The 1,153,433-nt window shown below is 37.8% G+C and overlaps 5 protein-coding genes, 1 long non-coding RNA gene, 4 other non-coding genes and 2 pseudogenes across 11 annotated transcripts; 6 read left to right on the top strand and 6 right to left on the bottom strand.

Annotated features, from left to right (window-relative positions):
* The first annotated feature begins 19,007 nt into the window (after window positions 1–19,007).
* On the top strand, window positions 19,008–130,387 carry LOC122735495. The gene is made up of 3 exons (XR_006354134.1): window positions 19,008–19,533; window positions 106,033–106,148; window positions 130,291–130,387. It is a non-coding gene; the product is annotated as an uncharacterized LOC122735495 (long non-coding RNA).
* On the bottom strand, window positions 38,442–38,914 carry LOC122735494 (annotated as a pseudogene).
* On the top strand, window positions 117,826–119,361 carry LOC122735493 (annotated as a pseudogene).
* Window positions 130,388–168,596: 38,209 nt separating the features above from the next.
* Window positions 168,597–168,705, top strand: LOC122737521. The gene has a single exon (XR_006354353.1). It is a non-coding gene; the product is annotated as a U6 spliceosomal RNA (small nuclear RNA).
* A 52,245-nt stretch (window positions 168,706–220,950) lies between these two features.
* ADGRV1 (adhesion G protein-coupled receptor V1) lies at window positions 220,951–1,007,487 on the bottom strand. The gene is given in 119 exon segments (XM_043996987.1): window positions 220,951–221,381; window positions 247,888–248,065; window positions 252,371–252,562; window positions 380,972–380,994; window positions 380,997–381,038; window positions 381,041–381,067; window positions 381,070–381,090; window positions 409,275–409,432; window positions 523,134–523,312; window positions 548,252–548,368; window positions 690,893–690,993; window positions 700,893–700,916; window positions 700,919–701,033; window positions 701,035–701,053; window positions 704,795–704,843; window positions 704,846–704,932; window positions 705,538–705,640; window positions 705,642–705,748; window positions 705,751–705,788; window positions 710,445–710,629; window positions 720,389–720,796; window positions 726,373–726,615; window positions 729,581–729,752; window positions 731,998–732,115; window positions 736,733–737,787; window positions 740,555–740,690; window positions 747,043–747,217; window positions 753,851–753,994; window positions 756,810–756,908; window positions 756,910–756,974; window positions 756,977–757,082; window positions 757,084–757,201; window positions 757,203–757,275; window positions 760,475–760,540; window positions 760,543–760,630; window positions 762,995–763,234; window positions 767,580–767,596; window positions 767,599–767,646; window positions 767,649–767,774; window positions 767,777–767,796; window positions 769,017–769,215; window positions 782,187–782,255; window positions 782,258–782,331; window positions 786,477–786,709; window positions 787,001–787,191; window positions 787,326–787,456; window positions 789,161–789,206; window positions 789,209–789,279; window positions 791,300–791,340; window positions 791,342–791,422; window positions 792,627–792,679; window positions 793,383–793,499; window positions 793,502–793,568; window positions 795,854–795,882; window positions 795,885–796,032; window positions 798,221–798,403; window positions 799,347–799,499; window positions 799,501–799,524; window positions 801,923–802,128; window positions 806,076–806,117; window positions 806,120–806,330; window positions 809,432–809,530; window positions 809,532–809,578; window positions 810,029–810,053; window positions 813,236–813,440; window positions 814,019–814,241; window positions 816,730–816,852; window positions 817,910–818,174; window positions 818,967–819,074; window positions 821,066–821,212; window positions 821,299–821,459; window positions 823,421–823,544; window positions 824,612–824,621; window positions 825,203–825,205; window positions 825,333–825,496; window positions 827,627–827,683; window positions 827,685–827,860; window positions 831,366–831,507; window positions 834,097–834,235; window positions 834,378–834,456; window positions 837,920–838,013; window positions 839,953–840,116; window positions 842,168–842,347; window positions 843,173–843,272; window positions 846,281–846,411; window positions 856,495–856,704; window positions 858,027–858,838; window positions 860,283–860,464; window positions 862,059–862,303; window positions 862,572–862,787; window positions 864,302–864,517; window positions 869,025–869,634; window positions 873,590–873,729; window positions 875,206–875,286; window positions 880,196–880,325; window positions 887,011–887,213; window positions 890,705–890,885; window positions 895,355–895,531; window positions 904,201–904,574; window positions 911,445–912,188; window positions 915,967–916,184; window positions 916,569–916,695; window positions 922,297–922,563; window positions 923,555–923,678; window positions 925,850–926,013; window positions 928,578–928,758; window positions 930,479–930,664; window positions 930,766–930,892; window positions 936,470–936,693; window positions 937,186–937,362; window positions 955,679–956,008; window positions 957,011–957,281; window positions 958,569–959,134; window positions 967,108–967,221; window positions 968,253–968,357; window positions 971,110–971,205; window positions 973,333–973,482; window positions 979,411–979,595; window positions 1,007,393–1,007,487. Coding segments are annotated over 119 exon segments (18,891 nt in total). The 5' UTR covers window positions 1,007,415–1,007,487; the 3' UTR covers window positions 220,951–221,262.
* LOC122737024 (60S ribosomal protein L37a-like) lies at window positions 223,448–223,726 on the bottom strand. Its single transcript, XM_043979434.1, has one exon. It carries the CDS (start codon window positions 223,724–223,726, stop codon window positions 223,448–223,450), a length of 279 nt encoding a protein of 92 aa, XP_043835369.1.
* Window positions 225,572–225,678, top strand: LOC122737451. The gene has a single exon (XR_006354285.1). It is a non-coding gene; the product is annotated as a U6 spliceosomal RNA (small nuclear RNA).
* Window positions 449,612–449,713, bottom strand: LOC122737712. Its single transcript, XR_006354510.1, has one exon. It is a non-coding gene; the product is annotated as a U6 spliceosomal RNA (small nuclear RNA).
* Window positions 991,946–992,047, bottom strand: LOC122737657. The gene has a single exon (XR_006354466.1). It is a non-coding gene; the product is annotated as a U6 spliceosomal RNA (small nuclear RNA).
* Window positions 1,007,488–1,037,496: 30,009 nt separating the features above from the next.
* LYSMD3 (LysM domain containing 3) lies at window positions 1,037,497–1,049,613 on the top strand. Of its 2 annotated transcripts, none has more exons than XM_043977384.1 (4): window positions 1,037,497–1,037,555; window positions 1,037,992–1,038,155; window positions 1,040,532–1,040,803; window positions 1,045,676–1,049,613. In XM_043977384.1, the coding sequence occupies exons 3-4, from the start codon at window positions 1,040,543–1,040,545 to the stop codon at window positions 1,046,339–1,046,341; spliced, it is 927 nt and encodes a 308-aa protein (XP_043833319.1). In that variant the 5' UTR covers window positions 1,037,497–1,037,555; window positions 1,037,992–1,038,155; window positions 1,040,532–1,040,542; the 3' UTR covers window positions 1,046,342–1,049,613. The 2 variants fall into 2 exon arrangements, with proteins under 2 accessions (XP_043833319.1, XP_043833317.1); XM_043977382.1 differs by lacking the exon at window positions 1,037,497–1,037,555 and adding an exon at window positions 1,037,564–1,037,702.
* A 7,097-nt stretch (window positions 1,049,614–1,056,710) lies between these two features.
* Window positions 1,056,711–1,120,446, bottom strand: POLR3G (RNA polymerase III subunit G). The gene is given in 10 exon segments (XM_043969008.1): window positions 1,056,711–1,059,489; window positions 1,064,336–1,064,482; window positions 1,069,264–1,069,346; window positions 1,079,770–1,079,820; window positions 1,081,687–1,081,749; window positions 1,096,890–1,097,019; window positions 1,101,142–1,101,271; window positions 1,120,195–1,120,243; window positions 1,120,246–1,120,321; window positions 1,120,324–1,120,446. Coding segments are annotated over 10 exon segments (879 nt in total). The 5' UTR covers window positions 1,120,387–1,120,446; the 3' UTR covers window positions 1,056,711–1,059,402.
* MBLAC2 (metallo-beta-lactamase domain containing 2) lies at window positions 1,120,446–1,138,342 on the top strand. Its single transcript, XM_043969021.1, has 2 exons — window positions 1,120,446–1,121,166; window positions 1,134,605–1,138,342. The coding sequence occupies exons 1-2, from the start codon at window positions 1,120,713–1,120,715 to the stop codon at window positions 1,134,988–1,134,990; spliced, it is 840 nt and encodes a 279-aa protein (XP_043824956.1). The 5' UTR covers window positions 1,120,446–1,120,712; the 3' UTR covers window positions 1,134,991–1,138,342.
* The last annotated feature ends 15,091 nt before the right edge of the window (window positions 1,138,343–1,153,433 follow it).

The raw sequence follows: 1,153,433 nt of genomic DNA, 5'->3' as shown, positions 1-1,153,433 counted from the left end.
TTGTTAGAAATTAAAGTCTCCCCTGGAGAAGATTAGGAGAAGAAGAGGCTATAGATGTCTATTCTCCCTCCCTTAGAGCCATACAACAACAACCCCTGCTACACATGTGGGGCCCATTCTTTTATCCTCACAAGCGTAACTTCTTTCAGTATGTCCCCTTCTCTACTTTGATACTGCCACCACTCAGGTACAGGAACTGATCAGCTCATGCATGGATTACCACAATAGCCTGCTGGTTGGTATCCCTACCACAGGTCTCTTCTCACTTCAGTCCATCTTCCACTCAGCTGTCAAGGTGATCTTCTTAAACCTTAGGTCTGATCATAATACTTTTCCCTTCCCAACATACCCACAAATATAAAACCCACTGCTTAGCATTTATAGTCCTTCATAACTCCCCCTTGCCATCTTATACCTCTTCATATACTCTTCTAGTCAGTGACATTGGCCTTGTTTTTGTTTCTTTTTTCTAATTAAAAAAAATGTTTTATTTTTAATTTATGGAATAAAAAAGCATTTCCATAACATAGTATAATTTTAAAATTGCATATGAAACTGCAAATTTACTATGTACAACCCGCTATTCCTTTTAAATATACAAGTTACTATGTAAATTTCTTTTTTCCCTTTTTTTCTCCCTCCCTCCCAGAAACAGCCACCATTAGACATAAATAGGTATATTTGTGTATGTATATCTATGTATCTATGCATGTATGTGTATATATGTATATGCAGACACGCACATACATACACATGTGTATATATGTATGTAAAGTTATTCTATACAAACTTCTATTTATTAGTTCTCTCTTTGGATATAGCATCTTTCTTCATATGTCCTTTATAGTTAATTTGGATATTTATAATAGTCAAAATTATTGATTTACTCAAAGTCATTTTTTTTTAAGTGAGGCAATTGGGGTTAAGTGACTTGCCCAGGGTCACATAGCTAGTAAGTGTTAAGTGTCTGAGGCCAGATTTGAACTCAGGCACTCCTGACTTCAGGGCTGGTGCTTCATCCACTGCGCCACCTAGCTGCCCCGCTCAAAGTCATTTAAAAAACAATATCACTGTTACTGTATTCAATGTTCACTTGGTTCTGCTCATTTCTTTCTTCACTAATTCATGCAGCTCTTTCCATTTTTTCTAAGATCACTGAGCTCATCATTTCCTATAGCACAGTAGTACTCCATCACAATCATATACCGCAACTTGTTCAGCCATTCCCCAATTAATGGGCATGCCTTCAATTTCCAATTCTTTGCCACCACAAAAAGAGATGTTGTAAACATTTTAGAACAGAGGTTCTTTTCCTTTTTCCCTAATCATCTTTGGAAATAGACCTAATAGTGGTTTTGCTGGGTCAAAGGGCATATTCCCTTTGCTGTTTCTTGTACAAGTCCTCTGACTAGATCTATTCACTGGCTGTCACCCATGTGAGAATGCTGTCCCTCATCATCTCTGCCTCCTGCTTCCCTGACTTCCTTTAAGACCCAGCTAAAACCTCTCAGACTACATGGGGGTGGAGTCCGACCCCCCCCCCAATTTTATTGCTTTCCCTCTATTGATTATTTCCAATTCATTCCATATATAGCTTGTTTTTACCTAGCTGAAAATAGGGACCATCTTTTGCCTTTCTTAGTATGTCCTTCACTTAGCACAGTGCTTGAACATAGCAGGTACTTAATATATGCTTTTTTTTTTTCCTAACTGTTCCAGGAACTTCAAGTAGACCGGTACATCTGGATCATAGACTGCATGAAGGGGAGTCAAAGACATGATTAGAAAGGACAAGGTTATGAAGAGGGTTATGGAGGATTTCAAATGCTAAACAAAGGACTCTATGTCCAATCCTTGAAGGTAATCAGTAGCTTCTGGAGCTCATTGAGCAAGCACATGGGTGACATGGCTAGACCTGCTTTAGAAAAATAGCTTTGGTGTATGTGTGGAGGATGGATTGGAATGAGGAGAGGTTTTGAAACAAGGAAACTAGTTAGAAGGCTATTGTAGTACTCAAGGTAGGAGTAATGACCTGAACTAGGGCTATGACTGTATGAGTGGGAAGAAGGGGAGGTATATGAGAGAGGATTGTGAAACAACAATGGGTTAGCTATGTGGCGCAAGTAAAAGTGACATTGGAGTTGTAAGCCTGGGTGATTGGGAGGAAAGTAGTTTCTTTGATAATATTGAGTAATTTCAGGAGGGGGATTTTGGATACATTGAGTTTGAAATGCTGATGGTATATCCAGTTCAAGGTATTCAAAAGGCAGTTTAGAAGACTAAAGTCCAAGAGAGAAAGCAGGGATGGATATATGCCAGGTAAATGTTTAACAACAGGTTCTCCAAAACTAATTTTCCACATGCTTTCAAGTTTAATCTGACTTATTAAAAAATTTTTTATCACTCTCAACTTTAGATGATCATCAAAACAATAAATCAGGTCCTGACTTGTAGAATTAGAAATTTCTGAGGTGTAAATGCTCACACTGAAAATTGAACAATTTAATAGTTTAAGCTGGCTCCAGCACACAATTGGGTATTTGTAGAGCTCTAAGAATCATCTTTATAGAGATAATTCAAGTTGTGGGAGTTAATGAGATCACTAAGTGAGATAATATATAGAGAACAGAAAAGAAAGGCCTAGGATAGAGACTTGGAAGAACTCCCTTCAATTTGGGAATGTGACTTGGATGAAAAACTTGTAGAAGAGGCTAAGAAAAAAAAAGATAAAAAAAGGAAAAAATAAGAAGAGGCTGAGAAGGAATAGTCCTATAGATAAGATAAAGCCATGTGTCATGAAAACCTAGAGAAAAGAGTATCCAGCAGGAGTGTGTCATAGGTCAGCAGTATCAAAGACTGCAGACTTATCTAGAAGGATGAGGCCTGAGAAAAGGCCATCAAATTGAGCAATTAAGAGATCATTGGTGACTTTAGAGTTCAGATGAATGAGTTGAAAACCAATCAGCAGAGGGGTTAGAAAGTAAGAGGAGAAGAAGTGGAGGCACTTAGTGTAGAAGACTTTCTCAAGGAATTTGGCCACAATGGTAGGAGAGATGGAGGATAATAACTAGTAGGGTATAGTGAGAATCAGTTTCAGGACCTTAATAAGATAATGGGAATAAGTTTACTGATTTAGAATATAACGGATAATGTAGTAGGAATAAGTTCTATCATCTTAATGAGATGGTTTGTTAATTTATTATAACTGATAATGACATGAGAATAAGTTCTGTGACCTTAATAAGAGTGTTTGCTAACTTTGCATAACTGATTCCATTTTGTTTTACCCTCCATTTTGTTTTGAGCAGTCTTGAGCAAGCTCTTTTTCTATAAATTGCTTTTCAACAATATTAGCATTTGTGTGGCATGCTGTAGTTAGCAACATCTGTGTATTCTTAAAAATATCTTATAAGCATATGTAGACCCTCTAATAAAACAGACCACTCGTGAGAAAATATTGTATACAATTTTATCAGTACTTTAAAAGCAAACTAGCAATCAAATTATGTGGTAAACTTTAGGTAAAAGTACAAAAATCTAGCTGAGATCCCAATCATCACCTTGTTCCTAGAGCTGGCTCCTGTTTCCAGATTTGAGACTTGAGCAAGTCTGCATAGGTGAAGGTCAGTGCTGATTGGTTGAAGGAAATGTTAGCAATTTACCAGACTTCTACCCCCAAGGGTGCCACATGGTCTTGCTCTTGGCAGAGAGAAAACCTTGTCAAGTCAGGTAAGAAAGAAGACTATCATAAATTCTATAGCATTAGATAGGTGGTGGTCAATTTTTAAAGGGTATTATTTGTACACTTTGAATGAGGATGTGAAGGTATAAGGAAGGAAGGCATGTATAGAGAAGTGTAAGTCTAATTACTATTTCTTATAGCATTTGTTAGCATAGGTAACAGTGAATCATACTCTTATACACTACACAGGGATGATGAGATGAAGTGAGGGGATTTTAGGGATGGGGAAGACATGAGCAAGTCTCTAGACTGTAGAGAAGGAACCAATAGAGAAGAATAGATTGAAAATTAGAGGGTGTGTGAGAGGACAGTGGCGGTGTTTTGCTGGAGAAGTTAGAAGGAGATGGGCCCAAGGGTGAATGTAGAGGTGTCAACTTTGTTAAAGAGAAAGGCCCCCTTGTTATCAGAAACACAAGTGAAGGAGGAGCTAAGAAACTAAAGACATCTGAAAGATGTAAAACACAGCAATGGATTTCACGAAACCTGAGAAAAACTGCTTTATTGAACCAGGAAAAAAATCTTAATTTGAATGTTTTAAGGTGCAACTATTATTTGGAGGGCTTGAGAGTACCTTACTGTCCCTGTCCTATTCCTAGTTAATCACATGCATATAGGTGAATGGGAAGATATCTAGGTTTGTCTGCATGGAATGAGCAATGCAAAATAGATGGTAGTACACTCAAACTTCTCAAGTTTAGGACAAAAAAAAAACACAGAATAATTCAGTAGAGTTTAACACTTCTAAATTAGAAGTGATACCTAGAGACAATATTACAACATAGCCCTAGGCCCTCATTCTGCCTTGGGAAACTTAATGACGTGTACATCCATCCAAGTTGTTATTTGTAGGGCAATCCTAACTCTTTCATGTACACACACACACACACACACACACACACACACACACACACACACACACACAGAGGGAGCCACCAAGGTAAAGAGCCTGCAGGAACACTTGTCCCCAGGTAATAAAAACAACTCAGCAATGTCCTTTCGTGGTCTGTGCATCATGCTTAGTTTAGGAGCCAGAAAGTCTGTGTTATAATTGCTATGTGGCCTCAATCAGTTACCTAATTCCTTCTTGACTCAGATACCTCATCTATAAAAAGGGAAAAAATAATTCTTTGCTAGATTACCTCACAGGGCTATTGTGTAAAATCTAAAGACTACATTTTGAAAATGTGTAGAGCTAACCATGCAATTGTTATCAATATTGTTTTTCTCATTCATGGAAAAAAGCACTATTTGCTTTAAAATAGTTTTTTTTCTAAGTATTGTACAATATTGATAGGATAGGGATTAATCCCTTTAAAAAAACTTTGTGAATCACTTTTCAAGATGGGTTTCTGATTTAATTTAATTTATTTATCCTTGACCAGTCAATAAACATTTATTGACTACTATATGTCAAGCACTGTGCTAAGCAAAAAGCTTTTTCCTTCCTTCCTTCCTTCCTTCCTTCCTTCCTTCCTTCCTTCCTTCCTTCCTTCCTTCCTTCCTTCCTTCCTTCCTTCCTTCCTTCCTTCATTTCTGCCTTCCTTCCTACCTTTCTTCTTCCCCTTCTCATTTTTTTCCAAAGATCTACCTTGTCAGTATCACCTCTCCTCCCTGATCACCCCCACTGAAAAAATTAGAATATAAGAAAAATAAATCCTCTGTTATAAACATATATAGCCAAGCAAAACAAATTCCTGAACTAGTCATGTCCAGGAAAGATATGTCTCAATCTTTACTCTAAGTTAATCACCTCTCTATCAGGAAGTAGGCAGCCTGTTTCATCAAGAGTCCTCTGGAATCATGGTTGGACATTGTAATGATCAGATTTTCTAAGTCTTTCAAAGTTGATTATCTAAAATATTGTTGTTATTGTATAGATTGTTCTAGTTCTTCTCACTTCACTCTACAACAGTTCATACATATCTGCTCAAGGTTTTTTTTTTTTTTTTCCAGAAACCATTCCCTTCATCTTTTTTTTTCTTAACAGCACAATAGTATCATGTTTCTATAATATGTTTGTTCACTATTCTCCAATTGATGGGAATTTATTAAGTTTCCAATTCTTTGCTACCACAAACAGAGCTATTATAAGTATTTTTGTACATATGGATCATTTCCTCCTTTGTTTGGTCTTTTTGGAGTATAGTCCTAGTAGTGGTATTGTTGAATCAAAGGGTATACATAATTTAATAGCTTTTTAGACATAGTTCCAAAATGCCTTCTAGAATGGCTTCACCAATAGTTCATTAATATACCTGTTTTCCATCACCCCCTCCAGCATTTATAATTTTTTTGTGCCAACTTTTCCAATCTCATGGGTAAGAGGTAGATATGGGTAAGAGGTTGATAGCTTAGATATCTTCCTCTGAAAAATGCCTAATAATTTACCTTTATTTCACTTAATATCATTATTTATCAATTGAAGAATGGTTATTATTCTTATAACTCTGAATCAGTCCATATATGCCCTAGAAATGAAACCTGTATCAGAGAAACTTGCTACACTGTTTTAATACCCTTCTTCCTCCACTGATGAGCTTATCTTCTAATTTTAGCTGCACTGGTTTTGTTTGTGCAAAAAAAATTAATTTTATATAATTAAAATTGTCAATTTTACCCTCTGTCACCCTCTCTCTTCTTGTATCCATGCATCTGACAGGTAGTTTCTTCCTTGAGCCTCTAATTTGTTTATGATGTCAACCTTATGTCTAAGTCATTTACCCATTTGGAGTTTAACTTGATATATTATGAGATGTTAGTCTATACCTAGTTTCTGCCAGATTGTTTTGGGATTTTCCCAAAAGTTTTTGTCATTCTTGCCCTAGTAGTTGAGATCTTTGGATTTTTCAAACATTTGCCTGTGGTTGTTGTTTGTTTGTGCTTATTGTGAATCTAATCTGTTCCACCGAACAGCATCTATATTTCTTAACCAATACCAAATTGTTTTGATTATTACTGCTGTGTGGCATATTTTGAGATCTGGTACTCCTAGACTCCCTTCCTTCCCACTTTTTTTTTTTTCATGACTTTCCTTGAAATTCTTGATGTTTTGTTCCTCCAGGTGAATTTTATTTATTTTAGCTCTATGAAGTAATCTTTTAGTAGTTTCATTCATGTAGCACTGAGTAAGTAAATTAATTTAGGTAGCATTATCATTTTTATTATATCGGATTGGCCTATCCATGCCAATGGATAACCGTTAATATTTCTCTCATTATTTATGTTTGTCTTTATTTGGTTAGAGTGTTCTATAGTTTCTATTCTTATAATTCTTATGTACGTATTGGTGGGTAGATTCCCAAGTATTTGTTTTTCTAAAGTTGTTGTAAGTGGAATTTCCCTTTCTATTTGTTTCTGCTAGTTTTGCTGGTAATATACCAAAATGCTGATGATTTGTGTGTGTGCCTATTTTATATCCTGCAACTTTGTTAAAGTTGTTCATTGTTTCATTTAGTGTTTTAGTTAACTCTTCACTGTTCTTTTAGCAAACTATCATCTCATCTGAAAAAAGTAACAATTTTGTTTCCTTTTTGCCTTACTTATTCCCTCAATTTCCTTTTCTTTTCTTACTGCTAAAGCTTACCTTTCTAGCAGGATGCTGAATAATAGTGGTGATAATAATGGCCTCTGGTTTATCCTTTCTACAGATAATTGCTGGCTTTTGGTTTTGGATAGATACTACTTATGTTAAGGAAATCTTTGTTTAAGTTTATGTTTTCTAGTGTTTTTTTGTTTTTGTTTTTGTTTTGTTTTGTTTTTAGTGAGGCTATTGGGGTTAAGTGACTTGCCCAGGGTCACACAGCTAGTAAGTGTTAAGTGTCTGAGGTCGGATTTGAACTCAGGTACTCCTGACTCCAGGGCTGGTGCTCTATTCACTGTGCTACCTAGCCACCCCGCTAGTGTTTTTTTTTTTTTAAATCAGGAATGGAATTGTAATTTGTTGAAAGCTTTTTCTGCATCTATTGATATTGGCATATGCTTTTTGTTGTTCTTATTATTGTATTAATAAGGTCAGGGGCAGCTAGGTGGCACAGTGGATAGAGCACCGACCCTGGAGTCAGGAGGATCTGAGTTCAAATCCAACCCCAGACACTTAACACTTACTAGCTGTGTGACCCTGGGCAAGTCACTTAACCCCAATTGCTTCACCCCCCCCAATATATATCTATATCTATATCTATATCTATATCTATATCTATATCTATATCTATATCTATATCTATATCTATATCTATATCTATATCTATATCTATATCTATATCTATATCTATATCTATATCTATATCTATATATAGTGATGAAATAATGGGACTTAGCAGATACTCAAAGACCTACCTGGAGATTAATCTAGACTGATTGAATCAAGTGAGAGTGATTGACTGCTGATTAGTTAACTGGATTGTAATCACACCTGACTATCCCTTAAGAAGGTATTGTTCTCAGAAGCTAGACTGTGAACTCAACTTGAGAACACTTTCAAAAACAATGGATTTGGAGGACACCAACCAATCAGCTTGAAGCAGTGTGTAAGGACCGCCTCTGTTCCAGACCTATAAAAAGCTTCCACAATCAGCTTGCTAGGGAGTTCCTGATTAAAGCAGGCTCATGGAGGAGGACTTGAGGAAGAACCCAACCAGGCTGGAACTCTAGGCTATTTAGGACTTCTTTTTCTTAACTTTCTGAACTCCTTGTAAATGTCTGTATGCTTTAATAAATGTTTAATGCCCAAAGACTGGTACTGAAGCTTTTTTATTTAAGGCGATCACACAATATAGATTTTAAACTTCACTATATATATATTTATATATACTTAATAAGGTCAATTATGCTTATAGTTTTCCTAATACTAAAACAGTCCTGCATTCTTGGCATAAATTCAACCTAGTAATAGAGTATAATCTTCATCATATTGTTGTTTTAGTCGCCTTGCTAACATTTTATTTAAAATTTTGAATCAGCATTCATTAAGGATATTGATCTATAACTTTTTCTGTTTTGACTCTCCCTGGTTTAGGTAGCAAGACCACATTTTTATCATAGAAGGAATTTGTAGGACTCCTTTTTAACCTATTTTTTCAAACAGTTTGTATAATATTAGAATCAATTATCCTTTAAATATTTGATAAAATTTGCTTGTAAATACATGTGGTCTGGAGGCTTTTCCTTTAAGAGCTTATTTACGGCTTGGTCAATTTCTTTTTCTAAGATTGGGTTAAGTTCTGTATTTCTCGTCCTGTTAATCTAGACATCCTATATTTTTGCAAATATTCATCCACTTCCTTTAGATTGTCAGTTTGATTGGCATATATCTGGGTCAAATAGTTCCTAATAGTTCCTTTGATTTCTTTTTCATTGGAATTTACTTTTTCCATTTTTAATACTGGTCATTTTGTTTTCTTCTTTTTATTTTAAAATCCTTAGCTAATCATTTATCTACTTTATCTCTCCCCCTTTCTCCCCCGACCAGATCCTAGTTGGATTCATTAATTCAATGTGTTTTTTTGCTTTCAATTTTTTTAATCTCTTTGATTTTCAGGATTTCTATTTTGGTATTTGATTGGAGGTTTTAAATTTGTTGTTTTTCTTGTGTGTTTTTTTTAAAGTTATATACCTGATTAGTCCTTTCTCCTCTTTTTTAATTGAAAGTTTCATATAAAAACATTTTCTCCTATGAACTTCTTTGGTTGCATCTCAGAAATTTTTTGTTTATTGTCATTATTTTCAATGAAAATATTGGTTGTTGGGGCAGCTAGATGGCACAGTGGATAGAGCACCGACCCTGGATTCAGGAGTAACTGAGTTCAAACCCGGCCTCAGACATTTAACACTTACTAGCTATGTGACCCTGGGCAAGTCACTTAACCCCAATTGCCCCACAAAAAAAAAATTTGGTTGTTTCTTGGGTTGACTTTTTTGAGTCACTCATTTTTAAGGATTAAGTTTTCTAGTCTTTAATCAATTTTTAATCATTGCTTTTAAAAAATATATTTTTTTGGACTAGGTAAAAGAGGCCTTTCTTTGCTAACTTTTTAACTCAGTCTTAATCACTAAATGGGTGTTACCTCAAACAAATTGAGACCCAGGAAAGACTTTAGTTTAAAAAGCCAAAGTCTCTCACTGTATATGGGGCCATCTCCAGTTGATCTGATATATATCTTGCCACTGAACAAAGAGACAATTAGACTGGTGACTTTCCACAGTCCTCCCTCACTTAAATCCAATTCATTTGCAATTCATGACATCACCTCCCTGATGCCATGGTCCTCTTTAAGAACAAAGGACATGGGGCAGCTAGGCGGCACAGTGGATAAAGTACTGGCCCTGGATTCAGGAGTACCTGAGTTCAAATCTGGTCTCAGACACATATGACACTTACTAGCTGTGTGACCTTGGGCAAGTCACTTAACCCTCATTGCCCCACCAAAAAAAAGAAAAAAGAAAAAAAAGAACAAAGGACAAATGACAATTTCTTCAGTGGTCCTTATTTTTTCTTTTTAAACTAAAATTTTAATTTTTTTTTTACATTTTCATTTTCTTTATTATTCAAAAAACATATCCTTTTTATTTACTTTTTTGACTGTGCCTGTGCCTTCAACACCCTCACAACAATTTTCTGCTCCTCAATCAGGAAAACACACTTGATCCTGTCATGGACACATTTAGCACACATGGAGTCATCGTAAGCCCTGCTGACATGCTTTTTGGTCTTTGATGGCCTCATAAGAACTTTAGGTTTCACTGCACGACCACCTCGAAGTCTTCCTGGGCACACACCACAGGCTGATTGTGGTGCTTTTCCAACTTTCTTAGTATAAAGGTAAACAATTCTGTTACCTGGGGTTCGTGACAGTCAAGTTTTGTTGGAAGCTGTGTTGTAGGACAACCTACGGCAATATGTCAGACGCTGAACCATTTTTAATTTCTGTCGAGTCCATCACCAGAGTAAAATTTAAAGTTTTTAACTTTGAACCCCAATTGAGAAAACAATACAAAAATCATTGTTACAAATATGTATAATCAAGCAAAACAAATTTCCACATTGATCATGTTTTAAAAAATTCTCATTTTGCTCTCTAAATCTTTCACATTACTATCAGGAAGATAATAGCATGTTTCATTTATTATTACAATAAAATGCATAAAATACTCCTGACACATAGCAACCCAGTATGCCAACAGAGATTCCTGCATAATCTAATGCCATCCATCTTCGACAGGTTTATTCTGAGCGATGACAAGAGAAAAGGTGATAACCTACAGAACAGAGCATACAGACCTGAAAGCAGAAAAGACAAATAGAACAAATGACAAAGTCTTCTCGAGAAGCTCTTGCTGAAGGTAATACAGAAGTCATGTCATATATACCCAGTGTGAAGAAGAGGAAGAAGCCCAGCAAATGACTCCAGATGTTCACGGTCTCATTGGACAAAATAAACAAACTCTTAGTCCTCTGGAATTATGATTACTCATTATGTTGAGTGGAGTTCTAAGTCTTTTAAAGGTGTTTGTCTTGAGAATATTATTGTCAGGGGCAGCTAGGTGGCACAGTGGATATACAAGGATATAGAAGCACCAGCCCTGGATTCAGAAGGACCTGAGTTCAAATCCAGCCTCAGACACTTGACACTTACTAGCTGTGTGACCTTGGGCAAATCACTTAATTCTCATTGCCCCACAAAAAAAAAAAAGAAAAGAAAAAAAGATAATCAAAACATAACTGAGCCATTCTTAGGTATTTTGTCTAATTGTACTCCCTCTGATGGTGAAAGAGTTCTTAGGGAATATATGTATCATGATCCCATATTAGGATAGAAATAATTTTTCCTTGTTTAGTCCCTTGTGATTTTTCCACATGTTTACTCTTTTATATGCCTATTGTCTCATGTTTGTATTTCAAAGTTTCTCCGCAGTTCTAGGCTTTTCATTAGGGGTGCTTGGAAGTCTTCTACTTCATTAAAAATCCATTTTTCCTCCTTGTATACTCAGTTTTGCTGAATAAATCATTCTTGGTTTGTAAGTCTATATCTTTTGTCTTCTAGAATACCATATGTCAAGCTTTCCACTTTTTGATAGTGAGGATGGCTAAATCTTATGTGATCCTAATTTTAGCTCCTCAGAACTCAAATTCTTTCTTTTTGGTTGCTTGCAGTACTTTTTCTTTGACCTGGAAGCTCTCGATTTTAGCTATAAAATTATAGGTAGCTTTCATTTGGAGGTTTTTTTTCCCCCCAGGAGGTGACTAGTAGATTCTTCCCATCCAATTTGAGGTCTGGGCAATTTTCTTCTATGATTTCTTGACACATAATGTCTAGGTTCTTTTTTTTTTGTCTTGGTCTTCATGTCATTATAAAGAACTTTAGATGCTTAACAGAGGAATTTATATTTAATTCTATAGGTAATAGGATCTCACTGAATAAAGTAGTATGGTTAAACCTACTATACTTTAGAAAATCACCTTAGAAGCTTAGTGGAAAATGTATTGGAACTAGAAATATTTATGTAGGGAATTTCTTCCCTGAGAATGCTCTATACTAATGAAATCACAGATACAGATTTTTTAAAAGAAATGTGAGGGGGAAAGAGCCTGGCCAGTAAGATTGGCCGAATTAGCACTGTTTCATAAAGGAAAGATATATGACACAGTCAAATAATTCTAACAACCTTGTCTTTAGCTCTTTCCAAAAGCATTTATCAAACATTCATTAGGTTCTATGGACTGGTCACTGGGTCGTAGCTTAGTAGATGAGAGACCAGTAGTCTTATGTGACGTGGTCAAGCAGCCCCAAATTGCCAAAATTTCCCTCTACCCACCTGAAGTCAACTGGGAATATTTACATATTCACTCTTTGTAGGAAAAAAATTTGTATAATAGTGATTCATTTACTGGGCACATTTATAAGATAGTGGTTGAGTATCTGAAATTAACCATTTATTTATTTATTTGCCAAGCACTGTACTAAGCACTTTACAAATATTAGCTTCTTTGATTTTTACAATAATCATGCAAGGTAGATGCTATTATTATTTCCATTTGACAGTTGAGGAAATGGAGGCAGAGGTTAAATAACTTTCCCAGGATTAGAAAGCTAGTAAGTGTCTAAGGCCAGATTTGAATTCAGGTCTTCCTGACTCCAGGCCTAGCACTTTGTTCATTTTGCTACCTAACTGCCCTAGCTACTCATTGGTGCTTCATTTTGTTTTTTACCATATTAACTAAATTAGGTTATTATCTCCTTCTAACTAGGTCATATCTACTCTTTATTTGTTCCATTGGGATTTAACACAGCGCCACATACCCCACAATTGGGTCCAGCTATTGGCTGCCTGGGCTGGCTGACTCCCCAGTCAGGTCTTGGAGCTGTTTCAACAGATGCCCTCGAAAAAGCTCCTTCCCCTAGGGAATAGTGAAAATTGAGTTTTCCTTCTATTTCAGCAATTTCAGATGAAGCTTTGACTTTATCTGAAGAAAGGAAGCTATGCTTATTATAACTTGGATTTAGATGATAATGTATCCTGTGTTTGTTGAACTTTGTTGACCTGATTAAGAGGGAAGACAATTTTACTAATTTTCTTTTACTTTTAGCAAACAGTCTATAAGGGTGCTCTACTCTAATCATATAGCAAACCAAATTCTTCTCCAAGAGCCCTGTAGCTTTTCCACATTAATGTGGGTGGAATTCCAGCCAATTATTTTCACTGACATCTCCTCTGAATTGGTGAGGCATAGAAGTCCTTTATAAAGGCTGACTTTCTGAGTTAGAAGATTCAGTTTAAATCCATTGATATTTATTGATGCCTCCTGGAAAGGAATCTGTATCAGACAAAAATTCTGCCAGAGGACATAAGTTCAAAATCCATGTCAGCCCCTTCTCACTTGTGTTACTTTTGTGAGGCCCAAACTTTTTTGGGCCTCAGTTTCTCACCTATACAATGAGGGGGTTAGATTAGATCAGGGCTTCTTAAACTTTATCCACTCTCGACCCCTTTTCTCTGGAGAAATTTTTATGTGACCTGGGTATATAGCATGTAAAATAGGTATACATCATTTTGCTGCTGAAAAATTTTTCATGACCCCCCACATTCAGTTATGGTGACCCCATATGGGGTTACAACCCACAGTTTAAGAAGCTTTGGATTAGATGACCTCTAAGGTCTTATCTGACTCAGAATCCATATTGCTCTAATCTATGACCACAATTGATGTGTCTTGATATACCTAACATTTATTTTATATAATTCATGCTTACATTTATGGGTATAGTCTTAGCTAAATGTAATTTTTTATTCAATGACAAATTAAATACTTCTTACTTTGAACAAGTCATTTCAATACTATGTATGAGCCACAGTTTCCTTGGTTTCCTTATCTCTTATCTGTGATATCCTTTACTGCTCCCATATTCTTTGCTTATATTAGTATTTCTTCAAGTGCCTAGTATTCTTCTAGCAATTATGAAGGAAACAAGAAAAATACAAGATAAGGTTTTTGTGCCACTGAATGACAAAATCCTAGATTTCAGAACCTTAGCATTGGAAGCGTATCTAGTAGGACCAATACAAAAACAAGGTTTGATCTACCTGAGCAATATATTGGGTTGTCCCATCTTTGCTGGAAGGTCTTTGTGGGGAGGGGAAAGCACTGCCTCCCAAGGCTATCACTCAATTCTCAGTGGGGAGACTGCCTGCCACAAGTTTTTCCTTTGCCAATCCACCCTCAACTCAGCTGCAAAGGTGATTTTTTTTTTTTAGTGAGGCAATTGGGGTTAAGTGACTTGTCCAGAGTCACACAGCTAGTAAGTGTTAAGTGTTTGAGGCCGGATTTGAACTCAGGTATTCCTGACTCCAGGGCCGGTGCTCTATCCACTGCGCCACCTAGCTACCCCCAAAGGTGATTTTTCTTAAGCAAGGTAGGTTTAACCATTCTATTCTGCCTTTGAATAGCCAGGAGTTTTTCCTGGCAACAAACTGAATCTGGCTCACTGCAACTCTCACCTAGGGTTTCTAGTTCTCTTCTCCCTAGCAGGTCAAACAGGTGTAATCTCTCTTTACTGTGACTGCCCTTCAAATACTTTAAGAAACCTACCATGTCTCCCCTAGGTTTTCTCTCCTTCAGGCTAAAAATTCCCACTTCCTTCAAATGAACTTCATATGGCATGATCTCAAGGCTCTTCACCATTTGGGTTGCCATCCTCTGAAGGTGCTGGGACTTGTTGGTATCCTTCTGAAAATGTGGCACTAAAAATTAAACAGTCATCCAGATGTGGCCTGGCCAGGGCAGAGTACAAAGGGACGATTGCCTCCCTAGTTTTGGACACTGTGTCTCTTTTTCATCAGCCTAAGATTGGATTAGCTGGTTTCTGGCAGTTTACAATCTACTTGGAGAGAAAACACATAAACGCATGAAACATTCAAATAACAGTATGAGCCGGTATGTGATTAAATACCAAGTTGAAGGTTTACAGGAAGTTAAGTGCTGGAAGATTCCTAAGGAGGAAGAGAACAGTGTGGCCTAGAATGGCAAAGAAACATCTTCTGGAGGGAGCAAGACTTGAGCAGGGTTTTAAAGGATGTCTATGAGCTAGGAAGAGAGGAGGGGGTGGGGAAGAACATTTTATGCAAAGGGGACAGGCAGAAGCAGACAAAACCATCCTTTCAGTAGTAAATCTTGATTTCCCAGGGCTTTATGGGATGTGTGTGTGTGTGTGTGTGTGTGTGTGTGTCTGACTAAGAACTATTATGTGAAGACTCAGACAATGCTTTCCTTTCTAAAGAGAGGGTAGTTTTGCCTGGAAGTCTTGAATCACATGTGGGAGATGTTTTTCTGTTCAATGGACTAATGCCATGTATATCTTCACCCTTCCTAGGAGTTTTTCAATCTCTCATCTTACCAATGATCATAAAAGAAGATATTAGGATATTAGGTTCCAGTCTCATAGGGTTTTGGGGGCACAAAAACAAGTTACACAGATCAATTAAGCAAACATGTATTAAGCACTTGCTATATGCCAAACTAGGGGCAGGTAGGTGATATAATGAATAGAGTGCCAGGCCTGGAGTCAGGAAGACTCCTCTTCCTGAGTTCCAATCTGGCCTCAGATATTTACTGGTTGTGTGACCCTGGGCAAGTCATTTAACCCTGTTTGCCTCAGTTTTCTCATCTGTAAAATGAGTTGGAGAAGGAAATGGCACACCACTCCAGTATCATTGCCAAGAAAACCCCAAATGGGGCCACAAAGAGTCAGATACAACTGAAACAATTGAACAACAACATATATGTAATTGCATTTTCTTATCAATAAAAGAAATTGTCTATGCATTCTTAATTGATAGAAATGTGCTTTATGCTAGATTTTAAAAAAATCTAATTTCAAGTTATGTAATTCTTATGTCTTTACGCCTTGAATCTTCCATGACTCCCCATTTTTTCTATTCTAATGGTGAGGTTTTGCTTTTGCTTTTTCTATTTTAATGGTGGCTTTTGTTTCTGTACACTCCTCCATCAAAGTTCTATTCTGATGCATCATTGTATCCTTACCACCTGGAAGTGATGGCTAACCTATGGTAGATTTACCAAGCCTACAAGGTTTTGATTTCAGGCCCAGTCACAGACTGTTTGTTAGCCCAAGTCTGTAAAATGTCACTGACAGAGAGCTGGCCATAACAAGTCAAGAAATCTGCTAACTGAAGTTTTGAAAGTGGTCACAGTATGTGTCTGTGGAGAACATTGCAGTGTGGGCACACATTAGTTTTCCTAAATTCAGCCTTGTTATCTTTGTTTCATAGGTTGTCCCCCACCCTCAACACAGGTGTTGGGGAGAAGCTGTGAAGTGGTTTTGAAGATTCCAAGCTTCTCTCTGAAACAAAAGGCCACCTTTTCTTATCAGCAGTCTCCTGGGGATACTTTGTGCCTATGAACTATGAAACTAAGGTTGTGAGTCACTCAAAAGGCTGAATAATGGGAGTGTGGAGACAGGGTAAAACCTGAACAAAGGATGTAGTGGTAGAGCAGTATGACTAGGAAAGAAGGTGGATTAGTCATATATTGAGGTGGGTGGATAATTGATGGACCTCCCAAGGGCTTCACTGGCATCCATTCAATGGCAGAAGATCTAGGGGAAGTCCCTCTGGTATGTGGGTGGACCCCAGGGGGAGAATCTGGACAAGAGTCACACAGGATGAAAAAATGTAATAGATTGCCATTCATACTGGGGAGTAGGAAGGGGAGAGCAACCACCTCAATGAAATCAGATCCACTGAAGAACTGAAGTAATGCTGTTTTCATGATCCTAGTGAATCACTTCATTCTCTATTTATTTCAGTCTTCTTGCCCGAAAGAGGTCAATATAGTACCTGACCCCTAATAGTGTTTGGGAGTCTAACAGACATAAGAATAAGGGCTATGGTTATTCTCAAAGTTGAATGGGAGGTCACAAGGGACCTAGTGTTCTGAAAGGGGGTCCATAGGTTTCATCTGACTGTCAAAAGGGTCCATGAGGGGGCAGTTAGGTGGCACAGTGGATAAAGCACAGGCCCAGGATTCAGGAGGACCTGAGTTCAAGTCTATCCTCAGACACTTGACACTAGCTGTGTGACCTTGGACAAGTCACTTAACCCTCATTGCCCTACAAAAAAACCAAACCAAACCAAAACCAAAACCAAAAAACAAAAGGGTCCATGACACAAAGAAAGGTGGAGAGTCCCAGCTCTAAGATTCTAAGTGGAAGAGAGTTCGGACATCTACTAATAGAGAGGGTTTCCTGACTCAGGAGTCTCCCCCATGCCTATGAAACCACAGGTCTATCCCTGTGCTCTCCCCTATGGAATGTAACCCCCTCAAGTTTAGGGGCTATGCTGTTTTTGCCTTTTATATCTAATATCTAGTACAGTGCCTTGAACATAGCGGCAGCTGGTGGCACAGTGGATAAAGAGTGTTGGGCCTTGGGGTAGCTACGTGGCACAGTGGATAGAGCACTGGCCCTGGAGTCAGGAGGACCTGAGTTCAAATTTGACCTCAGACACTCGACACTAGTTGTGTGACCCTGGGCAAGTCGCTTAACCCCAATTGCCTCCCCCCTCCCCCCAAAAGAGTCCTGGGCCTGTAGTCAAGAAGACCTAAATTAAAATTTAACCTCATACCTTAGCTGTATGACCCCATTAATTAACCTGTTTGCCTCAATTTCTTCATCTGCAAAATGGAAATAACACCCTACCTCCCAGGGTTATGAGGAACAAGCTCTTGCTTGGCACATAATTAGCCCTATGTAAATGTTTATTCCCTCCTCACCCCTCCCTTGAATCTAGGTGCTTAACAGCATTTTTATTACACTTATTAGTAGTTAAAGCTTTGCAGAGCCCTTTACAAATATTTTATTTTTGTCCTTACAACAGTGGGAGGTAGGCGTTATTATTATATATGTTATATAATAATAATAATAATAATTATTATTATTATAGTATGACTTGTTCAAGGTCACACAGCCAGCACCCGAGTCTGAATTTGAACCCAGGTTTTCCTGACTCCAGGTCCAGCACTCCAGCCCCATGCACTAACTAGCTAATAAATCATTTGTCGAATTGAACTGAGTTGATTTTTGTTGGTTGGTTTCCCCATGCATAGCAATACAGATTACACGGTGCTACATCTTTCCTTGCCCGGGTGCAGCAGGGAATGAATGCATTTTGCAGTTCCTTGGCATCGAGCACCGCCAGTGCCACAGCAAGGGAATCAGTGGAGAGCCTGCAGCGTGTAGACTCTCCCCCACGCATCCCCTTCCCCCACCCCAGGCTTTTATTAATTCATTCTTCCTGGGCTGCCTTTTAAAAGGAGAGGGCGTATTAAAAGTTCAGAGGTAAGAAACACACACACACACACACACACACACACACACACACACACACACAATGTACGTTCGGGTCCCTTTGGAGGACACACACACACACACACACAATTTACGTTCGGGTCCCTTTGGAGGAAGCCCAGGGGACTCAAACATCAGTCTGAGAAAAGCTGGGCTCACTTGCCCAGGCGCGCTCCGCGAGCTCTCCCAGCGCCCGCAGCACGCGCGAGAACGCTCGACTCGCTCCCGGGCTGGGGAGCGCGAGGCTGCCCCAAAGTAGCGCATCTGACCCGGGGAGGGTCTCGCTGGTTGCACGTGTGGGATCGTGGGCGTCTGGATGCTTGTTCCCCGAACCGGCTGCTGCGCCTTGCCGCGGTCACGTAGCGACAGACAGTGACTCAGCGCTGACTCACTGAATTCCCTGCCAATGGATTTCCCCCGGCTGTCAGCTGCTCCATCTCAGCCTATCCTGGAAAATGAGAAAGACGCGTCTCAGCCGCTTTGTAGCTCAGCCCTGCGTTACTAAGCCCTTGGCCATCTCTTAACTACTGAGCGGCGATCGGAGTTCACGGCCATTCTACCCCAAGCAAGCGGTGGATTGACTTGAATTATTTTCTTTGCAAAGTCTTGCTTTCGCAAGAGAGCTCAATGAGTCCACTAATTAAAATTCCTTCGTCACAAACCTGCTTTAATAAATCACGGACTTCTTTTCCAAGGACTTGTCCATAACCCCAGTGCACACTTGGTCTCCTGCCGCACTAAAACCCTTCATCTTGTTTTAGCCCTACATCTTAGGAGGTTATCTGCAGTGGGTTTTGATAACGAGCTCTGGTACATACTGATGATTGTGGTGACGCAAATGAGGTTTGCACTTGGCATCGTGCGCTGGCACGAGTGACTTACAGTAAAAGCAAGGAACGCTTTGGAAGGACGAGCTGCAATGTCACCCTCTGAGTAAGTGTCATTTCCAGGCTGTCACCGCGTAGGCCGCCGAGCGTTGGATCCAAGGACTGAGTTTGAATCTTGGCTCTGCTACTAGCTGTGTGACCTCGAGAAAATCGTTTACTTGTCTTCGGCCTCAGTTTCCTTAAATGGGGGTAGATATGGGCAGAGAGATCTCTGTAGTTGCTTATAGCTCTCGTTTCATTGGTTACTGTCTGGTTAAGACAGGTTATTCTGGACGAACCAAACTGGTTCGATCAATTTTAGGGTTATCAAAAAGCAGTTAAATTCTCATGAGTTATCCAGTTCCAGAAAACAGGTGTCGACAATTGCCTTCTTTTCGCATAAAGGTGGGAGACTGAAGGTGCAGCAGTTGTGCTTGACTTTTTCTTTATTACAAGAGAAAGTTCTATGGGGGAGGCAAGGGATATGGGGAAATAACTGTGGAATAAAAAACCAATAGGCACCAACAAAAATTTTAAAATGTTCTTGTGATATTTTTTCCTTTTATAGATTTTTGGACATGGAGAACAGCTGTGTATCATTGATGGATGAGGACTCTGCAGTATTAGGTTACATGGGTCTTAAGGCAAAATGCTGATTGTCCTAGAGTATTATTTTCTAAAGCCGACTTTGCAATGTATTTGCCTTTATTTCCTGTGCAAGGCAATCACTAGGCTTAATTTGTTTGTGCATAATGTTGTGTTTGCTTTAAGTGGATTCCAGTATAGCCAGAATTGGTATTGTTGAAGAAATGAGAGGTGATGCTCTTCGAATTGTCCTCCTGTAATCTCTATAGTAGTTGACAATAGTAGTTGGCCTGGAGTCAGGAAGACCTGAGTTCAAATTTGTCTTCAGACATTTACTAGCTGTATGACCTTGAGGCAAGTTACTTAACTTCTGTTTGCCTCAGTTTTGTTATCTGTAAAAGGGGGATAATAATAGCACTTAACTGCCAATGATTGTTGATCCACTGTATCAAATGAGATCATATTTGTAAAGCACAGTACCTGGCACATTACTGTTGTTACCTGGTACTGAAAATGTTTCATCTATGTAATGTTTCTTTAAAAATGATTAATTTTAAAGTTAAACTGGTAAGATCTTACTAACAAAGAGCAGAAGAAAATTATTAAATTGCTCTTGTTGAACATTAAAATATAGCTTTTGTATCTGCCTGCCTCCTACACAGATCAGAGAAATAATGTTTAATTTCTCCTACAAATCAGAGACAGGCAGAAAAAACATAATATCAATTTCATATTTCATTGTCCCAAGAAGAAAGATAACATGACACATAATCATGTGGAGACTTCCCTCCTAAGAGAGAAGCTCAGGGGACTCCCCATTTCTGAGGGTATATAAGGTTTTAGTCCACTGATTACAGGGTGTTGTCAGTTTCAATAGTATGATACAGAAATCAATCCAGAAGCAAAAAGTAGTTTAATAATTTCAATTATCACAAGTATGGAGGAAATACAGAAGCATCATGATAAGACTACAGGATTCCAAAAAAGGGTTTGGCAAGGATGAGGATGCCCAGATGTTACCATAAGATAGGGACTTACTATCCTGAGGGAAAAGAAGTCACTAGGTAGGGTCTTTTATCTGCTGGCTATCTGGGCTCAGCCTGGAGTTCAGTTGAAGGACATTTTGCTCTTATTAAACCTATTAATCCAAGGTTTCATAAAACTCCTTTTGGATAATAAGGTACTTCCATCAAATCCAGGTGATCCATATATTCATATTAACAATCTATAAGTATTTATTTCTGGAAGGCAAATGAAATGAAAAATGAAAAAGCTATGCATTTTTAAAATGCCTTTTTAAAATTAAAGAGTGGTACAAAAGGATCTTTTCATAACACATTTATGTTTGAGTTTTGTAAATTATCATTAGTTTTCATGGATTCTTAACACTATGCTTTTCACTGGCAGCTTTTCTAATTCTGAATATTGGAACAGGTTGGAAGCTTGTTGGCCCTGATGTGACAAAATTCCACCGAAATCAAAGTTGGGCACGAAGGGGAAAAGGGAAAATTAGAGATTTTTTTCAGTCCAAATCCAATTTAATAGGATTCATAGAATCTGGCCCCTGAGGGGAAAAGAAGCATAGATGGGCCTCAGGGAACATGAAATAGGGGAGTATCTGGGAGAAAAATCAGTCACTAATAGAACTAAAGAGCATTTTAAACTCGAAATAAGCTCACTCTGATACTTTGAAGGATGATATTTTGTTGGTAGTAAGTACTTGCTTCACCAGTGCTACTGGTAATTCTTCCATTCTTTCTCATCCTATGTGATTCTTGTCCATACTTTCCCAGAAATCCTCCACAGAGGAATCAGCTTAGATGCTAAAGGTCTTCCTCTAAAACTTCTTTGGACCTTTGGGTCCTTACCATTGGAGCTATCCATACATTCTCCACATAGTTGACAAATTAATCATTCTAAAAGGAAGTTTTGACAAAATCCTAAGCCTGGCATTTAGAGTCCAAAATGTGGCTTCCACCCACCTTTGCATTCTTCTTTCATGTTGCACTCTTTCATGCACCCTCCCTTATAATCAAATTGGCCTCATAGCCTTTTCCCCAACATTACGCTCCATCCCCAACCTCCTATCCATTACATTGTACAAGCTATCTCTTGGTCTAGAATGTACTTTCTCTTCATTTCCTCTTGGATTTCCTACCTTTTGTCAAAACCCAGCTCGGGGGGCAGCTAGGTGGCAGGCACAGTGGATAAAGCACCAGCCCTGGATTCAGGAGTACCTGAGTTCAAATCCGGCCTCACAAACTTGACACTTACTAGCTGTGTGACCCTGGGCAAGTCACTTAACCCCCCCATTGCCCCACAAAAAACAAACAAAAAAACCAGCTCAGGTAATGTGTCCTACATTGTCCTTTTCTAATTACAGTCCCCTCCTACAAGTTGTTCTCTTTGTGCTGTCTCTCTAGAAATTACTGAGTACTGCTTTGTATTTGTTTTATATTTATTGATTTTTGTACACTTTGTACAGCTGGGTTGGGCAGCTAGGTGGCGCAGTGGATAGAGTTCTGGACCTGGAATCAGGAAGACCTGAGTTCAAATCCTGCCTCATATACTTACTTAGTTATGTGACTCTGGGGAAGTCACTTAACCCTCTTTGCCTCGGTTCCTCATCTCTAAAATGAGTTGAAGAAAGAAATCGTAAACCACTCCATTATCTTTGTCAAGAAAACCCCAAATAAGGTTATAAAGAGTTGGACGAGGGGTAGCTAGGTGGCGCAATGGATAGAGCACCGGCCCTGGAGTCAGGAGTACCTGAGTTCAAATCCAGCCTCAGACACTTAACACACACTTACTAGCTGTGTGACCCTGGGCAAGTCACTTAACCCCAATTGCCTCACTAAAAAAAATAAAAATAAAAAAAAGAGTTGGACGCAACTGAAAACTACTGAAAAACATGTTGTATGTATATATGACATAAAGATCTTATTTAAATAAGACAGCCCCCCATACATATACATACATACACACATATGTGCACACATCTATCTTCTACCTATCTTCTATATAAACACAGTGTTTAAAATTGTGCTGAGTACATAGTACTCAAGAAATAATTCTTGAGCTAGAGATAGTGGCTAAATATTGAGGAGTTAAAGAGGAGTTGGTTATGGATCCAAACCTATAATTTCACAAAAAGTTCTTGTTGTGAAAACTCCCTCCACTGATGTTGATCAGCTACTTTAAAAAAAAATTAAAATCTTAAGAAAGTTGTTTGAAGCACTATTAGGCTGTCACTTGTGCAAGGATACACAAGGGTAAATGTCATAGTACTTGAAGTCATATCATCCATAATTCACAAACAACTCTTTACAATGCCATAGCTGCCTCTTCAAGTAAGGTTTTAACCAATTTTAGATTTTTAGATGAAAACTAAAACTCTACCATCAAATATTTTTACAACAAAATTTAAACTCTAAAATTATGAAATAAAAAACCGGTAGAATCAATGACAAAAAAAACTCATCATCTACTACTTAGATCAATCGCCATGCTGAAGGAACAAATTGAAATGGTAAAGGATCTTTGCACCTTTGTGATTCATGATGACAAGAGAAGAGTGCGGAGTGGGGGCTTTACAAGTCGATACCACCTGTGATCATCCAATAGCAGCATCAAGATGGAGGAGTAACTGAGTATCATTCTTTAACTACTCAAAATATATTCCCAAGAAATTAATCTTGCCTTCTTCAAGGATTAAAAAAAAAGTTCCTGTTGTTAATTTTTACTCAGTTTTCTAGCTCTTAGCAAAGCTTTGTGCTTTGAGCTGTCACCCCCCCCTTTTTTTCTTAATCCAAACAAACTGCTAAAAGGTAAGAAAGAAGCATTTGTTACGCATCTACAGTGTGCCAGGAATTTTGCTAAATTCTGGGGATATAGAGACAAGAAAAAGAGCTAAAAGGCTATTGGAGAGGGTGTGTTTCAGTAGGGGAGACACTATGTACAAAGACAAGTCGATACAAAGTAATTTGGGAGGTAGGGAGTTTGGAAAGCCCTCCTATATGAGGTAGCAATTGAGGTAATGTTTGAAAGGACCATGGAATTCCCAGAGACAGTGGTGAGAAGAGAGAGCACCCCAGGCCAAGAGGTAGGAGATAGAATGTTTTGCCAGGAATGTTAAGCAAAACGTTTTGGCATGAGGAGGAAGAATGTCAAATTAGTCTAGAAAGATAGGTTGGAGCCAGTTTTGAAAGGTATTAAATGCCAAAATGCACCCCCCCCAAAAAAAGTTTGCAATTTATTCCAGAGGCAAGAGGGAGGGAGCCACTGAAACTTCTTGATCAGATTCTTGTAGACCCAAATTGTCTTCATATTGACTCACTCTCTTACTGTGTTTCTATGATGTTTGATAATTGAGGAGATTTAGGAGAGGTACTTCTGTAAGGTACCAAGGAACTCACCAGACAATGGGAAGTAGGGTAATTTTTTTTTGTAGTGTTGTGTTCAGTTGTGTCCAACCCTTAGAGACCCTATTTGGGGTTCTCTGGACAGAGATACTGGAGTGGTTTGCCATTTCCTCTTCCAGTTCATTTTATAGATGAGGAACTGAGGCAAAGAGGGTTAAGTGAATTGTCCAGTGTCACACAGATAGTAGGCATCTGAAGCCAAATCAAAACTCAGGAACATGAGTCTTCTTGACTGAAGGCCCAGAACTCCATCCACTGTCCCACCTATCTGCCCAAGAGTACTTTTTACAAGAGGTTAAAAATGAGACTTCTCACTTGGCAAAACGTTGATTTTATCTCATAGCTACCATATTGACCTACAGTACTATGTCAGCTAGTCAAGAAGTACTTGTATCAGGCAAGGGTGTTAAACATTGGGGATACAATGAAAGGCAAAAAAAAAGCAATTCCAAATTTAGTCACTGCCCACAAGAAACTTACATCATAATGGTGGAGACATATGTAAACAACTCTGTGCGTACTAGATACAGAGTAGATGGAAGGCACTCAGACAGGAAAACATTAGCAGCTGCAAGGGACTGGCCTCCTTTACTTAGCATTTGAGCTGAGGCTTGAAAGAAGTCAGGAAAACTGAGAGGCAGAAGAGAGAAGGAAGAGCCTTCTAGGTATGGGGGTCAACTTGTGGGGATGCTATTTTTTTCTTTTTGCTATTTTTTTTTCCTTTTGATTCAAAGACCATGATTTATTGAACCTAAGGTCCATAAATAATATTCTCAAAACAGATTCATGCCCCTTCCCCCCTCCTCTGCCTGAAGTCCTCCAGTTTGTTCACACCTTGCATACCTACTTATATTCAGTTCTTTCTTTTTTCACTCAGCATCATTGTTACAGTCTATGTCCAGGTCTGGCCAAAGAAACACCCAGTTGCCTCTGGGAAACTCCCTTGGTTCTTTCCTTATTCACTGATCTGGTCTTGTGACTTTTTTTTCCTTGGACTTTGGTTCTTGGTTTAAGCAACCTCCCTCTGAGCCCTTCTCTTCTCTTCAGCTCTCATAATCTAAACCATTTTTAGGCGCCAGGATAATAGATAGTGCCTTTCCTTTTATATCTGTCCACTTCACTCCCTCTCCCACCCTCCATTGCTACCCTCAGCTGAAAGGTCCTCAGCAGGGGTCCCTGCTTAAAGCTCTCTGCTGCCCCCAACTGGACCCTGGCTGCTACAGCTATTATGGTCCCCTTGAGTTCTGGGTTCCTTTTGGGATACAACAATTTTAGAGTATTATTCCTGTGAAGTTATTTACTAAAGTACTCCCCCTTAGAAACAGAACTGATAATAATGAGATGAGATTGCATTAGACTGGAAAAATATATACACATACATATTTTTGGAATGAGGAGCTGGAATTTGCAGGGGCAGGCTAAATAATTTGTCGATCCTTAATAACCCACACTAGGCAGTAAATAGAATGCCCTGAGCTCTCCAAGACAGGGATTGGATTGATCCACCTGTAACAAAATTCCTATCTATCTTTTTGATAGTTGGCCTCATTACTTAAATACAAAAGAACAAGAAAACCAAAGTAAAACATCCATACTTACCCATCCCTTCTTAAAGACAAGTGTTTTAAAAGCCAGTGGTCTTTACAACTTTTCACAGGACTTGCCTTCTTACTAAAATATTACTGTGTGACCCTCATCTATTCCTATTTATAAAACAGCCCAATGACTCATTTTGTGCATTTAAAGAGTCTAATGAGGATTTCCAGTTCTGAAATAGCTGTGGGTCCCATTAATAGCTCCTTCATGTTGGGGTATACTTTGCCAGTGGCTTTTGACACTACTGATATTCCAATGGTTTTGTTGCAACTGCGTCTTGTGGATGACATTGGTGTCATAAACAGGAGGCCCTATGTTTACCCAGCAAAGAGAAAAATAAAGTCTTGTTCTTTAATCTCTTGAGGTCTTCATTGACTTGAGATTCATATCCTAATAGTCTTTGACTTGCAAAAAAGGCCAGTATTATTATTTGGTGCAAATAATAAATTCATCAACTCTAGCCCACCAAGAGGAAGGAAAGGGCATAATTAGTATTTCTTCTACTCTAAAATTATGCTCATTAAAAGTGTTTCTAGATGATTCTAGGATCTTTACCTAGAATAGAAGTGCTACTAGTGTATTTACTACCACTGATAATAATATTCTATAGAATTTGCTTTAAGTTTTGAGAAGTGTTATATGCTGAACCCAATTTTTAAAGTTCCTGTGGACAGTTTAGTTCTTTGAAGTAGACCCATTTCCCATTCAAACTATATTAATCTTCTTCCCCATGCAAACAACAGGTGCTTTAGAAAATAGCCAATAGAGAGACAATAATTCTTGTCCTTCAGGACCAGTGCCAATGGAAAAAAGTGACCTGAAATACAGATCTCAGGCCTGACATGATGAAAATCTAATGCCACAGCTGTTTTCTCTCAGAACTGTCACTCATCGTGTTTTAATTTCACAGTTTTGAATTAATCTTTTCTAAATACGGCACCAGAGGGAGGTGGACGAGATAGCAGTTCCCAGCAAAGGAATGAGGCCAGTATTTGCAAAGTTCCTGCTCTCTCTTGCTATCTCTCCTCCTAACCCTAGGCCCCCTGCCCTGCCATTCTGGATTTTGTTTTCTGGGATCCTTTCGGTACTGCAATACTTTTACCTTTATTTGTACAGGGCAGAGGTCTAAACCAGCTCATAAGCCTAATTGTTTTGAAGGATTATTGGTTCAACCTCCTTCCCATGCCATCTCAGGATATAGTTCCCAGCCCTTTCTATCTCTGATCACCTAATAAAATATAGATCTGGAAAAAAACACTAAAAAGTTCAAAATTTGTCCATATTGGACTTTCATGTTCTATTTTATCTAGGGTTAGAAATTTCAGTTCTGATGGCAGGCCACAGATATAGATGATAGAATTTTAGAACTACAAAGAACACAAAAATTCGCTTATTCCAGCCCCTTCAGTCATTCAGTCAACAAGTATTAGGCATTTATTTTGTGCCAGGCAACTTGCTAAGTAATCACTGGAGAATCAAGGAAAGGCAAAACCAATCTTTGCTCTTAGAAGAGCTTATATTCTAATGGGGAGAGACAAGATGAAAATACATAGCTGTATTACAGAAACATGAAGCACAGATGAGAAAAGTGGGGGTCAAAGACTTTAAGCAACTACCTAATGTCACAGCCACTAAGTGGTACAGCTGGAACTATCAACAATGTATATTTTCTTATGAAAATACCATTTTTGTACCTGACCTTACTAAGGTATTGTGTTACCTCTCATATTTACTTCTACTGAGTCAGTTGAAATTAGATTGAATTCATTGCAGAGATTGTGCCACATATGGTCCACTTTATAAAGTGCCTCAAATAACCAATTTTTGTTGTTTAAAAATGATACCATGTACTCTTTTCAAAATGTAATTTTAGGGTAAAATCTTAATGCTTAAAAACTATTAGCACCTTTGGATTAAAATTCTCTGAATCCCATAGAAATTTTCAGAGCCTATAGTAAGGAACTGAATCAAAAATAATGAGAGAAAATATAAGATGATCTATGGAAGAGTAGAAACAGAGAGAAATTTCACTGAGTGGCAAAACTGGGGGAAAATTGGGATTTGGGGTTTAAGGATCCTTGGAAATCCAACCAAATTTTACCTAATTGTTTCTCATAGCTCAGCATTCTTATCTCTTCATGACTTGATTACTGTCAAAATTGTATTTGCCGCAAAGATTATGTAAAGTTAGCAGTCTCCACTGGTGCAGGCAGCTTCTGCACTGGGAGCTGACAAAATAATAGATTTGAGGAAAAACAACAACAAAACCAAACTCCCCAAACAGCAACAGAAAAATTGTGTAATCTTTGCTAAATATGTTAGCATTTGTAAAGAGAAGAATATTTGTACTGACTACTTAAGTAATAAAAGTTTAAAAATTAAGAATAATGCAGTAATAATTATAACATCCATATGAGTTGCTGTGGACAATTATTATCTTTATAATTCACAGCTGTCACTGCATTGTTCCACTGTCCTAAAATATTAAATGTTTCTCCATTGCTTGCCAAATTCAATTAAGTTCAGTTCAATGAGTTTTACAACAAAAATTAAGTTCAATTCAACAAATTTTACAACAAAAATTAAGTTCAATTCAACAAATATTCATTAGACACCTACTATGTTTAGTAGAGTTATACTAATTAAAGTCTAAACTACTTAGCTTGGATCATAGGATCTTAAATTGAGCTCTATAAAAAGATCTTAAGAATCCAAGGTCTCCACAATGTGCTTTTTATTTGGGTTTTCAGCTTTAACACAAATTCTTCTTCATCTACTCTAACCTCAAACCAAAGGTAACAAATAGCTCACTATTTGGCATTCCCTGCTCATTTGCCTTCTTGCTCTTGTACCCTTGCCCACACCATTCCTTTTGCCTAGGAAGCTCTTGGTACTAGTTTCACCTGTTTAACCCTACCTCTGTGGTTAAAACACTAAATCACTATCTCTCTCTCTCTCTCTTTTTTTTTTTTTTGGTGGGGCAATGAGGGTTAAGTGACTTGCCCAGGGTCACACAGCTAGTAAGTGTCAAGTGTCTGAGGCCGGATTTGAACTTAGTTCCTTCTGAATCCAGGGCCAGTGCTTCATCCACTGCACCACCTAGCTGCCCCTGCTATCTCTCTCTTTTTTTTTTTTTTAGTGAGGCAATTGGGGTTAAGTGACTTGCCCAGGGTCACACAGCTAGTAAGTGTTAAGTGTCTGAGGTCGGATTTGAACTCAGGTCCTCCTGACTCCAGGGCCGGTGCTCTATCCACTGTGCCACCTAGCTGCCCCCCTGCAGCTTTTAAGGAGTCTTCCCAGATCCCTTCAACTAAAAGAGATCTCTACTTCCTCTCCAATAGCACTTTGTGCTTTTTTAATGTGTTATAGTTACATGGATGTTAGCTCTCTAAGTAGAACATAAATTCTTTTAGGGCAGGGATTATGCATAATTTTTTCCTTCTAAATTAACCATAGCAGGCAGTATATGAATACCTGTATAATATGTTTGCTGAATGAATGGATTAATTACTCTTCTTTTATGTGTAGGAATACTTTAGGCTCCCACTCCCAATGTCTTGGGTCCCCAGAACGTAACGGCTACCTGTCTCCTCAGAGTCCTAAATGGTGACTATGAGGAGTTGGGTTTTTCCCCCTTAATTACTATAGCTCATTTAGTTATAACTACAGGCACACCTCATTTTATTGTGCTTCTCTTCATTGGGCTTTGTAGATATTGCATTTTTTACAAATTGAAGGTTTGTGGCAACCCTGTGTTAAGTAAGTCTATTGGCATCATTTTTTATTTTGATAATTCTCACAATATTTCATACCCTTTTTTTTGTGAGGCAATTGAGGTTAAGTGATTTGCCCAGGGTCACACAGCTAGTAAGTGTTAAGTGTCTCAGGCTGGATTTGAACTCAGGTCCTCCTGAATTCAGGGCCAGTGCTCTATCCACTGTGCCACCTAGCTGTCCCAGATTGTTGTTGTTGCTGGGGTTTTTTGGTTTTTGGTTTTTTGGTTTTTCTTTGTTTTTGGTTTTTTGGTTTTTTAGTGAGGCAATTGGGGTTAAGTGACTTGCCCAGGGTCACACAGCTATTAAGTGTTAAGTGTCTGAGGCTGGATTTGAACTCAGGTAACTCCTGACTCCAGGGCTGGTGCTCTATCCACTGCACCATCTAGCTGCCCCCATACCTTTTCATTATTATTATACCCATCATGGTGATTTGTGAACAGTGATCTTTGATGTTCCTATTGTAATTGTTTTGTAGCATCATGAGTCATGCCTCTATAAGATGGCAAATTTAATTGATAAATGGTGTGTGTATTCTGACTGCTTCACCCCATCTCTCTCCCTCTCCTCACACCTCTCTATTCCTTGAGATATGATAATATTGAAATTAGGCCAATTAGTAACTCTACAGTGGCCTCTAATTATTAAAGTGAAAGTAAGAGTGGATAGATGAAGCAAACTTCATTGTTGTCTTATTTTAAGAAATTGTCACAGCCACCCTAATCTTCCACTCTGATCAGTCAGCAGCTATCAACGTGGAGGCAAGACCCTTCACTAGCACAAAATTGTTGAAAGCTCAGATTTTGGTTACATTTTGTTTTAGTAATAAAGTATTTTTAAAAATTAAGGTATGTACATTTTTAGACATAATACTACTACACACTTAATAGACAATATGGTATGAACATAAATTTTATATGCACTGGAAAACCAAAAAAGTTGTGTGACTCACTTTATTAAAATATATTTGCTTTATTGTGGTGGTCTGGAACGGAACCTGCAATATCTCTGAGATATGCTTGTATATATATTAATATCTATACATACATATCTATACATATATATGGCTGTAGTTATAACTAAACTATAATTCATTAATTCCCCACCATGTGCTTCTCTCTATGACTATCATTTGATATTAGTAAGCCAGACTTAATTAGCTTTTAGAAAGTCAGTCAATAAACTTTTTTTTAAGTACTTACTGTGTGCCAGCTACTATGCTGAGCAAAAGAATACAAAAGGAAAAGACAGTCCTTGCTCTCCATGGGGGAGACAACATGCAAATAACTATGTATATACAAGATCAATTGCAAATAATCAACAGAGAGAAAGCATTAGAATTAGGGAGGATCAGGAATGGCTTAGTGGAGAAGGGAAGGATTTAATTGAGACTTTAAGGAAGTCTGGAGATGGAAATTAGGAGGAAGAGCATTCCTGTTTACTAAGGTATTATAATAAGAATAGTAGGTAGAAAACATTTTGTGCTGCAGAAAAAAGGGGGGCAGGAGGGGGTCTGTGAGTCTCCTCTGAGCACATATAGAATCTAGGGGAAAGTGGGCTCAAACTTAGAAAGCACATATGCAAAGGGCTAACTCATGGTTGCTGGTCACTAGCAGTCTTTCCCTCCCCTTTGCTGGGTACTCATGAAGATGTCCTCAGGTGTGTTGTAGCCTCCTCAGCTCCCTGTAGAAATTTTTTTTTTTTTGGTGAGGCAATTGGGGTTAAGTGACTTGCCAAGGGTCACACAGCTAGTAAGTGTCAAGCATCTGAGGCCAGATTTGAACTCAGGTACTCCTGATTCCAGGACCGGTTCTCTATCCACTGCGCCACCTAGCTGCCCCCTCCCTGTAGAATTTTAAAGCTGCCTTTCCTCAACGTGTCTTAATTTTTTCTTGGCTCCTAAAGCAGATGCTGTTTCAAGATCAACAATGAGAAGTCTAAAATCCTAAAATTCTCTGAAGTTCAGCTGGGTGGTACAGTGGATATAGATCATTAGACCTGGAGTCAGGGAGACCGGAGTTCAAATCTAATCGCAGATTAGTTTTGTGACCCTGGTCAAATCACCTAACTTCTGTGTCAATTTCTTTATTTGTAAAATGAGAGGTAATAATAGCACCTACTTCCCAGGTTATTGTAAAGATAAAATGTGATAATATTTTTTTTTTATTTTTTAGTGAGGCAATTGGGGTTAAATGACTTGCCCAGGGTCACACAGCTAGTAAGTGTTAAGTGTCTGAGGCCGGATTTGAACTCAGGTACTCCTGACTCCAGGGCCGGTGCTCTATCCACTTCGCCACCTAGCCGCCCCGTGATAATATTTTTAAAGTACTTTGTAAAACTTTAAAGTGCTATATAAATGTCACTTATTTTCACAAGATGTCCTTTGGTCAAGAGATGGAGGGAGAAGTAGCTGAGGCATCATTCTCCCTCTCCCTACTCCAAGTGATTCCTTTTTTAATATTAAGCTGCCATACTTTAAATCCCCAATTCCAAATAATCTCGATGGCTTTCTACAAGCCATACAGAGAATGACCACAGTCTAGAAATCTGGATAGACTTCTTGTTGAATATGGTTGAAATGTCTTTGACTGATTGATTCAATACAAATGTTCTTCCTGATAAAGGCATCAGGGCTAAGAAGAAGAGCATGATTGCTTAGTGAACTCAAATGCCGCCCCCCTCCCCTTACCTACAAAAACACATACTTCTCAGCATTTGGAGCAGAAAGCATGAATCAGAGATAAGAATCTTGATTCACTGGTTGTGCTTGATAGGTCAGTATGAAGAGACTGTGGGAAGGATAAGACATTCTAGGTGGAAAGAGCTAAAGCAAGGAAATAGAAAAGCAGGAGGTATCCGCCTTTTGTTCATACAAGTAGTTCACTTTGGTTCTATTATTGGGTAAGAATAGGAGTGTAATATTTGAGATAGATAGAAAAGGCAATTGGGGCCATACTGTGGAAATTCTTGAATGCCAACAAAAACTGAGATTTGAATCTAATAGTTTTTTCATCAAAATTCAGCTGTCCTAAAAATTAAAAAGGAAGTATGAAAAGATCTGTATTGAAATATTTGGATTTTCTGGCAATTTTTTTTCCATTCTGTTCTGTTTCACATATGTATATAACAAGCACCAATAACCAAACCACTATAATGATAATGGGGCACTTAAAAATTTTTTTAAATTAAATTTATTTTTCAATCAATGAAAATCTACCTTCTCTTTCTCTCACCTTCTTCCCCTACCCATTTGAAAAAGAAAGAAAAACAAAAAACAAAATCTGGGTGGATAACTGGTTTCTCTTCAACGCAATAGCTGTGTGTTTTGTAAGACGAATCACTGGATTGTTCATTTCTAGAAGCATTGTTTTCCAAGTTAAGATGGCTAAAAAGGATTACTCTTGTTGTTCAACTTGATTTGGCATACCACAGCATCATGTTTTCCTAAGTATTGAATGTCGACGCATTGTAGTTAAGAACTTTTAGAAGAACGCCTTTCACCACATTTTGAGCCTTTTCTTCCAAACTCTGTTTTCAATTAAAGGAGAATTTTTTTCCTCCCTAGAATATGACTTTCAACCCTCTCTTGGTACAATAAGTTAGCACAGTGTAGTGAAAGAGGTATGGACCTGGTATTAAGAGGCCTGGAGTAGAATTCTGACTCTTATAAACTATGTGATTTTAGATATGTCACTTGGCCTTACTGGATTGCGGCTTCTTCTATAAGGTGTGGTGAGGGGACCACTTGGTGGACTTTAAATTATTTTCTAAATATAATTTTTTATTACACGGACACAGTATATAATTCTTTTTTGTAATCAATTACTAATATGTGTACATATGCATATGTATACAGACATACATGTATAGTGAGTTTTCTGTATTTTGTAGTTATTTTATCAGTTATTTATGCAGTAGTCTAGGAATGACTGTATTCACTTTGCAGAGAAGGAAATTAAGGTACAGAGAACTTTCAGGGAGTCACAAAGGTGACAGATCGAGTATAGGAACTCAAAAGTCTTGCTTCATTGATTTTTGCAGTAACTTTCCCCTGAGCCACAAAGCATCCCTGCCTCTGGGTTGTACTTTTGGCATGACTGATTCAACTACATCTGGGTTTGCTGCTAGGCCTACTGGAGCAAGGCCAGGGAAGGCTCCTTCCAAAAGTGGTCTACGAGAGTGTGGAGTAAATTAGCAGTGGAAAAGATCACCTCTTCCAAATGAATACAATCCAAGACTTTTTAAAAAATAAGGAAATGTGTCTCCCATTCATAGAATTTCAGAGAGCTAAAACAGACCACAAAAGCCAGGCAAATTGATCGATGTGGTTAATAAAATTTCTTTGTCTCCCCCTCCCCCTCCCCCTATTCCTATAGCTATTTGCATATCATGCCCATTTACTTATAACTTTGCAAGATATGCTTGTGATTTTATAAAATGTGAACTTTTTATAAAATATATCTAGAAACAGAATTCTAGACTCTTCATGTTGAAAAGAACCTTAGAGGGGCAGCTAGGTAGCGCAGTGGATAGAGCACCAGCCCTGGATTCCCGAGGACCTGAGTTCATATCTGACCTCAGACACTTGACACTTACTAGCTGTGTGACCGTGGGTAAGTCACTTAACCCCCACTGCCCCGCCAAAAAAAAAAAATCAATGAAAAGAACCTTAGAGATTCTGTCCCATCTCCCCACCCATGTAGTAATCCTCTTTACCAGATCAACACTTCCTTAGACTTTGCTTAAACACTTAGAGTGATGAGATCTCATCATATCACTGAGGTACATACATCCTTTTGGTTTTTGACTGCTCTAGTCAATAAACAATTCTTCCTACTAGAAATGTCCTGATCCTGCCCTTGGTAGACATAACAAATAAGTTTAACCTCTTTTCCACATCTTTACAAATATCTGATTAAAGCTATCATATCCTCTGTGAATGTTTCATTATTTGAAAATTTTTTATCTTGATTATATGACTCTGCTTTTGCTACATATTAAAAAAATCTGAGCTCATCTGAGAGCACTCTATACACTAAAATCTCTGGATTTCCTCCTTTTTTCCTTTTTAAAAATTTTTTTATCTTATTTTTAATGTATGGAATAAAACAAGCATTTCCATAACAGTAAAATTTAAAAAAAAGATGATTGCATATGAAAATGCAAATCTATTATGTACAACTTGTTATTCCTTTTAAATATATAATAAAATTATCTTGTAAATTTCTTTTTTTCTTTTTTTTCCTCCCCTCCCCCAGCTAAGAAATGACTATCAAAGACTCAACTAAAAAGTTAGTTGAAACAACCAATAATGTTTAGCAAAGTGTCAGGAGATAAAGTAAATTCCCTTTTTTCCCCTTATTAATCAACATCATCTGTGATTATGTTGTTGGAATTTTGCTCTTGAAAGAAAATCCCCTCTTTAAATAGCTTTGTTTGGTTTTTTTTTTTTTTAAGCTTTGGGTCATGAATTACAATTTTTTGAAGCCTGCTTTCCTAAAATCTAAAATATACAACTGGCTATGAGGGGTGGAGCCAAGATGGTGGAGGAAAGGCAGTGACTTTTCTGAGCTCTCCCCAAGACCTCTCCAAATACCTTCAAATAATGCCATAAGACAATTTCTGGAGCATCAGAACTTGCAAAAAGACAGGGTGAAATCATTTTCCATCCAAAGACAACTTAAAAGATTGGCAGAAAAGATCTGTTGTACTGGGGTGAGAGTGGAGTGCAGTTCAGTACAGGCCTACCTAGGCCCAGCACAGCCACAGCCACAGCCACAGCAAACCAGGAGCATGCCTTGGGAATCTCCAAATCAGCAACAACAGCAACTGCTTCTGGAACTCAGCTCACAGATGGTAAGGGGAGAGGGGGGGTCAAATAATTGGCCAGAAGATTATAGGGGTCTCTTTGGTGAGGCAGTGAGGTAGGTCCCTGTTGTTTTGCCTATACTCAGATCCAGGTCACAGTCTTAGGTGGCAGTCCCAGGTGGGGAAGGAGCACAAATACACCAGAGCATGCAGCCACAGTTTTTATAGTTCCAAGGCAGAAAAGCAGCCCTGTGGTTGTTTGCAGACCAGAGCACAGGCCAGGAGAGTAGTAAACATACCTCTGTGAGATTAAAATTGGATATTAGATCATAAATCTACCCTACTTAACCTTTCCCTTAATTTATCTCCCAGACTAGTAAATGGAAGAAGCTTCTGGTTTTCTAGATAGACCTTTTATTGTATGGTAGTCACAAGGTGATGTTAATTAGAAGGATAGGAAAGTAGAAATACAATACAAATCGTCTTAAGTCTAGGCTTAGTCTATATTCTGTATAAAACTCACCAAAACCCAAGGCCACCTTTGGGGAGAGAGACCGAATCAAGCACGTGCTGTTAACCGAGAGCCGGGCCGAGTCAATCTCCAGTCCGAGTCTGTCTGTGCAGCGCAGCCAGGAAACCAGCAGAGCAGGAAAAAAGCCCCACTTCCGTTCTCTCCTTGCCTTTTAAGCTTGCACCCCGGAAGTCCAGTGCTCAGCAGGCAATCTGGCGTGCGTCGCAGGCGGACTGGTGTGTGTAGCTCATGCTGTTAGTCTCCTCCCCAAAAGGGTGGTCCTAAAAAAAAAACTGGCGTCTCTCCATTATCTAACCGATTGTTAAAACTTTTTACCACACCTCTCCTTAAGTCATAACACTTTGGAAGAACTAAGGACTTGCAAATTACTAGAAGTATCTCTGAAAACAGCTGCACAAACCCCCTAAACAGTGTGCCCCCCCCACCCTGAAAGCAGTGTTCCACTTTAACAAAGAGTTAAAAGTCAAGAAATAGGCTGGTGAAATGAACAAATAGAAAAAAAAATGCTGACCATAGAAAGTTTCTTTGGTGACAAGGAAGATCAAAATATACCCTTGGAAGAAGACAACAAAGTCAAAACTTCTACATCCAAAGTTTCCAAGAAAAATATGACTTGGTCTCAGGCCATAGAAGGGCTGAAAAGGGACTTTGAAAATAAAGTAAGAGAGGTAGAGGAAAAATGGAAAGAGAAATGAGAGTGATGCAAGAAAATCATGAAAAAAAGTCAACAACTTGGTAAAGGAGACACAAAAAAATACTGAAGAAAATAACACCTTAAAAAAACAGATTGGGCCAAATGGTAAATGAGGTACAAAAAGCCAATGAGGAAAAAAAAGAATGCCTTGAAAAGCCCAATTGGCTAGATGGAAAAGGAAGTACAAAAGCTCTCTGAAGAAAATAACTCCTTAAAAATTGGGATTGAATACATGGAAGTTAATGACATTATGAGAAATCAAGAAACAATAAAGCAAAACCAAAACAATGAAAAAATGGAAGGAAATGTGAAGTATCTCGTTGGAAAAACAACTGACCTGGAAAATAGATGCAGAAGAGGTAATCTGAAAATTATTGGACTACCTGAAAGCCATGATCAAAAAGACATCATCTTGGGGCACCCAGGTGGCACAATGGATAAAGCACCATCCCTGGATTCAGGAATACCTGAGTTCAAATCTGGCCTCAGACACTTGACACTTACTAGCTGCGTGACCTTGGGCAAGTCACTTAATCCTCATTACCCCACAAAAACAAAAGAAAGTACACAAAAAAGACATCATCTTCCAAGAAATTGTCAGTGAAAATTGCCCTGATATTCTAGAACCAGAAGGTAAAATAGAAATTGAAAGAATCCACTGATCACCTCCTGAAAGAGATCCTAAAATGAAAATTCCCAGAAATATTATAGCCAAATTCTAGAGCTCCCAGGCCAAGGAGAAAATGTTGCAAGCAGCCAGAAAGAAACCATTCAAGTACTGCGGAGCCACAGTCAAGATAACACGAGATCTAGAAGCTTCTACATTAGAGGATCGGACGGCTTGGAATATGATATTCTAGAGGGCAAAGGAACTGGGATTCCACCTGGCTATGATGAGCCTTCTCCTCATTGGCCATAATCAACTCTCTTTGTCCCAAGGTTTCCGTTGCTATCTTTTTCTTTACCATCAGTTCCTCCTTGTTGATAAGAATAAGGATCAAAATAGCATTTCTCTCCGTTGCTTCTTCTACTTCTTGAGAGATAAAATTGCTAGTATGTCATAGTATGAATTCACTATATGTTCTGGTTTTAGTGAAATTAAACTTCTAATGAATGTTTAGAAAGTTGAAACTTCCATAAGTTTTATTTTACCTCTATGCCAATTTTGCAATCAGCCTTAGGAAAATATCATCCATGTCCTCCATTTGTTCTGGTGTTCTGTAGTATATTCCCACAATTCCAGATCCATATGATACATTATATAAACCTATACTACATGTATATACATATATGTAGATACACATTTTTATAACTATATTTTAGTGATGAAATGTATCTAGAATTACTAGTTCAATCTATTGTTGGTATACTGCATAAGTTAATCTCAAATTCTAGAGTACATTGTATGGTTTTCAATATTTTAAGAAAATACAGTGAAAATTGATTAAGAAATTATTTTTTCTTGCTAAATGAAACCATTATAATTTTTCCTCCATAGTCTGTCTGTTCAATCTAGAACATTTTATTTTTTTTCCATTCTAGTAATTTAATTACAGTCTGTAATTTTTACTCTTGAATTTTCTCATTTGTTTCTTCCTTATATTTGCCCTTTTCCTTTCCTACTTGGTGAGATTTGGCTTTCCCTTCAAGGATCTTTTTGTGATCTTTGTCTAGTTTTAGCCTTGTGATAACTACCTTGCTGGGATGAATGCCCACATGGACAGTTGTGCCATTAGCCTTCTCCCGCTGCACACACTCAGTGTAGATCACATACTTCATTCTGTAAACCTGGACTACCTTGCCAATCTGCTGTCCTTTGTAGTGTCCTCGAACTACCTGGACTTCATCATCTTTTCAAATGGGCATGGAATGGACATTGTACTTCTGCTTCAGCTCCTTCGAAAGAGGAGAAGACATAATTTTCCTCAGTATGTGAGAAGGGGCATTGAAATGCCTCTTGCGGTTCTTGCTCCGGTCAGATGTCACAAAGGTATTGAACTTCATTTTGACTTCAGAGCCAGGGTGGAAGAGAAGAGACTGAGGAACTACTTCCGCCTCCTGAGGAAGGTGGGGAAAAAAATGAGAACATTTTATATATGAAAGATATTCTCCAAATCTTCCACTACAATTCTCTTTTGTTCTCTTACTATGTGAGCCAGTGAAACACAAGCTCTAGAATATCCTGTCAATCTGCAAAGGCTTCATGTATGGACCTAGCAATGAATTTTGTGTCTGCCATCAAAGGACCAACTTTGCTAACTTTGGAGGAGATCAGCACTAAAAGGATGGCCACCAGCCATTAAATATTTTCAACTGGGGGCAGCTAAGTGGTGAAGTGGATAAAGCACTGGCCCTGGATTCAGAAGGACCTGAGTTCAAATCTGGCCTAAGACACTTGACACTAGCTGTGTGACCCTGGGCAAGTCACTTAACCCTCATTGCCCTGCAAAAACAAAACAAAACAAAATATTTTCAACTGCAGTAACTCATGAAATGCTGTCTACTTATGTCATTGTGGACATATACATACCAATGAGATTATTTAGAATATTGATATAACCTTAGATTATAATGTCAAATATTCTTTCCATTCATATGTTTTTACATCATTATATATAAAATGTGTATTTTTACATTATATAAAATTATTTTATATATTATTTGCATATTTGTATAATTAAATGCTATAAGTATTTAGTTTAATTGATTACTATAATTAGTTAAAATAGTGAGAAAGCTAGATGAGATTTTACTGGCAAGACCTAGTAGGTCTAAGAGTTTCACATTTTAAAGTTTTGTGTATAAAAATCTGAAAACAGCTACTGGTATTGGGAAATCTGTCCTTAAGTTCATTATTTGCTTGTAATAAATGTAAAACAGCACTATGGGATTTTGCATTTTAACATATTATTATAAAGCTATATAAATCTTTCAGGAATTTCAGGAAATTTAGGGTTTTCATAGGATCATTGATAAGAAAACTGAGTTTAAGATAGATTAAATGACTGCTCAGGGTCTCTTGGTTAGCGACTATCTCAGGCAGGATTTGAACTCAGGTCTACCTGACTCCAAGTCTAGCACTTCTTTCATTGTAACACATTAAAAAATTAACCTTGAAAATGCTTAATTTTATAGTCCCTAGAGGCATCTTTAATTCAGACTAAGCTAAATGAACCTTTAACATGAAGGATATCGATGAAAAATTAAAATTCAGCTTATGTGTTGATTCTGCTTCAAACATATCTATTTCCTTGGTATTAAAAGATGGATCTAGGCATGGTTACTGTGTTTGGATATATGGGTAAATTCTAACTTAGAGCTAATCATCTTTGCCAGACTGACTCCATGGTCTGTGCCTGTTATCCCTTTACTTTTGGTGGCCTTAAATGTTTATTTGACCCACCCTCTCCCCTTTGTCAAAGCCTGAGATAGAGCATTTACGTACGTACCTGGTGATAGGTTCAGATGACCTTGCAACCATTTCTTTAATCAAAGGAAAGATTCTGAAATCAGCATGAAAAGGGATAGCCAGCTGAGTGTTTACCTTATTGCAATACAAATGTTGCCCTATTGGAAGTATGACTAAAAGACTTAAGCATGTTTTTTTTTGTGTGTGTGTGTGTGTGTGTGTGTGTGTGTATGTATATATATACACACAGTACATGCATAGCATATAATATATAATAATATAGATGGATTAATTATTAATAAAACATGATAGATACAATGTAAAATTATATTTTATGTTGTCAATAAATTAAGAGAAAAATATATCAATATGATCAATAGTCAATAGAAATTTATTAAGTACCTACTGTGTGCCAGAGGGGCAGCTAGGTGGTACAGTGGATAGAATGCCAGAAGACTGGAGTTCAAATCCAGCCTCAGACACTTACTAGCTGTGAGACCCTGAGCAAGTCTTAGTTTTTTCATCAGAAAAATGAGCTGGAAAAGAAAATGCCAAACCATTTATCTTTGCCAAGAAAACCCCAAGTGAGGTCATGAAGGGTTGAACATGACTGAAAAATGACTGAACATATGCCAGGCACTATGCTAAGACCTGGAGATACACATAAAGGTAAAATGACAGCCCCTGCTCTCAAGTTGCTCACAATTTAATGGGGGAAAGTCACTACATAAAAGGAAGCTTAGGAGGGGGCAAAGGGGAAGAGTATCCAGTGTAGGAGCATGATGAAGGAGGAGCCAGGACCATAACTGGGTGGAACATGATGAGATGGCTAACCCTTAAATGGGGAATCTGGGAGGACTGTCTACCCTCTACCCTTTCCTATCAGAGGGAGGGAGGGAGGCACCCCAGGGTCAGGGGGAACTGAGGAGGGGTAGGTTTCAGAGCTGATGTGAAATTGCAGAATGTAGAGTCTTAGGCCTCTTAGACTTGGTGGGTACCTATGACTACATGAATGTTCATACCTTGATGACCTGCTGACACATTTCCCTAAATGGAAAGAGGCTGCATCTACCAAAGCCTAACCTAAGAGCTACTGTATCCTTGTTCCATACCATACTGTGATAGAGCAAAGTAAACTTCCTTTTTTTGAATGTTCAATGACTTACAAGTGCCTATTTCCCCCCAAATCAAACCTGAACTAAGAGAGTGCTAGTGTTAAAGCCACATCTCTGATACATCATTGATGAGCTGTGGATTATTTTGTAAATTATTGTAGCGAAGCTATGATATTAAGTTTTCATTTATGTAGAACTTTATGATTACAAAGCACCTTACAGTTATCTTATCTGACTTTCACAACAATCGTATGAGGCAGACAGAGCAAGCACTATTATCCCCATTTTGCAGATTAAAAAACTGAGTTCCATATAGGTAAAATAAGTTCCTCACAGTCACAAAGATTATAAATGATGGAGATGGGATTCTAACTCAGGCCTTTTGACTCTGAGTCTTATGCTGCCTTTGATAAATTGTACCGAGCAGCTACTCTGTAGCATAGATCCCTAAATGAAATGTCTGACTTTGAAATGTCTGACTCTGTTTTTTGTTTGTTTGTTTTTGGCTGGGCAGTGAGGGTTAAATGACTTGCCCAGGGTCACACACAACTAGTAAGTGTCAAGTGTCTGAAGTCAGATTTGAACTCAGGTCCTCCTGAATAGAGGGCTGGTGCCTTATCCACTGTGCCACCTAGCTGCCCCCTCAATTTTGATTAAGTAAAGATTCTCCTAACTCTGGCCAGGATTTCTTAGCTCTTACTCCTCATGACCACAACTTAAATGATGAATAAAATACCATGGGAAGATACCATGGAAATATTATGTCTGGATTTCAACAATATATTTGACAAAGTTTCTCAATTCAATTTTGAAAGGATTTTTAAGGCACCTGTAAGGGAGGCACTGTGCTTAGCACTGAGGATAAAAGGACAAAAATTAAGCAATACTTGCCTTCCATGAGCTTATATTCAATTCTCACAATATATTTGTTTGATAGCATGAAGAAATAGATGTAGACTATGAAGAACTAGGTCTTCCTGGAGGAAGGGCCCAATAGTTTCCTGATGCAGACTGAATGGTTGCAACCTTTTTTCTCCAGACTTTGCCATACATTGTTCCCCACTTCCCATCTCCCACCTTCAGTTTCCTTTTATGTATTGTTTTTTTTTTTGGTGAGGCAATTGGGCTTAAGTGACTTGCCCAGGGTCACACAGCTTGTAAATGTTAAGTGTCTGAGACCGAATTTGAACTCAAGTCCTCCTGACTCCAGGGCCGGTGCTCTATCCACTGTGCCACCTAGATGCCCATGTATTGTCTTTCTCATTAGAATGTAAGTTTTTTGATTAGGGGTTGTTTCTATTTGCATATGTTGGTATCCCCAGTTCTTAGCATAGTGCCTGGTACACAATTAGCACTTAATTGTGATGGCTTGTGAACCAGATGACAGTTGTGGGGCAGCTAGGTGGTGCAGTGGATAAAGCACTGGCCCTGGAGGCAGGAGAACCTGAGCTCACCTAACTCCAATTGCCTTAAATATCCAGAGCCATCTCTAGTCGTTCTGATACATATCTTGCCACTGCAACCAGATGGCTCTGGAGGAGAGAGTGAGGTTGGTGACCCTGCACAGCCATCCCTCACTTAAATCCAATTCAGTGCAAGTCATGACATCACTTCTCCCATGTCATGGTCCTCTTTGAGATTGAAGGTCAAAAACAACTAGATGACAGTTTTCTTAAGTAGATTAGGAACAGATTAAGTAGACTATTAGAAAGACTATTGATTAGTGGGTCAATGTCTGTAAGTAAATAAGCATTTATTAAGTGCTTACTATGTGCCACATACTATGCCAAGTGCTAGGGATACAAAAAGGGACAAAAACAACCCCTGCTGTCAAGGAGCAAGACAAAAAGCAAACAAATATGCACAAACAAGTTATGTACAAGTTAAATGGGAATAATTAAAAGAGGGAAGGCACTAAACTAAAAGTGCTTGGGAAAGGCTTCCAATAGCAAGTGAGATTTTAGTTGGGACTTGAAGGAAGTTAAGGGAACCTAGGAGGAGGAAATGGGGGGGAGAGTATTCCAAACTTGGGGAGCAACCAGGGAAATGCCTGGAACTGAGAGATAGAGTGTCTTGTATGTTGAACAGCAAAGAGGCCAATGTCACTGGATCAAAGAGTATTGGAGGGGTTAAGATATAAAAAGACTGGAAAGGTGTGTGTTGGAGGGGTACTAGGTTATGAAATGCTTTGAACATCAGAGGATTTTGTATTTGATTCTAGAGGTGATGGGGAACCAATGAAATTTATGGAGTAGAAAGTTAATGTGGTTGGACCTGAGCTTTAGAAAAATCACTTTGGTGGCTTAATGGTGGTTGGATTGGAATGGGGAGAGACTTGAAGCAGGCTGATCCACCAGCTATTATTGCAATAGTCCAGACCTGAGGTAAGGACCCATGCTAGAGTAGTGGCAGTGTCAGAGGTGAGAAGAAGGTGCATTCAAGAGAAGTTGCAAAGGTGAAATCAACAGGCCTTGGCAACAGGTTGGATATGGGGAGGTGGAGTGGGGAGGGGACAGTGAGAAATAGTCCAGGATGTCAGTGTCAACTTGAAGAGAGTTTGCTAGTGGAATTCCTCATGGATCAATCTGTCCTTGGCTTTTTCTTTCTTTCTTTCTTTCTTTCTTTTTTTGGTGAGGCAATTGGGGTTAAGTGACTTGCCCAGGGTCACACAGCTAGTAAGTGTTAAGTGTCTGAGGCCAGATATGAACTCAGGTCCTCCTGAATCCAGGGCTGGTGCTTTATCCACTGCACCACCTAGCTACGCCTGTCCTTGGCTTTTAAAAAAAATAAATTCAGTTTTATTTTATTTCAGTTCCAAATACCCTTTCCAGTGTGATGTTTAAAATCTAAATTGTGGTCACCTTAAATTAGAAACTTTAGCACCAGTCCTTGGGCATTAAACATTTATTAAAGCATACAGATATCCCCATGGAGTTCAGAAAGTTAAGAAAAAAGCCTATTTAGCCTAGAGTTCTAGCCTGGTCTGGTTCTTCCTCAAGTCCTCTGCCACAAGCCTGCTTCAATCACAAACTCTCTCCAGCAAACTGATTGTGGAAGCTTTTTATAGGTCTGGAACAGAGGCAGTCCTTACACACTGCTTCAAGCTGAGTGGTTGGTGTCCTCCAAATCCATTGGTTCTGAAGGTGTTCTCAAGGTGTGATTATAATCCAGTTAACTTGAAGTAGGCTAATCAGCAGTTAATCACTCTCACTTGATTCAATCAGTCTAGATGAATCTCCAGGTGGGTCTTTGAGTATCTGCTAAATCTCATTATTTTATCACATTCTCCCCTTTGTTTCTTCTAGGAACAGGTGTTCCTTGATGAAACAGTAAAAAATAGCTTTGCCAGTAATCAAATCAAACAATGAAAGTTTTTAAAAACATGAATTGAGAAGACAAGAATTTTTTTAAATCTTCATTTCATCACTTTTTGTATCATCTGCCTAATTATCCTCATGCCATTATGAGAAATTTTAAAATCTAATATAATTGGTAACAGATGTCAAGGCCAAATCCAACACTGTATTTATCATGACATCTGAGATAATTATGGGGATTACCATTGAGCAATATATACAGCACATGCAGTATGCCAGGCTTAAAATAGGTGGATGGGATATATGTCCATGCCACCAAACATATTGGAGGAAACTGAGTCAGGCTTAATCAGATGCATGGGATTGAGATGTCCTTGGCATCAGGCATATTGTAGGGGAATAGAAGCCAGGTGTAGAATGAGATGGGTGGGATGAAAACTTCCAGCCATCTGTGCAGTACCTGGACTTCATAAGTGTCTCCCCTTCTGTGAGAGTTCAATGCCTGCTCTTGTATGTATTCCTCTCATGGGTAAAGGCAATTAATGTCTTAAATGGTAAATTCCCATAATCCAAGTCTCATATGGATTTAAAAATTTGAGGATAATAATGATAGCAAAAAATGTGAAATGATCACAAAAACTGTGAATTTGCTTTGAGTCAGAATATAAGTTACAATGTACAATGATTCCAAATAATATTTTTCTGCAAAAATAGTATTTCTAGAATTAATTTACACTTGTCATAGTAATCAATTTACCAAGGAAATACTTTATATAATTTGATCAAATAATCAGTTGGAAAAACAAAACACAATCTTAAAAGAATGAAAATCTCTATGAAAACAAACTCATACTATTAATTTCAAAATGTGGATACAATGGCATAAAAAGGAAACCTTTATGTAATATTTGAACTGACATTATTTCTCTGAGTGAATTTAGAGCATTTTTGATTTTGATATCTAAAATCTCCACATCTCATATTTATATCTTGCTGTCTACTGCATTTCGGCAAAATATGTGCCAGTTTATGGCAATAGAAGCAAATTCTTGAAATATGATGATGATAAAGTTTCTCTTGTTTTTCTTCAACCCCTTTATTTTCTCTTTCATAAAACCAATGCTTTATAAAGTTATTAGTTAAAGGCAAAAGCAGGTAAAGATAAATCAAAACAGAAATTCCACAAAAATGAAGCATTAACATACTTACAAACATAAAATTTCTTACCCAATGTGAAGATCAGAAGGTTGAGGGGTTCAGCAATCCCTTTGTGGTTGCTAAACTGTGATGTTTAAAATCTAAATTGTGGTCACCTTAAATTAGAAGTTTTAGCACCAGTCCTTGGGCATTAAACATTTATTAAAGCATACAGATATTCCCATGGAGTTCAGAAAGTTAAGAAAAAAGCCTATTTAGCCTAGAGTTCCAGCCTGGTCTGGTTCTTCCTCAAGTCCTCTGCCACAAGCCTGCTTCAATCACAAACTCTCTCCAGCAAACTGATTGTGGAAGTTTTTTATAGGTCTGGAACAGAGGCGGGTCCTTACACACTGCTTCAAGCTGATTGGTTGGTGTCGTCCAAATCCATTGGTTCTGAAGGTGTTCTCAAGGTGTGATTACAATCCAGTTAACTTGAAGTAGGCTAATCAGCAGTTAATCACTCTCACTTGATTCAATCAGTCTAGATTAATCTCCAGGTGGGTCTTTGAGTATCTGCTAAATCTCATTATTTCATCACACCAGCATCCCTTCCCCTTCCCTACCCATTGAAAAAGTAAGAAAAACAAAACTTTTTACAAATACATATGGTCATGCAAAACAAATTCCCACATTGTTGTTGTGTTGTTTCAGACAAGTAGGACTCTTTGTGACCCCGTTTAGGGTTTTCTTGGCAAAGATACTGGAGTGTTTTGCCATTTCCTTCTCCAGCTCATTTTACAGATGAGGAAATGCAAGCAAACAGGGTTTAGTGACTTGCCCAGGGTCACACAGCTAGTAAGGGTTTAAGGCCAGATCTGAACTCAGGTGGATGAGTCTTTCTGACTCTAGGCCCAGCACTCTATGCACCATGGCGCCACCTAGCTGACCTTTTTAAATGAAGCCGACAAGAGTTAAGTGATTTGCCCAGGGTCACATAAATAGGAAATTTTGAGGCTAGATTTGAACTCAGGTTTTCCTGACAACAGGCCTAGCACTCTAGTCATTGCACCACTTAGCTGCCTAGACATGTGTTAAAAAAAGAAAGAAAGAAAGAAAAAGATAGAGGGAGGGAAGGAAGGAAGGAAGGAAGGAAGGAAACAACATGTGTTTCTATCTGCAGTCTGAAGCTTCAGTTTGCACTCTGAGTTCATCACCTATCTGAAGATAGGTTTTATCATGAATCCTTTGGAATCATTGTTGGTCTTTCTGCTGATCAGTTACTAAGTCTTTCAATGTTGATTGCTTGATTGATTGATTTCTGATTCTGCTTACTTCACTCAGCATCAGTTTATACATGTCTGTACAGATTTTTCTGAAACCATCCTTTTCATAATTTCCTACAGCACAATAGTATCCATCATATTCATATATATATAATTCTTCTTTAGCTCTTGCTCAATTGATGAGCATCTCCTCAGTTTCTAATTCTTTGCTACCACAAAAAGAGTTGCTATATTTTTGTACATATGGATTCTTTTCCTCTTCCTTTCATCTTTTTGGGGTATAGACCTAGTAGTGGTATTGCTGGGTCAGAGGGTATGCACAGTTTTGCAGCCCTATGGGCATAGTTCTAAATTGCTTTCCAGAATGGTTAGCCTAGTCCATAGCTCCACCAGTAGTGAGTAGTGTACCTATTTTTTTTTTTTACTGACCCCTGGATCTGTCATTTTCATTTTTAAAACCAAATTAGTCAATCTTATGGGTGTGAGATAATACCCCAGAGTTGTTTTAATGTTCAATTCTCTAACTAGTAGTGCTTTGAGCATTTTAAAAAATAATGATTATTGATAGCTTGGATTTTATTTCCTTGAAAAATTCCTATTTATAGCCTTTGACCATTGGGGAATGACTCTTATTCTTGTAAATTTGACCCAGTTTCCTATATATCTTAGAAATGAGACCTTCATGAGAGAAACTTTCTGTAAAGATGTCCCTCTTCAGTATTTTGGGTTTTTTTTAAGTTTAGCTGCATTGATTTTGTTTGTATAAAACTTTTAAAATTTTGTCACCAAAATTATGTGTTTCACCTTCTGTGAACCTCTATGCCTCTTAAGTTCTTCCTTTACCCATAGATCTGACAGCTAATCTCTTCCATGTTCTACTAATTTGCTTATGATATCACCCTTTTACTTAATGCATGTCCCCATTTTGAACTTATCTTGCTATATCGTGTGAGATGTTGGTTGGTACCTAGTTTCTGCCAGATTACTTTCCAATTTTCCTCTCAGTTTTGGCCAAAAAGTGAGTTTTTTTCCCCAATAGCTGGGATCTTTGTGTTTATCAAACCCTCTCTCATTTTGCTCATTTGCTTCTGTATACCTAATCCATTCTATCAATCAACTTATTTCTAACCCAGTACCAAATTGTTTTGATAATTATAACTTTATAATGTTGTTTAAGATTTGGTAATTCTAGGACACTTGCCTTCCCATTTAAAAAATTTATTATTTTCCCAATTTTTCCTCTATTACTCTTATCTCTTTCTTTAACTCTTCCAGGAATATTTGTTGGGATTGGGTACAATTAGAGTCTTTGGTTATAGCTGTTTTCACATTATTGTCTCCATCTGAGTTTGTGTCTTGGTCTTCTCTGCTACCTTAGAAGCAGGGAGAGGCGAGGTCACTTATTTCCTACTCTGATCTTTACCTAGAAAGGAACCCTGCACTGTTGTTCTCTTGGTCATGGAATTGTCACTGGAGCCCCTGTTCTTTTGTGACCAACTACTTCCTCTCTGCCTGGGAAGTGCAACCTAGAACTGTACTAGCTGCACTCAATGCTAGCAACATCTTCCCTGTAATCTCTTTCTGATAAATTGTCCAACCCCCTTATAGTCTCTGGACTGAGAGCTCACAAAGCCACTGTTGTTTCTGCTGCTGCTGCCACCACTATCCTTGGTACCTCCAGGACCCACCTCTGATGCTGCCGTCACATGTGTCCAGTGTCACAGACTTCTCCTGCTAATTTCCTAAGTTGTATTGGGCTGGAAAAATGTCTCACTCTGACCTTTTGTTGGCTTTACTGCTCCAAAAATTTGATTTTAGGCATTGTTTTGAAGTTGTTTAGAGGGGAATGTTTAGACAGCTCAGCTGGTTGCTGCCTCTAATCTGTCATCTTGGCTCTGCTGAGTTATTTGCTTCAGTAATATTTTCTACCTCTTTTATTAAGTTGTTAATTCTTTATTTCACATCTTTCTTCCATAAGTCTCTCTCTTTTTTTTTTAGGCAATTGGGGCTAAGTGACTTGCCCAGGGTCACACAGCTAGTAAGTGTTAAGTGTCTGAGGCCAGATTTGAACTCAGGTCCTCCTGAATCCAGGGCCAGTGCTCTATCCTCTATGCCACCTAGCTGCCCCTCTCATTTGGTTTTAAAAATCATTTTTAGTTCCTTTTTTAACTTTTTCTTTAACTCTTCTAGGAATTCTTGTTAGGTTTGTGTCTAGTCTGCATTTTTTTTCCTTTAAGGCTGTGTTTGTACATGTTTTCAAGTCATTGTCATCTTCTGTGTTTAAGTCTTGAGCTTCCTTGTCACCATAGTAAGTAACTCTTTATGGTCTTTTTTTATTTGCTCATTCTTCTAGTCTATTTCTTAACTTCATACTTTATATTATTGTTATTATCTGCTCACCTCTGGAGGGGATGAGTGGCCTGAGCTTCAGCCTATTATACCCTTCTGTTTTCACAGCTCCATTTGGGGGCCTGCAAGTTTTCAGTGCTTCCAAAGTGGTGTGATCTGGGGAGAGATCTCTTCACTGATCTCTTGGTCTAGCTCTTCAAGTTGAATCTGTTGGCATATATAGAGTTGAGTTTCAGTAGATCAGTGCTGGACTCAGTCATTGTTAGCTCATTGGAAGGTACTGCAGATCCAAAGTGACTGAGCTGCTGGCTCCACTTGGTCCTGGTTTCTTGCCCTGCTTATTTTACTTACAAGAAGACATGTGTGCTAGGCTAAAGTTTAGGAATGAGTGGCAATTCTACCCTTGGGTTAAGAACTACACAACTAAATTTTTGGAACACACTCCTTGCTCAATACATAACTAGGAGCCCACTCACTCATGACATTCTTTTCTACACAGGATTTATACCTGGAAGAGTGAAATGGGTCACAGAGTTGTCAGATGACACTTGTCCTTGCTCCCTGTCTTAGTTCTGGGATCCCCTGAGATCTTTTTATGTCCCAATGTTGTATGCAATCATGCTCTGTCTCAGCTTACTTTCTGACCCCAGGTGCTAGAATTCTTCCTGTCCTCTACCCACTCCTGGTCATCCTCTACTCCAGTTTCCACAGATTTCTGTTTCTACACAGGACAGTTTCCTAAACTGTCCTGGGCTTGAAAAATGATTCACTGTGCCTTTTTTCTTTGCTTTTCTGATTGGAATTTGACTTGATATGTTTCTTAAGTTGTTGTGTAAGAGTGGTGCTGGGTGAGCTAAACAGAAATGTTTCTGCTTACTCTGCCATCTTCACTTAGCCCCTTGAATCAGATTTTAAAGAGAATCTTTCAGGCTAGCATGTAGAACTTAAACTAATAAGATGAGAATGGATAAAGGCAAAGTCTTATACTTAAGTTCAAAAAATTAGTTTTCTGAGTATAAGATGGGGATGGCTAGTATGGAAAATGCTAATCCAAATAGAGTGCTTTGGACATCTCTATAAATAGGGAAAAAGCCCTACTCACCTCATATTACTATGAAACAGTGTGGTATATAGTAGAAAGAGCACTCTACTGGGAATCAGAAGATGGGTTCAAATTCAACCCTGCTACTTACTTGCCTGTGTCATCTTGGGCTAACTTCTCTAAGACTCATTTTTTTAATTATAAATAAAAAGATTGGGCTAGATGACCATAAAGTTCCCTTCACAGTCTAAAACCTATGGACCTAAGTACCCTAGCATAGAGATGTTAAGTAGTTCCTATGAGCAAGACCTGGGAATTCTTGTCAAATGTAAATTCAGCATTCAACAGAAGTGTGATGTGGCAGACAAAAAGAAATTTAATAGAGGTGTTCTGTTTTTAAATGCATGAAATAAAATAACATAGAATTACAAAAGAAACCAAATTGTATTATAACCACATTCAAAATATAAGAATAAAAAGTAAAACATGAAAAAAAAACCCCACTTCCTGGGTCCCGGGTGAGGTGGGGATGGTCCCCCTTTTCTAGTATAATATCATGCTATTTTAATAGTTTGTACAGTGAAATAGGTCATAGTTCTGCTGTTATTTGTTCCTGTCAAGCAACACTGGGAGCATTGTGCCAGTCTGGGTACTACATTTTAGAAAGATTATGGATAAACTATCACCTGAAGAGGGTGAGTAAGATGCTGAGGAGACTTGAAACTATGTCATACAATGACTGGATGAAATAACAGGAGAAAAGAACAGTTAGAGGTAACATTATAGGAGTTTTCAAAGATCTAAAGAATTGTCAAGTTGAAAATGGATGACACTAAGTTCTTCTGGGCGCCAGAGAGTGGGACTGGAGTCAGTGGGTAGAAGTTAGAGGGCGGCAGTCTTCAGCTGTGTTCGAAAAAAATTCCAGTCAGGGCTAGACAAAAATAGAATAGATTTCCTCAGGGGGTGGTGAAGTCACCAGACCCCTTCAAACAAAACCTGGCTGAGCAGTTTTGAAGAATTGATTTAGAAGGGACCAGTGATTTGGGTAGAAATTACAGGAGTTGACCTAAAAGGGTCCCTTCAACTCTGTGTCAATGATCTTTGGAAAAAAAATTATAACCTTGGTGAGCCCAGTGATCTAATGGTGGAGACAAAACAAATACAGATAAATACATGCAAACATAAACAAGATGTTGCAGTTCTGCCCAGATACATACAAGCACTAATTATGTAGGGTTGTGGGAAGAGTAGGACCGCTGGAGTAATTGGGAAAGAGAATCCTGGGAAGTGTGATAGACACAAGCAGGCTTCTGCAGCAGCCTCCCAAGCTTCACTGTCCTCACTCACCCCCTTCAGCATTATGTTGATGAAACACTGATTCCCTGTTTGGCATCCAGGCATTGTTTAACTCCATCAGAGTCCAGACATGCAAACATTTAGCCCCTCATGGCAGCAATTCCTGACCGACAGGCCCTAAAAAGGAGACCTCAGAAAAATTTATGATCTCTGAGTCTAAAGAGCTTTCCATCAGAAATTCAGAAGCAAAGGGAACGTCTATGAGTGTTGTTGATCTCTTCATGGAATGTCTTTCATCTTCCATACATGAAGTCCTTAAATCCTCAACTAACTTTTTCTTATTACATTAAATTTATTTATTTTTCACCATTTATTTGGAATTTTTCCCCAAATTAAAACCCATTTTTAACATTGATATTTTTTTTTGGTGAGGCAATTGGGGTTAAGTGACTTTCTCAGGGTCACACAGTGAGTAAGTGTCAAGCGTCTGAGGCTGGATTTGAACTCGAGTACTCCCGACTCCAGGGCTGGTGTTCTATCCACTGCACCACCTAGCTGCCCCTAACATTGATTTCTAAAACTTTGTGTTCCAAATTCTCTTCCTCCCTCCCTCTCCATCTCCCCTTAAGAATGCAAGCAATTCAATATAAGTTATACTTGTGTAGTCATGCAAAACATTTCCACATTAGTTAGGTTGTGAAAGAAAAAAGACAAAAAAAAAAACAAGAAAAAGGAACTAAAAAAAATTATGCTTCAATCTGTATTGACACCATTAGTTCTTTCTCTAGAGATGGATTGCATTTTTCATAAGTCCTTCAGAATTGTCTTGGATCATCATATTACTGAAAATAGCAGCCATTCACAGCTGATCATCTTATAATATTGCTATTACTTTGTATACAGTACATTTCACTTTGCATCAGCTCATGTAAGTCTTTCCAGATTTTTCTGGGAGCATCCTGCTCATCATTTCTTATGGCACAATAGTGTTCCATCATGATCTTATCCCACAGTTTGTTCAGCCATTTCCCAATTGATGGGCATCTCATCAATTTTGAATTCAACTTTTTGTTTTTTATCTTTTTTTGGATACTGACCTAGTAGTGGTATTGCTAGGTCAAAGAGTATACATGGTTTTATAGCCCTTTGGCCATCTCAACTAACTTTTTTGCCCCCATTTTTTCCAACACATGAGGGAATGATCCTACCACCCCTGCCTTTGGAGGAGGAAAATGTTGTTCAATCATGTCTGACTCTTCATTACCCCATTTGAGGTTTTCTTGGCAAAGATATTGGAGTGATTGGCCATTTCCTTCTCCAGCTCATTTTACAGGTGAGGAAACTGAGTGAAAATAAAGTTAAGTGACTTGCCCAGGATTATACAACTAGTAAGTGTCTGAGGCTAGATTTGAAAATAAAGTTAAGTGACTTGCCCAGGATTATACAACTAGTAAGTGTCTGAGGCTAGATTTGAACGCAAGGCTTCCTGACTCCAGGCCTGGCACTCTATCCACTATGCTACCTAGATGTTCTTGGAGGAAAGAATAGCAGAGAGATAATTCCTTCCCCATTCTGTATTAGATTAAGGAGAAAAGAAAAGGCTCCATGTCTTTCACCTCTTGTCAAGTGTAGTCAAGTCAATCAATAAGCATTTATTAAGCACCTTTGTGACAACCACTCTGCGAAGCCCCTGCATATCTTGTCTTCAATAACATGCCAAAGTAGCACACATTCTCTCAGTAAGGACACAACTTAGCCAATCTACTAAACTGTTACCTCTTTCCTCCTATTATCCTTCCTTAAAACCTCTATTCCCCCATGTCATCACCTGTTATAACCTAACCCAGTTATTTCATGTATAGGACCCTATTTCTGAATGCCTAGAACAAATAGACAATGTTTTTTAGAATACTTGCATGTATTTTGTTTTGTTTTCTTGGAAGCAAAAATATTAGTTATTCATTGTAGTCATATCAGTTCAGAAGGACAGGGTTGCGTAATCAAATGCATTTTTTAGCCCAAGTCTGTTTTGTTTTGAAGGGCAGAACAAATATTGTTATGAATATTCCTGCAGCTTCCAAGCTGTGTCCTAACAATACCCAGATAGCTTACAATTCATCCACAATCCAAGGGGTGCATCAACAGGGAGAACTAATTCTGCTATATCTAGCATTCTCACTTTATTCTCTAAGGGTGACTAAGCTTATTATTATTGTTATTATTTTTTGCGATATCCTTCACCTGTGTTTCATTTTCCTTTCAAACACTCAAACCAAGCAATAAAGAAAACAATATCTTATAAAATAGTAAGATCTGTATAGATCTGTTAGAATGTAAGTTCTGTAAACAAAATATATGTATATATATATACACATATGTGTGTATGTATACATGCATACATATTAAGCACATGTATGTATATATGTCTTCCTAGGATGTCAAACATCTTCAATTAATTTTCATTGATAATTATAAAATAACTCAGAAAATAAAGGCCATATGAATTTAGCATAGGGCAACAGTCACCTAAAACTGCTAACTTTAGCTATATATTAGACTCTTTAGAATTTCATGACTTAAGGAGAGAATAGTACCTACTATATGCAAGGTCCACCACAAAATTCTACTTCAATGCCTCATCATGGTCAATATGGGGAGTGGGAGTGACTCTGGGTTCTAGAAGCCTATTCCAGCAGAGCCCCCCACCAAAAAAAGTTGATTGAGAAAATATCCATAAATGCTAACTTATATGGCTGTTTTCCTATGTATATAAAATCTTTAAGAGACTCACTTATACATTAATTGAAAGCACCCTTGACTCAGGTATTATTAAGAAAAAAAGAGGTTTTACAATTGAGAATTGATGTGTGACATCTTTACAGTTTCACAATTAAATTAAAGATATAAAATCCCATTGTGCTTATTGTTTATTAGTTACATAGAAAAAAGTGTTTGATTCAGTAGAACAAAATGCCACTTTCTGTCAGCATTGCAGCTAGAACTTGCCTTCATAGGCATCTACTTATGCAAGACATTGTACTAGGTGGTGGTACAAAGGTAAAAACCAATACAGTCGTTTTATCAATGAGTTTTCATTCTACTGAGAGCATATGTTGTGTTCACAAATAAATGTAATATAAGGAATGATATGATGATAGGAACAAAAATGAGAGATGAGAGACAAAGTGGCTTAATAAATTTAGGAAGGGAGAAAGGTCTTCAGCTAGTGAGAGAGGGAGAGGGTTTATAGTGGAGGAGGAGCTCAAGAATTCTGAAGGACAGAAATAAGGGAATGTATTCTGGTCCTAGGAGACATATACCTAAATTTAAAAAGGTTAGAAAGGGGTATGAAATTTGGGAGTAACTAGTGGTTGGATTTGGGCAGAATACAGAATGTGTGAATGAAAGTTGTAGTGTGAAATAAAGTACCTTGGGGCACTTTGCTGAGCCTAGACACTTCAGGAGCATTTATAATCTGAGGGGATGCTAACATAAGTATTTTTAGGGTCTTAAATACCAACATAGTATCCCAAAGGCAAATATCTAACTATGTCACTTCCTCTTCCTTAAAAAAAAATTATTTTGGTAGCTGTGGGAGGGACAGATTGGAAAGTAGAAAAGTCTGAAGGTACAGATATTAGTTAGGGGGCTATTGTACTGGTTCAGGTAAGTGGTGGTAAGGTATTTTATTAGGGTGGTGACAGGTATGTGTGGAGAGAAGTCAACAGAGACAATTTATATGGTGGAGGTGGAATCAACAGAACTTGATAACTGATTGGCCAACAGTGAGTGGAGGATTAGAAAAAAGTCAAGCTTTGAATAACCAGAAGATGGTGGTACCCTCAATAGAATCAAGGAATTCTAGAGGGGGTGCAGGTTGGGGGGAAGGGTAAAGTGATGAGTTCAGTTTTGGATATGCTCAATTGGAGGAGCAAATGGGAGATCCAGGTGGAGATGTCAAGCAGACAGTTGGATATGTGGGACTAAAGTTCAGGAAAATCTTAATGTCTCTATATGTAAATTTGGAAGTCATCTGCATAGAAGAGATAACCAAAGCTCTGGGAGTGAATGAGATCCTCAAGGAAGAAGCCAACAGGAAAAAGAGGAAGACCCAGAATAGAGCTTTGGAGGAACACAACATTTAGAGGATAGGAAGAATTAATTATTTTGGAAATAACTTGATTCCTCTGCATTTGCTACATTGAAAAACAAAGATCCTAGGATACACAAAACCATACAAAAATAACATGAGTATTCCAGTGGAGATGAGATGTAAGTCAACATTTCTGAGTGAGGAGTCATACAAGTAGAATGATTCCTAAACCCTGATTGTGTCTTTATGTGGGCAATGGGCAAAGGTAAAAAGAAGAGGCCATTTGGCAAGAGAGATTGTTTTATGTAGATACTTAGCTGTCATATTTTAGAGCTCTTTTAGGGTTTGTCTAATTGTCAGATGCTGAGTAGTACCCACAGACCTAAAGGAGCAAATATGCTTCCATTAGCACTTATTCCTGCTAAGGGGAGACAATAGAACACCAGGAGGAGTTTGGATTGAGTTCCCCTGACTACCAAAGGAAAATCAAAATATTGGAAGCCTTTCATGACCAGCATCCCTTTCTTTTTGTGAGGGTTGAGGAGGCACATAGGTGGATCAGTATGGGGAATCTCAGTTTGCTGTCTTTGTGTGCTGATTTTTATTGGGCTCAGTGAGGCTAGAAGATCATATAATTAACAAAGGGTATTACTTAAGACATATAGATGTCTTCTAAAGATGGATTCTCCACTATTCTTTTAGACCATTTTGTAATCTTATAAGAAGTGGGAATATATTACCCCTGTCAAGAAAGGGAACTGATTAAAGTGGATTTTTCAATGCTTGAAACCCTTAGAATTTTTTTTTTTGCCCATAGAATTTTAAATATAAATTGATGGAAGGGTGTAGCAATGAATATCTAAATGCATTTAAATGGTCAAGCCAGCACCTTTAGAAACCCTTAATTTCCTCTAAAATAAGAAAACAAATGATGTAGACCATAGGTGTCAAACCCACAGCCCAAGTTATGTTTCCATTAGTGATCCTGTTTCTATTTCAGTTTGACACCACTGGCTTAGATGATGATCATGTCTGGAGTTCTTCTCTCTGCCCCCCCCCACACAGCCCCGCCTTAAAATGATGGGAAAACCATGTCTTTTAATGTCCTCCTTGTGAGGATTTTTAACTTGTACAAGAATGGTTCATTTGTGTGATTTTAGTATACAATTAATTGCAAAAGAGAACTCAGTATTTTGCATAAGATTTTGGAGTACCCAAAATGCTACCCCTTCTAGATTTAGTTTTCCAGGGTTGTAAAAAACAAACAAAACCACATTTTTTTAAAAAGCGGGGCAATGAGGGTTAAGTGACTTGCCCAGGGTCACACAGCTAGTAAGTGTCAAGTGTCTGAGGCTGGATTTTAACTCAGGTACTCCTGAATCCAGGGCTGGTGCTTTATCCACTGCACCACTTAGCTGCCCCCCAAAACCATATTTTTATAGAAAAGTTATTCTAAAGTATCAAATGGCAGAGTTTTGAGTCATCAAGGTAAACACAGTTTCTTCTTCCAACAATTAAAAAATCATCAAAGAATTATCCATAAATATTTGCTAAATTTAGAACATGCGACATCCTGTAGTAGTGAATTGAGGGCTAATCTCACAGTCAGGAAGATCTGGGTTCAGTAGATGTTTCTGATGCTTCTTGGCTGTGTGACTCTGGACAGGTCACCTAACCTACAAAGTACCCTTGATGTTTGTCCTTCCTTTTCGAAGAGGACCAGTGACATCATGGAGCAGTCTTGATTTTTGCGTCCATTGGATTTAAGTGAGGCCAAGAGGCACAAAGTCATGAGCCTCAGTTTCTCTTTCAGAGTCACTGGAGTCCAGTGGCAAGACAAAAGTCAGGATGACTGGCTATGGCCCCAAAGCCGTGGATGACACTTGGCATCTTCAATGTCTGACTAAGCTCTACCTCAGCCACCTTCATGGCTGTCGGAACAAATTGTCCTCCTGCCCATTCTGCTGGGAAAAGTCTTCACATGCTTGAGGTAGACATCCCCCTAACTTACCAACAGGTCTGAGAACTATTGATTACAGTCAACCTAGGTTAGCCCATTTGCCTAGATGGTTCTACCAGGGTGTGGCTGCTGTACATGTTACAGCTTCTTGGAACCACAGGTAAGAGTAGGGTGACAGGCGGATAAGCAACCCTGAAAAGGACTCACCAGAGGTGCTAGTTCTCCCTTAATACCCCATATACCTGAAACAGGTTAAGTCACACAGCTAGTTTCTGAGCCTGTATTTGAACTCAAGTCTTCTGACTCCAGGCCTGGAGCTCTATCCACGGAGCCACCCAGCTGCCTAGTACCCTAAACAGCTCACTAAAGCAATATGTTGTTAAAGGAGTTTTTAATCTTCTCAAGGGCCTGAAGACAACAATAAAATAGTTTAGAATGCTTTTATTCACATTAATTCTGATTCTCCTTAACTGATAGGAAGAGAAAATGGCTATTTGTAATGTAGAGGGATGCCAGAGCTGACTCCTTAACAAGTTCTTTGTCTATTTAAAGTAGCAATTCAGTTTATTATTTACTTAAAATATGTATCTCCATATATATTTTGAATTTAATTATTAGGGAGTTTAAAAAATTTAAGTGTTTGAGAATGTTGTGCACAGTGACAGCAATATTGTTAGATGAAGGACAGTGAATGACATTGTTCTCACCAATACAATGATCCAAGACAGTCCCAAAGGACTATTGATAAAACATACTATCCACCTCCAAAGAAAGAACTGATTTTGATGGAATATAGACTGAAGCACGCTATTTTTAACTTCCTTTCATTTTTTTATTCAAGTTTTCTTATACAAAATGACTAATATGGTAATGTTTTACATAATCATACATGTATAACCCATATCTGATTGCTTACTGCCTCAGGCAGGGGGGAGAGGAGGGAGGGAAGAGGGAGGAATAAAAATTGGAACTCAAAACTATAAATAAAAATGTTTATTACTTAAAAAAATAAAGATCTGAAAAAAATTTTAATGTGGCATTAATTTAAAACTGAGTTATTTGTGACTTCCAATGGCTTTTTATCATCACTATATTGCCTTCTATGATCTATCCAAGTACTTCTGTTCCTCACACACAATATTACATCTTCTGTCTCTCTGTCTTTGCAGAGGCCAAACCCTGAAATGTGCTTCCTTTTTACCTCTGCCTCACAGAATCCCTCTCTCTTAGAAGCAGCTCAGCCAGTCTTCTGAATGCAGCATTTCCTGATCACAACTGTTAGTGCTCACCCTCCCAACTGTTTTGTATTTATTTAATTACTTTGTATGTTTTACATTTATTTATATAATTGTATTTATTCCCTTTATATTTATACTGTTTATATATATTTTAAAACTTCTTGTCTCCTCCATTTGAATGAGAGAAAAGCTTCTTATGAGTAGGGGCTATTTCATTTTTTTCTACATATGTCCCTAGTGCCTAGCACAGTCTGTAGCTCGTAGTAGGTGCTTAATAAATACTTACTGATTGATTAATTACAAATAAAAGTCTGAACTAGAAGGCATATTTTAGCCAAATTCATAGGATCATAGATCCTATAAAGCTAAAAGGGACCACAAGGTCTAATGCTCTCATTTTATAGATGAGGAACCTGTGTTCTAGGGAGATTATGTAAGTAAGCAACAGAAGTGGGATTTTACACCAGCTTCTCTGGCTCAAGAACCAGTGTTTTTCCTACTGTAATATTCTGCCATTCTGAATTCCCTCTTAACCCCAAACTGAAGAGCTTCCCAAACTGGAATATCTCAAGAATTAGACAAATGTTTCTCCCAAGTCAGATTGTTCAAACCTTGCAGTAGAATTTGAATACTAGTGGCAGAGGAACAAGGAGGGCAAAGAAGAGAGATGGGCTATGATTGTGGTTGTGACTGAGGGTTTTGAAAATGAGGGGCATGATGACCTGCCAGCATTCCTTAGGGATGGTGAGAAATTTTGCTGTTCCTATATAACTTAGGATTTTGGGGCTTTGGTTGTTGTTTTGTTGTTGTTGTTGTTTTGTGTGTGTGTGTGTGTGTGTGTGTGTTTTACCAAATATTTATTAAGTACCTAAACAGTACATCATGCACTGGAGATACAAAGATGGAAATTAAACCATCCCTGCATTTTTTTTTAACCTGTGCCACCTTGAAGAATAATTACAACCTCATTTTAGAAGTTCTTGGGCATTCTGTGAGGAAGTTTCAGGTTTCAGGAGCCCTAAGGGGTCCGGAGCATTTGGGGCAGGGAGGTACAGGAATAAGATGAGGTTAACAGGTTTTGAAAAAAAATTATTGGTCCCATTTCTAATTCACCTTTTTTTAAAATTTTGGGTGAGGCAATTGGGGTTAAGTGACTTGCCTAGGGTCACACAGCTAGTAAATGTTAAGTGTCTGAGGATGGATTTGAACTCAGTTCCTCCTGACTCCAGGGCCAGTGCTCTATCCACTGCACCACCTAGCTTCCCCTAATTCACCTTTTTTAAAGTGTTTTTTTTAATGGAAAAGCATTTATTTTTCTCTTCTTTCCCCCTCTCCCCAACTTTGTTGCAAAAACAAACAAAGCTGGGGGGCAGCTAGGTGGCACAGTGGATAAAGCACTGGCCCTGGATTCAGGAGGACCTGAATTCAAATCCGGTCTCAGACACTTGGCACTAGTTGTGTCACCCTGGGCAAGTCACTTAACCCCCTTGCCCTGCCAAAAAAACCCAAAAAACAAAACAAACAAACAAAAAAAACAAAGCCAAACCAAAACCCTTGCAATAGATATGCATAGTCAAGCATAACAAATTTACACATTAGCCATATCCAAAAATATGTCTCATTCAACATCTTCATTCTATTACTTCTGCTGGGAGGTGGGTTACAAGCTTCATCATTGGTCTTCCAGAGCTCTGGTGTCTTAATGTGAAAGTTTTGAGGGACCAAATTGTCAAAACAAATTCAATGAATCCTACTATAAACTGCCTATAGGACCTCCCAGGACTCTTTGTCCAGGCAAGCCCTCTGGAGACTAAGGACGCAAATAAAGGTCAATCTGAGTTTATTCTAATCCCCAGTTTGGAGATGCACCAAAACTCATTTTGAAATAATGTGATATAAACAGGAAATATTCTAGAATAGTATCAATGGGACTCAACAATGCCCACTGTGTTGGGGGCAGCTATTTGGCGCAGTGGATAAAGCACAGGCCCTGGATTCAGGAGTACCTGAGTTCAAATCCGGCCTCAGACACTTGACACTTACTAGCTATGTGACCCTGGGCAAGTCACTTAACCCCCATTGCCCCGCAAAAAAACAAAACAAAAAAATTTTTAAAAAACCAATGCCCACTGTGGAACATTAACTACAAAAGCTCATTACTGTCATCAATCACCATTGCATAGGTAATTAAGCCCACTAATAACTTGTACTGGATATTTAGGGAATAATTTAGAGGTAGTATATTCTTGCCTTGAGACAAGTTTATAATCTAAAAAGATAACCAAGACACATTGTCACATTGGCAAGAGGGGAAGAGTGAGAGCGAGTGAGCAAGAGAGAGAGAAAGAGAGAGATGATAAAAGAATAAATGGACAGTGGGTGGGCCTTATAGCCAAGAAATTCTTCAGTCATGTCCAACTCTGTGTGACCCCATTTGGGGTTTCCTTGGTTACTTTAGTGGTTTGCCATTTCCTTCTCCAGATCATTTTACAGATGAGGAAACTGAGGCAATTAGTGTGAAGCACCTTACCCAGTATCACACAGCTAGTAAGTGTATCCACTGTGCCCCCAGCTGCCCTGAGTCAAGAGGATTTATGTTCGAGTACTTCTGGCACCAATTAGGTTTATGACTATGGGCAGGTTATTTAACCTCGTGGTGACACAAGCAACAGTCTAATACTAATATAATTTATAGATGAGTAGCCTTTTTTTTTCCTTGTGAGGCAGTTGGGGTTAAGTGACTTGCCCAGGGTCATACAGCTAGTAAGTGTCTGAGGTCGGATTTGAACTCAGGTAGGTCCTCCTGAATCCAAGGCTGGTGCTTTATCCACTGCATTACCTAGCTGCTCCAATGAGTAGCCTTTCTACACCAGGAATCTTCCATACCATGAAATCACAAATGTTGTTCTGTATAAATTGTTGTTCTGGTTATGTTCACTTTATTCTACATTACTTCAAACAAGTCTTCTCAGGTTTTTCTAAAACCATCTCTTACATAACTTTTTATGGTATGCCAATATTCCATTTCACTTGTATATCACAATTTTTCAGCCATTTCCCAGTTGATAGGGACCACTTTTCCAGTACTTTGCAACCAAAAAAAAAGCTGCTATAAATATATTTGTACACATGTGTCCATTCCTCTTTCTCTTTGGGATACTGACCTAGCAGTGGTATCACTGAGTCAAATACAAGAACCTATGATTTTGTGGAAGAGAATATATTTCCAGAACCATGACATACACGTTTAGGGTGAGAGAATCATAGTTCTGAGGATCACAATGAGTGTCTGAACTGAGACTGTAAGGCAGAGAGACCATGCCATCTATCTCTAAACTCCTTAGTTTCTCACACGCAAACTTGAGGATTGAGGGAAACAGATTTCAGAAGACCAAGACACCAACACTTAACTAGAGAGAACAGAAATTCAGAAGCAACTGAAGATAACAATAATATATATCTAACATTTAAATGGCACTTTAAGGTTTGCAAAGCACTTGACAAATATTAGCTAATTTAATCCTCCCAACAACCTTGTGAGGTAGATGCTATTTATTATCCCCATTTTGCAGAGCAGGAAATGGAACCTGGGGAAAGTTGTTACTTATTTCTCCAAGGTCACACAGCTAGTAAGGGTTTGAGGCAGAATTTGAACTTGGTGCTTCCTGATTCCAAGTCTAGTACTCTACCCACTAAACCATTTAGCTTCCTAGAATAAGAACTCATAGAAGAAGAGGAAAGAAGCTCAATTGAAAAAAAATTTAATGGCTTTTAGGTAGTATATGGTATCAGAATTCATTCTTAAGATTATTATATGTTTAAAACTATGCATTTGTTGTGTTATTTTGGTTTCCCCATGTAGATTTCCCTGTAGTGAATAATTTTTGAAAACCCCAGAGAAGGAGCATGTGCTATTATTGTGGAATAGGGCAAGAAAGAAAGAGAAATGACTTAAATCTTGTCCATCAGCCTAGGGTAGATAGCGGGAAACCTGGCAAATAGAGATGGGGCATACATACATATCATATGGGCAGCTAAAATCCTCTGATTGTTGCCTCTTTTTAGAAAAATGTTTTTATTTATATCTTTTGTTTTTTATGTCATCACAATTTATTTTCCCCACTATCCTACCTCTGCCTCTCTCAGAGAGCCATTCCATATAACAAATAGTATTTTTTAAAGAAAAAAATTAAAAGAGGGAAAAATAGCATAACTGTTCTTTAAATTGAAAAAGCCCTAAAATAAGTACAGTGTATGACACCTCTATCTCTCACTTCCATGAAAAGGTGGGTTGCGAATGTCCTCTCATCTCTTTTCTTTCAAGCCCTGCTTGATCTTTGTAATTTTGCAACATACACTTTTAATTTTGTTGTATGTGGTGGTTCTTTCCATTTACATAGTTGTAATCTTGTGTATATTGTTTTCTGGGCTCTGCTTACTTTACTCTGCATGAGTTTATGTAGATCTATATTTGTTTTCATTTAGCACACATATAATTTCTTTTTTGTTTAAATATTTTATCTTTTCCCCTAATTACATGCAAAAACAATCCCTCACATTCATTTTTCCAAAATTGTGAGTTCCAAATTCTGTCTCTCCTTTCTCTCCCCCGGACTCCCCTCATTGAGAAGACAATTGATTTGATGCAGGTCATAAACACTCAATCATGCAAAACACATTTCCATACTAGTCACGTTGTGAAAGAAAACACAGACCTCCTCCCCCCTCCCCAAACAAACAAAAAAAAACCTCAAGAAAGATAAAGAAAGCAAAGAAAAAGCATGCCTCAATCTGCATTCAGACACCATCAATTTCCTCTCTGGGGTTGGACAACACTTCTCATCAGAAGTCCTTTGGAATTGTCTTGGATCACTGCATTGCAGAGAATGGTCAAATCATTTACAATTAATCATATAATATTGCTGTTACTATGTACAATATTTTCCTGGTTCTGTTCATTTCACTTTGCATTAGTTAATATAAATCTTTCCAAGTTTTTCTGAGTGTATCCTGCTCATCATTTTTATAGCAAAATAGTATTCCATCACAATCATATACAACAACTATTTAGCCATTCTCCAATTGATGGTTATCTCCTCAATTTCCAATTATTTGCCATTATTAAAAGAGCTGCTATAAATATTTTGTACATCTTTGAAAACCCTTTGGGATAGATGCCTAGTAATGATATTACTTGGTCAAAGAGTGTGCATGGTTTTATAGCCATTTGGGCATAATTCCAAATTGCTCTACAGAATGATTCGATCAGTATACAACTTTGCCAACAGTGCATTAGTGTCCCAATTTCACCACATCCACTCCAACATTTGTCATTTTTGTTTTCTGTTATATTAGCCAATTTGATAGGTGTGGGGTGGTAGCTCAGAATTATTTAATTTGCATTTCTTTAATCATGGGTGATTTAGAGTATTTTTTTTTTGTATGATAGCTTTGATTACTTTGAACATTGCCTGTTTATATCTTTTGACAATTTGGTAATTGAAGAATGGCTCTTATTTTTATCAATCTGACCCAGTTAATGAGGTCTTTATGAGAGAAACCTGCTGTAAATTTTTTTCACAGTTACGATTACTGTGTATTTTCCTCCACCTAGTTCCTCCCCCCGTTTATCCTACTCTCTCTCTCCTTTCTCTCTGCCCATTCTCAAGTGTTTTGCTTCTCTTTTTTACATACCCCACATTCCCTTCTATCACCCTTCCCCTTTCTCCTATCTCCTTTCTTTTCTGTTTTCCTTTAAGGTAATGTAGATTTCTATACCCAGTTGAGTGTGTATGTTATTCCTTCTTTGAGACAATTCCAGGGAAAATAAGGTTCATTTGCTCCCTCCCCAAACCTCTGCCATTTTCCCCTCTGTTGTAAAAGCTCTTTTGCACCTCTTTTATATCAGATAATTTATTCCATTCTACTCTCCCTTCCCCCTACTCCCAGTTCATTCCTCTTTCTAACCCCTTCACTTTATTTTTTTTTAGATAATGATCCCATCATATGAGAAAGGTTTTAGGAATTACAAGGACTATTTTCCCATTATGGGAATGTAAACAGCTGGATGTTTTTGAAATCCTTATGATTTCTTTTATGTTTACCTTTTTATTTTTCTCTTGAGTTTTGTATCTGAAAGCCAAAATCTCTACTTAGCTCTGGTCTTTCCATCAGGAATGCTTGAAAGTTTTCTATTTCATTGAATATCCTTTTCCCCCCTTGAAGGATTATACTGTTTTGTTGGGTAGGTGATTCTTGGTTATAATCTTAGTTCCTTTGCCTTCCAGAATTTCATATTCTGATCCTTTAATATAGAAACTACTAAATCTTGTGTATCCTGACCATGGCTCCATGATATTTGAATGGCTTCTTTGTGGCTCCTTGCAATATTTTCTCCTTGACCTGGGAGTTCTGGAATACAACATTCGTGGGAATTTTCATTTGGGACCTCTTTAGGAAGTAATTGGTGGATTCCTTTGATTTCTATTTGATATTCTAGAATATCAGATCAGTTTTACTTGCTAATTTCTTAAAAGATAATGTCTACACTCATTTGTTTTTATTATGGCTTTCAGGTAATTCAATAACTTTTAAATGATTTCTCCTAGGTCTATTTTCCAGATCAGTTGTTTTTCTAGTGAGATATTTCACATTTTCTTCCAATTTTAAAATTTTGTTTTATTGTTTCTTGATGTTTTATAAAATCATTAATTTTCACTTTCCCAATTCTAATTTTTAAGAAATTATTTTCTTCAGTGAACTTTTGTACTTCCTTGTCCATTTGGCCAATTCTACTTTTCAAGGCATTTTTTTCCTTATTGGATTTTTGTACTTCTTTTACAATTTCGCCTATTCTGTTTTTTAAGGTGTTATTTTCTTGGGTATTTTTTATGCCTCCTTTACCAAGCTGATGAATTTTTTCATGATTTTCTTGCATCAGTCTCATTTATCCTCCCAATTTTTCCTCTACTTACTTGATTTTAAAAATCCTTTTTGATTTCTTCCATGGTCTGAGACACATTCATATTTTTCTTTGAGATTTTAGATGTAGTAGTTTTGACTTTGTCATCTTCTTCTGAGTGTGAGTTTTGATCTTTCTTGTCACAATAGTAACTTTCTATAGTCAGAATTTTCTCTATTGTTCACTTATTTTCCAGCCTATTTCTTGACTTTTAACTCTTTGCTAAAATGGGCCTCTGCTTCCAGGGTAGAGGGTCCATTGTCCCAAGCATCAGGGATTTTGTTCAGCTGTTTTCAGAGATAGTTCTAGGGAACTGTAAGCTTTCAGTTCTTCCAAGGTGGTATGATCTAAGGAAAGGTCTATTTAGTACTCTTCTTGCTCATGCTCTGATCTGTGAGTGACCACAAGTACTCTTTTCTATCATGGAATAACTGTGACTAGGGTCCCTGTTTCCCTGGTTGCAAGCTCTGGTGTGCTAGTGTTCCTCCTTGCCCTGAGATTACCACCTAGGATTACAATCAAGATCTGAGTATGGACAATATAACAGAATCCTGCCCCCAGTGCTAGCAAAGAGACCCCTATAATCTCCTTCTGACTAGTTGACTGACCCTCTTAATGTCTGTGGGCTGGAAACTCCAGAAGTAGCTATCGCCACTGTTGATTTAGTCACTCCCAAGGCCTGCTCCTGTTGTACTAGAGCTAGATCTGCCTGTGACCTGTGCTGGATTGTGTTCCACTCTTATCCGAGTACAACAGATCTTTCCTGCTGAACTTCTAAGTTGTCTTGGCCTGGAAAATTGTTTTACCCCGTCCTGTTGTGATTTCTGCTGCTCCAGAATTTTAGGCAATTTTTACATGTTTTTTGGAGGGGAGTCTCTGCCCTTTCTCTGCCATCTTGACTCTGCCCCCCAGAATGCCCATCACACACATATCTTACAATACACTTACTCCATGACAGTCATGTTCCACAACTTGTTTAGCAATTGATGGGAATCTACTTTGTTTCTAATTACGAAGTATCACAAAAACTGCCACTATAATTATTTTGGTATATATGGGGACTGTCTTATCTGTGACTTCCTTGCTATAGAAGTCCAAGATGGAATCTTTTAGTCAGTTTCTTTTCATAATTCCAAATTGCTTTCCAAAAGGATTGTAACAATTTGCAGCTCCACCACGATACATCAGTGTGCCTATCATTCCACAACCCCTCCAACATTGACTAGTGCCATTTTTAAAATCATCTTTACCAATTTATACAGTATAAAGTGAAACCTCAAGGTTGTTTTGATTTGAATTTGTCTTATTAATGATTGGAACATTCTTTCATGTGGCTGTTAATACTTTGCAATTCTTTTGAGAACTGGTTTCCTCTATCTTTTGATTACTTATCTATTGGGGAATGACTATTATAGATACACACACTTTTTGTGTGTGTGTGTGTGTGTGTGTGTGCGCTCTCATTTTGACCTTTCACCACTTATCTATTGGGGAATGGCTATTATTCAGCATATATATGTATGTGAATTTGTTTATAAATTTTGGATACCAAACCCTTATTCTGATTGCTTCTTGTCAGCCATCAGAACTCTCTTACTTGGCTGTAGTACCAGAATTCCGTTGATATACTAAAGGGGCAATTCAGTCCCCACCACCCAGACCTCTTCTTTTTGCCCACCTTGATGTATAAATAATCTCTCCACTCCAGAGGACTGATGGAGGGATGCTCTTCCCCACACTAGACTGTAAGCCCATGGACCCCCTAGGAAAACCTGTTTTGGTTTAAGGATGCCTTCTGTTTGTGTCTTCTTTTCCTTGTTACAGGGCCTTGTGAGAACTTCAAAGGCAGTGAGCATCTTCCCAGCTCCTAAGCACCTAAGCAAAGGCAGTTGGTGGAGAGAGAAAGAGTTGCCCACTAAGAGAGAGAATGGGGCAAGATGGTGGTTGGAGAAGGGTTAAGGAGAATGAGGAAGAAACCACTTACCATTGATTAGGTCATACTCACTGTAATGAAATGGAAAATAACTAATAAAAAGTTCTCACAAAGAAGCTTTTTGCAGATGACCCAGAGAGACTTTAATATTAGTCTCTCAACTGATTGCAAACCATTCTGATTCTTGATTTCTCAGCATTCCTAGTCTGTGTCTGAATAAAACTACCTGTTCCATACCTGATTCATGTTTGTACTCTGGGCTCCTTTTTTATTTCCTGTTTGGGATGAGAGCCAAAAATAGAATTATTCCTCAGGAATCTGAAGTAAGGAGTGGAACAGAAGCATTGGGAGCCCAGTTCTCCTTTTGAAAAGACAAGTAACCCCAGGGCAAACTGGGAGGGCAGGTAAAGGACAAGGGTGGGAGAAAGTCACTAGCCCTTGTGGCTTCAGCTGAGCAATGCCTGGCTGTGCTAGACTTGTGTAAAGGGATGGCTCCCTACCCAGCCACCCCTTGAATGCTGGTGGCCTTGGCTCCATGGCATCACCACAGTTTGCTCTCCAAATTCTAGATACTATTGAAATTAAATTCAGAGAGGAGGACCCTTCTTCACTGTAAATTTGGAGAGTTCTGTTTTTCCCCTTTCTTATCATGGCAGCTTTAGCATTCAGAATGCCTCTCTCTCTGGTTATGTCTTGCTACCTCACTCCACACTCAGACTCTGACCCTGAACTGGAGCTCCAGCCCCAAGGCCCAGTACTCCAGATTGGTTATTGTTGTTGTTCAGTCATGTCCAACTTTTCATGACCTTATTTTGGGTTTTCTTGGCAGAGATACTGGAGTGGTTTGCCATTTCCTTCTCCAGCCCATTTTATAGGTGAGGAAACTGCAGCAAACAGGGTTCAGTGACTCCCCAAGGGTCACACAACTAGTAAGTGTCTGAAGCTAGATTTGAACTCAGGAAGACAAGTTTTCCTGATTCCAGACCTGATATTATATCTACTGCCCCATCTAGCTGCCCTAGCTGCTCTAACATTATTGGTTAGAGTTCTCCATATCAAATTGACAATGCAGAAATCTGTCTTTGGTTTTACCTGGCCACCACTAATGTATTGTTTTCAACTCTTCCCTGTTTATATCTCTAGCTCTGAGAATAATAATCAAATCAACATTACCATTGCTGGAAAGATCATGGCCGTCAATTGCTTAGATAGAAATACCACCTTCCTAACCACCACTCCCCTCTACATGATGTCTTCCCTTAAAAGTATGAGAGCTCCTTGAGGGTAGGGATCATGTCCCTTCTGTATTTATATCCTAAGAACATAGCACAATACCTAGTACATGGTAAAATGCTTAATAAATGCTTTGTCCAAACACTTCTTATCTTCTGTGAGAGTTTCCATTATTTATTTGTTTGTTTGTTTGTTTATTTATTTACTTATTTATTTATTTAGGGGAGGGTGAGGCAATTGGGGTTAAGTGACTTGCCCAGGGTCACACAGCTAGTAAATGTCAAATGTCTGAGGCCAGATTTGAACTCAGGTCCTCCTGACTCGAGGGCTGGTACTTTATCCACTGCACCACCTACCTGTCCCAAGAGTTTCCTTTAAAAAGATACAAGATGAAGTCAGAAGCAAAATATACAAGGCTTTATATTGCCTTTTCACTCTGAAATTCTTTGTTTCTATTATTTAAGTGTGATTATTTTTTCAAATATTGCCCATATTTTTCTAATTCTATGGTTCTTAAATGAGAAAGGTCACTTAAATGACCTCTAGAGATCCCAATGGTAGAAGCAGATTAAGGTCTACATATAAGTGAATTGGAGAGTTGGCAGTTACCCAGTTGATTTGAGCTGGGTAGATAGCCAACCCAGACAACTCAGGTCAAGTCCTCTGCCTTAGAACTGGAGTTATCTGGATTGGCACAGTATACTGACCAAATTCTCTGTACTTGCTCAACCTTCCATCTTGCTTTGTGTAAAGCTGGCCCTAGACAAAGCTACTAGTGTTCTTTCAATCATTCTGTCTCTGTGCCTATTATCTGATGTAGAAAACTGGATAATCTAATGTTCCAAATTGCTCTATCATTAAAGATTCCCTTTGCAGTTCATTTTAAAACCAGGTACTGCAGTGACTAGTTCTATAATTGGGGATAGAGAGCCAAGTTGGATCATTTAGGATCCAAATCCAGTTTTGTTTTTACCTAAATGATCCTGACCCAGCTCTTGACTAAGTTTATTAAAAGCTAATAAAATGAGGCTATTTTAAATGCTTTCATCTTTTCCAATAATTCTTACAACTTATAAAATAATTATTTTTTGCAAGCCATATGTCCTGCATCTGGCCTACCTACAGTGGCCAGTGGACTGCTCAACCTGTTTCAGGATTCTCTTCCATTTTCTCCTGTTCCTCATGTCCTAGGCAAAGAACACAAATACATTCCTACAGGAAAACCCATAGAAAAGGCTCACACAAGTAAGATAAGGTGGAGAATTGAGAGAGGTTGGACAACAGATAAATGATCATTCTTTTGCTATTAAGGGGAAAGGACTTTAGAGGCCTAAATCATTCAGGTTCTCTGTGCAGATTCACCTCCTGTTTCATCTACAGATAACTTACTCTAGTTCCTGCAAGATCAAAGAAAGGAACAGCTTTTCTTTCATAAATTCTACTTCCATTATTCTCATGCTGTTTTTTTTAAAGTGTGTATGTGTGTGTGGGGTGGGGGGGAGGCGCCTACATGTTTACTCTTCTGCCTGGAATAGGGCTCATTATCTTTTTTGTTTGTTTGTTGGGTTAAGTAACTTATCCAGGGTCACACAGCTAGTAAGTGTGTAAAGTGTCTGAGGCTGGATTTGAACTCAGGTCCTCCTGAATCCAGGGCCAGTGCTCTAGCCACTGAGCCACCTAGCTGCCCCGGGCTCATTATCTTTTACTGGAGTTTGATTTTTTCACCTGTAGCCTTCACTGTTTAGAATGGCTTGCCCTGCTAACTTTATTAAATATGTCCCTTATTTCTCCTCAAAATCCTTCCTTTTTTCTTTGTTTATGTTGTGAGAAGAGCATTGAATCTGAAGCAAATGAAGAACATTTAAACTTTCCAAATCATATTTCCAAGACCAGGAATTTATGTCATCTCAAAGAAGTTTACGACCTCAATTTGCTGAAAAGTTTGTGTGTGTGTGTGTGTGTGTGTGTGTGTGTGTGTGTGTGTGTGTGTGTGTGTGTGTGTGTGTGTGTGAAACAGACTCTGGATATCAGAAGAGTTCACAGAACAGAACAAACTTTGAGGAATATGCCAATGAATTTTATAAAATGTGTGTGTGCACATGCGCATATGTATAAGTGCGTGAGCAAATCCACACAGCTTGGCTGGTCACTCTGGTCTCCAGATGGTCACAAGATGAAGCCAGTAATGACCATGGAACATTCTAAAATAGATGTTTTACTTTAATCAAGCAAAAATATTTTTATTAACTCATGTATGAGAGAGGATTTCTTTAAAATTTTTGACTTGCTTACTAAATACTGAACTTTATCAAGAAGGGGTTGCCCTGATCAAGCAATCAACAGGCATTTATTAAGTGCCTGCAAGGACAAAGACAAAAATGAGATTGTCCTTGCCTTCAAGGAATTTACATTAAATAAGGGGAGACAACACGCACCTATATAAATAAATAAGTCTCTGTCTAGCCACACAAAATAAATGAAAAGTAATTTCAGAAGTAAGGACATTGGAGGTGGGGAATGGGATGGATTAGGAAAGGTTTCAGTAAAAAAGGTGAGGTGAGAGGAAGAGGCATGTGTGGCCAGGTAGGACACACACACACACACATAGACTGAAGGGGAAGTAATAAACATGCCTGGGAAGGAACTGTGGAGCCAGCTACTGTTGGGCTTTAGAAGCCAGACAGATCATATACCCTTTTTAGATTATTGGCTTCTTTATACTGGATTTTTCATCAGACAAATCTCTGGATTAAAATTCTGGCTCCATTTTTTGCTACCTGTGACACCTCAGGCAAGTCACTTTCCCATCTGGGGCTTATCTCCTCATCTGAGAATGGAATTGATCTGGATAAAATCTAAGATCCCTTCTAACTCTAAATCACATAGTTCTGTGTGAACCATGACCAACCAACCACACAATGGAATCTATGTTTATGTAACAGGTATTCAACTAAATAGTAAAGACACCATAGGTATGCTTAACCTTTCATATAGCTCACTTTCTTTCTTATTTTTAAAAATTAAATTATTTTCCCAATTATTTCCCCCCCTCCCAGTCCATTCCCCCAGCCAATGGAAGTGTGTGTGTGTGGTGGGGAGGGGAATCAACAACACAAAACCCTTGCAAACAAACTTTTATTGTCAAGGAAAACAGATTGGTATATTGGCCACATCTAAAAATGTGTGTCTCATTTTGTATATTAGCCCAACACTTCTATGTAAGGAGGTGGGTTTCATTTTACCTTATCAGTCCTATGGAATCATGATTGATCATAGTCTTTCAAAATTGTTCATTTTAACAGTGTTGATATTATTAGTATAAATTGTTCTTCTGACTTTCTTCATTTCACTTGGTCTCAGTCCATATTCATCTTTCCAGGTTTCTCTGAAACTTTCTTTCACCGCCCTGACAGCTCCGTGGGAGGAGTGAAACTAAGAGTTGCTGTGAGTGAACCTGCACTCAGTGAAAAGCCTGTGCAGTCCATGTTCCCTCTGGAACACCCTTAGCCAGCTGGTCTGAACCAGGGACAGAGTCCTACATTGGCTCTAGGCATCGTCATGTCTCTGGCCTACCTCTGCCCTGAGTCAATGCTCTTGGCCCCTCTCCAAACGTGCTGGCCTTGGTTTGGAGCTGATTTAATCAGTCTGGGCATCCCTATGCTGCTGGCTGAACCTGGAGCTCTGAGCCCCAACTCTAATCCCTGTTCCAAAGTTCTTACCCTGGTCATTCACCTGTAGGCCAGATATGTGATCATGGACTGGAAAGATAACTCACTATAGTTTCTCCTGAATTTCTTAATTGCTACTCAGTCTACCTTCTTCTTAGATCATTGTTGGGGCAGTTGTTGGGGAGTTGGGCTATACTACTTCCTCCTGCTCTGTTTTCTTGGGTCAATCCCCCACAACTCACTTTCTTAAATAAGAAGAGGAGAATGTGGCTCAGATTTGTTCATGCTCTGCAGGAGTGTTACAAGGAGAATGCACAAGAGCTATTTCATCTGAAAACTTCAACAGTAATAACTTCATTATCAGATTATTTGAAAATTACCAAAACAGTGTTGGTTTTATATCAGGTTTCATAGTAATCACTATGTGGTAGGGTTGAAATGAAACATTTTGGGTTTTATGACATTTTTCATCCTCTGTGAAAACGACTTTGCTCAAGGAACAAGAAAAAGCTTATGGAGTGACCGTGGGCAAGTGACTTTTTCTTCCATTGCCTAAAACAACAACAACAACAACAAAAGCTTATGGAGTGATTCTCACAGTGCCTGGCACATAGTAGGTACTTAATAAATATTTATTGATTGATTCTATGTGTTGGGGGTAGGGGGTACTATAGTACCCTTTCTTTTCTTTTAAGAATATATATTTTTATTTATGGAATAAAACAAGCATTTCTTTAAGATAATATAATAAAAAAGATGATTGCACACAAAACTGCAAATGTACTATATAAAATTTGCTATTCCTTTAAAATATATAACAAAATTATCATGTAAATTTTTTCCTTCCCTCCCCCTGCTGCCTCTCACACCTGGCCCTAGAGATGGCTACCATTAGATACAAATAGGTATATATGTACAATCATTCTATACATACTTCCATTTATCAGTTCTTTCTCTGGATGCAGATAGCCTCTTCCTTCATATGTCCTTTATAGTTAATTTGGATATTTATAATAGGCAAAATAACTTTATCACTCAAAGTCATTCTTAAAACAATATTATTGTTACTGTATACATTGTTTTCTTAGTTCAGGTCATTTTGTTCTTCATTATTTCATGTAAGTCTTTCCATGTTTTTCTTTCTTTCTTTTTTTTTTTTTTTGTGAGGCAATTGGGGTTAAGTGACTTGCCCAGGGTCACACAGCTAGTAAGTGTTAAGTGTCTGAGGCCGGATTTGAACTCAGGTACTCCTGACTCCAGGGCCAGTGCTCTATCTACTGTGCCACCTAGCTGCCCCCTCCATGTTTTTCTAAAATCATTGAGCTCATCATTTCTTATAGCATAGTAGTATTCCATCACAGTCATATGCCATAACTTGTTCAGTCATTCTCCAATTGATGGACATCCTTGCAATTTCCAGTTCTTTGCCACCACAAAGAGAGCTACAATCAACATTATAGAACATTTTCCCTTTTCCCCTGATCATCTTTGGAAATAGACCAAGTAGTGGTATTGTTGGGTCAAAAGGTATAGGTAGATTAATAACTCTTTGGGCATAATTCTAGATTGCTTTAAAAAATGTTTGGATCGGCAGAGCCAAGATGGCAGAGGAAAGGCTCCCCTGAGCTCCCAACAAACGCATCCACATACTCCAAAAAAGCACCATAAGACAACTCCTAGAGCAGCATAGCCCACAAAAGAACAGAATGAGATTATTTCCAGCCAAAGATGGCTTAATTAGGCAACTGGGATCATCTGCAATTTGGGGTGAGAGAGGAGCTTAGCATGCCGTATATTCAGCCCCAGACAGGCTGCACCTTCAGAGCCTCAGAATCTTCAGCAGCTGCTTCTGAAACTCTGCTCACAGACCAGTGAGGGGATTCAGTGGCTGGCAGGGGGGAAATAGTTGCAGTCTCTGCTGGAGCTGGGGTGGAGTGCCTATCTTCTGAACCAGTAAGCTGACTCGAGCAGCAGGGGCCCAATATGGGAGGGGCCAGAGGCATGCCAAGCTTCTGACCATAGAGAATCAGATTTCAATTGGACTTCGGTTTCTGGGTTAAAAAGAAAGCAGGCTAGGGGCAGCTAGGTGGCACAGTGGGTAAAGCACCAGCCCTGGATTTAGGCAGTCCTGAGTTCAAATCCAGCCTCAGACATTTGACACTTATTAGCTGTGTGACTCTGGGCAAGTCACTTGACCCCAGTTGCCTCCTGTTTACTTACAGGCCAGGTGGACTGAGAACATACCCAATCGCACCCCCTGGGACCCACTATAGCTTGGGTCAGTGCACCCTGGAAGCAGTGCTACACATTAGGAAGGAGTTAAAAGCCAAGAAATAGGTGGTCAAGATGAGAAGGCAGAGAAAACAGCAGACCATCAAAAGCTTCTTTGGTGGCCAGGTAGATCAGAATACACCCTCAAAAGAAGATAACAAAGTCAAAGCCCCTACATGCAAAGCTTCCAAGAAAAATTTGAATTGGTTTCAGGCCATGGAAGTGCTCAAAAAGGACTTTGAAGGGAAAATAAGAGAGGTAGAGGGAAGCTATAGAGAGGTAGAAGAAAAAATGGAAAGAGAAATGAGAGCTATGCAGGGGGGCTATGAAAAAAAATTCAACAGCTTGAAAAGCCAAATTGGCCAAATGGAAAAGGAGGTACATAAACTCTCTGGAGAAAATCATTGCTTAAGAATTAGGATAGAGCCAATAGAAGCTAATGACTTTATGAGATATCAAGACACAATAAAGCAAATCCAAATGAATAAAAAGAGAGGGCCATATGAAATATTTCCTTGGAAAACCAGTTGACCTGGAAAATAGATCCAGGAGAGATCATTTGAAAATCACTGGACTACCTGAAAACACGATCAAAATAAGAGCTTAGACATCATCTTCCAAGAGGTTATCAGGATAAATTGCCCTGATATTCTAGAAGCAGAAGGTAAAATAGAAATCGAAAGACTCCACTGATCACCTCTAGAAAGAGATCCCAAAAGGAAAACTTCTAGGAATATTATAGCCAAACTCCAGAGATCCCAGGTCAAGGAGAAAATATTGCAAGCAACTAGAAAAAAGGAATTCAAATACTATGGAGCTACACTCAGGATAACACAAGATCTAGCAGCTTCTACATTAATGGACCAGAGGGCATGGAAGGCGATATTCTGAAGGGCAAAGGAACTGGGACGACAGCCAAAAATCACCTTCCCAGCAAAACTGAGTATAATATTTCAAGGGGAAAAAATGTGACTTCAATGAAAAAGAGGACTTTCAGGTATTTGTGATGAAAAGACCTGATCTGAATAGAAAATTTGACTTTCAAATATAATACCCTAGGGAAGCATAAAAAGGTAAACAGGAAAAAGAAATCATGAGGGATATTAAACTATTTACATAGGAAGATAATACTTCTAATTCATAAGAACAGGGCAGCTAGGTGGCACAGTGGATAGAGCACTGGCCCTGGAGTCAGGAGGTCTTGAGTTCAAATCCAGCCTCAGACACTTAACACTTACTAGCTGTGTGACCCTAGGCAAGTCACTTAATCCCAATTGCCTCACCAAAAAAAAAAAATTCATAAGAACTTTCTCAGTATTAGGGCAGCTGAAAGGAATTTACTTAGACAGAGGGCACAGGTATGAATTGAATATGAAGGGATGATATCTGTAAAGCATTAATTTTTTGTTTATCCTTGATTTTTATGGGGCAGGCAGGGTGGGGTGGCTTATGTCTGGGGCTGGATTTGGGCTTGGAGCCTCCTGGGTCCAGAGGTGGTACTTTGTCCACTGTGTCACCTAGCTGACCCATGATGGCATTTTTAAAATAAAGTTAATGGATAAGAGGAATACACTGGAAGAAAGGGAAAGGGAGAGGTGGAAGGGGGTAAGGCAACTCACACAAAAAAAAAACAAACAAGAAAAAGCTTATGGAATGGAGGGGAAGATGGGGAAGGAGCAGGGGAGTGAGTTAGCCTTACTCTCATCAGAATTATTTCAAAGAGGGAATAACATACACACTCGAGTGGATATAGTAATATATTTTGCCCTGAGGGAAAGTGGGAGGGGAAGGGGATAAGGTGGGGGAGAAGCAAAGGAAGGGAGGTCAGATTGGGGGAGGGGGCAGTAAAAAGGAAAACACTTTTGAGGAGGTATAGGGTGAAAGAAGACAGAAAATAGAGTAAATATCAAGGGGAGGGAATAGGATGGAGGGTAATACAGTTAGCAATAGTAACTGTGAAAGAAATGATGAGCAGGATGCTATCAGAAGGACCTATGGAAAATGCAAACCATCAACAGAGAAATATCTGATGGTATCTGAATACAGATTGAAGTATAATTTTATTTGTTAGTTCCTCTTTCTAAAGTTATTTTGTCTGTTTTCTTTCACGACTTGACTAATGTGAAGATGTTTTGCATGACTGCACATGTATGACTTATATTGACTTGCTTGATTTCTTAGGGAGGGGTTAGGAGGGAGGGAAGAAGAAAAGTTGGAACACAAAGTTTTAAAAAATCAATGTGAAAAACATTTTTTTACTTGTAACTTGGGGAAAATTCTAAACAAACAAACAAATAAATAAGGCAGGAATTACATTCATATAAAAAAATAGAAAATTACTCAGGGAAAGAAACTCTAGATGATGCACATGATGAAGTAGATGATGGCAGAGGAACAAAGCAGGAAGTAAACACCAGTTAGGTGTGCTCCACCTGGGTGTATCTTGAAGTTGTAAGAATAATTGACATGCTTTCAGTCTGGCTCTGTTTTGTGTTCCTTGTCATTTGCCATTGATCATATCTGCTTAAGGAGGGTGAATGGATGGGAAAGAGAGGCCTGGAGAGCTGATTATACAAGGATCAGCAGAAAGAACTAGGAATGTTTAGTGTGGAGAAGAAACAACTTAATGGAGACACGATTGCTGTCTAGAAGTATTTGGCATGTGGAAGATATTTATTCTACTTGGCCCCAGGGGGCAGGACTAGGGGCACTGGGCATAAATTGCAGGGAGGCAGATTTTAGCCCAATGTAAAGAAAAATGTCCCGATAATTAAGAACTGCCCACTAGTGGAAAAGGTTACTGTGGGAAATGGTGGGCTCCTTATCACTGAAGGTGAAGACCTGAAAATGGAGATTGGCTGACAACTTGTCAGGGTTTTTGCCATGGAGATTCCTATTTAGGTACGTGGTAAATTAATTGACCTCTAAGAGTCCCATTTCCTCTTCATTTCTGTGATTCTGAGTTATTTAAAAGTTCTTGGTACAGATCACCGCGTAGAAAGGATTCCTTTATTATTCAGAAGTAGGTTAACACAAAATTCTTTTTTTGTTGTTGTATATAGTAATATTATACAAAGAATTACTGTGAATGACTGAACTATGCTGAGTAATGTGAGCATTAAAAATAACTACTAAGGACTTAGGAAGGAAGATGCTATCCAGAGAAAGAACTGATCTATGGCAGTATGTATTATATGGTTTCACATACATATATCTGTTGGCCTTCTCTAGTGCAGGGTTGGGCAAGAGGAAGGGAGACAGCTCAGAATTCCAAATGGAACAAAAATAAGTAAATAAAATAAATATAAAAAACCCTAAATTGTTCATAGCAAAACAAAACCCTATACTAGCTGTGTCCAAGTATGTGTAACACAAAATTCTATACAATGATTGTTGGCCCTTGTCTTTCCCTGAAAATTAGAATTTCCTTACTTGGCAAAAAAGAAAAGAAAAAAGATCTAACTTGACCTTTTTGTTTTTTGACATTTTCTAGAAGTATAAGAAATACCTCTGTCATTTTTCTATTTTCAGAGTATGAAAGTGTAGAATATAGTATTGCATGAGATGAAGGAAGAATGTCAGTGAAACAGCTTAAGAGCTTATCAGATAGCTGGCTTTTAGCAGAATTCAATTTGGCTTTTCAACAAACATTTATTAAACACCCACTATGTGTATGCATTGGGGGAGATACAAAGTTTAGATAAGACATGGTTCTCACATGACATATTATGTTATATAGTAATATTCTTGCAATATTATAATATATAGTATATATACTATGTATAGAATATAGATAATATAGCATATAGTAATGTAGATATAGTTATATATGTAATATAGTAATATATTGCAATATAGTAGGGAGCATATTACTCATACACAAATAACTAGAATACAAAATAATATATAAAAAAGCAACAAGAGTGCTAAGTAAAAGGCAGGTCGGGCAGGTCATTACTGACTTGAGAAATCAAGAAAAGCTTTCCAGAGAAAGAGATATTTGAATTGTTTTATAGAATATGTAAGAGTTCATGGAGGGGGAAGGAGGAAGACATTCCAGGCCTAGGGTGAATGAAATCATGGCCAAAGGAAAGTGAGGGGATCTTTGGGGAATCAGCAGTAGTACTGTTTGGCAGAAGCAAAATAGTACATAGAGGGGAGAAACACAATAGAAAGCTGAAAAGACAGTGGTACCAGATTGTGAAGGGCCTTGAATGCCAAGATCAGGCATTTGAGCTTTACTTAGTAAGCAGTAGGGAGCCAGTGAAGTGTTTGAGCAAAGTGACATGCCTAAGGAAGAACAGTCTTTAAGCAGTGTGAGAGACGGCAGCCAAAGGGGAGTTTATAGAGACAGAAAAACCTTCTTCCAAGCCTATCTTCCACCTTCTGCTTTGCACATCCCCTGAATGAAGACAGAAAGGGGCTCAGCAGGAGACTTCCATCTAACCCAAAGCAACGTCCCCCAGTGCCTTTCCTGTTGTCTGCAGTCTTAGATGGGAAAAGGAACTAGATTTTCTTCTGACTGCCTACCTTCCATCCCCTGCTGCATGTGTACCCGAAGGAAGTGCAACAAGGAGCCAGGCTGGGCCAACTTGATTCTGTGCCAGCACAAAATAATTCTCATCTCCTGTTACTAGCCTGATCTCCCAAACTTGACAAAGTTTGCTTCTATGGTGCAAAGAGAAGCAACCTTCCCTTTGACCTCAGGTCTTATATCTTCTACTGCACTGTCTCTTGAGGGAGGAGGAAGTGGAAAGTTGGTGAGGAATGGGACTTCTGTCTTCTTTGGCTAGGCAGGCTTTGACATTCATTTCCTGCTGTGACATTTCCTGCCAAGTCTCCAGCCTTCAGAAGGAAGACTAGTGAAACGGGGCTGATGATCTGACAGTGAGCCTTCCATCTCTTACTGCACTTGTCTCCATCCTCGTTTGAAGAGTATTGAATCTACTCAGTGATGAACATTCTCACTTCCAGTTATACTCTCTATATATCCTAGTGATTCTGAACCCATTTGGGTCATCAACCAAACCTCATTCCCATCCTCTACCACTTGATTCCTTTGTCCCACCCCCTCAAGCTCCCCAACCCCAAAATTCAACCAAACACTGTGCCCTCAGGAATGTGTTTTCCATAGGTAACAAATGTCCCTTCATCCTAAATCTTTTCCTCTCCCACTCCTTCCATCTTCTAGCTCTTACTGAAATGTGGCTTCCCTCTAATGACACAGCCTCCCTGGTTACTCTTTCCAATACTGACTGCACCTTCACTCATTCTCCTTAACTTAACTGGTTGAATCAATGGGAGCTGGAATATTCCTTGCTCCCTATTGCCTCTTCCAGGTTCTCTCCCTACCTGCCTCATTTAGTAACCTTTCCTCCATTGAGAAAGATGAAAATGTTGTCTACAAGTACCCCATCCAGGTTATTGCCCTTCCTTCTTCAGTGAGTTCAATTTTTTTCTCCCCACCCCCATTCCTGCCCTTAAACTAGGAAACTTCAGCATACATATTGATTCTTCCTCAAACACCCTAACCACTCAGTTCCTTCACTTACTCATTTCTCATGAGCTCCCCACCAACCTCAACTACACATAAAGATGGCCATACCCTTGATCTTGCCATTGCCCACAAATGTACCACCTTCGTGTTCAAAAATTATGAAATTTCTTTATCCAACCAAAATCTATTATTTTTCTACCTCTCCCTTTGCCTACTCATGGTCCATATCATGATCTCTAATCCTTTGACCCCTCCATTCTCTCCCAAGCTATCTCCCCTGCACTAGCTACTCTTTCTTCTCCCCTTATAGACCCCTTCGATGAACAAATTCAACTCTACACGGTCCTCTTGTTGAGTCTCTAGACCCCTTATCATTTTGTCAGTTGCCCTGCCAAGTCTCAGCCTTCACTCCTACACATATGCTGTTGAGTGAAGGTAGATGAAATCATGCCATTGGTCTGGTTTATGTTACACAGCTTCAAATGGATCCTCACCACTGCTAGATAATTCTCCTGTACCTTCCTCATCAATTCATTATCCTACTCTCCACAGTGGCTCTTCCAAACCTTTTCATACCTCCTCAAATATCTCATGGTTCTCCCTTCCCCCACCCCCAAACTTCTCAGCTGAGAATCAGCCTCAAATTTTACCAAAAAAAAATTGAGGCTATTTTTCATGAACTCCCTCTTTCACCCTCTTCCTCATCTCCCATCACTCGGATGCATACTACCACTCTTCCCTCCTTCACCTCTGTCTCACATGAGGTATACTAGCTCTTTTTTTTTTTTTTTTTTGGTGAGGCAATTGGGGTTAAGTGACTTGCCCAGGGTCACACAGCTAGTGAGTGTTAGGTGTCTGAGGCCAGATTTGAACTCAGGTCCTCCTGACTGCAGGGCCGGTGCTCTATCCACTGTGCCACCTAGCTGCCCCTATACTAACTCTTTTTTTTTCTTTTTTTTTCCTTTTTTTTTTTTTTACGGGGCAATGGGGTTAAGTGACTTGCCCAGGGTCACACAGCTAGTAAGTGTCAAGTGTCTGAGGCCGGATTTGAACTCAGGAACTCCTGAATCCAGGGCCGGTGCTTTATCCACTGTGCCACCTAGCCGCCCCCCCCTATACTAACTCTTTACCAAGGTTAAGCCCCTACCTGCTCAAGAGATCCTATTCTCTCTTCCAACAGATCACCTCCTCCTCCATTCTCATTCTATCACTTACTTTCTTTTTTTTTTCCTGGGCAATGAGGGTTAAGTGACTTGCCCAGGATCACACAGCTAGTAAGCATCAACTGTCTGAGGTTGTATTTGAACTCAGGTCTTCCTGAATCCAGGGCCGGTGCTTTGTCCACTGTGCCACCTTGTTGCCCCTCTATCATTTCCTTTTAATTTCTCCCTGTTTCCTGGCTCATTCCCTACTGCCTGCAAACATTCATATGTCTCCCCCATTTTGAAAAAACCCTCACTTGATCATTCCATCCCTGCTAACTATCATTGTATATCTCTTCTGCTCTTTCTGGCTAAACTTCTTGAAAAGGCCATCCATAATAGGTGCTTCCACTTTTTCTCCTCTCATTCTTTTCTTAGTCCTTTATAATCTAGCTTCTGACCTTATCATTCCAACAGAAACTGCTCTTTCCAAAGTTACTAGTGATCTCTTAGTTGCCAAATGCAATGACCCTTTCTTAGTCCTCATTTTCTTTGACCTGTCTGCAGAAACTGACATGGTTGATCACTCTCTTCTTCTTCTTCTTCTTTTTTTTAGTGAGGCAATTGGGGTTAAGTGACTTGCTCAGGGTCACACAGCTAGTAAGTATTAAGTGTCTGAGGTCGGATTTGAACTCAGGTACTCCTGAATCCAGGGCCGGTGCTCTATCCACTGCACCATCTAGCTGCTCCTCACTCTCTTCTTCTTGATACTCTCTTCTTTCTAGGTTTTTAGGAAACCACTCTCTCCTAATTTTCCTCCTACCTACGTGACTGAACCTTCTCAGGCTCCTTTGCTGGATCCTCATCTGGATCACACCCTCTAAATGTAGGTGTCCCACTGAGTTCTGACATGGGCCCTCTTCTCTTTTCCTTCTATACTACTTTAGTTGTTGATCTCATCAGCTCCAATGGATTTAATGACCATTTCTATGCTAATGATTCTCAGATCAACCTATCCTGCCCTAACCTCTCTGTAGATCTCTTAATCTCACTTCTTCAACTGCCTATTGGGCATCTTGAACTGGAGGTCCAGTAGACATCTTAAACTCAACATGTCCAAAACCCTAAACCCTCCCCCAATCCTACCTTCCATATTACTGTGAAGGGCAACTTTCTTCCTAGTCACCCAGGCTTGAAACCTGGGTCTTGTCCTCAACTCTTCACTATTTCTCACCCTCTCCCCCCACCATATCCATTCTGTTGCCAAGGCCTGTCAATTCCATCTTCTCAACATCTTGAATATAAGCCCTTCTTTCCTCAGACAGTGCCACCTATCAAGTTGTGCATGCTCTCACTGTACTTGCTCTAGTGCATGCCTTCATTACCTCGCACTTGGACAATTGCAGTAGTGCCTGCTGGTGGGTCTACCCTATTCAAGTCTCTTCTCTATTTTAGCCACCAAAGTGATCTTCCTAAAGCACAGGTCTGACCATGTCAATACTGCCCCCTCCCCACCTACTCAATAAACTTCATTGGCAGAATCAAATACAAAATCATCTGTTTGGCATTCAAAAGCCCTTTATAACTTACCCCCCCCCCATCCCCGGATTTCCAGTCTTCTTACACCTTACCCCTTGCCACATACTCTTCAGCCTGTAACACTGACTTCCTTGGTTTTCCACAAATTAGACACTACGTTTCTTAGCAGGCATTTTTTCTAACTGCCCCTTATGCTTACTGGCTTCTCTGGCTTCCTTTTAGTCCCAACTGAATCCCCAGCTTCTACAGGAAACCTTTACCAACAATCCTTTTAAAAATTCTTTCTTTGGGGCAGCTAGGTGTTGCAGTGGATAGAGCACTGGACCTGGATTTGGGAGATCCTCAGTTCAAATCCAACCTCAGGCACTTGACACTTAGTAGCTGTGTGACCCTGGGCAAGTCACTTAACCCCAATTGCTTCACACACACACACAAAATTCGTTCTTCTTTATCCTGCACACAGCTTATTTGTACATGATGTTTGCTTGTAGTCTTTTAGACTGTGAGCTCCTTCAGGACAGGTACTATCTTTTGCCTCTTTTTGTATCCTCAGCTTTGAGCACAGTTGCTGCCACACAGTAGGCACCTAATGTCTATCGGCTGACTGACTTAATGTCCTCAATTCTGTTTGTCAGAAGCCTTAACTTCCAGGTTCAATTCAAGTACCACCTCTTCCACCATGAAACCTTTCCTGATCCCCCTAGTTTTGAATGTTCTGCCCTTCATTAATTATATTATACTTATCTGTATAGGTGCTCTGTCCCACCATCTAAATGGGCAAGAACTAGTGGAGATTGACGATATATAACAAAGGATGATTGCTTGAGAGGGATCTTAGAAGAGGTGGTCCATAGAGAAACACTTCCACCTTTACTGTTTTACCTGAATTTCCCCCCTGTCCCTTGAAATTCATTAATTTTCAAACTCTTTTGATCAGTTTGTTGTGACCATTGTCAAAGACCACTTCTTCTCCATGCCCCAAGATGTTGCCCATCCTAAATCAAGACATGCTTTATTCTGGTATCTTAAGCCACAGTACAGAACAAACAATTTTCATCTTTGATACCATCTCCATATCCATCCTTTCAGTCCCCATATTCTACTGCCTCTTGTAAAGTTTCAGCCTTCTAGTAGAAGAGATCAGAGTATCATCTGTGCTTCTACAACCTTTGCTTCTCTTACCCAGAACTTAAAAGTCATTAGAGCTATCATCTCAGACCTCCTTCACTGAATATTTACAGAATGATAGAATCTTAGAAATAAAAGGGACCTCAAAAATAATCTAATTCAATATTTCTCTGAAAATACAGGAATATTTTCTACAATATTCTTGATATATGGCCACACAGTTTTTCCTCATAATTCAATTTAGTGAACATTTCATCAAGTTCCCATTTTGTCCGATGCAAGAGGCAGTGTGGTATAGTGGATAGAGACCTGACTGGAGACTCAGGACAACCTGGGTAAAAGCCTTTTCTCGACATGTAATGCCTGTGTGACCCTGGGTATATCCACTTAATTTCTCAGTTCTCCCAGGAAACTCTCTATGTGGTAAATTGCAGAACAAATGCTGATCTGCAATGACAGAGGGAATTTCTTTACCGTTCTCTGAATAGATAAAATCATAGGCCTAGACAGGGAAAAGACAAAGTTTAGGACACTTCTTATTTCATAAGGCGCCCTACTCGATCGCTGAGGCTTTATTGTAGAATGTGTCATGGATTTGGAAGTGGAGGGGATCCTGGAGGTCACCTATTCCCATCCCCTCATTTTACAGACAAGGAAACTGAAACCTGGAGATGTTACATGACTGTCCAAGGTCACACAGCAAGCAGTAGAGTAGGATTTTAACCTGGTTGCTTGGATGCTTTTCTTTATGTGTAGTTAAAATTCACATCCCTGTATTTTCCAACTATTTGTTCAGTTCTGTCCTCAGCAATGACACAGGCTGTCTATCACCTTTTTCATCATTTGAACCTTTCAGTTATTTGAAGATAGCTTTTACATCCCTCCTTCTGCCTTTCTCTCCCCAATATTCTTATCTCCAGGCTATACTTAGTATAACTAGAAGAGAGTTCTGTGAGGCAGGGTCTGACTTATAGATAAGGGAGTGACACTTCGGAATTGGGGGTGGGGAGATTGTCCCACTGCCTGGCCACCCTTCCCAGAATGCTTAGCTTTCCTCTCACCAGGTGGTTGGGGTGGGGGGGCAGGGGAGAGTTAGACCTCATAATCCATGACTGCTCTGCCCCTCACTCTGGTTCATCTACAACTACTATTTAGGAACTTGTAAGAGCCATTCTCTTTCATCTGGGATTCCAAGGAGGAGGGGGAAGAATAATTCCTTTTCCTGTAAACCCTGAAGGGCCTTCCTCTATTCAACACTGGCTTCCTTCCTCCTTAGTAATCTTCCCCAGGGACAGCAATTAATGTAAAGATATGCATCACAGATAAGTGTTACAAAATCTGGATTTTCTGAGAAACCAATCAGAATGAGAAAAAGTTTAAACAAATAGAGAAAATCAAGCAGGAATGCCTCCCTCCTTTGGGAAAGGAAGAGGGGAGTTCAACTTTCATAGTCCCTTTCCCTTATCTCAAAAGGAGTGACAATAACCAGCAGCTTCAGTTCCAGAGGTTTGGGGGCCCCCCACCCTCCCCACACACATGGTTTGGTTGGGCCTCTGGAGCCAATCATGTCTGCAACACCCAGATTCTAGTAACTGAATTCAGATAACAGATTTCTGGAAGGGACTCCTCTGTCTGTGTGTCTCTGACTCGGTCTCTTTCTCTCCCCTCCCAGCCCCCATGCCTGTCATTGCATCATCACCTCCTCTTGCTCCTTTTCTCTCTTTGGCTCTGTCTGAGCCTCCTTTCAAACCTGGGTTTCTGAGCACTGACTCCCAGGAGAATCTCTCCCCTGGGGAAAAGAGATTCCAGTGCTTCTGCCTGGGATTACGTTTCTCCAAAACCACAAAGGTTTCAGAGAAAGTCTGAGTAACCAGTTACAATTTAGGATCATAGACCGAACTCTGAAAAGAACCTCAGAGACCATTAAGTCCAACCCCTTTGTTTTACACAGAAGGAAATTATGCCTCATGGAGGAAATTAAGTGATCTACTCAAGGTTATTCAGGTAGTAAGAGTCAGATATGATTTGAACCCAAGTCCTATTACTCCTGTGGCATTGCGTTTCTACTGTAAACTATTCTTCACGTGACATGGTTTTCTTCATTCTCCTTTATATGGGTATAGTTTTTCAGTATCTCCCTTATAATGAATAGAGTGTGTGACTTTTGTGAGTCCAACCAATGCAGAATACTCCTGGGATCAGTTAGACAGTCATCAAGCATTTATTAAGTGCTTACTGTATGCCAGAAACTATTAAGAGCTGGCGATAAAAAGAAGAGCCCAAGTGGCTTACATTTTACCGGGGAAGCCATTATGAGTAGATGGGAGGTAACCTGAATGGGGAAGGCATTAACAGATGGAATACCTAGGAAAGGCTTTCTTTAGAAGGTAGGGCCATCAATTCAGAACTAGAAGGGGCCTTACAGGACATCTAGTCAAACACTCTCACTCTACAGCTGAATAAATTGAGGCCTTAACTTAAGTGACTTGTCTAAGGTTACATAAGTAGTGGATAGTAGGGCTGTTCATTCTTTCTCAAAGAGGACCAATGATATCACTTGGGTTATATCTTGACTTACTCATGAATTGGATTTAAGTGAAACAGAGCTTGACAAAGCCATCAGCCTCATTCTCTCCTGCAGTCATTGAAGTCCAATAGTAAAACAGGTGCTGTGGATGACCTTGGCATTTCTAAATTAAGGTCTTTCCAAGGCCTCTGTTTGTCTGAGCCATCACCCATTCGGTGACAAAGGGCTAGGTAAGTGTTATTTATGGGCCTGGGTACCTCATTTTAATGGCCCTGGGTACCCCAGAAGTTTTGTGGGGTAAATCAAAAGAAACTTCTCCTTGAGAAACTAAACCAAAGGACACACCTAAAGAGATAAAGGATCTGGACTGAGTTGGCTCCAGGAAGACCATCCTTCATTCTAGTCTCCCCCACCCCTCAGGGAGATAAGAATAGGTGTGGCTTCTGCCTTTGTGGCCAGAGGGGAAGAGAGATGGCTTGAAAGATCTGAAGCCACCCCTCACCCAATTTCCCCCAGCCACACCAGTGGGGGATGGTCCTCCCCCAATAAGGCAGCTTTCTGGAGTCAGATGATCACCCCCATCAGTCCTCTATAAAAGTATCTGCCTGTCTCCTGCTCAAGGACAAAGGTATCTCAGAGCCACACCTCTGTGCCATGCCTTCCCCCCATGAGAAGTGCAAAGATTTCTCTCGGTTTCCTTTCCCTAGCCCCTAAATAAACTATTACTTTATTCTAATTGGATTTGTGTGCAAGAGGGTGTAATTCTTTAAAGAAGAATTCCTAGGAACCCCTATCTCAAACCCCCACTCTAATTTCCCCATAACAGTAAGAATTGAGACAAATGTGGCCTAATTTTCCATCACAAAAACATCAGTCTTGGAGAAGACCTTCAGTTTCTGGCTGGAAGAGAACACAATTACTATACACACACACACACACACACACACACACACACACACACATTCTAAGCCCTCAAAATCTAAACAATGAGCCATAATAGACATTTGATTTGAACCTGGAACTCTGATTCCACCTTTATTTAAAAACCACTTCACACTTGTTTCTGGATATTGTGTTTATTATAACCTTCTGGATACTGCATTAGCTTTAGACGATACTTCTAATCAACTGGGAGTTCTTGGGATTCATAGGATTCTGAACAGTTGAAGGTTGATCATATTAAGGTTGTACTTTATTAACAGCAATAATAATAGCTAGCATTTATATAGCACTTTAAGGTTTGCAAAGCATGCTATTATCCCCATTTTTTAGATTTCTACAGGTTTTTGTTTTTTTTTTAACAAATGACTATACCCTGGGTGGGGGTGAGGCAATTGGGGTTAAGTGACTTGCCTAGAGTCACACAGCTAGTAAGTGTCAAGTGTCTGAGGCTAGACTTGAACTCAGGTCCTCCTGAATCCAGGGCCAGTGCTCTATTGACTGCACCACCTAGCTGCCCCACCATATACTCTTAATAATTGCTTTTTGAGTGATATGCCAATTCAAAAAATCAGCACAAGAAAAAGGGTTGGTGCTTTATTATTGGAACAAGAGAATTAATTCCAACAAAACTGGAATTCCTGATCTCAAAATACTTCTCTGTTTTGGGGTTTTTCCTCCAACTAAACAGACCCTTACCTAAAATCTTTTAGTAAGCAGCTGTCATGAGTGCCTCTGATTCTTGGGCAATAGTGTGTTGCAGGCCTGTACTTGAAATCTTTCCAGCTTGCTGAAAGCAACCAGGACTTGCTCTCCTTTGGCACAGTCTTATAAGAACACGGGGCCACTTCCAACCAGGAAGCATCAGAATAGGACTTTAGCGGAGGATCTCAGAATATGCTGGGAAAAATACAAGTTTTTGAGGCAGAACCTTCATTTCCTTTATCCTCTGATAATGAATCATAAAAGCAGTCCAAATATTTTGCAACTTATTTCCGCCCTTAAGTCACATATCTAAAGTAATGAAGTAGCCTCGGCAAATATGCAGTGGAGATATAATTTCAGAGATGTAGTACTGGGGCCCTACCTATCCCTCTTCAAAGCCAAAGCTTATACTTATAACAGAGTTAAGTGGTTATCCATACGTTATCTCACTTGATTCTCACAACAACCCGGTGATGGAGACTTGGTGGGTATTTTTTGCCCCTTTGAATAGATGAGAAAACTGAGCTTCAGAAGGGTTAAATGATTTGTCCAAGGGTTTATAGCTCATAAATAGCAGAGTGAGGACTGAAACCCAGGAATACTGATATAATGCTTTGCCCCCGTTCCCCATTATTGGTGCTTCTCTTAGTTTAGAATCTAACTACGATGAATGATTTGCTTTGCAAACTTAACTGCATGCGTGTTCTGAGAGGCTGGACCAAGGGGAAAATAGGAATATGTTATGGCTCACTTAGCAAGGAAATGGACTGCTTAAGCAAACAAGGCTTCTAATATTTTTCCTCTTGTATTGATGCATAATATATTATTCTTCTATTAAAATACTTCTTCCTTGAACTTTGGGGAAAAGATTCTATTATTGATTGTTCTTTGTTGCATTAAACGCGTGCTGTTTATTCCATACAGCAGTAGGAGGGGTTTGAAACATGTTCTGTTTTCATAAAAATGTTATGTATTTTTTTTTAAACCGCTCTCCTCTAACTTTCAGATAGCAAGCAAAAATGCCAAAGGATATTGGAATCATCCTAGTGAACCCAGAGTTCCCATAGCATTTCTCAGGGATATTAATGTGATGGGTAGATGAAAAGTGCTGAGATTTTAAGAACCAAACAAATCTATTTCTCTCTACCTGCTTCCAAAGCACTTGTAGGTATGCACACAAATCCTTAGGAAAGAAACATTTGGTCAAAGTCCCAGCATGCCTCCCTGGTAGAGAAAATTAATGAATATTGTATAAAACGCCCTTTCACCTATCTTCCTGGGGCTGTACACTTCCAGGAGAACTGTGTCTTTCCTTCTCCAGCCTCTGTTTCCCTCTTGTTCAATCATATCCAGCTCTTCTTAACCCTGTAGACCATAATATACCAGTGCTGTCCATCGGGTTTTCTTGGCAGACATACTGGAGTGGTTTGCCATTTCTTTCTTCTGTGGATTTAGGCAAACAAGGGTAAGTGACTTGCCCAAGGTCACACAGCCAGTTAGTGTCTGAGACTGAATTTGAATTCAGGTCTTCCTGATTCTAAGGCGCAATGCTGTATCCACTGAGCCATTTAGCTGCCTCTATTTCCCTCTTAACTCCTTTCTATTCTTTACCATTGCACACAGGGGCTAAGTCATCCAGTTAGGTAATGGGATATTTGCCTGTTCTTCATATTTTGGCATAACCTTGACCCTGAAGCACTTTCCTATAGGAGACTCATTCAGAAAAACTACTATACTCCCTACTAATCCTATCCAATGACTTATCATCATGGAGATTTCCCAGTTTTCTTTGATATTTGCTTAAACAAAACTGTAGGGGGCAGCCAGGTGGCACAGTAGATAAAGCACCAGACCTGGATTCAGGAGGACCTGAATTCAAATTCAACCTCAGACTCTTGACACTTACTAGCTGTGTGACCCTGGGCAAGTCACTTAACCTTCATTGCCCTGCAAAAAAGCCAAAGCAAACCAAAACAAAACCCAAACTGTAAAGTAGGCTAAATCTTCCAGTGCCCCATTTATGCTAGACAGCTGATACCCTTAAAATAATACCTTTTCTGTATTGTCACAAACTTTTTTATCTCATTCAATATTTGCAATAATCTTGCATGACAGATATTATATTCTTCACTTTCAGATAAAGAAAATGAGTCTCAAAGAAGTAAAACACATTGACCAAGATTACAGGGTTTATAAGGGACTGAGTCAGGACTTGAACGCAGGCCTGCTGGAATTCTGGGCCAGTATACTTACTGTCTATCATAATATAAGACTCCTACACTGAAAGCACCACCCTGGTTTGTCCTCTTCCACGCCATACCTATTCCACCTCCATCGATACTTAGCCAACAAACCAGTAACAGTTCATTTGACTATTATGCTTTCAGGCCTACAATACACTTTCCTTAAAACAACCCTGAGGTAGGTAGTATAATAATTGTTGGTTTTTAAAAAATTCTAATTATTACTATATTGTGTTATAATAAATTTATATTGCATTCATTTCTGACTATATTCTCAACTTTCTCCTATCAGGGAATTATCTCTTATAACCAAATATTTTTAAAACGAGGTGAAAAAAGCAGTTCAGCAAAGCCTACCAACATCTCAACTATGACTGACAATACATGCAATGTTCTACACCACTATTCCCCCACTTCTGAAGTGATGAGGGTGGTACTTTTTCTCACCTTTTCTAAGAGGCAAACTCAGTCATCATAGTTATAACAATGCAAGTATTCTAATGCTCATTTTGCAAATCTTTCAATAAAGTCCTGCTCCAGGGCCTCATCATGGTGTAGAAGGGAACATGGGGTCTTGAAAACTATGCCACAGTATGACGTAAATCTTAGCAGATACTACTACCAGACTTGAAGGGCTTGGAGTATGGACCTGGAGACAAAAGTAAATGGCTGTTGCCTATGCTAAGATGGGAGAGGCTGGCTGTGTGAAAGGAGTCTTCAAACCAGGGGAACATTGGATAATTTTACAAAAAGGAAACTGAGGCTCAAAATGGCTGAGCTACTTGTTCATGTACGAACATTTAGTGAGTATCTAAAAAGAAGATTCGAACACAGATTAGATCCAGTGCTCATTCCATTGAGCCATCTATTGTTATTTGGATAGAGGTGGAAGTTATTTTATGTCCCATCCTCTTAACAGTGAGATGCTTTTGCATTCCAAGGTGATTCAAATAAGCTAGTCCGCACTAATCAAATCCCACCTCTCCAAGAAGCCTTTCCCAGCCTGAATTACCTCTGAGATTCTCTCTGATTTATCCGGTATCTATCTTGTTTGTACATAGTTATTGGATTGTGGTTTTCCCCATTGGAATGTGAATTCCTTGAGGGCAGGAATTATTTTTCCCTTTCTATTTCCCAGTGCATAGCCCAGTGCCTGGCACAAGTTTTGTTTTCAGATATTTCAGTCATGGATGATTCTTGTGATGCCATGTGGGGTTTTCTTGGCAAAGATACTGGAGTGGTTTGCCATTCCTTCACCAGCTCATTTTACAGATGTGGAAACTGAGGCAAACAGGGTTATGTGACTTGCCCTGAGTCACACAGCTAGGAAATGTCTCAGGCCGGATCTGAAGAAAGGAAGATGAGTCTCTCCGACTCCAGGCCAGGCACTCTATCCACTGTGTCACCTAGATGCCCCACCTGGCACACAGTGAGCACTTATAGGTACTTGTTGACTTAATGAGTACATGGGTTGAAAGGTATTCATCAAAATGGATTGGGCTACAAATCTCCTCCCTTCTCTATTTGTATTTTGATATGGTCTCCAGAAGACAAAACCTCTGCTTTGTTGTCTAAGCTATTAGTGATTTTGATTGCTATGAGTGGTCAAGCCAAAGAGGAAAATATTTTTCAGCAGGCGGGGTTGAATTACCTGTAAAAATATCTAGGCCTATAGCCACTACACAGTGAGATTTGAGGGGGTGCCACAAGGCCCTGCCACCCCCAAAACATCTTCCCCTTTGCCTTAACAATAAATAGGAAGGGAATGTTCTGAAAAACATTGTTTCTTACTAAGTGCCTTGAGCTCTTTGGAGCAAAGGGGTTCTAGAAGCCTAAGCAACTCATGAACATGTTTTATGTTGTTTTGTGGATTAGTACATGCTTGGTACATAAAGATGTGGACAGGCTGTACATTCACTGGCATGACCTTTTCTACCCTATGTACTCTTTTCTCGTCTATCAAGATCAGTTGAGCAATCGCTGTCTGTAAGCAAGTTTCTTAAGAACTGGTTGGAGCCAGTCATCTTCGTAAGAGGAACCAATTATGAAACCACCCCTGGAGGATATTTACTTTACTGTAGATTTTCAAGATGCACTAAAAGGGCTCAGCCACTTGAAAATCAAAATGTTCCTCTCCTTCTGCTCTGATCTAGTTGCTCCAAAGTTGGTCAGATGCAAAGGCAGAAGGGCCGGTAGAGATTGTGTTTTTTTCTTTGAAGCTGGTCTAATTTTTAAATGGGCCCTTTTGTAGCTCTCAAAGCTTGCCTACAGTTTTCAGTGAGATCTACCCAAGGCAACATTGATTATGTGAAAGACTAGGGGGCAGGGAGCAGGAGGGTTAGAGGTGCTTACAGAAGACATAAACCCTTTAGGGCAATCATATTCCAGAGTTGGGTGGAGCCTTAGGCTTAATCTAGTCCAATCCCCTCACAGATTGTGGAGTAATAAACTACACTGAACAGTAATCCAACAAGCATTTAATTGGCTCAGAGGGCCATGTGAGATGTGGACAGTCGAGGTCAGTTGTTCAGAACAAGCCCTTCTGGCCTTGTCTTTCTCCAGGCAGTTGTGTTAGAGTCAAGGGGCCTTTGTCCACATCAGGGGAGCTAGACTGTTATGCAGCTATTGGCATGTATTAGTAGATACATCCACCATGGGCAAGACAGCAATGACAGGTGCTGAGTCGTAGTGGCTCACATTTTTAAAGGGTTTTCATGTTTATAACCACCCTGTGAAATTAGTATCAGTACCCGTAGTATTGTTCCTGTTCATAAATGAGGTACAAAGAATTCCAGTGATTTGCCCTTAGTGTCAGAGGTAGGATTGGAATTTGGGTCTTCTGCCTTCAGGACTTCTTTTTGCTATTATCTACCACACTGGGCCCAGGACCATATACAGATAATAGCAACTCTGAAGGAATTTACAACATTGTAAGTGGGGAGGACAAAGAGAAGGACACGAGCAAATACAGGGAGAAACCTTTTGCTGCTAACAGAAAAGCATGATAAAGACAAGGGTGCAGGATAAAGAACAAGGACTTTGCTCCCTTAGGTTACGGGCTCTTCATTTTCTAAATTACATGGTCATCTATAATAGCAGGTTTTGATCTCTGTCAAGACTCTAAAGGTCCAAAAGTCTTCCATCTTAGCCTAGGGGCACAGTGCCTGGTTTTTGTTAGCTGGGTGTGGTGGCTATGACAAAAGATCTGTCTGCTGGTCCTAATCAGGAAGAGGTTCTAGTCACTAGAATAAAAATAACAATAATACTACTACTAATAAAAATAAATAATTAGTGGTGGTGGTGCTGGTAGTAGTAGTAGTAGTACTGGTAATTTGTTGTTGTTTTGTCATTTTTCAGTCATGACCCCTTTTGGGGTTATCTTGGCAAAGATACCGGAGTGGTTTGCCACTTCCTTCTCCATCTCATATTACAGATAAGGAAACTGAGACAAATAGAGTTAAATGACTTGCCCAGGGTCACACAGCTAGGGTCTGAGGTAGGATTTGCATTTAGGTCTTCCTGACTTCAAGTCTGGCATCCCCACCTAGCTGCCTCTAAATGATAACAAATAGATCTAAGTGGTTGTCCCTGAAGAGATAACTCCAGAAGCCAGTAACAGGGAACCACAGAGGGTGTGGAGCATCTCTCAGCCAAGAATAGGAACAAAAGAAGAAAATGAGACCAGTGAGATGAGTGACATCAGTGGGGCGCCTAAGAGCAGCCACATCCAACAGAAACTTCAAGTCCAGTGAGAGCAGAGGATGTCCTCAATGTAGGGAACTAAGTGTTTTATTTCAGTGTTTCTTATTTCACTCTTGTAAATGTGTCAGTGTAAACTGTGTAAATATATTGTAAACTATGGTTCAGAATGGGTGTGGACCCTCAGACACCTTGAACCCGGGTAGCTTTTCTGTCTAGGGGCTCCAGGAGTGACGTGGGGGGAGGGATCCTGGGTACTATAGAACAAAGTCTACTATGAAGTAACATGCAAAAGTGTTGGGAAGGTAAAAGTTTGAAAGGTTATTGAGGTAAGGGGGGGGGGGGAGGAAGCGAATTAGGAATGGGCTCCTGGCTAGAACTAAGCTTTTTATCCTCTGCTATCTCTAGATAACAAAGTATCTAGATAGTTGACTGCCTTTGTATCTGATAGGATGGTTCACAGTGGAGTGGGGGGTGGGGGTGGAGGAAAAAGTTTTCTCTTTTAGGATCTAGGTGGCAGATGAGCATGTGGGGCATGGAGTGGGGGAAGCCATGGGGGCCAGGGCTCTAGAAAGGTCCTACCTCATCTGCCTCAGTTGGACCTGGTCACACACATAAACACATGCAAAGAAAACAAGGCAAGTATAACAATGTGTCACCCCAGTGAGTGATATAGCCTAGAGGAGTGTGGTATAGTGGTTTGAATAATGGACTTGAAGTCCAGACCTCAGTTCAAATGTTGCCTGCACATACTAATTAACTCTGTGAATTTGGACCAGACACAACCTCTTTGAACAGTGTAAAAGTAAGGTGTTGGATACAATGACTCCTAAAATCTCTTTAAATCATGACCTTAAGCTAGGAGGAAATATTGTGGATAGGACACAGTCAGGAAAGACTTCCTGGGCAGAGTAGAAGGAACAGTGTAAACAGAACCAAAGGAGATGCCTTGGGCATCGTGAGTAGAGCTGGTCTAAGTGGAGAGCTGGTGTAATGAAGTGATCACACATACAGACATGCATCCATTTGTGCATGACACAGATAGAGCATTTATTAAATGTGGCAAGCACACTGGATAAACAAGCATGCCAGTCCCTTCCCTGGTGAAGCTTACATTCTAATGGGGGAAGATAACAAGGCAGGCCTGGAAAGTAGAGATGGAGAGAAAGGAGGTACCTCAAAAGAGAGATGGAGAGGAAGGAGGGTGGTAACCTCAAAGAGAGCATTTTTAGGAAACGCAAAACTGTGACCTGGGAGGCCTAGCCCCCAGCAAGATAAGGCAAACAACTCACCTATCAGACCCTGGGGAGCTGAGATGGATTCCAGGTTGCTGGTGTAATAGAGATGGTCTGAGAAGAGAACCATTTTGAGACTACAGAAAAGTAGGAGCTAAAGTTTTCTAACCTTACCCAGAAGTTTAGGGCCAGACTGTGAATGCCAGGTTAAGGAGTATGAATTTTAGGTTTCGGGAAACAGGGAAACACAGACATTTATTTGAGCAGAGGAGAGAAATGATGGAAGAAGTTTTTTAGGACAATTAATCTGACATTTGTATGCAGGTTGAATCAAAATATGGAGGCCACTTAGGAGGCTACTAGAACATAGGCAGAATAAAAAACAGTTCTCACTTGGTCCTTTAAGATTTTTGAAACACTTTCCCCACAACAGCTTTGTGAGAGTAGCATGCAGAGATTAAACTCCATTTTCCACATGAGTAAACTGAAATGCAGAACAGTGATGTGAGTGAATAGTACACCTGTTCCCATGCTAGTATGAGGGGGAAATTAGCATTTGAAACTACAGCTCCTGGCTCTAAGTTTTGGTGACTTTCCATTACAAAACACCTGAGCTGGTGAGAGAGAAAGAAGTCAAAGGGGATTCTGTGACATCAATCCTGAGCCACTGGCTATCACCAAGAGGGATGAGAGCCAGGAGAGGAGGCTGATTTTGGTGGAAAGATGGCAAATCAAGTTTTGACACATGTTGTTGAGTTTGAGGTGACACCAGTCCCCCAAAAGTCCAGCATTTGGAAATATAGGAAAGGAACAATAGAGAAAATACCAAGAAAAGAGGAACCTCTGATCTGGACAGATTCTCGACAGCAAAGAGGAACTGGTTGCAGTGGCACAAATGTTGGGAACCTTGGAGGGAAGTGGCCACAGGTGAGAGAGACAGTGCTTTAATGAAAGAGGCCTTGGGGGGGTCTCCCCATCCAAGGCTCTCATGTGCCTGGTGAAGATGGGCCATTGTTCTTTGCATCTTTTCCTTTGCTCTTTCTGGGAGAGGAGATGTGAGATGCCTGTGACCTTTTGAGTGTTGAAAGTACAGGAGAGCAAGCCACCAGTCTTGCTGAGGTGATTAATAACAACCCCTGGCAAAGAGAGGCTGACCACAAGAACCCCTAGGATTTGTAGTTCTTCCCAGTTTGTGAAGAGAGGAAACTAACACTGAGATCAGGCCTTGGCAACTGACTGTGGGAGTTTGGGGATTCTCAAGGAGAAGGAGGAAGGGAAAAACTGACGGTAGACAAAAAGTTCCATGGCAGCAACTCAACCGTGGCAGCAGCTGGTGTCTACCCCATCCACAATTCCCTTCTGTAGACCCTGAGAGATTATTTCTACATGGATAAGCTGGGTGTGTGACTGTGTGTTTATCATAAGCACTCATGCTGGTGGCAGGAGTTTGGAGGGAAACAAGTCAACCCAGAAGAACAAACAGGCAGGCCCTACCCCGCCCTGTTCTCACTTTTGCTTGATTGTGTCTTTAAAAGAGTACATTTGTCAGATTGAATGTTACTCATATAAAGGCCTGTGACTGAACCTCTCCTGTTGTGTGTCTGTTGCTTTGCGTGCAGCGTGAGGGCACAATGGAAGCCACACAGAAGGATCTTTCCTTGTGCGAGTCTGGGAGCTCAATCCCCTGCCGGTTGGAAAGAGTTTTTTCTCTCTAACTGGGGGCATAAGCACAAGTGATTTCATAAGTACCCTTGCGTCTCTAGCAGCTGCAGAGACGTGGACACCTACAGCCATCATACCACATTTGGAACGGAATTTATTGGATTCAACATGATGTAGAAATTGCACTTAGGTTTGAGCCTTCCAGGGACCGAGGTGGTGTTGGGGAGAGTGTGTCTTCTCACTTGTGGGGTGGGGTGGTGCTTATACCTCTGTTTTTGCTAGATCTCATTTCTCAGTTGGCCACTCTTTTTTTGAGAGTCTGCTGATTTTCCCACTGTGTCTCAGGAAGCTCAGTGTTGAATTATATGTCTCTCTGATTAGAGGATGGAGCTGTGGACTCCAAAATTGCTATGTAAAGAAGGATCCCATTTCAGAATATTTCATTTCTCACTTCGATGCAGAAATCTGGGACTTCTCTGACTTTTTCATCCTGCCCCTGTCTTGGGTACTTTCCCTGGTTCCCCTTCTGCCTTTGTATGTTGTCTTCAATGTAAGCTTCTTGAGGGTAAGGATGGTCTTTCTTTTTTTTTTTTTTAAATTTGTATCCCTAGTGCTTAGCAGAATGCCTGGCATTTAATGTTTATTGACTATTAGCTATCTTTGGAGTAAATATTCTTTCTTTTTTGCATTTGAAATAAACATTTTTATAGTTTTGGGTTTCCATTTTTATCCCTCTTTCCCTCCTTCCCCTCCCCCCCTCCCCAGACTGCAAACAATCAGATAATATTCCTTTTTAATAGCTAATTGGTGTTAATTAATTAAATGGAACTGGGGCACTAATAACTGGCAGTTAATAATTGACAGAATACACCATAATTGGGAGTTGGGAAGGTTCAGATAATAGGTTTAGAGGCAATAGTTCTTTTTTTTTTTTTTTTGGTGAGGCAATTGGGGTTAAGTGACTTGCCCAGGGTCACATAGCTAGTAAGTGCATAAAGTGTCTGAGGCGGCATTTGAACTCAAGTCCTCCTGAATCCAGGGCTGGTGCTCTATCCACTGTGCCACCTAGCTGCCCCAATAGTTCATTTTCAAAGAGTGATCTGGGGACCCCTAGGGGTTCCTGAGATCCTCTTCAGGGTGTCCATGAGGTCAAAACTATTTTCATAATAATACTAAGACCTTTTCATTTCTAATATGATAAATATTGCTAGATATAACCTACATTTAAAAACAATTCCTTGGCAGGGGGAGGGGGGGCTTGGTTTTCATTAATTAAATTTTTTTTTTCTTGTGGGGCAATGAGGGTTAACTAACTTGCCCAGGGTCACACAGCTAGTAAGTGTCAAGTGTCTGAGGCTGAATTTGAACTCAGGTCCTCCTGAATCCAGGGCTGGTACTTTATCCACTGTGCCAACTAGCTGCCTAGCTGCCCCCTATGATGGCATCTTTAAAATAAAGTTAAGGGGTAAGAAGAATGCACTGGAAGAAAGGGAAAAGGAGAGGTGGAAGGTAGTAAAGCAGCTCACAAAAAAGCTAGACAGGAAAAAGCTAGGGCAAGAGCAAGGCCTGGCTGCCTTTTAAATGATCCCCAGTTCTTGCTCCATGGCCAGTAGAAGGTGTTTGTTGTTTTGTTTTGTTTTTTTATCATGTGGTTAGTGGACTGGGGCCAATTATAGAATATATATTCATGCTTCATAGTCTGTGTGGGGATGGCATCTGCAAAGTACCTGGTGCATGCTCCCGATTAGGGAGCAGGGTGCTTCTGTTATGTCATCCAGCCTCTTTCACGAAAGGATTGTGGGCTATGACTGCCTCCCAACATAACCCGCACCCCCCACCTCTCTCTCTCTCTCTCTCTCTCTCTCTCACACACACACACACACACACACACACACACACATACAGAAACACAGAATAGAGTTGGTAAGCTATAGGCTAGTGAGGCTGACTTCAATTTTGGCAAAAATCTAAAATGTATTACATTATAATAGAAGTAATTATGGAATACCTAGAAAAGTAGATTGGCTCCCAAAGTTAGCATGGCTTCATCTAGAAAAAAGCTATGCCAGCATAACCTCATTTGCTTTTTTTGGACAGGATGAATAAATTGGTAGGTTGGAGAAAGGTCTAAATGTAGCTCACCTTTATTTTCTTTAAAATAAAACTCATTTAAGGTCAATTGGAAAAAGCCTCATTGGATAAGATCTTGTTAGCCTTGGGAATCCACCTCATCACTACCTTCTCTCCCTCTGATTGGAGTATGGAGCCATAAACTCCAAAACCTCTATTTAAGGAGGGACCCCCGGGACAGCTAGGTGGCGCAGTGGATAGAGCATCGGCCCTGGAGTCAGGAGGACCTGAGTTCAAATCCAGCCTCAGACACTTAACACTTACTGGCTGTGTTTACTGGCAAGTCACTTAATCCCAATTGCCTCACTAAAAAAATAAAAAATAAAAAAATAAAAAAAGAAAGAAGGAAGGATCCCCTCCCCCAGAACATCTCATTTCTCACCTGGCTGCATTGATCTGGGAGTTGTCTGATTCTTCCACTTTCCTCTGACTTTCAAAAATTATTGTAAAATGAATTAACTCCATGTGTTGTAACATAATAATAACCAACATTTCTATAGTTTTGTTTCTCAAGTTTACAAAGTGCCTTACATACATGACCTTAACTTGATCCCTTAGACAGACTGTGAGGTAGGCGTGATTGTTGTGTCCATTTTATGTTTGATGAAACTGAGACTTAAAGAGATTAAGTGAAAAATCTGCCCAGTATGAGATTTTGGCAAGCTTTTGCTAAGACTCTTTCCTGCTGTTCAATTCCTGGACAAGACGGGGAGATGTGGCGTGGACCCCAAAGAGTAGTCACTGATGTCAATTTGAAAAAATCCTCATTTCCAGTGGCCTGCCCCAGGATTCTCTGTTTGGCCCCATTTAACATTTTTCAATGATTTGGATTCTCAAATAGCATAAATTTGGGTGGGATATCTAACACACTGGATGACAAGAGATGGGATCCAAAAAGATCTAAAGATCAGCAAATTACAGCCTGCAGGCCAAATACAGTCCACTACCTGGTTTGGTGTTGCAGGTCTTCCAGCTAGGAATGGTTATTATATATAAGCAAGACCAGGGATCAGCAAATTACACAGGAGGCCAATGAGCTAAGGATGGGTTATTCATTTTTAAATATAATAAAATGATAATTTAAAAAGTAAAAGCCTTCTCAGTCCATTGACTTCAGGGTCATAAGCAAAACAAAAACAAAAACAAAAAAACTGGGTGTAGGGGCTCTTAGGCCACTGTTTGCTTGACCCTTGGTCTTGACTACTGAGCCAAATCTAATAAAATGAAATTGAACAGGTATAAATACAAAAATCAACTTGACAAGTTTTCTCATCTGTAGGGGTTGGATGAGTGAGCAATTCATCTGAAAAAGATCTGGAGGCTTTACTGGACTTGAAGCTTAATATGCATAACAATATGATTGAAAGCTATTAAATGACACAGGATTTCTATAGAATATCAGGAAACAATAATAGAAATGGAAATCACATTCCAAACAACTACAAAATGCATAAAGTATCTGGGGATTCACTTATCAAAACACAAGACTTGTAATGGATTCAATTACAAAGAGTTCCTTAATAAAATAAAGAACAACTTAATTAGCTGGAGGAATGTTCAGTACCCATAGATTGGCTGTACCAAGTTAATAAAAATGACAACACTACCAAAGGTAATTTGCATTTCTAATGCTATACCAGTCAAATTCCCAAGGGGATACTTGATAAAATAATAACAAAATTCATTTGGAAAGCTATTATAATCTTAGGCTTTGTGAGGAGAACAGAGTGTATACCTGCATTAGAGAGGTGATTGTCCCATTGTCTTCTGCTCTTGTCAGAATTTATCAGGAGTTTTGTGCTATTTTCTGATTACCATGAATAAAAGTGTCCAGAGAAGGACAACTGGTGAAGGATCTTGAGTCCATGCTACATGGGGGTTGGTTTACAGAATGGGAGTTGTTTTGCTTAGAGAACAGAAGATTTAAGGGCATTATATTCTAGTTTCTAGCTATGTTCTAGTATTTAAAGGGTTGTCCATTGGGAAAGGAATTAGATTTATTCTAGTGGGCCACAAAGGACAGAGCTAGGTGCTTTGGGTAGAAACTGCTGAGGTATGGGAAAACTTGTTAACAATGAGAGTTTTCCCAGATTGGGATGGACAGCCTTGAGGAAGAGAATGCATCCTAATTGGAGGCCTTGGAGGAAAGCCTAGGTGATCACTCATCAGGTATGATGTAGAATAGTGGTTCCCATTTGGTAGTTTTTGAAGATTCCATACTACCGTTCACAGGGTTCACACTAAAAATCCTTCAATGAAGCCTTAAGTAGTAAATAAGAACAAAATATGAATAATATATTAAATTACCCTGGAGGTTCACAAAACATTTTTGTTGCTGGTTTGAGGAACAAAAAAAATATGTTGGGAATTTCTATTGTAGATGATATTACTTTTTCAGTTATGGAAGAAAAATGGTACCTTACACTGGAGGCATATAGTTTTTTGCTTGTTCTCACTCCTATTAGACGATGAGAGCAGGGATGGTTTTTCTCTGAATTCCCATTGCATTTAGCACAGTCCCTGGCACATAGTAACTGCTTAATAGATGCTTAATAACTGATTTTTGAAAATCTAGCAGAATTTCAGAATGATAAAACCTAGTTACACAGCTGAAAGTAAACATTCTGCTTCATCAAATAGAACACAAATAGTCACTTAATCTTTCAGTCACATCCCTCTTAACCCCACCCTTCAAGGACTGAGGGTGGAGAGGGGAACCTTCCTACCTGTTGGTCACTGGTGATGAGAAGTAAATGGAGACCTACTCCCTTTGAGCTAGACCCTAATCCTTTTTGGAACTGGGGTTAGAGGGATCTGCTTTTAGATGTATCTTTAACCACTTCAGAGGGTGAGGAACAGCCAATGACCTTCACTAGTTTAGAGGTATTATTCCTTCTAGGTCTTTATCACAGCTAGGTGGCTCAGTGAATAAGAGTACTGGCCCTAAAGTTGAGAAGACCTGAGTAAAAATGTCGCTTACTAGTTGTGAGGCCTTGATCAAATCACTTAACCCCAAGTGCCTTAAACATCCAGGGCCATCTCCAGTCATCCTGATGTATATCTTGCCACTGGCCCCAGATGGCTCTGGAGGAGACAGTGAGGTTGGTGACCTTGCACAGCCCTCCCTCACTTAAATACCATTGAGTGCAAGTCATGACATCACCCTGATGTCATGGTCCTCTTCAAGAATGAGGGACAAACAATACCCATTTTCCTGAACCTAAACTTTCCTTCTTAACCTTTTATACTTTTTTCTCAAATAAAGGGTTTAGGCCTAAGAGAGAGGAGAAAGGGATTTAATAGAAGGTTTTGTTTCCTAAGAAGTTTGATTAAGTACTACCAAAATTTCCATCCTTAAAGTAGGTCTGAAAAGGTTTCAGACCTGAGAAATGTATTTCTTAATATTTTCATTTGAAATTTAAAAAAAAGTTTTAAATATAGTTCCACAAAGTACAGTTTGGATTATTACAAAGAGTAAGATTCTGTAATTTTATGACATAGGTTTGAAAGATATTTGGAACTCATCCACAAAGCAGTGATAGAAGATGAGGGGAGAGAGAGCGTTCCATGCATGGGGGACCGCCAATGGAAATGTCTGGAGTCTGGAGAGTTTCTTATGCAAAGAACAGCAGAGGCTGGTGTCACTGAATCAAAAAATAAATAAGGATGGTGAGAGGGTGTGAAGTGCAAGAAAACTGTAATTTTATGGGGAGGTGGTAGATGGGATTAGGTTATAAATAGCTTTGAACACCAAACAGGATTTTCTATTCGGAACTGGAGATGATAGGGAGCCACTGAGGCAGAGAGCAGGAACTGTCTTTTATCTTTCTCTGTACCCCATAGCTTAGCACAGTGCCTGGTACATAGTAGATACTAAATAAATGTTTATCGACTGACTTTGGTTGAGAATCAGTGGAGAAATTAGACATTTGAGAGTACTAATAATACCATATTGGTCTAAATAGAAGCTCTACTACATTGGCAGTGGGGGAAAATACCTATAACAAACAGGACCAATTAAATTAAATTCATCATGTGATGTGCCTATTATGATCTCTACCTACTAGGAAAAAAGATTTGTCAAACAAACTATTTTCTACATCAAAGACAATGACACATTTTGTCCCTGACAACAGTCCCTGGATTTGTAAGAAATGGCACAAAAGAACAGGGAGATAGAAGAGCACCAGAACTAGTCTTGGGACTTCCAGGGAGCCTACTTTACCCCGATCCAGCCTGGGTGTTCTTGTAACCTGATTTTTCCTCTGTGACTTACCAGGGGAGTCCTAGATTCAGCCAGCCTGCCTGCGCCCTGTGTCTTTGTCACAGCATCAGTCCTGATCCAGCCCAGTTGCTTGTGGCCATTTCACTTCTGAGTCCTCCTAGGTTACCCTGTGGTCAGACCTGGACCCAGGATTCAGGCTTCTGGTTGGTTCTTCAGAACATGTATCTTGGACAGATGATACGGATGGACAATGAACTAGGTTCAGTGTGGATCTTACCATGTCATCCAACCTCCTGTCCTCCTGCCGATATTCAAAAAATTCCTGTGGCTCCCTCACAACTTCAGCATCAAATATAAAATCCTTTGTCATTCAAAGATTTTCACAAGCTGGTCACTCCTACTTTTACTTACACCTTACTGTCTCTTGCTTGTCTCTCCCTCTACTCTCTAATTCAGTGGCACTGGCCTCTTAAAAAAAAAAATTAAATAGTATTTTTTTTCCAATTACATGTAAAGACAATTTTTAACATTCATTTAAAAACATTTTTGAGTTCTAAATTTTTTCCCTCCCTCCTTTCCCCCTCCCTAAGATGGATGATAAGCAATTTGATATAGGTTATATAAGTACAATTATGTAAACCATATTTCCATATTAGTCATGTTGTAAAAGAAGAAGCAGGAAAAAAACTCAGAAAAAATAAAGTGAAAATAGTATGCTTTGATCTGCATTCAGACTCCATCACTTCTTTGTCGGGATGTGTATAGCATTTTCCATCATGAGTCCTTTGGAATTATCTTAGTCACTGTATTGCTGAGAATAGCAGTCATTCATAGTTGATGATAACACAATGTTGCTGTTACTGTGTATGATGTTCTCCTGGCTCTGCTCATTTAATTTTGTATCAGTTTATGTAAGTCTTTCCAGGTTTTAAAAAAACCTGCTTGTGTATCGTTTCTTACAGCACAATAGTATTCCATTACATTCATATACCACAACTTGTTCAGCCATTCCCCAATTGAGGGGAAGCCAATCAATTTCCAATTTTTTGCCACCACAAAAAGAGCTGCTATAAATATTTTCTTACATGTAGGTCTTTTGTCCTTTTTTGTGATCTCTTTGGGCTACAGGCCTGGTAGTGGTATTGCTGGATCAAAAGATATGCACAGTTTGACTACCCTTTGGGCATAGTTCCAACTTGCTCTCCAGAATGGTCGGATCATTTCACAACTCCATCAACAATGCATTGATTGACATTGGCCTCTTTGATGTTCCTTGCATAAGACACTCCATCTCTTGACTCTGGACATTTTCACTAGCAGTTTCCTGTGACTGGAATAACCTCCTCTCTCATCTTACATTTCCTTTGCCTTTTGTCACACCCCAGCTAAAATCCCATCTTCTAAGAGAACCCTTTCCTGATTCCTGCTTAATGCCTTTCCTTTGTTGATTAGTGACTGACTTCCAATCCATTCAATTAACAAACATTTATTAAGTAGCTCTTAAGGTTCTGAGTATTTGGTCAGCACACCTTAATACTTCAATAGATTGACATTCTCAACAATATGGCCACTCCCTCCATTGATGCAAATTGTAATCCACCCATGACTTCTCAAACAAACAATTTAATTTTTGTCTACAGAATTATAGGATCATATATTTGGAACTGGAAGTTCCATGTTCTTTGATAACTCCTCCACAGAGGAGACACCCAATGTACTACAGAGAACTTTTTCTTCCTCCTATTATATTTCATGAGTACCAATGGAGTGCTTTTCACTCACTCATACCACCTGATCAATCCACTTCCTTTTCTAAATATACATTTCCTCACTGACATCATTTATGCAACATCTTGAGCAAAGATCACTATTGAAAATAGGTCTCAACCTGCTTGCTCTCACCTGTGTCCATTGCCTCCTGAGTTAACCATAACTTGTATTCCCTAAAAATTATGATGTTCTAAGATTGTCAGATCTACAGCATCATTGGGAGAAAATTTGTGTTCAAAATATGCCCTGGAGAACAACTTGACATTTTTTAAAGCACTGCATGACTTCCTAATTGAGATTCAGTCCATTCATTTTCTGGCTTCAATTCTGTGATAAACACATTGTCCATTTGCAATGACTGTCCCAGGGTGACAAAGGTAATTCAAATATTATTTTCTTCCCATTTTACAGATGAAGAACTTGGAGTTTCTCATGGTGAATTGACATGTCTTAAGATCACAATGCTAGTGGGTAGAAGAGCCAGGATTTTAAACCCAGAATTTCTGACTCCTATAAAGTATTATAAAGTAAGTATTATGTATATGTGTATTCCTGTATGCTGGTATGTATGTATATTGTATGTATGTATATACATGTATATGTATATACTGACTTCTAAGCAGTCATATCACCATGGCGCCTCTTCCTTGCAGTATTTAAACCTAGGTCTTCTGTTATTGTTGTTGAGTCATTTCAGTTGTGTCCCCATTTGAAGTTTTCTTAGCAAAGATGCTAGAGTAGTTTGCTGTTTACTTTTCTAGCTCATTTTACAGATGAGGAAACTGGAACAAACAGAGTTAGGTAACTTGACCAGAGTCACACAGCTAAGAAATGTCTGAGGCTGGATTTGAACTTGGGTTTTCCTGACTCCAGGCCCAGCACTCTATTTACTGTGTCACCTAACTGCCACCAGGTCTTCTGACTCTAAGTCAAATACTCCTTTCACTACAGTGAAGTGACTCCAAAAGGTCATGGGAGGAATAATTTGCACAGTCTGTGTGTAAGATGGAAAAGGAATCTACAAGAGGTGAACACCAGCATGAATGAACATGCAAACAGTGTATGAGGTTGGTGAGGTTGAAAGATTTTCTCCATCGGTACCTGGCAGCATAGATAAAGATAATGTAGAAATGAAGCAAAAATGTGGAAAAGCTCAAATACAGTCAAAGGACAGATGAGAAGACAAGCGGATCCAAAATATTGATGAAAGTGGAGTTGAATGTGTTAAGTGGAGAGTCAGGGGGGCAGAGAGCATGGGCAGGAGGTTTTCCCAGGGCCAGTATGCTATTGTTGATTGAGCACTGATCTTGGGATTAGAAGACCTGGGTTAACTTCCATTAATTAGGTTTGTGGGTTTGGACAAGCCAGTGTCTGAGCCTTAGGTTACTAATCTAAAAAATGGGGATAATTTTATATTATCTACCTCACACAGTGAGGAAGAGCAAATGAAGTGAGGTATATTACACGTTTTATAATTATAAGGGATTACATGAATATATCTATTATTATTATTATCACAAAATATTATTATGCCCTAAAGTATAATAATGGGAAGAGGGTTTGGTTGTGTGACAAGAGCAAGACTATATGATGAGATATTGGAAGAGAAGTCTTTGACATAAGTTTTGAATATTCTTAGGATTCATAGGGCAGAAACTTTGGAAATAAAGTAAAAATTAATGGAAGAGGGGGCAGCTAGGTGGCGCAGTGGATAAAGCACCAGCCCTGGATTCACCAGTACCTGAGTTCAAACCCAACCTCAGACACTTGACACTTACTAGCTGTGTGACCCTGAGCAAGTCACTTAACCCCCATTGCCTGCAAAAAAAAAAAATTAATGGAAGAGGAACAGAGATATTTAGACCTCTAGGATCCATCCTAATCCAGGGCTATCTTCAATAGAAAAGACTCTCTTTGTTGAAAGTCAGTGGGAGAGGCAGCTAGGTGGTGCTGTGGATAAAGCACTGGCCCTAGATTCAGGAGTACCTGAGTTCAAATCTGGCCTCAGACACTTGACACTTACTAGCTGTGTGACCCTGAGCAAGTCACTTAACCCCCATTGCCCTGCAAAAAAAAAAAAAAAAAAAAGAAAGAAAGAAAGTCAATGGGAGGTGGGCAGCTAGGTGGCACAGTAGATAAAGCACCAGCCCTGGATTCAGGAGAACCTGAGTTCAAATCCGGCCTCAGACACTTGACACTTACTAGCTGTGTGACCCTGGGCAAGTCACTTGACCCCAATATCCTAAAAAAAAAAAGAAAGAAAGAAAGAAAAAAGAAAAGAAAGTCAATGGGAGGGACAACTAGGTGGTACAGTGGATAGAGCACCGGCCCTGGATTCAGGAAGACCTGAGTTCAAATCTGGCCTCAGACACTTGACACTTAATAGCTGTGTGACCCTAGGCAAGTCACTTAACCCCAATTGCCTCACAAAAAAAAAAGTCAATGGGACACAATATATATCAGCATATTTTTTATGATAGCAAAGAATTGGAAATAAAGTATATCCCCATTGATTGGAGAATGGCTAAACAAAATTATAGTGTGTGAATGTGATGGAATATGACTGTACTATAAGAAATGATGAATATGATGAATCCAGAGAAATATGGGATGATTTACATATATTGACGCAGAGTGAAATAGGGAGAAACAAAAACACAATATACACAGGGGCTACAACAATGAAAATAGAAAAAATGACTATGCATAAAAAATCAAAAGGGAATATTGCAAAATTATAAAGATCAAGCAAAATGTGGCAATTAAAAATTTATGGTTGCCCTATAATTTTCCCAAGCTTTAGGGAACGTAGCTGGGGTTTACCATATATTTGTTACTTAGAAATTAGAGGCTACTGCACCAGTTTGGGCCACTGGGCATTAAGCATTTATTAGAGCATTTTAAATATTAGTAAAGAGATAGAGAGCACATGGCTCAGAAAGGAGAAATAGTGAGGAACCATAGTGGCCTGCAACTGCTCCCTCTAAGTTCCCCAGGCCAAGAGAGAGCAACTCTGTAAGCTTCCTGCGGCTGGATGAGAGCCAGCCCTTAACACACTGCTTAAAGCTAATTGGCTAGCATCATTCAAACCTATTGGTTCATTGGACTTGAGAGTGGTCCATGAGCAGTACATGCTGAGGTCAGAGTACAGAGGGCAGACCCTCTGAGGGGAAAAGCTTTCAGGTAGGTGTGGTTTTTAGTGAGGTAACTTCCTATAGGTAGTCAGCAAGATTATTCTACATTTCCTTTGAAATTCTCCTGACTCTGGAGTGGCCCTGCAAAACCAGCCAGAGTTCCTGTGTGTGTGTGTTGGGGGGGGGGGAGGTCTCTGAGTCCCCAAAACACCCTATTATTAATAGTTTTCTTACAATAATCTAAAGGAAGATATATGAGAGGGTACTCCCAACCCATCCTTATGCAAGGGTGGAAGGTCCATAGGTGTTGTACATTGTACATGTTTTTTGTCTTTTTCAATATATTGATTGGTTGTACTAGGAAAAAAAAAGATTCATAGGGCAGGCCTGGACTGGAATCACAAGATCTAGGGGGGAGTAGGGGACATCAGGTAAATAAAAGTATCATCCAGGTATGCATAAGATGGAATTATCAGTATGGATATAGAAAGAAGATGTAGTGGGAAAGAGGGGAACTTGGGGTGTTCAAGAGGACTAGTACCTCTGCTGTGAGAGCGTGCCAAGTCCTTTTCAGGGCTGATCACCCATCTTTGGTGTCCACCTGACACCTAACTCTCCCCTGTAGCTCCAAGAAGCTGTAGCGTGTGCTGTGGCTGCACCCTGGTAAAACTGTTCCAGCAGATGGGCTAAGCCAGGTTGATGGTAACTGACAGGTCTCAAATCCTTTGGTGAATTAGGGGGATGTCTACCCCAAGGATGTAGAAAATGCATCTGGTAGAATGGACAGATGAGAACTATTTGTGCCAAATATTTGTGCCACGAAGGCAGCTAAAGCAGGCACTGTGGAATGCTTAGAGTTTGGTCAGACATCAGAGAGGCCATGGTCATCCGCCATATCCTGGGCCATCGACGGTCATCCTGACTTTTGTCTTGCAACTCTACTTTGATGACTCTGGAAGAGAGTGAGGATGACGGCCTTGTGTGACTCTGCCTTGCTTAAATGTAATTCATGCACAAGTCAAGACATCACCCATGATGCCATTGGTCCTCTTAAAAAATGAAGGATACACAACAACAAGTGGGAAAGAAAATGGTGAGCTCAGACAATATAAGTAATTACAAAGGGTCAACTAATATAATAACAGGATTTCATTACATCTGTGGTCATCTAGTTCAGCCAAAGTCTCTTCTACAATACTCCTCACAAATGGTCATCGAGACTTTGCCTGGAAACCACCTGAAGCAACAAAGTCTATTTCTGAACAGCTTTAATAGCTAGGAAGCCTTTTCTTGCATTAGGCCTAAATTTTCCTTTTGGAAACCTCTACTTGGTTCTGCTCTCTGGGACCAAAAAACCCAAATCTAATCTTTCTTCTACTTGACAGTTATTATGGCCCTCCTTGAGTCTTCTTCAGGCTAAACAGCTTCTGTTCTTTAAATAGATCCTCAAAACAAACAAACTCTTTTTTTAATGAAAAAAAAATAGATCCTCATGTGACGTGACCTTGAAGTTTTTCATCTGGATGTCCTTCATAGAATGTTGTGCCTAGAGTTAGACATAATTCTCCAGACATGAATTAAATGCAATTAAATATATATATATACATATATGCATATGTATGTCTATATATGCATGTATATGTGTATTTGTATCTCTCCTTCCTCTATGGCAAATAGATAGATAGTGAAAGATAGATATATGCAAACAGAGAGAAAGAGAGAGAGCACCTACTGAATTGGTCATCTCTTATTACAGTGCTCATAATCCATATTTTTGGGGCAGCTAGGTAGTGTAGTAGATAGAGCAATGGACCTAGAGTCAGGAAGACCTGATTTCAAATCTTGTCCCACACACTTACTAGCTGTATGACCCTGGGCAAGCCACTTAACCCTGTTTGCCTCAGTTTCTTCATCTGTAAAATGAACTGGAGAGGGAAATGACAAACTACTCCAGTATCTTTGCCAAGAAAGCCCCAAATGGGGTCACAAAGAGTTGGATATGACTGAAATGACTAAACAACAATAAGTATTTACAAAAATACCCTTCTTTATGAAAATAATTGCAACTTTGTGTGTCAGTATCTATTGCAGAAGATGAAGTAATAAAGAAATTCTATAAAAACCTTGCTAAGAACCTCTAAATTAAATATATAAATTGATATTTAGTGACTTCAGTGGAAAGGTGGAGATAGATGAGGTATCCAAAAATTAGGTTGGAGAAATATGAGATAGTACTAAGGAATGAGAGAGGTCAAAATCTTGTAGACCACACAAAAACATTGTGAATACGTCTTCTTCAAGAAAAGAATGAAGTGATGGACATGGCAAGTGCTAAATAATATCACAAAAAAAGAAAGAATGTTCTTTGACAGATAGAATAAAATTTATTATTGATGTAAGAAGCATTCCTGATTTAGCTCTCTGTGTACAGTCAAACAACTGACATGTTAGAGCAAAGAATAAATTCTTATAAAGCTCAAAAAAAGAATAGAAATGAGAAAAAAAATGGTGTGCAATGAAAATAGCTCCAACCTGGCCTATTTTAAAAGTTACTGATGCTGAAAAATGGGAAATGGATAAAAGAAAGCCCATTAGCACGATGACAACCCTTTCATACAAAAGTTTCATTGATGCAAATTAGTCATCAGAATAAGAACAGACAAACTTCAAAACTGTCTCAGGCAACAAATACTTGATTTACTTGCCATGTGGGAAAAAAATGGAGCCTGGGCAACCCCAGTTTAAAATATAAACTCATTTTTAGGATGGAGGAGAGTGGAAGATTAGGAACAGCATTGTGTATTGTGTCACCCTATAGCAAGGGGGCGGGGAGGGGAAGGGAAGGGAAAGGAAAGTGGAAGAAAAACAAGGTTAAAGAAAACTTGATGAGAGACACAACTAAACAGAGACATCCTGAGACTATTTAAGGATGAAATTTCAAGGACAACCAATAAAAGAAAGATGAAAGAAAAAATGCACACAACTGATATCTCTGTTGCTAAGGAGGCTGAGGTTGGGGAATCAATTGAGTTTGGGAATATTGAGTTGTAGTCAGGCTAAAGCTAATCAGATATCTGCATGAAGTCTGGCACCAATATGGTGAGCCCCTGGAATTGGAGGGCCACAAGGCTACTAAAGATGGGAAAACTGGCCCACATCAGTTGGAGCAGATCCAATCTTTTGTGTAATCAATAATTGGATAGGACCCACGAATCCCAGCCTGAGCAAAGTAGGGGAACTCAGTCTTCAAAAACCCAAACAAATGAAAAGAGAGGAAGGCCAAACTCTGAATCGCTGATGTCTTTTGGATGCTTCCCAGCCATTACTGGCTACACAGCCAACCAAAGAAGTTCATATTCATCAAGTGATTAATAGACTGGAACTGGTTACTGAATAAACACATGCTCCAAATTCCATGGGGGAAATACATAAGCTGAGCTCTTTGCACAAGCTCCAAAGGACAGATCTCATCAGCCTATATCTCATCATACATTATAAGGTGAAGGAAACCATTTGCCTCTTATGCTGCAGTAGCACAAAGAACTCCTGATTGGTGACAGTGACCTGGGAATGGACTCTTTTCAGGAGGGCTCCCCTCTCTGGGCTCTATTGGTGCTTTAGAAATGGCTCCATTGTTCTCTTTTTGGGGTCCTTCTCTTGAACTTCCAGTAAAGATTTCTCTCTCCTACCTCTCACCCAACAATGGTAGTTTGAAGCATAAGCATATGGCTGTAGGAGACTGAGATGGACTTTAAGTCCTTGGCAGCTTTTGTTTGCTTCCCCCCAGCACCCTTTTTGGTTTTCTATTCTAAAATCATTATAATAATTAGCTTTTTTTGGGGGGGAGCAAGGCAATAAGGGTTAAATGACTTGCCCAGGGTCACACAGCTAGTGTCAAGTGTGTGAGTCTGGATTTGAACACGGGTCCTCCTGAATCCAGGGCTGGTGCTTTATCCACTGCCCACCTAGCTGCCCCAATTAGCTCATTTTAAGTGAAGGGGTAATAGTGTCCTTTTCTGTTTTAGGGACTTTTTGTGGTTGAGGCCAAATCCAGTTACCAGAATTGGGTAACCAAGAAGCACCAAATTACTTGATAGTATAGGTTGTTAGACAGTAACTAGGAGGTGAAGTTGGAGAAAGAACAGACCTTTTGCGGGGACTTCATTCCTTAAGGAGGTGGAGTCTTCTCCTATATGTCTACAGGACCATTGGCCCTCCTCAATATCTCCCTTCTCTGTTATAATTCAGTCCTACTGTCATATCTTTTTTTTCCTTTCCCTGGTTGTCTCTAGGCTGCTGGTTCTTTCTGGCTAAAGCTCTGAATGACAAACTCCTTCTTCTTGCCCCTTAGAATCTGAGATAGTTCCTCAGGGTATGACCAAATCTCTCACAATGGCTTCAATTGATTCATTGAGATGTTTAAGGCCTTTTTACACTCGATTCTGATTGATTCATTCAATCAAGAAATGTTCCTACCTAACGAAGATAAATTACTTTTTAAGTGGAATAGGATAATCAATGGAACCCCATCCCTATACTTGTAGTCAGCCGCTAGGGATCCTGAGAAATGAATGCTAAGTTGTCTCATAGGTAACCTAATGCCCGAATCTGGGATTTGAGCATCAGCTGACTAGAAGAAGCAATATTGATTTAATGGCATGATTCTCAGAGGAAAAGATGAGCACTAACAGGACTGTCCTGTTGCTGAAGGAATAAAGAAAGTCATACTGGCTGGCCAGTTATAATCTGAGCCTCGTGAATTGTTTGGATAGTACGGATTTAAGGTGAGTATGAAATAGCCATCCAAGTAGTGCCACAAAATGTATCCAGCAGGAATAGAATTGGCATTTATGGGAGATATGTTTGTGTTTTCTGTATTCTCTCTCTCTCTCTCTCTCTCTCTCTCTCTCTCTCTCTCTCTCTCTCTCTCTCTCTCTTGGTGAGGCAATTGGGGTTAAGTGACTTGCCCAGGGTCACACAGCTAGTGTTCTGTGTCTGAGGTCGAATTTGAACTCAGGTCCTCCTGAATCCAGGGCCAGTGCTCTATCCACTGCGCCACCTAGCTGCCCCTTTCTGTATTTTTTAATGCACAGGTCTGTGAGACTATTTGATCTTGTGTGGTATCTATGGTAGAGGCATTGTTTTACTGATTTCACTAAAGTGATTTCAGGGTGAGGGCAGACCCAGAGAGAGAAGAGCCAAAATCTGAATCCTATTTTTGAGGTTAGGGCATCCCTATAGTGAACCTAGTCCATGGGATCTGAGACCCCTTTGCTGGGGCCCTCTAGGGTGCAGGACACATATATTTGTGTGTGTATGTACATGTTCTATTCCACAGTAAATTGTAAGCTCCTTGAGAGCTTCTGTTGTTATCTTTGCCATCCTACTACCTAAAGTGACCACTAGAATGCAACCCAACTACCTAGAATAATGCTTTGTCCTTATGGTTCATTGATTGATTGGAAACTGTGACAATCTTTTTTTTTTTTTGGTGAGGCAAATGGGGTTAAGTGACTTGCCCAGGGTCATACAGCTAGTAAGTGTCAAGGGTCTGAGGCCGAATTTGAAGTCAAGTCCTCCTGAATCCAGGGCCAGTGCTCTATCTACTGCACTACCTAGCTGCCCCTCCACGACAACCTTTAAATTCTCATTTTATTGAAATACAAGTATTCCAAACTTATGCTTATAAAAAGCTTTGGTGATAAGTTCCAAAGTATCATCATTCATTTGGAAAAGATGCCTGGCCTCATTTCCTTCTTTTATGTTTTAACAATGTGTCATGTTCTGTAACTTATTCCCTGCTGAGAGCTAGGGAACTTGGTTCTAGTCCTAGTATTTGGATCTGCTATCTCTGTGTCTTTAGGCAGGTTCACTTAACACCTCTGGGCCTTATGTATGAAATACATGGGGTTAGACCAACCTCTAAGATCATAGGATGTCAGACCAGAAAAGACCTTAGGGATCAGGGCACACTGGATAGAAATGAGACCTTTATCAGAAGTACTGGCCATAAAAATTGTTTCTCAGCTTTCTGCATCCCTTCTAATTTTGGATGGATGCATTGCTTCTGTTTGTACAAAACCTTTTTAATTTAATGTAATCAAAATCATCCATTTTGCATTTCATAATATTCTCTACCTCTTGTTTGGTCATAAACTGTTCTCCTTTCCAAAGATCTGAAAGGTAGACTATTCCTTCCTCTCCTAATTTACCTATGGTATCACCTCATGTCTAAATCATGTGCCCATTTTGACCTTATTTTAGTATAAGGTGTAAGCTGTTGGTCTATGCCTAATTTCTGCCATACTATCTTCCAGTTTACCTGGCAGTTTTTGTCAAATACTGAGTTCCTATCCCAGAATCTGGGTTTATAATATCATGTAGTTATAAGGACCAAGCTTAGTCCTAGAGAAGAGCTTATAAAATGTACCTCCTTGACTTACTGACAGAGGTGGCGTAGGGTAGTGAACTATAGCATATGCTGTCAGACTCAGTTGATACATTGCTTGGTTTTGATTAGCTTTTTTTTTTCTTTTTTAAAAAATTCTTTCTTACGAGGGATTACTTGATTTTCTAGGAAGGGAAAAGGATATATTAGGAAATGAAGATAATAAAAAACAAAAGCTATCAGTAAAATTTTCCGTCAAAAAATCTGTTTGACTTTGGGTATGTCACCTAGTATCTTTGTGTCTCATTTTCCTCATCTGTAAAATGTGGAATTTTGATTTGATGACAACTAAGGTCCCTTTCAATTCTAAATATGATTCCTTATTATACTAAAACAACTATATTCCAAATTAAAGGACATGTTTTAAGACAAAGAATTCCTGGGACATAATTGAGTTAACAAAAAAGTCTGAAATGTTTGCATTGGCTTTCTATGGGAAGAGAAAGGAAAAAAGTTAATTTTTACTAATTCTTTTCCTCCTAAGAACTCAGTATGAGTTGTTATGACTGATAATTCTTGGTATTTTAACAATTGTTTTAAGCGAGGATCCAAGAATATTAGCCCTGTTCCAGATCTGACTCACATCTCTTGACACCTCCTTTGCCAGCAAATCTCTCTTTGATGTGAATAGGCACACCCTTCATTAATATAGGAGAGATATAGTTCGTGGAATTGGGGAGAGCTTCCAACAGGGAGGGGAGATTCTGTTTAGACTTTACCTCAGCATATGGACTGCCAAGGAAATGTGCCAGAATTTCATAAATAGCACCATAATTACCACAGTCAGGTAGAAGGTTGTGAAACTGAAGTGCCGCATCTCTAAAGGTATCTATCTGGTGGTTCCATGCATCTCCAGGGACTTGTTGGAGTGTTTATGAAAAAATAACACCCTAAAAAAACCCAAAAAACAGAAAACAAAACAAACCAAGACGTATAGTCAAGCCAAACAAATCTCACATTGGCCACATTCAAAGATTAGATTTCTTGTTCGACACACTGAGCCCATCACCTTTCTATGATAAGGATTCATGTTTGGTCCTCTGGAAATTTGCTTGGTTATTGTCTTAATCAGATTTCTTTACTCAGCGTTTTCTCAATGTTGTTGTTGTTTGTAAGTTATTCTCTTGGTTCTGTTCACTCTGCATCCATTAATAATGATGATGATGATGATAAGCATTTAAAAAGTATTTAATATTTGTAAAATACTTAGCACAATGCCTGGCACATATATCTCACTTGATTCTCACAACAACTCTTCAAAGGTAGGTGTGATCATTATCTCCATTTTCCCATTGAAGAAATGGAGGCAAACCAGTTAAATGACTTGCCCAGGGTCACAGAGTGTTTGAGACTGTACTTGAACTCAAGATCTTCCTGACTCCAGGCCCAGTGGTTGCTATACTGTGCCACCTAGCAGCCTCCTATGAAACTGTCCCTTTAATCATTTTTTATAGCTCAATATTATTCTACCAGACTGCTAGGTGGCATAGCAAATAGAGTGCTAGGCCTGGAGGCCTGGAGTCAGGAAGACTCATCTTCTGAGTTCAAATCTAGCCTCAGACACTTATTAGCTGTGCGACCTTGGGCAAGTCACTTAACCCTATCTGCCTCGGTTTCCTCATTTGTCAAATGAGCTGAAGAAGGAAATGGCAACCCACTTCAGTATCTTTGCCAAAAAAAAAAAAAAGCCAGTTTGGTTCACAAAGAGTCAGACATGACTTAAAAACAACTCAATAACAAATTATTCCATTACATTAATATACCATAATTTGTTCATCCATTCTCCAGTTAATGGAGACTAGAAACTTCTTAACTTCCCATTCTCTACCACCACAATAAGAGTCGCCATAAATACTTTTGTTCTAGTTAAAGAGACAACATAAATACTTTTATTCTAGTTACATACAGTCAGAGAGGGTGACCAGAGAAGGGAGTAATGGTCTGGGAATTCACAAAGATGGTGAATGGAACAATAGGGCAGTCAACTGACACAGCTTTTCCAGGGGCAATGGCGGTGTTCATTTGATTACAGTTTTTAAGGCAATAGGAGGTTAGAAAGGGAAGATGGATGAGTGAGAATATAGAGACGATGGTGAAGATGAAACTACCTTGTTTCAGGGAGAACAATGAGATGGAAGAATTTGACCATTCCATAAAAACCAAAAAGAAAGCAAATCATTGTGTCCCATGTTAAGAAAACTGTATGAGTCTTGCCTCTGTATTTCCCCAGTAAGTTCTGCTTGGGCCTTGGTGCTTTTTGCATCACGGCCTCCACTGGCCCTGGCCTTTGGTGCTTAGGAATTGATGGTGACCAGAGTGTTGTTAATCTCAGCATTCTCTCCATGCTACAGCCCCAAGCTGTGGACAATCTCTGTTCCACCTTCTCCCCATGGACCCCCAGGCACCAATAGAGTCTCTGCTTGATATCTGCTTAAGACTCTGTTAGTTCATCGTCATCTGCAGAATGTTCCCTTTTGATATCTTTATTCTTTCTGCAAAACTTCCATAGACTTTCACCATGGAAATCAGAGTTCTACGTCTCAATCTAGAGAAACACCCAGATCATAGTCTTTCCTGTCATCCAGACAGCCAGATATGCCTGCTACTGAGCACAAGGCAGGTAGGCTTTTGGGTAAGATGTTGCTGACAATTGGAAGACATCATCAGGCATTCAGTTTTGATGATTCCTTGCAGGATACTAAAATTTTTTGCAGTAAGGGCCTGTGGGAAAAGCTGGTTATCCCAGAATGGAAGTAAGCCTCTTTCTAAGACTGAAGAAAAAGAAATTAGTTTGTATTCTCCTACCACCACCCCCTCAGCTTCCAGTGACCATATGAACAAGGTTCCAGTGGTGAAGGCCAAGGATACACATGTAGTTTTTTGTTTTGTTTTTTTCGGTAAGGCAATTGGGGTTAAGTGACTTGCAAGTGTCTGAGGCCAGATTTGAACTCAGGTACTCCTGAATCCAGGGCCAGTGCTTTATCCACTGTGCCACCTAGCTGCCCCGATACACATGTAGTTATGAATTCTCTAGTTACAGATGAGACATGACAACATGTAGCAGTTTGAGCAGCAGCCAGAGAGGGGGTAAAAGATGCCTAATACATACCCCATAAAGGCCTCATCACAGAAGAAGCCAAGGGTCCATTGTCTGGCAGAGGAAGTTCTTAAATCAAAGTTGCAAAATGCAGATGACAAAAGAAGATAGACTACTTCAGTCCAGTCTACTCCAAGTAGTATATTTTACTCTTCTAAGCAAAAGCTCAGAGGCTAATTTACTTCTCCTTCCTTACCTGGCAGATGTCTGCAGATGTCTGCTGCATGGATTCTGGAAGTAGAGACAGGAACAGAACCTCATCTGTAAAATGAAGCCTTTTTGGACTCCTCAGAACTCTTCAGAAATCTGATTCAGGTTTCAGTGTCCAGTCCTACAGAAGCCATCGACAATGGAGTTCATGCAGGTCAAGGACACCAGAACTGTAGAGGACCCAGAGGCTTTCAGGCCACCTAAGATGGACCTTCCAGTAAGAAAAGGGAAAAAATAACTTCTATAGGCCCACAACTTCAAACCAAGAGATATGAATGTGTTGACTACCACCAGGTTCTAAAGCCCCCTTTTCACATGGGCAAAGTTGCTCTCCCTGGTGAACTGCTATTGTATAGAGAAGATATTGTAGATAGTCTTCCTTTTTTCCATGCATCTTGTTCTCAACATAGGAAAAATGTCACTTCTTCACAATTTTCTTAAAGATAATATGCTTAGAGAGTAGTGATTGGTCCTTTAAATATTTATAGCAAAGCTTGAATCTTTCTAATGTAGGAAGACCAATCCTGTAATGGCCTAAAGTTGTTCTGGATAACTTTCCCAAGTATAGTCAGCCGTAGCCAACTGCTTATCTATAGAACTAGATTTCAGGGGGCAAGTGGAATAATGAAATCCAATTAGACTTTATTCTGCATATTTATAGGAAAAAGTTTGGTGAGAAAATCAATTTTTGTTAATTACAAATAATAAATAAATAAAATTTAACTTGCAGAAATAAAACCATGTATGTATAATGGGAGTACCGACCAGTGAGGCCCTAGTCCTCAGAATATACTCTATATTCTTGTCTTCTGGAAGGTTGGTGGTGACTAGGCTTCTGGAAATATGTGATGGAAGGCACTTTCTTCATAGCATGCAAACTGTTTCTAACTGTTCTTGTATGCTTACTGTGTATCAGTGAAAAGCCTTTTAATTGGCCACTGAGCCAGAACTGTGTGTACATATGAAAGGTTCAAATATATGAACTTCATCTCCCTCTTTCTCTCCTCCCTCTCTCTGTATTTCTCTTCCTTGAATGTGATTTAATCAGGAACATCTATGGGCCTCTGAGAACCTCAGGCCCTCTCTCTTACTCAGCTGCCTTGTGGCCATGAATGCATGGCACCTCTGTTTTGCCTTTTTTGTATTTTTTCTTTCTTAATCTTCAGTTTCCAGGACAAAAAATTATGACTCCATGAGCTTTGAAAGGTTGGAAGAGCCATGAGAGATCCAGCATCTAGAATTGGTAACAAGACTTTGCTCATAGCCACTGTATCCAAGTCAGCTGAGGAGCCTTCCCTGAGGACAACCTGTTTGACCCATATCATCAGTTAATTAAGCCAGAAGCTGAGATACCATGTGATGAAAGTAAGATAGTGACACATCTTTCAGCTATACCATACCCCAAAGTGAACCCAGGGAGGATATTTTGTAGCAAGCACTTAAAGTTTGAGCTCCCTTTCCACAGAGAATGAGGTGTGGAGAGAGGAGGTGGTGCTTGCTTTACTTTTGGGTGGCTGTTGGACTTTGATATGTTGTCAGTAAATACTCCTTTGCCAAAGATAATGGATGTTAATTGGTCAGATAACATTGAATAAATATTAACTGGTAATTGCTATTACAGGGGAACACCCTAGAGGGAAGCCCATAGGGATTATGATTACATCTAGAACTTTGAGAGGAAAAGGAATAACCATGTTTTAAAGATTCAACTTGCCAGGGTGAATGAGAGTGAGAATAAGTAAGTCCCAGAGTCTATGGGCTACGTATGAAAACTGAATTTTACAAAACAACATTCCCTTTATAAAAGAATTTCCTCTAGGATTTCTTTGAAAAAGCAAATTACTTTTCTACATTTAGGATATACATCTATAAATAAAAATTGATTTACATGAACTTGTCATATATAGAGTGTATATATATATGTATATATATATACATACATATGGACATATGTTTATATTTGTGTGTATAAAAAGCAAGGCACACCTTGTATGCTTATGACTCAATTCGGCTCATTTAAAAACCACTTGTTAAATCCCTAATTAATGATGGGCACTGTGCTAGTTTTTTTTTTCTCATGGAACTGGACGTAGTATCTACTCTTAGGGTACTTAAAATCTATAGTTAAATCCTGATTAATGAGAATAATGAGTCCTGTGAAGTAGTTGCATTATTCAAATTTATACTGAGTATTTCCATTGGCTCAGAACCAATCACCATAGTTTATATATTATTATAACTTCAATTAATGCTAGTTCAAATACTGCCAACATTTATTGGAATTCATTGTTCTTGTTTGTGTTGTTGGGACCTAGCTATAATCTCCAAGGGCAACCTACTCCAAGTTGGTATTTCTAATACTTATTAAGAATTTTATCAGTCAAGAAGTATTTCTTGGTGACTACCTGGTGCTTCAGGCAAGTAGGTGACTCAGTGGATGGAGCTCTGAATCTGTAGTCAGGAAGACCTGAGTTCAAATCCAACCTCAGACACTCACTATTTATGTGACCCTGGACAAGTCATTAAATCCCTGTTTGCCTTAGGAGAAGGAAATGGTAAACCATTCCAGTATTTCTGCCAAGAAAACCCCCATATAGGGTCGTGAAGAGCCAGACATGACTAACAACTGCAATAACCTGGTGGTACTTATGCTTCTGAATGGTGAGAGGGGTGGTATGGCAGAAGAATCTTCTTTTATTCCCCACCCCCCCAAAGCATTAGAGAACAAGTTGCTACTGTCAGCAGCTTTTCCCATTAGCTACTTAGAAGAAATTTTTCTCTAACTGTTCTCAAAGCAAAATGATGGGGTGGCAATTTCCCCCCACTGTGTAATGGAAGAGTAATAGAGACAACAGCTGCTTGGACCTTTGTGTCGGCAGCCAGAAACCATGTGGAGAATGGCAGGCTGTAGACCAGTAAAGAGATTTGATACCCTTGCTCTACAGCAAATGTATTGGAATTGGAAACAGAATGTGAAATGTAGATTCTGCACTTCAATGTCATCTTCTTCTTCAGGGGCAATGAGGTGGCACAGTGGATAGAGTTAAAATCCAACCTCAGACACTTAATAGCTGTGTGACCCTGGGCAAGTCACTTAATTTCTGTGTGCCTCACTTTCCAAATCTGCAAAATGGGAATAATAATAGCACCTACCTTCAGGGTGGGATCAAATAAGATAATATTTGTAAAGCACTTAGCACTGTGACTGACACAGTAGGAGGTATAGAAATGCTAACTATTACCATTATCCAGGAGTACCCTCCAACTACAAAGACTGAATATCCTTTCATTGCTATAGTTATCTTTTTTTGGAAAAGCTGTTTTTCTAGGATAACGTGTTTGGATCAAAGTTGAAGGTTTAATTATTCAGGAATGAGTGCTGAGACATGTTTTTCTATATGCTTAGTTTTTCAATTCTGTCCTAATTAAATCCTTTTTTGGGGAGGGGGGCAGGGCAACGAGAGTTAAGTGACTTGCCCAGGGTCACACAGCTAGTAAGCGTCAAGTGTGTGAGGCCAGATATGAACTCAGGTCCTCTGAATCCAGGGCTGGTGCTTTACCCACTGCGCCACCTAGCTGCCCCCAATTAAGTCTTTTACTATTTCAGCATATATTTCTTTTTTTTTTAATAATATTTTATTTTTTCCAATTACATGTAAAGATAGTTTTCAACATTCATTTTTGTAAGATTTTGAGTTCCAAATTTTTCTCCCTTCCTTTCCTCTCTCTTCCCTCAGACAGCAACCAATCTGATACTGGTTATACATTACAATCATGTTAAACTTATTTCCATATTAGTCATGTTGTGAGAGAAGAATCAGAACAAAAGGAGAAACAGAAAAAACACAAGAAAGAAGAAAGAAAAAACAACAACAATAAAAGTGAAAACAGTATGCTTTGATCTGCATTCAGACTCCATAGGTCTTTTTCTAGATGTGGAGAACATTTTCTATCATGAGTCTTTTGACATTGTCTTGGATCATTGTATTGCTGAGAAGTCTATCATAGCTGATCATCACACAATGTTGCTGTTACTGTGTACGATGTTCTTCTGCTTCTGCTCACTTTGCTTAACATCAGTCCACTTAAGTCTTTCCAGGTTTTTATGAAATACATCTCACAATTTCTTACAGCACAATAGTATTCCATCAGTATGTATTTCCTGCCTGGTCTATTAGCAAACTGGACATACAGATCTGATATTCCATTTGATTTTAAAAGTTGCTAGTCTCTGATTAGCATGGGGGCTTCAAAGAGATGAGATAATCACAACCCTCCAAATTTACCCATACATTGAACAGAAGTCTATGTGGAATCCAGGGTAGAGCAGTATACATGCTACCCTTGAATACTTTAAGGATCCGTGATTTCATCATTGTGGTTACTCTCTCCACTAACACAGACCACAATCACTTTATTAGTTAATAGATGGTCTCTCTAAGTTGCTGGGACTAAAAAAGTCATTACCCTGTAGTCAAGAAGATAAGCCTCTCTGACCTTGGCTATACTGGTCCTCAGATAAGATGTACAATTTATCACTGTCCTCATATTCAAATCCTCTCCAGTCTGGAGGAGCCTGAGAAACTGGCATTGAGATGGCATATTCTTCACAAATAGGTTTTTTTCTCTTTCTCTCTCTCTCTTTTTTTTTTTTTTTTTTGCCGGGCAATGAAGGATCACACAGCTAGTAAGTGTTAAGTGTCTGAGGCCGGATTTGAACTCAGGTACTCCTGAATCCAGGGCCGGTACTCTATCAACTGCGCCACCTAGCTGCCCCAATTAAGGTTTTTTGTTTGTTTGTTTGGTTGGTTTTTTTTTTTGCAGGGCAATGGGGGTTAAGTGACTTGCCCAGGGTCACACAGCAATTAAGTGTCAAGTGTCTGAGGTCGGATTTGAACTCAGGTCCTCCTGAATCCAGAGCCAGTGCTCTATCCACTGCACCACCTAGCTGCCCCCTCAACATTCATTTTTTGAGAGATTTTGAGTTCTACATTTTTCTCTCTCCCTCCTCTCCCCCTCCCCCAAATGGCAAGCAATCTGATATAGGTTATCCATGTATAGTAATGTAAAACATATTTCCACATTAGTCATGTGCCACTGATGTTGTTTGTCCTTCCTTTCCAAAAGGAAAAATGACATCATGGGATGATGTCTTGACTTGATTGTCAACTGGATTTAAGTGAGGCAGAGTTGCACAAAGTCATCAACCTTACTCTCTATTCCAGAGTCATCAAAGTCCAGTAGCAGGACAGTAGTCTTGTGTGACCCTGGGCAAGTCACTTAACCCTAATTGCCTCACTAAAAAAAAAAATGAATGTTGAAAATTCTCTTTATGTGTAATTGGGAAAAAATACTATTAAATTAAAAAAAAATAAGGGGCACTAAGGTGATGCAGTAGATAAAGAACAGGCCCAGGATTCAGGAGGACCTGAGTTCAAATGCAGCCTCAGACACTTGACACTTACTAGCTGTGTGACCATGGGCAAGTAACTTAACCCCCAATGCCCGCCCCCTCCCCCAAAATCAGTGGCATCACACTCCAATCAAAAGGGATGTCTGCTCTAGCAAATTGACTTAAAACACCATAAATTCACATTACCTATGTAATATTGTATTTTTATTCCTTTTCTTAAACATTCCCCAATTACATTTTTTGGGGGGGAATTGGGTGGGGCAGTGAGGGTTAAATGACTTGCCATGGGTTACTCAGCTAGTAAGTGTCAAGTGTCTGAGGCCAGATTTGAACTCAGGTCCTCCTGAATCCAGGGCTCATTCTTTTTCCAATGTGCCACCTAGCTGCTCCCCAATTATATTTTAATCTGGTACTGTGGCCTGGGAGTTTCAGTCAGCTTGAAGCTTACCTGCCTTAAGCATGCTGTTCAGCTCCACAGCAAATGTATTGGGATTGGTTTAATGAATCAAACAGGGGGCAGCTAGGTGGTGCAGTGGATAAAGCACTGGCCTTGGATTCAGGAAGACCTCAGTTCAAATCCAGCCTCAGACACTTGACACTTAACTAACTGTGTGTCCCTGGGCAACTCACTTAACCCTCATTGCCCTGCAAAAAAAAAAAAAAAAAAGAATCAAACAGGGGCAGCTAGATGGTGCAGTGGATAAAACACTGACCCTGGAGTCAGGAGGACCTGAGTTCAAATCTGGTCTCAGACATTTGACACTTACTAGCTGTGTGACCCTGGGCAAGTCACTTAACCTCAATTGCCTCACCAAAATTTTTTTTTAAAAGGACCAAACATATCTCTTGGCCTGTGCATATTATAGAAACTTAGTTTGAAATTCAAGATTCCAGCAATAAGCCAGTCTGGTGGTAGTGGAGGGAACTGATCTGGGTAAGGCTTGGAGGGAGAAGATTGAATTTTCTGTCTGTCCCCTTTCCCCAAGTCTGTTGCCCAGAGGATGATTTTGTGAACTCTGAAAGGTCAAGAAGATTCAGACTTCCCACTGGTGTTAGGAGCAGTGATGGATGGATGGGAGCAGTGTTTTCCCATCAGAGCAGAGAAACACACTGAGAACAAACCAGAATCATTGAGGGAAGGCAGCTGCAGGACTCTTAAGGGCATCAACTCTCAGAGCTGGGCAGAAAGATTTATCTAAAGGAAACTTCCCACAAGAAAGGAGAAAACAATTTTCAGTAACCACAAACTGTGACTTCTCCTTTTGCCACTTGTTCTTCCTACACTTGTTCCCTCCCAAGGGACATTGTGTCGGTAAGAGGAGAGTCCACTGGGGCAGCTAGGTGGCACAGTGGATAAAGCACCAGCCCTGGATTCAGGAGGACTTGAGTTCAAATCTGGCCTCAGACACTTGACACTTACTAGCTGTGTGACCCCGGGCAAGTCACTTAACCCTCATTGCCCCATTTTTTCTTTTTTAAAGGAGAGTCCACCCACAGTTTGGGAGAAGGGCTTTTAGAACTTCTGCAAGGAAGCCCTTCTCCCAAACCATGAATGGGCTCTCTTCGTGCCTACAAAAACGTGGTTGATAACACCTGCTTAATTGGTAGATGAGGAACCAAACAGGTCAGGGCTTGTGAGTGACATTTCTAGAAAAATCCAGCCCCAGTCTGATTTCTGAAAAAAAAAAACAAAACTCTGGAAAAACTTGCATGAATTAATACAAAGTGAAGTGAGCAGAATCAAGGGAACATTGTATGCAGTAACAGCAACATTGTACAATGATCGACTATGTATGGTTGAGCTATTCTCAATAATATCATGATCCAAGACAATTCTAAAGGACTCATGATGAAAAATGCTCTCTGCTCCCAGAGAAAGAACTGATAGAATCTGAATGCAGATTAAAGCATACTATTTTTCACTTTCTTCGGGATTTTTGTATTGCTTTTTTCGTTTAGTCTGTGTCTTCAACAATATGACTAATGATATATTTTGCATGATTGTACATGTATAACCTATATCAAAGTGCTTATCATCTCAGGAAGGGGAATGAGGGAGAGTGGAAGGCAGAAAATTTGAAACACAAATTATTTTTAAAAATGAATGTTAAGGGGCAGCTAGGTGGTGCAGTGGATAGAGCACTGGCCCTGGATTCAGGAGTACCTGAGTTCAAATCCGGCTTCAGACACTTGACACTTACTAGCTGTGTGACCCTGGGCAAGTCACTTAGCCCCAATTGCCTCACCAAAAAAAAAAAAAAAAAAAGAATGTTAAACAGGGCAGCTAGGTGGCACAGTGGATAAAGCACCGGCCCTGGATTCAGGAGGACCTGAGTTCAAACGGCCTCAGACACTTGACACTTACCAGCTGTGTGACCTTAGGAAAGTCACTTAATCTTCATTGCCCTGCCCAAAAAACCCAAATGAATGTTAAATTTTTTTTACACATAATTCAGAAAAAATATTTTTAAAAAGAAAGAAAAATCCAGTCCTTCAGGATTACCCCTAAAATTGTGAGAAGAAAAGTTGCCAGCATCCCTCTGGGGAACGTGACAATACAAGCTGGGAGAGGGGTGCTATATACCATGATCAGACTTTGGGAGAGGTATATAATATTAGAAAGTTACAAATTTTAAAATAGCCTTTGAAAATATTACTTTCAAAGAGCTAATAAATTAATAGAGAAGAGAGTACCAATAAAAATATACTCAGTCGAAATAATGACAGAACTTTGTTGAGTAGAAATAGTAAAGGAGTTATTTATTGGCAGGCTTAAGAAAAGGCTGAGTTCATCAGGGTAAGTTTACTAAGACAGGTTTTGTAGAAGAGAAGGAATACATTGTTAGCAACAGGGTTAAATGTAAAGTCCTTGGCAAATCACTTAAGCTCCTTGGGCCTCAGTTTACTCAACTGTAAAATAAGAGGATTAGAACAGATGATCTCTGAAGTCCCTGCCCCTCTGTGATCCTCTCTCCATATATGATTCAAGAAATGAACTACATAAGTAGAAAATGAAGGAGACACAGCTCAATATCAGTTTACATGGAAATAAAGTTGGAAGATTTTATATAACTATAAGCTCCATTCTTTATTTTTTCAACTAACAAATATTTATTAAATTCCTGGTTTGTGTGGACAATTGTCAGAAGACATTGGACAAGGTGCATACCAAAAAACATCCAAAAAATGAAACTGGTTAAATTCTAGCAAACATGAAGGGATTGGGTACTAATGTGTGATGTATTTCTGAACCAGATGTCTATGTACAGACCATTGACTCATTAGAGCAAACATCAAAATCAGTACTAAATTTGTAGATAAAAATGAGAAGATATAACAGGTAACCAAGTCAGATATAATTGTTGTTGGGGCAGTCAGGTGGTGTGCAGTGGTTAGAATACAGTATCTGGAGTCAGGAAGACCTGAGTTCAAATTAAGCCTCAGACACTTACTAGCTGTGTGATCTTGGGCAAGTCACTTAACTCTGTTTATCTCAGTTTCTCACCTGTAAAATGAGCTGGAGAAGGAAATGGTAAACCATTCCAGTATCTTTGCCAAGAGGGCACCGAATGGGGTCATGAAGAGTTGAACATGACTGAGAACGACTGAACAAAAAGACAGCTAAAGTCTGAGCTACTTAAATAAGCTATTGTTGGGGTAGGGGGAGGGAAGAAAGAAAAGAAAAAGAAAAAAGAAAGAAAAGGAAATAGATTAAAAAAAAACAGACAAGGGCTATCACCATTTCCCAAGTTTTATTCAAAGCTTTCTATAGACTTGCTTTTTCTTCTACTGCATCTTACTATTTTATGAGTCATCCTGCTATAATATTATATAGAAGAATATAAGCAGTATCCAGGAATGTGCTTGTGAATGTTTAACAACTGACTCTTGTTTGGCCTGACACACTTTTAAGTTTAAACTATATTATTAACATTTTTTTCCCCACCACTTTCTTAAGGCTAGCCAATTGACAAAACAATAAATCAAGCCCTGATTTGTACTGTCTGCTGACTTCTGAGGTGTAAATGCTTATGCTAAAAATTCAACAATTGGGTCTCAGGAGCCAGTTTGAGCTGGCTCCAGCACACCACTAAGATGACTCATAAATTATTGAAAAGCAGTAGAGAAAAAAAGCAAATTTATAGAAAACCTGGCATGAGACTCAATACTGACAATATTTAAAGATGAAAACATAGGGTAGACAACAGAGGGGGCAGCTAGGTGGTACAGTGGATAAAGCACTGGGCCTGGAGTCAGGAGAACCTGAGTTCAAATCTTGTCTCAGACACACTTAATAGCTGGGTGACCCTGGGCAAGGCACTTAACTCTGTTTGCCTCAGTTTCCTCATTTGGGGAAGGAAATGGCAAATTACTCCAGTATGTTTACCAAGAAATCCCCAAATGGGGGGTCACAAAGAGTCAGACACTACCACCACCACCAACAGACAACAAAAGGATGAGAAATGCACATAACAGGGGAACTTTGGGCCAATAGGAAGCAGTTCTTCTTTACATACAAAAGAGATGTCGGTGTTTCCATGGCAAACTTTTTCCAGTGACAAAGTATTTGTCCTTTACCATCATATCGAGGAAGTAGATATAAAGCTAAAGGAAGATGGGCTAGACCCAGCATTCACAGACATCTGTGTTGGAAAACACTGCTTTGAGGATGTTAAGGGATCAGTTTTCAAGCTAATTGAAAGAAAAGAGTGATTGGTTTGGGGGTGGGGCACAGAGAGGAGAGCATACCTTATTACTATAAAAAAAGGTGATCGAGAAAATATTAATAATGACAGAATATCAATAACTCATATACTTACTCCCCGGTACTTTACAAAATCTTGAGAATAAGCTATCAACATATTTAGGACATTTCTTCCGAAGGGTTAGGTAGGGAACAAACAAGTTTTCCTAAACAATATTCTATAGCCAACTACATCTTTACATTTACACAAATGTATAACTTTAATAGCCCTCTCCCCATTACACCCCTTCAGATGAGTGCACTGAGACTGAACAGGGCTAAAGAACATGCCTATGGTTATATAGAGGCATTCAGTACTGGCTTCATGAGTTGAACTGAAGTCAAAATAGGTAGCTAGATGGCACAGAGGACAGAACACTGAGCCTGGAACTGGGAAGACCCGAGTTCAAATATGGCCACTTACTTGCTGTGTCACCTTGGACAAATCATTTAACCTCTCTCAGCCTTTGTTTTCACATCAGTAAAACAGGGATGATGATGATACCAACTCACAGGGTTGTTATGAGGATTAGATGAGATAAAATTTGCAAAGCACTCTGCAAACCTTAAAGTTTTATATTTTTGTACAGTCGTTTGTCATATGTGACTCTTCATAACCCCATTTGTTGTGTTTTTTTGGCAAAGATGCTGGACTGGTTTGCCATTTCCTTCTCCAGCTCATTTTACAGATGAGGAAACTAAGGCAAACAAGGTTCAGGGTCACACAACTAATAAGTGTCTGAGGCTGGATTTAAACTCAGGTCTTCCTGACTCTACACCTGGCACTCTATCCTCTGTGCCACCTAACTAAATATATGTTTATTATCTAAATGCTAGCTATTATTATATGTATTCTAAAAGACTGCATTCTAACCACTGCTAGCAAACTTTTGTCCCTCTGTTACTCTTTGGAAAGAACATGCCTGGGGTCAAAACAAGGAATTTTTGGCAGGTGATAGAATATTGCTGATTCTACAGGTAACAATTTGTTCAACAGCTGCTCTTTTAATCATTGCTGTTATTTAATTGTTGCTACCTATTATGTCCTCAATGACCTATTTTTATAGCCTTCACTTATAATGTTGATGGGATTGTTCAACACTTGGCAAAGGTTAATATCAATAGTAGTAATCCAGGAAGTGCCATGCTCCACTTTTCTTAGGCCAATGATGGTTGTTGAAATATTTTATCTTCCATCATTAACAAATCCAGGATATGTTATGGCACAGAAGTTGTATGTGTGTGGTAATTAAAAAAGACACACACACACACACACACACACACAACCCAATTCTCCTTTCATGAGCATAAAACAGATTCTTCTCGGTTTCTTCTACCTACAAACTTTTCTTTAAATCTACCTTACCTCATGAGCTAGCATCAACTTGTTTATCTGAGCCAGTATAAAGAAACTCTGAGGCAGAAGGTCTTTATTAGAGACACTTAATAGATGTTTACTGAATTAAAATGAAGGAAATTATATCCTTAATGTTACAGCCTTCATTTTCTCTCCTTAGCACAAATGGAGAACAGTTACCAATATATTCTATTGTAATAGATTACTTGTATGTAGCAGAAGTGGTCCTTCTCACCTTCACTCCCACTTCCTGTTTCTTTGCACAGGGTCATAAGAAGAAAGCAGTGGTTCATCTGTGGAACGGGTACAGAATCTGATGACTGTGGGAGAAAACTATATGCCATCTGAGGCTCTGGGGCCAAGGTATGAGTACTGCTCAAACAAGATTAAGGGTTCACTTTTCCAGGATGCCTACTGACCCACAGGCACACAGTGAAGAGAAAAGGAAGGACATCAAAGGAGGGGGAGAGAATAAAATAGACTATTATTACTTTCTATTGTTTTATGCTCACTTTTTTGGGGGGAGGCAATGAGGGTTAAGTGACTTTCCCAGGGTCACACAGCTAGTAAGTGCAAAGTGTCTGATACTGGATTTGAACTCAGGTCCTCCTGCATCCAGGGCCAGTGTTTTATCTACTGCACCACCTAGCTGCCTCTTATTGCTTTACTTTTGAAGCAAAAGTTAAATGGTCTACATTTAATGGTGGCTCACTTTTGGTAAATAGGATCCACTCTGATGGTCAATGCAATTACCATTCATGATTCCAGGAGACCAGTGATGAAACACATTCATCCATTGCAGAGTGGTGATAAAATTAGAGTTTGGAATCAGATATATACATGTGTATATATTTGTATACAAACACAGTGAATTTGCTTTGCTTGCCTATGAGTGCTTGTTACAAGAACTTTGACATTTTTTTTTCCCAATGGGGTTGTGAGAGGGATAAAAAATAAATTTCATTTAGAAAGAATGGGGGGGCAGTGGTGGTGATGCAACAGATGTGAAATGTTGTGTGAGCTTTCCCATGAGGTCACTGTATTATTAGTTTTATTTAACTGTTTTGCTTTATTACATGACACCTCTCACAAAATGGAGTAATTTTTAAATGTTTGTAGTGCAAAAACAAAACACCAATAAAAAGGGTAAAAATGGAAAAATCAAGAAGCAGCAGTCTATACAGCACAATCCCTCTCCTTTATTTTTCTTTCTGTTCTCACTACTGGGCTTTGTCATATTGGCCCATGTTCAGTCTAGGGATGAATTCAGGGTTGATTATAACAACTTTCTCTGATTTTATTTACTACTCCTATTTATTTATTACCTGGGGTAAGTGCTGGCACAGTTGTGGGTCATTGTTCTCCAGGTTGCTTTAACCCCAGAGGCTGTCTCCCAAACCAAATCTTGGGTGAATCTATTAGATTTGTTCTTGACCAATTCTCACCCCCTAGAGTTCCCCAAGGGATCGTATAGCTAAATCTGGCACACTAAAGTAGTGTATGTATAAAAAGGGATGAAATAGAACATAAAAATATGTGGGGGAGGAGGCAGGAGGTGGGATGGGAACAACACTTGATGGGCTAGGAACTGAGAAAGACAGACCAGAAGCCAGGGATTTTTCTGACAGAAAGGAGAAGGAAGGACTTCCTCTTTAGGTACTAGAAAGGGGCAGTTCATCAGTACCTTCCCCTTGGTGAGGGAAGAGGGGGGAAAGGAATGACACCTGTGAGGGGTCTCACCCAGCTGGATCTAGTTTACCATACCACATTCACACTGTCACCAGTGTCTCTGTTGTCATCAGCTCTCCCAGTCTCTCTGGACACAGAGACAAGGACTGGGGAGACATGTCAGGGGTATTGAGGTGACTCACATGTCTCTCTTAAAGATGAAATTCCATCTGTCACTTGAGCTTCATGCCTATCTCTATCACTCCTCTTTTTCCTTGTCTTCTCAGAATTCTCCATGAACCAATTTCCCTCACGATACAAACATGCAGACCTCTAACATTTTCCCTAAACATCTGTTGCTATGTATCCTGGACCTCCTATGCCTCAAAAAGAGGGTTACACTCAGTGATAACTGACTCTGGGGGAAAAATACCCATGACACACTTTTAAGTTTAATTCATTATTAATATTTTCTTCATCACTTTCTAAAGTCTAAACAATCAACAAAAAAAGAAATAAATCTAGCCCTTATATGTAGCATTTACTGATTTCTGAGGTATACTCATCTTAAAAATTTAACAACCAGCTTTCCAATACACCCCTCAAGTGAACACTTAAACATTTAAGTTCACTTCTGTCCTAAATAAACATGCTCTGTTTCTAAATTTAATGATGGACTGGGTTTGCTAGCAGACATGGCCATGAATGTTCTGGATATTACCTAGCTTCAGAAGTTCCAAGAGTTGTCTAGTTGGGAGCAAAATAAGACACAGAAGTTAGGAATCATGAAGAAATCTTACACATTCATAAATCCAGGTAATTGAGCAAGAGGAAGGGGCTCTAGAAACAGTCATCAGGTGAGAAATAAAAGAAAGATTAGATGACAATCAGAAGTCCCACAAGCTTCTATCTGACCTTTTAAAATGAGCCAGCAATACTAAAAATTGGGTAATAGAAAAAAGAGGAAAATACATTGGACTTTATTATCATTTCCTGTAAAAGCTTAACCACTGTAAAGTAGTGGGCAGAAGGAGCAGGGCCACAGACGTGCCCTTAGTCAGCAAACACAATATAAAAAGAAATAGATGGATATGAAAGGCAAATTGGATTAGAATATAAACTCAATTGAAAAACTCATGGAGGATGATGGTGAAAGAACACTGACTCATGACAGCCGGATATAGTAGAAATGGAAATGTCTAAGAATTTTTTTAAAAAGGGAAAGAACAGATAAACTAAGTCTGAGATTTGAATGGGGTCCCAAGTGTATTTGGTGATGAAGGGAAAAGGAAGAAGTATTTATTAAGGTTGGCTATGTTCCAGATGCTGTGCTAAGTGCTTTACAAATACTGCATTTGATCCTCATATAACAACCCTGGGAAGTAGGTGCTATTGTTATCCCTGTTTTGCAGTTGAGGAAACTGAGGCACAGAGCAGTTAAATGACTTGCCTAGGGTCACACAGCTAGAAAGTTATGTGAGGGCAGATTTAAATTTGTCTTGCTGGTTTGCTAGCAGACATAGCCATGAATGTTCTGGATATGAGCTAACTTCAGAAGTTTCAAGAGTTTTCTATTTGGGAGCAAAATGAGACTCAGGAGCCACTAACCATAAAGAATTATTCTTCTAGTACTAAGAAGTTAAGTGAATTACCTAGAGGTCACATAGTGGCATGTGTCAGAACAGGACTAAAAACTAGTTCTGTCCGGCTTCAAGGCCAGCTCTCTGTCCACTACACCACACGGTCTCCCTGTTTGAAAAGGAAATTGTCTAAGAAATATATGATCACAAAGGATTAGGTTGGCCATGTAGAGAGGAGATGTAGCTGGTAATAATAATAATTTATATTTATATTTTTGTTATTGTTCATTTTCAGTCATGTCTGACTCTTTGTGACTCTGTTTAGGGTTTTCTTGGCAAAGATATTGGAATGGTTGGCCTTTTCTTTCTCCAGCTCATTTTCCAAATGAAGAAACCGAGACAAACAGGATTCAGTGACTGGCCTAGGGTCACACAGCTAGTAAGTGTCTGAGGCTAAATTTGAACTCAGGTCTTTCTAACTCTAGACCTGTAACTCTATTCACTGTGGCACCCAGCTGTCATATATATATACACGCACATACACACATATGGACATACATATGGACACATGTGTATACATGTACAAATACATACATACATATACAAAACCCATTCTCTAATAAATAAGTGGTTGCTTATAAGAAAGCAGCTTTCAAAGGAATCACAAACTATTAAGAATCTTCCAGATCTGGGGATAAAGCACTGGCCCTGGAGTCAGGAGTACCTGAGTTCAAATCCAGCCTCAGACACTTGACACTTACTAGCTGTGTGACCATGGGCAAGTCACTTAACCCCAATTGCCTCCTAAAAAAAAAAAAAAAGAAAAGAAAAGAAGGAGTATTTCTCTCCTTGTTCCTTATACTGTTTGTAATAACTTCTTATTGTGTTACTTTAACTTTACCTAAAATGATATCTTCCCCACCAGCAATTCTGTAGCAGACTTGCAACTATTGCAAACTACCTTTTGTTAAAAATTCAAGCTTGTACCAAAAGCAGAAACTTTTAAACAAACTTCAGAAAGGCTTTGGAGTGGGGGAAATTTTTTTTTGTACAGAAAGTTGAGATGGCTTCATAATCTTGAAAACTAATTAAGTTACACCTTGGGTCATACAAGCCCAGGCTAAATGATCCTAGATCTTTACCTATTCCACAGGGACATATATTTTCAACCCCTTAAGTCATCTTTCCCCAGACTCTTTTCTGAGGAAAAGCATGCAGGCAGTAAGTAACATAAGGAAGGACCACTGGTTAGTGTGGGAGCAGCAGCATGGCCTCTTTCGATTATAGTGGTGACCAAGGACAGCCATTTGACTAAACCTCCAAACCCAATCCATGGATGGGTAGGGACTGAGGTGAGTTGGTAAAGGAGCTAGGGCAACTTCTTTACTTAGGAGACTAGGAGGAAAACCCACTTAGGTTGGTGTTAATGGACAAATGTAACAAAAGTCCTTGATATCAATATTTAATGAAAATTCTTTAATATCATCTTGCCTTTAGACAAAGAGAAAGGGAGGAGAGTAGAGAGCTAGAAGGCCAGACCAACAGGGCACCCCTCAATTTCAGTTTAGTGTAAAGAAGACCTTTTGGAAAACAATTAGAGCAGTCCCGGAGGGATTTTTTGCTTTGAGAGGTGCCACAACTTCCATGAATAATAACAGCTCACATTTCTCTGGCCCAGGAGGCTTACAAAGCACTTTCTTTGCTTTTTTTTCACCCTTAGTGAGACATTCCCATTATACAATTTAGATTTACATGCATTTAACCTGAGGTGCTGGGAGTCCTAGTGACTTGCCCAAGCTCATACAGTGACGCAAATATATTTTATTTGAAGCCAAATCCGCTGCACCCTGACTGTCTCTCTGGTATTGCATCGAAGCCTTTCCTGAAGAATCTAGGTCATGGTTTCTTAACCTTTTATGTGTATGTGTCACACACTCCTTTGGCAGTCTGCTGACGCCTATGGACCCCCCTTCTAAGAATGTTTTTAAATGCATTAAAAATATACAAGACTAGATGGGAAAACAATCATATTAAAATAGCTATCAGAATATTAAACAGACAATACCTTCCTTCCCCCCCCCTTTCTCTTTCCCTTTCCCCTTCTCTCTCTCTTTCTGGATAAAGAATCATACCCTTACCAGCAGGCACTCTGTCCAAAGGAATACAAAGTTTTCTGCAGAAATCTCACAAGATTTCTTGGGGTTCATCTGCAAGATGTCTTCTAAGGCCTAGCTTCTTAAACTGTGGGTTGTGACTTCCTATAGGGTTGTGGAACTGAATTTGGGGTCAAGAAAAATTTAGCAACAGTAAAAGGTGATATATACTTTTTTTTACCTATGTTATATACCTATATACACCCAGTCATGTAAAAGGAGTAGCCAGTGGAAAAAGTTTAAGAAACCCTGTGATAAGGACCTATCCTTAAATCTAAAAAACTCACCCTCCTTGAATTGGCCAACAATAGGTCTCATTCTGCCATTGATGGCTCAAGGTGGACCTAAATAGCAATTGTATCTCTTTTGGTCTGAAATCCTGAGGGTCTTTCCCCCAGCCCCTTTTAATGTATTTTGTTTTCTTTTGCCTAGGTGAAAGAGGCCTTTCTTTGCCTCCTTTCTGGGGGGGTGGATTGGGGCAGGTGGCTCGAGAGAAGAGAATGGGGCTGGTGACTTTGGGAAGCCCTTCTTCACTTAAATCCAATTCACTGCCCTATATAGCCTGCGTTGTATAGATTTGTTTGCTGGTTGTCTTCCCCATTAGACTATAATCTCCTGGAGGGCAGGGACCAACTTTTGTCTCTTTTTAAGCATCGTGCCTGGCACATAGTAGGAGCTTAGTAAATGTTTATTGATTGATTGAAGGGAGCTTTGGGTTTGAATCTAGCCTTAGACTTTAAAGCTGCGGCTGGAGCAAATCTCTTACCTTCTCTTGGGCTCAGTTTATGCATCTGTAAAATGAAAGACTTGCTTTAGATGATTTCTAGGGTCCCTTTCGGCCTTACATATATGCTTCTATATCAATCTGTGAACAAGCATTTATTAGATACTTACATCGTGGTAAGCTATGGGGAATAGAAAGAAAGGCAAAAACTACCTCAAGGAGAGAACACTCAAATGGGGGAATGGGTAAAACATATAGTGCCTACAATGTGTCAGACATGGGGCTAAGTGTTTTACAAATATATCTTTTGATCCTCACAATACCCTATATGATGTTTAAAAGCTTATGTGTGGGGGGCAGCTAGGTGGCGCAGTGGATAAAGCACTGGCCCTGGATTCAGGAAGACCTGAGTTCAAATCCAATCTCAGACACTTGACACTTACTAACTGTGTGACCCTGGGCAAGTCACTTAATCCTCATTGCCCTGAAAAAAAAAAAAAGCTCATGTGTGATCGACTTATCTTCCCCCCCCCCCCCCAGTGTGTGTGGGGGTTGGAACTATCTAGGTTTAATGATAAATTTGGCAATAATTTAGGCTTTTAAGCATTTATTAAAGTATATTAGGGATTAGCAAAGAGAGAAAGAAAGAGAAAGCTACCTTCACCTAGCTATCCACATTTCCAAAGAGAACACTTGAAGCTCTGCTACCACAAGCTGGGACAAAAAGCCCAGATCCTCCATGCATTCCAGTGGAAGCTTCCTGTGGACCGGAGGAGGGGCAGTCCCCACACACAGTTCCAAGCTAATTGGCTGGTCCATTGATTGATATGACTTACAGGCAGTCTATGAATAGATGCAACTTCCAGATGCCAGGCAGCTTCCGGATGCTAGGCACATGCTTTATTTTCAGGGTGGCATCGCCCTGGTTCTCACAGTGTCTTTCTAAGCAGGGGGTGGCACCCTGATTCTCACACCTATGAGATAGGCACTGCTATTTTCTCCACTTTACAGTTGAGGAAACTGAGGCAAACAAAGGTTATACAGCTAATAAGTATCTGAGGCAGAATTTGAACTCAGTTCTTGATTTCAGGCTCGGTCCTCTAGTCACTGGACCATCTTGCCGCCTCTGAACAGGAGAAACAATATGCAAGCAGCCATGTCATGTAAGATATATAGGCTAAATAGAAGGTAGTCTTAGAGGGAAGGTGAGGGGAGAGGGGAAGGGAGGGCAGACCAGTAAAGGCCTCCAGAGTGGGTAGATAGGGAGTTGAGCTGAGGCTTGAAGAAAGCCAGGAGGCTGAGGTGAGGTGAGGAGGGGAGTGTATTCCAGGCATGAGAAGGACAGATGGCCAGTGCAGAGACAGACTTGGGAGATGGGGTGTCAGCAAGAATCGCTCTCCCTTGGATTTTAGCTACCAAGCAGTCCCTCAGTTTCCCTGACTTCAGTGCGGCTCCCCAGCTCCGCCCAGAGCAGCTGCCCACTGGTAGGATTTAAGAGGAACTAACAAAAAGAGCTCCACTCCCTCTCCCGCTTCTGTGGGCTTGTCACTTGTGACTCAGGAAGCCTCAAGCTGGGACTTGCAGCAGGGAGGGAGGATCCCAGGCCCTCCTCCACGGGCATGGTGGCACGGGGGCAAGGACCCATGTGCTTCCTGAGGCAGTGTGAGCCTGACATTGGACCTGTCCCTGGCTGCTTCTTCAGCTTGTGTTTTCCCTGAGAGATATTTCTAGCCTGACTAGCTACTACTTTGTGGGTTTGAGAGGTTAGGGGTTAGGTGCCAACTGACTGCTCAGTGGAAATGGCTTGGAACACTTTGAGAGAAGAAAACACCACAATCAGGAGAAACTGCTGGGAGATCGCTGTAATTTAAAGGGCCAGGACAGCCCAAGATATGCCCTGACCCTCCATCCTCCCTACTCCCCATCTTCCCCACCCTCCACCCCACATAAGCTCCTTTCTTAGATAATAGATTGAAAGCAGGGCATGTATCAAATCTAATGTTTGTATCCCCCTTCTCCCCTCCTTTTGCCCATCCCTAATTTATTTGGGAGGTTAGATGAAATTACCTCAGAGAATCCTTCAAACTCTATGGATCTATGGATTCTATGGGTCTAGTTTCAGGTGAACTTTTCTGGTTTTCCAAGGTTTATTCACATTCTAACATCTTCCATCACCAGCTCATAGGATAGTAAATGGAGAATTGTAGGGACCTCAGAAGCCACCTAGCACACCCCCTTCTTTTTACAAATAGGAAAAGTGAAATCCAGGGAAGTTAAATGATTTTTCCCAAGGTTACTCAGGTAGTTGGCATCAGAGGTGGGAGATAAACCAAAGTACTCTAACAAAATCCTAATGTCTCTGGCAAACTTAATAAAGATTCTATTATTAGGGCCAGGCCTGACTCAGTAGAGTACTATGTTAAGATTTGATGTTGGAATGAAGTAAGACACTTGTGTATCCCCATCTCCACAGGGAAACTTCTCTGGTCAGCAATGCGGTGTGGTAACTCAAATGGACTTGTGACATACACTGTCTGAAAAGCTCTCCACATGAGTGGAAGAGGAAGTCTTATCAATATGATCAGAAGCTACCAGGAAGCTGTGTTGGGGGGGCATCATTTGAGCCTTAGACCCCTGGACCTATCGAGTCTTAAGGTCAACTTTGTCATCCATTTAGGAAATACTAGCCTAATTTACATGGGGGAAAGGATTAGGGTATTGTTCCCAAATTTTCCACCCCTGGTGGTAAGGGCCTTAAAGTCTTCTAGAGAACCTTCTACCATTTCTGTTAGGGCTATTACTAGGCTAGCCTATCTTGCAGATTCAAGGAGGCTAATGTTAAGAAAAAGAAAAAACAAAATTAAAATGACAGCAAAAAACCAAAATGGCACATGACAAAATTTTTTTTTGATTTTTTTTTTTTTTTTTGGTGAGGCAATTGGGGTTAAGTGACTTCCTCAGGGTCACACATCTAGTAAGTGTCAAGTGTCTGAAGTTGTATTTGAACTCAGGTCCTCCGGAATCCAGGGCTGGTGCTCTATCCACTCCACCACCTAGCTGCCCCGACAAAAATTTTTAATGTCCCTCTAGGGAATGGTCCCCAAATGAAGAAAAGAATATAGATCAGAAACATTAGACCTATTTATTCTGGTAATTTATTCTGGCCACTTCCTGGTAGTTTGCTAAAAACTTGACTCAGCTGTAATTATGGACTGAGAGTTCCAAAAATATGGTCATACCATGCAGGGTCATAAGGGCTCAAGGGGGGGAAACTACTTGACCACCTGCTTTATATATTCCTGGGCTGTAGCTTGTTCTGGAGCCCACTTGAAAGAAGCAGACTTGTGGATGAATGAATAAATGGGGGCCACATGAAGATACCTGGAAAATTCTTTATCTTCTTCCACATGGGCATTCCTGAAACAAAAACACCTATACCCTGGACTGTTCCTTCTCATGCTCCAGTGAGCTGATGTCAACGGGAATTTCAAATATCAGACAGAAGGGAGAAAAGTGGAAAGTCTGGAGAGCTGAAGTCTCTTTTCAATTTGACTTTCCCTATGTGTACATTGCCTTTAAGCAGTTTTGCATTGCTTATTGTATAAACATGAAAAACTACCAAGGACTTGACTATATCTGTCTTCTCATCAGTCACTTAACCTTTGATCTTTACATAATGTAAACACTTAATCTTATTGTGAATTTGTTATCTCCTTATTCCCTGTTTTCTATAAGTTCATTTTTATCAGAGGTCAAGGAGCATGTCTAAGTAATGCTTGATATGTTTATCATTGCTCTAAATGTATATATATAGGATAGTAAAAGTCTTTGAGTATTTTTATTGAAGAAATTAAGGACTGAAATGCTTCATAATTGGGTGGTAATGGTTATTTAATTTTATAACAGTTGCTAAGACTGTATCATTCATAGACTGTTGTTGGGAGTTACCCGTGGCCTAATTTCAGTACTGATCAGTACAGAAACTTTGACCTGCTTTGTTTCTGGCCTGGGCTAGCTTTCTCCACCTTCAGCAGTCTGGAGCTCACCATATTCATGTCAAGTTTAGCTCAGACTCCTGAGTGCCAAAGCCCACTTCAGCTCAGAACTTCTTATCTCAAGAGACCTGTCAGCCTTAGCCTCTTTGGTAGCAGAGATTACAGACATAAGCCACCATGCCTGGCTATATTCAGAGTTCTATGTTTGAGTGATACTTTTCTTCTTAAACCAGCACCATGGTGCAGAGCAAAAAGTATTTCAACGGTTCTGGGTTTGAATCCTAGCTTCTGTAGTACTTACTGTCTGTACTGCTCATTCCCACTCAAACAGGCACTTCATCAAATCCAACCTTGTACTGCTATTTAAGCATCCATAGAGTGTCTTGCCTCCTCTAGAAGGCTATCAACTTGAGGATCAGAAACATGTTTTATATTTACTTTGTATCTTGCATAGTGCTTTGCAAATAGTAGTCTTTTTGGAAAATAATCTTAATAGTATTTTATTTTTTCCAATTATATGTAGAGATAGTTTTCAACATTCATTTTTGTAAGATTTTGAGTTCCGAATTTTTCTCCCTCTCTCCCTTCCATCCCCCTCCCCAAGACAGCAACCAATCTGATATAGGTCATATATGTACAATCGTACATATATACATTAGTCATGCTGTCAAAGAAGAATCAGAAAAAAGGGGGGAACCTCAAGAAAGAAAAACAAAACAAAACAAAACAAAAAGTGAAAATAGTATGCTTCAATCTACATTCAGATTTTACAGTTCTTTTTTTCTGGATGTGGAGAGCATTTTCCATTATGAGTCTTTTGGAATTGTCTTGGACCATTCATTGTATTGCTGAGAAGAGCTAAGTCTATCAAAGTTGATCATCACACAGTGTTGTTGTTACTGTGTACAATGTTCTTCTGGTTCTGCTCACTTCACTCAGCAACAGTTCATGTAAGTCTTTCCACATTTTTCTGAAATCTGTTTGCTTATCATTTTTTACAGCACAATAGTATTCCATTACATTCATATACCACAACTTGTTCAGCTATTCCCCAATTGATATGCATCCCCTCAATTTCCAAATCTTTGCCACCTCAAAAAGATGCTATAAATATTTTTGTACATGTGGGTCTTTTCCTCTTTTTTATGATCTCTTTGGGATACAGACCTAGTAATGGTATTGCTGGTTCAAAGGGTATATATGGTTTTATAGTTCTTTGGGCATAGTTCCAAATTGCTCTCCAGAATTATTAGATCAGTTCAGAACTCAAACAACAATGCACTAGTGTTCTAATTTTCCCACATCTTCTCCAACATTTATCATTTTCCCTTTTTATCATATTGGCCAATATGATAAGTGTGAGGTGGTACCTCGATCAATAGTGACTAAGAACATTTTTTCATATGATTATAAACTGTCCATATCCTTTGACCATTTCTCAGTTGGGGAATGATTTGTATTCTTATAAATCTGATTCAATTCTCTATATGTTTTAGAAATGAGTCCTTTATTAGAAACATTGACTGCCAGAAGTGTTTCCCAGCTCTCCGCTTGCCTTCTTCTTTTTTTTTTTTTAGGCAATTGGGGTTAAGTGACTTGCCCAGGGTCACACAACTAGTAAGTGTCAAGTGTCTGAGGCCAGATTTCAACTTGGGTACTCCTGAATCCAGGGCCGGTGCTCTATCCACTGCGCCACCTAGCTGCCCCTCTCCTCTTGCCTTCTAATCTTGGCTACATTGGTTTTGTTTGTACAAAATGATTTTAATGTAATGTGATCAAAATGATCCATTTTGCTTTTCATAATACTCTATATTTCCTGTTTGGTTATAAGTTTTTCCCCATCTCCATACATCTGAGAGGTAACCTATTCCTTTCCTAATTTTCCTATGGTATCACCCTTTATGTTTAAATCATGTACCCATTTTGATTTTACTTTGGTATACAGTATAAGATGTTGGTCCATGTCTGTCATACTATTTTCTAGTTTTCCCAGCAGTTTTTGTCAAATAGTGAGTTCTTATCCCAGAAGCTGGAATCTTTGGGTTCATCAAACAGTAGATTGCTATGGTCATTTATTATTGTGTCCTGTGTGCCTCACTTATTCCACTGATCCACCACTCTATTTCTTAGCCACTACCAAATAGTTTTGATGGCTGCCACTTTATAATATAGTTTTAGATCTGGTATGGCTAGGGTACCTTCTTGTGCATTTTTTATTAGTTCCTTTAATATTCTTGACCTTTTGTTCTTCCAGATGAATTTTATTATTTTTTTTAACTCTATAAAAATTTTTTTTGGTAATTTGATTGGTATGGTATTGAATAAGTAAATTAATTTAGGTAGAGTTGTTATTTTTATTATATTAGCTCAGCCTATCCACGAGCAATTGTTTTTTTCCAATTGTTTAGATCTGATTTTATTTGTGTGAAAGGTATTGTGTTCATAGTGTTCCTGGGTTTGCCTTGGCAGGTAGACTCCCACGTATTTTATATTGTCTATAGTTACTTTAAATGGAATTTCTCTTTCCATCTCTTAATTCTGGGCTTTGTTGGTCATATGTAGGAATGCTGATGATTTAAGTGGGTTTGCAAATAGCATCTTGAAGAAGAAAGAAGATGCTAGGAATGAAAAGATCTGGATTCTGGGCCTGACTTTGCCATTTACTAGGTGTGTGACCTTGAGAAAAATCACTGATTTTGGAAAGTCAGACCCTCTGAATCTTAGTTTCTTCATCTGTAAAATGGTGCTTAGAGGACTGACTGCTTCCTTTTGAAGGGATCAAATGTATGTGAAATGTATGTGAAAACACTTTGTGAACTGAAAATTCCATTCAAATGTAAGAAGACATTTTGATGCTGCTGATGACGATAATAATGACAATGATTTTAACCAGTCAGTGACAACTGAAAAGTCCCAACTTCCATTCAGATTATAGTGTCATTTTGTTGTTGCAGATGCTGTTGTTCCAGTTTTCAGTCCTGTCTAATTCTTTGTGACCCTGTTTGGGGTTTTTCTGGCAAAGACACTGGAGTGGTTTGCTATTTCCTTCTAAATTTTATTTTACAGATGAAGAAACTGAAGCAGAGTTAAGTGACTTGCCCAGGGTCACACAGCTAGCAAGTGTCTGAGGCCAGATTTGAACTGAGGAAGAGAAGTTGTCCTGCTGACCTTAGGCCCAGTGCTCTATCCTCTCTGCCACCTTGCTATCCAAAGTATCATAGATTGACATCCAAGTTGGAAATCTCCTAAGGCCTGAGCCTTGTTAAACATTACTGCTCTTGACACAAAGGTCAATATTCCTGCTGGGGAACTTTAGGAACAAGTTGGGAATGCAATGTCTGTACCCCATTTTGGTGATATGAGATCATAGGAATATACATATAGCATTACAAGGGACCTTTGAAGCCTTCCAGTTCATCCCTCTCATTTTACAGATATAGAAACTGAAGCCCAGGAAGATGACATGATCTGTCAGGAGTCACACAGGTGGTAAGGATCAACTATGGGATCTGAACCCAGTTCTTCAGCCCATTAACCACCATGTATGAAGGATCACCATGACACAAGGGGAAAGGACCCTGCCTTTTAGCCACACCTCCCTGGTGGCACAGTCTAGAAAAAGGTTAGCAGGAAATGGTTTCCTCTGAGTCCTCAGTTCTTAAGCCAATTAGAGAACTCTCGGGGTTAAATTACACATGGCTGAAAGCTACTTACTCTTCTTCCCTCTTTCCCTCTGTCCCTCAGTTTGCACATGGTCTACTCAGCTAATATCTTGTTATGCTACAGGAAAATGGAAATTAAGTGTGTAGGTGGGAGGATGAGAAGGGCAGGAAGGGACAGTTTCATTACACCTAGTAACTAAGGGGAAGGGCAACCAAAACCTCTTAGAGAAACAAAAATTTACAGAGCACAGGAATCTTACCCTGAAATGTCTCTAACCTGGCCACGATTAATGAAGCTGAATTGGCCAGTTCTTTCCATCTAGGACTTGGTCTCTCTATGTGGCTAGTCATTGTTAACTATTGAGGGGTCAGCACCTGGTTGTCCTTGCCCAGTGCTTCAACCCAGTTCCCTTCCTTACAGCTTCAAAGATCTCACACCTCACACCAATTTCTAGCTTCAGGATGCTTCCCAGTATAAGACCGCTTGTATGACTGGGAAAATCTGACATCAGCTGGGTCCAATTAAACAGTTTTATATCTATCCCAGCCCAGCTGTCCCCTCCACCCATTTCCTTGCTTTCAAGTTGATGAGTCATTTGCCTTTAAGGAAATGTCTCTCCAAAGCCCCTTAAAATGTTATAGTGTCATACATACATTACACATACAGTAATAACAACACATAATTTATACCAACAGTAAGGGAAGGGTCTTTTTGTATCAGGCTTTCCCAACTTCACCCCTATACCATGAAGCCAGGGCAGGGAATTTACAGACCATTCTGTATAGGCCCACCTTCCCAAAAATCCTTTGGGCTTTCTTTTCACATAAGCTAATTCAGGGAAGATTACTTCCCATCCCAATAGGCATCCCCAAATAGTTTATTAACTTGAGATCCATTTTGTTATTGTTGTTCTTCTGTTTCAGTTGTGTCTGACTCTTTGTGACCCCATTTGGGGTTTTCTTGGCAAAGATATTGGAGTGCTTTGCCATTTCCTCCTCCAGCTCATTTTACAGTTGAAGAAACTGAAGCAAACAGGATTAAGTGACTTGCCCAGTGTCACATAGCACAAGTGTCTGAGACTGGATTTGAACTCTGATCTTCTTGACTCTAGACCACTCTATCCACTTTACCACCTAGCTGCCCATTAACTTGGGATCATTAATTTAGTTTTAAAAAGCCTTTTGATAAATATAATTTTTTGTTATTTTATACCCTTAAAAACATTATTCTGAGATGGGGTCCATAGTCTACACAACATTTTGGAATGAGTCCAAGAACCCTTGTACTATTGGAATAGGTATGTGTAAGGTCGCCTGGGCCTCATGCCACTTGACGGTAAGGGTTTCATATTCTATTGGCAGTCTTACATCTTATTGGAGTCCCTGTTTATCTATATGTGGTGATCCACCATGTTCAGTCCTCCATCTTACTGGAGTTGGTGACTTTCCCAACCATCTAAATGTAGTGATCAGTCATGTCTGCCCTCCATTGGAGAGGGGGAAAAAAGAGGGATGTATTGACAAGAAGGTTGGACAGAAGAGGACATCTTAGTGGATTTGGGTAAGAAAACACTTCTCTGATCCTGTTCCTCAGACCTCTGGGGCCTATGAGAGCTCTATCATGTTCATAACCCAGCCAACAGCTATACCAAATAGTCTCTTCTCTCAGCTATACATCCTCAGGATCCCCAACGAATGGTGTTCTCACCATCCAGATTATACTCCTCTAGTCATGCTCCAGTTTGTCAAAGTCTTGGAAAAGTGGCACTTAGAACACATTGTTCCAGCCACGATTAACCAGGCCTTTTCAGGTTACAAAGTAATAAAAAATTTTTAAAAATTAATTTGAGCTCTTTTCAAACCTGCATCTACCTTCTTTCTCTCCCACCTCTCCCACCCTGCACTGAGAAAGCAAGAAAAACAAAATCCTTGTTATAGACACATATAGTCAAGCAAAACACATTCCTCCATTAGCCATTAAAAAAAAAGTCTTGATGTGCCCTCTGATTTCATCACCTCTCTGTTAGGAGGAGGGCAGCTTGATGCATCATGAGTCCTCTGGAATCTTGGTTGGCCATTGTGTTGATCAGAGTTCTTAGTCTTTCCAAGTTGTTTATTTTTACAGTGTTGTTATTATGGTATAAATTGTTCTCCTCACTTTACTCACCTTTATGACAAAACACTGTTTATTCATTGCTTTATTAGAGTCTAACAATAGCCTTATGAGAAAGGTAGAGCAATTATTACTATCCTCATGTTACAGCTGCTTGTTCAGTCTGTCTGACTCTTTATGACCCATTTGGTATTTTCTTAGCAAAAAGAGACTGGAGTTGTTTGATAGTTCCTTCTCCAACTTATTTTTTTTGGGGGGGGGCAGGGCAGGGCAACAAGGGTTAAATGACTTGCCCAGGGTCACACAGCTAGGAAATGTCAAGTGACTGAGTCTGGATTTGAACTCAGGTCCTCCTGAATCCAGGGCCAGAGCTTTATACACTGTGCCACCTAGCTGCCCCCTCCAGCTTATTTTACAGATGAGGAAACTGAGGCAAACAGGGTTCAGGGTTGTTCAGGGTCACATAGTTAGTAAGAGTGTGAGGCCAGATTTTAACTTCGGAAGATGAGCCCAGTGCTCTATTTACTGCTCCATCTAGCTGGCCTCATTTTACAGATGAGAGATCTAGTTCTCCTAACTCCAAGTCAAGTGCTCTTTCCCCTATACCACAGGTGTCAAACAGGCAGGCTACAATACTCCCAAGTGCAATGAGAACCAGATTTTTCCATCTGTAATTAGGAAATATTTATCAAAATAAATTAAAATACAGTAGAATATAGTTAATGTTAATATGTGGTTTTCTAAGTCAACATGCTACCCACAGGAATCCTTATTTATAGGTTAGCAGCCCTGTATCTATTTGAATTTGTCACTACTTCCCTACATTCTGCTTCCAGTATTGAACATTGTCTGAGCCTAAAAGATTTGCACACAGGGATCTTGCACTCAGGGACACAAATGGGGGTCACAGAGAGTCAGACACAACTGAAAAAACATTTAATGAACAAACTAAGCTACTCTCCTGTTTGTGCTTCTGACTTTCTTGGATTTCAGCATCATGTCTCTGTACAGGTACTTTCTCCAATTTCCTTCTCTACTCCATTAACTCCCTCTACCCCCACCCCATTTTCAGTTCTCTTTTAGGTGTTGTCTTCCCCCAATCAGACTATATGCCCCTTGAGGATAGGGGATGCCTTTTCTTTCCCTCCCTCCCTCCCTCCCTTCCTTCCCCCCTTCCCCCCTTCCTTCCTTCCTTCCTTCCTTCCTTCCTTCCTTCCTTCCTTCCTTCCTTCCTTCCTTCCTTCCTTCCTTCCTTCCTTCCTTCCTTCCTTCCTTCCTTCCTTCCTTCCTTCCTTCCCTCCTTCCCATCTTCCTTCCCTCCCTCCTTCCTTCCCTCCTTCCTTCCTTCCCTCCTTCCTTCCCTCCTTCCTTCCCTCTTTCCTTCCTTCCTTCCTTCCTTCCTTCCTTCCTTCCTTCCTTCCTTCCTTCCTTCCTTCCTTCCTTCCTTCCTTCCTTCCTTCCTTCCTTCCTTCCTTCCTTCCTTCCTTCCTTCCTTCCTTCCTTCCTTCCTTCGTGTTTTTATCCCCAGTACTTAGCCCAGTGCCCAGCACAGAGTAGGCAATTAATAAACGCTTGTTGCTTTGATTGATTGGTCAGAAGCCTGCATGTGAGGTGCCTACAACAGGTGCCTTATCTTAATCACTGTGCTGAAGACAGGGTCCAGTGTTATAATGAAAAGGCCTGGGACAGGCAAGGGGAGCCGCCCAATGGTGGTGAAGAGAGTTCTCAGTGCCTTTGTATTTGCCATAAGGGAAAACATCAGCTAAATGCCCAGCTGTGGCAAATGTACATTCAAAGGGTCATGGGAAGGCTGCTATATTCTGTTCTCAGCCCGGAAAATGAGATAGATACCCCATAACATAAACACCATTCATCGTTCAGCCTGCTGTCTTCTGTGTTTGTTGAGAGGATTTGTAGAGTTTGAATTTGACTGATTTATTCTCCCATTTTAGTCTCATTCCTTTTAAGAATAGGGTGCAGGCAAAGAAAGCCTCCCACTATGTGATACCTCTCCAAGCAGCAACCATCATGGTGCTAACATTACGTTTCTGCTCAGAACAGGTGTCTCCCGGGAGACTCTGAAATCCAGCCCCAGAAATCTGTTTGCTTGGTTTGGCAGAGAGAAACGAAGGCTTTCAGTCTGCTCTGGGTGCTAAGGGGCAATTGAAACATCACTCTAACAATTTTATGACATGACTATTTCGATGGCCTGGTTGTTCTAATGGCCCATCGTTAGCTACCGCTCATCATCGAAGGTTTTATGGCTCACGGCCAGCTAATGAGCCTGGCAGATGGAGCTGAGGGACTCATCTGGGGAGGTGACTCATCCCACAACCTGTAGTTTGCCTCTCCTTACATTTCTGCCTTGCCTTTGAGTGTGAATGGATGTACCAGGGAGACATAAGAAGGAAGCACATTGCCAGCCCCATCAGCTCTGTCTGCGAACAGAAATCTGGTACAATGTCATCATGATTCATTTGTGCTGATCAAATCCTATTTTTTACAAGGTGAACGGGAGCCTACTAAATTAATTGTTTTAGGACTGGAAGGGACTAGAAAGTCCAAAACCCTCATTCTACAGATGAGGAACCTGAGACTCTGAAAGGTTAATTGACAGATGGGAAATGGCAGAGACAGGGTTTAATTCATGTCTTCTGACTCCATCCTGAGGATTCTTTCCCGGAGTACTATACTGTTTCCAGGGCATGAAGAGAATGCCCCAAGGCCTAGACCCCCTGCTACATACCCATGGCCCTACTGTCTAACACTGCATGTGAAGCAAGCACAATCAAACAGTACCCTGAGCTTTGTGCTCCCTAATGGAGACTGTCCACCTGGAGGCATGAAACAAGATGGCGGCCCATCACCTGAAAAGTGCCCTAATTGCCCCCAATATATCCTGGGGCATGTGAAGGAAGGGTTTGTTTGTTTTTCATTTGGATTTTTCGCAAGTTAGATTTAGGGGTTATATGTATCATAGGTGTGCTGGTAAATGTTTAATAATGGGCTTTCTGAAAATGTTTAATCTGCAAAATAACACTTCTCCATCACTTTCTTAACCCTAGACTAGGCAATCAACAAAATAATGAATCAAGCCCTGATTTGTAGCATTTCCTGATTTCAGAGGTGTAAATGCTCACACTGAAAATTTAACAATTGGCTCTAGGAAACCTACAGATGAGAACCTACAGGCGCCAGCTCCAGTAAACCCCTGGTATATCCCAAAATTGAAGTTCATGTTAATTGTATGAAGGAAATACCGACCTGTCAAGGGCTTACAGGTTCCTCGATAATTACATGCTAATGAGCTCCTTGACATGTAGGGCTATGGTTTTTTTCTAGAATTAACCTTTCTAATTCATTCCCTGATGACAACTTGTCAAATTATTGATTGAAGTGTTGAAAATTAATTATTAAAGAGCAATATAACTTAATAAGAGGTGTGAAGTATCTTTTATCAGTTTTTGCAATTATCAAATGCTGAAACTGATTCACTCTGCCTTATCACTACATCACCACTGACAAGAAATGCCTTTCATTTTAATAAAAACAGAACAAAACAGTAAAACCCAAACCCCCACTTTGATTGCTTTTCTCAAAGTAATTTTTTTAAAAAGGCAGCAGTATGGTGTGTGGAATGGAAGGCTGGACTTAGAGTCCACTTTTCTTTTTTCTTTCTTTTTTTTTTTTTTTAGTGAGGCAATTGGGATTAAGTGACTTGCCCAGGGTCACACAGCTAGTAAGTGTTAAGTGTCTGAGGCCGGATTTGAACCCAGGTACTCCTGACTTCAGGGCCGGTGATCTATCCACTGCGCCACCTAGCTGCCCCTAGAGTCCACTTTTGATACTGGTTGTAGGAACTGTCATCTAATAGTATTTATATTATAGTAGTAGTATAGTAGTATTTATATTATAGAAGTAGTAGTAGTAGTAGTAGTATAGCAGTAGCATTTATATTATAGTAGTAGTATAGTAGTATTTATATTATAGAAGTAGTAGTAGTAGTAGTATAGCAGTAGCATTTATATTATAGTAGTAGTATAGTAGTATTTATATTATAGAAGTAGTAGTAGTAGTAGTAGTAGTAGTAGTAGTAGTAGTAGTAGTATAGCAGTAGCGTTTATATTATAGTAGTGCATTTATATTATTGTAGTAGTAGCATTTATATTATAAATTTATTTATATTTATATTACAACACTTTAAAGTTTGCAAAGCCTTTTACAAGTAATATCTCATTAGATCCTCACAACAACCGTGGGAGGTAGGTGCTATTATTATCCCTACTTTACAGAGGAGAAAATTGAGGCATATAGGGGTTAAATAACTTGCCCAAGGTCACACAGCTAGTAAATGTCTGAGGCTAGATGTGAACTCAGGTCTTCCTGATACCAGGCCCAGTACTCCCTAACAGCCCTGTAGTCCAACCCATTCATTTTAAAGATGAGGAAGCTGTAGCTTAGACAGGTCAAGTGATTTGCCCTGGGTGACAGAGAGTGAATGGCACAACTTGGATTTGAATTTGGGTCCTATGCTCTAGGTAAGAAGAATGAAACATAGAAAGGTTCATCACTTTGCCTAAAGTCACACAGGTAGGATTTGAACACGGGTCCTCTAATGCCAAAAACCTTGTGTTCTTTCCACTACTCCAGCTGCTTCTTATATTTATATTTTCTTACTGACAGACTCACAGACTTACTGACCTGACTCACAGACTTCTAGTCATAATGTGTATCAAACCCTTGCAAACTTTTAAACTCTGTCACATTATTAAAATACAAATGAGAAAAAAACCAACAACATATATCTTCCTTTATTTTAGATACCCAACTATCTTGCGGGGAGGAGGGGGAAAGCTTCTGTCGGCTGGTATGATTTGATCCTCTCTCTGAGAAGGTCAACATAAGTAGATTGTGTCATATCTCTTCCTGTAGGCCTTGAAATTTAAACACTCAGGAATCATCTCATGTATCTTCCAAATGGCCTTGATATCTAGACACTGCAATGAGTTTGTTAAAGTCAGAGTATCTATAGGCTTCCACAGTTGGGCAAAGAAACTTAACCAATCACAGCCCAGTGTTTTGGAAGCTTAGGATGGCAAGAGCATTAAATTTCCAAGGTTTGAGGTTGTTTCACCAAGCATTCTACCCCTCATTCTTTTATGTCCATCCAGGTCCAAGTGGGCTTGATGAACCAGACTGAATTCTGAATTAATCAATTAACTAATAGGCATTTATTAAACACTTACCACCCACCAGACACTAGGCTAAGTACTCAGGATACAAAGGATTTTTTTAAATTGTCTTTTAAAAAAAATTATTTTTACCCTCATGAAGCTTACAGTTTGATGGTGGAGTTGATATATATGTAAATAAAATAAATACATATATATAAAAATATATTTGATATATATACACGCATGTAGGTAAATATAAGATTTACAAGAGGAATCAAAATATAGGAAGTATGTAGGTTGTATAAATAGTTTAAAATGGCAAACAAAGGAGTTTTTATATGATCCTGGAAGTAAAGGCAACCTCTGAAATTTTTTAAAAATTATTTTTACTTGGGGGCAGCTAGGTGGCGCAGTAGATAGAGCACCAGCCCTGAATTCAGGAGGACCTGAGTTCAAATGTGACTTCAGACACTTGACAATTACTAGCTGTGTGACCCTGGGCAAGTCACTTAACCCTCATTGCCCAGCAAAAAACAAAACCAAACATAAACACACACACACACACACATACACACACACACCAAAAATAATTTTTACTTGTTTGGTTAAATATTTCCCTATTACATGTAAAAAAAATATTGACATTCATTTAAAATATATTTGAGTTCCAAATTCTCTCCCCTCCCCCCATTTGAGAAGGCAAACAATTTGATATCGATCATACATGTGAAGTCATATATATTTCCATATTCCTCTGAAGTTTTTTGAGGTTCTTGGACCTGTGGTTCAGGAAAATCACTAGTGGAAATCTGGGGGAATCTGAATTCTATCAGATACCCAGGCCCAGAGTAAGGAATATTGATTCAGAGCTGCAAATGAGAAGACCTGAGTTCAAATATAGCCTCAAACTCTTCCTAGTTGTGTGACTCTGGGCAAGTCATCTAACTGCTGTCTGCCTCAGTTTCCTCAACTATAAAACAGGGATAGTAACAGCACCTACCTCTCAAGGTCGTTGTGAGGAACAAATGAGATGATATTTGTAAAATGTTTAGCCCAGGCCTTGGCATATATTAGGTGCTTAATAAATGCTTTTTTTCCTTCTCTCCTTTCCTTTAAGGCAGGGTCTCTGTGTGCTTAGTGTTTAGCCCTGTCCCTAGCTAATAGCAGAGGCTTGAAGAATGACAGATTATGGATTGGTTATTGACTTTCCCCGGTTGTTCTTCCACCTTTGAACAATTAGAGGCCGCTAGTGCTTTTGTCCCAGGGAGATCAAGGGGAGACTCTTGGCTTTTGCTGTCTGGTTGCTGAATCTCAGATTCCCCAGCGCCACAGGGATCACACTGAGTCACCAAGGAGCCCACAGAGGGGTGAGGTCTCCAACAACTTACACAAACTCCTAGGCAACTGGAACGGAGGCTGGAAAGTTTTCCCTCTGTAATTGCCTTGCACCTCCTTCTATAGTTTATGCTATCCATGCTTTCATAGTATTTCCGAAAGCTGGGTTTGCTCACCCGTGACCTTAGTGGGAGCATTTTTGCCTTTGTTTTTAACCATTGAACTCCTGATATTCTGAGGTGCAGTGTTAATGACAACTGAATCAAGAAATAAGAGTTTAAACTTGGCCCTCCCCATCTATAAAATGAAGTTTGTTGTTATTGTTCAGTTGTGTCTGACTCTTTGTGACTCCATTTGCGGTTTTCTTGGAAAAGACACTGGAGTGTTTTGCCATTTCCTTCTCCAGCTCATTTTACAGAAGAGGAAACTGAGTCAAACAGCATTAAGTGACTTGCCCAGTGTCATACAGGAAGTGCCTGAGGCCAGAGTTGAACTCATGAAGATAAGTCTTTTGATTCTAAGACCAGTGCTCTAACCTGCACCTATGTAACTTCCCTGCAAACCAGGGTGAGAAAGGGAATGTGGTGTCACTCAGTTAATAAATATTTATTAAATACCTACTATGTGACAGGCACTGTGCTAAATTCTGGAGATTACAAAGAAAGGTAAAAGACAGTCTCCACTCTTGTGGCCCTCACAGTCCAACTTGGGAGATAAACTTGCAAACAACTATGTACAAACAAGCTACATACAGGATAAATAATCATCAGAGAGAAGGCACTTGAATTAAGGGGAATCAAGAAAGGTGGAATTGTGAATGGGACATGAAAGAAATCCTGAGAAGGCAGGAGGAGATGAGGAAGGAGAGCGCTCCAGGCATAGGGGATTTTGTTGTTCAGTCATTTTCAGTCGGGCCTGATTCTCCATGACCCCATTTGTTGGGGTTTTCTTGGCAAAGATAAAGGAGTGGTTTTCTGCTTCCTTCTGTAATTCATTTTACAGAAGAGGAAACTGAAGTAAACAGGGTCAAGTGACTTGTTCAGGGTCACACAGCTAGGAAGTATCTTCCTGACTCCAGGCCCAGCACCATCCACTGAGCCTCTTCAATGTGCTAGTATAGAGGATAGCCACTGAGAAAGTCCTGAGTCTGCAGAAGGAGTAAAGTATCTTCTTTGAGGAACAAGGAGATCATTGTGACTGAATCCAAGACTATGAGGGGGTATAAGGTAGAACTAGAACTGGCTTTGGAGTGAAAGAAGACTAATTCCATTTTTTTTCCAGGCCATGAGGGTTAAGTGACTTGCCCAGGGTCACAAAGCTAGTAAGTGTCAAATGTTTGAGGCCAGATTTGAACTCAGGTCCTCCTGAATCCAGGGCTGGTGCTTTATCCACTGTGCCACCTTGCTGTCCTGACTAATTCCATTCTTGCCTCTACTACTCACTATCTTTGAAGCTTTGGATGATTCACTTAATCATGTTAGCCTCAGTTTCCTTATCTGTCAGATGAAGGTGCCATACAATATAACCTTTGGAGTCTCTTTCACTTCCAGGTAGAATTATCTTGTAATTCCAGGTTCTGATAGATGGTACATATAATCTACTCCACAAGTAGGACTAATTCAGTGATTAACCCCAAGCAAATATGTGTTCTATTTAAAAAATCTATAGAGATGATCAAAGAGGCAGCCAAGTGTGAGTAGGAAAGATTTGGGTTCAAATTTTACTCTTGATGTAAGATTAGGAGCCAGTCATGTTGCCTCTATGAGGCTCAGGCCACTTCCTAAACCTTTCTACTAAAGTAGTCAGGTGAGGAGAGTGTTCTCACTCCAAAGAAATCACAGACCCTAGGTGAATGTAGGCAGTTAAGAAGGAGTAAAAAAGCTAAGAAATAGGTGGTCAAGATGAGAAGGCAGAGAAAACAGCAGACCATCAAAAGCTTCTTTGGTGGCAAGGTAGGTAAGAATACACCCTCAGAAGAAGATAACAAAGTCAAAGCCCATATATCCAAAGCTTCTAAGAAAAATTTGAATTGGTTTCAGGCCATGGAAGTGCTCAAAAAGGACTTTGAAGGGAAAATAAGAGACTTAGAGGGAAGCTATAGAGAGGTAGAGGAAAAAATGAAAAGAAATGAGAGCAATGCAGGAGAGCCATGAAAAAATAAGTCAACAGCTTAAAAAGCCAAATTGGCCAAATCAAAACGGAGGTACATAATCTCTGAAGAAAATCATTGCTTAAGAATTAAGATAGAGCAAATAGAAGCTAGTGACTTTATGAGAAATCAAGACACAATAAAGCAAATCCAAATGAATAAAAAAAGAGAAGGCCATATGAAATGTCCCCTTGGAAAAACAGCTGACCTGGAAAATAGATCCAGGAGAGATAATTTGAAAATCATTGGACTACCTGAAAAACACAATCAAAATAAGAGCTTAGACATCATTTTCCAAGAGATTGTCAGGGGAAATTGCCATGATATTCTAGAAGCAGAAGGTAAAATAGAAATTGAAAGACTCCACTGATCACCTCTAGAAAGAGATCCCAAAAGGAAAACTTCTAGGAATATTATAGCCAAACTCCAGAGATCCCAGGTCAAGGAGAAAATATTGCAAGCAACTCGAAAAAAGGAATTCAAATACTGTGGAGCTACACTCAGGATAACACAAGATCTAGCAGCTTCTACATTAAAGGACCAGAGGGCATGGAATATGATATTCTGGAAGGCAAAGGAACTGGGATTACAACCAAAAATCACCTTCCCATCAAAACTACATATAATAAAATGGGACTTCAATGAAAAAGAGGACTTTCAGGCATTTGTGATGAAAAGACCTGATCTGAATAGAAAATTTGACTTTCAAATACAATGCCCCAGAGAAGCATAAAAAGGTAAACAGGAAAAAAATCATGAGGAATATTAAATGGTTAAACTGTTTACATTCCTACATAGGAAGATAATACTTCTAACTCATAAGAACTTTCTCAGTATTAGGGCAGCTGAAAGGAACATACTTAGACAGAGTGCACAGGTGTGAATTAAGTATGAAAGGAGGATATCTATAAAGCATTAATTTTTTGTTTATCCTTGATTTTTATGGGGCAGGCAGGGTGGGGTGGCTTATGTCTGGGGCTGGATTTGGGCTTGGGGCCTCCTGGGTCCAGAGCTGGTGCTTTGCCTACTGTGTCACCTAACTGACCCATGATGGCATCTTTAAAATAAAGTTAAGGGGTAAGAGGAATGCACTGGAGGAAAGGGAAAGGGAGAGGTGGAAGGGGGTAAGGCAACTCACAAAAAAGAAACAAGAAGAAGCTTATGGAGTGGAGGGGAAGATGGGGAAGGAGCAGGGGAGTGAGTTAGCCTTACTTTCATCAGAATTGGTTCAAAGAGGGACTAGCATACACACTCAAGTGCATATAGTAATTAATATATTTTGCCCTGAGGGAAAGTGGGAGGGGAAGGGGATAAGGTGGGGAAGAGGCAAAGGAAGGGAGGGCAGATTGGGGAAGGGGGCAGTAAAAAGCAAAACACTTTTAAGGAGGGATAGAGTGAAAGAAGACAGAAAATAGAGTAAATATCAAGGGGAGGGAATAGGATGGAGGGTAATAAAGTTAGCAATAGTAACTGTGAAAGAAATGATGAGCAGGATGCTATCAGAAGGACATATGAAAAATGCAAAACAGAAATATCTGCTGGTATCTGAATACAGATTGAAGTATAATTTTATTTGTTAGTTCCTCTTTCTAAAGTTATTTTGTCTGTTTTCTTTCACAACCTGACTAATGTGAAGATGTTTTCATGAATATATGACTTATATTGAATTACTTGATTTCTTAGTGAGGGTTGAGGAGGGAGGGAGGAAGAAAATTTAGAACACAAAGTTTTAAAAAATCAATGTGGAAAAATGTGTTTTTTTTTTCTTTACATGTAACTTGGAGAAAATTCTAAATAAAAAAAAGTTTGGATCAGTTAACAATTTTACCAACAGTGAATTAGTGTCTCAATTTTTCCATATTCCCTCCAACATTTGTCATTCTCCCCTTCTATCATTTTAGCCAACCTGATAGTTGTAAAATGTTATCTCAAGGTTGTTTTAATTTCCTTTTCTCTAATCAATAATGATTTAGAACATTTTTTCACATGACTATAAATTATTTTGACTTTTTTCATTGGAAAACTGCATGTTCATATTTTCTGGCCATTTTTCAATTGGGGAATGACTCATATTCTTATAGTAGTACTTTTTCAAAAAGCGCTAGACAAATCTTACAGGTATGACTAGCTTATTAATTCTCAGTCATCTTATGATTTAGTTCCCTTTGGAAGATGATGTGTTGGGATAGGCAGAATCTGTCATTTGGTAGGTTTGAAAAGCATTGTTCCTTTTCAGCTAAGGAGTGATGCTTACATGGGACATTAATTTTATAAATGACTGGCAAGAATTAGAGTGCCTCCCAAGAAAGACCAATTCATCCTGAACGAGAGTAGGTTGTAAACTCCTTAAAGGTCTGTGACTTACTCATCTTTTGTCTCTTAGCACCTTGAACAGCATATTAAATACAAGTAAGCATTTAGTATACATTTATTAACTCGAGTAAATGTAGCCTCCCATTATGTGCAGAGCACTGTACTAGATTTAGGGAGAGAAAGATGGGTTCCTGAGTGACTTAAAAGTTAAAGAATAAAACCTCAGAAATACACAGAAACACATGCCAATATGTGCACATAAACATTTACTTAACTAATTTTAAGGCAACATCTTGTAAGAGAGTAGAATTTGACAAAGACTGGGTTCCCTGGTGCTTCAGACGTAAGTGCCCTGCAAATTTCCCAGGAGCAAAGTCTCCACAGGTCCAAACCAGCACCATCTGCAAAGAGGTATTTATTAGGTTATTCTAACTGACTTTTTAATTGAGGAACATAATTGTTAAGTGGGGAGAGAGATGTTTATTTTTGAAAGGGGTAAACCTTGAGAGGTGTTTTGGCATGAAGCAGTGGTATCAAACTAAAATAGAAATGGATCCCTGTGGGCCATATGTTGACTTAGAAAAGCACAAAATAACATTTTTCTGTGTTGTATTCTATGTTTATTTATTTTGTTAAATATTTCCCAGTTACATTTTAATCTGATTCCGGCTAAACTCTGGAGTTTTTCTGAAAAGAAAAACAGCTTGAGTTTGTAATTCAAAGACCTGTGTTTTAGTCTCTGTTCTCCTACTTACTGTTGCTTGCCCTTTGTTCTCAAAGAGGACCACGGCATAAGGTGATGTTATGACTTGCACTGAATTGAATTTAAGTGAGGGAGGGCTGTGCAAAGTCACTAGCCACCCTCATTTCTCCAGAACCATCTGGGTCCAGTGGCATGATATAGATCATGGATGTTTAAGGAAATTGGGGTTAAGTGACTTGCCCAGGGTCATAAAGCTAGTAAGTGTTTGAGGTGAGATTTGAACTCAGGTCCTCCCAACTTCAGGGCCAGTGCTCTATCCATTGGACCACCTTGTTGCCCCTCTCCTACTTGCTAGGTATGTGATTTTGAATGAGTCATCATTTTAGTTCTTCAATTTTCTCTTCCATAAACTAGGGGAGATGAACCACATTATCTTTCTACTCTACTAACCCTGGAGTTTTTTGAAAGCTGGAATTTGATGAGAAGATGGGAGAAGGGGTTTCCAGCAGAATTTTCTTTGACCTTAATGCTTACTGTCTTTGACCTCAATCTTCACTATCTCTTTGACCTTAATGTTTATTATCTTTGACCTCAGTCTTCACCATCTCTACCACTCCTCACTTTATGCTCTTAATGACAAAGCACACTTAAGATGATTATCAGTAATGATTATTAATTCTAATGTTATCTCCAGAGATAATCAAAAAGATGATTTATGCAGTGGCTGTGATGGGCAGGAACCACCTTCCATTAAATTTATTTGGGATATTTTGTTTTGTTTACTTAAAGTTTGGTTTAAACTAAATCTAACTAGGAGTGATGTCACTGGTCTAAGAACCAAATCTCTTCTAGTTAGAGATAGTGTCAAAAAATTGTTGAAGAAATGCCCAAATGATAGCTGTATGGCCTGAAAGGAATCAGCAGCAACAATAATAACTGGCCCCCTGGAGAAGAAGGCGTGCCTAGATTCTACCTAGTCATCAGCAAACCTCGACCCTTACATTCCAGTTGTTGTTTAGTTGTTTCAATCATGTCCCACTCTTCCTGACCCCATTTGAGGTTTCCTTGACAAAGATGCTGTGATGGTGTGCCATTTCCTTCTCCAGCTCATTTGATAGATGAGGAACTGAGGCAAACAGGGCAAATGACTTGTCCAGGGTCACACAGCAAGCAAGTATCTGAGGTCAGATTTGAACTCGGATCTTCCTGGTTCCAGGCCTTTTGCTATAGCCACTACAACACTTAGCTGCCTCCCAATCCAAGCCTAAAGGTTTGTGTTAATCACATCTGTTTTCATTTCTTTAATCCTTGTTTCTCAGGATTTTGTTCTAGATTACTAATTTCAAATCCCTGCTTAGTCACCCTAGGCAGTCACTTGATCTCTTTGAGACTCAGTTTCTTTATCCATAAAAGGAGAGGGTTAAATTAGATCCTTTCTGGATCCTAGGACCACAACTCAGAAACTGACAGATGAGAGGGGATCAGGCCTTTTCTTCTAATAAGCTTTGATGCAATTAAATTAATTTAAGGAAACTGTCCAGGGCCAAACCAGTACCATCAAGCCAAAACATCAACCAGGAGTTAAGATAAAATGAGTAGGGGCGGCTAGGTGGTGCAGTGGATAAAGCACAGGCCCTGGAGTCAGGAGTACCTGAGTTCAAATCCGGCCTCAGACACTTAACCACTTACTAGCTGTGTGACCCTGGGCAAGTCACTTAACCCCAATCGCCTCACTAAAAAAATTAAAAAAAAAAAAAAAAGATAAAATGAGTAGACTGGGTTGAACACACAGGTCAGGATCCAAAAAGAAACAGACCTGTCAAACTGAAAATTAATTACTAAATTAATTAAAATAACTAAAATCAATTAATTGATTAAAAAATAATCAGAAGCCAGAATGATAATATTGGATCAGCCCCAAGCAATTCATTGGCCTGGGAACAAAACTAGATAGAGTTCAGTCAGTTCTTAGTTATGTTTGTCAGACCCAACAAACCTGAAACCAGGCCAGAAACCTAAGAGATCAGTCAGGTTTGCCTGAGCCTATCAAGAATAAACAGATGTTCAGGGGCAGCTAGGTGTCACAGTGGATAGAGCACCGGCCCTGAATTCAGGAGGACCTGAGTTCAAATCTGGCCTCAGACACTTAACACTTACTAGCTGTGTGACCCTGGGCAAGTCACTTAACCCCAATTGCCCTGCCCCCCCCCAAAGAATAATAAACAGATGTTCAAATTAGAACAGTACTTAACACGTAGTAGGTATGTTAATAAATGCATATTGATTGATTAATTGGATAAATACTCTACCTTGGTTTAGGCTGAATGAGGAAGGAGAAAGGTTGGGAGGAATGAGAATCACTCCCTTGTATAATGAAAGTTTCAATAGGTAGCGTTTCTATAGCTCTTTAAGGTTTGTAGTCTTTACAGATATTACCTCATTTTATCCTGATAACCACCTAGGGAGGTTGGTGCTATTAGTATACCCATTTTACAGATGATGAAACTGGGGCTGACAAATTAAGTAACTCATCCAGGGTAACACAGCTAGTTAAATGTCTGAAGTCACATTTGAACTCAGGTCTTCCAGACTGTAGGTCTAACCCTTTATTCACTGTACCACCTTTCTGGAAAGGGTTTTCTTTTTTGTTTGTTGGGTTTTTGTTGTTGTTGTTGTTTTTGGTCTTTTTGTGGGGCAATGAGGGTTAAGTGACTTGCCCAGGCTCATACAGCTAGTAAGTGTCAAGTGTCTGAGACTGGATTTGAACTCAGATCCTCCTGAATCCAGGGCTGGTGCTTTATCCACTGTACCACCAAGGTGCTCCCTCCTTTTTTTTTACCACTAGATCTCAGCACAGTGCCTAAGTGCATAAGGGCTTTACTAAGGAGTTGGGATTTGAGTTGATCCTTGAAGGATGAGTTGTCGTTTGTCCTTTGTTTTCAAAGAGGACCAATGACATCATGGGGTGATGCCTAAACTTGTTCCTGAATTGGATTTGAGTCAGAGTTGCACAAAGTCCTCAGCCTCCCTCTCTCTGCCAGAGTCATCAAAGTCCAGTGACAAGACAAAAGTCAAGATGACTGGCAATGGCCTGAGATACAGTGGATGACCTTGGCATCTTTGGTGTCTGAGCAAGCTCTAAGGAAGGGCTCCACAGTACCTGCTTCAGCCGCCTTCATGGCTATTGAAACAAATAGTTCTCATCTGCCTATTCTCCCTGGGAAAGTCTTCACACGTTTAGGGTAGATGTGCCCCTGCATCTCTGATAAGTTTGAGCCTTGTCAGTTTCCTTCAACCTGATTTAGCCCATCTTCTGGAATGGTTTTACTGGGTGTGTTTGCTGTGCATGCCACAGCTTCTTGAAACCACGGGTGAGAGTTGGGGCAAGGTAGACGTCAAAGGTGGATGAGCAGCCCTGAAAAGGGCTCGGCAGCCCTCACACCAGAAATGCTAGTCCATATACACACGTAGTGAAGGAGGAAGCAATAATAAAAGTGACCTAGAACAAGTATTCTTTCAAATAACCTAAAGAAGGGGACAGGAGTCTTGGTCCTAAAGAGTGATTGTCTTCCTATTTATCTTGTATATGGTTCATTTTTGTTGTTGTTCAGTCCTGTCTTTCTATTTAGACTCTGTTTTTATTATGTATATTCTCATATACCTACTTATAAATGTATTCATCCATTAGAATTTAACCTCTTTGCAAATAGGAATTGCTTTATTCTTTTTATTTGTATCCCCTGCTTAGGACCTGGAACATAATTGTTGTTCTATCATTCGATTTGGAGTTTTCTTGGCAGAGATACTGTAGCAGTTTGCCATTTCCTTCTCCATCTCATTTTGCAAATGAGGAAACAGAGGGAAATAGGGTGAAGTGACTTGCCCAGGGTCACCTAGCTAGTAAGTATCTGAGACCAGATTTGAACTCAAACCTGTCCTCCTGACTCCATGCCAAACATACATTGTATCACCTAGCTGCTCCTAGTTTCAACAACTCTTTCATTTTTGCACATGCATTCCAAGATCATATCTCAGTGCCTTGCACATGGTTGTTGCTCAGTCATGTTCAACTCTGGAATCCTGTGGACCATACTGTCCATGGGGTTTTTTTGGCAAAGATACTAAAGTGGTTTGCCATTTCCTTCTCCAATGGATTAAAGCAAACAGAGGGTCACACAGCTGGTGAGTGTCTGAGGATGGATTTGAATTCAAGTTTCTTAATTCCAGGGCCAATGCTCTATCCACTGAGCCACCTAGCTGCCTCCTGCCTCCTTTTGTATATATTTCTTTGCATGTTATCAAACCTATTACACTGTAAGCTTCTTGAGGCAGGGACTATCTTTTGCCTCTTTTTGCGTCCATAGTGCTCACCACAGTTCCTGGAACACAGTGTACAATTAATAAATATTGATTGATTGATTGATTGACAAAGAAAGCAAAATCTGGTTATATTTATTCCAGCTACACGGGTGTCTGGATTAGTCCAGTATGTTTTTGGCCAGCCACGCAAAGAATCCAAACTTTGTTTTAAGGTTAATTCTCCCATCAAACCTTTCACAGTTTTTCTATTCATGAACAGAACTGATTGAATTCAACAAAAACTTATTGACTACTATGAAATGTTGGGATGTGAGACTTTATGTTTATCCCTATTATCCCTAATGTTCAAGACTGTCCAAATCTTGTTGGAGCTAGTCATCCTCTGTGTTAACCATCCTTCCCAGTTTTATGTCATCTGAAACACTGATAACAATACCATCTCTTCCCTTAGGCATGTCATTTCTGAAAATAGTGCCTTGGGCACTGATCTGTAGCATCAGTGTTTGGCTTTAACCATTCAACCCATTTCAAATCTAATTGTATTATCATCTAGTGTAGTGGATGTTTCTCCTTATTTTCCATAAGAATACATAAACAAATATCAAATGCTCTGCCAAAAAACTATACCTATAGCATTTCCCTGATCCATCAGTTTAGTGTCTCTGTCAAAGAAGGAAACAAAGTTAGTTGGGAATGATTTGTTTTTGATATAGCCATGTTAGCCCTTTACGATCAATGCTTCCTTTTTTTCTATGTCCACTAACAATCCCTTTAATTTTTCCAGGAATTGAAGTCAAGTTCACCAAGCCTATAGTTAGCAGACTTCATTCTTTTCCCTTTTCTGAAAATTGGGTGACACTATGTACTTTTCCAATTCTTCATTTTCATTCAAAAATCATTGATTGCTATTTTTTTCCTTGTACCTGAGGCTGTAGTTTCTCTCACTGGGTGACTTAAATTCTCAAGGGGTAGCTAGGTGCTCTACTTTGCATTTCAATTCTTTATTAGCCATTTTTGTTACATACTTTCCAACCCAAAGATCATCATTCTTTAAAGAGAAAACCAAAGCAAGCTAGGAATTGAGTGACTGTCTTTTTTTTTTTTTCTTCTTTCATTAGTTATCATTGTCCTATCCACCCTGTAGATCCAGCTTTGTTGGTGGGTTCCCTGTATTTCCTCTGGATACAGATTCGAATGCTGCCTCTCATATTTCATAGCTTTGTGATCTAGCCCAAGTCAATTCACCTCAATGAGCCTCCTTCAGCTTCTTCATCTGTAAAAGGAGGATAATAATGGCTATGGTGCTTAATTCACAGGATTGTTGTAAGGATGGAGTGAAATACTGTGTGTAAAACAGTCACAAAACCCTAAGAGTCATTTAAATGTCAGTCATTATAATAGGAATTATGGTGCCTAAGAACTAAATTTTGAAAGACGAGTTGGAAAATTATAATAACAACTTGTTGAGGTCAACAAAATCTGGTTCTTTCAGTGCCAATTAGGTGGGACGAGTGTGATGACAAAGCCTTGGAGTTCACTCCTCCCTTTGACTCAGTCTGTTGTAGTGATAGGAGGATGAGTCAAGATGCTTCCTTTGACATCAGGAGAAATAAAGTAAGATGGTAAAAGGGTCAGAGATCACTTGGGCTGGCTACCAGAATTTCATGGATTTAGAGAATCACAGTTTTAGAGATAGAAGTGACCTTTGAAGTCATTTAGTTCAAGCTCTTTGTTTTACAGATTAGAAAATGGGATTTTTAAAAAAATTAATTTTCAGGATTTCATCTTTAATCAGTAAAGTCATCAAATACCATTTTTGGAAAGAAACAAAAGAGGAACTTAAAATGTTTTGTCTTCATATTAATGTCTAATTTGCACCTGGGGTAGCTAAGTGGTGCAGTGGATAAAGTACTGGCGCTGGAGTCAGGAGGACCCGAGTTCAAATCTCACCTCAGATGCTTACTACCTGTATGACCCTGGGCAAGTCACTTAACCCCAAATTGCCTTAAACATCCAGGGCCATCTCCAGTCATCCTGATGTATATCTTCCCACTGGACCCAGATGGCTCTGGAGGAGAGAGTGAGCTTGGTGACCTTAAACAGCCCTCTGTCACTTAAATCCAATTCACTGCAAATCATGACATCACTCCTGATGTCATGGTCCTCTTTGAGAATGAAGGCCAAACAACAACAATTTGCACAAAAGGTTTAACATGAATATTCACCATTAATAGTCCAATGTTACATTTATTAAAAACTGCACATACAACTGGTGATATAAGTAAAAATAGGAAGAAACTCAAAACGAAATGTATTTAAAATTTATTTATAGAAAAACATTTTTAAAAATACTTCCAAATGGGACAAGTGGCCATGTTTTCCTTTGAATATGTAATGATTGGAATGATGCCACCTGCTGGAGACTTAATGTAGAAAAGTTCCACCATGAGGAGAAGGTCTCTGAGGGCAAGGCCATGCGGCTTTTCTTTCTTTGGTGTCAGGAAGTGACGTTTGCTTGTAGGAGGAAGAGGGGGTGAGGCTGGTGCTCTCTCCTTCTTTCATCAAGACTCTGGTTGAGAGTGGAGTGTTAAGGGCTAAAATTCTAGCTAAACTGTCTAAAATCTCTAATGAGTGGTCGCCAATAAATTATAAGCTTTAGCAAGAGTTAGACTTTTAAGCATTTATTAAGGAGAATAAGAATTTGGTAAAGAGAGAAGAAAAGACCTAGATTCCTATCTATTAAAGGGAGAGCACATTTCTAGCTCCGCTCTCCACCAGAGTCCAAAGGAAAGAGAGTGAGAGCGAGCGCCAGTCTTTTCCTTCCTCCTCCCACTAGCCCGCGTCACTTCCTGATGCCAAAGAAAAGACTCCTGGTCTTGCCCTCAAAGACCTTCACTTCATGGGTAGAACTCTTCTACAGTAAGTCTCCAGCAGGTGGCGTTATTCCAATCGTTACAGGAGCTTAAGATGCACTCTCCCTTTGATAGGTAGATGAATCTAGGCCTTTCTCTCTCTCTTCACCAAATTCTTATTCTCCTTAATAAATGCTTAAAAATTTAACTCTTGCTAAAGCTTATAATTTATTGGCGAGCACTCATTAGAAATTTTAGACAGACTAGCTAGAATTTTAGCCCCTTACAAATACGAAGAGTGGCATCTGTTCCTTGTAGTGAGGACACACGTTACTTGTGACCTTTGACCTTTAGTATTTCCTTCTCTAGATTCCAGTTTTTTACCTGTAATTCTTCTGTGTGTATGTGTGTCTTTGTGTTTATGAGTGGGTGTGCCTTGTGGCTTTGTCCAGTCTTGATTGACAAATGAAAAGAAAATGATTCATCATATAACTTTGGGCCTCTTTTGAAATACAAATAATTAGAAAGTAGCCCAAGCAGCCTTCTGGGTGATGACCAATTGCATCTATACCTTAAGCACCTATACCTTTGGCATCTATACTGGTGCCAAACCTAAACAGCTACCAGCTGGGAACTGGACTCATTTGAATTATAATAATATTGACCACAACTCCATGACTGACCTATTTTAGAATAGATGACTGGTCAAGGATGATAAATTTTTAAACACAGGGAGATTCAAACTCTGCTGCCTGACAGGAACCCAAGCCTTTGGGCACCTGTAGTCTGCTCTGCCTGGTGCCAGCCCATGAGGATGCTTCTTCTGGAAAAGCAGAATGAAAGGCTCTGCCTTCTACTTCAGAGGTATTCGGTGACTCATCCTACGGCACAATGATGGGGAAAAAGCCTTTTAAGCTGCTGCTGAGCCAGAATGGAGGGTGTGTACCAAAGACTCCATCAATAGGCCAAATCTCTCTTATTTTCCTTTCTGATCCTTTCCCTGGTGTGTCTCTGCTAATCAGGAATCGTCTCTCTCCCTATAAGGAAGCAATGTCACCAAGCTGTTCTTTCTGGGACTGCCAACCCTTCCTGGGAATGGAAACATATTAGGATTGTAAACTATTTTCCTCACACAACTACCTTGGGAGGTAGGCATTGCAAGAATCACCAGGCACATTTTACAAAGGACAAAACTGATGTTCAGAGGGGTTGAGTAACTTGCCCATGGTCTCACAGCTAGTTAACCTCAAAGCTTGCGATCCACCTCTGAGTTCAGCATTCTTCCTACTAGGTTCTACTGCAGGTGACATGGGTCAAAGAAAGGAAAACTTGAAAAGTCAAGACTCATAATAAGGCACCATGTAGCTCTAGTCATACTTTAACAAAAAGTAGGCTATTAAAAATAAGTCCCGGGGCACCTAGGTGGTGCAGTGGATAAAGTACCAGCCCTGGATTCAGGACTCCCTGAGTTCAAATCCGGCCTCAGACACTTGACACTTACTAGCTGTGTGACCCTGGGCAAGTCACTTAAGCCCCATTGTCCTGCAAAAAAAAAAAGTCCCACTTTCAGAGAATCTTTTCAGTTATAATGTTAGGCCTGGAGTCAGGAAAACCTGAGCTCAAATTTGACTTCCGATAGTTACATGAGCATGAGGGAGTTGTACTAGATGATTTCTGAGTCTCTTCGAGTTCTCAGTTTTTAAAATCTGTGAATGATGCAAGATACAAGCATGATACTTCTGGACCTTTGGAAGGGAGTGTAACCATAGCCTTCCAGAGTGAAATGCATTCTCTGGTCCCCAGTCTCCTCTAAGGCCAGATAAAAATGCTAGATTTTCCCCATCTATTTCTTTGGTCACCATCTAGCAACCAATACCAAGCTTAAACTCATTCACAGACAGTCAAGTTGAGAGAGCTTACACTTGAACCTATAATTCTCAGGACATTGGGGGTGGCTTTCCCTCCTTGGCTTCCCCACTTTTCTCCTTCTAGTAGTTCCAGAGACCTCCCACCAGTGTGGGTGGGACTCACTTCCCTTTCCCTTTCCCCTTGGTGAGGGATACTTGACTTTTCAAACTGGTTAGATGAAGCTGGTGTCGATAACTCTATTCCTTCCAGTGAGAGATGGAAGACTACTGGTTCTTACCATCTGCTTTATCTTTACACTGTGTAGTCTGGTCTGTTGTCTAACCTACTTATGTAATCTAAGGACCGCTGGGCATTGCCATTCAACCCTCTGCAAAACTCTGGAGATGTCTGGAGACTTTCCTTCTGTCTTGCTGCTGAACTTTCTTTTAAGTGTTATCTCCCTCAATTAGAATATGAACTTCTTAAGAACTCCTGTCTCTCCTTTTCTACTTGTATTACCAACACTTAGCAAAGTGACTGGCATGGAATATGTGCTTAATAAATGCTCTTTTGTCAATTAATTAATGGATTGATTAAATATTTCATTAATGGAACAAGGTCAGAGAAATGCCACAAATCAGGCCATTGTAGACTAACAGCCATGATACAGTGGAAAGAGCCCTCAATCTGGAATAAAGGAATATGGATTTTAATCCAGGTTTTGCCACTAGTTTGCTGTGGGATGCTGAACAGATTGTTTTTCCTCTCACAGCCTCAGTTATCCCATCTGCAAAATAAAGGGTTTGGACTATATCATGTCTAATGGCCTTTCTGGCTCAGAATTTTATGATCCTCTGACTTCTGGCTTGTTACGTCCAGTCCTTGGGGTGTTCCTGGGGTCTAAGTCTGGCCAGGTCTAGAAGAAATGCTCTAGATTCTGTAGTCTATATGATGCAGGGTTCCTCTGGGAATTAAAGAGAATTTTGATGCTATTTTAGGTGTAGAGTCAGGAAATAGGTTAAATAACTTCCTAGAAGTCCCATAGCTAATTAGAACGTGCACTGGACCTCAGGTCCCAGACTTGGGACAATGCTAGGCTTTTCCCCTCCTTCCCTCTTAGCCCTTCCAGCAAAAATGCACAACCCTGAAGGGATTTCTCAGCAACCTAGGCTCTGCCTCATGCCTGAATCTTCCCCGGAGGTCTCTGAAAGAGAAATAGTTTGCTTGGGAACACCCCTGTCTATAATAAGGGCCCAGCAGTTTGGAAACTGGCCCAAGCTCAAGGGATACAACAACAAACTTTGTTCTGTACATGCTGTGTGCAGCCACAAATACATTAATCACCCGCTATGCATAACTACAAACATTTGTTAATCACCTGCTATGCACGGATATAAAGTTTAGATAAGACATTGTCCCTTCTCTCTCAGAGGACTGAGACTGTCCAGGAGGGGAAATCTCACTCACACACACACACACACACACACACACACACACACACACACTGCTATACTGTTATATGAAAAGAACATTAGATGGTGACAAAATTGGACCATGTCTATGTGGAGGCTAAGAGGCATCAAAGAAGGTTTCCTAAAGGAGATAAAACTTGAGGTGGCCTTTAAAAGATAGGTAGACCCTTATTAGGCAAAGAGAAAAAGGGAAGATATTCCAGGCATTGTGGAAAACTTGACAAAGCAGAGGCCTGGAGACCTGACAGTAAGCTGAATATTCAGGAACAGAATGATGTTCCTTTTGGAGCAGCATCCTAACTCCTGCCCCCATGCAAGTGAGGCTACTTTTTCCTTAAAAGGTATTGAGATGTAGGGGCAGCTAGGTGACGCAGTGGATAGAGCACCAGTCCTGGAGTCAGGAGGACCTGAGTTCAAATCCAGCCTCAGAAACTTAAAACTTACTAGCTGTGTGACCCTGGGCAAGTCACTTAACCCCAATTGCCTCACTAAAAAAAAAAAAGGTATTGAGATGTGCTCACGTCGGCACCATATATACTAAAATTGGAACTATACAGAGAAGATTAGCATGGCCCCTGGGCAAGGATGACATTCAAATTCGTGAAGCGTTCCATATTTTGTAATAAAATACTTTTATTCTTTAAAAAAAGGTATTGAGATCATCCTCCAGTCCTGGTAGGTTCAGGGCAATAAAGATTTAGGCTCTGGACTTCCCTTCCTGGTCTCCTGGGTACAGAGCAGGAACTCCAGGCCTAGTCTCTGATGCTTGGCTGGTGAAGAATGATGGGCAATTTAGTTAGGCAAGGCAGCTTTATTCAGTTGAATCAACCTGCAGTGCCCTCAATGCCTACAATTATTGAATATACTTCTGCTATTTCTAAGTAAATTTCCTTTTGTTAATTGTTGAATGACCTATGAGCATTTCATTTTGTTCCAGTATCAAGCTTAAACTACCAGGAGCCTGGCCTAAGTGAGTGCCAGCCCAAAACACCGGGAAAAGAGTAAAATGAGATTAGACTGGAAAGGTGAGGAGGTGCAGGATTATGGAAAGTTTTGAATGTTAAATAGGAAAGTTGGCACTTGACGTGGCGGGTGCTAGAGAGCGCCTGAATGAAGACAAGGAAAGGCATTATCGCTCATGTAACTTGGCTCTCTGTGAGTTGTTTCTTATGGTTATCGGCCCACTGATTTCAGATGTAATGTGAAAGCTGAAACTTAGAGACAGCCTTGCTTGATTCTTTCATGTCTGCCCTTGCTGAAGAGTTATTATTCTCATTAGATTCTGTCCCCATTGGGGGCAGGGACTGCCTTTTGCTTTTTTTTATTTAAAATTTAATTTTCTAAAAATTCCTAGTACTTAGCATAGTACCTGATACATAGTAAGCACTACAAAAATATTAGCTATTATTAATAATAGATAGCATTTATATAATACCTCTTATATGCCCGGTACTATGCTAAGCACTTTGTAATTATTATCTCACTTGATCCTCATAATAACCCAGGGACATAGGTGCTATTATTATCCTTATTTTGTAGTTGAGAATACTGAGGCAGACAGTGGTTAAGTGACTTGCCCAGGGTCATACAGCAAGCAAATGTCTGAAGCCAGATTTGAACTCAGATCTTCCTGACTCCAGTCCCAGCACTCTATCTACTGTACCACCTTGATTCTCTCCCAAGAACATTGTAATCTTTAGCTGTATTGAAAGGCAGAATATCCAGGAGAAGAAATGATAACCCCAAGTCCTCTGTCATTATCAAGACACATTTGCACAGGATGCCACATTAAAATGGATATCTATGAGCCAGAGCACATCCAGTGGCAAGTAGTGATGAAGGGCCTTGAGTTTGAGCCAAATGAGGATCCCATGAATGACCTTGGAGTGAATTCAGGAGAAAAGAAGATTTGAGGGTTGGATTATGGTAATTTTCTTTGAGCATTTGGAGGACTGTGGCCTAAAAGCCTGTTTTATTTGGCCCTAGGAGACAAAACTAGGACCAATAGTTGTGGTGGAGTTGGGGAGATAGCCAAGTACAGGCAAATGTAATATAAGGAAAAGATTCCTTGACAGTGGGAGCTCTTCAGTGGAAGAGATGGTGGGCTCTGTCTTCTCCAGAGAGAGGTTTAAGCCATGTCTAGATGAACATTTACCAGGCATGTTTTAGAAAGAGATAGAGACTAAACCTGTGGTTTCATCAGTATAGGGAATTCCTGGAGAAGAAAATTCTCTCCACTCATGCAGGTTGTCACTTTCTCTGTTAAATTTTATTTGTTCTTCATTCTCAAAATAGACCATGACATCAGGGCAAAATCATGACTTGCAGTGAACTGGATTTAAGTGAGGGACGACTGTGCAAAGCCACCAACTTCACTCCTTCCTTCAGAGCTATCTGGATCCAGGGGCAAGATATATCAGGATGAGTACAGATGGCCCCAGATGTTTGAGGTAATTGGGGTTAAGTGACTTGCCCAGGGTCACACTGCTAGTAAGTGTCTGAGGTGAGATTTGAACTCAATTCCTTCCAACTTCAGGGCCAGTATTCTATTCACTACACCAAGCAGTGACAGGATAAGTGACTTGCCCAGGGTCACACTGCTAGTAAGTGTCTGAGGTGAGATTTGAACTCAATTCCTTCCAACTTCAGGGCCAGTATTCTATTCACTACACCAAGCAGTGACAGGATAAGTGACTTGCCCAGGGTCTTACAGATAGTTTTGTTAGAAGTAGTATTTGAACCCAGGTCTTCCTTGCTCCAAGGCCAGCTTACTATCTACTAATACCATATTTGCTTTCTTTGTCATACAAAAGATTCTTCTTCAGGCATTGTTTGAACTAGAAGGTTCTCTGACATCTTTTCCTATTCTGAGCTCCTGTGATTATGTAAAATCATGGGTTAGGTTATAAGCTAAGCATAAGTTATATAATCTAGTTGGAAAAATGCTTCAACATATATCTCTTGAAACTCTCATTGTCTACATCATTCTTTATGGCCATAATGATCAATGCCACAAAAAGGAACAAACAAAAAACCCCCTCAGGCATTAAAAGACCTGTAGGAGGTCAGAGGCAGGAAAGATTCCCTATGAACTGGGGTGACCAGGGAAAGCTTCATGGAGGAAATGAGATTGGAGTTGGGATTTGAAAAAAGGGGCAAGATTTCAATATGTGCAAGGAGGGCATTTTCAATGGAAGCAATGGTGTAAACAAAGGCAAGATTGCATAAGACATGTTTAGGGAATTGTAAACAGTTAGCCAGGAGCTTCTCTGGCAGTAGTAGGAAGTGAGACAGGAAAGGCTGATGTTGAGTTCCTTTGGTGGAGGGGTCGGATGCTAGGCTAAGGAGTTTGTACTGTATCTAAGTAGGCGATGGGGAATCATTCAAGTTTTTGAATGAGAATTTCTTTCAGTGGTGTGTAGGACTGGTTGGAAAGTGTTACAAGGGATAGCTCTCCAAGTAGGGAAGGGAAGAGAGAGATATTTGGAAATCAAGCTAATGTAAAAGAATAATGTCCTATAGTTAAGGTATTATAGTAATTTAGGTATGAGCAGATAAGTGTCTGACCTAAAGTTGTGGCAATGGGAATGGAAAAGAGGGTTGGGATTTAAGGGGAATTTTTTTGTTTTGTTTTGTTTTTCGGGGCAATGAGGGTTAAGTGACTTGCCCAGGGTCACACAGCTAGTAAGTGTGAAGTGTCTGAGATCAGATTTGAACTCAGGTCCTCCTGGGGGGCAGCTAGGTGGTACAGTGGATAAAAGCACCAGCCCTGGATTCAGGAGGACCTGAATTCAATCCATCCTCAGACGCTTGACACTTATTAGTTGTGTGACCCTGGGCAAGTCACTTAACCCTCATTGCCCTGCAAAAAAAACAAAAACAAAGACAATATGGGAGTCTGAAGTCCTCGGTCTTACTTGATTGAACTCAGGTCCTCCTGAATCCAGGGCCAGTGCTTTATCCACTGTGCTACCTAGCTGTCCCTAAGAGGCATTTTGAAAGAATTGAAAAGACTTGGTGACTAAATATAGGTACTGAGTTCAGGTAGGAAAGAATCAAGGGTCTTGAGTCTGGGTAATTGGCAGATTGATTGTGACATTAGCAAAAATAAGGAAGTAGCAGCAAGAGCCAGTTTAGAGGCAAGATGTTTTATTCAATTCAACATGTTGAGTTTTAGGGAGACATCAAATTAGACATCAAATGTTCATCAGGAAATTGGAGATATAAGATTGGGGAAAATGTCTGAGGTCAAGAAAGATAAGGAAGTCCTTTACTTACCATAGGACAATTGAAGGCAAGGGAAAGGGTCCCATCAGGGAGATACACTCTTCATTATATTTGTTGTTTTGTTGTTGTTTTTTTCTGTGTTTTTTTCCTTTTGTTCTGATTCTTCTTTCACAACACAACCAATATGGAAATATGTTCAACATGATTGTAATATATAAGCTATATCAGACTGGTTGCTTTATTGGGTCAGGAGAGGGAAGGAAGAGAGGGAGAAAAATTCAGAACTCAAAATATGACAAAAATGAATGTTGAAAACTATCCTTACATGTAACTGGGGGGGGGGAATAAAATACTATTAAAGAAAAAATAATAGAGATATGCTTTGACCCTTGAATTTGTTGGGGGAAATCCCATCTCTATCCCCCTGCCCCTAACAAGGATTCATTTAAAAGAATTTCCTAAGATTCTTCATTAACCTCAAATAGAGTATAAAATCAAATTTTCAATTGTGAGAGGAAGATAGGGAGCATGTTAACCAGGAAAAGGACCTGGACCTGGTGAAGAGAGTTCCATTGGGTTCAAGTATCCAGGTGATGGAAAGAAGAGAATTTTGTCATATAATAGGATGAGAGGTAGCTTCACTCAAATACCCTGTGGCTTTCCACAGTATGTGAGTTTCCACACATTACTTCTGCACAGGTAGCATCTAGAAGCCTTGTACAATGACCTGAGGGATGAAGCCACCCCTATGAGGAAAAAGGGAAGGAAATCAATGTTGACTGCTCACAAATTGCTGAAGTAAATCACCAGGCCCACTGCTAATGATAAGGCAGCTAGCTGGCCCAGTGGATTGAGTGCTGGGCCTGGGGTCAGGAAGACCCATGTTCACATCCAGCTTTAGACCATGGGGATGTATGTCACTTAGCCTCTATCCACCTCAGTTTCCTCATCTATAAAGTGGGGGTAATAATAGAACACACCTAAATGAGTTATTTATAAAGCATGTTGCAAACCTCAAAGAACTATATAAATTCTTTCTATTTTGTTATCATTGGTAATTTCCTTGGGATCTGGGCCACAAAGAAGTGGTAGATGCTCTATCATCTTGGACAATGGACTCAAATCCCATTGGTCAAACCTTTTGGAGTTACAAACTGGGGTAACAACCTGACACACCAATAGGAGAAGGGCTCTGAGATCTATTAAGAGGGAAATTCAACCCTACCCAATTTTCTGCCATTTTAATGAAATATTTCCTAAATTCTATACAAATGACAGGACTAAGTGATCAGATTTTTTTTTCTTCTTGGGCCAAGATAACAAAACCAGGAACCATGGGTGGAAGTTTCAAAGAGGCAGATTTGTGTGGAATAGGGGAAAAGTCTTCCCACCTTAGGCCTGTCCTAGGACAGAATGAGTGGCCTCATGAAGTAGATAGAGGGTTCATTATTGGTGGCCGTAAAGCTAAGGCTGTATGTGTTGTGGAGGTATCTTATTCACATAATCTTTGGACTAGATGGCTCTATTCTGAGACTTGTTTTCTTCTTCCGTTAGTCTCAGCTAAAGTCTTATTTTTTTTAAGAAGCCTTTCCCAGTCCTCCTTAATCTTAGTGCCTTACCACTGAGATCATCTCAAATTTACCTTGTATATATCTTGTTTGTATATAGCTGTTTGCCTATTGTCTCCCTTTTAGACCATGAGCTCCTTGGGAACAGGGACTATTTAGTTTTTGCATTTCTTTGTCTCTCTGGCACTTAGTGCAGTGCCTGGGAGCTTGATAAATGGTTATTGATCTGACCCTGAGATTCCGTGTGCAAGTTCAGAAAGAAGAGGCTGACTATTGGGAAATGTCCTCATGTAAGGGACCAGAGGAAGAACAAAAGCCATGAAAGGAGGGAGAGAATGACAGTTTCACAGAGATCAAGGGAGGAGATAGTTTTAAGAAATAAGATGAACTTAAAAAGTGTTATTAAGTGGATTCTGTGTGCAAGGAAGAGGGAGTCCATCAGCTGTGTCTAATGTTCCTTTCTTACATGAGCTATTTGGCTGCCAAAAGGGACAGAAAATGGACCTTGGGGAACAGAAAACAATCTTTTGCATTATAAAAAAGAGAATTAAATAATCTTGTGAAGGATGTGAGGTATTTCTTCTCTTGAATATGAACAGTTTAGCTGTGAAAGTAGAGCAGAAAAATAACTTTTGCTTACGAAAAATTGAAAAAATTCAAGTGTGAAGAAATATAGTTTTTGGATAAAATGTGAGAGACACAGATCACTAGGAAGAACAAACAGAGAATTGAAAGGAATTATTTGAGGACAGGGAAGTATCTAAGGCTGGATGACTTTGTGGTCCCTTAACTCATTTGTTGTTGTTGTTCAGTCCTGACTGATGCTTCCTGATCCCATTTTTGGCAAAGATACAGTAATGGTTTGCCATTTCCTCTTCCAGCTCATTTTACAGATGAGGAAATGGAGGCAAATGGAGTTAAGTGATTGTTGAGGGTCACACAGCTAGTAAGGGTCTGGGGCTAGATTTGAACTCAGGAAGATGAGTCTTCCAGACTCCAGGCCCAGCACTCTATCTACTGCACTACCTAACTCATTTGTATGTGGCTGTTTTTTAGAGTTTGAAAGGTTAAAATTTGTAAACTGGAAAATCAAATAATGTTTTTAAAAAACAGGGTTGATTACATAACTGTTGGTTTCATGACTAACAAAAGAAAGGTGTATTTTGTTAGTTTTACATAATAACCTAAAGATGAGTCACTGAGCGCAGAAGGCTCAGATCTAAACCATTGAGAGTATTGAAAAGCACAGCAGGAGAGGAGATAATGGGAGCAGTTGAGAAGGCAGGAGGAGCTGAATGAGAAGTACAGGATGGCTTTGGCTGCCATGGAACGCTGCTGATTGGAGGCAAAGTATTCCCTTTGCAGATTGGCTAAAGAAAAGTCTAGGAGCCTTCTGAATGGAAGAGACCTGAACTCTGCTACAACTTCGGTTATTTCTCTTCAGTGCCATCTATCATTTGAAAGAGGGAAAGTCTCTCATATATGCTGATTATTCTCTTCTGGTCCCTCTGGTTTGTAAAAAAGCAGAAGGAGAAAAATGGGTTTTTCTGTGACTTGTATTTTGCTGTAATGATTTAAGGTGTTGATAGTTGATTGGGTCAGCTAGGTGGCAGAGTTTATAGAGTACCAGGCCTGGAGTCTGGAAGATTCATTTTCCTGAGTTCAAATCTGGCCTCAGATGCCTAGCTGTGTGACCCTGGGAAAGTCACTTAATCCCATTTGCCTCAATTACCTCTTTTGTAAAATGAGCCAGAGAAGGAAATGGCAAACCACTCCAGTATCTTTGCCAAGAAGACACCAAATGGGGTCATGAAGAGTTGGACATAACTGAACAACAACCACAATAACAAGTTTATTGATATCAAATCCAGTTTACTGAGGAATTAGATGAGTTTATTTACAATGCCTAGAGAGTCAAACTGAGAGGTTTTTCAAATCTTTGCTTTAAGGGAATTACTTTTCATTACAATAGCATAACATATACACAGTGCACTTGTGTTCTTTGAAGGGTGATTCTGGGTTAAAGAAACTTATCATTGCTTTTTCCACTTGAGAGCAGAAAAGGACTAGAAAAGGACAATTTAGCAAAGAAATAGCTTAATAGGTTACAGATTTATTCCTGTCTGGGACCAAGATCATCAGAGCCCACAGTCCAGAGTTGTGAGTAGCCCCAAGGACCTGAGTTATCCTGAATCATGTGTCCCCCTTTTGTAAGCATGTGCCCATTCTTTCCTTGGACACTGTATTAGTCCAAGAGTGTAACCAAGGTTTTGGCATATATGCTGCTGTATCCATTATTCCTGCATTTATTTCATGTTGAACTTCTGTGACATTTTAATTATTATTGATCTTACCTTATTATTAACCATTTTATGTTTAAGAGTTAGTGATATCATTATTGTTATTTACTGGTTTCATGGAATTGGGAAACACACTGAAAGGCGCTCACAAGCTACTATGTCCAATAATGGGAGAATATTCTCACACAGGTTGCCGATGGGACCTTGAAAGAGTCTGAGTTGTAGCTCCCTGCTGGTAGTCCTTCTCTGAGAATCCAGACCTGCTAATGTGAGGGCAAGCTGGAGTGAACAAGTCAACTCAGAGCAAGAGTAGGTGGCCATGCCTTGTGTGAGAGCCTATACTGTAGGGGTCACTCAGTTGTTACAGTAATAAGAGGTCATAGAGAATGAGGACTGAGAAAGGAAGTATTTTTTGTTTGTTTGTTTGTTTTTTTGTGGGGCAGTGAGGGTTAAGTGATTTGCCCAGGGTCACACAGCTAGTAAGTGTCAAGTGTCTGAGGTCAGATTTGAACTCAGGTCCTCCGGAATCCAGGGCCATCGCTTTATCCACTGCGCCACCTAGCTGCACCTCCCCACTCCAAGAAAGGTAGTATTAAAGTAGATCTTTGAAAAGCTCATTTATGGGGGCAGTTAGGTGGCATAGAACAGTGGATAGAGTAACAGCCCTGGAGTCAGGAGAAGCTGAGTTCAAATGTGACCGCAGATACTTGGTATCTGTATGACCCTGGGCAAGTCACTTGTTTCAAAAAAAACGCCTCTCCCAAACCTCATTATGGTTTTGTATACTATGAAGCAAAAATAACCAGTTAATTCTGTCAACACCAAAAAACAAACAAAAGAAAACCTGGCTAATTTGACATCATGTAGACTCTATCTTCTTAAACTGTGGGTTGCAACTCCACATGGGTCATGTAAGTGAATGTGGGGGGAGCGGTCCACATAAAATTTGATAAAAGGTTATTTGTGCCTATTTTATATACCTATATTCCCCGGGTTATGTAAAAATTTCTTAGGTCAAAAGAGGTTGCGAGTGGAAAAGATTTTAAGAAGCTCTGATGTAGACAAAGCCTTAGTAGGTTAGACCCTAGGGTCTCTCCTTCCCCCTTTATGGCTTCACAATTGACACTGTGAAGAGTTCGATATATTTCTATTCCCAGCACTTTGGTGCTTAATAAATGCTTGTTGATTGATTGGTTAATTGAAATAAAATCAGCATCACAGAGACGTCAGAGGTGAAGACCTCTCAGTGTAATCTGGTCAAAACTCATCCGAGCAAGACTTCCCTGTACAATGAATCAAGTGCTGAGTGGTGGGTACAAGCACTCATCCAGCCTCTGTTTGAAGACCCCTAGTGAGAGCACCCCTGCTCTCCAGAGGCCCTTTCCACTTTAGAAGAGCATTAATTATTAGGGAGTTTTTCATTATGTGGAGCAGGAATTTGGCACTTCTAGGAACGTGGACCCAGAGCTGGGAGTTTCTTAGCCTTTAGCCTTGGGGTTCTTTCCTTTTACGTATGTCATGAGTCTCTTTGGCAATCTGGCAAAACCTTCTCAGAATAGTGTTCTAAATGCACAACATAAAATATACGGGACTACAGTGAGTCCAATTACAATGAAGTGCAGGTACTGAATTTTAAAAAATCAAGTCCACAGCCCCCAGGTGAAGATCCATCCCTCTCGCTTTATAGTTGAAGTGATGGGGAGTAAGTGACAGAACCACGATTTGACTCCAAGTTATGCACCCTTTCTGTCCCACCAGGCTGCCTCTCAGTTCTGCCCTTGGTGTCCAAGCAGAACCAGTCCAATTTTTGTTTCAGATGTTGTCCAGTATTTGAGTTGTGTCCAAATCTTTGTGACCCCGTTTGGAGTTTTCTTGGCAAAGATTCTGGAGTGATTTGCCATTCCTTCTCCAACTCATTTTATAGATGAAGAAACTAAGGTGAACAGAGTGAAGTGACTTGCCCAGGGTCACAGCTAGTAAGTGTCTGAGGCTGGATTTGAACTCAGGATGAAGAGAGTCTTCCTTACAGCAGGTCTGGCAGTCTATGAGGATGGCTACGTATCCTCCTTTAGTCTTTTCTCTTCCACGCTAAAGATCCTCAGTTTCTTTAATTGACCCTCATGGTACTATCTCAAGGCCTTTTCCCATCCTAGTTGGCCTTACTGGACTTAAAGTCCTTTCTAAAATTTAGTGTCCAGATGTGGTCTGACCCATGACAGTGCTTCAGGATTGTCCTTCTTTTCCTTCTTCTCCTCCCCTTTCAGGACACTTCCCTTCTCTTAAGGTAAAGCACCTTAGGTTCATTTAACCCTCAGTATTCCCAGGCAGACCCCTAGGCAAAAGCCCAATTCCACTTCACTTCTGGGATCATTGGTTATCAGGCATGTGCATTCAGGCTGATGAAGTGTGTGTGTGGCATAATGGGATTTGAACTTCAGATCTTTTATGTGTTAACTTGGAAAAAAAAGAGTAGAATAGCTTAAGAAATTTAGGTCAGGAAAGAACTTAAGGACTGTCTGGTCCAATTCCCTCATTTAACACATGAGAAACCTATCTGGAGTCACTTATCCAAGGTTTCTCAGCAAGTGAAAGGAGACTCTGAGACTAGTGCCCTTTTCTCCTGAAACCCTGTCCAGTAAATTTTCTATCATTTCAGGGTTTTTAAAAATGATTGATAATTTTTGTCATTACTTTTATTTCCAAATATATAATCCTCCTGTAGACCTTGCCCAGAGAACCATTTTTTTTCTTTTTGTGTGTGTGTGAGGCATTTGGGGTTAAGTGACTTGCCCAGGGTCACACAGCTAGTAAGTGTCGAGTGTCTGAGGCTGGATTTGAACTCAGGTCCTCCTGAGTCCAGGGCCAATGCTCTATCTACTGTTCCACCTAGCTGCCTCCATTTTTTAAAAAACAGATTGAACTAATTATAGAGAAGTATTTTATTTTATTTATTTTTTTTTTTTGGTGAGGCAATTGGGGTTAAGTGACTTGCCTGGGGTCACACAGCTAGCAAGTGTCAAGTGTCTGAGGCTGGATTTGAACTCAGGTCCTCCTGACTCCAGGGTCAATGCTCTATCCACTGCGCCGCCTAGCCGCTCCTTCAGAGAACCATTTTTTATAACAAAGAAGAAAAGGTAGTTCAGCAAAACTAACTAATATATGAATTGAGTCTGACAGTATGTGCGCTATTCCGTACCATAGTCCCCCCATCTCTGATATACATTTTCTCCTCACTTTTTCCATTGGTATTGTTATGGACCTGGGGTACCTCAGAAGTTTTCTGGGGGAAATCAAGGAACCTTCTCCTTGAGAAACTAAACCAAAGGACAGACACACCTAAAGAGATAAGTGGCACCAATATGAACAATCTGAACTGAGATAACTCCAGGACCACCACCCTTCATTTCAGTCTCCCCCAGCCCTTGAGGAGATAACCCTATTAGGCATCCATGGCTGCTGCCCAAAGTGGTGAGAACAGAACAACTGCCCTTCACCAGACTGCTTCCAACTCACCACCCAATAAGGGAACTTTCCATGATCACATGATTGCCCCATCAGACCACCATCAGTCCTCTATAAAAGTATCTGCCTGTCTCCTGCTCGAGGAGATAGGTATCTCAGAGAGCCATGCCTCTGTGCCATGCCTTCTCCCCATGAGAAGTCCAAGGACTTTTCTCTTGGTTTCCTTTCCCTAGCGCCTAAATAAAATATTATTTTATTCTAATTGGATTTGTGTGCAAGAGGGTGTAGTTCTTTAAAGAATTCCTAAGAACCCAGCTCCCCCCCCCGACATATTTCCCCATAATAGAATCATTTAATAAATAATCAGTCAAATGGAGACATAAGCAATGTTCTTCTAGGTCATGGTATTATTTTGAGGGAGGGTGGAAATCCTTCTTTTCTGTGGGGAGGATCTGATCATTTACCACATGCAGTGAAAGACCCCAGGAGTTGCATTGATTCTGTTCACATTTCCATTCACTTTTGGGGACACCAGCTACCCTTAGCCTAACTTGCCAGGAAGTTACTGGCCATCTGGAGCCAGTGCAAAGCTCTGGAGCAATTCTGGTAAAAGAAAAAATATCTTTGACCCAGCAGCATCATTACAATCAAAATGCCTTTCCCACTTCAGTAAGTCATAGGAAAGCTATGAAAGCCCCAAACAGTATTTAGTTGTACCATACGCAATTAATTAGATTAGTAAGGGCAAAGACTGAGAAAGTTAGCAAAGTTTCTAAGAATATGCATCTGTAGCTCTTATTCGTCAAAGTTTCCCAATGCTTTCCCCTTTTTTCTCTTCATATTTTCCAAGTGCTTTGGCTGATTCAGACTCCCAGAAGAGCAGGGAAGCCTTTTCATTGAATGTTGTCCTTTGTGTTGATGGAAACAAATATCTGGTTTTAGTGACGTCTGAGGTAAGAGATTGTTTTTCAGGATATTCAAACTCATCTTCTGGGTCATTGGTTTCAAGTCTGAAAATTACAAGTTGTTGTTTCCTCTTTCAGCCTGTCCTTTGGAGCTAGCTTGCTTCATAACTTTTAGTCCTTGTCCTGGGGCGATGAGAGAATAACAATAACTATGCGTTTTGGCTCAGAAGAGTTATTTTGTTTATCTCGGGAGAATATGGAAGGCTTTTTTAGCATATGTAAGGGCATCCCAAATGCTGATTTCCAGGAATTATGATGTTAGATTTTCTGTAAAATTGAATAGATCTCCTTTTAGCATAATCTCCATAATTTTATTTTTCTATTTTTCCTTTACCCTCTTGAGTGCATTTCTTCAAATCTGATGAGTATCTCCATTTTCTCTTATCCCTAGGAAAACATTCCATGGGCTCATTCTTTTTATAGATTTCATTTCTCTCCCTACCCCATTCCCCCAATCTTAAAGTGATAAATCTGTATCACCTCCTTATTATTCATTCCCATGACCATCAACTCGAGTAGACTGTCACCTGTTGTTCAGTGTGTCTGATTCTTCATGACCCTATTTGGATTTTTCTTGGCAGAGATACTGGAGTGGTTTGCTGTTTCCTTCTCCAGCTTATTTTACAGATGAGGACCTGAGGCAAACAGGAATAAGTGACTTGCTCAGAGTCACGGAACTAGTAAATGTCTGAGGCCAAATTTGAACTCAGGAAGATGAGTCTTCCTAACTCCAGGCCCTGCGCTCCATCCACTGGGCCACCCAGCTACCCCAGACTCTCACCTGGAACATTACTATAGCCTTCTAATATCTCTCCTTGCTTTTCTCTTCCCCTTCTAGTTCATCCTGCATATCATGGGCATTACCTCAGACAAACTGAGGTCTGGGAAAGACCTTAGTTTAAAAGGCCAAGGCTTCCCACTGCATCCAGGGCCATTTCCGTTCCTCCTGATCTATGTCTTGCCACTGGACCCAGATGTTTCTGGAGGAGAGAGTGAGGCTGATGACTTTGCACAACCCTCTGTCACTTAAATCCAATTCACTGCAAGTCATGACATCACCTCCCTGATGTCATGGTCCTCTTTGAGAAGGAAGGACAGGAGCAGCTAGGTGGCACAGTGGATAAAGCACTGGCCCTGGATTCAGGAGGACCTGAGTTCAAATCCGACCTCAGACACTTGACACTTACTAGCTGTGTGACCTTAGGAAAGTCACTTAACCCTCATTGCCCCACAAAAAGAAAGAAAGAAAGAAAGAAAGAAAGAAAGAAAGAAAGAAAGAAAGAAAGAAAGAAAGAAAGAAAGTGAAAGAGAAGGAAGGACACACAACCATCCTACCCAGCAGTGCCAAGTCACTCTTCCTAAAGTGCAAAACTGATCTTATAGTTTTATTGCTCAAAATGCTTCATTGGCTTCTCATCGACTATTGAAAAGTTCACACTGCTTAGCCTGGCAATCAAGGCCTCCACAATCTGGCTCCAATCTCCTCCCCTTAGTTCACAAATAAACTAGAGTGCTTTCTGTCTTCCAAATACATTCCTCATTTCCCTCATGTTCTTACTATCTTCCCCAGGATCTCGGCTTGCCCATTTGTCCAGCCTCAGCTCAGGGGCCACATATTCCATGGAGAATTCCCTGATCAGTTCAGATGAGAACAAGTTCTCCTTTTTCTGAACTCTCCCAGCACTTAGTTTTGCTCAATGACCCTTAGTATTCCTGCAGAATGAGCATTGGGAGCGTTGGGGTTAGAGGACCTTTGTTCAAACCTCGGTTCTGTTTCTCATTACCTACTCATTCATTTCACCTGTTTCTGCAAAATTGGAGGATTCGGATTGGATGACCTCTAAAGTCTCCTTTAGCTCTAAATTTAGGTCTGTTTTGTCTTCAGATATTTTTCGCATGTGTTTTCTTTTTCCCACAAGATTTCAAGCTCTTTGAGGACAGCCCTTCAGAGATCTAAAATATATGTGCTTAAAAATGTCTTGAATGACTGAAAACCATGAAATACAACCCAAAGAACTGACTTCAGAAATGCATGATTTGCGTTTCACCTTCTGCTTCACGGCATTCATTCAAGTTCTGCCTAAACCATCCCTCACTCCTGCCATGCACTCCCTAATTTTAAAATATATTTTTTCAATTAGCAAAAATTATTTTTTTCCCTCCTTACCTCCCTGGGGGGTGGGGTGAAGAAAAACAAAGTCTCCGTAACAAATTTGCGTAGTCAAGCAAAACAGTTTCACAAATTGTCCATATCCTCCCTAAAGTACCTCTTCTTATGCACCTAGAGTCCTTCACAGCTCTGTTAGGAAGTGGACATCTTGCTTCATTCCTAGTCGTCTCAAATCATGGTTGATTATTTCATTGATCCGAGTTCTCATTTTTTTCAAAGTTGTTTATCTTTAAGATATCATTTTTTTTTTTTATAAATTACTCGCTGGTTCTGCTTAGTTCCCTCTGAATCAGTTCATTTAAGTCTTCCCAGCATTCTCTGTGCTCCAGGACCATCACCCCACATTCCAGTCCTCCTAAGCATCTGGATGAGGTAATCCAGGAGAAGACCACCTGGAACCGCCCATCAGCAGACTGCTTAGACCCATCAGGACAAAGTTGACACCCACCACCAGATCTCTCACGAGGGATTCTTCCTACCACAGCGCAACGCGGGAAGACCACCAGCCCCTCACCCAATAAGAGACTCTTACCCACCCCCCATCTAAACCCTATAAAATGGCACCCCACAAGTCAGTTAGGGGGAAAGCGTTTTGTTCTGGCAAAACCTTCCTCCCGGCCGGTTTCTCTTGTACCCCAATAAACCTGTTCTCTTATTCCTGATTAGGTCTTGTGCGAGAGTGTAATTCTTCATAGAGTCCGCTAAACGGCTCATGAAGACAGTAGGAATTTCATCAGGCCCTTGTGTCACCTCCTTCACCCTTTCGTAATTAACCTGTAATTCTTTACAGAGGAATCCTAAGGATCCACGTGCTTTCTCCTATCGCTTTCCCCATATCACTTTCATAAACTCAAAAAGAAAAGTTGCAATAAATATTATGTGCTTGGATAGGTTCTTTTTCTCTTTCTTTGATCTCTGTAGGGTATAGGCCTGGTAGTGGTATTGCTGGGTCAAAGCATACACACATCTGGGAGTACAATTCCAAATTGCTTTTCAATATGGCTGTGCCCATTCACGGCTCTATCAACAGTGCATTACTGTGCCTGTTTTCCTAAAGCTCCTCCAGGATTTGTCATTCCCCCTTTTTCGGGCCATTTTACCAATCCTATGGGTGTGAAGTGGAACTTCAGAGTTTTTTTAATTTGCATTTCTCTAATTATTAGTCATTTGGAGATTTTTTTCTTATGACTGTTGATAGCTTAAATCTCTTCCTCTGAAAACTGCCTATTCATACCCTTTGAGCCAGTCAGGCAGTCAATAAGCATTTATTAAGTGCCTACTGCATGCCAGGCACTGTGCTAAGCCCTTGGGATAAAAAGAAGAACAAAAGACAGTCCTTGACCTCATGGAGCTTCCAATCTAATGGGGGGAACAGCATGAAATAACTGTGTACAAACAAGTTACATAAAGGATAAATCAGAAATAATCAAGAGAAAAGGCAGGAGAATTAAGAGGGATTGGAATAGGCTTCCTGTAGAAGATGGGATTTTAGCTGGGACTTGAAGGAAGACAGGGAAGCCAGGAAGAAATGAGGTAGAGAGAGTATGCCATGCATGCACTAAGGTGGGGCTCCATCCCAGTGAAAATCCCTGCAGTAAGGAGATGGAGTGTCTTAGCTGAGGAAAAGCAGAGAGACCAGTTTCACTGGATCACAGAGTACATAGTGGTGTCAAAAATTAAATATAGTTTTATTTTTTGTCTCCTATGAAAAATTAATAAACAGATCAGAGAAATTAATTTTATAATATCTCCTACAATTTGTTTCTGTACCTGTCCTCCTACCAAAAAACCCCAAACAAACAAAAACAAAACCAACGGATCAGAGAACATAATGTAAACAGATCAGAGATGGACAGGAAAAATATTGTACCTGTTTATTTGTCCCAAGAAGAAAGAAACATGATCGTGTGGAGACCCCTTCAAAAAGGAGGAGCTCAGAGACTCCCCCTTTCTGAGGGTATATAAGGGTTTTTTTTTTTGTTCATTGGTTACAGGATGTTGTCAGTTTCATTAGCATGCTACAAATCAAGCCAAAAGCAAATACTATAACAAGAATGGATGTAATGCAAAGCAGTTTTAACAATTTCAGTTATAACAAGTATGGAAGAAATATAGAAGCACCATGGTAAGACTACAGGATTCCACGAAAGGAGTTTGGCAAGGATGAGGAAAGAAGTCACTTTTATCTGCTAACTCTCTGGGTTTAGTTTGAAGTTCAGTTGAAGGACATTTTGCTCCTATTAACCCAGGGTTTCATAAAAAATACTTTTGGATAATAAGGCACCTCCATCAAATCCAGGTGATGCATATATTCATATTAACAGCAGTGAGTAGGGTGTAGATAAGAAAACTGGAAGGGTATGGGAGGTAGGGTTGGGGGAAGGGATTAAGTTATGAAGGGCTTTAAACTCCAAACAAAAGATTTTTTTTTATTTGATCCTGGAGGTATTAAGAGGGGTGTGTGTGTGTGTGTGTGTGTGTGTGTGTGTGTGTCTGTCTGTCTGTCTGTCTGTCTGTCTGTCTGTCTGTGTCTGTCTGTCTCGGGGTCGGGGTGGGGGCAGTCAGATCTACCTTTCAGGAAAATTGCTTGGCTAGCCCAGTGTAGAAAGGCCTGGAGTAGGGAGGGAGACCACAACCAGTGGGCAAACTTAATAGCCTCTGACGATTTATCGGCTGGAGAATGTCTCTAATTTTTTATAAATATGAATTCGTTTTTAATATATCTTGGAAATGAGGCTTTTATTTGAGAAATTTGCTGCAAAGTTTTTGTATTTCTTTTTCTCCAGTTACCCGCTTCCCTTCTAATTCTAGTGGTACTTGGTTGTCTAAAACCTTTTATGTGATCAAAATTGTCCATTTTATCAGCTGTGATCTTCCCTAGTCTTCATTTAGTCAGGAGCTGTTCTCTTATGCATAATCATGAAAGGGAGTTTCTTTTTAAATTCATTCTGTTTTGGAGCAGCTAGGTTGGGGTAGTGGATAGATCTCTGTACCTGGAGTCAGGAAGATCGGAGATCAAATCTGGCTTCAGACACTTGCTAAGCTGTGTGATCTTGGGCAAGTCACTTAACGTCTGGTTGCCTCAGTTTCCTCAACTGTATAATCGGGATAATAATAGCACCTATCTTTCAGGGTTGTTGTTGAAGATTAGAGGAGATAATATTTGTAAAGCTTAGCACTGTACCTGGCACATAGGAGGTGTTAAATGCTCAGTAGGAACACGTCTTGATCTTCAGTGTGAGATGTTACTATCTAGACATAGTTTTTGCTATGCGGCCTTTCCTGTCTTCTCAGCAGTTTTTGTCAAATAGTGAATCTTTACCCTAGTAGCTGGAGTCTTTGGATTTAATATTTCGCCTCTCAGAGTTCTTATCTTCCTTCAGTGCTCAGTTCAGATGACATCCATTCCATAAAACCTCCCTTGCCTCCTTGCCTCAGTCAGTGAATTCTTTCCTAAAATTACCTTGCATTTACTAATCTGCAGTGACAGGTTTTGTTCTCTCTCGGTCCCCAGAATGTAAGTCTTTTTATTTATTTTCTTTTTAAACATTTCTCTACTCTCAGTAAATATTAGTCAGTAAATATTTTATTTTTGCAGGGCAATGAGGGTTAAGTGACTTGCCCAGGGTCACACAAATAGTGTCAAGTGTCTGAGGTCAAATTTGAACTCAGGTCCTCCTGAATCCAGAGCTGGTGCTTTATCCACTTCGCCACCTAGCTGCCCCCTAAATATTTTATTAAATGCTTACTTTATGCCAGGAATTGTGCTAAAAGGTGAAAATACAAAGGAATGCAGTCCCTGCTTTCAGGGAGCATACAATCTGATTGATGGAGGAAGACAACACATAAAAAAAAGCTGAAAAGGTGGTGGTGGTGGTAGTGGTGGTGGTGGTGGTGGTGGTGGTGGGGTGTGTGTGTGTGTGTGTGTGTGTGTGTGTGTGTCAGGGAGTGTTTACTAGGGGGCATCATGAAGTCCTGTAGTAAGGGTGGGAAATCTGAGGAGGTAAGAGTTTTAGAGTTGACTCCAAATCCAGGAGATTTTGCCTATGGATTTGCCCATGGTCATACTATTCTGAGATATTTAAATGTAAGATCTGAGTTCAAATTTGGCCCCAGACACTTACTGGATGTGTGACCTTGGGAAAGTCACTTAACCTGTTTGCCTCAGTTTCTACATCTATAAAATGGAGATAATAATAGTACCTACCTTGCAGAGTTATGAAGATCACATGAGATAATAATTGTAAAGCATTTAGTGCATGCAGTGCCTGGCACATAGTAAATGTGTAAATGTTAGCTATTATTATTGTTGTTGTTGTTGTTGTTATTGTTATTGTTAATTCAGTGTTTACTGAAGCAGAACCAAAACGGTAATATACACAATGACTACAATAAGATAAATGAAAAGAACTCTCAAAAGAAGCTAAACTCTGAGTAATTATAATAATCAATTTGGGTACTAAAAGACAAATGATAGGAGACAGCTAGGTGGTGCAAGGGATAGAGCACTGGCCCTGGATTCAGGAGGACCCAAGTTCAAATGCAGCCTCAGACACTTGATATATACTAGCTGTGTGATCCTGGGCAAGTCCCTTAACCCCAATTGCCTCACCAAAAAAATAAATAAATAAAAGACAAATGACGAATCATGTCCTTCTCCTCTTGACTGAGCAGTAGGGGACTTCAGATGCAGATAACTGCACCCATTCTCAGTTTCGACCTCTGTATCATCTGTTTTTGTAGAACTGTTTTTCTGGTTCAATTCCAGAGGTTGGGGGCTGGCCTGGGTAGTATTTCCAGAGCTATTGAGTCATTTCAATCGTGTCTGACACTTTTTGGTCTCATTTTGGGGTTTTCTTTGCAAGGATACTGGAGTGGTTTGTCAATTCCTTCTCTGGTTCATTTTACAGCTGAGGAAACTGAGGCAAATGGGATTAAATGATTTATCCAAAGTCACACAGTTAGTAAATGTCTGAGGCTGGATTCGAACTCACGATGATGAGTCTTCCTGACTCCGAACCCAGAGTACTATTATATAAAAAGAAAAGGCATCAACAAAGGTGTCGACAAATCTAAGTTGTTGTTTGTTTTTCAAAGAAAATTCATCATTTTGGTACTAAAGCTGAAAGTCAGGAACGATTGTTGTTTGAGAGGATTTGAATTCCTAAGACTTTATCTGTGTAAATATTTTTACCTTAACTCTCAATTTTAGTCCTTGCTTTAATATTTCAATATGTCAATATGAAAAGAGGCATTTTGGAGCAATGGAGGTAGTCTTTAAAAATCAGGAAGACCTGGGTTCAAATCCCATCTCTGATTTATACGGGCTGTCACTTCATACTGGACAAGTCACTAGAACCTCTCACTGCTAAAGGCAATTCTCTCAGACTCTAAGGTACAAAGAAGTTGCTGATCTGCATTGATAGAAAAGTTTTTTTTTTAAATCAATATGAAGAAAATAAACTCCTTTTTTAAATAAAAAAGCAAAAATGGCTATAATATAAAATTGTTTTACATATACAAACTAGAAAAGTTAAAATGAGAAAAATCAGATGACAATGTCACATGTTGAAATTGAGTAATGAGAAGTAGGCTGAAGCATGCTGTGGACATTTCAGAATGCTCTCTGGAGAAATATGAGAGGCCCTCAAAGTATTAGTCTGGAGAGCCGGGAATCCCAAGAGGATGGTCAGTGAATGCAGGGAACGAGTGGATTGCAGTCCGGAAGAGTGTAGGGAGGGATAAACAGAAGAGAATTCTTAGATTTCCATTTTTGTTCTCAAGTGTGAAGTCTTAGAAATGATAATAGTAACAGCTAATATTTATTCAGCACTTAGGGCAGCTAGGTGGCACAGTGGAATAGCACTGGGACTGCAGTCAGTAGGACCTGAGTTCAGATCTGGCCCCAGGCACTTACTAGTCCTGTTTGCCCCAGTTTCCTCATCTGTAAAATGAGCTGGAAGAAGGAAATGACAAATCACTCCAGTATCTCCACGAAGAAATCCCTAGATGGGGTCATGAAGAGTCAGACATGACTGAATGACAACAAATAACACTTAGTATGTATCAGGCTCTGTAAGTGGTTTACTGTGATCTCATTTGATCCTCACAACAATAGTGGGGAGGCAGGTGCTATTATGATTCCCATTTTACAGTTGAGGAAACTGAGGTAAACAAAGGTTAAATGTCTCGACAAGTGTCATGCATCATTAGTAAGTGTCTGAGACTGGATTTGAACTCAGGTCCTCCATGACTTCCAGGCTCAGAGCTCCAGCCACTGTGCCATCTTGCTGCTTCTGGAAAGAAAATATAATGATTAGATTTGGAACAGGTTATTTCAAACAGAGGAGAATGCAAGTCAGAGGCTCAACAGTTTCTTCAGATAGTGGGGTAGTGACAAGAAGGCTGTTTTAGGGGTCAGAACACCTGGGTTCCAACACTGGCTGTGAGACTTTGGGAAAGTCATTGAATTTTTAGTTTCCTCATTTGGAAAAGGATCAAGCTGGACCTCTAGGGTGCAGCTCACAAAGATGGAGTTCCTTAGGAAAGCTCAGATCAATGGGAAAGTCTGGAAATTCCCTGTCTGCAAAGAGACTCTTTTGTCTCTCTCTCTCTCTCTCTCTCTCTCTCTCTCTCTCTCTCTCTCTCTCTCTCTCTCTCTCTCACACACACACACACACACACACACACACACACACACACACACACATACACACACAATGTTTTCATAATTCTTAAGCTGCAGCACCAGAGGACAGTATCCAAGATATGTCCTGTCCCTTAAAAGCCAAAAAGCCATAGGGAGCAAGACTTGTCCTTGTCCAAGGGAGCCACATTCTCTTGCTCCTTCCCAGTGCAGCCTTATAGACTCCAGGGGGTGAGATGAGCAGAACCAGAAGAACATCGTACACAGTATCATCAACATTATGTGTTGATCAACTGTGATAGACTAGATTCTTCTCACCAATACAATGGTACAAGAAAGTTCCAAAGGACTCAAGATGTAAAAGGCTCTCCAAATCCAGAAAAGAAAAAAAAAGAATTGTGGAATATGGATGCTGATTGAACCATACTATTTCTTTTGTTTTTGGTGCTGTTGTTTTTCTTTTTTGAGGTTTTTCCTTTTTGCTCTGATTCTTCTCTTATAACATGACTAATGCAGAAATATGTTTAATGTTATTATATATATGTATATATATATGTATACACAGACACAGACACACACACATACACACACACACACACACACACACATATATATATATATATATATATATAACCTATATCAGATTACCTGCTGTCTAGGGGAGGGAGGGAGAAAAATTGGAAATTGGAAATCTTATAAAAACAAATGTTGAAAACTATCTCTACATGTAACTGAAAAATAATAAAATACTTTTATTTAAAAAAAAAAAGACTCCAGGGGGGTGGGGAGGGGAGAAAGCTGTGTAACAGGTTCCAGTTCCCAGACACAGGGCTGCGGCTGCCAGGCTGAGGCCGGCGGGAGTGCTCCTGACATGCGGTCACCAGGGTCACATAATGACCAACTGGGAAGCTGGAGAAGAACCCCACCACATTGCCACAGGGCAGAGAAAGCCTGAGGCTGCCCCTGCTCCCAGAATAGCTCTAGGTAAGCTCCTTCAGCGAGTCATTTGGCAGAGGGAGCAGCACATGCCTTGACCAGGGTGCCAAGTTTTCCTCCCAGGTTCACTCCAGTGCCTTTTAAGAGCAATAACAACCTTTTAAAAAGCTCTCTGAGCCTTAATTTCTCATCGGTAAATGGATTCTTCCCAAAGGTAATTTTTAAGTCTCTCATTAGTTGATATGATACAGTGGACGGGCTATTGGATTGAAAGGATTTTGATTCAAATTGTGTGAACCTGGGCAAGCCCTTTCATTTCCGGCCTTGGTTTCTTCATCCGTAAAATGAGTTACAGTTGGTAACCTCTAAGGTCCCCTCCTCTGAGTTCTAGATCAATGGTGATCACAAGAACTAGCTTCTTCCCCCCCCCCCCCCCTTTGAAATCACTTCCTCACAGCCAGACCTCTGTAGGTAGGCCGTTATCAGTTTCTTTTTGAGCAAATGCATTTTTCCTTGGTGAAGGTTAGTATTTCTGGTAATAAGGAGAATTTTGAACCAAAATCCTTATTAAAAGGTCTATATAGTAGCTGTTGGGATATTACTCCTTTCCTGCTCCCCTTGGGTGACTTGGAAGGAAGAGGTCTGACTAAGGCCAAGCTTGCTTGTGGCCTGGTCCAGCCCTTACCTCAGGCAATGGCGAACTATGTTTAAAGGGAACTACAGAGTAGAGGACACTAGACCATGAAGAAAGAATGCCTAGAAGCTTAAGTAGAACCTTCCACATTTCCTTGGAGAGATGATAATAATGATAATTATAACAGTAGCAGCAATAATAGCTAGCATATTATATGGTGCTTTCAAGTTTGTAAAGTGCTTTACAACTATTATCCCATCCCATCCTCACAATAACCATGGAAGATGGGTGCCATTACTATTATTATTTCCATTTTACAGATGAGGAAACTGAGATAGATGGAGGTTAAGTGAATTGCCCAGGGTCAACTCAGGTCTCCCTGACACCAGATTCAGGGATGTAAACCACTGTGCCCCGGCTGAGATAGTGGGTACTGAAGGGCACATATACTATCTGGCAATGGTTTTGTTAGAGTTTTTCTTATGTAGCAAGGTGGGGGGCACATGGGGCAAGAATAGACATCTCTAGCATCTCTTCCCCCACTCTCAGAGAAAGGGAGGTAATGAGCTAGAATTATGTCTATTTGCTTCCTTAAATATTATTGGTCTACAGTATCAGACTTATAGCAGCTACTGTGGCCTTCAGAACTGCCCCAATCAGATTAAAATGTAATTGGGAAATATTTAACAAAATAAATAAAAATACAGTACAACATAGATAATGTTAATTTATTGTTTTCTAAGTCAATATGCGTCTACTCCACCTACTATCTAAGTTTGGCACCATTGGTTTAGAGGTTGTAATTTTTAGGATCAAGCAAAACTCCTGTTCATTCTCTCTCTCTCTCTCTCTCTCTTTCTTTTTTGGTATGAAATATCATTATTTATTGATACAGGTATCAATAAGAAAAATATAAACATATTTAAAGCTGTATATATTTAAATGAAACCATCCTTACTGTGCCAAAATATTCTACAATTTATGATTACCCATAAACTTTTGTTTCTGAGAACTGTTGTAACCCTGTGTATCCTAACTTTATTAAAACAATTATTAAAAAAAATCAACTTAGGGGTTTTCCATTCTTTTTGCTGGCAGGTACATTTTTTTTTGCCAAACCAAACTGTAAATAATCTGGACAGTAACTGAAATCTGGCTGAATAGTCAGTCTGAAGAGAGAGGGAGGCCAGAAAACAGAAAGGCAGGAAGGAAGAAGGGACCCACGCAGATTCTATAGCTTCTTGACAGGTCTTTAATAAAGCTGTTTCTTGTTTGATATAGTTATCAGTTTAACTTTCACAGCTATACAGTTAAGCATTTTCTGTTTGGGCAATAGAGTGTTTCTAATATTATTAGACTTGGAGGTAAAAAAAAAAAGCATGAAATTGGATAGAGGAAAATTTTTTTTAAATAAAGGTTGCTGCCATGTTCCTTGTCAAAGTTTTGATTTTTAAATATTCATTTTTAAAAGAAAGAATGAAAAGGAAAGAAAAAGGAAAAGAATAGAAAAAAGAAAGGAAAAGAAAAAGGAAAAAAGAAAAAAAATTTCTGAAGAATTTTTTTGTTGTTTCATTTCAGGAATGACTAAATGTTTTCAAATTGCTTGTAAAAAATTTTAGAATGTATTTTGATTATAAAATGAGTTTGGAGAGTAAATTAAAATCTTTGGGGGGATATGTATTTTGGTTTTGATCATTATTTCTTAATGGGAAAGGGTGGGACACGTGTTCTATCTAAGGTTTTATTTTGTCCAATCCAAATGCTAGTTCCACAATGAATACTTATAGCAAATAGCAAAAAAAAAAAAGGCACTTATCCAAGTTAGTCGACAGCAAAACAGAATCAAGAAATATATATATATATGACAATGCAGAATGAAGGTGCTTTCCTAACTGGAGTGAAATATCTCAGTTTAACAAAGAGAGAAAAATCAAAGATCTCACCCTGGGGGAAATTCTTCGAAGTTTTCAGGACAAGGATTAAGTCTGAGGACATTCTGAGGACAAAGACATAATAGCAACTGCCATCTCCTCTAATATAAACTTCTTCCAAGCATCTTTCTCTCCTTTTAGTGATGTGAAGAGAACTTGGCATTGGGCATCTTCTCTCTCAGAGTTGGAAACGAATCTTCCTTTTCTTCTGCTCACACTAACTCTATCCCACCTCCTCATGCAAGCATAGGACATTGATTTCTTTTTTTTCTTTTTTCTTTTTTTAGTGAGGCAATTGGGGTTAAGTGACTTGCCCAGGGTCACATAGTTAGTAAGTGTCAAGTGTCTGAGGCCGGATTTGAACTCAGGTACTCCTGAATCCAGGGCCAGTGCTCTATCCACTGCACCACCTAGCTGCCCCAGGACATTGATTTCTAACAATGAGGAGAGAATCTCATACTGATGGGCTTTGGAACTCAGTCTACACAGGGAAGACTCACTGAGTGGGGGCTAAAAATAAAAGGCCTCAATAAGTTCTGAATTTAAGTAATAAAATATTGGCTGGTGAACTGAATTGGAATTGGCCTTGTCAGGATTTTAAATGACTTTGAGCTAATAGAGATATTTGAAGTCATCTTCATCCTGGGAGATCACTTCAGGCTGGAATTCATACCCTCTACCTCCTCTGATTACACTTCACTTTCCAAACCTTCCATGTAAAGTGGGCACTCAGAGCAGCCATCTAGTCATTTCTTGCTAAGCTGAACTCAGGGCTTTTACATTTCTCTCCAACTTCCATCTTCTTTCTATGTGTTGTCTTCCCCAGATAGAATGTAAACTCCTTGTCTTTCTTTTTCCTTGTATTTGTATTCTCAGACTTACCATAGTGCCTGGGATACCTTAAGATTTTTTTTTTTTTTTTTGGTGAGGCAATTGGGGTTAAGTGACTTGCCCAGGGTCACACAGCTAGTAAGTATCAAGTGTCTGAGGTCAGATTTGAACTCAGGTCCTCCTGACTCCAGGGCCGGTGCTCTATCCACTGCACCATCTAGCTGCCCACGATACCTTAAGATTTAATACATTTTTGTTCATTGACTTATTGTTGTAGGGTTTGAAAATGCCCATCCAAGAGATTAACAGAGGTAACTGGGAGATGATTAACTCTGTTTGCTTTCCCTTGACCAAGTGAGAAGTGCTTTCTTGGTCAGAAGACTGGGCTCCCAGATGTGAGGCTAGCGAGGACATTAATACATCAATATTTGTACATCTCTTTACTTGGAATTTGTGATGGATGCATTCTCCTCCATCTGGGGATTAGGAGAGGCCCCATTGTTGGTCAAGTTTTTGTGCAGCCAGAGGTATGGAAAACTGCAACCTAAAGGTATAATCTTAGCAAGAGGAAGTCCAGGGTCTAGATCACTAGAGCTGTGTGGATCTGGGCTAAAAAAAAAAACAAAAACAACCAATCAACCTGGCCTAACCCAGATCATGTTACTTAAATCCTTGGGCACTGGTCTCATTTCTTTCTTAAGTCCATCCTTTAAAAAATGAGTGGGATGGACTACATGATCTGTGATGCCCCTCCCACATCTTATGAGTTCTTGAGGTTTTCCAGTGGTGGTTAAAATGGGCTCAATGTCAGAAAAGTCAAACCTTCCAGGAATTTATTGACCTTGCCTTCTTTGGATCATTATTGCCTAACAATAGTAGTGCGTGCTTAATGAAGTGTGATGTTTAAAATCCCCAGTTTTGGGGGGAAACTAGCTAAGATTTACTGATAAATTCAGTAAGAGTTTAGTCTTTTAAATATTTATTAAAGAGTAAAGACAACACACGGAGTACAGTAACGCAAGAAAAGCCTATCTACTTTCCTCTCTCTTTCTTTACCACCAACCCAAAGTCCTGGTACAAAAAGGCTGATCCAGGGAACCACCCTCACCTTCCTACTTCCTCTCTCCCTCCCTGGAAGGGGAGGTCCTTCAAGCTGATAGGTTGATGGTGGTCTCCTGTTAATGTTATAGTCTACAGCCTCTGAGAACAATACCCCACTCAGGGTCAGCCAGGTGTGGTCTCGAATTAATCAACCTTAAGTAGGTCCTCAGTCAGTCTCACCCAATTCAATCAATTCCAAATCAGTCTTCAGGTGGGGCTCCTGGGCTTCTGCCAAATCTCATTATTTTATCACAGAAGACTTGTTGACTAAATATTAACTAAAGATGACTGTGAGGCTAAGTAAGCTCTGGAGAATAAGGAACCACTCACAGAAGGACAGAGAAGCTGGGCCTGCTTCCACCTGAAGGCAGCAGAGAGAGAGGATGAAGATGAGTAGAGGACCAGTAAAACCAATGCCTAAATCCACCTGCAGATGAACCATAGTGGGAGAGGAACGCTGTGACATAAAGAGTTTCAGAGACATAATTTCTGTGTAATTAATCATTTCATGAATCATGTTAGCATATAAGTAATTAAAGGGCTAGTGGCACTTTCAAATGCCAAATACTCTTCATGAAACCCACTCAAGGCTTCTATGCCCTTGGAAGAGTGGATGTTCCTGAGGGTGACAATTGACTCTGATTGATTAACAAGTAATGAGAGAATGAATGTTATAATGAGAGACAAAGAGAAACTATCTCAAGCCAGACCACCCCCAGCCTCAGGCCATCTAGCCTGCCTGAGTGGAGCACAACTGGTCAGAATTCACCTTAGATTACATTCTTTGTAAAGTTCTCCGGTCCAATAGGATACCAATTTCCAAGATTTCATCTCATTATCACCCTGACTTTCAAAGACTAAGCTTTAACTTAATCTCCAAATGAGGAAGGGAAAAAATCCTGGATCTTCCCAATAGTTGGTTACTTAATAATAATTTCTCAGTGCATATTTGGAATTTACTAGATAGATATAAAGATGGAAGGGATTTTAGAGGTCATTGGGTTGTTGTTGTTTGTCCTTCATTCTCTCTCTTTTATTTTTTTGTGGGGCAGTAGGGGTTAAGTGACTTGCCCAGGGTCACACAGCTAGCAAGTGTCAAGTGTCTGAGGTCACATTTTAACTCAGGTCCTCCTGAATCCAGGGCTGGTGCTTTAGCTACTGCACCACCTAGCTGCCCCCTGTCCTTCGTTCTCAAAGAGGACCTTGATGTTGGGAAGGTGAGGGGAGAAGAGCAGAGTTGAATTGCTCAACAGGAGCAGGTAAGAAGTCATTGTGTACAACACCTTTATTTTATAGATGAGGCACTAAGACTTGTCCAAGTTCAGGAGATCATAGATTTAGAGCTTTGAAGAAATCCAAAGAGGCCACCAAATTCAACCCCCTCATTTGGAAAAACAAACTTTTTTTTAAATTAACAATCATTTATTTTCTCCCATTAATTCCCTCCCCTTTGCTTTGCCCTCCCCCACTTAGTTGAAAAAGAATCCACCACCCCCCTGTCAGGAGGGGTTATTATACTTCTTCATCAGTCCTAAATCTAAGAGTTCTTAAGTCTTTCAAAATTCTGACCCTCCATTTTACAGATGATGAAACTGAGGTTTAAGTTGACTTACCCAAGGTCACACAGTGAGTGGCAGAACCTTTGAACAAAGCCACGGAACATCATAACTTCTGCCAACTTTCCACTATACTGTGTTATGTCATAAATGATTGAAACTTTCCATAATAATACTATGTAATGCTTCCAGGTTTACAGAGACTTTCCTCTAAACCAAAGCTTCTTAAACTGTGGGTTGTATGGGGTCACTTGACTGAATGTGGGGGTTGTGAAAAATTTGACAACAGTATAAGGTTATGTATGCCTGTTTTATATACCTGGGGTTGTGTAAAAATTTCTCATGTGAAAAGGAGTCGTGAGTGGAAAAAGTTTAAGAAGCGATGCTCTAAACAGTTCTGTGAAGTAGGTACCACAAGTCTGATTATACCCTTTTAACGCATGAAAAAACTGAGGTTCAGAGAGACTAAGCAATTGCTGTTAGAGCCATGTTGGAGCCAGAATTTGAACCCAGGTACCATCACTCCGAATTTGGTGCTCTTTCTATCTCACTGAGCAGTGGGAAGGATGCTCATTGGATGGGTTCATGGAGAGTCCTTTGAGATCATCTGGTCCAAACAATTCACTTCATAGAAGAAGAAACAGAGATCTTGGGAGGTTGTTCATGGCTACACAGTGATAGCTGAGCCAAGCTTCACATCAGAGTTCCGTGTTCTTTATTCCATCATTCTTTTGATAAATCATACCATACCTTTGTTAATACTATGAACTTCATGCCTTCAGAGAGAGCTGGTCTTAGTACTAGGTGGTGTCAGGCAATGGTTTTCCTAGGTTTTCTGTGTGGTGCCTACAGGCTACATAAGTAAGAAATGCCTCGAAACTGTAACGATTGGAATGACGCCACCTGCTGGAGACTTACTGTAGAAAAGCTCCACCATGAAGTGAAGGTCTTTGAGGGCAAGACCAGGAGTCTTTTCTTTGGTGTCAGGAAGTGACGTTTGCTTGTGGGAGGAAGAAGGGGGAGGCTGGCGCTCTGACTGGGGCGCTATTTTGGGAGGACTCCTGGCGGAGAAGGGAGGTAGAAATGTGCTCTCCCTTTAATAGATAGATGAATGTAGGCCTTTTCTTCTCTCTTTACCAAATTCTCATTCTCCTTAATAAATGCTTAAAAGTCTAACTCTTGCTAAAGCTTATAATTTATTGGCGACCACTCATTAGATATTTTAGACAAACTAGCTAGAATTTTATCCTTTAACATTCCTGAGTTCTTTATGTGTCAGGAGAGACTTTTTTTTTTTGGTGGGGCAATGAGGATTAAGTGACTTGCCCAGGGTCACACAGCTAGTAAGTATCAAGTGTCTGAGGCTGGATTTGAACTCAGGTCCTCCTGAATCCAGGACTGGTGCTTTATCCACTGTGCCCCCTAGCTGCCCCCTGGAGAGACTCTTAACAAAAGGATTCTGTGTTTATTAAGGACCTGACTGTGCTAATTTACTGAACAATGAGAATGTGGCTGGCCAGTAGGATGCTGTAAGATAGATAATGGCAAGAGTGCTGAATTTGGAGACAGAGGACCTGGGTTTGAATCCTGACTCTGACACTACCTGTGTGACTTTACACAAGTTACTTGCCCTCTCTGAGTTTCAGTTTCTCAAGTGGGAAATAAGAAAGTTGGACTAAGTGGCCCCTGTAAAGTCCCTTTCAGATCTAGCTCTAAGATCCTGTGATGCTGTCTCTGGTTACCATGTCAGCAATAGTGAGAAGTAACAGGCCTGTCTTGTTCAGTAGGGAGTGAATTTAAGACAATGGATGTCTGCATAAAATTCATTGGATTTTATATGAATCATATGAATGAATTTTATACAGACATCCGTAGTCTTAAATTCACTCCCTACTGAACAAGACCCATTGGCTCTATGAGGATCTGGGGTAATTTGGTGGTCATTCAGGGGTCTCAGTTCTTCTCATGAAATAAATGATAAATGATAAACTCTTTTAATGGCTTCCTGTTTCATTGGAAACCTTTGTTTAGTTATTGTTGTTCAACTGTTTTTCAGTTGTGTGTGATTCTTTGTGACCCAATTTTGGAGTTTTCTTGGCCTGCCATTTCCTTCTCCAGCTCATTTTGCAGATGGGGAAACTGAGTCAAATAGAGTTAAATGACTTGCCCAGGGTCATACAGCTAGTAAGTGGATGAGGCAGATTTGAATTCAAGAAGATGAGTCTTCCTAACTCTAGGCCCAACACTTTCCCCATTGTGCCATCTAGCTGCCCACTGAAAACCTTGGCATACTGCAAATCTATTTATAAAAGTGCATCATATAATTCACTTGTGATTATGTGCTGACATGTGGGGCTTTAGTTTTTCAGTGGCCTCGAATGAAGTAGCCAGAATGCAAGCAATTGCTTTCCATGCTTCACATGGCATTGCTGTGATAGAAGACAGATTGAAATGGTTGTTGAGTCCAAACCCTATGCAGAGTCCCATGCTCTGAAGATGATACAGTGGGAACCAAGGTCCCAGATCATCAAATGTATGGAAGGTAAGCTTTTTTTTTTTTTTTGTCTGGCTCTTGTCCACTTTGAAGGTCTCTAAGGCTTCACTGATCTCCACTAATGATTAGTTGATGAAAAACCCAAACAACTTCATCATCATTGCCACTACCATCACCACCACCACCATCGTTGTCATCATCATTCTTTTAATCATGGTCACCATGTTAGCTGTTGTGGGAAGGGCTATTGTCCTAGAACAGGAAAACTGGTCACGTGGATATTAAATGCTGGAAAATGAAGAAGGCTTGTACCTAACAAATGAATGGTTTTATAAATGATGAATAAAGATCCAAAAATTACCGAGCCACCTAATGGGTGGCTCAGTGGATAGAGCTCCAGGCCTGGAGTCAGGAAGACCTGAGTTCAAATCTAGCCTCAGACACTTAACACTTAGGAGCTGTGTGACCTGGGGCAAGTCACTTAGCCCCAATTGCCTCATCAAAACAAAACAAAACAAAACCAAAACACCAAATAATGTGGGCATTTCCATATTCCTAATAGAACAGAAAAAGGACTATATATGAAACTATGGATCTCCATTATGTACAACTTTCTTTTCTTTTTTTTTTCCCTTCTCACCATCCCTTCCTCCCTTTGGAAAAAAAGAAAACAAGGCCCTTCTAGCAAATAAGCATTTTTTGTTATTGTTGTTGTTGTTCAGTTGTTTTAGTCACATCTGACTCTTCATGACCCCATTTGGGGTTTTCTTGGTGAAGATACTAAAATGGTTTGTCATTTCCTTCTCCAGCTCATTTAACAAATGAGGAAACTGAGGCAAACAAAGTTAAGTGATTTTCCCAAAGTCACATAGCTAGTAAGTGTCTGAAGCCAGATTTGAACTCTGGAAGATGAGTCTCCCTGGCTTCATGGTTGGTACTCTATCCACTATGCCACCTAGATGCCCCAAACAATCTCACTCCCTAAAAAAGAATATCCCCCAGATGTAGCTAGGTGGCACAGTCAATAAAGCACTGGCCCTGGATTCAGGAGGACCTGAGTTCAAATCTAGCCTCAGACATTTGACACTTACTAGCTGTGTGACCCTGGGCAAATCACTTAACACTCATCGCCCCGCCAAAAAAAAAATAATAATAATACATTTTTAAAAGAAAGAAAAAGAAAAAAAATATTCCCAGAACATATGAAAAATGAATTCAGCTATGTTGCTACTTTGATTTCCAACTATATCATAAAATTCAGCTGAAATATGCCCCTCTACTCTATTGCTTTAAAAAAAAAACTCTGTGAGGCAGAGATCTAATATTTTCTTTTATCCCCTAAATAGGATAAAAAGTAAATCATAACCATTTACCTAAAGGGTTCTTAATCTGGATTCCTTGAAAGTAAAATAAAAATTGATAATCTTATTTAAATATAATTGACTTTCTTTGATATCTTATGTAGTTTATTTTATGCATTTAAAAACATTTTTCTGAAAAGGGATGCATAGGATTCACCAGATGGACAAAGAGATCCATTACACACACACAAAATAAATCTTCCTCCAGACATTACAGATGGGTAAATATTGACACAATTTATCTGAATTGCTAAAAATTCTCTTTTGATATAGACCTAGATCTTGATAGCTTTCAGAGAGTCCAGACTGCTAATGTTAATGGTGGCAGCTTGTAAAGTTTCAGAGAAATCTGGGAAGACTGGTATGAAATGATGTAGAATCAAGCGCACAGAACCAGGAAAACCATTTTTACAATAAGAACATTGTGGTGTTATTTTTTTTAAATAAAATATCATTAAAAAATTATCAAGTATTTTTTTTCTCTCCCACCACTGGAAAGAAAAAGAGAAAGAAACCTTTGGAACAAATAAATATATCCAAGCAAAACAAATTCCCTATTGGCTAAGTCCAAAAATGATAATAAGGGCATTGTAAAAACAAACAACTTTCAAGGAATTAAGAACTCTTATGAAGGAAATGACCCACTAGTGATTCCAGAGAGTCAGTTATGATAACCAGTATGTTAGCTTTATCACACAAAGGTGCAGAATGACATATACACATGCACATGCACATGCACACACACACACACACACACACAAATATGGTTTTGGACATAGTCGATGCTGGAATTTATTTATTTATTTTTGCTTTAATGGTACATATTTGAGGGGGTTTTTTGTTTGTTTTGTTTTGTTTTCACAGGGTTAAGTGACTTGCCCAGGGTCATGAAGCTAGTAAGTGTCAAGTGTCTGAGGCCGAATTTGAATTCAGGTCCTCCTGAATCCAGGGTGGTACTTTATCCACTGCACCACAATGGTGCATATTTGTTACAAGAGTTTTCTTTTTCTTTTTCCCACTGGGAATATGGAAGTGAGAGAAAGAGAGAGAAAAATAAATGCTTGTTAATTGAAAAAAATGAAATTAATTTTTAACACTGTCAGCTTCTGAGGAGAGGGATATGGATGGAATAATTTTGCGGAGGAAAGATATCCTGTATTTCTTCCTTAGAAATGATAGTTGAAGGATGTGGGAAGAATACTTCAGTAATTATAGTTAAATGGTTTTAATGGAACAAGTCCAGTGCTAGGAGGGCAAGAATACAAGACAAGGATGTCAGCTCCAACCCACTCTTTCAATGTTGCCAAGGGAAATCCAGGGTAATATATATGACTCAGAAATCAGTTTTTACCCCAAACTAAATGTCAAATGGCCCTGAGAGAGCTTTTGCTGAGAAGGGAACAAAGTTGTGAAGAAGAAATACTTTGACCTCTGGACATTTTTCTGTAGTAGATGCACCCATGGGTCTGCCTAGTTTCAATCCTCCAGTGACTCTGTGATCTCTTAGATACAAATGTGTTTATTCCCTTCGATAATTCAGATTGCATCTCGTCCGTTAGCCTGAGAGCAAAAGCATATCATTTGAGGATGAAGAAGTCCTTCAACAGATGGCAACAGCTTAGCAGAAAAAGCAAGCCAGTAGCAGATGATGGCGGATGAACAGCAAACGGGAGCTTCCGAGGTGTGAGGCAGCATTGAGACCCAGCTGGAAGCAAGCAGTGAATCAAGGGCGCCTGGGAGAGATGGAACCAGTGGAGCCAGTCTAGGCAATTCCAGTCTGGATGCAACCCAGAAGTAGATGTCCAGAAAGAGTTTTGTCCCTTTCTCACTCACGGCAAGGAAACCTGGGGGAGATTTTTGCACATGGGAATTTTCTCTTATTTCTCTTGCTATTTATTCTCTTTTATCAAATGGCTTTTGGTTTGAATTCATGTGTCATCCAGTTGGGGCTGAAAGAAGGGATAGCTATTCTCTGGAGTTTGGAGGTAGGATGTTCTTCCTTTAAAATATTTTATCGCTATCTTTTACTTTTATATCACCTTCATTTCCCGACATATCCTTATCCTCCCCCCCACCAGAGAGCCAGAGTTCTAATAAAGAGGAAAAAAGATGGGGGGGATGACGAAGTTCCCCAAACTAACCAATATACCAACCAAGTCTGCCAGTGTTACCCCTCCCCCCAAGAGATCCTCACTGCAAATAAGTGAGGGAGATGCCCTCTTTTTTTTGTGGGGCAATGAGGGTTGAGTGACTTGCCCAGGGTCACACAGCTAGTGTCAAGTGTCTGAGGTCGAATTTGAACTCAGGTCCTCCTGAAGCCAGGGCCAGTGCTCTATCCACTATGCCACCTAGCTGCCCCGGGAGATGCCCTCTTATGCATCTTTTGGGTACTAAGCTTGGTTGTTGTAATTACACAACATGCAGTTTTCATTTTTTGTTATTGGTTTTATCATTTACATTGTGTCTGTTACTTTTCTGGTTCAGCTGACTTCATTTTGTCTCAGTTTATAAAAGTGAGTCCTACCATGCTTTGTATTTTTCACATTCACTGTTTCTTGTTGTTCAGTCATTTCAGTTGTGTCCTACTCTTTATGATTCCATTTGGGGTTTTCTTGGCAGAGATACTAGAGTGGTTTGCCATTTCCTTTTCCAGTTAATTTTACAGATGAGGAAACTGAGGTGAACAGGGTTAAGTGACTTGTCCAGGGTCACACAGATAGTCCATGTCTAAGGCTGAATTTGAACTCAGATGAGTCTTCCTGACCCCAAGCCTGGCATTCTCTATCCACTGTACCTTCCAGCTGACCTATCACCATTTCTTATGGTACAGTAATAATATTCCTATACATTCATGTAATACTATTTGTTTAGTCATTCCACAGTTGTTGAACATCTACTTTGTTACCAGTTCTTTGCTATTTCAAAAAAAGTACTACTAGAAATATTTCAGTATATATGGGAAGTTTCTTTTTTGAGATTGGGATTCCCTATTTCACCCAGGCTAGAAATCCAGAGGCCCCCAGGTCAGAAGCCTACTCTCACCGCTGATAAGCAAAGAAGACTTGACCTGAGCCAGGCTGCCACTGTTGAATCCTTGCTCCTGGGAACTCACCATACTGGTGTTGAACTTAGTTTGGACATCCTATTGGTTTAGCCCACTGCAGCTCAGAATCCTTGAGATCAAGCAATCTATCGTCTTCACCCTCCCTAGTAGCAGGGATTAAATGTGTGTGTCACCGTGCCTTGCTATATGGGAAGTTTCCATCTTGATCCCCTTGGGATTAAAACTCTGATTTTTGAATAGACAGTTACCCCCCAATAATAACAGGAGCAGTGGATAGAATGCTGGGCCTCGAATCAGGAAGACCTGAGTTAAAATTCAGCCTCAGACACTTACTAGCTATGTGACCCTGGGCAAGTCACTTAATCCTGTTTGCCTCAGTTTCCTCATCTGTAAAATGATCTGGAAAAGGAGATGGCAGACCATTGCAGTATCTTTGCCAAGAAAAACCCAAATAAGGTCATGAAAAGTTAGGCACAAATGAAAACCAACTGAATGGGAATAATACAAGGAACTTGGATGCAATTTTTAGGGAGCTATGTTTAGAGGCTCCCTGATATATACCATTACTCTAATGTCATAAGTCATTAATAGGAACCCCCAAGTCCCCAACCCCTACAATAACCTTGGGGCTGGTACTTACTCCTGCAGGCCACTTGCTCTGTTAGTCTTGGGAGACAGATAGAAATTTCACAAGTCATGGATACAGTATGTTCTCTGATGAGTGGGTTTTGGCAGCACTTTCTTATTAAATACTTCTGCGTTACCGTATGCTGTGATGTTGCTCTGCTGTAAATAATTTGCATGAATTCCAGATCATAATGTTGCTAGCATATGCACAAGATTTACTATTGCTCAGTGTCATTAATCCCCAAGTGGGAGATGAGATGAAGGTTTTTGGCGCTGGCGTGTTTCACTAGGGGCAGCGTGGTAAAGCGGATTCAGAGTCTGAAGGCCTGGGTTAGAATCTTAGCTGTGTTCCTTTAATCTGTGTGCCATTAGGTAAGTTTCTCCAACTCTCTGGACCTCAGTTTACCCATCTGTAAAACTGAGGAGATTAGATGAGATGATCTCAAAGTCTCTTCTGGCTATAAAGCCAGAATTCAATTTCTCAATGAATACTCAGTCTAGTGGGCATTGTTTTTTTTTGTTTTTTTGTATTTTGTTTTTAGTGAGGCAATTGGGGTTAAGTGACTTGCCCAGGGTCACACAGCTAGTAAGTGTTAAGTGTCTGAGGCCGAATTTGAACTCAGGTCCTCCTGACTCCAGGGCCGATGCTCTATCCACTGAGCCACCTAGCTGCCCCAGGCATTGTTTTTTTCCAGAGGTTTAAGGAGGTAGGAACGTTAGGAGAGTGTAGTGCAGAAAGAGTATTGGGTTCAAATCCAGACTCTACTACTCTCTTAGTATATAATTCTGGACAAATCACCTTATTGCTCCAGCATTCAGTTCCCCCCTTACCTCCACCCCCAAATTGAAGAGCCTGTACATGGAAGTCCTGTGACTTTTATTTCCTATGCTGAATGTAGTTGTTATTTGTCATAGTGACAAATCCCCCCCCTCTTTTTTTTTTGGTGAGGCAATTGGGGTTAAGTTACTTGCCCAGGGTCACACAGCTAATAAGAGTTAAGTGTCTGAGGCTGGATTTGAACTCAGGTCCTCCTGAATCCAGGGCTGGTGCTCTATCCGCTGTACAACCTAGTTGCCCCAAATCCCTCCATCTTGAAGTAGAAATTCTCAACTTTTTCCCTCTCTGAAAAATTTCTGGAATTCTATAGTCTTTGGACACTTGGACCTGAAAGAAATTTAAATGAAATCTCAGTCTCTCTCTGTCTATCTCTCCCTTCCTCTCTCTCTTCCTCCCTTCCTCCATCTCCTTATCTTTCTCTCTCTCTCTTTCTGCCTGTCTCTGTCTCCCCCCTCCTTTCTCTGTCTCTGTCTCTATCTATCTCTCTGTCTCTGTCTCTCCAGGCCACCCTCTCGAGCTGTTGACCCTGTATTCTTAGCCCCATGTGTTCTGGTAATTTCTTTCTTTCTTTTTTTTTGGTGAGGTAATTGGGGTTAAGTTACTTGCCCAGGGTCACACAGCTAATAAGAGTTAAGTGTCTGAGGCTGGATTTGAACTCAGGTACTCCTGAATCCAGGGCCAGTGTTCTATCCACTGTGCCACCTAGCTGCACCCCCCCCCCCCCCGTGTTCTGGTAATTTCTGATTCTGAGCACATTTACCCAATTTGTTAAGCCTTTTGTTACTGAAAGCAAGAGAGACCTTCCAACAGCACAGTCTTCATTTGGGTTGTTGTTTAAAACTGGTGGGCTTTGTTCTGGGGAATGAATTAGAAATTATGAAACTTAGGACTGGGCCAAGGTCTTAAAAATGCTATGTGATCAGAAAAGTATGATGCAGGAGGCAGGCACAAGTGTAGGCACTTGTTCAGCACTCATTCTTCAGCACTCATTTAACTCATTCCTCCACTTACACACAGAGTTTGGCCCTTCTGTACCTCAGCAGAGTGGCCTCTGGGGCTGGAAAAAATGTTAAGGAAATCCTCCAAATATCAATGGGTCCTTGGTCCATAGAAGCACATTTATCATTGGGCTTGTGCTTGAAGCCTTTCTAGGTTGATGAGTCATTCACTCAATTAATACACATTTATGAAGCCCCTTCTCTGTGCTAGAGAGAGGCAGCATGGGATAGTGGAAAATTAGTCTTGAAACCGAGAAGACTTGGGTTCAAATCCTGCCTCTGACACAGGCTGGCTGTGTGACCTTGGGCAAGTCACCTAAGTATTCAGAGCTTTAGGCAACTTCTCTAAGGCTATTAGTTACAGAGAAGGTGCTGACCTGCATTGATAGAGGCACCTTCCTCACCCAGGAATTCCCTAGACCAGTGATATGCCAGGCACTGGGCTAAGCCCTGAAGTTATAAAGACAAAAATCAAACAATTCCTGCCCTCAAGGATCCTATCTTCTAGTGGGAAGGCAACATATACATGTATAAGTATATACAAAATAAACTACTATGAAGGAAGGTGTTAACAACTGGGTGGGTTCAAGGAAAGGCCTTATTAGCTCAACCTTTGACCTGAACTTTGACATTAGGCATTTAAAAAACGGGCGAGGAGAGAGGATGTCAGGCCCATAGAGAGAAGGAAAATGGAACACAGTGAGACCCTGCCAGAGCCTGCTGGATGCTGGCATAGCCTTAAGAACCCAGTTACCTGAATGCCAGGATGTGGCTCTACTGTGGGCTTGTGATACTTAGATACCAATAATCTACCATATGACAGTTGCTTTCTTTTCTTCCTTCATCACAGAGTTGGTCTTATTTCTTTGGTTCACTAACATTTGAAATGACAAATCATTAAAGTCAGAATGTTATAATGCAGGCCATTATTTCTAATATATTTATCTTAGGCAAGATCAATCAAGCATGAAATGACAGATAGATACTTTTTGAGTTTCCTACTGTGGGACCAAATAAATATAGGAGTAAAATTTGTAGATAACAACCCTTTGGTTACCAAATATACGTGGATATACAATTTTCTTCTCACAGCCTCTATGACTTATAGGGCATAGCCTGGTAGTGAGATAGGAAGATTAAGTATCTCTTCTGTTTGCTACTGTAACCCTTAATTTGGCATTGATGCTTTTTCCAGTCATCCTATAAAGAATTACCCTAGGCTGAAACTTGGCATTTAGACTTTTTCCTCAAATTAAATTAACAATATTTTTATACCTCTGTGGGGGCTTTCACAAATCCTACAGTGTCAAGGAAGGTGAATGAATTATGAAACCTAATGAACTAAGACTTTAAAAAATGGAAGCATTTTGTTATCATATCACAGTACATCTCATTTTTAAAAAATGTCACACATTTTAATGACTTAGGAGAATTTTAAGCAAAAAGTCCATATTAAAATCTAGAAAATGTCTAGAAGAATAATGTTCAAATATCAGCCATTAGTTAAGAATACTGGCCTAAAAAAAAAAGAAAGAAAACTGGCCTAAGAGTCAAGAAACCTAGATTAGATGGGGATAATCATGGTACCTCCCTCCCAGGATTGTTGTGAAGATAAAATTAAATAATATTTGTAAAGTGCTTCACAAACTTTAAGGTGCTATATAAATGTTATTGTTATTGCTGCTTTTATTATTGTTATTATTATTATTATTACTTCTACTACTAGCTGGCCTTTGACGTGCTCTCTTTCCCAGGTTCAGATCTAGGAACCTATGTTCTTTTTGGATAATCATATCTGGTGTATCCATATGTGTTGAGGCAAAGGAGAGAAGAGGTAAGGAAAGATGCATCTTCATTCTCCTGTTCAATCCAGCCCCTATAGAAAAATCAAGTATTAAAGATCCTGGATATGTCTATTAGAAGAAGCACACAAGTGAGCATGCTTTTATGTAGGAAGGCATGTTGAAGAAGTTGCATATATATGGAAGTGATCTTTCTTGACAAGAATAGTAACAGACATTTCTCAGATGACTATATGGACGAATGTCTTCCCCTTTATTTATAGCTGTGCCATCTGAGAAGAATGACAAGTCTTGTGAGACAGAGGACAGTTCTTTCTTAGACAGTACTTGCTGAGAGGCGATGCTACCTTTTCCCACTATACGGTAGATGTTATAGGTGGTATGAGTTAGTGTTAATGGAGGCACAGATAGGAAGGCTTCGGAGGAGAATTAGAGAAGGAGATCAGCAGAAACTCATTTGGGAAATTAAGCTGCTACATGATTCAAAAGTTCATCTGTAGAGACTGATGTTTACATTCGAAACTCACAGGGCATATTCATCCTAGAAGACTCAGAATCTCAGATGACTCAAAAGGCAATAAAAATCATGGGTGTAAGTAGGTTACTGCATGTGGCTAAGGATGAATTGCGTATGAAGAGTATAGTAAAAGCCATCTTTGAGGACAAGTATTACTGGAAAAGCAAGTGGTTTGTTTGATCATGTAGCAAGAGCGAAGGAGAAGTCTATGCTAGAGGAGAGAAATTTTTTTGAATGAATGAAAAAGCCATTATTAAGCACCAACTATGTGCCTGGCACTGAGCTAGGATCTCGGTGTACAAAAACAAGACTACCCCTGCCTCAAGGAGCTTACATTCTCTGTGTGTATTGTGTTTATATGTGTATGTGGTGTGTGTGTGTGTGTGTGTGTGTGTGTGTGTGTGTGTGTGTGTGTGTGTGTGTGTGTGTAAAGGATATATTAAAGGAACCAGAAGAAAGTCTTGAGCACACTGAATTGACCTTTATTAGAGGATTTGTAGGAGGCCATGAAAAGAACTAAGTGGGATGAGAAGGCATGGATGGGTGGCACCTGTTCAGTGAAGGGAGTATCCACCTTGATGAGCTAGATCACAGATACAATCGAGTGTAACCCACAGTATTTGAAGTGGTTGACATGTTGGGAAATTTGGGAGGAATAGGGAAACTGGCCGGTTTTCCTACTCTTTTCCAGCCAGTTTTTCACCATGTAGCTTTATTATCTGCTTTAATTCTCTTGAATGTGACACACTTGTATTAAAACAGACATATGCATTTACTACCTGTGTGACTCTGGGCAAGTAACTTAACCCCCACTGCCCTGCAAAAAAAAAAAAAAAAAGAATGAAAACAGACATATTTATAGTCCAATGTAATATATTTTTAACTATTGATAATTCTTGCAGATATACCTTAAAATCATACTAATGGATTTTTCAAACTTCTAATGTCTTATTATGGGGATATAATAATAATTTTTAATACACCTAAAATATATTGAATCATATCTTAGATTATGATTACTATTAAAAATCTTCCATGGTATTCAGATATCCCTTGAGGATCAGAGAATTCTAGCAGTTACCTTGAATTTTGTCTTTTTTCAAGGACCTCTGATGTCACTGGAAGCCCAAGTGGTATTGTCAGAAACATGTAGACAACACAGAAAGTAATTAAATAATGCATGAACTCCTCTCTGAAGGGAAATGAACTTGGGGTTGCTGACAGATACTCTGGTGAGCCTCTCATCAGTGAGCCACAGGTCCTACATCTCCCCCCAAGAGTCACAGTACTGCCCTGTGGAAGGTAATCTTCTGTGTCTACCAAACAAGCACTCCCTTCCCATTAGACCCTAACTGTCCAAATGTCGTTGTAATAGCTGGAGTAGGGAAGCAAAGTTTACCCCTATTGGGATGGCTTTGCTCTCCAAAAAGGAGAAACTTTGTAGGTCTTTCCTTTCTCCAAGATGCATTTTTCCTCAGGAATCACTCTTCCTCTAGAAGTTCTAATGCCTGGATTCTCAGCCTCAGGGGTCTCCATCTTGGGGGGTCATCCATGAAGCAAATCCAAAGACTGGTGCTGCCCAGGAATTTTCCTTTTGGTGGGGAAAAAGACGGAAAGGGGAACAAGTATTTTTGTTTGTTTGTTTTTTGTTTTGTGTGTGTGTGTGTGTGAGGCAATTGGGGTTAAGTGACTTGCCCAGGGTCATACAGCCAGTAAGTGTTAAGTGTCTGAGGCCAGATTTGAACTCAGGTCCTCCTGAATCCAGGGCCAGTGATCTATCCACTGTGTCACCTAGCTGTCCCCAGGAACAAGTATTTTTAAGCATCTACAATGTGTCAAGCATATAAATTGGGCCCCAGACTGTGTGACTCTGGGCAAGTCACTTTACCTCTGTTTGCCTTGTCGTTTGTCCTGGATTCTTGAAGAGGATCAATGACATGGAGAAGGAAATGGCAAATAGCTTCAGTATCTTTGCTAAGAAAACCCCATGGACAGCATTGGTGTGCTGTGGCCCACAGGGTCACAAAGAGTCTGATGTGACTGAATGACTGAACAGCAACAACAAATGTGTTGTTAAGTCCTTTACAAATAGAAACTGAGGCAAAATAAAGATTAAGTGACTTGCCCAGGGTCACACAGCTAGTAAGTATCTAAGGCTGGATTTGAACTCAGGTTTTCCTGACGCTAGTCCCAGTGCTCTATCTCTGGCCACCAAGCTGCCTCAGGCTAGAAGGCTAGATGCTAGGATTATGCTGCCAAGACATTTGAAGTCACTTCCTTCTCCACACAGGAGGTCGGGTCTCATGAGTGCTATTTATGAACTACCATCTTGAACACCATATGGGAGAGAATATATCTGCCTTTACCATGTACTTATACGAATATTCCATCAATGCCCTGCCTGCTGTCACCTCTTGGGCTAGAAAGATCTACTCTCAGGAACTCTGCTCTCTGACCCGTGTTCAGAAAATGGGGGCAACTCCCTTGAACTCCCTTGGGCTCTTGTCCCAAGGCAGTCATGGCCAATATGGGGAGTGGGGTAGGGAATATGTAATCCCTTCTGTCATGCCATGCTGCTTCTGAATTCAGAATGCATAGGCCAGGGAGAAGGGCAGCTCCTCCAAGAATCCCTTCTGGTGAATCTCTGCCAGCCAACTGATCATCTTGGAGGTCACTCCAGTCACTCCTATCAGGACTCCTGTCAGGACTAGGTGCAGGTCAGTAGTCTCCATAGGGAGGTGTCCCTCAAATATCGCCAAAGGGTCATGCTGGTAAGCTCATGAAGTGGATCAGGGGATGCCCCTGATCACTACCCCCCACTCCCTTCCGTGAGGCCAGAAGGGAAGAAGAGCACAATGACATCTCCACAAAGGGAATGGCATGTGGTCACTAAGTGGGGGAAAGAAAGAAAGAAAGGTTTCATCAAGGAGGGAAAGAGACACAAGGCCCATGGGAAAGGGGAAAAAATACAGACCCGAGCGGAATAGCTCTGGCTTTTTTTTGGTCCTGTTGTTCACGAATAGGTTTGATTTGTTTGTTCCCACATTTTGCTCTGCCTCCCTGGCAGATGGCCCATCTCTCTCTGCACTGGGAGGAAACAGGATGGCAGAATATTGTTACCGTGGGAATTAAGCTTATTTGTGTTTGTCCAGTTACTGCTGGAAACCTTATTCATTTTGTTTTCAGAATTTTTCTTTTTCTTTTTCTTTTTTTATTGCATGTCTCATTCAGGCAGGTGTCCCTCTTTGTCTTTCCTTGGGTTTCCCTCAGTGCTTTCATACAGAGAGAGTAATCCAGTAGAAGTGAGAGAGTAATTGGACTACCAGTTTGTCATCTTATTTTGTAGGCTTTGCATTATTTGACAATTTTTAGTAAATTCAAAGGGATGTCTATGAGAAACGGGTAATCCAGTTATCCACTAGACTAGTTACTAGTGACCTATGAGTCCCCTTCAGTATAAGAGATGGGAAGGGATGGGGCAGCTAGGTGGCGCAGTGAATAGAGCACTTGGCCCTGGATTCAGGAGCACCTGAGTTCAAATCCAGCCTCAGACACTTGACACTTACTAGCTGTGTGACCCTGGGCAAGTCACTTAACCCCAACTGCCTCATCAAAAAAAAAAAAAAAAAGAGATGGGAAGGGAAGGCAGCAAGCATTTATATAATGCCTACCCTGTGCTGGGGACTGTGCTAAATGTTTTGCAAGCATTATCTCATTTAATCTTTCCAATGACCTTGAGAATTAGGTGGTGTTATTCCCATTTTACAGCTGAGGACACTAGAAGTTAAATGACTTGCCCAGGGTCACAGGGCTAGTAAGTGTCTGAGGCTGGATTTGAACTCAGGTCTTTCTGACTCCAGGACCAGAATTTTATCTACCTTGGTGTAATTGATTATCTTGGGTAACTGCTTCAGAGTTGGAATGTCTTTTTTAGGTGAATTAACCTAATCTCTTCATTTTCCAAATGAAGAATCTGAGACTAAGGGAAGTGAGGGGTTTTGTCAAGAGAGAAAATGGTATAATATATACAACTCTGGACTTGGAGTCAGGAAAACTTGGGTTTGAATCCAGCTTTAGGCTCTTAATAGCTGTGTGATCCTAGGTGAGTTTCTCAACCTCTCTGTCTTAACTTCCTCATCCATATAAAAGAGATGATAATAATATCTGCAAGATGTACCTAAAGTATTGTTATGAAGATTAAATGAGTTAAATTAAATGAAGATTAAATGGGTTAAATAATAACTCATTTGAGGTGTTTGTGTGTAGAATTTAAATCAGCTTCTAAACCTTGAAATATAATATGAATGTTATTAATGAATATTTTCTAAGAATCAAGATTGGAGAGCAGCATTATTCACTGGAAAGAGTATTTGATTTAACCTGACTTCAGATCCCTGTGTGACCTTGGGCAAGTCATTTCTCTATGGGCCTCACTTTCTTCATCTATAAAATGAGGAGGTTGTATTAATGATCTGTAATGCCTCATTCAGCTCTAAACTTATAACCCTATGAACCCAGATCTTTTGATTCCAAACCCAGGACTCTTTCTATCACACTCCTTTGAGAGCCTCTTTTTACTTGTCATAGAAAAACAAATGAGAGAATGAGCATTCCCTTGAAAACTTTCCTCTTAAAACTCCACTCCTTATTGGATCAATGCAACTTTTAAAAAAATTTTAAGTGAAGCAATTGGGGTTGAGTGACTTGCCCAAGATCACACAGCTGGTAAGTGTTAAGCGTCTGAGGTCAGATTTGAACTCAGGTACTCCTGACTCCAGGGCCAGTGCTCTTATCCACTGCGCCACCTAGCTGCCCCAATGCAACTTTTAAAAAGAAAAATAAATGTGTCATGATGTCTTCATGATGTAGCAAAATTTTATCAAAATCATTTAGCTCCTTAAATTATCATGCATCAGAAAGACAAAAACAAAATTCTAGGTGGTCCAATTGAAAAATCACCTTAGACAATTAGGTTCATTATTATTAGTACAGACATTTCAGAAGTTCCAAACAATCATGGAAAGGGAATAGTGAATGTTATGTTTTATTTTATCAGATATTATCAAGGTTTTTCTTGTCGAGTGAGTAGGAAACTATTCAAATTCATTGTAAACCCATGTTATGTGAGATGTCTGGTTTCAATAGTCTGAACTATGTTGAATTGTGGGGCAGCCAGGTGGCACAGATAGAGTACAGGGCCTAGATTTAGGAAGCCCTGAATACAACGCTGACCTCAGACACCAGCTGTGTGACCCTGACCAAGTCATTTCACCCTGCTTGTCTCATTTTCCTCATCTGTAAGATGAGTTAGAGAAGGAAGTGGCAAACCATTCCAGTATCTTTGCCAAGAAAACCTCAAATGGGGTCATGAAGAGTCGGACATAACTGAAAATGACTGAACAACAACAACAATGTTGAATTCTACACTTTTCCTGAAGGAGTAACAGAACACTTTTCTATTTTCAGGCTAATTTTAGAGTCCATCACCTTTGTTAATAAGGAATTGGATTATGGACTGGACTTGTGATATAGGGAAATTCTTGGTGAAGCAACGCTCTTTACCAATTTCAGCTGAAATTTTAATTGCAATTTATATTCTTAGAATTGTCTATAGTATCGGGAGGTTGGGCAACTTGGCTAGGGTTACATACCCAGCATGTGTCAGAGCTTTCAGTTCATTCTAGTTTCAAGGCTGGTTCCCTGAATACAGCATGCTGCATCTCCATTGCTAAGACTGGTCATATGGTGAGGTAATTATCATTGTGCCACAACATCTCCTGAAGACTTTTGGAGAAAAGATGGGCTTTGAGGTCTTTGGAAAGAGCTAAAAAAGTCATTCATCAAAATAGGTAATGATCATTTGAGACTCTAAAGGAGGGCATAGAGAAACAAAACAGTAGGGGGGATTCTTGGAGGGAGGAGAAAAGGACAGGACCACAGGGAGTAGGCAATGGTCCCCCTAATGCTTTTTCTTCTTAGTTTTTCTCACAAAGCCTAGAACAGTGATTTGTAAATAGTAGGTGCTCAATAAATGTTTATGATTCTTTATGTTGACAGTGATGAAGAAGAAAGGCTTAATGAGAGCAGTTCCTCAGGCCCTAGGAAGCCGTTCTAGCTACTCCTTCCTCAGACATGGTAAGAGATCTGATCAAGTTTTACTATTGCTATTTTTTACCAGCTGGTCATAAATTTTAAGTCTTGTTAAGTAGATGTACCACAAAGACAATAAGAGTAATGTTTACTTGATATGAGATATGATTTGAAGTCAGTTAAGGACAGAAAGAGAATGAGGTCTGAAATATTGAATATTTTAAAATTATTTGGGAAAGATGTCACTAATTGACATCATCCAGATTCCATGCAATTAACTTTATTTTAATATTTTCATTTTTAATATTCAGTTAAAAAATTTTACCCCTTCTCTACCCATTGAGAAGGCAAGCAATATATCAGTTATACATGTGAAGTCACACACAGTTAACTTTAAATATTACTATATTTATTTGGGCAAAACTACCTTTTACGTGACTTAAAATTCCTAAGAATATATCTGTATTTTTTCCTTTTGAAAGGTTATTTATCAGACATTCCCCTGGAAAATTGCTCTTTGACTAACAGTAATGAAGGAATATGTGGAATGTCTCTACTGTAACTCCATAGGAAATTGTTGCAAATAAAATGAAGTTTATTCTGGGAAAGACTGTCTAATCCTCCTTTTTGGAATTTGCAAGCTTCCTTTGGAACTATGCTAGAATGCTCAATGAAATTGTAAGACTCCCAAATGAAATACAAAAAGTTCAGTACACCATGATTTCTTTTGGAAATAATTCACTTGAAATTATCATGCACAATGTTTGTTTTAGGATAGATTTTCTGATCTCTTAGTCAAAGATGAATCCAAAGGGAGTTTGTAAAAGCCAAAGAAATACTTTCCTCAAACTTACACTATTCTGTTTGTGGTCATTTCTTTCCTAAGTTGAAATGTTCAATGGAATTATGTGAACTGAAGGAAAAATCTTATATTGAGGAAAACTTTCTGATTTCTCATTTTGGACTGGACTAAAATCAACATTTTTGAATATCAGCCATAAAACTTCTTAAATGTAGGCACTATAAAGAATAAGCAATTAATTTCATGGTTTCTTGGTATTAGAGTCCTGCATTTTTTCTCTTCTCTAGGTATAGTCCAACCCTTAACCTTTGTTAACATCATTGAACCACAGAATGATTCATTCCATAATAGGTTGTAAATCACCATGATATGTGTAGGGCCCAGATATTTGTATAATTATTTGGATGGTTGGGAATAATACATGGAACATAAGATTTAGATCTAGAAGGAATCTTAGAGATCTCTAAGTTTTAGAATCTCTAAGCTCTAGAAGTTTTTAATATGTGTGTGTATGTGTCTGTGTGTCTGTGTATGTATGTGTGTGCGAGGGACTTTTCTGGCAGTCTAGGGAAGCCAATGGACCTTTTCTTAAAATACTGTTTTTAAATGAATGAGATAAAAAACAGGTAGGATTTAAAAGGAAGCGAGTTATATTGAAATACAGTTATAAGGGGGCCGCTAGGTGGTGCAGTGGATAAAGCACTGGCCTTGGATTCAGGAGGACCTGAGTTCAAATCCAGCATCAGACACTTGATACTTACTAGCTGTGTGACCCAGGGCAAATCACTTAACCCCCGTTGCCCCACAAAAAAAAAGAAAAGAAATACAGTTATGAGAATAAATCTCTCAAAATTTCCAATTTTCTCCAACATTTAATATATTCTCCAAGGTGACTTACAGGTATTGACTCTCCCCACTTCAACTTACTAAACATCTTCCTATCTTTGACATATATGTTTTGGTTTTGTTTTTGTTTTTTTGTTTTGTTTTGTTTTGGTGAGGAAGTTGGGGTTAAGTGACTTGCCCAGGGTCACACTGCTAGTAAGTGTTACATGTCTGAGGCCGGATTTGAACTCAGGTCCTCCTGAATCCAAGGCTGGTGCTCTATCCACTGTACTACCTAGCTGCCCAACATATATGTTTTGTTGTTGTTGTTTGTTTGGTTGTTGTTGTTTTTTGGTGGGGCAATTGGGGTTAAGTGAGTTACCTAGGGTCACACTGCTAGTAATTAATTGTCTGAGGACAGATTTGAACTCAGGTCCTCCTGAATCCAGGGCTGGTGCTCTGTCCACTCACTGTGCCACCTAGCTGCCCCTCTTTGACATATATGTTAAGAAAGATAAGGGCCAAGGATCTACTCCATACATGGGAGATTGTGTAAATGCATTCTCACCTTCCCATTCTCTATGACAACATTCACATGTGCTAAAAGTCCACCTCTCTAGATGTGATGGTAGAGACTCTGAAAATATGACTTTCCCAACTGTAACTGTTCATTCACCATTAAGTCCAGAATATCCATGGGGATTGGTGACCTCGGAACAATTTCATATCTGTACTACATCAGCTTACTCCTCCTTTCCCCCAGATTGGTATGGTACATGTGGAGCCCGTGTGGCTCCACCTCTATCAGTAATTGATCACTCTGTAGGCCTAATAGAAAAGACAACAGCTAGAAATTTGGGTGCCTGGTAGTGTACACAACAAAAGAGATCCAGACCTAATTCTGTAGCCACCTCCAATTCTGCACAAAGGTTCTTTTGGGCCATTGCACCCACATTTGAAATGATGGCAGTAATTGACTCAATTAGAAACATTTCTGCTGTGATGGAAAGGTTGGTTCAGAATACAACTGAAGCCATTGCTCAGACAACCAAAGCTATCTTCTTCCTCCAGGAAGAGATTGATTCTTTAGCAAAAACAGTCCTACAGAATTGATTGGTTTTAGATCTTCTCACTGTCACTTCAGGGGGAGCCTGTGCTCTCATTAATCAGTTATGTTGCTCCTGTGTTAATAGACCTGGGGAGATTGTTACAAATGTCCATCAGCTTCATAGAATTATGAATGACACCCAGCAAATTGTGAAAGAAACACATGGGAAACCTGAAGAAGGGTTCATGGTGGGACCTCTCTTCCTGGTTCACATGGTTACAGGGGTTTGGTTTGTTGGTAGTTTTAGTTAAATGGATCTTTATTATCCTGGGGATTATTATCTTTTTAATATTGTGCTTTAGCTGTTGCTAGGATATGTTCCAGGCTTTTGCTAAAGGAAAAACTTTTGCTGGTAGACACTATAGATAATGAATATGTTAATGATTTTGTAGACAGTTTATAGACAAGGGATTCATGGACAGATTAAATTGATTGCTGAGGTCATGTGAATTTAATCATTAATATATTGATGAAAGCTATGCACTAATGAATATGTTGCTAATCATTCACAATTGGCATTTAATTTATGTATGATTTGTAATGAAGTATTTCTAGAATTATATTTGGAATTATTGTATATTGCAATTGTATCCTGAATCAAGAAGTTAATTCACATTCTTTGTTATGATTGTTATTCTCAATAGTTAAATCCATACGAGGCTTTGATTATTGGAATATGCTATTTAAGACACTATGGGACTGTTAAGTGATATTATTCTGAATCTCGCTCCAGGTACGATCATTGAGGAATGCTATTGAGCCAATGAGCCATGATGCCAGCAACCCTATGGGATTTTACATGTGTGAATTGCAGGTGGAGTTGTCATGGGAAAGGCTGGGAGAATGACTTTTGGCGAGGGCTGAGGTATGATTCTCCTGACTCAATTTCCCCAATATTACACATGTAGTGGAAACATATCTCACCTGCCTGACTTTGGGCCTGGCTCAGTGCACTTGGCTATCAGCATAACTTTTGCCTGGGATTGTTGTGAAGTTACGGAAAGATTTATTTTCCCTTACTGTATAATTATTTCCCTATTCTTTTATGGCAAATTCCTATAATCATGTCAGATATCTTGTGATGGATACGATATTCAATTTAGTCTTGATATTTGTACTAGCTATATAAGGTCCTTTAGTTTCTCATAATGGTATGAGGATAATTTGACAAATGATGCAAAGAGTTGTGAAACCAGGATATGAATATGTTACTTAGCTGTTTCACAATTGTCTCAGTCCTGTGTTAAAAGAAGGGAATATCAGCATATCTTATAGTCTATCTTGCCTTAAAGAAACATCCATTTTTTGTTAGGAATTATTTATTTGAACATGACTAGAAGTTGAAAATGTTTCTATAACCCACTTGATATGCACTGTTGTGAAATTAATTACTTAATGTATTTTGGCATACCATCCCTGAATCTTTTGTTACAAATGAAGTTAATCTGGCAACTTTTATATTAATTTATTTTTGTACCAGGATCCATCTTCTTATACAAAGGATTCTGAGATTCCTTAATGGAATTTCATTTTCCAGATGGAGGATTGAATAATGCCAAGTATAAGAATTGGGTTCTAATTTTCTGTTTGTATCTGTTTCATATGTAACAATTGGATAACCCAAAATTGTAAAAATATCTATTCTAAAAGGTTCCAAATTTCATTAGACATATGGTTTTGAGCTAACTTTCATTATCTGATCTAGTTATTGGCAAAATAATTTAAAGTTGTGTTAAGATCAATTTTGTAGGAGATTTTCAACTAAGGAAGAGGATCTAAAGAAGACAATCAGCAGGGAGGAGTTGCTCAGAGATCACACCTAGAAGAGAGAGCTGCATCAAGATGATGTCCCAAGAATCAGGTATCTGTATGAGATGAGACTTTGGGAGACTTCAGTGGACATTTTTTCATTGTTTACTTTCTTCCTTTGTGTACCTTATTTGTAAAGTCTATTTACTAGAGGGGACTACCCCTTTCAGTTTTGTCAATGCAACGCTCAATTTCTCTCCCTTTCTCCTTCATATTGTTAACCATTATAAACTCCATAGTTAAGATCCTTTGATTAAATGTCATTAAGTAATATCAGTGATTCATTGAGGAAACTTCATTTCTCAATTAGAATCAGATAGGTGATTGTGAGACCATAATTATTAATGATCAAAAATTATGGGGATTATTATGGGAAACTTCAGATTCCCCTTTTTGTTACATGCTGTCAGCCAGATCCCCTGTCCCCCTCAAGGCCACATCCAGATAGAAGGGAGCATGCTGGTTCAGTCTGGGTGGGTCTGAATTATTTGGATTAATTACCATATAGAGAGATATTGTCCTGAATGAAGAGGAGCTCAGTCCTTCTGAGCTGATATAACCCACCTCCAATCATGTTAACCAATTAGATTTGATTGCTGTGTGATAGACCTCCTACAGTGGGAAGGGCATATGAACTGAGACCCAAGCCCAGGAGGGGTCTTTGGTTTGAGAGAGACACTACAGACCTGCCTTTATTAATATCCTGTTGGCCATATTAATAAAATGATTAATTTACCCAGAAACCATGTCTCTCATATTTTTAATTGTCACAGGTTGCTACTTAAAATAGTCAATCTCCACCATCTTATATTAGGGTCCCAGCAGAACAGGGCTTTACTACATTCTGAATATTCTCTAAGGAATGAGGGTTTTGCTTCTTAATCTTGGGGGGAACTCCCCCTACAACTGCTGAATAAACCCTCTTTTGGATGTTGTTGAGTCATTTTCAGTTGTGCCCTACTATTCACGACACTAGGATTTTTTGGGCAAAGATACTGGAGTATTTGCCATTTTTTCCTCTAGCTCATTTTACAGATGAGGAAATTGAGGCAAACAGAGCAAAGTGACTTGCTGGGGTCACACAGCTAGTAGGTGTCTGAGGCCTTATTTGAATTCTCAGACATGTCTTCCTGACTCCAGGCCAGCACTGTGCACTAGCTGCCACCTCGCTGCCCCCTGAACATCACCTCTGTCCTTTAAGGGTTGACTAGTAGCTTTAGAAATTGTATTTCTGCCCCTGACTAAGGTTCACTGGGTAGCTGGAGAAGGACATGAAAGACCACTCCAGTATCTCTGCCAAGAAAACCCCAAATAGGGTCACGGAGAGTCAGATATAACTGAAACAACTGAATGACAACTAAGGTCAATAAGAATTTAGACATAGGAAGATTTTATAAGCTTTTTTTTTTAATAAGACTAAGATAATTATACTTCAGCTGATCCAAGTAGCTGTGATTTTATCAGTTTAGGCACTCCAACCCCCAGACTTCCATGGTTTAATACATGTTTTCATGAGTTGTTACAGTAAAAATAAAAACTGAACACACAGTGGTCAGTTTTCTGGAGACAAGCCATATCAACTTTAAAATGTTTTTTGGGTTTTTTTTTTTAGTGAGGCAATTGGGGTTAAGTGACTTGCCCAGGGTCACACAGCTAGTAAGTGTTAAGTGTCTGAGGCCAGATTTGAACTCAGGTACTCCTGAATCCAGGGCCAGTGCTTTATCCACTGTGCCACCTAGCCGCCCCCCCATACCCACTTTAGATAGACAAGTGCTCAGGTGACACACAGTGCATTTAACAGTTAGTTCACTTGGTCAGTATTCGAAGCCCTTCCAGCTTGGTAGGATCTGCCAAAGCTTGTGGGCTTGTGGTCTTGAAGGCAAAGAACCCAGGGTATTAGTATGTATTGTCTAGGTATTTACCTCAGCCACCAGATAAAGAAACCACATGTTGAATGGAGAGAACTCTGCCTTAGAAATTAGTAGGAGGCTTAGACTCCCACCTGGAAAATGAGTTAATCTCTGTCTCATTTTACCTTTTGTAAAATGAATATAATTCTTGGCATTTACTTCTTTTTTCAGAAAGGTTCATTCAATAGATAGAGTTAATATACTAGAAAGGTACCTTATGAAAATAGCATTTTCAGCAAGCCTAGCATTTGCCCACCAAGAAATGAGCCTGTTTAATAACAAAGGGGTTCTATTACTTTTATTAATTATTATTATTATTATCTTCATTAAACACTGTTAGACATTCAGGTCAATTAAAAAAACTTAATCTATACTTTACGGAATAAGTGCATCCTACTAACTCTTGTAAATCTTTCACCAAAACAGGTGATTTAGGGGGAATTCTGCCAAAATCTACTATTTATCAGGCACAGCCCTTTCTGGGCTCACCGTCTAGGGACAACTTCCAGTTCCCCATTGCCTGGTGGCACATGTGGGGAGAGATTCAGAACAAAAGGTTGTACAACAAATATAAAAATATCAAAATTCCAATCTGACAAAAGGAGCTAGAGGTGAGTGTCAGCAATGGGTATTCTTCTCAGCTCCACAATCTGGGAGTCTGTCATCGTGCCTCCTTCCTGACTGCCTTGGCCAGACTCATTGTCACTGGCACTGAGGCCGGCACCTGTAAAGATAAAGAACAGTGAAGATAAATGTATTTTTGGTTTTGTTTGTTTGTTTGTTTTTTGGTGAGGCGATTGGGGTTAAGTGACTTGCCCAGGGTCACACAGCTAGTAAGTGTCAAGTGTCTGAGGCTGGATTTGAACTCAGGTCCTCCTGAATCCAGGGCCAGTGCTCTATCCACTGTACCACCTAGCCGTCCCGTGAAGATAAATGTAAAGCAAAAGATTCATAACAAAAAATATTCGAATATGACTTTTACTCTCATTGAATTTGTAAAATAGGAGCTGTACTCAAGAAAGATGACACAAACATTTACACTTCTAGAAACGTGTTAAAATGCTGTACCCATTTTGGGGGTTGGTCTTTATTTGAAAAAAAAAGATTTTCTTCTCAGTGGCCTCTGTTACACTTTACCTTGAAGTCTGCTTTGCTAGTTAAGCCCAAAGCCCTTAGGACAATTTCCTTTTTATCTCTGTATCACTTAAGTGTACCATAAAATTACTCTTGAAAGAATATACCATTCTGATTGGTGAGGCCCTAGCTGAGACCACCATTTCACAAAAGGCATTCACCATCCTCACTTTGCTCTGGCTTGACTCTCCCTTTGGGCGTCCCTCTGTCCCTCTGTAGAAGCAGCTGGCCCTGCTTTTGTCTCCTTTCCCCCTACTTTTCTCCCTACCTCTTTCCATCTCCCCTTTATGTGTTCCCTTCTTTCATTAGAATGTAAGCTCCATGATGGTGGAGACTGTCTTGTTTGCTTGTATTTATATCCCTAATACTTAATACAATGCCTGGCACATAGAAATCACCTAATCAATGGTCTATTTCTCCCATAGCCTCACCTCAAATCTACTCTTTTTTTTGTTTTTGTTTTTTTGGGGGGGGGCAATGGGGGTTAAGTAACTTGCCCAAGGTCACACAGCTAGTAAGTGTCAAGTGTCTGAGGCTGGATTTGAACTCAAGTACTCCTGAATCCAGGGCCGGTGCTTTATCCACTGTGCCACCTAGCTGGTCCTCAAACTTACTCTTGATTTATTTCTCTTCTGTCAGTGGAACTATCCATTTCCCAGTTACCCAAGATTGGAACTTGTCTTCTCTAGCTCATCTACAAGCCCCATAATTCTTTTCATCCAGTCAGTCACAAAGTGCTGCCACCCTTTTCTTCCAAATGTTTCTTCCACCTGCCCTTTCCTTTTCATTCTCACAGACTCCACCCTGGCTTCACCTCTCATCCCCTGCCTCCTGGACTATTAGTCAGTCTCTAAACAAGTCTTCTGACTCTTCCAGCCTAGTCTGAATGACTGCCCTTCTAATCTCCCCCAAACAGCACATCTTTCACATCACTCCTCCACTTAAGACACTCCACTAGCTCCTATTACATATTGGATTGCGTACAAAATCCTCTGCCTGGATTTTTTTTTTTTTTAGTGAGGCAATTGGGGTTAAGTGACTTTCCCAAGGTAACACAGTTAGTAACCAGATTTGAACTCAGGTCCTCCTTACTCCAGGGCCGGTTCTCTATCCACTGTGCCACCTAGCTGACCCTGCTTGGTTTTTAAAATCCACCGTCATCTGGCCTTATTCTACCTATCTAAACTTATTCCCCATTCTTCTAGTCAAGGAGAACTTCTAACTGACCACACCCCTTCTTCCCCACACATATATACAACACACACACACACACACACACACACACACACATCCCTATATAAATAAATTCTTGCCTTTGTGTCTCCACTACCTTGAAGATTTTCTATTTCTACTCTCTCCCGATCTGCTTATTCATGATACTCAGAATTTCAGAGTTAGACTGAACTACAGTGGCCATCCCATGCCTTTCATAATGATTATTCCATGCCTTGCTACAACATACTCAACAAGAAGTCATCCTGCCCTGATCTGTAGACCTCCAATGAGGAGGAACCCGCTACTTCCCAAGTCAGACTATTCCATTTTTGGCTGTCTGTAATTGTTGTGAAGTGTTTCTTTCTTTCTTTTTTTTTTTTATTCCATAAATTAACCCATTTCTTGTTGGACTATGGGCTACAGATATTTGATGGGGATATTTTATTGGTCTTTCAATTCCTTCAGTCTTCTGATGGCAGATTTGACTGTAACTGCAGAGGTGGTATTGTAAGTCCATGCACCACCAGCAACTGTTTTCATACAGGATCCAAAATGCCAGATACCCACAGCCCATCTCTTCATTTTGGTCTTGCCACAGAAGGAGCAGGTATACTTGGCATGCTGGCTAATTTCAACTTTCTTCACTATTTTTCTGAGGGATGCACCATAACGTGTTCCATATTTACCAACAATTCTGACCTTCTTGGTGCGTTTAGCCATGTTTCCAATCGCGGCCCGGAACTTGAAGAGGCGAAGTGTTTCTTTCTTTCTAAGCCTAAATTTGTTTCTCTTTGACTTCCACAGATTATTCTTTATTCTGCCCTTTAGGGCCACACAGAAGAGAAGTCTAATCCCTCTTCTATGGGGTCTTTTCTAAATACTTTAAAGTCAGTCAATAAATATTTATTAAGCACCTACTAAGTGCACCTACTCTGTACAAGGCACTGGGCTAAGGGCGGGGGATACAAGGAAAGGTAAAAGACAGGCCCTGCCCTCAAGGAGCTCATACTTTTATGTAAAACAGCCATCCTGACTTCCAGAAGTCTTCTGTTTATTGGCTAAGCATTCTCATTTCCTTCAACTGATTCAATAGAGCAAGATCTCAGTGACCATTGTGATATTCACTGTGCTGGTTGCTCTCCTCTTGAGCTTATTTAATGTCCTTCCTAAAGTGTGGTAACCACTGGGTCAATGTGGCACATACCTGTAATTCTCGTTACTGAGGAAGCAGAGGGTAATGGATTCCTTCAGCTTAGGAATTCTGAGCTGCATTGGGCTAAGCCAAACAAGGGGTTTGCACTGTCTGGTCTCAATATGGCGTGCCCATGTGGGGGAAGAGGGACACTAAGCTGCTTGTGGAGGGACAAACTAGCTCAAGTTGAAAATATAATAGGACAAAGATTCTGCATTAGTCAGCAGTGGGATTTAGCCTGTGAGTGGCTGTTATACTTTCAGCCAAGAAAACACAAGGAGACCCTGAATGAATGTGGTACCCTGAATTCCTGAGTGGGTCTGACCAGGGCAGAATACTGTAGAACTATAACCTCCTAATTACTTCTTATTTTTGTTTTTGTTTGGTGTTTTTCTGTTTTTGCAGAGCAATGAGGGTTAAGTGACTCGCTCAGGGTCACATAGCTAGTAAGTGTCAAGTGTCACAGGTCGGATTTGAACTCAGGTCTTCCTGAATCCAAGGCTTGTACTTTATCCACTGTGCCACCTAGCTGCCCCACTTAAATGTATTCTTAGAGGAAACTAGTTTTCTTTGTTGTAATATTATTCTTCTGACTTAACAAAAAACCTAGATTCTTTTAAAATGAATTGCTGTATGGCCATTGTCCCTCTTCCATCTTATGGTTCTGAAGTTTATTTTTTGAACCCAAGTATTTATCCCCATTAAATGTTATCTTACTTGATTCCGTCCCCAGTTGTATTCTAGGTTGGAAAATTCTTTTTGAATCTTGACTCTAATTCAGTGTGTTGTGAAGGCCCAGCTCCCTTCTCTTTCCATCCAGAAATCCTTACCCTTAGGGTCATGGAGTTACAAAGTAGTTTGGCATTTAATGATTCTCTTGTTATTTTATGTGTATTAGGGGATAGGAAGGAAATATAATTATATTCAAGTCCCCAGAACATTTCATAGTTACATGAGTTTGAGTAAGTGACTTTATTTCTTGGAATTTGTATCCTTACCTATAAAATGAAGTAAATAATGGGGCCTATCTCACAGGATTGTGATGAAAATATTTTGTAAAAGTGCTATAAACATATGAATTACTTTATTAAATTTATGTCAGAGACTGTGTCTCACCCATCCTGTTATCCCTCCATAGCAGCTAGGTGCTAAGTACTTTGTCATTAATGAATATACTTGAGAAGGGTGGGTGGGCAGGGAGCATGGGCAGGATCAGTGGTTGTAGATTTCCGGCTTGTAGTCATCAAGCTTTTTAAAAATAATAGATGTCCTCAGGTTTCATTTTCCATGTTATTTACAAATTGGGGGAAAAGAAAACAAACAAAAAAAGCCCACCAAAAATTGCATATGGCATGCTGCAAGAAAAGCACCCTGTGCTTGCTTCGGCAGCACATATACTAAAATTGGAACGATACAGAGAAGATTAGCATGGCCCCTGCGCAAGGATGACACGCAAATTCGTGAAGCATTCCATATTTAAAAAAAAAAAAAAGAAAAGCACCCAATCTCACATCGGAGGATTTGTGCTTAAATCCCAACTCTGTCCCTCTCTACTCTCTATCCCTGTGTCCTTGGGCAGGGTGGGGGTAGGAAGACTGAACATATAGTAATTTCTTTTCCGCATCTCTAAAATAAAAGAGTTGAACCAGCTGATCTCTAGGGCCCCTTCTGGCTCTAATTCCCTTGATCCTGGTGGTAGGATTTCTGTCTTATTAAGAAATGATGACCTATCCTGGTGATCTACAGAGTTCACATAAGAGCCCACTGCAAATTAAGAGAAGCCAATATATCCTGTTACCACAAAGTAAAGAGCTCTTGAGGCTGCTCAGATTTCAAAAGTACATCTCTAATCTACTCTTAAGAATAAAAGGAAAAAGATGCCCTGTCCATACTTAAAACATCCTGGTTGGTAAGTATCTTATAGATGAAGAAGTGGAACTTCAAAGAAGTTTAGTAAGTACACAGTTAGTCAGTGTGAGGCAGTAGAGAGAGCAATAAGGACTGGAGTCAGGAAGAACAGAGTTCAAATCCAGCCACTGACACTATCTGTGTGACCCTGAGCAAGTCACTTCTCCTGTTTACCTCAGGTTCCTCATCTGTAAAATGGGGATAATAATAACACCTACTTTCCAGGGTTGTTGTGAGCATCAAATGAGATAATTGTAAAATGCTTAGCACTGTCACATAGTAAACACTATATAAATGTTAGCTATTATTATGTTAACTATTATTAAAGTACTTAGTACAGTGCCTGGCACATCATAAGTATTATATGTTGGCTATAATAATTAGTTATTATTATTATTATCATTATTACAAATGTTGGAGGTAAGATTCATATGTAGTTTGTCCTTGCAACCCTGTCTTTTTTGCCAGTAAGTTTTTAATTGATGTCTTTTGTTTCCTTACATCACCATTGCTTCCCCAGCATGCCTCCCCCTCCCTTCCTATAGAGCCATTTCATATAGCAAATAGTATTTTTTAAAGACAAAAAAAAGAAAAAGAAAAAAGAAGGGGAAAATAATTATAACCAATCAGTACTTTGAAAATATACTGCATTTTTCAACACTTAGACCTTCCACCTTGACAAAGGGGTGAGATGGGAGGATCTTATTTCTCATTCTTTTGAACCATTTTTTGTTCTTTGTAATTTTGCAACATTCAGTTTCTATTTTGTGTGTATGTGTGATTGTTCTTTCCCTGTACACTGTTGTAGTCTTTATGCATGTTTTCTTGAAATAGTTTGCTTCATTCTGCATCAGTTCGTGTAAATCTTCCCTTGGTTCTCTGAATTCATCATTTCTTACTGCACAGTAAAACTCCTGCAGCACAGTTTGCTGAGCCATTCCCCAATCCATGGGCACCTGCTTTTGTTTCTAGTGCTTTGCTATTACAGAAAGGGTTAGCTATCTTTCTACGATATCCCTCATGGGTTCTACGTCCTCTTTCCTCTCCCTGATCGTACACTACTTTCTCTCCTTTGAGGTTCTTGTAATTAGGAAGAGCTGGACTTAGGTAAGGAGACTGTGCCTTTTGTCTGTTCTCCAGGGCTAATTAGAAACATGATGGTGCTTTTCTGCAATGAAACCCCCTTGACAGAAAAATAAAGGATTGCTGTAAGTGAGGAATTACAGCTAGAGGGCCTGGGTGCCACATGGGGACCCACGGAATATTAAAAATAAAAAAGAGGAAGGCTTTTGGAATGTTAGATTCTCTATGGTAGATTTGTAGAAATTCATAGAGAAGAATTAGATGAGGTCAGAGTGTAGAGAGAGGTTGCAATTTGCAGTCTTGGAGGGAGTATCCACATAACTGAGATCACAGACCTGTTTTAGTCACTCAATCAACAAATAGCTTTTAAGTACATACTATGTGCCAGGCACTGTGCTAAGCACTGGGGATGCAAAATAAGGTAAAAAAAAACCCAGTCTCTGTTCTCATGGGGCTCACAGTCTGAGACAATGTTTGGGCACAGACGATGCCCAAACAACCACGTAAAAACAAGCTATACAGAGGATGATTAGCCAGGGAAGGCAGCAGAATTAAGATTTGGGAAAATCTTCTCCAAGAAGCTGGGATTTTAGGTGAGACTTGAAAGAAGCCAGAAGGTGGAGCTGAGGATGGAGAGCATTCCAGGCATGGGTGACAGCCCATGAAAATGTGAGGAGTCAGGAGATGGTCTTGTTCAAGGAATAGCAAGGATGCCAATGTTAAGGAACTCCCTCCACAACCTCTTATGCCAACCCTGTAACCCTATGTCACTGATTTAATGTTCATATTATGCATAGACAGAGGAGGGAGAAAGAGAAGGAGAGGGGAGGAGCAGGGGAAGAGAGAGACAGACAGGAGAAGAAAGAAAGAGAGAAAGAGGGAGGGAGGGAGAGAGAGAGGGAGAGGAAAAGGGAGAGGAAAAGGGAGAAGGAGAGAGGGAGAGAGAGAGAGAGAGAGAGAGAGAGAGAGAGAGAGAGAGAGAGAGAGAGAGAGAGAGAGAGAGAGAGAGAAGCAGTCATAGCAGAGTAGATAGAGAGCTAATCTAGGAGTCAGGAAAACCTGGGTTCAAGAATCATATCTGAAGAAGCATAATACTGGACAAATACCTTTCAGTACTTTGTCCAACTTTATAAGCCAATCTGCTGTAGAACAGGGGATAGACTACTTTGATGGAGGGAGTTTTCTCACTGATACCTATAGGGATCAAAACCAGAGGTTTTATTTCTCTTCCCATTATTCATATATGCACAAATGCATGTACACATACATGTACAGCTATATATTCATTCACATGCATATAAATGTATGTATACATGCATATATCTACACATGTAATGCATTATGTTTATATTATATTGTCATAATTCTTTATATTATAAAGGGTGGGCCAAAAGTCACGATGTTTTAATAACTTTTTGAAAATTAATTTTTCTCTATTTTTCACCATTTAGGAGATTTGATTTTTCACATGTAAATTTATTTCCTATATATACTGTATATGATACTATGGTATGGTAAATTAAAAACAAACAAGGAATTATTAAATATTGAAACCCTTTTGTGATTTTTGGCCCACCCTGCATATATTATAATGTCATAATTCTTGTGTATTGATTTAATTCAGCTGTGTAGGGGACAATGGAAAGAATGATAGTTTTAGAATCAGAAAACCTGGGTTTGAAACTTGCCCTGACATTTACTATTTCTGTGACTTGGGCAAGTCATTTAATATTTCTGAGCTTCTGAGTTTCTTTATTTGTTCAATGGATGAGAAAACTTCTAAGATCCCTTTCCAAAAAAAATTTATGAACCAGCCCCATGTGCTTATTCATAAGCCACCAAGTCTGGGACTTGGGCCCAGTCAGGGGCACAGCTCTTACCCCAAACTCCCTCTGGGTACCACACGGGCCTGCTTCTCCCTATCTCCTCCACTTCATGGTGATTGTGCCATTACTGATCTTACCATGAAAAGAGAGTCATTAAAATCCATTCATTTTCTCCCTGGATTGTTTGGGCACTGGATCTCTTACATGCTCTCTCCATTCACCATGCTCCCTCTTGTATTATACTGCTTATGTGTCTTATCTCCCAAATACTACTTTGGGATAACCCACTTACCTTTTCTGGATTTAGTTTCCTTTTCCATAAAATGAGGAGTTTGAACTGGTTTATCTCTGAGCCCCTTTCCACTATTTTTTTTTCAGAATGGAAGGAAGGTAATAAGTAAATAGAATGCTCTTACAAGTAGGGGACCATGTGGAATTTTGGGGATTCTAAAAATTTCTCTCACCAGTCTTGCCACAGTGCCTGAAATTCCACAGTTAAAGATTCATTCCTTTGCATCTTGGAATCTTTCTGACCTTCAAGAATCTCTTAGTAACATATAAACACCATATGGTAGATGTATCACAATGTAAATATTATATTCACTAACCATTTACCACACCGCCCTCCAACCATGCAGTTATTTGGGAGCAAAATAATATGGTAGTGGGTCACACAGATAAGCTTAGGCAGGGGAGCACCAGGAGAAAAGGGAAGAGGGATGAAAGGGAAGATGGAGGGTTGCCTGAGACTACTTTACCATCTCTCCAATTTTTCCTAGAGCTAGACCTGAGAGTAAAGTATTGAATTAGGCTACATGGTATAGAGACCATATGGGCTTGGGGGTGGAGAGCTATGGCAGTCTATCACAAGTGGCTGAAATACTCTCTCTTTCTGCCCAACTCCTTTCCCTCATCTCTGCCTGTTGAAATCCTATTCATCCTTTAAGACCCAGATCAAACACTACCTTTAAAGGGGCTTTATCTGATGTGAAATGATCTATCCTTTCTCAGAGGTCTCATAGCACTTTATTTGTATCCAGCCTATACACCCACCTTATTCTTTTTTGTATTGTAATGACTTGCACATGTGACTGTCCTTAGCTCTGCTTTTTACTGCTTCATAGACCTTGGGTGAGTCACTTAACTGGGTTTCAGTTTTCTTATCTGTGACATGGACGGGCCAGACTAACTCATCTTCCAGCCTTCTTCCACATCTAAATGTTATGAGTCTATGACTTACTAGAGTATGAACTCCTCAAGCAGAGGGAGCTCAACTTTTCCCCCTCTGTATCCACCATAACCTAGCTAAGTGCTCTGAGGAGAGTAGATGCTTAATACATTTTCTGAATGGAATTGACCTTCTCCCTTAAGTAGTATGCCACAGGAAGTATCAAATTCCCCTGGGATAGTTTTTTCTTGGGAGTTAGAATTTGGACACAAGAAAATGTAAAATAACATCACAGAAATGGAAAACCATAGACATCATTTAGCTTTTCTTTTATAGTTGAGAAAAATCATGCAGAGATGCTAAGTGAATTTCACAAAATCAAGTAGCTACTAAGTGGTAACCTAGACTCCCTTCCTTTCTTTCTCTCTGTCTCTTTTCCCTTTCTCCCACCCTTCCTCCTTTCCTTCTTGTTTCTTTCTTTCTTTTTCTTTCTTTCTTCCTTCCTTCCTTCCTTCCTTCCTTCCTTCCTTCCTTCCTTCCTTCCTTCCTTCCTTCCTTCCTTCCTTCCTTCCTTCCTTCCTTCCTTCCTTCCTTCCTTCCTTCCTTCCTTCCTCCCTCTTTCCTTTCAGAGACTGAGAGGTAGTATAGTACAGCTAGTCTCAGAGTCAGGAAGACCTGAATTCAAGTCTAGTTTCTGAAACATACTGGCTGTGTGACTTGGGGCAAATCCCTTAACCTCATAGTGCCCCTAGACAACTCTCTAGGACTAAGAAGAAACCAGAGAAATTGCCAGTCTGCATTTTGATAGAGGGGCTTTTCTCACCAAGAGTGTTTTACACTGATAACATCATAAATCCAATCCCTGAACCACCCTTTTTATTTGTGACTTGTGAAATTAGTCTACTGTTTAATAACCATACTTCATATACACAGCAGGTCTGTAGACTGTGTGATTCACATCTGAATGTGGCTACTTTGTGTCTCTTTCCCCATAATAGTAACATACATTGAAAGCATGCAGAACGTAATGTCTTATGCACATTACCTCATTTGAATGTCACGCCTCTCTGAAGTAGGAACTATAGGAATTATTATCCCTGTTTTACAGATGAGATAACTGAGCCTGAGAAAAGTACCTGTGGTCACACCCCTAGTAAGTATCAGAGGCTGACTTTAACTCAGGCACTGGAGCCTCCAAGTTCAATACTCTATGCACTAGTCAGGCTTCCTCATTAGCTGACATTCTCCAACTGAGTGCATGGCTTATTTTTCTCCTGGGTCCCTCTGCTAAACTAACACCTACAGTGGTATCACATGATTAGAAAACCTCCAGAAAGGCTGGTGGTCCTCTGGGATGTCTTCTACCTTCTGCCTACCTCTACATGAACTTCTACGAGTCTCAGAGGGCCTAGAATCACGCTGGGGACTTCTGACCCAGGTTAGAAAACCTCTGGGAAGGATCAGCACAGGTCCTGGGAACCTCTCTAACTGTGTCTTAAAGCAGCCGGGCTGGTTCAGGGTCACAGCCTCTGACCTGCCCTTCGTAGCTGTCCTTTGTTTGGGGATAGAACCCTCTGGGGGGCTAGATGCTAGATGAGGTCCTATGGGTCTGCTCCAGTCCTTACGCAGTTAGGGGTCTATACCACAGCCTGTCTAGGGGGTGGGCAGTAAGTACACAAACTGTAGGCACAAACTGTGCATTTTTGTGGGAATCCTCGTGTGTAGATGATCCTTCACAGCCCTGGGCTCGTCCAGTGTCATCCCAAGCCACAGGGGAAGTGCCCGTTTTTCATGTTATAGTATTATGTCCTAATTATAGCAACTCAATGATAGAAACATTTCCTATCCCTTGCCCTGAATTTTAAAGCCTTTATGTTAGAGTCTGTGGGGGTGAATTGCTTATTTCTGTAGTAAACAGACCAAGACCCTTTCAGTGACATCTAGTGGTAAGCAAGTCATTGTAAACGGTGCTGCACTTGAAGAGACTTCATCCTGGTTTCATGTTGAGGACCCAGATTTGATTTTGTTATACAGCAATAATGCATGTTTTATTTCTGTTGCCAAGCCACTGAAAGCACTGTAGTGGCAACACATCCTGTACAATAATCAAATCTACAGTTGTAGACTCCCCACTTCTACCTCCCACTCTCTGGGATTTAGGCTTCAGGAAGATGAGGGCCAGGGACAGCGGTTCCCTCCTTTCCAAAGCTCTTAGCTTCCCAAGATGTCAAAAAGTAAACAAGCTGGGATGGTGGCTGCTCTCCTTGTGGGATGTGGTATTTCGGTGGGTTGGGGAGAGAAGCTTTCTGCTCTCTCTCTGCTTGGGAAAAAAATGAAACAAACAAAAATCTTTACGTTTTAAGAACTTGGGGCATTCATCTAAACACTGAAAAAATTTAGACACATTTCTGGGTTGGAATGGTCCTGCTCAATTATTGGGCAGTGGTGAGGAAGGGAAGGGGAGTATATTGCACTTCTTGGACATGGCCAACAAAGTCATTTCCACTAAAGCCATTATCTCCATTTTCTCTCCCCATCGGGAAGCTGGACCACGCCCCTGAAAACATCCTGAGCTTTGACAGGTCAGCTTTGGCCTTATCTCACTCAGTTTGAGGCCTCCAGGGGACTTCCCAGACATTTCCAATCATGCCAAGTGAGCAATCCCCATCTCCTTTACCCCCTTTCAGACTTTTTGTATGTTTTGTCTTACCCCATTAGAACAGAAACTGCTTGGATGCAGGGATTGTCTCAGTTGCTTCTTTCTGTGTCCTCAGTGCTTAATACTAGCAACATAATAAGAGGTAATACATTCTCTCTCTGTCTGTCTCTGTCTCTGTCTCTGTCTCTGTCTCTCTGTCTCTCTGTCTCTCTGTCTCTGTCTCTCTGTCTCTCTGTCTCTCTGTCTCTCTGTCTCTCTGTCTCTCTGTCTCTCTCTCTCTCTCTCTCTCTCTCTGTCTCTCTCTGTTTCTCTCTTTCATAAGCCCGTGAGTTATTTGTCAAAAAATCAAACATATTCTTTGGGGTTCCCTCTCAGTGGGGGAGGGGCAGTGTCTCAAGTGGGACCAATTACTCATAGTCCTTAAATGCAGAACGGATTAGATTTCTAGCTGAGGAGAAGTGAAGAATATCCAGTCTCTTGACACCCAGACATATCTGTAAGTTTACAGTAGACAGTAGTAGGGAGGTACGGGCCAACACACTTGGCAGTTTAGTTTCAGAACTAGAGATTCAATTAGTCTGATTGGAGCAGGCATTGGAGGACATGGAAACCTGGACCCAGAAAAGGACCTGACACCCTGGGCCAAAAGGCCAAGTTCCCTGGGATGTTGGGGGAAGAGGTGATATTTCTCATTGTGATGAAGTAATGGGACTTAGCAGATACTCAAAGACCCACCTGGAGATTAATCTAAACTGATTGAATCAAGTGAGAGTGATTGGCTGCTGATTGGCCTACTTCAAAGTTAACTAGATTGTAATCACACCTGGCTAGCCCTTAAATGGATTTGGAGGACACCAACCAATCAGCTTGAAGCAGTGTGTAAGGACCGCCTCTGTTCCTGACCTATAAAAAGCTTCCACACTCAGTTTGCTAAGGAGTTCCTGATTAAAGCAGGCTCCTGGAGGAGGACTTCAGGAAGAACCCAACCAGGCTGGAACTCTAGGCTAGGTAGGGCTTTTTTTTTCCCCCCTGAACTCCTTGTGAATACCTCTATGCTTTAATAAATGTTTAATGCCCAAAGACTGGTGCTGAAGCTTCTAATTTAAGGTGACCACAATTTAGATTTGAAACATCACATCATCAAGAATGAATTAGCTGGGGCAGCTAGGTGTCACAGTAGATAGAGCACCAGCCGTGGAGTCAGGAGGACCTGAGTTCAAATCTGGTCTCAGACACTTAACACTTACTAGCTGTGTGACCCTGGGCAAGTCACTTAACCCCAGTTGCCTCACCAAAAACAACAATAACAATAACAACAACAACAGAATGAATTAGCTGAAAGACCTGGTTTGTAGAATCTGGTTTAAGGGGAACTAACCAGAGCAAAAAGTAAAATGAGAAGGTGAGTAGCTTCCAGTGGGGCCAGATCATAGGGCCCTTCAATTCAGGGTAGAGGAAATTTCCAAGCCTGACGACCCACGGAAGGATCATTTCTTACTATAAATCAAGGACAACGAAGAATATGTTTTTTCTGACTCACAGATGACTGAACTGTTGGGATGGCTTGGGAATATTCCCATCTGGGCCTGGAATCTTATAGGTCATCATTAGGACTGGAGAAGTTGATTTCAGAGTTGAAAAGGCAGGACTGGCCAAATAATTTCATGGCCATGGAACTGGAATAAAGTTAATATCAAGACCCAAAATAAGAACATTTTTTTTTAGATGGGAAAGAGCTAATAAGACAAATGGCTAACTATCCTATAAGTAATAGAGAAACAAGATTAAAACATGAATTTTGTAAACTGATCTGTTTACCTTTCCTCTGTTATTGTATCTTTTTTTTTTTTGGTGAGGCAATTGGGGTTAAATGACTTGCCCAGGGTCACACAGCTAGTAAGTGTTAAGGGTCTGAGTCTGGATTTGAACTCAGGTCCTCCTGACTCTAGGGCTGGTGTTCTATCCACTGCACCATCTAGCTGCCCCCTCTGTTATTGTATCTTACTCCTATTGTATATTCCCATCTAGTGCTTCATAGTAAATCCCCTTTAAATACCTAAGAGGTTTCTGTGCTGAAAAGCATCCCAGTAGTTTTCTTCTTGGGGGAGATCTTGGGTTTAGGAATCTTGGTAAACAAGAAGTGGTGGGTGGGGGCAGCTAGGTGGCCCAGTGGATAAAGCACTGGCCCTTGATTCAGGAGAACCTGAGTTCAAATCCGGCCTCAGACACTTGACACTTATTAGCTGTGTGACCCTGGGCAAATCACAACCCTCACTGCCCCACAAACAAACAAACAAACAAACAAACAAACAAACAAAACCAGTGGTGGGTAGCCTAAAAGCTGAACATCAGTTATACCAGACCTGTGTTTGCCAGTAAGAACTGCCACCCAACCACCACCACCGCCAATTAGTGCCATTAGGGATGCCAGGGGCATCAGCACATACTATCTCTTTCTTATCTATCATTAAACATTCTGTTGGTAGCAACTGTCATGCTGTAAATGCGTGCTTTCAAAACCAGTGTGACAATCATTGTTATGATTAGAAATTCACCATGTTTACTGCCAAATATGCAAAGACATGAAGGCAAATGAGGACAAATGAGGTCACCTTGTTGGATGGCTTGTGGAATGGTCATGAGAAAAAACCTGGTAACCTGGGCCTCAGAAAGTGTCAGTACAGCTTCCAAAAGGGCTAACCTGGTTCATTTGCTCAATAAATATTTTTAAGCTCCTCCCATTTATGAAGAACAGTGGCCGATGCTATGGGAAATACAAAGATGCCCATAACACAGTCTCCACTTGTATGTTGCAATCTAACAAGTGAGAAACTTAAACTTGGAAAGAAAGATCTGGCTTAAGAGATGTCAGTGGAATCATACTACAGAATATAGTCTCTGCTCAAAGCCAACCCTGTAGCCTCATCATCACTGTTTCCTTCTCTTTTTATATCCCTAGTGCCTAAGACAATGCATGGTCATAAGTAGGAACTTGATAATAATTTTTTATTTATTCTAAACTTAACACACACGCAATTTTTTTTTTTTTTTAGTGAGGCAATTGGGGTTAAGTGACTTGCCCAGGGTCACACAGCTAGTAAGTGTCAAGTGTCTGAGGCTGGATTTGAACTCAGGTACTCCTGAATCCAGGGCCGGTGCTTCATCCACTGCGCCACCTAGCCGCCCCAACACACACACAATTGAACATTTCCATTTACAAAGTAGAACACAAAAAGATTGTATATGAAATCTTGTATATAATATGTAAAGCATGTCATAAATTGAACCTATTATTTTAAAAACTGGTCTGTGCTTCCTTCTGAAGGGACACGAATGTTAGCACTTTATCATCATACAGCTTCTTCCAATTGCTCAAATAAATTTACCTTTCTAGATTTCTCTCAAGTCTCGTGTCTGCATTTCAGAGTTTCTACTCTGGTTTTTAATCAGAAATGCTTGTAAGTTCTGTTTTCCAATAAAGATCCATTTTTCTTTGTCTCGTGTAGGTCTGTACTCAACTTTTCAGGATAAGTTATTCTTGGGTGTAAGCCTGTATCTCTTGTCTTTTGGAATATTGTATTTAAGATCTACCCTTGCTATAGTAGAAGATAATGGCTCTTGTGTGGTCCATGTGGTTCTTTGGTACTTGAATTCTTTCTTTCTGTATATGGTTCTCTGGATTATGCCACCATACCTCAGATCCTTCCTGACTCTGCTCCTAAACCCATGGATGTGTTCGTTCCAGATCCTCAATTTTGGGGAGAAGTCAGAGAATAGCTATCTTACCCCTACTATTCCCTTCCCTTCACCCTATCTCCAGCTTTTAAGTTTTTCTTTTATGTGTTGTCTTCTATTATTTTAAAAATGTAACCTCCTCAAGGGTGGGACTATCTTTTTGCTTGTATGTGTTTCCCTGGTGCTCAGGATACTTCCTAGATATGTTAAGTATTTAATAAATGCTTATTGATTGATTACAGTATTAATTTTTTTTTTTTTTGGTGAGGCATTTGGGATTAAGTGACTTGCCCAGGGTCACACAGCTAGTAAGTGTCAAGTGTCTGAGGTCAGGTTTGAACTCAGATCCTCCTGACTCCAGGGCTGGTGCTCTATCCACTGTGCCCCCTACAGTATTCATTTTTGACATGGAAGCTCTGGACCTTGGCTATGATATCTTTGTCCTTTTCCTTTTAAGGTTTGTTTTCAGGAAGTAATCAATGAGTTGTTTCTATTTGCCCTTTCTCCTCTAGTTCTAATATATCTGGACAGTTTAAAAAAATATATTTCTTGAACATAATTTCCAGGCTTTAAAAAAATTATGGTTTTCTGGAGTCCAATGATTCTGAAATTATTATGTGACCTGTTTTCCAGGTCAATCTTTTTGAGTAATATTTTAGTGAGTAATATTTTGATGTTTTTCTCATTTTTTTTCTGTGCCATGTCATAGAATCATTGATTTATGTTCAATATATTCTAACTTCCTGAGAGTCCATTACTTGGATAAAGTCCTTCTTCAAGACCTTTTATTTCATTATTTCTTGCTTCATTTTTCCTGTAGACTTTGTGAAAAATCCATTTCTCCCCTTGAGTCTTTGCTTGCAATTGTCATGGAATTACTTTCTCCTAGGCTGGATTTCTGATATGTCTGGATATATTATAATTCTTTAGAGTAGTTTATATATTTTTTGTGATTATTCACCTCTCCAGCCTCAGAGCTTTGTGGGTTTTGTGTCAGGGCTACGATCTGCCCCCATGTGATTTTGGGTGGGATGGTCAGCCTTACTTGGTCTTGGGTCATCTATGTTCCCACTCTGACTTCCACTTCCAGGGCCCATGTCCCCCTGGATCTTGGACATTCAGAATGCTATATCTTCAGCACTCACCATGGCATCCTAGCACAGAATGCTTGGAAGCTTGGAGGCCATGGACCCGGGGTGGCCCAGTCTGAGTAATGCTGCACCCAGACTCAGTCCTCTATTGGATTTCTCAAACATTTTTGGTCTGGCATAACTTTTAGTTATTTTGCTGGAGTAGCTGTGTGGGAATTGGGCTACCAGTCTTTGTTCAGTTTGCTATCTTGGCAAGAAGTCTCATAGTCTGTACTTAATATTTTTAATTTAATTATAATTTTAATATTTTTTTGATTGAGTGATTGATATAATCTGGAGACCTGATTTTTTCTTAACTTTTAAGAAAATTCTGAACTGAACAAACATAAAATAAAATGAGCATTTCTATATACATTCTAGGAGAGGAAGATTTTGTACACAAAACTGCAAATCTCTGTATTATAAGGTTTATTTTTGTTTTAAAAATATATTAAATTATTCATGTCCTATTTGTGAAAGCTGTGCTGTTTGTCAAGCCCCTGATAATCCATGATTCATTCTGTTCTTCCCTCTGTTCTTGTCTAATTGTGTGGGAATGCTATGCCTTCCCTCCCTCTCTTACCAAGCCTCACCCCCAATTTAAAAAGAAAAGAAAAGCATTTTGCTTTCTAATACACATGCATAAACAAAGCAAATTCTCAGAGTGGCCATGCATAGAAATGTATGAAATATCCTCCATCTTGAATCCATTACCTCTCTGTCTAGGGGTGGCTAGCACATTTCATTATTAACACTCTGCAATCATGAATGGGGGCAGCTAGGTGGCACAGTAGATAGAGCACAGGCCCTGGAGTCAGGAGGACCTGAGTTCAAATTTGGCCTCAGACACTTGACACTTACTAGCTGTGTGACCCTAGGCAAGTCACTTAACCCCAATTGCCTCACCAAAATAATAATAATAACGATAACAATAATAATAATAATGAATGGATTTGGGTCTTTCAAAGACCAGTAGAGCTCAAGTCCCAACAGGTTCTAGAAAGTTAAGAAAGTTTGAAAGCCTGAACCAGTGATGAACTATGTGTCCATCATCTGAAGGCCAGTTTATCTAGGAGTTCTAATTTTATCACTAGGCAAATGATGAATTATTTTGGCTATAGCAACTAATGAAGCAAGCTACTAGGACACAGAAAGGTTATAAACTGTAATGGCAGAGACACTATCCCTACTGTAGAAATCATGGATAAGATACTGATGACATGTGAAGACATATAAAAGACATGATTGACATGGTCTTTTTGCTTTTTTATGTGTGTGTGGGTACACTGCATGAACCATGTGCAAAAGGGGCATGGCAATTAAATATTCCACTTGCCTTCCCAGAGAGGTAGTGTAGATGGTGGGTAGAGGGCTGGACTTGTAGTCAGGAAGACCTGGGTTTGTGTTCTGCCACCAATACATACTAGGAAAATCAGTTAAAATCTCAGTGTTCCCAAACTATAAATAAATTGCTAACCAATGATGATGATAACAATAATAATTAGCATTTATGTAGTCCTTTGAGGTTTGCAGAGTACTTTGTGAATACAATTTTATTTTATTTCCACAAGAACCCTGGAAGGTAGGTGGTATTATTATTTTCATTTTATAGATGAAGAAACTGAAGCAGACAGAGATTAAGTGACTTTCCCAGTCATACAACTATTAAATGTCTGAGACAAGATTTGATTTCAGGACTTCTTGACTCTATCTACAATGCTCTAACCACTGGACCACCCAAGCTTTAGGAGTGGGAAGATGTTTCCATACTGGGAATTGTTCATACTAATGAAATTACAGTTCCAGACCCATCTTCCTCTCCATGCCCCTTAATTTCCTGGTGTTATTTTTAATGACAAGGATTAGCTTATTCAATTGCTATTCATTAATTTGAATACATCTTGGCATATGCAATTTTTTTGCAACATGAATTTGCGTTTGAAAGGGTATCCTTAGGGACAGATGGTCCCTAGTGAATGGAAATAATTACCCCACTGAGTCATCTAGATGGTGCAGTAGATAGAGCACTAGATGGACACTGGATTCCTGAATAAAGTTAGGAAGATCTGAATTCAAATCCCGCCTTAGACATAATGAGCTAATTGTTAAATGTTTAGGGTGAGCATTTACACTTCAGAAATCAGTAAATACTATAAATCAAAGTTCAACTTATTGTTTTGGTGATTATCCAAGCTTAAGAAGGTGTTAATGCAGACTATTCTTTAAAAATGCCTCATGTGCATTTCTGGGGGGTGCAGTGGGATGAAGATCTAGTTGTTAAACATTTACAAGCAGACACTTGATCAGCTTCCTTATCTGTAAAATGGAGATAATAACAGGACCTACCTCCTGAGGTTATTATGATGATAAAAATAAGGTAATATTTGTAAAGCATTTTGCAATCCTTAAGGTGCTAGAGAAATGATAGCTACAATTATTATTATATAATTATCTAGTATTCAACACACATGCTTAGAAAGCTGAGATTTGAATAATTTGCTTCCTATATGACTTTTCCTTTCTATTCTGAAATCCTCTCCTCAACCCTTGAAGTAAACCCAAGGCAAACATGTTAGAATATTGATTTAAATCAGTCTCTGGATGAAATTAATCAACATAGTGGCTATATTTGGAATATCAGTCTAGAAGATCAGGCCTATGAAATAGTCTACCATGAGGAGAATTTCAAAAACAATTATAAATAAAAACAAATGATCTAAATAAAAAGAGGGTATTATTAGGTAATTAATGACATTAACTGCTGCTAATTAGATACTAACAAGCCTATTCCAACAAAAGGCTAATCCTTTGATGTATTATGAAACTCAGAAAAGAAGATGCAGCCATAATCAACTATGAAAAGTAACATAACTGTGATAGCAAAAACTAAACAGGAGTTTAGTATGAATTCAATGGTCAATTTTTCTTAGTAGTTTCTCTTAGTATAATTCTTTAATTATTTGCACTGAATGAGGCTAAAATATGATAGAGTATCTGGGGCTTTTATAGCAATCTTTAAAGTGTAAACCAGAATTTTTACTTCTAATGACTAAAAGGGTAATGTAAGTTAACCAAAAAAACCAAAAAAAAAAAAAAAAAACCCCTCTGCATTCTATAGCATGCTATAACACAAAACTATAAAGTCTTATTGTGCTCATTATTATACATATAATGGATATATTTTAGAATGAACATTTCAAGTTGAAATGAAAAATTTGGGGTTGTTTAAAGGCTGACATTTGAAAGATGACTGAGACTTTTTTTTTTTAATGGTGCCAAAACAATTCAACATATAGGGTGTGGAGAGAGAGAGAGAGAGAGGGGGAGAGAAAGAGGGAGAGAAAGAGGGAGAGAAAGAGGGAGAGAGAGAGATCAACCTGTGATTGTTGCTAGGGGGGAAATAGTACAAGGTTACTGAACTTTTCTTTCTTTTCCACCTTCTCTAACACTTTTGATTTGTATAAGACAGGAGAAGATGGGAGGAAATTTAAAGACGTTTTCCTACCACAAGCTCACTCCCCATCTTATTCATTTGAGGAAGTAAAATGCTGAGCGTATTTGTCCTGGCCAGGGAATGGAATTAAAAACCAAAAAAGTATTAATGGCTCTCTGACCATGTATCATAAAAGAGTTGAACTGAGGCTGTCAGTGGAAAGAGGACTTTAAAGAGAAGATATCATTGTAGCTTGGGTATCTGCTATCTTCTATGAGAAGCTTTACTGGATAGAAATGAGTTAGAATCACTAACTGAAAAAGTTACATCCCCTACCTGCTGGGGAGAGGCTTGCTAATCATAACACCTTCAAAGGATGGTAGACAGAGTGGTAGGGGGCCCTGCAGATAGGTCTATAGCTGAGGTGATGTAGGGGGTTAAAAGAGATGACTATTGTAATGGGGCTAGTTCTGGAATGGCCATATCACCTAACATGGAGGTTCTTTGTGTCCTCTGTCACATGAATAGGGGTAACCTCCTTTGATTGACTGAATAGTCAAAAAGGCTGAAATTTTATGAATTGGCCAGATTAGGATAGTCCATCTCTTCCCTGTGCACTGTTTCTTGCTGTGGCCAGAGGGTAAAGATCACAATTCACCCACACTATGGGTGTCCTGAACTGAACTAGGAAAGGGGACACTTCCCCCTCTTTTCTTTTATTCTGGCTTCAAGAAATGGACATGGGGGACATTTGTTTCTGTTCTGTGTTTTTCCTTTTCCATTTCAAGTACCAGTGGTGATCTCCACCAGTGGGAGTTTGGGCCACAGTGACTTTGGAGACAGGATTCTAAGAGAGATGTTTGTGGTCAGTCAGGCTGACAGGGAAGCCCCAAGAAGTGAGGGTTCCTGGGATTGAGCATAAGTGGGGGGGGTAAGGGTTGGACTTGGAGCTTGAGACTGGAAACTATAGGAACTGAGCTAAATTATGAACCTAATTGTCTTCTCCTCTCCCCCCCCCCCCCCCCCCCCCCCCCCCCCCCCCCCCCCGCGACCAGGGACTGAGGTGGAAGAGAGTTAACCCCCACATGTTGGTAAGGAATGTATATATTTGTGATTATACTTCTGAAGTAAATTTTTTTTTAAGTGAGGCAATTGGGGTTAAGTGGCTTGCCCAGGGTCACACAGCTAGTAAGTGTTAAGTGTTTGAGGCCGGATTTGAACTCAGGTACTCCTGACTCCAGGGCCAGTGCTCTATCCACTGCGCCACCTAGCTGCCCCTTGAAGTAAATTTTTTAAAAATAAAAGCTCTTCCAACTATTAGTAGTTAAAGGAACTGAGGTGCAGGGGAGCACATCTACAACTAAGGGAATATCATTGGTGGGGGCTGAAGCCATTGGCAGAGAACCTAGATGTCCCCCAAATTTCCCTTAAGGGTACTGGAGAATCCTGAGGGAGGGATGAAATGTAACCTATTTGGACTTCAGGCAGTGGGGGCCAGGGTAGCAAATGTTGCCCTATAAAGATTTTGAATTTCTATGAGCTTGGAACTTCTCTGTCTCTTTACCAGCAGCCTTCCTACCATGGAGATAATTTCACAATGATGACTGCTCACCTGAATGTGGAGTCCCTAGCCCAGGCCATCATTTTATGAAATTATGAGTTTACTTAAAGTCGAAAAGGTTAAGTTCTGACCTGCTGGGGAGAGGTTTACTGAGCACATCATGCTCTAGGGCAGGGGTCAAACGATTATGTCCTGGGGCAGCTAGGTGGCAATGGATAAAGCACTGGCCCTGGATTCAGGAGGACCTGAGTTCAAATCCAGTCTCAGACACTTGACACTTACTAGCTGTGTGACCCTGGGCAAGTCACTTAACCCTCATTGCCCCACCAAAACAAACAAACAAATAAACAAACAACAAAAAAAGATTATGTCCTATGAGTCAAAAACCATTCTTAGCTTGGCCATACAAAAAGAGATGGTAGTCTGGATTTGGCCCCTGGAGCCATAGTTTTTAAACCCTTATTCTAGGGATAGTGGTATTAGCTGAAAAAGCTGGCTGATAGAATTGTGGACCTCCCTTGTGGGTTCACTGAATCCTACAGTGGATAATGTACAGAATATTAGGTTGTTCTGAAGATAGCTGGATAGTTGAAACCCATGTGGAACTGAAACACACAACCAGTAGTGTCTGATGGGGAGCTTTGGAGACACAATTCCCATTGGAAAGAAGTTGTGCAGCATCAGAGGCCTTCAGACCACCCTGGTGTAGGTGCCAGTGACCAACAATTGAGGGAGAATAATGAGGGGGCAGAAAGGCTTATTGGGGAGAGCAGAGATGTGACATCCAGTGGGGAGCAGGCACAGCAGTTCAATAAACTTGGCATGAGATAGTGGCAGCTTTGCAGTGTCAGGGGTTTGAGATGCTGTTCCATGTAGGTTCCCTAACCACATATCTCTTTCATCTAGGATCTCTATACCTTCTGACTCCTCCCACTGAGGATGTATATATTTATGAAAATTGGGGAGGGTTGTTACTATACAATTTCATTTAATGCCCTTCCTTTGAACTGTGTGTCCTTTGGCTGACTAGTTCAAACAAATCCATTGGTGGGTGCTTACAAGCTATGGTTTAGAGAGGGATTTGGGCCTACCCAAACCTGTAAATTAAGTAAAGTTTTAGGGGCTTATAAATGAGGTATGAATCAGGTGCTACAACAGCAAACAATTAAGTCAAACTGGTTATTTGCTATTGTGTAGACTAAAATACAAATATATATAATTGTTCACTTCTCAAAACAGATGTCTTTTCCTAGTGAAAACATAGCTCTCTAGTTGAAGTAAAAAAGATGTGAAAACATAGCCCTCTAGTTGAAGTAAAAAAGATGTCCTGGAAATGTATTAGATCACTCTTTTTTTTTTTTTTTTTTTTTTGGTGAGGCAATTAGGGTTAAGTGACTTGCCCAGGGTCACACAGCTAGTAAGGGTCAAGTGTCTGAGACTGGATTTGAACTCAGGTCCTCCTGAATCCAGGGCCAATGCTTTATCCACTGCACCACCTAGCTGCCCCTTTGATCACGCTTTACTTTATTTTTTATTTATAGAATACAAAAATGAAATTCCATAATTTCAATTCTGTTTTCTAAAAATTACTTCAAAATTTAAAAAATACATCTAAGATATAACTTTCTGATCCCTTCTTTTCCCCTTCATTTTAAAATTTCCTTCTTTTCTCAAACCTTTAGTTAACTCACTTTTTAGAACTTCATCTCCTTCTCATCCTGGAGATAACTCTGCCCCAAGGTCTGTTCTCCTGATTGTTGAGTCCAGACCACCATTTCATGAGTTGTCCCAGTCATATGCAACCCACTCTCTGCTCAACCCACCCTCTGGACTTCTCTACCACCTTGCCAGCTGGCTCCTGCTCCCACGAATACTTGTCTCTGCCTCCGCCCAACTCCTCAGGAAGTTCCTCTTTATATGTTGTCTTCTCTAATCAGAATAGGAGCTCCATGAACATAGGGCTATCTTGCTTGTTTGTTCCCATATCCCTAGGATTTAGCACATGGTAAGTGCTCAATCAATGTTCTGTCTGAAAAAACTATTGTTGTTTTTTTTTGTTTGTTTGTTGTTTTGTTTTGCAGGGCAATGAGGGTTAAGTGATTTGCCCAGGGTCACACAGCTAGTAAGTGTCAAGTGTCTGAGGTAGGATTTGAACTCAGGTCCTCCTGAATCCAGAGCCAGTGTTTTATCCACTGCACAAATAAGGGCAGCTAGGTGGCGCAGTGGATAAAGTACAGGCCCTGGATTCAGGAGGACCTGAGTTCAAATCCTACCTCAGACACTTGACACTTACTAGCTGTGTGACCCTGGGCAAGTCACTTAACTCCCATTGCCCTGCAAAAAAAAAAAAAAAGGCTAAAAATATTGTGCAAAACACAATATTAGACAAAGGGGGAGATTCAAAGTTTGCTTAAGATGCAGTATCTGCCTTTATAATCTGGCATGAGACACAAATACAGATGACACAAATACTATTACAAAGATGCCAGCTAATTCTAAAATGGGAAATTCCTCACTCTCTCAAATAAATTGTTGGGGGTCATTAACTTCTCTGCATTAACTTCAATGTTGGGTCTAGTCATTCTTGGAAATAAAATAATCCAGAAAGTACAATTATTAATCTAGGAGAACAATGGAGTTCTGAGGCAATGTTTGGAGTTAGGAGCATCTATCTATCTATCTATCTATCTATCTATCTATCTATCTATCTATCTATCTATCTATCTATCTATCTAGGCTGTCTATCTAGACTGTCTAGTATATCTATCTATCTATCATCTATCTTCTGTCTTTTGTTTGCTAAAGGGAAGGTGACTCTCTTTATCTCACGAAAAATTTACCACATTTAGTCATACCTTTAAAACTTATTACACTGAAATTTATTTTATTAATTCATACCCCCAGGAAATCACTCAACAGCATCAATTATTACCAACTACAAGGACATTTATTCTATTCAATTAAGGGCATGTAACATGTGTACTCAAATTTTTACCTACCTACCTCTTGCTGTTGAATGCAATCCTAAATGGGGACATCAGTGGAAACCCGATTACTTGAGAAATCACCCCTTCCTCATTTATTCATACAGTAAGTAAGATTAGCCAGGTCATAGTTGAGTTTCATCAGGTTTAAATTTTGAGGAACTGAAGTCATATTATTTCAGGGAAGGTTCACACCTTTGTGTGGCTTGGAATGAAATGCCTGTGGGAGAGGCTAAATCCATGGGAAACTTACTAAAGCCACTCTTATTACAACAGAATTCAGACTTTAGAGCTCATCTAGGAGGATTTAATTACTGAAGAACCATTATGAAGTGATATTACCGTATTAGGTATAGGCCCCAAGAGTAGTGAAAAAAAGGGGGAGGAGCCCATGCAAAAAGCGAGTGGCCAGATAGAAGCAGAGGCACTTCCAAGGGGAGGTGGGATCACCTTTGAAGATGCTGGTGTCAGTCCTTTGCCGGCTCAGAATTCCAAATGGTAATTCAGAATAGTCTTGTGACTAGCAAAATAATAACCTACTACCATGAACATGCACACACTCACAAACACCTACACACAAAGCAGTCTCATCATTAGTATATAAGCTCATTTCATTTAGGGAACAAGACTGCCTCAGATGATATAGGAAGCAGGTAGAGGCTGAATACGGGGCCGCTCGCCGCCCCCTCCCCCTTCTTCCCCCCCCCCCCCCAGCTTAGGGATTTTAAGAGGATGTTTCTTCAAGGTAGCAGTCTTGACTAAATGCCCTAAAAAGGTTATATTAACTAACATACTACTGGGAAGTAATTTAGAAACTGAGAAGAATGCTGTCCATCTACTCTTTTCTCCCAAAGGCGGGCTTAAGGGCAGACGACCTTCAGTTATGGCAGTGTGCACATGACATATGATATGCCAAAGCATAGCCCAGCTGTTTGAAAAACATCACAGGAGGGGGCAGCTAGGTGGAGCAGTAGATAAAACACCGGCCCTGGATTCAGGAGAACCTGAGTTCAAATCCCATGTCAGACACTTGACACTTGCTAGCTATGTGACCTTGGGCAAGCCACTTAACCCTTATTGCCCTATCAAAAACAAAAACAAACAAACAAAAAAGAAAAATATCACATGAAGGAGGGCTGTAATATATGGGGGCCAACATGAAGCTCCTAGCACTATGCTGCCAGGGAAGTCTTAGTATCGTTATCGGCTGGTGGCTTTTATAGCTTCCAAATTATATTCTTTTAATTATTAAAGAGCCAGTGTGAGACCCACTGATTGAGGGGCTCTCTGAACTAAAAGTTTACTTTCTCCAAGTTTTTGCCTGGTACATGGTAGCTACTATATAATGTCGCCCAGCAGTTTTCAAAATGTGGATTGGGGCCTCTTGGGAGTACCCAAGATGCTTTCAGGGGTGTGAGGTTAAAACTATTTTTATAATAATACTAAAAATTAAATTTCAAATATGGTAAATACAAATATATATGTATGTATATATGTGTATATATATGTATATGTGTGTATATGTGTGTGTGTATATGTGTATATATGTGTGTGTGTATATATGTGTGTGTGTATATATATATATGTGTGTGTATATATATATATATATGTGTGTGTGTGTGTGTATATATATATATATATATATATATATATATATATATATATATATATATATATTCCATGTAAACAGAAGTTCTTTCCTGGGGAGGATAATCAATAAAATTTAAAAGCATAAAAGGACCAAAAAGTTTGAGGACCACTGATATAACCACTGGAGGTTCACCTTTTGTGATGAGAGGGATCTATCGGTAGTTCGAGGGTTTGAGGACTTTATGAAACCCCCTTAAATGGAACATTTGGAACCTTTTAGGAAATAAGAGAGAGAGAGAGAGAGATGCGAAGAGACAGATATGCTGCTATGGGCCTTATATCTCAGCTCTATAATACTATAGGCATATTGGGGGATTAGAGTAATTGTTGTATCAAGCTCTTGTAAATAGAGAAGCTCATAAATTGTGTTTTATATTCTTAATCTTTATTTCAAAGATTTAAATTTTCCAGTGGAAACAAAGTAGTGGTAGAGGTGACCAAAACTGACCCTTCATTAACTTCCATGGAAATGGAGAAATGGACATAGATTCTATTCTATTCTAGAACACGGGAGGGAGGGGTGAATGAGAAGCCAAATGACATGAACCTTACCTGTTTTTAGAGCAAAAATTAGATCATCAAACTCCTGTGACTCTTCATCAGCTATCAGAGACCCCTGGCCATAGTCTCCAGAAGTAGGGAACGAAGCACCATCCTGAGCACTAGGCTTAAAGTCCGGGCTCGCTTGACTCACTTGATGGAGGGATGTCCTCTCCCAGTCTGCTGGCACCTTGAAAAAATGAAACTATGTGAATAAAGTAGCAAAGAACTTTATTAACTCTATATGAGTCATTTTTTTTTCCTCTGGATCCCAGACGAGAGCCAATCAAAACGCTTCTTGAGGAATTGCTCGGACTGAAGAAAGTGGGCACTGATCTACATATGACTTTAAAAGCCTCGAGAGAAAACCTCCAAACTCACTCATCCCTTTCTGAAGCCTCCTCTCAGAAACTGCTCATTCCATCCATCCCTCATGTGGAAGAAGTGTTTGAATGTTCAGCTTGGCCGTGGAAGGGCAGAACAAGGATTGATGGGTGGAAAGTATCGGAAGGTGGGCTTTGGGCTCAGTGTGAAAAAGAGGTTGGTAGTAATTATGATGGTCAAGAAGTGGAACAGGCTGTCTGTGGGAATCCTGAGTTCCTTGTCACTAGGGACCTTCCCGTGGAGACTGGATGGACACTTACCAAGGATGTGGTAGGTGGGATTCTTGCTTTGGTTAGTGCTTCGATCAATCATTCATCAAGCTTTTATTAAGCACCTACTATATGCCAGGCAACTATGCTATGTACTGGGGAACAGGAAGTAAACAACAAGGGGCCCAGGTCCTTAGAGGAAGTGTATGCACACAGACGTACAAAAAATAAAATTAATTTTTAATGAATCTGCTGGGGCAGGATACTAGCAAATGAGGGGAATTAGGAAAGACTTCATGTGGCATCTGAACTGAGCCTTGAAAGGGTACTGAGGGACTCTGAAAGGGCACGATGAAGAGTACATACCAGACAAGTGGGACAGCCTTGGCAAGGCACTGAGGGGAGGGGGTGGGACCGGATGACGTCAGAAGTACCTTCCAATTCTGCAATTAACTTGACCTCAGACATTTACCAGCTGTGTGACCCTAAGTAAGTCACTAACCTTTGTTTGCTTCAGTTTCCTTATATGTAAAATGGGGATAATAATAGTTCCTACCTTCGAGGACTGTTGTGAGGATCAAATGAGATAATAATTGTAAAGCACTTAGCCTGGCACATGGTAAGTGCTCTGTAAATGTCAGCTATTATTGTCTAGCTCCTTGACATATGTTCCTCCTTATTTAGACAATCTAATCTGGTACTTCTACACAATCCTCCAATGTGGACTACTCTTTGTATTTCTATGGTGTGAAGTGGCGGGGGGTGGGGGGTGGTAAATATAGATTAAATATCCATATATTCTCCCATCTTTAATTTTACTTTGGAAGAATTTGTGAGGAGTAAATTCTATGAGTAAGTAAACACCTGGCAAGACTCTGCCTGGCAGCCTACACATTTCATAGCCCAGTGCTTGGAGTAAAGTAAACATTCACACTTACTGACTTGACTTAATCAGCTTAAATAGTACCCTCTGTTCCTCCATACTTTGTGATCAAAATGACAATAATTTCCTCACTTTCTTCTAAATGGAAATGCTCCCATCCACTCTACTCTTCACCCTTCTCACCTCTCCATCCCCCAAGGACATTCACAGCTTCCAATAGCCTCTGACAACACCCTTTGCTAAGATGTGCTGGATGAAAGCCAATTCAAATGTGCTGCTCCTCAGATCAGAGAATGTCCTTTAAGGGGATGTTTTCCTACAATGCAACAACATGTAGTGGCTGGTGTCCAGCCAGGGGCTGTTACAGCTGCTGTCTCCCAAGATTCCCTAAGTGGCGGCAGGTCAGGAGCTACTACTGAGAGGGTATGTTTCGAGTAAAGGCAAACTAAAGACTTTGAGGAAAGTGAAAAAAAAGGAAAAGAGAACATAAAGAAATTTAACTGAGATGTCAAAGGTCTCTAGACAAACAGTAGATATTTTTGGAAAATCAGAAAAGTTTTTTTTTTAAAGTTTCCCTTCTGGTGTTTTTAAAAAAATAATAAGACCCCTATTTCTGGTCATGTCACCTGTGATGTCAAAAACCTGGACTAGTTTTCCTCAAGCTGTGACCCATTGCAGTCTACCATATTTGTAGATGGTGTGTGCTTCAAGGGAGAGGCCGCTTGGAGAAGAAGATCTGGAGCTAGCTGGGAAGATCTGGGTTTAAGACATCTGCTGACTTGGTGACCCTGGGTCAGTCACAACCTCTCAAAGCTCCAGGCCAGCAAGTCTCAAACTTTTACACAGTGATAGAAACCATCAGTTTAAACAAAAAATTTGGTAGAACTCTCTAAAATTATTATTTTTAATGGCTATTAACATCCTACATAAGATTCATTTGAAAACAAACAAACAAATAGCTTGGGATGTTCCTTATAGCATAGTTTCAGAAATACTACTCGAGGCAGCTCTGTGATACTGTAAGTTGAAGAAAAGAGGTTGACACATTTGGTGGAGTGACCTTCCTCACCTGGGAGTTCCCTATTCTGATGAAATCCTAGGTCCAGTCCCTGGCACTCTATCCATTGCTTTATCTAGCTGACAATTTCTAATAAAAGATAGGGTTTTTTTTCTTCCCTTGCCTTCCCTTCCTTTCTCATCCCTTTCCTTCCCTTCTCTTCCTTTCCCTTTAAAAAAAATTGTACTAGGTTTCTAATCCCATGAAATTTTACCTAGTCTATTTAAATTTGTAATAGAAATAACTCATCTCTAGATCAATAGAGATAACTAGGAAGTACTCTCTGGAGGTGAGGACATATTATGTGTGTGTATATTTATATATGTATTTTCCATGTATATATATGTGTGTGTGTGTATCTGTACACACACACACACACACACACACATTTAGATGACCTGCCTCATATATTCTCGTCTACTGACAGTATAAAAAGATGATATACTAGGGGCACCTAGGTGGCACAGTGGATAGAGCACTGGCCCTGGAGGCAGAAGGACTTGAGTTCAAATCTGGCCTCAGACACTTAACACTTACTAGCTGTGTGACCCTGGGCAAGTCACTTAACCCCAGTTGCCTCACTAAAAAACAAAACAAAACAAAACAAAACCAAAAGATGATACACTGCATTCTCTTTGCTCCCTAAGGAGAGAAGTGGGAGAATATATCAACAGTCTAAGGAATATACTGCTCTGCAGAATCTCATTGGAGGCTAGGTGGTGCTCAGCTACGCAAACTAACTTTTCTTCCCAAAAAAGCTTCTGCAGTTGAGTTTTAAAACTTGAGTACTGCTTCCTTCCCATCAAAGGTGATGGCAAGGAGGGAAGGGAGGAAGAAAGGGAGGAAGGATGGAGGAGGGAGGGAGGAAGGAGGAAGGAAGGAAGGAAGGAATGGAAGAAGGTAGGAAGCAAGGGAAGAAGGAAGGAAGGAAGAAGAGAAGGAAGGAGGAAGGGAAGAAAGAAGGAAGGAAGGAGTGGGAGGGAGGAAGGGAAGGCAACAAGCATTCATGAAGTCCCTACCATGTGTCAGGCCCTGTGCTAAACATCTTTGATCATCACGATAGGGAAGTAGGGAAGGAGATGCTATTGTTATTCCCTTTTTTACAGTGGAGAAAACTTAGGCAGCCACAGGTTAAGTGACTTGCTTAGCGGTTGCAAAGCTAGTAAGTGTCTGATGCTGAATTTGAACTCAGGTTTTTCTGATGTGAGGCCTAGTGCACCATTTAGCTTCCTCTAGGCAAGGGATTTTAAAATAAGGGATTGGTACAAAGGGGAATAAGGGTGTAAAATGTGGAGAAAATGGAAAGAGAAGTGAAGAAGATGTACATTTCATATAAGAAATTCTTATTAGGATTTCCATTAGTGCAATTCACACTCCTTGTAGAAGTTCTAAGTCTTTTCTGAAACATTTTCTGATATTTAGATTAAAAGAAGTATCTGGCTCACTGTACTTTTCATGATTGCATGCTAGGTTTAAGGTGAGAAGCTCAACTATCTGGGGAAAAGAGGCTGGTAAAAATATTTTGGACCAAGAAACATTCTGGAAACAATTTCCAAGGGCGTTAGAAGACCTGATTCTAGGTAAATTCATCCTCAAAGACTAAGTGCTGTGAGATGCCAAAGAAAGCTATGTCTAATTTATTTTTCTTCAAGTGAATGGCTACCATAACTCATGGAGCAGGGAGAAGAATAAGGACATCAATCAGGATGATACATAATATGGTAAAATGATAAGAAAATTAGACTGAGAATCAGAAGATTTGGGTTCTAATCCTGTCCTGGCCCTACCAGTAGCTGTCCAGTTTTAATCAAGTCTCTATGACCCCCATTTGATTAAACTGTAAAATGAGAGGGCTGGCTTTCATGACCTCTAATCCTCCATTGTAGCTCTGACATTCTGGAATTCTGTGAGGAGGGATTTATCTCCCTTCTTCAGGAAAGAAAACAAATGACAAACAAGTACCTCTTCCATAGCACTGATGAGATTCTGGGTGGATTTGCTGATCTCACCCCCTGCAGGAGGCATGCCACTGCCAGTTGTGAAAAAAGCAGAACCCGGTCCTGGGTGCCCATTCATTTCCACAGTGTAGCTGGCTTTCATTGGGCAGCACATCTGGTTGTGTAGAATGAAATACACCACAAAGACATAAAGGCCCTGTGAAGGGAAAAAAAATATCACAGGGTCAAAGAAGAATTTGCTGGATTGGCTTAAAATGTCACTTTTGTAAGAGTTTACATTTTGGGACAGCACTCCATGGTCTCCCCAAGACAGATTGTGGCATGCTGGGAGAATAACAAGTTACCATTCTAATAGTAAAATTACAAGCATGTAAAACAACACTTAGCAAATGTCATCTGATATAGAGCTGCTGAATCACTGAAAATTATTTCCCAATTAACTGTATAATAAAGTCAAGTCAATCGGTATAACACTTCTCAGCAGTCAGAGGAAGGTACTATATCTCATTTGCAACAGGACTTTTCCTCTGCAATAATCTCCATCTCAGCTGTGAAAAAAAAACCCACCTCTTCTAAATGTGTAAATCTCATGTACTCTAGTCGTTTCACCTTGGTGCCAATTAGAGTGTTTGTAGTGGAAGGCTGATGATTAATCCTCGCATCTACTTCCCTTGTGTCTTGGGTTCTCATCAGACTCCCTCACTCTTTGCTTTTTCCCTATCTTGGTGTCATGCAATAGAACAGTGGGACAAGCATGAAGACATCTGGTTTCTAGTCTTGGTTCCACTCCTTAGTATCTGGGTGGACTTGGGTAAATTGTTTAACTTCTGTCTCCTCCCTCCAATAGAACATTCCCTTGAAACAAAGGGAACAAGGGGAGTTTAAGGAAAACAAACATATTGGTGGGTCTTGCCTCTGAAAAGTGAGAGAGAAATACTTCACCATCAGTTCTGAAGTCACAATTGGTCCCTGCAGTGATGAGACTTCTGATACATGTCAGGGTTACTTTTCTTTACATTTTTTTTTTTGGTGAGGCAATTGGGGTTAAGTGACTTGCCTAGGGTCATACAGCTAGTAAGTGTTAAGTGTCTGAGGCCAGATTTGAACTCGGGTCCTCCTGCCTCCAGGGCTGGTGCTCTATCCACTGCGCCACCTAGCTGCCCCTTTTCTTTACATTATTGTGGACATTTTCACAAATGTTTCTTTTTGTCCTGGTTACTTTGTCCTTCATTAGTGCATATAAAAATCTAAGTTTCCTTAAATTCTTCACATTCTTTTCCCTTGCTATAATAATATTCCATTTTTGTTGTTGTTCAGTCATGTACGACTGTGAAACTATTCACAGTTTTCTTGGCAGAGATACTGGAGTGGTTTGCCATTTCCTTCTCCAGATCATTTTCCAGATGGGGAAACTGTGGCAAACAGGGTTAAGTGACTTACCCAGAGTCACTGAGCTAGTAAGTGTCTGAGGTCAGATATGACCACAGGAAGATGAGTCTTCCTGACTCGAGGTCACTGTGCCACCCAGCTGCTCTAAGGGAGCTGGCCTTCAGGACAGGAAAATTTAGCATTGAAGGTGGCTATAATGCAAGTGGTCTCTTAGTTCAGCATTTATACTAGGATGAAGTCACTTGAAGAGTGAACAAAAGGAGTTTTAGTTTGCCCTAACACACCAAAACACTGGATGTGGTTTCCCCCTCTTCCCCACTCCTTATAGAAATGTGTCTGATCATCAGGGCAGGATATGGTGGTGAAGAAGAAGGTGATTCGAGGGGTTTTCAGAGATCCAGTAATTCAGATGGGCCCTGACTCCACATGACTAGGACTTTTTAATGCCTTTTTTATACCGGGAAACTGCATCAGAGAAGCTGGAATTAATCAGATTCCAGCAACATCTTTGTCTCCTTTTAGGGAAAGCTAATCCATGGCAGGTAGGTGATAGCATAGAGCACTGGACCTGGAGTCAGGAAGATCTAAATTCAAATCTAACCTCAGATACTTACCAGCTGTAGGCTCCTGGGCAAGTAAGTTACAACCCCTATTTGCCTCAGTTACCCATCTATAAAATGGGGATGGAATGGAAAAGGAAATGACAAACCACTCTAGTATCTTTGCCAAGAAAACCCCAGAGACAATATCCAGGGGGTCACGTACAGTTGGACACAACTGAATGACTGAACAATAACAATCCATGGCAGGAGGGTGGGAGAAGCATTGGGCCCAGGGATGGGCTGGAGCCAGCTATATAGGCTCTCAGTTTGTTGAATTTTCAGTGTGATCATTTACACCTCAGAAATTGGTGATTACTACAAATCAGGGTTTGACTTATTGTTTTGTTGATTGTCTAGAATTAAGAAAATGAAGGAGAAAGTGTTTTAATAATACAGATTAAACTTAAAATTGTGCCACATATACCCCCTCGACCAAGCTGGTTGTTAAACATTTACTAGCACACCCCCTGGATAGGCCTGATGAATGAGGAGGGAAATGCTGGTAGATATTAGTCCTATCACCCCTAGGTCCAAGTGTCATCTCTCACATAAACTATGTGATCCTGCACAGGTCATTTAATCACTCCTTTTAGGAAAGTCTAATCCTTTTATTTGACACGAAGATGCAGACCTTTCTTGGTAAAAATGTCTTCATCCAGGGATTTCCTCTGCAATGAAATTACAAGGCCAGTCCCCTTGTTCTACATTCACATACCATCCTTTGTTCAGCCCTTCTCCAAATGATGAATACACACTTTATTCCCATTTCTTTGCTAGCACAGAAAGTGCTGCTATATTTTTATACATATGAAGCCTTTCCCTCTAGCTTTCTTGGGATACACATCTGATATATTTCTGGGTGGTACAGTTTAGTGACTTTTCTAGGATAATTCCAAATTGCTCCTCAGAATGGTTATATCAATTTATAGCTCTGCCAACAGTATATTAGAATTCCTGTATTCTCACAGCCCCTTCAACCTTGATCATTTTTGTCCTTTTTGTCATTTTTGCCAATATGATGGGTTTGAAGTGAAACCTCAGAGTTGTTTTAATTTCCAATTATCTTATTATTAGTAATTTGGAGCATTCTTTCATGTGGTTTTGGGTTGCTGACATCACCTTTGATTTGCCTGTTCAAATCCTTTGAACACTTACCTATTGGGGAATTTTTTTTTATTCTTATATGTTGACACCAATTCCTTATATATCTTGAATACTTTTCAGAGCTCTTTTCTGCTAAAACTCCCCTCCCCCCAACCAACAGTTTTTCAAATCATTCAAGTTGCACTGATTTTGTCCATAGAAAGGCTTTTAAAATTTTATATAATCAGAATTGTCCTTTTCATCTTTTATGATTGCCGACATCTCTTGTTTGGTTAAAAAATATCCCTCTGGCCATATCTATGTATCACTTAACTCATCTGAGCTGGTCTCCTTATCTGTAAAATGGGGGCCATAATACTTGTCTTTCCAACTTCATAGAGTTTGTTATGAGGATCAAGGAAGATAACGTGTGAGTGTTTGGAGAGCTATAATTTGATATATGAATTATTATTTATTGAGATTATAAAATCATTGGCCTGTGGAATACTGTGGATTGCTTAACGCCTAACTTGTACTCTGATTCTTATTACATAAGAGCAACAAAGCTATTTTATAGTTCTTACTGACCTGATGGCCCTTTAAATTTTTTTGCAATTATGTCAAGTTCTTGAAAATTGCCCTGCTTCCGTCACAGATAGCAAAAAAAAAAATTATTTGTTTTCAATTCACTGCCTACACTGATGGTCTTTTATGATTTTTACAAAGGACTTACTGTATATTTCTAATGGTGCCTCTTTATAGCTTGCTAATTTTGACCTTTATGCTCAGCCAGTAAAATATCTTAAACTGTGCCTTTTGTGTATACCCATTGATCCTGTTACTTAATTTTTGGAAACAAGTCAGAAATTTTCCTAGTCACTGAGATACTTCATTTCCTAAAAACCCCAAAGTGCTCAACTTCATAACTGAAATGAATACTCTTGAGGTGGGGCATGAACTCAGAAGGTGCTCAGCAAATAGAATTAGGACTAGTTCAGTGGAATTTGCATTTTCCATTATTCCCATAGAAACAATGACATACGGTACATTTATAGGTTTAACATTTGTAACTCTAAATAGCCTACAAGAAATCACTCAAAGCTTTAAAACGACTAACTCATGCAAATCTTCATTTGAAACAATTACTATTCTGGAAGGAATTTGGAACTCTGCCCCCAGAGTAACCAACTACCCTTTGACAGAGCAGCAGTATGAGGTCTATACCCCAAAGAGTTAAAAGAAAGAGAAAGACCCCTATGTACAAAAATAGTACCAATAGTTCTTTTTATTATAACAAAACCTGGAAACTAAAGGGATGTTCTTCATTTGGGAATGGTTGATCAAATTATGATATATAAATATAAAGGAATATTATTACAAAAAATGTTGAAAGAGACAGTTCCAGAGACAACTGGGAAGACTTATGCAACTTGATGCAGAGTGAAGTGAATAGAACCAGGAAAATAATTTATTCAAGAACAACAACAACAACAACCCTATAAAGACAAGGAACTTTGAAAGACTTAACTTTGAAATGACAAACCATAATTCCAGAGGAGCAATGATGAAGAATTCTAGTTATCTCCTGACAAAGAGGTGAAGGACTCAAGATGCAGAATGAGACATATATTTTTTTAATATGATCAGTGTGGGAATTTCTTTTGCTTAATTATACATAACCATAATAAGGATTTTGCTTTTGTTTTTCTTTTATAAGTATGGGTGGGGGAAGGTGGGAAAGACAGAAAATAAATGCTTGCTCATTAAAAAAAAAACACTAAAATTCACATTTAAAAAAATGAAATAGAGGATAACCAGATGTTGCCACATGCATACATGAATGCATGTATATATACAAACATATACACATATATATGTAAACAAAGACACATCTATAAAAAACTACTATAAATTACACTTGGCACCATTTCCCACACAGACAAAAATTCCCTGGGCTATTTTTCTATAAAAAATTAATTAGGATATTTTTAAAGCACATAATTTATTTTTAAGTAATACTGCTTCTAAGTAAAATAATCCATAACTATCACCATCCCAAAATATACTTAATAACCTTGATGTTCTTTCCTCTGAATTGGACGGTTTGTTGGGGAAAATGAAATGAAACATTCTAAACTATGTGTGTGAATATTTTTATTTTCACAAGCAAATTACATTGTAAACAACAATAGGCATATAGCTTCTAAAAAAACCTCCCTTATGTACAGTAGAGAGGAATCTACAATTTTCATTGTACAACTAATTATTTTCACATGAACATGACCTAATTCCATTGGCAACTACAATACACAGGACAGGAATGAAATGAGACTGTCAGCCTTAAATATGATATGGATGACATTGATTTCTTGGAGAAATCCTCTAAGGACGATGGATGATGGAGTAAAAGCTGGACCAGAAACCAAGACTCTTTCTTTAAAATCAGTCTCCAAGGATGTATCTGTTAAAATAACACACGTTCTCTTTTCCTCTCTCTCTCTCCCTTCCAGTTTTAAAGTCTAGTCTTTTGTGTTTCAGAAAAGACACTGCCTGCCTGCTGCCAATGACTTGCATGTCAGAGCTCCCTGCCTGTTTTTCTTAGAATTACAGAAATGTACAGCAAATGTTCTAAAGCTCAGTGGAAAGCCTGGGGGGAGGTGCACAGTGCCGGTAGAGAAGGAAAGGAATGCTTTTGCCCCAAACACACGACAGCTGCCGGTGGTAGGCAGGCGAGAAGGAAGGGGAAGAAGTTGGCGGTTGGGAGACTCTGACCTGGGAGCTGGCTCAGGTCTCCATTACAAATAGACCCGGATCTCTTTTATTGTGCCAGCTCCTTTCCAATACGCCAAGAAGTACCCTAGAATCTCTGTAGTGCAAACTATTGACCCCTTCTCTGAATAACATATACATAAAGAAAGGGAAATGAACTCCTCTAGATTCCATTTGCATCTTATTTGCTTTAGTGGCTCAGCACCAGCTGGGAAGGACCTAACAAAAACCACCCTGTCATTCAGATCTGGATTGGTCAATGCCCATGGTTAGCAAGGGGCAGAGTCAGAATTCGAACTTGTGTCCTTGACTCCAGATCTAGTACTTTTCCCACTACAACATGAGGTTGTTATGAGGGTTAAATGAGATAATATGTAAAAGTGAAGCCTAAAAAGTGCTCTACAGACAAGAGTGTGCTGGAGACAGCTCCTACCTATAAGCCAATTGTTAAATTTTGAGAGTGAGCATTTACACTTTGGAAACTGGCAAATACTATGAGTTAGGGTTTCATATATTCTTTTGCTAATTGTCTAGACTTAAGAAACTTTTAAAAAAGCAATTCAATAAAACATTAAACTCAAAGTGTTGTGCACACATTTTTGGGGGGGAGGGAGTCAGTTGCTAAACATTTGTCTGTATACTGTTTTCTTTTTCTTTTCTTTTTTCTTTTTTTTGGAGGGGGCAGGGCACTGAGGGTTAAGTGACTTGTCCAGGGTCACACAGCTATTAAGTGTCAAGTGTCTGAGGCCAGATTTGAACTCAGGTCCTCCTGAATCCAGGGCTAGTGCTTTATCCACTGCACCACCTAGCTACCCCTTGTATACTCCTGCTTATAGATTATTATTATTTTAAAACTTTTTTTTGTATGTCTGTTAATATAGGCAAATCATTTAATCTCTGTAGTCTTAGGTTCCTGGTCTGTAAAATAAAAGGATTGGACTAGGTGATCTCTGGGGTCCCTTTCAACTCTAATCTTTGTAAATATATGAAAGCTAAAATGAGCAAATACCAAGCCAGAGTAATAGTAATAATAATAATAATAACAACAATGATCATTAACATTTATATAGTGCATACTATGTGCCAGGCACCATACAAAACACTTTTTAAACAAATATTACCTCATTTAATCCTCACAACAGCTCTGGGAAGTGGGTATTATTCTTATCCCCATTTTATAGATGAGGAAACTGAGGCAAACAGGAGATAAGTGACTTGCCCAGGGTCACACAGCTAGTATGTGTCTGAGGCTGGATTTGAACTCACGTCTTCCTAACTCCAGGCTATAGTCTAAAGGAACCAGTCTACCTTCCTAAATGCCTAACATCTTCAGGGAGTAATATAGGTACTGAGAGAATCTGGTTGTTACCTCATTAATTTTCACACTATTCTCACAGAGCAGGAGACAAACATTAATGTTTTCATTCCACAGATACAAAAAAGGAAGCCACATAGCAGTTAAGCCACTTGCCAAAGGTCACATCCTCTCCAGTGCAGGTGGAAACTGCAGATTTCCTGGCTCTTCAGTCTCTGTCCTTGTCACGACACTTTTCAGCCTTCTTGATTTAAAGGAGGTTATGCTTACTTTGTATAAAAAGTCCAAATGGGACTGTACAGATACAAAAGACTGAGCAGAGGTCAAGGACAAGATTAATGGCAAGTCAACTTTAAGAAAATATCCTTGCCATTTAATCCTCAATGGAATTGTATCATTTTTTAAAAATCTGTTTGAAGGTTTTCGAGAAAACATATCCAAACAGACTACACACACATTAGCAAAGCATCTGTGCACGTATGGAACAAGAAAAAAAATAGAAAGAAGAAATGAGCAGAGGGATCGTAAATGCAGATGGGCAAATCAGACAGAATAGCCTTGTAACCTGGTTAAAGGATAAGCAGCTTTGTGCCCCAGTTCTGCAAGAACAAAAGGAAATTTCTAGAAAAGGGGATCTCAAAAAGAAAGGATATGTTCTTTGGAAATGGTTAAATACATTTAAGTACTTGAATGTCCTAAGATATTGTACCCTAAAAACGACGGATATGAAAAATTCAAAGAAGAACAGAAAGACTGAACTGATGCTGAATGAAATAGGACCAAGAAAACAACATTCACAATGAAGACAACAAAATAAATGACAAGAATTTTAAAATGAAAAGGAATCCTGGTCATCATAATGAGCAAGCTTGACCCCAGAGAAGAGATAAGAAGATGTACTTTACTTTTAGAGGTGGGGGACTATGGGCATAGGATATTGCAGATACCCTCAGATATAGTTGATTTGTTGACTGGTTTTGCAGAACTGATTTTCCCCCTTTTATTTTAATTTTTATTTATTTATTTATTTTTGTGGGGCAATGGGAGTTAAGTGACTTGTCCAGGGTCACACAGCTAGGAAGTGTCAAGTGTCTGAGGCCGGATTTGAACGCGGGTCCTCCTGAATCCAGGGCTGGTGCTTTACCCACTGCCCCACCTAGCTGCCCCCTCACCCCTTTACTTTTAAATCTTTGTTTTAAGGGATGGTTCACTAGGGAAGGAATGGGAGAGGAGAGAGATAAATTTGGAAATGAATGTGATATAAAAACTAAATTTATCAATTAGGATTAAAAAAAAAAAAGATGTGTTCTTCAGCTCTGGAATTTTGGATTTAGCTATTTTCCCAAAGAAGATACTTCTGGTTTTCATTGCTGTAGGGGTATGTGATGAGAGATATGATTCCTAAAGTATAGGACCTAAACTGGGAGTTTTGGAGTCCCTTGAACTTAAATGTTTGTAACTAATGAAGTTTTTTTGTTTGTTTGCTTTTAGTTTCATTTTTTTTCTTTTATAAGTTACAGATGGAAAAATGTCCACTGTTCAGAGCACAGCCCACAGACTGTGCTCATGGTAGCTGGTTTCGCACATGGCTGGTCTTCTGTTTCCCCTGTGTCAGCAACATTGACCCTGGGCTAGTCTGAGATTCCTTCTGCTTAGCATTCAGGTGACTTCTCCTGGTGGCTTCTGGTTTTTTTGGCAGAGTGTGTGGGTTTACGTGCTGCTGCTGCTGCTGGTGCTCCTTCTCAGGGCTGCTTCTCAGTTAATGGATTTTGCAGCTTTCTTCTTTAGCTCTCTCCCCAGTGGACTCCCTTGGGGAGTCTCTAGTGGCTGGCTGCCAGTCCTCTTTCTTCCTTCTTGTTTCCTTCAGCTCTCCATTGCTGCCGGGCTCCCGAAACACTGCTTCACACGGACACTGACTTTGAACAGCAAGTACAGGTGAATTTCATACCAATGGGAGATTTTAAGGCTCCTTCTGTGGTTTCTCCTATTTCATATGTGAGGCATCTCAGGTTTAGAGTAAGCACACATACAGCTGTATCTAATTTAAATTAATCGCTATTTTTCTCATTTAAAAAACTAAATGAATTTTTTCCAATGATTATAAAGTCTATTTTCTCTCTTCTCCAGTCCCATCCCATCCTACCTATCTGGTTCCCCTTGAAAGAGAAAAATAAAAACCCTTGTAACATATTTGTTACAAGCAGAATAAATTCCCACATTGTCCATGTCCAAAATCACAAATGCATCAATCTGCACCCTAGATCCCTCCTCTCTCTGTCAGGAGGTGGCTAGAATGCTTCATCTTTGGTCTTTTGGAACAATGGTTGGTCACTGCATTGATTAGAATTCTCATCTTTCAAAGTTGTTTGTCTTTATGATATTACGGTTATTATATACATTGTGCTGGTCCTGCTCACTTCTCTCAGCAATCAGTTTCTATAAGTCTTTTCAAGTTTCTCTGAAACCATCCCCTTCATCATTTCTTATAGCACAAACGTACTCTGGTATAGATTTATTTTGGGGCAGCTAGGTGGCACAGTGGATAGAACACTGGATGTAGAGGACCGGAGACCTGATTTTGAATCTGGCCTTACATACTAAACATGTGACCCTAGGCAACTCTCTTAATCCTGTTTGTCTCAGTTTCCTCATCTGTAAAATGAGCTAGAGAAGGAAATGGTAAACCATTCCAGGATCTTTGCCAAGAAAACCCCCCAAATGGAATCATAAAGAGTCAGACACGACTGAACAACAATAACAAAATTTGTTTACCATGATTTGTTAGGTCATTCCCCAGTTGATGAGTATCTTGTTAATTTCTGGTTCTTTGCCAAACATAAGAAGAGCCACTACAAATATTTAAATACATAATGGTACTTTTCCTGATTTCTTTGTAATACAGGCCTACTGGTGGCATTGTTGCATGAAAAGGTTTGGTGATTTGGGGGGCATAGTTCAGATGGCTTTCCAGAATGGCTGGGCTAATTCACAGCTCCATCAACAATGAATTAACATTCTTTTTTTTCCCCCACAGCCCCTCCAACATTTGTCATTATCCTTTTTTGCCAACTTTGCCAATCTGATGAATATGAGGTACAACCTCAGAATAGCTTTAATTAGCATTAATGATCTGGAGTGGGTTTTTTTAATGATATAACTTGGTTTTCTTAGTCTTTATATTGTAAAGAATTAATTGTTATAAAGAATTGTTATTTGAGGTTTTTATGACCTCCATATTTTGGCTAGAATTAAAAAACAAAACAACCCTTGGCACGCACACTGGCCTCTGGGGCTCCACAGTGCTCCACCCACTGGTTGTAGCTGTCGCCATGGTGCTGGCACCTCACATCATCACCACTCGCCTACACCTACATGGATCTGGCAAAATTATAATGATTGGAAGCCTAATGAGGGCAGTCATATGACTGTCAGAGTGGCCAGCCAATTGACTGGGGGCTGTCTGGGGTCTGCTGGAAAGAAGGAGATTCGCCATTCTAGCTGAAAGCTGGAAGGTGACAGGACGCTGCTGTGTATTCTCAGCTGATTCCTTGGCAGTGGTGTTATTCAGGTTGTATAATTTCCCTTTCCCCATTTTATTTCCTTTCCCTTAATCCTACTGATCCTGTTTGTGTTTTTTTTAAAGTTCATTCTTGTTAAATAAATCCTGCTATGGTTTGAGGGAGGCTGCTGGTCTCCTTCCTTGCCCCAATATTGCGGCGAGCTGCTTAGCTAACACTCCCCAATTAAAAATTAGTCCCCATAATATTCAAAGATGCTATTATGATAGAAAGAACACTGAATCACTGTCAGAAGACTCAATTCCTTTTTCTATTCTCTCATTAACTTGTTGGGTGATCTTAGACCAGTCATTTTACTCTTTTATACCTAAATTTCTTCATCTGTAAAATGAAAAGGTTGGTCAGTAGAGAATCTTTTCTGACTTTAATATTCAGAGATAATGTGATACAAAAACCAAAATCTAAAGTCCATATGTTTTAAAATGAAGAAAGTAGGGGCAGCTAGGTGGCGCAGTGGATAGAGCACCGGCCCTGGAGTCAGAAGTACCTGAGTTCAAATCTGGCCTCAGACACTTAACACACACTTACTAGCTGTGTGACCCTGGGCAAGTCACTTAACCCCAATCGCCTCACTTAAAAAAAAAAATGAAGAAAGTAAAAGGAATGAGTCTGATCAATACTAACCTCTAAATATGTCTTCAGTTACTATAAATTTAACAATAAAAATTAATTTTCAATTGCCTGCAGAGGGGCAGGGAATTATCTAAATGTTATTCCTCAAATTCCTTTTTTTGCCCTTTTTAAAAAATGATGGTGTCACAACTCCCCTAGACTGAGAGAAACCCTATACTTGGAACTAGGAGGCCTACAAGAAGTTGACATGGTTTAATTAAATTCAATTAAACATTTATTGAGTACTTACTTTATCTAAGGCATTATGCTATATGCTGAGGATACACACCCAAAAAACAGAAAGAGTCCTTGCCCTCAGGGAGATTATATTTTACAATATATACAGAGGGAAATAAATTTGAGAAGGAAGAGGGTATAAAGAGCTAGGTGGATTAGGAAAGGTTTCCCCACAGGAGGGAGTTGGCAGCTAAACTGGGATATGAAGGAAATGAAGGATTCTAAGGTGGTGAAGTGAGGAAGGAATACATGCTTCAGGCATGTATAAAGTCATAGGGGTGGGATATGGAATGCCAAATTCAGAGAACATCAGCAAGTAAGTCAGTTTGATCTGATTGTAGAGAACTTGAGGAGGAGGAGTGTGAAACATGTCTTGAAAGAGAGACTGGAGACCGATTATGAAGTGCTCTAAATGGTAAATAAAGGAGTTTGCATTTTATCCCAGAAGCATTAATTCCTACAAAGGGGAAGTGACATGGGTAGACTTGCCCTTTGGAAGAAGTTTTTGGCAGCTGTGTTGAGGGTAGATTGGAGAAAAGATGGAATAGAAACTGGGGTGACCCATTAGGAAGCTATGGTAAAGCCCAGGCTGACTTTAAGACATTCTTCATGGGGCAGCTAGGTGGCACAGTGGATAAAGCACCAGCCCTGGATTCAGGAGGACCTGAGTTGAAATCTGACCTCAGATACTTGACACTAGCTGTATGACCCTGGGCAAGTCACTTAATCCCCATTGTCCTGCAAAAAAACAACAACAACAACAACAGCAAAAAACCATTCTTCATTTAAACCATATGTGATGTCTGCAGGCTATTCATGGGTTAGGGTTTTGACAGATGTGTATTTGGACTTCTAAATATCACATACACTAGAAATGGTACATGGTAGAATTTTTTTTTTTAATTTACTGAAAAGGCTATCCCTTGATAGCTTCTTTTGACCATTTAGTAACCTTAAAAGTCATGAAATTCTCTCTTATATCCAGCTATTCCCCTTGATTTAAGCCTGTTTTCCTCTGTGTGTGCGTGTGTGTGTGGTGTTTTGTGTATCCTGTATTTCAAGACCATTATTCGGTTATTTCTCAGGTTTCTCATCTTCAAGATACATAACCCCAATTCCTTTAGCTCTATTCATAGGCCTGAATGTGCAGGCCTTCAGAATTATTTGAGGACACACACTGTTCCTTGTGCTTCTGTTAAGTTTCTCAGCACAAGGCTGTAAGCAGTAGTGACACCTCAAAACCCAAGGGCAGGTGATGCGTGTGCACTGAAGATGGAAAGGACTACAAATCACAAACTGGTATTTATAGTGGTGGTGGTACTAAACAAGCACATAAGAGAAGGTATTATTATTATTAGCTATGAACAACAGTGTCGTTTAAATCGGTGTTAATCTTCTGATTGAATATTTATTAAATATTCAGAGTACACTGCACAAAATATAAAAAAATATGACCCAATCTATGTGGAAATTATGCTAAATAGAAGTGTGCCCTCTCTCCTCCTCTGAAGGCTACAATAAATCCAAATTGTGCCACAAGGAATAACCAGAAAGCAGATTGCTGAGGTTATTTGCCACAAAGAATGTTGCTACCCAGTACCAAAGAGATACCTCCTTTGATGAAACCGCTTTAACTGTTTTAAAACCTTTTTAAAGTTTTCCATTTAAAGATAGTATTTAAAGTAGAAAACAGCATGTTTCTTTTAAAAGTTTTCTTTTTCAAATTTTACCTTCCATTTCATCTTTTTTTCAACGAATAAATGCTTATTACCATCTACCCCTACCTTATTTAAAAGAAAAAATGAAACGCCAAATTCTTGTAACAAATTTGCATTGTCAAGTATAATGGGAATCTAATGCATGTGCCAATCCCATTAGCCTGCTAGGATGGCATCTTCACATGGAGGGCACCAGGGAGCTGCTTCCAGGGGAATCATGATGACTGGGCATGCATGGAAATTCCGTAACTGGTTTCCGGTTGGCCTACTATGTAGCTGGGAGGAGACCTTCTCCAAGGGCTGTGTAGATAGAACAGCTGGTATATTTGAAAAAGCTTCCATCAGCTCTGGTAGTCCTTTTGCTGCATCACATCCTGAGCAAGGGAGGGTTGCTTTACTCACAACTTCTGGGGCTGGGAGCTATGTCTTTGATATTGGGAGTTTCAAAGACCAGAAGACTGAGCCACAGGAATCTCAGAGTTGGAAGGCAAGGTGTATTTTGCAGCCAATGTAGCACCAATGGCCAAGGAATAAGGAGCAGGGAATGACTCTTCAGGATAACCTTCTAGATCCCAACCTAGTGGAAGGAATCTTCTAATGCCAATGCCTCCTTTGGAAGTACATTTGGTGGGACTAATTCTATGTAGCAACTGAGCCTAATTTCCACCCCGATCCCCTCAAGGTGTTGTGGGAAATGTTTGTACTTTGTTCTTACTGTATCTTTGAAGTAAACGTTCTTTTGTAAAAGCTACCTGATGTTTGGTGGTTAAATGGATGGAGAATGGAGTGAGGAACATAGCAGGGGCTTAAGCTGACAGCAGAGGAAAGACACACCCCAGCTCTCTCAAGGCATCTGAAAACCTGAGTTGGGTGGGGGAAAGATGCAACAGATGTGGCATTCTGTACCATGAACGGCTAGCCTAGATGATCTCTGAGGTCCCTTTTACTACCAGATCCAGGAGATACAGATTCCAGGAAGATGCAGCAATAGCACAGGTGGCTTCAATGTAGAGCTGTTGGGGTTTGAAGAATGGCCAAGTAAATTTATGTTCCTTTCTAGATCTATGAGGATGAATTCTCCTCAAACTAATAGGGCTGTGATACTGTCACAATGCCTAACACATACTAGGTGCTTAATAAATCCTTATTCACTCATTCATCAAAAGGGATAAAAGAACTTAAAAAGAAAAAAAACACATTGGATATTAGATAATTCTCTCCTTAATTGTAAATATTTGAAAATGATTTTTTGTGATGATTTTTCCAGAACCTTTCAAGTTCCTTTGCCTTAGCTGTAAGCTTCATGACTCATCTCCCTGACCCTTCCTGTTCTTCTTTTTAATCTGTCTCTTCATTCTCACTCCAGTTAAAGAAATTCTCTCTAACAAGTAAGACAGGTAATTGTTCATGTCTAATAATTCCAGACAGTTGTCTAGGCCATAGCTTCTTAAACTAGGGATCGTGACCCCATATAAGGTCATGTAACTGAATGTGGGGATTGTGAAAAATGTGGCAACAGTGAAAGGTTATGTATATCTATTTTATATGCCTATATTATATACCTATTTATATATCTATATTATATACCCATATGCCTATTTATATACCTACATTATATGCCTATATTATATATTCCCAGGGTCATATAAACATTTCTTGGGTCACGAGTAGAAAAAATTTAAGAAGCCCTGCTCTAGGGCACTGAGGAGGTAAGTGACTTATTTAGGGTATATGTCCAGTATATATCAGAGACCAGCTTAAATCAAGATCTTCCTGACTCTGCTATGTCATGGTGCCTTTCACATCCATATTGCCTCCTCCCAAATCCTTATCTGTATTTTGATTAATCCTTTTCCTCCCCTGTCTCTCCCAAAACCATTTCACCCATAGTTAGCTGAACCTACTGTGCTGTGATCTTTAGAATAGTTCCTTCTACTCCTCTGGAATTTTCAGCCACTACCCGGCATCCCTCTGTAGGCCTCACAGGCCTCAGATTCCTCATCTATCTATCTATCTATCTATCTATCTATCTATCTATCTATCTATCTATCTATCTATCTATCTATCTATTTATTTTTGTGAAGCAATCAGGGTTAAGTGACTTGCCCAGGGTCACACAGCTAGTAAGTGTTAAGTGTCTGAGGCTAGATTTGAACTCAGGTCCTCCTGACTCCAGGGCCAGTGCTCTGTCCACTGTGCCACCTAGCTGCCCCAGTTTCCTCATTTATAAAATGAGCTAGAGAAAGAAATGGAAAACCACTCCAATATTTTTGCCAAGAAAGGCCCAAATGGGGTCATGAAAAATCAGACATGACTGAACAACAACAAAAATTTGAGACAATCTTTTGGTAAGGGAGACTTCTTGAAACAGGGAAGAATCAGGTTCATTGTGATAAAAGTGCTTTCTGTGTAGCAAAGGAAATTATACCAAAGACATAATTAAACCTGAGATATTTAGAACAAGAATGATGTCATGAAATTATTACAACCCAGAATTATAGAACTTTTTTAAGCCAATAATTTAGATTTAAGTGTTACTCAGACAGTTGTCAGTTTCTGACCATTTTTGGTATCTGACTACATTTGACTTGCTAGGATTGATTGAATGGAGATATTTTGACACATTTAATTGAAAGGTGCGGCCTGTGGTCTTTTTCTATGGTTTCTATGTGAGAACTCTATTCGAGAGAAGACAAACTGGCTAAAACTTAGTATCAGGAAATAAGACCCTCATAGCTGAAAGTCCTTAAAATTGGTTCTATCACTCTATCACTCCCCTGCCCATTTTTCCTGTCAGTACTCCCCAAAAACTTGAATAGAAAAGGTTTAAATGCCATTGAGTTCACTGTTCCACATTAAGGTCCTGGGAAGCTACTGGTTTTTCATAATATGAAGATTTTTGATACTGTGGACATATTGTTTGCATATGTATAGTGGCTTGAAAAAACTTAATAGGAATGTGATTTTGTTGTTCTTCAATTGTGTCTGACTTCTTGTGATCCCTTTTGGGGACTCTCGGCAAAGATACTGGAGTGGTTTGCCATTTCCTTCTCTGGATCATTTGACAGATGAGGAAATTGAGGCAAATAGGGTGGAGTGACTTGCCCAGGGACACACAGCTAGTAAAGTCTGAGGCCAAATTTGAACTCAGAAGGATGAATCTTTCTGACTCTAGGGCTCTGGTGCTCTATCAACTGTACCAACTATCTGCCCTATGATTTTAGTGAGAGTTTAAAGCAGGACTTCATTACCTCAATTGACCTTTCATTTGGTTCATAACCTTTCCCACAAGCTCTTTTCATGAGGGACCAAAAGCATGGTTCTTACATCTTAACCTTGTATCATTGTTTCAACCTAGCAAGGTAAATTCTTTGTTCCCCCAAATAAGCAGGAGATTTGGAGTCAGAGGTTCTCGGTTCAAATTCCAGCCTTGACAATTATTAGCTCCTACATGTAGAAATTCACTTAACTTCTCTGGGATTCATTTTCCTCATTTGAAAAACCAGGGGACTGGACTAGGCCTCTGAGGACCCTTTCAGCTATAAATACATAATATTATGATTCTGACTAGGGAAGAAGTGAGAGGAAAGGGATAACAGGATTAAAAAAAAATTGTTAACAATAACAAAGAAGTAAGCTACTAGTATAGTGTATTTCTAGAATAGTAGTATTTAGTTGGTCATAATTAATTAACTTTTTAAAATGCACTTTGTTGCCCTTTCTCCCTTTCCACAGCATGGATTCAGTTAATGAACCATGTAAGCTATTCATTCAGAACTAATTTTATGGGACCTACAAATATCTATTTCTTCCTGTTTGTTATGTGTGCTTCTCAAAGTATGTCATTGTGCATTTTCTGACTCCAAAGTGCTATTTTCAGTATATCTGTTCCTTCAATAAATCTGGTTTTTATGTCAATAAAAAGCCTTAGACTCTGACCTAATCCTCATCCCTTGCTAATTTATTTCCATGCAAGTTATCCAGAGCTAATGGACATTCCTAAGAAAGTAATGAAACTTAATGAGTAAGGGACAAACAGAAGGAAAACAAAGATTATGTAGTGTCAAAAAGGTTAAGGATAAGCTATGAAAAAGGAGGGGATGGTCAATGGCATCAAGTGTTATGTTTCCAAAATATAAAGTGAACATGGCAGCATGGGATAGAGAAAGAATGTTGGGTTTTGGGTAAAAAAACCTGATCTGAAATTCACTTCATTTACAGTCTGACCCATGGAAAGTTGTAACCACTCAAAAGACCTCAGATTTTCCATCTTTAAAATGGAAATAATAATATAGCTGTTAACTACTTCTTTGGATTGTTGTGAGGTAGGTGCTTTAACAACTTAAAATATGAGTGTGGGGTACTGAAGAAAATGCCAGTGGACTTGATTAAAAAGTCACTTTGACATTGGAAACAGAAGATTCAATAGTGTGACAAAGATTCAAATCAGTTTCAAAATGGTTCAGAAACCATTTCTATATTTATAGTGTGTGTATGTTAAGTTTGCATACACATATTCAACAATACACTTAAAGAAGAGTGCGTCAAGCCTAAGGGAGTCTCTGACTCATAGAAGATCAGCCATGTCGGTAACTATATTAGAAAAGAAGATGGAGCTGGATCCTTTCATACACTCCATCTACTTGATTCATCTAAAGAGTTCTTCTAATCTGTAGCAAAGCTCCCCGGCTTTCAGGCTGAAACTCTGAGGCAAGCTATGTGATGGATCTAGCCATCCAAGCATGGTTGTTGCCGTGATTTGTCTCTGAGAATCCTAGTCTAAACTCATTCATGCAAGCTTCGCATTCTCCGATGAGCCAGAAAGGTCAGATGAGGGCCTCTAAATATCATTTAACACCCAGAGCCATTCCGATGATAGCCAATCTTTGGTGACCATGGGTTATTTATGTCACTAGTCTAAGCCAGCCAGCCAAAACTATCTATCTCCCAGCTTTCAAAATCTATTGTGGTGTTACTACAAACAACAAAATGAAACAAGTAAAACCAAAAGACCTAGAGAAACCTTTGTGAAAGAGTTCACCATACTGTGGTTAATGAAAATCTAAATAAGGGAAAGTTTATACAGGATGATCTCATTTTAGCCACTTTCTCAAGATGTATAAACTCTTAAATGGCTATTATTATTGTTATTATGTTATATAGTATTGTTATAACAGAAATGTGAACTTTGATTAAAGATGTCAGACTTAATATTTTGCATCTTGTTGAACTCTGTGCCAGTAACACCTACAATAGCAGCATTTATGCACCAAAGACATTAGATGTCATCAGCAAGTTCTGGGAAGTCTTTAGCAGAATGAGGACTGTTTAGAAATTTCATGCTCCCCTGGGAAACAGTATTTGTAGAATCCAGATCAAAACAAAACTATAAAAGCTCAAAATATCAAGAACCTGTGATATAAATCATAGGCAGCTTGTTATTTTGGACAGAATATCTTCTGTGATATAAAGCTGGAGAGACAATGCTCAATGATAATAGTACTGGTAGCAGTTCAGATTTGCATAACTCTCACTGACAAAGAAGTTTACAAGCATCATGTTGTCGTTCAGTTGTTTTCAGTCATGTCTGACTGGGACTTCCATTTGGGGTTTTCTTGGCAAAGATACTGGAGTGGTTTGTTATTTCCTTCTCTAGCTCATTTTACAGATGAGGAATTAGGCAAACAGGGTTCAGTAATTTGCCCAAGGTCAAACATCTAGCAAGTGTCTGAGGCCCAATTTGACGTCAGGAAGAAGAGTCTTCTTGATTCCAGCCCTAGCTCTATTTCCATTGTGTCACCTAGCTGTCCTAAGGATAATTATGTCTATTTTAAAAAGATGAGGCTTAGGAAGATGAAGTGACTGCCCAGTGTCACAAAGATCATGAATGTCAAAATCAGGACTTAAACCCAGGGTCCAGACTCAGACCACAAATGCAAGGCCATTGCCCTTTCCACTGTGCCACAATTGCTTCAGAGACCAAGTGTCTAATATGTTTCTTGGATTTTTCATTGGTGAAGTAAGACTTCTGTAGTATAGATGGTTTCTCCTTTGCACAAAAATAACTTATTTTGCTATCATAAATTTTTGAACCTAGAGAAATATTAAATGTTTAAAACCTTATTGATGTTTTGCAAATATAATGATGAATTTTCAAATGATGTTTTTTTTATAGCAGAACTTGTTTTTATACCTTAATAACACGGGCAGATTCCCAATTGAAGTATTGTCCATGAGCAAGAATATTGAGTGGGTTAAATAACTTGCTAATCTAGAGTTTTTCTAGTCACATTTTCTATTTATCTAACTATTCCAGGATTTAGAATATTATCCATCCAATTTGGTGTATCTGGAATGCTAAGTTTTAATTTAATAAAACTTCTATCATTTCTTAGAAAGTTCTTACAAAAATTATTACTTGTCATTAGTTTATGGAAAGTATTAAGTGCTTATATGTAAGGCATTATGCTTGGTTATCTATAGAAAAAGCCAATGGACAGAAATTTCTACCTTCCCATTATTCCTTAAGGAAAGAAGGAAGATAAACAGGTAATGGATATGTCATTTAACTTTGTCTATGATATTTTTTGTCTAGATATTTTCTCTCTCATTAAAATAATTCATCAGTTCATTCAACAAAGTTTTACTAAATCCCTACTATTGTGCAAGGCACTATACCCTTAGGTACTTAAGTAGAAAAGAGGATATGCATACATATATTTGGATAACATAGTACCAACTCTTAAGGAGTTTATAGTATAATATGAGATGTAAGACATGTACATAAAAGACTCAAAATAAGGCAAATTTTAGATAGAAATCTAGTTGAGAGATCTGGATCACTTCAAGCTGGAAGAATCAAGAGGGTATGGATAAAGGGGTATTGCTTCTCTTCACCTTTTCTTTGCAGTCAAGCTGACTCTGCCTCAGCAAAGGTGACCCCCTATATCTGGACTATACTTTTCCTTATCTTTCTACCTCATTGAATCCTTAGCCCCACACAAAGCACAGACTAGGTACCACTTCCTATCATCCCTAAAGAGATAAGAGATGATGAGAAAACCTAGAAGCCGGTCAGTAGAGCCTCAAAATGAAACATGATTCTCTTACAAAAGGAGAAAATGTCTAAAGACTTTGGGAAGCACATGTATGACAGTTGACATCTGGAGCTATAGAGCAAATTCAATACAAGTCAGAGCAAGGGTTTTACTTTGGCAAATTCCAATTCTTCTCTGAAGAGTTATCAAATCCATCTGGTGAAGAATTTTTTAAGTCCTGGATAGGACAGGCCCCAGAGACATTGCAGATGGAAGAGGTGACTGAAGCAGAGAAAGAGAGGCATCTCATGATCCAGCATTTGATATGCTATGCAATCTGAAACCAGAGTAGTACAATTCCCTAGTAGGTGCTATTATTCTTATCCTTATTTTAAAGATAAGGAAACTGATGCTGAGAGAGTTAAAGTGACTTGTCCAAGGTCATCCAGCTAGTAAATGAGTGAGGTGAGGTTCAAACTCAGTGCTCTTTTCATTGTGCCACCCAAAAATGGTTTCAAAAGGATGTCCTTTCTGAGATGGAGGGTCTCAGAATCCTCTTGAAGGAAGTTTGATAGTAGTATTGTCAAAAGCACACATTCCCTATGTACTTCTTATAATTGTGGCCAAGAAGAAAACCTGATATCTGGATGTTTTTGTATGTGTGTGTGTAACAGACTTTGAATCAGAGAACTAAGGTCATTAGGACACTCTGCCATGAATTTAAGAAGCTTTGTGAATTAGTCAGTGGTACTCATTTGCCGTGGCTACTGTACTGTTCTTTTGGCAGAGGAAAACAACCTTCCTATACCCAGCAGGATTCTAACACTATAGACTATTCCAAGTAACCTTGAGGGCATCTGCCATTTTTCAAAGAATTATGGAGTAAGTGATTGGAGATATGAACTACTTGGAAGTGTTGGTATATCTGGATGACCTCATTGTCTTTGGAAAGATGTTGGAACAACATGAAAAAAGATTAATGAAAATGCTAGATTGGTTAGAAGAAGCTCGTTTGAAGCATTGTCAGTGAACAAGTTCCAGGTCTGCTAAGTCTCCAACAAGTATGTGGGTCACATAGTGCCTCATCAGAGTGTGAGTACAAATGGAGATGAGATAGAAGTGTTTGCCAGCTGGCCATATCTAAATAATATCTATTAACTAAATACTTTTGTAGGATTTGGTGGCTATTATGGAAAATTTGTGAAGAATCATGTTATTATCTCTGAGCTACTCAGTGAGATCATTTATGGGTACATGATGGGGAAAAGACAGTTTGGATCACTCCAAACCCTTTTGCACTTTTTGGAGATGGTTGGGATGAGAAGTGTCAATGAACTTTTAAGGACATGGTCAATTGCTCATTACAAAAGTGCTGGCTTACAAAGATACAGTAAAACCCTTTTTTGTTCCACAGTGATGGAAACTTGGAAGGCCTGGGAGTAGTCTTGTACCAAGAGAGCAATAGTGACCAGAAACCCATTACTTTTGTCAGTAGAGCCTCGCTGATAGTGACATTTTATTCCAAACCTAAATTGGAGTTTGGGGCTTTAAAGTGGACAGTCACTGATCAGTTCTGAGACTTTGTATATGGAGTCCAGTACTGGCTGACTGACAATTCACTGACTCACACTGTGACTAGTTGGACACTGCCTGTCAGAGTTGATAAAAGTATCAGCCAACCAACTATGAGTTTAATTTGAACGATAGGCCAGAGAAGACATCAATGCAGATTCTCTAACCCATAGGCCAGGTGAACCCAGAGTTACCGTGAAACATGGAGAAAGAATGTCATCTGTGACACACCGGGAGATGGAATTTAGTGATCTCATTAGTTCTGATGGGTTCAATTATTATCTCTACACAGAGAATATATATGTATGTGTATGTGTGTGTGTATATATATATATATGTCTACATATCTATATCTATCTATCTATCTATCTATCTATCTATCTATCTATCTATCTATCTATCTATCTATCTAATCTATCTATCCAGCCCTAGTTTCCTACACCATTGTACATCTCAGATTGGATTCCCCATAGACATCTCCAACTCAACATGCCCAAAACAGGACTGATTATCTTTCCATTCCCTCTACTTCTCCAAATCTCTATGGTCCTACTATGCACTCACTATGGTCCTGGTATTGTGTTAATCACTGGAGTGTACAAAGAAAATCTAAAGATAATCAATACTCTTAAGGGAGTTCACAATTTAATGGATGGGGGAGAAGGAGAGATAACATACAAATAACCATGTAGAAACAAGCTATATACAAGATAAATGGGGAATAACAGAGGGAATGAAGGAACTAGAATTAAGGGGGATAGGGAAAAGCTTCCTGGAGAAGATGGGATTTTATCTGTGATTTGAAGGAAATCAATGAAGCCAGGAGGCAGAGATGAAGCAGGAGAATGTTCTGGGTGTGGGGAAATGCTCAGAATTGGAAGATGGAGTTTCTTATTTGAGATACAGAAAGAAGGCCAATTTTACTGGATTGCAGAGTGTGGAGGGTGGTAGGGAGTAAGGTATATGAAGAGTAGAAAGGGGTATGTGTGGGGAGCCAGGTAATGAAGAGCTTTTAATGCCATGCAGAGGACTTTATACTTATTTTTGTATTTCATTCATCAAGAAGAGAACAATGTGAGTATGCCCTGTGTTGCTTTCTGGCAACAAGGGGAGGTAAACTTGTCTACCCAGGTCTCACAGAAGGGAGGCAAAGATTTTGTATTTCCTCCCCCTCCTCCCCTCCATGGAGCTCCCAAGTTCTGGCTAGTGAATCAGGAAATACTAAGTGGATGGTGGTACAAGGCAATTATCCTGACCTGCAAGAAATGTCATCGTCTTTGCCCTAAACTTGATGTTCCTGGTGCTCCTCTTGCTTATGGTCACCCTTTTACACTGAGAGACTCACTCCAAACTGCAAAGACTGGGCATCACCTACCACATGTTCCTGAACTTGGGCCTTTCTGGGACTCTCCTAGATTTGGATACTTCTTCAGGGAGCTGTTACACTGTATTGTTTTTTGTTCTTTGCTGTTTCTGTTTTAGTTTTTCTCTTCCTCCTTTAGTGATACCTATATCAAGCTTCTTGAATAGGGAGGTTAGGGTTGATCAGTAACCTCCCTAAAGTCATTTAAATGGTGACTAGGAAGTCAAAGTAGCCATGAAGGGGTAAAGGGGTAGGCTCAGATGCTTGGCAGGTGGAGTACACTGGGTAACTCAGGCAAGATTCAATTTATCTGAATCAACCCAAGGTGTTGTCATTGCCTATCCTTGTAGAATATCCTTCTGTTCTGGCTAAATAAATCTCTTTTTTGGTTCATTGTTAATGACCTATAAGTGTCTCATTTTGTATCAAACCTACACTACAGTCAGGAGACTGGCCTGAGTCAGACCTTTCTGAAAAAAGGGGTCGAATTAAGTCAATTAGCATTTATGAAGTGCCTACTCTGTGCCAAGCACTGTGTTAAAATACCACCCCCTCCCCAATCTCATGGGCAAGACAATATAAAAACAACAGTGTACAAACTAGATATGGAAAGGAGAAATTGGAGATAATGTTAGGAAGTCAATATTTCCAGTATTTCCATTTGAGACCTTTAGAGGTCACAGAAGATAAGGACCTAGAACTAGTGACTTCTGAGAGAACAATTTCAATAAACTGGTGGGAGCAGAAGCCAGATTTCCAAGCAGTTGAGGAAAGAGAAGGTAATAAGACAGTGGGTGCATTATGTGTAGACAGTTTAATAAACTTAGTAGTGCAAAGGAAGAAAGATAGGGTGGAAGTGTCAAGGGAGGGGATTTTTTTAAAGTACTGAATTGTCTACAGTAACTGAAATATTGTTGTTGTTTTTTTAAAGTATTTTATTTAAGTTCCAGTTTATTGAGTTCCAAATTCTATCCTTCCTTGCCCCCTTCCTCTCTCCCTGAGGTAAGCAATCAGATATAGGTTATCCATGTGTAATTATGTAAAACATTAACATATTGGTCATTTTGTACAAGAAAACTAGAATAAAAGAAAAAAAAGTGAAAAATAGCATGCTTCTGTCTGTGTCCAATCAATATTAGTTCTTTGGAGGTGGAGAGTATGTTTCATCATTAGTCCTTTGGGACTGTATTGGATCGTTGTAAGCAATATTGTTTTAAGAATGACTTTGAGTGATTAATTTTGAATATTATAAATACCCAAATTAACTACAAAGAACCTATGAAGGAAGACACTATCTGTATTCAGAGAAAGAACTGATAAATAGAAATATGTCTAGAATGATTTTACGTATATAAATATATATTTTTATATGTGTATACACTTGTGTCTAACGGTAGCCATCTGTAGGGTAGGGAGGAGGGAAGAAAAAAGGAAATAAAATACATCATAACTTTATTACATATTTAAAGGGAATAGCAAGTTGTACATGATAGATTTACAGTTTCATGTACAATCATCTTTTCAAAAATTATGTTATGCAAATACTTACTTTATTTCATAAATTAAAAAATTTTTAAAGTACTGAGATATCTGAGCATATTTGTAGGTAAATGAGAAGGAGCCAATGGAGAGGCAGAGATTAAACCTGCATGAAAGAGAAGAGCTGACTATAGAAAGGTCTTGTAAAAAGGTGGTAGGAAGGAATAGGATCAGGGATACAGAGAGGTCTAGTGATTAGGTTGGGGGCTCTCTTTTCTGGGACCAGACAGAAGGTGCAGAGAAAAGGTGATGCTGTTGAGAGGTTTGAAGTGAGGAGAGCTGAGAAAGTTCTTGCCATATGACCTCAATATTGTTAGTAAAGGTGGATACGTCAATCAACTGGTAATACCGACAGCAGCAATGCTGTTGGTGACCAAAGTGGAGAAGGAAAGGTTTGGAACATATACTGTGTGAAATAAGATAAAGTAGCCATAAGGGTAAAAGGAAAGGCCTGACAGATAGCATCATGATTCTAGATGGTACATAATTGGTTCTTTCTTTAGTGACCAAACACTTCAGAAGGCTTCTAGGTTATCATTTCTACCATTGACTCACTGTACAAAAATAGAAGGTTGAGCAAATACACGCAGAAGTTTTTACTAATAGGAGGCACAATCAAAAAAAGTTCAGCAGTGGTATCAAACTCAAATAGAAATGGCATTACCAACCCATAAATCCCTGTGGGCCCACATATTTACTTAGAAAACCACATTTTAATATTATCTATGTTCTACTGTATTTTTATTTATTTTATTAAATATTTCCCAATTACATTTTAATCTGGTTCATGGAGTGTTGGGGCCATGTTTGACACTTCTGTCCTACAACATACCTTACTGTTGAGATAGTTACAAAGACTGGATAAATGCTGGGCTACAGCTGATCTCAAATGGTACCAGAGGAGAGCTGGTGCTACCCAAGGTATTTTGTCTAATTGTTGTGACTGCCCTGGGGCAGCTAGGTGGCACAGTGGATCGGGCATGGGCCCTGAAGTCAGGAGGACCTGAGTTCAAATTTCATCAGACACTTAATAGCTATGTGATCCTGGGCAAGTCATTTAACTCTAATCACCAGTCATACTGATAAATCTATATCTATCTATATCTATATATTTATTTCTACATCTATATCTGTATCTGTATCCATATCCATATCCATATCCATATCCATATCCATATCCATATCCGTATCTATATCTATATCTATATCTATATCTATATCTATATCTATATCTATATCTATATCTATATCTGTATCTGTATCTTGCTACTGGACCCAGATGGTTCTGGAGCATAGTTAGATTGGTGACCTTGCATAGGCCTTCTTCACTTAAATCCAATTCAGTGCAAGTCATGACATCACTCCAATGTCATGGTCCTCTTTGAGAATGAAGGACAAACAACAATAACAACAACAATATATGACTACCCTACACAAAGTATTTGGACATTTGGGTCAAGGCAAGACACTTGAGCTGATAAGAAAAAGATTTTATTGACCCAACACAGGGATAGATGTTTTTAAAAAATGTGAGACTTGTGCTGGATGATGTTCAAAGGCAAATAGATGCAGCTCCTACTTAATATTTGGAAAGCATCAATACTGGGAAGTCTTTGAAGTTTATGTATAAAGACTTTAATCCTCAAAACAAGTTAGGAAAAATCCAGGCAACACTGTAGTGGTAACAGATCATTTCCCAGGCATACCCCCCAGGAACCAGGTGTATTTTTCTTCATATGGCTTCCCTGCCAGGATTCCCTCTGATCAAGATGGAGTCTTGGAAAACAAACTACTCTAGGTAGTGTTGACTTTGGCAGGAATCAGGAACCATACCTTAGCACATTCAGGGAGATTCATAAGCCTGAGTATTTCAACTGTATGCGGCTAAATATGCTTGGGCCTCTAAGGCCTTAACAGAAAGATCAGTAGAGTCAACATGTAGCATTTCTAATGATGCCCAAAGAATACCTACTGATGTTTGGGTGAGAGCCACATTTATCCATTTAATGGTGCTCTGGAGTTTCAGACACACGTTAAAAAAACCCTCACAGATAATAAGCCTCTTGGCTGAGAAACAGGCCCACAGAGCTATGGCCTTAGGCTAGAAAAGCTCTGTTAGGAACAATAGACAGCATGATGCTTGACTTTGTTGTCAAGATAGTAAGGTGATAGAATTTTGCTTGGAAATTTGCAGGTATTGGGAGTACACAAAATCAATGCAAAGTCATCTCATACTAAATAGTTGAGAGAATGAGCAACTTTACCAGTCTAGAGTGGTCTGGGCTCTACAATGATAAGGCATTGTAACCACCTCCTGAGGCTATTGAGGAAGTGTTCCAGTTCCCTAAAGAATAAAAGGAAAGCAATGACAGGAACAAGACTCTGCTCTCCAGTTGCATAGAGAATGTCTGAGCTTGATAAGGAAGCAAGGAAACAAACATTTATTAGGTACCTACTTTGTGCTAGGTACTGTGCTAAGTGTTTACAAATATCTTATTTGATCCTCACCCTGAGAGATGAGTGTTTTTATTGTCCCGTTTTATAGTTGTGGAAACTAAGGCAAACAGAGGTTAAGTGACTTGTCCAAGGTCACATAGTAGGAAGTGTTTGAGGACAGATTTGAACTCTAATCTTCTTGAGACTAAGTCCACAGCTCCATCTATTGTGCAACCTAGCTGGCCAGGTGATGGTAGTTAGCTGATAATGGTTCAGAAGATGATGATTCATATGAAGGAAAAATTGAACATTGGCATGCACCCAGATGTAATCATGGATAACACTGGGGGTCACCTACTTGTCCACAGTTACAAAATGGCAGAGCCGGACTTTGTATCTAGCATTTTGGATTCTAAATTCACTGCTCTTCTCACTACATCATGGAGGCCCGTCTTGGACAAAGACACACAAAACATTGATAAATTTTGCACATAACACCAAGCTGGGAGGAATAACTAATACCATAGTATTAAAGATTCAAAAAATATCAATGGAATGGAATGATGAAATTAAAAAATAGGATTTAACAAGGGTAACTGAATGTAATGTGCTGCATTTACTTTCTTAATAAGTCAATTGTACTAGTTCCAATTAGAAGAGATTTGAATTGATAACAGTTAATATGAAAAAGGACCTGGGGCTTTACTTGATCACAAACTGAATATGAGCCAATATTATGACAAAATTGCTAAAAAAAAATAGTTAATGTAATCCTAGACTACAATGATATTAGTAAAATCTCTAGAATATGGAACAAAAGAGATAAAAATCCCACTTCACCCATACTAGTAAGATCACACCCAGAGTACTGACTGAGTCGAGTTATGGGCATGATATATTTTTTTTCTTTTTTTTTCTTTTCAGGGCAATGAGGGTTAAGTGACTTGCCTGGGGTCACACAGCTAGTTAAGTGTCAAGTGTCTGAGACTGGATTTGAACTCAGGTCCTCCTGACTCCAGAGCTGGTGCTTTATCCCCTTGTGCCACCTAGCTGCCCCTAATGGGCACTATATTTTAAAAGAGGCAGTTAGGTGGCAAAGGGGATAAAGCACCAGTCTTGGAGTCAGGAAGATCTGAGTTCCAATCTGGTCTCAGGCACTTACTAGCTGTGTGACCCCAATCAAGTCACTTAACAACTGTTTGCCTCAGTTTCTTCATCTATAAAAATGAGCGGGAGAAGGAAATGGCAAACCATTCCAGTATCTTCATCAGGAAAACCTCAAATGAGGTCATGAAGAGTCTAACACAACTGAAATAAGTGAACAACAAAACAAACTGGAGAGCATCTGGAAGAGAGGAACAGGATGGTAAAGGGTCTATGTTATATGAGTAACAGTTGAGGGAACAGCTGTAGTCAGAAGAAGACTTAAGACAAGGAATTCAGAATAAGTTCCTTTCAATATTTGAAGAGCCATCATGTGAAAGGGAGTAGCTTTGTTTTTTGTTATGCCAGGTCTCGGTGGGATTACTGAGTGGAAGTTTAAGTGATCTCCATCTTAGAAATGAATGTAGCACTCTGTGGAACAGAAATGCATTCTAGGATGCTCTCAATCATAATTAGATGGCTGAATGTTCTTCTAAACTCAGTCAACTCTAACATATACACATCACCAAAACCCATCACCAGGGAGAAAAATATTCACTTCAACTTAGACTTCACATGTGTAGTTTTCTTTTCTTAGAAGATGTTGAATTTCAATCACAGCCTAGCTTAGTCTCAGACTGAACCCTTTACAAAGCACAAGGGAGGACAAGTCCTCACACAAAGGGTTCATAATAATAATAAATACATATAGTACTTACATGTGCCAAACATTGCGCTAGGTGCTTTACACTTATTATCCCATTTGATCCTCACAACAACCCTAGGATGTAGTTGCTATTATTGTCTCTATTTTACATAGGAGGCAACTGAAGCCTCCTATGTAAATATAAATGACTTGTCCAAAGTCACAATGCCCAAGTGTCTGAGGCCAAATTTGAATTCAGCTCTTCCTGCCTCAAGGCCCTGTGCCCTGGCCACTGTACCACCTCTAACAAGAACTGGCATAGTAAATATCAGATATGCTTTTAGGCTGCCAGTAGAGTACTGATGTGTAAGAATAAACAACTCAAACATGACATAGGTTGGCTTCTTACTATAGGTACATGTGTACATATGTACATGGAGCACCTATGTGTAGGACACAGTACTAGGAACTAGAAATGACAAAATTAAAAAAAATAATAAATAGTCCTCACCCTCCTGGAATTTGCCATTCTCTTGGGGAGGGAGCAGGATTTAACCGGTACTGAGATAAGCATAATCCAATGAGAGATATGATAGAGTTAAAGGTGAAATCTACATAAAGTACATTAAGATGGGAATTAGCATTTATATAGCAGCTACTCTGTGCTAAGTGTTTTGCAAATATTGCCTTATTTGATCCTCACAATAACCCTGTGAGTTAGGTGCTGTTATTATTTTTCTTTTTTTTTCAGGCAATGGAGTTAAGTGACTTGCCCAGGGTCACACAGCTAGTAAGTGTCAAGGGTCTGAGGCCGGATTTGAACTCAGGTACTACTGAATTCAGGGCTGGTGCTTTATCCACTGTGCCACCCAACCGCCCCTTTATCCCCTTTTTACAGTTGAGGAAACTGAGGCAGACAAAGGTGAAATGACTTGCCCAGGGTCACAGCTAGCAAGTGTCTGAGGGTAGGATTTCATCTCATATTTTCTTGACTCCAGGCCTTGTGCTCCCCTTAGCCGCCCCAAGGAACATTTGAAGCATGAAAGGATACTCTCTCTCAGCTGTGAGAATCAGGGCATGATCCTCAGAAGACAGCACAACTGGGGCAGCCAGGTGGCACAGTGGATAAAGCACTGGCCTTGGATTCAGGAGGACCTGAATTCAAATCCAGCCTCAGACACTTCACACTTACTAGCTGTATGACCCTGGGCAAGTCACTTTACCCTCATTGCCCTGCCCCCCCCCAAAAAAAAAAGAAGAAGAAGAAGAAGAAGAGAGCACAACTGAGCTGAACCTTTACAAAAGAGAAGGATTCTAAAGGTAGACATGAAGAGGGAATGTATTTCTGGCACATAGGAGAGTGGATGCATATGTGTAGGGGCAGACAGATAGCATATGGAATTCAGGAAGTTCATGTGGTTCATGAAAAAGAGAAATATGAAAGGTTGGTCATAGCCAGAGTGCAGAGGGTCTCAAATGCTAGGCTAGGGTGTTAGTATTTTATAGTACAGACAACAGAGAGACAAGGAAGTAGGTTAATGACCGCTGTCCAGATTTAGCATTTGCCTCTGAGAAGGCAGACTGGATTCACAGAATATGAGTTCTTGGACAACTCCCTAGTCTGCCTTCAAAATAACAAGCATGATGAGATCCTCAGTGATGCCAAGAACTTGTAGCTTGGGGCTATGAATGTACCGGAGAGAAACATTCACTCATTTATTCATTTAGCAATGAATTCCCTCCGCCTCCTCTGTGCAGTCTTCCCCCAACACAGTATGCAAACTCCTTGAGGACAGGCACATTATATGCCAGCAGTTAGAACAGTACCTGGCACACGGTAAGCACTTAATTAATGCTTGTTTCCCTCCTTTCAACAAATATTTATTAAGCACAGAGTATGTGTCAGGTATTCTGCTAGGTGTAGGAGATAAAGGTATGAACAATTTAGTAACTTCTCTTCTGAAATATCTTGAACTATTTTAATCTCTCACTTATATAGAAATAATTTTTATGAAGTATAATGCCATAGGTTCCCATCATTTAAATTAAGCTTTATATGCACCATTTTGAATTATTATTTCAGACTTACAAAGGATAGCGAATCATTTCATTTTATATACTCAGAACTTCAAACTTGGGGATTTTTCAGGTTGTCTTACATCATGTATTAGCTTATCACCCCTATTTAAGAAAGCACTTCGTTGCCCTTGAAGACTAGCATCAGGCTGATGAAATCACAAAAGGATTGGTAGATGTGATTATTAAGTTAGTCAGTAAACTTGGAAAATAATGGAGAACCAGGAGAGGTCAGAAGGATTGAAAATGAGTAAGTGTCTTGATCTTTGAAAAAGGAAAGAGACCAGGGTTTGCAAGTTGTAAGTCAATGAGCCTGATGTCAATTCCTGGCAAAAGTTAGAAAATATCTTTTTTTTTTTGTTTTGTGAGGTAATGAGAGTTAAGTGACTTGCCCAGGGTCACACAGCTAGTGTCAAGTGTGAGGCTGGATTTGAATTCAGGTCCTCCTGAATCCAAGATTAGTGCTTTATCCACTGCGCCACCTAGCTGCCCCTAGAAAATATCTTTTTAAAGGGACAGTTAGTGAACATGAAGAAAAGGAGGAGGCAGTATGGTTAAATCAAACACAGGTCATAGTAGGTGAACCTCACTTCAGCTCATGACAGGGTTACTTGGTCAATAGATTGAAAGGTTGATATGCCAATAGTTTACTCAGATTTTATCTAAGTATTCCATAAAGACTCTTAAGCTGTGCTTGTGAGTAAGGTAGAGAGAGGTGAGCTAGACAAGAGTCTTGTTACATGGATTTGTTTGAAGTCCAGACCTAAAGAAACATCATTAATAAATGAACTTGGGAAGAAGTCTTTAGCGGTATCTATGTTTGATAATGACTTGGATAAGGGCACAGAAGGTATATTTATGTGAGCTCCAAATGACACTATCAAACCTACTGGGTGCCAGAGTCAAGATCCCCACAGCTCTGGACAGGCTGGAATGTTGTATCCAATAAGATTTCATTTAGATAGAAGGATAGGGACTGCACCTCTGATTTCATTGGTTTAAGCAGCTCCCAGGAAAGAAACTATTTAGCAAAGCAGGTCAGACCCTTTTGTGCAACTCATCTCTTAAAGAGTCTTTTCAAGCACTAAGAGGCTGAGTGACTTGCCCAGGGTCATATGGTCAATTATTTGCCAGAAGCAGAACTTGAATTCAAGTTTTTCTGACTTTGAAATTGTTCCCTGTTCCTTATACCACATTACCTCTGCAAGTTTAAATTTAATAGATTTTGTTATTATTCAGCTATTTTCAGTTGTGTCCAACTCTCCGTGACCCCATTTGGGTTTGTTCGTTTGTTTTTGGCAAAGGTATTGGAGTGGTTTGTCATTTCTTTCTCCAACTCATTTGACAGATGAGGAAACTGAGGCAAACAGGGTGAAGTGATTTGCCCAGTGTCACATTGCTAATAGGTATCTAAGGCCAGATTTGAATTTAGATCTTCCTGACTCCAGGCCTGGCACTCTATCCACTATGACACCTAGCTGCCCTAGAAATTAATAGATTAATTATCAAATCTTACAGCTAGGCTCAAATATCAACATCATTTGTATAAGATCAGGGTATTCTTGGCTGGGTGTAGTGGTCTGCAAAATGGGTATAAGTAAACAATGTGGTATGGTCATCAAAAAGGCCAGTACAATCTTAGGTTTCATTAAAAGAAGTATATTATCTAGAAACAAGAAGGCAAAAGTTCTGCCAAACTGTGCTCTATCCATTCTACCCACAGAGGGTTGTATTATATTGAATTCTGGTCACCACATTTTTTTTTTAAGTGAGGCAATTGGGGTTAAGTGACTTGCCCAGGGTCACACAGCTAGTGTTAAGTGTCTGAGGTCAGATTTGAACTCAGGTCCTCCTGACTCCAGGGCTGGTGCTCTATCTGCTGTGCCACCTAGCTGCCCCTGGTCACCACATTTTAATAAAGAATACCAAATGTGATAAGAAACAAAGTGATAGGCTGGAGATTATCAAGAGCAGGGCAACCAGGAAGTTAAAAGGCATTAAGATCATGCAATATGAGCATTATTTGAAAGAGCTAAGGATATCAAGCCAAAAGAAAAGATTGTTAGGGGATGTGAGGAGGACAGATATGATAAATGTCTTATTTGAAGCTGTTAGTGTGGAAGGATTTGATTTATTGTGTTGACACCCCAAAAGGTAGAACTAGGAGTAAGGGTAGAATTTGCATCAAGAGGCAGATTTTGGATCTCAACTGTGTAAGGTCTAAAATTCTAGCTGTGATGTCTAAAATCTAATGAGTTGTCGCCTTAAATTAGAAACGTATAGCAACAATCTTTGGGCATTAAGTATTTATAAAAGTATACTAGGGGTTAGTAAAGAGAAACATGTGGTTTAAGTATGAGATCTATCTATTCTCCCTGACTGTAACAATTGGAATGCCACCACCTGCTGGAGATTTACTGTAGAAAAGCTCTGCTATGAAGAGAAAGCCTCTGAGGGCAAGCCATGCAGTCAAGGTCCTTAGCATCAGGAAGAGATGTTTGCTCGTGGATACTGTCTATCAAGGCTACCAGCCAATCAACTTGAAGAGCCTCCCATTTCTGGGAGGAGGAAGCGGACCCAGTGAAGGGGTTTTATCTCTTTTTGGTTCCTGACCTTGCCATGGTGGGTCGGATGATAGGGTCTCTTAGAAATAGATTTTTACCTTTCTCTCTAATCCTAATGCTCTTTAATAAATACTTAAACATTTAAATACTCTTGCTAAAGCTTATAATTTATTGGCGACCATTCATTAGATTTTAGATAGTTTAGCTAGAATTTTAACCCTTACATGTCCCTGTAGCCAAGTCGAAGTCTGGAAACCAAAAGACCCCGCTTCCCCACGGCTTCTCCCAGAAACCCTCTATGAAACTGGAAACAGGGCCATCCACCCACAGAGCTCCAAGCTAATTGGCTGGTAGCACTGACTGACACTAACTACTGGACTCTCGTAAAAGATGCCTTTAGCACATTTATAAAAGTTTCTCATCAAATTTTTGTATGGTTGGGAAATTATGCAAATGGTCCAGTAGTTAGTGTTCTCTGCATCACTTTTTGAGTTATAAACAATACCTGAGATTTTTCTTCCCATTCCTTTGGTATCTTCCTCCCCTTTAGATATCTTGTGAATTGACTCATCAATGCCCTCCCAACTGTATTGCCTACAGCACTGATCTCCTCTGTGTACATGGTCCAAACTTACTGCTTTCTTGTCTTTGCTCTCTTTCATTCTCTTTCAACCTCCTCTATAAATGCATCTGGGACTGTGACTTTAGAGTCTAACTTTGGTGACTCTACTTTCCTTGATGATGAAAACATTTTCTCCTGCATGTTTCTTCTTCTTTGGGAATCCTTCACCAGTGGACCTATCAGAAGGTGGAGTGGATGGCCTTGGAAGTAGCAGACTCCACCTCACTGCAGATCTCTAAACAAAGGCTGGAAGACCACTTGTTGGAGATCTTGTGGGAGGGATTATTGTTTAGGTAGGGGCTCTGGGGTGCGTTCCTCTGACATTCGGAGATTCTGTATTTTTGATTTTGTAATGGGAGACAGCAGGAAAATAGGATTCTTCTTCAGTGAAATTCAACTGATACAGAACTAATCTATTCCATACCTGTCTTTTTCTACTGTGTGTCTAAAGGTAAGGCTAAGCTTTCCAGTAGGACCTCTTAATCAACAGGAAGTGAAACCAAATCTTCTTCCTTGCTTTAAAAATACCTTTTCAAACCATCCCTTGTCATTAGACAAGTATGTGCCCAGTCCAGTGGACACATGAGTTCTGTAATTGAAGACCATGGCTGATCACAAATTATTTATTAACTAATATGGTAATGTTTTACATAATAGCACATGTATAATCTATATCTGGTTGCTTACTGCTTCAGGAAGGGGGGAGGGGAGGAAGGATGGATAGAATTTGGAATTCAAAACTTTTAAAATGTTTATTATTATTAAAAATAAAATAGAATGTGAAAAATATTCATTACATTCTAATTTCTGAATAGAAATAATGATTGATTTTTTTTTACTAACAATGATTAAAAATAAACAATGAAGTATGGGGTCAAGATTGCCTGCCCTGAAACTCTGGTGGTGCTTCTCACCTACAGGCCTTCTCCCACCTGAGCAAAAACAAACAAACAAACAAAAATGCATCTGCTTAGTCACTTTTCCATCCTGGTTGATTTAATTCTATGTACAGAAAATTCCTAAGAGCTGAAGTGCCCTACCACAACACTGTCTTCTAAGAAATGATGCATGTTCCTAGGCTAGGTGACATCTTTGAGGGCTGGCTATTTCACAAGGATGAAGATGACTTCTTTCCCAGAACCAGGAGAAAATGCAAACCGAGATGCCATTCTGCTCTGAGTTGAGAACCTCATACTGTACAGCACAGGGCTGGTTTTTTTCTCCCCTTTCTTCTTTGGAGATAGAGGAAAGAGCAGGCCTAAGCTCTTTTCTTAGGGTGTTAAGTTCTGCCTTACTGGTCCTTTTCAAACATGCCAAAGACAATATTGCTACAGTCTTACCTGAGGCATGAAAAGGAGAAAACAGAAACCAGAGGAGTTTTTTTCCATAGATTTTCCAGTCTGTCCTGACCTTGCATTTACTGGCATAGAGGAACTTAGAGCTTCCATGCCTGAGGGCTAACTCTGCACTAAAATCTGGGTCTGGTTATATCAGTGAGTCGGCTTTCTCCACACAGACCACTCAGGAATCATGGAATTCTTAAATAGGGGTGTCTTCCTCAGTTAGTCCTTGATTGGCATCAGCTTCTGAGGATCTAAGTAGCCAAGTGTATCTAATCACAAACTTTGATAGGCAGACCTTAGGGCAAGATCAGCTTAATGAAATAATTTTATATGTAAGTCTTTAAAAGGAGGGAGACCATGACAACCTCTGCCCTCCCCCCAGTTTGGGATTTTCTATAACAGTGTCCGTGTCTTATAATTTTGTTGGATTAGGGGCAGCTAGGTGGCACAGTGGATAAAGCACAGGCCCTGGATTCGGGAGTACCTGAGTTCAAATCTGGTTTCAGACACTTGACACTTACTAGCTGTGTGACCCTGGGCAAGTCACTTAACCCCCACTGCCCTGCAAAAAAAACAAAAAAAAATAATTTTGTTGGATTGTGTCACAGTCATTCATTTGCTTACTCATGTATATACCTTGTTCTTAAAAAAAAAAATGAGATATGCTAGGTGTGTAATTTAAAATTCTAAATGTGGGTTCTAATCTGTTCCCCCAGTTTTGGGGGAAACTGACTAAAATCACTGATAAAACGAGTTTAGATTTTTAAGGGTTTATTGAAATATAGAAAGAGAAAAATTGAGAAAAGAATTCTTACAACCTCGCAATCCTATCTTTCCTCAGCTCCTCTCTGTCTTTCCCTGTGTCACCACCAAGTCAGGAACCAAAGACAGCCCTCTTTGCACAGGCTCCCCTTTCCTCCTTCCTGTCCCCTCCCAGAATGGGGAGGTTCTTCAAGCTGGTTGGTTGATTGGGCCGGACGTTCAAAGTTTTTTTAGATTCTGAGAACCCTGCTTTCTTAAGCACTCTCGAGTACCAGCCAGATGTGCTTAGAATCTAGTCAACTACTAATCCCGTCAAATCAGCCAGTAATCCACTCAGGTGGGCTCCTGAGTATCTGCCAAATCTCATCTATCACATTCCATGATCTTGACATAGGTGAGGGACCAATGTATACTTCTACCTTTAAAGTTTTCCAGAAGCAAGGAACTAAGTAAAAATCCTGCCTCTTGGTTAGTTTCTTAGAGTTTTGGAAATTGGTCATAGGTAAAGGAATCTTGTGCCTTCTTTCCAAATATCATAAGAATGTGCTGAGTTTACCAAATTCTCTATGTTGAACAGCTTAGAACAATTTTGTGGACCCTGCTTAAAAGTATGGGACCTCTAAAACAAAAAGAAACCCTGCTCCTTTTGGGTGAAAACAATCTAAACATCATAAAGTAACTAGTTTTGCATGATGATATCCTTGTAATATTAATTGAGGTAATATTGCTAATGAGAGGTACAGTAGATTGAAGGTCATCCTTGGAACCACAAAGAGCTGGTTCAGGTCCTACTGCTGACAAGGATAGGCTGTCATTTGACCTCTCAGTACCCCAGGCAGCCCATCTACACTAGTTGCAGGATTTTCCAAACAGGGAGTTTCCTACTCTGGTAAAATCCTGGATCTGGAACTTCTCCTCCTCCTCCTCTCTCCCCCAAACAAACAAATGACCAACCACATCTTGTAAGAAGGTAGGGGGGCAGCTAGATGGAGCAGTGGATAGAGTACCTGAGTTCAAATCCGGCCTCAGACACTTAACACTTACTAGCTGTGTGACCCTGGGCAAGTCACTTAACCCCAATTGCCTCACTAAAAAAAAAAAAAAGAAGGTAGGGAAAGCTTCCCCATAACAATTTAAAACTTCAAGTGCTAGCCACAGAATGGGTCAGAAGAAGAAAAATCACAGGCCCTTCCTCTAAGAAATCTTGCAAAGCAATACTAGCTTATTTTCGCATAGTCCAGAGTTCAGGACAATTGGCCTTTGTGCACTCTTGGGTGTTGGAATGGCTCTCTTCTTTTGTAACTGTCCTGTTTCTCTTCCCCGACCCGATTAAATGAAATCATCTGATTAGAAGCACTGGAGCCAGGGCCATAGTGTTCTAGTAATCTTGTCTATCTGTATTCATAGGCTGGTGACATACTGGGCTTTTGTTTGGTTGGGTTTTTTGGCCTGGGGCAGTCTCAGTCTGGGAAGGACAAGTGGATGCTCCTACACAGTCTTCCTACCAGGAAGTGCTCAAGGTCAGTACTGTGACCTGAATGTCATGACGTTCATTCTTGGCTCAACAACACGTTCCACCGACATTTATTCAGTCTGTCTCTCTCCAGCACAAAGGCCACAGTGGCACTTGGGAGGGGTGGTGCAGGTTACAAAGTTTAGATAAGACTCATTTCTTGTCCTCATGGTGTATTTAGTCTATGGTGGGAATAAGATATCAAAATATAGAAGTATAATACATAATATTATACAAAAAGTACATCTAGGTCATTCCCACATCTTCCTACACATCTGGCTTATTTTCTAGGCATGTAATTCTATGGTGACATCTTTTATATGGCTTCTCTTGCACAAGTTTTGGTTAGCAATGTATTGTAGCCACTACTCATACTTACTCTATTCTACTCTATTGTCCTTTAGGGAAACTATAGCTTTAATTCTTTGTGGACTGGTATTCCATGACTCACAACCATCTAGAGTCAATGAAAGAATATTGTTTTAAAGAAAATGGGCCTTTATTTCAGGGAGAAGTGTGGGATCACTGTTTTCCAAAGGGAGTCCAACCCATTTTTGTCATCCTATTCATTGTCCATGTGTAATAACTGTTTATGATATATGTACTGATGAGAACATATGCATGGGTCTTCATCATTGGAGGGAATACCCACATAATTGGGATTATAGAGCCATTGAAATATCTATGTAGCTGATAAATACATTAGAAAGTTGCAAGACAAAGTTAAATGTGAAATCCAGTCAGGGAGGTCATTACAAACACAAGGGTGCTTTGGGGGAGGTGTGTGAATTGGGCTGTGAATGGTGCATAAGAATTCACTGATCAAAGACAAGAAGGAAGGTGGCACAGGAAAAGCATGGGCAAGGGCACAAAACCAGTATAGCTCAGTGGAGAGAGAACAGTTCAGTTTGACTGAAGCATGGGATGTAGTAAGATGAGATAAGATTTGAAAGTAGAATGGAGTCATATTACATAAAGCTTTGAATTCAAGGCAAAAGGGTTTAGACTTGATGTGGTAGGCAGAGGAATGATATAACAAGAACTATGTATAAGAAGAGAAGCATATTGGACAATGAGCCAGTCTCAGAGCCAGGAAGATCTGGGTTCAAGTGCTAACACTGATACATGCTGGCTGTATGACCTTGGGCAAGTCATGACTTCTTTGTGCTCTAGGCAACTCCCTAATTTGCAAAGAAGGTGGTAATTGTCATTGGTAGAGGGAATTTCCTTGTCTGAGAGGTCAGTAAACCAAGAAAATTACAGGTCTAATTCCTTTCCCTACATATAAGAAGACCAAGGGGATAGCAAGTGCAGTATGGAAGCCCTTCAAGAAGGCTATTGGAACAGTCAAGGCAGGGCTAAGGAGGGTCTCTACCAGAGAGGGTCAGATGGTAACCAGAGATGTTGTAGATCTAGAATCAAGAGTATGTGGTAACTAATTACATTTAATAAGTGAAGGGAAGGGAATAGTCAAAGATAACTATGCTTTCACATTTGGGAAACAGGATTGGTAGTACCACATACAGAAATTGTAAAGTTGGAAGGAAATATATTAGGGGAGAAATAAAGCTCAGTTTTAGACATGTTGCTTTAGAAGTATTGCTAGACATCCGAGGAGACATTTGGGATAGGAAATTGAAGACCTTGAGGGGCATAGGTGATGTTTTCATCACCATTGCTGACTTACGGTAGGTGATTCAAAAGAGGAATGTGTGATACGGGAAGCAAACAGCTGGCTAAAAAGATTGTGTCTAATTATGGGATTTGGGTTTGGGGACCAAGGTTTAAAATGTAAAAAATGATGGGTGCTTGGCAAGGGATGAAATAAATCTAACAAGAGTCAGTAAAAGCACATTTTTCTATAGTTGTGTGAATTTAATCAACAAGGATATAAACTGAGAAGTGATGGGAAGAGAGAAAATTAATGACATCCATTTGTTGAACCTGGTAACAGAGTGGCATCACAAGAGGAAGAACAACAGAAGAGAGGGACAGTAATTCACTAGAGACAATATCCTAGAAGAGGACCAGGAATAAAGAAACCATGAATTTAGACTTCTCTATACAAATGCAATGGATGCTAATGAAATCATAAGGTCACAGAATCATAGATCTAGAGTTTGAGAGAAACCTGGAAGTCATCTGATCCAATCCTCTCATTTCTAGATGAGGAAAATTAGGCCTCAAGAGGTGAAATGACATACCCAGTGTCACAAAGGTAGTAAACAGCAGAGCTTGGAATCAAAGCAATTCATCCCTATTTCCATGACAGTCCAGAGTGACTAGAAATGTTAATACAAAGAGGCACATTTGACAACTCTCCCCTTTAACTTATCCAAATATCCTAATTTCTGTCAGAAGGAACCATCGTTTTTCCAGTCAGTTTCACAACCTCAAAGTCATCCTCTTCTTTTCATTCTCCCTTCCCCTGCTCATCATATCTAGTCAGTTGCTAAGTCTTGTCAGTTCTACCTTCACAACAACATTTCTCATATCTATCATCATTCCCCTCATGACCAACACCCTAGTGCAGGCCTCCGTTACCTCTCTTCTGGATGATTCGCAACAGCCTCCTAATTGGTCTCCCTGCTTCCAGTTTCCCTATCCAATCTACCATCCACTTAGCTGCCGAAATGGTCTTCTTAAAGCAGTGATCTGACTGTGTTGCTTCCTATTGCCTTTGGGGGGAAAAATTCAGATTCTTTGTTTTGGCTTTTAAAATCCTTTATAACCTGCCTCCAGCTTTACCTTAAAAAAACAAAGCTAACTACTCCAAAACATTTTTTTTTACTCTCAACTTTTACACCAAATGGGGGGGGGGTTTATTTCCATAAACATAGCATAATAGCAAAAGAGGATTCTGTGTGAATCTGTGAATCTTGATTTCACACGACTTTCTTTTTTTTAAAAAAAGGTATATAATAAATTCTACCCATTTCTTTCAAAAATTTCTGGCTTGTCTATCATTCCTTATGAGCTTCATTCTGTGCTTTAAAAAAAATGTTCCAATGACCTTTTTTTTTGGGGGGGGGCATCACTACTGCTAATCTTTCCTCCCTAATCCCCACATCTACTCTCCCCAAGAAAAGGGGAAAAAAATCTTCCAACAAATAAGTTTCTAACTCTACCTTTCTAAATTATTGTACATTACTCCCCTCCATGCTAGCCAAATTGACTACTTCCTGCTCTCTGAACACAGTATTCTGTCTCTTACTTCAGGGCTATCATAAGATATCTCCCATTCCTGTCATGCAAAACTTTCTTACCTCCATGTCCAAAAATCCTTAGCTTTCTTCAAGGCTCAACTAAGATACCAAAGGAGATTTTCCTGATGCCCCCAATTTGTTAAAGTTCTCTCCTCATATTATCTTTTATATTCTTATCTGTTTAAATCCTACTTCTTCTAAACAGAAAGTAAGCTCAGAGACAGCAGTGAAAGTTTGGGGTTTGGGGGTTTTGTTTTTGTTTACTCAGCACTTAGAATGGTACTCTGTGTATACCAAGCACTTAAATATTTACTTTATTGAATTGATATTATAGGCAGGAAGGGGCTGGTAAAAGTTAAACAGCCATCTTTCTGGAAAAATAGGGTTTTTTATATATGACACATTTTGAAGTTTAATCTGCATTTTTCTCTATCACTTTCTTAAGTATAGAAAACAACAAAAATCAAACCCTGGTTTTTAGCGTTTGTTTATTTCTGAGGTGTAGATACTCAAACAGAACATCTAATAGCTGACTATCTCAAGCTGGTAAGAGCTGGCTCCAGCACAACCTGGCTTATAAGTATTATGGAAACTTGGTAGGATGTGGTTTATGACTAGAATATGACTGAAAATCTATAATTTATTCAAAAGAAACAGAATAAGTATAAGAAGTGGTAGAGTAACATCATACATCTGGGCTATATGCTCATGTGAAGAAATTTAGGAAGCCAAAGGGAGAGTATTTGGTTTGGGAAGAGGCAATGTAGAATAATAAACAATATTTTTGTAGTGGTATTGTTTTAGGCCAGTTTTATACTGGTACCAAATGCAGGGTCAAGATCTGAAGATATTGTTGAATTAATTAGACCTATAAAATAATAATTTTTAAATTCCCTTTTTACAAACACATGCAGGAAAGATATAAAGGTGTCAATCTCTAGTTCCACTTTTGTCCCCAGGGACTCACTTAGGTCTATTACAAAGGAACCAACTCTCAAAGGAATCAACAATTAGGACAGATCTGAAAAATTGCACCCCTTTCTTGACACTGGTTTATACAGGATGCACCCAAAGTACACCTTAGTGTATTGAGTGTATAGTGTAACCCTATTCATCGTCTCCATGACTCAGACCTGTACTTTCAATTATGAGTGGCATATAGTCTAGTTAGCCACTCAGGTCCTAAGGACTAGACAGAGCTGGCAGAACTAAGACAGGTGTTCTGTAGACTACCTGAAAAGGAGAAGGAATTATATTATTCATTTGGGAAATAGATCACTAACCGATCAGAAACATATTTAACTATTTGGCCAACTGCTGCCATTCTGTCTCTGCCAAAAGCAGAGCAAGAGCTAACTTTTTTACTTTTTTTTAATGATAATTTCATCCTTCAAAATGTTGAGGAAGTAATAAAGGGAACTTCTATTCTGGACCTGATCCTGATCAACTTGAAGTTACTGGTTGCTGGCAGAGAAATGACAGGAATCTGGGGGGTAAGTGTTTACTCCATCATAGAGTTCATGATTGAAAAAACTGAGAAGGGCTAGACATAGTCTAGCATGCACCCTAGATTTTAGGAGAGCAGGTCTCAAAGGATTCAGAGAAAGCATAGGTAGTTTTAATGTTTTTCAGGGAAAACCAATTCAATAATTTTAAAGAATTAAATTCTTAAGACATAAAAAGAAATTATTCCAATGAAGAAAAAAGAGGGGATATATAATGAGATTTTTGGATATACATGGAACTCATTAATAAACTAAAAAATTTAAAATGCCACGTGCATATTAAGAAAGCTAGGACAGGGGGCAGCTAGATGGTGCAGTGGATAGAGCGCCAGCCCTGGAGTCAGGAGTACCTGGGTTCAAATCTGGCCTCAGACACAACACTTACTAGCTGTGTGACCCTGGGCAAGTCACTTAACTCCAACTGCCTCACTAAAAAAAAAAAAAGAAAAAAAAGAAATCTAGGACATATAATTGAAAATAAATAGAAAAGAGTAGAAGTACTGTAAGTAGAGTATCAAAAGAACTAAATCTCAGGAGAACTTGGTGATGAATTTTTTTTTTTAGAAAAGAATATTTTGGACTTTTTAAAGTTATATTAGGGACAAGAAACATATCAAAGAAGGGCCAGAATTATTCCCTGGGGTTGATGGACTGATGCTAATAGATAACAATGAGAAGGTTAAACTACCCAATTCTAATTTTATTTCTGTTTTCTCTTCCGAGAAGAATGACCTTTGGACAGGAAAAAATAGAACAAAAATGGGAATCAGAAATAGAAATGCAAGATAAGGAAAGAGAGGGGCAGCTAGATGGCGCAGTGGATAGAGCACCGGCCCTGGAGTCAGGAGTACCTGAGTTCAAATCCGGCCTCAGACACTTAATACTTACTAGCTGTGTGACCCTGGGCAAGTCACTTAACCCCAATTGCCTCACTAAAAAAAAAAAAAAAAAAAAAAAAAAAAAAGATAAGGAAAGAGATGGTTAGGTAGCACCTTTGTTGTTGTTGTTTATTTTTCAGTTCTGTCTGACTCTTTTTGACTCCATTCAAGGTTTTCTTGGAAAAGATACCGGAGTGGTTTGTCATTTCCTTCTTTAGCTCATTTTATAGATAAGGAAACTGAGGCAAACAGGGTTAAGGAAAACAGGCTTATAGAGCTATTAAGTGTCTGAGGTCAGATTTGAACTCAGGAAGAGGAGTCTTCTTGACTTCAGGCCCAGCACTCTATCTACTGCACCACCCACCTAACCCTAGGTAGCACCTAGCTGCCATCAATGAGTTTAAGCCATTAGGCCCTGCCACACATCCTAGAATGTGAAAAGAATTGGTAGATGTGATTGCTGAACCAGTGTTGGTGATATTTAAAAGATCTTGGAGAAGAGAAAAAGTGCTGGAAATGTTTCAGTTTTCAAAAAGGAAGACGGTGGAGCCTGAAAATTATAGACTCGTGAACTTGCCTTCTATTCTTGGCAAGTTTCAAGAACTAATTTTAAAGGGATGATTTGTGAGCACTTAGAAAGGGAAGTAGTCATCACTAAAAGTCAGCAAGGCCTCCTTAAGAATAGGTCATAGTGGATAAAGCACCGGTCCTGGAGTCAGGAGTACCTGAGTTCAAATCCGGCCTCAGACACTTAACACTTACTAGCTGTGTGACCTTTGGCAAGTCACTTAACCCCAATTGCCTCACAAAAAAAAAAAAAAAAAGAATAGGTCATAACCTCATTTCCTTTTTTGACAGTTCAGTGGGTTTCCTCTTATGAGAGATCAACAAGTAGAGATTCAGGGGCCAATTGTCAGGTATGCTGTAGAATTGCTCATGTTTAGGAAGGGACTGAACTTAATGCCTCTTAGATTTATTCCAACCCTAACATCCTGGGAGTCAGAATCAGGCTGAGAGGTCAGGAGAATATTAATATACTTGGTATATTGGGGTTTCAGCTAATAATTTGATAGTCCTTCACTACAATGTTTATGAATAAGATAGAGAAATGTGGGGGAGAAGATGCTAGATAGATAGATTTTAAACTGGTTGAGTGACTGGATCCAAAGAGCCATGAATAGGATAGAATCATCTTAGAGGAAGGTCTCTAGTGCAGGGTTTGCCAAACGATGGCCCAAATCTGGCCTGCCACCTGTTTTTGTATAACTAACCCTTGAGCTAAAAAGTTTTATTGTATTTACAAATGGCAGAGGGCTGGATTTTGCTTTCTATCTCTAGTTGGCTGACCCCTGCTCTAGTGAAATGCTCCATGAATATGTTCATGGCCTTCTGATGTTCAATAAGCTTATCAGCTGCCTGAATGAAGACATGCTTGTTTGTTAAATTTTTAGATTACGTGTAACATAAAGACATAGGTAATATGATGACTGAGTCAGGTCCCAGAAAAGTTTAGAAAAATGAGCCATATCAAAAAAAGATGAAAATTGATACATTTCTACACAGGTTCAAAAATTGAATCATAATCATAAGATGGGGGAGATGTGGCTAGCCAATAAAGTCTGAAAAAACCCCAACACACCTGGGAGTTTTAGTGGATTGCAAGCGCAACATGAATCAAAAGTACTGCAAAAAACCACAAAAAAACTAATCATAGTCATTTGAACAATATGGGAAGTTGAAGTCATGGGAGTGAATTAAATTTCCAGAGAAGAGAGTGTAAAGAGATGAACCTAGACTTTCAGGTATCAGCAAGAGAACCAGAAACCAGCAAAAGAAAAATGAAGCAGATGGATAGGTAGGAGGGGATCCAGGACAGTGCGGTGTTTCTAAAGTCAAGGGAGGGGATAGCATCCACGGGGTGGTAACCAGTGCCCCAAAACAGAGGCAGATGACTAAAAAAAGGCCTTTGGATTTAGTAATTAGGGCATCATTGCTGACATTAGATGAAACAATCATCATAGCCTGGTGAGGGTGGAAGCCAATGGTTTGCACTATGTTAATGAGAGACTGGGAAATGACAAAGGAGAAGCATCAGGTGTGGAGAACTTAAAAAAACAGCAATGAAAGGGACAGATATCTGGGGGAGATATCTGAATATAGTAGAAGGGTCGAGGGAAGGGTTTTTTTGGATTGGAGAGACCTTGTAGGGAAGGAGACAGTCGATAATAAGAGCCTGAAGATGAAGAAGCAATAACTGTTGGGAGTCAGGACCAGAGGAGGCAGGAGAGAATTGCATTAAGGGCATGGTTAGGATTATAGTTAATGAAGAGTAAGGACGGCTCTTTTTATGTGAGCAGAGAGAGAGAGAGAGAGAGAGAGAGAGAGAGAGAGAGAGAGAGAGAGAGAAGGGTGGTGATGCTAGTAGTAATGTTTTGAGGACTGAAGGAAAAGAGTATAGGGAGATCATATCAGATAACTTTAATCCTATGAGGGTAACAGAATTGGTATCTTCTCTAAGCATGAGGGCTAAGGGTTTGTAGTAGAAATGCTTCTGCCCTAGGGGCAGAAGCTATTTTCTCTAGGAACCTGGAAAGGATAAGCATCCATTTAAAATTATGCTGGGAAATAGGGAAATGAAAAACGGGAAGGTATTCATGTAAGGAATGGATGTTGAGAATGTTTCTATTTTATGTTTCCTTTCCTGTTTTCCAGAGTTGGACACAACTGAAAAGACTGAACAACAACAATCTCACCCAGGCTGGGAGTGTAGGTCCCCCTCTGGAACAGAAGATTTGACCTGCTTCATTTCTGACCTAGCCTGGCCTGCTCCACATTTGGCAATCTGGTGGTCTCCCTCTCCCACCATCTTCCAGAAATGCACTGTGTTAATGCAAGCCTTAGTGTGGACAGCCAATCATCAGCCCACTACAGCTCAGAACTCTTGAGCTCATGATAGACCCATTCTCCACCTCCCACGTAACTAGGAATTTCAAGCTGTGCGCCACCGTGCCCAGACATTTCAAGTTAAGTGTTTTTACTGATTTTATACCATTGCTCTTGAGGGCAGAGGATGTTTAATTTGGGGGTTTGTATTCTCAGTGCTTAATACTATGCCTGAGGGGCAGCTAGATGGTGCAGTGGATAGAGCACTGGCCCTGGAGTTAGGAGTACCTGAGTTCAAATCCGACCTCAGACACTTAACACTCACTAGCTGTATGTGACCCTGGGCAAGTCACTTAACCCCAATTGCCTCACTCAAAAAACAAAAAACAAACAACAATACTATGCCTGGAATGTAAAGGGTGCTTGATAAATGCTTGTTAATTGACTGATTATTTGCCTATTATATGTTAGCATGTCCATGACTTTGACTTCAGAATTGATTTTTAAAGTTTCTAGTCTCTGGTTGAGTACAGTTACAATAAGCCCAGATGAGTGAGTTACCAGAGAATTTCCCTACAAATATGAACCCTAGGCCACAAACAGCTATTGCTGGGCACACATCTGGCATTACACTAATAGTGACTCCAACTTCAGGACACGTGAGGAAAGAATTCAGATGCTCCTTTGCCTTTTAAATTTTCTTACTGCTTTAGTGAAGCTTGTGGGATGCAATATGGTCAGAGAACCATGAAATATAGCACTGTAATCTGTTTGAATCAGCAGGCCTTTAACCAGTATTGGAATCTGCAGACTTGGGGGGACATGAGTGGTAAGAGAACTTTAGGAAATGCATATAATCTTTAGTTCTCTCTCCATTGGGACTAAGAACTTTCCTTGTTATTTTATAAATAATATCCAGGCTTGGTGTCTCTTCATGTATGTAAGCATAACATCCTCTATATTTCTGTTTACATGATTTCAATATAATGAAGAGTATACCTTGTGGGAGGAGTTCCAAACAGGGGCTGTTGGTTTTTTTTTTTTTTAATTTTCAGCCTATCTCCCTTATTCCTCTGCTTGCGTATCCTGAGGTTTCTGGTTTTAATTACAGAGGTTTTATTTTGCTTTTCTAATATGGAAGGAACACTGAAGTCTACTTACCTCACTGTTTTTGTAATATCCTACTAGGAACTTAGAGGGAACATTTGTTTCCCAATGAATTTTATCCCCCTGGATTTTCCAAGTACTGAAAAATGGCAAAGTTTCAGGTGCTAAATCAGTAGGAATATAGTGTATACCATTCTGGAAAGAGTATGCTCATTATCAGCTTGCTGGGACACAGCAGAAAGATCTCAGGCACCTTTTCTTTTTGGATCATTTGAAAATGGGATACCCAGATAGAAGTTTAACATGTTTGGACTGCACAGTTAGTAATCCAGCCATTACTCTAGGTGCAACTCAAATTGCTACTGGAGGGATGTGTCTGGCCTCCACCAATGGAAAGATGTGGAGATCATGCAAATGGTTCAGAGAAGGGTTGGGGTTAGCATTTATATGTGACTTTGTTTTAGACCACATGGTCTTAGTAAAAAAAAAAAAAAAGAATTTGGGATGGGGGTGGGAGAGTAGACAGAGTATAGAACTTCTTATTCTTATCTGTTTCTCTGTAAGTTCGGTGAAGGAGGGGGCCTGTCTTATCTAAACTTTGTTTCTTTCCCAGCAACTCCTGGGAAGCTGTGAACTTAGCAGGGCATTTAGTAAATGTTTGCTGAATTGAATTATCCTTTGTTACTCATAATAGTGTTTTTTAAAAACTGAGAAAAATCTCGAAAGGACCGTATGTGAAAGTGTCCCCTGTTCTGCAGTGCTTTAGAAAAGAAGAGGCATTCCTGGTCAGAAGCAACAGGTGGTAAGCCTGGAAAGGGAAGCAGGAGAGTGAGTCTGACTTGCAAGCTAAAAGACCTTCTGAAATACCACCTGCCTGTAAGCACGTGCACCCACAAGTCAACAAGTAAGGGGAATTTCCATTTTTCACAATTATGACTGCATCCTTTTATTGCTTACAGTATATGAACACGTGGTACTCACAGTTTTTGCATTATAAAGTTAGCAACATTATTGTTCATAGGTGTAAAGTACTTTGAAGATCCATTTATATTCACCTTGGTTGCTGTACTCCTTTTTGCTTATGTTTATTTATAGGGTATCATCCCTCTCCCTCTTCAGCATCCAAGCTCAAGCTGTTACCCACCACAGCACAGTTTCTTTGCTATGTCTACTCCCAATCCAGATATTGACCACTTCCTCTTCTCCCCAGGCCATGAATGGAATGGCTTCTAGAAACTTCACTGTGTTTTTTTCCTATGCTCCTTTCCCTGTTCTGAGAAGTTGCCATTGTGGGGCTACATCTAAACTGTCTTTTCCAGGACTCCTTGGTTTAGAGTATGCCTATATATGGCTCAGGTGTGGCCTGGGACTCGGGGAAGCTGAAGATACAGTTATGTAGTATATGCTCCATTTTTTGTTGTTGTTCAGTTGTTTCAGTCATGTCTGACATTTTGAGATGCTATTTGGGGTTTTCTTGGCAGATACTGGAGTAGTTTGTCATTTCCTTCTCCAGCTCATTTTACAGATAAGGAAACTGAGGCAAACAGGGTGAAGGGACTTGCCCAGGGTCACATAGCTAGTAATTGTCTACAGCTAGATTTGAACTCAGGAAGATGAGTCTTCCTGAATCCAGACTCAGCTCTTTATCTGCTGTACCACCTAGCTGCCCAAATATGCTCTATTAGACATTGCCTTATTCCTTTGGGGAGAAACTCAAATATTCAAAATAATTAAATTGATCTATAATCTCCTTGATTCTGAAATGCCTTCAAATGATACAGATTGAGACCAATTCATGCCAACTAAATCCATGTGACTCTTGTCTGTGTTCTCCCAAACATTCACTACTGAAGTTTACCTGGCAAGTTTTCCTCATCTCCTAACATCCTGAGGGTATCAGGAGGGCACTTGGGCTGTCCACCTGTCATCTTTCACTCTCACCATGTGACTGACCCATCTTCTCACCTGATCATTCAATTCCTTGATTATATCCCTTACTCTTCTTCAGAGTTGCTCATGTTTCAATTTGCTCATACCTATAACAGGCTCCTCTCCATCTGTGTGATACTAATTTTTAGTTCTTCTCTTCTGAGGTGTTACATGTCTTGCTGCCATATAAAAGCACTGGGAAACTGTTAGTATTGAAAAATGAACCTTTGATTTCATGAGAAATTTGGGGTTAGACAAAGAGTTTTGCAATTTCCCCAAAACAATCAAGCTCATTCTACTTCTCCTATTCAACTCTAGGCCTAAATCATGATCCTTCCGTACTGTTTCAGAAACTACATGTGTATATGTATCTGTATATGTGTTTATATGTGTATATACATATGTATATGCATACACACATATACACATACACACATATATGTATATGTTTGAAAGTACTATAGGGTATTTATCTAAATGTCTGTGGAGATCTGTTAAATGGGCAAGTGAAATTCTTCATCCATTTGGTCTTTCCTATGTGGATGGATAAGCCAAACATCTCCGAGTGATTACAGAACTTTTCTGGGAGATTGCAATGTCTTGGAGCTTGATGCAACCAGTATAGTGTTAGCTACAAGTAGGGACATGAAGGACCTCTCTGTCCAAAGGGAATCCCTTTTTGACTTGGACTCTGAATTGGACCTCTTCCATTATTGTGGTGTATAACTTTGGCAGGCATGCATCTCCCTGTTTTATGTCTGATGTTTCTAATGAGAAAGTCATTGAGCAGGATTATTTCTGTTCTATCTTTCAAGGGTGACTAAATGATCTTTTTATATGGACAGAAAAAATTTTGTTGGTAAAGAGCCTATATAGTAGCATTTTTTTCAATGGAAGCAAATGCTTTTAAATAAATCAATAAATCATAGATATAATAGAATTTTAAATTTTTACATATTTAATTTTGAAATGATAAAATTGATAATTTTTCAATTATTTGAAATTATAGTTTTGAAATGATAAAAATGTGGGGCAGCTAGTATGTACAGTATATAAAGCAATAGGTCTGGAGTCAGGAAGAAATGAGTTCAAATCCTACTCCAGACATTGACTAGCTATGTACCTCTTAGCGAATAACTTAACCTCTCTGCCTGCCTCAGTTTTCTCAACTGTAAAAAAGAGGATAATAAGTGCATCTTCTTCACAGGATTGTTGTGAGGATGAAACGAGGCACATATTAGGTGTTTAAAAAATGTTTATTGACTACTGAAACAAGCACACAAATACTCAAAGACAGAACCAGAGGTCTTCAAATAGAATCCCCTCTTACTGAACACATGGATCTGTTTCTCAGGGAGTGAACTGAGTCCCAAAGAGGTTAATTGACTTGCCCAAAGTCCCTTAGCTAATAAATGATAGGGTCAAGAACAGTAGCTTCTTAATACCTAGTCCCGTGTTCATCTCATTAATATGGACACAAGACAATAATATTAGCATTTTAACACATTTTCTGCATTAATTAGTAATGTACTAAGAAAACTTTCCCTAGCAGGATAAGTGAATTTAAAATGCTTAATTTGTATTATTTAATTTTTTATTCTAGAATAAATAATTGATGGAAAAAACTGGGCATAAGAGTGTTGAGAAAGGGAGTTATATCTAATTCATAGAGTTGTTCTTCTTGGCCCCATATGGTAAAATTAGAAGCACTCAGTGGAAATTGCAGAGTCAGATTTTGGATCAATATTAGCATACATTTTCTAATAATTAAAGCTGTCTTAATGTGGAATGGAGCTTGATGTGGTAAGGCCCTTGTTATTGGAAGTATTCAAGCAGAGACTGAATGAGTACTTGTTGGAAATATTGTAGAAGGGATTCTTGCTCAGGTATGTGTTGTGCCATGTAATTTCTTGGGACCTACTGAGATTCTGTGAATAACCATAGACAATTAAAGCCAGAAGAGACCTTAGAAATCACTTTATCTAGCATCCTCAATAGGTAAGGAAAGAGAGAGAGAGAAGCAAAGTGATTTGTCCAAGTTCACCTAATGATTAAGTAGCAGAAATGGGACTCAAGCCCAGGTGTACTGATTCCAAATCGATGGCACTTTCCATGATACTTAATTCTTATAATTTCATGAATGATGCTTTCATGTAATATTAGTCTGAGGCAAGACTTTGGGCCAGATTTTCCCAGTACTTCTTTTTTTGTTTGTTTTGGTGGGGCAGTGGGGGTTAAGTGACTTGCCTAGGGTGACACAGCTAGTAAATGTCAAGCGTCTGAGGCTGGATTTGAACTCAAGTACTCCTGAATCCAGGGCCGTTGCTTTATCCACTGCGCCACCTAGCTGCCCCTGCCCAGTACTTCAAAAGGGGAGAATAGACTATAAGAACCCTGCAAAGGGGGCATTCTTATCAAGTAAGAGAAGAGAAAATAATGGCGGCATCTTTGGAGTAGCTGAGCAAGTGTGTTCAGGATGTTATATATAAATGTCTGATGATTTTAGAAGGATTCTGTTTTTTCCTTTTATCTTTATGAAAAGAAATACAGACACAAACTATCCCAGAGCCAGAGTTTGGTGTCTCATATGAAGGAAAGCCTCCTGATTTCTGACAGGGATTCTAACACTGCCAATAAAGTCTTGCTTTTCCTCTGGCCTGCTTTCTGAATCCATGGAATGTTTATTCAGCTGAATGGATATTTTTCTAAGACATAAACTCTTTAAGTGCCTTCCTTTGTAATGGCCCAAATATCTGATAAGATTTTTATTATTTAATAAACACTAGACCTCACTGCTTTAGAGGATAGGTGTGGTATAACCCTAAGGGAATAACAACAAGTAGCAATTTGAGTGTGCCCTATATCTTATATAACCTAGGAAAAAAAAAAAAAAGCTCATCCCTGCCCCCAGGCAGTTTATAAAACAAGATAAACAACTACACCTACAGAAGAGGGGGAAAGTGCTGTCAGGCAGGTTGGGAAAATGCATCAGGTGAAAAGACAGACTACTTTGTTTCTGTAACCCTGACTGTGAGGTGCAGCAACCTATGGAGTTGCTCAGCAAGGTTTTATTTTTATTTTCTGTTAATAGAAAACCTAAAGAATGGCAGTAAAGGACTGGTGCTTTTCCGATATCTGAGGCCCATCTAGTTCCAATATTGGTATGTTCCCTATGGATTCTCTCCTCTTTGCCTTTCTAGGCCTCCCAGTGAGAAATACCCCATAAAGCACATAGCCAAGCCGAGGAATAAATCCTGTTTCCAGCTCAATTCTGTGAATATATCTTAGGTCATTTTCTGGAATACTTCCATCAAGAAAACTTACAAGAACCAAAGCAACCTTTTCAAAGAAGGACAAAATAAACATTTGCTACATGACTTACTGAATCTGGCACTTGGAAAGTATGCACTTCCAGTAAACTTAGTGAGTTCAGTGAGGTACAATTGAAACCCTCCTACTACTCGAGGGCACTAGACTAGTCTGGGGTGCTGACCTGTGCTATATGTATTCTTAACCCCACTGCTCAGGCTGGTATGCTGGGTACATTTTGGGTATCTTAGTTTTGCTAAGGGCAGTTAATGAACTTGGTTGTCACTGAATATTTCAGAGATGCCAAAGAAATAATTTGTGTGTGTGTGTGTGTGTGTGTGTGTGAGGCAATTGGGGTTAAGTGACTTGCCTAGGGTCACATAGCTAGTAAGTGTTAAGTGTCTGAGGCTGGATTGGAACTCATGTCCTCCTGACTCCAGGGTTGGTGCTCTATCTACTGTGCCACCTAGCTGCCCCATAAGAACTAATTTTTTTTTTTTTTTTTGCGGGGCAATGGGGGTTAAGTGACTTGCCCACGGTCACACAGCTAGTAAGTGTCAAGTGTCTGAGGCCAGATTTGAACTCAGGTACTCCTGAATCCACGGCCGGTGCTTTATCCACTGCGCCACCTAGCCGCCCCCATAAGAATTAATTTTTAAAAAACATTTACTTTAGTTGTACTGTAAAACTGAGAAGCAGAGTGCCTTAGTGGGTTAGCTAATGGACTTGTTTCAAATCCCACCTCTGACACCCACTGTCTATGTGACCCTGGGCAAATCTTGGGGTTCTAGGCAGCCCTAAGACTCTAAGACTACAACTAGTCCTTACCCACATTGGTAAAGGGAGTTTCCTCACCTAAGAGTCCTATGTAGCAAAGAAATCAAAGGCCAAGGCCCAATCCCTTTACATTGGAAAAATTAAGAACCCTACAAATAAAATGAAAGTGATGCTTCAGAAACAGGCTCTGTGTCAAAACTCATCCATCATTACAGCTAGCTACTGTGTCTTTGTGTTAATGCAGTAGCAAAGTATGTGTGTGTGGGGGGAATACTAACCACGAGGTTACATTCAACAACTGCCAATCGAGCATCTCCTGTGCACTTGAGTTATGCCAAGAACTCTGGTAGCATGCAGGCTCAGAATCTCAGAGCAAGAAAGCACTCCAGAAGGCATCCAGTATAATCCATATCTGACCAAACTGCCATAACCTCTTTGTGGCATTGTTAATAAGTGGTCTCCAGCACTGACCCAAAGCTTTTCTGTGAGGAAGAATCAAATGCCCTTCTAAGGATGCCCATTTCACTTTTTGGACACATTGAAAGGATGAGGAGTTCCTCCTCTTATGAAGAGGAAATCTGACCTAAATCTAACTTCCATTCGTCACTCCAAGTCTGATTGCTCTCCCACAGGATAGCCCTTCAGATACTTGAAGGCAGGTGGCATCACCCCAACGTTCTCCTTTCCCTAGGCTCAACATTCCCAGTTTTTCCCACTGATCTTCACATGGAAGCATCTCCAGCTCTTCTGTCATCTGGATGTATTCCAGTTTGTCAATGTCCTTACTGAAATACCGAAACCATTATTTCACACAGTATGGTATGATGAGTTCAGGCTGACAGCGGAACTATCACCTCCTTTCTTTTTCTTTTTTCTTTTCTTAAAAAAATTATTTTTTATAATTTTACTATTTTTTTTTATCATCTCCTTTCTTCTGGGTTCTACAATTCCCTTAATTCAATCTAAGATACCAGTAGTGTTTTGGGCTATTAAGTCACACTGTGGACTAGGACTGACCTTGTAGTCCTCTAAAATCCCTGATCTTTTTTCACATGAACCACTGTCTAGCTCTGTCTCCATCATTCAGTATTTACAGAAGTACACTAGAGGATACAGGGCGTTCCCTTGGGATTTATGTAATCTCATTGGGGAGATAAAACACCTGGTAGGTCACTGAAGCCAAACTCCAATAAAAAGGGGCCACTGATATGTACATAAGGATCCCTGCTGGCAAATACTGACTTAGTTTTTTTTTTTTTTGCAGGGCAATGAGGGTTAAGTGACTTGCCCAGGGTCACACAGCCAGCAAGTGTCAAGTGTCTGAGGTCGGACTTGAACTCAGGTCCTCCTGAATTCAGGGCCGGTGCTTTACCACTGCACCATCCAGCTGCCCCCCTGACTTAGTTTTAAAATGTAATGTTAGCTACGTCCTATTGTATTTCTATTTGTTCTGTTACACATTTCCCAATTATGTTTTAATCTGGTTTGGAGACACAAGGGCCAGTTGTGGCTACCTGTACTGGGGCTACATGATTGATACCTCTCTGCTGGGTGTTAAACTGTGATTTCTCTCCCTGTGTTTTGCATTCAGAATCTTCTCTTTATAGAATCATAGAATTTAGATCTGGAAGGGACCTTCAGTATCATTTAGCTCAATCCCTTTATTCTACAGATGAGAAAAAGGACTGAAAAATAACTAGGAAGTGACTTGGCCAAGGTCACGCATGTAAATAGCAGATTCAGGATTGGAACTCTGGTCTTTTAACCTCAAATTCATTCTAATTTTATTACACCATGATGCCTTTTTCCTTGCTATATGTATCATAGATTGACAACCCATATTCTAGACACCTTTTTCTTTTGTACCTGAAATCCCTAAATTCATCTCTGACTCTCCATAGATGACCTACCCTCCTATTTGACTAAGAAGACTGAAGCCATCCAGTGTGAGCTCCCTTCACCCCTCAACAATTTTATGGTTTTCTTTTTTCTTTCTTTCTTTCTTTCTTTCTTTCTTTCTTTCTTTCTTTCTTTCTTTCTTTCTTTCTTTCTTTCTTTCTTTCTTTCTTTCTTTCTTTCTTTCTTTCTTTTTTTTGGTGAGGCAATTGGGGTTAAGTGACTTGCCTAGGGTCACACAGCTAGTAAGTGTCAAGTGTCTGAGGTCAGATTTGAACTCAGGTCCTCTTGAATCCAGGGCTGGTGCTTTATCCACTGTACCACCTAGCTGCCCCTAATTTTATATGTTTTTAGTCCTATTATCCATCTTCCCTCTGGTATCAGAGGGTGGGGTTGTTTTGACTCTAGTCAAGGTTAAACTCTTCCACTTTTATCTTTGATTATGGATACAGCTCTCATCTCCTCAGTGACCTTAATCCATTAATTATTTACATTACCCCTAGTATTTTCAATATAACCCAACAAACATGCTTAGATTTTGTTTGTCATTAAAAAAAAATAGCTTCCCTTGATCCTACTACTTTCCCAAGCTGTCTTTTTTCCCTTCCTCACCAGCAAGGTTCTCTATTCTCTACTGCTTCTTCTATTTCTTCCTCCATGCTCCCTTACTTTATAACCCTCTGAAGTCTGGTTTCTACCCATACCCTTCTACTGATACTAAGCTAAGGTCAATAATGACCTCCTTATTGACAGTACATTGATGCTTTATTTCAGTCCTCCATCCTTTAACTCTCTGTGACATCTGACACTGGTGAATACCTCTTCCTTTTGGATCCAGTATCCTTTCTTTGCTTCTGTGATTTTGCTTTCATCTGATGCTCATCCTTCTTCTCTGATCAGTTGTCAGTTTTCTTTGCCTGTCCCTCTACCTCCTTCTACCCACTAAAGGTATCCCATCAACCTTGGCTCTCTTTTCTTCCCTCCTTATCACCTCTGTACAGATATTTATCAATTCTCTATCTCTAGAGTCAAACTCATTAATTACAAAACCAGGAAAACCCATAAAAGTCTTAGAGAATATGCAATACCTCTTCCTCTGTGACTACTTTTTTTTTTTTTTGGGGTGAGGCAATTGGGGTTAAGTGACTTGCCCAGGGTCACACAGCTAGTAATTGTTAAATGTCTGAGGCCAGAGTTGAACTCAGGTCCTCCTGTATCCAGGGCTGGTGCTCTATCCACTGCACCACCTAGCTGCCCTGTGGCTACTTTTAAAGCTTTCAGTCAACAATAAATTAATGGTGCCAGTCTGGGGCTATCTTCCCAGTCTCCCAAGCTTGAAGTCTTAGAACTATCTTTTACTTTTCCTTCTCTCAGACCCTCCACCCGATCAGTTACCAATTCCTGTTTATTAGGCCATCTAGCCTCACCTTTCATTTGATACCCACAGAGGAAGTAAGTGGGGAAGTCTAGATTTGAATCCATGTCCTCTGACTTTAGACTCAACATTCTTTAAACTCAAATATGCTTCTACCTCCTCCATCAAATTTCCCAATCTGCCCAGGTAGAAGTTAAACTGCTCCTATGCTCTTTTATAGTTATTTCTAGACATGTCTTCTCCGTTCATTTGTAAGCTTCAGGGGTGGGGGGACACAAAGATTATGGCATTTTTAATCTTTGTTTTTAAGGATTATGAGATCACATGTCTAGAACCAGAAGGGATCTCAGAGGACGCGTATTCCATTTGACAGATGAGGAAACTGAAATTCAGGGCGATTAAGGGCCTTGTCCAAGGTGATACAGGTAATAAGTCTCAGGGGTGGGATTCGAACCCTGGCCCCCTGATTCCAGTACCAGCATTCTTTCCATTGGTCCATACACCATCTCCATTTAAACCACCTGGAACAGTGCCCTGCACATGGTCATGGTCAATACTTAAAGGAACTGTCATTTTACTGGTGTGGGTACTCCTTACATAAATCAGACCCTCTTTGTAATTTTGTGGACAGTCTTCCAAAGTTAGTCTGGCCAAATGATTCATGGCTCTAAATGTTCTCTGAACTTAACTGGTCTGGTCTGTGGACCACAGACACGTAGTCTGTCCTTAGTCCCTTATTGCCCATCATTTTTGTTCAGTCATTTTCCAGTCGTATCCAACTCTCTGGGACCCCATTTGGGCTTTTCTTGGCAAAGATACTAGAGAGATTTGCCATTTCCTTCTCTAGCTCATTTGAAAGATGAGGAAAACGAGGCAAACCGGGTAAAGTGACTTGCCCAGGGTCACACAATTATTAAGTGTCTGAGGTCACATTTGAATTCAGATCCTCTCCACTCTAGGGCTGACATTCTATCCACTCACTGCTCCACCTAGCTGCCCATATTGCCCGTAGTAAGCACTTAATAAATGTTTACTAAATTAATGACCAAGAGACTCATTCCAATAATATATAATATGCTATTATGTGGTTAAAAATGACAAGGTCAGATTAATCTGAAATAATAAATAAGAATACTTATGATGTTCATTGTCATATTTCCTTGAATTTATTTACTGCTTCTTTTCTAGCCAAGATAAAACATTACATCTGTACCATCGAATTTATCATTAGCTGTAAAAATAACTAACTTCTTGCCTGGAGGAACAAGTTCTAGTATACCATTTGTTAACCGCCACTGTGAAATGTGTTCATTAGGAAATTTTTTCCACAACTCTGCTATACTCAAATATGTCTGACAGATGAAACACATGAGGGAAAAATTAAGAGAGTCCCCGACCAGCACTCTGCATTACCCTGAACGTATACAATTCCATACACATATGCAGTAACCATAGAGAACAGTCCTGTCAAAACTAGTTTTCTCCTGGTTGGCTTTCACAGGCAGCACAAAAGAAAGAAAAGGAACCTGAGGGGGTTGCTCTGATTGTGATCTAGTCTCTCCTGTTTCAGAGTCACTAAAACTTTCCCGTACTTAGCTTTGCAAGGAGATAAAATGCTTTTGAAGCTTTAAATAAAAAATAAACTAATGGTACAAATCGAGGGTTCTTTTTTCCTTCTTAAGCCAGACTGACCTTTGTCAAGGCAAAAGCACAGCATTTGACATTTCACTGAAAATAAAGAAACACAATTTAACAATTTTCAACCAATTGTGGTTAGCTCCAACTTCAAACTTGCTCAACTCTTTCCAGACACAAATGACTTACAGGCATCATATTCTTTAAAAACAAATACACATACATGCATACACACAGAGAAAACAAAAGCAAAAAAAGTTTCCTGAGGTAGGGTTTTTTTCTTTTTTTACTAGATGGGTCTGCAGCTCATATTTGGCTGATGTCATCTTCTCCTCCCTGGGAAAAAAAGAATCCATAAACTTTTTAAAAAAGACCTTTTTTTTTTTTTCATCAGGAATACAAGATGCAGATGGCATGGGGCACGCAGGGCTCTCCTCTGTCCCAAATGACTTGCAGATTTCTGAGCTATAGTTGGGAAGAAACCAGCAAGTCACATCTTGGCTCAGCTACATCAGACTTTTGTACTAAACTCTTGTGCCTTAAAGAATAAATACATCCATAATCCCTTGTTCTGACATTTCTCCTTACATGCCTCTCACTTCATTCAGGTTGCTCATTAGGTTTATGCCATCATTTGGAATAAAAATAGTCATCCCAATCACAGCAACCAGATTATTCATTAGTCCTGAATTTGGTTCCGGTAAGGGTTTTCTTTGGTCAGGACCAAACATTAATCTCATATAGGACCAGTTATCAGTAAGATTATAGCTTCATTAAGATGATAGCTTTAAACTGGAAGAGTTTTCTTAGAATTCTGCATTGCATATATTTTGTTTTTGATAACCTTGGTTTACTTAAGAGTATGCTCTCCCTCTTACACCTTGTGGTTGTTTCCTGTGTCCTTTCTTTCTCCCTCCAGTATCTCATTCTTGCACCATCTGACAATAGCACAGAGTGCCAGATACCATAGGGCAGATAGAGAGTGGGGATAATTATTTCCTGCATGCCCCCTCTATCCCATCTATTAAGTTTACTTGGATTTATGCCAACCCTAAAATAAATCTAGGGAATTCTATTCTAGAAGGCTCTGAGAAATTCAATCTTGTCATGTCCCATGTCATTGATTGAGGTCTTTTTTAGAGAATGAGCTAGCTCTAAGGTCACCCTGGGGGTTTTAGTCATTTTCAGAGTAGGCCCCAAAGAGAGGTTCAAGGGTTCTTGATCATGCAGGATTGCTCCATGGCCAATCTAAAACACCGAGGTAAACTTGAAATAGACACTGGCCTTCCATGAGCTAACTGAAACGTACCTGGTAGGCCTACTTTGGGCCATTTCTGTATGGCAGAAGATCCAGTCTCTGAGAGTGGGGATTAATCCTCAAATAAGCACACACCAAGGGCTGAAAACTTGAAGAGGATATTATGAGGGGGACAGCTAATGTTTTTACAAATAATTAATAGGATCACCTTTTAGCAATGGAAGGTCCCTTAGAGAGCTGGCAGATGAGAGAACTGAGGCCCAGACAGGTACATTGATTGGCCCAAATTCCCATAGGGTAGTAAAACTTCAGAGCCATAATATGAGTCCAACTTCTCTGACTCCAAATCCAGGGCTCTTTCCCTTACACTGTCCCTGGCAGCATTTGGCTGAACCCTGACCAACATTATTCACTCCTATTTTCTCACCTTTCCACCTTTCCACAGGTCTCTGAATCCCATCTTTTTCGAGGATGATGCCTGAGGCTGCTGAGGCTGTGGTGAGAGCCCTCACTGCCCATGCCAAAAGGGGCATAGAGGGGTAAAAATAACTGCTACTGCTCCCTGCTGTACACGTGTCTGTGAATCCATTCACTGCTTTGGCTAGAGAGCCCGCTTATGAGGGAGGAAGATATATTTTTCAGTTAAGTCTTTGCCAACATAAAGATGCAGAGTTATGCCATCCAAGGGTGAGAGGGCCAGGGCCAAAGTAGAAGTGTGATGAAAGGGAAAAAGAAAAAGCCCAAGAAACACGCACCCGGGAGGAGAATGGCTTGAAGAGTCTATAATAACAACTATGAACATTTTCTTTGCTTTAACCAGAGACTATGGAAATCTCTTCTCAGCTCCAACTCTAGGAGAACTGCCAACTCCCTCCTGTGGAAGGGTGGACCCAGCAGGACAGTCGCTCAGTGCTTCAGATCAGAGCTAATAGATATGCTGGTAACATGGAAACAAAAGATAATCATGGTAGATCGTCAAAGGGCCCCTCTGACTTGTAGCTATAAAGCTCCTGTTGACTTTCATAGCAGGGATGCGGCTAAATTCCACCCTCCCCCACTCCCCCATATAGATCTTAAAACCTAAGCAGTCGACTCTTGGCAGGCTGCAAGGGTCTAAATGAATATCTGATAGCATACAGCTCCTCGAACTGGCTACTTCTAAGAGTTCTGTCTGATATTCTGAAGGAGTATAAAACTGGAAAGTCCTCATTATTCCTGCTCAATCTTTTCGGATTAGATAATTCACTTGTTATTCCTCAAACTGAAGATCCCTTTGCTCTCAGAAAGCAGTTTATAGTGCAATGTCATTCACTTTGACATTTACAAAGCACTTTAAATATATTATCTCATTTGAGCCTCACAACAATCCTGTGAGACAGTTGCTATTATCATCCCCATTTTCCAGATGAGGAAACTGAGGGCCATACAGCCAGTGTCCAAGGCTGGATTTGAATTCAGGTTTTCTTGACTCCAAATCCCTTGCCCCCTAGATGCTGAGAAGAGCTCTGTGCCAACACTCTATGAAAAACAACAATCAGAGAAGAAACCAGTTCTAACCACATTATATTTTGCCAAAGGAAAAGGCATCAGTGAAATAACAAATTACCATAAAAAATCGCTAGGGTTATTAATAAATAAGGGTGGAGGAGGAAGTGAGAAGAAAGATAAAGTAGATGGATTAAGAAAAAGAATAATGGGCCGAGATGGAAACCAGATGGTTGAGGAAAAATACAAAAAAGAAATTTTACAGGATGATATAGGAACCAAGGTAAAAAAAAGGAAATTAGAGCCCCTCTTTGATGTAAGATTGATATAAGTAAGCATCAGTTGGCTAATGCAATATGCAGAGACTCCTTGTGCAGGCCAGGTGCTGAGTATTTCTCCTATATGTATGTAGATCAGCAAGTAATATGTATTGCATATGATCTATGTTTTTGGTTACTGTATACCACCCTGCTAAGTGATGCTGTGTTTTAACCATTATGTGAGACCTATGTGTTTGTTCTAGCATATGAAATGTTGTTTTATATATATATATATATATATATATATATGCTATTATTTTATGTATTATGTTTTCTATTTATATATGGTCATGTTTGCCAATGTCATTCTAAAGTTCATGATATGTTACTTGCATCCCTCTTGGGTTTTGAGGATCATCATTTGTGTCTGTAGTATATGTAATTTATGACCTTTTATGATATGTACCTAAAAATTCTACCTGTGCACCAGTTGTGATTCTTGATTCTTTACTGAGGAGAAAGATATGGGAGTAATTTTGTTGCTGGCAAGAATGCATGACAAAGGTCATAATGGAGAAGGAAGGTCACCAACCTCATCTAGTCCCTTTCAATCTTGCAGTCAATCGATTTATGGGGTAATCTGATACATGATTAAGTTGAAAGGAGTCCCTTTGCTACATCTCCAGTCAGGAGCTCTTTTAGTTTTACTATGATGAGTTCACAAGATATTTTAATGGGGATGCCAAATAGTGACCTAGGAATATTATGAGTTAAAATTAATTCATGGCTATAATTCATAAAAGATTTTAGGTGAAAGTATGCCAAAGAAGCAGCAGAATATAGGGATTTCCAAAGACAGACTTGAAATGCCTAAGGACTTCTCTAGGTAGCTGGCTAGCTGGCTGTGGCTGGCTGGGGAGTTTGTTTCACAAGAAAGCTAAAAGTAGCTGTTCTGTCAAGAACTGAAGAGTCACACACTAGCCAAAGACCACCAGATGGTAGTAGAGAGAGAACAGCACCATTGATAGAAAATAGCAACAAAGGATGTCAACTCAATAGGGGAAACAGATTACCCAATGACATACTCACAGGATAGCAATGGTTCTATAACTTCAAAGGTATGAGCTGCCCTGGGCACATGTGGTCCCTGGCAAGATGTGTTCCTTATTTTTGTGTAAAATGATGTATATTTGCTGATCATGTATACTCCCTGTGTGTCCCCTTCCCTACCAGGGTGATAACTTGTGAGATACTATATCCCCCTGTATATGGGAGAAATCTATCTTGCCATTTATCTTGCTATGCTAATTAACTCTTTAAAAAATTTCTTTTGCTTGTATTCTGGTTGGCGAAAAATACATTAGAGGTAGTTCATGAACTAAGATTTTGAGAGGATGCTAACCCACATTCCAAACCTGTTAGGAACCTAGAATAGCATTTGGGAACTCCGTGTGTGTGTGTGTGTGTGTGTGTGTGTGTGTGTGTGTGTGTGTGTGTGTGTGTGTGTTGGGGGTGGGGGAAGTCAAGATGCTACGTTTATATGACTGTATATGAATAGGGTAGTGGTCTAGTAGAAGGATAATGAACTAGAAACCCTTCTATGTTTAGTCTTAGCTCTGCCCTTAACTTGTCTGCATCAGTATGGTGCAGTGGAAAGAACGCTGAACATGGAATCAGGGGACTGAGGTTCAGATACTGACTCTACCATTGTGGAGTAGTGACCTTGGTCAAGTCATTTAAGTTCTTAAGTCACTTAGGTTTCCTCCTTTATAAAATTAGGGGTTTAGCCTTTTTTATGGGGGCAAGATGCTGCAAACAAAATGGGTGTTCATTGGTTGGGAAATAGACATATGCATGGAATGGAACATTATTTTATCATAAGAAAAGACAAATATAAGGAATTCAAAGGCACATGGAAAGAATAATGCTTACTTGTAATGATCTTTTTAATTCATAGGCAACTAGGTTGCACAGTAGTGGAGTGCCTAGTCTGGAGTCAGGAAGAATCATTTCCCCTAGTTCAAATCTGCCCTCAGACAGTTACTAGTTGTGTGACCTTGGGCAAGCCACTTCACCCTGTTTGCCTCAGTTTCCTCATCTATAAAATGAGCTGGAGAAAGAAATGGCAAATCACTCCAGTCTCTCTGCCAAGAAACCCCAAATGGGGTCACAAAGAGTCAGACATGACGGAAAGACCTAAAAACACATTCTAATCCATCCTCCAGAGGGTTGCCAGTCATTTTCCTAAAACAAATGTCTGACCATGCCATTCTCCTCATCAATAAGTCCGAGGAGTTCCCTGTCCAGAATCAAATTCAGACTCCTCTGTTTATCCTTTTACAACCTGGCTCCAACCTACTTTTCCAGCCTCATTATATATTATTCCCCTTTCACACCCAGTATAATCAAGTCAAAGTCTTCTCATTCTACTTCGCACATGACATGGCATCTCTCATCTCCATGTTTTTGCTTGGGTTGTACTCCATGCTTGGAATGCACCCCTTTTCATCTCTGTCGCTTATAATCCCTAGTTTCCTGAAAGGATAGCATAAGCACCACCTTCCACAGGAAGCCTTTTTTGATGCACCCGGTTGTCAGGGTCTCTTCCCAATTATACTGTATCCATGTTATATATATATATATATATATATATATATATATATATACACACACACACACACACGCAAGACACACAGAGACGTACATGTATATACACATATATTTGTATACATAAACATGTTTCTTCTGATAGAATGTAAACTTATTGAGGGAAAAGACTGCTTCATTGCTGTGCCTAGCACAGTGCTAGGATTGATAAATGTTTAGTAAATGTTTGTTGATTGGCCAATTTTGGGTGCAGAGAAGAGATGAAGAAATGGAACGCCCTCCTTTCAGAGGAGAAATGTAAGACTAGATATATCACATATTGCTCATGCTCTCAATCTGTCAATTGTTTTTATTTACTTTCTTGTTTGTCATAAGGGAAGAGTGTCTGGGAGTGGGAGAGGTGTGTCTGGGAATGACTGTGATATAAAAATAAAAAGCATTAATGATTTTTTTAAAGTAAAAGGAATAAGACATCATGTAATTTACAAAATGGGACTAGATGATCCTTCAGTAGAATATAATAACAATAATTATAATTAAATTTATGTAGTTTAAAGTTTGTAAAGCAAATTACAAATATTATCTTATTGATCTTCATGACCACCCTGGAAAGCAGACACTATTCTAATCTCTATTTTGCAGATGAGGAACTGAGGCAAATAGAGGTTAAGTGACTTTTCCAAGGTCACAAATTTCTGCCTAATGTGGCATTGGAACTCAGGTCTTCATTTCTCTGTATCTAGCCCTTTATTCTTTCTCTCTCTCTCTCTCTCTCTCTCACACACACACACACACACACACACATACACACACACACACACAACAGAGAGCACAGTTTTCCAATGTCCTCATTGTGGCAGGAGCTGCAGCTCCCTATCAGACTGCACAGCCACACTGTGGCCTGTGGCTCTTCAAGGCACTGATCCATGGTTGTCTTCAACTGGTGGAAGCCTACTACCCTACTACTACTACTATTCACTGTGTCACTTAGCTGCTATATAAATTCCTTGAGGACAGGGATAATTTTTCACTCCCCAAGTCTAGCATTATGACTTACCTATACTAGGTCCTTAATAAACACTTATTGAATTGCATCTTTTCTAACTTTGACATCCTGCTTTACAGTCCATCAGTTTACATGTGGAGAAACTTGGTGAGGCACAGAGAAGTTAAGCCTAAAGTCACAGAGCTAATTAGCGGCAAAGGACTAGACCTTAGGGCTCAACTTCCAGTGTAATGTTCCGTGTAGGATATCTTACCACCTCCTTAAGAACTCATAAGAGCAAATAATTTTAATAATAGTTCAACCAAATTATGTAATTTAGTCATGTGGTATTAATATTTTGGGTTTTTTTGGGTGTCAAAGTAGGATTCAAATACTTTAGGGGCTTGTTACCTCTGTTGTACAAGAACTTTTCTTGCACATAGTAGGCACTTAATAAGTATTGAATTGGATTGAACTGGAAAAATGATAGCAGAATAAGGCTACTGAAGAAGAGATGAGATCTTGGACAAATTACTACTGCTCCAGGCCTTAGTTTTTCCATCTGTAAAATGAGAAGGTCATACGCAATGACCTCTCATATCCTTTCTAGTGCTAGCAATTTATCAATCTCTAAAAATATGGAGGAATGATTAACAGAAACCTTCTGGCAGATCCAGAATAGGAAACAATAATTGACATTGTAAGAAATATTCTAGGAAATCTACAGTGTTTAAAGGAGAAAAGAATATAGAGAGAAGAGATGAGATGTCAGTGGCTTATAGGTCGACTGTACTTTAGGAGAGGTGAGGAACGAAAAGTCGATGAAAAACATGAGTGAAAGGATAGGGACATTGGAAACCTCAGTTTTAAGCTTGGTTCTGCTACTAATTTGTAGTAGGACTTTGGGTGAGTTATTTCCATTCTTCGGGTCTCAGTTTCCTAACTCTGTAAAATGAGGGGCTTTGCGTAGTGTTTAAGGGATCTTGAGTTCTGACAGCCTAGGACTAAACAAAGTGGTTACGGTAGCAATGGTAGACTGGGAAAATTATCTACAATGAATAGATAAGAGAAGGGCTAGAGAATGACTTGCAACAAGGGCTGTAAGAGGGGATTAATGGCTTTTTTGGGAGGTTCTTAGTACCACATATCTGCATTATTCTCTGACTTTAGGGGCTGGCTAGATTGAATGGTGTAGGGACAGACGAGGTAGCTATAACTTCAGATGCTGTCATGACAGTAATCACTACTATCAGGTGTATGTGACTTTACTCAACCACTGACTAAAGAACTTACTAAATTGGTAGATCCAGTTCAGACCTTTCCCTAAATTTAGTTTTACTACTCTAGGCTTTGAAAAACTTATTTTTATTTTACATTAATTTTCACCATTTTACAATGATCATTTGGTGCTACATAGGAGAGATGGTATTAAAATGCTCAAATGACCATGAAGCATTTTGTAAATATTAAAGGCTCTTGAAATGTTTTTGTTTTGGTAGAGATGATCTCTATTTTGGTGACTCCATTTTTTCCTAATAAAATATTTGATTTATGCTATCGAATGGCCTTTACGAAAGCAAATTTAGCAGTTTGTCTAAAAAAATAAAGCAGTCAATCTTACTGTACCCATAGAAACCTACAAATTGCTAAACGCTGTGGCTTCCATCATCTATATTTAAATCACAACACACTGAAGTTGGCAGCTTTGCAAGTTTAACTTATTAAAAGTAAAGCAACTTTGGGTGATAAACATGAGGAGCAAAGAAGACTTAAAACAACAAATTCTTGAACTTGTTTCTATTTTTCTTTTTTCTTTTCTTTTTTTTTTTGCAAGGCAATGAGGCTTAAGTGACTTGCCCAGGGTCACACAGCTAGTAAGTGCCAAGTGTCTGAGGCTGGATTTGAACTCAGATCCTCTTGAATCTAGGGCCGGTGCTTTATCTACTGTGCCATCTAGCTGCCCCTCAGGAACTTGTTAAACACAAGAAAAATCTCCAACATCATGTATATTCTATTTGTTTATATGCCTCCTCTTTTTCTTCCTGATACTTAACACAATGCCTAGCACAATGTAGCAGTCGGTGCTTAATATATGCTTGTTGAAATTAATTGACATAATGGTAAAAGCATTGACTGATTTTGGAATGTGATGTTCTGGGTTAAAGGCCCAGCTTAGTAGTTGGGTTATCTTGTAAAAGTCACTTACCTTTACTGACTCTCTAAGCCAGTTTCTTCATTTATAAAGTGGGCACAATATTATTTGCTTGAAGTATATGATAGGGTTAATTGTAAGGAAGAGCACTTTGTAATAAGCCTTAACACACAAGTCCTTATTATTATTATTATTGGTGGTGTTGCTCCCCTCCCAGCTATGCTTCTCACTTTCTGGACTTTGCACCATGATTCAATTACTTTCTCCTTCTGGAACTTCCTTCAAAAACACCTGGATTAACTCACTCTAGAACATTTCACTGACATTCTGGCCCCCTTCTCCCACTGGGTAGTTCCCTCCAGTGCTTCCATTTTGTGGAACTGTCCAGAGTAACCATGCTTAATTTCCCTCCTGGCTGTGTTTCTGACTCTCTAGACTTTGCCATCATGACCTTGCCCCAGCCAGGGATCTTCTCCCCTTTCCCTATACCTCTTGCTCTACGTTCTGTATTTTCCCACTAGAACATAAGCTTCTAGAAGGTAGGAACTGTTTTTCTTTTCTTTTTTGCTTGTATTTGTGTCCGTAGCACTTATCACAGCACTTGGTACACGTAAACTTAATTGGTGCTTGTTGTCCCCTCTGCCTTGAAACCTAACCTTCTTTTAGCAAGAGAAGAAAAAGAGACATGAGTTAGGCTTATTTTAACAGTCATGCATCCATTGTTTCCAATAGATTCTTGGCCTCTTTAATATTATCATTCCCATTTCCCACCTAGGGGGACACTGAAAGCGATGATGCTTAGGAAAAGGAGAAGTGATACTTCTGGTGTGTATGTATGTGAGGGGGGGTGGACAGTGAAGAGATGCCAATAACTGATGACAGAGAAGGCAGAGCTGTTTATGTCTTATTTTGATTTTAGTTTTCTCTTTCAAGAAGAATGATCTTTGGAATGGAAAGGACAGAGCAACTGTGGCTGATAGAAAATTGCTATCCAAGATTAATATAATAATAGCAGAAGAACACCCAGCTGCCTTTGATAAGTTCAATTCACCAGGCAGTGATGAACCACATCCTCGAATACTGGAAAACATGGGACTGCTAAGTCATTGTCAGTAATTTTTGAAAGATTATGGAGATTGGGAAAGGAACCAATGATTTAGAAAAAGACAATGTTCAACAACAGAAAGAGACTGGAGGGAGAAAAACTATAAGTCAGTTATCCTGACTTTGATTACTTGCCATATTCTAGATTATATTGTAGTGGGAGTCTAGCACAGACCCAGACAAGACACTAGAGAGCTGCTTCTCGGAGACTGGAGGACTAGGCACACATGGACATTCTAAGTTGGCCTGCCACTTAGTTGAAAACACCTTTTTCCACTGGTTATGTAACTGGAACTATCTATGTCTACAGAGAACCCATGTCAGCACTAGGTATGGCTTTTGTTACATTTGTGTCTGTGGGAATGAGATGACCCCCTCATGGATGGTGCAAACTTGGGGCTTTTGAAGACACCAGCTCAGGTACATAGCCATTGGAGAAAGGCTCTTCTCAACAATACAGTAGGACAGTGAAGAATGGCTATGCATGTTCCAGTTCTCCAGTCTCCTAGAAGTAGCTATTGAGCATCTTTCTTGTAGATGTCACTCTCTTAGATGTTCTAGAAATGTGGCAGGTCCATAATACAATATTATTAAAGGGCTGGTCAGTAAACATTTAGAAAAGGAAATGGTGATCACTGAGTCAACATCACTTCATTTAGAATAGGTCATGCCAGACTAACCTTATTTTCTTTATTGTCATAGTTATTAATTTGACTGTTGTAGGGGATTCTATATAGTTTATTTGGGCTTCAGTAAATCATTGACAAAGTCTTTCATTCTGTCCTTGTGGAATAGATGAAGGGAAGGGGGATAGATAATAGGATGATTACATGATTAGAAACTGGTTAAATGACTAAACCCAAAGAGCAGTCACTAAAGTTCAAGGTCAACTTCAAAGAAGGTCTCCAGTGGAATCCTTGAATGACTTGGTTAAAGGCATAAATGGCATGCTTATTAAATATGATCTTGATAGGCTAGAACATTAGAACAAATCAAATCAAATGAAGCTTAATTGGGATCAATGTACATTTCTGCACTATAATTATACAACATGATTCACAAGTACAAGAAGGGCAAAGCATAGCTAGGCAGCAATTTGTCTGAAAACTATATGGGAGCCTAAGTGGACTTCAGGCTCAATATTAGTTAGTTAATAGTGTGATATAGTAGCTAAGAAAACTAATGAGATCCTAGGCTACAGTTAAAAAATTAATTAAAAAATTAAAAACACATTAAAAATAGTGAGAAATGTATATTGTCCAGAAATAAAGTAGTGATGGTACCCATCTAAGTTCATTTTTCTGCCTCTGACACATACTGGTTATATAGCTAAGGGCAAATCATTTAACTTTGTAGTGTCCCCAGGCAACTAAGATGCTATGTTTCAGAGCAATTGCCAAGCTCTGCATAGGCAGAAAGTGTTTCCATGCCAGGAGTTCCCTACAACCATGAAATAACAGGTCCAGATCTATTCCCACCACTTCCTACCAATTCCCACCCCCCTGGCCAAAAATGTAAAATAAAGGTCCATTGTACTCTGCCCTTTAACCTCAGATGGCATAATGTTTTCAATTCTGGGCATCAAATTTTAGCAAAGATATTAAGCTGGATAGGATCCAGGAGGGCAACCAGGATGGTTAAAAGACCTGAATTCATATCCTGTTGGGATCAGCTGAAGGAACTAGAAATGTTTAGTCTAGAGAAGAGAAGATTTGGGGAGGGGCAGAGGGAGGGGAAGACTGAAGACAAATTGTGATAAACTTTTTAAAGGAAGATTGTTGGGAATTCTAAAAAGTTGGGAGAAACATATTTCTTGATCATTTCCTTAAAATGGTGAGAAAAGAAGAGAAGGTAAGAGGAGAAAATGAAAGCAAATATGCTATTATCCTGAAGGGAGTTTTGTCTATTTGTATAATTTGTTAATGTCTCTAAACATTCTATTAAAACAGGAAAAAGGAAGCAAAGCTTAATTATATGAAGTGTGGGACTTACTGAATAAAACAGCAGCCAAGGGCAGATTATAGAAATTGTCTCAAATGTATCTTCCAAAAACTCTCCTAGGTATTATTAATTTAAAAATGTTTATTTAGAGTGTGTTTGTTCCCTAAAGACCTCTGGGAAATGTATAAAAAGACAATATGTTACTAGAGGAGACATCACAGAGAACTACTAATAGAAGCAGGAAGAGGAAGAAAGGTCTGAAATGGGGGAAAAAAACCCTATAAGTTAAAGTTCTGAGGAAGGTAATTTGAAGTATTAGGCATGCTTACATATATTATCCAGGGCACAGGGCACCAAATTCTGGGTCTACATGGATAGGTTTAATTGGCGGGTACCCCCAAAGTCATACCTCTCTTTGTTTCATTTCACACCCACGCGGATTTGCCTCTAGGAAATTTCAGAATATAGCTTGAACATAGCTCATGTTTTCTCTCCGTATATGAAAGATCCTATACAAGCCCTGAAAGGAACATGCACAAAGGACTTCCCTTGGAAGAGAATTAAACTTGGAGCAATCCCCTAAAAATTCTGGTGAATCTCATTTTCATTTTTAAGTACTTGTGCAGGTCCCTAGCCTTATGGAAATACGCTGAGGACTTTACTACCCTGGAAAGAAAAAGTACTTGTGGCTGCTAGACAAAAAACAAAACCAAAACTCCCAAACAACAGCAACAACAAAACAAACAAACAAACAAAACCTTCCCAGCAAACCCATACTGTGTTGCTTGTTGTTCTTTGCTCTCAAAGAGGACAAAAATGGCATCACTAAACATAGTGATAGAGTCAGGTTACAGTGTGTCTGACTGTGGTTGATAAGACCAGTAGGAGCCTGCAGTGCTTTAACACAAGTCGGGCACAAAGAGTCCATGTGAATATTTGGGGTAGATTCTCTAAATGTGCACATCTTGTGTTTCTTTTGAGTTTTTTCAATTCTGCCTTGCTCATAGAGCACAGCACTTTCTTTGATGCAGGTAGCCATACTGAGTGCTCCTGTGCCAGGGTCTCTCATGTCATGTAATTGATTCCAAAGTTCTTCAGAGACCTTGAGTCTCCCTGAATCACTTCTTCTGACCTCCATGTGAGTGCTTGCCTTGTGTTGAGTTGTCTATAAAATAGTCTTGTAGGCAAGTATACGTTTGGCATTCAAACAACATGGCCAGCCCACAGAAGCTGCACTCTCCTCACTGTGTGAACAACTCATGGTAATACCAAATGGAAAGTTCAGGTTCTTTGATCTCCAATACTACTACTTAGACTCTCACAGTTATCCTCTAGCTTAAGGTGCTCTTCTTTCTCCCAGAGGCTAATGTAGCCTGGGGATTCCTTTTCTCTCTGGAAGGCTGAATCTCAGAACTCTCAATGATGGCATTTCTAGCAAAAAACCTCAAAGGCTTGTGCTACCCAATGAATGCCTCTTCTACTAGAAGGTTGCATCCCAGAATTGTACTTTCTAGGAACTCTATTATTATACAGAAAACGAGGGCTCAGAAACTCTTGACATTATTTCAGAAAGCTTGGGTTCAAAACTCTGATCATTCAAACCATGTGGTTCTTCTCTCCCTAACTCTTGGTTCCCTGCTCTTGATCGTCTCTCCAAGGCTGAGGCCAGGAATTCTCCCTTGGATCCATGTGAGCAAGAAAGAACATGTGCAACTCCCATATGCTCTGCTCTAAGGCAGAAATTAACAGCATCTAGGAAGGGGGTGAGGGGATGGAGAATTCTGCATCTCTCCCCTGTCATCTCCCAACCTTGGGCCTGGCCTCAAATCCACTCTTAAGTATGCTGTACTCCATTCTGTCTTCTGAAGAGGGAAACAAAGGCTGGAGCTGGAACACGAGACTCCCTTTTACAGGTCAGTAATAAAAAGCAGTTTAAAATGTTGTATTATCTACGTCTTATTGTATTTTTATTTATTTTGTCAACTATTTCCCAATTACATTATAATATGGTTCAGGCCACACTCAAGAGTATTGTGAGCAGCATGTGACTTGTGTGTCATGTATTTGACACCTCTGATGTATACCAGTACCACCCATTTTTCATTTTACCCTGTATCTCTGGGACAAGTGAACCCATCCAAAAGCATAGCATTTGTGATTGAAGATCTATCTACGACTAGTATAAACTCCAATTAGAAGCACCACAATGACTCAAGCTCACTGAAATGCCAATACCAGGTTTCAAAGGTAAAAGAAATATTGGATATATCCTTCATGAACACAGATTTTATTTTTATACATACACACTAATTTAATCAGCTTTTTACTATGCCTAGGCTATGAGAGCACAGATGAAAGAAATTTCCTCTGCTTCTGAGAAAGGTGGTCAGATGAGGGGGTGTACTGTAAGGCCCTAGTTAGTCTTCCTTTGCACCATTTTCTGTCTGAGGATCCTCAATTCTTTAAAAATATTTTTTCAATTGAAAAGCATTTATTTCTTCTCCCTCCCACATCCTCTCTCCCTTCAATGAAAAAGAAAAGAAAAATCCTTGTAAGAAATATGCAAACAAGACCAATTTCTTTTTTCTTTTTTTTTTTTTTTTTAGTGAGGCAATTGGGGTTAAGTGACTTGCCCAGGGTCACACAGCTAGTGAGTGTTAAGTGTCTGAGGCCGGATTTGAACTCAGGTACTCCTGACTCCAGGGCCGGTGCTCTATCCACTTCGCCATCTAGCTGCCCCAAACAAGACCAATTTCAACACTGGTCATGTCTAAAATGTGTATCCCATTTTCCATATTTAGTCCATTGCCTCTCTCTCAGGAGGTAGGTAGCATTTTTCATCATTAGTACTCTGGAATCATGGTTGGTCACTTTGTTGATAAGAGTTATTGAGTCTTTCAAAGTTGTTTGGTTTTTTAGTGTTGTTGTTCATATAAAAATTGCTCTCCTAGTTCTACTCATTTAGGTCTGTATCAATTCATACAATCCTTCCCAGGTTTCTTTTAAACCTTTCCCTCTATTCTTTATTGTAGCACGATAGTATTCCATTACGTTGATATACCATGATTTACCCAGCCATTCCCCAATTGATAGGCATCTTTTTACTTTCCAATTCTTTGCCATCACAAAAACAGATGCTATAAATAGTTTTGTACATGTGGTTCCTTTTTCTCTTTGTTTTATCTCTTTGGGAGTATATGCCTGGTAGTAGTATTTTGTAGTCAAAAGGTATTCACAGTTTAATAACATTTGGATATAGTTACAAATTGATCTCCAAAATTTCTGGACCAATTCACAGCTTTACCAATTAATTTACTCCTGAATTCTTAGCTTCAGTTAATACTGAGAGGTATAAAAATTGTAAGAGGTAAAACCTATAAACTTAGTTACTTAAAGGTAAAACAGTAACACATCAAGTAGAAACTTAAAGAAGAAGACATGACTGAAGCTGGAAATGGTCGAAGAACTACTGCGGCAGGTCCATCAACAAATAAGAGGTGGTACAGATACTAAATGAAAGGAGAAGGAAAAGGAACTTCATAGCCATTCCTTTTTCTCATTATAGTTTCTCATTTACTGAGGTCGGGGAATATTATAAATAACTGTTCTCAGGCTTAAACATCACTAACTAATCCAAGACCTCTTTTTTCTTCTTTGCGATCTCATCATGAAAGTTGGCAAGTCTAGTCCCAGCTAGTGCTGAGTTTATGATGTGGCTTTGTGTTCACCAATAAACATCAATCACAGGGGAAAAATCAACCAGTGAATTCTAGTATTTTGTTTCTTAGAAATTTCATCTGCCATGTGAATCTGGCTAACACTTTAAAAATATGGTTCATTTCCTCATCAACTAACTCACATAAAAATAGTCACATATGATAAATGTACCACCAAATACCAGAGCACAAATGAATGATGGTATATAAAATCCTATTTTTTTGTTTCCTTGTTCTGTCGCCCTGTTTCCTGTTTTTAGACTTAATGTTAGGGTTGTGCTCTGGGCACTTCTGAAGGAAAGATCTGGGCTGGTCCTGTTGCTGTTTCTTGGGATATTGAGTGTTGTGCTATTCCAGATTCTCAGGGACAGTTCAGGCTGGGGACATTCAAGCTTTCAGTGTTGCTAGTGAGCAAAAGAAGACTGCTTCTAGACTCAGCCACTACCACCCTGCTGGGAAGCTCTGCTGGTTCAGAGAGACAGAGCTGTCCACTTCCCTTTGGTATGGATTCCTGCCCTGGTTATTGTTTTTGTAGAACTCTGGGCTAGAAGGTGGAATTGAGACTCCTCATTGCTCCTGGGGTCCAGCCCACACTACTGTACTTGCTTCAGAACTTGCTTCTCTCTTAGCCCTTGGATTAGGGCCTATGACCATTTCTTACCCCAGGATAGCAGCCCTGGACATAGGCATCCTCCTCAGTTGGCCTTGGATCTATGGCCTAGAACCTGGTAGTTGATGACAAAGCTGCCATGTGGCACTGGTCCATGTCACAGTGGCCCAGTATGAATCAGGGACCTCCTCATGGTCTGGTGCACAGCCTCTTCCAGGATGCTTGAGTACTCTACAAGCATGCTCCTGGACAGACCCCATCTGCAGTTTCCAAAGACTTTGCTATTTGTCTTCTTCTACCAACCTGATCTAGAAAAATGACTCACTGTGATTTTTTCCATCAGGTTTCAGTCTGATACATATTTTAGATCTGTTTGAAAGAGTTCTTTTTGGTGTTGGTGCGGAGCTCTCTATACTTCCTGTTCCTCTTCCATCTTGGCTCTGCTTGGTATATATAATTCTAAATAGTCTGGATCCTAGAGAGCTCTCTCCTTGTACCTGGCCAACTCTTGCCTCTGTCATAAAGCCTTTTTTGATTATTTCATCTCACATTCATCTTTGCTCTTGTGAGGTTTAAAATCTAAATTGTGTGGTTACCTTAAATTAGAAGCTTTAGCACCAGTCTTTGGGCATTAAGTATTTATTAAAGCATACCAGGTATTCACGTGGAGTTCAGAAAGTTAAGAAAAGGCCTATCTAGCCTAGAGTTCCAGTCTGGTTTGGTTCTTTCTCAAGTCCTCCACCACGAGCCTGCTTTAATCATGAACGAACCCCCCAGACTGAGTGTAGAAGCTTTTTTATAGGTCCAGAGCATAGGAAGTCCTTATACACTGCTTCAAGCTGATTGGCTAGCGTCATCCAAATCCATTGGTTCACTGGACTTGAAGGTGGTCTCGAGTTAAGTTCAAAGTTTTTAGCTTCCGAGAACAATACCTTCTTAAGGGCTAGCCAAATGTGCTTACAATCTAGTTAACTTGAAGTAGGCTGATCGGCAGTCAATCACTCTCACTTAATTCAATCAGTTTAGATTAATCTCCAGGTGGGCCTTTGAGTATCTGCTAAATCCCATTATTTTAATCACGCTCTTTTCTCAATTCCTATAATATACCAGTTATTACCATCATGTGGACTATTAATACAATACAAGTGATACTGGATAAGCAAATTCTTCACTGAAGAATGCACTATTACCAAATAAGACAACTTGAGGTCATTGTTTTATTTTATCACTTTGTCTCAAATTCACTTATTAGATTAACTATAGTTTCCTTAAGAAACAGTACATAAATGTTTTGTTGAGAGTTTTAGGAAAAGGAAAGGTTCAGAGCATAGGATATTAATAAAGAAGGCATCTCACGGATCTTTAAAAGCATAGCAAGCTGAGTCACTAAGCAACAATAAGAAAACTGAGCAATTAGGAGTGAGCAAAAGCAATCTGGAGATCTTTGACAGTGAAGAAGGGGCCAAGGAGCAAAGAATGTGAGACGTGGTAGACAGACACATTTATTGTTTCAGTTTTGTCTAGGATTGACCCTGCCTCCCAATTAAAATGTTAATTTGATCATAATTGGGGCCATATATGCCACTTCTTTGTGTAGATTAAGGTGTTAAGGATATACACACTTAAAAAAAAACTTAGAGAAGAAAAATATTTGCCACATAAACTGGCACCTAAGACTAGTTGGAATATCTTTTAGCTGTCACCAAGTTGTTACAAGATTGTAAAGATTATCTGTTACAGTACTTTAAAAAAACAGCCAATCTTTCTTTGATGAATCCACTTGTTTGCCTTAATTCAGCAGATAACCAGTGCATCAGCTAACCTCTAAATATTCAATATATAGACTGACCTTCAGTGCAAATAAACACAACAACGAAACAAACCTTCATAGCCTGATATGCTTTGTAGAGTTGGTACAACAATGTGGGGAGAAGGAAGGAAGGTAGGAAAACTTCAGTGTTTTCTGTGATGATGCTTCCCAGCCAGCCAGGCCAATTCCACCCCTGAAAATTACTTAAAAGTCTTATGAAAAAAAACTAAAATGATTAAATGATGCCAATTTATTATAAAATAGACCTTCAAAAGCTAGCTGTCCACCATGTCATTATGAAACATTTCTGAAGATAATATCAGTGCTGAAATTAATTTCAAAGTACAAACTAAATTTCTCCCCCAACACACACACACACACACACACACACACACACACACACACACACACCCCAAATTCTCACCAGCCTATGTTTTTTGCCCCTGTCTTCTTCCCTGGAGATTTGATTCTAAGAACACAATTCTCTCCCACATATACAAAAGCTTAAATATCCCTTTCCTGAAGCCTACAAGTACAGTCTGAATAGCCCAAGTTAGCCAATCAACAGGAGAGTGAGGAGGCAAGAGTTAGTCATTGTTTTTCATAGTCAAACATAGTTGGAAGCCAAGGCTTTTCACATGGGAACATAAGAGATGTTTCAGGGTCCTAAATTCTATAGAAACGAAATTACAGATGTTGAATAGAGAAGTCTTAGCCAATAAAAAAACATCCAAGTAAGATATCCAGATTTTCCCTGTTGTAGTTTAGATAGGTTTATTTTGTAAAAATTAATCAATCAATAGAATCTGCATCCATAAAGGGTGAAATGGGATGTGAGGCAATTCAAACCACTCTTACTTCATTGGTCTCACTGAATCTCACTCTGCAAGAAACTTGAATCATTTTTTCCCCTGAACTTGGCTTAATTCTGGGGTAATTCTATGCTACAGCCCCAACACCCCCTGGCTTTTCTATGCTTATCCCAGGACTTACTGGGAAAATCTCCTTCCTTTCCACTCCTCATGAATAGTTCATATGCTAGTCTCCAATGGAAACCACTGATATTTCTTATTACTGTTAGCTGTTGGAAAGTAATCGCAAAGGAAGTGCATAGAAACAATTTGTCCTCTGTAACTGATTATTTGTACAATGTGTATTTCCCAAGAGCTGTTTATCCTCAAAAGGAAGCAGCCAAGACTTAAAGCAAACAGTATCTAAACCAAACACCTGCACTGATCCCCTTCTGGATGCTTACTGTGAATTCTTACAGAATAATTTATTTGAAGACAGAATTTGTTAATTTGCTTCTGTGCTACATTTGAATCCAACTCTGTATATCTTCATTAGCAGCAAAATGTGTCCCATTTCTCATGAGCCTCGTGGAACTTTTCACTGGGGAAAAACACTTAATAAATAGTGGCTTCAGTCTGAAAGCTGAAACTAGACATACACCAACTACACAACAGAACTAAATGGGGGTAGAGGGGGAAAGCCTCTTCCCTTAAAAGGCTTCACTGTGTACAGAACACTGTACTAGGCACTGTAGAAGGGCACAAAAGGAAGAGAGGACACAGACCAGTGCCTTTGAGAAGCCAATTTCCCAGGGAAATAGTTGCTGAAGATGTGAGGCTGGCAATGATCGTGATTTTAACCAGTGCATGCTAATGCTGGCCTCTCAGTTTGAAAACAAGCAATATATTTTTAGCTCCAATTTCCATGTTGTGATTCCCTTCCTGAAATAGAGAATGAGTTTAAAACTGACATGGAACATCCTGAGACCAGATGTTTGTCTAAATTGTCAATTGTGTGTCAGCCTGTTGGAGGAGAATGTACAACTAGTATTCTGCAAACTGAAGTCCTGTTAACTGTCTGAGGGAGGGGCATTAAGTTCTAAGACTGTGGAAAGTTGAACATTTCACAAGTTTATCTATATGGGACACTTACTACTTTCTTTCCAAGAGAAATGGATTCCACTTTTTGAAAAAAACAATTCCTGCAATGTATTTGAGTCCTCCCTAAAAATATCTCTAATGTCACAGTCACTGAATAAATTTGTACTTGTTACCTACTAGCTTTGTTTTATTAGCTGAGCAGAAAGTTATACTATATGACAGATCTCTCTCTCTCTCTCTCTCTCTCTCTCTCTCTCTCTCTCTCTCTCTCTCTCTCTCTCTCTTTCTCTCTCTCTCATGGTCAATATTGGCAGCAAAGTCAAGTGGAAAAAACACTGAACTTCATTTTTTTTTTTTTTAGTGAGGCAATTGGGGTTAAGTGACTTGCTCAGGGTCACACAGCTAGTAAGTGTTAAGTGTCTGAGGCCAGATTTGAACTCAGGTACTCCTGACTCCAGGGCCAGTGCTCTATCCACTGTGCTACCCAGCTGCCCCTACACTGGACTTCTAATGGGTGAGGGGTAGGGGAAAGGATTAAACATTGATATACTGCTTACTATGCTAGCATTTTAGAAATATTTTCCCATTTGATGCTTAAAACAACCCTGAGAGTTAGGTGCTGTTATTATACTCATTTTATAGTTGAGGAAACTGAGGCAGACAGAGGTTAAGTGACTTGCCTGGGATATACAGTTACTAAAGTGTCTGAGGTTGGATTTGAATTTGGGTCTTCCTGAGAAAAAAGGAAAGAAACAAGAGAGAGAAGAGGGCTGAGCTCAGATCCTGTGTGATCATGGGAAGGAAATGTAACCTCTCTGAGTTTTAATAGCCTCTTCTGTAAAATGGAGAAAATAACACCTATGCTATCTACATTAGAGGGTTGTTGGAAAAAAAACAATGAATAAATCTTAAAGCACTTCAGAAATGTAAGGTATTTTTTACTGATCACCAGGAAGGTTAGAGTGTCCTTACTTAGCCTTCCTTTTACTCTAAAGACTTCAAGAACTGGTCTTTCAGCCTCTCTTTTCCCTGCTGGAAGTTTAATGACATACTCATATATCTCCCCACTAAGGCCTCAGCCTTCTCTTTTTTCATTTAGACTACGTGGAGAAAGTTGCCCCAGGGTTCTCAGGGGATTTTTGCTTGTGCATGGGATTGATATCTAGTTCACCTATATTTTGGAATAATAGTTTTCAAACTTTTGGTTTTAGTACCCCTTTATACCCTTAAAAATGATTGAGGACACCAAAGAGCTTTTGTTTATGTGGGTTATATCTATCAATATTTACTACATTAGAAATAAAAACTGGTAAAATTTAAAAATATTTATTAGTTTATTAAAATAGCAATAAGAAACCTATTACAAGCTAACATAAAATACCATATTTTAATGACAATAACTATTTTCCAAAACAATTTGGTGAAAAGAGTGGCCCTGTTTTACATATTTCTGCAAATCTTTTAATGACCGTCTTACTAAAAGACAGTTGGATTATCACATCACTTCTGCATTCAATCTAATGCAGTGTTGTTTTGGTTGGAGTATTTAAAGAAAATCTGGCGTTGCATATATGTATTGGAAAAGGGAGTATTTTAATAAGCAAGTAACATCTTAATGTTCTTATGAAAATAATTTTAACTTTGTGAATCTCCTGAAAGTGTTTCAGGAACCCTGACTGATCCTCAGACTACACTTTGAGGACTTGTTTGAGAGAAAAATCTGCTCAGCGTGTTTTATAACAGAATCTGGGTAGAATGTCTGGTTGACATGAAGATGAGAAGTTGGGTCTAGGTGCTGGGGACAATGTCAGAGGAGAGTACAACTATTTTTGGAGGGACAGTAATTTGAGGAGAGGCAGCTTTCAGACGGTCACTGTCCCCTTCTCCTTTAGGGTTATTAGTTTTACTACCTCAGACCTTGTGGGAGATTGAGAAGCAAGGATGGGAGAATGCTGTCCCAGGCAACAATAGATCAAGAAAGGAAGGGGGAAATGGGAAAGAAATCCTGAAGGTGAGCAGTGCTGAAAGGAACAAGTGTTTCTGATAATTGGGTTATGGTGCTGGTCATGTAGTAGCTCGCAAGCCATTCTCCCCTTTTCTCAAGTACTTGGCACTCCTCTCCAACTCCTGCCCTTAAACTAGGGGGACCTTCAGCATAAATACGGATGCTCTCTCAAACATCCCTACGTTTTCTTAAATCCCATTACCTACTCCACTCAACCTCAGCCACACATAGGGATGGTCACATACTGGGTTTCACTATTACCCACATGTGTTCTACTTTCCTACTTAGAAATGCTAAAAATCCCCTATCTGAGCATAACCTCATATGATTGCATCTCTACCTAAGCCCCACCTCTCCTGAACCTAGTCTTTGTCCTTATCTGGAACATGAAAACTTCCACTTCTCAGTACTTTCTCAGGCCATTCCCCCTGCAGTGACTTTACTTTCTTCCCTTTCTATTTTCTACCTCATAGCTAGCCAATTCACGTCTACACTGTTTTCTACTCTCGAATCCCTTGCTCCCTTGTTCTTCTAATCCTTCCAAACCTAAGTCTGAGGTGACTTCCACAGTGTGCCTCCTCAATTCCATGATACTGAATGGAGTTGGAGAAAGTTACCCAACTGTGCTGCCTGGGACGTGATGAATTCATATTCTCCAAGGTTCTGTCCTGGGACTTCTCTTCTCTCTGTATATCCCCTCTTTCATTAGCTCCCACAGGTTTAATGATCATTTTTAAGCCTATGATTCCCAGATCTACACATCTAGTGGCAGTCTGTCCCTTGAGCGACATTGCCATATTATCATGGGCCCATTGGACATTTCCACCTTGATGTCTGGGAGACATATTTCACTCCACATGCCCAAATTGTTGTTGTTGTTTGTCCTTCATTCTCGAAGAGGACCATGACATCAGGGTGATGCCATGACTGGCAGTGAGTTGGATTTAAATGAGGGAGGGCTGTGCAAGGTCACCGACCTCACTCTCTTCTCCAGAGTCATTTGGGTCTGGTGGCGATATCTCTATCTCTATGTATCTCTATCTCTATCTCTATCTGTAGCTGTATCTTGATCTATCAATCTATCTATCTATCAGGATGAATGCAAATAGCCCTGGAACATGCCCAAATATCCCTCCTCTCAAATCCATCCTCTTCAAAACTTCTTTCTGTTGAAGGCACCGCTATTCTTTCAGTTTTCCTAGTTCATAACCTAAGCATGATCTTCAATTCATTACTCTCCCTTACCCCAGATGGCCAATCACTTGTCAGATCCTGAAATTTTAGCCTCTTGTATCTGATCCTTTCTTTTCTACTTACACAGCCATCACTTTAGTTCAGGTCTTCACCACCTAGATCATCACAATGGCCTTCTTATTCATTCCCCTGCTTCCAATTTGTCTGTGCTCTAGTCTATCCTTCATACTACTGCCAAAGTGGTTTTTCTTATGTGCAGATCTGACAAAGTCATCCCTCTATTCAATATACACCAGTGGATCCCTATTGCCTCTAAAATAAAATATAGATTGCTCTGTCTAGGTTTTAAAGCCCCTCACATTCTAGCCCCAACCTATCTTTTCAGCCTCATTATTACTTTCCTTTCTGTACTTTGCAATCCAGCCAAACTGGCTCAATTATATTTCAAACAAACGACTTCACCTCCCATTTACATGTCTTTGTCATCCCTGATACATGGAATGTGACCTCTGCCTCATAGAATTCCTTTCTTCATTTAACATGCAAAGCAAGCACCACTTTTTATATGCAGCCTTTCCTGTTCTTATCAGCTGCTGGTGTCCTTCCTCCCAAACTGCCTTATTAACTACCTTGTATTTGTTCTCTTTATATTTGTTCTGAATATATAATTTTTTATATATTATATAGCAAATAATATATACTGTCCTTGTCTTCTCCATTAGCATGTAACCTCCTTGGGCATAGGGACCGTGTCCTTATTTGTATTTGTATGCCAGTGCCTAGCACAGAGCCTGAGCCATAGCAGGTACTTAAAATACATAATAATTTATTATTAGTAAATGATTGATAAGATCGATTGATTGACTGATAGATCGAATGGCTCACTCATTGGGGTAGCTGTCCTACAGCAGCTGTTTGCATGTAAGGGACTTTTATACATCAGATTCCCTTCTACATCCTCAATACTTCGGCCACACTCAATAGCTTTTCATTTGCTCTGCAGGCCCCAGGGACTTCCCTCGCTCTAGTTTTTGTTTTGTCCGTTCCCTACCCTGGAATGCCATCCTTCACATTCCTACCATCTTACCTAACACCCAACTTCGGGTCTACCTCTTCCATGGAGCCTTCCCTCATCCCTCGCTTAGAAATGATCTTTCTTTCCTGGGACCTCATTTTGTTCTTTGTTCTCATCTTTTTTGTTTGTTTATTTCTTATTTCTATTGTACCCATTTCTGTATTATATACTCTTCTACCAGAATTTAAGCTCCATAATGACAGGAAGAAATATCTTCTGAAGACCTTCACACACACACATATTTGTATATATGTATATATATACATATATATGGATGTGTGTATGTGTGTGTGTATATATATATATATATATATAGTGTGTACATGTTTATACACATACATACATAAAAATAAAGTTTATTTCACTAAATATTTCCTAATTACATTTTAAAAGAATTTTTAAGAATCATGTTTTAAAAATTTGAGTTCCAAATTTTCTTCCTCCCTCCCCACCCCTCCCCAATCCTTGGGAAGGCAAGCAGTTTGATATCAATTATATATGTGAAGTCATGTAAAACATACTTTCAAATGAGCTATGTTGCTAAAGAAAACAGAGGGGAAAAACCATGAAAAAAAAGTTTAAGAAAAGTATGCTTCAGAGTTCGTCAGTTTTCTCTGGAGGTCGATGACATTTTTTATCATGGGTTCTTTGGAACTTTTTGGATCATTGTACTGATCAGAGTAGCTAAATCTTTCACTGTTGATTTCTGTTACAATATTGCTCATACTGTATATAATGTTCTCCTGTTGCTCACTTCAATCTGTGTGAGTCCATATAAATCTTCTCAGGTTTTTCTGAAACACTCTTGCTCATCATTCTTATAGCATAATAGTATTCTATTAAATCTTATACTACAACTATTTCAGCCATTTCCCAGTTGATGGGCATCCCCTCAATTTCCAATTCTTTGCCACCACAAAAAGAAGTTATAAATATTTTTGTACAAATAGACCCCTTTCCCTTTTCTTTGATGTCTTTGTTATACAAACTTAGTAGTGGTATTGTGGGGTATGCACAGTTTTAAAGTTCTTTGGGCACAATTCTAAATTGTTATCCAGAATGGTTGGATTAGTTCACAACTTTACCAATAATATATTAGTGTCCTAATTTTTCCATATCCTCTCCATTTTCCTTTTCTGTCACGTCAGCCAATCTGATGGGTGTGAGGTTGTACCTCAGAGTTGTTTTAATTTGCATTTCTCTAATCTATTGTAACTTAGAGCAATTTTTTTATATGATTATAGATAGCTTTGATTTCTTCTTTTGAAAATTTCCTGTTCATATCCTTTGACCATTTATGAACTGGGGAATGGCTCTTATTTTTATAAGTTTGACTCAATTTCCTAGATAGTTGAGAAATGAAATCTTGATCAAAGAAATCTGCTGTAAATCCATACCCTCCCCCCATCGCCCGTTTTCCATCTAATTTTGGCTGCATTAGTTTTGTTTGTACAAAAGCTTTTTAATTTCACGTAACAAAAATTATCTATTTTACTTCCTGTGATCCTCTCTATCTCTTGTTTGGTCATAAATTCTTCCTTTATCCATAGATCTGACAGATACATTTTTCTATGCTCCCCTAATTTACTTATGATATCACCTTTTATGCCTAAATAATTTATCCATTTTGACCTTATCTTGGGGTTGTAACGATTGGAATAACGCCACCTGCTGGATACTTACTGTAGAAGAGTTCTGCCCATGAAGGGAAGGTCTTTGAGGGCAAGACCAGGAGTCAGGAAGTGACGCGGGCTAGTGGGAGGAGGAAGGAAGAGACTGGCGCTCAGTCTCGCGCGCTCTTTCCTTTGGATTCTGGTGGAGAGCGGAGCTAGAAATGTGCTCTCCCTTTAATAGATAGGAATCTAGGCCTTTCTTTCTCTTTACCAAATTCTTATTCTCCTTAATAAATGCTTAAAAGCCTAACTCTTGCTAAAGCTTATAATTTATTGGCGACCACTCATTAAATAGTTTAGACAGTTTAGCTAGAATTTTAGCCCTTAACAGATGGCTGACCACGAAGAGGAAAGCTGAACCTCACTTCTGATCTTTCGGTTGGGTAAGAAATTTCCCCTACCCTAACCCTTTAAATCTTGAGTACTGCTGAATTGCCTGGTGTTTTCCCTTTAAATTTTTTCAAATGGACCTTTCAAACTCCCTAATTACCCTATTTTTGAGTTTAGTCTGTTTAACCAGACAAATGGGAGATAAGATCATGTTAATGCTTTATTTTTGTGGATTTTCTATTTTTCTTTTTATTTTTGTTAAAAGAGCCAGCAACTTACTCATACAAGGAAATATCTCTCCCTCTCCCAACCATGCTTTTTCAGAGAAACCTGAAGAGATTCCTGCAGCTTTTCCCAGTTCTAACACTAATTGTTGCTCTAATTTTGCATGCCTGAAGGCAAAGACCCACCCTCTAGAAGCTTTTAATCCCCTAGCACCTGGAGGCAAAGTGGGGGAAGAGGAATCCAGGCCTGAGTTCAAAATCAAGTCTGATTCAAATTGCGCTGGTCCCTCCCCCCCTCTCCAGACTCCACCCTCTACTCCTCCCATGGCCAAGCCCATTGCTTCCCCGGCCTGGGAAGTCCAGAGATCTAATGCTCATGCGCAACTTTCTCTAACTACATTTGCAGCTTCAGGCTCAGCCCTTCCCCAGCCTGGCTGTGCTTCTGAGACAACTTTAGAAAACCCTTTAAATTCCAGATATGCTCGATTTGTTCTTAATTTTGCTAACTTGCTTTTGTCTTTAATTAGTAATCTTATAAAGCGTTTGTATGGTGAAAAGCCCGACAGACAATATAGAGGGGTTAAAGAAGAAAAACTTAAGCTGAATAAGAATGACAATCATCACCATAGTTCAAGACTCCGCTTCTTTTGCCATGGAAGGGTACATATTTTACAGAAATGTAGAAGTAAGCAGCAAGGTATTGATATGAGTATTGGGGATTTTAGATATCGGAATCAAAAGTGTTCTAACTTTACTCAGAGTATTAATGTCAGTTCAGAGGTTACATAGGATTTCTATGCCATTACATATACATTTTGAAATTAATGGTATGGGTTTATTTTCATAGAGATTTTCATGCTTTTGAGATTGTGTCTTATACTTAGTTTCTAAAACAAGGAGAATATTTGTAAAAGCTTTTTATAGTCATGTGATCAAGTTTATATTTTATAATACTCTTATTAATATTAAATTCATGCTCATTTAGATTTCCTTAGTTTGAATTTCACTGTTTTTTTATTGTTCCATGTATATTTTCTTCTATTCATTTATCTAATTAAAAAAAATTGAGAGATGGTTTTGATTTCATAATACAATGTTAATTCTAGGAGTATTGTGCTCCCATATTCTGAGTTGTTTGTTTTTGTTATTTTTTCTCAACTGATTATTTGATCAAACTCTTTAAAGCATTTCCCTGGCAAATTGGTTGCCATGGCAAGTGTAAATTGATTCTAGAAGTATTATTTTTGATAAGCATATTCCAAAAAAAAAAAAAGAGGGGAACATTTGTAAAAGTTTTCTTTTTTCAAAAAAAAAAAAGTTCTTTGAGATTCTGTTGTGCTTTAACTTGTATTTAAGTATGTTCTGATTTTTCACAAAAGTAATTGTATACTAAGTAAAAAAAGGGTATTATTTGAAATTGTTGCATAATTATATATTATATTTTGAGTCAAGATGTATTCACATTTTTTGCAATCATTTATTATCCTCAATTTTAAATCCATATGAGACTTGGATTTCTCATAATGGCATGAGGATAATTAGGCAGATGATGCAAAAAGTGATGAAACAAAGATAAAAAATTATTTTTAATAATTAATATCGCAGCAATTGTCTTCTCAATTACCCTCCATAAGGGGGGGACTATAGTAATATTATAATTTTAAAGAATGTTTCAATTTTTGTTTTATTATATGTTTCATGTGTAACAACTAAGATTCTGAATTCCCTTAGACATGTTTTTGAGAACTTTCATTGTTTGATTTGATTATTGACAAAGCTATTTTAAAGTTGTGTTAAGCTCAATTTTGTAGGAAATTTTCCTGGCTGATTACCAGCATCCACACATCAACCCCTGAAAAGACTTCCATTCCACGACTACACCTAGAGGACATCTGAGAAAAGACTTTCAGAGACTTTAAATGAACAGTTTTGATTTTTTTTTTTTTTTTCTCTTTCTGTTATAATATACACCATCTGTAACATGTATTCTCTGCAGAGGCCCTCCCTTTGCAAGACTAATGTCAAAGCGTTGGTTCATGAGGACAAAAAAAAAAAAAATCGCCCCTCTGGACAAAACTTTCCTCTCTTCCTTTTCTATATTATTGTTCACATATTATTAGTTAGCAATAGTTATATTGTTTTTACTGTTCCGTCAAGGAAACATTTTGTTTCTTGAGGAACAACAGGGGGGACTATAACGATTGGAATAACGCCACCTGCTGGATACTTACTGTAGAAGAGTTCTGCCCATGAAGGGAAGGTCTTTGAGGGCAAGACCAGGAGTCAGGAAGTGACGCGGGCTAGTGGGAGGAGGAAGGAAGAGACTGGCGCTCAGTCTCGCGCGCTCTTTCCTTTGGACTCTGGTGGAGAGCGGAGCTAGAAATGTGCTCTCCCTTTAATAGATAGGAATCTAGGCCTTTCTTTCTCTTTACCAAATTCTTATTCTCCTTAATAAATGCTTAAAAGCCTAACTCTTGCTAAAGCTTATAATTTATTGGCGACCACTCATTAAATAGTTTAGACAGTTTAGCTAGAATTTTAGCCCTTAACAGGGTACAATGTGAGATATTGGTTTATGCCTAGTTTCTGCCAAACTGCTTCCCAGTTTTCCCAGAAATTTCTTGTCAAGTGTTGAGTTTTTGCCTCTAAAGCTTGGCTCTTTGAGGTTATCAAATACTAGATTACTATAATAATTTACCGCTGTGTATTGTGTACTTCATCTATTCCACTGATCTACCACTCTGTTTCTTAGCCAGTACCACATTGTTTTGATGATTACTGCTTTGTAACATAGTTATAAACCTGGAACTCCTAGGCTGCCTTCCTTCACATTTAAAAAAAAAAATTCCTTCATATTTTTTAAAATAGTATTTTTTCCAATTACATGTAAAGATAATTTTCAACATTCATTTTTGTAATATTTTGAGTTCCAAATTTTTCTCCCTCATTCCATTCCCTCCCCTCTCCTGAAGCCAGCAAGCAATCTGATATAGGTTATACATTACAATCATGCTAAACATATTTCCACATTAGTCATGTTGTGAGAGAAGAATCAGAACAAAAGGAAAAACCCACAAGAAAGAAGAAACAAACAAAAACAAAAAAGTGAAAATAATATGATTCAATCTGCATTCAGACTCCATAGTTATTTTTCTAGATGTGGAGAGTATTTTCCATCATGAGTCTTTTGGCATTTTCTTGGATTATTGTATCGCTGAGAAGAGTTAAGTCTATCACAGTTGATCATCACACCATGCTGTTGTTATTGTGTACAATGTTCTCTTGGTTCTGTTCATTTCACTCAGCATAAGTTCATGGAAGTCTTTCCAGGTTTTTTCTGAAATCTGACTACTCATCATTTCTTACAGCACAATAATATTCTATTACATTCATATTGTACAACTTGTTTAGCTATTCCCCAATTGATTTCCCTAGATATTCTTAACAGTTTGTTCTTCCATGCTACTTTTCATTTTCTTTCTTTCATTTTTTTCCTTTCATTTGAGTCTTTTTATATGAAATGACTAATATGGAAATGTTTTACATAATTGCATATGCATTACCTATATCTGATTACTTACTGCCTCATGTGGGTGGGGAGGGAGAGAAGAATGGAATTTGGAACTCAAAACTTTAAATAAAAATGTTTTTTTAAAAAGTGAAAAAAATAAAATAATTCTTTGGTAATTTGGTATGATACCAAATAAGTAAATTGACTTGGGTAGAATTGTCATTTTTATTACATTGGTTCAGCCTACCCATGAGCAATTAATATTTTTTCACTTGTTTAGATCTGTCTTTATTTGTTTGAAAAATGTTTTATAATCATGTTCATATAATCCCTGGGTTTGTTTTAGCAGGTAGACTCCCAAGTATTTTATACTGTCTGCAGTTATTTTAAATGGAATTTCTTTTTCTATCTCTTGCTGCTAGGCTTTGTTGGTAGTACATAGAAATGCTGATGATGTGTGTGGTTTCATTTTATATCTTGCAACTTTGCTGAAGTTGTTCATTTTCTCAACTGGTTTTTTAGTTGATTCTTTAGGATTCTCCAACTCTACCCTCATATCATCTGCAAAGAGTGATAGTTTTGTTTCCTCATTTCCTACTTTCATTCCTCCAATTTCTTTTTCTTGTCTTACCACTATAGGAAGCATTTCCATAATAATACTGAATAATAGAGGTAGTAATGGATATCCTTGTTTTACCCCCTGATCCCATTGTGAAGGTTTCAAGTTTATCCCTGTTACCCTATTATTTATCATTTTAGAAAAGGTTTCATTGATTCCTATGCTTTCTAGTTTTTGTTTTTTAAAAATAGGAATGGGTGTTGGATTTTGTCAGACTCTTTCCGCATCTATTGCTATATCATATGATTTTTGTTTGTTTTGTTATTAATATTGTCAATTATTCTGATAGTTGAACTAGCCCTGCATTCCTGATATAACTCCTACCTGTTCGTAGTGGATGATCTTTGTGATATATTGCTGTAATATCTTTGCAAATATTTTTTTTAATTTTTCTTTTGCATCAATATTCATTAAGGAGATTAGTCTATAGTTTTCTGTTTCTACTCTCCCTGGCTTAGGTATTAAAACCATATATGTGCCATGAAAAGGAACTTGGCAGGACTTCTTTACCTATTTTTTCAAATAGGTTATATAGTTTTGGGATTAATTGTTCCTTATGTTTAGTGGAATTCACTTGTAAATTCATCTGGTCCTGGGGATTTTTTTATAGGGAGCTCATTTGTGGCTTGTTCAATTTTTTTCCAAGATAGGTTTAATATGGGCAGTTTATATTTTTGTAAAATTCTTTTCGTAAATATGCATCCATTTATTTTAAATTGTCTGTTTAATTGGCATAGAATTGAGCAAAATAACTCTTCACAACTGCTTAAATTTCATATTCTTTGGTGGTACATTTGCCCTTTTCATTTTTGGAATTAGTAATTTGGGGTTTTTTCTTTCTTTTTTAAAATCAAATTAACTAATGGCTTATTTATTTAATTGCTTTTTTCATAAAACCAGATCCTAGTTTTATTTGTTAGTTTAAAGATTTTAAACTTTCAATTATATTAGTCTTTACTTTGATTTTCAGGATTTCCATTTTGGTGTTTAATTGGGGATTTTAAATTTGTTCTTTTAAATTTTTGTTTTTTAGTTTTTGTAGTTGTGTGCCCAATTCATTGATCTGTTCTTTCTCTCTTTTATTAATGTAGGCATTTAGAGATATAAATTTCCTCCATGTACTGCTTTGGTTGCCTCCCACAAATTTTGGAATTTTGTTTAATTGCTATCATTTCCTTCAATGGAATTATTATTGCTGTGATTTGTTCTTTGACTCACTCATTCTTTAGGATTCTTAGTTTCCAATTAATGTTTAATCTATGCTTCCACAGTCCTTTATTAAATGTAATTTTTATTGTATTATGGTCTCAAAGGGGAGCATTTAATATTTCTTCTTTTCTGCATTTGGTTGTGAGGTTTTTATGCCCTAATACATGGTCAATTTTTTGTGTAGGTGTCATGTATAACTGAGAAGATGGTATGCTCCTTTCTATTTCCATTAAGTTTTCTCTAGAGGCCTATCACATTTAACTTTTCTAAGATTCTATTCATCTATTTGACTTTGTTCTTATTTATTTTATGGTTAGATTTATCTGAGAGAGGGAAGTTGAGGTCTCCCACCAGTATAGGTTTAGTATTTCCTTCTATATAATTCATTTAACTTTACCTTTAAAATTTGGATACTATGCCATTTGTTGCATATATGTATAATATTGATATTACTTCATTGTTTATCGTTACTGTAACGATTGGAATGATGCCACCTGCTGGAGACTTACTGTAGAAAAGCTCTGCCATGAGGTGAAGGTCTCCGAGGGCAAGACCATGCATCTTTTCTTTGGCATCAGGAAGTGACATTTGCTTGTGGGAGGAAGAAGGGGGAGGCTGGTGCTCTGACTCTCTCTATTTCCTGAGGACTCCAGTGGAGAAGGGAGCTAGAAATGCGCTCTCCCTTTAATACATAGAAGAATGTAGGCCTTTCTCTCTCTCTTTACCAAATTCTTATTCTCCTTAATAAATGCTTAAAAGTCTAACTCTTGCTAAAGCTTCTAATTTATTGGTGACCACTCATTAGATTTTAGATAGTTTAGCTAGAATTTTAGCCCTTTTACAGATGGCTGACCACGAAGAGGAAAGCTGAACCTCAGTCTTCTGATCTTCTGGTTGGGTAAGAAATTTCCCCTACCCTGTCCCTTTAAACTGCTAAGTACCGGCTGTTTTTCCCTTTACATTTTCAAATGGTTTTTTCCAACTCCCTAAATACCCTATTTCTGATTTTACTCTGTTTAACCAGACAAGTGGGGGATAAGATCATGTTAATGCTTTGTTTTTGTGAATTTTTTATTTTTATTTTTGTTAGAAGAGCCAGCAAGGTGCTCACACAAGGGAATATAAATATCCCCCTCTCTCCCAACCATGCTTTTTCAGAAAAACCTCTGATTCCTGCAGCTTTTCCAAGTTCTAACACTAATTGTTGCTCTAACTTTGCATGCCTGGAGGCGACCCAACCTCTAGAAGCTTTTAATCCCCTAGCAGTGGGGGAAGGGGAAACCAGGCCTGAGTTCAAAATTGAGTCTGATTCAAATTGCCCTGGTCCCTCCCCTCCTCTCCAGACCCCACCTTCTACCCCTCCCTTGGCCAAGCCCCTTGATTCCCCTGCCAGGGAAATCCAGAGATTTAATGCACATGTGCAGCTTTCTCTACCTGCATTTTCAGCCCTACCCCTGCTGAACTATGATTCTGAGACAACCTTAGAAAATCCTTTAAATTCCAGATATGCTAATTTTGTTCATAATTTTGCTAATCTGTTTTTGTCTTTAATTAGTAACCTTATGAAGCATTTCTATGATAAAAGGACTGACAGACAATATAGAGGGGTTAAAGAAGACAAACTTAAGCTGAATAAAATTGACAATCATCATCTTAGTTCAAGACTCTGCTTCTTTTGCCATGGAAGGGGTATTATTTGAAATTGTTGCATAATTATATATTATATTCTGAGTCAAACCTGGCTTCTCTGCCCCCTCCTATATGCATGATACCATGGACATCTCAATCCCATGCATCTGATTAAGTCTGACTCAGTTTCCTCCAATATGTTTGGTGGCATAGACATATATCCCTTCCACCTATTTTAAGCCTGGCATACTGCATGGGCAGTATATATTGCTCAAGTGTGGGAATGCTCATATCCCATCATTTCTCTGTTCTTTTATGGTAACCTCCATAATTATCTCAGGTGTCATGATAAATACAGTGTTGAATTTGGCCTTGACATCTGTTACCAATTGTATTAGATTTTTAAATTTCTCATAATGGCATGATGATAATTAGGCAGGTGATGCAAAAAGTGATGAAACAAAGATAAAAATTATTTTAAAAAATATCACAGCAATTGTCTTCTCAATTAACCCTCCACAAGGGGGGACTATAGTAATATTAAGTTTTAGAGGATGTTTCAATTTTTGTTTTATTATATGTTTCATGTGTAACAACTAAGATTCTGAATTCCCTTAGACATGTTTTTGAGAACTTTCATTGTTTGATTTGATTATTGACAAAGCTATTTTAAAGTTGTATTAAACTCAGTTTTATAGGAAAGATTCCTGGCTTATTACTAGCATCCACACATCAACCCTTGAAAAGACTTCCGTTCCATGACTACACCTAGAGGACATCGAGAAAAAGACTTTCAGAGACTTTAAATGAACAGTTTTGTTTTGTTGTTGTTGTTGTTGTTTTCTTTTCTCTTTCTGTTATAATATACACCATCTGTTACATGTACTCTCTGCAGAGGCCCTCCCTTTGCAAGACCAAAGTCAAAGCGCCAGTTCATGAGGACAAAAAACCATCCCTCTGGACAAAACTTTCCTCTCTCCCTTTTCTATATTGTTATTAACATATTGTTAGTTAGCATAGAATATTATATTCTGTTATTTTTGACTGTTTCATCAAGGAAACACCCTGTTTCTTGAAGAAACAAAGGGCGGACTATAATGATTGGAATGACGCCACCTGCTGGAGACTTACTGTAGAAAAGCTCCGCCATGAGGTGAACATCTCTGAGGGCAAGATCATGTGTTTTTTCTTTGGCGTCAGGAAGTGATGTTTGCTTGTGGGAGGAAGAAGGGGAAGGCTGGTGCTCTGACTCACTCTCTTTCCTGTGGACTCTGGTGGAGAGCAGAGCTAGAAATGCTCTCTCCCTTTAATAGATAGATGAATGTAGGCCTTTCTCTCTTTACCAAATTCTTATTTTCCTTAATAAATGCTTAAAAGTCTAACTCTTGCTAAAGCTTCTAATTTATTGGTGACCACTCATTAGATTTTAGATAGTTTAGCTAGAATTTTAGCCCTTACATTACTTTTAGAAAAGCGTAGTTTCTTTGCATATCCCTTTTAATTAGGTCTATTTTTGCTTTATCTGAGATCATGATAGCTACCCTCACCATTTTTATTTCAGCTGAAGCATAATAGATTTTGCTTCTGCCCCTTATTTTAACTATGTGTGTCTCTCTGTTTCAAGTGTGTTTCTTTTTTTTTTTTTAGTGAGGCAATTGGGGTTAAGCGACTTGCCCAGGGTCACACAGCTAGTAAGTGTTAAGTGTCTGGCTGGATTTGAACTCAGGTCCTCCTGAATCCAGGGCCAGTGCACCATCTAGCTGCCCCTCAAGTGTGTTTCTTTTAAACAACATATTATTGGATTCTAGTTTCTAATCAATTCTGCTATTTACTTGTTTTAAGGTGAGTACATTACATTTACATTCACAGTTATGATTACTATCTGTTCATTTCTCTGAAAGCTATTTCTCTCTCTCTCTCTCAAGTCTGTTTACTTCTGCCTTCTGTCTTCTTTTATCTGCCCTCCCTTTGATCATCCTACCCCTTTTTTCTTGTCCCCTTTTCCTTCTATTTCCCTATTGGGTAAGATAGATTTCTATTACCAATTGAATATGTATATATAGTTTCCCTCTTTGAACCAATCTAGATTTGAGTGAGGTTCAAGCATTGCCTGCCCATGCCCCATTTTCTCCTCCACTGTAAAAGCTCCATCTCTCTAATGGTAGATAATTTTCCCCACTCTTCCTCTCCCTTACCTCTTCTCCCAGGTAATCCCTCTCTCTCCCATATTCATTTTTTTTACATCATCCCAACATAATCAACTCACTCCCATGCCCTTTGTCTACATATATTCCTTCTAACTATCCTAACAATGATAAAGTTCTTAGAAGTTACACATATCATCTTCCCATATCAAAAGGTAAACAGTTTGACTTTATTGAGCCACTTATGATTTTTCTTTCGTGTGTTACTTTTTTTTTTTTGGTGAGGCAATTACGGTTAAGTGACTTGCCCAGGGTCACACAGCTAGTAAGTGTTAAGTATTTGAGGTCAGATTTGAACTCAGGTCCTCCTAGGTGGTGCAGTGGATAGAGCATGGGCCCTGGAGTCAGGAAGACACATGTGTTACTTTTTTTTTTAAAAGTGAGGCAATTTGGGTTAAGTGACTTGCCCAAGGTCACACAGCTAGTAAGTGTCAAGTGACTGAGGCCGAATTTGACCTCATGTCCTCCTGACTCCAGGGACAGTGCTCTATCCACTGTGCCACCTAGCTGCCCCTATGTGTTACTTTTTATACTTCTCTTGAGACTTGCATTTGAAAGTCAGATTTTCTGTTCAGCTTTGGTCTTTTCATCAGGAATGTTTTGAAGTCCTCTATTTTATTCAATGTTCATTTCCACCACCCTCCCCCCCCCCCCCAAAGGATGATACTCAGTTTTGCTGGGTAGGTAGGTTATTCTTGGTCCCAGCTTTTTTGCCTTCCAGAATATCATATTCCAAGCCCTCCCCTCCTTTAATGTGGTAGCTGCTAAATCTTGTGTGATCTTGACCGTGGCTCCATGGTATTATTGCTTTTTGGTTGCTTAAAGTATTTTCTCTTTAACCTGGGAGTTCTGGAATTTAGCTATTATATTCCGGGAATTTTCATTCTGGCATTTCTTTCAGGTAGAGATTGGTGGATTTAAAAAAAAAATCCTATTTTATCCTCTAGTTCAAGTGTACTGGGGCAGTTTTCCTTGAAAAACTCAAAAAAAATTTTTTTCTTGAAAAACTTGAAATGTATCTAGGTTCTTTCTTTGATCATGGCTTGCATGTAGCCTAATAAGTCTTAAATTATCCCTCCTTCATCTATTTTTTAGGTCAGTTGTTTTTACAATGAGATATTTCATATTTTCTTCTATTTTTTCATCCTTTTGACTTTCTTTCTTGATGTCTCATGGAGTTATTAGCTTCCACTTGCCCAATTCTAATTTTAAAGGAATTATTTCCTTTAGTGTGTTTTTGTATTTCTTTTTCCATTTGGCCAATGCTGTTTTCTTTTTAGGCATTATTTTCATTGTTGAATATTTGTACCTCTTTCTCCATTTGGCCAATTTTCTTTTTCCCCCAGTATTTTTTGTGCCTCTTTTACCACGCTATTGTCTTTTCATAATCTTCTTCCTTTATCTTCATTTCTTTACCACATTTTTCCTCTACCACTCTTATTTGATTTTGAAAATTAATTTTTAGCCCTTCCAAGAATTTTGTTGGGCTTGTGTCAAATTCACATTTTTTAGTTTAAGGTTTTGCTTGCTAGCTGCTTTGACTTCATTGTCTCCTTCTGAGTTTGTGTCTTGATCTTCCCTGTCACCGTACTACTATGCTTAGGTTCTTTTTGTTGTTGTTCACTCATCTTCTACCCTATTTCTTAATTTTGAACTTTATATTAAAGATGGGCTCTGTTTCTTGCATGGGGGGAGGGACATTGTCTCAAGTTTAATGCTTTTTTACACTGCTATTTTCAGAGGTAGTTCTAAGGGTTTGGAACTTTTCAGTGCTTCCAAGGTGGTATAGTCTGGGGAAAGGTGTGTTTACTACTTTCTTGGTCTTTTCTCTGGTCCTTACTCAGGAAAGGATCCTGATCTCTTGGTACCAGAAGATATACTGTTCTTCAGGGTCCCTGATTCTCTTGTAACCAAAATTGATACTGTCCCTCAGGGTGTCCCCTCCTTGACCAAAAGTGCTCCTCCCCACCCTCAAACTATGACCTAGTCATGGGTGTAGGCAATGGAGTTACCAAATAGTGTCTAGTCTTATGTCCAGTGCTAGCACAGGGAGCCCCTATAATTTCTTTCTGACCAGTTGCCAAGGCCCCTTACCATCTCTGGTAAGCCCCTGAAGAGAGTTCTCGAGAGTCCCTGAAATTATTGTTGTTTCTATCACCACCGCCTAGTCCCACCAGTAATGCTTCATACACATAGGTTCTGAGCCAGTCTCCACCTCTGTGTCACAGATATTTCTTTCCAACCTTCTGAGTTGTCTTGGGCTGGAAGAATGTCTCATTCTGACCTTTTGTTGACTCTGCTACTCCAGAATTTGATTTGAGGTGTTATTGTTAAGTTGTTTGAAGGGCTATGTTGGGAAAGCTCAGTTGAGTAGTTTCTCTACTCTGACATCTTGGCTCCACACATGGAAGTAAGAAAATGGGCTTTAAGCTGAGTTTTGAAGGAATGCAGGGAAGCCAATAGGATGAAAAAAAGGAGTGAGCATTCTAGGTATATAGCACAGCCAGTAGAAAAGCACAGAATTGGGAGATGGAGTGCCCTGTGTGAGCCTCAGCAAGAAGGCTGGAGGCGGTGAAGTGTAATAAGACTGGAAAAATAGGAGGGGCCCAGGTTATGAAGGGCTTTACCTTTAATGGAAGGGAAGGGACTGGGGGTGTAGGGAGCTTCCTGCAGAAGGTCAAGAAGCATTTGTTTTCTTTGTGCCATTTGAGTGAATCTTGAAAGAAGCCAGAAAAGGCCAAGAAGCTGAGGTGAGGAGGGAGAGCATTCTATGGATGGGACAGCAAATAGGCCAATATAGCTGAATCCTAGAGGGTGTGGAGGGGTGAAAAATGCAAGACAACCAGAAAGGTAGGAAGGGGTCAGGCTGTGAAGTCCTTATAACTATTTGATCCTCGAAGTCAAGCGAGCTGCTGGTATTTACCAAATATAAGAATGACATGGTCAGGTCCTGCATGTGAGTAATATTGGTTGGGTAGATGAGTGGAGAATGGACTGAGGGAGTGGGAGACTTGAAGCAGTGAAACCAACAAGATGTAATGTAATAATATAGGTAAGAGGTGATGAGGGGATGGTACAATGCTGGGGCAATGGCAGAGAAGAGAAAAAGAAAGATTATGTAAAGGTAGTGTGGTAAAATAATGGAATTTGGCAGCTGCCCAGGGGTCTGACTTGATTGATTTAGTAGTATTTGAATTGGGTGTGAATAAGAAACCACTAAGTACCCACTTAAGATGATTAGATTTTGAGCCACACCTGTCCTTCCCTCTATAAACCTAGTTTAACTTGGCCAACCCTGAGAAGGGGTGTCCTCAGAGGCTGTTGACTGTGTCATCAATAGAGGACCAGTCTCAGGCACACAACTTAAAGGACCTCCCCTTTGGGGGAGGGAAAAAAAAGTAGAAAAAGGGGACCCCAACAGGAAATAGCTTGCTCTCTGGCCTTGAAGGAGCTTTCAGAGTGGACTCTCATTGGCTTAGTTAATTTCACCTTTGCTGTGTATTTTATTCCCATTAATAAAACGTGATTCGTTTGTGTTAAAGAGGCTGTTGATCCCCTTTCTTATTGGCCTGGGAGAAATAACTTAAAAATACAGTTTGGAGGGGAGGAAACTTTGGACCTAGATGTCTCATTATTTTCTGAACCCCAATATTATGGCGAGCCACCCAATTAACTCTCCCCATATTAAATTTGGCCCCTACAGTTGAAAAGATAAGATTTAACAATTGAATAGCTATGTGGAATGAATGAGAGAGAGGAGTTGAGGATAACACTGAGGTTGGCAGCACATAGTAGGCACTTAATAAATACTTGTAGAAAATCTAATTTTATACCTATAACAACCCAGTGAGGCATTTAGGACAAGTATTTGTTACACCCAATTAGAAGATGGATAAGCTAAGACATTGAGAGGTTGCCTGTCACATATTAAGTTAAAGACAAAACCAGGACTAAAATCCAAATTTTCTTAATGCCAATCCTGCCTTTCAGTGACATAATGTGTCATGTAGCAGTTTCAAAAGGCTACTTACTTAATTCAAAAATACAAGTGTTGAACATCAAGTTAACATTGACAACAAACATAAGTAACTATTATGAAGACTGGAAGGAGACAGGAAATGATTAACAAGGAGGTATAGTGAGCCTCCCTCTGCCTCTAGCCCTTTCCAATAATCCTTCTGGAAATTTTCTGCCTGGTTGTTCTTTTTGACCAAATGGAAGTCATTATTAAAATAAGGAACTCTCCAGTTATTTTCTCATTTGGTTCCTTGAAGATTATATTTAAAGTGTCTGAGTTTTTTATAGTTTATCATGTACCATTTGGGCAGGTGTGCTATTTGTTGAATAAAGCTTAAATATTCTTTTGTACCCTAGCTCAGCTTGGTGAGATAAATACATAGGCAATTTTCCTGTAGAGAATTATATCATTGTCAGGATCGGAATGGGATGTCCTTAGTTTGCTTATATTGCCAAATGATCAGAGCATCTGGGAATAAAGGTCTAGGTACAAACTATATGCAACTTCTCTTTTCCCCATGCACAAACGGCTAACCTGAGTTTGTTCTATTTATTTTGTTCTGAATATATACACAACAGAGTATTCAGACAGCTTGAGTATAATGGGGACAATAATCTATACTCTTCTTGAATTATCATAGTAGAATGTTCCTTCTGTAAACTGGGAATGGTGGTAAATACTCCATAAAGAAACCTCATTTTCTTTTTCATCCTCTTGGACTAATTTAAATTTTTCTAGCTACTATGCAACTGGTAGTTTTTGGCTAGCACATTCCCCTTTTCCTTATTTAAAAATAGGCTGACCTGGGTCTCAGTCCTTCAGATTTTTGGACATTTCCAAATCTACATTAGCAATATCCTCAATTTCACATTCTCCCTTAATGTATCTACCACTTCCAATCTGTTGTACGCTTCTCAATGCTACCTCTATATAAATTTTTTGTATCTATTCCTTCTCTCTTTTTAGCTGAACTATGTCAATATCCTTTTAATTGAAGGGGGCTTACAGTCTCCCTTTTCCAATATCTCCTAGATCCAAGTGCCAAAATAAGAATAGATTTCTCCATGTCACTCCCTTCTGCTCCAGAATCTTCCCTATCACCAATAGAATAAAATAGAATCTCCTCAACTTGGCATTTAAACCCTTCACAATCTGGCTCATACTTTTGCAAATTTTGTTCACATAACTTCCCTTCTTGTTCTCTGTTCCAGTCAAACCATTTTACTCGATGTTCCAGCTTTTTTTTTTTTTTTTTAGTGAGGCAATTGGGGTTAAGTGACTTGCCTAGGGTCACACAGCTAGTAAGTGTTGAGTGTCTGAGGTCAGATTTGAACTCAGGTCCTCCTGACTCCAGGGCCGGTGCTCTATCCACTGCACCACCTAGCTGCCAGATGTTACTGCTTTTTTGCCTTATAGTGTGCTACCTCCTCATCCCTGCCTCTCTGCATCCTTAGCTTCTTTCAAGGTTCAATTTAGCTATCACCTCTTATGGGAAGACATTCTTTATGCCCTCTAGTGATTAGTGCACTTTCCCTACTTAAATTCTTGTACTTAAATGTAAAAAGGATATATTCTCCCATTAAAATGTAAATTCCTATTAAGGAAGGGGACTTTTTTTTTCCATTGTGTTTCTCATGTACTCATCACAGTATTTTACTTGCCATTTGAAATAAAACCTTGAAGATGTTAATGGCTTAATTCCAGAAAATGACTCTAAGATGTTTTTGACTTGTCAGCTTTTCAACTGTCCTCCAATCATAGATTCCTCATATTGCCCTTACCAGGTAATCAGTTGGAAAACTGTCCAGAAGAGCTGAGCTCTCAAATGTGTAGCTAGGAATGTGTTTACATCAGGGGTGAAACAGTTAAAAGAGTGTGGTAGAGAAAAGGAAGGGAAAACAGAAAAACAAGCATAGAGGACAATCAGAAGGTGGTCACCTTCACAGTGGAAAGTGATGGTATGAACTTAATTCCTAACCTTGTCTCACAGTCTACCTTCTATCTTCCTCCCCAATCTCAACTTTTTAGGATGACCAGCAGAAAGCCATGAGCTGAGGCTATGGGGATAGTCATCTCTGATCCATTGTGTAAAAGTACCCACTTCCATGGATATCTATACCTTAGAACAAAATCCTACTATGGCTCTGCTCAGCTTTACCAATTTTCATTTCTTATTTGCAGAAATGAAATCATATAAGCTGAAATTGAATGACTTCTTTCAAAATTTCTTGGGTTGGAAAATGATAGGGGTTTTTTCCATTTCTTATTGGATTCTAGGTAAAACAACAGAACATTTGAATAGGGAGGTTAACTCTGTGATTACACTGTTCTCCTTCAAGCTTCATTTGGAATTTTTTCCAAATGAAAAAAAAAGTCATATAATCTTAGGACTAGAGAGGTCATCATTTGCCTCAATTTTCACACCTATAAAATATCTGGGGAAGGAAATGGCAAACCACCCCAGTGGCCAAGAAAACCCATTTAATTTTGGATGTGGACAATATATGAATTTGTTTTGCTTGACTATGAATATTTGTGTCAATATCCAGGCATTATATATATTATATGCATATCCAAGTGTTACACACATATTCAGGCATTAGGCACTATGGCCACAATGCGCATATCTAGATGTTATGTGGATATCCTGGTGTTATATAACTAATATAGTATATTATGATATATAATATAACATAACAAAATATAATATAACAGCTATTATAATAGCAACTATCTCCCAGGGTTGTTGTGAGGATCAAGCACTAAGCACATTAGGGCAGCTGGGTGGCACAGTGGAGAAAGCTCCAGGCCTGAAGTCACAAAGATTCATCTTCCTAAGGTCATATCTGACCTCTGACACTTACTAGCTGTGTGACACAGGGACAAGTCATTCTCTAAGAGGACTATTACTTGCAGTGAATTAGATTTAAGTCAGGGTCCACATCAGGATGACTGGAAATGGCCCTTGGATGTTTAAGGCAATTGGAGTTAAGTGACTTGCCTAGGGTTACACAGGTGGGTGACATTTGAATACAGGTCTACCCAACTTCATGGCCAGTGCTCCACACACCATACCACCTAGCTGCCCTGTAGTGAGAGGTAGACTGGAGTAGTCTATCCTCCTGATTCTGACAAATCACCATGGGAAATCACTTTCAATGCTCTTGCCAGAAATGTCAAAGGGCAAAATTCCCAAACTGACTGAACCAGATTAAAATATAATTGGGGGGGGGGTAGCTAGGTAGCACAGTGGATAAAGCATCGACCCTGGATTCAGGAGTACCTGGGTTCAAATCCAGCCTTAGAAACTTGACACTTACTAGCTGTGTGACCCTGGGTAAGTCACTTAACCCTCATTGCCCAGCCCCCCCAAAAATGTAATTGGGGGCAGCTAGGTGGCTCAGTGGATAAAGCACTGCCCTGGATTTGGGAAGACCTGCATTCAAATCCAGCCTCAGACACTTGACACTTACTAGCTGTGTGACCCAGGGCTGTGTGATCCCCCAATTACCTCACCAAAACCAAACCAAACCAAACCAAACCAAAACACACACACAAATGTAATTGGGAAATGTTTTCCAAAATAAATAAAAATATAGATATTGTTACTTGGTAGTTTTCTAAGTCAATATGCTGCCAAGTTTCTATTTGTATTTGACACTACTGCCCTAAGCAACTCTCTAAGTTACAGATAAATTGTTGATTTCTGTTTGTATCTGAAAATCTTGTAATAATAATAATGGGAAAATAATAATACATGTTTATGAATTACTTGATCTGCAACCGTAGAGGGCAATTCTCGACTGAGAATTCCTCACAATGATGAACTATTAGGATAATAGATTAAGATATGGGAGGGACCTGAGAGATTATATATTCTAACCATCTCATTTTACAAATGAGGAAACTGAAGAGCTTAAGTGACTTGCCCAGACTTACATGGTCAAACCCAGGTATTCCTGACTCCAAATCCAGCACTCTACCCATTATACCACGCTGCCTTTCCATCCTAGCTATAGATGAAAGCAGTTCTATTCATATTAATGCTAGTAAATCCTAAGAACCATAGGGATAAATACTCACTGAAGTTCTATATTTTCTGCTATGGTCTGAAAATTACTGCAATAGAATTGTCCTTTTGCAACTGCTATCTTACAAAGATCTCAAAATACTCTATTAGCTTTAGCAACTATTAAGTTTATAGGGATAATAATCTGACCTAACAGTTGCAGTAATAGTCAAAGTAACATTGTGGAGTGGTTTCCAGGCTCTAAACAAGTCACTAGTGCCAAAGTGGGTACTTAACTACCTGGTATACTCAAATGGCCAAAATAGAACAAAGAAGTGAGGTTTTGTAACTCACCAACCAACCAATCAATAAGCATTTGTTAGTCACTTACTGTGTGCCAGGCTCAGAAGATATAAATACAAAAATTAGATCATCATTGCCCTCAAAAGCCCAAGTAATCTACTAACAGCATACCATATGCTCACAGATAAATATTGTTACTCATAGCCCTGCTCCTCACCTACAATTTTCTGCTCTCAAATGTGGCTCAAGTTAATCTCTCTCTTTACAACATATACCATGGTCTTAATGAATCTTTAATGAATGAATGAATGAGTAATAATAATAGTAGCTAGCATTTATATAGCCCTTCAAGGTTTGCAGAACACTTTAGCAATCATCTCATTTTATCCTTACAAAAACCTGGGAATCAGTCAGGTAACAAGCATTTGTTAAGAGCTGACTATATGCCAAGCACTGGCTAAGAGCAGGGGACACAAAGAATGGCAAAACCCTGCCCTGACAGAACTGATAAGACACGTTCTCAAAAACAACATGAAAACAAGTTATGTACAAACAAGATACCTACAAGAGAACATGGAGATAATATCAGAGGGAGGACACTATCATCAAGTGAGATCCCAAAAGGCTTCTTGTAGAAGGTTGGATTTTAGCTGGGACTTGAATAAGACAGGGAAGCCAGTATACAGACATGAGGAAAGAGAATTCCCAACATGTGTGACAGCCACTGAAAATGCATCAAGTCAAAATATAGAGTGTCTTATGTGAGGAATGATAGCAAGTAGTCCAGTGTCATTGGAGAGCTATTATTAACCCTATTTTATAGAAGAAGAAACTGAGACTAACAGAGGTTAAGTCACTTGCTAAAAAATGATGATGGCTAAATATAATGGTTACTATGTGCCAGGCACTGTGGTAAACACTTTATAATGATCTCATTTAATCTTCACCACAACCCTGAGAGGTGGGTTATCTTACTATCCCCATTTTACAGATGAGAAAACTGAGGCAAACAGAGGTTAAGTGACTTACCCAGAGTTGTCACAGCTAGTAAGGGTCTGGGGAAAGATCTAAATTCAGGTATTCCTGACTTTCAGCCTGCCACATAGTAAGTGCTTAGTAAATGTTTGTTGAATTGATTTGACTCCAAGGCCAGAACTCTATCCACTATGCCACCTAGCTATCATGAATGAAGTTTAAAAACTGAACACACATGTATATGTATATGTATATGTATATGTATATGTATATGTATATGTATATGTATATGTATATGTATATGTATGTGTATGTGTATGTGCATGTGTATATGTATAAGTATATATATGTGTGTACATATGTATATATGTGTGTATACTGTTTTTCAACAGTGCCTCAGGGGCAAAAGTGGTCCTTAATGCTTTGCATATGTATATATGAAAATATGACTCAGAGGTCACTAGATCCATACAGAAGCCGGCAAAGTCAGGAGGTGAGATGTGCTTATTCTGAGTTGGGTCCATATCTCCTCTTCTGGACTATCATGGTTCATTTAGGAAACAGAGGAGGGTAATAAGGACTAGAACCTTCCTAAAGACTCGGACTGTGGTAGGCAGGCATTCCCCCTGCACAATGACATCATTGGTTTAGGGCTGAGCCTTTCAGGAGCCCTACATAAAAACAGCCCTAAGATAGTTGAGAGCCTGAAGATGATTCCTGCTTGCCACAGTGCTCCAGAGACAGAGAACTTTCCTGAACATGCCAGCCCAGAGCTTTAGTGTAGCTAGTGCCACTGTGCTTATCCTTTTCTTAAAGGTGCAAACCTCTGTGCCAGCACCACTTAATGGTAAGGTTTCTGCCTTTTTTCTTTATTAACCTTCCTGAGCTCTTAGATTTTGTGCATAGAAGCACTGATCACACAAATTACTTGATGTCATATTAAAAAATACAGTGAGCTTTTAGCCTCACCTAATGAGGGGTGGAAAATAGTAATGGATAACCTAGAACAGCAAATACTCAAGTTATTTTTAGATTTACTTAGAATACATTGTTTGTGGTGGTGGGAAGAGGAGGTTAAGGCAGAAAGCAAATTTACTAATTATGTTTTTATCATCCGTAATGTTAGAGTTAATATTCATTCTTTGGATGTACAATGAATAAAAAAGTAGCTTGGGAATGTGCTGACCAGTGGGGCAAAATTGCTGTGAGACTTAAAATAGGCTATATATAATCCACCTGCAGACAAAGAATTGACTAGTGTTTTATGATGCTCTCATTACTAGAAACAGGAAAATTGAGTATTGGTTTGGGAGATCTCAGGAACAAGATTCATTCCCTTAGGGGATAGATTTTTCATGCCACAAACTTTGTTTAAAGATAGAGGGATGATGACTATTAAAGGAACCTCCCCCCTCCCCATCTTGTTCTCATTTTTTCTGGGTTTAATCAGTGCTATAACATTTAAAAGAAAGATTGGGGACCTACCTGAAGCTTAAGTTGTGAGCTCCAGGTATGGGTCGGTGCATTTTGCTGATCATTGTATGTATGTGTGTGTGTGGGGGGGCGCACAGGTTTAAAGTAATTTTTGGAAGAAGAGAAAAAATGCCAAACTTTGACAGCTGGAGAGTGTGCATGTGTGCATGTTTGCATGTGTGCGTGTGTATATATATGTATGTATGTTGGAGGTAGAGGGAAGAATCTCTCCTATGCCTAGGGTTAGTGCTTTTCGAGGGAGAAGACTGACACTTACAGATAGCTCATGGATAATTCATGGATATTTCATGGATAATTCATGATGGTTCATGCCCTGTGTGGGGTATACTCTGAGACTGTAAGCCGGGTCATTTGTGGGGGCTACAAATCCAGAGGATTTACGTCTGCCCCCAGCTAAGACATGTGGGATGTTTTGCTGGCTTGGCAAGGGAGCTAAAAATCACTTCAGTCCCTGACCAGAAAACTAATGTGCCTCCTTTTTCTTCTGGAATTTAGCTAGGAGACCTGCGTGGCAGAACCCATCATTCATATCTTTGATATTGCCCCTAATGAAATTAAGGCATTACATGCTTCATATTATCTTCTGGGAAGGAAGAAATGGCAAGGAAATGGGAGAAAGAAGTGATACAGAAGTTTAAATGAAAAGTGGCAAAAGTTTAAATATATTTTGAGTGTTGAAATTTTGTCAACCCTTTTGCCTCTGCCTCAAGAAGACAGTATTAAACTAGATCTACCTTCATCTTAGAAATCCCCTCCTCCTTTCTTCGGCTCTCTTACCAGCCCAGGACAGTAGAAACAACTAGCTATTCATTAGTTCTTTTCATTCTCCCAACACCCTTAAATGAAGGACCTTTACCCGTTGTGGGGCAGCTACCTCCTGCTGCCCTACTAGGCAACAAAGCAACTTTCCGGAGACTTGGAATGAGTGGGGGCGGCCCTGGAGAGGGGCAGAAGTAGGCAAGGGAATGCAACTTTTCATCTCACATTGTAGTTAGCTGACCTTGCACTCATACCTGTTCACAAAACATTTTCATATAGTTTAGTTTTCTTCCCTTCCCACTGGGGTTCTCGGTTCTTTTAAAGCCTCTGGGCATACGGTCCAACGACTTGTACCTCCTCTTCCCCTCCAAATATCAACCCCACCTGTGGTGCAGGACTAGCCCACAGGAGTGGAGGTGGGGAATAGAGACTAGTAATAACAGTGGTTTGTTCTCTACCTAGACTTCACAGTTTTTAACTCCTCCAGCTACTAGAATTGGTGAATGTCAAAGAAAAATGCATGGAGGATGGTACGAGTGAGAGAGATGTGAATAAAAGGTGAAATGTGCAGTCCTGGGCAGAGAAAGCCTTGTATTATGGTTTTATGAGGCTGTTTAGGGCAGGGTTTTTGTTTTTGGCAGGGCAATGAGGGTTAAGTGCCTTGCCCAGGGTCACACAGCTAGTGTCTGAGGCTGGATTTGAACCAAGGGCCGATACTTTATCCACTGTGACACCTACCTGCCCCTCAGGGCAGGTTTTTAATAAATCCTGCGGAGCCAAATCTTGTCTAGGTTAAACCAGTTTGTACTGTGTTTCAATGTGAGAAATTGAGTTTGCCTCAGCATAGGGTTTCATTGAGAAGGTTCCAACAGTGGGTACAAGGAGCTCCAAATGCTCTGAACCCTGTGACCTGGATCTTTACAAATCAGTTGTTTTTTTTTTTTTTCAAAACACACCCAGTACATTTTCCCTGCCCAATCTGTAGTGAGTTAGCAGGTTCAAACAGGCATTCAAGCCTGAGTTATTCAAGCCTTCCTAAATCATTCAGATGACCTTCTTTAGGATGGAAAAAAAAATCTCTTTCCCTCACAGAAGGCTGGACTAGTCTCAAGAAGCTAAGCCTGGTGCTGGGATGAGAAATTTGCCTCACCTGCTTTGTGGAGATTTTGCCTTGTCCTTAGTTAGGCATGAGTTTCCCCTATAGTGCAGATTTATTATTCTTTAACATCTTATATCCAGGGAGGAGTAGCAGCCACCCCAGGAAAAGGTTAAGGTTCTTTTAGTTAAGAACCTTAACAGTCTGTTTCAACAATATAGGTTTGTGTTAGATCTGGGGCTGGTATATCACCTCAGAAAGCTAACTAGCTGGGTTTGGCATTGATAAATATCTGTAAAAGCAGGCAAACCCAAACCCTTCTGACTCAGTCCTTATTAACTTGACTTTTTCTTTAGGCTGTCTGTGCCTCCTTTTCTGAACCCCACCCACTTCCAAATCCAACCAGGCACAGACATTTATTTCTCCCCCACTGCACCCTACCCCACCCCCTAAGAAAGAAGACAGCTCAAGAGGTTGGCTTATTATGTCACTTACTTACAGTAGCCAACAGATTGACTTCTCACTGTCCCTGACATTAGATGAGGTAAGAGCTGTCATTGAAGTGTTTTGGGGCATTTTGCAGTTGCTTCTTCCTTGAATGAGAGCCACAATAAGAGGAAAGGCTTCACCTGGGAAATTTCTGGAGTCAGCAGCAAAGATGTTAAGTAACAATCCTCTTGTTGGCAGTTATTTAGTTTGTGGCAGGTGCAATTTAAACATTCAGGCTAAGGATTGACTAGTCAGGGGAAAACTGGCTGTTTACTCGGTGGTCTAGGGCCAGATAAGTGCTTCTTCAGGGGAAAAGTGGGGCAGAAATACCTTGCCATTCATGGAAACAGGTTAAAAGCATCACCTGATAGGAATTTTGCTTAGTTTCTTTTGTGAGAGTAACTGCCGTGTATTTCTACAAACTACCATCATACTTAGTAAAACAAGGAAACAAATCTTCAGGGAATACAACAAGACAGTAAAAGGGAATCTTCTGTTGTTTATCCCTCAGGTAGTCCTCTTTTTTTTTTTGTTCTTTGGCTCTATTTCTGCAAAGAATAAGCCTGTAGTCAGTAAACCATAGGAACTCACTTGAAAAGTTTTGCTTCCCCAGAATGCCAACCACTTCTTTCATGACAATGGGAAGGGAAAAAGTTAATCTGGCCTAAATAAAGACAGTAGAATAAGGGAGCCTGGTGTAGTGGATACAGCAGATTCAGAAAGTCCTAGGTTCAAGGTCTGCCTCTGACATATTGCCTGTGTGATCCTAGGCAAGTCTTTTTAACCTCCCAGTGCACCCAGAAGACGCTACAATAAGTTGTAGAGAAGGTGCAGATCTCCTTTAGTATAGGAAGTTCCTTACTGGGGATTTCTATCTGCTGATAAAAATCACAGGGCCAGTCTCATTCCATCCCCAAAGTCTGCAGAACTGCTTTTAGGAAAACTCAGTTTGATTCCTAATCCACAAAGAAGAGCACATAGTAAATGCTTAAGAAGTGTTGAACCATACTGTGTGCTGAATTTATGTAAATGAGGAGCTGTTGATAGCTAGCAAGCTAGACTGATAAATGGCAGATTCCCAAGTTGTTTACTGCTACAAAACTTTATGTTTTTAAAGTTTTCTTTTTTTACTATGAATTTAACACTTATCAAGAAATACAAACTGTTGAAGGAAGAGATTTGTACAAGAAACTATGAGCTTCTTTTATAGAGTTAAAAAAGAAATATATATGTTGAACAAAGTAATAAAAATTGCTCTATTCATTTTCCTTTTTACATTTCTTTCTTTCTTTTTTGTATGCTCGCCCTTTGCCCTCTTTTATCACTACACACTAACTCCTTTTCCTCCTTCCTCCAAGTGGAAACCCTCCTTGAAGTGTAAATGCAGTCAAACAAAACAAATCTACGCACTGAGGCTATGTCTGAGAATGCATGTCTTATTCTTCATCTCTAGTCCATCACCTCTGTCAAGAGGTGGGAGGCATGTTTCATCATCAGTCTTCTGAAGCCATGATTGGTCTTTGCTTTGGTCCAAGTGGTAAGGTCTTTCAAACTTGTTTATTCTCACATTATTAATGTGATTATTTCATAAGTTGGACTCTTTGTTCTATTCATTTCACTCTGCATTCTTTTATATAACTTTTCCATATTTCATTGAATCCATATTTACCATTCTTTTCTTTTAAAATTATCTTTTTATTACAATAAACTTGAAAAACATTTGCAAACACGATTATCTCCATATTCAAAGAAAAATGGAAAATTATTTTGTGCATGAAACCACAAATTTCCATCATGTGCAGCTCAACTTAAGAAAAGAAACTTGTAACAAGTTCTACATGCTAGTTCCAAAACTGTACAGCTTGACTTTGTCTCTCTCTCTCAACTTCCTTTTGTTCTATTTTATGTATTTTTAAAATGTTTCATTGACTTTTTTGTTCCTTTTCTTGGGAATCATTGTTACTATCCCTTCTCTGTCCCCTCCCATAAAACTTCTCCCCATTACATACATACACACAATTCTTCCAACAAAGAAATACATTCAAGAAAAAAAAATCCATACATATGTTGACTGTCTAAAAATTTATGTCTCATTCTGCACCTCATTTGTTCTTGGCCAAAATATGAGGTGGATAGGTGGGTGGGAGATGCTTCATCTTTGTTCTTCTGGGATTGTGGCTGGTTACCACATTGATCAGAGTTCTTAAGTCTTTCAGAGTTACATGTTGTAATTGTCTAAATTGTTCTCTTGTTCCTGCACATTCTACTCTGATTAAATCGATATGTCTTCCCAGGTTTCTCTGAAAATATCTCCTACAGAGCAGTAATATGCCATTATATTCATGTACTAGAATTTATTCTGACATTCCCCAAGTGACATCCACTTTTCTCCCAATTTTTTGTTATGACAAAAAAGTTGCTATAACTATTCTTGAATATTGGGTTCCTCTTTCCCTTTCTTTGATGTCTTTGGGGATATAAGCCTAATCGTGGTATCATTGGGTCAAAATGAAATAATAAAAGAACCAGAGAAAGGTCTCTGGTACAATGGGTCTAAGTGGAATATTTTGAAAAATATATCATGTATTGTGAAGGTATTGGCTAGGTTATAATCTGTACTGGTTTTGGTTGAGGTTGAAATGTCCAAGTATCCACACCAAAGAGATAACACTCCCTGAAATCTCTATGCTTAAGGCTTTAGCTTCCACTAAAGTCCCACTCTGATGACACATCACTGGTGTGGCAGCTTAGCCATAACTCAAAGTTAAGGGGTGACCCAGGCTTTTCCCCAATTAGGCAGAAAATCTAGATGGGCTTGTCCTAGGGCATCCTTCTTCTTCTACCCCATCATACATTCTAGTTACTTCTTGGGTTGGAACTGTCCCTGGGTTCTAGAAAGCTGTGTTAGCAGAGCACAGTCTGACAAATCCTAGCAAAGTAGAAAATCTTTGAAAATAGGCACAAGGACAGATTGTATGACTGTCATTTGAAGACTGGCCTGGCTAAATTCAGAAAGGCTCCTCAACTGGAGCCAGTGAATTATTTGGGGGCACATCATTTAAAGAAGTCTAACTTTGGTATGAAGAAGCTGCAGTGTGTATGGGTGAAAGGAGTGATGAGAAAGATAATCACTGAGTTTGTAAAATACAGCACTGTTACATTACTCTATTGAGCTTTAAGATCCATGATGGCAGTCCCCATATACTTAATAAACATTTCCATAAACCTAAAATTTTTACTTCTCCCAGCATACACCTAGCATAGTATCAACTTAATAATGTTTGTTTCGTTGAATTGTGGATGGGAGAGTATCCTCAGGAATGAAATTATAGTTCCTTAAGGAAATAGCATGTTTATGCTATAGCTTAAGACGAAGTCAGATTTTAAACTCCTTGAAAATAGTTTGTATTATATTTATCTTTGCATTCCCAACACTTAGCACAGTGTTTTTGCACATAGTAAATGCTAAATAAATGTTTGTTAAATTAGAATTGTTGAATTCTCCTGGACAAATATAAGTAAAACACTTAGTCCTTTTTTCCAATAATCTGTGCCAGAAAATGAAGGGTTAATTAACATTGCACAAAGTTCTACAGAGTTAACAGCATTGCTTTAAGTTCAAATAATTTCTTCCGTAGTTAGAGGAACACTCTTTTCATTTTACATTTCATAGCTGGAAATACTCCAGCCCTACACGTTTTCATTAGACATGTAAAGCTGGGGAAACAATGTTTATTTAACATCTGAAGTGAGGAATTACATTCAATCTAGAATCAAACTAAAAAAAAATCCTTTTGAGGTTCCAGGGGTGCACATTAGGCCTGAAATAAAGCAGAAAATAAAGTCCTTTGAGGCACCATTTCTTCAAGATTTCTTTCACCTTGTGCCAGATTGCTATTTACCCAAAGGGGAAGCTACTAACTTTGAGGCCTGTTTTGGATATCACTCTAAAAATTCCAAGTTGTCTGTCATTTGGACAGCTTTCCTTGTGTATAAATTAGGGTAAAGAGTTCAAGAAAAAAGAAACTACAGCATAGGAAGCATATCACTTGGGGGAGAAAATGGTCCCTATGACAACCTGATTGTAAACATTGTAGCTGGACGTTGGAAAAATAAGATATCATTCAAAAGTAATTAGGATCACAGGTCCTTCTCCAGATCATTTTGCATATGAGGAAATTGAGGCAAGCAGAGTTAAGCAACTTGCCCAGGGTCACACAGCAACTCAAGTCTTCCTGATTCCAGGTCCAGCACTCTATTCACTGAGCCACCTAGCTGCCCCATGAAAGAGAATATGTTGTAACAAATTCTAATTTTGATCGTTAGTTTGCATCTCCAGTCCAGTGGATGTCTCATTTGTAGTTGTGAATATGTTCCAGTTTTCTAATGTAGCAGTCAATGGTATCTTATTTTTAAAGTTTCTTAATAAATGAAATCTGGCCACTGTTTTGTGGATGTGTTCTTGCTTCAGTTTTTGTGGAATCATCTTGCTGCTTCTCAGTCTTGGCACTTCACATATAAATGTTGTTACACAACTTGCCTATCATTTCTACTTGAGGAATGTTATGTCCTTATCATTCTTATATTACTTTTATATAGAACCTTAGCAGCTGGGTCATTCAGTGGTTAGACACTGGCCCTGAAGTTGGGAGGACCTGAGTTCAAATCTCACCTCAGATACTTACTAGCTGTGTGACTCTGGGCAAGTTACTTAACCCCATCTGCCTTAAAAACATCCAGGACAATCTCTAGTCATCTTGATATATATCTTGCCACTGGACCCAGATAGATCTGGAGGGGAGAGTAAGACTGGTAACCTTGCATAGTCCCCTCACTTAAATCCAATTCACTGCAAGTCATGACATCACTCCAGTGTCATGATCCTCTTTGAGAACAAAGGACAAACAACAACAACAAGGTATAGAACCAACTATTTAAAGTGGTGAAACGGAAATAATAAATTGGAGAAAGAACTACTTTCCTGGCTTAGGAAGTAAAAGAGCAATATATTTGATTGTCCTGTAGACTAAAGAGAGGAGGCCTCCCTTTAATTCTCCTTCCTGACTTTTCATGCTATTTTGACACTGAGTATAAATTTTTGTCCAGTTAAAATGCACTTGTTTTTGATACATGTTACATTACATCTTGAGCAGGAAAGGACATTTAGCATTCAATTAGTGTCTGTTTATGCTTGAATTGTCAGGTTACAGTCATTTGTTAGTTTATCATCGACATAAGCTACCAAAGCAATCAACTAATAAGAGTTTATTGAGTATACTGCTTTAAAACACTGTGGAAAGAGATGCGGATTTAAGGAAAGACAAAAACAACCCCTTCTTTCAGAGATCTTAGTGGTAAGTGAATAGCTTGGGACAAACACTCCTTTTTCAATGCTATACTCTGTGACTGACAACCATTGTAATATGTATGTGCTTCTATTCATACTAGGTTGACTCAGGTTGTCTGACCTTGACCAGATGAAATGAGATTGAGTTGTTTTTTTTTTAACTTCAGTTAATTCTCAGTTAGATAAATGCTCGATTTTATGCCATATGTATGTTTCACTTCTTTTGTTATGGTTTTAATTTTGTGTTTTGTAAGAATGTCATGATACTTCAAGAAAATGTGAAAAAGCTTTGGCTCCTAAGAAACACCATTCACTGACCATTAGATACAGTGCTTTGGCTGCCGGGATGGGGAAGTCAAGCTTTTTAAGGATTATTGAAGCCTGAAATTAAACAGATCTGTTGAAGTGCAAAGGAAAGTATGGTAAAAAATGATAGCCTAATTAATGTTCTTTTTTATCCCCAGGCAATGAGGGTTAAGTGACTTGCTCAGGGTCACACAGCTAGTAAGTGTCAAGTGTCTGAGGTCGCATTTGAACTCAAGTCTTCCTGAATCCAGGGCCGGTGCTTTAATCCACTGAGCCACCAAGCTGCCCCTAGCCTAATTAATGTTCAAAAGACAAGCAAAGATTATTAGACAGATCTGGCAGCCTGAGGAATGGTCATTAATTCAGTGGGTAGATTCAATGGGCAGGCTTCTCTAAGTTGGAAGATTAGTGAAAACAAACAAAAAAAGCCATGTACTAATTCTCTATATGAAGAAAGAAATGTCTGTCATGGGCAAGATAATACAAAAACCAGAGAACTTCAGATTGTAAAAAGGTAATTTTTACTGCTAAAACTCAACTTTTTTTTTTTCATTCAAGGCTATATGAAATTTCAGATGAAGTCCAAATAAGCCTGTAAGATCTGGGAATTTTCATCACTTTGTACAAACCCACCTCCCCCAAAATGTTTTGAAGATATTTTTCTTCTATTAGGTCTGGAATTCTTGTTTCCACTGAATGATGAACTCTCTCTCTCTCTCTCTCTCTCTCTCTCTCTCTCTCTCTCTCTCTCTCTCTCTCTCTCTCTCTCTCTTTCTCTCTCTCTATCCATCTATCTATTGAGAGAGATCTATATCCAGAAAGACATATAGATGAGGCATACTATGAAAGGAAATTGTTCTGGAACTGGAAAGCACATTGACTTTAATGTCAAAGGATCTTGGTTCAATCCTGCCACTGATTATCACTTACCAGGTATCACTTGGTGATGCCACTGTACATGTTAGTGGGGGAGACAATGTGTATATAAATATTTACCTACAAGATATATATCCAAGGTTGCCGACAGATAACCTTAGAGGGGAAGACTCACATATGAGAGATCAGGAATGGTCTGTGCAGAAGGTGTCATTGGAGCTAAAGTCAAAGGAAGCTAAGGATAAAAACAGTTGGAAGCAAACATTTCAGCCACATAGGACAGCCAGTGCAAAGATACAGAGACAGATGATGGAGTGTTATTTGTAAGAAATAGCAAGGAGGTCAGTATAGTTGGATCACAGAGTATTTGGAAGGGAATAAAATGTGAGAAGGCTGGAAAGGTAGGAATGGACCTCGTTGTGAAGAGCCTTAAATGCCAAAGCAATTTATTTATATTGGATGCTGGAGGTAATAGGGAGTTACTAGAAGTTACTGAGTAGTGGAGTGGGTAGATGACATGTTCAAACCAATGCTTTAGGAAAAAACAAAAACAAAAAAACTCTTTTTGTTGTTTGGTTGGGTCTGATTCCTTGTGATCCCATATAGGGTTTTCTTGGCAAAGATACTGAAGTAGTTTGCCATTTCCTTTTTCAGCTCATTTTATAAACCAGGCAAACAGAGTTAAGTGACTTGCCCTGGGTCACACAGCTAGTAAATGTCTGAAGCCATATTTAAACTCAGGAAGATGAATCTCCCTGACTCCAGGCCCAGCACCCTATCTACTGTGAAACCTAACTCCTGTCAAAATAACCTGGACAGTTGTTTATTGGATAGATTAGAGAGCGGAGAGACTTGAAGCAAAGAGATCAAATAGGAAGCTATTGTAATAGCCTAGATGAAAGATAATGAGGGTCAAACTAGGTTGATGACTATGTGAACGAAGAGAAAGGATCCATACAATAGAAACTGTGAAGGTAAAAAATGACAAGATTTGACTATTGACTAGATATGTGAAGAATCCACAAAGAAAGTTATGAAAATATCTTTGGTGGTACTAAGGAGGTTTGGAAGAGGGAGTTGGTTTAATGATGGGGAAGATAATGAGTTCTGGTTTTGATGAGTTGAATTTGAGATGCCTATTGGATATCCAGTTGGAAATGTCTAATAGGTAGCTGATGATATGGGACTGGAGTTTGGGAGAAAAACTAGGCCTGACTATATAAATATGGGAATCATTAGCAAAGAGATGATAATTGAACCTGTGGGATCTGATGAGATTAGCATATGATAGGGAGCAGAAAGAAAAGAGAAAAGAGCCTAAGATAGAGGTTTGGGGGATACCTATAGTTAGCGAGCATGACATGAAGATACAGCAAAAGAAACTGCAAGAAAATTGCTACTCACATTAAGAGGTGGTCCAAGGTAAACCCTTATCATGAAAACCTAGAAAAGAGTACCCAGAAGGAGAAGGTGATCAACAGTGACAAAGACTGTAGAGAGGTCAAGAAGGATGAGGACTGAGAAAAGATAATTTGATTTGGCAATTAAGAGATTATTGGTAACTTTGGAGAAAGCAATTTCAGTCCAAGATGCAGATTAGAGAAAACCCAGCTGACCTCTCTCAACATTCCTCTACAAACAACTTTAAACTAACACCACAAAAAAAAAAATTTGAAGTGGTAGAACCAAAACAGATCAGTGTGAGACATTTTTCTGGCCTAAGAAAATGTAGGAGGTCAACATGAGAATTATGTAACACTGGAACGGAGGCCTGTCTGGAGCCCCCACATGTGATGGCATCAATAGTGGCTGCAGCAATAGCAGCAGTTTCAGGAGCTCTCAGCTTAGGGACAGTAAGGGAATCAGACAATTGATCAGAAAGAGATTCCAAGAGACCCTTTGTTGACACTGGATACAGCTGGCACTGATTAGCAACTCTATTGCTCATACTCAGTTCTGGGTCACAGTTCCAGGGCAGAGAGGAGTACTAGGGGTCTGTCACAAGGGAGTAGGGGCCCTGGTTGCAATTCCAAGGCAAAGAGGAGTGCTAGCGCTTGTGACTGTAGAGGGCCAGGGACCCTTCCTGTGTAAACACAAGAGTACAGACCAGGAGGGCAGTGATCACACCTCTCCCATGATCATACTACCATGGAAGCACTAAAAACTTTCAGACCTCTAAAATAGCAGCATGAAAAAGCCTGAAGCTTGGGACCTGCCCTACCCCCCAGCAGAGTTCAAAGTCAAGAAATAGGCTGGAAAAGTAAAACAACCACAACAACAACAAAGAATTTGACAAAAAGCTATTATAGTGGCAAAGTAGACTGGGCCATAAACTCAGAAGAAGACAACAATGTGAAAACAGCAATAAGCAAAGCATCAAAGAAAAATGCTAATTGGATCCAAGCATAACAAGAATTCCTGGAATAGATTAAATGAGAGAGAGAGAGATGAGAGTGGTAAAGGAAAAATTGGGGAAAGAAATGAGAGTGATGCAAGAAAATTGTGAATAGAATAAATAGGTTAGTAAAAAAGGCACAAAAATACTAAAAAAAATACCTTAAAAACAAATTTGGCCAAATGAAAAGAGGTACAAAATCTGAGTGAAGAAAATAATTCCTTAAAAATTAGAATTGGGCAAGTAGAAGCTAATGACTCCATGATATATCAAGAAACAATAAAACAAAGTCAAAAGAATGAAAAAATAGAAGTAAATGTGAAATATCTTATTGGAAATACAACTGACCTGGAAGATTATGAAGAGATACTTTAAGAATTACGGGACTACCAATAATTGCCACGATCAAAGAAAGAGACCCAAATCATATTTCAAGAAATTATTAAGGAAAACTGTCCTGATATCTTAGATCCAAGGAGTAAAACAGAAATTGAAAGAATCCACCAATAATTTCCTGAAAAAGATCCCAAAATGAAAACTCCCAGGAAAATTATAGTCAAATTACACAGCTCTAAGGTCAAAGAGAAAATAATACTTCAGGCAGCCAGAAAGAAACAATTCATATATTGTGGAGCCACAGTTAAGATCACATAAGATTTAGTGGCTGCCACATTAAAGGAACAGAGGGTTTGGAATATGATATTCCAGAAGACAAGGGAGCTAGGATTACAACCAAGAATAACCTGGCCAGTAAAACTGAGTATGATCCTTCAGGGGAAAAATTAGATATTAAAAGAAATAGAGGACTTATAAGCATTTTCAATGAAAATACCAGACCTGAATAGAACATTTTATTTTCAAACAGAAGATTCAAGAGAAGCATAAAAAGAGTAATCATAAGGGTCTCAATAAAGTTAAACATACACATACACATACACACACTCAGTTGTATATAGAAATGTAACTTGCCCAATAGGGAAAAAGAGGAAAAGGGGATAAGAGAAAGGAGGGAATGATAAAAAGGCAGGATAAACTAAGGGAGGCAGTGGTTAGAAGCAAAATGGACTTTTGAGGTAGGACAGGATAAAAAGAGATAGAGAAAGAAAAAAAAAAAGAAGAAAATGGGATGGAGGAAAATACACAATAATCATAATAACTGTGAAAGTGAAAGGTATGTGCTCACCTGTAAAATGGAAGCAGATAGCAGAATGGATTAGAATCATAATCAAACAATATGTTGTTTATAAGAGACACACTGAAACAGCAAGACACACAGAGTTAAAATAAAGAGCTGGAACAGAATCTAATATGCTTCAGCTAAACTAAAATAAGGCAGAGGTAGCCATCATGATCTCAGACAAAGCAAAAGCAAAAATAGACCTAATAAAAAGGGATAATTAGGGAAACTACATTTTGTTAAAAGGTACCATGGTAATATAAAAAAAATGTAATAAGTTTCTCTGATAAAGCCTTCATTTCTCAAACATATACTGAGATAGAACTGAGGCATATTGATAAAATAAAAGTCATTCCCCACTTGATAAATGGTCAAAGGATATAAGCAGGCAATTTTCAGAAAAAGAAATTAAAGCTATCCATAGTCATATAAAAACAATTCACTAAGTCACTATTGATTAGAAAAATGCAAATTAAAACAACTCTGAAGTACCATCTCACACCTATCAGAAATGACAAATGGTAGAGGGATGTGAGAAAAATAGATCCATTAATGTACTCTTGGTGGAGGTATAACCTGGTATTTATATCAGTTCTTTTTGTGGTGAAGAAGAATTGGAAGTTGAGGGACTGTTCATTAATTGGGGAATGACTGGACAAGTGGCAGATGATTGTGATAGAGTACTGTTGTACTGTGGGAAATTACAAGGGAATGGATTCAGAAAAACATGGCAAGACAGATATGAACTGATGCAAAGTGAAGAGAACTGGGAGAACATTGTACACAGTAACAGCAATGTTGTAATGATGAGCAACTGTAACAAAAAAAATGCTATCTACCTCCAGAGAGAGAACTGATAAACTGAGTGCAAATTGAAATATAATTTTCTTAATGTCTTTATTTTTCTTGCTTTTTTTGAAATGTGGCTTATATAGAAATATATTTTGCATGATTTCACATGTATAATTGCTATCAGTATTGCTTGCCTTCTTTCTCAGTGGGTAGAGGAAGGTGTGGGTGGGAGACAATTTGAAACTCAAAATTTAAAAAGAAAATAATGCTTTAAAATAAATAATAAAATTTATAAAATGTTTAAAAAGTTTAAAAAAACAATTTAAGTAAATTAGTTGATTGATTACAGCCTTATGTTGTGATTAGAGGCTACTAAAATACCAGAAAGTTACTAAAAATCTTAATTAAAAAGTATTAAATACTTTATTATTTACAATGACAGAAGGATAATTAGAAGTTTAATTCATTCATTGGAGAGGTAGGATGATATACTTCCTTCAGTGCCAGTGGTCTTTTCACCCTGAAACATCCCTTTGCCATGAGGGCCCTCTTTGCCCACTGGTGAGTCTTTCTGGAGTTCTCAATTTTATGGATAAGCCCAGATTAACCATGCTTCATTTCCCTCCTAGTTATTCTTCTTACTCTCTGGACTTCACCAGCATAACTAAGCTGCCTTCTCACCCATAACTTTCCTCAGTGAGGTCTTCTAACCTTGGAACCTATTTCTGTCAAATTTACTTCCTTCTCCCATTGGTGAGTTCCTTCTAGGGCCTCTATTTATAAAAATGGGTCCCGTTTTGCTATGCTTCATTCACCATTAGGCTGTGCTTCCAACTCTCTGGACTTCACCACCATGTGTCTGCTCAGGTGCCTTCTCCCCATCCTTCCACTTCCCCATTTTTAGCTCCCTTTTATGTGTTGTTTTCCCTATTAGAATGTAAGCTCCTTGAGGGCAGGTACTATCTTTTTTCCCCCTCTGATTGTATTTATGTCTCTGATGCTTATCATAGTGCCTGGAAAAAAAAATGTAGAAAATACTTGTTGCCTGCTTGCCTGCTGTAAAGAGTGCTGGAATCAAAGTCCAAATATTTCTAATAGGATCTTGTTTCTACTATTAGAATCCTGGGCAATCTGGAGAAAGTTAAATATTTTTTCTTGTCCTCAGTTTCCTCTTTGTAAAATGAGAATGTTGAATTGATGATTCCTAAGGTCTATTCTAGCTTTAAATCTATGATCCTAATAAGATCATGATTTAGGATTATGGTGATGTCTTCTAAGCTAACAAGGAAGTTTTTAAGAGAGGGCTTGGGTTGGATATGGATTGAGGGGAAGATAACGAGTTAGGCTTTGGACATGTGTTTGTGATACCCACTGGAAATCCAGTTTGAAATGTCCAATACTCAGCTGGTGATGTGGGACTGGAGATAAGGAGAGAAACTAGGACTGGATATATAAATCTAGGAATCATTTGCAAAGAGCCAGCTGAACCTATGGGAGCTGATGAACTCACCAAGAAAGAGCAGAAAGAAATGAGAAGTGACCCCCCAAGAGAGAACTATGGGCCCCATCAAAAAAGATGGTTGTTCTTTAGCCTACCATATACTTTTTGTTATTCTGAAAAATTATTTGTAGGACTTGCTTAAGAAATTCCAAGAACTTTACTCAACAATTAGGTAACATTTTATGCTAAGCAATCTGAAAACTAGAGTAGCATAATTCTAAGATTTGGAAAGGACCTTAGAATTCATGCAGTCTAATTCTCCACCCAACGTAGGAATCTCTTTTATAGCCACCCAGAAAAATAGTTCTTCAAGCTCTATAGCAATTCAGACACAAAACACATTCGGGCCATCACGCAAAAAACAGATGTTCATTCCATAAATGTACTTTTTCAGAATTATTTACAGTTACAAAACCTATCACCTTAAATATTCATAGACAATGATGGAGGGAACTCAAAACTCAATTATGTCTATATGAGCACTTCAACACAAGCCTAGCAAGTTTTGCAGAGTTCTATAGTATTTTCCTTTTTGTTGGAGAATGTATATATATGCAAGCATGTACACATGCATATAAACACAGTGAATGCTGGGTTGTTTGAAAAGACTGGTAGGACTGGAGAAAGTCCTTTTTATGCTAATGAGTTCATATAAGCTACTTGTAGTCTATCTAAAAGGCTCTGAAAAGTACAGTTTGTAGCTCTTCTCCTCATGTGCACAATTGGCCCATCAATTAAGCTGCTTGTAGCTGTATTTGGCAAAGGTATTGTCAGCAAACCTAAGTCATCACCAGCTTATAGTTTATATCACCTTTGCCCCAAAGGATCAGGATTTTCATACTGTTGAAAATATCAGAAAGTCAAGTTTTAATTCACCTGATTTTCTCCTACAAGGTATTCTACATGTCACAATGAATACCATGGAAACATCTCTACTTCTCTCCTCCCAACTGCCTGCTTCAATCATTACATAGATGCAGTTCAAACAACCAGAAGAGATTACTGAGGCACAGACAGCAGACAGCATGCATACAGATAGCTACCAGCCATGGGATCTGTGTCTGTAGCCACACTGCAGCAAGCTGTGAGCTGCTGTTCATTATCTGGGAAAATGATTGGGGCATCAGAAGAACAGCTGCTCTAGTCTCCTATGGAGAGGCAGGGCATGAAGAAGGAAGGTCAAGGTTGCCATGGGACCTTTCCCCTCCTGCTTGCTTCTACCTCAGAAATCCATAGAAAACTTCCTTCTTCCCACAGGTTGCACAAATACAGTCTGCTGACTGCAGGATTAGGAAACTGGGTTCATTATGTTATGGATATAGTGTGTTATCAACACATCATCTTGATTTTATTTTAGTCCAGTTATTTGATGTTACTCTGCATTGTCATTTCCCTTAAGTCAAAACTCATTTATTCTCACTTGCTATAATATAGATTTATGTAAATGATTGAATATAAAACATGAAAAGTCAATCCATCAATGAACAAATTATTTATTAATTGCCTTCTGTGTCAGACAAGGGGCAAATCACTAGGGGTATAAATACAATAAATGAAATAATCTCTATTTGCAAGGATATGTTCTCCCAGAGAGCAACAGGTCTTCCATATATAATGCAATACCATCAACCCAGATTGCGTTTGTAATGATTTCATGTATATAGTGAATGCTTAATAAGTATTGACAGTTGTTGCTAATTTTCTCAAACAACCTAGTCGATCTGTGTTCTCACTGATTTAGGAGTTCCCCTGCCCTCGTGATACAGATCACAACATGTACATGCCTGCCCATCTTGCATGAATCACATTTGAATCCTTCTACAAATTAACCACAGGGGTTCCCCCCGACTTGCTGGAGACCTTCCTCACTTTCCCCCAATATTTTGAGGCTGAGTGGACTACTTCGGTTTGTCAACCCTAGCTCATCTTCTCTTCTTATTATATCATCCCTTAATATATCTTTTACTCATTCAGTTCTGGACTTCTTCAGTTTTATGTTGCATCCTGCTATCACCCATCATCTGCTTTTCAACTGTATTGTATGTATTGTCATCTTTAAATTTTCAGAAGCAGTGGTCTTCCTGGTATTGCTACTAAACAGCAACACCAGTAAAATGTTTGTATTGAGAAAACCTGCCTTTCTAGTAACTTTAAGAGAAACTTAGGATCAGTAAATCTGAAATGTTCCAAAAACAACCCAAGCTGCTCTTTTCTTATTCAACTCTCTGTCTAGGTCACTGTCCATCCATGTTTCAGCTCAGCATACTGTTGGACAAGCTCTACAGGAATCAATTCAGATGCATGCTGAAATTTGGAAAATAGATGCTTTTCATTGGCTTGGTCTTTGATGTATGGACAATTGGGCTCAGCGGCAATGCTGGAGCCAGTTTGAACTGGTTCATGGAAATTGTTACATTTTCAGCATAAGCATTTATACCTTAGAAATGGGCAAATGTTACAAATAACAGCTTGCTTTATTTTTTATTATTATTTAGACTTAAGAAAGTGATGGAGAAAATGTTAATAACAGATTAAATTTAAAATGTGTCATGTGAACATGTTTTTCCCCCCCAGAGAGCCAATTGTTAAACATTTACTAGCGTTGCCCTAGATAGGCCAAACTACTTTGATTACAGGTCTCTAATAGGAGGCTCTACAGTGTTGGGCTTGATGAAATCTACACAATGTCCTTCACAAATGGGAGGTCCTCACTGTCCACAGAGTATCCTCTCTTAGACTTTGAGATGAATCTCCTCCATTCAGTGGCAATGATTTTGACAGGCACACAATCCCTGTTTCATACTTCTATGTTTATTATTAGAGTGCCATTGAACGGGTTTATTTCTATTGCTACATCTTCCAAGAAATCCTGAATGATCTTGATGTTTGGATGGGATCCACCTTGTCATAAAAGAGCACTGTGTTGTTCTAACAAGTCAGATGCTTTTTAGTGTTCAACAAAAATAAGCACCTCATAAGCAAATCTTATATATTTTTTTTACATCTTTCAGTCAATTGTGAGATGGTTAAGATGTGGTTTATTGGTGCTTATTATTTGCATTGTTACTGTAAAATGTGCATTGTTCCCTACCAGTGCCCTCTGTGAAGATGCCCTCAATTCATACATAGTTGACCCTTAAAGATTTTGTATAGTTGGGAGAATAGAAATATAGTTCTAGTGATATACTTATGATCACTTTTTCTGGAATCAATAAGTTATTAAATGTTTTCCTGTGACTTTAGTTATCTTTCTCTCCCTTTAGAGCCTTTGTAGCTCAGTCCAGTAATGCCTGCAAAACTGTCATCTCCAGTAAAGGTCTACTTTATATATACTTGATCTAATGCATCTACTTTTCCCAGTTTTATTCCCTTTGGTATTATTTCTATTTCCTTTGTAAGGACCCCTGGTCATATGATGTTAGGGTCCAAGGATGGCGACTCAATTATTCTTGAGAGAAAAAGTTTGTTGTAGTAGTTTTTGCAAATCTTCCTCATTTTTCCTCTTTTTGTAGTTCTCTTCTGCTTTCATCCTTGAACATCCTTGGGATGACTCTGTTTAGTTGGCTATCATGTCATGATCTCTTTAGACTGGTCTTATTCTCCATTGTTTTTCTCAGCTTTATGAGATGATATTGCTCATAATTGTCTATTATCCTCTTCAAAAGATTTTATGGAATAGTTTATATTCTGAATTAGTGTTGCCTTTGGCAGCCATCTCTCATCATTTGGCAAGTATGTCAAATGTTTACTAAGGTGCTTTCTAGGCTCTTTTAGTCTTCTTGCAACAGGAATTAATTTAACCAAAGGATATTAAGGTAATTTCTGTTGTCTGTCTCCCATTTTTTAATTTTTAATAGCTTGCTTAAGTAATTCAAGGTTAAATATTTTAAATTGTACACCATATCTTTTTCTCATAACAATTCTTTTTTGTTTATTATAAATTATGATCTTAGCTCTGATGAGTTGATAGTCTGATTATGCACATAAAGCAATCCAATGATTGCTCCCATGTCTATGATGATCCTTTTCCTGTCTGTTAACTATTAGTTATTTAAGTCTTTGTGATGCTATTTGGTACTTAATATGTTTGAGATATACTAAGTCTTTTTTAGAGGAAAATATTTATGATGTAGAAATGTGAGGGCTTTTATATAATCTAGCTTTATCCTCTCATTCTTTTGTCTGGATCTATACTTGCTCATACATTCCTCCTCATATAGTGAAGGCATAAAATATCCAATATATGTTGATTTGACTGGAAGATCTTATCATGTTCTTCATAGAATTTCTCTGCCATTTCAGATTCAGTAAATAATACGAGTGCATAAGTTGACATTTTTGGTGATCTTTTTGCAAATGCTTATCCTTAACACTAAAGCATGTGATGACCAACAATTCCACGAGATAATATTTCTTATAGGTTTGGAGTATATGATTAAAACCCCCTCTGACAACTCCTTCCTTATCTCTCACAAGGAGTACCTGTGAACCATTCTTCCATTTAGCTAAATCTTCCTTCTTGTTTTATTTATAATAAGAACAGCAAGACAATTTAGCTCTTCCAGTGATATGCCTTCTTGTTAGTTAAGCAACAAGTACCTCACATTTAGACTACAAATCGTCAAATTAATGTTCGTGGACAGTCTAAAAACTCTGTGATTTGTAGTACCCTCTGACTCCTTTCTTTCTTCTCTACCATTGTCACTGCAGAAGCAGAAAGGGGCTACTTGGTTGTCATTGCCAGAGAAGTTCTATCACCAGATGGGCAGCCTATTCATGAGATCCTTTTCTATGATTAACTAGGCTGGTCCTGGAAAAACAGACTTAGTCTTTCCAAGAGCCACACTGGAAACTTTACTAACATAGTAGGAGTTGTCAAGTTTGAACTCTACAACCCATGTGAAAGGAATCTGAGGAAAGATATAGAGGCAAGAATGAAGATGAGATGTTCCCAATTTATATTCATAAAATAGGTGCATCCATGAACATGTACTCTACAGGAAGAGAAATATACTCTGCCTTAGTGTTAAAAAACTTATGCTTTGGGATGATGCAGAAATTCCATATTGGTCCCTTAGTAACTGTGAAGATGGAGTGGGGGGGGGGCATTGTGCCAAAGGATTGATGACTAAAAGCCTACTCAGTATACTTTAAAGGGAGTGGGTGATTGCTACCACACCCCTCTTCTCCTTCTCATTAGTGAAAGTTTCTTGGGCCTCAGGCAGCATCTCACTTAGACTGTAAATGAGGGGAAAGGGGAATCCCCACCACAAGGAGCAATGATGACTGCATGCATGTGGTAAAATTGCTTCTACTTATATAGAAATTATCATCAAGTAAGTACTACCTTTAAAATGTCACTACAATTTTTCCTTCCCCAGCAATTTCACACATTCTAGTCTAAGAATTCCAGGGTACTGAAACAGCCTTTTAACTGGTCTTTTAACTTTGCAGAAGTTTCTTCTCACTTCAAGCCAACTTGTATACCATTGTTACACTAATCTTTATAAAATACCATATTTCTCATGGTATGCCCTTCTTCAAAAACAAAGCCAAAAAAACCCTACAAATTGTTCTGATTACTTATTGGATCAAGTCTATTGAAACCCTGGACCTTTTATTGCTTCAGCTTCTTGGGCTTTAAAATGGATAAAGACCAGCGGAAATAGAAACAGAAATATAAAAGCAGTGGGAATAATAGATCACTGGGGGAAAAAAAAAAGCTTTCTAAGGTTCCCTTCCAATGTAAATTCTATTATAATCTAATAAACTCAATTCTACATTTAAAGCTAGATTTCACCCTTCCCTTCCTCTAATCAATCAACTATTATTTCTGACTGCTCCTCTCTATAAATCTTCTGCCCAATCCAGGCTGACTTTTCAGTTTGGTCCTTGTTGTTATTCTCTTCCTTAATGTTTTTCTTCTTCTAGGAGTCAGCAGAAGCTAAAGTCCAAGCTACTTTTCCTGCAAAAAGCCTTTATCGGATTCTCTCATGCAAGCATCTGTCCCTTTTTCTGATTGTGTAGTGACTTGGGGTGCAGTGGATAGAGAGTTGGGCCTAAAATCAAGAAGACTCATCTTCCGAGTTCAAATTTGGCGTCAGACACTTACTAGCTGTGTCATCCTGGGAAAGCTCATGTTTGCCTAGATTCAGTTTCCTCATCTGTAAAATGAGCTAGAGAAGTATCTTTGCCAAGAAAACCCTAAATGGGATCACAAAGAGTCAGACTTGACTGAAACAACTGAACAATACCCAAATACTATATCAACATGAACTATTAACCCCAATTACTCTAGGACAATGGAAAATCATTGTCAAGATCTTTCACAGAGACTATATTCCGAATAATAGATTTCTTCGTCATCGCATATTTATTGTCTATTATTCATAACATAGGGAATATAGGAGTTATCGTTTATAGAGAGATATGTGGTGGGTGAGCCAAAAGTCAGAAGTTCTTCAGAACAAGCTACATCTACCAATGCAAAGAGTTTTAACTAGGCTAGTCCATCAGACAAATGAATAACTATATTTTTTAGGTAGTCTAAACTTCCTACAGGAAAGTGATCAAGAAAAATGTGAGGGCAGCTAGGTGATGCAGTACATAAAATGTTGGACTTGGAGATGGAAAGATCTGAATTCAAATTGTATCCCAGACATTTACTAGCTGTGTGACCCTGCTCAACTCACTTCCTCTCAGTCTGCCTCATTTTATTTACTTGTAAAATGAGGATAATAATAGCACCTACCTCTCAGGGTTGTTGTGGAGATAAATTGAGGTAATATTTGGAAAGTGCTTTGCAAACCTTAAAGCACTACATAAACGCTAATATTATGATTATCAATAATTTTAAATTAAATTTAATAAATAATTGTTAATAATAATGTTATTGAGTACTTTTCAAGGAAATGATCCTTCCTTATGAATCATCCTTACAAAAACAAATGCCCAAGTACCTTAAGACACTTCTGATAGCAAAGTTCTTCACAAGGACCCTGTGTTGTGAAAAATATACTTGTGTCTTAGAGAAGACTGAGGCAAGGGTAGATTACATGGCATATACAATGATGACATAAGAATTGGTGAAAAAAGGAAATAATTTATACTCTTTGAGAAGCACTACTGTCATTAAGTTCCTTCCCACTGATTAATTTTTAAAATCCCACACTATAATAGCATATTTAGGAATTGAATGAGTTTCTTTTCTCATTGTAAATCAAACAATTTCTATTATTTCTTTTTTTAAATCAAAATGAGAGTTTTTTTAAAAAAAGTATTCCTTTTTAGGTTGCATTCTTAATCACTGAGCACTCTGAAAGGGCCTAATGTTGAGATTATATTGAGGTCAAATATATAAACATTTATTGATTATATTAAGTGCAAAGTTTACTATGCTTGAAGATGCGTAATGAATCTCACCCAACTTTGATTACATTATTAGTTTTTATATATACAACATTTACGCATATGGTTTGTAACAAACTTTAATTTGTATACATGTGCGTATGTGTTCACTGGTACTCTGGATTTTGGATAGAGTAGTTGTATTTTTACACATTTTAATTATAAGGTCCTCAAAGGAGAGAGTTTGCTTTCCATTTTAATATCACAAATTTTTAGAGTTGAAGGAGAACTTAGAGGTCATCTAGTCTAACCCCATATTGAGAGGTGGAGTGATTTACTCAATGTCACACAGTTAAATTAGAGTACAGTAAGGATTGGAACCAAGGTTCCTGACCCAGAGGTGAGGTCCTGCTTTTCCCTAAATCATGCTTCTGCTCCTTACACAGTTTAGCACAGAGCTCTACACATAGATACCAATAAATATTGCTATAGAATGATCTATCTAACTATAATATTGGTATAGCTGACTACCTAACAAACAAATATTGGCACATCTGATCTATGTATAATCTCAACGACCCTTCAAGGATGTTTGATCAGAAACAAATTTTACTTTTCTAAACTTGTTAATCTATTTGCAAATACTCCCCTTTCCAAATTAATATTATACTATGTTTGGCTACTTTATATAAGCCAGGAGAAGAAGCACACAATTAGGACGGTGGTATGAAACAGTGGAAAGAGCAAGGAGTTTGCAATCTTAGGCTGGGGTTCAATCTTGGCTCTGAGACAGTTACCTACCTGTGTGACACTGGTTAAGTCACCTCTCTGGGCCTCAGAATCTTCATTAATAAATATGAATGTTGGACAAGATCATTTCTAATTATCCTTTCAGTTCTGCATCTGTGATCTCAACTCTTCACTCAACAATCAGTCTCAAGCCTGGGTTCACATAATACTGGGAACCTAAATAGAGGGACTATGGTGCTTTTATGTACAAGTATGATAACCACATTTTGCAACATCATGGTCAACACAGACTCTTCCAAAGATGCTATGGTAATTCAAAGAATTACAACGTAGGACAGATTTGTCCACTTCAGGAAATGTAAATGTCTTCATTCGCTCCATTTTGTTCATTACAGTGCATAATTTATTTTCCATTAGCAAGAGTAACAAAAAAGGGTAGCTTTACTTCCTGCTATGGTTATATGATTTCTGGTTATACTCTCTAAGCCATAGTCATAAGACTAATTAAAGTCCTGAGCTTTGGTGTCACAGAAAGTAGAGGATATCAATCATATATCAGCCCCCAAAATTTTTCATGGTACTCACACTGTCAGATTTTGAAAGGACCGACCATCCTTAAAACATGGGAATTTTTTATTCTTTAACATATTTATGTTCTTGGGTATTAGGGCAGAATCTCAATCCTGCCATGAGAGTACAGGCACAAGATCTACAATGTTACCCTTCGCTAAGTTCTTCAAACATAAACTCAGGTCCCTATTGTCAGCTGGATTAAATTGAAGAAGATCTATAAAACTGGTATAGATTTCTGTTGCAGTTTTGGAGGAGGGTACCAGAATGCTGTATATTTCCACGTAAAGAATAGTTTGAGTTTCAAGGCTACACTTCAAATATGAAGATTTTGCTCCCCAGCGAGTCTCTTGATGGACATTCATGGTTAGTACAACTCACTTGCATCTGCTCTTGACGAGTTTAAATGAAACTACCAAGTCTCAAGTTCATTATCTAGTCATGGAAGATTATTTGTTGTCTGGAACAGGACCAAGGATTGAGTCTTACCTGCAGGCTGTTAAAAATGACGAGAGGACCAACATCCAGAGGTATCTATAAGCCATGTGCAGTCCTCCCAAAGACATGTGATGGAAATCAGAGCAACAGGTATAAAACCAGTGGGATTTCTGGAAATAAGAAAAACAGTTCAAAATATTAACTATCTACAGAGATTCTTTGTTGGTCCTTTTCTTGTGACATTATGGGGATGTATATGAGAATAGTAATGGAAGAGAAATATTGGAATTCCATTCCTCTACCCCATGGTGATGGGTTGCTACGTTGACACTCTTTCTTCTTTGCACATGGGTGTTTGAGTAGGTGAGTAGGATATGGAAAGATGGGAGCTGTTCCTCTCCTAGACTACCACCTGCTGGACTATTCACAAAATACCATTGACATTTGACTATAATGAAAATATATTTCAATCCAACTGTAAGAGTGATACTCCCACAAGTTCAGAAACCAGACAGGTAAGAGAGAACCAGATGCATAGCCCTCTCCTATTTGGCAGAGCTATGTGCAGAGAACAGAAATAAAAATGAGATAAAAGATTTGTTTCTATGAGGAAAAAATAATACCAAATATATCATCTACTTTTCTATTTAAGGAGAACTAAAGCTGGGAATAAAGCTAAGCATTAGAAGTGGAAATTATCAGTGGATAGAGCACTGGCCCTGGATTCAGGAGGACCTGAGTTCAAATCCGACCTCAGACATTTAACACTTACTAGCTGTGTGACCCTGGGCAAGTCACTTAACCCCAATTGCCTCACCGAAAGAAAAAAAAAAGAAAAGAAAGAAGTGGAAATTATTTTAACATATTGCCCTAGACATTTACCAATATGTTTTCAAGTATCCTTCATTCCAACATATTTTTAGTGTAAATTTCCCCCTTTTTTCTTTTCTTTTCCTTTCTCTTCTTTATAGGGGGTTTTAGTATTCATATGGCAGACCACATAAGACTCAGAAAAAGCTGCAGATTTCTGTAAAATGAAGGGCTTGAAGTAATTGATATCTCTGGACTTTCCTGTTCTAAATCTATGGCACTATGACCTTAGCACTGATGAACAAAAGTTCTTTCCTTCAGCCAAATGGACTCTGAAACTGGCAACTCTCTCAACAAACCTCAAAGTCCACATCTACCTATATCTTTCAGTCCCAACCTAGAGCCATATGTGCTGATATTGAAGCAACTTAGCATATTTGGGAGGTCAAGGAATTATAGGAAAAAGAAACTAACTGAGGCAGATGTTTGTCTCTGGGAATCACTGATGTTGCCTTTTCTGGATTGTGATTCTCACTGTTAAAAATAAGATAAGAATCACATAAGCAAAACCTAGTTTAATTAAAGGAGCCCATGGTCACAGCTCCCTTATAGAAGGGCTAGAAAAAAGATACCTAGAGATAGTGAATTTTGATGTAGATTTATTTTTAGTACAAATAAATTTTATTTAATAAAAGAACTACATACATGTGCATTTACTCCTGACAAAATATCCAACGTTGGGGAAATGCCGAGCCATGGTCAATAATTTGCCAAATCAGTCCACAATTTGTGCACTGAATTTGTAGATCACAAACTTTGTACCCACTATGCACACACAAAATTCTATTTATGTCTCTGTACACAGTACAAAGGGACATGTATATTTTTTGTATGAACAAACAGGACAGCTATCTTTGAAAATCTGGTCCCTTTGCCTCTACTGAGGGCCTAGAGCAAAGTACAAGGAAATCAGGTGCTGGGTGCTGGGAAAGTCCCTGCTGGGTGAGATGGCATCATATACTAGTACTTATTAGCAACGCCCCATGTTATTTTGGTATTCTGCACAGCAATGACTCTCATTCTTCAGCTAAAAGTACTGGAATGGAGGAAAAGTCCAACAGAAACCTAGGTTTCAATCATAAACAGCTCAAATATACTGAATAGAGTGCCAAAACTAGTTCTGCAAGGGCGACAAAACTAAGTGATTAAAAGCTGGCTGACTTCAAGTGGGATCTGTTTATACCCTCTTAACCTCTGTAGATAAAACAAACCTGACTGATTCCAAAAGAGCACAGATGATACAAGTGTCTTTGAAAGTAGGAAAAAAATAAGTGAGAGTAAAGTGAGTTTGGAGAGTAGCGAAAATAATGTATTCCTTTAATGAATATGATTAAGTTTTATCATTATTAAGAAAATCGAATTTAGAGCTAGAAGTGCCCTTGGAGAGTATCTAGTTCAATACACATAATACCTTTTTGGGGGTGATGGGGTGGAGCAATGAGGGGGTAAAGTGACTTGCCCAGGGTCACACAGCTAGTAAGAGTCAAGTGTCTAAGGTCACATTTGAACTCAGGTCCTCCTGAATCTAGGGCTGGTGCTTTATCCAATGAGCATTCTAGCTGCCCCCAATATGCATATACTTTTAGGTGTACTTAGTTTTTCCCTTGATAGATGTAAACTCCTTGAGGGCAGGAGTGGCTTCATTTTGTCTTTGTATCCCCAGTTGCCCAACATAGCCCCTGGCTAAATATATATTAGTTGCTTGATAAAGTCTGACTGAATGGTTGACAAGAACCTGCACGGCCCATTAGAATTTTAAGTAAATTTCTCATAATCTCAAAAGTAGCAGACTGAGTATTTAGATCCAGGATTTTTGGCTCCAAATTTAGAATTCTTTTTACTATCTCCATTAAAGCAATGCATTTAAAATAACTTGAACTACTAATAAGTTTTCTATTAGGTTTAAACTTAGCTTTCAGCCATTTGAGTATTTAGTCTTGCAAAACTCGAAATGATATTGTAAAATGCTTTGACGTTTTAAAAAAATGCCTCAATCTAGAGTAGTATTGGCAAATTAGATCACTATCTAGTAAAACCTCAAATCAATCTAATAATAATCATTTAAACTAAAAGGAAGGAAGAATATATTTGCTTGAGATATGGTAGTGAGAGAGCTAGGAAATAAGGTTGCCCTATCTAACAACCATGTTAAGAAAGCCCAATTCAGATAATTTTAGGAAGGTAATATTTTCAACATCCAATGATGAAATGAAAACAAAGCAAAATGTGGTGTTGGAAAGGTTGCCTAAGTTAACTATGAGTCACTTATGAGAAAAACTGGTTTTAAATGGTGGTAGCAAAAAAACAATTAACTTCTTAAAACTTGCAAAGGAATTCTAACTTCTCATGAGATTTATATGTTAAACTTATGTGGAAGAAGGAAAGAAATGAATATAAATCATTTATTTCTGCTGTATCTAAAAGAAGTAGGTCTGTTTTATTATTTTGTACTACTGAGAGTAATATGGGGATCACACCCTGTGAAGTTCGCATGAGGTTCAGCTTGTGTTTACCATCCTTACCAAAACCTGTTTTAATTTTACCCCTTTGGCCTTTTAGTTCAAACAATTGGAGAGGTGTTGTAGAAATACAACTCTTCAAAGTAAACTAAGAAAACTCAAAGTGAGTCCCTGAGGACACAAGATGTAGGGCTTCAAGATAAGGAGAGGGGGTAAATGTGGAGGGGTGTGGATTGTGGCTCCTTCATTTTGAAATTAATAGCATTTTAGCAACAGAGTAGTTTCAGGGTACTAAGATTTCTTGATAAGAAAGCACTTATTGTGTTCCTGGGCTAGCAAACTTTCTTGACAAGAGTTAAGTATTTAATCAAGTTCTGAATAAACAAGGTGTAGTCACCTACCTGTGAGCTCACTGAGTAAACCTGAAATCATTAGAAAAACAAGACCCAGATTTCAGGGAAGTACCAAGGCAGCATCAGGATGATGGGTAACACAACAAAGGTAATATAGGGGAAGGATGGTCTTTGCAAACAATTCCAAGGAAAACCCAAAGTCCCAATTTCAACAGTTATGAAATCCAGCCATACTTTCCTAAGCTACTTCAAATTTCAGAATTTCCTTTTCATTGTCATATTCCTTTAATGCAATAGAGTTTTTGCAAGTGTGTTTAAGTGTGTTCAGGTCACTCTGCTTGTTTTCATCTCCATCTACAATCTCAATGAGTCGTCTCAACAATTTCTATCTTCATAATATTGGGTCTCACAAATCTTTTGCAAGGGCTCATCTATTCCTATACCAATTTGGATCTGTTTTGGGAATAACTCCTGTTTCTAATGTAATTCTGGCCTTGATGAAAACTTTGAGTTCCCCAATTAAAGAAATTATGGTTATTAGTAGTTCAACGCTAAAGGAAAGGTTGTTTAGATGAAAGGTAGTTTGGCCTTATATTGTATAACTTTCATTCTCAAAGATCTATTTCTAGTTCAAACCTATACCATAAGAGTATAAGCCCTTACTTTAATGACCTACCAGGGAGGGTTCACTGAAGCAAAGAGTAACCCTAGCATATCTAGTAGAAGGCAGCTAGGTGGCTCAGTGGGTAGAGCACTGGATCTGGAGGCAGGAAGACCTTAATTAAAATCTGACCTTGACTCTAGACATTTACTAGCTGTATGACCCCAGACAAATCACTTAACCTCAGTTTGCTTTAATCCACTGGAGAAGGAAATGGCAAACCACTCCATTATCTTTGATAAGAAAACCCCATGGACAGTATGGTCCCTGGGGTCATGAAGAATTAGACACAACTGAATGACTGCACAACAACAGGATATCTAGTCTTAAACAGTCATCTCAACTCACCTAAAGTTTCCACTAGCATAAGTCTGAAACTTGTACCATTTTGAGGATTCAAATCTCTTCTAAAATAGGATCAGAATAACCCCAAGAAGCCTAATCTCAGGGGCACACATTGGAAACTTATTCAAAAGCAAGTCCCAAGGATCCCAAATGCCATAGAGGCACAATGACCCAGGGGAAACCCAGGTCTCACCTTGCCCTAGGGGTGATTCAGGAACAGGCTCAATGACTTAGGGGAAACCCAGAGCTAACTTGGCCCTAAGGGTGATTCAGGAACAGGCTGGATTTCCCAGGGTAGGTTACATGCTAAAAAGACCCAGGTAGGTCCCTTTCAAGTCTGAATTTGCAGGCCAAGAAGCAAGCCAGCACTGGCACAGGCTAGGTATGGTTTCCGTGGGCGAAGGGGAGGGAATGTAGGGCAAATTCTCAGTGGTCACTCAATCCACTGAAAGAATAAATAGCCATATGACTTGCCACGGACTCCCGGTGGTTCCACTACATGGTGTAGGGAAAGCTTATGTGGATGATTTATCTGACTGTGACTTATTAGAATGAAACATCAGATTAATATGGTGCAAGCCTAGGATTATGGTCTCATCTTGAAATGGCTAGATGTAATTTTCAATTTACAAGCTATAATTTTGTGTCTAAGGAGGATAACTGAGTTAGCTGAGACATACCCACATGGATCTTACATTAACTGTTATTAGAGCAATACTTTTTGAACCACATACTTCCAGGCTGCCAGCAAACATCCTCTGGAGGGGGCCAAATAAATCTGTGGCTCCCAAGAAAAGTCAAATGTTCTATTTTCTTCAAACAAGATAAAAAGGGATGTTTTTCCTTCATATTCATGGTGAATTTTCAGGCTATCAGGTTTCATGTAATGACATTATGAGGAGAGTTGTCAGAAAAATCTGAGTTTTTAAAGGCAAAGGTGAAGTCAGTTAACTAACAACTGAATGCTGCTTTAACAGTTTTTTGCTCAAATTGCTGGCTACTCAGAAGTCGGAGGGCTGAGCACTCATCTGCATACAGACATGCTCAGACACCAAACTGGGCCAATTTTCAGCACACTGCATAGCTTTTGTAATACAGGGAAAATTCAGAATGCATCTTTCAACATGCCTACATCCATATTTAGAATCCCTCTTGGATGTCCTAATCAGAAAGTCTGAAAATGAGGCTTTCTCTGCATCTGACCAGAGATTAATCAGTGAGTTATGCTTAAAAAGCAGTTTTCATAATAGCATCACACAGCACTTTGCCATCATTGAAATCAAAGGACTTCTCAATAAAAGTCCAAGTTAATAATGCTGAAGTAGCAAATTAAATTTGATCAAAGTCTTAGAAAAACTAACACAGAACAAATAAAGAATTCTAGGGGAAATTACTTTTAAATTAGTAGGTTAAGAGAGGTCTGAGGACTTATATCTGGAGAAACTCCATCTTAACAATGCTTTTCTAGGATTTCACTCCTGTCCAGTGATTAGCCTTCCAAACATTGCAAAACATTTTCCCCAGTGAGATAGCAGCTCAGTTTTTTTGTTTTTATTTTTGTTTTCATCTCTGAAGTCACTGCTAACAACATCTGAATTATTGAAAACTTTGTAAAGTCTAAAGAAATTCTGTCCACTGGTTTGTTGTTACTGTGCCTTTTGAAACCCATAATGCTAGAATATATCACATTACCGCTCCCCTAACAGGAAACAGGCTAATGACTCAACCTTTCTGTTGCTTAATATCTATACTTGTAATTTGGGAAAAAACAATACCTCGCACTATTGTGTTCACAATTACCTAATTTAAGAGATTAAAGAGTACTTGGAAATCAACAATATGATATAAATGAATCTCTGTTCATTTAATATATGGCATGGTACCTAAGGATATGGTGTAGAATTTCAGATACATGTGAGTGAAATGAATTCCCATTCTTAGTGACAACTTTGGATCCACTTTTCACTATGAGGATCCATTCTTCACTATATGGTAGGTTTAAAAAAAAAAAAATCTTCAAAGTAAAAAAAAAAAAGTTATGTGTGGTGGAATCCCCAGACTGAGCAAGAAATCATTGTGTAGGAATTTACATCTGAGATGGGGAATTAAGAAGAGATATAGCCCCAAAGTATGTTTAACTGTATTAACAATATTTATGTATTTGTGATGAAAATAATTAAATTAATTGCCATAATTTTCTCTGTGTACATATGTGTTCCATACATGAAAAAATTTAGTTTAAAATTTCCTGAGCCTATTAATTTGGGGTTTTTCCTTCTTTCACTTATGTGAGGAATGTAAATTGTTACTGCTTATGTTCATAGATGTTGTAATATTAGCAAATGTAAAATAGTTTCTATAGCTTATTTATGCCCAAGGCTTCAAAACTGTATGTTACTACATGTTTTTCAAATGATGAAAGTCATGCAGTTATAAAGTTTTATAAAGTATACCATTAGAACAAAGCATATTAAAAACAATAATAGGGGCAGCTAGGTGGCACATTGGATAAAGCACTGGCTCTGGAGTCAGGAGGACCTGAGTTCAAATGTGGCCTCAAATACTTGACACTTACTTGCTGTGTGACCATGGGCAGGTCATTTAAACTTCATTGCCAGGAAAAACAAAAACAACAACAATAACAACAAACAAATAATAATAGCTGAATTGGTGAATAATCTGGGATTAGGAAATTGGAAATAACTCAAACTACTAATAGGGTATATAATTAGTGAATTTGGGGCTAAGACATATTTTCTTTTCAATTACATATTAATCTTTAAGTCATCTGATTTACCCCAACTCTTTTTAAGAATGTACAAACATGGGAGGGCAGCTCACTGGCACAGTGGAAAAAGCACCGGCCTGGATTCAGGAGGATCTGAGTTCAAATCCAGCCTCAGACACTTGACACTTACTAGCTGTGTGACTCTGGGCAAGTCACTTACTCCTCATTGCCTCTGGAAAGCCAATTTGGAACTATGCCCCAAAGGGCTATAGAATTGTGTATACCCTTTGATCCAACAATACCACTGCTCGGTTTATATCCCAAAGACATCCCCAAAAAGAGAAAAATACCTAATTTGTACAAAAATATTTATAGAAGCTCTTTTTGCGTGGCTAAGAATTGGAAATCAAAGGAATGCCCATCAATTTGGAAATGACTAAACAAGCTGTGGCATATGATGGTGATGGAATATTATTTTGCTATATGAAATGACAAGCAGGATGATTTCAGAAAGTGAGCTGGAAACACTTGTATGAACTGATGTATAGGGAAGTGAGCCAGAACCAAGAGAAACATTAGAGACCAGTGACAGCGTATTGTTTGATGAAGAACTGTGAATGACTTAACTATTCTCAGCAGTACAATGATCCAAGCCAATCCCAATGGACTAATGATGAAGCATACTGAACAGAAAGAACTGATATTGAGGGAACAAAGACCTGAAGCATACTATTTTCACTTTCTTTTTCTTGTAACAAAATGACTATATGGTAATGTTTTATATAATCATAATGTATAATCATATTTGATTACTTGCTGCCTCAGGAATGGGGGAGGAAGGGAGGAGAGATACCAAATTGGAACTCAAAAAAAAATCTATATATGTAATATATTATATATAAATGGTATTACTTTAAAAATAATGTAAACAGTATTTCAAATACTTACTGGTCACCTCAGTTTTGCTTATGACCTAATATCTACTTTCTCTTGAAGGCAACATATCCTAATTATAAATCCACAATATTTGTTCTTGAGGGTTATTTATTTACACAGCACTTTTCATTTGGCTTCTATCAAAGCTCATTAAAAAAAGACTTGTTTAAATATGACCTCTCATAGTCAATAGAAACATATTTATACTGAGGGTAGGCAAACAGGTTCTGGAGTGAAAAAAAATCAGAATCAAACCTAACTTTGTTCTTACTGTCAGACCAAACAAAGTTCATCTATATAAAGGACTTAAATTCATTCAGAAAATAAATTGTATGTTATAAAAAGACTATTTCTGTCACTGAACTTTGAAATGTATATAGTTTATATACTTAAAATACTACATAGAACATTCTCAGACTACCGATGATTAGGCAGCCTAGGTGGCATGATGGATAGAAAGCCAGGCCTGGAGTCAGGAAGACTTGAATTAAATATTGCCTTAGACACCTACTAAACTGTGACTCTGAACAAAAAATTTAGCCCTCTGTCTGCCTCAATTTCTTCAACAGCAAAATGGGATAATAATAGTACCTCCTTCAAAGGGTTGTTGTGAGAATCAGTATAATAGATTGGAGCCAAGATGGAGGAGGAAAGTCAGTGACTTCCAGGAGCTCTCCCCCAAACTCTCAACATACCTTCAAATAATGCCATAAGACAATTCCAGGAGCAGCAGAGCCCCACCAAAGGATGGGGTAAGATCATTTTCTAGCCAAAGTCTGCTTAGAAGGTCATTGGGAAAGATCTGTTGTGCCAGAGTAAGAGTGGAGCACAACATCACAGCTGTACCATACAGATCCAGCCTTTGGCCATGCCGTGCAGATTCAGCCCCAGGCAGGCCACTCCAGAGAAGCTGCTACACTGTGACTATAGCTGTGGCTGCTTCAGGAACTCAACACAGATGGTGAGGGGGGTCAGGCGTTGGCCAGGGTCTCTGCTGGCGCATGAGGTGGACTCTGTTGTTTTGCCTGAGCTCGTAGGATGCAGGAAGCAGTCTTGAGTGGTGGTCCAGGTGGGGGAGGGCCTCAGGCATGCCAGAGCTTGTAGACATAGAGGAATAGAATTCTTTTCCAGGTCAGAAGGCAACTAGGCCTATGGTTGTTTGCAGACCAGAGCACAGACCAGGGGAGTGGTGAATGTGTCTCTCCTTAAATCATACCACCTTGGACCCCCTGAAGCTTGGGATAGTGCATCCTGGAACCAGTGCCCCACTTTAAGAAGGAGTTAAAAGTCAAGAAATAGGCTGACAAAATGAACAGACATAAAAAGATGCTGGCCGTAGAAAGTTTCTTTGGTGACAAGGAAGATCAACATACACCCTCAGAGGAAGATAGCAAAGTCAAAGCTCCTATATCCAAAGCTTCCAAGAAAAACTCAGGGCATGGAAGTGCTCAAAAAGGACATTGAAGATAAGGTAAGAGAGGTAGAGGAAAAAATGGAAAGAGAAATGAGAGTGATTTAGGAAAGTCATGAAAAAAAAAGTTAACAGCTTGAAAAGCCAAATGGAAAAGGAGACACAAAAGCTCTCTGAAGAAAATAATTGCTAAAGAATTAGGATTGAGCAAATGGAAGCTACTGACTTTATGGGAAATCAAGATACAATAAAGCAAAATCCCAAAGACTAGAAAAAATAGAGGGCAATGTGCAAATATCTCCTTGGAAAAAACAGCTGACCTAGAAATAGATCCAGGAGAGAAATTTGAAAATTACTGGACTACCTGAAAGCCATGATCTAAAAAAGAACTTAGACATAATCTTCCAAGAAATTTTCAGGAAAAATTGCCCATATATTCTAGAAACAAGGTAAAATTGAAGTTGAAAGAATCCACCAATCACCTCTGGAAAGAAATCCCAAACTGAAAACTTCCAGGAATATTATAGCCAAATTCCAGAGCTCCCAGATCAAGGAGAAAATATTGCAAGCAGCCAGAAAGCAACAATTCAAGTATTGTGGAGCCCCAGTCAGGATAACCCAAGATCTAGCGCTTCTACAGAAAGGATCTGAGGCCTTGGAATATGAGGAATGGGATTATAAACAAGAATCACCTAACCCAACAAACAAGAGCATAATCTTTAGGGGAGAATGGGGAATAGAAATGCAGAGCAGTACTTTCAGGCATTCATGATGAAAAGACCCTGAGCTGAATAGAAAAATTGACTTCTTAAATACAAGACCCTAGAGAAACATAAGAAGGTAAATGAGGAAAGAATTCATAAGCATATTAAAGGTTAAACTGTTAATTCCTGCATGAGACGATGATACTTGTAACTCACCAAGAACTTTCTCATTATAGGGCTAGCTGAATGGAGTTTATTTAGACAGAGGGCACAGGTGTGAGTTGAATATGAAGGGATGATATATTTAAAAAATAAAATTAAGGGGTGAGGGAATGAAACTGGGAGGAAGGGAAAGAGAGAGGTGGAATGGGATAAAGCTATCTCACATAAAAGAAGCAAGAAAAAGATTATGGAGTGGAGGGGAAGATGGGGGAGGTGTGGGGGGAGTGAGTGAGCCTTACTCTCATCAGAATTGCCTCAAAGAGGGAATAACAAATACATTCAATTGGGATATAGTAATCTATCTTACCCTGCAGGAAAGTAGGAGGAGAAGGGGATAAAGTGGGGGTGGGGTTGAAAGAAGGGAATACAGATTGGGAGAGGGAGCACTTGGAAGCAACACAATTTTGAGGAGGGATAGGGTGAAAGAAGGTAGGAAATAGAGTAAATATCATGGGGAGGGAATAGGATGGAGGGAAACAGAGTTAGCAGTAGTAACTAAAAAAATTTGAAGCAGAGGCAAGAGCAATGTAAGATGAGGAGGAGGAGGATGAGAGGATGATGATGATGGTGGTGGTAATGATAATAAAATGTATGGGACTTACTTTTCTGGGCTATTGTGAAGAAAATTCTTTGTCAGGTATAAGGTACTATATAAATGTTATCTATTATTGTTGTTGCAATAATCAACATCATGGGTTTATTGTAAGGAAATCTCTCTTTAAAATACTATATAAATATAGTTTACTATAAAAAAATGATGAACAGGATGCTATCAGAAAAACCTGGAAAGACTTACATGAGCTGATCTAATGTGAAATGTACTGTATACAAAATAGCAGCAATATGTTAAGATGATCTGATATGAAAGACAGTTATTTATCAGCAATACAATGATATAAGACAATTCTGAAGTAATATGAAAAATGCATCCATCTACAGAGAAAGAATTGATGATATCTGAATACAGATTAAAGCATAATTTTTTTGTTAGTTCCTTTTTCTAAAGTTTTTTTGTCTGTTTTCTTTCACAACCTGGCTAATGTGGAAATGTTTTTCATGACTACACATGTATAACATATTGAATTGCTTGAGTTCTGAAGGGGGGGTGGGGAGGCAGAGAAGAAGAGAATTTAGAACATAAAGTTTTAAAAATTGATGTTAAAATTTGTTTTCACATGTGATTTGGGAAAAATACGAATTTAAATAATAAAAAATTAAATTAAAAAAGGAGAATCAGTATATTTGCAAACCACTTACCATAGTGCTTAGCATATAGTAGGTGTCTAATAAATGTTCTCTTTCCTTTCCCCAATATGATCCTAGATAATAAGAAAATTTTAGATTCCTAAAGGAACTTATGACTAAATTTATAATATCTTGTGGGGAGCTAGGTGGTATAGAGGGCTTGGATTCAGAAAGACTCATCTTCCTGTGTTCAAATCCAGCCTCAGACACTTACTAGCTGTATAACTCTGGGAACCTCTTTACCTCAATTTTTCTCATTGTAAATGAGCTAGAGAAAGAAAATGGCAAACCACTCAGTTTCTTTGCCTAAGAAATCTCAAGTTGGGTCATGAAGAGTCAGACACAACTGAAAAATAGCTGACCGACCTGAACAATATCTTGTATTATTAGTTTCTATTACATATTTTCAGAGTATTTGCCAATTGTACTGTCCTAATTCCTGGATCTTCTTTTAACTGTAGGTTCCTATAGTAGGGGGGTGGTGTAAAAATGGTCCTTAGAGTCATGTGGGCCTGAGTTTTAGTCCTGACTCCTCTGCCATATACTAATTCTGCCACTTTGCTTTTATAGGCCTGAAGTTCTTTATCTATGAGATGAAGGGGATGGACCAAATGATCTCTAAGATTCTTTCCAGCTCTAACAGTACAAGTCTTTTTTTTTGGAGGGGGCAGGCAATGGGGGTTAAGTGACTTGCCCAGGGTCACACAGCTAATAAGTGTCAAAGTGTCTGAGGCAGATTTGAACTCAGGACCTCTGATCAGGGCCGTGCTTTAACACTGCGCATCAAGCTGCCCCTCTAACAGTACAAGTCTAACCAATATCATCTAAAGAAATCTGTGCCTTTGCCAGATACTCCATTTCATTAAAAGTGTCATACTATGAACTACTATTTGCAAGTATGTACACTTTGAAATGTTTCTTCAAAGTAATAAAGCATTTCCGTAGGCACTAAAGCAGCAGACTCCAAACTTGAAGATGGGCAATGAAAAAATATGCAGTGCTCTTTCAAAATATAAAATCTATTCAAACGTGTTTAGAATTTTGGAGATTAAATACAGTGCCCCAGCCTGATTATTTTAAACACAGTCACCTTCCTGTCAACAGACCATAAAAAGTAATCTTTCAGCAAAAAAAGGCAATACAAAATTGTTTATGGTAATGCCATAAAAAATTTTAGAGATAAAAGTCACCACAAGCTGCTCTCTTTCCTAGCTTGTGCAGTTTTACAAAATGTTAACAACAACAACAAAACCAAAACAAAGACCCACCCCCCAAGTGTCTATAATTTGTGATTCAAATATATGTATATTAGTAGGAAGAGATGACATTAGTCCCTGTAAAAGGTACAATTCGGCGGAAAAAAAACAAACATAATAACCATTTATATGTACCTTTTATGGGGTATAAAGTAATGGATAAATCTTGTGGTCTTTCAAGGGTAAATAAAGAATATGAAGAGAGCATTCTTAAAGTGGAGTTAAAAGTGAGGCATAGAACAAAATTTCACAATTAGATTCTCAGTGGTGCTCCTTTTATAGGAGCTGAAAGAAAAGAGTTAATAGCCCAGAAAATTTACTATTAGGACAAGAGCAGCTTTTTTTTCTTTGGTTTTGCAGACAGAGTTATTTATCTAGTTAATTTCAATGGTGAATGAGATTTTCACTATGCTAGCTATGTGGTACAGTGGGAAGAGTGCTATGTGCAGTCAAAAAGACCCAGATTTAGTCCTTCTTCTAGTAATGGTGATGTTACCTTGGGCAAGTCACTAAACTTCTGAGAGCTTTGGTTTCTTCATGTGTAAACTGAGGAAACTGAACTGGATGATCTTTAATGTACCTCCCTGCTCTGGGTCATTCAGTTAATGATCCTTTTCCTTAATTGAGTTCTTGTTGTTTGTCCTTTATTTATTTAATTAATTTTTATTTTATTTTTTTTGCAGGGCAATGGGGGTTAAGTGACTTGCCCAGGGTCACACAGCTAGTAAGTGTCAAGTGTCTGAGGCCGGATTTGAACTCAGGTCCTCCTGAATCCAGGGCCGGTGCTTTATCCACTGTGCTACCTAGCCGCCCCCTCTCCTTTATTTTTGAAGAGGACCAGTGGCATTGTGGGTGATGTCTTGACTTGTGCGTGAATTGGATTTAAGGGAGGCAGAGCTGCACAAAATCATCAGCCTCACTCTCTTCCTGAGTCATCAAAGTTGAGTGGCAGGACAGAAGTCAAGATGACTGGCGATGGCCCAGGGTGCAGTGGATGACCTTAGCATCTTTGATGTCTGACCAAGCTCTAAGCATCCTGTTTCATTGCTGTTTCAGCCGCCTTCATGGCCATTAGAACAAGCTGTTCTTATTTTCTCATTCTGCCAGGAGAAATCTTCAAATGATTGAGCTAGAAACTCCACCCGCCCTCGCCAACTCACTGATGTGGTTTGAGACCTGTTAGTTACCTTCAACTCAATTTGGCCCAGTATGCTGAGGCTGTTTCACCAGCTTGTGGCTGCTGTATATGTTACAGCTTCTAGGAGCCACAGGTGAAAGTTGGGTGCAGGTGGACACCAGAGGTGGGTGAGCAGCCCTGAAAAGGGCTCTGCAAGCTCTCACACCAGAGGTACTGAACACCCCATATATTCCACCTCACTTACACAGATCATCGAGATTCCATGCTCCTGGGATTTGAGGAAATCAATTCACTCTTCTTTGGAACTTCCACCCTAAGGCCTAAGAATTGATTGGTAACTGAGTATGTAAAAACTAGTCTACTTAGCTCAATAAATCTACTGGCTATAAACCTAGATACTGGTCCAGGTTGCAGCTTCATGGCTCATCCCTCCCTCCCTCCCTCCATCCCTTCATCTATCTATCCATCCATCCAGACCATGTAAATATCTGTCACCCCTACAAATAATCCTTCATCATCTCCCAAATGATCTCCCTCCCTTGGTCACCACTCCCTATTGGTATTGTATTCCTTTATTAAATGTACGTCCATTGAATGTAGAAATGGTACTCTCACTTTTTAAAAAATATTTGTACTTCCAGTTTAATCAGGAAGCCAGTAAACATTTGTTAAGTGCCTTTCTATGTGCCAGGAACTGTGCTAAAGACTAGGGATACAAGTAAGACAGTTCCTGCTCTCAAGGAGCTCAAGTCTAATGCATGTACAAATAAGCTATATGCAGTATAAATTGCAAACAACTGACAGAGAGAAGGTACTAGAATTAAGGGGGATCAGGAAAGGTTTCATGTAGAAGGTGAGATTTTAGCTAAGATTTGAAGGAAGTCAGGGAAGCAAAGAGGTAGAGATAAAAAGGGAGAGCTTTCTAGGCATGGGGCACAAGCACTGAAAATGCCAGGAGATGGAGTGTCTTGTTCAAGAAATGCAAGGAGATCACTGTCACTGGATCAAGGAGTAGATGGAGGGAAATAAGGTATAAAAATATTTATAACTTTGGGAGTATGGTAAAATAATGGAATTTGGCAGACTGATTGGGATGGGCCACATCTGGCCTGTCCTGAGTGACATGTGCTGCTGATATCAGCAGGAAAAACCCCTCTCCACAGGCAGTTTGAAGGACCTCCCCTTTTGGGGGAGGGAGAGTAAATGCTGGCTGAGGGGAGCTCAGGCTCTTTCCAGTCTGAGTCTGTTTCCAGTGGGGTGAGCTGGCAGGAGTGGACAAAAGAGGTTTTTTTCTGGCAGTTTCTCCTGTGGGCCCTGGCTGCATAGCTGTTTCCCATTGAAGCTACAGACCCCAGGTGGTGAGTTAATAAACAAACCCGGCTCCTTTTGAATTAGCTGAGCTGGAAGAGAGTTTGGGGAATTGTAATAGGTTTTGGTTATAGTTAGGGGGCTTATCTGTTTTCCTTTTTCCCTATTCCCTTGTCTTTGACATTATTAATTTCACCTTTGCTGTGTATCTTATTCTCATTAATACAATTGATTCGTTTGTGGAAAAGAGGCTGTTAGGCTCCTCTTCTAATTGGCCTGAGAGAAATATCTAAAAAGGCAGTTGGGGGGGGGGGAGAGAGCTTTGGACCTAGAGGTCCATCATTAATTTTGGAACCCCAATATTACGGGAGCCACCCAATTAACTCTCTCTATATTAAATTTGCCCTCACAGGAGAACTCTTGAAGGGCTTTGTGTACCAGAATGTGTGGCAGTGTCACGTCAGAAGGGGAGTATATATTAGAGATGTGACAAAGGATAAAATTTTGACAGGCATTGGCAATTATGTTAGATATGGATTATAGATTAGATATATAGATTAGATATGGAGTGTGAGAGAGTGAGTAGTTGAGGATGACATCTTGTAAGCCTAGGAGACTTGGATCGTGGTACACTAAACAGTTATAGGAAAGTTAGGAACCAGGGGAGGGTTTGAGGGGAAGAGAATTAGTTCTGTTTTGGACATATTGAGTTTAAATGTTATTAAACATCTAGTTTGAGTTGTACAATTAGTGCTGGAGATGAAAGACAAAGTTGGAAGAGAGGTTAGTGCCAGATAGATTGATATGAGAATGTCAGCATGGAGATTATAATTAAATTTGATTACAATCCAAATCATGGAAGTCATTGAGATCAACAAGTTGAATAGTATAGAGGGAGAAGAAAGAAGGCCCAGCACAGAGTCCTGTGGGATATGCATATTTAGCAGGCTTGGCCTTGATGAAAAGCCAGCAAAGGAGAGTGAGAAGAAATGGTCAGATAGGTAGGAAGAGAACCAAGAGAAGCCAATGCTCATGAAACTAGACTATCAGGGAGCAGGTGATCCATGGTGACGAGGTCAAGAAGGACAAGGGTCTGGCACATGCTATGCTTAATACTTAATAAGTTCTCATTCATTCGTACATTCATACATTCATTCATCATTGTGCCTGCATTTTAAAAAAGAAAATTAAATTAAATTCATTCACCTGAAATTATGCAACAGAAGTTCTAGGATGCCTTCGCTATCAGGGTGGGGGAACATGCATGACGCCAGCCTTAGGGTATCTCTACTTCACACTATCCCGGTCAAATAATTTAATTTAATTTCATTAGTGATGGAGATTCTTTTTCAATTGGACCATTGATATTATATTGAGAACAACCAGTGAGTATACCTCCTCTACAATGGCAGGTGATACTCTGGACTTACCACAACTGCCTGGGGCATGAGAGGTGCAGGCATTATGCCCAGGGTTATACAAAGCCAGCATGTGTCCAAGGCAGGACTTGAAATCAGATCTTTCTCATTCAAGAACTAGCTCTCTATCCACTAGAAAATGATTCCCCAGGAATTAAGGAATTTGTAGTGAAATCAACTATTGCTCCTATCAGAGCATTGGAACCAGCATTAGCTCACTGTCAAAATAACCTATTTTCTTTCTTTCCTTTTTTTTTTTTTTTTTTTGTGTGCAAGATTCTACGCTTGGGCACATCAGGCAAAAGACATGGACAAAATGTATCTGGATTTCAACTAGGTAGTCAAGAAATCTCATGACAGACTGTGGGCAGATTGTCAAAGATCTGCTGAAGGTTAGAGGGAATTCTAACTGTTTGAATAGCCCTGTCATTGAGCACTGAACCAATTTCAATGAGGAAGGAGGGCTCTTTTGATGTTATGTAGGGAATATGAATTTTTATCAGTGACTTGGATGAGGATACAGAAGACTATAAGAATTATGCTATAAAGATATGAAATGTAGCTTCACTGTGGACAGTTCAGCTCAATTTGACAAATATTAAGTGTATACTATGTGTAGAAAACACAGTGCTAGGAATTGAGGGGGAAACAAAATGGGATCTGAGATATACACACACATACATATATATGTACATATATCTTCTCTAAGAAGTCACTTTGTAGAAACTGAAGTTAATGAAGAAGTGAAAAGAATTTAAAGGGCCCATAGGAATGATCAGAAAGGGTTATTAAGTTAGGTTGTTTTAAGTTTTTAAAAAAATTAAGCTAATTTCATTTTGCATAAGATAGTTAGGATGTTTATTCAAAGGGAGGAAGGAAAGATATATTACATTTCTAGGCCTCTTCAAGACCTAGGGTTTTCTAACTGCTATAATTAAAAGATCCTTAAACATTTTTATCATGGACTCTTTTAGCAGTCCTGGTGAAGTCTAAGGAGCCCTTTTCAGAATAATGTTTCTATATGCATAAAGTAAAATACATTTGAATATAAAGGATAGTCATTATACTGAAATAGAGTGTTCAAAATAATTTATAAGAGTTCGCAGTCCCCTAGTTAGGAAGCCCTGCCCAGGGGCAGCTAGGTGGCGCAGTGGATAAAGCACCGGTCCTGGATTCAGGGGAATACTGAGTTCAAATCTGGCCTCAGACACTTGACACTTACTAGCTGTGTGACTCTGGGCAAGTCACTTAACCCCCATTGCCCTGCAAAAAAAAAAAAAAGAAAGAAAGGTACACCTTGGGGCAGCTAGGTGGTGCAGTGGATAGAGCACCAGCCCTGGAGTTCAAATCCAGCCTCAGAAACTTAACACTTAGTAGCTGTGTGACCCTGGGCAAGTCACTTAACCCTAATTGCCTCACTAAAAAAAAAAAAAAAAAAGGAAGCCTGCCCTAACTTGTAGCAGAAGATGTTATAAATATGGAAATACTTTCTACCCTATAACTACTGAATCAATGAAGAAAATGGGACGGGCTAGTCTCAGAAATAGAGTATAAACTCACTTCCTAGGGTACAATAGGTGCAGTTCTTCCTGGGAGCTAGAATATGAAAGAATAGATCCCTGTAGAGCATTCCCATTTTTGTGATTTCATAAATTGTAGGTGGATATTTCAAATTCATTTTGGAAATATGACATTTAATTCCATAAAAGTCTCTCCAACCTTGAATGCTTTTATTGATAATTTCCTCCTCCTCTCTTTTTCCTCCTCCATCTTATCTTTTGCCTCTCCTTTTATTTTTTTTTTATTTAGAATGGCTCTTCCTATCTCACTAAGCTAGAAGTACAACAGTCACATATGAGCCCAATCCTATACTTTTTTTCTTTCTTTTTTCTTTTTTTATTCAATCCTATCACTAATGGACATAGGGTATTTAGACCTGCCCTTTTTCTGACCTGAGGCACTTTGTCTACCTCAGACAGTCTGGTTTCCTCATTCTCTACTCCCTAGGGGTTCGTCATATTGGTGTTGGACAAAATTCAGATTACCAATTGACTTGAGTCCTACTGCAGCTAAGAATCCCAGAGCTCAGGTGATCCATCGGCCCTAAGTCTCCTTCCAATAGCAGTGACTGTAGGGGAATTGCAGGGATAAGTCACCCTGGCGGCTGCCTGAATTGCTTCTGAGGATCCTTTAGGCTTTATATGTTATGGAGTTCGCTCGGAGTACTAAAAATGACAACCTTCACATAAAAACTATTCTAGGAATATGAATCCCTTATTTGAATCAGTGCTATTTTGAGAAATTGTTTTCTTCTTCTATTTTTTCAGAAATACTAAATATTTAAGGAAAATATAAATACTTGGTACTATGAAGCTTTCAAATTCAGAGGTTTGAGACTCTGCCTCAATGGGAGAGAATGCCACAAATAAAATTATGTTCTAGTTGGTAATCATACTGCAACCTCAAGAATTTAGAGTTTGTGGAGGTGGGGACATTATTGGAAAACTATGGGAAGTTGGCCCATACTTGTTTATTTGATATTTTTTTTTGGTTTACAAGAATGCTCTTTGTGTCACGGGGGCTTTACTAAATCTGTTGTTGCTGTTTAATCATTTTCAGTCCTGATCCAACTCTTCGTGACCCCATTTGGGTTTTCTTGGCAAAGATACTGGAGTGGCTTGCCATTTCCTTCTCCAGGTCAATTTATAGATGAGGAAACAGAGACAAACAGGGTTAAGTGACTTGCAAGGACCCACCAGCCAGTAAGTGTCTAAAGTCATATTTGAACTCAGGTCTTCCTAACTCCAGTCCCAGTACTCTACTCACTACACAATTAACTGCCCTGCTGAACTGGTAAAAATTGTTTTTGTTTTATTTTCAGCAATGGAAACTGTGAGTAGACTGCCAAAAATGAAATTCCTGCAAGTACACATGAAACTGTTATGTAGGTCAGTCTGGATCTTATTCAAGCATTTACTGCCTCTAAGTAAGATGACATTCAGTTATTCACTAATCTGCCTTATTTGGGTGAGGAAATTGACATTAACTGTCTTTGAATATTTTTCTTTGGAAAATAAACAAGTTTTTATCAAGTGAATAAAAATAAATAAAGATTTCAGAATCCAAGCTGACTATCCATTTCTTAGTTTGTCCTTGCTTTTATTCTTTTGAATTTTTGAGTTGTTTTGGATTCTAAGTGATCTAAAGAAATGTCTGTATAGATATGGTCAGCCAAGTCAAAGTCAGAGATAAGAAAATGGATTACAGTTTTGTTGCATCCCACTCATAAGCATGTGAAATGTGTTTTCATTAATTTTGACAACAGCAAAAACAAACTAGGTGTTATCTTTAATGATGAGAAATGGAGACTCTTAAAAATGGAGCTATTTTTTTTCTCTCTCTTTTCTCTCTATGTCATGATTCCTATTCTAGGAATGGCTGGAAATAGAAGCCGGAAAATGCTGGCTGATACTCGAGTCCTACTAGTAGATTCTGTCATGCTCATTTTAAGAGATATCCCAATATTCATATTGGACATTTGTAGGTGGATCAAAGTCACTTTAAATTCATATTAGCGAATAAGAACTGTTGTGGGGGATTTTATATAAAAAAGATTCATTTCATCTACTTTGCTTTATATTCAAATGAATCTTGTTTCCCTGATTCATGAATCATTCTTCACATAAGAACGAGCTTATGAATCAGAGAGGAGCCAGTAAATTCTAATGAGCCTAAATGTAGAGACAGGCTTATCATTGCCAGAGATCAAAACCAACCCTAAATTTATAGGCTTCATTCAAAATTCCATTTGAGACATAGAAATTGGCTTAGGGAACATACCTTTATTATGAATCATTCACATCTTGAACATCCCAGTTCATTGAACTGAGGAAAAATCAACTTATCTTATTAGTAGTAAGAGGACTTCTGCACGAGAAGGTCTCTAACATGTGAGAGCACATAATTGGATAAAGTCAGACTATCGATCTCTATTCGGGCAGGTAGGTGGCACAGTGGATAGAATGCTAGGTGTGGAGTTGGGAAGACTCATCTTCCTGAGTTCAAATCTGGCCTCCAACACTTCCTAGCTGTGTGACCCAGGGCAAGTCACTTCCCCGTTTGCCTCAATTTCTTAATCTGTAAAATGAGCTGGAGAAGGAAGTGGCAAACCACTCCAGTATCTTTCCTAAGAAAACCCCAAATGGGTCATGAAGAGTCAAGCGCGAATGAAAAATGAATGAACGACAACAATACCAATCTCTATCATGGTACCAGGGGTCAGCTGTTGAGATCTTAAAAGGGATTTTTATTCTTCAAACTGTACCTTTTTGTGATGACCATTATTATTATATGGAAGAAAACTCTACTTGGAGAAAAACCTATTCAGAAATAATGAAATACTGGGAACCCTCAAATAGTGTTTCTGTGTCAGTACAGATTATAAATAATTACCTCTCTGCATGTAGCATTATTAGTAAATAAGTTATTACCACTGAACAGTTTAGCTATACCAATGGGTCTGTACCCACATTAGGCTGAAAGTAAACAGGGCTAGCCCGAGGCCAAAAGAATGCAGGGAATTCCTTGTTTGGATGCTCCCTTCACAAATGTGAATCCATAATTCATCTGCAATTTATAGCACTATAGAGTTAGAATGGCCAATAAGAGGCTAAGTGACTTGCCCAGGGAATGCATTGAGAATGTATGTCTGAGTCAGGGCTTAAATTCAGGTATTCCTGACTTTAAAGCCAGCATCTATCTACTATGCTATGCTATGTCTCACATGTATGACTGTCCTGACATTAGCTGATCTTTTCTTCTCAATGTGTTTTGCTGTAGACAAAAGTGATTTTAGAAAATGAAAAAAACAATACTCTCAACATACTTTAATTTAAAATGCTTGGAAAACTCACATTATTCCCTCAAGTTAAGCAAGGTGAATTACAACATTTCATATTTGGAAGAGAACTTAAGAGTTCAACCTATTTCGGAATCTCCTCTGTGACATTCAGCCTTTTGCTTGAAGGCCTCCAGAGATAAAATCCTACTATCTTCCAAGGCAGGGTAGTCCATTTCACTCTTAAATGTCTATTAATTATTTAGAAGTTTTTCCTTACATCAAATTTAAATGGGCTGGGGGAGCTAGGTGGCGCAGTGGATAGAGCACCGGCCCTGGAGTCAGGAGGACCTGAGTTCAAATCCGGCCTCAGACACTTAACACTTACTAGCTGTGTGACCCTGGGCAAGTCACTTAACCCCAATTGCCTCACTAAAAAAAAACAAAAAACAAACAAACAAACAAATTTAAATGGGCCTCTTTTCAACTCCCAAGCAACGTTCCATATTCTGTTCTTTGAGGCCAAGCAGATGTGTAATCGTTCCTCTTGATGAGAGCTGTTCAAGTTTTAAAAACATCTATCACTTCTCTCCTCTAGCCTAAATATTCCCATTTCCTTCGACTGATCCAAGGCCCTTTGACACATTAGCCACTTTTCTCAGGTCACTCTTGAGTATATCAGTGTCCTCTTAAAATATGGTGACTCTAAATGAACTCAATACTCCAGGTGCTGTCTAAACAGAACTGAGCATAGCAGAACTATCATTTCCTTAGTCTAGGACATTATGTTTCTCATAATGCAGTGTCCCTTCCAAGGAAGAAATTCAGAGTGAGCAAAGAAGCATACATGATATAGTTCTATAATAATAACTTTCCAAATAGAGAACTATAACTTAAGGTCAAGACTCAACCATCTAACTGAAGTTTTGTGGAAGGGGCAGATTCCTGTTTGGATGTTAAATGTTATGTTGAATTTGAGAACTTGCTCCCATGGACAGCCTGCCACATACTATTGTAACAATGGATAAACATGTCTCAAATTCAGTTTAACCTAGAAATGCATCACACTGTAGAGTGATGTTTTCATTATCAAAGAAAATAGATTGTAAGAATATACTTCTTCACCAGAATTTACATGTCACATTAAAGACATAGGGATGCCTTAAAGGAAATTGGGGAATGGGAATCATTTTTTAAAAAAAATGAAATATTAAATAATTTCATGTGTGTTCAGAAAATTTTAAATTTGCATTTAAAATTCTTAAGGAAGAAGCAGGAAAGGGTTAGAGGTGATTAAAAAAAGGGTCTTGATCTGAATTCAAGTAGAAAAGGAAAAAGAAAGGAAGGAAGGAGTACCTGAAGAGAGGGAAGCTAGTGCCAGGTAGACCTGTTCTAAGTCATGAAGGATTCCAAGTCCTGGAAATGGAGGGATATTTCCTGCCCTCCACCCCCTTCCCCCCTTTCCCCCAGCCACCAGTAGATAAAGTGCTGGACCTGATGTCAGGAGGACCCAAGTTTCAATCTGGTTTCAGACACTTACTACCTGTATGACCCTGGGCAAGTCACTTAACCTCTTTCTGCTTCAGTCTCTTCAACTACAAAATGGGGATAATAATAGTATCTACCTTCTAAGGAGGATCAAATGGGATCATGTGTGTGAAGTGCTTAACACAGTGCCCGGCACATAGTAGGTGTTTAATAAATGCTCGTTACCCTTGTTTGTTCATTCTTTCCTTTCTGTTTGCCTTCCTTTAATCCATTCTTCAATCCTTCTACTTCCTGCAACAACTCAGCATGGGCATAACATGCTCCCTGGTTAATCTTCCCTAGGGGAATATAGGCTCCTTTGGATGGTAAGAGACTGTCCATTATGATTCAAAGCATAAGGAAAAATGAAGAATATTGAATCCTTTCCTGTGAGGGGAAGTGGTTGGAGAACAGGTGATTATTGGTCACTCAAAGGTAGGGGAGCTGGGAAAAGGTAGAGAAAGGGAAGGCTGGGAAAGCCAAAGATAAACTTTGCCTTCTTTTGACCTCAAGCTAGCCTTGTTTATGTTCAGCCTAAAGTGGACAAATAGAAGCTGAGTACAGAGGTGTTTTTGTTCTGCACAGGAAGGCACACACATATCTACAGTTTAGTGTAAAGGAACAATGCCTCTGCTTTATGCCAACACTGCTCTGCAAGATTTGTGGGAATTTAATTTTTCCCTATAGCTAATCTTATTTTAAAGAAAGTTCATTCTTGGAAGATCATTAACTAAGGTATCACTGCTCTTGGCTGTACTTTCAATCTTGGTAATAAATCAGGGACTTGGAGATTATATGGCATAGTATATAGAGTGCTTGGCTTAGAGTCAGCAAGCCCTGGGTTCCAGTCTCACCTCTGGCACTTATTAATCTTGCGAACATGGGCAGATTACTTAACTTTAATCCCAGTGGTTCTTAAACCTTATGTATTTATTTCTTTATTCATTTATCTATCTATCTATCTATCTATTTAATTAATTTTGGAAGAGTACATGGCACAATGTTCATTACCATGAGAAAATTTTTAAAAATAATAAATACTGAAAATGGAAATCGGCAAAAAGAATTTGGGTGGCTGGGCTTCCAGATTTGTTGTGCTAATTTTGGATTCTCCCATTTCTCTTTTTCATTCCTAAACTCTTCTGCCCCTCCTCCCCCTTAAGAAAAAAAAACAACAAAAAACTTTCCCCAGGACTCACATCAGCAGAAGTACCTTCCTGGACAGAGCTGCCATTGGGAAAGCTGCTACTGTGACCTCCCCAATGCTAAGCCAGGAAGAGCAGGCAGAAAACTACAGTTGGTGGCAAGAGCTGGAGAATGGAGACATCTGTCACGCTCACTCAAAACTAGTGACACTTGTTGAGAACCACCACTGTGGGTGTTGGGGCTTATCTAAGTCACGGATGGGTTATGAGGTGTTACCTTGCACTGATGAAATCACAGATCCCTTATAGATGTCTGTAAGTGATTATTTGGAGAGCTCCATCTTTCAGATCAATTTTGTATTAGTAGAAAAACACTTATTAAACATCTGCTATTTGTGATTCAGAATTGAGTCAATTGCCTTTCTATTTCTTGCCCAGCTTCCATCATTTCTTTTTTTTTTTTTTTTGTGGCAGGACAATGAGGGTTAAGTGACTTGCCCAGGGTCACACAGCCAGTAAGTGTCAAGTGTCCTCCTGAATCCAAACATCTGCTATTTGTAAAGCACTCTGCTAGCATAGCTATGGACTGGTATGTAGTTAAGTAGTTAGGAAAATACAAAAATAAGGAACTGTCTCTGACCCGCAAGGAGCTTATAATTAGGGAGAGTAGTTAAAATACCCACAAATAAAAAACAAACCATAAATACATAAGAATAGATCAAACAATATGCTATGAGACTTTTCAGGGGGATAAAGCTTATTGATGATTGGGTATGGCATAAAGGAAGTAGCATTTATACTTGCCATTATGGGACAGGGAGACTTCTAAAAGGAGAGAATGAACAGGAAAGGGCCATTTCAGGCATAAGGAATACTGTCATCAAAAAACTGAAGGCAGAAAAGAGTAGAATATGCATATGGAAGAGATTCCACTTATCTGGTGCACATTGTAGGTAAAAATGAGTAGTTTGAAATATAGTCGCAAAGGTTGGAAGTTGGAAGGCTTTTAATGGCAGGCTTAGGAGTCTGAACCTTATTTGGTAAGCAATAATAAGTCCTTACAGGATTTTGAGTAGGAGAATGACCAATAAAATCTGCACATATGGAAGTTAGAATTATAATGGGTGTGAAAAGAAATTGAGACTGGGGTAGACAAGCCTAAAGGTAGGAGAAAGTTATTGTAGTACATAAGATGAAAAGTAATGAGGGTCTAGTCTATTTGTTGTTGTCATGTAGTTTTTCAGTTGTATCCAACTCTTTGTGACTCTATTTCTTGACAAAGACACTGAAGTGGTTTGCCATTTCCTTCTCCAGGTCATTTTACAGATGAAGAAACTGAGGTAAAGAGGGTGAAGTGACTTGCCCAGGGTCACACAGCTAGGAAGTATCTGAGGCCAGATTGGAATTCAGGAAGAGTCTTCCTGACTCAAGGCCCAGTACTTTATCCACTGAGCTACCTAGCTGCCCTTAGACTAGCTGTCTAGTCTATTGGTATTTAATAAATGTTTGCTTAATTTTAATTTATTGTGACTTCTGATTTTGAGGACAATGCTCTTTTTTTTAAACTGGGCCACTCTATTTCTATCTTATTTGTAACAATTACCCCACACCCCCGCAAAAGCCCTTTCTTAAGGTATATATATATATATCCTGTTTTCTGCCCACATGAAGTCAATAAGCATTTATTAAATGCCTATTTGCCAGGCACAGTGCTCTGAGGATACAAAGAAAGGCATAAGACAATTCCAGTCTTTTTAGTTTTAAAAATCAACCTTGGCCATAAATGACATATAAGTGTTATGACTGCAGAATGCCCTTGGAACCTCCTTTAAGAGATGGCTGTGAAGAGCTCATTGGAAACCTCCCCAAATAAGCTATCTTTTTCTTTCTCCATTAGGGGGAACTTATTCCTTTGTCTTTTCTCTGTCCTTTCTGGGTTCTGAGAAGGGCTCTCAGGACTTCAAAAGATTAGTAAAGGAAGATACATAGCAAAGTACACACTCCAAAGGATCAAAGAATTTTGGAGCTGGAAGGCACTCTCAGGGGCTGTTTAATTCAAGAGATACATGAAAGGAGTTGCCACTAAAATCCACTTGACAAGTGGCCATCCAGTTCCTGCTTCAAGACCTCTCAGTCGGGGGAGCTCAGCACCTTTGGAGGCAGGACTTTGCACTGATGGACAACTGTCATTGTGAGGATGTTTTGTTTTGTTTTTTTTCTGACATCGAGCCTAAATTGGCCTCCTCAAAACCCACATCCTTTGCTCCTGTTTTTGTCCTCTGGGACCAAACAGAACGAGGCTAATCCTGCTTCCATTTGACAGCTCTTCAGATACTTTAAGACAGCTATCGTGTCCCCCTAAGTCTTCTTCTCTACAGGCTAAAAATACCCAGCTCCTTCCTCTGATCTTTATTTGTCCCTTCTCCTTTCATGCTCCATATGCCACAACAAACAAGAATTTTCTAAAATGCCCACTATGTGCCAAATACCTTTCTAGGCACTCGATAGAAAAAAAAAAATCCTTGTCCTCAAAGAACTTGATTCTATAGGATAAAACAACGTGTATAGATATGAGAATATAGAAAAATAAGTACATCCCATGATCTTTACAAGTACAAAATAATAGAAAGATGGAGGGCTTGGAATTTTTGACATCCTTCTCCACTACTGTCCTTTGGGCATTCACGTCAGGAGGCTAACACTTCTCTCTGCCTGTCCAGCCAACCACTCCCCTACCCTTCACTGAGCTATTTTTAAGTGTGTAGGTGTGTGTTGTTATTGCTGTGCCTGGCTGAGAGAATCCAAAGGGAGTCTAATCTAACCAAAAAGGAATCAGATCATAAAAACCTGTGCTAAGTATGATTCAGCAAGGAAAAAATGAACTAAAATGAATGCCAATTTAGGCTGGAAAAACTTGAATTCTTAAGCATGCAGACATGTGTAGTCACTTATGAAACTGTCTGATTACAGATGTTTTTGCACATCTGTCAGCAAAATCAGCTCTCCAAATGCAAAAGATACAACTCAAGGACATTTTAGGAGCTTATTTGACTCTGAAGAAGATTTTGAAACCTAAGAGGAATTAATATATTTCACAAGTCATAGAGGAGTTACTGTGTTTGATTATAAGGAACACCGGTATAGGAAGCCCATTCCATAAGCACCCATTCCTTGGCAGTTTATTTAACCATTGATACCTGAAACATCATCTGAATGATAAAGTCCAAGAGCACTATGGAAAAGAAACCAGCAATAATAACCTAGTTGCAATAGAAATGACAGGAAAGTACTTCCATAGAACATCCAGAGAGAAAGGAGTTGGGAAGCCTCAAGTGTCATCTTCTGAGACACAGATATGGTAGACACAGCATCCCCTGGCCGGCTGTTCTGTTGGGCTGATCAAAGGTCAGACCCTGCTCATGTGACAGAGGCCTCTAAATAACTAGTGAGGGGGCCTCCTGGGGACCGAAAATTGCTTCTTTGAAGATCTGAAACGTGGCACACTATATCTGGTGCCTGAACAAATAGCTATTCTGAGATCCCACCTACTTTCAATCTTAGGGAATTAAGAAGGGATTCCTGCAATCTCAAGGAGGAAGGAAGATCAGAAACCTATTTCTTGGCCTATGGTTTCAGCCTACCATTCACTTTAATGTTCAGTTCCTGAGCTAGATAACAGGACTAATGGATAAAATATTACAGTTCCTCTTATGATAAAAATGGGTCAACAACAATGTGTTCTGGCATTCTTTTTGATTACTAAGAACTGCCCCAATTTTACCATCTCATACCTGCAGCATTTGTTCTTCCTCTGAAGATATCATCATAGGCTTTCCACTGAGGCTTCACTTGGTAGGCATGGATAAAGACCACAAACACTACCACGAGACACATCAAGGGAATGAGAGCAGCAGTGAAGAGAGCTGCATAGACATTTGGGATAAAACATCTGAAAGAGAGAAGAGCAGAGATATTTTCTTACTTCAGCATTCAGAAAAGTAATAACCAAATACAAATAAGATCTATCCTTCAAAATAATGCACTGATGATCTACCTTCTACTTAATTTGAGACTCTTACATAGACAGATTTCCCTACTTAACTGGAGTTTGGCTTGAGTAAAGAAGATCTAGAAACATCTTGCAAGTTTTAAGGTTTTTATAATTGTATGCAGTGAATGGGTTTGCCATTCTAAAATGGTACATATCTCTGTTTTCCATTTTTATCCCTTGAAATAAAGGTTTGTTTTTTTTTTCAAATTGGTTTTTAAAAGTCACCTGCATACATAGAAAATAACCTAATTCAGGAATAATTGAGGTCTCATCAGTGTTAAAACTGGTATGATGGTAGTTTCACAATTTTCCATCACTTGGAAACTTTTTGAAATTCTAATAAAATATTTGAACAATAAAGCTGACTTCCTCTTTGTTTGAATAATGCAGTCCAGGGCCACTATGGAAATATTCAAAGGCAGTTGAATTACACCTTTAGAATGTTAGATCCACTTGGAGTACACCCAAATCCTTCCATCAAAGGCTGAAAATGGTCTAAATATTTACATATAGTCAGCATCAAAACAGTTAGTGGCATACATTTATTACAATACATTCCTCTTCCCAAAGAAGCTGCATAACTTTTTTTTTTTAGGCAATTGGGGTTAAGTGACTTGCCCAGGGTCACACAGCTAGTCAGCGTTAAATGTCTGAGGCCAGATTTGAACTCAGGTTCTCCTGACTCCAGGGCCAGTGATCTATCCACTGCGCCACCTAGCTGCCTCAGTTGCATATCTTTAAAAAAAAATTATTGTAGGTCTTTCATAGGCATATAGTATCACTGAAATGTTTTCCCCTATCAGAGATGGACTTTTGCAGTGATAAGCAGTTTGAGGATTCTTGACTATTTCTGTTTGCATGGTTTCCATGGCTCTGGTCCCTTGTAGTTCTTATCTCGTCCACAGGGCTATCTAACCTCTATGATCTTCATCTTTAAAGAGATGGTCCAAATATAAATGTCTTAAATTTGAGAACTGAATTTGGTGGCACCAGGCCTAAAGATCCCTTGTACTCATCAACATGTCAAGGACCTGTGACTTCCTGTTAATGGGTCCCAAATTCAATACAACAAACAAACATGAGCGCCCTTGACCCTGGATATCGAGGTACTAAAAATAGAGGTACCTTTGATCACCTGTGTGTGTATATATTAGCTTTAGCAGGCTTTGTTGTTATTCTAATCTGCCATCCGAGGTCACTATGAGGGAATAATAGGAAGAGAGATATAGTCCTCACTCTTGAAAATCTTACAGGAGATTCCAAGTCAGATGGTGACAGAGGCAAACAGAGGAAGAATTGTGTTGATTGAATTTAAAGTCTGACCAAACCATTTTGTCCTGGCAAGATCAAATGCTGAACAATCCACCAATATCTACCAAACAGTTAAGGCTCAACCTTAAAGCACAGCAAGGTCTGAAATTTAAGCTATTACCTATATTTAGACATAATAAATTTATTATATAACATATAAAAGATAATTGAAATATAAACTATAAGAGGAGCGGGAGGAAATTCTTTTAAAATTCATTAAAAATTTGAATATATAAACATTTGTTAAGCATTTATGGTGTGTTGAATATTGTTTGGGGAGAAAAGTTCCTGCCCTTATAGCTTTCACAGTCTAGTAGTGTCTTATTTATTTATTTATTTATTTATTTGTTTGTTTGTTTATTTATTTATTTATTTTTGTACTCACCTAAGGTGGTAGATGAAATGCCTTCTGAGTGTCCTCTTATTATTTTTTTATTTTTTTTTGTGGGGCAATGAGGGTTAAGTGACTTGCCCAGGGTCACACAGCTAGTAAGTGTCAAGTGTCTGAAGCCGTATTTGAACTCAGGTACTCCTGAATCCAGGGCCGGTGCTTTATCCACTGTGCCACCTAGCTGCTCCCTAGTAGTGTCTTATTCCTTGAAAGGGGCTGAAGAAATAAGGACAATCACCAGGATGGAAGGGTCACAGGCACAGGGTCTAAATCAGGGGCCAAATACATATAAACCAAAGACCAGCTTATTTCGTTTTGGCCCTGAAAGGAACAGGAAGCCAGGATTGGAGATTCAATCCTGGAAAGTCAGTCCAGGAGCAGGAAGCAGGATATAGGGAGTGTTGGGAAGCTGTTGGACTCAGATTGATTGTCTCCCCAAAACTTTGGACTTTTTGACAGTGGTAAGTTCCCAGGCATAGCCCTGTATTTCTCAGAGAGAAGATTAAAAAACAACAGTTATGGCTCCATTATTCCTATTCTGAATCTCCCATTCTTCTAAGATTCAGACAGATATTTTCAACCACAATAAATGCACAGCTGAAGAAATTTACATTTTGTTCAGAAGGTATAGAATTAGCCCATGTTGTTAGTTCACATTAACTTGAAATTTTAAAGTGAAAGGTCAGTAGTCAATCCCTCCTTTTTGTTCACATTTTATCCAAATAAAAAGATCACAACAGTCTTTTCTGATGCCACTGCGCTCTGACTGTCTTTAAAGTGAAAATGTTTGAGGACATTAGGATCTTCGATATTTCCTTTTTTTATTGGCTCTCCCTCATCTACCTGTAAACATGATTCCTTTAAAAGCATTCTCACAACCTTTATATGCTGTCCATCTGGTCCCCTGTCTCTTCCTATTCTTTTCACCATTAAACTTCTCGAAAAAGTTGTGTTGTTCCAATGCCTCCACCTTTTCATCAGCCACTCTTTCCTTGGTCCTTTGTGATGGGGCTTCTATCAGAAATACTCTCACAATCTACCATGTTTAAGGCAGCATGTTAATGTATCTGAGATATCAAGATAAGATGCTGACATTCTCCTGTGTTTCCAGAGACTTTCTCCCAACAGTTATTAGTCTTCTCTCAGTGCCTAGTCTCCCCTGACCTCTCTGAAGTTTTTGACATGACCACCCTAGGCTGCTGAATACTTACTTTTGCACTGATATTAGAAACTCATCCCCTCCAGTCTCACTCATGTTGTCTTTTTAATTACTCTTTCCTTATCTTTTTCAGTGGTTCATCATCCTCTTAATAATAGCTAACATTTATATAGTGCTCCCTATGTGTCAGAAACTGTGTTAAGAGCTTTACAATTTTGTATCTCATTTGGTCATCTAATGAGATTCAATACTGGGAGGGAGGTACTATTATTATTACTCCCCATTTTACTGAGGCAAAGAGGGTTTAAGTGACTTGCCCAGGGTCACAAACCTAGTAAGGGTTTGAGTCTGGATTTGAACTCAGGTCTTAATGCATCCAGGCTCAGTGCTCTATTTACATTGGCATCTAGTTTGAACTCTATAATGAGGATGTTTCCCAGTTGTCTATCATTGCCCTTCTCCTAGTTCTATTTATTAAAGTTTTAGAGGTGATCCTATGTATGAAATTCTTGACCTCCTTTCTGAACTCAAAGCCTTTATCTCCACCTGTGCATAGGCCATCTCTACCTAGACATCTGACTGGTGCCGTAAACTCAATGTATCTCACACTGAGCTTAAGACCTTATTCCTCCTAAAGTTCTTCCTTCTTCTGACTTCAAATCTGTGTGACCTTGACTTTAGCTTTGCCTCTTCTCTCCCTAATCTTTCACTGTCCACCTCCACGACATCCCTGCTACTCTGTATTCTCACCAGAATGACTTTGTTACCTGCACTGCTGTAAACACCTGCTAACAGGTCATCCTGCCTTCATTCTTCCCCATTCTAATCCAGCCGGCAGATCCCTGCCAGAAGAATCTTTGTTAATCATCCATCTAGTCATATCACTTCTTTGCTCAAAAATTGTCATTGTTACTCTATTGCCAGCCACTTAAAGGTCAAACTTTTCTGTCAGTCATCCAAGGTCCTTTACAACACAAAACAATTGATACTTCAACCCCATCTATACAGTCCTTTCCAAGCTAGAACTAGAACTCTAGGTTCTACCCAAACTGTTATTCCTTTCTGCTTCAGTCACCCCTTCTTCCCACCCCCGCCTCATTCTCAGAACACTCTCTCTTGAGTTTGTGACTTCGTTCATACGTTCTCTGGATCTGGAATGCCCTCCTTCAGTCTTCCTCACCTGCTGAATTCCTGCCCATTCTTCATTGCCTTTTTTTGGGGAGTAAGGAATTGGGGTTAAGTGACTTGCCCAGGGTCACACCCATTCTTTCAAGGCTACAACTCACATTCTAGTTCTATCCTGAAGCATTCCCTGTTCTCTCTCAGCTTCCTTTCATTCAGTAAAAGCTTCTTCCAGGACTCCACAAAGTTCTTTATTCTTTAACACACATAAAATATCATGTTTCTGTATTATAGTTATGTATGTTTTGTTTTCTTACTCCTCCTCTCTCGTTAGACCCAAGGTCTTCTTGATTTTTTTAAAATGTTAAACAAGATACATATACAAAATGCTTTACAAACCTTGAGTGTTAGAGAAATAAAGCTATTATTAGTATTATTATTGTGTCATGGGCTCCTTTGAGAATCTGAAGAAGCCTAGGAAACCCTTCTCAGAATAATGGTTTTTGTTGTTGTTTTTTTTTTTTCACTAGGCAGTTGGGGTTAAGTGACTTGCCCAGGGTCATACAGCTAGTGTCAAGTGTTTGAGGTCACATTTGAACTCAGGTCCTTCAGACTCCAGGGCTGGTGCTCTATCCACCTAGCTGCCCCATTCAGAATAATGTTTTGAAATGGACAGAATAAGCTATATAGAATTACAAAGGAAACTAATTATATTGAAACACAGTTATAACATATTTTCAAAATCACATTCATGGGCCCTAGGTTAAAAAACCCTAGACTTTTAAGTTTCATGATGTCATAGACAATGTGTTATATTTTAAAGTTGTACCATCCTTCAATGCCTAGCACAGTGCTCTGCACACAATAGATGTTTAATGAACAAATACCCTCAGTACCACTGTTATGAGACTGAGACCATTGAGGGCTTGGAAATGAAAAGAGATGAAGGTGACACTTTTTGAGCAGGAAGATTTCTTCTTACCATTATGCTTTTTGCTTTTTTGTTTTTTTTTTGTTTTTTGGGGGGGCAGTGGGGGTTAAGTGACTTGCCCAAGGTCACAAGCTAGTAAGTGTCAAATGTCTGAGGCCCGGATTTGAACTTAGGAACTCCTGAATCCAGGGCTGGTGCTTTATCCACTGTGCCACCTAGCAGCCCCCCCCTACTTCTTACCATTATGGAAACATTTGCAAAGTGTAGCTACATGGCACAGTGGATAGAGTGCTGGGCCTGAAGTCAGGAAGACCTTAGCTCAAATCTGGCCTCAGACTTATTAACTGTTGACCCTGAGAAAGTCACTTAACCCCCGTTTGCCTCGGTTACCTCATCCTTAGAATGAGAACAAGAATAGCACCTCCCTCCTTGAGTTGTTGTGAGGATCAGATGAGAATATTTGCCAGTCCTTGGAACATGGTGTTATATGAATGTTAACTGTTTATCCATTGCATTCTTCATTGGCTACTCAAGGATGTCAAGAAGTAGGCAGAAGACTGGTGTATGCAATAAGTTGTAAACTGGCTCATGTTGTAATTGCAACAGTACAGAAAGAGAAGCAGAGGCTGCAATTAGATGTATTTCAAGTATGTGGTTTGGTGTGAGAGCAGAGAATGAGGGTAGCAGAGCATGAAGGTCAGAAGTTCTTAATGGTACAGTGCCAAAGGGCAAGAGATTATGAATTGAGGTATAACAGAGAATGGAATATGGGCAAATGAGGCTGGGAATCCTCAGAATCTGAGGTATTCCTATGGAAATCCTGAGAAGGGTCACTGTGATGAGTATGTAGGGGGTGGAAGAACAAAGCAGAAGGGTTTCAGGCCTGACAGCTTGTATTTTCCCCACAGCAAAAGTCCATAGGAACTCCAACATAAGATTCTATTTAGCATAGACTATATTAATTGAGTGTAAAAGCTGAACTAACCTCTGGGTTTCTATTTTCATAGGAGAAAACCTGGGTGACACGAGGCGATCTAACAATATATCTTCATTCTACTTAAAGGGACAGAAACAGCAATCTCTTATGCTTTACTCTCCCAAAGGCACATAGTAGGGGCCTCTCCAAATAAAGAAATGTGTCCTGATGTTCAAATGGCAGATGGTTGAAAGGATCACTTGCAGGTGACAATTTTATTGCCTTTCTAAATAGTCCTGATATCTTTGAGTCAAATCCATCACAGATTCTAACTGGTGGGAATTTTTACTTCATGGCAGACCAATTGGGGGGGGGGTAGAATTCTGAATACGTCAAGTTTTTCAGCACCTCTTAAATCATACCCCATCAACTTTGAGGATTATTTGAAAACATCTTACTTTGACCATCCCTTCAAGGCTAACAGTTACTGTTTTGACTTTATGACCAACAACATTTGAATAGGCTTCATCAAAAATGCTCCTGTCTAGAGGGCAGCTAGGTGGCACAGTGGATGAAGCACTGGCCTTGGATTCAGGAGTACCTGAGTTCAAATCTGGCCTCAGACACTTCACACTTACTAGCTGTGTGACCCTGGGCAAGTCACTTAACCCTCATTGCTCCGCAAAAACAAAACAAAACAAAACAAAACAAAAATGCTCCTGTCTAAACAGAGGTTAACCATGATAAGAGCCATGCACTGTGGCCCAAGGGAGAGAATAAGCAACCCTGGCAAAGAACCTAACCTACCCTGGTTGGGTAAAATGATAACATAGTAATAATTTTAAAAGTGAGCACATGTCAGGGGTCTAGAGTTAGGAAATGTTGAACACATTGTCAGAACAGGTTTTGAAATGGGGCTGGGAACAGAATTCTTGGAAAAGCTGAATATACTGTTAAGAAATGAGCAGACCAAATACTATGCACAGAAGAGTACTAAGGGCGTAGTCAAAATTAACCCACTGGCAGTATTTCTTCAGAAGAGAGAGACCAGATACCATAAGAAGAAAGAAAGGCCATGTGGAACTGATTTTTCAAAGAGAAAAAAAATAAAGTGTGGTACTAGTAATTACCAGTCCATCTAGCTTCAAAGCATCTACAGTAGTTTCCAGTTATTGTTTTTTTCCCCCTGCTAAATAAACACTCCTTTTGGCTCTTTACTTGAACATGACTAACTCTTGCTCTTTTCCTCATATTCATGTGTAAGTTTCCCCTTCACTAATAGTCTCTAACCCTTGCTAATTTCCCTTCAGAACATCTCCAGAACTTCTATGCTGAGTCACAGGCAAACATTGTTATTTTTCTTTTGATTTTTTACTTTTCTCCAACCTTCTTTCCAATCACTAATGATCCCTGATCTCACACCTTAGGACCCTGAACATGTTTGGTTCCAAATTAATTAATGGGAAACAAGTTAATTTCAGTTAGTCAATAGCATTTGTTAAGCACCTACTATGTGCTAGGTTCTGTACACAGAAAGGCAAAAAACCATAGTCTTTGCTTTCAAGGAGATCACAGTCCAATAGAGGAAAAGATAAGAGGATGTAGTTTGTCTTCCTACCTCATCATTTAACTAAAACTAATCCAGCCAATTACCAATGATCTTTTACTTTCCCAGGGCCATGAGGGTTAAGTGACTTGCCCTGGGTCACACTCTAGTAAGTGACAAGTGTATGAGGCCACATTTGAACTTAGGTCCTCCTGAATCCAGGGCCAGTGCTCTATGCACTGAGCCACCCAGTTGCCCCCCAATGATCTTTTAATTGCTAAATCTAATCACCTTTTCTCAATCCTTATCCTTCTTGACCTCTCTGCAGCCTCTCACATTGTCAGTCACCCTCTTCTCTCTCTACTTCTTCCTTCCCTGATTTTTGTGACACTGCTGTCCTGTTTCTTCTCAGTCTCTTTGCTGGACCCTCATCCAGGTCACATCTCCTCACTGAGCATTTTGTCCTGGGTCATCATCTTTTCTTCCTCTGTGATATTTCACTTGGTGATCTCATTAGCACCCATGATTTGTATTACCATCTCTACGCAGATGATTCTCAGATCAATTTGTCTAATGCTAACCTCTCTCCTGACCTCCCCTTCTGCATCTCCAACTGGATATTGGACATTTCTAATTAGATGTTTTATAGATGTCTTTATTTCAAACGTCCAAAACAGAGCTAATTATCTTTCCCTCCAAAACTCTCCCTTCCTCTTAACTTCCCTATTATTGTCTAGGAGATGTGTCAAACACATGTCCCTTGGGCCACATGTGTCGCACAGCACTACTGAGAGTGGCTCAAACCAAATTAAAATGTAACTGGGAGGGGCAGCTAGGTGGCGCAGTGGATAGAGCACCAGCCCTGGATTCAGGAGTACCTGAGTTCAAATCCGACCTCAGACACTTAACACTTACTAGCTGTGTGACCCTGGGCAAGTCACTTAACCCCAACTGCCTCACTAAAAAAAAAAAAAAGTAACTGGGAAATAGTTCATAAATAAATACAATAAAACAGGCAATATCATATTTTAAAAGTGAAGTCAAAATGATGCCAATAGGGATCCTTATGTATTGATTAGTGTATACCTTTTCTATTTGAGTTTGATACCATTTGTCTAGGGTACCACCATCCTCTTGGTAACCCAGGCTCACAATCTGGTAGGTGGTATTGTTATCCCCACTTTACAGATGAGAAACCTGAGGCTAAGTGCTTAAGTGACTTATTCAGGATCATATAACTAAGAAGTGTCTAAAGCAAAATTTGAACTCATGTCTTCTGGACTTGGAGTCCAACACACCCTTCACTGGGCTACTGGCCTCCTTACCTGTTTCACAGACACGTCCTATGCTTTATCATCTAAGTGACTTTCTTATGAAATTTTCTATGCCTAGAATATTCTTCTCTTCTTGTTCCTGCCTTTGAAATCTTGCTGTTCTTTCAGGACTTAGATCAGATTATGGGCTCCATGAAGGAAATAAACTTTCTCTCTTCAGAATTCTCATATTACTTTGTATCTTTCCATTTTGCATTATATTTATTTGTGTTATGTTTTCCAAGAGCCTGAAATAATGAGAGCTTTTCGACTTTGTCTATAAGAGCGCTTCTTGAATTTCCTAGCCTAACACTGGGTACATAATAGGCACCTAATAAATGCTTCTTGAGTCTGGCTTACCCTCTTAACACTCCCTTAAGGTTGGGCAGAGCAGGCATTGCAATTCTGTAACAATAAATGGGCAGAGGAAGCTTAGAGAGTTCTAGTAACTAGCCCAGGATCATCTAGTTAGTTGGACACGAAGCCGACATTAAAACCATAACTACTAACTTCCTAGTTTAGTGTTCAATATCCATATGAAGAAGTGCTTGGGATATATTTTAGGGAAAAGTAATTGATTAAATAAGCTTCTGCTCTATAGTCTTTTTTAAGGGAGTTACAGAATCATAGACTTTAGGAATGGGAAGGGATTTCAGTAGCAACCCATTCCAACCTAAATCCAAAAGGAAATTCTAAGACATGTGTTTAGAAGTAGTTTTCTGAATTAACATGGGAGATGGTCTGGATTATGCTTCCTTCATGCTACTTCAAATAGGTATCTTTATGAAGAATTATATTTTGCTTCAAGTGTACTTAAATATAATTTCCTCTTTACTTGAAGACTTCAGCAATACCCGTTTGATCTGGATGATTTTTTTAAAAACAGTTGACCTGTCACTTTTATTATCAAGTTTATTCTGTGACCTGAAGATCACTGGTCATCATTGATGGAAAATTGTGCAACAGGGAACTGACCGATTATCTTAATGCTGACCACGGTGGTTGGAGAATACAGCTGTTATTCATTATCAAGATGCTTGTCAGGTATAAATAAAACTCAATAGAATGCTTCTGGTTTTAATATCGCTTTTATGACCAATTTGTTTTTAGTCCCAAAGATGATGATCCTCTTGAACTTACTTGAGAATGCAGGACTGCTATTCACCTAAGTAGTAGTGACTGCCGTGGAGTGTTCTTCCTTGTAGTCAGTGCACAGGTATTTCATTTTAAAAATCCTATTCTCAGTGATATCTTTACTTTAGCTACACTCAAGTCTCAGTTTATTCTCTAGCCCTGCCCCCTCCCAAGGAAGTATTCTTTTCTAACAAAAAATAGAGAAGAAAGGAAAAAGAAGGAGGAAAAACAACCAACAATCCACCCTGTGAACTGTGGTGGTATCTGTTCTGCTCTATGCCAGGCATCTCTCACATCTGCAAAGGAGGGAGAAGGGCATATTTTCTCAACTCTTCCCCCTGAGGTCAAGCTTGGTCATTACAATTACGTGGGGCTCTGTTTTGTGTTATCATTTTACAAGTTGTTTCCCTGGTTCTCTTTACTTCACTGCACCAGTTCAGATAAATCTCCTCATGATTCTTTGAATTCTTCATATCTGAGAGTGGAAAAGGACTTCAATTTGTCATTTCTTATGGTACAACAATATTCCACACATTTGTCTATTGTACTCTCCACCCCACCCCCCCAGCTATTCCTCAAGTAATGGACATCTAATTTGTTTTCATCTGGGTGGTACAATATATAGAGCCATAAGACTGGACTTAGACAGACCTGAGTTCAAATTCAGCTTCAGATACTTGCTAGCTGTTTGAACCCAAGGAAGTCACTTAACCTTAGTTTGCCTCAGTTTCCTTCTCTGTAGAATGGGGACAATTATGGCATCTACCTGGTAGTATTGTTTCAAGGATCCAAGGAGATAATAATTGTAAAGAGCTGAGCACAGGGTGTAGCACATAGTAAGAGCTCCATAAATATTAGTATTATTATGGTTATAAAATTGTACATGTATTCTTTAAAAAGGAAAAAAAAAGTTTCCTTTTAGATAGAAACTATTTAGATTATAGGATCATAGATTTGGAATCGGAAGGGACCTTAGAGGCCAGTCATTTCACAAATGAGGAAACGGACGCCCAGACTTGCCCAAGACTTATATAGCTAGTAAGTGTCTGAGGTAGGATGTGAGCTTGATTCTTCCTGACTTCAAGTCCAGTGCCCTATGAAGTAACTAGGCCATGAAACCTCTTTTCTGTATGTTAGACTCTTGGGATATTAGAGAAAGAAGGGATTGTAGAAATTATTTAGTGTACCCGCCTTGTTTTAAACATGAAGAAACTAAAGCCCTGAGAATCAAAGTCACTCAGGCAAGTGAGATCACACCAGTACTTAGTGGTGGAGCCAGGACCAGGAACCAGTTTTCCTGACAGGAGTCTACTGTTCTCTTCACAGCATCAGTCCACCTTAGAACAATGACCTATCGAGACAGTGGGCCTAGTTGTACAGGTCAGAAAATGAAATGGAGAGCTAAGAAAACAGATGGTGATTCAGGAAAAGGGTGGGGGGCAGAGCTCTTTCTGACTTGAATTACACTGATAAATATGATGGCATTGGTTTAAAAATCCAAGCAGTCTTCTGTTTCATATTAGTATAGATTATCTAGGGAAAGACACTAAGTTTCTTTCCCACTACTGCTTCTAGAATTTTAAAATTACTCCCATAATTTATGCAGAGACCTTTCCAAAGGTATTTTTTGCGTGGTTAGAGCTGATATTTGAAAATTGTCATCCAAAAAAGAGAGAATGCACTGTTTCATATTTATTTCAAATCAATCAATCAACAAATATAGAGTTCAAAATACTATGCTAGATGACATGGGGAATAAAAAAACAACTCATATTTCTGAAGCTCTAAAGTTTACAAGGTCCCTGTCCATAAGAAGTTTTGACTATGAGGTAAAACTTCAGCTATCTGGAAACAGACCTCTTAGAGCCCAGAGGCATCTGGACTAGCTCAGGGACCCAGAAGTAACTCAACAACAGCCAGGTTATGGCCACTTCTTTGGTAGCAAAGAAGGGGCCCCTATTCAGCAGTGAAATTCCAGGGCCTAAAATTTTACAGGGATAATTACTAATCTAAGAATAATTCTGATGGCTCACATAAGTAATTCTGATGAGGAAGAGGGAGTTGCCTTACAAAATCAATATAGAAGCACTGAAAATTAACAGATCAACTTAGATTCTAAAAAGACATGTAAAGAAGATGGATGCTAGAGCACGTAATTGAAAATCAAAACAAAAGTGTCCCCTGATCCAGTAGAATACTATCAGTAATGCTAAAGCTCAAGATAAGGTGAGGTTGGTGATGACCTTTCTAGGAACAACACAAAGGGCTTCCTTACTTATGTTGGGGTGAGAGGAAGATCAATGAGTGTGCCAAATGGCTGCTGGGGGCAGATAGGATGGAGATAACAAGATGGATAGAAAAGAGGGAGAATTACTTTTTGTTTTTGTTTTTGTTAATTTTCTCTGCCAAGGAGAACTATCCTTAGGTTAGGAAGGAAAACAAAAAAAATATAATAACAAAAGAAAATAATTCAAAAGAAAAGAAAAATAGCAACTCAGGATTAGTGAGGAAATGCTAAAAGAGCACTGAGCTATCCTTAGAGTTAATGATAGATAAGATTTTAAAGTTTGTAGAAAACGTTGCACACATTATTATCTCATTGCACACTTATAACAGCCCTGAGATAATTTTGTAAATGATAAAACTTCTAAGTCACTTTCATAGGGTCACAAAGCTAGTATATAGATGAGGTCACATTTGAACTTAGGTCTTCCTGACTCCAAGTCAATAATTTATTCTTGGTACCACCTTGTTATTCTATGCCAGGACAAGATATATCACAGAGTATTAAAAGATATTGCATCTATATTTCAACAAATATGAAGACTGTGAAGATGCCACAGAATTAGAGACAAAAATCATTCTGGCTTTCATAAAAAGGGAAGAATGTTAATTCTTCAAACTAGTGACCAGAATGAACTTGACTTCTAGTCCTGGCAAAATCTAGAAGGCATAATTAAGGAGAAAGTTGGTGAGCATTTGGAAACAAAAGCCATGATTATTAAGGGGCAGCATGGCTTCACCTAGAATAGGGTGTGCAGGGGAAGCTAGGTAGTGCAGTGGATAGAGCACCAGCCCTGGAGTCAGGAGTACCTGAATTCAAATCTGGCCTCAGACACTTGACACATGCTAGCTATGTGACCCTGGGCAAGTCACTTAACTACAATTGCCTCACCAAATAAATAAATAAATAAAACAGAATAGGGTGTGCCAAACTACTTTTGTTTCTTCTCTTTCCTTCCCATTCCCTTCCCTTTTCTTTTCTTGTTTTCTTTCTTTTCTTTCTCTCTCTCTTTCTTTCTTTCTTTCTTTCTTTCTTTCTTTCTTTCTTTCTTTCTTTCTTTCTTTCTTTCTTTCTTTCTTTCTTTCTCTCTCTCTCTCTCTCTCTCTCTCTCTCTCTTTCTTTCTTTCTTTCTTTCTTTCTTTCTTTCTTTCTTTCTTTCTTTCTTTCTTTCTTTCTTTCTTTCTTTCTTTCTTTCTTTCAAAGTTACTAGGTTGGTTGATCAGGAGAATGCCAGACACTCAGCATATCTGTATTTTAATGAGAATCTGATAAAATTTCCATCATATATTTGTGTACAAATTAGAAAGATGTTGTGCAGGTGATAGCATATTTGTGTAGCCTCAGGTGATATCAACTTATATGGGGGTTTCTAGTGCAGTGCCCCAGAGATCTGTCTTTGGCCTTTTTTTATTCAAGTCTCCAGCATCGTCTAGAGCTTAGCAAGGACTGTAGTCAAGCAGGGTCCCATGGTATTACATTAACCCTCCCCTGACTGGAGAGTGCGGAAGAGGGTAATGGAAAATTCTGAGAGGAGGTAGACTTGAGGAAGGTGGTATAATAAACCAATATCAGAAACCAGGAGAGCAAGCTATTGAAAATTAAGAAAGGTTTGGGGTTTATTGTGGACTAGTGAGAGAGGTAGAGTGGTATAGTAGATGATAATAATAATAAAAATAACAATAGTGAGCATTTATATAGTGTTTAAATATTTGTAAATTGCTTTACAAATATTCTTATTTAATCCTCACAAAAACTCTGGGAGGGAAGTGCTATTATTGTCCCCATTTTACAGATGAGGATATTGAGGTAGATAAAGATTAAGTGACTTGCTCACAGTCACACAGATACTAAGTGCTTGAAGCAGAATTTGAATTCAGGTCTTCCTGATTCTAGGTCCAGCAGTCTTATCTATTGCACTATGTAGCAGAAAAAGAGTAGACTCGAGTCAAGAAAACCTGTGTTTGAATCCTGCTTTGGACATTTAATAGTGCTGTGATCCTAGGTAAATTCTCCTCCATAGTCCTGAGTATTACTTTATGTAAAATATGAGTAATAATAGCACCTCCCTCTAAGGGTTGTTTTAAGACTCAAACATGATAATATATGTAAAATGCTTTACAAACCTTCAAGCACTATATCAATTTAAGTTGTATTAATATCTACTTTTTCTCATCTCTTTTTGATGGGGGCACAGATAGAATCTGTCCTTGGACAAATCCCAATATTATTCTTTTATATGGAATATTCTCATGGATTATTATTGAACACGTCACTAAAATAACTGCCTTTTGTTACTGAATGTGAGTATTAGGACATAATTGCATCCTTTATAGGTTCCTTAGAAGCATTTCTTACTCTAGTAAGAAAGTATATGTACTTCATCCAATCCAGCTAGGATTTTAATTCCTTTGATGCTTCTATATTTTGAAGGATTCTTTTTTTTGTCCAATAAAACTTGGAGATTAAGAGTATTGGGTATGGCACCATCTGTTAAAACATTCTTAATTTTTTGTTTAGATGTCATGTCCAGGTGATCTCAGCAATAGTTTGATATGTGGCAATGGTCAGATTCCAGGACAATTTATAGATGGAATTCTCCTGGATATTTTTGATTCCTGTATTTCCAGTAAGATTTTGGCATATTATTCTTGCTACCATGTCATCTCTTGGCAGGTATTTTATAGGTGCTAAAATTTTAAAGTCTGCATTGATGTGTTATACAGTTTCTACCATTTCTTTGCATAACCTACATTTGTCACAAAGTCTAGATTCTTTAAGGATAATCTCTATGTAATTTCTGGTGAAGATGACCTGGTTCTGAATTGCCATCATGAACCACAAACAAATCCTCATGATTCAGACCATTGTGTGATTGTTTGTTTGTTTTCTCAATGTATCATTGGCTAAGTTCAAATGGGCTTTACTGACAGAGGGCTTTTATGATTTGATTCTTGTACCTTTTTCCTTTGCTCCTTCTTTCCTCCCTCCCTTCTTCTTTCCTTCCTTCCTTCCTTCCTTCCTTCCTTCCTTCCTTCCTTCCTTCCTTCCTTCCTTCCTTCCTTCCTTCCTTCCTTCCTTCCTTCCTTCCTTCCTTCCTTCCTTCCTTCCTTCCTTCCTTCCTTCCTTTCTTCTGCCCTTTCAAGGGACATGTCATCTTATTCTGATAAAGAATTTATAGGCCTTAGAGGAAGCCTTCCCCAAAACCCCACAGTAGAAATTCCTGAAATGATGAGAGATTCTTTTTCACATCTCATGAACACATTTTATAAAAGCAAATCATCAGAGTGATACAAGTTGACAGGAAAGTTTCTATGGTCCACTGTGTTTATGCTGCAGATATGTTTTGATAGTGACAGATAATATTTTGAATGATGATTAAAACATCAAAGGACACTGAAAAGAAGAGTGCAGACTATTAAGTGTTGTTTTTTTTTTCCTCTGGGGACAAGAAAATAATTTTGAATGTGACTGCTTGCTCTTTTGATTCATTAATTCTGCAAGGAGGTCTTCATGTTAGTACCAGAGAGGCCATACAGCTGTACATGCTTTAGCACTCCTTTATGAAAAAAAATTCCAGCTGACATTTCTTTTTCATGAAAGCAAGTTCTAGGACCACTGTAACCCTATGTCCCATACTATTCATAACCACAAATATGACAATGAATGATACTCATAATCACAATTGCTTCATTAAAACAAGATTAAATTATGTTCTGTATACCCTGTTAAGAAGGCAGGGAATTAGGTAGTACATTTTAGAGACATATTAACCAAAAACAGTTAATTTTTTCAAAAGGATCTGGCTTGTAAAAGATCTAGACTTTTGGAAAATTTGACAACCTAGAAAAATATATTCTTGAAAGGGGATAGGTAGTTGGAATTTTAATGCCACCCTCAGGAAAAAAATTTTTCTAGGTAGTTAAATTTTCCAAAGAGTAGAATCTTTCTATTAAGTACATAAAGCTACTCTTATCTTAGGATATGTCTGTGTGTATGTATGTGTAATATATATGTGTGTGTGTCTGTGTGTCTGCGTGTGTCTGTGTCTGTGTACACACACTGTTAATTATAAGTATAATCTAATAATGAGATATCTGCAAGATTATATAGTCTATTCTGCTCCCAATATATTGATTTGTTTATTGAACAAACATTAAGCATTGTTAGTCCTCAATGAGAAGAGTTAGCAAAACAAAAATATCATTCAATTTGATATTGTAACAATGAGAATTATTACTTATTTCAATTCAAAAAACATTTCTTATTTAAAGATTAATTATATTCATATATATGTCTTAATGCAGAAAGTCAAGGAAAAAGAACATTAGCCACATGAGTTCAGAGAACAAAGACAACAGTCTGAGGTGGGGTGGAAAGTTTTATAGGAGAATTGAAATTTAAGTCTGGGTAGGACTTTCTATCTGCCTTACTCTATTGATTTATATATTTTTTAATTGGAACTATGATTCCATCTGTGAACAGATCTTCAGGGAAAGAACATCCTCTGTCAGTGAAGATCAGCATCTGTCTGGTAACATAGTCTTAATGTTGCCTAGGACAGTGAGATGTTAGGTGTCTTACCCAGGGTCACACTTCCAAGAGGCAAGACTTGAATCTGGGTCTTTCTGACTCATAGATCATATAGCAATCTACTACTCCACTGCTGCCTCTCTATAGGTATTAGTTGATGTTTATCATCTTTCATTATGGAAAAGACCATACTGAAGGTAAGGTACTGAAGGTACATCATCCACGTGTGCTTGGAGAAAATATGCGGATATAGCCAGAGACACCAGTTTAGTTTTGGATTATTCCCAAGGAAACAGTTCCTGATTAAGAAAAGGCCAAGGAGTCTACTCACATTTGTATTGCACCATAGGAATCTTGCATAGCCAAAGACATCACCTTTGGACCAATGTCCCTAGTTAGTTTGAGAATCTCTGTTGGGAAAACTACTACCCTGAGATACCTCCCCCCAACTCTTGTACCTACAAGGAAAGGAATCAAGGGATCACATCAGTAAGGTAAATTCACTGAAAGTTTCCCTCTAGAGACCTTTTTTCCTGAAGTTGAAGGAGGAAGGGAAGGAGGAAGAGAAGAGAGGGGGAGGGGCACGGGGAGGGGGAGGGAGGGACAGAGAGAGAAAGAGAGACAGAGACAGAGACAGAGAGAGGACAGAGTAAGACATACAGAGATTGCTATCTTTCTTCATAATAATAATATAAGGTGATATGAATTTACAGATCATTTTGTTTAAGCTCCACATTTTACAAGTGGACAAACTAAGGCCAGCTTTCTGTTTTCCTAATCTGAGCTATGGTACTTTAAATTCACGCTACCCAATCTCATCAGGTCCATAAGGGTTGGTAACAATCCCTTTATTCATGCTTATCAATTCCTTTTCACTTTCCCCACAAGACCCTGTTGAAAAGTCTCCCTTTCTCAACTACTTTTTTGTCCCTCCACTGGGACACAACAGGTGACCTCACCTCCTTGCCTTCTTTTGAGAGTTTTATTTATCTTTACATATCCTCAGCATTCAATATGATACCATCCCACACTAAGTTCAAAGTAAATGTTTGGTGAATGTTGACAAGTGACTTGGCTGGATTTGCATCCCTGATCTGTAGCAAAGCTGAGACTAGAATCCACATATCAATTGATTTCTGGCCCAGTGCTTTAATGAGGTGTACGTTTCATTTAAAGTCCAAAATTCTGCTAGTAAGCCTCAGTTGCATTCTTGGGATGTTTTATTTTTAACTTTCTTTGTTCTGTGTTTTATAGGAAGTCCACCTAGCCAAATTGGCTAGTAGATGATAGCACCATAGATCAGAGTACCTAGTAATATTTTGAAGATCATCCCAAGAAAGTCAAGCAGTACTTATTCCAGTCAAGGATCAGTTTGCCAAAGTACCAAAGAGTCTGAAGGCCAGCATGGTGAGAGAGTTGGCTTGGGGTCAGAGCTCCCTGGGTTCAAGTACATCCTGGCTATATGACCTTGAGTGAGTCAGTAATCTCTATGTGGCCCAGGCAGCTCCACGTTGTATGCTTGTCTGCATTCTTAGAAGGATTTTCCTCACCAGAAGTTCCCTAAACCTGGGATTCCCAAACTTTTGGTGTCATAGACCCCTCTGGCAGCCTGGTGGTTTATAGACCCCTTCACAGTATGATTTCTGTGGCCTGCATTCATAACTGAAGGAAATATTAAATTTCAGTATGAGGTTAGTGAAAATAAAGATATAATTTTTCTTCATCCAAGTTTATGTCCCTCCTGAAATCTATCCATAGGTCTGTGGATTCCAGGTTAAGAAATTCCAGGGATTCTGGCCAGGTCCGAGGCCAACAAAGCCACAGAATCAATTTCAACATTTTTTTAACACCCCAAATATAAAATTTTTACAATTATTGCTCTATATAACATGCACACCAAAGATAAATTGTATTTTAACGCAGACAATGTTCTGAGCCTCAGTTTACTTATTTGCATAAATCAGGGATGGCCTGGACCAGAAAGTCCCAAAGGTCCCAGCTCTAGAATTTATCCACGATATACTTAGTAAAAATAGTTAGTTGACCGTTCATAGCAACAATGAACCCGAAAAAACCACTCAACTGTTTGCCTACTCCCCAACAAATCAAGCACTCCTCCTCCTTCCCTCTACCCCCGCCCTTAACCCTCCCCTGCATTGGCATCACTTGTATCAATTTTTTACCTTAAGGAATTTATTTTTGTCAACAGGATGTTCCTGTTATTTTCAAATCCTGTAATCTCAACAACAGGATCTCAAGGCAACCAAATGAAATGGGAACAGCATAGTATTATTAATTCCCTGGGGATATTCCTGAATGTGTGAAAAATTCCAAATAACCCAACAATTTAATTTTTAAAAACTCTTGAATGAAAATACTGGCACCTTCATTCATTGTTTGAACAGTTTTTTTTCTTCACTTGCCTATATCCATTGGAAGTTTGTTACTGAATCATTGTGACTGCCAGGATTTTGTAAACTTTCCCTTTATTGTACATGCTTTTCCCACAATTTTAAAAAATAATAGACATTTTATTTAAAGTTTTGAGTTCCAAATTTTTTCCATCCTTCCCTCACTTACTTCCCCCCTCCCTGAAGTGGTAAGCAGATAGATGTACAATGATGTAAAACATTACCCTATTAGTCATTTTGTATATGAGACTCTAATAAAAGAAAAAAATTAAAGAAAGTGAAAAATAGCACGCCTCAGACTATGTTCAATCAATATCAGTTCTTTATATGGAGGTCAATCATATACTTCATCATTAGTCCTTTGGGATTGTCTTGGATCATTGTGTTGCTGAGAATAGTTAAGTCATTCACAGTACTTCATCAAACAGTATTGGTGTCACTATGTACAACATTCTCACTGGTTCTGCTCACTTCACTATATGTCACTTCATATAAGTCTTTCCAAGGCTTTCTGAAATCATCCTGCTTGTCATTTCTTATAGCACAATAATATTCCATCGCAATCATATACCACAGCTTGTTTAGCCATTCCCCAACTGATAAGCATTCCTTTGATTTCCAATTCTTGGCTACCACAAAAAGAGCTGCTATAAATATTTTTGTACCAATGGGTCTTTTTCTATTTTTTTGGATGTCTTTGAGATATCAACCTAGCAGTGGTATTGCTGAATCAAAGGGAATGCACTGTTTTACAGCCCTTTGGCCATAGTTCCAAATTGCTCTCCAAAATGGTTGAATCAGTTCACAACTCTACCAGCAGTACATTAACGTTCCAGTTTTCCCACATCCCTTCTAATATTCCACAATTTAAAAAATATTGTTTTATTATTTTTAGGAAAACTATAAGTGGCACAAATTGAAAAATTTCTTATAGATAAGATGTTATCATTGAGGACAGTATGTTCCTAGGTAAGCAGGGTTTGTTATCTAATCATATTTCAGAAAAGTTTTATTTGATGTCAGAATTTAAAGATTTGAATTTGCTTTTTTTTTTTGCAGGGCAATGAGGGTTAAGTGACTTTCCCAGGGTCACACAGCTAGTAAGTGTCAAGTGTTTAAGGCCAGATTTGAACTCAGGTCCTCCTGAATCCAGGGCCCATGTTTTATCCACTGTGCCACCTACCTGCCCCACCCTTGTATTTGCTTTTAAACTAATCCAGTCTCTGTTTTTAAAGTCCAAACCTGAATATGTTCCCTGAATATGCCAGTATTGAACTTTAGGCCATTCTCACTGCTCTGTTACACTTATTTCAATACCTCAAAGGATCTCTGGTTTTGTCCCTCCATTGGTACACACTTACCAATCCATGCCTTCTCATCTTATAGAATTCCTCCCAACATCCTCTGTGAAGGCCAAACAACAACAGTCAAGCCTACATGGAAAAATTGCTTTTATCATACTCTATAACCCTGAGCAAATCATTTCTTATGAGGATCAAATGAGATGATAAATATAACGGGATTTGCAAACCTTACAGTATTATGTAAATGTTAGTTATTATTTGTCTTTCTGCATCTTTCTGTTGCCTTATATATTACTTGCAATTTTATGTGTCATGAACTTCAGCTATGTAGCCTCATTAAGAAAAACACTATAAGATTTTAATGCATCTGTTTTATCATATTGGTATTCCCTCCTACAGCTTGGATTGCAACCCATTCATACTGACAATTAAAATCTTGTTCATGTCTTCCTATAAATTCACCACTAGGAGTGTTCACAATACGCTAGAGGTATTTTTGGCATTCTCTTCACATTGCCTGAATACCAATGGAGTATACAGTATATCCAGTTATTCCTTTTACCGTGTGACTGACCCAATATTTTTTTCTAATCCTACATTTGTTTGACGACATTCTTGACATTGCTCCTAAATATTTCCTTCTTTTTAAAAAAGCATTATGGCCTGTTCATATCAACCAATGGCCTCTCTGTCACCTTCTGAATAATATTCTACTCCATGTCTTCAGAGGCTATAGATATTCCATGATTCACAGTCATCATTAGAAGAATACCAGTGTTAAAAGGTGGGCTTTTGTTTCATAAAGAGGGTCTTGAATTATTAAAATAACTTTGTACTTTCCCAGATGCAGTTCAGTCCATGTATGGACTAAGAAGAAAGTTCTATAGTCATCTAACCAACTGTACATCATAGTTTGCACAAAACACATTTTGTTCATTTCTTCATGAGCTTGTTTTTTTCCTGCGTGGATATTTAGGCTAAACTCTTTATAGTGACAGTAGACGTCATTTAAGATGCTTGGCAATGTTCCTGGGCTTGATAGAATGAACTATCATGTTTGGTTGCTGTCCTTCATCTCCAAGAGGACCAAGATGACACCACTATGTTGGGGTCAAGCATGTCCAACTGTGGTTGATTAGACCAATATGAGCTTGGAAGGTTTTACCACAGGCCAGGCACAAATAGTTCATATAAACACTTGTAGTGGAAATGTCTTTAAATTTGTGCATCTCACATGCCTTTTGAGCTTTGCAATTCTGTTTGCTCACAGAGCACAGCACCTTCTTTGATGTGGGCACACCATGTTGCACAGTTTTGTGTCAGTGTCTCCCATGACTCACAATCAATTCCTAAGTTCTTCAGAGAAACCTTGAGAGTGTCCTTGTATTGCTTCTTCTGTATGAGTGCTTGCCTTGTGTGAGTTCTCCATAAAATAGTTTTTTAGGAAAACATACATTTGGTATTTGAGCGACAAGACCAGTGGAGGTGCACTCTCTGGAGCAGAGTTTTAATGCTTAGCAGTTCAGTTTGAGAAATGACCTCAGTGTCTGATACTTTTTCTTACCAGGTGATCTTCAGGATCTTCCCAAGATAATTTATATATATATATATATATATATATATATATAAATATATATACATACATATATATACATACATATAGATATATAGATATATTTAATTTCTTGCAGGGCAATGGGGGTTAATTGACTTGTCCAGGGTCACACAGCTAGCAAGTCTTACATGTCTGAGGCTGGATTTGAACTCAGGTCCTCCTGAATCCAGGGCCACTGCTTTATCCACTGCGCCTCCTAGCTGTCCCCCCAAGATAATTCAAATAGAAGCGATTAGTTTCCTGGATTGGCACTGATATGCTGTCCGTCCAGGTTTCACAGACATACCACAATGAGATCAGTCTAATACCTCTTCTCTCCTATACTTTCCTTTGGAACCTCGCAAACATAGAGCCAGCTCTGGCAATGCCTCATCATCTATGTGTACATCCCTGGAAAGTACACTGTCAAGGTAAGTGAACTTATCTAGAGCATTCAAAACTTCTCCATTTACTATAACCAATGGTTCCATGTATGGATGGTGATGGAGAACCTCTGTTTTCTTGGTGTTAATTGTGAGGCCAAAATTAGCATAAGTGTCAGAGAACTGATGCATATTCTCTTGCATCTCAGCCACAGAAGCTGCACTGAGTGAATACCTTGCTTGTGTTGTATGAATTTATGATTCTTTGTTTTCCATTATTATTTGGATTCAGTATGGCTACCTTTAATTGTGAGGGAAATCATAGCAAAACTGAGGCTTTCCTTATGGTACATTAAACCAGTTGAGACTCCCAATTATTCTTTAACCTATGTAAGAAACTAGGTGGGGGTAAAGGAATTTATGATACCCACCTGGTGGTTCTAAATCCCAGACGACCCTCTTCTCTGTGTTTACTGAAAAATCTGCAACCAGCTCTGACTTGGATTTCTCTCTTTCAGTTATTTTTTAGTGTGTAAACCTTCTTCTCAATTAGCCCACTATAAGCTTTCCAAGTCCATCTTTGAAATGTAAATCTCACAAGACTATCCTTGAAATGTAAATCTTACAAGTGTATTTGCCAAAGGTAAATCTTTATTTTTCCTCTTGGGCCGTTCTGAATTCTTATCTCTTTCAGGTGATTATAAATCCAAAAATTATATTCTTTTCCTTGTCTCTCTGATGTAATTAGAAACTATATAAGCTTTAGGAAATCTCTGTTTCTGGCTCAGAGTTAATTAAGAACTGTGAGCCTATGGTAAAGTATATATTATAATAAACCCTGGTTTCGCCTCCTAGATCTCTGTGTATTAATAATTTCAATGGGCAGCAGCAGTATCTATTCAACAAATCCATTGATGTTTCCATAACACTTGATATTAACGATCAGAAGGACACTGAACAAAATTATATTGTTACACCTTTCAACATATTTTATATGATTCTGATGCACTTATGGGAGACATTGTTGGAGGAAAGCTTTTGAGGAGGCATTTTGCCTTTTAAATGCAGTGGGATCTTGTACTCTACTCATTTCTGCCAATTGTACAGTGAAAAATGTGGTCTTCTGTGGAGTATTGCTTGAAAAGGGGGAAAAGAGGAAGGGAATAAGTATTTATACAGCACCTATTGTGTGCCAGGCAGTGTGTTAAATGCTTTACAAATGTTCTATCATTTGACCCTCACAACAACCTTGCAAGGTAAGTGTTATAACGCCTAATTTACAGCTGAAGAAACTGAGGCAAACAGAGACTAAGTGACTTGCCCGAAGTCACACAGTGTGGGGTCATGCTGTTTGGGAGTCTAATCCAAGCAAAGCTGCTGATGGAAAATGCAGAGTTATGGAAAGTTCTGAGCCCTTTATAAAGGAAGGCTTTGGTTAGAGTTTATTGTTCCACTCTCCAGCCATCCAATCAGAGAGGAGAGGCAGCTGAGGGAGCTAGGAAGGTGTTGAGTATCAAACATTGTCAGTCTGCAGGCTGATGAGATTTGGGGAGATGACCGTATCCAGGGGGCTGGAATGATGTTCACTAAATGCAAACAAAGCAGAGCTGCTGATGGAAAATAGAGAGTGAGAGATTATTTTGAGAGATAGTCTCTCAGTGCTGAAAAACTTGTGTCTCTTCAAGCATAGACCTCTTCCATGTATACTTAGCTTGGTCCAGCTGCTGTCCCCAATTTTGCTCTATTCAGTCTCATTTTCATTTCCTTCAGCAACAAATCTAGGCCTGTAGGTAAGAGGAGTCTAAATGTGGTAGTTCTACTTTCCTTGATTGTGAAAAAAAAAGTTATAAAAATATTTTCAAGTCTTTTCATTTTCCACCTCTTTGTTGTCTTCCTTCCAGTCTCATCGATAAATGCCTTTGGGATCACTTTTCTTAGTTGGCTTTTTCACCAACTTAAAAAACACACAATACCCCCAAACCTTGTTTTTTCCTTTGCTACTTTTCAGTGTTTTATGAAGTGATAATATTCCTCCTCTTCTGCCAGCCTTTTCCCTATGATTTTTACAAATGAGTTTGTATTGTAAATGGGTATTGAACTTCACTGTCATATTTCTCTGTTTGGCAAAAAAGATTGAGAATTTACTGGCTAAGATGGTTTCTAGGTGATTTTGATGTCCTCATTAGGCTTATTGATTTATATCTCTTAAACATCCAAATACAATTATTATAATTGTTGTAATCTCTAGGAAAATAATGGTATTAAAAATGTAGCCTTCTGTTCCAATCTGATTCCCTCGTATTTAATTCTGGGCCTAGTTCATTGTCCATATACACTACTGCCAATTAATCATTCAACAGATCAATTAATTGACAAGCATTTATTAAGTGCTTGTTATGTATAGGATTTATTCTATAGTAACCCATGTCCTAAAGCTCATTGGTATGGGACTCTCCCCTTATGGGTGGAGATGAAAGTCCTTCTCTATGTTGAAGAAAGGCAAGTTTCTGAGAGGCAAGAGAGCATTAGCCGTTGCCAGGCCCCTATCATACATTTCAGGCTAGTGCTCTTTGTGACTCTTCAGGGCTCTTTTAGCTATTATTTTATACAATTCCCATTTTCAGGGACTAGCTTTTCAAAATAGATTTACTTCAACAAATATTTATTAGCACTGTGCTGGATGTTAAGGTTGCATGGGAGCTGTTGTAATCACATACATTTTCTCAACTTTATACTTTCTTCCAATTTGGCCCTGATTTTGATTTTTGCTCTAACTGGGGGAAGGAATTTCCTCTACCAATAAAACTATGTCTGGGCAAAAAAAAAGGCAGAAAAAAGTATTACTGGCTTAATTTTTGTGATATTTGGTGCTTGCCATATTCAGTATCAACTCTTTTCTTAGCCCAAGCCTGACTATATCACACTCTTACTCCACCGCCACATTAAGTGAACGCTACTGGCTCCCTATTACTGTGAGAATCTAATATAAAATATACTGTTTGGATTTTAAACCCTTCATACACTGGCCCCTCCCTACCTTTCCAGACTTTTTTTTTTTGTGGGGCAATGAGGGTTAAGTGACTTGCTCAGGGTCACACAGCTAGTAAGTGTCAAGTGCGTGAGGTCAAATTTGAACTCAGGTCCTCCTGAATCCCGGGCCGGTGCTTTATCTACTCTGCCCCCTAGCTGCCCCCCTTTCCAGACTTCTTATACTTTACTACCCTCCACTTACTACATGATCCAGTGACACTGACTTCCTTGCTGTTCCTGCCAATGATAAGGTACAATATTTTGCACATTTGATGAGTTTCTTTGGGAACTTTATGATAATATTAAGGATTTCAAAGATATTGTCCTAAATTTGTACTGTTGGGGGCAGAGCCAAGATGGCAGAGGAAAGGCAGTGACTTCCCTGACCTCTCCCCAAGGCCCCTCTAAATTTGTACTGTTTATATAACATATAATATAAAACCATAATGCAGAAAAAGAAAAAAAAAAGCATTTCCCAACTCTCAGAATTTCCACTGGCTCTCCCCTTGTCTGAAATTTTCATTCTCTCTTCTACAAGAAGCCTTTCCCAGTCCTCTTGTTTGTATAAGGTTGTCAGCATATTGTCTCCCCCATTAGATCTGAGCTCCTTGAGAACATGAGACTGTTGGTTTTTGGTTTTTGTTGTTTATTTTTCTCTTTGTACTCTTGGTGCTTAACACAGTGCCTGGCACATAGTAGCAACTTAATGCTTGTTGACTTTATGTGAAAGAAAAATTTTATGATATGTAGGTGTGACACTTTTGAATAAACTCTAGCCCTTTTGCTTCTTTCATTTCTTGACCTTAAGCCACATTTCCTACCATTTTCAGGGAACCATACTTCCTTATGCACCCCCCTTTACAATTAATACATTGAGTACTAAGCTATACATTGATTAAATTTGGAGGATTTTGTTATATTCTCCATAAAACTTCTCTACTACTTTCTCAGAAATATATGCTAGCAGAAGAACTGCTATTATCTTCATGGTTGTCTCTCTGTTTATACTCATCCTGAGTGCTGCCAGTTTAGATTACAAAGTGTCCCATGAAATGATATCCTTGTGCCTTTGGGAGGATGCTGAAATGAACTCTCTTCTGATGCTTTTATGAACCTCTTTTAGGAGAAGCTGTGAGCCTTCATTCTATTCAGCTTGAGCTATCTTATGTCTTCTGAGTAGATTTTTTTTTCTAAAAATATTGATAAGGATGTGGTTTGGTTTTCTAAGCACTGAATTAACTTCTTGGTCATGAGACAAACTTTACATATTAAAAAGAACCAATGCTAAGACAAAAGTTCTTAACTTGGGGTCCACAAACTCCTAAGGTCCCTGAAGATATATTTCAGATCTGTGAATTTGTTTCTAAAAAATATTGATAGCTGCATTTCAATATAATTGGTTTCCTTTGTAGTACTATGTATTTTATTGTATGTATTTAAAAACATTATTGTGAGAAGGGCTTCATAGACTTTCAGAAAGAATCCATGACTCAAAAAAGGGTTAAGAACTGCTGGTTTAAAAATTATATGTCTTAGTCCTCTTGGCCCCCTTTCTGCCACTGTGTTACCATCACTGCAGAAAAGGGGTGTGTGTATGATATACCAAGCTGAGTGCTGTTTTATATTATTATCTGTTTCAAGGGTCACCGCAGCCAAAATGTCCATCATTTTCGTTGGCAGTACTTTTTTGTTTTTGGTGGGGCAATGAGGGTTGACTTGCCCAGGGTCACACAGCTAGTAAGTGTCAAGTGTCTGAGGCCAGATTTGAACTCAGGTCCTCCTGAATCCAGGGCCGGTGCCGCCTAGCTGCCCATTGGCAATACTTTTTAAGTTAGCTATGTTGGTCCTTGATCAATAAACATAGTCTTTTGCCAAGACCTTATTTTAAAACTTTCCAGTCAGTGTTCAAATGGAAGTCTCTAAGAACCCCGGATACTCCTTTATGCCAAGATGAGGCTCTGGGAAAGGATTCTGGTGTCATTGTGGCTACTCAGTTATTTTTGTTTTTTCACTGAACTGGTGATTTCATTAGTCTTGGTAGCTACTGGTGAGGGACTTCCTCTACCAAAACATCTGCATTTTTCCTAGCTGATCTTAGAATCTTTGAAACTTTCTTGGGGTACTAAGAGGTTAAGTGGCTTGCTCAGACTCACACAAAATATCCAGACTCTGATCCCTATCCACTACATAAAGTAGCCTGGAAAACCGACTGAAAATACATGGTCACAGGCACTGTACTTAAAGAGCAATGGATATACCACCTGGATTTGTGGAGAACATCACATCATGCTTTTTTGTGACATGTAGGCAATACAAATAATAACAAATGGGTGTAATAGAAAGCATAAATAGGAATATGAGAAGACACTATAGGATATACACAGTAAATCAATCAATACTCATTTGAGGACTTTGTTCTATACTCTCAGCCCTGATGGAGACTGATGAGCTGTACTTTGAGTCAATCTGAGAATCCCACTAAAGCACATTAGCTGTGACACTCTGAATTGAAGGAAAGCAGAAAATGTTGATCTCACAATGTGGGCCATATTGTTTCCTTAAGTGAACTCTCAGGATTGGGAAAATAATACCAGTACTCCCTCGACCACTTGTACACACCCCACTAAACACACATGCCCCCTTGGTAGCTAATTTCACACTGTATTCAGAGAGTTAGCTCCTATTTGGGGGCATAAGTAGGCTTATCTGTAGCCTTAATCAACAAATATATACCATCTCCACTATCTAATGCAATTTCTTAGAAAAGCAAGTCCTGGACACACACACACACAGACACACACACAGAGCTGGGGGATCACTTTTGAAACCTCAGTTCAACCTCCAGTTATTTTGAAGTAAAAGAGACAAACCAGATTTACAACCGAGGTGGCTAAACCTCAAAAAGAGGATATGTCCAGGTTATGTAAAAGACATTATTTGAGCTCCTACATTTAAAATCATAAGATGATAAATTCTTGGTGAAATTTTGTTACTGCATGAAATATTTAAAGATACTCTCATGCACTTTTGAGCTATTCTTTGTAGGATAAAGTATGAATGTTTTTTTTTTCTTTTCAAAACCTCAGTGCCTCCTAGTCCTAGCTCTACCACTGATAGGCTATGAGGCCTTCTGGAAGTCATAGCATCTGTCTGATTGTTTCCTCCTCTGTAAAATGTGGGGGTTGAAACAAGTAGGTTCGATTCGATTAAATTCAATTAATGTTTATTAAGCACCTACTATGTGCTAGGCACTATGCTAACTGCTAGGGATACAAAAAGCAAACAAATATGTACCAAGCATGCTCTTTCTCTCTCAATGCACATATATAATGTATATTATATATAATGCATATAAAAGCATATGTGTGTGTAAATATATACATACACACACACACACATATATATGATATAGGGGCTGAGGAAGTCCTATTGAAAGTCTAAACTTCCTTCCAACTCTAACATTCTGTAATTTCTTATTACTTCTAAATCACTATTTTTACAATCCATGTACTGAATTTGACATTATGAAGAAATTAGGATGGGGGGGGAAAGCATTCTGATTAGGCTGTAATACCACAGAAATCAACTGTGTTGACAGATCACAAAATTATCATAATGATAATTCACACACACACACATATATAAAATCTTAATGTTTCCTTATATAGCTAAGGAAACAGAAATTCAGAGATTTTAAAGTGCCTTCCCCAGCATCACCCAATTACTCAATGTCAAAACTGGAATCTAGGTCCCCAGACTTTCTGTTCAGTGCACTGTACCACACAGCATCACAATGACCTCTTGTCCCTTTTTCTTTAGGAAAAACAAACAAACAAGCACAGCTCATCTTTGTTTATTTACTTATATTTTTGTACTTACAATAAGTCTTACTTAGGGTTATAGGATAATGATTTAGATTGGAAAGGAGGCTGAGAGATCACTTAGTTCAGCTCTGATATTTCATGGCTAGCTAAGTCAAGATCCAGAGGGTTGAAATAATTTACACGAGCTCATAAAGGCAGTTAAGTAACAGAGCTGAGATTCGAATCTGGGTCTTTGGGCTTCAAATCTAGGGCTTTCTCCCTCTTTACAATTTGAATAATTAAATGGATTTAACTTAATTAAATTCTACAAATGAAAAGTGTTTACTACATGGAAAGTACTGTGGGCTGAGGATACAGATGTTAAAAATGCCACAGTTAGGGCAGCTAGGTGGCACAGTAGATAGAGCACCGGCCCTGGATTCAGGAGGACATGAGTTCAAATCTGGTCTCAGACACTTAACACTTACTAGCTGTGTGATCCTGGGCAAGTCACTTAACCCCAACTGCCTCATCCCCCCCCCCAAAAAAAAAGCCACAGTTTCTGCCTTCCATCTAAGGAGCCATGCAACCAGTCTGAAGGACATTACAAACAAGTGGATTGTGGAAGCCATCTAAAGCCAAAGAGATGGATTTAATCATCTTGGCAGGATATTTTGGGCTCTACAATTTCAGAATTATAGAATCTTTTTTTTTTTTTGGCAGGGCCATGGGGGTTAAGTGACTTGCCCAGGGTCACACAGCTAGTAAGTGTCTGAGGCCAGATTTGAACTCAGGTCCTCCTGAATGCAGGACCGGTGCTTTATCCACTGTGCCACCTAGCTGCCCCCAGAATCATAGAATCTTAGATCCAGAAAGGACTGCATACAAAGTCTAGCTGAACTTCATTTTGGAGGGAAAATGAGGTCCAATAAAGGGAAGAGATTGGTTCAGTGTCACATAGCTATGGCAAGGTTAGACTTAGCCCCCATCTCCTGATTCTGGTCCAGCTATCTTTCCACTACCAGGGGTTCTTTAACTGATGTTGGGGCATCTTTGGATAGATTTAGAGGATCCATGAACTTGAATGGGAAAATTAGTGCTTCTTTATTTTTTTTCTAACCTTTGATTTCCTTTGTAAGTCTATGTATTTTATATTATACATTTTACAGTGTCATTCTGAGAAGGGGGTCCACAGGGTTCACCAGATTACCAGAGTTTCATGACACAAAAAAGGGTAAGAACCCCAGTCTACACCATTTTTTATGAGAGTCTTTCCCAGACTTTAAGACAAGTGCAAAAATGTAGCTTACACACAGGGAAAATGATTTGCAACAGTATAAAGATGGATAATTAAATATCTGTTTAGATGTTGGGCATAATGCAGATGTAGAAGTTACATTAGTTTGGAAAATAATGTGATATCTTTTAAATTTGTGTTTTTTTAAAAAGTAAATTAGAGAAGTAAAGCGCAAACCATTCCAGCATCTTTGCCAAAAAAAGAGCACAAACAAACCCAAATGGGGTCATGAAGACTTGTATATGACTAAAAAATGATTGAACGACAACAACAACAACAAAAAAAGAAAGGCAATATTTACTTTAAAATTAGAATTGAAATGAAATTTCAGGCAATACTTGTCCTGTAAATAGCTCCAATTAAAAATGAACTGGACAGACTCAGACAAGCCAAGGTCCCTTTCCTGTACAATGCCAAAGAAAGTGCAACACTCAAAAAGTTCTCAGTTTCATTTCCTGTTCGTCAAATGAAAAGGAATCATCTGTGCCTTCACAAAGGGAGGCAGAAGCTGAGATTTCCAGTGAGATAGCATAGCCATGATTAATGTCTTTACCACTGGGACTATAAAATATTCAAGGCCAAAAGTTTTGTGTGCATGCAACAGTTTGCATACTGCTGTGGAAAAAACTGGGCAGATGCACAATAAATATCCTAATGAGATGGAGATGTAGAATGCATTAGCTGAAAGGCTTAAGGCTTCTTTGGTAAAGACCTCTCATGCAAATGTCAGTCACATTTCATGCTCTCAGTGCCCTGGACTCATCACCACCCCATACCCACTATCATCACCACTGAGCACCATTTCTCTTCCCTGAGAGGTTACACTGTCTGTTCCCATTGCCTATCACGTCCTCCCTCCTAGAATCCCTGGCCTCGGTAAAGATTCAGCTCACATCTTCCTAGATGAAGTCTTTCCTTGCCCTTCTAACTGATACTTCCCTCTCTCCCCATGCTATTTTGTATGAATTTTATGTATATTCTGTATAGATTTATATGTTAACTCCACCATTGGAATGGCATCTCCTTGAAGGAAGGCCAGTTTGACTTTAAATTCTGTATAGTACCTGACCCACAATTAGTGCTTGATAAATGCTTGCTGATTTATCGATGGATTTAGTCACTATACAAACCCAAACTTCTCATCACAGCTCCTTAATACTGGTATGACTGTGTTGGGGGGAGGAAAACTAGGATTAAAAACACAGCATGGGGAGCAGCTAGGTGGCACAGTGGATAAAGCATTGGCCCTGGATTCTGGAGTACCTGAGTTCAAATCCGGCCTCAGACACTTGACACTTACTAGCTGTGTGACCTTGGGCAAGTCACTAAACCCCTATTGCCCTGCAAAAAAAGAAAAAAACAAACAAACAAAAAAACACAGCAAGGCCTCTCTGGCCTAGATGACTCCCTCATGTAGCTTCCGGCAGCTCAGCTGGAGCTGCAGAGTCCAAATTCTGGGGTTTTCAAACCCCTGCCAGTCCCTCACACACACCAGAAGACTTCTCATTCACTGCTATTCTCTCTCTTCTCTCTATCTCACTCTTTATTGCTAGTGGTCCCTGTACTTATTCGATCATTTGTATCTCTGTCTATGCTCCTTCCTTGACTGTACCCAAGGGCTAGCTTCTTCCATCATGCTTTTAACATCAATATCAAGGATACCTTTAAAAGCAGCCTCAAGAATACAACCTTTTCTTAAATAGATTTAGGACATAAATGGCCATTCCAAATAGCTGTGGGGTCCCTACTGCCTCAGGCATCAAGTTCTAACCCTTTTTTCTGGTTTTCTCAGTCTCTAAGAAATAGGATTTAGTCAAAAGACCTGGTTGGAGCTGGAGTTCTTCTATTTAAAAAAAAAAAACAGCTACAAAAACAATAAAGTTGTATATGTTGTTCAGTCATGCCCAACTCTGTAACTCCATGGCTGAAAGCACACCAGGTCCTTCTTTTCTCCACTATTTCCTAAGTCTTCCAAATTCATGTTAGTTGTTTTCATGATACTATCCATCCTTCACATCCTCTGTCATCCTCTTTTCCTTTTGCCTTCAATCTTGTGTATAGTGTTTTGCAATTAACAAAAGACTTTACAAGTATTTCATCTGATTTCTTCAAAAAATTCCCAATATAGCCCTCTTCTCACACACCAAGAGAGCAGTCTCTTATAACAAAGAATAAAAGAAAGAGAGAAAAGCATTTTGGTAAAACTAACAAACACATAGTTTAAGTGATGGGCCCCACTTCTTCAAAGAAGGGAGGGAGGTACATTCTCATATCTCTTCTTTGTAGTCAAGCTTGATTATTATAATTACACTGGATACAGTTACAGTTTAGGTACCATTGGTAGTGTTCTTTCAACTCATTGTGTATTTTATTTTCCTGGTTCTGTTTATTTCATTTAGCATCAGTTCATATGTCTTCCCAAGCCTCCCCATTTTCTCCATATTCTTACAGTGCAATAGTATTCCATCACATTCAAGTGCCACATCTTATTTGATTTTCACAGCAACAAAAATTGTCATCATCTTCATTTTAAATGAGTAACTAAAGCCTGGAGAGGTGATTCCCAGGACTTGAACCCTGGTCTTCTGACTCTAAATCCAATCTTTCTACTACACTGTAGTGTAGCTCTCACTCACTATATGACATAAATTACCTTACTTTCGTAAGTCAGTTTCCTCATCTGAAAAATCAGGGTAGATAATCCTTACCTCACAGGCTTACTGGGAGAGTCAGATGAGGATTATCTATATAAAATACCATAGAAAAGACTGCTATTACATTATACTAGACTCAAAGAGATGGTTTTGGTCACAATACAACATGAAGATATATCATTGGGTGAATGATGAAATCTTAAACCAGAAAAACAAACAAACCTCAGACTCAGAAATTAGAGAGACAACTAAATAAATGTGGAGTGGTAACATGGTAGGTAATGCAAATAGTACCAAGGACTTGAACTCAGGAAGATCTGGGTTTGAATTCCAGCTCAGCTGCTTTTAACGGTGTGACAGTGGGCAAGTCCATTTAATTTCTTGAAGCCCCATTTTTTCATTTGCAGATTGAGCAAGATAAATATGTTATTATTATTAGTATTATTATTATTATTATTAGTGAAATTTTCATTATAAATGGAGTTTCCTAAACCCAAACTCCTTTCCTACAACCCTTCAACCCAAGGAAAAGGACAAAGTGAATTGTAGGACAAACTCAAGGATGGGTGGGAGGGAACAAAGAGCCCTTTTGAAGAAAAAGTCCTCACTCCTTTATTTGCCTATTACTAATCAGACAAAGGAAACTGGAAAAGACCCAATAGGAGGTCAAAAAGTCAGAAGTTTTAAACTGTGCTCCTGGAAGAAGGTTTCAGAACAAAAAAGAGTAGGAAAAAACCTGGTATTTTATCATTTCAAACAAACACAGTGCTTTTAAGATAAGCCAGTAAAATCCACTGGTAGATTATTGGTATCCATGCATATAGCTGGGTTTCTGGCATTCATAGGAACTCTCTACTGTATACCTATTCGGGTTGTGTTCTCTAGTTGACTGCTTAACATAAATAAAGCGTTACAGAAATGTGACTGTCAACATGAAACTGTCACAATGAAAAAGCAGGCAAAGCATGTTTTTTATTGCTACCAATGAAATCATACCACCGCATGTTTAGGAAATCACAGTCCATTATCAATTTCAGAAATCTAATTAGCTTTCTTTAGTATCCTTTTCTGGAAGTCAGATTTGGGAATATACACTTCCCATAGGGTTAACCAAGTTAAATGCCTTGAACACTAATTCTGCTTTAAGCATCCTTTTCTCCTCCCCTCCAGCCCATCCACTAAGAAATTCACAAAGCAACTAATGTTAAGATGGATGTTTGAACAGACTTCCAAATGGAATTATTTCAACCCCTTCCTTAGATGTGAAAGAAGCTAGAAAGTTTCATAGTCTGGGTGTGGACATATAAAGTAAAAAATGCTAATAACTTGGCTAAATAATATCAGTAGTACCTTATTTAAGTTTCTTCATCTACTTTATATCCAACAAATTGCCCAAGATGATGGATAGGGAAAGAAAGGAATAATAATACATTGTTTATAGGTCCAAACATCCTGGGAAGCAATCTGGAGTTATGTTAAGAAAGTAATTGAAATGATCATAACCCTTTTAGAACTCCCACTGCTTGGAATATACTTAAAGGGAGGTCAAGGTCCAAATATACATAGAAGACATTCAAAGAAGCACTTTTTTAAAGCAAGAAAATGCAAGCAACATAGATGATCATAAATTGGGGAATTAGTAAACAAATTGTAGTATCTGAATATCATGGAATGCTACAATGTAGTAAGAAATTATGTATACAAAGCATTTAGAAAAGTATGAGTAGATTTATGTGAACTGATGCAAAAAGAAGTAAGCAGAACCAGGAAAACAACATAAACAATATAAATGGAAAGCCCTGAAAAAACAAAATTGAATCCTGTATAATTATAGTGGCCAGCAAGGGCCTAGAAGAAGAGGTAAGAAAATATAACTCTCTTCTTCTTTTGAAGAGGTAGGGGACTATGAATATGGATCAACATATGTGCTGTCAGATTCAGTTGATGTGTTGGTTAGTTTTGCTCAATTTCTTTTTTCTCTCTTTCTTTTTTTACTCTTTGTAATAAGGCATGGCTCTCTGGGTAGGGAAAAGGGGACAGGTTTGAAAATAAAGGTGATATAAGAACAAAAGTTATAAATTAAAAATTTTTTTTGATGGGGCAATGAGGGTTAAGTGACTTGCCCAGGGTCACACAGCTAGTAAATGTCAAGTGTCTGAGGCAGGATTTGAACTCAGGTCCTCCTGAATCCAGGGCCAGTGCTTTATCCACTGCACACCTAGCTACCCCCTCAATTAAAATTTAAAAACAATTCTGTTGTCACCACCCAAAAAATTTGAAAATAGTTTTTACATTATGAAAATATATGATTGCCAATATAATATAATATTCATATGGATTAAAAAGGGTTCAGTTTCTACAGAGTTGAAGGATGCTATTCTTAAAAGAATCTCTTTAAAATAGGATGTGTTGAGTCATATTAACTCAGTTTAAAACTGGAAGTTCATAAACTATTTGAGCTTTTTTAGATTAGCAGGATGTCACTTTGAAAATGAGTACTAGAGAGTTCTTCACTGTTATCTTCTAGTCCTCAAACAGGTTAGTCTGACTTTTCCAAACAGCTTAGACAACTCTCCAGAGTCATTGGGAAAAAGCTAAGTTTTATTTTTTGAAGCTATAGAAAATGCCTTTCATTATGCGAACTAAAACTTTTTATATAGTAAATATTGTGGTGATTAACCTTTCCAGTTTGTATTCTTTATTCTGAAATGTTAATGAACACCCCAAAACAAATATTTCCATATAAACTCTCCTACTTGTCTGTTTCTTTCTGAACTATCTTCTTGTATTTTGAAAAATGATTCAATTATCCTCCTTTCTTTCCTTCCAGTCTTTGATAGCAGACTAATTCTCCTTTCTCTAAACAAGGAACTTGCCTGTGACTCATATCAGGGGCCCTATTGACTGGATATCTGATGATGGGTAGACAATTTATGAAGTGTCTTGAGAAATATTCGATAGGCACTGTTCATACACATACACACACACACACACACACACACAAATCAGAACCCAGAAAATGATGCCTTTTGTGATGCAGTATATTTCTTTACCTTAGGGTAATATTACTTCTTCTTCTTCTTTTTTTGGGGGGGTATTTATTTATTTATCTATTATCTATTTGTTTTTATCTACTTATCTATGTATGTATATCTATCCATTTATTTATTTTGGTGAGGCAATTGGGGTTAAGTGACTTGCCCAGGGTCACACAGCTAGTAAGTGTTAAGTGTCTGAGTCTGGATTTGAACTCAGGTCCTCCTGACTCCAGGGCCGGTGCTCTATCCACTGCACCACCTAGCTGCTACTTCTAATGTTATCTGACTACAGGCAGCTGACACATTTTAGTATTGGATTGGCAAACAGAACCACAGTTTCCTTTTGCAATATACATATATACTGTCCCTTTATAGTAATGACAATAATAGGCACTGTGGGTCATGGAAACCAATCATTACTCTATAATCATCCTAGTTAGATAGTCATGCAGCTTCCAAGTATTCATCAGGCTCTTACTATATGCCAGGAACTGGGTTAACATACAAAGATAGGGGGAAAAATCCTCTCATCCCTTTCCTCAAGAAGCTTACCATTTGTAAATAATCAGGTGTATATGCACACATATACATATGTGCCTATATATACATGCTAGTAGATATCTATATCAATATGTATATATATATGTACATGTATATATGTGAATATACACATATGGATAGATATACATCTGCTTGTATATATCTATATGAAATGGAAGACAATTTCAGAGAGGAAGGTATTAGCCCCTGGGGGGGTCTTGGAACAGTCCTTTGGCTAAATTAAGCCCCATGGCATAGATTTATGCTGGAAATACATTCTTTAAAAATCACAGTACAATATCCTCAATGTGCATACATTAATTTGGCATATAGCATTTAATGTATTTATGTATTTATGGTTTATATGTTGCTTGTTTCCCTAAGGTCTTAAATGATTAGATTCACATTTGTTCATAAAATAAATCATAGCAAGGGAATATGACTTACCTATATAAGTGGAACATTGTACATTGTTCACTGAAGAGTGAAGAGGCAAGGGATTTATCTCCCTCCTAATCCCTTCCTCCTTCCATCAAACCATTTCAATGACTCACAGAGGTGTGCAAATTTCTGTACTTCCTTGTCCAGTAAAAAATACAAATAAAATTCAAAACACCATTGAAATGATTAAGTGTGCTAAAGAAACAACCACCATTTCTCTTGGTCTGGACTTGTGGTTTAATTGGTGTACAGAATGTCCAATGAGGAAACTCCTTGTTCCTATACATATACATACATACATACATACACACACACACACACACACACACACACACACACACACATATATATATCAGCAGCTGCTCTGCAATTTGGGGTCTTAGAGAGATGCCTGTTGTAGTGAGAAGTTAAATGATTCTGTCTAGGGTCACATGACTTTCATCCTGATTCTGAGGCAATCCTCTATCCACTATGCAACATTTCCTTTCAAAAAAAGAAGGAAAGAAAGAGAAAAAAGGAAGAGAGAAAGGAAATAAAGAAAAAAGAGAACAAAAAGGAAATCTGAACCGATGCAAGTCACTAAGTCAACAAAATCATGCCCTTATAATGTCTAGTAACATTCCTGAAAGAAGACAAAGGATCCTATATTCATAGCTAAGTATTCAATAAATGAGGTAACTAGGTGGCAGAGTAGATAGACTGGTAGATCTGGCATCACCCTGGGAAAGTTACTTAACCTCTGTCTGCCTCAGTTTCTTTATCTGTAAAATAGGAATGAGAGCACTTACCTTTCAAGGTGGTTGTTAGGATAAAAGGAGATAATATCTGTAAAGTGCTTCACAAACTTTAAAGTGCTATATAAATGCTAGTTATTTTTATTTAATTGTAAGGAAGCTTAGAGAACATTGAGTTTAACACTCTTATTTTACAGATGAGGAAATTGGGGCCAGGGAGGGAAATGTCTTGCCTCAAGGTCAGACAAGTAGTATTTATCAGAGCTAGGATTTGAACATGTCCTTTCACTTCCCAATTCAGCAATCTTTTCACTCTGTAAAAATGGTATAACCATATTTACATCTAACAAAATGCCTGGAAAGTAGAATAATTGATACTGAGGCTGTTTGAACATTTGGCTATGTGAGAATATTTTAATGTAAAGAACTTATTCTTTTCAAAATTATGTGAAGCTTTCTTTCATTGTAAATATTTTAATTTAAACTTGGATAACATTTTATGCAAAAATTGCTTGGGAAAATATGCACTGATGAAGATTGGCTGAAACAAAGTAAAAGTCAGGGAGCACATCTCTAAAGTAGGAATGAAAATCATTGGGAAGATGTGGTTCAATATCCAGAAAGATGTAAACCACATAATATTTATGGAACAAGAAACACAGTTTTTCAGAATCTCTCTAATCCAGAAAGCAAGCTCATGCTTTCTTCCTGCAGCTACTATTGTGTTGTGTTAACACAGTGATGTCTCTTGCTTTTATGGTTCCAATTTAGACCCATCCCTCATCATCAACTGAGCAGGACAGTGTATTTTTACCCATTGATGCTATACAAGTGCAGGGGAAATTTAGGCTTGCCAAGTAGCAGAGCTGTCATAAAAACCTAGTGAAGTAATTTCTATATGCCCTGATTTGTGTATTCTATTTTAATGTGTCTTTTTTCTTTTAAGTGAGGCAATTGGGGGGGGTGGGGGATTAGCAGTGACTTGCCCAGGGTCACATAGCTAGTAAGTGTTAAGTGTCCTGAGGCCAAATTTGAACTCAGGTACTCCTGACTCCAGGGCCCGGTGCTCTATCCACTGTGCACCTAGCTGCCCCCTTTAATGTGTCTTTGAAAAGTTAAAAATCATGAAAATAAGTTGTGGTGTTCTTTAAAAAAGAAGTCATATCAGAGGCCAGAGTATAATAAAACAGAAACATCTGTATGAAATACCACACCTTTTAAAGACATATATATATATATATATTTTGATCAGAAGAGAGGGTTGTGCTAAGTTGAGCAACATAGAGGGTTGGCTGCCAGGAAGTTTATTTCCTTGTGATTAGAGGAAAACCTCCCAAGGAGGATTCATACTCCTTGTGTGCACATAGAAGCTGGTTTAAACTCTTTTCTGAATTTGCCAAGCTGCCTGCAGGCAGAAGGCAGTTTGCCATGGTAAAAAGATACAGAGAGGGAAGGAGTAGTTAGATTGGGGAAAATGATTAGAGATCTTAAGAAATCACCATGATACCCTCTCTCTAAAAAATTGTAAGTAGGCAGTCAAAGGATTTTTCTTTAAAGGAAAGGTTGCAGAAAACTCTACTTGAGCCTAGGCAAATAAACCAACAGTAGATTAAGGGCTGATTTTTAACAAGGGTTAATAGAGGACTATCAGATTGCACTCACATGTGTGTATGCCTTTTTCTAAACTATAAAATTTTTAAAGAATTTTTTCATAGTAATAGTAACCACTTACATTAGTTTAAGTTGATATCTTGCTATTTTAATAGTTTATTTTTATAGGAAAAGTGAAACTTAATGTAATTGTACACTGTAATCTGAAGCTGACAGGCAACATGGAACAGCAGGTAGAGAATTGGCCTCAGAGTCAGGGAGACAGAAGTTCAACTCATCCCCGTGATCCACACTCGTTGTGTAATCCTGGTCAAGTCACTTAGCTGCTAGGTGCTGCTATATTACTCTCTAAGATACACATCGCAGAGAAGGTATTAGTAGAGGACATTCCTTATCAGAAGAACTCTATGCGGGGCAGCTAGTGGCGCAGGTGGATAGAGCACCGGCCCTGGAGTCAGGAGTACCTGGGTTCAAATCCGCCTCAGACACTTAACACTTACTAGCTGTGTGACCCTGGGCAAGTCACTTAACCCAATTGCCTCACTAAAAAAAAAAAAAAAAAAAAAAAAAAAAAAAGAACTCTATGCTTATAGAATTCTATGTCCTGTTCACATATTCGCAAATTTGTGTGACATCCTTGTGCAGGGGCCATGCTAATCTTCTCCATATTGTCCCATTTAGTATATCACTGCAGAAGCCATCATCTAGGTCCAATTTAAAAAAAAACAAAACAAAAACACCTGAGAGTTGGATAAAAATACCTACGTGAAGTCTAGTCATTTGGACTATGGGGCTGTGACCCAGCTACTTGTTTAAAAAAATTATCTGAATTGTAGAAATAGCAATCCAAAAGGAAAAAAATTATCAACTTTACATATGCAACTGTAACTTTGCAATTAATATTGCTCATCATATCAAACATATAAATTATTTTTACTTTATTTCATCTGAACTAATGTGCTATTCATTGTATAGAACTCATAATAAGATTCAGTATGCTAACTGTAAAATGGTTAAAAGACATGATTACTATGCTATTGGTCAAAATAATCAGCAAAGTCTAGTTATAATATTCCTCACAGCATTGGAGGAGCCTCAACATCATGTAATAGGGTTTCATTATTGTGGCTACTTTTAGAGGTGACAGTCTTCTGAGTTCTTTATGCTGCTTGAATAATTACAAGAAAGCAGCATAATAGAGAGAACATTAGATACTGACTCCAAGAATCTGGTTGACTCTTGGGCCCAGGCCTTAGCCAAGTTACTTTTCCCTGGGCCTCATTTTCTCTTCTGTAAAATGGGTGTGGAGATGAGATCAATTAGATTATCTCCAAGGTCCTCTCTCTTCTAGCTCTAAATCCTTCAATGGGGTTGAAGTTCTCTACTGTTCCTTCCTTCCTTCCCCCTCCCTCCCTCCCTTCCGTTCCTTCTTTCTTCATTCCAGAAAAGGAGAAGTCTTAGTGAGATAGATTGAGGGAATTTAGTATGATAGTGTGATGAATTGTAATTGGAGAGCCAAGAGGAGATGGGATAAAAGGGAAACTGAACTGAGTTACTATTCCCCTATCTCTGTGGGGAAGGAGATAATTCTTTAGTAACTATATCATATGTAGACTTTTCCTCTGGAAAATGACTTCAGGGAGAAGTTCATAGTATGTAGATAATGAGTTTCAATACTCTTTACCATTAGCCATTTTTTGGGTTTCTTCCTTTTTTTCTTTTGCTCTTATAGGGAGTATTTGCCTTCTCACTCTGAATCACAGGAAGCAGTTACCAGTAATTGTTGGCTCTATTTCTTCCCCCTTCCGTTGAAAAAGTCATCAAAAAAAGGCCATGGGTAATTTTGTATAACTTGACCCACCTGGCCAGAGGAAGATGGAAGGATATACTGGAAAATGAAAAGAGAGCAAGATTGTCTTTTAAATACTTAGTGGCAGGGACTGAAGCAAGTATTGAAAGAAGGGATGAGATAAATGACAATGCACTCACCATGAGCTGATGCAGAGTGGAAGAACTGCAGTTGAGTGGACCAAGAAGGAACATTTATATAAGCACTGACAAGACTCTTTGTGGGGAGAGTAATGCCGTGAGTGTAGGTGTAAGAAAGAAGGTTTAAACAGATTGTAGACAAAATACTCTGGAGATATGAAAGAGCTATGAACACTGTCAGCTTGAAGTTTTCTGAAGTTTTAAGAACCAAGAGAGTACGTAGGGGAACACTGAAGCAGAGTTGAATACAGGAGTAACTGTGAAAATGATCCAGTATTTCTGCCTTAAGCAGAAGTCAGTGGCATAAATGTGAAGGACCTCACACTGAGATTCGGACAAGAACAAGGACCAAGAATATAAAATACCAATGGAAGAGAATTCTTGACCAAAAAAACAAACAAAGACAAAAACAAAACAAAAAACAACAGAAAAACACACCAATAGAGCACCTACATGAAAAAATTGATCCTGGCTTCCCTCTTGGGGCTCCAGAAAGGATAATAATATAAGTCATGGTGTATTACATAACTCTGCTGAGATAGGTGGCTTATTGAAGAGGAAGTGTTTCTTACTTACTTTTTAAAAAATAAAACATTTTTATTTCGTTCTGAATTCCAATTTTTATCCCTCTTTCCCTCCCTCCCCACCCCCTCTCTGAGATGGCAAACAATCAGATATAGGGTTATACATGTATTATTATGTAAAACATTATAATATATTCATTTTGTACAAGAAAACTTGATTAAAGAAGAAAAAAAATGAAAGAAAGTGAAAATGACATGCTTCAGTCTATTCCATTAATTCCGTTCTTTCTTTGGAGGGTGGATAGTATGCTTCATTAATAATCCTTTGGGATTGTCTTGGATCATTATATTGTTAGAACAGTTAAGTCACTCACAATTCTTCATCAAACAATATTGTTGTCCCTGTGCACAATGTTCTCTTGGTTCTGCTCACTTCACTATACATCATTTCATACATGTCTTTAACCAGGCCTTTTTTTTTTTTTTGGCACAGAGCAGTGAGGGGTTAAGTGACTTGCCCAGGTCACACAGCTAGTAGTGGCTGAGGCAGGATTTGAACTCAGGTCCTCCTGACTCCAGGGGGCTGGTGCTTTATCCACTGTGCTATCTAGCTGCCCTTTCCAGGCCTTTCTGAGTCATCCTGCTTGTCATTTTCTTATAGCACAATATATTCCATCATCATATACCACAGTGTTTCTGGACCTTCTATGGCCCTCGTGCACAAGTAGTTTATTGGATAAATAAAACTATATTATCTTTTGAAGACTTATGAACATAAGTGACAGTGTCATGGCTCCTCTGGGAGTGGGGGAGCTCCAGATGCAGAAATTCACACCTCATGGGAACAGAGGAGCAGAGAAGGGGAAAGCTGCCTAAAGTACAACCATGGTCCTTCCTAACAGAAGGGAAACCTTAACAAGGGTGATTCTGAGCCCTCTCCCTTTCCCTCTCTGTCCGGCTGACTGTTCTGTCTGTCTGTTTGTCTCTCACACACACTCATAGCATTAGTCTCTGTCTTCTTTCTTCATAGACATTGTGATTTTAGCTTAATCATCCTGAGCAAGGAGGTGCTATAGTGTAAGGACCGATTGTGGTAGGAGGAGGCAGTGGTCTCACAGTAGATAACATGTTGGCATTGGAGTCAGGACAGCCTGGTTACAAATCTGGCACTTGTTACCTGTGTAATTATGGAAGGTCACTTTACTGATCCTATGTCTTAGATTACTGCTCTGTAAAATGGAGATAAGGTGGACTTTTTGTATCTACCATTTGGGGGCTGCTGTGATACTTCAGGGAGATTATGCCTATTGAAGTGGTTCACAAACTTTAAAGCAGTCTCATGAAATTAGTTATTTTGCTACAGTGTTGCAGCCTCTCTGTAATAGTTTTCATCTTTATTAATATATTTATAACAATCTGCATGTTATTAGATGAACCGGTTATAACTTTTACTCTAGATGCTGCAAATCCAGAATGAAATGTTAGGTTTGATGGTTACTTGTTGGAAAAGTAGGGAGGTCAAATGAGCTAAGGAACAGCAGGGTATCAATCATGAGAAGATGGATGTACAGTGAAAGACAAAGGGCTGGGGATTGTCCACTGGCAGAATGGAGGTTATTTAGAGAGGACTATAGTCTGGGATATGAATTTCCAGCCGACAGGAGGCTAGAAGAAAATCTAGAGAGAGCAAGCACTACTTCTTCTGTGAAGCCTTCCCTAATTACTCCTCCTCAAAGTAATCATTTACTTCTCTGAATTCTTATAGCACTAATTATATTCTGAACCAAACCATTATCTCATTACCTTCCCCTGAGCAAATTATTATGGGCAGCCACATGGCACAGTGGATAGACAGCTAGGCCTTGAAATCTGGAAGAGTCCTCTTCATGAGTTAGAATATTACTGTAGAAACTTATTCACTGTGTGACCCTGGGCAAGTCACTTAACCCTGACTGCCTCATTTCCTCATCTGTAAAATGAGCCGATGAAGGATAATGCACACCACTCCGGTAACCTTGCCAAGAAAACCCCAGATGGGATTACGAAGAGATGGACACAACGAAAATCACTGAACAACAAAACAATTGTTAAAAGAAGGCACTGTCTCATGCTTGTCACTACAGGACCAAACACAGAAGCATATCATAAATTCTCAACAAACCTTTATTGATTGACACTGTGGCTACCAAAAAAACCTGCTGTTAAAAAGGACTTTTGAAGACAAACATAAACGTTATTTTCATTTGCAAACTATGAAACCTAAATACCCAAACACGTGCATGTTATTGTCATTCATGTTGCCTCTGTCCCTCAGACAGCCACACTTAAGTGTAACTTGTGTGGGTTTGGAGCTTGACCATTTTGTTCCAGAAATATGGACAAAGATGGGAAAGTTCTTTATGGTGATGTTCCTTGTTTAATTATATGTGGTAGAAACCAAGAAATGTTTTCAGTAGCAACAGCAGATACAAATTACCAATTAGAGTTCTAAAGATAGAGAAAGAACTCACAGTATATTATGGGCAATGTTGTCTTCTCTATATACAAGTGGTAAATGTGGAAAGGTTCTGGATTTTCTTACCAACACAGTATTTGAATAGTGCTTGTAAAATATACAGGAGGCAATGTGGTATAGAGATTATAGGGCCAGTCTTTGAGTTAGGAAGACCTGAGTTCAAGTTTTGCCTCTTATCCATACTATGATCATGAACAAATTATTTAACTTCTCAGTATCCCCATGCACCTTCTAAGAATTTGTTACACACAAGTTTAATTGTATCTTTGGGAGTTCCCCACACTGAAAATGTAGGTCTGGACCAAAAAAAGAATCCCCCTTCCTCCAAATTTACGTTGAAAAATTTTAAAATGAAACGCTTCAAAAAAAAAATCCAAAATATATCAATTAGTATGTCGAAGTTATGTTCTGAATTATTAATTATAATTTTCTCCATTATCAGTTAAGTAATTGCTTAACTCACTTTCTTTAGTCCATAGCTAATGAAAATAGAATGCATTGTTTTTCACTTTATTTTTCTTGCTTTTTTTGGCAATATAACTAATAGGGAAATGTATTTTACATGACTTCACATGTATAATGCTTATTTTCTCAATGGGTGGGCAAGAGAGACTTTGCATTCAAATTTTAAAAAAGAATGTTGTAAAATAAAGGAAAAATATAGTGCAACCGATTTTTATGATCTCATAGTGAATACTTGTGATTATTTATCTGATGCATTTTTATAAGAGTTGTTAAAATGGATATAATGTAACATCCTTCTGTCTCCTAGAATGTTTTGCCATGAACTTTTATAGCCTGAAAGAAAGCCCTCTAGTTAGGAGAATATTATCTCAACTTAAACATAACTTTATGAGAATATGTAAAGTCACAATAGGAAGGAGACAGCTAGAGGCACAGTGAAAGGGTTCTGGGCCTAAAGTCAGGAATACTCAAGTTCACATCCTGCCTCAGACAGTGACTAGCTGTGTGACCCTGGGCAAGTCACTTAAACTTTGTTTGCCTTAATCCACTGGTAAGGAAATGGCAAATTGATCTAGTATCTTTGCCAAGAAAACCCCATGGACAGTAGTAGTGTGCTATGGTCCACGGAGTCATGAAGAATCAGATACGACTGAACAACAATGACAATAAAGGTCACAAAAGGCTTTATTTCTAACAAAAATTGGATTTCACTTCAACAAGGCCCTCTTAGGAAGGAAAGGAACCTGATCTATTGTATTTCCTAGGTTGGGATTGCTTCCCAGGTCAAAAGAATGTTGACTTCTCCATTTGTTACATCATAATACCTGACAAAGTGAAATCCTAAATGCATCAAACATATTACCTGTGCAACCTTGGGCAAGTCATATAATTACCCTGTACCTTAGTTTCTTCATCTGTAAAATAAAGGAGTTGGACTAGATAGCCTCTGACATCTCTCCTAGCTGTGGAATTTTGATCTAACTTTAGATCTGGAATTGAAATTCAGTGAGCTGTGTTTCAGAACAATAAATGATTGCAGACAGCTAGGTGACATAGTGGATAAAGTGTTGGATCTGGAATAAGGAAGACTCATCTTTGTGAGTATAAATTTGGCTTCAGACTAGCTATGTGACCTTGGGCAAGTCACTTTACTCTGTTTGCCTCAGTTTCCTCATCTGTAAAATGATCCAGAGAAGGAAATGGCAATCCCACTCCAGTATCTTTGTCTGTTTTTGTTTTTGTTTTTTGGTGAGGCAATGAGGGTTAAGCAACTTGCCCAGGGTCACACAGCTAGTAAGTGTCAAGTGTCTGAGATCAGATTTGAACTCAGGTCCTCCTGAATCCAGGGCTGGTGCTTTATCTACTGTGACACCTAGCTTCCCCCAGTATCTTTGTCAAGAAAACCCCAAGTTGGGTCACAAAGTCAGACACAACTGAAATGGCCCAACAACAACAACATAAGCTATTGAAAATCATGCCATATTATCACCAAAAAACATACCACTTGGCTCAACAAAGTTGACATTTGAAACACTGAAGTAGCAAAACTGAACTTTAGTGCCTCTTATCATAAGAACTACATCTGGATTTCCCAGATGGTGAAAAAGAAATGAGAGAAATACACTGAAGTACACACAGAACCTCCATACCAAGCATTTCTATTGGCATCTGGGGACTTGGGCTGCTGTTGAACAAATATGGATGAAATGGTTAAGGTTACTACTGGAAGAAACTATAGATTATTTGTTCTATAAGAAGGGGGGATTTTAAAAAAATTAAGGCAGTTTTAAGAATCCAAATAAAGAATTAGAGCAAAACAGAAATCTCTTTGAGTGTCTGTGAATCATAGGTAAAGCATTCATGAGAGCTGATTTCCAGGGTCTTTTTCATTTTTCAAAAATGCTTTAGTCAAAGCTACAAACTGTACTTTGTTGAAGCCAAGCAATACCAAATATTAAAATGGCACAAAAGAAACAAGTAAGACATTGTTTACTGAAGTGCAGTTTTTTGAAAGGGTTCTGTTTTCTTATTTATGTAAGCCTGGCATTCTCAGTAGAATAAATCATTCTGATTTGTTTCATACACAGAGGTCTAACATTTTATTGGTCAAGAGCCCAAATTCATTATGTTTAAGTGTTCAGCACTAGTATCTATGTATGAAGCAGTTGGCACAAAACTGATTAGTTCTAGTCTATATTTGGCACTGTTGTTAAACAGAAAATATTTATTTTTGAAAAGGTAAGAAATGTATTATTTTGGGATTAACTAATTGTAATTTGATTTTTTTTCAGAATATCTGGTAAGTCATTCCCCTTTCTTCTGCCCTACTCTGTTGCTTCATTATATTGTGGGATTACCCTGGCTTCTTAAAGATTGTTAATGTATGTAAGATCAAAAAAAATTCCACATAGGAAGCCAATGAGTGTGTCTTTCAATTTTAGAACCACCTTAACTTATTTCATGGAGGTTTATTATCAGAAGGTTGGCAGTCAGGTGGTGGCTTTGGCGGGGGGGGGGGGCAGGTGACTCAAGAAAACTGTCTACAAAGGTGAAGAGGGGTTGCCATCTTCACCAGTGGATACAGTTGTATTGAGGAAATCAGAGACCCTTGCAGTATTAAAATATCCTGGAATCCCATCACTCAGTTTTTTAACCAAAATAAAAGATTTTGTGTGGATGTCACTCTTTACTTTCTTCACCATGAACTACTTGTCTCAACTACTTATCTGGGAAGGTAGGTGGTATAGTGGATAGAGTACCAGGCCCACAGTCAGGAAGACCTGAGTACAAATCCTACTTCAGACACAAGCTGTGAGAACATGGGCAAGTCACTTAATCCCTATTTGCTTTTGTTTTCCCCTCTGTAAAATGGGGATAATGATAGCATCTACCTCCCAGGGTTTTGCAGGATCAAGTAAGATAATCATTGGAAAGTATATTAAGATACAATTATCTAGCACTGAGTAGACACCCTAGCTATTTATTGCTGCTGCTGTTGTTGTTGTTCTTATAATTTCTCCAGGGTTAACTCAGTCATGGCACAAAGAGATTCTTTTCTCACTCCTAGAAGTACAAGGATCAGAGTAGTCAGTCAATGGGTGAATGATTACAGCTGACCATCAGAACCAAGTTTAACACAGTGGTGAAAGAATTTGATAACACTTCTCTCTTTCTGAAACTTTAACTTTTCTTCCTAGAAGAAAGTTTATTTCAGTTCCATTACCTAGTTCACCTCAAATCAAGATTTTCATTAAGAAAAATGAGCAGCCAAGGCTTTTTATTTGAATTCACTAGATGGCTGAATTTTTTTTAACTGAACCATGAAACAGGCAGCTGAGAGTTTAAGCATCAGCAGTGACCTCAGAGGCTCCAGTGCTACCTGCATTAAGGTGGAAAGGCCTGGTAGATTGTATGATACAAACAGAGGGAATGTGATCTGGTGAAAAGAAATAGTGTCTCTGGAGGCAGAATACTCGGGTTCAAAACCTGACTCTGCTATTTACTATATGCATGTTACTTAATCTCCTTGGGCCTTGGTTTCCACATTTATATAAAAAGGAGGGGGGGGGTGGATTAGATGATTCCTCAAGTCCCATCCTCTGTGAAACTATGAGGATCAAATGCTATTTAATCAGAAGTGGCCTAAAACCTAAAACCAAATCAGGCAGCAATGGCCATCTCTACAGGTTTTGAGTTGGAAAGCATTTTTATTCCAATTCCTCAAGGATCCCTAAGGGAATGGAGTGGTTTCTCTCTCCACTGGTGGACACTGAGTCTTCTATGACTTAATATGATGTTCCACAGTAACTGTGGCTGAAAAACTCAACCCCCTGGAGCCCATTTGAAAGGGCGTACCTCCAAACTGGCTCTACTGATCCTCAGGCCACTGACATACATTCTTGATCAAAACTCTGTACCCAGTTTGGATGATGATGGGCAAATCACTTACCCTCTCTGGTCTTTGGGTGCCTTATCTGTAAATTAAGGCAGGGGGTGGGAGGGTGTGCTAGATGATCACCAGAGTCTCTTTCAGGTCTAAAATTCCACAATTCGATTTATATATTGATTTAAATACAGAGATTGAGGACGTTAATACAGGTACTGTGATCAGTTAATTTTATTCTCTTTAGAATTACAATATTCATTAACTCCAGGTTCCTCCTTATGCGATGTGATCAAAACTCTGAGCAATAAAATAATTTCAAGGATCCATGTTGGTACATACACTCCATCAACACAGATCATTGCTCCCTTACAACTTGGTTGATCATTTCTGAAAGTTGCTAAACATATTTTAATCATATGGCCAAACTGTTGGCTCTCCAAGCTCATCTATGCTGGTTTTCACATGACACGCATAGTTTGTTGCTGGAACCAAACTTGAAGCCTTTCAAGTTTGTACTTTGTTCGGAGAACTTTCAAGGACTTTGGGTCCTTTTCACACTTTGATGGCTACCAATATAGGATTTCAGTAGAGATGCTCTCTATTATACGTGCTGACACTGGAGCGGGCATATGGTTAGATAATATCTAAATAAGGGATAACCACGTGACCCTGGGCAATTCACTTTTCCCTGTTTGCCTCAGTTCTTCATCTGCAAAATTAATTGGAGAAGGAAACGGCAAACCACTCCAAAATCTTTGACAAGAAAACCCCAAATGGAATCATGAAGAGTCAGACATGACTGAAAAATGACTGAAAAAACATTCATAGGTTTGGGGAATATGTAACATGATATTTGCTTTTTCAAATTAATTTTTAGACATATTATTTTCTTTGTGCCTTCCTACTCCTTGGGGAGAAAAAAAGAAAAACAAAACCTTTGCTTTTATGTAAATACTATTAACCACTGATAAAATATTCTCAAAGAATACTTGATTTTCAGACTGGCCATTTATTTAGGCCAATATTACAAATATTTCTTTTTTAAATTACATTTTTAAAAAATCAATGAAAGTTTCTTTTTTGTTCTCTTCCCTCCTCCTTTGAAAAAAATAAGAAAAACAAACCCCCTGTTACAAACATGTGTGGTTAACCAAAATGAATTCCCCCACTGGCCATGTTGAAAAAACAAAACCCTCAGTCCACACTCTGAGTCGATCACCTCTTTATCTGGACATGGGTAACATGTTTCATCTTGAATCCTCTGGTTATTGCATTGATCAGGGTTCTAAAGTCTTTCAAAGTTGTTTGTCTTTATAATAATGATGTTATAATAGAAATTATTCTCTTGGTTTTGCTCACTTCACTCAACATTAGTTCATATAATTCTTCTAAGGCTTCTTTGAAACCACTTCCTTTATCACTTATGACTCATTTATTGTATTTCTTAATTCCCTAATTGATGGACACTCCTTCAGTTTTCAATTCTTTGCCACCAAAAAAAAAATAGCTGAACTAAATATTCTTGTACATATGGATCCTTTTCCTCTTTCTTTTATATATACTCTTTAGGGTATATACTTATATGCTGGACTGAAAGGTATGCATGGTTAGATAACATCTGGGGCATAGTTCTCTACTTCTTTCCACAAAGGTGGAAATTGATTTGCTTAACACACATCAGTTGGGAGGTGGCAGTGTGCAACCCAGGAGCATGGTGAATGGCAGGTAGAAACCAGTTCAAAATGGAAAATTTGCCAAGAAGTCTAAAAATTATGAACTAATATTGGAGGTTTGACTTTTTCATTTGAATCAATGAATATTTATGAAATGCCACTGCGGGCAAGGTGCTAAGGTTTCAAGGATAAATTAAAATATAATCCTGCCCTCATAAAGGTCACAGGGGATAGGTACGGTGGTAGAGTCATCAATTTGTACTCAGAGGACCTGGTTTTGAATACCAGATCAATCAGGGAGGTGGTGCAATGGATTCAGTGCTAGGTCTGGAATCCAGAAGACCTGAGTTCAAGTATGACCTTAGACAATTACTAGCTGTAGGATGTTGGGCAACTCATTTACCCTCTGTTTGCATAAGTTTTCTCATGTGTAAAATGGGGATAATAATAGCCCCTATATCCCAGGCTTGTTCTGAGGATAAGAGATAATATTTATTAAGCACTTAGCATAATACTAGAATAGTAGGTACTATGTAAATGTTATTATTATTATTAGTTATTATTATTATTATACCTGCCATTTATTAGCTATATGACCAAAGATAAGGCTTTGAGTATGAAATGGGTACCTCATTTGACCCCACATCCACATTCAGCCTCTGTTTCAGCAACATTTGAGCGAGCCTTCCTCTGTGATCATGGGCTAGTAATTTCTATTTTAGGACTCAGTTTCCTTTCACATCACATCGAGGAGTTCCTACAGTCCCTTCTAGCTCTAACATGATACTCTGAGTAGTTTGTGTATGAGTATGACTTCAACCTTCCCTCCTAAAAAATCAGGCTTCTTGAATGACAAGTAGAAAGAAATTTGGCACTTAGTCATCAGTAATTCTTAGTTTAAAGAGGAAGCTATGGGGCAGCTAGGTGGCGCAGTGGATAGAGCACTGGCCCTGGAGTCAGGAGTACCTGAGTTCCAATCTGGCCTCAGACACTTAACACTTACTAGCTGTATGACCCTGGGCAAGTCACTTAACCCCAATTGCCTCACTAAAATATTTTAAAAAATAAAAATAAAGAGGAAGCCATGAAATGGCTCGCTTGTGGAAGGGTGAGGGATTGTCTACTTCAAAGGGTTTGTAGCTTCAATTATGTGGTGATGTCTCCACTTCCCCCAACTTAGGGCATCCTTAATGCCACTTATCCTGGGTGAAGGTTGTGGTGCTCCTTTCAGGAACAAAAATTTTCAGTGATAACTCTGGGGCTCCAATGAGGTTACATAATATACATTTGTTTTGGATCCAGTCAGCAGGGTTGGGGACCTGCCTCCCTAACAGGAAACAGCACAATGGTGGGGACAGAGAAGGCAAATGGTGAGCGCAACTCAGGGCTGGGTTTTGGTAAGACAGAGGCAGTGGCCAAATGAGGGAGAGTGGGACACATGAACAGAAGATGTTTTAGAGTTGAATTGTTTAACAGGGTCAAGACATGGAAAGGGAAGGGGGCAGCTAGGTGGCACGGTGAATAAAGCACCAGCTCTGGATTCAGGAGGACCTGAGTTCAAATTCAGCCTCAGGCACTTGACATTTACTAGCTGTATGACCCTGGGCAAGTCACTTAACCCTCATTGCCCCACAAAACAAACAAACAAACAAACAAAAACAAAGAACCCTGATCTAGTATAATCTTCTCATTATGAAGGAAGACCTGAATTCAAATCCAGCCTCAGACACTTAACACTTACTAGTTGTGTGACCCTGGGCAACTTAACATGGACATAGCTTGTTTGTACATAGCTGTTTGCATGTTCACAGTCATTAGACTGTGAGCTCCTTGAGAGTAGGGTCTGTCTTTTCCCTTTCTTTGTATCTCTAGAATTTAGTACAGTGCCTAACACAGAGTACACACTTAACTACTTATTGATTGGCTGACTGATGAATTAGTCAAGAAAGTTAATCTACTAGGGAGATGATAGCCAGGTTCCAAAAAAGTCTTGATAGTCTACAATCTTGGGCAGACTTTAATGAACAGGTGAGAAAGAGTTGAATGGCAAAGAGTTGCTCTGGAGTCAGAGGCACTGGGTTCAAATCTTACTTCTCATGCTTACTATATGCATGACTATAGGCAATTCACTTAATCTTTTTGGGCTTCAGTCTCATCACCTGTAAAATGATGGGATTAGATAAAATATACTCTAAAGTATCTTCTAGCCCAAAATCTATGACTCTATGAAGATGAAATGTCATAGGGAAAAGTGAAAATAAAGCTTTACATTTGAGTCCAAAAACCAATAACATAAACAAAAACAACTCAATACTTTATAGTTATAAAATACGGCAGGTATGTTATTATTGTGTTATTGTTCAGTTGTGTTAGACTCTGTGTGACTTGATTTAGGATTTTCTTGGCAAAGATACAAGAGTGGTTTGCCATGTCCTTATACAGCTCATTTTACAGATGAGAAAACTGAGGCAAACAGGGTTAAGTGACTTGGCCAGGATCACCCAGCTAGTAAGTATCTAAGGTTGGATTTAAACTCAGGTCTTCCTGACTGCAGGACTGGTGTTCTAAGCACTGTACCACCTACCTGCTCCATGGTAGGTATAGCTAGATAGTAATGTATCTGAAAAAAGATCTGGGGTTGAGTGGACTGAAAATTCAGTATAAGTCGACAGTGTGACATGGTAGCCTAGAAAGTTAATTCAGTGTTGGCACACATTGAGCAAGATAGAGCTTCAAAAGCACATTGAGGCTGTAGTCCTTCTGTACTCCTGGAGAGTCAGAACACATCTGGAATAATGTGTTTAGTCCTGGCACCACATTTTAGGAAGGAAATTGATAAGCTGGAAGCTGTCCAAAGGATAGCAACAAGAATGGTGAAGGCCTTAAGTCAGTGCCACATTTGAAGAGTTTAAAGGAACTGAGGATGCTTAACCATAAGAAGAAAAGACTCAGGGGAGACATGATAGCTGCTTTTAAGTATCTGAAAACCTGTCACATGGAAGAGGAATTAGATTGTTGTGTGGCCCCAGAGGATGGAACTGGTAGCAACTGATGGAAATTTCAAAGAGGCAGATTTAGGCTTAATGTTCTGAAAAACAACTTCCTAGCAATTAGAGCTTTCCAAAAGTGAAATGGGGTTTTTCAGGAGGCAGTGAGTTCTTCCTCATTGGAGAGGTTTGCCTGTTGTGAATGTTGTGGTGAGGATTCTTTTTCCTCTGTGTATTAGAATAGAGAGCTACTTGAGAGGTCCCTTACAGTTTTAAATTTTGTGATTTTTCATACTAGATTTTTATACTTATTTTTTCCTCTCCAAGTTAGCCATGCTGCTCTTGTTCTTAATAGGGCTTATTTTGTTTACTTCTAACGACGTGCTCAATTTCCCAAGGTCATTTTGGATTCTGAATCTACCTTTTAGATGAATGATTATATTACTGTGAGCCCTTATGTAATACTGTGGAATGTATGGATTTTATAATAGTGCTATTTCTTCAATTCTATTCAATAAGTCTTTAATGAGTAGCTATTCTGGACAAAGCTAACTGCTATATAGTAACTCAGTCTATGGCCTGAAGGAGTTTGCAATCTGTGTGTGTGTGTGTGTGTGTGTGTGTGTGTGTGTGTGTGTGTGTGTGAGAGAGAGAGAGAGAGAGAGAGAGAGAGAGAGAGAGAGAGGAGAGAAAGAGACAGAGGGAGAGACAGAGAGACAGAGACAGAGTCAGAGACAGAGAGAGAAGAAGAAGAAGAATGGGGAGCTCTGTGGAGATGGAAATAAAAGGTGTATGGAAATATCTACAATACAAAGTAGATATTGAAAGCACATAGCAGAGGTGCAAAGTACTATGGGTGCTTATTTTCCATCATCCAAGACATTAGGTAGAGGAAAATTCTCCTAGGATCTTAGATTTAGGGATACAAAGGCCCTTTAATGTATATAGTCAAACTCTCTCATTTTAAAGAAAATGAAATTTTTATTGATATTTTTTGTTTTTATAGCACTCAATTTTCCCACTGTATCTTTTTTCTTGTCCTTGAGCCATCTCTTTTTAACAAATACATATTATAAGTAAAAAAAGGAAAAGAAAAAGTCAACAAAACCAAATAATACATTTAAAAAATCTGATATTAAATGCAATATTCCATACCCATGGACTATCTCACCTCTCCAAAAAAGTTTGGGTTGGTATCTTTTCATATCTCTCCTTTGGGGCCAGGCTTATTCTTTGTAATTTTTCAATATTCATTTTTAAAATAATATTTTATTTTCCCCCAATTAGTGTTAAAACTATTTTTAACTCAACATTCATTTTTGTTCAATTTGTGTCAACTCTATCACTCAAACAAATGAAGATACTGAGGCCTAGAAAATGAAAATTCTTTGTATAAGGTCACATAACTAATAAGTAGGAGAGTCAGGATTTGAACCAAATCCTCTGGCTCCAAATTCTGTACTCCTTCTGTTATATTATACCACTTCTAGGACATTTACATTTAGAAGACTTTCCCCAAACACATTTGAAGATTTATGTATGTGGTATATGTTCATATGCGTATAGGCCTGATTTTTCCCTTTGTATATAAGCAGTGGACTAGGACTGAACAAAAAAAGAACATAAAAATAGAATACAGGAAACCAATGACAAAGAGAAGGGCAGAAGTTATGACCCAGTAGTTAGAGATTCATGAAAAGGAATGACAAAACTAGAGTAGCCAGGGAAAGGGATCCACTGCTTATTTGTCGTAGGGCACATCTGTCATTGCCATATTGCTAAAGGAGTTGGGCACCAGAGAATTTGGTGGGAGGTCCACTGTAGGACATGAGATTGAGAGGGAACACACAGTCTTTCTGCAAAGGAAGGAGTCCCTCTGAATGGAGCAGTAAGGGAATAAAATGCACAAGGAAAGTAATCTTGGCAGTCTAGACCATGTTCTAGGGTCATGTACTCCAGGAAGGAGGTGGTTCATATAGCAGTCTATAGCAACAGGGTAGAAAATGGAACTCCATTAATCAGTCATTCAATAGGCATAAATTTAATACTTCAATAAGGGTAGAACCAGATAGTCAAATACAGTAGGAATTTTCATCCAAGCTAAAACAACAGGGCAGAGAGAATGTGTCAAAGCAGAGGGAGAAAAGGGCATAAAGAGAAATAGAAGATTTCAACCTTTAAGAACCATTAAAACTCTGAAATTCTTTGATTCTGTGATTTCTTTCCATTCACATCGCTACCATTTTAAGTCAGTCCCTTATTTCTTCTTATGTTTACTGCTGTAATAACCCTTTAACTAGTCTTCCTGTTTGAAATTGCTTCCCTTTCCAGTCTATCTTTTATATCGGTGCCAAAATAATATTTCTAAAACACAAGTCCAAACTTATCACTCCCCTATTAAAAAAAAACAACAACAGTGGTTCACCAATGCCCATATGATATTGTTGTTGTTTTTGTTGTTTGTCCTTTGTTCTAGAAAAGGACCGTGTCATTGGGGTGATATCATGACTTGCAGTGAATTGGATTTAATTGAGGGAGGGCTGTGCAAGGTCACCAACTTCACTTTCTCCTCCAGAGCCAACTGGATCCAGTAGCAAGATATACATCAGGACTACCAGAGGTGGTTCTGGATGTTTAAGGCAATTGGAGTTAAGTGACCTTCCCAAGGTCACACAGCTATTAAGTGTATGGGGTGAGATTTAAACTTAGGTTCTCTTGAGTCCAGGACCAGTGCTTTATCCACTGCATCACTTAGCTGTCCTGGAAGGATGGGGAATGGTGTAATTAAAAGAGCACTTAGCTGCCCACCCCATATGATAGCCTTATACTCAAGTAGCTTCACAACATGGCTACAGTTTGTCTTTTCTGCTGTAGACTGTTATCACTACTTTATGCACTCCATGTTTCATTCAAATTGAACTCTACTATCTTATCTTGAAATCTTCCACCACTATAAATTTGTTGGTATTTTTTCTCAATGCCTATGAGACTTTGTTTTCTCTCTTTACATTACTGAAATCCTTGAAAGAAAGATTTTAGGATCAGTTCAGGTGCTGATTCTTTCTTTCTCTCTCTCTTTTTTTTTTTTTTTGTGGGGCAATGAGGGCTAAGTAACTTGCCCAAGGTCACACAGCTAGTAAGAGTCAAGTGTCTGAGGCCGGATTTGAACTCAGGTCCTCCTGAATCCAGGGCCAGTGCTTTATCCATTGTGCCACCTAGCTGCCCCCCGCCAATTCTTTCTTGATTAACCTCCCAGCTGAAAGTGAATCTCACATTTTCCTAAATTCCTTTGTTTATTTTTCACGTCTGCCCCATAACATTCTATCTTACGTAAAAATTATTTGTGAATCTGTCATTTAATTTTTGAAACAGCTTTCATCAATTAGCCAGTCAACTAGCATTTATGTAACTAATATAAACACCCACTATGTGCCAAGAACTGTGCTAAATGATGGAGATACAAAGAATTGTCCTTGAGAGGCTCAGTTTAGTGGGGGAGACAACATGGAAACAACTAGGTACAAACAAGAGATATACAGGTTAAATCCGAGATTATTAACAAAGAGAAAGGTCCTAGTGCTGAGGGGAATGAGGAAAGGCTTCTTGTTAAACAGGGGATTTTAGCTGGGACTTAACAGAAGAAAGGGAAGACAAGAAGAAGGGGGGAGGGTTAAAGAATTCTGGGCATTGGGGATGGCTAGCAAAAATTCATGGATCTGGGAGCTAAAGTGTCTTGTACAAGAAACAAAGGCAGTGTTCCTGGATCATGGAGTATGGAGTGAATAACTTGTAAGATTGGAAAAGTAGGAAGAGGACAGGTTATGAAGGGCTGTGAAGACCAAAACCAGGGAATTTTCGATTTTAACCTAGAGGTGATAGAGAGACACTGGAGTTTACTAGATAGAAGCTGACACAGTCAGAACTGTGAGTTAGAAAGATCACTTGGACACCTGAGTGGGGAATGAAGTTGAGTAGGGAGAAACTTGTGGCAGGGAGAGCAGCCAGTGAGCTATTATAATAGTCCAGGGATGGGGTGGCTTGGGTCAGGCGGTAGCAGTGTCAGAGGAAAGAAAGGAGCATATTTAAGAGATTTTATGAAGGTAAAATCACTATGCTTTGGCAAGAGATTAGATATCAAGGGTGAAAGAGATGAGTTGACACCTAGTTGTGAGCCTGGATAGTTGGGAAGATGGTGGCACCCTTGGTAGTAGTGGGGAAGTTAGAAAGAGGGGAGGGTTTCAGGGAAAAGATAGTGAGTTTCGTTTTGGACATGTTGAATGTAAGATATCTATTAAATATTTTTCAAGATGTCCAGTGGGCAGTTGGAGATGTGTGACTAGAAGCCAATTGAGAAGTTAGGACTGGATAGGCAGATATGAGAATCATCAGCATAGATTTCAAATTGATGAGAGCTTAGGTGAACATCAATGAACTAGTATAGGAGAGAAGACCCAGGACAGAACCTTGGAGAATATTCACTTTTTACAGCTGTGACCTAGATGAAGATCCAGCAAAGAAACTTAAGGAATGGTCTGACAGGTAGGAGGAGAACCAGGAGAAAGTATTGCACAGGAGTCCAGGGAGAAGAGAGCATCAAGGAGAGGATGGTGATCGACAGTGTCAAAGGCTGTAAAGGCATCAAGAAGAATGAAGATTGAGAAATGGCCATTAGATTTGGAAATTAAGAGCTCATTGTTAACTTTGGAGAGAGCAATTTGGTCTGACTGGTGAGATCAGAAGCCAGACTGTGAACAGTTAAGAAGGGACAGCTAGGTGGCGCAGTGGATAGAGCACTGGCCCTGGATTCAGGAGGACCTGAGTTTGAATCCATCCTCAGACACTTAACACTTACTAGCTGTGTGACCCTAGGTAAGTCACTTAACCCCAATTACCTCACCAAAAACAAAAACAAAAAACAGTTAAGAAGATCATGAGAGGAAAGGTCATGAAGGCACATGTTGTAGACAACCTTCTCTACAAAAAGGAGGAGAGACATGGGATGGACAGTGAGAGGGGATGTACAGATCAAGAGATGTTTTTTTTGAAGATAGGGAAAACATGGACATGTTTGTAGGCATTAGGGAAGCAGCCAGTATATTGCAGATAAGCGTAGGAGCAGATATGAAGGGTGCAGCTAGGTGGGGTGCAGCTAGGTGGCACAGTGGATAAAGCACTGGCCCTGGATTCAGGAGGAGCTGAGTTCAAATCCAGCCTCAGACACTTGACACTTACTAGCTGTGTTACCCTGAGCAAGTCACTTAACCATTATTACCCTGCAAAATAAACAAATAATGAACAAATAAATGAATGAATTAATTAATTAATAAGTAAGTAAATAGAAAAGGAAAACAAAGAAATTGGGGACAATCTGCTGGAGGAGATGGGATGAATGGAACCACTTATGCAGTATAGGGCATTCCCAGTTTGGAAACTCTATCACAGAATGCAGTCACAGATGATGAAGTTTTAATGAGTTAGCAAAGTACACCTTGTGATTCCTTTATTAGGTCTGAACACCTCTCTGATGGAGTTAAGAAGGTAACAATGAGATTGGCTAGCAAACAAATTAGTCATGCCCCTTGGAGCTTTAAATATCTAAGTCTTGGATGACTTTCAACAGTTTAAGAATAGGACAAATTCCTGGCTTGGAAACACCTTGTGGAGGAGACCCCTGGGGAAGGATTCTCTCCTCCTCATACCCCAAACCCAATGACCATATCATATAGTGTCTAGCAGCAGAACCAGAAGTACTCTCTCCCACCCCTACCAAAAACCAAACCAAAATAATAAATGAGAGATGATCAGTTTTAGAAATTTCAAGGAAAATTTAAGGAAACAGAGACATGTTTTCCATATGGACATAGCTATAGGAAAATAGTCATTTGAAGGTGGAAGGAGGGGCTTGGCCTTTAGATCCCCATCTTCAAGTTTCAAGTAAGACTGTAGAATAATGGAATCTCAGAGACAAAAGAGTCCTCTGTAGCAATCTGGTCCAACTCACATCTGACCAATGATCCCATCCAAAACATCCCTTCCAAAGTCATCATCCAGGGGGCAGCTAGGTGGTGCAGTAATTAAAGCACCGGCCCTGGATTCAGGAGGACCTGAGTTCAAATCTGGCCTCAGACACTTGACACTTACTAGCTGTGTGACCTTGGGCAAGTCACTTAACCCTCATTGCCCCCAAACAAAACAAAACAAACCCAAAGCTATCATCCAGCTTTCACTTGATTTCTAGTGGAGAGGAAACCAACGCCTTCCTATTCTTCTTTGAGACAACTCTATTTAGTAGGAGGGTTTCCCCCTTAAATTAAGCTGAAATATGCCTTTCTGCACCTTGCACTCAGTTTGCCCTCAAGGGCCAAACAGAACAAATGAAGTCTCTCTTATACATGACGGCCTTTTAAATGCTTGAAGATGGATAGCATGTCTGCCCTAGGTTTTCTCTTGTATAGACTAAACATCCCCTGTTGCTTCTCTGGGGTCTCTAGGGTCCTTCGCCATCCTGGCTGCCTTCCTTTGGATGTTATTTAGATTATTTATAGCCTTTCTAAGACACAGTGCCCAGAACTGAACACAATACTCCGGATGTAGTCTGATGAGGGCATGGGACAGCAGGATTATCACCTTCCTCATCCTCAATGCTGTACCTCTCTTTAGCGTTAGCTCTTCTCACTGTCTATAAGAGTCATTTTGCCTTTGTACCAAGCTTGACCTCTGATTATTTGCCTCCTGGGGCTCTGGAAAAGGGCAAACTTTGTGTGGAGGGAATAGTTGTGTTTCTGTATGTGGGTGGGAGCATACCCCCCAACTCTTTTGATTTAGGAATTGTTTCTCCTCCAGAGACTCAGCTCCCCTCTGAGGTAGGGTATGGGCAGGCCCCTAAAGATACACTCTGCAATTCTATTATTTTTCTATTTATTTATGTAAGAAACAAAAGAAGGATAAAAATTAAATCTTAGCATGAGGAAAAGTAGACCAAAGTAGTGTCCAAGCTATAAGTGGCTTCTCCCCTGATTTTCAGCAGACAAAGCCTTCTATTTAAACATTGCTGTCTTAGAAAACAAATGCAGTTAGAAACAAAAGAAAGGATGCTGGCTTGGAAGAGCTAAGAAACCAACAGGCTCTTAAAAAAGTTCATCATCAGATTCAGTATTTGCACGACCCACAATATTGTCAATAAACTAGACTTACTATTGTACAACACAGGAAAAAGCAATGTTCCTTGTTTATCCTGGACTGCTGTTTCCTTTTAGCTCTGCTGTGGGAAAAAGAACTCAAACAATACCAAGCTCTTCCTTAATGAGATCCTGATTACACGGCTCCTAGATTAGTTTTTACAGGAGTACAGACTTCTCAAGGTCTCCTTTGGCAACCTTGACGAGCTGATAGAGTGAGTCTTCTGCATGGTTCTCAGCTCCAAGACCCTCTTCTCCAAGCACACCTGTTTTCCCAGGTGCTCCCCACCTAATGAGTGTCACAAAATATTAGGGCTGGATGGGAAGCTGGAAATGAGAGGATCATAGATCTAGAACTGGAAGGGACACCAGAGGCTGTGTAGCCCAGCTCTCCTGATTTTACAGATGAGGAAACTGAGGGATAGGGGAGTTAAATCTGAGCACAGGCTGGTAAAAATACATTTGCCTAAAGTCTTGCAAATCCCATCAAAAGAGACTTTAAAATGGAAGGAAAGGGAGAGGGAAAACTGCCAGTGCATATTTATCCCGTTTGCTACCACAGAGAGTAGCTACAATTTGGGAACAGGAATAGCAGTAAAGATACCAACCACATATAATTCATAGGAGAAAAACAACCAAAAGAGCTAGCAACAAAATTCATGGACTCAGATTTCTATATGCAAATACATGAAGTGTCAGTAACAAGCTACTAAACTAGGGATCCTAAAGAAAGTGGGTAAGTTTCATCTCAAAAGTATATCCCTAGGACTTGGTGGAATGATAATTGGAATATGGCTTTGAACCAGATGTACTTAAACTGGAGACCAGGAAGTCATTTTTATTTCAAAAATTTATGTGTATTTCAATTGGTTTCTTTTGTAATTATATGTATTTTATTATATAAATTTTAAAATGTTTTATGAGAAAGTCCAGAGACTTTGTCAGAATCCCCAAAGGGTCTATGACACACAAAAAGGCTAAGACCCCATACTCTAAGGTTAAACCTTATTCGAATAAAACAGAAAAGATAGCAGTGAGACAGAATGATACTGAATATAAAGAAAATATACTCATGTGTAGATAGACTGGAGTTGTACAGTCAAGAGACCTCCTCCTTGACTCTCCTACTTCATCCTCATCCTTCATCCTCCTTATTTATAAGATTTGACAAATGAGTTTATATTTTAATCTGGTCTTGTCTTTTGGCAACCATCTCTCTCCATTAAGCCCACAAGTCAAATTTTGCTGAATAAGGTGTTTTCTGGGCTCTCTTGGTCTCTTCTTTGTTGTAACTATTAATTTACATTGCTTTAACTTCTGGGAGAAATTATTATAGAAAAAATCCTATTTAAATGGAGGTGATTATATCTATACAGAAGTGCCTTTTCTCATTTATCTATATCTTTTACAGATCGGGTAACTAAGGCCCAGAAAAATGAAATTATGTCCTCAACATCATTCAATCAGCAAGTGACAAAACCAGGAATAAAATCCAGGACTCATGACTCATGACTTCAATGTTCTTTTTTTACAAAAAATAGCTGCCTTTCACCTAGCAAACTTGACAAATCAGTTCTTGGTGACAAGAAAGGGCTACCCAGTCAGATGTCTGCATTTTAATGGGGGTCCCCTAGGCATGGTATGCCTTCCTTTCCTGTATTCTTGGAGGCCTCTGAGCATTCTTCTCAGTTTTGTGGCCACTTCTACAGGCTGAAGCCCTGAAATTCTCAATGACTGTATTCAAACTTCAGAATATTCCAATCCACATTTACTATTGTATTCCTGTTTAGTTGTGTGCCTTAATTTCCATATCTCCAAAAGCAAGCACTGACTTAATAATTGTGTCTTCAACAAGGAAAAAATTCTCCATTCAATACCTGTGGGCAGAATATACATAAACTGAATAGAACCAAGGAAGAAAAACTCATTATTTTAAATTAGATCCAATCATTTGTAATTATTTTGTTAATATTTACAGAGCAACAATAGCAGTGAGATGTTTTTCTTTTGAGTGTTTGCTTTTGACAATAGCCAAAATCATTTAGTGAAGTTCAGAGATCTTTCAACATAATTACTGTCCAAATGAGCTATATTATACCTTAATTACTAGCATTAGCCAGTTCCTCTTGAAGTGATTATTAGATGTAAATCTGCTTTTTAAAGTATCAGAAAGTTCAGAGCCTGAGTATTCAGTTCTTAACATATTTTCTGATTAAGGTCAAAGAATAGAAGGAATTCCCTCCCTTATTCATCAATGTGTAGTACAGGGACCTTTAAACTTTTGCTCTCAAGGCAGCTTAGAAGCCAAAGTCTCACTTGCAACCTTTCGACTGGATCCAGCCTCCCAAGTTATCCTATTCATGACTTCACAGTTTTCCTGGCTAAATCCATGGTGTATCTCTGAGGCACAGTTGGACACTATTTCAGAGCAGCTGTGGTTCAGTGTTATGGTCGAGCCATCGACTGAGTGAACTTGAAGTTGTTGATTTGGTATGGCAGGAGTCATGGAAATGAGAAATTGCAATTATTTACTTTATATTTTATTAAATGTTAGTTACGGATGGTGATTCCAATTTTCCTACAGTGTCTCCAAGAATAGGAAAGTCTTACAGATTCAAGGATTCTAGCTATTGCTCTTCATCTCCAAATGCCTCCTCTCATCATTCATTCACAAAGCTTTGTTCACTTTTACCCTATGCCCTGTTCTTCTGGGAGCTTATAAATGGATTTTTTGATTATTTATATTAAAAATGCTTGGGGCTCTGGCTTTCTCATTTATCTGCCTGGCAAGAAGTGAGGAACGTTGGCTGACCTCAAAAAAGACAGGGAGAGCAGTGTTAGGGTGGAGAGAGAAGAGGGGAGCAATGTAGCTCTGAGATGCTGGAGGAGACAAAGGAAAAGCTCTCTGAGGCTGCTGCTCGCTTTGTGTAAGAGACAGCAAACGTGACATAGTGGGGAGCATGTTAGACTTACTGGGTTCAAACATTGTCTCTTACACTTACTGCTTGTATGACTTTGGGCAAGTAACAACCTCCCAGGGCCTCAGTTTCTTTATCTTTAAATTAAGGGGATTGGATTAAATGACCTCTGAGGTTCCTTCTGGATATAAATCTACGATCATATGATCCAGACCAGCCCAGACAGCCATCACTGGGGAAGCAGCTCCTGTGGAGAAAGGGCCAGCCATCTTCACCAACTGCCAACCAACCACCATTCCCAGGGCAAGGGAAGGCTTCAGCTTAGCTGAAAAAAAAAAAAAACAACAAGGCACCCCGAGGGACTTACAGGAAGCAGTACATGCCAGACAAGTCAAACGACCATTACCAATACCACTTTGACCACTACCTCTCCTTCCATCCTGATGGAGACAACCTAAGACTCTGAACCCAAAAACCTTGGGAGGAAAGCTGCTGCTTCTAGCCCAGTGCTCTCAGCCATCAATCAATCAGCCCCTGTGGAGATGCAATCAGGTAACAGTGCCTTCAGGGCTACAGCCACAGCTACTGAAGACCCAGAATGCAAAGTTCCTGCTACCAAGTCCTTGGCCCTGTCAAAGGGTTCAACATTAGAAACTGATATGATTTTATCAGTGAAAAGGCCATGATAGAAAAGGCATTACTATTTGCTTTGCCACAGCATCTTAAGGACCACAGGACCTTTCCATCTGACCTGTAGCGGAAACCTTCCACTGTTGTTCTCTCCCCCTTTAGAATGGGAGCTTCTTGAAAGCAGTGACTGCCATATTTTCTATTTGTATCCCTAGAGCCTTTTTCTTCATTCTCTTCTTCCTTTCTTCCTTCCTTCCTTCCTTCCTTCCTTCCTTCCTTCCTTCCTTCCTTCCTTCCTTCCTTCCTTCCTTCCTTCCTTCCTTCCTTCCTTCCTTCCTTCCTTCCTTCCTTCCCTTCAGTTGACATATGTGGGTTTGTTTTGTTTTGTTTTGTTTTTTGGTGAGGCAATTGGGGTTAAGTGACTTGCCCAGGGTCACACAGCTAGTAAGTGTTAAGTGTCTGAGGCTGGAATTGAACTCAGGTCCTCCTGAATCCAGGGCCGGTGCTCTACCCACTGCACCACCTAGCTGCCCCCAGTTGACATATGGTGTGAGTATGTTACTGTTACTATGTTTCCTCTGGTCCAATCATGTCTCAACATGTGCTTGCTGGACAACTCCACCTTGATTTCCCATAATCATCTCAAACTCAATACATCCAAAATGAATTCATCTCCCCTGGAAAACAACAACAACAGCAACACACACAACACCTAGCTTCACAATTTAAAAATCTTCCTTCTTGACCTAATCCTCTATATCCAATCAGCTCCCAGAACTTGTCCATCTACCTCTGTAACATCTCTCTCCTTCATCCATGGTGCTATCACCCTTTTTTTTTTTTTTTTTTTTTTTTTTTAGTGAGGCAATTGGGGTTAAGTGACTTGCCCAGGGTCACACAGCTAGTAAGTGTTAAGTGTCTGAGGCTGGATTTGAACTCAGGTACTCCTGACTCCAGGGCCAGTGCTCTATCCACTGCGCCACCTAGCCGCCCCGGTGCTATCACCCTTAATTCAAGACTCCTGCCACTTCTAGCTTGGATTACTATAACAAACTCTTAATTATTTCCCAGATTCCAGTCTTTCCTTTCTCCACACAGTTGTCAAAATAATCTCCCTAAAACACAAGTCTCATCACATCACTCTGTTGCTCAAGAATCTTCAGTGACTGACTACTACCTTTAGGATAAACTCCTAACTTGTTATTTAAAATCCATAACAGTCTGATCTGAGATACCATTCCTGGCTGATTTCACATTACTACCCTGCGTACATTCTGTGTTTCAATCAAATTAGCCTTCTTGCTGTTCCCAAAACTCTTCATTCCATCTCCTATCTTATTGCCTTTGTACAAACTTATTGATTCAGAATGAACTTCCCTTCTGACCTTCAATGCTTAGAATTGTTGCCTTCTTTCTAGGTTGTTTATTTGCTACCTTGTACAGGAAGCATTTTCTGGACCTTCCCTCCAACCAAACAATCATGTAATGCATGACCCATTTGCTCACATATTTAGCCTCCCTGTAGAATGTAAGTTACTTGAGAGCAGGAACAGTTTTTCCTTTTGTCTTTATGTCCCAGCACTTAACACAATGCCTTTTGTATAACAAGTACAGGTGGGCCAAAAGTCATGAAAGGGTTTCAATATTTAATAATTCCTTTAATTTTTGTTTTTAATTTACAATACCATAGCCTCATATACAGTATATGTAGGAAATGAATTCACATTATGTGAATCAAATCTTGCAAATGGCAAAAAATAAAGAAAAAATTAATTTCAAAAAGTTATTAAGGGGCAGCTAGGTGGTGCAGTGGATAGAGCACTGGCCCTGGATTCAGGAGGACCTGAGTTCAAATCCAGCTTCAGACACTTAATACTTACTAGCTGTGTGATCCTGGGCAAGTCACTTAACCCCAATTGCCTCAAAAAAAAAGTTATTAAAACAGGGGCATCTAGGTGGCACAATGGATAAAGCACTGGCCCTGGATTCAGGAGGACCTGAGTTCAAATCCAGCCTCAGACACTTGACACTAGCTGTGTAACCATGGGCAAATCACTTAACTCCCATTGCCCCGCAAAAAAAAAAAAGTTATTAAAACAATGTTACTTTCGGCCCACCCAATACTTCATAAATGCTTTTTAGTTGGGATTGGATTGGGTTGGTAGAGAAATCTGTAGGCAATTGAGGCCTAATGATGATACTCAAATCTGAAGCTTAAGATTCAGAAGCAGCTATGGAAACTATAAAACCATTCTATCTGGGCAAAATTTCCAATGAAGTCAATGAGGGCACTCTTTGGGCAGGAAAACAATTCCTTGAAATTTGAAGCTTTTCATTTAGTAGAACTTAATTGCCAAGGATAGTACCTCAAGTCAATGAAACCTTGATAGAGATTAAGTTGGCCTATCTATCACTCAATCCAGAAAGGAATTTAAAGGATATACCTCTAAGAGGGAATTTTAAACATTTTATCCCACTGTGCATTCTAAATATAACAACAAATTTTTATGTTACAGTTTGTGTATATGAGAACAAATGGTCACTCCCAACCCCAAAAGTGAAAAATGAAAAGTGTTTCTTCCTTTTTAAATTCTTAGAAAATAATTCTGAGACATTTTAAACTCAAGAATTTGGAATGAATGGGTGGCCTTAGTCTACCTTCACACCTTTTAAAGTTGATCTGGTTTTTTAAAAATTATTTTCAGTACCAAATTCTCTCCCTTCCTCCCCCCTCCAACCTCTCTCCATTGAGAAAGCAAAGAGACCCATCATACATATAAAGACATGAAAAACATATTTCTACATTAGGCATCTTGCAAAAAAAGAAAGAGAAAAAATGCATCAATCTGCCATTCTGAATCCATCAATTTTCTATCTTGAGGCACATAGCATTTTTCATTATGAGTTCTTTGGAATTATCATAGATCATTGTATTGATTAGAGTTGCTAATTGTGGTAAAAAGTGAAAGGTTTTAAGTCAGTTAGCGACAACGGAAAGATGCCAGTTTTTTGAAGGACCACCCTTTCAGGGAGGAGACCGTGAAGAACCGCCAGGTCCGTCTGCTAAGTACTCCACTTCCAGGGTGCGAGCTTAAAAGGCAAGGAGAGAACGGAAGTGAGGTCCTTTTCCGCTCTCCTCGTCCGCTGACTGGCGCTGCACACAGAGACACTGACTGATGTTGGACGTGGCCCGGTTCTTGTAACAGCACGTGCTTGACGAGGCTCTCAGCCTCAAAGGTGGCCTTGGGTTTTTGGTGAGTCCTATACGGGTTTTGGTGAGTTCTATATGGAATATAGACTAAACTTAGATCTAAGACTATTTGTTTGTACTTCTACTTTCCTATCTCTCTAATCAACATCACCTTGTAATTTCCAAACAATAAAAGCTCTAACTAGAGATCAGAGGCTTCTTCCACTTACTGGTCTGGGAGTTAAATAAGGGAAAGGTTAAAAGGGAGTTTAATGCCCTTGTATCCAATTTTAAATCTCACATAAGTCTTTCACAGTTGATTATCATTATAATATTGCTTTTAGTTTGTACAATGTTCTCCTGGTTCTACTCACTTCACTTTGCTTCAGTTCATATAGTTCTTCCCAGGTTTTTCTGAAACTATCTTGATTGTCATTTCTTAAAGCACAATAGTCTCCCATAACAATTATTTACCACAACTTGTGAGGGGATGGAAATCCCCTCAGTTTACAATTCTTTGCCACCATAAAAAGAACTGCTATAAATATTTTTGCACATGAGTTGTTTTTCATGTTTCTTTGATCTCTTTGAAATACAGACCTAGTTTTAGTATTACTGGGTCAAAGAATATGCACAGTTTTACAGACCTTTGGTTATAGTTCCAAATTGTTCATCAGAATGGTTGGACCAGTTCACAGTTCCACAAACAGTATATCTATTTTTAGTGTATTTATTTTCCACATCCTCTCTAGCATTTGTCATTTTCTTTTTCTACCATCTTAGTCAATTTGATGGCTGTAAGGTGGTACCTCAGAGTCCTTTTAATTTGCATTTTTCTAATTATTAGTGATTTAGAGCATTTTTCATATGATTATAGATGGCTTTGATTTCTTCTGATAAATGCCTGTTCATATTTTCTGACCTTGTAGCAATTGGAGAATGGCTCTTATTTGTACAAATTTGGTGTTGGTCTGTTTACTAATATGTGTTTCAGCAAACAGGAATGTCTGGAGAACCTTGTTCTCTCTAGGGAGTCCGTCCATTTGGACTCAGGGCTGAACATCTTCTGTGACAAGGGCAAAGATAAAGGATAAATAAAATGTTGCAATATGTATTTTAAAACCAAATGAAGTGAAAGTTTTCACACTGAAACTTTCATTTGGATTGTTTCTAATGATTACATTAGAGTTCAAATGCTCCAGTGAATGTGTGAACTCTTCAATGTGGGCACTGCCTCCAGTTGTACCGAACATACTCATTCATACAGTTCATCCCATGCTGTCCATGTCATTGTCGTCGTCGTCGTTCTTCTTCTTCTTCTTCTTCTTCTTCTTCTTCTTCTTCTTCTTCTTCTTCTTCTTCTTCTTCTTCTTCTTCTTCTTCTTCTTCTTCTTCTTCTTCTTCTCCTTCTTCTCCTTCTTCTCCTTCTTCTCCTTCTCCTCCTTCTCCTCCTTCTCCTCCTCCTCCTCCTCCTCCTCCTCCTCCTCCTCTTCCTCCTCCTCCTCCTCTTCCTCCTCCTCCTCCTCTTCCTCCTCCTCCTCCTTCTTCTCCTTCTTTTTGAGTGAGGCAATTGGGGTTAAGTGACTTGCCCATGGTCACACAGCTAGTAAGTGTCAAGTGTCTGAGGCCAGATTTGAACTCAGGTCCTCCTGTGTCCAGGGCTGGTGCTCTATCCACTGTGCCACCTAGCTGCCCCTCCATGTCTTCTTTTAAATCTACCACTGGGGTTCCATTCAAAGGGGTGGGAAGAGTGTCTTCCTCTTATTTTCTTGATATTATGTGGATATGAATTGTCCATTGCTTATCTCATTCTTGCTATACAGTCAACCCATCTTTTTTTCTGACTACACATTTTTCTGATAATATTATTTATACAACTGCTCCTGGGTAATTCTTCATGTGTGTAATGGGGGTGTGGTGCACACTCAGTTTAGCTAAAATGGATGCTCACATATAGGGATCTGCTTCTGAGATATTTTTCATTGATCTACCATGTATAGGAACTTTTTCCATTGGTTGTATAGTTGGAATTGTCTGGAACAGTCTGAGGATAAAGGACCCCTTAATTCACAGCAGGTGATATTATGGTAAAGCAGGGAAGGCCTGTTGGCCAATACCTTACTATTAGGCCATGTGGCCCTGTCAAATGGTCCCAGAGCTTTTAAATTTTTATTTATTTTAATTTTTTTCTAATTCTTATTGTACAGAGCAGAGTTTCTGACCTGGGAGCTCAAGTCATGGGGATCTGGGAGTCCAGGAATCCAGATTGGGTGTTAAAGCCAGACAGTCAGCAAAGCCCCAAAGGGCATGGGTTTGGGATGCTAGTCCACTGGGACAATGAATTTGAATCTGGTGGAACTAGAGTTATGTAAGAACTAAGTCAAGCTCTTAACCTAATTCCCCTGCCCTCCCCAGAACCCAAGGTGGTACAGAGAGGATTAGGAATCTGAGATATTGGGTTAAATGTTTGTTTTTTCTTACTATGTCTTTGAAATAAATATTCTTTTGTAAGAAGTTAATCTGATGTTAAATGGTTAAATGAAACTGGTGTGCTAGTCATTGTGTTCTTAAAATTTAGGGAAAATAATTAGTTGGCACTTGAGCCAATGGCAGAAAACAGAGAACATTTAACATTTATAAAAACAGTTCTACATTTTGGAAATGCTTTGACTCTTGTTAGTCATTTTGCAAGACCTTAATTTGTTTATGTTATGATTTTCATTTTTCAGATAAGAAAGTTCCATGGTTAGTTGAGGAACTCTGAGCATCAGAGTTCCTGTCTTGGTGCTGGATTGAATTTCATTTGCGCATTTGACACACAGGACCCTAGACTCTTGTATTTTTCTTACCTTTCTTATCATTCAGCCAGTCAAAAAATATTTATTAATTACTATTAGGTGTTTTAAATGGATTTGACTCATCTGAGGGTAAAGTCTATTACCCTTTACCTCTTTCCAAGAGTTCTTTGCTATGTTGAGGAGGTTGGGAGGGTCTCTGTTCTCTGCCATTGGCTCAAGCCCCAACTAATTATTTTCCCCAAATTTTGAGAACCTAATCATGTGTACTGGGGATAAAAAGAAAGGCAAAATCTAGTCCCTGCTTTCAAGGTACTCACAACTATGTGTGGCTTGACAATTTTTTGATGTCTGAAGACACTGCAAGTTGAATAATTCACTGAAACACCAAATAAGACAGCAGAAGACATTTTCCACTGACTTTCACTCTATTTATGGTGACAATTAAAAATTACAGTGATATATATATATATTGTTTTTATGTTATGTTCTTTCCAAATAAAACAGTTTTCTCCCTTTCCCCTAGGTAGACAGGCTTCTCTTATAACAATAATATGAAACTTTTAATACCCATGGACCTTCACCTCTTCAATAAAGGCAGCTAAGAAAGTACCTTTTAAAAATTATTCTCTGAAGCCAAATTTGTTCATGATGTATATACAATGTTCAATTTTGTTTCATCATTCTTTCCAATTATTGTCACATTCATTTTGTTTTCTTGATTCTTATTTTTCCCTCATCAATTCATAAGAATATCTACAAGTTTCTCTGACTTCTTAACAGAAATTTCTTAAGGGGCAATAATATTTACTTACATTTGTATACCACAATTTGTTTAACCAGTTCCAAGTGATAGTCAGCTACTCAGAGTTTAGTTCTTCAGGGTCCAACCACCACAAAAGTGCTGCTATTAATATTTTAGAATTTATGAGAACTTCAAGGGATACATAGTTTGTAAAAATTCTTTTGCAAATCTTTTCTATTTCCCTGAAATTTTTTTTCCCTCCCCTTAACGAGTGGAGCTACCACACATGGAGTCTAATATACACCTAGAAGTGATTTAAGGGGAAGTAGAAATGACTCTAAAGTGAACAAAGACAGGAAAAAATAGCTAGATTGGATCAATTATATAAAGAAATCAGTGATGGAGGTGACACAATTGTGTGGGCTTTGCAACAATAATATGCAAAGGATATGAAGGAGAGAAAGATACCAAAAAGGTGGGAAAAAAATCTAAGACCTTATTAATACCCACCTCCGAAGAGTGTATCAACAACTACTGACCTATCTGCCTATTCCTATTCTCTATATATGAAACAAAGATATCCTTGACAAGTGTACTAGTAGGGAATAATAAAGCTTTCATAAATTATTTTCAACAATGTGCCATACCTTTACCACCTCATAATTTGCTGAAAGATGTGGGCAGCTAGGTGGCACAGTGGATAGAGCACCAGCCCTGGAGTCAGGAGTACCTGAGTTCAAATCCGGCCTCAGACACTTAAACATTTACTAGCTGTGTGACCCTGGGCAAGTCACTTAACCCCAATTACCTCACTAAAAAGAAAAAGAAAGAAAGAAAGAAAGAAAGAAAGAAAGAAAGAAAGAAAGAAAGAAAGAAAGAAAGAAAGAAAGAAAGAAAGAAAGAAAGAAAGAAAGAAAGAAAGAAAGAAAGAAAGAAAGAAAGAAAGAAAGATGTCACAAATATAAAATCCTAATTTACTTTTTGCTAGTTGATTACAAGAAAGCATTTGATTTGGGGTTACAAAACACTGCCTGACAGGCTTTTTACAACAAAGTGTCTCCCAATCATGAATCAAGATCATGTAGTACTTTTTGAAATATGTAGCAATGGAAATGAGCCTACTCAATGACCCAATTACAAACCTCAGGAGAGGCATAAAGTAGGAAGATATATGTATGCCAAACATATTGGGGGCTGAAATTGAGAAAATCCAATGGAAAGTCCAGGTACAGGAGAGATTCCTGGTGGATGGTGAGGTCCTCCATATACCCCTGTTTGAAGATGTCATTGTGCTGACTACATCAAGTGGCAAGATATTACAAAGCCTCCTCACAGATATCTGTAATCCCTCAAAGAAGTTTGGCCTGTCCATCCATGTAGGAAAAGGTCAAGTGGATGAAAATATTGAACAAATTTCAATATATATTTGGATTGTCCAATAGGATGTATATCTGGTACACATAATAGAGATGCACAACGAACTGGGGCCAGAGGTAAATGGGAGGAGAAGAGTGTAATGGATTGTTTTGGGGAAATTTCAAAGCTCTTTTACTGACTCTAAGCTTCCCAAGATGACTAAGGCTGATATTTTCTTTCTTTCTTTCTTTTTTTTTTTTTGGTGAGGCAGTTGGGGTTAAGTGACTTGCCCAGGGTCACACAGCCAGTAAGTGTTAAGTGTCTGAGGCTGGATTTGAACTCAGGTCCTCCTGAATCCAGGGCCAGTGCTCTATCCACTGCGCCACCTAGCTGCCCCTGATCTTTTCAATACTAATATTTTACCAGTGTTGCCTTATGACTGAAAATATTGAATAACCTTGCCTCTGAAGAACTAAAATTACAAAACACAGAGAGCAAGAGAGAGGCTGCAACCCATAACCAATGAGGAACTATGAGGAATACTAGCAAATGATATCAGCAAGAAATTGTATGATAGGAAGAAATGATGGTCAGATGTTATTGCATGAGTGAGAGATGACAATTGGACAATCTGAGTATACTAGTGATACTTTCATAATGTCAAGAGAAAGCCTCCTTCCACCATATCGGTGGATGGCCTGGGGCAGACTTTTGGGAGAACATAGGCAAGGATTGCAGCAGATAGAAAGGCATGAATATGTTGTGATCCATATCAGCAGATAGAACTCCTGAGCTGATGAGATAAATCACAGACCCATTTGAGTATTTGAGGATGTGATGAGACCTTTCTGTCATTGACTGTCATGGAGATATTATCTACTCTTGTGAAAGAGTCACTTTTTGTTGCTGTTGTTTTGTTTTGGTGAGGCAATTGGGGTTAAGTGACTTGCTCAGGGTCACACAGCTAGTAAGTGAAAGAGTCACTTTTTAAGCATAATTCTAAATTCTTTTCCAGAACAACTGGACTTCACAGTTCCACTAATAGTGTACTAGTTGAAGCCTAAATGCAGATTGAAGTATAATTTTTTCACTTTATTTTTCTTGCTTTTTTCAACATGGCTAACATGGAAATTTGTTTTGCATGATTTCACATGTATAATCAATCACATTACTTGCCTTCTTAATAGGTAGGTGAGGGAACAAAGTGAGAGAATTCAAAACTCAAAATTGAAGCAAAATGGCAACAAATAAATGAGTTGATTTTTTTAAAAGAAAAAAAGTATATCAGTATGTCTGTGTTTTCACAGACCCAACTATTAGTTAGCCATAGATTATTTCCATCTTTTGTCACCATTTTCAGTTTGCAGAGTATAAGATGAAGATTGAGTTATTTTAATTTTAATTTCTCTATTAGACATTTGAAGCAATCTTTCACATGGTTGTTAAAAATGTGCAAATCATCTTTTTTTTTTTTTTGCGGGGCAATGGGGGTAAAGTGACTTGCCCAGGGTCACACAGCTAGTAAGTGTCAAGTATCTGAGACCGGATTTGAACTCAGGTACTCCTGAATTCAGGGCCGGTGCTTTATCCACTGCGCCACCTAGCCACCCCCCGCAAATCATCTTTTGAGAACTGTTTGTTCTTAGGCACTTGGTCTTTTATATTTGTATTAATTCCGTACATATCTTAAATATTGGGTCCTCATCAAACAAATTTGATAGAGTTTTCCCAATAGTTTTCCTTCTTGTCTTCACCATTCCAGTCACCCTCATTTATATGCTCTAGCTTCTCAATCAACACCCATCTAAAAATGTGGTATCCAGAGCTCAATGCAATATTTCATGTGAAGGCTGACTACATTCTTCCCTCTCATTGTTCATTCCTCAATTGTCTGTTATTTCCCTTTCTGATTCTCTCCTTTTCCCAGTCTCTAAGTTTCCAATTTCAAAGCCAGGCAAGGGGTGATGTTAAAAAAAAGTGAGTCACTCCAAAACGTACCAAATACACTACTTGGTGTCAATATTTTGAATCACAGAGCTGTTATTTGTATGTGATCTGTATAAAATAAATCACTTTACCCTCATTTACTGATGTTCCTGATAATTAGAGGGAAAAATGGTTTTCTTAGTGTTTTTGTCACAGAGGCTAGTTTAGTGTACATGTTAGTAAGCAATTCTATGGCTCCTTAGGGAGAGATGGACAACCTTATATTGAGTATCAGTGTGGTAAATCCATCTCTGAACCCTTTTTAGGTATAAAAATTATTGTTCTATAGTCATGTAAATAGGGCTGGTTCATGTAATGAAGGGCAGCTAGGTGGCACAATGGATAAAGCACCAGTCCTGGATTCAGGAGAACCTGAGTTCAAATCTGACCTCAGACACTTGACACTTACTAGCCGTGTGACCCTGGGTAAGTCACATAAACCCTCATTGCCTTGCAAAACAATGTAATCAGCGTTGCTGTTAATATGCATTATTCCTTTACTGTGACCTATTCTATATATTCTTTTTTTTTTTTTTTGGTGAGGCAATTGAGGTTAAGTGACTTGTCCAGGGTCACACAGCTAGTAAGTGTTAACTGTCTGAGGCCGGATTTGAACTCAGGCCCTTCTGACTCCAGGGTTGGTATTCTATCCACTGCGCCACCTATCTGCCCCTATATTCTTTATTAAAAACAAGAATCATTGGCTTACTACCCACATTTTGCCCCCCATCCTTAGTGACAAAATAGACCTTCAACCTCTCTCTCCTAAACTCTGAATCTAGCCTCTCTCTTTTATAATCCAACTCCCACATATCTGTCAAATGGATATTTCTATAGTGCAGGTCTGATTGTATCACTCTTCTGCTCAAGAAGCTTCAGTGGCTCCCTCTTGTCTGTAGTATGGAATACAAACTCCTCTCTTTCAATTTTAAAGACCTTTAGAAATTCACTTTAACCTGCCTTTCCAGATTGATTCTACATTACTCCTCATAAGTCTTTGTATGCTCTGGTCTACTCATTGTTTCTCATACATTCTGTGTCCTGCCTCCTTACCTTGGCACAGTCTGTTCCCTGTGCCTGGAATGTTCTGCCTTTCACTTCCATCTCTTGGAAGCTCCTATGGAGTTTAGCTCAAATAAAACCTTCAAGAAGCCCTTCCTGATTCTCTCAGTTGTTAGGGACACCATCATCACCGTCGTTGTCATCATCATCATCATCGTTTTGTATTTATCATATACTTACTTATCTATAAACATTCCTCTTCCCAGTAGAATGTAAGTAAGTTTTTTGAGGGCAGGGATGGTCTCGCTTTTGTTTTTTGTACCACTAGGGCCTAGCACACAAGGTGTGCTGGCACCTAGTAAGTATTCAATAAATGTTTGATTTATTGATTAGCTTTGTTGAATTAATGTTGTTGATTAGGCTCAGCTTTGCAGGAAATCTAATTTTGAGTTGTAGCTTCATTTTAAAATATTACTCCAACATTTTCTTTGGTTGCCTCAGGCTATGGAATAATCCTGCTATTAAAATTGATATTACTACATATTTGAAGGCCATCCTATCTGCTTCAAAATTTTGTAGTTTGGCATTCAATTATGAGATTTAATCATTATATGCCTTGGAGTTTTAAGGGCGGGTGTTGTTTTCTTGGATGAGGGGTAGTTAAATGGAATTGCTGTGATAGGGAAACTGCAGGGGTCCCCACCTTCCAGATCTTGAAACAGTAGCTTTCAGTGTTGTTTGCTCTGATACTAAGCCTGGGCTGGGGCTGGAGGTGCTAAGAAGGAACTCTAAGTTCATCACTTGTCCAATATTATTCCATGAGGGGTTTTACCTTCTGTATGTGTTCCTTTTTTCTTGCTTTATAGTTTCAAATTTAATTACTCTAGATCTGAAACATATTTTCTTTCAAAACTGTTAGGTTGGAGGGGCATGTGATGACAAACCACAATTCTCACATCTTTTCCATTTCTATTTCAGATCTTCACACTCCATCACTATACAATTGCTCAAGACTCCTAACTTGCCTCATGCTTCCCTAAATTTTCTCTTTTCCAACTTGTTCTATTCATTGCAGCTAAAATAACCTTCCTAAAACAGTTTGCATCATGGTATTTCCCTGTTCAAAACCCCTCAATAGCTTTCCATTGCCTGTAGGATAAAGTACAAACTCTTTACCTGGGTTCATTTTTTGGTCCCCAATTATATTTATAAGTGAATATTCCATTATTTCCCAATATTATCCAGCCACACTGGCATCTACGTACTGTCTCCCAAGCATGATGTGCTTTTTCTTCTCTGTGTCTTTGCTAATGGTTTCCATTCTATCTAGAATATCTGCCTCCCCTAACTTATATCCAAATTCTATAGATACTTCAAAGGTTAGCTCAGAAGTTCACTGCTCCTTAAAGTCTTTCTTGACTACTTCAAAGTGATCTCACTTTTGAATTATTATAAGGTTTATTGTCTTACTACTCATTTGTCACTTATCTTCTTTGTCTTTGTTATCTTTAGTATACATATATGTTACTTTTTGAGCCTGAAAATAAACTACTCAGACAATCTGGTGATTTTTCATGGTCCTTTCAATGCCTTCCATGAGGCTATGCATAGAACAGGTGAACTCCACAAATAGTGACAAGCAGACAAATGTGATGGTGTGTGCTTCTTTGAAATCATTTTTACTATTTTAATATTTTGTGATTGCCCCCTTGAGCTAAAAACATATCTCTATTTCTCAGATGGGAATATTTTAGTTCAAGTACTACTTCTCTATACTAAGCACTAAACACTTCTTAAGCTCAACTTAATGTTTGCAATAGGAAAAAATAAATCTATTTTAAACTATATAAAGCAGAGGATGGTAGTAGTAAATAATCAAGTAGTAGAAAACATCAACCATTGGAAATATCACACTCCACACTTTCCTGTCTTTCCTTTTCTAGGCTCCCAAGTTATCCCTGAATTCAGTTATCTTTACTTTTTGCCTTTAAATTTGATAGATCTATACTGACTGAATATTTCTGGCTAAAACCATAATTCTTAAGCAAAACCTCCTTGATTAAATTCAGTCTTCCTTTTAAGAAACATTGATGGACTATACTATTTTAACAAAAAAAATCCTCTACCCCTCTTCTGAACACCCTCCTCTAAGTAATCAAGCTTATTTGTGACTCAGGTCTACCTCATTATAAGTGGAGGCAGGGTTTTATAAATCTACATACCAGGAACACTTAAAGGATTTATGTATCCATAGATGTGTGGCAGTCAGCTTCAGGAAGACAGTATATAAGCAAAGATTCCTAGCTGTTTGTTTTTCCATTAGATGACAAAGTATATACAAATAAGTTTACAAATGTGGTCAGTGCTTGCAAGATTGATAGAACGCTGCTCCCTTCCATAAATCTCAATACACAGGGAGAGAAGATATCCTACACCAGACTATGAAATCAAATGTTTTGATCTAAATTCCCTTCTCCAACCCTCTCCACCCTACTCTCCCATGAAACACAAAATGTTTTGGGGAACAAGGATATTTTGTGTGTTTATCTCTTCTTCAGGCTACAAATAATTAATTCAGAATCATAGAGGGTTTAAAGTGACTGCAGTGACTATCTAGTTCAACACTTTCATTTTACAAATGAGGAAAGTAGGGCTCTGAGATTAAGTGACTTGACGATATTGGAAGTAATCTTCAGAGGTATAAGTTGAATTCAGGTCCCATGCTCCTTCTCAGTCTCTTTGGCTGGATCTTCTTCCAGGTCACACTTGCTAACCAAGGGCATGCTCCAAGGCTTTTTCCTGGATCTTCCTCTATTCTTCTCTGCAATTTCGCTTGGTGATCTCATTAGCTCTCATGGATTCAACTATCTCTATGGAGATGATTCTCAAATCTATTTGTCTAGTTAAAACTTTTCTCTTGTCTTCCACTCTCACATCTTCAGCTGCTTATCAGGCATCTTGAATGAAACCTCCCACAGACATCTTAAACTCAACATGTCCAAAACAGAATTCATTTCCCCCCAAACACTTCCCTCTCCTCAACTGCCTTCTTCCTGTTAAGGGGACCCACCAGGCTCACAACCTCACTTCATCTTCAAATCTCTCTTTCTCCTCCCAGATCCAATTCATTGTCCAGTTTTGTTTCTACCTTCATAACATCTCTTGTATATCCCCTTCTTTCCTCTCACACTTGCCACCGCCCTGACATAGGCCCTCATTACTCCATGCCCAGATTATAACAGCCTGTTGGTTGGTCTCCTTGCCTTGCCTTTCTCCATTCCATCCATCCTCCCAATAGGTCTGACCATGTTAACTATTCGGTCAACTCCAGTGTCTTCCCATTACTTCCAGGATCAAATATAAAATCTCCTGTTAAGAGGTGGGGTTTTTTTTTATGCAATTGAGGTTAAGTGACTTGCCCAGGGTCACACAGCTAGTATGTGTCAAGTGTCTGAGGCCCGATTTGAACTCAGGACTTCCTGAATCTAGGGCCGGTGCTCTATCCACTGAGCCACCTAGCTGCCCCTGTTTAAGAGTTTTAATGTCCTTCATGACTTGGCCTATTTTTAACTTTCTATTCTTCCTACTTTTCCTGTCTTCATATACCTTCTCCTCTATCTACTCCAGCATCAAGTGATACTGGCCTCCTTGCTATCCCTTCCCCTTGACACCTCATCTACTGGCTGTCCCCCATACCTCCTCATCTCTTTCTTCTGACTTCCCTGACTTCCTTCTGGTTCATCTGAAGTCCCACTTTATGCAAGAAGCCTCTAGCACTGCTCCTTAACCATTGGGACTCCCCTTTGTTGATTTTTTCCAATTCATCATGTACATAGCTTGTTTGTACCAAGTTGTTTGCATGTTGTCACCCCTATCAGTCTGTAACAGCAGGAATTTTTGCTTTTTTCCATATACCCCAGGCTTAGCATATTTATTGTTTAGTCATTTCAGTCATGTTTGACTCTTTGTGACCCCACTAGGGGTTTTCTTGGCAAAGATACTGGAATGGTTTGCCATTTCCTTCTCCAGCTCATTTCACAAATGAGGAAACTGAGACAAATTGGGTTAAGTGAATTATCCAGAGTCACACAGGTAGTAAGTGTCTGAGGCCAGATTTGAACTCATGAAGATGAGTCTTCCTGACTCCAGACTTGGCAGTCCATGCACTGCACTATCTAGCTGTTCCTGCTTAGCACATAATAGCCACTTAAATGCTTATTGACTGACTCTTTCCACTATACCATGCATGGTCTCTCTGTGGTCCTGTTTACCTTGCTTGTGAACAGAAGCACCTGGAATTTCAATTATAAACTTAAATTGAGTCCTTAAAAATTCAAACTATAATCCTCAGCTATCAATCCTATTTAAAAAGATTTTTATTGGTGGAGTTTGTATTTTTAATACGTGAAAGTTCTGTGTCAAGTAGGTTATACATTTAAGGTTGAAGAGAGAAAAAAGTGGTTAAAAGACAGTGTGGCTATAAATAAGGAAAAGGAATGATTTGTGAATCTAAATGACAAGTGAATCATCAAGTCCACTATTATTTTTCCTATTTCTAAGTTATCTGGGGACTCTGTCATAGTTATTTCAATGCTTTTCTTACCTCTACCACTAAATTCCATGAGGGTGAGGATTACCTCATTCATATTTGTGTCTCACTGTGTCTAGGAATATGTACCTATAACATATTAATTAATCAATCAACAAGCATATATTAGTGTTAAATAATTGGTGCTTGATAAATATTTGGACAATTAGTAATAACAATGACTAGTATTAATATATTACACTAAGGTTTTCAAAGCACTTTATAATTATTATCTCATTTTATCCTCACAACAATCCTTAGAGGTGGGTACTACCATTACCCCCTTTTTACAGATGAGGGAACTAAGACAGAAGTTATGTGACTTGCCCAGTGTAATACAGCTATTAAGTGTTTGAGCCCAGATTTGCACTCAAGTCTTTCTGAGTCTAGGCCCAGTGTTCTGCTCATGATGGCACCACCTGATAACCAATGAATATGCATAATAGGCAATAACTGAAATACCCATGACCCAAAAGTGTCCCTAAGTTCTTCACACATCTTCCTAATCTTCATGTTTATTATTGAGAGAAGAAATTTTAAGAAGCACTAAAATGCACAGTATATTAGACTATACCTGCCGCTGATGGCAACACCAAAGATAATTTTGTGAAAATGTGTGGCCTTGCTTCAAAAATTTAGAGACCAATCAAGCAACTAATATGCATTTACTAAGCACCTACTGTGTACAAGGCACTGTGCCAAGCAAAAGGGACACAAATAGTGGCAAAGGACAATCCCTGCTTTAAATGGAGACAACTTTCTTTTTTTTCTTTTGCAGGGCAATGAGGGTTAAATGACTTGCCTAGGGTCACACAGCTAGTAAGTGTCAAGTGTCGGAGGCTAGACGAACTCAGGTCCTCCTGAATCCAAAGCCAGTGCTTTATCTACTGTGCTACCTAGCTGCCCCTACAATTTTCTCTTAATAACCTGATCTTCCCCCTCCCTCCATTCATTTCTTGAAATTCTTTTAAAATCTATTTTATTGTTTGTGTAAGTTTTTCAGGAAAAGTCTTATATTTATGATTTGTTGTGTACTTCATTTTGTTATCTTAAAATTGGATCCTTTAGTCTTCGAGGGCATTCTTATAGCTCTGATATACCAGGATATGAATTTTATACTTGATTCATGTCCTTATTTTTAAAAGATTGAAGATTCTTATTCTTTTAGATTTGCTCTTTCATTCCTATGGTCATTCCTTGGCTCTTTTCTAGCTCTAGTCTATCTCCTTGGAGATGCAGTGAGCAGCACTTTGCATCCTCTTCTGGACCAGGTACAAGCCTACCAAGGAGAACTTTCCTCATCAGAAAAGGGGGGTTGCTTAAGCAAGGTAATCTGAGGTACACTATAGCTCTAAATCCTATGATTTTATGATCTTGAGACTATTGACTTTGCTATGAAGCCACACATTTACTGCTTTCCCATAATTCAGATTTACTTTCGTGCCTTCCCACAAAATAATGACAGGGATATTGATGGAGATGGGGCAGCCATCACTGACACAACACTTCTGAGACTGAACTCACAGGAAGTGCAATATTAATGCCTGCTGTCATTACTTGAGGTGATTGTCTACTACTGGATTAAAGTTGTGATTTTATTGGTATATTGGGAATTTCTAATAAGAAAATCCCTTCTACCAGTGTCGAACTGCAGCTACTCTGTATTGTACAGTCTTGGAGAACTGTCTTCATCATTGACAGGTGAAGTGTCTTGCTCAGCATCACAGATTCAGCAGTATGTGACAGAGGTGAGATTAGAACCCAAGACTTCCTGACTCTGAGGCTAGGCCTCTAGTACACCACATTACTTCTCACCATCTATTTGCCATGTTCATACCTGTTAATTGACCTGATGCCATAGATGAATGGTGAGAGTTAAGAGAGCCTGGCTGATTAAAAGGGGGATTGTGGGAGGATGGAGAATCTTTATACATATATACATATATACAGCCTCATGCTATGTATAAAGATCCACACTGTTTAAGCAATTAGGCTTAAAATTGCACTAAAGTTTTTGCCATACCCTGTATAATAAAAACAATTAATATTCATATAGTTCTTTAAGATATGTAAAGAACTTTGATATGTTATCTCATGTGAATCTCACAACCTGATAATGTACTATAAATGCTGATCTATAGCATTATCCCCACTTTATAGGCAAGGAAACTGAGGTCCAAAGAAGTCAGTGACTTGCGGAGAGTTCAATTCAACTCAAACATTTATTGAATGCCTTCCAAGCACCATGTACTGAATCATACAAATAGTAAGTTTTTTGAGGCAAGATTCAACCCCAGGCCTTCCTTTATCTGTTAGGTCATGATACTGTGTTTGGATAATTGTGCCAGCATGAACATGAGTTTGTGGAACCTAATATTTATAGGTGGAATGGATGCTGGAAATAATTTAACTCAACATCATTTTGCAGATGAGAAAATGGAAATAAAGTGAAGGAACCTGCTCCATACATCCAAATAATGGCAGAGAGGGGACTTTAATCCCCTGACTTCCCACCCAGTATTCTTTCCCTTGTACACACAGGGCTATCATTCTTTTTTGGCCAAAGAAGGGAACCCTCAGATCTGATACTTGCAAAGAAAATTCCAAGAAGTCATCTGATTGGTTTCCAGGTACCCCAAAATGTATTCTTTGCTTTGTTTTATAAATACAGTTTTAAAAGGAAATTGAGAGAAATAATAACATCATATAAAGAAAAGAGGGGGCAGCTAGGTGGTGCAGTGGATAAAGTGGATTCAGGAGGACCTGAGTTCAAATCCAGCCTCAGACACTTGACACTTAACTAGCTGTGTGACCCTGGGCAAGTCACTTAACCCTCATTGCCCTGGAATAAAAAAGAAAAGATACAGCACCTTTCTGTCAGAATTTGAGTACACTATACCACATTGATGAATGGAACCACTGTCTTTATTCTTCTCACATTACAACCCTTCAAACATATCAGTTTTGACAATTATTATTGACATTCTTAAAACTAGCTGTGCTTAAAATGAATAAAACATACTCATTTCTTTCTCTTTTGTACTTCAACTGACTTTAAAAAGTATTGAGAGAAATAAGTTACTGAAATGTGTTTATTTCTGATATGGGTATATTTGCTTAAAATTAACATTAAAATATAAAAATATTCCCAAAAAAGGACCTAAAAAGAAAAAAAGGCCTATTTGTGGAAATATACTAGTAAAATGGACATAAATTATACAGATCAAATTTAGAAGTTAAATGTTTTATTTCAGATTTGGCAATAAAAAAGAGAATATTTTCTCTCAGTGAAGTGTTAATAGTTCTGCACCAATCTTTGCCCAAAGCCACTATCCCCAAATACTCTGGAAATATAGTTAACAATGCCAAATGATTTGTGACACACATGTTTACTTTAGTTTCTCATTCTGGCTCTTTCTTCTTCCCAATGTCACATTTCCTGCCATTCAGCACCTGCCAGGCCCTCCAAGTTAAATTCTTCTACAATTGCAAACCCTGTGGGCCACCATGATGAGTATGTGGACCGGAACTGGGTATTTTCACACATCTAATCTACAGACCCTACTGTGCCAGAGTGGATTCCAGCCCATCATCAGGGAAGTGTTAAGCTCCTTTTACCTTGGTCAGCTGATTGAAGGGGAGCAGGCCAGTGAATATGCCAAAAAACCAAGTCAGCACTGAGAGAACCATGTGACTTAAAGGAAAGGCGTTAGAATCATTCTGGAATCTTCTTTCTCTCCTTAGGCTCACTGCCAATTTAAAAAAAGGTACTCGACAATGACAATCTAGTAAGGGTGATTTCTGAGGCCTACCCCCAAGAGCAAAAATCAAGCAATAGTGTGAGAATGTATTGTTCTAACTACTGAAATTTATGCAAAAAATCAGAAACGAAATATCAACAAAATATCAGATATTGCAGAAATGACCAACATTCCTCAAAAGCTCTCTTCAAGATGAGCCCTCTCCTTTTGTGTAAGCCTAAAAAGACCCAAGTATTTGGGCCAGCATTTCAGATTACCACCTGCTCAATCATTACTCTGAAAAGGAAGGAACAAATGAAATGGGATTTTTTTTTTTAAAGCAAAGAAGAATTAGTGTGGAGATGAACAGAAAATTTTTCATAAAATAAGAAATGAGGGAGGGGAAAAGAAGTATAATTAGATTTTCTAGGTAAGTATTTTTAAAATCTATGTACATATGCACTGGCTTTTGATATTCTAAAACCAACTGTATAATTGCAAATAATTTTTTGAATGGTCTTTTCTCTTTTTAAAAAAGGTCACCTGTGTTATATCTGGATAATAGTGGATCCATTAACAAACATTTTATTTGTATAACACCTATTTCTGAGCCCATTATAGAAAATATTATTATTATATATTATAGTTTACTGGTGATGAATTATCATGATTCCTGTCATATTGTCAGCACCAAAAATCATGCCCTGAAGAATTTCTGCCCTAGGATGCCACTCTCTGACTTGTGATTATCTCTCCTGGAATGTTATTTGAGGAAAGTTACAGCCATGTTTTTTTTACCCCCTCCTCTACAGCCACCTTGTCCACAGTCTCCTTAACAACCACTTGAGTGGTGACTATAGCCATTCCTCTTCTCTCTTGCATCTTTCTGCAGCTGGAATCCACTCATGGCACCATGAGCCATGATTAAAATCAACTCTGTCATTGTTCTGGATGGGTTTTGTCAACTTATTGCCATAGGACTTCTCTTAACATTCCTATAATTGTCAGGACCAAAGTGTTCCACCCCACTTAGCAATCCTCCATTGGGATGGTTTCCCCGTTATAATGTAAGTTCCTAGAGAGTAAAGATTGTCTTTTTTTTTTTTTGGTATTTGTATCCCCACACATAAATATTTGTCATTAATTAATTAATTGGCATGAGCAAATGGGCATTATGTTTGTCAGAATATTATAGGAAAGAAAAGGTAATGAAAACTTTCCAGGCCAGCTGGTCTTCTCTACAACTGTTTTTGAGGACAAGGTCTGGAAAAAAGCATTACATTCATAGTCTGATAGCCGAAGTTAAACCCTTTGTTCTATTACCCACCAGGTGTAACCTTGTATCTTTGTTTCTTCATTTGTTAAAAAAATGGGGATAATAATAGTTATACTACCTGATTCACAAGGATATGATAAGGAAAATTATTTGTAGATTTTAAAGTGATTGTAAATGTGATACATTCTCTGTGCCAGCCAACACCTAGGAGTGTTTTAGGCTTCTAAACAAATAAAGAAGCCAGAAGAAGGATCTTGCAAGGCATATAGATAAATAATGTAGCTTGGTTTTTAAAATGGCTGTGTATTTTTTTTGTGGTGTCTCATTTTGTAAATAGTTATTTTAAATGTAACACAGAAGCCTGCCTGTTAAAGAACCAGTTTAGTGAATTCTCTTTAAAAAATGAAGTCCTTCATTAAAGAAAATAAGTCCCTTGATTTATTTATTCCTGTGAATTTAGGTTTTTTTCTCCTTATTCATTTTGTTTCAAATAAGTCTACAATAAAAAATATTATGGGGTTTTCTTCTTTAAATTATAATAAGACGAAAGTTTCCTTTCCAGCTGGGTGCCTATACTAAATGTAGTCAAGGTCAGATTCCAAGTAATATAAATCTTAACTTTTCTTTCAACACCTCCCTTGAGGTATTCTGCTAAGACCCAGGGCCTACTGCCCTGCTATGTAAATCTCCCATATCCAATTTGGGAATGGCATCTCCCATGGAATCTCTGGCCAGTTCATGGGACAGAACAGGGAACTGTTCTCTGAACTACGTCAGCCACCAGTGCTGTCTGTATTCAGTTAACTTCAGGCATTTAAAAACTGTAAGAGTTGGCAGAGTACTTGATGGAACTCCATTTCAGGAAGAACACCTGGCTGTAGGAATATGTGCAGGACATCCTGCTCTCATAACAGAGAAACAAGGTCAGAGAAAGGAAAGAGGTTAACAGAACCCTTCAGTAAAAGGTCTAGAGTTTCTTTCATGATCAGGACCTTTAAAAAATAATTTTAAGAATGTTTAAGATGACAGAGATGAAAATGTTATTTTGTTAGGGCAGTTCATGTAATGATGGAAATTGTTTTTCCATCATTACACATGTCTATTTTCTTAAATATAATAACAATGTATATTTTATACATGTCAGGTTTACCCTCTTGCCCTTCCATTTTATTCATCTTGGCTAGAATTATTTTAATAAAACCTTTCCACTTTAAAGTATATGTGGTATCTCCATCAAGTACATATATAAGCACATATAAAAGTACACCCATCCCCCATGGTCTACATATGCTTTGAAGATATAAATATAAAGAATTACACAAGTCAATGGATAAAGCATTGAGTATAAACTCAGGAAGATCTGAGTTCAAATTTAGCCTCAGACATTAGCTGTGTGACCCTGAGCAAACCTCTGTTTGCCTTAATTTCCTCAACTATAGATTGAGAATAATAGCACCTACTTGGCATCATTTCTGTAGGGATCTTTTTTAAAAATTATTTTTAATTATTTTAAATTTAGAATTTTATATTTTCCCAAATTACATGTAAAAAGAATTTTTAACATTGATTTCTAAAACTGTGTGTTCCAAATTCTCTTCCTCCCTCCCTTTCCATCCCCCAGCCCCTTAAGAACGCAAGTAATTCAATACAAGTTATACATATGTAGTCATGCAAAACATTTGCACATTAGTCAGGTCATGAGAGAAAACAGACAAAAAAAAAACCCTTAAGAAAAAGGAAGTAAAAAAATATGCTTCAGTCTGTAGTTAGACACCATCAGTTCTTTCTCTGGGGGTGGATTGCATTTTTCATAAGTCGTTCAGAGTTGTCTTGGATCATTACATTGCTGAAAAAAGCCATCATTCACAGCTGATCATGTTACAATATTGCTGTTACTTTGTATACAGTACATTTCACTTTGCATCAACTCATGTAAGTCTTTTCAGGTTTTTATGTTAGCATCCTGTTCATCTTTTTTTATGGCACAATAGTGTTCCATCATAATCTCATCCCAAAATTTGTTCAGTCATTCCCCAACTGATGGACATGTCAATTTGAATTCAACTTTTTGTTTTTTATCTCTTTTTGGATACTGACCTAATAGTGGCATTAGTAGGTCAAAGATAAATCATTCAATCTTTATGATAATTTCTTTGTGGTCAACGAATCCAACCCCACCATTTTATAGATGAGGAAAATGAGGAAAAGAAGTTGTGACTGGTCTAAAATCACATAGAAAGTTGATAGCAAAGCCAGGATTCAAACTCAGGTCTTCTACCTCCAAAACTAGTACTCTGTCCAACATACAGGACCATCTGCATTTTTCTAAAAATAATTAAGAATAGAAGGGTGACATAAAATTTGCAAAGATGACAAAGGAAAGGAATTATCAACTTAGGTGGTGGTGCACAAAGAAATGCAGACACAGGCAGTAAAGATGGAACTTTGAACTGTTTCAACCACACTGAAAGACAATTTGAAATTATGCTAAGAAAGGAACAAAAATATCTACATCCTTTGACCCTGGGATTCTATGGCTAGACATATACTCCAAAGAGGGCCAAAGGTAGAAAGGTCTCATATACATCAACATATTAATAGCAGAATTTGTTATAAATAAAGACTGGGGCATCTAGGTGGCACAGTGGATAAAGCACCGGCCCTGGATTCAGGAAGACCTGAGTTCAAATCTGGCCTCAGACATGACACTTACTAGCTGCGTGAGTCTGGCCAAGTCACTTAATCCTCATTGCCCCACCAAAATTAAACAAATAAACAAATAGATGAATAAATAGATAAATAAATAAACAGGCAAATAAATGAATGAATGAAAATACTGAAAATAAAGTAGATGCCATTAATTGGAGAATGGTTAAATAAATTGTGATACATAAATATGATGGACTTTTACTGTATCAAAGGAAATAATGAATATTAAAAAATATAAAAAGTCATGGAAAAAGTTATCTGAACTGATACAAAGTTAGCAGAATCAGGAACATGAGAGAAATATGACAATGTAAATGGGAAAATATCCAACAAAATGAAATTGAATCCTTTAAAGATAAAGCTTGGCCCCAAAGAAAAGAATAAGAAAGTGTACTTTGTAGTGGTGGGGGACCATATATGTAAACTGTCCATAATATAAGACAGCTGATATTCTGGTTAATTTTGCTGAACTGCTTTTTTCCTCTTTCTTTTTCATTCTTTGAAACATGGGATGGTTGTTCAGGTAAAGGATAAGAAGGAATTTATACAGAAGTAAAGGTGATATAAAATAAAAAGAGAGAAATAATTTTTTTAAATAAAAGGAAAAACTGGGTAGCTATTTTGAGGCCCCAAAACCTGATTGAGTGGAGTTTCTACTACCTATTAATATTGTTAAGTTGGTGATAGAACCTATACCTGGATAGACAGAGAAACCAGGGAATTGGTTCCTAGGGAGACATACTTAAAAACCAAAATTGTACATGTGTAACCAGAACTTGATTGTAAATGACTTTCTTAATTTTTTTATTTTAAAAAGGAATTCAGCTCTGTTGTTCTTGTCAGAAAATCAAATATCAGTGTGTGCAGTTTAGTGGAGAAAACATAAAATCAGGGTGAGAGGAATTATACATTTTCTGTGTAGTTTGGCAAATTGCTTAACTTTCTCAGGCCTCCTTATCCCAGCTGCAAAAATACAGCGGCCTCTAAGGAAATGTGTTAAGATTAATGAGATAAAGAACTGAAGCCAATTGGGTAAAAAGTGGTTTAGATAGATTAAAAATATTTAGATTCATTAATGTTTCTGAGAAGACAATAGCATCTGAATTAACTCCAAATGTTATCTACAAATTTTGAGGAAAGTTTAGGCCAAGGTGACATTCATTCTCGCTTTCCAATGGTTCTGACCTTTAGAAAAAAATTAACGTCCTGCCTGACGTCTTTCATGTTTATTTTTGGCTCATCACAGTCAATTTTGGTAATATGTGAACTCTGATTTTCCCATTCCCAAATACTTAGGAACTCACAATGAAATTGAACTTTCACTTAAAATTCACAAATATGTTTCTACATGCCAAACAAAAGTCAATGAAATCGAGACAAAGATCATTTGATTCTTTTTTTTTTTAATTTTTAAAAAATTTTTATTTTTTTCATTTTTTTAATGCTCAAGTGCATTTAAGCATTTCCCCCTTCTCTACAAGATGGATAGATCTGTTCTCAAGTTTAGGTGGTTCTTTTGATCCACCCTAGGAACTTCACATGAAATCTCTATTTCTCAGAAACGATGAATGTAATCATTATTCATTAGTTAGGAAGTCTGTGTCATGTTGTAGTTTGCTTTCATGCATCTCCATTGAGTTTGTTTCCCTACTAACAGCTACTTCCTAATCCACCCATCTGTCAGTAAATCCCATTAAGAGGACATTTTGTATGTGGCCTAATGCGGTCACTTGATTTTTATGAACATGAGAGGCTATGTTGTCACAATATTACATAGGTGTAACTGAAAGGAGAAAAGTTCATGACTTTAAAAAACCCCAAACTATCTTAGCAAATTTGGGGAAGTTAAGGTGATTTTTAGTGCTCCAAGGTCATATGAAATAAACATTCAATTACTGTAAACACTTTCATTTAGATGTTTTATCTAATTTTCTTAATAGTTGGTTGCTCCTGAATTCTCTGTCAACTTTTTTCATAGACTGAAGAATTTAAAATGACTGTCATCCAGAGGACCAAGGTGGCTGTGAGCAGGCCACAAGATATATCAAAGAGAATGTCAAAGCACAGATGTAAGAAGATGATATCCTTTAAAGGCCCCTATATGGGGCAATGGATAGAGTGCTGGATCAGGAGTCAGGATAGCATCAGTTCAAATCTGTCCTCTGATATTTTTAGTAGCTGTATGCCTCTAGGCAAATTGCTCAACCTTTTTCTATCTCAATTTCCTCATCTGTAAAATGATAATTATAGCACCAACCTTTTTGGTGTGTTGTGATAATAAAATTAGATGATATTTATAAATTGCTTGGAAAAGCTCAGAGTGTTATATAAACACTAGCTATTTATAATAATAGTGATAATGATGAAATATATCCTAGAACAAAGAAGATGGTCTGGTCACATGTCAATGACTAGGGTGGTCAGCCTTGTAAGTTCAACTTTTAGTCAATCTCCCAATGTCAGGAGAAAGTGAAGAAGATGCACAAGATATTGGGTGAACCATATGTGATGAACTTATGGGAGGATTTGGACAGGAATCCCAAAGGATGGGCACGCATGGATGGGCTACAGTCCACCTCCCGGGAAGGAACAGAAAAGTTGATAAGGGAACATACATTTGATAATTTAAAGACTGTTAATTACTAGAAGATGGTAATAGTATGTTTTAATATAGAACCTAGCTCAGGTACATGTTCAAAAAACTCTTTAATAAATGCTTTATGTTGATGAAGATACCTGTTTAAGCTCATATTTCTTTTAAAAATGCAAATGCAGAGCATAAAGTCATAATCCACTTACTAGAAGGGATACTAAAAAGCTGTATCTGCAAAAGAAAAACATTTTCTAGTCATTATGTATTGTTTGGCAAAAAATATTGCTGTCACAACACATGGTCCTTATTTACATGTCAAGCACAAAAGCAGAGCTAGGAACATTTGGAACAAAATAATACAGTCTATTCTGCAAACACCCAGGAGCAGTTTGTTTGATGTCAAGACAAAGTCAACAGAAGTTAGTTCTGGACCATCACAGAATTGTGTTTTTTGACCTACTCCATTTTCTTTTTAGGTCAGATAAAGGATTTTTTTAATTGCCCAGCTTCAGGGTCCTGGGTCATGCCCAGTGGCCCCAGGGTGCCTGTGGTTTGACTGCACTACAGTACAGAAAGACAGAAAATGGAGCCATGGATTACACAGGGACAGCAATTCCGTACTATCCACTAAATAGACTTAATAAATTTCTTCAAAAATAAACTATCGGGGGCAGCTAGGTGGCGCAGTGGATAGAGCATTGGCCCTAGACTCAGGAGGACTTGAGTTCAAATCCGGCCTCAGACATTTGACCCTTACTAGCTGTGTGACCCTGGGCAAGTCACTTAACCCTCATTGCCCAGCCCCCCCCCCAATAAGCTGCTATTATCTTCTCATCTCACCCCTGTCTTCTTCCTTTCCTTTCCTTCCTTCCTTCCTTCCTTCCTTCCTTCCTTCCTTCCTTCCTTCCTTCCTTCCTTCCTTCCTTCCTTCCTTCCTTCCTTCCTTCCTTCCTTCCTTCCTTCCTTCCTTCCTCCTTCTCTCTCTCCCTCTCTCTTTCTCTCTGTTGTTCTTTTTTTCTTTCCTTGGTCTAGGTTATCCTCTCTGCTTCTGGGCCAATGCAAGTACTTATCCCTGGGGACTCTCCAGGTTGGAGGGGATAGAGAGTTGCATCATAATAGTGCAGGTATTTTGAGAACTGAAAAGCATCTTCAGAACTCCGAAGGCCTATTCTGGGGATATGCATGGGCACTCCTATTAGACTACCAGACTTATTCTACCACCCCCTGAGAAGTGTATCTGACCAAAATCATTAACAGAAAGGGTTGGTTAAATCAAGTCAAATCAGCGAGTATTTTTCAACTGCCTATTCTATACCAGGCGCTGGGATACTGTTGTCAACCCCAGGAATCTTCTGAGTTGAACCCTAAAAAACCCTCCAGGGGTCAGTGCTGATTCTCCTTCACTACATTCTGCTTCATTTGGGTGCACCCAGATCCTTGGGTCCAGCGGCAGATGTTAGATAGAGACTTTTCTGTCTGACATACTTAGTCTAGTCACCAAGCATTTAGTAGACACAACTATGTACAAAGCATGGTACATGTGCTGGAGAAGCAAAGGATGCAAAAATAAACCCTGCCCCCAAGCAACTCCAAATCTGATGGGGAAGACATTGTCCAAAAAGTATTCAATGTATTATAATGACATTATAACAGATTAAGAATATGAAGAATTCACAAAAAACACAGGAACACTTGTTTGAAGGGATACAGAACAAAGAAAGTAGTGTCATAAGAAAAATTCATAATGATAACAACAATATAAATAAGGACAACATTTTAATGATAATATAGCTCAAAAGAGAATGTACAATGCTAGTTCTGAAGGATTAATATAAAAGCACGTGATTTTTGGGTCATATGACCAACAAAATGGAGGGCACGACTTCTCAAATCTTTCCAAAGTGGGGATTATGCACAAAAGAAAGAAAATTTAACTGTCTGCACAGTCTAAGATACCAATAACTCAAATGAGATTAAAATCCAATGAACTAATAATGAGAAGGCTAATTTCTAACTGTTAACTCACTTAGCACTCCCTTCCCTACTTCCCCCCATATAAACAGGACTGCACAAGCCAATCCATAGGCTTACAAAAGAAAAAAAAATTCTACTAATCCCTTCTCCCAGTGCCACAAAAAAGCAAAAGGCAGAAGCTTGTCTTGCCAGGGACAGCAGCATAAAAATGCTCTTTACTGCAGTGGCAGAATTTAGGAACAGAAAGAATTGGAGCAAGATACTTCACTAATCCTTTCAAAGAGCTTAGCATTCAGCTATGCCTAGTTCTCTTCCTCTAGAAGTCACCTGGGCAGATACTAAGGGTAGTGAACTATAGATTGTACAGTAGAGAAAGAGTCTGATACAACTTTGAAGTTTATCTTCAAGGGAAACCACACTTAAGGGGGAAGGAGTCAGAAAGTGAACAATAGCAGAAAATAAGGAAAAAAGACTGAAATTATCAAAAATCTTTTGAGGAAGAATACTTAAAGACTTTCAATGTAAACAAATAAAGCCATAGGGGATTATATAAATAACAGAAGAGAATGTGGACTCTATATCATGTAAAAGAATACAGATATCTATAAAGTAAATAAAGTAAGACAAAGCAAAATGAATCAATACCTAACAAAGCTAAGGACCCTGTAGTTTTTCAAAAGAACTTGGGAACACAGCAGAATGTTCCTAGATGATTTAAAGGAAGTATAAGAACTGTGAAATTAGAATTTATGGCATGCCTAGAAGAAATAATTAGCAGAACAGGAAAAAAGAAATTGGTGGTGAGTCTCACTAAAGAAACAAAAGAAAGAATAACTGATTGGGAATGCAAATACACAAAAGTCAAGGACAATCTGAAAGATAAGTAAAAGCAATAATGTTAAAAGAAAACATGATATCATACAAGTAAAAAATATTGATCTCAAAGACAGGATGCATAGAGACAATTTAGGATTATATATCTCTCAAAAGAACATGACAAGTCAAAAAACCTGAACACCATAATGTAAAAAAAAAAACCAAACAAGCAAACAAAAAAACAAACAAGAAAACTTTCCAGAACTTCTGAATAAAGAAAACAAAGTGCCAACTAAAAGAATACACAGATTTTCTCCAAAAATAAAACAGGGGTTATTTTATTAGACAATCTTCCTTGACTATTGGGAGGGAATTTTATTGGGGGGGGTTATTTGTCTCTTGGGAAGTCTCCCTTATATCAAAATAAGAGGTAACCCCCTAAAACCTCAAACAGATTAAGATTTAGGATAATGCAATTTTAGGTTGGGAATGGCCTTTAGAGATCAACATCCCTATTTCTCTCAAGGGTACCATATCGATCTTTTAGTCTCCCAGGTTTTCATATCTACTCAGTGACCAAATATTGCAATTTTTACTTCTACAGAGGTGTCAAACTGACTGCTGGCTTCAAGAGACCCTTAAAATTCCCAAGTTTGGTGGAAGCCAGATTAAAGTGCAATTCGGAAAAACTTAACAAAATAAATAAAAAATATGGTACAATATAGACAATGTTAATTTGTAGTTTTCTAATCCAACATGTAGCCAACAGGAATCCCTTCTATTTGAGTTCAACACTTCTGCAAATACCTTTTCTCTATTCACACAGCTACCTGAGGTTTAGGCTATAATCATCTTTTCCATGGAATCCTCATTGGTCTCCTTGCCTCAGGTCTCTCTCCTTACTCTAATCCAGCCTAAATATTTCCACCAAAGTGTTTTATACTTAAGTGCAGATTTGACCATGTCAATTCCCTACTCAAAAACCTCCAGTAACTTGAAAATTCCCAAGATAAAATAAAAGTCTCTATGTTTAACGTTTAAAATCCCTTACAACCTGGCTCCAAAGCATCTTTTCTGGACATTACCCCCAATCTTATATACCATACTTCGATTTTCCATCTCTCTGGCCATTGTCCCTGCCTCTTTCCTCAATTATGCCTTATGGACTCCTGATCTTCCTTGACACCAAGTATCTCCTTCTTTATGAAGCTTTCCATGATTCCCTGAACTGCTAATACCCTCCCCTCCCATACTACTTTGTATTTATTGCTATTTATTCTTTATTTATTCTGTATATACTTGTCTCCCCTCTCAAAATAAGTTCTTGCAAATAAGGATTCTGCCAACATATTGGTCTTCTTGATGTTTAGCTCAGTGGCTGCCAAATGGAAGAACCATTATTATTTGATTGATGGACATATCCAATCCCCTCCCCCTCCCACTCCTTTTATTGATGAAAAACCTGATACTAGTTAGTGGCAGAGCAGGAACAAGAACTCCGGTTTCTTATCTCCCAGGATTATTTTTTTCCATATTTCAGCATTACTGCTTATAAAGATCCAGTAAAAAACATTTACTTAGTGCCTATTAAATTGAACTTTGTGTGGAGCTAAGAAAGAAAAAGAAAATAAATCCTTGCCACTGTGGCACATATGAAGTAGGAATGGCAACTGATATGGACAATCTGCAACAAAGTCTTTCTAGGACCCAGAGAGACTTAAGCTGTCCTGTGTTTCCTGTTGAATGAACTGCTCATATTTATGGGCATGTCCCTTTTCATTAGAAATTCCTTCAACAGAACTTCCTCCATAAATAACTGATTTCTTTCCTGTCCTAATCTATTTGGCAGTTTGTGGTTTTATAACCTGTCATGGCTTTCAAAATGAGAGGAGTTGTCAAATTACAAAATACCCTGTAATGGAAAACCTCTAAAAATAAATGTTGAGCAAGCATGTACCACTTTTCTTTTGAAAGAGACTAATAAGATGAGCGGGATGAAATGGGGTACCAGAAGCATCACTCTTTACCATTCAGACTCTATTTCCTGTTGCTTCTCACTTGTTTCTTTATGCTTTATATGCCTCCATTTCTAGTACTTACCTAGTTGTCTATTAAGATTAGGAGAAAATTACTTAGTTCCCTGATTCTACACTTGGTAACTTGATTACTGAGAAGAAAGACTCTTTTAGGGGTCTTTGATATAAAATATTAATAGGTTCATAGATTTGGGGATCTTAGAGATCACTGAGTCCAAATCTCTCCTTTCACAGATGAGAAACCTAGGGTTCAGAGGTGTGAAGTGATTTTGCCAGGGTAACATAGCTAATAAATGTCCAAGATAGGATCAAAACCCAAGTCTTCCTAACTACGAGAAGAGTACTTTCTATTTGGCTAATCAAATGGCAGATTCACTTGGGTGTGACTGTGGTATTTGGAAAATAGTATAAATCAAGTATAACTGTAAGTACTTCTTCATATTTATTAGTAGAGGCCAACTTTAGTGCTCTATGGTTTACAAAGTACTTTCCTTGGGGCAGCTAGGTGGTGCAGTAGATAGAGCACTGGCCCTGGATTCAGGAGGACATGAGTTCAAATCTGGCCTCAGACACTTAACACTTACCTGCTGTGTGACCCTGGGCAAGTCACTTAACCCCAATTGCCTCACCAAAAAAAAAAAACCCAAAAAACCCAAAACAAAACAAAACAAAAACAAAGTACTTTCCTTATGTCTTCTCTCTGAAAGAGATAGCACAATCATGATTGTACCTGTTTTATAGAAATAGATGAAACATATCAATTAAGCATCAGATCCAGGACCTGAACCACGGTATTTTCACTCCAAATCTGGGGCTCTCTCCATGGCACAATACTCTCACAAGATGACTTGCCCAGAACTCTGTCAAATAGGTGAAAAATTCCATTTTCCCCAGGCAAAGTAACTAAGAGAAAAAGGATGCTGGCACTGAGAAAACTACTGGGAATCATCTAAATCCTTGGAATAAACAGACCACAGTGTGTAAAGAGAAAAGGGATCAATTAATTTCTCCTTCTTCTGGAAGTATAAGGAATTAACTCAGAATACTATAAAATGTTAGTGGGGAAGAGTAGGAATAACTATTACTGTAATAGTGTTAGGAAACGGAACAAGCTACTTGTACTTAGAAATTACAAAAGCTTCATCAATGAAAATATTTTTAGGCTGCCCTGGACAGTCTTCTCTAGAGATAAATTAGGAATAATGAAAGCAGCCATGCCAGGATGAGGAAGGATGCATTTCTTTTCCCTCCAATATAAATGAGTCTAAATTTCCATGATAACTGCCATCTCATGACCTAAGAGTTTCTCAATAATGAAAAAGAAACAAGATGGGTTTGCTGATGTATTTCAGTATCAGCAAGTACCTGAGAAAACTGTCAACAAAATTAAAGAGGGATAAGCACTTCCACAAGAAACTTCCATCAGTCTGTGATGACCCCAACTTGAAGAAGCTGTGGCAAGTTCTGCTGCTAGGAATTCCTGACTCTAGTAATCTTTGGACTAAAGGTTCTAATGTTTTCAAAGTAAACATCAAAGATGAATGTGATTTTTAATAAAGGTAATTGTAGTACAAATGTTTTTGAAAAATTGGAGAGAAAAATTGTCTTTTATATAAAGAGAATTTCTGGAGTTACTAACCTTGGTAAGGTAGCATTAAAAATGTTTGTTAAAATGCTAGTCGAGCACCTGGGTTCTGACCACACAGACCAGTACATACATTCTTAGGGCAGAAATGCAAGTTAGAGAAGGGCATCTGGGAAACTTCTGTTTTATGGATGCTGGGTCAGTGCTAGATGAAGTTCACCTTCAGAATCTGGGAAAGACTACCATAAGTGCTCCATGCTCATGAGTCTGGACAGTGACCTGCTTAATAGGTTTTGCTGGGGGTCAACAAGAAGAATTTTGCTATGTAGGATAGGAGCTGAGCCACATCATCTAACTGGATAAACTAGCAACTCAAGGCTAACAGAAGAATCCAAGATAATACCCACAAAGGAGCCGAGCAAAGGGGAAAGTCACAGAACTTGAAAAAGGCACCTGGGAGCTATAGCAGATATGCCAGAATGTTCTCTCTCTAGTGTTGGGTGGTATGCATTAAAGGTGGTAAAAATACAGTTGTGAGGGGAAGCTAGGTGGTGCAGTGGATAAGGCACCGGCCCTGGATTCAGGAGGACCTGAGTTCAAATCTGACCTCAGACACTTGACACTTACTAGCTGTGTCACCCTGGACAAGTCACTTAACCCCAATCGCCTCACCAAAAAAAAAATACAGTAGTGATCTGAGAAAAGACCAAGTGTGGTTGATCACAGCAGCTCCAACACATGGTCATAGTATAAACTCATTATTGAAACATATAATTTTATATATGAATTTTAGACCACAGCTTCCTATGCACTCGGCGACAGATGCGGTGGCATGAGGTAGTGGATTGATAGAGAACTGGCCTCTGTTCAAGTCCTACTTCTGACATATTAGCTGAATGACCATTCAAAAGTCAGTGCCCAGGCAATTATCTAATAAGAGGCAAAGAAAGTGTTCATCTGCATTGCTAGAAGTGCTTTCCTCATCTGAGCATTTTCTCTATCAATGAAATGACAGGTCCAGTTCCTCTACTGGTGTCAGCGAGGTGACTCAGTGGATAAATGTTGAACTTGGGGTCAGGAAGCCTTGAGTTTAAATCCTCCCTTAGAGATGTAGTTGCTGTTGGGACCCTAGGCCAAGCCACTTAGCCTCAGTCAGTTTCAGTGTCTTTATCTGTAAAGTTAAAGTTGTTGTGAGAATAATATGTGATAATATTAGTAAAGTGCTTTGCAAAACCTTAACGTGCCATATAAATGCTAGCTATTATTATCACATATCATTTATAATGATAATATATTATGTGTTATAATAAAATCTATTATTATTTTTCTCCCTCAAGATTCAGAGACCTTCCTCACTAAAGTACTACTTGATATAAATAATTTAACACCCAAAATATTTAATGTATTTATTTAACAGTTACATGCTTTATTCCAGTGGAAATTCAGAAGACAATAATATATGTGTGGGGTGGGGGGTAAGAGGCTCACACCTAGCTCTGGGTTGTGGTTCAGTTGTTTTTCAGTCATTTCTGACTCTTCATTACTCCATTTGGGGTTTTCTTGGCAAAGAAACTGGAGTGATTTGCCATTTCCTCATTTTACAGATGAGGAAGCTAAGGCAAACAGGGTTAAGTGACTTGCCCAAGGTCACACAACTAGGAAATGGCTGAAGATGGATTTGAACCCAGAAAGATGAGTCTTCCTGACTCCAGGCCCAGAGCTCTATCCACTGAGCCACTTGGTTGCCCCTGGAGGTAGCATCCCCACTGATACAATCATGGAGTCATCAGAACATGGAAGGATAAGAGCAGACACAGTGGCAGGCAAATACAAACCACGGGTAATTATTTATCCCCACTACTCTAACACTAACATTCATATAAATTATGCTTATTTCCCTGCTACTCTTGAATACTCATGTCTCCCCTCTGAGATTATCTGCAGTTTCTCCTGTATATAACATTTTTGTACAGTCATTTGTATGATGTTTCCCCCATTAGGCTGTGAGTTCTTTGAGAGCTGTGACTGTTTTTGCTTTTCAGCTTAGTCTTAGTGCTTAGCATAGCATCCGACACATAGTAAGTGACTAATAAACACTTGTTGTTTTACTTCAGAACAATCAAGGGACTTTTCTTATAGGGACTTTCAAGGGACCTTCCTCAATTGCCAGAAGCTTATAAAAGAACAGGAAAGGAAGCATTGCCAGATTAGTTATTTTTAATACCAGCATAAGCAGAATTAATTTAGGAAATCTATCTGAAGTTTTAGTACTATTGGTGGTCCATTGCAACCCTCTGTGTGAGGGGTAGGGCATTCCACCAGCCAAATGTATAACCAGACTCATCAAACCCAAGAATGCATCTCTTACATTAGTGCTGGAATAGTAGGTGAAGTGCTGGACTTAGAGTCAGCAGGTTCTTAGTTCAAATTCTGCCTCATATATCAGCTGTGTGACCCTGGGAAGTCACATTATTTTAGCTTCAGTTTCCTCAGCTATAAAAAGGTGATAATAAGAATATAGTCCATCACAGTAGATCAACACTCAATGTTGATGTTACTGTGTACAATGTTCTTCTAGTTCTGCTCATCTCACTCATCATCAGCCCACACAAGACCCTCCAGGTTTCTCTGAACTCGTCCTGCTCATCGTTTCTTATAGCACAATATATATATATATATATATATATATATATATATATATATATATATATATATATATATATATATATATATATAACCTATATCAGATTACCTGCTGTCTAGGGGAGGGGGGAGGGAGGGGAGGGAGGGAGAAAAATCTGAAATTGTAAAGCTTGTATAAACAAAGGTTGAGAACTATCTTTACATGTAATGGAAAAAAAAATAAAATACTTTATTAATTTAAAAAAAAAAGGTGATAACAATAGAACCATCTCACAGCATTGTTCTGAGGACCAAGTGAGACTAAATATGGAAAATGCTTTGCACACTATAAAGTTCTATACAACGCTAACTATGATGATGATGAAAGCAATTTTCACTGTGTAAACACATAGAAGATCCTGAAAGCATCATCTCTTCATTGGTTATAGTCACATAGCATTGTACTCATTTCCAATAAGGAGAGTCCGCTACTCTTTCTCCATTCCTTTTTATTGTTAAAACTCATTGTTTTTGCTTCTAGATTCAATAAAAATTAAGTCATGAGCTTCACAGGGTTAACTTTCCCACAGGCATCATAATGCAGGTCAGATTTGTCCTCTACATCAATGACACTTCCCCTAATATTGTTAGCAAAATTAGCTTATTTTCAGATGATTGAGCAATTTCTAGAGTGTTTAGTTCAGTCCAGGATTAGAGTTCTATGAACAGGTTATAATTAACATCTCCCAAAGATATTCAAAGTGAAACATGATGCTGAAATACCAAGCAACCAGAAATGAAATGATAACCAATTTTTTATCAGCTATCTAAATATTTCATCGCCAACAGACTAATTCTTGTCTTCAATAATTTGAGGATAATATAATATATAGTGTTCATAATAATGCCGATAAGTTGTTTTTTAACTGCTCAGTAAATTTTCTCTTAAAATAGAATATAGGTGTTTCAATATTTTAGAAATATTTTAGAAAATATTTGATCTGATTTGAGTTAGATATTAAACATTCTTTTTTTTGACAAATGTGGCACCCACAGCCAAACTTCTGCACTTGCTATTCAAGGGGCCTTTCTAATATTATTTATCACTTCTTACAATAACTCCCTGATATAGGAAAATTGTTTTCCTCATCTTTCCTAAAATATTATTTGTACTTACCTAATTTCACACTATTTCTTATTTTGGTCCATCAACCTGGAATAGCCTATTCATTTCTCTCTGCCTATCCAAATCGTATAATTCCTTCAAGATTCAGTTCAAAGGCCTGTTCCTCTATATGACTTCTCAGACCAGTTGCTTTGAGAGCAACTGTAGACTGTAATTTCAACTACTCACATGATTATTATTTTTTTTTTTGCAGGGCAATGGGGGTTAAGTGACTTGCCCAGGGTCACACAGCTAGTAAGTGTCAAGTGTCTGAGGCCGGATTTGAACTCAGGCACTCCTGAATCCAGGGCTAGTGTTTTATCCACTGTGCCACCTAGCTGCCCCCACATGGTTAATTTTTAACCTATTCTAAATCGCCATATAAATCCCATCTCCTTAAATCAGAAGATACTAAGGTATTGGAATACAGAATATCTCTTACAATGCCATCTTTTTCCATGCCATCTTCTCACACTGTCACCTTCCCCAGGAGGGTCCAGGTATTTCTGAGTAAATTTCAAAGGCTCTTACTCTTTTACTCATCCATTCAATTCAGCCACAATGGGGCAGACATGAGAGAAAGGCATTAGATTTCCTTTTTCCAACCTACTCAAATACAGCTGATTTTTGCCCAAGGAGAGCCAGGGAAGGATAGAGAGGGCAGCTTGGAAAGCTAACCTTGTCTCACTCCTTAGAAAGAGCAATTCAGTTGGTTGTGGGACTCTTCCACTTTCATAGCTGAGTTTTGGTATCTCGTGGCCCATTGGAGGCACTCACAGTGACAGGTTTCAGATTTTGAAACTTTGAAGTTTAATCGTATAGCATAGCCAATAAATTAAACCATTCACTTTATCAAGACTCTGGCCTTTATTTAAGCAGAATGGTGTCCATTTACAAGATAAAAGGCACAATCTTTGAAAGACTGTCTAATGTTAGCATGAAATACCCATGAGAACCACATCTTTCTTATCTTTTGATGAATTAAAACCCTTTCCATACTAACTTAAGGTATAATGTTCCAGCAGAGAGATCCTTTGAGTCCATTTGGCTGAGTGACAATAAAGCAATAACAAATCCATATCATGCCCTTTTTCCTTTTTAGAGGAAAAAAAGAAAAATAGATTCAATTTTAGGTGCTCCCGGGACCATTCTCTCTTCTTATCATGACATAAGGCTTCAATCTCAATTTTAAAATTCACTAGGGTATTGTTAATTTTCATTTTGATCATATAATCATTTGAGAGGTAGCTATGGTATAGGAGATAAAGAACTGGCTTTGGTGTCAAGAAGACCTGAGTTCAAATCCTGTCCTGGACACATAATGGCTGTGTAACCCACTAACCTCTCAGTACTTTAGCCAACTCTCTGAGACTATATATAAAAGTTCCAGAGCAGGTATGCATTGGTAGACAATTTTGTTTGTATCTAAGACCATATTATTCCAATAAAATGACAGGTCCATACCCCTGCTGCCCCACATCAATCCAATCAGAATTGGTGTAAAGTTTCTTTTTTACAAGGCATTTAGGTATTTAATGAATAAAGTTAAGGATATTTTTCAGCCATCACAAAGTAGGAAGGGCTAGAGGAAGGCCTCTGGAACACTGAGCAGGTCCTCTATGGAGAAGACATAGAAAGCCATAGACAAGATCTTCTCAGAATGAGAATAGGATGTTCCAAGGAGTTCCAAGGAGGCTGAGAGACTTGCCCAGTCAGGGTCACACAGCTGGAAGGTATCTGTGCTGGACTTTCTTCCTGACTCCAAATCCAGGGCCCCATCTACTACTCAACCCTTCATCAAAGTAGGATTTGTAGACATTTATACCCACATAGATTAAAATAGATTCATGGATATACTGAAGTCTGCTGATGCAAGCCAATGTTTTGCTCTACATTTCCCAATTAAAATTTGACATTCTATTAAAGCCAAGCTCAAGTAAGTAGTATATCTCTCACCAATTAAGAAGTAAATCAAGGAACATTTATTAGGTATTTGCTATGTGCAAGATACTACGCTAGGCTCTTCTACAAAAATTCGCTTATAATCCAAAGTAATCTTTCCCTTCTCCCAGTTATTACAACATGCATAAGCTATTCCATACAACCTGGCAGTTAATTATATGCTTGTTCTTATGTTTCCTGTCACCTGAGCTATGCTCCAGAGGAACAAGATCTTCACCACACTTTTATTAATCCTTACTTTATTTATAATTTTATCCTTTATTTATACCCACATCAAACACTTCAAGTATCCCTCTCCCACTATATAAACCTACTTAATCCACCACCCCACCTGAACATACTTACAGAAGACCCAAGATCACTGAGGAGGTATGGAGTGAGGGATGCTTTTTTTGGCTCTCCCACTGGGTGTAGAGCACTTTTCATTTTCTGATTAACTATAAAGTGAGCACCAGATCTTGAAGACTGGGTATATGATATTTAGCAATGTATTCATTAGAAACAAATGTCAACTCAAGAACATGATTGGACAGTTTACTATAATAGGATTTTATCTATTAAAAACAACGCAAAATGACATTTGAATGAGATTTCTCAGCATTTTGAAGGGATTGGCCTAATGAGCCTGTGTGGTAAAAGGGAGTGTGAGTTACTTGTAGAGTCCAGATACCAGGTCTACGGCACACCTTCACAGCACCCAGCACAATGCTCTTTGCACATAATAGGTGCTCAAAAAATACTTGTCATTTGATTGACTAACTAGGGAAAGCTAAAATGAACATAACTCTGAGACCAGATAGACATCTGATGTCAGAATGATTTTATGTTACTCTCCTTCACACGTTTTAAGTTCTAGCTATATTGTCCTCCTTGATGTTCCCCTTTATATTTCAGCATCTAGTACAATGCCCTGTAAATTACAAGTAACATCATGATTACCATGAAGCAAGGGGTTGGGGGAATGGGAAAAGGGCTAGGGAAAGACCTTAGACCTTGGTACACAAAGCCCCATCATGGGAGAGGTTTTTGGACACTGTCTTGTGAGAGACAGTGATCTCAGGATGTAATGTTGGGGTGGAGGCACCCCCAGGAGAGGTAGCTAGGTAAGCTGCTAGGGAAGAGAAAAAGGCAGGATTAAACCAAGAAAGTTTCCCTGGGGTGTGGGAAGGCCTTGGAACCTCATCTTAGCCAGTGTGCACCAATATCACCACTGCCAATCTCAGGCATCAACATGAAGACAATGGACAGTGCTCAAGCTCCAAAATACAAAGTGAGACTCAGAGGACAAGCTCCCTTGTTCAGGTACAGTCATGCTGGAAGCTGAGGTCTGTTTCCCACAGAGTCCACTTTCAGAAGGCACAGTGAGGTAGGAAGTAGTCAGGGGATATAGTAGTGGGATAAGGAAGGCAGTAGGAAAAAACAGCAATGGGACCCTGGCCATAATCAACTGGGCCAGAATGAGGCAGCAGGAACAATATCATGGAGTAGAAGGACACTGCAGGAACTGCCACAGGGAGGAAATGTCCTCAGGATGTCAGTAACCTGGGACAGGACTCTATGACCCCACCCTAATTACAACTCTGACAGAATTTAATAAATGTTTGTTGAATTGTATTAGACGAACCTTGTCTCTAATCTTTTTTTGTATTATGCACAATGAATGAAGCAATGCTTATTACTCAGCAGTTGCTCAATATATAATTATTGGCAATTTTTAGAAGCTAATGCCTCCTAGCAAAGAAAGCTACTAGTCTGGCCAGAATATATTTTGTCTCTTTACCTATTAGTACTACTATTATTTACTTGTAAAATTGTATCTTTTAAAAATCATCCCAAGTAGCATGAAAACAAAAACTAATTTTTTAACACTACTTACAAAAATATAGATGGATTTGTCTACCTTCTTAAAATACTTCTAAAATACTAAGCCTGTGTTTTAAAAAATAAACAAATATTCTGATTTATTATTTTAAAATAATAAATGGATAATTTCCTAGAGTCTACATTCTTTTCCCATGCTGTGGTAATTTGGGAGGTATATGGCCAATTTCATGCCAACAAGGTAACAGTCAGCATGTTAGGTTATTATTGATGTTGATATAAGTGATCACCAGGTGTACCCTTTTCCCTAACTATGCATTATAGTATTTGAACTTCCCAGAGGCTAATAAAGCTTGCCTAAATCAACCATAGCTTTTTTTTGTAATATTAATTCCAGAATACATCCCTTTCTCATTCCCTCCCCTGGGAGGTGCCATTCCTAGTAACAAAACAAAACAAACAAGCAAACAAACCAAAAGAAAAAATTCAGCTTACCAAAACCAACTAGGCTCAATGACTGTTTGGAAGTTGATAGGATATTCCATACCCATGGAAAAGTTCCCTACTTTTGCAAAGAAGTTTAGATTTCAAAATCTAAACTCAGTTAATAAAAATATGTGCCTGTGTTTTCTTTTATTGTTCTTTCAGTTTAACTTGGTGTAGCCATTGTACTTATCATTTTGCAGGTGCTGAACTGAATTTCAAGTTATCAGAGAATCAAAACAGGGATCAATGACAGTGTGAAATTGTTTTTTTTTTTTTCGTTTTTATTAATATAAGGAATTCCTAATGAGGAAACGCCTTCTACCAATGCAAAGCAGTGCCAGTTTTATAATTTAGTCTTATAGATTTCCTGCAGCACTGAGATGTTGAGTGATTTGTCCAGGGTCATACAGTCAGTATAGGTAGCCCTTAAACAGGTATTTCAGATTCCAAGGCATACTCTCTCTCTGCATCATTTGCCATACTGCCTGTCAGTGTGGTACCATAGGAAAAGCACTAGATTGGGAATCAGAGGACCTGGGTTCAGTCACCTGGGTGACTTAGAGCGACTCATTTAACCTTTCCAAGTATTAGCTTCCTCCTCTGCAAAATAAGGAGAATAGTTTAGATGACCTCTTTTCCAGCTCTAAGTCTCTGATTCTATGATCTAAATGGGTTAAAGAATGAAAATGCTACTACCAGAGAATATATGCAGAAGCCTGAGTATCTAGCTAGGATGAGAAGATAGTAAAAAAGTGACACTTTCTTTGCCCTAATGAATTTGTTTATTTTAAAAATGAAGCGAGAGGAGATGAGAGTTGCTTATCTTGGTAAGGTTATTGAATCTATTTTTCAATAAACATTTTTCCCCCTATGAAACCAGGTAGCCAAAATAGATACCTCAGAAATTCAGGCTGAAATGGACATTTTCTGAATTACACTAGTAATTTTTCATTTTCTCCCCTTCAATTATGAAGACTCACCTATATATGCTCATATACATTACAGTTCTTAAGTAACTTTCATTTATATACATACACACATAATTTTATTATCTGGATCTATAGGTAGAATGAAAAGGTGAGGAGTGGCATACAAGGGGGAGACTGGATACTGATTGGAACTTCATTGCTGAAGTAAATGTAAACTTAACCACTTTCTATTTTAATTTTTTAAAAAAGTTTCTGCAGAGGAAGTTATTAGTTAAAAAATGTTTTAAAAAAAGCAATATTTGAGTCCATGGTTTGGAAAGAACATTGATTTTGAGTCAGAGAACCTGACTTAAAATTCCAGCACTACTATATGTTTAAAATAAAGAGGTTGGATAAGATGACTTTTAATATCCTTTCTAGTTCTGAATTTATCATCCAATAATCCTGTAAAATAAGGATATCGCTAATGTTTTAACTCATCCCCCCAATCTGTACAGTTTTCTTGGTGAAATGAAATTAAGTAAGTAGTCAATATAAACACTTTCCCCAAAACACCATCCAATTTTTCATACTTAGCTTTTACCTATCTTTATCATACATCTGTTTTCTGAATAATTAATAAGGCCTAACACCTATTAATTAGGAAATGGCATCACTGGTAGTTATAAGACATGTCATCATAAGTTCAATAAGTACAACTGACTATTAACACCTCTCTTAGCCTTGCAAAGTGTGTGTTTATGCATTTAGAATCTATTATGACAAAACTGTTCCCTAAAAGATAAATTATTACCATTGCGTAGCTACTGCAGGTGGTCCATTATTTCACAATGACTTCAAGTCCTGGAATGACCCTGCTTGTAAAAATGGCAGGCTTTTCAAACACTAGAGTTTAAATTTTTATTAAGGAGGTATTTCAAATGCAATCCTCGGATAGCTATGCTTGATTTAGATCTGTATGAATGGGATAATTGCTACCCCAATATTAGAAGTAGGATTTGACTGAAGGATAGAATCTGCTTCTTTAGGCTGCTTACAAGGCAGACTTATTTTCTCTCTTTTTTAATATTTTCTTTATGAACAAAACAAGCATTTCTATAACATGGAATAAAATAAGATGATTGGACATGAAATTGCAAATCTATTGTATATTATTTGCTATTCCTTTTAAATATTTGAATATATAATAAAGTTATAATGTAACTTTTTTCTTTTTTTTTAATTATCCCACACACCCTAAAAATGGCTACTATTAGAAACAAATATGTGTGTATGTGTGTATATATGTATGTATGTATGTATGTATACATACATATGTTATATCATTCTATACATACTTCTTTTTATCAGTTCTTTCTCTGGATATAGTGTCTTCCTTCATATGTCCTTTGTAGTTAATTTGGGAATTTAGAATAGCCAAAATGGCTTAGTCATTCAAAGTTGCTGGCAAAACAATATTATTATTACTGTATACAGTGGGATTTATTCCAGGAATTCAAGGATTGTTTGACATAAAGAAAATTATTAACATAATTGATTATAGCAATAACAAAAGTAAAAAAAATCATACAATTATGTCAATAGATGCAGGAAAAGATTTTGATAAAGTACAACATTCATTCCTATTAAAACACTTGAAAGTATAGGTAAAAATATATTTTCCTTAATTTTATATAAAAAAGCATTTACCTAAAACCATCAGCAAGCATTAGTTGTAATGGGGATAAGTTAGAAGCCTTCCCAGTAATGACAGGTGTGAAAAGGATGTCTTCTATCACTACTATTATTCAATATGTATTGGAATTCCTAGCAATAGCAATAAAAGAAGAAAAAGAAATAGAAGGAATCAGAATAGGGAATGAGGCAATAAAATTATCTTTTTTTGCAGATGATATACTTGAAGAATCCCAAAGACTCAACTATAAAGTTAGTTGAAACAATAATTTTAGCAAAGTAGTAGAATATAAAGTAATTCCACATAAATCATCAGCATTCCTATATATTAACAGACTTACTTTTATGGAAATATCTTAGGTGTGCCCTCCCTGGAAACAGGAGAAGAGGTAACTGTGACCTATAAAGTCCAGCTTCTTTTGATTTTATAATTCTATGACTTGAAAATCTTGCAAAGATGATTATAAATGTATTTGGCACTTCAGCAATTATAACTTTGCTGTAAGCTTAGACTCTCCTGCTAAAAACATAAGAAATACTAGTATTTTAAGAGTAAGGTATCAAAATACATTTTTTATTTTATTTAATACATAATACTTAAGTATGCTGAAGAATCCAACTATAAATTACTTTGTTTTTTTTTTTAAATATTGTCTAGAGAGGTGATTTAATCAACATAACATCAACATTTACTCACACTTATTCAGTGGTCAGTGAATACATTCCTCGGCTTAAATACCAGCCAAGTAGCCTATGAATTTTGGGGAAAGCTTTCCTCTTCTCCTCTCTACCTTTTTGATTCTCCACTCTCTCCACACTAAAAAAGGAGAAAAATCCCTCTTTTCAGTACCACTGTCTGCTTATCTATCTATCTATCTATCTATCTATCTATCTATCTATCTATCTATCTATCTATCTATCTATCTATCTATTGTGGGGCAATGGAGGTTAAGTGACTTGCCCAGGGTCATACAGCTAGTCAGTGTCAAGTGTCTGAGGCTGGATTTGAACTCAGGTCCTCCTGAATCCAGGGCTGGTGCTTTATCCACTATACCACCTAGCAGCCCCCTGTCTGCTTATTTTTGAGTGTGTGAAAGTGGGTACTTTCTGAGATCTGACTTAACAGCCCAGAAACGTAGAATGCTAAAAGAACACGACCATTGTATTCTAGGAAATCAGTATATAAACAAATGATATATACACTAAAATTTTCTTAAAATACTATTCATTAGAAATAAGGACTGTACCTGTGATTTCACTAATACATGTTATTTCCAGGTAGGGAAACTCTCTCTACCAATGAGGGTTGATACCAATCCTATAATTTATAGTCCTAAAAAATTGCTTAGACCATTGGGAAATTAAGTGACTTGTGCAGGGTCACATAACCAGGATGTGTTGGTGGCAAGACTTGAATCCAGATTCTCTGAGTTCTGAGACCAGCTTTCCAGCCACAAAATATACTGTGTCTCAGTAGTATTCATGATATGCAGAACTCTGTATAGTCACTTCTTGGACTCCACCAAAATAATGTAGATACTAGAGTGACAAAAGAACCATCTGGGAGGTATATTTTCCCTAACTGGTCTGCCTGCTGCTAGTCTCTCTCCTCTCTATTTTATTCTCCATTCAGTTACCAAAACAATCTTCATAACCTCACAGTCTGACACGTGACTGCAATGTTTTAGTGGAAAGGTACTGGATTTGGAAACAGAGTACTTGGGCTATAATTCTGGCTCTATTACATACTACTTATGAGATTTTGATCAATCACTTAACCTCTGTGAGACTATTTCTTCATATAAAATAAATGGATTACCTCTAAGATATAATGTCAAGAGATCAATCCCTTGCTCAAGAATTTTCAGTGGCTCACTACTCCTTCTAGGATTAAAAAATATGTATATGTATTTGTATATGTGGATATATACAAATGTATATATACACACATGCATATATATATTTGTATATGTGGATATATGTGTGTGCATGTATATATATATGTATATATACACATACACCCCATATATATATATATATATATATATATACACACACACACACACACATACACAGACACACACAAGTTGTATCCTATTGTGATAGAACATGAGCTCCCTGTGAGCAGAGACCATTATTCTTTTTCATTGTATACAAAGGTCTTAGCAAAATGCTTTAAAATAATAGTTGATTAATAAGTGTTTATTAAATTGAACTGAATTGTAGGATTTAGAGATAGAGGGAAGCCCTGGGATCATCTAGTTGAGAAGTATCAAACTTGTGGTCTGCAGTGGCATTAGGGTCCTTAACACTCCCTGAGTGTAGCCCGAACCTGATTAAAATGTAATTAGGAACCATTTAACAAGATATATAAAAATAAAATAGAACAAAGGTAATGTCAATATGTGGTTTTCTAAGTCAATATGTGGTCAGGTTATCATTATCTATGGTTTGTGGCCCCATTTCTGAGTTTGACACCTCTGGTCTAGTTCAACCTTCTCATTCTAAAGATAAGGAAACTGAGGGCTAGAAAGGTACAGTGACTTTCCAAAAGTAACTAGTAATTACAGAGGCAGCATTTGAATTCAAGTCCTGATTCTAAATGTACTAGGCTATATCAAGACTTTGATGTTTAGAACAGAAGAAAATTTCAGAGCTGGATCCTAAAGATTATCTCTTCCAAACTTCTGGTTTTACAGATGAGGAAACCAGGGGTCCAAAAACTTAAATGACCAATTCAAAGTCACACAGTTCATTAACAGCAGAATTCCATGACTCTTAAGCCAGTATTATTTCTAAAATCCCATACATATGTGTATATATTTTTTCCATATATATATGTGTGTGTGTGTGTGTTTATCTATGTATCTATCCATCCATCCATCCATCCACCCATCCATCCATCCATCCATCCATCCATCCATCCATCCATCCATCCATCCATCCATCCATCCATCCATCCATCCATCTATTTATTTATTTTTGTGCCTAGGCTGAGTAGAAAGGGACAGAAGATATAGTGGAGAGCAAAGAAGTCCATCTAAGATGGAGCTTAGAAACCTGCCTAGGATATCTAGCATTCTACAGGCTACAGAAAGGGGAGGACACATGTTTGGAATCAAGGAAGCAGAGGAAGATACTCTGGGACAGTTTTGGAACCAGGGGTATGCTTGTAAATGTTAAATAACCCATTCAGAGGTGAGGGGGTGGGGTGGGGGTGGGATGTACCTAGGAAACATTTTAAGTTTAATCTTCATTATTAACACTTTCTTAAGTCTAGACAATCAAGAAATAATAAACCAAGCCCTGATTTCTGGCATATGCCAATTTCCAAGGGGGCAAATGCCTACACTGAAAATTTAGCAATCGGCTGGTATGAGGCAGCTCTAACACACCAGAGTTGAAACCTTCTTAAGTTTCCACCATGAGTAAAAGTCCTGATGGTCCTATCCCAGTTATGGCTCTGGTACTTACAGCAATCAATCACCTAACATTTTCAGGAGCCTAAACTAGATGTGTTATACAGGGTGTTCCCAAAATTCTCAGTGAAGTTTTAAGCAACAGAGCTTAGAAATAGCATATAATAATACCTTGAATTTATGCAGTGCTTTTAGTTTGAGCTTTTTCACATCTTTTAATAGATATTATTCTCATGATAACCCAGTGGTTAAGAGTTTTGATTTTGAAGGGCTTCTTTGTGAGCAGAGTTTAACAAAACTATAATTAAGAAGATCCAGGGTCTTAAAAATACTCTTGAAAGTAGAGTTGTCATGGATAAGTCATAGGTGTGATAATCTATTTAGACATATTGAACTTATTCGCTGCTTCAAAGTTCCTATAGTCTAGGTTACAACTGGAGTATTTTGTTCAGGTCTGCAGATAGGAAAGAACACAGAAAAATTCTGGGTATCCAGAAAAAGACTTCCAGGATGCTTAAAGGGCTGGAGAGACCAAGCAAGCCAAGTGAAGAGAGCTGAAGGAAATGGGGGCATTATGGCCTGGAGAACTGATGTCTTAAGAGTTAAAGTGAAAAAAAAAGAGTTAAAGTGATATAACTCCCTTCTAGTCTCTAAAGGGGTGTCACAGTGGGAAGGTATTAAACTTGTCCTGCCTTAGCCTAAAGGGGGAAATTTACAAAGGTGGATTTAAGCTTGATGTTAGGTCTCAGGAGGTAGTACGTTCCCTTTCACTAGAGGTCTTCAAGTACAGACCAAATGACCACAGAAAGGATTCTTGGACTGACATAGTTTGAAATAGATGGCCTCTGAGGTCCTTTGTGTTTGAGATTTTGTGATTCGGTGATAAGGTCCTGTGTATGTAGCTGTAAAAACAATCTCTCTGTCTCTCATACCTTGAAATAATCTGTCAGCAACAGATTATATATGCATATATAATCTATATCTCTAGATATATAATTAGTATGTACTATAGTCACTCCTCAACTTTCATGGGGATAATGTTCCTAGAAAAATGTCATTAAGTAAAAAATGTGAATGTTGATACATTAAACCTATGGGAAATAGGAGCTTAGGTACCCACAACCACCAAAAACTGTAACCTTTTGCTGGAGCTTGCTGAAAATATACTTTACTGAATATAATTCTTTATAACAAAATATTTAATTATGTTAATATGCACAGTAACCATGAAATAACCCATAAAATGCAGTATACATAATAAAACTGGTAACATGCAAAACATTTTTCTCTCCAGCATCCTAGAATTTTGTGATCTTTTATGACATCTCAATTTTGAAAAGATTTCAGATAATACTCATTTTCCATAAACCAATGAAATCTACAGTACCATAAGTACTTTATAGCACTAATCCATTGTATCAGATGGTGGTATGAGGATGTTGTCTTATCTACCCTGCTTGCCCTCTGAAAACCAAAGGAGGATTGCTGGGCTTTAGTAGCTGCTGTTGGGAGACGCCAAGGCTTGTCAAGGTCTCCTCATCACTCTGTCTTTCATGGCTGCTGGATGCCATTAGAGATCATGAAGGATACACCAGCTGGAAACAATGTGTAAGCAACTTCTACTTCCTGTGCCATTTAAGATCTTAAGGGTCTCCAGGCTGACAGTGGCTTTAGACACTCTGGTATGAAGTTTATCTAACACCTTTATTTTCTCACTAAGCTACATCACTGACTTTGCATGCTTAGGCTTAAAGCCCAGGGGACTTGTATGATGCTTTGGGGGTACAATTACAATACAAAATTTGAGTTCTAGAGACAATGAAAATGAACAACCAATGCATGGGGAGTGCTTTACCAAGGTAGGGTGAACAAGACCAACGAACTACCTAATAGGATACCAATCACTCAACAAACTTGTGTGCAGTACAACACTTATTATTTTCTCTACAATCCATAGGTGCAACAGTGTGAACTTATCGATATAAAAGTGAAGATGAGGTTACTAATAAAATCACATGAATGCTTGAAGTTGCAAAAGTTAAACATACGAATGTTGAGGATTGACTGTATATATACATAATGATATGTTTAGGTGTTGTTTTTATTTTTAGATATATAAAAATATATAATAGTATATATTATATACAGTATATATGGAATTATATATACATTAGTATATATATCTATACACAATATATGTGTATTATCTCTATTCCAGTATATATTATATATAAACATGTTACACATGTATATCTATATATAACAAATATATGTATATAGACACATACTGAGTATGTATGTGCACATACACATAGATGCACATGCCACATGTGTATATATATTAAACACGACTAGTCCTTTGCCAAACTGGAGGCAGGTCATTTTTATGTTTGGTATCCTCACATGTTTTCACTTACTTTCTCTCTCTATCCTCCTAAAACCTCCATAGTTCCTCCCACCCAATGCACTAATGTCCCCATTGGTATCGCACTTAAAGCTTGTCCCAGGCTCCAGAAGAATTTTCTTGTCTTTTGGGAGCAAAGCTTTTTCACTCAAGTATCTCAGTCCCAGCTAACTGCCATTGCTCCCCTCAGTCTGATAAACACATTTACACTAAGGTGGTTATAACGAACAATCTGTTACTCCTGCCACGAATGACAGTATATTCTAATAGAAACTTAGGGAAGCGATGTTTTAGCAGCACAGAAGGAATCTCCCAATAGTAGCATTTGCCACACTGTAGCACGCAAGCAAGTACAGTTTTGAGGCAGAAAGGACAGGGCATCTTCCAAGCCCACCATTGAGGCAACAATCAAGCCATGAATGCTGCAAGCTTTTCCTGGGTGAACCATTCAATAACCCAACGTGTTTCATTGAGAAGTACTCACAGGTCACCATGGATAAGGCCATAGATCTGTGATATGCTCTGGTGATAGATTCCACGTAGGACGATCAGGAGTAAAATCACCACAAAAGCTGGAAGCCCCCAACTCAGAATGAAAAACAGGAGATAGCGTCGCTCTGTGTGCTCATCGTTCATGACCAGGACATACCAGAAGTTCACAGACTGGAGAAGGAAACAGACAACATATTGGCTTTTGTACTGACAAGGAGCATCCCCCCACCCCTCCAAGGCTTCACTGTAAACAGCAACGTGCTAGACAAAGAGGGGGCAGTGTGTGTACTAAATTCTATTTCAACATGCATTTCATGGTTATTTGATTAATTGAATTACAGTCAGTAAACCTTCATCCATCTACTATGTATTTTACTGGGTGGAGTGGTTGAAACAAAGGTATATAAAAAGATAAGGTTAGGAAAAAAAAAAGGTTCAGAAGGGGACACAAACACAGTGATTTTGTCATGAATGTTTTAAATTTAACATGAGCTTAAAAAAACCCATAAGTTCATGGAGTCATATGTAATCACTCCTTTTCTGTCCTTTGAATACTGAAATTTTCATGTTTATTGATTCCTTAAGTTCATAATAACAAAGAAAATTTAAATTAAAAAGACACAGTATCCATCCTTTTTCTAAAAATACCCTGTCTTCTGTGTTCTTACTCTATGTACCTCTCTAATATTCTAGAGGCTTTAAAGGACTTCCAACATACCCCCCAAAAAGCCTGGGGGCAGAGGCAAAAGAAAGACATCACATCACCCTTCCCTTTGTAACTCTCCCATGGGCTTATCATGTATTGTTCTCTAGTGTACAAAATAGCTAACCCAGTCAGTGCTATATCACTCTGAGTTCCATGAGGTCAGGAGCCTTTGTCTTTTACGATTTTCTGTACACATGAAGTGCCCAAGAAATACTCCTTATTGTTATTCTAGGAGCTAGATTATGCCAGAGCACCACCAGATGTCACAAAATATCTTAGCTTTGCTAAACCTTATTCCTGAATCTCTCTGAAGCACCAGCTGAAGTGAATTAAATTGAGCTGAACTGACTCAAGCGAGAGCTCCCTCTCATCCCCATTCCCTAAGGCTTCATTTTACTTTCTGGTGATTTCTTCTTCACTTTAAGGTTCCCCCTAGTTCATTCTAACCTGATTTTACCTATATCAAAATGTAAGGTTTTGAAATGTGTATATAAGTGTTCAGTAGGCTTTGCTTTTTCAGTATGTCTTCCCCAAGGTATGAAGATTTAGGACAGAGCAGAAAATTGGCCCATATGATCAACTTGGTTTAGAACAGGGCATAACCAGCCAGAATGGTAACATTATGGAGGACTCAGATACTTCTTGATTCTTGCCATTCACTTTTGGGAGTGGGGAAGGGAGAAAGCATGGGAAAGATAAAGTATGATTTACCCGAGGCTCTACCAAAAGTCAGCAAACTAGGGCTCTGAGCCAAATCCTGACTGCCACCTGCTTGTACAAGTCCTACTAAGATTGTTTTTTTTTACATTTTAAAATTAAGTTTTGTTGTATTTAAAAATGCAAAAATCATTCTTAGTTTGAGGGCTATACTAAAGCAGGCAGCAGGCTGGATTTGGCCCTCAGGACTGTAGTTTGCTGACCCTTGCTTTATCTGTCCTAAGAATGACTGGTTTTCTGAGTAAGAACACCCTAAACTGCTATAACACTTTAAATTTTACAAAGCACATTTTTCATAGCATCTCCATTAGGTAAATAGTGCCAATATTAACCCCAGCTTAACAGGCAGCAAAACTAAGTTTGGGTTGCTCATTACTTAGCTAGTAAGAGTCAGTGTAAGGATTTCTGCTAGGTATAGGAAAAAAAAGAATCTGGTTAAATTAATTTAATCCATGCTAACATATATATGTATATATATATATATATATATATAATAAATGTGTGTGTATATACATACACACACACACACACACACACATATATATATATGTACATATATATGAATGACTGTATCCTCCACCCAAATATCCTTTGGGTCTCTTGATTATTAACTGAAATGATCAGAGAGTAGCAGTTTGGAGACCCTGTTGGGTAGTCAGATTCTTTAAATTGCAACCCTCATCCTCCTGCTGCTATGGGTAATATTGGCCAAGTGGAGAAAATAAAGAGCATCGAGTCCTCCACAGTGCTTCGTTCTCATTAGTTATGTCCTGTCCTGAGCCAAATTGATCCTGTGGCCTAAGTTTCAGCTCTGTCCTAGATCTTCACACCTTTTGGAAGACATTTTGAAAAAAGGTAAAGGCCTACTGAAACAATTATAGTTGACCACCTGTTAACTGAATGGAATTGAATAAGCATTTATTGTATGTCTACTATATTACGAGAATTTTGTTAGGTGCTAGGGATACAAAAACCCAAATTTTAAAAATTCCTTGCCTTTAAGGAGTGCTCCTGCAAGGGGAAAACAGATAAGTAAATACCAAGGTAGAGTAGAATGAGCACTGACTCTCAAGTCAGAGAATCTGGATTCAACTCCCACCTCAGAGGCTTGTTATCCCTGTGATCTTGGGCAAGTCACTTAATCTCCATAAGCCTTGGCTTCTCCATTTGCTAAATGAGAAGGGTTGGACTTAGATGACCTCTGAGGCCTCTCCAGCTCTAGAAGCTATGATCCTACCATGGAAGAATCACAGGCATTTCAAAGAGGAACTTAGAATACTATCAAAAGGGTTGGGGAGGGAGGCAGTGCTAGAGATCAGAAAAGACTCTGTGGGGAAAGGGGTACTTGAACTGAGTCAGAGATTCCAAGAGGAAGAGGTGAAGAAAGGAAGCATATCAGGCAGGGGACAGGTTGTAGAAGAGGATAGTACAAGAGGAATGCCACGTACCGGGGCAGGGCTGTGTGGAGGAGCAATAAAGCATACAGGCCTCTTTGGTTTTAACAAATTGAGGGCAGATGTAAGCTCAATCTAGGGAAGCTAGGTTAGCAGCAGATTGTAAATATCTACATCTATGTACACATACACATACACACATGTGTATGTGTATACACACACGTATGTATGTGTATATCATTAAGGCTTTACAAGCTGAGAATACAAGGACAAAAATGAAACAGTTTCTGCCTTCAAGGAGATGCCAAAGGGGAAGACACATGTAATGATATGGATAATATATGTGCAATAAAAACAAGGTTGCTTTGGGAAGGAGAACATCTGCAGGGGAGGGGAATCAGGATATGCTCTTCATGAATAAGGTACCATTTACATTGAGTCTTGGAGGAAATGAGGAATTTCATGGGGCAGAGGTGAGGTGGGGAGACATTATTATTTTTTAAAATTTTTTTGCAGGGCAATGAGGGTTAAGTGACCTGCCAAGGGTCACACAGCTAGTAAGTGTCAAGTGTCTGAGACCAGACTTGAATTCAGATCCTCCTGAACCCAGGGCCGGTGCCTTATCCACTGTGCTACCTAGCTGCCCCAGGGAGACATTATTACAGCCATGGCAGATAGCCAGTGTAAAGACATAAGAATAGAAGGTGGAGTGTTGTGTGTGCAAAAACAGCAAGTAGAGGCTAGTATGAAAAGGTTCCTGTGATCAGTAAAGGTAATAATGTATAAGAAGACTAGAAAAGTAGGAAGGGGCCAGACTGTAAGGATTTAATGGCTAAACAGAAGAGTTAATATTTGATGCTAGGTGGCACGATGGAAAGAGCACTTGACTTAGAGTTAGGAAAACCTGAGTTCTTATCCTGCCTCAGACATTTATTAGATGTATGACCCTGGGCAAGTCACAATCTCTTTCAGGTTCATCTTTCTTGATTGTAAAATGGAGATAATAGTAACTACCTCTCAGCATTGTTGTGAAGATCAGATGGGATAATATATGTAAAGTGCTTTGCAAGTCTTAAAGCACTATATGTAAATTGTACCTATTTCATTATTACAGTTAATAGCTAGATTTATATAGCTTAAGGGATTTCTGAAACATTTTACAAATGTTACCTCATTTGATCCTCACAAAAACCCTGGAAGATAGTTGCAATATTTTTTAAAATTATAAACACTTTTATTAATAGTTTTGGGTTCTAATTTTTATCCCCCTTTCCCTCCCTCCCCTCCCCCCTCCCTGAGGCAGCAAACAGATATGGGTTCTACATGTATGATTATGTAAAACATTACCATATTTGTCATTTTGTACAAGAAAACTTGATTAAAAAAAAAAAATGAAAGAAAGTGAAAAATAGCATGCTTCAGTCTGTCCCATCAATATCAGTTCTGTCTTTGGAGGTGGATAGTATGTTTCATCAACAGTCCTTTGGGATTGCCTTGGATCATTATATTGTTGAGAAGGTAGTTGCTATTTTTATCTCAATTTTACAGGTAAGGGAATGGGAGGGGAGGGGGAGCCAGAGGTTTAGAGACTGGCCCAGGGAGAGTTGCTGTCTGTTTGCTGTCTGTCTGTCTGTCTGTCTGTCTGTCTCTCACACACACACATACACACACACAGAGCTAATAAGTCTATAAGGCAAGATTTGAACTCAGGTCTTCCTGACTCCAGTCCAGTGTTCTATCCACTGTGCCACCAAGATGTCATGGGAATTTTTTGAATGGGCAGGAGGAAGCAATAAGACCTATGATCAGTCAGACTTTAGGAATATTGACTTGGCAGTTGCACAAAGTATGCAGAAAAAGCTGTAAGTAGAGAAATTAATCAGGTAAAAGAGTTGCAACGAGGGACATGGATGATGATTCAGCAAAGGAGATTCAGATGGAGCTTGGAGACATGTAAAAGGTGAACTAGGAGTGATTAACTTCACTAAAATCCAGAGAGAAGAAAATGTTCAATAGGAAAGAGGGGTCAGTGAAGTGAAAAGCTAAAGGGAGGTCAAGAAGGATGGACTGTTAGATTAGAAATGTCCAGCTCCATCTAGATGGGCTTCTATGTCCCCTCTCTATCTGACCCCAGAATTCTTATCATGGCTTTGTAAAAGTCATAGCAGTTATAGTCATCATGAGGTACTGTTTACAAGTGACACAGTGACAGGGATGGAAGGGGCATATCTACATCTCCATCCTATCATCGAAGAACCACAGGCATTTCAAAGAGGAAGTTAGAATACCATTAATGGGGTGGGGAGCTTAGTGGTCAGCTCAGCCTTTTCACAGAAGTGAACCCTGGCATCAGAGAAGTTGTTATTACTATTACAAGCCAGTATTATGAAAACACACAATTACAGACAGCTACCATGACTTCAATAATACTTATAAATGGATTTCCATGTTATTCATCATAACAGCATCTATCTATCTATTTATCTATCTATCTATAGATGTATATACCTTAAAATAAATTTTTCTCTACATATATTTTGTTTGCCTTAGAGATCAAAATGATGATGCTTATGCTTTTACATTCTCAGGGGTCCCACAGTGTCCAAAAGACACAAATTGAGAACCACTGATCTAGTCCAATACCTTAAATATACAGATGAGGAAATGAAGCCTCCAGGAGGAATGACTTGCCTATGTTTACACTGGTATAAGGGCTAAATTACCCCAAATTCCATCCAGTTCCAAGTCCCTTTCACTTTATCATATCAGCTCATGCCCAGTTGCCATAAAGTAATGAAGTATGCATAGCTTATGTGTTAATTAACTTTTTAATGGTTTATATTTCATTATAATTCTAAGCTCTTCATGCCTGTTCAGTCCTTATTCATCATGATTTGTTCCTCACATAGCTAAAAATAAAATAAAATATCATGCTAGTCTTTTGGGATACAAAAAGAAAACACAAAGTCAGTCCAAGTTCTCATATTCTATCCAGGGCAGGGGGCTACATGTAAACAGATAAATATACACATTCTCATGAGGAGGAAGTAAGCATTAACAACTAATAGGATCAGGAAAGGCTTCCCAAAGGAGACCATACCTAAGCTTAGCCTTGAAGGAAGCTAAGTATTCGGTGAGGAAGAGGTGAGGAAGGGGTGCATTCCAGGCACAGGGGATAGCTTGCACGAAGAGGTGAGTGAATTGCTGAGTCTGGGAAGATAACAAATTCTGAGTTGAACATGCTTAATTTAAATGCCTGCTGGATATCTAGGTGGAGGTGTCATCTCCAACAGGCAGTTTAAAAAGAGCATGCATTTCATCAAGACTAATGTCTCAGCAAAAAGTGATATGTAGTTACCTACCCCAGAAATTTCTGAAATGTCAGGATAGACTAGAAGAACACAGCTTTAACATCTGGCATTTAACTGTAACATATTTATTATTATGGGAGCCACCATAGGAATCTTAGTGCCATTAATTCAGAACTGGAAGGTACCTTGGCACTCATCTAGTCCAACCCCTTGATTCTTACAGATGACAACCACCACAGTCTTTTTTTTTTTTTTAATGTATGAGGTATTTTATTTTTTCCGTTACATGTAAAGATAGTTCTCAACTTTTGTTTATACATGCTTTACAATTTCAGATTTTTCTCCCTCCCTCCCCTCCCTCCCCCCTCCCCTAGACAGCAGGTAATCTGATATAGGTTATATCTATATATCTCTATACATATACATGTAGATATATATATACACACACAAATATATATATATACACATAATAACATTAATCCTATTTCTGCATTAATCCTGTTACAAGAGAAAGAATCAGAGCAGTGATGCAAAACCTCAAAATAGAAAAAAAAAACAACAGCACCCAAAACAAAAGAAATAATATGGTTCAATCAGCATCTATACTCCACAGTTCTTTCTTTCTTTTTTTTTTCTTGTTGTTGGAGATCCTCTTCTATCATGAGTTCCCTGGAACTCTTCTGTACCATTGCATTGGTGAGAAGAATATAGTCCATCACAGTAGGTCAACACTCAATGTTGATGATACTGTGTACAATGTTCTTCTGGTTCTGCTCATCTCACTCATCATCAGCTCATGTAAGACCCTCCAGGTTTCTCTGAACTCCTCCTGCTCATCGTTTCTTACAGCACAATAGTATTCCATTGTATTCATATACCACAACTTGTCCAGCCATTCCCCAATTGATGGGCACCCTCTCAACTTCCAATTCCTTGCTACCACATAAAGAGCAGCTATAAATATTTTTGTACATGTGGGACCCTTTCCCCCTTCCATGATTTCTTTGGGCAAAAGACCGAAAAGTGGGATTGCTGGGTCAAAGGGTATGCACAGCTTTATCGCCCTTTGGGCATAATTCCAAATTGCTCTCCAGAATGGTTGGATCAGCTCACAGCTCCACCAACAATGCATTAGTGTTCCAATTTTCCCACAGCCTCTCCAACATTTATTATCTTCCTTTTTTGTCATTTTAGCCAATCTGATAGGTGTCAGGTGGTACCTCAGAGTTGTTTTAATTTGCATCTCTCTAATCATTAGAGATTTAGAGCATTTTTTCATATGGGAATAGATAGCTTTGATTTCTTCATCAGAAAACTGCCTGTTCATATCCTTTGACCATTTCTCAATTGGGGAATGACTTGGATTCTTATAAATTTGATTTAATTCCCTATATATTTTAGAGATGAGGCCTTTATCAGAAGCACTGGCCTCAAAAATTGTTTCCCAGCTTTCTGCCTCCCTTCCAATTTTGGATGCATTGCTTCTGTTTGTACAAAAATTTTTTAATTTAATATAATCAAAATCATCCATTTTGCATTTTATAATATACTCTATCTCTTGTTTGGTCAAAAACTGTTTTCCTTTCCAAAGATCTGATAGGTACACTATTCCTTTCTCTCCTAATTTACCTATGGTATCACCTCTTATGTCTAAATCATTTATCCATTTTGACCTTATTTTAGTATAAGGTGTAAGATGTTGGTCTATGCCTAATTTCTGCCATACTATCTTCCAGTTTTCCCAGCAGTTTTTGTCAAATACTGAGTTCCTATCCCAGAAGCTGGAGTCTTTGGGTTTATCAAACACTACATTACTAGTGTCATTTACTACTGCATTTCCTGAGCCTAGCCTATTCCATTGATCTACCACTCTATTTTTTAGCCAGTACCAGATAGTTTTGATGACTGCCGCTTTATAGTAAAGCTCCAGGTTTGGTACCGCTAACCCACCTTCCTGTGAATTTTTTTTCATTATTTCCCTGGATATTCTTGATTTTTTGTTTTTCCAGATGAATTTTGTTATTATTTTTTCTAGCTGTATAAAATAATTTTTAGGTAGTCTGATTGGTATTGCACTGAATAAGTAAATTAATTTAGGTAGAATTGTCATTTTTACTATATTAGCTCTGCCTATCCATGAGCAATTGATATCTTTCCAATTATTTAGATCTGATTTGATTTGTGTGAAGAGTGTTTGGTAGTTGTGTTCATAGAGTTCCTGGGTTTGTCTTGGCAAGTAGACTTCCAAGTATTTTATATTATCTACCGTTACTTTAAATGGAATTTCTCTGTCTATCTCTTGCTGCTGGACTTTGTTGGTCATGTATAGAAATGCTGATGATTTATGTAGATTTATTTTATATCCTGCTACTTTGCCAAAGTTGTTAATTGTTTCAAGTAATTTTTGACTTGATTCTCGAGGATTCCTTAAGTATACCATCATATCATCTGCAAAGAGTGATAGTTTTGTTTCCTCCTTGCCTATTCTAATTCCTTTCTCTTCTCTGATTGCTAAAGCTAACATTTCTAGGACAATATTAAATAATAGGGGTGATAATGGACATCCCTGTTTAACCCCTGATCTTATTGGGAAGGCCTCTAATTTATCTCCATTGCATATAATACTTGCTGATGGCTTTAGGTAGATACTGTTTATTATTCTAAGGAAAGCTCCTCCTATTCCTAAACTCTCTAGTGTTTTTATTAGGAATGGGTGCTGTACTTTGTCAAAAGCTTTCTCTGCATCTATTGAGATAATCATATGATTTGGGTTGGTTTTCTTATTAATGTGGTTGATTATGTTAATAGTTTTCCTAATGTTGAACCAGCCCTGCATTCCTGGTATAAATCCCACCTGGTCATAGTGTATTATCCTGGTGATCACTTGCTGTAATCTCCTTGCTAATATCTTATTTAAGATTTTAGCATCAATATTCATTAGGGAAATTGGTCTATAATTTTCTTTCTCTGTTTTTGCTTTGCCTGGTTTTGGTATCACCACCATATTTGTGTCATAAAACGAATTTTGTAGAACTCCTTCTTCACCTATTTTTCCAAATAATTTGTATAATATTGGAATTAATTGTTCTTTAAATGTTTGGTAAAATTCACCCGTAAACCCATCTGGCCCTGGGGATTTTTTCTTAGGGAGTTCATTAATAGCTTGTTCAATTTCTTTTTCTAATATGGGTTTATTTAAGGATTTTATTTCCTCTTCAGTTAACCTGGGCAGTTTGTATTTTTGTAAATATTCATCCATTTCATTTAGATTGTCAAATTTATTGGCATACAGTTGGGCAAAATAATTCCTAATTATTGATTTAATTTCCACTTCATTGGTGGTAACATCACCCTTTTCATTTTTGATACTGGTAATTTGGTTTTCTTCTTTCTTTTTTTTAATCAAATTAACCAATATTTTATCTATTTTATTGGTTTTTTCATAAAACCAGCTCTTAGTTTTATTGATTAATTCTATAGTTTTTTTGCTTTCAATCTTATTAATTTCTCCTTTAATTTTCAGGATCTCTAATTTAGTGTCTAATTGGGGATTTCTAATTTGTTCTTTTTCTAGCTTTTTAAGTTGCATGCCCAATTCATTAATCTCCTCTTTCTCTTTTTTATTCATGTAAGCATTTAGAGCTATAAATTTTCCCCTAAGCACTGCTTTGGCTGCATCCCATAGATTTTGGTATGTTGTCTCATTATTGTCATTTTCTTGGATATAGTTATTGATTGTTTCTATGATTTCTTGTTTGGCCCATTCATTCTTTAGAATGAAATTATTTAGTTTCCAATTGATTTTCATTCTACTTTTCCCTGGCTCTTTCTTACATGTAATTTTTATTGCATCATGATCTGAGAAGGATGCATTTACTATTTCTGCCTTTCTACATTTGACTATGATGTTTTTGTGCCCATATACATGGTCAATTTTTGAAAATGTGCCATGTACTGCTGAGAAAAGGTATATTCCTTTCTATCTCCATTCAATTTTCTCCAGACATCTATCATGTCTAACTTTTCTAGTAATCTATTCACCTCTTTCACTTCTTTCTTATTTATTTTTTGGCTAGATTTATCTAATTCTGAGAGGGGGAGATTCAGATCCCCCACTAGTATAGTATTACTATCTAATTCCTCTTGTAACTCATTTAACTTCTCCTCTAAGAACTTGGATGCTATACCACTTGGCGCATACATATTTAATATTGATATTACTTCATTATCTATAGTACCTTTAAGTAAGATGTAATTTCCTTCCTTATCTCTTTTAATGAGATCTATTTTTGCCTGCACTTTGTCTGAGATAAGGATTGCTACCCCTGCCTTTTTTACTTTAGCTGAGGCATAATATATTCTGCTCCAGCCTTTTACCTTTACTCTGTGTGTATCTCTCTGCTTCAAATGTGTTTCTTGTAAACAGCATATTGTAGGGTTCTGGTTTTTAATCCACTCTGCAATTCACTTCCGTTTTATAGCAGAGTTCATCCCATTCACATTCACAGTTATTATTACTGACTGTCTATTCCCCTCCATTCTATTTACCCCCTTTGTACTTTTCCCCCCTTCTTTCACCCTATTCCTCCTCACTGACGTTTTACTTCTTACCCCTGCCTCCCCCGATCTGCCCTCCCTTTTTATCACCCCCCTCTCTTTTCTTTACCCTTTTCTCCCTTGCTTTTGTCCTCCCTTCTATCAGTCCCCCCTTTCCCTTCCCCTTTTGTTTCCCTAAAGAATGAGTTAAGTTTCTTTATCCCAATGAATGTATATGTTATTCCCTCTTTGAGTCAAATCTAATGAGAATAGGGTTGAAACCATGTTCCCCCCTCCTTTCTTTCCCTCTATTGTAATAGGTTTTTATCCACCTCTTCATATGATATAATTCATCCCATTCCACCTCCCCTTTCCTCTCCTCCCCATAGACTCACTTTTTATCCCCTTAATTCTTTTGTATCATCACATCAAAGACAATTTATATTTATACCCTCTATATAAAGTCCTTCTCTCTGCCCAAATACATTTACAGTTCTTAAGAGTTATGAGTATTATCTTCCTGTGTAGGGATATAAACAGTTTAACCTAATAGGGTAACTTTTTTTTTCCCCTCTGTTTACCTTTTTAAACTTCTCTTGAGTCTTGTATGTTGAGATCAAATTTTCTATTCAGTTCTGGTCTTTTCACCAGGAAAGATTGAAAGTCCCCAATGTCATTAAATGTCCATCTTTTCTCCTGAAAGAAAATGCACATTTTTGCTGGGTAATAGATTCTCGGCTGCAATCCAAGCTCCTTTGCCTTCCGGAATATCATATTCCAAGCCTTGCGGTCCTTTAATGTTGAAGCGGCCAGGTCCTGAGCAATACTGACTGTGGCTCCATGATATTTAAATTGCTTCTTTCTGGCTACTTGGAGTATTTTCTCCTTCACCTGATAATTCTGGAATTTGGCTACAATATTCCTTGGAGTTTTCCTTTTGGGGTCTCTTTCAGGAGGTGATCGGTGGATTCTTTCAATGATGATTTTATCCTCTGATTCTATGATATCAGGGCAGTTCTCCTTAATAATTTCCTGGAATATGGTGTCTAGATTCTTTTTCTGGTCATGGCTTTCAGGCAGTCCAATGATTCTCAAATTGTCTCTCCTCGATCTGTTTTCCAGATCAGTTGTCTTTCCAATGAGGTATTTCACATTTTCTTCTATTTTTTCATTTTTTTTATTCTGCTTGACTGATTCTTGGTGTCTCATGGATTCCTTATCTTCCAACTGAGCCACTTTAATTTTTAAGGCATTGTTTTCTTCAGTGAGATTATGCACCTTTTTTTCCATTTGGCTAGATGAATTTTTTAAGGTATTGTTTTCTTCAGTGAGATTATGCAGCTTTTTTTCCATTTGGCCAAGTGAATTTTTTAAGGTATTGTTTTCTTCAGTGAGATTATGCAGCTTTTTTTTCCATTTGGCCAAATGAATTTTTTAAGGCTTTGTTTTCTTCAGCTTCCTTTTCCAAGCTGCTGATTCTTTTTTCATAGTTTTTTTGTTTTGCTTTCATTTCTCTCCCCATTTTTTCTTCTACCTCTTGCAATTGATTTTTAAAATCCTTTTTGAGCTCTTCCAGGAAGGCTTTTTGTTCTTGTGACCAATTCACCTTCCCTTGTGAGGCTTCAGATGTAGACAATTTGAGGCTATTGTCCTCATCTGAGTTTGTGTTGGCTTCTTCCCTATTGATACAGAAGCTCTCAATGGAGAGGGCTCTTTTTTGCTTCTTACTCATTATTGCAGCTTATTTATTTATTCTTTAAGTTGAGGTCTGCTCTGGGGGCACCAGGGTCCCAGTTTTGGGCTTCTTGTGCAGGTGTATAGGTGCTGTGTGACCGGGCTTTTACTCTGAGGCCTTTATGGTGTATGGAGATCTCCCGCCCTGCACTTCCTGTCTGATTGTGCTCGGCCAGCCAGGCGCCAGACCCCGGCGTCTGATCCCGTCGTTCGTGGCCCTCTCGGCCGGTGCAGGTAGGTTTTTCCACTGTCCTTCTTGGCCACCAGATTTTTGAACCAGGTTCCGGGAGCCTCAGTTGTTCGGCTGTGGCCCGCAGCTCCTGCTGACTTGCCCCGACCCCCTCGGCGCTGGGCCTCCCTTTTGCCCGAGTCAGACCGACCTTTTCCTGAAGTCTTCTAAATTATCTCTGGTTGGAGGACTGTGTCTCTCTGTCTCTTTGCAGGTTCTGTAGTTTCAGAATCCGTCCAGAGGCTTGATTTAATGTTCGTTTTGAGGGAACAGAAGGAGAGCTCAGGCAGCTTGCTGCTTCCTCTCCGCCATCTTGGCTCCGCCCCCCAACCACCACAGTCTTGAAGGTAGTAAGTAGCAAAACTGGGAGGCAAGTCCAGGTCTTGTGAGTCCAGACTTAGAGCTCTTCTCACCAAATGCCTCCATGTCCTCATTTTTACAGATAATGTAATTAAGACCCAGAGAAATAAAATGATTTGCCCAAGGTGAGTAGCAAGTAGTAAGCAGAAAGATTAGATTTGAACCCAGGTCCTGTGACTCTAACATTCTTTCAACATACTATATTGTCTCTAAGAAACATATGTTATAGATAAGTTAGAGCTTTGAAAATAACTTTATTATCATATTTTATTATATAATTTGTTATTATGATTACTTTAATAAAACCCATATTCCTCTAGTCCTTTCAGATTTAGAAAGCACTTTCCATACAACAATCCCATGAGATAGGTAGATTTTTTTTTTTTTTTTTTTTTTTTTTAGTGAGGCAATTGGGGTTAAGTGACTTGCCTAGGGTCACACAGCTAGTAAGTGTTAAGTGTCTGAGGCCGGATTTGAACTCAGGTACTCCTGACTCCAGGGCCGGTGCTCTATCCACTGTGCCATCTAGCTGCCCCAGGTAGATTTTTTTTAAACTACACTTACGAATTTATTGGATTAGGAGGCTCCTGGTTGGAAATTTCCTACCAATGAAGATGAACACCACATCTACAACTTGTCATTTTAAAGTGCTGCCTGGAGACATAGAGGTGAAGTGATTTAATGAGGGCAATGCAGGCAGGATGTCTCAGAGGGAAGACTTGAATCCATCTCTTTCTTACTCAGAGGCCAGGTCTATCCACTGTGCTATAAGTATTATAGTTCCCATTTTACATAACAGAAAATCGAATCTCAGAGAGAATAAATTACTTCCCCATGGTCACGTAGATGAGCCTCGTTGCCAGGCTCAGGCCTGCAGTCTCCTGTTTCTCAGTACAGTGTTCTATTTCTTACATCATGCTGCCTCATTCCACTTTCTGTTCACTTCTTGCCTGCAGGCACCATGTAGGTATGATTCAGTTTCATTATGAAACAAAACATTATTGACATGAACTTATTTTCCTTGAAATTTGTATCTTTCATTAAGTTAGAAAACTCATCAAAATTGTCCTCTGAATATTCCCCAGAGGATTCATGTTTTGTGCCTCAGTTTTCTCACTTGGCTAATCTGTGAGAAATCAAGGCTCCCTGACATGAAGGCTGACTGTTTGCTAAAGCCCAGCAATAGAAGGAGGATGGCTAAAATTAGCCTTCTCCATAACCTTCATCACTGATGTAATTTGGGGACATGAAAGGTTTTAAGAGCAACAAGCTAGTCGTTATCCTGATAAAAATGACACACACACACAAGAAATATTGAACTCTTAAATTTTGAAAAGATCAACAATTACACCCATGCCAAAAAAAAAAAAAAAACAACTGTGATGAAAGAGGTACTTCACTGAAAGGAAAGAAAACAAGAGCAAGGGCATTTGGTAATACTTCTGAACCTCACATGAGCTGAATGACTAAGATCAGATCCAGTCACAGACACAGTTTCTAGCATCAGTCCTTTCTAAACTTGGTGATGTAAATAAGTTCAAGAGTTTCAGTGACATCCTTTATAATCAACTATTGAAGCATGGCCTGCAAATGATCAACATCCAACATGATCTAAAGATTTCTAAAGCCAAAATAAACATTTATAATTTCTCAAAAATTTTGCCCCGCAAAGATGAACAAATATAAAAATGTGCTTGAGAACGAATGTGTGTGAGTGTAAATTAGTGAAAACTGATTTAACGGGAAACATGGTGGTAGCAATGTTTATGGGCTATAAGAAGCCACTTAAATGACTCTATGCTGGTATGAATTTTCCTATAAGAAAATGTGGATAATGGCTATTAAAAGAAATGTTACAGGGGCAGCTAGGTGGTACAGTGGATAGAGCACTGGCCCTGAATTCAGGAGGACCTGAGTTCAAATACAGCCTCAGACACTTTATACTTACTAGCTGTGTGACCCTAGGCAAGTCACTTAACCCCAGTTGCCTCACCCCCCAAAAAAATGTTACAAAGAACATATGGTTTCAGGATGCCTTTTGGAGAATAAACAAATATATTTACATGCGAGTGCAGTTTTCCGACGTCCTCAGTGCGGCAGGATCTGCAGCTCCCCTATCGGTCTGCACAGCCACACTGTGGCCTGTGGCTCTTCAAGGTGCTGATCCATGGTCGTCCGTGACTGGCGGAAGTCTACTACTACAGAGCATACTTGTGTACACTTGTCTATACTTGAATGAATTTGTATCTCTTGGGTTTTTCATGCTTAATCATCCTCATAAAATTGCATATTTAATTTTTTTTTTTACAGGGCAATGAGGGTTAAGTGACTTGCCCAGTGTCACAAAGCTAGTAATGGCAAGTGTCTGAGGCCAGATTTGAACTCAGGTACTCCTGAATCCAGGGCCGGTGCTTTATCCACTGTGCCACCTAGCTGCCCCACATATTTAATTTTTAAGGGGCCATTTTAGCTATTGAAATACTCCCCACTTGAGTAGGGGATTTACCCATAGGAAATTAAGTAAAATGATGAATATCCATTAAAATCTGTACCCTTCTCCAACACATTTTGCTCACAAGTGCCAAACTGATATTATAAAGTACACCTGACCATGTTGCTGCATGGCTTAAGAAGTCCCAGTGGGAGGGGCAGCTAGGTGGCGCAGTGGATAGAGCACCGGCCCTGGAGTCAGGAGGACCTGAGTTCAAATGCGGCCTCAGACACTTAACACTTACTAGCTGTGTGACCCTGGGCAAGTCACTTAACCCCAATTGCCTCACTAAAAAAAAAAAAAAAAAAAAAAAAAAAGAAGTCCCAGTGGGTCTCCATTTGCCCCAGGATAAAATATCAACTTCTCCTCCTACACATAAAGCCCTTTATTACCTCTCCAATTAAAAGCTCCATTCTATGTTTTGTTTGTTTGTTTTTTTGAGGGGCTATGGGGGTTAAGTGACTTGCCCAGGGTCACACAGCTAGTAAGTGTCAAGTGTCCAAAGGCCAGATTTGAACTCAGGTCCTCTGGAATCCAGAGCCGGTGCTCTATCCACTGTACCACCTAGCTGCCCCTCCATTCTATGTTTTCAAACATTGTAAATTGCTCCCTTTGATGTACTCTATATTCCAGCCAAACTGGCCTACTTGCCATTGCTGGTTCACAACCTTCCATCTCCTTTTTTCATCCCTCACCCCTGTACTAGGTCCTAGGCAGGACCATGCTGGAGCTAGCTTGTACTGGGATTGTTAAATTCTCAGTCTGAGGGTTTATACCTCTGAAATCAGTAACTTTCCCAATTCAGGGCTTGATTTATTGTTTTGTTGTCAGTTTAAGAAAGTGATGGAGAAAATGTCAGTAATGCAAAGCAAGCTTAAAAGTACATCTTGAGTACCTCCCCCCACCCCCAGAGCTATTTGTTAAAAACAACAACAACAACAACATTACCCAACATAGCCCTGTCCCTCAGCCTGGATTTCATCCTTTCTCACCTCTACTTCCTAGAATTCTTCCTTTAAGGCTAAGCTCAATTTTCTCCACTACTAAAAGGCCTATCATGATCTTCCAGTTGCTAGGGTCCTCTCCCCACCCATACCATAAATTACATTATATTACTATGTAGGGGTCACAAAGCTCCCCACCACTACCCTCCACTCTGCCCTGAAACACACCCCATAGACTCTCTGCTTTGAGACTGCAATGAAGGTACAAAAGAATTGGGGAGGCAGGCCCAGATTTCACTCAGTGTGAAAACTCTGAGTTTAATTAGCATCTCTACAGAGACTTTTACATCCAGCCCCACACTCTCCTGAGCTTCCATCTGGAATCACCAACAGACTAGCAGATATTTCAACTGGATGTCCCAAAGATCTCTCAAACTCAACATGTCCAAAAGGGGAATTATCTTTCCTTACCAACTCAACCTTCTTCCAAACTGCCCTATGTCTAGTCTCACATATTTGTAACTTTAAGTTAAGCTTTGTAGAATAGTCTGAAATCTCATACTGCTAGGCTACTTTCCTTCTCATTCCCCCCCTTTGATTCCCATGTATTATTGACTTTTTGCTTTTCCAGATGAATTTTGTTATAATTTTTTTCTAGCTCTACAAAGTAATTCTTTTGTAGTTTGATTGGCACTGAGGAAGTAAATTAATTTAGGTAGCGTTATAATTTTTATTATATTGGCTTGACCTGCTTATGAGCAATTAATATTTTTTCAATTATTTAGATCCAAATTTATTTGCGTGAAGTGTTTTGAATTTGTGTTAATATAGTTCCCATGTGTGTCTTGGCATATAGACTCCCAACTATTTTAGAATGTAGTTATTTTAAATTAATTTTTTTCTTTTTATCTCTTTCTGCTGAATTTTTTGGATAATATCCAGAAATACTGATGATTTAGTTGGATTTATTTTATATCCTGCAACTTTGTTGATGTTGTTAATTGTTCTTCTCAGTTTCTTAGTTGATTTTCTAGTATTTTCTAAGGAAAACCATCTTGTCTGCCAAAATTGTTAGTTTTGCTTCTCCAATGTCTTTGCTTATTCTTTCAATTTATTTTTCTTGCCTTATTGCTAAGCTATCATATCTAGTTCAATATTGAATAGTAATGGTGATAATGGGTATCCTTGCTTTACCCCTGATCTTACTATAAAAGCTTCTATCTTATCCCCATTATAGATGATGCTGGATCTTGGCTTTAGAGAGATACTACTTATCATTTTAAGGAAAGCACCATTTATCCCTGAACTTTCTTGTGTTTTTAATAATACTGAAATTCATATTTTGTCAAAACCTTTTTTCTATATCTATTGAAATAGTTATATAATTTTGTTGTTTATGTTATTAATATGATAAATTGTGCTTATAGTTTTCCTAAGTTGAATTAGCCATGGGTTCCTGATATAAATCTGGCTTGGTCATAGTGTATGATTTTTATCATATATTGTTGCAATCTCCTTGCTAATGTTTTACTTAAAATGTTTTACATTAACATTTGTTAAACAAGGTGACCAATAGTGTTCTTTTTTCTGTTTTGACTCCCCCTGGATTAGGTACCAAGATCAAATTTGTGTCATAGAAAGAAATTGGTAGGATTCCTTTACTTATTTTTTCAGTTTCTGTAGTATTAGAATTAATTGTGTAAATGTTTGTCGAATTCACTTGTAAATCCACCTGGTCCTGGGTTTTGTTTTGTTTTGCTTTAATGAAGTTCCTTTCTTGTTCAAATTCTTTGTATAGAATGGGATTATTTAAGTATTCTATTTCTTGTTCTGTTAATCTGGATAATTTATATTTTTGTAAGTATCTATCCATTTCATTTATATTATCCCTATGTCACATAGTTGGGAACAATAATTTCCAATAATTGCTTTTATTTCATCTTTGTTGGTTGAATTCACTTTTTTTCATTTTTGATACTGGAAGTTCATTTTTCTTCTTCCTTTTTTAAAAATAAAATTAGCCAATAGTTTGTCTGTTTTATTGTTTTCTTTTAAAATAGCCCCTAGTTTTAGTCATTTGATGGATTTTTAATTTATTCATTCCTTAATTCATTCATGCTGGGCAATGAGGATTAAGTGACTTGCCCTGGGTCACAGAGCTAGTAAGTATCAAGTGTCTGAGGCTGTATTTGATCTCAGATCCTCCTGAATCCAGGGCTGGTGCTTTATCCATGGCACCACCTAGCTGCCCCTGAGGGATTTTTCCTTTTGATTTTGTTAATCTCTTTGATTTTCAGGATTTCCATCTTGGTGCTTAATTGGGGGTTTCAATTTGTTAGTTTTATTTTTTTTAGTTCCATGACTAATTCATTGATAAGCATTTAGAGATATAAATTTCCCCCTAAGTACTGCTTTGCTATATCCCACAAATTTTGGTAAGTGGTTGTAGTAGAGATTGTTTTATTTGTTGTCTTTGTATTCTTAGCACCTAGCACACAGCCCAGTCAGAGTAAATGCTATGTAAATGTTTGTTTATTGATTAATGACCATTAAATAGTAAAATATCTAAGTCTGATGAATGAGCTGTATTTGTCATGAATGAGAAGGGAAGATTCCAAAAGTATGGACAGAGGCTTAGAGATCCAATATTCTCTTATTTCAGTGATTTTTGAATAGGTCCCAAATTATACTTTTAGTTCTTGCTTGTATCCCTACCACTTAGAATGGTGTCTGGCCCAGAGTAGGTGCTTTAGAAATGTTTTCTGGACTGGCTAACACACCATTAGGTACTGGGGATATAAAGACAAAAAAATAGTCATTGCAAAGAGATTACACTTCTACAGGGGGAATTAACATGTACCACAGGTATACTTATGAGTATTCCTCTGTACATTGATAAGATTCTTTTTTTCCTTAGAATTTTAACCAGAAATAGAGAAAGACTTCAAGGCATCTGGAAATTATTTAGCTTAAGAACACTTAATAAAATTAGTCCCTCAAGCTCTACGAAGCAAGGGTATTATAAAAACTTAACAAATGAGCATGCTTATTTCAATCTTCTCTGAGCCTGTGGCAAAGGGCAAGATGGTTCCTTAAGCTTTGAATGAGGCTAGTTACTGAGCTAGTTTCATTTTGTGTAAAAAGCTGACTTTTAGGAGGTGATCTTATCTTTGTCATAATTAATTACTTTGGAGTTCATTTGCCAATCACTTTCTTATTTGGCTTTACTACTTTCTACTCCTCCATATTTCTGTGGGGATCTGAATAGAGGACTCACATTATCCCCAAATCTGGTCTGTATAAAATTTATGTGGGGCCTATAATTCTCTTCTTAGTACATATTGTGGGAATATGGGGGGAGGGAGGAGAAGAATGGAAACAAAAGTATATTAGACAAAGAACAATAATGGTAAAAAATAACAACATATATTTATTTGAATAGAAAGTAATGCAAAAAAAAATACCCCTCCAAAGCTTTTACAGTAAATGTGTTCCTATATGGTAATTTTGTTCATTTGTATGTTTCTTTCCTTTCAAAAATACTTTTAGTGATATGGCCTGTATACACGGCATTCTGTATTTGTACCAATATGGTGCTAGACTAAGAGAACACCAACATCTGTGTGCAAGAGATAGTGAATTTACTGACCAGCACTGATTTTCTCCCATAAAGATCAAGCAGAAGGATAACAGAATTCAATTTAATTCAACAAACATTAAGTACCTTAGTTGCCTACAATCCATGCTTCATACAAGTGCCAGATGACTTTTCCATCTACTCTGTATCTATCTAATATGAACTGATTATTGTATATGCTGTGGCCCCATGAAAATGTATGATTCTTTTTTTTTTTTTTTTGGTGGGGCAATGAGGGTTCAGTGACTTGCCCATGGTCCCACAGCTAGTAAGTGTTAAATGTATGAGGCTGGATTTGAACTCAGATCCTCCCAAATCCAGGGCCAGTGCTTTATCCACTGTGCCACCTTGTCCCCTGAATGTAAGATTCCTGTAGACAGGAACTATTCTTGTTTTTAAGAGGGATATTTCCAGGATTTAGCACAATGGCTGGTACATAGTAAGTTTTTAATAAATGCTTGTTGACTGAATGATTAATGTACAGATCTTATCATGTCACTCCTTGAGTTAAACATTTTTAATCATTCCTAATGACATACAAAGATGAAGCCCAAATCTATTGGTTTGCCATTCCAAGCCCTCCATAATTAGGTTCCAATTTAGCCATCTCACACTATTCTCCAACAAAACTGAATAACTTGTCATCCCCTAGTCATATGTCTCTGCTTTTCCTATCTCTACCTTTGATCATTCCGTTTCCTATATCTGGTTGCTTTTTTTTTTTTTTTGCCAAATGTGATCTTTCCCATGCATCAAGATTCAGTTCAAATGTTAATTTCTCTATAAAACTTTTACTGATGCCGCAAAAAATATTTTCTCTCTCTTCAACCCTATTGTTTTTATCTCTTCTATGCATTTAAACATGCTTTGTTAGATTACAGTTGTTTAGGTATATGTCACATCTTTCTAGTAGACTACGAATTCCATGAGAAGAGGGACATTTATTGTCTTCATTCATTCATTCATTCATTCATTCATTCATTCATTCATTCATTCATTCATTCATCATTTCATTTGTTTCCTTGTCTTATCAATGACTAACACAGAACTCTGGATGAAACAGACACTAAATGCTTTTTGGATTGAACTGAATAAATACGGAGATAAAGAAATTGACTTCTCTTTTAAAATGCTCTAGTTCATTAAATTTATTTGTAATTCTTCCATACAGAGTATTAGGAGGAAATATAAATTCTTATTTTACATGTGGCAAAATACAAATTGAATAAGTAACCTAAGTCTGACCACACATTAACTGACTGGGTGTAAAAGAATTCAGACCTAGAATTCAGAAGCTCATGGACTCCTATTCCTGTGGTCAGACCACAAACCATGAAACATATGTGACATTCCATCTGAAATACATTGAACTTACTCAATATTTGAAAGTTTTCAAAAATCTTTAGCCCAAGAAAATTGTATTTAGCCTACCAAGTATGAACTAGCCACAACCACACTAATTTCTATTACTCTTCCAAATCCTAATATTCATTTCCTTCTTCTGTGTCTGTCCTCCAACTTTCTCTCACACATCCATCACAGAATCATGCAATTTGAAGGGACACTGGAGGTCTTCTACCCTGACCTCATTAATGGTGTAGGAACCTCTTCCATGTTATCCATGCCAGGCAGTTACCCTATCTTTAAATGTTTCCAATGACAGGGAATGCATGGCGTTTTGTTACAGCCCTTTTATTGTTTAATGGCTCTAAATGTTTGAAAAAATATTCCCTCCTATTGAGCCAAATTCTTCCTTAATGGCCACCCACTGGTGCTGCTTCTGACCTTTGGAGCTATTCAGAATAGGGGTTTTTTTTCCTCTCTCTCAAGATAGCCTTTAAAATATTTAAAGAGAGACATCATGACCCAATCCAATTCCTCTTTTCTCAAGGAAAATAGGCTCAAATTCTTGAAACTTTTCTACATATAACATTATCTCCAGATCTCTCCATCCTTAGCTACTCCTCTCCAGAGTTTTCCTAGTTTGTCTGCATCCCTCAAAAATGATGCTGAGGACTGAAATCAGAATTTCAGAAGTGTTCTGATGGTCAAAGAGTGTAACAGGGCTATTAACTCCTTAAATATGGCCAACTGACTTCAATTAACAAAGATGAAGACTGCATTGGCTTTTTAGCATCTAAGTCACACTGCAGACTCATATCAGGTAAAGTCTAAACTAAAAACTTCAGGGTTTTATTTTTGCTTTTAAAAATATATTGCTGTCATGTGGGTATCTTATAAAAGAAAAAAAAATTTTGATATTGGGAAGCAAAAGCAGAAGGAGAAGGGGAAGGGGAAGGGAGAGGAGGAGGATAAAGAAAAGAAAGAGAAGGAGGAGAAGTAACATTTACAAAGCACTTTACGGTTTGCAAAATGCTTTACACACATTATCTTTAATCTTCACAACATCTAGGTGGCATGGGTGCTTTTATTAATCTTATTTTACAGGAAGCTGAGGCTGAGAATGGCTAAGTGATCTGTCCAAATCACAGAACTAATAAGTGTCTGAGGTAGGATTTTAGCCCAGGTGTTCCTATTGCTATAAAAAAGTCTTCTTTTCTATGGTACACTTGTAATGATAGAATTGGAGAGGGCCCCCTCCTCTAGGACACATTTGACAAGGTGAATCATCAAAGACAACCTACAAAAGGCTGCAAAAGGCATGATCACTCATTGGGTTCAGGATGTATTAGTCATTTCTGCTCTGTATGTAATCCTCAGGTCTAAAATAGGAATTCAGAGGGTGGTCCAATGGGATCACAGACTTTGAAAGAGGTATAGAAGACTGTCTACTGGTGGCTTTAGGAAAGAGTTGCAATAATCTAATGGCATTAGGACGCAATAGTATTTGCTATCAAGGCACCTGCTTCTAGGGGGACCAGGGAATTCTAGAGTAGAAGGGAAAGGTCCACAGCTCTGCCATGAAGGTAGAACTAGAGAGCAAATTTGGTCCCATCAGGAGAGATGAAAGAAAAATGGGCTAAAGATAAGTTGGGACTTTGTGGGTCCAGAGCTATCAAGATCTCCAAAGGAGCAAAGGAGATAACTCAGGTAAAATCTGAATAACTGGAATAGAAGGGTGCATACCTGGACAAAGGACTACTAAGAAGTTTCTAGAAAGTCCTCAGAATACCAGTGAACTTGCAAGATGAATTAGGGGAAAAGTCTTAGATTGTGATCTTTATTGTTGTTCAATCATTTCAGTTTGTCTGACTCTTCATGCCCCCATTTGGGGTTTTCTTGGCAAAGATACTGGAGGGGTTTGCATTTCCTTCTCCAGCTCATTTTGCAAATGAGGAAGCTGAGGCAAACAGGGTGAAGTGACTTGCCCAGGGCCCCACAGATAGAAAGTGCCTGAGGCCAGATCCGAACTCAGGAAGATGAATTTTCCTGACCATAGGCCTGGAACTCTATCCACTGCACCACCTAGGTGCCCTATATTCTGATCTGGTCCTTAACCTAGGTTCTGGGTTGAATCTAGGGATGGAATCCTCTCTTGCATAAAATATAGATTAGAAACAAATAAACAAATAATACAAATTTAAATCTTTTTTTTTTACACCAGTTACATCCTAATGACCACTTCTGTGACAGAACTTTCCTTTAAAATAAATTTAAAAATAAGTAAAACCAACTTACTGGGAGACAACATTTGTGAGTATGAGTGTAACGTTCCCCTTGCTCCTCCATGCCCCCGTGGGGCATGCTCAGGCACATGGCTAGGTTTGGGGCATATGTGATGGAGGACTATTCCTCCCCTCTACCTAACTTAAGAGGATGTGCAGTGTTCCCTGCCTAATTTTAAGCTAAAACAGGGAAGTTTGATGAACTTTTTTCCTTCCATGAGTGACTGAAGAGCTAGTATTGTGGAGTGATAAAGAATTTTCTCAGCCTAAGTGTATATTCAAAAGGTATGTATGGATAATCTTTTGTTGTTTTTCCTGGTAGCTTTTGAGTGAGGAAGGTACTAGTTACTATAGTCTCAGTTTCATTTAACCACTTAACATCAATTAGCCTTTACAAGAGGCCATTTACTTTGAAGATATAACAAGAACAAACAGATAGACATTTCTTCCAGCACTTCAGGGACACCAGCTTTGCTCAGCTCCTATATAACACTGGTTCCGCCGAATTCATGTCCAAAGCTCTGGTCTTTCTCTTGCTAGGCCCAATGCTGATTCTTTAAATGGAGCACTTTACTGCTTTAGTTCCCCCCACCACCACCACCAAACATCAATAAAGCCATTAAAAAATGATCTTTTGACGTCCCCCAAAAGGGAAAAACCCTATTTGTCCAAAAATATTTATAGAAGCTCCTTCTGTGGTAGCTCAGAATTGGAAATCAAAGGAATGCCCATCATTTGGGGAATGGCTGAACAAACTGTGGCGTATGATGATGATGGAATATTATTGTGCTATAAGAAATGACAAGCAGGATGACTTCAGAAAGGCCTGAAAAGACATGTATGAAATTGTGTATCGTAAAGTAATCAGAATCAAGAGAACATTGTACACAGACACAGCAATATTGTTTGATGAGGAACTGTGAATGACTTGACTATTCTCAACAATACAAAGATCCAAGACAATCCCAAAGGACTATTAATGAAACATGCTATCCACCTCCAAAGAAAGAACTGATATTGATGGAACAGACTGAAGCATGCTATTTTTCACTTTCATTTTTTTCTTTTAATCAAGTTTTCTTGTACAAAATGACAAATACGGTAATGTTTTACATAATCATACATGTATAAACCATATCTGATTGCCACCTTAGGGAAGAGGAAGGGGAGGTAGGGAAAGGGGGATAAAAATTGGAACCAAAAACTATAAATAAAAATGTTTATTATTTTTAAAAAATTATAAAACACAACAAAAAATGATCTTTTGGGGACATAGAGTGTTTCTTGTGAGTTGTGATTTGTTTATTAGCTTCCCCAGAACCTAGTTTGTAGACACATCAGTAGCTATCACTACTACATGTGAAGTGCCAGGGGCGATGAACCATGAAATTCATGGGAAAGAGAAAAAAAGAATATGTTTCCTACCTGAACAAGCATCCAGTTAAATTGGCAAAGATAGAGGTAATGCAAGATAGCAGCCAGTGCTGAGCAGCTCTCCTCTGTCAGTTGCTGGCTTGCATATGCAGAAGCCAGAAATGCAATCTGTAAGAAAGAATCAATCAATAAATAACCATTTAGTTATCACCTACTATGTTCCAGGGATTTTGCTAAGTGCTGTAAGAAAGAGTTATATATGTTTAAAAAAAAGTTAATCTTATAGGAAGCCCTGAGCCCCTTTTCCCTCATCTGTCAATTGAAGAGTTTAGATTAAATGACTATTTGGTCCCTTCCAGTTCAAATATTTCCAAGTTCCTATGACTCCAAAGAAAAACTGATTTTTCTCTAAAAATTGATATATTCTATAAATACATTTCAAGAATGGTAAGGAATTTGTTTGCATGTTTCCACCAAAAAAACTTAAAAAGTCATATTGTATTCTGAGTTCTTTGGAGGAAATTCCTCAAAGTCATTATTATTGACAAAAAATGAGATGCACTCAACTTAGAATTATTTTCTAATCAGAAATATAAAAAAATCCTTACTTATAAAATTGGGCTGAAATACCAAAACTTTGTTAAAATCAAAGACAACTCTTTGACCTGTTGTGTATACATATTCACACCCTTTACTTGGTAGGCAACAGCTTAGATTATAAAACAGGAGTTTCCATTTGAATTTTATAAAGCCTCATGATTACACTTGACTAAACAATCTTTGGGAGTGTGTTTTATCTATAAAGAACTGTGTTAAAAAAAATCCATCACCAGAAAGTTTTTGTATCTATCATCTTATTTTTCTGCTCTCTATTATGTTAATGCTAAGGTTTTAGTTATCATTGTGGAACTTTTAAATTTGAACAATGTGAGAAAAAATATTTCCCCCCAAATACAATAGATATGCATACACACATATATATATTTGTGTATAAAATAATTTCTGATTTGATCTTAAAAGGAATTAATTCTCATGTAACAATCTGAAAATGCTCAAATCTAACCACTTCATTAATACAAGAATGGATAGACTGAGATATCCATTACCAAGTGTTTAGAGAGTGTGTTCTGTGTGTGCAGAGCACTCACTGTACTAGCTCAAGATGAAGCACTGATTCAAGTGCTCGTTTTCAGCCCTGTTTTTTCTCAGCATTAAATATATTCCTGAGCATGTGCCTTATGTAGGGCTTGTCTCAAAAGTCCTTACCTATAAACAAAGCGATAAACAGTGACACTTTAAACATAAACCAGAATTTTATGACTGATTATGTCCTAACAGATCAGACAAATAGTTTCACTGAGGAAAAAAAAAAACCCAACAGATTTAATAGTGGCTTTCTAAAAACCTACAGCTATTTTCTGGAAAAAAAAATGTAAATGCTTACTATAGATTACTTCTGTAAACCATGGGATAAGAATCTGTCTCCACTGAATCTTAGCTGCCATTCATCTTGGAGGCAAAACATCTCTCTGGGAACCAATCAGAGGATTTCCCTATGGCCAGGGAGAAGGGCACAATCTACCTCAGCATGGTTTGTACATAATAATTACAATTTGATTGGGGAATTCACTTCACTGATCATTCATTCATTCATTCTAATTAAGAGATTCATTCTAATGATCTATTGATCATTCTGTTGACCCTAAGGCCTACTCTTTGGTGTGTGAGTCCTCGCCCGAAGTCCATATTTTGAGAAAGCCCACTAATTGTGGGTAACTTCTTTATTTTTGCTCTTCTTCTCTTCTTCCTCTACACTATTTTACTTGGTAATGTTATCAACTTCTATTCATTCATTTATCATCTCCATAAAGATGATTCTTTTTTTTTGCTGGGCAATTGGGGTTAAATGACTTGCCCAGGGTCACAAAGCTAGTAAGTGTTAAGAGTTTGAGGCTGGATTTGAACTCAGGTCCTCCTGAATCCAGGGCTGGTGTTCTATCCACTGCGCCACCTAGCAGCCCCCCATAAAGATGATTCTTAATTCTATTAAGGTGTGCACAGTTTTATAGCCCTTTAGGCCTAGTTCTAAATTCTTCTCCAGAATGGGTGGATCAGTTCACAACTATACCAACAATGCATTAGTATTCCAATTTTTCCACAGCTTCTCCAACATTTATTATTTTCCTTGTTTTGTCATATTAGTCAATCTGATAGGTGTGAGGTGGTACCTCAGATTTGTTTTAATTTGCAATTCTCTAATCAATAACGATTTAGAGTATTTTTTTTCATATGGCTGCAGATAGCTTTGATTTCTTCATCTGAAAACTGCCTGTTCATATCCTTTGACCATTCCTCAATTGGGGAATGACTTCCATTCTTATAAATGTGAATTTGGTTCCCTATATATTTTGGAAATAAAGCCTTTATCAGAAACACTGGCTGTAAAAATTTTTTCCCAGATTTCTGCTTACTTTCTCATTTTGGCTGCATTGCTTCTGTTTGTACAAAACCTTTTTAATTTAATGTAATCAAAACCATCCATTTTACATTTCATAATATTCTCTATCTCTCCCTTGGTCATAAATTATTCTCCTCTCCATAGATCTGAGAGGTAAACTATTCCTTCCTCTCCTAATTTACCTATGGTATCACTCTTTATGTCTAAATCATGTACTCATTCTGACCTTATTTTGGTATACAGTGTAAGATGTTGGTCTATGCCTAGTTTCTGCCATGCTATCTTCCGGTTTTCCCAGTGGTGTTTGTCAAATAATGAGTTCTTATCCCAGAAGCTAGAGTCTTTGGGTTTAACAAATAATAGATTACTACAGCCATTTACTACTGTGTCTTGTATGTGTAACCTATTCCACTGATGTGTGCCTATTCTAATTCCTTTAATTTCTTTTTCTTCTTTTTTTGCTAAAGCTAACATTTCTAGTACAATATTGAATAATAGTGCTGATAATGAACATCCCTCTTTCATCCCTGAACTTAGTGGGAATGCTTCTAATTTATCCCCATTACATAGAATGCTTGCTGATTGTTTTAGTTAGATGCTACTTATTGTTTCAAGAAATGCTCCATTTATTCCTCCATTCTCTAGTGTTTTGTCAAAAGCTTTTTCTGCATCTATTGAGATAATCATATGATTTTGGTTAGTTTTGTTATTGATATTGTCAATTACGTTGATGGTTTTCCTAATATTGTACCAGCCCTGCATTTCTGGTATAAATCCCACCTGCTCATAGTGTATTATCCTGGTGATAAATTGCTGTAATATCTTTGCTAATATTTTATCTAGAATTTTTGAATCAATATTCATTAGGGAAATTGATCTAATATTTTGATTCTCTGTTTTGGCTCTGCCTGTTTTAGGTATCAGGACAATGTTTGTATCATAAAAGAAATTTGTTAGGACTCCTTCACCTATTTTCCCAGAAAGTTTATATAGTATTGGAATTAATTGTTCTTTAAATGGTAGAATTCACTTGTAAATCAATCCATCTCACCCTGGAGATTTTTTCTTAGGGACTTCATTGATGGTTTGTCCAATTTCTTTTTTCTAAAATTGACTTATTTAAGGATTTTATTTCCTTTTCTGTTCATCTGGGCAAATACTATTTTTATAAAATATTTTAATAAATATTCATCCATTTCATTTAGATTGCCAAATTTATTGGCATACAGTTGGGCAAAATAGCTCCTAATTATTGCATGAATTTCCTCTTCATTGGTGGTGAATTCACCTTTTTCATTTTTCATATTGGTGATTTTGTTTTCTTCTTTCTTTTTTTAATCAAATTAACCAAAAATTTATCTATTTTATTGATTTTTCATAAAACTACCTCTTAGTTTTATTTATGAATTCAATAGCTTTCTTACTTTCAATTTTATTAATCTCTCCTTTCATTTTCAGAATTTTTAATTTGGTATTTAATTGGGGATTTTAAATTTTTCTAAGTTTTTTAATTGTATGCCCAATTCATTGATCTCCTCTTTCTCTATTTTATTCACGTAAGCATTTACAGATATAAAATTTCCCCTAAGAACTGCTTTGGCTGCATCACATAAGTTTTGGTATGTTGTCTCATTATTGTCATTCTCTTTGATGAAATTATTGATTATGATTTGTTGTTTTACCCACTCATTCTTTAGGATGAGATTATTTATTTTCCAATTAATTTTAGTCTATCTTTCCATGATTCTTTATTACACATAATTTTTCTTGCATCATGATTTGAAAAGGATGCATTTACAATTTCTGTCTTACTGCATTTGACTGTGAGGTTTTTATGCTCTAATACATAGTCAATTTTTGTGTAGATGCCATGTACTACTGAGAAAAAAGGTATATTCCTTTCTATCCCCATTCAGTTTTCTCCTGAGGTCTATTAAATTCAACTTTCTAAAATTCTATTCACCTCCTTAATTTCTTTCTTATTTATTTTGTGGTTAGACTTATCTCGTTCTGGGAGGGGGCGGTTAAAATCCCCCAGTGGTTTAGTTTTGCTGTCTATTTCTTCCTGTAAATCACTTACCTTCTCCTCTAAGAATTTGTATGCTATACCACTTGGTGCATATATGTTTAATATTGATATTAATTCAATGTCTATTGTACCTTTTAGCAAGATGCAGTTTCCTTCCTTATCTCTTTTAATTTGATTTAATTTTGCTTTTGCTTTGTCTAAGATAAGGATTGCTGCCCTGCTTTTTTTTTGGGGGGGGGTACTTCAGCTGAAGCATAATATATTCTGTCCCTGTCTTTCCCTTTTACTCTGTGTATATCTCTCTGATTCAAATGTGTTTCTTGTAAACAACATATTGTAGTATCCTTGTTTTTAATCCCCTGCTATCTGCTTCCATATTATGCAAGAGTTTATCCCATTAACATTCATAGATATGATTGTATATTTCTCTTCATCCTACTTCCCCCCAGATTATACTTTTCTCTCTCCTCTCACCCTGTCTCTCCTCATAGGTGCCTTGCTTCTGACTACTACCTCCCTCAATCTGACCTCCCTTTTATCAGCCCCTGCCTTTTCTTTTCCTTTTCCCTTCCTACTTCCCTACAAGGCAAGATAAATTTTTATAGCCAACTGAATATGTATATTACTGTCTCCCTGAGCCAAATCCAATGACAGTAAGGTTCACACAATACTTACCCCTCCTTTTTTTCCCTCTACCGTAATTGGTCTTTTGCACTTCTTAATGTGATATAATTTACCCTATTCTGCCTTGCCTTTCTTCCTCTCCTAGTACAATATTTTTTTACCCCTTAATTTTTTTATATTATCACACCAAAATTAATTTATACCTACCTCTACCCTTTGTCTATGTACAGTCCTTCTATCTTCCCTAATAGAGAAAAAGTTCCTAAGAATCACAAGTATCATCCTCCCATGTAAGGACGCAAACATCCCAATCTTATTGAATAACATTTTCTTTTTTTCCTCTTTTTACCTTTTCATGCTTTTCTTGAGTCCTGCATTTGAAGATTGAATATTCTGTTCAACTCTGGTCTTTTCATTGGGAAATTTTGAAAGTCCCCTATTTCACTGAATGTCCACCTCTCCTCCTGAAAGATTATGATCAGTGTTTCTGGGTAGTTGATTCTTAGTTGCAATCCAAGCTCTTTTACCTTCTGGAATATCACATTCTAAGTCATTTTATCCTTTAATATCAAAGTTGCCAGATCCTATGTAATCTTTACAATGGCTCCTTGATTTCTTCTTGGCTGCTTGCATTATTTTCTCCATCTGATAATTCTGGAATTTGACTACAATATTCCTTGGAGTTTTCAGTTTGGGTCTCTTTCAGGAGGTGATAAGTGAATTCTTTCAATGACTATTTTGCCCTCTGGTTCTAGGATATTAAGGCAGTTCTCCTTCCTGAAATATGTTGTCTAGGCTCTTTTTTATTATTATTATAGCATTCAGGTAGTCTAATAATTCTTAAACTGTCTCTCTTGGATCTATTTTCCAGGTAAGTTGTTCTTCTGATGAGGTATTTGACATTTCTTTCTATTTTTTACATTCTTTTGATTCTGTTTAACTGATTCCTGATGTCCTTATTCTAATTTTTAAGGAATTATTTTCTTCAGGTAGCTTTTGCACATCCTTTTCTATCTGGCCAATTCTTGTTTTAAGGAGTTGTTTTCTTCTGTGGATTTTCCCCTATTTGGCCAACTCTATTTTTAAAGAAATTATTTTCCTTAGTTGATTTTTGTCCTTCCTTTTCCACGTTATTGACTCTTTCTTGCATAATTCTCATTTCTTTCCCCAATTTTTCTTCTACCTCTCCTATTTGATTTATATAATCCTTTTGGGGTTCTTCTAAGAAGGCTTTTTGGTCTTGACATGAAATCACCTTCCCCTTTGAGGCTTCATATGTAGGCATTTTGACAGTGTTTTCCTCTTCTGAGTTTGTGTTTTGGTCTTCTCTGTTGCCATAGTACCTTTCTATAGTGAGGATTTGTTTCTGTTTCTTACTCATATTTTAGCCTATTTTGTGAATTTTAAAGTTGAGCTCTGCTCCTGGAGCACAGGGGGCACTTTCCCAAGCTTTTTGTGCCGGGAGTCAGGGGACTGATCACTAGCTTTCTGCTTTGAGGCTTCAGGGGCTCATGGCTTGCTCATTGCACTGGGGCAGCCCAGCCTAGTTGCACCTGTTGTGTAGCAGATATCCCAGTTGGCAGATTGCCTTTTGCCTTGGGGCTGTAGGCCTCACAACTGGCCTGCTGTGTTGCTTAATGTCAATGCCTTCCCTTTGAGTTTATCTTTAGTTTATCCTGTGTATATATTGTTTGTACCTAATTGTCTGATGTTATCTCCCTCATTAGACTGAGCACAGGAATTGTTTTTTTTTTTCCTATTTTTGTATCCTCTACAATTAGTACCATGCCTAGCATGGTTTGTTGTTGTTGTTAAGTTGTTTCACTCATGTCTGACTCTATGTGACCCCCTTCTGAGGAATTTTTGGCAAAGATAACAGAGTGGCTTGCCATTTCTTTCTCCAGTTTATTTTTTATAAATGAAGAACTGAGGCAAATAGGGTTAGGTGACTTGCCCAGGGTCACCCAGTTAGTAAATGTCTGAAGTCATATTTGAACTCAGGAAGATGGGTCTTCCTGACTCCAGGCCCAGGGCTCTATCCACTGTGCCACCTACCCACCCTACCTAGCCTAGAGTAACTAGTGCTTAATATACGTTTGTTGACTTGACCTGACTTGAGGTTAAAACTTATTAGCTCTGTGAACCTTGGCAAATCACTTAACCTTTCAGGCTATTTCCTCAACTGTAAATGAGAATTAATAATAATACCTATCTCACAGATTTATTGTTGAGTATCAAATGAGATTATATACGTTAAGTGTTTTGTAAAGCTCAAAACTCTATAGAAATGTTTGCTTTTGTTATCATATCAATATAACCCATTTCTGTCTGAGAGCTGACTAAGGAGAATGATGATGATTTTTTAAAACTGATCAACTAAACTTGTCACTGATAAGGGTCTCCATACTCTGAAGGGGACTTCATACTAAAATTTTCTCTAAAATCAGTGTGTTGAAAACTGTAGGCAATTAATAAATGTTGAAGGGGGGGAATAATTAAAAGGATGAAGAGAGAAAGAGAGGAAGAAACAAATAATTTTCTGATACCAGTAATGTTTCTCATACTTTACTCTGACTTTTTTTGTTTCTTTTGTTTTTTGTTTTGTGGGGCAATGAGGGTTACGTGACTTGCCCAGGGTCACACAGTTTGTAAAGTTTCTGAGGCCAGATTTTGAATTCGGGTCCTCCTGAATCCAGGGCCAGTGCTCTATCCACTGTACCAACTAGCTGCCCCCTGCTCTGACTTTTAAAATTTAATATAATAATTTCCACTCATCACACCTAATTTTTTTTTCTGTCAAACCTTGGCCATTGGTCTTCCAACAATGTCCCACAGTCATGCTAGGGCCACCTTACCATGACATAAATCTCTGGTTCCCTACACAAATAATTCTTTGCATCATACTCTGTTTCATTGCTTGGGTATTTTTTTCTTCTCCTGTCATTTCATACACATCTCCAATCTTTGTGCTATATTGGGGATTCTATGATGCAAACTATATACAATCAAATGGAAAAAGTAACTAGAGCTTTAAACTGAATTTGCCATTGACTGTCTTGAAAGAGCAAGGTACACATCACATGTGGCCCCCAGTGAATGTCAGTTCCTGGTCTGCAAAGGGTTCCAATAATCATTATTCTAAGTTGCTTTGGGGGAAAATGTAGTCAAAAACGAATTGATATTTTTTAACCAGGTTTTAAATGGTTGCATGTAGAACAAGGATGTCCTTAGGACATCCTTGTTCCTGTTGTCCCAAAGAGCATATAGCCTAAGGTTTTTAAGTGAACTAAGTAGAACTGTCAGAACAAATGTCCTGGTCATTGTTTTCTCATTATTTTTCACAATTAAAATCCAGTCACCCTAGACCAGATTGATCATTACCTATTGCTCAGAGCTAGGCTAGGGAGGAGAAAGGAAGAAAATAATATATGCACCCTGACAGAAGAGTGGATTTGTTCAGTATGCCATTTGAAGTAAGTCATTCAATTAAAAGTTAACAGCTAACATGAACGATGTAATTCCGAGTCAGTCTCTGTCTATCTCACATTCTTCCTGGCTGATTTTGATAAGGTGGAGTGGCTGGATTGGCTCTGTGTCCCCACCTCTGAAAGTAGCATGTGCTAACTTACCCTGTGGAGAGAGAAATTTGACTAACCAAACTTGAAAGGTCAGAAAGGACTTTTATTTATTATAAAGGAGCCATCCTTCCTATGGGGCAAATAAATGCTTTATGTACAGCTCTATCACACAATATACAGCCAACAATTACCATTTTACCTTACCCTCTAAATCCAATAAGGTACCTCCAAATGGATGGCTCACGTTCAGACTCCTACACTGAAAGTTGTTAAGGGTTCTTAATACTTGTGTGAGATATCCTAGAGTAGATACATTTATTTTTTTCATATAACAAAACAATATAATTGTGGCCAATGTTTCTGTCTGTGATAATGGTCCCAGGTCCAGTGCAGCTTATCTGTTGAATTCTCAAGGTTATCTTGAAGTATGTATTTGTAACATGGGATCTGCTCTCTTTTTAGTTTACAAAAGCTGGAGAGTTTTGGATGTAAACTCAAGACAATAAGTGGTACAAAGTGCTGTGTATTTGGTAGGTGTTAAAGGTTCATGGTCAGAAGTAATGCACTGTGTAGTTTCTACTCTTTCCTTGTATAGTCTGGATTGATAAATAAGACCAGGCTCAAGGATAATCCATCTCTCATTTTTTGTGGTTGATGACCTGGTCCTGAATTGCCATAGATTTCTGTTTCTATTAAAAAATCAAAATCATTTAGCAATTGGTATGATACTTCTTGATTAACATATTATTTGTTGAGTTTATATGGATATTGCCCATGGCAGACCATTGGATTACATTCTTGGATCTTTGCTGTTTCACAGACTGTGTTTGGGACTAAACCATTTTAATTTTCATTCAACAAATTCAGTGGCAAGTATGTGATGTTTCTTTGTTCTAAAAGTACACTGGTAAGTTTTTAACCTGTTTCTTATGTGCTCTGAAAATATATTATTATGATTGTGACAACCTAATTAAAGATATCAAGAAACAAATTGGTTGCTAGAACTACACACTCAGTAGATGACAACTTTAATCTTCCTCCTACCCTTCTTAAACCTTCAACTACTCTATATCTACTGGCTCTTTCTCTCTCTGCTGCCTATAAACATGCTTGAGTCTCCCCATCCTTAAAAAAACAAAACAAACACATTTTTAAAAAACCCAAACCCAAAGAAACAAACAAAAAACCCTTTTTACTAAACTCTGCTATCCTTTCAAGCTATTGTCCTTTATCTCTCCTGTACTCAATCAAACTCCTAGAAAAAGCTGTCTATACTCATTTCTTTGACTTCCTTTTCTCTTACTCCCCAAAACTTTGTAATCTGGCTTTCAACCTCGTACTTATCTGAAACTGCTCTCTACAAAGTTACTAATTATAAGTTACTTAATCATTGTAGCTGTAATCACTATAGCTGATGGTCTTCTTTCCAGTCCATATTCTCTGCCTCTGCCACATTTGATACTGCTGACCACCTTGTCTTTAAACACTCTTCTTTCCAAGTTTCTGTGACACTACTCACCCCTGGTTCTTCTCTTTACTATCTGAGTTTTTCCCCATCTCTTTTCCTGGATAACCATCTATATTAAGGCTCAATCCCAGGTCCTCTTCTCTTTTCTTTCTATACTATCTTTCAGATACATTGTCAACTCTTATGCTTAGCCAATGGTTCAGAGATCTGTATATCCAGTTCCAATCTGTCCTCTGGGCTTCAGTTCCACGGCACAAATTGCCTACTTGATGTTTCAAACTAGATGTTTTGAGGACATCTTAAACTTGACATGTCCAAAACCAAACTTGGTATCTTTCCCCAAACCCTGTCTTCTTGCAAACATCCCTATTTTTGTTGAAGGCACCACCATTCTTCCTTTTCCAGGTTCATAATTTCATTATCTGAGACTCCTCTTATTCAACCTGCATTTCTAGTCAATGGGCCAAATTTTGCCATTCCTACCTTCATTACATCTTTGTATATGACACATTCTCTCTATTAAAAAAGCTACCACTTTAATTCAGGCTTTAACCACCTCTCTACTAAATTATTGCTACAACTTCCAAATTAGTTATCTCTCCCTACATCATTTTGCTCTCTGTAAGAATTGATTGTGATTTGGGGACCCCATCTTTGGCTAAAATTTGAAAGCCTCAGGCGTGCCCTGGCTCCCTCTGCCAAGTTGGGGTATGCAAGGAAACACGTGCCCCAGCCAGCTTTGGGAGCCACCCCTAGGGGTGCGAAAGGGATGTGTGGGTGGTCGGCCTGGATTTCTTGTGAGAGAAGGGTTTCTTTATTCTGAGGAATAGAGGGGACGGAGGGAGGGAGGGGGAGAGAGGGAGAGAGAGGGAGAGGGAGGGGAGAGGGGGAGAGGGGGGGAGAGAGGGGGGGGAGAGAGGGGGGGAAAGAGAGAGAGGGAGAGAGAGGGGGAGAGAGAGAGAAAGAGAGAGAGAGAGAGAGAGAGAGAGAGAGAGAGAGAGAGAGAGAGAGAGAAAGAGAGGAAGAGAAGAGAAGAGAAGAGAAGAGAAGAGAAGAGAAGAGAAGAGAAGAGAAGAGAAGAGAAGAGAAGAGAAGAGAAGAGAAGAGAAGAGAAGAGAAGAGAAGAGAAGAGAAGAGAAGAGAAGAGAAGAGAAGAGAAGAGAAGAGTTCAGTTCACGGCGAGAGAGTTAAACAGGAAGCAGCTGAGTCAGGTGGGTGAGTTTACAGGTCGTATTTCCTGCTTGTCTTTGTCCTTATTTCTAAATTTGTTCCCATCAATAAACAAACCCTGCTCTTTTTTTTTTTCCAAAGAGACTTTTTAATCAGGTTTCTTATCAGTCTGGGAGAAATAACTGGGGACGGGGCAGTGTGGGAGAGAGGAGGCTCAGGACCTAGAGGTCCCCCGTTGTTTTCTGAGTCCCAGTATTGCAGCTAGCCTCCCAATTAACTCTTCCCATAGTAAATTTGGCCCTTACATATTGGTGGCCCATACGGGGCTTAACGAACCTGGCAGGTCTTTTTAAAACTCCCCTTACACCTCCACATAGCTAAAAGTAATTTCCCTTCAAACACAGATCTTACCTTGTCACTTCCATATTCAATAAACTCTAGTGGCTCCCTATTACATCTAAGACAAAATATTCATTCCTGTGTAGTTTTTAAATTTCTCATCTTGGCCCCAGTTGATCTTTCCAGTTTCAGTGGTCATTATTTCCCTTCCCCATAGTCCATGATACTGTCAAACTGATCTTCTCTGATTCCCCATATTCATGTCTTTCACTCTCCACATTTATGCCCTTATACCGCTTTTCTCCCATGTCTGGAATGCACTCATTCCCCACTGCTGCCTCATAGCATTTCTTTCTTCAGCATGAAGATCAAGAGCTACCTTCTACATTAAACCTTTTTAAGTACTCTCAAGTGTTAGTACTCTTCTTTCCAAACTAATTTTATTAATGTCTTTGTATTTATACTCTATTTTATCATTTATATTCTTATATGCCTACTTATATATGTACTCATCCATTAGAACACAACCTCCTTGCAAGTAGGAATTATTTTATTCTTTGTACCTGTATCCATAATAGTTGTTGTTCAATTGTGTTCACTCATGTCTGACTCTTTGTGACCCCATTTGGGTTTTCTTGGCAAAGATACTGGAGGGGTTTGCCATTTCCTTTTCTAGCTGATTTTATAGATGAGAAAACTGAGCCAAACAAGGTTAAGTGATTTGCCCAAGGACAGCTAGTAAGTGTATGAGGTCAGATTTGAACTCAGGAAGATGAGTCTTCCTGATTCCAAGCCCAGTGCTCTATGAACTGTGCCATCTAGCTGCCCAAACATAATAGAGTATTTAGTAAACTCCTGTCCATTAATTGACTGACAGAAGTCTCATCACCTTTCATAAACTAAGATACAACAATTCCTATTCTGCAAGTATAGACCTCAAAATATCCTTGAGAATTCATCAAATAAACTATATTGGAATGGGACCATAATCAAAGACACAAATGTTCCCATAGTATCCTGGATGTGGCTTTGTAAAAATTTAAGAATAATATTTTTTAGCAAATGTTGTCATACTGAACTCTTAACATATTATATAGAATGAAAAAAGAAAAACAAAATATAGAGACAGAGCAGGAAATCAAAGCTATAGGGGAACAGAGTAAAGTACTTAACATCACTTTTGTCCTGTCTGATACTTAATTATCCCAAGATGCTTTCAGTGACCCTGTGTGTAAGATGAGCTTACATTTCAATACTCCAATTACAAAAAGCAGTTATTTTCTCCCCTCATACAATTATCTGAACAGTAAACATAAAAGAGCAATAGCAGAAGAGCAACTAGTTCCAGAACCATTTCTATCTTAACTCTATCTAATGAAATGTAAAGAATGAGAAAACAATAACAACAATAACAGACAAATGTTATCTGTGGCAATAGTAAGATCAGTTTAATTTCTTGAAAGTTGATTCAAAAGGAATTAATATTTTCTTTTATAGACTTAGCATTTCAAAGCCAAAATTCTAGTTTCTCTGATGACAGAGATGAGGAATTATGTGAAAGCAGAATAAATGCCTCTCAGTCCAAAGAGGGGATTTCTTTGTAGGGACCAAAGACAATGAACCTTGTCTTCCCACTCTTTCCATGTAAATACAAGGCCATTAAAAAAAATACTCAGAGGGAAGTCAGATTTTTCTCCTGAATTTTTCCTTCAATTTTCCACTTTAGTTTGGTAGTGGATACATGACCAGAAGTTTGTGCATGATCAACAGAAGGATGACCATGAATTCTGCTGCCCCTATATGATGAAAATGACCATATATTAAGTGTAGTCACTTTTGAATTATTTTTTATTGTGTGCACAACTCTTTGTGACTCCATTTGGGGTTTTCTTGGCAAAAATACTGGAGCGGTTTGCCATTTTCTTCTCCTCATTTATAGATGAGGAAACTGAGGCAAACAGTGTTAAGTGACTTGCCCAGGGTCACACAGCTAGTAAGGGTATAAACCCAGATTTGAAATCAGGTCTTCCTGACTCCAGGCCTGGAGCTCCATCCACTGTGCCAGCTAGTTGCCCAACTGACCAGTCGCAAATTGACTTTAATGAGGGGGGATGCTTTTTTTATCTTCCTAAGTGATTTTCAGCTGGAAAAAAAGAAAATTTCCATTTCTAGCATTATTCCTTGTGGACTGAAAATAAACATGAATTTAAGTTGAAAGGAAAACCTTTTTAGTGTTCATTGAACAAGAGGGAAACAAGAAGTCTAACAAAAGTCTCTGTGTATCCATAACTTAAGTGTTAATTAACTCAAAGTCTATAATCTGCCCCAATGAGCATGACTTCACAGGTGTTTCATTTGTTCTCAAAGGCAGTGTAATGATTATCAACGTGCTCATTTGATATACAGTGCTATTAAAATTTTCTAATAAACCAAGAAAATTATTATTTCTTTATATTTTACTTTAGATGCTTATTTCTTGGCCCTCAGTTATGGAGGTAGTATTGTCCTGTGCATTTTTTCTTACTTTTTTTTTTTTACTACAATGTCATATTTCTACCTATTGAAAAACAACATTAATAATAGCTAGCATTTATATTGCACCTCAAGATTTGCAAAAAGCCTTATAAATATCTCATTGTATTCTCACAACAACACTGGGAGATAGGGACTATTATTATTATTATTATTACCATCTCCATTTTTACAAATGAGGAAACTGAGGCAGGCAGAGGTTAAGTAACTCACCTATGGTCATTTAGTTACTAAGAATCTGGATTTGAGTTCAGGAATTCCTGACTTTTGAGTCTAGTGCTCTATCCACCATGCTGCCATTGTACCCAGTGCAGAGCTCATGGAGAAAATAACATCAAATATTGCATAATTCCTTTAGTTGTGATGTTCTAGAAAGTATAAAATATAGAAGTTGATCTATAAAAATATCAAAAATGAAAAAAATGTCATTCTTGATGGAAAAGCTCTTTCTCCTCTGAATCACCTCCTGACTGTTTTAACAGAAATACCTCTTGGAACATACTTTATGATCCTAAAGCAGTTTATATGACTCACACATCATATGTGTATGTGTGTATGGCCGATTTTATGAGTCAATTTAGGCTTAAGTTTCAGAAAATGTGCTTTGTTAGATTTGGTGCTAAATGCCAATGTATATTTTTTAAAATGAGCATATTGAAATATCCAGAAAGGATATCTTTATATATATATATATATATATATATATATATATATACACACACACAAATATATACATATATATACACATATACATATATATACACACACATATATACATATACACACATATGTACATATATACACACACATATATACATATATATACATTTATGTATATTTTAAAGACACAGGTATATAACTAAAGAAGATAATTATATTTCAATATAATTCGTTTCCTTTATAATCCTAAGCCTTTTAAAATATTATTCTGAGAAGAGGTCCATAGGCTTCATCAGACCACCAAAAGGAACTATGTTATAAAAAGAGTAAGAACCCCCGTTCTAGAGAGAAGGATGCCTCTGCATCTATAGATTAGGTTTGCACTCCAACCACCTATGCCATACAAACACTAGTGTCCCCAGGTCATTTTGTGAGACAAGGCAGCAAAAAATGGCTTTGAAGTTCTCCTTTTACATACAGAAAACATTCTATCACTGGTATAGGCTGGTGATACCTCCTAAACTGACCTACTTCTAAGAGATTGTAATGGGAGGCAAGGTTTTATCTGTTCTCTTCATTCCCAAACCTATCTAGTGGGATAGTTGAGCATTAGGTGGTTGGAAGGGTAAAGAAGGTGAAGACCATACATAGGTGGATATCCAGGACTTTGTGATGCCACCACTGCAGCACACTGAGTCAAAGACAGTTTCCTGATGTCTCTCAAACAGAGTCTCAGCAGGACACTGGTACACCAGTTTTCAAAATCCAACAATGTCACCAGCTAAAATCTTTGTTAATGCAATGACCACTTATGCCCTGTGTAGAATTCCCAGCAAGCTCTTCTTCTCTGGATTCATCAACAACAGACTACTCCTTCCCCTTTCGATAAACACTAGGGAGAGCTATGTTTGCACTGTTTCCCTACAGACTGTTAGAGTTTGAAATATATCTTCTTTTGATAACATGTATAAATTCATTCATCCAAGTACACATGTACATATGTATATCACCAAGTGTTTAGGTGGACGCATCACTTGCTTCATACAAATCACTTAAAGAATTAACTCGCTTCTTATCTAGTGCAGGAATCCCCACTACTTCCCTGACAGGAATAACCTAGCCTCTGTTTGGTGTCTGTCTCACAAAGTATTCGACTCCTTTTCTAAACAACTTCAATGATTATAACATTCTTCCTTAGATTAGGATGAGATCTGCCTCCCCAGAACTCTTGCTCATTGCTCCTATTTCTGCACTTTGAAGCTACTGAGTGGTTCAAGTGTTTGTTGATATTCACCACATACCCCACAAAGTTTGTGATTTAGATTCTAGGGATGGAGGGAGATCACTTTGTCAATGTCCTCCTTCAAATGTGCCTGCCACATTCGAATCCAAAATTCTAGGAATGGTTCTGGGTTTATTGAATTTCTCGGATACCACTCAAGAAGTTGATTTAGGCATCATGACTCCATTAGAAGTGTAAAATCATTTTTTAAAAACTAAACATGTTATGCAAAATAACATTTTTAAAGACTATTTATTGAGAGAAATTAGGTGTATGAAAGATATAAAGCATTAGGTAACAATGCTAGTACTTCCCAAGAAATATATAAGGATTGCAACTCATCTACAATTTAGCAGAAATGCATAATCTATAGGCAAATATCCAAACTTCAAAATTTACATAAAAGAGCTAATGTTAAAAGGTGCTCCAGGGGCAGCTAAGTGGCCCAGTGGACAGAGCACCGGCCCTGGAGTCAGGAGGACCTGAGTCCAAATCCGGCCTCAGACAGTTGACACTTACTACCTGTGTGACCCTGGGCAAGTCACTTAACCCCAATTGCCTCACTAAAAAAAAAAAAAGAAAAAAAAGTGCTCCTCCCCAACCCAATCACTTTTTTTTTTTTTGGACTCATATTGCCTCAGAAATCTCAAGCATAATTTAACTATGACTAGTGTCTAGGTCTCTCAAGATATATGCACATATTGGATGTAGAACAGTCTCTGTTCCACCCCACAGACAACAATGGAAATGCATGAAGGATTAACATGTGGGTAATAATCATTGATCATGTCTTCCTCTCAGAAAGAAACACACTAAGTTGCTAGTAAGGCAACTGTACTGACATTCCAATGAATCACTCTTCAGCTCAGAGATCAAGCCTTAAGGCACTATACTAGAGTTTGGATTCCCTCCAGAGTAGAAATGAATTTAGGCTTGAAAATAAGCAACCTCCTTCCAATTGGACATTACTGTTCTCATGGTAATAATGGAGTAGAAGGTCTTTTTCTTTCATGTTCTGGTTTTAGTCCTTTGCTGGAAGAACTTTATCATCTCCCTCTGAAGCAAGAGTTTTTAATTTTTTTTTAATCTTATAGACACTTTTGGGAATCTCATTAATCCTATGGATGCCTTCTTAAAATATTATTTTTAAATAATTGGGGAGAATTCTAAATTTCAATGAGAGTTTAACACAAAGATATATATAATCTCAGTTCACGGACCTTATGAAACTGAGAGTGGGGTAGTCTGTGGACTCCAGGTTCTTCTGCTCCAGAGGAAGACTGGCTGACTATTTTTAGAAGCTTCTCTTTGTCTTTTTAAAAAACTGGATCCTTAACTCTTAAACTTGGGGTTAATATTGAGGCAATTCTAAATCTGATACCGGCCAGAACATCTTCATCTATGTTTAGAAGGCTGAATTATGGGAGCCCACTCCCCATGAATCTCCTCTTTCTTTATTTAGCAAAGTAGGCTTCAGGAACCCTTGCCATTTGGTTGTATAGTTCTCCTAATATCTCCTGAGTTGAAAAACACCACTGTATTTTTCAGGTTTAGGTGAAAAATTTGTAGCTTAGAATTCTACTTTCAGATTTCCTAAATGAGAATATATATGGCATCCACAAGCTTCTTCCCCATGGCATATACATTAACAGCTCATGGGAGCTGGAACCTCCTCCCTTAACTAAGATCCTACTTTTCTGTACCCTTATCTGTCTTCCAAAGATAAGAAAAAGTCCCAAAAAGAAAAAGGCCAATGTTGGCAATTGAAGATTTCCTTTTTATAAGCTAGCACAAATAGCTGGCTTCATACCACTGCAGTCTGAGTCAACAAGTTCCTGTAATCTAGGAAGCACCCCAAGATAAGAACACACTGCCACAGGAAGGTACATTCAGAAGTCACAAACAAGGGGGCAGCTAGGTGGCACAGTGGATAAAGCACCGGCCCTGGATTCAGGAGGACCTGAGTTCAAATCTGGATTCAGACACTTGACACTAGCTATGTGACCCTGGGCAAGTCACTTAACTTTCACTGCCCTGCAAAAAAAAAAAAGGAAAAAAGAAAAAGAAAGAAAAGTCATAAACAAGTGCTCATTGCACTTTAGTTTGTCAAATTTAACAGGCAGTTCTCCTGATTAAACCCAATCTAAATTTTAGAAAGTTGTCTGAAACTTCTGGTTAAGATGGCTCCCTTAAAGGAAGTAGACTACCCAGGTCCCCAGTATAGAAAAAAACCCTGGACTTTGTACCAGACTGAATAATGATTAAGAAAGCCAATGAGAAACTACAGTTAGTGACTTAATCCACTACATTACCATGCAAAAGGAAAGCCAGAAGCCAGCAGCTAATAGAAAAGGGAACTGTTAGCAAAGCTAAGGCCAGTGTAGTCGAAACAAACCTGTATCCTTATAGCAGGACCAAAGTCAGGCCCTAGACATGTGTCACCTGTAGGAGTCTGTGTCTGGGACAAACCAAGGTGCTTAGCATTTCCAAGGACAGTCACGCATTATCTAGATATGCCATACACAGCCCTGAATATCCAGCTTTCTCTCTGAACCTCAAGGATTTAGGGAAGCCTAACTCTGGAGGATAGAGATTAGTATAAGAATCCAGTCAATCCAGTTTGAGATGTGCAATGGACAATAAGAAATGCAGAACTGGAGGTTGAGAGAGAGATTAGAGTTCCATAAAAAACCTGATATTTATATGAATAGATATAATAATAGAATCCATAAAGGCCAATGAGTTCAACAAGTGAAATAGTATAGACACAGAAGAGAAGAGGAGCCAAGACAGGAACTGATAAAGATTGCAAGTGTGTGATCCAGGCACTGTAGTTATTTATTGAGGAACAGAGGGTATCCTGGAAGTTAGGAGGCAATAGCTATGAGTATCTTGATTTACCCTGAAAAGTGGACTTTAATGCTTTAAGAGGAAAATGTATTTTAATGTAATAGAGGACTTTCAGACATTGTTTTATGAGAAGGGACTTGGAAAAGTAGCCGCGATAGTCAACAGAATCCTAAAAACATAAATTTATTTGAGCAATTGGAAAGTGTTGCATGATGATGTAATGGTTATTAATAATAATGGTTATTAATTAATAATGGGAGAAGATACAAGTATCCTTTCAGAACTTTTACAAGTATTGAGGGCATAAAAGGTTTATTAAGAAGGCTAAAAAAGAAAACCAAAGGATCTGGTAATGGATTAGCTCTGTTGTGAGGGTATGAAAAGCGGAAAGGAAAGGAAGAGTTAAGGAAGGAAGTAGAAGGAGGAAGAAGGGGGTAGAATTTACTAATTTTCATGATTGGGTTATATGAGGAGAAGAATATAACAATATGAAGAAAGGGGAGGTGGCAATGAGCATCAGTTGAACCTCATTCTGACATGGAAAAAGGAGGGTTGAACATATACATACAGTTTAGAAATATTTCAAACAGGAAAACAAGAAGAGTTAAAGAGGCAGGGTTAAGAAGGAAGATAACATGGGGGACAGAATAGCTTCAAGTAAAATGATCTTAATAATCTTGATGGGGAGGGGTGTAAAGGATGAAAAAGGAAAAAGAAAAACAAATAAGTAGAATCAAGGGATTCCCAATAATTGAGGAATGGATGAACCAACCATAATATGTGGATATAATGGAATGTTATTGTACCATAAGAAATGAAGAAAGATGATTTCAGATAAGTCCATGTAGCATGAACTGATGCAGAGTGAAGTGAGCAAAATGTAAAGACTAATTTACACCAGGACAACAACACTGTGAGAAAAACAACTTGTTGAAGTTAAGTTGAGAACTTAACTTTGATCAATGCAATGGCCAACCATGTTTCCAAAGTAGCTATGATGAAGCATGTTGTCCACCTTCTAACAGAAAGGTACAGAAAAAGATACACGTTTATGGACATGGCCATTGTGTAAATTTGTTATACTTAACCTTACTTATTTGTTACAAGTTTTTTTATTTTTTCTTTTTCATCTCTTGGTTTTAATTGGGAGTATAAGGAAAATGGAAAGGATTAGTAATAGTGATGCCAAAAAAATTAAAAAGGGCCATTGAAACATTTCTTAATTCATAGAAGGTAACAAAAAAAGTTCAGAAGGAAGCACAGACAAGCAGCAAAGTTTCAAAAGTTACATTATATTGTATTACATTATATAAAGTTGTAGATGTATACTTATTATATTGGAATGTGATATACTTGTTTTTAAAAAGCAAACACCATAAAATGGTAATTCATGGTTTTATATAAAATTCTCTTGTGTTCTGGTGGGTATATGGAGCATTTTTTTTCAGGGTGCAAGTTCAGTGAAAAAAATTTTAATGTTATTTGAGATTTAGAAAGGTTAAGATAACATAAACAAGGTCATACACAAAGTTAACAAGAGTCTGATTTGAACCCTAGTCTTCCTAACTTTAACTCTAAACTACTATCTCCTAGGCTGTATTTCCTCTCTTACCTAATACAACTAGTCGGCATAAAAATGTTTGAGTGAAGTTCCTCCACTAATATCTCACAGCTGAGTCTCTCAGAGGTTGATCACCAGAGAGGTGGATGCCAGATGTTAACTTGTTTTTATTTTCCCCAAACCACTGGAAATCATAATGCCTGTTGACCTAGTCTAGTTAAGTCATGGGTCTTCTGAAGTATTGACATAAGTATTTAATGTTGGCTTGATATATTCAATCACAATATATAAAATAAAATTAGGAGGTAGTTCTTCCCTGACTCTCATTTTGCTGTAACTTTAACTTTATTATCTACAATACTGGCAAGGTTTAATACACATTTTCCACTTCTATAAACTTTTTCCTTGTCAAGAATAGAGCTGTGTTAGCACCCCCACTCTGTATTATGTACTTCATGATAACTTAGACATTTTGGTTTGCTTTATTTTCAAAGACATTAACCACATATAATTTGAAACATTACAATGAAATGAATGTAACAGGTGTTAAATAAAGGAAAGGAAACTCACAACAGAATTTGTATTAAAAATTGAATCTTCCAGAAAAAAAGGTATTTCAAGGAAACTAGATGTGATATGGGTAGGAAAAGATATTTTCACACATGTAAATTCCTAAATTTAAAAATGTCAATGACATTAACTAAAAGTAGTAAGAACTATTTAAATTCCACTAATTTAAATGGGATTCTGCATACTAGAATTTTACAAAGATGCTTACTAGGAAACCAAGAGAAAAGTAAAATGATATTTTAAAAACATTTTATGTAGTATCTATCATTGAAATTCTAACATACATTGAAAAATTGTCATTTTTACTCCAGAATTTTACAAATAGAATCCTTGAAGAAAAATTTCAATTAAGTAATATGTACAGGGTTTCACAAATTCTAAAAAGTGGAAGAATTTTATCATTTTTATTATACAAGCTCTGTATATAACCCACTACTCTATTTCTGATAAGAATAGCCTCTCATAATTCACTCTTGTGTATGAACAAGCTGAGATCTCAGAGAACCTCTGGTTTGGCAACTCACAAATGGGCATGAAGGAAATTGAACTATAGCATTTGTGAAAACTGCAAGAATTTATTTTTATAGGCATTTCAATTGTAGTCCTCAATAATCAATTTTTTAAAAGAGAGGTCAGTTCTTTTTTAAAGAATTATTATCACTAATAGTTTGAAAAGCCCACATATCGTATTAATGAAATAAGAACATAAATATTATTCATGCTTTGCAAGAAAAAATAAATAATAAATGGATAAAGTCCAAATCACAGTATTACTTGACATTCATATAATGCTTTGTATTCACTATGTACATTGTCCCATTTGATCTTCATAAAAACCCTGCAAAGTAAGCATGAAAAAAAATTTTTCCCCATCTTACAGATGAAGAACATGAAGTGTGAATATGTTAAGTAAGTTGCCTAAGGTCATGTAGTTTGCAAGTGGAAGAACTGAAACTACACCTCAGGTCTTCTGTCATCGTCCATAATACATGCTGCCTCCCTTAGATAACATTTTCTTCCTTTAAAAATTGTAATGCTTTAATCTATATTCGTAAGGAATAATAAATAATCTGATTAAAATGTTTCCCCAAATAGTATTACATTGTTTTTTGCTTACCTTATCCTTAGGGGTATCCTTAGGGGCAATAAGTTTAATAACATTACAATGAAATTCTAAATTTTAACAACAATTACTGAGTTTTAGATTGACCACACAAGAGTTATAATTTTTCAGTTTCCTTGTCAGCAACAAATGGAGTTTGGACTAAAGCTCTTTCCATTTGTAAATCTATGATGTTGAGATCACGATATTAAATAGCTCACCTTTACATAGTACTTTAATTCTTACAAAGTGCCTCCTCACAACTCCCCTGTGAGGTAAATGAGCAAAAATATATATTCCAATTTTGTAGTTAAGGGTTTTTCTTTTTGTTGAGTCATTTCAGTTGTGTCTGATTCTCTATGACCCTATTTGGGGTTTTCTTGGCAAAGATACTGGTGGGGTTTGCCATTTCCTTCTTCAGCTAATTTTACAGATGAAGAATCAGAGGCAAACAGGGTTAAGTGACTTGCCCAAGGTCACACAGCTAATAAGTGTTTGAGGTCAGATTTGATCCTGTCTCCAGGCCTGGTGCTCTGTACAGAAAAGGGAATTAGAGGTAAAAGAAAGCCCATCTTCATCTGGACAGTGCTCTGACTGTCAGGGCCAGAACTCAAGTCAGATCCTTTGACTTATTCCTACCTTGAAGAACAATGACTCTGGAATTGGAGGACTTCGGTTTAAATCTCACCTGTGAAATTTATTACTGTGTGACTTTTGGCAAGTGACAACCTTTGCCTGCCTCAGTTTCTCCATCTGTGAAATGGTGATGATAATAACACCTATCCCCTAGAGTTGCCAGGAGGACAAAATGAGATAATACTAGTAAAGTGTTTTGAAAACCTTACTGCACTATGTAAGTCCTAGCTATTATTACTACATGTGGTCCTTTCACTTCAAGCAGAGCATTTTTCCACTATGCCATGACATCTTTAATAAAAGTGTTCTTTTGTAATGAATGACTAGGTAAATTGTATTGCTCTATTTTGTAAATTTCTCCCAAGCCTCCTAAAAGGTATTCACTAGGAGGAGGAAATGACTTAGCACCATGTCCACACTACTAGAATTCATCACATTTGTGATTGATTCAGCTCATTGATCCTGGTTCTTTTGTAAAGGTCACTGAAAAAAATGAACTGTACAGTAGATAATTCAATAACCACCTTTAGACATGGCCCAAGGTACTCAAAATTAAATGGAGAGCTAAAATGATCTAATGGATCTGACCTGTGTCCCCAAGATAGATAACTCAGTACCAAGGGACCCTAGAATCACTTGACATTTAATTGCCAACTCTACCTGTCACTGTTTTATTATAACTAAGTATTATAAAAATGAGGAGATTTGAAAATTATCTGTGAAATATCAGAGAGACAGAGAGAGAGAGAGAGAGAGAGAGAGAGAGAGAGAGAGAGAGAGCAAATAATAAAAGCACCAACATATATATTTTTGGCCAAGATTATAAAAACTAGGTTTTTACTGCAATCCAATTAATTGACCTAACCTTTCTCTTTATGTAGCTTAAACAAAGCCTTATAATAGTTTTATTATACTTTATTATACTTTGGACCAGATGCTGTATTTGCATAAACTAATGGCTTAAGTAAGGCTAACACCTCTGGAAAATGCACTGATTTTCATGGAATCTCCTCTTATCTAGGGAGCAAACTTCCAGAACCCTCAAGCATTCAGAGCTTTTAGGTCAAAGAAATGAAAAGTCTTCCATTTCAGATTCTAGAGCTGGGCACTAGAGCAGAAATGAAAATAACAAAGAAGAGAGACAAAACTGAAGATTTTGACAACACTCAATGCTTGAGTATCACACTTACTGAAAGAAAATAATCACTCTGACAGGCCATTCCTATCTGTAAAAGGTCAGACTGATCTTCAGAAAGCTAAGAAGGTCAGGATAAGTGATAGAAGATACAAGCAAAAAAACCCCCAAAGTTAAGTGATGACGGGTAAGAGAGATTAGAGGCAATGGTGGTGATTAGAGGTGGCAACAGGGGCGGCAAGCATCACCTACTGTGATCTACTCCGAGATGGGCCAAAACTCTAACATCTCTCCATATAGCCACTTATACCAACCACTCTAGCCCCTGACAGGAGTCATGTGATTCATCCACATAGTTAAAAAAATAGTTCCTTCATAAATTATTATTTTTTTTCAACCAGATCTGTGATTTCATTCTGTATAGGGAACTTCTCATCAGGAAATCCCCTATCCTCATAACAGCACTGCTTCTATAACTTTCAGTCTTAGGAAATTACCCTGGGGCATTGAGATGCTAAGTGATTTGACCACATAGTCAATATGCATCAGACAGAGCATGAACAGAGGTCTTTTCCATTCCAAGGCCAGCTGTTTATCTACTATGCCATAGTAGATGGCTTTTCATCATGTCTTATGATAGGAGTATATTTATTATTTGTGGGAATTTATGTGTTGATCAGCCTTTATTTTGGTCATTCTTCCCAGCAATTCCACTTTTAGGTCTTTTGCCCAAAGAAATCATGGAAGGGGGAAAGGGACCCACATGTACAAAAATATTTATAGCTGCTCTTTACGTGGTGGCAAGGAATTGGAAGTTGAGGGGGTGCCCATCAATTGGGGAATGGCTGGACAAGTTGTGGTATATGAATACAATGGAATACTATTGTGCTATAAGAAATGATGAGCAGGAAGAGTTCAGAGAAACCTGGAGGGTCTTACGTGAGCTGATGATGAGTGAGACGAGCAGAACCAGAAGAACATTGTACACAGTATCATCAACATTGAGTGTTGACCTACTGTGATGGACTATATTCTTCTCACCAATGCAATGGTACAGAAGAGTTCCAGGGAACTCATGATAGAAGAGGATCTCCAAATCCAAGAAAAAAAAGAAAGAAAGAAAGAACTGTGGAGTATAGATGCTGATTGAACCATATTATTTCTTTTATTTTGGGTGCTGTTGTTTTTTTTTTCTATTTTGAGGTTTTGCATCACTGCTCTGATTTTTTCTCTTGTAACAGGATTAATGCAGAAATAGGATTAATGTTATGTGTATATATGGGTGTGTGTATATATCTATATCTATATGTATATGTATAGAGATATATAGACATAACCTATATCAGATTACCTGCTGTCTAGGGGAGGGGGGAGGGAGGGGAGGGAGGGAGAAAAATCTGAAATTGTAAAGCTTGTATAAACAAAAGTTGAGAACTATCTTTACATGTAATGGAAAAAATAAAATACCTTATACATAAAAAAAAAGTAAAAAAAAAATTTGGTCATTCTTATAAATATTGGGAAAAGAACCTCACATTTTTATAGCATTTTAAACCTTCCATGATATATGTATATTTGTATCAGAATGTGTATATATATGTATATATATGTGTGTGTGTGTGTGCATGTTTATATCTATACATAGAGATCTATCATCTATTGTCTATCCATCCATTTATCCTTCTACCCATCTATGCACCCATCCATCCATCCATCCATCCATCTACTCTCTGGTGACAAGATAGCTGAGGTCAGAATTTAGTAAATGACATTTAAGCCTGAAAGAAAAAGAGAGCAAAACAAAGAGAACAAAAAAGATATACAGAGTGACTACAATAATATAAAGGAAATTAACACTAAAAGACATCAGAAATCACATCAACGCAAAGATTAATCCAAACCTGAGAGGTCTGAGGATGAAACATATTGCCCTCCCTCTTAAAAGAAAAGCAGTAACTCTTTTTTTGGGGGGGGGGGCAATGAAGGTTAAGTGACTTGCCCAAGGTCACACAGCTAGCAAGTGTCAAGTGTCAGAGACCAAATTTGAACTCATGTCCTCTTGAATCCAGGGCTGGTGCTTTATCCACTGCACCACCTAGCTGCCCCAGAAAAGCAGTAACTCTTGAAGGAGATTCAGACAAGGGTCATCAAACCTGTTAAATATGTGAGTTTTATTTTCTTTTCCCCCACTTCTTTTCAACAAGAAAGAATTCGGGGTGGGGGGAGGAGTATTGGAAGTGACAAGGAAAGTAAGAAACAAAAGAGGCAGTGTTGGCATAGTGAATAGAGTACTTTTCTTGGAGTCAGGAGAACCCTGGTTTGAATCCTACCTCCAATATTTGCTGTTCTACCCTAGGCAAGTACCTTCTGCGAACCGCAGTTGCTTTATTGATACAACTGCTACCCATTTTGTAAGTTTGCTGTGAGGATCAAAGAAAATAATATATGCATAGCATTTGCAAAATGAAGGTACCACATAGATGTGATAGTTATTATTTTTTTAAAGCAACTCTCCAGAAGTGAAAAGTTTCAATTTTGTTGAAGTTTACGTACTAGAAAAAATTTGCTTTAGTAAACTTGTGGTTAAAGAGGTTAGTGTCAATGAGGTTTCCATACTTGTTGCTGTTTTTACTAAGAACTTATATCAGAAGGATCTTTTAATGTTTGAGTCATCTGCTTCACTATCTAAAATATTCTAAACTATATCAAAGAATTGGAAGTTGAGAGGATGCCCATCAATTGGGGAGTGGCTGAACAAATTGTAGTATGTGATTATGATGCAATACCACTATTGTGCTATGAGAAATGATGAGCAAGATGCACTCAGAAAAATATGGAAAGAATTACATGAGCTGATGCAAAGTGAAATGCACTGCCTACAAACAGTAATATTGTAAGATGATCAACTGTGAATGACTTAGCTATTCTCAGCAATACAATGATCCAGGAGAATTCTGAAGAACTTGTGATGAAAAATGCTATCCATCCCCAGAGAAAGAACTTATGGTGTCTGAATACAGATTGAAGCATTTTTAAAAATTTTATTTCTCTTGAGGTTTTCTTAATATCTTTTCTTTCACAACAGGACTAATATGGAAATGTTTTGCATAACTACACATGTATAACCTATATGGAATTGCTTGCCTTTGCAAAGCAGGGGGAGGGGGGCAGAGAGGAAGGGAGAGAATTTGGAACTCAAAGTTCTAAAAATGGATGTTAAAATGTTTTACAGGTAATTGGGAAAATATAAAATACTAAATAAAGAAAACTCTTTACCTTAGAATATTTGAAAGTAAATATTTGTAATTTGGAGTCCATGGACCTCCCAAAGATCCATAGATAGATTTCAGAGGGTCCATAAATTTTAAAAATATTTTGATGACTCTATTTCAAAATAACTGATTTCCTTTGTGATTATATGCATTTTTTATACCTATAATAACTTTTTCTGAGAAGAGGCCCATAGGCTTTTCCAGGTGACCAAAGTGGTCCATGAGACTAAAAAGCTTAAGACCCTCAGTTTTAAACAAACATCTGCAGGCAGGGTAGTTGCAGCATGATTCAATGCCCATTTTATTTGTCTTTCTGGGATGGTAGAGTATTGGAGTCTTTGTATATTGATATTGATAAAGCAATTGTTGGGGGAGAGAAAGCTGAATAACAGAAATTGTGGCTGGTGTTGATGTATGATGATTTTAATAAACCATGAATTTCTTACTTAATAAATGAGGTACATATTGATTTAATTACCACCTCTCTCAGGCCCATGGCATTTAGTTCTAAGAAATTGCATTTTCTTCTGCTGTGTTGCTGACCACATACTGTACTGTGCCCACTGCCTTTTAATTATTCTAAGAAAAATCTGAGGACTTACATTATCAGGGACCAGCATGATAAATGACGTATCTAGTTCTGTTCACTTTAGGGTTCTCAATTAAGCCTTTACTTTTTTCCCACATTGTGTATTAAAGTTGGCTTAATCCACAGAAAGTTATAGGACTAAATTAAAATAATTATATCTATATCTATCTACCTATCATCTCTCTCTGTATATGTATATATACATATATATGTTTTTTTTAATCTTCTAAACTGATCATAGGATAGCCCAGTAAAATTTCCACTAAGATAATACCTGACATTTTATGGTACTTTTCAACTTTCAAATTAATTTTATATGTATTATCTTGGAGACAGTAGGCCATAGTGAAAAGAATATTCCTGGTTGAGTGTCTCTTTCTATTAAACCGTACTACCCTTTTTCATCATAAGGCTATGATTTCATAGGTTGAGGAAAAGATTATTGAATTTTAGGAGCATGGCCATTGTCAAGACAAACAAAAAAGATAAGTTAACTTTAGTACTTCATGAGAAATACACTGGAACTCCCTAAGTAGTTAAAGGCATTATGATGATAAAAGAAAGGAACAGAAATAACATTTCAGGGGTTTCACTGGAAATAAACAAACATGGATAAGGAGGGAGCTGAAAGGGGCATTATATTAGAAATGCTGAGAAAGTTAACTCAGTAATTTATGCCAAGTTGCCTTGGTTTATATCTCAGATATTCCGGGTTACATACTATGTTAATCACTTAATAAAATCCCTCTTGTGTTATACAGTCCAGACTCTGAAACAGTATTAAGTAAACAATGACTTTGCAACCCGTTTTTGGGAACACGAGAAGAGCCAAGGAATTTACAAAATTTCTCACCATCAAATGAGAATGTGTAACACCTTAAGGCAGTGTTTTGATCCTGTATCCCTCTCAAAAAATTTTCAGCATTGACTCACTAAATTTACTTTTTTATAAGTTATATACAGGTACCACTATCCTAATGGTTCTAATATGTAACAAAACTTACACAAAATGGAACTTTTAAAAATATACAATAAATACTAAATAATATTTGGTCTTAGAATCAATAGGGAGTCACTGGAGTTTAGTGAGTAGGGGCATGACAAGGTTAATTTAGCAGCTGAGTGGAGGATGGATTAGAAAAAGGAGTCTTGAGGCACGGAGATCAATTAGGAAACTTTTGAAATAGTCCAGGTGAAAGTTGATGATGACTTGGAGGAAGGTGGTTGGATGTGGGGAGGGTTTGGGTGTGGGGAAAGATATGAGAAATGTTGTAGAAATAGAACTGACAAGCTCAAACAACTGATCTAATATATAGAGTGAGGAAGAGTAAAGAGGATCAATCAACTACTCAACAAGCATTTCATTAAGTACCTGCTAGGCCTTGCACTGCCAGGCACTGGGGACAGTCATAAACTTGAAAGGGGAAGAAATGGGCACTATTGGGCAACAATGGGTGAAGAGGGTGGGTTGTGACCCATATTCCTACCCTCTGATTGGATATTCCTTAGAGTCATGCCACAGTCCCCTTGAAGTCACTCCATGTCCAAATGGGGTGGGGGCTGCCACTTTGATAACTATTACTCTAAGGAAAACAAAGTAGAATCCATTTCAGAGCAATTAGGAGACAGGTTGTCCTTTCATTTGCCCAAAACTAATTAGACATCTTGAGATGGTGGTCAAAGTAGTCTTGTTCATCTGCAAAATGGGGAAAACAAGACTTGAAAAAACAGTCTTATATGGTCATTGAGGGGAAAAATACTTTATAAACTTCAAAGTGCTATAGAAACTTAAGATATTACTGTTACTATCATTGGGACTCTGTCTTCCCAGGCTAGAAACCAACTCAATAAATTTGCTCTTAAATGATATGTTCAAACCTCCATGTTATAAGCACAAAGGCCTGTGAGCATGTGAATATTTTTAAAAATATAGGAGTGGAATTTCATCAGTTTAGGAAAATTGCTGGCAAGGAAACTTCCTCCTCCAATGCCGATATACAAGTGCTCTGCCATTTAAAGTCTTAGAGAGTTTGCATGGGATACTGACAGTTAAGCCAGCATGTATCAGAGTCAGAGCCTTAGTTGTACGGACTCTGAGGCTGGCTCTCTATTCACTATCCCACACTGTCTTGTATTTTAAAAATAAGAAATTCAGACCGATCCATTCAGGGTGCACCAAGCTATTCTTTTTTCTTTTTTTTTTTAGTGAGGCAATTGGGGTTAAGTGACTTGCCCAGAGTCACATAGCTAGTAAGTGTTAAGCGTCTGAGGCCGGATTTGAACTCAGGTACTCCTGACTCCAGGGCCGGTGCTCTATCCACTGTGCCATATAGCTGCCCCACACCAAGCTATTCTTAAAGTTGCCTCATCATTTCTGTATTGCCACTGTTTCCAAACCTACACCATTTGTTTTGATGGAAATATTACCAGAAAGATTAAAGTATTTCCTTCTAGTGACAGACTTGGATAAAAAAGTTTCTCTGAAAACCCCACACAGCATGTTTCTTCACTAATGATCATAATGGAACTCACATAGCATTTTTTTATGTCAGCTGGCCTTGAAACTGTAAATTTCAGCAAGTTTAGCTAAGTTACTGCATTTAACATGTCCACAAACATTGCTACATCTGTCATGTGATCAAAGATTAAGAGCTAAAAGGGGCCTTGGAGGCCATGTAGGCCAATCTCATTACTTGTGGAAACTGAGGTTGAAGGGGTTAAAGTGACTTGCTGGAAGTCACACAGGAAGTAAGCATCAGGGAGGGCTGTAAACAGTGTTATGCTGATCAATGTTTAACAACTGGCTGTCTAGAAAAAAAAAAGACAAGCACTACATCCTTTTAAGTTTAATTTTCATTATTGAGATTTTCTATCTCTTTCTTAATTCTAGATAATTACAAAACAATAAATTAAGCTTTAATTTGTAGTGTGCTTCAATTTCCAAGGTATAAATGCTCACACTGAAAATTTTACAATCAGATCTTTCATGCAGGTTCACTATGGCTCTAGCATACCCTTGGATGTCAGTGTCCTTTCTACTCTACAACATGTCCATTGTGTAGATTAGCTATTGGACAAAAACGATCAATCCCTGTCCTGAAGGAGTTTATTTTCTACTCAGGATTAGGCAATGGCATGCTAATCATAAGTACTATGCAAATTTACTTCTGAAATGAATATACAGTCAGTCAGCAAGCAAGTAAGCACTTATGTTCCTGGTACCAAGTTAAGAACCTTTCAACAAAGAAAGGCCAAAAACTATGCTCAAGGAGAGTACATTTTAGCAAGTAGGTAAGTTATATAAGACAACTACAGAGTATTTGGAAGGTAATCTCAGAGGGAAAGAATTAACAGTTGGGAGGACTGGGAGGAGATATGGGAGCTGAGTTGAAATAAGTCAAGGAAATTAAGAGGTTATGAGCAGGAGGCAGAGAATTCCAGACATTAGTGTTGGAGAAACTTCAAGTAGCCCAGTGTTGGCTGGTTCGCAGAGTTTGTGGAGGAGAGTAAGGTGTAAAGAAATGTGAAAATGCAGAAACAGGGCAGGTCATGATGCATTTTTCAATAGAATTTTATTTTCCAAAATATATGTAAAAACAAAATTTTAACATCCATTTTTTAAAAACTTTGTGTTCCAACTTCTCTTTCCCCCTCCATTCCCACCCCCCACCCACAAGAACTCAAGCAATTCAAAATAAGTTATACATGAGTAGTCGTGGAAAAATTCCCATATTACCTAGTTGTGAGAGAACCACATTTAAAATTTTTTTATTTCCTCTTTAACAATTCCTTAATCATGAAGCATTTTAAATGCTAAATAAAGATCCTTTTATGGGGGAGAAAGAGAGAGAGAGAGAGAGAGAGAGAGAGAGAGAGAGAATTCTTATGCGATAAGACCTCTTTAGACAAATCTCCTTGGCCGCTGAGTGGTGATGGATTAGAGTGGGAAGAGACTTGAGGCAAGGAGACTGCTTGGGAGGCTATTGACCTGAACAAGCAATGGCAGCTTCATGAGTGGAGAGAAGGGGATTTATATAAGAACTGCTGTGAAGGGAGAAACAGCAATATGGGCAGTGGAATGAATATTTAGGTTGAAAGCAAAGAGTTGAGGATGACATTGAGGTTGCAAGCCTGGGTGATTGGGAAGGTTGTGGTGGCTTTAACATGGGATTTTGGAAGGGGGTAGGATTGGGAGGAAAAATATTATTTGAACATATTAACTTAAGGTGCCTACAGGAAATGCAATTCAACATATCCAAAGGGCAGGTGGAATTCAGGAGATTTTTTTTTTATGTTGAAGCCTAAAAGTATGGTCAATAATATTAATAGATTTTTATTTCCTTTATTTTCATATTTACTAGTCAAATGGCATCATAAATTTTGTTGACCTTGGCTATGTTGGCCCTCAGATAATCATTATAAAGTTTGTCACAGAAGTTGAAGACTTTCCATTCTGGGAAGATCTAAATTTCCAACTCCATGCCACAGTCAGAAATCAAAAGAGGGGGTTAGTGGAAGATTTTTTTATTATACTATTTTAGGATTTAGGTGAGTTGGCTTGTTGATATTTGATATTTCTTAGTAGAATTTTTCTTCATAGATCATGCCAACTTAGAACATAAGCAATATTTAAAAACACATTGCTCCTAATGTTAATCCTGTCCTCTCAATATCTCTAACCTACTGCGGTCACTTGTTCCCATACCCAGTCTTGACCCCAAGGTCTGCTATTTAAATAGTTCAAAAATCTACCTTTCAAAAATCCCTTATTCTCTGAACCTACCCTTTTTCTCACTTGGCAAATCATTACCCCCAAATAACCCCCACAATCCCATTCCTTCATTCCTGTTCCCAGGGCACTGAACATCACTGGAGAAAGTTATGACATCAAATTAGTTTCATCTACTATAATTTTTAGTAGATGTAAGGAGCTCACATCATAGAAAATTTAAGTTACTCAGGTTTGCCACCGTAGAGTCATCCTTGACTCTTTCCTGTTCTCTCTCATCCTTCATATCCTGTCAGTTGCCAAGTATTTAAGGCCCTCTGTAATATCACTCTGATTAACTTTTATTATTATTGCTGATGATAATAAAGGCTATCATTTATATAGCAATTTAAGGTTTGCAAAGTACTACGCAAACATCTCACTTTATCCTCACAACCACGAAAAAGCTAAGTACTGGTATTATCATCCTCTTACGGGTAAAGGAACTGAGGCAAACAGGTTAAATGACCAGGGTCACACAGATAGTATTGGAGGCAGGATTTGAACTCAGGTCTTCCTTACTCTCGGTCTAGTGCTCTAGCCACTAAATAACCTAGCTGCCTATTGGTTTTCATGTCATTACTACTACTACTACTACTACTACTACTACTACTACTACTACTACTACTACTACTAACAGCAACAAGCAGCATTTTTAAAGTGACTACTATGGGAGAGCCAGTGCATTAAATATTTTATTTGATTCCCACAGAAATCTTGGAGATAAATCCTTTATTTTCCCCATTTTTTTGGTGGGGCAATGAGGGTTAAGTGACTTGAACAGGGTCACACAGCTAGTAAGTGTCAAGTGTCTGAGGCCACATTTGAACTCAGGTCCTCCTGAATCCTGGGCTGGTGCTCTATCTACTGTGCTACATAGCTTCTCCTTCTCCATTTTTCAGATGAGGAAACTGAGGTCAAGAGAGGTGAAGTGACTTACTCAGAGGGTCACACCATTAAGTGTCTGAGGCTGGATTTGAACTCAAGTCTTCCTTCCTCAAAGTCCAGGATTCTGTCCATTTCACCATTAGCTGCCTCACTTCATATTATTCTTCACTCTAATATCCAGTGAGGCTGATTGGCTGGCTGCTCCTACACAACATTCTGCCCCTCACCCCAATACACACAACTCTTTGTCTACACAGATTTCTAGAACATGTCTAGAAAACACTTCCTGCTCACCTCCACCTTCTAATGTAGCTCAATGGCCCCTCTTAATGTGAAACCTTTTCTGATACCCTCATCAATTCTGTTTTTTTCCCTTTTGAAAATATTTTGTATACACATCTACACATACACCCAGTAGAAAGTAAAATCTTTTAAGGCAGGGACTTTTGTGTTATTATCACCAGTGTCTAGTATAATATCTTGAAAAAAGTAGGTCCTTTATAATTGTTTGTGGAATTGAATTGTTTGTCTGATCAAATCCCTTAAATGGCTCCCTAGAAGGAGATGGCACCGTGGATACAGGTGCTGGCCTAAAGTTGGGAAAACTTAAGTTCAAATCTAGCCTCAGCCTAACTAACTCTGTGACTCTGGGCAAGTCACTTAACCTCTGCCTGCCTCAGTTTCCTCATTTGTCAAATGGAGATAATAACACCACCTACCTCCCAGGATTGTTGTGAAGATCAAATGAGATTTGTAAAGTGCTTACTATGATGCTTGGCACATTGTAGGCATTTAAGAAAATAAAAGCTTTTTCCCTCTCCTTTCTCTCATCTACAAAATGAACTTGACTCCTTAGCCTATTATTAGAAGTCCTCCCTAATTTGATGTCATTTTATTTCTTCAGATGTACCACATGCAAATTCCCTCCATATTATCTGTACTCCAGTCAAACCAGGCTACTTATAGTTCACCTATGGATACCTTGTCTTCCTATCCCTAATGTCTTTGGTAACTTTATGCCCTCCCCCACTTCTGCTTTATTGAATGCCTATCCTCCTTTAAAGCCCAGAAGATAACTACCTCATCCATTCATTAAGCCTTCCTCCAAGCACATAGCTACCTATCTGCACCTGATACCCTCTGTCAAGCTCCGTTCTCTTGGTTGGGAGATGCTCCTTTCCAAGCAGCCCTTCAGTGCTTAGGGACCATGAAAGGATGTGTTTCCTTAGTATGTCTTGTAAACACATGGGGGAAGCAGGAGGGTTACCCTACAATGTGCATTGGAAGCTCATAATTCAAATTTCTGCTGCTGTTTACATGCATGGGAGATCTATTTTATGAAATAATGAGGACTCAGGAGGAATTACCTCTGGGTGTTTTTTAAGCAAAATAAGAATTACATAATACAAGCCAGTTGTGTTTTGAAAGCCAGAAATTATGTAAAGCATGCCTGAAATCAGATTTTATGTTCTTGTCTTTTCTATCTGGAGTCTCCCAGGAAACATAGCAGTGAGTTTAACAGAAGGCAGCATTACAACCAGAATAATTATACCTAGAGTAAGTTTTAAAATATTTAAATAATGCCTTCTAATGAGTTCCATCCTTGCTGCATCCAGTGATTGATCAAGCTCAGTATTTTCCTGTTAATTTGTTCCCTCTTGATCAGAGCATGAACCACCTGTCCGGGAGGGATATTTTTCACCTTATATGTCTCTGGGTAGGTGTGATTACCCATTGTTCTATGTCTATCTGTTCATAGCAGGAGGAAGTCAAGGAACATGTCTGAATTGGTCACATGCCCAGAAAGAGCAGCTTGTCCTTAAATAGCTAATGAGAGCAACCAGAGAATAGACTTCATCTTCACAAGATGTCTAAGAGGGGTAGGCAACCCTAGTATAGATTTTCGCAGGAAATGAATAATATACATCTATCTGTTGAATATGAGTGAATCTTGAGTATATATAGTTATAATAATTAACATTCATATAATGCTCAATGACTAGAAAACTTTTTTTATACATGATCTCATTTGATCTCAAAGGAACATAGATTTAAAGCTGAAAAGGGACCTAAAAGATCTACTCCAATCCCTTCATTTTACAGACAAGAAAACTAAACATAATAAAGGATCGGGAATTTGCTCATGGTCACACAAGTACTAAGTTGCAGAGTCAAGATTAAACTTATGTCCTCTGACCCCAAAGCCAATACATGCTCCATCACATCATCCACAATTAACCACTGAAAGAGGTCATACAAGAATTACTATCATCCATATTTTACTTATGGAAAATATGGGCTGAGAAATGTTAGGTACCATAGCCAAGGTTATGTGGCTAATAGTAAGGGACAAACCTGAAGCACGACCTGAGTTTCTGACTCCCAATTCAATGCTCTTTCCCTTATACTTGATTATATTGATATACAAACAGGAAAATTGCTGCTAGTATAGTTCAACCACAAAGATGAGTTTTGTTGAATCAGCCCATCTTTTACAGCCTCAATCTATTCTTTTTGCTATTTGTAAATATTTAATTGGATATAGTACATGAGACTAGTAGATTTCCTATATTGTTCTAAATGAGTGTATTTCCTTTCTCCGTCCCCAGAAGCCAAGACTTCTACCTCCCTTCCTCCATCTTCCCCCTCTACCTACCCATACTCACCCATGCTCCATTGACCTCCTCCCACCCCACTCAATATGCTTCACATATAAAATATTTGTAGAAAATAAACTTTTATGAAATAACCATGAGAAACCAATATTCACAAATCAAACTCTCCAGTATATAATGAAATAATAATGCATGTATAAATCAGGTTTCCTGCATTTTGAAGATTTAATGAAAACTCAGTCACATGTTTTTGCCTTTTTAAAGCTTTGAACTGTGTGCTGTGTTGGTAGAGGAAACATGATTAGAGAGGTGGATGTGGGTTTGATTCTCACCTATTGGGGTTATTGGCTGTGTAATTATTAACAAGTCACCCAACCACTATGAATCTCGGTCTTCTTATCCAGAACAACGCAGAGAATAATATCTATAGAACCTCCATCACAAGGTTGTGATCATTAAATGAAATTATAGGTAACATACTTTAAAAACCTATAAACATAAGGGGCAGCTAGGTGGCGCAGTGGATAGAGCACCAGCCCTGTAGTCAGGAGTACCTGAGTTCAAATCTGACCTCAGACACTTAACACTTACTAGCTGTGTGACCCTGGGCAAGTCACTTAACCCCAACTGCCTCACTAAAAAACAAAACCAAACCAAACAACCTACATGTGTGTATATTATATATATGAGTATGTGTTGTGCCTACTGTTATTAACTGTGGTGATGAGATTCTGAATATGTCAAAGTATCAAAGTTCATATTTTTTAAAAATGAATTATTAACATAAATAGTGTACACATTTCTGGAAATTCTCTGAGACAGGAAGTGAGGAGTGAGTTGGAGAGGGCTCAGTGGGAATGTTGTTTATATCTTTCCTTTTGAACTATTGGTTCCATACATAGGCTTTTAAGAGTTATATAAATAGAAAATGAAATCTTTGGGATGTGAAAATTTCTAATTAAAAACTGTTTTGACAGTATGGGAATCTGAATAACTTTTATTTACAACATTTTACAAAAGGCTAGGGATAGTCCTTTCTCTTCTTTCAAGATGGAAGCCAAAAATGACCAAAGGGAGAGGGGGAAATGTAAAAAAAGAAACAAAAACAAAAAAGGAAGATGTGGCTGAAAATGTGATCAAGAAGACTAGAAAGCATTGCATCTGGAACCTTGTTCCAGTCCTAGCAATTGGTAGATATTCCTGATCAGAAATGTACGCCTGGTGAACCATGTACAAGTAGAAGTATGCTACCCCTAGAACTGAAATGAAAAGGGAAAATAAAGAGAAGGGGTCTGCTACTATGTTCATGGTTATAAGAATGGAGGTACCCAAGTGGTGAAGATTCACAAAAGGCCTACATATTACTCTAATGAGCATGTGCCTAGAAAGTTGTTTTTTGTTGTTGTTCAGTCATTTTTTCAGTTTTGTCCAACTCTTGATGACTCCATTTGGGGTTTCCTTGGCAGAGATGCTGGAGTAGTTTGCTATTTCCTTCTCCAGCTCATTTGACAGATGAGAAAACTGAGTTAAAGCCCAGGGTCACACAGCTAGATTTGAACTCAGGAAGCTGAATCTTCCTTGACTCCAGGCCCACCTCCCTAGCCACTGAGCCACCTAGCTACTTCTAGAAGCTGTCATGACAAAAAGCCCTCCAGCCAGAATGTACAGAGATTGGGAGCTTGTATCATGCCTGCAGAAGTCTAATCATGCTTACTGGCCACTGCAGGGACAAATGAGGAGTTTCCATAAAGCAACTTGTTAATGGCTTGCTACTGATACCTGGACCTCTGACCATCAACTGTGTTACTTCCCAAAGGACCCATCAGAAATTAGTTATTGCCACCTCTACCAAGGGGAACCTTTTGGATGAAAGAATGTCAAATAGTCTTACTGATGCTTACCTAGAAAAAGGCAATATAAATCTAAACACCAAGGAGTTTTTTGACACAGAAAAGAGAAATGTAAGATTATAGAGAAGCACAAGACTCAGATCTTCCCCAAATCAAGAAAGTTCCTTAGTTCTGAGGCTGCTGTTTATCCAGCATTCTCACAGAGGAACATGGTGATGTCATGACTTGCAGTGAATTGGATTTAAGTGAGGCAGGGCTATGCAAAGTCAGCAACTTCATTCTCTTCAGAGTCCTCTGGTTCCAGTGGCAAGATATACAATCAGGACTACTGGAGATGGCCCCAGATGTTTGAGGCAATTGGAGTTGTGACTTGAACAGGATCATACAGCTAGTAAGTGTCTAGTGTCTGGGGCCAAATTTGAACTCAGGTCCTCTTGACTCTAGGACCAGTGCTCTACCCACTGTGCTACCTTAGCTGCCCCAACTCTGAGGCTAGCTATTAACCTCCAATGGTGCTTATCTTCATAAAATGGTATTTTAAATGCTTCACAAGGGACTCATTAAAATATGTGGAATAGCAAGTAAACAAACAAACAAATAAATAAAATGGCATTAAAAAATTAATATGGTAATGTTAGTCTTGGATGTTAAGAAAGTCCTGTCACATTTCTAACTTATATAACTAAAATTAATGTATATATTAACACATGTTAAAAAAAGTTTCCTTAAAAAAAAGACCGCTTCGTACAACCTTAAATTTAAAATAATTATTCTGGGCTTGAAATTCCATAAAATTTTTGCTTTCCTTATAAAGAGGGAAAGGGTCCTATTCAGTTTTCTTAGAGAAATATGCATAAAAACACATAAAAAGTAAAAAGCACTAGTAATGTAGTTTAAGTTGCTAGTCTAGTTTTCATAACTTTTAGCATATTTACAGTATGACCCAAAATGAACACATAAAGCAGGATTTCTGAATTATATAACTTCCAAGATATTTATCACTGGAAAAACCCCTTAAGTATTCAGGGAAAAAAAGAAAAATGCTGGCCTTCCTAATGTCTTTTCCTCACACATAACCAATCTCCTGACCAAACATTAAAAGTAGAACAGGGAAAATGGTGGTACTTTTGACTTTAGTTGAAGAGAAAGTTTGCTTCAGGATCAGTATCTCCTCTTCCCCGGAACTTCCCTAAAGTGAGTGATACTCTTAAGATGAACCTGCTCTGCAGAGGTAGTCATTGCTATCATCTGCTTCCTTTTTGAGCTTTTGCAGAGTTCAGAGGCTTTCCTTTAGGGCTTACCTTACTCCTTGGAGATTAGAGGAGGGTCCTGGAAAACCATAAAATCATAAAATTTCACTTGTATCTAATTGAGGCTGCAGCAGCCAGGTGGTGTAGTGATTAGAGTGCTAGGCCTGGAATTAGCAAGACCTGAGTTCAAATCCAATTTCAGACAGTAGCTATGTGACACTGGACAAGTCACTTACCTTCCATATGTCTCTGTTTTCTCATCTGTAAAATGGGGGTAATAATAGCATTTACTTTCCAGGATCATTGTGAGAATCAAATAAGATAATAATTGTAAAGCAATTAGCAAAGTGTTTGCACATATTATACACTATATAAATGTCAGTTATTCTTAATGTTATTATCATTTTGCAACTGAAACATTTGGAAATTGTAGGCCTACAGGATATCTCCATTTAGACAGAAATTGTAACAAGCTCAACTTGTTCAAAATGAAACACATCATCTCTCTATCCCAACCTGACTCCAGCAATGTTGTCATCATTCTCTTAGTCACTTAGGTTAGAATTATCATACTTTTGAAAAACCTTTCCCTTTCAGATACTACATACTTCAAAACAAACAAATGAATAAATAGCATTTGTACAGTGCTGTAAGGTTTCTAAAATGCTCTATAAATATTATCTCATTTTACCCTCACAACAGCTCTGGAAGTTAGGTGTTTATTACATGGATGATAAAACTGAGAAAGACAGAGATTAAATGACTTGGCTGGAGTCACACAGAAAGTAAGTGTCAGAAAGCATATTTGAACTCAGGTTCTCTTAAATCCATGTCCAACTCTATATTTACTGGTCCACCTATTTCTCAAGGTCACCCAATTCTTTCAATTATTCCTTCAAATATCTCCGTGTTTTCCCTTCCGTTCCTACCATCACCACACTAGTTAAGTAATTACTTAAAATCTGCAATACAGTAAAAATTTTCTGATTGATCTCTCTGACCCTGTTCTCTCTCTCTGTCTCTCTCTCTCTCTCTCTCTGTCTCCTCTCTCTCTCTCTCTCTCTCTCTCTCTCTCTCTCTCTCTCTTTGTCTCTCTCTCCCCCTCCAATCCTATTTGTACAGACAATATACTCTGCCAGATTAAGCCACCTAAAACACTATATGGTAACAGAAGGCCTAAAGATCAGGGAAGCCCTGTAACCTCTCCAAAGCACTTCTAATTTGTGATATAACTACACATTTTCAGCAGCCAGACTAAGATCCAGCCAATGGCACCATTACTACTTACCTAACTTTCCTAGGTTTGCTCATGAGTCTGTGTGTGTATGTGTGTGTTTTGGTGAAAAGTATTATGGGAATTTCTTGTCTTTACCTTGTTTACTTCTCAATGTCAACATACTAACTTCTTAGTCATTCAAAAGAGGATTCATAGCAAAGTACAAAAGAATTATTCCTGTGGCAAGGGAGCAGATAAAACTGTTACATATGAAAATATTATTTTTTAAAAGTTTTTAAGGTTTTTACATGCCTAAGCATCAAATACTAGGCTTATTATGCAACAAACCAATGACTGGCTCGTATAACAGATTAATTTCCTTCATAGCCTGGCCTCCATATTAACTCAGTACTATTTCTCTTGCTGAAGATTTGGCTGGTCAACCTGCTGAGTTTCAGCCTACCGAGATATGCTACTTTGAGTATGAATTTTAAAGGCAACATGGGTGAGGGAGAATGTCGACTTATTTGAGGTGCTGGTTAATTTTCCTGAACTATTTTTTTCCCCTAAATTAATTCCTTATTATAAGAGATGGTTCTCTGGGTAGGGGAAGGAAGAGGGAATAAAGATCATATAAAAAGGGATTTGTTATCATATTATTCTTGCGATTCTTTTCATAAGTCCCAATCAGTTTATTCAAATCTTCCCAGGTTTCTCTGAAACTATACTCTTCATCAGTTTTTACTGCAAAATAATACTTCATTACATTCATTTTCCAAAATTTGTTCAGTCATTCCCCAAGAGATTGATAGATTTTCTGGATGTTGTAGGGTTTGTTTTTGTTTTGTTTTGGTTTTTGTTTGTTTTGGGGTGGTTTTTTGCCACTATATAATAAACTGTTATATATATATATATATATATATATATATATATATATATATATATTTGTACAAATGGATTTTTCTCCTCTTTCTCTGATGTCTTTATGGTATCTGTCTCCCAGGGCTGTGAAGATAAAATGAGATATTATTTGTAAAACACTTAGCAGAGTACCTGGCAGAGAATAGGTCCTTACTGCGTGTTAAAATAAAAAATTTAAAAATTCTTTGGTACAGACCTAGTATTAGTGTCATTGAGTCAAAGAGTAAGCACAGTTTAGTAACTTTGGGGGAAGAGTTCCAAATTGTTTTCCAAAATAACTAGACCAAGTCACTGAGCACCATTGTACCCTGCAACCCTGCCAACATTTGTAGTTTTCTTTTTTTGTCAACTTTTCCAATCTGATGGGTATAAGGTAGGATATGAGATGTAACCTGAGTCACAAAGCCCATTAATATGACTCTCTCCCCAGTAGTGGAGATGAATGCCATATACCTGAGGGAGGGGCAGAGAAGAGTTAGTGAGAGTGAGAGATCCTGGGCTCTTCTGGCTTACAACATCAAAAGAGAAGATGTGTAAATATGTGTAATGCCAGCCCCTCTTCAGGTCACTGAAGGAAGAAAAAGACTCTGGGATGAAGCTGAAATGAGTGGAGCTCATCCCCATTATATCCCTATCCCCAGCTTTTTTATACTACAGAATTTGGAGAATTTCCTCCTTGGATGAGATCTTGGTCTCTCTCTCATTGAGATATGTTGCTTCCAATGGGAAAGCTACTTCAATCTGTCTTGCCTAGTATATGTTCTTATAGGTATGCTTTCTCTTATTTCTGTTTTGTTATCAACTTGGATAAATGAGTTTCTTTGGTATTTGCTATGTGTGTTTATTGTAGAACTGGTATTTCATGAGAAGCAAGTCAAGTCTTGGATATAAAGCTTGGGAACCTTCCCTTTCTGAATGAAGATCAAATGAGATATTATTTGTAAAGCACTTAGCACAGTGCCTCTGTCAGTAAGCACTATGTAAAAGTTAATTGTTTGTTATTATTATTATTATTATGATTATTAGAGAAATACCCATGAAGAGTTTACCTTGAACATACAATTTACATCCTTAGATAAGCATATAGATATAATTCTAGGTGAGTACCCCCTCTCTGGCCCCCAATTCCCTGCTTCCCTTCCTGGCAGGAACTAAAATCTCCCTTGGAGAAGGGTAAAGATAAAAGACACTAGGAATGCCAATTCTTGCTTCAGCGTGAACCACAACGAGACTGCTATGTATTACATAGAGTTGTTTATATTACGGAGAGTTGTTTCAATCTGGATTTTTCTACTTATTAGGAATTTGGAGCACTTTTCATACGACTATTGTTAGCTTGGATTTCTTCCCCTAAAAACTACCTATTTATGTCCTTTGATCATTTATCATTTGGAAAATGGCTTATATTCTTGTAAATTTGATTCACTTCCCTCTGTATCCTGGATATGAGACCTTTATCTGAGAAACTTGCTAATATTTTTTTCAATTAACAATGAGTGTATTCTGAATCTATAGTTTTATATATGTGTGTGTGTCTATGTGTCCATATATTCTCCTTTATTTGGTTATATAGTTCCAACTATTTCAACAAATTTAACTTTAACTCGGATTTCATTGTCTGTACTACTCATTTTCTATTGGTAATTACAAATTGCCTTCCATTGATAGGTAGCTGAAAATACATATGTATATGTCTATATATAAATGTATATAAATAGATTACAGATAGATTAAATAGGTTGCAAGAAAGGAAGGAAGGAAGGAGACAGTTGTATGAATCATTGAGGCAGCTAGGTAGCATAGTGGGAGATGTGATAGACTTAGATTCAGAAAGTCCTGAATTCAAATCTTGCTTCAGTCATCTATTGTGTTATCCTGGACAAATCACTTAACCTCTCTTGGCCTCAGTTTCCCTATCTATAAAATGGAGAAAATCACAGCACCTACTTCACTATGTTGTATAAAGACCAAATAAGATAACATATACAAAGTACTTTAGAAACCTTAAAGGGTTATATAAATGTTAGCAATGATTATAATGATATGTGTATATATGTCTCATTCCCCAACTGGACAGAAAGTTACTGAAGGTCAAGGATAGTATCTTATATTTCTCCCTAATATTTCTGAGACCCAGGTTTTCCCCATAGCACCTAGAATAGTGCTGTGGGCAGAGGATGCACTCTATAATTAAGAGGAAAAAAGAACATGGAATTTTGAGGCCTAAGTTCAAATTCCAGACCTAGTTCTGCCACTGACTCTGATAAACATTTTTTGGGGGGCCAGGGCAATGAGGGTTAAGTGACTTGCCCAAGGTCACACAGCTAGTAAGTGTCAAGTGTCTGAGGCTGGATTTGAACTCAGGTCCTCCTGAATCCAGGGCCATTGCTCTATCTACTGTGCCACCTAGCTGCCCCCTGATAAACATTTAACTGTGGTCGTTACTTAAACTCATCTTCCTACCTCATAGAATTTTAAGGAAAACACTTTACAAACCTTATTTTTGTTTTTGTTTCTATGTAAATCACCAAGCATTTAAGCGCTTACTCTGTACCTGCACTGGGTTAAGCAACAGAAATGCAAAGAAAGACAAAAACATGGTCCCTGCTCTCAAGGAGCTTGCTTGTGTTCTAATGGGGAAGACCACAGGCAAAAGATATGGACCATGTAAATGGAAGGTAATCTCTCAGGGAAGACGCTGGCAGAGGTGGGGGGCAGGTCCTAGAGAGGCCCCCTGAAGATCCTGGGATTTCAGCTGAGCTGTAAAGGAAGCCAGGGAATTCAGGAGGAGGGGTGAGGGGAGGGGGAGAATGTGGAGGAGAGGTGATAAAACTGCAGAGTCAAGAAGCAGAGGCTCTTACACGAGGAATAACAGGAAGACCATTGCCACTAGATCCACAGAGAAAGAAATATTTTCAGAAAAACATAAGCAAAGAGATGGCAAGAAAGTGAGTTCAAGTCATCAGGCCAAAATGAACTATATCCTAAGGTATGTAAGAGCCTTGTGGATATGACTGTTGAACTGCTGTCTAACTATGACAAAACAATGGAGAATGAGAATGGGGACCAGGATGAGCTAAGATGGACTGAGTTTTCAAAAGAGAGAACAAGATGGATTCTTTTTTTTTTAATTTTATTTTTTTGGTTGGGCAATGAGGGTTAAGTGACTTGCCCAAGGTCACACAGCTACTAAGTGTCAAGTATCTGAGGCCGGATTTGAACTCAGGTCCTCCTGACTGCAAGGCCAGTGCTCTATTTATTGCGCCACCTGGCAGCAACAAGATGGATTCTTTAAGCCAGGGCCCAGAAAGTTTGGTTTCACTCCCTGGCAAAATTCTAAAATTCTCTAATGGCCTCAGTGGAGCTTCTGCAGAGCTGTTTCTTCTCTGTGGGAATCCAAGTCAGCATCTCCTTTTTTTCTTCTTCTAATGAATGGCCTTGAGAGTTGTATGGATTGACCACCACAGAAGGGACAATGACAAGCCAGGGGCAATCGTTATTTACTGATAGCTGCACAGGCAAGGAGCAGCTAACTTTGTGAGAGAGACTTCGGGGCTTCTATGAAGTAACAGGGACAGATAGGGCTAAAATCCTATCTGTTGCTACTGCTTTGCTGTCCAGAACCTTGAGGCCTACTGCAGCTTCTGGAGACATGAACTGCAGAGGCAATCCAGATCAATACTGAATCTCCAGACTAACGGCTACTGTTATGACTACTGCAGGGCTGCTGAGCTGAAGAGGAAGACTGCTGCTTCTTTCATGACTCACCCTCTGATGTCCCCTCTATAACCCTGCAATAGAGGCTGGCCTTGCAATAAGGTAACCATAGAGATTGCACTCTCTCCCAGGATTCCACTGACCACTAAGGTTATGAAATGGCTGGAGGTGTCTGGGATTGTCAGAAAAAAGAGGAAGAGGCAGAGTTTGGTGTGTGGAGGTATCTTCCATGTTGGGAACACACAGGGAAACGCTGGTGCCCAAGGTGTCCTGGCTTTTCCATTCAAAGAAACCGATGAAGAGCTGACTGGTCGTCAGTGTGGAGGATGAGAAGATGTAATGCTGAATGAAGCTGGTTTGCTGGGATTCCTCCCCTGAGAATCTTTCAACCCTCCTCCCCATCTCCACTCCCCATACCGTACTCTTCCCTCAGAGAAAGCTCCTTTGGTAACAGCTCCTGTCGAGTGTCTAAGCAGGAAAAAAGCCATTTCCTGCCCTTGCAATCAGGAGAGCTTAAACCTGGCAGCTGTATTTCCAATGGACTGTGCTGGCCAGTATTCTGCTTCCCCTCCCCCTCCTGCTTTCTGTCATTCCCTTTTTATTAGCAGATCTGCCACTGCTAGATTAAAAAAAAAAAAAACACATAACAACAACGGCAGCGGCAGCAGCAGCAGCAGCAGCAGTGCACCAAACCTTTGTGTATTTTCACTTCAGTGACAGCAGCTGGGGAACAAAAAGTGAGTCTATGTGAAACTAGACTCATTCAATGTAGCCTATGGAGGCTGGCACCAGGGTGAAAGCAGCTGACAAAAGGCTTTCTTGGGGAATACACAAGCCCAGGGGTGCTGCCTGTGACAGTTTTCTAGGCCTGCCGAGGGTGAGAATCCAGAGAGCTTTATAAATGGAAACCATCATTCCCCTGGACTAGGATTATTAACAAACTAGAACCCTGGCTCAAAGCAGCAGAAGAGGAGGGCTAGCAGGGTGGGTCCTTTGGGTTGTCACCCCCTTTCTCTCTCAGCTCATTGCCACACATGAATTACCTTACCGCAGGACTTATGTTACACCTGAGGCAGTCCACAATCCAGAGCTGGGACCCAGGTACACGGGCTCTCCCCCTCCCCCAATCCTTCTGCATGATGTGCAGCCTATGTTTGGGAATTCCCCTGGCCATACCTGGAGAACTGGGAGATCAAGAAGGAGGAGGGTTGGGGAGATGGCCAGAAACAAATAGCCCATTGTGGGACCCCTACATTTTTTCCTTCTCCAGAAATAATGCCCTCAGTCCCAGGAACAGTTAATCCATTCAGTTTTGAAAATCTAGCCCTAGGGCTGAGTCTTCTTGATTGGTGTTTGAATGAATACAAACTCACCTAGCTTACTATATATAGCTGGCTAAGTCCATAACTCTCCTCTGATCCAAACACCCCACCCTATCCACATACACTTTCTACTTACTGCTCTGGGCACAGTAATCAAATCAATACTACCATGGTATCTGGAAAGAGAATGTCAATTGTCTGTTTAACCAAACAACTCACCATCCCTGTGACTCTTCAGAGTTTCTTCTTCAAACATCACTCCCCTATATGTGTTGCCCATCCCTATCTCCAGGCCCCACCAGACTATAAACTTCTCAAGGAAAAGAAATGTAATACTATTGTATCTGTATTGTCAGTACCTAGCAGTGTCTGTCACTTAGTGTTTAATAAATGCCTTTTCATTCCTTTGTTCCATTTTTATGTTCAATAAAGTATGTTAAATACCTGAGCTAAGAGAAGGCGAAAGAATATGACAAAAAGAAGTCCATCCAAAGGGTCAGGGATTTAGAGCTACAGATTTTTTATTTTTGAAATACAGGGTATTATTTTATTTCATCCCCTAGCTAATGCTGAACCTGGATAGCATAAATTTAAGCTGTTTAACAATGATGAGTAGCCTAAGTGTTGCCAGGTTGGGTGCCCTATTGAGGTTAATGGGGATACCACACCATTTAGGAAGGTTGTACTACATATACACTAGAATGAAATAGAAGTAGCCACTGGCCTGATTGCTCAAAGACAGTGCCACTTGGTGGGCAACTGGAATATTTTATTTCCTCATGGGATAATAAATAATATGGCAGGCTGTCTCACTGTAGGCTTAAGGGAAGCAGTATGCAAGCTGATTTGTGCTGCTAATGGATCATAGTATGCACAAATATACCGCCCTAAGTGTCACATGAGGGATACCTTCATGTTAGACACATTATATAAAACTAAAGTATATGACCGCTTAGAAAGAAGATGATAGTCACAGCAGAGGAATGTGACATTTCTATAAAGCAATATGAAAAAAGTATTTCATTATATCCTTGGATATGATGGAGAGGCATAGAATGAATGATGATATCCTGAGGCAGATTTGAAACTGTCTGAATAAAGAGACAGTGAATTGAGGTGGATAGAGAGCTGGCCTTGAAGCCCTGAGTTTAAATTCTGCCAGAGATATGTAGTAAGATTCTCAGTGCTCTGCCAACTTTCCAAGAAGATAGATTTCAGAGAAAGTGGTCACCTGCATTGATAGCAAGTTCCCTAATCCAGGAGTTCCCTATACTAATTAAATCTCAGCTTCAGTCTCAAAATCTCAAAATGACCAGAATAAAAGAATAATAATTCATGGGCTGCTATCAGCCTGAGGGAGAGGTCTAGTGGAGTGTTCTAGTAAACCGTTCCAAGCAAATGGACAGAACTTTCAGAGGCAAATTTGAGCTTAATAGAGGAAAAAGAAAATTACTGAAAGGTTTCACTCAGGAAATAGTGAGTTCACAATCATTGCAGATCTTCATATGGAGGCTAGACAGCCACTTTTTGTTTATTTTTAGGCAAAGGGTTGAACTAGATAGATTCCAAGGAAATAATAATATATGAACTACATACCATACAAATTTATTTCTAAGATCGAATGAGCTGATGCATATAAAGCACTTTGTAGACCTTAAAGCACTATATATATGTACGTGTGTGTGTGTGTGTGTGTGTGTGTGTGTGTGTGTGTGTGTGTGTGTGTATGAGAGAGAGAGCACCCAAGGTCACACAGCTAGTAAGTGTCAAGTGTCTGAGGCTGCATTTGAACTCAGGTCCTCCTGAATCCAGGGCCGGTGCTTTATCTACTGTGCCACCTAGCTGCCTCCCCTTAAAACACTATATTAATGTCAATGATTATTATTCTGTAAAGTGTTATATAGATTGCAATTAATATTTTAATACCCTCCTCAGCACTTAGCTCACTACAATGTTTGTTTGGTATTCAATAAGTGCTAATTTAATATATGATTGAATAAACATGTCAGTGAGCCCTGTCCAAAGAAAAGTCAACTTTTAAAAGCTTGCAGCATGAACTTTGGGTTTGACTTCTTTATGTTATTCATCCTTTATACATATCACCACTTTCTAGAATATTGACCAGAAGGTAAGTAGGGACAACATGAATTTGTGGAAGTCTGATTAGTTCAACTTCCTTCTTAGCTGTTCTGGTTGGGGGGTGGGGGTAGAGATGTGGGAGGGATTGTTAGGGGATGCGAGTGAGAGAGCTGAAATAATTGATTCAATAAATGTTATTGGATTATCTATCATTTCTTTGGTCCCAACTACCATGAATAATCAGGTACTGATTATATAATATTTTGAATTCCCACACAATGAAAACAGAGAGATAGCATTGACTTGGCTTCTCTAGGACCAAATGCTATGTGCCAATATTAACTTACCTAAGTGTTTATTTTTCCCAAGGCCAAAACTCATCCTTTCTGTTCAATGAATGAAATGAAATTAATTAATTAATTAATTTTTAAAAGCACCATTAAGCATTTACAATGTGCTAAACACTGTGTTAAGTGCCAGAGAAATGATTAAAAAACAAAACAAGCTACTTCCTGCCTTCAAGTAGCTCACATTCTAAGAAGTAAATACAACACATCTAGGGGAGATTCCAGAGAAGGATATTTTGGTCTTGGAGGTCAAAGGAATGGTGAATGGAGGGATAGAGCAACTTTTAGCAAGTTGATAAATATTACTGGACAGTAGCTCCCAAAAGGTGAGCTTCTTGCAGTCAGACTGAAAGACCTGGAATTCACCAAAATCCTTATTCCCCCCCACCCCAAAATTCAACTAAATCTCAAAGGCTCTTCTTATCAAATGAATATCTTTCCTATATTTTAAGTCATCATACACATGTTTAATCTAAGTGTTAAATCCATTATGTGGTGATTTCATCTTCCTTTGGACCTGAAGATAAAGGAAAATCTTGTGGTCATTCCCCACCCACACAATTATTCATTGTAGGACCTGCCCTGCTCTATCATTTCTTTAAAGAACTAAATGGTTTTAAATCCTCAGATTATCCAGTACAGAAAATGTGTAAAACTAACTGGACAATACCTTAAGAGAGCATTTGTAACATGGTTTGTAACCTTAAAAGAGGAGAACCACTAAAAAAAACCCCACCAAAACACCTTGAATTATTTATGCGGGAGGGGGTAGGGATTTTTTTAAATGTCTCAAAAGAAATGAACTTCTATTATTTGCCCTAATAGGCCATGACTCCATCAAAAAAATAAAGTTTTTTTTTTTTAAATCAGCAAAAGAGTCACAGAGAACCATGCTGTAATATAATGCACACTGCTATTTCTGAAACTCTCTCTGAACAGGGAGATTGTGGGAGGGTTTTGCCCATAACCACACATTCAAATGAGATTGTCTAATGTGGCTGAATCACAGAGGAGAGAGATTCTGCTGGAATGTGATGATTTCTTTTTTTTTCCCTCTGAGGGCTCCTCCTCTCCCCTTATTCCACCTCTTCTCTCCCTGTCATTACTAACTGGTGCCGGTTCAAACTGGCTGGCTCCAGCCTCTGCAGCATCCTCCCTGTGTCTCTCAGCTTTTGTTCTCAGAACAGAGCACTACTTCTTGCTTCTTAGGCAGCTTGTGTAATTAGCCTGCAAGCCGCCAAATATTGCAGCAGATCCTTTGATAATCTATTAATGACATGGATGACTGAAATGGATATTTTATACCCAAAGTGAATACAATTCTATTTTAGCAATTTCATTTCAGGTACAAGGATATTTTATTTATTCTTCTGGCACTGATGGCCAAAACAACTTTATTCCCCTGTTTATTTTTATATAATTCTCCCTTACTGCTTACTACCTCTCATGAATGACTATAGGGATATTTATATCAACAGAGGTAAACCAAGGAAATTTGGAACACTCACAAATCATTAAATTGTCTTTTCTTCTACTGGCAAGGGAGAGTAAAGAGTACTCACTGCTCCAAAATCATTCAAATACAGCCCAGTGGAAGTTGGAAAATGTCACTGAAAAGCCTGTTTCTTTCATGAATTGTTTTAAGTCCTAAATGCATTTGTATCTCTCTCAAAGGGTCAGAGATTTAGAGGTTTGGACTTGATAAAGCCTAAGGTGTCTTCCTACTCCTAAATCTCTGAACTCACGGCCCAAGGTCACACAGGCAGAAAGTAGCAAGACCAGGTTTCAAACCCGGCTCCTCTGACACCAGAAACAATTTGAAGAGGGAAAGGCATTTCTTAACTAATAACTATTTTCAAAATAGACAAATCTGTTTACAATCCAAGAGTAGGAAGGGCAATGTGAAACCAGTCTCTTACAATGCTACCTTCTGAGGAAAGATAGTTCAATTTGTTTTAGGGTCACACCAGGATTCTGCCAGCCTAAAAATTCATCACTTTCACTTTCCTTTTACAGGCCTATGCTGGGATTTCTATGCTTTCCTGCCTAGATGCAATTCCTAAGCCTGTCTCTATTTCTTTTTCCTTAGCAGACAGAGGAAATGGGCACATGGCAGGGGAAAAGTGGAAGCCAAGATGTGGGCAGTTTTCTCAGGCTAAAGATCCTTTGAGGCATCCCCATCTACTATCTCAGACATAACTGACTACTCTAGTGAATGTTTATATAGACACGTGCGTATGTGTACACTCATATATACATACATATATTTACTCACACACACACATACACACACACAAAACTAAAATCGACTTGTTGAGAGAGTCGTGGTGCCCAACCCAAAGCCTATCGCAAGTGCTGTGATACTTGCCCTGTTACAGATCTTGCTCTGTACTTTCTTGTAACTGAGCACTTGGAGATATTTTCTTTAGCTAACAGATGTCATAAAAAGATTTCCCATGGCCATAGAGGTGGCAGACAACCCGGAGGTGTATGAAACACCTGTCTCCCTATTCTGTTCATATGTACATTCAAGTATAGAACAGTTTGGAACTGTGCCATTATGTATGTATACGGTCCATTTACAGATAGTGGTCTAGTTTAGAATGAGCACTGTACCATCATAAAGCCCACAGATGAACCACTGAGTCAGAATCAATGTCCTTCTCTTAGATTTCTTTTCTCTAAGGAGAAATCTAGACAATTTTATAGACATAGTCATTTCTGGGTGAAATTGCTTTTAGCCTGAATGTGCTCCTGTCTGTCATAGTTTTTAGTCGGGCTCATTTTCCAGATACGGACAGAGTCAAACAGCCTGGCATGAGATCCAAGTTCTTAAAAAAGAGACAGTGTGGGCTGATGAATTCTCAGCCTGTTTACATTCCTTGCCTGAAGTGATTGCAGTTCTCTGCAGTTCTGCTGTTCTGCAATACTAGGAGCTGTTTACATTGAACAGGCCCTAAAGGAGGAGAGATTCCTATGGAGCTTCGAAGGTGAAATTTAGAAGACCGAATGAAAATAGAACATGAAGCAGTTAATCTGGGGGACCTGTCATTCTTGTGCTGTGTAAGAAGGTTAGACTCAGAAGGATAGGATCACATACCTGCATGGTCAACTATTAATAGGTATCAGCTCTGAAGGAGGGAGATAAGAGCCTTCTTCCCTATCTTCTTTAAGCTCTCCAGAAAAAGGATATTAACTTATTTTCTCGAGCTCCCCCACATATTACCTACCTCACAGGGTTGTTGTAAGGATCAAGTGAGATAATAATGCATGTGAAAGCACATTGAAAACTGGAGAGCACAGAGGAGAGATACTATTATTTTTTAATTCAATTAAAAGGAACGTAATGCCCCTCTTTTGCCTCAATATTCCTATAAGCTAAACTTCTATGAAAAACTAGTTATGGATTTTAAAGCTTATCCTCCTTTTTAAAAACTATAAATCATCACATTTATCTGTATTCTTTATAGCACATTATACCTATTCAGTTGAATGCTTTATAAACAGATGCATGAGTCCCCAATCTCTCTTTGTATCAGAAGGCAAATTTGAATTACAATCATTATACAATGGGTCCAGAATGGCATTCAAGTTTCCTAATGCTTTATTCTGGAGGCTACATTATACAAATAATGCAAGGAGATGAACATAATCTTTATAACCCACTCATCACAATAACACATCTAAACAAGAAGTGAAAGAAAAGAAATGTCCTAAAATGATGAGTTTCTGGAAAACAGTATGGCAAAAACTAGCAATACATCAATATCTCACAACATATACTAAGATAAGTTCAAAATGGGTACATGATTTATACATAAAGGGTGATACCATAAGCGAATTAAGAGAGCATGAATAGTTTACCAGATTTATGTACAGGGAAAGAATTAAGTACCAAAGAAGACATAGAGAGTAGTATAAAATGTAGACCAAATCATTTTGATTATATAAAATTAAAAAGGTTTTGCACAAACAAAACCAATACAACCAAAATTATAAGGAAAGCAGAAAACTGGGAAAGAATTTTTGAAACAAGTATCTTTGATAAAGGCCTCATTTCTCAAATATATAGAGAAACTGAGTCAAATGTATAAAAATAAAAGCCATTTCCCAATTGATAAATGGGCAAAGGATATGAACAGCCAGTTTTCAGACAAAAAAATCAAAGCTATCCATAGTCATGCAAAAATGCTCTAAATCACCATTGATAATAGAAATGCAAATTAAAGCAACTCTGAGGTACCACCTCACACCTATTAGAGTGGCAAATAAAACAAAAAAGGAAAATGTTGGATGCTGGAGGGACTGTGGGAAAACTGGGACTCTAAACCAGTGTTGGTGGAGTGGTGAACTGATTCAACCATTCTGAAGAGCAATCTGGAACTATGGCCAAAGGACTATAAAATGGTACATATCCTTTGATCCAGCAATACGACTGCTAGGTTTATATCCCAAAGACAACTCCCAAAAGAGAAATATTTATAGTAAAATATTTATAGCTGCTCTTTTTTGTGGTGGCTAAGAATTGGAAATCAAAGGAAGGTCCATCAATTTGGGAATGGCTAAACAAGCTGTTACATGATTATAATAGAATATTATTGTGCTATAAGAAATGACAAATCGGATGATTTTTGAAAGACATGGAAAGACTTACATGAATTGATGTATAGTGAAGTGAGCAGAACCAGGAGAATGTTATAAACAGTGACAGCAGTAGTGTTCCATGAAGAACTGAATGACTTAACTACTCTCAGCAGTACAATGATCCAAGACAATCCCAAAGGACTAATGATGAAGCATACTATCCACCTCCAGAGAAAGAACTGATATTGATGGGACAGACTGAAGCTTTGCTATTTTTCACTTTCTTTAATTTTTTCTTTTATTTGAGTCTTCTCATACAAAATGGATAATATATAGTAATGTTTTACATAATTGCACATGTAAAACCTATATCTGATTGCTTACAGCCTCAAGGAGGGAGGAAGGAAAAGAGGGAAAGAGAGATAGAATTTGGAACTAAAAAATTGAAATAAAAATGTTTATTATAAAAAATTTATGATGGGGCAGCTAGGTGGCACAGTGGATAGAGCACTGGACCTGGATTCAGGAGGACCTGAGTTCAAATCCGGCCTCAGACACTTGACATTTACTAGCTGTCTGACCCTGGGCAAGTCACTTAACCCTCATTGCCCCACCAAAAAAAAAATAAAAAATGGATGAGTTTCATAAATTTATTTTGAGACACACTAAAATGCATTCTTTTCACCTAATTAAAACCAAATCTCTTTTGGTTAATATTTTTAAAAATATATTTTAAGGCTTCAACTGACAATATGCTTTCATATCTAGCTCCCTATGCTATCCAAGCTAAGAAGAGGTGAATTATGATTTTCTGAAAATTTACTCATATGTTTTGAGTCCAATAAAATATCTTACCATTTCTTTTTTTAGTTCAATTTTTAATTCTATACCTACAAGGTAAAAATAGTTTCAGTTGATATGAAAGATGAAGTCACTTGCCCTAAATTCCAATGGCTTCTGGCTCTGGGACTAGATACTCGGTCTTCTGATTTCAATTTCAGGGCTCCTTCCTCCATTTCAAGTGACAGATAGATAATGTATTTTGTGTTTTGTCATCTACTAACTCAGTTTCCCTAGCTATAGTGGTTGGACTAGGGTGATTTCTAATGTCCCTTTTAGCTCTAAATGCCATGATCTACTATCTTACATTATCTTCTATTCACTAACATTTTCCGTAATATAAGAGAAGATTTCAAATGCACAGTCTAAGCCAAAGGATTTCTTATTGATGAGAAGGTAAGGTTCTCAAAATGTTTCTAATATAAGACTACATAGATTCTGATTCCAAAATTATGTGATTACAGTATTTGCGTTGAGTCTAGGAATACTACAACTACTTCTCAAAATAAATCTATAGTACTAGAAAAAAAATATGGTTTTCACTGTCTATATAAGTAAAAATTCAAGTACATGAATAATACCTATTATCTGAATTGTACAGAGAGGCAGCCTAGTGAGTAAGTTTATCTTGTGTATCTTTTAAAATTTTTATTATTATTATTATTATTATTATTATTATTATTATTATTATTATTATTATTTGCAGGGCATTGAGGGTTAAATGACTTGCCCAGGGTCACACAGCTAGTAAGTGTCAACTGTCTGAGGCTGGATTTGAACTCAGGTCCTCCTGAATCCAGGGCCAGTGCTCTATCTACTGCACCACCTAGCTGCCCCCTATCTTGCATATCTTTGATAGCAGTATAGATAGGCAATGAGCTAGGCCTAGAAATTGGTATATAAAGAAACTGGAATGGATTATATTTGGGCAATGGTGCAACGCTTTCCAAAATTCCGTACTGGCTGCTCCTCCAAAAGTCTACCTTATGGTTGACAGTCAACAAAATACTACAATCTTGGGAGCATCAGAATTATCAATAGTCCTTTGGGACAAAGGAAAGATCCAAGGTAAGTATCAGCAGACTGTAGCACATTATTGTTGATGATTTGAATGTGAGAAATGGTATAAAAGACATTTGTAATCCTAAATTAAGATTTAGGATCAGAAAAGAAAGTGGGCTGGTCATGTAACAAAAATGAGAGATCACAGATAGCTCAGGTGGCACATAGGTAGATATAAGCCAAATGATAAAATAATAAAGGGAGATTCTCCAGAGTATTGTGGGGGGGGGGGGGAAGGTCAGTAAGTCAATAAGCATTTATTAAGCACTTGCTAAGTGTCAGTCAGTCAATAAGCATTTAGTAACTGCCTACTTCGTGCTGGATACTGTGCTAAGTGCTGGGGCTACAGAGAAAATGGCAAAAGACAGTCCTTGCTTTTCATGAGCTCACAGTCTAATGAGCTACTATGTGCAGGATAAATAGGACATAATCAACAAAGGGAAAGCACAAGTACTAAGTACTGGGAATAGAAAGACAAAAAACAAAAACCCAGCCCCTGACATCATGAAGCATACATTAAAATGGGGGAGATGGCCAATAAATAATGAGGTACAAACAACATATGGAGAGAATGGATAAAAGTAAGCTGTAAGGGGAAGGCATAAAAAACTTTCTCAAAAAGCTCAAAGGTGAAGAAGCTCTTCATCAAATCACAGAATGTTAGTGCTAGAAGGTAAGTGACAGGCACAAGATCACATCCAAGTCATTAAAGTCCTAAAGAAAATGCTATGTACCCAGAGTATGGTAAGTGAGCTTAATAAATACTTGTTGATAGATTAATGAACTGTGAGCTTTCTGACACTTTTAAGGTTTTATCTATGTCCATTTTCCCTAAAGCAGGATTCATTTGAGGGTAAAAGGACAATATTGTAGTACTCCAGGAAATCAATTTGCCAATGAGAAGCTACTATCAAATCGTTCTGAATTAAGCATGTAAATCTTCCAAAGAATAGACCCAAGTGAATCAAGGTGGCTTTGCAGGACCGTCAGTAGTGCCAAGGGAAGGACTGCCAGGAAATATGAGGTCATTTGTGTCCTGATCAACATCAGAGGAGCCTTTGGAACGATGGCTCCACCAATTGCTCCTTTTTCTCATCCAGGAAAAAATGACTCTTCACTGGAGTCCCTTTGGCCTGTTTAAAGAGGCTGTTTAAGGAGGAGTGCATCAGTAGCAGGGCACTTTCTTTCAATCACCCACTAGAGAAATAAGATTCTTAGAATAATTGGACACTCATCTGAAAGCACCACACACTGGCTTAATCTCCCAGCTCAGACCTGGGACTGAACAAACACAACACTGGTAGACAGCATCAAAGAAAGGGAAGCATCTACTCCTTATTACTTGGGCAAAGGCACGACTAATTCTGGCGTTACTGTTAGTTCTGTATGGTTAGAAGCCTGATTCCTTGATACTTAACATCTTCAAAGAAAGACAAGTTGGAAAACCACAAGCACATTTTCTCAGATTCTTCTTGCTGAGAATGCAGAACATGATTCTCCCTCATTAATTTCTGCTTAGGCAAATACCACAGTTGGGGGAAAAAACCCTACTCTTCTCTTGGTTTGGGATTTTGTCAGTTGTTGATGGAATCTTTCTTTTTGCAAGTGTTCCTATGAAATCAAAAGCATGCTTATGTCCAGGTGAAGAACACGACTTTTAACCTAGAAATTTTCTCTCTGAATCAACTGTGTACTGCTATAGGACTACCATTATGAAAGAGTCACTGGTTTCAATCGAAAGTATCTTAATGGTTCATGAAGTATCTTATAGATCAGACATTTGAAACTCTACAAAAATGAGTGAAAAATTCTTTTCTGTTACATTGCTAAATGTCAAAACACTACGCAAATATAAGAAATTCTTCATAAAACATCATATATTAATTATATAGAATACATATATTTAGATATGTAAAAGTCAGATATGTTTTCCTATGGAGTAATGAGAAAGCTTTTGAAGTACCAAAGAAAGCCAATCTCATTCCTCAGAAATGTGTTTTCTTGCACAACCCCCACCCCCAACACACACAGAGACATATACACACACACACAGACACACACACACTCCCAGTTTTCTGATAATTAAAAAATTCCAAGTTGTGCTCATGAATTTAATCTTGGGTTTCCTTTCTGTTAGGCTTTCCTTCTTTTGTGCTTAGGTTTCATATATTGAGATGTAATCGTAATTCATAGCTCCTTTTTTGAGGCAGAGGAAGGAATTTAAGTAGTAGAGACAGAGAGACAAATTCAACCTCACTTAAATCCAATTAATGTGCAACTCAAGACATAACCTTATGATGTTTTTGGTCCTCTTTTAAAACGATGGTGAATAATAACTAGCATCTGCTTTCTATATATATATCTATCCATCCATCCATCCATGACAAATATTTTTCTTTTTTCTTTTTTTTTTTTTTTTGCTGGGTAATTGGGGTTAAGTGACTTGCCTAGGGTCACACAGCTAGTAAGTGTTAAGTGTCTGAGGCTGGATTTGAACTCGGGTTCTCCTGACTCCAGGGCCGGTGCTCTATCCACTGCGCCACCTGGCTGCCCCCAACAATTATTTTTCAAGTGCAACTAGAATTTTTTCATTACTCTTGGCAACCACAAAGATTGGATTTTTCTAAAATGATAAACTTATATATGTGTTTGTAATTATACACATATATAATATACATGAGTCAAGAAGACTCATCTATCTGAATTCAAATCTGGCCTCAAGATGTTAACTGTGTGACCCCTAGGCAAGTCACTTAACCGTGTTTGCCTCAGTTCCTCATCTGTAAAATAATCTGGAGAAGGAAATGGCAGACCACTTCAGTACCTTTGCCAAGGAAACCCCAAATGAGGTCACAGAGTCAAAAGCCCCTGAAAAATGATTGAGTTTAATAATATACACACATGAGCAAGAATCACACCGCTCTGATACTTTGTAAGCAAATTTTGTTACTTCTATCAACTCTTTTGTGCTTTTGTGCTATTATAAAGGCAGGGTGAGGAGGGGGGAATGGTTAAGGGGAGGGGAGCACCATGTTACTAAAACAAAACAAAACGAACAAAAAACCAAGAACATAGAGCTGATTCTGGGATTTTCTCAAACCTTGAAGGAACATAGTGTGGAAAGAGTGCCCCTTAGTGGACAGATGTAGTCAACGCAAAAGTAAAAGTGATGGAAAAGTACTTTTTAAAGTAAAAATGAGAATGAGGATTGTAAAAATCTTAACACTAAAGAGAACCATCATTCTATGCCTTACAAATGTTTTTTCTCAGGATTCCCCTATACATGGTTATCACCTTTCCCACAAAACTGATTCTATTTATCTTAGAAATCTCTTCCAGATAAAATTAAGCTAAATTCTATGACAATTTCTAAAAACAATTGAATAAAATCATGAAAAAAAATCCAAAAACCTTAGTGGTAGGGCAGCTAGGTGGCGCAGTGGATAGAGCACCAGCCCGGGGATTCAGGAGGACCTGAGTTCAAATCCGACCTCAGACACTTAACAATTACTAGCCTCAGACACTTAATCCCAATTGCCTAACCAAAACAAAAGAAACAAAAAACCCTAAGTGGCAATAATATAAATTTTAAGAGCTAAGCATAAAATAGAGAGAGTGGACTTCCGCTCTAGTCTAGAAGATCAGAATTCCGTGAATACAAAATGCTCTATCCCAACTCCAGGTCTTTGTTCATGTCCTCACTGCTTGAAATGGATGCTTCTCCCTGTCTGAACCAAATCTTATCCATCCTTCAAAGGTCTGCTCAAGTCCAGGGCCTCAGCGAAGGCTTTGCGTGCAACTTTGACCCATTCTATTTAACTTCCTAGGATGAATAATTTATACTACATAATTGAACAATTATGTACAATTTTTTATTGATTATTAATTGTTTCCTGTGACTTTAGGTTTATTTTTCCAACCTGATGTTAAGCTCCATGAAGTAAAGGGGATTAAACTAGATAGGCTCTTAAGACTCGTATAGCTCTGGCTCTGTGATGGGAGTACAAGTACCATGTTGTATACTCTGCTGAATGAACTGGGGGGATCAAGGAAGAACAACTTTCATACCAACATTTTCTCTTCCCAGCCCCGAAGTCCACACACCATTCTCTCTCTCAACAAAGAACCTCCCCTCTAACTTTACTGATAAATCAAGGCCATGTGAAATCAGCCTCCCCAAATCCCTTCTTTACTTCTTTCTCTCAATCTCAGAGGAGGAGGATCTCCTCATCACTTGTCCCACAGATCTTGCTCCCTCTTTGTTATGTTTATGATTCTTTGTTTCTGGTGTTACAGTACTAAAACATCTTTACCATTCTTCCCCTTACTTACCTTTACTTACAAGCTCACCATCCTATCTTAGGCCTCCATTACCTCTTACGTGGACACTTCTATCCCCAATGGCCAGAACACACTTCCTCCTTATTTCTGCCTTTCAGAGTCCTGATTGTCCTTTAAGGCTCATCAAGTGCTGCCTCCTCTGGGAAACAGGCTTGCCATTTTCCTGCTTAAATATTCCTGGAACACTATGTCTGGATCTTTCCTCTGCTCCCTACATATTGCACGCTATCATATGTGTCTCTATGATGTAGTTACCATTTAACATCATGAGAAATGTGCTCATTGTTTAGGTAGCAATTATCATCGAAGAGTTTCAAAATGTATACAGGATAGAATTTGGGCAGCTAGGTGGCACAGTGCATAAAGCATTAGCCCTGAAGTTGGGAGGACCTGAGTTAAAATCCAACCTCAGACACCTCCAAGCCATGTGACCCTGGGCAAGTCACTTATCCCCAATTGCCTTAAAAACATCTTGGCCCATCTTTAGTAATCCTGATATATATATATATATATGTATATGTATATGTGTATATATATATATATATGTATATATATATGTATATATATATGTATATGTATATGTATATGTGTGTATATATATATATATATATATATATATATAAATATATATATATATATATATATATATTATATATATATCTATCTTGTAATATCTGTACCCAGATGGCTCTGGAGGAGAGAGTAAGGTTTGTGACCTTGCATAGTCCTACCTCACTTAAAATCCAATTCAGTGCAAGTCAGGAATATCACTCCAATGTCGTGATCCAATTTGAAATAGAAAGACAAACAACAACAACTACTACTATAGGGGCAGCATTAGTTAGTAAATAATTTTTTAAAAATGTTCAATAAATATTTATTAAGCACCCTATTATAGCCATCCAAACACTATAATAAAATAGTTTTGAGAGCAAAGTTGACTATATAACAAAACTTTTGGGATCCTAAGTCTGGAAATTATTGACAAAGGATTTTATTTTTTTTGTTTAATTTGGTTGTTTATGTTCTAAGTTAAACTTTAACTTACCACTAACATTTTTACTACTTCCACAGTGGTTTTAAAAAAAAGCTGGCATGGTTCACTGATAGTAAACCATACATAAATTGCTAGTCTTCTGAAAAGTTATATAAAGGCCCACCCTGGCAAAAAAAGAAACACTGATACTTGGTCATTGTGAATTTGAGAGGAGGAATCTGCAATAATATTCTGATCTGTTTTAAATGTAGGATAGACATAATTTAAAATGATTAGCATTCATATTCACCATGTTTATTGCTTTCTGTTCAGTGTTTGAAAAATAAACCTATCACATGTCTTTGGCAACACATTAGCTTTGTTCGACATACACCAAGAACAAATAACACTGCTTAGAACCTTCCAATGGGAAAGCCCTGCCTCTGACCCATAACCTGGGAAGGTGTTGCATCAAAGTCCACCACCATGAATTTGTACTTAAAATAGCACTGTTTAAGAAAAACTACTACTTTGCCAAATTTTATTTTTCAGACTAACTAGATGCTATAAAAGAGAAAGGCAAGAGACAGAGAGAGAAAAACAGAGACACCACAGAAGAGAGACAGAGAAATCTTTTAATAAGTGGGGTCACTCATTACTAGCCTATGATACTCAATACCCACGGCTTAAATAAATGTGAATTTTAAACAAAAATCAATGGAAAGATGTTTGTCCTCTTTTAAAATGATCTTGGCTTTGCTCTTTGTCATATCTAGACATCAATTTTCTTAACCCTAGGAGGTAGGAAAAATCTGTTAGCCTCAGACACTGCTTAAAATTTAAAATTTGCTTCATCGCCATGCTAAACTAACTGCAGATATAAACTATAGACTACCTATAGATGTAAAATGTTTCAAATGAGATAGTAAAAGAGAATGAACTCACAATTGCTCATTGCTATGTCTACATCTTAATCACTATCATGCTTTATGCCTCTTTCCTTCTAGATTATGCTTAACTTCATATTCTTTTGGGATGATTTGATGCCCCTTGGTGATGCAATGAAAAAGTGTGAAACTTTAAACAGAACTTAATGTGCTTATTAACAATAAAAAAGAAACATCCCTATATCCAGAGACTTACGATATTTTAACTACTTTACCACTTTTTCTAAGTAAATTGGCTGGAAGAATATACAATTCTATAATATTACATAAGATGTCATATTTGCTTATTATACTCTATATGACAATATCCCTTGGCAATGGTTCCTATATACAACTGTTACATAAAAGAGAACCATCACCATATCAACTGATATCAACTCACATATAATGCTAACAAGTTAGGAACACCAGAAAAAGGAGGTAGTTTGGGGAAAGGAATGACAGAAACATTACTATTTCTGAAGGAGATTGATAACTAGCTTGTCTCAATGTCTAAGCTATCCACATCGCCAAGAATGTTCCCCAAATGAGATCTTAAGAGATTCTATGTGCACATAGAAAAGATATGATTCCTTAAAAGTTGGGAGACATTCAGTTTTTGAAAAGGATAGAACTCCATTTGAATATTTTAATCACTCAACCCTGAGAGCCCTATATATTTCTGTTACTTTTCTTTACATAGAATATATAATTACTGTGAACATTCAAAAGAAAATTCCCTCGGATATTTTTCATGTTGTAGACTAAAATACTAATGAGGTTTTTTCAAGTGTAGATTTTTCCACTATTATTGTAAGAATAAACTCCAAAATATTAAGTGATTTCTTACTAACTATATATCTAAAATCTGTTAACATTAAGTAAATTTTTATAATTATACCTGTGGTTATCATACTATTCTTGTTTAAAAAAAAAGGAAGAGTCCCTATGTGAAAACAACAAAATAAATTGTATTAGCAAAAGGTTATTTAAACATTGTAGGCTTTCTTTTTTACCTCAATATCTTGTTATTTAAATCAAGGGAAAATCTTACCAGCATGCCCCCTACCCCAAATGATCCTAGGTTCTACTGTTCCTGCTCCCCTTAAAACTGAAGGAAAAGGGCAGCTAGGTGGCCAACAGTGGATTGAGCACCAGTCCTGGAGTCAGGAGGACCTGAGTTCAAATCCGGCCTCAGACACTTAACGTTTACTAGCTGTGTGACTCTGGGCCAAGTCACTTAAACCCCAATTGCCTCACCCCCCCCCCCAAAAAAAGTAAGAAAAAGTCCTATTTCCTGTGGAAAGTGGATCGGAGCTGCTGAATATATTTTTAATGGGTTGCACTTCCTTACTTGGTTGCCCTACACTCTTAAGGCTTTATCTACATGCTAAGCTAAAACAAGCAAAATATGAGCTCTAGTTCATTTTTAGCACCAAACAGATTAGTTGAGGAAGAACTTTCATGATTCATTCGAGTTTTCCCATGCCTGGGGGTGGGAAAGAGAAATATTTCTTGTGATTTCAGAGTTCCTTTTTGAAAGCACAGTTGGTTCTTTTTTACAGGTATAGGTCAAATCCTGTTCTAGCAAGCATCATTCTGTACTTGTGTCTTTATAAAATACAATGGTTTTCAAGTGCCAGCTAATATCTTATTGGAAACTATTTAATACAGGAAACTCTAGCATGAAAAAATAATGTGAACAATTCCTTTGAGTTTGGACCCACCATATTTCCGATATTTCATTTTATTTTAAAACTGAATTCTAAGATGAATAAGTGCCTCTCCTTAATTTACTATTATATAAATATAATGAATGTGCAGCCTCCTTCCAGAGTACCAAACTAGAATTTCCAACTGTCTGGAGGATTTCTGGACAGCATATCAAACTCAATATGTCCAACACCAACCTTATTTTCTTTCTTCCAAAACACAAGCTTCCTTTTGTGAAATATATTTTTGGGGAAAAAAAGATGAGAAAAATCAATTTCTGATCAATATAGACTTTTTTCTTCCTGAAAGTATAGGCTCAACAAGCTACTACCACCCAAACAGTCAAACAAATGTTGGGTGTCACCCCATTTGTATACCAAAAGCCAAAGAGAAAACAAACTCTTTTGCTTGTACAAAACCTCAGCATAGGTGCACCTTAAAGAGTTCAAATAAAATAACTGGGGGAACTAAACAGATGATATTTGAGAATTGGCTAACAAAATAAAAATTCTCCAATATGAAAAAGAAAAGATTTGTGGTCATTCAAAGTCCATAAAATCACAACAGTAATAGAGCATATATGGAATTGTTCTATATTTCAATACAAAACCTGTCTAGGATAGATGAAAATGTGAGCAGCCTAAAAAAACCCACTCTCTGGGACATATTCAGTGTGGAGGGGTGATAAATAAGGACCAGTGTTCCCACTTACTTTCTTTTTTTCTCATAAAAGTTTTTATAATATTTCAGTTACATGTAGAAATAGTTTTCAACATTTGCTTTATAAGATTTCTAGTTCAAATTTTTCTCCCTCCCTCCCCTCTCTCCCCCCCTCCCCAAGATAGCAAGTAATCTGACATAGGTTATATATGTACAATAACATTAAACATATTTATGCATTAGTTGTGCTGTGAAAGAAGAATCAGAGCAAAAGGAAAAACCTCAAAAAAAGAAAAAATAGAAAATAGTTTGGTTCAATCTGCATCTAGATTCCATAGTTCTTTTTTTTCTGGATTTGGGAGAGATTTTCCATTATGAGTCCTTTGGAACTATCTTGGACCATTGTATTGCTGAGAAGAGTCAAGTCTATTACAGTTGATCAACACACAATGTTGTTGATACCGTGTACAATATTTCTCCTGGTTCTGCCTCATCTCATTCAGCATTAGTTCATGCAAGTCCTTCCAGGTTTCTCTGAAATCTGCCTGCTCATCATTTCGTACAGCACAATAGAATTCCATTACATTCATATACCACAACTTGTTCAACCATTCCCCAATTGATGGGCATCCCCTCAATTTCTAATTCCTTGCCACCACAAAAAGAGCAGCTATAATATATTTATAGATGTGGGTCCTTTTCCCTTCCCACTTACTTTCAAATGTGATTAAGGAACTTGATTATTTTGTTTAAACATCTTAAAGATCTTGTACTTTATCGATTAATATAATCATGACAAGCATAGGACTAAGGTTTAAGGAAGGAGTTTCTTAGCAGCAGTACTTCCCACTTTTTGGAGCTAATTTCCTGCTGCAGCAGCTTTCTAGATCCTGAGTGGGGAGAAAGCTTTGCACATGAAACAAGCCATATTTGACTGTCTGGTTTGGAATTTTTGCATTATCCTTTGTTTAATGCTAATATTCTCACCAACAGCCCATTGTTGGCACCATTAATGGTAGCTCATTTCCCTTGTGCCCCCCCCCAGTCTGGGTGGTTATATGCAATTTGCATTTTCTTTCTGATTTTGTAGAGAATGACTTATCCAGCCAAGTATGTGCTAGAATAAACTAGCTGTCACTGATGCCACCACAGACTCTGCAGCCTGCCACTATATACTATATGCTGGGCTCATGGCTTATTCTGAATTCATACTGGTACTATTTGTAAATGCAAATATTTATGACATGTATATTTTTGCTCAGTTTTGAAAGTTTCATGCAACCAGAGGGATTAGGGGAAATCCTAGAACCAAAGTGTTTTCTGAACTTCCAGAACTCTAGAATGACCCTAAATCTAGGTAGAACTTCTTAGCACAGCTGGAGACTAGATGAGGTTTTGTACCCAAGTGGCAATACAAACCTATAATCTTAGAGGAGGTTTTAAGAATCTCACCAAGAGCCTGGAAACATGGCAAATTGGCAGTACATAGTCTATGCTGAAGGTTTATAATGTGTTAAATCACCAAACGAATGGACCTAATATCAAATCAGTCCATTTGCTATTTGAAATCTAGCACAAGAAGATGTTTCTCAAATTATTGCACTGTACCCTATATATTCAGAGCAAAGTACTCTGCTCTGAATGTCTGGTAGCACAACTTCTCTAGCCATTACTCTTATGGAAAAGGGAGCTGAGGACTGTCCCCTTTAGCCAAAGACTTGACCTATTACCTTGCAACACATTCATAGCAATGTTTAATTTTAGAACTTGAAAGGCATTTTTTCTTTCCCTCTCTCACCACCCACCTTTTTTCCTACCTTTCTCACGGTCAATCTTAAACTTAATTTTTGTCTATATTTTAGGGTCACAGAGAGTGAAATCTTCAGACATGAAGAAAACAAATAAATAAGGTCATGGTACTTGTCATGCTCAATTCATGTGCCTGCTCCTCAGACCTCTGACCAAAGGCCACTCAGATTAATAAGTAATTCTAAAGTCACAGGGATTAAACAACAATCTAATTCTCTGGCCAAAATAGACTCACATGTCTCTAAACACACATTCATTTTTTCCCTAAATCAATTCTTCAATTACTTTCTTCCAGGATATTTTTAGAATGTTGCCTTGAAGTATTAGCATTCCCTGAATCTTATTTAGTTACCATCATCTATTAACAAATATCACAATTTACTCAATTCTCTGAAAAGTAATAGTATATTTTTGTCACCTTGTAAATCATTCATACCCATTTATGGGCATTCCAATAATTACTTGAAGGAATGAGTTGACTGAGAGACTTTGACTAAATTTAAAATGTATACTCCTGCTTTTGAGGAAGACAATGTATAAGATTCTAAAACTCATAAAACAGATAAATTATCTGACAATTATCAAATTTAAAATTTTTCTTCACAAAATGTCATGGTTTCTTAATGTACTTAAATGCTTTCTTAAACATTATTAATTATTTGTAGAGGAAATTACTAATATTGTAAATATCACTACGAAGTGAATGGTGTCCATCTGTGTGTGTGTCTGTGTCTGTGTGTTTGTGTGTGTGTGTATATACACACTCTCTGTGACCCTTATATATATATATATATATATATATATATATATATATCCATTCACAAACTTGTGTGTGTGTGTGTGTGGTGTGTGTATCTTCAAATGAACAAAAAGGTGGACCCAGAATTGAATAGGTGGAAGACTAGCGTGGTGGATAATTTGAGAGAAATTGTAAAGCTGCTATAGTCCAAAGAGCTATAAAACTTAGTCTTTGACCAGTAATATCACTACTTAGTTGTATCCCAAGGAGACCAAAGGAAAGGAAAAGAACCTATTTGTATAAAAATATTGATAGCATCTCTTTTTGTGATGGCAAAGAATTGGAAATTGAGGGAATGCCCATCAATTGGGGAATGGCTAAATAACTTGTGGTATATGATTGTGATGGAATATTATTGTTCTATATGAAATGATTGGCAGGATGGAGTCAGAAGAACCTGGGAAGACTTTTATAAACTGATGCAAAGTAAAGAGAGTAAAACCAGGAGAACACTGTGCACAATAACAATAATATCATAAGCATGATCAACTGTGGAAAACTTAAGCTACTCTGATCACGACAATGATACAAGATAATTCCTAAGGACTCATGATTTAAAAATGCTATCTACCTCCAGAGAGAACTAATGAATTTTAAGTGCAGATTGAAGCTTGCTTTTTAAACCCTTTATTTTTCTTGGTGTGCATGCGTGTGTGTGTGTGTGTGTGTGTGTATGTGTGTGTTTGCTTTTGCAACATGCCTTACACAGAAATGTTCTGCATGTCTTCACAGACTCACACACACACACACACACATAATCAATATTGCTTGCCTCTCAAGGGGTGAGAGAAGGGTTGGAAGAAGGGAGAGAGTTTGGAACTCAAAATTTTTAAAAATGAATGTTAAAACGTTTTTTACATGTAATTAAGAAATATTTATAAATAAAAACTATATTGTAAAGTTATTTTCACTCAACTTCTTCCTGAAACACTTGTCTTTTTTAATATCAAAAATCTTTCCAATAATTATGTGTCTCTTAGAGAGATGGTCTGTTTTGACTCTGGTAGATTCCTCTGCCCTAAATGTGTTCAAGGAGAGGCTGGTTTCATGTAGGGTTGGAGAAGATTGTGTTGAGGTCCCTTCAAAGTTACAACATTTCCAAAGTCACACAGCTAGGAAATGGCAAAGTCGGGATGGGAATTCAAGTCCTTTGACTTCCAATCCAACAGTCTTTCCACTATACTTCATTGCATCTATCTGGTCCTTAAGAGGAAAATAGAGACTTATTCTTTAATCTAAGTATGGCAATTATGCTTCCTAGAGGTAGGTTTTAGAATTTGGAGCTGGAAGGGAACCTTAGTGATAATCTAATCCAGTCCCTGAATTTTTACACATAAGAACACTGAGGTCCAGAGAGGTAACCAGCCTCCTAAGCCCACAAAGATAATTAATAGCACAAGTAGAATTTGAACTATGGTCTTCTGACTTCCAATCCAGTGTTCTACCCAATATAATTTGCTTTCTCCTACTAGGGTTTTCAACAGCAGAATTAAATACAAATGAAATTTATGATTGGAGATAGAACTTATATTTGGAGAACCAACACTGACAAAAATGGTTAGTCAAAGATGAAGATTTTAGAAATAAAGTTCACTACTATTTATTTTTAGATTGCAGCTTTGTGGGAAATGTGTGCCCTGGGAAAAAAGAAATAAAGCATCAATAAAGATTTCTGAGGTTCATTATTTAATTTACTATGAGAGCTATGAACTATTAATTCTTCCCACAATTTTTTTCAGAGTCTCTGGAAAAAATGAAAATGTCTGGAAGGCATTTATTAAAACTAAATCCTAAACTTTTTTTTTTTTTACTAAAGATATGTCATGATGCTAAATGTATTATAAGAATCAAATCCACAAAAAAAGAATTAATTTGATCACTCTTTTCTCCTTCAAGTCATTAAGTTATATTCTTCTTATTGGCTAGAAAGTTGTGCTATTTCTTATTAAAATACTTCAAAAGTTCATGAATTTCTTGGTGTGGTAATTTCTTTGACAGATATTTACTGCATCTTCTCTACATTTTGGTAAATATTCTTTGTAAGTTGTTGGGACCAAAATACTTATCACCCTACAGCCAACCCAGTAAGGAGTTTATCTGAATGTAACTAGATTGGTCTTCAGGATAGGCACAGCAGCTATCACTGGACTCACAGTACTCAATCACTCAATCAGCATGAACTAGTGACTAAAATATGCCAGGTTTTCTGTTAGCAATAGGGATGAACTTCCAGTCGAGCTTGGGAAGTCATGTACTTTACATGTATGGGGACATAAAAAAGATTAAAAAAATAATTTTTGGGGAGAAGACACCAGAAGCTATAGGTATCAGAAAATGTTTCACTCAAAAGGTGGTTTTTCAGCTGAGCCCTGGAGGAAATTCTAAGAGGAAACAATGAACAAGCAGTACGTTTAAGGTATGAGGAACAGCTTGGGCAAAAGTACAGAGACAAAAGAAAGAGTTTCTTCCATGAGAAATAGTAAAGAAAGACAAGAGCAGCCTGGTGGTGCTGTGGGTAGAGCACTGAGCTTAGAATCAAGATGATGCATCTTTCTGAGTTCAAATCTGGCCTCAGACACTTAATAGCTGTTTGATCCTGGGTAAGTCACCTTGTTTCAGTTTCCTCATCTGTAAAATGAGCTAGAGAAAGAAATGGCAGTATCTCTTCCGTCATTTCTTCCAAGAAAACCCCAAATGGGGTTACAGAGAGTTGTACATGACTGAAAAAACTCAACCATAATGACAAAGATAGCTTAGATGAACAACAATGTGAGTTAAGGGGAGTGATGTGCAATAAAGCTTGAAAGGTTGGAACCAATTGTGAGTGGTTTTAAACATCGGAAAGAAGTGATCCTAGAGGTAGTGGGTATTCATTGGGGTATGGTGAGTAGGAGACTGATGTAGTTAGGCCAACATGATAAGTGACTCACTTTGGCAACTGTGCAGAGAATAAATCAGTATAGGAGAAACTTGAAAAAGGAACAAAATCAATTAATGCTTCTTTATTAAAGTTAACAATTAATGTGAATATTGGAATCTAGATGCAACAAAGCATAGAAGGTTGAATCTGAACTCAGAAAGATTTGAGTTCAAAGCTGGCCTCAAACACTTACTAGTTTTATGATTTTGGGCAAGTCATTAAACCTTTCTCTTTCTCAGTTTTCTTATCTATAAAATGGAGATAATAACACTTACCTCCCCTGGGTTGTTGTGAGGATAAAATGAGAAAACATATCTCTTTATAGCAGTATGTGATAGATATTATTATTATTGGTTTATATTAATTATTTATATAAATACACTTTAAAGTATTTTCAAAGTCCAATTTTTATTCTGATAAATGTTAAATTACTCTAGTTTTCTTCTTTTTTATTGCTAAAAAACTAATATCAGCAAAAATACAAGCTGTATATGCCATCCTAGTAAAGAGATTATCTATTATATGAAACAAAATCATGAAACAGCTATAATTCCTTAGAAACATTAAGTAAACAAATACAAATCAGACCTTTACATGAAATTCAGAAAACACAAAGGTAAAAGTGTTCATGAATTCAGCACATGAGGAATTTATGAGAAAGCTTGGGTCAGGCAACACACTGGTACTACCTGGTATTAACAGAGCATGGAAAAGAGTACAGAAGAAAATATATACATATCTATCTCTCTACTTTAAAGGACTTGAATCCAAGCTGGTAACTCAAAACAAAGAATGACCTAAGTTAAAAATAGAATTCTAATTTATACCATCCCCCTTTTCCTGAGAAACAGGTCTCAAATTGGGGCCATAGCAATCTTTTAATTTATAATGAAATTTCCTGGTAACCCAATCAAATAATTGAAGGTGTTACAATTCCCTGTAAAAAATTCACACAGCTCATTCTTTTACTAAAGTCATTCATAGGGTAGACAGAAAAGACAGACTGGCCTTAGAATTTCTCCGTATATTATCTATCCAAAAGAACAGTATTACAGAGTAAGCTCTATATAAATGCATTCTATCAATAGTATTATTGTTATTAGATACATACACAAAATAAAGTAGATAATTGCATTAGTGTCCTATTGGTACATTCTCTTCAAATGCAAAGCAAACCCAATTTTAGTCTACAAGTTTTGAATTTTAGTCTACCAGCATATACTGAGTTAGATTAATCTTTCAAATTTATACTGTTTGTCATAACCTTTATAAAACAAGAAGGTAAATAGTATTTAAATAAATTTTATTTATCTTTGGAAGATAATATTTAGCTAATTCACAAAATATCACTAAAAGATGGATCAATTTTATTATATTTATTTTACAGAGATAGGATGGAGATTGGATTTTCCACAGTAGTTAATACAAGCGGTAAAAAGTATGTAACCCAACCTCAAGCCTGGAGCATCAGCATAAGAATCTAATTGTGGAGAGAATGATGCTGGCATGAAGGGTAGAGTTGGCATTAAAAGCTTGGGAAAGGAGGAACCCCTCATGTTCCTTCTTGTTTCGAAGGAGGACACATATGGTTCCAGAATCTCTCTGAGGAGAGACTCCAGGAGAAAGAGAGAAGGGGTTTTATAAAATGACAGATTAGGGGAAAATCAGCTCCTCAAATGTCCTTTATTTCTAGTATACCCCCTTCACTCCCAATCTCATTCATTCTGTTTTCTGGTATATCTGTAAACCTTTGATTTCTGTTTGCTATAAAATGGATAAAATGGTAAATGGGTTTACTTGCTATTCATTAATTTGTGATAGTCTTTTGAAACAAGCATTTGGTGGGAAAAGATCATGTCTTTATAGAAGCTTAATGTACCCCTATCCTCTAAGGGATAGGACTAAAGAAGTGGTTTGAACCTGAAAAAAAAATCATTCCCATACAGTACCAATATCTAGATACAAATTCTAGATGCTACTCCCACTCTGAAGAAAGCAAAGTGGCTAGCCTTGTGTCCCAGTTCTTCTGTTGCGCTCCATCAGGGAATCAAAGTCTCCCTTCCAAAGAGGTGCATGGGATTCCCAAGATATCTATTCATGCCTTCCCAATAGCTGAATTTAAGCATATACCTTCATACAACTTATGTGGGCAACATACATACATGTAACACATTACAAACATGTCATTATACACATGTAAGACCACACTTTACAAATAAAACCAAAGAGCTAAGGTCTAAGGATCTTACTTCCAAAAAGTATAGAAGGAAAGAAAAACAACTGGCTTTATGTCCCTTGCTATCTATGCTCAAAAATCTCCCCTTTAAAGCCAAGATTGCTAATTAAAGATTTGTCTGTTACAGGGTGGGAAAGATATTGTGCTAGAACATTACGGTTTTTTCAGAGTCTTCAATCAGAATTTGCAAGGCATACCCTGTTCTGATTGGACCAATTTTCAGAATTCCTCATTGTCTTCATTTGGGTTGAGTTATTTTAAGTCAGATATGTCTGCTAAACAGCCCACTGTAGTTATCCAGCAACCTTTGCAAATGAAATGCTGCCTCCAAGTATGCCAGTCTTGTGGAATAGTCTATATGGCTTGCTTTTGCCACTCCCATTAGGGAGTTTGAACAGTTCTACCATGACAGGTAAGGGATAGCCAGGTTCCTACTTCCCATCCATTCCTAGACAACTGCATTGTGTCTCATAACATTTTAATACGAAGTCAATGACTAATTTGCATGGAGTACACGTTCCAGTGAAAGATCATACACCTAGCTATGTTTTCCTTATCTTGTGCAACCATGACATAAGATCTCCCCGAAATCTCTTCCACAGAATGTCCACAAAGACATGCTAGAAGCCTTCCTCTAGAGGGATTCCTAAGATGGGATACACAGGTATGCTATGGACAGATGTGGGGAGGTCACAATCTTAGGTAGGAAACCAATTATACACTAACTTTCAGTTTCCTTTCCAAACTTAAGTATTTTATTTCATTTAACTTAGAGACTATATGCTTCACCAGACTGCCCCCAAAGGTAAAGAAACCCTTGTCTAGGTCTTTTAACATTAGAGAATGTGAACTGTCCATAGTTATGCCAGGATCACAGATTTAGAAATAAAATGTATCTTAGAACTCACCTACCTCAAACCATCATTTTACATATATGGAATTTGTGACCCAGGGAAATGAAGGGACTTGACTAAGGTGGTAAGAGGCAGAGTAGGAAACTGAACCCAAGTCCTCTAATTCCAAACCCAGCACTCTTTCTTCCACACGCTTATTCCTTTCTAGTCAGATATATCTTGATGATATTCTTTATTTCCATACATTTCCTCATTGGCAGTATGTTGCAATCTACTCATATCCAAAATTTGATATGGTAGATCACCCACTTTCTATTATTCTTTGGGTGACTTTGAATTTTAGTTTTTCAAAGACTGTCATTACATGATTTGTCACCACATATCATCACCTGAAGAATACTACTATAAAAAATGGGCTGGGGGCAGCTAGGTGGAGCAGTGGATAAAGCACTGGCCTTGGATTCAGGAATACCCTGAGTTTAAATCCAGCCTCAGATACTTGACAACTTACTAGCTGTGTGACCCTGGGCAAGTCACTTAACCCTTATTGTCCTGCAAAAAAAAAAATGGGCCTCTTGTTTCATGGAGAAGCTTGGGTCAACAAAAGCATTCTATGATTTCCCAAAGGCCCTCTAGCCCCTCTATCCTATTCTTATTAAATCTGGGTTTGGCCTCACTATCCATACCCACTGACCAACCAAGATATATGTAGAAAAGGACCATTTCTATGAGCTGTCCGCCCAACTGCAAATTATGGTCTGAACAACAGTCACTCTTCATCTATTTTTTTTAAGATTGTATAGATTAAGCCAGATTCCTTTTGAACAACTATCAATCACTTTTAGTTGACTATAATATTATAAAAATCAATGCAAAGAGTACAATGTTATGTAAAACATGAATATCTGGAGAAACTTACCATCTATTGGGAATCCCTCTTCCATGTGAATTCTGTGCTGAACATCTTCTATGATGGTAACCCCTTTGTCAAACATAATTTGTTTCCCTATTTTTTAAGTCTCATTAAATATGTTATCTCATTTGTCAATATCTTTTAAGAAGTCTTCTATGATTTTGATAAACATGGTAGGCACCCTTTCAGATAAGAAATTTTTAAAGTGGTGTTTTCTCCTTCTGAATCTACATTGCTTAGGGTCAACAAACAAACAAAAAATACAATAGTATCTTCCATTATCTATGCATTTCCATATCGATTAACATATGATCTTTTGTAAAATTCCATTTGTAAAAGCCTGCTTTTAGCTTCTTATATCATTATCAAGAATGTCCCTTAGTGTTTATGAAAATTTTTCTCCTAAAATTATTTGTAGAGACAGGAAAGTAAGTGTATAGATTGGCAGTTATTAATATTATACAACCTATTTTTTGGTAGTAATAGCCCTAAGATTTTTTTCCTTAGGCTTTGCTATTTTTCTCTCTTTTTGATATCTGAGAGTCTATCCTTTGAAACCCTCACACTTCTGTGCCTCCAGCATGGCCTCGCTCTGTGTATACCTGGTCTATTAAAGGCATTCTTCCCACTTTTTTTCTTTAGTAGATATTTCTCCTTCCGCATGTAGCATATATAGGCTGTGATATTACATTCTAAATGTGGTTACTTCACTGCCATTTATGAAGAAAATAGTTTATTATAAAAATCTCACAAATATTTTCATCTGTTTAGTGCCTGCCTTTCAGATCCTTAAATTCCCTCAGAATGATTTTGTCTATTGGGTTTCTCAACAATCATTCTGAAATTGTTTTCCCTCTACAGTTGTTTGCTATTTGATCAAATAATACTGCTCATAACTTCTACAAGCCCCCCCTGTAAGATTTGAAAAATGAGTTTATGTTGTAACTGTTGTTGTCCTTAGCTGTCATTTCTTTTCCACTTGGAAAGAATATCAGTGGTTTTACTGACAGAGGCAAATAACAGGCTTTTTTTGTCCTCCTTATCTGAGAATTTGTTTGAGATAGTAGATAGAGTTCTGGGCCTGAGTCAGGAAGACCTGAGTTCAAATCCTTGAATCACACACTTACTAGCTCTGTGACCCTGGCTAACCTCACTTAACCCTGTGTACATCATTTTCCTCATCTATAAATGAGCTAGAGAAAGAAATGATAAACCACTCCAGCATCTTTGTCAAGAAAAACCCCAACTGGAGTCATGAAGAGACAGACATGACTGAGATAAGGAGATAATGAATGACAACAACAAATGTCTTTAGGAAATAGTGATAGTCAATTTTCCCATTTTTTTCATCCCATAACTTGTATAATAAATAGGTCAGATTGAAGTTTTCACTGTTGGGTGCTGTATCTTCTCCTTATTTATTATTATTTCACCTAATTTGGAATTTATTTCAATCTTTGTTCTAATAAGCTGATGGGCTGAATATAAGCAGATATTTATATTTAAATTACTCCCATATGAATAACCAGTCATTACCTCTATAAATATAATTAATTTCATTATTTGAAATGTTTGGTGCTTGCCATGTCTGGCAATTGCCAACTCTCTTGAAGAATGTATTCATGATATATTAGGTATGAGGCTTCTGGCCTAATCTATATACTTGAATCCTTCTCCCCTCTTCCTATTCCTTAATTGTATTATCATTCTATATTATTATATATACACATACCCACACACAAACACACACACACATACATATATATGTGTGTATGTATGTGTGCATGTATATGCATATGCATGTATATATAGAGATAGACATAGACATGTAATTTTATTTGCTATCCTCCTGTTTGGCTCACCTTTATCACCTAGTTTATTTTCCAATAACTCGAGGCGTCTTATCAAGTCCTTCATTGAATTCTCTATGTTATCCTCTGCACCAGATTGTCAGATAGTACATAACCTGCAATTATCTTCATGGTGGTATTTTTGCAAATGAGAGGTGCTCAAACAGCCCAAGAAGCGATGTTTCTTATTATCTTTGGACTCATGACAAAACTTACTCCTTTATTTGCCTTTTGAAGAAGAATATTTAGCTGTAACTACCTCTTGTGGTCTGGTTCCTTTATATTGAGATCGTCAAGATTAAATTAACTCATTTCTTCTAGTAGTTTGTCACTTTTTGGTTGCTATACAAGAACCTCATATTTCAAAGGCAAACAGCTAAATTAATGTTTATAGACAGCTTAAATATTATGTGACTTTCAGCATCTTATTCTCTGATGTCTCTTCACCCTGCCTGACCAGTCAACACATTTGCTGTGGAATCTCTGCTCCCTCTCCCACCTTCCCTGCCCTCTGAGTAGCAGGAGGATTACCTTTTGTCTCTAACTTCAGTATAAGAGCTGATTTGCAAAGTTCTCTAAATCTATGACCTCACTGGATCCTCACAACCACCCTGTGAGTTGGTTGCTGTTATTATCCTAATTTTATAGGTAAAGACACCGAGGATGAGGAAGTCTGGGTGAATTTTTCAGGGTCTCATAACTACTAAATGTTTAAGTCAAAAATTAAAATCATGTCTTCCCTGACTCAGGAGCCCAGCTATTGCAAAGACAGCATATTATCTGGGTCGTGGTAGAGCCTTTATTTACTTGTCCCCTTTGCTAAAACTCCTATTGAATCCAAGGTCATCCAACTGTCCCTAATAAGAATTTTCTGGTTTCATGATCTTTCCTCTAATCAGGACTCCCAGTTCATCTGAGCCCTGTCTTGTTCAACATGTTATTCACTAAAGTAAATTAAGGAATACAGAAGCTGTAGAATATATTCAAATAGATGGCTAATACCCTGTATGCCAGAACTGAGATCCAACAGGTTAGAATTATGGATAAATTCTAGTCCAGTGAAGTTTGTGAGTATGATTAAATCACAGAATTACTACCCTGGAGTTTAAAAAAAGTATATGCTTACTAGTTGTGTGACCCTGGGCAAGTCACTTAACCCCAATTGCCTCACCCAAAAAAAAGTGTATGAAGATAGGATGAGAGATATAGCAACAACAGTTGATATTAAAAATGGCCTGGTATTTTTAGTATGCTGCCAAATCAATGGGAATCAATGGTGTGATGTAAAAAATAGCTAATTAGATTTGAGGCTGTTATAATGATAACAACAAGGACTTGGGTTCAAATCCTATCCCTGAGGCTTACTACCACTATCACCCTAGATAAATCACTTAACTCACCCTGGGAATTTATTTTTCCCAGTTGTAAAATGAAGGGTCTAGACCAGATGACCTTCTAGCTCTAGATATATGATACTAAGATGTAATCATTTAGACTGTCCAAAGTACCATTGTATGTGCATTATCTTGTTTTGTACCCTATGCTGTAGTTACTTATCATTTATTCCCTATTTTACAGATGAGGAAACAGGCTCAGGGAGATTAACTGAACTGCGTAAAGTTTCACAGCTATTAAAGGTTAGAAGTATGTTTAATAGAAATATGGTAACTAGAAAGAGGGAGGGGATAGTTCCATGGTTTTACTCAGACCATATTGGAATACTGTATTCAATTTGGGGCATCATATTTCAGGAGGGACATGATAAGCTGGAGCACAATAGAGAGAGATCACAGGGGCCTGACACCATGCTATTAAAAAACTGGCTAAAGATATTTTATCTGTATCAGTCTAGAAAAGAGAGCAAGTTTGGAAGAAGATAATAGTGGTCTTCAAACATATGAAATCTTTCAGATGGAAAGGAGATTATACTGTTTTTCTTTGGCCCCAAAGGAAAAGAACTAACAACAACGGGTGAAAGTTTTCCAAAAATCAGAAGTTGCAAGGTAAAAAAAAAAGAAATGAAAAGTATCTGATCACATAGAAGGGTCAGAACTGATTTTTCAAAGATATATAACCTGGCTAATGTTTGCGTGTTGAGAAGAGGATGACACTAGAGAATACATATGATAAGAGAAAGGATATGAGAGTAAAGAAGTGCAAGGTTCTAGAAGAGTTGGTGCTAAAGCTATTATGGTCTGCTTTTGGCTCAAGATAAGGAAACACAATTTAAGAATTGGGACTGTTTAAAAGTGGAATGGTTTTGCTTCTGGAGAAAGGGAGATTCTCATCTGGGGACTTGATGTCTTCAAATTGAATAGCAGGTAGGCAGGATGCATTTGGGATTTCTGTTCAGGTATGGATAGGACTTGATGACCTCTGACCTCCCTTCTAAAATTTGGCTTCTGGCCTTGAAGCTTTATCTTGAAGAGTGTTTCACACAGAGTAGGTTTTGCAAAACAGTTACTGACTAGCTAAATGAATCTTGTGTTTTAAAAAAAAATTACCTCAATTTCAAAATCTTTAAGCAAAAGAAAATATTAACTATGAGAAGATAAATCTAGTTATCCCCTACTGATGTTACCTTTATAACTTAACAACAAAGTCTAGGACAACTATAAGGATAGTCCAATTCCCCGCTGAAAAGAGATAATGATTTAGAATTTGTTAAGCATATTTATTAAAAAATTTCAAATAAACATTAGTATTTATTACAAAAAAGGAAAATGCCACATAGTTTCTCTCTAGCAATGATCAGAAAATGCACTGCAATAATTGCAATATCATGGAAATATTTTGAGTGATACGTTGATGAGTTTTAGATGATACATGAAGGACATTATTACAAACAACAAAGCATTAGGAAATATACTGTACAAAATAATCTGCTGTGGCAAGGGAACAAGCTCTGTGACTAATAGGATTTTTCATCTTAACTTGGTGATGTCTCCGATACAGAGAAACAAACTACCATATTCTTGGTTTCTAGAAGCCTATTTTGATTCTCAAAAGATGTTATTCTCCCTTGACAAATATTGTTCAAGAAAACGAATTATTTTAAGAAAAACAAAATTGAAGTTTACTAGTTTGTTGATATAATGGAATAAAAAACAACCACAAACTATTTTACCCCCATGGAGCTTCTCTTTCTACTTTCCTGTCCTTTCAATGAATCAACCTTTATTAAGTGCCTACTATGTGCCATACCCTGTGCTAAGCACTGGGGATACAAGAAGAGGCAAAAGATGGTCTTTGCCCTCCAAGAGCTTATAATCTAATGCCCCAGCACTAAATCTAGCTCTTAAAATAACAAAAATCAGAAGTTGTAAGGTTAAAAAGAAGAGAAAAGAAAAGAAAATTATCCAGTCCATACAGAAGGGTCCAGAACTGATTTTTCAAAGATCTATAACCTGGCTAATGTCCATGTGTTGAGAAGAGGATGACAGTAGAGAATACACACTGATTAGAGAAAGTATATTAAAGTAAAGAAGTGCAAGGTGCTAGAAGAATTGGTACTAAACCTGTTATCATCTAGTTGCATGGCCTGGGTAATAGATATATTATTACCATATTATGGATTGGGTTTGTACCATACAAATTTCTGAACATTCCATTGCCATTGACTTTCCAGTCTCCTGCTGGATCAACTGGTACTTCCTCTGTACTATTACCAGCAAACCCTTACATCCAGTTTCCAGGATGGATCAATCAATAAACATTCATTAAGCACCAATTGTGTGTTAAGCATGGCACAGAAAAATCCCAAAGAGAGACAATCCCCAGCATCAAGGAACTTACATTTTACTGGGGTGATAGAATATGTTTAGAGAGAAGTAAACACAGGATATATACAAAATAGAGTGATTTTTGGTGAGGTAGAACCAACTGGGAAGAGCAGAAATGGTCTCTTTAAAGAGGTGGCACTTCATCTGAGCCTTAAAGAAAGCAAATGTTTCCTAGAGGCAATGGCAATTAGGAAAGGCATTCCAGGAATTAGGGATAGCCTATGCAAAAACTTTTACTTGGAAGATAGGATGCTAGGTAAAGGAAACAGCAAGTTGCACAGTTCTTTGGAATATAGTACATGAAGGGGAACCTGTAGCCAGATAAAAGATGGGTTTAAATACCAAAGCATGGGGTTTGTATTTTATCTTAGAAGCCATAGGGAGCCATTGAGGCTTCTTGACCAAAGGAAAGACATAACGAGACCGATACTGAAAATATCTATTGGAAGATGAATTGGGGAGGAAAAGTCTAAATGCAAGATCAAAGCAGGGAGATGAAAGACCAGAGATAAGGAGTGGGGTGATGGGGGGTCCTAGGATATGGTGAAATATATAGAGTCAGAAACTACAGGGAGGGAGTCTTGGAAATCTATTCTCTCCATTGTTGCTCATAATCTTCATCTATACACCTCATATAATTCTAAAATATATAAGGAATTTTTGTGAATGTATAAGCTCAATATTCATATTTTATATAATAATCAATAAAAAGGATAGTTACTATCCTTCTCATGTTTTTCAGATGTCTCTCAATCATCTTTCTAGGACCCTGGAGGTAAGGAAGGAGAATATTCTGAATGTTTAAAAGTGTTCAAGGTCACACAGCTATTAAGTGTCTGAGGTCATATCTGAACTCAAGTCTTTCTAATGCCAGGCTTAGTGCTCTCTATAGACACCAAGCCAGCCAGCTGATCCTATCCTGCAGGATACCTTCCTCACAACAGTTTGCTAAGATACATGGTACCACTGTTATCCCCATTTTCTCAATGAAGAAACTAAAATACCAGAAATTCCACTTTTTGCCCAGCATGAAAAGTCATGGGCACCAAGGTGAGTGTGATAAGAAGAGAAATAGAAATGAATGAAGGGAATGTCATGCAGTGAAAAGGGCTTATGTACAGTAAGACAGAGAGCATTAGGATCCAGTTAAAGTTAGATTGGGTTAAAAAGAATATTTTTACAGACTATTCAGAATTTAAATCTAGGACCAACAGGATCACAGGGAAATTCTGTGAGACTAATATCCCAGTTGTCCTTAATATCCATAAATTCTGAAGTTAAAGGACCCAGGATGTCACCTTTGTCCTGCTCCCTTAATTGTGTCAACAACTAAGGACAGGGCTCCAGGCAAGAGGGCTAGAGAAATAGCAATTATTTCTTTCCTCTCTGGGCCATCCTGTTGCCATCTATGCCTCCACTAAATGAAATAGTGCCCCCTTCATTTGTAGAAGCATTCAGATTTGCATCAACCTCTTTTGCTTATCAAGGAGTTCAAAAGAACTTTTGAGTATGGATGCCCATCTTTATGGAAAAGAGAGGGAGATCATCAGGGACTGTCCACATGTCCTAAATAGAAGGCTCTCTACTGAAAGGCAACCAATCCCCCTTTCACGTGTGTTGTGTTTGCTTTTGTAAATACTATGTGATCCTGGAACTATTAAAGAAAGAATAATAAAAAAAGGGTATTGCTGAAGCTAGTTAATTTTTTTTTCTTTGAAATGTGTGGCCATTTGGACTTTATTGTTTATGGAAAGAAAAAAAAAAGACAGGCAGCAGCAGATTTTATTTTAAACTTTAACTATATTTTCATTCCAAGAAATAGTAAAATCTATCCTGAGCACCTCTGGGTCAATTAAAGTCAATCAATTATCAGTGTTTGCAAATTTTCAAGCATGCCTGAAACCCAGATATGTTTAACAGACTTTAACCTAGGGGGTAAAAAAGCCTGAAAATTCATTCACTTGGGAATTCCTTTATTCAGAAGGAAGAGGTACCTGTTAAATTGTGAAAGATACTGACTTTCTGTGAGTGGGGGGGGGGAACAGAACAAAGACTGAAATTAATTGTAACAATAAATACTTCCTTGATCTAGAATCACATTTAATAAATTTGTAAAGTTTTTTTTATGGCAGAGTTCAAAAGTGAAAGATGAACTAAAATAAATCAGTTACTTAAGAACCTAAATGGATAATGAAAACAAACAGTACGTGGGTTTGAAAAAAGAAAATGCTTGGATTGGTACTATTGTCCATAATCGAGGGCTTTTTTAAAAATCCCAGCAAAGCAGTAGAAATTCCAGGTGAGGAATCTTTAGCTTGAACTTTTGAAATATTTCTGAGGGGACACGCCAAACATGCCTGACTCACCAGGGAATTTCCATTAGGTTTAACTCCTGGGACCTCAAGAAAGCCAAGGCCAAAGAAAGCTGAATAAAAATAAGGTCAGTGGAGCTCTGGAAAAGCTAAGGCTGGGGTTAGCATAGTTGGAGGAAACTGACCAACATCTTCCCATCTAACATGAATTCCAATTTCACAAAATTTATTTTAAGTATGAACATAGTATAATATGGTATAACAACATGTAAGGATGACTTGATCATCTATAATATCTTTATGGGAAAAGGGAGTACTGCCTTATCCACTCTTAAAAATGGATATCAATAGATCCATATCTAAACAGGTGAGATGAGCCAATGGAGAGTGGTACAAAGACTCCAAATCAAAGGAATAGCAAGAGAATATGTTATAGTCATAAACTTGTTAAGTTATTTGGGGGTGTAACAGAAGCATTTCTCCTTTGTAGTTCTTGTGCCCAGTTATGACATAAAAAGGGGAATAAATATATGTACCTATTTACATATATCTTTCTTCTCCTATCCCCACCTCCAGGCAACTAATTATATATGGAAGCTACTTTCTTCCAAATCTGATGTAGTCCTGACTTAAGTGTAATCTACACAAGACACCCCCAACTCACTCTTCTATGATATTAGTGCCCTCCTGTGCACAAGAAAGAAATATCTGGGATATTATGATTAAGAGTAAATAATTTAAATAAGATTTTACATGAGGCATTTACCTACACCATTAACATATTAAAAACAAGTAATATTGGGGCAGCTAGGTGGTATGGTGGATAAAGCACCAGTCTTGGAATCAGGAGGACCTGAGTTCAAATCTGGCCTCAGACACTTGATACTTACCAGCTGTATGACCCTGGGCAAATCACTTAGCCCTCATTGCCCCACAAAAACAAACAAAAAACCAAGTAATATTATCCTCTTAAGTTATAAATATGAATAGTTTTTATTAGTCTCATTTTTGGTTGAAGAAATGGACCAAAGGATTATTCTGTGGCAGAGCAGAGGACAAAATGTAGGACTCCTGAATCTCATCTCATCTCTGCATTGCTTAAGCTGTATCCTCATCATGCAGACACACATCTTCATTTAAATGGATAATATTGTTCAAAATCCAAACTTTTTAATCCGTTAAAAAATTTTTGAGGATATGGTAAACTCTTAGTGATTCTTTGAGTTAAACTCTTCATTTTTCTAAATTGAGACAATTTCCTTTGTATTTTTTTCAATCAGAAAGACATCTATATGAGAAATAGTTTTTAAATAGCTATTCTAGAAATTAAAAAAACTTGCCATCAATTCTCTTCAATGTACAAATGCTAAATTTCATAAGCTGAAAATTATATTATTAGTAATTTGTAGGACTAACTGGCAAACAGGCCACATTTAAACCACATGTTGTAAGAAGCATTTTTGGCTAGTCCTGGCCTGTTCCCACATTAAGGTTTTATACTGTTTTGTGTTGGTTGAGCAAACAGGAGTTCACCATCAGGTTATACTTTTTTCCCTTGAGAAATCACAGTTTGTTATTGTTTAAATATTTAAACATTAATTTTGTTTTCTAGATTGACTTAAATATATACTTAATACATGAAGAAAATATCACTGTGTAACCACTGAAATATTCAGCTAGGTAATTGGTAGAGGAGAAAATAAAATCCTTGTAATAAGATATTTAAGTTTATTATAAAATTATTTTTATTATTCTGAATCATAATAAAAGTAGTTTGGTTTCCAAGAGAAGAAGGACTTTTAAAAAACTCTTTGAATAACCTCTTCTCGGTCCTTACCAAAAACCCTTTTTATATTTAACAAATATCATTTAAATACTATAGACTCATTTTGTAAAAGTGTAATTTGTTTTTAATCTCCTTTTAGATTTTGGAATCATTGAGGAAAGAGAAAGACTTCAGGTAGTGATATTTAAAATAGGAGATAGGAGTCATGTAAACTAATGGAGGAGCCACCACAATGTAAGTGAAGCCCTGACATATAAGATGCCCAGAACAGGGAGACAAGGAGTTCCCTTATTTATAAAATGGGAATGCTACTTATATTACCTACAACCACAAGGTTGTTGTAAGGAAAGCTTTGCATACATCTTCAAGTGCTATATAAATGTGAACTTGTATTATTCTTAGAAATAGTGGGAGGCAAGTTCATCTGTTGAAAGTGAAGTTGGGGAATTGAAGAGAAGGCTTGGAAAAGCTACTGTGATGAATGATAGTTTGCTGAAAAAAATGAATGAAAGAATTGTCTTCAAGCAATGGAGGGTCCAGTTGAGATTCTATAGCAAGAATTTGTCAGGGAGTCACTAAGTCAAATTCCTTGACTTGTTCTAGCAACATTCAATCACTTAGGAATAACCCCAACAACTGGGGTAATTTGACAAAAACTGCTGGGAAAACTACACAGAAATCAGGTTGATTTCTCAATATCTCACTTCATCTACCAAGAGAAGCTCCAAATAATCTAGACAAAAAAGTCACATCGAAAACACATTTAGAGGAATTGGAAAATTTGTCTTTCAAAGCTATGGCTGGGGGTAGAGAAGTCATGACAAAACAAAGATAGAAATGATCAAAGAAGAGAAAATTAACAATTCGGTTTATATAAAATTTTTTTAAAAAAATATTTTGTCAAAAACAATATAGCCAAGATCACAAGGGATGCAGATAAATGGAGAAAATTCTTTGTAATAAGCTTTCTGGTAAAGGTCTCATTTTTAAGATATATGGAACTGATTCAAATTCATAAGAACCATTTTCTACAACTGATAATGGCCAAAGAGAAGGTAGTTCTCTAAGGGCAGAATTCCAAGTTTTGTGGAAAATGCTCCAAATGAAATAATAGAGAAATGCAAATTAGAGCAACTCAACTGAGTCAATAGTATAATATGATAGCCAAGAAAATCAATTCCATCTAGGAATACATTAAAAGAGGCACAATGTCCAGGAATAAACAGGTAATAGCACCATTCTACCCTGTGCTAGTCAAACCACATTTGAAATAATTTGGTTCTGGGCATCACAGATTCAGATAATGTTCATACCACTTGAATATTGAGAGGAATGTGTGTGAAGGTCCTTGGATTTATGTCACGTGAAGAAAAGTTGAATAAATTGGGAATATTAGTATGGAGAAGAGAAGATTTGGGGTATCTCTGTGTGGTGTGTGTGTGTGTGTGTGTGAGGTTCTTACTAGCTTTCTCAAGCTATGTGATGGGGCTATCATGTGCAAGGGGTAAGAGGACTTATCCTACTGCTCCCAGAGATCAAAAAATAGGTGGCAACTGCAAAGAGGAAAATTTAGGCTTCATATCAAAACAATTTCCTATCAATCAGAGCTTTCCAAAAGTGAAATAGGCTACCTCAGAATGTAGAGGTTCTTCCAACAAAGGCTGGATGGTCACTGAGTGATCATGCTGCAGAAAGAATTCTTTTCAGATATGGGTTGGGATAGAAGGTGATTGAAATTCCTTCTAAATCTGAAATTCTGTGATTCTAGGATATTCCTGATCCTTCCTGAAGCTACATGCACATATAAAGTACAATACTAAAGAGAAAATTCTGAATGTTTAGGGAGGTATAGATTCTGAACAATGGATGAATTAACTAGCTTCTCTATTGATATATTTCATTTAAAAAAATTCACGCATTATATCTGTGATGGCATATGCCTAAAATAGAAACAAACTTGCTGATCTTTTTTTTTGGGGTGGGGGGCCTGGGCAATAAGAATTAAGTGACCTGCCCAGGGTCACACAGCCAGTAAGTGTCAAGTGTCTGGGACTGGACCTGAGCTCAGGCCCCCCCCAAATCCAGGGCCAGTGTCTTATCCACTGTGCCACCCAGCTGCCCCGACACACTTGCTAGATCGAATAAACAGAAATTATAACTTTACTTGGAGAGGGTAAGATAAATTCTTAGACATGATTGTTAAAGAAAAACATGGAAGGCAGTAGGTATGGCAGAGGGAAAAAAAGGTTATCACTGAAGGAATTGCCTAACAGTTCATGGAAGTAAGTAACTGAGAAGCGAAAGAATAACATATTTTCCCTTTAATATGTATATACCAATTGTGCAGAGCAGATGGTAAGCAGAGTGAACTTGAGATTTTATCACATAGAAGAAAATATGACCTCCTAGGTACAATTAGAACTTGTTAGGCTGACTCACTACTGGAAAATGTCCTTACATGTCTTGCAAAAAACAAAAAAACAACCACCCTTCCTCCTTCCACCCTCTCAACCCCCAAAACAAAGGTGAGCTCTATTAGCATTCTGTTTTGTTTTGTTGTTGCTGCTGCTGCTTTAAAAATTTTCAAAGAACCCTATACCTCAAATGGAAATCCACATACCTGATAGGGGAACTATGGTGGAGCAGACTTAAGTGAGGAGAAAGCACAAGTATTTATCATATGATCATAGATTTCTTTTTGTGTGTGTGTGAGGCAATTGGGGTTAAGTGACTTGCCCAGGGTCACACAGCTAGTAAGTGTTAAGTGTCTGAAGCCGGATTTGAACTCATATCCTCCTGAATCCAGGGCCAGTGCTTTATCCAGTGCACCATCTAGCTGTCCCCAATAGTATAGTATTGTTAATGATTCAAAGTCACTCCTGATTGAAGAGTCAATCATTCTTATACAACTATTCTAGTAATATCATAGTTGCAAATGGTAGAACACTACAATCTCAAAATAAAAAACAGAGATTACCCAGAATGCAGTAGGAGATATGTAGTAAGTGACAGTAGGGTATACCATTTTACCAACAATGACTTCGTGCAAGAGAGGTGATATAAAATACATTTTCATGGCATGAGAAAATAATTATTAAAAATGGATTTCTAGGAGGGACCCAGAGATCTGTTTCATTCCTTTCTCTCTGCCACTCCAGACTTGACTGGGACTAAAAGAAAAGGAGAAGGGAAATATACTTTTGTCTAGATACTCCTAGATACTCACTTTGCCCTTCAGTGAGGGTCTTTTACATACTCTTCTCTGATGTCATCTATAATGTTCATTTTAATTTAGACCACCCTCAAGTCAAGTCAATCAATGGAACTGAATGATGCTAACCAATTAGCTTTGATCACTATATAATGACCAGCCTCTATCTAAAGAGGATAAAACTCTTGACTACACCAGTGCCTTGTTCTCTCTTGCCTCAATCTCTAAACTCTGGATGCTTTCTCTTGGTGTACACTCTTCCTCTTAGAACACTCTAGGTCTGAAGGCCTGAGACCATGAGAAGTAAGAAAGATAAGTGGTAAATACTTTACTGATATATAATATTAATTAATAATAAATGCTTACTGCCCAAACTGGTGTAATAGCAGCTTAATTAAGTACAGTTATAGCAAATTATTTTTAAAAAAGAATGAACATGGACAATGAGAAATGAGCTTGACTTTTTTTGTGGCAAGAGTGAATGAAAGAGTTAGCCAAATTTTTCTACTAGTGTTGTTGAAACATTAAGAGATTTAGAAAAAGGCCTTCAACAAACTCAGTACATATTCTAAGAAGTATTTATGAAATGATACAGACAAGAATCTATACTCATTGGAAGAAGTACCAACACCAATGAGATCACTATTCTCTCAAAGAAGCATCACATTAAATACAAAAGATATAAGCAGGGTTATAGAACTAAGAATGAACAAAAGACAGTAGCATGGACCTATAAGAATACTAGCATGCAGGGGCAGCTAGGTAGCACAGTGGATAAAGCACTGGCCCTGGATTCAGGAGAAACTGAGTTCAAATTTGGCCTCAGACACTTAACACTTATTAGCTGTGTGACCCTGGGCAAGTCACTTAACCCTCATTGCCCTGTCCAAAAAAAAAAAAAAAAGAAGAATACTAGCATGCAGATTAATAACAAGAAAAAATGGATACTTGAAAAAAAGCTCAGAGCAGCACAGCTTTTTTCACTCTTTAGAGTTCAAGAAAAACATATAAGGAAATGATAACTTTGTGGGTACCACAATCAGAAAAAATGACAGACAGAAAGCACAATGACTTGATTCCTATTTTATTTTCATTACCTATATGTCTGTATACATAAAAGTGTAGGGGGGGAGGGCTACAAATAAACTTGAAACCCCAAGCAGGTGAGGAGATAAGAGAACACCTCCCTGCTCTCAGTGAGTTCAAGTTACCTGAACTAGATAAATTACATCTCATTGTACTAAAAGAACCTAGTTTGTTGTTTTCTCCCTTCCTTATCCCCTATTCAAAAACAATTATTATTTTACCATATGAGCAAAACTAGAAAAATTTATACAATAAGAACAAAGTATAAAATTAAACAACTTTGAATGCTCTAAGAATTATGATCAAAATAATGACAATTCATTATTCCAGAGTACCAAAGATGAAACACGCTAATCCATGATGGATTTAGGGCATAGAATAAGATAGTTGATTCTTGTCATTCATACAAGTTATACTCTATAAAGTCTCTGTGAATAGTGAATTAGCAAATACTGAACGATTGCTCCTAGGGGAAAGAAAGGGTTATATTTCTATGCGCCTCTGGTCACAACATTTTTGTCAACCAATTAATACATAATTTTGTTTCATGTGTGTTTCTGTTTAAAGACATCTTAGTTAACTTATGTCTGAACAAAGTTTATCTAACATGTATTTTCTTCATAAGGGACATCACAGTCTTTTTGTGCTTAGGAACACTAGATAGCCCTTTAGCACTATATTTGGGGGCCATTTTAAACAGGGAAATTACCAATAAAAAACACAAAAATATGAAAAATGAGCCCAAGAAAAGGACATTTGTTTATAGTATGAGAGCTCAAACAAGAAGGCAAAGCATCACCTTTTTCAAACTCAGCTGAGGATATGTGTGTAGAGCAACTCAAATTTGTCATCACTCTGTACATGTCCACAAATGACCAAGGAAGCACTGGGAATATTGATGTTGGGGTTAAAAATAAGTTTTAGTGAAAAAGTGAATTTGCAAATGTAGAATCCACAAAATAATGAAGATCAACTGTCTACATTTTTCATATAGTCATTGAGGGAATTTATTTTGCATAACCATGCATATTTATTATGAAAGTATTCATTTTTCTTTTATTTCCCCACCCCCCAATGGGGTTGAGGGGAAAAATAGATTTCTGTTAATTTTTTACAAAGAGAGGTTGGGAATTCTACAAATGTAAAATGTTGCATATACTTTCAGATTAAGTCAATGCATTATTTTTAGCTAATCATTTTATTCCATTAAAAGAGACTTTTCATGGAGTAGCAGTAATCTGTAAAAGTTTGTAATGTAAAAACAAAACAGGTCAATAGAATTTTAGCCAAAAAAATTAAAGAAAAGGAAAAGAAGGGGAAAAATGAAAAGAAAAAAGCAATTCTTATGTTTCTTGTGCATAAAACAATGGGTAAGAGGCATGACCACACAAACAAAAATTAATCCTACCTTCAAAGAGCTTACAATCTACTTGGCCGAGTAGGGGTGAGAAATCACTGTAACACTTATATTGTGCATATTTGTGTATATGTTTGATTCCCCCAGTAAATTGGAATCTAAGGGTGAGGACCTTATTTTTCATCTTTGTATCCACAGCATCTAGCACAATGCCATTTTATAAAATGTGGCTTCAAGTCAATTAAATAGTTCACCAAAAGGATAACAAGTGCCTACTATATATAAACCAGGCTTTATAAATTTTTGTTGAATTGAAGTGAAATATAACCTTTGAGCCACTGTCAATGAAATGTGAAGCATAGTGAGAAATGAGAAAGTTGTCGCAGTATTGTTAAAAAGAACTGTTTCAATTTTTTAAAGTGGAGTCAGAGAGGGTGAATGTAGAGTGCTGAATTTGGCAATGATCCCCAGGGAAATTCTAGAAAAGTTTATTAAATGTGTGTTTAATGAGTACATAGGGAAGTGATAAGTACTAGGAGCCAACATAAACCCACAAAAAGAGCCATGACAAATTAATCTAGCTTCCCACTTTGCAAAGACTAGTAGTTCCAGGGTATGTTGTGGAAATCACTCCCCTTTCAATTGTCTTTCCCTGTTAGATTGTAAGCTCTTGGAGGGCAGAAGTTGTTTTCTTTTTTAATTATGTGTCTCCCTAGTGCTTAGTACAGTGTCTGGCACATAATAGGTACTTAATAAATGTTTGTTGAACCAAATCATTTATCTATTCATCATTCACCCATCTACCATCTATTTATCTATATCAAATAAATACAAGGTAAATTCAGTGAAAGGCTCAAGCAGCTATGGAGATCAGAAAAGGCCTCTTCTAGAAGGCAGCATGTGAGGAAATTAGGGATTCTTTTCTTTGAAGGGAACTAGGGATTATAAGAATGTAAGAAGAATATTCTTGGCATGGATTATAGCCTATGCAAAGGAATGGAGATGGGAAATGTCACTTGTAAAGAACAGCATATCAGTTTGGCTGGACCATACAGAATGTAAAGGGGAGTAATATGGACCTTTAAAGTTATATTTATCAAAAGCTAGTAAAGAAGTCTGGGAATAGGAATGGGCTGAAATAAGCCTAGAAAGTGGAGGACTTTTGTATTTTATCCTATAGGCAATAGGGAGTCACTGAAGGTTTTTTGAGTAGGCATATACTTGAGGAAGATTATTTTGGAAATTGTGTGAAGAATGGATGGGAGAGGGGAAAGCCTGGAAGTAAGGATACTCAGCAGAAAGGAATTAAAATAGTATAGGAAAAAGATGAAGAAAGCTTGAATGAGGGTGATATGGAAAGTAGGAGGTAATATATCGGATGTGGAGGGTGAGGGAAAGGGAAAACTAAAAAATGACTCTAAGTCGTAACTTTGGGTGACTGGTAGGATGGTGGAATTCAGGAAAATGAGAGGAGGAATAAGTTTCAGAGTATGATAATGAATTATTTTAGACATATTGAATTTAAAGTAGCAATGGAGTACCCTGGTGGGGGTATCTATAAGAGAGTTGGAAATGTGAGACTTTATAACTCAAGGGAGACAAAAGTACTGGAGTGTGAATATGCATGTGTGAATACATGTATACAATACATAATATTCATATGTATATATAACACATGCATATATAAATACACAATATACATTTAGAGTAGTGGATATGCATATGTATGAATTAATGTATGTGTGTATGTATGTATTGTAAATCTCCCACCTCATCCAAGATATCCCCCTAATTTGCACTTGCAAGTTGGGCCCCTCCCTGATAGAGCAGAGGTTCTTCACCTGGAGTCATGATTTAGAAAAAAAAATCGATAACTACATTTCCTTATACTTGGTTTCCTCTGCAATCTTATGTTTTCAAATGTATATATCTTAATGTATATATTTGAAAACATCATTCTGAGAAGAGTCCATAGGTTTCACCAGATTGCCAAAGGTTTCCATAGCATAAAAAAGGTAAAGAACTGGTATTCTAGGGCACTTCTTTAGGGCCACTCTTCTAATACCAAAGCTTATGAGTCTCTACCAGTGTGCTTCTCATTAATAGTCATGTCAATAGACTTAATTTTTGTTCAGTCATTTTTCAGTTGTGTCTGACTCTCCATGACCTCATTTGGGGTTTTCTTGGCAAAGATACTGGAGTGGTTTGCCATTTCCTTCTTTTTACAGAAGTGGAAACTGAGGTAAACATGGTGAAGTGACCTGCCCAGGGTCACACAGGTAGTAAGAGTTTGAGGCCAGATTTGAACTCAGGAAGATGAATCTTCCCATCTCCAGGCTCAGCACTCTATCCATTGTGCCAATTAACAGACTGAGCTTAAAGCACAAGCATTTTCTAAGATAATAATAGTAATAATAGCTCACATTTATATAGCATCTACGATGTGTTACTGTGCTAAACACTTTACAAATATTACCTCATGTTATCCTTACAAAAACCCTGGCAATAAGGTGTTTTTATTATTCTTATTTTACAGCTGAGGAAACTGAGGCCAACAGAGATTAAGTACTTTGCCCAGGGTCATACAGCTAAATTTGAACTCAGTTCTTTCTGACTCCAGGCCTAGTGCTCTATCCATTGCATCACCAGCTGCCTTTCTCAGACAATGGAGCAATAATAGTTCCCACAAAACATTGCATCTATGAAACTTTAGAGTAGCCACCAGCAAATGGCATCTATGGGAAGTATGGGATTGACCTTAGAGTGATGGCAACAATGCACCCACATAAGTGGTTGAGGTATCGTACATCTTCTAGAACTACAAAGGGTGTGAAAATCCTTTTTCTCTTGTAGAATCCTCATATCCAGTTTCCAGGATTTGGTCTGCTCTCTGGCCAAATTTTCCATTGCCAAGAATCAAGGTCTTTGAAAAGCTCTCGTCTCTCTGATGATTTGTCCACCTAGAGTGTGAATGTCTACTACCCACTGGATGCAGTGCCAGCAACTGATCTAGTAACTCCCCTTCAAAGCCACATGACTATTTGGAGGAGGGAGAAGAAAGCTAAATTTCTTTCTCTCCCTTCACCCCACCCTAAAGGAGTCTCTCCAACAGATAAGTTCCTGGTCATTAGAGGCTCGATGATATGGTAGAGGGAATTTATGCATTAGTTAAGAAGTAGGACTAAATGACCTTCATATTTTCTTCCAGTTTCAGCCTCTGATAGCCACCTCTTAAGTGACTTCATTGACTTCTTATTCAGCAAACTTTGAGTTCATGTACTACTAGAAACCTTTTTGGGTAGTTAAAATGAAGGTGACAAACTTGAAGCAAAGTGGGACTTATATTTCCTTAAATAGTTAAGAATTCAAATAATAATATCAAGATGCTAATTGTAAAATGGCATATAACTTTTACTTAAATCTCACACATGTGATGAAATAATGGGATTTAGCAGATACTCAAAGACCCACCTGGAGATTAATCTAGACTGATTGAATCAAGTGAGAGTGATTGACTGCTGATTAGCCTACTTCAAGTTAACTGGATTGTAATCACACCTTGAGAACACCTTCAGAACCAATGGATTTGGACGACACCAACCAATCAGCTTGAAGCAGTGTGTAAGGCCCGCCTCTATTCCAGACCTATAAAAAGCTTCCACAATCAGTTTGCTGGAGAGAGTTCGTGATTGAAGCAGGCTTGTGGCAGAAGACATGACGAAGCACCAGACCAGGCTGGAACTCTAAGCTAAATAGGCTTTTTTTCTTAACTTTCTGAACTCCATGGGAATATCTGTATGCTTTAATAAATGTTTGATGCCCAAGGACTGATGCTAAAGCATCTAATTTAAGGCGACCACAATTTAGATTTTAAACATCACACACAGGCTGGGATTTTTTTCACACTTGCATCTCAATATGTTGATCAGATTTTTAGTAGTACTTCTTTAAACCCCAGAGTACTAAGATATATGTTGTTTTGCTATTGTGAAAAACTTCTATTTCTTTGGACTGATGTGATGATTGTTAAAATACAATTTTTATTTCTAGGCTTATTTTTATTATGACCTGGTATAATAACACCACTCCTTTTTTTAGAGTGGAAATTGATGACTTTCCCTTTTTTGACAGGGAGGAATTATACACATGAAAAAAAAATGTGTTCCTTTTATTACTCTTATTTTATTGCTTTTTTTGGTGGGGTAATGAAGGTTACGTGACTTGCCCAGGTCACACAGCTACTAAGTGTCAAGTGTCAAAGGCTGGATTTGAACTCACATCCTCCTGAATCCAGGGCCACTGCTTTAACCACTGTGTCACCTAGCTGCCCCCAATTTTATTGCTTATTAATAGCACTTTAAGAAAAACTGATATTCCACCTTCTACAATGAGAAGAAAAGTCAAGTAACTATGTTAAGAGTGGAAACGTGAAGAGGTTTTACCAGCCACAGTTTTGTTTTGTTTTTTCTCCCATGTACTTGTCTAATGTCCAGACCCCACAAGATCCTTTGTTTTTTCATATTAACACTAGTTAGGATAAAAGGAAACTGAAAATGTACTTGAGGGAGCAAAAAAGCCCAACAAAATCCTCCAAGAGCTAATTAAATGTCAATGTATATACAAAAGTCACATTGAGTTTAAAAAAATGGGAAATCTTTAAATTTTAGAATGCTATCATTACAGTATATTTATTACTCAATGGAAAACCCTTAAATTAAGTTTTATAGCAATAGTATGATCTTCCCCAAAGAGTCTAATTACTAAGAAGTCTAGAAAAATGTTGGTCTCAGCTATTGGAACTTGGCTCCTCTTGTCTATCCAAATATCTTGGCCAACACTAGCTACTTTGGGTACTCTATGCAATGACTCCATGGTATCACTGTGTAGTGGTCTAAGGAAGATAGTTTTCTGACCACTCACGCATGTCTTTATCCTGTCCCCTATAAGCAAATGTAAGCCTGAGGAAAGATCAAGCTATCTAACTGCCCCTAGATCTTACACACAAGCACTTGAAGTAAGAAAACACCAAGGCTGGACAAAATTAGTTGACAGGCCAAGCATAAATTACCATATTTGATGATAAGAACTACAATAACTTTCAGTCTTGACGTTTCCCTTATGGCTCATACCCAACTCTAATTCTACAAAGATCATAATGCCCTCCACACGGCCTTTTACCCAGAATGCCAAATAATTACTTCGTCATAAGCTGTGTTCTTGCCTATAACCTCATAAAGGAAAGTCTATTATAATCTATACTTAAAATTGTAATACAAATACAACATAATACAAATGACAGCTTGGGAAGGAGGAGGGTAGGGAGCAGATTAGACTATATGCAGAATCCCTATATTTATTGGTTCAAGTGTCACTGGTACCATCATTTCTCCAATCTCTCAGGTAAGTAAGAAACCATGGAGTCACCTTAGGTTCCAATCTGTCACCAAGTCTTTACTGAATTTTCTCTTAGATTCAGCCCTTTCTCTAGCCTTTGTCACATCACACTTCAATCATTTCAAGAGGCGTCTGACTCTAGTCTCTGCACTCTAATCCATTCTGCATGGTTCTTGCCAGACTAATCTTCCTAAAACGCCCATTTCATTAAAGCTCTCCTCAGTGCAAGAGAGCTCCCTATTGCTTTGTGAATCAAGTCTGAACTGCTTTTAAAGCCCTCCCTCTGTAATCAGGCCTATCTTATATAAGCACTCAACCCTTTCCCCATTCTTCTTAAAAGTGAACCTTTTGCTCTCTTTGATTGGGTCTCTTGACTGCGGTCTGTACATGCTGTGTTCATTCCTACCTTCATGATTCTATGTTGTTTATCCTATTTCCAAACAGTCCCTCTACCCCCTTCTCTATTCAAATCCTATCTATCCTTCAAGGGGAAGTTCAAGATTCACTTCTTCCATGATGCTTTTGTCCTCCAACACATTCATCTCTCCATTGTCTGATGTCCTACTGCATTACCATACTGTTCAAAGCACTGTGAGACTTCTTAAAGGAAATTATTTTGGAGATTTTTATATTAGGTGTTATAGTATAGTATTATACTCGGTACCATATGGGCTATTTTCTTGGTATAACTTGGCCTCCAAGCTAGACTGTAAGATTCTGAATGGCAAGGACCATATATTGGGCTCAATGTCTAGTAATACAGTAGGCCACAGTTCCTCAAGTCTTTGTAAAGGAGCTACTACTATCCATTGCCTTGAAACTTTTAGATCATTTTACAAGGAAAGGGAGGGAGGTGCTAACCATTAAGTTCTTCAATGGTAACTCTGGGAGGAAAGTACTTGCTGTCAGTGACTGAATTCCAATCCAACAAACATCTAAGCATGGGGTATAGTGGCAGCAATCAGCTTAGCGCTCTCCCAGGTAAAGTTTCTAAGTTAACCAAAAGATGCTGATCTATTGTTTAGGAACCTCAGTAGAACTTAAACTATTTCTTGATTAAGTGCTTCTTCATCCCTTAATTTATAAAATGTCTTCTATTTCTGCTTCCACTGATCTTCATCCAAATTTTATATATAATGTGACTCTTCTCTTTTCTTGTATTTTCTCACTTTAGTATAACATCTTGAATTACAAAACTACTTGAGGGGGGGCAGCTAGGTGGTGCAGTGGATAAAGCACTGGCCCTGGATTCAGGAGGACCTGAGTTCAAATCTGGCTTCAGACACTTGACACTTACTAGCTGTGTGACTCTGGGCAAGTCACTTAACCCCAATTGCTTTACCAAAAAAAAACAAAAACATACAAACAAACAAAAAACAAAGCTACTTAGTACTCCACTTCCTCCTCTGCTCTTTTTAAGCTATCTTGTTCTTGTTGAATAAGATATATTTGTCCAAAGTCACATTTTATTCATAGATCCCATCCATCCACTTATCAATGATACCCAAGAAAACAAATTTTGCCCCTTCATTTGGTTTTCTAGGTCATCTTGCCTGTAACCGATATTTTGTAATATTTTTTATAGTTGTCATTAGGCAGGACAACCATGACTTTTTCCCAGGGTGATGAATTTTAAGAGCACTGATAATATTTCCAATCTTTTGGCAGCTTAAAAACAGAACTAAGCACATAGTTAGCAAGAATTACTAGTTAAAACTGGAAGGTACAAGGCACAGTATGCTTCCCTTTCTTAGGTAATCACCTCCCCAACCTGTACTGATACACTACCTCTTCCCCTTTCCCACTTCCTGACACACCTCACAGCCTCCTCAGAGTGTCTTTTCATGCTGCTTGCCTCAGGCATGTCTTTTGATACTTGTCTAGAGTCTAAAAATTGCTAGTTATACCTCTGCATTTATGTACAGACATAACAGATTATAGGATTTATCACTGGTTATTTTCTTAAATTTTGTCTTCTGTAAATTTTTAGGCATCTCTATTATAATATATGTATATATAAATTTATATTTATATGTAAAGTATTTTTTCCATTTTCTCAGTCCTTTTTCTTTTTAGTTTAAAGGACTTTAATATAGATTTCAATATGCCAGGAACTTATTTTTTAACTGCCACTGTATTTCATTCCTGATGAGAAGCTGTCATTCATATACACACATATATGTATGTGTCTGTATGTACATATACAATTCATACATATATACCTATACACATATATACACACAAATATATGCAAACATATGTATGTATATATGGATACATAAACATGCATATGTGTATAAATTCAGAGATATGTGTATATATTTAGATATGTATACGTGTATATGCTGTGGTCTGGAAATCCAAACCCATCCTGAGATATCTTCTTAATGAACTTCACTTTCATACAATATTCCATGTAGCCCTATGATATTCTCTTAAAGAAAGTGTAAATAATACAGGTGCAGGACTGCTTTTCTATGTGGATTTTATTTGGAAGATACAGGAACCCTTCACTTGCCTGGTGGCATCTTTGGTAAACACAGGTTTCTTTGTTTTATGTTTCATTTGATATTGGAAATCAATGTATTATTGAACAGTTATCTCTATAACCAAATCTGTCGTGGAATTATGAATGATTTTGTTAAGAAGAGATCTTGTTGTTGTTAACACAGCTAGTCTAAGACTATACTGCCTCTACTGAACCATTTTTTAAAAAAATTAACAAGTAATAGACATGGTGTTAGTTTATAGAAACAGGATTCTAAACTAAATCCAATACAGGTGGTGGCACAAAGAATATAAGTGGCAATAACCTATTGTGAATAAACAAGAGATATACTTGTAAGGTGCAAGAGAATGAACTTATGGACCTAAAAAGTCCTTGTGTAAGTAAAGTTAGAGTCTATGGGGACGAGTATACCAAAGAAGCCTGAGAGGAATGGAAACCCTTTGGTATAAACACACTTGCTGTAATTCCATGGATCAGCTGTTAACAAATTGATCCCCTGAGAAAGGGAATGAGCACCATCTGCTGGTCACTGATAAGAACAACAAAACTACAGAAGGATGCAGCACTAGAGAGGGCAGCAAATTTGGCAGTAATGAATTTCACCTACTGGGATCTTAGTAGAACTATAAGAAGTGGAAGTGAGAATGAGAAACTGCAATTTCTTCACAGGGGGATTATGGTGAGGAATACCAACATGGAAGAACAAATGCTGACTCTGTCTCCTTCTGGATCTTACCATCTAAGACTCTAAAGATCTCTGGGAGGAGAGTTGCTCACTGGTTACATATCATTATTTACTTTGGGCTAATGAGACTTTGTCTCAGGGAAGCTAGGTGGCGCAGTGGATAAAGCACCAGCCCTGGATTCAGGAGTACCTGAGTTCAAATCCGACCTCAGCCACTTGACACTTACTAGCTGTGTGACCCTGGGCAAGTCAATTAACCCCCACTGCCCTGCAAAAAGACAAAACAAATAAGACTTTGTCTCAAAGATTTGGTTTTTTATTGTTATTGCTGTTTTTACAGGATTTGGGATTTCATGGTCATAGGGATCTTCCTTTAAGGAAAACTCTCTCTATCAATGCAGATTCACACCTTCTCTAAAATGTCTAATCCTAGAAGCTATCTATGGGTACTGAGAGGTTAAGTAATTTCCCTTGGATGACACAGCCACATTGGGTCAGAGATGGGACTTGAACCTAGGTTTTTCAGACTCCAAGGTTAGTTCTCTATCTACTATGTTATACAACTCTAATTATATCAAGTTAAATTAAGTCCTTAGCATTAGGTTTGTTGCTAGCATGGTTGAACTGCTAAATCACATGGCAACAACCTGGATAAATAAATGTGGGTATACTATATGTTCATTACTATTAATCTTGGGGGTTTGAAAATGCTTTAGGTCTGGGTGTGGTGACTTCTTTTGAAAAGACTCTGGCACTAGTACAGTGGGCCTTGTTATGATCCCTTTTCTACAATGAACACACCTTGTACAAAAGACAAATGATTCATGGAAGAGTATAATCAGAGATGTGGTGTTCAGCATGTAGCTAGTAGTGAATTTAGCTGAATCATGACTCTAATTAGGGGCAAAATATCATACTAAAGCAGTAAGAGTCATGATTTTCAAATTTTAGCCATATGCATTTTGAAAGAATATTAGAAAGGTAAGTTACAGGGGTTCACATAAGGTAATGGAGTCAAATGTTACAGAGGGGTTGTAAAAATTGTGCCAATATCAATATGTTACCCAATATTTGTACTGATTAGCAAAAAAAAAAAAGCCTTTTTAAAAAGTTAAAAATGGAGAAAGAAGTACAAAAAGTAATAAAAAATTAATGTAAAAGTTGACAATGCATTTCTGTACTTGCTATAGAAATGCATATAATATTCAGCATAAGTAATCTCACTTTTTTTAAACCAAACTGAAATTTCATCATTGTTTGGTATAAGAAACTCCCAGAGAGGAAATTCCCTCTATACCAAACGCAAATTAAACTGTTTTGTATAGTCTTACAGAGTCGCCTGAAGTATCAAGAGGTTAAGTGACTTGTTCAAGGTCACATAGCCAATATGTGTCAGAAGTGTGACTCAATGTCTTTCTAATTCTGAGGTCACCTTTTTATCTACTATGCCACACTGCCTTTCCTCCCATATATCTTATTCACTATTCATTAGAAAATGATTAGTTTAAATAATTGCTTTCAAAAGACCTCACATGCTTACTTGTACAAGTTTTAATATATTTTAAAATATTTTCGTGACAATCTTGTTGACTTCCAATTGTGAAAAAAATAGGTACAATTTTAGTCCTAATAAAGTACTCTAAGACATTCCCTATTTTCCCTTTTGGTAATATTTTTAAAAGGCAAGTACAGTTTCCTGAGGTTCCTTAGCACTTTCCCAAGTGCTAAATGAAATATAAATGGTGTTACTCTAGGAAAATAAATTATTCTGCTCTAGCTAACTTGACCTTAAAATATACAAGTTTTAAGGTAACAGATATCCTCAATTGAGGCATGCCAAAATTCACAGCCATTAGGAGCAAAAGTGTTTGCCTTCCACTTCAGCAAAATTTCTCAAGATTGAATTGCCACTGTGTGCATATAGTATTCTCACTTCCTTGGGAAAGAAACTGTAGCTGAAGAGTGAAAAAAAATGAAAGCATTGTGCCTTTATAGGAGGCTTCAAATTAAGGCTTTTAGACTGGACCAAAACAGACTCTGCATAAAGAAACATAGGTGGGGGCAGCTAGGTGGCGCAGTGGATAAAGCACTGGCCCTGGATTCAGGAGAACCTGAGTTCCAATCTGACCTCAGACACTTGACACTAGCTGTGTGACCCTGGGCAAGTCACTTAACTCTCATTGCCCTAAAAAAAAAAAAGAAAGAAAGAAACATAGGTAATGCCAATGCAGTTCCTGAATTAAATTTGCAGCCAACATCCCTATCAAACCCAATTGGACACCAAAGCAGCCATATCCATGCTGGTTAGAAACTCTTGTAATGCTGGCACCCTAATTCATTAGTCAGAGGGGGAAAAGGCCCTCCAACTTGATAGCCAATATCTTTGCCCACAATGACTTAGGTTTTATAGCTACTTTTCACGTTCTCTCATTCAAAACACTGAACTAACACTTGTGCTAATTCCTACTGGGAGAGTTTTCTTGGTCCATTTTGAATTTAATGAATTCAGGCTGTTTTTTAATTATCCCAGATAAGTTTCGATAAGCTTTAGTCACAAGCTTTTATCAAGAAAAAAAAATGAGGCGCCTACTTTATTTGTTCGAGTGAAATACCCAGAAGAGATTATGTATCAGGAAAAGTGATTTTAATTAACCTGGCCACAGCTCTTTGAAATCCTTCTGGCAGGGCATGCCCTAGGTAATCCTAAGCCAGTGATGGCTGTCACTTCTCCTCCTCCCTTCCTGTGCCATTCACAGTTTGCCATGGAATAAAAGATTTAAGCTGGAAGGTACTTCAAAAGCCATCTAGTGCAAACCCCTCATTTTTACAGATAAGGAAACTGAGGCTAAAGAAGGATAAGTGACTTGTCAAAGGTTCCATAGGCAGGAAGTGTCAAAGGCAGGATTTGAGTCACAATTTGTTGATTCTAGAGCTAGTGCTCTTTCATTGGTACAGCAGGCCTTATTTCATCCTCATAGTGACTCAGTGCTATAACACCCTCTGCTAGCATCACTTTCAAGGTGACAAAAATTGAATAAAGGTAATTAACACTAAGACTTTATTGATAATGCATTAATGACAATGCATGGGGGCAGCTAGGTGGTACAGTGGATAAAGCATTGGCCTTGCATTCAGGAGGACCTGAGTTCAAATCCAGCCTGACACTTGACATTTAACTAGCTGTGTGACCCTGGGCAAGTCACTTAACCCTCATTGCCCTGCAAAAAAAAAAAAAAAAAGACAATGCATGGGGCAGCTAGGTGGTACAGTGGATAGAGTGCAAACCAGGAGTCGAGAAGAACTGAGTTCAAATTTGGCCTCAGACACTAGCTGTGTGACACTGGGCAAGTCACTTAACCCTGTTTGTCACAGTTTCCATATCTGTAAAATAAGCTGGAGAAGGAAATGGCAAACCACTCTAGTATGCTTGCTAAGAAAACCCCAAATGTCATCATGGAGAGTCAGACATGACTGAAACAATTGAACAACAACATCATTAGCTGCAAGAATCCCAAGTAGAGGACAATGCTGAACACAGAGGACAGGCACACTAGGGCTAGAATTTTATCACCAGGAAGTAGGCCAATGGGGAAGATATTCTGTGGTGCATCTTTCTCAGCATCTCTTAATTCATACTTTTCAAGTAAATGTTAATTTCCAGCATATTTTCACTGTAGAAATTTAAATATCTTATCAATGAAAAATTAATTCAAGTATCTGGTTGTTGTAACTCTCTAAGATTTTAATAACCACTATCATATCTGCTTACAGTACAAAAATGCCCATTGTGAATTTTGCAAGAAAGAAAATCTATGATTTCATTGCAATTGGAAGTTCCTGATGGGGGCAGCTAGATGGCACAGTGGATAGAGCACCAGCCCTGGATTCAGGAGGACCTGAGTTCAAATCCAGCCTCAGACACTTAACATTTACTAGCTGTATGACCCTGGGCAAGTCACTTAACCCCAATTCACACACACACACACACACACACACACACACACACACACACACACACACACACACACACACACAAGAAGTTCCTGATGAAGAAGCTCCTTCTACCACTGCAGATCAGCAACTTTTCTGCACCTTATAATCTTAATGTGGTAAAAATTATTGGAATTTAGCTGACTCATTTGGGAGGGGCCACACCTAGCCCACCCTGAAGTGTACCACAATTAAATAACTGTATGAAAAAGGTCACACAGCCAGTATGTGTTAGAGATGGGATTAGAACTCGGTTCTTTCTGATTCTAAGGCTGGCTTTCTAGCCATTATACACATTGCTTCTCTTAGACATTTAACACCATTAAATGCCTAGATGTGAACTGTATCTATAAGTATGAGAAATGAAGGGTGCGAAGACAAATGTTAATGGTGAGAGAGACAAAATGTTAAAATGAATACATTTAGGAACATTTGAAACCTTGCAGCTCATATTGAATCTGTCCTTGAAAATTTAAATAAATTTTTAGAGATTACCACAAAACAACTCTATTTCTCACTTAACCCTCCCCTGTCCATCATCAAAGGGACTTAATAACTGAAACACAGAAACTCTCAGTTCCACAGTCAAAAGCAGAAAGCTACCACCCTTACTGTCATCTTCAAAAATAATAGCACTGGGGGCGGCTAGGTGGAGCAGTGAATAGAGCACCGGCCCTGGAGTCAGGAGTACCTGAGTTCAAATCCGGCCTCAGACACTTAACACTTACTAGCTGTGTGACCCTGGGAAAGTCACTTAACCTCAATTGCCTCACTAAAAAAAAAAAAATAATAATAATAGCACTAAGAAGTCTGTGGTACCCCATGCCATCTGCAAGATAACTGTAGCAAGATAAACCCAATATTTCCATGCTAGGCTTCTACCAAAGAAATCCATCTCCTCTTAATCTCTATTACAAAAGCCCAACCTCCTGAACATCTTTTTGGTTTTTTTATTTTTGTTTTTGTTTTTTGTTTTTAAGTGAGGCAATTGGTGGTTAAGTGACTTGCCCAGGGTCACAAAGCTAGTAAGTGTTAAGTGTCTGAGGCCGGATTTGAACTCAGGTCCTCCTGAATCCAGGGCCGGTGCTCTATCCACTGCGCCACCTAGCTGCCCCCCTGAACATCTTTTTAAAGTCCTTTCAAAACATACTAGTTTTATATTCCAGTGTAATAAGCCCTGAGCTAGACAATAAACAAATTCAAAGTAGCATGGAAATGGGTGTGAGCCCCTCCCACCCTTTTTTCCTTCAACTTGTAGATAGAGTTCACATACAGGTATTTAATATCCAGGATAATGTCTAATATAGTGGTTAGAGGGCTAGACTTAGAATCAAGAAGACCTGGGTTCAAATCCCACCTGTGATACAAATTAGCTGTAAGACACTGGAAAAATCACTTAACATTTCAATGCCCTTCCAAACTCTCTTCCAAAACTTCCCTATAGGAGATGGGTTTCTGGGATATGACACCTTAATGCAAAGGAGTAACCCTAATGGAAACTCAGGCACAATAAAAAGTCAGTAACAGAGATCAATGGAATCAAGAGGGTTTTTCAGTACTCTTCAAAACATACCCTAATCAACTTCACTAGCATGCAGAGCAGATGGTTCATACCTGAAGTCTTTCCATCATTTACTTGAAAACTGCTGCCTATAAATTACTATATTCTCAAATTGGATGCACAATAGTACTGACAAGAGGACTTATGGGTTGTTTTGTAGAATTAATTAAGTATTCATTGGTAATGGGAAGAATGTGAGGTAGCGTGAATAAATACTGGATTTGAATCCCAGTTATGCTACTTACAATCTGACCTGAGACAAATTACAACCTCTCTGGTTTCCCATTTCCTTCTCTACAAAAGGAGGTATTTTCACTAGATGATCTCAAATGTCCCTTTCACATAAAATTCATGATCATATAATTTTAAGGATTCAGCATAACTTGGAAAAAACTACATATAACGACATATTAAACTTAAGAGATTAGGCAGCTGACACTGAATCCTGCTCCACGGATAACACAGCAAACAAAATGGAAATGCCAATTAAAAAAAATGAAAGGTAGTATCAAAGCTGCCACTTTATTCTTTGTAATCTTCAGAGGAAGAGTTTGGGGACAATATGGGATCAATTTCTAGATAATTGGGAATGGAGTGAATTTAAGAGAAGTTACTGGGCAGGCGACAAGGTAGAGGGATCAGAGTCAAGACCGATGACTGTATCTCTAAAAAGGCTACAGTGACAAACCAGAGGAGATTCTTATACAAAGAGTATAAATCATTACGCATCTCTTTAGCACCTATTAAGTACCAGGCATTGTGTCAAGTACTAAAGCACAACTGATCATGTCTTTTCTCTCTCTCTTTTAAATCATAAAAGTATTTTATTATTTTCCAGTTACATGTAAAGATAATTTTCAAAATTTGTTTTCATAAGATTTTTAGTTCCAAATTTTTCTCCCTCCCTCCCTTCTCTCTCCCCTCCACAAGATAGAAAGCAATCTGATATAGGTTATATATGTACAATCACATTAAACCTATTTCTCCATTAGTCATGTTGTGAAAGAAGAATCAGAACAAAAGGGAAAAAACTCAAAAAAAGATAAAACAAAAACAAAAGTAGAAACAGTATGGTTCAATCTGCATTTGGAATCCACAGTTCTTTTTTCTGGCTGTGGAGAACATTTTCTATCATGAGTTCTTTGGAATTGTCTTGTGATTGTGTCTTTTCAACCATATCCATACAAATGATATTATACAGCAATGCTACTTATCATCTATATTCAAAGAATGACATATGTTTCCCAATAATATATAGGGGTTAAAGAGGTAATTGTTAACTAGTCATATTTAAAGTATCAAAATACAAATGGGGGGCAGCTAGGTGGCACAGTGGATAGAGCACCGGCCCTGGATTCAGGAGGACCTCAGTTCAAATCCAACCTCAGACCCATGACGCTTACTAGCTGTGTGACCTTGGGCAAGTCACTTAACCCCAACTGCCTCACCAAAAAATAAATAATTTTTTTAAAAAATACAAATGGGACAGTCTTTTAAAGCAAGATTTTTTTTTAAAAAAGACTTTTTTTCTACAATAAAATTTATAAAGAAATGCATTTTCTTTAAAAAGAGATTAGATGGGAGGAATTTAGAACTAAAGAAGATACAGAGAGCACTACAAAATGTAAAATAGATGATTTTTATTATATAAAATTAAAAAGCTTTTGTGCAAACAAAACCAATGAAACCAAAATTATAAGGCAAGCAGAAAAATAAGAGAATTTTTGTACCATGTATCTCTGATAAAGGCCTCATTTCTCACACATAGCAAGAACGGAGTTAAATTTATAAAAATACAATTCATTCCCCAATTGATAAATGGTCAAAGGATATGAACAGGCAGTTTTCAGACAAAAAAAATTAAAGCTATCTATAGTCATATGAAAAAATGCTATAAATCACTACTGATCAGAAAAATGCGAATTAAAACAACTCTGAGGTACCACCTCTCATCTACTGTGCATACTCCTTGATCCAGCAATACCTCCGCTAGGTTTATATCCCAAAGACATTCCCCAAAAGAGAAAAAGACCTATTTGTAAAAAAAATATTTATCACAGTTCTTTTTGTGTTGGCTAAGAATTAGAAATCAAAGGAATGCCCATCAGCTAGGGAATGGCCAAACAAGCTATGTTATATGATTGTGATGGAATATTATTGTTCTATAAGAAATGACAAGCAGGATGATTTCAAAAAGGCCTGGAAAGACTTACCTGAACTGATGTATAGTGAAGTGAGAAGAACGAAAAAAACACTGTGCACAGTGACAGTAATATTGTTTGATGAAGAACTGTAAATGACTTAACTATTCTCAGCAATACAATGATCCAAGACAATCCCAAAGGACTAATGATGAAGCACACTATCCACCTCCAAAGAAAGAACTGATATTGAACACAAACTGAAGCATGCTGTTTTTTACTTTCTTTCATTTTTTCTCTTTTCAGTCTTCTTATACAAAATGACTAATATGGTAATGTTTTACATAATTGTACCTGTATAACATATCTGATTGCTTACTCTTTCAGGGAGGGAGGGAGGGAAAGTGGGATAGAATTTAGAACTCAAAACTTTAAATAAAAATATCGGGGCGGCTAGGTGGTGCAGTGGATAAAGCACCGGCCCTGGATTCAGGAGTACCTGAGTTCAAATCCGGCCTCAGACACTTAACACTTACTAGCTGTGTGACCCTGGGCAAGTCACTTAACCCCAATTGCCTCACTAAAATATAAAAAACAATATTGCTATTACTATAAAAAAGAAAGATCAGAGAAAATGTCAAAAGGAATTAGACATTTGAAAAACATCACTTTCTTGTACCAAATTTTATTATACAATTTATTTTGTTTTATACAGATTATATATAATTTATAAAATGAAGAAGTGGTACTAGCAATGTAGCTTTTAAGTTGACAGGAGACAGGAAAGAGAAAATAATATTTTTCAGAGCTTTATGCTAAGCATCAGGGGAGATGAAATCATTTTGCCTTCATAGAACTTAAAGCTATATTGCGTAAAAATCAAGTTAAGTCACTATATGATCTTCATCTTTGTTCTCAAAGACCAAACAGGTTTTTAAAAAAAAAAAACATGCTATATCTACAATTAAACACCTATTAGTATATACTTGGATATTTCTCACAAAGAATATAAAATTGTTTATATTTATTTCTATCATAGAATAAAATAAGCTCAATGATCTTTAGAAACAGAAAACATTACCACTAACATATGAAAAGCTATTAGGATAGTGGTTCCAAAGCCTCTAATGTTCAAAATGGTGATCAGATTTGATTTTTTCCTGAACTGCTGCTTTAATGGAAATAGAACAACTAAAATACTACTATTATAATTTCAAAACATGTTAGTTCTAATTTGATAAGCTAGTTTATGATTTTAAAAACCAGGACATTTTATAAAGTGAGAATTTTAAATACAATTATCTTAATGACATTATAATAATCTATATGATCACAAACATTCTATGGCTTTAGATGAAAATATTTTAATGTATTATATACTATTTAGTATATATTGGATTCTTGTTAATCATGATAAAATACCTGTGCATCTCTTTAAGATTTATGGCTTTTCATCTGCCAAGACCTTAATCCTCACCCTTTAGTTCTTTTAGAAAAATTAAAATATGAAAAATAAGGTGCACGTTTCTCTCCAGATGTCAAGACTCCATCATGGCAAGGATCTTTGGCATGTCTAAGCAGGTAAATAATGAATTCAGAGTTCCCTCTGGCCAACTGTACAGAATTCCCAGTCTACTGAGTTTCCATCTTTAAAACCTCATTTTAAAAGACCAGGACGATATAAAATGAAGCCCAATGCCTAGAAGTCTATATTTAAAGAATGCACCAAGAAGTCAGATGTAAAGTTTTAGGGAAAAAAATTGTTCTGGCAAAGATAAAAAACCCTTTCTTCTGATATGATCATCAAACAATTGGAACAATGATCTACACAGATACAAATCTAATAAAAGCCAGGAATGTAGAAAACAACTGGTTCATGGGTTAAAAACACATCAAAGCCTCAATCTTCTTGGATATTTAATATTTTTTCACATTTTGTTTAGTGCTTGGATTTCAGAAGTTGTAGTGGTTTAATAATTTTGCTGTTAAAGGGAATCAGAAAAATTTCCCATTTTTCCTACACAGTACCTTTTTCCTTTCTATTTTATGCCATCATCTACAATTCTCATTAACATTGCCCCCACCTTGGAGGGACTATGTAATGCTATCTGGGCCCTATTTCCAAATTCTAAGCATGCTTTCCCTGTATAATTTACCCAATCTTCATCCCCTGCAGTGAACTACTATCCAAAGTCCACTACTCTTGAAAAGTTTCACAATCGTTAGGACAATGGGCAATGTGACCAGATGGGCATGTATGGAAAAGTACAAGATTGCAAAAAACAAAACCCCACAGTATGACTCCTAATGGAGCTTTATAAATGACACTAACCTATTAAATGATGGCACACTTAATGAGTGCTTAACCAGTATCATTAATAATGAAATAATTGGGCCTATTTACCACAAGAGAGTTGATTTAGCACAGTTATCATTTCCGGCCATGCAGGTCATTGGTGTTACATTCTTAGTTGGTATTTTTCCCCAATTGAATAAGCCAGAAATAATGAGCAAGTACAAATCTTCCTGGAACCTTAGCTCAGGCATTTAATTTTTTTCCTAATAAAATATCAGTGCCCATGTTTAATTAAGCCAGGTAGAAATATCAAATTACTATTGGCCTGGTGGTATCTGGCAACTTTTTACAATTTGTATTTTGGGTGCAGTCAGCTGAGGTAGGATCCAAGCAACATACAACGTTCCATCAATCATCAACTAAGGATCGCTTCTATAAAGAGGCTCTTCCATTTTTTGTTGTTAAAATGTAATGTAAAATCCTGTCCACCTATTAAAAGTGAGAAGGCTTCATGAAGTAATATTAGCCTCACCCAAAGTCCACTTAGAGACCTCAACATTTCAAATCCTACCATGAGAATCAAAGCCAAAAAAACCCTGTCAAACTTCTAAAGGAATTTACTGGTAGAGGAATGGGCAATTTATAAATTGTCACCATTAAAATCTGTCCCCTTCATGAGGCAATTATGAAATCAATTAAGTTAATCTAGAAGAGACTTGGTTTCCAGAGAGGAAAAGAGACTTCTTTGGGCTGAATAAGCTGAGATTTTTTAGAATCCTGATTTATTACAAAAGTATTTTCTGTATGCTACTGGCACAAGGAGGTGGGTATTGCCACTACTAATTGTAAAATATTTTTATTTGTGTACTGAAAATTACATAACTGGTCTATTTATTATATAATATCTATAAGTGTTTTGTTTAGTGGTGGCCCTAAGAAGACCACAGAGAGCAGCTATTGTTGGGCTACCAAGCAAAGGAGAAAAAAAATTCAGGCTACTGCTCACATTCATCTCACTCCAGGTTTGCTTTTTTATTCCAAAAGTTCCAAAAGCTTAAAGTTTCTACCATTCTTTAAATGTCTGTCTTGGATGTGTGTCCTAAGGTTGCCAAAATCCAGACCTATCACTCTACACTAACTATTCTCCCTCCGTGTGATATTTCTTACATCTGTCCCAAATTCCCATCTACAGTTCCACCATCCAAGTCAATTCAACAGACACTTATTAAGCCCCTATATCTAGAGAAGGAATTCAGAGGAGATTTATATAGAGTCAGGGTAAATGAAGGGAGGCTGGATTTTAGTGATAATGGTGGCCATTGTCTGAACTAGGCCATCAGAACTATCAATGCCTGCTCATCTAGGCAGTGACACTGTCTAGTTAACTCAATAGGCCAATGGAATGCCTTTCTCTGTAATGACTGCTGTAGGTAAACTTGACTTTCTAGGTCAAAGCTTCTTAAACTGTGGGTCAAAACCCCGTATGGGGTTATGCAACTGAATATGGAGGTCACAAGAAATTTAGCAGTAAATGTTTGATTTGTATACCTATGTTATATACCTATATGCTCAGGGTTGCATAAAAATTTCTTGGGCAAAAAGGGGTCACCATTGGAAAAGGTTTAAGAAGCTCTGTTCTAGGTTATCTACTCTGGGGTGATCTACACAAAAGAATCATCCTGAGTAGGCCAAATGAAGTCTCTCCCAGATCTAGTCAGTGATTCTGGAAGATTCGTCTATAGGTCACCTTTTTTCACTATTCTCTAGCAGGGCATCCCTATCCATACTGACCATGTCAAGTTGCTGGAAACATTAGCTTAGACCTATTCAATAAAAGTTCTTTTTGCTACCACGTTGGGGTTCTCATTGTCCTGATGCTTCCATCATTCAAACCCAGGCTCCCTGAAGGCAAAAGCCCATGCTATGTTCAAGTCCAAGGCAACATGCTAGTCCTGGGTACAGAAAGACAAATGCCATTGCCCCCCACAAACTACTGCTTATAGTCTATTGGGGATATTATGACAGCAATACAAATAAGTGTAAAACAACACAGTTAGTGATGGGGAAAGGCAGAAATATAAATAAAAACCCTAGGGAATATTCCATTTGTACAAGCCAAACTTTTTGAGATGGTGTGATTTAAGCAGGTTTCATATTGGCTCTAATAGGCTTAATCTCTACGAATATACTTATAGCCTGTACCACACAATTGAGGATTTGAGAACGTACTGTTTTTCTGTGGTCTTGTTTCCCTCATTTGGATTAGAATGTCCTTGAAGCTAAGGATGATTATCTTTATTTCACCTATTATTTGCTGAGGATGCAAAAATGAACTATAATATAGTCCTTTTCCTCAAGACCTTTATCTCTCAACAGGAAAGAGGGATATGTGTGTGTATACACAAATATATGTATTATACATACATAGTGTACATGGATAGATAGATGCCTAGAGATATTTGTAAATATGTATATATCTGTCTATAGGAAAGAGGGAGGAGAAAAGTCAACCCCCCTGTTTATCACTTCACAGTCTACTTAAATAGATAAATAAGTATATATGTATGCATGCACACATAATGTTTGCAGAAACTTGAATCGCTGTAACGATTGGAATAACGCCACCTGCTGGGGACTTACGTAGAAGAGTTCCGCCCATGAAGCGAAGGTCTTTGAGGGCAAGACCAGGAGTCTTTTCTTTGGCATCAGGAAGTGATGCAGGCTAGTGGGAGGAAGAAGGGGAGAGCCTGGCGCTCAGTCTGACGCTCCTCCTCTGGACTTGGTGGAGAAGGGAGCTAGAATGTGCTTCCCTTTAATAGATAGGAATCTAGGCTTTCTCTCTCTTGACCCAAATTCTTATTCTTCTTAATAAATGCTTAAAAGTCTAACTCTTGCTAAAGCTTATAATTATTTGGTGACCACTCATTAGATATTTAGACAGACTAGCTAGAATTTCTAGCCCTAAACAATAGGAAGAGATTAAGTTGAGCTGTAGGAATCAGAGAATGTGTATGGAAGAGGTTACAAACTGAGTTGAGATTTGAAGGAAAGGAGGATATTCATTCTAGGCATGGATGACATGTATGGATAATGAGTAGCATAGTATTCCTGTAACAATATATAGAGCAGGAGTAGTGTAAGATAATTTATCTGAAAAGGTTCTTTGCAGGAAGATTTTAGTGAGCTTGAATGCTAGGAAAATAATTTTGATGGTAATAGGGAGCCATTGAAGTTTTGGAGTAAAGGAATGATGTGATCAGAGCTATGTCTTAGGAAGATAATAGTTACTGGTATGAAGGATATATTCATGAAAGGACAGACTGAAGGCAAGAAGAGTTAGAAGATGATGAAGGTCTGAACTTTTAAAAGTGGAAAAAGAAACAAAGGAATAGGTAGAAGTAGTACTACAGAAGTAGAATCTAGTAGAACTTAGCAATTGGAGGATGTAAGATTAAGAGATGAGAATCAAAGATGGCTCCAAAGTTCTGAACCCAACCTTTATGTAAGGCTAAAATTCTAGCTAGTCTGTCTAAAACTATCTAATGAGTGGTCGCCAATAAATTATAAGCTTAGCAAGAGTTAGACTTTTAAGCATTTATTAAAGGAGAATAAGAATTGGTAAAGAGAGAAGAAAAAGGGCCTACATTGATCTATCTATTAAAGGGAGAGAGCATTTCTAGCTCTGCTCTCCACCAGAGTCCACAGGAAAGAGAGTGAGTCAGAGCACCAGGCTCCCCCTTCTTCCTCCCACCAGCAAACATCACTTCCTGACGCCAAAGAAAAGATGCATGGTCTTGCCCTCAGAGACGTTCACCTCATGGCAGAGCCTTTTCTTACAGGTACAGTCTCCAGCAGGTGGCGTCATTCCAATCATCACACTTACAAGGATTACAATGGCATTGGTGTAAGGATATTCAGGGGAGAGGGAGAATGAAGAAATCATTTTTGGGAAATACTGAGTTTGATGTGCAAGCTGGACATTTGGGTAGAGGCACCCGGGACCACATTTCTGGAGAGAGATTGGATCTAGAGGTATAGATTTGGAAATTGATAACAATATGACTGAAACCATGGGAATAGAGAGAAAAGGAGGGTCAATGAAAAAGCCTTGAAAGATGCCCAAATTTAAGGGGATGGGGGAAGAATGAATAGAATATGAATACTTTTAAGGCAAGCACTGTTTCATTTTTGTCTTTGTATTCCAACACTTAACAAAGTTAACATTCAACAAACATTTATCAAGCACTTATTATGTTCCAGGCACAAAGAAAGGCAAAAAATATTTCCTGTCCTCAAGAAGATTTTATTCTAATGAGCATAATAGTAAAACTTATTAAGTATCAAGAACTAAATCAAATTTCTAAGAATCCAAGTCATTCCCAAATTGAAAAATGGTCAAAGGATATGAACAGGCAGTTTTCTGATGAAGAAATCAAAGCTATCTATTGCCATATGAAAAAATGCTCTAAATCACTATTGATTAGAGAGATGCAAATTAAAACAACTCTGAGGTGGCACCTGACACCTATCAGACTGGCTAATAGGACAAAAAAGGAAAATAATAAATGTTGGAGAAGCTGTGGAAAAATTGGAACATTAATGAGTTATTGGTGGAGCTGTGAACTGATCCAGCCATTCTGGAGAGCAGTTTGGAACTAAACCCAAAGGACTTAACCCTGTTTGCCTCAGTTTCCTCATCTGTAAAATGAACAGGAGAAGGAAATGGCAAACTGCTCCAATATCTCTGTCAGGAAAACTCCAAATGGGGTTACAAAGAGTTGCACACAACTGAATTAAACAAGAGAAAAGTAGAACCATGAATTTTTAGTGTCACAGGAGTCAAAGGAAGAGAAAGTATCAAGAAATGCTGAACAGTATTAACTACTCTACATACTAAAATCTATATAGAACCCTGTCTAATCTCTTTCTTGACCTTCAGTTATACATGGCTGCTGGACATTTCCTTTTTTTATATATTAGTTTTTCTTTTTCTTTTTTTTATTTTAATAAGCATTTTTATTTCTAGTTTGGGATTCTAATTTTTATCCCTCTTTCCCTCCCTCCCTCCCTCCTCCCTGAAGCGGCAAACAATCAGATTTGGGTTATACATGTATGATAATATAAAACATGACAATATTTGTGTTAGATATTTTCAAATGGATGCCACAAAAATTTCTTAAATCATCATGTCCAAAGTATAACTGGATGTCTTCTCCCCTAAATTTGCCCTTCTTCCAAACCTACCTATACCTGTTTAGGACATCTGTATTTTTCTAGCCCTACAGATTCCCAGCCTTAGGGTCATTTTTGACTCTGATCTCCCTTAACAACTCTCCTCTACCTTTAATTAGTTGCTGAGTTTTATCTCAGTTTTATCTCCACAATATCCTTTGATTCCATCCCCTTCTCATCTCTCATGGTCACCACCCTAGTTAAAACTAGCATTGCTTCTTGCCTAGACTATTGTAATAGCCTCCAAATTGGTGCCACACCTTCCAGTCTCTATTTTCTCCAGTTTAGCTCTGATGTAGCTGCCAAAATCAAATTCTCAAAGTACAGGTTTGACCACTTTCAACAATCTTTTGTTGTACTAGACATATGCCTCAAGGAAGTGAAAGACATAGGGAAAGGTACCATATACACACAAGTATTTTTAGGAGCAATTTTTAGAGTAGCAAAGAACTGGATGGAAAGGGAGTAACTACCCACTGATTGTGGAATGGCTGAACAATTATAATCTATGGCTGTAACTGGATATTAAGTTTTACTGTAAGAAATGGAAAAATGAAGAATTAAAAGAAACTTCTGCCTCTTGGCAAAACCAGTAGAACAGTTCATATGATCACGAATACATAAAGGAAAATAACATTTCAAGACTTCAGAACTCAGATCAGTACAGTAATGAATTGTGATTTCAGAAGAAGTATGACTGTGAAGCAAACTTCTAGTCTCTTCACAGAGCAGAGGTAGAACAGTGGTGCAGAATGAGACATCCATTGATCCATGACAATACATTGATTTGTTTTGCTTAACTGAATATCTTTGTTACAAGGGAGGGGCCTGACAAAGATGTAAAAAAAAAGGCCATAAGAAAAGATTTAAAAATGGAAAACAAAAAGACTCTTTAGTGGCTCCCTATGGCCTTCGGGATAAACTGTCAATTCACAGTCTGATTCCAGTCTACCTTTCCAGACATTTTATATAGTTCCCCTTTTCTGGATATCAACATTACAACCAAACTGGCCTCCTTACTTATTCTTCAAACTTGGCATTCCATCTACCACCTCTTCACCTTTGCACAGGCTGCTATGCACTCATGGAACGCGTTACCTCCTCATCTCCCCCTCTTAGATTCCTTAGCTTTTGTTTTTGTTTTTTTGCAGGGCAATGAGGCTTAAGTGGCTTGCCCAGGGTCACACAGCTAGTAAGTGTCAAGTGTCTGAGGCCAGATTTGAACTCAGGTACTCCTGAATCCAAGGCCAGTGTTTTATCCACTGTGCCACCTAGCTGCTCCCTCCTTAGCTTCTTTCAAGGGTCAACTCAGGTACCACTTTCAAAAAGAAGCTTTTCTAGGAACCTATAACATTAGGGTTTTCTCTTCCTCAAATTATATTCTATATACTTATCTAGTTTAAATATTGCATTGACAATAAAATAAATGCTCCTTAAATGGCAGGTGCCATTTTGTTGTAATTTTTGTAGTCTGGGTGGCTGGACAATGTATTGTGCACATTGAATATATTTTTAGGGGGCAGCTAGGTGGAGCAATGGATAAAGCACCAGCCCTGGATTCAGAAGGACCTGAGTTCTAATCCAGCCTCAGACACTTGACACTTACTAGCTGGCAAGTCACTTAACCCTCATTGCCCCACCAAAAAAAAAAATTCTATTTTTAGAAGTCTTAGCAATAACAGAGAGGAAAGATAGGATGAAGGCTTGAGGAATTATTGGGAGAAAGAAAAAGTTTTTTATCCCTAGGATGGGGGTACATAAAGATGTTTAAAGAAATGGAGCCATTTGGATAAGAATGAATGATCAGTGGAACAAGGCCAAAGAGAAGATGAGGGAGACTGGATCAAAGGCACGGGACAAAGATGGGGATGGGGGTGGATGAGTGCACACAAAAAGGGATTTAGAGATGTGAAGAAGAGTTTTATATCACTGAAATCTTCTTCCAAGGATCCATTCTCTAGACAAAGGAAAATACAGAGCAAGTCTAGCTGATACCATTCTTATAGGCTAAATTTTATCACAGCTTTCATCACTGGTGATTCCAATTCCGATGTGTTTATGGGCTAAACAGCAATACAGACTATGAACCTTGATGGACACAGAAACCAGTGAACATCCTCATTTGCCATAATGACAATACAAGGGAAGAAAGACAAGGAGTGACATATACTAGATACTATGGACTGTTCTACTATTCCTACTCTTCGCCTGATCTGCTCAATGCACTAACACTTACCAACTCACCACATCATATAGACTGGTTTGATCCAGGGTATACCAAAGCCCTTACTCACTATCCTGCAGAAGTGGTAGTACTGTAGCACCAATTTTAAGTTATTCCCTATTGCCCCAGAGCCATAAGAATATCTCAAGGAAATTTCTTTCGTGTTACTCAAGTTGTCATATTCAATATCTTCTATCTTAATATCTCATAGCCAGTTATTCTTCTATAAAATATGGATGATGTAGCATCCATAGGATCATAGAATTTAGAGATGGAAGAACAAACAATATTATCAGTTATCCTTTCCACAGATGTAACATAGGGCACTGTATACAGAAAGATGAAATTCAACTCGAGAAACCTTTATTAAGTTACTACTATATGTAGATCACTGATCGGAAAACATGGTATGCAGATCATTATGGTCAGTATGGAACATGGGACATCATACAGAGACAACTATGACCCAATACATCAGTAACTATTGGTGCAAAATAAAATTTGGCAAAGGCATTAGAGAACCCCCAAAAGAGTGGGCTTTATGAGATCTCACATAAAAGTCATCATCAATGGAGGGGGGAACAAAGAAGGTAGTGCTTGAATTAGTGCTTCAGCAAATTCATGGAAGCTCAGAGGAGCAATAGAAAGAGGACTGCGTCTATATTATGACTTTGAAGGGAGTTGTGTGATGCTCTCCCACCTCAAAGGCAAAAAAAGTAGATAAACACTTTGAAAAACCTCTAGAATTACAGAATCATCTTGAGGGATTGAAAAGATTGAGTCCAACCCCATAACTGTGCAGATAAGAAAACATGCACAGAGTGGTTTGCACAACATCACACAGCGATGCCAGAGACAGAACATAGGATTCCTGACTCTCGGTTCAGTGCTTTTTCCATTAGAGAAGAAAATTATTATGTAAAACTGCATTCTCATATCATTCTAAACTGCTCTACTTCAGCCCTTATTTGTGTTTTAATTTCACTGGTAAACAATTTTTTCTTGACTTTTTCCTTTGCTATGGCCACTACTGACAGAGGAATGAAACTAGAAAAGAAATCTCCAAGGATTAGGCCATAGATGTAACTGGCAGTCGCTTGTAAACTTCCAAGTGTAAATCAAACAGCAGTGACTGATGAAGAGGCTGAATTGCTTCCTCTTTTAGTGTTTCTCACAAATCTGTTTGCATTCAACTTCCCTCCTCTCCTCTAACACAGTGCTGCTCACTTCTGATTGGCTTCCCTTCTCTCAGACAAGCTTCTATTTGGGTGAAATTCAGTGTGGGTTCTATTTGAACTGAAAAAAAAATACACATTACAATCATGCATTTTTAAACTTTTTATTAAAAGCTATTTGCACCATCTTTTGAAACAATGTTCTCTGTGTCCTATAATTCTGTATTTTCCTCAAGAGTATAATTCTACAGTTTTAAGGAAACAAAAAGCACTGCAGTCTGGTGGAGAGAATCTGGAGCCAGGAAATTGGAATTACATTGCTGCCTCTGACACATGTACGTGGGCTGTATAACCCCGGGTAAGTCACCTGATCTCTCAGTGGCCCAGACAACTCTACATGTCTCTAAGTCGCCGCGAAATGACTGAGCCGCTTTGATAAAGGTAGTTTCTTACGTTTTTAAGTTCCCTATAGAGATAAAATCACAAGTGTGGTTGCCACCCTCTCTCTGCCCTCCACTCTCACGCAAAAAAAGATCTTAAATAAAATTACAAATAGTGCAACGAGACAAGATTTATTTATAAGTGATATATTTGAATATGCATTCGAATGCTTATTCTGAACTATGCTCCTAACGTATCTATAGAACATCCAGGAAATTAGGATATGAAGCATAGAAAATGAGCAAATATTTCTGATATACGTTTAGATACACACATATACATATGTGTGTATCTAAATGTATGTATATGAATATGTGTATATGTATATGTATGTGTATATGTATGCATTGTGTACATGTATGGCTATGGGTATTTGTTTCTCTACCTTTGAAACCTTTTTTCTCTCCCACTGTTACCATGTAGAAGGGGAAGCAGTCCCATTATAAAGAAGGAAAAACTCAAACCAAGCTATACTTTACAAAAAATATAGTAACCACCTGAAGGTATTATATCACTTTAAGATTTGCAAAGGGCTTTTCTAACAAAAAGTCCTGTGAAAACAAGATATTTCAGGTTCTGAGTTGGATGATTTTGCTTCTCAGCCTAGATTCTTATTTCCAGAGGTCTAGCGAGGAAAAAAACTATGCATGACAGAGTTGTAAAAAGTAAGGGACTAGAAAGAGGAAGCCAGAAGCTATTTTTAGTACAACCTACTAAAAGCATAATAATGAATCTTCCAGAAGCAAAAGTCTCTATCTGTAGAACCAGTAAAAAAAAAAAACTAAGAAATGCAGTACTAAATTGATTAAGCTTCCCCCAAACACTAATTACACTCAAATCATGTTAACTAATTCATGCCATTTCTCTACTCCAGTGTTCCTCAAGTCTTCTGCCTCATCTCACCTCCCTCATTTCAATCCATCCCCCACATAGCTGAAAAACTGAGCTTCCTGAGGTATAGGGGCAATCAATGTGTGCTCTCCCCATCCGTCCCCAAGAAAATTGCCGAGTGGCTTCCTATTACCTCCAGAAGCAAGTATATTCTTTTTTTACTTTTAAAGTCCTTCACAACCTGGTCCCCTTTCTAGTCTTTTTATATTTCAGTTCCTTTCTGCAACAATCCAGCAACAGCTGGATTCTTACTCCTTCCCCACACAGGACACACCATCTCCTGACTCTGTTCCTAGCTATCCTTCATGCTGGAATGCAATGTGTGCTCTCTCCTTTACCTTACCTCCTTTAAGAGTCAACTTCCCCCCCCCCCCAATCTCTGCTAGTGCCTTCTCTCTCAGATACTACCCATTATACTGTATGTATTTTGTGTGTGCATTGCAGTTGCTGTTGAGTCATTTCAGTTGTTGTCTGACTCTTTGTGACCCCATTTGGGGTTTTCTTGGCAAAAGATACTAGAGTGGGTTTGCCATTTCTTTCTCCCACTCATTTTACAGATGAGGAAACTGAGGCAAACAGTTTAAGTGATTTGCTCAGGGTCACAAAGCTAGTAAGTGTTGAGGCCCCATTCCAACTCATGAAGATGAGTCCTCTTTACTCCAGACCCAGCACTGTGCTACCTAGCAGCTCTATGTACATAGTTATTTGCATATTGTTTACCCTATTAAGAATGTAAGCTCCAGGGGGCATCTAGGTAGTGCAGTAGATAAAGCACTAGCCCTGGATTCAAGAGGACCAGAGTTCCAATCTGGCCTCAGACACTTAACATTTACTAGTTGTGTGACTCTGGGCAAGTCACTTAATCTTCATTGCCCCACCCCCCCACCCCCAAGAATGTGAGCTCCTTGAGGACTGAAGACTTTGTTTTTGCTTTCTTTGCACCCCCAGCATTTAGTACAGTGCCTGGTACATACTAGGCACTTAACTAATGCTTCTTGAAAGACTGTTGTGCCTAATAGAACTTCTCATAGTCATAGCAAGGTATAGTCTAAGTCATCTATTTATTTATACATGTTTTGTTTTGTTGTTGTTGTTTTTCATGTAAAGAAAGCCTGGGTAGTGAATAGAAGTCTAGACTTAAGAGTTAGAAAGAGCTGAATTCAAAACCTGCCTCTCATATTTACTAGTTGTGTGACTCTGGGCAAGTCAATCTTTTTATCTTATTCAGGAGCATAGTCATAAATGTTTAACATCCTGCTTGGGGAGGTTGAGGGAGGGGAATAAGAGAAAATATACAGAGAAATATTTTTGTTTATTATTTACATTTTGTTCATAACTTAAGTCTACACAATCAATAAAATAATAAATCAAGCCCTGATTTGTTGTTTGTCATGGTGTAAATGCTTACCCTGAAACTTTAACTGTACCCCTCCCATGCCCTCAGGCAATTCCTAAGGACTTAGTTATTAAGTCACAGAGAGGTTTGGTGTTTCGTGTTGGTGAAGAAGCTACCTGCAGGTTGTTTCCTATTACAAGAAAATCACAGATCCTACACATTTTTTCTATGTAGAAGTTCTTGCAGCATGAACATAAATTATAGTCTGAACCTGACTGCAAAAGTAATAACTCAATAACTATGTGAGGCAGCAGGTGGTGCAGTGAATAGAGCAGTAGGCCTAGTGTCAGGAAGAGCTGAGTTTAAATATTTGTAAAGCTCTTAGCACGGTGCCTAGCACGTAGTAGGTTCTATATAAATGCTTACTCTCTTCCCCCCTATTTGGGCATAGAGAAAAAGAAAGCAACAGATAGAACATGTTGGCTTCCAATTATTTTTCATTTTTTTCTATTCCTATAAGACCTATCATGGAAAAGGAAATGGCAACCACTGTAGTATCTTTGCCAAGAAACCCCCAGATGGGGTAATGAAGAGTTTGGGCATGGCTGAAATGACTGAACAATAGCAATAACAACAACATCTAACAACAATTCACCCTAAAGAAACCGGAACTCCTATAATCTTAAAGAGTTTGGCACGTAAATGAAGTCCCCCCACAATCAATATATTTGCATTAAACATGTTATGGCCTCTTACCTATGTGGTTTTTGCTGTAAATAGGCCCTCACTGAAATGGCAGAAATACCTAGTAGCCCTCCTATGTCACAGTCTGGCTTCTATGTCTTACTACTTAGGTTCTCAGAACCTTTTCAGCTTTCTGGACCCCCGATTACTCGTAAAATATGTTTAGCCAGGAGCATACATATATGAATTTATATGTATTAAGATACAATTACTTATAAGTATAAGAAGTGCTGCTCGGTGTCCGACCATCTATCATCTGCTTCTAAAAGGACACATGAATAACCTGATGAGATCTCTGTCTGATACCAGGGAAAGAGCTCTACTTCCAGATGTCTCAGTAGGGCAGTTCTCTATGAGGAAAGAGCCTTCATAACTCCAGTTGTTAGTTGCTTTTGTTTTGCTTTGGTGGGAGGGAAGTTTGGAGTGAGGGGGGAAACTGGGCAGGCCAGGAATGTGGACTAAATAGAAACAACTGGCTGAATAGTTATCCAAAGGAATCATTAGCTGGGAATAGGTGGGTGGTATTGATGAAAGGAGAACTGGGCTCTTACCCTCTAAATCAATACTTAGTTCTTAGAAATAGGAAGAGGTCTATGAAGATAGGAATAGGGTAAAAGAAGATCATTGTAACAATTGGAGTGATGCCACCTGCTGGAGAGTTACTGTAGGAAAGCTCCACCATGAGGAGAAGGCATCTGAGGGCAAGCCATGCAGCTTAAAAGGTCAGTTCCTTGGCGTCAGTTAGTGACGTTTGCTCACCGGTAGTGTCTATCAAAGCTACCAGACAATTAGCTTGGAGCTGTGTGTGCACGTGGATGGGATGATCACAGTTATAGAAAAGACTTGTGGGATGAAGAAGGGCGAGGCTTTCGCGGTCTCTCTCGCTCTCGCTCTTTTTGCGAGGACCTCAGTGGGGAGCAGAGCAGGAGATGCTGGCTCCCGAGATAGATAGCTGAATCTAGACCTCTTTTCTCTCTCTCTTCATCAAATTCTTATTCTCCTTAATAAATGCTTAAAAGTCTAAACTCTTGCTAAAGCTTTATAATTCTATTGGTGACCACTCATTAGATAATTTTAGACAGTATAGCTAGAATTTTAGCCCCTTACATCATGGAAACCAGATATTTTGTGACCAGGCACTCTATGCCCAATGTTGTGTTCTTACCAAGTCTGTTAACATAAAACAAGATAAAAGTCGTTTCCTGGGAATAAATCATGAACTTTAGGGAGGAATGTAAAATATTTTCAGGTCTCCAAGGGAAGTATGTAATTTACTCCTATGATCGAGTTAAACTGTATAAATAGGACATTATATTTTCTTCATATTATATAAAGAATACTGAGATCAGGAATTACTCAACCTGTGACAATATTCATAATAGAAAAGTTAATACCACACAGTAAATTCTATAAACTACCTACTGTAAATCAAATCCCAACCATGTAAACTGACAATGCTCCAGACCGTAGAAATTAAAATGAGCCACTGTAGCTGGAGTAACAACTAGAAGGAAAATAAAATATGTATATGTATATGTAATATGTATATTCTGGGTTGTGAGTGAGACTTGAGTTTAAAAACAAAACACAACAACAACAAAAACACCAAGCTGAAATCCCAAATCATCAATACAATTAGTTTCCAAAATCTATTTCCTAAGCATAGACCTGTAAATTTGAACTCTAAATCACCAGTATCTGATTTACTAAATATGAGTTCTTATTTTCAGGAGTAATGCCATACATCAACTAGTCTAAAATTTTATGGAACAGTGTCAGTACACAATATTGTAAATGGACATCTTTTTTTTCCCCACAGTAAAACAGGTTCTGGCCTTTACTCAGGCATGACCTATCGCTGACTAGCTCCTGGTTACCTTAAAATCTTTTGACTTTATGTAGTGTAGACCTAAGAACCTGAGTCAGCTGAGCTACAAAATCCAAGTGAATCAAATCATTTGACCTTTTGATGGTTAAAACTCTATTTGAGGGGCAGCTAGGTGGCGCAGTGGATAGAGCACTGGCCCTGGAGTCAGGAGTACCTGAGTTCAAATCCGGCCTCAGACACTTAACACTTACTAGCTGTGTGACCCTGGGCAAGTCACTTAACCCCAATTGCCTCACTAAAACAAAACAAAACAAAACTCTATTTGAATCAATTCAAGAACATCTTTTGGTGTCAGTTGAACTCAATTTCTGAGAACAACAGAGTTTTATTAACACAGGGAATGAAAAAAAATGTGGAGTCTGGTCCCAAAGTAGGCCTAATCAGGGATATTTCTATTCTGCTTCTTCAAAGCACAATCTAACTAGTAGACTCAGATCCCAGGAATATGTCATAACATTCATGTCTTAGGAATAAGTTCCTACATGATTTTGAAACAGTGACTTAGACAGGATTTTGTTTTGGGGATCAATTATGAAGGCTCATTTAATTCGTGCTTATTAAAAGTAGAGTTAGGGGCAGCTAGGTGGTGCAGTAGATAAAGCACTGGCCCTGGATTCAGGAGGACCTGAGTTCAAATCTGGCCTCAGACACTTGACACTTACTAGCTATGTGACCCTCAGCAAATCACTTAACCCTCATTGCCCCTCAAAAAATAAAAGAAACAAACAAAAAGTAGAGTTAGGCATCATGCACAATGACATACTTGAAGTGACTACACCATACCATTGTATGATCTCTAGATCATTCATAATGTTGAGATGTACCAAAATGGAATATGGTACTCAATCTTAGTCTTGGCTCCATTTCACCACAGATAGGGTGGTCCTGTTGCCTATAAAAATTAACAGTAGCTTAACTTCTATCTAACCAGCACTCAGTAGCATTCCTACTTAGCAAATTCCTTAGAAATTTCTCACAAACTAGGATGTCCCTGAAAATACAGCAAAAGTGAATAGAAAGATCAGACAGACTATTAGCAAGAAATGTGACTTACGTATATGTGTGGATGTGTATCTATGTATGCATGATAGGCCACTACCACTCTGTCTTCATCTCACTGCTAGAAGAAACATAACTATTGCTATCTAAACCAACTGATACCCTGGAAGGCTTTGACCTGACCCCTGAAATACTGCCCTACCCCACTGGGACTCACTAGCACTAGAAAGCCACTGCCCTTACCTCCATCTGAGGCCCAGTATGTGCAGCCAGAGGACCCCTCCACACAGTTCTCACTTTAACTCCTCAATCACTTTCTAGAACCTCTACCAAGCTCAATGCATAATTTTCAACTGTCAGAACCCTTGTTCCTTATAACATACCCCCATCTCTTTCAAGTTTCATCCATACTCCTCTGCCATGGAACTCCCAGAACCAGAATCACCCTCCTACCCAGTTGGAAGCCCATGCAGGAAGCAGATGGTAAAACAATAGGGAAAAATCCCCACAGAAGGCACTGAATGAAGGGGATGTGTCGCTGGGATTGGAGTAGTACAAGATGTACTCCTGGCATCTCCAGTTGGAACTTGGCATGCAGTTTCATTATAAAATACATGACCATTATATTCTCTAATACTCATGGTGGAGTGGAAAGAACATGGGAGAACTGAATTCTAGTCCAAGCTCTTGGTGGGTGTGAACAAATCACCGCTCTGAACCTCAGTTTTGTAGTCTCTGAAATGGGGACAATGCTACTTGAACTTGCTCCCTCAGAGGAAGGATTGTTGTGAGGAAATGAACTTTGTAACCTGTGAAGCACAATATAAATGTGAGCTATCATTATTACTTTTCAGTTATATTGTAGGTTAAATAGGTGTTTTTCAGATGACCTGAAAACCTAACCACATTTTATATTATTTCTTTGAGAACATGAATACCTAGTTTCAAATAATTAAGTTATAGATCTACTCCTATTGCACAACCAATTTTTAATATGTGTGTATATACACACACATATTCAATTTCTTCTAGTTAGTGGTTCCTTCCCTGCCACCAACAAACATGTTGACTTCATCCCAAAACAAACTCATTAGATTCCAATATCCCAGCTAACCATCATCCTAGATCTCTCCCCCATCCCAGCCCACTCTTCGAAAAACTGTCACAAACTCTCTCCACTTCTTTCACTCTCTTTTATACTCTCTGCAATATGATTTCTAATCTTACCACTGAAATTGTCATCTCCAAATTTACAAATAATTTCTTAATTGTCAAATCTAGCAGTCTTTTCTCAGCCATCAGCCTTCTTGGTCTCTCTACAGCATCTGGCACTATTAACCATCCTTTCTTCCTGGATGTCTTTTCTCTGAATTTTAATGGCATTGTTCTCTCTCAGTTCTACCCATCTGAACATTCCTTTTCAGGCTTCCTTGTGCTGTGCATGTATTTCAATGCACTGCTCTGGTCCTGTTTTTATTTTCTTTCTACACTCTCACACCTGGTAACCTCCTTATTATGGGGTCAATTACTATCTCTATGCAGATGACTTCCAGATCTATAGATTCAGCCCTATTCTCTCTGTAAACTCTAGTTTTGTATATATTGGGCATGCTTGACTAGATGTCCCATAAATATCTCCAACTCAACATATTCAAAACAGAACTCTTTATCTTTTCCCCCAAGACCCAGCCTTCTTCTGAATTTTCCTGTTACTGTCACCCTGCCTCTAGTTAAACAAGCTTTCAACCTTGATATATCCTCAACTCCTCACACTAACCCCACAAGTTGACAAATGTTGTCGTTTCTTTTACATCATCCCATTCTCTCTCTTCAGGCCTTCATCATTCCACACTGAGTCCACTGAAATAGTCTTCTATTTGACCTCCCTCCTTCAAGTCTCTCCCCATGCCAATGCATCCTCCACAGAATCAAGACAGTTACTTTCCCAAAGTACAACTGATTGTATGTGACATCTTCACCTCCTTCAGTCAACTCCAGTGCTTCTCCATTTCTTCTAAGATCCAATATGATTCCTAATTGGCATTTAAGTCTATTCACAACCTGGTTCCTTCTGCCTTCCCAGTCTTCTTCTGCAGCACTCCCTCTAGAAACACTGTAATACAGCCCTTCTGGCTTTCTAGGGGCCCTGCACATTCCCATCTCCATGTCTTTAGACTGGATCTCCCCACGCCTGAAATGTTCTCCCTCTTCATCTAAGCCTCTCAGAATCTCTCATTTCTTCAAGTCCCACTTTCTTCATGAAGCCTTTCCTGATTCTCCAAGCTTTTAGTGGACATTCATTCAACAGTTACATATGTGAATGCATATATGTATGCATATGCATACATACATGCATGTGGATATCTATATACATACACTCAGATACCAACACATCCGCTCTGTCAGGAAAAGGTCAAGGATTCTTTTACTTTTGTCTCCAGTGCTTAAGACAATGATTAGCAACATGCTTTACTGATTGAATAATTCTAGCATTAAAGAAAACAGCATGTAAAAAGGCCTAGATTTATAGACAAAGGATATAGGTTTAAGTCCTGATTTGGACACTTACTAACTGTGGAATCTTGGGCAAGTGAGTTGAGTTTTCTGAGACTTAATTTCCTTAGCTGTAATTTGGGAGTAATGGTTAGCTACCTTACAGGGTTGTTGTGAGGATCAAATAAAATAGTGCCATAAACCTAAGAATGCTATTAAAAAGTCAGCTTTTGGGGGCAGCTAGGTGGTGCAGTAGATAAAGCGCCAGCCCTGGATTCAGGAGTACCTGAGTTCAAATCTGGCCTCAGACACTTGACACTTACTAGCTGTGTGACCCTGGGCAAGTCACTTAACCCCCATTGCCCTGCAAACAAAACAAAAAACAAAGTCAACTTTTATTCACCTTCATCATCATCATCATCATCATCATCATTTAGAATAGTGGTGTCACACTCAAAAAGCAGAGGCCACTAATACGTACAGAAGGATATTTGTGGGCTGCATATTGATTCCATTTTAAAATATAAGGTTACCTATGTTTAATTGTATTGTTATTTATTTTGATATTTCCCAACTATATTTTAATGCAGTTCAGCCTGCATTCAGAGTGCTACTGGCCCATACTGCATGCAGGCTGTGTATTAAAAACCTCTTGTTTAGATGACTTTTATGTGTCTGCCCACTCAAGTTATCTTTGGTTTTGCCTTGATTTCTTTTAGAACATTACTGCATGGAGAAGTGATGCCTTTAATGGAGGAAATGATGCTTGAACATTTTTAGATCTACTGAGCAGTGTTCTTTGGGTACAAGCCTTCTATTTCTTGAAAACCACAAACCTAACTCAGGGAAATCCAAATACAATAGCTTCCAATGTGTTTCTCTTTTTGTTTAAAAACTGTTTGGGTTTTTTTTGTTATTGTTTAATAAAAGAGAATTTGATAAACTATGGTCAGAGGGTAAACTTGCTGTTTCTAACTACAAAGGCCTTCTCTGAAGCTTGAGAACATGAATGGAATGAAGGGGGGAAATACTAAAACACTAAAAAACTGAAGATTTGAGAAAAGGGTAACTAAAATGTTTCTTATAGATCCTGTGCAAACTTAAAAAAAGAAAATTGGCATGTGGCATATTCTGCAGACGGATTGGCCGTGACATGCATACAGCTGTTTATATCTGACATGTAAATGTTTCATTTTGGCAATAACAATCTCCCTTCCACCCAAAACAGGCTTGGTGCTTTGAAACACAGTTCCTCCCCACACCCCCTCTCTATTCTGGCAGAACATGAAGTATATGTTCTTATTAGATGCATCCAAATATAGCACTGCCAATATGAGAGTGAAAAACTTTACCCAACTGACAGGTCTATAGATGAGGCAATGACTTGCTTCATTTTCTTTGCTATGTTATTTTTTTCCTGTCCCTTATGTGTTAGTGTCACACCAGACAGTACAAAAAGAATCCACTTTTTCTTTGGGATTTTATGATCGAGGCAAAGTTCGCAGACAATTATGATATAAAATATGCCTTTAATTGAGAAAGCAATTAAATACTCAAGAGATGAAATTTCTTGGGATTGAAACATATACCATTTGTTTAAAATCCCATTTTTTTAAGGGCCAATCATGGAAAAAGCTTCATAGGAAGAGGCAAATTGGCAAAAGGAGTTCAAATGAAGAGTCAGAAACCTTGGATTCCCATTTTAGCTTTGCTGATTAACACCAATGGGACCTTGGACAAATCACTTCCTCTTCCTGGAACAATATAAATAAACATGACCTCTGTTCTGGAGCATCTAAAAACTGAGAAGTTAGGTCTTACTAATTAGGATTAGGAATTCTACACAGGTTGATGGGTTTATTGATGACAGGGACCTCAGAGGGCATAATCCATACTTCTCCTGTTAAAAATGAGGGAGCTGAGGCTCAAGGGGTTCAGTATTTTGCCCAGTCACACAGGTACAAATGGCAGAAGTAGGATCTGAACCTTTAATTAGAAAGTCAATTCCTTCTGTTCAAAAAACCCTTATCTTTATGGGGCAGTTTCCCTGAAAATTTACAAGGCACGTTTCCTGTAAAACCTTTAAGGTAAGCCACACAGGTATTATCATCCTCATTTAAGTGAAGAAAGTGAGGTTCAGAAAAGTTAAGTCACTTGCCTATAGTCACATAGCTAGCAATGGCTGATGCTAGGAGTCTAATCCAGGCATCCTGACTCCAAGGCCAGTGCTTTTTCCAGCAGTAGTGATAGTCTAAGAGTAGAATTTATGGGTTGTGTGTGCAATTGATCAAGATTAATTCTAGTTCTATGGCCTTTTTTTTCCTAAAATGATTTACAGACCAGTTCACTTATATTACTCATCAGCAAAGCCTGAGAGTGTCCCTAAAAGCAAAGGATGATTTCTGTTTCAGTCTTGGGTGGTGTGATCGAAATGGGTATTTTCCAGGATGGTAGGAATTCACTTCACACACTATCCTAGTAACTAATGTTCCAAACATCAGGATGTCACTATAGCCTCATTCAGAATATTACTCAGTCTTTCTGTAGTTTTGCTGCTTCAGCACTTGGGGGGGGGGGGAGTTTTAATTTCCCAGTAGTGACCATGATACTATTTTAGACTTCTCCTTATTTCCAACTTTATGAGAAAGTCAGCAGTATAGTCTGGGAACTAGAACTTCAGGACTTGGTTGAAATGGTTTGCCAAATTGTATTAGGTAGGGGAAAATGTCAATAATCATCAATTAAATATTACAAAAGAAATACAAGCTAAAATCTGAAGAAAACATGAGGAACCGAGATGATATTGCTTATGTTCTGACATAAAGGGATATTCACCTTCTGAAACTGCACTGTTGAGTCAAGGCTTCAGATTTCAATCCACTTTAAATATCTAAAAGCCCTCAGCTTCTGAAAATACATAGCTGGTCTAGGATAGTGCTGGATTTTTGGTTGCAGAATTAAATTGTTAAAGATTTTCATAAGTAATACTTGTATAAACTTCTATGTCACATTCTTTCTAAATTTGGAAACCATTCAGTATTACTAAATCTGTAAGGCTAGCAAGCAAATCTGAATTAGATGGGGGGGGGGGAGGAGTTCAGACCAGAGTTGTATTTTATAGTGATAGAGTCCACTTAATCATACACAGTCTTGAATTATTATGAAAAATTTTTGTGCACAGACACCTTATTTTCTCAAGTAGAATGTGAACTTTCACATATCAATTTGGACTCTTTGATACTGAGTCTAGGGGCAGCTAGGTGGTGGAGTGGATAGAGCACTGGCCCTGGATTCAGGAGGACCTGAATTCAAATCCAGCCTCAGACACTTAACACTTACTAGCTGTGTGACCCTGGGCAAGTCACTTAATCCCAGTTGCCTCACCAAAAATAAATAAATAAATAAATTTTTAAAAAATGGGTTGAACCCTGTCCTGTTAACCACTGTAACTACTACCCTTGCCCTCCTTCTTCCTTTGTTACTCAACTTTCCCAACATGTGAGCTACACTTCCTTACCATCTGCTCTCTCACTAGCCTGTTACATACCTGGCTCTCACCCCAAACATGTTAATGAATTTGTTTTCTTGCAGATCACCAAAGACCTTCCTTCTTGCTATAATCTAGGCTCCATTCTTCTTAACCTCTCTGCAGCATCTGCCATCATTCATTTGTTCATTCATTCATTCATTCATTCATTCGTCTCTCATCTTATCTTTTGTCTATAAAATAAATTTTATAGAATTTTTGGTCATTTTTATCAGTACACTTAAAATAAGAGACAATTTTTAAAATCTCTAAATGTATTATGAATTCTTGGTAATTCTAGCCTGTTTGAAAGAAAATTCTTTTTTTGTAACAGTGACTCATCAATCAACAAATATTTATTAAGTTCTGACTATGTGCCATAGGTATTGTGCCGGGCACCAGGGGATAAAAAGAAAAATGAAACTATACCTATTTGTGAGGAGCTTATATTCTAATGGAGGAAGATAACAAGTTCACATTTAAGTATACACAAAATAAATATAGAGAAGACAGAATATAATAAATAGAAGTAGTTAGATACAAAGACACTAGTAGTTGGGGATCTGGAAATGCTTTCTGTGGGAAGTAGTGCTTTAGGAGCATCTTGAAGGCAAAAAGGGAGTTTATGAAGTGAATATGAGGAAGGAGTATGTTCAAGGCATAGGAGAAGACCAGTATAAAAGCATGAAGTCAGGTGATGGAAAGCCTGGCACATAGTAGGGGGTTGAAAAGGAATACCCAGAAGGCAAATTTAGCTTTATTACAAAGTTCAAGAGGAGGAGTAAACTGTAAGCTGGAAAGAAAGGTTGGAACAAAGTGATAAAGGGTTTTAAAATCTATTTTGTCTCAGAGGCAATAGGGAGCAACTGGAGTTAACTGAGTTTGGGGTGGGAGGAGGTGACAGACATATCCTTTAGGAAAAACACTTTGGTAGTTGTATGTAGCAGAGAACATGATGGGGAGAAACTTGAGGAAGAGAGACAAATTAGGTTACTACATTGTTTTGGAGGCATAAAATATAAGATAAAAAAGGTCTATAAATTATTTATAGTTGTCTCATTTTATATTCAACAATAGGTATTTTTTGAGTTTCACTGAAATAGGTATTACGAAGGAAGACTGAAGGAGAAAACATGGCTTTTAACCTTAATGGTAAGTTTATGTGTCCAAGAAATTTTTCTTTCTTCTTATGATGGCCAGAAAGAGGGGAAAAATAGTTTTGTCTTTAGAAAATGGTAAAGGTGAAGGATTGTAGGTAATTACAAAGAATGGTGGATTAGAGCCTTTGTTTAACTAGAATTATTTCTGTAGCCCATTTTCATTAGAAAGAAAAGCTTCGGGGCAGCTAGTTGGCACAATGGATAAAGCACCGGCCCTAGATTCAGGAGTACCTGAGTTCAAATCCAGCCTCAGACACTTAACACTTACTAGCTGTGTGACCCTGGGCACGTCACTTAACCCCAATTGTCTTACAAAAAAAGAAAGAAAGAAAGAAAGAAAGAAAGAAAGAAAGAAAGAGAGAGAGAGAGAGAGAGAGAGAGAGAGAGAGAGAGAGAAAGAAAGAAAGAAAGAAAGAAAGAAAGAAAGAAAGAAAGAAAGAAAGAAAGAAAGAAAGAAAGAAAGAAAGAAAGAAAGAAAGAAAGAAAGAAAGAAAGAAAGAAAGAAAAGCTTCAATAATGAGGATTTAAAATGGAGTGTATCTTATAGTTGTTTTTGTTTGTTTGTTTGTTTTTGTGGGGCAATGAGGTTTAAGTGACTTGCCCAGGGTCACAGAGCTAGTAAGTGTCAAGTGTCTGAGGCTGGATTTGAACTCAGGTCCTCCTGAATCCAGAGCCAGTGCTTTATCCATTCAACAAGTCTCCTAAAACTTCTATCTGAAGTACCATGTATAATCGCACTTGGTGTTCTAAGTAATGTCTCAGAGGTACTGAAAGATTTCCAAATAATCAAAGAAAGATCTGATTGATTATGTCCTCTTGATTATTATTCCCCCCCCCAAAAAAAAAGCTAATTTTTTTTGGAAAAAAATTCTACAAGAGTAAAAACAGAAAGATTTCTGGTCAATGGAAATTAAGTTTCTGAAATTTTAATAGATGTATTCTACATATCTCCATTACCCTGTTTAAATCTCTAAAAAAAAAAGTTTGGTTTTCAATTATATTTATTGGGAAAAAATATTTCCAGTACATAACATTTCTTAACAAATCTCTTGAATAAAAATGCTTACTGTTGGGAAACTGAATGACAGCTTCATCTTGCCTAGCAGCATCTCTTGTATGTGGTTGTCAGCCCCAACTCTGGCCATACACCATACCCTTTCAGTGGTATGTGGTCAGTGTGGGTCAGAAACTCAAAAAGATCTGTGATCTCATTTATGCAGACAGCCCATCCGATGATGCACATCGTCACCCCTCCAGACCAACCTATCCTATGGGATTCTTGTCCATATAGTCTTATGAGATCAACATAAAAGCTCCACCACTTTATCTTCACTAAAAGTATTTCACTTTTCCTCTAGGAATGTACTCCTACAAAACAGTCATCAAACAAATATCAAGGGGGGAAGAAAATAGAAGCAAAGATGCCCTCTTCCACAATTATTGCTAAATCATAGAGAGTTTTCTTGCTAGTTTTAGAATAGTTCATTTGCCCCATCCCAAGGGGAGAGGCTGGAACACTAATAAGCTACAATGTAAACTCCAGCTGTTACCAAATGGCATTTATTCACGATAACAAAAACATTTTGAATGCCCAGACATAATCACAAAGTTATCTGAGTTTAGCCAACATGTAGATACACGTGTACACACTGACACATGCTCCTCACCCCTTAGATACACACACACACACACACACACACACACACACACACACACACACACATATACACACACACAGCCTTGCTTTGGAAAGTTTTAGCCAATCTTTTAAAACATGATTGAAATTAAAAAAAAAAAACCCAGATAGGCAATGCCATTTAAAAATATTATTAAACAGATGAATTGGATTATTTTAATATCCTGCATTCTTTAAGAAAGTTTTTATTTTGTTTAAGATTTACAAAGTTTCCTTTTTTCTGATAGAATTGGTACTGGGGTAATACAAACTTGTCCTTTGGCCCAATGACTTACCAGCCTTATCAAGGTACACATGGGTTAGCAGTGTGATTTCTAAATAAAAATTTCAATGATATAATTAGACTTTTTCATAAGAATATCTCTCACTCACATCAAGATTTTTTTTCAGGTCTACTTGAGATGAATGATCTTACAATTGTGTATTCCTGTTAAGTTCATTTTAACCACATACACATTCAAATAAAGATAAATGACTACAGAGGTGAGCCTACTGTGGGCAAAGCTTTGAACAGAGAAGGTGATCAATAATTGAATTGAATTGACAAATAGAAAAGCATCATCTTGGCCAAAAACAAACAACATTTACCAAGTCCATCAGAGAGCACTCAAATAAAGCATGTGAAAAGAGTATAAATAAGGGTGCTTATAAAAGTTTTCAATGAAAATTTTTTAGAATTTCAGTTTATTAAACATATGCAAGTAATTTAATTGTAGTTGGCAAGTCCATCTATGTGATTAGCAAAAATAATTCCCACAGGTTTAAAAAAAACACCTTTCAGCATTAAACTACTTTTAAAATTGTTGCTGAAACTAAATAGTTGATCCTATTATAGGCACAATGAATATAGCCTGTATATACACATCTGTTGCTTTTGTCCATCTGATTAATTTTACTTAGTTTTCAAGAAAAGGTTATATTTTTTTAAAAAATGAAAGAGCTGAAATTTACATTTTGTAAGCAGAATGATAAACTTGTTCTTGCCCAGGTAAAATAGTTTATTAAAAGTTAATTAAGTTTTCTGTTAGAATCCTTCTTTGCCCCCCTTTCCCCCCCCCCCCAAAAAAAGTATCAGGTTTCTTTAGCAAACAGCTTCATGTCAATTAAGGGCAGAGATAGGCCTTAGGAAGAATACTGAATTTCTAAGATTCTAAAATTCTATTTTTCCCATCACTTATCTCATTTGTCATAATACTTTAGGCTCTCATGAGAATACTGAGAAAGGAAATAATGTGTGATAATTCTGAATCTGCTTTCATAGAATATAAAGCAATCCAAAAGAAATTGGACTGATACTTTGAGACAGATCGCATGACCAGTCACAGAAGCTTACTGAATGGGGAAGCGAGGTGGCATGGTCAGACTTGCACTTTAGGAAGATCACTTTGATAGCTGAATGAAGGATGGACTGGAGTGGGGTGAAGTGATGCAAGATGCCCAACCAGCAAGCTATTAACAATAATCCAGATGTGAGACAATAAGGGTCTGCTCTAGGTGGTGGCAGTGTCAAAAGAAAGAAGGAGGTGTAAGCAAGAGATTTTACAAAGGTAAAATTGACAGGCTTTGGTAAGGGATTAGATACGGGGGTAAGAGAGAGTGAAGTTGAGGTCACAAAACGGGGTGATTGTGAGAGTTTGGTGGTGTCCTCAACAATAATAGGAAAGTTAGAAAGAGGTGAAAGATTTAGGGGGAAAGCTAATGAATTCAGTTTTTAATATATTGAATTTAAGATGTCTACAGGACATCCAATTCTAGATGTTCAATAGGCAGTTGAATATGTGACACTGGAGGTCAGCAGAAAGGTCAATGCTGGATAAGTAGATTTGAGAAGTATCGTCATAGAGATGATAATTGAATCCATGGGAGCTGATGAGATCACCAAGTGAAATAGTAGAGCAGGAGAAGAGAGGAGGGCCCAGGACAGAGCCCTGTGGGACACAGCTGGTTTGGGGCATAATCTGAGTGAAGATCCAGCACAGGAGACACAGAAGGAGCGGTCAGATAGGTAGGAGGAGAACCAAGAGAGAGTGGTGTCCCAAAAACCTAGAGAGAAGAGAGTGTCCAGGAGGAGAGAGTGATCAGCAGTGTCTAAGGCTGCAGAGAGGTCAAGGAGAAGGAGGACTGAGAAAAGACCACTGGATTTGGCAGCTAAAAGATTGTTCAATATCCATGTCTCACCCATTCTCCTCTTCTTTTGTTTAAACACCTGTGATTTCACTGGTATAAAGAACTCCTAAAGATGGAAATTCTCCCTACCAGTACAGGTCAGCACCCTCTCTGCAACTTATAGGCTTAGAGAGTAACCTAGGGGCACTGAGAGGTTACACGTGTTGCCCATGGTCACAGAGCCTGTAATATGTTAGAAAAAGGATGTGAATCTAGGTCTTTCTTGCTTTGCTATGGCTGCTTCTCATTCTCTTCCAAAGACAAAACACAGTCTGATCTAATAGAATTCCATAGTAAGACCATACTGGCTGATGAGTATTATCTGATTTTTTAAAGGAATTTTAAGTCAAATATTTCAAAGTATAAATAATGTTACAAAAGCATTGCTCAGGATTAAAAAAAAGTTACATCCTCAACTGCCCCACACTTCCTCTCTCTCTGCCTCTGTGTGTACATGTGTGTGTGTGTGTGTGTGTGTGTGTGTGTATGTGTACATGTGCATTTCTGTCTCTCGCTCTCTCTCTCTCTGTCTCTCTCTCAGCTTCTTCTGGTCCGTGGAGTGCCTATTAGCACAGGCAGAGGTGTAAAGATGGCTAAGTCTAAGAACTATACCACCTACAAAAGAGCGCACAAATGGCAAAGAAATGGCATCGAGAAACCTCAGTCACAGAGATACAAGTCTCTGAAAGGGATTGACCCCAAGTTTCTAAGAAACACAGGCTTTGCAAAGAAGCAAAAGAAGATTGAATTGAGTAAGATACAAGCCAACAACATCAAAACCATCAAGGCCTTATCAGAGGCCATCCGAATCCTGAGCATCAAAGTCTCCACGTCTGAGCTCCTCAATCGCATGAACTCTAAACACATAGATAAAAATGCCAATGCCAGGTACACTGGCCTCAAGTCTACCACCAAATGTCCAGGACCGAGGCTCAGCATTAAACACCCAGGCCCCAAGATCACTAAGCCTGACTCTAAAGTTGCCAGAACCACCGAACCAAGGTTTGCCAAGCTCACTGACTTCAAGGCCACCAAGTCTGATCGCAAGCATACCAAATATGGCCCCAGAGCTACCAAATCTGATACCAAGGCCACCAAATCTGATGCTAAGGCAGCCAAGGTCACCAAATCTGGTTCCAAGGCCACCAAGTCTGACACCAAGGTCACTAAGTATAATCCCAAAATGAACAAGTCTGAAACCAAGGCAACCAAGTCTGACACTAAGGTCACTAAGTATAATCCCAAGATGAAAAAGTCTGAAACCAAGGCAACCAAATCTGACACCAAGGTCACCAAGTCTAATCCCCAAACAAGTAAATCTGAGGCCACAGTCACCAAATCTAATCCCCAAACAAGTAAATCTGAGGCCACAGTCACCAAATCTAATCCCCAAACAAGTAAATCTGAGGCCACAGTCACCAAATCTAATCCCCAAACAAGTAAATCTGAGGCCATGGTCACCAAATCTGAAGCCCAAATCACCAAGTCTAACCCCAAGACCACCAAATCTGACTCCAAAGCCACCAAGTCTGACACCAAGGTTACCAAGTCTGATCCCAAGGCAACCAAGTCCAAAGTGAAAGTAACCAAGTCTTACCCCAAGGTCACCAAAAATGGTCTCAAGGACACCAAAGCTAAGACCAAGGTCTCCAAGGCAACAAGGTCTGATCCCAAAGTCTCCAAAACAACCAAGTTTGACACCAAGATCACCAAGTCTAATCCCAAGGCAAACAAGTCTGAAACCAAAGTCACAAAATCTGAAGCCCAAAGTACCAGGTCTGACCCCAAGGCCACTAAGCCTGAAACCAAGGTCACAAAATTGAATTCCAAGGCAAACAAGTCTGAAACCAAGGTCACCAAATCTGAAGCCCAAATCACCAAGTCTAAACCCAAGACCACCAAATCTGACCCCAAGGCAACCAAGTCTGAAACCAAGGTCACCAAGTCTAATCCCAAGGCAACCAGGTCTGAAGCCAAGGTCACTAAATATGAAGCTCAAATGACCACGTCTGACCCCAAGACCACCAAATCTGACTACAAGGCCACTAAGTCTGACACCAAGGTCACCAAGTATAATTCCAAAATAATCAAGTCTGAAGCCAAGATCACCAAATCTGAAGCTCAAATGACCAAGTCTGACTCCAAGACCACCAAATCTGACTTTAAGGCCATCAAGTCTGACTCCAAGATCACCAAATCTGATCCCAAGGCAACCAAGTTCAAAGCCAAAGTCACCAAGTCTGAATCCAAGGCCACCAAAAATGGTCCCAAGGCCATCAAGGCTAACACCAAAGTCTTCAAGGCCACAAAGTCTGACACCGAGATCACCAAGTCTGATTCAAAGGTAACTATATCCGAAGCCAAAGTCACCAAGTCTGAAGTCAAAATTACCAAGTTTGACCCCAAGACCAATATATCTGGCCCCAAGGCTACCAAGTCCAAAATCAAGGTCTCCAAGACCACCAAGTCTGATTCTAAGGTCTTAAAGCACAGTGATTCAAAGGCTTTCAAGCTCATTGATTCCAAGGCTGCCAAGTTTACTGAGCCCACTGAACCTAAGGCAGGCAAATTCAAAGATTTTGGGGATAATGCTACTAGTTCCATGTATTGAAAGTAGATGCTTTGGACAAAAGGACATGTTTAATCCTTAAACCACTGTTGTTGTTGTTTTTTCTCAGGCAGGGTATAATTATTCACTATTTTGTACAAATAAAGGAAATGATGAACCATAAGAAAACAAAACAAAACAAAAAGGTCTATCTTCTGAGTATTTTATTCCTAGGCATAACAAGACACACACACACACACACACACAATGTATGTATGTATGTATGTATGTATATGTGCATATAAACACACATATATACATATATAAAAAACATAAATGCGGATTTCTCAAATGCAATTGAAGAGGACTGCCAAACAATTTTGGCAAATTCCAAGGCTCTACTGCCATCTGCAGGTTTCTAATAGGAATTGATTTTCAAAGTTCAAAAAGTAGGGGGGGCTATGTTATTAAGTCAGGAAAAATCCAACAAAAAAACAAAACAGAGCCTTTCAGAGCTAGAAAGCCCCCCCTAAAAATTAGTCCCACTTCATTTTGTACTTGAGCTAATTAAAGCTAGAGATTAAGTGGCATAACTATTTATTGGTTAACCAGGGATTCAACCTGACCTCTACTCAGTGTTCTTTTCCCACTAAATACCATCTACTTCTTCCCAAAGGCCATTACAACTTGGTCCTAGATGAAAGAATATTTTTTAAAACAGACTTTTTATTCTTTTATTTTCAGTTTTAAATTCTTTCCTTCCCATTACTTTCTCCCTTATTCAATGAGAAGACAAGAAAAATAAAAGCTGTAACAAATATGTATATTTATGCAAAAAAATCCACATTAGCCATGTTCCCAAAAAAGGGCCAGGAAAAGAAAGAGAGAAAAAATATGTTTCAATCTGTAATCTCTGTCTAATAATTCTCTATTTGGAGGTAGATTGCATGTTTCTCATGTAATGATTGGAATGATGCCACCTGCTGGAGACCTATTGTAGAAAAGCTCCACCATAAGGAAAAGGCCTCTGAGGACAAGCCATGCAGTCAAGGTCCTTGGGGTCAGGAAGTGACGTTTTCTTGTGGGTACTGTCTATCAAGGCTACCAGCAAATCAATTTGAGGAGCCTCCCATTTCTGGGAGGAGGACACAAAGTAGGAAGCGGATGCTGGTGGAGGGGTTCTCTCTCTTTTGGTTCCTGACCTCACCATGGTGGGTTAGATGATGGGGTCTCTTAGAAATAGTTAGATTTTTACCTTTCTCTCTAATCCTAATGCTCTTTAATAAATACTTAAACACTTAAATACTCTTGCTAAAGCTTATAATTTATTGGTGACCACTCATAGATTTTAGATAGTACAGCTAGAATTTTAGCCCCATACACTCATGAGTACTTTGGAATTTGTGATGGGTCATTGTGATGATCATTGTTACTGAGTCATTCAAAGTTGATTGAAATCAACTTTGTTCTTACTGTGTAGTTTGTTCTCCTGGTTCTGCTCATTTCATTATCAGTTCCTACAGGTCTTCCCAGGTTTTTCTGAAACCATTCCCTTTATTGGTTCTTATAACAGCAGTATTCCATCATATTCATATACCTACACCTCATTCATTCCCCAATTAATGGGCATCCCCTCAGTTTCCAATTCTTTGCCACCACAAAAAGAACTGTTAGAGTTTATGTATGTGTGTGTGTGTGTGTGTGTTTGTGTATGAGTCATTTTCCTATTTTGTTAATCTCTTTGAGGTAAAGTCCTAATGGTGGTATTGCTGATTTTCAAAGAGTATACACAGTTTAATAGCTTTTTGGGGAATAGTTCTAAATTGCTTTACAGAATGGTTGAATTAGTTCACAGCTCCACAGATAACACATTTTTTTCTTTGTCATCTTAACCAATCTGATGAGGGTAAGGTAGTATCTCAGAGTTGTTTTAATGTGCATTTCTCTAATTATTAGTGATTGAGAGTATTTTTTCATATGGTTATTGATAGCTTGGATTTCTTTCACAGAAAATGTCTGTTCATATCATCTGACCATTTATCAATGGGAGGAATGGCTCTTATTCTTGTAAATTTGACTAATTTCTTTATATATTATAGAAATGAGGTTTATCAGATTCGCAAACCCCCATTTCCTGTTTTTCTTCTAATTTTAGCTGCATTGGTTTTGTTTATATAAAGTTTTAATTTTATATAATCAAAATTATCAATTTTACTTTCTATGAACTTCTCTCATTTAGTCATGATGAACTCTTCCCTAATCTAGAAATCTGACAGGTAATTTTCTGCTCCACTAATTTGTTTGTGATATCACCTTGTATGTCTGAATCATGGATCCATTTTGAGCTTATCTTGGTATATGGTGTGAGATTTTGGTCTATGCCTAGTTTCTGTCAGACCACTTTCCAATTTTCCCAACAGTTTTTGTCAAATAGTGAGTTTTTGTCCCAATAGCTGAGATCTTTGGCTTTATCAAACACTAGGTTACAGTGCTATTTTGCTTCTGTATATTGTTTACCTAATATGTTCCACTTATCAATCCTCTATTTCTTACTCAGTCCCAGTTTTAACAATTAGACCTTTGCAGAATTATCATAAATTTAGTACTGCTATGCCACTTTCCTTCCCATTTTTTCTTTGATTCCCCTGATACTATTGACCTTTTGCTCTGCCAGATGCATTTTGTTATTTTTTTCTAACTCAATAAAGTAATTCTTTAATAGTTTGACCAGTATAGCTTGGAATAAGTAAATTAATTTAGGCAGTATTAACATTTTTGTTATATTGGCTTGGTCCAACAATGAGCAATTAACATTTCTCCAATTATTTAGATTTCTTTATTTGTGTAAAGAGTGTTTTATAATTGTGTATATAGTTCCTGTGTGTATGTTGATAGGTAGACTCCTAAATATTTTTGACTGTCTGTAGTTATTTTAAATGGAATTTTTCTTTCCATATCCTCCTGGATTTGGTTGTTAATATACAGAATGACGATTATTTGTGTGGATTTATTTTAAGTCCTGAAACTTCTCTGAAGTTGTAATTATTTCAATTAGTTTTTTAGTTAACAATTTAGGGTTCTCTGGGTAAACCATTATATCATTTGTAGAGAGTAAGAGCTTTGTTTCCTAATTTGTTCATGCTCATTCCTTCAATTTCTTTTTCTTGTCATATATCTATAGCTAGCATTTCTAGTACAATATTGAATAAGTAATGGTAATAATGGACATCCTTGCTTTATCTCTGATCTTACTGGAAAGGCTTCCTGATTATTATCCCCATTACAGATAACGCTTTTCTTGGTCTTAGATTAATACTTAGCACTTTAAGGAAAGCTCCATTTATTCCTATGCTTTATAGTATTTTTTTAAAAATAGGAATGAGTCTTCTGTTTTGTCAAATGCTTTTTCTGCATCTATAGAAATAATCATGTGACTTTTATTGTTTTGGTTATTGATATGGTTAATTATACTTATAGTTTCTTTAATATAGAACCAGCCATACATTCCTAGTAGAAATACAACATGGTCATAGTGTGATATCGTTGTGATATATTGCTGTAATCTCCTTGCTTGAATTTTATTTTAAAATTTTTACAATTATATTCATTAGGGGAGCTTTTATAGTTTCATTTCTCTGTTTTAATTCTCTTGGTTTAGATATCAAAACCCTATTTTGTGTCATAAAAAGATTTTGGTAGGACTCCTTTACCTATTTTTTCAAAAAGTCTATATAGTAACAGAATTAATTGTTCTTTAAATGTTTGCTCAAATTTCCTTGCAAATCTATCTGGTGCTGGGGATTTTTTCTTAGGGAGCTCATTTTTGCCTTGTTTTATTTCTTTTTCTAAATTAGAGATATTTAAGTGTTCTATTTCTCATTCTGTTCTTCTGGGCTATATATATGTATATATGTATGTATGTGTATATATACATATGTATGTATGTATATATATATATATATATACGTAATTTTCATCCATTCTATTTAGATTGTCAGTTTTATTGGCATATATTTGGGCAAAATAGCTCCTAATAACTACTTTTGTCTCCTCTTCACTGGTTGTAAATTCATTTTTTTTTCATTTTTGATACTGGTAATTTGATTTCTTTTTATTCCATTGGCTTTTTTTTTTGCTGGGCAATGAGGGTTAAGTGACTTGCCCAGGGTCACCCAGCTAGTATTTCATTGGTTCTTAAACTAGAGTCTATGGGCTGTATTTCAGTGAGTCTGTGAACTTGAAAAGGAATACACAAACACACACATGTATGCACATATAAACATACATACACACATATATGTATGTGTATTTTTTCTCTAACCTCTAACTGAAATTTAGCATTTCCTTCAATTATTTAAAAATATTTAGCTGTAGACTTTATTAGGTATCCAAAGAGATCCAGGACACAAAAAAATGGTTAAGAATCCCTGGTTCATGGGGGCAGCTAGGTGGCACAGTGGGTAAAGCACCAGCCCTGGATTCAGGAGGACCTGAGTTCAAATCCGACCTCAGACACTTGAAATTTACTAGCTGTGTGACCCTGGGCAAGTCACTTAACCCTCATTGCCTTATCCCCCCCCCCCAAAGAAAAAAGAATCCCTGGTTCTGATGAAAAGTATAGATCCCAAATATGGAAGTTTTGTTAGATTCATTCATTACTAGAGCCTCTCCAGGACTACTACAATTCTGGGTTTTTCATGGGGTTTTCTCACAGGTCAATGTTCCTCTAGGATGGGGACCAGGCATTCCAAACAACCTAGGTTCTTATACCCTCCCTAGAACAAATCAATGTTCTGATGGAGACCTTAGAACCATTTTAACATCTCTAGGATTCCTCAAAAACGAGTTGACGCTAAGGTGGGAATCAGACCAAATGCCAAAGATACTTCAATCAGATGTCATGACATCTAGAAGGCTTGTTTTTGTGTCAGATACCACTGTAAATGGCACTATATATAGTGGACTGAAAAATAAGAGAGCTTAGGCAAAGTCACTTTAGACTAATTTGCAGATTTTTAAAGAGGTCTGATTATGGGAGACAATAATAAGATAGCATATTTACATAGTGTTTTACAATTTGCAAAGCATTTTTCAAATACTATCTAGCAACAATCCTGAGAGGTAGGTGCTGTTTTTATTACCAATTTACAGCTGAGAAAACTGAGGCAGTCAAAGGTTAAGTGATATGCTAAAGGTCACATAACCATTAAGTGTCTGAGGCCATATTCATGTGATAGTAGCCAACAGAATGATTTTTTAAATATCAGAATGCATATTGGATGCCAATAATCCACCAATGAAAAAACATAGACAAAATCACCTCCCTACCCCAAATTAATGTTAAACAAAACATGCATAAGAAAAAAAGAGCAACAGCTATTTTGTGATCTTTATTGGCAACAAGCAATTTATAATTCTACTGGTCATTCTAAATGGATCTTATTTAAGCAATTTCTTAAAAGAGCACTTAGGGATTCTAAAATACAAAGTATTTGCTTCTCGTATTTTGCTATGAGTACAAATGATGTAAATCCTAGGTATTCCTTGCACATCCCTAGACATGAGCAAATTTGTCTGCTAGGACTTTTGAATTGTTGCCTGTAATCCTATGGTGCTATAATTAAGTCTAGTACCAACACCACTGCCAAAAATCACCAGAGTGGGTGGTGAATGCAGCCAAGTGAACTCTAATTATGGAAGGCAGGTTTCTGAGATGCTACATGCAAGGAACACAGGCAAGATCAGACAGCTTAGACAGGTTACCCAGCCAATATAAATAACCTTGTCAAATTCAGGTCAAGTCACTTTTTGGGCAACAGCTGCCACTTTATTTCTTTCACAGGTACTCTTAAAACATAATCTAGAGCACTTGGCCTGGAATTCAGCACTTAGCTTGTTCCCTAAAAAACAAAATGCCGTTATGAAACCTGCACTATGCCACTCCCACTGCTAGAATATAGAGACCTGAATCGAATCTATCTATATTCTATTTTATATCCCAATTTCTCCATTCAATGTTCCCTCATTCATTCAATAGTTATTCAGCTACTAATAACATTTAAGAAAATAATACTGTTTAATAAGATGCATTTTTGTCCTCTTAAAAATATAGTGTGTGTCAACATGGGGAAGGGAATCATTTTATAAAATCGTATTTATAAGAGTCATCTATAAAAAGAACTTAGAAGTCTGCCATTATCTCTGGCTTCTAAATATATAATTTGAAGTAAAAGGAATATGTTTATGTCCTGTCCACTATAATAGGCATAAAAACAAAGGAGGCAATTTAAAATATAAACATATATATTAAACCTTGTAATGTGAGATGAGAGTAGATGGATACTAGATAATTCCCATGTTTTATTATTCATAGGATTTTTAAATACCTCTATAACAAGGTAAATTTATAGTAGGGCAACTTGTTTATTCAACAAGATAAAATAAAATGTTCTAATATTAGTAAAATCTGGCAGAGGAAGAAAAATTTCAAAGGACTTTCCCTCCACTATTTTCTTCTGTGAGGTTCAAGGCTTTCTCAATGTAACAAAGATCAAAGATTTAATATTTTGCACATTTCTACCTCCTGACTTCTCTCTCCCCTGCAAAAAAGAAATAAAGCTGTCTTAGCTGGGATTGGCTTACATTCTAACTTTAAATCTAATTCACATAACTTGCAGAAGAACTTTGTGGATCACTCTGGAAAACAAATCAATCATTTTGCTGAAACCTCTGAAAGATCCACTAGGCCTTACCTGAGTACCTAAAGAGGCTGCCATCATGTGAGTCAGAAGCTTCGCAGCAAACATAGAACACCTGGCACAGAAGATATGGGAAAGAATGGCCAGGCAGAGACCTGTAGGAACAGAAAGAAAGCGAAGTGTTGTTTTAACATCCAGGAACAAACAGCTAGTGTTGCTGAGAAAAGCACTGGGGTCATCAAAGAAAGAAGTCATTAGTTTCTACTGCTCAGCATTGAGAAAGAGGCCCAGGAGGCAGCTAGGTGGCACAGTGAATAAAGCCCAGGCCCTGGATTCAGGAGGACCTGAGTTCAAATCGGACCTCAGACACTTGACACTTACTAGCTGTGTGACCCTGGGCAAGTCACTTAACTCTCACTGCCCCCCAAAAAAAATAAAAATAAATAAACAAATAAAAAGAGAAAGAGGCCCAATGTGAAGCCTTCATATTAACTAAGCAAAAAGGTAGCTTTCCTAATCAAAAGTTTGTGTTCAACCCCATCTTGAATGTATGTATTAGATGAATGGGTTATTTTCACTTGACATTATCTTCATTATTTGGATCAGCAGATACCTGCTTTTGTTTTTGTTTTTGTTGGGTTTTTTTTGCAGGGCAATGGGGGTTAAGTGACTTGCCCAGGGTCACACAGCTAGTAAGTATCAAGTGTCTGACATGGGATTTGAACTCAGGTCCTCCTGAATCCAGGGCCTGTGCTTTATCCACTGCGCCACCTAGCTGCCCCGATACCTGCTTTTTGTAAGAGAGGGATCATCTTTTATTGTCAGAAAAGCAGGTGGTTCTGTTAAATAGACATTCAGAGACAGAGCTGGTATTTTGCAAGTATAAAATGGTAAATTGTGCTACAAAAACTTACCTGTTTTAATTACCCTTTTTATCTACAGGTAATAGTTATGTAATTAAGGCAGTGATGATTATGAGTTTTCAAGGCAACTTCATTCAACTGGGTGCCAAAACTAAGGCTAGAGCCCCAGTGGCTCACGATTCATTGCCTCTCAGCATAAAATCCTAAATGTCTAAATGGTTTCAAAGAAATGAATCACCGTCTTTACAGCTTACTTTGTACTCATCTATTTACACTTCAAAAACCAGGGGATGAAGGCAACCTATTCCATTATTTCTTTCCCTTGAAGCTCCTATGTTCAGGCCACGATTTGATTAATCTAAGAATTTTTTTTAATGCTAATATTAAGATGTGAATGTCTGTCCTACCCATACAGAAGCAGGTTAAGTATAGCTTTGGAAAACAGCATTTTAGTATTTTCTCTCTAGGCGGTTCTGCCTCTATCCTTTTTATGCAGATCTGTGGTCCCTCCTTCCCTCCCTAATTCAGATGGGGAGCTAGTCATTAATTTAGTCTTAGAGATTAAGTGACTTACTCATGGTTACATAACTTGTGCGTCAGAAATAGGATTTGAAGTAAGGTTTTCTTGACTCAAAGGCCAGTTGTCTAACCTCTTTGCCACGCTGCCTTTCTACTTTTATGATAAACTTTTAAAACTATAAAAAGGCTTTTGTGATAAGCAAATGAAACCACCATCATATTCTTAAGATGTAAAAAGGTTTTGTTTTTATTTTTTGTTTTCTTATTTTAAAGGAAGCTAAGGATTGGCACAATTCAAATGGACATCTGAAAGGTCCTTATGACTCATTTTCCTGGTTTAGATGTGCCTGCAGTAAGCCTCTGGGAGCTGATTTAAATAGCAGCCCCTTGTTTTAACATAGTAGAAAGGACACTACTTGGTGAGGCAGACTCTGCATAACCCAAGGCTAGAAGATTGGCCAAGAAATCTGGAGCAATTCTTTTTTGGGAAGGCTGCCATGGGATTTTCTGTGTTCCCACAGAGTAGACAGGTGTGCAGGTCCTAGGGCTCCATCCAAAGACACCCACATAGGGACACAATGTACCTCTAGAGGAACAAGAACTAAGGTGACCCTGCTAAGACTTGCACCTTAACTGACAAAGACTAGATATTCTAGCATTAATGTTCTGAACACATTACCATTTCTTTTGCATGTAGTCAAAATATAATTATGAATAATGGTGATGTTGAAGATACATGTAAAGAGGATATTGGCTAATATAAATAAATAGTATTGAAGTACCAGAAAATAAAATGATCCGTTATAGAAATTTTCTTTATGAAAATTTTAAATGGTCTAAAATATGATAATAATAATTTGTATTTAAACCATCCTTTAAGTTTTACAAAGCACTTCACATATATTATCTCACTTGCTCCTCATGGAAACCCTGTGACCTATGTATTATGGTTATTATTATGTTCATTTTTAAAGATGAGGAAATTTAACTGAGGAATTAAATTATTTCATATTCACAAAATTATCATTAGAAGTAAGATTTTAATCCAGGTCACTTGACTACTGCTATTTCAACCATTTTATGTTATCTCAAAGCCCACAAAAATTTGCTTATAATTTAATTATATCCATAATCTGTAACAGTCTACAAAATTTTAAGTCACAGGTAGAGTCTCTAATAAAACATTTACACATTTTTCTTTGCTTTTATTCCTGAAGCTGAAACATAATATTTCATGTCATCTATCCTATTCTCTCTATACTTTCTCTATTGGTGACCATTTCAGTTCCCATGGGCTTAATTACCATCCCCATTCAGATGACCACCAGATGTATACATCCAACCCTAGCCTGTTTCTGGAGCATCAGTCTCAAATGACCAGCTGCGTTGTGAACATTTGAGGCTGCTCATTGACATAGTACAGAGTGCTGACCCTGCAGTCAGAAAGACTTGAATTCAAATCCTTTCTGAGACACAAACTCTGTGATCCTGTATAAGTCATTTAACCTCTCTTAGACACAATTTCTTTAACTACAAAATGGAGATAATAGCACATGCATCACATGGTTGTTGTGAGGACCAAATGAGAAAACATTTATAAAGTATTTTATAAACTTTAAAATGTTTTATAAATGTAAACTATTCTTTTCATTGTTGTTATTGTTATTATTTCCAACTAGATGTCCCATTGGCCCCTCAAACTCAATATGTTTATTTTTTTTGTTTGGTTGGTTTTTTTTGTTTGTTTGGGATTTTTTTTTTTGTTTTTGCAGGGCAATGAGGGTTAAATGACTTGCCCAGGGTCACACAGCTAGTAAGTATTAAGTATCTAAGGTTGGATTTGAACTCAGGTCCTCCTGAATCCAGGACTTGTGCCTTATCCACTGTGACACATAGCTGCCCCCAAACCCAATATGTTTAAAAAAGAAATCATAATCTATCTCCCAAACCTTCTGTCCCTCTGCCTAATTTTCTTACTTCTGTTGAGGGTACCACCAACTTTCCAGTCAATCAAGTCTGTAATCATGCTTGACTCTTCATTCTTCCCCCCACCCTCTATCAAATCAGTTGCTGTTTTGTTGATTCTACATCTTTGACATCTCTCTCATTCATACCCTTCTCTCGACTCACATGGCCACCACAGAGATGAAGTATTTATTGCTTCTCACCTAGACTATTATATTTATTTCCTAATTGGTCTTTTTGCCTCCAATTTCTCATTTTAATTCAACATTCAAATTTCTATTTCTAAAGCATGCCACTCCTCTGCTCAAAAGTTCCATTGGGTTCCCTATTGCCTCTAGGATAAAATACAAACACCTCTGTTTGGCATTTAAAACACTTCACAAGCTGGCTCCAGCCCATCTTTCCAGGGTTATTGCTCATCAATCTTCTTCGTGCACTCTGTTACAATCAAATAGACCTTTTTGCCGTACCTTGTACTTGGCATTCGATCTCCTCTCTTCATGCCTTTGCACACATCTTGCTTGTCCAGAATGAAGCCCCTCTTTACTTGCACCACAGCACATCTTTCTCTTGTTTTTCTTTGTACTTATCTGTGTACCTTGCCTTTTCCCCATCCACCACAGAATATCAGCTTCTTCAGGGCAGGAACTATTTTTCAATTTTGCCATTGTGTCCCCAGTTCCTAGCTAAGCGCAGTTCCTGCCACAGAGTACATGCTTAGGAAATGCTTGTTGAATGCAGAAATGAATTTAATAAACACTTCAGTACAGTAGATCTCATTCTTTTTGGTCTCAGCATCCTTTACACTCTTAAGATTATTGAGGACCTCAAACAACTTTTGCATGTGGATTATATCTCTTGATAGTTACCATATTAGAAATTAAATCATCTTAGTGTTATCCTGAAAATGCATTTGACCTCCTGGACCCCCTTAAAGAGTCTTGCAGAGTTCTGGAAGCTTCCAAACCATACTGTCAGCCCAGCTGCCTCAGTGGATCTATGATTTCAATGTACAACAGCTCCCTCCAAAGGCACAGAATAACCCACTCATGCCTTCTGAGTATAGGATAGTATTCTATTCCTTTCCTCTCATACATCCTTCATAGAAGATCTCCAAGCTAATGAATGCTTTTGTTTAGCATTTTTTACTGTTCCTGGGTATCAGTGAAATACCTAGGCTGTCCATCTCATATAGCTTCACTTCATGACCACCTTTATTTTCCATTTGTACATTTCCTGGTTGATATCTTTTTATGCCAGTTCTTGTAAATGAGCCATCATCACTGCTTTATTTATTCATGGTAAACAAAGTCTTATGAAAAGAATCATACAATGTTGGGACTAGAAGAGGCACTACAACTTAGTAGTCCAACTCCATTTTCCAAAGGAGGAAACTGAGGCCTGAAAGGAAAAGTTTCTTGCCTAAAATCACGTAGCTATCTGATTGTAGAACTAGGATTAGAACCCAGACCTCTTTAATTCCCAGGCTACTGAAGTATACTGTCATAAAAATTCTTCAAAGCAACATTTTAAAATTTTAGAAAGTTCTTAAGGTTGTAACTGTAGTACAACAAACAACTGATTTTGTTGGTTAAGACAGCACCCTCAGGGTCAGCTAGGTGGTACAGTGGATAGAGCACCGGCCCTGGAGTCAGGAGGACCTGAGTTCAAATCCGGCCTCATATACTTAACACTTACAAGCTGTGTGACCCTGGGCAAGTCACTTAACCCCAACTGCCTCACCAAAAAAAAAAAAAAGACAGCATCCTCCCCACTAATGCCCTTGAAAATAATCAGTACAACGTCTTATATCTCAAAACAATCGACTGGGTAATTAAAAAAAAACACTAAATTTGTTGTTCTTCTATTAGAGACAATGTGGCTTATTAGAGTCAGGAAAACCTATATTCAAATCCTGCTTCTGATACTTACAAGCTGTGTGACCCTAAACAGATTGTTTACCCTCTCTGTGCTTCATACATAACCCTGGGATTTATCTAGTAGACTTCATTCTGCTTTGGTGGAGGTAGTTATACCATGAGGAGTTCTAGATATGAAGGCACAAATCTTTCCTGTATTCAAACATTTTAGAACTGGGTAGACACAGTTTAGTGCAGAACACAACATACTACTGATAGATGCATGACATTTCTTAGTACTATCAGACTGAAAGGGAAGGACTAAATCAATTTAACTTGTCTTTATAAAAAGTTATGCAGATGGGGCAGCTGGGTAGCACAGTGGATAAGGCACTGGCCCTGGACTCAGGAGGACCTGGGTTCAAATCTGACCTCAGACACTTGTCATTCATTAGCTGTGTGACCTCAGGCAAGTCACTTAACCCCCATTGCCCCCCCCAAAACCAACCCCCCAAAAAAGTTATGCAGATGACTTATAAATTTAGCATGAAAAAATATTGCCACTAACTGCAAAGTCTTTTGCTATTGTCAGCCCTAATTATGAAATCAGAAATGAAAGAATGCTTATACATATGGATGGATGGATGGATGGATAAATGTATATACACATAGTTATTCCTCATTTATCTCACATCCTGAAATAAATAGCTTGTCCTACATAACAGACTTTCGCATCTCCACAACTAAAGCTTACCTTTTTTATTAATAAAATTTCTTGAACATATTTTGATGACTCTTTATAAAATGTACCATACAATTCACTGTCTTAAAAGTAATATGCTGGACATAATCCAATTTTTTCTTGATGGCTCAGGGTCATCAAGATGAGACTCCTTATCACCTTGTGCTGTATATTGGGCAGTACGGTTCAGCGTTTATTTTTACTTTAGTTTTTCTGTTTCCTCATGTTACCTCAGCTATCCCTGCTCCTGTTGTCTTTATCTCTGTCCCTAACAATCTCCTGTACAACTATCACCACCACCAAGCATATTGCCTTTTTACTTGCTGCTTCTAATCTACTACAGGCTGGGAAAGCACATAAGTAAACTGGTTGGGCATCATATGTTATATAAGAACCAATAAGGCTCGACTGAAGCCCTAGGAAGTTAAGTTCAGGAATTCAGTACAAAGTATTTGTGTCTGTCTAGATCTCAGAATTCTGCACTACAAATAACATTGCAGCATACAGTGTGAACTGCTCTCCTTACCTCCTAAGATCCTGTTTCCTTCCAGACATCTTCAAGCATCACCTACTGTAGGAGGCCTTTCCAGGCTCCATCTCCCCCAGCTGTTGGTGCCTTTCCCTCCAAAGTTTCCTTGTATTTGATTTAAATGTGATTTTGTATATACCTACACAACTGCATATTTTCTTCCTCACTAAAATGTGAGCTCCTTGAAGGAAGGGATGTTTGGCACTTTTGTTTGTTTGTTTTGTTTTGTTTTTGTCTAAAGTGCCAAAACTTAAGAGTCAGAAAGACATGGGTTCAGATTCATGACAGATGCTCACTGGCCTCTGTGACCCTGGGCAATTCTCAATCTTTAAGACACATCTGTAAAATCGGATTACCAATAGCATTTATGTCAAAGAGTTGCTGTGAGGATAAAATAAGAAAATTCTATAAAGTGCTTTGCTAACCTACATATAGTATATGTACTATCTACATATGAATTCTTATTAAATTCCTTTCTCTTTTCTGCCTCTCAGACTCTTCAGCTTTCTTCAGACTGAACAATGGTGCTACTTCCTATTCAAAGCCTTACATAATCTTTCTGGCTGACAATTCTTCCTCAAGTTAGTTTATACTTTCTTACTCAAGTATTGTAAACTATGTTCCTTAAGGGAAGAAACCATATTTCACCTTGTATTTGTATCCCTAATGTCAAGGCATTTAGTAGACAATTAATAGGTGCTTGCTGAATTGAATACCAATTCCTCCTATTAATTTAAATGATTAAACTACCATTTATCTATAATTCATGGATTTATCTAAATCTTTTAGAAGCTGTGCTTATAGGTTCAGTTTTTATCATCCTGGGATCAATGATGTCCCTATTCTTACTACTTCTTATATAAAGAAATTGGATCAGCTATCAACAGATAGAGTGCCAGGCCTGTAAGAAGACTCATCTTCATGAATTCAAATCTGGCCTCAGACACTTACTAGCTGTGTGACTTCAGGAAAGTCACAACTCTTTTTTGCCTCAGTTCCACATCTGGTAAATGAGCTGGAGAAGAAAATGCAAACCATTGTAGTATCTTTGCCAAGAAAACCCCAAATGGGTCATGAAGAGTCAGACAGGACTGAAACAACTGAATAACGATTGAAATGACTAATCCTTTCTTTCCCTTTTATCCCTTCATTTTGGTCATATAAAATTGTTTAACAAAGGAATTCAAGATTTTAGGCTATTTATATTTTTTCCAGCCTTAATCTTTATAAACAGAAAATTTCTCATAGAACAGTCTTTTTTCTCTCTTTAATTGCATTAGTTCATCTTTTCTGGACTTCTCTCCAGTAATGTACTTGCATAAATGGTGACCACAATTCTGCACAGTATTCCCAATATAGAAATACATCCATCCAGGTAGGCCTGATGTTGGTTTTGTTTTCATGTCCTTCTCAAATCTCTTTCTCTCTCTCTCTCTCTCTCTCTCTCTCTCTCTCTCTCTCTCTCTCTCTATCTCTCTCTCCTCTCTTTCCTCTCTCCCTCTTATGCTTTTCCTTTCTTGCTTACCTCTTTCCTCTCTCTTTTCCTCTTCTCTCTTTCCCTTTCTCCCTCCTTATCTCTCTCTGTCTCTCTTTTTCACCTCTTGCCTTATGCCTTTAATTCACCATCCTATATATTTCTTACCGTTCTATCAAAATGTATTCTCATGAAAGCAAAATTTCATAGAATTAAAATAGTATGGAATTGAGGAAAAAGGCCAACAATATTTGTTACTGGATTTAAATACAGGATTATAAATAAGACATTGTAACATTTTATTAAGGAAACATATAATTACCTATAAAATAGATTTTAATGATATTATGGCAAAAGATAGGTAAATGAATCACGTGTTTTTGTGCCCAGAAAAATACATAGCAGGTAGGTGATTAATGGATGCACATGTTTATGTTTACATAACCAAGTATACTAAATATTAAGTCAATATTAAGTTCTGAAACAATGAGGTTGGCTGTGGTCAATATCTCAAGGTCTGTTAATGGGCATTTATTAAAATATGGGGCACTAGGTTCTGTATACACTAAGACTATAAGGTTTTGCTTATAAGAGGACCATAATCTAGTTAGACCAAAAATATGTGGAAAGACAAAATAATAATCTGTTGTTTGCTCACAATAGATTAGAAATCAGTGAAAAAGCTATTAAGAGCTGCAGAAACATTGGCTAGGATAGTGAAAGGTGAGATTTTGACCTGAATCCAAAGGCCTGATAGGATATAGACAAATGGTGAAGCTGCATGCAAGTATTCTCGGCAGAGTAATTATGTGAACAAAGCAAAAAGGTCGAATGATGTGGAATAACAGGGGAAGGTTTGTCTGGAGTGCAAAGTTTATGAATTCTTTCTCTTCCATGACAGAGGTAAAAGCCTGTGGGCCAGGTCCCCTTCATTAAGTCTTTGGCTTAATTAATTTTCTCTGACCTGCAAGACAAGTATCAGATGGTAGGTTTTCATATGTATTTGTGTGTATACATACACACATACCTATATGTATGCATACATACATGATACACATGTGTATACATATAGATATATACATGCAAAACCACATATCATATATAGATATACTTTCTCATCAATATGTTTCCATTTTCCATATGCATATTCTGGTGTCCTGTCTTTTTCATCTCTCTGCCTCTGTCTTTCTCGTTCTTTGTGCTTTCTGTTTCTGTGTGTCTGTTTTTCCACTCTCTATCTCTTCATCTCTCTCCTCATACTCCCAGACCATCACAGTCATTTGTTTTCTCCTTAGTCCCTGTCTCCCTCCCTTCTCTTTCTCTCTTTTTTAAGATGTTAATAATAACATACTACAAATTCATATTTTTTAAAAGTTATTTATTGTATTTATTTAAGCAAATTTCTGTTTCTTATCCCTAATTTAAGCTGTAGACCAACAGAATGTTCCTATTTCTCTCCAAAAAAAGAGACCTTAATGAGTTTAGTTTATTTATGCGGTAAAGTATATTTTTTGAAGATGACTTTCAAGAGGAAAAAAGCTTTTAATTTCTGACTTTTATTTTTTCTTTGGGAATTATTTTTTTTATTTTCTTTTTTTCTTAAAAAAAACCCTTTGGTTTTTCTTTCGGTTTAAAAAAACACTAATATTTTTACGATATTCACTCTATTTACTGTGAAATTACGCTTTGTGTCTCCAATATATTGCTAGTATCTTCCATTCACAGGACCAACAAAATGTGTTAAACCAAGTTTTCTTCATGTTGGTTTCAGGTGATAAAGTTAATCATCATCAAGCCTTAACAAGACCCTTTTCTTTGAAAGAATATCCCTTTAGAGCCCCATGTGTAGGATGTCAGGCAAAATGTTTAAATATAAAATGAAAGTGGCCTCCTTTAACAAGCAAATAATGATAGTTTTCGAAACTATATGTAGTATTTTGTTTTGTATTTTCCATCCCTGATCATATACTAACAGAAACTTACAGCATGAGAAGTATTCATTAATAGTTAACAGTGTTATTTGTCATATATGTACAATTTTAAAAATAGATGCTATTTTTATTTTTATTATCATGATTAACCTTAAGAAGAATCTCAACTGACCTGAGATGCAAATAAATCCAGAAGAAAAAAGGCCTCATTGTATGTAGACAAGCTATCTGTCTGGGCATAGACGGCGTATGTCGACATGTGTGAACAGGCACATTCCACATAGTTTGAAGTGACATCGACCACTTTGCAAAAACTGACTATCGGACAACCAGCTAAAACAAAAACAACAATGAAAATTACCATTCTTATTTTATTAGAGCACTTAAGGTGCTGTGAGAAGGCTTGCAGAGTAAATGCATTTGTTGAACTTGAGAGTTCTTTAGTCAATCCTTAAGTAAACCCCATAGTTAAGTAGAATTGCTGAGTGAATAGCTTGTACAGGACAAGGAGCCTTGTACTCAGGACCTGCCTGAGTGTGAGCCACACAATTGATCTGGAGAAGTGTCCTATATGACTAACCAAACCCAGAGAAGCATTGTACATTTTACAGGAGAATTTCTATAGTCACATTTTTTGAAATACAATTAAAATCAAAGTACAATCAAACTGAATATTAGTAATAAAATATACCAGCTTTACCTACGTAAAGAAAACAAGCCTACATAGTAATTATGGTTGTAGAGGGTTCTATTAATCACCCTGTCACTCGGGGGGAAATAGAAAAAGAAAAGCTACATATTATATATTTATTTTGGAACATGAATCTCTTCAAGTTCTCAGGATTGATGTCTTTTATGTGGTCTAACCTATGAGCTGAAAACATTTCTCTAAGGTTATAGCCAGCATAAACCATCAAAGATGTTATAGCCACATTTTCTGAGCAGTCTTAAGGCAATGCTATTTATTGGCTGATCTCTTTTTATTGTCTTGTGTTTTCCATTCTCTTTCTTTTCTTTTTCTTTTAAAAAAAATAATAAACTTTTTTATTTATGCTTTTGGGTTCCAATTTTTATCCTGCTTTCCCTCCCCCTGTCCCCTTCCTGAGGCAGCAAACAATCAGATATGGGTTATACATGTATGATTATGTAAAACATTACCATATTTGTCATTTTGTACAAGCAACTTGATTTTAAAAAATGAAAGAAAGTGAAAAATAGCATGCTTCAGTCTGTTCCATCAATATCAGTTCTTTCTTCTGAGGGGGATAGAATGTTTCATCAATAGTCCTTTGGGATTGTCTTGAATCATTGTATTGTTGAGAATAGTTAAGTCATTCATAGTTCCTCATCAAACAATATTGCTGTCTCTGGGTACAATGTTCTCTTGGTTCTGCTCACTTCATAATACATCATTTCATACATGTCCTTCCAGGCCTTTCTGAAGCCATCCTGCTTGCCATTTGTTATAGCACAATAATATTCCATCATTATTATATACCACAGCTTGTTTAGCCATTCCCCAATTGATAGGCATTCCTTTGATTTCTAATTCTTAGCCACCACAAAAATTGCTGCTACAAATATTTTTGTACAAATAGGTCTTTTTCTCTTTTGGGGGATGTCTTTGGGATATAAACCTAGCAGTGGAATTGCTGGATCAAACGTTGTGCACAGTTCTATAGTCCTTTGGCATAGTTCCAAATTACTCTCCAGAATGGATGGATCTTTTCACACACTCCACCAGCAGTAGATTAGCGTCCCAGCTTTCCGACATCTCCTCCAACATCCAATATTTTCCATTTTTTGTTATATTTTGCCACTCTGATAGGTATGAGGTGATACCTCAGAGTTGCTTTAATTTGCATTTCTCTGATCAACAATGATCTAGAGCATTTTTATATGATTATAGATAGCTTTGATTTCTTTTGTCTGAAAAATGCCTGTTCATATCCTTTGACCATTTATCAATTGGAGAATGACTTGTACCTTATAAATTTGACTCAGTTCTCTATATATTTTGAGAAAGGAGGCCTTTATCAGAGATATTTGTTTCAAAATTCTTTCCCAGTTTTCTACTTTCCTTGTAATCTTGCTTACATTCATTTTGTGCAAAGCTTTTTAATTTTATATAATCAAAATTATATTTTTTACATTTTTATTTTATTTTCTATATCTTCTTTGGTCCTAAATTCTTTCCCCACCCATAAATCTGAGAGATAAACAATTCCCTTGATTTGCCTATGGTATCATCCTTATGTGTAAATCATGTACCCATTTTGACTTCATTTCTTTTCTTTTTAAAAAGTTTTTTTGTTTGTTTGTTTAGTAATAATCACAGAGGACAGGGTGGCAGGGCTTTATTGATATGGGCTAAGGTTCCATTCCTGGCCCTGATTTATTCAAATTCAATAGTCTTGAACATTCAATAGTGTCATCAATGGACTTAGATAAAAGAAAGCATAACTGTCAAATTGGTTAGAGAGGGAGAAAGGGAGGGAGGGAGAGAAAGAGAGAGAGATAGAGAGAGAAGTAGACATAGACAGAGAGAGATGAATAGGGAAAAGAAAAGGTTAAAGGAAAGGAACAAGCATTTGTTAAACGCCTTACTACATGAAGGCATTGTGCTAAGCATTTACCTAGAAAAGATTTCAGGAATTTGAAGAGTGGCCTGGGAATAAGGAAGCCTGAAATCTATTTCATGTTTCTCCTAATTTCTAAGAAAGATTTCTCCATGGCAGAAGATTCTTATCCTCTAATTTCAAAGATAAACTTGAGATATTAATTACACTCAGGTATCAACCAGTAGTACTGAGATCAGAAATTAGAAATCATGAATCTCAATTCAACCATCCAACCATGAAGAAGCCAACAATATTAGAACTATGGAGGGTCAATCTGCTGCCCAGTTCCAAAGTTCCAGACATCTGCTCCTGAATTTCTGATCAATTGCTTAACCAGTTTAATATTATACCCTAACTTACATTCAAAGTTAAGGACTGACCTGCAACTGATTACTTCCACTGAAGTTCCCTTGATCACGGCACTTCCCTCCTTTGGCCCTCAGTTTCCTCATTTGTAAAATAAGGAGGTTGAACTAATGACCTCCACATTCCCTAGTCTGTAATCCTATGAACGCAGTCATTTCAGGATTTCCAACTCACTGTTCAATCCAATCTAATAAATATTTATCAACACACTAAAATTTCTGAGCCAGAATTGGAATAGAAACTTGAGGCCTTTCCCTAGACTAACTAAGAATCCAGTCTTGAGATTTTACACCAGGGCATTCATGGACTGGAAGTATAAGAACTGTCAACCTTTTGATTGCACTTTTGATCTTCCCAATAACCCTGTGAAGTAGATCAGAGAAGCAGCCCCATTTTACAGGCAAGGACTCAGGCTAGAGGAATTAAGTGACTCTCCCAAACTGACATAATGAACAAATAGCACAGTCAAGATTCAAACCCATGCTTTCTAACACCAGTTACTCTTTCTTCTTGACATAAGTGCTTCCATCAGAGGGCTTTCCATAGCTGAACATATAGAAGTAGTGAGTCCTGTGAGGGCAAGGCCAGATTGAAGGCCAGAGAAAGGAGAGATGCTTTTCCAACTTTGCAGATCAGTTCATGATGTTACTAAGGTGGATTCTAACCAACCTAGGCTACTAGTTTACTATAATTTCATGAGAAATATAGAAAAGTATAAAAGAAGGAAGAAAGGAAAGAAGAGATGGATGGTGGGAGGAAGGGAGGAAGAGAGGGGGGAGAAAGGGAGGGAGGGAGAGAGGAAGAAAAGGAAGAAAAAAGGAGGGAAGGAAGAATGAAGAAAGAGAGAAGGGAGGGAGGAAGGAAAGGAGGAGAGAGAAAGGAAGGGAAGGAGGAATGGAGGACAGACATCAGCCATATTATTAAATGATTTTGTGACTGCATGTTCCCTCCTATTCAACACCACAGCATTCTCTATTGCTCACTCATGCAAAGAGCTAACCAAAAGTAAGTAATGGAAAATTATATTCAAATCTAGCTCAAGTAATGCTGGTCACCTAGAAACAAAGCTACAATCATGCAAAAGTACCTTGCAGCAGCCTGATTCCCAAGGAGACACAAGGATTTCTGGGGAACACCCGGTGCTCTGTAGCATAAATCCGGTAAAGGACCTCGTTGTTGCCTGTCAGTGGATTATGAACTCTGACCTTCACACTCAAAGATAAACCTGTAACATCCAAAAAAAATTAATGAAAAATTTTAAAAAGTAATCATGGTAAAACTTCACTGAAGTTTTCCAGTTAATATTTATCACCGACATTGTCCCCAACCACTCTCAATTCAGATCATTATTTCATTCTTACCATTTTCTTTTTCAACTATTCTTAGGCCATTTATGAATAAAATGCCCCTAACAGCTTCTCACTTAGTGCTACATAATTCCATTTTACTTCATGCTAACACTGGGATCAAGGACTTCTCACTATCCCGTTCATCTGGGCAATTTTACTGGCTTCAGGTGTCTTTTGGCATTAAGTACTCGGGATTTGCTTGAAATTGAGTTACTCTTCTTTTATCATCATTAGAATTTCACTTTTCAAATCTCAAACAAATATTTCACATGTCTTAACTGTATTTCAACTGTAAAATCTCACAAATTATCTGCAGAAAGAAAACATTTTCGTGATGTTTGGTAGGTCCAACAGGACCAGAGACTTCAAGACGTACATCATAGTGGTGAAAAAATGAATCATCTGAGGTTACTGAGGTTAACAGAGCAACAACACGGATTCCATGAGAAACAAGAAATCACTTTGAAATGAGAAAAACTACCTTGTTGTTTAGGGCCAGAACATTGTTACCAAGTTATAAACCACTGTTGGCTGCTATATTCTGTAAACTGTACTAATTTGCATTTCTTTTCACCAGCCATAAAAACTTGCATCTGGGACATCCAGTAATCGTTCAGGAACTTGGATATAATCCCCCTCCTTTCCTTCAAACTTATGTCCATTGATTTGCTGTGGATACCAGTGAAGGGCAATATCGACAAATATGGACATGTGTCAAGGATAGTTTTGCTTCTGTTGAAACAGAAAAGAAAGACTTCTTTGAAATAGCATACAATAGAAACATACACATCATGTTTCTTTTTTTTTTCTTTTTCTTTCTTTCTTTTTTTTTTGTTGGGCAATGAGGGTTAATTGACTTGCCAGGGTCCACACAGCTGGTAGTGTCAAGTATTTGAGGCCAGGTTTGACCTCAGGTTCCTCCTGAAATACCAGGGCCAGTGCTTTATCCACTGCTCTTCCTAGCTGCCCCTAATCATGTATATTTAAATACATGTGTGCTGCCCTTTGTACATTAAGGTGACATTAATGACCTAGCATCAATAGGGCATGTATTTTGAACTGCTTTTTAGTTAGTGGTGATAGGTTTTGCATGGAGCCTTCTCTCTTTCTCTCTCTCTCTCTCTCTCTCTCTCTCTCTCTCTCTCTCTCTCTCCCTTTATCTTCTTTTCTATGTTATGTGGGTCAGTTAATACTATAAAATACATGTTTAAAACTAAGTATATGTGAAAAATATGCTTTTCTGCTTTTAAGACTTTTAAATGGGGGGCAGCTAGATGAGCAATTGGAGAGAGCACCGGCCCTGGGTTCAGGAGTACCAGGAGTTCAAATCCGCCTCAGACACTTGACACTTACTAGCTGTGTGACCTTGGGCAAGTCACTTAACCCCAATTGCCTCGCAAAAAAACCAAAACAAACAAACAACAAAAAAAGACTTTTTAAATGGATAGCATTAATACTAAATAGTGATAAGCAAAGTGTTGCATGTATTGTTTACATACACTTTCAAATTTTTTGCTTAGGCTGTCACATATCATAAAATATTTCCTTAGGGCAGCTAGGTGGCACAATGGATAGAGCACTAGTGCTGGATTCAAGAGGACCTGAGTTCAAATCTAGGCCTCAGACCACTTGCCACTTACTAGCTGGTGTGACCCTGGGCAAGTCATTTAAACCCTCACTGCCCTGCCAAAATAAATAAACAAACAAACAAATAAAGGAAGGAAGGAGTAAAGAATGAATAAATAAATGAATGGTAGATAGATAAATGGATAGATGGATGGATGGATGAATGAATGAATGGATGAATGAATGAATGAAATATTCCCTTAAAGTGATTTTAATTATAATATGTTTTACAGTATTCAGTATATCTCTGGATTTCAATGAAATAACACAAGTGTACCTTCATGTGAAGGCAAGCCTTAATGATTGTTAGTAAAACTAACAACAAACATATACCAAACTTTGTAGAGTTAACTTAAATATTCCTAACAGGGTACGTCTCATTAAGGAGAATGCTCTTGCTTACAAACAATTATAAATGTATGAGAAAGAAGAGGGAGGGTGAAAATGCCAATATAATGTTTGTACAATGCTGTAAAATAATTACTTTACTGTGAAATGAAATTGAAATTTTAAAAGTTGTTTTTCTTAGTCTTTGAAGCATGATTATGCTAAAAAATTATGATATTTGGCACATTGATATAGTTTAAAAATGCAAAGAAAATAAAATGTATATTCCAAGGTGGATCATTAATTCCTCAGCTATATCACAAAAATAGGCATAATTCTTACAGTACAAATGGCTTTATACCCTTTGAAATATTTCGGTTGTTATGTTCAAGGATCACCACTTTTAATAAATGTTCTGTACTTTTTTTTGTGGGACAATGAGGGTTAAGTGACTTGCCCAGGATCACATAGCCAGTAAGTGTCAAGTGTCTGAGGCTGGATTTGAACTCAGATCCTCCTGAATCCAGGGTTGGTGCTTTATCTACTGTGCTACCTAGCTACCCCCAGTAAATGTTCTTTCTTAAAGTGTCCCAAAAATCTTAATGGAGCTTTAAGCTACGAGCCAATATCTTAAACTATTAAGACTTCAAACTGCAATAAGACTTCTGAGATACACTGTATGAGTTAAGATTGAGGATTCCTTAGTCAGCATTGCAAAGTCAAAGTAAATACCACTTACTTAGATGAAAGATTCCTAAGATTATGGATTTAGAGCTGGAAGGGACCTTAGTGACTATCTAGGCAAACTCTCCCATTTTACAGATGAGATCACGGAAACCCAAAAAGCTGAAGTGGCTCATCCAGAGTCATACTGCTAGACCACACTCTTAAGACCCACAACCTCATCCCATCATCCTAACACGAAATAGGATGAAAATCAGGCCCTGAGAAGTGAAGCAGAACATATAATGTATGCTTTTTTGTTTTATTGCCACTACTCTTACGTGACCTGTTATGGGGCCTTCTATGATGCCCATTCTTGCTTCTAAAGTCAATGTTCCAGAGAACAGGGCCAGCATTGATCAAACAGGCACTAAGTATCTACTACGTGCTCAACACTGTACCAGCTTTTACGTGGGAGTAGAAAAAAAGAAGAATGTTTCCTGCCCTCAAGAAACCTCTATATACACAGATGACAAATAAGAAGCACCATATGAATAAGTGGAATAAAAAGTATTTGTCAGAGGAAAGAATGCCAGTTAATGAACATAGCAAGGATAGCAATGAGTAGATCCATTAACATTGCTTGTGTTTACCATATGATTCCCAATGCTAATTTAATTAAATCAACTAATTAAAATAGCTATTTAATTAAAAATTATCACTTGTCTAGAGGCTTTTAAAAAGGAAACTGTTGCTGAATTAAGACTACTCAGAGTTCTAAGAGAAATCTTGAGAGAGTTGGTGAGGATAGAGTCCAATTCAGGGTTCAGACATAGCTATTGTTTTTAAAATTTAAATATAAGCTATAATAACTGGGAAGCAATATAGATATTAGTATTGTTGTATGATTTGAAGATGAGAAGTTGATTAATAATCATAAGCCAAGGTGGAGGGTCAGTCTCAGAAGGGACCCATAATTGAACCCAGAAAGATAAGAATGAGAGAGAAAATTACTAATTTCACAACCACTTCAGCAAAATTTGAAATTAGAAGTGATGCTATTAAGGAGTAAGTCTAGCTGAGCAGAAAAACAGATTGAAAGCAGAAAAGCAGAGAAGTAATTCAGTGGATCCACTAGTTTGGTTAAGATATTGTGCCCAGTGAGGTGTCAGTTAAGTACAATATGGATCAGCTCCGCTTAACAAAAGAATCCTGTACTTAACACAGATGGTACATCCACTTAAGAACTTTTGAAACTTCCAGAGACAGAAGAATCTAGAAGAATACTTCCAGAGTCATGAATTATCCTGAGCACATGGGTTTTCCTCACTCAAGCATCTCAGTAGTAGGTTTCTGTAAGCATATGACCAACAGACTGAAGGTACATTGGTGGAAGAATTCAACCCAGGTTTATAATATACCTATTATTTATGCATTTACTTTGATATAAGGGATGTTATTTATTTTAGTTTGTTGTTAAGTAGGTGGCTATGTTTAAGACCTAAAAATGTCATTATTGTGAGAGGCTGGTTGTACAAACAGAAATGCAACAGTGGGGGCTCAAGAGCTAAAGTGGTGAGTAGGGAAAGTAAATTCCCTCACAAACAGCCTTATTCTTAGGACCCTGAAGAATTTGAGTGTAATCCTATGACAGTAGTCCTTCTCTAGGGCCTAAATCTGCCAGTACAAAGGTAGGTTGGAGTAATAAAGCCAGCCCAAAGAGGGAAGGTGCCCCTATTCCCTGTATGAGAGATGTGAGGTGCTATAGTGTGGTGGCTACCCCATGCAACAATTATAACTATACTATTTCATTTAATATTCACAAGAACCCTCTGAGGAAGGCGCCATTTTACATATAATTTTACATAATAATTTTACATAATAATTTTACATACCTATACCATTTTACAGATAAAGAAATTGGGGCTGAGAGGTTATGCCCAGGACATGCCCAGCATCATACAGCTAGTAAATAACCAAGGCAGATTTTGAACTTGGGTAATCAGACTTTATCCACTATGTCACCTAGATACCTAAATGAACATAGTTTCACATTCAAGTAGCCCACCTCTCTGTAAGAAAGGTTGACTGCTTTAATTTTTAGTTTGGCTATTAGCACTTCTCTTGATTTCTTTCTTACCAGATCCCTGCTATGAACTTAGCATTAGTTCCAGGAAGCAGCTTAGGATTGGCTAAAAGATATTTAATTCACTTTTGACACTCAACAGTAGTTCCACTGGGAAAGCCATATCAGTAGTACAAAACATAACTACTGATCACTGCTAAACTTTGGAGTTGAGTTATTTTCATTTGTTTTCTTTTCAGGATTTCATTTTTATCTATTGTATGGCATAGTGCAAAGCGTCTTAAACTGTGGGTCCATATGGGGTCACGTAACTGAATATGGGGGTCACAAAAAATTGGACAACAGTAAAAGGTTATGCATACCTATTTTATATACCTATATACCCAGGGTTGCATAAAAATTTCTCCAGTGAAAAGGGGCCACAAGTGGAAAAAAGTTTAAGAAGCCCTGGTCTAATGGGAATTAACAATATAAATAAAGATTTTATTTTTAAAGAAACTTTGAAACATTTAGAAATGCAAGAATAGTAATTTTTGGTGTGTATATATGTGTGTGTGTGTTTGTGCATGCATCCACACATATATATTTATATTATATATTGCCTTCTTATAGATACTATAAAATAGATACAGGAAATACTTAAGTAAGTTTATCACATAACTGTATTCAATGGCAAAAATAGTTACCTTTCACCAGGAGATCCACAGGTAACATCAGTCAGAAGAGAAAAGGCAAACTTCTCAGTCACTTCTGCAAAATGGCTGAAGCCCCTAGTGTCCTTACGTCGTGGGTTAATTAGAGTACAAAGGATGTCATAAAAAAGATTTCTGCTTCTAACAGTGAAAACTTGTTTTTTGCCTTCAACTGTTATCTGGGAAAGACAGAAATAGGACACCACATTAGATTAATAAAATATGAGGGCAGCTAGATGGTGCAGTGGATAAAGCACTAGCCTTAGATTCAGGAGAACCTGAGTTAAAATCCAGTCTCAGACACTTGACACTTATTAGCTTTGTGACCCTGGGCAAGTCATTTAACCCTCATTGTCCCCCCCAAAAAAAGATTAATAAAATATATTCTTTCTATTCATCAATACATAAAATATATTTTTTGGAGAGACATACTGTCGTGGTAGAAAAGGAGCTGCCCTCAGAGCCAAGAAGCCCTCAGTTCAAGATCTGCATCTGACACACCTGAGTTATTTAATTTTTCAGTGACCCAGGCAACTCAATGAAAATATAAATTATAATATGTATATATATATATATATATAGAGAGAGAGAGAGAGAGAGAGAGAGAGTATATATAGGAATAAAATATATACAGGATATGTAGGAAATAAGGAATTTCCCTATGCCAAAAAATCAAAGACTCAGGCTAAAAATGTCTTTTTTTAAAGCAGTCATATTGGATATTAAACCACAATCAGGTCCTATTTGTAACAAAATATTTATAGCCACACTTTTGTAATCATTAAAGAACTAGAAACAAATAGATGTCTGTCATTTGGAGAATAATTAAAAGAAATTGTGGTACACTGATATAATTCAATAATACAAGATTGACTTGCTGTAAGAAAGGATGAATATAATGATATAAAAGGCATATAAACTGATGCAAACTGAAGATGGCAGTACTAGAAAAACAATATTCACGACTAGAACAAAATAAATGGAACAAAACAAATCACCAAAACAAGAGGAACTGAATGGTGTGAAATTGCAATGACGAAACCTGGTCCCAAAGAAGAAACATGAAAATAAACATCCCTTGCTTCCTTGCAAAGGTGAACGGCTATGAGTGTATAACAGTGCATATGATGTTGAATTTACTTGATGTGTTGATTAGCTTTGCTGAATAGTTTTTTTTATTTCTTTTTTGCATTTTTTGTCATAAGGGATGACTCCCTAGGAGGAAGAGGGGAAAGTATATATTGGGAATTTTATATTTTATATCTTCTATATATCTTTATAATTTTATATCTTCTAGAAGATATAAAAAACAGAAGATACTTTTAAAATTATGTTACCTATGAAATGAATTAATGTGAACTTGTCATAATTGTTTCTCAGCTCAATTGTATGCAATTTTATTCCAAAGGGTTAGAGTAAATGATAACATAAAGAAATTAAGACAAAGATAGAGACTGGACTTTTTGATTTCTCAGTATAGGGAGCTCCTGGTGAGGTCAGCACCTTCTCTGCAAGTGAAGAGTCTTAGAGCATTGAAGGACTTGTCTAGGATAACACAAGCAACATGTTTCAGAGAATGGACTTGAACCCAGATCTTCATGACTCCAAGGCCCTCTCTCTATCTGTTATTTCACACTTCTTCTGCCATGGGGTGATTCTAAAGAAGGTGTTACTAATTTAAAATCTCATTTTGTGCATTAGACAAAACCTAATAATACTACAATTTGTAAAAACAGAGATGTTTAAAATAAATCAGGCATTTCACTGGATACACCTGGGTGCAAGCAAGAAAAACAAGAAGATTGTATTTCACATAGTAAACATTTTAACAGGTTAAAGAGTTGACTCTCAATTGTTTCACCTCAGTATCCTAGTCAAAGATTCTCACATTTCCATCCCAAATTTTCCTAAATAATTTATGTCCTTTTGTTACATTCCTACTCTACTTAATATTATTTGTTTAGATCCCTTATTACCCATAATCTAAGCTCCTTAAAAGCAAGCATTGTATCATTTTTTAATCTTTGTATTCCCTGACACATACTAAGTCCTTATTAAATATTTGTTTCAGCCAAAAGAGGGAAAGTCTCTATGGAGGATGTCAATCAAGTCAATAAAATAATAGGGAATCCTCCATTCCACACACAACACAACTCCCTTTCTCCTGGTGCATGATAAAAAAAACTCTTATCCAACCACAGTGACCATAAGTCACCCAATGCCTTTCTTCAATTCTTATCCTAATAAGCTACAAACTACATCTGTACTGAACAAGGATCCCTTATTCTGCAGGATCTTAACACCCTGAGACAGATGATAGCAGATTACTGGGTAGGGGGAATAAAAAGGGGGCATTCATAACTTTTAAATATGATTATCACTGTTTAAATATTATTATCTCCAAAATTATGTAGACTAAAACAATTAACTTATGGAAATTTAGAGAATGAAGGCTTTTTCTCCTTTCCCTATAATCAAGGTTAATTTTGTGAAGAGGAAAAATAATACAAAAAAATGTGTGGGGAAAAGCATTTTATAAAAATAACAGAGACAAAGAAGATAGAGGGATATTCATTCTTGTCTCCTCTCACTCTCTAGACTTCTTCGCTTCTCCCCTTTCTCTATTGGACCTTTCCCTCCTTCCTCCTTGTTCTCTCCTCTGCTTTTTAGCTTCTCTTTTTGCATTGTCTTCCCCTATTTGAATGTAAGCTCCTTGAGGGTAGGAACCATTATTTTGGCTTATATTTATATCCCCAGCTCTATTTAGTGAAGTGTATATATAAATATATATGCATATACACATACACATATATATAGCTTAATAAATGTTCTATCTATCATCTATCTAGTCAGAGTAAATGGATTAAGAAGGAAACCAGAAAGGGCAAAATGGCAAACAATTTTGATGTTCCTAATAAACAAATTTGGGAGCATAGAGCAATGAACACTGAGAAGGTTGATAGTGGAGAATTTGGAAGGGGCTATATTCTAATTACATCCCTAGTCAGAATAACTCAAGGAAAGAGTAATCAAAATGTGGTTTAATAAATTATAGGTACACCCTGCCAAATGTAATTAATTGATTCTATAAATACAAGGTAAACAAAGAACAACAACAAAAACATTATTGGGTATACCCAGGTCACAGAAATAGTGTTGTGCATTGGGTAATTGGTCTTATAGTGAGATCTGGTGATTCTTAAGGTAGAATCTCCATCCTGCTAGCTATAACATATTAATTACTAGAGGCATCAGTAGTATGTTAAAAAGAACATGGCTTTGGGGCAGCTAGGTGGCGCAGTGGATAGAGCACCAGCCCTGGAATCAGGAGTACCTGAGTTCAAATCCGGCCTCAGACACTTAACACTTACTAGCTGTGTGACCTTGGGCAAGTCACTTAACCCCAATTGCCTCACTAAAAAAACAAAAAACAAAAACAAAAAGAACATGGCTTTAAAATCACAGGACCTGGAATTAAATCCTGGTCCTGCTACTCAGTATCTGCCTGACTTTGACCAAGTCATTTAATCTGCCTGTATCTCAGTTTCTTCAATTATAAAATGAGTAGGTTGGATCAGGTCATCTGTAAAGCTATATCTAGTTCTAAATATTAAATTCCATGGTACCATTAAATTGGTTTGAGGAGTCTTATTTGTAATATGCATATATTAGAAAACAGAATAATTGTGGGAATATTTGTGAGGATAGCAAAGAGAAAAAAATCAGCAATATTCTATGATATACTACATGTGTGTGGAGAAAATGTTAAAAGATAATTCAAATTTTGCTCTTAGGGTATATGTAAGATGGAATTTTATCTCATGGCATCATGACAGTTGGAAACAAAGTATACAGTAATAACTGGATGTTAATATCCGTTATAATACATCAATCAATTAGTAAATGAGCACCTACTATGTGCTTAGTGCTGTGCTAAGCATTGAGGATACAAATACAAATCCCTGTGTAAGGACCTTATATTACAATGGGGAAGATAAGTCTATAAATACATCAGAACAAATATGAATAAATAAAAAGTAGTTAAATATAAAGTAGTTTGGGAAGTAAAGTACTAATGGTCGGGAGAATCAGGAAAGGTTTCAAACAGTAGATGGTACTTGAAGTGCATCTTGAAAAGGAAGATTGGGATTCTATAGCAGAGTTGTGAGGAGGGAGTGTGTTCCAGACCTGGGGACCTGCCAATGAAAAGCCACTGATAAAGACAGCAGTGCCATGGATGAGAAATAGAGAGGACAGGCTAGTTGGATGGTAGAATGCAGGAAGGAGAACATCTAAAGAGACTGGAAAGATAGGCTAAAGCCAAACTGTGAAGGGCTTACAGAGGAATTCCTATTTTATTCTAGAGGGTACAGGAAGCCACTGAAATTGACTGAGCATCATGGTCAGATTTGTAACCTAAGAAAACCATTCATTATGTTGCAGTGTATGGTATAGACTGGAAGGGGGAGCTACATGAGGCAGTGAGACTGGTTAGGAACTGCTGCAATAATCTAGGTGGGAAGGGATGAGTACACAAGTAAGACAGTGGCTGTGTGAGCAGATAAAAGAGGCCTGATGTGAGACATCTTGTAGAGATGGAAACAACAAAAAAAATTGACAATGGACTGAATATGTGAGGTGAGAGAGAGTGTAAAAGTCAAACACTGTGCCAAGATTACAAACCTGTGGGGCTTGAAGCATAGTAGTACCTTGATGGAAATAGGGTATTTGGAAGAGAGAAGGGTTTAAGGAAGATAATGAGTTCAATTTGGGTCATGCTTAGTTTGAGAGGTGTCTGGGACATCTAATTTGAAATATACAGTAGAAAAGTGATGATGTAGGACTAAAGCACAGGGGAGAAACTGGTACTTGTATGGGTATATGCATGTATATACATACATGTATAATTTCTATTTAGAGGACACATATATATGGATATAAGGATCTATACATCAGCTAAATTATAACATAGAGGTTGATGTAGGTTATATATCATAGTATACATGGGTATATTTTACAAATATCCACATACTAAAGTGCCATTTTGTCATAGGGTGTTTTAGCAAGAGTCAACTGTGGCACAGAAGACAAAAGTGGCGTCAAAGGTCAGAAGTCCTATATTCATGTCCTACTTCATTCAGACCCATACTGGCTATTTAACTTCTGAATGCTCCAAGCAACTCCCAAGACTATAATCTAAATACAATTATATTTTATTCTGGTCTGCATCAATGGATGGATTTTCTTCCTCAATAGTTGCTCAGACAGATGAAATCACAGATTTGGTTCATAAAAACAATATGTCCTGGGGGCAGCTAGGTAGCGCAGTGGATAGAGCACCAGCCCTGGATTCAGGAGGACCTGAGTTCAAATCCAGCCTCAGACCCTTGACACTTACTAGCTGTGTGACCCTGGGCAAGTCACTTAACCCCAATTGCCTCACCAAAAACAACCCACAAACAAATGGAAAAAACAAAACAAAAAACAATGTCCTATCTATATCCATACACACACATATACATACATATAATATACTTATACACATATATACAATATGTATAAACACATATACATGTATCTATGTGTACACCTATACACTCATATAGTTTGCTATTTATGTGTACACAGACATTGCGAGAGAAGGAAGAAAATATAAATCCATAAATATAGCAAAAGGCAAATTTATATTTGTCAATAAACTGTTAAAATGGACAAATCTAGATCTGACCAGCTAATTCTTGACAGATTTAGCAATTTTCCCCCCAAAAATCTTATATTCTCCAATTTTTAGCATATTCCCATACCTTGAGAATTAGAAAATTCCTACAATTTTAATAAACAAAAAGAAATTACCAAAATCAAGGTTTAAATTTTTTTAATCACTAATTCTGAAATGTTTATATTTTCCTGAAATTCTGAAGCTAGTAATTATCAGAACATCTGATGGATTATTATCTGGATTTTCCTAGGCAAATTTAAATACTTATTTAAATTTACATTTAGATGTGTTCAAAATAAATGACCGAGGTATTCCTGCATGTATAGGTATTTCTAGCTTTTCTATCTGTGTATATACAATTCAATGCAATAAATATTGATTGGAGGCTGCTATCTGAGTAACATTGTGCTAGATGCTAGTGAATACAAAAAGTAGCCACATATGAAACCATTTGACATGAAAAATGCTAGAACAATACAATCCACTTTGCAATAAGTTGTTGTATTTGGAAAATCCACTTTTATGTTCTACCAATTTAAATTAATGAGGCATCATGTTAAGATTTGTAGGTATCGTGTATTGGTCATATGTGGATTATCTGCAAGGTTTTATTTCTAGGTTTTGGTCCATCAGTGTAGGGTAATCTAGATGTGAAACTATGTGAACATGTCCCAAGTATTAGTTAATAATTGTATTTAATGAACAATTGAAACCTCAAATTCCTGTGTTAGTGAAATAGAAAAAAGATGTTTAAAAAATATTAGTCCCTGGCATGTTTCACGTATATGTTGGTACTATAAAAATACTTGATAATAAACAAAACAGACCTTGTTTGAAATAGTTATACATTTTCTACTGATGTTCAACATACTTCAGCTGGCAAATAATAAGAATGGTTTTTCTTTTAAAATGCAGTCATATTTTTCTATTCTGGTTTTTTAGAATATCTTTCTTCTAATGTTTTTGGGTTTTCATTTCATGTAAATTGTTAATGTATAATGGAGAAAATTACATTGGCTGATAAGTGTTAGGAACAAGCAAAGCTAATTAAATTTCCCCATCTTGGGCATCTCTAGTAATTGAGTTTTGTGATTCATGTCTTTGAAATCTGGATGTCTTAATCTATTTGTAACTGTTTACTTCCTGTTTCCTTTTACCCAGTGAATCCATAAACAGCAATCAAGAAATATCTACACAACTTCATGTAAACAAGTTTCAAATGTCTGTCAGTAATATATGGCTGTCATACAACTTTCTAAAATGGAAAATATAATAGAATTTGTTACATCTTTTAAAATCAATACTTTAAAACAAGTTTAGAACTGTTTTTTCTTATAGAACTTAATTACACTTTTCTTTCCTATACCCTCTTCCAAATTATCATAATCACAAGAGGTCTTATCATTAACAAATGAGTAAGAACATTTCCTTTAGAAAATCCTTATCCCTTAACTCCTTCCTCCAAACCTGACACAAGCCATTCCTGCTGGTTTTTAGAGCTATTTGGCAAGGATTGACCTTTGTAGGTACTTTATGCTTTTTTTCACCTATCTCCTCTACAGAGAATTTAAAATGTTTAGCTTTTGCCTTCTTACAGTAGTTTCTTAGCTGGGAAAATGATAGGGTACAGACATGAAAAGTATGGTTATAAAGTAATGTTATAATATCATGTAATCAAACAAAGCAACCAAAGTGATTTGCCCGTATATTTCTATAAAACCAGAAGTTGTTCACATGATTTCCTTTAGATTTGCTGGCTAATCACTGCTAGTTCTGTGTACTCTTCTAGAAGAAAAGGACTCAGAAAGGGCCTACCCAGGAAATGAGACTTGTTAAGAAGGGACTGAGGAAGTTGTCAGGAATCTTGACAACAGCAAATATCCCTACGTGACCCATAATTTCCCTTTCCAAGTCTAAAAAGCTAGTTATAGTGGCTTTTTGCTCTTCATTCTCTCATTTGTTTTTCTTGGGTGATGCAAATGTTCGAAGAAATGGAAGACTCCAGAGTGATTGAGTATTCTTGGACCCTGAACATTTACTTATTGTTTTGTACCCATTTGGCACAAAATACCTCTCCTAATAGACTAAAAACAAGGTGTCAAGAATGTAAAATGAAAGCATAAACTAAAGGAATATTAAGTGAAGAAGTTGTATTAAGTCAAATGATTTGCTCTCAGAAAAACATAATAATAGAGATTATATAGTAATTATCTTACTCAGATTATGTAGTAATAATATTGGTGTGTTACAGACCAATGTCAGAGAACTGGAGCTAGAAGAAGTCTAAGAGTAAATCTAGTCCAACCCCTTCACTTTACAGATGCTACAGGAAAATGGGGCTTAGAGGAATTAACAAATTTTCATGCAGATGTAACAAAACTTTTGTTCCTTATGTGCATAAATTAATACAATTGTCATTTTTGCCCTAGACTTTGCTTAATTCTAGATTATTCTTTCAAAGATTATTTTGCATACTGTACCCCCCACATTTTCACCTTATAGTAACTAAAGAAATAAAACACAATAAAGTGATAGAGAATTATATCTGTTTTGGCAAGAACCCATGTGGGACTTTCTTTATTGGACCTTATTCTTATAGACTCATATTTTACCAAAACTTGAAAATGCCTTTACCTAGGGCTTGTATCACATAATTAAATTCACATCACCCTTCTCTCCTCTCCCCACCCCTAAACCGACTCTATACTAATTATCTGATAATGGACTCTGCTCCCTGGTCTGCATCTATGGCTTATTCTGGTATTTTCCATCATAGCTAAACTTCTTGTACATTTCATGTCTTAGTCAAGCTTAATGATAACAAATATTCAACAGAGATGTTAAGTTCTTGAGGTCCTTTATCTTTAGTCATTCAGAGCTGTTTCAAGACCATAAAAATACTTGGGTTACAAGAATCTTAAATAACTCTAGGGTCTCCATTTTGCTAGTGCTCCTATCACCCCCAAATCAGTGAGAGACAAGAGAGAAAGAGCTGTTACTACTAGACTGTATTTTATTATTTTATTTTATTTCATTTCATTTCATTTTTTGAGACTAGTCTCCCTTTCTTGACCTGGCTGGAAATGCAATAACCACTCATGAGCCCAATCCCAATGCTGATTGGTACAAAAGCTTTATTTTTCCTAGTTTTCCAACCTCGGGCATCCTGAAGGCCTTCTGCTCCCAAGAGGCTCACCATATGAGTGTGGGACTTGGTGGAAACCTCTGATTACATTTAGCCCTACTTTAGCAAAGAACTCTAACTCAAGGGAGACCCCTTCCCCAGTAGCAGAGGATTGCAGGAGTACACCACCACTCCTGGCTGTTGTTGTAGTTTAGAAATAGGAAAGAACCATAGGATTTAGAGTAGGAAATTTCTTTGAAAACCATCAAATCTAGTTCCCTCAATTTAATGATAAGAAAACTGGGGTGGGGGGGGGCGGGGCAAGTAGGTGGCATAGAGGATAGAGCACCAGCCCTGGAGTCAGGAGGACCTGAGTTCAAATCCGGCCTCAGACACTTAACACTTACTAGCTCTGTGATCCTAGGAAAGTCACTTAACCTCAATTGTCTCACAAAAAAAAAAAAAGAAAAGAAAACTGGGGCAGCTAGGTGGCACAGTGGATAAAGCACCGGTCCTGGATTCAGGAGTACCTGAGTTCAAATCCGGCCTCAGACACTTGACACTTACTAGCTGTGTGACCTTGGGCAAGTCACTTAAGCCCCATTACCTCACACAAAATATAAAAACAAAAAACAAAAAACAAAAAAAGAAAAAAAGAAAAAAAAGAAAAAGAAAACTGAGGCCCAGAATGGTAAACTAATTTCCCCAAGGTGATACAACTTAAAGAACTCTCTCGAGTTCTAGCCCCTATGTCCTTTCCACCATGTAATGGCTTAGTGGTAGCACCAATCCAACTTACTATTGGCTCCATACTAGTTAAGGTTACCCTGAGTGAGAAGATAGATACAACTCTAGTATATAGAGTTATAGTCCATATGGGTCATCATATTCATAAGCAATTTCATGGAGGTCACGAATTATTTTTTTTTTTGTAGTAAGGCAATTAGGGTTAAGTGACTTGCCCAGGGTCACACAGCTAGTAAGTGTTAAGTGTCCGAGGCCAGATTTGAACTCAGGTACTCCTGACTCCAGGGCCGGTGCTCTATCCACTGTGCCACCTAGCCGCCCCACTAATTATTTTTTTTAAATGCTTACCTTATCTATTAGATGCATGACAGCACTAAGTTGTTCATCTGTATTTTCAGTGGCTACTTTGAGATTTAGGTTGTGGAGCACTCTGACCAAAATCTCTTCATCCAGTGGCTGGTGTAGCTGATCAGCTAGGCCCCAAAAGGACTGAGAATCAGTATCAGACACAATCGTTACATTGGCAGTGCCATACACTTTGTCTATTCTGGCCCCACCCAGTGGGTCAGAAAGTACAACCTGGAAACGCTTAGGATATGGATTTAAAGATTCTGTCTCTGGGGTTAGGATGACATCTAAAACAGCATTTCTCTGTCCAGGTTCAAAAATCAAGGTGCCTTGAGACTTGACAAAATCTTTCCCTGAAATAGCCGGAGATACGAGAGTGCGGCCCACTGTTTCAGCAATCCTCAGCTCCTAGAATTTTAAAAGAATAAGTTCAGTGACTTAATTGTGTTTCTAATTTTATAAAAACTGATTTACCTCAAACAAAAGATCTTTAGACAATGGCAACTTTAATTTGTTAGATGAACATACAAGGGGAGATCTCTGGTAGCTTGAAGGGCAAACCATGAATTACTTCAACTCCAAATATGGATGAATGTCTCAGGGATTACAAATTCCAAAACTATAGTGAAGTCTGATTTTATTGAATCAAAGATTCCCATGACACAACTTATAGGATCTACATTTGCATTTTAGGTATAAAATCTTGAAAGAGCATTTTCTTTCCATCTCACGGCCACTTTATGGGTGGAAGCATAATGAGAGGAGTGGCACTTCATTGGCCCTGTTTCAATCCTACATGTAGAGGTTCAGTGCCAGGCAGGAAATATCTGCATATGTTTTCTATAACCCACCAAGAAGGACAAATCCAAGTATATCCTAACAGACTAGGCCCCCACTGGCTGGTTTTCCCATTACTTTTTACTTTAAAAAGTTTATCTTTTTTTTATAAATAGATATTCCATGGTAGTTTACAATGTATCCCCACAATTGTTATATGATATGAATGAAACATTTATTAAGCACCTTAAAACTGAAAACTCATTTTAAAAACCATATTTTACCTTACTCAATAAAACATGTATTTTTTTAATTCTATTGACTTGTCTTTCTGATCATGCAAAATGAGGAAACCTCAATTCATTTGAGAAATTAAATGTAGGAAATAGGTAAAATGTAGATGTCACAGCTCTTTCAAAAAGGCCAACAAATGAACACCAAGGTATATAGACCAATGGCAGAAGCAGCCAGAGAGCTTCAGGAGTAGTCATAACCATGGTGACACATTTGTGGTAAGGATTACCCCTCTATGTTATGCATATAACATAATTCTAATTATGTCACTTCAAAGGTGTTTACATTACAAAATTGAGGTAATAATATTTTTAGAAAGGGAAAAAAAATCTACACTTTGAAGAGATCTCCAACTAGTTTTTTTAATTATTATTTTGAGGGGAATACAGAAGGAGAAAAAAATTGGGGGCATTAGGAATGAAAACCTTAGTTTACCCTCATGTTGACATATAAGTATTCTTAAGAATAAACATGTTCTAGGCTAATATACCATGCTAAAATTCTTGGAAATTTTCCAAAAGTCATGAAAAGTTGAAGGTATGATAGATCATCAAACAAGAATAAAAGAAAACACACAGGCTTGTGTATGCATATGCATCAAATCTAAAATAATGGAAATTATAGGAAGTTTAAAATAATACCAAGAAAGAGCTTTTGAATCTATTAAAGCATCAAAAAATAAGGCAGCAGAAATGCTTTCTATTTGTTGGATGAGAAGGAGCAATGAAAACTTTGTGGCTAGGAAACTTTCTATGAGGCTAGAATTCTGAATGGATGTGTGAGACAAATCTGGATAAAGTCCTGATTGAATACCAGGAAATGAACTAGACAACCACTCCATAATCCAGATAGTAATGCTTCATTGTTAATAGGCCTGTGATCCCATCTGAGGCCACTAGCTGGTGGATACAGTGGTGGACCTGGAGTCAGGAAGACCTATGTTCAAATATAGCCTCAGGCACTTACCTACCTATGTGACCCTGTTTGCTTCAGTTTTCTCATTTGTAAAATGGGAATAATAACAGCATTTATCTTGCAGGGTTGTTGTGAAGATCAAATGAGATTATTGTAAAGAGCTTAGCACAGTTCCTAGCACACAGTAGGCATTATAAAATGTTATATTCCCTTCCCCTTCCTGGAAAGTGGGTATTCCCTACAACATTGTAGATTGAGTTATCAACATCTTCTCATCCTTTATGATTCTTGTTTACATCTCCACAAATGATCCACCCAAGCTACCTTTGTTTGGTCTTCTTCCTTTAGTCCTTTTTAGAAGACTATGAGTACAGAGAGTGAGCTTTAATTCTTTCTCTAGCCACATGTCCAATTCACCTCCTTTCCCAACATAATCTTCTCAAAGTAATGAGGACCAGCATAAGAAGACCAGATTTCAAGTCCCACCCCCTCACGCCTTCCCACCTCTGTCCCTCCTAAACAAGGTCACTCCTCAGGGCTCTAGACAACTTTTAAGATTATACATTCCAGAGAAAGTGCCTATCTGGATCATAAAAATGGAAGTGGTAACAATAACAGCTGGCATTTATCTATTGCTTTGAGGTTTACAAAGAATTTTCCACATATGATCTCACTGTATCCTCAGAACTATCCTATAATGTAGGTATTATTATTATCCCAATTTTAGAAATGAAGAAACTGAGGTACCCTGGCCCTAGATCCTTAATTTATATGTGGAATACACAACCTAACATCTCCCTGTAGCATCCAGATTTAAAGCCAGAATTGTCCACTAATTGCATAACATAGCATCAATAGATTTAGAAGTGGACAGGACTTCAGAGACCATTAGGTTTCAACTCCCCTCATTTTATAGACAAGGACACTGAGCCACAGAGAGGTCAAGTGATTTGCTCAGGGGCACATAGTATATGTCTAAGGTTAAAATTTGAACTTGATTATTCCTAACCTCCACATCCAGCATTTAAACTAACAGAGAACATTCTTTTGGTGATCTGTTTGACAGAATCATATAATTTATGACTTTTCCCCATATTTTTGTTCTCTCCTTTACCCTGAAATATTTTATAAACATTATATATATATATATATATATATATATATAGAGAGAGAGAGAGAGAGAGAGATAGTGAGTGTAGATATAGGAATAAAATATATATAGGATATATAGGATTTAAGGAATTTCCTCACTGAATTTCCCTATGCCAATAATTAAGTTTTCACCTTTTCCAGTTACAGAGAGAGAACTGTTAGTACCTTCCATTCATATGTCTAAGAAAGTTGGAAGGAAAGGCAAATCATCGGGGTGATTAAATGAAGAACCACAAATGAGAAAATGAAAGAATGGCATAGTTAATATTTTCATTAGATTCTTCAGGATCTCTTCTTTCCCTTCAGGTTTTAAAACTGGTCTTGGGCATTCTGCCATCAAAGTCTTTAATTACAGTAAAAGAAGGTAACCTAGAACTTTCCGGGAAAATGCATTGTCACTCCCATAAACTAAACACTGTGAGGCATTCCAGGCCTGGGTCATGGTTGTAATGTGCTACGTATGAGACATTGCCCTTGAAGATCCCCAGGAAGGTTTACTAGGACAGAATAAAACAAGATATGACAGACCTGGAGAGAAACTATGGGAAGTAGTAGCATTCTAATCCTGTTGATGTTTCAAATTATAATATTCTTTTATTACTGAATAAACACAACATTCTCTGGAGAGACCTAGTATCATTTCTTCCTACCATCTTGTACTGTTTCCAATCCTTTCCCTCTAAACAGGAATCTATGGGATTGTATGGTCAAGGAGGTAGGCATACTATGATTCTACTCTCCTAACCCCCAACCTCAAGCCTCATCTATGTCTTATTCATACATAGTTGTTTGCATGCTGTCTCCCCTATTAGACTGTGAGCTTGACGAGCTTGTTTTCAGTTGTGTCTGACTCTTCGTGACCCTATTTGGGGTTTTCTTGGCAGAAATACTAGAATAGAAATACATTTCCTTCTCCAGCTCATATTACAGATGGGAAAAATGAGGCACACAGGGATAAGTCGACCTTCCCAGGGTCACACAGTTATTAAGTGTCTGAGGCCAGATCTGAAGTCAGGAAGATGTTTTCAAGACTCCAGGCCCAGAATTCTATCCACCTGTGCCCCCAAGGGACTGTTTTTGCCTTTCCTTGTATTCTCAGTGCTTAGCACAGAGCATATAAATGGCATTTAAACACTCATTGACTTGACTGCAGACATTAGCACACTATACTTCCTCCTATAAGAAGCAAGATACTCCATTTTGTCCAATAACTGGGCCTACCTTCTCTTTATCATTCTTTAGGCATCCAGACTAAGGTCTGGAGTATAATTGGATAATAAACTCTTCATGGAACACTAGGGAACAAAGTGCTATAGCACCTTGTAAGCTTAACCATCTATTCACTGTCCACACAAGCATCAGTCATCAGCTCTGCACTTTCTTCCTAGCTCCCAGCACAAGTTCCTACTTATTCTTCCAGTAAAATATGGAGCTCTTCCATAACTGTTCCCTACTTATCATGATGCTCCTGGCTTGAGCACTCCTACATACTCCCCTGGCCCACCCCAGGCCTTGCTGTCCTTAATTTCTATGGGGAGTGCACAACCTAACATTTCCCTGTACCATCCCAGATTTAAAGCCAGATCAGGTCCACCAACTGCATATAACAACATCATTAGATTTAGAGCAGGAAAGAATTTAGAGACCCATGAAGTTGAATTCTCCTCATTTTACAGACAAGGAAACTGAGTCACAGGTCGGGTGATTTGTCCAAGGTCCGTCACATAGCTAGTAAGCTTCTGAGTTGATATTTTTTTCCTTAGACCAAGTCCCATGCTCTTTGCCATTATGCAGTTACTGCCTTTCATCATTAACAATAAACTAATATCGGGACAGCTAGGGTGGCGGCAGTAGATAAAGCATTGGCCCTGGATTCAGGAGTACCTGAGTTCAAATCCGACCTCAGCCACTTGACACTTACTAGCTGTGTGACCCCTTGGGCAAGTCACTTAACCCCCATTGCCCTGAAAAAACAAACAAACAAATAACAACAAAAAAAACCAACCCAATAAATTAATATCAACAAGATGTAAGATCCAGAAGTCTGTACCCAGGGTAATGTAGAATCCAGGAGCATAGGTTGAGATACCCAATAGCTATCATGCCAGCCTGTCATGCTGGGCTGTGAAATGATTCTATATTCTGGCTAGCTGATGCCCTATACCATTACGTCTGATGAGAGATCCCCTAAAACTAGGATCATAAGGACTTACAGCAAGAAGGAAGCCCACTTTAGAGATTGAGTGATTTGGGCAGTGTGAGAACAAAGGAAGGTCCAAACATAGATCTTTTGAAATCAAGTTCAGCATTTATTCTACATCATATGTTGAAGTGGTGCTAACCTTTACCGCCAATAACTGCAACAGTAGTCCAAGGGCCACTTAGATCAGTTCACATGGAATGAAGGGAGAATGAACAAATAGCACCATGCAGTTGAATGTTATAGGCTGCTTAGTGCTTAGAAATTTAATAGACAAAGAGTTTCATTGGTAAATGAATAACTAGTTCAAAGTTAAAGAGTAATACGCTCAATATGCCTGCCACCTATCAGGCAGTGTTTCATTATGTACTCACCAAAACTTTCTAATTGTTTTCAAGAATAGAATTATGCAAAAATATTGCAATGAATAATCTACTTGGAAAAGGGAAAGGGGAGAGTTGACACATTTTATTGCAGAAATGAAAAATGAAGTGATTGTAAGGAAGAATATAAAAAATTAAAAGTAACCTTAATAGTATTACCTTCTTTTAGGGAAAAAAATACATACACTGTCACCTAGCTGCATTAAAACTATTTAAGATAGATTTTTAAATCTCATATATACACCATATATCACCATTCTTACCTGTGTACTGAAGTTAACACACACCATTAGTGCTGTATTAAAATCTCGAGCCACCTGCAAACTGATTAAAGTGGCCTTCTTATTAGCTACTGCAAGCCTAGACCCCACTGAAAAATAGATGAGGCTATGAGGTCCATCACTTTTCAGTATTTTTATCTGGGCAAATCTGGCAGTGCTGTTTATTGCTGCTCCCATGCTTGCTTCATAGAGCTCCACAAAAAAATACATTTCAAACTGAGATTTCTGCCAAGAAATAAGGGGGGGAGAGTATCTTTTATTATTATTTCATTCTTTTTCCCATAAATCTGGTCTTAACAAATTATAGCAATACGGTTGTTAGCCTTACATATTATCATCAATTATTAAGATACCATGTTATTCTTAGCTATGCAATCATTATCCAGAAGTGTCATTTAAAAAATTCATAACGATAAATAAGTATATAACAACTCTCTAGGTCCTGGAATAAGGATAGAACCAATCATAAAGATAACTGGTTTTTCTTTGATGTGTTTACATTTCTACATGCTTTCTAGCTGTCAATCATAAACACATTTATTTTCTCTTGGAATTCTCCTCTTCAGAAGTAAAGTCTTATCAGTAAGTATCATAATTTTACTAACCATCTTCCAAACACAAAATAGCTAGAGTCCTGATGAGAATTTGTCCATCTGTTATTATATTTCCCTCTAAATCACCTTATGAAAGTTATTTTCCAAAGGATGATTGGATTCAAACTCATAATATAATGCTGACTCATTCCCTAGTTCATGATTGAAAATTCTCATTTAACTTCATTGTTGGACCCATTGAGTTAACCCATAGTAACCAAGTTAGCCCAGCTTCCAAAGACAGCTTCTATTTTCTCATCAGCATTATATAACACAAGTGTTAAGGGATATCAGAAATCACCAACCTATGTTTACCTTGGCGGGGGATTATGGGTTAAGAGCTAAACCACATTGTTTTTGAGTCTGGAAGAGACTATATAGACCCTTGTGGGAAAAACATTTTACTGGAATGTCAAAGTGTTACTTGATAACAGCTCCAAGTCAAGTCAATAAGCATTTATTAAGCGATTCCTATGTGCCAGGCATTGTTCAATTCTCTTTGCAAAGAGGGTGAGGAGAAAGAAACCCTGTGTGCTCTTTGAATGCCCTATATGTTTCTGTCTGTTCATGGGCTCCTGTGCATCTATTCTCTTTTGAAACACAAGAAAAAAATCCTCCAGTCTCATAAAAAAGCATGCTTCCTCTCAGCCATTGGGCAGGTAAATGTTAATCTGAAGTTGGGGTAGAACTGCCTAATAAATATTATGTAGCACTTATTTATTTGATTTTTTTTTGTACTTGCTGTTTAGTTGCCTGCTGAAGTTTTGCTTGTGGCTTCCCCAATTGCTGAAAATCTCAATTCCCCTTGTAAACAAATCAGAAGCACTGGGAGAGAAGAGTATTATTAACCAATGCCCATGGGCTGTCCAGGCAGATAGGCACACCCCCTCTTTGTTTAAATAAGGATTTCTGTCTCTGTTACAGAGTCTTGTGTCTTTGTTCTCCAGGAAAAATGTTTCTCATTGTGATGGTGATTATACATTTACTTAATATCATTCACAAACCCTCACTTCAAAGAAAGATGTTATAATGGAGGTGAAGAACTCTCAGAAGAGATGTGGCAACATATAATTAGGAATAGAAACAGGAGAAATCTTTCAGTTTTACAAACTGTTAGAGGCATAAAATAAACATGAAGTGTGATAGGGAAACATAACCACCTAAGTCATGTGGTCATGTGTGAACCTCTCTCAACTCCTAAATGTGATTGAAACTCTTTATGAGGAGCAGGCATCTTATGTAATTTCTAGGATTTCTTTTTCAAAGTTAAGCAATAGACACTACAGGCTTATTATTTCCCTCCACACCAGTTAAACTTGCATCTGAGTAAAAATAATGAAAATTACGATATAAGACACTGAGAGATTTTTTCTTTCATTTTTTAAAAGATTAAAATCTAACCTTCTCCACTAATACTTTTTGAGATATAAGGATAAGAAGAAACTTCAGACTTATGGTAAACAGCCTAGCTAAAGGATAATTCAAAGATCTCCGGTAGTTAGTCAGGGGGTTGGGGAAAAGGATCCAATAGAAACTTTGCCTGAGGTAACTCTGAAGGGATCGTCTTCCCTCTGACAGCTAGCCTAAGGGGGGAAGGTATGTCAAAAAATATCTAGAAGCAGACAAAGGAAAAGTCTAACTTAAAAACATTTACACATTCTAAATCTGCAATCTTCAGAGAAGCAAAATGATTAAGACTGTTGCTGGGCATGGAATATGAGATCCTTCCCTCCAATAAGACTCAGTGGCTATTATCTCTAGGAGATAGCTAGGGGGCACAGAGGATCAAGTGCTAGCCCTGGAGTCAGGAAGATTTGAGTTCAAATATGGCTTCAGACACTCAAAAACTATGTGATTCTAGGCAAATCACTACACTTCTGTTTGCCTCAGTTTCCTGAAGTGTTAAGTGGGGATAATAATAGTACCTACCTCACAAGGTTATTGTGAAGATCAAATAAATGAGATTATATTTTAAAAGCTCTTAGCACAGTGACTGGCACATAGTTGGCATTATATAAATGTTTATTCCCTTCTTTCTCCAAATACAAACTCCTTTGTTTGACATTTAAAGCCTTTCACAATCTGGTTCCAACCAACATTTCAAGGCTTATCATTATTACTACACTTTATATATTCTAAAAAGACAGTGAAATTGGATGTCTTGATGCTTCCCACTCACATTTCATCTTTCATGTCTGTGTCTTTGCACATGCTTCCCTCCTGCCTGCAGTTAATCCCTCTTCACATCCCAACCTGACAACATTTAAACTTCCTAGTTTCCTTTAGCTCCATTCAAACACTTCTGCTCAAGGACTTTGGAGATTTTCTCAGCTGCTAGTGCTTTGCCCCTCAAACTATCCCTTGCATATATTTTGTACATATTTATATGTCCACAGCTTGTCTCCCTCTACATAAGGTAAGATCCTTGAGGGAAGGAATTCTTTGAATTTTGTCTTTGCATGTCTAATCCCTATGGCATAGAACATACTCTACAAATGCTTTTTGATTGAGCATATTTGCTTCAAACGAAATTATTTTATCTCACTCTTTGTAAAGGAACATCAAAAACAGCAGAGTATATTTGATTTTGTTCTTACCTTATCAGGTCGGAGCTCAATGGAGATTAGGCACTTCACCTGGCCTGCCACACAAACTGTAGTTCCTGATACAGACAACAGTATGTCACGTAAGTCTACTCCTGCTCTCTCAAGTACAACAGCTGTTTTGTTCAATGTGACTCGCCAAAAGATCTTGACATCCTCAAAAACCCTGTGGACAAAGTCAAACCATTTAAACTACATTAAATCAAAGTACAAAATTGTAGTGCCTAATTATATCCTATTTTCATGCTCAAAATATACCACTATACTACTCATAAGACTAATATAATAAAACCTGAAAGCAAATTATAATTATGGATTATGGCAGAATATAGCGATAATTACAATTTTCATAGAATGCATCTGCTTTACAATCCACAAAATTGTTTAGCATACTTTATCTCATGATCTTCATTATCCTGTGAAAAAGCAAGATAGTTATACCCTTTTTACAAAAAAGCAAACAAACAAACAAACTGAGACTTGGGGACATTAGATGATTTGCACAAGGTCTTATGGTTAGTAGATAGGATAACTAGGATTAAAGTACAAAGTTCTTTTTTTTAAAAAAAAACATTATAGTGCCTTTTCTGCTATACTATAATTTCTTTCTTTTTTTTGCATACAAGTTACCTTCAACATTACCTAGCTCAGCTCCATCATTTTATATATGAGAAACTTAAAACCCAGAGAAAAAGTAATCTGCCCAAGGTCACAATACTAATTAAATACAGAGCTGAAAGGCAAATTCAGATACATAGAAGTGCTTTCAAAAGAAAATAAAAACAGCTAATTAAATTATATATTATTAAATTATATATTATACTATGTATATATTCTATAAATTATGATGTGTGACTATTCTGGGTATTGTATTTGAGAAATCACATAGATAAGTGACAGTTTGCTTGGAAAAGGACAACCATAATGATGTAATGGAGATATTTAGTTAGTCAACTAGAATTTAGCAAACACCTATGATGTTCTAGACACTATGCTAAGCACTGGGGATACAAAAAAAAAAGGTAAAAAAAGTCAGTTCCTGTTCTCAAGAAGCTCACAGTTTAATTCTGGCTAGAGATGAGCAGATGAAGAAATTGAAATGCCAACCATATACTAGTATAACAATGGGCAGATATGTAGAGAACAGATGGTCTCCAAGACCCCAGAGAACCAGAGGAGTAATGGGTAGAAGTTGCTGAGAGACTGATTTCAACTTGATATAAAGTTGTATGGGGGACATTCATCCTGATATAGGGATAAATCTAATTATTCTGCTGTTGTTGTTTAATTATTTCCAACAGTATCTGACTCTTTATGACATCTTTTGTGCTTTCTCAACAAAGTTCTGGAGTAGTTTGCCATTTCCTTCTCTAGCTCATTTCATAAATGTGGAAACCCAGGCAAACAGGGTTAAGTGACTTGCCCAGGGTCACACAAGTGATCTGAGGTCACATTTGAACCCAGGTCTTCTGAAACCAGGCCCAGTGCTCTATCCACTGAGCCACCTAGCTGTCCTAATTATTAGAGCTGTTCAAAAGAAGAATGGGCTATTTCAGAAGGGAATGAATTCATCATCACTAGAAAACATTTACATGGTTAGGTGTTGGTGATGCTGTACAGTAGTGATGTCAAACTACTGACATAGTTTTAAAATGTATATTAACTATGTTTTTATTATACTTTTTATTTATTACATCAAATATTCCCCAATTACATTTAAACTTGTTTGAGCTGAACACAGGAGTATTGTAGGCCACATGTTATGTGCAATCTGCAAGTTCAACACCTCTGTTGCAATGCTCCTGATCCAGGTATGAGTTGGACTACTTGATATGTGTTATTCCTTCTAAGTCTAAGACTCTAGAATTCTATTCCATTCAGACAATCAGGTAAAAATGGATCCATTGATAGCAGTTAAAATCTAAACCATAGCACTGATAAGAAAAAAAGCATTCATTTCCAAATTGAAAGTTGATTTTCTATATCTATTCTCCCTTAGAAAATAAGAACAACTTGTAAGCTTAGCTTCATATGAAATACACTAAGGGTAGAAACTGTACTAATAAAGGTGATCAGAAGTTTCAAAATACTGTTGATAAGAAGCATAGAAAGCTACAACCACCAAAATAATAAAGAACACTTTATTTCTTACAGAGAAGAAACAAATTAGATCTTTGGTTAGTCTGGTTCTATCAAGGTACTAACCAACTTAATCCTACTTAAAATGCATAAGTAATGCAAAAATGCTAAATTACATAAAAGAAACAGAGCATCTGAATGTTGGGGACATTATGAAATTACATGTCAATCTCTTCTCTAACAATTCATTCTGTCTTCTCTATTTTAATAAAAATGTATTAGAGTCTTAATGGGGCAACAACAATATATATCCTCCAAATATACAACTGTACCTGTTTGGTTGCCTTATGACAGTGAGGTAAACATTTCTTTTATCAGAGTTTTCATCCAGATTCAGTCCACTTTGTGAATCCTCAGTGAATCCTACAATACCATTCTGAAGATCATTCCCTGAAAGGTAAATTACAAATTGTAATGATACATGTATATTTAGGAAAAAACATTAAATCTACCACTCATCTACTCAACACAGGTAATAAAATCAGGGATATGCCATAATTTATATGGGACCTAGATCTCTCTTAATTCATTACTCAAAGCAGTCTATTCAAAATGCTTCAATTAGAATTTAAATCTAGGAGATGGTGGAAATAGGGGTCACATGGAGAATTGATTTTGCTTTCTTCTTGCCCTTTGAGCATTGTTGTCAATTTCTAATTGATGTGGCAGAGGGGCATAACAAATGGTACAAATATTAATTTGTGGGACAATTATAACTCATTTTCTTTGACACAAATAATATTCCATTTAGGTCTCTAAATGTCATTAATCCAGTGGGTAAAGAATACAGTGAAAATATTACACAATGGGATTTGAACTAAATAAATTAGATAAATGATCAATAAAAATTAATTCCTATAAGGATAAATGCAGCATAATAAGATTATGTAACAGAAAAGTAAACTGTAGAGATATAAATCATGACATATGACCTTGGGTTCTGAAAAGTTATGTCAGTAGAACACACTTGCTCTAAAAGATTCTATACCAAGTTGGGAAATCTTCCACACAATCTGATTGTTTATGCCAAGAAATGAGAAGGTATAAAGTAGACAATAATACTTATTAAATGACTATCTACAGGGGCAGCTAGGTGGTGCAGTGGATAAAGCACTGGCCTTGGATTCAGGAGGACCTGAGTTCAAATCCATCCTCAGACACTTGACACTAGCTGTCTGACCCTGGGCAAGTCACTTTACCCTCATTGCCCCACAAAACAAAAACAAAACAAAACAAAACAAAATGACTATCTACCTCCACTACTTCCATTATCACCTCTATGCACATAATTTCAGATCTTTGTCTCTAGCTCTGAGCTCTGTACTTAACACAGGTCTCACATTCTCTGTGTCCTGCTATCACTTCACACTCAACATGAGCAAAACAGAACTCATCATTCCCTATCAAAATTCTATTTCTTTTCCCAGCTTCCCTATTTCTCCTAAGTGGATGTATATTGTCCCAGTCCCTAAGGTTTGTAAGTTTGAGGTCATCTTTGACTCTTGCTACCCACCCCATCCCATCCAAAATTTGTAAGTGCCATTGATTCTACCTGCCCAACCTCTCCTTCTTCCCATCCTTTCCCCTTCCATTTCCTCTACTTCTATCCTAGATTAAGCCCTCATTACATTACATAGACTGCTGTAATAAATACCCTTCTTCCAATAGATTTCCATAACTCCACTGTTATTCTTCTGTAAACCAGCCTTTGAACCACTGACAAACTAGTCTTCTAAAAGCACAGATCTGACCATGTCCCACAGAGGCTCAAAAACTGTCAATGGTTCTTCACCACCAGTGGCACAAAATACAAATGATTTAGCCTAGCATTCAAAGCCCTCCACAAGCACTAATACATTGGAGCTTGCTGCTACAGTGGAACAGGGACTCTAATCAGAGTTGCAGGGAAGTAAAGAGTGCTTGGGGTTGCTTACAGACCAGAGCACAGGCCAGGAGAATAGTAAACACACCTCTCCTTTGATCACACCACCTTGGAAAAAACAAAAACTTATAGGTTCCTAAAAGTATCTCTCAAAACAGCTGTACAAAACTCCTGAAGTTTGGGACAGTATGTCCTCCACCCTGGACAAAGCCTCACTTTAGCAAAGACTTAAAAGTAAAGAAATATGCTGGGAAAATGAACAAACAAGAGAAAAATTTTGACCACAGAAAGTTAATATGTTGACAAGGAAGATCAAAATACACTTAGAAGAAGACAGTAAAGTCAAAATTCCTACAACCAAAGCCTCCAAGAAAAATATGAATTGGTCTCAGGCCATGAAAAAACTCAAAGAGGATTTTTTAAATCAAGTAAAAGATGTAGAGGAAAGCAACTGACCTGGAAAACATATCCAGGAGAGATAATTTGAAAATTACTGGACTTCCTGAAAGCCATGATAAAAATATCATATTTTAAGAAATTATCAAGGTAAACTGCTCTAATATTCTAGAACCAGATGGTAAAATCGAAATAGAATACATCAATCACCTCCTGAAAAAGATCCCAAAGTGAAAATTCCCAGGAATATTATAGCTGAATTCCTGAGGCCCCAGGTTAAGAAGAAAATATTGCAAGTAGCTAAAAAAAAAGTAATTCATGTATCAAGGAACCACAGTCAGGATAACACAAAATTCAGTACCTTCTATATTAAATGAATGGAGGGCTTGGAAGATGGTATTCCAGAGAAAGGAGCTAGGATTACAACCAAGAGTTAGCAATTATAACTCTGAAAAAAAATTTTGAAGCCTTTTTCTAATAAAGGCCTCATCTCTCAAATATATAGAAAAATTGGTCAAATTTCTAAAATTAAGAGCCATTCCCCAATAGACAAATGATAGAAAAAGATGTATAGTCAGTTTTCAGATGAAGTGATCAAAACTATCTGCAGCCATATTTTTAAAATTCCCTAAATCACTATTGATTGAATAAATGCAAGTTAAAACAATACTGAGGTCCTATCTTACACCTATTAGATTGGTTAGTAGAACACAAAAGGAAAATGATAAATGTTGTAGGAAATGTGGGAAAATTGAGACACTAATACATTGTTGATGGAGTTGTGAAATGATTCAATCATTATGCAGAGCAATTTGGAACTATGCCCAAATAATTATAGCAGTTCTTCTAGTGGCAAAGAATTGGAAACTGATGGGATGCCGAACAATTGGGGAATGGCTAAACAATTTGTGATATATGATTGTGACGGAATACTATTTTGATATAAGAAATGATGAGCTAGATGCTCTCAGAAAAACCTGGAGAGACTTAGATGAACTGATGCAAAGCAAAATGAATAGAATCTGGAGAAGATTATACATAGCAACAGCAATATTGTAAAATAATCAACTGTGAATGATTTAGCTATTCTCAGTAATAGTGATCCAAGACAACTCTGAAGGACTTAGCATGAAAAATACTATCCATCCCCAGAGAAAGGAAAGATTGAATCTGAATACATATTGAAACATGCTTTGCTTTGACTTTATTTTTCTTGGGTTTTTATTTTGGTCTATGTTTTCTTTTACAACACAAGTAATATGGAAATATGTTTCACATGATTACACATATATAACCTATTTAAAATTTCCTGCCTTTTCAATGAGGGGGGTGGGAGGGAGAGAATTTGGAACTCAATTTTTAAAAATGAATGTTGAAAATTGTTTTAAATGTAATTGGGGGAAAACAAAATATTAAATAAAAATGATAAAAATTTTTAAAGCACTCCACAGATTGAGCCCACTCTATTTTTCTATCCTAACTTTACACTTCCTACCTTCTTTATGCTGGGCAGACCAGGCTGCTCATAACAACCTTCTCTGATTTTTCCTTTCCCAATATCTATATACAAACATTATTGTATATATTACTCCATGCACTGTCCTACTATGCCCTTATTACACTGCAGTATGTGACTGCATATACATAGGTATGTATATATGTATAACATACATATGTGTATATATGCATATATATACATATTTATGTAGATATATTATATAGATATATATTTTAATAGGGTCCACACCATACCATGTAATTTTTGGTCTACAGCTATGATTTCTATGGCGTAAGGATCTTCCAATAAAAAAAAATCACCTGTATAAATGTAGACCAGAAACTTCTCTATAACTAATAGCCTTAGAGAACTAAGAGACTTTGGGTCTATCATCTCAAAGTATTTTATAGTCATTGGAGTCTTCTTCTCATTCGTCATTTTGCACTGTAAACTCCTTGAGGGTAAAGGAGGAACCTTATTAGATTTTCACATCTCTAGCACCTATCACAGTACACTGATCATAAAAGATGCTTAATCTAACAATAATATTATTGTAAACAGGGACAGCTAGGTGGTGCAGTGGAGAAAGCACTAGCCCTGGATTCAGGAGAATCTGAGTTTAAATCCAGCCTCATACACTTGACACTTACTAGTTGTGTGACTATGGGCAAATCACTTAACTGTCATTGCCCCCCCCCAAATATATATATATATATATATACATAATTGTAAACATTATAAATTTAAAGAAGCAGTTTCAGATGTGATTTTATATTCATTATGAATCCCACAAGGATTTATGGGGAAAAAAAGATCTCATTATACTAATTAGTAACTGTTAGTTTTAAAATGGGTTGAGAAAGTGTGTCAGATTTAATTCTCTTTGGAGGGCTTCAAGTAGGAGAAGGAAGGAGGAATTAGTTACAATGAGATTGATTATCTGAGATTGTTTAAGTCCATCTAGAAAGAAGGGAGGTAAACAAGTAGTACAAGATTTTGTCCAGATCTATTATTTATATGCATGAGAGTAGATATATGACTCTGGAATTAGTGTAGACATTAAATATTCTCCTGCAGCTACACTTAATGATGTTATTGGTGAAAAATTGCTTTAATGAAGTTATCTGGGCGCCTCCAATAGGCTTCCTTCAGAGAGAGCTTAAAGTAGACTTTCCTATACCAAATTCTGTCCTAGGTTTCACCATCAGTTATCAAACAAGGACAAAAATACCTTTAATAATGATGGTTGCAAAAGCAGCAAATCCAATGTCATCCCTTCCTTTTATAATCTGGGCTCCACCTTGAGGGTTGGTGAGAAAAACATAAAAGAATTCTTGTCCTTCTGGCTTATCATCATCCAAGATTTGAACATATACTTTATTTTCTTTTTCTCCATCAAGAAATGTAAGAATGAAAGAATGCTCTATAAAATCTTCTCCTTCATTGGCCCATGTAAGGTTAGAAATTCCATAGGCATCTTGAAAAGGAAATTCACCGATTTCTCTCTGTGCACTTATTCCCCCATAGGTTTTAACAGCTATGCTGACATTACCAGTGAATCCACTTGTCCTCCGGACAAGAATTTCTACAGTAGCAAGTGTGTCATCCTTCATATCTTCTTCAACATAAATGATAGGTGGCCCAAGACTAAATATTCCTTTGATGGAAATATCAGTTACAGTGACCATATCAGGTTTCTCAGGCACAACAATGCCAGTTGTTTCAGGAACAAAGGTAACAATTTCAGTTGTCTGGGGAATGGCAGTAGTCTTCATGGTTTCAGGGGGAGTGACAACTGTGTGAGATACAACATCAGTAGCCTTGGGAAAAGCAGTAGTTGTTAGAGGTATAGAAACATCAATCACACTTGGGCCATCATTGTCCAATATAGTAATAACTGCAACACTGAAATCTGGATTTAAGCGTGGTTTCCAATTAGCATCAAGCTGTTGTAAACCTTTAATTTCTACAGATGTCAGATTGACATAAAAAACTTTTGCCATCTCAGGAAGTTGATTGTCAATGATAGTGATTTCAAAATCAATAGCAGTCTGTAATTTTTTAAATATCAGTTCTCCATTTTGAACAGGTCCAAAATCTTCCAGAGGTTTTGCACTTCCTGCTGTAGTTTGATAGGTCACTTTAGTCAAGTCACCATGGAAACCAAATAATCTCTGTACATTCAATCTGACCACTTGTGCATCTTCTGATATTATGACATCTCTTGAGATGAGGGAAAATTGAAAGATTCCCATTGGCTCGATTTCAGCCACAGTAAATCCTGGTCTGAAAAGGAATAACACCCCCATCATCAAAGGTTGTTAAGTTGTTAAGAAGTAGTAGCTCTTCTGAAAAGATTAACCTTTTATGCATGTTTCTTAAAACTGACATGATCTCCTCAGAGTAGTAAAAACATATTATATTGGTTGATGAGGCTAATGTCCTCAACATTCTAGAATGACAAGTGTTTATCAATCTGCCAAAACATGAGTGACTTTGGTAGATGGAAGACTATACAGCCTTGGCTGAAAGGATAATTAATATAACACCCATCAGGAAAGTTTCATTCCCATGTGTTTTTTGAGAATCCTCATATAAATAGACAAAAATATCCTATAAAATACAAAGTTAGCATTATCTCTTGCCTGTCCTTTTGGATTCTATGTCCAGAAGAACCCTATATGTATGTTACAGGCAAATGAAGAACCACAGCATGCATATAATACAAAACCATATTCTCTCCACTTTTCCTTGTCTATCAATATTCCTGGTCTTCCAAGCATACCAGATAGGTGGTGCAGTAGAAAAGTGCCAGGCCTGGAATCAGGAAGACTCTTCTTTGTAAGATACTTACTAGTTCTGTGACCCTGGACAAGTCACTTAACCCTGTTTGCCTCAGTTCTTCATCTGTGAAATGAGCTGGAGAAGGAGTGGGTAAACCACTCCAGTATCTTTGCCAAGAAAACCCCAAAAGATGTCACAAAAAATTGGACATGACTGAAAATTACTAAATAACAAAAATGTCCAAGTACATTTACTGAAGCCCATTGCCATTACCCTGGAATGAGAAAAAGAAGGCAATCACATTCAATTTTATTTTTTTTAATTTATATATACTTCCCATGTTTTTATTGTTTTTCATAAAAACAAAGCACTTTGGAAATAGGATATTAAATAATGTGAATGCACTAAGACATAAGTAGTACAACTCACAATAGATAGAGGAATAAAACAATCTTGGTAAGTGTGGCTTCTTAATAAGATCCTAGAAAGAATGAAGCTCTTACTGTGTATTTTACTTTGTAATGTGTATAAACTATGCATAAATTATGGTCTGTATGTAACTACTGTGAAGAGGTTCACAGAGTCACAGAATCATAGATAGGCTTTAGAACCAGAAAGGACCTTAGATTTTCCTTGCATAAATTCACAAAATGTTTAGTGTCATCAAAAATTATTAGGACTGTTGGCAGTGAATGGCAACTTGGCTATGTTTCCCTGCTTTTCTAATTTTTGGAAGCCATGCTACTGAAGTCTGATTGTGTCATAATTCCCTTTAAATGGGTTGCAATGTCCTTTTGATTATGCTTATTATTTAAGTAGAGATAATGTTTTTGCTTCTTTCTTAGATCTCTTTCATACTGTACTTATATTCCTCTATTCTTGTTGTCCAGTCATTTCAGAATCTTTGTGACCTCATTTAGGGTTTTATTGACAAAGGTATTGCAGTGGTTGACCATTTCCTTCTCCAGCTTTTTTTACATATGAGGAAACTGAGGTAAACAGGGGTAAGTGACTTGTCCAGGCTCACACAGTAAATGCCTGAGGCCAGATTTGAACTTTGGTCTTCCTTACTCCAGGCCCAATACTCTGTCCACTGTACCACAATGCTTCCCTACATTCCTCTAGGTTGTGGCTTATTTGTCAATGGACCAGTTTCCTGATATCAGTCAGACTATACTTCAAAAGGAATATGATTTCATGCCCCTGTAGGTTCAACCCATTATTAGGCTTTAATAGACCATCTTCATGAGTGGCTATAGCAGAAAAATAAACAAAAACACCTATTCTAGCCTCCCCAAACTTAGGTTAGTCATTTGACAACTAACTAATAAGTCACTTTAGTCTAGTTGTTTATTAGAGATGCAGATATGGCAGAGAAGCCTGGGTCACATACATACTACAGTGAAGAATCATAGGAGAATCCTCATGGATGTGGCATTCATATGTAGTGACTTTATTTATCTATTCACTTATTTATTTGTTTGTTTATTTTTTGCGGGGCAATGGGGGTTAAGTGACTTGCCCAGGGTCACACAGCTTGCAAGTGCCATCTGTCTGAGGCTACATTTGAACTCAAGTCCTCCTGAATCCAGGGCCTGTGATTTATCCACTGTGCCACCCAGCTGCCCCTGTAGCGACTTTATTTAAAAATAAAATTATGTGCCAGCCAGACTAACTGGTTTTAAAATCCAGTTTGGTACTCAGAGGTGCCAGTATTTCACTTCTGATTTCAATAAATTGTCTCAAGTTAAGAGAAATATTTCAGTTTCCAACTTCTTTTTCTATCAGATGTTGGCAATCATTTCAAAAGTGGCATGCCAGTTGGCCAACTTCATAGCCTCTGGGATGATGGGGACAGGGAAGTAAGGTATAACCCCAGGCCAATTCTTTTTCATGAGAAGAAGCAGGACAGTTGCCTGTTTCTGATCCCCTATCAACCCTCTCAGTATGGCTGGAGACAGCACCTGTATGGGCGGCTTAGGACAAAAGGATAATGACCTTCACAAAGTATAGAGAGGATGTATGGAAGGGATAACTAACTACCATGCTATAGAAATTCAGATAACATGCTGGCTTTAGAACACACTACTTGTTGCCCTACTTCTAAAACCAGAGACACGTTTCTGAATTAAGAAAGCTAACTCCAAACTTTTTCCCATCTTGGAAAAATAGATTTAGATTAAATATCTGTCACCAGGCTTCTTTTTCTTCCTCATGTCCATCTATAATGGCTATTAAAGTTGCTTAATTGTGTCTTAATCATATTTACCTTAGTCGAGCTCCTCCAGGTGTACCACTTAGCACTACTGATAAATGAATAATAAATGCCTCTGGTCGGCCAGGTCTAGGAATAGTGGATAATGAAACTTCTTTACTTTTCTCACTATGAGAAAATGTAAGAATGCCTGGAAAGGAATATGAAAAGAAGAGATGGTGGATAGTCAGTGCTTAAATAAAAACTGAATTCTTATTAACACTGTGAAGAGCATGCCAAAAACATGTAAAACTGAGAAAGCAGATGGGCCAGCCATGCAGCAAGATTAAAGCAGCAGATGGACAGCCAAAAGTAATGCTCTGTTATGCTGAAGGTCCCCAACGCCCAAAAGAAACCAGTAAGAAGTCTCTCAAGTCCATTTGCTAGAGAGAGACATTATGGAGGATTTACAGATGACAAAAACAAACAAATGAAAGATGAACAAAAAGGTCCATACTGAGAAAGAATGGTAATGTCGATGAAATAGTGGGTCTGTCAAAGGATTTCTTCAGAACCTTTCACTCAGCAAAGAATAAAAATAAAATATAAAATATAAAAATGAAAAAGTACAATTGTCTATGCAATGGGAGAAAAAAAAGAATTGAATGTTGTGGCTGAGAACAAAGTGTGGTAAAATCTTGTATTTTGGGGGGTGGCTAGGTGGCGCAGTAGATAAAGCACCGGCCCTGGATTCAGGAGTACCTGAGTTCAAATCTGACCTCAGACACTTGACACTTTCTAGCTGTGTGACCCTGGGCAAGTCACTTAACCCCCATTGCCCCGCAAAACAAACAAACAAACAAACAAACAAAAATCTTGTATTTTGGGATACTTCCTAAAGTATAATAGTAGGAACAATCCTCAGCTCCAGATAGGGTAGTGCTGGTAAGTGTTTAACAATAACCTCTCCCCAAAACCTCCAAACGTACATAGTACACACTTTTAAACTTAATCTTCATTATTAACATTTTCTCTATTACTTCAAGTCTAGACAGTCAAAAAACAATAAATCAAGCTCTGATTTATAGTGTCTGCCAATTTCTAAGGATAAAGGCCCCACACTGAAAATTTTAATAACATTCAGCTTTAAGGCACTCTTAGTTGGAGCCAGCTCCCGCCTACCAACTGCTGTAAGCAGAGAATTGTAACCTTGTTTGTGTTATGGACCCCTTTTGGCAGTCTGGTATTCTTCCATGTTTTTAAAACTACATACAATACAATACACAGCATTGCCAAGGAAGCCAATTATCTTGAATGGCAGATATCCAAATATTTAAAGAACAAGTTCGCAGACCTCGGTTCTAAGAACCCCTGCTTCAGAGTCACACAGAGAAACAAGTGTGTTGTGAGTGGGGTGGGGAGTGATACAGCACACATGCAAATAGATGGTTACAGTATACCAACTAAGGAGATTAAAAATATACATCCTTTTAAAAATCATATATATCTGCCTATACAAGCAGAATGAGGAACTATAGCAATTTACAGTGAAATCAAGTCACATATACTTGTGCCTCACTTTTTCAAGTAAAAGGAGAGCATGGTTTATTATTAATTTCCTTGTTTCCCTAAAGCCTTGTTAACAATAGGAGAGGAAGACAGAGTCGAATTACTCATAGCAGAATGGCTATTCTCAGAGGGAAGCCCCTCTGTGGGCAGGTAAAGGGAGAGTAGTGCTTTCAGTGGGAACAGTTCCTTGGCTTTGTTCCTCTCCCCACTGAGCACTCCAGGAAACTGAAGAGAGCTGAATGTTGTAGTCAGGGATGGGGTGAAGGAGGTCTACATGATCTAGGGCTTAAGGCTTCCAATACTATTGGGAAAGAATGCATGAAGAAAAAAAGGCTTGGGGGTTTTTTTGGAAGTTTTTTTTTTCTTAGCAGGTACACATTAACAAATTGGCAGTGATTTTGACAAGTACAATCTCATGTTTAAGCACAGGAATATGTATATAAAGTAAATCTATATGGTGTAGTGCAGGAGTTCTTAACAGCCTCCTAATTGGTATTGATTGGAAAGGGAAAGATATTGGAGTCTGGGATACCAATTAGGAGGCTGTTACAATAATCAAAGCAAGAGGTGATAGGATCTTGAACTGAGTTGGCAGTGGTATCAATAAGCAAAATGTTATATATTTGAGATATAAATAGTTGTAGACAAAATCATCAGGACTTGGGAACTGATGATTTTGGGGGTGGAGGATGTGGTGAAAGACAGGGAAGAATCAAGTATAATTATAAGATTATGAGCCCAAGTGACTAGCTGGATAGTGATGCCCTAAAAAGACATAGGAAACAGGGAATTCGAAGCTTTTTTTTTAACATAAAAACAGGGTGAACAAAAATTTCTCTCCTAGCTCTCTGCTACAATAATGGCAGCTGTCTGACCCAGGCAGTAGGATTATCAACACTTGCTCAAGCCAAGTAGTTACCATGGCTTGAATCTGGCTGGTCAGATGAAGGTCCTTAATCTGTAATTGCCCAGAGACTTACAAGCTACATACAACCCAGATGAGGAAGGTAGCCGTGGTTCCGTGGATACTGCATTGGGTCTGGTACACAACTGGTAGACAAGAACAATTGAGTTCTAAATCCAGCCTCAGACACTTCCTAGCTGTGTGACCTTAGGCAAGTCATTTAGCCTCTGCCAGACAAAATGAACTCCCTGGAGAAGAAAATGGCAAACCACTCCCATATCTTTGCCAAGAAAAACCGAAATGGAGTCACAAAGAGTCATGTGTGACTGAACAATAACACCCTGAAGAAGATCTTTGAAACCTTTCTCTGGATGCATCCATTGATATCAGATTTTCCTACTTGCTGCTCTTTCACAGGCATTCTCCACTGCTATAATGTGAGCTTATGACCATTCAATTAAAATTCTATTTTAATTACCACTTGGTTTTCTTGCTGTCTTGATGCTACTATGATTTGAACCAAACACCTCTGAAAGCAACAGGATTGGGGTGGGGGAGATAGAGGAATGAAAAGCTTCGCTTTGAGCATGTGGATTTTGAGATGCTTCCAGGGCATTCAGACAGTTAAAGTCATAGGATTTAAGGTCAGGAGAGAGATTAGGGGTGCTAGGGCAGATTGAAGGAAAAACAGGAGAGAAGGAAGTATCTCCTATGAGGAGTGAGTACCCAGGAGGAAGAAGTAGACAAATGGAGGCATAGTGGATATAGCACTGAGCCTGGAGTCAGGGAGACCTGAGTTCAAAACAGTCTTAGAAACTTATTAGCTCTGTTATCCTGAGCACGTCATTTAACGTCTATTTGTCCCAGTTCTTTCATCTATAAAAAGGGAATAAAAATCACACAACTCTCAGGGTTGTTGAAAGGATCAAATGAGACAAAAATTTAAAGCTCTTAGAACAATGCCTAATACATAGTAAGTGCTATATAAATATTAGCTAAGAGAAGCCCATTGGATTTAGCAGCTGAGAGATCATTAGTTATTATGAAATCATTGGTAACTCCAGTAAAATGGTAGGATAAGAAAACAGAAAATGAGTGCATTATGAAGAAGTGTCACTGGTGAGGAAAGACAACTTTGTGGGAGCCTGGCAGTGAAAGGTAGAAGAGATGTATCTAAATGGCATAACAAGATTGAATGAAAATTTTGTTTGGTCCTGTTAAGGATAAGTGAGACAGGAGAACATCACAGAAGGAGCCAGTATTTGCAGATATATAGAAAACAATAGATGGTTGGAATGACTGCTGGAAAAAGCTTCCAGAAGATAGACTCAAGAACACAAATAGAGGGATTAGCCATGAAAAGGAGGGAGATCCTTCCTTAAAGACTATACCAAAGGCAGAGAGAATGAAAAACTATTTAGAGTGGTTCTGTGGTAGGGAATAGGGGAGAAGAGTGAGTTGAGTATGGATGGCCTTGATTTTCTCAGTAAAGCACAACTGCTGAAAGAAAGAATGGTAGTGGGGTTATTGGGGATTAAAAAAAAGATTTGGAACGTCCTTTGTAGGTATCATCATGGAAAATCAATTAGGGAAGAACAAAAAGGCACTGGGTAACATCTAGGCAGAATGGGCCTGAACCACAGCAAGACACATGGTCAAACAGTTTCTACAGAAAGAGGGACCTATATTAGTAAATAGACTATGATAGCCTATAAGAAAGATTATATGTAATGACAAGATTGGACTCTGCCAGGAATGCAGGGGTGGATCAGCATAAAGAAGAATATAACTATAATAAACTATATAAATAATGTTAAAAACTAAACTAACTCAAAATGTTGAAAAGTTTTTTGACAAAAATCTAACATTTTTTTGTTAAAAAATACTAGAAAGCATAGGAATACATTGTCCATTCCATAATATAGTAAAAAATACCAAGAACAAACACAAGTAACAGAAAAAAAGATAAAGGCTTTTCCAATAAGATCAGGGATAAAGCAAGGATACCCATTATCACCACTATTTAACACAGACCAAGAAATGCTAGCTAGAGTAATAATATAAGAAAGAAAAAATAGAGGAAGTAATAATAGGCAAAGAGGAAACAAAATTATCACTTTCTTGCAGATAATATAACAGGGTATAGAGAGAGACCCCTACATAAATGATTAAAAAATTAACTGAAACAATAAACAATAAGATCAGCAAAGTTTAACTATATAAAATGAATACATATAAGTTCAATAGCATTCTTGTATATTACGGACTAAAGTAAGCAGAGCTAGGAGAACAATTTATAAAAAGACAACAATATAAAGAAAATTTCAAAGACTTTATTAATTAATACAATGATAAACCATGAATCCATGGCACCGAAGATGAAATACACTCCACATTTCTGGATAAAGAGGTATGGACTTACAATATAGAATGAGAACTAGGACATGACAAATGTGGGAATTTGTTTTGCTGGACAATGCACATTTGTCATGAAGGCTTTGTTTTTATTTCTTTTTTAAAAACTGTTCAATGAGGTGGAAGTGGGAAAGAACATAAATGCACATAAAATTAATGAATATACAGATATATGATAAATAAATGGAAAGAGGGGAGGACAAAAGATTGTACTGAGACAGTGAAAGCCCAGTTGAGATCAAGGAATATGAATTTGCAGTGAACATAATCATCAGGGCCATGTGATAAAGGGGCTAGGGATTCTAGGGCGGAGGGCAAGTAACTATAGGATGAACTAAGAAGGGAAGGAAGGGAGACCAGGGCAGTGAGAGTATAGGGAGGGGCAAAATAACTAGAGGTCATGGTGAAGATGAAGAATAGATTTGAAACAACCACAATAATTTAAGGGAAAAATGACAACATAAGATAGCATAATTCAGATCAATATAATGACTAGTCTTGCCCTCCAGAGGAGTAATAATGAAACGCACCATCTTCCTCATTCCCCTACATATTTGATATCACCAGGGAACTAGGAGTGAAATTGTAATAAAGGGATGAAGATAATAAAGTGCTTTAGTGAAGGGGGAATCTCCATTATGGCTAGGAATTCTAGAAAATGATGGTTGGGGAGAAATAGTAAAGCAGTGATGACAACTGTTCTAGCAAATGATGTCAAAGCTTTAAAAAAATGAATTATTGTATATGTTTGAAAGTCTGCCATATTATCATTACTTTAAAAATTGCCATTATTCACATAGACATTCTAAAATGGGCATATAAAACCACTTCTGTGTACCATATAGAATTCCATATTCAGAGTTCTATTTAAAAAAACAACTATAAGGGCTCACTAGGAATTAGAGTGTATCTTGTAATAACAGAGAAGCCCAAATTATTGACTTGGGAAAAATGTATTTTCTCTATAAAGTAGAAATTTGTTTATTCTAAAATGGCTACGTCATGAATTGCTCACCTCCTGTCAACCTGCATTCCAGTTCCAAACTACTCTAACTCCTAGCTCTTATTCTTCACTAACCTCCAATTCACTTGGCCCCAGGTCCATCTCCAATTTACCCCAAACCAATGAAGTCCTCTCAACTCTACTCCTGAAGTGGCTTCCTACTCTTCTACAAACTGACTTGTGAATTGTTGTTTTCTGGGGCCCTACTGCTTCTTTTCATTATGTAAATAGCTGAGATACTGAGAATCCACCATCCAAGAAAGAAACACCTTGATAAATAGGTTTTCTGTTGCAAGACAAAACAGATATATTTCTGGACAGCCCTCTTAGAGAAGTCCATTATTAGTCCATGAAAACTTTCCCAACAACAATAATAAAGGAGCTTATCATTTGCATCAAGCAGACCAGTATACTTCTGATCCCCAGTAGGTTATAATCTGCTAACAGTCCCTCAAAATTCAGTCAAACAGGGCAGCTAGGTGGTGCAGTGGATAAAGCACTGGCCCTGGATTCAGGAGGACCTGAGTTCAAATCTGGCCTCAGACACTTGACACTTACTATCTGTGTGACCCTGGGCAAGTCACTTAACCCTCATTGCCCTGCCCCCCCCCAAAAAAATTCAGTCAAACATCTAAAGTTCTGTAGGTTTGAATAATTAAAAATTACACTTACCAAATTTTGGTGTAACGTCGCCTATGTTAACAAACTCTGGAATTTCTAAATCAGAGGGATAACCAGAGTTCCAAGTAACAGTTAAAGAACCATAGGTACCTCTCCTGGATATAATAGCCAAACTTGTGCCACTATTGATGTTGGTAAGTTGAAAGGCAGTAGAATCAAACCCAACCTATAGTAGAAAGGGGATAAAAGATTAATTTGTCACAGCTTTGTAAATTGGAACAGTTATGTATTTCCTAAAGGAAGAAAAAATTACATGTAGATGATTTATTTTAAGAACATCCATCTTGTGATTTCAGAAAAACCTGGAAAGATTAACATGAACTGATGTAAAGTGAAGTGAATAGAACCTGAAGAACATTGTACATAGTAACTAAAATATTGTTTGATGAAGAACTGTGAATGATTTTGCTATTCTCAGCAATACAATCCCAAAAGACTAATGATGAAACATACTACCTGCCTCCAGAGTAAACTCATATTGATTGAACAGACACTGAAGCATGCTGTTTTTCACTTTCATTTTTTTCCTTTTATTTGGGTCTTCTTATACAAAATGACAAATATAGGAGGCAGCTAGGTGGCGCAGTGGATACAGCACCGGGCCTGGAGTCAGGAGTACCTGAGCTCAAATCCGGCCTCAGACACTCAACACTTACTAGCTGCGTGACCCTGGGCAAGTCACTTAACCCCAATTGCCTCACCAAAAGAAAAAAAAAGACAAATATGGAATTGTTTTACATAATTATACATGTAAAACCTATATCTAATTGTTTACTGACTCTGGGAGGAATAATATAAAAATATTAATTTAAATAATTACAGGAGGAAAAATAGATCTATCATTCTTCAAAAAAAAATCACTTAACAAAAAGAACATCCATCTTGGAAAAGTCTACCAAATGACATCTTACATCTCATAATTCCCCTCCATAGGTGAGGAGACAGAGGTGAAGGTCATTGAAGTAGTAAAGTTGACAAGATTCAAAAACTGATGGAATATGAAGGTTGGCCCAAGGATGATTTTGAGGCTGTGAAACTGGGTAATTCCATGAGCCTCTTCAGTATCTTTTTTTCAAGGAGATCATATTTCATTAAAGATATCCCTGGAACATGTAAAACTTTATCCTGTAAAAGTGATCTCTACATCCTGAGCAAAGCAAGCACTTCCCCATGATACTATCTGGAGATAATATACAAAACAAGGCAAGAATATGGGCTGTGCTTCAATTTTTGTAAAATCAGAGGTTATATTAAATTGTTATTAATGATCTAGGCCATGTATCTTTTTCTGGATTGCACACACAATTTCATTGGCATGGAGCACTCCTAGTTAGGAAACTCTATTAACTAATGCAGATCAGAGCTTGCCCTAAAATTTATAATCTTAAGAGGGCTGTCTTAGGCACTGAAAAGGCAGCTAGGTGGTACAAGGGATAGAATGCAGACCTCAGGTCAGGAAGACCTGAGTTAAAATCCTATCTCAGACATTTTTAGCTGTGTAGCCCTGGGCAAATCACCTGATTTTTCCCTCCAGTTCCTCACCTGTGAAACAGTGATAATAATAGCACTTACCTCCCAGGGTTGTTATAAGGCTAAACAAGATAACATTTGTAAAATGTTTTACAAACCTTAAAGTGCTATAAAGATCCTATTATTATTATTGTTAGTTGTTGTTTTTGTTACTGAAAAGTTAAATGACTTATGCAGGGTCACACAATGAGTATGTATCAGAGGCAAAACTTGAACTGAGAGCTTCCTGATTATAAGGCCAGCTTTCAATCCAGTCTGCCACACTGACTAATAGACAGATATATAATTACATCAATGTTATCCCCCTTTCTTAACTCAAGATAACAGGTGGTAAAAGAAAAAGAGAGGTTCTTATAATGCAATCAGTTGGTCGATAAGTATTTATTAAGAGCCTACTTTGTGCCAGGCACTGTGCTAAGCACTCGGGATAAAGAAGGGCACAAAAAAGTTTCTGCTCTTAAGGAGCTCCAAGTTAAATACACATCATGATGTCACATATGGGGTATGGTGGGCTCTCTACCATAAGCAGGCTGGCACTCCACAATAGCCAAGAGCTTTGCTCCACTTCAGCCAGTCATCACTTCACACTGATCTCCCTGCTCTATGTCTCCAGAGATAACGAATTTAATGAAAAGAACCTGGCATGCTTGTGCATAGCCACACACAGACAGTCCCAGAGAAAGACATATAAATGTGCCTAGTGACTCATCCCCTGACCTGCACCTGGCAGGAGGTGTTCCACACAGAGACACATGATAGTGCCATGGGGTAATGAGTGGGCTAAGCAGAGACTAGGGGCCATCCCAGAGAGAGGGATTGGGCGTAGCAAAATATTTCTACATTGGTCCAACTAAAATAAAGGAACTGTGAACTCAAAGTGTGACAGCGTCATTTAATATGAAGAAAATGATTTTCCCCTTTGATCTTGGTAGATCAAAAGCAATATTTGGGGCAGCTAGGTGGTACAGTGGATAAAGCACCGTCCCTGAATTCAGGAGGACTTGAGTTCAAATCCAGCCTCAGACACTTGACACTTAACTAGCTATGTGACCTTGGGCAAGTCACTTAACCCCAAATGCTTCAAAAAAAGAGTAATATTCTCTCTTGGGCCAAGAAGGGAGAAAATTATTTTCCCCACTACTTGAATACTCTCTTCAAGCTGGTTGGTCCAACACTGGGAAGAAAAGTAGCTCCCATCCATTAAAGAATGGTTGAACTTGGCAAGAAGAAGGTGATCCCACTGGGGATGTTATCAAGTGGTATTGGTTTTGAGATAAAGAAAATAAAAAGAGGAAGCATATGATAAACATCTTCAATTTTCTCAGTAAAGTGAGAGGGAAGGTCATGAGTTGAGAGAGTAGAGGAAGTGGATGTGATAAGAGATTTAAGGAGAGAAAAAAGGACAACAATGAAACAAAATACCTATTTGACTAGTTATTAAAATAGCAATATTATAGTCTACTAGTTTTTATTTTGTAAACTATCTCTTCTACTCAAATAGCCTATATGCAACTTCTAACTTAACTCTAAAAGATCTATTATTTCTATATGCTAAAGGTAAAAATCCATTTTAGTATAATTTATTCATGAATATGTATATTACACTTTAAATGAATGTTGAGAGGGAGCAGAGCCAAGATGACAGAGGAGAAGCTGTGACTCCTGCAAGCTCCCAATAAACCCGTCCACTAACTCCCAAATAATGCCATAAAAAACACCAAAACAAACAAACAGCCCAGCACACATAAGAACAGAGTGAGACTATTTTCCTGCCAAAGACAGCAATTGGGATCACCTGCTGATCAGGCTGAGAGAGGAGTTCAGCATGCGGTCCAGACCCAGCCAGGAACAGACTGTGCCTCCAATGCCTCTGAGTTTTTGGCACCAGCGGCTTCTTCTGAGGTTCAGCTTGCAGACCAATGAGGGGAGTTGGTGGTTAGCCAGGGTGAAGTAGCTATAGTCTCTGCTAGAGTTGGGGAAAAGTGCCCTGGTTCTGAACCAGTGGGCCAAATTGAGTGGTGGTGGTCCAGTCAGGGAGGGGCACAGGCACACCAAGCTTCTGAACATAGAGAATCAGATTTCAATCAGACATCTGCTTCCAGGTTGAGGTGAGTAAGCAAAGAAAACAGAAGACAATAGACAGCTTCTTTGGGGGAGGGGTAGACCAAAATACACCCTCAGAAGAAGGTAATAACAAAGTCAAAGCTTCAACATCCAAAGCTTCCAAGAAAAATATGGAAGCCATAGAAGCGCTCAAAAGCAACTTTAAAGAGAAAGTAGAGAGATAGAAGGAAAATTTAGAGAGATGGAGGAAAGAATGGAAAGAGAAATGAGAACCATGAAGGAGAGTCATGAGAAAAAAATCAACAGCTTGAAAAGCAAAATGGGAAAGAAGATACAAAAGCTCTCTGAAGAAAATAATTGCCCAAGAATTAGGATTGAACAAATTGAAGCTAGTGAATTTATGAGAAATGAAAACACAATAAAGTAAATCCAACTGAATAAAAAGATAGAGGGTGATATGAAATATCTCCTTGGAAATACAGCTGACCTGGAAAATAGATCCAGGAGAGATAATTTGAAAATCATTGAACTACCTGAAAATCATGACCAAAATAAGAGTTTAGACATCATCTTCCAAGAAATTATCAGGGAAAATTGCCCTTATATTCTAGAAGCAGAAGGTAAAATAGAAATTGAAAGAATCCACAGATCACCTCCTGAAAGAGATCCTAAAAGTAAAACTTCCAGGAATATTATAACCAAATTCCAGAGATCCCAGGTCAAAGAGAAAATATTGCAAGCAGCTAGAAAGAAGGAATTTAAATACTGTGGAGCTCTAATAAGGATAAAACAAGATCTAGCAGCATCTACATTAAAGGACTGGAGGGCATGGAATATAATATTCTGAAGGGCAAAGGAACTGGGACTACAGTCAAAAATCACCTATCCATCAAAACTCTGTATAATCTTTCAAGGAAAATAATGGAACTTCAATGAAAAAGAGGACTCTCAGGAATTCGTGACAAAAAGACCTGAACTGAATAGAAAATTTGACTTTCAAATAAAAGATCTTAGAGAAGCATAAAAAGGTAAGCAGGAAAAAGAAATAATGAGGGATATTAAAAGATTAAACTGTTTACATTTCTACATGGGAAGATAATACTTCTAACTCATAAGATCTTTCACAGTATTAGGGCAGCTGAAATGAATATACTTAGACAAAAGGCACAGGTATGAATTGAATATGAAGGGATGATATCTGTAAAGCATTTATTTTTTGTTTATCCTTCTTTTTGTGGGGCAGACAGAGTGGGGTGGCTTATGTCTGGGGCAAGATATGGGTTCAGGGGCTCCTGGGTCCAGGGCTGGTACTTTGTCCACTGTGCTACCTAGCTGACTCATGATGACATCTTCAAAATAAAGTTAAGGGGTAAGAGGAATGCACTGGAAGAAAGGGAAAGGAAGAGGTGACCTGGGGAAAAGTAGCTCGTATAAAAGAAACAAGAAAAAGTATATGGAGTGGAGGGGAAGATAGAGAAGGAGCAGGGGAGTGAATGAACCTTACTCCCAGCAGAATTGGCTTAAAGAGGGAATAACATACACACTCAAGTTGGTATAGTAATATATTGTGCCCTGAGGGAAAATGGGAGGTGAAGGAGATGGTGGGCCGGGGGGGAAGAGGCAAAAGCAGGAAGGGCAGATTGGGTGAAGGGGAAGTAAAAAGCAAAATACTTTTGAGGAGAGGAAAGGTGAAGGAAGATAGAAAATAGAGTAAATATCAAGGGGAGGGAATAAAATGGAGGGTAATACAGTTAGCAATAGTAACTGTGAAAGAAATGATGAGCAGGATGCTATCACAAGGAATTATGAAAAATACAAACCATCAACAAAGAACTGATGGTATCTGAATAGAGACTGAAGTATAATTTATTTGTTAGCTCCTCATTCTAAATGTATTTTGTCTATTTTCTTTCACAACCTAACTAATGAGAAGATGTTTTGCATAACTGCACAGGTATGACTTATAATGAATTGCTGGATTTCATAGGGAGGGACAAGGAGGGATGGAAGAAGAAAATTTAGAAAACAAAGTTTTAAAAAATCAATGTGAAAAGTAATAATGAGCAGGAGGAGTTCAAAGAAGGACTTACATGAACAGATGCTGACTGAGAGGAGCAGAACCAGGAGAAGAACATTGTACACAGTAACAGCAACATTGTGTGATGAACAACGGTGATAGACTTGGCTCTTTTTGAGCAATGCAATGGTTCAAAACAATTTCAAAGAACTTCATGATAGAAAATGTTCTCAACATCCGGAAAAAAGAACTGTGGTTTATGAATGCAGATTGAACCATACTGCTTCTACTTTGGGGCTGGTTTTTTTTTCCTTCTTTGTTGAGGTTTTTCCCTTGGGCTCTGACTCTTCTTTCACAATATGACTAATGCAGAAATATGTTTAATGTGATTGCACATATATAACCTATATCAGATTGCTTTCTGTCTTGAGGAGGAGGGAGGGAAGGAGAAAAAATTGGAACAAAAAATCCTATGAAAACAAATGTTGAAAACTATCCTTTTATGCAACTGGAAAATAATAAAATACTGAACTAAAATAATTTAAGAAAAAAAATAAATGAATGTTGATCAAAAATGAATATATAGAAGAAGAAATTTAGTTATTGCTGTAGATAGAGTGCTGGACCTGAAGTTAAATCTGGCCTCAGACCCTAGCTGTGCAAGTTCTTTGACCTCTGTTTACCTCTGCTTCCTTATCTATATAATGAGAATAATAAAGTACCTACCTCTCAGGGTTGTTCATGAGGTTCAAATGAGGTAATAATTGTATAGTTCTTAGAGTACCTGGCACATAGTAAGCACTATCTAAATGTTAGTTATTACTATTACTAAAATATCCATGGAAGTTCTATAAGTCTTTTCTTTTGCAAAGCTAGGTCACTTCAATATATACATACATACTATACATACACACACACACACACACACACACACACATACAAAGATATGTGTCTCTGAACATATGCTCCTTGGGAGAGTTGTGTGTTTATGCACATACATATACATGTATACATCTGTGTGTATATATACATACACACACACATATATATGCATATATACACATATAAAAATTTAAATAAACATACATACACCTCTTCCTAGGAACACAGGTTCAGATTTTTCAAGAAGAAAAAAAGCTCTATCTTGCCCCCTTGTGGTTTCTTTAGCAGTAAAACAAGTCCCATTACCTCAGAATTGGCAGCTTCTTCAGGGATAGCAATAAGAGTTGACTTTGCCTCTTCGAGTATTTTTGGCATTCCATAGAACTGTCCACCAACATGGTTTACATTTAACAGTTCCAGAGTGAAATTCAAGCCCAGGAATAGATATACCTTTAAGAAAATTATTTGGAATAGTTTTTAAAAAAAAATCCATAATAACTGGAACAATATTAGTTTTACTACCAAGCCTTATAGTGAAAACAAAAAAACCCCAAAAAACCAACCCCAAAACAAAAATAAACCACTTCTATTGAACATATATTTCCTTTCTGTTTTTTTGTTTTGTTTTGTTTTGTTTTATCATTCTGAGTTATAGAACACTGGAGCATTTGACGACTTGAAGCTGTATATCACCTAAAGGTTAATGGAGAGATGAATGGTGTACATGATTAGGTTGCAATACATTACAAATGAGACAGAGAAGCTATGAAAATGTTGTCATCAAAGAGATGTATGATCAAAAGATGTATTGACCACATAGGAGAATGAGGGATAACCAATGGACAACCTTGCCACCTCCTTTGGTATCCTTTAGAGCAGTGGTTTCAAACTCACATAGAAACTGGATCCTTAAAAAACCACAAATTAACATCATTTATGCAGTACTGTATTTTTATTTATTTTGTTAAGCATTTCCCAAGTACATTTTAATCATGAGTAAGTGGCCCTTTAGCTAGGAGTTTCATACCTCTTCTCTAGACATTAAGATTTTTCAAAGAATGAAGTTAGATATACTTCTGAAAAGAAGTCCATAGGCTTCACCAGACTGCCAAAGTGGTCTAAAATATAGAAAAAAAGTAAAGAACCCCTATTTTACACCACTGAATCACTTCTTAATGACTTGATATACACGTCCAGCTTCCTTTCCTTCCCCTCAAAAATAACTAGACAATCACAACCAATTTCCTTTCCTTTTTCAGACAAAATTTTACCTTTTCTTATTTAGCCTGTCTTACCAACTACTTACTTTCTCCTTTGGTCCTTCTCTTCAATCTTTTTTTTTTCCTCTCACTCTTCTCCCTTTCCTCCTTCAGTTCAATTTCTCTCTTTCCAAATTTCTCCTCACAAAATCCCATCTCTGACCTTCTTCACTCATCCAAAGTTCTCCAAATCACCATCATGATTTCTTTTTCCTTTTTATTCAGCTCATCACACTGTTGCTTCTCCAACTCCATGTCCAACAATTTTATCCCTGAGAAACTAGAAGACTAACTAACTCTTTTTACTAATGAGAAAACAGAAACCTAGAAAGATACAATGACCTCCCCAAAGGCCAAAGCTTCTTAAACTGAGGGGTCGCATAACTGCATGTGGGGGTTACAAAAAATTTGGCAACACTAAAAGGTTATGTATACCTATGGTTCTCGGTCACATAAAAATTTCTTGGGTGAAGAGGGCTGCAAGTGGGAAAAGTTTAAGAAGCCCTGACATAGGGCAGCTAGATGGCACAGTGGATAAAGCAATGGCCCTGGATTCAGGAGAACCTGAGTTTAAATCCAACCTCAGACACTTGACACTTTACTATGTGACCCTGGGCAAGTCACTTAACCCTCATTGCCCTGCAAAAAAAAACAAAAACAAAAATAAAAACCCTGATGTAGGCAATGCCTGAGAGAGGTGCTATTCAAACCTACATCTTCTGACTTCCAATCCAGTGTGATTTCCACTATATCATATTGTACCAGGTTCTTTAAGGTCTCTCTTCTACCTCTGTGACTTCATGACTCTAGACCAAATTCTACCCACAAAGCTTCAAAAATGCCAAAAGGGGCTGAAAACAAAAGAAGCTGGGGTTTGTGGTAAGATCCAATGATGTAGGAACATTATGAGATTCCATGATTTCCCTGTAATTCTGGGACCAAAAATCCAGGCACAGACTTCCCTCCTCAAAACAGTTTGAGAATCTAGGCAAGGCTATTCTAAAAAGTCAAGCGCCAGGACTCAAGTCCTTTGAAGATAGATTTACTTGCTCAAGTAATACGTGGAGACCTCTACAGGAGAAAAACGCCACTCAAAAATGTCTCCTCTCTAGAAGGCTCAGCACACATCCAAACATATAATGAGAAGTGAATGATACAGTTACCAGAGAAATAAGCAGGTAGCGTGGCTTATTCCATTCAAAATCATATATGCAAGAAAAAAGAGAGAGACTTCTCTGATAGAGACTGTCTAAATTCTATTTAATCACCTTTTTTGTGCTATAAAAGATCAAGGCTGTATCTAACTAGAAAACTATATAAGAAAGAATTAGAAGTATTTTTGCAGTAATTATTAATACTATTTTGTTGATGCCATTAATTTTTAAAAACACATCCCCAAAAATATGATTGGTATTATGAAAAAGAATATGTCTATGGTTCTTTGCAGGGGCTCAAGGTAGATGAAAGACAAATAAAGAGTGGAAAACCCTTGAGAATATGTGGGGTACCAATGAAAATGAAACTCTAGACAGTGAGTACTTTAGTTCCTAAAGTTCACTGTTATTTGTTGCCATTATGGTCTTTCTACATAATTTTTACATAAGTTTTTCAGGCATAAGTTAAATAGAATTGATTAAGAACAAAGTTTTTTTTTTTTAAAGAGGTGACAAATGTATTGTGAGGATTCATATGCAAACTTAATTAAAATAGCTGATTGAACCTGTACCTTAAAAGAAATTATTCTGAATTACCTCACTACAAAATGTCAAATTCAATAGTGAATTAAAAGAAATCTATGGATCCTGCATACATAAAAGAGTTTATTCATTTTAATACTGCTGTAAAACTTTCTCAGAATTTACCATTACAATTAATTAATTTTATGTCGTGTTCTACTATGATTAATTCTGGCCCGTTTGGAATTTTAAGTAAGCCAATCAATCATTAGCTGGGTAAGGTAACTGAACTCTAGAATCAAAGGAATTCAGAGAAGTAAGCTAACAAACCTGATAATTTATTGGCACGTTGTCCTCTTTATAATTGGTACCATCTTTCCTTATCAGATGCCCCTCTGTTCTTTCAGTCACAATTGCCTGGTCTTGAGAGGTTGGGCAATATTTGGTACCCCACAGCTACATCTCCAAATGCTCCAGCAAGCCGAGTTACATTATTCGGATATATCTACTGAGGCTTTGCTCAACCACTACAGACTGCCAGTGGGCATACAAGGCAAACACTCCATGAGGGTCATCATTTGCAGCAACAGAGAAGCTTGCTAAAGCTTTTTTCCTTATCCAGTTCTGCTCCTCCATCCACAGAATCCAGCTGTATTACATAATCCTCATCTATTTCAGGAACATCATCTGGAAGCAGCTGAATAAAAAAGTTGCTTCAGTCCCCCATCAGCAATCGTGAAAAATCCCTTCGTGGTAAGGAAATCACCAGTGATATCAAACTCACTGCTTAGTTCCCCAATAAACCTGAAACAAAGACATAAAAATGTTTAATCAAAGTAACATTCAGCCAAAAACCTTACCATTAGATTTTCCCCTACAGAGTACAGAGAATATTACAGATAGTAGATTGCACTTGTAAAAAAATGAGAATGAAAGAGGAAGACTTAATTCCCTTTTTTCCCCTTAATAATTCTGTGGGTTCACCTTACCAACTTATCTAGATACACTGTGGGACATTTTAAAGGAAGTTAAATTCTGCAACTACAGTTATTCTTTTTGATGTGTATTTTTTTGCTTCTGACTTGCTGGCTGTGTGGGCCAGTGACACAATTTCACCATTCTGAGCTCTGTTTCTTAATCTGTGAAATGGGTAACATAGATTTCACTTCCCTCACGAGGTTTGTTGTAGATAAATGCACTTTCTAATAAGGTGTTGCATTTTATATGTATAAACCATTATTATAAACATATTTTGCCAATCAACTAACAACTATTTATTAAGCTCCTCCTATGAATCAGGCATTGTACTATTGCTGGGAATAGGAAAAAAATAGCAAAAACCCAAGGTCTTGCCTTAAGGAGTTTCACATTCTAATGGAGGGGACAACCTGCAAAACAATGTGCATAAAAGATACATGCAGGGCAGCTAGGTGGCGCAGTGGATAAAACACCAGTCCTGGAGTCAGGAGTACCTGAGTTCAAATCTGGCCTCGGACACTTGACACTTTACTAGTGTGTGACCCTGGGCAAGGTCTCTTAACCCCTATTTTTTGCCCCCCAAAAAAAAAAAAAGATACATGCAGTGTAAAATGGAAGGTCATCTCCCAGGGAAGGAAACTAGCAGTGTGGATGTGGAATGAGGAAAGGTATCCTTGCAAAAGGGAGATTCTAGCTAGGAATAAGTTGACACAGCAGGAGGGCTACTAAGTCTTTTGGACTAAGTAGCTATCTCATGTATTATGCCTAGAATTCTATCCTCTTTCACTTCCTTGTTAAGTAAAAGCCCCAATTTGATGAAGTAATAAAATGAAACATAACAATTTAAAAAATGTCCAATTAGAAGTTTCATTAATAGATAAAAAATGATACATATACCTAGGGGGTGCTTACAAGGTAGGGGCAAGGTATGTGGTCTGATTGTTATGGTAAATGATCACTGGGAAATATATATAATTAGGAAATACTATGATCAGGATTTTATTTTGAAACATTTAAAATTCAACTTAAAGATGCCAGTCAATCTCAACTCTTCAAAAAAATAGGAAAGTTGTTTGTTCTGTGGTATGGTATATGACTGCACCATAAGCCATGTAGAGTTTTTTTTTGAGACTGAAATCCAACATCCTAAATCAAATTGAAACACCCTAGAAAATCCAATGAAGTATAAGACTTGCTAGGATCTGTTTTGCTAAACAAACAAACAACAAAAAGTTTACTCTTTTTCTGCTAGATCAGAGCTCCTTAAAATGTGGACCCTTTGAGAGGGTCAATGGAGTCAAAACTATTTTTATCTTGGGGCAGCTAGGTGGCGCCAATTGCCTCACCAAAAAAAAATTTTTTTATCTTAATACTAAGATGTTTTAATTTCTAAAATAGTAAATATCAATAGATGTAATCCACATAAGTGACAGCTCTTTGATAATTCTCATTCATTTTTTTTAATATTTTTTTTCTGGACAATGAGGGTTAAGTGACTTTTGCCCAGAGTCACACAGCTAATAAGTGTCAAGTGTCTGAGGCCAGATTTGAGCTCAGGTCCTTCTGAATCTAGGGCTGGTGCTTTATCCACTGCACCCCCTCATTTCATTTTTAAATGTGTAAAGGGGTCCTGAGACAAAAAAAAATTTGAGAACTGCTGTGCTGGATAAAAGATCCATAGGAACTGAATAGGCATGTGCAAATAACAAAAAACAGATATTTAGTGGGAAATGCTTGGTGGAAAATGTCCAGGGGTTTCTCAAAGTCGTCACCAAGTAAAGTCACTACTTTTCTTAACTAGTATAAAATACACCAATCATCTCAGAAAGAAAAAGTATTTCAGTCATCACAGCGGGACTAAAAATTTTCCCTTAATGACTAAATAGGTCGATGTGGTCTTACAGGAATTTCTGGGTGCCTCAGGCAACTCTCTAAGACTATCAGTCTCAGAACAGAAGAGATGTGCATTGGTATAAGAAATTCCCTCCCTGTGATAATTCATACCACAAAGAAATCACAGGTCCCAAACCTTCGACCCAGTTTCCCCCTTAAAAAATGCATAACCATAGACAAAAGACTAAAGTTTGAGGCTGGGAAATGAGTAATAGTGTGTTTTGATGCACATATGCTGACCATCTTAAGTCTTCCTCTGATGAGCAGCTATAATAACTTTCTAACCTGAGTACACAGTAGAACATTTAGACTTCAAATATTACTTTCCTTGACTTGTCATTATGGAAAACATAGGACTCAGAATCAGAGATCACAGGCTCATGGAGCTAGAGTTGAAAGGACCACAGAGGCCACCCTAGTTGAGCAGTGGAAAGAGAACTGAGGCAGAGGGTGTGGGTTCAAATTCTGACTCTGATGCTTACAGACTATGTTATATTTGGGAAATGTCACATCCTCCTGTGCTATAATTTGTTCTGTAAAAAGATGGGACTTGAACTAGTGAGCTTCTGAGGTTCCTTCAAGGTGAAGTCCTATCACAAACCAACCCTCTCCTTGTTAGTGCCTAAGAAATTTTGGCTCTAGCTAGGAAAGGTACTTCCTTTGCATGGAGTTCAACATGTGACTGGGGAAAAGGCAGAAATGTATGAATTTAAGAGAGAATACTTTTATTATTATAATGTTCTTCTGATTTACAAATACACTACCATTAAGCAACCAACACCATAACAAACCCCCAGAGTGCTTCTACCCAAAAGACCTAAAATTGTGTGTTTAAATGGCCTCCAAGTGATGAAAAAGAATTTCAAGAAGTCCTTTTGAAGGAGTATGCTAACAAAGTAACTGCAAAAAACTTCAAATTTGATTTTTAAATGGTTAGAAATGTAGGGGAATAGAATTCGGGAATATATCAAAATCCAGATCACTATCTTCAACCCAAGGTTATTTCTGCCACTACAGTTTTACTGAAAAATGGGATGCTGTACAGTTAATAAATATACCTCATTCTTTTACTGTGATGCTTAATGGAAGTGTTACTGTATTTAGCAAAACTTAACATGAGAGTAATAATACCGTAATATTCCCTGTAACCCCTTGCACTCGTTTGACAAAAAATATAATACTAAGTGGTCTTCCAAAGTTGATGGTTCTATATAATTCTTCTTGGATAATGATTCAGGAGCAAATTGAACAATTCCATTTGGATCACCAAACTTTTGTATCTAGAAAATATCAAACAAAACAGAGTAGATTTGTACAGCTTACATAATAATTATAGTAGATAAACAATATCACCAGGTAAAGGAACTCACTGTTCATGTCATTTATTCATTCATCCATTCAAAATCTACCTCAGGAAAGAGATGGTGGGGGAAGGAGGGGAAAAGCATAAGGAAGAAATAGTAGCCAATTAATATATTGCTCAAAAGGTCTACAAATATCTTTGTTATATTATCTGTACTCTGCAATAGGCAGGTCCTATATCCAACAGATAATGGGGGTGAAAATCCAGGATTCCATGGTTTATAATCAATATGCATAACTTGACTTTTCTATGTGCCAGTTACCCCTGATTAAACCATCTGCTTCAAAAGCCAATCATAACTTTTCTCTTTTGACATGAGAGAAACTAAACACCCTCCAATAGCAAAGAGTGGTTTCCAAACTTGAAGTTCATGGAACACTTTTATATTATTTTTCATCTAAAGAAACCTATAGGGGCAGCTAGGTGGTGCAGTGGGATAGAGCACCTGGAGTCAGGAGTACCCTGAGTTCAAATCCGGCCTCAAACACTTGACACTTACTAGCTGTGTGACCCTGGGCAAGTCACTTAACCCCCATTGCCTCACTAATAAAACAAACAAAAAGAAACCTATACCCCACAGCCTCTAATGAATATCATAAAGGATAAACTTAATGTGCATCTAATGTATCACCTCCTTCATGATGTTACTCAGTCATACGAGAAATACCATTGCACTTTCAAAAAAGCAATTTATAATTGGTTTATATACATGAAGGGGAGTTGTTCTAGGGCCATCCCTCCTGCCCAGAAAGGCTAAGAATGTAATTAACATGGTGTTAAATTAAGTATGAAGAAAGGGACCTGTTCAGTGATCCTTTAAAAATGCCACAGATTTCTTGACTGAATTAAGACAGGGAAATCTACCTATTGGCTGGGGAGAATGCGCCATGGCCAGGAAGGCCTTTACTTAGCTAAGCCTAGCAGCCCTAGAGTCATTTTGGTATTGTTTATAACATTGAATTATGTTCCAGGCTGTTAGCAGTCTTGTCTATGACACTCCTGACTCTATACCCATAGGGGAGAGGACTTTTTTTTTCCTTCACCCTCCCCTTACTTATCCTCCAAATCCATGGCAGAGCTACTGTCCCAGAAAAAGAGACAACCGACTCCAGCAAGGAACAGATACAAACTCTCTAGGATGCCACTAACAGAGAGAGACAGTCCATTGTGAAGTTTCAAGGACATGACTCCTAGCAACAGGGAGAAAGCAGCTGGCTAGGGATGCTAGAGACAATCTGCCCTAGCCAATGAGCATCAAGAAGCAAAGTTGTGCAGACTGGGGAGCTCTGCTGGGCAATTTTCCCATTAGAAAGCCAATACCCAGAGAAGGAGCAGCATGAAAGTACTAAGAGGGGAGAAAGTATATCAAACCCTACAATACCAGACTACTTTACCCTCAAGGGACCTTCAAAACCTATGGGAGTAGAAGCCAACCATCCTCTGGGGACCCTGTCCATGAATACAAGTGCAATTTGAAAGAGTAGACTAGGAGGTACTCATGGGCATTAATTATGGAAACATATTAACCAAACTTTCAGAATAATTGAATAATAGTTCCCCTCAAATACTAAATGTATACAATTTAATTCAATAGGCATTGAGTTTAATTCAAATATATTCAATTTAATTCAATTTTACAGAGTAGCTCCAATATAAAAGGCATGTGCTAGGCACAGAGGGAACATACAAAGATAAATAAAATATATATAGTACCCAAGACTCCAAATTTTTTCTGGAAGCTTTTAAAAATGGTATTCAATGGCACTGTATTCAGTAGCAAATATATCCTGGTAGACAAACTCTAACATGAATTATTCACCAGATTGTACCCAACAGAATGATTAACAGTGTCCATTTTTCAAACTTATCACTAACTTATCTTTTCAATCGTGTAATATTTCACTTTTTTCTGGTGTAGCAGAAAGTACACTTGATTTGGAGAGGACTTCGCCTGTTCTTTATTTACTAACTGGGTGAATATGGTCCAAATCATGTCACTTCTCATTTTCCTGATCTCTAAAATAAGAAAGTTGAACTAGTTAACAATCTATGGTTCTGGGGCAGCTAGGTGGCGCAGTGGATAAAGTACCGAGTACGGGCCCTGAATTAAGGAGGACCTGAGTTCAAATCCAGCCTCAGACACATGACACTTAATAGCTGTATAACCTTGGGCAGGTCACTTAACCCTCATTGCCCCCCCCAAAAAAAAACAAGCAAATAAACAAACTATGGTTCCATGAAACCAGAATTTTACAGAAAAAAACACAAAAGACAAACTTACTACTAGGGAGACACTTCTAGCACTTTGGTCTAATTCAGCTTCCCCTTTCACAATGTGAAGCTCAACAATAAATATTTCTTGGACTTCAATGTCTTCATGAGGCAAGATGGTCAGAGTTATGGTCCTCGATCCACCTTCTCCGTCACCAAAAGAGAAGGTTCCACTCACAGGTTCATCAATGTCACTGTTCAGTGGTGGTAAAACTTCTTGTGAATTTGGTCCTAATATGTCCCAATTAATCTGCAGGATTAAAAAATTCCAAATTAATAAAAAGGCAATGGAAACTTCTGTAGTAGCAATGGTTCAAAACATGTTAATATTAACAACTTAGACACAAGAAATGGCATAGGAAACCAAAGTAAAGATAACATACACCAGTAATGGAGTCATGTAGGAAGTCTGAAAAGCAATAAATGGACAAATGCATGGCATATTGGCACCTCCAAAAGGGTTACCAAAGGAACAAGATGAAGACTTCTAGTGAATTGTATAGTTACTCTAAAGTGGATTTAAGGAAAAACTTGGGCAAGAATCAAACAGGAGAAGATGTGAAGAGATAATCTATAACAAGTGGAGGAGGAGAGTCATACTGATGAGATCTCAGGTCTTTCATAGTATCAAAGTAATTTATCAGATTTGTTTACCAAGCTGTCAGTTTTAAAGTCAGGGTATAGAAGTATACTAAACCAATTGTCCACCCCATTTCTCTCTTTCGGTTAAATATTACAAGTTAATATTAGGACAGTACTTTAGTCTGAAGTCCTAAATTCCTACTGAATAGAAAACTCTGCCAATACTTTGTCAGTGTCATTTAACATCCTTTTCAAATCCTGTTATTTCTATAATCGAAGTTAGAGAGAAACTCTGTTCTCCCTGAAAATGTCAGGGAGACATCCTTGATTTTTCCATTTAACACCAATAATCTATTCTCCCATCCCCTGATTAAGTCAATGATCAGATCAAAGGAAGATATCTTTGTTTATTTCAGTGTAACTGAAGTATCTCCTGAATTGACCTCTGATCAAGGAAAAAAGAAAAATGCTTGGAGGGATTGGTTCAAAAAGATTGAATGGTGTTTGGAAGTATTTCTCCTAGATGTGAAAAAAGTTTAAGAGTCCATTGTTCTAAAATTTTTTTTAAAGAGTCCATTGTTCTGTGGTATGAATCAAACTGTGATTTAATAATTTGATAACTATGGAATTTTGTGTTTTGTTTGGGACAACTATAAATTGTAATTGGAAATGCTTGCTTATGAGAGAGATTTCTCAAAGGCAGGATGCATTTTTTGGTCCCTTTGGATTGTCTCTTTAAGCAGAGATGCTTAGAATTAGAATAATTTAAATAGCAATATGTTCTAAAAGGTTAGCAATTAACACAGAATACTGATTTTTTCCCCAAAAAAGTTATTTTTAAATAGGTACAGATATTATCTTAGGAATAGAGTTTCCTAAGAAATTTCTATTTCCTTCTTCATTTTAAATATTTTTAAATGTTCAGATTTATATTTTGTCTAAAATAACAATGAAAACTGCTCACATAAACCATATAATTAGTGAATGTTCATGTTTCTACTATGAATACATATTTTCAGAATAAAAAGAAAAATGTTAGTAAAGCTATCATAATTAAACACAAAAGTTGCATAAACATGAATTTAAATGCTTTTCTTATATTGACATTTCAAAAATTGGTGGGTTGAATGTTTTTAACAAAGAGGTATTATAGGCATAATGGAAAAAGATTGGCTAAGGAGGTTTAGGAAGAGCCTTTATTCAAAACCCATCTCTAACAAATGTAGACTGTGATACGTGGGCAAGTTATCCTTGATCTTGCTATCATCACCAACAAGTGTTACAACTTCCATGGGTCATGAATTCAAAATTCCTTTATCTTATCATAATCTGTTATCCATTCCACCTCACCCTGTGCCCTAAAACCCTTAATCCTGTTTCTTCATCATCCTCATGACCTCTAATCTGCCACTCTTCACTTCTTTCCCAGGTCATTACGCATTCGCCTGGCTACATTCTCTTCCTTGCCAATTCTTTTTATTTGGTGCAGGGGCAATGAGGGTTAAGTGACTTTACAGGGTCCCACAGCTAGTTAAGTGTCAAGAGTCTGCAGCTGGATTTGAACTCAGGTACTTCCTGAATCCAGGGCTGGTGCTTTATCCACTGTGCCACCTAGCTGCCCTCCCTAGCCAATTCTGATCCCTTGGTGATCCAGTTCAGTTCTACACTGTCCTCGATCTCCTGTGTCCCATGTCCCTTTAACCTGGTTTAAAAAATCTTGTCCTACCAAGCCTCAGTCTTTAATTGTCCCACCATCCAATGCCTTCATTCCTACTAACATGCAGCTGAATCAAGCTGGAGGTAGTAACAAAATTGGACTGACTTGAATCAAATACAATTATAATTTCAACTGGGCTATCAACGCAGAAAGGCAATCCTTTTACATCTTTCCTTGAATTCAAGTCTTAAATCTCCAACTCCCCATAGGTGATCTTAAACTGGATGTCTCATTGACATCTAAACTTAACATGTCCAAAATAGAACTCATTCTCTTTTTCCCAAAATAACCCTTCCCCTCTTCCTAACTTCTCTATTCCGTCACCCAGCTCAATGTGTCTTCTTTAACGCCTTCTCACTCTCACCCCCCTCATATGCAATCAGTGGTTAAGTTCTTTGGTTTTTTGCCCTGTAACATTTCACATATACACTCCGTTTCTCTCCTTTGACACTGAACCACCTGGTTCAGGCTCTCATTGCCCTGTGCTTGGATTAGTAGGAGGAGGAGGAGGAGGAGGAGTGATAGTAGTAGTAGTGGTAGTGGTCAATGAGGGTTAAATGACTTGCCCAGGGTCACACAGCTAGTAAGTGTCAAGTGTCTGAGGCTGGATTTGAACTCAGGTCCTCTGAATCCAGGGCACAGTGCTTTATATTCCACTGTACCACCTAGCTGCCCCTCCATGCTTAGATTGTTGAAAGAGCCAGGTCCCCCTGACTCTAAAGTTCTCCCTACTCCAGTACATCCAGTCATTCGGCTCAAATTGATCTTCCAAGTGCTACAGGTCTGACCATGTCATCCCAATTCACTAAATTCCAGTGCTGCTTACTACTCCAGGATAAAATATAAAATCCTTACCAAACTACCTCCTTCCTACCTTTCTGGTCTTCTTACACCTTAATCCCCCCTATGCATAGCTATGATCTAATGACACTGGCCTCTGATGGTTCCTCAAACAAGGCATACTAACTATCTCCAGACTCTGAGCATTTTCACTGAATGTCCCCCTGCATGTCCTCCCTTTTCAACCCCATCTCTTGACTTCCCTCCCACCTTCCACATGAAGCCTTTCTGTCCCACCCCACCTCAAGCCACTGCCTTTCCTTTGTCATCTCCAATTTATCCTATATATTTTTACTTTGTAAATAGTTGTTTGTATGTTGTCTTCCCAACTAGATAGAGCTCCTTGAGATCAAGGATTGACTTTTTTCCTTTCTTTCCTTGTACTCCCAATTCTTAGTACAGTGCAGTAGCTGCTTAATAAATTCTTGTTGACTTGACATAAACTCTTGGTTCCCTAGCCAACATTCTAAGACTGTTTCCAAGTGCACTTTTGCCAATATGTACTGGAACTCCTCACTGGAGTTCTATATTCTAATGAAACCATGTCTGATCCAAAAACCAAAAGCAGATTGTTTATCAAATAATTAAAGGGCAAGACATGGAAAATTCAGAAGATAGTAATCACTTCAAAACACATAACCAAATATTTCATTTAACACAACATTTAAAAATCTATCGATGGGCAGCTAGGTGGCGCAGTGGATAGAGCACTGGCCCTGGAGTCAGGAGTACCTGAGTTCAAATCCGGCCTCAGACACTTAACACTTACTAGCTGTGTGACCCTGGGCAAGTCACTTAACCCCAATTGCCTCACTAAAAAAAAATAAATCTATCGAGGGAGCGGCTGGGTGGTACAGTGGATAAAGCACTGGCCTTGGATTCAGGAGGACCTGAGTTCAAATCCAGCCTCAGACACGTGACACTTAACTAGCAGTGTGACCCTGGGCAAGTCACTTAACCCTCATTGCCTTGTAAAAAAACCCCAAAAAACAAACAAACAAACAAACAAATCTATCAGGGCAACTAGGTGGCGCAGTGGACAGAGCACTGGCCCTGGAGTCAGGAGGAACTGAGTTCAAATGTGACTTCAGACACTTAACACTTACTAGCTATGTGGCCCTAGGCAAGTCACTTAACCCCAATTGCCTCATCAAAAAAAAAAAAAATCTCTCAAGCAAAGAAGTAGAGTGTACACATTTCTAATCTTTGAACCATCTTTTTCTATAAGACAACCAAATTGTACTTCCTTATGAACATCCTTAAGGAAATATAATATAAAATGAACATAGCTTACCAAATGCTGTTTATGGGAAATAATTCTTCATCATAATCTGTACAGACCTGTCAAAACTCCCTAAAATTTAATCTTCTAAATCATCTTAAGCAAAAAAATATGTTTTTCCCAGATGTTTTCTCTTTCCCGCCTCCAACTCCAGTTTTGAAGGAAAAACTCTACCTTAATCTCTCCTAAAGTCCTCCAGTCCTCTGCAGCACCAAGGACAAAATCAGGGTAGAATTGGGTTAGCAATAGTAATTTGGCTTTGGTTGAGAAATCGCACAAGTCCATAGGGGCATCACTCTAGCGCAATAGTGATTCGGCCTCACTAGTGGCGCCCAAGCACTGCTCCTCCAGTAGCTTCCATCAGCAGATTTCAAACTGCTCCTCAAATTCACTGCATGGCAAGAAGGAGTCAATTCTCTGAGTCTAAACATATTAAAATGCGGCTAAAATCCAAATAACTAGTCATTTTCCAAATTGGTCATACATATTCAATGCACAGCACACACACCAAGTAGTAAAAGGAGGGTGCTCAGTCTAAAAGCAAGAGTTATCAACATCAACATTAATGCCTAGGAATCGTTATTAGCGTTTCCTCCCCTGTTTTTATTGCTTGGTGCATTAAGACAGTGAATTGGAAGGGGTTTGTTTCCATATTCTGATCAGACTTCTAAAAGTCTGAAAGAAAAAAAAGCACATACACATAGTGATTTCCTCTAATTCTAGCAAAGTGATACATGCAACTCCTATTGCATATTTTTCAACTCGATTTAAGTGACATTTTTTTCTTTTACCATCATGTAACAAATTGCTTCTCAGTCACTGAATGTGTTTTCTACAATTTTGTTTTAAAACAAAGGATCCATTTGACATACATTCCTCTCTGATGAAGAAATAGTTTGGGAGAATGTAATAGTTATCATCAAAAAGGATTAGGCAGAATGGGGAACAATGGGTGGAAGTTACAAAAACAAAATTTAGGCTTGAGATCAGAGAAAACTAATAAATAATTAGAGCTCACCAAAAGTGAAATGGACTGTTTCAAGATGTAGTGGGTTGGGGCAGCTAGGTGGATAGAGCACTGGACCTGGATTCAGGAGGACCTGAGTTCAAATCCAGCCTCAGACACTAAACACTTACTAGCTGTGTGATCCTGGGTAAGTCACTTAACCCCAACAGCCTCACCCAAAAAAAAAGTAATGGGTTCTTCCTCATTGTAAGTCTTTAAACAAAGGCTTCTGCAAGAAGCCTATCGGGATCCCCCTTAACACAAGTGTCTTCCTTTCATTAACTATTTCCAATTTGTCCTGTATAGATCTTGTTCACATATTGTCTCCTCCATTAGGCCATGAGCTCCTTGACAGCAGGGACTCTATCCATCACCAGTGCTTAGCACACCAGCTGGCACATAGTAGTCACATAATAAATGATTGCTGGCGACTTGGTATTTTATGAAGGAGATTCTTGTCATATATTAGTTGGACAAAATGGCCACTAAGACTTTTTCCAACTCTAAAATTCCGTGAGTTTCTGTGGTACCCAGGACACAGGATTCTTATATATCCATAATTAAACATCTGATTATCTAACTAATGAAATCGTCAACTCTATTACCTTTCATTGTCATCTATGATAGAGACATTTATAAAACTTAGGTTCTGTCCATGGCAAAAGATGACTGAGTTACCATGAACATTGTAATCCACACCAGGCAGGGCAGAAATGCTTTGGGAGACAAAACCAGCTGTCACATTGCCATATGTCCCATGCAGTCTCACGACTGGAATCATGATCAACCCAATGTCTTCTTCCACTATAATGAGAATTTAGAATTAGCATCAAATACACTTTACCAGCAGTTGTTCAAAGTGAAATCATTCATTTCTTCTTTCTGCAATTAAGGTAGGTAAAGATGAAGATTTAACTGAAGTTTTTGATTATTCTAATAACTATGTGTCACAGAATCTACATTAAACTTCAATTACAGGGGCAGCTAGGTGGTGCAGTGGATAAAGCACCGGCCCTAGATTCAGGAAGACCTGAGTTCAAATCCGACCTCAGACACTTGACACTTACTAGCTGTATGACCCTGGGCAAGTCACTTAACCCTCATTGCCTCGCAAAAAAAACCCAACCAAACAAAAAATTTCAATTGTCCAGTACTTTAAGTCAGTATTCATGTGAAGAGAGATGCCAATGAATAAGAGAAGAGGTCACATACCATTTATATTTTTAGTTGGAAAAAATATAACCGCTAAAAGTATTTAGCAGCAATTGTGTGAGGGTCCATAAGATAGTGATGTTTTTCCATAAATTAATCCAAAGGTCATAGATTTAGAGTTATAAGAGTCCTTAGAGGTCTTCATTTTATGGAGGAGGAAACCAAGGTCTAGGGAGGCTAAATTATTATCTAAGAAAGCAATATTTGACCCCCGATCCTCTGACTCAAGTGAGAATGCTCTATCCCCAATACCAGTATCTTCTATAACTTAATGCAGGTGACCCAGAGTATCCTGAGGTGACTGCTTTGGGTTTGGGATATTTTGGTTTCTTTTGGTTTATTCTACCCTGTGATTTCATGTATATAGAGAGCTAAGCAGTGTGGAATTCCTCTACTAAGTAGATCAATACTTACCATGGAATTTATAGTCCTTAAAGAGGTGTTCAGAGCAATAAGAAAGCAAATTACTTCCCAGGTTTAGCACAGCCACTATGTGTCATAATCAGGACTTGAATCAGACACGCTGTATTCAGGGCCTGATTCTATGCGACTAATATTACAATGACTCTCTCACTGAGGTGGTAACCAAATCTAGAAAATGAAAGTACTGCCTTTTAATGTACTCCCAAATCAATATGAATTGAAGCCCAGAGAGACTCGTTATTTTATTGACAGTAAGAAAAATTAATGAGAAGCAAGTCTGTCAGTCTGGATGGAGACATTTCTCTGGCTTAGAATCAGGAAGACCTGGGTTTATGTCCCATCTTTAACACATGCTAGTTGTATGAACCCTAGACAAGTCACTTAACTGCTCAATGTCTCAAACAATCTCCCCAAGATTAGAAGTTGCAAAGAAGGGCAGCTAGGTGGCACAGTGTATAGAGCACTGGCCCTGGATTCAAGAGATTCTGAATTCAAATCTGGGTCAACAACTAACGCTTACTAGCTTAGTGACCCTGGGCAAGTCACTGTACAACCCCAATTGCCTCACCAAAAAATAAAAAAATTTAAAAATAAAAAAAAAGAAGGTTGCAAAGAAGGTACGGGAAGAAGGGGAAAAATCCAACCATGGAAAAGGCTTCTGTTGTCTTTGAATTTACTTCAATAATCAATGGATCTATGATATAAATTTAGATATCCCTTCATTGGATACAGATCACAACCTATCCATACCTTCTCTTTCATGCTGAATGATTCTTGCCCCATGTCCTTCTAGAAATCACCCTAGAGGAAGGATCCGCCCCACACGCTGGAGGCCTTCATCTGTTATCCCTTAGTCCTTTTTTTTTTTTTTTCCAGGCAATGAGGTTAAGTGACTTGCCCAGGGTCACACAGCTGTTAAGTGTCACGTGTCTGAGGCTGGATTTAAACTCAGGTCCTCCTGAATCCAGGGCTGGTGCTTTACCACTGTGGCATCTAGCTGCCCCCTGTTATCCCTTAGTCTTACTACCAGAACCGGCCGCCTCTTTCACTGGCCCCATGTGCCTCTGATACATGTTATGCGCTTCTCACACAGGACTCAGCATCGGTAATATGCTGTACCTATTTATACACACACTCATCTTTCTATTGCCTTCTTGGTCACCTGCAAGTTTGATTCTCCTGAGATCATAGTGTTCCATTATCTGCAATTATATAGCATCATCATACAGAGAGGTAGCATGTGGCTTAGGCTGCAGAGCTGGCTGCAAAGTTTCTTAAGAAGAAATGGGTCCAAGTCCTTTCTCTGGCCCACATACTGTTTGATGCTGAGTAAGGCATCTGGCCTCTCAGTGCTCGCAAAAATTCTCAAAGATTATAGGTTTCAGAGACAGCGATGACCTACACTGGTAAAGTTCTCTCTCCCTTGAGAATCCCCTATACCAAAGAAAACCCATATCTAGAATCTATTTCTATAGCATCATAGAAGAATCCTCACATTTTAGAAGACAGGGTTATCACGAAAGTGCTATGCAATTTCTAAACATGGTCTCAATTCACAATGAGATGGTGGTGGAATGAGAAAGACCTTAGTTCAAATCCTACCTGATTTTGTGACTTGGGGACAAGTCACTTAGCCTTCTCTCAGCCTCAATCTACTCAACTGTAAAATGGATTTAATAGCACCTAGCCCATAGCATTTTTTTGTGAGGTTCAAATGAGATGGCATGTAAGGTGCTTTGCAAACCTTAAAATACTATATAAATAAGAGCTATCATCATCATCATCTATCATTATTACCATTTCTATAATCAATTCACTTATATATAATGCTAAGCCCAGCTAACTGTTCATCCATAGTGTCCATATATAAATTTATAGATTATTCAAAGAATTTCTCCACCCCCTAATTTCATGTCATATAGGCCTGGACAATATACACTTTTCATCCTATTTGTTTTCCCTGTGTGGATTGTCAAACTAATCTTCTGTGAATGGCCTTAGATTTCATTGACATAGTCCTATGCTTTTCTGGGGACCCACATAATAATTACAGTCCCATTAAGAAAAAAAAGCAAACAGGAGTATTTGGGAAACCTCTTTTCTATAACGAATCTTTCTTTCATTTAAGCTTTGTGCAAAAGATCCTCATAGCACTGACAAATACTCTGATGAACATGTTGCTCAGCTTTCCATTTCACTTGGTATTTATTTGAGTAGTTACCACTGCAATGAGCAGTTACCACTGTGGTTGTATCTGTCAGGTATTGAGAAATACACCTAGAGAACAACCTTTAAGCCTATTTTTTCTACCAAGATAAAAGCAATTTTGTCATTTAAAAAAATAAAATAATGAAACCTCATATTCACTGTCTCAGTGAAATGCACAGTGATTATGAAGATGTGTTGTTATAGAATATTATCTCTGAAAGACAGCCTGATATCTTAATTTCTAACCAGAGTGTTCCGAATGCATTCATACAGTGATAATACATAATATATGTGCACATATACTTTAGGCAGCTAAATAGAACAACATTGCATAGACTGCTATGCCTGGAGTGGAGGAAGAACTGAGTTCCAAATCTGGTCTCAGACAATTACTAGCTTTATGCCTCAGTTTTTGTCCATCTGTAAAATGTGGATAATAATAGAACCTATGTCCCCAGGGTTGTTGTAAGGATAAAATGAGGTAATAATTATAAAGCACTTGGCATAGTGCCTGGCACATTCTAAGTGCTATATAAATGTTGGCTGGTATCATCTTCACCATCATAATCATTAATAGACAATTAAAGTCAATTATTAATAACAATTTAATAAATACAATAAACCATGATAGTATAATTAATAACTACCAATAATTAATTGACATTGTTGTTTTAAAGACCAACTCTTAGGCCTCACAATAATCCTGTGAAATCAGTATCCCTATTGTACTGATGAAGAAACTGAAGCTTAGAGAGCTTAAGTGACTTGTACAAGATCATATCTATTTCTTCCTGGACAGATTTTATAAATATGAGAAGGGAAGTAGATGGATTGGACAGTTGCAGATGTCTTCTTAACTATCCCCTTTTGGTAGGGTAGGGAGAGTGGGGGCTAGAAGGAGGTAATAACATTAATTTCTTTTTCTTTTCCATGTGTTTTGGAATCTTCCTTTCTGAAATAACCTTTAAAAATCAATTCATGAAATGCCTTTAAAAATAGTTGTGTTTCCAGAGATATTTCTTCTGTGTGTGTTTGAGCAAGTCTGGCCACACTACCCAATTTCATCTTCTTAAGGGTCATTTCTATTTCTTCATATTTAGCACACTGCATACTGCGATATCCAAAGGAGTGGTTCCATTGTCCTCAACTATGAGAATTTATAGAACATGAAAATGCCAGCAAATCATCTCTGCTTTTTTCTTCCTTTCAGTTTCTATAAATAAATATTGTCTGAAGGATCTGGGTTTCATACCAAACTTTCTTCATGCTTCTTTTCTCTTCCATAGCATTTCACGTTCTTTCTGAGGTGCTACTATTCATTATCTTCAGTCATTTTCCTTAGTAAACCTTTACAAATGAACTTGTATTCTAAATTGGAGGTTCCCTTTGCCTACTGTCTTTCTACTTGATAAAAAGTTCAAACATTTGCAAATTAAAGGTTTCTGGACTCGTCTTCATTTTGTGGTGGCTATTTTGGATCAGTTACATTTCTCTATGAAATGGTGATAATGAAGGGGTGATGTTATTTTAATCCATTCCTGTATTTCACAGTCACCATTTTAAGTAAGTTGTGTTGGAGAGATTTTTAATTGCTTTAATTTCATTATTTTAGTTCCATTCAGAGTTCAATATTTATTCTTTCTTCCATTTTGGTTTTGATTTTGACCTTCGCACTAACTAGTCAATAGCTGACTACATCCAGTTGATTCTGAAATGATTCACACATTATTAACTACATGTTTCCCATATCTTGACTGAATCAGGGTTTCTTTGTTATGGTCTTCTCTTTATCCAGTACTATCCTCCAACTCTTCTTAGAAAAAGTACTCTGATATGTAGTGACATACTTATAGGAGAAGAGAAGCGAAATACAATTTGGCCTTTTTCATTGGTTTATGACAAAATAACCATACCAATATATCTTTCATCAGTCAGGAAGACCTGAGTTCAAAATTAGCCTTCAGAAACTTAATAGCTTATGTGACCCTGAGCAAATCATTTAACTCTGTTAGCCTCATTTCCTAAATTGTAAAATGAGCTGGAGAAGATAGCAAACCACTCCAGTTCTTTGACAAAAAAAGAGAGATTCATGAAGAATTGGACACAACTGAAATGACTAAACAACATCATTTGCCATCTCCTCCTATACTCACCTTGATTCTGAAGTCAATAAGCATTAAAATATATTAACCTAGTTTGAAAGGTCTTACAGAGTTATTCGGGGAATTTTTCTATTTATAACCCTATTCAACCTTCTGCAACGAATGTTGGTACATAATTGAAACTTTGGTTTCATAATTTGTTTGTTTGGTTGTGGTCATCATAAATATTACATCATGATAAGGTGGCTTGTGGTTTTTTAGTTGTTGTTTAAGCACACAATAAAACCAATTCCATCAGCTTATTTACTTGTCTCTCTGAAGACTGCATATGAGTCATGCATTCATTTAACTATAATTTGTCTTTGTCTTATGGTTTCATTAGGGTGCTAATGTGAATAGGAGTGTGATTTTAGTGACCTTCTGGAGTATAACAACTCATCAGTCACTTGACAAGAATAATTCATTTAGAGTACACTCATTTAAAGGAAACAGTTAAACTCATGTTTGTAGGCAAAATTGTAGTTCTTACACCTTTGGCTGCCTTTTCACACCACGTGGAAACTATCATGAAAGAAGCAGAAAAGAGCAGCCATACAGTACTACTATGCACTACTAGTGTGCCATTTTAATAGTGTTAAACCTGTATTTTCATATGTTTTAGTATAGCATTGACCTCACAATTCATCTACTGGTGGAAATACTGCTGTCAAGAACCCTTTTCTTTACTTAGCTAAAATTACCCTTACAGAAATGGCATAATTTTGTGGCCAAAATATTTTGAAAGGAATATTAAATTTATAAAAAAGCAGTCATTATATTGCCTAGGAAATGAGAATGATGCAAGAGAATTATGAAAAAAAAGAGTCAACAGCTTGGAAAAGAACTGCTAAAAAGGAGAATTGATCAAATAGAAAATTAGATACAAAAATCCACTTAAGAAAACAACTGCTTAAAAAGTACAACTGGCCAAATGGAAAAGGAAGTACAAAAGCTAACTGAGCAAAACAACTCCTTAAAAGTTAGAATTAGACAAATGGAAGCTAATGACTCTATAGACATCAAGATTCAATCAAACATATCCAAAAGAATGAAAAAATAGAAGAAAATGTAAAATACCTCATTGGAAAAACAACTGACCTAGAAAATAGATCCAGAAAAAACAATGTCAGAATCATTTGACTACCTGAAAGCCATAATCAAAAGGAGAACCTGGTCATCATCTCTCAAGAAATAATCAAGGAAAACTGCCCTGATATCTGGAATCAGAAGGCAAAACAGGCATTGAAAGAATCTACCAATCATCTAAGGAAAGAGATCCCAAAATAAAAACTCCCAGGAACATTATAGTCAAATTACAGAACTATCAGGTCAAGGAAAAAAATACTGCAAGTGTCAGAAAGAAACAATTTAAATATCTGGGAGCCACATTCAGGATTTTATAGGACTTAGCAGCTACAACAGTAAAGGATCATTAAAGAAATCTCATGGTACATGATATTGCAGAAGGCAAAGGATCATAGAACTACAACCAAGAATCATCAACCTGGTGAAATTAAGCATAACACTTCAAGTGAAACCATAAGGATATCAAGCTTTCATAAGGAGCAGACCAGAATTGAACAAAACATTGATCCCAAGAGAAGCCTAAAAAGGTAAAAAGGGAAAAGAATACATAAGGGGTTTGATGGAGCTGAACTGTTTACATACATTTTGACATGGGAGATGTCAAATTTGTAATTCTTAAAAATTGTACCACTAATAACACAGGTAGAAGGAATATACATAGACAGAGGGCATAGATATAATGTGAATTTGAGGGAATGACATAAAAAATTAAGGGATGAGAAAGAGGAGTACACTGGATGCAGAAGGAAGGGAGAGCTATAGAATGGGATAAATTATTTCACATAAAGAAGTGAGAAAAACCTATTACAAGTGGAGGGAAAGATGGGAGGGTGGGTACTGGGCATCACTTGAACCTTACTCTCATCAGTATTGGCTCAAAGAGGGAATAATATACACAATAAGTTGAATGTAAAAATCTATGTTACCTGACAGGAAAGTAGGAGGGGAAGAGAGTAAGTAAAAGGAAGATGGGGGGTGGGGAAAACTGACAGAAGAGTGGACAGACCAAGAGAGTCAGGAGACAGAAGCAAAACACTGCCAAGGAAAGAAAAGGTGAAAGGAGAGAGAGTACAAATAGGAAAAAAATAGGATGGAGGGAAATACACATTTAATAATCATAACTGTGAATGTGAATAGGATGAAGTCTCTCATAAGACAGAAGTGGATAGCAGAGTAGATCAAAAACCGGAATCCTACAATATGTTTACATGAAACACACTTGAAGCAGAGAGACACATACAGAGTAAAGACAAGAGGCTGGAGCTGAATCTATTATGCTTCAGCTGAAGTAAAAAAAAAAGCAGGGGTAGCAAAACAAAAGCAAAAATAGATCTAATTAAAAGAGATAAGAAAGAAAACTACATCTTGCTAAAAGGCACCATAGACAATGAAGTAATATCATTATTAAACATGGTATAGTATTCAAATTCTTAAAGGAGAAATTGAGCGAGTCACAGATTCATGACCAAACAAGAGATAGAGAGCATTACGAAATGTAACATATACAATTTTGATTTTATTAAACAGATTTTGCGCAAACAAAACCAATGTGATAAAGATTAGAAGGAAAGAAGAAAGCTGAAAAATGATGATTACAGCAAGTGTCTCTGATAACGGCCTCCTTTCTCAAATATAGAGAGAATTGAGTCAAATTTATAAGAATACAAGTCATTGCCCATTTGAAAAATGACTCAAGGATATGAACAGGTAATTTTTTCTGATGAAGAAAAGGCATATGAAGAAGAGCTCTAAATCACTTTTGATTAAAGAATGCAAATTAAAACAACTCTGAGGTACACATTACACCTATCAGACTGGCTAATATGACAAAAAGGAAATGAGGAAATGTTAGAGATGTGGAAAATTGGAACACCAAGGCACTTTTGGTGGAGTTGTGAATTGATTCAACATCCTGGAGAGCAATTTGGAACTATGCCCCCAAATACCCTTTGAATCCAGCAATACTACTACTAGGTCTGTATTTTCAAAAAGATCATTAAAAGGAAAAAGGACCTAATATGAAAAATATTTATAGCAGCCCTTTGTGTGGTTGGCAAAATATTGGAAATTGAGATGATGCCCATCAATAGGGGAATGGCTGAACAAGCTGTGGTATATGAATGTAATGGAATTGCGTTGTGCAATAAAAAATGATGCAGATTTCAGAAAAATCTGGAAAGACTTGCACAAACTGATGCAAAGTGAAATGAGCAGAACCAGGAAAACACTATACATAGTATCAGCAAGATTGTGTGATAATCAACTACGAATGACTCAGCTCTTCTCAGCAACACAATGAAAGAAGACAAATACAAAGAACTCATGAAGGAAAATGCTATCCACATCCAGATGAAGAACTGATGGACTCTGAAGAGCAGATCAAAGTATACTTTTTAAAGCATTTACTTTATTTTTTTGTGGTATTTTTCCTTTTGATCTGTTTCTTTTTTAACAACCATTACAAATATGGAAATATGTTTTACACAATAGAACATGTATAACCTACATCAAATGACCTACCATTTTAGGAAGAGGGGAAGAGAGGAAGGGAGAAAAATTTGGAACTCAAAGTCTTGTAAAAAATGAAGGCTAATGGGGGCGGCTGGGTGGCACAGTGGATGGGGCACCGGCCCTGGATTCAGGAGTACCTGGGTTCAGGTCTGGCCTCAGACGCTTGACACTTGCTGGCTGTGTGACCCTGGGCAAGTCACTTAACCCCCATTGTCCCGTAAAAAAAAAAAAAAAAAAGAATGCTAAAGGGCAGCTAGATGGTGTCGTGGATAGAGCACCAGCCCTGGAGTCAGGAGGACCTGAGTTCAAATCCAGCCTCAGACACTTAACACTTACTGGCTGTGTGACCCTGGGCAAGACACTTAACCCCAATTGCCTCACTAAAAAAATAAAAAATAATGAATGCTAAAAACTGCCTTACCAGGTAATTGGGGAAAAATAAAATACTATTAAAATAATAAAAACCAAAAAGAATTTTTAAATGTTTGAGTACCTTGATGTTTAAGGATTCAGCTTTCAGTTATTAAAAAATGTCATTCAGCAACCAAATAGGAATATGAAAGTAAGTATATCTCCTGTTCTTTCCAAGGTAAACTTCTTATCAAAAGTCCACTGACTTTCTAGTCCTCATCATACTTGAACTCTCAGCAGTAGTTGGTACTACTGACTAACCCTTTCTCCAGTATATTCTCTCTTCCTTTGGCTTTTGTAACACTGGTCTCTCTTGGTTCTCCACTTACTCAGGCTACCATCCCTCCTCATTCTCCTTTCCTGCTTCCTATGTCATCTGTTGCCATCTAACTGTATCATTCAAGGCCACATGTTTTTTTTTCTTATATATACTTGCTTCCTCTTTGAAATCTCATCAACTTTTTTCAGTTCTCCCCTCTACACAAATGATTCACAAATAGATATAGATCCAGGCCCTCCCCAGAAGCAAAGTACCTTGTTCTCAAAGAATTATCTGATACCTATAGCTGGATGTCTCACTGGAAACTAAAACTCACCATATCTGAAGCTGAATGCAACATCATCATGTGAAGGCTTACCATTTCCCTGATTTCTCTATTTCTTTTAAGAGTGCCACCATTTGTTCAATGACCCAGACTTGAAGCAATTTTTTAATCTTCCTACTCCCTCATTCTTCCATAGCCAGTCAGTTTTCAAAATGTTAATTATTTTGCCTTTCAACCTCCCCCAGACTTGCCCATTTCCATTCCCATGGATTACCTCCCCTAGTCAGGCCTTTATCATGTCTCACTTGGACAACTATAAAAACCTCCTAACTGGTTTTCATGTCTACAGACTCTCTTCTCTTCAGTACATTCTTTAAAGCTTATTTACTTTTTCTAATTACCGTGATCAAGTCACCCATTCCCTCTAATCACTGACTACAAGCATAAAACCCTCATGCAATTGTTGGCCTCCACAGTCTGATTTGAACCTATAATTGCAGCATTCTCTCTCATTCACCCTTTATGAAATTCAATTCCACTCAATTCAACACATGTATGATTTAGTAACTGCTGTATCTAAGGCACTGTGTATTCAGGCATCCTGTTCAAAATGAAGTGTCTTCCTTTCCATTATTCTTGCCTCTTCATTCATGCTAGCTTTCCATCCCTAGATTGACTCTCCTCCCCTTTTATGTTGAATCTGCCATCTATTAAGGCCCAATCCAAGGGCCACCTCCCCACATAAGGCTTTCACTGTGCTCCCTGGTAGGAAGTGATTTCAAAGATTACCTTAAACCTCTCCTTTGTTTCTAATCCTATTTTACTCTGACTTGGTTATTGGCATGTGGCACTGGGCTTTGGAGTCATGAAGACCTAGAGTGAAACCCTGCCTCAGATTACTAGCCTTATTAGCAAGGGGTAAAAATGGTGATAGTAACAATACCTACCTAACAGGGTTGCTGTGAGGAACAAATGATATAATATTTGGAAAGGGCTTAGCAAAACCTTTAAAGAAACTATGTAAATTCTAGTTTTATCATGCCTTTAAAATTTTTACCTCCTTGAAGACAAGGTCTCCCTTATGTCATTTGCATCTCCAGCATGGTATTATGTACCTAACAAACAATAATCAATCAACAAGCATTTATTAAGTGCCAGGCATTGGGCTAGGTACTGGAGATATAAATATAAACCATGAAACATGTTTTTTGCTTACAAATGGCTTACATTCTAATAGGAGAAAGAGGGTATATGTACTATATATTTATATGAATATATATGTACATATTGCATAAAACAAAAGAATAAATATGGATTCAATACAAAGTAGTTACAGACAAGTTGTTCGGGGTGGGAGGGCCCTAGAAGTAGGGTTAGTCAGGAAAGGCTTCATGTAGAACAATAGTGTCAGACGCAAATAGAAATGGAAGACATTAATCTGCATATAAAGATCCCTGCAGGACACCTATTGACTTAGTTTAAATGTAATGTTTAATAAAATCTACTATTTTGTTACATTTTAATTATTTTTGTTAACTATTTCCCAATCATATTTTATTCTAATTTGACAGCACTTGGTAGTGTTGATGAGATAGAAGATGATGCTTGAGCTCCACCTAGGGAAGAGAGGGACCTATAAGGAGTAAGGAAGGAGAAAGACCATTCCAAGAATATAAGATGGATAGTAGAGAAAATGGAGGCAATGAGTGTAGCTAGCTTCTTTAAAGAGCTGAAATGAGAAGAAAGGAAAGATACAAGTTGATAGCATGAGGGGATGAGATGGGTTAATGAAGATTTCTTAAAGATGTGGAAGATAGGCAGGGGGGCGGCACTTTGGCAAGTAGAAAGATCAATTCTTTGAGCCTGGGGGAAAGGTGGAAAAAGTGGAAGGTGATGTCAAAGAGTGAAGTAAATTGAAGGTAAGCATGTTTTCATGCTTCTTTCAAATATATACATATGTGTATGTATCTTACATATTCAGTGCTCAATGGGATCTAGGATGTAATTAATATAGATGAAATTGATATAGATATTCCCTCAAAACATGCAGAAACAATACATCCAAATAACAAACCCATGCCTGCCCACCTTATCACTGGTGCATATCCTCCCATAAATTTATCAACATGTCAAGGGTCTTCCTCACTTTCAATCTTGTCAAACCAGGGGATCTCAGCCTATATTATTTCTTCATTCATACATTTCTTTGGTGATATCCTTTGTACCGCTTTTATTTATAATTCTTTGAAAAGTCTCTCATAATCTAGCTACAATTTCTTTCCAGACAGTATTATAACCTGTGTTCCAACACTGCCTTATGACTGACTTTTGATTTTCTTCAGAGGCTTAGATGTTTCATGACCCAGCATTCACACAACACAACCAGGAAGGATACTGGTTTAACGGGTATGTGTGTATATGTATATATGTACGTATATACATATATATATATATATACATATATATATATATATACACATACCTATCTACACAATACATATATGTATCTATTATTATTGGTGGTGGTGTTCAGTTATTCGGTCATATCTGACTCTATATGACCCCCATCTGGGGTTTTCTTGCCAAAATCCTAGAATAGTTTGCCATTTCCTTCTCCAGTGTGTCCACATTTTGCCAATGAGGAATTGAGGCAAATACAGATTAAGTGAATTGCCCAGAGTCATATAGTTAGTAAGTGTCTAAGGCCAGATTTGAACTCAGATCTTCCTGACTCCAAGTACATGGGCTTCTATCCATTATAGTACCTAGAAGATCCAAATATATATATATCTATATATACGCACATATATAAATATATGAGATAGACAGATATGCATATACATATATAAATATATAATAGATAGATATGGTGAGAGAGAACTTTGCTCCAAGGAGAATCTGGGGGTGATTAAAAAGAACTGTGCATTCTTTTATCCATCTTTTTTGGGGGGTGGGCTGGGCAGTGAGGGTTAAGTAACTTGCCCAGGGTCACAAAGCTAGTGTCAAGTGTCTGAGCCAGATTTGAACTCAGGTCCTCCTGAAATCAGGGCCAGTGCTTTATCCACTCACCACCTAGTTGTCAATATATATCTTTTTTGTAAAAAGCTTCATTTACTCATATCCAAAGTTACTGGAATTTTCTGTACAGAATTTCAAACTGCACCGGTTTCATATTAATATATTACTATAATTTGACAATTGTGAAATAAAACAAAAAACCAATATTAAATGAACCTACTGTAAAAAGCAGAATACCTTGGATCAAATTCAATCATTCCTTCTGCATTGTCATTTTTCATTATTATATTTGAACTGTAGAGACATTTCCAATTTCTGGAGGTTGATCTACCTGAAGTCCATTTTCTCTACAGTAAATCTACCCTCTTGAAGGTAATAGAAAGAAAAATAAATAAATAAAAGCATTATGGGATAGAATAATAAGAATTAGTTTAAAAGTAGCTGATAACACTTGCTAGCTTCAATATCCCAAGACCCTGTATCTGATCTAGCGTATATCAATTGTGTCTTTCCACAAATAAAACACACATGATGAAATTATAGGATATTAGGAAAAGAACAGTGAGGACAATGAGATATTAGGATTTTGACCCTTTGAGACTCTGAGTGTTACTCACTGCTGGCTGATAAGGATATAAAACCAGTCAGCTCACAACCTGAATAACCAATTCTCAGATTACAAAGGGAAAGGTCCATTTCCACCTTGTAAAGGGTTCAACTCTTTCAGACTTTAGATAGGAGAGTATAAACACAAAGAAATATTTATGCTTGGGGAGACAGGCACTAACAACTGGGACACGTAGGAAGGGTGTCTTAAAGGAGGTGACACTTGAGTTGAGCCTTCACAGAAGCAAGGGAGTTTAAGAGGCAGAAGCGAAAAGGGAGATTTCCAGTATGAATAGCAACCTGTATAAAGGCATGTTGATGGGAAATGAAATGCTATATACAGAGAATTTGACTATAGTGTACATTTTATGAGGGGGCATAATGTGCTATCAGTCTGAAAATGAGTTGGAACCAAATTGTAATGGGATTTAAAAGACAAACAGAAAATGTTGTATTTTATCCTAATGACAGTTAGCCCTTAGGATACATGGTTTATATTTAGTCAGTTGGTCAGTCAATAAACTTTTTAAGTGTCTACTATGTGTCAGGCACTATGCTAAGCACTGGAGATTCAAAGACAGGTAAAAAGACAGTCCCTGTGAGCTCTTAAGGAAGAGCTGCACAGTCTCATGGGGTAGAACAATGTATAAACAAATAGGTACAAACAAACTACAGGATAAATTTGAAATAATCAATCAAGAAAGGGAAAGCACTAAAATTAAGGGGGGAATGAAGGACAGCTTCTACAGAAGGTGGGAGCCATATAATATCTGAAGTACCTAATAGAGTTGTTGAGAAACTCAGATCAACGAATGTATGTAAAGCTCTTTCCACATTATTAAAATACTAAGATTTTTTCTCTTCATATTTTACTTTGCATAATAGTTTTGGGAATGTACTACCAATTTTTGGCATATAATACACATTTTTAAAACTTTACAGGTAGTGGCATTTTAAGTAGTTATCCTATTATGATGCAATATTGTATGTTACAACTGTGTTTCAAAGCATTATAGGTTGTTATTAATCCCCAGCAAGTTCTAGGATTTATTGGGGGTGGGGCGGGGCAACTGGGGTTAAGTGACTTGCCCAGGGTCACACAGCTAGTAAGTGTCAAGTGTCTGAAGTCGGATTTGAACTCAGGTACTCCTGAATCCAGAGACAGCGCTTTATCCACTGTGCCACCTAGTTTCCCCAAGTTCTAGGATTTATAAAAAACAGTCTGTGAGCACTCAGAATGGGAAGTGGTAATTACTTGGAGTTAGCATGACTTCATAAAAGCAGGTAATGTGCCCCAATAACTTTATTTCCTTTATTGACAGTTGCCACATTGGTAAATAAGAGGAATGCTATGGATATAATATCCTCAGATTAGAGCAAAATATTTAACAAAATTTTTCATGCTATTTTTGGGAGGACTAAGATAGATAGGTGGGCTAAATGATAGTACAGTTAAGGAGATTCAGAATAGTTTGAAGAATCAGATCCAAAGAGTTAATGGGTTGGTATCAACTTGCAGAGAAATCTTTAAAGGAGTAACACAAAGATCTGTCCTTGTCCTGAAATGCCTAAGGGTTTGGGTTTTTTTGTTGTTGGTGGTGGTGTTATTTTGTTTTTTTTTTTTAATCTAAGACTCAATAAAGGCATTAGGCATGCTGATACATTTGAAGATGCACAAAGCCTGAGAGGAAACGCTGTCATGTTCAATGGTTAGAAACCAAAGGAGATCTCAATAAGCTAGAAGTATAGTCTTGGATTTAATAAGATAACACTTAACAAGAATAAATGTAAACTTCTACAATTGGTCTAAGAAACACAAATCCTGAAGTATAATATGGAGGAGTCATGGATAGAAGATGACAGTTCTAACATTCTTTTAAAAATATGCTGAATAAATTGCATACTCAATGAGTCCACAGTGTATCCAGCCAAACTAAACAATGTGATATTAGGGTAAAAGTAAAAGAGGGAATGTATGGCGAGAAACTAACAAAATATAGTCCTGATATACTCCACTATGGTCATACCATATCTGAAATGCTGTATTCCATTCTTGATACCCAGTTTTTGCAAGTCAATGACAAGTAGGAATATCACAAGAAGAGGGGAACTGGGGACTAGAAGCTATGTCACCTAAGAGCCATTTGAAAGATCTGGAGCATTTTAGTCTAGGAAAAAGCATTTAGGAAAAAGAGGACTTAGGGGAGACACACTAGCTGTCTTCAAATGTCTAGAAGATTATAATGTGGAAGAGGATTTATACCTGTTCTGTGTAGCCTGAGAGTAGATGTAATAAGTCAAACTAGTAGAAATGGATAAAAGCAACAAGTGGTGGATTTAGACAACATAAGGAAAAGCTTCTTGACAATTACAGCTATTCAAAAGTAGAATGGATTGCCCCGTAATTAATGGGTTTCCCTTCACTGAAAATCTTCAATTGAATACTAGATGAATCATTCTTCTAGCACATTTTAAAGAACAGTTCTGTTCAGGTGTGGGTTGTAATTAAGTAGCCTCTGAATAACCTTCTAACTCTGAGATCCTGTGATTTATATATGTGTGTGTGTGTGTGTGTGTGTGTGTGTGTGTATACATGCATGTATACACACAAATATAGACAGATAGCTAGATAGACAGACAGACAGACAGATCGATCGATCATCCATCTGGGATAATCCACTAGGGAAAACATACCATATTAATGAATCTAGTAGTAAAACTATATTAATAGGATATACTACTGAACACACATTAATGAGTCTAGAAATGGAAAAAATGGTGAAGTGCCAAAAGGACTATTAGAGTATGTTCTAAATTCATAGTTAATAAAGATGTGAAGATATTAAAAAGTAATGTTAAGCAACATACATTGGTTTACATTTTGAAATTTAAAACATATGGTAAGTATAAAATTATAAAAGGAAAGTCAGAAAAATAGGTGAAAATACTTTATTCTTTGAGAAATTAAGGAAGAATGACTGTTTTTAGTTTTAATAACAGGAATTCTGCAAAGTTATTTCATATGCTAATATCCAATCAAACAATCTTGAGGATAGCTAGAAATTATGTCTACTAATCTCATTGTTGAAGACAAAAATATTACAAAAATGTAATGGCCCTTCCCTTATTTCCACAGTGCTAGATATGTACTTGGTATTTATGGCCTATTTTATTCTAAAAGGCCCTATGGAGGACTATGAGAGTGAATTAATGTAATGCAAAATAGAGTAAATAGGAACAAAAACAAAATGATAATATAAAAAAGAGAGAGAATGGATGATCAAATATATCTAGGATGAGTTTCCCAGTCTCTTGGGTAGAAAATTGTCATACCTATCAGGTAATTCTATTCACATTCAAATTAGACAGCAGACAGGACATCAGAATATAAAAATATCAGATCTTTTTGGTTATGTTTTTCTGCCCACCTCTACCTACTAGATTCCTTCAAGGCTCAGCTTAAATATTATCTTCACAAGAAGACTGTCCTGGGTCCTGCTAGTGTCTTTCCTCTGAGATTACCTTCAATTTACAATGCATAGATCTTGAATGTACATAGCTATCTGTATGTTGTCTCTTCTACTAGAATATCTGCTCATTGAGAGCAGAGACTGTATTTTCTGCCTTTCTTTTAACACTAGTGCTTATTAGCACATTTCTTGGCACATAATGAGCACTTAAAAATGCTTGTTAATTCACAATAAATAAAATGAGCCAAACAGTTCAAACATCTATAACATATATTTTTGAACTTTGCAAAAACAATATTGAGTCATGATCACAATTTGTATTCTACCTTTCCCCTGATATTCCATAAGAAATAAGAACAGGGATTACAAAGAAGCTATACCCCAGTTACACAAAACAGTATATAGTTTTTTGTTTTTTTTTTTTTTTACTTTACCTTCCTTGTAGCTCCACTTTTGTAATTACAAGAGAAAATTCCTCAGGACCTTCAGGAAGGTCATCATCAACAATTTCAATATGGATACTTTTAGCCTTCTCCTTTGGTTCAAAGAGAAATTCCCCTACTGCAGGAATAAAATCTACGCCTGCTTCTGCGGTTCCACTTACAGTCTCATACCAGAGTTTCACTTGGCCCACATGTCCACCCAATCGAATAACTGTGACGTTAACCTAAGAAAGAAGCATTTTTTTTATTTTATTTCCATTTTGAACCTAAATGGTTTTTATTTTTCAAACACTGATTTAAATTATCTCATTAGTCATCAATATGATGTTAAAATTGTTTGTTGGAAAAAAATGAATTATGTTAGAAAGAAATCTCAAAGGTTCATAAATGTGGCAGGCTGTTCATGACTAGGAATAAATGGGCCACTGCACTTCACAATTATTCTCACATTCCTTTCATAATGTGAATGACCAAGTTGATGCAGCCATAAAGATTTTAAGCACCTAGCACCGTACCTTTTGACCTTCTGACACTTGTAGGAATTTAGATGACAAAATGAACCAGCCATATGGAAAGTCACTAGCAACCATTGTGATGTTGGCTGTTCTACTAGACTCACTTAAACTTCCTCCTCCACTGATTCCAGTGAGCTGAAACTCATAGAAACACTTTTCCTCAGGAATGCTATCATCTAAAGCCTGTAGGAAAGAACAAACAACAAAAAATATCACAAATTAATCTGTAAAATCATCATAAAGGGATCTGCCAGGCCAGACTTTATAAGATTGTATCAAACAAATGTGACATGACAGAACGGTCAGCTGCCAATACCTGTATGACCACAAGTGGCCGCAGACTGTCCATCTCGCATGGTTAATTTTCCCGATGTTTCTGCAAATTCCTCTGCAAGAGGGGGGAATATACTCCAGTATATTGTGATTTCTCCAAAAGTTCCTGGGCCACGAACAAGGCTATAGATAAAAGCACAAAAATATACACCATTAAAATAAACAAAAACGCTTTAAGGTTTCTGAAACCTTTACCACTTCATATTTTTCAATAACTATTGCATGGAGCTATATTTTTTAGGAATATACTTTCCAATAAGAATAGTACTGTCTGGCAGATGTAAATCAAACTTTTTGTTGCAGATCAAACAGTCACAAGCAAAACCAACACTTATTTCAAAAGGACCAAGTGCTATGGACCAGCTAGGTGGTACAGTGGATAAAGCACAGGCCCTGGATTCAGGAGGACCTGAGTTCAAATCCAGTCTTGGACACTTGATGCTTACTACCTGCAAGTCACTTAACCCTCACTGTCCCACAAAACACACAAATAAAACAAAAAAAAAATTAAAAAAGACTAAGTGCTAAAAGCCAAAGAGACAAAAGGGTGTCTCTTAAATTGGGCCTAAATATGGGATTCAATTCAACAAGTAGAGCAAAAAAAAAGAGCAATCCAGGCCAGGGGAATATGATGAGTAAACCCAAATGAATAAGGAAAGGAATAATAATTAGTCTAATTGAGTGGATCAAAGAGTTCACAGAGGGAAGAGTTATGAGATAAGGTTGGAAAGATAATGTGATGCCAGATCATAAGAGATGTGGAATGCCAAAAGACATAGAGTGTCAGGAGGTTGAAATTACTTGTAGATCAGAGGTGTCAAATATACACCTGAATCAGATTAAAATGAAATTTGGAAATATCTAGCAAAACAAATAAAAATATAATGGAACAAAAATATATTAAAATGATTTCTAAGTCAATATTTGGCCCACACAGATCCTGATATGTGGTTTAATGGCACCCATCTCTATTTATATTTGACACTGCAGCAATAGAGAACAGGGAACCAATGATGGCTTTTGAGCAAAAAAGTGATACGACCAGATCCATACATAAGGACATTGAAGAAACCACATATACATCTTGTAATAGGGGTCAGAGATGGAGATAGAGATTTTTGGAGTTAACTGCATAATGATTAAAGCCATTACATTTAAAATGTTTTCAAAGGAAAAAGAGAAACAAAACTGGAAGAGATATAAAAGTCCAAATCACGTGTTTTACAGATGAAGAAGCTAAGTAAGAAGTGAAGTCAACAAATGAAGGTCACCTTTTTTGTTGCTGGCTGGTTAGTTTTGGAGGGTGATTTCTTTGACATAGGCAACTCCCAATGAGCAAATTCCATCTACTCATGCATATCCAATATCATTTCACAATTTAGAGTTTTAGAGAGTAGTCTGCAGCACTAGGTGGTAAAGTGACTTGCCTAGGGTTGTTTAGTTCATGTGTCAGTGGTTGGACTTGAACCCAGGTTGTCCTAATGGAAGTCAACTTTTTATCCACCATGCCATGCTGCTTTTTCAAAGGTCACAATATACATGGTTAGTTTCAGAGTCTAGATTTGAACTGATTCTAGGTACTGCCCTTGTCACTGCATCATATTGCACATTTCAAGCTAAGTTTTCATTAGCAATTCAGCTAATCACTTTGCAACATTTATTACTGACAGTTCTTTACAACATCAAGATAACACAGAAAAGTCATCAGATAAGTCACTTAAAATACAGAGATAACAACAAGGAAATAGCCTCTCCAGGCATTTAGACAACCAAAAAACCAGTTAGGTAGACATGATTTTGGAAGAGAAAAAGCATAAAAGCACTTACCTAATTAGAGCAGTGCCATTATATTTTGCTGAGGGCTCCCCAATGAAACATTTCTAGATGATGGGGCTATCCCAACCTCTCCAGATGCACCTTTTTCTCCCTGTATGACAATTGCTGCTCTACCTAGGAGAAAATAAGTTTTCAGTACAACTCTTTCTAAGAATGAAGTCTATACAATGTCTCCTCAGTACTCCATATTATATTCCATGAAATATAGCATTAGTTTACTGACCTCTAAATATAACAAAAAAGGAAAATATTGGATGTTGGAGGGGATGTGGGAAAACTAGGATGCTAATCCACTGTTGGTGGAGTTGTGAAAAGATCCAATCATTCTGGAGAGCATTTTGGAACTACGTCCAAAGGACTATAGAACTGCACACCCTTTGATCCAGCAATACCACTGCTAGGTATATATCCCAAAGACATCCCCAAAAAGAAAAAAAAGACCTATTTGTACAAAAATATTTATAGCAGCTCTTTTTTGTGGTGGCTAAGAATTGGAAATCAAAGGAATGACCATCAGTTGGGAATGGCTAAACAAACTGTGGTATATGATGGTGATGGGATATTATTGTGCTATAAGAAATGACAAGCAGAATGATTTCAGAAAGACCTGGAAAGACCTGTATAAACTGATGCATAGTGAAATGAGCAGAACCAGGAGAACATTGCACACAGTGACAGCAATATTGTTTGATGAAGAACTATGAATGCCTTAACTATTCTCAGCAATACAATGATTCAAGACAATCCCAAAGGCCTAATGATGAAGCATACTATCCACCTACAAAGAAAGAACTGATATTGATGGAACAAAGAGTGAAGCATGCTTTTTTCACTTCTTTTCATTTTTCTTTATTCAAATTTCTTGTACAAAATGACTAATATAGAAATGTTTACATAATTGCACGTGTATAAGCTATATTTGATTGTTTACCACCTTGGGGAGGGGAAAGGGGAGGGAGGGAAGAAGGGAGAAATTTGGAACTCAAAACTATAAATAAAAAGGTTTATTATTTTTTAAAAATATTACAGGCCTCTTCAACTTAAAATTAAGTGCTCAAATTGTATGCTATTGTTTATATTCAAAAATGAAACTACTAACTCATATTCATTGAGTGATGTGGTCTGAGTGGTTCTTCTAAAAGCTATGATGTATTTAATTCATCTCTACCCTCAGGACTAGTGTCATACATTTATAAGATGGCAAGCTGGAAGTAGAAGTATAGTCTGGAGCAAAGGAATAAACTGAAAGCACCTACAATCTATAGATTTCAGCCAATGACTTTAGTATCACGAGTACAATCTTTAAGAGAAAAGGCTAAATGACTATATACTATGCAAGAATACAGTTCTCAGACAAGCCTACAGAGTGAAAGAGCTTATCTCTCCAAGTAGATGAACAAAGCAGTGATGATAGTTTTCAGTGGAACACTCTCTTTACAGAGTATTCTCAAGGCTTTGTATGGGAAAGTAAAGGAGTAGCAGTAAATCACAGGTTAAAAGAGAACAGCCAGGTACATATCCGCCTGGCATCATCCTTCCAGATGTCTAACAAGGATCATCATGCCTGCATACCAAAATTTCTGTGACTACTTTTCAAGCACAACTGAATAGTTTAAGAACCATTTCCTGGATAAATATAGGATGCTTCTGCCTAGAATTCATGTGCAGTTTAGCAAGATCAAGACTGAGTAGGAGAGAAGTGTTTGAAGTTTTGTTTTGTTTACCCTTTACAGATCCATAGATTATTTGTCCATAGACAGAAGGGGAGAAGACAGAAGTGAACATTATTTGTTTACGTGAGGCAATTGGGATTAAGTGATTTGCCCAGGGTCACAGAGCTAGTAAGTGTTAAGTGTCTGAGGTGGATTTGAACTCAGGTCCTCCTGACTCCAGGGCCGGTGCTCTATCCACTGCACCATCTAGCTGCCCCAGAAGTGAATATTTTTGAAAAGTAAAAATACCAAAGCAACGCCATTCACATTACATTAAACAACAAATTACTGCAAGAATATTTTTCATGTAATGAAATGTAAACAAATTAGGGCTTTCTACATTTGTTAATTTCTGAGTATACAATTATAATTTTTAGGGAATTGATGTAAGTTGTAAGTTAGAAAAGAAAAGTTTTACTTACCATTTACTGGTGATATTTCTGCATCATCAAGGGAGAGGCAACTGAATGATGAAGCTCTTATCACCTTCCAAAAAAGTATCTTGAAGTGCATGTAAAACAATAGTCTTCTGAGACTCATTCTATATCAAACGAGAGAATTGGGAAATATTTTCAAGATGATACAAAGACAACCAAAACTTCACTTAAAAGGTATAATTAATAAGAGATTTTATTTGCAAGTAGAAATGTTCCTAGCATTTGGATCAGTTTTTTTGAATAAAAAGTGACAAGTAATTTAACTTCAGAAAATAAATGACTAACTCAGCCATTCATATTTAGATACTTTATTCCTTTTAAATGGACACTGAGTAGATTTCCATATTTAACATTCTTGAATTTTAAAAAGCATATATGGGAGGAGGTAGGTGGCGCAGTGAATAGTGCACAGGCCCTGGAGTCAGGAGGACCTGAGTTCAAATCTGGCCTCAGACACTTACTACCTGTGTGACCTTGGGCAAGTCACTTAACCCCAATTGCCTCACCAAAAAAATAAACAAACAAAAAGAAGCATATATGTTAAAATATACCATGAAAGAGAAATTTCTTAAAAGCATGTATTAAGTATGAAGATTGATCTTCCCAACAATACTTAAATTAAATTTCTGAAGAGAATAAGAGAAAATCACAAAATGACATATCTATTTGAAACAAGAACACAGAGACCCATAATCTTCTGATGATAGATATCTCATAATTATAAAAACTGACCAAAAATCTGCCCTAAACTATTTATTATAGATAAGAATTATCCTGTCAGAAATTTCAATGTATATGTCATCAGTCCCAGGCCTACACTTATTAATGTTTTGGTCATGGAGATGACTTCCTGAATGGAAGAATGTTTGATCACAGTCAAAATGGTCAGTTAAGGAGAGGGGGATACTCTGACTCCTTCAAAGAGTTTTTTTCCTATATAAAGTATACCAGGAAAATGCAGGGATATTCAAGATTTAACACTGTGACAACCATTACCAAAAATATAACACAGAAAGCTAGTTGTTCTATTATTTTGCTCTCTACTGCTGGCAAACTCACAGAGTCCTTCTAAAAAAGTTTCTTTATAATATATCAGTCATATTTCCCTCTAATATGACATTATAATCTCTAAAAGAATAAAACCAGCTTAAACTCTATCCAGTACAAATGACAGGATTCATACTATAGATGCTATATAAGACAGAGTGTATACTTTTGGTGGAGGTTGGAAGATGACCCCTGAGTCTCTCCAACTCTGCACCTCTATTATTTTATGATTCTATGACATGTTTAGTACATAACCTCTACCTTACATTTAATGAGTACATGAAACTGTTCAATACTTTCAATAGATCTTGGTCCTGAAATTTACAAGGCAAAATTGACTGCTCTAAGGTGTTCAAGGTGTTTCTACCTTACCTGGATATTTGGCTGCAAAAATCACCTCTCAGGTCAAACCTCTTGGCTTCTTGTTTCCAACATCAAAGTCACACTATTGGTATTTTGATTCAAGGCCCACCATATACTCATGTTATTTTTCCAAATACTCTGCTTGACTCATTTGGTCCGATCACTGCCTTTCTCTTTGTATTCTCTTCAAGTTCAAAGTCTGAACCTCCCTAAGTTTCTTTCCACAAGTTAAAAAAACAAAACTGCTTACCAAGTACAGTTGCTCCAAATGTACATCTTTTAGGATATACTTTTGGCCACCTCAAGCAACTAATCACACAAGCCAGGAAGTGTATGATACTTGTATCTACTAATAAGCAAACTATTCCAATAAAAACCTCTACTCTTCCCACAGAGATATGTCATGTCAATATATACTTTTGAATTTGATAATCACATTTTGAAACTGGCTTATTCCCTATTCTCTTATCTTTCCTCTTAATTCATATTCCTTTATTAAAAAGTCAGTGTTCCATAAAACTCTAGTTGTACTATGGTTAGTTGAAATGATTATCACACTAAATAATATTACTACTTTAGAAAGTGAAACCAATCTAATCTGGAAAAACACACATTTAAACACACACGCACACATGTATGTATGCACACACATACCAGGAGGACTATTCCTACTATACCTCCTCAAATGAATTGTTCCATTCAAAGGACTTAAATCATCTCGTGCTGCTTCCTCCAGAACCCATAAAAGTTGGACTGCTCCTTTTCCTCCTTGGTCCGGGTAACTGTCAATGTTACATATGAGGAAGGATCATCAGCTGATAGGGCTTCAGAAACTGTTACCTGCAAGCAGGAATTACACAAAATTAGACGGCAGAGAAAAAAAGGGAAGGGAAAAGGAATATAAGAACATCATCTTCAAGTTTAGAAGATAGTTATTACATAAAATGGAAGTATTCGAACTGTAATAGCTTCCTCACCCCACAATGCAGGGAATTTGGGGGATTCTAATTTCCAAAGGTTTTTTTTTTTTGAGATTTCTGAAATTAATCTCCCAGTTTACCTACTACTCTTTAAATCAATCTAATTCTAAATTAAGCAGCATCACCATTTTAGATGTCTATCAAGAAGTGCTTTCTCAATTACAGACTGAAATGGACAAATGTTCTCTCTTCTTATTGACAGCAATAAACATTCCTGCCCACTGTTTGGTGGCAGGTTAAAAAGGCAAGTTAAAGGGCAGCTAGTGGTGCAGTGGATAGAGCACCAGCCCTGGATTCAGGAGGACCTGAGTTCAAAATCCGGCCTCAGACAATTGACACTAACTAGCTGTGTGACCCTGGGCAAGTCACTTAACCCTCATTGCACCAAAAAAAAAAAAAAAAGGCAAGTTAAAAAGGCATGCTCTTGGGAGTAGCTAGGTGGTACAGTGGATAGAAAGCAGGCCCTGGAGTCAGGAGTACCTGAGTTCAAATCCGGATTCAGACACTAACACTTACTAGCTGTGTGACCCTGGGCAAGTCACTTAACTCCAATTGCCTCACACAAAAAAAGGCATGCTCTCTGCTATTGATATTTTACAGAAAACATACTCAAAACAACAAAAAAGAATCTAGCACTACACTGGACATAAAGAATAAGAAGCTGAAGACAAATTCAAGAGACAATATTTTTAAGTTGATTTTTTTAGTAAAATAATCAACGTTGAGGATTTTGTGGCTGTGACCATAGGATATATTACCCTATCCAGAAATAAACATCAGAGATTATAACAGTAATTAAGTCAAATAAGTAATAACAATTACTTTTCAAAATTATAAGCATGTAAATGTATGCAGCTTATTTAATAATAAGGGTTGGCACATAGTGCTTTAAGGTTGGCAAGCACTTTACATATTAACTCTTTGATGCCCCACAACAGTCCCATGAGATACTTGCTATTATTATCATCATTTTATAGATGAGGAAACTGAGATCCAGAGAAGTTAAAAACCTTGCCCACAGTCCACAGCCCAATAAGTGTCTATGGCAGGATTCAAATACAGGTCATCCTGATTCTAAGTCCTGAATTCTATGCACTGTGCCATGGGAAATTTATATTATAAAGCTAAGACCAGAGATGTGATGAAGATGGAGGTGTTGTAGCTGGTCCAGGGATCCCTGCTCTTCAAGGCTTGAACAATGACTTTTGATCCAACCTCAAAAGTCAATGGCAGGGGCAGCTAGGTGGCCACAGTGGATAAAGCACCAGCCCTGGATTCAGGAAGACCTAAGTTCAAATCTAGCCTCAGAAACTTGACACTTACTAGCTGTGTGACCCTGGGCAAGTGACTTAACCCTCATTTCCCCACCCCCAAAAATAAGTCAATGGCAAATCCCCCAAATAGAGGGGTTTTTTTCAACCACGAAGAGCATATAAAAACTACACAAGAGAGGTAGCAATGTCCTTTTCTTCTACTGATGCTGACAGGAGATTAAAGCAAGTTAGTTTGTAGAGATTTATGAAAGTGGGTCAACTCCAGTTATATCTTGTGGATACTTTGATCAACAGAATACTAAGATTTCCTATTCTGTTTTCCTCGGGGTAGTAATTTTCACCCTGAGAAACACTGAGCTGCTTTTGGACTAAAATGTAGCCACAATTACATTTATCTACTATGTTTACAATCTATAATACCTTCAAACTGCTTGGAAGATTCTGATAGTTGAATAATGAGATTTGACTAGCAAATGCTAGTTTCATTAATAGCCCTATGTTCCTAGTCTAATCTAATCATTAATTCTATTTAAGGCTTCAGGTCCATAATTTTTTGTGTGAGGCAATTGGGTTAAGTGATCTGCCCAGGGTCACACAGCTAGTAAGTGTCAAGTGTCTGAGGCCGGATTTGAACTCAGGTCTTCCTGAATCCAGGGGCAAGTACTCTATCCACTGCGCCACCTGGCTGCCCCATGGGCCATTAAATTTAATGAAAGTAAATGAAAAGGTCACTAAAAAGAAGCCAAAATGAGTAAATAAAATAAAAAACAAATGTTTTATAGGAATAAGTCAAGAAAGTGTTAACACATTTAATAAGAATTAAATTGGAAAAGGGCCTTGGAGTAGAACACTCCTATTTAATCAGACTTACAGTCCTTTCTTCAAATCCAAACACTCCAATGGAGAATCATTTGGTGGAATACCAAGGGTCACTTCAGTATCAGCACCAAGCCTGGCACCTTCAGTCACACTTATTAAGGAATAGGTGAAAGTTTCCAAAGACTCAACTTTGGTATCATCAATTATGGAAATTTCCAGTACTGCTGTCAACTGGCAAAAGAACACACAACACTGAGAGAACAACCTTCTATGGATTTCAGTTGAACTTTGAGACTTTGAATCATAATGGCTTTCATTCGTTTAGCTGCAATGTTCTCATACCTTTTAAAAGGAAGTAGCAGATTTTTCTTTGGGGATAGATAAAAGGTCTGTTGACATAGTATTTGTATCAATATAATAAATAAAATCCTAGTTTATGGAACCTCCCCAAATGAGAGGATTGCTGTTATTCTCAGCTCTATTGATTTACCTGGTGACCTCTAAATTAAAGGGGATATAATAATAAAATCTCTGAAATCCCTTCTCTAGCTCTAGCATTCTATGAATTCTGATCTAAATAGAGCTCTGAATGCCTTGGTACCCCTAAAAGTCATCATGACACTAAAACCAGACCTTGAACCACAACCAAGGGAGATACTTATTGAAATGACAAAAGGGCCGTTGTTTTTTTTTTTTTTTTCCAGCATCATAGCAAGGCAAGAGGCAACTGTGGAATAAAAATTCAAACAAATGCCTTTGGCTTCATATCTTTGCTATTTGAGCTTTTTGGCTGAAGAATGTGAGAGAAAAATCCTTTACCCATTTTTTAATTAAATAGCCCCCATCAAACGTTATCTGGAACAGATGTGATAAAAGCTGGAGAATGACTTAGCTAAAGTCGAATTGTGTGTCAAAGGCAGTAACAAGGATTAAGCTGTGGTATTCAGATTATCAGTCTGAAGAGCTAAATCAAATGTTTCTCAATGCTAAATGTCATTTCTCAAAATATTAAATGCTTATATTTTAGTGTGCTGTGCATTAACATTAAAGATTCAATGGTATAAAGCAATGGGATATGTGATCAGTATAATAACTATCCTTCCTAAAATAGAAAACTAAATTTATGTTCTAAAACCATGAATTTTAAAAACACACTGTTGAAAATCTCTCCTATCTATATCTGTGCTAAAAACTGTGCAACATATAAATAACATTGGCCCAATTTGGGATTTCAATACTTGTCACAAAAAATGCCCTAATGTCATAAACATGTCCTTAATTAGAAACATTTCTTATATCCTTGAGGGAGGTTTTGACACTCAATTTAGCATATATGTTTAAAAGTAATTAAGTTTCTGTTGTTAAACCTATTTATATTGTTATATTCCATAAGAGGCACACTTCAAAAATTTATATGTTTGACATTCCAAAATTCAAACTCCGTCAGAGTCATAAACCCAAGAAAGCTTAAACACTGGAGAAGAAACTCACTAAACCATCTTTAACTCAAATATCTAAGAGCCTTACATCGTGAACAGAGATGTCTTATGTGTATGATGTTAGATTAAGAATGAACATGGAATGAAATAAATCATTGATTTTTGATACAGTACTATATTTCTTCTAAGACACCTAAATCTCACCTATTAAAGGTATTGAAGAGCATGATTAACATTGGAACATCACTTGAGATTGTCATTTTAAGAGAATAACATAGCCTTAGCCTAAATTGTATTTAAAAATAGAATCTATATCCTTTAGAGAAAGTTTATTTTTCAAAATACTAACAAAAGAAAATGTGTATACTAAAGATATCCACAAATGAGAAAGAATTTTGATTGCTTGGGCAAATGCTATCAGTCTTCTCATTTTGGGGCAGAAACTAGTGTTTCCCAAAATAATACAATAAATCAAAGCATATTATATAAATATATCTGTGCAAATCCCAAAGCAGTAGATTGGATTTGGGTAATCTTGTTATTGCAAAAAATTGAAAATGCTATCAACGGCTTACATCTTTTTATAGTTGCCAATTAATGCATTCTTATTCATTAGAATGTAAAGACTTAGCAAATATCTTCAGGTTTTACATAATCTAAAATGTCCATTTTTTAAGGTCATATTTCTGAGAAAATGTCTTTAATGTATAAAAAATTATTTGTTCAAATTTAGAGAGTCAAGGAACATAGGGACGGGAATTGTTACAATTTCATCTTTGTATTCTCAATGCCTAGTCCAGTACCTGTCACATAAAGGTTATTAGTAAGTGCTTCTTTATTTACTGGTTGATTATGTCTTTGTGCTTGACACAATATGACACAGGGAGATTTGTTAGAGGTACTTAAATGATATATATTGCTTTCATGGACAGAATTTAAACATGGCTTCGGATACCCATGAAATGCTTAGGTTTTCATACTTGTCCATCCTCAAATGTGAGAATTCCATGTGACGGCATAAAGTCTTCTAGGTCCGCACTGTCAGGTATTACTTTCCAATAAACATTTATGATCCAAAGCTTCCTGCCAAGTCGAACAACTGTCAGCTTAAGCACATTCAATGGCGGTGGTACTTCATGGACAATAATAACTCCATTCATATCCTAGAAATAAAGAATAAGTTGAAGAGCAAGATAAATGTTAATTTTTAAATAACAAAATATTCAACCTCTCAAAGTGAACTTTTTAATATCATCTGTTGTCCTTATTTATCTTTTGAAATGTTTTAAATTTATCAATTAAAATTTAATAGCAGGGCAGCTAGGGTGGCACAGTGGATAAAAGCCCTGCCTTGGATTCAGGAGGTGACCTGAGTTCAAATCCCAGCCTCAGACACTTGACACTAGCTGTGTGGACCCTGGCAAGTCACTTAAACCCTCATTGACCTGCCCCCCCCCAAAAAAATTTAATAGCAGAAGCAGCTAGGTGGCGCAGTGGATAAAGCATGGGCCCTGGATTCAGGAGGACCTGTGTTCAAATCCAGCCTCAGATACTTGACACTTACTAGCTGGGTGTGACCCTGGCAAGTCACTTAACCCCAATTGCCTCACCCCCCCCCCAAAAAAAAAACAAAAAAAAAATTTAATAGTAACATTAAGATTTATTCTTCAATATAAAGTATTTTCATAGCTCCAGACTTTAAAAATAGTACTTACTAATAAAAGATGGAAAGAAATTGCCAAGTTCACTTGTCTAGGACCCGCACTAAGAATATAACCATTAATAATTTTATTAAGGAATTTAAGTCAAGTATGATCATTTTCCATGGACTCAGATTTTTGGTGCGCAATAACACATTTTAATATTGACTAATCTAATTCCCCAACTTATAAGCTACGGACATAAAGGCAGAGCGAGATGAAGTGATATGTCCAGGGTCCTACCTCTAGCTAAGTAGAAGAACTGGGAATTGGAACCCAGGTCTCCTGATTCAGTGTGTTTTCCACTAGACCAATTATTATAATATTTTGCAAACAGGAAAGTTCAACAGACAACCTTCAGCAGAAAAATTCCCCTACATTTTAAATATTTTAAGGTCTTTCTTACCCTGTCAATGCTGAATTGAAACACTCCTCTTGGATCATCATTTACTGCTATCACTATCTCAGCTATTTCTACCCCAGGTCTCTTTATACTTGGTTGCCCTCCAGAGAAGTCTGAGTTCACTAGGTTGACATCAGTAATATTGATAATAAAGCCTTTCTTCTAACTCTGGAACATCATCCTGAATAAAAGAAAAAGTTCTGATTTTAATTTATTTATTCTTAAAATATATTCACTTTGAGAACCTGAAAAGGAATATGAAAGGATGAATGGATAACCTTGTATACACAAATGTAGCTCTTTAATTATTGGTTAAAATGATAAAATCATGGAGGTCAAGATTTCCAAGCCATTTTGATATGCCAAAATCCACTATCTAAAATGCCTAATTTTTTTTTTTTTAAATGCACTCCCTACTCTTCCTGGACTCATCCAAATCTCAATATCTCATTGAATCATACATTAGGTTGGTGCCATTTCAAAGTAACCCTGACAGTATTCAGAAGGTAGTCTAGAAATATCATAACAAATATAAACTAACAAAACATAATATAACATAACATATTTATGCTATTCTAACAGAAATTTCTCAAAAGATTTTTTAAATAGCACATGTGATTTGAACTGTACTCCAGAAATTAAAACTCTCTAATATAATCCATTAACCCATAAATTAAAGAAAATATGTAGAAAAATATTTATAGCAACTTTTTTGGATCAAAGAACTAGAAAGAGAAGGGTGCCCATTAATTGGTGGGTGGCTGAGCAAATTTTGGGTGTATGAACATAAGGGAATATTATTATACAATAAGAAATGATAAAAGGAATAGTTAAGTGGCAACCGGGAAGACCTGTATGAAGTGAACAGAACCATAAGAATAATTTATGTAACAACAACAGTGTTGCAAGGAAACATAAGTTCAAAGACTTAAGAACTCTGATCAATACAATGCCCAACCATGACTCCAGATGACTAATGAGCAAATATGTAACCCACTCCTCACAGAGAGTGACAGACTCCTGGTGAAGAATGAGACATATGTTTTCAAATTTGTTCAATGTGTAGAATTTTCTTTTTTTTTCTTACTTGACTCTGAATATTTATGAAATAGATTTCTTTTTTCTTTTTTTTCAATGAAGAATGTGTGAGAGAGGGAGAGAACTAATGATAACGAAGCAAAAAGGGGAAAAGATCATTATAACATTTTTAAATGCATAGAAGAAAACAGAAGGAAGTTCTAAAGAAAAGAAAAGCAGAGCATTTTGAAAGTAGCATGTTGAATTCATTTCATACTTTAAAAATTAACCAGTACATAAAAGAAATAAACAGTTTCATAGATGTTGCTCTGTTCTAATTGTATGTAGAAATGTTCATTTGTTGTCTGTTAAATTTGGAATTTAAAAAATTTAAAAATAATATCTATAGATTCTATTTTACAGGGCCATTGTCAGAGTCAAATAATAAGTACTTTCTTTAAGAAAGTGCCTTTTTAGTTTTGACAGCTGTTTTCTTCTTTACAGCATGAGTCTTATTCATTTGGAGAGGCAGCTGTGTATGAGTAGATAGAGAGCTGAGCTTTGATTCAAGGAAGAACTGGGTCCGAGTCCTATTGTGTGAACCCCAGAAAGTCCCTCTTAGTGCCCTAAGCAATGCTCTAAGATTATAAATCACAGAGAAAGCACCAAGCAGCACTGATAGAATCTCTTCACTCATCAATCCAGTCCCATTCCTAGCTAAGGTCTTTATAGATTGATCACAGAATACAAAGTGAATCCCTTCCAATCTAAAAAGCCAAAATAACCAATTCATTCTAGTCATAGGTTTAAGTAACAAATCGAATAACACAATAACTGACTCAATCTGGCCACAGACCTATCTAAAAGCCATAGTACAAGTGGTAAAAAAGATAAACCAAGCTAAATGCCAACATATGCAATGTCTCTAATAGACCATACAAACAGCAAATATCAAATTACATAATGCTCAATACCAGAAATTTTGTATATACAATAAAAATAACTTTTGCCTTGAGGGGTTAAAAAAATTGAATACCTTTCTTGTAACAACAACAATAATAATAACAATCATTTTGAGTCTGGATTTTGTCTATGACTTCATTAGTCTATAGAGAATTCTAAATGATGAAAGCCAATCTACCAGTGTAGAACCCTGACAACAATAGTTGCTTTTTCTATAGCACTTTAAGGTTTATAAAGTTTCTTGAACATCTTATTTTCATTTCAGCCTCACAACAATCCTAAGAGGTGGGTGCTCTTGATATCACACCATTTCAGATGAGAAAACTGAGGCTAAATGACTTATTAAGCAGAGCATTTGGGTTGGTGCAGTGGATAGAAAACACTGGACCTATAGTTCAGATATGGCCTCAGATACTCTCCAACTTAATAGATGAGAAAACTGAGGATCAGAGATGAAGTCACATACTTGGCCACTCAGCTACTAAATGTTAGAACCAGGACTCACCTTGAGGCCTCTTGACACCAAATCCAGAGGTCCTTTCATTACATTGTTTTATACTATGTGCATCCTGATATCTAAAACTTCATACCCCAATAACTCACCGAAGAATGATGACTTTAGCATACACAATCGCTGCATTTTCTTGGATTATCATAATGTTTTCTTGCAGCATATAATCCTCATTCTCAGTAGCTTGATTATCAGGATGACGTGACAAATTGGGTACAGCTACCAAGTGAACGGCAATGTCCCCAAGTAAACCTTGCTCTCGAATAAATTAGTTAAATGAACTATAGTGGCTATCTCTGTCAAAATAACAAGAACAAGGTGAGTCAGTTTTTTCTTTTCTCTCATCAACATTATGCCATGTGATTTTGGTACTTAGGAAAACCTCTTAGTCCTTAGGAACCAGGCTTTCCAAAACAATCTGGGATAATAGGCCCGCAGGAAGTGGGGAGAAAGACATAATCACATTCCTATCAAGATTCATTCCTTGAGTGATCAGTGAGATTATTAAGAACACACTACATGTAAGGTGTTATTAAGTAATGGAGGGAAGGAAGGGGAAGGGAAGAAGCATTTATATAATCCTTACTATTTGCCCCGCACTGTGCTAAGCACTTTACAAACATATTGCATTTGATCTCGCAACAATCCTGCAAAAGAGGTGCTATTTTTATCCCCATGTTATTATCATGAGAAATGAAGACAAAACAGAAAACAAACCTTGCAATCAAGGATCTTAAAATATACTGGAGTAATAGAAATTTGTTCTTAATAAGTAAGAACAAAATAAGTAGAAGATAGAGATGCCACTAAACTCTAAGACAATGACTATCAAACTTGTTCCTAGTACAGTATTATTCTTTATGTGACATTGAGGCATGCTACTGGAAAGTTGCAAGACTTGCAAGTGCATGTGAGCTTATAAATTTTGTTTTGTTTTGTTTTGTTTTTTGTGAGGCACTTGGGGTTAAGTGACTTGCCCAGGGTCACAAAGCTAGTAAGTGTCAAGTATCTGAGGCTGGATTTGAATACAGGTCCTCCTGAATCCAGGGCCCATGCTTTATCCACTGCGCCACCTAGCTGCCCCGAGAACTTATAAATTTAAACTCCATATAATTTGTGGCATAGCTGATGGGAATTTAATAAACACCTTTTGGGAATCATTGATCTGGAAAAACTAGGAAAGACTGCCTGACTGATTATCTAATGTCAACAATTCTAATTGATATTTCCTGGTTCCCCTAGAGTGTAACTCAGGAGCTGTTAAGGATGGCTTTGCCTATGCACCCCACCCCACTTCTGTGTCTCCTTCCCCAATCCCTACCCTCCAAAGCTGTGTTCCTCCATAGGTGCATTCTCCTGTAGTAATATCTAATCAGCTAATCTTTGAATATATTTTTTACTTTACAAATAAATGTTAATATAAATATCAAATAAATTGCAGGATATCTTATCAACATGCTTAGTTAAGCAATTCAGCAAACATTTGCTATAAACTATGGTGAAAGACACTATGGGGGATACAAAAATTAGTAAGTCAGGATTCCTCACCCCAAGCATAATGCAAATACTAATTATAAGTGCTTAGAAGATTCTTTCAAAATTAAAAAGAAGTTTCTGGGTTAATTAAATGGTTAAGTTTTAGATGGTTAATTTTAAATGGTTAAATTAAATCCAATGTTTCAATAAGATTTTTTTAAGCTATTAAAAGCATCTACTATTTGCAGAGTACTGTAAGCCCTGGACAAAATTTATAGAGTTTAGATAAGTCACAATCTTATTTGGTATGTGACTTACAGTTGAGTATCATCTATGAACACAGTGAGTGGAACTTGTCAATGAATATCATATTACTCTGTATTCTACTAAAACTGCTCATTGATTCTGTTCACTTAGGTGAGTATATAAATACAGATGGGGGTGGCACATAAGTAATTTTCCATTACACATTAAATTCTAAGTTCTTGAAAGTGGGGTTTTTATCTTAATAGAAAAATTTTAGAAACAATAAACATGTTACTGTGTTACATACATTTTATGTAGCAGTTATCCAAATAATTCAAAGCCTTTTTACCTACATTAAATCACCATGAATGAATTAGCTACAAAAACAAAGAAAAGATGATTGGCCACCTTGACTAAAGGAGTTGGGTAAATAATTTTTGGAATATTGATGCTTTGGATCATATTAGAACTATTTTAGAGATAAATACCATAACCATTTGGAAGACTGTGATGACTATGGCCTGAAAGTTATCATTAGGAAAAAGTCTCTCAATGTGGAATGTCAGGGAGAGGGGAGCAGGGGTCAGGTAGAGAAAGGAGAAAAAGTACACCAGATTGAGAAGACTTCAAATTGTCTCTCTCAAAGACTAATTTTTAAAAATACATGTCACTAAAACATTTACCATTTCTCTCTGCAGTCAACTTATTTCATTGAGCAGTACTACTAAGATGACCAGTGGATTAATGGGCATTGAAATACTTTGACTAATGAAAGTAATATTAAACTAATATAGAGTATCAAACAGAAAAAAAACATAAAATGGGAATAAAAATTACATTGTATAAAGTATGATGGATTAAATTATCACAAAATGCTTCTATTTAAATACTTCCAGGTAGGGGAAGAGGGGAAGGAACTGGGGAGTGAGTGAACCTTACTATCATCAGATTGACTCAAAGAAGGACTAATATACATACTCAAGTGAGTATAGTAATATATTTTTGCCCTGAGGGAGGAGAGGGAGATTAAGGGGCGGGAGGGGAAGGAGGGAAGGGCAGATTGCGCGAGAGAGCAGTAAAAAGCAAAATACTTTCAAGGAAGATAAAGATATTCTGCATAACTGCACAAGTATGACATATTGAATTTCTTGATTTCATAGGGAGGGTTGAGGAGAAAGGGAGGAAGAAAATCTGGAACAGCAGAATTAGCTCAAAGACCTTAAACTCATCAGACTTGGCTCATGGAGGGAATAACATTCACACCCAGTGGGGGGAGTAATCTATTTAACCCTACAGGAAAGTATGAGGGGAAGAGGATAAGGAAGGAAGGGTGAAAAAAAGGGAGTGCAGAGTAGGGGAGGGGACAGTCAGAAGTAAAACACTTTTGAGGAAGAATAGTTTAAAAGAAGATGGAAAATAGAGTAAATATCATGGGAAGGGAATAGGAGGGAGGGAAATATTTATGATGATTGAATATAATGGCAAAACATATGGTACCCTACTTTGGCTGGGCTAATGTGAAGAAACTTCTTTGTCAAGTTAAGGTACTTTATTTAGGTTATGATGAACAGGATACTATCATAAAAACCTGAAAGACCTACATGAACTGAAGCAGAGTGAAATGTACTGTATACATAATAATAGCATAGTGTAAGATAATCTGCTGGGAAGAATGTTGTTATTTTCAGCAAGGCAATGATCCAATATAACCCTGAAGGACTTATGAAAATGTCAACCCATCTACAGAGAAAGAAGTGATAGTATCTGAAAATAGATGGAAACACATTTTTTTTTTTTTTGGTGAGGCAGTTGGGATTGAGTGCCTTGACCAGGGTCGCGCAGCTGGTGGGTGTTGGGTGTCTGGGGCCGGATTTGAACTCGGGTGCACCTGGTTCCAGAGCCGGTGCTCTGATCCACTGTGCCACCTAGCTGCCCCTGGAAACACATTTAAAAAAATATTTTTCCTCTTTGACAATTCCTCAACCTGAAGTTTTGGGGGGGTTTTTTTGACTGTTTTCTCTTACAACCTAGCTAATGTGGGACTGTTTTCCAGACTACTCATTATACTTTATTTTGAAATGCTTGAGTTCTAGTGGGTTGGGGGTGGGAATGGAGGAGGAAGAGAAGTTGAACACAAATTTTTTAAAAATTGATGTTAAAATTTTGTTTTTACATATATTTATGGAAAATAAAATTCTATTCAATAAAAAAAAAGCCACAGAATTTCAAATATTCTCTGAATGACTCTGGCCATTCTATAGTTTCTTCATTTTATTTGGGGAGAGCTAAATGAAGGTATGCATTTAAAAATAAAGAAGTCAAAGGAAAAAAAATACTTCCAGGTCGGGCAGCTAGGTGGCACAGTGGATAAAGCACCAGCCCTGGATTCAGGAGGACCTGAGTTCAAATCTGATCTCAGACACTTGACACTACTAGCTGTGTGACCCTGGGCAAGTCACAACCCTCACTGCCCCACAAAAATAAATAAAATAAAATATGTCCAGGTTTATAAGATTCACCTTCGGGCTCTAATACTGTAACAAAGAGAGAATCAGCATGCAGGCAACCACACCATATGGACAGTCATTTGGGAGTGTAGTAATTACAGCCTTGTTCCTTCTGGGATCAATGGTAGCTCCTCTTATGGGGTCTTGAATCCCTTCTGTGGTGACATGGATTAGTGTTATAAACAACATCTCAGATAATTCTGGGATGTCATCAGCAAGAACTGACAGAGTGATGGTCAACAGTGCCTGGCCTTCAGAAAATGAAATCTAAAAAATTAAGAGAAAGATATGTCATTGATATTGTTACCACCAACTGATTCTACAGAGACATTATTCATATCATTCAAAAGGAACACCAATAAGTATGCTTTATTGAAATCTCTCACTGGCCCCATATCACAGTAACTATGTATACGATGAGGCAGAATGTAATTTCAGAACCAATTCAGATTCTCTTTTTACTGAAAGTTAGAGGAAAACCTGGTTAGGAACAGGAATCCATTTCTAACACTTAAGGCTAGTAAACTATACAGAGTCAAAATGCCATATGCTGCTTTATGTCTTTTATTAAAGTAAATACTCTCCTGGAATATAGGTCCCAAATTACAGCCTTATTTGTTAATGGTAATACAGGACAGGGAAATCATAAATAAATAACATCCACAAATTATCTAAAAATGTCATTGCAGCCTAATAGCTTCAACCTTTTCCCCACAAAACCTTTTGCCAGAATTGTTATTCATTTCCCTTAATTCCCCTGTGCATGCTCCCGTTGGAATGTGTTATTTAGCAATGAAATAAGGGAAAAAGGAGAAGGAAGAAAATCAGCTTGCTGGATAATCCACAAACCCAATATGCATTTAGTAAATGAGCCAGAGAGAGTTTTTAATATCAAAATGGAAAACAATTTATAGAATACTTTTCAGGAACTAACAATATTGTAGAATTAAAGTAAAAATAAATGAAATCAAGTTTGCATAGTTAAAAAAACACAACACTACATATTATACTGTTCCCAGTGTTTTGTGTACTGTGAAACACTGTATCACAATAGAACCTTTACATGACTTAAGATAGTTTTGAATATTAATATTGCCCTTGCCATTTTACACTAGAGCCCTTGTTATAAGGGTCATTGAAATGCGTCTGCCTTAGAGGTCAGAAAGCTTTACAAAATAGCCCTATTGTAACAGGAGAGTGGAAAGGTAGGCCATATAGGTTGAACTTTGCAGGACATACACACACACACAGGCACGGTTATTCTCCTTGCAATGCTTTAAATTTCTAGCCCTACCTTATTTCAAACTATGAGTCTGAATTGTGGCACTCCTTCTTCTTCTGATTTTAGTGCCTCTATCTGTGGCTTGCCTTGGCTTGGCTTCATTTTGATTTCCCTTCACTCAAACTTCAGTTTGCCTCAGTTTTCTCAACCATAAAATGAGAATCATAATAGCACCTACCACCCAAGGTGTTGTGAGGATCAAATGAGATAACTCTAAAGTTCTTAACATAGTGCTTGGCACAGAGTAAGAGCTTTATTATAAATGTTAGCAATTAATAATAATAATAATAAATTATTGTTATTCTTTACCCCAGATCTTTTATCTTTCTGTATCCATCCTCAGAATGGCAAACTGATTGTTCTATCTTCTGATTACTTCCTTTCTTGATATAGGCAAGGCCCCCTCTGGGTTTCAATTTCCTCCCATATAAAATGATGGGGTTGGGGCAAGCTAGGTGGCACAGTAGTTAAAACACCAGCCCTGGATTCAGGAGGACCTGAGTTCAAATCCAGCCTCAGACACTTGATACTTACTAGCTGCGTGACCTTGGCAAGTCACTTAACCCCCATTGACCCACCAAAAAAAAAAATGATGGGGTTGAGTTAAACAGTCCCTAAGTCCTTTCCAATTCTGAATCCATGATTTCCATTTGAGTATTGGCATTCCTGATCTTAAACTGTTCCCAAACTAAGGTATAGTGGCTCAGAATGAATGATGACCTGAGGCCTTTCATAAGATACTTGTCAACATGGTCAAAATATGAATCAGGAAATATGATTTAAAACCCAGTTCTCTCTGTTTCTTCTTCCCTAAATTTAGGGGTTGGGATAGCTGACCTCTGATACCTCTTTCAGCTCTAAACATTCTACAGTGAATTTCAGGTTAATCCAAGAAGTCAATTCACCTATTTCTTTGCAGGTTTCTGACAAAAAGGATCTACTTTAATTCACATACTTTTATTAAGGGCACCATGCAAGGTCCCCTCTGTCAAGGACTTCAATATTCTACTGGGTGATATATGTACAAGCAAATACATAGATGTTTTCAAGATAAGTAAACACAAGATAAATCAACATAATATAATTTGGGGAGAGAGAGCACTAGCACATGGAGGGTATCTGAGAAAGGCTTAATGGAAAAGCTAAAAACTGAACTGAGTCTTGGAGGAAATTAAGAACTTTATGCAACAGAGGCAAGGTATGTATGCATTCTCAGCATGAAGAATAGCTCCTCTGAAGTCACAGAAACGAACACAGATCATCAAGGACAGGGAACAGAGATTGTTCAGATTAGCTGGAACTTAAGGGAGAAAGTGATATAGAATAAAGAGCCCAAGGGAACTTGGAACCAAACTGTAGAAGATATTAAGTGACAGTCAGAAAAATATAATTTACTCTACAGATAATATAAGGAGCTGCAAAAGATTTTTGAGTTGGGGATAGGGTTCCAGAGTTGAATGTAAGCTCCTTGGAGGCAGAATTTTTTTCAATTTTGTCTATTTTTTAAACTCCTAATAAAATTCATACTTAAGTCACTTACTTTTATATGTATTCCATGTGCTAGGCACTTGGGAAACAGATACAGAAATCAAAACAATTCCTGCTCTCAGAGAGTATATTTCAAATTAGATCATGTCACCTACTCAAAAATCTTTTGTGGCTCCATTATAGCCACAAATAAAATATAAACCCTTTTGAGTGTCACTTAATGGCTTCCACAGTAAGCTCCACCTACCTTTTCTGACTTCTTATCTCCCTTTGAAATAAATAAAACTCAATTTAAATTTTTTTCTCATTCATTGATTAATTAGGTTGTTTCAACTTGCCATTGACCTTTATTATTAGTCTAGAAAAGAGTACAGGAACTTAGATTATATCGAAATCTGAGCTGCTTCTCTGGATCCTTCAATAAGTAGTACCCCTTCACTAAAAAAGCCTGACCTCATGCTGAATTCCATGTTTCAAGTGATTGGCATTATAGGTAATACTCCAAAGGCATATAACAGAAGCCTAATAGAAGATATTTAGCATCTCTCAATACCATCACTGTATGGGGAATTTCATTGTAATTTCATAAATTACATACCAACTCCTGATGTGGAAATATGTCACTAATACTTCCAGTAGCTACCCATTCTACTGTTATCCGACCATATGTTCCTTTTAAACGTTCAACATTTAAGGTTTATCAGGTTATCCTGTTCCATTTCTTCCACTTGTTTATATATGAATTCTGAAAATGCAGAGGAATAATAAACATATTAGTCATTTGAAATTGTATAGCCAGAACTGTGTCCCTTATTTTAATATTATTGACTTTCACAAAATTACATGTCAGATATAATATGTAAAATGATACTATCCATAGTGAGAAAAAGGCACCAGTTGGGAGAGTTAGGAGACTTGGGTTCTACTAAGCCCTGTCCTGCCATGGCCCTTGGTGAGATCACCAAAAATTCTCTGGGTTTTTAGTTTCTTCTTCTATAAGAGGTAGCTAGGGCCTAGATGGGCCTAGCATCATGAAGACCCAAGTTCAAATCTAGCCTCAGACACTCACATAGCTGTGTGACTCTGGCAAGCCTCTATCTGCCTCAGTTTCCTCGACTATATTATAGGGATGCTAATAACACCTACTTCCCAGGATTGTTGTCAGTCAGTCAATAAACATTTATTAAGCACCTACTATATTCCAGGAATTTGTTAAGGGGCTGAGGATATAAGAAAAGGCAAAAAATAATCCCTGCCCTCAAGGGAGCTCACAATCTAATAGAGGAGACAGCAAGCAAACACATATCTTTACATAACCTATATGCAAGAAAACTAGGAAATAACATTTAAGAGGGAAGAAGAATTTAGAACTTTTGAGAAAAGCTTCCTGTAGAAAATGGATTTTAGTAGAAAAAAAAAATTTTTTTGTGAGGATCAGATGACACAATATTTGTAAAGCACTTACAGTTCTGGCAGATAGTAGTCATTTAATAAATGTTTATTTGTTTCCTTCCTTCCTAGGAAGAGCTGAACTGATAATGAATAATCATCAAAATAATTCACATTCTAGTTCTATGAATCCAAATGATGGAAGGTCCCATTCTCTTTGTTTGTTACCTTTAGAACCAAAATTAAAGAAATCCTGCTGATTTTTGTTCCCATTTCTGTCAATTTCAGATGTTTATATTTAGTTTATAAGACTGTAACTTCATTCTCCCTACCAGCAGTCCTTTTCTCTTGCTAGCTCTCTCAATTTCGTCAGGGTCACATTCATACTCTCTAGGCGCATTCTCTAATTCCATTCCCATTTCAACTCTGTAAGCTCTTAATGTGCCTTGCTTGATACCTGTAACAACTCTTCTCATTGCTTGCACTTTTCTTTCCCTTCAAAATCACTGAATTCCCCTAAGACTTAGAACAATACAGAACACATAGCTTTTCAGGGCAGACGCTCCTCATCATCATGTGGTAACATTATGTTTCCAACTCTATTGAAAATGCTAATCCTTGAGAAAGGAACATGTATAGACCATATTTATACAGATTTAACATCATGTTACAGATGTTAGATAGTAATAAAATCATGCCCAAAGCAATCAAACAATCCCCTGAGAAACTGTCACCATTTCATAAATGTGCACATCATTTATTCACGAGGGACCATGCAGCTCTTAGAAGCCTGGCTTCCCTGGCTCTGTGCATTCAATTAATGAGGTAGTCAGTGAGGATTCGATGCCAACCAGAAAACACATGCGAAACTCTCAATATTTACTTTTCTTAATCAAATGCGCTGTTGCCAGATTGCCCAGACTACATGAGGCTCTCTCATTAACTAATTCCAGTTAACAGATTTAAAATAAAGTCAGATCCATTATCAAGAGTTAGCTTAAGTCTCCGGAAATATTTGGAAACAAAAAACTAACAGGAGTTTACTAAAGAGAAACTAGCATACCCAAGTGACCAACAAAGTAACACATTTTCCTTCACATACAAAGATATTACAGATTCATGGGCACAGAACATACTTTGAAGTTTGGTTTTAATTTTGTTTCCTTTCCCCCCACCAGAGGAGGAAGGAGTTATTTTTGGGGTTTGGTTGGTTTTTTTTTCTGTAGCCCCAGTAACTAACAAGGCTTTGCACAGAGCAAGAACCACTAACAGGTGTTTATTCAATTGAAATTTATTTTTTCTTCTCTATTATGCAGCCTCCTCATTATCAATTGATACTACACATTTGTAAGAAAAACTGGTGAGGTTTTGGGGTGCCCTCTGCGGCCATGGAACAGGATTTTTCTAATTTAACCAGCTTATTAGAAAGTTGACTGATAATAGAGACTGAACCTATTCTATGTGCTTCATTAGCATTCTAGCCAGAGGGTCCTAATGAGGGGTTCCCTAAATTTGTTGGTTTGGGTTTTTTTTTACTATTTTGATGACTTCAATAAATTGCCTCTTTTGTATTCCAATGTATTTTGTTTTAAGCAATTTAAAGCATTCAGAAAAGCATTATAAAACAAAAAACGTTAAGAATCCTTGGTCCAGGTGAAGTAGGGCAGTGAGATAACAAAGAACACAATATTCCTATGGGGGTGGGGGGAGGTCAAGTAGGAGAAGGGATTAGTCTGAGATGAGAAAATAAATGATACCACCTGGGGGTTCAGTGCATTAGAATTACAACAAAAGATGATGCTTTTGATAAAAATCAACAATATTTTAAAACATTAGTAATTCATGAACAAAATTAATTAAGTAAAAAAATATACATTTAGCAGGCCTCTAGCATGATTCAATGATTTTCATCATTGACTTAGGTACACCCAAAGCAGTCCAAGGTAAATGAAATCTGAAGAACACGTTATAAAGGTTATTTATTAACCTCTTTAAAAATAAAATACCAACAGAATAGGTTTGGGGGGAGGGGTTTGTTTGTTTTTAACAAAAGAAAACAGCTGATACAACAAAACATAATTGTCTTCTGCCTGTCGATAGCACCAATAGTTAGGGTTGATATCAGGGCTTAGATGTATTAGGACTTACCTGAGTAATACTGGCTAGAGAGGAAAATGAACTCTGAAATGGCCTTGGTTCTCAGAGGCTTTCTGGGCTAAGACCAACCACTACTACTCCTAGCTCAATGACCCCTGAATAGATTGCAAGATCTAGAAGAGCAAGATGAATACCCAAATTTGCTCAAAAGGGCAATTAATAAACCTCTCTCAAGATGTCACATTATTTGAATTTATACTGAATATTTCTAGTGGGCAGGAACCTATTACCATATTTTACATAATAACTTTGTATAATAAGAATTCAAACACATGGGAACCTAGCTGTGTATCTACTTTCAGGTTATATTCCATTCACAGAATTCTGTAACAATGGAATGATGCCACCTGCTGGAGAGCTACTGTAGGAAAGCTCCACCAAGAGAAGGCGTTCTGAGGGCAAGCCATGTGGTCAGTTCCTTGAATCAGGAAGTGACGTTTGCTTGTGGGTACTGTCTATCAAAACTACCAGCCAATCAACTAGAAGTTGCCCTCCCATTTCTAGGAGGAGGACTTGAAGTAGGAAGCGGACACTGGTGAGGGGTTCTTCCTCTTTTAGTTCCTGACCTCGCCATGGTGGGTCATATGATGGGGTCTCTTAGAAAAAGTTAGATTTTTACCTTTCTCTCTGATCCTAATGCTCTTTAATAAATAATTAAACACTTAAATACTCTTGCTAAAGCTTATAATTTATTGGCGACCACTCACTAGATTTTAGATAGTATAGCTAGAATTTTAGCCCCTTACAATTCACACAACTAAAAGGAGGTATATAAAATATTCCTGGATGTACAAAGGCACTGTAGAAATGAAATAAATTATCCCAACTTTTAAGACCAGAATTTTTATACTAGTACCTGAGCAAATGCAATGATTCCATAGGCATCATCATTAGATGGAATAACTATTTTCACATAATTATTAATACCAATCTCTGCCCCTCCTTTGGGATTTTTAAGCTGAACTCTGAAGGATTCTTCTTCCTCTGGTATTATATCATCAAGAATATTGATGGCAATTATAGCTTCCTTGGTTCCAGGTGTGAATATCAATTCACCTGAACTGGCATGAGAAATACATAAATAGATGATAGAGAGATAGACAGACAGATATAGAGACAGAGAGAACACAAAATAAAAAAGACAGAACAAACAAGATAAACTGGTTATGAACATCTCAAAACAATAACAATTGTCAACAACTAGAAATGTTCAACATAAAAAATGTTCAAGTTGATAATATATTTTTGGCTAAATATAGTATAAAGATCTAAGGAAGTATAATAACCACACATGGGGTATATCAATATGATATCTCTTGATTCCTGTGCATTAAATTTTTAAGTTAACAAAGAAATTTTCACCCCAGATCTTTTATATAAAGAGCTCTAATGAGAAACAGTCCAAATTAATGCAGAGCAAGACATGCTTCATAAACCATAGTTTTGGAGATCTATCTAACTGGTTACATGACTTGCCCAAAGTCACATAGCCAAGACGTGTTAGAGTCAGAACTTGAGCCTAGTTCCTTCCAAGGCCAAGTCTCTATCCCATGCCATTCACCAAAGGGATACTTATTAAAAATACAGAATGAAAAACATAAAATGTGTTAAGATGCTCAGTATAATATGTGAAACCTACCTGGGAATAAAATCAGATTGGTATGAGATATAGGACAGCTCATAGATCTGTGAGTGAAGGACTCCTGCTAAAACAAGGAGATTTTTGCTTGAATTCAGTGACCTCACAGTAACAGAAGCTGCATCATCAGCAGAAGGTGCTCCCAAAACAAAAGAGAATTGATTCAACTCTGAACTCCAGCAGTAGAGAGCGGATTCAACTTTGCCAACAAGGAGTATGTGGCCTGTAAGGAGTAAGAAAAAGAAAGAAAAATGAAAAAAAGAATGAGTGACCTTTAAAAATCCTATGGAACAAAGACAACAGTATGGTTATATTATTCATTTTACATGCATTAATGATCTGTCCTAAGACCTTTTCCTTCCCTGCTACCATTAATTGAAAAAAATGTAATAGAACCCTAATAACAAACTCTAGCAAAATAAGGGACCACATTGGTCATACCCCAAAGTGTATGTCTCCCTTCTACAATTTAAGTCACTTCTTTGGAATGAAAGTGAGTAGTAAGATTTATGATTAGGACAACTGGAATCATGGTTCATCATTTCATGGATCAGATTTCCAAAGTCTTCAAAAGTGTTTTTCTTATATAGTTCTTGTTATTATATAAATTACTCTCATTAGTTTAAAGGAGGTCTTTCAATTTTCCTCTGAAACCATCCAATTTATCAATTTATTCAAATGGTACAATAATAATCATTGCATTCATTGTGCTATTATTTATTTAACCATTATCCAATAGGTGGTGTACTATCCAAGTTTCCAGTTTGAGATTATTATGAAAAAGAGAAGCAATAAATGAATTTGTAGATATAGTCTTTTTCTTCTTTCTTTGATTTCTTTTGGGTATTAACCTATTAGCATCACTGGATCCAAGGATATATACAGTATGATGTGACTTTGGTTTCCATAATGGTTGGATCAGGGCAGCTAGGTGGCTCAGTGGATAAAACACTGGCCCTGGATTCAGGACAACCTGAGTTCAAATCCGGCTTCAGACACTTGACACTTACTAGCTGTGTGACCCTGGGCAAGTCACTTAACCCTTATTGCCCCACAAAAAAACCAAAACCAAAAACAACAACAACAACAAAAACCCAGAACCAGTATGGTTGGACCACTTGTCATCTCCACCAACAATACATCAACATGACTATCCACCCCTCCCCAACATTTGTTATTTTCTTCTTTTGGCATTTTGCCAATGTAATGGGTGTGAGGTGGAACTTCAAAACTGTCTTAATTTGCATTTCTACAATTATTAATTATTTGAAGTATTTTTTCATATAATTATTGATAGCCTGAATTTCTTCCGTTGAAAACTGACTTCATATTCTTTGATCATTTATCAATCGGGGAATGATTCTTAGTCTTAAAAATTTGAATCAGTTCTAAAAATCTTTTAAATGAAACCTCTTTCAGAGAAACTTGATGAAAAGCTATTTTCCCAGTTACTTGTTTCTGTTCTAATTTTAATTATATTAGTTTTCTTTGTGTAAATACTTTTTAATCTTATATAATTAGAACAGTCCATTTTATCTTCTGTGATCCTCTCTAACCCTTGTTTAGTCATGAATTCTTTATTATCCATTGATTTAAAGAGTAATTTCTTCCTTGCCACTCCAATTATCACTATATTCCATTTTTACTGTGCTTTTTTAATGTACATGTTCTGTTTCTCATATCTGACACTAGTCACATGAAAACAGGGACCTCTTTGCAGCTCCAGCCACCAGAATAGTAAAATACATAGAAGAAATGTAATAAATGTCTGTTGCCCTGTTGACACAAGAGGCATCTGAAGTCATAGTAAAAGATGAGATTGCCTGGCTCCTAATTTGTGAGGGATAAAGAAGAGAATAAAGGATGAATTTCTTGGGGAACCTCACAACATCCAACCTAAAGGTATCAGGTTGAAAATAAACATATTTTTTCTAATTCTATACCCAGAAGAGATTAGAAACATCAATTCTCTATCTTCCTTATAATTTCACAATGCATAAAGGGCAGTTAATGTCCTGCCTCAGTTTCTCAAAGCTAGAGAGACAGCTTTAACTCTGAAGTCAGAGGCTTGCAATTCAAAGTCTGGCTCTGCTACTTCTGTCTATGGGATGTTGAGGTCCTCTGGGCTTTCATTTCCTCATTCATAGAGCAAAGGGGTGTCCTTAGATGACCTTGAATATTTCTTCCAGCTCTACATCTAGGTTACATCTCTGACTTTTCCCTTTAACAACTCTTTCCATTGGTTTAATTATTTTTACTGCATTTTGAGATGGTACATGGGAAATTAGAGAAAAGCCTGAGAAGACCAAAACCTAAAGTTGGTGTTCCATTAAGTGTAAGGATTCTCTAATCCTAGGAAGGGCAGGAATAATTGTTTTTGGGGTGCAGGACAATGAGGGTTAAGTGACTTGCCCAGGGTCACACAGCTAGTAAGTGTCAAGTGTCTGAGGTCAGATTTGAACTCAGGTCCTCCTGAATCCAGGGCACCACCTAGCTGCCCAGGAATAATTTTAATCAAAAATCCCATTTAAAGTACATGTCGATTACTTTGAAGCCCATGAAATCTAATTTGGATATCTCTATTCCCATAATCCTGTACCTATAGAAATGAATTACAACTTACTGTAATTAAAATTAAGTGAATTTTATTATTATTGTTACCTAAAAATACTGGTTGTAAATAGAATTAGTCCACAAACATTAATTCATACCTATCCCTGAGGTAGGTGTGAAGGAGTGGATCCTGTTTACAGCACCAAAATCTAAGGATTGAAAGTATCTTAAAGAAGATTGTCCAGTCTCCCAGATGAAAATGTCAGTTGAACTCTTGTCTCCTACAAGAAAAGAAAAAAAATAAATTATGGAGGCAAAAAAATTAGAGAAAAAAACAATAAAATTACCCAGGAAAAATGTAATAAATGAATGTTCAATTTATAAAGAGAAAATAACTAAAGTGGAAATAGGTCATCCCTTTTCTACACTACAACAAAATGTATATATGGTCAACCACTTAAAACTAACAGATGGTAAACAGTAACACTGAGGTAAAACAATATTTGGACTATCTTAGAGGAACAAATGATTTTTCCCTTTGAAAATGTGGTATTTGTTTCTACTTTTGGGGTGTTTTTTGAGGTTTTTCCCTTTTGTTCTGATTCTTCTTCCACAACATGACTAATGCAGAAATATGTTTAATGTGATTGTACATATTATATAGCATATATCAGATTGCTTTCTGTCTTGGGGAGGGAAGGGAGAGAGGGAGAAAAATTTAGAACTCAAAATCTTATAAAAACAAATGTTGAAAACTATCTTTACACATAACTGGAAAATAATCAAATACTTTAATGATTTAAAAAATAAATTTTTAAATTTTAAAAAATATTTTAAAAAGAAACTGAATCACCTTTCAAATGCAGAGAAAATTCCAAAAGCAACTTTACTACCTGAAGTTCTTAGACATTCTACATCACTAACATTCATTGATTGTTGGCCAGCTTGCAAAGTTTAGATACATGAGAAGTTGTTTAGGGTAATATGTCTAAGAATTTATTATGATAAATTTTACATCATCAGTATAGGTCAAGTTTATTTCCAGTTCTACCCTGATATCACTAATAGCTCAAAAACCTAAGCATAGACAAAAAAACCTTTAAAAATGTATTTACAAATCTTTTGTTACTTTACACTATGACAGAACTTTCGTCATGTGGTTCTCTATTTCCATCTCCATCGATAATATTACATGTCATCCATCTATCTCAAAGAAATATTTTTATGGATTAACTAAAAAATTATCGTCAAGCAATTTTCTCATATAAAGTACCATATGAATACTAGATGACTTCAATAATAGCTACATGTGCATCTGCTAAGGCTATATTTTATTACCTAGAAATGTTCCTTTGGCAAAAATTAAGTAGATGTCATCGCCTGAAGTCAAAGCCTCCACATGCACTGTCCCAATGATGGACACTTCTTGAAAGTGACTAAACTCATTGCCTGACCATCTGAACAAAATGGAATTTAGTCCAGGGTCAGATGGGGAGACAGCTAGGAACATGGATCCTCCTCTGGGAAACAAGGTCATGCTCAGCACTCCATGAACGGGAAGTTTTTGATGCGGCACGAAGCTTCCACTAACCCATCTGAAGACCTGTAGGAGATGTTCAAAAGCAAAGTCATCTTATACTGGGACCTTAGAGTTTTTGACAACCTAAAATGTCAAATGATGCTTCTTTGAGGGCCCCTTTTATTTCATCTGAAGCTCAAGAACAATACCAGAAGCAAAAGAGATGCTTTTTTCAACAATGAGAGGAAATAAACCTCTTAGGCAGGGAGGAAAATGAGCCTCAAATGGGTATTGATGCATAATTGCTTTCTTTTCCTGTTTGTTTAGTGGGCTACTTGGAACTGAACCAATTTCTAAAATCATTAGACCTAAGAATCTTAGTGTTCACAGCAACCTAAGTATTGTGAATTTTAAGAAAGTTTTAAGATGTTAATTAGGGAACTGAAAAAAACATCTCACTATGATCAATAGTAGCTGGTAATACAATATCATAGCCCATTAGAGGAAACAAAATAATATACAGGAAAATACTCAGTCTTCTCTGAAAAGGAGTCATCCAGGCTCAAATCTTATCCTAATAACAGCAGTGCATGTAGTCTTTGGGGGAAGGAAAGCTGCCAGTGCTTGTCTTAAGCATGAACAGTGACACACTCTATTTAATTTCCCAGGCATTCAACCAAACCACTTTCTGGGAAAACTGAATAAATTAATTTTATAAATGAAACAGAACATTTGATCAATCTGTTATAAATCAATGACTAAGTTCCATTTTCTTATTTGCCATTTAAGTATGACTTTGCTTTAATCCTGAGCTCTAAATTATGGTACTAAAAAAAAAAAACCTAGATTTTTTTCAAACATAGAAAAAGATCAAACCTGAGTCAACTCAGAATCATTCCTCTGACTTGAAACAATCAAAAAATGTTGATTGGTTGAAGAAAAATGTTTTACTTGACTACTTTCTGGAACTACAATGGTCTGTTCCTATAAGGAAGGCATAACAAGATGATTAAAATTAAGAAAAAGAGAACTGAGTTATGAAAAGCATAATTAATATCATTAACTAATTTTTCAAGCAACACAACTCAAAGAATTGTGAGTTCTAAGTTCACATTAGTTTCTTTTCAACATCTGAAGAAAGACATGAAAAGTATTATCCTGAATTATAGATCTGAATATGATTCTGTGGTCCTAACTAAAGAAACATATGACAAATTGCATAGAAAAACACATCCCTAAGGGTGGGGAAGTATGATGAGAGGATTTATGTAATCATTTAGATGAATTTTCCCAATCACCTGGATGAGCTCATAAGATGTGGGCCTTTGTCGGGGGTCAGGTAAGCTCCACCGCCTGAAGAATGTAGGCTGGCAGGAGACTGTATGCTCTGATAAATATTAGTATGTATAGAATGATTTTACATATATGTATATATACACACACATATATATACATATATATATATATGTGTGTGTGTGTAATGGTAGCTATCTCTAGGGCAGGGGAGGAGAAAAATGTGGGGGAAAAGAAATTTACATGATAACGTTTTTATATATTTAAAAGGACTAGCAAGTTGTATATAACAGATTTGCAATTTCATGTGGAATCACATTTTTTCTATTCTATTACATTATGAAAATGCTTATTTTAATTCTTAGGTTTATAATAAAATAAATATTTTTTAAAAAGGAAAGGGGATAACTCCTGAATGGTTATTAGGGCTGATGATACTCACTAAAATAACTCAGGAGCTTGGACTCTTGTCAGAGGACCAGCCCCTCTGAGAGAGCTTAGAAGTTAGACAATCAGGGGCAGCTAGGTGGCGCAGTGGGTAGAGCACCAGCCTTGGAGTCAGGAGTACCTGAGTTCAAATCTGGCCTCAGACACTTAACACTTACTAGCTGTGTGACCCTGGGCAAGTCACTTAACCCCAATTGCCTCACTAAAAAAAAAAAAAAAGAAGTTAGACAGCTCAGCTCTTTTTTTTTGTTTTTTCCCCCCACCTTCTCTCTCTACTAGATTACAATAGAGCAGGTCTGTGTATTGGAGGGGGGATTTCAATTTCTTAGGAAATATGATGACCAAATTAAGCCTTTTAGCCAGAAAAAATATAATTTCCAGGGCAACTCTAGCTCAAGAGTAAACCCAAGTTTAAGAGTTTGGAGACAGCCTCTTAAAAGAGTCCCTGACTAGTATCTCTTTAGGGAAAAAGATCACCAATGTAGCTCCTACATCCAGAAGAGCCACAAAAGGTAAAGCTACATCATGAGGGAGTAAGAAGTTGGAGGTTTGCCAACCTTAACTATTACAATGAGTAATTCAGACCATTTTGATGGAAAAGAAAATTGATGTCTAGGAGCTTCAAAAGATGTTTCCCTTTTGCAAGAGGCCACAAGGCCATAATAGGTCTCTGGGGAAGTGGAAAAGAATGACTCACTAGACCATCAGGGTGTTGCTTGTTCAGCAACCCCCAAATCATTTGCCTCCAGGGAGTATTCCAAACTACAGGTGAAAGTATGAATTTTGGGAGTACTGTGTAGGACATAGTGGAAAATCTAAGGATCCACCAGAAAGTCGATGTGTTGCTTCTATGGCAAGCTCAAATTCAGTTCTGGCCAAAGGGAACAACTCTGAATGTTCTGTTTTATACTTATTTATGGGCTACTGTATTCTCAGTAATGTTTGTGTTTCTATATCCATTTATGGGTTCCTTTGCAGCCTCTGAACCTTCTGAGGGGTGAGATCAAGGCTGTCTTCTATACCCATGTTCATCTTGACTACTTGCACAGGAACTAGGGAAACCTAGCATTTGCGAAATCCGAATCTTAGGGAATCCTGGGGCAAAAGTTACACACCTTGTAACAGAAAGTTTCTTTCCAACTAAAGTTAGAACATATATGGTCTGATACTTCAGCCAAATTATGAAAATCTGATCTCTTAAGAAATATTATATGCAAAAATATTAAATTTTTTACCAGGAATAATTTGACCTCAGATGTTATGGTATATACACTGTTCTTAGAAGGTTTCTCTCCATCTTTTTCTCCATGAGTAATCACAACATAGGGGGAAGCATTGATATAAAACGTCTCACAGCTTTTAGGATTTTGTATATTAATATCCTAAAAAGAAGCAGTAAGAAATATAGTGAGAAATATACAAACACAGGTTAGTTAATTTATCTAAAACTAAAAAAAATAACATTTACCTCAACTGGGTTAAAAATTCCTTGCCATCGGTAGAGAGAAGAAAACTGTTGGGAAGATATTCTTAACATTATACCATATACTGATTCTCCTAATGTAAAGAAGCACCAGCTAGAGGCTGAATCGAAACTTTGAAAGACAGATAGAACATTGTTCATTCCCCCTGAAACAGAGGGAAAAAATTAGTTACTTCTAAAAAAAATCTTTTAGCATTTTATAAAATTTCTAACTTTAATAAAAGATACTTTTGGATTTGGAGATCAGTGAGTGACAATATTTCTGAGATTGCTATTAGTTCAATTGTAAGTTTTGCTCAAGCAAAAAAAAACCATTAATAAAAACAAAAGTCTTATGTGTTATTTTGGGGAAATAAGATTATAATGCTCATCCCATAACAATTTGTTCACTCATTAGTGTCGCATATTAAAAAAAATATCTAAACCAGTATCTAACAGACATAATAAGAGCCTTGTGTTCTTTAACTGGCCCTCTAGGTCAGAGTTTTCAGCGAAAAACCTGATATTTCCAGAAAAATTCTGTGGTGTATAGAGAGAACTATGTATTGAATGATAGTTAAAATTTTCCACATTCCGTTACTATTGTATTATTGGTGTACCAATTAAAAGTAATGGTCGAAAAAATTTTTTTTTAAAATATCCATCAGATTCTGACTTCTCTACTGAAAAAAATGCTAAAAGTTGGAAATTTCATATTATGGGACCCTCTACCTTTGCAGATCTCCATGGAAAAGATGCTAATCACATCAATTAGGAAATAGTAGGAATAAATGTTATAAATTTTGAAGTTAACCTTATTTGTTATCAGTAGTTATGGGGACATTATGTCTAACTTAATCAGGCAAGGAACTCTTAACCTTTAACACTGTTCCCCTTCTTAAAAATTAAAACCGGGTGAAGTCTTCACCTTGACACAAAAATTAGACATTTTGAAAGTCTGCCATTTTTTTTTCATAAAAAAGGCTGAATGGTCTTACCTAGCCAGACAAGAAAGCATACATCTGTGATTAAAGAATAGAGTCAATTCTTACATTAAGCAGCTTCACATAAAGTGGAGTTATATCTTACATGGGTATTTAGTGTAAAAATTGGCAAGCAGGTGAACACCATGTACAATCAATATTATCCTTAAAAATCCCTGTTAAACTATCCAGAGTACAGTATACTATCGTTAAATGTTTGTAGCTAGAAAGGCACGATGGTTTCTTTAAAAGGCAGTAGCTGTATCTTAGAGTTCAAGGACATTAAATGCTTGTTTTAGAACAACTGAATATGAATTTATTTTTATAGCACGTAGAAAAGGGACAGAAACAAAGTCCATGACTTGTATTCAAAAAGAATAAAAAAAAACAGTAAAAAATTGGCCATCTGGAAGGGTGATAAGTATAAGGGAAAAATACTTTTGTGAAAGGGTTTTACCCAGAAGTGTAATTATTTTACACATAATCTTCTCATGCTTCCCCCAGAGATAACTCAGGGCATGTGGAATTGGAAGGGAGCATAGCAGGGGCCTTCTAGCTGACTAGAAAGGGTGAGGAAGTTCTAAGGCTTTTCCTCTCAGTAGCTTTCCCACACCAAGCAGAATGAAAGATTGTAGCTTGATGAAAAGGAGATCTTTAAATAACCCTGCACAGGGAAATACACTGAGGCTCAGGTCTCCCATTTCCTACTCAATTGGGGCAGTACTACTCATAAAATAAACCAATACTTCTCTCTGTCCCTATCCTCTTCCTCCATCCTTCCCTCCCTTCCTCTTTTCTGTCTCTCTGCCTGTCTCAATCTCTGTCCTTCCCTCGCTTCCCGACCTCCTACTCCGCTTTGGTCTGCAGATAGAGAGTTGAATTCTCAAAGTTAAGTGTTTAAAGCTATTGTAATGCTTTCTAAAAGAAAATGAGTCCTGGAAACCCAACAGAATATGAAAAGAATGGGAAGAACTCTAAAGTAGAAATTATTTTGCATAACAAATTAAACATTTCAAGTTACTTTATTCATTTTTTTAACTTCTAACAAAATTATAAACAATTGAAGCAAAAACAAAACAAAACACAAAACATTTGACAGGGATTTGGAAATTGGGGATTTTGCTTTCATAAGGAACTGAACTTACTCATGCCAAAAGCAGTTTCAGACACCGTCTCCCACTCCACACTCACAGTTAAGTTAAGCCCATTACTCCGGGACACATTTAAATAAATGGTCCTGTTGGTTTCTTCAATGGTATAGCTGTTGCTCTAAAAGTGGTAAGTAGAATTGTAGAATGTGAGGAAACAATCTCATTCTAATATCCAATTGCTACTTAGTAATTATTCCATAGGCATGGAGTAAAATTGAGCATAACTGATAGGAAGCAAATGTTCTTTAGGGATGCATGCTATCACTTGAATATCTGTAAAGTAGGTACAGAACATTCTGATAGCTCAATATAGTCTCACTGGGGAAGTAGAGACCTAGTGTTAGACTGAGGAAGACCTTGAATAAAGAAGACCTTCTTCATGCTCTGCCTCTGACACATACTGGCTGTGTGACCCGTCACACATTGAGAGTGGTAGTTCTTTATTGGGAAGACCTCGACTACCGATGAAATAATGGGTCAGGACCTACCTTCCCTCCACCTACAAAAAAACTCATAAATGTGAATTAATTACAGTAAAGAAAATATATGCTAAGATGTTTTTGTAACATTAGGCACAAGTCTGAAAATAAATCAGTGACTACATTTGTATAAAACAAAGGAAGTATATCTTAATTTAAGTAGTATGTCTCTCAACAATTATCACACTAGGGGCATCGAGGTGGCGCAGTGGATAGAGTACCGGCCCTGGAGTTCAGGAGGACCTGAGCTCAAATTCGGCCTCAGACTCTTAACACTTACTAGCGGTGTGACCCTGTGCAAGTCACTTAAACCCCAATTGCCTCACAAAAACAAACAAACAGACAAACAATTATCACACGATGCCTACACAGAGAAGATATATGAAAATATTTATTGAATTTGTAGAACTAAATTCTATAAAAGAATAGTAGGGAAGCTGAAAAATGTTCAAAGCTCAATCTATGATAGATGTGGTAGAAAAATCCTGATCTGAAATCAGGAGACTAGACTGAATTCTGAGTTTGTCACTTTCTAGTTATGAGACTTTGGGAATAACAAAGACTCAGTTTTTATCATGGAGATAACAATACCTTTCTTATATACCTATTCACAGTTGCAGGAGAGTGGCATATTGGGTAGAGAGGTGGCCTTGGAAATAGTGAGATGAGTTCAAATCCTATCTCTTATATATAATGGCTATATGACCCTGTTTTCACTTAACATCTCAGGGCTGTGGACAACTCTAAGACTAAAAGCATGGAGAAAGTGACAACTTGATAGAGATAAGTTCCTTATTCTGCAGTTCCCTATGCCAATGAAATCATAGATCCATCCTACATTAAATGAGATAATGCCTGAAAAAGCATTTGTAAACTGCCAAGTGCTCTACAAATAGATGTTACTATGAAACAGCTTATTTTCAGAAATCAAAGGCAGAAAAACTCAGCAGCCAATGAAATGCTGAAAATATATTCAAGTTAAATATATAACTAAACTATTCAGATATGGCTAAATAGTTGCCTTGATCGGTTATTATATTTATCAATATTGTGAGATACTAAGAAAATCATATGTTCAGTTGGAAATATAAGAATTGTACTAATATCATTAGTATTGAATGTCTTCAGGTTACTGATATCCTGTGCCCTCTGAGAAATTGGGCATTCTGCAGTTTCTTCATTTCAGGGGAATACTCCTACGGAATATCAGAAGCTATAGTCCTGGGCAGCTTGGTGGCACAGTGGATAAAGCTCAGCCCTGGATTCAGGGAGTACCTGCGTTCAAATCCAGCCTCACACACTTGACACGTACTAGCTGTGTGACCCTGGGCAAGTCACTTAACCCCCCCATCGCCCCGCAAAAACAAAACAAAACAAAAAAAAGAAGCTATAGTCTTCATATTTAATAAACTATACCTATTTTCAACTGCCAAATACTGAACAGACCCAGTGGAGCTTGGTTCTGCAAAACAGTTATGAGAGTTTGAATAGGTGTTCCTAGTCTTGCTCCTCCAGTTGCGTTGAACAAGTGCAAACAAAATGTTTCATCCATCTCTGGTTCTGCATCTAATATGGCAGATATGTGGAGCATCTGCAAAATAATCAGAAGATGAAGTCAGTAACATACAACTCAAACACAGCACAGATACAGAGGAAAAGATAAAATGTTTGACAACAAAATAATCCATTCTGTGGAGTGTCGTGTTATTTTTTTAGATTCTCATAATGGTTGTAGCTATTTACTAGATGAAAGGTTTTATTGTCAGAATTTCTCAGTTCTTCCATGTATATAAGGGACAACTAACACAGCCAGCTTTTCTTGTTCTAAAGATCAGCCAAAGTCCCAAACCCACAATTATCTCTTCATTACAGTCATCACAATTTGACTCATAAATTTTAGAGCACTTCATGAAGCTAAACTTGATCCCAACGTTATTCTTGAATAATGCCTCATCATAGTGTCAAAGTGACTCTGGTTTCTCAGAAGTGAGGTCAGAAGAACAGAAGCTCTGGAACATTCTACCATATTTCACAGCCACTTGATGATGCTTCCCATGGCAACTCATGAACAAAGACATATATAAAGTAGCCTTATGTGGCTTCCTTTTCATTTCTGGCATAAAAGTGTCAAATTAGCATGAATTGAGCAGAGAATTACTGAAAACACATTAGGTTCCCCTTGGGGAAAGAAAACAAAGTTGAATATAGAGCTGTTTTCATCAGGGACCCAAAAGCAACAGCTTGTGAAACTCTTTCTTGTTCATCTCATTTTGCAGTGGTCCAAGATAGGCACAAGAAAAAGACCATAACAAATATAATGGCAGTTTTATATGCCAACACTTGTTACAAAAGGTAAATTAGAGGAATTTATCTCAAATCCTCAAACCCAAGTCAACACATACAGCCACTTGGTAACTTCACAACCACAGTGGGCATTGGGAAGAATCATAGGAAAATACTGAGAAAATGTTCAGGGATAAAGAAACTAAAAGACCAGATTCTTATAGACTATGCTACCAGAAAAGCATCTTTAAGGTACAGGAAGCCTGATTAAATGCCACCTCAGAATGTGTGACCCTGGCAAGTTACTTGAGGTAGGGTCTGCCTCAATTCCTCTCAGCTGAAAAATGGGAATAATAATAGCACCTGTCTCCCAGGGTTGTTGTGAGAATCAAATGAGATAACTGTAGAGTGCTTAGCAAAGTACATAGTACTTAGTACATAGTCAGTGCTCTATTTGTAAGGGTACTTTGTAAAATCTTAATTTACCATATATACTAGCTCTTATTGTTATATTTAATATCCATATGCCTATATATTATGAATACTTTCTAAAGGAAGAGAGTTGTAAGGTACAAGCTCTGGCTAGCACCATATATGTGGCAGCTGTAAATAGGTTATAGTAACATTTCAGTGGAGAAAACATAGTTAATACATTTCACTCAAATTCTTTTCATCATTCTCCAAGCAGCTGCGATTGTGTACATACAAGGTACTGTCTGATAAATATCCTGACAAGTCTTATCACAGCTAACCAGAATATTGCCAAGGATGCATGGATAACTAAGGCATCGTGGTAGGGAGTAGGGAGTAATATGATATATAAAATGATTCTTTAAAAAAAAAAAAAAAACAGTGCTTGGATAATGCCGGGGGACTCATGATTGGAGGGGTGCTCTCCACATCAGAGAGAGGAAAGTATGGAATCTGGATACAGACTGAACCATATTGTTTCGACTTTTGTTGTTTTCCTTTTTTGAGGTTTTTCCTTTTGTTCTGATTCTTCTTTCAGATTGCTTGCTGTCTTGGGGAGAAGGGAGGGAGAAAAATTTGAATTAGGAAGTTTATGGAAACAAGTGTTGAGAACTATCTCTGCATGTAACTAGAAAATAATAAAATGCTTTGAAGATAAAAAATAATAAAAAAGTTTAAAAATAGCACTTGAAATGTAGGCTGTCTGGGTACAATAGCATATCTTTAAAACAAAAACATAACCTACCATATAACTTAAATAATCTCTCTCATTGGATGGTTTGATATTTACAAGTGTGTAGAAACAGAAAAATTACTTGAATATAATAAATATAGTTTCTTTATTTAAATGATGACTATTATAACTCATCTTATTTCCAAAAGGACTTTAGGTCAGTTAATAAAAATGGCATTTATTCTTTACTATCTCAAGCACCCTACCTTAATCGAACTCCTTCCGCCAAAACACAGATCCTTTCGAAGGGGTCAGATCTTCAGACAGTTTTGAAGAATTTACTTCAGTTACAAATAAATTGAACAGTCACTGTTCCAAACAGTCCTTGGGCAGGCTCTCGAACAATGTATAACACTGCAACACTTCCTGGATATAGAGGGGCTATTGTTCTCTCAGGAAAAAAGTGTTCACTATTGTTAAATGACAAAACTCCAGGGCCATCATCATTGGCAAGTATAGTAATTAAAGCTGTCAAAATGAAAACAATAAAATATATGAAATCAATATATGGTAGGCTTTAAATGCTAAGTACTTAGAAGCCACCAAGTGAATACTTGTTAAATTGAAATGAACACTTCTTTTCCAAATGGAGAGGGAAGGGGGGAGGGTTAGAGAGGGGAAGAGAAAAGAATAAAAAGGAGAGGAGAAAGGAGAAGACATAGAAGAGAAGGATGAATTTTAAAAGTATTTATTAAGTGCTTACTATGTACAAAATGTGGACTATGAGCACTAGGGCAAAAAATAAAGATAGAAAGGCCCAGTGTTTCATAAGGCATTGCAGCAAAGCAAATGATAAATTGTCATCTTTAAAGTCATTTCCTCTGATAAAAACTGCTACCTATTTCTGACTTTGAGACATTTGATAGTGACAAGGACTTTGGTGGTCAGTACAAAAGACAGAAATAAAGAGGAGCATGGGGGAAGAAGACAGTGGGGAAGCCAAGAGCTAGTAGAGGGGATGAAGGAGAGAAGCATGCAATAAATAATCTCTCATATAAACACAGTGAAGAATGCTTAAAGTGAGAACAGTGAAAAGAGGTGGAATGAGTAAACAAGGAAAACTACATACTAAATTCGTGGGAAATCTTCACAAGTTAGACTGTCATCTATGTGGTCCTGCATAGAGGCCTTGAGGACTGTACTGCCTAGCCTCGATTCACAGAATGTCAGAGGCAGAATAGCCTATAGAGATAACCTAGTCTAATCTCCTTGTCTTGCAAATGGATGGCACTGATCATTAATTGATTGCCTTAATCAACAGACCCAGTGAGTGCCAGAGCCCAAAACTTGAACACAGCCAGATCCCAAGTACAGTGATAATTCTATATGTCACTTCAGGCCTGTGTTTCTGCCTTCCATTGATAAAGTAAATCAGAAAACAACAAAGAACTCTCTAAAGAGAATAAGAATTCAATAATTCACTAATTGGGCAGCTACATCATATAGAACTTCCTGAGTTCAAATCTGGCCTCAGACACTTACTAGCTATGTGACCCTGAGTGAGTCATTATCCCTGTTTGCCTCCATTTCCTCATCTGTAAAAGGAGCTGGAGAAGGAAATAGCACTATCTACAGTATCTTTAACAACAAAACCCCAAATGGGGTCACAAAGAGCTGGGCAAGACTGAAAAACAACTAAACAGAAACAACAGCCCACTATTTTTTAAAGAATAATAATAATTAGCATGTATGTAGCATTTTAAGATTTGTGAAGCCCTTTACAAATGTTCCCTCATTTACAGCTAGGTGGCACAGTGGACAAAGCACCGGCCCTGGATTCAGGAGAAACTGAGTTCTGGCCTCAGATACTTGACACTTACTAGCTGTGTGACCCTGGGAAAGTCACTTAATTGTCACTCATTGCCCCACCAAAATAATTAATTAATTAATTTTTAAAAATTAAATTAAGACAAATATTGCTTCATTTGATCCTCACAACAACCCTGGGAGGTAGAGGCTATTATTATAATCCCCATTTTATAGACAGGGGAATTTGAGCCTAAGAGTGGTTAAATACCTACTAATTGGCCTGAAGACAGATTTAAACTTAGGTCTTTCTGATTCTAGACCCATTACTCTTAGACATTAGCCACTTAACTAAAAACTAACAAAGTATCCATCCATGGTATAACTGATGTATAGAATCTTAAGATAATTACAAAAACAAAAGGGGTCAGGAAGATGAAGGAGCTGTATGTATGTATATATACACACATGCATGTACATATGTATGTATATATGTGTGTATGTTTTTCCTCCTCCTACATTTTACATGGCATTCCTATACCCCTATCTTTTCATCCCAACAATTTTCAAAAGGGCATTTTTCTCTGCATAATTTTCCTGAAAATTTTCATTCCAGCTTTGAAATAGCCACTCAGATTCATGAACCTCTACAGGTACCTTAAGAGCCTCCATTTTAAAGCTAGAAGCAATAATACATGAAAAGCAAGAGATCATGTTCATAGAATTCTTTACATTTTTCACTCTAACTTTGCTCTCTAATTGAAGACTTTTCACCTAAAGTCATATGTATTTTGTATGTGTATTATGAGAGAAGAGAAGATAAAGGATGAAATTAAAGGAGCAACAAGGAACTCAAAGGCACTAGCTAAAATACTGGTCTCCCATGTAATTTATTCATTTGCACTTTTCTTTACCAACTTCCTACCTCTCCAGAAGTCAGCAAACATTAATGGTTCTCAGTTGTTTTTAGCTCAAAGTTATGCCGTGAGGAATCATGGCACCCTGGTTGTCTCAGTGTAGCAACACTATTGGAAAGTTCAAAGTTTCATACATGGGTAGTTGTATGTGAGTTTAAAATCTGATGTGTTTTACAGTTAGCATAGAAGTCAAAGTCAAGTTTTGTTTATTTTGCAAACAATATACTTATCATTCTATGTATGCTAGGTAAGTAGCGTAAACAGAATTATGACCTTATAAATTTTCTTTTATTTTCAATAACACAACAGCCAAAATTTTACGCTAATTGCTCAGCACAATGGCATGTCTTTGGAGAAACATTAGCAGAGAGTCTGGCCAGTAAACTAATGGTTTTATTTGCATTTTTTTATCCATTGGATTTAATTGTCGTATTTATGTGCTGAATTTTACTGCATCTTTGAATAGATGTTGACATGTTTCAGTGGTAAACATTATAAAGTCTTTTAAATAATCTTCATACAGATTGCCAAAGGTGTTGGGTTGTATGACTAATTCTATTTTGGTATTAAAAATGTCTTTCTTATATCAAAAGTTAACAAAATAAAAGTTAAATCTCTGTTGCCCCTCTAGATTTAAAGGATGAAGTGAAATATAATGACTTAGGTAACTGTTCAAGATTCAAGTTCAAGATTGTACTTTCAACCCTATAATATAGCTAAGAAGATGGTACTGAAGCTGCTAGTTGTTTTTTCCCCCACGCTAAGAATTTATCAATGGAATTCACATTAAAGAACATTCATTCCTATCTGCTTTGTCACTGCATATTAAGGACATGGATTTTCCATCTGAATTATGGCCCAAACCTCCTTGATGGGTTCTCTCCCACTATCAACAGAGGAGCTCCTAGAGAGCAGGAACTGTCTTGCTTTTCTATTTGGATGCCCAGTGCTCATTGTATACAAAGCTCATTCATTCAAGCAACAAACATCATAAATAAAACTTGAAAGTAAGGGAAATTCTAAAAGCAAGCACTACTTTGTAATCACTTTTCAATTTTTTTCTTCTCTTCTCTCCCTATTCCTCTCAAGTACATTGGCACACAAATGATGATACAAGCACAAGATTGTGCCTTTTCCATTGTGGTACAATACTTAAGCATTGTTCACTCTAAACAAGAGTATAAAAGTAGTACAAATCCTTTCATATTGCCTAATTGTTCTCTCTACTCCAGTCTACTTTGATTTAGAGTAATTTAAAAAGTTAGAGAAGAAATGAAGGAAAATTTTATGAGAAAATATGATTTCATCACCTGTTATATTTTCCCCCAGCTCAAGTCCTGGAGAGGGATTAGTTAAAATCACCAGAAAATTCTCATCTCCTTCAGGAATTTCATCATCAAGAATTGTGATCTTGACATTTTTAAGCCTTTCTCCATCAGCAAAATGAACAATCTGGTCACAAAAATATAGGCAGTATTAAAATAAAAAGAACCACTTCTTGCTTAGAAAAAAACAGTATGATTGCATGCAATGGTGCCCCACAGTTCACTTCATGATTCTAGCATTTTGTGGCAAGAGGGTCTTATGCAACACCTGATATCTGGTTCAAGCCAAGTCTTCTTTTTAAGACACAGCCTCAACTCCTGTAATTCCCAAATAATTTCTTTGGTCAAATCCCAATTTCAAATCCAACCTCAGATACATACTAGCTGTGTGATCCTGAAAAAGTCACTTAAGTCCCCCTTTCCTCAGTTTCCTCATCTGTAAAATGGGAATAATAATAACACCCACCTCCCAGGGTTGTTTTGAGGATCAAGTGAGCTATTATTTATAAAGTGCTTAAAATCCTTAAAGTGCTAAATAAATTTTAGCTATTATTATTGTCAATATTTTCAAACTGAACTTCAAAGGTAGTATAATTGAGAAATACATAACCAACTTTTAATAATGAGCATGCTTTATTGTGATTACCATCTCTTATTATAAATTTTATTTTAATATTAATTTTAATATCACATCTTGGTTGAAGGCATTTATATAACAAATTTCTTACAAGTCCACAAGAAAATATTACACTTAAATTATCTGTTAAAAAAAACAGAACCTTTATAATGTTTCTATTTTTCACTGAATCAGCATCTACTCAGTGCAATTCAAGGTATTAAAATGATAAATAGGATGCTTTGCCTGACCTCAAGGAATTTACAATCTATCAGGGCTAATAGAATGTGCACACAGATCAATACAATACTAAGTCGAGTTTATTAAGTGCATAAGAAGTACAAACTGCTATGAGATCAGATGAGTCTTTGATAAACAAGTTGGGATGGCCCTTGGTGATGTAAGTATCTTTATCTGCTTAGAGAAGACCCCAGAAAATAGCATCAGTTCCCCTCAAAAACATCCAGGTCCTTTCATAGCTTCCACAGCCTAAGCCTGAAATGTGAGCAGTAGATAGAAGGGTCAACCAGTGGAAAAACTCCAAGGTGAATGTCATTTCCTGGATGAATTACTTCAGTCATATAGTGGGTTATAGTTAAGAAGTCTGGAAAAATGAAGATGGGAGGACCTAGTTGGAAAGTTTAGTCAAGAATTAATAGATTAAGAAAAGCTGAAAAGAGACAGTGGAGAGATCTTTTCTTCTTTCTGTGACCTCTTTGGTGTGTAGACCTAGTAGTTGTCCTACAGGATCAAAGGGTATACACAATTTAGTAACTTTGGGGAGACAATTTCAAATCGCTCTCCAAAATGGCAGGACCAGCTCCTTCAACAGTGCATCAATGTGCCTGCTTTACTACAACCTCTCTAATAGCTGTCATTATCTTTTTGGGGGGGATTAGTTTTGCCTATCTAAAAGTAGAAAAGAAAGACATTTTTAAAAATCTACTTTATAATTTAAAACCTCAAGGTTTTAAAAAAGCATGACCAATTTCTTTGAATTCCTTGAAAATTTCTATTATTTTCTTAAGTCACAAATATCACAACTCTCACTATGTCTTCCTCTCTGTTTAAATAGACACTTGCTATAGTTCAGCACCTCAATAATTCTCATCTGACTTTCTAACTGAGATCCTTATCTCTAGTCTCTCCTCTCTCAAACCCATTCTTTACTCATAATCTTCTAATGCAAAGGTCTGAAAATATCACTTCCATGGCCCTCCTAATTTTAACTACCTTAAGGATAAAATGTAGACTTCTTAACCACATTTAAGGTCTGCTTGAATCAGATTCAAAACTATCTCTCCAGTGTTATTTCACACTATTTTTTACTAGGATATAAGCTCCCCACAGCTCCTTTCCCAGGGCACTGCTCAAGAAACTTTGTTGAAGGAGAAAACTACTCACATATACTGAGTGTAGTGGTGCAGTGGAAATGCTAGAGAGATGTTTGGGAGGGGGAAAGGGAGGACATCAAAGAATTCAGAAGATTTTCTTTAGTATATCACTGCATCTTATAATGCAAAAGCAGCTTTTTTCATAGGTAAGTAAATTGCTTTTAGTATAAACAGAATATAATAACCTGCTTCAAGATACAACTTTTAGGGGGCAGCTGGATGGTGCAGCGGATAAAACACCAGCCTTGGATTCAGGAGGACCTGAGCTCAAGTCTGACCTCAGACACTAGACACTTACTAGCTGTGTGACCCTGGGCAAGTCACTTAACCCTCATTGCCCCACCAAAAAACAAAAACAACTTTTAAACAATAGAATTGTATTGAGCTCATTGTATAAGCCCAATTATAAGTTCCGTTAGAATTATATTAATAGTAAAATTTTATTTTAATATTGAATTGCATATAGATTTTCTATCTCTACTAGGCTTATACTTTCATGACCTTAGTACAGTCTTCAAAAGTAAACCATGGGGCAGCTAGGTGGCGCAGTGGATAGAGCACCAGCCCTGGATTCAGGAAGACCTGAGTTCAAATCCAGCCTCAGACACTTAACAATTACTAGCTGTGTGACCCTGGGCAAGTCACTTAACCCCAATTGCCTCACCAAAAAAAAAAAAAGCAAACCATGAATGATCTTGAGTCCTACCATTGGAGTAAAGTTATAATCCATCCCTAGTTGTGCCTCCAAATTCTGTGCATACACAAACAAGGACACATGGCCAAGTGACCTTCCACTTCTGTATGCCACCAATGTTAAATTTTCTTGTGATTCATGCACTTCAAACCTGAAACAAAAAATAATAAAACATCCACTTTCTTTCAAGTGTGCTGTTGGTGGTAAAGTTGCAAAGCTAATTTGTTTTATAAAATCACATATATTCACAAAACAAATTCATGTAACTTCTTTAATTCAGTTATAGGAACTACCTGGTATTGTGCCATTCAATCTTTCCTCTGGCTCCATCATTAGCATCAATAATAATCTGTGCCGTTAAGCCTTCTGAATCTAAAAAGCAAAACAAATACTAGTAGTAATAGTGATGATGATGATAATCATCATTTTTATTATTATTATTTTGTCGTTTCAGTTTTGTCCAATTTTTTGTGACCTCATTTGGGGTTTTCTTTGCAAAGATACTAGAGTTGTTTGCCATTTCCTTTTCCAGCTCATTTTACAGATGAGGAAACTGAAGCAAACAGGGTCAAGTGACTTGCTCAGGGTCATACAGCTAGAAGGTGTCATATTTGAACTCAGAGAGATGAGTTTTCCTAACTCCAGGCCCAGAATTCTAGCTGGCCTAGGGATAATAATAATAATAACAATAACAATAACAACAATAATAACTAACATTTACATTGTTCTTTACAAAGATTTATAAATACATCTCATTTAATCCTCACAGCAATCCCATCAGGTAGATGCTATTATTACCTCCATTTTACAGATTAAGAAATTTAAATTGAATGACTTTCCCAGGATCACGCAAGCTAAATTTAAAGGTGGGCTTCAAACTCAAATTTTGTTGACTCCAAGTCTAATATTCTCTCAACCCCACAACAAACCCATGTTTATTTACTATACTTGAACAAAACAAGATTCTGATTTCTACAGCCTCAAGGTGATGCACAGAATTAGATATCTGTTTCAAGCAAACTACAAAGAATTTAGGAGAAAAATATTGACAACTGTCAGCATGGGGACACGTTAAGTACACTGGATTTGGAATTTGAATACCAGTTCTAAAAACTCTGTGACCTTAGGGAAACCACTGAAGCATAGAGGAAAGAGCACTGACTCTACATTCAGAGGACCTGGGATAAAATCCTGTCTCTGATGTTTACTACTTATATGACCTTAGACAAGTCACTTAATTTGACTGGGCCTCAGTTTCCTCTTTAGTAAAATAAGGAGGTTGCACTAGATTGCCCCTGAAATCCCTTTTAGCTTCACTATGATCTTTCTGGATTTTCCATTTCCTCATCTATGAAATGAGGAAGATGGACTAAATCAGCATTAAGATCACTTTCAGCTCCAAGTGCTTTGATTCTATGAAAATTTAAGAAAAGGAAAAGTTAAGGAGCCCTTTATTTTTTTCTATAACAATTTGAGAACCACATGGAATAAAAAAAGCAACGCAGTTTAATTTGGTTTGGTGTTTTGTTTTGTTTGATTTAATGAGAAAGATTAAAAAAATAAACTCATCTGACTTTTCACCTAATAATAGGGAATACAACTCTGTATTTTAAAAAATCAATAAATACTTTAAAACATGCAGTAATCTCACCTACCCAAAATGTTGCTAAGAACTAAGGAATATAAAAACATCTACTTCAGTGCTAAAATTGATGTCATAATGGCAATGTGCCAACATTCATGCATTTTATTTCTAGGAGAATCTCTCACTTAGAGGCTCTTTAACTTTACACATACTTCTAATATCCTTAGTTATCTAGTTTCCAAATCCATAGGCAAATTACGAACTGGAAATTACAAAATGCAGAATGCCAGAAAAGATATGAAAGCCTAAAACAAGGAGTAAATTAAAAAACCCCAAAAATAATAGATAAGAACTTAAAAAGCATAATAATCTGAATCCATCTAATTTGGGAATTTGCAACACTATATTGACAGGCCCTGCCTATTGGCTGCCTTCTATTAAGCAACAGATAGACTGTATGATCTTCATAATTATAATTTTTCATCTTTAGTTTACTTTGTTAAAGAAGGAAATAAGATCTATAACACATTTAAGAAACATACACTCTCATATGGTTAAAATGACACTTTCATTTACAAATGGATATAAATGCAAGTATTTGAAAAATCTAGCTATCCAGAACAATTCTTTTCCCAAAGCTTTCTAATTACTAAAATTTTATTATAATTGATAACATTGCCAGTTAAAAGGGAGGAGGACTGGGAGAAAGAATGAGTCATTCAGGTAGTATGTTATGGTAAAAAGGGTTCTGGACTTTGCACCTATAAAACCTAGGTGCAAATACTAGTTGCAGCACTTGGTATGTAACCAAGGCCATATCACTTAACCTCTCTGGGCCTCAGTTTCTTTATCTGCTAAATGGAAAAATTAGCATCTGTCAATACTTTGTGAACATTAAAATATTTTATAAATGTGATTAATTTTGAAATATTAATCATCTGATTAGTCCCTATACTTAAATCTTCAACTGCTTAAAGAGTTTTTTAAACTAAGAATTTCCCTGAACTTCCCAGAGACTCCATAGCAAACTAACACAAGGAAATAATATTTTCTTTGCTGCAGCTTCAGTGATGATTATATTATTACTTTTTTGGATAAACTAAATCAACTCCAGAGACAGATTAGGCCCCTAAACTGGAGAGTATCCATCCTTGGTGTGAGTATAAAATACAATGAAAATTGCTATCAGCTAGAATTAGCAATAATAATTTAGAATGGAATTTGATATAAATAAGAGAATGGAATGAGATCCTTTGCATAGGAATCTTTCCACTTGTAAAAGAAGTATTAGATCTCTATAGCCATTAACCTACAATAAGTTGGAAATAATTTATTTACAAAGAATTATTGAAGGCTCTCAGAAATTGTACCTCAGATCTAGAATGAGTCATTTCTCTTTTCTAGGTATTATTTTGCCATCCTTTGTAGCCTGTTTCTTTCTCTCTCTGTTAAAGTACCCCTATCCTCTCTTAGCCTATCATGTATTCTAGTCAAGGATAGAAGAGTGGCCATAAATAGGGGCTCCTGTTGGTATCTATCTACTATCATTATCCCACTTTGACACTTAAGCTTTTAGTAGTCATGTCTTTTCCTAATTCTACTGTGTCTTCAAAAGAGTTGAAGTTCAAAGGGTTTCTGTTACCTCAGGTAACTATAGTTGCATGTCCTTCAAGCAGGAATTTGTCCTATATTTTTTGCAATATTTGTTATATATTCTAAACAGAACTTAATCTTTATAAATATATATAAAGATTTACCTTTCAGTCTGTAATGAATTAACTGAATGATTTCTAAAGGCATGCAAAGGAAAGAACAGGAAGAAAAGTTTTTAAAAAAGCAGAAACCATAATAAGATCACTGTTGAGCAAAAAAAAAAAAAGAGTGAATTATGATCATTTGCAATTTAAGAGCTAAAAAGAAAATGAACAAACTGAATTTAAACAAGTAATAGGACATCAACTATCACATATAAATTAAAACACTGATTATTGAGAAAAACAAATTTACATTGGTAGACAAATGTAAAAGTTACACATAAAATAATTATGACAGGTCAAACATGTTATAAAATTATATTACCCACTATTCAAAAATCATAAAATTAAAGAGAAATCTAAATTAATGAAGCCTAAAGTAATTATTTCTTTTCTGTTTGTTCTTGACATTACATGAAAAATCAGAATAAAAACACTGAACAACACAAAATAAATTAATTTGTATAATGCTAATTGAAGAGTAAGAAAATTATACCTAGTCTAGGAGGAAACGAAGTCAGAGGAGCCATGATAAGTTCAACTGATGTTAAATTGACCAGAAAGTATTCTTCTAGTTCGGGTATATCATCCTGAAAAAGCATACACATTAGTCTTCTCATTATCCTTTCAAAGTAGTTTTGCCTGTCATAGGCTGTTTTATAAATTGTCTTGTTGATGTTCATATTAAAATGGTCTTAAGGGAAATCTAAAGTTGCAAGCATGAGATGGAAAAGACATTTTCCTTAGTCTTATGTCCAAAAGTATTCATATTAATGCTAGTTGATAGATGCCAATCAGGCCAAATAAGTATTATCAAAACTGTCTCTAAGATAGGATATTCATAAAAAGTTTTAATGGGGATGAAAGACTGGAAAATTACGTCATTCTAAATATCTACTCTGAACAAGTACCATGCTAAATATTCACCATTTTTTTTTGGTGGGGCAATGAAAGTTAAGTGACTTGCTTAAGGTCACATAGCTAGTAAGTGTCAAATGTCTGAAACCAGATTTGAACTCAGGTCTTTCTGAATCCAGAGCTGGTGCTTTATCCACTGTACCACCTAGCTGCACTTCACCATATATTTCTGATGAAAACAAGCTTTGGTCCACACACAAAGGAAATAGGAGGGAACAAGGTAAGGTCCAATTAAAATCAGGCAAGTGGACTAAAAAGTAAAAATATACTTCTCCTTTTGCTTGGTTTTTACTTAATTTAATTCAATTATTTATTAAGTGCCTACTATTGGCAGAACACAATTCTAGGCTGGCGAAACAAAATTGAAAAGAATATAATCTATAGGAAAAAGGCTAAGATTTCAAATGATTTCTACCTCTTGCCAATGCTATGGACAAAGATAAGTTGCATATTGGATGATAACAAAAAAAGTAGTTCCTTTATCTCCCCAAGCAATTGTTTTTTATCACAAGACTTTTAAGTTTTAATCAGTAATGTAGAAAGCAAAAAGAGAAAGAAACAATTCAGAGGGATAAAGTAACGTTCCAAGAAATGTGCCATTGGACACAAAGGAAGAAGCTTAGATTCAAATTGAAGAAGGGATTAGTACTAAGAGACTTGTAAGACAATCTACACACCTTACAAAATATCATTTTACATGCAGAAAAAGAACACCAAAGCATTATAATCTATGGTTATCAAATATATTACAATACCATATTAAATTAAAATGTTAACTCAACAAAAGAATTATCAGTGACTTCAGGTATCTGATCTTTTTCATTTGTTTGTAATTTTATAAACTGAATATTCTTAAATATAATATAAATAATATGTCACTAAATTTTACAAAACATTTTATAGATGTTAACTCATTTGATTAATATAATATTTGATTTGATAATGTAATCATGATTTGTTAAATATAATGCTGAAATGGTCTGTAATAATGAAAAGATAATTTTAGACTATTTTTTTCTCCACAAACTCAATGACAGATTATGACTCGCCAGAGTTGGAATTCCCTTTATACATGTAGAGAATAAGAAACCAGCTTAGGATGCCCCACCATGCAACATGGATCAAGCACTATATTTATTTAACAAGCTTCTAACAATACTCTTTCTATCCTAACCATTCACTCTTTCCTCTAATCTACAAAGTTTTCTAATGAATTCCTGGATCCAAAAATGGGATTCCTCAGGGTCCAGATGGCCACGTCTTTTTAAAAGTCACTGCCCACTTCTTGTTGAAGTGTTTAGTAATCAAACTAAAAAGAAACCAAACAAAGAAACCTAAGCAGTAACCAATTTTCACAAGCTCTTTAGAATTGATATCAGCACTGCATTAGTAAAGATCTGAAATCTTGCATGAAATCAAAGAATAATCTAATATAATATGAAAAAAGAAAGCATGAGAGAAGAGGAAAGTTAGGTGGATATACATTATGATCTTCTAAAAGAATAAACTTGGCCAGATATCTCTCACCAACAATACAGAGAGAATATTCCATAAATGTTAGCATTCTGTGTTTCTTATCAAGATATATAGCATTATAATAAAAAATTTTACCTCTAGGATAGTAATATTGATAGCAGCTGATGTTTCCCCTTCCTTTAATATCAGAAAACCAACTACTGGTATAAAATCAACTCCAGGTTCTGCTAAATTTCCATCTGTCTGATTCTTTAGACTAAGCATCCCAGGAACTGTAGCATAGGTGACATTAATAATACCTAGTTGTATTAGTGGGGGAAAAAGAAATTTTCATATTTAAGATTTTATATTACTATCATATGATCCTTTTTGCCATAGTAGGCAGACACCTATCTCCTTTCAACTTGAGGCTTTAATTTGGTCAAATTCTATGTATTTAAGTATGTATACATAAATACCAGAATTAGTGTGACAGTGTGACACAGAGAATAAGCCTACTGCTCAGTCCTGCATCTGACACACATTGGCTGTGTGAGCCTGGACACAAATTATTTAACTTCAGTCCACTAAACACTGCTCCGAGACTGTAAGTTGCAAAACATGTGTAATGATTAAAGTGACACCACCTAAAGCTCTGCCTTGAGAAGCAGGCATCTGAGGGCAAGTCACACGGCTTTTCCTTGGCATCAGGAAGTGACGTTTGCTCATGGGTACTGTCTATCAAAGCTACCAGCCAATTAGCTTGGAGCTGTGTGTGCATGTGGATGGGATGTTCCCAGTTTCACAGGAGGCTTCTGGGAGGAAGAAGGAAACGTTGGGTCCTTTTGGTTCCTGACCTCGCCATGGCAGGTTGGATGATGGAGTCTTTTAGAAATAGTTAGATTTTTTACCTTTCTCTATGATCATTAGATCTTAATGCTCTTTAATAAATACTTAAACACAAATACTCTTGCTAAAGTTTATAATTTATTGGCGACCACTCATTAGATATTTTAGACAGTATAGCTAGGATTTTAGCCCCTTACACATGAAAGAGAGAATTTCTTCTCCAGAAGTTCCCAACACCAATGAAATTACAAGTCCAGACCAAACAAACAGACAAAAACCTAACTCAAGTGCTTTTACCTTGAAGGCATTTAATAGAACTTATTCATAGGACCATGGTCCTTGAGCTGGAAGGGATTTCAAACTCTCCTGGTTCTCTTTCTGCCTTTCTAACATCGCCTCCTTTTTCCCTTTGGCTGGCTCTTCTTTCCTATCATCATCTCTCCCTTTTAATAGAGCAATATCCCTGCCCTCAAAGCTTTCTCCTTAGCTCTCTTCATTCTTCTGTTTTCCCCCCTCTTTCTTGGTGATCTCGTGTACTTCTCCAGTGCATAACTATAAATCTTCCTCCTTGATTTCTTTCCTGAATTCACAATGATCCTCTCTGACTACCTAATGGAAATCTCCAGCAGGATGCCCTATTAGGATCACAAGATCAGTCTTTCTTCCCTCTATGCTCCTGACTTTCCTCCCTTCTCAATCTATCTTTCCCTTGTATCTACAAATACTACATTCTTTCTAGAATAGATTGTTTTTGCCACTCTCTGAGTGTAACTCTTTGACAGGAAAGTATTCTTACAACTTCAGGTGCCATCTACAATATTTCTTTCTTGATCCCCAACAGATGAAAATGATACTGGATCTTCTTCAGTCCCGGTCGATTTCATTGGTGTAGGGAATCCCATGTACTAGTTTGCTTAGCCATTCCCCAATTTATGGGCATCTATTTTGTTTCTAATTCTTGGCTATCACAAAAATGCTGCTTTAAATATTTATATATTCTCCTGGTGAGGAAACTACTTCTGGCAGTAAAGAAAGACAACCTCTCAGCTTGGGGCTGTGTGATACTGGGCTAGATCCAGGGCATCTTTGCCCTAAATGGATTAAATCTTGACTGGGAAAAGAAAGTAACTGAATATTCTAAAGCAACTAATTCTACTTAGTGAAAATAAATGACTACCCCAGAGTCACACAACCAGTATATGATAGAGGCATTACTTGAACTCAAGGCTTCCTGACTCCAAAGTTAGCTTACTCTACATTCCAACCTGCTATGGTCACATCTGATCTTATCAAATTTGATACTCTTCTTATGCACTTGGCACATTTTAGTTTTTATTATTATATTTATCTATGTATATATCTTATCACCTCCATGATATTGTAAATTCCTTGGGTGTAGAGATCAAGCATTACTTATCTCTACTCAGAAAGATACATTTCACTTAATAAATATTCAAATGAATGCTGAAATAAATATTATAAACAGGTCCAGAAATCTCATTCTTTTTGAAGTAACACAAACCTAAGGATCCAAATTCTCTGTTGATGAAAAGTTGGATGGTTATGTTTGCTTCCTGGACCAAAACAAATCTTGAGGAAGGAGCAAAATTCAAAACTCCATGTGGTTCATCACTTGCTTCCACTGTCAGCACAGCTTCATATCCTTGGCTGTCAATTATAGCCACTCCAGTTGAAGAGACACCTGGAAAAGTCACCAGATCACATAAGAAGATTTGCAAATAACCTAGAATAATTTCATAAATTCTTTACATCTTTTTTCCACACTGTCCTTCATATTTAAGTTGCTAGAAACTACCCAAAAAGAAAAAAGAAAAGAATAACATTTTCTATTTTCTATTTTTCTGACATTCAACATTATACATTCCCACCCCTATAATTCTCTGGATTAGTCAATGGAAGTTCTCTCTTATTTTTATTTCCCTAATAGTTGAACATTAATTTATTAACTGGGTCTTGCTGTTATCATTACTTGTCATACAGGTGTAGGCTATACAACAGAACTCAAGTACACAACAGAGGCAATCGAGTTGACTGGACTAATATGGATGCAACTTCATAAAGAATTTGATGACCTAATTAGTAGCAATGGGACTGCTTCACTTTCAGAGAAACCATTAACAACGCTAAACTTTTGTGAATTTTGGATTAGTAAATATTTTCAAGCTGTTCTGGATTTTTTGTATAAAGGGGTTCCATGCTTCTGTAATATCAGAAAATTTAAAAGAATAACCTAGAGGCAGCTAGGTGATACAGTAGATAGAGCATCTGGAGTCAGGAGGACCTGAGCTTAAATCCAGCCTCAATTAATTACTAGCTGTGTTATCCTGGGCAAGTCACTTAATCCCAACTGCCTCAAAAACAAATAAATAATGAAAAATAAAAGGATAACCTAAATAACTGATGATGACACTTGTTTTTTTATAGATAGGATGATGGCTATAGCCATTTTTCTCTTTCATAAGACAGTATTAAATTACAGAAATCATTTAATTGGAGTCTAGGTTACCTTGTGTTCTGACATTGTACAAAATCACTTGGTATTCTTCCTTTTCCTCAGGAATATCATCATCCAATAAATGCACCAAAAATGTTTGGTTCAGTGATCCCTATTCCATACAAAAAAGAAGCCTGATAAATTTTCATTATCATCATTGAAAACTGACACTGTGTATAGTATGTAGAAAGTCTACCCAATACTAAGTTCTGGAAATACAAGAGCATCATACTTGCCTTCTTGGAGGCTGAAATCTGATTGGGAAGATGCAACATGAGAAACCACAATATTGTTCTACCCCTAGAACTTCTATCCTTGGGCTCTTACTGTTCTGATCAGCCATCCACTATAGCTAGGACCAACCCTAATCATGCTTCATTTCACCCAGTGGCCATCTTCTCACTAGCAGCTTTGCCACTAAGGTCAAGTACTCTCTGTGATACCCCCTCCAAATGATCTCCCTTAAGCATCCAGTTCTGGATTGCTAATCAAATCAAATCTGTCATAGTTCCTGGAAAAGGTATATTAATCTACTTTCCTAAGGCTCCACAAACCATCCCTGTGATTTCCTTTTTGAAAAAAAAATAAATTTTTGTTGATATCTTCTATTTCTCGAATCATCATAGTTTATCCCAAGTATTCATCCTACTTCTGCTCCCAAAGAGCCAATCCAATATAACGAATATTATTTTTTAGGGAGGAAAAAATTCAACTCAACTGACACACTGAAAAAGTCTGAAAATATGTGCAATGTATCCTCCATGAAAGGGTAGGTTGGAGTTGTTCTCTCATATGTCTTTCTTATAGTTCTGCTTGATCTTTATAATTTTTATTTTTTGGTGTATAGATGTTCTTTCCATTTGCATTGTTGTAATTACAGTGTATATTATTTACTTGGCTCTGTTCACTTCATTCTACACTTTTCTGTATCTACCACACACATCTTTTCCTACAATGCAGTAGTATTCCATTATATTCATGCATCACTATTTGTTTAGCCATTCCGCAATCAATCAGCATCTATCCTGCTTCCGATTTTTGTGATCACAAAAAAATGCTGATATAAATATTTTGGCGTATATAGGGACTTTATTCTTATTAATGGCTTCCTTGGCAATATAAGTCCAGTAATGGAGTCTCTGGTTAAAGGGTATCAATATTTAAGTAATTTTATTTCCATAATTACAAATTGCTTTCCAAAATGGTTGTGCCATTTCACAGTTCTACCAACAATGTATTAGTATGTCTATCATTCTACAACCCTTCCAATTTTGACTATTAACATTTTTTTGTCACTTAGGCCAATTTACAGAATATCTAGTAAAATCTGAAGATTGCTTTGATTTATTGTTCCTGTAACTCTCTAAACCAAAACATTCCTCCCTGACCACCATTCTCCTTTGTGTATTATCTCTCCCAATTAGAATTTAATCTCCTTAAAGGCAGGTCATGTTTTTGCTTTTCTATTTGTATCCTCAGCTCTTAGCAAAGTGTGTGGCTCACAGTAAGTGATAAATAAATGCTTTTCCATTTATTAATTTTTAAAGATGAATAAAACTACAAAAAGGTATATTCTAAGTGTCACATGAAATACAAAGAAATAAGGTGGTGCAGTGGATAGAGCATTGGCACTGGATTCAGGAGGACCTCAGTTCAAACCTGGCCTCAGACACTTGACACTTACTAGCTGTGTAACCCTGGGGGGGGGGGGGAGGAGGAGGAGGAGGAGGAGGAGGAGGAGGAGGAGGAGGAGGAGGAGGAGGAGAAGGAGAAGAAGAAGAAGAAGGAGAAGAAGAAGAAGAAGAAGAAGAGTTCAGAATGATAATGATTAAGGCTCAGATGATAAAGGGAAGGACCATAGAAAATATAAGACTTGAGGGAGGTCTAGAAAGAAAGGCAGAATTTAAATAAGTCATGAGGAAAGAGAACAAAAGTTAAAAACTCCAGAGTGGAAGTATGTGTTGCATCAACAGAGAACATTGACTATACTAGTCTGGGCAGAACAGGGAGTTCATTTAGGAACATAATGACAAGATCAGACAATGAGGCAGATCAGGCAGGGCCTTAAACACCCATCTGAAGAGTTTGGATTTTTTAAAATCTTTTAACAATTTAGAGTTACAAAAAGGTATTTTAAGAAAAATAATCTGACAATGGTACACAGCATGGAAAAGAATAGGGAAGAGGGATACCACTTTTCAGGGATACCATTTAGGAGACTATAGCAATAATCCAGTTATGATGTAATAAAGGCCTGGGTCACTATGGGAATGGAAAGAAAGAGATTCATCTAAGAAATATTGGTAAAGAAAAATAAACAGGATAATTATTCAGTGTGGGAGAGAGTAGCGGAGACATGAGAAATGAGTCACAATTACAATATATTGTATTTTTATTCCAAATTTAATGTTTTCTTGTGAATAAATGCTTTTATTTTAAAATATCGTTTAATGCTGCACTTTTTTTTTTTGGTGAGGCAATTGGTGTTAAGTGACTTGCCCAGGGTCACACAGCTAGTAAGTGTTAAGTGTCTGAGGCCGGATTTGAACTCAGATCCTCCTGAATCCAGGGCTGGTGATCTATCCACTGCACCACCTAGCTGCCCCCTCCCTTTTTTTTTAAACCGGGCTTTTAATGCTGCACTTTTTTTATTATTTTAAAAGAACTTAAAAGACATAAGGAGAATTTGTACATAGTTCTGAATTGGTCAAAAATGACACTAGCCATTTTACCAGTTATATATTTCTGTGGAAATAATTACCATAACCCCTTCAAGTTCAGAGATTCCAAGAAAAAAGCAAAATATTATCTTGCACCTCAAAAATGATTTACTATGTTACAGTTTTAGAGGAACAAGGGGAGCTGTCAAGCTTATGTGATTTCAAATCACTAAAGCTAGACTCCAGGGCAACCTTAAGGCCTGATGTATCACATGTGAGAGAGAGAATGACCCACATAAAGGAGCTCTAGAGGTCCTGTCTCTAAGGAGTCTTTCCCATGCTATCAAAAACACAATCTTCAGATTTCCTTCTCTTTATTCTTACCATACATAATATTAGGAGGGAGGAGAGAAACCCATGATTCTCCCTAAATATTCATGTCAATTTTATTTGACATTACCTGAAGAAAGAAGATTTCTCCACTGGAGTTAGCAAAATTATGCCCAAGATGTTGACCAATAATTTTCCAGTTAACAGTAACATTTCCTTGACCAGGGGGTGTTCTTACAACATGGAATTCCAAATTTTCTCCTAAAAATGACAAGGGAAGAATTATATTTCCTTAATGGAAAATCATCTTCACATTTATACTCAATACAGCCAAAAGGTTGAGGCATACATGATGAGATTCTATCATCATTTCCCTGAACATTATAGAAATGCTTTGCTAAGCTTTTAAAAAATGCTAATTGTACTCAGTAACAAAAATGGTTTCCCTGAATTCCTGATGCTTCCAGTTATTTCGACTTAAGATATATTAAAACTTTAAAGCTATAAAGAACATGCCCACATACACATCAATACATGTACCTGTACATTAACATTCAATTTGAACTCAGGTCTTCCTGACTCCTGGCCTGGCAATCTTTCACTGGGACACCTAATTTTACAGCAGTTTAAAGATTAGAAAGCACTTCATATCCATTATCTCATTTGAGCCTTTCAACAACCCTGTAAAATACTACATATTGTATTTTGCTTATATTATAAAGAAACTAAAGCTGATGAAGATTTGACCAGGGTCACACAGTTGGTAAATATCAGAGGTAAGATTTGAACCCAGGTCTTCCTTACTCACACTTAGCAGTCTATCCATTTTACCAATCATAGTTATGATTGAATGGAGGTTGTTTGGAGGGGGGGCACAAAAATGACATGTACAGAAATCAAACAACCTTTCAGCAGTTGAAAAAGTTGAAAAAAATCTAAGGGAAAGGCCAAAGAGATGACTTCTACTTTTTAATGAAAGGCACAGTTTTCCTAGAAGATGCTCTATTTTCTGAAACCATAAAGTCTCCACTTAGAAAAATCTGCAGGTTTATGAAATAAACTATCAGACATTCAGATAATCTGCACTTGAATGTAGATTATCTGTTTGTAACAAATGTCAAAATACAAAGTGTCAAAAAGAAAAGAAAAAAATAGTAACACTATACTTCTCAGAAAAAAAAATGACAAGAAAGCTAAATTGACAGGATGGAGACTTCCAATTAAATATATATGTTCTTCATCTCCCACCCCCATCCCAGTTGGTTCTCTGCTATAATAAAATGAAAGTGATAGATTAATATTTTAGAAACAATTATAGGTATATAAATAATTCGAAAAGAAATTGTCCATGTGAACAGAAAAGATTGAAAAGTTAAGGTTATTCCTAGTCTTAAAGTACTGAAAGTGAGTTTAAGGAATCACATTTCAAATGTCAGAGGAAATGTGCTGGTGGGCAAATCTTTGCCTGAAGTTGATTCATGCTGTCTCTAAGAGAAATGAAATTTTAAAATCCATTGAACGTGACATGATGATTATGATCCTGCAGAGGCCAGTGACTGAGTTGAATTCCTAACCTTGATTTATAATGAAACCCATTATATATTGTTTAAAACTATACTGAAATTCATACCATATTTCTAAATTTCATACATTAAATTTGAAAGAAAGTAATATTCACCACTGTGTATCACATTGATTGCTTTTGTACAAAATGCAGAAATAAGATTCAACATGATTCAATACCATGTTATACAATAAAACAATTCCTTCCCATGAATCAGAAATTCAAGCTGAAGTTGAATGTGCACTGTAGTCCAAAGATTAAATCTAATCATATAAATGAAAGACCAATGTGAAGAATAGAAACAATGTTATCAATATGAGTGGTCTACATGACTCAAATTTCTACCCAATTTGATCTGCAGTTATCTCAGTAGAATCACCATGAATACATTTCTGCCTCTAAAAGGAGTTCTATACTTTTGTGCTTGCAAACTCACATTAGGCACATTTCTCTATGCGCTATTATACATGGTACAATTCAGTTATATGTACAAAATGTTGAGCATGGTATTATAGTTTTAGAAAACAGAAGAATAAGGCAGTATATAAAGCATGGATAAGAATGTATGAAAATAAAGTAACAAAGCATAGCTATACCAAGACTTTACATTTAGAAATTATACCAAATTTAGAGAGAACTAAATTGAATTAATTAAATATGTTTTCTTTACTGATACAATTCTTCACATACTTCTAGCACAGGTCAGAACACAGAAAGGTAAACCTAAAGTCAAAATCTTAAATCCCTATTAATTTACATATTTAAACATGTATAATGTTACCCCCTTTGCACAGACTATTTGGTAAATACCGCATAAACCATAATTTGAGAGGCAACTAGGTGATACAGTGGGTAGGATGCTAGACCTGGAGTCAAGAAAACCTGAGTTCAACTGCAGCCTCAAACATTTATTAGTTGTGTGACCCTGGGAAAATCACTTAACCACTGGGTCTCAGTTTTCTTATTTGTAAAACAGGAATATTAATAGTACCTACTTCCAAGGTTGTAAAGATAAAATGAGATAAAATTTTTAAAGTGCTTTGTAAACCTCAAGTGCTATTTAAATGCTAGTTACTTATGTTATACTACATAACATAGGTTTTATGGATTTCAAAGTGATGAAGAGTAGAACATCAAAAGGGCTCCCTTGGGGCAGCTAGGTGGCGCAGTAGATAAAGCACCAGCCCTGGAGTCAGGAGGACCTGAGTTCAAATCTGGCCTCAGACACTTAACACTTACTAGCTGTGTGACCCTCAGCAAGTCACTTAACCCCAATTGCCTCACTTAAAAAAAAAAAAAAAGGGCTCCCACCATAACCCAATGCTAACGAATTAGTGTCATCAGGGTCACAAGACCCACCCAAATTCTATTTCTTCCCATCTCCTAAGAGATCTGCTTCCAAATCCATACTCTTCCTCATCATTTTCAATCTTTACTTCTACATTGGCTCCTTCTGCCTCCAAACATGGACAAGTGTCCCTGTTCTGAAAAAACTTTCCTTTAACCTACTACTCTTTCAATTATTTCCCTCCTTTCATAACCAAACTCATTCCACATGGAGTCCATAATTCTTGTCTCTATTTCCTCAACTTCCTTTCCTTGCTTATCTCTCAACAATGTCTTCTCCTGGTACCTCTGAACCTACTGCAATGCTTTTTTAGTTAAATCCTTAAGTCTTTTACATCTCGTCTTTTTCAGGGTTTTGTTTTTTTTTTTTTTTGATGGTGTTTTGTTTTGTTTTTGACAAAATTCATCATCCCCTTTTTTCTCCAAATTCTTTTCTGTTGGGTTCTATGACACTATGCTCTTATTGATCCTCCTCTACCTTTGTTTAATCATCCTCCTGCTGTCTTTCAGCTTGTTTTTCATAATTTGTTCTTTGACTATCACCTTTTACCATTATCTCTAAACTCTAAACATGCCCATATTCCCAGATACTTTTCTTCTTTTTCTCTGTTTAACAAATATAAGCCAACACTCATTTTCACCGCTCTCAAATCAGCTTCTCTCTCCAAGTCACACATTTCATCATTTCTTGCCAACTAGTCCAGTCCTTCGGGCCCACATCTTTGCAGTTGTCTTTGACCTCTCTTCCCCTCACCCCCCATCTCCACTCAGTCCCCTGCTTCTCCAAATTCAGATTCAATAAACATGTATTAAGAACCTATTGTCATTGTCCTTAATCCTGAAGAAAATGTGAAGGTTATATTAAGGTATGACCCTTTGCCCTTATGGAGCCTAATTGATGAGACATAAACATAGACAAACATCATGCATGATATCACATAAAAATATATTAGAGAATTACAAAATTAAATGCTGCTAGGTCTGAGGGACATAAGGGAAATTCAGGAAGATCTCTTGGAGGAGGCAATAATTGGATTGGGCTTTCAAGGACTCAACAGGCAAAGAAGAGGAAGGACATTCCAGGCATAAGAAATAGCATGAACAAAAACATGAAGGCAGGAAAAAAGAATATGAACAGAGGGGAGGGAAAAGAATACTGGATTTGAAGTCAGAGGGTCTGGGTTAGGTGACAACTTGTGTAACCTTGAGGAAACCATTGAACCTCTGTGTAAAATGAGAAGGTTGAACTGGATGATAGTGAAGTTACTTTTGATCTCTAAATCAATTGACCCTATGATCCTATTCTGCATGCAAGGAGTGACATGACCAGTTCACTGAATAAGAGCACTTATTCCACTATCCATATGAAAGGGAGTTTAAACCAATGATAAAGTGGATATAGAAAGAATTTGAAGGGTCCTTATCTCAAAATAGGAGGGAAAGAGAGCCTATATTAGGATGGTAGCAGTAGAAGAGCAAAAAAGAGATGGATGTAAAAGCTATTTCAAAGGTAAAACTGACAGGACTTTACAGTTGATTGGCCATGAGAGCTAAAGTAGAGAAAGTATCAAAAATAATACCAATGAGGGGCATCTAGGTGGCACAGTGGATAAAGTCCTGGCCTTGGATTCAGGAGGACCTGAGTTCAAATCCAGCCTCAGACATTTGACATGTACTAGCTGTGTGACCCTGGGCAAGTCACTTAACCCCAATTGCCTTACCAAAAAGAAAATAATAATAATAATACCAATGGATAAAGCCAAGATGGCAGAGGAAAGGCAGTAACCTCTCAGAACTCCTGACACATTCACTCCAAAAAACTCCAAATAATTCCATAAGACAATTCCTGGAGCAGCAGAACCTATAAAGGATGGGAAGAGATCTTTTTCTAAGCAAAGACTGCTTAGAAGGTTGGCAGGAGGGGGCTACTGTGCTGGGGTGGGAGTGGGGCCCAACCCATGGTTGTGCCAACACAGATCCAGCCCCAGACAGACTGCACCAGAAAACTTACCCTCAGAGCCTCTGAATCAGCTGCAGCACAAGTGTCTTCTAGAACTAAGCTCCGGTGAGAGGGTTGAGAGGTTGTCCAGAGAGCAGAATTCGGATGTTCTACCCCAGATGAGAACCAGGAAGCAATCTTGCAGCCCAAGTTGGGGAGGAGCGCATGCTCACCAGAACTATCAACTACAGCAAACCAAATTTTGTTGCCTGGTTGAATAGCAAGTAGGCTTTGGGTTATTTACAGACCAGAGCACAGGCCAGGTGAGTGAAGAACCTGCCCCTCCTTAAATTGTACCACCTTGGACCCCCTGAAGCTTGGGACAGTGCATCTTGGAAGCAGTGTCCCAGTTTAAAAAGGCATTACAAAATAATACCAATGCTTTGAACACGGGAAACTGGGTGAATAGTAGTACAAGAAATGAAAATAATGTAGCCTGGCAAAGAGAAAGATGAACATGCCCTGCCTCTGGACTCAAAGAGCAAGTGATCAAATCCCAACCCTGATACTTACTACCAGTGTGACCTTGAGCAGGTCACTTAAAGCCCACTCTCTAAGACTCAGTTCCCTGTCTAATGAAGGGGTTAGACTAACAGGGCATCTGAAGTCTTTTCCAAGTCTAGACCTAAGATTCTATCATCAGGTTTATATGGGAAGATAAGATGGATTTGGGATACTTAAGTTGGAGATTTCCTATAGATAAGTGGAGATCAATATTTAGAGCTCAATAAAATTTAGGGATAGAAATGCAGACTTGCAAGTCATCTGCAAAGAGGCAGTATTTGAAGACATGGCAGTGAAAGAAATTGCCAAGGAATCATGAGGGGATTCAATGGGGGAGGAAAGAAGATAATTATCAGAAGGATCCAATGCTATGTGGAGGTCACAGATGAGTCCATTAAATCTGGGCATTACATCACTGGTGACCTTTGGGAGAACTGTTTCATAAGAGTATTAAGAGTAGATTCAGGGGCAGCTAGGTGGCGCAGTGGATAGAGCACCAGCCCTGCAGTCAGGAGTACCTGAGTTCAAATCTGGTCTCAGACACTTAACACTTACTAGCTGTGTGACCCTGGGCAAGTCACTTAACCCCAATTGCCTCACTAAAAAAAAAAAAAGAGTAGATTCATATTACAAGGGATTGAAGAGCACATAGGTAAATTGGAGGCATTAGGTGGTAAAAACCTTTTCAAGAATTGAGTCAAAGAAGTGGAGATAGAACAGTAACTCAATGTCATAGAATAGTTATTTAATGTTTTTAGAGTTGAGGTGTATTTAAAAATAATTATAGGGGCAGCTAGGTGGCACAATGGATAAAACACCAGCCCTGGATTCAGGAGGACCTGAGTTCAAACCCAGTCTCAGACACTTGATACTTACTAGCTGTGTGACCCTGGGCAAGTCACTTAACCCTTACTACCCCACAAGAAAACAAACAAAACCAAAAAAGAATTTAAATTAAAAAATAAAAATACTTGTAGGCATATGGGAAGAAGCCAGTGGAGCAGGAAAGGTTTATGACACATGAGTGAGAGACAGGATATTGGTGGAACAAGATCCCAGAGATGGGAGGGAATGGTCATTTACAAAGTAATTTCTGGAGTGGAGAGTAGAGATTACTCTTCAGTGACTAGGTGAGGAAGGAGGAGAGGGGATGATAATGATAAGAAGTTTTGAGGAATAGAGGAGAGGAGCTAAGGGAGATTAAATCAGTGATAGAGGCAGCTAAGTTATCTGCTATTAAGTTGTAGGCATGTAACTATAATGTTGGAGGCAAGAGGAAAGAGAAGGCTGGGACAGCCCCTAACAGGAATGACACAGTATGCTGATAAGGGTAGAATTAAAGGCCTATTGAGTAGAGACAAAAGTTCAGCTCAGATTATGTATCCTAAATTTGTAGTGGGTGAAAGAAGCAATAATACTTATTATTCATCTCATCTCATCTTTTTCAATGGAGTTCAGACAAAAATAATCCTGGCACAAGTTACTATCCTATGATTCTTTTATACTTAATGTTCTGAAGACTCTTGCAGTGGTGCATAAAATGACTGCTTTTTTGCAATTTAGTTAAAGTACTGGACTATAAGCTTACCTTCTATTGGTTCACTGAAAGAATTTTCAGGGCAATTCCAGGAGCAGACAAAAAAACATGAATCATATTGCCTCATGAACCTTTCACAAGATTTCTATTTCTTTCAGGCAATTTCAATGTCTTGAAAGTTCTTCATTTCCCATAGATATTAAAAACACTGTTCTTAAAGTTTCATGGATCAATATTATTCCCAGACAATTGTGGGGAAGAGTTTTGTCTGAAGTAATGCTGCAGCACAGTTTATTTGTTGAATTCTCAAGGATATTTTGAGGTCTTTATTTGTAGTATGATGGGGTTTTTTTTTTGTTTTGTTTTGCTTTTTGGGTTTTTTTTGCGGGGCAATGGGGGTTAAGTGACTTGCCCAGGGTCACACAGCTAGTAAGTGTCAAGTGTCTGAGGCCGGATTTGAACTCAGGTCCTCCTGAATCCAGGGCCGGTACTTTATCCACTGCGCCACCTAGCTGCCCCCGTATGATGATTTTTTGTGTTAGTTTATGAAAGACATAAGTTGCTTATCTACAGTTCTAACCAGCAGTCTGGATCTTTCTGGACATTTGACAGGTACTAAATATGTGCAACCTGAAGGCATATGTTCTATAATTTTCTTCAATAAATTTGCAAAATCTCCAATAATCAACAAGTTAGAAATCCTTAAGATTTCCACAATTACTGGTAGCAACGACCTGATCCTGAATTTCCTACCATTATAAACCTTTCAAATTTTATAATCAAATCTACATGACCCATTCACTTAATCAATACATCTTTATTGACATATTATTGAGTGAATTCCTGTGGATATTATCTGTGGATGGCATTTTGATTCCATCTTTACTACTACTACTACTACTACTACTACTACTACTACTACTACTATTACTATCACTACTACTACTCTACTATTACTACATCTACTAAATCTTTTGTGAATTCTTTTTTGGTGGTTTTGTTCTTTAGATGTTTGGGGTTTTTTTTAAAGAAGGATAAGCAGAATAGAAGGATAATTGCTTGATGGAAATTTTTTAAAATTACAAATAACTCAAGTAAAGTACTGATTAGTTCTGTTTTTCCCATCTTATGTTAATTATTAATTCTTAAGCTCTGTATGTGCTACAAATAAATAAGCATGCAATCATGTGTTTTCATGACAGTTATTACTGCATGGGACAGGACAACATACAGAATTTTTGCATAACATTTGTGATCAGATTTTTTTATAAAAACATCTTTAAGCACGATTAAGTAATCAAATATGGAAATAACAAAAAATAATGATGCCTTATATTTGTATGGCATGTTATAATGCTCAATGTACTTTCATAAATATAATTTGATGAACAAAACAGTCCTGTGACTTAGTGATATCAAGTATTATTATCCCCACTTTATAGGGGACCTTAATCAGTTGCACAGGAGGTTAATTAAATGACTTAAGATTCCAAAGCTATTAAGTTTTTGAAATAAAAATAAAATCCAGGTTTTCTGATCCCTACTATATTGTGCTTCCTAGTACAGAAATGATACTGGGAATGTTTTATAGTGAAATGAGATTTTACCTAGAACACATTATGATTATTTTATTAATACTGCTCTTAAGGGTCACTGGTATATTACTTCTGCTTATTATGTGATCACCTTAACTTGACAACTAATTGTTGAGTGTCCACATAATCAGAACCATGGATGAAAATAGGGCATTAGGACATGTACACAGTAGGTTACAAAGCACTGATATACAATAACGTAAAAAGTATTCTTCTTTACATTGTAATTACAATGTTCTTTACATTGCAATTACAATGACTTTGTAAAAACTTCTTTTACATATATTCAAATTGCATCATGAAACAGAATAAGATGAAATAAATGATCTGCTTTGCAAGACCAATGCAAAGCGCCAGTTCATGAGGGACCGCCCCTCTGGACAAAACTTTCCTCTCTCCCTTTTCTATATTGATATTAACATATTGTTAGTTAGCATATGATATTATTTTTGGCTGTTTCATTGAGCAAACTCATCCGTTTTTCAAATGAAACAAAAGGAGGGACTGTAATGATTGGAATGACGCCACCTGCTGGAGACTTACTATAGGAATGCTCCACCATGAGGAGAATGCCTCTGAGGGCAAGGCCATGCGACTTTTCCTTGGCGTCAGGAAGTGATGTTTGCTCATGGGTACTGTCTATCAAGGCTACCAGCCAATTAACTTGAGGAGCCTCCCATTTCTGGGAGGAACACATGAAGTAGGAAGCGGAAGCTGGGGGAGGAGTTCTCTCTCTTTTTGTTCCTGACCTCGCCATGGAAGGTCAGATGATAAGGTCTCTTAGAAATAGTTAGATTTTACCTTTCTCTCTCTCTTTACCAAATTCTTATTCTCCTTAATAAATGCTTAAAAGTCTAACTCTTGCTAAAGCTTATAATTTATTGGTGACCATTCATTAGATATTTTAGACAGTATAGCTAGAATTTTAGCCCCTTATACTAATGATGTAGTAAAAACTATTGTTACAACTTATTTCACAGAAGCAGATTTTCCCCTAAAATAAAAATGCCAAAAAAGCATTTTAGCCAAACAAAATGTGTTCCATTAATACATGAAAAGTGGTTCATCACCAGGTTGTCTTCAGAGAGGTAAAAAATTCAACTACAACAATTCTCATAGAACATTGATGGAAGAAAGTTTCCACACCAGAGAAATCATAGATTCTTAAGGTATTAAAGAACAAGTGCATTAAAAAGAAAGCATTACATGTGACAGCCAACACTACTTGTGGATTGAATAAAATTGTATTCTTCATAGAAAAGAAGGGGAAATATATACTTTCTACAAGAATCTGCAAGACTAACTTTGCACATTATTGCCTATGCACAGACAGCAGATTCTAAAATCATTACGCAATCCTAAAAAAAACTTTAGAATGCAGTTTTTGCTATTCATTTGCAATGAAATTGCCAAAGATAAAGATGCAAGTTGACTTAATTTTGAGTATGTTTTTTCTACTTCATCTTCTGCCATGTATGTTAGTTGCATATGATATAATGAGCTTTGAAGTTGCTTGTTTGCATCATGAACACTAGAATGTGAGGTAACTAATGCCCCAAGAAATACAATGGGTAGACCCCATTTACTTTGCAAACTGAAATTTCCATAAATGTCCAAGTGGGGACTTGCTTATAGGAAGCCAGGTATTCCAATGACCCAAACAAGCTTTATTCATTCCTGACATTACACTTACCAAAACTGCAAAATGAACAAACACCAAAAGCTTTCATAACCTGTATGAATGAATAATGTCCATGGAAAAAGAGAATGAATGTAGTAAACAGAAAAAATAACTTACCTTCATGACCAATAACAGACCTGGAGCCTGTGTGAAAGCTAACAATTCCTGCAACATGGTCATTGGCCAAAATGTTCACTGTAACAGTGTCAGAACTGGGCAAAATACGACTCCCACCTTCAGTGTAAACCAAACTGACTATAATGTTTTCATCATCCTCAGGCTCAGAATCATCTAAAATGATCAAAGTCACAGTCTTTTTGGTTTCACCTAAAGTAATGAAATTAATAAGAACAATATAATCACTGATTTTCAAGACCAATTCCAATCCATTATTTTCCTAAGTGCTAGGGAGGGCCAGCTCTGCTGTACCAGTATCCACTCTTTTTTTTTTTTTTTTTTTTGGTGTGAGGCAATTGGGGTTAAGTGACTTGCCCAGGGTTACACAGCTAGTAAGTGTTAAGTGTCTGAGGCTGGATTTGAACTCAGGTCCTCCTGAATCCAGGGCCAGTGCTCTATCCACTGCGCCACCTAGCTGCCCCTAGTATCCACTATTGAAGTAATTTTACTCGGGCATAGATCAATGTCATTATTATACTCAGTAAACCCCAGTGTCTTTTTGGTGCCTCTAGGATAAAATGAGAAGGCAGGGACAGTTTCTGCCTTTATATTCCTGATGCTTAGTGCAGCACCTGACACACATTATATTCCTGATAAATGCTTCCGGTAGGAATGATAATTTAGGACAAACACAATAAGAGAATGGAATTAGAAAAGGTACTCTCTCTGAGTGTGTATGCATATACATATATACACACAAATATGTATGTGTCATATAATATATGCTATATATTTATAGTATAGCATATACATACATTGTATACATAACAAATATTGTATAGATAGTATAGTATATTATATATTCTATTATGCCAAGAATATGTACTGTATATTATATTACCTCATATATACATACACATTGCATATGCTACATATTGTGTATACACTATATCATATATACCATACGACAAAATGTATTATATAATATTTAATATAATAAACATAACACCATCATAATTATATAATTATAATTTTAAATAATATTTAATAGTATATGCTATACTAGAAAATATGTTATACTACATGACATACTATTACATAGTATATTCTTAGTATGGTATGTACAATATATTGTATACACAATAAGTAGTATATACAGAATATGGTACCCACTATATAACATACAATATGCTATACAATATATAGCACATGCTATAACACACATATAGTATATAGTATATGTGCCACATACTGTATATACAATATATTGTATATAATATGCTATAAAATTTAGCATGTGTACTACATATAGTAACTCTTCCAATCCCTTCCTTTCTCTATATACATGTTGCATATACTATGTATATGTTTACTGTATATACTTTATAGTGTATAGAATCTATATATGTGCGATATATAGTGTGTATATATGTACGTATATAAAATGTTATTTATGATCACAAAGACATTCCAATTCTTTCTAGAAATATGAACATAATAAATATTAACATTCAAATCATACTATAGCTCACCTTCAACAAATGTCAGAATCTCTCCTTCACCTATAAAGTCTACACCTTCAATCGCTGTTCCACCAACAACACGCCACTCCACTGTGACCTGGCCTAAGCTGCCCCCTATTCTCTCAATCGACAGGTGTACCATGGTTTGGGGCTGCTCTTGAACTTCCACATACTGGCCATCCTCTGATGTATTAGGGCTGATACTGTAGATTTTGAATACCCCAAAGGCATCACCATTCAACATTATGACAACTGTAGAGGTATTTGGCTGTCCAATGGTTGGTTGGTTTTGGGGGCTGGCTGAGATGTTCATCAGTTCAACCTCCAGAAGAGAAATAGTGAAACTCTCATCCATCTCTGGGAGATCATCAGGAAGGATAGAAACTGTGAGGTTTGCAAATTCATCACCCTCCAACATTATAGTCCATTGCCTTATCACGGGCTCATAATCACTCCCAGCCACAGCCTGTCGGCTAAAAAGGGCAGCTACCCTTGTCATGTTTTTCCTGTAAGTACAAAATTCTGAGCTGTTGCCAATGGGGCTAGTCCATGTAGTGATCCAAAAACACTGGGGAACCTCAGAAGAAACAGAAATGGAAAAGGCTAAACATGCTGGTTCTTTAAGGCACAGAGTAGCACATGTGTGCTGAGGATCCACAGTTGCAGAGACATTCACCCAAGTTCTTCCAAGCTGATCTGGAAATCTTTGAGCTGGCAATTCATAAAAGGACAGGACATCTTGACCCTCCTCCATTGCAAGAGCCACAACATCAATATCTGAAGTGCTATAATAGAGCAGCAGCTGGCCAAATCGCCCTCCACTAAAAAAAAAGTGCAGTAATAATTGAGAACTAGGTTAGTACATCAGAATAATTTTACTTAATTTCTCTTGGATTCTAATGATGAAAAAAAAGAAACATTTAAGAAGACTAACTGACTGTCATATTTTTCAAGCATGCCAAACAACCCCCCCAAAAAAAACCACTTATCTAATCTCTAAAAATTATCATGATAAGAAATTAAGAGACTTGGGTTCAAGATAGTAACTATAAGTCAGTTCATCTCTCTTTTCTTAAATGTAAAATGAAAGAGTTAGACTGTATTTTCTCTAAGGATCCAGCATCTCTCTGATGCTTACTACCTGTGTGACCTTGGGCAAGTCACTTAATTTTCTTGGACCTCAGTTTTCTCATCTGAGGAAAACGAAGGGATGGGCCTGTAAGACGCATAACAGTTCTAAATCTCTAATTATATGATCTAAACTATACTGTGTCCTTTTTATTAGAAATAGATGTTGGGAAATTGATTTTTCAGAAATATTTATTATTTAGCTGTCATTAGTGACATCATACAAATCACTAGAATTGCTTCTCAAATTTCTTTATACATTAGTCCCCCTCTCCCTCTTTTGAAAATTGCATTACAATGAAACCACAAGGAAAGTAATATGAGAAATTTTTCAGGAGGTAAGGCTTTTTTAAAATTTGGCTTTTGGGGAGCAGCTAGGTGGCACAGTGGATAAAGCACCAGGCCCTGGATTCAGGAGGACCTGAGTTCAAATCCGGCCTCAGACACTTGACACTTAATAACTGTGTGACCCTGGGCAAGTCACTTAACCCTCATTGCCCCACTTAAAAAAAAATTTTTTTAATAAAAAATTAAAAATTTGGCTTTTGACCACAAGTATTTGGATAGATCACATTTTCAATTCTAAAGCATCTTTTGGGTAGCTTAGAGTTTCACCAAAGAAGTGAGAGAAAAATTAAAGTTTGTAAATCATAAACCACTTTGGGTTTTAATTTAGAAATAAGCATCCATTCTATTCCCAGTCATGTCCACTAGAAGGAAATGTAGGTTCAATGCCATGAAAAAAACATCCTAACCATTAAAGCTATCCAAAAGCTGAATAGGCTGGTCAGAGACATGCTGTGTTCCACCTCACTGGATATACAATCACTTATCACCCATGTGGTCATTGAGATGTCTTGGACTAGATGGCCATTGAAGTCCCTCTGAATTCTCAAATTCTGTGACTCTGTGAAAATTAATGACTAAATTTAAGGCTTTAAAATTATACCATAAATAAGCAATCAATGTATTATATTTCACTAAGAAAAGGTGTAATAGGACTTGCATGTTAATAGTACTAAATTTAATCAACTATTATGTACCTTGTAAAATATCTTAGAAATCACAATCACTAAAATGAAATCATTCCAATTATTGAAGAAATTCCCATTAAATCAGAATGTTTGTTCTACAAACCTTCTTCTGACAGTTATGTTGACACAAGAGCTTTTCTCAAGAGGCTCCTGGACACGGTAAACGGATTGAGAAAAGGCTACTGTACCATAAGGATTATCATTGGCAGGTACAATAATATTTGCCACTCGGTCTAACCCAATTGTACCTCCACCAGAGGCATGAGTTAGTTGCACTTGAATAACCTAATAAGAAAGAGTGAAAAACTTTCTTAATAGTATCCCAGTTCTGAGATCAGAGTAAGAATAATAAGAGAAATACTTCAAAATATATACTTGATATACTTGGTTCAAAAAATAATGTTCTATGAACACATGAAGAACCCAGAATGGAACCTAAAAGTAAACTATTTGCCTTCCCCTCACCTACTAGATAGCAAACATAATCATTAATGTGGAGCTAGGAGGTACAGATGAACCTGGAGTCAGGATGACCTGAGTTCAAATTTTACCTCAGATACTCATTAGCTGAGCAACCCTGATCAAATCACTTACCTTCTGTCTGCCTCTGTTTCCTCAACTGTAAAATGAAGATCATATCCCACCTATCTCACAAGGTTATTGTGAGGACAAAATTAGATAATATTTGTAAAGTGCTATGCTTAGCACTTAGCATATAGAAGGTGCATAATAAATGCTTATTCCAACCCTTTCCCTCTTCCTTTGGGTCTAGCTAGAGACCAGCACAAAGCTTGGCACATAGTAGATTCTTAACACATGCTTATTGATTGACTGATTGATCATTGACTGAAAGGGTAAGTGACTTTCCTATAGTCATGTCACAGACTTTCTCATGGGAAAAATAGCTATTCAAATATATGATTTAGATAGAAATATAGTCTATTCATTTTCTGCATCAGCTAAAGCATTTTGACATTTCTTGTCAAATAAATTCTACCAGAGCTTGTTTTTACAACAATAAAATATGGAAGCTTTCTGACAAAAAAAAATGTTTAATACATTCAAAGTTGAGTCACATGATTTTTTAAAAAATATATACCTATTGGCTAATCTCCAAACTACAAGTATTGTTTTAACTGGTTTATAGAAAAACAATTCACACTTGAAAGAAATTCTGTTGGCTTCACCCTGACACCTACTACTGACAGCACTAATATTCTATCATTCTAAATTAATAAAATAAAAATAATATTTAGAAACATATTTCTAAGGAAATCATTATAGGCTCAGATTTTAATGCTGCTTATATTTGATAAAAACAGGGGTTTTTGCCTCATCCAGTAATATAATTAAGATTAATTTATATTCACAGTAAATCTAAATTTTTATTTCTCAGCATGCCTCTTCATCAAAAAGAAATCAAGATTGGGAAGATGCTTAACACGGGTTAAAATCTTCCTTTAATTTAAAGTGATTGGCTCCCACTAAAGCCAAAAGGAAGTACAGATTCAATCAAATTAAAATTTAATATGTCACAAATGGAATAGAAAGAAAAAAATTATGGCTCAGATATTCTAAATGCTCAACTACAATGACCAAAGTCCACATATGCCTTGCAGAAGCTCTATGGACACACAAACTAGTGAATTGTTGATAACACTATACAATTCCTTACAGAGTTATGTTTTTATTTTTTCAATGAGGCTTAGGACTCCATTTTCCATTACTGTGTTTAAAATACCCTTTTGTAAAATGATATGTCAAACACCCTTATTCAAATATAACAGTACCAGTTTCCTATACATGTGCTCTAAGAATCATAAGACAAGGTAACAGAAGTTGATTTACAGTGTCATTCTAAACTAGCTCTTCCTCTCACCTCTTCAATTTCCGGAACGTCGTCAGCCAGGACCTCTAACAACAAGGTTTGAATGGTTTCCCCAGGGGCAAAGGTCACATTACCTGAGACAACTCGCAGGTCGCCAGTGGCAAGTTCTCCATTAATGGTGGCAACCCATTGAACAGTGACATTGCCGAGTGTCCCAGAATTGCGAATTATTGGCAGGTTTACCTTCACAGAATTGACCTCAGGCTCCTCTACTATAAGTTTAGTAGTCTGAAAAACTGAAATGTGAAGCACAGTTAGTTCCAAATACATGGTGAAGCCAAGTCTGTAATGAGTCTTAGATATTGAATCAACCCCATTTTGGTCTTTTGGTATCTGGGATTTCTCTTGGGGAATTTAGGACACTTAAAGTATCAATAGAAAAGTAAAAGGATTAATTCTTTGATTCTATGAAAATGAAGGAAAATCTGTTATGTGGCACATTTCGTCTCAGCAGCTCCCAAAAGATACAAAGTCTAAAGAGGGAAACAAGGTGATCAAGTTTACCAAATAATCCATAAGGATCATCAGAGGCCTCAATAATGATGATTGCCTCTGTTAATGCCCCAAGTTTGGCTCCTCCAGTTGTTTCATTCAGCAGCTGTACTAGAAAAGATTCTTCCAGCTCAGGGTATATATCATCAATGATATATATTGGCACAGCTTTACTGGTTTCACCTTCTAGCAAGACCACATCTGATGAGGCTATACTGTAGTCTTCACCTACCAAATCGAAAAGCAATATAGTTTTAAACTCTGAAGCAAAACAAAAAGAAGTTCAATATCTTTAGAAAATTGATCAATTAATTTATTTCCAAGCTTCAATTTCCTTATTTATAAAATTGGATCAGTAAAACTTGAAGCATCTCCCTCATAAAGATGTAAGTAAAATACTTTTCAAACTGTAAAGGGCTGTGTGTGTGAGTGTGTGTGTGCGTGTGTGTGTGTGTGTAGTAAAGTCATTTTTAAAAATTATTATTATATAGGGAGCAGCTAGGTGGCGCAGTGGATAAAGCACTGGATTCAGGAGTACCTGAGTTCAAATCTGGCCTCAGACACTTGACACTTACTAGCTGTGTGACCCTGGGCAAGTCACTTAACCCCCATTGCCCCGCAAAAAAAAAAAAAAATATATATATATATATATATATATATATATATATATATATATATATATATATATATATATATATAAAAAAGACCAACAAGAACAATAAAGGTGAATTGCTCCCAGCAATTTGAAGCTGATTTGCTAGAAATTTAGTATGTACAAAAACAACATATAACATTAGCAAAGTGCCATAAGGATGGGGGCTGAAGGCACTTACTTTGGCTTTTCCTACCCCTTAGCCTCACTTAATGCTTAGTTAGCTCAGCTAATTCTTTACCAATGAGTGTCATGTCTGCTTCATTGGGGGGTTTTTTGTTGTTGTTTACTAGATATTTTTTTTAAAATTCATAGCACTAGGTTGATCTTTCAGTTTTAGATATATGATAGATAAATGATGGATGGACAGATGGACAGTCATATAAATATCTTTGAAAGTAACCAACCAAGGTTTTTCAGTCCTTTGCCAACACATTAGCAGGAGTCTCATCAGTGCAGAAAACAGTTTTAGTCTAAAAAACCCCTTTCAAAGGTTGCAAGAGTATTGCTGGGGGAGAAGGGATGACCAGTTCCCTAAGATTAGATTAGAAATGAAAAATCTGGTCTGTGTGAATTAAAGAGCTAATGCAGACTTTTGTCTGTTTTCATCATCTCTGCTTGTAGACATGAAGAATAAAGAAGCACAGAAAGTCAGCCTGTTGCCAAGCATTAAGATCCCATGGCTGCTTGTTTTTTTTTTCTGTTCTTCAGCAATCATTTACACATGAATCTCTCCTCAAGGACAACCTCAAAAAGGACAAAAAAAAATCCTAATCGTGTCCTATCTACTTTAGAGTTAGATACATACACTTTTGATCATCATAAAATGTTTGTGTTCAAAAATGACTTCTCTAGTAATTCCCACTAATGTTATGGGCATTTATTGTATATGATACAATATATATATATATGATACAAGATGCTTATTTTCAGCAACTGAATGTGCAGGAATACACTTTTTTCATTATTCTAGCTGACTTTTCTGACTACTACATGTGTATTTGTATGGCTGTATTTATCAAAAGCAACTACAAACTTCTCTAGTAGTCTATCACTGTTTAAGGGTTTTAGAAATGAGATCTTTTCTCACCAGCTATTGCAGTAATTGGCACAGCTTTGAACTTCACAGAAACATCTGCAAAAACTCCTCCTGTTCTTGTCACATTGATAATTGGTCCAACATGATTTTCTGCAACTCGAACAATTGGCGCCGAGAGCTGCAGGGTTCCAAATGCATCATCATTGGCAAGGATAATTAAATGAGCAATGGTGTCTACCTTGGATCCTAGACGTGGAGAATTTGGAACTGTAAAGAGAAAACAATAAAATTCCAGTACAAACTATCAACCCAAGTACTACATTTCTAATGTACTAATAATGGCTGGAATTATTCACTGCAATGTCCATGACAGGGTGAAAATCATGTAATACCCTTTCTCTGATCATTTCCTGAACATTCCTCAACCATGGAGAGCTGAAAGCAGTCCCCGTAGCACTGATCCCAAAACACAATACAGCCAGACATTTATTAAGCACCTCCTGTGTGCACGGCACAGCACCAAGCACTGGAACACATACCACATTTAGGCCAGAAAGAGTCCTCTGCCCTCAGTCTATTAGAGCGATGAGAAACCAAAACAGACAGCTAGGATACACAGCTTGTTTTTTGACTGGACCTGGGATTTTATTGCTACAGGGAATTTACAGGGGAAAAAGTTTTCTACTAATACATATCAACCAACATCTGCAAGTACTGTCTTACAGGAGGGGTTCTTATCCTTTTCTCTGCCATGGACTCCTCTGGTAGTCTGGTTCCGCTTATGGACTGCTCCTAAGAATAATGTTTTAAAATTCAAAAACATAAAATACCTAGGATTGTAAGGAAACCAATGATAATCAAGTTCACAAACCCCATGTTAGGAAAGCCTGTAGGTGATTGAAGCACTGAAATATTGTTATTATTATTGCTACTAATTATAAGAGCTAACATTTATACAGTAGTTTAAGGTTTGCAAAGTGCTTTATCTCCAATCTTTTGTCCCTGTGAAGTAGCTATTATTGTCCCCATTTTACAGATGAGGAAATTAAAGTTGACGAACGTTATGCCACTTGCCCAAGGCCATGTAGTTAATATGTGTCAAATGCAAAATCTGAAACTCAGGTCTTTCTAAATCTGAGGTTGGTTATTACTGATGTCATCATGCCTTTATAAAATCACATGATAATGTCATTAGACAGCTACAAAATAGAATTATTTGAGGAAGACTGCTACGTTAACTAAACTATGTTTCTTTCTGGCTCCTTCTTTCTTCCTACCACTCCCTCTGTGACTTTGCTCACGTAGTTAGGCTTTCATGGCAGGAATTAGCCCTCTGTCTTTCCCTCACATACACTTGCTAAAGTTTCTTCCTTTCTTTAAGGCCAAACTATGGGCCATTTCTCCCAAGGAACCTTTCTTGCTTCCCTTTTCTGGGGATTATCTGTTGGTTAATTTTATTAAGCTGTTTTTTTCTCTGTTTTAAAAAAATCTTTTGTTATTTGGGATGGCTTCATGGGTACTGTAGAGGGAGGAATCAAATAGTACACAAAAACAAAAGATATTATAAAAAGAAAATCAAATTTAAAAATAAGAAAAAAGCATTAGTGTTGAGTTATAATTAACATATGAGGTAATTCATATGCGTTTTAAATAGAATAGCAGTAATATAGACGTAGCATGTTAGGGTCTGTCTGTTGTTTTGCTTCTTACACATGTTTCCTCATTATGCCAAATGTTAGCCCTATCTTCTGACACTGATCATTCTGCCCTGCTCCCTGGACCAAATATAAATCAATTAGTCTTCCAGCTTGATTTCATTTATGAGCTCTGGTAATTGGCCAGTGCTTTCATGGGAGGAAAAAAAAAGCAAGGAGCCTGAAATGTCCCTGCATCTCTCTGTCCACTGAATTCTTTCTGTTCTTATGGACCAGTATTATATAATTTAGCACTTAATTATTCCCTACTTGTCTCAGAGATGACAGTTTTATTTTTTTTTTGTTTTCCCTCCAGCTAAACATTCCCCCCCTAGGAAGCAATGATTATGTCTTACACTTGTAGAATGGGTATACTGGCACATTTCCCATAGAACAATGTGTGTGTTCTGCTCTCTTTCAGCAGAATACATGCCTTGGCCCCTTGCTAAGAGACAGCCACCCTCAGCAAGTCCTGACTGATCCATTTGTCCCCATAATTGGGGAACTACATCAAAGACACTTGGCCACATAGTCTGGAGGAACTTCCCCCATCAGCAGGCTATAAAAGCTGTAGAAGGGTTCTCCACTTTCTCTCTTTTAGGCAGCTTCAAGCTAGCAGAATTCCAAAGAGAGACGTATGGAGTGTTTCTATTAGTCTTATCGCCTCTTGGGGGTTCAGAGGAAGAACGTTCCTCTTTACTCTGTGGCAAATCATCTTTGATGCAATCTCTCCTTTCAAGGAGATCAATGGACTAATCAGAGATTGCTGGGATGCCCACGTCCTTTGGCAAGAGACCCACGTGCATGCCTAGATTTCTAATACTCTATACCCCAAGTACACAATTCACTAAAGTTATTATACATTAGGCTCCTTGAAAATAGGAACTATATCTTATTTACTGCTATAACCCTCAGTTCCTGCCTAGGACATAGTTTTATATATAGGTACTCAAGGAATGTTTAAGGAATATTAAGTGCTTAAACAAAGACTTACATATTCTACTCTAGTTAACTTCATACCACCTGATTTCTCAGCTAACAACTACAACCTGAATCCTTAACTTTTCACTAGGGAAATTTTCTACAGATTTTATTTTACCTTTATGGTGAACATTTTTATCAATACTCAATCATAAAGGTCATTATTTTTACTCATCAAACTAAAAATAAGACCAAAAAAAAGCTAAAAACTTTTTTTAAAAAAACAGTTAACAAATAAGATTTAGATAAACTTTTGTTCATTGAAAACAAAACTTTACTTCAACAATACAAACCTGAATAATGAAACACAAAATACTGGTTCCCTCCATCCCTTTTTTGGGGGGAACATTAGGCTGCACCTACATCCAGTACATCTTGTATCCCATGTCTATGCAAATGCACTCATGTTTTGGTATGTCTTTATATGTGTATATGCTGTTGCCCCTCCCCCCACTGAAAGTAGTGGGCTCCTTAAATACAGAAACTATTTGTTTTGTCTTGGTACCCCTGGCACGTAGCACCATGCCTGACAAGTGATAAATATACAGTGATTGACCAATTATAGGATTTAAAAATGTATTTTTGAGAGAAAAAAGCCCACAGTTACAAGAATAATCACACACCTTTATTTTAGTTTCTTTGTAATTACAAGCTGACCCTAAGATCCTAGAACTGTCTCAAGGATTCTTCTACTGAATTTATATGGGCTTTCTGCACATACCAGTTTGACCTACATTACCCTAAAGCATCCAGACTTTACTGTAGCTGTAGACTGCTATTACTTCCTGTTCCACAGATGTATTTTAAAACAAGATTCAGAAGCCACCAGGGTATATTCAGCTGTGTTACAGATCTTTGGCTCTTTCCCTGCTCTCTCTTTTTTGTATACTAGGGGTCTTCTTTGTCCCTGGGGGAAAACAAGATCTTACTATGAGCAGTCCCTTATTAACAAAATCCTTACTTACAAACTATACACAGTGCCACAGTGGAATCCTGTTCAAAACCCAGTTTCCCACACTCCCCCCCCAAAATCACTCCCCAGGGGAGGGCAAAGAACTGCCCCAAATGAGCAGCTGCCCATGTAATTCCAAATCCACAGTCCTTTGCCCCTTCTCCTCTCTTTTTTTCCTTAGTCTTAGCCATGGCAATCAATTAGAGCTGTCTAGGGGAGAGAGGTACCTGCCAAGTCCACCAGCCCTCTTAGTTCCTACTAGCAGAACCTCTTCTACTCTGCCTTACTGGATGGAGCCCTGACTACCAGCAGCCACTCTTCTGGACTGTGAGGGTGGGTCTCACCTCCAGGGAGAGATGTGTTCTCCCTTTGTAATTCCAAATGTATTTTACTTGTTCATCTGTTAGCCCCATGAAGGCAAGGGGTTATGTCTTACTTACCTGTATGTACCTAAATCAGTACCTACCATTGTGCAGTGTGTATAAAAGTCACTTAATCAATATTTGCAGAATGAATGACTGAAAACACATAATAAAGATTCAGCTACATTCGGGTAAAATAAACATTTGGTGGCCTAGAACCTAGCCATCTTTTACAACATAGTTTCTATGGGAAAACGCATTTTTTGTGGCAAACTGACTGAAAAATGAACTTTTGAACATTATCCATTAAAAAGGTAGGGGCTCTATGTACCACCAGTTTTAGGAAAATTTTCTTTTTTATATCTTCACCTAAAAACAGCTCAAGGAGGAATTAAGGGAAAAACATGAACTTATGCCTAATAAAATTAACAGAACCAGAACAGTAGTTGCAAAGATGAAAAAAAATGAAAAAAATTAAAAGGAAACATATTCTCTGAGTAACTGAAAAACCAGTGATGGTCTAGAGAACAGATAATGAAAAATGCCTCTCTCTGCCAGAGAAGTGTGATACTGCAAGAGTACTATCAGATGCAGTCCTTATATTTGGTGTTTTTATGTATTAAAGGGTAAGTTCAATCTGAAGGGGCAGGGTGAAGAGAAAATTATCTCCCCCACCAAAACATGACTACAATATAAAGACCAAAGGCATTAATATAACATATTTAGGTTATTTTGAACTGCTAGAGTTGCACTACGATGGATAAGTAAAACAAAATCATACTTACTTGGTCGATCCTGTACTCTCTCTATTAATGTAACGTTGACCAGCTCAATAAACACAGATTCTGACCTTTCTGGTTCATCATCATCCAAAATAGGAATAATAACTGTTGCCTCACTCATGTTAGCTCTAAAAATAGTGAAACCAGAAACAGGTATGTAGTCTCTTCCTTGAGTTGCTCTGGCTAAATTAGATGGAAAAAAAGGTGGCTTCTCCATATCATCCATTGTTGCATAGGTAACCATGACTGTTCCTAGAAGACCTTTTAATCGTATGATTGTGAGAGTAACATTCTGACTTGCTTCTTCAACTTGGATTGGTCTGTTTTCCTCAGAAAAGATGAATATTCCATACGGGTCATCACTGGCCAAAACTGTTAATGTAGCATTTGTATGGACTCCCAGGCAGCCGTTGGAAACATTTATGATTAAAATGGAAAATGTTTTATCCAGCTCAGGAATGTCATCAGGCAGTATTTCCACAGTTATATTGGCACTCATCTGTCCCATCTCAAAAGTGATGTTGCCAGAAGTGAAGGCAAGGTCTCCAAAAACATCAGAGGGAATGTTCCAATGCAAAGTTACTCGGGACAAAGCCCCATGGCTTCTCACAACCTAAAGAATATGGAAAAAAATCAAAGCTCATATCAATGTGTATCATAATATGAGTTATAAAATTCAAGTTTCTGTATGATGAAAAGTTTTTCTAATGTCAATGTAATGGTAACAGAATAGTAAACAAGCTTTCAAAACAAATGTTTTAGTTTTTAATTAAGTTAAAGCTTGATATTTTCTTCAGGGGGCAGCTATGTGGTACAGTGAATAAAGCACCAGCCCTGGATTCAGGAGGATCTGAGTTCAAATCTGGCCTCAGACACTTGACACTAACTAGTTGTGTGACCCTGGGCAAGTCACTTAACCCCCATTGGCCTGCAAAACAAAAAACAAAAAACAAAAAACCAAACAAAAAAACACATGATATTTTCTTCAATTCTAATATACATTAGAAATAAACTAAATATGGTTAACTCAAATTATATTTATGATTATCCATGGCATCTTTCTTGGTTTTTTAATAAATTATTAACAAAATAATTTATTTTATTCTGAACTTAACAAATACACAAAAAGGACATTTCCATTTAAAAAATAAAGCAAAATAAAAAGGTAACATGTGAAACTGTGAGTCTCTATTTCATACAGCTTGCTTTTAGAAAAGTATATAATTGGGTCAACATGTTACTTTTAAAACTGCCCTGTGTGCCTGAATAACTGACTTTGTGTTCTCCTCTCCTCCTTCCACTCCTCCCCAACCCCACCTTATTTATACCTGGCCCTCCAAGGACTTCAGTTCATGCTCATTTTGTGGTGAGCCTAAGTGGCCAGAGCAGCTATCTACAATAATAAGGTGGTTCTTAGACCACTGAACAACAACCTGCATCCAGTGGGCCTTTGATTTTCCCCTTCTCCTCTTCCTTCCTTCAAATACCCACTTTTCCAGACATTTTTTTAATTTGTGTTCCTTATTGCTGCCACAACCAGCATGATTGTATAGAGCTCATTTAGATCATTTACATACCGAGAGTTATATTAAAGCAGAACGCACACACACACAAAAAAAAAAAAAACCCAAAACTGCCCTGTGTGGAGCAGCTAGGTGGCGCAGTGGATGAAGGCCTGGCACTGGATTTGGAAGGACCTGAGTTCAAATCTGACCTCAAACACTTGACACTTATTACTTGTGTGACGCTGGGCAAGTCACCTAACCCTCATTGCCCTGCAAAAACAAACAAAAAACTGTCCTGTGTTTCCTTCTGTTATATTTTATGCATTTAAAAAAAACCTGCTTCAATAACATTCTGAGGCAATCTTACTTTTAATATGTATAGTAGTATCTAGCTGTACTTTATTTTGTACAATATAGTCCTAAAAAGTTAGCTTTATAAAAATTTTATGTAAACCAAATCATACATTACCTGCCCTTAGTTATAAAGTTATAAATACATTTTCAAATAAACTTTGAGGAATGATAAACCTCATTCTTAAGAATGAAAAAATTTATGTCACCCATTAAAAGGAATAAAATAATTTTCATCAAACAAATTAATGCTACTATTCCATATAAGTATTTTACTGAACCTTAAACTATGATAATAAAAATTACAATCCCTTTGATAAGCTATAAGGAGATATATAAAATAATAACACACTTATACAGCACTATAAGGCTTATAGAACATTTTCCCATTAAGAGGATACTATATAACGCCCATTTTATAGATTAGGAACTTGTTACATGGGGAGGTTTGGCTACTTGTGTGAAATAACAGTTAGTAAATGTCACCGCCAAACTCAGGTCTCCTGATTCTACAATATCATCCTGTCTTCTAGATAGCTTTGGGCACTTAGTCCTTAAAATTTAGTCTGTGGTTTTATCTGTCCTTTTACCATATACTACATTATATGTTATTTATTATGAGTGATCTCTCCTAACAGGCTAAATAAATAGATAAAATAGCTAAGAAGGCAAGGCTAGGATTTCAATTGCTTCTGTGTATATCTTAACAGTATGGTTTCATTAGACTATGTAAAGCTATGTGTATTGTGAGAAAATAATGGGTTTGGGGATCCCCAGGATAGTATTGAGGTTGACTGGATTGCCTTTACTGATTAACTCACTTGAAGTTGACTTAGTTGAAAATACACCTACCTGAGGGCCTGGTCCTCAGAGGGTGTGTTCTCTGAGCCCTGACCTTGGGCATGTTCTGCTCATGGACCGCCCTCAATTCCAGTGAACCAATGGATTTGGGTGATGCTGGCCAATTAGCTTGGAGCAGTGTGTAGGGACCGCCTCTCAATTAGACCTGCAGGAAGCTTCGGGTCACAGAAGCATAGAGACTTCCCTTTTGTCCTGAGAATCTAAGGCGGTGGCAGTGCCTTGTTCTCCATGACTCTTCTATCCTTGGTACATAGGGCTTCTTAACTTTCTGAGCCAGGTATTCTCTTTTTACTAATATGTGGTATGCTTTAATAAATGCTTAATGCCCAAAACTGGTGCTAAAGCTTCTAATTTATAAGTAACAAATATGTTAGAAACCCCATCTAATTTTCCCCACATTTGCGACAGAAATAAAGCGACCACAAAAAAATTTAAAAGCCACAGTATAAAGGGTAATACCATATCCAAATTAAGAGAACATGGAATAGTTAATCTATCAGATTTATGGACAGAAGAAGAATTGAGGACCAGAAAAAAAAATAGAGAGCAAAACAAAGCATAAAATAGATAATTTTGATTATATAAAATTTTAAAGCTTCTGTACAAACAGAACTAATGTAACTGAGATTATAAGGAAAACAGAAAACTGGGAATTTTTGAAAGAAGCATCTCTGATAAAGGTCTGATTTCTCAAATATATAGAGAACTAAGTAAAATTTATAAAAATAGAAGTCATTCCCTAATTCATAAATGATCAAAGGTTATGAAAAGGCAGTTTTCTGACAAAGAAATCAAAGTCATATGAGAAAATTCTCTAAATCAGTATTGATCAGAGAAATGGAAATTAAAACAACTCTGAGGTATCACCTCACACCTATCAGAGTAGCAAATATAACAGAAAAATAAAAATATTGTGTGTTGGAAAACTAGAATGCTAATCCACTGTTCATGGAGTTGTGAAAAGATCCAACCATTCTGGAGAACTATGCATACCCTTTGATCCAGCAATACCGCTGCTAGGTTTATATCCCAAAGACATCCCTCAAAAGAGAAAAAGACTTATTTGTATAAAAATATTTATAGCAACTCTTTTTGTAGTGGCTAAAAATTGGACATTCCTCATCAATTGGGGAATGGCTAAACAAGCTGTGGTATATGATGGTGATGGAATATTATTGTGCTATAAGAAATGACAAGCAAGATGATTTCAGAAAGATCTGGAAAGACATATGAACTGATGTATAGTGAAGTGAACAGAACCAGGAGAATGTTGTGCACGGTGACAGCAATATTATTTGATGAAGAACTGTGAATGACTTAACTATTCTCAGCAATACAATGACCCAAGATATTCCCAAAGAACTAATGAGGAAGCATACCATCTACCTCCAAAGAAAGAACTGATATTGATTGAATATAGACTGAAGCATACTATTTTTCACTTTCTCTCATTTTTTCTTTTATTCAAGTTTTCTTATACAAAATGACTAATATGGTAATATTTTACATAACCGCACATGTATAACCTATATCCGATTACTTACCGCCTCAGGGAGAGGGGAGGGGAGGGAGGGAAGGACTGATAGAATTTGGCACTCAAAACTTATAGTAAAAATGTTTATTATTATTTTTAAATAAATAAAGCTATGTATAGTTGCAGAATAGCAAGATTCCATTGTATTCATTGCTAAGCACAAAAACAAATACCAAAATCCAATAGAAATTATTTTTAAATCATTAATTTGTATCTACAATGCTACTGTTTTCCAATACAACCATTAATGGAAACAAATTTGGGAATCAAATATTGCCTAAAATATTACAAAATAAAATGAAATGAAATTTACTTGCCTTTAATGTAACTGAGCTCCATCCATCTTCAGGTTCGGTTCCACTGACATGTAATGACTCTGGGCTGAATTCAAATACACCATGAGCATCATCCGAAGCCTCAATGGTTACTATAATTTGGGAAGCTATTCCTAAACTGGCTATATGTACCAGTTTTTTAAAAAAGGAAAGGAAAGTATACCTCTAATTAGCATTTTAGGAACAAGGCTAGCATTTTATTTTTATGAAAAACTTTAATCTTCACAACAACCCTTTCAGGTTATGTAGTTCTAATATCCCCATTTTAGAGATAAGGAAACATATTTAGAAAGATTAAGTGATTTGCCTAAAGTCGCATAGCTAGTAAGAGGTGAATGAACAAAATGCATCTAGTTCTCATCTGCTAGTAAAGAAATTCAAACTTGTCATTTTGTAACCTTTGGAGCATCAATTTTGTAAAAAGGAAGATACAAAGTACATGAAAATATAAAAATAAATATAAAATTTGGAGATTTTGTTCTATGAAAGAGAAAATTTCTCAGCAGAGAGAATGTGGAAAAGGTCAGACACAATGACTACTGAGAATATATGTCAAATGAACATACATTCTAGAACAAGATCATCCCTAATTTTTTTCCAATCCAAATGAAGCACTTTGATTTCCAACATCACAATAATCCTAACCTACCATACTAATATTATTATACTACTATATGTCTTCTTTCACATTTCCAAATGTTTCATACCAAAATACCTACTACTTCCAAAAAAACTGTGCTCAATTTTTGAGTGGTCTTCAAGTAGTTAGCCAGATATGTGGCATACACGAAAAGGTGATATAGTAAAGATGTTGCGTGAAGGACTGCAGGAAGTTGGGAATATTAAGGAAAAAGAAGAAATGTTACTGGAATATACTCCATTGTATGAAAAAAGGTCCTGAGCTGCATGGGGTTAACAACGATGGTGTATAAAAACCCTAGATTTGGAAAAAGAGATTTCTAAGGAATAGAAAGTTTTCTCTTTAAAAGAGGAGGTAGAATGAGGATTTTCTTTCATATGATGGAAATATCTTAAATAGAAATCAGCCAATCAGTAAGGATTTATTAGGCTCCTGCTACATTCCGGCACTGTGCTAGGCTCTAGAAAGAAAGAAGGACTATTTTGAAATAGCTTCAATTTTTAAAATTTATTTCTTAAGAGCAATGATCATCTTAGTAATATATTTTCTTGATTGGGTCCCTTTTAATTTATTTCTCTCACCCATATTGACTATCAATAAAAAAACAATGTTTCTATATGTAGAGAAATTATAATAGAGCCCTTAAATTATAATACATGTTCTCATTTTTATTCACCTTTTCAGGGCAGCAAGACCATGCAGAATTATACAGATTTCAAAATTATTTTATGAATGAAACTTCATTTTAAAGGTCACATTTCTCATTCCAAGTCATTTTAAAAACAAATGTAAAATTGAATTCTGAATATATGAAAAAAGGAAATGATGACAATGGTAATCACTTGTCATGAGCCAATTAAAGTATGACTCAGTAGATTTCAGACCATAGTATTCGGAGGCAGAATTTTATGTAGAAAATTAGAGTAATAAGCAGGAGAGGATAGACTAAGATGCTTACCACGCTTGTGGATAGTTGGAAGGAAGAACTCCTCGTCCCCATCACCACTACCACTCCCATCAATCCTAAAGAGTTCAGCAACTTCAAGAAGAGAAGCACAGAATTGCGCAATTCACATATACACATTTATAGAACAGAGAAGAGATGGAAAGCATTTACTACATGTTCAGTTAAGAGGAGAAGATAGCATTATTCATGAAAAGCCCCCAAACTTTATTGAAAGAATGCCTTTATTACAAAGGAAGAGCAGAATGTGTCATTTACAACCCAATAACAAAAGGTTGGGGGGTTGGGGTTGAGGACTCGCAGTACAAAATTTGGCTTCAGGTATGGGTGCCAGGCCAGCCTTCCTAATTTAAAAAAAATTATAATTTTCTTATTTATGTCAGGATACAGAAGTCCTATCCTGATGCAAATTTAGTTCTTTTCTGAGAATTCTATATTAGAATTCCCCAATCTCAGGTAAGAAAAGACACTCATACAGTTCTTTACATGCACAGATTTCATATTTTACACATCAAAGACCTAGTCTCATATAGATTAGCACAAAGTGTAATACATGCTAGAGCTAAAAGGTCCACAACAGAGGGATTGGGGTTATACAGTTATCCCTTCTACATTTCATCTTTCTTCATTGTGATTTTTATATAAGATAGGTTGATAGCAGCTCTCTTTGTGGTGGCAAAGAATTAGAAATCAAGGAGATGCCCATCAACTGGGAAATAGCTAAACAAGTTGTGGTATATGAATGTAATGGAATACTATTGTGCTATAAGAAATGATGAACAGGCAGAAAAACCTGGAAAGACTTAAGTGGATTGATGATGAGTGAAGTGAGCAGAACCAGGAGAACATTATACACAGTAACAGCAACATTATGTGATGATCAAACTTAGCTCTTCTCAGAAATACAATGATCCAAGTCAATTCCAAAGGACTCATGATGAAAATGCTCTCCACATCCAGAAAAAAGAACTGTGGAATCTGAATGCAGATTGAAACATACTATTTCTATTTTTTTTTTTGTTTTTTTGAGGGGGTTTTTTTTTGTGGTTTTTCCCTTTTGTTCTGATTCTTCTTTCACGACATGACTAATGTGGAAATATGTTTAATGTGAATGTACATATATAACCTATATCAAATTGCTTTCTGCCTTGGGGAGGGAGGGAGAAAAATTTGGAACTCAAAATCTTACAAAAACAAATTTGAAAACTATCTTTACATGTAATTGGAAAAAACAAAGTACTATTAAGATTGGGGAAAAATAAAAACAAAAACTAAATAAATGAATAAATAAATAGATAAATAGATAGACAGATAAATGAACAGAAAAAGGAAGGAAGGAAGGAAGGAAGGAAGGAAGGAAGGAAGGAAGGAAGGAAGGAAGGAAGGAAGGAAGGAAGGAAGGAAGGAAGGAAGGAAGGAAGGAAGGAAGGAAGGAAGGAAGGAAGGAAGGAAGGAAGGAAGGAAAAAATAATAATAAAAATTCTACTGATATATCATGGGTTGGCAAAAAAATTAAATGGTAATCTTTTGGAAGTTTTGTGGAAGCTGCAGATGATACATGAAGGCCAGAAGACAACACAGAAAAAGTTTAGAAACTCAGAAATGCATAAAATATATCAACCCAAATTTTACAATAAGTTACTGTAAACATCCCATAAAAGAAAAAGAAAATATTCAGACTTCATCTCTAGTACAAAGGGAGGGCCAAAAAATATTAAGTGGATTTTCCAGATTGCCAAGGCATCACACTCCTAAACCCCCCATGATGAAGGGACAACCATACTTTCTACTACCAACTCAGCTTACACTCCTGACACCCTTATCTTGTAAAGTACCAGGATCTCCAAAATCTCCCAACTCTTCAACCTCTGCCTCAGCTTTACTCCTACTAATGATGTGCCCCTCTTTGAGGCCTCTTCCTCTGATTGGTGAGTTCCTCCCAAGAACCTCCAATTGAGAAAGTATTCCAGCCCTGCTCTCTTCTAACTTGGCTCAGTTCCTGATTCTCTGGCCTCTTCCACTTTGCTTCTCTCTGGGCACCCCCCTCCCTGCTTTTCTTTCCCTTTTACCTGTTATCTTCCCCACCCCCATCAGAATGTAAAGTCTAACCTTAATTCCAAGACTTCTTTTTTTCTTATATTTATATTGTTAGCACGAAGCACAGTGCCTGAAAACATAGTAAGCACTTAAAAATGCTTTATTTAATTCAATCCAACCAAGGACAAGCATGGCATGATGGTGGTAGGGGCAGAGGTTAGGTGTGAGCAGGAATATTTCAGTGCATAAAAACCTCTGTTACTTGCTAAAAATTTGACAGTGCCACGTAGATTTAAAGGTGAAATAGACTGCAGAAGCCACAAAATCCAATTCTCTCATTTTATCATTGAGGAAGCAGAGGCTCAGGAGGTTAAGCAACTTTCTCAAGATCACATAGATAAGTGTCAGAAGCAGGATTTGAACCCTAGTCCTCCGATTTCAAAGTAAGAGTTCTTTCCTCTCTACCACAAAGAGGCAGTAAAATTTGTGATACCCTTCTCCTTCTTCCTGACAGTGCATTAGATACTAGAATAAGTAAAGTAGCTTTTACATCCTGGAGAATATCTTGTTCTCTATCGGGATCCAAAAAGAGGGAATGGCTTGGCAGGAAATAGTCCATGTGACTCTTTATTCTCAATTTTATCTGAATTCAAGACTGCAAGAGATGAACCCTAAGATACTTCAGTCATCAAATACACTGGAATTTGATTATGAAATGGCCTGCAAGGCAGCAAAATACAGCTTTATAGAATGATCCAAAAGAGGCCCTAAGTTCCTTAACAACCAAATGAACCTCTCTATAAAGTAATCCTACCTATTAAGTGGACCAATTTATTGTCCCATGTACTATATGTATGTGTGTATGTATATACACATGTGTATGTGAGTATATACATGTGTGTACACAATTTTAGTTACATAGTTAATTTTCTTCCAATTCAACCATAGCTGCATTACCAAAGATAAAAAAGTTTTGTTACTGTTACTACATTCCCCTTTATACAAAGCCCTAGGCCTCTTCTTACATGCATGTTCTCATACTTAAAAGGTAGTAAGTAATGCATGTTTGCCTAAATGCTCATAGAGATAGTAAACAGGATACTCTTACAACATGTTATCATGTTTTGAATTCTTTAAAGAAAAAATATAGATAAATCAAAGTTGCTGTCAGTAATATTATTACAATTAGACAATGCTCCTTTTTCTGGTTTTATTATATGTGTTTAAGTGCTTTGATTTATTAAAAGAGATGATTTAACAAATACCATAGCAAGAACTGGACTGTCAATCATCTGTATATCTCACCATCTTAGAACTAGCTTAAGTATAGAAATATTATCACCAAAAAAGTCACCAATGAGTGATGTTTTTTTCAACCACACTAAATTCATGCAAGACTATCCACAAAGGCAGAGAGACTACAATTTAATTCAGTGGAAATTGTATCCACAATGACAAAATCATGGATTCTTGAATTAAGTATAGGACAGCCACTACCTTTAAATGTTGTTTTTTTCTTTCTTAAATGAAAACTTTACCAGAAAAATAATCAAATGAAATCAGTGAAAAAGAACCCCTTGGAAAATACAAAGTAGATCTTTTACATACTGCTTGTTAGAGCCATAACTAGAAATTTTTTTGGCCAGGGTAAGTGACATTAAAAGCTCCCTAAAGGAGAATTTGAGGTGTGGGAAGTAAATAGTATCTGGTAGCTTCCTTTTTAAAATAATTATTCTTGCTAACTATATGCTATATTTAGTTGTTTCTAGGCTGCTGCTACAGTTTCTCACAGTATCCTCTAAATATTTGTTCCCTGAGGAAAAGTCCCATTTGCTCTTCCCTAGGTATGACTTGTCTACCTTGTCTGGCCTCCTCTCATTTATTTACTGCATACAAACCCCCAGGAGAATGGCTGCTGCCATTCTCCTTGCTCTTAATTGTTGCTTTGTCCTGCTTCTCTTCCAATAGGACATCAGGAACACTGTGAGGAAATCCTCCTTGAGGAAAAAGCAGCATATTTTCCCCACTTTCCCAACTTTTATGAGCACATTATCTTCCCAATATGCTGCTTTTACTTGAAATGAAGGTCAATTATAAGATTAATCATTTTAGTTGACTTTTGTATCATAGACCTAATTTTCAACAATATCATGGTTTCCCCACTTGGATATATACATAAGTCTGGAAAGAAAAGCAAACAAAAGTTGCTACCCAATAGCATCTCTTAAGTGTCAATATGGACATGGGCTGTGCTATTCCATAAATTACACAAGGAGCTATTATGAAAGTCACAATAAAATTCAGATGTTCTAATGTCCACATCAAGAAACTACTTGTAAATCTGAGCATCAACTTGTTCATATTTCTAGCCCTGTTCCCAAATAGGATGAATGATGTGGTGACCAGTAGAATAAAGTACTGGTTTGTAGGGATAGGTCTGAAGCTAATGCTATGAATTACATCCAGACTCTGCTGTCTCTCAATGCAATTACACTTTCACATTCTCAAAATACATTTCTCTCAGGTCAGGAGGGACATTAAAAGACCTAGCACAAGAACTAATGGACTCCTATTACAATGTATGTGATAAAGTTTTTCACCCCAAAGCATTCTATTTTCTCAACACAAATATAAAAAGTCTGGCATCATGAACTACGATTGGTCTATTTGTTAATATACAACCATGGCTTGTTTCATAGTAGTTTTTAATTCTAAACTTAGAATTGAGATAACAAGATAGGTGGTTTTTAGGTAGCAAGATAAACTATATACTAGAAATTTTAATCAAATTTCTTAAACCATTCTTTAGTCAATCCAGGACCTAGACTCCTCTTGAAGAATATGTAACTGTGTTTAATTCAAACTAATTAACCACTTAAATAGGGTCTATATATTGCCTGAGGACAAACCTTTAAAAAAAAAAGAACTTTTGATATATAATCCTTACCTCCTCCCTCTGAGTTTAACAATTCAACTTTAAAAGATTTCTCCAATTCAGGAATAGAATTATCTGTGATGTTAACAGTAATGTATTTGTATCTCTCCCCTGGCTGAAATTCTAAGGTGCCTGAGGTATCCTGAAATAAAAATGTAAAAACAAAAAACACACATTTACCCTTTGGCTTATGTTCATTCCTTTTATGATTTTGAGCAAATGAGAATTTTTGCTATTTCTAAAATTACTATTAATGCTTCAACACATGTACTTAAAGTGTGAGAAGTAAAATGGAAGGCATACAGAATAAGGATGACTAGAGCTCAGGACAAATTTTAAATGAATGTCCTCTGGCCAAGTGAGAGTGGAAGGATTTTCATTTCTATGCTCTCTTATTTATCAGAGAATATTCGGTCACAAAGGAATACTCAACAGGAGACTTCCATAAGTCATTAAATAATTAAAGTTATGGGCTGCAAAGACATTCTCTTCACCAAGGACATTTGGAAATAAGGCATTTAGAAAGACATCTACTCAACATTTGGTTATATTATTAATGACAATTTTATTATGTGAATCTTTTCAAGAAAAAAAGAGCAAATCTATTTTGTTTGTAATCATCCCATGACTCCAACCACCATGGATATTCATTTATAGAAGGTGTTGCTATCCTTCAGAGTATCATGCTCATTATGAACAATTGGGAAGTATGCTAAATCTCTGTTCTGAAGTCTTAATGATGCAGTTTGAACTCAACCTTTTCATGAAAAAAAATTCATGTATTGGAAAGGAATGTTTAATTGGCTACTTGAGTGTTAACTTTATAATAAAGTCTCAGTTCACTCCATTTTGCATCTGCTACTCTGCCTGGTTTCATGACACTAGAGTGAAGAAGTATCAACCTCCTTTCAAAGCCTTCCTTTATTGAGAGTAGAAAGTAGATTTTCAAGTCACACCACTTTGCATCTGCTACTCTACCTGCTTTCAACTCCATGGAACACCCCTCACTTTCTGCCTCCTTTTGTGTATCGTCTCCCCCTCCTCCCCCCCCCCATTAGATTGTAAACACTGAGGGCAAGGACTGTCTTTTTATTAATTGTATTCCCAGTGCTTTAACACTGTGCCTGGCTCATAATAAACACTTAATAAATATTGATTGGATTGGATTGTAAATAACAAAGTAACAGATTATTTGAGGAGCAAATACCCAGGTTACTATTTCTTTTTCTCCTACAAGTTTAAAGGTCACTTAAAAACAATTCAAAGTTAACAAAATGGGATTTGGGAACTAATGGCATAAAAGCTCAGGGTAGGGGCAGCTAGGTGGCACAGTGGATAGAGCACCGGCCTTGGAGTCAGGAGTACCTGAGTTCAAATCCGGCCTCAGACACTTAACACTTACTAGCTGTGTGACCCTGGGCAAGTCACCTAACCCCAATTGCCTCACTAAAAAAAAAATAAAATAAAAAAAGCTCAGGGTAAGGAACATGTTCTTGATGTACGCTATATTATTACACAAAGCTACATATGAATAAGTGACCTGAAATAGCTGAAATAGTTGATGGTCAGGTGGGTAATAGCTAACAAATGCACCCTGAGGATCAACAGGAAAGGGTAGACAAAATTTTTCATTTTGTGCCACCATTTTTGAAGAAGCAGTGGTATAACACAGGGAAATGGAAGGCTTCATATTGCCTTAGAAAACCACACACTGGGGACAGCTAGGTGGCAGCATGATGGATAGAGCACCAGCCCTGGAGTCTGGAGTACCTGAGTTCAAATCTGGCCTCAGACGCTTGACACTTACTAGCTGTGTGACCCTGGGCAAGTCACTTAAACCCAATTGCCTCACCAAAAAAAAAAAAAAAGAAAGAAAGAAAGAAAACCACAAACTAACAAAGTCTAAACTATTAAATTAAAAGGTTAAATGACCGACAAAACAAGACAAGCAAAATTATCAATGACTTTAGGGAAAGAAAATGAAAATACTAAAAAAAATTAGAGTCCATTAATATTATTTAACACTAGTTACAAGATTTTTGCAGAAGTCTTCCTATAAATTCTAGAAGAATAGCATGGGAAATGATACCCAATCAATCAAAGAACAAGCATTTATTAAGTGCATCTTATATTCCAGGTACTATCCTAAACACAAAGAACAAAAGAAAGGAAGAAACACAAAATAGTCCCTGCCCTCAAGAAGCTTAACTGTGAATGGGGGAAACAACAATGTAAATAAAAATGGGATGGACAAAAAACATACTGACTAGAAATAAGATAGGGGAGGACTCAAATGGATGAAGGACTGATAAAGGCTTCCAATAGAAGGTGATATTTAAACTGAGTCTTGAAGGAAGTCAGATTCAAAGAGGCAGAGAATGATGAGGGACAAAAGGAAATATAAGAACACTAAAGATATCACATTAATGGACAAGACAATGAGAAATCTGGGCATTTGCTTTTGTTAAGGGCTAAAATTCTAGCTAAACTGTCTAAAATATCTAATGAGTGGTCGCCAATAAATTATAAGCTTTAGCAAGAGTTAGACTTTTAAGCATTTATTAAGGAGAATAAGAATTTGGTAAAGAGAGAGAAAGGCCTAGATTCCTATCTATTAAAGGGAGAGCACATTTCTAGCTCCGCTCTCCACCAGAATCCAAAGGCAAGAGAGACCGAGTGCCAGTCTCTTCCTTCTTCCTCCCACTAGCCTGCGTCACTTCCTGACGCCAAAGAAAAGACTCCTGGTCTTGCCCTCAAAGACCTTCGCTTCATGGATGGAACTCTTCTACAGTAAGTCTCCAGCAGGTGGCGTCATTCCAATCGTTACACTTCGGAGGGGAAGAAAATTGCAAAAATATTTCAAAATTAAAATAAAGTTATGAAGAAAGTAAATATGTAAAAAAATTGGGGATCACTAAGAAATAGGGTTGAGATTGATCAAGCATTTCTATTGTCAATTTTCTTGCACTTTAATTAGTTCTGCACAGATCCCATTAGCAAGATGTGTGTAGTTAATGTCATGACCTTTTAAAACAATAGGATACACACAATATGACAGCTCTGTTTGTAGAGCAAAGATCCACTAGACATGACCATATGTATAATAATTTTATGTTAATATTTTTCTACTTCCTTTTTAGTAAGGGTCAAGATGATTACAACTAAGTGAGAGCCTCAAATTTCTCCTCCCCAATAAATGGTGTCAAGAAAGTGCTTTGTTGAAGAAAAAAGAAATTTAAAAGGACAGGGTGGTTGGTCTTTGTGTTAATCAGAGTTCTGAAGCCTTTCAAAGTTGTTTGTCTTTAAAATGTTGTTGTTACAGTATAATTGTTCTCCTGGTTCTGCTCACTTCACTCTGCATCAGTTTATATGAGTTTATACTAATGATGAAGCATGCCACACATCTCCTGACAAAGGTAATAGACTCAGGTATAGGATTGTACATGTCTATGTGGAAATTTGTTTTGCTTGACAATGCATATTTGCTACAGGGTGGTGATGGTGTTATTATTGCTGCTGTTGTCATTGTTGCTGTTGTTTTTTATAATGGGGATGGGGTGAGAGAGAAAGAAAATAGATTGTAGCTAATTGAAAATTATTATATTATTTTTAAAAGGATGGTGGAGATGATAGAGTAAGGCACAAAGACCAAGGAACTAAAAAGAAAACCTGGGAAGATAGGAGAAATAATAAAGTAGATCTACATTTATAAAATATAAATTGATGGACTTAAAAAGAGAACTCTAAGAACATTGTGAAGAGGCTCCAAGAAATAAAGAAATTGGAAAAAAGAAGAAATGTCATTTAGAACATTTTCTATAATAAACTGTTGTTTTAACCACCCTGATTAGTTCCTGGGTTGGAGAGTACACCTAACCAAGAGAAGGAAGTGGGGAAATGAAGACAAAGAAACAGTCTCTGAATGTCCTACAGCAAAAGACTTTTTTAACCAGTTATACATGATTCCAAGAAAAAGCAGGCAAGCAAAACTTAAGAGGAAAGATCTTATGGGGTCTCAATAGAAGAAGAAAAAAAACATGGTTGACATTTATATAGTCTTAAGATTAACAAAGCGTTCCCCACATACTATCTCATTTGACCCTCACAACAATTCTATGAAGAATGTAATATTACAGGTATTTTTCTCATTTCAGAGATGAGGAAACTGAGGCTCAGAGAGTGATTTTCCCAAGAACACATTGCTAATTTAGTGTTGGAAGTATGATTAAAACAAGGACCCTTCTTGATGCCAGTCCCAAGTGCTCTTTCCACAATGCTACACTGTCTTTTATATGAAGAAACTACTGGACAGAGGAGAGAAGAGGAAGAAGACTGTGACATGACAATATGGCTAATGACATTTCCCATATACCTTGTTTTACAGTGCCAGCAAGTGGGGTTGCTCTCCACTACCATACCCTTCAATGGTTGGGCCACCCTAAACTTTTCCTCCAAAGTCTATATACTCTGTTCTAGCTCTCCAATCTTGGATGCTATCATCCACTGAGTTTCCTAACTTCCCCAAAGATTTCAGGACTTGACTCCTGGTCTTCCCTATCAACCAGCTTCTTGCTTTCACCCTTGTCAATTTCAATGTTCACCTTGACAACCTCTCTAATATCCTGACCACAAAACCTCCTCAATCCAACTACTTCCTTCTCCTCTACTAATTCAGCAACACAGTGGTAGATTCAAAATTCACCTTTACCCACAATATGGAACTAAACCAACACCAAAATCCCAAACTTATAAATTCATGTCTCAACATAATTTTCTATGCTTTCAAATATTCCACTCCTCCAGCCACACTAAAAGTGTTTCTTCCCTCATCATTTTTCCTCTACTTGTTTGGACTAATACATGTTTTTCCCAATCCTCTTCCCCAACTTAATTAGAGTGAATCAACTCTTTAATGATTAACTAATCAGCATGCAAAAAGTACCTCTACCTTCCCAATATCTCCTCCACCCTCCAACATTCTTTTTTTTTTTTTTAGTGAGGCAATTGGGGTTAAGTGACTTGCCCAGGGTCACACAGCTAGTAAGTGTTAAGTGTCTGAGGCCGGATCCGAACTCAGGTACTCCTGACTCCAGGGCTGGTGCTCTATCCACTGCACCACCTAGCTGCCCCACCCTCCAACATTCTTGACTACGTGTATGGGATATTGTAAAATCAATGTATTAGTTGGTTTTTCTGAGCTACTTCGCCCTATTGCTTTCTTTTAAAACAAAGGAAAGATTTTTAGGTAGAAGAGGAGTAAGAATATATTTGCAATTCATATGACATCAAAGCTAAAGGTAGTAATAAATGTTTTTAAAGAAGAAATCTCAAAAACATTAAGCATAAAAAATGTGTAACAAAGCAAAATGAGCAGGCCAGAAGGAATAAATATATTAAAGAAAAGAGGAAGGAAAAATAATCACAGGAAAAACAATGAAAAGTACAAAGTACTAGATTTATCAGAAATTAACATAAAATTTGCATGTGTTAATGTTACAGATTTTGTTTGGTAATCAGGAACAAATTATTAATATGTATGCTTCGAAAATATCTTTTATGAATAAATCATAGTAATATAAATGTAAATACTTTTATAAACATAAAGCATTTTGTATTTATAACATGGTTACTATAATATAGTTGTCTAGCTCACTACTTCTCCCTTCACGCTGAATCAGCTCATATGAGTATTCCTAGCTACTCTGGGGACCAATTTTTAATTGGGGAGTGTTAGCTAAGTGGCTTGCTGCAATATTGGGGCAAGGAAGGAGACCAGCAGCCTCTCTCAAAACAGAACAGCATTTATTTATTTAGTTAGTTTGTGAGGCAATTAGGGTTAAGTGACTTGCCCAGGGTCACACAGCTAGTAAGTGTTAAGTGTCTGAGGCCGGATTTGAACCCAGGTATTCCTGACTCCAGGGCTGGTGCTCTATCCACTGCACCACCTAGCTGCCCCCAGGATTTATTTTCCCAATCACATTTTTTTTTTTTTGGTGAGGCAATTGGGGTTAAGTGACTTGCCCAGGGTCATACAGCTAGTAAGTATTGAGTGTCTGAGGCCGGATTTGAACTCAGATACTCCTGAATCCAGGGCTGGTGCTCTATCCACTGCACCACCTAGCTGCCCGAGGATTTATTTTAACAAGAACGAACTTTAAAAAAAAAACCACAAACATGATCAATAGGATCAAGGGAAAGGAAATAAAATGGGGAAAGGGAAATTATAAAACCTGAAAAAACACCACTGCCCAGGAATCAGTTGAGAATACACAGCAGCACTCCTGTCGCCTCCGAGCTTCCAACTAGAATGGCAAATTCTCCTCCCCCTTCCCAGCAAACTCCACAATGCCCCCAGCCAATTGGCTGGCCACTCTGACAGTCACATGACTGCCCTCACTAGGCTTCCAATCATTATAATTTTGCCAGGCCCATGTAGGCATCGGTGAGTAGTGATGAAGTGAGGTCCGAGCGCCATGGCAATGGCTACAACCAGTGGGTGGAGCACCATGCAGTTTGCGGTGCCTCAGGCCAGTGCACACCGAGGTTTTTTTTTTTTAATTCTAGCCAAAAGATGGGGTCATAAAAACCTCAAATAACAATTAATTCTTTACACTACCAATGATGAAGTGTTGTTTTAAGTAATATTTAATTAAATTTATTATACTATTACTATTTAATATCACTTTATTATTAATTAACATTATTTTAAGTGATATTTTGTACATTGGTCTACACAAGCGCTTTAATCTATCTCCCTCAAATAAAAACAAAAATAAGCAAAAAGCTGAGGGTGCTTTGTGCTCTATTTTACATTCCCATCCACTTACCTGATAATCATCAGGACTAAATGCTGTCAGTGAAACTGTTCTATATTCCACCATCACCCTTCCCAGAAGACCCTGTGCACGAACTACCAACAATTTAACTTCTCCATCTTCCTCCTTCACAGTCATATGTGGGATACTAGTTGTAGGCAAAGTCATCTTATCATCAGGCTGAGGAGGCATTCCCACAGAGAACTGAAATAAACCTAACAAATACAAAACCACCATAGATTTCATTATTCATTTTAAAAGAACATCTGTGTTTTCATCCATTAGCTAGATGAAAGTATTTGGGGCAGCTAGGTAATAAAGTGGGTAGAGCACTGAGTCAGGATTTAGGAAGCCCTCAGTTCAAATCCTTCTTCAGACACTTACTAGTTGTATGACTCTGGACAAGTCCCTTAACTGCTTCTAGCCTCAGTTTCCCTATTGAGAAGATGAGGATGATAATAGCACTACCTTATAGCATTTTATGGGGATAAAATGAGATATTTGTAAGGTGCTTTAAAAACATTAAAGCACAGGGGGCAGCTAGGTGGTGCAGTAGATAAAGCACTGGCCCTGGATTCAGGAGGACCTGAGTTCAAATCCAGCCTCAGACACTTGACACTTACTAGCTGAGCACTTAACTCTCATTGCCCCTCCAAAAAAAACAACAAAGCACTATATAAATGTTAGTTACTACTACTACTTATACCACCATCACTACTACTACTACTACTTATACCACCATCACTACTACTACTACTACTACTACTACTACTATTACTGCTACTTCTACTGCCACTGCTGCTGCTACTGCTGCTGCTCCTATTACTAATACTACTCCTACCATTACTACTATTACTATACTACAGGGGCAGCTAGGTAGTACAGCAGATACAGCACTGGTCCTGGAGTCAGGAAGACCTGAGTTTAAATATGGCCTCAGACACTTAGTAGCTATGTGACCCTGGACAAGTTACTTAACCCTATTTGTCTCATTTTCCTTATCTGTAAAATTAGCTGGAGAAGGAAATTGAAAACCATTCCAATATCTTTGCCAAGAAAACCTCAAATGGGGTCATAAAGAGTCAGACCCAACTGAAAAAATGGCTGAACAACAACAACAACTACTACTACTACTACTACTACTACTACTGCTACTGCTACTACTACTACCACCACCACCACCACCACTATCACCACTACTTTTTAGTTGTGTCTGACTCTTTGTGACCCCATTTGGGGTTTTCTTGGCAAAAATGCTGGAATGGTTTTCAATTTCCTTCTCCAGCTCATTTTACAGATTAGGAAACTGAGGTAGTGTTAAGTCATTTACCCAGAGTTATACACCTATTAAGTGTCTGAGGCCAAATTTGAACTTAGGAAGAAGAGCCTTCCTGATTCCTGGAACAGTGTTCTATTCACTGAGTCACCTAACTGCTCCACTGCCACTACTATCACCACTACTATTACTAACACTACCATCACTACCACCACCACTATTAATACTATTACTACTACTGCTGCTGCTGCTGCTGCTGCTACCACCACCACCATTACCAACACTAAAGGGCTATCTCTTACAAGAGGAATTAGACTTGTTTTACTTGGCTCCTGAAGGCAGAACTAGGAGCAACGAGTAAAAGTTTCAAAGAAGCAAATTTAGTCTTGATATGAAATAAAACTCCCAATAAGCAAAGCTGTCTACCAGTGGAATGAGCTGCCTTAGGAAGTAGTGGGATCCCCTCCTCTTGAGGTCTTTAAACAAAGGCTGAACATACATGGTCAGGTATGTTGGAAGCAAGGGTGTGCTGGAGTTAACTCAAAATGGCTTAGACCAGGGCTTCTTAAACTTTTTCCACTCATGACCCCTTTTTGCCTGAAAAATTTTTGCATGACCCCAGGTATATAGGTATATAAAATAGGTATACATAACCTTTTACTGTTGCCAAATTTTTCACAACAAATTACACAACCCCATATGGGGTCACGATTCACAGTTTAAGAAGCTAGGGCTTAGTGAAACAATTGTTAAAATTTCAATGTGAACATTTATACCTTAGAAATCAACAAATGCCACAAATTGGGGCTTGATTTATTGTTTTGTTAATTATCTAGACAGTGCGATAGAGAAAAAGTTAATAATGCATATTATTGTTTTGGGGTTTTTTTTGGGGGGGGGGTTCGGGGCAATGGGGGTTAAGTGACTTGCCCAGGGTCACACAGCTAGTAAGTGTCAAGTGTCCAAGGCCGGATTTGAACTCAGGTCCTCCTGAATCCAGGGCCAGTGCTTTATCCACTGCGCCACCTAGCTGCTCCAATAATGCATATTAAACTTTAAAACGTCTCATACCTACATTTTTTTTTCTGGAGAGCCTTGGCCAGGCTGGTCCTCAAATAACAGATATTCAGTAAAAACATTTCTACTTTCATAGGACTACGCAGAGCTCACTCTCTCCTAGTATAGCCTTCAATGACCATAGGTCACTTCTCCACCATGTTGACATACTGGTAGAGGGTATTAGTGGAGTTTAATTTTAAATGATATATACAATTAATATGCAATATGAGTGATTGGTTGAGATACCTTTCATGTGTGTTGTTTTCCCCTTAGAATGTGAGCTCCTATGGAGCAGGGACTAACTGACTTTTCTATTTGTATCTCCAGTACTTAATACAGTACTTTGTACAAAGTGCTTCATTCATTCATTCATTCTTTTTTTAATCTTTTCCCCAATAGCAAAATTCAATTAATTCAAATTTGAATATTTTTAAAAACAAGAATGTCTAAATTTAAGTCAAACTGATGATTGCTTAATTTTACAACCACAATCACTATCTATCAAATGACTTGAATCAAAAAAATTCATATAATCAAAAAGTATTTGAAATCTGTTTTTGGCTTTCATTTTATGAGAGGTAGCAACATAATTTGTTTTAAAGGCCTCATTATAAACACTTGGGAGATGGAAAGCCATCCACCTTTGTTTTTTAGCTCCCAAATACAGAATCACCTAATGTTAGAACTGGAACCTTAGAAATCACCTAGCACAAGGTCCTTATTTGACATATGAATAAACTGAGGCTTAAAAAGTTTAAGTGATTTTTCTGGTTGAACAAAGAACTGAACTTAAAGCTCTTGACTCCCAATCCAGTGCCCATTTCACTAAACTAGGACATTCCTCTTCTCTATCCCCAGCCCACCCCCTGACAACTATCTTCTTTCTTGCTTTGCTATCTATAACCAGGTTAACATACTCTCACAGGGATGATACAGGAAATTTCTCTAGTTACTGTAAGACTATAATAAAAGACTCCTTGGGTCTCTAAAAAACCTTCACTTCTAGTTCCTGCTGGATTTTAGGCTGCACACAAATGAAGGGATACTAAACAAGAGTAGAAAGGAAAGTGGTATGTATAGATAATCTCAATTTTTAAAAACTGAGTTTTTAAAAGCTTGAATATAAAATTAATTATAATTTTACATAAAAGTGACATTTATTCATATGTTTATATATCATATATTTATGTAATTCAGCAATATAGCTTTATAGTTGTTCATGTATAGGATGGCATTCAAATTAAAAGATTAAGTGCTTAGTGTCCAAATCAGAACTTTTCCTTCTGTCACTTATCAAAGCTTCATTTTCCTCATTTGACCAATCTGAAGCCCAAAAGCAGGACAAAGGATGATTTCTGATAAGGGTGTTACCATATGGATGGTCACTGGCTTTGATGGTGATATCTGTCGTTTCCTTTTCAGTATCTATGCTTGCTCCGCTAGTTGGAGTTGAACCTATTTTCCCATCTCCAGGAATTGCAGAGACCAGTGTCACCCGGAAATACTCATTAAGCTCTGGGATATCATCATCGATAACATAGAGATTCAAGACCTAGAATAATAAAAATTCAGAGATGTTAGGAAACATGGAAATTACTCCCCAAAGAAAAAGTAGTGTCCTTTAAACTATAATTAATTTTTTAGTTATTTGTAATTGAGACTCATTTGTATTCAGTGTTTAAATATGTGTGTAACACTGGTCTCCTAATTAAATTCCTCAAATAATTGTAGGAGGTAAAGTATAATCTGTCCAAAATGTTAGGTTGTTCAGAATGTGTTACCAAACTGGGTGCCACTAAGTAGCACAGTGGAGAGAACGTGGGACTTGGATTCAAGAAGACCTGAATGCAAATCTTCCTTTAGATACCTAATAACCATGTGACCCCTAAGCAAGTCACAACTCACTTCTGCCTCAGTTTCCTCAACTTTAAAACAGGGATAGTACCTGAGTTCAAATCCGGCCTCAGACGCTTGACACTTACTAGCTGTGTGACCCTGGGCAAGTCACTTAACCCCAATTGCCTCACTAAAACAAAACAAAACAAAACAAAACAAAACAAAAAAACATTAATTAGGGGGCAGCTAGATGGCACAGTGGATAAAGCACTGGCCCTGGATTCAGGACGACCTGAGTTCAAATCCGACCTCAGACACTTGACATTTATTAGCTGTGTGACCCTGGGCAAGTCACTTAACCCTCATTGCCCCACAAAAACAAAACAAAAAACAAAACAAAAAAAACCAGGGATAATAATAGCACCTCTCTCACAGAATTGTTGTGAGCATCAACTAAGATAATATTTGCAAAACACTTTGTAAACCTTAAAGCACTATGTCAATTCTAGTTATTAATATTAGTATCATCACTACTAGTATTATTATTATAGGATACAAATCTGGAAACTCTGAAACAGTTTTTTTGTTTTGTTTTTTTTTAAGGGAAATCTGTAAAGAATGAGAACAGGTCCAAAGAAGGATGTATGCATGAAGGAGCTAAGGCAAGACTGCAGTTTTATGTTTCTGAGGGAATATCAGAGAGCTTGCAGTAGATCACACATAGCAGGCATGTAACATTTTAGCAGAACTGGATTGAAACCTTCTGATAAAGAAAACACTTCTTAAGTCTACAAACTATTTTGAAAATTTGATCTTAGCTATGAGTATACATTTCATAAATGTTTAAGTCCTCTGCAATTCTCTTTTATGAAAATTAATTATATTAATTATGTAGTTATATAAAATAAAACTAAATTATTTTAAAGTATTGGTAAGTCCTGTCACCTTCTCTAGGTAGTTTTCTTAAAGTGTTAAATTATTGTTTCATGTAAATCTCAACATATACATATTTATTAAACTGGTGTTTTTAGGATTTTAGAGTTAAAAAGAATCATAGGTGGCTAATGTGAAAATGTGTTATGTAGACTATGTATATATATTTTTTGAGATGTTTTTGCAGGGCAATGAGGGTTAAGTGACTTGCCGAGGGTCACACAGCTAGTCAAGTGTTTGAGGTCGGATTTGAACTCAGATCCTCCTGAATCCAGGGCCAATGCTTTTTCCACTGATCCACCTAGCTGCCCCATTGAGATATTTTTAATGTGTTTAATTGGGGCATGAATGAGGATAGTGAGAGGGACAGATTAATTTTCTTTTTTTTTTTTTTTGCAGAGTAATGAGGGTTAAGTGACTTGCCCAGGGTCACACAGCTAGTAAGAATCAAGTGTCTCAGGCTGGATTTAAACTCAGATCTTCCTGAATCCAGGGCTAGTGCTTTAACCACTATGCCACCTAGCCATCCCCCCACACACAATAATTCTTATATATATGTCCCCTTTTCTTTACTCTCACAGCCACTACGCTAGTTTAGGCCTTTGTCAATACTTACTTGGATTATTGCAGTAACCTCCTAATTTGTCTCCTTGCCTCATGTTACTTCTTTTTCTAATCTATCTTCTATACAGCTGCCAAATGATTTTCCTAAAGCATAGGTATCCCCACATTGTTCTTTGTATTTAATTTGAAATTATGTAGTAAAGTTATTTTTATTATTTCATTGGCTAATTTTCTCTGAAACAATTGGCTTGTATTCCTTCTAAATTACTCATTGCTCAAAATATGTTAATTTGCATCGTGGTCCATATGACCAAATTTGTATCTTCATCAATGTGAAAATTCTATGAACTATTTCAACTGTAGACTTATTCTCTTTATTGTGAATGTGCTTTTCTAACTCCTAATCTTTTGAGAAAGGTGATTGGGAAAGAGTTGAAGCTTAAATGTAATTCTGGGCATTACCTTTGTCCACAGTATTTGGAATAGTTTTTTGTTTTTTTTGTTTTTTTTTTTTTTTTGCAGGGTAATGAGGGTTAAGTGATTTGCCCAGGGTCACACAGCTAGTTAAGTGTCAAGTGTCTGAGGCTGGATTTGAACTCAGGTCCTCCTGAATCCAAGGCCAGTGCTTTATCCACTGCACCACCTAGCTGCCCTGGAATAGTTTCTTACAAAGAATGGGTACTCAATGAATATCTGTTGCTCATAATAAGCTATTATTATTTATTTAAGATTATTATAACATAAAAGTGACCTTCATTGTAGAGTCAAGTAACACTGACTACCTCCTGCTGCTGCTGCTGCTGCTGCTGCTGCTGCTGCTGCTAAGTGACCACCATGTGGCCAAAAGGAATAACTGCTCTCAAAGGAGCTGAGGCCAATAATTATAGGCATAATGATACAACAAATGGTATATAGAAAAAGAAAACAGAAAACTTTAAATATATGAGGGACATAATTCTAGGCAGTATATTTTTCCCAAATGAGACTCCAGGTTCCTAGGTTTCTTCCTAGGTAACCTCCTGGATCTTTAATGTTCAGGATGCCATATCTTCCTTCAATGACTTCTAGAACATCTCAATATCGAATGTTGAGCAGTTTCTGGGACTGGAGTCTGCCAATCTGAGTACTGCTGCACTGCCCTAGTTACAGCCACTTTCTGGGGCCTGAAAGGTCCCTATCCCAGGGCTTTCCAACCATCCTAGAATTTTTTGAGTGGGACTGGGGAGCCTTCTGCTTTCAGTACCTCAGGCTCCATGTGTTTCTGCTGGGAGGCTGCAGTCTTGTTTGCCTATGCCCACAAGGACTTTGATGAAAGCTCTCTTTCTTATTGCTCTATTGCCCATGGGCTTCTGGCTGGTTTTTTTGGGTAGTTCTGTGACAGGAGAAGTCACTTTTCATATATTTTGCTCTAAAGGGAGCTTTTTTAAAAAATAAAATCATTTTATTATTTTCCAGTTACATGTAGAAATAGTTTTCAACATTTGTTTATATAAGATTTCCAATTTCAAATTTTTCTCCCTCCCTACCCTCCCTCTCCCTTCCCCTAGACAGCAGGTAATCTGATATAGGTTATATATACATAATAACATTAAACATATTTCTGCATTAGTCATGTTATAAGAGAAGAATCAGAGAAAAAAAGAAAAACCTCAAAACAGAAAACCAACAGCACCAAAAACAAAAGAAATAGTATGGTCCAATCAGCATCCATATTCCACAGTTCCTTTTTTTTTCTGGATTTGGAGAGCCTTTTCCATCATGAGTCCTTTGGAACTTTCTTGTACCATTGGACTGGTGAGAAGAATCTAGTCTATCACATATAATGTTGATGATACTGTGTATAATGTTCTTCTGGTTCTGCTCATCTCACTCATCATCAGTTCATGCAAGTTAAAGGGAGATTTTATTGCATTCATTTACTTGGGAAGAATTTTCCTCCCAATTTAGTAGCTGCCAGTGTTTACTCTTACTGAAATAATATCAATATATAAATTCCCACCTTCTCTATGTCCTCAGCACTTCCCATTTTTAGCATGGAAAAATAAAGATGGAAATATATTTCTTAATATGATATTAAGAAATAATTCTTCAAAAGATTAGTCCATTCAATGGGATACTTTAAACACTGAGACTTACTTTTAAACAAAAAGGATGATAATATTGAAAAGTTTCATGTGGAAGTATGAATAACAGTATCAGATTACAAGTATATTTCCTATTTTCAATTCATGAATGATAGAAGTTAAATTTTAGGGAAAAAATACCTGTGTACACAGCAACAAAATATATTTGAAAGCTTTATGGCATGTAGTTGTACTGGTCTTCAATGTGTTTTAAGTTCTGTAAGCACTTTAGATATGCTAGCTCATTTGGCTTGAATAAGAAGAAATGGGAAATCATAGGGTCAAATAAATTTCAAAGCCATACTTTTTCTTTCATATGAAAGTCCAAAAGGGACTGTGTCTGGGTCTTCTTATCATTTCTATCTCACCCTAAACATACACATGAACATAAAAAAAATCCACACTGTTTTAAATTATATTCATATTGTTAAGTCCTTAAGCACTCAAAGTTCTGAAATAATAACCTCCGGGATTAAGTTAAAGAATACATATACCAGAAAATTACATTCCAGGAGACTTTCAAAGAAACAAATAATTAACAATAATAAGAGAAGGTGGGATTTACCTCTGATCTCTGCCAAGGGAGAAATGTGATAGTTCCACTGGCATTAGCAAAATCATCAACAATATAATTAATGCTGGTGGAATCGATCTGTGAGATGGTGTAAAAAACATGCACATAATCCAGGGCTCCCCGGGTTCTCTCAATGACACAGGAAATGGTGGACCCCTCCTCTGCTATCTGAAATTAAATGCAAATTATTTTTTGATAAACACTGAACCCAATCACTCAGTAAAGGAGATTCCATGTAAGAAAATCAGGACATTGTCATCAAATCTCCACCCTCATCAAAATTTAGCAACTTTTTACCATGTGTTTGGAAAATGGTACATACATATATTCAGTTATAGAAATGGTGTACTTTGGATAGAATCCTGTTTTTATAGACATTCTACATGTTGATTCATGTGATAATTTGTATAGATTCATGTATACCAACCCATAGTCAATTTTTTTTAATGGAAGCTGTGATTTTGTCATTGTAAGTAGCTTTTAATGAGGAATTTCTTCTACCAATACACACTAGCATCTTCTTATGCAGTTTATGTCTTGTCTTCAGAAAAGAGAGCTGTCTGGAAACACTATGTGCCTAGGGCCACATAGAAAGTGTGTCAAAGGCAGGGCTTTAATCAAAATCTTACTGATCCCAATAATAATAGTCTGTTCAAAAGCTGCAGTGCCTCTCTGCACTGGCAAACACTATTATTTTATAATAATAGCTAACATTTATATAGTGCTTATAGGTACCTTACTGCTTTACAATTATTGTCTTATTTGATCCTCACAACAACCATAGAAGGTAGAAGTTACTATTATCCCTATTTTACAGATGAGAAAACTGAGGAAAACAGAGGTTAAATGACTTGCCCATGACAACACAGCTAGTAAATGTCTGAGGTCAAATCTGAACTTAGATCTTCCTGGCTCCAGATCCTGTACTCTCTCCACTGTACTGCCTAGCTGCCTGTTTAGAATATCTAGGGGAGAAGTTAACAGGAGGAAAATCATCAATATCTGGATGGTAATAGAAGCTATAATTTCTGAAGGATATGGCTTTAATATCTAGATTTCACTATAAATCTGTTAAAAGTTTTTTAAAATTAATTTTATTGTCTTATATAGTCACTTGTTAGGCTATTATTTAACTTTTCAAGTATTTTTTCTTTGTAGGAGATTAAGCAGCATAAGAACAATACCTTGCTTTCCTTTGTGTCCTTTACACTGTTTAGAACAAAATCTTATATACAGTAGGTACATTATAAATATTTAACTGTCCTCTACTTAAACTATAATTTAAGATTTCTTATATTTTAAACCTATTTCTTTGGTTTATATGGCTGAAATGCATAAGCCTTATTTTGAACATTTTAAAGATTTATTTTAATCTTAGATGTATCCTATTATAAATCATTAAAATGTAATTGATTTGGTTACACTAGGATGGACTCTATTCTATTTTCCAAATTTATTAAATTAAAAAGCTGAACAGCTCTTCTGTAAACAAGAGGGTAACTTTGTCACCCTGAGGGAGTCATTTAACTTTCCAATGCTGGATGCAACTCTCTCTAAAACTTACAGAATTGCTGCTGATCTGCATTGGTAGAAAGAGTTTGATCTTCCCTGACTACACAGATCTTTTTTTAATGATTATGCAAAACATTACCATATTTGTCATTTTGTACACAGAAACTTGATTAAAAGAAAATGAAAAAAAGTGAAAAATAGCATGCTTCAGTCTGTGTTCCATCAATATCAGTTCTTTCTTTGGAGGTGGATAGTATGTTTCATCGATAGTCCTTTAGAGTTCTTCATCAAACAATATTGCCATCACTGTGCACAACGTTCTCTTGGTTCTGCTCACTTCACTATACATCAGTTCATATAAGTCTTTCCAGGCCTTTCTGAAATCATTCTGCTTGTCATTTCTTATAGAACAATAATATTCCATCACCATCATATACCACAGTTTGTTTAGCCATTCCCCAATGGATGAGCATTCCTTTGATTTCCAATTTTTAGCCACTATAAAAAGAGATGCCATAAATATTTTTGTACAAATAGGTCTTTTTCTCTTTTTGGGAATGTCTTTGGGATATCAACCCAGCAGCAGATCAAAGGGTATGCACAGTTCTATAGCCCTTTGGGCATAGTTCCAAATTGTTCTCCAGAATGGTTGGATCTTCACAACTCCACCAACAATGGATTAGTGTCCCCGCTTTCCCACAACCCCTCCAACATCCAATATTTTCCATTTTTATTATATTTGCCATTCTGATAGGAACTTAACAAAATAAAATACTAAATACTAAAGTATCCCATCCATTTCTTATCTTTTTTTCTTCCTTCTATTTCTAGAACAGAGGGAAGATCAGAACCCCATTACCAACCTTTCTACCTGGGCCCATTTCCTTGGTGTTAATCCACTATGCTCTGTTTCTACAACTACTTTGACCTACACTAAGTCAAAAAACAATCTAAAAGCAAGTTTTACTAGAGTACTCCCAAGACTCATATCACAAAGTCAGGCTAGGCAGTATTCACATGCTCAAATGGTGTAAGTAAGAATTAATGGAGACAAAAGTGATGTTGGCCAAAAGATAATGCCGTAGGGGAGCCTGAGATATTTCTGAAGCACATTTTTATTAGCCACCTTTCAGAATAAAGGATCAGGTTACCTTAAACCTTGTGAATCCATCATACATATTACAAAAGCTCAGTAGGTCCATGAATTTAAATTGTTATATAAAAAATGTTTTACAATCCAGAATTTCAAGAAGTAGTAACATTTCTCATTAAACAAATAGACAAAGGCAGCAATGCACATATGACTCACCAACTCTGACACTTTTCAATATCAAAGACACATACTAGAGGAACACAAATAATAATAACAGCCCACATTTCTATATCACTTTAAGCATATTTCTTTCCTCTAAAATATGTAGTGTGAATATTAGCTTGATTTTACAGATGAGAAACCTGAGGCTTGGAGTAATTGAATGACTTGTGTCCCTGGTCTCATGGCTAATAAGTGTCAGAGGAGAGATTTGAACCCCTTTCCTGACTGAAGCCAGGGCTCTTTCCTTTTTACCATGCTATACCAAAGAGCAAACAGGGAATGAAAAGGAAATTATAGGCATACACAGAACGGTTGTGAAATTTTTCTTTGGGTACAGTAAAAGCTAAGCTCCTTAAGAGTCAGAGACTATCTCACTTTTATATTTGCATCCCTCGTTCCTTGCACACAGTATGTACTGCATAACTTTGTTGATTAATTGACAAGTCCAAGAGTTAGTCTTATTTTCATCATTTTATGTGGGGAAAGTTTTTCTAACCAAAGTTTACTATTGAGAGATTTTATTAAAAGCTAAAACCGTGATTAAGTAACAATTAACAGGCTTGTTCACATATAATATACATATTATATATCAAGATTCTGAAGGAAATTAAATCTGAAACAGGGCTTCTAGAAAAGTCAGCTTTAGAAGAGTTCAGGATAGGTCAGCTCTTGGAGAAAAATCTGTAGGGAATATATTGTTATCAAATAAAAATTTGAAATAGAGAAAGGAATATTAAACTATTTTCCCTCTACTCTTAGTCAGGTTGTAATTTAGTTTTAAAATGTGGTCATTTGACATAAAGGAATATTGGTATCCAAGACTGTAGTACAGTGGAAATAGAGCTCCAACTGAAGGCAAAGGGACTGGGCTTCAGTCTTGACTCAGCTACATATTATCTATGTGAACACCCTTCTCCAGGCTTCAGTCTCTTCATCTGTAAAATGAAGCTACCAGACAAAACTATTTCTAACATTTTTTCCAACTATAATCCTACAAAACAAATTGCAGTATCATAATCATCCAAATTCTCAAAGAACTGAATGATACACAGTCCTGGTATCTCTAGGGATTTCAGCATTTGCAAGGCCTTGTCTAAATCAGAAGGGATACAAAAGGAAGGATGAACGTGGGTAAAAATTATTGGAACCCTTATTTTCTAGAAAAAAAAATGAACAATTCTTATCTGTGAATAATCTTTCCTTACTGAAAGAGAAGACAAATGCTGAAGAATTAGCATATCCCATGAATTTTTAATTTAGTTTCATGCTTGGGTGATGGTCTGTGATATCAGATTGTATCAATAGCACTTAGATAGAAAAGAATCTATTAACATAACATATGGTAGGCACTTAAAAGCAATTATAGTTCAAGCCGAAATAAAGTTCTCATTCTCATAAGGATATTCTCAAAATGTATCTCTAAAACTTTGTTATAGTAATTTATTTTTTTAAATCATGAATTTCCATATTTTAATTCTTTAGACCAGTGTCACAAAAAAATACTGAAACTGACACAATGAACAATAAATCTTATTCATTTACAGCCACTCAAATACATAGTTATACTTCAGTAAAATAAGCACATTAAAGTAAAAAGTTTTAGGTTCTGAAATATGATAGAGAAAATAGAGTAGAAAATGGCAATAGGAAAAAAGGCCTTTCAGCCAAGGAGCCAATAACTGGAGGGGGTCACAGGTGCCAGAAAGGACCTTAAATTTGCAAGAAGGCTTTTTGTTGTTAAGGTGTTTCAGTCCTGTCTGAATATTCATGATTCCATTTGGGATTTTCTTGACAAAGATACTGGAGTGCATTGTCATTTCCTTCTCCATCTCATTTTATAGATAAGAAAACTAGGGCAAATAAAGTTGTGACTTGTCCAAGGGATGGGAATGCCACAAATTCCTCCCCTACTGTAATCCAGCTCCAGTGTTCAGTTTCTTTCTCTCAGTAAGGTATTCCATAGTTCAGAATCAGAATGAAAGCACTATATGGGACCATAAAGAGCATCTAACTCAACTCCTACATTTCACAAAGAGGGCAGCTAAGGCCAAAGAGGGTTCAGCATTGTGGATTTAGTTGGTAGAAGAGGCAGGCCAGGATTTAGTACCCAAAACTCCTGCCTCTTAAACTCCATCTCTTGCCAGTATCCCACAGTGCCTCATGTACACGATGAGCTGAATACAGAATCATAGACTTAGAGCTAAAAGGGCCTCTTCATTTTACACATAGGAAAACTGGGTCCCAAATATGTTCAGTGACTTGCTCAAGGTCAGAGAGATAGTAAGTGTCAGGGTTGGGATTTAAACACTGATCCTCGTACTCTAAATCTAGGGTTCTTTCTATTGTACCATGGTTTTCCTCCTGCTACGTATGATATGTACATCTGTATAACTCTTGCAACAGATGATATAAACTCATTTCACTTTTTTATTTATAAAAAAGGTTAGCTTCTCATAACAACCTTATTAATGTAGGCACAACACTCTATAGAGGGAAGCCTGGTTAGTTGTAGATAATCATGCCAACGCCTGTATAATCTCTGGTCAAGTTCAAAGAGTCAGGCTGAATGCAGATGCGGAGCTATTTCTGCCTTCAGCTAAAAAAAGTCTTTTTAAAATTATGCCTACTTTGAAAACTGCCGAGATGATTTTGAAAGCAAAGAAAAATAAAGGAATGTGTCCTCACTTAGACACAGCTGGAGTTTTTTGTTTGGTTTAACTTTTATTCTGCTTAGCCTAAATGACTCTTTGAACTTCATTTGAGGTCATCTGTCCATGTATAAATGGGCAAGACCATGGCATAGGCTTAGGGTTACATTCAGAATACCTAGTCTCAGGAGGTTCTGATATTTACCTTGTAACTCTGAATATATCCCAACTTCACTAAGAATCAATTTATAAAATCATTTGTAAAATGGGGATAATTAAACCTGTCCTCTTTTTACCTATTGTGAGCATTAATTTAAAATGCATGTGAGACAAAGAAATCACAGCTCTCTGTGCTCTAGATCATTATTGATCAGAGAAATGCAAATTAAAACAACTCTGAGGTATCACCTCCCACCTATCAGAGTGGCAAATATAACAGAAAAAGGAAAATACTGGATTTTGGAGGGGATGTGGGAAAACAGAGATGCTAATCACTGTTGGTGGAGTTGTGAAAAGATTCAACCATTCTGGAAAGCAATTTGGAACTATATAGAACTGTGCATACCATTTGATCCAAGTAATATCACTGCTAGTTTTCTATCCCAAAGACATCCCCCAAAAAGAGAAAAGGATCTATTTGTACAAAAATATTTATAGCAAGTTGTTTTGTAGTGGCTAAGAATTGGAAGTCAAAGGAATGACCATCAATTGGGAAATGGCTAAATAAGCTGGGTTATATGATGGTAATGGAATATTATTGTGCTCTAAGAAATTACAAACAGGATGATTTCAGAATGGCCTGGAAAGATTTGTATGAACTGATGCATAATGAAGTGAGCAGAACCAAAAGAACATTGTGCACAATGACAGCAATATTGTTTAATGACTTATGAATGACTTAACTATTCTCAGCAATACAATGATCCAAGACAATCCCAAAGGACTAACGATGAAGCATACTATCTACCGCCAAAGAAAAAACTGACATTGACTGAACACAAATTGAAGCATGTTATTTTTCACTTTCCTTCACTTTTTTCTTTTATTCAAGTTTTCTTATATAAAATGACTAATATTATAATGTTTTTACATAATTGCATACATATAATCTATATTTCTCCTCTGACATTGACACTACCCTGGAGCAGGCCCTTACCACCTCATGCCTGGAGTATTTTAATAGCTTACTGACTGGTCTCCCTTCTTCAAGTCTTTCGCCACTCTAATTGCTGTACTCCACTTAGCTGTCAAAGCAATCTTCCTAAAGTTCAGGGCTGACAATATCACCCCCCCTACTTAATAAACTCCAGTGCTCTTGTACCAGGCATTCAAAACTCTTCATTACCTTACACACACACACACACACACACACACACACACACACACACACACACACCCCTTTCCAGTCTTCTTATACCTTACACCCTCAGCCCAACCTCCATGTAGCATTCAGTCCAAACAAGACAATCCATCTTCTGATTCTAGGGGTTTTGTCTGGCACTCCCCAATACCCCCAATTCTCTCTTCATCTCTGCCTCCTGGTTTCCCTGTCCTCCTTCAAATCTGTGCTGATATGTCTTCTACAGGAAACATTTCTAATTCCCTTTATTCTCTGTTGATGATTTCCATCCTGTAGACTGCTTGTTTGTATGTAGTTGTCTACACGTTGTCTCCCCCGTTAGACCATCAGCTCTTTGAGAGCAAGGATTGCCTTCTTGCCTTTCTTTGAATCCCCAAAGCTTAGCACAGTAGCTGACATGTAGCAGGTGCTTTAATAAGTGTTTACTGACTGACTATAATTGTAATCCCACACTTCAGACATCTTCCCTTATAAGTAGATTAGGAAGGTCAGTGTATACTTTATACTGATACTTGTTCCTCCATTTGCAGTAGAGTGGGGTATATATCTATAAAATTTAAAATTTGACTTTGTCTTTTCACCTTTATTATTTATCTTTTGAATATATAATTAAAGGAAACATGCTGGGATCAAATTGCTGAGGCAGAGGCAGAAGCTTCCTCGGGTCCTTGGCGTTCTTCCACCACCTTTGTTGTCACATGTAACACCTGTGAGACTGTTTCAGAGGGTCTCATGTTACTGAACAGGAAACCAACAAGATCACAGGAGACCCTGGAGACTTAGAAAGGACAGATAAGAAGAACAGCAAAGGGCCTTGTAAATTCACACTAGCCAAGAAGGCTGATAAGACAGGCATCTACTAGGGGTACTGACGCTTAAAAAGAAGTAAACCCTGGGTAAGTAGTTTTATCTGAAAACTCTCAGATAAATATAGATATGTTTACATCCCTTTGGCATCTATTAGCAGTAATTGTAATAAATAAATATCATCCCACCTTCACACCAACTCTCAACATCGTTATAAATCATTTGTTCTTACAAGATCCCACAAAGTCAGTGGAAATTAAGCAGTTTCTTGAAGACAATTCCATTCTGTGAGCAGAATTAATTCTCAAGCTTGACTCTAAAGGATCATTTATTCAATGATGTGCATCTATTAATTCATATTCCTGCAGTGTAGCATAAAGGATAGAGAGCTGGCCTTGAGTCAGGGAGGCCTGGGTTCAGGTCCCACATCTGACACATGTCTAACGTAAGACTGAATGACTCTGGGTGAGGCATTAACCTCTCAATGCCCTAAGCAACGGCCACTTAGTCAACTGTCATTTATTAAGCATTTACTATGTGCCAGGCACAGGGCTAAAGACTAAGGATACAAAGAAAGGCAAAAACCAGTTCCTTGTCTCAAGACACAGAGAAGATGAATTGTAGATTGTCAAGAGAGGGAAGGCTCTAGCGTTCAAGGAGGACAGCAAAGATATCCTACAGCAAGCGGGACTTTAGTGGAGACTTGCAGGCAGTCGGGGAAGCTGGGGGCAGAAATGAGGAGGGACTGAGGGTCAAACACAGCGGAGAGCCCATGAAAATGCTGGAAGCAGAGAGAAGGATGTTTCAGGCTAGAAGGCCAGTGTCACCAAGTTCATAGAGCATGTGGTGGGAGAGTGTAAGGTGTAAGAAGACTAGAAAAGCAAGAAGGGGCCAGGAAATGGGTTCTCTAAAAGTCAAAGAGAAGACAAGATTAGATCACTGATAGGACGGCACTATGCACTAGCAGAGGAATTTCCTCTTTGGGAGATCTCTACATTCACGAAATCACAAATCTGGTACCAAAAAAAAACAAAACAAAAAGAGTCACCAGGCTAATTGGTTCTTAACTTTTTTTCTTAAAGCAAAGACACCTTAATTTGGGGGGAATTCTATTTCTTAGTAACTAAAAGAAATCTCAAATGCATTCACTATGAGCCCTGGTCACTATGATGGAGTCTTCTGTTTGCCATCTTACCTCTGGTATACAGGATCCTGTGAAGCCAAATAATCCATTGGCGTTGTCACTTTTTTGTATTGTTAATCTTGCTGTGATGTTTTCTTGGGAAATACGAGCTCCACCACGTACAGAAACTAGCTTAAGTATAAATAATTCTTCCCCTTCTTCTTCATTGTCATCTTTTGCAGAAACGATGAATGATTTATTGGTTTCCCCTTGTCTGTACTCGAGGTACCCAGAAATAGGGTGCAAATCACTCTTTGCTGGAGTAGCATGAAGTTCATAGATTTCTTCTGGGGTCAATTTTCGTTCATACAACCTCACATCTTGCATCAATCCTGTAAACCTGTCATTGCCATTCATCCCTGCACCAACTCTCATTATCCCAGGACCTGAAATTAGAAATTAGTGTTAATATTTAATTTCCAAATAGAAATGTAACATAATACAAACCAGCTATATCAATAGATTCTTAAATCACAAGACAGATTTATGAAATGGAACCACTGCATTGAAAGATAATATAACATAAGTCATATCTTTGGCGTAGCCCAAACTGGTGTATTAACTAAGCTTCTTCAATACTTCAAGATTCTGTAAAGGATTTAATGTGTGTTGACTAAAGACAAGCTAATTAAGTTTTTAAAAATATATTAAGATCTTTTTAAATATGTTCTTTTTCTATGAAAGAACTGGCTAAGAAAAGTAGAAAGTGTACTAGATTCAGGATTAGAACCTAAGTTTCAATCCTGTGTCATGACAAAGTTGGAGAGATAACTTCTCATGATACTTCTAGCTTTAAATTCTATGATCCTATTTAAGATAAAAATTGCTGAACACATCCCTATCCTTCCCCTTTTCCCCAGCCACTAAACCCAGTTCTACCTATCCCACTCCAACTCAATAAAGCCAAATGTAAAGGTCATTTTTTCCATGAAACCTTATCTGTTTCCTTTTAGAAAGAAGTATTATTTTTTTCCTTTAAAATTTAAAAGGCCCTCTCTTGGTATGTAACTCCACACTTTCCTGCTCAGCCTGATAGTCTGGTTCCGGGTATGTTCCTACTAGATTTTAAGGTAAAGGCAGGCACTGCTCTTTATTAATCTTTGTATTTCCTTCAGTCCCTAATTCAGTGCCTCATACATAGTAAGGACTCAATAAATAGCCACATTTATGGATCTTAAATGAAATTACAAAAAAAGTGTGAAAATGGAATCTAGTATTTTTCTCAATAGTATTTCTCAAATATTTTCTCAATTATGAATTTTTAAATCAACAAATAAAAGTGATAACTAGATAAAAGATAGATGTACTTCATTATATATTTTTTTAATTCTGTGCAACAAATGTAGATAGGAATAAGGGGCTGGATTTCTGGTTTCATTAATACAAAAAACTCCTATATGAGGACACACCCTCTATTAATGCAGGTAGTCATCTTCTCTACAATTCTCAGTCTTAAGAGAGTTGTCTAGAGCGCTGAGAGATTAAATGGCCTGCCCAGGGGCATGTATCCAGTAAATGTCAGAAAGAGAACTTGAACCCAGGTCTTCCTAGCTTATGCTTTCCCATTTTTGAGCTACAAAAAAGCAATATAATTCATAGTAAAAGAAAAATAACTGACTCAGAAAATATTTTTTCAAATACAACTAATAAAAACTTCATAATTAAACAACACATGGGAACTGTTAAAAAGTTACAGTGATGGGGCAGCTAGGTGGCGCAGTGGATAGAGCACCGGCCCTGGAGTCAGGAGTACCTGAGTTCAAATCCGGCCTCAGACACTTAACACTTACTAGCTGTGTGACCCTGGGCAAGTCACTTAACCCCAATTGCCCCGAAAAAGAAAAATTGGGATTTGGGGCAGCTAAGTGGCGCAGTGGATAAAGCACCAGCCCTGGATTCAGGAGTACCTGAGTTCAAATCCAGCCTCAGACATTTGACACTTACTAGCTGTGTGACCCTGGGCAAGTCACTTAACCCCCATTGCCCTGCCAAAAAAAAAAAAAAGAAAAGAAAAGAAAGAAAAATAAAAAGTTACAGTGATAATTCCCAATCTGTGATATGAAAAATTTTCAAAAGAAGAAACACATATTATTAGCAATTAGTTTAAAAAACCATTCAGCCTCACTGATCATCAAACAGATACAAACTAAAACAACTTTGAGGTACCAGCTCACCTCCCTCAAATGGGGAAATAATAGTATAATAATAGTCTCTGGAGGAGAAAGCAAGGCTGATGACTTTGCTCAGCTCTGCCTCACTCAAATCCAATTCACATCAAGTCAAGACATCACCCTCCCTATGTCAGTGTTCCTCTTCAAAAATGAAGGACAAACAACAATAATAGTTGGGGGCAGCTAGGTGGCACAGTGGATAGAGCACCGGCCCTGGAGTCAGGAGTACCTGAGTTCAAATCCGGCCTCAGACACTTAACACTTACTAGCTGTGTGACCCTGGGCAAGTCACTTAACCCCACTTGTCTCACTAAAAACAAAACAAAACAATAATAGTAATAATAATAGGTAACACTTATATAGTGCTATTATGTGCTAGGAACTGTGCTAAGCAATTATCTCATTTAATATTAAAAACAACCCTGGGAAGTAGGCCTGATTATGATGCCCATTTAACAGATGAGGAAACTGAGGCAAATAGAGTTTATGTGACCTGCCCAAGGTCACAGAGCTAGTCATTAAATATGATTTCCTAGGTGGAAAGGCCTAGATCTCAATCCTAACTTAGACATTTAATAGCAATGTGACCCTGGAAAAGTCAACTAACCTCTCTCAGCTTCAGCTTCCTCCTTTGTAAACTATGTTTATATTAGAGAACCTCTGAGGTGAATTTCCAAGAAAATAAGTAAAATTGTCCCAGTGGTAATATTTTTATAAACAACTACCAAGTTTCCTCCTTTTAAGTAATCACAATCTGAAAATTTATAAACACAGCTGGCAACATGCCCACAGTTATGGCCGTGGACTGAGCGAGTCAACACCATTTTGTCAGTGGAACATGAGATTGGGCAAGAAATTCCATAATTCCCACTCTGTTAAGTCATCTGGCTCCAAAATGACAGTTTTCCTATTAATTCTCCTATGGCATTTGAGAAAGAAAAGTCATTACACAATTAATCAGATAGCCAGCCTAAGTGAACAATCTTGCCATAAAATTTAGTTGTGTCTCTTTTCCTCCCTTATTTCCTAGTTCTATGGATAACTTGCTATCCTAGACAATTTCTTACACTAATATTTTGGGGGATATAAATGTATAAGCTATGGCTCTTTCAATCACTAAACTTAAAATCTATTAGTGGAGAAAACACATATATATATATTTTTATATGTGTATATATACAAATATATCTGTATATGTATGTATATATGTATATATATACATATGTATACATATATACAGACTTCTTTCAAGAATTTAATGATCAATAATTTCATTATTGCAATACATGGTATTGTGGGGTTGTGGTGCCCCCCCCAAAAAAATTTTATTACTAAGTAGCCAATCTAATAATAACCCTCTCAAAATGTAATAAGGCTCTTCTTGGCTAAAACATAAACCATTATCAGACCTTAACCTTTTCCAATTTGATAAAAGTATTAATAATAGCTAACATTTATATTTGAGGAACTTACTTCCCTTTACCCATTCATCCCCATGATAAGGCACCAGAAGAATGTTTTCAGGGAGGTGATAAATTTTTTCCAGACTTATAAGTTCATCAGTATATTAAAACTCCCTCTACCGATGTATATTATATTAACATCTGCTTTGCAACTTAGAGCCTTAGTATTTATCTGGGGACGCTAACAGGTTAGATGATTTGCTCAAGGTCATACCACTCGTATATGTCAAGGGCAGGACTTAAACCCTTTTTGACTCTGAGACTAATTTCTCCCCTACATAACACTGACTCCTGAAAAATGTTTACTGACTGACTAAATAACAATGAAGGGTGATATAAGTTACTGGCCTAATGAATAGCAAAGATACTTCCCCTGTACTCTTGTTTGCACCTGTGATTTCATCTCTATAGTCAACAGCCAAGTGTAGCAGCTCTTGACTGATGCAAATCAAAAGTCTGTCCACAAGTCATGTCTTGGAGTTTCCCAGGGTACTCAGAAATCAAGCATCTTGCCTATGGCCACAGTATGTTAAAAGCAGGATACAAATCCAAGCTTTCCTAACTCTAAGGCTGGCCCTCTAACCACTTGTATCACCCTGACTTCACCCTATAGGCAATAGTATTTAATAAACATTTGTTGAGATGGATTGAATTGAACCTAAAGAATTTCAGAGGAAGAAAAATTCACTTTAGGCTACAATGCTTAATACTGGAGACCATAAATAAATAGTAACATATATAACATTAGAAAAGATTTGATGATAAGGAAGTATTTTTGGGTGTTGGCACAATTTCTTTTCTTTCTTTTTTTTTTTCAGGGCAATGAGGATTAAGTGACTTACCCAGGGTCACACAGCTAGTAAGTGTCAAGTGTCTGAGGCCGGATTTGAACTCAGGTCCTTCTGAATCCAGGGCCAGTGCTTTATCCACTGAGCCACCTAGCTGCCCCCAGCACAATTTTTTAATATTATTGTGTTGGTGTTCTTTGGAAGACAGTTTTGTTGTTTTGTGTTGTTTTTGCAGATTTACTGTGCTAATTAGCTTTGGCTTAGAAAGAGAACAAAATGTGTTCACTTCATCTGAATGTTAGCAAGGGAGGTGGAAGACCACAATCACTCAAGATGATCATAGTTTAAGAAGTGCCTTAAAAGAGTTAAAATTTGCTGGAGCCAATCCACAGACATATTTTTTGCACTTCAAATTCAAATTCAAAAAGTTCCAGATTCAAACCCTGTAACGAAGTATGACTGAAGCTTCATGTTGGACAGTAAAAGTTATGACAGATAAGGACCAAAAAAGATTCTCAGAGAGTCTCTTTTTCAAGTTTCTATGACACCTGTTGCATTGATTCAAGTTTCCATATACATCTTTATCAATGGGAGAACTCCCTCTTCCAGAGCAGACCACAAGCCTCTGTCAAGGCACACAAAGGGCATTAGGAAGTTTACTGAATATATATATACATATATATTGCAGGGCAATGAGGGTTAAGTGACTTGCCCAGGGTCACACAGCTAGTAAGTGTCAAATATCTGAAGCTGGATTTGAACTAAGGTCCTCCTGAATCCAGGGCCAGTGCTTTATCCACTGCACCACCTAGCTGCCCCCTTACTGAATATATTCTAAACAGGTATACATTGAGTACTTCAATATCAAAAATGGGAAAGAAAAACAATTAAGGGTCATATGAAGAACATTCTGAGAGAGACTATAGTCTCAATATAGTCTTTGTTTATTATTCAAAATAGTACATATGATATTGACAAATATTTATCTACTTATCCTATCTAGTTGTTCGTTTACCAAAGAGGCCATAATGAATGGAGAACAGAGCACTAGAGTAAAGAAGACATGAGCTCAAGCCCCCTCCAACACATACTGGCTATGATACCCTAGGTAAATCACTTAACCCTGTTTGCCTCAATTTCCTCATCTGTAAAATGTGTTGGAGAAGGAAATGGCAAACCACTCCAGTACCTTTGTCAAGAAAGTCCCAAATGGGGTCAAGAAGAGTTGGACATGACTAAAAACGACTGAACAACAACAACATAAAAGACAAAAATGAACTAGTGTCTGCCTTCAAAGAGTTTATACTATACTGGTGGAGACAACACACACACACACACACACATACATGGATGGATTTGAACTCAGGTCTTACCCACATTGTGTGTGTTTGCATGTGTGTCTATGTGTGCCTTTACATGCATGCAATCCCTCCTTCCTTCTTTTCCTCCCTCCCTCCCTCTCTCCTTCATACACACACATTATATGTGTACATGCAGAATATATAAAATAGATATGAAGTAATTTGATACCAAGTACACTACATGAAGTCCTTCCTGATATCCCCACCCCCAGCTGCTAGTGCTCCTGTATGGGGATCCAGCTTTGGCTGGACCACATATTATACAAAGAGGAGTGATATGAGTCTGCAAAAGAAGTTCAAGGCCAGGTTTTTAAAGACCTTAAAATCCAAACCAAGTTTTTGTTTGACCCTATAAGCAATAGGGAAGCACTGTAGTTTACTAAATAGAAGAGTGACATTTTTGAACCTGCACCTTAGAAAAATCACTTCAGCATATGGAGGATGAACTAGAAAGGAGAGAAATGATTATGGGGCTCTTGCAACAGTCCAGGCAGAAACGTGATAAAAGATTGAGCTCAGGTGCTAGATGCAAGAAATATTGTGAAGATAGGAATGGCAATGGGGACAGCTAGGTGGCACAGTGGATAAAGCACCAGCCCTAGATTCAGGAGGACCTGAGTTCAAATCCAGCATCAGACACTTGACACTTGCTAGCTGTGTGACCCTGGGCAAGTAACTTAACCCCAATTGCCTCACTAAAAAAAAATAATAAATAAAAAAAAAAGATAGGAATGGCAAAATGCAGCAACTAATTATATATGTGGGTTGACAGAAAAAAGAAGGGTTGGGAATGACAATGAGTTTGTGGACCTGGCTGCCTGGAAGAAAGGTGGTGCCCTTGACATACATAGAGAATTTCAAAAGAAGGGTGGGTTTGGATGAATTTTGCTTTAGACATGTTGAGTGTGGGAGACCTATAGGACTTTCACTTTGAAATAATCAATCAGCACTTAGTGATGATTGGCCAGGGATCAGGAAAGAGATGAGCATTGATGAATTAGATTTGGGAGTCATCTGAATAGAAATAATCATTAAAACCAGGGGATATGAAGAGGTAACCAAATGAGAACATACAGACACAAATATTCCTCAAAACAGAAACACTTAATTTAGTTAAAACACAAGAATGCCTCTTCAAAGTAGCCTGTAGAATTCAGCTACATGAACTCTTATCCATGTTCAATAGTTTTTCCTAAATATGCAACTTGAAAAAAATATATAAAATTCATTTGGGGTGGGGCAGGGCAATGAGGGTTAAGTGTCTTGCCCAGGGTCATACAGCTAATAAGTGTCAAGTGTCTGAGGCCGGATGCAAACTCAGGTCCTCCTGAATCCAGGGCCAGTGCTCTATCCACTGCACCACCTAGCTGCTCCCTATATAATTCATTTTAAACTAAACACTTGCTTTTCCTAACACCTTCCAGCTTAGCATAACTCCATATCTAACAAACTGGCTGTGAAGACTTCACTCACCATCAGCTATTGCTTCACCTTTCAAGCTCTTTAATCCTCGGGGCATTGGATTTCCATCAAGGTAGAATTCAATGATGCTATCGTCCAGGATAATCAGAAGATGAAGCCAAATGTTTTCTTCCAAGTATTTCATGGCTGTTGTTTTGGCAACATAAGTAACATTGGAACCCAGGGTAGTGTAATGAAGCATAAGTGTTACATAGGAATCGTTTGTTTGAATTCTCACCCCATAGTACAAGGTTCCATTGCCATCATCCTTTTCTACTATAAATCCATTTGTGTTGGCATTAGGGATCACCCATGCTGAAAATGTAAAATTAGCAATTGTGTTATTCCTTGGGGGGTGGTACTTTGAACTAATGGTCCCAAATGCATCCTCCATTCCACTGAAGTATAAAGCATCTGTTCCACTGTGATGGCGTCTCTTATGTGGCTGTGATTGCACTGAGTTGGGAAAAAATCCAATCAATAAAATATCTATCATTGGAGGTAATCCAGCAGTGAACTCACTGGACAGTATTTCCCAGCCTACTCGTACATCTCCAAAGGTGCCTTGTTGCCTCAAAACAGTGAAGTTGGTAATATAGGACATATCATCTTCTGAAAGGACGTCTTCTGCTACTTCCCGTTCATGGCAATCTGGGTCCAAGACAAAAACTCCAAAGGGGTCATCATTGAATGGAATCATTACTGTGACATGGAGGTTGGTTTCTGCTAGCTGTCCACCAGGACCTGGGGATCCACCTGTGCTTGGAGAATACAAAATGAGTGAGAACCCAGAATCTAAAGCTTTTTTTTTTCTTTTGTAGAGCAATGAGGGTTAAGTGACTTGCCCAGGGTCACACAGCTAGTAAGTGTCAAGTGTCTGAGGCTGGATTTGAACTCAGGTCCTCCTGAATCCAGGGCCAGTGCTTTATCCACTGCACTACCTAGCTGCCCAGAGAACCCAGAATCGAAATCACTATATTATATACATGGAAGACTCAGAGTTTATTTAAAAGAATCATTTTAACAGATTAAAAACAACTGAAGGGGACAGCTAGGTGGATAAAGCACTGGCCTTGGATTCAGGAGGACCTGAGTTCAAATCCAGCCTCAAACACTTAACACTTACTAGCTGTGTGACCCTGGGCAAGTCACTTACCCCTCATTGCCCCACCAAACACACACACACACACACACACACACACAGAATATTTAACAAGGCTAATATTTTATAAAAGAAATACCATAGGAAGGGGGTAACAAAAAAGACAAAAAGAGAGAGTGGGAATGTCTTTGGGAATTTCCAAAAGACAGTGGAAAGGGCAATCTGAATTTGCCCAGGAGCTGACATCTCTACCTCTTTCCCCTATTTTCTGTTCAGATGATCGCCACCCTAGCTCAGGTCCTTATCAAATTTCAGCTGAACTCTTGTAGCAGTCTCCTGATTAGACTTCTAACCTCCAGTCTCTCCTGCTTCTGATCTTCCACATTGATGTAAAAATAATATCTTTCTAAACCACAATTCTGATTATGTCATTTTCCCTGCTCAAGAAATTTCAGGGGCTACTTATGGCCTCTAACATAAAATACAAACTTCTCAGCTTAGCATTTCATCCGGGCTTCCTTCTATCTCCTTTTCTGGGATAATTGTATATTATTGCTCTTCACTTAATCTAATAACAGCCTCTCTGGCTAACTTGATATTCCCTGAAGAAAGGATTTCATTTCCTACCTCCTATACCTTGTGCATGGTATTCTTCATGTCTTACATGAAATCCTGCCTCACCCCTACCTCTCAGAATCCCCATCTTCTTTCCAGGCTTCACTCATGTGTCACCTTTTATTGGAAGTCTCTCATGGAACACCTAGTTGTTAGTGCTATCTATTCTATCAAACGATCATCTACATATTTATATGTTTACATGTTATATCCCTCCAGTAAGATGTAAGGTATTAGAGGACAGCAACCGTTTGCCATTTTCTTTTTGCATCCCAAAGCTAGTGTAGTACCTCACATATAGCAGGTACTTAATAACCGTTTGTTAGATTGATTTGGATTAGGATAGAAGTCTGTTAAAATATTGCCTTGCAAAACATCAAAAACTAGTGTCAGAGAAAATGAGCCTACACAGAGCTTGGCATGCATCCCAGGAGATAAAAATGGAAGAACAATGAGCAGAAATGAAATGTAACCAATCTGCCAAAGCAGGTATCTATTCTCATCATCAGAGATAACAGGATCACCACAGCTGGGCTCTACCACCTCAGGATCCAAAGTTCTATGTGAGAAAATGGGTAAACATAAGTCAAGGCGAATAGCTGGGCCCATAAATACACAGGAGAGCTAAAGACCTGGCTAACACACAAGATCAATGAGTCAATATTCAAAAACATCTTAATAAGGGGCAGCTAGGTGGCACAGTAGATAAAGCACTGGCCTTGGATTCAGGAGGACCTGAGTTCAAATCAAGCCTCAGACACTTGACACTTAACTAGCTGTGTGACCCTGGACAAGTCAATTAACCCTCAGTGCCCTGCCAAAAAAAAAAAAAAACATTTTAATAAATCAGAACTTTGTTCTGAATGAAATAGGAGAAAATTTAATAGGAACAAAAAAGGGTCTTACACTTCAGTTCAAAATATAGGGATAAAAATAAGGCCTTACCCCCTGGATTTCACAAAATACAAGATGAGGAAGGCATAGTTAGACAGTAGTTTGAAAAAAGTAGGGAAGCTTTAGTGAACATACAGCTTCAATTCGTAGGAGAGAAAGCACAAAGAGGTGGTGATCTTCACTAATTGAAGGAATAACCACTTGGAGTAATCACAGATCCATCCACCTATCTAAGTAATGTTGAAAAGTCTTTTTATATTCATTGTTTTGTCTTTAAGAAACTTTGCAATTTGGCCAGAACCATGGAACACCGCCATTTAGCCAGTCTCCAGTCTTCACAACTTCATTATGTTTAACTCTAACCTTATCTGTCTTCCCTCATACCTAATCAATTACCAATGCCTTCTCTTCAAAATCTCTCACATACATCCATTCTTCTCTATCCCCACTACCACAACATTGGCATAGGCCCTCATAACCCAATGGCTGGGCTGCTAACATAACTCCAAACAAGAAGATGTCATGTCTCCATCCTCTCCTCCACCATTTAATCAATCATAATTTTCCTTAGGCATGTCACTCCTCTTCTTAAATCTATGGTATCCAAATTCTCCAATGAGTAAAGTATAAACTTCTTTTTGTTTAGCATTAAAAATCCTCCACAATCAGGTGCCACCCACTTTTCCAACCTTATGTCATATAATGTGTGTGGAAACACACTATCAAACCAAATAAACTGGACAATTATGCCCTTAAGCATGCCCTGAGCTGCCCAGACTTAATACATTTGCTCCTGCTGTTCCCTGAATGCACAATGTCCTCTCTCCCCGTCTTTGTTAAATTCCTATCCAATTTTTAAATGCTGCCTTCTCCATTAACTGTCCATGATCCCTTTGATCAGTAATATATCCCACCCCCCGCTTTAGACTACACTTAAGCACTCTATTTTAAGCATGAATTCAAACCCTGCCTCTTACACTTACTGGATGGATGACCATGGAGAAGTGACCTAACCCTTTCTGAGTCTCAGTTTCCTCATAGAAAAAATGAGGATGTATAGCTATTATAAATAACTCAAATGAGATCATCCATGTAAAGTACCATAAAAATGTTAATGATTATAACTATTATTGAGGTTACTATGTAATATGGTTATATGTATTTCTGTCTTAGTTCCCTAGTTGAATATGTGTTCATTGAGAGCAAGAACCACATATTCTATATGCTTTGTATCTCCCTTAGCACTAAACAGTGCTCTGTACACAGTAGGCACTGAATATTTGTTCCTATCCTTCCCATCTTTTTTTATAGGAAGACTTGAAAGAAATATGTCCTTTACACACTCTGAAACAAGCTGGAATCCCAAAATTAAATATGAAAAAATAACTTCTAAGGAGAGATTAGGGTAGCTTCTACATGAAGACTCCATCCCTTTGAGATTATATCCCATGTACACTGTCTGTATCTTGTATGTGAAACATTTCTTACTTGTTATCTTACCCATCAGAATGTGAGTTTCTTGAGGGCAATGGCCAGATCTTTACCTATCTTTGTAGTCCCAGTACCTACCATATAATAAGTGCTTGATATATGCCTGTTGATGATGATGGGGTGGTAACAAGATGTTCCCCCTTGGAACTCCTATAATCTTTTGCTTTGTACATTACTAATGATGTGCATCACTGTATGTTTTAGTTATCTGCATCCCATACCTCCTTGACTACAAACTACTGGAAGATATAGTACCTGTCTTATCTAAACTTTGTACCTGTCTCAGCTCCTCGAACAGTCATACACACACACACACACACAGAGGAATATTCTCAACATCAACAACAAAATCTAATTTTCAATGGTTATCTGTTTAAGTATAAGTATATAGCATCCTGGTGTTAATAATAAGAATATTTAGAGATGTCATACCTGAAATGTTCACGAGCTTTAAAATATAAAATTCATTGAACTCAGGAATTTTATCTGGAATAGCATGGAGCATTATTGGTTTGGATATTTCTCCATCCATGAACATAACTGTCCCTGAAGTTTCATAGAACTCTTGTCCAGGCTGTAGGGCAGAATCATTCTCAAACAACTGCCACATCAATGAAACATTGCCAAAATGTCCTCTGTGCCTCAAAATCCTGTGTAATTAATCATACCAAATAAGATTCATTTGTAATTGGCTCATAAATAATGGATCATAAATTGAGTAAGAAATCCAGACACAGATTTCCTCGGCAATCACCAAATAGACATTTTTCTATTTTCCTACTCACCATTCATCTTTCAAAGTATTCCAGCCAACCATGAAAAAGGTTCACCTAATTTGTTAGGGGTATATCATGCAAAAACAGCAGGACAGCTAACTCAATATACCTTCCTTTTATGTTATAAAGTAAAATATTTTTACTAGTCATCATACTCAAAAGCCTGAATGGCAGGAAAGTCTGAGACTGGGCAAAACATAGATTTTAGTAAAAATAAATCTCAAATGGAGAATAAAAATAGAATTAACGCTTATTTACCAAAATACATTGGTTTTTCCTTCTTCAACTGCTTTGTCCACAGGCTCCAAAGAAAAAATACCATTGGGATCATCATTAGCTTCAATAATAACAGTGGCTATTCCGTATTTATATACTACAGTATCACCTAGTTCAAAATACAAAAAGGAAGAGTTTCAAATTTAGAAGTTCATTTTCTGTTACATTCAAATTCTGTCATATTTACTTATTTTAACTCAACATATTACTTGCATAACTTTAAATCTATTTGCAAGAATGAAACCATTTTCAACAAGAGTCATATGATAAATGAGTAATGCTGCATTATTTCCCTTGAGACATTAATAATTGGGGGGGGTGCAATGAGGGTTAAGTGACTTGACCAGGGTCACACAGCTAGTAAGTGTCAAGTGTCTTGAGGTTGTATTTGAACTCGGGTCCTCCTGAATCCAGAGCCAGTGCTTTAACCAGTGATCTACCTAGCTGCCCCAAGACATTGATTCTTTAATTGAAGTCATTAAATTTCTACCCACACAAGTCCTGCCTTCTTCTTAACTCTCTTGTTATTGTCAAGGGCACTACTATCCTTTCAGTCCACCAATCTGGAAGCCATTCTTGACTCCTCACTCACACTGGCCATATCCAGTCAGTTACCAAGCCCTATAATATCTGTACCATATGTCCCCTTCTCTCCTCTGAAACTGCCACCACCCTGGCACAGGCCTTCATCAACTCATGCCCACGCTATTGCCACAGCCTTATGGTTTGATGTCCTTGCCTTATATCTCTCCCCCTCCAGTCTATCTTCCATTCAGCAATCAATGTGATCTTCCCAAAGCCAAGTCCTTCAATGTCTCACTCACACACACACACACACACACACACACACACACACACACACACACACACTTGAATAAACCCTAGTGGTGGCCTATCACAGCTATGGTAAAATATAAAATCCTCTGTTTGGCTTTCAAAGTCCTTTATAAAGGGCACCTTCCCACCTTCCCAGTCTTCCTAAACCCTACTTCCTTGCACAGACTGGACAATCCGGGAGCACTAGCCTCCTTGCTATTCCTCTCACAAGACATTCCTGACTTCAAGCATCGTTTCTGGCAGTCTCCCATACCTGCAATACCCTCCCCCTCTTCACCTCTGCCTCCTACCTTCTGGGCTTCCTTCAAGTCTCAACTAAAATCCCATTTTCTATAACACGCCTTTCCCAATCCTGCTTCAAGATCGTGTCTTCTCTTTGGGATTAACTCCAATTTATCCTGTATATATCTGATTTTTACATAGTTGTTTACATGTTGTCTCTGCTATTAGATTCTAAGCTCCTTGAGGGTAGGGACTATTAATTGTTTGGTGTGGGTTTTTTTTTTTTGTATCCCCAGGACTTAGCACAGTGGCTGGTACATAGTGAGTGTTTACTAAAGGTTTCTTAATGTAACTTGATTTACCTTATCAACCGTATCCTATCAAACAACCAAGATGATACAACAAGCATTCATGAAATTCCTACTACGAGAAAGGCACGATGCTAGAAATTGGGACGATAAAGCCAAAATGAAAGACTACCCCTGCCCTAAGGGAGCTAGCATATGACCAGAAGGATAAAACATGAACAACAGAGTCTCTCCCCTTTCCAATCTAACCTGCTGCCAAAATTATCTTTCCTCAGGTAAAGATCTAACCACATTTGTCTAATGTTAGAAAACCTTCATGCACTCTCTCTTAGTTCAGGGATTAAAGCAACTGCAACAGCAGCTCTTCACCTTGGCATTTAAGGATCTGCACAATCTGGCAATAACTTACCTCCTCAGGCTGTCATCTTACTCCCTTTCATGCATCCTCGATTCCAGCTAAACGACTCCTCACTGTTCCCTCAGCTTGATCTCCCACCTTCTTGTGTGTGCCTATTGTTCCCCTACCTGTAATGTCTTCCTCCACATCTTTCCTCAGAATCCTTATCTTCATTCAAGAGCTAGCTCAGGTGCCACATACGCCACAAAGCCTTCTCTGATCCCTTTACTTGTTAATGCTCTTTCTCTGCTCAAACTTACTTACATGCACACATCTTATATTCCTCCAATTCCTCTTGGTTGCATGGGCTTTCCCTTTTTTCTATCTTTCCTGTGCTTAGCACAATGCCTTACACAGCATGTCCTTAATTAGTATTTGTTGACTTGACAAAAATTTCTCTTAGATAGAGTTTCTACATCTTAGTTTTCTATCATCATAGAGCACTGGCCCTTGAGTTACAAAGATCTGAGTTCAAATCCAGCCTCAGATACTTACTAGCTGTATGACCATGGGCAAGTCACTGAAAACCTGGATGTCTCTATTTCTCCATATGTAAAATGAGGATGATAATAATAGCAACCTTTCATGGTTGTTATGAAGATCAAATGAGAAAATATTTGTAAAGCACTTTGTAAACCTTAAAGTACTGGATAACTGTCAGTTATTATCCTTAAAACCATAAGATGAAATCAGATCACCTGCATGCCTTCTTCTAGCCCTAAAATTCTATGGCTATGAGCTGGAGCATAATTTAACTAGTTTAAATTATTAGAGAGGCCTATAGCTATCTTGTGTTTGTTTCTATAGCACACATACAGTCATAGACGTGAGGTGATTGATGCCAGGTCCTTTGCTGGTGACATCCAACTCCCAATTGTAATGCCCTTCCTAGGTGAAAATATGGTGTGCTTTGTGACAATCTGCTTTATGAAGCAGTTTCTAGAAACCCAGTGTGACAAAGAGCAAATACTCCCTGTATAAATCTTATTTCTGAAGCCATGCATGTATTTCCCTGAGGATGTATTTTGCTTCAAAAGATAGCAGTTCTCCACTTCAGGTAGAAGATGCTACCTTCAAAGCTTGGCTGGGGGCAGGGCAAGAAACATTGGGGCAGAAGAGAAAAGAAAAAGCCTCCCTCTGCCCCTTAATCAATTAGATACTGATTAAAGAAATGAAAATTAAAACAAATGAAAATTTTAAAAACCGTGAGGTTGTATCTATCAAATTGGTCAAAATTATTGAAGGGGAAGACAACAAATGTTGTAGAGGATGTGGAAAAACTGGGACACTCATTCACTGTTGGTATAACTGTGAAGTGATCCAACCATTTTGGAGAGCAATCTGGAATTATGTTCAAATTCTTATTAAACTGGCTATACACTTTGACCCAGCAATACCATTACTAGATTTATCTCCAAAGATGATATGGGGAAAAGAAAAAGAATCTATATGTTCTAAAATATTTATACCAGCTCTCCTAGTGGCAGAAAACAACTGGAAATTGTGGGGATGGCTTTCAGTTAGGGAATGGCTGAACAAGTTGTGGTATATGATCATGATGGAATGCTACTATGCTATAAGGAATGATGCGCTCAATGGTTTTAGAAAAACATGGACAGACTTGCATGAAATAACGAAGAATGAAATGAGCAGAACCAAGAGAACATTGTATATAGTTAACAGCAATATTGTTTTAAGAACAATTAAGTTATTTTGACTACTATAAATATCCAAATTAACTAAAAGGATATGAAGGAAGATGCTATGGGCATTCAGAGAAAGAATTAATAAATCAGAGTATGCACAGAATAATTCTACATATATATGTACATATATGTATGCATATATACTATATATATTTTCTTATTTGTATCTAATGGTAGTCATCTCTAAGGTGGGGGGAAGGAGAAAAGAAGAAAGTTACATGATAACATTGTTATGTATTTAAAAAGAATAGCACGTTGTACATAACATATTTACAGTTTCATGTGCAATCATCTTTTATTCTATTCTACTATATTATGGAAATGCTTGTTGTATTTCTTAAGTTCAGAATAAAATAAATAAAATTGAAGAAAGAAATAGAAATAATAAAATTAGCATTCAAATATAGGTCTGGAAAATGACCCAGGGTTACCAGACTCTAATGGAGTTGAACCATGAAGGGGAACATATAATAATAAGTAATAATAGAGTAATTAAAATAGATCACATTCATAAACTACTTTAAGGCTTACAAAGCATTTCCTACATAACAACCCTTTGAGGTTGTACAAATAATAATATCTTTGTTTTTAGAGTTAAGGTAGCAGAGACGTAGAGTAGTTAAGTGACTCTCCTATAGTCACACAGCTAGAACATGACACCACATGTGATATTTAACATGCTTTGCCACCAGAGAGCTATAGAACTATGTGATCCCCCTACCCGTTAGGATATGAACTCCTTGAGAGCAAGGACCATGTTTTGTTTCTTCCTCTTCTTGGCATCCCCAGCATGTAACTTAGTACTTAGCACATGAAAAGTGATTAATAAATGCTTGTTGAGTGACTGACTCCTGCCCTACCCTGCCCACACCCTATCTGGGAGGTGGGTATTTTGAGTTCTCAATGAGCAAAGTGGCCATGTACACTCACCAGTGTACAAACTGGGAATAATTATTCCTTTTTCACCTCTTCCCATTCCCAACATAATCTAAGACTGGCCGTCCAGCTAAGTGTTTTCACAGAAAAAATGTAGAAGTGATGCTGGCTTAGTCCAAAGAATGGACTCTTGGCCATACTGCTCTAAAGAGCAATTCCTTCATTTAGCAAGCATTTGTTAAGCAAATTCATGAGGCTAGATGCTTGAGCAGAAACAGTCTTTCTCTTCAAGAAGTTTCATCTGTAGCAAAAAAGGTTATGCCTAAGTAACTACAGTACAATTTAAAATGTAAGTATAAATGACATGGGGCTACAGAATTAAGAGCTGGAAGGAAGGAAACTGAGATAGGGGAACAGAGATGGGATTAAAAAACTAGAACAATCTGACTGAATCCAATGCTCTTTCCCCTAAGATATGCCGTCTCTCACAGAATAGCATAAGAGGTAAGGAGAAAGGAACCATCTTCAAATGGGAGGGAAGGGAAAGGGTTGGTTAGAGGGGACAGAAATCAGGGAAGGCTTCATAGAGGAGTTGGCATCTAAGATGGGTTGGTCATAAATTTAGAGGATTTTGAAAAGTGGAAATGAGATGGGAGTCTATTTCATGAGTAAGAAATGGAATGTTCGAAGTCACAGAAATGGGAGAAGATATAACAAAACCAGGTAATGGTGAAGAATTTGGTTTGACTGGAATATAAAGACCTTGATATTGAGAAAGATTGAAGGCAAAAGGAAACGGATGGCAGAGGATGAGATGAGTAGTGTCATGGAAGCAATGAACATGAACTTAGACCGACTTCAAGAGACAGTGGAGAGGGGCAGCTAGGTGGCACAGTGGATAGAGCACCAGCCCTGGAGCCAGGAGGACCCGAGTTCAAATCCAGCCTCAGACACTTGACACTCACTAGCTGTGTGACTCTGGGCAAGTCACTTAACCCCAATTGCCTCACCAAAACAAAACAAAACCAAAAGAGACAGACAGACAGACAGACAGACAGACAGTGGGCCATGGTGAGTCAAACATAACTGAACAACAAGAATATAAAGTGCATAAGAGGGAATATGTGAATAAGGCTAGGAAGATAAACTGGATCATTTTCATAAGGATAGGGTCTGGACCTTTCACTGGTACAGGGAACTCCTAGCATCTCCTGGTATCTTCTTTGCAACTTGAAGACACAGTCAGTGGCAGAACTTGAATCTAGGTCTTTTCTGGTTTCAAGGCCGGCTCTCTGTTCATTACTCTATTACACATGCTGCCTCTCTTCAAAATTAAAGGCAAGTTGCACAATTAATTTTCTAACCTGTTGAATTAAAGAGGATGACATAAAAGGACTCATCTGTTTCAGGAATGTCATCTTCATTAACAAATATGGATATACTCTGTTCTCTTCTCCCAATTTCAAAAAAGAGTGTTTCTCCCTTTTCAATAGAAACAAAGTCTCCTTCTTCTGCAGTTGCTCTTCCATCCCTGGTAGCATATTGGACAGTGCAGGCAACATCAAGAGAGCCATTTCTGAGAACTGTAAAGTTAGCAACTCCACCTTCTTTAATCCACACCACACGAGGTTCTGGAATACACAAAGAAAAAAAAGATGTATACAATTTTTTGATTCTTTATATTGGTTAATTTAGACCCAAGTTCATCTACAGGTCTCTACTGCCTCCATACCTTCATTTTATTTCTCTCATGTGGAATTTTCCCCTATTGCCTGTGTAAATTCTATTTATCCTTCTCAGTCTAGTTAAAGAGCCACCTCCATCATAAAGCCTTCTCTGACCCTCCCTCCAGCTCTCAGGAAGCTCACTCTCCTCTGCACTCAGACAGTTTGCTGAGTCTAGAGCAAACAATTTAGCCTTAATTATGCAGTCTTGTATTATCTGCTAACAGTTTACGTCAATTATTTTTGTCTCCCCAGTCAGAATGAAAAGCCCATGAAGAAACACCTCACTTCTTATTTCTATATTCCCAAAGTACATTGCTAACATTGAGTATGCACACAAAAAAATACCTTCTGATTGATTGCTATTAATGGGCATCGAACAGCATTGACTCAAAAAGTCCCTGCAATGGGAGAATTGATAATACTGTAAGGGCCAAATTTATTATGGGGAGAGTTAAAAATATTCAAATGTTTAACAGCACATAATGCCATTTAATGCAACTTTTTATGCAAGCCTTTGGGAGGAAAAGAATTAACTTTATGGTAATCATGCAGAAGGCAGTCGGGCCAACCAGACACTGAACCAGCTGGACTGTAGATTCTAAAAGAAGACAAAAGAGAGATTCTTTTCTCCTCTACCAAAAGGAAAGCAAATAACAAATGTTCTTTTTAGGCTCAAAAGAGAGAATTAGCCCAATAGTACTAGAGTTTATTTTATTTCTTACATCTTTCAGAAGACCTTTTAAAATATTTAAGATTTACAATTGATTAGACAAGCCTCATCCTCCCAAACCATATTTATACAAGCATTGCATTAGGTTTAAGATAATTTTGTTTAAAAAAAAAACCCTCTTTGTTGCAAATTTACATAAATTATTAAAAAAGAGAGGTATGTCACCTGCAAAATAAATTGGATCATCATTTCTTCTGATCTGCAGGGTTGCAGTGGTTATATTTCCCACTTTGGCTCCACCAGTAGCATTAAAAATGGTGATTGTGAATACTTCCATTTCTTCAGGTATCTGTGAAAAAATAGGTGATAAGAAAAGCCTTCAAAAACTATATGATTAGGGTAAATAGATACATGTCATATTGTTAATTCTAAGAAATAAAAAATGATCCATGGTGAATAAAGTGTCTGTTCATTGTGAATATTCTATTACCATTTTAGAGACAGAATAATGGCCTCAGAAGCAATCTATGGGAATCACCAAGTTCTTATAAGATCACAGGATCCATTGTAGTGAAGGGATCTTGGCAATCACTGAATACAACTCCCTCATTTTACAGATGAAGGAATAGTGATACAGAGAGGTGATTTGCCTAGAGCCACACAAAAAGCAGCAATTAAGATTCAAACCCAGGTTCCCTGACTCAAAACTGAATTCTCTGTCCATTATATATTCTTCTTCCATTATCCAGGGGGGAAAATATGCTTAAGTCACCTGAAATACATCAGTGTCGAATAGAATTTAAGGAGGAAGGGTGGAAAATGAAACAACAGCAAAAAAATAATAAGAAGAAGAAGAATTACCTAATTTCCTAACCACTTCCTCATTTTTGCTTAAAATATACTTAATAAAGAGGCAGCTAGGTGGCGCAGTGGATAGAGTACCAGCCCTGGAGTCAGGAGGACCTGAGCTCAAATCTGGCCTCAAACACTTAACACTTACTAGCCATGTGACCCTGGGCAAGTCACTTAACCCCAACTGCCACACCAAAAAATAAAATAAAATTATATATATATATATATACTTAATAAGAAATAAAGACTTTCTGACTTGTGTCATTTAAAAATGAGATTCACATACATGCATTTTTCATATCATTTCTGCAAAGAAATGAAAAATCTCTGAAATGAATTGAAAAATATGGTGTCCAAAATAAAAAATGAATTGCTAAATAGAGAAAAATTTCTCTGGAGACTAGCATAATGTAAGAATTCAAAACAGTGACTGAGATTTGGCAGCTTTTGAAGTACTATAAAAATCCTATACCAATGTTTCACAACCAGTTCATAAAAATATCAATATTATGTCTCAGGTTTACTGCAGCTCTGGTTGTGTTGGCATAGCCACTGCTACGGTTCCTGTGCATGGCCCATCCTGCACGTGCATTTCTTTTGTCTGTTCCTGTTCTTCCTCTCAGAATTAGAATCCATTTGGAGTTTAAGGGGTCAAGGTGTACAGTTCCTCTCTTCATCTTCTTCATGATAATAAATATCATAACTTCTGGGCTTCCTTATCAGGTTTATACCCTTCTTTGTTCTCATTATTAAGCATAAATACCATACTCATAAAATTGCTTTATTCAGTTCAGTTCTATCTCTGAAGATGGCATCAAAGGGCACTGGTCAGTAATCTTAGTAGTTACTCTCTGTTACCAACCCCAAAGGGAATGCTTATTCACCCTCTCTACACTCTGCTCCTCTGATGTCTGCTTTATCTATGATCCTAGTTGCCTGCTCCTCTAGATAATGGAGAAGGTATGTCATGTGATCCTACAATCAATGACCAGGGGCAGCTAGACAGTGCAGTGGATAGAGCACTGGCCCTGGATTCAGGAGGATCTGAGTTCAAATTCAGCTTCAGACACTTGACACTTACTAGCTGTGTGACCCTGGGCAAGTCACTTAACCCCAATTGCCTCACCCCCCCCCAAATGCAATTGGGAAATATTTAACAAAGTGAATAAAAATACAATCTAACATACAATCAATGACCAGCAGTCAACAATTTCTTAAATATCTCTGAAAGACACTTATGAGACAATGTTTGCAAGAAACAAAGCAGAAGTAGCATTACCTGGAGTGTACTGGGATACTCAGTCAGTTAGTCAATAAGCATTTATTAAATATCACCTATGTCCTAGGCACTATGCTAATGCTGGGATACAAAGAAAGGCAAAAGACAGTCCCTGCTCTCACTAACCATGTCTGTTATCCTGTCCTCAGATGAGGTGATACCCAGGGGCTTAGGATCCCATCTTATGCTTCAAAATAGAAAATAACAACAGGGAAATTATATTCATTGCTTCTTTTTCAGATTATAATCAGATCTCACATACACTTGAACTCACAAAATAATTACTCTTTTTCATATTCCTTATTTTTTAAAATGACCAGATATATATTCATTCATTCAAGAAATACTTGCATCCTTACTAGATGCAAGGCCTGGTATACAATATTTACCTCATCTGGTAGTGAATAAATGGTGATATTTTTGGAAAATTCTTGATCTCCAAAGAATATGGTCTCTTGGACAGGGAACACATCTTCTGTAGAGTTTGGACTAATCACCCAAGATACACTAACATTGCCAAAGTTGCCTCGTTTTCTTATTATTTCATAAACAGCTGTGAAATATAACAAATAAAATTAAAATTTCATTTATATTTATCCATATCTAATAGATAACAAATGCACAAACTATGAAGAACCCAACCAAACAAAATTAAAAGTTAAACATAATACCCGATTATTAACATATTAGATATTTATCAATCAATAAGTATTACCCATCTGAGATAAAATTATGGCTATTGTGGGTACAAATAGAAAATGAAACAAATGGAGATAATTAGGGATATAAAAGCAAAAAATGAAAGTATGGGGGCAACTAGGTGGCACAGTAGATAGAGCACTGGCCCTGGAGTCAGGAGTACCTGAGTTGAAATCTGGCCTCAGACACTTGATACTTACTAGCTGTGTGACCCTGGGCAAGTCACTTAACCCCAACTGCCTCAAAAAATAAATAAATAAAAATGAGAGTATCCCTATTCTCAAAGAGATTATGCTTAACATAGTCTTAAAGATATATACCAGTCCAGTCTTCCTTTAAAAGTCACAATTTGTTTTGTTACCATGAATAAAAAGTTATTTGCCATAAAGCAGCGAATAAGTATTTACAAAGATGCCAATCACGCAAACTCAAAAAAGATGGACAAGAAGAATGCTTGCTAGTGTGAGATGGAATTGCACTATTCTCAAGATTTGTGATTTCTTCCACCCAGCATTTGATACAATGCTGGAAAGAAAACACATCTAACCAAGGTGATACATCTTCTTCCAAGACTCTTGTTTCAACATAGCTGTTCTATATCATCTGGCTTTTTTTTCTCTTTTAAGTCATGGACAATGTTGACATAAAAAAGCCCCTCCTCCTCTGATTCATCCTTTATGTCACTGCCAGACTAAACATATATCTGTCCATGTTATGTCTCTACTGACCAACAAATACAATTTACATCAATTTTTCCTAGTGTTCAAAACCCTCCACAAAGTGGTGCCACCTTACCAGCCTTTCCAGGCTTATCTCATATTTTGCACCTCCATAATTCTAGGATCTAGCAAAAGACTCATTATTCCCTTAGCATATCCCATCCTTCCCCATCCCCATGCCTTTCTTTTCTTATGCTGTTTCCTACACACACCACTGAATCCTACCAACAGTTTAAGGAATGGTTCAAATTCCACTTCCTCTGATATGTTTTCCCCAATTCCCCTTGTAAGTAACAAAATCTGCCCCCCCCCGTAATTTGTTTTCCACCCATCTTCTAACACTGCATGTTACTGTTATCTGTGTTTATATCCTATGCCCATACAAGAATGTTAGCTCCATAAAGTCCAGGATTATGTTGTATACAAATTTTATATTATTCCAGCACATTACTGTGTATAAACAGAATTTCAGGTTTGGAATAGATCCCAGTGACCATGTAGTCCAACTGATACATAAAAAAATTATTACCTCTACAAAATACACGACAAGTCTTTGTGACTGACACTCTTCCAATGAGGAAGAGTGCACTGTCTCTCAAGACAACAAATTCTACTTCAGGACACTTCTGATTATTAAGAGATTTGTCTTTACACCATGCTTAAATGTGCCTATTTTTAGGGTCGAACGGAATGTCTAATCCTCTTCCCACAAAACAGCCCTTCAAATGCTTGACAATAATTAGCATGTCCCTTTTAAATCTTCTCTGGGTTAAGTATCCCAAGTTCTGTCAACCAATCCTTATATGCATCATGAATCCAGCACTATTCACCATCCTGGTTAGCATTCTCTGGACACTCTCCAATTTATCAACTTCTGCCTAATCTCTGGAACCAGAATAGTAAGTATAACAACACTGCTGATGCTCTCGTTTTAGGGCAGAGCACAATGGGACTTTCACCTCCTTATTCATAGAAGCTAGTACTTTCTAAATGTAGCCTTTATGCCTACCGTGTACAGGACAGTACAATAGATACTTAGTAAATATTTGTTGAAATGAATTGATGAAGGATAGACATAACTGAATCCAGTAGGCAGCTGACTGGTCAAAAAGCAACTGAAATAACCAGCAGTGAGGAAGAGAGATAACACTGCTTTACTTTAATGATAGTTTCTGCAATATGTAGGCATGGACCTTGACAAACTGACAATGAAAGTAATAGGAACTTAATTGTATTTTCAGCTATTGTGTCATAAACAAAAACAAACAAATAAAAATATGAGAGGAATGAGTTAATAGAAACCTGGGAAAACTTGCATAAACTCATACAGAGTGAAGTAAACAGAATCAGGTGCACAGTTCATACTATAACAATAATACTGTAAAGACAGATTTGAAAGACTTAATATTTCTGACTGATATGATGATCCATCATGATTTTAGGGGATTAATGACCATTTACACTATCGACTTCCTGACAAAGAAGTGGTGATTCAAGAAGTAGAATGAGACATATTTTGGGATACTGACAGTGTGGGGATCTGTTTTGCTTGATTGCATATTTGGTTTTTTTCAATGGGGTAGTTGGGAGGGAGATAAAATAGATTTTTATTCATTGAAAGAAAGAAAATATAACTTTAAAAAATTGCATTCCCAGCTAAGGCCACCTTTATGAGTTGAAATATAATAAAACAAATTACCAGAAAATACATCTTCCCCTTTGCTTTCATTTATTGTGACAATTAGTCCATCAGAAACAAATTCTATAATCCCATGAGGATCATCATTTTTCAGAATAGTGATGTTGACCATGGTGACACTTCCCAGCTTGCTCTCCCGCTCACCATGGCTGCTGAGGATCACAGAGTAGTGCTCATCCAACTACAATGAAGATGTTTAAGTTATTAAAATACAAAGCCTGAAATTGTTAGTGGCCATGCATTCACTAAAGACTTCATAATTCTTAGAAAACTTAATTCACAATACTTTAAAGATGTGGCTAATGGGATTGCGAGCTGGCTGTGGAGTCAGGAGAGAAAGACTTGGATTAGAGTTCTGCCTCTAACACTTTCTGTGACACTACACCCTGGATGACCCTCTGAGACCACAGGATGAAGAGCAGGCATCAAGCTGTTCTTGTGGGAGTTTCCTGCCCTATCTCAGGGGTTCTTAGCCTAGGGTCCAGTTTCAGGTGAAACTGCAAATTCAGATGGGGTATCTGTATGTGTATATAATTTATATTTATAAATTTAAATATGTTCAGATATTTATGCTTATTTATATATGTTTATTTATTTATTTCATCATTTTGACACCATCATTCTGAGGAGCCAATATGTTTCAGCAGATTGTCAAAAGTGTCCATAAGTCACACAAAAAGGTTTTAAACTCCTGCTCTATACCAATGAAATCACATGTTCCATAAAAAAATTTCCAGAAATGCACTTGTATATCATCAGAGACAAGTAAAGATTATTTCAATTATCTTTTAAAATATTCCTTCATGATTTAAAGGAAAGAAACAAAAATAATATATTGCCCAATTCAACAGTTTAGGCCTATATTTATACTTTTAAATTACAAGAAAATTTTTCTTGATACCTTTGTCATTAAAACTATTCCAGAAAAAGCTAAATAAAATTATCTTAAAACCACATGGATTCTGGCTTTATAGTATAGGGACAAAGACTCAGTGGAGTAGAGTGGAAAAAGTGGAAAGAAAAAAAAAGAGTCAGGGACCCAGGTTCTAATCCCTGCTCTGCCATTGTTTATACTTAGCAGGTCAGAACTGATTGCTCCTCCAGAGCATTGCAGTGATATTATCTACCCTGCATAGCACCTAGGGTTGTTGTGAGGATTAACTATGACACTGTGCTTGAAAGTTGTAATGTGTTCTATAAATGTAAAGTATCATGGCCAGATGGTTGCACTGAATGGACAACAATTTGGCACCTTAAATTGATTTCCTTTAAATTAAAAAAAAACAAAAATGTCCTCAATTCAATATTAGATCATTAATATATCACCTATTTTCAGTCACTCAAGATTACTTAACAACCAAGCAGAAGAGAAGGAAAACGAAAAAAAAATTAATCTGAGGTAAAATTAAAAATTTCCTGTCAGTTTCTATCTGTTGAGCTCTTTACATAAAATAAAAGTCATGGAAACATCACATTATTGACTTAATATTGTGTGTGTATGCATATGTGTATATGTGTGTGTGTGTTTACCTGAAAAAAAGGATAGTGTGCTAAAACTGAGAGGGAACCTTACTTACATGGCACATGTTTGACCCTCTCATTCTATAGATAAAAAAAATTGAGTATATCTATTGATAACCTCTTAACAGTTTTATTTCCTCTTTTTCATTCCAAGTTTATATGGGATTCCCCATGCACAAAATTTTTTATGCCTTCTAAATTCAAGAGATGAATTAATTATAATAAAATGCCACTCAAAACTTTAAATAAAAATGTTTAATATTTAAAATCTTAAGATAAATTGTTATAGGGTCTATTAAATGCTATTCATTTTCTTTTAATAGTAAAATAGATAGATAGATAGATAGACAAACAGACAGATAGATAATAACATGCCATACCTCTGGAATTCCATCTAATCTTGATAGCAGAGTAATTACAATCTCCCTTTCACCAGGCTTAAATTCGAGAACTCCCGTATTGCCATAGAATTGATTGCTGTCTCTTGGCTCTACTCTATAGTGAAGAAACTGTTTGACAAGGGCTCCCCTAGAGCGGATAATGTGGAGCTCAACAGATTCTCCTTCCTTAAAAAGAAAAGAAGTCTATAAGCCTAATACAGGAATCCCATATTATTCCTTTAAAGTTGTGTTGTCAAATGGATAAAACTAGCTTATTTTCTACTCACATTTATAATATGGGGTCCTCTGGAAGCAGAAGAAAATTCAAACACTCCTCCAGGATCATCATTTTCCAAAATGACTAAATCACGGCTAGTATACCCAGATTTCAGAACATGATTTTCCACACTGACCCTGAGAAAGTCAGAAGTGAACAATTTACAGGCTACAAAGAGTTCTACTTCTGAAAGTAAAATGAATCTGCAATAATGTTTACAGGAAATCAGAGCCTTGGAACACTTTTATAACTGGGCTGAAAATGTAGTTTATTATAAAAATTGGCCCAGTCACTTACTTAAAACCTTAAATGGAATTTAAATGTAACAAAGAACAAAAATGAGATAATTTTTTGGCACAGGTTATATAATGACTGCAATTTGTTTCACTGTGTCACACACATGCATATGCAAACCTACTACACAATAAGCCTGCCATCTAAGTGCTGCTCTTCTGATATACTGTACTGTGTTTTGTCCTAGTGCAAAAAAGGTCCATTGATCAGCTATTTCTACAATTTTAGAAATTTATAAGTTGTTAGGTTTAGGTAGAAGAAAGTGTTTTCAAACTGTAATAGCTTGCTGCTTTTCTTGTTACTTTAATTGCTTTTAAAAGAAAATTTTCAAGCATTTTTAGTATGATTATATAGATACTATGAATGAAAAATGTTGGATGTTACCCAATGGATATGTGGCATAACATCACCTGATAAAAGGGTCCAAATGTACAAACATTTTTTTCAATTTAAATATGTATATACATATGTAACATATATGCATATATATTACAACATTCAATTACTATAAACTGATTTTCAATACCACCTAAAAGTGCCTTAGTAGCTTTTCACTCACCAAGATTTGGATAAAATAATGTTATTTTTCTATAGAAAAACAAAGAGAATCAGATGAATTAGAGAGCAAGATATTTCAGACAAAATTCTGAGGATTTAAAAAAAATAAGCACTTATTAAGCACCTACTATGTTCTAGGCACTATCCAAAAACCTTTAAAAATATTATTTCAGGGACAGCTAGATGGCGCAGTAGATAGAGCACTGACCCTGGAGTCAAGAGGACCCGAGTTCAAATCCAGCCTCAGACATTTAACCCTTACTGGCTGTGTGACCCTAGGCAAGTTGCTTAACCCCAATTGCTTCACCAAAAAAAAAAGAAAAGAAAAGAAAAGAAAAAATATTATTTCAATTGATGCTCACAACAACCATTAGAGATGTGCTATTATTGGCTCCATTTTACAGATGAGGAAATTGAGGCAATTAAATTATTTGCCTAGGATCACAAAGCTAGTAATTGTCTCAGGCCAGATTTGAAATCATTTTTCCTGACTCCAAGCCCAGGGTTTTATCCAGTGTACCACCTAGCTGACACTCTGAAACATTTTACTATGCAATTTCTTATTCTTAATTTTAACTACTACTCCATGTCATCATTGTGATGAAAAGGACACAGAATAAAAAAATGTACAACAACTAGCATACTCCTAAATATGTGAATTATTTTACTCTTGATCATCAGTGTTATTAGGAAAATGGTGGTCAGGGCTTAGATGGTGAAGTCCTTGAGGGTAAGTACTATCTTTTGCCTCTTTTTTCTTATCCACAATGCTTATCACAGTGCCCACCACCTAGTAGCTATTTAATAAATGCTTATTGATCAACTTGACTCTAAGGTGAATGGCACAACTTCAATGACGTGTGAAAGTACAGATGGGGCATGAGAGGTCAGGTTCTGACCCCAGTCTTTGAACATGCCCAGATGAGACTTCAATGCTACAGTACATCTATCACGACACCTCAACATACTTCAAGGTGATATGATGGAAGAATGAACTTTACATCTTCACATCAAGTAGAGTAGCCATCCATAAGTATTAAAAGTACCCAAATCCACCTTTCATAATAGTACAAAGAATCAAGGCAAAAGAAAATACAAAGTCATTTAAAAAGTTTAATACATCCATGTCAATTTTGGGTCAAGTTAGACTTCTTAATCACGCTTCATTTGATTGTTAAAATTAGTTTGAATTTACAGAGTATATGCTACCCACAAAAGTAAAGTAGGAGTGATGAAGAGGAGAAACTGGGTCAGAAGTTAAAATGTAAATACCAGTGAAAAGAATCAAGAGACTGGAGAGCTCATACATTGATTATCAAGAATTTGTGGACACTGCGTTTACTAGCACTTATCCAACCCTGCATATTCTAACAACTGTTAACTAATCATTTACCAGTATGCACAATAGCTGAGAAGTCTAATGACTTCCTCCCTATTTTGCAAAGAGCACAAGAAAGATGGTAAAGTGGAGCTTCAGAGTTCCATAAATAGTGTATTTGCTCAGTCACGCACAAAATAGGAGGGAGAGAAGGGATAAGAAATAATTCCCAATCCTCTTCCAACTTAAATAATTTTGCACATAGATGAGCTTTATCAGCAACAAACATATATCTGTCTACAGTTTTTCTCCTTATGTATAAACTACAGTTCACTATTGTAAATTAAATTCAGGAACACCAAAATCAAGTACTACATACTACAAGGCAGATCTCCTATACCAAAAAAAAAAAAAAAAAAGGCTCATATCAGCAGCCCACATCATTCCTAATTAAAACTGCACACAAAGCATGCACAGGCTGATGGGAAAGGCAAAAATATTCAAAACACCATGAATTGTAGCAAAAGACTATCTATTCCAAAACAGTTACTTGCAAAACAAAATGTTGATTCACCAAAAACAAAGACATTACTTTGTGCACTTACCCAAAATATACGACAAACCTTTCGGTTTCTACCCTGTCAACAGAAAGAAGTAGGGAAGGGGAAGCCAATAAAAAAAATGCCATTTGCCAGAATCTCAAGAACACTATACCAAACTTTGAATAGAAGGGTGAAGATAAAGAAAGTCTTTTTTCCTCCTCTTTCCAATAGCTAATAATGTTCACTTTATGAGAACCCTGCTCACTGGGTGCTTTTAGTATTGACAATTGCTAGCAAGAGGTTGGGCAGTTCCCACTTGTGTGAGATGACCCTATGACCAACCGGCATGTCAAGACCCATTCAAGACATTCCTCAACAGCCCTCCTCCAAGAAACTAGATCCTTGCCAAACGCTGTACATGCTCACAGACTGCAGCAGCTGAGCAAATTTTATTCAAGCCATTTATAATTACTTAGTGCCTTTAATTAGGTTTTTTAAGAAACTTAATTCTCAGCATCTAAAGCTTATTGTCCTTTGATGGGGGTGGGGGGGAAGGGACGGTGTAGAAATCACGTAAGATAAGAGAGATTTATTTTTAGTCATTTTCTTGAGGACAAACTCAAGGATCCACAAAATTTTATTATTACAGGTTTTAACCATGACAAGTAACAGACAACTACATTTGTAGACATGAAATGAAACATAAACATCAGTCTTTCATCCTCATTTAATTGATTTAAATATATTTAGGAAGCCCATTGAACTAAAGAGACCTCACCCTTTATGTTTTGTTATGGCATACTTAGAGGCTAATGCCTGGTTATTAGATTTCTCAACTTGCATTGAAAAATAAAAAATTTTCTATCTTCAGATTGGCATCATGAGAATGTTTCTGATTTTCAGAAAATGAAATAACAAAAGAAATAGAAGTGATATTTTTAAATTAGCAAATAAAAGTGTGAATTTTTAAAATAAAGTTTAAAGGCAAAATTTAACTATATGAACATGAAATTCAGAGATCAATGGCCTAAATTGGGCTTTTTCTAAAGTTTCCCTAAAAATCATGACAAATTGATCCATTAAATTCCTTTTTTTCAGGAATATTACTGAAAGTAATTATAATCTACTTTGTTTAGTTAATGACTTGTCATTTTATTCTAGGTCACTCAGGCATCAGGAACAAAAAATAACAGTAAGCATTTGATCCTTTTAAATCATACTGTTTTCTTGGAATGAGATTTATGTGAAGTAATAATACACATTCAAACATTAAATGAAGGATTATTAAAAGAATGTAAAACCCACATAAAAAATAGCATTCCTTCTTGGTCACAAACACAACTTAGATGGCAGAAGTATGCTGCAGTTATGAACTGATGTGTACTAATAAAAGGTGAACATATTAAACTATGAGCTAATTTTGTTTAAAATAAAAAAGAAGTCAATTAACTTTAACAGTACATAAACTTGTAGTACATAATTTTCTGGGGTGTTATTTGTGCTTATAGGAAGGAAAGAATAAAAAAATGAAGAAGCTTTAAGAAGACTGCTATTGACACATTATTGTACATAATGTATTTTTAAATTTCTTTAAAAATGAGATTAGAAAGTTAACACTGCTGAAGTTAAAAAATTAGTGCTTTGGAAGATTCACTAAGATAGAGAACAATCAATGTAAATTTGCATGATGGTTATGAAAATCTTGCCTCTTTAAACATATTTAGTTCAAAGCTCAAAGTTACTGTGAAATACAGTTTTATTGCTCTACTGCCAAGGTTTGTATTCACTGTTCATCTCTCTTTAATTTCTGCATGATTATACACTGATTTAATTAGTGCCAGGAACTAACTTGAAGGGAGAGAAAAGAATTAAATGAAGCAGGATTTTCTAGGATAGATTTCACAGAGTTTCATAAGAAATACTTCCCCCTAGGGTTTAATCCAAAACGTATTTGATCCTACATGGCATTTTACTTTTTACTGGGTTTTTTCTCCTGTATGAAAGGGGGTAAATCAACAGAATTGGCTCCAACAGTTTTTTTTTTCTTTCACTTAATAAAGAAATTCTCACCAAATTTCCAAAGGCACATTTTCTTCAATTTAAGTAGTGGAAGAAAAATGCAATGAAAACCTAAAAGTTTTTTTTTTAACTATTACATTCATAAAAAATAAAGGCTAAATGAAAGTGTCTGTCTATTACATAAAACTAAGGATAATTGTTGCTACTTCCTCCCTAAGTAACAGCATTGCTTGAAGTCATTTCTGTTTTATTTTCTTGTCAAAACATTCATATTATAGTACTTAATTAAGCTTCTTTAATCACATTTACCTTGGTCTACACTAGCTGTATGTCTCTAACCTGAAGTAAACTGCCCCACAGGAATTACCCTACTTAGGAGGGGAAAAAAACAAGTTATCAGCATCAGTTTTAGTATCAAATACTAAAAGGTTTGAAGTCTTTTTTCCTTTCTTTTATATCTGAGGGAAAATAGACCTTATTTTAACTGTAATTGTAAAGTACTTCTCTCTTAGGGACTGTAATACTGTTTTAATATGAGTTATAAACAGGGGAACTTTATGCTAAATAAACCTCATATTGATCTGTAAGTATCATGCAATTTTATATCTGCACCCGGTTGGTTATTTTATTGTTATATCAACACACTTAGTATTATTCAAAAAATGAATTTAATGTCTCAAATAAATTCTTATAAGCAAAGCTTCTCCCAATATTTAGTATGAAATTCATCAATCTGTAACTTATATTAGATGATTCTGCAATGTCTCAGAGATTTTACTTTCACAGTTAAATCACAAATAAAAGGATCAAGGCCTCTTGATACCAGAATACAATGTACAAATTCATAATGCTTCCATCACCACACTGAATTATTACTTGAATTAATTTCTTACTGCCCAATACAAAGGACAAAATAAGGACAAAAAGTAGAAATACTAGACTAGATGCATACAAATATTACATAAGATATAAAGAATCTTTACCTGTCCAGAGATAGTGTTACTGTTTCATTCATTTCCGGTATATCATCTGCTTTGACAGTAATGTTAATCATTGTATCACTTTGCCCAGATAAAAATACAACAGAACCATTAAAAGGGCCTATGTCATCTAGTGTCACTGATTTTGAATTAAACCCAGAGGGCTTCAAACTCCAAAAGACAATGGCCTGGCCATCAGTTCCATCTCGATGTAAGGGAATAGAAACCTGGCAGATAAAATAGAACAAATGCCTCTGAAATGACTTAGATTAATTATACAGACATTGCCTAGTACATGAACATTGCTAAGTACTTTTTTTACATAGCAACACAGTGAAGTGATATTAAATAAAATTTTTCAAAAACAACTGTGCAACCAAAATTTTGTGGATCTTCCTTTTCTCTTCCCAAAATAAAGATAAATCTTAGAAATTATTGGCTTATTTATTTGATTTCATGTTAATGTCTCTAAATAGTTTGTCTTAATTATACTTGGGAAAGTATACCCAAGAATAAGGTTATAACCTCTGGCAAGTCCTTAAGTATAAAAATTAAGCAACTTATAAATTGTGGAAATTCTATTACAAAACTTACCAGTATAAAATTAGTAAATGCATGTACTAACCTCAGGAAAACTAGAATTCCCTCTTCTAAAAGCCACAAGTGAAAAAACAATTCAAACTACAAAAATCATCACTGGTGAGAAACAGTCTACTTACCACTTCAGCATGGGAATCTTCTGGCTCATGAAGAATAATTGGAAGATTGCTGATAAAGCCAATTTCTCCATTTGCAATATCTGGAGTTACTCTTAGAGAAATGTTTCGGATGTCACCAAATCTAGGACTCAGAGGCGGGATTGGAGGAATTATATTCACTAGCTCCACAGTTTCCAACTATAATATGTAAATAAAATAGCAATAAAAGTAATTATAACCAAGATGTATTTCAGCTGGACAAGTAACAAGTTGCTAGAGAGTGAATGTTCTTGTTCTTTGTCGTTCCTTCTCGAAGAGGACCATGAAAGAGTGAATATATAATATGGTAGAAAGAACACTGGATTTGGAGTCAATAGGCCTGGCTCTTCCAGTCATGTGACTCTGGATAAATCCACTTACCCCTCTGGGTCTCATTTTCCTCATTTGTAAAGTAAAGACAACACTAAATGGTTTCTAAGGTTCCTTCAAGCTTTAACTCTGTGAACCAGTGAACCAGCCCTATCATTTAAAATACTAACAGTAGTGATACTATCAAAGATTCCCAAGCAAAGGAATAACATTTTGAAATAGGATATTTGAAGAAGATTGGGATCAATTGTATCAGAGAGATGCTTGAATCAGGGAATAAAAGGAAGAAGCTATTATAATAATCCCACTTCATGTTGGAAAAAGTCTAGACTAGAAAGGGCAACTCTGATACTGTGGAGATAAACAGTCAGACAATAATGAATTAAATTAAGAATATATGAATGAGGGCAACTAGGTGGCAGAGTGGATAGAGCACCGGCCCTGGATTCAGGAGGACCTGAGTTCAAATCCGGCCTCAGACACTTAACACTTACTAGCTATGTGACCTCAGGAAAGTCGCTTAACCTCAATTGCCTCACCAAAAAAAAAAAAAAAATAGAATATATGAATGAGGGGGGCAGAGACAAGATGATTGAGGAAAAGCAATGACTTCCCAGAGCTCTCCCCCAAAACCCATCCAAATTCCTTCAAATAATGCCATAAGACAATTCCAAGAGCAGTAGAATGCACAAAAGGATGGGGTGAGATCATTTTCCAGACAAAGACAGCTTAGAAGATTGGTTGGAAAAATCTGCTGTGAGGGGTGAGAGTAGAACACAACCCCACAGCACCATGCAGATCCAGCCCCAAACAGGCCACTCCAGAGGAGCCTCTCTGCTGCAGCTGCTTCTGGAACTCAACCCATGGACAATGAGGGGGTTGAGTGGTTGGCCAGGGGGAGATTATAGGGGTCTCTGCTGGTGCTAAGGCAGGACTCTGTTGTTTTGCCCAAGTTGGGATCCAGGTCAGAGTCTTGAGTGGCAACCAAGGCTGAGGAGAGGCTCAGGCATGCCAGAGCTTGCAGACACAGTGGAACAGGACTCTCTTCCAGATCAGAGGGCAAGCAGACCTGTGGTTGCTTGCAGACCAGAGCACAGGCCAGGATAGTGCTGAACAGGCCTCTCCTTAAATTGTACCACCTGGGACCCCCTGAAGCTTGGGACAGTGTGCTCAGGAAGCAGTGCCCCACTTTAAGAAGGAGTTAAAAGTCAAGAAATAGGCTGGCAAATGAGCAGACAGAAAAAAGATGCTGACCCTAGAAAGTTTCTTTGGTGACAAGGAAGATCAAAATATACCCTCAAAGGAAGATACCAAAGTCAAAGCTCCTACATCCAAAGCTTCCAAGAAAAATATGAATTGGTCTCAGGGCATGGAATTGCTCAAAAAGGACTTTGAAGATAAGGTAAGAGAGATAGAGGAAAAAATGGAAAGAGAAATTAGAATGATGCAAGAAAGTCAAGAAAAAAAGTCAACAGCTTGAAAAGCCAAATGGAAAAGGAGCTACAAAATCTCTCTGAAGAAAATAATTTCTTAAGAATTAGGATTGAGCAAATGGAAGCTAATGACTTTATGAGAAATCTAGACACAATAAAGCAAAACCAAAAGAATGAAAAAATAGAGGGCAATGAGAAATATCTCCTTGGAAAAACAGCTGACCTGGAAAATAGACACAGGAGAGATCATTTGAAAATTATTGGACTACCTGAAAGCCATGATCAGAAACAAGGTTTAGACATCATCTTCCAAGAAATTGTCAGGGAAAATTGTCCTGAATTCTAGAAACAGAAGGTAAAATAGAAATTGAAAGAATCCACCAATCACATGCTGAAAAAGATCCCAAAATGAAAACTTCCAGCAATATTTAGGCAAATTGCAGAACTCCCAGATCAAGGGGAAAATATTGCAAGCAGCCAGAAAGAAACAATTCAAGTATGGTGGAGACACAGTAAGGATAACACAAGATCTAGAGGCTTCTACATTAAAGGATCTGAGGGCTTGGAATATGATATTCCAGAGGGCAAAGAAATTGGGATTATAACCAAGAGTCACCTACCCAGCAAAACTGATAAAAATCTTTCAGGGGAAAAAATGGGAATTCAATGAAAGAGAGGACTTTCAGACATTCTTGAGGAAAAGACCTGAGCTGAAAAGAAAATTTTACTTTCAAATACAAGACTATAGAGAAGCATAAAAGGTAGATAGGAAAAAGAAACCATAAGGGATATTAAAAGCTTAAACTGTTTACATTCCTACATGGGAAAATGATACTTGTAAATCATAAGAACTTTCTCATTATTAGGGCAGGTGGATGGAGTATATTTAGACAGAGGATACAGGTATGAGTTAAATATAAAGGGATGATATCTTAAAAAAATAAAATTAAGGGGTGAGAGAGGAATGCACTGAGAGAAAGGGAAAGGAAGAGGTAGAATGAGGTAAAGTATCTTACATAAAAGAAGCAAGAAAAAGCTTATACAGTAGAGGGGGAAGATGGAGGTACTAGGGAGTGAGTGAACCTTACTCTCATCAGAATTGGCTCAAAGAAGGAATAATGTACATATTCAATTGGGTATAGTAATCTATCTTACCCTGCAGGAAAGTAGGAGGGGCAAGGGATAAGGGCAGGGAAGGTGATAGTAGGGAGGGGAGATGGGGGAGGGAGCAGTCAGAAGCAAAACACCTTTGAGTAAGAAAAGGGAGATAGAATAGAGTAAATGATATGGGGAGGGAGTAGAAGGAGGGAAATAAAGTTACCAATAATAACTGTGAAATTATGAGCAGGATGCTCTCAGAAAAATCGGAAAGACTTACATGAGCCAATGCAAAGTGAAATGTACTGTATACAAAGTAACATCAATACTGTGAGATGATCTGCTGTGAATGACTTGGCTATTCTCAGCAATGCAATTATTCAAGACAACTCTGAAGGACTTATAAAAAATGTGATCCAACTCCAGAGAAAGAACTGATGGTGTCTGAATACAGATTGAAGCATATTTTTTTAGTTTCCTTTTCTTAAGTTTTTTGTCTGTTTTCTTTTCAAACCTGACTAATTTGGAAATGTTTTGCATGACTACACTCTCTAAATTTTATGAAAATGAATGTTGAAAACTACCCCTACATGTAACTGGGAAAAATAAAATAAATGTTTGTTGCTTAAGAAAAAATGGATGTTAAAATTGTTTTTCATTTAATTGGAGGAAAATAAAATTCTAAATAATTTTTTTTAAATGATGAGAAAGCAGTTTTCAGAAAAACCTGGAAAGATTTACATGAACTGAGGCTGAGTGAAGAGAGCAGATTTAGAAGAACACTGTACACAGTAACAACAACATTGTGTGATGATCAACTGTGATAGACTTAGCTCTTCTCAGCAATACAATGATCCAAGATAATTCCAAAAGACTCATGATGGAAATGCTCTCCATATCCAGAGAAAGAACTATGGAGTCTGAATTTAGATCAAAGATACCATTTTCATTTTTGTCATTGTTTTTCTTTCTCGTGGTTTTTCCCTTTTGTTCTGATTTTTATTTTATAACATGACTAATGTGGAAATATATTTAACATGACCATACATGTATAATCTATATCAGATTGCTTGCTGTCTGGGAGAGGTAGGAAGGGAGGTGAGGAAGGGAGAAAAATTTGGAACACAAAAGCTTATTAAAAACTATATTTACAGGGCAGCTAGGTGGCATAGTGGATAGAACACCGGCCCTGGAGTCAGGAGTACCTGAGTTCAAATCCAGCCTTGGACACTTAACACTTACTAGCTGTGTGACCCTGGGCAAGTCACTTAACCCCAATTGCCTCACTAAAAACAAACAAACAACAAACAAACAAAAAACTATATTTACATGTAATTGGAGGGGAGGCTAGGTGGTGCCATGGATAAAGCACCGGCCCTGGATTCAGGAGTACCTGAGTTCAAATCCGGCCTCAGATACTTACTAGCTGTGTGACCCTGGGCAAGTCACTTAACTCCATTGCCCCACAAAAAATAAAATAAAATAAAAGAAATGCAAAAAAAAAAAAAGAAATACATGTAATTGGAAAAATACTATTTACATAAAAAAAGAATTGACACTCAAAACTCTAAATCCTAACTATAAAAGATGCTGACAGCCCAAGAACTTTTACCAAATAACAGTATCAAATATTCCTAAAATTCATCAACAAATCAATGAGTATATAGCTCATGGTAATTTCCTTACCTAGAACATCCTCCCTTCTTCCTCTCTGTCTGCAAATCCTTCAATGCCCATCTCAAATCCCATATGTTCCATGAAGCCTTCCTACTCCTGCTTACAGTGGTCTTTCCCCCATGTGAATTCCTACAGTATAGCAATTAATTATATGATGATTGTAGTTTGTTGATGCTTAATATCTTCAAGCCTCATCTCCCCAATTAGACTGTAAGCTCCTTGAGAATGACCATGCCTTTTACATTTTGTGTCCTTCCCTTCCTGTTCCTCCCTTGTTATGATAGCACAGCACTAAACACAGAAAAGTTATTTATAAATTAGTGTTGCTTGAGTGATAGCCTCTGCTTTAAATTCAATTAATTTGACAAATATCTATTAAGCATCCACAATGTTCAAGGGGCTGTGCCAGGCACTAGACTGCAAAAATGGAGAATACCACAGTCCTTGCCCACAAGGATCTTATATCTTCCTAAAAGGGTTGAGACATAAAAGCAAGTATCCAAAGGATAAGATAGGACATGAGTAAATATATAGAAGTCAAACAAAACACTATTAAGAAATGGCTAATCTGGGGCGGCTAGGTGGCACAGTGGATAAAGCACCGGCCCTGGAGTCAGGAGTACCTGAGTTCAAATCCGGCCTCAGACACTTAACACTGTGACCCTGTGTGACCCTGGGCAAGTCACTTAACCCCAATTGCCTCACAAAAAAAAAAAAAAGAAAGAAATGGCTAATCCAGTATGGTAGAAATAACGAGTGTATAAAAGGAATTAGTATGAAATAAGACTGGAAGACAGGTCAGAACCAGTTTGTGAAGGAACATGAATGTTGGTGTAGCAGTCCCTTGGAGATATGTTAAGGGAGAGTTCTTCCTCCCATTTCCCACTTCAGAGAAGGCTCAAGACTACTCTTTGACTGCTTCCTGTCTGCCAGACTGTCATCTGGGTTTTACCCTTTGGTGTTGAATTGGTTGTTTTGTGTTAGAGCAACTTGTTCCTCATTTACTGCCTAAACTTTGGAGATTTTTAAAGAGCCATCTGAGACCACAGGTCTTACCACTAAATTTTTTTCTATATTTTTATCTCCTGTGAATTTCTGGATGTCTCAGTTGTTATTCTTCCTTCTTTGTGTCTACTCTGTCATAGCCAACTTGGGGGTAGACATGAATAGTGTTTTCCTTCATTCACTTTTATTTAGTTTTAAACCCTTTTGATTGGGTTTGTAAGACTTAGCAAATGCATTCTTACTAGCCTTTGTTAGGTATATTCCATTTCTAACTATGACTCTGTTATCATTTTTTTGTAAGCTATATGACATAAAAATCCAAATCCCATTCTCAGATACTACCTTGTTAGTCAGCTGTTCACTTCCCAAATTAATTTTCCTCTTTTGTATCCCTCACCTTCAGTGGACAACAGTTAGGAAAATACAACTTTTGGGGCAGCTAGGTGGTACAGTGGATCAAGCACTGGCCCTGGATTCAGGAGGACCCAAATTCAAATCCAGCCTCAAACACTTGACACTTACTAGCTGTGTGAGCCTGGGTAAGTCACTTAACTCTCACTGCCCTGCCCCCCCCCCAAAATGGAAAATACAACTTTTGCCCCTATATTCTTCAATTCCCTACACAAAACTTTAAAATCATTGCTGATACTTTTTAGTTTCCTTCTGGTACTGTCTCGTGCTCAGAGTCACTCACAATCTTGGTAATTCTTGTGAATTTCCATAAGTGAGTAGTTGTTATCTATTTTGATAACTCTTGGGAGGTTTTTTGTGATGTCTAGAATACATGTCAAAAGAAGAACAGGCCTCTTTCTTTGCTATCAGGTTGACAAAATGCTGCCTCAATACCTCTGAGCAGGGACTGTTAATATTCTTGTCCTTCCTCTGCCCTTCACTTGATAAGTCCTCATCTGATCTCTTCAGAGGCTCTACTAATCATTGCAAGGAGAGCAAGAAAGCTCTTCCTCCTCAAAACATCCAGTTCTCTCATCCTCTGTAGCCTTAATTCTGTTTTTGAGTACTGATTGTACCAATCCTTTTCCTTCTTTTTTTTTTCCTCTGTACAACACTTTTCATGGCCCAAAGGTCAGGCCTGTCCTCCTTTAACTCAGATCCCCCTTTTTTGCATTTAAGACTCTCCTCTGTTTCATTTAAGAACTCCTCATCCTCCCTATCAATCTAGAGTGTAGAAAGGCATTATTTGAGTCCCTTGACCTTGCTTCAGAAGGGCAATCACCCTACATTCACAATATAGATAACAGTCTTTAATCTGTGGCAGAAAGACAAAAATCTCCTCCTCAGTGCCAGTAAAGGCACAATTTCGCCAATTGTCCATAATGGCTAAGATTTGGAGTACCGTTTCTTGAAGTCACTTGCAAGTGGTTTCAATTTCCTAATTTCCTAGTTGAAACTTTTTTCATCCAATTATCACTGCTGTGGTAAAAAAAAAAGTTTTTAACAGTCGGTTAGCGATAGAAAGACGCCAGTTTTTGAAGGACCACCCTTTCGGGGAGGAGACCGTGAGGAATGGCTGTGCATTCTACCTCCACCTGCTAGGCACTCCACTTCCGGAGTGTGAGCTTAAAAGGCAAGGAGAGAACGGAAGTGAGGTCTTTGGTCAGCTCTCCTTGTCGGATGACTGGCGCTGCACACAGAGACACTGACGGAGGTTGGACTAAGCTTAGACTTAAGACTATTTGTTTTGCATTTCTACTTTCCTGTCTCTCTAATCAACATCACCTTGTAATTTCCAAACAATAAAAGCTCTAACTAGAGACCAGAGGCTTCTTCCATTTACTAGTCTGGGAGATAAATAAGGGAAAGGTTAAAAAGGGGAGGTTAATGCTCTAGTATCCAATTTTAAATCTCACACTGCTTAATAACTTGACAACTCCACTCAAATTCCTTTCCTCTGTCTCAACAACTCTACAGCCATAGCCATAACTACCTCCCCTACAGACTTCCACCAATTTCCTGTTGCACTAATTTGCCTGCCTACTAATCCATCCTAGCAATTTTTAAAAATTTTCCTTTCCAGGGGCAGCTAGGTGGCGCACTGGATAAAGCACTGGCCCTGGATTCAGGAGGACCTGAGTTCAAATCCAGACTCAGACACTTGACATTTACTAGCTGTGTGACCCTGGGCAAGAATTGCCTTACCAAAAAAAAAAATTCCTTTTCTTTCCACTTTCCTTTTCTTACTTTGTTTTTTATTACCAACTACCTTCTCCTTATCTGTCTTAAGTCTAATCTTCCTAAATCTTCCTTATTTTCCTTATTTCTCCTTAATCCTTTTCTATCCTTAATTGTCCTTGATCTAGCTTCCCTAACAACCTGAAAGAAGACTCCAGATCAACATCTAAGTAAGGAGACTGTTCTTCACATTTTTCTCAATTACTCTCAAATTTTGCCAAATGTCTCCTCCCCAAATTTGACCTTTTCCCACTTAGTCTCTAAACTTCCTTAAAGGCAGGACATACTGATTTGGGAGTCAACTATATGGAATAGATGTTTGAAGTCATGGAAAGAGTTCATATTGCCAAGGGAAGGAGTCTAGTTACAGAAGAAAGGAGCATTAAGGTCAGAGAAGAGGAAGATTCTCAGGGTTAGGTATTTAAAAGAAAAGAAATGATCAGAGAACTAAGAGGAGCCAATTTCATGAAATAAAAGGGAAGACAATATCATGAAGGATAGGCTTATCAACAGTATTCGATGATGTAGAAATGTCAAAGAAGATGAGGATTCATGAGAGGCCATTAAAAGGACTGGGAAGGGGTTAGCTAGGTGGCACAGTGGATAAAGCACCAGCTCTGGATTCAGGAGGACCTGAGACCAAATCTGGCCTCAGACACTTGACAATTACTAGTGGTGTGACAAGTCACTTAGCACCCATAGCCCCCCCCCACAAAAAAAGAGGACTGGGGAATTAAGAAGTCAGTGGTAACTCTAGAAGAGAGTAAATTTAGTGGAGTGATGGGAACGGAAACAGGGATACAAAGAGCTGAAGAGTGGTTGAACAGCAGGCAGTAGAACCAGCAAGCATTTTCCAAGAGTAAGAAAAAGGTAAAACAAAAGCTGGAGGAAGAGGGCCAAGAGTTTTCCAATAATGCTATATGGCTACAAGTCATGGCAAAAGCAAAGCTAGAACACAGATCTTCTGACCTATTGGCCACAGCCCTTTCCATTGCAACACTTTTATGTTCTTCAGTGACTTTTTTTTTAAGTGAGGCAATTGGGGTTAAGTGACTTGCCCAGGGTCACACAGCTAGTAAGTGTTAAGTGTCTGAGGCCGGATCGGATTTGAACCCAGGTACTCCTGACTCCAGGGCCAGTGCTTTATCCACTGTACCACCTAGCTGCCCCTTCAGTGACTTTCAAAGATATCCCAGGCTTTAGAACACTGTGTTCTTTGTATACAAGTCAAGAGCACTGGCTAGTCACTCCTAGGATGGCTTACACTTTGAGTTGCTTTCCTAGAAACAATGATATCCCTTGCCTTCTCCCTCCTTCCTTTGTATACAACAACATACATTTCTAGGGGGCTTTCTAAGGGTTAATGCTTATTAAAGATTGTCTAAATCTTATACTTTGCTATGAAGATCTTAGAAATTACAAATAGGGGGCAGCTAGGTGGCACAGTGGATAAAGCACCAGCCCTAAATTCAGAAGGACCTGAGTTCAAATCAGGCCTCATTCACTTGACACTTACTAGCTGTATGACCCTGGGCAAGTCACTTAACCCTCGTTGCCCACAAAAAAAAAGAAAAAAAAGGGGGGGCAGCTAGGTGGCACAGTAGATAAAGTACTGGCCCTGGATTCAGGAGGACCCGAGTTCAAATCCGGCCTCAGACATTTGACACTTACTAGCTGTGTGACCCTGGGCAAGTCACTTAACCCTCATTGCCCTGCAAAAAATTACAGAATTAAAAAAAAGAAAAAGAAAAAAAAGGAAAAGAAATTACAAATAAAATCTAAAGAGGAAGACATTTTAAAAAAGAAAAACAGACATGTATTTGGGGAATAAGCCCTTTCAGTAAAAGATGAGAAGGTATTAAGGGAAACTAGTGTTGCCACTCAAGACCATCCAAAGTACAGTGAAACATGCCATGATACCTTATACTGGACAATTCAGACATTCAAAAAAGAAAAGAAAAGAAAAGTGCTTTCAGTTAAAAAGTTAAAAGGATACCTAGCTACAACTGTCCCTTCTTTTGGAGAAAAGGAATGAGACAATAGGAATTTTACTTTTTTTTTTTACCTCCTCTGTCTTTTAGTAGAGAGAGCTGAATATTAGAATAGATTATAATTAGAAATAAAATTAGAATATTAGAATAAAAAGTAGTGAATTTTAAATTTCTCAAATTTAAAGAACATATAAAATTAGATGTTTGGTGGCAGGAGGATAGAAACACATTGTAGTTATTTATGATTTTTGAAATATGAAACTCAAGCTTGAAAATTTTTACCTTAACGAGGGCAAAGGAAAAAGGAAGACTTCGGTTCTATTTTATAAGGACAGTAATCTTGGGATTTTAAGGACATCATTAATTCTAAGGATTATTCTTGAATAACATAAGGAAAGAAGGTTTAGGAGGATACAGGGCACACTGATAGAAAGGAAAATGCTAATTTCCCATGGCTGTTTTCCTTGTCTATAAGCCCTTTTTTCCTACATTCCTTAAGCATTCGCTAAATCACACTGATCCATTCATTAAGAACTATTCTTGCTTTTAGATCATTTGCAACTGGGACAGCACATTAGTAATCCCATGCATGCCAAAAGTCGTATCTCAGGCTAACGTCTTTAACTGAGAAGGTTGCTGAAGAATGAGTAGCTCATGTCTCTGATTCTCCATTCTTTAGTTTCATTCAAGTTTCCATGCTGAATCTGCCTTCTCCTATTCTTAGATTGCTCATCCATTATGTACTGTACAAGCTATACAACCTTCTAATTCTAACCATGTCCCCTGAGCCTAAAGTCTATTTTGAACTTTAAGGAATTGTGTCAGTGACAAACAGTACTGGTTTCCAAATGAGAACTTTAATTAATTATCTGCAGTGTAAAGCCTCCCCCTGCCTTTTTTTTTTCTTTAACTGAACATGCAGATCTCTAAGATTCACAGTGAAAAAATTGGCTTGAGTGTGGCATCAGTGTCTTTAAAAACAATGTCACTGATCAATGTGACCAAATCCTCTGCCTCTACAGTTTCATCTTGGTTTTTGTTTTACAAAGTATGTACTTCATTCTAGGAGAGACAGGGTGTTTTGGGAAGCCTTGTGGGAAAAAAATATACCAATATTTGTAATATTTGGTTCAATGAATTATAATGCTAGTTGAAATAATATTAGTTCAAGGAAAAAACAAACAAACAAGACAGAACTGAGGTGCTCAAGGGATAATCAAGCACTGAATTTGTGGTCAGAACTGAGTTTGAATCCTAGCTCTGACACATATTACGTGTACCTTCTTGGGCAAATCACTTAAACTCTCTGGATCTGTTTCCTCTTCTGTCAAAATGAGTGAGATGAACTAAATATCCTCTATGTCTAAGTTCCTATGATCTTACGAAATAGGAAGATGTTCTGTATCTCTAAAAGCTACATTTCCTCTCGTAATATTTCCCAAAACCACATGACTACATTACAAATACCCCAAAAGCGAAAAATAAATAAAAAATAAAATAGGATTACAATGTTATTTAGGAGCAAAAAGGGAACCAGTACATTAATAGCTTTGCTTTCTGTCATTAGGTTCTCACCAGTTTTCTACCTGAGTTTGTAACTAGATGGTGAGGGGTTTCATGAGGCAAACCAGGTAACAGACAGTAGCTAGAAAAAAAAAATAGTAGTGCCATTAGTCCTAGGGAGAACACAAAACCAAAACTAGCTTTTAAATTGCTGGTCTCTAGGGCCTTTTAGAAATCTTCTTCATGGCTTTGTCTGAGAAAAATTAGCCTAGTGCAAATTAAAGGGTATTTAGTGCACTCCACCCATTTATAATCTCCAACAATACAAGAGGCAGTGTAGTTTAGTGGGCAAAGAACTAGCCCTGGAGTCAGGAAGACTTAGGGCCTCTGACTCATATATAAATATGTGACCATGGATAGTCACTATACCTCTCAGTTCCCCCAAGTTCCTCATTTACACTGGTATAGGGAGTTTCCTTGATAAAATCTCAGGTCCTGACTACCTACCTACCTACTTATATGCATATATACATACATATATACAACACATAGTCCTGGCTAAGAATTACACATTTTGTTTTTGTCTTGTTTGGTTTTAATGTAAATAGTATTTTATTTTTTCCAATTACATGTAAAGAGTTTTCAAAATTAATTTTTCTCCTTTCCTATTTCTCTCTACTTCTCAAGACAACAAGCAATCTGATATAAGTTATACATGTGCAATCATCTCAAACTTATTTACACATTAGTCATGTTGTGAAAGAAGAAAAAGAACAAACGGAAAAAACTCACAAAAATAAAATAGCATGCTTTGATCTGTATTCAGACTCTATAGTTCTTTTCTGGATATAGAGAGCATTTTCCATCAGGAGTCTTTTGGAACTGTCTTGAATCATTATATTTCTGAGAAGAGCTAAGTCTATCACAGTTGATCATCACACAATGTTGTTACTGTGTATAATGTTCTCTTGGTTCTGCTCACTTCACTTAGAATCAGTTCACGTAAGTTCATATAACTAATTTTGTACATTTCCAAGCATGGTGTCTATGTAAGTCTAAGAAACCCTTTAGATGGGACAATTAGATATTGAACCTTCTTACAAATGTATTGACATTTTACTTATTTATATAAGTCATTAAATGAGGCCAAGGACATACTGAGGGGTACTCATAATTAGCTTCTTCACTCTATTTAAAAGCCAAAGGTCCATCCTAATCCTGGTTTTACTGTCTTGGAACAGTCTGAAGGAATCAGTGCATATCCTTCTATCACCAATAGTAGGAAAACAACCCAATACAAATGCTCTTATCATGAGACATCTTTCTGCATTTTGTAGGCACTTAATAACTTGTGTCCCAGGACTTCTGGGTCACGTGAGCAGCAAGATGGAGGATTAGATATTTTCTTTGATCCCTTCAATCTCTTAAACCTTCCCAAAACAGAAATTATGCACCAAAGATATAGCAACTTCAGCTATCTACATGAGTCTAGGACAGTCAGAATCCAAAAGAAAGTGTTAAAAAAACAAAAAACCATGAGCTGACCTTCACCAATCCTAAGGTCACTCAGTACCCCTCCCTAACATCCCACATTACAGGAAGCAAGACTGTACTATTAGACCCAAGACCCAAGGACCTACAACATAACCCAACCCCATACCACAGCCTCTCTCTTTCCATGGAGATCCAGAAACAGACAACAGTAGTATACTCTGAGACAGACCAGGCTAACACAGCCCTTCAGGAGGAAAAGTGGGCTCGGGCAGGTCTACAAAAGCCAGCAATGCTCTGGCAGACAACCCCTCGGCACCAAAAGAAAACCCATTGCACCACCATTGCAAAGATCTGAACTGCCTGTCCCCAGGTGGATACTGCTAACATGGCAGCTCTCTAAAATGCCAGAGAACAGAAGAAAAGAGGGAATGGGGAAGGATACCAGGTCAGGAGACAATGGTGAGGGGGAGAAATCTCATTGGGTCCAGTTCTGTCCAAAAATCACTTGAGGCAGAGACCTAGGCTGGTAAATCATGAATTGCTCAGCATGGGATGAGGCTGAGATGCTTTGAGATCCAGCCCCCAAAGAAACCACAATCAGAAGGGAGAGAGTCAGAAAGTGTGCAAAAGGGGAAAATCAAGGGGAAAAAAAAGACTATGATTACCAAAGATCCCACAAAGAAGAAAACTCTATTAACTTGAGCATAAGCAGATGCTTATGCTCAACAGGGAAAGCTTTAACAAAAGGTGTTAACATGGCCTCCAGACTTAGTAAATGAGATCAGGCATCTATAAACAAATACTGCAAAACAAAGGATAATGATCCAACACTTGATAAGAAGAGAGGATCCTATAAGATGTGAGAAGAATATTGAACCAGAACACACTTGTTTCCGAGTGGTTCAAAAGAAATAAGAATTATGAGAGCAGAATTGATTGCATGCACAGCAAAAATAACAGAGAACAGAAAAACTAGAACCTTCAATGACAAACCTCACCAAAAAAGCAAAAAAGAGAACAATAAATAGGAAATACAAATGCAAATACAGAAGTGAATAATCCAGAAGAAAAGAAGCAAAAAACAATAGCATTAAAAGAAGATATTTTCATTATACATATATATGTGTGTGTATGCAAAACACGCTTATCTTTAAGACATGATACATAGACACAACCTAAGGATCTTAAATCATAATGCAGGAAATAATAGAAGAGAACTACCCAGAACTTCTGATACCAATTAAATACCAGTTAAAATACCAGTTAAAAAATTCAGAGATCACCTCCAGAAAAAACCCAAGGCTGTGAGTGAGCTCCCGAACTCATGACACGATCACTCCAAAAAACATCTAAATAAGGTCATAGGAAAATGCCCGGAGCAGCAAAACTCAAAGAAGAATGTGCTGAAATCATCTTCTAACCAAGAAGGACTTAGAAGGTCAGAAGGAGGGAGCTGCTGTGCTGATACAGAAGTTGGGCCCAACCCCACAGTCACCTTGACACAGATCCAGTCTCAGGAAGTCCTCACCAGAGAAGGAGACCCCCAGAGCCTCTGAATCAGCTGAAGCACCAGTGGCGCCTAGAACTAAGCTCACAGTCTGGTGAGTGGGCTGAGCCCTGGGCAGGGGAGAGACTACAGGGGTCTATGCTGGTGCTAAGGCAGAACTTGGATTCTACACCCCTACTGAGAACCAGGAGGTAGGCTCGAGTAGAAGTGGCCCAGGTGGGGGAGGGGCACAGGCTTGTTGGAGCTAACAACCACAACACACAAAGCTGGTTGATTGGCAAGTTGGCCTGGGGTCATCTAGGACCAGGAAACAGGCCAGGTGAGGGAAGAACCTGATTCTCCTTAAATCATACCACCTGGGACTTCTTAAGCTTGGGATACTGCAGCCTGGAAACAGTGCCCCACTTTAAGGAGCTAAAAGTCTAGTAAAAGAAAGGCAAGATGAGCTGACAGAGAAAGGTGAGGACCATAGAAAGTTTCTTCAGTAACAAGGAAGACCGAGGTGCACCCTTAGAGGAAGATGTCAACATCAGGGCCCCTATATCTAAAGCTTCCAAGAAAAATACGAATTGGTCTCAGGCCATAGAGGTGCTCAAAAAGGACTTTGAAGATAAAATTAGAGAGGTAGAGGAGAAATGAGGGTGATGCAGGAAAGACATGAGAAAAAATTCAACAGCTTGAAAAGTCAAATGGAAAAGGAGGTACAAAAGCTTCTGATGAAAATAATTGCCTAAGAATTAGGATTGAACAAATGGAAGTCAGTGACTTTATGAGAAACCAAGGACACAATAAAGCAAATCCAAATGAATAAAAAAATAGAGGGCAATGTGAAATATCTTCTGGGAAAAACTGCTGACCTGGAAAATAGGTCCAGGAGAGATAATTTGAAAATTATTGGCCTACCTGAAAACCTTGATCAAGGAAAGAGCTTAGAGATCATCTTCCAAGATATTCTCAGGAAAAATTGCCCTGAAATTCTAGAAGAAGAAGCTAAAATAGAAATTGAAAGAATCCTCTGATCACCTCCAGAAAGAGATCCCAAAAAGAAAACTCCTAGGAATATTATAGCCAAATTCCAGAGCTCTCAGGTCAAGGAGAAAATACTGCAAGCTGCCAAAAAGAAAGAATTTAAGTACTGTGGAGCCCCAGTCAGGATAGCACAAGATCTAGCAGCTTCTACATTAAAGGACCGGAGGGCATGGAATATGATATTCCAAAAGGCAAAGGAAATGGGATTACAACCAAGAATCACCTACCCAGCAAAACTCAGCATTATCTTTCAGCGGAAAAGATGGAACTTTAATGAAAAAGAAGACTTTCTGATATTTTTGATGAAAAGACCTGAACTGAATGGCAAATTTGACTTTCAAATACAAGACCCTAGAGAACCATTAAAAAAAAAAATTGGAGCTGGGGGACATACCTGGGGTCATACAGTGGGTGACTGTCTTGTGTCTGAGGCCAGGTTTTGGCTGGGATCCCCCTGGGTCCAGGGGTGATGATTTGTCCACTGTGTCACTTAGCTAGATGATAACATCTTTAGGGTTAAACTGAGGGGTGAAAGGAATTCACTGGGGGAGGGGGAAGGGCAGAAGTGAAATCCTACATGAAAATAACAGGAAAAGGCTTATGGAGTGGGGGGAGAGATGGGAGAGGAACAGGGTAGTAAATTAATTTTACACTCATCAGAAAAGGCTCAAAGATCTTAAACTCATCATAGCTGCCTCAAGGAGGGACTAACATACACACCCAACTGGGTGGAGTAATCTATTTAATCTGGGCAGTAAATGAGCCTAACACTCCTCAAAATTGGTTCAAAGACCTCAATCTCATTAGAATTGGCTCAAGGAGGGAATAATGGACACACTCAATTGGGTGGAGTAATCTCTATAACCCTGCAGGAAAATAGGAGGAGAAGGGGATAAAGAGAGAGGCAAAAAAAAGGAAGGGCAGAGTGGGGGAGGGGACAGACAGAAGCAAATCCCTTTTGAAGAGTGATAGGATGAAAAAAGATGGATAATAGAATAAATATCATGGGGAAGGGAATAGGATGGAAGGGAAACAGTTAACAATAGTAATCATGAAAAAGAGAAAAGCATGCTCTTTAACTGTAAGGGCTACTTCCTTGAATCTCCCTTTCTGTCTATGAGAGTATTTGCAAACAGAAGGCACTCGGTAAATACTTGCCCTTTCCTATGAAAAAGTCTCCTACTTTCTTTTCCTTATGTTTTAGTTGGGTACCTAAGAAAGATACATTAACTCATAGGCTACTTGGTAAAAATACTACAAGTAGTATTTTTTATTATTGCTTCAACCAGAAGATCTGATTGAGCTAATGCAGCTGGCCAAAAGATGTCTACCTTACAAATAACAAAACTGCTTAGGCACTGAGAAAAGCTCTTCATTCGTCTTTAGTCATAATCTCTTTAGAATAAGCAAGCCTTCAATAGACAGACCTTAACCAAAGGCTCTTTGGATGACAGGGCAATATTGAAGCTGAAAGCATAACTAAACTAGGGCAATCCAATACAACTCTAGCCACTAGACTAAATGTCTGATGCCTAAAATACAATATATTTCAATCCAGGAATGTGTACAATGTATGAAAGAACATATTGACTGTTTCTGAAGGCTTTTTTCTTGGGAGGTACTGAAGTGACCATGTACTCAGAAATAATAATAGCATGGATCAAATATTTAGTTATTTAATGTTCCATGTAATCATGTCTTTATTAACAAAGCCCAGATGAAAGGTATCATGACAATTAAGAGGAGTAGTATAAATGTACATCTGATTCTAAGAAACTATGGTAACAGCATAATGTAATCTCATAATGTAAATTCATAAGATATTACAAAATGTTCAGTTATAGCTTGCTGTAATCATGCCAACACACCTTACTAAAATATCTTTTATACCTTACTGAAGTGTCAAAAAGAGTATTTGGACTAGGGACTTTTAACCTGTTTTTGCTTGTCTTGCTGAGTTGTTTTTCATTTGGGATTTTTTGTTTTGTTTTCAGATTGGCTCTCCCTAATTCCCCCAGGCTATAAATGAGGCAGCCACTTATGGGCCCAATCCCAGTACTGATCAGCAGAAAGCCTTGACCTGATCAGTGTCCAGCCTAGGCAGGTTTGCCCTCCCAGAAAAACTTAAAAGAAGTAGCCCTAATAACTCAGTTGGACTCAGGATATGGGGGATTTAAAAAAAAAACAAACATTTTCTCTTCTGAGAAAAAGAATGCAAGGAGAAAAAGAGGTCCCTAGCTAAAGTTTGGAGGTTGTTAGAGGAGCAAAAAACAAAAATGATGAAAAGCAAAAAAATGCCACTAATCCAAATACAGTTCATAAAACAAATTTAAATTTGCTTTTTTCACAAAGCCTGCTGTACTCTTCATATTTTAAAGGCACGCCTATACTCATTCTATAACCTTTTAAGCTACAGCCACGAAAATAAAAATCTTATCCCTCCCTGGTAAATTACATCTTTGATGTCCAAAATAGTCAGGGAAAAGGAAGAGTCTGATTAATCAAACTTTCTGGGTAGTCAGAAAACACAGTTTCAAAGTATCATAGGATTGTAGAGCAGAAGGGATCACCTATCACTTAATCTCAATAGCTCATTTTAGAAGAGTAAGGACAAAGGAGTGGAACAGATTTACTTGCTAGTTAGTAACAAACCTAGGATTACATTAAGACCTTCTGACTCCCAATCCCATATTCTTTCTACCACATAATGCTACCTTTCTTATTCCATCATATTGCTGTCTTTATAGATTCATTAGCCCAATCTCTTAATAATAAGCTGGTTTTCCTGCCATTCGTTAAAAGTAGAATGTAGGGGGGAAAACTCCATTTAACTGAAATTTTTTGAACTGATATTTTAACAGAGTAAGACAGAGGTACATTTACTCTTCAAGATCTTTAAGTATTCAGTACATATACTCATGGGCCCAGTACATATACTCTGGGTACCCTTTGATAACCAATTTTGGTGATATGGCATAAATTACCCAAAAGTAAATAGGCCAGTTAACATTTTCTTTTTTACTACCTAACTGGACTGTTGTGGAAAAAGTACTTTGTAAATGGGACTACACTACATAAATGTTATACTGTTGTTATTTTTATTTTTATTGTTATTATTATTAAGAATAGTGTAAACTCGGGCCCAGTGATACTCATTTCATATAAAACAAGAAGCTAATAATGTAATTTTTACCCAGATTATAGAACTAATCAAATACCTGCACTAGGAAATGGGCTCCATTTTGAAGGAATGCATCATTTCTTATGGGTAATTTCATAGCGACTTGAGCTTTGTGCTCTGGAAAGATGAGACTATTTCTCCTAGATACATTTAAGATGCCATCTTTTGCTCGCAAAGGGTCCACAGGTCCAGAAGGAATATAAAATGTGGAAAAAAACACCTTGACATCGCCTTTAGTTCCTCCTTGTCTTGCAAAATTCAAGGATAGGAATCTTTCACCTGGGCTGCTTTCAATCTTCTGGTCTTCCAAAGGATAAAATTTTATTAAACCATAAACATCATCACTGTCCTGGATATAGAACAAAAGCTGTCCCAAAAAAAGGAATTTAGACAATGCATGAAAATTAATAAATTATTCACTTTCTACCATAATTCAAATTTTTGCCATAAATTTGCACATACTGATTTAAGGATTTATATTTTTGACAAATATGGTAATGTTTTACATAATCATACATGTATAACCCGTATCAAATTGTTTGATACCTCAGGGAGCGGGTAAGGGAGGGAGGGAGGGAAAGAGGGATAAAAATTAGAACCCAAAACTATAAATAATAATGTTTATTACAAGGTTGTACATTCCTTAATTATGCAAAAAAGATTCAAGCATGATCTTTATATTTTGTGTTAAACAATAGAAATAGAAAGGCAGTATGATATAGAAGATAAAGAACCCACTTTGGAATTAGGAAAACATGAGTTTCAAGCCTTGTCTCTGACAAATACAGGCCTTATGAAACTGGGCTAATCACTTAAACTCCTAGGTGCTGCAGGCAATGTTCTAAGATTATTAATTACAGAGAAGAGTATGACCTTCACTAGTAGAGGGAATTTCCTTAACAAGAATTCCCTCTAACAATGAAATCACCAGTGCAGTTAAAAATAAACAATAGAAAAAGAACAGCAAAAACCTTTAACTTATAAAGAAAAAGCCTCAAATGAAAACAAGGGAGGAAGGGAATGAGAGAGAGGGAGGGAAAGAAGGAAGAAAGGAAGGAATGAAAGAAGGAAGGGAAGGAGGGAGGAAGGCAGGGAGGAAGGCAGGGAGGGAGGGAGGGAGGGAGGGAGGAAGGAAGGAAGGAAGGAAGGAAGGAAGGAAGGAAGGAAGGAAGGAAGGAAGGAAGGAAGGAAGGAAGGAAGGAAGGAAGGAAGGAAGGAAGGAAGGAAGGAAGGAAGGAAGGAAACACATTGGCTCTATTTGTTTTCTCTGGTTTGAAACTTGAAACTTCAATTTTACCTTCATGTGCAAAAATTTCAGCTTCCTTGCATCACACACAAAAAAGATCAGAACAAAAACCAAAGGCCTTACCTCTGCTGGCTCACTCACTTCTGCACCTCCTTGTATTGTATGAGGTAGAATTTGAAGTAGATAAGCTTCTGCCTCTTCAGGGAGATCATCATTAACAATAGTTAGAGGAATGGAGGCAATCATCTGCCCTTGAGCAAAATGCAGAACACCTGAACTTGGCATGATGTCTGCTGTTACTGGAGAAGGATCGCTGCTGTTCCGTGTCATGACCCAACTCACTGAAATGTCCCCATGAGTTCCACCATTCCTCACCACTGTGATTTCTTCAAACCTACAATTTTTTAAAAGAAAAATGCATGCAGATGTACATAAGACAATTGACTTATTATATTCATTTTATGATATTTATGGTATATTTTATGTTGCTAAATAGTGTCATATTTTAAGTAGTGTTATTTTATATCATAATTATTATGTGCTATCTTCCCCTATTAAAATATAATCTCCTCAAGTCAGGAACTACCTTTATTTTTGCTTGTATTTGAATCATTTGACACATAGTAAGAGCTTAATAAATGCCTATTACTTAGTCGTATATACTTAGTTGTGCTATAACATATATTTGAAACAAGTATTCTCTTAGATATGTGTATACCTTATGTGTATACCATCTTCAGAGTGAAAAAGGAGATTTATTATTAACAAAAATTGTTATCCCAAAAGAACCGACATGTACAAAAATATTTCCAGCAGCTCTCTTTGTGGTGTCAAAGAATTGAAATCAAGGGGATGCCCATCAATTGGGGAATGGCAGAACAAGTTGTAGTATGTGAATGAAATGGAATACTATTGTGCTGTAAGAAATGATGAGCTGGCAGATTTAAAAAAAAACCTGGACTTAAGTGGACTGATGCTGAGTGAAGTGAGCAGAACCAGGAGAACATTGTACATAGTAACAACAACATTGTGTGATGATCAACTGTGATAGACTTAGCTCTTCTCAGTAATACAATGATCCAAGACAATTACAGAGGACTCATGATGGAAATTGTTCTCCACATCCAGAAAAAGTACTATGGGATCTGAACCATACTATTTTTACTTTTTGTGTAGCTGGGTTTTTTTTTCCTTTTTGTTCTGATTCTTCTTTCACAACCTGACCAATGTGGAAATATGTTTGATATGATTGTACATATATAACCTATATCAGATTGCTTGCTGTCTTGGGGAGGGGGAAAGGAAGGGAGAGAGGAAGGAAAATTTGAAATTCAAAATCTTATAAAAATGAATGTTGAAAACCACCTTTACATATAACTGGAAAAAAATAAAATACTATTAAGGGAAAAAATTGTTATTCCAGTTAATTCTCAGTAATAGAAATATGCCTCAGGCATTCCAATTAGCAACTTTCCTAAATCATACACCATAATTTCATCCAAATTTTTAAGTTAAATATAAAAGCAATTTCTCAGTTGTATGAGGAAGACTTTCTTTATAATATATATGTCGGTCAGTTTGTTAGACAAACCACTAAATGAACTTTAATATCGATAGATTAAAATTATGTTGAGTTAACAACAGGCATTTATTATAGCAAAACAACAAAACTGAACCCTACCTTGAGATTCGGTCTTCATCAATGATAACTGTCTGTTCAAACAAGACACTATTGAAAGATAGCACTCCATAAGGTTTGTCATTTGCCTTAATGGTGACTTGAACCACGGAAGGGCTTAATAACACCGCATCTCCCTGTAAAGTGTCCTTAAGTAGCACAATAAGAAAAGATTCGGCAATCTCTGGTATGGCATCATCAATGATTTGAAATTTCAAATAGGATTCATAAACAAAAGGTGGAAAAATAATAGTCATGTTTGGCTGAAGATCAATAAAGTCTACATTCTGCTCTGCGTGGGCTGTTGAATTCCCAGTCACAACAGCATAATTGATTGAAACTTGATATTCATCAGATCCAATCAAATATCCGCTCTCATTCTTTCCACGAACCACTGGAATTTTTAGTATGTCTGCTTCCTCAGGCACCAAATAACTACTCTGGGTAAAGCGTATTGGACTGTCATTTTTCCGAATAACAACCTCAATCAAATTTCTTGTAGTGTTGATCTCAGCCCCTCCTTCTACGCTTTTCAGCTGAACCAAAAACAGTTCATCATTTTCTGGTATCTACCAAAAAAAATAATAAAATAAACACTGATGAAAAAAATAGCCCTGACAACACTGGCAAATCATCTAGCATATAAAGTCATTGTTTTTTCCAATTTGATTATAAATAAACCAAAAATATCTACCTAGAAATAGCAAATGAGAGCAATCAGAAGCCCTTGGCTATTTTTCCAAAGTTTTCCAAAGTTCCCCCCATTTCTTCTGGGGAAAAATTAATAAAAACAAAAGTAATATGGATCATGTAAAGGATATATATTACAATTTAACTTATTAGTTCTTTAGTGACTCCAAATAATGTGTATTAAAGAGATGTTCTTCTGTTTCATTTTACATCAATGTCAGCAGGTTGCTGGTAACAGAAGCTGCAGTCAGTGCTTATGACCATCAAAGAAGGAGGGTGCCCTATCACGTTCATTTTATCATCCCAGTCATGGACTTCAGCACTCAGCAGGCACAAAAATCTTTGTTTCCTTCCGGTATCTAATGCAGCCATGGTCTGAGTCAGGCAAGACAGCCATGATGTATTTTAGGTAATGGCAGAAAACCACCAGAATCTGAGACATTTCTTGAATATTTGTGACATTTTCACATGATTCCATAATCTTTTTTCTTTGGCTACTATTTCTTGTCTGAATAAGTCATGTCAGAGCTGTGGTGGTTATAAAGTAAGGTTGTTTGGAAAGTTTTCCCCCTTTTTGCTGCTTCATGTTGATTTTTTATTTATTTTTTTTTTTAGTGAGGCAATGGGAGTTAAGTGACTTGCCCAGGGTCACACAACTAGTAAGTGTTAAGTGTCTGAGGCCGGATTTGAACGCAGGTACTCCTGACTCCAGGGCCAGTGCTCTATCCACTATGCCACCTAGCTGCCCCATGTTGATTTTTTTTTCCTTTTATAAGTTGATTATCTGACTTCAGACAAATATCTATTTCTAAAATGACCCCTGTTGGTAACTGGTCATTTTCTGTCCTTTCAAATATATTCAATTTCATTTTTATGGCATTATTTGGTGCTTTCCAGCTCCAGTGTCCTAAACTTCTTTTCTTTTTTTTATTTCCACTGAGTTTTTAAAAATACATTTTATTTTCACATTACAAACATTCATAAATCATTCCCAGGTGGCAAAGTAAAAGAGTTAAACAAAAACTAATAATCCAGTAACCTCATGTAAAAGTTCATACAAAATTTCACATCTATAGCACCTTCCCACCTATTTTTTTAATTAAAAGAAAGTTGTTTCTCCTTTCCACCCCAACAACAACCTAAATGGACAGCATGGTTCATTATTGATTCCCTGAAATCATAAATAGCAATTGTATTGATCATAGTTCTCCACCTCTCTTCCTGAAAAAAGTACTTCTCCCATATAAGCATGAGAATTCTGAGAAATTTAATTAACCTAACAAGTTTTGGCATCTTTCATTTCCTTAATCACACTTTCCAGCAACTATTTTTGCCATTCTCCTTTGTGCCCACTTTTGCACTGAAGTCACAAAGGATCAAAATATAGATTGACTAAGTTTGAAGTCAAGGTCATCACAGAATTAATCCAGGTCTTTCTCCTCTGCACATAAGCTATAGTTATCTTCCTTGAAGTCTTTTCACTTGTGCTCATCTTACAGAAATGCTCAACTGTGAGTTAACTAAGTAATCATCCCATGAATGTTATTTCTCATTGCTTTGGGAAAAGAAACCAATGAAACCAACACTTTCTGAGAAAAACTTTGTGAGCTATCCTTTCATTTAGCTCCAATTCCTTTAGAGCTTCTGATTTCATTTCTGGTGAGAACATAAAAATCGATGTGTTTTAGTTCCTCCAATAATGTATAAGCCTTGACTGAACAAAGATTTTACACTCTGAATGCCCCAATCAATCTGTAGACATGCCAACATGGATGCTCCCTCCAACATGGCAAATTACAACCCATTCATGTATATCCATCCTGTGCCATTCTTATCAATGTCCTCCCATAAATTCTTTTCTCCCCCAAAGAAAATGCATTTGCTGAAATGGCCTCCTAGCAATAGTAAAAACCCAAACCAAAAGAAAAAGTTCTTCATAAACCTGGGACACACTTTCTCACAACTATACATAGCATCAATGGGAAGAATGGTTACCTCTGAGAGAGAGGTACATACTTAAGGTATATAATGTGGCCAAGGCACCTCACATCCCTGGGGCTCCAGGGCCCCTACTTCCTTTCCATTCCCATGGTGTCCTTGTGTTGTCCCCACTAGGGGCAGCACCTCTGATGAGCAGATTGCTTGGCCCAGACTTCTCTGAACAAAAATCTATTTTTCTTCCTCCTACCCAATTAAAAATAAAGGGGAAAAATCCCCACAAAAATTCATTGATTATGTGGAAGAAAGTCATCACATTCAGTACATGGGAGGCCTTCTTCACTTTCCCATGACATGACAAGAATACAAAAAGAATACACAGGCTGTATGCTGGTTGTCCTTCACTCTTGCCAAGTAATCAGTCCATCTTCTCTCCCAAATGTAGCTCCTGTCCCTAAGATCATTGGTAGGGATTCTTTCCTTAAAGATGGAGATGAATGCCCTGCCCTGCATGAGGAGCAGAGTGGAGTTAGCAAAAGCAAAACAGCTTCAGTCTTCTCCAGTGCTCTTCAGGATTCCTCAAGCTTCAGGCCCTATTTGTTGCTTCAAACACTTCTGGCTTCCAACTTTAAGAACCAAGATGCAAGAGGGAAACCTCACTTCAAGTTGTTGAAAAAAAAGACTATGGGAAGACATGAGAGGAGCCAGCAGGCTCTATCATGTCCTTGTTCCCAGCTTGCTACTCTGAGACTTGAGGTGTGATCTGGGACTCTCTCTTAGTTGAGCTGAGGTACCCTACTTCCAGTGGGAGAGTTCTTTCATTCTGTATTGTCTGGTATATATTCTCCTATGGGTACTTTCTCTGGTTTCTGTTTGGCTACCATTTTGAATAAATAGATTCCTTTGCTATTTACTGTGTGGAATTGGTATTTGGTGGGAAAGGGATTCCTTTACCACCTGCAATGATGGCACAGTGATCGGAGGTTAGCTTTGTAAAGAATTAATTGTTATTTGAGGTTTTTATGCCTCAGCACACACTGGCCCGGAGCTCCACAAACCGCACTGTACCCCACTCACTGGTTATAGACGTTGCCATGGCGCTGGCACCTCAGCCATCACCACTCTCCACCTACATAGACCTGGCAAAATTATAATGATTAGAAGCCTAGTGAGGGCAGTTATGTGACTGTCAGAGCGGCCAATCAATTGGCTGGGGGCTGTGTGGGGCTTCTGGGAATGGGAAGGAGAATTCTCCATTCTAGCTGGAAGCTGGAAGGCGACAGGAGTTCTGCTGTGTATTCTCAGCTGATTCCTGGGTGGTGGTATTTTTCAGATTGTATAATTTTCCTTTCCCCATTTTATTTCCTTTTCCTTGATCCTACTGATCCTGTTTGTGTTTTGTTTTTTTTTTTAAGTTAGTTCTTGTTAAAATAAATCCTGGGGGCAGCTAGGTGGCGCAGTGGATAGAGCACCGGCCATGGAGTCAGGAGTACGTGGGTTCAAATCCGGCCTCAGACACTTAACACTTACTAGCTGTGTGACCCTGGGCAAGTCACTTAACCCCAATTGCCTCACCAAATAAATAAATCGTGTTCTGTTTTGAGGGAGGCTGCCGGTCTCTTCCTTGCCCCAATATTGCGGCGAGCCACTTAGCTAACACTGCCCAATTAAAAATTGGTCCCCACAGCTTGAACCTAAGCATATCCCCTAGAATAAGAATAATTAAGGAAAGAGATAGCTATAACTTTTAGCTTGATACCCCTTCTCTCTGAGGAGAGCAGAGTGGCCCAACCCCAGCTGCATGCTTCCCTTTTAGGCAAGAATTAAAATCTTTCTTGGAGAAGATGGGGGGGGGGGTAGAGGGAGAAGAAACTAGAGATGTCTCTCTTGAAGCTACACAACTCCCCCATGGTATATACTGGGATATGGACCTGGACACAAATGGTACTTTGCTATACATTGTCCCCACCACCTAAGCATATACTCAACAAGTACTTTCTAAGCACTTACTATGTACCAGGCACTATACTAAGCACTGGAGACACACAAAAAGTGAAAAAATAGTGCCTGTCCTCAAGGAGCATACAATATAATGGTGGAGACAGACCGTACATACAAGGTACATACAGAGTAAATGTAGGTAACCTGAAAGGCTACCATCTTGGAAAACTAGAAATGGTCTCCTATAGAAGATGGGATCTACCTATAGTCTTGACAGAAGCCAGGAAAACCAAGAAGCAGAGTTGAGGAGACAGAGCATTCCAGACATGAGTACTTTATTCTGATTCTTCTATTTAGTTATTTGTTTGGCATTGCAGCTTGTTCTCACCTATCCCAGGATTCTACAAAGCCCCCTCAGTAATACTCATTTTTAATTCTTCAGTCCTGTGATGTTCTATGACTTGTGTAGTGATGTGCTGGTAAATGCTTAACAACTGGCTCTCCATCTCAAAAAAAAAGTATATTCAACACATTTTAAGTCTACCTTGCATTTTTTTTTTGCTTTTAAAATAATTTTATTGAAATGTTGTTTTTCTCCATCACCAGAATTTCCACCAGTAGTCCTCCCCCATGCCCCATCCCACAGACAGATATCTCAGGTAAGAAATGGTCTTTGTCAACAGGCTGAAAGGGGAAGAGAAAAGTCAGTCCAAATGATGAGCCTATCAGCCCAATCTGCAAAACAAAATGAACAAGAACCTGCCACCTCTGCAAAGTAATGGGGTAGGGATGTCTTCTCTTCTGTAGGGATGTGCTTGTCCCTATATCTAGTGTTGTGACATTCCCTTTTCTAATTGTGGTGGGGTTCTTGTCATTTACCAGAATGTTCCATGGCCTTCAAACTTGCCTCAAGAAGGGAGGGGGCAGGGGACAGCTAGGTGGAACAGTGGATAGAGCACAGGCCCTGGATTCAGGAGGACCTGAGTTCAAATCCATCCTCAGACACTTGACACTTACTAGCTGCGTGACCCTGGGCAAGTCACTTAACTTTCATTGCCTGGCTAAAAATATAAATAGGAAGGGAAGGGAAGGGGAGGGGAGTAGCTAGAGGGCAGACAGCTGCAGTGTTGCCATCTTCCCTGGTGTAAGGCACTTCCCTTCTAAATCAGCTGCCAAGGAGGGCAAAAGACAAGGTGGCAAGAAAGAGGGAGTGAATCTGAAGAAAATGCCAGGTTCAAGTGTCCAAAGTGACGTCACCATTATTTGGCGGAAGGGGTGGGTGTTGGTGTCACTGGTAGGCTCTAGCAATTGAGTACACGTTGGCTGCTTGGGGTTCCCTGTTGGCATTGGAAAGTGACTCCAGGTGTCCCCCCATTTAACCCAGGAAAGCAACTGCAGCTAGGGCACTGCAGCCATGGCTCCACCCTTCCTGCCCAGGCTAAAACCCTCCTGCTCCCTATCTGGTCTTCAGCTGGAAGCTTGGCACACACAAGGGCATCTTCCAAATCTTCCAGCCCTCCTGGCACAAACTAGAGTGACAAAGGAGGCTGGTCTTCAGCTGGAAGCTTGGCACACTTAAGGGCATCTTCCAAATATTCCAGTCTTCCTGGCACAAACTGGGGTTTCAAAGGAAGCACAAGGAATTCTTCGTCAGCACTGTGTGCACTCCTATTCTTCTAGTGATCTTCTCTGGAAACTGGCATGCTGGCACCTTTGGGCAATGTGGGGAGTCAGAAAGGGAGGCTTCCTTACCCTCAGGCTTTTATCCTGAGTCCTTTTCCATCTGAAGTTCTCCTTTCTTCTCTCCCCCCTTTTACAACTTTTTCACTTTTCTCTAGGGTTTGTCTGTGGGTGACCTCCAAAATAACTTCCAGGGAGAGAAAGGGGAAGTCAGCACTCTTCGCTGCCTTTTCCTGGAAGTTGCCCTTTGATGTCCTTCCAGGAAGCTTTTCAATGGGGCAGAGGGCTCTAGTCGGAATCTCTGTTCTAGGCAGGAAGCCTCTACCTTGCATTTTTAACATTTTTCCATTACTTTAGGAAGTCTAGACAATCAACAAGATAATAAAGCAAGCCCTGATTTATAGTATTTATCCATTCCCAAGGTATAAATGTTCACACTGGAAATTTAAATATTGATTCTCCCAAGCTAAGTACTTAGCTGTAGTTTATATAAATTAGCTGATTCTTTATAAATCCTGAAGGCAGTATTCATTGTGATACAAAGGGCTTTCAATTACTTTTTGGGTTTTTTGGTGAGGCAATTGGGGTTAAGTGACTTGCCCAGGGTCACACAGCTAGTAAGTGTCAAGTGTCTGAGGCCAGATTTGAACTCAGGTCCTCCTGAATCCAAGGCCGGAGCTCTATCCACTGCACCACCTAGCTGCCCCTTTCAATTACTTTCAAAAATGTTAACGTTAGAAATTAAAAGATTCTTATTTTCCCAATTACATGAAAAGCCAAATTTATTAGCCTACGAAATAAGTTTTAAAATTTTATTTGATATTTTAGAATATAATTTACATATAGTATCACAAATAAATTAACAAACAAATTACTTAAAACAGTATTTATTTGCAACAGAAACACAACAATTAAATTAATTACAATTCTTCAAAACATCCATGACTTTATCAATATGGGTACTGTTCCTTCTGTCCTATGCCTTACCAGATAAAATTGATAAGTTACCATCACCCAAAATTCATTGCCTAAAAGCCAGCCTGGCAGCAAGGAAACTCTCTCTCCAAACAGCACAACATATCTATCCCTTCAACTGAAGACTTAAAGGCTACCTCTATCTACTGCATATGGAAACAATAGAGTAAGACTTTTGAGGAAGCTTTCTGAATAATCTTTGAATAAATTTTAAAGTTTTTGAATAAATAATTTTATGCAATATATATTCTGTGGTATATCTGATTTTTATTTCTTTCATTTTTAAAAAGATGAATTGGTTATTATTTTTCTTTCATATTCACCATAGGAATATATATGAAGTTTTTGATATTACCCAAGCAATTTTTTTTCTTGTTTGGCTGGTATAAATTATACTTACCTGCTAATGTTGTTTTATTCCCCTACACTAAAGTAATCACAGGTTCTGACCTATATGGGTGCATGTGAATTTATGTATGTGTGTATACATATACATACTTGCTCATAGATGTATATAGATATAGATATATATACAAACATGACACAGAACAACAGATCTGGAATAGTTGTATATCCATGTGTAATCTGAGAACAAGAAATCATTATTAAAATTAATCAATGTGATTTTTAAAGTTTTTATTATATGTATAGCAGAGACTACAATGAACAAAACCACTATCATATTTGTACAGCTCTGGTTACTTTTTCAATTTGTCATAGCAATAACTCTAATAATCAAATGAGATAATATCTGTAAAGTGCTTAGCACAGTGCCTGACATATAGCAGACACTCAATCAATGCTTGTTCCTTTCCTTTCCCCCTAATAAGTTAAATAAATCAAGTATTTATGTAGCGGGGTAGTAAGATGGCACAGTGAATAGAGTGCCAGACCTGGAGTAGAGAGGACCTGAGTTCAATTCTGGCCTCAGGCACTCCCTAGATGTATGACCCTGGACAAGTCATTTAACCTTGTTTGCCTCAGGTACACCTAAATGAGCTGGAGAAGGAAATGACAAACCACTCCAGTATCTTTGCCAAGAAAATTCCAAATGGGGTGACAAAAAAAGCAGACATGGCTAAAACAGCTGAAAAACAAAAACAATGTAGTACATGCAAAAAGTGGGAAAACAGTTTTGCCTTCTTACCCTCACAGCATTGCTGGCCATGGTTCACTAATTTTATTTAGAATTTTGAAAGTTTTTGCTTCAAGGTCAACTTGCAAGCATAACACAATTTATTACATGCCATAAAAAGTGTTTTATTTTAATTTCTGATGCACAGATATAGTCTTCTGTACATCAAAGTATTTTTCTCACCTCATCATCCAGTACTGTCAAGTTATAAACCACTATTGCTCTACCAGGAGGGAAGGTGATATTTCCCTTAACTGGACTTAAATCTTCTTCAGGTGGGTTTGGACCACCCTCTACCTGCAAAAAATTATAAAGTGTTATTAATAAATGCAAATAAGTTTATACCATTTAAAAAATTTAAAGTATTCATAGCACTACAATAGTAACAATATACAGGAGCCCAGAGACTTCTTTTTTCTTTTTGATGAGGCAATTGGTGTTAAGTGACTTGCCCAAGGTCACACAGCTAGTAAATGTCAAGTGCCTGAGGCCAGATTTGTCCGAGTCTGGATATGAACTCAGGTCCTCCTGAATCCAGAGCCGGTGCTCTATCCACTGTGCCACCTAGCTGCACCCCACCCCACCCCACCCCCCCAGAGACTTCTGAAAAATTCTTCGTACAACTTAATAATGGCCTCTCAAGATGCTATGACATTTGTCCTTCAAGATGCTAACACTCAGGTTACCATATGTATATAAGTACGCTTAGGTTATCAGTATCTTTTTTCTTAACTATTTAATCAAAGCTAGAAGATAGTTCAATAAACATCAACTGCATTAGTGGAAAATTCCTATCTTCTCCAAAAATAGTGTTCTTTTAAGAAAACAATAATGACTTCATCATATATTTCAGTCTCTATAAGAAGCATATGATTATATGGTAAATAGATTCAGAAAGTGCCAAAATTAGTTAAATATTTATTTGTGAATTTTAAAGGTTATGAAAACACCATGTATTTGCTCACTTTTACTATTGCATTAAATAGAAAATTAAATCATCTAACATCCTAATTCTGCCCCTGTGCCATACCTGCTATGGAAGCTCAGCTCCATATCCATTAAGAAAATTCTTAAGTCTAGACCACTAATTTTCCAATTGCCATTTCATATGTTGAATTTCAGTGATTTATTGATGCCCCTCAAATTCAGAGTAAGACTACCAAAGAACATCTGTTCTAAAAACATTACATTGCAGTATTTGTAACAGGGTTCTAAAAACATTTCTCTATTAAATATTTCATGATCAAGACTACGATGTGTAAAATGTAAGCTATCTACTAAATCTAAGAGGTAGAAATTTAAAGTTATTTTTAAAAAAATAAACTTACCTCAAAACTCACAGTTACAATCCCGTACGTTCCTTTTTCTCTGATTAGAATGAGAGGTACAGATTCATTCCTGCCCCTGGGCTCATTCACTGTGATTAAGGAAGGCTAATGGAGAGAAGTGGAGACAGGTAATCAGGTGCTGAACAAATGTCATAGTAGAAAGGAGTTTAAAAAACCATTACCATAGAAATTTTAAATGCTCACAGGCAAGTTAATACAGCCTGTAAAATATGTCATCTAAGAGTAGTGTATTGCCTAACCATGAACTAGCTCTAGGAATAATCGCGTTTAAAAGACTACCAGTGGGCAGCTAGGTTGTGCAGTGGATAGAGCACCGGCCCTGGAGTCAGGAGTACCTGAGTTCCAATCCGGCCTCAGACACTTAACACTTACTAGCCGTGTGACCTTGGGCAAGTCACTTAACCCCAATTGCCTCACTTTAAAAAAAAAAAAAAAAAAAGCAAAGACTACCAGTAAAAATTATCCAGTTACCAAATCCAAGGCAACAGAGTATAGTACAAAGAGACTTGGAGGAGCAATTAAAAGACCTTGGTTCTGGGGGCAGCTAGATGGCGCAGTGGTTAAGGCGCCGGCCCTGAATTCAGGAGTACCTGGGTTCAGATCCGGCCTCAGACACTTGACACTTACTAGCTGTGTGACCCTGGGCAAGTCACTTAACCCCCATTGCCTGCAAAAAAAAAAAAAAAAAAAAAAAAGACCTCGGTTCTGGTCTTTACTCTGCTCTTCACCAGAATAACTGAGCTTCTTTGTGGCCCAGTTCCTTAATCTGGACTCAAGAGTCCCAAAGAGTTCTAAACTTTGTATTATTTACTTTTATTTCCTATAATGATGGTCAATAAAACTATAACTTTTAATGATCAACATTTCTTCATCATTCAAAAGATTATCACAAGTAGTTTTCCTTTCTAGGTCCAAGAAACTACCCTCCCAAAGATCCTTCTATCAATTGGTGGTTTCAAGGAATGTGCAGTCAATATCCTCTGCCCTCTAGATCAGGAGTTCTTAACCTGGAATCCATGTATCACTAAGAGGTCTAGGTAAAGATTTTAAACTTGGATGGGAAAAAAATACTTTCAATAACCTCGAACTCAAATTTAGAATTTTCTTCAGTTATGAATTTTTTAAAAAAAATAAACATTATTTTGAGAAGAGGTTCATAAACTTCACCCAAGTGCCAAAGGGATCAATGACCCAAAAAAGATTAAGAACCCCTAAACAGTCTAAGTTACGTATATTAAAAATAAGGGCTACTGTCTTTACATGTAACAGGGAAAAAATAAATAAAATACTTTATTTAAAAAAAAAAAGGGCTAATGTCACTTGCATTATATTCCTCTCAGGCTGAATCAGCCCTTGGAAAATTATGTTGCTATTAATTCATTAAGAAACACCATGATGATCATAGTGGATTAAAGAGTTCATCTCTATACACATTAGGATAGATTTAAAACTCACCTCTGAGACAAACCATGATCCTGATCCTGGGCAAGTCACTCAACCTCTCATCACCTCAAGTGACTCTCTCATAATACTAATAATAATATAAGTTATAAAAGAGGTGCTGATCTGTATTGGTAAACTTTTCCTTCCTAGGCATTCCCTACAGCAATGAAACTGCAGATCCAGTTAAAAAATAATCCAAAACAAGTATCTGCCAAAACCTTACTCTATATGACACAGTTTGCAAATATTTCCATATACATTATTGTATTTGATCTTCACAACAACCCAGTGAGACGAAAAGGACAAGTCCCATTTTACAGATGAGAAAATTAAGGCTCAGTGACTTATCCCTACATGCCACAGCTAACAATTAGAACCAAGGTCTTCCTACTCCTAGTCTAATACATTTTCCATTACAGTAGGAAGTCTCCCAAAATTCAATCAAGTATGAGAGTATGTTTATACTTCACTCTCACCAACAATCCAGATTGCCTTAGCATCTTTTTGTGGGGTTTTCCCCCCTGGAGTCATGGAGCACCACTGACAGACTAAATCTTGGTTGCAGTCTTATTTGTGCTTGCTAATGTAGCCTTACGTCAAGGGGAGCTTGTCAGAGTGCCTATCATTCAGCTCATCTTTCACGTTTTTCTCTCTTGCCCAGCCATTGTCCCAGATAAAGAAAAAAAATCATTTGCTGATAGCTTTTTCCAGTAGGGTCAAATCAGGATAGGGAAGGAAACAATAGGCAGTAAAGCCAAAAACCAAAGGATGATGAGTGCATAATGAAATAGGTAACTATGGGGCAGTGATCTCTGCAATATGTTGTGAAGAATGAATGAGTAGCTAAGCAGCACTTAATCAGTGTTAGAGGAGAGACCAAGATTCAATACTATACATATAGTAGGTATTTATTGAGTTTATAATGATATCATTTAAAGGGAGGGGGCTGATTGCTAAACATGCTTCTGAGGGGTCATTTCTACCAAGAGCTAGTATCATCTCCCAGAAGCTAGAGCTGGATGAGATGACATCAGCTTCATTCCTTTTACCCAAAATGCCCCTAGGAGATCAGGGGCACAATTACTTTGGGCAATTCAAACAGGAAAATTTAACTTAGATTGCATATGCCTCTTTCCACTAGTCCTATGCCAATGATAAACCATGGCAGGGAGGTGACTGAATCATCAATGGTTGTGCTAATGGAGCTAAGCTATAGGAGACCATATTGGGTTGAAAGATTTCAAGTAACTGCTTATATGCTTCACAAAGGAGATGGTTTCAGCCATATACCAAGACAGAATGTCATTTATATACAAATATAGTACTATAAATTAAAGTAAATCGACTACTAAATTTAAATTACAAAGATCAGGTTATGTAGGATCAATCATACCATATCGAATGAAATAACTCCAAAGGCATTGTCATTTGATAATATGGTCACAGTAACAGACCTTGGCCAACCAAGCTTTATCTTTGATGATGGTTTCTAAAATGAATAGTACATAAATAAGAAAAGAGTGAAAAATACAGTTCATTTTCAGTAGGATTTCTTTTTTCAGATTGTGAATTGAAATGCAAGTATGTTTTTAACACATGCTTTAAGGAACAAGTTAGATAAATTCAAACACTGAACAAAAAATTCCCAACTAAACAACAAAGTCCTCAAAATAGGTTTTGAAGACCATAAATCACAATTTGACAATCTATTAATAACAACAAAGGAATGAAGTACATAATTCTGTAAGAAAAAAAATTTACCACTGCAGAAACTAAGGAAATAAACTTTTCCCATGAATCAAAAGTTTCTAGGTCAAAGTAAACATTATATTATACTGGTAGGAAAATATCTCTAAGAAATTTCTACTAATATTCAGCAGTAGCATAAAATGACTTAAGGAAAAAAGTAAACTGAAAGGCAAAACGCATTCATTATTTGAAACAGCTGAATTTATAAATAAAATTATATACTAAAGTACACAAGACTGAAAAGAGAGAAATCACACTAATAACTTCAACACTATTTTTTAAAATTAGCTAGAAAAAATGAGATTATTCACACCGTTCTCATAGATTAATCAGTTGAAGATGATTAACCCTCATCCTATTCAAGTACTTTTACCAGAGATGTTGCAAATTCCTTTTGAGGGACTGGGAACCTCCCGTTTCCTCACCAAGTGGTCCCTCCTCCTTTTTGTGCCTTTCTCCTTTGAAGTCAGGAGGCATGACCATTCTTTGTGTTTATATGTGTATGACTTAGTGTGTGTATATGGTTGGGAGGGAGGCTAAGAGATGGGAGAGAAAGGGGGACCCGGGAGAAAACAATACTTGTTTCAGTATTCATGAAAGCAATTCTTGAGTAAGCAGGGTAAACCAGAAAACTAGGTTGTAAAACACATCTTTAGAGCAGGAGGAGCAATCTGTCTGTGTCTGCAGAACAGGAGTTCAAGTTCCTTTCACTAAAGTCCAAAGCATTAACAACACTCAGTCAGGCTTGCTTTTGCCCAAATATCTAAGTTTTAAAGAAGACTAAGGTTTTCTAAGGTATAATAATGATAATATTAATAATATCCACTAACAACTATACAATACAAAACTGATCTCAATGTTTGAAACAGTAACATGGATGATATATTTAGAAAGAATCCAAACAAAAATTGATATAATTTTAATAAAATAAAGTCCCCAAGGGAGCTATGGAAAGATTCGTGCTTCTATATTCAAAAGGAAAAGGAGAACTCAGAGATGATCTCAGAGAACATGATAAATAAGTTTAAAACTTAAAGAAAAAATTCTAGAACAGATTCCACAGCTGCTAAAAGACTTATCACTGGAATTATATAACCAACAATGGTTTACCTCCAGATAAAGCCTATGAAAGAACTAAGATGTCAGATAGGAATCAAAAGGCCCCTCAAAGGCAAAATCAACATGATCTCAACTAATAAAATCTATTTTAAATAAATGACTGTCATGCAGATTTGTTAAACAAAACTATGGGGTTTATAATAATGATATAAAACCAATATATTACCACCAAAAGCTATAGAAAATATAAAAGTTATACAACATATCACTGCAGGTTATAAAAATTTAGCATCTTCCAAATACCTAAGAAAGAAAAGAGCTTGTGGTCAGAATTATACATGAAAAATTTGCTATTCTTCATAAATTAACATATAATAAATAGCCATACTATAAATACAGACTCTAAAATAGCTCTGATAAATCAACAAATAGTACTGAAACTAGAACATTATTACAGACAAAGCTGTGCCCATAATCACCTAGGCAAAATATTGATTCCTAAACATTTAAGAACAATGTTTTTAAGAGAGATCATGATCTCCAAACTACATGGAAAGAAAAACTTTCAAAATACAGAGATCTAGAAGATCAAACTCAAGTCAGAACATGACTATCATTCTGTCTGCTGCTGAAATTGTCTTGAGGAAACCAGAAGATGAACTTATAGCACAGGAATCATGTACCTGCAAAACAGTCCTGAACATATTAAATTTAAGAGAATAAGAAGACTGTTTCTATCTGAATGCCATAAAACAACATGAGAATGAGAGAACAACAATAATCATAAAACTATAACTCTAGTACTGACCTGTAATGTTAAGTAAAAGATGAATGTTTCATCAGGCTCTGGAATGTCATCATCACAGACTGCTATATACACAGTCCTACTGGTTTCTGAAGCAGGTATAAAAGCTGCAGCATATGTGTCAACAAAGTCACCTGTATCTTCTCCGTAAAGCTATAAAAGATACCAAGGTAAGGGCTATTTAACCAAGGGTTCAGATGAACTTCTAACACTAAAACTTAAAGGAGCATTCAAAAGGAAAATAATGAAACTTCCAATTAACTGAGATATTTTGATTCAAAACAAAGAAACAACAGCATCAGCCTGTGCTCACAGAAAGGGCAGCTAATGCTCTTTTGTGGTGGCAAGGAATTGGAAATTGAGGGGATGCCCATCAATTGGGGAATGGCTAAACAAGTTGTAGTATATGAATGTAATGGAATACTATTGTGCTGTAAGAAACATTGAGCAGGCAGATCTCGGAGAAACCTGGAAGGACTTACATGAACTGATGCTGAGTGAGATGAGCAGAGCCAGGAGAACATTGTACACAGTATCAACAACATTGTATGTTGATCAACTGTGATAGACTTGACTCTTCTCAGCAATACAATCATCCAAGATAGTTCCAAAGGACTCATGATGGAAAATGCTCTCCAAATCCAGAAAAAAAAAGAACTGTGGGATCTAGATGCAGATTAAACCAAACTATTTCTACTTTTTTTGGTTTTGTTTTTTGAGGTTTTTCCCTTTTGCTCTGATCCTTCTTTCACAGCATAATTAATGCAGAAATATGTTTAATGTGATTGTACATATATAACCTATATCATATTGCTTGCTGTCTGGGGGAGGGAAGGGAGGGAGGGAGAAAAATTTTAAACTAGAAATCTTATAAAAACAAATGTTGAAAACTATCTCTATGTAATGATTGGAATGACGCCACCTGCTGGAGAGCTACTGTAGGAAAGCTCCACCATGAGGAGAAGGCATCTGAGGGCAAGCCATGCGGTTTTCCTTGGCATCAGGAAGTGACATTTGCTCATGGGTACTGTCTATAAAAGAGGTGAGGCTTGCTCTCTTGAGGTCTCTTTCTGGAGGATGTCAGGGGGGAAAGGAGCTGGAGACATTGGCTCCCTGAGATAGACAGCTGAATCTAGGCCTTTCTCTTTCCACCAAATTCTTATTCTCCTTAATAAATGCTTAAAAGTCTAACTCTTGTTAAAGCTTATAATTTATTGGTGACCACTAATAAGATATTTTAGACAGACTAGCTACAATTTTAGCCCTTACATCTACTTGTAACTAGAAAATACTTTTATGATTAAAAAAAAAAAGAAAGGGCAGCTAAGTGGTGCAATGGATTAGAGTGCCAGGCCTGGAATCAGGAAGACTCATCTTCCTGAGTTATAATATAGCTTCAGACACTTCCTAGCTGTGTGACCCTGGGCAAGTCACCTCAGTTTCCTCATCTGAAAAATGAGCTTGAGAAGGGGCAGCTAGATGGCGCAGTGGATAAGGCACCGGCCCTGGATTCAGGAGTACCTGAGTTCAAATCCGACCTCCAACACTTAACACTTACTAGCTGTGCGACCCTGGGCAAGTCACTTAACCCCAACTGCCTCACCAAAAAAAAAAAAAAAAAGAGCTGGAGAAGGAAATGGCAAACCACTCCAGTATCTTTGCCAAGAAAACCCCAAAAGGGGTCATGAAGAATCATACACAACTGAAAAGATTAAAACAAATACTGACAAAGTTGACATTTCAAAGACAAACAACTAATAGAAACGCCCTTATGCATTTGCTTCTCTAAGCATATGGAGCCAAAGGGAAATAACATGGTTTTTTTTCCTTCTCAAGTATGACAAAATCTGATCTGGACAGGGCTAACCTAAACTGAAAACTACCCAGAGTTTAACAAGATTGAAAGGAATAAATCTGCTCAAGGTTTTCATGACAATCCATCATATTCCTTGTCAAATGCAAAGAGAGAATGCACTCTGAATTCAGGAATAATTCTTATTCTCTCCTCCAAGAAAAGTTCCACAGTCTCTCAGTACCCCTAAATCCTTAGTGATTTAACAAAAAACAAAACAAAACAAAACTTGTTTATTTCTTCAAGAGCTCAATAAATAAAAGAGAAGAATTCATATCCTACCTACACCGTGTACTAGCTATCAGATCAAAGGCAAGGCACTTAACATAAGTCTCAATTTCTTCATCTATGAAATTTGGGTGATGATTCTTATGTTGTTTTTTTATTGTTTTTCAGTCACATGCAACTCTTCTTGACCTCTTTTGAGATCACAGATTTGGGGTTACAGATTGCAACTCAGTGAGAAGAGTCTTCCTGATTCTAGACCTGACATTCTATCCACTGTACCACCTAGCTATTTGATAATTCTTCTACTAATCTATTTTATATAGATGTTGAAAGAAAAATACTTTATAAACCTTGAAGTTAACAGAAAATGTCATTCATCATCATCATCATCATCATTATTATTATTATTATTATTATTACTTCAGAGGATTATGAAAGTAAAATAAAATAATTAAACCTTAAATTTTAACCTTAAAGCACTAAACACATTCCAATTGTTACTCTTGTTTTTGTAACTATTAGGAAACTTGACACTCAAAAGATGGTTGCCTTCAAGTATTTGAAGATCTATCATGTGGAAGAGGGATTAACCTTGCTCTGCTTGACCAGGAAAAAGGGATGGGGGGGTGGGGCAGCTAGGTGGCACAGTGGATAAAGCACTGGCCCTGAATTCAGCAGGACCTGAGTTCGAATATGGCCTCAGACACTTGACACTAGCTGTGTGACCCTGGGCAAGTCACTTAACACTCATTGCCCCGGCCCCCCAAAAAAGGGGGATGGGAGTTGCAGAGAAGAAGATTTCTGCTTCATGGAACAAAAAGCTTCATAACAAAGAAGGCCATCTTCAAAATGAAATGGGCTAGGGGCAGCTAGGTGGCTCTGTGGATAGAGCACCGGCCCTGGAGTCAGGAGTACCTGAGTTCAAATCCGGCCTCAGACACTTAACACTTACTAGTTGTGTGATCCTGGGCAAGTCACTTGACCCCAATTGCCTCACTAAAAAAAAAAAAAATGTTTAAAAAAAAAAATGAAATGGGCTGCTTCTGGTATGAGTTGGAATCCAAGGCCTCTGTTTTCCCTTCCAACTCAGATTATGATTCTATCCAGTGAAGAATCTTTCATCTCCATCAAAGAAGTGGAAATTTACATCCAAAAGAAATACATCCAAAGAAATAGGCCCATAGTCCATGAAGCATACATATAAGGCAAATTAAGCTAAACACTTAATTTGTAAAAACTGATTTGTATGAACTACATTCAAGGATCTCGGTATCACTACATAATTTTTTAATTTAGGTTAAAAAAATTAATAGGGAACTAAAGCAAATAGATAAAACATCTAATTTTGATTATATGAAATTGAAAAGCTTTGACATAAACAAAATTAACACAACCAGAATAAGAAAGGAAGGAGTTGACTACGGAAAAGTTCTGAATCAAAGACCTCTGGATAAGAATCTACTGTTGAAGATATATATAGATAACTTAGAGAAATCTGTGTTAAAATTGTGTTTTGTTATGTGCCCCTGACTAGCCCTTCACTTCTAGTCAGTATAGTAAATTTACAAGTAGTCAGTATAAAGTAGTAGTACCAGGAAGTAAGATTATAAAGGGGAACCTAGAAATCATGTACAAACTGTCCCAAAGATTAAAAAAGAATAATTTGCAAATTGTATCATATGTTAACCAAAAATCACATTCTGGTAATATGTGTTGAATCAAGGAAAGCTATCTAGGCCTTGCTGTTAGAGCCTTTTGGTCCTATGAAATGTAAATCTCAGATAAATTCCAGACTTCCACAATAAACCAACATATCATCAAATGGTACTGATAACTTTGAGATAACATGAAAACATAAAATTTAAAGTTTTACTGACAAACTTTGAGATGATTTGATATTTGATTGAACTAACCCCAAGGTGGCACAGATAAGAGTTAGTCTGTTCCACTCCCTTAAATCTATAAAGATAAGACCTCAAACTCCTATGCTCCTCTCCCCTCCCACCAGCACTCTTCCATATCCATGCTGCCAAGTGCTCCCAACTCTAATCCATGGTTATGGGAGTGATACTCTCTGCCTCCTCCCCTTCCTGCCTTCCTTCATCACCCATCCCCTTCCTCATACTGTTTGCCTTTGCACCCCTTTTCACAGCTTGTCTCTGTATTTTCTGGCCTATTTGCCCCATATCCTCTGTGCCTTATTAAAGTGTGATTGCAGTCTCATTTCCCACTGCCATTGTGGTCTTTCCTGGTGAGTTCTTAAAGAACCAAGCATGCCCAGCCAACTTCATAATTTCACAAAATAATGATCAATTCAATTATATAAGAACGAATGTCACTCCCCAACAGCTAGGTGGTCAAAGGATATGAACAAACAGTTCTCCAAAAAATTGCACACTGATATTAACTGAATGAAACAGTGTTCTAAATCCTTAATAATAAGAAAAATGCAAATTGAAATTCTGAAATTTTACCTCACACAAAGCAAATTGTCAAAGATAAGAAAAGATGGGAATAATTAATGTTGGGGCAGGGGAAAGAGAAGCGATGTGGAAAGAGAAGCTCACTAATACATTACTGGTGGAGCTGTGAATTCATCCAACCATTACAGAAAGCATTTAGGAATTATGCAAAGAAAGTAACCAGAATGTCCATACCTTTTCACCCAGATAGTTTATTACTAATTATATATTCCCAAAGAGGTCAATGATAAAAAGAAAAGTCCCATTTACATTAAAATATTTAAAATAGCCCTTTTTTGTGTGTTAGCAAGGGACTAGAAACAAAGTATATGTCCCTCAATTAGGGATTTTATTTTAAATAAGCTGTGGTATATAAATTTAATAGAATATTACTCTACTGTAAGAAATTAATAAAATGAAGCATGGGAAGATATATGAACTGAGAGGCAAAGGGAAGTAGAACTAGGAAAATAGTATGAACAGTGACTACAATGTAAATTGATAGAACAACAATAAAACAATCAAAACTGAACACTATGAAATTATGAAGACTAAATGTATCCCCAAAGAAGTATTATAAAAATGCTATTTCCTTCCTATGCTTTGTAGACAATGAGAGTCAAGCACGGCATACTATTACAATATGCTGGTTAGATTTGATAAATTATTCCTCCTCTGATTCCTCATTATAAAGACCAAACCCCTGAGGGGAGGAGGATACAGTGGGAAATGCAGCTGATATAATGCAAAAAAAAGATTTTTTAAAAAGTATAAGCATATAGAAATACGAGAAAATAAACCTAGCCTAAGTATAATCAATCTATCCCTGATTAAATCATTTATTAAATGTTGCTCTGTACCACTGTCTGTGAAAGACATGTCCTATCACTTTAGAATGTAAATTTATATATACATGTATATCTGCATAATATCACATTCTGGGTGCTCAAAAATATAAAATTGAAAAAAAAAATTAACTCCCCAAAACCTTGCTATTAAATATTCCACTAAAACAATCCCAAAGGACTAATGATGAAGCATTAGCCTCTGGGGAAAGAACTGATATTGTTTGAATATAGACTAAAGCATATATTATTCACTTTCTTTTTCTTTTATCAGAGTCTTCTTATGCAAAATGACTAATATGGAAATGTTTTACATGATTGTCCATGTATAAGCCATCTCTGATTGCTTACCATCTGCAGGAGGGGGAAGGGAAAGAAGACCTGGTAGGATAGAATTTGGAACTCAAAATTTTTTTTTTTAAATGTTAAAAATAGGGGCAGCTAGGTGGTGCAGTGGATAGAGCACCGGCCCTGGAGTCAGGAGGACCTGAGTTCAAATCCGGCCTCAGACATTTAACACTTACTAGCTGTGCAACCCTGGGCAAGTCACTTAACCCCAACTGCCTCACCAAAAAAAAAAAACAAAAGTTTGAAAATTGTTTTAACATGTAATTGAGGAAAAAATAAAATATATTTTAAAAAAGAACTTATATATCTGATCAAATAAGAGTATTTAACTGAAATATTTCCTTACCGATACAATTGCAGTGATGTTGGCTGGCTCTCCTATTCTTTCAATCACAAGCCGTATGACTGTTGTAGCTGTTTCATTAACAAGGAATTCTGTTTGTCCAGCAAATCTTACTTCTGTTTCTCCAAACACAAAACTGATGAGTAATGCTGAAAGAAGATTAACTAATAAAGAAGCAGAGGGCATCCCTATGGGTGGGGGGAGAAAGCGAAAAAGAATGAGATGTAAAAAAAAAAAGATTTCGTTGTTGAAAACAAAAGTAACATTTTTCTATTGATCCATAATGAGTAGGGGTAGGAGCACCAAGATAGAAGTTACAAAATAAATACATAGGCATGAATATATATATATACATATATAATAGTAAAAACTATTTCAGATAATTATAATCCTGAATTCTAGCCAAAAATCACAATTGTTATTATAATGTCTTACTAGTTGACGACTACACTTCCCAGCTGCTATAGTATTCAAATAATGCTACCTGGTCTTAAACTTATTCATGAAATTCAATTCACCAAGGACTTATTATGCATGTCTTTATTCTCAGAAAGAAAGAATCTAAAGAATTGCATGGAAAATCGACTTCATCTAAGTTAAGCAGTAGAAGATCAGACAGGACTGAAAAAGAAAAAACTCAAATAGAATATAGTCAATGTTGATTAAATTCATTCTTCGTTTATTCAGTAAGTATCTACTGACTACCTACTCACAGCTGGTTGTGGAATGTGAACATAGAAGCCATACATAAAAAGATACTCAGAAACCACTGAAGAGAGCAGTAATTTCATATATTCTGATTGTTGGTGTAAGATAGATAGAAATAGATCCATATGTATGTGTATGTGTGTATATGTATATACATATATGTATAAATATATATATGTATGTATATAAAATTACCTTTAAATTTTTTGGCTTGGATTTAGGGTTTTTCCCATTTATTTTGTAGTTATTACACAGCTATTTGGGGCAAAATATCTAATACAAGGAAAATGCTAGGATTTATATTTTCTTCCATTTTACTGAATAACTCAATCACATTGGAGATAATTTGCATCATTTAAAAAAATTGACAATGCATGTGTTCTCTAGTTGCAATAAACCCAACAAATATTCATATTTCTGAATCATTAATATTGTTCTTTTTCATGGTACCATTCATGATTTGAGGGCTTCCCAAAGTGCATCAGTACACTGTGCTTTTAAAGCACTACTTTTTTGTAATATAGATGTACCTTTAATAATGAGAACAATTTATCTCATGGATCATTAAGATTCTTTTAGATCTTTGTAATCAGACGTGAGCATAATAAGCTAGTTCATATTTTTGTTTTTTTAAGAGAAAGTTGCATTATCTATTGTATTAACTAAAATGTTCCCTTAATCTTTACCTTGTCAGGGTAATAGTGGAACTTCTATATACATTATTTGCTCCGACTTACTGCCTGTGCTATGTTTTTATGTAGATGTGAGAAAATAACAGAGAGGGCACTAAATACATAGTTGGTAACTTTCAATGATGGAAATATTATTTTCCTGCACAAATATATTTGATTAATTCTTCTTGAGATAGTTCAATATAGCCTATAGAATCTATAAATATAGTATCCTAACTTCTAATAATCAGGTAGCTCTGGATCCCAGCAAGAATCAAGGAAAAGGGATAAAGGGAATGTAAATAGAGGCTAGGGAGGAGTACTACTATGCAGGACCTAATATTAACCAATAAGGGAGAATTGGATAGTAAAGGAATGATGGGAACCCTCAGAGGCAGTGATTGCGTTATCTTGGAGTTCATAATAAAAAACCAGGTTAACACTAGGCATAGTCTAATGTATAAGAGATCCTATCATTTGAGATTCTAAATGTGAAGTCAAATCCAAAAGAATAAGAGACTTGCAGGAATGAAACTCTAATGATGCAATAATAATTGATTCTGCTGAGAAAGAAAAAAGAAATTAACTCCATGTGACACTCATCAAAAATTCATGTTTTAAATGATATATAAGAAATGAAAGTAAAGGCAGGTAGTAGAATATATGTGCATGTATGTGTGCATGTGGATATGTATGTATGACAAGGCCAACAAAGAATGGCAACTAGTTGGCACAATAGATAGAGTGCCAGACCTGGAGTCAGGAATACTCATCTTCCTGAGTCCAAATCTGGCCTCAGATACTTATTAGCTGTGTGATCCTGGGCAAGTCACTTAACCCCATTGGCCTCAGTTTCATCAGCTATAAAATGAGCCGATAAAGGAAATGCCAAACCACTCCAGTATCTTTGCCAAGAAAATCCAAAATGGAGTCACAAAGAATTGGACATGACTGAAACAACTGAACAAGGAAACAAAGAATAAATGAGGACAGTCCTATATGACCTGAGGCTTAATCAGCTGGTTGTAAGATAAAGAAGATATAAGAAATGTCATAACAAAGAAAACAATGGATATCGGAGAGAAAGAATTACTTGGTTCCTATTTTACTTTTGTTTTCCTACCAATGAAAATTATTTTCAGACTATAAAAGATAGAATAAAAATACTTAAAAGGTAACTGAAGCCCAAGAAAAGTAGTGAGCTGGAAGGCAGATAGAGAATGAAACTACTTTAAGGTCATTATTGAACCCCAGTGGGTTATATCTCCTTGCGGGGGGATTTTTTTTTCATTTTTGTCTTTATAAACTCCATGTCTAGCAATTTCTCTGATACATAGTAGTTTAATAAATATTTAGTGAATTAGTGACATCAACATTTGACCACATAGTCTAACCCAATGACCATTTTCATTCCTCATCCTTGAAATCTCTCTAGAACATAAGATACTTCTGATTGGTCCCACCTTTTTGACATTCCAGCCTCCCTTGGCTTCAGGAACACTGCACATAGTTCCCCCTCTCTGACCATTTTTACTTTTTCCTTGGCTGGCTCCTCATTTTCTTCCCATTCTCTAAGCATTGCTATTCTTCATGAATCTTTCTTTAACCCTCTTCTCTCTACATGCTCTCCCTTAGTGATCACATTCACTCTCATAACTTCAAACCCCATCTCTATGTAGATGATTCCCTAAACTATATCCCTGATGTCTCCAGAGTTCCTATCTTAATGTCAAACTACCTGCTGAATATCTCTTTCTGCATTTTCTCACTAGAACACAACATAGCCAAAGATAAACTAATCATCCCTTTTTCTTCTCCGCCAAAACAAACAAATAAACAAAAGCCCAATTTAGTCCTCTCCTATTTCTGGTGATGGAACTATCATCTTCTCCATCACTCAGGCTCTTTGCCCAACAATGACCCTTAATTCTTTCCTCTCCATCACTCCCTACATTCAATTTGTTATCAAGTCCTATCAATTCAACCTCCATAATAACTCTTAAACCAATCTTTCCTTTCTATAATCAGCAAAAACCCTCATTGTTTCTTGCCTGGACTATTAGAACAGCTTTCTAAATGGTCTTCCTGCTCCAGTATATCTTCTCACCTTATCTTTCTCATAAGTAATCTTTTTTTTTTTTTTTTAGTGAGGCAATTGGGGTTAAGTGACAGATAAGTCATCTTAATTCATGACCATCACTCCTTTATTCCCAAACTTTCAGTGGTTTTCATTATCTGGGGCGGGGGGGGAGTGGAGGGGTGCAGAATGGAACATGATGTGAATAGGGGAGAATAACATGTGAGGAAGTGTCAGATTATGATGGGGTTTTTAATACTAAACAGTTTTTATTTTATTTTATCTTAGAGGCATGAAGGAGACACTTAAGATGAGTGAGATGGTCAAACCTACCCTTTATGAATATCACTAACAGCTGCTTAGAGTACTATTTGGAAAAAAGGAAAGACTTGAGGAAAGGAGATCAATTTGAGGCCATTGCAAGTAGTACAAAGAAGGACTATACTCATAGATGGCCATGTGGTAGAAAATGATGAGAAGATAAAAATCTCCAAGACTTGGAAATGGGTGGGGGAGAGGAAATGAAGGAAAAGGAAGCATCAAAGATGAACCTAGGAGTCAAGCCCAAGTTCAAATCTAGCCTCAGACACTCATTAGTTATGTGACCCTAGACAAGTCATTTTACCTGTTTGCTTCAATTTCCTCAACTGTAAAAAGGAATAATAATAGTATCTATCTCATAGATTTTGTGAAGATAAAATAAATATTTATTTAAAATGCCTAGCACAGTACCTGCACTAGATAAATGTTTCTTCCCTAACCTTTCCCTGTTGTACTTCCTCTCTTCTTTTGATAACCAACTCAGTATTTAACTCTTCTTTGAAGCCTTTCTTGATCCTCCCTCCTGCTCAAGCAAAAGTTACAGGAACAATTTATCCCCAATCCCCAACTGTTCCCCAACCTAGAATACGCACTCCTATCCCAAATGGTGAAGCCTGTCTATGTAACTTTGGTATTTTGAAATGGAAGAAAGACAAGGGAAGACCAAAAGGAGAAAAAAATGGAAATGATGAAAACTCAGGAGTGAAACTTGCATACATATTGAAGTGAGGGATATAAAACAAAATCAGGAAAAGAATCAATCAAATTAATCAAAAGCATTAAGTGACAACATGCCAGGCATTGTGCAAAGCAATGGGGAAACAAAGACAAAATAAAAAAAATAATCCATCTCTGCTCTCAAAGAAACTATATTCTATTGAAGGACACAGAATGGACAAACTTACATAAGTAAGACTAAATCTATGCAGAATGACTATAAAAAAAAAATACAAGATAGTTGGAGCAAAGGACACTAGCACCTGGGAGGATTGTGGAAAGCTTCATGCAGAAGATGGACTCTCAGTTGTCTTTAAAAGGGGGAAGGATTCCTCATGACAGAAGGCAGGAGAGAGGGCATGCCTGTAAATTACAGACCGCCAGTGCAGAAGTACAGAGATCGGACATAGAGTATCATGTGTGAGAAATGGAGAGAACACCCCAATGAGATTGGAAAGTAATAATGATGCTGGAAAGGTAGGTTGGGAGTGGGTCATGATGAGCTTTAAAAGATAAAGAGAGGTGTTTATATTTTGTCCTACCGGCAATGGAGAGCCACTGGGGTTTACTGAGAACAAGAATGATATAGTCAGATCTGCACCTAAAGGAAATCCTTTTGGCAATAGCGTAGGAGATAGGTTGGAGTAGGGAGAGACACTGGGTGGAAAGGCCATTACAAAAGCCCAGAAAAGAGGTGATGAAAGCCTGGAAAGAGACACAGATATGTTAATTCTCCCACCTAGAGCATAGGGGTCCAGTCAGAAAGTGATTTAATATGCCACTTGCAGACATGCAAAGGTAAAAGGTAAGAATCCAGGATTTTAATGACAGGCAAGCTGTAGCTCCTAGAGGTTTCCTTAGTGGAAAAAAAAAAAAGGACATAGAGGTAAAGGACATAGATTCTAAAATCTAAACAAATAAGAGGAGACTTGAGGTTGATGTGTATTGAGGGGATGAATTAGTATTTCATCTTAAAATAGGACCAGGAAAGATCTATGGGTAATAGGATAATGCATCTAGAATTGGAAGGAAAGAAGAAGGGAACAAGCATTTATTAAACACCTATTTTAATAATAAGATAATAATAATAATAATGTAAGTAAATGCTATAAATAACATGTCAAGTACAAAGCTAATTGTTTCATATCTTCTCTGATGTTTACAATAACCTTGTGAGACAAGACTATTATTAACCCCATTTTATAGATGAGGAAATTGAGGCAGAGACTAAGTGACTCACCAAGGTCACACAGCCAATGTCTGAGGCTAGATGTGAATGCAAAGTCTTCCTGACTCCCAGCCTAGCATCACACATCCATGGCATCACCTAGAAGGTGCCCAAAGCCATCTTAGTCCAACCATTTCACTTTAGAGAGAAAAATGGTAGACAGCTATGAAATACTACTATTCTGTGTCATTGAATCTTTCGATGATATTATACAAATGAAATCTGAAAAAACTCTTGAATTCTTACTTTCTTTTTTATGTTTTCTGATGGTTTTATAAGATCATATACACTAAGAAACAAATTTTCAGGTTTTAGTTTCCCTGAAGAAAAAAGGTATCAATTCCAAAGGTTCACTAGGTAATACTGCAATTCATACTTCCAGCTCTTTCAAAATGCATATATAAAAAAGGGTTTTTTACCGAACAGTTTCACATCTCTTAGGAGCCACAATGCAAAGACAAAAATCAAGCACTTTTGCATCTTCCAAAGCAAGTATATTATTATCTTATTAAGTACTACATGCTCTATGAAAACAGTAGTGGTGAATAATTTAAATACTGCAGTATTCGAAACTTCAAAGCTGAAAGCTATTGATGAATTCATTCCATCTCCCAGGCAATTAGGGCTCCCAAGTTTTGTGTTTAAATCTTAGTAAATTCATTTTAAATTGGCCCCATCAAAGACTTCTATTACCATTGCAAGTAAATGAACAAACAAGAATTGGAAATTACTCAAATTCTGTGACATCATTTGATAATTGAGCCTTTCTCACTTTCATCTTTTCACTATTATAAGAAACGTTGAGGCAAAGTGGATGCTCAACCGAAAGTGAGAGAAGAAAGAAATGGTGTATGTGAAGTTCACATAAAAAGTTAGCTCCAATTAGACTGCAAAGCAAGGAACAGTTACTCATGCTTAGACAACAGAGGAACTGTTTCCTTTGTAATGTAAGTGGATGAGTTTAGCCTTAAAGACAACATACCAAAGGCTAGTCACTTAAAGATTCTTTATTAAACTTTGAAGATGATATAAGGAAAGTAAAAGCAGAACTGTGTCTTTAAAATGTTTGACAGATTGTCTTTTGTTTTTACAAATTTAAATGGAATTCCTTATATGTATCTAACTCTTAGTTGCTTTGTAACTTGAATTACAAAATTTTTTTGATTAATATTTTACTATGAGACAAAATCCTTTTTTTTCAGTCATATTCCATTAAGTTATGGAAGCATTGTCATGTTTTAATGTGTTCTTCTTGAATACTCCTTGAGTAACATCTTTCTTTGGATGCTCCAATGTTTCATTAAGTTACCATATCACAAATCTTCTCTACCTTTCCTGCTTAAGCAAGGTAACCTTCAATGGAAACTTAAACTGCTTCTGAATAGACTCCCTTTTTTTTTTAGTTAGGCAATTGGGGTTAAGTGACTTGCCCAGGGTCACACAGCTAGTAAGTATTGAGTGTCTGAGGCCGGATTTGAACTCAGATACTCCTGAATCCAGGGCCAGTGCTCTATCCATGGTGCCACCTAGCTGCCCCTCCCTTTTCTTTTAAGGCAAATTTGAGATTTAGAGAACTTTCTGTTGTTATACTTATAGAAATTAATATATTTTGATAGATTCCTCCTCCCACATGGACCCAAAGAATCAGGTCTTTGGTCCTAATAATAATACTATTTACCAAGCCACGTGATACATCAAAAATTCTAGAAAAGAACCTACTAGTTTTGTAAAGCTCTTTGAGAAGAAATCACTCCCTCCAATCCTTCTTAGAACCAATGATATATGTTACTGATCTGGAGAAGTTTTTGTCAACAATTTTAAGTCTGGGAACTTGCAATGAGCCATTCTAAGGGAGGAATGGATTCTCTCCCATATTCAGTCACCTACTGGGCCTGTCATCTATTCTTCTAAACCTCCTTTCTCACACAAAACATTTTACACATACACAATCAACCTTCCTGCTCTCATCACCATGATGACCACCACCTTCATCTTTCATCTAGCTTCTCTTCCTACTGCTTCCCACTCCCTTCAAAGAGCAGCAAAACTATGTGAAGAAATACAGAATACCCCCAGAACGTCCATCAAAGTGTTGAACAATAATTAGGAAACAGTGCATTTAAACTCAATGCCCTAAAAAAGCTAGCGTATGTCCCAATTAACAAGGGGTCCCAACATCACTCTTACTTATTAACAGCCACTATGCTATTGATGCACATTTAACTTGCAGCCTACTATAATTCCTATCTCTTTTATAAATTAGAAAAATGAATAGACAATCCTCACCTTTACTGTCTGTTAAAAATCTGGACCTATAATTTTACTGAGGCAGGGAAGTACTGGTGAAGAAACTCCCTCTCCCCAGAAAGATCAGTTGTCTGGGATGCTGAGAAGTAAAGGTACTTTTCCAGGGCCCCATAAGCAGTATGTGACAGGAGCAGGCCTTCCACTTCGGTCTTCCTAACCATGAAGTAGGCTCTCTCTTCACTGGGCCATGCCGCCTAAAGTTTTTTCTTTATCATTTCAGTTCCCTGTATTCAAATTCAGCTCCATCATATATAACATTTCAACTTTTCCTAAATACACATTCATCTGAATTGCCACAGCAGGTCTGACTTTCATGGCATTCTTTTCCTTCCACCCTTCCTCTGGCCTCCTGTCCTAATAGTTGTCTCATAAATTGAACAACTAAATTCAAACTAGCCTGTGGCAACGTGTCATTTAAAAATTCTGAAGAGCAGCGGACTAAGATTGCTTTTTGTCACTCTACTTTTTTTTCAGTTTTAAGTGAGTCAAATAAGTGAGAACCAGGACCAGATAAAGAAAAAATTCTAAGAATTCAATTGAGGGCATCACAGATTCTCCAAGGATAGTCTGTTTCCTTTGGGAAAAATTCTCTTTCTAAAAGTCACTGTGTTTTTCTAAGCTTCAAGATAAATAGTTGTGTAACCTCTCTGAGCTCTGAGACAAGGATGTACAAAAGCAAGCCTGGTTTGTGTATAAAATAGAAAGGGCCTGGTGACCTTTTTGCTTCAGCTACTCCCTTGTCAATGACTTAGCCAGGATCTTCCCACGGTGTGAACACCAGGTAAATAATACTAAAAATATGATCCTTATGAAGCAAGGTTTTAGAGTTTAGAATTACCTTAATTCTATTAGATCTACTAAAGGGCATGCTAAAACTATAGAATTACTCCTGTGGAACCAGAGAGGTTTCATCATCAGGTTATCCATTATTCATTCTGTAAGAATTCTTGTTCTTTGTATTATCTACACTATGATTTACTAGTGTGAACCATCAAAAACTATCCTTTTCCCTTTTTCATTATCAAAATTAATTTTAAAAATAGCACCTCTTTCAAAGGAAAACGAAGTGGTCATGGCATAAAAACCAGTAGCCTAAGTAGCAGGAATGTCTAATATTAACCAAAAAATTTAAAATGCAGATATTCTATTATAGTTAGTCTCACTATACACAATTCATTTTCCCAGGGAAATAAATGTTCTAGACTTTCATTCAATATGCCACATTACAAGAAGTAAAATCTATTTTTCCTCCTCTCAATTCCTCTTACAATTACAATAACAACAAAAATCCATCAGGAAAAACTAGCAAACTCTGTGGAGCTAGGAAGTTTATTTCCTACTCTTATTTTCAATCTCCTTCACATTTACTCCTAGTTACTTTTTCCCATCAATAAATCTTCAACACCCTTTTGTTGGTTATAAATGACATCTTGATTCTATGATGACACCATTAATAATGAATGAACTACTGTTTCTTAGAAGAAACTGTTAACTTGCAAGTGGAAGGTAAATAACTCCCCCCAGGGCACTCAGGTGTCAGCTCAACAGGACTTTTTCAAGGACACAAGTAGGCCCTGAAAGAATTAATTAATTGCTCATTCACATACAAAAACCTCAGCCTAACTAGGCAAGGATATAGGGAGGGTCCAAAGTAAAGCTAAACAATGATATGTAAGCTCCATGACAATCTTTCATGAAATGAAAATGAGGATGCTCAGAATTTATTGATCCAGTTAGGTAGTCCCTGAAGAGAATAGATGTTAGGTAAGAATTCCAGTTAACCCAGATAATGTGTTAATTAACAGCAATGCTAGGTCCAAAACTGTCACACTTGGATAATACCAAATTGAACACTTCCATATATACTGAGGGAAACAAGGGCAGGCAGGCTACTCTGTCACACAATAGATTTGGAAGCATTCCTTCATTCTCACTTTCATATATTACTTTCTGAATAATGCTGGCATAACACATATATCCATTTTGGTGGAAAGAGGCTCTAAGAGATGAAAGAAAGAAGGAGGAAGAGAGGGAGGGAGCAAGGGAGGGAGAATTTATTAAGGAATTATTACTTGCCAGGCACTGAGTTAAATGCTTTACAAATATTATCTCAATTGATAATAACAACCCAGGGACGTAGGTGCTATTAATAGCCCCTAAGGCAAACAAGGGTTGAGTGACTTGCTCAGGGTCACATAGCTAAGAAGTATCTGAGGCTAGATTTGAACTCAGATTTTCTTGACTCAAGGCCCAATGCTGTATCTACTGTGCCACAATGAAGACACAAATAAAAAAAGAACATTAGTTCCTGCCCCCCATAAACCGTCCATTCTGTTGGTGGCAGGGTGGGAGAGGGTTGTGAGAAGAGAACACATACAGGGATGAGTAAATAGATATAAACATTGGAGGAAGGGAGGAGGCAGATACACAAGAGTCTTCTCATCTATGCTCCTATGATCCTCTGCAATATAGCCCATTCTTAATTCTCTCCCCTTCCCAGTCTCAGCTGACCCCAAGACAACCTTTAGGACTTACAGCATAATTTAAGAACTACTGAAGACAAAGTTCCCCATAGGGCAAGAATCCAGTACAAGTAGTTAGCAGCCTTGAGAAATCTGAATAAGCTCACATAATTCTTTTGGGAGGGTAAACTGTGGAGCTACTGGGGTGTTCTATCATCCTCTATACCACTCTGGCTTCATCTGGGCAAGGGATTCCCATCCAAAACTTAAGAAGTAGAAAGGAAATTGGGGGGGGGGGGCAGCTAGGTGGCACAGTAGATAGAGCACCAGCCCTGGAGTCAGGAGTACCTGAGTTCAAGTCCGGCCTCAGACACTTGACAACTTACTAGCTGTGTGACCCTGGGCAAGTCACTTAACCCCAACTGCCTCACACACACACAAAAAAGGAAATTAGGGGGATTGGATTACCTAAGTAGCACAATCTGTGATATGGACTTTTATGGAGCTGGATGTGAGCAACCTATAAGTTTGGAAGGTGCATCCCTCCTCAAAGGTGAGACTGATACCTTCACTCTTTGTTGAGATATAGTAATTGGGAATCCCTACAGCTAAGCCTATACACTCTGCAGAAGAAATCTATCATTCAGTGAGATTAAAAGAACTCATTAGGCTCACATTGGCACCCATGGTCACCAGGGAGTCGTGGCTTCCCCCTTGTTACTAGAAAATATCAAAAGATAATACATACAAGAGTAATACATACTTGTGTGTGAGAGAGAGAGAGACAGACAGACAGACAGACAGAGAGAAGGAGGAGGAAGGAGGAAGAGAAAGGAGGAGGGGGAAGAGAAGAGGGGAAGAAGAAAGAGAAGAGAGGAGAGGAAGGAGGGGAGGAGGAAGAAAAAGTAGGCAGTGAAAATGATAGTGAATGTTCAATATTAAAGAATTATTTAATTATTTAAGAGGACACTGTGATAGGTGGGTCCATCCTCCTGGTAATAAAAGATATAGACTCATCTGTTTCTCTATTGAATTTAATATCTACCCCAAACTCTCTGTCTTTAATCTTCCCTTGCTTGGTTCAGATAAGGGTGGAGTTCATAAATATGCCCACTCTCCCAAACCCTATTCCATGTTTACAAACTCTTCTGTCATACTACAATTATAAGAAACAGTATGTTCCTCCCCCTTTTTCCTCATTTCTGCCCTAATATATTCCCTTTTTCCTTCTCTCTTCTCTTAAACAAAACAAAACAAAATTATCCCAAGGCCCATATTTGTCTTTCTTTGTTCCCCTGATAACTTGAAAACAGTTGGATTCTGAAGGAACACTAGGCTTTTCTTCTATTTGAATGAATGTAAGAACTTCATCATAATTTAGCCCCTTCTATTTCCTCATATGTAGTTAACTTTGTACATTTCTCATATCCTGTTTATATTTTTTGTATTTTAAAAATTCTCCCCAGTGCTAGTGTTTTCATCGAGAAAAGTTAAAAGTCCTCTATTTTGTCAAAATTCTATTTTTCCTCTGTAGTATTATATGCAGTTTTCTAGAATTAATTGTTTTTAATTTAAGACTTTTGCTTTTTGGAATGTCATATTCCAGGATTTCCTCTCTTTTGTATAATTGCAGCGGAGTCTTGTGGATCTTGACTGTATTGAACTCTTTCTTTCTGGCTGCTTTAAGAATTTTCTCTTTGATTTGGAACTTTTGTATTTGGGTTATTATATTCCTAGTGATTTCAGTTTGTGATTGCTTCCATATGGTGATAGATGAATTCTCCTTTATTCACTTTGTCCTCTAGTTATTATATATCTCAACAATTACTGCTCATTTTCACCTGCTGATGGCCTCCTCCTTTTTCTCCTCCTCCTTTTAAAATTCAATTTTATCTTATTTTCAGTTCCAAATTCTCTCCTCCCTTTTCTTCACCCATTAAGAAGGTAAAAATCAATAAATAAAACCCATTACAAATAGGCATAGGCACGAAAACCAAAATTTAACATTAGCAATGTGCCCCCCAAAAAAAAGACAAGAAAAAGAAAGAAAAATATGAAATGCTTCACAAATTTTCATGTCATCGTTGCACAAGGGCCATGTCAACCTTCTCTGGATCATTCCAATTTTAGTGTGTGTATACATATATACATATATGTATGTACATATGTACATACATGTATGTGTATGTGTGTGTGTGTGTTAACTAAGTGAGCACTCTAGCTTCCTTCTAGACTTAGCTCAAATCCAACATTCTGTAAGAAGTTTTTACTGGTCTCACTTCCTCTCCACTCTCACCCTCCACTCCCAACTGTGCCTTTTCTCTAAGATCACCTCCCAGTTACACTGTATGTATTTTATATGTACACAGTTGTTTGCTCTCCCATTACTATGTGAACTCCGTGAGGGCCAGAACCATAGCTTTTGCCTTTCTTTCTATCCCAGGCACTTAGCACAATACCTAGTATATAGTAAGTGCTTGATAAATGCTTGTTGACTGACCACTGACATTTTCTACAATGACTAAAACATTGTAAAGAAAAGCAAATTTAAAAGACTTTAGAACTGGTCAATTTGATGATAGACCAGGACTCCACAAGACCCATGATAAAAGTAGTGCACCCCCACCTCTTGACAGAGAAGTGGTATACTACAGGTACAGAATCAATCACACATTATTTGGGTTTTTTAACATTTATTTTAAAATTTTGAGTTCTAAATTCTCTCCTTCTTTCCAGCCTCCCTTCCCCCCATTGAGAAGGCAAGTAACAAGTCATGGAAAATATATTTCTTACAAAAATGGAACAAAGAAAAAAAAAGACAATGAAAAACAATATGCTTAAATCTTCACTTACAATTCAATTCTCTCTGGCGGTAGATTTTTCATCATGACTCCTTTGGAATTGTCTTGGATCATTGTCTTGATTAGAATAGTTAAGTCTCTCACAGTTAATCACTGTTACAGTAGTGTTGTAACAGCATACAATGTTCTTTCTCCTAGTTCTACTCACTTCACTTTGGATCTGTTCATATAAGTCTTTCCATCCCCCTCATCATTTCTTATACCATAACAATATTCCATCACAATCATATACCACAACTTATTCAGTCATTCCCCAACTAATGACAGACACACATTTTTAGACACAGGCAATTTGTGGATTTGTTTTGTTTAATGATGCTTATTTCAAGGAAGAACTTTTTAAGAGGGGGTGTAAAATTGGCACAAACAAAAAAGAGGTCACAATAGTGATTTTTTTTAAAAAAGAAAAGACAATCAAGGAAGCACTTTTTTAATGCATAGAAGAGAACAAAAGTCAGTGCAGAAGGATCACAATCAAGCCAAATTTGAAACATACATATATATGTAAATATATACACACAGCAAGCTATACGTCCTAGAAATTCATTGTGTGATATAAAATCCTCTTATTGTGTTCTTTACACACATGAAAATTCAAACATGAAATTTTGATGTTTGTCAAGCTCAGAATAACAAAAAAATTAAAATTAAAATTCTGAAAAAGGGGATTGGGGGGCAGCTAGGTGGCACAGTGGATAAAGCACTGGCCCTGGATTCAGGAAGACCTGAGTTCAAATGTGACCTCAGAAACTTGACATTTCCTAGCTGTGTGACCCTGGGCAAGTCACTTAACCCTCATTGCCCCACCAAAAAAAAAGGGGGGGGGGAATTGAGGAAATACTCTACAGAGAAATCTAAATACTTGCTATACTGGAATTTTCTTATATAAAACACTACTTAAAATAACTGGACCACTGAAAGGACATGAACAGATAGTTTTCAAATCAAGTAATCAAAGCTATATATAGTCATATAAAAATGCTTTAAATCACCATTGATTAGAGAAATGCAAATTAAAAGAACTCATCTCACACCTATCAGATTAGCTAAAATGATAGACTAGGAAAATTATAAATGCTGGGGGGGGGGGAATGTAGGAAAATTGTGACACTAATGCACTGTTGGTAGAGTGGTGAATTGATCCAAATTCTGGAGAACAAGTTGATACTATATCCAATGTGCTATAAAACTGTACATGCCCTTTGATCCAATATTATCACTACTAGGTCTATATTCCAAAGAGATTTTTTTTAAAAAAAGGAAAATGACCTATCTCTACAAAAATATTTTTGAAATCTCTTTTCGTGGTGGCAAAGAATAACTGAGGAATGACTGAATGAGTTTTGGTATATGATTGTGATGGAATACCATTATGCTGTAAGAAATGATGAATAGGATGATAGGAAAACCTGGAAAGACAGAAAGTGATGCAAAGTGAAGTGATTAGAACAGAGAGAACATTGTAGCAACAGCAATATTGTACAATGATCAATTCTAAATGACTTAGCTATTCTCAACAATGCAATAATCTAAGACACTTCCAAAGGACTCATGATGAAAAATGCTATCCACCTCCAGAGAAAGAATTGGTAGAGTCTGAATGCAGATTGAAGCATACTATTTTTCACTTTTTTTTTCATTGTTTTTTTGGGGGTCTGTTTTCCTTCACTACATGGAAAAACATATGGAAATATATTTTCCATGGTTACACATGTATAAGCTATATCAAATTGCTTACAGTCTCAAGGAGGGGGGAGAGGGGAGGGAAGTAGGGAGAGAATTTGGAACTCAAAGATATTTTAAATGAATGTTAAAATTGTTTTTACATAAATTGGGAAAAATAAAATATTATTTTAAAAAAATATTTAGGCCAGTGACTGGACATTGGAAATGCTTTTGTTAAGGTAAGATTCATTACCAAGAGATCTTATATGGATTTTTAAAAATCTAACTGCTAGGGGCAGCTAGGTGGCGCTGTGGATAGAGCACCGGCCCTGGAGTCAGGAGGACCTGAGTTCAAATCCGGCCTCAGACACTTAACACTTACTAGCTGTGTGACCCTGGGCAAGTCACTTAACCCCAATTGCCTCACTAAAAAAAAAAAAATCTAACTGCTAGGGGGCAGCTAGGTAGCACAGTGGATAGAGCACAGGCCCTGGATTCAGGAGTACCTGGGTTCAAATCCGGCCTCAGACACTTGACACTTACTAGCTGTGTGACCCTGGGCAAGTCACTTAACCCTCATTGCCCTGCAAAAAAAAAAAAATGCAAAAAACAAAAAACAAAAAGAATACAGTCATCACAATGACTACAGTGATGTCCATGGAAAGAAAAATCTAACTGCTAGATACATTTCAGATAAGATTTAAAAGGACAAATGCATACTTTTTAAGTTAGGCAAAATACTGTGAATAGAAGTCAAATAACAATTTATACAATAATAACAACAATACTGCAAAGACAACCAACTCTGAAATACTTTAGAACTCTCATAAACATAATGACCAACCATAATTCCAGAGGACTCAAGATGAAACATTCTACCTAATACCTGATAGTAACAGACATTTAGGGAGTGGTCAATTATTAAGTGTAAATATGGATATTATTCTCTTTTGATATTTTAAGGATTCACATTCCAGGACAGAAAAATATACACATTGTAGATGAAATCACTGTAACGGATAGTTGTTATTCACTGCACAAAAGGAGAGTCTAATCTGGAGAGTGGAGTAGAATGGTTGTTTTATTTTTTCTTTCACAGAAATAATTTTGATATACAAACAAAATGCATCACAAAAATGTATTTTTTTAAACGATTCAGGTACATGACTAGAGACAAAACAGGAATAATATCCATTAACTAGTTTGTTTTCACCAGCAACTTTCAGATTAGTGGATTATTGACACTTTTCATGTTAATCTCATGGTTTATTATATTATCCTTTGTAAGGCTTCTTAGAATAGCCAAAATGATGTTTGTTTATTTTTTAGTCCAGTATGTAGTCTTGAAAACAAAGAAGAAATATATCATTTTGCCTGAGAACAAATACTGCTTTGATGTGCTGTGAGTCTCTAATGAAGACAGAAGGCAGGAGGGAGTTCAGGTAATAGCTAAACTCTACCAAAAACTAATGCACTGCAACAATATAACAATAATGTGATATTTACAACCTATTTTAGATATGAAGATTGTATTTACTACTTATTCCCTGTCCAGCATGCTGACCTCCTGAAATAAGATTCTTCTTCATGTTTTCTATGTTTCATGTATATTTAACTATATATTTATTCATAAGTATGCTTTCTGAACACGAGTTTAGATCTGAACAAGAATAACAAGGTTGGGGTGCTAGATAAAGCACAGGAAAAAAAAAGGAGTTCAAGATATCAGCCAAGGGCTCTGAAAAAGACCTATTTGTACAAAAATATTTATAGCATCTCTTTTTGTGATGGCTAAGAATTTAAAATCAAAGAAGTGCTTGTGAATTGGGGAATGGCTCAGGAGCAGGATGATTTCAGAAAGGCCTGGAAAGACTTATATGAACTGATGTATAGTGAAGTGAGCAGAACCAGGAGAATGCTGTGCACAGGTGACAGCAATATTGTTTGATGAAGAACTGTGAATGACAGCTATTCTCAGCAATACAATGATCCAAGGCAATCCCAAAAGGCTAAAGATAAAGCAGACTACCCACCTTCAAAGAAAGAATTGATATGACTGAACACAGACTGAAGCATGTTATTTTTCACTTTCTTTCATTTTTTCTTTTATCCAAATTTCCTTATACAAAATGACTAATATGGCAATTGCACATGTACAACCTATATTTGATTGCTTACTGACTCAGGGAGTGGGGAGTAAAGGGACAGAAGGAGAGAGAGAATTTGGAACTCAAAACAAAATAAAAGTGTTTATTAAAATTTAAAAACAAGCAAACAAAAACCAAGGGCTTTGGAAAGAGCCAAGAAAGAAGAGACTACAACTACTATCCTATCATAGACAATTAAGTTTGCCTCACAAGGAAGAGTGAATATGAAAAAAGGAAGAAAGTAGAGGTATATATAAGCTTCATATATTTAAGTCCCCAGATAATAATTTGAGTAAACAATTTAAGTAAATTTTGGCAAATGATTTTAATAGGCTCTGATGATTCAAGGAATAAATTTCAGAGACCGACATGGGTAAATAGATTTTCCAATTGTGAACATTGCTATTTTTTTTCAGGGCATTGGGGGTTAAGTGACTTGCCCAGAGTCACACAGCTAGTGTCAAGTGTCTGAGGCCAGATTTGAACTCAGTTACTCCTGAATCCAGGGCCAGTGCTTTATCCACTGCACCACCTAGCTGCCCCCAACATTGCTATTTTTAATTGTTATTTTATCTTACTTGTTAAAATTAAAAAGTATCTTCTTTCCCTCTGACTCCTCCAATTAGGGAAGGGAAAAGAAGAAGAAAAACAAAACCCTTGCAAAATATATGCATAGCCATGCAAAACAGGCTCCCATATTGGGCTTTGTCCAAAAATGTATGAATTGTAACTTATTTATAGGAATGGGGACAAGAACCAAATGCTGGGAATTCAAATGGATAAGGAAGAAGGGGAATGGTGAATAAGGACTGTGCAACAACTCTGCCTGCATCATAAATGCCTCCATAGTTGATAAGAAACTATCTGCTTACTAGATTTGGAGAATACTATATATGACACAGAAACATAGCAAACGTGCCTGAGGTAATCACTCATGATTCCAAGCACTATCCCAAAACACATATCTAATAGGGCAAGAGTGCATTTATCCTAGTACAGACACATACACACAAACTAAATATGTTTGATATATAGTCACACCACAGTCCTTCATATTTGTAAATTACTACTGCAAGTGACTACTACCAATCTGTTGGTTTAAAATATAAACACATAAATGCACAGCAGTTCTTTATTGCATGCATCAAAAGTGTTCTTTGTTTTGCATCTGTGGCTATTATTCCCATACAAGGCCCTCTGTCTAGCATTTTAAATCGTTCACAATCTAGCTTCAGCCTATCTTTTCAAGCTACTGACACATTACTTCCCCTCAAATAAAGTACAGTCCATCCAAATTATCTATATAATCTTATCTGCCTCTATGGCTTTGCACAGTCTGTTTCCTGAACACATAATCCCATTCCTAGAATGTTCTACTCTCACCTTGGAATCATTAGTTCTTTCAAAGCTCAGTTCAAATAGTTTCCCTCGGGGCTTTTTCCTGATTTCCTCAGGTATGTCCCTTCTCCAAAAAACAAAAAACAATTTCACTTTGCATTTATTTATCAGAGATCATGTATCCCTCTAGTTGAATATAAAAGCCCCTTGAGGGCAGGAATGGTTTCTACTTTTTTGTGTTACCTGACACTTAGATATTTAATAAATGCTTGTTAATTGATTCATTTGCCGATTTGCCTCTAGACTCTGCCTTACTTCTGAGTGTTGCATGTTAAAGTATTCTCTGTGACTATTATTTTCCAGATGGCTATTGTTAAGCTAATGGGATATAGGTATATATTAACAGGATATCTGTAACTAAAGTCCCATCACTCTGCAAGTCACTCAAACTCTAAACTTCAGAATTAATTTTTTACTTATCCTTCCCATTTACCCCCCAAATCTAGCTAGTCACCAAACCCGAATGATTCATCTGTTATTTTTCTCATTCATTTATTCATTTCCATTCCCCCTCACTTCAATTTTGTATTGTTATCATAACATTCTAATTATCTTCCCAATTTCAACCTATCCTACACATATCCACCAGATTAGTCTTACTAAAACACCATTTCTAAATCATTCTCAAAACTTCCCTAGTCACTGCATGATAAAGTCCAAATTCCTTTAGCTGGCAATCAAGACCATCCACAAACTGGTCCCAATTTAACATTCCAAACTTAACTTACACTATTCCTCAATTTCAATCTTTGCTCTAAATATCCTGGTTCATTCACTGTTAACTTCCCTGTTCCTGCCTTCATGGCTTTGTTATTTCCCAAACTTATAATACAATATACCCTACTCTCTACCTTTCCTATCCATATTTCAAGGTTCAGATCAAGTCCTCTGCCAGATCACCAAAGGACAAACTTGCCAGCTCCTCTGATTGATCCTTGTGATCATTGGCTAATTGGCTGCCTACTCAGTTGCTCAATTATAAATTTCAATAATTTACTGATTAATCCAAATTTGGGGGGCAGGGGCAATGAGTGTTTGGTAACTTGCCCAGGGTCACACAGCTAGTAAATGTCAAGTGTCTGAGGCCAGATTTGAACTCAGGTCTTTCTGAATCCAGGGCCAGTGCTTTATCTACTGTGCCACCTAGCTGACCCCAATTAATCCAAAATTTTAACTGTGTATAGGGCATCTTTTGCACAGTTACAAATAATATATACATATGGCACATACATATACATGTATATGCATAGCATGTACATATGTGTAAGCACATTTAGGCACAATTCATATGTGTGTACACATACATACATACATACATACATACATACATACATACATACATACATACCCATACATTGATGTTAGATTCATGGATAGGCTGGAAAATATTTAAACTAGCTCTCCAGGGGAGGAATGTATTATCACATACATTTAAGTATACATTTAATCTGCCTTACTGACATTTTCTCTATGCCATTCTTAAGTTTAAACAATGAGCAAGACAATAAATTGAAGCCTGATTTGTAGTATTTGCTGATTTCCAAAGTGTGAATGCTCACGGAGCTCTCATGAGCTGCTTCCAGTTGGTTCCAGCAACACCCCTGGTTAGATTACCTTCAAATATGTCCTCAAAGTTATATTTGTCACTTAAAGGATACATATAGATGCAATAATTCTTCTTTCTCTTTTCACTTCTCTGGTCCATGTTAAAAATTCTTTGAAAAATGGGGATTTATTATTATTCTTTCAAATCATTGTATAATTGGATCTTCTCCCAGAGAATACTGACTTACAAGGTGAACTGAACTAAAATATTGTCCTGTGATATGGATTAAAGGATATTATCACTTCAATTATACTGACAAAAGGATTATCATGGCATATTCCTTACAGATGAATACAGGCACGCATTATGAAAATGTGATGCTACCTAATTACCAGAACACATTACTAAAGGAGCTGCTAACAAAATTCACATTTTAAAATGATCATGCAGATACTAAAGTAACCTGCGCCTCCTCTGCATTTGGATTAGACAGAATTAATTTATCACAAACCAAATGCCTCTGTACTTGGATTAGACATAGTTAATTCATTATCACATTCAAGCAGAGAATTGATTTTTACATTTGTATTTTACACATATTCCCTGTAGGATTTTTTTTCTCAAAAGGAAAAAATCAATCTGAATAACTTAAGACTATCTTTTAAAAATTGTTGAGGCCTCTATGTTCCACTAATTTATTCCCATATTTGTGCTCCCTATTTATTGACTTACAAAGTACAAACAGAAATAAACTATTCAACAGTTGCTCACAATACTCTCCTTTTCCCCCCTTAGAACTGCATTTTATTTGAAGCCATTCTGAATCTTTCAACCTATGCCACATTTCAATAATGACTATTTAATAATTACAATCATTCCCTTATTAGCTTGGCATTTCATTTTCCTTGGTCTATGGCACCCTATAGTTCAAGACAAGGAAATCTCTTTGTTGATTAGTTATTTAAAACCAGCAACAATAACTATGCTGGAAAGAAAGGTACTTTGAGAGGATTACATAAGAGCCAGTTCTTAACAGCACCAAACTGAGAGCAGCAAATTACAAACCCAAGTACTTCGTAGCAAGTAACCAAATTGGCTAGTTGAAATGCTAATTGCCATTCAGCAAAGCTAAAGACAGACAGGGGACCTTGTGCTTCATAGAATGACATGCATTTTTACTCCAGTTCTGCACCATTGTCTTGCTGAGAATCATTTGAAATCTATTCAGAAAGGTAGCTCTTTCCCTAACCTTTAAAAATGTGGGAAATTTATTTGGCTCTAACCAGCACCGCAGATCTGCTGATGTGCCAAAAAACCTGAACAGATGGCTGGATTAAGGCCATGTTAAACCCTTAATAAAGTAGCCACTAATAAAGCATGAAAGAGTTCAAAGCTCAAATATATAGGATCAATTCAGAAAATGTGTTTGGGGAAAAGTTTTTCATATACCAGATGAGCTATGAGAAAGAGCATAATCAACTACTTTAATTTTTAAAACATGGACATCATCAATGCTATTGATGTGGAATGTTTGTAATGTTCAGGAGAAAGAAATAAAAAGGCATTATGGAAGTAGAAATTATCCTACCCAAATATACAAAAAATATACAAACCCTAAAAAGGTCTATTAGCATAAATTTAAAACTAATTTGTTGAAAATATGCCAAGAGCTCTGAGCTCAACTCAGTTTTCTCCTCCATACAAAAGAGAAGCATTTCTGTGTGTACTTTATACAAACTGAGCATTTAATAAATGCCTATTGAATGAATGAATAAGAAAGCCTCCCTCCAGCTCCTTTCCTAGATTTCCAAGTATAGCCAATTTTATGTCTGATTATAACAGAAAAGTAAAATGGCTCTGAGTTACCTATTTAGTAGGCAGAGAAATTTATTGCTTGTGTACAGTTTTAGGAATACAGTACACCACAGAGCCTCTGGGAACATAAAAGTAGCTAGCTCCCCTACTCCACCCTTTTCCTTTTCCACCTCCTCTTCATCCTCCTCCTCTACCATGCTTCTTGTCAGCGTGACATAGACAGGGGTATACTCAGGTGCCACAACTCCATGTGTGGCCCAATACCTAAACATAATGGGAAGCACCAGGATTGTGTGAGAAAATGCCTACCTAGCCTGAACACAAAGTGAGAAAGCAAGACATGAATACCAAGTGAGAAAAAGCCATTTGCCTTATTTTGTTTTGAATAATTTTTTTAAAAAAGGTCTAGAGAGGAGCAGCTAGGTGGCACAGTGGATAAAAGCACTGGCCCTGGATTCAGGAGGACCTGAGTTCAAATCCAGTCTCAGACACTTGACACTTACTAGCTGTGTGACCCTGGGCAAGTCACTTGACCCCCATTGCCCTGCAAAAAAAAAAAAAAGAAAGAAAGAAAAAGAAAAAGAAAGGTCTAGAGAATTCATTAACATTTTCATTTTTCTTCTGCATCAAATAATTTTTTATTAACCTATAAATACCTAAACATTAGGATGAAAAAGTAATCAATTTAAGCAATAGTTCAACTTAAAACAATTTCAAGTGATGATAAACTTTTAAAAGTAGCTTTCATCCTTGCTTTCCAATGGTTTATAAGTGATGTAATGTTAACTTGGCAGACAATTGAAGCATTTTTTTTTAAGTGAGGCAAATGGAGTTAAGTGACTTGCCCAGGGTCACACAGCTAATAAGTGTTAAGTGTCTGAGGCTGGATTTGAACTCAGGTAATCCTGACGCCAGGGCAGGTGCTCTATCCACTTCGCCACCTAGCTGCCCCGAACCATATTATTTTTAACCATAAATATCAGAATTAAAATGTTTTCAAATGCCACATTTCTATTGTAGTGATTCAAGAGGAAAAAATATTATTTTATAGATAAAATACATGTTTAAAATATGGGGGCAATTTTTTCTGAAGAGCTAAATATGTTTGACATTATATACAAGCAAAGAACATTCCTGAAAAATCTACGAAAAAAAAAATGAGAGAAAATGGAGTGTTTCAAGTTACATATTTAGAGATAAGGCTCAGGATAACTGAGTTGTCCCAGATAAATTGGTAAAAGAGTAATTAATTCATTCAATCGATATTTTACTGCCTACTATGAACTCATAAAAGAGATGATGATAGATAGATAGAGATGATAGAGATAGATAGAAAGACAGACAGATAGCTAAATAGACAATAAATAATAGATAAGCTTGAAAACAGCAACTACTACCCATAATTCTGTTTTCTCATCTCTATAAGATTAGAGAGGCAGCAATAGATTAACGGATAGAGGGATAGCCACAAAATCAGAAAGACCTGTTTTCAGGTTAGGGCTTTGACACATATTAGCTGTGTGACTTCATGGAGGATACTTAACCTCTCAGTACTCCCCAAAATAACCTCTGAGACAGTAAAATGCCAAACAGTTGCTGATATACAGCATTGGTAGAGTTACCTACACTTTATACATCCCTTATGCAGATGAAGTCACAGGTCCACAACTGCGCACCCTGACCCTTGTGCATTTTTGAAAACTCTTTAGAGAAAGATTATGGGCTGAGCTAGGACTAAGGAAGATCTGGGTTCAAATCCTGCCTGTGACACTTATTAGACTGTGAGCTCTTTGAGTGTAGGCACTGGGTTGTTGTTGTTGTTTTGGGTTTGGGGTGTTTGTTTGTTTGTTTGTTTGTTTGTTTGTTTCATTGTATTCTCAGCACTTACAGCACAGTACCTGGAACATAGAAGGCACTTAATAAATGTAAGTTGAGTTACTGACTGATAAATTGTATTATTCTGGAGAAGTCACCTAACTTCCTAGAACCTCAGGTAAATTCTCTAGGATTTATCTACTAACAGATGAGGACCTCCCAAAAATGAAGCAATTCCAAATGTTTCCCATATCCCCATTTAAAAAAAAAAACATTAAAATGGACTATGTGTATAGGGAGGATATCTTTGATCAAAACATGAGAAAGGAACAGGTAGAATTTTGTAGACAATTTCATATAGTAGAAAAATTAAGTCACATAACTGACAGCAAAAGACTATAAGATCTTGCTGTGTTCATTATTTATGATTTTAAGACAGCATTTTACTTAACAAATCAGAGCGAGACCTTAAAGGATATCCTACAAAAAGGCAATCAACACGTACATTAAAATCATGCAAAACCCTATGAAAGATATACTACAGAAATAATTTTGTTCAATCATTAACTGAATTTTTATATCAATCAAGATCTTAAGCAGGGAGTTCACCAAAGGACTCACCAATAGATGGAAAATACTCTGCATAAGGTCTTAACAAAGGGACAGGCACTAGACCTATGATTTTCATTGATATTAGAAACTCACAGGCGAAGAAACTCCCTCTATCAATTCTGGACAGCACCTTCTCTACAACATACAGTCTTTTTCTTTTCTTTTTTTCTTGGAGGGGCAGGAGGCAATTCGGGTTAAGTGACTTGCCCAGGGTCACATGGCTAGTAAGTGTTAAGTGTCTGAGGTCACATTTGAACCTCAGATCCTCCTGAATCCAGGGCCGGTGCTCTATCCACTGCGCCACCTAGCTGCCCCTACAACATACAGTCTTAAAGAGCTGTTGAGAGTCCTTATGTTAAGCATCATGCCCAGTCACTTAGGCAATATAAATCAGAAGAAGATTTAAACCCAGGTCTTCCTGGCTTCAGGTATGGCTGTCTAGGAACACTGTCTCTTTTTTTTTTTTGGGGGGGGGTGAGGCAATTGGGGTTAAGTGACTTGTCCAGGGTCACACAGCTAGTAAGTGTTAAGTGTCTGAGGTTGAATTTGAACTCAGGTCCTTCTGACTCCAGGGCTGGTGCTCTATCTACTGCGCCACCTAGCAGCCCCTGGAACACTGTCTCTTAACAAAGATGGTACAAGATAGATTTTTCACTGATAGTAAAAGTCTAAAAATGTTCTTATGTTGCATACTATCATACAAGTTAGACTATGCTCCAGAAAACTACAAAGCCTTCTCTTCAGTGAAGGCTGAAGTAAGCCCAAAGAAAACTGTATAATCATATTGGCAAAACAAAGTGAAAAATGAATATTGTCCAGACTATGATATGAAGCATATATTAGTATATGTTTCTTAGTGCTGTAGATGGATGAGTTAGATGTAGACTTAAGCAGCATGAGAATATAAGGCTGGATAGTCGTTGTATTTGGGAAACTACAAGTTGCTTAGTGACCCTCAACTGCTTGCTGCTACAAAGCACACCATGGTCTCCGGAGAATCAAAATGACAAGTAATTTTTCAAACAAACAGTGAAAAGATGTTTAGTGGGCAAGAAGAGGCTACAGCATATTACCAAAAGTCACATGCATGTAAGATAAAGCATAGGAATTCTACCTAGTTGTAAAAACTTTTTAGTGAGACCTACATACATGAAAACACAAGATCTGATCATCATCATCATAATAAATAACATTTATATAGTATTTTAAGGTTTACAAATCACTTTACAAATATTATCTGACCTTACAAGATGTCACAAGTATATATCTAAGTGTCCAAAAAGTGATATGGAAAATAAATTGGAAAAAAAGTATAACTTAATTGGACCACGGTGTTGTTTTTTATTTAATTTTACAAGGTAAAACACAGAGTATTTTCTTTCATTGAGTTAAATAGTGGGCTCAGGAAAACAGTTAAATGTATGACCTCGATTGAGCAAGATACCTCATCTCTCTAGGTCTCAGTTTCTTCATCTATAACATGAATGATGCTAAATTAAATTTTCTCTAGGTTCCCTTCCAGCTTTGAAATTCAACATTCTGTTAATACTGTCCCACCACCCAATCCTTGTCTTTCTGAATCAGTGAAAGATTACACAGGATGTCTCAAAAGTCTTCATGCAGCCTTAAGTTTTAATGGCTAACCCACAAGATATAAATATATAGAGATACACACATATATTATATATAACATATGTTATATGCGTATGTGGGGGATATTCTTAATGAGTACTCTGTATATGGGTCTTCCTGTCCTCTCATGGGAATATTCCTTCTTTCTAATTATAGAAGCAATTCTCTTGAAGGTTCAAGGGTAACTCCTTGGCCATATTTTTGCCTGGTACCCTTTTTCTTCACACTTACTAAACCATTAACCATTAAAATGTCATACGAGAGCCAAATCATATCTTACTTGCCATGCCCATGAAACTAATGTTATTAAACAAATACTGAAGCTATGCTTGCTGACGGTAAACAAGATATTATTTTTTATTGTTTAGAAAACAAAAACATGGTACAGCTTTAAAACCACACTGAGAGTTTTGGGATACACAGTACAATGAATAGATCTCACTCTATCTCACCAGATCAGGAGCTAATACTTTTATCAAATTTACATTTACTCCTTCGAGTTGAAGATAACTTTTGATTAAGTCAATTTTTGCTTCATTCATCAAAGCCCTGTGAATTATGGAAACCTGCTCTGATCATCAGTTTTTTCAAATTCAGTGTGTCCCAAAAGTACTTAGTAGAGTTTCAAGCTTTTGAAACACATTATATATTTTGATTATCTTTAAAAATCACCATGTTTTAAGATTACGTATTATTGTTATATTTCACTAGTGGTATAGACTTTATTTAGTACCCCGTACACACTGTATTTTACACAAAGTTAATACTTGCCACTTAATTCGGCAAGTTAGTGCCCCCAGATGAGACAGTGTTACCTTCTACTTTATTGTTTAAAATTTTTAAGGTTTCCTTTTCCATTCTGATAAAGGTCTGACAGAGTAAATACATTTCTTCCGTATTCTAAGGTAGCAAATCACAACAAGAAGTAGATATACCGATTTAAAGTAATGCTCTGTTAGTCAAAAGTTCTATTTTTATCAACCTTATTTATTCCAACACTAGTGAATTATCCGCACCTTTGAGATCTAGTATCAAGCAATAAACTCATTGTGTGTGAAAGCCACTTTTAAACTATACTAATTAAGCACAAGTTTAAGGCCAAGTACTTTATAAATTGCAAGTTCTGCATTTAGTAAAACTTAAAAAAAATCTTCGTAAATTAAAAAAAGCTAAGCTTGATTTTTAAAGCATTTTTCAGGCAGGTGAAAGTTGAATAGATTTCATATTTTCAAACAGATTTTTATTTCCCAGCATTATTTTAAAATGCTCATTTTAAAAGATCGTTTGGCAGTTTCAAGAACTACTTTCGAGCACTTTTCAATTTGAAATCATATTTAGACACCTCTCCAGAACACAATCTACCTATTTACTCTTTGTAATGTGCTTTGATGTAGAACTTATTTAGAACACATTGGAGACTACTTTCTTAGAATAGCTAGATCCTTTCACTATTATTGAATATCTACGGAGTGATAATCACAAATACTTAATTTTCAACTTCAATTTTTTTTTTAATTTTAAGCTACAGTTACCATTACATACGCCGGGCGGGAGCGGGCGGGTGCGGGCGGGACGGGGGGGGGGGGGGAAGAAAGAAGGGAAAACTCCTCGTCTAGTTATTTCGTTTTCACCTTCTTTTATATCAACCAACTTTTCAAAGGATGCAACGTAAAGGCTTGCAAATTGGGAAACGGACAGGGCAGCGGGTTGTCGGCTGAGGTTGATAGAGTCTGCGGTGAAGTCCCCTCCTGCCAGCTAGCTGGGGGGTTGGAGGCGGGGGGCACGACCTGGAGAGCATTGAGCTCAGCACAGCTCAGCCGCAGGACCCACCAGACAGAGCAGCTTCTGTGACCGTCAGCATCCCCCCCGCCGCCGGCACCGCCATCTACGTCCCGCCCTCTTGCAACAGGTGCTGTGGGGTTTGAGAACCTCCACGTCGGGGGAGCGCACAAAATATGATGCTCCCCGAATTGCACCCTCCCCAGCCTGCCAAAGACTCTTACCTGGACCCGAGGACAAGGACATCCGTGTCCTCTGGACAAAGCCGTTTGGAAACACGGGCTCCCCTGCCACCAGCCTTCTTTCCCAGTTTGCTTCTCCCCGGCTCCTGAATCTCTCCCGTTATCTGGTTGCTTAAGAAAACTCGCTCCTCTTCCCTCCTCCCTCCCTTCCTCCAGCTCCAATAGAACTAGCGGCTCCTGGGGCCCCGCGTACCTGACCAGAAGAGCAGGGGTGGACGGCCACCACAACGCGCACTCTACTGCGCAACAGGGACCGGGAGGCTTTTACGCCGTCGTCGAAACACCCTGCTTCGGGCATCCCTAATGGTCTCGTCCAGCAGAGAGGCGCCCGGGCTGGGCCACGGGGGCGCGTGGCAGAGCATCTCCCCTGCGTGTAGGTGCTCTCGCCTCCAGCCTGCTCAGTCCCAGAGCATCCCCCAGGGCGTAGGGAGCTGCCCCTTACCTGGGGAGTCCGCAGCGCCTCCCTCTGACGCTACCCCCCCACACACACACACACCAGCCCAGAGGCGCACTAGAGCCGCGTTACCTCACCTACAGGAGGTAGCCTATCCACAACAGTTCATCTCGAAGAGCTGTTGCACTTTTTCTCACTTGAAGCGCTACTAAGGACTTTAGGACAGACTGTATTCAAAAAATTGAGAACAAAAACAAGTTCCCATGATTCATAAGATTTTGAGGAAGGAAGCCCACTACAGACATAACACTCTTTTGATTTAAGTCTGTAGCAGCTGCAAGGGTTAACTTTATTGGCACTCTCCATCCTCCATGGCACACCCCCAACAAAGTAGTCAAATCTCCGGCCCTTTCTTCTATAAGATCGTCCATTTTTATAGCCCATTGGACTTCTTGGATAGAATTTTCTAGCTGGAAGGATCCTTGGGGTTGATCTAAACTGATCTTCTCCGCAGGAATGTGTTGAGAGAGGCCGGGGCTGATAAGTGACTTACCTCGAGTCACACAACTAAATGGTGGAGCTGGACAAGAAGAGTCTCCTCAACTCTCAACTCAGTGTTTATACCTTCCATAATCTTTGAAGTGTTTGATACCACCCGAAAAGGAATTCTTAATGTGTTTCTGATGTGCCAGTGTAGCAAAAAATCAAGAGATTCAAAAGAATGAAAAAGCAACAAAACAGACCAATGCTGTTCGCTGCAAGGGCTGCTGGGATCACAGAGGCCCTGGCCCTGGGGCAGCCCGGGCTCCTACTTCCACCGGCAGCTCCGCAGCCGCAGCAGCAGCCATTTCCAAGATGGCAATGTTTCTGGGCTCCAACCCTTACAACTGGCAGAACTGGGAGGACTTGAACTTCTCTTTTTCATGTCAAATTTACCTTGGAGAAAATTCCTACATCCAAAAGACCAAAGAAAAGTGTGGGAAAAAATGCAATGTTTGTGCCGTTGCCTTTCACAGTGTTCCTTGCTGTCCCATAAGACTTTAGCATGTCGCAAACCTGCAGCGAGCTAAAAAACGTTTGTTAGACCTCTCATTTTGGGCCTAGAATATGGCTGATCTATTCAGGTCCCTGATGCAGGGCTGCCTTAGTCTGAGGTAATGTATTGTGATCTACTAACTCCAGCAGTGAATACTACACTCAGAATATTGAATGAGAGATTTGGAAGGACTCTGATAGAGCTTGGCCAGTCAGTGTCCTTGGGAAGGCCACAGTCACTGGGGACATGCTGCTCACATTGGCTCAGACCACCCCTTACTACAAACAGAATCATCCTCAAAGAGTGTACAGACATGAGAAACCTACAGACCCTGATGATCCTCTTGCTGATCGCTAGTATGGTATTAATGATCCTATGGCAGAGAAGCCTTGTCTGCATTTCCAAAGGACTCATGATGGAAAATGTTCTCCATAGCCAGAAAAAAAGAACTGTGGAATCTGAATGCAGATTGAACCACACTGTTTCTACTTTTTTGTTGTTTTCTTTTTTGAGGTTTTCCCCTTTTGTTCTGATCCTTCTTTCACAAAATAACTAATGCAGAAATATGTTTTATGTGATTGTACATATATAACCTATATCAGATTGCTTTCTGTCTTGGGGAGAGAAAAAGGAAGGGAGAAAGGGAGAAAAATTTGAAACTCAAAATCTTATAAAAAAAAATTGAGGGGGGCAGTTAGGTGGTGTAGTGGATAAAGCACCGACCTTGGATTCAGGAGTACCTGAGTTCAAGTCTGGCCTCAGACACTTGACACTTAACTAGCTGTGTGACCCTGGACAAGACATTTAACCCTCATTGCCCTGCAAAAAAAAAATGTTGAAAACTATCTTTGCAAGTAACAGGAAAATAATAAAATTATTTTATGATAAAAAAAAACAAAACAAAACAATGCCTTGTGTGGACCCACCAGATGACCACTAACATTCTATATGTTGGTAACCTGGAAGATAGTGAGATTGATGTCAGAAATAACTTAACAGTTTGGTGAGATCCAAAAGGTAGCAGCTCTTCAGAGAGGCAGCAGCATCCTTTCATCCAATTTGTTATAAGGCAAGCTGCAGAGATAGCTGCTTAAGTCCTTCAACAAATTAGTTATAAATGGGCACAGGCTTAATGTGAAATGGGAAAGGGGGCAGTGTTGGGAAGTAAAAAAAAAAAAAAAGGAACAACAGGTTCTGGAATTGTTAGAGCCTGTCTCAGAACTTCCTAGAGCTCTTCCTTCTCCAACAGCTGATGGAGGCTCATGCAAGAAAGCATAACAGTCTCTAGCATCCTGCAACAGTGGTTGGGCTCTGAGGAAGAAATGGCACTTTAGAAATATAATTTTAAAAATTTGGAGTAAAAAAAGAAAGAAAAAGCAACAAAATAACTGATATTGAAAAAAGTTTTATTCTAACAAGCAGATGTTAAATTTGGGCTGCTTACAGATAACCGGCCTCAGGAAGTCCTGAGACTTTTCTCAAAGAAATAGTTCACAAGGAATTATCCTTGGCCATATAATAGCCATTGTTTTTTGCTTATAATGATGTATTGAACTTTGAGAGCAGAGGCAAGATGGTGGAGGAAAGGCTGTGACTTCCCTGAGCTTTCCCCAAGACCCTTCCAAATACCTTCAAATAACACCATAAGACAATTCCTGGAGCATCAGAACCCACAAAAGGATGGGGTGAGATCATTTTCCAGCCAAAGATGGCTTAGAAGGTTGGCAGGAATGGTCTGTTGTACCAGAGTAAGAGTGAAGCGTAGACCCGTACAGGCCTTACCAACACAGATCCAGCCCTAGGCAGGCCGCTCCAGAGAAACAGGCCTCAGGAGCCTCAGGATCAGCTACAGCAGCAGATACTTCTGAAAGTCAGCCCACTGACAGTGAGGGGATCAAGCAGTTGGCCAGAGGGAGATTACAGGGGTCCCTGCTGGTGCTGAGGCAGAATTCTGTTTTGCCCATGCTTGGGTCCCGGTATTAGGTTTGGGTAGCAGCCCAGGCAGGAGAGGGTCATAGGAAAACCAGAGCTTGTAGCCACAGTGAAACAGGATTCTGTTCTGGGCTAAAGGGCAAGCAGGCCTGTGGTTGCTTGCAGACCAGAGCACAGGCCAGGGGAGTGGTAAATATGCCTCTCCTTAAATCATACCATATTGGACTCCCTGAAGCTTGGGACAGTGCACCCTGGAAGCAGTGCCCCACTTTAAGAAGGAGTTAAAAGTCAAGAAATAGGCTAGGAAAATGAGCAGACAGAAAAAAATGCTGACCCTAGAAAGTTTCTATGGTGACAAGAAAAATCAAAATGCACCCTCAGAAGAGGATAGCAAGGTCAGGGCTCCTACATCCAAAGTTTCTAAGAAAAATATGAATTGGTCTTAGGCCACAGAAGCACTCAAAAAGGACTTTGAAAATAAGTAATAAAGGTAGAGGAAAAAATGGAAAGAGAAATGAAAGAGATGCAGGAAAGTCATGAAAAAAAAGGTAACAGCCTGAAGAGCCAAATTGGCCAAATGGAAAAGGAGGTACAAAAGCTCTCTGAAGAAAATAATTACTTAAAAATTAGGATTGAGCAAGTGGAACCTAATGACTTTAGGAGAAAAATAAGACACAATAAAGTAAAACCAAAAGAATGAAAAAATAGAAGGCAATGTGAAATATGTCCTTGAAAAAACAACTGACCTAGAAAATAGATCCAAGAGAAATAATTTGAAAATTTTTGGACTACTTGAAAACCATGATCAAAAAAAGAGCCATGGGGCAACTAGGTGGCACAGTGGATAGAGCACCGGCCCTGGAATCAGGAATACCTTAGTTCAAATCTGGCCTCAGATGCTTGACACTTACTAGCTGTGTGACCCTGGGCAAGTCACTTAAACCCAATTGCCTCACAAAAAAAAAAAAAAAGAGCATAGACATTATCTGCCAGGAAATTGTCAGGGAAAATTGCCCTGATATTCTAGAAACAAATGGTAAAATAGACATTGAAAGAATCCACCAATCACCTCCTGAAAGAGATCCCAAAATGAAAACTTCCAGGAATCTTATAGCCAAATTCCAGAGCTCCCATGTCAAGGAGAAAATATTGCAAGTAGCCAGAAAGAAACAATTCAAGTATTGTGGAGCCACAGTCAGGATAGCACAAGATATAGCGGGTTCTACATTAAAGGGTCAGAGGGCTTGGAATATGATATTCTGGAGGGCAAAGGAACTGGGATCACAACCAAGATTCACCTATCCAGCAAAACTGAATATAATCCTTCAGGAGGGAAATGGGAATTCAATGAAAGAGAGGACTTTCAGGTATTCTTAATGAAAAGACCTGAGCTAAATAGATAATTTGACTTTCAAATACAAAACCCTAGAGAAGCATAAAAAATGTAAACAGGGAAAATAAATCATAAAGCATATTAAAAGGTTAAGCTGTTTATATTCCTACATGGGTAGCTGATACTTGTAACTCATAAGAACTTTCTCATTATTAGGGCAGCTAAATAGAGTATATTTAGACAGAGGGCATAGGTGTGCATTGAATATGAAGAGATGACATCTTTTTAAAAAATTAAGGGGTGAGAGGAATGCACTGGGAGAAAGGGAAAGGGAGAGGTGGAATGGGGTAAAGTATCTCACATAAAAGAAGCAAGAAAAAGCTTATGGAGTAGAGGGGAAGATGGGGGAGGTGCAGGAGAGTGAGTGAGCCTTACTCTCATCAGAATTGGCTCAAAGAAGGAATAACATACACACTCAATTGGGTATAGTAATATATCTTGCTCTGCAGGAAAGTGGGAGGGGAAGAGCATAAGGGGGGGAGCAGTGAAAGGGGGGAGCAGTGAAGGAAGGGAGGGCAGATTGGGGGAGGGAGCAGTCAGAAGCAAAACACTTTTGAAGAGGGATAGGTGAAAGAAGATAGAAAATGGAGTAAATATCAAGGGGAGGGAATAGGATGGAGGGAAATAAAGTTAGCAATTGTAACTGTGAAAAAAATTTGAAGCAAGTATGTCTGAAAGGCCTCAGTTCTCAAACATATAGAGAACTGAGTGAAATTTGTTAAAATGAGAGCCATTTCCCAATTGATAGATTATCAAAAGACATGAAGTTTTCAGATGAAATAATCAAAGCCACCTATAGCCATATGAAAAAAAAATGCTCTAATTCACTATTGATTGGAGAGATTCAGATCAAAACAATTCTGGATACTACCTCATACCTATTGGATTGGATAATAGGACAGCAGAGGGAAATGACAAATGTTATTGGGGATATAGGGAAAATGAGACATTAATACACTCTTGGTAAAGTTGTAAACTAATTCAAACATTCTGTAGAGAAATTTGGAACTATAGCCAGCTAGGTGGTACAGTGGATAGAGCACTGGCCCTGGATTCAGGAGGACCTGAGTTCAAAGCCGGTCTCAGACTCTTGACACTTACTAGCTGTGTGACCCTGGGCAAGTCACTTAGCCCTCATTGCCCTGCAAAAAACAAAACAAAACAAACAAAAACCAACAACCATGCATACTCTTCCACCTAGAAATACCACTACTAGGTTGTTATCTTAAAAGAGATTTTTTTTTTAAAGTTGAATTCAAAATTAGGGTGATGCCCATCAATTGGGGAATGGCTGAACAAATTGTAGGATGAGATTAAGATGGAAAACTATTGTCCTGTAAGAAATGATGAGCAGGATGCTATCATAAAAGCCTGGAGAGACATATATATGCTCATGCAAAGTAAAATGTAGTGTATACAAAATAACAGCAATATTGTAAGATGATCTGCTGTGGATGACTTAGTTATTTTCAACAATAAAATGATCTAAGACAACTCTGAAGGACCTATGAAAAATGTAATCCATCTACAAAGAAAGAATTAATGGTATCTGAATACAGATTGAAGTATGTTTTTGTTAGTTCCTTTTTCTAAAGTTTTTTTTGTCTGTTTTCTTTCACAACCTGACTAATGTGGAAATGTTTTGCGTGACTGCACATGTATGACTTATATTGAATTGCTTGAGTTGTTAAGGGGGTGGGGGAGGGAAGAAGAGAATTTGGAACACAAAGTTTTAAAAATCGATGTTAAAATTTGTTTTTACATGTAACTTAAGGGGAAAAGTTCAAAACAAAGAAAGAAAAAAGGAAAAAAAAAAGATAAAAAGGATATATTGACCTTGCTGACCACAGACCTCTATGATTCTGTCATTTGCTTGATTCTTTGCTACTTCTTGAAATTCTACTGACTTAAAACTGGCAGACTTTGCTTAGCCTCATCTCTTGTTACTGTTATTAACCCTGCTGACTTCAGACTCTGACCTTTTCACTACTTAAATGATTTATGTCCTGCCAACCTTCACAAATGGAACATGAGTCATTTCATCTGGTTTAAAGTCCAATTTTGCTCACCTAGGTGATCCTAATTAGTTCTTCCCACATGCATTGGTTTAGACTAGTGACTCGGTGATTGGTTCCTGCCTCAACAGGAACCAGATAAAAGATCTAGGCATGAGGAAGAAGGTGCCTTATTCACCAAGATCCTGCCTTTCTTTCACAGTTGTCTTTAATTTGTTATTCTATTCTACTTTATCATTACTTATCTGTAATTTGGACCAGATCAGCCACATTGCTCTCTCCTTTTGGTTTGTGCTTTCCTGTTTCTCACTCAACTTTCTTTCTGTATCATTTCTGTACATCTCTTTCCATGACCATTGTTATTAAAATATATATTCTTATTCTACCTGTCTCACTGAATTCTGGCATCATACCTGCTCTGACATATCATTCTCAACTGACCTTTTCCATTCCTGGCTCTTAACCCAGTGATAGAATTTCACAGAATTTAACTTAGCATATTATTTCCCTTCATAGTTGGGTCCTGAACCACCTTTTCTGAATTATTTCCCTTTCCTCCCTCATCTCCCTTTGTATCCACCTCACTACTTTCCTGGACCTCATTATCTCCAGAAACCCATAATCCTGCAAGGTTACATCAACTCTAAAATACACACTTCCATAGTACCCTACTACACCAGTCCCTCATCCCCTCCCTCTCTCTAACTGGAGAAAGTGGTAATGTGGACATCAGAGAACTCATCCCAGACCCACCATTCAAGGAGGGAGCCCAAGGCAGCGATGCCATCATTCCCCTACCCCAGCTGCAGGACTTAATTATGATGCCTTCTATACTCAGTACCCTCTTCCCCCAGATTATTTCAGAATCTTTTCAGATTCTTTTTATATGTTGTCTTTTCCCATCACATTGTGAGCTCCCTGAGGGCAGGTTATCTTTTTGCCTTTCTTCCTATCCCTAGTGCTTAGCATAGTACTTTGTACAAAATAGGCACTTAAATGGTTATTTGGTTGTTGCTCTTCCTTCTCAAAGAGTTGCTATTGATCAGAATAGCCATTGGTTATCCTTCATTCTCAAGGAGAACTATGACATCAGGGTGATGTCATCACTTCACTGAATTGGATTCAACTGAGGCAGGGCAAATTCACCTGCCTCACTCTCTTCTCCACAGCCATCTGAGTCCACTTGCAAGAAAGATATCAGAACAACTGGAGATGGACCTAGATGTTTAAGGAAATTGGGGTTAAACGATTTGCCCAGGGTCACATAGCTAGTAATTGTCTGAGGTGAGATTTTTAATTTAGGTCCTTCCAACTTCAGGGCCTGTGCTCTATCCACTATGCCACCTAGCTGCCCCGATCAGAATAGCTATGTCTTCTACAGTTGATTGTCATTACTATATTGTTGTTATTGTCTACAGTGTTCTCATGGTTCCGCTCACCTCACTATATATTAGCTCATATAAATCTTCCCAGGTTTTTCTGAAACTATCCATTTCATTTCTTTCTACACAATAGTACTCTATCACAATCATATGCTACAACATGTTTAGCCATTCCCCGATTGATGAGCATCCCCTAAATTTCCAACTCTTTGTCACCATAAAAAGGGCTGCTATAAATATTTTTGTAGGTATGGTTCTTTTTTCCTTTTTTATCTCTTTGGGGTACGGAATCAATGACCTTTTAAAAAACATTTTATAGCTAAATTGCAATATAATTGGTTTCCTTTAAACACTATGTATTTTATTTTAGGCATCTAAAAATATTCTGATTCGAGGTACTTGGGCTTCACCAGACTTGCAAGGGTTCTATGGCACAAAAATTATTAAGAACCTCCGCTTTAGATCTTCCATAGTGTAAATGACCAGAAATGAACCCTTCAGCAGAAAGGTGTCCTATTATAATTGTTCTAGACCTTTGGCTGCTCTTGCCAGTCTTGGCCCTCAATCCTAGTCCAAAACTAGTCTGGATTAAAGCTAAAACCATATACCACATTTTCACAAGTGAGTTGCCCAAGATGTGTTCTTAACATATAGAAGCACAATCCCTAAGTATCCAATTTCATATCTCTGGGAATGAATTGGGTAACAATATACATTCACTGCTATTTAGAATCATGATAAATAGCCAATATTAAAAAGTTAAATAAGCCTATTTCTGCAAAAAAGCTTGATGTTATTAAGGTGGCAAATGGATTTCTTCCACAATAAGTATAATGCACAACCCAAATGTAACAGAGCAAGTGTCAAAGAGCTTCCTAATGACTAGAAAGGCTAATAATAGCCCAAGGCCACACAGATTTGAAATGTGCCAAAGCCAGAATTTGAACCTTAACCTTCCAGATCTAACACATAATCAACCATATTACTCCACACTGCCTTGGAGATACACTAGAAGTTTTCTTAGACTTTCAGGTTTTTCTCATGTCATCTTCTCAATCAGTAATACACATGAAATGAAAGAAAATTCCCATCATTTACTGTTGGCCAGTCATAAATTGTTGCTGGTGCTTGAAGAAGGCAAGCGGCTCTCTGAAAGCCTGGTTGACAGTGTTATTTTACTAGAATGCCAAGACATTATTGCCACTTCTGGGTATAGAACTATTTTTCTTTTATTAAAGCCTTCCATTCCTTTGAGTGACTAGCGCTTCTAACCCTCTGTAGATCATACTCAATGAGAAGTTGAAAGGTTGTTTTTCAGAAGTTAAGTTGGAATTTGACCCCAAAGTACTTTTTATTTCCCAACTCTTGCTTCTTTGTCAAATTTTGAAAAAGTTCTCTTTTTTGAAGTTGGTAGTATCTATTTTATCATTGATTTCTCATGTTCAGTTTTCATTCTAAAATTAATAACCAAAACTCAGTAACAAAACAAAAGCATAAAAGATTACAATCAAACATATTAAATTTAAAATATGTACAAGAATGGCATTAAACATCAGATCTCATTTAAATGCTACCAAAAACTTCTATAGTCTAAATTAATCCTTCCACCTATGAAAACTTGATATTATCAGTTCTACATTAGATGAATTTAGCAAGTTTTTATAATTAAAATACTGAAAAAGTAGTTGTTACAAAACAATCTATTTAAATAATACTTTTGAATTTTTAAAATTTTCAATAGGACATGGATGTAACAATTAAGAAAAAGACATACATAGAATTATTAAACATCAAACATTTGCCTAAAATCAAATTACAAATAAATGGATTCATTGCTTTCCAGCAAATTGATTTCATCTTCTTCTAAATCTAAAAAAAAATCACTAAATAACCTCCATCATATCATGACTTTATAATTCTATGTTGTGGCCAGAAAATAGGTGTGTGTGTGTGTGTGTGTGTGTGTGTGTGTGTGTGTGTGTGCGCACGCATGCAATTTCACTGTATACTGACAAAGGGGGACCAAAAAAATGAGAATTTTGTCTTCCATGGAAAAAGATGTTAAATGTTTAGTTTCTCTAGTGCAAAGAGAAAAAAAAAATTACTTTACATGATGCCTAAGGTTTTATTCAGATCAGCAATAAAAAGTTTCAATTCTTCAACAAACAGCATATCTTATGATCATTTTCCTTCTGTTTTAAAGGGATGTTAAAAAAGAAATCATGTAAGACCAGCTTGTTCCATCTTTTTTTAAGTCATTCCTAGTTCATGCCCACCATGTGTGGTGCTTCCCTGTGGTTTGTTATTTTACTTCAATGGCAGGGGGAGGAAACCCACAAAGCTCGGCAGCCACACTGCATATCACAATGTAACCATGGAAGCATTTGTCCACTTGTCAGAGTCCCTTGAGAATGATTCAGCCATTCATTTCATTGAATCAATATTGAAGCTTTTAAGATTTATGGCTTTAGGTTTGGGAGAAAACTAATAACAATTTCTTCCTTTTTTAGCATACAGTTCTTATAGGGAGTATATTACTAGAATTTTTTGCCACATTTTATTGATGGGAATGGGTTATAGGATTGTGTGTCCCTGTAGAAGAATTTACTCAATAGTATATTTGCATTATCATGTAGTGAAAAAGAACTTATAATTTTTCAAAGGTATTCTATGTATAACACCTGCAGCAGAAAGACAAGAACCATAAATGATTACTAAAGTTGAAGTTCACATTATAATCTACTTAAATTATATTTTCATTTAAATAACTTAAAAGTTAATGACTATTAAAATGGAGCATGATATAATGATATAATGGGGCAGAGAAGCAATCTTTTGGTGTGAAGTAGTTAAAATTTCTCTGATTATATTCTGCCTGGGGTGGGGGAGGGGGAAGTGCTGTCAACACATTTTTAAGGTTCAATTATTTGCAATTTCTTATTAATCAGAAGAATAAACTTTTTTTAAAAAATCAGTTTTTTAATTAAAATGTTGGGTTTTTTTAAAAAACATGTATTTATAATTATAAATGTTTCTAATGGGTTGGATTATATACAATAAGTCTACTTTCTGAATTTCTATATTCAATATATACCTTTTCAGCAAAAATAATTTGCTATATTTAAGCAAGACTGTAACTATATATAAATCTATTTGGTATGCCCTAGCCACACTAATTTTGGAGCTCTGTTGCCCCTTTAACATAATGTGGCTAGTAAAAATTGAGAAGAGGTCAAGTGTATGTTTGTTTTTTCCCCATATTTATCTTATCCCCTTGTCGCCTGCTGTTCTTATTTACCACTCCACATTCTCACACATCCCATCCATCCAGAGCCAATATACTCAATAAACCTATGTTTATAAGAAAGAATTGGAGGCAGCTAGGTGGCACAGTGGATAGAGCAGCGGCCCTGGATTCAGGAGGACCTGAGTTCAAATCCGGCCTCAGACACTTAACACTTACTAGCTGTGTGACCCCTGGGCAAGTCACTTAACCCCAATTGCCTCACCAAAAAAAAAAAAAAAAAGAAAAGAAAAAAAAAAAGAAAGAAAGAATTGGCTCATCCTACTCAGCCATTTCCCCATCAATCAATCAACAACTATTTATTAAGGCCCTACTATGTGCCAACCACTGTGCTAGGCAGTGGGAAAACAAAGACACAATCGAAACTACCCAAATATTACATTCTCTAAGGAATTTTACTTTTTTAAAAAGATATTTCAAAATGAGCCAACTGGGGGGAACCTTCACTATCATTGTCTATCCCATAAAATTTCTAATAATGAATGATCCTGGGGCAGCTAGATGGAGCAGTGGATAAAGTACTGCTGGATTCAGGAGGACCTGAGTTCAAATCCAACCTCCGACACTTGACACTTACTAGCTGTGTGACCCTGGGCAAGTCACTTAACCCTCAGTGCCCCACCAAAAAAAAATAAAATAAAATAATGAATGATCCAAATGTCAAGCCAGAATAATGAGAGGGCTGTGTCAAACTAAGCTTAGAAGTAGCAGGAATTTCCGATGTTCCCCCCCACCAAGTCTCATCTGGATGACCTCCTATCTTACCTATGTATGTAGCCATATCTAAAGCTGAAAGGAAACTTGGGACTCAGTAAATAGGGAATTTAGGTCCTCACTTTTATAGGCAACTGGGTACTCTGTGTTTCTGGTTGGTAGTATGGACTTGATATTTCATCAAATGAATTTATATAGGCTTGGAACCAATAAACCAAAGCAGAAAAATTAAAGGTATGATCCCTAAAATTTTAAACAGATTTCCTTTATTTTATGTAATATTCTCTCCCTTTATAATTATTTAGTGCTTCACATATACAATGTTTGGAGAGTCAGTTTAGGAGATCTAAACTGATTTTCTGACTTTCAAGCAGCTTTGTTCACATTTCTTCTTTGAGATTTTTTTTACTTGTTTAAAGGAAAGATTTTTGAGCTTGTATCTGAATGAATAAATTACATACAAAAATGTCTTTGATGGTGCATTATTTTAATGTTCAAAGCAAAATGCCAACCTCCTTAGCTTCACTTAGCTTTAAAAAATGCAAGATAGAAGACAAGTTGTGTTGGTCAATTTCTGATAATTGTGAAATCATACAAATAAACTTCTTATATGTTTCCCAAAAAATCATCTTCAAATGACATATTATTATCCTAAGCTTTAACTGTGTGCATTTTTCCACTGTCAGTCTGGCAACAAACTTTTATTAAGTACCTTGTGCCAGACACTGTGCTAAATGCCAGATATACAACTAAACAGAAGACAGTCCCTGCCCTCAAGGAGCTTACAATCTAATGGGGGAAGACAACATGTAAAAGGAAGGTGGCAATGGCAAGAGGAAAAAACCTGATATGGGGGCATGTAATGTATACTGGCAAAGTATACAAGAGAATATAAATACTGCAACATTAAGATACTGAAAATATTCTACTTTTTGTAGTTCTCCCACCATGAAGAAAGATTTCAAAAATAATGGAAACATGTCATTCAATCTTTTTAATTGTATCTGACTCTTCGTGACCACATTTGGGGTTTTCTTAGCAAAAATACTGGAGTGGTTTGCCATTTCCTTCTCCAGATCATTTTATTGATGAGGAAACTAAGGGAAACAGGGTTAAGTGACTTTCCCAGGGTCATATAGGTAGTAAGAGGAAGAGGCCAGACTCAGGTCTTTTTTAGTCCAGGCCCTCTATCTACTGCACCACCTAGCTACCCTATTGGAAATATACAACTTCAGAATATGGAAGTACAAATAATAATCAGATTTTATTTAGAATATATTAATTGATAACACCAGACCCTCTATTAGTGATAGGTGTAGGGATAGGTGATACTTCTAGTAATGGAAGCTAAATGAAAACCTAAGAGATGCATAGGCTATGAACAAACAGTTCTCAAAAGAAGAATTGCTAACTATTAACAACCATATGAAAGAATGATTCAAATAACTAATAATTAGAAAAATTGAAATCAATTCCAAAGTTTTACCTTTCATCAAATCAGCAAAGATGAAAAAAATATGAGAGTAGTCAATGTTCAAGGGGGTGGTAGAGACAGACATATTAGTGCCTTGTTGGTAGAGCTGTGAATTGTTACAAACCTTCTGGAAAGCAACTTAGAATTATTCATCCAAAGTGACTAAAATGTCCATAGCCTTTGGACCCAATGATTCTACTGTTAAGCATATGCTTCAAGAAGGTTATTGACAAAAACAGGCTCCCTATATGTCAAAATATTTATAGCAGTGCTTTTTGTGGTAACAAGGAACTGGCAACAAAGTAGATGCCCTTTGGGGAATTGCAGGACAAATTGTGGTACATGAATGTAATGGAATATTATTGTAACATAAGAAACAATGAACAAGATGCATACAAAGAAGCATGGAAAGACTTATATGAGCTTACATGAACTGACTTACATGAACAAAAAACTGATAACCATAATGACTACAACTGTATGAATGGAAAGAACGACCACCACAGAATAATCAAAACCGAAGGCTACAAAATGATAGAACAAGCTTGATCTCAAGGAAGAACCAGAAGATGGTTTCCCTAGCTTCTTTGTCCAGGCTGGGGTCCATGAAAGTGCAACACTTCATGGGTCAGATTTTTTCAATGTGTTGACCAGTGGTACTGATTTTTTTCTCTTCTCCCTCTTTTTCTTTAGTTTTAAAAGAATCTTTGTCATAAGGGATGGCTCCCTGGGAGAGAGAAGGAAAGAATGGAGGAGAGGAAAAAGGGAGGAGAAGCTAGGTAATATAAATACAAAAGATTGGGGACAGCTAGGTGGTGTGGTGGATAGGACCTGAGTTCGAATCTGGCCTCATACACTTGACACTTACTAGCTGTGTGACCCTGGGCAAGTCACTTAACCTCCATTGCCTTGCAAAAAACAAACAAAAAATCAATGTGGATTTAAATTTTTTTTAATTTTTTTTCTTTTTTTCTTTTTTTTTATGTGGATTTTTAAAGAAAACCTTAAGCTAACATTTATTCTCATGGAAAGGCAGCATGTACTAGCAGAAAGTATGATGGACTGGGGGTCAGGGGATCTGTATCTACCTCTGTTACTATAGAGTTCAATGGTCTTAGAACCACAGGATCTTAAGCTAGAAGGGAACTTGAGGGTCATCTAGTCCAACCTCCTCAATTTTCAGATGAATAAACTATGACTCTATGAAAAAGAAATAGAGCATGAAACAGTGAAAAATACTAATGAATCTTACAAAATTTGTTTTTAGCATGTAACCATTTATTTAACACAGAACACTAATTTTTTCTCATTTTAAATGGCAACAGATTCTGTGCTGTTGCCTGAGAGGGAAATAGTGTGATGTAATGAAGTGACCAGTCAATTTAGTGTTTACTATGTGCTAGGCACCTTATCTTTATCTTTCCAGATGATCTTCAGAATCTTCCTAACAAAATTCAAATGGAAGCTATTCAATTTCCTGGCATGGCGCTGGTATACTGTCCAGGTTTCACAGGCATACAACAAAGAGGTCAGCACAATGGCTGCCATGCATTCAAACACTACTGCAGAGAGGGCAGCTTGGATGAGCTGGCCAAGTTGTTTGAATGCCAAACATATGTTTGCCTAAAAGACTATTTTATGGAGAATTCATGAAAGGAAGGTGCTCACATGGTAATCAGAAGCAGTTATAAAAGGGCACTCTCAAGGTGTCTCTGAAGAATTTGGGGATTGATTTTGTGATATGGGGAGACACTGGAAAGGGACCGTCCAACATGGTGTGCCTGCATCAAAGAAGGTACTGTGCTCTCTGAGCAAAGCCAAATTGCAATAGCTTAAAAGAAACATGAGACGTGCAAATTAGAGACACCTCCACTACAAATGTTCGCATGGGATATTTGTGTCCGACCTGTGGTAGAGCATTCCAAGCTCATATTGGTCTGATCAGCCACAGTCTGGCACACTGTAACTTGACTCTAACATAGTGATATCATTTTAGTCATCTTTGAGAATGAAGGGGGCAGCTAGGTGGCTCAGTGGATAAAGCACTGGCCCTGAATTCAGTACTTGAGTTCAAATCCAGCCTCAGATACTTGAAACTAGCTGTGTGAGCCTGGGCAAGTCATTTAACCCTCATTGCCTGCAAAAAAAAAAATACTATGAGAATGAAGGGGGCGCGGCTAGATGGCGCAGTGGATAGAGCACCGGCCCTGGATTCAGGAGGACCTGAGTTCAAATCTGGCCTCAGACTCTTACTAGCTGTGTGACCCTGGGCAAGTCACTTAACCCCAATTGCCCAGCAGAAGAAAAAAAAAGAGAGAATGAAGGACAAAAACCAGGTGCCAAACACTGTGCTAAGGGCTCAGAACACAGTTACAAAGGTGGAGATAGACCCTACTATCAAGATTCATTCTAAAGGGGGAGATAACATATTAAGGAGAATTATGTACAAAAGGGTATTTCTGTTTAGAAAGCCTTGCCATAAGTTCTCTTTAGAAATTCCTCCTTAGATTCTCTTTAGATTCCTCTCAGTGTATGGGGGTCTTCCATACAATCTCTTGACATCATTAGGATACCAGTGGAGTGGAAATGCTTTCTACCAATCATCCCTTGCTCTTTATAAAGCATAAACATGAAATAATAATAATAATAATAATAATAATAATAATAATAATGACAGCAGTAGCAGCAGTAGTGGTAGCAGCATGATGAAAGGCAGCTTACAATGATGTATAAATAGCCATCCTTAGAGTGAGGAAGCATTAAGTTCAACCCCTACATCTGGCACATATTGGTTACATGACCCTGAACAGGTCACTAAACAGGTGAGTGCCCCAGGCTACTCTCTAGACCAAATCTTCTTAAACTGGGCCATAACTCCATTTGGGGTAGTATAACTGAATGTGGGGGTTGTGAAAAATTTGGCAACAGTAAAAGGTTATGTATACCTATTTTATATACCTATATAGCCAGAATTGGGTAAAAATTTCTCAGGCAAAAGGGGATCTGGGGTGGAAAAAGTTTAAGAAGCCCTGATGTAGACCATAAGTTAAAGAGCAAATGATGAACTGCATTGATAGAGTGAATTCTCTCATGGGTGCTCCCTACACAAATGAAATCAAATGACTTAAAAAATGAAATAATAGTAAAGGTAAAAGTGTGCATCTATATTGATTAGTTATTTTTTAAGTAACTGCAAAGGATATCTCTTTCATAAAGCTAGTAATACTATCACACATATTGACTCTTGGGAAAATCTAGGAAGCTGAATATTTTGGTCTTTTCATCAAATGATGTATGATCACAGCAGTGAAAATCTTCATAAATTAGCTATGAATACATATGGAAATATATACATTTGGTGAAAGTTCTAATGAGCTCTTCTAGGTATTTCAACGATATGACATATCAAATTTTATTTACGAGTAATTGACTTTCCTAAAAAATAAACTTTTTAGACTTGGAACTGAAAGTTACTTGATAAATTCTTTCTCAGCATTTCAATACATGAAGGAAAAGGGAAAAAGTAACTTGCAGTCTGATTTTCTTAACAAACTGTTCAGTGATCAGCATATGGGAGAACCAAAGACACTTGTATGAATGGAAACTGGCTCTTGGAAAAGGAGGCTCCACTCCTCTTGCTATATATCCCACAGAGTTGATCCGAGTGTGAAACCCCCTTTGAAGTCAGCATGAATTCTGAACTTCAAATAATTCTGGAAGGAGGCAAAGCCAGGCAGGATTAAAGTTTTGGGGCTTTGGATGAAAATAATACATGGCCAGGACATAGAAGAGACCCTTCTTAGAGGTAATAATTACTAGAGCAAATCTAGCTTAGTTTAGAATAATTAGAAAAGGGGGTCCTAAGAATTGATCCATATAATCAAATAAAGCAAATAAGGTGTATTGTTTGCAAACAAATTTTACCAAATAAAAAATTGAGTGACAGAATCTAAATAAATCATGCTAAATTAAAAGTAGCTTGATACAGGGGAAAGAGTGCCGACTCTGGAATTAGGCGTACTAGGTACAAATCCTTCCTCTAATGCTCACTAGTTGAGGAGTGAAGGTGTGAGCATGGGTGGCTTGGGCACTTCCTCAAAGGGAAGTTCTGAGGAGGAACTCACCAATCAGAGGCTGAGGGATCTTCGAGGGTGAGAAGGCTGCTGTGACATGATAGTGAAATCTAGACAGTCAAGAACTTAACCAAAAGAGGAATGAAAGAGAAACTAATCACCAAAAAAGAGTATGATCATAGACCTAGAGCAGCAAGGGACCTCAGAGGAGACTCTGGGAACTTAAATGACTTGCACAGGGTCACATAGCTAGTGATGAAGCCAAGCTGACCATTTTCTTTCTTTCTTTTTTTTTTTTGCAGGGCAATGGGGGTTAAGTGACTTGCCCAGGGTCACACAGCTAGTAAGTGCCAAGTGTCTGAGGCCAGATTTGAACCCAGGTACTCCTGAATCCAGGGCTGGTGCTTTATCCACTGCACCACCTAGCCGCCCCCTAAGCTGGCCATTTTTAATCAAGGCAATCCTTTTCTAGAGGCCAATTAACTACCTCTTTAGTGACTTGTTCTAGAATGTCCTCAGTAATTAAAGTCAAACTCACCTAGAGTTTGAAGCTCTATTTGCTTATTTTCAAAAAAAATAATTGGAGCATTTGCCTTCCTCCAGTCTTGTAGTCTCTCTCCTGTCCTCCCTAAACTTTCAATTATCACTGACAATGGTGTTGCACTGGGGTAGGGGCCTCCCTGGTGGAGAAACTCCCTCCACTAATGAGTATTTGTAAGTCTGTTAAGAGACATGCCCAGGGTAACACAACTAATATGTGGATCATAGGCAGGACACATCTCCCTGACTTCAAAGTCAAGCCTTCTAAGCCACAGAGAGACATTGCATTTTTTTATATTTTTTAATTGGAAGTGCATACCTTACTGATCTTTCTATTCTTTTTATAAACATAGAAAATCTAAATTTATTTTTTACATCCAATTTTGCCTCCATTTTCAAAAAGCAGTAGTGAACCTAAAAGACTCTTCTTCATTTAGCTTTAGCTTAATGACAGATCTTTTTTTCTTTTCATAGGCATTTCAGCACTTGTCAACAACTCAGGGGGCAGCTAGGTGGCGCAGTGGATAAAACACCAGCCCTGGATTCAGGAGGACGTGATTTCAAATCTAGCCTCAGACACTTGACACTAGCTGTGTTACCCCGGGCAAGTCACTTAACCTTCATTGCCCTGCAAACAAACAAAACAAACAAACCAAAAAAAAAAAACCCAATAACCCAGGTCCACGCCCTCCCCTTTCTTGTTTGCAGTTTCAGGTCATTCTATCACTTCTAAAATTTTCTCTAGAATAACATTAACTTCTTGGGAGACTTGTGGATAATTTTAGGGCAGTCTTGTAGGGCATGAATGTAGAGCTACTGACTCCCTATAACTTTCCTGAACTTAAGTTTTCTCACCTATAAAATGGTAAAGTTAAGTTAGATATCCAAGACCTCTTTCCAATTTTAAATATGATATTCTGTGAAATTTTAAATGACATCCAGAGAAAGGAACTCTGTAATGCTTAACATTCAGATATAAAGAAAAAAATCATCAGGTTTTAGCTAAAAGAGCAATTGTAAATTATGCTAAGATGTTCCTATTTGTGATCATAGTTTAAGACATTAAAATAAGTACACTCCCTTCCCTGTAGAGATGCTACTTCTAGGTATATACCCCAAAGAGGTCGATTTAAAAAAAAAAAAAGGAAGTTCCTATACAGACCAAAATATTCACAGCAGCATTTTCTACAATAGCAAAGCATTGGAAACAAAGTAGAGGTGACCAATTAAATGGGAAACCGCAAATAAACTGAGAATTATATGAACTGATACAAAGTGAAATAAGCAAAATTTGGAAGATGATATACAAGGGGAGAAGAAGAGGAGAAGGAGGAAGAGGAAAATAAAAAGAAGAGAAAAGAGAAGGAGAAGGAGAAGTAAAGGAAGAAATGTTGCACAAAACTTGGTCTTGGACAAGAGCTGAGAAAATGCTCTTCCCTCCCTTCATTGTGAAGATGGAATATTGGACATATCATCAGCTGACTTGCTTTCCCTATTTTTTTCCCCTCCAATCTTTGTTATAAGGGATAGCTTGCTGAATACATCTGAAAATAGGTTCAGAAATTAAAGTGGTATAAAAACAAAAGGTATCAGTAAAAAAAATAAAATATCTGTTCCCACAGAGTCTAAATCAACTTTGGGGAATAGATAGAAAGAAGACATGGAAGACCAAGAAGAAGATAACAGGAAAGGAACCATTAATCAGTGAGGTCAATAAAAAAAATAGTATAATAGGGGGCAGCTAGGTGGCACAGTGGATAAAGCACCAGCCCTGGATTCAGGAGGACCTGAGTTCAAATCTGATCTCAGACACTTGATACTTACTAGCTGTGTGACCTTGGGCAAGCCACTCAACCCTCACTGCCCCACAAAAACAAAAACAAAAACAAAATAGTAGAATATATCTAAGAGAAATTAAACATATTGTGCTTCTTAACTGATGTAGAGGTTGTGACCAGGAGGGGCCTGATTTCCTGGCTATTTCTATAGCCAGGAAGACCTGGTTTCAAATCCAAATTCAGATACTTCCTAGCAGTATGACCCTGGGAAGGTCACTTGACCTTATTCAGCCTCAGTTTCCTTAACTGTAAAATGGAGCAAGTAATAGCACCTACCTCCCAGGGTTGTTGTTTTGTTTTGTTTTGTTTTGTTTTTTGCGGGGCAGTGGGGGTTAAGTGACTTGCCCAGGGTCACACAGCTAGTAAGTGTCAAGTGTCTGAGGCCAGATTTGAACTCAGGTACTCCCGAATCCAGGGCCGGTGCTTTATCCACTGAGCCACCTAGCTGCCCCCCCTCCCAGGGTTGTTGTGAGGATAAGATGAGATAATATTTGTTTAGCACTTTGCCTGGTACATAATAGGGATTAATAAATACTTGTTTCCTTCCTTTCTGTGTAAGCACCCTTGTCTTGGGTATCCTAGCTTCACAAAGCTATACTTCATTTGAGATGACTGATTGAGTCATGACTGTTGAAGACCTGAGCTACACCCTCTCTTGCTGGCTCCCTGTCTTAAGATGATTCAGGCCTGGCCTGTCTTAAGACAACTGCATGGAGCCAGAAGCAATAGCTGCTGGGAACCTGAGAACCTCATTCCAGGGTCTCTAGCAGGTCAGCAGGGTGAGGAGGTAGGGCTGCCACACCTGAGAAAGCAGTTGGCAGGTTTACCTCCATTGAGGTTGCTTTGGACTCTCCTGAGTCACCATGACGCAGCTGCCTTTTTCACCCTATAACTTCTCTGGATTGTGTCGGGTAGCATTTGTGGGAAGCACTGGGCCAGCCACACAGTTTATCCCCCTCACAGTTGTTCTGCAGCTTTTCTGGATTTTACCACAATTTGCCTCCCTCCCTCCCTGGCAGTACCTTCCCCCACTTCCCCTTTTCCAGCTCCCCTTTTTTTTTTCTTTTTTTTTTTTTTGTGGGGCAAATGGGGTTAAGTCATTACTTGCTCAGGGTCACACAGCTAGTAAATGTCAAGTGTCTGAGGCCAAATTTGAACTCAGGTCCTCCTAAATCCAAGGCCGGTGCTTTATCCACTGCTCCACCTAGCTGCCCCTCCCGCTCCCTTTTAAATGTTGTCTTCCCCTATTAGAATGTGAGCTCTGTGAGGGCACGCACTGTCTTTTTTTCCGCTTGCATTTGTGTTCCCCATGCTTAGCAAAGTGCCTGGCGAGTACTAAGTGCTTAATAAATGGTTGCTGCCTCTCTGAACTCCTGCACCCTTGGATTTATCCTTCAAAAGGGAGCTGACAGAGAGATACCAATAGGAGAGGAGCTATACACACAGAACTTAGTGTCACTGGTAAGGGAAACCTTCTCTCTTCCTGTGTTCCCCCCTTCCCTCCCAACAGAGAACCTCTCTAGTCTGGTCTTTGTCTATAGGAATCCTGCCTTCTTCTATTAGTATTTATTTATATGACCTTGGTCAAGTTCACTTAATGTCTAATCCTCAGCTTTCTCATATGTAAAAGGACAAACATTTACTTCATACCTCCATAATTGTTGGAAAAATGATACAAAGTTCTCACAAAACAAAGTATATCTTAAATATCATCTATTATAATTCTGCCAGTTTCCTTCCTCTGAAAACCCTTTGTCACAGTCATACAAAAGAAGCAGGATCCGACTCCAGGTCTCTCCAGACTCCAAGTCTCAAGTCTTACCACTAAAGCACTGCATATCTCATGAGTTGTTGGGGTGGAAAAGGCACTTTATAAACTGTAAAACTCCATTATATAAATGTAAGCTATTATTATAGTTAATAATTATAATTACTGACCTATTATTAGTGCTTTCCTCATACTTAGTTTTTCTTGTTCTATACTTACTTGTGTATGTGTTATAGCCACCTGCCCCTTTTCTCTCCAGAGGAAAAAAAACTCCTTGAGGGCAGGGACTAGTTCCTTTAATTCCTTTTTTTTTTTAATTTAGTGAGGCAATTGGGGTTAAGTAACTTGCCCAGGGTCACACAGCTAGTAAGTGTTAAGTGCCTGAGGCCGGATTTGAACTCAGGTACTCCTGACTCCAGGGCAGGTGCTCTATCCACTGCGGCACCTAGCTGCCTTCTTTAATTCTTTAAGCATTTTTGCCAATAAATGTTTCAGATGGAAGGAAGGAAGGAAGGAAGGAAAGAAGGAAGGAAGGAAGGAAGGAAGGAAGGAAGGAAGGAAGGAAGGAAGGAAGGAAGGAAGGAAGGAAGGAAGGAAGGAAGGAAGGAAGGAAGGAAGGAAGGAAGGAAGGAAGGGAGGAAGGAAGGAAGGAAGGAAAGAAAGAAAGAAGGGAGGAAGGAAGGGAGGAAGGAAGGGAGGAAGAAAGGAAAGAAAGAAGGGAGGAAGGAAGGGAGGGAGGAAGGGAGGAAGGGAGGAAGGGAGGAAGGGAGGAAGGGAGGGAGGGAGGAGGAGAGTTGGCAGATTCAGGAATGATTAAGAGAAAGCACTGACAATTGTGAGGACAATGCACATTTTATACACAAATTGAACCCTTCTGTGATAATAATTTTTAAAAAACTATTTTCCAAGTTATGTTGTGATTGTGGGTTTTGTGGTATTATTAAGAACATAATTTTTATTCTTGATCAATTCTTAAACATTGCCAGAAATTACAAATCCCTCCAAATATAGTCTTTTAAAAATATCAGGAACAACATAATGTTTTCATAGAATTCACATTTTCATTTCTGTGTAAATTTCAATGTATAACTATAACGTTTTGGATTAGATCTCAAAAACCTAAAATCCTGTTTTTCTGAGATCTGAGGATACCCTTTTTTTGTAAGGGAAAGCACTTGTTCCTACTGGTCCGTTTTTTGGAACTTGGCCAAAATTCATGGATAACTGAGTTCTTTGTATATTCTAATAACCAAATGTAACAGTATACTTGAAAACTTATTAAGATTCAATTAACTGTAGCTTCTTTAAATATAAATTATAATGATTTGATGACAAATACATATTATCAAGAAAGTTTCATATAAAAGAAAACAGTTGCATTTCTGTAGCAATGCTTCAAATTCTATCACTTAGACTCTTAACAGGGGCCCTGCTGCTCACTGACATTAAAATAAGGAAAGTAACCTATATGCAGAATGAAGGTTGTATCCCCATTAGCATTCATGAGAGTTCTGCAGCTAAAACCCTACACATCAAGTTGGGAATATACCCTTTGTCTATTGATGAGAAAATGTCTCTGTGATAAATGGTTACAGACAGGGGTGTCATAAGGGCAAGAGCACAGCTCAAGCAGGACTATTTTTTTTAAAACTGCTGCTCCAGCATTTCTTTTTTAACCTAATGGGGCATAGCTCATGTCCACTCAGATAAAGAAGAATATTATAATGCAGATCTAATTGTTCCAACTTTTCCTGCATCATTTACTTTTAGAAATAACAAGTCCCATAAAAATAAGCTAAAATGATGCCAAAATAGCCTCTAGTCAATTGAAATTAAAAAAAAAATCATCTGAATGTTTTGACTTAAAGTATATAATTCTCAAAGCATCATGTTCATATTTATCTTGGGAAGATAGCAGATTTGACCAAAAGCCACCCCTTTCCCCACTGGACTTCTCAGGGATCAAATACTTTCAAAACACTGCTGTAAGTATATGGCAAATTTGAACACAAAGTGTTCTTATCACAAAGCAAATACATTACTAGCGTTGGGGACAAATCAAGGAAATAAAACCATAGATCAATATTCCTATTGAGCATTAATATTAAAAATTAAATAAATTATTTGTAAAGAGACTATAGAAAAATAGTAAAAAGATATACAATATAACCAGGTTGAATTTATACCAGGAATGAAGGATTGGTTCAATATCAGTAAAAATATAAATGTAATAGACTATCTTAATAACAAAAATAACAAAAAATACCTGAATATCAATAGATGAAGAAAATGCTTTTGAAAAATACCACAGCCATATATTTTTCAAAGCATTAAAAAGGATAGGAATCAATGGAACTTTGCTTAATATATTATATAATAACTAAGAGTCAGTATTATCTAAAATGCAGAAACACTAGTGGTCCTTCCAATAAGATCAGGTATAAAGCAAGGATGTCCATTATCACCACTATATTTGATATAGATCTAGAAATGTTAGCTATAGGATTAAACAAGAAAAAGAACTTGGAAAAATAAGCATGGGCAAAGAGAAAATAAAATTATAACTTTTTGACCATGATATGACAGTCTACTTATAGAACGCTAGAGATTCAACTAAAGAATTTAAAAGAATTAATACCATTAGGAAGCTAGTGGAATAAATCCCACACAAGCCATTAGCCTTTGTACATCTTACCAACAAACCCAACAGGAAGAGAAATCACATTTAAAATAATGAAAGAATGTACAAAACATCGCAAAATCTACCTACCCAGAAATATATAAGAATTATTTGAATGAAAAGTACAAAATAATTTTTATAGAATAATGAAAAATTATTCAGAGGTATAGTAATTGTTCATGATTGGGGCATGCCAATTTAATAAAAGTCACAATACTACCTGTGTATTTACTCAATCAGTGCTATATCAAACTACCAAAGAGTTACTTTAATAGAACCAGGAAGATAATAACAAAATTCATCTGCAAGAACAAAAGGTCATGAATCTCAAAGGAAATAATAAGAAAAATGGAAAAGCAAAGGGTCTAATAGTACTTGATATTAAACTACATTATAAACCTATAATCATCATGATGTAGGAGGCAAAAAAAGGGTTAATAGAAAAACTTAAGACCCAAGCTCTAATTCAGATATGAGCTTAAAGAGAGATTCAGATCCCAGTTAATGGATAACTTACAAGTCAGGATGCTAAGTTCTCTTACCCACAGTAATCAGTACCCATAATGGGAACAAAGGGAGGGAGATCATGAAGACCTTAAATAAAATGACAGGCTATAGAAATTCAGACTAGAAAGAAATGATAAATGAAGGTGTTTTGAAACTAAGCATGGGGATCAGAAAGAGACATGCACAGAAAAGGCCAAATTTGTCCCCAGATACACCTTATGACATGTAAACCCCCAAAACACACCTCCACAGAAAAAGGTACCCACCTTGGGGGTTGGCTTAGGACCCCAGGAACTCCATATTAGGATAAGCCCTCCTCTGTACCTCCCTAAAGTGGAGATTATTATAATGAGACTGATAATCAATTTATCTATACTATAAATATAACTGCCTTTTCTTTCACTATTCGAGAGATACCTTTCCACTATTCTGGTTCTTTCTCTGTGTTCACTCACAGTATTGAAATAAAACTTGGGAAACTGAGTCACTGAGTCTTGTAATTCTTTTGGAACGACTCATGATCAATTTGATCCTTAATTCCAGCCAACATCAATCAGAACTATTTGGTACTGGTTAAAAAATAGACATGCTGATCAGAGGTACAGCATAGGTATGTACAATCTGGAAAATTTGCATATAAGCACAATATTCAAAACCCCAATTATTTTGCAAAATAATATTAGGAAAACTAGAAACAGTCTGGCAAAAATTAAGGTTAACCTAACATTTCACACCATTTATATACCACAATAAGTTCCAAATGTATATGACCTAAATATAAAAGGTTACATAGGAAACAAATTAGAGGAGAAAGGAAGGTGATACCTCTTATATCTCTAGTTAGGGAAAGAATTCTTTTTGTTTTGTTTTGTTTTGTTTTTGGTGAGGCAGTTGGGGTTAAGTGATTTGCCCAGGGTCACATAGCTAGTAAGTGTTGTGTCTGAGGCTGGATTTGAACTCAGGTCTTCCTGACTCCAGGGCTGGTGCTCTATTCACTGTACCACCTACCTGCCCCCCTTTTTTGTTTTGTTTTGTTTTGTTTTTTAGGGAAAGAATCCTTTATTAGCTGGGTGGCATTGTGGATAGAGTGCTGGAGTCAGGAATAAGCAAGTTCAAATGAATCCAGCCTTGGATACTTCCTGGATGAACAAGTCACTTAACTTGTCTGTCTCACTGCCATCAACTGTAAAATAGGGATAATTATAGCTCACACCTATCCCCCAGGGTGGTTGTGAGGATTAAATGAGAGAAATGCAAAGAGTTTGTTAGGGAAAACAATTCTCTTCTCAATAATTTTCAGGAACTCAGCAGTGATGTGACAAAGGCTCTTTTATTTCCTTCTCCTGAGAAGGAGGCACTCTAATGTGCAACTAGTGGGTGCAAAGAAAGGGGGCTCACACACCCTGTTTTAAAACCTAGTCCCTAACGCAAATGAACCCTCCCCTTTTTCATCATTGGTCTGATTACTCAAGGGTTACAATCTATGAGCAAAGTTTAACACAGTGTCTTGCACAGAGTAGATGTTTAATAAATGCTTGTTTCCTTCATTCCAAACATGAGTAGAGAGGATCAAAAAAGATAATGATCAATTGTGATTACCATTTAAAAAAATAAAATTGACAAATTTTTACACAAACAAAATCAATGCAGTTAAAATTAGAAGAAAATGGGGGCAGCTAGGTGGTGCAGTGGATAGAGCACCAGCCCTGGATTCAGAAGGACCTGAGTTCAAATCTGGCCTCAGACACTGAACACTTACTAGCTGTGTGACCCTGGGCAAGTCACTTAACCCCAATTGCCTCACCAAAAAAAAAAAGAAAAGAAAAGAAAAGAAAAAAAATAGAAGAAAAAGTTAACTAGAAGAAAAATTTTTGTAGTAAGTTTCTTTGATAAAACTCTGATATCCAGGATATACAGGTGTTATGGGTCTAGCACCCCAGAGGTTTTCTGGGGTACATCAAAGAACCATCTCCTTGAGCAACTAAACCAAAGGACAGACACACCTAAAGAGATAAGTGGAACCAGATCAGGACTGAGCTAGCTCTAAGACCACCATCTAAGACCATTGGATTTGTGTGCAAGAGGGTATAATTCTTTAAAAAGGAATTCCTAAGGACCCAAATCCCTATCCCCAAACCCCACCTATTTCTCATAACGTAAGGAACTGAGTAGAGATGGAGATTGTTTCAGTCATTTTTCTTCTAATCCCAGTGCCTGCATAATGCCTTAGCAAATGGTAGGTGCTTAATAAAAACTCCAATACATAACTGGTTAAAGTATATTATCACACAATTGTCAGCAACTACATGAGTAAAATAGTCCAAATCAATAGTAATGAGAGAAATACAAATTTAAAAATTCTGAGGTTTTAACATATATTCATCAAATGGGCAAAAAACAAAAAATGTAAAAGTGTAATTATTGGAAGGACTAGGGGAAGGAGTCAGAAAGAATTGATTTCAAGTTCAGCCAAACACTTACTGGGCAAGGTTCTTTTCACTTTTTTTTTTTTTTTGCTGGGCAATGGGGGTTAAGTGACTTGCCCAGGGTCACACAGCTAGTGTCAAGTGTCTGAGGCGGGATTTGAATTTAGGTCCTCTATCCACTGCACCACCTAGCTGCCCCTTGTGGATTTGTTTTGCATGACTTCTTATTTGATACAAGGGAGGGCTTAGGATGGTGAGGAGGGAGTAGTGCTAATAGTGTAAACAAAAAAGAGAGAGAAAATAAGAAAAAAAGAAAAGAAAAAATTCATTGAAATGCACAGAAGAAAACAAAAGTAAAGTCAGAGGGTAGCTAGTTGGTTCAGTAGATAGAGTTTGGATCCTGGAGTCAGGAAGAACTGACTTCAAATATAACTTCAGACATTTATTAGCTACATGACCTTGGGCAAGTCACTTAACCCATTTGCCACAGTTTCCTTATCTGTAAATGGGACTAATAATAACACCTACCTCCTAGGATTGTTGTTGAGAATCAAATAAGATAATAATTTTAAAGTGCTTAGCTCAGTGACTGCCATATAGTAGGTGCTATATAAACGTTAGCTATTATTGGAGCTATTTTTAGGGAGACATAGACAAGTAGAACAGTTTTGGAATTAATGTGTTGAATTAATTATATACTTAAAACCTATGTAATGGAAATTCTCAGCAACTATACAATTTTTTAATAAGGCGTCAGGCAGGTTTTGGCTGGGATCCTCCTGGGTCCAGGGTGGATGCTTTGTCCACTATGTCACCTAGCTGCCCCATGATGACATCTTTAGGGTTAAATTGAGGGGTAAGGGGAATGCACTAGGGGAGGGGGGAAGGGCTGAGGTAGCATGGGGTGAAATCCCACATGAAAGAAACAGTAAAGGAAAGGGTTTATGGAGTGGGGGAAGAGATGGGGGAGGAGATGGGGGAGGAGCAGGGCAGTAAATGAATTTTACACTCATCAGAATAGGCTCAAAAACCTTAATCTCATCAGAGTTGCTTCAAGGAGGGATTAACACACACCCAGTTGGGGGGAGTAATCTATTTAATCTGGGCAGTAAATGAGCCTAACATTCATCAGAATTGGTTCGAGGAGGGAATAACACACACACTCAATTTAATCTCTCTAACCCTGCTGGAAAATAGGGGCCTAAGGGGATGAAGAGAGAGGGGCAAAAGAAGGGAGGGCAGATTGGGGAAGGGGACAGACAGAAGCAAATTCCTTTTGAAGAGGGATAGGGTGAAAGAAGATAGATAATAAGAGTAAATATGAAGAAAGGAATAGGATGGAGGGAAACAGTTAACAATAGTAATTGTGAAAAAGAGAAAAGGGGGGGAAATTGTACAAAAAAAACATTTATAGCAACTCTTTGTGGTGGCTAAGAATTGGAAATCAAAGGAATGTCCATCAATTGAGGAATGACTGAAGAAGTTGTGGTATATGATTGTAGTGAAATGGTATTGTGCTATAGGAAATGACAAACAGGATGATCCCAGAAAAACCTGGAAAGACTCATATGAACTGATGTATAGTGAAGTGAGCAGAATTGGGAGGACATTGTGCAGTGACAGCAGTATTGTTCTATGAGCAACTATGAATGACTTAACTACTCTCAGCAATACAATGATCCAAGACAAACCCAAGGGTCTAATGATGAAGCATGCTATCCACCCCCATAGCAAGAACTGATAAAAAGAGCACTTGTGGATTGTACGTATATAACCTATATCAGATTGGTTGATGTCTTATGGAGGGGGGAGAAAAGGGAGATAGGGAGAAAAATTTGGAACTCTAAATCTTATGAAAATGAATGTTGAAAACTACCCTTACATATAACTGGAAAAAATAAAATAAATGTCTGTTGCCCTGAAAAAAAAAAAGAAGCTAGGAGTTACTTACTAAATTCCAGCACACTGTCATATGTCAAGTGCTGCAAAGGATAAACTGCACACTTGGGATGTGTCCAAGCATTGGAAGATGACACCAAGCAGCAGGACTGCTGTTATCTATTTTCTGTCCCTGACCTAATATCGAATCCTTCCTGGGCCAGTTGTCCAAAATTCCCTGTGTGGGCTCTTGGTGGCTCGCTTTCCTTACTAATAATCCAAGGGATCACTATTGGGTGGGTGGGTTTGTCCCGCTCAGGTGGCTAAAGTGTGACTTGATAAGCCCCTGGCAGGGTGATGTTAATTTCAAAAGGAGGCATTTCCAGCATACCCCCACCACCCCTGGCCCCCCTTCCCCGGGGCAGGCAGGAGCACTATTCCACTATTCTCTTCCCTGCGCGGCCAGCGGCTTTACAATCCCGGCGGCTCAGAAGCTTAAGGGGGACAATTCTCCTGGACTAGGAAGTTTCGTTTCCGCGCGCGCTATAGGAAGAGAGGCTCAGGGAGCGAGCCGAGCGTCTGAGCCCACACCGCGCGTGCGCACCAGAGGCCCCTGCGCTTCTCCCACCCCGACCTCCCTTATCGCCCACCCCCACCCCCGGCTAGCTCCTCCCGCCCTCTCCACCCCCTCGTTTTCCTCCCCCGCCCCCTTCCCACCTCCGCGGTCCGACGTGATGACGTACACCAGGTTTGCGGACGTGGCGGCAGCGACAACGGAGGCAACTGGGCAGGTCCGTGCGAAAAGGGGGAAGGTCGGCGGTGGTGGGGTAGAAAGTGGAGGAGGAGGAGGAAACGGCAGTCCTGGGGAGACTTGGCCATGAACTTGATGGCATCCGTAGCGGGTTCGGCAGTCGCTGTCCCCCCTACTGGAGGGGAAGGTAAAGATGGCGGTGGGGGCGGTGGGGAAGAGAGAGACGTCACCCCCCCACACACACCCTTCCCCAGAACGAGCTCCCTCTGCAGCTTCCAAAGAGGAAGAGGAGCCGTGGTCCCTAGGGGACCCTCTCCCCGGGCTTCGCTACAGGTGTACGGGCGTGTCCTCGGGCCCGGGGCGGCTAGCAGATCCGTGCATTCCCCAACCCCGGCTCCCCGGGGAAGAGGGTGGCTGCATTTTGTGGGCATGAAATAAATTATTTACCCCATTTCTCATCCCACCCCCTGTTCAAGCTAACCGGTGTGACGTTTAAAAGTCGTGAGCAGAACATCGTCGGGCAGGTGTGGATGGATTGGGATCTGCCTCGTTGGAGGGACCATCCACATCGATGATACCGCAAGTCCTTTGGAGTGGACAATCTCACACCCCGGACTAAGTCCCTTCGGGTGACCGGGAGGTAATAAAATAAAGGGGGAATGGGCAAGGAGGGGGGGCGAGCACGAAATGAACCAAACGCAGCTAGTATGGTTGGTGTCCCCTTTGATTGGACCTGTGGGAAGCAGGGTCAGAGTGCTGCACCCACGATCCTTGCATGGGACCAGGGCATTTTGGAAATGAATGTTGACCGCAGGCCGCTGTTAAGGTGAGTACCCGGCTTCCGAACTACTCCAGGGACAGTCACCTGTGGTCTATCTACAAAGTCTCTGGAGTACAGGGTTCTTCTAAAAGATTCAAGTGCTGCGTGGGGGGGGTTGTTAAGAAAGGAAACGGGATTTTTCTTCTTATTCTTTTTTAACTCTGTTCTTTGACCAGACGACTTGAGTTACTCTGCTCCTGACATTTGTTTTAAATAGTTGGCCCAGTAAATAATCTACATAGGCCAGATTCCAGCATTTCATTTTCAGCTGGATAAACTGTCAACTCCTGGTTATTTGATATGGTTTTTGTCTCTGCTTAGTATGATGACTTCCAGGGTGTTAAGGCTTAGTTATTGTGATAAGGATTTAACAATATGGTATATAACAGTACTCAAACTTAACAAAACAGTGTGTTATTAGTTCATCCTCAGTTTTATCCAAGTAGGTACTCTTGAAAGTTTTCTCAAGGAATGATTTTCACATTACTTGGGCAATTTTTCTTTTCTTTATAAACTTCTGTATTTGAGAAGTATAGTATAGAAATGGGAGTGTTATACAGAGCCAGGGAAATACTGGGTCAATTTAAATAACACTTAATGCAATTCCCTTTTAAGGAAAAGTTCTATCTTTGGATCAAATAAATGTAAACTCAGCTAAGCTTAGACTTTCAAAAGTAAATCTCCATTCTTGAATACATTTGGGAACCAACTATATGCATTGTCCTACTCAGTTAAAATCTTAGGAAAACCTAAAAACAGCATAGAGATGTGTTTGTGCTGTTTGTTTAGCTGAACTTTGAGCATTTTATCTGCTGTTTTATTTTCTAGTAGTATTTCCTTTAATGTATGACACCATGTGACTCATGGTTATTTTATAGTAAATAACACTGACCAAAACAAAGCTTTATCTTAAGGTTTGTTGGTTTTTTTTCACTTCAATTATAAAATTGTATTAATTTTATTTTGAAAGGAGTAATTGAGGATTGATGGTGAAGATTAACAGCATTCACTTTTTTTTTTGGTGGGGCAATGAGGGATTAAGTGACTTGCCCTGGGTCACACAGCTAGTGTCAAGTGTCTGAGGCCAGATTTGAACTCAGGTCCTCCTGAATCCGGGGCCAGTGCTTTATCCACTGTGCCACCTAGCTGCCCCCACCCCCCAATTGAGTATTTAAAGAACAATGCCCCAGGGGCAGCTAGGTGACTCAGTGGATAAAGCACTGGCCCCGGATTCAGGAGGACCTGAGTTCAAATTTGGCCTCAGACACTACACTTATTAGCTGTGTGACCCTGGGTAAGTCACTTAATCTTCATTGTCCCAAAAAGGAGAAAAAAAAACAGTGTCCCTCATGAAATATTTAATAAAGAACTAAAAAATGCAATACAGAATGTTAATATCTGGTGGGACTTCATTCTTTTCCAATGTGTTTGACCCAAATTTAGGAGTTCTTTTACCATTATTGACTGGCATTCTGGAAGTAAAAGTCAATTTTACAATACTCTTTTGTCTGAGGTCAGCTGGACTTACTTTTGTAGGAGAAATGCACTAGTTGTCCTAAGTAACAACATAGTTGATTAGACTTTAGCCTACAAGTTGGAAAGGTTCAGGTAAGAGCCCTTAAAAATATAGTAATAAACACAATAATGTTCTGATTCAGAAAAAGTATGTTATTGTACATTAATCTTTTGTGAGAAAAGTATAATCTTACTGAGTACTTGAATATATGAAAGATGCTTTTCACATACCAAGGAGGATGGATGTGGTATTGTCAGAAGTTTAGGTCATAGGCACAGAATGTATATTTAAATACTTCACACTGCTGGACTGTTTTATCACCAACACTTAATTTCTTTAGACATAGTGCCAACACAGATGCCTAATTATCTGGTACCTAGGCCAAGTTCCTCATAACCTCTAAGGGGAAGGTTAGTTCTTTAACTTTGAAATTATTCCTTAGGAATTTGACCTTGTTTAATTTTTCCCCCAAGCATACTACACTTGATGCATTACTAGACTAGGGAACAGTTCTTATCCTTCAAATTGCTAAAATGTATTTTATAGATTATATAGACATAAAAAACCTAATAAAAATGTTTTTAACTGTTTTGAAAATAAGCTGCAAGTAGAAAAACTTATGTTTTTTGCTTTAAGTTTTGACTCTATTTTTTTCACAAGTTTTCTCTTTTCTTCTATAGAGTTTGAGGTTATGGCTGGGAGGAATCAGACTCGCAATTTTCAGTTTCCAATAACTCAGTCTGTGGTGAGCAACCAAATATATTCATTTGGAAATAATACAGATACTGATATCTTTGAAGAGGATGTAGAAGTGTATGAACTTCGACCAAGAGGAAGAGAGAAAGTCAGAAGAAGTACATCAAGAGACAGACTGGATGATATCGTATTACTAACAAAAGATATACAGGAAGGTGATACTTTAAATGCAATAGCCCTTCAATACTGTTGTTCGGTAAGTCCTTTTTCTTTGGTTGTCCAAAAAAAATTATACACAACCCAAAGGGAAATTCCAATTACCTTGTTCCTCCTTTCTCCTGTATTTCTCATCTTCTCTTTGTAGGGGGAGAAAACTATACATACATACATATGTAAAATTCTCAGAAAGCTTCTGTATATGAACTTAAAAAGAACAGAGACTTTATTTAAAGTTTTACTATTGATGGCTAAATATGTGCCCGTTCGAATAGTAAAACCCTTTTTAAAGTCTGTAAATGTGTCTGTCTTGGATAGCAAATAGAAAATGTCTCTGATTATCTCTCCCAAGTGCTTAGAACATTGTGTGTAATTATATTATCATTTGATGGTACTGATGTAGATAATACCCATTAAGGTTCCACATTCTAAGTTTTACCATTTAAAGACTGTACAAAGTATCATAACAAAGATATTATAAATTTCAGCTATAAACACAAAAACAAATACATCTAAGATATGAAAATACATGATCCTGACATACATTATCACAAAGAATTCTTAATGAGCTCCCACTGAGAGGAAGCCAGACCCAAGCTTTAAAAGTTTAGCTATTTCCTCCAGCAATTAGCTTAGTGCTTTTTGTAGAATAGAAACTTGATAAATAAATCTTTTTTTGAATGAGTAACATTCCTTCAAAACTAATGTTTTTAGGAATTGAACTAAATGACCTCTGAGGTCCCTTTAAGTTCCAGATCTGTGATTTTATAAGCCTGTGAGCCTAAGAGTTAGACTGGTTCAAGATACAATAATCATATAAGGAAGGTGGAATATGTTCTCTATCATTATCTTTATTTTATTTTATTTTTTCTAATTTTTTAGTGAGGCAATTGGGGTTAAGTGACTTGCCCAGGGTCACACAGCTAGTAAGTGTTAAGTGTCTGAGGTCGGATTTGAACTCAGGTACTCCTGACTCTAGGGCCGGTGCTCTATCCACTGTGCCACCTAGCTGCCCCTCTATCATTATCAAAAGCAGTTTTTTCAATAACTGGAGGAAGACTTATATAAATCCATTTCTTATCCCGAGTTTATAATAACAAAAGCATGTGGCAACAGCATCACAGGCAAAAACATTTAAACAATATAAAAACTTACCTGTGATTTGAAATTTTCAGTTATTGGAGTACTCTGTTCTTACTTTGAACATTTTTGTTGTTTTTGCTTTTAAAAGCTAATTGACTGTAATCTGATTGCTGGTCACTAATGCCATTAATAATGGAAGCTGTTTTTTATTTGTCTAAGTTTGAGGTTTACTCTTTCCTCATTTAATACCAGGGGACATCAAAGTCTAGTTAACATTTGCTTCCTGTACGAACCAAGGACAAAATTCTAGGGAATAAGGAGTAAAAGTGGCTATATTATTGGAATGGAAATCAGGCAGTCAAATTTAATAGCTTTGTTAGAGAAGACTATCAGCTCTTCTTTGGTTACCTCAGGACAGTTTCACGATCGAGGGGGGATACTTCAGTAGGGTTTTGAATTACTCAGAGATAATAGTAGTGGACTGGGAAAGTAGGAATATTTCAGGCATATGGCATTGCTTTGGAGAAAGCTTAAAAGTGGGAATGGGATAAGCAGACAAGTTAGTGTTCTTGAGTAAAATAAGAAAGTTCAGGGGGCAGCTAGGTGGTGCAGTGGATAAAGCACCGGCCCTGGATTCAGGAGGACCTGAGTTCAAATCCAGCCTCAGACACTTGACACTTACTAGCTGTGTGACCCTGGGCAAATCACTTAACCCTTATTGCCCTGCAAAAAAAAGAAAAAGAAAGTTCAATCATAGGAGAAAATGTGGGAATATTGGACCTGTTGAAGGGCTTTTTGGAAAAGATGAAAAATTCAATTTATTAGGAAATCATAGAGCTTTAACCAGAGGTGTAGAATAAAGAAAACTTGATAGTGGGTAAGTATAGGTGAGAAGTTGTGTTGAAGTTAGGAATCCAGCATAGACATCTGAAATATTTCAGATGAGGAGTAACTAGGACCTAAAACAGTAGTACAGAATTAAGGAGAAATATGGGCAATCTGTCTTGGTGAAAAAGGTAATGAACTGATTCAGCATTCAGATAGATAGGATTGACTACAGTATCGCCTGGTTCTTCTCTGTAGATAACAGAGAAGTGATTGAGTCTCTTTCCCTTTGTTACTTGTAGCCTAAGTGATTTGTCTAGCCTGAGAATTTTGTATGTCAGTACTCATGGAGACCATTGTATATGAGTTCACTCTTTTCCCTTATTCACTTGTTTCTTTCTTAAATGCCCTTGATCTTCACTTTATCCTCCTTTCCCATTCCTAGTCCAGTCCCTCGGAATATGTGATTGAGCCCATCACCTACCATCTTCTCCAGCAGATGGCATCCTTAATCATCCCCTCTCTCTCTAGAATCTTCAACCTCTCCCCATCTACGGGTTCATTCACTCCTATTTCAAATGTGCTCAAGTTTTCCCAATCCTTTAAAAAACTTCCCTAGACCTTAATTTCTCCTTAAATCATTTTCCTATCTTTCTCCTCCCTTTCAAAGCCAAATTCCTTGAACAACTTTATTCTATTCCATTCCTTCAGGTACTTTCCTCTCATTCATTCCTTAACCTTTTGCAGTCTGGATCAGAATTGCTCTCTAAAAAGTTACCAGTGATCTATTAATTTTCAAATCTGTTGGCCTCTTCTTAGTCCTTCTTTTTGATCCATTTGACATTATTGATCCACTCTCTCCTCCTAAATATTTTCTCCTCTTAAGGCTTTTGTGATGTTGTTTTATCCTGGTTTCACTGTGTCTGATTGCTTGTACTGTCTACTTTGCTGGCTCTTTATCCACATCATGACCTTTCTAACTGTGGTGTTTCCAATTGTTCAAGGCCTCTTCTCCCTCTATACTTTTTCTCAATAATCTCATCAGCTCCAGTTGGCTTAATTATCATCCTTTGCAATTGCCTCCTATATCCGTTTTCTCTCCTAAGCTTCATTCCTGGATCACCAAATTGGCTATTGGAAATTTCAAATTGGGTATTTCAAAGACATCTCAAACTCAGTGTGTCCGAACACAACTGATTATCTTTCCCTTAACACCTTCCTACCTTTCCAACTTCCCTATTTCTTTCAAAGGCACCACCGTCCTTCTAGTCTTCCAAGTTCATTTTCCTTGACTCCTCACTCTCCCTTACCCCACATATCCAATTGTTTGCCAAATCTTGCCATTTCTACCTCCATTCTTTCACGTCTGAACCCTTCTCGTGATTCATATAGCCACTACCTTGATTTAGGCTCTCCTTACTTCTCTAGATTTCAGTGACTTCTGAATTAGGCTCCCTGCCTCAAGTTTTTCCCTTCTCTAGCTCATCCTATGCACTTTCCAAAATGATGCTCCTGGAAGCACAAATTTAACCATGTGACTCAATCCACTCTAGAGGATTCTTGTTGCTTCTTGGATAAAACCCTTCACAACCTTGTCCTCGCCTTTCTTTCCAGCCTCATTGAATGTTACTCTAAACCCTGTGATCCAGCCAAACTGGCCTTCTCTCTGTTCCTCATGTACAACACTCTTATCTCTCACCTCTATCTGTGCCTTTTCACCGGCCATCCCATGTACCAGGACTACACTTCCTTATAGTACTGCCAGCTTATAGAATCCCTCTTTAAGAGGAGCTCATCACCATATTCTTTGTGAAAGCTTTCCTGATCCCCACAACTGCTAATGTCTTCCCAAATTTACTTATATTTTATATTTTTTAAAAATTGTTAAAGGTTTATATTTATATATTTTTTATAGTAATTCACAGTTCCTATTGGGTTAAATGCTTGGTTAACAGCATGATTTGGTGATGTTTTAAAGGTCATGTGAATGATAAACTACTCCATTAGCTTAGGGTCTAACAGTAGAGATAGAAGGTGATGCAAGGTTGGAAAGCAAAGCAAGTCCAGATAGTAAGCAGATCCAAGCTGGAAAGTGCCAACAATACCAAGCAGGAGCTAGTGAGTTATTGAGTCTGGTGGGTAATTAGTGGAAGAGGAATTGATTCAGTGAAGGGGGAACTTGCTGAAACTTTTTGGTGAGGAGGATGAGGTCCCACTGTTCAGTTAGGGAAGGGCGCTTGTGGCCAGACTAGTTCTTTAGAGCTTGTTAAAGTGTTTCCCCAATACCAGTCACATGGGGTAGGTAATAGAAGCATCATTTCTATCTTATAGATGAGGAAACTGTTTGAGACAAGTCCAGTGACTTCCCTGTGGTCTCTTGAGTTAGCAGGGATAGCATGGTCTAGGCCTCTCTGTACACCAAATCCAGTGCTCTTTCCATAATACCAAAGTGTCCCTCAAGATGCATGGACCACAACAGCCTAGGACCCAGGACGAAGAATTTTCATACAAGACCAACTTTTAGTTCATTTAACAAATGTTTGCTAAGTGACTCTAATTTTTAAAACACCGTGGCTTGGTGATGGGAATATAAGGATGAAATAGGACAAATGCTGCTCTCAAGGAGCTTATAATCTAAATAGATCAGGGAAAAGACATGTGTGCCAGGCACTGGGAGAAATTCAAAGAAGTTGAAGCAAAATGCTGTGAGAAATTAGAGGAAGGACTTTGACTTCTCTTTGTTTTGAGTAAAAAGGTTGGAAAATGGGGCGGCTAGATAGCACAGTGGATAAAGCAACGGCCCTGGATTCAGGAGTACCTGAGTTCAAATCCGGCCTCAGACACTTGACACTTACTAGCTGTGTGACCCTGGGCAAGTCACTTAACCCCCATTGCCCCGCAAAAAAAAAAAAAAAAAGGTTGGAAAATAATGAAGGTCACTGAAACTTTCTTCTCTTCTGATTTCAAATTCCATTGACTCTTGCTTTAACAATTTTTTTAACAGGTAGCAGATATCAAGAGGGTTAATAATCTCATCAGCGATCAAGACTTCTTTGCACTTAGGTCTGTTAAAATTCCAGTAAAAAGATTTAGTGTATTGACTGAAACACATTACTCTCCCAAAGGACGACAGGCTTCACGTCCTTCAGCCGCACAGTGCACTCCAGAACTTCAAGAGATAATCCCTAACTCTGATCTTCTGGTTTCGAATGAGACTGCTGGGAATTTCTTAAAAGAAGTGGACAAAGACATAGAACAAATAGTAAAATGTACAGACACAAAGAGAGAGAACCTCAATGAAGTGGTTTCTGCCTTAGCAAAACAAGAGCTGTGTTTTGAACCTGACAATAAAAGCATTAGACGTAAGGATCCCTATTACGGAGCAGACTGGGGAATAGGCTGGTGGACAGCTGTGGTGATAATGTTGATAGTAGGCATAATAACACCGGTATTTTACTTACTATATTATGAAGTTTTAGTTAAAGTAGATGTTAGTCATCATTCCACAGTGGACTCCTCACATCCACATTCAGGAGTCACAGTTTCATCACATCAGAGACCAATAGAAAATGGAATGATTCCAACAAAAGGAACAAATGTGGGACAAGATCATTATAAACTTCATAAACAGAACTCTCAGTCACCTTCTACAACACGGCATATAACATAATATTCAGTTCTAGATTATAATATTTATAACTATAAATGTATCTGGAATGCAGAGAAATCAGTTATATTCTTTATTTACCACTCATGGGCAGTATTTTGGTTTGTTGAAAATGCTTTTATTTCTTCAGGAGACTTTTTTGTTTTGAGCCATTTGCAAGTCAATTCTGTATGAACATTGGGCATACTACCTGTTCTGTGTTTTGAATGGTTGAAGTCAAAGTTTCTTATTTTGCCCTGCAGAAGTGAATATAAGTACAGAGAGAAAGAGAAATTTCTCTTTCAGAAATTTTGCACCCACTTATTTAAACATAGCCTTGAAGTTTATTTTTTGTTTAAAGTATTGATGTTGAAGTTATTAAGCAATATGAATGGTAGCACTAAATGTGTGCAACTGAAGAAAATCCATTTCTTACTATGAGATATGCATATTATCTCAGCTCAAGATGTTTGGTTGAGAAACTGTTGTTTGATTCTACAAGCATATGTGATAGCACATTGTGAATATGAGGCTTCCCATTTGAATCTATTGATTGACTTTTATGTCACTTACAATATGACAAAAACAAAAATCAAAAGTAACAAAATCAAAGTATAAATCAGAAAGGAAGGTAAAATTTCAAAAGGAGCTAAGACTCAAATTGATCTTAAAACTTCTGGGAATTATATAAAGAAGCAGCATCATTGAATAATTTGAATATTAGAGTGAATCAGGATATGAGATGTTTAATAAGTTTCTCACTTTTTGGGGCATGTCTTTTAACATACCTATGTTTTGTTTGTTTTCAGTAAAATATATTTGGACTTCTGTACTTTTGTAGTTCTTTGAAGAAAAGTGCTACACATGGACACATGCATTATTTGGGGAAAAATTCTTAATACCATGATGAACTGTTGCAGTTCCATATGTGCAACAATAAGCCTTAATTAAATTGAACGCCTTAATTAAATGTTAATGTTACTATGAGAGTTAATATACTTTTTAGAATCAAACTTATCCTTCAGTATCCTAGACTTCCCTTTCAATAGAATTAATGCCTGTGATGTATGTGTAGTATAAACTGATCTTAGCTTTCAGTTAATCAAGCACAATCTGATGGGCAACACAGATATGTCTGTTGTCTTTTGTCTAATGTGAATTGCCAAAAAATGGTTCACTAAGAAATAATTGTAAACAGGGTCATTTGCATTGGTAGGCAAAATAGGTACAGTTCTTATTTCTTGATCCCTTACCCTCTCTGTCTTCCATGGGGATGATTATCTAAAGTAGAGGGTACATGACAAAGTTGTTGTATATTATGAACATAAAGGAGAGGAATTGGCAAGGGATCTTGGAGATCAGATCAGGGTATCTGTCATGCCTTAACTTCATAGTAATTTGGCTAAACAAGCATTTGCCTACTGATTCATAATATTTATAAACACAAAAATGGTGCTGTGTAGAAGATAATGGAGTCTGACTTGTCTTTCTTAAATGTGTAATTAAACTTTTTTGTGTGTTTTAGGTATATGATACTGCCTCATTTTCTGGGCATTATTTCCTAGTGTCTGATGTTTGAACTTGAGGAATAGTCATTTTGTATCTAAGCCCAATCCAGTAAATAGTGTGGCAGATGAGTAACCTAGACCCACAATAAGAGTATGATGCGATAAAGATAGACGGAAAACAACACTGAACCCTTTCATCTATAAGACATTTACCAGAAAGTGTTTATTAGGAACTACATCTATCTACTAATTCATATTAAACCAGCCTGAAAAGTGAGCAACATTCGTGAAGACACCTAAATTATATGTGAATGTCCTTCCAAAAAAAATCCAACTTAATTGTCCTATATTGCAGAGAAGAATACAATCTTTTTAATCCTTAGACAGTGTTAACTTTAGCTTACGTGTACAATGGTTTTTAGCAAGCCTACTGAGAAATTGTAAATTTTGAGGGGAATAAAAATTACAAATTATAAAACTCAATTATGTGAAGAATTTACAGTGTAATTCAGATTGATAAGCTAAAGAATATCAATGATTGCTTTCTACTGGTGCTACTTTGAAATTATAATCGTGGTCTAATAAGTAAATAGGTAAATAAAAGTACATTGCTTTTATTTTAAACATGAAACCTGCCTAGATATAGGAACCACTTCTGCCCTATAGGATGTCATTTTTGGTGATAAATATGAACATAAAATATATCCTCTTAATTGCTAAGCAGTTCCCCTCATTTACCTGTTATATGGTTCTAGGATTACAGATCTTTAAATGCAACATCCAAGAGAGAATATGGTTAAAATTAGCAAAGAAGTACAATTTTAGTAGTTAATAATTATTATAAAAATAAGTTTTCATTTGTTAATGTGCTGATGGGCACCATGACAATGGTATGTGAAAGTTGCTTTATATAATTTTCTCAATGAGGACATTTTTGTTTTCTAGTTGTAGGCTTTGGAAATGGGCTTTAAGGTTAAATGTATATTGGACTCATCCTGATAAGTATTCAGATTTAACTGGCATACTTTATATTAGCATGTGTCAAACTGACAAAGATATAATTGGAAAAATATACTTGGTTCCCTTGGTTATAAATAAATATTTGGTTATAAATAAAAATATTTTGTGTGTGTTCAAAGATGTAATTGTAATTTTATGGGCCTCATTCTTTTTAAGACATGTATTATCACAGATAATGTACTAGTAAAATTATATAGTCTCTGCCTTCCATATGAATAAGATAAATTTTAGTTTTTGAGTATTAAACTAATTTCTCTAGGAAACTTGTTTTTAGAATCTGTTTGAGAAGGCAGATTGTGGAGTTATTTAAATGACTCACTAAATGAATGATTTAGGCCTTTTACTGAAATTTATTTCTGAAAATTATTTAATTGGAAAATAAGATGAAGCAAATATAGTGAGAATTTTGCAAATATAATGATAAACGGATACAGTGCAAATAAATGTTAAAAGGTGAAGCCAGAGTTAAAGAAAAATGTATTTAAATGATGCACTATGCTGAGAATCATGCTTTATGTTTTGACTTGGAACACTTGCTCAGGAAATCAGTATTTTTCTTCCAAGTATGTGCATATTGCACTATTAAATCATCGATAGAAATACCTGAATGCTTTATTTAAGTATTTTTATGCACACTAATGCTGTAAATATCTTATAAAAATATTTTATACAAATGCAAAATGTAATAATTGTAGAACCATGTGTTAGCATGTAAGTCTCTAAAATTGTGGCTTTAAAATTTTTGCCACTTAAACTTTTCATGTCTTGGCTGAGTGTAAAACATAATAAAGTTTCTATTTTATTATCCAATCTAAAATAGAAGCTGGTGAATTTAATTGAAGAAAACCAAAGTCTCCTTTCCACTCTCCATAATTCAAACAATAGTTTAAATTGATATACTTGAAATACCATTTTTGTTAGAGTCAAGCAAAGAGTTTGAAAAGCAAACCATTTCTGATAAACTTTGTTTAAGGTGAATTATTATACCAAAACATTTGTAGGAAATAAACTACCGGAAATGGGTGCGCAGAATTTGGATAGCTATAATTTCTTTTTTTTTTTTTTTCTTAGTGAGGCAATTGGGGTTAAGTGACTTGCCCAGGGTCACACAGCTAGCAAGTGTTAAGTGTCTGAGGCCGGATTTGAACTCAGGTACTCCTGACTCCAGGGCCAGCGCTCTATCCACTGCGCCACCTAGCTGCCCCGATAGCTATAATTTCTATTGGTGAACTGCTGCAGGGAGACAACTGACAGTTAACTAAATGTAAAGCATGGTACACCAAAGAGTCCTAAAATAAATTTTAATCTGAAAAGGAAGTTAAAGGTCATTTTGACTTAATTTACAGAAGACCGAAGGAAAAATGAGCTGCCAACATTGTGCAAGTTTAAGTAGAAAAGGCCAGAATGTGAACTCAACCTGATTCAATACTCAGTATCACAAAGCCTCTTAAGTTCCAGTGAGATACTGACTGCTACAAGATGAGGTTGCCTGATGTCTACGTTTCAAAACTTTAAAACAGCTTTGAACAGCAGTGTCAAATGGTATTAAAAACATTTTCAGTCATAGTCGATGTCAAAATAATTCTTTGTTTTTGTGTGTGTGAGGCAATTGGGGTTAAGTGACTTGCCCAGGGTCGCACAGCTATTATGTGTCAAGTGTCTGAGGTCAAATTTGAACTCAGTTCCTCCTGACTCCAGGGCTGATGCTCTATCCACTGCACCACCTAGCTGCCCCAACAAAATCTGGTAAACAAAAGAAAATGCCCTTGGTGCCTTTTTTATCCAATTTAAATACAGCAATGGTTCTGATCATGAATATGGGTATTCCCTCCAACAATACAAAGCTCATCCACCCATGCCTACCCATCCTGTATGACCCAGCCATACCCTACTTAGGGCCCACCCAACATCTGGGGGGGAGGGGGGTGCGGGGTTCTTCCTTTGATTTCTCTTGACCTTACATAGATACCAGTGCAGCACATGGCCTACATTTCACTGCCTTACTAGCCTGTGTGACCTTACTAGCTGTGTGCCTTACTAGCTGTGTGACCCTGGGCAAGTCACTTAACTGTCATTGCCCCGCAAAAAATAAAGAAATAAGTGATTATGAATCTTATTTAGGAGCCTATGCAGTGTTCCTGGGCTTGATGCAATCAATACAATTCCTTCTGCACCCTTGTCTAGAAGACAATAGGGAATGCCTATTCAGCTTGGACAATGAACTTTATAACAACTGTGAAGAGCTTAGGGGTGAATATACATCCCTATTTTATGCCTCATGATATTAATAAACACAAGGTTGCTTCATATCTTTGAAGGACTCTTAGAAAGTGCTTTCTTTCATTTTTTTTTTGCAGGGCAATGAGAGTTAAGTGACTTTCCCAGGGTCACACAAGCTAGTAAGTGTTAAGTGTCTGAGGCCAAATTTGAACTCAGGTCCTCCTGACTCCAGGGCTGGTACTCTATCCACTGTGCCACCTAGCTGTCCCGAGAGACACTTCTATCTTAACTACAACTTTCACTCAATTGTGTAATAGCAAAGATATGGCCTATTGTATAACATGGGTGGCAAAATCCTGTTCCATTCTGATATCCTTGAGGAAGTCCTTGACATGTCTAGATATGTCTCATAAAATGTTTTATAAAGATAGGAAAATAGATGAATGGATTGTTAGCTACCGATTTCTCTCCATCGCCTCCCCCCCCCCTTTTGTGGTGGGCTAATAACATCAGGATTTTTTATTCTTTTCTTTGAATACTTTGGATCTAAAAGTATTGTGATCCACTTGCATGTAGCACTGTACAGAATAATCAAGAGATACTCCCAATGGGTTCCCAACTTTCTGGAAATTGCTATAACCCTTTTAAAATTTGATTTTATGACATCTTCCTTCCTGCTAAAAATGTTGTTTGGGGCATATTTATATGTAAACAGTGCTTCTGGAGTTGAAGGGAGTAGGTGGATTAAAACTTTTTTTTAAGAATTTTAGTGATATTCTTTGAGATAATTTGAGTGTATGGAATATCAAAGAAAGTTGAAAATCACTGCTCTATCCTGTTGAATCAAAATGATATATAGTTGGGGCGGCTAGCTGGCGCAGTGGATAAAGCACTGGCCCTGGATTCAGGAGTACCTGAGTTCAAATCCGGCCTCAGACACTTGACACTTACTAGCTGTGTGACCCTGGGCAAGTCACTTAACCCCCATTGCCCCACAAAAAAAAAAAAAAAAAGATAGTCTTCTCAGTATGGTATCTCAAACTTGACTAGCTGCTTCTATGTACAGAAAAAAACAGAAAACATAAGTGTCACAAAGACAATTCTGTTGTTGGCAGAGCCAATTTTATCTCAGAAAATATTTTCTTTGACCAATCAGAAAAGTATAAGTACCTTAATCAAGAATTAATGATTTAAAACATAATTTTAAAAAATTTGATAAAAGAAAGATCAGTGTAAACCTTTCTCTTAAAGCAACATTATTTTGATGAGTGGCATATGCTAAAGTGTAATCTAGAATGTGAGTCCTATTCTCAATAAATTCATATTTTTATGAAGTCTTTTAAAAATATATTTCCAATAATGCAAGTTTAACAATTCCTAAATACTACTCATTTTCATTTGATAGTCACTAAATATTTATTTAAATTCAAAAGCTGAGGCTATCTTACCATTAACATGAACTGTCTCAATTTTCCCATCCAAAAAAGTATGAAGTCTTGAGATTTTTAGACATCATTAAAGATTTGCAATAGTCATATGTAAATGACAATATGTAACTGATTTAAAATTACTTTAGAATAAAACAATGAAATTTGATTAACGCTAACAGTCATGACCTATTTTACAGAACTTTTAAAGGTGATTCCAACTTAACATGTTTTGGAGTTTGAGTAATAATCCTAGGACTAGCAATTGGACTAATACTTAACACTGGATGTTGTAACCTCTTGAAAGCAGAGAATGTTCTCTGTTTGTCTTTGCATGCCCAGTGCCTAGTAGAGTACCTGCTACATAGTAAGGCACTTAAAATAAATGCTTGCTGAATTACAGGTTCATAGATTTAGAATCAGTTTCACTACTCCAAATTCAGTGAAGCATAACATTTAATTTTACTTCCTGCCCCTGGGAGAGGACATTTGGAGGGGATGGAGGAAAAAGACAGCTTAAAAAAAACACACACACACACATCCAATAACACATATAAAAATAATTCAAAATTTTATTTGAAATTTTTGGATAGCAATCATTCAAAGTACATTATATTTCTTTACTTCTCCATGGAAAGAACATCTATCTTTCTTATATTTTTTTCCTTCTGCCTTTCCAATGAGAATTGATGTGATGGATAATTGATTCTAAAGACCAGAATTGGCTTCGATAAATTTCTCATTTAGCATTTACAATACAAAATTAATTATAAGGTTATAAATATATAATATGTAAAATTATAAAATACATAATTATAAAAGTGATAGTAATAGAAATGTGTCATCTTTGTATTACATATTTTATATCTTGAAGGATATTTCTTTTAAGAGATTATCATATACAACACAATATACATTCATTAATATACCTAAAAGGAATTATTAAATCTTCCTTTCAATTTGAACCCAGACATGCTCTTCACCAAAGTATGTAACATCAGTGGTCTTCAAAGTGGGGTATACATAACAATCAATTGGTGTGCAGAAAGAAAACAGTAGCTTTAAGGAGGGCAACATAGTTGTTCTGTGTTGCAGCTGCTGCCTGTGTCCCCCGTAGACTGTGTTCCCAAGGCAGGTAGTCATTCCACACTTGTCCCCTCCCTGGTTTTTCCCCTTCTCCATCCCTACAGCAACAGCAGGACAAAGTCCTTCCTTGCCTGTTGGAAAATAAGGTAGGGCTCTTGTCTCCTGACTCAAGGTAAGTTGCAGCAGCTAGCAGGATGCAAAAGGTGGCTATGGTGGCTGCCGGTAGGCTTGGCTAATCAATCATATCACTCTCTCAAATCTAAGATCCTCCTCCTACTATCAGATTTATCCCAAACATTCAATCCGATTGGAGGTAAATAAAGGCCATTCACCACGAGGAAACTGGGACCTATCCTGACACCTTGTCATCATTTACTTTCAACTTCCTTCTTACATCCCTTCTCTGCCACCCTTTGGCCATGAGACCTGACTCCCAAAGACCAGTCTCTTTCCCTATGACTCCTGCCCAAGCCCTTCAAAGGGAAGATGGAAACTGACTAGCTAGATGTCAATTAAAAAAAAAAATATATATATATGTATATGTATTTTTTTAAACTTTTTGTGAGGCAATGAGGGTTAAGTGACTTGCCCAAGGTCACACAGCTAGTAAGTGTCAAGTGTCTGAGGCCAGATTTGAACTCAGGTCCTCCTGAATCCAAGGCCAGTGCTTTATCCACTGCGCCACCTAGCTGCCTCAATAAAAATCTTTGAATGATTGATGGATGGCATTGAAAAATGAATATCATGATTTAATAAGTGGACTCCTTTTATTCTGATCTACACTTCCGTGTAAGTTATCTTTTCCAGATATGAAGCCATTAACACTTAAGTTCTGAAAAAATAAGATTTTCAAAAATAATCAATCCTGTTGTTCTCACTAATAATGATTTTTATCTTTTTTGGACTTTTGCTACTCTCTGGCTTTTAAAAGCCCTTCGTAACTTGCCACCTCCCTACCTTTGCAGTCTTTTTACACCTTACTCAGCCCACTGTTCTCTACAGTCAGTTTCACTGGTCTTTTGGTCAAGGATGCTCCATCTCCCAACTCCATGCATTTTTACTGGCTGTCCCCCATGCCTAAAATTCTCTCCTTCCTCACCTCTGCCTCCCCACTTCTTCAAGTCAGATAAAATTCCACCTTCTCCAACCCTTTTCTATCACCCTCATTCCTAGTGTCTTCCCTCTCAGCTTATCTTCACTTTATCCTGGACATAGTTGTTTGCATGTTGTCTCCCCATTAGACCCTGACTTCCTAGAGATCAGGGACCATTTTTTGCCTTTTTTATATTCCTAGCACATCATAAGTACTTAAGCCTGTTGACTTAATTTGACTTTAAATAAAATTTTTACAAATTATTTTTAAATAGTTTATTTCATTTTTAACTCATCCTTTTTAAAGTTCAATTGTTGCATATCTTTACAATACATATTCGTGTACAGTGGCAGTCCTCCTCAAAACAGTCTTTGTTGAGAGGACTAGAAACTTATAAAAAACAAAACAAAACAGAAAACACCCCCAAACCCAAAACAAAACCAAGAAAGCAGAGGAGATGAGAGTCAGGGGACTGGCTGTTTCACCAGTTATTTATTAGCCATGTGGCCTGGGGGAAATTATTTAATCTCTTTGAGCTTTAGCTTTCCCTTCCATAAAAAGAGAAATCCCGGTCCTGCCCTGCCCTGCCCTGCCTAACTCACACAGATATACAGAGGATCAAATAAGTCACTGTTATGTAAAGGTCCTTTTAAAAGCTGTAAAACACTTTAGGAATAAGGTATTAGAGTCAGAGAACTAGAAGACTGGGGTTCACATCCTGCCTCAGACACTTCTATTAGTCATAGGACCCAGGCACATTGCTTAACCTTTCTAAGACTTGCTTTCCTCATATGTAAAAAGGAGATAATAGCACCTACCTCACAGGCTTATTGTGAGGATGATCAAATGAGAAACAGTTAAATGACTTGTAAACCTTAAAACTGGTTCTGTTCTATAAAAATCTAAATCCACAAGAACCATTCTATTGCGTTGGGTATACATTTATTTTTTTTGCCTCCCCAAAATTCACTAACCATTTCAGTGTGGATAAAGTAGTCATTCATTTTACTTTTAAGAAAATTTATTTTTTTAAGCTAAAAAAAAATGCAAGAATTTCCTTAATTTGTAAAAATGAGCATTATATCAAGAGTAAATTAATGTGTTGCTATCAGCTTCCAGCATAGCAATATTAAAGATAAAGCCTTATAAAGTTTTTTCCCCAAATGAAAACTATCTTTAAGCTGACTATATTCTTTCAATGAGAACCAACTTCATATTCTCAAACAAAATATTTTACTTGAACTAGAAAACCAAGAAAAATAATAATAAAGCACCCACAGAACTGAAAATGCTTTGCTGCTCCCTTTTCTTATGCTAGTAAACCTACGTGAGGAGTTAATAAGAAAAGTGACAGTACAGAATAGTTGATAGGCCCAACCTCAAGAATCAGCAAGACCAGGCTTCACTTGCCCATCTCTCAATACATATTATCAATTGCAGAATGGCTGCTGATCTGCATATCATGGAGAGTTTCCTCATAGGGAATTCCCTATATAAATAAATTTACTGGTCCAGATTAAAAAAAAAAAATTCCCCCCACTGGGGAGAGACAGAAGAGTAATATATTGAAGTCATTCCTAATTGACTTCTTGACCATAAAGTTAACTTAATTACCTACAGAGTTAACACAGGAAGAAAGAGAACTAGAAAAATCATATCCAACCCAAAGGCTTACTTATGCCAGGACAGTAGGCTTCAGTACAGCAACTAATTTTTTTTTAACTACACACATAACAGTTTCCTAGGTATTAACAATATTTTACTACAGAAAACAAATATTTGTTGGTCTACATATCTTACCCATCCAGGAATCACTTAAGCCTCTTAGTGCTCTAGACAACTAAGATTAGGAGTTTCTTCACCCAGGAGTTCCTTATACTAATAAAATCACAAATTAAATCTCTATCCCTATCTATTCAAAATACCATCAAATCACAGAATCTTGGGGCAGCTGGGTGGCGCACTGGATAAAGCACTGGCCCTGGATTCAGGAGGACCTGAGTTCAAATCTGACTTTAGAGACTCTTGACACTTACTAGCTGTTTGACCCTGGGCAAGTCACTTAACCCTCATTGCCCCACAAAACCAAAACCTAAACATCACAGAATCTCAGAGTTAGAAGAGATCTTAAACACTATCTAGTTCAAATGAGACCTGAATAAATATCCTCTTGACAACAAACCCGGCAAGCAGTCATTCAGTGTCTGCTAGAGGACCTCTGGGCAGCCTATTCTTTGGAGACAGCCTATTTTATTTTTGGATGACTCAAATCATTAGGAAGGTTTTAGAACTATTTACTGCTCCTAGGACAGCCATCTGGGGCCAAGAACAAGTCTAATCCCTTTTACAGTGACAAAGAGCCCTTCCAAGGCTTGAAGGACCCTATCATGGTTCACTTAAGATTTTCCTTGGTTAAACATCTCTGGCCTTAAAAATAAGTTTTAATTGACTTTACAGGAATGGTCCAATTTCAAAGGCAGTGAATCACAACTAGCAAAAGGAAACTTTCTATATGGAAAAAAGGGGTGATTTGAATTTGAAAATAATTATTTTCTAATTCCATAAAATCCTTTAAACTTGAAGAGATTAGCTGGTAATCACCACCTCTTATTAACAATGGCCATCATTTCCACATCAAAAGATGCTGCCCAGGGATAACCAGCGTTCTATTTCCAGAGGAAGTGATGTCTAAATCCTCAGAAAAATGCAGGTAGACTAGTCCCTATAAATTTCCTCAATCAGAAAAAAGGAAAGAGCTTAGAATCGAAACACATTGCATTGAGAGGAATATATCATAATTTTTTTTTCACAGACATCATTTGACCTTTAAAAGATAGAAAATTAAATGATTTATTTCCAACTGCATTCTATTTTTATTAGTAGAGGTTATAAAAATGCAATTTAAAAAAATTTCTAAAAGATACTTGGTGCAGTGAAATGAGTTCAAAGGACTTCCAGTCAAATTCCATCTGCTTTGCTTACAGCCCATGAGGACCTGGGGCAAAGTCACTTATTTCCTTGGAACTGAATTTCCTCATCTGTCAAATGAGGGGATTGAATTAGACAGTGGCTTCCAAATTCCCTTCCAGCTCAAGCAGTTTTACCCTATGATTTGGGTAGAATCTTTCATATAGAATATGAGCTTTTAGAGGGCAGGGACCATTTTATCTTAGTGTGATCAGCACCTGGTACAAAGCAGGCACTTAATAAATGTTTGGTTATTGATTGATTCCTAGGAATTTTTTCCTATTTTACTAATGTACATAGTAAGGTAGAAAAAAAGATTTAAGTGAACTACTCACTATCCTTAGTGGATCAAACAGTTCAGGTAGAAATAGAACCTGGGTCTTCAGACTCCAGGACTAGTAAATGTTGTTAGGTAATAAAGAGAGGGATAGGGAGTGGTGGATGGGGGTGAGGGGAGAAGATTCCGGTTTTTTTGGTTTTATTTTTAAAGAGAAAGACCATAGTCTTTGGGAATGAGGGCCTTAATGTTCCAAAGTTATTGGACTCGGACATTAGTATTTCTGAGAATGTTTTGTGAGTGTCCAAGATTTCTACAACAGGTTTCTAAAAAAAGACTCGAGGTGTTAACTGAATCTGGTCAGAGAGACAGACTCCTTAAAGCCCCTGCTTTTATCTATCCAATAATACTTTTCACAGATTATTCTGAAGGTGTAAAAACCACCACTAAACAGGATATTACTGTCCTCATAGGACAATAATGTCTTCAGATTCTGGAGGTTTCAAAGAAATTTCCATAAAACTTGATTTAAAAGAAGGCAGAAGGGTTAGCTTTTGCTGCTCTACTAAAAAAGGTTTTACTTTCAAGATATCCTGAGCTTTATTCAATATCATTATGTAAACAAACAGAATTTTACAGCTTATATGTTCTATACAGTGTTCAATAGACCTTATTTTACCTCAAAGAATCAACACCTGCATGGCGGTTTACCCATTCACACCTAGGTGCGTTATTATATGGAGTTACCCTTTCATATTCCTACACATATAATACCAAACACTGTTTCTTAAAATAGCCTGATTTTTTTTTCTAGATCCAACTATTCATGGATGAGAATTATAAAATTACTATTAGCCTAAGACATCTCCTGCAGTATCATGTATAAAGCAGTTCTCTGGTATCTTTATGTCACTCAAGGTTCTTTCATTTCATCTGACTGAGGTTGGGAACTTCAAAAATTCAGTCTTTCACTTGCTTCCTTGTACAAAATTCATGCTAACTTTAAAGCTAACTTGGAAGTTGCCCAGAAGGGCACAAAGTCATCAGTCTAGATGCAGGAGGGTCAAAAATAACTACTTTCAAGTTTCTTTGTTTTTAAAGTGCTCCATGTGCAATGTAAGATCAGTTTCCATTATGAAGACCAATAAATTCTTCAAAATCTCAGCAGTTAAAAACAAGAGCAGCTTGGTTCAAGTATTAATTTGTAGGCTTTAGGCACATTCAAACCAAAACAGTAATTGCAAAATTCATTTGAATATGGTTGAGGCAAAGGCATTTTTTATAGAAAAGCCCTGCAAACTAACATGTAAACTGTAACAAATCTGTAAACTCAAAGTGACTTTGGAATTGTTAAGTAATAACTGTTCACAGGATAGTGAACAAGAATACAATACTTACTCATTTCTCATCAGAAACAAAAGAGGTAATAAGTTTGCTTAAGTATTCAGAGGCCATATAATAAACAAAAATAATCTGAACGATTATCACTAGTATGTTGCTTCATCCATGTCGTCATCACTCTCTGCGCCAAAATCATCTCCATTGTCAAAGTAAGAATTGATATAATCATTTTCCTAAATAACAGAAAAACAGCAACATTAAAACATAATTAGATGGTTAAGTTACTCTCTTAATCTGTTGCTCCACTTGAGTAGAAAAAAAAGCCAAATTACCAAATAAAAAACAGTATCAGCCTTATAACCAAAGGAATGGGGGGAAGGGAAGACAATTTTTTTGTTTGCTTAAAAAAAGGCTGCACTGACTCCACTCCCAGTTTTTCCTTCTCTTCCCAATAAAGACCACCAAATCCCATTGCTCTCTAGACAAGAGTCAACAGCTCTGAGACTTATTTATAAAAGGAAGCGGGGAGGGAGGGAACCTGGTCTCTTTCTAAATATCTGTTTATGTCCTTCCCAGGCCTATGACACAATGATTTTGTCAATACATATTAATGTGAGTTAGAAGACATTTTAAAGCTCAGTTCTAAGGTGAATCACTACATCTTGTTCTTGTTGCTGTGTCCTATTCTTCATGATCCCATGGACCAGAGCAAGTTAGACCCTTCTGTCTCACATGTAACTCAAAGGCTGTCCAAGTATATGTTTGGTTTCTCCATGACAATATCTACCCATCTCATCCTCTGTTGTCCCCTTTTCCTTTTGCCTTCAATCTTTCCCAATATCAGGGTCTTTTCCAATGAGTCCTGTCTTCTCATTATATGTCCAAAATATTTAAGCTTCACTTTCCACATTTGAACTTCCAGTAAGTAGTCTGAATTAATTTAAATATTGACTGATTTGATGTCCTTGCTGTTCAAGGGACTCTCAAAAGTCTTCTCCAGCTCCACAATTCAAAAGTATTGATTCTGCAGCACACAGGTTTCCTTACAGTCCAATTCTGACAGAGATACATGTCTGCTGGAAAAAGCATAGCTTTGACCATACAGACCTTTGCTGACTAGGTGATGTCTCTGTATGCTATTTAGATTTGCCATAGCTTTCCTTCCAAGGAATAAATGTCTTTTAATTTCGTGGCTATCATCTCTACCTGCAGTTATCTTTGAGCCCAAGAATAAAATCTGACACTGCTGCTATTTCTTCTCCCTCTATTCACCAGTAAGTGATGGGACCGGTTGCCAAGATCTTAGGGTTTTTTTGTTTTGGGTTTTTTTTTTTTGCAGGGCAATGAGGGTTAAGTGACTTGCCCAGGGTCACACAGCTAGTAAGTGTCAAGTGTCTGAGGCGGGATTTGAACTCAGGTCCTCCTGAATCCAAGGCCAGTGCTTTATCCATTGCACTATCTAGTTGCCCAGGTTTTTTTTAATGTTAAACTTCAAGCCAGCTTTTATACTCTCTACTATCACCCTAATCAAAAGGCTTCTTAATTCCTCTTCACTGTCTGCTATCAGAGTGGTATCACCTGCATATCTTAGATTGTTGATAATTCTCTGGACAACTTTAATTTCAGCTTTGATTCATCCAGCCTGGCATTTTGCATGATGTATTGTTCTACTTAAATGATTAAACAACCTCAGAGCCAGAAACTGGTCACTCCTAGCTACAAGTAGCAGAAGTGCCATTAGGCACTGGAAATGTGCATTTGAAAACCACAGTGCTATAGGGGTAGCTAGGTGGTGCAGTGGATGAAGCACCAGCCCTGGATTCAGGAGGACCAGAGTTCAAATCTGACCTCAGACACTTGACACCTACTAGCTATGTGATCTTGGGTAAGTCACTTAACCCCCACTGTGAAGAAGAAGAAGAAGAAGGAGGAGGAGGAGGAGGAGGAGGAGGAGAAGAAGAAGAAGAAGCATCTACCTTGAGGTGAACTAGTAAAAACCACAGTGCTCCAATTCTTCTATCATAAGAGTTTCTTTTTTGCTTTACAAGCATACAGGTACAATTACCAACAACAGTTCACCAGATTTCCTAAGCAGACGAAGAGCAGGACTCAGATACAGTATGATGAAGCCCACTGCTCAATTTATTTTGGGTTCAGTTAGATAAGGCCTTGTTTTCAGGGATGAAAGAGAATATTAGTCACCCAACAGGTTTAGAAGATGTCACTGAGGTTAGCAACCTTAGGGAATTAATTCATTAAATCTGTTGGCAAAAATTTCTAGTATATAAAGCCTGCAAAAGAAAATAAGTACTTGAAAAAATACCCTTTTTGAGATAACAGCCTAGTCTCTGAGGGATTCAGTTCCCACATGAAGAGAGTAGAAAATATTACTTCCTTTGCTGGGACTTAGATTTCCTGGTCATTTTGGTCCCTTTCTGGCTTCTAAGAAGATAGGCTGGAACTGATAGGAAACTCCAAAATAGAAAAGTAAACAAGACTATTTGGGCTTTGAGCAAACTGATTCTGGGTCTCTCACCTAGGTGCAAGGGTGAGAAGACTAGGGGAATGAGCAGTGGACATGTTGTTCACGAGTTAGGGTTCCTGACAGTCTGTGTGGGGAAGGGGAAGGAGGAGGGGGAGAATTCTTCTTCTTCTTCTATAATAGTGGGAGAAGAATCTGAAACTAATGACTAAACTGGGAATTTAGAATTCTCTATGGATTTCATTTATCTTGCTGATCTTGCCTACCTATCTGAGTTATAAACTTAAAAATATCAAGAAAATGTGAGCTATTCCTTTGCTCATCTTTTTCTTTTCCTTCCCTTTTATTTTCCCTATCTTTCAAGTACCCCTACTTCAAGTTATCTAATTTTGAGTAGATGAAAGCCCTGGCTTTTGTTTAAGCCTTTATTCTCTGATGGTTTCAGTGGAAAAAAAATCCCTCCTACTCCCCCGCTTCCTCCCAAAGAATCTGGGTTTTTCTGAGGAATGCCAATATTTCTACAAATTATTCATTTGATTAATTAGCTTCATTTATCCTTCAAATAAAACACCCCTTTTGTTCTCATGCATCAAGGAAGTGTCACAAAATAGATGTTAAGAGAAATTTCAGTGACTTCAAATTCATTGCATCTTTATATGCATTTCTTCTCCTCCCATTCTCTCTCCTCACCTAACATGCACTCCAGCCCCTTTTATACTGGAAAATGTAGGGGGAAAAAAAAAGTGAAATTCAGCTAAGTGCAGCATACTGACAGACACAGTTCAGTACTCCACGAAGTACTGATGCACGGTTTACTCCAGTGGTGGAGAAGCCTAGAATCCTGCTGTTACTGTGCTCAGCAAGCAAGCTCCTAATTTGCCTTTTAGCACTGCCTGGGCCAAGACTCAAGGAAAAAAACAACTCTGAAAATACAGAATTCCCAAAACTAACCACGTCCAGAAATCAGCAGGATTTCTTAAGCAAATCTCACTGGTTTCAGGCAGGACTGGAAGATTATTTGTCCAATAAAAGCTAGCCTTTATGGAAACTACCAATTTACCCAAGTTAAAAGGTGTTTTGAAGAAAGACTCAGCAGAAAAGAGAGGATATTAAGGTTGATGTGACTGACCTCAACTCAAAGCCCTCTCTGAGCTAAGCAGCTCTAATCTTGGTTGTCCATAGTCCAAAAGACACATAAGAAAAAGCGTAAAATATCATTCCTCACCCCTTGAACCTAGCTAGTTTCTTATAGTCATCCTGAAGATGGGGGTAGCCACAGAGATTATGAATGTGGAACCAAGTAGTTCCCACATTTGAAATTCATAAAATTTCTACAAGTTGGAAAATTCAAAAACACCCAAAGGGCCTGTAACCTGAATGGCTGGCCAAAACCTGTGTTCAATAAATCCAAATAGTCAATCAATCCAACTAGATTATTAATGCATTATTAGGGGGCTAAGCAAGAACCAATGCTCACCCAAAAGTCAGAGTACTAAAGAAAGACATATATGATGAGTGTGTGCTAGAGCCAGCTTAGATGAGCTCAAAAAGAAAAAGTTAAATTTTTAGTGTAAGCATTTACACTTCAGAAATTGGCAAATGCTACAAATCAGAGCTTGACATTGTTTTGTTGACTGCTAGATTTAAGAAAGTGATGAGAAAAACGTTAACGATGTAGATTAAAATTCAAAATATGTTATGTATACATTTTCCCCTGGAGATCTGGTTGTTTAACCAGCTACCAGTTACTAATAAGTACACCCTTGCTATATGTATATATATATATATATATATATATATATATATATATATATATATATATATATTACACACACACATATGGTAAGTTAAGGTAATTCTAACATGCCACTCGTGAAAAATCTATTCATTTTATTGTCATCCAAATATATCAAAGTCTTTGTTTTACTGCAGATATAAAGGACCTCTTAGTGGTTATAGGAATTCCTGTTAAATGGTCGCAAAGTTCCATTGCTAAGGTACTGTGCTTCAGTGAAGAATTTAATCCTATGATAAAAGGAGGGGGCAAGGGATCCCAGTATGTTTCCTAGAGACTCTGAAGCACTCACTCCAATTGGGGACATAGGTAGGAATGCTCCCCATAAATATAACTCTCAAATTCAGTAGCCATAGGACTTTCACATTACCAGGCATAAGAGGCCTTGTAAGCAGAGTTTGAATCTCTCTATCTATCAACTATGGGCTACTTCCTCTTAACTTAACCTATTCCTAAATTCCTGATTTAGGAAACTCACATGACTATGTATCTGAAAAAATAAAAATTGCTCCCTTGAACAAGAAGAGTGAGAGCTGCCAATCTACTATTATAAAGCTGACTACCAATCAAGCACTTCTCCTTCCTGAACCTATATTCACTAAAGCCTATAATTTCAGTGTCGTAATGGTCTAATTGATTTCAGTGTTCTTTGTGTCACTGGTAATAATCAGGTTCCTGGCTCCTGTTAACCAATTGTTTTTAGAAATCATATGCCCATTCATTATTACTGCTATCTCCAACCTTGTCATTATCCATAAAGGGGTATATTATTATATATTATGTCATTATTTTAAAATGGTACCTCTTCCTGCTCTTCTTCATCATATTCTTCTTGTTCATCAGCTGCTTCATCATCTTCATCATCGTCATCTTTCCTTTTCCCTTTGCCTCCTTCTTTCTCATCAGTTTCCTCATCTGATTTTTCTTCATCACCTTTCTTTTCCAAGTCCTGGTGTAAGTTAAATTTATTAACCAATTTATAGTAATGGCTTGGCCACAACCACTCCAATCTCATTTACAAGACAACACAATTGTAATAACAGCTCACCAGTATTCTTCAAAAGAATTGTGGGTCGGAGCAGTTAGATGGCACAGTGGATAGAGCACCGGCCTTGGAGTCAGGAGTATCTGAGTTCAAATCCAGCCTCAGACACTTAACACACTTACTAGCTGTGTGACCCTGGGCAAGTCACTTAACCCCAATTGACTCACTTAAAAAAAAAAAAAAGAATTGTGGGTCAAAAGAAGTTGTGGGTCAAAGATTTGGTCCTTAACAATTTCTTTAAATTTTTAAAAATTTTGATTTCTTTAAATGTGTTAATTACAATATTGAGGCTTGAGGTGATGCTTTATTTAGGTGATAGATCTTTTGACATAATAAACAGGTAGGTATGCACAGTGCTTTACAAATGCAGAGTACTCCTTTGATCTTCACAACAACCCTTTACCCTTTTTACAAATGAAGAAATTGAGGTAGATAGAGGGTAACTGACTTTCCTAGGGTCATACAACTAATAAGTGTCTGAGGTCAGATGTGAACTCAGGTCTTCCAGATTCCCTGTCCAGCACTTTCTCCTCTGTACTACTTGCTGCCTCTTCACACACACACAAACGCACGCGCGCACACACACACACACACACACACACACACACTCACTCAGGTAATGAAAGAAATATTATATGCTCATTAAAAATATTGAATTTTATTCCTTCTAAATCTGGAGTGAATTTTGACACATTTATAAAAGACCTACTGATATTATAAGGGTGAGATTTCCTAAAGCACAATTTTTAGTGCATCAGTAATCATTTTTAACTTGGGTTATTCAGTTTGAAGATCTAGCATGATGCTATTCTTCTTCTCCCTGCCTACCTGGTTCCTGTGCTTTCATTTTTTTTAATGCATCCAGAGGGTTAATAAGGGAAGGGAGAGATGATACTAAAGTCAATCTCAGTTATTTTCAGTAGAGTATAGATAATTGATAGATAAATGGCATAGTCTATTGATAACCATTCGATGTCAAGATCACCGGAGAAAGCACACTAGCAAACTGAATGGAACTCCCCAGAGGATTTTTTTTTTTTAGTAATGCATGGATAAGAGTTGAATAAAATGGAAAGGCATGGATGGATTTTCCTTTAAAAGGTAACATTGCCTACCACTACTAGGTCTGTAGCCCAAAAAAGATAAAAAACAAAAAGGAAAAGGGCCAACTCAAACAAAAAATATTTATAGCAGCTCTTTTCTGGTGGCAACGAATTGAAAACTGAGGGGATGCTCATCAATTGGGGAATAACTGAACAAGTTGTGGTATATGATATGGAATACTATTGTACTATAAGAAATGATGAGCAAGCTCTTCTCAGAAAAACCTGGGGGCAGCTAGGTGGTGTGGGGCAGATAGGTGGTGTAGTGGATAGAGTACCAGCCGTGGAGTCAGGAGAACCTGAGTTCAAATATGGCCTCAGACACTTGACACTTACTAGCTGTGTGACCCTGGGCAAGTCACTTAACCCCCAATTGCCTCACCAAAAAACAAAAAAGAAAACAAAAAAGAAAAACCTGGAAAGACCTACCTGAACTGATGCAAAGTAATATGAGTAGAACCAGGATAACATTATACACACTAAGGGCAATATTGTAAGATAATGAACTGTCAATGACTTAGCTATTCTCAGCAATACAATGATCCAAGAGAACTCTAAAGAACTTAGGTTGAAAAATGCCATCCATTACCAAAGAAAGCACTGATGGAGGCTGAATACTATCGAAGCATATTTTTTTTCACTTTATTTTTCTTGGATTGGGTTTTTTTTGTCTATGTTTTCTTTTTTATAACATGACTAATATGGAAATGTTTTACATGACTACACATGTATAACCTATATAAAATTGCTTGCTTTCTCAATGAGGGGTGTGGGGAGTAAGGGAGAGAATTTGGAAATAAAAAATTTAAAGACAAATGCTAAAATTGTTTTTACATGTAGTTGGAGAAAAATACTAAATTTTTGTTTTGTTTTGTTTTGTTTGCGGGGCAACGGGAGTTAAGTGACTTGCCCAGGGTCACACTGCTAGTAAGTGTCAAGTGTCTGAGGTGGGATTTGAACTCAGGTACTCTTGAATCCTGCGCCACCTAGCCGCCCCCTAAATATTTTTTTTTAAAAAAAGAAGCAAGAAGTACTTCTGATAAAGGTTTCATTTCTAAAATGTATTGAGAGCTAAATCAAATTTATAAGAATCCAAGTCATTCCCAAATTGAGAAATGGTCAAAGGATATGAACAGGCAGTTTTCTGATGAAGAAATCAAAGCTATCTATTGCCATATGAAAAAATGCTCTAAATTACTATTGATTAGAGAAATTCAAATTAAAACAACTCTGAGGTACCCTCTGACACCTATCAGATTGGCTAATATGACAAAAAGGAAAATAATAAATGTTGGAGAAGCTGTGGAAACAGTGGAACACTAATATATTATTGGTGGAGTTGTGAACTGAGCCAGCCATTCTGGAGAGCAATTTGGAACTATGGCCAAAGAGCTATAAAGCTGTGCATACCCTTTGACCCAGAAATACCACTATTAGGTCTTTTCCCCAAAGAGATCATAAAAAAGGGAAAAGGACCCACGTATAAAAAAAAATATATAGCTGCTCTTTTTGTTGTGGCAAGGAATTGGAAATTGAGGGGTTGCCAGTCAACTGGGGAATGGCTGAACAAGTTGTGGTATATGAATGTAATGGAATACTATTGTGCTGTAAGAAACAATGAGCAGGCAAATTTCAGAGAAACCTGGAAGGACCTGCATGAACTGATGCTGAGTGAGATGAGTCCAACCAGGAGAACACTGTACACAGTATCATCAACATTATTGTGTTGATCAACTATGATAGACTTGATTCTTCTCAGCAATACAATGGTACAAGATAGTTCCAAAGGACCCATGATGGAAAATGCTCTCCAAATCCAGAAAAAAGAAAAATAACTATGGAATATGGATGCACATTGAACCCTACTGTTTGATTCGTTTTTGGTGCTGTTGTTTTTCTTCTTTGAGGTTTTTCCTTTGTTCTCTGATTGACTAATGCAGAAATATGTTTAATGTGATTGTACACATATAACCAATATCAGATTACTTGCTGTCTTGGGGAGGGGGGAGGGAGGGAGAAAAATTTGAAACTAGAAATCTTATAAAAACAAATGTTGAAAACTATCTTTACATGTAACTGGAAAATAATAAAATACTTTTATTTTAAAAAATAAAGAGGGAAGAGAAAAAAAAGAGGCAACATTGCTCCCCTAACCACCTAAAAAAAATTAGGCTTCTCAGGTTAAGCTTGGGGCTAAATTCATCTAACTGAGCAAGTAACAATATTTTCATCAAGTTGGGATTCTAGCCACTAACTTACATAAAATTATAAATACAGTAGTGGTAGAGGAGGAAGAGGAAGAGGAGGGAAGAAGTGAAATATGTATTTTTTATTTTAAAATTATGGGTTTCTGTCCTTAAACCTATTGTGTCTGATTCATTTTCTAAAACTTGGCAAATTAAGACTGAAAAGTCATAGTGCCCCTGAACCAAATCTTTTGAGTTTCAGTAGTATACAAATTCTAGAACAGGTTAAAATTCAAATATTTGTTGAATGCTGTTTGAGACTGGAATGTGTTTTTCCTTCTGAATGTGTGTGTGTGTTACATATTAAAGACCTGAACTACTTCTACCTCTGAAATAATGATTATGGTCATTTGAATTCTAATTTTATTCTATTAAAACTGATAAACTTTGATGGAATTTTCAGGTTTCGTAGGTCAAATATGACTTGGCCCATATTCGAGCTACTATAAACCCTTCTAACTGGATGAAGAGCCACTCTTTGTCCTGAAGATAAACCACATTTGGAGCTCCAGATCAATCTTAGTTATAATGCACATCTCCTTAATACTCATCATGCTGCTGAGCTCTACAGCTGGCCAGAACCTGACCACTTTCAATCAATTTAAGTTGGCTACAGCTTGACTCCATAAGCTATGTGTGCAACCTCATCCATCAACCCACCAAATTTAAGCCAGGTATATTTGATCACTGTTCCTTCATCAATCCTCACAACTTGTAGGAGGTTCACAGTGATACACTGAATACATAGACAAAGATATGTAGAAATAAAATGCTATATGGATATGGTAGAGACAAAGAAAAAAGAGTGCATGTAGATACAAACTAAGTATTACAAACTAAAAGGACTTATCTACGATAAAGGAAATAAAAGCTATTTAAATATCTAAATTTCACTTAGTCTTCTTTCCTTCCTCCTAGTTTCTTTATTTTGTTTTTTATCATTCCTGGGTAGGAAGTCACTGAGCCTGGAGAGGAGGAAGGCAAAGGGGTAGAGAAGAAAGTATGGAAAGAGATGTTTACAAATGAGAAAGGAAAAAGATGGTGAAGGCTGATAAAACGGTGGGGAAGAGACTTGACAATATCTAAGGTCTCTGTCAGCTATAATATTCTCTGACTCTGCATAAAACTGATGAGACAAATTATGCCACTTTCCAGATAATACACTGGCTTATCTAGAGATTTCCTGTTATTTTTTGCAAACCATGTTTTCGTCTGCCAAATTGGTGATATCAAAGGATAGGGTGGAACACGTGAGTAAGCTCTTTCAGAAAAATAGTACCCACCCCCTTTCAGTAGAGCACACATTCAGATTGCTTAACAAGTAGATGAAGCTTACCTCAATTTTTTTCAATACATCCACAGTACTCATGAGTGTAGCAACTTTGGCTGTACCTTTTGTCCTCTGACGTTTCGGGCCTGCTATGGTAAAACAACTAGTTAATACAATTTTTCTAGAACAGTAAAGAAAGCTGAACGTGCCATGTATTATATTGCTTTGTCTTTCATGGAATAAATAATGATGATACCTTACAGTTTACTCTTCTAAAGCACTTCACAGTTTACTAAGCACATTTGATTCCTTAACATGTGAAGTAGTTAAGGCAGGTGTTGTTATCCCTGTTTTAAAGATAAGGAAACTGGTGATGAGAGACTTAGTTCACCAAAGTTCCAGAGCATACACATAGTCCAGACAGAACCAAAGCCAGATCTTCAGACTCTCCAATCTAGTAAGCTGTTCCATTGGTTGTACACAGGCCCTATCTACATTCAATTTGAAAAATATGTATTAAGTATCTACTATGGACAAGGCAATCCAGGCTTATTTACAAAATGACTATAACACAAACAAAAGGCCATATTAGTAAAAGCTCACACTAGTAAACAAAACCAAGTTTATTAAATAAAACTGTTAAATCTCATAAAAGGGTCAAGTCAGTATAGCATAATATTTTTAAATGCTTTAGAAATGTAGTTTGGGGGAAAGGGGAAGGGACTGGCATGGCAAGGAGGTCAGTAATGATATTTGAACTAACAGCAGGAAATTCTGACCAAATCTCCAAGCATGAATCCTCCTGGTCAATCACTATCCCATACACTTGAAATTTAAGAGATCATTTCACTCTACTTGAGAAATAAAAATGTAGGATTTAGTTCTTCATGAATACAATCAGCCTCTAGTCAGGAGAAAGGGGTAAGAATTCAATTTTTGAATATCATCACAGGAATGAAGATAAAATAGTTCAACTAAACACTCTTAATACCTTACCTCTAAATATATGAATTTAGATCTCTAACACACTGCAAAATAAAAGTGAGTTCCTTTTTTCAGCCCATTTAACATCTGTGCTGAATTGGTGGTGTAGGCTTACTCAATAAACTATGCCACAATTAGTATTGAATTCAATGTTATTTCAGACTGACACAATGACTTCTCTTTAGACTCAACCATTATGATTAGCTGCAAAATGGCACATTAGCCTTGTGCTCTGAAAATCTTTAATGATCTTCTTCCCTTAAACCTCAGGTTAATAATGGGATGAAATGGGCACAAAGGAACACCTTGTTCAATTAAGACCTTTTTTTTTTCATAACTTTTTGATGTATTGATCAGTTTTGCTAATTTCCCCCATTCATCTTTCTCTTTTTTCTTTAAAAATATTTGTTATATGGGATGGTCTCTGGGAGGAGGAAGGAAAGGATACTGGTAGCAATTTTGGTGATTTTTTTAAAAAAGGGTATCAACAAAAATTCTTAATAGTCATTCATTAGAAGGTAAACTCATTGTGAGAAGGGAATCATTTCATTCCTTATACTTGTAGCACTAGCATCTAGCATGATGCCTGGCTTATAGGTGCTTAGTAAATAACTACTATACTATATATAACATACTACTATACTATATACTATACTATAGTATAACTACTTATACTATACTAAAGCACTGTACCAAGCACTAGGATTACAAAGAAATGCAAAATGTAAAAAGTATAGAAAGAAAAGGACCACAGTAGATTGTGTTTGGTCAACCATAACTGATAGTAATGTAATTTTCTATCATTTGCACTAAATTATGATTCATTAAGTAGATAGGCCTATGGCCATAAATTTTTTATGAGATTTTATTTAAAAAAAAAAGTAACTTTGTTGGACTTAATGGCTGCTTGCTCAGTAGCCTTAACTTTCTAGTATCTTAAAATGCTCTAAGCAGCAGGAGAACAAGGACACTGTTTAATCTGCTTTGTAGAGCAGTAAACATAGTCAAGCTTGGGAGAATCCCTAATAAATTCTGCAGCCCAAAGTCAATGCTGCTAGAGCACAAAAAAGCCAGGGGCAGTAAAACATTATGTACTGTCATGTTTTCCTCTAAGAAGGTTTTATCAATAGTATCTCATTTCATAAGACCCAAATCCCTCTAAACCATGTACCAAAGATTTCAAGAGAGGAAATTAACTTCATAAAGAGGCTAGCTCTATGAACTATGTCCCCAGAATGTCAGTGACAGAATTAGAGCCGCTGTATGTCCTTAACACCTTCTTGCAGAGATTTGCACAATGATTGCCTAAAATGGCTCTTTTCCCATTCGTGGTGTATCAAATTTCAAAATCTGTTTTCAAGCTTTTAATTTAAAACTGTCTTCATGAAAGTACAGACTGTCAGGTAAGCCAATACCCTTGCAAACAGAGACTAAAAGAAAATTACATCCATATTTGTATGTTTCAGCAGTGGAGAGGGCTAGAATTATCTGTCAGGCACTTAGTTTACAGGAGACCAACAATTCAAATGTTTGCTAGCCTTTCCTTCCCCTGACCCCCATCTTTTTATATTATCTGTCTTTATAACCCAGGAGAAAGTACTGAAGGTAAGGCAGAGTTTAAGGGAGTCTCATTGCCAAGTAATCAGGATATGAAAAATGGATATTTACCAAGCACTTTAAAGTTTCCAAAGCACTATACATACACCATCTCAGCTGATCCTCACAAGAACCCAGGGAAATAACTACTGCAAGCATTAATGTCCCCATTTCTGAATGAGGAAAGTGACTTAACCAAAATACAAAACATAGATCAAGGACATTGGGAATTTTTAAGGCAATATGGAAAATGGCAGCTTTTGACAGTTATGAATCTAGTGACAAGGAAGATCTAAGCAACAAGAGACTATTTTTAATCTTATTTTTAAAAAATAAATTACTTCTCCAAGTTAGAATCCAGAAATGAAGAATCTGATCTCAAAGCATTTGGAAACTCAATAATGTTTCAACATCCCAATCCCCAAAATGATCTTAAAGAGCTCCCAAACTTTCAGTCTATTTTGCATCTATAAATTTGCTAGGTCATTGGAGACATTTAGCCATCTGTTCATCCACATCACTCCCAGTGACACGCTAACACAGAGACAAATACAGCCCAGCTATTCTCTGTCTTTCCACAATGCTTAGAATGACTTCTGACATTCCAGCTAAAAAAACTAATAAGGGTAGATGAGAAAATCCATGATGCTGTCCTGGTGTCCCAAAGCCCTGAACTGGAAAGAATAGTTGTGATCTTCTATAAGGATAGACAAGGTATTGGGGATTAAAACAAAAACAACTGGGGCAGCTAGGTGGTGCAATGGATAAAGCACTGGGCCTGGATTCAAACTGAGTTCAAATCCCGCCTCAGACACTTGACACTTACTAGCTGTGTGACCCTGGCTGGGCAAGTCACTTAACCCTCATTGCCCCGGAAAAAAAAAAAAAGAGAGAGAGAGATAAAGCAGAGGAGACAGAGCTTGGTGGTAATTGTATTGCAAGAGGAGGAGTATGGCAGGAATTGGGATGACATGGGTTTCTAGTTGCAGTCTTAGCCCATATTAGCTGTGGGGCAGCAACTTCTCTGAGCTTCATGCATCACTAAGCACTTCAGAGCTGAGGTGTCAACCATATAGTCCCATAACACAACCCTATGTGGTGCAAATCAGATTAAAATGTAATTGGTAAATATTTAAGAAGACTTTAAAATGCCAAAACATATGTGTGTGTGTGTGTGTGTGTGTGTGTATATAATGTCAATATATGATTTTCTAAGTCAATATGCAGCCTGAATGGATCCTTAGGTATGGTTTAGTGGTCCTTTCTCTATTTGAGTTTGAGGTGGGTGATTTAGAGTTTAGAGTCTATCTGCCTGACTACCTCACAGAGTTCTTGTGAGGGTCAAATAAAATAACAGAGTGGAAAACGTATTATTATTTACCTGTTCATTCACTCATCCATTTATTAATTTATCTATTATTGTATAAAAATCTTCACATCTGTCTGCTAAGCTCACATTCTTTTCCTGATAATCTGACTTCAAACACATAGGGATACTATTCTACAAGTAATTAAAAAAACTGCACACCCTGGTCTTGCTACTTCTTTGCATGCTTCTTAACTTTTTTTGTTTTGTTTGTTTTTTGGGCAGGGCAATGGGGGTTAAGTGACTTGCCCAGGGTCACACAGCTAGTAAGTGTCAAGTGTCTGAGGCCGGATTTGAACTCAGGTCCTCCTGAATCCAAGGCCAGTGATTTATCCACTGTGCCACCTAGCTGCCTCCTGCATGATTCTTATAATTCCTCTTCCTCCTGTTTCTTTCTCAGTCTCCTCACTTTCACATTCATTCCAGTTTAAAAATAATTCATTTTCCACTCCTTTTTCTTTTTCTTTTATTTATTTATTTATTTTTAGTGAGGCAATTGGGATTAAGTGACTTGCCCTGGGTCACACAGCTAGTAAGTGTTAAGTGTCTGAGGCCGGATTTGAACTCAGGTACTCCTGACTCCAGGGCCGGTGCTCTATCCACTGCGCCACCTAGCTGCCCCTCCACTCCTTTTTATACCCCCTCACAGTAGAGGGGTAGGTGGGTTTATAGAGTTTATAGAGTTAATATTCAGAAAGTCTGAAAAGCAAAAAGAAATAAATCATTTCAGTTTAAAATTAGATATATTTTATCAACTTATCTTTCTATTACCAAAGTAAACAGGCTAGGTAGGGAGAAGAATGACTCATTAAAAAAAAAAAAAGCACAAAAAACATCTCTGTAAGATGGCATGAAGAAACCACTTTTCTGTATGCCCAAAATGCTTTCCTGTCTCTTCTCTCTACATAGGTTTTATGTCTGTCACTTCTTCAGTTCAAGGATAAAGGTGAATGAGGAAAATTGAGCATAAGAGGCAGTAGTCATGGAGATTGGTTCAGCCTTATCTGTTCCTTTTAGAAACACCATAGGGAAGCAGGATATTAAAGGTGAACAGGAAAGGTTTTATGAGAAATTAAAGTCCTGTTGCAACCTCTAAAGAAAAAGAGAAAGAAAGTACAAAGTTGCTTGGAAATACTGCTAATGACTAAGAACAGGTTCCATCTTTCTCTAGTACAGTTATGTAGCATTAAATATTTCCATTTTTAGTAACATATATAGGATTAGGTGAGGGAGTAGACTTAAAGCATGGAAGGAGAACACATGCTATTGGTTTCAAGGAATGAAAATTAGATTTAAAAGTAACAAGTATAAAACAGTGAAAAGCGGGGTGGGGTGGGGGAGGAGTAGAGCAGAATGAGCCCAGTCTTTCAATTGCCACCAAGGACAACAAAAGGCCTTTTTTGTCTTGTGTTAAAGCTCTGTGGGAAGCAAAAAGATCAAAAAGGACCACACGTGAAGCAAAGGGAACTCTGATAATACATAACGGAGAGAAGGCAAAAGAACTCAATTCCTGTTATATTTCAGTTTCCTCTACCAAGTAGAATGGCATTCAGTACTGGGAAGTCTAGAGTAGAAGTGGATTATGGGGAATTGGAACGTAAGTGATAAGATGATGAAAGGACATCCTTCATTGGAGTTGAAATCATCAGTTTAGTTTGAACAACATCTCTGCATCCTAACAGAACTCATGGTCATGACTGATAGAACAAAACAACAACAACAACAACAACAACAAAAACTGGGAAGGAAGGAAGGAAGGAAGGAAAAAGGACAGGGAAGGGGAGAGGGGGAGGGGAGGGGAGAGAAGAGGAGAGAAAAACACTGGGCCTCCCTTGCTTACCCAGACTAGAAGTATAGTACAGGCTCTACCATGGGTCCAATCCCAGTGCTTGATAAACATGGAAGTTTTAAGCTGTTCCATTTCTAACCTGCACCCCTCTTCGGCAACCTGGTGGCTCCTTGATCCTTTGGGCTTCCCATACTGGTGCTGGACTTATCATGGACACTCTACCAGCTTAGCCCAACTGTAGCTAAGAACTCAAACAATTCAGCAGTTTCTGCCACCCCAGCAGATGGGATTACAGGCCAAACTGATTTACTCTTAAATTGTATTGACAGAACATACTTTCCAGAATAAGAGAATTTATAGTCCTGTCCTGGTTAAACTGCACCTAAAATATTATTTTCTGTTCTACATATTATACTTTAGAAAGGACACTGAGAAGTTATATCACTGGACTAAGGTCAGAATGGTGAGAGCAGCTAGGTGGCACAGTGGATAGAATGCTGGGCCTAGAATCAAGTAGACTCATCTTACTGACTTAAAATCTGGCCTCAGACACTTACAGCTGCGCAAGTCACTTAACCCTGTTTGCCTCAGTTTCTTCATCTGTAAAAAGAGCTGGAGAAATAAATGGCAAAACCACTACAGTATCTTTAAGAAAACCCCAACTGGGGTTATGAAGAGTCAGGTATGACTGAAAAATGACTGAACAACAATAGGATGGTGAGAAAACCAAAAACCTTTCATACTAGGATTGCTTAAAGAAACAGGGTATTTTAGCCTAAAAATCAAGAAAGACTGGTTTTCATCATGATGGCTGTTTTCAAGTACTTAAAGTATCATATGGATTATCACCTCATTCTTAGACAGCTAAGTGGCACAGTGGACAGAGAACTGGACCTGGAGCCAGGAAGACCTGAGTTCAAATATAGCCTCAGACACTCATTAGTTGTGAGATCTTGGGCACATCATTTCACCTGTTTACCTCAATTTCCTCATCTGTAAAATGGAGATAATAATAGCACCTACTTTCCAGGGTTGAGTGTGCTTTTTGTTCATTTAAAATGCTAAGGGGAGGGGCAGCTAGGTGGTGCAGTGGATAAAGCACAGGGCCCTAGATTCAGGAGGACCTGAGTTCAAATCCAGCTTCAGACACTTGACACTTACTAGCTGTGTGATCCTGGGCAAGTCACTTAATCCTCATTTCCCCACCAAAAAAAAATGCTAAGGGAAACTGAGCCTAAGCTATATCTTGCTCTGTCATCTTACAGCTATAGACAAACTAAATCTCTTCAACATCTCGGACAAATGGTCATTTGCACTTGAAACACTCTAGTGATGGAGTTTTGTCTTCTGAGGCAGACCATTTTATTTTCAGAGAACTTTTATTCTTCTTATTGATCCTAAATATGCCTCCAAGGAATTTCCATACGTTAGTCCTGATTCTGGCCCCTGGAGGCAAGCAAAATAGATGTTATTCTATACTTACATAATCTTCATCATCATAACTAGCCCTTCTATAGCACCTACTATGGGAGATGTTGAAGAGGAGATTTGGTTTATCTATAGCTGCAAGACAACAGAGCAAGATATAGCTTAGGCTCAGTTTCCTCCTAACCATTTCAAATGAATGAAAAGGACACTCGACATTGCAATAAAACCAGCAGTTTATTCTCTTACAGAAAAAAAAATATAACAAGAAAACTAAAAGCACATTCCTCAAGCTCCCAATTCACAGCCCATCATGAACTCCATTTGGCTGCTGCAAACTTAGATATTGGCTTTAAAAATTAACCTGCTGGCAGTTTCCCAGCAACAGACTCCACTCTCGTAGTGGGTTAAAGCCTGAAAATGCCCCTAGCCCCAGGGATCGGAGAAAATAAATCTATGAAAGAGGAAGAAGCCCAGAAGTGTCTTAGCATATGTACTGTGGTACAAAAGGATAAAGGTTAATCAACCAACAGATTAATTGGCCTTTCTCTTTTTTGTGGATATTAAAATTTTTAAATTGGTATTAGTTTTTAATATTTCCTTCATTTCTGAATACTTTTCTCCTCCCTTTCCATCCACTGAAATGTAACAAAGAATAAAAAACAAATTGAAAAAGAGAAGTTCAGCCAAAGCAAACACATCTTGTATCAGGCAGTTTATATAGCATTCCTCACACAATACTTCCCACCTCCTCAATGAGGGGATGGAGGTCTGTTTTCTAACTTTTCTTCAGAGTCAAGCTTGGTCATTATAACTATATACATAGCATTCAGTTTAATGCTATTGTTCATCTCCATCTGCCTATGCACTCTCCCCTCACCTTCCCATTTGGAATCCTTCATTTCCTTCACAACTCTGCTGAAGCAATCTGTATATGAAGCCTTTCCAAATCCCCCATCAACTGCCTGTGCACACCCCCATTTGCACATGCAAAAATTGTATTTATTTTCTACATATTTATGTTCATGGTATCTCCTCCAATAGAATGTATTCTCCACACCCTAAAGGCAAGGACTGTTTCATTTTTATCTTTGTATTTACTTCTTCTTCTCCTACACTTTGCAGTGTTTGGCACATGGTAGGTGCCTAAAGAAATAATTACTGTTTGATTTTTTCCACTTACATTGTCATAGTTATTGCGTATAGTATTTTCCTGGTTTTGCTTAGTTCACTTTGTATCACTTCACATAAGCCTTTCCATGCTTCTCTCAATTCTTCATATTCATTTTTCATAGCAGAGTAATATTGCATTCCTCTATACTAGTTTGTTTAGTTATTCCCCAGCCAATGGACATCTTTTTTTGTTTCACATTTTTTGCTACTACAAAAAAAAAATGCTACTGTCAGTATTTTGGTGTATATGGGTCTTTGTTTTCTGTTTTTGACCTCATTTTGGTTTAGATGCCTAGCCATGGGACCTCTGTGACAAAGGGTCTATCTAAACATGTTAGTCACAGGGGGCCTAATTCCAAATTCCAACCCCACAATTTCATTCTATATCTTGTGTATTTCTCATATATAATAAATTGTTAGGTTTTTGTTATCAATTCATCTTATTTTATCTTTCTTGGGAAATGATAAACTCTTGAGTGCAAACTGAAGTATAATTTTCTCTACTTTTCTCAGTTTTTTGTGATGTGGCTAATATGGAAATACGTTTTGCATGATTTCACATATATAATTAATCACATTGCTTGCCTTCTCAGTGGGTACAGGAGGGGCAGGAGGAAGAGAAAGAATTTGCGGTTCAAAATTTTTGAAAAATGCTAAAAATAAATAAATTGTTAAAAAAAAAGTTTTCCATAAAACTCTTTTGGGTTGTATTTACCAGGACTGTCTTCTTATTTAATTCAGCACTTATTCTCTGCAGTTTGTGCCCCTCAATTAGAAAATAAATGAACAAACTGTAATATTGAGAATAAGATGAAATATTATTGGGCCATAAGAAGCAATAAGCAGGAGTAATTCAGAAAAAATATGGAATGCTTCCATAAACTGGTGCATAAGCATATCTAATGAGAACAATAACAGAAATGAAAAGAAAGCCAGACTCTGAGGAATTGTACTGATTAATCTTGGTCTCTGAAAACAGTCAATCAGTCAATATCATTTATGAAGTGTTTACTATGTGTCAGATAATGTACCAAGTACCTGGAAGACAAATAAAGGCAAAAACAAACAAACAAACAAAAACCACCCGGTAATTAGAGATGTGAGGCGCTATGATTATGGAATGTCTCCTAAACTGTCAGACTAGGGTACCATGCTGGTTGGTTGACTTTACTTAGGTGTTTTTCTTTGTTCATTGTGAAAGGGTAGGGCAGGGAGGATAATGACTGAAAATAACTTGGATATAAAACAAAAAGATACCAATAAAACTATTTTTTTAAAAATAGGGGATGCATGCTTAGTTATGAGTTGAATTAGATAACTCTTTCAATTCTGAGAATCAGAGGTTCTTTAACATTTTCAGATTTAAAATTTAAAAACTGTGACCATTTAAATAGCCTGATAGATGAATCCTATGAAAAAATAAATAGTCCTATACTTTAAGACACAATCCTTTTCTTCAAGAAATTTTCTACAAATAGCAATATGCATTGCCTTTTTCAAAGGTTGTATATTAATAAAGTAATTGATATCATGTTCATAAAATGTATGCAACAATATCTTATACAAGGGAGAAAAATTCTTAAGTATGTAAATCCCATTATCGTTTATTATTTTATTGAAAAGGACAATAATTGAACCTTCCACTTAAGACTAAAAAACAGAAGGGAAAACCATATTCTAATTAATTTGCTAATCATTCTTCCTTAGAAATTATCCAGGCTAAGGGAATGTCTTACAATAATTCATACTTTCAAATCATGACAGAAAAGGTCTTGAGGACCAGGTAAAACCATTGCAGCCACTGTATTGTTATGTGAGAGATTCTGAGACCTTGATGCTGTACACTAAGGGTTCATAAATTACCATTTGGACAAGAGAGGTAAGTGTGGGGTAACAGATAGAAAGTTGGTCTATGCCTCAGGAAGACCTGGGTTCAAATTGGGCTTCTTACACAAACTGGCTGTGTGACTTTGGTCACTTAATTTCTCAACACCTTGAACAATTCTTTCAGATTATAGGTTGAAGAAATGCATTGATAGGACTTGCTCCTACCAAGTGTTCCCTGAACACCAGTGAAATCACAGGTCTAGATTCTGTACCCCCAACCTGAAAAACAATTGAACACTGAAGTGTTGAAGCAAAAATGCAAAATTGGATAAAGCCCTTATCAAGTAGTTAATTTAACAGTCTTTCCATACCAAAAAGTCTACTGTATACTGAACTTTTTATTATATCCTACCTTTTGTCATCTTTTTCCTTGGCATCATCTCCCTTGGGAGTCTTCTCCAATCTGGGGCAGGGAGAAAGAGACAGGGATGTCACCAGGGATTTGACGAAAGAGACCTAGTCTTGGTTCAATGTATAATCCAGACCAATATTTTCTCTGGCACAGATCAAAGCTCTGTTTAGATAAGTGTAGACTGTACTAAAAATTAAATTAAAATGTTAAGGTTCTCAGGGTGACCACACTACTGCTGTGTCTACAACCTGCAAAGAACAGTAAAGAAATGATAGTTCTCTGCACTATTCAAGCAAAAAACCCCAGATAGTCGAGAGAAAAGTAAACTATTTCTATCAAAAAGGCAGCTTCTCCCTTCAGTCCCCTTTATAAATACTGCTATTTTCCATGTTCCTTTACCTGTGTAGACAAGGTACCAAAGCATGAGAGCGAAACATCATTAAAACAACATATCGGAAAACATTACCAACCCACAAAGAAAGCTCATTAAATTTGTGGCAGAAAATATTTAAATCTCAAGTTCACATGGCAATCCTTAGCTAATGGTTTCTACATTGAATACATTTGCATTTAACGTAAAAAAATGCTTCACAGAAAATCAAGCTAAAGTATGAAGAGATAATGGTTTAGGACCAGTGAGAGATGAAGTAGAAAAAAATAAGACAATTGGGACTGTTTCCATGGGAACTTATGTCCTCATCAACAATAAGCACTGACTGACAGAATATGTGCATATTATAATACATAAAAGAGGTAAAGCTCTCTTAAGCCCCTTTAGAAAGGTCAGGTGTATGAAGATACTGAAAACACTGATGAAAACATGAGAAGGGCAGCACAGAGAAAACAACCCTAGCTTGAGAGAAAAGACACCTGGGTCCTGGCCCTGGCATTTCCACTAATTCATTTAATCACTCTGGTCTCAATTTCCTCATCTGTATGTAAAATGTAAGAGATGAATTGGATTAGGGGTTCCTAACCTAAGGTCTGTAGAGGGGGGAAAAAACCTTTTTAAAAAAAAATTTGAAAGATGATATTTCCTTTGTAATCTTACATGTTTTATTTTTACACATTTAAAAACACTATTCTGAAAAAGGGTCCGTCTGCTTCACCAGACTGCCAAAAAGGTCTATGACACAAAAAAAGCTTAAGAACTCCTGGGTTAGATCATCATTAAAAGCTGCATTCAGCTCTAATTCTATATCATAAGGAAATCTTTGTAGTTCTTGTAATTACAAAGCAAGCAAAGTGAGGTTCTGTTAGAAAAGATACCCAAACAACTAAAAATAAATTACATATGCTTAAAGGGAAGAAAGATAAAACTGTTGCGATTAGTGTGGAAAAAAAAAAACACATCTTAAAACAAGAGTTTTCAGAATATAAATTCTTTGAGAAGGAGCGTTTCATTATTGAGTTTTACAATAGGGTTAAAAGTGTATGTGAAATAGGAAAGTGCTATTAACATGGAAACACAATGCTTTTGAGACTGTGGTAGCCCCTACAAAAAGAAATGTCTTTTGCTGATAACTGTAACTACTTCTTCCCTACTTTAAAACGTGAAAAATCCTCTTTTCATGCCAGCTCCTGGAATATTCACATATCAGGTCATGACAAGGCAGGGACCATGGCCCATGTCTAGTGTTTAGCAAAGGGTTCTTTCTGCACATATTAGCCACCTAATAAATATTTCTTGAATTGAATTTCTGAAGCCCTAATAGTATGTTATATAATTCAGATTATAAAAGAGAAGACTTAGAATTTTGAGTTTGAGAAGAATGTTCTTACCTCTAGGGCCCAAAGATAACAGAGAAATGCTAATGTTATTTTTCTGCAGTTTTCAATGAATAGAAAATCTGTTCTATGTAAAAGGAGACAAGAAATGCTTAAAATAAAAGTTTTAGCTACATATCATATATTTACCTGGTACCCATTCCAAATCGTCTTTGAAACTTTTCAGATATCTTTTACTATATCTTTCAATTTCTAGAAACAAGAAGAAATTATCCATTAGCATAAAACAATTTCACAAGATTTATTCTAATAAATCCCCCCTTCATTTCACAGATTTTTTCCTAATATATTAAATCCATATAACTAAGTATATATGGAAGCCAAGGGTTTTATTCCTGGATCTGCCACAATGACATTAAGAATTAGAAAGTTGGCAAGGGTTGGGAACTATCTTTACATGTAACGGAAAAAAAAATAAAATACTTTATTTATTAAAAAAAAAATTAGAAAGTTTTAGAGTTCAAAGAAACTTCAGAGATCCCCTAATCTTACATATAGAAAAACTAAAGCCTAGAGAACATATATTACCTGCTCAGGGTCAAAGAACTGATCAGAGTCAGGAGTAGAAGCCACAGTTCTAGATTTTCAAATTCAGAAGTCTCTTCCCTACTTTATGTTTCCTATTTCTAAATTAATTTAGTTCAACTAACAAAAATGAATTCTCTTCCTTCTATCTACCTTCAACATTGAAAAAAGAAAAAAAGAAGCAAAACTCTTTTTAATAAATACACATAGTCAAGCAAAATAATTTCCCACATCGAACATGTCCCCAAAATACATCTCATTCTGCACCCTCAGTAAACCATCTCTCTCTCAAGAGGTGGGAAGCATGATTCATCATCAGTTCTCTGGAATCATGGTTGGAAGTTCCACTGGATCAGAATTCTTAAGTCTTTCAATGTTATTTTTTTTTACATTGTTGTTGTTATTAGATAAATTGTCCTCCTGGTTCTGCTCACTTCATTGCATTGATTCATATGATTTCCCAGGATTTCTCTGATATTGTCCTTTTCACAATTTTTTTTAAAGCACAATAGTATTCCATTACATTTATATATCATAATTTGTTCAATTACTCTCCATTGAATGGGCACCTCCCTTAGTTACCATATGTACATATGGGTTCTTTCCCTCTTTCTTTCATCTCTTTTATATATGGACATAGTAGTGGTATCCTTGGGTTAATCCAATATGTGTCCAATATAGTAACTTTTGGGGCATTGTTCCAAACTGCTTTCCCAAATGGCTATTCTAATTTATAACTTCACCAAGAGTGCATTAATGTGCCCGCTTTCCTGCATCCCCTCCAGCATTTCTCATTTTCTTTCATTGTCAATTTTGCCAATCTGATGGGTGTAAGGTAGAAACTCAGAAGTGGTTTCATTTACATTTCTCAAATGCCTAGTGAGGAACTTTTTCTCACAGATAGCTTGGATTTCTACCTTTCAAAACTGCCTGTTCATAGCCCTTGACCATTTGGCAATTAAGGAATGGCTGTCATTCTTACTAATTTGAGATCCTTATCTGCAAAACTTATAGTAAAGATTTCCCCCCACAATTTCATGTACCTGTCGCTATTCCATACAGCTTGTCTAGAACTGTTTATAAAGTATAATTCTTTTTTTTTTTTTTGGTGAGGCAATTGGGGTTAAGTGACTTGCCCAGGGTTACACAGCTAGTAAGCGTCAAGTGTCTGAGGCTGGGTTTGAACTCAGGTCCTCCTGAATCCAGGGCTGGTGCTTTATCCACTGTGCCACCTGGATGCCCTATAAAGTATAATTAACACAGCCAACTTTTTGTCATAAATCAAGCTTCATTTCCAAAGAATTTATTAATCAAATTAACCCTGTGCCTTTCTTAAGACTGATGGAATGCCCAAAATAATTCTAGCAAAGATCTGTTTGGAATTTTCATTGATCCTGCCAAAGGAAGATGCAGAAAAATCAGAGCAGAGAGAAACATTGAAAACATGTTGTAAAAAAACAGGGATACCAAGACCTGGTGAGACAAAAAGCCTCTTCAAGAATCCAGTCACCCATACCCCTCAAATCCCCTTTCTTCAGAAACCTTGAGTATTTTCCAATTGATTCTAGAGTTTGGTCAATTCTACCTCTGTAAAGTCGGCAGAATTTATCCTTTCCATTTACAAATCCAAGGATACTACCCTAGTTCAGGCTCCCACTGTAATCTCTCACACACACCACTGTAAAAATTAACCTCCTTCTTTGGCTGAATCAAAGAGTGCATGGAAGGGAATAAAATGAGATTAGAAAGGAAAGACAAGACAGTACTACATTGTAATATGCCTTGTTTTGCTCATACCCTCCCCATAGAATAAACTTCCTTCCTAACTGCCCTGCTCTTAAAAAAAAAAAAATTTGATACACATCCTTTAAGATTCAGCTCAAATGTAACTTACTTCATGAAGGGATACTTGATCCCTTCTGCCAGAGATATCTCCTCTCTCCTCTGAACTCCCATAGCAATTTGTACCTCTCTCATAGCATTTAACATGTGTGTAACTTATTATACCAAAGAGAAATGTGGTATCCCCTGTATTTAATTCTAAGCTTCTTGAAGTCAAGGATCACATTTTGTGGATTGTTGTAGCCTTCCTCATAGAATCATTTTCTACTTGTGTTTTAACTTTGAACTTACAAATAGCCAAATATATGAGATCAATAAAAAAAGGTAAGCGGAGCTGTGGTTTTTTTGTTTGTTTGTTTTATGTTTTGGAAATGCAAACATTTATTAGAGACCAAGCCATGATAATGAACTTCATGCAGCTATGTTTTAAAAAATATTAAACATACTGGCTAGAATGTTTCCCATGACTATGAAGTGCATGTAACATTAAGATATATTGCTTGTGGGCAGCTAGGTGGTGCAGTGGATAGAGTACCGGCCGTGGAGTCAGGAGTACCTGAGTTCAAATCCGGCCTCAGACACTTAACACTTTCTAGCTGTGTGACCCAGGGCAAGTCACTTAACCCCAATTGCCTCACTAAAAACAAAACAAAACAAAACAAAAAGATATATTGCTTGCTCTTTCATTCCTTAGGTTTTCTAAGCCTTTCTGATGGAGGAAAAAGAAAAACAAATGCATTTTTAATACTAATGGAATGGGTTATTTCTATGTGCTTTCATCGTCATGTTTTAATGATGGTATGTTTGATAATACAAGGATGATAATGATTCATCTAAATACTACAATGAAAGAAAAAACTAAGATCAATACACTATGACTAAATTGTTCAGCAGAAGCCTTTGGGTATTTATGAAGACATTCATAGTTTCCCTTTAATTATCATTGGAAGAATAAAGTGCTCATCACAATCAATAACCACAAACAATGGTCAACTGAAGGTCTTCAGAAACTGAAGAGTTTGTTTCTGTAGCCTTAAAAGCAAGCTATAGCCCATACATCCATTCAAATATTTACTAAATGCCTACTTCAAGCAAAGCCTTGACAGTGCAAGGCACTATGATGGATACTAAGAAGAATAAGACAGAATTCCTGATCATGGTGAAGCTTAAAGCCCAATATAAGACAGATCTAAACTAAGCTTCATGGATACACCCAAAAGAAATACATTTAACCAACTAATAGAAACAAAATTCCTGCAGTAATGGATAGAAATGATTATACTGTTACCATTTAAGTTTCAACCTACAAGTTATAAAAACTTGAGAGATGTTTTATTGCACAAGCAATCCCCAGTTCTCATGAAATGTGCTTACCAAAAAAAAAAGTATCTAGTCAACAAGAATGATCTTTTCCTGAATTTTTTGTACAAAAAATTTCATCAATGTTCAAGTGATAATTACCTAAGAAATCCTTCATTTTTTCCTAGTAAGGAATGATCACTGACGTACCTAAAGAATTATGTTTGTACCCATAAAGACTCCATTTTAAAATGATAAATGTAAATGAAACTTATAATTAATCAAAAGCCTGGTACTCAATGTTCACAGCCAGTGGTAACAACGAATCTCAAGCAGTTACCAAGAAAGAGAGAAATGAAGACATATAGCAGGAGAGACTTTGAATAGGAAGAGAGGATAGATGAAGGGGAAAGGAGAGAAAGCAAAGGAATACAGAAGAGGAAGGAAGTTAAAGGAGAGGGAAGAGGGATGACCTCTCTTCCATTTAGATGAGGCAAGTTCAAGGACTACACAAGATGTGTTTCTACCTGCCTCAGAGACAAGAGGTCTAGGAAATGGAGAGGGGAATAAACATGTACCTCATTGAATCTTTTTCAGGCCAAGTGGGCTATAGTTCACCAAATCTCATAGACATCTCTACTTATGAGACCATTTTTCACTCCTGTAGAAGATGGTATGGTAGAAGAAAGGTGACATGTGTAGACTACTAGGTTCTATGACCAGAAGTAGAAAGAATGGAGGACTCCAAGTGGTTGTAAACCCATAGTGGTAAACCATAAAGGTCTAAGGAAAAGCAGCAACCTGTGCTGGTCTGAGCAAACAGTGTAACTATGACATAGACTTAATCATCCCCAGTTTCTGAGTTCTCTAGAATTCTGTCTGGAGACACTGCAGAAGGTCATAAAGACCAAGCATACAGAATCTCAGAGTTCTGGGAGGAATCTAACCCTGGGAAATGGATTTCAGTGCACAGGTTATTCATGGTAATACCAAAGAACACCTACCACACCACTCAAAAAAAACCAAACCAAAACCAAACCAAAAAAACACAAAAAAGAGAGCAGATCTGGCTTTGGCATAAGGCTCCAAACTAGAGAAATGAGCAAACTAAAGAAAGCACTGATCAGGATTAAAAAAAAAAATCAGTGCATATCTAGAGATACTGACAAAGAAGGAGACAATAATTACACAAAAAGGCCAAGCAGAGAATCAAAGGAAAAAAATGGATTTGCTATAAGGAATACCTAGAAGAAATGAAATAATAAAATAGAATAAAAGTTCTGAAAGAAAGAATTAGAAGGAGAATAAATAGCATAGAAGAGAAGGTGGTAAACTTTACCCAAGTAAGGGACTCCCTGAAAACTAGAAATCAATCAATCAAAAAGAAATCAATGGGGGGCAGCTAAGTGGTGCAGTGGATAAAGCACCGGCCCTGGATTCAGGAGAACCTGAGTTCAAATCTGGCCTCAGACACTTGACACTTACTAGCTGTGTGACCCTGGGCAAGTCACTTAACCCCCATAGCCCTGCAAAAAAAAAAAAAAAAAAAGAAATCAATGAGTACATGAGATATCAAGAAAGTGTAAAGAATTAATTGTTATTTGAGGTTTTTATGACCCCATCTTTTGGCTAGAATTTTAAAAACCCTAGCCTGCACACTGGCCTGGGGCTCAGGTGCTACGCCTCCGCAAACAGCACAGTGCTCCACCCACTGGTAGTAGCCATCACCATGGCACTGGCACCTCATGTCATCACCATTCACTGATGTCCACATGAGCCTGGCAAAATTATAATGACTAGAAGCCCAGTGAGGGCAGTCATGTGACTGTCAGAGCGGCCAGCCAATTGGCTTGGGGCTGAGTGTGGTCATCCTGAAGTCTGCTGGGAAGAAGGGAGGTTTTTCCGCCATTCTAGCTTGAAGCTGGAAGGCAACAGGACACTGCTATATGTTCTCAGCTGATTCCTGGGCAGTGGTGTGATTCAGGTTGTATTATTTCCCTTTCTCCATTTTATTTCATTTCCCTTAATCCTAATGATCCTGTTTGTGTTTTTTAAGTTTGTTCTTGTTAAATAAATCCTGTTCTGTTTTTGAGGGAGGCTGTCAGTCTCTTTCCTTGCCCCAATATTGTGGCGAGCTGCCTAGCTAACACTCCCCAATTAAAAATTGGTCCCTACAAAAGACTTCTCTAGTCACATCCAGAGAGAAACCCCCAAAAGGAAAAGTCCCAGAAACATCATAGCAAAAGTCCAGAGCTCTAGTTTAAAAAAATAAAAATATTACAGAAAGCATCCAGCAAGAAACAATTCAAATATCAAGCATTCACATACAGGATCATATAAACCCTGACAGTTTAGGGAAAGGAAGGAGAAAGGAATACGTTTTTATATAGTATCCATTATGTGTCAAGCACTATGCTAAAGTGCTTTACAAATATTATCTCCTTTGAGATAACTACTCAAGGAAGGTGCTACTGTTATCTCCATTTTATAGTTGAGGAAACTGAGACAAAAAGAGGTTAAGTGACTTTCCTAAGGCTACTCAGTTAGTAAGAGTCTAAGGCTGTATTTGAACTCAGGCCTTCTTAACTCCAGGTCGAGCATTCAAACTACTGTGCTACCTTGCTGCCTCAGGTTCTAAAAAAAACCATATGCTTATAATCAACAGAAATTATCTTAGTAAACTGAATATAATCTTGGAGGGAGGAAAATGATTTTTTTCTGGCATAGAGGTCATTCAAACCTTTCTGATGAAAAGACAAGAGCTGAATTGGAACTCTAAAAGACAAAATCAAAGAGTCTAGGGGGCAGCTAGGTGGCGCAGTGGATAGAGCACCGGCCCTGGAGTCAGGAGTACCTGAGTTCAAATGCGGCCTCAGACACTTAACACTTACTAGGTGTGTGACCCTGGGCAAGTTACTTAACCCCAACTGCCTCACAAAAAAAAAAAAAAATTTAAAACATTTTTAAAAAATTAAAAAAAAAAAAAAGAGTCTAGAGAAACCTAGAAAGGTAAATTTATTTGAGCAATAGGAAGAGGCTGCATGATGGTTTATGCTAATAGTCTAATGGGGGAGAAGAAAGAATTATGCATTCAAAATCTTAATGTTTTAAAAGAACACTTAGACAATTAAATAAGAAAAACCGAGATTCTGGGAGCATTTTCATTCTTTTCTTAGGGTTTTGGTTTTTTTTTTATTAGTGAGGCAATTGGGGTTAAGTGACTTGCCCAGGGTCACACAGCTAGTAAGTGTTCAGTGTCTGAGGCCAGATTTGAACTCAGGTCCTCCTGACTCCAGGGCTGGTGCTCTATCCACTGCTCTACCTAGCTGCCCCTTTTCTTAGGGTTTTAAGAGAGGAAATAGAAGGGAGGGTAAAAGGAATACACACTGGTGTGGAAAGAAGAAGAAAGGGATGGGACTTGTTTTTCATAACGGGAATGCATGAGAAGTATATACAAAAGGGGCAGCTAGGTGGTGCAGTGGATAAAGCACCGACCCTGGATTCAGGAGGACCTGTGTTCAAATCTGGCCTCAGTTACTTGACACTTACTAGCTGTGTGACCCTGGGCAAGTCACTTAACCCTCACTGCCCTGCCAAAAAAAAAGAAGAAGAGGAGTAGGAGGAGGAAGAAGAAGAGAGAGAAGTATATGCAAAAACATGGTGGGAAGGATGGAAAGAGTATGTTTCAAATGAATATTACTCTATCTGAAACAGACAAAGGGAGATTGAACAAACAGTTTGGTGTACAAATATATTAAACTCAAAAGGTAAACAATAAGGCTAAGGAGGAAGGTTAAGAGGAAGGACAGTACTAAGGAGGGCATTTGTTGTTGTTCAGCCATATCTGACTCTTCATGACCCCATTTGAGTTTTCCTGGCAAATATCAGGATGGTTTGCCATTTCCTTCTCCAGCTCATTTTTTTTTAAATTTTTTTTTTTTTTTTGGTGAGGCAATTGGGGCTAAGTGACTTGCCCAGGGTCACACAGCTAGTAAGTGTTAAGTGTCTGAGGCCGGATTTGAACTCAGGTACTCCTGACTCCAGGGCCGGTGCTCTATCCACTGTGCCACCTAGTTGCCCCACCAGCTCATTTTATAGATGAGGAAACTGAGGCAAACAGGGTTCAGTGATTTGCCCAAAGTTACACAGCTAGTAAGTGTCTGAAGCTGGATTTGAATTCAAGTCTTCCAGATTCCAGGCCTGGCACTCAATCCACTATATCACCTAACTGCCCCTCTGAGGAGACAATATAGAAAAAACAAACTTCCTAATCTCAAAGAGGGCAACAGAATAAAAGGGAAAAATGAAAAAAAAAAAACCAAAAACCTAATCTCTAAGAGGAGAGTATTCATTAGTTGTAGAATGACAGAAGGAACTATGGCATGTGAATATGACAGAATATTAATGTGCTGTAAGAATTAGTGTAAGAAATTACTGAAGAGATGAGTGCCAACAATCCCAAACAGCATTTTTACCATGATGCAGAGTGAAGTGCACAGACCTGGGAGAAAGGTTTATACAAGAACAACAACACTGTCACGAAATATAAATCTGAAAGAAACAAGAAGTCTAATCAATTCAATGACCAGCGATGTTTCCAGAAGGGCAGGTTACCCAAACCTTCTGACAGAGCAGGGATGGATTCAAGGTGAAGAAAGGGATAACATATTCTTGGACATGGCCCTGTGTGAATTAATTTTGTTTTACTATGTATATTTGTGAGAAGGGTGTTTTTTTTCCTTCCATTTTTTAATTGGGGAAATGTGGATGGGAAGAATGTGGGTAATTAGAGTGATGGCAAAAAAAAAGAGGATCATTGAAATATTTTTTGAAAGGCACAAAAAAAGAATAAAAGGAAGTTGAGAAGAAGACACAGACAAGAAGGTCCATTTTGACAATAATGGGGAATTTACCATATAATTTTTAAAAAGCAGTATGTAATTCCATTTTTAATCTGCTGTGTCCTCATTTTACGGTGTTTAAGTTCAAAATAAAAAATAAAAGTCTTTTTAAAAAATAAGATAGGGAAGGAGATAAGTTAAATTTTTAAAAAAGGAAATCATGGAAGTAATCTAGAGAAGACTGGACTAGTAAAGTAGGTCATAGGTTGAATTTAGGAAGAAGTTTGGAGAAATTATGGAAGAAGCTCAGGAAAATATAAATTACTTCCTTTAGGTTTTGATATCACTCCAGATTCTACTTCTGGGTTGAAAAAAGAACTGGGCCTCCATTTCCATATCTATAAAATGAAGGAGCAGTACTGGATATTCTCTGACATCCCTTCCAATGCTATATCTGTGACCTTCAGATCCTATCATAGTTAAGGAAGATATAAAAAAAATGAAGGAGAAATCAAGTATGATTAGGCATTTGAAACTGAAGAAAACGGAGGAGGCAGTTGGCAAGATCAGGTAAGTAAGAAAAGTTTATTGGAAAGTAAAGCAAGACTGATAAAGTGTATTGGTGAGTAGAACAAATTGGTGAAATAGCTTGGAGGTAAATACGATGATGCTAATGGGGAAGGAGAGGTGTCTAAGGAGTTGTTGAAACTAAGGAAAGGACAAGAACAATAGTCATTGGTAATTCCTTGCTCAAGGACAATGAAGCAATTATTTGTCAACCTAACAACAAGAGAGAGAGAGAGAGAGAGAGAGCGCGCCCCCCCCCCCAGCTTGGTGGCCTTCCCAGGGCACGTATCCAAGCAATTACAGAGAATTATCAAAGATTTATCAAAATGGATGACAACTACCCACTACTGGTGATTCACACTAGCACAAATGACACTGCCGGAAGAAAACTAAAAAGTCCTTCTAACAATTACAAAGTCTTGGAAGAGAAAACAAAAAACTGAAGACTGAAGTAACACAATATATGTTTTCCTCATTGTTGCCCATTGAAGTAAAGGGATACAAAAGAGGAAAATTAATTTAGAAAGTGAAAAACTGGCTAATAAAGTGGTGGCTGAGACTGGAATTTGGAGTACCAGACCACAGCTTAAAATTCAGAGATAATAGATTCCTGGCCTGAGAGTATACCTAACAAAGGCTAGTAAGAAAGTTCTAGGTGTCCTTCCAAATCCAATTCAATAAACATTTATTAAGTATCTACTATGTGCCATGAACTCTGCTAACTGTTAAGAATACAAATAAGAAAAAAAGAAAGTTGCTGTCCTCAAAGTGCTTACAATCTAATGAAGACAAAATAAAAAGAGAAGGTCCACCAGCTGCTACCCAGCACAGGGGCAGATTTCCTGGAGTCAAAACCAAGCAGGGGCAGCTAGGTGACACAATAGATAAAATACTGGTCCTGGATTCAGGAAGACTTGAGTAAATCCAGCCTCAGACACTTGACACTAGCCCTGTGACCCTGGGCAAGTCACTTAACCCTCATTACCCTGGGGGGGAGGGGAAACAAAACAAAACAAACCACAAGCAGAGCTGTGCATGGAAAATGGTTTGGAATGAGTTTATTGTTCCACCCTTTAGGCTTTCAATCAGAGAGAAGAGGCAAGAGAAGAGGAAGTTGAGAAAGTGCTGAGTATCAAAAACTGACTCAACCTGCACAGATGATGAGAAGCTTTTCCTGGAAGAGGAATGATGGTCCATGGAGGCAAAACCAAATGGAGTCACTGATGGAAAATGAAGAATTTAATCAAAGGGGTTTTAAACCAAAAAAAGTCAGGGAGATATAGAAGGAGAAGGCTGCCTCTGAAATTTCCCCAAATTAGAAACCATAGCTACAAAAAAGAAACAGAATACCTATTGAAATATCTAGAGGTTCAGGGGCAACTAGGTGGTGCAGTGGATAAAGCACCAGCCCTGGATTCAGGAGGACCTGAGTTCAAATCCAGACTCAGACACTTGACACTTACTAGCTCTGTAACCTTGGGAAAGTCACTTAACCCTCATTGTCCCACAAAAAAAATATCTAGACATTCTTTTTTTTTTTTTTTGATGAGGCAATTGGGGCTAAGTGACTTGCCCAGGGTCACACAGCTAGTAAATGTTAAGTGTCTTGAGGCCAGATTTGAACTCAGGTTCTCCTGAATCAAGGGCCAGTGCTCTATCTGCTGCGCCACCTAGCTGCCTCTCTAGACATTCTTGAACAAAATCCATGAAAGAAGCAATAGTAAAACCCATGGCCTATGCACAAATAAGCAAAAATAACTAGAGGTCTAAATGCAAGGAGGCAAATTTGACCTCAGAAATATCAAAGAGACTTCATAGATTAAAGCTTATGACAAGGACCATGGGTTCTGAATGGATATATTCAAAACTATTCAAAAGAAACAGATAAGATAATGATGGAAGGGTATCACTGTATATTAAGAAAATATGCTTATATGAGGAAATCCAGGAACCAGAGAGGAAGCATGATGGGAAAATATTTCAGTGAAGGTCAAGGGAAGAAAGAAATGACTTTTATCACTGAAGTATGCCACAGTTCAGGCAAGTAGGTGGCACAGCGGATAAAGTGTCAGGCTTAGAGTCAGGAAGACTTCAGTTCAAATTTGGCTTCAGATACTTACTAGCTGTGTGACTCTGGGCAAGTCACTTAAGCCTGTTTGCTTCAGTTCTTCATCTATTCAGAAGATAGAAGCAAGGGCATATAACAGGATGAATGTAAAGGTGTGGTGGAATAGTGTCCGAAATTATAAAGCTCAAAATGAGCTGAAGTTGGCAAAAGAAGTTGTCAATTAGAAAAAAAGGTTCTTTAGCTATAGTAAAGGTGGAAAAAAGGAGAAAAGGAGGGATACATACTTTGTTTGGGAAGGATGGAACTATAAAGGAAAAGCAGCTCTATAGTAACTTTGCTTTTTTTCTCTGCCAAGAAGAATGACTTTGACAGTGGAAACCACAGAATAAAATAACAAGGAACTGAAATGCAAAATTAGTAAAGAGTGACGGAGCACATGAATTCAAGTCACCAGGCCCAAATGAACTCAAGTAATGAAAGAACCAGCAGATATGATTGATGAAATTTCCAAGACCAAGGAAAAGAAGAGAGGTACTACAACACTGGGGAGGGGAAAGCAAATAATCTGGACTTCAAAGTAGGGAAGAGGACAGAGACAAACTATAAGCCACTGAGCTTGACTTTGAATCCTGAGAGAAGTCTAGAATTGATCATTAAAAAGATAGTAATCGGGGGCTGCTAGACGGTGCAGTGGTTAAGGCACCGGCCCTGAATTCAGGAGTACCTGAGTTCAAATCCAGCCTCAGACACTTGACACTTACTAGCTGTGTGACCCTGGGCAAGTCACTTAACCTCCATTGCCTGCAAAAACAAAAAACAAACAAAAAAGATAGTATCTAAAATCTAAAAAATGAAAGTAATGACAAAGAATCTTCAAGATCAAATCACTAAACTAGTCAATGAAGGAAAAGCTGAGAATATATTTTATCTTGATTTTTGATAAAGTAGAGGCAGTGTGGTTTGGTAGAGATTTGGTCTTAGAGCCAAACAGACCTCTATTTAGGCCCTGCCTTGACATAATGACTGAGTGACTCCTGACAAATCACTTCATCTCTCAGTGCCCCTGGCAACCATCTGTCTTAAATTGTAAGTTCCAGAGAAGGTGCCACCAACCTATATAGTAAAGGGAGGCTCATCACCAGGAAATTCCCAATACTAGTGGAATCACAGGTGCAGTGCCTATCCTTTTAATAAAATACCTCATCATATTTTTGTGGAGAAGTATAAAGAATTGATTGTTATTTGAGGTTTTTATGGTCCCATCTTTTGGCTGGAGTTTGAGACCTCAGCGTGCACACTGGCTTGGAGACTTCCCCGGTCAGCACGGTACTCCACCCACTGGTTGTAGCTGTCATCATGGCGCTGGCACCTCACATCATCATCACTCGCTGACGCCTACATGGGCCTGGCAAAATTATAATAATTGGAAGCCCAGTGAGGGCAGTCATGTCACTGTCAGAGCTGTCAGCCAATTGGCTGGGGGCTGTGTGTGGTCAGCCTAAGGTCTGCTGGCAATAAGGGAGGTTTTTCACCATTCTAGCTGGAAGCTGGAAAGCAACAGGACGCTGCTGTGTGTTCTCAGCCAATTCCTGGGAGGTGGAGCTGTTCACGTTGTGTAATTTCCCTTTCCCCATTTTATTTTCTTTCCCTTGATCCTACTGATCCTGTTTGTGTTTTTTTAAGTTCATTCATGTTAAATAAATCCTGCTCTATTTTGAGAGAGGCTGTCTGTCTCCTTTCTTGCCCCAATATTGCGGCGAGCTGCCTAGCTAACACTCCCCAATTAAAAATTGGTACCTACAGAAGGTAGGATGATAGTATAATTTGTTATATTCAGATTGGTTAAATGGTCAGACTTGAAGAATTGTTCATGAATTGTCACTGTGGCAAGAAATCTCCAGTGAAGTTCCCCTAAAGATCTAAGCCCTATGCTAAGTAACATTTTTATAAATGACTTGGATAAAGGAATAGATAGCATGTTCATCTAACTGGCAAATGAGACAAAGCTTGTCTGCAGATAAACCTGGTTCATATTTGTTGTTGATTGTCACATTTATAATAATTTACTTTAAGCTCAGACATTTTTTTTAAAGTAGGGCAATGAGGGTTAAGTGACTTGCCCAGGGTCACACAGCTAGTAAGTGTCAGGTGTCTGAGGCCGGTCTTGAACTCAGGCCCTCCTGAATCCAAGGCTTTTGCTTTATCCACTGTTCCACCTAGCTGCCCCGGTAGACTATAATTTTAATATAAATTGGCAGCACAATGTGCAACCAAAAAAGTTAATGGGATTGTAGATGTCATTGAGGAACACAACTCGAGGAATAGGGCACAACAGTCCCACTGTGCTCTGTCCACATCAGGCCTCACCTCCGGTGCACCCAATTCTGGGTGCCACAGTAGAAGGAGGATACTGATAGAATAAAAAAAAACAACTAGGATGGAGAAGGGCCTTGAGTCTGGGTCCTATGAAAACCAGTCAAAGGAACTGGGCATGTTTGGATTGGAGAAGACTCCAGGGGAATATTCTACTTTCGAGTATCTGAAGGACCACCATGTACACTGAGGAGAAATCTGGTTTGTTCTATTTGTTGCCAAAGCAAAGAATCAGAAACAATGGATAGAAGGGGGCATGAGGTGGGGGGGAGGGGAGGGAGGAGAGACACATTTAGGCCTGATAACAAGAAAAATATCTTATTAACTAGGGCTGCTCAGGAGTGGCATGAACTGTCTCAATAGGTGGGTTTTTTTAAACAAAAGGTCACATGACGACTTGTCAGGTAGTGGGAATTCCTTTTCCGTGTGGGTTGGACTAATTAGATGGCTGCTGCTGAACGCCCCTCCAACTCTCAAATTCTATGATTATCTAAGTTTTGCCTCTTTTAGAGCTAGGCTCTGTTATACTGTAGACATGGAGGTCAATTAATATTTTGCAGTACCCCTCGATCTACAAGGTTAACCACTAAAAGGATCAATAAATAAGATGCTTAATTTTGTTTTCCATAAAAAAAATACTCATTTTAAAACAAACCAAAATTTTATAATTGAAACATACAGGTATGTGTTGTTATCTCCAGTCTTATAACTTTTTTTTTTTTGGTGAGGCAATTGGGGTTAAATGACTTGCCCAGGGTCACACAGCTAGTAAGTGTCAAGTGTCTGAGGTTGGATTTGAACTCAGGTCTTCCTGAATCCAGGGCCGGTGCTTTATCCACTGCGCCACCTAGCCGCCCCAGTTTTAGAACTTCTTAAAGCCACCTAGTCTGTCTTGGTGGCCTTGCATATAGTTGTTAGCCTCCATTCTAGGCCAATAGACCAACACTAAGCAATGGCAACAGAAGATATCTCAGATTACTATTCTACAGTGGCTCAGGGCTCCTGGGTAACTAGCATTTTTTGACATTATGAGGATTCTGAAATCAACTGAAAATGCATTAAGGCAGCAGTTTTTTATGACTGATAAAAGCTACACATGGAAACTACAAAAACAGAGTCCTTGTACCCAAGGAAATCACTATCAAGCTAATGCCTTATGAGCACACATGTTAAGAGCATTAACTGATAATGACAATGTTTTTCATAAATAAAGATAATTCTGATTTGTTCTAAGTAAGGCATGTGCTTGGAGTGATTCCAACTCAACAGATATCTACTCATATCATTTGCCCTGCCCTAGTTACAACCTCTCATCTTTGTCATCTACAAAATGAAGGGGTTATATGAGGTGATTTCCAAAATCCTTTATAGTTCTGACATGCTATGATCGTAAGCCACTTTTTATCAAATATTCATCTTACTGAACAGAGAGACAGAGCAATCGGGGCAACATGAGATATGCTATTCTAGTGACCTGCACTACTGAAAGTTAAAAAACCACCTATGCGGGGGCAGCTAGGTGGTACAGTGGATAGACCACCAGCCCTGGAGTCAGGAGGACCTGAGTTCAAATCTGGCCTCAGACACTTAACACTTATTAGCTGTGTGACCCTAGGCAAGTCACTTAACCCCAATTGCCACACACACACAAATACCACCTATGCAGGTAACACCAGAGCAGGGGAGAAGAGAACGGGCTACTTCGTATATCTGACATTTAAAATCTACCCAATGTACATTAACTGAACATTGTCTTTGTGCTTTAGTACTGCTGTATTAGTAAATACAAAGGAATCACTACAAACTTACACACGTACCTTGTTTTTCTTCCTCTGTGTCCATAAAATAAGGCGTTCTTTTCATGGTGGCTCTAAACTCCTGTTTTAAGGCGAGCATGTATTCTTCTGCTTCTCCTGCTTTGAGAGGCACTGGCTTATAATCTGTGTCCTGTGAAATTAAAGAGGAAGAGAGCAAAAGTACATTAAAAAAGAATATATACATATTCTTTATTCCATTTAATTTCCTTTTCATTTCTTTTTTCTTTTTTGGGGGGGCAATGAGGTTTAAGTGACTTGCCCATGGTCACACAGCTAGTAAGTATCAAGTGTTTGGGGTCAGATTTGAACTCAGGTCCTCCTGAATCCAGGGCTGCAGCTTTACCCACTGCACCACCTAGCTGCCCTTCCTTTACATTTCAACAGGGGCAACTAGGTGGCACATTGGAATACAGCTTTAGGTCTAGGGTCAGGAAGACCTGACTTCAAATCCAGCCTCAGATGCTTACTAGTTTTGTGACCTTTGTTAAAGGGATCCCCTGACTTTGTGTTTTTTAATTTGCCATATTTTTCAGAAACAATGGACTCAGAGCATGCAGGAGGCCCTGAATGTGTCAAGGACAAAGCTCCCCCTGAGCTGACATACTTTGTTGTTGTACCCCAAGATGGATGCCCTGTGGGTGCCCTGGGGAGGCAAGACAAGTGTCAGCCAGTATGTGCAGGCTAGGATAATGCTTGTGCAGCTGGTCCTTTGCAGATAAGCAGACCCTCCTATATCTTCATAGTCTAGCACTTAAGCTTCTTAAACTGTGGGTCCCGACCCCATATTGGATCATGTAACTGAATGTGAGGGTAGTGAAAAATTTGACAATAAAAGATTATGTATACCTACTTTATATATGGATATACCCAAGGTCTCATAAAAATTTCCCAGGTGAAAAGGGGTCACAAGTGGAAAAAGTTTAAGAAGCTCTGGTCTAGCAGTTCCCAAGGGAAAAGAATAAGACTTTTGCCATCACCTGGCTCCTATCATCGTTTTTTAACCACCGCCCCCCCCTTTGCTATACTGTTCCCCCTCCCATGTCATGCCCCTTCCTGGTATCCCCTCCTTCCTTTGTCCTGTTATTATAAAAGTATAAATCTCTGAAAAAGCTACAAACCCGTGGAGTTCCCATGTGTGTTCGTTTCTCTTATAATAAATCTGGTTTTCACATAAGTCTCATGATGTTGTGATTGCCTGTTGACATCCTGAGAAAGTCACCTAAACTCTGTCTGCCTCAATTTCCTCATCTATAAAATGGGGATAATAGCACTTATCTTCCAGGGTTTTTGTGAGGATCAAATAAGATAACTGAAAAGTGCTTCTTAGCACAGTGTCTGGCAGATAGTAAGGGCTATATCAATGCTAGTTATTACTATTATTATTAGATCTTTTACCATATTATGTACATATGATCATTTCAGAAGTCCTACAAATAATAAACTTATATATTAATCCCCTCCTTTATGTTATTTTAAAAAAATTTTTTTGGCAGGGCAATGGAGGTTAAGTGACTTGCCCAGGGTCACACAGCTAGTAAGTATCAAGTGACTGAGGCCAGATTTGAACTCAGGTACTCCTGAATCCAGGGCTGGTGCTTTATCCACTGTGCCACCTAGCTGCCCCATATTTTTTTAATAAAAGGTAATGAACTAAGATGGTCTTGTGTTTTTTTTGTTTTTTTTTCGGGGCAATGGGGGTTAAGTGACTTGCCCAGGGTCACACAGCTAGTAAGTGTCAAGTGTCTGAGGCTGGATTTGAACTCAGGTACTCCTGAATCCAAGGCCGATGCTTTATCCACTGCGCCACCTAGCTGCCCCGGGTCTTGTGTTTTTAATAGCACTAACAGTGACCTCAAGTCAGTCATTTGGTTACCCATTCTGTGGAATTTATTTTGTGTTTCTGGATCACAACTTCATTGGTATATGAATACCAATATATATAAATACCATCCATCAATGAAGACTGGTACCTACTCTGAAACCAGAGGGTTGTCTAGGAACTAAAAGTTTGAGTAACTTGCCTCAGGTTACACTGCCAACCTGTTAAAAATAAAACTTGAACTCATGCTCTCCTAATTCAAAGTCAAATCACTATCTATTACCCCATAGCTGCCTTGTCTGTGGAAGTTAATACAATTTAATGTTTACAGTCCTATATTCCAAGTTAAACCAAAAGAAAGGTCTGACTGACTTAACCTTCTCCAGTTCCTACTGACTTTAAATGTAATTCAATATGTAAAAGGTAATCTGCACTGGGGGAAACAGCATGCTCAGACTAGTGATTTAAGGATATGAATTCAGTAGGTATGTGGAGGACTCTCTGAAGAGGAGAAAGACTAAACCAAGTAGGAGGCAGTATAGTATTTGAAGCGAGAGATAACTAGGCCCTAAACTGTGACTGTCTTGGCAGGAGTAGAGCCAAAGAGACAGAGAAGAGAGATATTATGCAGGTACAATCAACATGACTTGGCAACTGATCGGATATGTAGGACAAGGGAGAGGAAAAAATCAACTCTTAGGTTGTAAATCTGGCAATTGGAAAGACCAGTGGTGTCCTCAACAGAAACAGAAAAGTTCAGAAGGTGAAAGAGCTGTTTTAGCTCTATGTTGAGCCTGAAATGCATCTTGAACATCCTGAACTGTCCAACAGGTAGTTGGTAATTTGGGACTAGAGCACAGATACATCTGGGAAATACATGAATAAAAATGATAGCTGGACCATCCAAAAGAGCAAATCAGATTACTCACATTCTTATTCCTTGATTTCTTAAGCAGTAAACCAAAAAGAGGGACATTAGCTTAACTAGTGTGCATCTGGATGATGTAGAAGGCTGGAGGTCAAGAAAACCTGAGTTCAAATTCTGCCTCAGATGCTTACTAGCTGTGTGACCCTGGTAAAGTCACTTAACCTTTGTCTCAGTTTCCTCATCTGCAAAATACAGATAATTATAGCACCTATCTCACTGGGTTGTTTTGAGGATCAAATAAGATAATATAAAATGCTGCGCAAAACAGAAAGCATCATATAAAATGTTAGCTATCATTAAGCTTTTGGCATGGTTATGGGGATATCACACTAACTCAGAAAATAAAAACATCTCAAAGTATCTTTTTTTTTTTTGGTGGGGCAATGAGGGTTAGGTGACTTGCCCAGGGTCACACAGCTAGTGTCAAGTGTCTGAGGCCAGATTTGAACTCAGTTCCTCCTGACTCCAGGGCCGGTACCCTATCCACTGTGCCACCTAGCTGTCCAAAGTATCTTGAATAAATTAGATAACTAGTTCAACTAGTATAATTAGGAACAAAAATCAAATTTTATAAATATAAAATGGACAAAGTATATAAGAAGAAATTCAATTTCCCTTACCCCCCCCAAAACCAAACCAACCAACCAAACAAAAAAAAAACCCACCTGTTTGTCATATATAACAATTGGAATACAACTTAATAAAGCCAGATTTTTAAAAACTGATATGATTTGGAGATATACTGTGTTAACAAAGAGTAAAATATGTAGAAGTAGTGAAGAATATAATCCTTAAGATATATTTCAACACTATTTGGATCCTCTATCTAACTTCCCCCATATATTTAAAAATAATGAATTTAAAGAAAGGCAATGTGGTATAGTGGATAGAGGAGTAGGTTTTGCAGTCAGGAAGACTTGGGTTTGTCCTCTGCCACATTCTACTTTGGTAACCCCAGACAAGTCAACTAAACTCCTGGAGTCCCAAGTCTCAAGACTATAAATTATAGACAAATTGCTCATCTGCATTGGTAGAGGTCGTTTCTACCCTAGTAATTCTCCAACTAATGAAATAATATTTCTAGACCAAAAGAAGGCTGTCCAGAAACTGAAATTGGCTGAGAACAAATGAACTAATTCAACAAAAGTAAGAAGGTTAAACTGGAATCTCTTCCATTATTACATGGGTTCTTAATCTGGGGACCATGAACTTAAAAAAAAAAATTGCTAACTGCATTTCAGTATAGGTGATTCCCTCTGTAATACTATGCATTTTATTTTATGCATTTAAAAATATGATTCTAAAAAAATAAACATTGAAAAATACTTATGATTCTAAACAAGGGCCCATAAGCTTCACTAGACTGCCAGAAAGGTCTATGGTTAAGAATGCCTGCATAAAGAGAATGTGAATAATCAATATTAATAATTTATCTACGAATAGTGAACCTTAAAATGATTTGAAACCTGATCCAAAAGAGTAGAATGGCATGCTGGGATACTTACAGGATATAGCGGTGGAGGTTTCAATACCACATCAGGTAACTTTTCACCTCTAGCAAAACCAATAGACTCGATGTTAAAGGTAAAAGAAGCACGTCCTCTTCCTCTGTTTCCAGCCATTAGAACTCTTACACTATAAAAACAGACAGCCAAATCCCAAGGGACAGTATGTTAGGAATAAAAAATAAAATGACACCCTTTAATTTGAAAAAGATTCATATTCCCTTTATTCAATTATAGACCTGTCACTTCAGTCAGGGACCATCTCTTCAAAAAGGATTTATTGATATATGTACCATGTTCAAGGCACTGAGTTAGACATTAAAGGTTATAAAAAAAAAAAAAAAAAGACATCACAGTTCTAAAGTAGTTTGCATGCTTAGGGGAAGGGAGAAGAGGAGGAAGGGGAGAGATAGGTGAATAGATATGATTCATATCCAGATAAGTAAAATACAAAGCTGGGAGTAACTAGTACACAAGAAAGATCCAGATAAAGTGCTCCAGGGACATTTGAGAAGGGAGAAAAGACCAGGGAATCTGGAAAGACTACAAAGAAGCTAATACCGGAGCTAAGGAAGACCTAAAAGGAAGAAAAGGATTCTGAAAGGAAAAGGTGAACAGGAAATGCATTCCAGGCATGGGAGGTGGTCTATGTAAATGCAAGGAGGAAGGAGATGAAAGACTAAGAAGAGGGAATAGCAGATAAACTATAAAGGGTATGAAGGAGAGTAAAGTTTCTTTTTTAGCCCAGTGCCTTGCATATAGAAAACATTTAAATAAAATTTCACAAGAACTATTTAGTTTTACATTACAATGTATTTGTCTCAGATCTAACATCAGAATCATGGAATGTAAGATCTAGACAAAGCCTCTGCAATCCCAGGTAAACCATTTTCCAACTGTGGGCCTATTTTCTCATTTGTTAAATGATGGAATTAGACTGGATAATGTAAATTTGCTCTTGCCAGTCTGGATTAGAAATCAGGTATCCTAACCAGGAAAGCAACATATTTAATGACTGCAATCCTTTAAATGAAAAACAACAATAACAGAAGTGAAACAGTTGACAATTATAATGACTTAACTTGGCCTTGGAGAAGAGTTAAGAAAATTTACTTCCCTCCCCATGTAACTTTTCCCCCTTCCCTAACATCCTAAAAATGGCTACCATTAGACACAGATATATTTATATATGTAAAACGATACTATACATACTTCTATTTATAAGTTCCTTCTCAGGATGCAGATAGCATTTTCCTTCATAGGTCCTTTGTAGTTAATTTGGACATTTTTTTTTTGCAGGGCAATGGGGGGTTAAGTGACTTGCCCAGGGTCACACAGCTAGTAAGTGTCAAGTGTCTGAGGCTGGATTTGAACTCAGGTACTCCTGAATCCAGGGCCGGTGCTTTATCCACTATGCCACCTAGCTGCCCCCTAATTTGGATATTTTTAATAGTCAAAATGACTTGTTTGCTCCAAGTTATTCTTAAAACAATAATGCTATTACTATATACAAAGTTCTCTTGGTTCTGCTCATTTTGCTTTTCATTATTTCATTCAAGTCTACCCATGTTTTCCTAAGATTATCAAGTTCATCATTTCCTTTTTTGTGTGTGAGGCAATGAGGGTTAAGTGACTTGCCCAGGGTCACACAGCTAGTAAGTGTTAAGTGTCTGAGGCCGAATTTGAACTCAGGTCCTCCTGACTCCAGGGCCAGTGCTTTAACCATTGTGCCACCTAGCTGCCCCAAGTTCATCATTTCTTATATCACTGTAGTATTCTATAACATTCATATACCACAACTTGTTCAGCCATTCCCCAATTGATGGGCATCTCGACAATTTCAAGTTTTGGTTTTTTTTTTTACCACAAAGTGAACTACTATAAATATTTTAGAACATAAAAATGCTTTTCCTTTCTCCCTAATCATATTAGGAAACAGATCTAATAGTGGTATTACTGGGTTAAAGGGTATACACAGTTTTGTAAGACTGGGCATAATTCCAGGTTGCTCTCCAAAATGTTTGGAGTTCAGTTTCACCAGCAGTGAATTAGTGTCCCAAGTTTTCCATGTCCCCTCCAACATTTGACACTTTCCCCTGCTATCATTTTAGCCAAGCTAATAAATGTAAAATATCTCAAGTTGTTTTGATTTACATTTCTCTAATCAATAATGATTTAGAGCATTTTTTATTATTTAAATTTTTTTTTTCATTGGGAAATTGCCTGTTCATATCCTTTGACCATTTATCAATTGGGGAATAACTTGCATTCTTATAGATTTGACAAAGTTCTTTGTATATTTGAAATACGAAACCTCTATCTGAAAAATTGTCTATACCGCCCCCCCCCCCAATTTTTTGCTTCCCTTCTGATCTTGTCTACATTGGTTATTATTTGTACAAACCCTTTTTAATTTAATGTAACTGGGAGGCAGCTAGGTGGTGCAGTGGATAAAGCACCGGCCCTGTATTCAGGAGAACTTGAGTTCAAATCCAGCCTCAGACACTTGACACTTACTAGCTGTGTGACCCTGGGCAAGTCACTTAACCCTCATTGCCCCACGCAAAAAAAAAAAATATATATATATATATATATATATATATACACATATATGAATGTAACTGAAATTAACCATTTTATGCCTTACTCTGCTGTCTATCTCTTGTTTATTCATAAATTGTTCACCGATCCATAAGTCATAAAAGTATAATGTTCCATGTTCTTTAAATTTTCTTGTAATATCTCCCTTTACATCTAGGTATGAATCCATTTTGACCTAATCTTGGTAAATAGTGTAAGATATTGGTCTACGCCCAATTCCTGCCAAACTGCTTTCAAGCATTCTCAACAATTTTTTTTTTTTTTGGCTGTTCAATGGGGGTTAAGTGACTTGCCCAGGGTCACACAGCTAGTAAGTGTCAAGTGTCTGAGGCTGGATTTCAACTCAGGTACTGCTGAATCCAGGGCTGGTGCTTTATCCACTGCGCCACCTAGCTGCCCCCTCAACAATTTTTTTTTACCAAAAAATGAATTCTTATTCCCAAAACTTAAATCTTTACACTCGTCAAACACAAGGTTACTATAATCATTTGCTGCTATAAATTGTATGTCTACTCTGTAATACTGATCTACCTTTATATTTCTTAGCCAGTACCAGATATTTTTGATTACTACCTTATAATATAGTTTAAGATTTGGTACTGCGAAACCTCCTTCTTTTACTTTTTTTTCCATTAGTTCCTCTGATATTCTTTCTCGACCTTTTGTTTTTCTAGATGAATTGTGTTATTATATTTCTTAAAAGTAAATTTTTTTTGTAATTTAATTTGGATAGCATTGAATATGTGTGTGGGTGTGTATACACACATACACGTAAAATTTAGGTTAAATTGTTATTTTTATAACAGACCTGTCTATGCATGAATAATTAATATTTCTCTAATTATTTAAAGCTTATTTTGTTGGTATAAAAAGTTCTTAATAATTTTGTTCATATAGTTTCTTGGGTTTATTTTGGCAGATTTACTCCTAGGTATTTTATACTGTCTATGGTTATTTTAAATGGGTTATCTTTTACTATCTCTCCTTACAGGGTTCTGATGGTGATATATAGGAATATTGATAATTTATATAGGTTTACTTTTATCTTGCTACTTTACTAAAATTATTTCAACTAGCTTTTTAGTTGAGTCTTTAGGATTTTCCAAGTATATCCTCATATCATCTGCAAAAAGAAATAATTTGATCACCTTATTCCCTATTCTGATTCCTTCTCTTTTTCTTCTCTCATTGGTATTGCTAGGATTTCCAATACAACACTGAATAATACTGGTAATAGTGGGTATCCTTGTCTCACACTTGATCTTACTGGAAAGGTTTTTAGCTTATCTCCATTACAAATAATACTTGCTGATGGTTTTAGGTAAATACTTCTTATCAATTTAAGGAAAAATCCATTTATAACTATATTTTCAAATGTTTTTAATAGAAATGAGTGTTGTACTTTATCAAAGGCTTATTCTGTATCTACTGATACAATCATATGATTTTTGTTACTTTTATTATTGATATAAAAAGTTTATTTAGATATTTTATTTCCTTTTCTGCCAATCTAGGCAGTTTATATTTTTGTACATATTCTAATTCACCTAGATTATTAAATTTATTGGCATATAATTGGGCAAAATAACTTCTTATAATTGCTTTGATTTCATTTTCATTAGGGGTATATTTACCTTTTTCATTTTTAATACTAATGATTTGGTTTTCTTCTCTTTTTTAACTCATGTTAATGAATGGTTTATCTATTTTATTGTTTTTTTCATAAAACCTACTCCTAGTTTTTTCAATGGTTTTCTTATACTCAGTTGTATTATTCTCACCTTTGATTTTTAAGATTTCCCATTTAGTGTTTAATTGGGATTTTTAGTTTTTTCTTTTTAAAAATTGTATACCCCACTCATTGGTCTGCTCCTTCTCTATTTTACTGATGATTCAGATAAGAATTTTCCTCTGGCTAATTTTGCTATATCCCATAGGGTTTGATATGTTGTCTCATTATTGTCATTTTCTTTACTGAAATTATTGTTCTGTGATTTGTTCTTTAACCCACTTGTTCTTTAATATTAAATTGTTTATATTTCCAGGGTCCCTTATTAAACACAATTTTTAGTGTATTATGATCTGAAAATAATGAATTTAATGTTTCTGCTTTTCTACTTTTAACTATAAAAACTTTATGCCCTGATATATGGTCAGTCTTTGTAAAGGTACCACATATTGCTGAGAAAAAAGGTATATTTCTTTCTATTCCCATTCAATTCTCTTCAAATAGCTATCATATCTAGTTTATCTAAAGTTCTGTTCACTTCCTTGACTTCTTTCTTATTTATTTTTTGGTTAGATTTATCTAGTTGTGGGAATGAAAGCATAGCCACTTATTATTATATAATATTATAATATCAATTCAAAAATGCTAAATAAAATCCTGGCAAAAAGTTAAGGCAAAAAGGTGGCAAGAAGGGGAAAGCTAGATGATACAGTGAATAAAGCACACACCCTGGATTCAGGAGGACCCGAGATTAAATCCAGCCCCAGACACTTGACACTTACTAGCTGTGTGACCCTGGGCAAGTCACTTAACCCTCATTGCCCCACCCCAACTTCCCGCCCCCTCAAAAAAATTTGGAGCAAAAAGCTGGCAAGAAGATGAAAGCAATTTTTCCAAAAAGCCATTTACTCTGATTAAGTTGTCTCTAAACAAAGATTCAAGGATAGTTCAACATTAGCAAAACAATTAACATCATTAATCATATTAGGGGAAAAAAATCTTAAACTTCATTATATTGATACTCCAGCAGATCTGTGACTTCTTTAATCAATTTTGGAGTTCCCTCCAACAATCTGTAGTAGTCTTGCTACTCAACTATATTTGTCCCAAATTTCACCATACCGAGTCCATTCCAACATTCTGGATGAATGAATACATAGAGAGATAGATATAAAAAGAAAAAACATTTATTATGTGCAATAAGCCAAGCATAGTGCTAAAAGCTGGGATTACAAATAAATACATGCAAAAAGAAAGACAGTCCCTATGCTCAAAGAGCTTGAAGGAAAACAATAAATAAAAGAGAACTGAAAAGCAGGGAGAGGGGTGTGGGAGAAGAAGGTAGAAAAGTAGTCCAGAAAGTCTAAGCCTGTTTAGAAGTGCCCATGGCTGGCATGGAGAATTCCTCAAATGGAAGTCTAGGGGAAAGGATTCACTATTTTGAGAAGACCAGAGGGGTGGAGGTATTATTTGCTAGCATAAGAAGGTTGCTGGGACAGAGGTTGAGAAGTGGTCTGGTGAGTGGCTGAGCAAGGTTTGGAGTTAGCATGCTGGAATCCTTTCTTGTTCTCTCCTGTTTTGCAAGGGAACCAGCAGAGTTCTCTGGCTGTCCACCTGTCACTCTTCATTCTTGGCACATGTCCAGCCCTTCTTCTATTCCTGTCATACAATTCCTTGATAATCCTTTACTCCTGTTCTTTGGAGTTCTTCATTCCTTGCATATTACTGTGTGTTCATGCCCTCCATAAGACTTTCCATTTTTGGCCATGGCAACCCATTATTTTTTTTTTTCTTCAGTGAGGCAATTGGGGTTAAGTGACTTGCCCAGGGTCACACAGCTAGTAAGTGTTAAGTGTCTGAGGCCGGATTTGAACTCAGGTACTCCTGACTCCAGGGCCGGTGCTCTATCCACTGCGCCATCTAGCTGCCCCATTGCACCATCTAGCTGCCCCATTGCACCATCTAGCTGCCCCATTGCACCATCTAGCTGCCCCGCAACCCATTATTATATCAATAAATGAATAAAAAGCCCTTGTCAGAGTGCAACTCTCATTTATGCTTTAAAAAAAAAACCTACAAAGAAGATCATAGAATGATCTGTTTTAAATAAGATAAAAATTATCTAATCTAAAACCAAAAGCTAGTATCATTTGCAAAAGAAAAACAGAAGCTTTCCCAAATAAACATTAGAGGAAAGCAAGGATGCAGCCTTTTCTCAAAAGTTCTAGGAATGGGGGCAGCTAGATGGCGCAGTGGATAGAGCACCGGCCCTGGATTCAGGAGTACCTGAGTTCAAATCCGGCCTCAGACACTTGACACTTACTAGCTGTGTGACCCTGGGCAAGTCACTTAGCCCTCATTGCCCTGCAAAAACAAAAATCAAAACAAAACAAAACATAAAAGTTCTAGGAATGGAAACAATAGCAATAAGATATAGAAATTTAAAGTATAAGGATGAGAAAAGAGGAACCAAAATTATCCCCATTGGCTGGTTCCATAATGTTTTATTTAGAAAATCCTAGGAATCAGCAAGCAAACTAATCAAGAAATTCATAGCTTCACTAAAGTTGCCGTCTACAAAATAAATTCTCAAAAATTGACATTTCTATATAGTGATGACAAAATCCAGGCAGTTATAATAGAAAGGAGAGTCCCACTCAAAATAACTACAAAATGCATACTTGGGAATCAATCCTCCAAAACACGCTCGATATCTATATTAATAAAATTAGAATAGAAATAATGAACAACTTAAAATAGAGGCATAATTAGTGTTTATGGCTGAGCCATGCCAATACAATAAAAATGCCAATACAGACATGGTGCTAAGCCAACCAAACTGTCTATGGCATACTTGACAGAGCTAGACAAAATAAAATACATTTAGAGGAACAAAAGATCTAGAATATATAAAAAATAATGAAAGAAGGTAAAGATGAAGCAGGAATGTCACTTTCAGAACTCATAGTACAAAGCAGTAATTAAGATGATTTAATACTGGTTAAAAATATAAAAGATTACAGGAACAGACTATATATAGGGAAGAATCAGAAATTATCAAATACTTTAGTGATCTATCAAGATTCCTATTTGATAAGAACTGCAGGAAAAGCAGAAAACAGTCTTGCAGAAATTAAAATTAAACAGGGGTTTCATGGACCTTTTGGGCAGAATAATTATGTAGATGAATAAAGTAAAATACAAGGGATTACCAAAGGAACCAATTGCACTGAAATAGTTCTCAAAATAAAAAAAATCCAATTAACTCCTAGTTTAGATAGATTATTTTATACCACCTTCCACAATAAATTAAAAACGGATATGTGCCCTGAATATTAAAGATCATACCATTTTTATTGTTGTTGTTTTTTTTTGTTTTTGGTGGGGCAGTGAGGGTTAAGTGACTTGCCCAAGGTCACACAGCTAGTAAGTGTCAGGTGTCTGAGGTCACATTTGAACTCAGGTCCTCCTGAATCCAAAGCTGGCACTTTATCCACTGCGCCACCTAGCTGCCCCGATCATACCATTTTTAAAAATTACAAAAGGGGGAGATCATATGCCTTTTACAGCTATATGAAGAGGTTGAATTCTTAAACAAACAAGGAACAGAGGCAATTATAATTGAAGAGTTTTTTTGTAAGCAAAATAAAAGCAACTAGGATAAGAGAAAGTATCAATTAGAAAAAAAAAAAAGTGTACCAAATAGCTGATAGGGGTCTGATATCCAAGATAAAGAGCAAAGTAAAAAGTATATAACCAAAAAGCCATTTCCTCATGGAAAAACATTTGCTTCAATTGTCTTTCCTTTCAAACCCTGGAACTTAGCATAGAGTTTGATACCTAGGAAAGGCTTAATAAATGTTTTTTCACGAAGTCATTTGTCACAGGATAGACAGTTTGTTTTTAAAAAAAAGAACTAGCAATCATATGAAAGAATACTCCAAATTACTAAAAAGAGAAATAAAAAACATAACAAACCAGAAGTCTCACCTTACAAATAGCAAAATGACAAAAGATGGGAATGGTCAATGTTGCAGGGATTGTGTGAAAGATATAGTGCTATGAATTAGTCCAACCATTCTGAAAAGCAATTTGGAATTATGCAAAGAAAATGAATAAAATATCTCTCTGACCTAGAGGTATGCTACCCATATACTTCAGGGAGGTTAATGACAAAAGGCCCCCACATGCACTAAAATATTTTCATCTTTACTTTTTATGGGACAGTTCAGTGGCACAATAAATATAGCACTGGGCTTGGAATCAGTCACCTAACCCTGTTTACCTCAGTTTTCTCATCTTATGAATAAATGTAGAAAGAGTAAGGCAGGACCATGAAAATCATACACACAAATATTCTAACAGTCTAAATAGAAAGAACAACAACAAAAAACTGGAAAACTAACTGCTTGCTATAGAATTTTAACAATCAAAACTGTCCTAAAAAAGACAGATGAGAAGTTACCCTTCCACTCCCCCTTTGCTACAGTAATGTACCACTGTTACTGAACTTTGCATAAAATGAAAAGAGTTTTTCATTGGTTTGGCTAGTTTTGCAGACTTTTTCCAACTTTTAAGGGAATTGGCAGACAAATACACTGGGAAATGGAAGTGAAAACAAAAGGTATCAATAAAGTTTGTTGCTTGTTTGTTTGTTTTTTAGTTTTCAACATTTGTTTATATAAGATTTTCAATTTCAAATTTTTCTCCCTCTCTACCCTCCCTCCTCCCCTTCCCTAGACAGCAAGTAATCTGATATAGTTTATATATACATAATAACATTAAACATATTTCTGCATTAGTCATGTTATAAGAGAAGAATCAGAGCAAAAAGGAAAAACCTCAAAACAGAAAACCAACAGCACCAAAAACAAAAGAAATAGTATGGTCCAATCAGCATCCATATTCCACAGTTCCGTTTTTTTTTTTTTCCTGGATTTGGAGAGCCTTTTCCATCATGAGTCCTTTGGAACTTTCTAGTACCATTGGATTGGTGAGAAGAATCTAATCTATCACAGTTGATCGACACATAATGTTGATGATACTGTGCATAATGTTCTTCTGGTTCTCCTCATCTCACTCATCATCAGTTCATGCAAGTCTTTTCAGGTTTCTCTGAACTCCTGCTCATCAGTTTCTTACAGCGCAATAGAATTCCATTAAATTCAAATACCACAACTTGTTCAGCCATTCCCCAATTGATGGATATCCCCTCAATTTCCAATTCCTTGCCACCACAAAAAGAACAGCTATAAATACTTTTGTACATGTGGGTCCTTTTCCATGATCTCTTTGGAAAAAAGACCCAAAAGTGGTATTGCTGGGTCAAAGGGTATGCACAGCTTTATAGCCCTTTGGCCATAATTCCAAATTGCTCTCCAGAATGGTTGGATCAATTCACAGCTCCACCAACAATGCATTAGTGTTCCAATTTTCCCACAGCTTCTCCAACATTTATTATTTTCCTTTTTTGTCATATTAGCCAATCTGATAGGTGTCAGGTGGTACCTCAGAGTTGTTTTAATTTGTATCTCTCTAATCAATAGTAATTTAGATCATTTTTTCATATGGAAATAGATAGCTTTGATTTCTTCATCAGAAAACTGCCTGTTCATATCCTTTGACCATTTCTCAATTGAGGAATGACCTGGATTCTTACAAATTTGATTTAGTTCCCTATATAGAAATGAGGGGCAGCTAGGTGGGGCAGTGGATAGAGCACTGGCCCTGGATTCAGGAGGATCTGAGTTCAAATCAGACCTCAGACACTTAACACTTACTAGCTGTGTGACCCTAGGCAAGTCACTTAACTCCAATTGCCTCACCAAAAAAGAAAGAAAGAAAGAAAAGAAAAAAGAAATGAGGCCTTTATCAGAAGTACTGGCCATAAAAATTGTTTCCCAGCTTCCTGCATCCCTTCTAATTTTGGATCCATTGCTTCTGTTTGTACAAAAGCTTTTTAATTTAATGTAATCAAAATCATCCATTTTGCATTTCATAATATTCTCTCTCTTGTTTGGTCATAAACTGCTCTCCTTTCCAAAGATCTGAAAGGTAGACTATTCCTTCTTCTCCTAATTTACCTATGGTATCACCTCTTATGTCTAAATCATGTACCCATTTTGACCTTATTTTAGTAAAAGGTATCAGATGTTGTCTATCCCTAATTTCTGCCATACTATCTTCCAGTTTTCCCAGCAGTTTTTGTCAAATACTGAATTCCTATCCCAATAAAGTTTGTTTTAAAAAATAGGGAGTAGGGGCAGCTAGGTGGCACAGTGGATAAAGCACTGGCCCTGGATTCAGGAGTACCTGAGTTCAAATCCGGCCTCAGACACTTGACACTTAACTAGCTGTGTGACCCTGGGCAAGTCACTTAACCCCAATTGCCTTACGAAAAAAAAAATAGGGAGTAAGACAAGGCAAGAGAAGCAATAATACAAAATGTGGACAATTTAGACTACTACAATCAACGCCAACAATCTAGACTCATAATAAGAAGTTTTCTAAATGTGTAAAAACAATTATAAAATCTTTTCAAAGAAATTATGTTATTATTTTCAAACTCTACATATGACACAATATGACTTTAAGATTTACAAAAAACGGTTTATCTGACCTGCTTTAAAGAAGACCAAAAAATCATTTGTAATTAGCATATTGTTTGTAAATCAGAAAGCAAGTCAAGTCAACACGTATTTATTAAGGACTTACTATGTGACAAGCACTAGGCAAAAGACAGTCCCTGCACGCAAGGAACCACAGCCTACAAAGGAAGATGATGCCCCAAAATCCTTTGTACAAATCAAAATATATACAGGATAAATTGGGCATAATTTCATAAATTCTTAAATATAAGACCTCAGTGCCCTACTTCTACCATGTTTAAATTCCCTAAATTCCCTATTCTTGCCTCAAAAAACTCAAAAAGTAAGTTTTTTCTATAGGCATCTTCTCTTCATTCCCTCCAGGCTCAGAGGAAGAAGTGTCCTCCTCCCCCCACCAGCCATTAAGCCCTCCCACATGTGCTATCTCTCCCATCTCCTCCAGCTGAGATCTGTTTCTTAATTATTCTTCCCTATCTTTCATAGCCAAATTTCTCAAGAGTCATCCCCTCAGGGGGCGGCTAGGTGGCGCAGCGGATAAAGCACCGGCCCTGGATTCAGGAGTACTGACCTCAGACACTTGACACTTACTAGCTGTGTGACCCTGGGCAAGTCACTTAACTCCCACTGCCCTGCCAAAAAAAAAAAAAAAGTCATCCCCTCCATTGGAACCAGCCAGTGCAATCTGACTTTAGTAGCAAACCTTTCCACTGAAACTTGTTCTCAAAGGTAGAGATAACCTCCTACTGGTCTAATCCTTGAACCTTATCTCAAATCCTTATTCTTCTTGTCTCTCAGAAGCACATACCATCTATAGCCTTCCTGTTCCAATTCCAACAAATTTTTATTAAAAGAGCCCATACCTTACAAAGAACAAAACTGTCACCATCTCCATCCAGTGACTATATATTGTCCTGTGGGGAAGGGGGGGGGGGCGGGAAGAGAAGGAATAATGTGCAAAACAGGAAGTGACTGGGAGGGATCTAAAGTGCTCAAAGAATATTTGGTGAAGAAGAGAATGCTTTCAGCTGTTAGGATAGGCAAGGCTATGTTAAAGTGGTAGTACCTGTGCTAAGGCCTTAAAAGTAAAGAAGCTGAAAGTGGAGATCAAGTCTCTTCCAGGCATGAGGCTCTCACTAATTATGAAAGTGTCTCTGTTTTTAAGAGTTTCTTCTCTCTGGACTTCAACATTACTCCACTATCTTAGTCCTACTCTTCCTACCTACTCCACTGGCTCTTCTTCCCCTCTTGCTCCTTAAACATGTAAGGAGGGGCAGCTAGGTGGCGCAGCAGATAGAGCACCAGCCCTGGAGTCAGGAGTACCTGAGTTCAAATCCGGCCTCAGACACTTACTAGCTGTGTGACCCTGGGCAAGTCACTTAACCCCAATTGCCTCACTTAAAAAAAAAAAAAACCCATGTAAGGAGCACTTCCCCACTCCCCCAAAGTTCAGTCCCCCAAACTCTGTGGTTCTTTACATTGTCTCCCTTGATAATCTCATCCACTTCAGTTGATTCAAGGTTCATGGGGCACTGTTATAATCCAAAAAGTTTACTGGCTTTGGAAACAGTTCAAATCCTGCCTCTCACCTGTGTTACCTGGAGAAAGTTACTCTCTTTCTCCTGGAGATTAGACGTTCTCTAAGCCTTGTAGCTTTAGACTAATGACTAGCAAATCTCTATTTCTGGCTCTAAACAATTCTCAATTCTATATGTCAGTCAACAAATATTTATTAAGCACTTACGACCTTCAGACAAAAAGCTAAATGTTGAAAATAGTCCCTATCCCCAAGGATCTCAAATCCAAATGCTGGAAACAACACAGGGACATACAAAATATAGAGACAGTAGTTGAAAGGTAATTCCCAAGGAGGAAGCATTAGCTTCTAGAAAGGACTGGGAAAGGCCTTGTACAAAAATGTCCAACCAAAATAATCATCTTTTTTACACAAACAGCTATCCTTGAGCACCAGACTAGAGTAAGAGGGCCTCAATTCAAATCCTATCTTAGATAAGTCGTTTCAACTTTCAGGAAGTCCATTTTCTTCATCAGTAAAATGAGAGGCTTGGATGAGAGGAACTCTGAGAAGGTGCCCCTCAGCTTTGATCTAAGATCCTGATTTCTTTGTGTGTCAAAGGTATGACCCAGGTGCAAACTGTCTGATTCATCTCTGACTTCTTTCTTTTCCTTTGACTCATCTACCTCAATCTCTCAGGACACCAATCTCCCCTTGTTCCCCTCCTACCTGACTTACAGCTCCTTCTCTGTCTCTTTTGCTGAATTCCCTTCCAAGTCCTGTCCTGGGACCTCTTCTCTCCCTTCCTCCACACTACTTCACTTGGTGTACATATCAGGGCTCACACATAATTACCATCTCTATGCTGAGGACTCACAAATTCCACCCTAACCTCTTTGCTGACTTCCAATCTCTTGTCTCCAACTGCCTCTTAGATATCTCAAATTGGATGGATGTCCCATGGTCATCTTAAACTAAACATTCCAAAACATGTCAATATTTTTCCTCCTAAATCCTCTCTTCCTATTTTCCCTATTATTGTAGAAGGCAACACCCTTGTCTCAATCCCTCAGACTCACAACCTAGGGGATCATCCAGTACTCCTTAGTATCTATCATCCCCCCTATTCAATCAGTTGTTAAGACCTATCGATTTTACTTTTTCAGTATCTCATGAATGTTCCCTTCCCTACTCTGACATTGCCAGGACTCTGGGGCAAGGCCCCATCATTGCTTAACATGTAGTCTATTTCAATAGCCCATATAGTGTGCCTGCCTGCCTCAACTTTCTCCCCTCTCCAATCCACCCTCTATTCAGCTACCTAAGTGATTTTCTAAAATCACAAGTTCAATCCAAATCCCCCCCACACACACACACTCACTCAATAAACTTCAGTGACTCCCTATCACCTCCAGGATCAAATACAAAATCCTCTTTGAAACTCAAAACCCTTCATTACCTAGCTCCTTCCTACCTTTCCAGTGTTTTTATACCTCACTCTCCACCATGTACTATTGGATCCAGTAACACTGGCCTCCTGGCTGTTCCACAAACAAAACACTCCATCTCCCGGCTGTGGGCATTGTCTCTGACTATCCCCCATGCTGGAAGGTTCTCCCTCCTTATCTCCACCTACTGGCTTCCTTTATGTCCCAACTAAAATTCCAAATTCTACAGGAAGTCTTTTCCAACCCCTCTTAATTCTATCATCTTTCCTCTCTTAATTAATTCCTATTTATCTCATATATAACTAATTTGTGCATATCTGTTTTCTTGTCACCCCAATTAGATTGAGAGCCCCTTGAGGGCAGGGATGGTCTTTCACCACTTTTTGTATCCCTAGCACTTGGTACAGCACCTAGAACATAGTGCTTAGTAAATATTTACTAACTAAACCCTCTTCCTGGTGAATTTTTCTTTTGAAATCTTTCTCATATTTGTCTCTTCCTTTTCATTTGTAAGTCAGGGTCTTATTACCTTAATCCCAGACTGTGTTAGGTTCATAACTAGTTCCTCTGCTCACCTCCAAACCACTCTGCAAATTGTTGCCAGATTAATCCTCCTAAAATACTTGCTTTTTCAATAGTATCCAGTGGTTTCCCATTTCCTAAAGACTAAATCTTCAGGCCCAGAAAAAAGCATAGCTTGCTTTAAGTGGCAGGAAAAGAATCCTCAGTCTTCAGACCACTGATGAATCTCTTGGGTTCTGTATCCCTCTTTTTCAACCCATTAATTCTACAAATTCCCTGTATTTCAACCAAGAGACTACTCATTGTTCTCTGAATAAAAGGTGTATGCTCTAGTTCAAACTTTTGCTTGGGATGATCCCTTTCTCTCTACTCCACTTCTCACTTTGCTCCCATAAACCATAAGGAACTGCCAAGGAATTCCCTTACTCTAATGCTAGTTGGCATTTTCTCTTCAAATTAGTCTTAAGAGAATTGCCGAGAGCACTTGAGAGATAAAGTTGACTTGTCCCCAACCATAGTCAGTATGTATCTAAGCAAAACTTGAATGCAGATCCATCTTCCTGGCTTTGACCAGGTTTCAACTACACCCCATTCCTTCTTCTTCTTTTTTTTTTTTTTTTGCAGGGCAATGAGGGTTAAGTGACTTCCCCAGGGTCACACAGCTAAGTAAATGTCAAGTGTCCGGGTCCACATTTGAACTCAGGTCCTCCTGAATGCAAGGCCAGTGCTTTATCCACTGCACCATCTAGCTGCCCTGCCTCGTTGCTTCTTAAAAGCTCAATTCTAATGTCAGCTCCTTGTAATATACCTTACCTTATGTAATACCTTCTGTAATCTTTCCTGTTACAATCTCTAATTTGGCCTCACAATTGCAGGTGGTTTTTTCTTAGGCTCCCAAAGTGTAAAGTCACCAAATGAACCGTTCTCTTATACAATTTACAGGCCTTAACAGTGCCTTTTACTAATAAGGGCCTTAAAAATGTTTGTTGGATAACTTTTCCTACATCTTCATAGCTGCGTTAAAAATATGAGCATTTAAACAGTGACACTGGGGAAAAACCAGATTTTGTACAGTGCTATAAGGCCTATTTAATTAGCAACACATTTGCAGCCCATGAAATCTGAGAGGGAAATTAATGCATTATTACCTGATGATAAAAATGCATTTTAGGTACTTTTGAAAAATTCAGGGCAGAAGGTTCCCATGTGTTTTAACAACTAAGCCATTGGGGCAGCTAGGTGGTGCAGGGAATAGAGCACCAGCCCTGGAATCAGGAGTACCTGAGTTCAAATCTAGCCTCAGACACTTGACACTTATTAGCTGTGTGACCCTGGGCAAGTCCACTTGACCCCAATTGCCTCACTAAAAAAAAATTAAAAAAACCAAAAAAAACCAAAAAGCAACTAAGCCATGATCCTCAACAGTCTTCAGTAAACCAAAGAAAGAGGCTGTCACCTAAGCAAGGATGAGGTTATAATGGTTATGTATCTCTTAGATGATTGTGGTAAAATCCTCAGAAACACAATAATGTTTGTTTCATACAATCTGGCTTTCAAACTGATTCCACTGAATGGGTTTTCTCCAAAGTTACTAATGATTTCTTAGTTGCCATTTCTAGTGGCCATTTCTCAGTCTTCATTCTCCTTGACCTCTCCTCAGCCTTTGACATTGCTGATCATTCTCTCCTCCTAGATATATCTTCTGCCTGGGTTTTGGGGACACCACTCCCTCAGTTCTCCTCCTACCTGCTTGACCACTCCTTCTGTCTTCTTTGTGGATCCTCTTACAGATCACACCTTCATTGTAGGTGTCCCTCAGAAGTCCAGGGCCCTCTTCTCTCCTCCCTCTATAAACTACCTCACTAGGTGATCTCATCGGGCTTTCAAAGATTTCATTGCCACCTCTAAGCTAATGACTCTCAAATCTATCTATCCGGCCCCAAGCTCTTGGCTGACTTCCAAACTTGAATTTCCCACAGCCTTTCATACATCTAGAGTAGGATACCCAGTTCCATCTCAGTTGACATCTTAAACTAAACATGTTCAAAACTGAACTAATTATCTTTCTCCCTAAACCCTCCCCCACCCCTAACCTTCCCTATCACTGTTGAGGGCAACATCATCCTTCCAGTCCCTCAACCTCACAACCTAGGTGTTGTGAGAAAAAAAAATTTTTTTGTGGGGCAGTGGGGGTTAAGTGACTTGCCCAGGGTCACACAGCTAGTGTCAAGTGTCTGAGGCCGGATTTGAACTCAGGTCCTCCTGAATCCAGGGCCAGTACTTTATCCACTGTACCACCTAGCTGCCCCAAGAAAATAATTATTAATAATGGATTTCTTGGGGAGACCCAGGGATCAGTTTTCTCAGTCCTTTCTCCCCCCCACTCCAGAAAGTTCTGTTCTCCTAGATCTCATCTGGGATGAACCTAAGAGATTGATTCTTTTGTCTAGCTCAGTGAAGGACTGATGGGATCAACTATATAATGGACTTTGCCTAAAGGAACTTGAGTGAGGGTCTTTCCCTGATGTCATCTGCAGAGTTCATTTTAATTTAGACCACCCTCTAGTCAAGTCAACCAATGGAATTGAATGATGTTAACCAATTAGCTTTGATCAATGTATAATGACCCACCTCTATCAAAAGAAAAGGGCCAATCAATCAATAAGCCTTTATTAAGTCCCAATACTGTGCCAAGCCCTGGGGATTCAAATTGAGGCAAAGTCCTTGCCCTCTGGGAGCTTACTGTCTAATGGAGGAGAAACCACATGCAAATAGATGAAAAGTAAGGATACTGTAACATAGGAAGTTGTTAAGAGAGAAAAGGCACTAGGATTCAGGAGGACCTGAGTTCAAATCCGGCCTCAGACACTTGACACTTGCCTCTAAATCCTAGTGCCTTGGCACAGTATTGGGACTTAATAAAGGCTTATTGATTGATTGATATTAATTACCTACTATTACTACCTACAAAGTAGACCAAAAAAGAAAGGAAGGAAGCCCTGATGCCCTAATCCATTCAGCATCCCACAAACTTCAGTGGTTTTTCTAAACCTTTTCATCACTCCTCAAGGCCCTCATGGTTTCCTATACCCTTTGCCTCAGCCAAGAACCTAGCCTCACATTCACTGAAAAAAAAAAAAAGAGGCTTTCATCTCATAACATTCTGATGCCCTCTGTTGTATTCTCCATCAAATTGTGAGCTGCAGGAGAGTAGGAACTGTTTTTTTTAACCTTGTATCCACTTAGCACAGGGTAGGCATATAGTAGGTGCTCAATAAATGGGTGTTGACTGACTTGATATTCTAATGGGGTATAAAGCACGAACAGAAAAATGAATTCAAAATTTTCAGTCAACATCTCCGTCATCTTAAGCAGTTTATAGCCTGAGAATAGTATACTTCCCCTCAAACAGAGAGGCATGTTAGTATTTGCCTTCCTAAAATGCAGCTTGTCTAATTATCTTTTATGACTCCATATTGCAGACTTCAAGAAACTCTCAATCATGAAAGGCCTAACAGTGCAGTGTGGCTGGGACACCAACACTGGCCAAAGTCAGCCTGGGGCAACAATCCCAGGAAATTGTCTAAATTTTGGTGGGTGCAGTCAACACAAGGGTGGGGTGAAGGACCGTGGGAAAGGCAAATTAAAAGGAAAACTCATTTAGGTGGCCACACCCACCTTCTCAAGACTTCCCCAATTGATCTTTTGCCAGCTACTTCCTCTTACTTAGCACAGCCCCTTTGACTTCCCATCCCCCTTACCTTGCTTTTATTCCAACCATGAAAAAAGTGTAAAAAATAAATCTTATTTTGTTTTAAAGCCTGGCAGCCCTCCTCACCTCATAACACGGTTTAATGTGCTGACAGGTAAGTAAAGAGATACGAAATGTTCTGTCCTTTGCAGCAAGCCTGCTGCAATGACCAATAATACCTGAGGGGGATGGGGGCGGGGGGGGGGGAACCCTCCACTACAGAAGGTTATGTTCACATAACGTGGTTAATGGCCCACAAAGTCCTGAGTAATGAGGAAACTACTTTCTAATCTCATTGCAGTCAGCCCCAGCAAGGGGGTTGGGGGGGAACTAGGTTACAATCAGATAAGAACCATTATTGGACATTTGGGGTTTAATGGGAGCAGGAAGAGGCAGCAGTGTCCAAACTTCGTTCTGGCCGGGGGCTATGCTTTCAATTAACTTCTCCTACCCGAGAGCCCTTTCCTTTGGCTGCACGTTGACTCCCCTTTCCCCTCAAGGTCCCCATCGCCTACCTCTCCTCCCTGGCCGGACTTGGCTGGGGCTGCTTATGTTCTCAAACTCACAAGTGTGCCCTCGCAGGCTGGCGGGGAAAGGGTGCCGGGTTACCTGGGCAGCCTCTCCCCGTCGCAGGGTTCCACCTCCAAGGCAACTGAACCCCTCCCTTCTCTCTTCCCCCTTCAGAACAGCATTCAAATTCCGGCCGACTGAGGTCTCTTAGCCCCGCCCCAAGCCCCGCCCCCTGCACAGCAAGCTTTTTCAGCCCTGGGCAGGCGCCCTGACTGCTGCCGGACCGGCCTCGCCCCCACCCTTTCCTGGCCGGTTTGGCTAGCACTAGAAGGCGCGCTCGGCCCCCGCGAGCTTCGGGAACGCGCGCTCACCCTCGTTCGCGCGGGACCTGTGGCTTTGCGGACGTCGCTCTCTCTGCCTCCCCCCTCCCTGCCGTTGCTGCAGTTTAATCCACCCCGGAGTGAGGAGGGTGGAGCGAGAAGGCGCCGCTTTCCGCGCTTTCTCTCTCCCTGCTGCAGTGGGCTCTGCGCTGCAATTGGAAGGCGCTGGCCCGCGACGCCCATTCGCGGGGGCTCAGTCGAGGCTGCTGTTGCTACTGCGTCCTTCCCACCTCCCCCACCCCCACCCCCGCCCCCGCCCCTCCTCTTGGCCCTGGGCCTCTCCCGCGCCCAGCCCCCCCCCTGGACTGAGCCCCCAGCCGAGCCCTCCTCCTCTCCAGACGGCGCCGACAGCCTGTGGGAGCTGCAGCTGTGTCAGTAGCCGGGGGAGAGAGAGAGAGAGAGAGAGAGAGAGAGAGAGAGAGAGAGAGAGGCCCCCGCCGTACCCCTATCTCTCTGATCGCACCCCTGTACCCACATCCCCATCCCTGCGCTCCCTCCACATCCCCGGCATGTCGGCCCTGGAGTGGTACGCGCACAAGTCTCTGGGCGACGGCATCTTTTGGATCCAGGAGCGCTTCTTCGAGTCCGGCAACCGCGCCAACATCTGGCTGGTGCGCGGCACGGAGCAGGACGTGGTGATCGATACCGGGCTGGGGCTTCGAAGCCTGCCCGAGTACCTGTACTCGGCCGGCCTCCTGCAGGACCCGGACAAAGGGGAGGACTTGGTGCGGCGGCCGCTGCTGGCCGTGGCCACCCATGTCCACTTCGACCACGCTGGCGGGCTCTACCAGTTTGACCAGGTAGCCGTGCACCGGGCCGAGGCGGACGCCCTGGCCCGCGGGGACAACTTTGAGACTGCGACCTGGCTGTCGGAGAGCGAGGTGGTGCGGGCTCCCAGCCCCGGCTGGAACGCCAGGCAGTTTCGAGTGCAAGCGGTGCAGCCCACCCACATCCTGCAGGAGGGTAATGAAGCCCTGGCCCCTCCGTGGGGAGAAGGGCACGAAGGGAGGGGGAGGGTGCATGAGCCTGGAAGAGCAGCCAGTGATCTTAGCTAAACAGAGGGGGCGGGGGAGGGAGAGCAGGGGGTGAAGGGTATGGGGATCCTTTGCCAAGTCACCAAAATGACACCTGTCTCCATTCCTTCCCTTGGAAGGAAAAAAGATCCCTGGAGAGGCCCCTTGGGTTCCCGGGGCTCTGCAGATGGGAGGGTAAAGCGCTCTGCTACTGTAGGGATACCGTGTACTACAAGTGGAGTAGAGAAGATGGCTCCGCCCCCTAATTAGTTTCCGGAGCCTGGTGCAGTGGGAATGCCACAGGCTGTGAGACTGGATTTCCTGAAAGCTTTCCACCCACTCATTCCCATTCTGAGCACCTGTTTGACATTTCCAGTCACTTAAGGAAAAAACCATTTCTTTTTCGCCTCAGCCACTTCATAACAGACCTCGCTCCTCCTTCAGACCCTACCTTGAAACGAAGAAAAATAGTTAAATAAAACGGAAAGACACAGCATTTGTTTGCAGCATTCCCCACCCTTAGTCTCCTTCGCTACTCAAGGGGAAATGTTTTGTTTGTATTATAATACCAGGACTAGTTACTGCTTGTAATCAGAGTTCTGGTGCTTTTTAGTGCTATTTATTCACGTTACTGCCCTCATTTGCTATATTTCCTTGGTTCTGCTTCATTCTGCCTCAGTTAATACAAGTATTGCCGTGCAATACCTTATCTCCAAATGATGTCCAATATTTACCCCATATACCTTCTGTTTGTTGAAAGGAGCCTCAGTAACTGTCTAAAAAGCACCAGCTCTGAAGTGAGAGGGCCTGGTTCAAATTCCACCTCTCAGTGCATGTGTGACCTTGGACAAATTAAAGCTCCCTCAGCCTGAATGTTTTCTTACAGGCTCTAGATATCATTTAAGGTGACTTCCGGTCATAGATTTTTAAGATGAGAGAAAGTCACATCCTTATTTCAGTATCATTGGTTTCTTTTGTAATTTTATGTATTTTACGCCTTTAAAAATATTCCGAGAAAAGAGCCATAGACTTTGCCAGACTGCCAACGGGGATACAGCCACAAAACAGGTTGAAGAACCCTAGCTTGCCAGTCTAGGCTATTGAGAATCATGATTCTCATTTTTCCTGTCTGAGCCTGTGATTTCATTTGCGTATAATTCCCTCCACCTTATCTTTGGCTCTGAGTCTTTTTTGTAACTTGTTTTTTTCGAATTGCCCGGTACATTGAAAGGTTGAGTGACTTCTTTACTGGCCCATAGTCAAATTTGTCTGAGGCAGGATTTGAGCTGGAGTCTCTCCCCAAAGCCCGATTTTTAGTGACTACACCAGGGCAATATTCCATTACATTCATATGCCGTAATTTGTTCATCCATTCTCCAATCCTTGGGCAGTTTAAATTTTTTATTTATTTTTTGGGAAGCAATGGGATTAAGTGACTTGCCCACTGCTAGTAAGTATCTGAGGTTGGATTTGAACTTGGGTTCTCCAGACTTCAGGGCCAGTGCTCTGTCCACTACCACCTAGCTGCCCCTCCGGCACTGTTTTTAAATGAAATTTTATTTTGTTTTTAGATTTACATTCTCTCCCTTTCCCCCATGTGCAGTTGCATGGCACAGTGGCTAGAGCCCAGGCCCTAGAGTCAAGAGGACTTAAGTTCAAATCTCACCTCAGACACTTACTAGTTGTGTGACTCTGGGCAAGTCACTTAACCCTAATTGCCTTAAAAACATCCAGGGCCATTTGAACTGTTGTATATCTTGCCACTAAACTCAGGGGGCTCTGGAGGAGAAAATGAGGTTGGTGACCTTGCACAGCCTTCCCTCCATGAAATCCAATTCACTGCAAGTCATGACATCACCCCCGTGTTGGGGAGGAAGGACAAACAACAATTGCCAGCTTTCCCCACCCCCAAGTTCAGAAAACAAGAAAAGTAAAACCCTGTTATAAACATGCACAATCAGGTAAAGCAAATTCCCAAATTGGCCATGTCCAACAAAAGGCTCAAAGATATTGTTACCATCATATAATTGTTATTGTGTAAATTGTTCTCTTGGTTCTGCTCAGTTCACTCAGAATCAATTCATACAAGTCTTTCCATGTTTCTCTGAAACCATCCCCTTCATCTTATAGCATAATAGTACTTTTTTTTGCGGGGGGAGGGGAGGCGGGGCAATGAAGGACAAGTGATATACCCAGGGTCATACAGCTAGTAATGGCAAGTGTCTGAGGTTGGATTTGAACTCAGGTCCTCCTGAATCCAGGGCCAGTGCTTTATCCACTGTGCCACCTAGCTGCCCCATAATAGTACTTCTTCACATACATTTACCATAACCTTGTTAGCCATACCCCAGTTGATGGGTAGCCCCTTAGTCCCAATTCTTTGCCACCACAGAAAGAGCTGATTATACATTTTTTTGTACATATGGGCATTTTTCCTCCCTCTAATCTCTTTGGGGCTATTGAGGTTGTGGTTTTGCTGGGATCAAAGGCATGTACAGTTTAATAATTTTGGGGGTATACTTCCAAATTGCTTTTGAATATGGCTGGATTTCACAGCCTTTTCCCCATAGACCCTCTAGCATTTGTCATTTAACTTTTTTGTCAACTTTGTCAATATTATGGGAATGAGATGAAATCTCAGAGTTGCTTTAATTTGAATTGTTCTAATTATTAGTAGAGGATTGTTTCATATGACTTGATAGCTTGGATTCCTTCTTTTGAAAACTGCCTAGTGACGTCCTTAGACCATTTATTAATTGGGGAATGAATAGCTCTTATTCTTTTTAAATAGCTTTTTATTCTTTTTAAATTTAAGTAAATTCCCTATATATCTTAGAAATGAAGTCTTTATCAGAGAAATTTACTGCAAACATTTCTTGCCCATTTATCTTCTTCTCTTCTAAATTTGGCTGCATTGGTTTTGTTTGTGCAAAAACTTTTTAAATTTTATGTAATTAAAATGATCAATTTTATCTTTATCTCTAATTTGGTCACAAACTCTTTTCCTATTATTTCTTTTTCTGAGAATCTCTCCCATCATCAACTCAGCCATGGCATTATCAATTCCAACACGTAGCTTTAGCTTTAGAGAATCATTTTAGGGAGCAATGAGTGGAAATTATTTATACATTTATTTATTTATTTTGGGGGTGAGGCAATTGGGATTAAGTGACTTGCCCAGGGTCACACAGCTAGTAAGTGTCAAGTGTCTGAGGTTGAATTTGAACTCAGGTACTCCTGACTCCAGGGCTGGTGCTCTTTCAACTGTGCCACCTAGCTGCCCCTATACATTTACTTTCTAAAGAGATTTTTGCCTTCCTTGTTGACTCAAAGAAGACCTTTGATTGTGAGAACAGAAAACCAATGAGTAGGCATTGCACAAACATTTAACATACCCAAATTCAACTCCACAATTCCACTAAACAAACTAGGCCAAAAAAAAAGGGAAAAGCAACAATTTAAACATTGCCAGTTCTGGTCACTACTAAATGCAAATAGCCTATATCCAGGAATGCATGTGAGATGGGGAGAGCAATCTGTTAATCCTCAAACTGGTCTCAACATGTGGGAGCACTAAGTGTGATTCTAGAACCTTCTCTTCATTATGCCTACAAAATGGTAGAGCTAACAGCAAGAGGGGACATGTTTAGTTGGCTTTTCCTGTTCATCCAGAAGGTCTTCCCTGGGTACCTTTTTGCTTTATTGTGTCCCCTTTTGACTCCTGGTGAAGCAGGAATAAAAAAAAATTCATTCTAATAATGTTTTTTGTGAAGCTTTTTCGAGGATTTTTTCCCCTTAACTATCAGTTTTCTTAGCCAACTAAGACTCTGCCTTTTTTGTTGTTTTCCTTTGAATGGAAATTCTGAATATCTACTTCCCCTGATTAATAATTTAATTAGTGGAATTGTGAAAAATGAAATTTGCATTCAGTTGTTACCATAGAAACCATCTCAAGTCTCACTTGCTGTCTTACTACCCACTGCCTTCTTTTTAAAAGACCCCATTTTCAGCTGTAAATTTTTAAAGATATTGTGCTATATTTTGTGTGTGATTTAAAGAATTTTCCAGGGTACCATGTTGTCACCCTACACACAGAGTTTGGAATATTACAGGCCCTCCTCCCCACCCTGCTTGTAAGATTTGATTCCACTATAGGATGTAGAACAATTTCTGCATTTTTGCTATTGCCTCCATTTCCCAACTACAAACAAGGCCTGGAAAAGAGCCTGCTGATTGTTGTGTTTAAAAATTAATTACTAGGGGGCAGCTAGATGGCGCAGTGGTTAAAGCGCTGGCCCTGGATTCAGGAGGACCTGAGTTCAAATCCAGCCTCAGACACTTGACACTTACTAGCTGTGTGACCCTGGGCAAGTCACTTAACCCCCGTTGCCCCACCAAAACAAACAAACAAACAAACAAAATTTAATTACTATAGGGGGGCAGTTGGGTGGTGCATTGGATAAAGCACTGGCCCTGGATTCAGGAGGACCTGAGTTCAAATCTGGCCTCAGACACTTGACAAGTCACTCAACCCTCATTGCCCCACAAACAACATCATCATCATAATTCCTATAGACAGCAGTTTTAGGTAAGCCTATCATTATCACTATTATACCAGTAAAGGATTGACCACATATCTCCCTAATTTCTCATGACCCTAGGCCACATGGTAGTGAAGGCAGAGAGAATGCTTCAGCATGTCTGTTAGCTAGAGACCATGTGGTCTCCCAGAGAGATAGCATATGATCTCAAGAAGACTCTAGAGAGGGAGCTAGAGACAGACCAAGTGATCTCAGCCAAGAGAGATCCAGAAGTTGACCCAGCAGCTCTTACCAGCCAGTCTTCCAAAAGGTTTTATCCTCTTTTGATAGAGACTGGTCACTATACATTGATCAAAGCTAATTGGGTCATGATACATCAAACCTATAGTTGGTTAGCATTATTCAACTCTATTGGTTGATATGACTTGAAGATGGTCTATATTATAATGAACTCCAGAGATCACATCAAGGAAAGAAATGCAAAAAGCCCTCATTCAAATTTCTCAAGGCCAAGTCCATTATCTAGATGTGTTTTAATCCCATCAGTCCTGTCTCCATTCCTTTTGTTCCCTTGGATTTGTCCCAGATGAGATTTGATGAAGTTTCTCCAGGAGAACTGGAGTTTCTGGAGTGGGGGGGAGAAAGGACTGATCCCCAGGTCCTCCAGAAAATAAATTATTAATAATTCTTTTCTCACACAATAGATGTCTTTTATATGTGGATATGAGTACTGAGTAAAACCTGCATTTTGAGTAATGAAGTAATTACTTGTTTCTGAAAATGTTAAATGTTTTTTAACTAATTTACCTAGATTTCTTTTTTTCCCCCCAATCTGTATTTTGTTGTCAACACTATGTTTTAAGAAGGCAAGTTGTGCTTAGGACCCTAATTAAGAGAAGTTAGGCCCTTTCCCCCTAATATGTCTTCCACTCTAAGCTATCCTCCACTCAGTTGCCAGTGATTTTTTTAAAACTCAGGCCTGGCAATGTCATCCCCCTACTTAGTAGGAGAATAAGCATTTTTATAGTGCCTCCTATGTGCCAGGCACTGTGCCAAGTGCTTTACATATCTCTCATTTGAGACTCACAACAAGCCTATTAGGTACTATATTATTACTCCTATTTTGCAGTTAATGAAATGGAGGCAAGCAGGTTAAGTGAGTTGCCCAGGATCACACTGCTATTGTCTGAAGGCCAGGCTTCAACTTGGATCTTCCCAACTCTAGGCCTAATCCTCTCTATCCACTGTGCCACATAACTGTCTCCATCTCCTCCAGGATCAAATATAAAATCCTGTTTGGTGTTCAGAGCTCTTCATAAACTGCCCATCCCCTCACCTTTCCAGTCTTCTTTCATATTACATCTACCTTTTCCCACTTCTCCACCCCTGAAACCACCCCACCCCCATGTAATTATGCAGTCCAGTGACACTGCCCTCTTTGCTGTCCCATCTCCAAACTGCAGACATTTTCCATCTGTCCCTTATGGCTAGAATTCTCTTCTCATCACTGCCTACTGGCTTTCATTAAGTCCTAGCTAAGTCCCATCTTCTACAGGAAGCCTTTCCCAACCTCCTTTAATCCTAGTGCCTTCCATCTATTGATTATTTCCAATTTATCCTGTATATAGTTTATACACAATTGTTTGTATGTTCTTTCCCTTGTTAGACTGTGAGCTCTTGGAGGGCAAGCGATTCCCTTGACTTGATCCAAGTCTTTTGACTTTGTACTGGAATTGGCTGGACATTGGCTTTTTATGATAGCAAAACCAAGGAAACAAATTTATTATTAGCAGTTACTTTAAGTATTGCATTTATTTCAGATGTTTTATAAAAATAAAATCAAGCATTTTTTTAAAAAAGTAATATTTTAAGCAGTTGTTAGTTACAGCTATCATGATTTTGGGGGGGGGGGGGCAATGAGGGTTAAGTGACTTGCCCAGGGTCACACAGATAGTAAGTGTCAAGTGTCTGAGGCTGGATTTGACCTCAGGTCCTCCTGAATCCAAGACCGATGCTCTATCCATTGTGTCACCTAGCTGCCCCCTACTATCATGAATTTTAAAATGAATCAAGTGTTTGGAGCACCTATTTGTAGTTTAATAGTATAAAGAATAGCTTTTAGAAAAGACGAGAGAGATTCACAGAATTTTGGGAAGCGTGGGTATTCTCAAGTCCATTTTTCATGACTATATCTTTGTGGTTTTCTAAGTTTTAAGGCGTGAAAAGAAAGCTTAGTGTTTACAAAAACACTTGGAAAATTGATAATACTGACAAGCAGCTTCTACTAACACATCAGGAGCTGTAAGTTTCACCTTTTAAAGTAATATCTAATTTCCTCCTTACCTAGAAATGTTAATTTCCAGTCTCTGAAAAGTATGACCTATTAACTTGCTGGCAAAGTAGCTAGAAGATCTGGAAATAGCCAGATTTTAAAAATAGTGATGTGGAATAATGCACATTTCTCCCCATCCCCCAGAACTTAGTGCTAGAGAGGCAAAAGATTGTATTCACTTCATTTAGTGATCAGTTAGGTTAGTTACTTTCCATATGTCTAAAGTTGTTGGATTGTATCCCTAGCTAGACATCTAGTACATTTTGCAAAGAGGGGAACAAGGAGAGAGTAGCTAAATCATCACATATATCAGTAACAGAAAAATAATCCCCTTCTATTAATGATTTATTAATACCATTTTTATGGATTTTGCTTACAGTTGCATTTATGATGTGAAGATGAGTGGGTATTGTTGTTTTACAGAGTGCTTATAGTAATTACTTGAAGTCATTGAACCCAAATAATTCTAAGAGACTAATTGTGCTACCTGGTTATAGGGCTTGAGGCTTAGGATGCTTTCAATTTAGGGTAGAATTCCAGTTAGCTCCAGCATCCTCTAGATGGCCCAGTAATAACACAAGGCCAGAAGTAGACTACCTGGGAATTCAGAGTCCTAATGGCAAATTTACACTGTTATAAAGAAAACATGCCCAAAGAGTGTGTCCCAAAAGAAGCATCATTTTCCAAATTCAGGGAGATAATCATTACTCACTGTATCCAGCTTTCACCAAGCTATATTTAGAATATTATGTTCCATTTGGGGTGTGACATTTTAGAAAGGATACTATCAAGCTGGAATGAATCCAGAAGTCCATGATGAGGGAACTCAAAACTATGTCATGTAAAGGTTATCTAGGAGTGAAGAAGGTGACTTATCCTAGGGAAGAAGAAACTTAGGGGATGTTGGATCAGTATATTCAAAAGGTTCTCATGTGGAAGAAAGGTTAGACTTATTCTGTAAGACTTCACAGGCCAGAGCTAGCCAGAGGGTCAATGATTGGAAGGCAAATTTTTGTTCATTACCAAGATCAAACTTCTAAAATTTCAAGTAAATTCAGAAGTGACCTAATGAGGTAGCAAGTTTTGCATTATAAACAGTGCTCTGGTAGAGTCTGGGGCTTGTGAGTGATATAGAGGACTCTAAAGCATTGGGTGAGAGGTTGGACTAGATAACAAGGTCCTTTCTATCTCTTGGTTGCTTAGTCTGTATTTAGCTCATTTGGAGTCCTAAAGCTACAAAAATGAAAAAAGAAAAGAAAAGAAAAAAAATAACTCATGGAGTCCTCTTCCATAGAATAACTAAAATGAAAAGAGAATAGTGTCTCTTCCAGGATCAGCTAAAAATATTAGATTTTTTTTTGGCTTGGAAAGACAGAAGTCAAGAGACTGAAATTCCATTAATAAATGTTTATTGATTGATTAATTGAAGTCTTTAAAATCCCATAATGCTAAAACCAGGAGGCTTCCGTTTTCCAACCAGTAAAATATGAGTTCTTTCAGATTTCTAGGATATTGTCCTTTGATTCTGCAGATGGGAAAGTGCAGCAGTTTGGGATACATCCTTAATCCTTTGAATTTGTTATCATGGAGGGCCCTTCCATTCTTAATCATGACAGAATTTTGGTACTTTTGACATGCAATGTTAATTTAAACATTTGGATTTGAAAATCCAGCACTGACAAGGTATATATTTCCTTTTAAATATTTTGTCTTTAATTTTAGAGTGTGCTTTTCTACCCTTTGATCAGGAGATGCCTGGATTGCTTCCCATTTGGTTGAGAACAAGATTATAATGTTTTTTTCTGTCTTTTTAACCCATTCTTTTCCATTCCCAAAAAACTCACCATCTATTAAAATAATTAAGTATAAATAATAACAATAAAATAAGTTACTAAAGAATGCAACTCGTTAAAATTTGGTTCCCAACTGGTCCATTATTTACTGTAGCATTGCTTTTCAATCAATATTTAGGTAGATTTAGATTGTTTTTCTTTTGTGTCAAAACCTGCCCAGGGTGTGTACCTCTCATGGTCAAGAGCATGTGCCCTGCTAACCTGATATAACTTACTAGACAAATGGCTTTGCTATTACCACTCTTCTCAGTTTCTTTGCTTCTCCATCTTCAGAAAAGACAGTTTGGTGATTTACCCTTTTAAGTAGTTTCTTATAAGAAACTAGTTTGCAAGATGGGGAGGGAGCAAGCAGGGTTGGATTAATTTCCTTTTAGCTCTAGATAATATGAGGTCCTCACTTGGCAGTATGTTATTGGGAGAAAATCTTCAAAGTTTAATTATAATAGTCCTTACCTTGTACTGAATAAAGGAAAATATTTTCTTTTTAAAATTGTTTTTGTAATTTTAAAGTAACAATGAATTTTTTTATTAATCTGTCCCTCCCCTTACTTTCCCACTGAATAAAAAAAAAACCACCACCCAAACAAACCCCTCAACATATATCCCACATAATCTAGTAAAAAAATTTTCCATATTAGCCATGACTAAAAATACATGTTCTTTTCTGCATCTTAAGTTTATCACCTTTCTGTCAGAAGGGTGGTAGTGTGTTTTTCCTTCATTCTTTTGCCTTTGTGGTTTATCATGGCGTTGATCAGAATTCTAAAGTCTAAAATTAATTTCTCATATCAAAATCTGTTAGATTTACTCACAGAGAAACTTAATGACCTTTCCATCTTTGCTTTTTTAACCTTAGTCATTTGCTCCAAATTTTCTCTTCCCAGACTAATCCATACCTCTTTTATGAACAACATTTCCTTTGAAACTTTTTGGGCATCTCTGACAGCTTACATTTAGAAGAAATATTTCCAGAACAGAGGGGCTCATCTTTTCAGAACAAATTCTAGTTTATTCTAGAATACAACTTTTTAAGCTCATCTAAATAGAGCTAATCAAGACTGATAAATAGAGCTATAAAATAGTTTCACTAATTGCCTCTGTTAGAATAAAAGACTGGAGAAACCATTGCTCTGATATGGTGTGGCATTTTTGATGTTCTAATAATACTCACATGCATACTACTCATGGTATGAACACTAGTGAGTTATTGCAAAGATCAAATGACATTATGTATGCATGCTTTGAAGCAAAAGCCTTGTGAGAGTAAAGGACTATTATTTATTGCTTAACACAACCTTACTTAAAAGGTTGGGCCCCATAAATAAGAGCCTATAAAAGTAAACTGATCCATCCTAAGCACTTTGCTTACTTAGTGGATGATTGTTGGTAGGTACCTTTCAATGGGCTCATACACCTAACCATGGTTAGGCTTTCCCTGCTACAGATAACCAAAAGAAACATATAACCCACATAAACGTGTTTCCTGCAAAAATTCAACTCTTCAAGCCATTTGCATTTTTCTTAATCTCTTCTCTATACTAAACTATATCCCATACAAGTTAGTGAAAAATTCAAAGCAATATAACCCCTAAGTATAAGGTAAGTACTAGTATAATTAAACTTTAAAATTTTTCTTGCTTAAAAACATATTATCAAATCATAAACTCACAGGATCTACAGCTAAAAGGATGCTGCTAGTCCAACCTCTCATCTTCTAGATGTGAAAACTAAGTCCCAAAGAGCTTGTGAGTTGCCTAAGGTTACATAGATAGATTCAAATCCCATCTCTATTAATTACTAAGTGCTTCTCCCACACTAAATTCACAGTTACCAGTGAACTAAACATCTCACCTACAAGACTGTGGTAACATTTATTCTTAGCACCTGGTTGAAAATTACCACCTATTCTAGCCTGTTAACATTTGCTTAGGAGATAGTTCTTTCCCCGGATTTCTTAAAAGGTCCTCTATAAAAACCATTTGATCACAATTGAGCAGTTTGTTGGTTTTTTTACCAAAGTTAATAGAAATTTCTTCCCCTCTCCCCCCCACATATTGAGGGTCAAATAAAATAGCACATAATTATTTGTAAGTTTTCCAAAGGCACTGTATTCTTGCCTTGCAAGAGAAGTCTAATCCCAAAGCATTATTTCAAAGAGGATCTTGGAAATGTGTCATTCCATTCCCAATGGCATTAGCTTCAGACCTAGCACTAGGGACAGGATAATGACAGTGTGAGGGAACATTTATCTTGGACAATTGGCCAGAGAGCTTAGTTATAAGCCTTTCCCTAGCCCTTATATGTGATTTTCTGAATCAGGTTTCAGCCACTTAGTTCAGAGAAACTAGTTTTCCATTTGATTCTCTGCTGGAGGATCAGGAGTATTAATTCAAAATAAAATTCCCCCCATGGGGCAGATGGGTGGTGCAGTGGATAGAGTACCAGACCTGGAGTCAGGAAAAGTCATTTTCCTGAGTTCAAATCTGGCCTTAGACACTTAGCTGTATGACCCTGAGCAAGCCACTTAACTCTTTTTGCCTCAGTTTCCTCATCTGTAAAATGAGCTGGAGAAGGGGGCAGCTAGGTGCAGTGGATAAAGCACCGGCCCTGGATTCAGGAGTACCTGAGTTCAAATCCGGCCTCAGACACTTGACACTTACTAGTTGTGTGACCCTGGGCAAGTCATTTAACCCCCATTGCCCCACAAAAAAACCCCAAAAAACAAAACAAAAAAAAATGAGCTGGAGAAGGAAATGGAAAACCATTAGTATTTTTGCCAAGAAAACCCCAAATGGGGTCAGACACAACTGAAACAATTGAACAACATTCCCCCACAGGTCCCAATTTGAACAGCTAGGGGTTCAGGGTATTTTGGATCTCGTCACAATCCTCACAGCTTAAAAGTCTGTCAGGCCTGGGGCAGCTAGGTGGCACAGTGGAAAAAGCACCAGCCCTGGATTCAGGAGTACCTGAGTTCAAATCCGGCCTCAGACACTTGACACTTACTAGCTGTGTGACCCTGGGCAAGTCACTTAACCCCCTTTGCCCTGAAAAAAAAAGTCAGGCAAATGGAGCCCTAGCTATTACTGATTGTTTTATCTGCAGAAAAGTATCCCTTTGCTACCTTACTAATTTCTCTCCTTTGAGGCTCTCTTGAAACTGCACCTCCATTGCAACAACTTTTGCTACTGATTTGAAATGGAGAAATTTTCATCCATTGTTCCTCAATCACTTACCTTCTCACTAATCCTGCTGCCTCTTTCAATCTTTCTGAATGTATATTGCAACATATTTTGCTCTGGGTCTTCATTACATGCCCCCCAAACCTTTTTATGCTAATATTTGCATAAATAATTTTAATACATTACCTTAACCTGAAAACAAGGCTTCTGAAAAATCTGGAATTATCCCTTTTGGTCAATTACCTTCTTAAATGGAGATAGGACATAGAGAATTATCTAAGGATTTAACAATATTATGGAACTAAGAGAGAGATTAGAGAAATGGAGGGGAATATATGAATAGCCCATTTATAAAGTATCATATCAGGGGGCAGCTAGGTGGCTCAGTAGGTAAAGCACCGGCCTTGGATTCAGGAGGACCTGAGTTCAAATCCGGCCTCAGACACTTCACACTTACTAGCTGTGTGAGCCTGGGCAAGTCACTTAACCCCCATTGCCCTGCAAAACAAACAGACAAAAAATAAAGTATCACATCACTACAAAGATGACATATGTAGGGCATAACTCATCTGTGGTCTATTAAAAGTCTTTAAGAATTACATTGGCCAAAAAAAAAAATGCATTCCCCTGAAGCCAATCTGGCAATGAACATATCTGAACTTAAAGGTCCTAGACCAAAGCTTCTTAAACTGTGGGTCACGACCCCATATCATGCAACTGAATGAATATGGGGGTTGTGAAAAATTTGGCCACAGTCAAAGGTTATGTAGACCTATTTTATATACCTATATGCCCAGGGTCTTGTAAAAATTTCTTGGGCAAAAAGGGGTTGTGAGTGTGTTAAGGGCTAAAATTCTAGCTAAACTGTCTAAAATATCTAATGAGTGGTCGCCAATAAATTATAAGCTTTAGCAAGAGTTAGACTTTTAAGCATTTATTAAGGAGAATAAGAATTTGGTAAAGAGAGAGAGAAAGGCCTAGATTCCTATCTATTAAAGGGAGAGCACATTTCTAGCTCCGCTCTCCACCAGAGTCCCAAGGAAAGAGCCCCAGAGTCAGCGCCAGTCTCTTCCTTCCTCCTCCCACTAGTCCGCGTCACTTCCTCCCGCCAAAGAAAAGACTCCTGGTTCTTGCCCTCAAAGACCGTCGCTTCATGGGCAGAACTCTTCTACAGTAAGTATCCAGCAGGTGGCATCATTCCAATCGTTACAAGTGGGAAAAGTTTAAGAAGCCTGACCTGAACTAAGTATACATTATATCACTAGTCCCATATTTGAAGTCCAGCCCTGATTCTCACACTTATTTCACTCTTAAAACTCACTTGGGGAAGTAATCTCTTTTTGTGAAACAAAGTTTGGAATGCAAATTAACCTATTGTTATCTTTCTCAAACCATGTAACTTTGTATCCTTGTACACATATCTTTGTGACACAGTTTATAATGAGATTTTTATCTTTAAAAATCTGTTTCTCATTTCTAGGGGATGTGATCAGCCTTGGTGACAGACAGCTCACTGTTATGCACATGCCTGGTCACTCCAGAGGAAGCATTTGCTTACTCGACAAAGATCGGAAGATTCTATTCAGTGGAGATGTTGTATATGATGGAGCAATGATTGACTGGCTTCCATACAGCCGAATAAATGATTATATTGTCACCTGTGAGCGTCTGATAGAATTGGTGGACAGTGGTGTGGTAGAGAAGGTGCTTCCTGGGCACTTCAACACTTTTGGAGCAGAAAGGCTTTATCGCTTGGCTTCCAACTATATTTCAAAAGCTGGGTTGTGTCACAAAGTTTCAACCTGTGCCATGAGATCTCTTGCAAGTTTAGCTCTGCGTGTAACCACCTCTAGGACCCCATCCTAGTTTGGATGTATTGGTTTATCATGTAATTGATACTTTTAAAACCAAGCAGTTTTGTGGTTAAAATAATTGATTGTGATCATTTCAAGAAGTGCTTTCTCAATATTAAGGGGAAGGGAGGGGGGAGAGATTTGAAAAGGAATAAGCCAAAAGAGGGAGATTTCTTATTTTAACTTATTTACTTTCCACCAAATAATTATAATAAGCCTCTGAAAGAAGCTAATAGCTTGCCAAAGCTGTTGCCTTTTAAATGTTTGTGGGTTTTGTTTTGTTTTGTTTTGTTTTGTTTTGTTTTGTTTTGTTTTGTTTTTGGTCATTGAAACTGTGGGGTGGTTGCATGGGGAAGGTATTTTGGAGAACAGGAAAGAAGAGTTATCCATTCCTGCCTTTGGAAACTCTCATTTTATTTCTTACGTGTATTAAAATAACTTTTGGGTTTTTTTGTGCCCCAACCTTTATGTTTTCAGTATTACATTTAAATTGAGAGATGAAATTTCTTCAATTTAAAACCTATTTGAACTCAATGTGAAACATATTATATAGCTATTTATATGACAGCTGAAACATTTCACTACTGTAGGGACTGGATTCATGTGTGCCATGATTTATTTATTCTTTGTGTAACTTATTAATGAAATAGTCACTGTCTATGATGTGTTTATTTTATTTATTTAAAAAAATAGTAAAGTGCACTTGGGGTTGATGCAATGCTTTATAAAACAAATACTTCAGTAAAAAAGACTGAAAATATATTGTTATAATTGAAGTGTTATATTTTGCAAATAGTGAAATTTTAAGTGTGCATATTTAAATGCAAGTGTTTAGATTTCTTGAAAGGACACTGTCAGGTATACTTAAAAATATGTGATTTGAAATAATTTCCTTCACTTCCTTCTGGTCTGGAAGGAAAAGTTAAAAAATTGATCTTGGAACATTCTGTCTTTGGGAAACACTTCATGTGAAATCTTGGAACTCTTTTTTTTTTTAATGTGTAATCTTGAAAAAAAACCCACAGGTATTTTACTTGGTCCTTTGTCATATGGTGCATTAAAGGGCTCATCAAATTAATCTCAATGTGTAAATCAGATATTAATCTTTTCCTGATTCACAGAACTGATTCTTGTCTGATGGGTTTTAAATCACCTACAACCTTTGGTTGAAATGGAAAGATCACATTTGCACAGTTTAAACAAAAGCTAGACTAGTATTTAGTGATGCATTTTGGTGTGTGTGTGTGTGTGTGTGTGTGTGTGTGTGTGTGTGTGTGTGTGTTACTTTGGAGAAACTTAAAAGAGTTTTGTAAACTCTCATTACTGCTTTTCTAGTACTCGAATTCCTGAATTCAAACTGGGACAGTTACATGAAACTAAATTTTAGCAGTGATGGACTAGAGTTTCTGAAACAGTGTGAAACTCTCTTTCCCCAAAAATTCTCCATATTCATTCATTTAAACAGAATTTAACCATCGATCATAAGTACAACATTATGCCAGGAACCATGGGGAAATTATAACAGGAGTTAAAATGGGGTTTCAGCCCTCACAGAACTCATGGCTAAGCTAGAGCAAACATATGAGAGAGCGGGATAGCAATGCAAAGTAAGAATAACAAACAACAAAAAAAGGTAGTGTACATGAGTACTGAGAAACAGAACAAATAAGTGATGTTTATATGATGATTAACTAAAGAAAGCTCATGAGAAGAGATGAATAATGAGCCAGATTTTGAAGGAAGGGATGGTTGTAGATTGGCAAATTACTTCTTTACATCAAACATCCCTTATGCTGATTAAATAGGTTTAATAGAAGATTTTCAGTATGTGCAGTATTCATGGTTCTTGGGGGAGTAACAAGAGGCAGCAATACTGCTTTATGTAAGAGCCTATAAAAATGAATATCTTTTCTATCCTGTTTTCTTGTAGCCATATGAGTAATTGAAGACAAGGAAAGTAGGGGGTTCAAGGCTGTATAAAACTCATTGTGGTTTTTGTGTTCTCACTAACCACTCACACAGAGCCATAATGCTCATCATCTGGAATCAAAGAAACCAGACAGTTGTTTGAGTACATATAAATAAAGATTGTGTCTGTGCTGTGTGATCTCTTGCAAGGTCAGTTCTCTGTGTAACAAGTATCATGTCCTAATCTAAATTGATCTTGTAATTGAATCTATCAATTAAAACTAATTAATTTTGTAGGCTTTAAAAATAACTCAGTGTCATCAAAAAAAGTTTTCATATAAAAAAGTGAAGATAAAATTGGGTATTTCTTAGAATGATCACTTTTTAAGATTGGATTTTGAAGTTTATATGTGAATATTAAGAATTTCGGGGGCAGCTAGGTGGCACAGTGGATAAAGCACTGGCCCTGGATTCAGGAGTACCTGAGTTCAAATCCGGCCTCAGACACTTGACACTTAGTAGCTGTATGACCCTGGGCAAGTCACTTAACCCCCACTGCTCCGCCAAAAAAAAAAAAGAATTTCAGTATTATATTGAGAATTATTGTGGTAGTATCTGTGAAGCCATGAGCAAAATTACTAAATGGCTTTAGAGAGAGCCATTATTTTTACACTGGTTATAAAAAAGTAAGCTCTAAACCCTTAAATCACTGAAGACCCTATTAGCTATTAGGGTTTTATATCATTTTCTCTTGAAGAAATAAAGGTTTTAGGTTTACACTTGTAATGAAAATATCCAAAATTCATTAGGGAATGGGGTGCTTATTTGGTAGATGAATAAGGTTTCAAAACATTTAAACTGATGTATGTTAAACTACATTACTCAAGATTGTATTACTGTACTACTGTTGAAACTTGTGAAAAGTCTGGCTTGGTAGAACAAATTTAACAAAGTGTATTTTTACTCTCCATGATATGGGATGTGCCAAGACTAAAACAAATGAAAAAACCCTAAGCATTTTCCCAATATATGTACATTTGTAATATGTATATTTTCACCCTGACAGTGACCCTTTAATATTAACATACTTTATTACTTTAAAAAAAGTTAAATTGTAAGTTGTAAAAATTGAAAATATTTAGAAATCATTTTTATTCTTTAAATTGGTAGTGCTGTGTCTTTGGTAATCCAGTTTCCTTACTGACTTTCCATGTTAAAAAAAAAAGGGAAAGAAACTTTGATCTCTTTTCCATCAACTGTAAACTATACATAATTGATGTTAAAGCAAAAATGTTTAAGCGTCTTTGTTCTTGGATATAATCTGAATGTAATATTCTCAAACTGTCTGCTTGTAGTTTTCAGATGAGTGTAAATTTAAAACATATAATAAATATTTAAAGGGATACAGTATTTCCTTGAAATTCAATGAGTGATTCTATGCTTGATATTTTTTAAAATTACATCTAGCCTTAATTTATTTGCATCAATTTTAAAAAATTTAAGCATATTAAAGCAATAAAGTACCCTTTTAAAAATTAATGTTAAGATATGATAAAACCTTTAAAAGTCTTTTTTTGTTCTGAATAGAATTTTATTTTCCAAAATATATGTAAAAAACAAAATTTTAACATAAATTTTTTTTAAAACTCTGTGTCCCAACTTCTCTATCCCCCTCCATTCCCACCCCCCCACCCACAAGAACTCAATCAATTCAAAATAAGTTATATATGAGTAGTCATGGAAAAATTCCCATATTAGCTAGTTGTGAGAGAAAACAGTCAAAAAACCCAAAACTTCAGATTAAGAAATTGTCAAAGAGGAAATGAAAAAAAATTTTTTACATGTGTTTCCATCTGTTTTCAGATACTATCAGTTGTTTCTCTGCAGATGGGCTGCAATCTTCAAACATCCTTCAGGGTTATATTGGATCATTGCCTGGCTGAAAACAATCACATGCTTCCCAGCAGATCATTCCCCACTATTGCTGTTATTTTGTATATAGTACGGTTCACTCTGCTTCAGCTCATGTAGGCCTCTCCAGGTTTTTCCGATAGCATCCTGTTCATCACAACCTCTATATAGTACCTTAAGCTTGACAGAGAATCTTCTTCACAAAAGCCCAGCAAAGTAGGTACCATACATTTTGCTATTATAATCAATCATCATAACTATTTCCCTCCATCCCACTCCCTTCCCATGACATTTACTCTATCTTCTTTTTACCTAGTCCTCAGAGGTGCCTTACTTCTGACTATCCCTTGCTCTGTACTCCCTTTTTTCACCCTTCCTTCCTTATTCTCTTCCCCTCCTACTTTCCTGCAGGGTTAAATCGATTACTCCTCCCAATTGGGTATGAAATCTATTCCCTCCATAAGCCCACTCCAATGAGATCAGGGTCCCTGAGCTAATTCTGTGTTCTAAATTTTTCTTCCTCCCTCTCTCTTCAACCCTCCCTATGAGATCAAGTAATTCAATAGGTCATACTGGTGCAGTAATGCAGAACTTCTTCCTTGAAAGTGTTTTGCTTTTTACTGCTCTCTCCCCCAATCTGCCCTTTCCTCCTTCCCTTCTCCCCCACCCCTTTCGCCCTCCCCCCCAGGGCAAAAGTATATTACTATACCTACTTGAGTATGTATGTTAGTCCTTCTTTGAGTCAATTCTGATGATATTAAGGTTCACTCACTCCCCAACTCCTTCCCCCTCTTCTACTCTCCTCCATAAGCTTTCTTCTTGTTTCCTTCATGTGAAATACCTCTCCCCAGACCATCTCTCCCCTTCTCCCTCCCCCAGTTTATTCCTCCTACACCTCAACCCTATTTTAATGATGTCATCATGGATTAGCTAGGTGGCACAGTGGACAAAGCACCAGCCCTGGACCCAGGAGGCCCCCCCAAGCCCAAATCCAGCCCCAGACATAAGACACCCTCCCTCTCTGCACTACAAAGAACAAAACATAAATGCTTTACAGATATCATCCATCAATATTCAGTTCAGCCCTGTCTTCTGTGAATTGCTTGTGAAGAATTTTTGTTTTATTTTGTTTTTTGGTGAGGCAGCCGGGGCCAAGTGACCTGCCCAGGGTCACACAGCCATCAATTTTCAAATGTCTGAGGTCACACCTGAACCCAGGTTCTCCTGAGTCCAGAGCCAGTGCTCCATCCACTGCATCACCCAGCTGCCCCTGAATTTCTTACTGAGATAGTTCTTATGATTTTAAAGTATTATCTTCCCATGTAGGAATGTAAACAGTTTGATCTTTTAATATCCCTCATGAAGTCTTTTTCCTGTTTACCTTTTTATGCTTCTCTAGGGTCTTGTATTTGAAAGTCAAATTTTCTATTCAGTTCAGGTCTTTTCATCACAAATGCTTGAAACACCTTTCTCATTGAAATCCCATTTTTGCCTCTGAAAAATTATACTCAGTTTTGCTGGGTATGTGATTTTTGGCTGAAGTCCCAGTTCCTTTGCCCTCTGGAATATCATATTCCATGCCCTTCAGTCCTTTAATGTAGAAACTGCTAGATCTTGCTTTATCCTTATTGGAGCTCCACAGTATTTGAATTCCTTTTTTCTAGCTGCTTGTAGTATTTTCTCCTTGACCTGGGAATTCTGGAATTTGGCTATAATATTCCTGGAGGTTTTCCTTTTGGGATCTCTTTCAGGAGGTGATCAGTGGATTCTTTCAATTTCTATTTTAGCTTCTGCTTCTAGAATATCATTGCAATTTTCCCTCACAATCTCTTGGAGGATGGTGTCTAAGCTTTTGTTTTGGTCATGGTTTTCAGGTAGTCCAATGATTTTTAAATTATCTCTCCTAGATTTATTTTCTAGGTCAACTGTTTTTCCAAGGAGATATTTCACACTACCCTCTATTTTTTCATTCAATTGGATTTGCTTTACTGTGTCTTGGTTTCTCATAAAGTCACTAGCTTCCATTTGTTCAATCCTAATTCTTAGGCAGTTATTTTCATCAGACAGTTTTTTAATCTCCTTTTCCATTTGGCTTTTCAAACTGTTGACTTTTTTCTCATGACTCTCCTGCATCGCTCTCATTTCCCTTTCCATTCTTTCCTCCTTTTCTCTACATCTTCTTTCTATTTCTCCTACTTTCTCTTCAAAGTCCCTTTTGAGAGCTTCCATGGCCTGAGACCGGTTCATATTTTTCTTGGAAGCTTTGGATGTTGGAGCTTTGACCCTGTTATTATCTTCTTGTTTTGAGATTGTATTGTGGTCTACCTTACCTTACCCTCAAAGAAGTTTTCAATGGTCGTCTGCTTTCTCTGCCTGCTCATCCTGGCTTACTATTTCTTGTCTTTTAACTCCTTCTTTAAGTGTGGTGCTGCTTCCAGGACACACTGTTCAAACTACAGCGTGGCCTGGGGGATGGTTGGGCTTCTTCTCAGTCTGCCTGGCCTCTCTTTCATTTGATTATACTCTCCACTGGGGGGGGGGGGGGAGGGCTGCTTCTCAGCTCTACTCCTGTTTTCAGAAGGTCCCAGGTGTTTTGGGTTGAGGTGGGGCAGGCTTTAATCTCACCTGGCCTTTTCTCAGGTCCAGAGATAACCTCAGGCCTATTTACTAAGAAACCAACCAGCAAAGCTTTCTGTGGTGTGGTTCTCAATTGATGAGACTGCTCCCCTGCTCCCCTCCCCCACCTGGGTCTCCCGCTGCTCAGGATTTCTTCCTGGTTGCCTGCTGGGGTGGGACAGTCAAATCCTTCCTCCCAATCCACTGGTACCCCTGCACTTACCAGCACCCCCCCTCTCCCCCCCCCCCCCCAGGCCAGCTGTTCAGTCTGACCAAGAGCTCAGTTCCAGAAGACGCTTGTGCTGCAGCCGATTCAGAGGCACTGGGGCAAATTCCTCTGGTGGGTGTCTGATGTGTCGGCCCGATTGTGGGGTTAGGCTTTATTTGTGGCCCAGCACGGCCCCCTGAAATCTATCTATAGCGGGAGAAAACTCTCAGACCAAATTTTTGTGTGTTTTTCTGCCCCAAGGGTTCTTTTATTGCTATTTTGGGGGTTATTGTATCAGGAGCCCTGTGAGCTTAATGTCTTTCCTCTGCCATCTTGGCAAAAGTCTTCTTCAGCTTACTTCTCTACTTAAATGAAAAGTATGTTCTAAAATTATAGGGAAAATATCACATTTTTATGAATAATCAGGTTATGTAATAAAAAAAAAATAAGCCTTCAAGATGGATGACCATAACACATGTTTTAAATACTTCTATTTGTAAAACCCTGCCTTGGGTATTCCCCCAACTTCGAATTGTAGGCTAGGTCCCCTGAGAGGCCACAAGTCATGGGTAAATGTGGGTGCCTGCTTCTAACACTAGCTCCTGTGTAAAAAAAACCTTATTAATAAGTATATCTAATCTGGAAAAATATATAATTTTGGACTTATAAAAATTATAACTATATGAAAAATGATAAGTTTAGAAAAATTATAATTTGGCCGTAAATCCCTTCGTGGTCACCATTCAAATGTAGAAATATTTTAAATGATTTGCCTAATTTGGGGGGACTAATGCTGACTGGAGGACTAATCTGGGGACTTTTGACTATTTAGCTATCTGACTGCTATTAATTTAATGTGGGCCATTTATAAAGTTCCACCACACTGCTCCACTCCCAAATTGATAAGCAAAATATTAAGAAGCCTCTTAACTAAATAATCAAAGCAGAGTTTATTTATAAGATACAATTTAAAATAAAGAATACAGGGAAATAAAATGTACAACCTGACTGCATTGCAGTACGTCTCTTTCCACTGCATCTCTTTCCCACCTGCTGAGCCTGGAACTTCTTTAATACAATAAGGGCCTTAGCCACCTCTTGCCTTAGGGCACTCAGGTCCTTTATTCTAACCCCGAGACCCTTTCACTTTGTAAATCCCCCTGCTTCTAACTTTCCTCTCCTTACTGCCACCGCTGAACCCCTGTGTTTCTCACCGATCTTCTGTCTGCCTGTCTGTCTGTCTGCTCCCTGCCCTTCGGCCTCTCTTTTCTCTGCTCCTAGTCCTTTGTCCTCCTCTGTCCTTGTAGCCCCCTGTCTGTCTTCTCCAACCTTTGCCGTCTCGTCTGCTGTCCCCTGTGTTTCTCTCTCTAATCTCGTCAGCAGCCCCCCGGAGTCTAATTCCCAGGTCTATATATACCTTTTCTTCTCTCCACTCAAATCTCATGGCTTCCTGCGCCCCCACAGACCAAGCTAATCCTCCAGCCAGGGTTGTGGCTGGTGGTGGGGGGTGCGCTCAAGCCTCACGTGCTACACCAGAGCCCAGCCTGAACAAGCCCAGGCTTTTCCCCCCAGATGTCTGACCTGGAGTCTTGTACGGCCCATGAGGCATTTTGGCTCAGCTAAAGCGGAGGGGAAGGGGCACCAGCACCTCCCACACAGAAGAGACCCTGAGAGCCTAAGGCTTTCTAATCTCAGCCCAAAGGTAGGGTCCCCAAATCAAAATAAATTTCCACACCTGAAATCCCACTGGTATGCTTCCCATTAGCAATGGTGGTGCACCAATATTTCCAAGTTGTCCCAAATACCTTTTCCATATGCCTTTGATAGAAGGTAGATATTCATGCTTCTGAGATGTCTTGAGGCAAAATCAAACTGGTAAAATTAAGCTGAAAGATTGAAAGCAATCTTTGTTTTATTTTGCTGTTTGATCTGGTAGAAACTTCTATGTAAATCCAAAACTGATGATCACTGACTGCCTTGTAAGCAGTCCACATATCTTGAACTCTTGGCATGGTATACTGGTCCACTTAAATCCACTTGTTCAAAATCTGGTTGGTCATGCACTTCCAATCTTTCCAGTCTTATTATTTTTTTTACCATTGGTACAATTGTTGTGTACAGACTGCTATACTCTGATTATACTCTTATGTAATTCCTTTCAGATGGTTTCTGAGATCACATATAGAGAATCTTTTGGAGTTAGTAAGGTAGATTTTCTTTTTTTCTTTTTTTTAGTGAGGCAGTTGGGGTTAAGTGACTTGCCCAGGGTCACACAGTGTGTGAGGCCGGATTTGAACTCAGGTCCTCCTGACTTCAGGGCCAGTGCTCTATCCACTGTGCCACCTAGCTGCCCCTAGTAAGGTAGATTTTCTAACTTGCATATTCTTACATCCCACTCTTACTACAAGAACACTTTTGTCATGTAATTAACTTTTCCTTCAACTGGGCATTTGGCACTGGTGAGTCACCAAAATAAAATTTCTCTGGATCTATCCCTTAGTTTAATAAAACAGTGTTTTGATGTTTACTGGTACCACCTGCTACTGTTTTCCTGTATGATTCTGCTTGGGTTATATGGGGTGTTCAGAGAGGACTAATACCTCAGGTACAAGGACTGCTCATCCACCTTTGGTTTCCACCTGTCACCCAACTCTCATCTGTGGCTCCATGAAACTGTAGTATGTGCAGCAGCAACATCCCAGCAAAACTTTTGGCAGATGCTAAACCAGGTTGAGGGTAACCAATCAGCCTCATACTTATCAGTGAGGTAGGGGGATGTCCACCCCAAGCATGTAAATACTTCTCCTAGTGGAATGGATGGATGAGAACAATTTGTTCCAACAGCTATAAAGGCAGCTGATGCAGGCACTGTGGAGTGCTTAGATGTTCAGACAAAAAAAAAGTACCAAAATCATCTACTGCATCTCTGGCTATTGTCGGTCATCTTGAGTTTTGTCTTGCCATTGGACTCTGATGACTCTGGAAGAGAGAGTGAGGCTGATGACTTTGTGCAACTATGTCTTGCTTAAAGCCAATTTATGCACACATCAAGATATCACCTATGATATAATTGGTCCTCATAGAAAACAAAGGATGAACAACAAGATTCTGCATAAGTTGAATAAATGTCCAAAATACTCAGTCACTGAATTTCAGCTTCTTGATCACAATATATTTCTAGGATATTGAATAAACGTTCATCTCATTCAAAGCTAACATTCTGGTCCAAATCTGGATACATCAAAGCCAAGGAATCTACTTCACTCTCCACCTCAACTTAATTATCAGACTTTAGTCTGACTATAATATATACCAAGTATGGATAGTCCTTTGTCACTAAATCCCTTGAATCCCTTAAGCCCTAACCCTTTCACAGGCTGCAATGGAATTTTTCTGATGTATCTCTTGTAGAAAGATTGGAGTACAAGGATCACCCAGTTCCACCATCCAGTACGGTGGTGGATTTCACATAATCTTTATTGTTACTTTTATGTGTGGCCCTATGAGTTCAAGTGGATGGACTCACACATGACTGTTGTTGAAGTTAAGCTTATTGGATGACCTCAATCTCCAGCCCCATTTCAATTCTGGTTCCATAATTTAGCCTTGTGAACATCAATTCTTCATTCTTGGGAGCACATTATCGCTCAAGTCTAATGCAAAATTGTTGCAGAAGATACTTCTATAGTGTCCTTGTATCAGATGTGGTTATGATCTTTGGTTCTTTGACCCCTAAGTTCTTTGAGTGGAACAACCCTTTCTGTGGTTCCACCTTTTGGCAGGCTTTCTATAGGATCTTGACCTTGAGTCTGAGTCATCAGAACTGGTCTCTTGCCTGGTTTCTATAGCCCAAACATAGGAAAATGTTCTAAATTTAAATTGAGTTTTCCTTATGAGGATGAGTTAGATCATTTCTTGCCACTTGGAAACCATACTCAAACTGGATTGGTCTTTCCAGCAACTGATCAAAACTGTTGCCTTTAGTTTTTACTAAGGACCAATTACCTCTTAGGGGTATACCATATTTCCATGCACTTACTCCAATTTAGCTTCATCTGTTTCAGATTTTATTACTCTACTAATTTATGTAGTTTACTGTCCACATGAATGAACAAACTCAAAGGATTTTCCTCTTTCCACTGCATAGCAAACTGAATAAACTTAGTATATGCTTGCTAAAGTATACCACCACCACCAAATAGCCTTTTTAATCTCTGAAAGCATCCTTGCCATGTGACTTCAGAATTTATGCTTTTCATACTGTTTACAATTTCACAAACTCTGCATTTGATTTTCTATAGTCTAACCCTACCCCCCCTCCCTTTTCTATTTCAAGTATGTGCTAGTGTTGTAATATTTTGGTTCTGTTTCTGAACCAGATATCCCATATTTTTTCCCCAGGAAAAGGAACATAGGTTCTTTCCTGGGAAAAGCCCTAACTTGGACCTACAGTTCCACTATGAAGCAACACCATCAATAATTGCCCCTGGCTCTTTGAATAAATGTGTCCCCCCTCCCCACACCCTTCCAGGTCAGTCCTTATAATCCATCTCTAGATATGCCTTTATTAGCAGTATTTTAACCCTATATGGTATCCTTATTAAGAGGCCAATTTCCAAGTACTTTTCTGGAACTCAGAAAAGGAATTGAGAAGACTCTATATTCTCTGGTAACTTGCAGAAAACAGACAAGTTTTTTTCTTTCTCATGTCATTTTTTCCTTATGTGATTTTTATGAGATACTTTTGATACTTTGAGAAGTTATGCTATGTTCATAGCACAACCTACAAATGTCAGTCCAAATGTAAGTATATATTCACATTTCACAACTTCTCAAAACATCAAAAAACATCTCACAAGATGTTTTTCAGTATCCTTGTCTTTTAAGTCATGCAACTCACCATTAATTAGGAATCTTCTATCTGGCTCTAAATACACTGCTAATCAGTCATCTAGGAATGCTACATTCAAATTGCTCATAATAGGCTCCATACATTCAATGAATATAGTAATATGACTGATGTTACTACTTAATTAGTATTAAAACTAGGAAGAGTTAAAAGGAAATGGTCTAATTTAAAAGGAAATGTGGAAAAATTGATCGTCCAACCACATTCTAAAACAAAATAAAAAAGAAATTAGTGTATTCCTGCCAAACTAGGACATCCAAGAAAGAGAGTCCTGAATGAAGAATCTCTCCAGCGGTTCCCTGCAAATGTAAAGGATACCCAAATATATCCCAGACTAACTGCCCTCTGCATCTATTCCCTAAATTTACATTTGCAGGTTAGGTACGCAAAGGCTATTGACTTCTTCATTGGTTTCTATTGGCAAGCCAGTTGCTGGCTACTCCTAACATGGTGGTTCCTAAGACCCCACTGGTATGTTTATTATTAACAAACAGTTAGATGGCCTAATTAGCTTCTAGGAAAGGCATTTACTAAAATAGTATAGTAAGAACAGTCCAAGGTCCAACCATATTTCCTTTGAAATTCTCCTGACACTGGGATGGCCTTAAGAAACATCTGGCCAGGCTCTTTAGGTATCATAGAACCCCACTATTTTCTCACAGTGCTGAGTGGATTTTTTCCACTGTTAGGCTAGGCTGTCTTCTTATAGCAATACCCTTGACTGGGATCACAATAGACACCTGTAGCTTTGGGCTCAGCTGCATACCTTGGCTGGGGTATTTAAAAAAGAACTGAGTCTCAGCCTAGAATAGGCAGAAGCCCCTTCAGTTCTACTCCCTCAGGCCTGCTTTGAGGCTTCCATATCCCAGGGAATAGGGAGAACAGATGTGTTCCATATTCTTTTTTTTAAAATAGGTTTTTGTTAATATCTTTTGGTTTTACATCTGCTAAATTTCTCCTTGTATTTCTCTCCTTTCTCCCTCCCAGATAGCTATTCCGTATTGTGAGATTTAAAATTTGGATACAAGAGCATTAAACTCCCCTTTAACCTTTCCTTATTTATCTCCCAGACCAGTAAGTGGAAGAAGTCTCTGATCTTTAGTTAGGGCTTTTATTGTTTGGGAATTACAAGGTGATGTTGATTAGAGGGATAGGAAAGTAGAAATACAACTAAGTAGTCTTAGATCTAAGCTTAGTCGATATTCCATATAGAACTCACCAAAAAACTCATATAGAACTCACCAAAAACCCAAGGCCACCTCTGAGGCTGAGAACCGAGTCAAGCACGTGCTGTTATGGAGAACCAGGCCGAGTCAAACCTCAGTCAGCGTCTGTGTGTAGAAGTGGAGTGCTTAGCAGACGGACTGGCAGTTCGCCACGGTCTCCTCCCCGAAAGGGTGGTCCTTCGAAAAACTGGCGTCTTTCAGTTATTGCTAACCAGCTGTTAAAAAACTTTCACTTTTTTTTTACCACAATATGTCAAATAATTGTTTTATAGAAAGATAGAAAAATGAGTATAACTGATTGATAAATTTTTTTTTAATCTGAAAATATTCATACTATTCCACACATAGATTTCCCATCTCTAAAAAAGAGTATGAAGAAAATCTTCATATCTCTTCTTTGTTTTTTAATTTTGTAACATTTCATCTTTAATTATTTTGAATATATCCATGGTTTATTTTAGTTTACAACACTTCTTGTTTTTTCATGATTCTCTACATTCATCATAACCATTGCTTCTTCCCACACTGTAGACAATAATGCAACTATTTGACTGGTCCACTACAAATTTATTTTGTATAACCTTAACTGTGTCCTCACTGCTGCTTGGCAATCCTACTATAACTCCCTTATCAACTCACCATCCCACTGTCCACAGTGTCTCTTCTAAGCCTTTATATCCTTCCTCAAACTTCCCGTGGCTCCTCTTCCATCATCTCAGCTGAGAACCTTGCCTCATATTTTACAGAAAAAAATTTAGGCCATTCACTGTGAACTTTCTCTTCTCCTTTGCAGATTTTCTATCACTCAAATACCTACTGCCACTATCTCCTCTCTTCAGTCGTTTCACATTATGAGGTGGCCTTACTCCTTACCAAGGCTAAGCCCTCTGCTTGTATAAGTGATCTCATTACAACACCTCTCCTTCAGCAGGTGACCTCTTCAGTCACCCCCATGCTTTCACTTGTTGTCTCCCTGTCTACTGGCTCATTTTCTATTGCTTAAAAACATGCCAATATCTATCCATCCTTTTCTATAAACACACCAATATCAATCCATGGCTTTCATTTTCTATAAACAAGACACATCTCTCAGCTCTGGGCATTTTCACTGACTGTCTTCCAGGTCTGGAACACTCATTCCTCCCTTCCAATCACTAACCTTTTTGGCTTCCTTTAAGTCCCAGCTAAAATCCCACCTTCTACAGGAGGCCTTTGCTAACCCCTTTTAATTCCAGTGTCTTGCCTGTGTTAATTATTTCCTATTTTTTCTGTATATAGCTTGATATATGTTTCTGTGTTGTCTACCCCATTTGATTGATTGGTCTTTGAAGGCAGAGACAGTTTTTTCCTCTTTTTGTATCCCCCTAGTGCTTAGCACAGTGCCTGGTATATGCTGAGTGCTTAATAAAAGTTTATTGATTAAGATTCCATTACATTCCTTCACTAAAATTTGTTTAGCAATACCCCAAACAATGGGTATTAGGTCTTTGCTACAAGTGCTGATATTAGTATTCTGGCATATATAGGGATTTTCTTCTCCTCTTCCTCTTCCTCCTCCTCTTTCAAAATTAAAGCTCTTCTGGAGGTAAATATATCTGGTAGTGTAATCTCTGGGTCAAAAGATATAAACATTTTGGTTTCTCAGTTTTAAAAACTCTGACCTGTTGGTCTATGCAAGTGAGTGGCTCAAGAAAAGTTATGGAGGAAATTCATTATGGCTGGGGGGCAGCTAGATAGCACAGTGGATAAAGCACCGGCCCTGGATTCAGGAGTACCTGAGTTCAAATCCGGCCTCAGACACTTGACACTTACTAGCTGTGTGACCCTGGGCAAGTCACTTAACCCCCATTGCCCCACAAACAAACAAAAAAACGAACAAACAAAAAAACTCATTATGGCTACTCAACTGCTTTCCTGAATTTATCTGATGCAAATAGATTACTCAATAACCTACATTCTTTTTTAAAAATTTAATTTAATTTAATTTTTTTACTTATTTAAAGTTTTGAGTTCCAAATTCTATCTCTCTCATTCCCTCCCTCCCTCCCCTCCATGCTCCCTGAGGTGGTAAGCAATCAGATATAGGTTATACATGTGCAATTATGTAAAACATTACCATATTATTAATTTTATATAAAAAGACTGAAGTTAAAAAAAAGAAAATGCAAAGTTGCATGCTTCAGTCTGTGTTCAATCAATATCAGTTCTTTCTCTGAAGCTGGATAGTATACGTCATTAGTCCTTTGGGATTGTATTAGATCATTGTATTGCTGAGAGTAGTTAAGTCATTCACAATTGCTCATAGAACAATAATGCTGTCACTGTGCACAATGTTCTCCTGTTTAATACCCTACATTCTTAACAAGTTGCAGAATGATCTAATCTTATTCAGAAAGGCTTCATCCTTTACTAGGTGAAAATGAAATCTAAGGGATATAAAAGATTGGGGAGAAGAATGAATCCCTTACATTTGAAAGAGACATGCCCTTTCATCTCATTGTCTCTAGATTTGCCCAACTCTGAATGGGGGCACACCATTACAAATTATAAAATCCAGTCTCTCCTTTTCCTTCAACCAAAAAAATCATGGTCTTTATCCCTTTAACTCTTTTTTTTTTTCTGAGCCCTCATATTGAATGTCAATCTCTTTTCTGTCAGTTATGCTGAGTAATATATCCTATAAACAAGACAATATTCTATAACAATTGACAACTACAAAATAAAGACATAATGATACTTTGATTACCAGATCTTTTGTGAATGAAGTTCTTTGATATTGTTGCCAAGGTTTAAAACAAATCCCTCAACAAGTAAAGTAAAACATAGCTTCTAGACAGCTACCAGACTATATTGGACTAAATCTTATGGAGAAGACAACAATAGAATCCCCCCCGGCAAGGGAATTTAAATTAGTTCAGAGAGGGTCATATCAGAACCATTCATATGTTGTGTATGGGTATGAGATGGCCTCTTGTTAATAGACTGCAGTATCCCTGCTAGCCACCATAAGATGCTCAAGCCTGCAAATTCCTGAATTGCTCCCCTACCCCATTCCATCACATACAGAAGGATTGGCTCACATAGCAACATTTCTAAAACCCTTTGTTGATTGGGTTCCAATTTAGTCTAGGAGATAAAATATTGATAAAATATTTAAATAGGAAATTTATTTGTGAATTGTTCATAGTCCTTACCCACTTAAGGTATTCTACTCTCTCCAGTCCCTTCCCACAGGAGTCAGATTGAGACCCTTAGCATATTGGGATCATTGTAGTTTTTGTTTTGTTTTGGTGAGGCAATTGGGGTCAAGTGACTTGCCCAGGGTCACACAGCTACTAAGTGTTAAGTGTCTGAGGCCGGATTGAACTCAGGTCCTCCTGAATCCAGGGCCGGTGCTCTATCCAGTGCACCACCTAGCTGCCCCGATCATTGTAGTTTTAATAACATAGAATTAAATGAAATAAATTCTTATCATGATTCCATGATTCCATGGTCTTCACTTACAGATCTTTAGTGCATATTGAAAAATCATTAGCCCAAACACCTATAGTTCATCAAAAGGGAATGGCAATGGGGCATCTAGGTAGTGCAGTGGATAGAGCACCGGCCCTGGAGTCAGGAGTACCTGAGTTCAAATCCGACCTCAGACACTTAACACTTACTAGCTGTGTGACCCTGGGCAAGTCACTTAAGCCCAATTGCCTCACTAAAAAAAAAAAGGGGGGGGAATGGCAAGAAGAACATTCATTTTCCCTTCTCAGCTTTATGGATTTAAGAGAAAGTTGAGAAGACAGTGTTTTCCCCTAGCACACCTGCAGCAAAGAGTCATAGTAGCTGCTGGACCTCAATTAAGTCTAGTCAACAATATTGGTTGGTCCTGAGTAGTACAGTATCATAGTTGAGCATGTTGCTATTTGTCAGTACTGCCATCTCAGAGCAAGATGGAAATAGGTGTCACTGGCTTCTGTACCTATTAGAAAGAGAAAAAAAAAGTGATTCCCATGGAGAAAGAGTATTCTTTTCCTGTGCCAGGACCTAAGAAATTGGTCTGCCAGGCTTTCTGTGAATTAGTTTTCCTCGTCCAAAGGAAAATTATAACTCAAAAAGATAAAAAGGCAATGCAAATCCCTCCCCAGGGAACACACATATTTTTTCTTTGCCATTTTCTCTTTTAAATGATATTTTATTTTTTCTGATTACATGTAAAGAACATTTTTAACATTTATTTTTAAATAAAATTTTGAGTCCCAAATATATTAAAAGCAATTTATATGGGTTATATATGAACACATATATTCTCATTGCAACCTCCTAAGAACTCTGTGATGTAGAATGCAATCATTCTCTCATTTTACAGAAGAAACTTAAGATTCAGTGGAGTTAAAGGGACTTAGCCATTTTCACATATCTAGCTGGTCAGAAGTAAGATTGCAAATCCAGGTCTTTTTTATTCCAGTCCCAGTTCAAGTCATTACACCATGCTCATTTCTGGAGGTAGTGATATCAGTTACTGATATTAGCTGTTTGGTTACCAAGTATCAAGGAATTTCTATCAATTTATTATTTCAACCTATAATCATTAAATGATAAATGAAAGAGTTTGCCTTCTATTAAAGAGCCCAAACATCCACAAAGAGCAGAGATATTTGAAGGATGAGAAAGAGAGAGAATATTCCTACTACTATTGTCATTTTAGGTAGGAATTACAAGTATATTATTTTTTTCCAGTTGAACCCAAACACCAAAAAAGAAAAGAGAATGTATTTCAAAATACACAGAAGACCACAAAAAGAGGATTGCTTATGAAATAGAGACTCTCCATTTCGTATTACTTTGTAAAGAAGAATTTAGTAGATTGAACACATTACTTTCAAAACTGTCTTGCTTATCTGTATTTCCTTCTGCACTTCCTTCTGTTCTGTGCATTTTGAAAAAATGTTACAATGTTTCTCCCCCTAGTTTTCCCCATGCCTCCCAACTGTTCCCACCAATGAAAAAAATAAAACCAGAAAGGACAGAAAAAAAAAATGTATTCCTTTTTACCCTCACTTTTACTTCCCCTTTTCAAGCTCTCTGAACACATCCAATCCACCTCCAAGTCCTCTGTTTTTAGTACTGTACATGCCCCTTGAAGACATTAAGGTTCTGAAAATTTTCTTGTTTCTCTTCCCCCTATGATGTAGGAGGCAAAAAGGGGTTAATAGAAAAATATAAGACCCAAGCTCTAGTAGAGATATTAGCTCTAAAAGGGAGTCAGATCCCAGTTAATGGATAACTTATGTTAGGTTCTCATACCCATGGTGACCAACATCCATAATGGGCCAGAACAGGTCAGGTCAAAATAACAATAAAGGAAAAAGACAACCTATAGAAATTCTAATGAAAAATTATTATATTTTGAAACTAGCCATGGGAATCAGAAAGAGACATGCACAGAAAAGGCCAAATTTGTCCCCAGATTCACTTTATGACGTATAAATCCCCCAAACACACCTCCTCTGCAAAAGGTACCTGCCTCGGGGGTTGGCTTAGGACCCCCAGGAACTCCAAATTAGGATAAGCCCTCCCTTGTAACACCCCTAGGTGGAGAATATTATAATGAGAAGGACAGGCCCTCCCCTGTACCTCCCCAAGGTGGAGATTATTATAATGAGACTGATAATCAATTTATCCATACT

Source organism: Dromiciops gliroides, chromosome 1 (assembly GCF_019393635.1).
Source record: "Dromiciops gliroides isolate mDroGli1 chromosome 1, mDroGli1.pri, whole genome shotgun sequence".
In the NCBI taxonomy this organism is placed as follows: Eukaryota; Metazoa; Chordata; class Mammalia; order Microbiotheria; family Microbiotheriidae; genus Dromiciops; species Dromiciops gliroides.
Note: the sequence above shows the minus strand (reverse complement) of the source record. Positions and strands in the feature narration are given on the sequence as shown.

Excerpts from the sequence above, each read along its gene's own strand:
- LOC122737024 (XM_043979434.1), bottom strand. The coding sequence starts at position 223,726 with ATGGCTAAACGCACCAAGAAGGTCAGAATTGTTGGTAAATATGGAACA.
- LYSMD3 (XM_043977384.1), top strand. The coding sequence starts at position 1,040,543 with ATGGCTGGGAGGAATCAGACTCGCAATTTTCAGTTTCCAATAACTCAG. Across the intron at positions 1,040,804-1,045,675 it reads CCCTTCAATACTGTTGTTCG|GTAGCAGATATCAAGAGGGT; the intron begins GTAAGTCCTTTT and ends TTTTTTTAACAG.
- MBLAC2 (XM_043969021.1), top strand. The coding sequence starts at position 1,120,713 with ATGTCGGCCCTGGAGTGGTACGCGCACAAGTCTCTGGGCGACGGCATC. Across the intron at positions 1,121,167-1,134,604 it reads CACCCACATCCTGCAGGAGG|GGGATGTGATCAGCCTTGGT; the intron begins GTAATGAAGCCC and ends TCTCATTTCTAG.